Below are 1,153,433 nucleotides of genomic sequence, written 5' to 3'. Positions count from 1 at the left end.
CCCTGACAGGATCTGCCCCCTGGCTCTTCAGGCTGGCCCAGGGTAGCAGCCGTACCCCTGGTACTGCTTTCTTCAAAGTGGTGTCACACATTGCTGCGAACGAAGCCTCGCACACTCCCTATGACTCTTTCCTGGCTCCAGACATTAGATTACAAAAGCAGCCTCTCCCTTCTAATGCTGTGCAGGCTGATAAAACAGTTGCCGAGCCGGAATCCCTAAAGAAATTATTAATTACCTGGTTAATGTGCATCAGGCTGTGGGAGTGTGAGATTAATCACCAGCCACAGGATGAGCTGCTGAAGTGGAGTTTGGTTTTTTGTCTCCTGTCACTCGGTAATGGCTTTTCCTTCCTTCACCATCAGGTGAGCAGGTGCAGAGCCGCTGTGCTCTGAGCTCTGAGTCAGGAACAGCCGGTGGCCAGGCCGCGCCTTTCCCTCAGTCCTGCTGCACGAGCAGTTTCTAGCTAGCAGGCTTACCTACTCAGAGTGTCTCACTCTTGGAGATTCTCCCACGTGACAGGGCCTCCATCCACCATTTCAGCTTTGCAGATGAGTGCATATATCCACACACATGCTCCCTCCACACGCTTACGCAGCAGCCAGTTCTTAACATGTGACAAAGGACACTCACATGTGTTTCTGTGTGCTTTCAATGAATCCGTGTTTGGCACTTCATCTTGGTTCTTTATTTGGGAAGAGCATCTTTATCTTTAGACGACAATGAACTCAAAAACTCATGATCAGAGTATCTCTCAGCCGTCTTCAGAGCAGCTGTAATTAACACCAGGACCCACACGAAGATAACATACAGAGAATAAGGGGCTGTGGAGTGCCCCGCTCCAAATGGGACGTTTATGTCATATCCCTTATCCCAAGGCTCAGGGTTCATCATCGAAAAAAGAAGTAGAGAAATCTTAAGAGCCAGTGGATAACTGCAACAAGACAGTGGGTTCAAGACACGACGGGGTCATTGAATGCATGACTCACAATGGCTGTGACAGCATGCCTAAGATCCGCACAATATCAAGCCAGCCCAAAAGGTAGCATGGGTGGGGAAGGGGGCCAGGAAGTCCCACCCCTAGCTGAGGAGCTCCTAGAAACTGAAGACTTCTAGAAGAGGGATAGTCAGCTTTCTTGAGGGATGAGGCCTCTGAGGAGCTGCCAGTGCCCCAGTAGGTGGTCCCACTCTTATGCATATGTTGGTAGCACAAAGAAGACTCAGAGCATTTAGGAAAAACAAAAGGCACAGGATGTGGGGATGGAAAAGTGGGGGGTGTTTCAGGAAGTTACTAGAGGAGGGTAAGTGTGGCTGGATTTGTTTCAAACGCATTGTGTGTGTGTGTATATATATATACATACATACATATATATATACATATATATATATACACACTCACACACACACACACATATATATGTGTGTATATATATATATATATAATGGTGTGTTTAGTGTCTCACTCTTTTCATATCATAGTGGACCCCATAATGCAGTGGTTATAGCGTGCTCTTATCATTGTATCTTTCGGCTGCCAAGTGCCATCCTAGGCATTCCTATTTCAGGTGGGTCACTGATGCATGACACGCTCTTGTCATTGTGGTGAATGTGTGCCAAGAGCCTCCCATTTCTAGAGTGTTGCTAGCCTTGGAGTTTCTCTCTCTGTTGAGGAAGGCTGGCCAGTGTGTCAGTGGTGGCAGAAAATGGGGTGCATGCTCATGGAGTCCAGAGAGCTCCACTGTTTGCTTAAGGCTGAGCTTTGCTGACCATCTGTGTACTGATTACATATTCAAATACATTAGAGATATGGAACGAGCCCATAGCCCATGAGGGTCAACGCCAGAGTCAGGCCTCTCTGTTAACCCTGCACCACGGGCTAAGACTTTACCAGAAGAGCGCTCTACTTTGCAATGATGCTGAATGTGTAAAACTACCAGAAGTCCCGTTGACCTTACTTATTATATATTTAGCAAGAGTTGGAGAGTTTTCCCTTTTTTTGTGTGACTAAACAGAATGCAAAGCACATACAGTGGAAAGACTCCTCATTTTAAAACAAGGACTCCTCTGAAATATAAAGCACTGTCTTAAAATTCCTTAAATAAACAAATGCCTGTTGAAAGTCTCCTAATGTGTCAGCCACTGCTGCCCAGGTTGGAGCCACTGCAGGAAGGAGACAAATTGGGGACATATGCTCGCTGACCTGGAACACTAGTGTTAGCACTGTGTTTAAGTAAGAGGACAAAGACAGCTCTGTGGACCTCCGTCCGGCAGGGGGTGCTAAGAAGACATGAGGGTGTGGTGGCTGGGTAGTTAGGGAAGGATGACCTTTGAGTCCACATCTGGATAACAGGAAGGAGCCCACCATGTGAGGATCAGAGAGTGGGATGTTCTGGACAGACCAAGACACAAGAGCAAAGGTCTTGAGACAGGAATGAACCAGGCTGCCTCGAGGAGCAGCAAAAGTGGAGCCTGGAGAATGATGAAGGTGTTGGTTTTGGGGTTGGTGGATAGGTTGAAGCCTTGAGGCCTCAGGGAAGGAGTGTGTAGTGCATGCTGGGAGTGACGGGCAGCCATTCTCATCTGTCTGCAGACAGCGTGTGTGAGACGTTAGTCCTGCCTCTGCGTTCACTCCCTATAGTGGCTCTAACCTCTTTATTATGTTCAGTCAACCCACCTTTATAGAGAACAAAAGAAAAAAATGCCCCCTGTATTGGATTTGGGCAGGAATTCTGCAGCAACTCTTCTTTGACTCGAATCTGATGTCATGCTGTGGTGGTTGACATGCAAATGGATGTCTCCAGCAGTCCTCATGTCTGACCCTTCATTTTATTTGGGGTGAGGAATTTCCCTTGAGTATTTAAAAAGAGGGTAGCATTCTGTTAACTCTATTCCCCGGGTCCTGCTCAGTGTTAAGACCTCAGAAACGGCTTAGCATCCCAGTATGTCTGTCTGGCCATCAACTTGCAGGTGATGGCTGCATTTCACAGCCAGATAGAATGTGGATGATGTATTTGTGTTTCTAAAACATGAACTTGCCTGGCAATCAAGGGGCAGCTGGGAGTGGCTGGCATTGGTCCTCCTGCTATGCTTCTCCTAGCCTCTCATCTCTAGGATGCCTCTCCTCTGATGGCTTCCTGAGCTCACCAGGAGTAAAGAGATAAGGCTAGGGAGAAATAAGGGTCTTCAGTAGAAAGGAAGCTGTTTCAGCTGGCAGCAGGTCCCGAGTGCACTTTTTAATGATGCTTGTTTAATTTTCAGAATCTCAGCCTGTATTGCAGAATACCTGGATGACCCCTGTGCCCAATGTGATTTAGCAGGAGGTTTGATTAAGCCTTTCACCCTGGGCAGGTCCATCTTGTCTATGGGTAGAATCACTGGGGTTTATTTTAGGAATGGAAGTTGCAGCCTGCTAGCCACGAGCTGTCAATAGTTGTTATACGTGTTGTTAGAAAATTAATGTTAGATACAGCAAGAGTATATACATTAAATCTGTGTAATGATGGGGGCTGAAGTGTGGGCTACAATGTGTAGCCTGACTTTGGTTTTCATAAGAGTTACTGGCTACTGTGACTGAGGCTTATCTGCTTTGTTCTGGAGTGTTCAGGGAAGTCACCCATACCATAGCACTCATAGAAATCCTACAAGGTATGTCCAGTTCTTGTCTTTGCTTTGTAAGAGAGGAGACCAAATTGTCCAAAGGTTCAGTGATGTGCTTCAAGTGGAGGTCTGCATCCAGGCCCTCTACAGTGGACCCACTGTCTCTAGCCCTGGTTTTAGTTCAGGAGAATAACTTGTAGGTGGCATTTAGTTTAACCAAGACATCCACTGTCTTTAGCCTCAGTTCCCTATGGCACTTCTTTATCTTCTGGGTAGATTTTTTTCTCCCTCTGATATCACTGGGTATTTTGGAAATGACACTCAGCTTTTCCCTGGTTAGTCAGCCCACAGAGGCCAGATAGATTTTGTTACCTTCTGTTCCCCTGGGAGTCTTGTTCTCACTCTCCGCACAGCTGGGTATGTGGAGCTGAAAATCACTGCCTCAGATCTCCAGTCTAATATGGCCCATTCGTTCCCATGTAGTCTACCTGTACAGAGGAAGAGAGAGAGACAGAGAGAGACAGAGAGAGACAGAGAGAGACAAAGAGAAAGAGAGATGGATAGAGAGAGAGACAGAGACAGAGAGATGGATAGAGAGAGAGACAGGCAGACAGAGACAGAGAGACAGAATGAGGGGGGAGACAGACAAAGAGACAGAGACAGGGAGAGAAGGGAGATGGAGAGAGGGAGGGAGAGGCAGAGACAGAGAGAGACCGAGGGAGGGAGGAAGAGAAGGAAAGAAGAAGAGAAGGAGGGAGGGAGAGCTCTACAGAAAACAAAACAAAATAAGACAAAAACCCCTTTTCTGATTAAAAAAGAAGGTTATTTTAAATGCTTGAGAAGTCATTGAGAAAACAGCATAGGGGATTTACGTGCTGGGTAGTGTCTCTTGTAGACCTTTCTAGGGACATAACTTTGCTGTAGTGCGGAATGGAATAGCACTGCTAAAACATACTTTGACATGTGAGTACTAAGATACACCCAAGGAGCACACAGGACCCCAGGTGGATTTTGCAGAGTTAGGAGAAACATATGCACACAGAGAAACAAACAAACACACACAGCTTTGAACAGATGGTTCTGCGGGCTGTGGCTGTAACCCGGGGAACTGTGTTTCTGAAGGGCTTCAGGCTTCCTCAGCTGATGAGTCTCAGAGGAAGACAAGACTCCAGTGTGAACTACAGTGGAGGTGTGCGGAGTAGATAGATCCCCTGCCCTGAGGACGGGGAAGGGTTAACCAGTGCCTGCTCCTGCTCCTCTGTCCCAGACAGACGCAAGGGTCAAGGATTGTTTGCCATCATCTTTATGTCTCAGATGCTCCGGACCACGATACAGGATTGGTACAGAGGAATTGGGATGGTCCCAAAACTAGAAGTCTGAGCAACAAGGGCTGGAGATTTGTGGAGAGACTCACAAGCCAAGGGAGTTTCCGTTTCCAATCTTGGATCATGCTCCACCCGTGTCCCACATCGACGCGTGTGATCTATGCAGCCTTTAGCTTTTTCTGGACACCTCAAATTTAGTCAGGCCTTTTCAGTTCCCTTTATACCACAGGCTCAAGGAGCCCAGGGACAGTGACTCTGGGATTGCTTTTTGTCAGCTAGCCTTGGTTTCCTCTGTCTTAATATCTGTGAGCTTGTAAGTGAGAAATTTGGGTCACCACATGAATATTTTAAAATTACATTTGTTTGCTTATCTCCTGCACGTGTGTGTGTGTGTGTGTGTGCACAACTTGCAGGAAATTGTTCTTTCCTTCTACCCCGTGGGTTCTGGGGATTGAATTCAGGTCATGAGGCTCAGAAGTAAGCACTTACACCCACCTAGCCAGCTTGCCGGCCCCTGCATGAATAGTCCAGGCGCTCATTTCACTTGCTCCTGGGACACTCTTAGAGCACTTCTAACTTCTGCCATTTTTCTTCATAGTCATTATCTGAGCTTCATGGGAACTATATGCGATCACGTGTCACAGAGTATCTCTCAAGTGTACACTTTCCAATTTAAAGTCACACACTCACACAATGTATTACAATTATGCCCCAGCCCTCGGCGTAACTAGAGGCGATTGAGTCTGTGCTTTCAAGTTTTATTATACAATCTGCCCTTGGTCCACTACTTAAAGTGCTTACATTTGGGGACCGCGTGATAAGACATGATGCCTACTTGTCACATAAAGGCTTAATAATAGGTGCAGAGCTAAGGAAGAGGTTAAACACTAGGTCAAAGTGCTTTTCCACCAAGCACACCGAGCCATGTGCTCATACAGATGGAAACACCAGAACATCCATACCCAGAGGTCAGAGTTTAGAGGTCATTTGTCCAGTCCCTGTTCATGCTGGACACTATCGCTGGTCACAAATTGAACGCCAACATGAGTGGGCCAAGTCTTCTCCTGCCCTTCCAGAGAGTACCACAGCAAAAAGCCAGGCATGTTTATGCACACTTAGAACCTCACTGACAGGGAGGTTGAGGCATGTGGATCCTTGGGGCCCGTTGACCAGCCAGACTAGCCTACTCAGTGACCTCTGGGCCAATGAGAGACTATGTCTCAAAAAAAATGTAGATAGCATTCTGCATGGTGATATGAGGTTCATCTTTTGTTTCCACACACATGTCCACGTCCATGTACTCTGCACACATGATCATGCACACACACCAATATACACACAAGCGACTTAAAATGGCCACTAATTCTTCTAAGTTGTATCAAGAAGTTAATGTGGTGAATAGACCCGCCGTGCCTGGCTTGACAGACAGATTACTCTGCTTGTCTCTCCTTTCCCAGAGGCCAGAGACTGCGCCAAAGTTCCAGCTCTGCCGCGTTGCGTCTCACCAAGTGGTGGCTTTGCTTCTCTTGTGCAGAAGTCTGCTTGGTTCAAAGGCAAATCCATTGTGCGGGTGTGTAATACCTACTGTGTGCCAGGCCCTACTGGAGGCTGAGCTGCTCCAAGGTGACCGGCTGCAACTTTTCTTGGAGCCATCTCTTTCTCTTCATCTGCCAGGTGTCCTGATAGTGACTCCTCTGTCACTAGAGAGGTGATACCTCACATTTTAAAATGACTGGGTTCTTCAGAAATTGTGCACCCCATAAGAAGAAATGATTGCTAGTTTTCCTGGAGATGAGTGGATGCAATTGAACTCTTGGGTCACAGTTAGAGAGAACACCATCATCCTGTGTTTTGGATGAACAAAGCTGTCTAACACATTTGAGCCATTCACTGGTTCCCAGCTCTACTCGGCTGCCTTGCTAACTCTTCCTGTGGGTTAGACTGTCAATCATCACTGTGTGCTTAGTGGATAAGGCTATGTGAGGGGCTAACAGTCTCTATAAAACACATTTGTTCCTTTCTTTCAAATGCATGTGCTCCACCACTATAGAGACACCCCCCCCAAATTGCAACCCACAGACTTATTGGTGGCTCTGGTTAAAATGCAGATTCTTTGACTTTTTTTTTTAAATAAAAGATTTCATTACATAAGTGTGTTGCGTATGTGGAGGTCAGAGTATAGTATGCAGGACCCAAGTCTCTCCTACTATGTGAGTGCTGGGATCAAACTCAGATAGTCAGGCTTGGCTAAGTTTGCTGGCTTTTAATTCCTTAATTTTTTTAAAACCCAAATCTCTCAGGGTGCCCCCAGGACTCTGCATCTTAAACAGTTTACAAGATATCTTTCAGAGCCCTGATGCCTAAGAACTATTGACCAAAACAATCCTATCTATGGCAAAAAATGGTCAGTGGTCTGCATAATGGCTCCTAGCCCTCAAGGGCGGGTCAGTGATTTCTACTTGGTATTTCCTCTGTATGGCAAACACCACGAATCCTTCCCCTTTGCATCCCACCCCCCATTTCTTCCCGAGTTACTTCTTCAGACTTTGTTCCTCTTCACAACAGCTGATCAATGAACTTCAACATGAAAGACGAACTTAAACTCTTCTCGTCCCTTTTCATCCCCCATCCATAGCAAACTTCTTTCATCTTCTCAGACATTCCAAAATGTGTGTGTGTGTGTGTGTGTTGGGGGGGGGGCACTTCTCTGCAACAGATGCACGGCTTCCTAGGTCTCTAGGTAACATTTTAACCTGTGTAATGTTCGCTGCACAGCATCTTAAGTAATATTCCAGGAAACACGCTACTGCTTGTTAAAAAGGATAGGACCCCAGAGATGTCTTTAAATATGCCTGCAAAGTGAGAGGTGCCAAGAGAAAGATAATACGGCTGATTATAGTTATTTACCTTACATTTTCATTTGCTTTTAACTGGGTGTAATTTAGGGGCATGAAATCTCTTATTGGAAGTGTGCTTGCATTAAACAGCTCTAAGCAACCATGAATGTGCAGAAACTGAGAAATTGACAGACTGGGTCTCTAGAATCCCAAGGAAGCATTGGTGTAATAGACAACAAACAAATCGAATAAACATGTTTTGCTTCGGTGCTTTAAGGAATGCGGTCTTTGGAGTCATTTGTCTTTTTTAAACTATCATTTCTAACCTTTTCATTACCTATCTCTAGTCTGCAGCTCCCTCTAACAGTCTGTGCCATTTCCCAACCAGCTGTTGGTGTGCTGGCACTTGGAGCTTTGTTTCTGCTTCCCTGAGCTATCAGATCAACCCATAAAGGGAATTACCTGGGAGCTGTTGCTTCCCAGGTTTGTATTTAGTGGAGTTTTTTGTTTGTTTGTTTGTTTTTCCTGCTGCGTTCTTGGGTTCTAAGGACGAGTAGCGCATACTTTAAACATTGCCACGACCCCCCAGTGCTCCCACTCTGGCCATGCATCAGAGGATGATCCAATGACATGACCTCCTCTTTTTCCTAAATAACAATGGCCTGAAGCTTTGATCTGTTGAAGTTTTAGCTTGAGGTTTTATAGGTATGAGTAAGCGCTTTGCATAGATCGCCTTTGGGAGAGACTGTGTGTACATCCCTTATGTTTCATTGGTCTTGACATGGTGGGCAGAATTCCACCACTTGTATTCTATTCCTCATGGTAGACAGTGAGGGCTAAATGAAACCAGGGCTTGTGCTCGGACTCGGCATGAGACTGAGCTGAGGGGAAGCTTCTTATTTGAAGTGGGTTGGTGAATGAATCCCTTGTTAAAAGTAAGCAAGGAAGCCCAGGCCTGCTGCTTGCCAGAGGGAAGCTCTGACTTCTACCTGGACATGCTTTACAAATACTAATTTTTCTGTCTGATGGTGGAGGACCCTGTCAATTGTCTGAGTGGATATACCTACTATTTCAGTAATACCTCCATCACTGGAAAGAATCAACTCTAAACTGCCTTCCTGCTTGAGGAATACAGTTCGCTCACTGAGGAGTCCCTTCGGCTTTCCAGAACTTGCTATGTAGAACATGCTTATTCTTCTTAGGAGATACCGTCTTCCAATTTGCATCAAAGGGTTCATCCCCCAAAGACAGACATACTCTGTCTAAACTGCTGTGCCTTTCCATGCTTGTGAGAAAATGGCAAGCATCACTCATTACCCTGTGGCCATCTATCTTGGATCTCTGACATGGAGTGCTTCCTATAAAACAAACAAATAAAACCCAGAGACCAGGAGGTCTTAATTAACAGGTCTTACAAACTTTCTCTTATATGGATGGTAGTCATATCTTTAAAATGAGAAATATGCTAACCTCCCTCTCCCAAAAAACCAAAAACCAGAAAGACTGCAAATACTTTGCCTTGCTAGGGGGAAACCAAGGAAAGGGTGTTTGTTTGCCATCAGCAGCCTTGGTTTGGTGCTCTATCTTTAGAGGAGTTAGATCTGCTTTAACTTTCTAGGGAAAGATGCACTGTTTTTAAAAATACAACTAGTGAATATCTGTCTAGAGCTATTGATAGAACATATTTCCTGTATGGGACAAGTGTTTACATCAACCTAATTTATGTGATATATCCTAGTCATGGAAAGATATAAGCAGAGGGAGTTAAAAACTATACCAGGTTTTGAAAAGATACACACACACACACACACACACACACTTTTTTTTTTTAATTTATGAGGTCTTCAGCTGTTGTGGGATTGTAGAGGATAAAACAGACCAAAAATAAATAGCTGTATACTACTTCATTAAGCGGTTGTGCGGAGTGATTTTCCCATTGATTAGTCTCAGGGCTAATGCTGGTTCATTCCTCATTTCTTTGCTAATTAACATCCGCACTGTTCCTGACCACTTGACCGTGTTCTCTGGCGTACAGGAGCAGGCTTGGCAAGTAATTGCTCTCCTTCTCCTCCCTCCCCCAGCTGTTTCCCTAATCCCCTCACCTTCCTCTTTTCTTCCTCCTAAAGAAATAAAATGTTATAGTAGGACGACGAGGAGATGGGCCTGGAGTGATATCCTGCTAGTTCCTCTATAGACAGCAAACTTAATAAAGAGATTAGGTGCAGCCAAGAGAGATAAACACAGCCCCTCCACCCAAGCATCTGATGGAAGGGCTGGGTAAATACAGATGATTTGCCCAGGTTACCATGTGAACTGGCTGGCTTGCTTCGTTTTGCATTTGTCACGTTGATTCTAGGCTCTTGCAGAATATTTACAGGACAAATTGCCTGACTCAGGGAGTTATGACCAAAGACCTTTAAAAGGGAAATTGAGCATTGGCTTCAAGGCGTCTATTTTGGAAGGCTGTGTGCCTTTTGGTTCCTGAGTCTGTGAAATGAAATTTCCTGCCAGGTCGCGGTTTGCTCATCTTGCCTGTAGTTAGAGCTTTTGTGCAGGGTGATCCACAGTCGAGCATAATGTAGGTTATAATCAGAGCAGCACACTCAGTGTGGCAAACTGGGATCAGAGTTGGGAAAGATCCACAGTAGAAACATAATGAAAACCACTGGCTTCTGTCCCAGGTCGGAAGGTCAGCATCTCTATAACTAGAGACCAGCGTGTATTTTGGGAAATGCTTTTCCAACATCATTGAATAGCCCATTGTTTGAGACAAGTTCAGATCGCAACATCTCTTTTAATTGGATCAAATATCATGTTGCATTTACTATTTGAGATTCATTTTGATTGTTGCAATATGGCATGTCTCTGAGGCCGTCACATGGCAACTCTCCTCCAAACACATCTCCTCAAGGTCAGCATAGCCAGGGGCAGCACTTCCTTAGCATTATAGTGTAATTTTGGCATTATAGTGCCTTCTAACAGGCATTTTAGAATATGTTTCTTGCCTCTGTGTTTAAATCTTACCTCTATAAGACCATAAATGCCTTGTGGTGGCATTGTGTTCTTCTAGCTTACCCCTGAAGAATGGTGCAGGCATTGTGCCTGGGACATTGAATGCCCTCACTGAATGAATGAAGAAACCTTTAAAACATGGTACTGTGCTTTGCTCTGGTTCTGTCTTTAAGTGAATTTTATTGCTGTCTTCAAGATTCATCTGTATTCCCAGTTACTAGAAGAGGCCTCAACATTATATTAGGCACTCTCTAGAATCTTTGACAAATTATTATTACTGTTATCATCATCATCATTTGTGTGTGTGTGTGTGTGTGTGTGTGTGTGTGTACATATCTGTGCCACAGTGGATTGTGGAAGTCACAGTACAACTCAAGAGAATCTGTCTTCTCCTTCTACTAGTTGGGTCCTGAAGTAAGTACTCAAGTCATTTTGGTGGCATGTGCCTTTAGCTGAAGCACCCTCCCAAGAGCCCCAATGTCTTGATTTTGATTCTGATCTGATATAGAGTAAATGTAATTGTTGCTGGACATCGGAAGAGGGTTCAGATCTGGGGTGGGTTGCAAGTTCCCTAAGATCAGGACATGTGTCTGATTGCCCAGTACTCTATCTCCATTACGATGCAGTCCAGCACATGGTTTGCTAGTTTGGAATTTAAGGAACACAATGCATGAGGGAACATTTTAGACAGCATCACTGAGAACTCAATCTCGGGAGCTGGATGCATATGTGTGTTTTATAACAGACTTTGAGTAGTTTTCTGATGAGGTGTACATCCATGGAAATGATAAAAAGGGACCAGACCTTGAGCCAGCTTAACTGTGTAGCTCAGGAATTGGAATTTGGAGTTTATTCTTGTGGGCAGAGACGGAATGTAGTTAGTGACTGATCGTTGTCCTAAGAGATCACCCTAGGGGGTGGTGAATCGGGACATCAGAGATAAAAGCAGAGTAGTGTAGAGGAGCCGGTCTCTCGTTCTGTCTCGGCAGGGTGGGTGGTGGAGAGGCAACTAAATAATTCAGACGTGCCAGCTGCAGTTGAGGCAGTGGCCAAGTGTGGATGAAGGCTGGAAAAGGGCAGACTTCCTTGCTATGGATCAGTTGGAGACAGCTCTGCCCTTACTGGGTTCACTGTCTTCCCATGGTCTTCTGCCCCACTGGTGTAAACTGGTTCAGGAAGACTTCAGAGACTTGCCTTGTGCAACATCGAGTGACAGAAGTTTCTGGCACGTTTCCTTGGAGCTTTAAAACACCACAGCTAACCTCCACCAGAGATGTTTCCTGTTAACTGTGTTTTCTGCTCCTGGTAGAGATAATGTGTGAAGCCTCCAGGGAGCTCTCAGGGCAGAGGGGATGCTCTTCTCAGAAATCAAAGGTTTGGGGGTCTGACAATCAGGGAGTGCGACCCTTCACCTTTGAAACTTCAAACCAGGTGGAGCTCCAGTCGGGAGACTGCCTGACCATGGACGCACTGATGAAATTTACTCCAAAATGTCTTTTTGTAAGGGCAGAGTTTAAATTATACTTCAGGTATTTGAATGCTGCAAAAAACTGCTAAATATCTTATGGTTTGTATTATATTAAAACTCAAAATAACAGCTTGCAAAGAATCCACTGATTTAAAAGTGGGCTCAAAATTAAGGACAACTTTCTTTCCCCAAACATTTTTTCTTAAGCCCCCAAGAGAACAATGCTCTTTATAAACAAACAATAAGAGATTAAGATGAAAACTTTTATTGAGAATTTATCTCCTAATTGGCCTGTGCTTGACTGTCCCTACGATGTTTGTTCACTACTAAATGTAAAGGGTTCAAGATCAGCAAGTGTCTGGGGCCTTGACAGAAGCAGATGTCTCATCCACGGTCACCATAGAGCCACGCAGGGTTCCTGTACTCTGTATCTGTGCTCATAAGAGTGAATACGCATGTGTGCCTAGTCCCCCTACATGCAAATGTGCATAAGGAGAAGATTTTCTTTCTGAGATTCTGAAAAAAATATGATTTATTAACTGAGTGGCAAGGAGAGATCAGCCATAGGATTGATTGGAATAAGCCTCACCGTTTTGCTAAAAATCCATTTACTTGTTGAGCTATTAAGTGATGAAAGGATTAAGAGAATAAAAAAATCTAATAAAGATGATACCAGTGGAGCATTTTGTAAATTTGCATGTGAATTTATAACATTATAATCTGCCTGCAGACAGTCTTGTTTGGAGGAAGGGAAAAACTGTACCATTCACATAGGCATAAAAAATGCAACAGCAGAGTTTCTGGACAGGAAACCTTTTTTTTCCATATGGGCATCCATATGTTTTATCTTGAAATCCATATTTTTGGCCTTGATACCCATATGTTAGCTTTTTTCCCCCAAATAAGATTGTGTAATCATTCTTTGTTGTTTCTTTTTTTTTCCTAGAAAGTTACAATTCTGAGGTTCCAGAGTAGAAAGTAGGAGTTAGTTGACTGTTTTGTGCATAAGGACACAGGCTAGTAAAGGAATACCATCAGAAAGACATGCATGGTTTTGTGTTTTTGTTTTTATTGTGAACATGTACAAATATTAATTTTCAATATGGGTTCGGTGGTTCCTGTCAATCTTCATCTTGACAAAATCTAGCATTAACTCAAACGTGGACATGTTTGACTCATCTTGATTCTATTGACGTGAGAAGATCCAACCACTGTGGGTGACACCATTCCCTAGACAGGGGACCCTGGGCTGTACAGGAGTGGAGGAAGTGAGCTGAGCACCTCCACGCATGCATTTGTATTCTCTTCTCCTGACTGCAGATGAGACTCCCACTCCCTTGACTTCCTTGTCACAGTGAACTGTGACCTGGAACTATGAGCTCAAATAAACCCTCTCTCCCTTATGTTGCAGAAAAAAAACAAGACATTTTGTTCATGCTTATGTAGTCAAGTGAAGACTCCCACAAGTTGAGTTTTGGATCACAGTTTCTCTGTTCTGGGTTGACCTATCTGTGTGTCTGATTTGGCACTGAAGGACACTTTCAAGGTTGGTCCGTGAGTGAATACATTCTCCTTTACAATGGGATCTCCCAGAAAAAACCACTGTACATCCTGGGGTTTTGTTTTTATTTCAAGGCCAGTGAGAAGAAATATGAGGTCCTATAACTGATTGTATTATTATTGTCCAACTACACAGGAGACCTCCCCTGACGATCATATGGTTCTTAGGAAGAAAACTGACTTGTATGTAATTGCCTATACACCCCCAACTCTGGTTAGATTTTAGTGAAAGATTTGTAGAATTATTAGCTGATAGAAATTCATGCACAAGGTGAAGACCACCCAACTCAAGAAGTCCTCAAACTACCAAACTCTTCACTCCACTAGTTTTTAACACAACGATAAAATCCACTCTACACCGTTAGTATACTAGGCTATCCCCACACCAGATGTCAGTTTTGTCAAACGATAGAGAACATTTCTGTTTCCCCTCTACTGTCCATACACAACAGAAACAATTGATAGTTTTATGTATCCTTACCGGAATTCACCTAGAGCTTACTCTTGTTTTATTGGGAGTTGGTGGGAAGCAAGGCCAGTGGAGGAACATGTTGCCCTTATCCAGTCTGGAACATTGAAATCATTGAATACCTGCTTTGCGGAAATGTCTAAAACTAAAGTCAGCAGTAGAGCCCATTGGTTCCTGACATCACCTCTATTGCTTTCTGGTAATTTAGATATATAGCATAGGGTATTATTGTACCATAGGTCACACAGGTAGCCATGCCGGAGAAATTCGTCTTAGCAATATTTTGTTTGACTTTTATTTCTTTGGGAGGAGATTTTTACTGTCAGCCACTTTGTATCTGCTTTGTCCTTATGGCCTGGCAAGGTCATTCGCGGGTGTCCATGATCTGTCAACCTCGGGACCTTTGATTGGCAGACTGCTGAGTTGCTCTCTGCAGAGAAAGCTGCTGCAGTGTGTGTGCCTAACACGTGCAAAAGCCCTCTGCGCTAACCATTTCCCAGGCTTTTGGGCTTGAAACTGGTGCTTCAGCAGCCTTCCCAGAAGCGTCCGGTTGGAGCTGTGTCAGTGTCACCTCAGTTGGATGTCTGTCAGTGCGGAGAATCAGCGTTTTGACTCCCTTCCCTCCAAGCTACGGAGGTGTCAGCAATTCACTTATTGCATCCCTCGGAAAACCTGCTGGCTGCTCAGGGTGGCAGAGGAAAAGTTAAGCAGTCAGTTGCAAGGCTTCGGGACTCTGAAATTCTCTCCCTGGCCTCTTGGTGTTCTTCTGCGGGTGGCAGTGCCAGGAATAGCTTATTTTAGGATCCCTTGGGTGGCTTTTCATTCCCCGACGCCTCTATTCTCTGCAACATTACCTCACTGCATTAGTGCTGGCATCTCCCTCTGATGGAATCTAGTTTCCTTTCCATTCACAGTGGCCGGGGATCATATCTCCGATCCACTTAGAAATACAGTGAGCTCGACCCTCGAGAATGCGCCTGTCCTTTCGGCCACTCTATTGATCTCCAGGGCTCTATTTCTGGATCTCCATTCACACGCTCCCTCGTTTTCCACGCCTGTTGTTGTCCCTCCGAGGGGCAGGTGTTAAGTTGGGAGCTAAGAACTAGCTACAGAATATTTCCTTGGTTCTACCAAATTGAGTTTCTTATGTGGGCGTTCATGAGAGCCTAGATGAATCCCACACTCCTCAGAGTAAAATAGAGAAAAGTAAAAATAAAGTGAATTCATTTTGCTAGGCTTCCTGGAGGAAAACTACTGAAAAAAAAACAACAACTAGAGTTTACTACTGTCCTAAACACACTGAAACTTATTGTATCGCGTAAATATGAAGAACATGAATAAATAACGCCAAGGAATAAGCCAAAATGTCTGAACTGTAGTGGATTATCCTTACTGAAACTTCTCTTTCTGGAGAGCAGCAGAGCGCAGGTGGTTTCAAAGCAAGTAGCTGCTACAAGCGTGGAGATGACACATTCTTTACCAAGCGTTAGGAAACAGGAAGTAAAGGATGCCCAGAGTTGGATTAGAAATTTCTCTAGCTGTAATAATGAATTGCTACCACAAGAAAAATCCCCTAAATTAGAGGAGAGTGGCCGCCTATCTCAATCAGAAGCAGGGTGGAAAGCCCTTCTTGAAATGGAAGTAAAATAAGGGAAAATTGCATTGTTGCAGGCTAATTTGATGAAAAGACCCCAGTAAACCATGATTGCACAGTTAATAAACCTTGGAGCTTTTTTGGAAGACAAAATTAGTTGTTTAGTGATTTAAAAAAGCAATTACAAATTGGGTTGTCTTCTTTAGCCAATCAGACGGAGAAACCACGATAATAATGAAGACTCAAAGTGGACAGAAACACGTCACATCGACTCCTTTATCCTTTCTTAAAAGTATTAAACAGAATGCCGCAGACATTTTAAAATGTAAAGAACTTTCATCGCTATGATTCTAAAGTGACAATTTATTCTCTTGATACAATTGGTATGTGGCGAGAGAAAGATGAACTGAGGCGTGTCTTTTCAACAGAGTTCAATAGGGATGAACCCCCTGAGTTTATTTGGAGAGGGAAACCTGGCCAATCATAAGAAGGTGGAGGTGGGTATTCGTCATGAAGCAGAAAGCTGTACAGAGCTCGTGAATAGAGAGCTGTGTGGTAGTATGGGAAATGCAGGGTCGCATCTAAAACTGCAGTAGCAGCAATCTTCGCTTGTTCTTAAAATCGTAGCTCAATGAAATTCCAAATTAACAAGCCCACATGAGATATTATCTTTGTGTAAAACTAAAGCACCATTTGATGACCAAGAGTTATTGTTCCACTGGTTTTTCTTAACGCAAATCAGATATTTATTAGGACTAGGAAGTCTTAGGCTTAAGAGTGCCTGTGTGCTGACGGTATGAGTTTAAATAGGTTCCCTGAAATTAAGAAGCAGCAGAGGGCTGCTTCAGGGAAATTTACTTAACTGACATGTGGCCAACAATGCCCTGCACCATAACCTCTGACTCCACTGGTTCAAGTGGCCTGTGGTGGAGCCTTAACTTTGGAATGGTCCAGGAGTGAGTTTGAATTTTGATATTGCTAAGGCAGTGACATCATAAACTGCATGCAAGGTAGAGCCTATGTTTAGACCCTCAATCTTCAAATCTGAAAAAAAGGGGGAAATTTATGCCTTCGTAAAGAGTGGAAGAAACAGCCCAAACTGAAAGACACTTAAGAAAGTGCTCAACATCCTTTGCCATCAGGAAAATGCAAATCAAAAAACTCTGAGATACCATCTTGCTCCTTTCAGAATGGCTAGAATCAAAAACACCAATGACAGTTTGTTCTGGAGGGGATGTGGAGAAAAGGGAACACTCCTCCACTGATGGTGGGAGTGCAAACTCATACAGCCACTTTGGGAATCAACATGGAGATTCCTTATGAAAATGGGAATCAGTCTACCACAAGATCCAGCAATTCCACTCTTAGGCATATACCCAAAAGATGCACATTCAAACAACAAGAACATCTATTCAACTATGTTCATAGCAGCACTATTTGTAATAGCCAAAACCTGGAAGCAATCCAGATGCCCCTCAACTGAAGAATGGATAAAGAAAATGTGGTACATTTACACAATGGAGTACTACTCAGCAGAAAAAAAACAATGGAATCTTGAAATTTACAGGCAGATGGATGGAACTAGAAGAAGCCATCCTGAGTGAGGTAACCCTGTCACAAAAAGACAAACATGGTATGTACTCACTCATGTACAGATTATAGACATAGAGCAAAGGATTACCAGCCTACAATCCACACCACTAGAGAAGCTAGGAAACAAGGAGGAACCTAAGAGAGACACACATGTTCAGGAAAGGGACAAGATCTCCTGAGCTAACTGGGAGCATGGGAAGAGGGGAGAGTGAGTTAGGAGAAAGAGAAGGGGAGAAGAGGAGGGGAGAGGAGGACATGAGGGAGCAGGAAGATTGAGTCGGGGAGGGGTGTGTGTTACAGAATTCCCATCTGGGTCCCGTTGCCAATTTAGCCCCCAAGTAACACACAAGAAACTATATTAAGTATGAAGCTGTTGGCCGTTTGCTATATAGTTTCTAATCAGCTAGCTCTGACTTACTCATTAACCTGTAATCACCATTATATATTTTTATAAGGACTTATCTTTATGAGAATGCCAGATTTGTGTTTTCTCCTCCAGGGATCACATCTCAATGACTCCCTTCACTACATTTCCCAGAATCCTCCTAGACTCCTAATCCCACCTATCTTGCTTCCCTATTGGCCAACAGTGCTTTATTTATACCAATCAAACATATATACAGAAGGACTTCCCCCATCAGGGGGAGGGCAAGAATAGAGGAGAGAAAGAAAAGAGATACCACAGTAGAGTAAGCCGTTATAGATTTAAAGAGAAATTTGGCACTAGGAAAATGTCCAGAGATCTACAAGAATGACCCCAACTAACAATCTAAGCAATAGTGGAGAAGCTACCTTAAATGTCCTTCCCTGATCATGAGATTGATGACTACCTTATATGCCATCCTAGAGCCTTCATCCAGTAGCTGATGGAAGCAGAAGCAGACACCCACAGCTAAACACTGAGTCCAACTCCTGGTCAAGAGCAGGCTGGAGAAACCCACAGAAACATCTGACCTGAACCAGGGGTTGCCCATGGACCCCAGACTGATAGCTGGGGAACCAGCATAGGACTGTTTCAGAAACCCTGAATGTGGGTATCAGTTAGGAGACCTGGGAAATCTATGGGGCCTCTGGTAGTGGGTCAGTATTTATCCCTAGTATCAAATTGGACTTTGGGAGCTCATTACACACAGAGGGATACTCTCTTAGTCTAGACACACAGGAGAGGGTCTAGACCCTACTCCAAATGATGTGACAGACTTTGAAGATCCCCCATGGAAGGCCTCACCCTTGCTGGGGAGCAGAAAGGGGATGGGATAGGGGGTTGGTGTGGGGCAGTGGAGGAGGGGAGGGAGAGGGAACTGGGATTGACATGTAAAACAAGCTTGCTTCCAATTTAAATAAAAAAGAAGAGAAACAAGAAACCCTAACTAAAAACAAAATAAAATAAACCCAGTTTCTTGTCAAATGCATTAAAGAAAAAAAAAAAACAGCCCAAAGATGAAATAGACACACCTTGGCTTAGCTAATATAGAGTAGGGAGAAAGATTCATGTAATGTTTATCTTGCTGGGCATTCATGCAGAGGCTGCCCATCCTAGATTTAGTGAGAAATCAAAAATAATAATGAATTAAGAAATATCTTCAGAAAATGACGATGTTGACTTAATTGGTTCAATCGGGGTCAAGGGATTCATCAACAGATCGCAGATGGCTAGGGGATAGAGTTTCTAAGAAGGCTTCTGTGGAGGAACAGTGAACACGTGTGTTCTTACAGAAAGGGTAATGGCAAATAGGTAGAAAGAAGTGGCACTGGGGGCCCAGGTGAGAAGAGAAGAGTAGGGGACAGGGGAAAGTCAGGATGAATAGGGGCCGGTGGGGTGGGGGTTTCCTCAACCAAACCTTGGGAAACCAAGTTCAAAGAGGATAGGATGAGTCCACTCTGGTTAGTGGTGTCCTCTGTCCTTCCTGCCCCTCACTGCCCTTTACCTTTATACCACGTGTCCTTCACCCAGAAAACCCAATGACACATCTGAGAACCCACCTCACTGTATTTGTGTGCGCATTCCATATATATATACATATATGTATATATATATATGATATATGTCTCGTATGTTCACATACTGTGCAGATAGTAGTTACTATGTATTTTAATGAATGGTTAATTGAGCACATATTTAATGGGTACATAGACTTTTCTTCCCAGCATTAAGGGAACTCACCTCTTCCTTTTTCTGTTATGTGTCTAGTCTGTCCTCTGAAGCATGCACCATCTCATCCCTTCTTTCCTCTCGCTTGTCGTAGTTGACTGCATGTGTGTATGTATGCAGACGTGTGTGCTCATTCATATGTATACACATGCACACGCTTTTATTTGCTTGTAGAAGGCAGAGTCTGACATTTTGTGTCAGGTCCTTAGGCTCCGTCCACCTTGGTTTTTGAGACAGGTCCTATCTCGGGGATCTGGGGCTCACTGATTTGGCTAGGCTGGCTGACCAGTGAGCCGCAGGGGTCCTCTTGCCTCTGCTTCCCCGGTGCCAGGATCACAAAGCACATCCCACCACATCAGGCTCCTTAAGTGGATTTTGGGGATCAAACTCAGATTTTCATGTTTGCATGTTAAGCACTTTACCACCTCAGCTAGCTTGTTAGACTGTCGCTGAACTTTGAAATGGAGGGGTTGGTCATGGGGGAAAGGTGAACACAGCTTACCTAACTCTATCATATTTCCTGCAGTTTAAAAACAGTATCCTTGGCATGTGGTCATTCTTTCTTTACCGCTCAACTGTACAGCTACTGTTACCAATCAAGTCAATTAACTTATCACAGACCGACTTGCATGCTAGAACGGCTGATAACAAGCCCCAGTGCAGACAGAGAAGAACTCAAAACTGTAGCTGGCAGTATCCTCCAGACAGGTACAACTGGGAGAACAATGTCCCTTACTTCATGCTGATTCTTGACAGAAGGTTCCAAAAGGGTGTCCTAGGCTGAGGACAACTGAGAGAACAAGTCCAGATCTTGCGGAGCCCGAGAAGCAAACATATTAGTAGCGTCCGAGAAGTCTGTGTGACTGTTGCAAGGAATGAGCTCAGAGATGCCTGGGGAAGTTTCTAGAAGCCGTTCCACACTCAGGCCAGGGCAGGAGAATGGATTTTTAAATAGAGATAAAGTTACCAGTAGCTAGAACAAGGATTTCCTAAGTGCTTTGTCTTTCTGGTACAGTAGCTGGCACAAGGATCTGTTAAGTGTTTTGTGAATTAAGTGTACTTCTGTCTGGTATAGCGGTGCTCAAACATGAACATGACTTCATTGGCTATTGAACAGAGCATTTGCCCCTCTGTCTGTCTCCCTGGCAGACAGGTCTGTAGGGCAGCAGGCATCCTTACTGTGGAGTCATATGGCCTCAGCCTTGTATTTCTGTCTAAACCGCAATTGACAACCCTGGTTCCTCTCAGCAGACCTTTAGATGGCTTGCCGATGACTCTCTGGAATATTTTTTTCCTCAGAAGAAAGTAAAATTTCAGGGCGGTGTAGTCAACAAGGCTAGAACTTTGATCATGGAGATTTATAAAGACATTGTAACTTTTAAACACGTACTTTCCATCCAAAGGACTACGGAGGGGATTTAAAATATGGCTATTTAATTTTTAAAAATTACATAAATTAAGTGAACAGCCCATTAGCAGGATGCCATCGGGATCACATGGCCAATTCAGATCGAGTTATATTAGCTTGCCTGCCAGATTTGAATAAGAATTAAGAAATTACTATTCCGTAGTAGTGTCGGCCATTGATCCTCATTTGCACCGGCACTCTCCACAGCAACTCTCTGGAACTGGCTGTTCCTGCAGACCTGCCCCTGAATCTGCATGAGGCTACCTACCATGGCAGGGGGCCGGTGGGGTGGACTGACAACCAGCAGCTAATCAGCTGCCCTTGCCTTTGATGGAGCCTCAGGCTGCAGAGATCTCTTGTTCCATCAGGAAGATGAGATGAGTGGAAAAGAACAGGGATGGCCATGAACAGACCGGGAGCTCATTGTTTTGTCCGCCTGGCTGTGCTCAGCTTTCTGGTCCCCCTCACTTTGGTCACCCCGGACCCCCTGCGAATGGAAGCTAGCTTAAGCAGATGTGTCACAACAGTTAAGTTGAACAGAGCACCTTAAAAACAAGCCCCACTATTCAACGGTCAGCCACATGCAGAGGGCCTACTTTGTGGGTCCCTAGCAGTGGGATTGGACTTGAGCTGGCTTTTTGGAACCTACTTCCCACACTGGGTTGCCCCGCCCAGCCTTGAGGCAACGGGAGGAGCTTGGTCCTGCCTTGACTTGTGGGTTTGTTGACTCCTATGGGAGGCCTGCCCCTTTTTGGATGGAGTGTGCAGGTGGGAGGTTGGGGGAGGGAATGGGAAGAGAGGATGGAGGGGAAACTGTGGTTGGTATGTAAAATAGATGAAAAAAAAGTAATAAAAACAGGATACACAAAAGTAAGCCCCACTGAAGAGTCAGCACGCCTCTGGGCCTGCGATTGTCTTAGCAGGGTTTTCATAGCTGTGGGCTTTAAATCAGGGAAGAGGCTGGTTCCATCAGTGTAGGCTGCTGCTCTTAGCATCAATTTTTATTTGGACAGTGATTTCAAATGTGTGACTTTCCAAAAAAAAATCCTAAAAATATAAACGTGTATTTCTGCCTCTTGGACTCTGACAGCTGACAGATTGTGAAAATGATTAGATTTCTTATGAAACTTAGTTAAAGATAAATGTATGGGCTGTTTTAGAGGTGTTATAGTGCCTATGACTCTCGGAGCTATTACTTGATTTCTGTTTTATTTCTCTGTTGCAAGGCCAGTGCCTATTCCATCCATTCTTTTACCAGAAACAAGTTACTAATTTTCAGCTCCTGCTGAAAGCTAACCTCCCCTCCCTCTAGGCCGCCCTGATTTCTCTTAGGCTAGGCATGATGACTCCTCGGACAAATGGTCCAGGTTGAGAAATTTCATTCCTTTGCCATTCTATTTTGCTCACTTTACTAGGACTAAAATCTGTCCTCTGTTTGTCCTACCATGTTGCTGCATACATTCCAGGCAATAGGAATTATGTGGTTTCCTTTTATTAATAAATAAAACAAAACAAAACAACAACAACAAAACCTTTGACTACCTGAAGAGATGACTCAGAGGGTAAAGAGTATATATTCTACTCTTACAAAGGGCATAGAGTCAATTCCCAACACCCAAGTTGGGTGACTCATATCTGCCTATCAGTCTAGCTTCAGGGAGATCTAATGGTTCTGGCCTCTATGGGCACATACACAAAGATACATCTCACCCCCTTCACCCACACATGGACACATAATTAAAAATAAAACTAAGCATCTGGAGAGACCGCAGCACAGTGGTTAAGAACTTGATGTTCTTATAGAGGGTCCCCGTTTGGTTCCCAGCACCCACACTGGAGTCCACAAGCACCCATAGCTCCAGTTCTAAGGGATCCAAACCTTTCTTCTGACCTCTGTGGGCACCAAGAACCACATAGTGTACATGCATGCATGCAGGCAAAACACTCACATACATAAAATGAATCTGAAAATATAATAACAAACCGTCTTTTAAAAAATCCTTGGCTATTCTACAGCTGGGAGTTAACCTTGATTATCAGTTTGGTTGGATTAACTACCTCCCCGGAGATGAGTACAGTCTGACCCTGGGTGTGCCTGTGAGGACCATGGAGGAAGAGCTGCCTTGAATGTGGGTTGCAGCGTTTGCAAAGGCTAGAGGATATTGCATGCAATTAAATGGGGGAAAGAGAAACTCCATCGCATAAGCAAGTGGTCTACCTGTGCTCCCTGGCCACTAGGAAGCAAACTGCTCTGCCCTGCTGCTCTTGGAACACTTTGGATGGAAATCTCTGGCACCAAGAGACAAAACAGCCTTCTTCTCCTAAGTGGTTCATGTGGACAGTCTCAAGCCAGTGATGAGGTCCCTACCCTGGGGCTCTGAATGCTCTGTCCCTCCTCCAAAGGCACTTGCATCTATTTTAATGACATTCTGATTTGTCAGTGGAGGGCAGGCATCTTGGGGGCTGATAAGCCTTGTGTTTTGGGCTGGAAAGGTTGCTCAGTGGGAAAACCATTTGGTGCTCAAATGTAATGATCCGACTTTGAATCCCAAGAGTACACATAAAGCTCACTTGGTAGCATTCGTCTATGATCCCAGGGCTCCCGTAGCACTATGGGAGGTGGGGACAGGAGAACCCTGGGAAACTCAGGGCCAGTTAGCCTGGCATACTTGGCAATGGACAGTGAGAAACCCTGCTTCCAACAAGGTGACGACTAACACAGTTGAGGTTTTTTTCTGACTTCTACACTCATCCTATGGCATGAGTGTGCTTTCAGCCTCTCTCTCTCACACACACACACATACACACACACACACACACACACACACGAGGCACATACGAACATGAATGCACGTACACTTCCTTTTGTATGCAAGGCCTCACAGGCTCTCTGAGGAAGGGAGGAAACCAGAACATGCATAATATAGCATCCCAGTTATGTAAGTAACTATCACCTAGGCCACCTGGGTCACTGGAACAGCCCAAATCACAGTGACTGTTCTACAAAATGGTGATCCCGATTTTACCATTCATTCCACAAGCTTGTGATAGGTGAATGAGGACATGGTTTGGTGAGTACTTGTGGTAATTTCTACAGCACAATATAGAATTGCATTTGGAGGCCAAGGCCAAGCCTTTTTTTGTATGTGTGTAGGACTTTTTGTCCTAATCTGTGCATGGCAGACTGACTGCATGCAGAAGGCTCATCAGCACAGTTTTGAAATTCCGTACTTTGAAAACATGACAACAGATGTTAATGCATGGGGCTGTATAAGTCACTTACCAGATGGCTCACAACACATCTTTCCCATTAGATTTATGCAATAAATCTCCACTCCCCTTGAAACATTTGCTTGAGTGTGTCTATAACTTTCTGTCCCGCCTTCATACATTTGTGCAGTGCACATCTGGGTTCCTTCACGTCAGATGTAATTAGGCCTAAGCGTCCCTTCCCTTCTCCTGGATGGCAAAATTCACCCCTCATTTCAGGGAAGTGTAGGCAGCAGCAGGGGAAGTGACGCAAGGATGTCGACGAGGTCTGTGGGTGCACAGGGGAACACCTTGTCATCACTGGTTCGTCCCCGCTCTTTCTCTGGTAGGTCTACCTCGTGCCTCTCCCAACACCCACCTCTGACTCTACCCCTTGTGTGCACTTCTCTGTAATATCAGAAGCCCGTAGTGTAGGAGTGAACCCCACAAAGCTATCCGCCCATGAGGGCGGGGACATGTAAACTGACACAGGTAGATATAAAAGGAAGTGAAAGGAAAAGGAACCTCCCTTTACTCCTGGTTTGTGCGATTCTCTCTCTCTCTCTCTCTCTCTCTCTCTCTCTCTCTCTCTCTCTCTCTCTCTCTCTCTCTCTCTCTCTCTCTCTGGTAAATAAATATATTGTTTTCCATATAGCATCGAATATCATTGATACCGTAGGAAGCGGGTGGTCATTCATGAGGGCAGAAGATGCAATGCACGTCTGTTTGGTTTCTTGCTTGTTTGCTTTGCTCCCTAGGTTTATTTTATTATCATTCGTTTATATTTTCTGTATATGTGGAAGGGGGCACAGGTATCCGACGAGGCTACACAAGGATACCGGGGGTTACAAGAGGTTATGGGCTGCGAGATGTGGGTGCTGGGAACCAAGCCCAGTCATTGAGTCTGTTGCGCAGTGCCTGTTGGCTTCTTTGGCAGATGACTTCTGAGACATGGCGCTGCTTAATAGTCATAGTTCATTCCTTCAGACATAAATGTGGGCCTGTCAAGCTGCGATATTTTCAGGGTTAACCTGCTCTCTGTAGCCCTCATACAGATGGAGGAGCTTGATTTAGTGAATAGGTTACAGGATATGTTGAAAGATATTGTGAGTTTATTTAGGAACTGTTCACCCTAAGTAATCCTTAACCAATATCTTCTTTGGCAACATGTGTCCATACTCATTATTAGAAGTATTTAATGTACATAAAAGTAGAAGCATTTGAGCTTTGCTAGTTTAATGTATGCATTTTCCCTTTTTATGTTGTATTGCACAGATATTTCCCCATGGCTTACTACAGAGCAACTTTGTTTTAATTAATATTTATTTTTTTATCTGAAGGCTCACTTGTTATGAGGTAGGGAGAAAGCACTTTCAAAAGTAATAATTATCCCAGTATGCATTTAATAATAACAGATCAGCAAGGCTTTCTATCTTTAGAAAAGAACTTTTTTTCACTGAATATTTTTATGATACTTAAAAATATATCTTGAGAATTCTAATTTTCTTTTGTTTGTGGATTCATACCTCAAATTTCCACCATATTATTTTATTACTCTCAAAAGATTAATAAGTTGATTGAATGTCTCCTAAATTAATTAAGAAATAAGAGTAGAGTATATTGGCATTATGGTTATAAATAGTAAAGCTAAGAGCATTTCACTGGTTAATGTCAAGAATTACATTAAAAATGATAAGAAAGTGGGGCTGGAGAGATGGCTCAGCAGTGAAGAGTCTGTCCTTCTTGCAGAGGATTCACCTTCAGTTCCTAGCACCCATGGTGGGTGACTCACAACTGTCTGCATCTCCAACTCCAGGTGATCCAGTGCCCTCTTGTGCACTCCGAGGGAATGCAAGCGCACGCACACACACACACACACACACACACACACACACACAGAGTTAAAAATTAGTAATAAAATAATTCGTTAAAAAATCATCAGCAAGTGATGGTTTGGAAATATACTGGGATTAAATTACTAGAACTTTGCCTGAGCAATCATCAGGATATAGCCTGAATGCTCACATCATTTCCCTTCTCACTGCTAAGCCTCATATTCCTCACATGTAAAATATGAAAAATGCCAGATTACATTACCCCAATCATTTCTTTGGGCATTAATTTACCCACTTTATAAATATCCATGAATGTTTTCAAAGTTATTTAACACACATGGAAATAGTTCTTTCTTTTAAGTTATTTGGCTTTATTTAAAATAACTATAAATATATATATATATATTCTTATTGATACAGAGTAATTTTATTGATAGCTATTGATACAGGTCATATACTCAAAATTCCAAAATCCTTTTTAGGTTTGACTCGATTTTGTTGGTACTACCATAATGTTGTTATGTAAGAATACCTTACCTGAAGACATTTACTGGAAGCTGGAATAAAGCAAGAATAAAGTTGCTGCTGAGTTCCATTTTGGAAAGGGGACAACGTCAGCTGTGATGTAATTCATTCAAATATTTGACTGGTGTTGGAATCACCTAGGAGACACATTTCTAGGTGTAGCACTGAAGGAACTGAGGCGCCGGACAAACTAACAGGGAAAAGTACGGGAGAAATGGACACCCCCTGTTTCTCTCGTTGCAGTGAAGAGTACATGACTCCCTGCTTCCTGGCTCCTGATGCACTTTGGCCAGCTTCTCAAGCTCGTGTAGCTCTCTGTGCCTTCTCCAGTGTGATGGGCTGTACCCTCAAACTGTGAGCCAAAATAAGTATTTCTTCCGCTGCCATAGTAATGAGCGAAGTAACAGATTTGGGAGGGTGAGCATCTTATTCATAAAATCCCATAATGATGCCATCATTAACCCCCATGGATCCTGCCACCAAAGGAATAGAGATACAGGATGAGAAGAGAGACCTAACAACAAAACAGATGTCACTCTGCAGTGTTTGCACCAATGTGGCATGGTAGCATTTGGTGACTTTCCTAAACAGCCTTTTCTGTTTTGTTTTGTTTTTTTCCTGGTGGCCTTTTTCCCCCCTCCCTAGCAAATCAGCCAACCAGATTTTCACTTCATAAAACTGGGGCAGCCTGGCAGGGGATGGCCACTTCCCTCAGCCATCTTCTGGATAGTAATATCAGTAATCAGATACTGCCACAGCAACTGCAGAGGGACAGCTATTGCAGTGAAAAGGAACTCAAGAGTGTTTTGTTTGTTCTTTGAGGACGCAGTTGAGGGTTCTATAACCATTTACCAAAAAGTTGAGCCTGGGAGTGATCCCTGTAAACTCTTGAACTCTAAGTTATTTTGAGGGGAGACAGATAGCAATGCAGATTTGCTCAAGAATTATATAAATGGACTCAATTCCACTGGCTCTATATTCACCTATTTGCCTTTGAGCTAAGCTTTGCATACTGACCATAGTTCCTCTCACACGGGGTTAAGTGGCTCCCACCAGTATCCAAGAAGGTGAGGCATGAGTATTTCTATGAGTGTGAAGCAAGTTTGGGCTACAGAACAAGACCCTGTTTCACGCATGTACGCATGCACACACACACACACACACACACACACACACACACACATTCCTCCACACACCAAATCTGGTTCGCTCATCTCATCTGTGATTTTTTTCCTCCGTGCTCAGCTGACTTGTTCTCTGTGCACCTTGGTCATTGTACTTTAATGATCTCTATTCAAAAATGCATCTGAGGACTGTTTTACCCCAGGCAGTATGCCGTGTGATGGGAAAAATAAAGACAAATAAGATGAGCAAATCTTAAAATAGACATGGAAGTATAAAGATCTCCCGGCACATTATCAGTACTTTTATTATGATATAATTTAGTAATTTTTTCACTTTTACAACTCTCTTGAACAGGCAAGAGACCAATAGAACAGAATAAAAGCACAGACATATTTGAGCTGTGAAAATGTAATACTGCTTGGGCTGCATAATGACACCTCCAAATCAAGGACAGGCTGCATATGTGACCATGGTCTCATGGTAGCACAATGCAACTGAGAAGTTCCCATCACCCTCCTGCCAGTACATCCTGAGGCAGTATCTGAGGTCACACTGGTAAAAACAAACCACGGCTCTGCCAGCCGTAAGAAGAAAGTAGAACTCCAAAGCAGCACCTACACTTGTGATTGGTTTATGCAGTTTTTCTTTTCTCTTGAGACAAGGTCTCATGGAGTCCAGGCTGCCTTGAACGCCTCTCATTGTTGAGGGTGGCCTTGAACTTCCGATCCTCCTGTCTCCACTTCCTGGTTCCTGGTTCCTGGTGTGTGCAGTGCTGGGATGGAACCTAGGAATTCGTGCTAGTGCGCTGGGCAAGCACTCTTCCAGATGTGCTCCATCTATAGCCCCCGTATATGTGTTTACCGCATTATAATTTTGGTCATTTGAAACGTTTTTATTAACAGTTATCTTGCATGACTGTGTACTTGTGTATGTCTGTGAGCAGTCACATGACACAGGAAGCTTGTAGGAATCAGTTCTTGATTTCTACCATGTAGGTCCCAGGGATTAAACTTAGGTCATTAGTCTTGGTGGCAGGTACTTTTACCTCTGGACCATTTTTTATCATTTTAGATCATTCCCCTTCTACTTATGAGAATGAAAGTTTCTTGTAGAAGAGAAAGCCAGACTCCCACTGGACGTCCCTCACATACCCTGATCTTACCACGTGTCTTGATTGATTAACACAACACGTACATCTAGACTTGCATACACACATTCCATGATGTTCACATAATTACAGAGTCACCTAAGGATGCCATTATCAGAATATGGTTCCCTTGTTAGCAGACACTGCGCTGGACCAGGAAGCAGGTACCAGACATAGACCATGCAACCTAACATTTAGTAGGTGTGACTTGTTTCTTTTTGTTTAATAGGTTTCACTAAAATGTAAACCATGCAAACCAAACATCACAGTTATTAGGATTATACCATACATAGATATGAGGGAAATTGACACCAAGTCTGCTTTCTGATGACATCGCTGTGGGAGGAGGGAGGCAGGGACAGACTGGGCCTTCTGAGTAGCTGTCTCAGTGTAGTTTTAACTTAGATGAGGGAACATTGATAATTATTACTCTTTAAGTTGGACAGGTTGGTTTGATGTTCAGGTTGCGCATGTGATGCATTCATTTCACAAATAAAAAGAAAAAAATGGCTGAGTGATGGTTCTGGATAATACGGAGCAAACACGATTCACCCTGTGTCTGCTGTTCGAGCCAGTTAGAAAAACCTGGTAAGAATTCATGGAGTCATCAAGTGAGGATCCTGAAAGTGATGGGATCACAAACCAGAAGTAGAAATGGCCCTAGCTGGTGGTGGCCTTGACACTGTTCCCTCTGATGTTTGCATGGCCTGGTTACACTATGTTAGAATCCAGAAACGGACAGCGGTGAGCATGCAGAGAGACCTGAGACGGACTTGCAGATTCATTAGAGGTGTAGTGGATGAAAAAGGTCTCTCTTCTCTCCCTCTTGGCATCACTTGGACTTCTCTGCTACGCCACATTTGAACACTTCTACGCGTGGGTCAGCAATAGAAACAACTCACTTCTGTGGGCCCAGAAGGGCAGATTAACCCACCCTACCCTTTCTCTCTCTGTTGTTCTTGTACCATGTGGCAACTGAATGAACTTATATGCATGAGTAAGAAATAAAGCCCTGAACTTACAGGTGGAGGGCTAGAAAGGGGTGTCCAAAGAAGGAAAACATGATGGGTCTATGCACAGAGATGGGAACTTGGGAAAATGACCACATAAGGATGTCCACGAACTCCTAGGTTGCTTTCTACAGGGAGAATATGATCCAGATTTGGCATAACCAAAATTGAGAGAGAAACCAATAATGTATTCTCTCCTGTATTTATCCTGGCCGCTGGGTAGCACACACACAGGGAAAATCTGAACTGCCCTGCAAAGGCTTTGTAACCTCACCTGGCATTGTAACTATAGCCTTTGGGAGTTTAGTTGGAAATTATGGATTTTTTTCTTACAGATAGAAAAGTATCAAACTATTCTACTTTCTAAAGGAATTGAACATGATGTGTAGTCACATAACATAATGTATTACATTTCTCAGGTATTATGCAAAATTACTAAACATAGGAAAACTCAAGAAAATCTTACCCTATGTAAAAAAAACTACATATAGATATTGGAAATGATGGGCAAAGGGAAAAGACTTTCATATAAACTAATATAAAAATGTCCTAATAAGCAATCATAAATACTTTTTGAAATAGAGCTAAAAAGTTTTGGTAAAGAGAAATAAAAGAAGTAAACTCAAATGGAAATTTTAAGTTGAAGAATATAATAATCCACAATGGAAAATTTACTGGGTCAACTCAATTATACCATGAAAATGGAAGAATCTATAACTTTGAAAGTAGATCAACAGAAGATATCCCAAGAGGAAAATGACTAGCAGAAATGAAGTCTCAGAGACTTGCACAACAGTGGGAGAAATATCTAATATTTATGTCATGGGAGTTTCAGAAGGATACAAGAAAGAGATGGCACCCAATCATATTTGCAGAAACCTTGGCCAAAAGATTTTCACACAGACATAAAGAAAAATAACTTATAGATTCAAGAAATTCAGTGAAAACAAACCCAAACAAATCCATGTTGACACATACTGTTAGTCAATGTTGCAAAATGAAGATGAAGAGATTTTGGAAGTCCAAGTTCTATCATATACCTGTGTAGAAGAAGAATAATTTTTAAAAAATCTATGTTTTTCTCATCAGTAACTTTGGAGGGTGTAAAGGAAGTGATACAATTAAGTACCAACCCAGGAAAAAACTGCCAACCCAGAATTCTATACCCAGCAAAGCACCACTCTGAAAGGTAGGTGAACCAAAGATATTTTCAGTAGAGGACAATGGAGGGACTTTGTTATGAGGTAGCCAGCTTCAAGAGAATTTGTATAGGGGCTCTTTAAAATAGGATGGAAAAAATACAGAAAGAAACTAGAACAAGAATAAATTAAGAGGGGCTGGAGAGGTGACTCAGCAGCTAAGAACACTTGCTGCTCTTGAAGAGGACCTGGACATGGTGGCTTACTTACATTGCCTGTTACTGCAGTATTAGAGTATTCAGCTGGGCATCATTGGCTGATGGTGTTGTACAGTTCCTCTAAAACACTGATGACTTCTTTCACTGGTTTCATCTGTTACGGAGAGAGGAGGAGGAGGAAGAGGGGCAAAGTGGAGAAGGGGGAGAACAAGGATGAGGAGGAAGACAAGGACCAAGAGGAGGAGAGTCCCAGTGTCCGACCGTAATTGTAGGTTTGTTTGTCTCTGCTCATCTCGATTCAGACACACCGAACACTTCCAAATCTTGTTGGCAAACTGACCCCTGTATCTTTAATCAATTTAAGCCTTTTTCATTCGTTTTCATTGTTGGGAATCAAATTCAGGGTCCCATTTATACTTGGTGAAAGATCCCCCACTGATCTATACTCCTGTGCATTATGACACCCCCCACAAGGCCCTGCCCTGAAGTCTGGTTCATGCTCCTCCGGCCTTGTTTCATAAGCATTAGCAGGAGCACCTCTCTGTTATCCTTTTACTGTGTGTCTATGTTAGACATCTACTCAGAAGTACAGATTTTGTCCATGCTTTCTTTAACTCCTGCCTGTTATTCCTTACTTTTAATTATTCCATTTAGATAGAATGCAGTGCTTTGTATGGAACGTGTAAAATCATCCTTAGAGAAGATTCTCTTCGTCATGAAACCTATTTTAGAAATGTGAAAGTGTGGAAAAACACAAAATATGTCCCTGGATCATCAACAATTAATGCGTGTATAAAGATATGGGAAAGACAGGAAACCTCCCCAACACAAATAACACACAGTGCATTACTAAATAATTTGTGTGACAAGAGCTTTATTAAGAAAAAAGCAAACATGTTTTGAACTAAATAACAATGAATACATACTATACATATGCATATATATGTATACATACATATATATATGACACAGCTAAAGTCTCTTACGATAGGAAACTGTAAGGCTAAATGTAACATTTTTAATCAGCATTCTAAACCCCACCTCAAACTAGGAAAAGAAGATGAAGAAACACAAAGCAGGCATAACGAGTGGCATAAAAATTAAGAAATGTGTAGAAAGCAATGAGATTCGACGTAGAAGGGCTATAGAGAAGAATCAAAACAAACCTTTAGATTCTTGATAAGATTAGGAATCTTACCAGAATTGAGAAAGGGAAAATGAAGCACACAGATTAGCCCTATCATGAACAGCTAGAAGGCATCAGCTAAAAGGAAAGCAGTCTAATGTTGGGTAGAAAGTTCTTAGGAAACTGAAAGTCTAATCTGGAAAACCAGCCAGTCTTCATCTAGATTTAAAACTCTTAATCTCACACTGTGAAGAAAATGAAAAAATGGGTCATCCTGTCCAGGGCCAAAGCACACGTCTGAAGCAGCGCATGGAAGCTCACACGTCTGAAGCAGCGCATGGTAGCTCACACGTCTGAAGCAACACATGGTAGCTCACACGTCTGAAACAGCGCATGGAAACTCACACGTCTGAAGCAGCGCTTGGTAGCTCACACGTCTGAAGCAGCGCCTGGGTTTGGTTCACGTTCGTGATTGCTCAGAGGCTGAGGCAGTCTGAATGCACACACATCACTGATAAAAATGTGACGTGGTGCCACCAGTCTGTAAAGCAAGTTTTGACAGAGTTCTTATAAAACATACCTAGGAAGGTTTCTAGTAGTGAGTCCATCCACAGCTGCCCAAAACTGGAAGCAAGCGAAATGTCCTCCAACGCAGTTGCATAAATAAACTGGGGCAATTCATTCACAAAATCGTCCACTACTTGTGGATGAAGAGCAAGTGGGAGAGCTACTGACAGCCACAGCAACATGGACAGGGCTTTAGCCTGAGGGCCCATCTCAAAAGACATCATACTGTGTTGTTCCAGTGTCACAGGCAGACGGAATTGGAGTGTCAGGTGGGATGAAAAGCAGCCAGGCACAGCCAGGCCGTAGTAGAGGGGAGTTTGGTTATAAGCCATTACCAGAAGGAGCTGGTGAGCAAAAGGAGGTGACATTTTTCTGTGTCCTGATTCTCATGGTAATCATGTAAGTGGATTTCTTTTTATACCTGACAGAATCCTGCAGTCATGGAAGTTATAATACTACTTCACAGAAGTGAGGAGATGGACAATAAATCTGTGGTTAAAACTGTGTTAGTGTAGGCTTTCAGGATATTCCAATAGAGGGCTTAGATCCTTTACATTTATTTTACAAACTTAAGATCGGTTGCTTTTCAATTTGTTTGTAATGCAATAGATTCTATTGACTTAGCAGAGTCCCATAAAGGTATTTTAATTTAAGCAGCTAAACATGCAAACTCCTGCACTGCCCGTTCACTTAGAGAAGCTTTGTTTACTGCCCAGTGTGTGCTGGCTTCATCAGTTCTCAGAACAATCATTGCAAGTCTAGGAGGACGGGACTTTTTCCAAGCGCAGTTATTGGGTCTTCTCAATTAGTTGGTATGCACATGACTCTATGACATGATAACAGGTGATGTCCTTCCCTGTCTCAGTTTCACCATGTGTCAGGATAGGGACTCTAGCTGCAGTGGAGTGAGCATCCTGAAATCACATGGCATTCTCATAGCATGGGTATTGCCACAGATATCTTAAAGGACCTTGGAGAAAGGGAGAAAGAAGGAAGGAAAGAAAGAAAGAAGGAAAGAAAGAAAGAGAGAGAGAGAGAAAGAAAGAGAGAAAGAACAACTGTAATTTAGCAGTCTCGGTTTCTTATTGTAAACTAGGTCTGTCTATTACTCATTTCACAGTTTGAATTCTGATGGAGAAACTGACAAAAAACCTGTAATCAGTAAACTCATAAGTCTGTAACGTCAAAAAGAAAGGCAGAAAAATAAAGAGCAGGAATGATGCTTGGTGTGTTCATGTTTTTGTAACTGACGTCCTGTATCAAAACACCAAAGGAGGTTGGGTGGTGGGTGCTGGAGTATGACGGCTGTGGGGAAATCAGATCTACCTGAGGGCCTTTGGGAAGATGGACATGCCATGAACCGAGCTCTCCAGACTACACTGGGGCCCCGGGTGAACCATTATAACACATTTCAGTGCAGCTAAAGCAGACTTTCTGTAGAACTGAAGTGTGCGCCTATACAAGTTTCCTAAAACTACACATTTCACCCCATTAGGGACAGGCGTATTTAACAATAAACTGTATTGTCACTGGATAACACAGCACAAGGGGACTGACACACATTTCCTGTTCGGTGGGGGCCCTTAAAAGATGGTCACTTACAGCACTCTTCAGTAAAACCCAGGCATGCACTGTGCAGCTCCTGGAGGACTGTCTAGAGAGAGGGCTTGTTTCTTCACTGTGTGGTTCACACTATTTTTTTTTTGAAAGTGGCATTGGTGCTCTTCCTTGCTGTTAAATGGCATGGTTACAGAATTTGTGTGAGAGGGAACAGTTTCTGCATGAACAGAAGTACCTGGGCCCCTGTTCAGGGCAAGAGACCTCATAAGTAGATTCTAAATTAAGCCAAAGACTGCAGAATGCTGCACCTTCTTATGGGGCCTTTTCCTAATTGTCTTGGTTGGCATAAAATCCCAAGGCTTTGGAGTAGCAACCATAGATGAAAAGGTCTGTTGGGTCTGGGAATTAAGGATGCTGATATTGTCTGAGATGGAGACCCTGTATGTAGAAGACACAGAGACTAGTCAGTGTGACACATTCCAGTAATCCCTGTGCTTGGGAGGTAGAGGCAGGAGGATCAGGGGTTCAAAGCATCCCTGGCTACTTAGCAAATCTAAGGCCAGCCTAGCCTACATGAGACTCTGTTTCGAAATAAAATTTAAAAAAAAGAGCCGGGCGTTGGTGCCACACGCCTTTAATCCCAGCACTCTGGAGGCAGAAGATCTCTGTGAGTTCCAGACCAGCTCTGGTCTATAGAGCGAGTTCCAGAACAACCTCTAAAACATGACAGAGAAACCCTATCTTGAAAAAAAAAGAAAGAAAAAGAAAGAAAGAAAGAAAGACAAGATATGAAAAAACCCATAGCCCCAACTTTTATGTGAGGAACTTTTCATTGCCGTCTAGGAAACGGCTTTTTTTTCCTTTCTTTTAATAAGTGTTTAAAGCCACTTGGGGAATTAAATATGCTGCTGAATGACGTTTGACATGCATTGGAATTCTGTATGATTCCTACAGTGAATCCAGTTTCACAGAGTCACTCACACTAAAATATCCCAGTTCTGCCCCCTTTTAATTATAATGTAAAGTTTTCAAAGACAAAAACGGACAAAGGCCAGCAGTCCCCTGCATCTGTGACTCCAGGCAGGACGCCTCACCACTTCCACTGCGGCGGACTTTGTAAATGTGTTTCTGAAACCCTTAAGGTAAGATTTTTAAAAAAAATTGGACAATTGTCAAGGATGGTTGAGTTTTAAGACTTAACTACCTGAGCAATGTTCATTTAAAATAACATATGAGTCTCAATCAAAATGATCTAAGCTTAGCAAATGGCTCCTTTGTCCTTCCTTTTCAAGGAAGTTCTGAGGTGGTAGAAAATTGGTAAGAGGGAAATTTCGTTGGTTAGTGTTTTTTACTCCTTTGTGGGAAATTTTTTTTTCTTACTGCAATAGCTTTAAAAAAAATCCAAGCCTCGGGGAAAAGTGCTTGTAGTAAGTTTTTGTAGTCAAAGAGTCCGTTTCCCCCCCTCATGTATCAAAACACAGACCGACCAAGAAAAAGGACGTGGCGGAGGTGTCCCGCGCCTTTGTCCATTAGACATCTGTCAGGACAATGAAGATCCCCTCAGTCTGCTTCCTAGAGTGCCCGGTGGGCCTGGCAATGGGCATAGAATCTTGAAGTCACAAACGACATGTGGGTTAGCGCTTTTCCTAGCTGGGCCTTTGCAGTAATTTTGCTTTCCCAGTGTGGCTAATCTGGGAGAACCCTGCGTGTTCTCCAGCATGCTGGGCCCTTATGCCTTTTCTCTTTAAGAAGCTAGCCCCCTCATTATGTCTACTGTAGTCGCTGTAGTTACACACCTGAATGTTTAATGTGAAGTGTCATTTTGACAGAATCTAGACTCACCTGGGCTGTAGGCCTGTGGCATGCCACTGGGGGATTATGTCAATCGTTGTGTGAGAGTCCATCTTAATTCCGGGTTGGACCCCACCCTGGGCGGGTGATCCTAGCTCTATGAAATGGAGGAGTGAGCTTAGCCGTCACACCCTATGGTTTTTGCTTTCTGCTTGTGGGTTTGGCATGAGTGGCTGCTTCAAGCTCACAGTGCCTTGACTCTCCACCACAATGGACTACACATGCGAACTATGAGCCAGAACAAACGCTTTTAAATAGATTTTTTTTTTTGCTGGAATATTCTATCACAGTAACTAGAAAAGAAGCTAAGACACTTCCTCCCCAGCTAGAATTTTGAGATCATATGTACAGAATCCTTAAATGATAACTAAACCTGTAGGAGACATTTTGACATGCCTCCCACCCATGCTGGCCCATGTTGTTGGTGTGTGTGTGGGGGAGATTCCAGCGCTGACTTCCTCATAGGTGATTCTGACAACAGAACTAGGCTGTGCTTTCTTGATATTGACTTGTAGATTTAAGGACCAGCTGCTTCCTAGGAAATTGTCATCAAATGCTATAAAAACGGATCATAAATACATCAAGTGATTGTTGACGATTTGAGGAACTTGATTTGTCCTGTGATCTAGTCTGGGATAGAGATTAGTGCCACTTAAAATTATCACCCTTGGAGAAGTTGATACCCACCTCAAGTAGTTTATATGCGCACATATGTGTTTGTGATACCCAATTATAATTTCTCCCACATCTTCCAATTTTATAATCGTATAATGGTGTAACTCAGCTGGGATGAGGGATTTGGTGACATCTCTGTTACCATTTTGTTAAAGAGAAATTACTTAAGAATTAGAAAAGAATTAGAATGAGTTGTTATCCAGTGAGTGGAAGGAGATGGAGACATGGAGTAAAGACAAGGAAAGCCAAAGGTGTCTAAGTGGTAGAGACCATGTAAGAGAGAAATGTCTGCAGAGAGGTGACCCTGGGCTCATGCTCAAAGGGGCTGGTGATGATAAAAGGTGGAAACTTAAAGGGAACATCTGAGAAGAAAGGCTATGATTAAAGAAGATCTGTGAAATATTTTCATTTACATATTTACGTATTTATTTCTCACTAGCATTTAGGAGCAGAACCATCACAAAGCGGTAGGGTTGGAACAATGGATTTGAGTAGATGGACTCACCCTACCCCTGGTGCTTCATGTACTCACTAGTTTGATAACCAATTGCTCTCCCCGTGACACCGATGGTTGTTCTGAGCCACTGGTGACAGGTATAAGATTTTTCCTGTAGATACACAGAACAATCTTGAAAGTGAAGAAATTCCAAGAATGAAAATAAGATTTTAATCACTCAGGTTTTTATTTCATCTCACCGTGACCTTGAGGGGAGAAAAATGAAAAGCTTTGCACGCATGCTGTGTTTTACTCACAGTGTAAATTTGCCTTTTATTCTGTTTCTCCTATTCTCTGGTATATTGTGCTTGTTAGTTTTGTCAACTTGACACAAGCCAGAGTTATTCTGGAAGAAGAGATTCTTAACTGAGAAAATGTCCCCGTCAGATTGGCCTCTGGGCAAGTCTGTGGGGACGTTTTCTTGATGAATGATTGATGTGGGAGGGCCCAGCCCATTGTGGGTGGTGCCAATAATGGCTCTGTGGTCACAGGGTGCATAAGAAAGCAGACTCCAAGCCATGGGTAGCAAGCCAGTAAGCAGTGGTTGTCCATGAACTCTGCCTCAGTTCTGGTCCTGACTTCCCTTCATGGTGATAGACTGTGACTGGAACATGTAACCCGCATTCTTTTGGGCATGGTGTTCTATCACAATAACAGAAAGAAAACTAGGACATGTGTCAAGTTATAACACAGTTATAAATTATATTCCAAAGGCCACCACAGGGAGCCTTACAAACCCTTATGCCCAGGTCCTAGTCAAAATTCTGATATTTGGCTTATGAATTCCTGTTGGTTTTGTGAGTAAGAAAATCTAAGAACCACTGGTCTATATGACCTGTGCTTTAAAAAAATATTTTGTATTATTTTCTCATTAACTAAAATGCTCCTAAGGGAATGTTGGTAAGTAGGGAAAATACTTGATGTACAATTGTGAGGACCCCTGTTTGGGACCCCTGCACTCATATAAAATGATGGCACTTATAATCCTAGTGCTGAGAGGGATAGAGACAGGTAGCTTCCTAGGGTTGACTGGCCAGTAAATCCAGATGAATCAGTGGGTTTCCCGTTTGTGAGAGACCCATCTCTGAGAACAAGGTATTAGGTGACTGAGGAAGACATTGACAGACATTGACCTGTGGCCCCTCTGCCACATGTACACACATCTGCACACGTATGTGAACAGGCACACACACACACTGCACACAGGTAATTCTACATGCACATGTGATTTCAGTAGCTAGCTTTGTGTTCCCTAGAAGACTCATGATGTCTTCACTGTTACTCTCTGTCGACTGTAACACCCACTCAATACATCTCTTCCCTGGAGGCCCTTCACCTGTCTCAACGTCACCACTTGTCCCTGCAGGCAGGTCCACGTTCCCTAGAGTTTTATACAATGTACTCTTTTGAACCCAACATGATTATTATAGCATCTATCCACGTTGCTGCCTATCTCAGTAGTTCATCTTGCCCCATTCCTGAGTACTTCTCTGGTTGCATGATGCACTATCATGTGCTTATTCAGTGGTTACCTGTACTTTGTCTCACCTAGGCAGTTAAAAGAAAACGCAAAGCATTGTAGAACATTCATGTGCAAGTCTTTGTGTGCCTACAGGGTTTCTTTCTCTTCTTGGGAAAAGCCTAGGAGTGGGTCAAATGTTAGGTGTTTTGCTCAGTTACTCAGTTGCTCAGTTACTTGATCACAGTGGCAGAAAATTGGTACCAGGAAAGCAAGGTTATTGGTACTACCTACCAGACCTTAGGCTTCAGAAGTACATGGAACCATTTATAGGAAGACGTGGGCTATACAATGCCTAGGATACTGCAAGCAAAAACTTTCTGGGGGTTCTCTGCAGACTATAAAGCCAACTGGAGTCTGGTCAGTTGAATGGCACTCATGAAGTTTCAGAAGAAAATAAGGATTCCACTGGGAATTGAAACACAATCCCTTCTTGTTAAGTATGGACAAAGAAACTTGCCAACTTTCAGTGTCCTGAGCTTTTGTATGCGGGTGAATTTAAAAGTAACCAATAATCAATTGATTAATAATTAATTATAATTAGCTAAATATAATTATAGTAATTATTACTTAATCTATAATAATTAATATCCTGGAGGAAATTTCATGACACCATAGCATTCAGGCAATGACATAGTTACCTCCGAGAAACCCCATACTCTTTATTTCTGCTATTCCAAACTATCTTCTGAGACTCAGAACAAACTCACTACAGGGAGCTCCTGTAAAAATTTTTTAAAGGAAGTTAATATACTCAACATACAATAGCCTGCCCTTTCAGGTTCCTCTTGAAATCTGGGCAACAGCCTCACTTAACCTGCAACTCAAACCCCCAAAAGACAGAATCATATAGTAAATGCTAAGGCCTGCCACAGCTAGAGTAGAAGCCAGGATTCCTAGGACCATGCTACCTTACACAGTGGTTGCCTGGGTAGCTGACCTAGTAAAACACATTCTTGGCAAAGTGTAGGGGATTCTTTCTTACCAAGAAGACATCATTAAAATGAGTATACCTTTTTTTTTTCATTTTCTAAAATTTAAATTAGACACAAGCATGTTTTACATGTCAATCCCAGTTCCTGCTCCCTCCCCTCCTCCACTGCCCCCCATCAAACCCAACCCCTTTTTGCTCCCCAGAGGTGGGTGAGGCCTTCAATGGGGGATCTTCAAAGTATTCATATCATTTGGAGCAGGGCCTAGGCCCTCTGCCATGTGTCTAGGCTGAGAGAGTATCCCTCTGTGTGGAATGTGCTCCCAAAGTCCATTTGGATACTAGGGATAAATACTGATTTACTAACAGAGGTCACACAGATTGCCCAGGCCTCCTCACTGACACCCATGTTCAGGGGGCCTGGTTCTGTCCTATGCTGGCTTCCCAGCTATCAGTCTGGGGTCCATGAGCAACCCCTGGTTCAGCTCAGCTGTTTCTGTGGGTTTCTCCAGCCTGGTCCTGACCTCTTTGCTCATCACTCCTCTCTCTGCAACTGGATTCCAGGAATTCAGCTCAGTGTTTAGCTGTGGGTGTCTGTTTCTGCTTTCATCAGTCACTGGATGAAGGCTCTAGGATGGCATATAAGGTAGTCATCAATCGCATTATCAGGGAAGGGCTTTTAAGGGAGCCTCTCCACTATTGCTTAGATTGTTAGTTGGGGTCATCCTTGTAGATCTCTGGACATTTCCCTAGTGCCAGATTTCTCTTTATACCTATAATGGCTTCCTCTATTATGGTATCTCTTTTCTTGCTGTCCTGCGTTCTTCTACTGACCCAATCTTCCTGCTCCCTCATGTCCTCCTCTAATTGGTAGCATGAAGGGGGGAGAGAGAGGGAGTTAGGAGAAAGAGAAGGGGAGAAGAGTGTGCCTTTAAGACTGAAGTGTGTGTGTGTATGTGTGTGTGTGTGTGTGTGTGTATTCAAACTAATCCCTTGGGTGTCCTTAGGGCATATTTCCCTCTGTAACAGTGCAAAGTATTTGGTACCAGTCTGCCTAGAATCCAGCCTCATGTACTATTTATAGGGCCTCCATTCAATTCCCCGCAAAAGGAAGCAGAGAGGGGTGGGTGCGACTTCCTGGAGCACAACTGTACTTTGTTGTTTCTGTCCAGTGTGGACAAGTGCTATTCTACCATGCTTCTTGCCATGTAATCTCTTCTTCGGGGTTTCAAACCTTTTGTTGACCTTTGTACTAGATTGTAAATATCCTCATATTTGAGTTACGACCATTCTTTTCATGCCCTAGGTAAACATTGTGTTAGATTTTATGATGTGTGGGGTATTTTGCCATTGTGTTTTCATTTTTTTTGAACAGCATATTTTAAAGCATTCACTCTTGATTACTGTGAAGTCAAAATTTATAATATATGGATTATGGATTTGTTGTGATATTAAAAAAACTATTCTATTTCAGATCATGGAAGTTTTCTCCTATGTCTGATCATATGTTCTGTGTGGGAAATGTGGACTGCAGTTGTGTTAAATTTTTTTTATCCAATTTAACCATCTCTGTTCTTTCAGTTGTAATTGTTAGATCACTTATATTTAATATGGTGATTAGGAAGGTGGGTTAGTCTTTGGTACTCTGTTCCTATCCAGCTTATCTTGTGTTTGTTTTCTTCTCTTCCATGCTTTTTCTTTCCCATTTCTTTTTTCATTAATTGAATACTATTTTTGTGATTTTCTTTTGTTGTCATGTTGGTTTTTGATTTGTTGTAGTGGTTACTTTAATATTTATACAGTACGTCTTTACTTACTGCGATCTATATTCAAGTTTCATTATGCAACTCACAGCAGTATATTTCAGTGTTTCCTGTATTGAGTTTTGTATTATTGTTGTCACTCCTTTTGTTCTTACTTCTATTATTGCTCTTGGGTTACATGTTACTAGTGATGTAAATTATCTTTAAAGAGAGGTAAATGGGAAAAAATATATGTTAATACATTTAGTTACCATTTGTGTTGTTCTTCTGTCATTAGTGTAAATATGATCTCACTTTGTTTCTTTGCTTTTTTTCTTCTTTTTATGTGTATGTCTGTGTTGTACATGCATGTGTGTATGTGTTTATTTTCCTGTGTGTATGTTCATGTCTATGTATGTGTGTGTGCAAGTTTGTGTGTGTGTGTGTGTGTGTGTGTGTGTGTTTGCAGAGGCCAACATTTGATATTGGATTCTTCCTTATTATTTATTCATCTTACTTTTTGGAGTCAAGACTAGCTTGCTCCAGGGAATCATCTGCCTCAACCTCCCAAGGCCAGAATTACAGGAATCTGCCACATCCATCTGGTATTAATGTGGGTGCTGGGAATTCAAACTCAGGCCCTCATGCTGGCTCAGCAAGTGCTTTAACCACAGAGCTGCCTCCAAAGTCCCCAAATCCAGGCATCCCTCTGGTTCCATTTTCTTTATGCAACAGATAGGCTTATGATAAATAATTTTACCCTGTGTTTCGGTAACAGTGTTTTTTTTTTCTGCCTTTGTTTCTGAAAGGAATTTGAAATCTCAGTTGGCAGGTTACTTTTTTTTCTTTCATTTCTCTAAGTATGTTTCCTGGCTGTCTTCTGATGCTGCTGCTTTCGACAGGGAGCTACCATCCTTCTTACCTTTATGCCTTTTGTATCTGGTTGCTTTTAAGATTTCCTCTTTATCATTGATTTTGAACAATGCGATTATGATGTACTTTGGCATCATTTTCTTTGTGCTTCTTATGTTGAGGTTTCTGGAACTTCATTGATTTTATAAGCTTATAAATCTTTCTTGCTTAAACGTTGGAAGCATACAAAACACAGTTATTATATTAGCTGATTTTCCATTGTTGTATTAAAATACCTAAGTTTGGTAATTCATAAAGTAAAATGATTCATTTACCTCATAGTTTTGAAGACAGAAAGCCCAACAACTCCCAAACAACCACCAGCCATTCTGGCAGAGCCTTCCTGATTCCCTGATTTCATGGCAGCACCATTTGCGAGAAACAGAAATCAAAGAGAGATGAGAACAGGAAGACAGTGACTTGGTCTGACAAAATTTGTTCCTATGGGAGCTAGCTTTGGGTCTCCAGAGCTGCCCTCATCTCCCCTAACAGTGACTTTTAATGACCCCACTCTGAGTAGATCTCTCTACTTCTAAAGATTCCTCCCATCCTTATTTTAAAATGTTTTAATTTTACTTTTTTTAAAAAATGTATATATCTGTGTGCATATCTCTGCATATGTGGTCCAAGTACCTGTGGAGTCAAGAAGAATCCACACATAGTTGGGGTTACAGGCACCTGGTATGTGGGTGCTGGGCTCTGACCTTGGATTCTCTGTGGGATCAGTAAGAGCTTTTAACTGCTGAACTTTCTCCCCAGTCCTCTTTCGCTCTTCAGTAGTGCCTCATTGTGTAGCACTATTTCTGGGGAGACATGAACAGAATCTCTTTACCCCAGATAACTGACTACACACCAAAGTAAGGACACCGCCAAAGTCCAACATATTGTAGTTACTTACAGCAATATGGATGACGAGTTAATTACTTACAAGATTAAAGGTGAAGTGTTACTTAGAGGAACATAGGCAAGGAGTTATTTACAGAAAGATGGGTGGGGGGTTACTTACAGGAATATGGGTGTGCAGGTTACTTAAAAGAACAGAAATGGCTCAAAGACAGCTATTTTGGCAAAGGCCGCCTCAGTAGGGATGACAGCTCACAAAAGCCAGAAACCTGGAGTGCACTGCAGATCTGTGGGTGGCTGAGAAGGCCGCTCAGTGGGTTTGAGCCTCTCCCATGCAGCTTGGTCTCTGCTTCTTTCTGGCAGCTTAATTTGTCAGGAAGTATCTTTCTGAAATCATCAGTGCTCACATATGTTTAGGGGCAGAGGGACCCAGTGAATCTGCTCAGTTTCAGGGACTTCCTTAATCCTCTCAGTTGTCAACTTTTGAAGGTAAGGAGCTTCGCTGAAGAATGGAATGCATCCCCTTCCATTCGAACATATTATTCTTTTCCTCCTTGTAGACATCCTGTGTCTTGATGAACTTCCCTCAAAGATGAAACATTTTAACCTGTGAGGAAACTGTTACTCAACAAACCCGAGATTCCTAAACCCCGTCTAAACCACAGTTGTTACAACTGTTCTGATACCCTTGCCTTCTAATTCTAACATCTAAGTTGACTGGTTTTTCTTCACATTTGGGGCCTTTAGTCCTGATGGCATGGGACACCTAGTAACTTCTGACTGGCTGCAGGCCATTGGGGTCTGCTTTTCCACATAGAAGGTGTTTTCTATTTTCATGAGTATCTGTGCTTTACTCGGGGATGCATTTGAGTTACTCAGAAATAGTTTGATGCCTTAGAATCTTACTTTTAAGATCTGCTTGTACTGGAACAGTATTCAGTCAAGAGCTCAGAATTACCCAGGAGAGGATGGCAACCTCCTATGTGCTCACCCTGTCACGAGTAGGAGACTTCCCCTTTCTGAGTGATGGGAGCAGAAATCATTCCTAGCTTTGTGAGTTTCAGGCATTGGTGCCTCGAGTCCTTTTTTTCTCCTACAGTCTTGGCTAATTTCCTTACATGCATATGCTAATTAGTGCTCTGCTGAACACTTGAAGAGGACCATCTGCAATTCTGCAGGTTTCTCTCTGCATCATGGACTTCTCAAGTTCTGTGTCCTATGGAAGCTAGCTGCCCCAACCTCTGGAGGCCAGGAGCTTTGTCTCCTCATGGAAACTGTCTGCTGGGCTCTGCCTGCCCCCACCCCATCATACTGTCTGCATTCTCTTTCAAAGGGATAAGTTGAGATGGTCATAAGTCTAACCTCATTGTTTCTCACCTCTCAGAGATCCATGCCTCTCCTCATAGTGCAGAAACTTACAGGATTCTGCAAATTCTGGGCTTTGGTTATTGGCAGTTTGAGGCTAAAACTTTTGGCTAAATGCAGACATCACTGATCCTATTGCTTTCTCCCTTTGTATCTTTTTACTCTTATAGATGTGTGTGTGTGTGTGTGTGTGTGTGTGTGTGTGTGTGCGTGCATGTGCGTGTGTGGGGAAGCCTGAAGTCAGCCATGGATGTTGTACTTCAGTGTGTGTGTGTGTGTGTGTGTGTGTGTGTGTGTGTGTGTGTGTAAGCCTGAAATCAACCATGGATGTTGTACTTCAGGAGTCACCTACTTCATCTTGACATAGGACGGGGGGGGGTGTGCTCAAGGCCCCTGGATTTGTCTAAATTGTGTGCTCATGAGTCCTCGGAGTCCACCTGTCTCTGCCTCCTCAGTGCTGGGACTGTAAGCCTGCAACACCACACCCATCCAGCCTCTTATGCAGATGTCAAGGGTGAAATTCAGAAGCCTGGAGATGGAACTCAGGTCCTCATGCGTGCATGACAAACACTGTCCTGAGCCTAGGAGCCGCTCATGCTCAATCAGAAAGCAGCACCATTGTGTAGCCCCAAGAAGGTCATGCACTGTCCTTCTTCGAGATTTTGTTTGATTATCATGTGTAGTCCTTTATTTCACGTCCTTCTTCCTTTGTCTATACAAGCCTTTTCAAAGGAAGAGCTGTCTGTCTTTCCTTCTTGTTTTACAGATAGAGAAGACTGGGCAGAGAGAGCCCAAGTTCATCCAGGTTTGGTGGCACAAGCCTGTAATCCTAACACTCAGGAGGTGAGAGATGGGAGGGTCATGGGTTCAAGGGTAGCCTAGGAGATGGAATAAGACCCTATCTCTAAAACAGGCAGACAGACACCCCAAGGTAAGCAGCTGACAGAGCTGGCTTTGCAATTATTTTTAGTTTTATTTATACTGTGGATGAAACGTCAGTCAAAATCTGAAATGACATCTTTGAAGAAGAATGAACTCGTAAGTGGTATTTGTTCTGGACATTGTCCTTAAAGCCCAAATAAGGGACACTGTACTGGATAATGAGAGTATGTTCTATGAAATAAACCCTTAAGTTATTGGGAGAGACTGGATGTGTTTTTTGACTCTGGCTTGTGGAATATCAGTTCTTGGTCCCAGTGTGATGTTCCAGGTGCCTTCTGACTCAACCACGATTCCCACTGGTGGTAAGACACACACAGTTGCTGAATTAGGTTTCCTACCCTTTCCAGAATTTTCCATTGTGTGTATCTTAAAGCATACATTTAATGCTTGTTTTTAAATGCAATGACATATTGATGGAATCGCCACATTTCTTTTTCATGTCCAGAATTGAAACCCACACTCAATTGGAAGTAAAATTGGCCCTAGACAGCTAATACATTCTAGGTATAGATACGTAAATCAGCCAAGGATATTCTTTAAAGTAGCCCCCCGCCCCCACCAAGGCTAGTTAAGGGATCCCAGAACAGAAATGTCTTCAGAGAATTGTTTCCTAGCCGTTCAGAATACAGAGGGAAGCATCAAGCAGTGCCCACCACCGGCTCGCAGACTGTCATTTCTCGGTTTGATGTTCCAGGGTTTAATTGTCTTTCATGTGAACAATAGAAGACACTCTCTGGTGTGCTATGTTAGCGTGATAAAAGGGGGTCGTTCTTGCATAGCAATAGCTTTTTTATTATTAGCGTAAAAAATTAGCAAGCTGGAAGTCGTTAGAAGGAGTTTCACTGGCATTAATTGTGATTCAGCCTGAATTTGTTTGCAGACCAGTGCAGCAAGACAATAGCAGAGAGGGGGGGCGATATTAATAGCCTTCTAGTTATTGTATCATTTTAGCGGAGTCTTAATAAGGTGTCTGCTGTCAACCGGATTTTATTTAAAAAAAAAAAAGACATAGTAATTGATGTATCCCAGTAAGTATGGATGAGGGCTCAACTTGATTAATGTATGGGTTGGCTTTTTAAGGCATTTTAAAAAGGCCTCTTAACAGGGTCTTGGGAGACTGGCGCTAGCCCGCTGTAAACTCCCTCTTTGCTGCTCAAAAACAGCCTGACAGCTGCTGACGTCTCCGGCGGCTTTTCCTCCTTCCCCCTCTTCCCGATCAGAGCAAACTGAAGCAATATACTCTTCGTCAATAATTGCAGTGCTTAAAAATCTTATAAAGGGATTTGACTCTTCTCTCCAGAGAGGATTTTCCAAAGGTTAAATTAGTTTTACTACTGTGTGCATCAGAGTATCGCCCCTTTCGATAAGGAATGGATTTGGTTTTTTAAATAAACTGCTATTTTGGGGGTTCCTTGAACCTTGACCTGCTCTGACATAAAGTGTTTTGATGTTAGAAGTGGACTAGATCCAAAAGCAATTTCAGGTCAAGATAAGTTTTGTCACTCTCATGACGAAGTGTTCTTTTGGGGGAAGAGGGAGAGAGAGAGGGGGAGAGGGGGAGGGAGGGAGGGAGGAAGAGAGAGAGAGGTTGAAGAAATGGCCACACCTATATGAAGTCAAGAAAAGCCAGTCTTCTAAAGTCTTCTAGTCTCCTGCACATTCCTTTCTCTCCTTTGCTCACACATTTTATTTACCCTGTTTCTTGATGTCACGAAAAATAATTTTTGAAAGAAGCAATGCATGTGAGTTACAATCCCTGTAAAGATGAGGAAGGAAGGAAGAAAGGAAGGAAGGAAGGAAAGAAGGAAAAAGGAAGGCAGGAAGGAAGAAAAGAAGGAAAAAGGAAGGAAGGAAGAAAGGAAGGAAAGAAGGAAAAAGGAAGGAAGGAAGAAAGGAAGGAAGAAGAAAGGAAGAAAGGAAGGAAGAAGGAAGGAAGGAAAGAAAGAAAAAGGAAGGAAGGAAGGAAGAAGGAGGAAGGAAGAAAGAAGGAAGGAAGGAAGGAAGGCAAAAACAGAAGCACTTCAGTCTCTGGTATCCATAGATGTCAACACTGGACCTGGGTTATGGGTCACCTAGATAGTGAATTGAATCCAGCTGTCAAAGCGCCTCATTCAACATCGTGACTATGAATGGAGTTAAAGTCCCTTGGTTCCCGGTGTTTAAATGCTCTAGTGAACTGGTGCCAGCCAGTCAAGTGGATAAAAGGCAGGTGTGTCACAGGCACATCCAGACTGGCTGCACCTTGGTGGTATTGTCTTGACTGTGAGCTGTGGCAAGGTTTAGTTTTCAGTTGCTGCTAGCAGCTACATTATCTTTTGAATTTGCACAGTTTTCTTTAATCTTTTCCATGTGACTTCTCAAATCTGCAAAATGGGGAAGTAATGGCAAGCGTGGAAATTTTTCTAAGGATCCAGGGAGATGATTAACAGAACGCTCCCCCCCAGAGTGGCTCCAAACACTGACCCGAGTCTGCTCCAACAGTGTCGAGAGCCACTGTACACTGAGGGCTCCTGCCTGTTTCTGGGGTGCCATTGGTAGGTCTGCGGCTTTGTCCCTAAGCCTTGATTCCATTACAGTGAGTTTAATGGGGGCGGGGGTGCTCTGTCTTTTAGAGCATGCAGTCCAAACACCATAGTCATTTCCTAAGTGACATTGGAAAAGAAAGTTGTCTTTTATTCTCTTCTATTGAAGGAGGGCCTCACATTTCCCCCAATGAACACTGACCCTGACTCGTTAGACCCCCAAGCCTGAAGATGCTGTCCTCCATAGTATTTTCAGAGGACAGAAGTTTGTAGGTGATTGAGAGATGTGATCATCTCTTTTTGTATCCGTCAGACAAGACTTCACATTGCTATAAAAAGCTGTCTTTGGCACAGCAAAGATATTAGCATTTCTCCCAGGTGAAAGCCTTTCTGCGTCTCTGGCTCTAAGAAATGAAAGTGGAAAGGACCAATCCCTTCAGCCCAGACACTTTATTGGATTGTTGTAACCGAATATATCGGGCTCTCATTTGTGTTCAATCTAATGTATACAGATGGGTACCTCTAAGGTATTTGTTAGATGCTAGGAACTGTTCAGGGATGGATGAGATGATGCCCTGATACTCAAGAAGACAACAGTGAAACAGTAACATTTAATGATGGACTGGGAGATGACTCAGTGGGTAAAGTACTTGGCACATTGAGTATGAGGTCTGCAGTTCAGAACCTCAGACCTATATAAAAGCTGGGAAGTCCTTGTGACCACTTGTAATCCCAGCATGCAGGCGATGGAGATGGAAGCCAGGTGGAGACAGATGGCCAGACAGCATGGCATCTGGCCAGCTAGAGAGGTCAGAATAGTCAAGCCCAGGTTCAGTGAGAGACTCTGCCTCGGTAAAGTGTTAAGTGTCCAACAAAGACATCAGGTATCAACTTCAGACCTCTGTCTTCACATAAATACACACTCATGTATACCCTCATACATATTTGGATCCATACACGTGTGAACATATATGCACACACATTTGCTGTGGGATGCAACATGGTCCATAGTTCTGGAAGAAACTCACAGTATATGATGGGTGGGTTGATACGGGCAAGGAGCCCACTCTGAAAGAAAATAAATCAAGCTACATTTGGAGCATTTGTGGTTTCTCTTTACTACCAGTCAGGCAGTTGGTTTGTACATGCTGTTCAATAGGAGATGTCTGAGTAGTTTCTCCCTTGAATGTCTTCAGTTCTGTGGTATAGACCTTTAGAAATATGTTTATATCCCGGACTAAGACACTGGGCAATACCAAATTTGGGAGAAGGTTGCAGAGGGTAGTGGTTGCAATAGTCTAGGATACTTCAGATTGACACCATTTCTAGACAACCCATTCAAAGGGCCTATGAGGAGTAGGTAGATTGGGCCTGGTATATGCTATGGGTTCTAGTAGAGTCAGTAGGAGTCCATGGGAGTGACTCAAGAGTACGTCCAAGGAGCGTGCTGATGAAATCGTGTGTGAAGGTCTCTGGTGGGAACTGGGAGCTAACAGTAGATGGTGTGCAGATCTTGTGCTGAACGTTCTGAGTTCAAACTTGATTCTTGGACTTGGAGGTTCTAATTCCTTTTTTTAAAAAAATCAAGTTATTTGGCTAGGCTGTTCTTACTATTTTGCTCAACAAAATCCCATAAATCAAATTTCATTCAAAATCCAGTTAAGTTAAAGTTTCGGGACCTGCTGGCCTAGGCCAATTTTTTCCATTGTTAAGCAAGATACCAGCGAATTGTCTCTGGAGAGATCACAGACAGTCTCTTTATTGAAATGCCCACATGGGCAACTTGCCAAAACATGTCCATTCGATGACACGTTTAGCAAACAAGCAAGATCATTTTTGCAGTTGTGTTAGCTTTACTCTTCTCATGGTTTCACTTGCCTACCTGTGAACTGTGGCTTTTATTCCAGTTTCCTGTACCCTGTTCAGGTACTGTTGCTGTGGCCCTGGTCTTGATTGATGAGTGTGGTCTTTTTACTAACATCCCTGTAATAATGAAGGCCAAGAACCCGGTTTATGTCTGTGGTACTGAAGGAGAGGCAAACACTTGGCTTCAACCTCTTTAAAGGCAGTGAGAAGAGCTTAAGACTAAATATCAATATGTGGGTACATTTCTTTTTCAATTTCTTTCTTTTCTAATTATGTATGTGTGTGTATGTTTGTGTGTGGGTATAAACATGTGATTATACATGGCACTAGATTCCCTGGAGCTGGACTTACAGGCAGTTATGATGTCACCCTACATGGATGCTAGGAACCAAATACAGGCTCTCTGAAGAGCTGTGCCACCCATAACCGCTGAGGCATCTCTCCAACCTAAAGGAACATTTCTGAAATTATATGGGAAGCAAGCCCAGGAACCCTTTGGGAAAGGTTTCTCCCCACTTTGAGGTCTTCATTCGTAGAGTGAACTTCCTGGCAGCAATAGGATCTATCTACTTCTTCTTGGGTTAATCTTCCCTCTTTATTACATGTGTATTCTTTTTTTTCCCGTAAACTACTTGGTGATTTGTTGTGCTTACCCATTTTATAAATCTGACATCAGCAAGGCATAGCTATAGTGATTGCTTTGCTCACTCTGAGATCCCTGTGTGCCAACATTTGTTTGATGGGTCTTTATGGCCACCAGATCAGGGTGAAATAAAGGAACTCAGCAGCATGCATGGGAGAGGTGCCCGCTTACAGGCTCCCAAGCCATGATGATGTCTCAGGTTGGGTGCTGTGACATACCACGTTAGGCTGAGAACCATATAAACAACAGAAGTTTATCTCTCACACTTTGGGGAACTGGAAGAGTTGAGGTCGCAATGGGGCTTTGCTGAGGTCAGTCTTTTGCACTGTACTCGGCTGCCAACTCCTTGTCACTCACCCAGCAGAGAGAAGATGAGTTATTAATAGCTCTCTGGTACTTTAAACAAGAACAGGAATCACCAGCCAGGACTCTGCCCTCGAGGTGTGATAATCGCCCAGATACCTCTCTGCTCATGTGGGCACACTGAGGGTTAAGATTTCGACATACGCATTTTCAGGGGAACATAAACATTTAGTTCATCAGAGAGTTCACCAACACATTTCTCTCCATTCCACAATCAACCTTGATGCCAAAGGGAGGCTAAAAGACAACAGCAACAAAAAAACAAAGACATGGGCTTCAGGTCATGCTGAGACCGAGCAGGCAACTTCTAGGAATGAGTGGGCAGGTGGAGAAGTATTCCTATTCCTTCTTTACACAAAAAGGCATCATGCTAATCAGGCCCAAGTCTTTACCTTTGCTCGTTAGTCCCTCCATATATTCCAAGATATCAGAAATTATATCACAATATCTCTATGTATATAACATGTTCATGAAAATATGCTGGACTTTTACATTTGTATTACTTACTGCACTCATCTATTTACTAAATAATAATTTAGTATCATATAACTACTTAAAATATTATTTAAAGAACTGCATCTTTGCATGAGTCCTTGTGTGCAGGGTGCACATGTGTATGCGTTTTGTCATGCATGCTGCTGTGTGCCTGTGCATGTGTGTGTGAGTGAGGGCTGGAAGCTAATGTCAGGTGTCCTCTTCCATCATGCTCCACTTGATTCATCAAGACAGGGTCCCTTGCTGAACCTAGGACTAGCCCACTTGCTCCAGCAGCCCCCTGCCTCTGCCTCCTGTGTGCTGGGATTACAGGTGGCTCTCACACCTGTCTGGCTTTTGTGAGAATCCTGAGGTCTTAACCCCAGTCCTCACACTGGCAAAATCGATGGCTTTATTTACTGAACCATCTCCCAATCCCACATAAAAGAGAGTTTTATGTTTAAACTCAAACTTTTATAAGGACTGTGACTATAAAAAATCAATAAAATTATAGTCAATAAAATACACAATTAAAATTAAATATTTATTACCATTCATATTCTCTATATGTATTCTGTGTCTCTGTCTGTCTGCTCTGTCTCTGTCTCTGTCTCTGTCTCTGTCTCTGTCTCTGTCTGTCTGTCTGTCTGTCTGTCTGTCTCTCTCTCTCTCTCTCTCTCTCTCGTACTCAGGGAATACCTGATCTACCTAGCAAGGACTTGGCCATTGAACTGGGGTAGGGGATGGCTCGTCTGGTAACTTGCTCACTATGCAAGGATGAGCACTGAGGTCTATCCTCAGCATCCATGTAAGAGGCCCGGTGGTACAGCCATGTAACCCCAGTGCCTGGGAGACAAGGACAGGATCTCAGGTCAAGCAATCTAGCTGAATCCCTGAGTTATAGGTTGAGTGTATGTGTGTGTGTGTGTGTGTGTAATAAAAAAAGGTGGGAGTGAAATACACACACACACACACACTCACACATACACACTCTAACTTAATAAGTGGAGTGATACTGGCATCCTCTCCTGGAGATGGGGAGTAGCATTTACGGGACAGTGTATTTAAGATGACTGAAATAGGTAAATGGTGAAAACAAAGCAGTCATTTAAAAATGCTTTTATGAGATTTCATTTGAAGAAATAAAGCAATTATTTCAAATTAATTGATCGGTTCTTCAGCTACTTAAATTGTGTAAATATTTCTGTTTGAGTCTCAGTAGGAAAGTTTAGCTCATTGTAGACATGCTAGACAGTCTTACCTAGAAATTCTCAAAAACTCTCAATTGAGCGAACCTTGTCTTGTGTAAAGCAACAGAATAAAGTTTGTTTGACTTCTCAGAGTCTCCCTTTCTTTAGGATGGAAACTGGGGACTGTAATTTAACACAGGTGTAAGAAATCACCCACCGAAGCAAGAACCTTCCTGAAGCTCTTGCTGCTGCTGACACCCTCTTCAATGTGAGCTATGCAGAAGCATACGTTGTTTATAACCCAGATTGTGATCTGGAAACACTGGCATGGATGGCACAGGGTTGCTGCTGCTGTAGCAGCCATGTGGAAGGACCCAGGTGACCTCTTCATGGCAAGAGGTAGAAATGCCCACAGGGTCTGCTGCTGTTTCTCCATGTTTGAAGAACACGGGTCCTTTATTTTCTTTTTGATGTGTTTCCTAAATAATCAGGCAGGACCAAAGTAAGTGTGTAAAGCAGCTTGTTCCAGATGGCCAAGGCTGGAGTGGAGCAGGGAGATTCCTTGGACCTCTCAGGAGGGTCTGCCTATAATACCTGAAGTGGGAGGTCCTGCTCGCTGGCTCTCAGCTTTTAATAGGAACAAGTAGATTTTTAGTTGGGTGAAAGATAAATAAAAAGTCTGGTGTAAGCTTTTGAATACAAACCTTTAAATATGGAGAGATAATGATTGGCAGAGGCTTCGTATATAACGCATTTCTTGTCTCCTGCTGGGTTCATGTGACGAATTCCAGTTGATAAGCTCGGGTCTCTGGAGTCAGTTGTCTGGCTAGTTATTAAGATTAAGATAAGTCCTAAGAACCAAAGATACAGCACATTGTGCTACCTTTATGGGATTGGGCCACCTAGGATCTGGAGTGTAAACAATGCATTAGTTCACCCCGACTTGCTTTCAAACCTGTGCAGAACACTGTAGAGATTGGTGAAGTATGCCCAAAGATATTTTATAAAAATATTTTTAGATTACAAAAAGCCCTGAAGTATGTATAAGTGATTTTGTAGAGGAGAGATTTACTCTCTCATTTTGCTTTTTTGTATTGGTATTTAGAAATTTTTTAAAAAGGTAGTCCCAGGTAGCTCTTTTTGCAAAGGGATCTTACCTTTACAAAATATGCCAGGAGTAGGGGACAGTGCAGTTGTAAGAATTTGATATAAGAATTTTTAGTGTTATATATATATATATATGTGTGTGTGTGTATATATATGTCTAGTGCATATTCAAAGATAGACTCAAGGACTTGTTTTAGTCATTTTACAGGGAGCAAGGGGAGTGTTTGTGTTGTTCCCTGAAGCCGGATGGAGTGACTCTGAGGCACACAGAACACAGCCAAATATTTCCTGACATTCAGTCAGTGATTCACACTAAATATAGTAAATATGAGCTTTGCTGCAGATTGCTGGGCCACATTTCTAGCGCCGCAAAGTTTAACTGTCTGAAAGATCACGGGAGAAGTGATGGAGGGTGGCAATTTAGCAAGCGTGCCATAGCGACACGCTGCGCCGTGCTCAGCACCGGCTGGCTATTAATTTTTGTTAATGAATTTAAAAGTAGATGTATGGAAATGGTTATATGAAATGTATACACTGCTAAACAGTTAACTAGTCCTTGGGGCTTAAGTTTAATTATCTATGTGTAAATCATTTTGAGCAGGGTAACCTAATGAGTCAAAAAAAAATCCAAGAAACTGATGTGAGGCTTCGCCATGAGGCTACATGAAATGATCATGCAAGAAAACTAGCAGATCAGGACAAGGCATCTGTGTCACCGAGGCCTACATCCTCCTGGTCTTCCTGGCAGCTTACTGGGGCTGTGTCATCTGCTGAGTTTCATGTTACAGAACAGTTTTGGGGAGAGTAGATAGCAGGTGTGTGTGTGGGGGGTGTCTGTCTTTAGTTTGGCATTCCACAGTCTTCATAACTGCCTGCTGGAGAATATTTGGTCATGTCTATATTCCTGTGTGTGTGTGTGTGTGTGCTCATGCACATCCATATATGTATGTGTGTACACAAGTATGTGACAGCCTTGGGTATCCTTCCTCAGATGTCACCACCCTTTTGTTCAAGACAGGGTCTCTCATTGGCCTCGGACTTGCTGGCCAGTGAGTCCCTGGGATCTTCCTGTCTCCACTAGTCCATTACTGGGGTTACAGACACACACCATCATACTGGTCATTTCCCCATGGGTTCTAGGAGTGTAACTTGGGTCCTCATGCTTTTACAGCACACGTTTTACTGACTAAGCCATCTCCCCAAACCTAGATCCATTGTTTTGGTTGTCTCAATTAGCTAACTACCCAATACCTCATCGGTAGATCAATACCCCACCCACCACTTCTGAGGACAGTCACCCAAGGAAAGTGTCATCTTTCCCTAAATGTTAGCTATGCCAAACCCTCCACCATACAAAGCTTTTGCCTCTTGTTTACAATGATTCAGCCAGTGGTTGGCAACAGCATTTATTTATGAAGATTTAAAATCAGCAATTACAAAGAAGATTAGAATGGCTTGGGCCCTTGCCAACATGGAATGCCCACTCGTACCCTGCGGTACCCTTTAGAAGTCACCATCACTGCCCCTGTGCTGTAACCATGATATGGTGTAGATGATGGACTCCTGGGCCTTGTACACAATAAGCACACATTCTGCCGCAGATCTACCCCCATGCTTCTTGCTCCCCAGATGCCCACGGTCTACACACAGTCACTGACTTCTTCAGATCAGTAGTCCCGATGCCTTCACAAGAGACCACAGATGGAGCACAGGTTCACCCAGGGTTTCGGAGGACTTGGTAATATACCATCACAGATACAGACGTGCCCCACTTAGAGACAGACAGCATGTTTAAAAAGAGAGAAAACTACTGTGTCACCATGGGGGCCTGGGCTAAAGAGACTCAAGAAAATTATTCCCACCACATCTACTTTCATTGGTTGTAGGGGAAAAAGGACATGTCTGAATATTTAAGTGGAAAACAAGACAGAATGCCAAAGGGGAAAAAAACCTCATTGTCTCCTAGAGAAAGTCATCTTAGGAATTAAAATCTATCCCTCACCCATCCCCTGCAGTTAAATTATGATGCCTTTAGACTCACTTGAGGATGTACTGAGATCCTTTGTCCACTAAGGATAATGATGAATACCAGATAGGTTCTCCACTTCCATGCGCTTTATTAAGTAAAGCTGAGATTGGCACATACTGCCAGGAGGGAGTGGCTTTACAACACTAACATCAAACGCCACCTGGAGGCTTCAGCCAGAGGCTCTTTGTGCCCCTATACATTTCAAAGTTAGTAGTATAGCAGACTGTGGCAGGGACTTTGTGTGCCCAGGCTTGATGCATTGTGGTGGGTGTTGTCACCTCCCCTTGTTGGCCTGAGCATCCCTCCTAACTCATGGCTAGCACCCCCAGGAGCCTTACTGATTCTGAAATTTGTAAAAGCGCTCATCACCCACGGCTGACCACCATTGAACTGCTTGCTCTGGTAGCAATGGGAGGTTCCCCGAGTCCGGAGAAGTCTACAAAGTGCCCTGTTTCAACTTGATGTCACTACTTTTGCCATCAATGTTCTGGAAACTTACTCTCTGCCTTGGAGTCAGTTATAAAAATCTGCTGACACAGGCCTCGGTTTCCCTCTTCCTTTCTTTTTTCTGTGTGTGTGTGTGTGTATGCGCACATGCGCGTGTGTGTATGTGTGTGTGCGTGTGCGCACATGTGTGTGTGTGCGTGTGCGCACATGCGCGTGTGTGTATGTGTGTGTGTGCGTGTGTGTGTATGCGCACATGTGTGTGTGTATGTGTATGCGCACATGCGCGTGTGTGTATGTGTGTGTGCGTGTGCGCACATGTGTGTGTATGCGCACATGCGCGTGTGTGTATGTGTGTGTGTGCGTGTGCGCACATGTGTGTGTATGCGCACATGCGCGTGTGTGTATGTGTGTGTGCGTGTGCGCACATGTGTGTGTGTATGTGTGTGCGCACATGTGCGTGTGTGTGTATGCGTGTGCGCACATGCGCGTGTGTGTGTATGTGTGTGTGCACACGTGTGTGTGTATGTGTATGCGCACATGCGCGTGTGTGTATGTGTGTGTGTGCGTGTGCGCACATGTGTGTGTATGTGTGTGTGTGCGTGTGCGCACATGTGTGTGTATGTGTATGCGCACATGCGCGTGTGTGTGCGTGTGTGCACATGTGTGTGTATGTGTATGCGCACATGAGCGTGTGTGTATGTGTGTGTGTGCGTGTGCGCACATGTGTGTGTGTATGCGCACATGCGCGTGTGTGTATGTGTGTGTGCGTGTGCGCACGTGTGTGTGTATGTGTGTGCGCACATACGCGTGTGTGTATGTGTGTGTGCGTGTGCGCACATGTGTGTGTGTGCGTGTGCGCACATGTGTGTGTGTGTGCGCACATGCGCGCGCGCGTGTGTGTGTGTGTGTGTGTGTGTACACTGTTGCTGCGATCTGCCTATGTGTATGTATGCTTGCATGCCTGTGGAAGCGCAGGTGTGTGGGGGAGAGTTAGCAAGTATGCGAGCATCAAGTATGGATGCGAGCATCAAGTATGGAGGTCCGAGGTTGCTGTTGGGAATCTGTATCCACTGCTCCTTTACCTTATCCTGAGTGAAGGCCTTTCAATCAAACCCAGAGCTCACCCACAGAGAAAGTCTGCCTAGACAGGGTCTATGCAGATCCTCGTCTGTCCCTTCTGAGGCTGAAAGTCCAGATGGCTCGTAACCCATGCCTGACATTTACATGGATTCTGGTGATCTGAACTCCCCCAGAGATACAGGACAATAGGTCTCATTGACAGATAACAGCTTTGGGACTTGGCTGCCAAGCCTTGCCCTTACCTGTTTCTGTGAATACATTTACTGGCACACAGTCACGGTTATTCATTCATTTTAAGTGTTGTCTTTGGCAAATCTGATTCAAAGCTGAGACAAAGACCATGTGGCTCATAAAGCAAAAAATATGGACAGACCGTCTATGGGCAAAGTTTGCCAGCCCCTTCAGACAGAAACACCTGTTTATTGTTGCCTTGTTTATAGGTCAAAACCGGGAACAGCATATATCTATTACAGGGTATTGTTAACATCAGACAATACACCTCTGTCAGAAAATGCTTTTTAGTTTATTTATTCTGATAAATGTTTATATGCTATGGGTATGTGTGTGTGATGTATGGTGTGTGTGGTGTAGTGTGGTATATATGTGTCTGGTATATATCTGTTGTATGTGTGATGTATGTGTGTGGTGTATGTGTGGTGTGTGTATGGTGTTTGTGTGGTGTGCATGTGTAGTGTGTGTGGTGAGTGTGTGTGGTACTTTTGTGTGGTGTGTGTGTGTGCGCATGGTGTCTGATGTATGTGTGTGGTGATGCATGTGTGTATGTATGTGGTGTGTGTGTATGTGGTATGTCTGGTGTGTGTGATGTGATGTGTGTGGTGTGTGTGTGTGCTATGTGTGTGTGTATGTGTGGTGTCTGATATATGTGTGTGGTAATGCATGTGTGTATGTATGTGGTATGTGTGATATGTCTGGTGTGTGTGTGTGTATGTGTGTGTGGTGCATGTGTGTTACTGGTGTTTGACCTTAGAGTCCTGTGTATACTGTTGAACCACATCTGATACTTTTTAACAAGAATTTTAAAGACAGAGAAGTATTTCCACAGCATCTAGGGTAAGAGATCAATTATATAGGTGTGCAAAGAGAAATGACAACAAAAGAAACAAACTATACAGTATCATTCATAAATTTTAGGTTTATAAATACTTTAAATTCCATGTATATATACATATATACATATCTATTACACAATATACACAATATATATATATCCACAGTACTGGGAATAGAACCTTGGGCCTTGGACACACATGCTAGGTGGGGTCTCTATCGCTGGACTGTACCCCAACCCTATTTTGCTTTGCTTTGCAGAGCTGGGGTTGTATGCTCTGCCAGTGAACAATGCCCCCAGAATTCTACTGAGCCTTTGCAAAAGTGGATTTTATAAGCAGGAACAAAAAAAATGAAATGGTTACTATTAGATAAGTCCCAGAGACCTGTGCATATGGTTCCTGCCCTGCTGGGATGGGAAGAGAGCTCCTTTCCCTTCTGCTAGAGAGAGCAGCAGAGGTGACCCACTGTTCTGAGAGGGGGGGGCCATGCTCACAACGTGTAGCAACTGTGGCCTTCTCAGTCTAGAGGCTGACCACACCAGCTCCAGTGTTGAGAGGACAGATTTCAGGGAGGGTGGCAACAGAGATATGACGCCTGAACTGGATGTTTTGGCAGCATGACAGGGATGAATCAGAAAGTCCCAGAGCCCATATTTTCTGGGGAAGGAAAACCTGAGTCAGGTACTGGCGTGGAGGCTGACGCTCGCTTCCGTGCGGAATTAGGACAGTGGTAATAGTTTGCCGGTAGCAAAGGCACACGGCACGGCCCGGGTGGAAAGCAGCCAGCCACTCCTCCTTTCTCCACCTCTGGCCAATGCCAGCTTTACTCTAGAGTTCCATGCACCATGTCTGCTCCTCTCCACCTCCCACACGTCATCAGCCTTTGCCCTGCAAGAAGCAGAATGGACGACACTGCGTCAGCGCTAGCTTCACGTTGTTCAGTCTTTACTGATAGAACTAGGTTCGGCCCCCGCCACTTGTACCTCTGCTCTGCGAAGGGTTCTTGCATATCTGACAACTGATGCTAGGGATGTGCTCACACCTGCCCTGTGTTCATGGTCCCCATTCTGCATGCCATGTGCTATTCTTAGCGCTAAACACACTGAAGTGAACAAGTTAGAAAAACATTTCTATGACCTTTGAACTGTGGTATGCTGGTGGGAAGGACACACACAAACCACCTATATCTATGTACATCTGTATGCCCTGCATGTGACATCTCCAATGCTGATATCTGTTAGGGAGACAATAAAACATATTAATACTCTATTGGCTTGAAGAGAGGGTAAGGGAAGTGCTTTGTCTGATAAAAGTCATCTTGGGTCTTCAGTAAAGAAAACACTGTACCCGAGACTGGAATAATGAGGCAGAATCAGCCATGCAAAAATTGAGTTCAATTCAACTAGACAAATATTTGAGTTGCGCCAGGTTCTATTGTGGTTGCTCGCATAATATTAGTGAATCAATCAGTCGCTGCTTCCAGGAGTCATCGAGTTTGAGTGCATGCTGCATGTATGACTACTTTGTGTGCATGTGAGCACACACATGTAATACACAGGAGTGCAGTGGAGAGTAAGTCAGGCTGCGTGACGTTTTGAGTGGGGTGGAAGCACGTGGATATGGTGTTGAATGGGGTGGGATGAGGCTCCATGCTCGCTGTTTACAGCAGGGTCAAGAAGAGCTGCGAGCCTGTACTTTAAGAGAAACCTGGATGGAGCCTTGCTAGAGGCAGATGGTCTCAATGGAGGGGGATATGTTGTGTTTAGATGAGAGACTGGACAAAGCCAGAGTCCAGGGCATCCACCGGAGAGCTTTTACATCTGCATGGCATTTCTGAGCACAGTAGAGTTGGTAGCACCTTTCAGATTAAAGCAAGGTCTCAGATTTTAGTCACTCAACAATAGCAAACTCTGGGGAGGATTGGAACGTGGAGTTAAATTGTGTTGCTTCCTCTAAGGTGAGAGACTTGGTAGCATTGCAGGGTGAAAAGTTCCAGAAGGTGCCTGTCTCTTCAATTCTTCCTTGAGCTGACCCGAGAAAGGATAACTCAGGGAGAGTCTGGTTCTAATTCTCCAGCCCTGTGATGGATGAGGTCTATGAGGTCTAAGTGCATCCTCTATGGTTGGAAAGATGCTCATCCTACCCTGAAGGAAGGGAGAGTGGAAGCATCTGACTAGCCTTGTCCTCCCTCCCCACATTCTCTCACTTTTATTAAGGAAAGACTTGTATTCTGTCACCTGAGCGCTGTGTATTAAGATAACAAGCTCAGGGGAAGGTGCACCCAAACAGAGCAGGAGGTAAAATTAGGACAAACCTCCGATTCCCCGGGGCTGTAATTAAAGCTATCTAGATGAAGAGAGGCATTTCACTTCAGATTTATGTTTCAAGGGGAGAAAAAAAGGACGAGATTGGAGGGGAGCATAATACACCAGAAAGAAATCTTAATTCCAATGTATTCGACTCACCCGTCAGAAGAAATGGCATTAAGTCAGGTACCCAATTACGGTAATGTGGTTTGGAGCACCTCAAAAGGTGTTTCAATCTCAAACCAGGACCAACATTTGTAATCCTTTAAATGCACTTAAGAAATTGATGTTACAGCCCCACAATCTGTTAGGGGCCTCGCTTGCCCGGTTATTGCAAAGTACCCCGCCATTAATTGGATCATCAGAATGTGATCCGCGTCCTGGTCCCTGGATTATGGGAGACTGACTCTGTTCTGATGTGTTGAACCAGGAGTGCCTTTTGTGAGAGATTTTGACCCTTAATGTAGATAAGTGGTATTTTTCATCAATCTTAGCTTTCCTCAAAAAGGGGGAGGATGTCAATTCAATGTGGGGCATTTAACGTAATTCAACATCTTTTCATTTAATACCTTGGAAAAGTTAGTCTTTGTGACCTGCTTAACACTTCTGCTGATGGAATACTTTGTAAAGCACCATGGGAAGAGAAGGTTGTTAATAATAATAATAAAACCATATTTTTGAAACTTCCTGCTTCTCATGTAGGATTTCAAAAAGGAAAAGAAAACGCATCCACAAAAATTGAAAAACCCAACGTGCAACAGAACAAACTTAATTTTTAAATAGCTTCTTTGTTGGTACAGGGCTGAGAAGATGGAGAGGACTTTATTTTTTTAAAGATGTATTTTTTTTCTGCCTGGATGAGTGTTTTACTTGCATGCATGTAAATATATTGTGTACATGCCTGGTGCTTGTGGAGGCAAGAAGTGGGTGTGAGATCTCCTAGAACTAGAATTATGGATGATGTGAGCTGCCATGTAGGTGCTGGGAATTGAACCCAGGTCCTCTGGAGGAACAACCAGTGTTCTTAAGTACTGAGCTTTCTAGTCCTAAACTTTATTATTATTATTATCATTAAGTGTGTGTGTGTATGTGTGTGTGTGTGTGTGTGTGTGTGTGTGTGTGTGTGTGTAGATGGAAGTTTCTGTCTCACCTGGTTCCCTAGGTGTTTAGTCCCAAATAAACACACAGAAGCTTGTATTAATTATAAGCTCAGGCTTCTTATTGGATAGCTCTCTCTTAGTTATTAACCCATTTCTATTAATCTGTGTATTACCACCTGGTCTTGGCTTAACCGGTGATGACTGAGCCTCTTACTTTCTCAGCAGCTACATTGCATATCTCTGGTGATTCACTCTCTGTGGTCCTCTTTCCAGAATCCTCCTAGTGTGGTAGCCCCACCTATACTTCCTGCCTGGCTACATCCTGCCTACCCATTGGCTGAAACAACTTTATTTATCAACCAACAAGAGAAGGATATATTCACAGCATACAGAAGGACATCCTGCATCGTGTGTGTGTGTGTGTGTGTGTGTGTGTGTGTGTAGGGTATACAGTATACACACATCACAGAGCACATATGGAGGTCAGAGGACAGCATTTGGCGTTGGTTCTGTCTTCTTTATTGGGGGTCTGGAGATCAAGTTCACTTAAGCAGGCTTGCTCAGCAATTGATTTTACCCATGGATCTGTCTTGCTGACCTGATGCATAGGGTTTTTGTTTTTTACGAGCTTTCTATTTAGCCATTTAATTTTCTCTTCAGTAGCATTTGAGCTTTGGAGACCCCAAGTGTTCTGTTGGAGTGTCTGGTGACCATGAATTTAGAAAAAGTCGGAAAAAGTAATTGTTTAGTCTTCTTTAAGGTAAAAGAAAAGAATTAATACTGACTTTGAGTGTAGTCAGGCACTGTTTTTATTTTTCCCGGCATGCTCAGAATCAAACCTAGGGCCTTGTGTGTGCTCCACAAGTCGTCTACTCCCTAGGTACACCCCAGCTCTCACTTTTTCACAGTGTAGGGTTCCTAGGTAGGAGTTTCGACTCCTGTTTAATGGGGCTTTAGTAAATGCTGTGTACCCAAAGACCAATCCAGCTTCTGCGTGCTTCAACTCACAGCCAGTCTAGGGGGCTCGAAGCAGTCTTTAGGAACCTGTTGCTGCTGAGTAGACTTGCAGTCTAAAAGCAGACCTTTGCTTTGGAAGTTAACAGTTTGTAATAGTCCAGATTTATGTTATGTTAGCCTTGAAAAGATGAGAACTAAAAGCCATAATGAGAATGGAGTGCCATCCTGGAGATCAGAGGAGCTTTTGTCTTTCTTCTGGAAGTCCTCTGGTCTCTTCTAAAAATGAACATTTCCTCTTATTGTAAAGATTAATAATATATCTCCAATTTCCTGACCATGGGATAATGAACATGAATGCTTTTCTGCTTTTGTGTTTGTTGCCATTTGCCTTTAAGGTGGAATCTTACTCTGCAGCCCAGGCTGTCCTAGAGCTTCCTCTGTAGCCCAGGCTGTCCTAGAGCTTCCTCTGTAGCCCAGGCTGTCCTAGAGCTTCCTCTGTAGCCCAGGCTGTCCTAGCGCTTACTCTGTAGCCCAGGCTGTCCTAGAGCTTCCTCTGTAGCCCAGGCTGTCCTAGAGCTTACTCTACAGCCCATGACCTTGAACCTGTCTGTGGTGGTCCTTCTGTTTCATTATTCCAACTGCTAGAATTACATTGTATATTTTTGAAAATGTGTTGTTTTTTTCTATTTTAAACGAAACTAGATGCCCGCATTTTCTGTCTTTATGTTCTTTTCACTTGCCTCTGCAGTCTGGAGGGGAGTGAAAGCAGGGTCAGTGTGGTAAAATCAACCTGCTAGACGTTACCTGTTTTACTCTCTCGGTTTTTCACGGGGCCGGCTACTATCCCAAGGTGGCATTATTCTTAACTGTCCTCTAAAGTGGGCTGCGAAATGCTCTCAGAACTTGTCCCTTCATATTAAAGTTCTGTCCTAAATGAATGTGGCAGCTGCTTTCTCTCTGGTGCTACTGGCCCTCCACAGTTTCCTTCCTGATTGAATTCCTATGGACTCTCCCAGGACAAGGGGAGCACATAAGGCTACGCTCACCAGATGGCTGGCCTCTCAGGTTGCAAGTAAGATGTTTAGGGCCTAGGGGTGTTGCTCAGTGGGTAGAGTGCTTATCTAGCGTTCACAGAGCCCCAGGTTTAATATCCAGCATCCCCAGGATTACAGGCATAGGAGGGGTACATGCATGGAACCCCAGCACTTTAGAAGTACAGGCTGGAGGATCAGAAGGTTAAGGCATCTTCAGTTACATAATCAGTGTGTAGTTAGCTTGGAAGATAGTGAGGAAGAGGAGGAGGAAGGGAGGGAGGGAGGAAGGTAAAAAGATATTTACTTTAAAAACACCCTTGTGTTTTTGTGCCTTGAGATCTTCTCAACCTGAGGGGTCATAATACATACTCCTTTTACAGAGATTGCCTAAGACCATCAGAAAACACAAGATGTTTCCATTATAGTTCATAAACGTAGCAAAATTACAGCTACGGAGTAGTAACTTTATGCTGGTGCTCACCACAACATGAGGAACTGTATTAAAGGTCAAAGAATTAGGAAGGTTGAGAACCACTGTCCTAAAAGGAAAAACACCTTGGGAAGGTCTATGCTAAGAGCCCATCGCCCATGCCTGGTTTGTGTGCTCACCTCTCTCTCTCTCCTTCTGCTTCTTTTCTGCCCTGCCTCTTTTAAAACACCACCATATCCTGTAAGAAGCTATGAACTCAATCAGGGCTCTTAGTGGTAACTATGTAACAGTTACTACATCATTAAACACGTTTCCTATGCTAAGGCAATTAACTGGCCAGAGAGTGGTGATCTGAGGGATGAGCTCCCAAGTTGTCCCCTCTTTGCTTGTCATTTTTGAGTTTCTGATGCAGTTCCAGAGCTTCATTGTAGGTGTCATGTGGCCTGCCCCCTGTCCTTGCACCTAAGAAAAGGGAGTGTCAAAGGCGGGGCGGGGGAGAAGGATTGAGAATGTGTGGGTGCTAGTTGTTATCTAGTGGTGTTCATGTCCAAAAGATACTCTGATGGAGTGAAGACACAACTAACCTGTCCCCGATGCCATGGCACAACCACTTCTATTGTTGCCAAAATCAGAACTAAGTTTTAGTCAAGGGTGCTGAGATATGGGAGTGTGAGGGAACCAGTGGCAATGTAGCCTGTCCTTCCCTCTATGTACCTAGCTTCAAGTCACCTACCAGAAGGAGGTAAACCGGTTTCATGGGGTAGGAACAGGCTGGGACCAAGGGACAGCCTACAATGGTTTGCCACTGCACAGCACACCTTTACAGCTATGTAAATGAAGAGGTAATATGGAGATGCAGGCTGAATAAAGCTCTCCCCCCCTACACACATACCTGTTGTAGCAGCGAGATGAGGTCAGGGCTTTTAGCTGCTAGCTCCTCTGAGTTCCTATTCTCATCTGGGGAAGAAACTCCACAGCATGAAGCTCCCAAAGGATGCTGACACCGGGACTTGTCCCATGAGTGGTGTGTACCCGTAACAGTAGACAAAATTGATTTCAGTTCTTTTATACTGTAACTCTGCCAGAAGATGACTCCCTGGTGAACCTCTGGCTCCATGGTCCTGGGAACAGTGGCCAGGGTTTGTGGCTTACGAGTCCATCAGTCTTCTTTGGATGTTTTGTCTTTTCTTGCACAGTCTGTCAGCTCCTCCTGGTAACCTGGTGACCCCTTGCTTCCTTTTAATATAGAATGTGCTGGTCCCAAGCCAATGGCTGCCTGTCCTACACCCTAATCATAACTAGTTAACATCTGCGCGTGAATTCGAGTCAGAAACTATGGTTTTAGTCACCATGGAAATGGGGCATTTTTTATAAAAATAAACAAATCCCTCCCTTTTTCCAAGTGTACATTTACCTGTGACTGGACTGGTAACTTGTTCGTGTTATTTTATTCAGACCCTTTCATTTTCTAAGCTCTTTGAATTCTTCATCTGCCCAGTGCTAAAGCTGGGAAGTATTTGCTTTTCTCCTGTAGTGTGTGGTGTCCTGACGGGGTGGGTGTCTTTGTGTGGGTGTCCGCGTACACAGTATAGCAGCCTGCTTTCTCTGGAATTACCATTCTCACTTATTTCTCGTCCTTCCCCCCACTTTTGTCTCTGCCACCCAGACCATTTTCAGCCATCCACCACTTCTCTCATTTTGGATAATAGCCTCTCTTTTTGCCATCGTCTTGTCATGTCTGATTCGGCTGCCGGAGGATTTTAAATGAGCTAAAATGTTAGCACGCTGGGCTCACTCTGCTGCCCTGACTGATACTGATGATTGCTTCTAGAAAAAAAATATATATGTAAAGCCGTGGCTGATGGTTGTGGTAACACTTAGCCGTTCAGTGCCCCTCTTCTAGGACAGAGAGTGGAGCCAAGAGCCTCTGAGCTCCTGCTACTTCCCTGTTGAGCCCATTGTGCCGGTGCCACGCCCCCTGTGGGAGATTGCATTCTTGCAGTGACTGCAGAGATAATGCAGTACGAAAGTAAGGTAAAATCATGAAAGAAGTGCGGTTAGATTCAGTGACTCGCTGCTGCTGTACGTTAGCTCACTGGTGAGAGCCAACAACCCGCTTTTCTTTGATTCCCTTTCCTGGAGTTTGCTTGTTAGAGACTAACACAACGGATCCTTACCACAAGAGCCTTGCCTGTGGAAGCACAAGAGGGACACCGGAAAGCCAGGCGTGGTTGCTGACACCTGTCATCCTCTGAGCACACAGAGGCTGGGACAGGGGGCTTGATTACTCTGAGTTGGATGGTATCCTGGGGTTGCACAGTGAGTTTCAAAACAAGAAGGAACCCAGAGAGGCAGGAAAGATCTCTTTATTGTTTCTCAAGGTTTGTCCTTAGTCTGTCTCAGCAGACTTGGGGATAATCCGTGATATCCGGGGCAGCCCCAGTTAAAGGAGCAGCAGCGGAAATCTTTGATGCCTTGAGATAGCCCCTCTGCAGGCACACCTGCCCACTTCCTGTCTGTGTGGAGTCTAGCAGTTGCTCTCACTCTTTAATTAGCTTTGAAAATCAGACTAGTTGTCATAAATATGTTCTCACCTCAGTGGCTTCTCTTTCTTTGAATAAGTAACCTCGAGAGTTCCCAAAACGCTGAGTGGTAAAATATGAGAAGGTCTGTACTTACCAACAACAAAAACAATATCACTGCCTTTTGAGACACTGCAAGCATTGAATGAGGGCAGCGTGCTTCCAGAACAATAGGTCTCCACAAAGGGAAGACGTTTCCACAGGGGCTGGAGAGAGGCTCAGTAGTTAAGAGCACTTGCTGCTCTTGCAGAGGACCCAAGTTTGAGTCCCTTCACCACCTCTAACTCAGGTTCCAGGGGGATCAAATGCCCTCTTCTGGGCTTTGCCAGGATTGCATATGCATGGTTCATGGATGACCAGGAACACACACTTGCATATGAATTAAAAATACAACATAAAACAAAAGGAAGTTTTCATAAATAGAGCAGTTTGTTTGCAAGACATCGAAAGTCACTTTCTCTGAGTTCTCACATTAGCAACTGTTAACAAATACTGAGCCCCAATTCTGTTGGGCCCTGCTTAGCCCAATCACGAAGCTCCTGTCACTGGGGTCCTGTGATTCACTCCAGAGCCTGTACGTTGTCGCTCTGCCTCATCTGGCTACTCTCGGGCTGTTGTCAAGTTGAATAGAGTTTTGACATCTTTGTTTCTCTCATCTCAGAGGAATTCCCTGAAGCTGGTCCTATCCTTTTGATGCTCTCTGAGTTGACTCTGTGAGCCCCTCTGTGCATTCTTATGGGACACGCCTGCCTCTAAGTCCACAAAGCTAAGGAACAAACAGAAGCTCCCCACACCTTGATGGCTGTTCCCCCAACTCAGCTTGCTTCTCCCATTCTCTCACCACCAAGTTTCTCATATGAATGTCTCATGAGTCCAGTTTCTACCTGGTCCCCGTGGGCCACTCCTCAGCCCCCATGGTCCTGGGCCTGCGTTACTTCCCTCAGTTTCCCTCTCTGAGATCGCTGCTGATCTCCATCTCCAAACCGACTCATCTTTCCCCAGGTTCAGGGTCTTGATCTCAGAAGCACTTCACAGCACTCTCCTTCCTTTCAGAGTATCTATTTCTATTAATTTAAAGTCTAAAACAACTACACATTGCCATGGATGGCACGTGATGCGTCCCTGTATGTGTGTGTTACATGATGTACATGATGCTTCCCGTTATATGATGATCAAGCAAAGCATGTCTGCCGCCTCATTCGTGACTCCTTTTTGTTATTTTTATTGTTTACACAGAGGTTTTTAATGCAGCCCAAGGAGGCCCAGAACCGGCTATATAGCCAAGGCTGACCTTGGAATTCAGATCCTCCTACCTCCACCTCCAAAGGGTTGGGATTACAGGCATCTGGTACCACACCCAGAGCTCACTTCTCCTTTTTACAGTGCTCGTGGTCCCTCCTCCCAACCCTAAGCAGACCCACTACATCATCATGATCCCCTTACTGTGGATAGCATCCAGAATTCTCTGTAGCTCTCACCCATTGATCAGACTCCCCTGCCCACATTCTTCATCTTTCAGGTTCCAGGAAGTTCTTCACGCTTTGACTTCTTCCTAGTTCTTAGGCAACACTTCTTCCCTGGTTTCTCACATCCACTGTCAAAGCTCACCTAATACATGGCATCCACTTGCACATTCCAGTCTCCTCTTCTTAAAACGTCCAACAAGGCTTGACAAGGCTTATCACAGTTGCCTGATGCACACCCGGGGCTCGCAGGACCTAGGTTTTCAAAGTTATTCTAAGTGATCATCTCCTGGCTGTGACATTGATGAACCAGCCTTTGTTCCAGAAGTCTCAAAATCAAAGTTAGTTTTTCTAAGTTATCTTCTCCTGACTGTGATGTCAATGACCTAGTCTTCATTCTAGGACTCTCAAAGTATCCCCAATTCGACTTTAATAATGATTCTAAACCTTCCTCTTCCCTTTCTGAGACAGTTTGTAGATAGCCCAGGTTACCCTTTGAACTCCTGGTCCTTTTACCTCCATCTCCTGAATACTGAGATCCCTGGTTTATCCAGTGCTGGGGACTGAACTCAGGCCTTCAACTGTGCTGGACAAGCACTCCAGCAAGTGAGGTCTATCCCAGAATCTTATCTTTTTTTTTTTTTTTTTTTTTTTTTTTTTTTTGGTGAACTAGCTTGAAACAAGGTCTCTAGCTATCCTGGGACTCGCTATGTATTCCTGGCTATCTCAGACTTACAGAGCTCTGCCTGCCTCCAGAGTGCCAGGAATAAAAGTATACACCACCATGCCTGGCCTGTTCCTCATCTTTGACGTCCAGTTTGCCCTTATGCCACTACATAAGGAATAACTCCATGACATGATGGTTGGGCCCTTCCCAAGCCAGCATCCATAAACGTACTGTCCATACTGATTACTGTCAGTTGCTTGTTCTGCACAGCTATGCGTAGGCATCAGGGAGCTGGCAAGTTTTCCTCAGTTAAGCCTCTAAAGAACACCTTTTAGATGCACATTGAACCAAATAGCCTGAGGGCAGCTGCACTGAGAGAAATTTGGTAATTGGATCAACCACCTTGATGTAGAAGAATAATCTTGCTCTTCTCTAAATTTCGCCTAAAGCAGTGTTTACTGCCTCTTCCTTTAAAAGAATTAAAAACACAGAACAATGGATAGGGTACTAATTGGCTAATTTGGGGTGTCAAATTTTTCACAGAAGCAGTAAGTCCCCATCTTAAAGCATAGGCAAAGTCCCTAGAAGCAGTTAGGAGTCAGCGGGCCACTAAGCTTGCAGACCTACGGAGGGACACTTTGTAATTGCTGCAAGAAGGCAGAGGAGCCTGAGAGAGTGCAGCTGAGGTTAGGGACAGCCAGTACATCCTTGGAACTGTCTTCCGAGCACCACAGACCTTAGGATTGCCAAGTAAATTTTCTCACCTTATTCATCACTTACAAATTACCTATCTTACAAAATATTGTGTGGCTGGATAATTCCTTTATAAAAATCAAAGTATAACATTTCAGTGTTCTTTTGACGAATTACAGTTTCTCATGCAGAAGGTCAACCCACAGGTAATTTGTGAGTGCTTACAATGTGCAAGGCCTCTCAGGAGTTAAGTGAGGAAGGGGGCCTGGGCTAACCGGTTTTAGGTCTTCCTGGCACAGAGGCGAAGAAGCGTGAGGAAACCGGCCGCTCATCTGGTCAGGCATACCTTGGTAAGACAGTGAGTTTTGGGGAGGTTACCCAAAGGTGTATGGGTTACCCTGGCAGCTGCACCACCAACAGAAGTACTTTGCTAGCATGGTACTGTGTGACATTTCCTGGGGCAACATGGACAAATGTCTACTCACCTGTTGTGGGAATTCATTCCGCCAATAGTTTTGGGGTACTGGCCTTAAGCGCATGGCTTCTGTGGAGATATTGAGTCTGGGGAAATAACTACCTCACACCACAGTTGTCTGGTAATGCTGGCAACCCGTCCCCACATCTTGCTAGGGGTTCTGCAGTAAAGTGAAATCAGATGGATGGTGTCGTTGGACCATTTCAAAATGAGGCACCCTTCTCCTCTAGACTCTGAGTGTCAGGTGCCCCATTAGCTGCTCCTGAGTTAATACGGCCACTTGCCATATTAACCCACAAGCTTCCTTTCCCAAGCTTTCGGATGTGAAGTGATCATGGAGCCATTGTCATTTTCCCAAAGGGTTACATAACATGGCCTCAAAGCAGGATGGCATTTCAGTGGGTGACTTGTCTCTCAGTCTCCAGGATTGGGGGAACAATGCTGTTGTCCCTTCCCACAGGAGTATCGTGTCAAAACCAACAGTCCCAGGGAGCACTCCCTTCTCCTTGGCAGCTACAGTCTATGCTGAAGGAGGGCTCCCTGAGATGTCATTGCATTTTTTTTTGTTCATGTTCATTTTTCCTGCAATAGCTGCTTTTTTATTTTTTATTTTTTTAGTGAAGATGGTGATGGCTTTACAAAGAAGGAGTCGGGGCCAGGGAGAAAACCCCTTCTGTGCAGTGGTGTCAAATGTACGGTGCTGGCAAATTGCACAGTGCTGACTACAGAAGCTTGCTGTCTTACCTTGCCCTCTTGCATAAGAAGAACTCAAGAGCATGAGGACCCTGAGCAACCCTAAGCCACCCCACAGGGCCTGTGTGCAAACTGAAACAAGAAAGATTTCCCAGGCATAGGCAGGTGAAGCATGGAAGGGATCTGGGGGGAAGGACGATCCTCACCCCCTCACAAATGTGTGTGCTCACGTGCTAGTGTGTAGAAGCAAGAGACTAGTGCCCCCTTTCACCATTGTGGAACGGGGAGCTCATGCCTACACCTGTGTGTGGACGTGCCTTACAAACCAAAGAGGGGCTTAGCAGAGTCCTGGTTGTCCTCACTTTAATGCAGAGACAATTATTTTCAGCTGATCAAGACCTTATTATACCTGGGTTAGGGAGGGGTGGTAAAGCAAGTGAGTGATGTGCACAAAACCCTAGGTTCTGTACCCAGTAACACACACACACACACACACACACATTATATCAATTACATATAATTTTTAACAGGCTAAAAATGATATGATTTGTAATCTTACAGTCTGAGGTAAGCTCTATAAAATTTATCTACTTTGTCTATTATTAATATTTTGTTAGGACACTAAAGTCTCTCTCTCCTCCCTCCCATCTTCCCTCTCCCATTTTCTCCATCTCTCTTCCCCTACACCCTGTTGACTGAGAGAACCCGAAAACCCCATGTTTTCCTCAAAACTCATTTGGCAAAAGCGAGTTTAGATTAGATAATTAGATAATTTTAGTTCTTTGTGTGACGCTATTTTTAAATGTAATTTTTGCTCATAATGCAATTAGTTGTGGGTTTTTTTCTGCATGATTTGCAATAAGGTGCTCCAGTTTACAGAGCCACCAAAGCTGCTGCTAATGTCATCAGTTTTACCTCTTGAATAAGGCCACACCCAGCAAGCGCATCACCGCCCCGCCCCCAGCCCCTCCCCATTGTGAAATAGCTAACATGAGTGCCCTGTATCAAGCCACCCTGTTTTGACAGACTGATATCCAGTAGAGATAGAAGAGCACTCAAGTTTTCCTCTTGCGCTCCAACCTCCCTCTTCTTCCTCCCTTTTCCTGTCCCCCTCTAACTCCTCTCAGACCCTCTGTCTCAGGGTTTGGTTATAGATGGCAGGAGCAGGCTCATGGAGGCAAGGGCGTTGTGACATTTCAGCTTCCATTCCTAAGGGTTTCTCTCGCATATTCCATTAGCACTTTATTTATAGCTTCATAAAAGGGCCCTTTTATTTTCTTCAAACAATATCCTCATACCTCTGATGATAATGCTATCTGAGGATTGAACTGTTATTTTTAAAAAATCTATTTCCTAAGTTGTCTCCTTATTGGCTCACTCTCCTCCCCCATCCCTCCTGCTATGCTTAGAAGTATACCCACAGATCTTCCCAAGGAACGCGGCGAGTCTAGTGCTTGGAAAGACATCTGAGAGGGGCTTGGGGGTGGCATCCTACATCCTTGGCCTCCACCTCTGGAGCCTGTGATGGCCTGCGCTCAGACGCTTCTATCAGCAGGACCTTCCAGAAGGCATCACCTCGGCCTCTTCCTGAGCTTGCCCCAATGAACCTCTCTAAGTGACAGGGCTGCCTTTTCCCTAATACATTCCTCTTTGAACCCACTTGTTAGTCAAGTGTGGTGCGCACTAACTACAGAATGGACCCTGTGTCTTGGGCATAAATTACTCTTCCGTGCCGTCTCTGAGCGCCCCCCAGTTATGGATTACTTTGTTCTCGACTTGACAGGAACATAATTAGAACTGTTGATGAAATCTACCAAATTGTTCCTCCGTGGCCTCCGTGGTCAGGAAATTCGGCTGAGTCGTATTTGTCTCTGATTGTGAAGGCCTCAGCACTTCATATTAATTCTGTTATTAATGTACCTTCTAATCTGCCCGTGAATTGGTAACACATGAAGCGATCCCAGCCCTAATGACACCTTGCAATGAATACATTGTAGCTCTATATTCAAAGTTGCAGAAGGAAGATGTTGATAAAAGTCTCTCTTTTCCTCCCCCTTGTGAGTGTGTATGTGTGTGTATGTGTATGAATGTGTGTATGTATATGAGTGTGTGTGTGTATGAGTGTGTGTATGTGTATGAGTGTGTGTATGTATATGAGTGTGTGTGTATGAGTGTGTGTATGTGTATGAGTGTGTGTATGCATATGAGTGTGTGTGTGAGTGTGTGTATGTGTACGAGTGTGTGTATGTATATGAGTGTGTGTGTATGAGTGTGTATGTGTATGAGTGTGTGTTTGTGTGTGTGTTGAATGCGTGTCTTTGACATGCTGCCACCCTCTCTGGTAAGCATGGTTTCTTCTAGCCTATACTGATGCCTCAGCTTCTGCGTGAGGTGAGGGGTTCACTCCTTTGACACAACTGAAGTCTTCATATCCTGTTTCAGGGAAGAAGACAAAGAGGCGGAGTGCAACGGCACAGCTGCTGCAGAGAGGTGGGTCTAGGTGGCCGCCTTGCTTCAATTCCAGGCATTTTAAAAATGCCACTCACCCCTGTTTTACGCCTCACTGTTCGCATCTGTAAAACAGGAATAGTGGCAGTGACTCTTGTGATGGTTGAAACTACACTGAAAATTTCTCAGAGCTCATTTATCTTGACGGCTGCCCAGAGGCCTGTGGTGATGAGGCTGATATCCAGACTGACTGTACCCTTCTATCATTAGAAATATCGCTGCTTGTATTGGCTACTATTCTTGTCACAGGGACAAAATGCCTAACAGGGGTTACTTAGCACGAGCACAGCTTATTTTAGCTCATGGTTTCATGCTGGGGGCAGCATGGTTGTGTGGGTCCCTGGGGTTCCATCCAATGTTGGCCGCTGTCAGCTGCAAGTCTGTTGTGGGTTCCATGGACCAGACAGCAAAGGCAGCCACTCCATCCAAACTGAGACTGGATTAACTCCCTGGACTCACTTTATAGCCCGTGGTCCTATGCCTGTCTGCTAGAACCTATGCTCCAAAGATTCTGCAAACTCCAAAAACAGCAGTATGGACAAATGGCTCAAAAGTTTCTGGCTGGCCGGCTGCTGTTTAAATACACTAGCATGTAAAGACCTTTCCCATGCAAACCACCATAGCAGGCATCTACAGATATATTTCCCAGTGCTAAAAGCTCCTCTCTCTCTCTCTCTCTCTCTCTCTCTCTCTCTCTCTCTCTCTCTCTCTCTCTCTCTCTCTCTCTCTCTTTGTGTGTGTGTATTGCAGGGAGGGGCTGCTCCCCAAATCGTGGTCCCGGTTGCACAGAAAGAACAAACTTCACAGGGTCACAGAGCAGAGAGACTATTATCCTGAATTCCACAGCCATTCTAGAAATTGAGTCTTATTTTCTGAGACAGCTTAATCTTCTAAAACAAATACTGAAAGAGACACTGTTTAAGCATGTATCTGTGCACCTGTGTCTCATTTGTTTTCGTGTCTTTAACAAGTGGCCCAGTCCCATCTTGGTGGATATTTCCCAGGCTGACTCCCGATGCTGTGAGCTCATCTCTAACCATGGGGCACGGGGACACTCAGGGGTTCACTGAGATGCAGACCAATCAGCATTACAAACGCAGTAGAGCAAGCTAGGGAGGAGTGAAGGGGTCAGGGTGTAAGGCAAGCTTCTGGTGAGTGGGCTGCTGTAGACAGCGTGCAGTAACCCTCAACGTCAGCTTTTGCTCTCAGCTCTTTAACGGGAATGAAAAATTAAATAAAAACTGAAGTTCTTGTGGTCAGCCATGCTTTTTTTGTTTAATGCATTGTGCTGGAGTTTTGCGTTCATAGTAGAGATGTGTACATACTATATGTAATGTCAGAAATGGTTTTTTTTTTTTTTTGGTTTTTACGAGACAGGGTTTCTCTGTATTGTTTCGGAGGCTATCGGTCCAGCCTGGCCTCGAACTCACAGAGATCTGCCTGCCTCTGCCTCCCGAGTGCTGGGATTAAAGGCGTGCGCCACCACTGCCCGGCATAATGTCAGAAATGTTAAGAAAATGATCCACCTGTCCCCATGTGTGAGTGCATGCATGTGTAGCTGTGTATGCGCATGTGTGTATGACAGCATGCTTATGAATGTGTGTGTGTGTGTGTGTGTGAAGCTCTGGTCACATGATTTTGATTTTCCTTGTGTTCAGTAGTTAAGAACACTTGGTGCTCGTGCAGAGGACCTGGGCTCATCCCAGTACACATATGAAGATTCACAACCGTCTTTAGCTCCGTTTCCAGGGGTTAGTGACCTCTTCCAGTCTCCATGGGCACCACGTACTCACATCCACTTACACATGTTTAGGCAAGAAGCTCATAAAGAGAAACAAATAGGCCTATACCCCCCACACACAATCATTACATACTTCAAGTATTTTCAGAGGCAGAATTTACTTTCAGTTCTTAAGTTTATGATGCTTCTGTATGTGTGTGGGTGCATGTGTATGTACACCTGTATGCATGTATGTGTGCATGCATGTGTGTACATGTGTATGTGTGTGTATGGACATTCCCTATGATCATAAATGCCATCAAGTGTCACAATGATGCTTTTTTTCCTAGCACAAGTGCTGTGCCTTTGGCAGCAGCAGACCAAAGCTCCTTCCTGTAGGAATTGTCACTCATGCACTCTCTCCTTGCCGTGGGCAGCAAAGATGATGGTCAGCCACTGCTAGCTTTATGCAGGAAAGAGTCATTTATGATGTAAGCTGAGGCTCACAGACAAGGAGGTGTTGGAAAATGAGCTGTGGGCCATAATGATAAGTATTAGAAATTTACAGACAATCTGCAAGCTCTTAATCATTTCCCAGTGTGTGTCCTCAGTTTCCAGTGTTGGAATTCCACCTCCTCTCTTCAATTCCTGGTTCAATGCCCCATTCGCATGAGTCTGTTCTTCACTTTGGTTCTGTTGGGAATCAGCTCTGCCCTTCTGCAGTCACCTCTGGCTGTTGGCTCGTTCTGTGGCTGGCTACCAGATCTGGCAGGTCCTGCCTGACTGTGTCCAACAGGGCTCCTTACCTCTATATTTTCTGGCGCACCTGCTCAGTGCACACCCTTCAATGGTTTCATATCAAGCCTACTGTGGAGACAGAACACATGCACAGAACATCAGCTTAATCCAGACTAGAGGTCAGAGCCGGGAAGATGGCGTAGTCAGTAAAATACCCTCCACACAAGCGTGAGGACCTGAGTTCGGATCTTCAGCCCATAAAAGCCAGGTGTGTGGTGGTGTGTATCTGTAACCCCAGAAATGGGGAGGTGGAGACAGGCAGGTGCCAAAGCTTGCTGACTGCTCAGTCGGTTCAGTCAGTCAGTGAGCTCCAGTTTCAGCAAGGGGTGCCGTCTCAAAGAAGGATAGACGATGATAATGCAAACCTCCGACTGTCACCTCTGGTCTCTATGTGTACACACACGCACCCCACACAGGTGTAAGCACCAGCATCAACATGTGCACATAACACACACAGCTGCATAGCAAATGTCTTACTTGAAGTAAGCGCTGTTTGTTTTGAGGAAAGCAGTCATGGAGTATTAGACAATCTTGAGAAAATCCGCTTTGTAGCAGGGGGTGGACATTATTTCATGATTCCCGTTTTATAGGTGACAAAGTCCAGAGGTTCTGGTATTTGGGACCATGTAGTTGGTGAGGGGCCGAGTGGAGATTGTGCTAGCTTCCTCATGGTGATTGTGGATTCCAGGAGGCAGAAGGAAACATGAAGAGCCGTGGGGTTGCTCCATCAGAACTTCACACAGATTGTAAAGAAGTTCTAAAACCACAACAGGATAAATGGAACTTCTCTACAGTCTTTCTTTCTTAAACTGACATAACCAGAGGGGTATGTCACCGAGAAAGTTTAGTATAACTTGTTAAGGTACAGGTAGACCAATACAGGAGATTAAAACCAGCTATTGTCACTTTGCACACAGGAAGCCACTACTAATACTCATCATAAACAATCCTTCTAAGCCTTCCCAAATGTTGCAATCTGTAGATGTGAGTGGTATTTTCCTGCAGTTTTGAAGCGATCAATGCTTGAGTGTCAGTATCTCTTGAATAGTAAGGCACCCCTCCATCCACTTCCAATGTAGTTGGGAAAGAAAAGTTTTAGTTCCTGTCCTGATGATAGACATGGAAGGTGACTTTACTTGGTCAATTGATCATTGCAGAATGTCCTGGTTTCATCTGGTTGCTGTGAGAAACACCATGACCAAAATCAACACAGTCAAGCAAAGGGCTCATTTGGTTTCTAGTTCCGTGTCACAGTGCACCATGGGGGAAGTCAGGGCAGAAACTCAAGCGGAAATCATGTAAGAACACTGCTTGCTGGCTGGCTCTCAGGATTATGCTTCGTTAGTTTCCTCGCATGGTGTGCCTCAGGTCCAGAGTCAACTGGACCCTCCTACATGCACTAATAACCAAGACAGTCTCCCGTAGACATGCCCACAGGGCTGAGAGAAGAATCAGGGTATAGGAAGGTATGAAGTAACAATTTCAAATTCCTTTCTGAACCAAAATCCAAAACTGATAATATTGGCACCTGGTTTACAAAGCATAGGTTTAAAGTTATGAGAAAGACTTTCGGACTCGATGGTAAACGTCCTTGCCTTCTGATTAAAGTGCTTTATCTGCTCAATGGGATCCGTAATCTCTACTCCAGGGACTTATTAGCAGACTCTGAGATGAAATTGGGCAAGGTTTATAAAAGAAATTCACACGATAGCCAGCAGTGCTACATAATACAATGGCAGGCTTGTGGCTAACCTCTGCTTATCGCCCCCCTTGGCTTCTGAGGCAGGTTGTAAACCGTGCTGCTAGATATGGCGGCCAAGCCCAGATCTCACAGCTAGCACATGAAACACAAGGTCGCTCGGTGTACCAGCTCCCTCTATTCCACCCCGTTTCATCGTGCCATGTGTTTACCCAGCCAGATAAGAATATACATTAGATTCGTTCCATCAGCAGTTCTCATTGACACACTGATTGCCTGCCGTCTGTATGTCTCCCCCCCCCCCACCTCTCTGTTCTTTCCTTTTCTTTAAACAATTTGTTTGGATCATTGTGACCTGAGCCCTTTATCGTTAGAACTTCATTTGAGTAGTTCTTTTCAAACTCATGAACGGTATTTCAATGAAGTCTACGTGCCTTCCCTTTTTTTGTCTTGGGATATGAACCCTCTCAGGTAAAGCCTGCGGTTCCTCTGGTTTTGTTAGCAAGGAATGAACAATCCACCTGGACAGGAATTTATTTTCCTGCCTTGACTTTACAAAAGAGATGCTGATGGATTCTTGGACCCTGACAGCGGATTGACCTCATTAGTTGAGAATTTTTGGGGAACTGCAGGAGATGGAAAGCTCTAGAAGGATCTAGAAGGTCCCTCACTAGGATGCTGATGTGTAATCGTGTTACCAGAAGTTTCTCACTGTCCACCATGGTCCAGAGAGTGTAAGCAACCACAGCTGACTTACAGCCCCAAGATGCCCACCTAACTACCCCCATGATTCCTTCATGAACGTTGCCAAATATTAATTATCTTGCTCACTTCAGTTCTGTTAACTGGAAATAACTTCCCATGTGCCATCTCAGGTTTTCTGAATGTCTTCCCTCCTCTTAGCTGGAGAGAGATCTTTAACAATGTTCTGATTTCCTTACAATGGCACTTTGCAAACCACTGCTTCTTCTGGTGTGTTTACTGTGTATCCCACCGAGTTCCCCGTGATGACATGTCATACCTCACTGCTTCTTCCAGTGTGTTTGCTCGTGTCATCCTGCTGGCTGCTTAGAACAATCCAGCATGGACTCTGTTTTCCCACCTCTTAATGGGTTGTCATTAAAAGTTAAGTACGTACCATGTGTTGGGTTGAGGAGGCAGCTCAGATGGTGAAGCATTTGCCTAGCAAGCCTGCAGATCCGAGTTTGAACTGGGCATGGTAGCACATGCTTGGAATCTAAATGCAAGCTTGGTAAAGTAGCCTGGAGCTCACTGACCACATAACCTAATTTATGTGTTAAGTTCTGGACCCGTAAGAGAGTCAAAAGTATGTGGATGGCATCTGAGAAATGAAATGTAAGGTTCATAGCCTCGGTGTTTTACAACATGCATAACTGCATGCATGCACGCGTGCACACGCACACACACTACATGATTGCATTTTGGTATTTCCTGGGGTCTATGGACCCTCTCATGGACTGCAGTTTGTCTTAAGAAAGACCATTGGCAAACAGACAGTAAGGGTGTATTTTTCATTATTCTCCATTTGGAAGGTGAGTTAGTCGGGTAAACGGCAATCTCAATATGGTTCATAGTTCGGCCGGGTGGTGGTGGTGCATGCCCTTAATTCTGGCACTTGGGAGGCAGAGGCAGGCAGATCTCTGTGAGTTCGAGGCTGGGCTGGACCTACAGCCTCCAAAACAATACAGAGAAACCCTGTCTCGCAAAAAAAAACAAAAGAAAATATGGTCATCCCATCATTATCTCTCAGAAAAATCCATGCTTCTGGTCCACCATAATAGGAAGGAAGTTTGGTACATGGGTCTCCTCTGCCTTCTGCAGTTCCTCTGTGTAAACTACACCCATGCTGAAATATATGGATCGCAGTTAATCATCATAACAAATAGGCTTACCACTACATAAACTCTAGTAAAGGCTGTTTTCTTTTCAAAACATTTAAATTACTCAGCCATTTTATGCATTAAAACCCAATTATAACTTAGGATGTGGGAGAATTTGTAAAGTGATTCCCTGCACGATCAGTGCCGAAGACTACATTTCATCATTTGCTAGTTCCCACTCTCTCTAGTCTAGGCTTTCAAAAGCAAAATGAGGCAAAAAAGTCCTTAAGCCACGTGGATGCCCCTGACAAAGCCCTTGAAGAAAACCTTAGCCATTGGTCTTAGCGGGGCCTTAAGGGATGCGTGAGAAAGAATGTCATTTACTTTTCTCCACCTTTACATATGGTTATGTCAGAAGGGAAATCATAAGGAAAAACTCTGTGGTCAGAAACCTGCCCCCAACGCCTGCAGATTTCCAGCCATTCCTGTTTTATAGAGTACACAGGAAACAGACTGGATTTTTATTGTCATGGGAGGTAATTTGTCCGTGGTTAACAGTGTAACTATTACTTTAATGCTTAGGGTACTCTAAATTATGATATCATAGGCCAGTAGCAAGTAAAAATTGCAAGTCTCTCAAAAGTCTTTAAACTAAGGTCAAGAGAGCCTGTGTCTCAGCTCCCAATCCCTGACGCAGCAAAGATTTCCCATCACAAGAAGAGGTTGCACACAGAGGGTCACATCAGGTAAGCTTCAAACAGAAGAGAAGGAATTCAGCCCATGGTCAGCCTTGGAAGAAACTTAGGAATAAGGCTACAAAGTTTACATTTCTTCTGGTGAATGAGTTTCCTTTTGGGTTTTCCTGCTGGCACTGATTCAGAGCCACATAGCTTTGGCAGCTCCAGTAAGATGATGGCTTTCCAAAGGAAATGAAAGGAGAAGGGCCCCCCACAACAGCTTCACCCCAGAGCAAAGCGCACACTTCCCCGAACCATCAAGGGCACATGCAGTTGGTTCTTTCCTAAACATAAAAGGAGTGACACAAAAATATCCACTGTGTCCTGGAGAGGATGTTTCCTAGAATTTTGCATACATCCATCTCTGCCATTCTTTGTCCAGCCACTCAGACAAACCAAGTGGTTTTACCATCGTGAGTATAGCAAGTAGGAGAATGTTGGGGTGTCAGAGCCAAAAAGGGGGTCTTCCACTTCCTTCCTCCTTTATAGATTAGATTTTTGGCCTTGGAGACATTTATGACTTAGACAAATTCTTTCAGAAAACAAGCAAATTGGTAACCAGACGCCTTGGCATCCGTCTATGTTCCTTCTCATGGACTTTCTCTCTGTAATTCCTAGCCATTTGAAAGGGAATCGGAAAGCTAGAAGGCTCATGTACAAGTTAAACTCAGCTCCTTCTCTCCTTGAGTTAAGCTATCTTCAGTCTCAACAAAAAGCAGAGCCAGCAAATGACTCTGGGTGGGATTACTGCCCCAACCATGTCCCAAATCAGGACAGTGTCCTCTTTGTGGAGATGAAATCGAGATAAGTATCTGGGCTGTGTGCCTTCTTTGTAACCCTGGCAGTTGTATAAGGTTCCGAGTGGGTCTGAGATTTGCTGAGTAACCCTGCTTGTCAATGGCTCCTCTTGTTGGATATTTAAAGTTCAAGAGCTTTGCTTACTTTAGTTAAGTGCTGTGAAGTGTTTCAACAGCCAGTGGCCCATTTATATAAACAAACGGGGGAACTTGGGGATAATCCATGATACCCAGGGGCAGCTCCAGTCTGAGGAACAGCACAAATCTTTGATGACTCAGAGATAAACCTTCCGTGCACCTGCCCTCTCCCTGTTAAACAGCAGGTGTGTGCAGTGGGTTCAGCAGGTTCAGAGTCAGGCCTGGAAAGCATGGGTTTCCTACCTTGCATCTGCTTCTATCAATTCATCATCTGTGACTATTCTGCCAAGCATTTCTGTGACCACTTCCGTACCACTATTTATTTTTTATACCACTGTTGCAGATTTGCTAGATTTTCCAGTATCCTGGTTTCCCCTAAGTGTTAATTATCTCACATAGTTCCAGGTCTACGCAGACATTAGAGTGTGCTGGAATTTGTATTGTAAGGAAAACCGATTTACAAACAGTGCCTTTTTCAGGGTGTTTGTCCACAGCCAGTTATTTATACTTAGCTTGGCCACAGTTTTCCATTTGCAGACTGGGTAGGCACGGTATGCTTATATGCATAGTGTGGAACAAAACATTATATTGCGTTATCTTGAAAGAGCACCTCCAAATAAACTTCACCATCTTTACAGGTAATGTCGGATAGGCCTCCTTGAAGATGCCAAGAGCTTTGTACCAGTTTCCAAACAGCTGAAAGACAAGTGTGTGCATGACAAAGACCTAACCCTCTCTGGGTTGTCACATGGGGGATCATCATTGCATCCCAGACTCAGAAGCCCATGGCCTGGGTGGTGTCTCATTACACTGTGACAGTAAAATTGAGATTATACTCACCTACCACAAGATGCCATTTTGAGACTTGAACAGGGTGCTGTTTTAGGATTAATCCCAAAGAATCCTTGGCATTTGATTATTGCTATCTCTCTCAGAAATAACCATGGAATTTTGTTTGAAACTGTAAAACATGTAGAGAGTTTCCCATCAAACAGAAAATCCCACAAATGAGCAACTTCCAAAAAAGGTGGAGTTATGGACTGGATGAGGTGAGACAGGCATTTGCTAGAAAAAAAAAAAACGAGGCACACATCTGTGCTGAGAGGCAGGATAGGGGAGCAAGAAGGATGAGAGTTTCCAGAACTTCTTTGTCCAACTGCCCTGGTGTGGCGTTGCTCTAATACATCCTTATTTGCTTGGAAACTTACACGCTCACATGGGCACATGCACACCCACCCACTCCCTCCCCCTCACACACACACCGAGCAGAATCTGTGATATAAGCCAGGATCTGGAAACCTCACAGTGTGGCTTGAAGGAATTTTCAGAATGATCTGGATCAAGTATTTTCAGCTCACAAAGGCTGCAAAAGCAAAGCATAGAGAGCCGTGAGCACCCCAGCAGAGTGGAGACAGGGCAGGAGAGCCTTCCACAGACAACCGATCTTCAAGAATGTGGTGGGAGCTAACCATGAAATCTAAACATTAGCAGAGGTTTACTGCTTTCTTTGTCCCTTCAGAGGGGACATCTCTGACCTCTTGTCAACAGTCTTAAATATCCAGTAATTTATTGACCCTAGCTGGCTTTGGTGGCTAGTTGCAATGCAGTCCACTGCTTACAGGAGGCTTTTCCCAAATGCTGGATTAATCAGTGGAGACTCAGCAGCTGAACCACTGCTCTCAGCTGACAGAAGTTCACAGGAGAACTTGAGAACACTCCTGAATTCTTGAATGAGTGCCTAGAGTCAAAAGGCTTGCTAGCATGGGAATGTGAGCTGGAAAAAAAATAATGTATTGGAGCAAAGACACTGTTGTGATCATAGAAGACACTGCTGTGATGATAGAAGACATTGTTGTGATCATAGAAGACACTGTTGTGATCATAGAAGACACTGTTGTGGTCATAGAAGACACTGTTATGATCATAGAAGATAGTGTTGTGATCATAGAAGACACTGTTGTGATCATAGAAGATGCTGTTGTAATCATAGAAGACACTGCTGTGATGATAGAAGACATTGTTGTGATCATAGAAGACACTGTGTGATCATAGAAGACACTGTTGTGATCACAGAAGACAGTGTTGTGATCATAGAAGACACTGTTGTAATCATAGAAGACACTGTGTGATCACAGAAGACACTGTTGTGATCATAGAAGACACTGTTATGATCATAGAAGATAGTGTTGTGATCATAGAAGACACTGTTGTGATCATAGAAGACACTGTTGTGATCACAGAAGACACTGTTATGATCATAGAAGACACTGTTTTGATCATAGAAGACACTGTTATGATCATAGAAGATGGTATTGTGATCATAGAACACACTGTTGTGATCATAGAAGACACTGCTATGATCACAGAAGATAGTGTTGTGGTCATAGAAGACAGTGTTGTGATCATAAAAGACAATGTTGTGATCATAGAAGACACTGTTATGATCATAGAAGACAGTGTTGTGATCACAGAAGACACTGTTGTGATCACAGAAGACACTGTTGTGATCACAGAAGATAGTGTTGTGGTCATAGAAGACAGTGTTGTGATCATAAAAAACAATGTTGTGATCATAGAAGACACTGTTGTGATCATAGAAGACACTGTTGTGATCATAGAAGATAGTATTGTGGTCATAGAAGACACTGTTGTGATCATAGAAGACAGTGTTGTGATCACAGAAGACAGTGTTGTGATCACAGAAGACACTGTTGTGATCATAGAAAACAGTGTTGTGATCATAGAAGACACTGTTGTGATCATAGAAGACACTGTTGTGATCATAGAAGACACTGTTGTGATCATAGAAGACACTGCTATGATCACAGAAGATAGTGTTGTGGTCATAGAAGACAGTGTTGTGATCATAAAAGACAATGTTGTGATCATAGAAGACACTGTTTTGATCATAGAAGACACTTTTGTGATCATAGAAGACAGTGTTGTGATCACAGAAGACACTGTTGTGATCACAGAAGACACTGTTGTGATCACAGAAGATAGTGTTGTGGTCATAGAAGACAGTGTTGTGATCATAGAAAACAGTGTTGTGATCATAGAAGACACTGTTGTGATCATAGAAGACACTGTTGTGATCATAGAAGACACTGTTGTGATCATATGTTGTGATCATAGAAGACACTGTTGTGATGATAGAAGACATTGTTGTGATCACAGAAGACACTGTTGTGATCATAGAAGACACTGTTGTGATCACAGAAGACACTGTTGTGATAATAGAAAACAGTGTTGTGATCACAGAAGACAGTGTTGTGATCATAGAAAACAGTGTTGTGATCATAGCTACTCAGAAAGGAGGTACAGGGGCTGTGAGAGGACATCATCTTTCATTTCCTTGCAATTTACATCAACTTTCAGGAAGTCCATTTTCTCTTCTGCCCTTTGCTATTGCATATTTTGAAGATTCCCCCTGCCCTTGAGATGTTTTACTATTTTCAAAGGGAGATGAAGACTAAGTTTCAAACATTCATGAACAAACTCATTGATCACTGTGTTTTGTGGCTCATCTTGATTCTGGTTTGTGTTGGAAGGAAATAGTCACTGTCTATGCTACAAATGACAAAAGGATTGGCAAGGGATATCTTCCTTTTTATATCTTTATATAAATATCTTTTGATATCTTCAGATAAATGTACCTATATCTTTATGTAAATACTAAATATATTTATTCTTGACAAATTCATTCCATTTCATTCTTATTATATGTATTCACTCCCTGATTCTCTGTCCTGCTTTTTCCCATCCTCTGGACCCTTCTTCCTACGGAGTCTCCTGCCTAGTTTCAGCTCCTTTTTCTAATAACCCACTGAGCTTAGTTGCTTGCATGAGCATGGGGGAGGGTATTTTCTGGGTCATATGCACCTTACCAGTGGGCACACCACTGAAGAAAAATGTCTCCTCCTCCGCAACAACTGTTAACTGCCAACAGACCCTCAGGGAGGGGTAGGGCCTCAACCTGGAAGATGGTTCAAGCTCCTGATCTATTGTGGGCAACTGTGGCTATCATGAGTCTGTGAGCTGTTGTCCTGCCTTGTCAGAAAGACAGCATTTTATGGCACCCTTTCTAGCCTCAGACTTACTTTCTGCTTCCTCACCCAGGATGCTCCCCAAGTTGTGGGTGAGGAGGCCAGAAGGGTGACTTGGTTAGGGCTGGACACCCAGCCGTCACTTACGGTCAGCATGGCAAAGTGTTTTTAAGAACTGTGTTGTGGAATGAAGCTTCTCATTCAAATGTGTCAGCGTTTCTAACTTTTTGTAATGTATGTTCACCACACTGGAATTGAGGCATCCCTCCTGGTAGATCCTCTTCCATTTCTTGGAGTGGGTGAAGACATCTTTTCCTCTCTTCATGTTACCCATTCATTCGTCACAATCACTCTCCGTTTCTTGGCACTAATGCCACGTGCTGCTCCTAATGTTGTATTGTCCTCTCCACGACTGTAAACGTCTTCACTGCCGTGTGGAGCTGTGTACTGATTCTCCATCACTGTCAGTGTTTGAGGTGTGTGCTGGTTCTATCCAGTGCGTTTTCTGAAAAGGCCTGGTCCCCTCTGGTTACTCGGTTACTCATGTTGTCCAGGTTTAGACGGGACTGATTTGAACAGCAAGCTGAAAACAACACCACAGAAACACTTAACAAATCCAGGTCCAACCAATTCAACAACAACAAAATGACAGAAGAGTTACTGAAGCCCCACCAGGTGCCAGACTGATTGTTGCTGAAGGCCCACTAAGTGCCAGACTGTGATAGTTATTACGAGATAAGAGTCTGGGAAAGATGACCTAGCCTCTGCTCTGGGGGGACTTGCTTTAAGGCAAAGGACGATGCAGATTGGTGGGGACAAATCCTTCCAGTTGGCTGGAAGAGGAAGCTTCTGAATTCAAGAATGACAGGCACTCACACTAGTTTCTGATTCATTAATTTCCCTCTTTGGTGAGATACAGTGTTTGTGGGGAGAGAGACAGCTCAGCCGGTAAAGTGCTTGCTTTCCAAGCATGAGGACCTGGGTTTGGATCCACAGGACACACCTTCAGCTGAGTGTGATTGTACTTGTCCTGTGGTAAGATGGGGGTGCATAGACAGGAGAATCCTAGAAGCCACTGGGCAGCTAACCTATACACAAGCCAGAAGGTGAGACCTGACACCAGACGTTGTCCTTTGACCCCAAGAGGAACTCTTGACTCTAACACGTGCACACACATGTGAACATGCGTGTGCCTGTGCAGACCCACACATGCACGAACAGACTTAAACAAGGGGGAGACTTCATTAAAGAAAGAAATCAGAATACCCAAGTGCCACCTGGGAGAGGACCTGCAGCTGCTTCCTGTCGATCAGAAGATAGCCCCCAGGGAGCGAGGTCACCGAAGGGTGCTGGTGACCTGGTGGATGAAGGCCCAGAGTACCAAGTGCTTGCCTCACTCCTTGGTAGCTTTCTCTTCTTTGTGACAACACTGGGCGAGCCCTGATAGGCAGCCCCAGCGTCCTCAGGAAAAGGTGACTAGAGCAAAGGTAAAATGCCCACACTCAGCCCCGTGGCCAGCATTTCCGTGACGCATCCTCTTGCAGTACCAACCTGTTAATTGGCAATTAAGTGACAAAACATCATTTCATTTCCTTCCCGAAGGAGGGTCGCTTCCCTTCTTCCCAGACAGTTACTGCCAGGGATTTAAGAGAGACAAACAAATGCATATTAACATTTGCATGGTTCAACAGTGCCGCTGTTTCTTCTGAGGTACAAGCAAGCGCGCTAACTGGACATTGCCAGAGCCATGGCGCAGACCTGTTAACTGTATAGGTGTGGTTTGTTTCTTTTATTTTTTTTTAAATAAAAGTACAGAAGGACCAGGAAAGGGAGAGACAAGTTATTTAAATCCTGAATACAGTCAGACCTCATATGCATTGTTTAAAAAAAAAGCCCTAAAGAATTGCATACGGATTAGAGGGATGAATATTCTATTATGTCAGTCTGCTCTGCTGATCTTCTTATTGTGACTTTGTGCTTCAGAAACCTGCTCGGAATTTGGCTGTGCGGTGGTCGGCAGTAATTTTAAATGTGTATCAAGCACTTGATAGTGTATGATTTGCGTGCGGTTGCATTCTTATTCCTTAAATTTTCTACCAATTTATTACTTTTTTCATACTGTTTTAATATTTCAGGATGATGAATATATACAGCATCATTAAAGGTAAATAAAAAATGCATGAAATTAAAAAATGGAATATTAGATGTTTCTTTGCCATAATCCCTGGCCCAATAGGAATGAGATGCCTCTGTTTCACCCGGTAATCCCCAAACATGATTAGGAACCTGGGAGTGTTCACACGGCCCACATAATATTTGTATCATCTAAGCCTATTTATGTAAGGTTTGAGTAAAAGTTGTTATTAGAAGGACCTATAAACCCATTTTACTTTTTAGAAAGATGGGCTACTTCTTAATCATTTCCACCTTTATTATGTCGTTGGAGTTGACAACAGTGTGTTCTTAATTCACTTTCCAGAGTGCTGTCACTCTCCACCCTTCCCAGGCTCAGGAGACACGTTGGCCATTCTATTGGAATAAATTTTTAAGACCATGGATTGAAATGGATTGCATTTGGTTCATTTGTATCTTAAAGCCCCCTTTTTTAAAAAAAATATAATTGTTACAAGGGGGCAGTTTCCCAGCATCTCTGAATAACCTCTAGGCACACTGCAAAGTTCCAGGTGGCCAGATGTCTGACCAGCTTCCCCCCAAGTATTTCCTCTCGTAGGGAAGTATGGTCTCTGGACTCACAAAGCCCTTGTTTTGTTTGATTTTGTTTTCTCTCTAATTATAACAAGTTACACTTTCCTCAGGAAAAAAAATACATTCTCCTATAAAACTGCTTAAATTTATTAAATATTTTTGAGCCAGAAAAGGCAATATTTTGTAAGGATATCTGAATATAAAAAGACCAAGAAACTTTTTCTCTAAGTCACAAAACGATGGTCCTAAGTAATTATTTCAAGACACTTGAGTGACCTCTTTGGGAAGAAGCAGTGTTTATTTTTTAAGCAAATCTTCAATGTCTGTTCAGAGACTTCTTTATAGAAAGAGGTCTTTCCAAAACCATGTCAAAGCCATGGGTAACCTTATTCTTCTTGTGTTTCCTCAGATATAGAACTCTACTTAATAAAGTTTAGGTCCCTCGAATTCACAAATCTTGATCTATAAGTTGCAGGCTAGAAGTCTGGCATTTAGGTGTGTGCCATTGGCAGCCAAATTCTGAAAGTCTTACTGCAAGTAAGGTTCATTCTGGTTTATGACTTACTTATTTCTAAACCTAAACACGGAGACCATTACTTTGGCATTCATTACACAGGTCAGGTCCTGATTGGTGAAGATGAATACCCTCCCGGTTTTTTTTTTCAGTTAACAAATAAAAGTTATAAGTATTTATCATGTGCAGCATGTTATTTTGAAAATAGGGATGCATTGTAGAATGATTAAATAAAGCTAATTAGCAGAAGGGTTGCAACATACATTCTCCATTCTGCCCCAATATCTCTTATTAAATCTACAATTAGAAGCAAAGCTGCTGCTAAATGACCAGCCTGTAGAATGAACGACCTTGAATTTGCAGGATTTGAAAGTCATGCTTCTTTCATACATGGGAGTTGCATTTTAGACCTTCGATCCTCTCTCTCTCTCTCTCTCTCTCTCTCTCTCTCTCTCTCTCTCTCTCTCTCTCTCTCTCTGTGTGTGTGTGTGTGTGTGTGTGTGTGTGTGAACATGGTATGTGTTTCTGTGAATACATGTATGTATATATCAATAGAAAGTAAAACTCTGACTTTGTTCTTCAGGCAGTCTACATCATTTGACAGACATCTTCAGTTGGCCTAGAACCCCAGGACTCTATGTGCCTCTGCCTTCCCAGCACCCAGCACTGAGATGTTAAATGTGCTCTAACATGTCCAGCTTTTTTCTTATCTTGATCTCTGGGAATCCAACTCAGATCCTCAAACTTGTGTGGCAAGCACTTGGTGGACAGCCACTGTTTAGACAGATTACCTCTGATGAGCAAGATGAATCTTAGTCATGAAAGAGTCCCTCTCCTGTACACACACACACGTAACTGTGTTGGTCAAGCTCAAGTTTGCTTTTCGTTTGAGCAGAATTGTTGTAGCGTTCCTATTTGAGCCTCTGCTAGTGTGACATTCCATGTATGCCGTCAGTAATCGTGGACATTTGAAATGTTTTTCTTTGAAAACTGATTTCTCTATTTCTGTTCCAAAATAAACAAAACCAAAACAAACACACAGGGGAACCATACAGCATATGACCCACAGACTGCCCCACCCAGATGAACTTTGTCCCTAAGAAGGCATTTCAGAAGTGGAAGGGAAAGTTTTAAATAGTCTGCACACTTGCTACAAAAATTCAGCCGGGAGGGAGCATGTGCCTTCCTGTGGTCCTATGACAGCCTCTCTCCATTGTGATCGGTTCAGCGGAAATCTGAGCCTCCCTGCACCAGCTGTGCTGAACCCAGCTCCAAAGTCTCAGGTTGCTTTGGCAGAGAAAGCCCTGCTCTGTTGCTACCGCAGCATGTGGGGACGACCATGTGGGCCTGGGCAGCTTGAACTGGGTGGTTCTGTTCCCAAGGCAGATGGCAGAGACCCCAAGAGGAGAGGGGGAAATCCGAGCTGGTCTTATGGTCATTTTCTGGGTTACAAGTCTGGTGTCTTCAGTTTCTCAAGGTCCTACTGGAAAATACTGAATTCTGAAGCCCACGTGGAAGATGGCATGACTTGGGTTAAAGCTCAGCCTGGGCAGTCAGCTCCCAGCTGTGTGACCTCGGGACAATCACGTACTCCTCCATACCTCACTCCCCAGTTTGTGAAAGTAGAATAGTGACAAAAATGTGCTTTGAAGGATTAAACACGGAATCCTTTCAGGCTCTTACCAGCCTCACCCAGATCAGCCTAACATGCTACATCTCATCCTTGACGGTGATCATGTCTGAGATACATAGCAACCTGTCAGCATCACCCCGTAGCCAACATTATTGGATTTTTCAAATTCAAGTTGTGTGTGCTTGGTGATACTGAGAAGTTTAAAAATATCATTATGGGCTGGAGAGATGGCTCAATGGTTAAAAATATATGATTATGCTTGGTGCTCTGTAGACATTTAAATGAACCTTGAGCTTGGCAGGAGTGGGGGGGCATGTGGTAGGAAAATGTTTACTATTCATAATGGTGAGCCCCCCCCCAGGAAGTCCTCTGTCTTAAGTGACGCAGAAATTTCCAGAATAAGTAACAACCACGCTTTCAAGGTAAAAGATGGAAGCAAGTAGCAAAACATTACCCAGGAAAGTTGAAATCTGTGTATCAGGCAATATCAAAAGTCACAGGCAATATGCAGTTGTATATAAATAATGTGTAGAATTAACACTAATAAATTAATTTGAAAGGTAACTTTTGGATTTCTCTAAGTGACCGGTTATCAGTTGTTTGAGGAAGAATAAGTTGAATTTTTCAGTTATTGAATGATTTACACACACAGTGCTCCCAACAAACAAAGAAAACAATTTGTATATATAGGCATGACATACTTCAACTCCCTCTGCAGTCTGAACTTCAGTCTGCAGACAGAATCACTATCTACTCCCCAGAATAAATACTGAATAAGCATAGTTTGGCTGTTCTTGTCCATGGCTCAGCCAGGTTGTTAATTTGGTTGATTGCTAGACAGGGCTCAGTGGTCCAGAGGTGTGGGGGCATTGCTTCTCAGCAGGTGACAGCCGTGTTGTCATGGGTAAATCAGGTGCTCTGTGTGTGTGCGTGTGCGTGTGTGTCATACACACACAAAGCCTTTGGGCACATTAGCACGACTTTCAGCAATGATGCAAAATGAGAAGTAATTGGGTTGAGGAGCTCCTGGGATATTAGTGGTGCTTCAGGCAGGAAAGCAGGCATTGGAAAATAAATGACAAATTAGTATGCATAATCTCTTTATTGTGAATCAGATGCCACGGCAGAGGTTCATAACACATTAATAAACACTGGTGAATGCAAGGGAGACCGATTCTTGAAGCTCACAGGAGCCGTGGGAGGACTTTGCCAAGCACATACATGAGTGTGGAGTAAAGCTAGGGAGCGTTTGCTGTCCACGTGTGAGGAACTAACGGTCCACATATATGCTTATAGAGGATGGAGGCCTGCCTGCCTGTAGTCCTAGCTTGTGAGGGTAGAGCTAGGGCATGCTTGGGCTTAACTGCTCCTTTGAGAGTGACTGAGGGAGACACCTCACATTCATCTACGGCCTCCACATATGTGCTTGCGTATATGGCCACACATGTGTGCTGTGTTAATGTGAATATACATACACACATATACACACACACATGAAGGTAACGTGACTTTACCAAATAATTTCCCCGCATTGCATCTAAAGCTAAAGTGCCCAGCTGTGATGCCATCACAGTGCTGAAGCATAGGTAGACACTTAATCTCCAGCTGCCTGAGGGTCTCATGCCTCTGACAGGCTCAGGGGGCACGGGACTCACTAGTTCCCCCTTTTACAGCAGGCTACCTCAAGGTGGGTGCAGTCAAGCAACTGACCAAATGCCTGTTCAGTATTGGCAAGGTAAGACGTTAAACCTCAATTCTCAGGCTTCAAAACTTATGTCCTGCGATCTCATGGCCCCATCTATATCAGAATAAAAAATCGATATTGATTCTAATTATGTAACATAAATTTTACCTCTCCTCAGGTGGAACTCATATCCCTGGCCTGAAAAATTACAGATGTAGCTAAACCCTATACCGTTAATAGTTTACTGGTTCTGCAGATCTTTCTTTACAGTTCCTTGTGACGCAAGGCATTTGGAGGCCTCTTACGTATGAAGATTCTGAGAGACTCACAGCTGAGCCACTTTGCTTCCTGAGGTGTCACTCAGAAGGCCTGGCGTGGCTGCTGCTCAGATGTTCCTAGTCTTGGCTGGCTGTGTCATGTGTCCAGCAGGCAAAGCTGTCTGAGTCATGAGATTCTTGTCGTGGTGTCTCCAGTATGTCGGTTACTAACCACCGCTCACGGGATCCTTTAGTGACTGGGTTTCTACAACAAAGCCTTCCAGCTCCCCTCTGGTTACTCTGTTTGCTTTATAGCTCACCGCGGTGAGCAGCCGTGCTGAGTATTTTTTCTAAGTTTACATGATGTCCTGTAATTATCCTAGTGCTTATGATAAAGGTGACGGTTTTGCACATGGATTCCTTTCTACTTCCATTGTTATCAGTCCTTGCCTCGAAGCTGTTCCGTGTAGGTAATGGGCACTTTATGCTTGTTGGAATAGACTAGACAGGATTGGCCTAATTGCGCTTGTTTGTGTACACAAGCCTGCTGTAGCGGTGGTACGACTGAGTTCACCTGAGGGCTGGGAGAGAGAGGACAGTGTCCAGCCAAGGTCACAGAAGGGAACCGGTGGGAGAGCACCTTCCAGGAGCGGGCTGGGCTGTAGCTGGGTGGCGGAGCACTCATTCAATAGGTCAGAAACACTAGGTTCCACCCATAGCAAAGGAAGCAAGAGGTGTTCTTGAGACGGGAGCTGTGGGGTTGGATGACCATGTCTGAGCTAGAGTTATCACAGTTAACTTCTAAGAGGGAAAAATTACATTGCAGAAGACAAAGCAGTGTATGGCGAAGAAGCCACAAGGGGAAACCCTCACATCGCGGATACCAAACCTCAGTGGTAAAAGACACCTGCTTTCTTGACTGTGTGCATTATCCAGTCTACTGCCTGATCAGTGATCCCACAAACACTGACAGAGGGCCCCCCCTCCCCACAGTAAGACAAAAGAGGAGTTCTCCATTTGGTGACGATGTAGCCACCATCTTACTCCTTCTTTGACTCCAACTTTGAACACATCACTTCATAGCTAATGCACGCTCTCCCACACACACAGACGTCCCAGTGCCCTGTGACTTTCTGTTTTCTATCGGACTGTTAGAAAGCATGCAATAACATTGATGTAGTATTGTTTTTTTTTTAAATCCCATCCTTTCTGAGTTTAAAGAATCCAGTTGAAGGCACACAAGGTTAAAATACTGGATTTCAGTTCTTTGTGTAACACCTTTCTCAAGCGTATACTTGACTCCTTAGCAGGATTGTTTCAGGCGGGCGGGGGGGGGGGGGGTGGGGAGTGGCCCCTCTTGAGAGCAGTGTTGGGTAATTACTCTGTCTACTTTCCTAAGGACAGTCTGGTAATGTTTTTACTAAATCACCTGTGATCAGGTGATGGATAAACAGTGTAGTCTCCCTTTTAATGACCCCTTCTTTGACAGAGGCCTGCAGTGTGCCAGAGACAGCACCCCGGGCCCAGCTTTTGTTCTATATTCCCCGGGGCTACGACAAAAACTATTTACATTTTGCCTGAATAGCTTAAACACCATTTTAGAAGACTTTAGATTGCTTTTGAACATATTTGAATGCATCTTTAGCCATCGCTGGGCTTAAAATGGAAACCCTTTTTTCAGCTTATCTGTATTAAACACCTGTAAAAATCAATGGTACTGTATTTTTTCCTTATAATGCTCAGTTCCTTTAACTAATGCCAGAAATAATGCACGATTTATTCTAGCGTGTTCTTTTCCCTCTGTCTGGTGTTCTCTGCTAGTAAAGTGGTGTAGCGTGTAAGAACTCACTTCTGCTGACTTAATGGTAAAACTGCCCAGCTGATGTTGAAATTCAACCAATCAGAGGCTAATCCTCAAGAAGAAATTTGCTATCTCTTCTTCTGATTATCAGCTGTCCTCTTCATAATGAATATGCAGAAAGTTTATTTTTTCGATGCATTCACATATGTCACATATGTAAATGACCAATAGGGCAAGTCATAGTTAACTAAGGTTTTTTTTTTTAGCTTTGTTATTTTTCTCTAAAATCAGAAGCCATTACATTTATATTAAAAATTCTGGGTGATTTGCCTGAGCTTTGTGTCAAACTAAGATTCGTGTGCTGTCGCCCATTACAAATGTGGAAGATTGGCCATTTTACGAGTTAGAATAAAAAATATGATAATAATGTCTTTTTCATCATCATAAAGACATGATACTGACTAAATGAAATATTTATATTATCTCATTTTGTTTGATAGGTCCCACCTTCTCCCACACCAAACATTTCCTCAAGAGTAACCGTCGCCTCCGATTTAAAAGAGAAATCTTGGTAGATGCAAGGTTCTCCCCGTTGCCCCAGCCTTGGAGACCAGTGTCTCATTTCATTGTTGCTTTATTCTCCTCAATTTCTTATTTGTGTGCGTGCCCCTTCAGAGAAAGCCTGTGAAATTTTCATGTTTTATTCAGGGTTGTGCATAAAATGGTGATATTTAAGTTTCCTTGATTATATTTTATTTACCTTTCTTCAAACCTTGCTTTTTGGAAACTAGTGCTAATTTTTACATACCCATACATACATACATATACCCATACCCATACATACATACACATATACATATTTTCTTTCTCATAGACACACACACACACACACACACACACACACACACAAAACCTTCTGTATCTATGGGCATCACAATTAAAGCAACCAGAAATAGAAAATACTTGGAAAAAATGATGTCCATACGCAGATATTTCCTTCTTTTAATTAGCCCCTGGACAACACAGAAAAAGACAGGTGCTGTACCAAAGAGCTATGCTGTCACAAAGTCGGCTTTGTACTTAAAGAATATTTGTTTAGAGTGCATAGTAGGATATGCATGGCTACAGGCAAATATGACATTTTGCATAGGGAACCTGAGCATCCTTTGACTTTATTCCCTGGGGACACTAAGAGACACCTGTGAGCACGCAAAGGCATCCCGCACCATCTATCTGTCATGTCCATTTTGTTGGAGTCTTGAAGGAGAGATTATGAGCTTATGGGTGCAATCCCGTAAGAAGGATGAATGTGGTTGGCTTCTATTTTCCAGACAGCAATGGTTAGGAAGACAGATTTCACATGTAAATCATGTAGCACACTTATGTCATAGAGGCACACACACACCCGTGTGTGCATGCAAGCATACCTGCGCAAACACGTGTCTGCGAGTCTCCCTTCCCTCTACTGCCGACGAGCACATCCCACACCCCTTTGTTTTGATCGACTGCACTTAAGGTTTTGCAGCCCGCGTCTCTAAGACTGTCCCTTCCCCTCGTGCACTGGCGTCCCTTACTCTCAGCCACATGTTTTCTGGGATTTTACATTCTCTTGAGCCTTCAGCTAGAAGAGCATGGGCCAGAGGTGGACAGAAAAAAGGGGACCAGTATTTCTGCCCTGCAGAGAGGTGGCTTCTGCAAGTCTGGGAGAGGATGTTTGATGACATGGCTCTGCTGTGTCCCGTTTTCACTCTCCGCTCACCTACACGACTCTCAGTAGAGGCTCCAGGCCCATTGCAAGGCCATCGTGTCTTCATGTGAACTTCCTGTCTCTTTTCCTACCCCCTTCCATCTCTTCCTTCCTCCTAGCCTGTGCTCACCATACTGGAGTCAAATAAAACAGGCTTCGCCCAGTTTGTTCTGCCTTAAAGAGATGTTCACTTTTGTGGGAGGTGGTGGAGTCAAGCTGGGAATCCAGCTGATATTTTAACAGAATGTCTGTGGGGACTGTTGCTCCCCGCTGCTCCGTACTGCTGCCTCTGGCCCTTCTGGACAGACTGTCTGCAGGTTTTGATGCTATGCACCTGGTTAGATGGACAGATGGCATAGCTCTTTGGTTCGGCACTTGTCTTTTGCAGAATGTGTTCAGGTTTGCTTGAAACCAAAAGATACCATTTCCGAGGGGTTTTGGGTTTGAAAGAAGACTAGCTGCCCTGTGCTCCAAGCACCCAGCTTATCTTGAAAAGGGTTTTGGATTTGCCATTAAACTGTATCAGTGATGAGGTATTCCATTCATCACCTTCATACAAAATTTCAAATATAGAGACATCAACCATCTGGATACTTTGTAGACTGGAGGACTGGAGATAGTTATGACTGTGGTTTCTTCCTCCTCCTCTTTCTGTCTGTCCATCTGTCTGTGGTTTCCTCCTCCTCCTCCTCCTCCTCCTCCTCCTCCTCCTTCTTCTCTCTCTCTCTCTCTCACTGTCTGTGTTGATATCTTCATGTATTTTTCTTTTATTGTAGCAATGCAGCCAAATCCTTATTCAAGATTTAATACAATAAAAAAGCAAAACATAAATTATCATGTATAGCTAGAAGAAATGGGATTTAAGAGCCAGAGCTAGTTGCCCAGCTTTGGTTTAATTATGGCTTCTAAGTCTTGTTAACAGGCTAACATTAGTATGAAGATGTAGGTGAGAAAACGGTATCTGCTGTGTGGGGTTGCCATCTCTGGTAAGTAGTAAGGTAACTATAAATTTAGTCTAGTCCCTAGTGGGTATGTATGTGACTCCATAGCAACTAGTTCAATGCCTGGCAGCAAAAAGCATCCAAAACAGTACCGAGAAACCCTGTCTTGGAAAAAAAAATCCTCAACCATTCCTTCCCTCCATTTTTCTCCTCCTTCCCTTTCCAACTTCCTTCCTTGTCGCACCTGCTGTGCGGCCTGCATCCGAGAATGTAGTGAGGTGGTCAGGATAGATGACACAGAGATCGGTCGGTTGCTTTAAGAAAACTTTATGCTTCCCAAGTCAGCTTTAGGAGGAGATTCCAAGTCCGCTTAGGAGAGAGAAGTCTCTCAGGAGAAGTCTCTTTTGTGGCCTGGACTAACTGGTGGTGGCTAGCCTTATCTGTCAAAAGTGCGCCCTTCACTAATCTCCATAAGGAGAATGTGGATGGGGGCAGGGACTCAGGTCCCTCTTTTCGTAAAAGTTGATGAAGATCACGGCGAACCTCCTCCCAATCTGGGATATTTAAGCTCCCCCCCCCCCACGGTAATGAACCATGGACTGGCTTGTTCGATCGACTTTAGAAAGCCTTTTAAGGTTTTAGACTTTACTGTAGTCCCATGTCCTTCAAGTAACTTTTTAACTTGATACTGTAATTTAAGCTTCCCAGAACTATTCCCCATGGTTTCTTTTCTTTTTTCCCCAATCTGTCCCTGGCCAGAAAAAGAGACGAACCCGCTCACTTACCTCACTTTCACAATCTCGGTGGGATCCTCCAATTGTTGCACCTGCTGTGCGGCCTGCATCCGAGAATGTGGCGAGGTGGTCGGGATAGATGACATAGAGACCGGTCGGTTGCTTTAAGAAAACTTTATGCTTCCCAAGTCAGCTTTAGGAGGAGATTCCAAGTCCGCTTAGGAGAGAGAAGTCTCTCAGGAGAAGTCTCTCCAAGAAAAAAGAGCTTCCCTTTTAAAGGACTTCTGCCATCCATCTACATACAATTCTTTCCAGACTTCTCACCCTCCTGGCTGGTGGTTTAAAGCCCCAGAATGGGGGGGGGGGCGGGGAGGGGGACAGCAGGGGAACAGGAAGAGGCATCTAGCCGGAGGGGGTGTGAAAGTCATGGTATCTCAGTGAGGGAGCCCTTATCTGAGCCCTATCAAGAGCTTTATAGCACTGAATTGTTTTCAGTAAACATTATCTCACAGCTGCCTGCTCCCAGGCCGAAGGGGAAGTGGGTTTCTGCTCAAGGTCTGGTGTCCCCACACTTCCTCTCCCTTAGAGAAGAAAACTACTAAGACAAAATCCTGTGGTAGAATTTTCTGGTATGGAAGTTAAATTTTGGTACTGGCAAGATGGATTAGTTGGCGATATACCTGCTTTGCAAATGTGGGGACTTGAGTGTGAGCCACAGAAGTCATACAAAAATGTCAACATGGTAGCTTGCGCTGTAACTCAGGTGTTGAGAACTGGAGACAGAGGATTCCTAGGGCTCTCTAGTCAGCCTATCTATTCATGAGCTGTGGTCTCCAAGGAGACTGATGACTTGAGACTGCCCACTAGCCTCCACAGACACAGATACATGTATGTGCGCACGCGGGTGCAGACACACACACACACACACACACACTGAAAATAAACATGACTCAATGTTCTTTCTGATGCTTTGCAAACCAGTGCTGAGATTAGAACCTGGTCCAGGAGGAAATGAATTAGAAAGAATTGCTCGTAACCCTGATGTCATAAGTTTCCTGACTTAAAATCTGAGATCCATTGTCAAGGCCTCTCATGCTACAATCTGTGCTTTAGCTTTAACCCAGTGATCACGCCCAAGCACTGAGAACTCGAAATTCTCCTTGTAGTACAGATTCAAACACTCATGAAGCATATTTGGCAGTCTCCCTTACTTCTACTAAAGAGATGTTTCCAGAGAAAGGAGCTCCATTTCAAGACCTAATGTACCAAGAGAGCCATTTCGGGGAATGGGTGTTGGGTAAGCACACGCTTGACGTCTCAGTCAACTTAGAGTCCTGTGAACCTTTGGCTCTTAATTAGGCATCTACTGTCACTTAGTCCATGGCCAGCCATGAACTTAGTCCACTTCTATTGCTATCTAACATAGCCCTTGATTGTAATTGGGCCATAATGTACCCGGCACTTACAAACACTGACTGATGGTTGTACTTCATGAGGCAAACCTCTTTTCTAAGCATTTAGTTAGTGTGGGGGGGCATACATGGATATGTGGGTCACAGCGTGTAAGTGGAAGTCAGAGGACATCTTTGCAGACCCTGGTTATTTTCCTCTATACATGACCAGACACTCATCCTTTGCAAAAGAAAAAAAAAAAGCACATTCCATCTCTTTCATTAATATTTTCATTAATACACCTAGGAAACAGAAAAAACCATCAATGTTTATGAATTGAAGCAAAACTAATCCAATTTATATTCTAAGCTTGATAGTCTTCTAATGGTATAATGTTATACTTTTCGGCCTCTTTAAAATTCGTACTCTCACTGTGTGTGTGTGTGAGATGTGTGAATGTGGGTCAGAGAACAACTTCTTGTGGAGTCAGTTTTCTTCTTCCACCTTCGTGTGGGTTCCAGGAAGCGAGGTCTTGTTGTCAGGTGTGTGCAGATGCTCTTTGCCTGCTGAGTTGTATTATAAGCCCCTTTTCTGACTGCTGGAGACCACTCCAAGTAAAACCAAACCAAAACCAACCCTCAGAAAAGGAGAAGAGAACTCCTAAGCAAAGTATCTATTCTCATAAGGAAATGTGGGATGCCTGAAGGAACCTCCCATCTGTCTTTAGATTGGACAAGGAAAAGTAAGGGGAGACTGCTGGAAGCTTCCAACTTGTTCTCCAGGTCAGTCACTGCTATAGTCATACATGCAGGGAAATGAACCTCTTAAGGCTGCTATGAACTTGATTCTTAATAGTCTGTTACTGATTAGAGGAATTCCAGGAGGCATTACAGTTCAATGAACTTACAGAACTGACTCCTTCATCAAGAGTGTGAAAGTTGCCCTACTGTTATGACCAAGAGTCCCCCCCAGAGCCCTGGTCTTGCAGATAGGATTTCTGTCCAAAGTCACATGGTAGCTGGCATGCATTCCCTCAATACCACAGGGAGGTAAAGACTGTGGCTTCATCCAATGATGGGTTTCCTCTCTCCAGTTTACAAGACTACCACAGAAAGGTGACACCTGGATGCAATTCCCATGCCAACAGAGTGCGGCCCAAGCTTGCAAGCTTCCCAGAGAAGAGAGCTTTGTCTCAAGGAGCTTGGTGTTTCCTGCGATGGGGTTTTGTCCAGTGCTCCATTTCACTCCCTGAGCAATATCACACATCGGGCAGGACGAGAGTGTGATGGCTGGCCCTGCAGCCTGGACATTGCCCGTGACCTTGTGGCTGAGTGCTTACTTGAAGTAGTGGAATTACAATTCTTCTGCACCGTCATGCCCGGAATTGATAAGCACAAAGAAAAGTAAATAAAAAACACCTATTTCAAAACCTCCCCTGCAACCTTTTTGTTTTATGACAAAAGAGAGTTAATTAACATACCGGTGGTAAGCAGCCTTCCCAAACTCATGCTAATTATGTATTCTGTTGACCGTGACTCCAGTCATACCGTAATTGGCTTGCAGTAACATGACATTTCAAATCATCTCTTGAAATTACATCAAAAAGCCAGCCTGTTTTGTTTTGATAGGGGAACAATCAATTTGATAAGTGGTAACACAGCTCATTGTTTCACATTAATTAGACTAATTGCTGCATGTTAGCCTCTGAAACAGACAGAACTTGGAGAAGACAAAGGCTGCGGCCTTTCGCATGCAATGCGTGCAACCGTTCCACTTGCCTGCACATCCTAAAGGCAGACAGAGAGCAGAGCTGTTAGGAGGCAGCCTTGCAGGAGGCTGGCTTAACACTGGTGTGTGGTGTGTTCTGCTGAATACACAGGCTTTCAGTTAGAGCTCCCAGGTTCCCATGACCCACAGAGGAGAAGAAGGAAGGCCCCCGAAGAGAAGCAACAGCCTAGCCGTCTCTGGTTAAGGTCTCCCAGGAACCCCCTTTCCTTCCAATCCTATGCACTTTCAAGTCCCAACTGGAGATGTCCCACTCAGGGCTTTTTGTAGTATTCAGGACATAAATGCTTTAAAAAGAAAAAGTCTACCACAAAACAAACAGAGTCCAAACAAAACCAAATGCCTAAAAATAAAATTCCTTTTTTAAATTTCCAATCACAAAAGCGGAGTATTTTAATCCACAGAGACGGAGCTGCCTGTCATGACAGAGAGCGGCTCATTCCTGAGCTCTCCATTTGACAGTGTGTACCTCGGATTATTCTCGAGCCTGCCAATTTGGCCAAATTGGACAGCGTGATGTTCCTGACAACAGCACATGTCAATCTCCATTGGCAGCCAAAAGCATTTCACTTGTGACCTGCCCGCGCTTCTGAGGCTCACGGTGGTTGATGCTATCCTGTTACTGGGTGTCTGATGCAATGGAACAGAGGTCTTATCCAAGGAAGAAGCGTCCAGCACTTAAAAAAAACAGACAGACACTCTGGCTGTGAGGCTCTTATGTGGTCTAGTTATCCACTGGGCTCAGAACCTTCTTTGCTAACTGCTGGTCTGAGGGTGTGCGTCAATGCTGCAGCCCATGTCTTCAGCATTTTTCCTGTAAATTGGGAAATGACTCTCCATGTCTGGCTCCACAGTCACCTGTCACCAAGTTCAGTGAGTTTAGATGGTCTGTTCTCTTGAGGGCTCTCGGTTTGACTTTGAGTTCAGAGACAAGTTTCAAACAACCAGCCGACTGTGCCATCAGGAAGCATGGTTCCCGGGGAATGGAGTTCATACGTCAGTGCTTGCTGTGGGAAGGACTTTCTCCTCTCCAGTTTCCTCAGCTGCACTGAGAGGCTGCTGTTGCCCTGAACAGGAAGGAAAGCAACAGTAAACTAAGCAGTTTTCCCCTTAGACACACAGCGGCATTACACACCCCAGAATTGTGAGTACAGTGCAAATGCTTGTTGGGCTTTCATCGGCCTTGGAGAGGGAAATTGGGAGTCTGGCTTGGGAAACGAATGCGAGACATGTAGAGAATGATTGGCTGCTGCACATGAAGGCAGGGATGGGGGAAAGGGCGGTGTACAGACATCTACACCAAAGGACTGCGCGTCTGCTCCACTTTTTTTTTTTTATCACCCCTCAAAGGAACAGACTCTGCAAGAACTTGAAAGCGTAAATGCATGCAGCAGATTTAATTTGCTCATTTTGAGGACGTGTGTGTGTGTGTGCTGTAGCAACTAGCAATGAAATGATTATTCCTACAAGTTAATAAGTCTTCTGTAGCCCTTTTAAACTGTACAAGGGTGTGTGATTTAAGTGTGCTAATGTGCTGATTTTCCTAGAAAATCCCAGGGTTTATTGAGAAGGCAAATGATGAGGGGGTGTGGTGTGCCAGGACTGGAACCCCTTAAAGTGCAGACCCAGGGTGGGTTCCCTTGGCCTCAGCACAAGGTGGAAGCTGTGTTGTTTGGATTCTTCCCTGCATCTCTCTGTGGATGTTGCCTCTTGTACAGTCAGGACCCACTCCGGGCATAGAAAACCATTCTCAGTTAGGTGAGTGTCAGTCTCCAGCAAGTTTGGTCCTTAGGCTGCTCCATGCTCCACCTGAGATACTGAGGAGAGTGGAGGGACTAGGTTATTTAATTAAGTTTTCAAAGACCTGACAAAATAATTCTCGGCATTTGGATTCGGACCCATTGCTCAGTAATAAGCAGAAAGGACCAGTTGTTTGGTGTGGGGGGGGTGCGGGACTGGACTTGAATGCTATTTTCTTTTATCTTAAAAGTGTGACTGTGAAATTGGTAGTGGGGTAGGAGGAGGAAAGAAGGACTGACAGATTATTAATTGGTGTTGAATCTTTCTGGCCATTTGTTTCTTTAATTCAAACTGGCTTTCTCCTGCTTTCCACTTAACAGCAGATTCCCCCCAACAAGACACTATGGAATACAGTTAACAGACTTGGGCCTAGTAAGTAAATTCTGACAGAGAGTAATTTCTGCTGAGGAGAACAGGCAGGGACAGAGGAAACAGGGTGCAAATAAAAAGAGAAAGAAAGAAAGACATAACATAGGAAAGGTGTTTAAATGGTCATGGTTGGCAGGGCTATTAATCCCATGGTGATCACAGACACAGGCTTGTAAGGATGCAGGGACAATAGGGAACGGAGGGTAAGCTGGAGCCCAGGGTAGTCTGTTAACCCATCCCCCTGCAAAACATAGAAGGGGTGATGAGCAAACAGGTTAAAATTTTTCAATAAATATTTTGTAGTTTTATTAAATATTCAGACTCAATGGTTATTGCTACCAAGCTGATGTTTATTTGTGATCATGGTTGCTTTTACTTTTAAACGGGAAATGTAGATGTCACTGAAAGCCGGAGATTGCTTATCTAGCCTCAGTTGACAATGCAGTGGAGGTGAGATTGTGTTAGGGACTCGCAAGAACCTGGACACTAATGCTGGGCCTTTGTAGAAGACATCAGATGCCACTGTATGGCCTGGAGATTGAATAACTTTTTAAAAAATATATGCCATTCACTTGTATAATCTCTCATAAGAATAAGAGAATTTCTCTTTGTATCTGTGTTGAAAATACAATTCTAAGGGGACTGGCTTCCCCAATGTGCATCCCCACATCCCCACCTAAGGCTATGTACAAAGGACTGTGAGGGAGTAGCTAGGATGCTGACCTGTGGACCTTCATACTCCAGGGTTGCTCCTGATACTCGGGGCCATAGGGATCTAGATCTCACGAAGTGTTCCAGGTCTTAAACTGATGGCAAGCCTCAGGCGGGCGGTGGTGGCGCACGCCTTTAATCCCAGCACTCGGGAGGCAGAGGCAGGCGGATCTCAGTGAGTTCGAGGCCGGGCTGGACCGACAGCCTCCAAAACAATACAGAGAAACCCTGTCTTGTAAAAACAAAAACAAAAAAAGCCTCTCGCCTCAGCTTCTCTGATGATGGCTGATTAAGGCACTGATCTACAACTATAGCAGAATATCATTAGGAATCATGTTGTGGTTACATTCCTTTAGCAGGGCAGTAGTATTTGGTTTTCTATTAGGTCCCTGTCCTATCTGGTTTCAGATTCTTGACCATCCAAGCAGTGTTAGAGATGGGTTCATCTCATGAAATGGACCTTAAGTCCAATCAGATATTGGGTTGGTTACTCCACAGTCTTTTTGCCACTATTTCACTAGAAGTTCTGGCAGATGAGTCATCATTTTAGACATGTGTTTGTATCTGGATTGATGTTTACCTTTCTCATTTGGTAGAGTGGTGAGTACCTTCCAGTACCATGCACAATCGTCTATTGGGGTGAAGGCTGTGTGTAGAAGACGCTGCATTTTTATAATGAATTCAGCCTATGAATCATATAACTGCTCTTAAGTACAGCCAATTTTGTTCACATGGTACTATTGTTGTTGCTTTCAAACTAAATATGCTTTGTGCAACTTAAGCTAACTATGGTAGTGTCGGATAGAGTAACTGCTTATTCTCTCTCTCTCTCTCTCTCACACACACACACACACACCCACACATGTAATTCTCTCTCTCACACACACACACATGTACACATGCACGCACACACACACACACACACACACACACACACACCCTGTGGATACCACATCCTCTCCTGTGAAGCCCACTGTGCACTGTGTTCCAGCAACACCATCATTCTTCGTCTTTCCTTCTCACCAGTCATCAGTCCCTGGGAAGACAGATGTTGGTTTTCCTTCCTGCCTACAGTTCCCATTCCCCGCTTTCCCAAGATGAAAGCACATGGGAGGCTTTCCCACCATCTTGCTATATACCCACTTGTTGGGTAGCAAACTTTTTAAAGAGAAGTCTTGGTATTTTTCAAACCGCTGACACCCCACCATTCTGGCATATGGTCGCTATTCAGAGGACCCTAAACTGAGGACATGAACACACTGATGTCCAGGGCTGGGAAGAGAAGCAGCCACTCGTTTTGGCCTCTTCATTTTACAAGTTATTTCTGATTCCTTATGCGGAGTATGTTTGAGTAACAGGGTGACTCAGATGCCTGAGATGGGGAAACTAGATGGGAAAAATGGTCTTAGAGGAAGGAATTGACTCATAAATATAAGGAATGGGCAAGCTGGGCTGGAGCTGTGATTCTTAGTACAGAGTCTGATCATGTGTGAGCTCCCGAATCCTAAGTCAGAAATGAGAAACAAGCAATAACCTAATTTAAAAGTTAAGCAAAGGCTCTGTGGTTAAGAGGACCTAACTGTTGTTCAGAGGATCTATAAACACCAATATACAATGAGTAAATACAAATTAAAAAGAAAATAAATTATGAGTAGAAGTTCCCTGGTCAGTCACACTTCTGGGGATTTATCCACAGGTTTTTAAAAAAAAATCCCAAACTGGTATTAGCACTCCTGTGATCATCACATCTTTCTTGCTAATCCTTAAGATAGGAAAATAACCTAGATGCCTACCCAAGGAGGAGCAGAAAAAGAAAATGTGGTGTTCCCATCATGGAATATTAGTCACCCTTAAATGGCAGAAACGATACACTTACATGAAGACATCAGTGAACCTTGGTGACAGAGTGCTGAGTGAAAACAGAGTTACTTCCGCATGGTTCCAGTTTTCTGAGGAATGTGGAATCATACCATGCATGGGGACAGGAGCGGCAGATGGTGGTACCCAGCAATGGGAGAGGGAAAATAAGAAGGTGCCAATCAGACGTGCCTATAGTTAGTAACGCCATCTTGTCCTCTTAAGTTCACAGTCTTAGGTTGGAGAGTGTGGCTCGGTGGTAGAACCCTTGCTAGCATGTGCCAAGGTTTGAGCTTGATCTCCAGTCTCCGTGACAAAAATCCATTAAGGTACCAGATTTCATGTTGTGTTCTTCCCCTGTGAAATGAGAATTGGGAAATTAGAAAGAAACCTAGGAACTGATACAAAATTAACTTGTGCATCACAGACTAAGTGAGATGAAGCTCTCTTTCCTGGCCAATTTGTTATACTTAAAACTGTTAAATTCTTCTTTCAAGCTCCTAGAGCATGTTTCTTTAACAGAGGGCTTAACGAAAACTCGTGGATGTGTGAGCTTTTAACACAGGGGCTCCCGAGGAAACAGAGAACCCACATAGCATGAGGGGCTAGGATGGCATGCAAGGGCTGGTAGGTAGTGCTGAGTCCCTGAGTACAGGCTCTTACCCGCCAGGGAGACTCCTGGCTTCCACTAGGTTCTGAAAGGAGCCTTGGGCCCAAGAGCGATTAAAGACCCCTGCTTTGATGTCTCAAGTCAAACAGACCAGACGATGCTTCTCTCTTCTTAAAATGGAGCACTGTTTCTAATGACTTATTACTGAGAAGATGTTTTCATCGCTTTTAACAGAGACCAGCTTGTGAATCATCTCAAGTGTTGGCTGAAGTCCTTTTCTCAGTTTTGAGAGTTAGCTGTGTTTTCATCTTCCTTGTCTCTCCTGTGTTCTGGTGGCCTGGTCAAAACTCGAGTGTGTCGCTGTGTACCAGGAAGTGCAGCTGGAAGAGCCAGCGTGTGCCCTGGGTGGAGTGATGGTCTAGGATGATTTTACTTCAACCACTGGTGATGGGCTTGGAGCATGGGGACCAGATGTCAATGGTTTCCTGAATGGTTTCAGGGTGGTAAATGTTGCTGGAACTATCTGGATGTTTGCTTGTTTGTTGTTTTGTTTGTCTGTTCGTTTTAATTTGCATTTACCTGTAATGTTAGCTCATTTACGACTGAGCATCTGGTCGACCTTTCTTTTCAGCGGCTCTTTCCATCTTAAGTTCCTTTTCATTTGATATGCTGAAGCCTGCCTCCTCTCTCCCCTGATTTAAAATATTCCCACTTAAAAAGTGGGGAAGTTTGGATGGGGGTAGCCTCGTCTCAAGAAATCTGTGTTCAGATTTCACATCCAATGATTTAAAGAACTGCAGTTTCCTAGCATTCGGAAAAAGCATGCCTGTCCTGAAGACATACAGAAATTCCCCATATCTCAATCCCTCAGCAACAGAGGATGATGACTGTGCATCATGTTCTACTCTATGGTATATTCTATTATGTATTCTGTGTAATCCATAGATTGTTGGAAATATAAAGGAGGGTTGCATATAAAGGACTCTGGCATCCTCAGCCTTCCATATCCTCAGTAGATCTGACACCAATCTCCAGTGGACACCTGGGGACTTGGACATGGGTCTAGGGCTCTGCATATATTATAATACAAAATTACCTAAAAATGAAACATTTGTAGTAGTTGGGGATAAATCCATCCTGTTGAAGGAAGTTCCTGAACCAGTTCTGTTTTGGTGCTAGTCTGTGTGCTATGTTGAGTGTGTTGTGCCAGGTATTGGCTGAAGAAAAGTTTTGTTCTCTTGGTTGTGATTGGAAAAGGTTTTACTGACAGGAAACTCCCACTGTCCCTGGCTCCTTTCTGATATCCCATATTCCTCATTCTCTTTCCTAAGATACTTGCCAGGACTGAACTGAGACTTCATTCATGACTTCTGTAATCTTATGTTCAGTCTTATTGGGTATGGATTAGCCCTGGGGGAAAGGATCAAGATCTCAGAGGATGTGACTATGTGATTATTTTCTTTGTTCTAGATATTTTCATGTACGTGTGTGTGTGTGTGTGTGTGTTTAAGTGGATGCACATGTGTGTTTGTGTATATGTGTGAATATATATGTGGAGTACAGAGGACAAAATCTGGTGTCATCCCTCAGAAGCCATCTACCTTATGTTTATGATACAGGTCTCCCTGGGACCTGGGGCTGACTAGACTGGGTAGACTAGCCAGTCAGTGAGTCCTTGTGATTTGGCTGTTTATTTTGTTAGAGTTGTGGGTCACACATTTACACAGCACACTTGCCTTCTTTCTGTGGGTTCTTGGAATCAAACTAGAGTCTTCATGCTTGCGAGGCAAGCACTTTATTGAGTGAGTCATAACCCCAACCAACAAGATCCTTTCTTTTTATTTATTTATTTTTATTACACTTTTATTATATATTTAAATTAGGAACAAGCTTGCTGCCCATGTTAGTCCCAGCTCCCTCTCCCTCCCCCTCCACACCCACTCTCCCCCACAAGCCCCCCAACCCCCCCACCCAATCCCCACTCCATTCCCTAGGGAGGGTAAGGTCCTCCATGGGTGATCTCTAGAGTCTGTCATTTCGTTCCGGGGAGGCCCCAGGCCCTCCCCCAAGTTTCCAGATTGAGAAAGCATCCCTCATTGTGGGATGGGTCCCCAAATCCCATTTGTGTGCCAGGGGTAAATACTGAACTACTACCCAAAAACCGCATAGATTGCCTGAGTCTCCTCACTGACACCCACATTCAGGGTGTCTGGATCAGTCCCATGCTGTCCTCTCAGCCATCAGCCTGGAGTCCAAGATCTCCCCCCTTGTTCAGGTCAGCTGTTTCTCTGGGTTTCACCAGCCCAGACTAGACCCCTTTGCTCATCACTCCTACCTTTCTGTCACTGGGTTCCAGGAGTTCAGTTCAGTGTTTAGCTGTGGGTGTCTGCCTCTGCTTCCTTCTGTGACTGGATGTATGTAAGACAGTAGTCAAAATCATTATTAGGGAGGGACATTTAATGTAGTCTCTCCACTACTGCTTAGTTTGCCAGTTGGTGTCATCCTTGTAGATCTCTGGAGATCTCACTAGTGCCAGATCTCCCCTCAAACCTAGAATGGCTCCCTCTATTTTGGTATCTCCTTTCCTACTCACCTCTATTCTTCTCCCAACTCAGCCTTCCTGATCCCCCATGTCCTCCTCTTCCTTCCTCTTTTCTCCCTCTCTTTTTCCTGGCTCCATTTCCCCTGCCCCACCCTGTGCTTCCAATCTGCTCAGAAGATCTGCTTCATTCCACCCTCTGGGGTACCATGTATGTCTCTCTTAGAGTCCTTCCTGTTACCCTGCCTCTCTGGCAGTGGGATTGTAGACTGGCACTCCCCTGATTCATGTCTAAAACCCATATATGAGTGAGTACATACCATGTTTGTCTTTTTGTGACTGGGTTACCTCACTCAGGATGGTTTCTTTTAGTGCCATCTATTTGCCTGGGAATTTCAAGATTCCATTGTTTTTTTTTTCTGCTGAATATTCCATTGTGTAAATGTAACACATTTTCTCTATCCACTCTTCAGTTGAGGGGCATTGAGGTTGCTTCCAGGTTCTGGCTATTACAAATAGTGCTGCTATAAACATAGTGGAACAGGTGTCCTTGTATGAATGTGCATTTTTGGGGTATATGCCTAAGAGTGGAATTGCTGGGTCTTGTGATAAACTGATTCCCATTTTCCTGAGGAATCTCCATACTGATTTCCAGAGTGGCTGCACGAATTGGCACTCCCACCAGCAGTGGAGGAGTGTTCCCCTTTCCCCACATCCTCTCCAGCATAAACTGTCATTGGTGTTTTTGATTTTAGCCATTCTGACAGGAGTAAGATGGTATCTCAGAGTTGTTTTGATTTGCATTTCCCTGATTGCTAGGGATGTTGAGCACTTTCTTAAGTATCTCTTGGCCACTGTAGTCTCCTCTATTGAGAATTCTCTATTTAGGTCTATAGCCCACTTTTTAATGGGATCCTTTGGTGCTTTGGAGACTTGCTTCTTGTGCTCTTTGTAGATTTTGGAGATCAGCCCTCTGTCAGATGTGGGGTTAGTGAATACCTTTTCCCATTCTGTGGGCTGACTTTTTGTCTTGTTGACTGTGTCCTTTGCCTTGCTGAAGCTTCTCAGCTTGAGCAGGTCCCATTTATTAATTATCGATCTCAGTGTCTGTGATACTGGTGTTTTGCTCAGGAAGCAGTCTCCTGTACCAATTTGTTCAAGGGTACCTCCCACTTTCTCTTCTAACACGTTCAATATGACTGGATTTATGTTGAGGTCTTTAATCCATTTGGACTTAAGTTTTGTGAATGGTGATAGATATGGGTCTATGTGTAGTCTTCTGTATGCCAGCATCTAGTTATGCCAGCACCATTTGTTGAAGATGCTTTCTTTTTTCCATTGTATAATTTTTGCTTCTTTGTCAAAAACCAAGTGTTCATATGTGTGTGGGTTAATATCAGAGTTTTCTATTTGATTCCATTGGTCTACCTGTCTATTTTTGTGCCAATACCAAGCTGTTTTCAGGACTATAGCTTTATAATAGAGGTTGAAGTCAGGGATGGTGATGCCTATGGATGTTGTCTTGTTGGACAAGGTGGTTTTGGCTATCCTGGGTCTATCGTTATTCCATATAAAGTTGAGAATTGTTCTTTCAAGGTCTGTGAAGAATTGTGTTGGGATTTCAGTGGGGATAGCATTGAATCTGTAGATTGCTTTTGGCAAGACTACCATTTTTACTATGTTGATCATTCCTATCCAAGAGCATGGGAGATCTCTCCATTTTCTGGTGTCTTCCGTGATACAGATCTTTCACTTGTTTGGTTAGCATTACCCCAAGATATTTTATGCTGTTTGTGGCAACTGTAAAGGGTGATGTTTTTCTGATTTCTTGCTCAGCCCTTTTATAGTCTGTATATAGTAGGGCTACTGATTTTCTTTAGTTGATCTTGTATCCTGCCACTTTGCTGAAGGTATTTATCAGCTGTAGGAGTTCCCTGGTAGAGTTTTTTTGGGTCACTTATGTAAACTATCACATCATCTGCAAATAGTGAACGTTTGACCTCTTCCTTTCCAATTTGTATTCCCTTGCTCCCCTTTTGTTGTTTTAATGCTCTGGGTAGAACTTCAAGTACAATATTGAAGAGGTATGGAGAGAGTGGGCAGCCTTGTCTTGTTCCTGATTTTAGAGGAATTGCTTTGAGTTTCTCTCCATTTAGTTTGATGTTGGCTGTTAGTTCGCTGTATATAGCTTTTATTATGTTTAGGTATGTCCCTGTTATCCATGACCTTTATCACGAAGGGGTGCTTGATTTTGTCAAAGGGTTTTTCAGCATCTATTGAGATGATCATGTGATTTTTGTTTCTTAACTTGTTTATATGGTGGATTACATTGATGGATTGTTGTATGTTGAACCATCCCTGCATTCCTGGGACGAAACCTACTTGATCATGGTGGATGAGTTTTCTGATGTGTTCTTGGATCCAATTCGCCAGTATTTTATTGAGTATTTTTGCATCAGTGTTCAAGATCCATTCTTAATGATTTTAAATTCTCTGTGATTCACAGTCATAATGATGGTAACAGTGACCCCTATGTCCTTGGGCGTCACATCAGTTATGGAAGCTGGAAGCTCTGTTTCTGAATGGTAGAACACTTACCTGACACACATAAAGACTTGGGATCAGTCCCCAGAATTGCAAAACTAATCCAGAACAATAAGCAAGAGTGGAGACCTGTCTGGGCAGGTCTTCTTTGCCTCCCTAGCAAAACTGGATGCCATTATTGTGAGCTTGTGAACCCTTAGGTCATTTGTCTGTTTGAGGTATGGTTGTGTTTTTAAGGCTGGTACAGTATCTGACACACAAAAGACAATGAGTATTCTTGGAAGGAATGGATGTGTAGAGGAAGAGAGAGAAGGAGATCTGAGGTTCAAGCAATAATCATATTACCTCTCTTGGTCCAGTTGAGAATCGTGAATATGAAGTTTAACTTCTGATCTGAAGTGTGAGTTTGGAGCAAAGCAACCCTCCACTGCATGGTTTATCACACACAGTTATGGAGGGTGGGATGGGGACGAGGAAAGCATCATCCATGACACATCATGCTGATGTGAAGACTCACTCTGCCTCTGTAGCCACCCTCTCCAAACTCATAAAGTTGGTCTATTTCTCAATGGGGAAAAGTTCTTCACTAAGGAATCCATAAAACACAGGTCCAGCTTCTCAGGTCTTAAGACACCCAACACAAAGGGAATCTGAGAAGATGTGAAAGCCCAGGGAACCCAGGGGAGTCATGGCAAATCAATTGGATGTGGTATTTGAGATGGGGTCCTGGGACATGGAGGAGGCAATGGGTCCAAGTTAAAGGAATATGAATAATATCTGAAGTCTAGACAATGTGTCACAAGTTTATAGTTGCAACAAGTGTACCACATATAGGAGAGATGTGTACCACATCATAGAAGAGATGTGGCATGGGCCAATGGGAAAGCTATCATAATTTTAACTTTTCTGTAAGTCTACAGTGATTCAGAAATTCAGTTTGTTTTAGCCAACTGTGCATGGTAACAAATATCTGTCATCCAGCATTCAGGAGGCTGAGGTAGGAAGATCAACACTGGGAGATCAAAATCAAAATGGCCTATGTAGCACATTCAAGGCCATCCTAGGCTGTGTGGGATTACACCTAGACTGAGCAGTCACCACAGAAATTATTTTGAAAGGTAGTGCTGAGGTTTTGTGTATGGACAACTGGGAAATTAAAGCCATTATAAGAGGATCAGCTGAGAGTCTGGGTTTAAGAGTTAGAAATTGTGGAAGAGCTGGTCCTAGAGTCAGACCTCAAGCTTAGGAGAGAAGAGTTAGGGAAGGATTAGCTTGAGGTTGATCACGTTACATATATTGCTTTTTTCCTTTAGGGTAGAACTCAAATCTTCAAGAGGCAAGCTGTCTTGCCAAGTGGTGCAGGAACCAGGCTGTCTCTCTGGAAAGGAATTCAGCTTAACCCAAGGCCTTCCTTGTACTACTGCATTTGGTTCTTCTCTTCTAACCTTTGTCCTAGTTTGTTTTCTGTTGCTGTGATAACATACTGACCAAAAACAACTTCAGGAGGAAGGATTTATGTCCTCTTATACATCTCAGTAATAGCCCATCACAGGGAAAGTGTGGCAGGAACTGAGGGCAGGAACAAACCTGGAGGCAGAAACTAAGTCAGAGGCCACAGGGCCCACAGGGGCCTCAGGGACCACAGAGGCATGTTGCCTCTTTGCTTGCTCCCCTTGGCTTGCTCAACTTGCGTATGACAGGAACCTGAAGGGAGGAGCTAAAGCAGAGGCCACAGAGGCCACAGAGACAGGATGCTTCCTGGCTTGATCCCCATGGCTTGCTCAACCTGCTCTCTTATACAATCCGCTTGCCCAGAAGTAGCACCACTTACAGTGGGCTCTCCTACAGCAACGATCAATCAAAGAATTCCCCCACAGACATGTCTATAGGCCGATCCGATCCACACAGTTCCTCAACTGAGGTTCCCCCTTGCAGGCCACTCTAGTTTGTGTCTGAGTTGACAAAAATTAATCGGCGCTACATTGTAGTACTATTTTTTTTTAATGAATAGGGAGGGAGAAATGATTCTGCCTTGCTGTCTTGAGGCATCTTCTTGAACTGTACCCAGGTATCTATGGCTCCTGGTTGGGGAAAGAAGACAAGAGTTTCTTTCCCTGAGTAGGAAAAGCTGAGATTGCCCAGGTGTTCGGTCCCTTACATCAGAGCTCATACCCAGCAGGGAAGCTGTCTCCTGGCCATGTCTGTCTCCTTCACTCATGAACTTGAATTATCCTTTGGTGAAAGTTGGTGCTGAGCATGGCCGCTACTTCTCTGCTTCCTCCTGTGTGACGTCACTAACTTTCTCCTCGGGGAGATCACTGTCTCAAAAATGAGGTCAGTCCTAGGAAAATAGAGCTATGGCAATGTTGCTAAATGCCAGCTTCAAGAAACACATCCCTATGGGGACTCCCCATACACGGTAATGAGACTATTTTAACTTCCTATGTACCTTGTTTCCCCTTTAGGAGTACATTAGGTTATCGGGGCTGGTGGATTTGGAAGGAGGAGTACACTATGAAGTTGCTGTCATTAACTACAGAATGTAATTTCTACCTACAGAGGCTCAGAAGGTGTTTGGTCCCTGATTCTCTGAAGCCTCTTTTATTAAATGAAATATGCCAGGCACACAAGGACAAGTTCCACATGATCTCACTCATATGTGAGATCTATAAAAGGTGATGTCATAGACACGAAGAGTAGAGCCATGTTAACACACTGGGTATGTAGACGGAAGGAGGGCTGGGGAGAGGTAGCTGTGTGGGCCCCGAGTTATAGTTAGAGAGGAAAAAACTCTGATGTGCTGTGGCATAGTGGGGTGACTATAGATGTCCGCGATGTGCTACACACTTCCTGAAAGCTACAAGACCAAGCTGGAGGTAACTCAGCAGCTAGGACCATGCACTGCTCCCTCAGAAGACCGGGGTTTAGTTCCCAGTATGCGTGTCAGGCAACCCACAGCCACTCATAACCAGCTCCCTTCTGTCTTCCATGGGCACCCGTACTCATGTGATGGAGCCCATACACAGACTCATAATTGGAAATAAAACAAATCCTAAAAAATAGAAAGGAAGCCCGAAGAAAGGAGTTTAAATGCTTCTCCCGTAAGAGCTGGTAGATATTTGAGAAATAATTGCATCCCACCTGGTTTAAGTGATAGCAGTGAGTTACCCAAGGGTGCTTAACTTTAGGTGTGGATCCTACGAGTCCTATTGTTGCAGACTCTACTGTCCCCTAAACCCAAGGCCTGTGGGAGTTTATTTCTTCCACACTTACGTCAGCCTTTTCCCATCATGCTGTCATGTCTTCACTCCTGGGCCAAGTTTCAGCTTGCAATCATGAATGCTTAAAAGGCAGGAGGCCAAGTTGCCCTAAAGCGTCCACTGAACCTCAGTGCAAATTTATACTGAACTTTTAATGGTGAGAGCATTAAAAAAATTGGACTTTCTGAAAGGTGATCTCATTCTAGATTTTTTCTTCCTTTTCCACATTCTGAGTTAAACCACATTAATTTTTTAAAAAATGCCTTAGTTAAGCCAGAAGTCAGAAAGTGTAATTGTCATTGAATTTACTTTAATGATTACAAACAGGAAGGAGATGGTCATTCATTCAGAAAATGGTTTTGGGTCTGCCATTGGCCTCAGCCATTCTGCTCACCCTAGAGGCAGATATGACATAGCTTCTATCCTCAAGTCCCCTAAATGGGAGAAGAAAAACAAAGTCGAAACAGAGACCCATGAAGTACCCTGTCATCAGCACTAGACCACACAATAACTTACTTTAAAATCCAGTGGCTTAAAATAAGTCATGCTCCAAATCTTAGTGTCCAGGAGTGAGGACAGGTGGCTCAGTATGGTCAGGGTCAGCTGAGTAGTGGCTCTGGCTGAAATTTCTCCTAAGTTACTGACAACAGACACCTGTAGCTCCCACAGGACAAGAAGGCCTGCTCCCAAGATCCCTTCAGGGCTGTCAGAGGAAGACCTCACTTCCTTCCCACATAGACTGTCCACATGGCTACTGGTAACATGGTATCTCACCTCCCTCTGAACAGGAACAAGTGATGAGAGAGAGGGGGGGTGGAGACAGAGACAGAGAGAAGGGAGGTGTGTGCCAGTGTACGAACAGCAACATTTTTATGATCTTATCCCAGATGTGATGTAAGAATACCTCTGAAGTGTTCTTTTGTTGATAGAGACCAACCTTTGTACAGTATTGGAGGGAACTCTGCAACAAGGGAATGAGAAGGAGCTCATTGCAGGAAAGCCACCAGCACTCCAGACTACCATTTGTACCCTTGGGAAGTACAGACATTGGATTCCAGAAACTTCTCGGGTACTCACATTTATGAGTTCATTCAGCAGGCAGCTTCAGTAGACAAGGCACAGAGTCGTGTGAGATGCTATATTCTGTCACTCCAACAAAATCCTTGGAATGAGTGACCAATAGGAATTGTATACATTTTTTATTTGGCACCATGCCTTTTCTCCATAATCTCTGCAAGTTAAAATCCTCCCCAAGTACTACTAAAATTCATTTAAAATTATTTTCACTGGTCTGCTCTGATCCTTCCAACGGGAAGGATTTTTGTTCTTTATGTTTCTAAGAAAGTTTATAACCTGTATTTTATAGACTGATTTATGCCCATATTCTAATTAGGTCAAAATAATAAAAAATGGTGATGACTATTTAGCTGATGAAAGGTGGGCAAGTGAGCTGAGTGACTTGGTGATGACATCATGCTATCAACTGCTGGGAGGACCTGAAGGAACTAGGAATAAAACACCAGCAATGAGCATTCCCTAAAAATGGTGTGCAAGAAAGAATATAAGTATTAGCAGGATGTGGTAGCACTTATCTGTGACCTCAGCACTTGGGATACTGAAGGTCAGCCTGGGCTACACCCTGAGGTTCAGGCTAGCCTGGGCTACATAGGAAGAGCTAATCTTCAAAACAAAACAAAAACAACAGAAAAGAACACAATCAATCATGCTTATTTATCTCTCATGCCATGGACAACAAAAAAAAAAAAAAGAAAGAAAAAGAAAAAAAAAAGAAAAAAGAAAAAAAAGAAAGCTCCAGGCCTTGGTTTCTGGGCTCCTCAGGCTGCTCCAGACAAAACTAAGTTTTTCAGTTTTCAGCCTGTAGCCTCTGAGGTTGCATCTGGCCTAGGTCATTCTGGCCAAGGGAGGGAGATGAGCGATAAGAGTTAAATTAGGGTGGAGATCTTTCTGTGTGAGTCAGAAAAAGGAGTAAACAGGTTCTGAATCCCAGCTGCATGGTGTCTCCCAGCTTAGTAGCCAGTGGGACTCACAGGAGGAAGGTTTTGGCCTGCAGACTCAATCTCAAGGAAATGTGGGAGAAACCCTTTCCCAAGGAGGCCTCTTCACCTTCTCATGGAGACTGGGAAATAGGGGAAGGGAAGGAAGGGACCAGGTCCTAACAGCTCCACCCCCCCACCCTGCAGTGACATCACTTCCTTCTGCTAAGTCCCACCTCCTAGAGGTTCCAGCATCTTCCCTGTAGTTAAAGGCTGGTCACCAGGCCTCGGACGGATGGGTCTTAGGGGATGCATCTGTTGTTTAATGGTATTTCTGCCTAGATAATGCAGTTTAATATTATCCAGCAAGTCTAGGAAAACAGACTCAAACTGAGATTATTGATAAGATGCACTTATGCACGGGCATCAGAGAGACAGATGTGTTACTTATTTATGGTTTAGCCAGCTCCTCTTACAGTTAGCTAAATTTAGTGTTTAGATTCCACAGAGCTTGACCCACGCTTGTAGTGTACATATTTCTGTTGCTTTCTGAATGTGTCAAACAGAATATTTTTTAACGTTTTCTCTTTAAAACTTGCTGCATTTGTTTATGTGTACTTGGGAGATGTGTGTGAGTGTGTGCCCATGCGCCACAGTGTGCACATGGATGCCAGAAGACAACATGTGGCAGTCAGTTCTCTCCTGCCATGGAGGCCCTGGAGAGTGGACTCAGGTTGTGCGGCATGGCAACAAATAATGTTTACCTTCTAAGCCACCTACACAGTCCCTCATCATTTATTGTTAGCCCCTCGTTTGCTAATCCAGAGCTAAACACAGAGAAGGTCACTTCCCATTCATGGTATCAAATGACTTATCCTTATAAATCCTCACCTTTTTTCTCTCTGATATTAGCCTCTGAGGTCAGATTGCTTCTGCCAACTTCATTTATTTTAGCTCATTTCTACATATATGAGCCTCAGAGGGAAGCCGGTGGAGAACTCGGTCCTTGTGCGGCACCAATCTCTAAGTGAAATCCAAAATTACGTACTCAGGCAAGGGAGGATTTCTCAGAACTGCTGCTGGGCTACACACGGCCCTTTAAAAAAAAAACCCTGAACATTGCTCGGTGCCTGCAGGAATATTCAAAGACCTGGCCTACTTCTGTGGCCGCTGACCTTTGAGGAGGCAGTGGGTCTCACATGCTCTCTTCCACCCCATCCATTCCTAAACTCCCACCACCGTGATCTGGGAGGACATGTGCTCTGCCTGCTTCAAGCATGCAGGAAAACCTGCAAAATGTTATGATATGTTGCTATGCTCACAGTGTCAACTTAACTACAGCTGACAAACAGTTTTTAAATAGAACATGTTGGTTCATTATAGTATTTCCCATCTGTGTTTTCTCTCTCTCTCTCTCTCTCTCTCTCTCTCTCTCTCTCTCTCTCTCTCTCTCTCTCTCTCTCTCTCTCCTTCTCACACTTAACACTAAACATTTGAAGAATGCCACCACGAAGGCTTAGCTGCCACTTCTAGCCTCTTACATTAATGATTAGCTTTAAAAAATTATATGTCAGAAATGAGCAAAACAATAAACAGTCAAACAATAAAAGTGATTTTTTTTTTTGAAGAACACCCTTCTTCTGTTCAAGAAGGCGGTTCCCGGCAGTTGACGTGGTTGTATCTATTGTAATATTGTCTCTCATGCTTTCTCTGATACAGATGCTGAGGCTTCACACACACACACACACACACACACTCACTCACACACACACACACACACACACACACACACACACACACACAATGGACAGAATTCTTGTCAAGTTCTGTCCTGCACAAGTTCCAGGCCAGGGTCAACTACTGTCCCTAATGCTACGACGTCTGGAATTCTGATCACAGTAGCACTTCAGTTGTGGTTTGTCACTCTGCTGAAAGAGCTAGCTGCCATCCTGTCCCTCTACCCTGCCATGCTCTCAGTAGAGAAGCTGAGAGTGCTCACTGGTAACTTTTAATGCTCGAGCCACACGAAGGACCTTAATTGCATTTTAAATCATGTCTTAGGTTGGTGTGCACTTCTGATGGAAATACCAAGTGACAATACAAGCCCTGAAGGCTGTTCTTCTGATGGTTAATTTCGGTAGCCTTTGTGACACCACAGATTTTCAAATTCTGAAGAAATTTGATTTAAAAAAAATTAAAATGGTCTTGTTAATGCTTGATTTTTTCCCCATTCCTGGCTCTGTGGATCTCCCCAGCTGTTTTTGAGTTGTTTAGGCTTTTGCTGCAAATGTTTGGACATCAGCTCAGAACATCGTGTCAGAGGAACATTCTGTAAGTGTTATCTCCTTGTTCACAGGAATCCGAAGTAGACCTAGTAAAGAATTGTTTAGCGATGGAAACTGAAATAACAATAAAGAGAGGGATGGCCAAATTATGTAAAATCAGAGCACATGAATAATTCAGCACTCGCTTGAGTGTGATTTTTATTTTTAATGTTAAATAATACTAGCATTTCCATGAACTAATAACACAGAAATTCACCAACTGGTAAGCTTTTTGTTGGGGAGCTGGAGTGATGATGGAAAGGGGAAGGAGGAAGCTGGGGCCAAGAAGTCGTCTTTTTAAGTGACATGCATTCACTGAGCTACTGGCCCGATTACCTGTGTTCTAATTTTTCACTTTACGGAGCTGAGACAAACCCATCCATATGTGTCTGCCTTGCCTAATCACTGGCATTAACGGCACTGCCTTCTGAACTCTCTTTTGAATTACAAAATTTGAATCTACTACTCTGTGTATAATTATTTAAGAAGAGTGGATGTTTGCTCCTGCATCTAATGAAATAAATTATATCAATATTTTTCAGGGTCTCGTGTAGCCCAGGCTGGCCTTAAACTCAGTGTATACTCCAGGATGGACCTAAACTCCTGCTTCTGCCTCCCCAGTGCTAGGATTACAAGTGTGTACCACCCTGCCCTGGATTTGTGTGACTTAGGCAAAAACCGATGCCAATTTATCTTCACCTCTAACCCATAATATTTTCATGATAACTTGTGAGCCCAGGGTGCGGTTACTGTGGAAAAGAATGAAGGTCTTGGCAAGGAACTTACTTTAATCCCAAACCAGAGTTACTGCTAGATAAAAAGAGAAAGATTTTGACCAACATTAACTCTGGGATCATGGAAAGATTCATGATTATTTAAGAGATAAGGGAAAGTATATGGAAGCTGTGAAGTTATGACGGAAGCCTAAACACAGGAAAGAGACATAAGGCGTACGTGATGGGGGCGGGGCTCTCAGGGAGTGCAATGAACCGATGGAAACTTTATACCCATAGAGAGAGTGAACAAATACAGATTTTATTGTTTATTTTTGGTGCTAAGGCTGGAACCCCAAGTCTCTGCATGCTTAACCCACGCTCTACTCTGGGGTTATACACACCTCTGACTCTACTGGTACAGCATTTAATAATCTTGTTTAATAGAATAAGATTACAATTAGCCCAGGAAAACCTCTTTTAAGGAAGAGGTGAAGAAGCAAAGGCAAGAGGCAGTGTGTAGAACAAGCCCAGTACCCCCAAGTCACAATGGACTCACTCATGGGAGTTACGACAGACTACAAGTTAGGATGGTATTTAGAACCACAACTACCTTTTTTTCCTCAACCCTGATATGTTGAGACAAATGTGAGACACTTAACTGTTCAATGGTGGGGAATGTTTGAAACCGACTATAAACCAGAAAACCAACCAAGTGCCTAGTATGAGCATTGTGTTGGGAGGTCCCCTCCAAGGCAGTTTGATAACTCGCAATTGCTGTGTTGATGAGGCCCTAGTAAAGGATCCTGAGGTCCAGACTTCTGCTAGGAATGTGTGACCAGCAGAGACAGGAGCCATTCATTGTCTGAGTGTGCGAAACCGTGAGCCCAAGAGTGACTCGACTGCAGGAGGAGATGTGTTTCTAAGCGGTAATGAAAGTAGAAAGGCAGGGACAGGCACTATGATTCTCTGTGAGGTAAAGATAGTCCGAGCTTTTCATTTTGATTAAAAGGTCAGTGGTGACTGGATGATGTCTGAGGGAGCTTAATGTTGAGGAGGACATTTTGTTAATGCTGAGTTCATGGACATCATCACCATGAAGCTTATAAAACAGTGCCACAGGCATCCTCCAAGGACCCCAGCAGTTAGACTCCGCCTCCTGCCAAAGGCACTATTCTTATGCAGTGGGATTAAGAGGCATGGAGAGCTGATTGACATATGTGATCTCTCAATGCAAGAAAATATCAGTCTCTAGCAGAAGCACACCAGAGTCACTTGCAGATAATTCCCAAAGGGCCCTCACACCCAAGCCACACCCCACAAGATTCTATTGGGACCGGAAACCCTTATTAGGGAGGGAAGTCACGCTGAAGTGAACCCTTGTCTTCTTGTACTTGTCTGCCTAGCACTGTACATAATATTACTTATAACTAACAAGAGGCATCTAAGCAAGAGGTTTTTTGTAAATAAATGCTTTTATTTTTTTACTGGTGTGTGTGTGTGTGTGGTGTGTGTGTGTGTGCACATATGCCTGTGGGTGTCTGCAGAGGCCAGAAGAGGGCATGGGATCCCTTGAAGCTAGAGATACAAGTGGTTGTGAACTGCCAGATGTGGGTGCTGGGAACCGAACTCCAGTCCTCTACAAGAGCAGAAAGCCTTCTTAACCACCATGTCTTCTCTCCCGGCCCCCCAAGAGAATTTTCTTAAAGAGGAGAGAGAGGAAAAAACAGAAGGAAAAAATATTTCCTCCAAATTCATTCTAGATGGAATGCCAGTTAAGCTTCTTAAACGTTTCCTATTATTTCTTCGGCATGCTTCCTTTACTTATATGGAGGGAGAACATGATTACTAGAAACTGTTTTTGCAGGCATCCCAGAGTTGGATAACAGAAGCCACGTAGAGATTTCAAACATGCATCAGGCTTTCATTAAGCATGATCGTTAGCCCCATCCTGAACTATTGACAAAATGTTATAACATTCTTGAAAGCTGGGCTTGTATTCTTTTAAATAAAGAACTAGTTAATCAGAGGCTCGTTCTAATGAAAATGACCTAATTCTGCTGCTAAGTGCTAACTTCGAAAAAAAAAGGAGCTAAAAGATTGTTTGCAAAAATGCATATTGATTCACACAAATCAATGTTAGAGCATGATTGAGGTGCGAATTCCCCTGGAGTTTCTGAAATGCCCTCTATCTTCCTTGTGCAATAGGAGAAACTGTTTGCCTGCATTTTGATAACCAACATGGAAATTAGATATTAATATATACGGGGAGAGACAGAGACGGAGAGAAAATACTTAACAGCCCAAGAAGGCAGGAATTGTGCCATTACTCACAAGTGGCAGTGCCATGAGTAGCTTACTTTGTCATCCCGTAACAAGTGCAGATCTGTCCCTGGGCCCAGATACCGGGCGTGTTTAAAGGACAATTCCACCAGCCTTTATTACATGTAAGAGCACACTTGCTTTGTCTAAAAACCAAGGCCTTTGTAATCTGTTCGGTTTGCTCTTACACAAGTATCGCAAATAGCAGAAACATGTGAAACTACACCTTTCTTTTGTTTAAAGCTTAAAAAGATAGTAGATTGTAATTAATTTGCAAAGAGAGACTTAGCCTTTAAAAAGCTTATTAGGGCTGATTTTTTTAAAACCCTTCTTCCTCCAGCCAAGGTGCCAGCAAGGCCAGGTGACCTCCAGGAAGACTCCATGACCTTCAGAGTTTTCAGAGGCATGTCACCTTGCATTTGCCAACATTTGCCCATGGTGTGTATCTACACCGTGCAGGACACAAATGTGAACCTGTACAGTCTGTCTCCTACTCTGCACGTTAGCAGTTCCTAAGAGTCACCTAGAAATCAGCTAGAGTCAGGTGCTGCATTCCTCTGTGATGTTTGTCTTACTGGCTTGCATGCTTGGTTTCCCTAGGTTGCCACAGAAGGAGGCAGAAGAGAAGAGGGGCATATTTGTGCATGGAAAGGTGGTCTCTTTTGCACTGGGGCTCCAGGGGGGTATGTATGTTGACCAACTTGTTTCTACTTACTTGAATTAGCCCACTAAGGTTTAAGCTCTTTTGAGACAGGACAGTGTATTTGAGTTAGGAATAGGAGTGCAGAAGCCTTCAAATAAAAATGTTAACTGACTTGTTGATGGACTCCATTCAGCCTCTATTCATGTGGTAAGATCTCTTACTGGGCACTGAAAAATAAGAAGGCTATTTTGCAAATAAAGCATTTATTACTGGCTTTTTAAGAACAAACTGATGTTCTTGCCGAGGGAAAAAACTGAGTATGTTTGCCAAATTTCTCTGTTCTTACTCTCCAACAAGGACTGGGGCAGAGGGCAAGAGATTGTTATTCTCAATTTCCCCCATCCCGGGATGTCTCCTTAATGCTGAGAAAAGCAGTGCACCATAGAAGCTTAATAAATATTTTTCTGGGTGAAATAATGGATGCAGTATAGAAATGAAAATAGTAGCATGCAATTCTTGTCTATGAATCCTTTGCCCACAATGTGGGTAGATCTGGGGAAAGTTACTAAGATTAACTTGGGTTTAAAGTATAAATGCTTGATGTACAGTGTTAGATGGAATTGCAAATTGTGTTTGTTAAAATTTGATTACTGGTTAAATTTAGTACTGAGATAAAAGGTATAGGACCAAAATTAATAAACTGGTGATCTTAAAGCCTAAACACTTAGCCACAAGCAGGTAAAGTGAGGGTGCTTCATTTCTGAAAACATCCTAATTCATACTCTCCAGACCTCCCAGGAAGGACTTGAGGTATATGAAAAAGTTCCTGCCTCTGGGGAATTGCCTCCGTACTCCCCCTGTCACTGGAGGCTCTCTCTTTCCTCTGGATGCTCTTGTCTCTTCTGCAGAGTCCCATTGCCATTGTGTGGCTTGTTCTAATATGGAGAAAATGGAGATTCGCAGAGAACAATGGAGTTAATAGCACGGGCGTCCCAGGTCATCTCCCCTGTAACTCTCTCTGGGATAAAATGAAGACGATGATGACCACAGATGCACAGCTTGTGTGACCACTAAATCATGACGTATGACTAGCACCCATCTTAGCTTTTTAGCAAATTTAACCGTGGCTAACTCTTAGCCTGTCTCCAAAAATTTAGAATTCTGTGAGAAATCCTTCCCAGTTACCGCTGCCTGAACTTCACCAACGGAGGCGTTTTCAGGGCCCATCCCAACCATTTCTTTCAGGGAGTTTCCGCCTACTTCCTCTTAAAATGCTTACACACAGAAGCATTTTCCATTTTGGAGATGTCAGCCCTGTGATGAGGCTATATTGAAGAAATTGTATTTCTTAAGCTCGGAATCCACAATGTGAGTGATAGGTCCTAGTAATATTGGTATAAAATTAAAGCCTTCGACTTGTATTAAGGTTTAATCACTGGCTGGGGCATATGAGCCTCAGTCTCTTTATGTGGGCTCTCATGCTGCACTCTTTTCTGTCTGTAGATCTGAGCTCAGGAGCATGCCCATCTCTCTTCTTTCTCTCTTTTAACTCTTCCTAACAGATGCCCTAGGTAGCTTATGTAGAAGACAGGGCAGGAGCAGCTGCCTAGGTGCTGGGTTGGGGAGATGCAGTGGGAGTCAGTGACCTGCCATGAGCCGTCTCATTTGACCTTTCACACAGACAGAGTGGTGCACTGGCATCTTCAGGCTGAAGAAGCGAAATTAGGGAGAAAAGCTAGTTGTTCAAGGTCACTCCCCCAGTGCGGAATTTGAATCCTAGCCTTCTAATCCAGCCTTCTAATATCTTACCTGTATGAACTGCCTCCAATTTTGTAATCTCTAAGATAATTATAATTTGTTCAACATTTGAGACTGAATAGCCTGGAAGAAGTGCTAAATTTTAACATATATATTTCCATTAAAATATAAGTCTGTCAATAATACTCTCACAAGACAATATAAGCTTTTCATTTTTATTTTTTACTGTTATTGAGAATTACATGCATGAGCTACATATTTACATTATTTATACTTCTCGATCCCTGCTAAGTCCTCCCATTTCCCACAGTCCCTCATTATCTCCTTTTCTTTATTTACACACACACACATACACACACACAGAGATAGATAAATAGAGAGAGAGAGAGAGAGAGAGAGAGAGAGAGAGAGAGCACGCCTGCCTGTTGAGTCATGTGTGTATATGTGTAGTATATGTCTAGGGTTTACCTCACGGGATTAGATAACCTACCAGGGGCTCATTCCTGGAGAACACTGATTCTCTCTCTCTTAGCAGTCATTCTTTAACTGTAGCTCTTCACCTAGGGCTGGGGCTTGTGAGATTTCCCTCCACCAACGTTGACATGTCTACTGGTACACTTGTTGTTCGCTCTTCTTTGGACAACCTATTGACATTCCTTGGATCATCATTTGTTGGAGACACTATCTTACAGCAGGTGTCTCAGGCTTCTGGCTCCTATAATCTTTTACACTCTTCCTGCCCCTCTTCAGGGATGTTCTCCAGGCCTTAGGTGTAGGAATTCTGTTGTAGATGTATCAGTTAAGGCTGGACACTATTCTAGAGGTGAACTCTTCTAAAGGAGTGAACCCCTCCCCAGAAGCATCCTTTCTCAGAGCACCTATGACCTGTCTGTAGGAAGGTGTAAGATGCTAGCTCTTTTGTCTCAAATAGAGACAGCTTTCAGGGTTCATTTGTGGTTTGGAGCTCTCTCCAGGATCTACTGTGCTACATGTGAATGTCGTTCCCTGCCTGTGTCTACTTTTTTAATCACTCATTTCCTAGGAACACTGTGGCGTAGTCCCCTGCGCACAAATATCAAAAGCTGTTCCCGAGGAGCCAAGTTAGGACAGCCTTCAATAATCTCTGTTTGATGAAGTTTTAAAGTTCCACAGATCTGAGAACAGCTATCCCACATGACTCTCAAAGATCTCCTTGTGATTGCTCTTCTGATGATTAATTTGCAGAGACAAGTACCACAAAGGAAAAGGCAGCCAAGGTTGGAGTTTCTGGCTTCAGGCACTGCTAGGATGCCTGTTTTGGTCATAGGCATATGTCAGCATCAGCCTGGGAGAGCAAGTTGGATAGATATCTGTGTGCCACTCAGTAGCAATAGCACAAAAATTGAATGGTGTGGCTGCTTTTCAGGGAAATAGTCCTCTCAGTCATCAAAATAGTAGATGCAATGTTGCAGGTGAAGTAGGGAACGGAACATGAATGAGTCGCCATGTCTATGTATGGTGTTGTTGCTGGGCAACACACCCCATTTTAACGACTTTGCCACCATTAATGTCCTTGAATCTCACATCAGAACATTATTATTCATAAATGGGATCAAACTCCAGGATCAGACTGATTCCAGGAATATGTTTCTTTATATACCACTACATGATTTTTTTTTGGTTTTTCGAGACAGGGTTTCTCTGTATTGTTTTGGAGGCTGACCTGGAACTCGCTCTGTAGACCAGGCTGGCCTCGAACTCACAGAGATCCTCCTGCCTCTGCCTCCCAAGTGCTGGGATTAAAGGCGTGCACCACCAACGCCAGGCTTCCACTACATGATTCTTCCAGTTGTTTGCACTGTTGTCTAATGCATTGCAAAGAAATCCTCCTTGGCAAGATAAATACTGTGAAAACTAAATGATGCCCTGGATCCTGCCTATGATATCTTGCGTGTTTGTGGAGGACCTTCCTGAGATCCCACAGAGACCGTCTGCATGTTGAACCTCCTCATGATGAACTGCCAAGCTGCCACTGGGTAATGAGATAAGTTGCTAGGCAGAATTTTAGCTTTACCTTAGCCTACCATCGCTCATGGACTTAAATCCTGGATCCCCACTGCTGGAGGAGATGATCTGCAGTGCTGGATATTCTATTACTCCATAATACACAATGTGCTTTATTTATGTTAGGCATCCTTTACACAGAGCTGTCACAAAACACGTCACCACTGATTACAGCCTGCATAGGAAGCTCCCTGAGTGAATTATGTACCTTCCCATTGATCACACCTGTAGTACCTGGCCAGAAAGAAAGAAGGATAAATTCAAAGTAATGATAAATAAACTTCAAAAGGTGAGGAGATGACTGGCTGGGGAGACAAGCCTCCAGTAAAAACAGCCTGGCAGCACCCTTTTTATCTTCTGATTTCCTGGGTCATCATTTGTCTTCCTTCCCAACTGATGTGAACGTTGGTGATCCCCTGCTCCCCATCAGACTTGGTGACAGCTCCTGCCTTTCAGTCACCATCTCCTTCAGCTGCCGCAGGAGAGGTCTTCTGACTCTGTTCATTGCATCTTGTAGTCTTTGGAGGTCCTGGACTACTCCCTTACCTCCCAAATGCTGGGGAATTCCTTGCGACCAACACAGCAAGGCTTTTCTTTGCCAGTCTTTAGGATATTCGAATAGACCACAACTTTTAGAAACTGCCTTCCAATGCTTACTTACTCTATAATAAAGCATAGTGGGAACCATGCTAGACTACATGGCATGGATGTGAGTGAGGCTCCATCCAAACCTTTAAGAGTTCAAAGTCCAGGAAGGGAGTGCAGATACCAGAACAGGCAGTTATGTAAATGTGGTTAGTTGCCAGCACAGGGACTGCTGGAGACCCTTGGAGGTCCTTGGGTTGTACCTAACTCAGCCCTGGAGGTAAAGAGACCTAGGGTAAGTCGGGGCACATTCATATTGGGGCTACCGACAGTAGTCAGCACATGCTCAAAAGGAAAGAGTTGAAGGGTTGGAACCTACTTCTGGCAGCTGGTGTGTTTGTTCCTAGGAAGCATGACTAATGACTGGGACAGCCATGAGAGAGGGGTCTGAATGTGGGCTTGGGTCAGGACAAAGGTGACTTGCAAGGACACATTAAATATTTCACCCCTCATCCAATGAGAACAACAGCAAAGTGTTATAAAGAATTGCATAGAGGAGCAACAGCAGCTCCCCGCTGAAGAATTTTCAGACTGGCTCAGTCAGACAAAATCAAGGTGAGAACCAAAGTGGCAAGATGGAGTCTTCTGCCTTGGTGTGAGTGAGGAGCAACCAGCAGCCTCAGTGGTGAGGGAAGAAATGGGTGATAAACTCATAAAATATACTTACTAAAAATTTGCCCTTTCCAAGCCAGGGAGATGGCAGGGTGGATAAAGTGTGTGTCCCTCAAGCATGTGACCAGAGTCTGGAATCCCAGAACTCACATAAAAGGGCCTGGTGGCCATCCTGTTTTGCAGCTTTTAAGACAGACACGGGGCTTCCCTGGGGCAAGCTGGCTAGCCAGACTTAACCAAATGGGTGAACTCTGGGTTCGGCAAGAGAGCAACCAAGAGAGACACCTGACATCAGCCTCTGACCTCCACATGCGTGTCCACGTGGGCCTGTGTACCTGCACACGTGAGCCCACACAGAACTCATATGCAACATGCAGACACACTACACCCATGGACATCTGAAGGAAAACAAGTCATACTATTCGTTTAGAGACTTCATGGCATCAGTTTGAGCGGTTAAGAATAGAGTCACGTGTCTCAGAAATATGAGGAGTGTAGGAAGAGAAGGCCATAGGAAGGGGTTGATGACAATGACATTGAAGGTTTACTGGACAGGCAAAGCATGTTACCCATATAGACATAGTGTTCAACTGCACAGCAGGTTGTGGGGATAACCAAAGGGAGGGGTCCATGCACCCATGTGATGTGGGGAGACCTGCTCTTAGATACAGGGTACATGCCATCCAATCAATAGAAAACTGAAGACAGCATTATTTATATTTTCATTTTTTTAAACAAGTGACAAGTGCAACAGCAATGAGAAGCTAAGATAACAAGTACTTCGCTTTCTCCCTGCCTTCATTAATTGTCTCCATGTTCCCCCATAGGCCCAGTTCAGACAGTCAGAGAAAGTCCTTTCAACACTGTATTGCAGCCATGGTTGCTAACATATTCCACGCGTACTTTTGTGTGTGACTTCAGAGGCTTTGTTTGGAAACAATGGCTTTAGCCATGGCAGTGTCTTTAGGGGGACATTCTATTCTCTGTGTGCAGTGGGGAGAGAGACAGCTTTGAGGCCAAGGCACCGACATTCATTCGTAAAGTGAGATGGTGAGAGGACTGGAGTGCAGCATGATAGACGCCACAGGGGAACTTCGCATGGCTTTTGCCATTCACAACTTCCAGCCACACCATGTATGAAACCCTGTGTGGCTATGGCCCTGACTACTGACTCCCAATGTGAGGTAAATTATCACCTTCAGAGGTACTGCAATGCTCTCGCAAGTTACTCTACAGACAGTCTGCCTCTCAGAGGGACAAGCAATGAGAACCATGGAGCACCTATGAGGTTGCCTATGACAGAAAACTCCCACTAAGCTTTCCAAAATATGTGCAAGCCATCTATGCTGGTCCCTATGTCAAAAGGGTATTGTTTTGATTCAAATCTTGGTTCTCCCACCCTGAAGCAATGAAATTCTTACAGGATAAATGCATTCATCTTTAAATTGTGCTTTTGGCAGAGTTGAACTGGTTCCTGGATTTTCTAATGGAAGTTTTCAAACCAAAACCAAGTTATATCTGTGTGCAAAATTCAAAAATGACATTGTGAGTCTTTTATCTGGTTCATAAACCCATCCAATTGTTAAATTCCTATATCTTGATACAAAAACAGTGAACAGTGTCATTTTACTATGAGTATTACAGAAAAAATATAAGTATTTTAAGGGATTTTCTCTCTTCTTATTTGGGGTTCCTTTATTGAGTATTCTTGGTTGGTTTGGTTTTGGTTGTTTTTGGTTTGTTTGGTGTTTTCTGAGGCAGGCAGTCTCTCTGTGTAGCCTTTCCAGGACTGAAACTTCCTTTGTAGACCAGGCTAGTATTGAACTCATAGAAATTCACTTACCTCTGCCTTCCAAGTGCTGGGATTAAAGGTATGCACCCCCAGGCCCAGTCTATATTGAGTGTTTTACTCTAATTGTCAGTTGGACTCTTATATCTAAAATTTAGATGTCTAAGTGGTCATCTTTGGGCCAAGTTAAATCCCTTAGTAACCTTACTGAGTATTAAAAGGATGTGGCACATGTCTTTAATCCTAGCACATGGGAGGCAGAGGCAAGTGGACCTCTGAATTTGAGGCCAGCCTGAGTGAGTTCCAGGACAGCCAGGGCTACACAGAGAAACCCTGTCTCAAAAAACTAAACAAACAAACAAAAAAGACTGGCCACGATAACCCAGAGATATCAGGAAATACACATAATAGCCAACTAAAAGATAACTAATGAAAACAATAAAGTTCTAGTTTTTCTACCAAGGGTTACTTCTTAGTTCTTTTCTCAGAACATCAAATATCAGCTTATTTAAAAAAGATAACAAGAGAAGAAAGAAAGAAAGGAAGGAAGGAAGGAAGGAAGGAAGGAAGGAAGAGTGTCCTTGGTGTGCTGCTGCTGTCCCAACACATTTCTTAACTATTCTGTGGGTAATGTGACACCAGACCAGGTCACTCAGCTATTTGGAAATCCAGTTCCAAATTGAAAATACGTTGGTGAGTGAAAACCAACTCACTGTGCCTCCCTCCTTCATAAAATTTTCTCTGAGGCCACTGGCTGATAACATGGACCTTTCAAGCAAAGTATTTTGTTCTACAATGTTGAGAATTGCAAAAAAATAAGCTTTAACAGCTCAACAATTATGTCAGGGAGAGAAATCTGGTCCTTCAGCAATGGTGCCTTAATGTTAGGATATGGCTTATGTTGCCTTCTGCTCTAAACAATGGACACAGGTCAAGCTCCATCTATCCAGAAGATTTTTGCTTTTCCCCAGGCTGTAGTGCTTTTGAATCTTGTGGGAGTAGCTATGCATGGCTTCCACTCAAATTGCTGGATTCCTTAAGGATGGATGATAAGAAGTTCTTTGGGGAGCTCCACTCCCCAGCCCCGTACTTAAGATCTGGAAACTGCCTTTGCAGTCCTGCAGTTCTGGTTGTGCTGACTGGCTCCAAGTGGGCTGCACATGAATTGCAGTCCCTCTGACCCTTTCACCCAACCCATGGCTGCATGAGACTTGAAGAGCACTGCTGTGGGGCTGCCAATCTTCAGCTCTGCATAAGTCCCACTCTTCTGAATTTCTTCAACTTGCCTGGCTTCGACAAGCAGTGACATTTCTGAACTGCCACCATCACAGTGTATCATCGGTTGGTGACAGTGCAGTTGTTTCTGGATAAAGTGTTGGCTTCTGAGGCTGTGAGAAAGTTCCTGGTCATCTTGTCCTGTGAGCTAAGCCTGGAACTCGGACCTTCTGTCCAGGGCACTGCATAGGTAACCACACCTCTCAAGGCCCGGAATTTACGTTCTTAAACCAATCAGCTTTCAAAGCACGAGCTTAGACATCAACACTAACTTTCTCGCATTTAAGGAGAATGTCCCGGTGTATAAACGTATCTCTTGCTCCTCCTCACCCTCCCTCCACCATCGTGCATCGTAAGCCTGAGTAGGCTTCTCACCATGTCTTCTCACAAGACTTTCGGAATCAAAGGATTCAAGGCCAAGAAACAAAAGCAAAATCGTCTGATTCCTCAGTGGATTCGGATAGAAAAATGGTAACAAAGTCAGGTCCAACTCCAAGAGAAGACCCCGGAGGAGAACCAGGCTGGGCCTGCAAGGATTCACACAATGGCAAGACTGACAGTTTGTACTGACTCATGGTCACGCCCATCTATCCTACCAGATGGAGTTCAACATTTTCAACCTGGAGTCTTGATCACATTTAAGTTGGGGGAATGGTTTGTCCAGTAATAAAAAGTATAGAACCTTTCGAACAAACAAAACAAAACAAAGTATCTATTTAAACCATCTGACTCTTGATACTTCACCATTGTTGCACCTTTTATTCGTGTGTAGTCAGACTGATCTAACATTCACTGTGTAGCCAAGGTTGGCCCTGAACTGCTGATACTCCTCCTCCCAAGGACTAGAATTTCAGGCGTATGCTGCCTGCTGTCGTGCCTGGCGTATCTTGTGGTATTTCTTGAAAATATTTTCTGTATGTTTCTAGGCCCATTAACTGTGTTCCTTGTATAGCAGGAGGAAGCTTTTCAACACAAGACATGAGCATCGTGAAATAAAGACGTATATTATTTTCTTGTGGCAGGAATATTTTAAATGCCTATTCCAACATAGTTATCAGCATCTCCCAGTTACAAAATTTTGACAAATTCTGACTTTAGATATATATTTCACACACCATTAGAATACATTAGAATATATTATAAATCCCCTGAGGGCAGGGCTCTTCGCCTTGTTCTACATATTTTACTTATTAGGTAACTGTGTGCACATGCTATGACAAAGATAATAAGGCACTAAATTAGCGGTGCGCCTGATTTTAATTTTCCAATTGAATTTCTTTACATGTGGCTATAAGCATATGTATATTTATGCTAAAAATTATTGTGCATTTTTATTAGACTAGTAAAGTGAATAGAGAAAAACAAGTATTTTCTTATTTATTTAGACTTTAAAAATTATACTAATTGAATCGATGGCATTTAGGTTCATTTGACAAAAATGTGTATTCATAAAAAATGTTTGTAGCAAAGTAGAACTGACAAATCAAGGCTGATTCTTTACCTATCCCGGAACCTAGCACGGAATAAGTAGATGTACCCGATAACCCTGGGAATGAGGCCAGAATGAGGGGAATAAGAGAGAGAAGGAACTGAGGGGGAGAGAAAGGGAGGTTAGGAAAGGAAGGTTAGATGAATGGATTCAAGGCTGAGTGGGTGGATGGATCCATGAGTGAGTGGATAGGTCAGCAGATAAAGAGATGAATAAGTAATTGTAGCAGGGACACGACAGTAAATATATAAATATATTCTTGGCTTTTTAAGGATAGACAGATATTTTGAGTTATATAATATCCCAAACTAAGTATTTGCTGTTCACGATTTGGGTTTTAGAGATTAGCTAGTTCATACAATTCAGTGCTGGCCTCTTTCTGCCTAGCCTTTGTCATTATCTTAAATAACTCTGTTTACTCCTTTTGCGTTAGCTTTTTAAAAGTTTAAATATCTGAGAAATAGATGCATGTACAGAATGTGATCAATGAAAGAAAAATGCAGACCTTCCATAATCATTTAAAATCACATAAGAAACAAAAGTAAATACTGACCCCTTACCCAGGGTTAAAAAGCCGTGGCACATGCTTACAATGTTTACTAGTAAGAAGATGTAAATATTTGTAGAATGAAGCATGAGTCAATGCTAATGAAAGCAGATTGGTTAGAGTGATAACATTAACTTTCAGGCTGCTTCCTGTCCGTATGCAGGCAATTCTCCCATGGACTGATAAAAATGGAACCCTATCTGTACTCAGTTATGCTCTTGAGCCGAATCTTTCTATGTTGTATCAGTAGCTGGTGTTCACTTAGCTGTTAGCCCACCAGCAGAAGTCGGGGTTTCCCTGTCTGCTGATGACCTCGTTTCCCTCATTCTGCAGCCTTCCCTGCGCCAACACCTTCTCTGGCTTATGTCCTAAGCACCCTTTTTACCTGCCATGCCTTCCCTTTGCTCCCTTTGTCCATCCCTAACCCATTTCTCAGCCATGTTGGTACCTCTCCTCTCTGCTTCCTAAAAGCAGACTCATCCTCACTGGCTCCTGCTTACTGTTATCTCTCTGCCCTCCTTCTTAATGATCCCATGATGCTATCTACCCATCATCTCTCTAGGGGATAAATCTAAGATAAATCATTTACAACCCACCTCATATCTTCATATAGTTTGTGCTCTTTAAAATGTCTGTCATCCCTTCCACATGTCACAGGGAAACATTTTAGGTTCAAACCCTAACACATGCCAGTATTTTCTTTTAGAGCTAGAAATTGGGGCCTTTGGTGGGTTTTGTAATCCTATGTAAGTCGCTAACTTTCTGAGACTAGACTTCCTCTGTACTAAATTTATTGATACAGTGTGTTTCACAGATATGATAGAGGCAGTAAGGATGTCATTTGTTCTTTTGAACAAACTATTCCTACATATGCTGGTAGGTTATGTACTCCATACTCATGACTTGGTTGTGGTCACAAAGTATTTCTCAGAGAATTTGTACCTGGAAAGTGGGGTTATGATACCTTTCTAATGGGAAAGCCTGTCCAAAGAAGGAAACCACAGAGGACTGTCTTGAGTCATTCACACTGTCACCTAGTCACAGGCATATGTCCGCTCTCTACCCCAGCTATGGGCCGTGTATTACACAAGTTAAGTATCTGTGTAAGCAGGCTGTGCTGGTGGCAATCAAAGGCTTAAAGATTCCGTCTGTTTTTCCATCATGAGATATATTGGAAATCACAGACATCATGGAGCTATAGCTGACAAAAACCCACTATCTTGTTAGTCAAATAACTTTAAACTCCTTGTTGCCATATGACAAACACTGCAGATGATTAGATTGTGGGCCACCTATCTGGGTGGCATTTCAGACAGCAGGCAAGAAAAGTTCTCGCTTCTAGCAAGGGCATATATGAAAATGTTAGCAGGAGCTGAGTTCTGCATGTTGTCGTTATTATTTAACATTATCTGTATAGTTAAGAACACCCACCCACACCCCTGTGTTTGGTTTTAGAGAAGATGTCTTTGTAGTTTTGACCAGTCCTTGTTCCTTTGTGAATGTTCTCTTTTCTTTCTCTTTTTAGAAGGTATTGTGACTTCTAAAACATGTGGGACTAGGGAAGAAGGGGAAAACTTGTTAAGGGATATGGTTTTCTGAGTCAGCATTATAAGAAGAATCAAACACAGCCTCTCCAGTAAGGCTCTCTCCTTGATATGACCTTGGACTCGTGCCTTTCCTTTCTCTGAGTCTCGTAGGTGCCCTAGCATCCTAGGATGAGGGAATCACTGAGGACCATTGTTCTGAAGTTCAATGGTCCTGAATGATAGGAGCTTCACTGAGGGTTATGTAAAAGGGAAGAGAAGTTGGTTTAGATCAGAAAAGTGATTATGCAATAATCATAATCAAATACAGAACATCTACACTAACCTAATCATGACTAGAGAACACTGAATCTATAGCCAAAGGCATTTGGTCTGAGCCATGTCTGATCCGAGAGAACAGAGAAATTGAGGCCAGTGATAGACAGAAGAGACTCTGTCTTTATATATTATATAAATGCTACTGGTGAGCGGGGCCTCTGTGTCATTCCTCATAGACATTAAGACCTTCCTCTTGCTGTTCAATGACGTACTAGAGTCTCAATACGTTTTTACAAGTTGTCAAAGTATTAAGAGGTTGGAGCTCCAGACAGTGCTACTGTCCCTGAGAAGCTCGTGTGGCATTGGGGAGGCACCACAAGATGAACAAACAACTTTCTTCATATGATTGTTGGTTTCTAAGTCTTAGCAGTCCCAAGCTCTTGACTTGGAGAGTCAGAAAGAAAAAGAAAGAAGTGACCTTTGTAGGAATACTCAAGAAGGGGCAGGAGACCTGACTCAGTGGTGAAGAGCTCTTGCTGCTGAGGCAGAGGACCCTGGTTCAGTTTTGAGAAGAAGATTTAAGAGACAGGCAAGGGTTCCACCTCAATTCCCTTCTCACATAATGTCATGAACACATACAACTCCCTGTGTTATAAGCATGATCTCCTGAATCTCTGGCTTGTAGGGAGTCACTGGCTTTATCCGTATGGTAAGTTGAGGACATATCAAGAGAATGAAAAGCAGGTGGATATACAGGCAGACAGACAGACAGACATGGTATTAACCTAATCCTAGGCATTGTCTTTTTTTTTTTCTCCATGGGTACACCTATGCCTGATCCTTGGTGAGCACAGGTTTGCTGAACGAAGAGATCAAAAGCCAACAGGCATGCTTTGCAAGATGTGTGACGGGGTTGCCTCCGCTTTACTGTGGCTTTCTATTTTTACCTCTGCTGCCCAGGGGGATTTCCAGTTTGTACTCCTGTTGCTGGCAACATAAAAAGTTATATCAGTGGCAAGAAATGAAAGGTGAAAAAGTAGGGATCTCTGATACTCCACCCGCGGGTGACAATAGAGCTGTCTTCTCCCAGCCTGGTAGCCAGAGTTCAGCCACAGTTCAGGGGCCAGCACAGAAGCCACACTGTGAGGACAGCATGCTCAAAGCTTTGTGGGGAAGTGGTGCATCCCACTGCTTCGGGACGAGAGGGCTCCAAGGCATGACGCTGGGCCCGATCCTTTCTCTACCTTCTAGTTGTCTGGTTGTGACACCGTGGCTCGCGTTTCCCCACATGCTGGGCACTTTCGTCTGCTTTGGGCTCGTGTTCCCCACTCAGCTTGAGACTGCCTTTACCTCCCTGAGTACCTTCTGAGAGAGCAGGACCATGCAGCTTTCCAGAAAGCACCATGTAGCACCTTGCTGCTTATATGTCATAGCTTGGGGCAGGTGAGTGGGCCCTCAAATGCTTCAAATGTCTCAAATGTCTCAAATGCCTCCTCGGAAAGCCTGACATGATGGTGGGTCCTGCCTCATGAGGTTCCTGTGAGGACTTTTTTTTAAAGATTTGGTTTGCTTTGTGACGCAGGGTCTCACGTAGCTCAGGCTGACCTCAAATGCACTGTGACAAGCCGACTTTGAACTTGGGATCCTGCTGCCTCCACCTCCGGGTGCTGAGACTGAGGGTGCACTGTGCCCCATATAGTTCATGCAACGCTGGGGATCAAACCCAGGACCTGTTAAGTACCATCCAAGCTCCAGCTCCGGCCCCTGCTATAAAGAGTGATTGACTTAAGTCCTTGGTCCTTAGAACAATGAGACACGATATAAAGGCCAAAGAAATGCAGCTGTTGCCATCATCACTGCTCCTGTGGACTATGTCCTGGTCGCTCTCAACCTTACAGCCATTTTCTTTGTGATGTCTTCCTCCAGGTCTGTCACCTTTTCTTTTCCATGACGGACATCTCCCATCTGCTCCACCTCCCAGTGAGTCCCTGCCTTTCTTAGTGGCTCTGTGCTTAGTGTGGCGAGTTCTGTGGGCCACAGCAGCAGGAAACCTGGGAATTCTGGCTTCTAGAAGGTTCTTCCCAGTAAGGAGGCTCAGGAGGAGATTGGAGAGAGGAAGTGCAAACAAAGTAGATATATTTGAGACTGATCCCACTGCCCACCCGGCTTTGTACTGGCTCTATCCCTCAGACAGAGTTCACGCCCACCGTACAGGAAAGCTCTGCGTACCATGTTCCCTGTCATTTTCATGCCCCTCTCACTAGCGTTCCTTGATGACTTTGTTTAAGGTTTTTTCTTTCATTATCTCTCCCTGCTCTAACTTCCCTCTCTCTTACCCTCACCTGCATCCCACTGCTTGGTTAGAAATTTCAAATAAACCGGACTTGTTAAAACAGAATACATTTAAAATTATCATTACCATTGGAATAGAAAGCAAGTAACCTTTCACTTAGTAAAGGCACTTGTGTGTGTGTGTGTGTGTGTGTGTGTGAGAGAGAGAGAGAGAGAGAGAGAGAGAGAGAGAGAGAGAGAGAGAGAGAGAGAGAGAGAGAGAGTTTGAAATAAGGCCTCTTTCTGTAGCTCAGTCTGGCCTGGAACTCACTATGTAACTGAGTTTGTCCTCAATTCAACTCCTTCAGTCTCCTGAGTGCTACAGTGACACAGGTAAAAGCCACCACATCCGACTCAAGGTTCTGTTTTTCTTAGCGATTTATTGAAATCATGGTACTCCCAGTGAGAACTGAAAATATTAATTCCCTGTACACATTTTAAAATATTGCATGCTAGATCATTGGATGCATTTAGAAAAGAAACCAAAATGAGAAAAATGAGCTAAACTAATTTTCTCACAAGACCTATTTGCTAATATAAATGGCTCCCGGTACATCTGTGTCCTTTCTGCCTTTAGCTAGCCCACTTTTCAGTAGCCCCTTTCATCTCTAAGTGATGAGAACTGATCATGGAAAGCCATCCATGGGACACAGCCTGTCTGCATAAATGTTGTCCAAAATGACCATTCAGGTCCCTGGAGATAGTCATAGTCTGCATATGCCATTCTGCTTCTGCATTGTAGAGAACACTTAGGGGCTAGTGAGTTAGACTGTAAATCTAAGAACTATGGGAAAAGGTGTTACTACAGAGCATCAGTCCCTCCCTCCCTTCCCTTTATCACTTCCCGTCCCCCTTTCCTTTATTCTTCTCTCCCTCCCCCTTTCCTTCCTATAGCATCACCGCAGATCAAACTCAGGGCCTTGGGCATACTGGGTAAGCATTCTGCCCATAAACTCAATCTCTACTCAACTGGCAACTAGTTCTTTTTTTGTTTGTTTGTTTTTGGTTTTTACGAGACAGGGTTTCTCTGTATTGTTTTGGAGGCTATCAGTCCAGCCCGGCCTCGAACTCACAGAGATCCCCCTGCCTCTGCCTCCCGAGTGCTGGGATTAAAGGTGTGCGTCACCACCGCCCGGCCTGCAACTAGTTCTTAATAACTGCAGAGACCAGCAGTCTACACAGCCCACCTCCCCACAAAGATTCCTTTCCCAGAATATTTGTGGAGGGAAGGGGGACACCATTAATCACTTAGTAGTCTAACAACCATCTAGAGTGTTACTAGGAGAATTAACAGAACGCTGTGCCTGCAGCTTTGTGTTCGGTCGGGGGCTGCTATGGCTGTTCCTTTGTCAACAGAGGACCCTGTCACTGTGGTCCTGTAGAGTCAGCCAGCTGAGATGCTCCAGATAAACCTGGGGTGTAGTGGGTGCTTCAAGGCATGAACCTGTGCAATTCACTGAAAGGGCATCTCCAAGCAGTAAACTGTAATCCATAGCTGACTATGTAACAGCTGAAAGGGAGCATGGTGTATCATAGGGTTTAATCATGGTTTCCTGTACCTGACAAGTATTGAGATGGTTCACAGTGTGGTGATGATTAAGCCTGTACCAAAACACCAGCTTTGAGGGACTGCTCATATAGATCACCATTGCTACTTTGACACGATATTTTTTATTACATTGTTTTTTAAGTATTTTGTTGTTGTTTTACATAGTAAGTACTGGCAGAAGAAATGAAAACAAAATTCCCTCCCCTATTTGCTTACTTGTTGCTTTGCTTTAAGATACTATGTAGATAGTTCTGTAAAAATATAACTCCATGTCAGGAACTAAGAATGTTTCTAAGAGTTTTCTGTTATGTTGTTTCCTGGCTTCTGTCATTGACTTTTATAGTTTCCTCTGACTGTGAGGACCCAGTGAGTAAACAGGGTTTTAATCATACAAATCCAGAAACGAGCTTTGAAGACCTCAAGCTTGTACATGGAAAATGCTAACTGTTGAGGGAAAAGCAGCCAGGTTTAGGGAGTGGGATGTACTTCTCTTCACTTTCAGGAGTAAGGAATACTTGTATGTTAGTTCAGCGGGTGTGTGTTAGGGAGCAAGTGTAAGGGAAGCCAATCTCGGGACACATTCTTCCCAGACCTGTTCTTTCTCCTTTTAACCCTAATGTTCCTTCCCAGCAAGGGCTTGTGGTGGACTTGGGGAACAGAATTCGTGGTCTTGAGGCTACTCTTTGAGCTGTATCATGGAAGGAGACTCAATAGATCCCAGAAACCCATCAAAAGAATTGCTGTGTGTTTGGTAATTATGCCTTGCTCTCTGTCTCCTGACTTGTACACTCTTAAAAGTATAATATGTTAATTAATAATTTCTGACCACCTCGAAATCCCTAGCAGAATCCCTGTCCTACTGGTAGGGGCCAAAGACAGTTTGTTAAATTGAATTGAATCTGTATCTTAACAAAATACCAATTTCCCTGTTCAAACTTGTGAAGTGTACTCATATATGTCTTGTCTTCTGATCCTTCTATTGAATGAAGTACACCTTTACCTTCTGTAGAACCACCAAAATTGTCCTTATTTCCTCAGTCCTAGTGATAGGAGAACAAAAATTGCAGGCAGTGAAACTCAGTTAATGTCACACAAGAATCTCTACATGTATTGGTATGTGTGTCCATCCTATTTCAAAAAACTTGTTTTCATGTTTTGATTGGTTATTAATATGAGATAATCTAGGCATCCATCCATCATCCATCCAACCATCATTCCAGGTAGGACCCCACCTCCCTACAAGACATTGCTTTTCCTGCTTGGCAGGCAGCTATGGAAGAGTCCCCCAAGTCTCATGGTACTTACAATTTGAAGGAACACTTGTACATAGTCTATAAACTGGAAGTCCTGGAGTCTGTGAAAACCACCAGAGTGCCACATCATTTAAGTTACAGTGAATGGGGTGATAGCCCTGGAGAAGTCAAAGTTTATTTGGGAGCCGAAGGTAGGTTGATTAGAAAATAGACGTGGGGAAGAGTGACATCCTTTACCTAGAGAACTAGAAAATGCTCAAAGGTAAAGGTGGCTATCCTTGCTGAATAACTGAACATTGCCCCTGGAGAGAGGAGAGGAAAATGAATGAGGTATGCCCTTCAGATTCTTTCTAACCAATTATCGCAGTGATTAAGAGTTGTCCCATTAGTACAATAGCTACATTGGGAGACAAATATTAGTTTAGTTGATAGCTACCTCATCACGGGAGTGTAACTACTACTCAATATTTTCTGGTTGATCAACTGAGTGAGTGGCTACTCCATGCAGTGTAATGAGCTTGGTGCTTGGGGTTCTGCCTTGCAGTATCCTCTGTTTGGTGTTATGGGGTTAGAAATATCACACACAAAGTCAGTAGAAGGACAGCTGGCAGGGAAAGGAGTTGAGGAGGTTTGATATGGTGTAGTGCCATAGCGTGTACTCAAAAGCTTCCCCCATGGGAACTACTACAGAAGCTGGCCTTAGCACCCGTTTCCCCGTTACTCTCTGGTGGTGAAATTCAGAAGTTCACTGGTTCTAAGTAAAGAAGTGACCCTCATGACCTCGGTTTGAGCAGCAAGATATAGATTTTTTCCTCAGGACTCCAGCCTAGTACCCCAGTTGTGTTTCTTTCTGGAAACCTGGTGTGTATTATCTGATAGAGGTACAAGAATTTATAAGCTAGAATTTCCTGGACATTCCGGGACATGTGATTGTTATAGGTGCGACTTTTGGACTTGGTGGGATAGCACTTTCTAAAAGGGACTCTGGCTAAGAACATACGTGTTCAAAGGTCATTAGACCTTGTTTGAAATGACAGGTCTGCCGTGGGCTGGCAATGTCACTGCTAGAACATTATTTCACCTCTCTAAGTTTCGGTTACTTCATCTGAAAATAGTGATAAGGTTGTTTGACTGATTCAGTGGGGAAAATTAATATAATATAAAGGATTAGGACAATGCATGACAAAATAAATACTAAGTCATGATATAGGCATTGCAACAGTAACAGCTGAGCATAACACGTAGTGGATAAGTCAACTCTGCTATGGGTATTTCTCCCCTGAAGTCTTTGACTTTCCAGGCACCCATCATCGGCTGCTCTGTAAATGTGTTTCTGTTCACCGTCTAGCCGATTATCAGACGGGATTCCCAAACTCACTGATTAGGCAGCCTTGCAGGCGCCAACCTGTAAAAGAACTTGACTTGGTCACTATTGAGGAAATATTTGCAAAATAGTACAGCCAATAAGTGAGTATACTGTAGGCTTTGAATCACTTTCAAAGAAAGAAAAAAGCTTGCCCGGGGGTTAAAAATAAAAGCAATGCTGGACACACAATGTTAACTGCGTTTGGTTTAGTATTTGGAGAAAGAAATCCCTGCTCTGAACAGAGCAGAGATAAGCGCCTTGACTCGCAATAGATTAAGAGGCCTGCAACAGTGAGAACAAGCCAGGCTAAGGCGCACCCTGAGTGCCACCACATTTAGATGTAAGATTAACTGCTGCCGAATGGTGCGGCGGCTGTTTGTTTTATGAAACAATCGCTAATGACATTAAACAGACGGAGCCCCTTCCAACATGATTGTTCATTTGTGATAAACTGAGAGAAGCCCACAAGAGATTGAAAAAGAACACTCATAAGTGCTTCATTTTGAGGCCCTCACAGCATTCTATTAGAGGTGACAATTAGCGGGAATGGATGGAGTCTAGCACAGAGCCCATTTAGACCAAGAGACGAGGTATGTAGCAACAGACCATTATAAGTCTGCTTGTGTTACATTTCCAGCAAGGCTCAGGGGATCACGAGTTCCTAACCAGTTACCCAAGGCTTTCTCTTTCTTTCCTCTGTCTTCCTGTATTCATGTATTTTTAGAATGCTGCGCATCTGTGCGTGTCTCCTACCCTCCAAGTTCTGGCAGTCTACAGCGGGTAGTAAGCATTTGCTGTATTAAGGAGTGCTGCCTATTAGTTCAATTAGACCTTAGACGTGTACTTTTTAATGCATTTGAAGCCTGATTTGATTTGGGCCCAGTCATTTAAAATTAAGAGAGCAGAGGAGACGCCGCACCACACTGCAGAGATATCTGTGGCTCTGAAGTCTTAATTACAAATCCAGATAAGGATTACACAGGACTGTATCTCCCTAACCCGCAGGTATTTGCTAATAGCTGAGAGGGAGGAGGTTGCAATTCTATATTTACTAATTCATGCTTTTGCCGTTGCATTTTTATTGAGCTTTAATATTTTGGTTGGAGACAACCCCATGTGAACCAGCGCTGATCTCGTGTGGGTAAAATTTCAAACAAGTCTCCCTCACATTTTCCTTATTTCAGTCTAGCTAAAAATTGAAATAGTGTTTATTTTTTTTAAAATTGTCAAAGGCCATGCTGCAGTGTTAAGCTTTTGTTTTATACACAAAGAAATGTATTAATGAAAAGTGTTTTAAGTGCTGATTATTGAGATGGTTTGTTTTGAAACACAGGCCTTTTCATAGCCGTTCACACTTCATTGTGCTCCCTGAAAGACACTCTAAGTAGGGGTTGTCAGTCTCCCATCAGAAATAGAGTAGTGCCAGGGAGCGGAGCCATTTAGAGTGTCACTCAAGCAGGACTAATCTAGAGTAGATATCTTATAAATAACCAGGAACGGAGAGAAAACAAATCACCCCCCCCCTCCACCGCAACGAAGGGAGCAGAGAAGATGAGGGCAGAGAAGAAAGAAATCTTGATAATAAAGATTTACAGTTGGAATTAGTGAGGTGTTTTGAGCAGGGATCACCGTGCAAAGTTGCAGTGGAGGAGTTGGGGAGCACCCTGCTGGAGAGAGTCTCTGATGGGCACCCCACAAGTGACCCATAGCAAGAAATGGGTTCATGCTCACCCCTTTCCGCCTGTTCTCTGATACCTACTTCCTCTGGGACCCCTGAGGCAGGCTCTATGTTGGCAATGCCCACCCTTTGCCTGTGAAGGGATGGTGGGTTTTGTACGGGGCACACCCCGAGTGGGCTCTGCTCTCTGCTCCTGCAGAGTTTATCTCGTTCTGTGGTATCTAAGGGTGATGCTGGCTTCTTCAGCACTAGCCTGTGCCTCTGCTTGGGGCTCTCCCAACACTCCCTGCCTTGAGCTTTAAAGCAGCTTGGAGGAAACCTCCCTCAGGTTCCAGGAGTGTTTAGCTGCTCCCGTTCTGAGAGCTGTATGTGTGAAGACAGAGGAAGAGACTAAGCTTTTTGGCTTTGGGAAGTCAGTTCTTGTTGAGATTTCTGAGCTTCCAACTGGTGGCCACAGGAAGGCAGATGCCTAGGGATGCCTCCCAGGTTAAAACACAAGTCACCCTCTTATTCAAGGACCCAGTATGTCCTGGGACTTTGAACATGCGTACCGTTCAGCTGACATAGCATTCTGTTATCCTGGAGCACAGGAAAGAGTATAGTTTTATTGTGCTATCCCCTGTGCTTTGGTTGTGATAGCATTGCAGGGGAAGAGAAGGGGTTTTAGCGATTTCCCCACTGCACCCTTGTCAGCTAGAGCAGATGCCATGTACATTTTTCTTTTCAAATGAGAAAAATGAAAGTGTGCAAGCTTTCCTTACTTCTGGCAGTGGGAAGCTCCCTGTCTCTGGGGTACATCCTGGAGATACTTACAACCTGGAGATCCAGAGCACTTCAAGACCCTGGGAAAATTGTATTAGACTCACTGTTCCCTGCAATCAGCCAGGGTTGGACAACATTTCTAGATTGTCACTACTTAATACCAGGTTTAACTATAATTCTTAGAATCTACAGGTGCAAACAGCCCCTGGCCTGGAAAGGTAGAAATGCCTTGGACTGTTATAAATTACAAAACACATTCTTAGAGTGAAAATGCACTCCATTTCCTGTTGTCTATCACTGACCGGTTATACCTGAGAGGGAAATTCCGGTTCTAGGAACATCTATGAAGTGCTGCCATCAATCAAGTTCCTGATAGTTTAAGGGACTGATGATGGGGTAGGTTTTGAAAGCATGTGACGAGTTGAAGGCCCTTCTTCTCTGACCTGTGGGAACTGGGGAGGTAAATGTAAATCAAAGGGAATTTCATGTTCTCCAACAACGATGCATGTGCTGCCCAATGCGATGGAGATTGTGCATCTGCATGCATGATTAATGCTCAGGATACGACATTCTACATCAATTCCATATCAGAGTCTTGTGACATGTTACTGACAGCGACGCATCTGTAGTGTAAGTCATTAGGGAAACTGAGGTGGCTGCTCACCAGAGGAGGTTAGCTAGGCAGCGCAGTGGTGTCCTGTTTGGTAAAACAAAGAGCATTAAGAAACAAAGCACATGATGCAGGCCTTGGATGATTCACTGCCATTTATTCAACAAAGTGTTCTTTTTGCATAAGTAAACATAGCAACTGACTTGGGGATCTGAAATCTAGGGTTCTGGCCTGGGTCTGACAAAGATAAATGCTGACTTACATGCTCCAAAAATGGCCCTCTACCCATGCACAGACACACAGAGCTAAGTAGATTCTGTGGGGATTTTTTTTGAAGTACATATAATGTGGGGGTATAGTTTATCCAAGCATTTTATATGCATGTATGAATATTAAATAAATATTTTAAAGAAGAGAACGTGAGATCAAGAAGGAAAAAGTAGTGGTGGGAAATGCAGGAATTGGAGGAGAGGAAAGAATTTGTTCAAAATATATCAAGTGCATATATTAAATTATCAAACCATAATAAAAATGATTATGAAAAATCACAGTATCTTAGTGCAGTTGAAGAAGATGGATACGCTAGGGTCAAGAATGGCCTTGGGATCCACAGTGCGTCTCTGTGCAGCCTCCTCTGTGCTGCCGTTTGTGAGTGTCTGAAATGCACAGCACGCAGGCTTTCCCACCTTCCTCCCATACTGTTATAATCTGCCTCTCTTGAGGAGGTTCAGTTATGTGTTAGGGAATTTGATGTCGCTCTTGTCATCTTGGAATACCTGTTGGATGGACGGGTGGCTCCATTCCCATCTGTGTCATCGGTTCTCAATTATCCATTCTAGTGGAGTTGAAATAGGAGAGGAACATTTGAGATGAAATCTGCAAATCACTGACAAAGTCCCAGTGATCCACTCCTTTCAAACTCCCCCAGCAGATCTTCTGCCATCGTTGATACAATGTGACAAAAATGGTGACAGGTAGATGCTAAGCAATGATACTCCAAGTTAAGGCTGGGCCATGTGTGTAAGTGGTGGGGAGGTCACAGTGATCTCAGAATCTTCACGACAGTGGTTTAGGGCTAACTCATTCGTTGTTGGTGCTTGAAAGTTGGGGTTGGGGGAGTCATAGGAAAGACATTTCCAGGTAGACACTGTTAACTTTGCAAGGGGACCGAAGGAGCACCCACTGGAGTTAAGTCTCAGTCCTTTCTTTTCTTTTGTAAAAGATAGGACTGACAGGTGTGAGGTGTGCAAAGGACCCTAGGGAACTTGGGTCCCCTAGGGCTCTGAAACAGGGTCAGGACAGACTTCTTCTCACTCTTATGCTTTTAGGCGATTGGAAGGACTTTCTCCCGTCTCCTTTAAATGATCCAGCTGCAGCCCAGTAGCTTACTTTCGAAGGCTCTGATGGTTTAGAAAGGGAAAAAAAGACAGTTAAATCAGCATGGGTTTGACTAAAGGCCTGGGAGCAACACAGTAGGGTAACCAAATGCTTAGTGGAGGTGCTGTCACTGAGTGAGGCAGTCACAGCTGAGAGGGGGCCCAGAAGCCTGGATTTATGTCCCATGCAAAATTGTTAGTGACTGTCTAGCCCTGTTCCCAGTAAATGAAACTGAGTGTATGTGCACATAGCCTTCAGCTCTATCCAACCCCGTGATGCTCAAAACCTCCATTTCCCAAAGTCTGGTAGGAGGCTGTAACACATAAGTATCTGCTGCCTCTAAATAGTTGTTTTCATCTGGAAAGTCATGTAAGTGCTGGGTTTATTTTTTAATTTACAGTACTATATGCTTTGCTCAAGAACCATATGAATGTAAGAATAGACATACTTTTATGTATTTTTAAAACTCTTATAAAATATGCAGAAAAGCCAAATGCACCCATGGGATTAATTTTTTAGGAATGGAACATAGTCCATCGATTTATGCTATTATTATGCGTCAATTAAAAATAAAATAAAAGCAGGGCGTGCGGCTCACACTTTCTATCCTGGCATTTAGGAGGCTGAGGCAAGAGGATGGCTGTGAGTTTGAGGACAGTCTGGGGTACAAAATGAATCCAAGTCAGTCTGGACTAAAGAGACCCGATCTCAAAAGCAAGAAATGAAATATCATTAACAACATTTTAAAAGCAGATATAGTCTTGATACAAGCAGTGATACAATTAGCTAGGTGAAATTCTTAATTATATTTTCCTATCCATCTTTACTCTTTTGTAAGGGAGGTGTCAGTGATGTAATTAATATGTACTTTGAAAATGCCCTTTGGGGTGCATCACAGAAGATGGGGAAGAAAAGGATGTAAATGCTGGAGGATAAGGAAGAGAGCTATGAGACACTTTTTTTTTTTTTTGCTCATGGCATGACAGCTCTATTCATAAGATATGGTTTCCTAAATAAGATAGGGACAATTACCATTCACAACCAGGGCTGGGAGGGTTGCACAGGCCCCCCCCAAGTCAAGGAGCTCTTGGTGATGTAACGGCTGTTGAGGGAGGCAGATTCATTTATCTTCAGTAGTGTAGTCACTGGTAAATGGCCTATGCTCAGGTAAATATCTCCACCCTGATGTTTACACAAGCATGCTTCATAAAAACCAATGTTCTTTGATAATGCAAGAGTCTGATACAGACAAAAATCTCTGAACCTTCACATAAGGCATCCAAATGTGTGGTCAAATCTATATGTGTGTGTGTGTGTGTATGAGTACAAACATGCAGTTCTAAATTGTCAATACAAACTACTGGAGACAAGAGACAAGTTTATGAATTCACAGAAATTTCTCATTGGAGACATTACTCTGCATCTTAATCAGTAAGGTCAGTAGGTTGTACAGACAAGAAAGTCAAATGTAACATTTTGATTCGTAGAAATAAATCATCAAATTGGAATAAGCTTGAGATTTGCTTCCTACGCTGGCCTCTTTTGGATTCTGATAAATTAGAAACTTGAAAGAAAAAAAACAAAGTAGCAATGGGGGAAAAATAACAGAATTTTCTGTTTTCCCCAGCAACCCAATGGAGTCAGTGTTAGCAAAAACCCATCCCACATGGTAAGATACTGAGCCAGATCAAAGGAATGCAACAAACCCTGATGTGGCCAGTTTTAACTTTACTGCCCAGATGTTTTCATCTGAAGAAAATGGTAGGCTGGAGACATTGCTCCGTGCAGGGCAATTGTCTAAGGCCCGAGGTTCAATCCCAACACGGTGAAGAAGAAAGCCTGAGAAAACCAAATCTCCAGCAATGTGGTCCAGATGCAGAGGGCATTTTCCCCTTGCTTCAGGAAACAAACACATGTGAATGTACTGAATTGTCCCTGGGTTCCTTGGGGTGGCTCCAGAGGAAAAGGTTCTTGCAACCAAGCTCCAGGCCCTGAGTTCAGTCCCTAGACTCATATTGTGGAATGAGAGGACCGTCTCCCACAAACTGTCCTCTGACAGCTGCAAGCTCACCATGGCACTAGCGTTCCAGCTCCTCATGCATAAATAAAGAATAGATAGGTAGATGACAGATCTAGCAACGTAAAGGATAAGAATTAATTCCTGTTCTGTATTTTGTCAACTTCTGGAGCAGCACCCCCAACCCCAGTCTCCTGTAGCAGCTGAGCTGAACTTTCCTACCTGTTATCTCTTCCATCAGAAACCTATCTCCCTCTTCCTAGTGCCTGTGACATGACTGTGGAATTTTCCAGAAACTTGAAATGCATGTGACATTTCTTGGTGCAGAAAGGAAGCAGGGAAAGGAATCCTGCTTCTCCAACTGACTTCATGTCTGAAAACTGTCCATCTGATAAACGGGAGTAACAGCCACATTTTGAAGTGTCTCAATAGCCTAGGTCTGGAAGGCCATGTGAGGATGTGGGGATATCAGCTGTTAGCTCAGTTGGTAAAGTGCTTGCTGAGTGGGCAGGCAGACCTGGGTCCAAACCCCAGACCCCCATATAAAAGAAGAATAAAATAAAATAAACCCATAAGCCAGTGAGCTGGAATAAAAGCATCTATTGTCTTTGCTGTGGCCAAAACCCCTTTGAAGTCTAAACTATGGGGCCTAGATGATGGCCTTTATCACATCGAAGTGGTTGACCAGATGGCAAGGCCCATTCTATGTAATGACTCTCACTCTGGTGGTTTGTAGTTTATGAAACTTTCTAATGGGAAATGGAGTTGGCTGCCAGCAAGCTCTCAGACACCGCACAGATATAACTTCTTCCCAAAATAAAGAAAAATCCAGCCTGATACTCTTCCCCCTAGACATGAGGAGCAGCCTAAGAACACAAGATAGATTGTCTGTGTCCATACTGGCCTTTGTTTATAAACACAGAAGAAAGGTGCAGGGTGGGTTGTCTGGGGAAAGCTTTCTCCTTGACTTTCCACAGAAAGGCATGGTGATGAAAGCCTTTGGAGCCCATTCATGACTCCCAGGGCAGGAAACGATCAATAAAGAGGAAGAATGGATGGAAAGTGGGGACAGGCAGAGAAAAGGCAGACAGAGGACTGGGGGCAGCGGGAATGATGGGAACCTTTCACACAGCTGGGCCGAGGCAAAATCTTCCAGCAATTCAGTGGTGCCTTTTACTCCAACTCACAGATGTCTGAAGATGTTGGAACCATTCCATTACTTCTATAACCAAAGGGGTTTTTTTCCTAATTTATTTTTGTAATTAATTGTTTTCTTCATGTAAGTGAATGGGTGTGGATATGGTAGGCCTGTGGACCCACATGTGGACATACATGTATGTGTCTGTGTGTAGACCTGAAGCTGACTCCAGTGTCTTCCTCAATATTCTCCATTTTATTTTTGAAACAGGGTCTCTCACTGAACATAGAGATGGCTAACTCCAATTAATCTAGCTAGCTAGCTAGCTCACTCCAGGATCTCCAGTCTCCACTGGGATCACAGGTGACCTACACAACTTCTTCATGATTGCTGGGGACCAGACCTCTGGTCTTCAAGCTTGAATAGCAAACATCTCATCTGCTAAGCTGTATCTTTACTCCTTCCACCCCTTGCCCAATCAAACCTTGCTTTAAGGTAGAAGGATGCTGGTGACATTCCTGACTCTTCCACACAGTCCCTAAGACACTGTCCCTTGGTGTCTCTCACTAGGGCTCTGAACACTATTGGTTTTGATCTTTGATTTTTAGTAAAATACAACTTTACTAAACTAGCCCCAGCTGAACCCGCAGTTTCCCAAAGAACGATGCTTGCTACAGAGCCACACACGGCCCCATTTCTCCTCGACGTGTAAGGAGACTAAAAATAACCCACCCGCTCTTTGGTGTTGGGTGCCTTCTCAATCTGTCATGCTGAGATCCCCAACTCCAGGCTAAGAAATAAATCTGCCTTCAAATAGCAATGAGAGAGCTGGGTGGGCATTTTTTGAAGAGAGGTCCATGAAAGCCTACTGCAGTGCTAGACGGAATCACGGGCACTTGTGAACATGATAGAGTGTTTTCTGATCAGCTGGTTTTAGCTTTTAAACTTATATGGTGAGAAAACGGTTAAACAGATAGCCCTTTCCCTAGACATTTCTTGTGTATGCTTTTCTTCCTTGCTCAAAGGGTGTCACATGGTATTTTCATGTGACTCAGGTGAAACAATTGAATTTGTTATGGCTTTGTGTGTGTGGGGGGTGCTCTGTAGTAAAGGAAGATATGCCAGTGTGTTCTTCTGCAAGTAGTGGCTTGGTAGCTGGGCATTGGTGGCACACGCCTTCAATCCCAGCACTCAGGAGGCAGAGGCAGGTGGATCTCTGTGAGTTCGAGGCCAGCCTAGTCTACAGAGCAAGTTCCAGGACAGCCTCCAAAGCAACACAGGGAAACCCTGTCTTGAGCAAACAAAAAAAAAGGAAAAAAAAGTAGTGGCATGGTGTCTGTGGACTTCCAGATGTGTAACGTTTGGTAAACTGCCACTACAAAGCCCACTGTTAGGACATGGATTATAACAGAGGGTCGTGGACTCAGGGGTTTTTATTTCTTAGGCTAAGGCACTAGTAGTAGTGTATCTTGGAGTGAACTGTATTTAAGTGGGGTTGGGTAGAAGATGCGCTTCGAGGGCAGCTACCCATAATCAGCATCTCCGGCTGGCAGCTTAAACACATCATGTCTTAATGAATGGCAGCCCTTTGTAGGTGGCGCTTTGAGAAATAGGACTAGAATATAGGCAGAGAAAGAATGCAAGCAGCCTGCTAAGGAGAGGAGTCTGCAGCAAACAGTGAAGAGCTGGGCTAGCTGGAAGGGTAAAGGACACGCAGAGCAAGCAGTCTGCGCTCTCCCGGGCAATGGCTGCCAGACTAGAAGCTTCAGTGCCCTCTGTTGTTCATGGGAGAAATGCAGACGATGCCTGAGCGGGAGCCTGGTAGTGTCTGACTTGTAAACAGACCACCTCTGTGAACCAGGACTGTGCTGGGAGGAAGGGGAGGGGAGGGAAGGGAAGCAAGCCAGGGAGACAGGCAGGCAGGAGAGGGAGGGGCGGAGGGAGGGGAAAGGCTAGCCTGTTGGTCCTGAAGTGCTTCGCCGCCATCCATCTGAGTGCTGAAAGGATGGAGTGACTAAATATGCTTCTTCCTGATCGCATTTATTATCATGAGAACTATTCTTCAGAAGAAATATGGCTTCCCTTCACTTTGTTTTGTTTTTAGCTTATAAAACAAGTCCCACACTTTAGCTCAAACTGACCTGGAACTCACTGTGTAGCTCAGCCCGATCTTGAACTTGTGGCAATCCTCCTGTCTCAACCCCTGAACTACTGGGATTACAGGCGTGACACACCACACCCTGCACGAGACACACTTCAGTTTAGTTGTGGTGGACATGAGGTGAGCGATGGAAACTTCTTTCATTCATTCTCTTTATTTACTGTCATCTTTGTTTCAATAACTCCTGGCTGATACCTCAGGCTTTGATGAGGGTAACACTGCTAAGGATTTCTAGTTTTCCCCTTTCTCTAATTTATATTTCTCAGCTTAGATTTTACTCTGTTGTCTACACAGCAACTATAAGGATCAGAAACATATTTTAAAAGCTCAGATAACATTTAAAATAGTATTGCTTAGCTATGTGTTTTACTAAATTAAAGATTACTGAAGGAACGATAACTTCATTCAGGCGGATCATTTGGAATTACACTAAACAGCTGCTGGTGAGCAGCTGATGACATAGGAGACCATTCTGATCTCCTCCGCACAGAGACTTTAGCAGGGCGCTCCCAGCATGGAGCTCTGAAGAACACATTGTGCTCCAGAGACCCACGCGGCATGCGCCCCACGGTGTGTGTTGCCAAACACTGGACTCTAATCACTTTGTGTTCAGTCACAAAGCCAGGAAGTCCAAATCCAGCCAAACAAATGCAGCCCAGCTTAGCAGAAGCAGCTTTAACAGGTGCTTCAGCGTGGTCTCAGGGATCCTGAGAGACAGGACAAACAGTCGAGGATAGTGGCCATCCTGTCTGTCTGCCCAGTGCATAGGATGGCACCTGGCCCTGAGCAGCCGTGCACAGTAGAGGCCGGGGAATTGATGCCTCAGTGATGGTGAAGCAATGCAAACAAAACAAAACAAAAACGACTTAGGCACCTTCACTCTGCAGGCCCTCTGCAAACGGACTGCTGCTGGGGTATCTGTAGCCTGCCCTCAGCCCAGAAGCAGAATGAATGGGAATACAGACCATGTACTGGTAGGAACTGAAGAGGTAGATGAGTAATGTGACGTCAGCAGGTGCTGAGAATTGCCAGTGCATAGCAGCAAATGAAACTGGACCGGTGGCTGTCCTGCTCTGCCCCTGTCTGCAAGGACAGGCGGCACACCCAGCAGGCCACACGCATGCGCTCTGTGATGATTTCTAGTCTACAACGCCTCTTCACCCAGTCGCGGGTTTGTTTCTTCCTTGCCACGTTCCAGGTCGCTGGTCAAAATTAGGGTGCCCGAGGAAAAAGTTCACAAAATTCAGCTGAGTATGTGACATCTCCCCCAAACATTTCACTGTAGAACCACGGAGACAGGGTAGATGCCCCTTAAGTAGCGGGGAACTGGGGGATGGACAGAAAAATGCCGGAGTTTACCTGCATACCCCAGCACAGAAATACTCAAGGAGAGCCAGGGAGCTTGTGTGCCAAGGGAGGGCGAGAGGCAGCAGAAGTAACCAGAGGCACTAAGTGGCAAACATTCGTCCGCAGTTCTGTTTATAGTTAGAATCATGGTATGGCATCGGGGTTAATGTTTACTGACTGTCCTATATGTTTTCTTTATTCCTCTTTCTGGATATAGATAGATAGATCCCCATCAGATTAGAGGAACTCAGCATGTTCTTATAAACTATTGAGTGTAGGTGTTGGCAAGGGTATTTACAAGTGGGTTGAGAACTTATTGCTTATAATAGGTCCAGCTTGTATCTGCTGCTTTGGGAAGGTTCTCTCTCTCTCTCTCTCTCTCTCTCTCTCTCTCTCTCTCTCTCTCTCTCTCTCTCTCTCTTCTCTCTCTCTCTCTCTCTCTCTCTCTCTCTCTCTCTCTCTGTGTGTGTGTGTGTGTGTGTGTGTGTATGTGTGTGTGTGTCTTTCTCCTTCCCTCCCTCCCTTCCCCCATTCCCGGGATCCCAGCACTTATTCCATTCACTTGGTCTTCGTAATCTGTACTTGTTCATTAGGTCCCCCGTCCCAGCAGGCACACTAAGGTTTTCAGGAGCACGACTTCCTCTGTTGTGTCTGTTGCTCCAAATGCGTGCCACGGTGTTCACAGCATCCTCTTCTCATCCAGTCACAGGGAACTGAGGCAAAATAAGGTTGATAAAACGAGTGTTCTATGTAATACAGGTATCAGGGTAAAGTATGAGTGGAGATCGTTAGTCATGTTTTGGTCTCCTGAATGCAAGTGTAAAACTCTGAGTTCCACCAAGTGTCGTTTTAATACATGAGCGATATCCAATCTTCCGGTCAGACAGGGTCTCTCACAGACTGTAGAGATCACTGATACCATGGTGAGGCTTCTGGCCAGCCAGATGCAACCATCTTCCAGTTTCTGACCACCCAGTCTTTGAGTTACAGGAATATGTAGCCATGCCAGGCTCTTAAGTGGGTGCCGTAATCCATATGCGAGTCTTTCTACTGTGCATCAAGCGCTCTCATTTACTGAACCATCTCTCCAGGCCTCCAGGCAGGGAGGGTCCTGAGCGTCTATAGATGTTTTGGCAGAGTCACACTATCTGTTTGGAAGGAAGGACCATCACTGTACCCCTTCCATCCAGGTCCCCTGTATTCCTCTATCAGGGAACCCTGCAGCAACCAAATAGAAGGCCTGTGGCTGGAGGCAGAGGAGGGGATGGGGCCAGCTCCTTTCCTATGTGGGTATAGTGTTCTCAGGGGTTAGAAAGAGGCACAGAATTGAATGATCTTGTGAGGACCCAGCACCTGTGTCTTCCTTGATCACCCTCCAGCTTAGTTTTTTGTTTGTTTGTTATCATTGTTGTGTTTTGTTTGTTTGTTTGTTCTGAGACAGGGTTTCTTTGTGTAGCCCTAGCTATCCTGGAACTTGTCTTATAGCCCAGGCTGGCCTCGAACTCATGATCTTCTTCCTTCCACCTCCTTCAGCAAATCCTACCAGTGTATGTCATCACAATTAGCTCTCACTGAACCCTCAGCTGAAGGGTTGAATAGACAGACTATCTGGCCAGCCAGCCCCTCCCTGGGCTCCACCCTTTTCTGGGTCTCCAATGTTGCAGTTACAGATGGGTACCACAAAATGCAGTTTTTACGTGGGTGTTGGGGATCCAAACTCAGCCATTGTTTTAATAATTACCAAAATAAAAAATTCAAGCCCTGAGCGTCATGCATGCTGGGTAAGCGCTCTGCCACTGAGCCACAGCCCAGCCCAACACTAGAAGTCTTTTCCTCCCATGCTATTGTAACTGAGTGAATGAGGATGGAGGTGTCTGTGTGGGGTTGCTCAGAGAGAGGAAGTCTGGTGGAGTGAGGTGACTGCTCTTCAGTGTGGCTCTGCTTCTAGGAATGGGTAAAATTTCCCAGGTAAGGTAAATGTTCTCTCAGCGTCCTTTTCAGAATCTATAACCCTAGAAGACTAACATCATTTACCTTGAAAACAGGTAAAATAACTAAGTAAGATCATGCATGTTTGGTCTTTTCAGAAGCGTCAGTCAATCTTACATATGTACTTGAATTTAATAGAACTAGGAATTTCATAAAATTTATTAATTCTTTTTAGCCCATATTATCATTTCTTCAAGATAGTTCCCTTCTACTTAATCACCCTGAATTAATGATAATAATCTAAACCCTTTTGAATATGTTGTTGATAAAAGATAGGTGAAATGAGGTTGTTTAAGGACAATATTTAGAATTACACTTAGACAGGCTTAACACACAACAAGCAAAACAGAGTATCCGTGTGTTGGATGTGGATGGTAGTATGTTGTATGCATGTGTGGGATGTATACGGTGTATGTGTATGTGGCACATATGGGGGGGTAATGTGTGGTGTATGGGTGTGTGTGTGTGTGTGTGTGTGTGTGTGTGTGCTTCATTTGTTTAATGAGCAGGCAGTTTCTAGGATGAGGGGCCACTCTCTGTTGCATGCATTTGACAGCTGTTTGAGGTCTCTAAGGAGGGGATGAAGGATCAGTGAGTACTTGATTACTTCTCCAGAAGCTGGTGGCTTTTATGTTTATCCATGCAGAGCTGGTACTAGATTAGCCTTCATGCAGGCTGATCATCAGCCACAGATGATAGTACTGTAAATAATACAGTGTTGCGAATGATACCTTTAAAAATGCATCTATCTCACATTTCCCCACATGGTCAAATGTGCTTCCGTTCCTGTTCCATGGCAAGAAGTATGCACCTCGGAAACAGAAGTTTTCAGCAGTGATGCTCTCGGGGGACGGGTCTCTCCTGTTCAGGGTGTACAGTGCTGTGGATGTGAAACCAGCCCTGGGTGATTAGGCGCTTTTGCCTCTGACTCTAAATGCTTTGTTGTTTTGGTGCTTTTTACCTTTTAATAGGTGAGCTGAGGCACGCCTCCTTTACCCTGTTCAGGGACACACTCAGTGGTGTGACAGGACCAGCACAGCCTTGAGCCACCTAGAGCCTCACGTCATCACCTCATCACCCTCTGCTTGGTTCTCTTGGATAAGTCAGCATCTGGATTTCACTTCTTTCTTCATGTTTCTTTGTCCGTCACCACAGCATGTGCTTTACAGATGCTGTGAAGACGAAATAAGATGATGACAAAGTTCAAGAGTCTGTGGTGGTGTCTACCTTATTGACTGTGTTTGAGGTTACGCAGAGTGCTGGGCCCATTCCTCAGCACTACCCTGAGGACAGGGCTCAGCAAGTGGATTCCACTTCTCCTCAGTCTAAACTCTCAGCCAAGCCCTGCATTCACTAACCGTTCTACAGGGCGTCCTTCTTTCCAGGGACTAGAAGATAGAATGCATTTTCTTATGTCGGCCGTCGCCTCATAGAAGAGTGACAAACTAAAGATAACAGCATGTGATTTACCAACAGTAGCCATTGTTATGTGTGTAGGAGGTCTGTTGAGTGTGTGGTGTGTGTGTGTGTGTGCGTGTGTGTGTGTGTACCCACAAGGTAGCATGGTGCATATGGATGACATAGGTCAATATTTGAGCATCTTCCTTAACCATTCTCCACCTTATTTTTTATTTTTTGAGACAGGGCCTTTTACTAGACCTGAAGATCAAGACTTGGCTAGACTAGCCAGTGAGTCCCTGGGATCCTCCTGTCTCTACCTCTCTGGTGCTGAAGATATGCATGGGCACTGACACACAGTTTGGCTTTGTTTGTTTGTTTATTTGTTTTATGTGGATATCGGGGATCCAAACTCAGGTCCTCATGGCAACCCATAGAGCCATCTCCTCCTGAGATCTAAAAATGACAGTCACTCCTCTGGACGGTGTCCTTTATAGATGTATAAAATAGAAAAAGAGGGGTGACAGGACTTTCTCAAGAATAAACTTCTAGAAAGGAGAAATGAATGGCAAAGAATGTCACCTAAGCACCTTCTGGATTAGTTTTGTTCTCAATGTTGTGACAAAAATGCTATGTATGGCCCAAGTGACTTCTGGAAGAAAGAGCTGATTTAGGCTTATTGTCCCCAAGCAGTATAAGTCCATAGTGTCAGGAAAACATGGAAACAGAGGTCAATCCTAAACATAAGCATGAAGCAGAGAGAGACAGAGACAGAGAGAGAGAGAGAGAGAGAGAGAGAGAGAGAGAGAGAGAGAGAGAGAGAGAACTGAGAGTGCGGTGAGCCTAGAAACTTCAGTGTGGAACTTCTCCAAAAAGTCCACATCACCTCCTCAAACATCTCCACTTATTGGGGACCAAGTGTTCGAACACTCAAGGCTAAGGGAGACATTCTCTTTCAAACTACCACACTCACACAGTAACCTTGGCCTGTGTGCAAATAAATAACATGGGAAAACAGAGGCCACCTCAGCCTTCAACTGAAGATGCCAGAAATTCTAAGGCAGGCACCATCCTTGTGACAGAGAGGACCTGGTTAAACATTTTTAAGTGACTCTAAAAAGAAAAAAGAAAGAACAGAAAATCAAAATTTTGAAGAAAGGAAAATTCCATGGAGTGCTACTGTCTTTCAGAGATGCTCTTGAAAATGACAGTCCATGAAGAAAAAAATCAAGATCCCCCCCAATGAAGTCCTTGGATGTCACCACCAGCAGTTTCTTGAGGGACGTAAGACTGCTTCCCTAGCAAAGTAGGCCACAAGCTTGGTAAATAGAGCAGAGAGATGTTTCCTAACAAAGAACCAAAATTAAAACCTTAGTGAACTACAGGAAAAAAATATCTGTACCTGTTTTTCACCAGGAGAGCAAAACCAATGAGTAGCTAGGAAGATGGAGTCTGAGGCCATCACGGAGGCGGATGGCACTCCCGTGGCAGGCGGCCAGTCATACTGCTATCAGCACAGATGGAAGAAGGAAACACATTTGCAAACCAAAAGAAACTATTCCTAGGTAACACAGCATGTGTCGCCAGGGGTAAAGACAGAAAAGTAGGGAAATAGCCCCTGTGGTCCTATGTGTGCGCACGTTTCTTAAACTTTAGTGTTTATGGTTTGCGTATGTGGAAAGTCCTTGACCCAAATCTGTACACTGTGGGCACTGGTGAGCCTCTGTGTACAAGAGCATGCAGGGAGGTGTGCATGTGTGCACAGTCATGTACTGGACTCGGTTAAGAGATGCAATTGAAACATCATGGGAATGTCCTTAGGAGCCTTGCTTAGCTGGACCGTCCTAAGGAAAGGATACAGGCTTGCGTTTCCCTTGCTTGTAAATATTTGGTTTGGCACCTAGTTGGTGTTAACAACAATGTGTTAAATGCCTGCCAAATATAGTATAGATAAATTGACTTGACACCCCAAAGTTTAGCATTCTCTGTTTAATTGCTGTTTCTTCAGACAATGAAGCAGAAGAGATTGTATTTACTGTCTCTCATGATCTCTTCCTTTCTTCTCTGGATTCTCCCAGCCCTCTTCACTTAGAGAAAAAGAAGACTGTAGTGTGTGACAGGTAAACAGAGTCACATTGCATGTCGCTCATAATCAGGGTATCATAAGCGCTGTTCCCTAAGGGCAGTATAAAACAATGACCAAGAGCAAAAGCTGGGCGTCCTCTGAGCAGGGCGGGGATATTTCTGCTAGCTGCCTACTATGAAGATTCCAGAGCATCATGGAGGTGGGATCTTAAGGTTGTGAATTCCACTGAGTCAGATGACTGCAGATGTTGAGGACAGAGTTAACTTGTTGTTAACTGTTCTTGCTGTGTTGCCTGTGATGATCAGGACCCATGGCCATCAGGGGTGATGACAGTGGTGATGACGATGACACACCTGGGCAGCCAGTGGTGGCGGGAGTGAGTGCATGGTGGCTTGCATCAAAGGCCCCACAAAACAATTGAATTGTGTCGAGATCTATTATCTATTTGGTGTTTTGGAAGGGGGGTCTAAGACTCTCTGCAAATGCATTCCTGCTTGTGGGGAACTTTTAACCCGTGCTCTGTGTTAAATTATCTTGAAGACTAGTAGTATTTTTGTTTCTTTCACATAGGAAAAAAAAAGTGAGTTCCTTACCTAGATATTTATTCCAGCGCTCTCTCAGTGATACCGGCGGTCGCTACATAGCTGGTATGATTTTATTTCAGCCTCGCTGGCACAGGTCGCTACATAGCTGGTATGATTTTATTTCAGCCACGCTGGCACACTGCTCTCCTGATAAGAGCAAGTGCGCAGATTGTGGCTGTTCCCCCCTTGTTTGCCGTCTGATGAACACTGTCTCGTGGTGCTTTGAGGAAGGGCTACATTTTCACAGTATGCCACTGTCACCGAGTTGTGCCTTTTTAGATTTTACAGCACACCTTTTTTTCTGTGGTACAGCTAGCAGCCTCACGCTGTGGTTCTCTAATGACACACTGTCTTGACAGAAGGGGGAATTCACTGCATTAAGCAAATATACTGGAGGCGCCGTACCTTGTTGGAGGTGTGGGTTCAACCCTCAGCAGCTGAAGTGAGCTTGAAAGCCCCTTCGCTTCTCACTCACCGTTGGACACACTTTGTAGTCATCGGAGAACACGGGAAACCTCTCTGGGGGAAACACCCCACCTAAATTGGAAATCTGAGGGTCTCTTTAATTGTCTAAGACAGTCCAACAGCAGAGGGCGATGTGAATACAAGGTTTTAAGTGCTTTTTATATGTATAGTTTATTTGGGGTGTGTAAACAAATAAACGTGTTTTTATGTATATTAGAATATAGTTCTTTATTTTGCTTGGAAGCTCCTTGTGGCCTGGCAATTGAAATCATACTCCTTCTATACCTCACTCAATTTCTATGTTTTGGCAAAGAATGAAAATGTTACAAAACCGTTTCTGTTCAAGCAAATGGGATTTATTGAGTTTCTACAGTACGCCGAGAATCACATTAAATGTTAGAAGAAGCTAGTACAAGAGCAGGCAAAGCCACATGAATGAAAGAGTTATTGGTCAACTACTGTATACAAGGCACAGTGGAAACAATTGGCCCTTAAGGAGCATACAGTCAACTGGAGAAATCTAATCCTTTGCCGTCAGCAATTAAACATTATTTAATTTGCCACGAACACTTCTTTCCAAATCACTTTTAGAGACTTTGCCCAGAAAAGCAGTTTCCTTTTCTTGACTTCAAGCGGAAGTGGCCTTGTCGAACCAAGCAACCAGGCTGTAAAGCTATTGTCCACTTTGTGCAGAGTGTGAGGAACGGGCCAGCATTGCCCGTACAATGGCAGGGCCGTGTTTCTGCATGCTCAGGTCAGGCGGTGCTCCTTACACCTGGTGTTGATTGGGTGCAGAATGTAAAACTGAGGCCAGCCAAGAGGCTTTGAGCTGGATTGAGAACAGATCTGTGTTCGGGTGTAAAACTCCTGAACTCTGTTTGCAGCATTGGGAAATGCAAGGTGACTGTGTGAGAGCGCATATGGAATGGACTAGAACCAAGAGGAGAAATGGAGGGAAATCAGTGAAACCGCTGGTCAGGACACTCACTTGCTCAGAACGTTAAGATTATGGAGGTGGTGTGGGTCAGAACCAACAGGACGTAAGAGCTGACAGATGTGAACCGGCGAACAGAAGCGGGGTGCTCTTCTCAAGACCCAAGGAGTCACATTCATTAATCACTCACCTGATAGAAAGTATGAAGCTGAAGGCTGGTGCCCTGCCCTGTATCCATCCATCTCCTTAATAAGGAGACATGGAGCACCTATGATCTGCCAGGTCCTAAGCTCGTTTCTGAACATCCAGAGATAAGGCTTTCAGGTTCACGGGAGAAGTAAAAATACACATAAATAAATATGAAAATGCAAAACAATGGAGGGACAAGATGCCTCCTGGGAGGAGGTGACCTTTCTTGGTTTCCATGTGGAGGAGAGAATCCCAGAGGCCAGAGGGTACACACAGGGGTATGTCTTGGGGTCAGGAGTGTTGGGAGGGTACTCTGGAGGTGGTGTGTAAACCTGAGGGATATACGTATGAACTGTGAGCAGACATAGGGAAATCATTGCGATATAAACTACCCAGACCCTAAAGAACATCAGCTCTCTGGTAATGTCCTCTCTGCAGGGACTATGCTCTGCGTATCTGGTGCTGCTCCTTTTTTGTTGGGTGAGTGTGAAAGAAGGTTGTGTGTGATATTCAAATTCAGCAGAGGGTTAACATTCAGGTTCCTCTAAGGGAGCAGTAAATTCAGAAGGGGTGAAGAATGCCCACATTGCCCACATTCCCAATATCTAGATAGTCTATTATTATACACAACCCCATTTCCGTAAGCGTGGCATGCTAAGTTTAGAGCACCTTTAATAAGTGTCAGCCTTCACACAGGTATGCCACTGTCTGCCAACAATTTCCAGGCATGAGGAAAATGCTACACATAAAATTCAAACCCTTCGGGTCCCTAAAAAGTCTTTAGCTACTCTGTTTTATAGAAAGAGCTATCTATCCCCAGCATCTAAGGGTGAGTTACTGTTTTTTTCTCTTTTTTTCCCCTTTCTTTTCTTCTTCTTCTTCTTTTTAAATGTTGAGCACGTTCCTTTACAGGGCTTAGAAATCTTTCTGGTCCAATTGAACAAGAAAGGCCTCCTCTAGTGCCTTTTTTTTTCTCCAGGCTGATGAAGCCTTATAGAAATGTAAATTCGGTGTAAGAGAAGCTCTCTCAGGAAGCTTGTGTGGGGCTGGCTCTTCTCCCCTGCTCTCTTGTAAGAAAAGTCCCTGATTCTGCTGCTATGTGCATCTCGTGTGCAAGGGCATTTAATTAGTTACAAGTTACAACAAAGACGTTTGAAAGGAGAATATATGCCTGGCACACACGCCTTTATTTTCCATTTGGCGAACAGCTAGGTGTTTAGCTCCCTTATCAAGAACTGCATGGACTGCTGGGCTAAATTGGGAACATCTCCACACTGTTTGACAAATAGATTTTTTTGTAAACTGATTTAGCCTTTCCATTGTTTGCATTTCATTATATAGCAGACTTCATGTCACAAAATCGGTATTCATTCAAAACAGAGAATTTAGAGATAGGACTGTAGCCTGATAAAAAAATATTGCGCAGGTCAGGCCCATTAAGCACAGAATAATAGCAAGCCAGCGATCCAAGGGGCTGGTCTTCAGCAGCCTTGGCTGAGGCCAGGAGCCAGCTGGGGACTTGATATGAGGCCTTTGGATGTATTTACATGATGGCTGACAAAGGGTCGAGGGAGGGGTGCAGGGGCTAAGAAGATGTTCCCCATGACAAACCGGACCAGAGAAGGGGTTGATCTTTGTGTCTTACACCTCCTCCCTGACCTCACCCCCATAGTGGGGCTCACCAAGGATGGGTTTTCAACAGTTGAGCTGTGTCTTGTTTGGTTCTGAAACACTGGCTCAAAAGAGCTTGGGGATAGTCTGTGGTACATATGGAAGGGCTATAGCTGGGCAGCCTGCTTTGAAGAGAGAGTTGCACAGCAAGCCTTTAGACTTGGTCATGCCTGACATCATCCCAGATTTCTCCAGTTGCAACCTGAGAGTGTGTATCTCCAGTTGAAGATGAGGGTTGAGTTTGCAAACCACTACACACGGTTTATGGCAAAGGGTCAAATTACCTGTTCATGTGTGTGTGTGTGTGCGCGCGCGCACTCGCACGCATGAGTGCAGTGTGTAGCACGGGAATTGAACCTATAGCTTTGAGGTGTATCCCCGAGCTCCAGCCCTGGACAGCCCTTTCCACTGCCTGCCTCCTGTGGGAAGTCCAAAAGGCTGCAGAGGACAGTTATGTGAAATGTTTGTTTCAGGAAAAATTTTAAAAGGAAATGGTCAAAGCCATGGTCTCTATGGCATCTTGTTCTTGCTCAATGAGAATTCTCCCTCCACCTTGGAGGCCCCGCTTTCTGCACTTGCCTGTCAGTGTTTCGGTAACTAATAATGACCCGAGTGTTGTCTTTCTGACAGGAAGCTTATCTCTTAGGAGAGTCAGACAAACCTGAGGGAGATAGTGGTCACTCTTAGTTGAGGTCTCTGTTCTGGAAGCCTTTGCTGACCCCCTAAGATGAATAAATGTTAGTGATGAGTAAAAGTCACAGAGGAAGGCAGCAGGAAGAGAAACATTGCTGTGTGGCCAGGAATCTGCCCCATTGGACTTAAAAATTTAGCATTTGAAAATGAGCCCCCACTCTCACCGCTGGTCTGATAAGTGATTCATTGTGTTTCTGTCAGTACTTTTCCATTGCCGGGTCTATTGATTTCCCAGGTTCTGTCTGCTGTCTTCTGTTAGACAGATAAACTGCTCACATGGCAATGTCATTCAAACAAGCATGGGGTATGAGAAAAGGCTGGGCATAGGGTTCAGTGTTAGATCTTTGGCAGAGAATGGTGTCCCATGTTCCATCCCCATTCTAACAGAAGGAAGAGACGGAAGCAGGCAGGGAAGGAGCAGAGGAAAGGATAAAGGGAGGGAAGAAGAGAGGGACTGAGCCCAGGGTTTCACACACACTAGGCAATTGCTCGACCATAGAACTAGACCTCCATTTCCTGAATGTAACCTGGTCGCTGAGTTAGTTGTTAGCCTAGGATATCCCGGAACTCACTGTGTAGCCCAGGCAGGCTTTAAACCTGTGGTGACTGAGCCTCCCTCCTGCCTTATGGTTTCCATCACTAGGTACATGGGTTTGCACCACTCTGCCTGGCTTACAATATACCTTTAAGTGATGCTCACACCTCACCGGTCAGCATTGTGGGACTTGATGGCCTCGCCTTGGCATCTTATTGTGGTTAACTTATATTGGTTAAGTTTCCTAGATGGACATAAAAATTTTGGTCCCCAGGACAATGCCGCTCACAAACGGCTTTCAGTTTACCTGACTCCATTTCCTCACCTGCTTCCTTCTCCTTTCAGCATTGGCTGCAGTTTATAATCACCCTTAAAGCGCCATTGGGTAGTCACCATCACAGATACTCTTACTCGGTGGGTGGGGAATCCATACTTGGACAGCCTCTGGGCAATGCCACTAGGGAGCTGGGTCGGCAAATTTGGGGATTTCTGTTGAACTTTGGGACCGTTGCCCTGGATTCACAAGCTAAGAGGAGACACCTTAATAACAGAACCAACCAAGCCCCTGAAGTTCATTGAGCTAGTGACTTAGCATCTAATACAAGTCCCTGACATTTCCAGCTTAGCATAATTTTCATGGGCCATTTGTAAAGATTACCCTTCCGTTTACATTTGCATAGCCCACAGTAGTCTTGCATAACACGTTTATTTCCCAACATATGCTTTTGGAACATTTTTCCTTATGAAGTAAGCAGACAGAGGGAGGGGTGTTTTTTACAAAAAGATCTTAGTGTGTATGTGTGTGCCTGCATGTGTGCATGTGTGCAAATGCATATCCTTGAGTGTTTGTGTGTCCTTGACGGAGTGTGTCCTTGAATGTGTGTGTGTGTGTGTGTGTGTGTGAGAGAGAGAGAGAGAGAGAGAGAGAGAGAGAGAGAGAGAGAGAGAGAGGGAGAGAGAGAGAGAGAGAGAGAGAGAGAGAGAGAGAGAGGGAGAGAGAGAGACAGAGAGAGAGAGACAGAGAGAGAGAGAGAGAGAGAGAGAGAGAGAGAGAGAGAGAGAGAGAGAGAGAGAGAGAGAGAGAGAGAGAGAGAGAGAGAGAGAGAGAGAGAGAGAGAGAGAGAGAGAGAGAGAGAGAGAGAGAGAGAGAGAGAGAGAGACAGAGAGAGAGAGACAGAGAGAGAGAGACAGAGAGAGAGAGAGAGAGACAGAGAGAGAGAGAGACAGAGAGAGAGAGAGAGAGAGAGAGAGAGAGAGAGTGAGAGAGAGAGAGAGACAGAGAGAGAGAGACAGAGAGAGAGAGACAGAGAGAGAGAGAGAGAGAGCAGAGAGAGAGAGAGAGACAGAGAGACAGAGAGAGAGAGACAGAGAGAGAGAGAGAGAAGAGAGAGAGACAGAGAGAGACAGAGAGACAGAGAGAGAGAGAGACAGAGAGAGAGAGACAGAGAGAGAGAGAGAGAGAGACAGAGAGAGAGAGAGAGAGAGAGAGAGAGAGAGAGAGACAGAGAGAGAGAGAGAGAGAGAGAGAGAGAGAGAGAGAGAGAGAGAGAGAGAGAGAGAGAGAGAGAGAGAGAGAGAGAGAGACAGAGAGAGAGAGAGAGAGACAGAGAGAGAGAGAGAGAGAGAGAGAGAGAGACAGAGAGAGAGAGAGAGAGACAGAGAGAGAGAGAGAGAGAGAGAGAGAGAGAGAGAGAGAGAGAGAGAGAGAGAGAGAGAGAGAGAGAGAGAGAGAGAGAGAGAGAGAGAGAGAGAGAGAGAGAGAGAGAGAGAGAGAGAGAGAGAGAGAGAGAGAGAGAGAGAGAGAGAGAGAGAGAGAGGGAGAGAGAGAGAGAGAGAGAGAGAGAGAGAGAGAGAGAGGGAGAGAGAGAGACAGAGAGAGAAGAGAGAGAGAGAGAGACAGAGAGAGAAGAGAGAGAGAAAGAGAGAGAGAGAGACACACAGAGAGAAGAGAGAGAGAGAGACAGAGAGAAGAGAGAGAGAGAGAGAGAGAGAGAGAGAGAGAGAGAGAGAGAGAGAGAGAGAGAGAGAGAGAGAGAGAGAGAGAGAATATCCTTGATTGTATGGGTTCTCACAGAAGCTAGAAAATGGCATTCGATCTCCTTCAGTTGGAGTTACAGTTCTTTCTGAGCCACCTGAAGTAGGTGCTGGGAATCAAACTCTGGCCTTCCCTTGACTGCTCTTAATCTCTGAGACACCTCTCCTGTCCCACTTCCAAAGCTCTAATTGTTGTAACAGACAATAGAACTGAGAACTGGGAATTTGTAAGAGCCCACAGCCAGCCCTCTGTAGAGCTATTAGTAAAAACAGGTCCCCCCAAACCAACTGATGCCTTTTTTTTCATGTTGGTGATCATACTCTAGACCTTGCACACAGGTGAAACATTTCTCCCACTGAGCAACATCTCCAACTCTGTGTTAGTTTGTTAGTGTGTTTGGCTTTTGCTTTTAGCTCTGTGGCTTGAACCCAGGGACTCAAACATGCTAAGCAAAATCTGAGCTACACCCCCAACTCCCAAGCTATCTGCAGACAGAACATATCTGGGGAGCTTTGCAAACTTTTGACCCGGAGAGTAGCAATTAATTGTCTCTATATTGGGGTACTGGGGCTCACTGATATAAAGAACATTTTCTTTGACACCCTTAGCCACAGATGAGGTTGGAGTCACCTTTTAAAAAACAAAGAGACATAGAAGAGTCAAATCTCTTAGCTCACCGGGCCCTCAGCTTGAGAAAGGCAGAAACCAGGGACAAAATAAGAGCAAACTGCTGTCTCCAGCATTTTAACCACCTATTAACCCCTTACAGATTGAAGCTTTTATTCCTCTTCAAATTGTGAAAAAGACTAAACTGAGGGAACAAAATGGGCAAATTAAAGGAGGAAATAAATGTATAGCTTCCTGGAAGGTCAAGAATCAGATTGTAAAACAATTGTTAGTGTGTTTGTGTGTGTGTGCGTGCACACGCACACACACCATGGCATGAGTATGGAGATCAGGGGGAATCTTGTAGGAGTTAGTTCTCTCCTTCCATCATGTGGGTATTGGGATTTGAACTCAGATCTTCAGGCCAAGCTACAAGCGCCTTTACCTACTGAGCTGTCTCACCAGTCACACAACCGAATTTTGGTCTGAATGAGCTAGCTGTAGTAGCTAATAAGAGCTTCTATGTGTATGACTTCTCCTTGTGGAATTTATTCATAAAGTCTCAGTGTTGGAGCAGGTTGTATAGACAAGGAAGGGACAGTGCATGGAAATGAAACAAATTCTGAGCCTTTTGTTCTTGTGGCCGGCTCTAAATTTCATGCTGAGAACATAGGGATACCCTAGTACTCAGGAAATCCCAAGGTTCCCTCTTGACCTGTTAAAACAAATGCCTGGGCCCTGTCTCCAGACTGTCTAGGGAGTCGAATCAGGCCTGAGAGTTTGCAGTTTTTAACTAAATAGCTACATTTTTGAAAATGTGGTCAGTATGTGTACCTGGATGCTTTCAAGTTCCAGACCTTCTTACCCCGGCCTCCCCAGTGTTGGAAGGGTACTTTGGAGGTCCTTCCCAGGCTGAGCGTCGTGATTGTACGGTAGAGATCCTCTCTGACCACTAGTGCCCTAGTTGCACACCTTCCCAGGAGGCCTAGCAACAGGAATGCCTCTAGGTGGCCCAGAGGGGACATTGTGACTCAGTTCTGTCTCTACCATATTTTGCTTCTTGGAGAGGAAAGAGTTGCCATACACGGTTTCCACTAACACTTCTGACTTGGAAAGACAGCACGGTCTAAAAGGACTGCTCGGTACTGCGGTGGGACCCGAAGCTCGGTTGGTAGAGTATTTTCCTAGCTTCCTGCACAGAGGTCTGGGAACTTGGCATGTTCTTGGGAGATAGAGGCAAAAATCAGAATATCAAGGCCATCCTCGGCAACACAGACTTCCAGGGCAGCCTTGGCTACATGAGACCTTGCCTCAAAAAAAAAATCAAAGCAAACAAACACAAAATTATTACTCATTAAAGCAACTAAAAAGTATAACAACGCCGGGCAGTGGTGGTACATGCCTTTAATCCCAGCACTCGGGAGGCAGAGGCAGGTAGATCTCTGTGAGTTCGAGGCCTGGCTGGACCAACAGCCTCCAAAACAATACAGAGAAACCCTGTCTCATAAAACCAAAAAAAAATGTATAACAACTACCACCTGAATGAAAGTACTCATAGTGAGAGTTAATCCACACCTTAACCACATCCTTCCATTGTCTGAGGCTAGTCAACACTGGTTAGAGAGTTCTTGTTAGGGACTGGAAGCTAAGGAGTAATTCTGATAGGTTTGTAACCCAGTCTGGAAAGAAAGTAAATACTGAAAAAATGTTTTAACCCTATTGCTCAGATTTGGGAAGTTCAATCTTCAAAACAATTCCCTTTTTCATAAGTCAAAATACACACACACACACACACACACTTGACCAAATAAGCAAATTATCTGGCAGATTACTGTGTTAGGGAAACACAGATATTTAAAACCTCAATAGTTTACTGCATAGAAAACAGGGACCTTAGTACAAGGTACTCCAAACCAGTTAGACCACTTAGTGTAATATGTTATGAGATGGGGAGGGGGGGAAGGGGGGTGAAGACAGGGCAAAGTATAGGTTCTATATGGTGGCTCTTGAGGGACATGTGAGAATTTTCTATCTGTAGATAGGCTGTCTCAGTACATATTGTTGCTGGCAGACTCACAGGGGAAGGTTCTCTCTCTTTGTGATACTACAGGATTTATTTATAAAAGATAACTCTCTCCCAGAATATAGGCACACAAGTTAAGATTGTTAAACAGAATGTTTATGTCTATTCTCTACACATCTGAAAATATTGATGGGCATTGGATAATTGAAGTGTCCTAACTGCTCAATAGATGGAAGTAAGTCCAGTGGTAGGATAGATTTGGACAGCATTGGAAAGTTGTACCCAAAGAAGGAGCACATTAAAGTCTGCCTTGTCTTCATTTAATCGTCTGTACTAATAGAGCAAACAAAATGTGGCCATATTCCTTCCAGGATCTTTTTAGAAGTGTTATACCCAGGCACTAGAAAAGTATTATATCATAGCCCTTGCGTAGAAACACTCTTCACCTGCACTCTGAAAAGTCGAGCAACCAACCAGGGCAATTCTGAAGGAAGCCTGCTTGAACAATATCACATTCTGTAAATTCATCAGAGTTCTTTTTGTTACACAGAAGATCTTCGGGAAATTGTAGGGCACTGGGGTCATCTAAAATTCCCTTTAGATACATAGATAAATAAATCCAAGGGGGGCAATTCTAGTTTGGTTGTTGTTGCTGCTGCTGCTTTTGTTTTTTACTTTGTTTGCCTTTTGGCATTTTCTGCATTTTGGTTTTGTTTGTTTGTGGGTTTTTTGGTTTTTGTAGTACTGAGGGTTGAAACCGAAGCCTACTGCATGCTAGGCAAAGTCCTCTACCACCAAGCAATACCCCCAGTTCTGTTGTTTGTGTTTTCACGAAAACAGTTCTATCCCTCTTTAGACCTCTTGGTCCCTCGGAGGATACATTTGAGGTTTCTTGTCCTGCTCACTAGCTCCCAAAAAACCACTCTAAGGCTTAACATTAATTACAATTGTTTGACTTGATGGCTCAGGCTTCCCACTGGCTAGGTCTACATATAAATGAACCCATTTCTAATATTCTATGTTCTACCACAATGGCTCTTGGCTTGTTACCTCACGTCTTACTCTCCCGGTGACATGGCGTCTCCCTGATGCTGCCTTCTTTCTCTCTGTAACTGCTTGGATTTCCCACTTAGTTACATTCTGCCTGGCCATTGGTCCAAACAATTTTGTTCATCAACCAATAAAAGTAACACATATTCACAGCATACAGAAGGACACACCACATCAGACTGGGAGCATCAGGGCAACCATAAGAACTCTAGGATACCAAGTGAAATCCCCACTAGAGAAGAGAAATGCAGACCTGGAGGCTTCATTTATGTTCTGAGTTCTTGCTACTGTCTCAGGCATTTAGGAAGGAAATTGCCACAGAGCATTGAAAAGTTCGTGTGTGTCAAGAAGGAAGGACACTTGGCTCAGAGAATGGTGACAAATGACCACTCTGCCATGCTTCCCCAAGCAAAGCTTCCTGCTGGTGCACAGTTTGTTAAGGGAGCCCAGTGCTGGCTTTTCTATGTTCCTTGTGAGGCCTTTTAAGATGTTAAAGAAACAGCTTGAGCCCCGGAAGTACTAACAATGTAAAATTCAAAAATTAATACATAAATCAGGTTGTGACATTGCAATGCAGCAGCTGGATGTATTTGAATAGTCAGAGTTCCTGGACTTTGGTTTTGTCATCCGTATAATGAAGATGGTGGTGACGATGACGACAATAATAGAATAATGGAATTCCCACAGGTCATACGAGATTATTGTAAAGAGCAAAAAGAAGCACAAAGGTGACTACTCTACCTGATAGTTAGCATTTTAAATTGTCAACGGCCGAGCTGTTCCAGGGTTCAAGTCAAGCATCTAGGCTTGATGTCAGGCACCTGTACACACTGAGCCTTCTCAATGAGCCTCTCACCACTTTGTTTAGAGTTCTAATTTCTCAAAGGGTGAATTAAGTTTCTTTTCTCCCTAATGAAAATTGTCTTTGATTTATTTAGCTTTCTAATTCAAGTGGTAACTAAACTCTGGAAGAGGAAAAAAAAGCAGGTTCTGTAATTGTGTCAGCCTGTAATACATGCACCCTTCTATTGCACAGGCCTGGGGATTAGAAACGCTTGGGGTGCGTGAGACACAAATGGGAGGAGAGTCTGCCATCATCAGGGCACAGCTTGAACACACCACAGCACAAGTTTAGTTGCTTTACCTGCTGGAGGAATGGGATAGGAGGAATTCCTTGTCTTACTTTATTTCATATACCAAGTTCGCTTTTCTTTTTTTGAAGTTTTAATTATTTAACTTTGTGTGTGGGTACATGGACGCCATGGCATGCCTGTGGAGGTCAGAGGAAAACATGCGGGAGTTGGTTCCCACATTTTATCATGAGGGCCCTGGGGACCAAACTCAGGTGAGTGGCCATGCTTTATGGCAAGACCTTTACCAGTGGAGACACACTGCCAGCCCTTAGTCTGGTTTTCTAGGGGAAAAAAACAATGGCTCTTTCAAATGCAATGTGTTCTCATCAGGGCCCCCTCTAGGGATGAAGCCACCAAATTACACAACAGGATTTGGAGCTGGGAGTAAGCTCATTTGGTAAACGGCTTGCAATTGTAAGCATGAGGACCTAGATTTGATCTCTCAATCCCAAGTGGAAGAGCCAGGCACAGTGGCATATGCATGTAACCCTAGAACTGGGGAGATGGAGCCAGGTGCATCCCTGGGGTTCAGTGGCCAGCCAGCCTACTCTGCAAGATACTCGAAAACCTGAAGAACACCTGAGGTTGTCCTCTGACATCCACACAAGTAAGCACACATGTGCATGTGCACACACACATGCACACACACACATGTACACACATGCAATGCACACGTATACATACACACATGCACACACGCACATATGTACACACATGCACATGCACACATACACATACACACATACACACGTGTGCACACACACACAAACATACACACAAACATGAACACACACATGCACACACACACATATGCATGCACACACAAACATGCAGGCTTCCTTGAAGGGTTGCATGAAAGGCGTTAAGAGCTAGAGAGAAGCCTGAGGTGAGACCTTTGTCTTCTCTGCTGATTAGGTTTCCCCCTCCTACTCTCTCAGTAAGAGCAGCCTGCCTCCTTTCAGGACAGTGTTCGTGTCCACTGCGGCTCTCGCTTGCATAACACCTCAAAGAAATAGCTGTGTGGTCATTCTCCATGGGACATTTGTCCACATTTCACCAAGAAAACATCAGAGGAATGGAAATTAAGAAATACAATTTCTTAACGCAGAAGTTGTATATGGCACAGAAGAGCTGCTCTGAAGGCTCTGATATGATTTGGTCACAGAGCTTGTCTGAGCTTATGTGTTGGAAAGCATTCTCCTCCCGTTAGAGCACTTTTGAGTCACCCACTGGGGTCGTAAGGGTGGTTAGCAATGGAGTCATGTTACATATCTGCTGTTCATTACCCAAAAGTTAGTCAATATGGATATTTGGAAAACAGAAAAATAAAAAGGCAAAGAAAGCAACACCCCTACCCCAGTTCCTCCCTGACTATCCAGTAACCCATCCGAAGATGGCAGTCAAAGGGCTGCCATGGGTCCCTGGGATTTGATTTATATCTCTTCTTCTTCTTCTTCTTCTTCTTCTTCTTCTTCTTCTTCTTCTTCTTCTTCTTCTTCTTCTTCTTCTTCTTCTTCTTCTTCTCCTCCTCCTCCTCCTCCTCCTCCTCCTCCTCCTCCTCCTTCTTCTTCTTCTTCTTCTTCTTCTTCTCCCCCTCCCCTCTCCCTCCCCCTCCCCCTCCTCTTCCTCCTCCTTCCCCTCCCTCCCCCTCCTCCTCCTCCTCCTCCCCCTCCTCCTCCTCCCCCTCCTCCTCCTCCTCCTTCCCCCCTCCTCCTCCTCCTCCTTCTTCTTCCTCTTCTTCTCTTTGGTCTTTTTCTCCCAACCTCTTTTCTCTTCTCTATTTACCTTCATTAAAAAAATGACTTCAGTTTTTCAAATGTCCTTTTATTACACTAGGCATCGAGCCCCCCTTCCTGAATCACAATTAACAGAGGAGTAGCAGTCATTATGAGTTCATTTGTTCATCCATTCATGTATTCCTTTGTTCATCCAGGATGCATTCATTCTTCATGTTTCTGAAACATGAAACATGACAAGACTGTTCACTAGGTTCCATTACTGGCCTTGGAGATGCTCTCAACCCCAGCTTGGTTCCACAACTTGCACTTAGAGGGCTAAGAGTGAGAGAGTCAGCAGTCAGCATTTTGGAAAAACTAAACTGCAAAAAACGGGCACCCCAAATCCACTTAAGTTAGCTGGGAGAAAGAGAATTGATTCACAACAACCCACTGCTTCCCTCTTCTTTAAAAAAAATGTGACTTTAAGAGACTGGAGAAATGGCTTAGTAGCTTAGTGTGTACACAGCTCTGGCAGAGGACTGGGAAGTTCAGTTCCTGTAATACATCAGGCAGCTCCCAGATGGCTGATAACTTCAGCTGCAGGGCCTCTGATGCCCTCTGCTGGCCTCTGTGGGTACTGCACTTGTGCACACTCAGACACACACACACACACACACACACAAACTGAATAATAAAGATAAATCTTTAAAAGAAACAAAATATGTGATTTTAGAGATCCTACTATGCTATGTGGGCCAAGTATACCTGTGATATTTGCCTCTTGGGTTTGATTGTGTCCTCACTCTTTGGAGGGACTTTGTCCCAGATCTCAGTGTGCTGTGTATTGTCACCAATTGTGAGATTAATACTAGTAGTTTGCTGTTAACCAAGCCCAGGAAAAGGGAGAGATACGAAGTTTCTATTAGGGATTGCCCTGCCCTCTAGGTGTGCAACTTACGTTAAAGCTCTTAGCTATCTGGAGTCATGTACCTACAAGGTAAAAGACTTGAACTCCTAGCCCAGTCTGACCCTGTCAATAATTCCCCATTGTGCATGCACACTGCTCTGCTGTGGGTGGGTAGCCATTCAACATGGAAGAATAAAGATTTACAAAGAAACAGACTTCTTGATGTGTCTGATCAGCAGACCTAAGTGAATTATGCTTGCCTGGGACTATCAAACCTCCCTCCCTCTCTCTCTCTCTCTCTCTCTCATCTCCTTTTGGGAAACAATGTGCAGCTGAATCTTCTAACCCTCCCGCCGCAGTCTTCCTCATCAGACAAGAAGACCACGCTGAGGCGTAACTTACTCCTGCTCACTGGGTTCACAGAGCACACACTTGGTAGAATAACAGGCGGTTCACAGAGTCTTACCGCAAAAGTTCTATCATTTGACTAGGGAAGATGCTTGCTCTTCTTCTTCTTAAACATATCTTCTTGTTGCTGTGATTTAAAAAAAAAATACCTTCACAAGAGCAACTTAAGGGAGACAGAGTTTACCCTGGCCCAAACTTTAAGGGCAGAGTCCACCATGGCGGGGCAGTCAAGGCGATGGAAACTTGAAGCCGCCGGCTGTGTCGCGTCCACAACTGGGAAGAAGTGGGTGGTGAGCACACGCTGCTGTCCAGCCCCTGCTGCACGTGTCCATCCACGATCCAGCCAGGGAAGGGGGCCACCCAGAGTGCACGGTCCCTCTTGTCTCCATTAAGGCAGTCAAGATGATATCCCACAGTCTTGCCCCATGGCCTGTCCCCCATCACACTTGTATTTCATTTTCTTCTCTTTCTAAGACCCTGAGTGATTCAAAGATAGAGTCCAGCGGGCTTATGATACCACTCTCTGGTGCTGATTCTTCCAGTTAGATTTCAAAAATAACGGGAATATTGATAGACATCTCACGCTGTGGAGGATGACAGTAAGATTTATTATCTAAACTCCGGTGTTTTTAAGAATATAAAGGGGGGGGTGGGAGAATGCCATTCATAGATCTAGGAAAACTGGTCCAAATGAGAGCAACCTTAGCCCAATAGGTCACATGGCTTCTACCCCATAACTATGTGAATTAGTCTAATTTGTTGAATTGTCATAACAGTTCTGCAAGATTGTTTTCTTGATTCCCATTTAGGAAAGGAAGAAAGGAAGGAAGGAAGGAAGGGAAGGAAGCAAGAAAGGAAGGAAGGAAAGAAAGAAAGAAGCAAAGAAAGAAAGGAAGAAAGAAAGAAAGAAAGAAAGAAAGAAAGAAAGAAAGAAAGAAAGAAAGTTCTCTGGGTAAAGCAACTCAGTCCAAAGCCTCTGTCTAGGTCATTGGAATCTGAACCCTTGACCTACCTGTCTCAGAGCAAGCTAAGGCACCTTCCTCTAAGGTCTTTTATTTGAAAATCTCTGGGCTTCTGCAAGTATGACAGACACACTCCCAATTAATCAGGTTTGGTGGAGAGAAGCAGATTTTTATCAAGCATATTCATTTGTGAAACAGAGCCTTAGAAGTTAGTCAGGTTCTGACTTAAAAAAAAAAGTTTAATGAGCTCTTTCCGCCCGGTTCATGTGGCTATCTGATGGCATGATCGATCTCACTCTTTTCTCTTTTTTAAACTAGTCCTTTGAAAATCTGGACAAAAAGGGTTAATGGAAACTCTCAGAGTAGAAACCTTTCAAATTGTATTGATAATCATCAGGGGGAAATGTGCTTTCTTTAAATGTTTCGTGAACACACACACACACACACAGGCACAGGCACACACACACAGGCTCAAATGTACTTTATGTTTAATGGGGTGGCTAAGGTAGGTAATTTGATCATTTTGCTGGCATCAAACCGTGTATTGCTTATTCAGAAGTCTGTCATATTTGTTCCAGCCCCCTCCTCCACCTTTTCCTCACCCCTCCCTTCTTTCAGAATGAAACTACCCTTTATTTTGGACAACACTATCACACACATCATTGAGTCAACAATTTATAGCTTTTAAAAATAGGGATTTTTGTCCCCTCTTGGGTTTATTGTTTATCATAATCATCTTTCAAGTGAAAAGGCTAATTTACCCTTTCTATAGGAATATTTTAAGCTTGATTATCATAATATTACAGCCGCCTGAAAAGGTCTAAAAACGGGACATTGACCTTGAATGTTTTCTGTGTTTAGCTCATGGTGCTTAACATTCAGGAAAGAATGTAGCTGCAGCTCATTTGTTAATGTATAATTTCACAATGTTAACTATGTCTCCATCAATGCATGCCATGCAGCTTACAAAAGCTTGCAGGATGCCCTAACACGCATTTGATATCTTATCAGAGTGAGGGCCTTGGAAACACAATATAACCAAAGTCAGTTTTCCCACTGGACTGACTGTAGTTTATAATTTAATTTTTACTGACACTTCCCTGTGTATATTATTAGCCTGACAAAATGCAAGCAAAATAATCCTGAATTAATTAAACAGAAACCAAATTGCCTCTAGTAGTTTCTCTGACTCTTCCTGCCTTTTTTTTTTTTCTCTTCCTCTTTCACCAAAAGCACTAGGAGAAGAGTTTGGTGTTGTTTGTAAGTGAGACATTATTATTATTATTATTATTATTATTTTATTAGTGCTTCTGTGGGAGCAACCACTTTCAGCAGAAATGATTACTTCTTGCCAATGGAGACAATAATTTAAATATCAAAGCAACAGAAGATGTGGTATGATGAATTGGTGGAGGCCTAGCGGTAATAGAAGGTAGGATTCCTGACTTGGATGGAAGTCTGTGTTCTCTGTGGGAAAGGTGCAAAGTTAAGCAGTCTCCTGACACAATAGGGACTGGATTCTGCAAATACTGCAACAGGGTGAGGGGACTTGCACAAGGCTACGGGGTTTCTGGGGAATGTGAAGGGGGTCTGACACCTGGACTTCCATGGTTGGTACTTGATTTTTTTTCTGAAGGAGGATTGTCATTGTTTTCCTTTGGGACTTAAGGACAGTAGTTTCTGATAGTCTTGGCTAGGTTTTTGTGCTGGGATTCATTGCACCACGTGTGATATGTCTAAGATAGTAGGGGAAGTGGTTCTAAAAGCCAAGCCACCTTTCAAATGTTTGAGTACCTGAAGGAGAAATCTGGAATGGCAGATTACAAGGCAAACTGGAAATACCATTATATTAGGCCATTGGCTTTCAAATGTGTAATAGATGACAGTACAATGTCAAATAAAAACCTTCAAACATGCCAAAGGTGACTTTAAACAATCCAGTAGATTCAGCCTATTGGATTTTCAGGGAGGAAGTTGAAAACTAAAAACAGTAAAACACAAGAATGACACCAAGACAAACATTCCTCATCATCTTTGCCCAACCTAAGATGCAGTGTCAGGATGCTTTAGGACATTACTTTGATGGAAATGTAAAATTTCTGCCATATGCAATTCACAGGAAATTATCTTTTGTCTCCACTTAGGCATTGCTTGTTACTGTTTTATTCAAGTAGAAATGAAATCTACCATCTGCTTGGTGCCTCTGTATTGAATGTTTGGATATTTGTGACTACATTGTCTAATGAAGAAGAGATTTGGATCCTGCGTAGAACCTAGGCCTGATACAAATGACCCTGACAGTAACTAATTTATTTAGATTCCTTGTTCTACAGTCTTCAGGGTACTTTTGTTTGCTTCATTTTTTCCTGATTTGGGTGGACTCCTTGCGGTAAGGCTGTAAAGTACATACACAGATGAGCAGCCCGTATTTATCTGGGCTTGAGCCCCTCTGTACCCATCCTGGGATTTTTCTCTATGTTCTCTGAGATCCTCGGATGCTTCATTCTGTTTTGCAGGTGGCATGTTTATTACTAATGATTTTCTGTTCCTGCCTCTTCCAAGGTGAGGGAGCTCTGTGGCTGGAGAGGAGCTCCAGGATGCTTCCAGCTGTGTGTGTGTGTGTGTGTGTGTGTGTGTGTCTGTCTGTCTGTGTGTCTGTGTGTGTGTGGTATTCTATAAAATTTTTACAAGTTTAGTGCAATTGGGTATTATTTTAAATTGGCTGTGCTGCACTCAAGGTTGCACATGGTGTTTTAGGGTTACGGTCCAGGGATATCCAGTAGTACTCAAAGAGCAAACGTTGGTCATTCAGTGTGAAATCGAGTTTGGGTAAGGCATAAAACAATACTGTGCATGTCTGTACATGTTTCTCAGTGGACACAGAGAGCAGGCTGATGCATGCATGAGTCTAAGTATGTTTTTCAAAGTATATAGTAAAGAAGTCATGACATGAAAATAAATTCCCCAAATAGGAAAATTTGGAGAAATCAAAGATCACTTCTAGGCCATGTGGTGACTTTAAGACCCGACAGCAAACTTTGTCTTTAAAGGGCCATTTCAAAGGATACAGCCAGGTTTTGTCACAGCAGGGTAAGGCAAGGAGACTGAATGCCTTACAAGACACTGCACAAGTGTCCTGGAATGCATTCTTTGGGGTTGTTAAGATGTGTCAAGTATACAAGATAATTTTTAAATTTAAATAACTATTTTGGGATAAAATATGAAACTTTCATTGAAATGTGTGTATATGTGTGTGTATATTTAATAGGTATATAAATCTACTAACTTTTTTGAAAAATTTAGTTTAGTTTAAAAAAATCAGGTTAATGAGAGGGCAATATGCTTTTCTTTAAAAAGCAGTATACGTCTTTGCATTTCTCTGATTGCATTTGAGAAAAAAAATCACATTCCCTGCAAAATGCCTTTTTATTTATTTCTTTAATTGTAAACTGATTACATACCTCATTTTCGACTGAAGAGGCAAGGCTTCTTATTTTATTTTATTTTTCAAACTGGGTATCTACTGAGCGCTAGAATTTTCTTCTCCATCTCAGAGCTCTTTTAATTCACTGTTCACAACCACATTTACATCTTAATTGCAGAGTTCACATTTAACAATATAGACAGCATAATGCTACTGGTAATTAAGCTTTTACTACCTGTTTTTGTATAGTATTTTCAAGCATAACCTTTCTTCCTTTTTTTCTTTTTCTTTTTTTTCTGTGTGAGTTCTGGTTCTAGAAACTTGTGTACATATGAAGCACACTCAGAAGGAGTCGAAAACCTATCTTGAGTATAGCTAAATACATGGGGGGGGGGAGACGACAAAATCGTGCCTGTCATTTTTACATTCTGAATTTTAATGTGGCTGTTCTATTTTAGTGCTTTGTTTCTTCAGGACCTAGAAAATCTGAGAGGGTTGAGAGAGTTGAGTTCTGATGTGGTGAATTTAACACACACTGAATATCTGAACTGTTTTATTTTGATCTCAGAGATTATACTATTTCTATCCCGTAAGACTTCAGACACAGGAGAGCTGAATTCCATCAAAACCCTGGGTCTTTCAACTCCCCATAAGGTAGCAGATAACTCTCTGCCATAAATAGCTGGTATCTGTTTCAAATGTACATTTGGTAGCACAAAAAAATCCTATAGTTTAAAATAGAACCCAAATATACTCTTCATTGTCTGAGAATTAAAAACAGCCTATACACTATTGTAAGAGGAAACACTGTTCCCTCTTACATCATTTTTACACTTTTGAACAAGCCCCCATAATTTTTGCATATTATTATCAGTCTCACACCGCTTCCTGTAGGCCAGGCTGTGGGGTGAGACACAAAATATTTCTGATTTGATCATTTAAAACAAGCCAGGTGTGTTGCGAATAGACGCTCATAATCTGTGCTTCACCTCAGTGCTAAATGTTCTGGGTGAAATCATTTATGTATGAGTATGTCCCCTGGTTAGGAAGCCGGTATTGAAATGAGTACAAACTTCAGGATAGTTTCATTGCCTCGCTTCGTGCTCCTCCCCCAACAACTGTATGTTCATTTGGTCAAAATATACTGATATTTAATTAAGGTGTTGGCGTCCCCCACCCCCAGTCCCAGCCCCTAGTCTTCCTCCCCAAACCTAGAAAGGAAGAGACAATACACACTGCAGCATCTATCATTTATTTACCTTTGCTTTAAAAGGCTGTGCCAGCTGAGAGGGGCGGGGAGTGGGGAGAGAGAGAGAGAGAGAGAGAGAGAGAGAGAGAGAGAGAGAGAGAGAGAGAGAGAGAGAGAGAGAGAGAGAGAGAGAGAGAGAGAGAGAGAGAGAGAGAGTGAGAGAGAGAGAGTGAGTGAATATAGAAAATGTTTACCCCTCTCCAACTGCATGCATGCACTCTTCCCTCTTCTGTACAGCTAGGAAGCTACTACCTTCCACCCCAGAGGGCTCGACCAGTCAGTTCTTGGGCTGAAATCATGTCGAAGAATCTCTTATTTTATTTTTTAAATGCCCTTTATATTAGGACACAGCAAGGAAAGGTATTAGTAGAAGCTAATGAGAAAGTAGATCGCACACGCCAATAATAATAATAATAAACAAAATAAATAAAAAGCAGCTGCCCCGGCTGAGCACTCAATACACAGAATGAGGCAGGATAAACTTCGTTCAGCACCTTCCGCAGAATCCGTAGGCCAAATTTATCGAATTGGCATGAGTTCTTCTTTGCAAAAACAAAATAGGTCTGAGGTTAGAAAAACCAACAGCAAATCGCTCCGGTGTACAGTGAGTTAAGTTAGTTACGGTCGGTATTTTTTCCCCTTTCTTTCTTTTTCTTTACTTTTTTTTTAAGCTTCTCGGGCGTGTGGGAGGGTAGGAATTAAAAGAATAAATACAGGGAAAGCTGCTGCTCGCGTGGGGCTTTTGCAGCCCGGCTGCAGCTTTGCCCACCGTGCTCCGGGCGTGCGCCCTGCCTACCTGCGGGCTGCAGCTCCAGCGGCCTCGCGTCGCCTCCCTCCTGATTGGGCAGCGGCCCCCCAATCAGAAGCGCTCCTGGGCCGGTGGGACTGCATATGTAAAGCCCTACTTCATATTAATAAGCTCCAATCGGGGCTTTAAGTCCTTGATTAGGAGAGAGTGTGCGAGCCTCGGTCCCAACTGGCCGTGCCTATGGGCTTGTCACCGGGAGAACGCGCGTGTTAATTGCACCGGGCTGTGTCAAGGAAACTTTGATTTATAGGTGGGGTGCACAAATAATGGTTGCCGGGCGCACATGGATTCGGTAGAACTTTGCCTGCCCGAATCTTTTTCCCTGCACTACGAAGAAGAGTAGGTACCTTTTTTTTCTTTCTTTCTTTTTGCAACTCGGCGTTGGGGGGGGGGTGCGTGTGTGCGGGAGCGTGGACAGGGCGGCGTGTGTGCACGCGGACCCACTTAGTGGCCTGGGTGTTCGGCGTGCGTGGGTGCTTGTTGGTGTCTGTCTGGTGCCTTTTGTGTGGAGGGTGATCTCCTAATTCAGTAAGTGGAGAATTGTTCTCTGACTACGGTGTTACCTTTGAGGCAGCCCTGTGACTGTCACTAAAACAGCTGGGTGACAGTCACTTCTCGTTCAGGTGCTAAGAATAGGCTCTGGGCACCAATGCTCAGTGAACTGTTAAAATGCATCTTTTACCCGGACCCATTTTCCCTAGGAAAGATGTTTTAAAATACAATATTCATAATGATTTATTCTACTGAGTGCTTCTTATGTATTTGCAGTTTGACAGATATTTGAAACTCCCTGTCACCCTTTACTGCGCGGAGTTAGAGGCAAAATTGTACATTTATTAATTCTCCTGCGGAGAACGATTTAGCAACTAGCCCTGTGCCGCTCAGAGCTAGGGTAATGGTATTTATGTGGTTAGCATTAAGTCAGTACTTAACTGGCAAATCAGTCCGTTAAGTAACATGAGATTGTCACACATTATAAATATTTAAAGGGGAGAAAACTGAAGAGGAAACATTAGTGACTTAAAAAAATAGAAAAATCTTCCCTTAAATAGGCAGTGTGTATGTCCTGGGTTTGGATTATGTATCATATTGTGTCCGGAAATATATAAAAGGGGCACTTTACATCTTTAAATGCAATTCACTCATATTTATGAACACCTCCCTGGATAGTCTATATATTTAGATTATTAAAGGTCCAGGGGCAGTGAGTAGGGGTAGGGAAAGCAAATTGTGTAAATGAATAGGTCATAAACTTAACTTCAACTCACTGTTTAGCTAGAATATCCCTGGATCACGAAGCTGTCTGTCAGTGATCTCCTTTGCATTCTGTTCAGTCAGGTAGATTAGCTTCGAATCACAGTAAACTAACTGTTATAATTTTTAAAAGCGTGCTCTTGGCAAATCTTTCTCTTGAAAGGTTGTGAAGAAAATATGAAACTCTGGGCACCGGGGCTGTGTGTTGGTGGTAGATGTCCACTAACTGTTCTTCTTAGTGACTGCCCTTGGCTTAGCCTCATGATTGAGAGATGAGAAGTGACTCCCAGTCTCTGGTTGCCTGTGTGCGTCTGAGCGTGTGTGAGTGCACCCACATGCACATACATGCACACACACACACACACATGCACACACACACACACTCACACTCTCACAGGAAGGAACTATTTAGCCAAGACTAGGATCTGAAGCACTGAGAGGCTGTCTTTGCATCTGTGTGAAGCACTCAAGGGAAACGCCAACCTTACAATGCTCGAGAATGAAAATGAGATACAAACAAAGGTAAGGCTGCCCATGCAGGTACCGTGAGAAGGTCGGTGCACCTGGGCTGGAGAACGGGAATGTCTTCATGTCAGTGAGACTGCCTTAAGCTCACGCCGATTCTGAACTTTGTCTCCTAAATAAATAAACAGAGCAAACTTTATATCCCTCCAAAGGGTTCATGGAAAAAAGTAGTGTCCTTGAATCTAACTTCTTATACCTAACTTGAATAATTAGTTTAGATAGGCTTCTTAGAGCAGACATGTTTAAATGAAACCAGGGCACATGTCCTTTTGGCTTTGGCGCAAGATTCAAACTAGCTTTCTTTCTGTTTTTCTTCCTTCCTTCCTTCCTTCCTTCCTTCCTTCCTTCCTTCCTTCTCTCTCTCTCTCTCTCTCTCTCTCTCTCTCTCTCTCTCTTGCTTTCTCCTTCCTTTCTTCCTTTCTTTTTGGCTCAATTAAAAGTCATCTTTAAAAAATACAGATTTATTGTGTGGGTGCAGTTGTGATGTTTACGTGGTTCACTGGACAGACCGAAAGATCCAGGGCTGAGCAACGCATCTGTCTTTCTGTCTCAATTAATAAACCACAGAATTTATACATGCTATTAATATTCATAGTAATTGTGCTGGTTTCAACCCCATCACGTGTGTATACACAGAAATGAAACCTGAGTTATGCAGTTTCCAAGGGAAATATTGGACCATTTCTGCTTGGGAGGCTGTTAAAAAGATTCATGCAATTTATTGACCACCATTAAGAGATCTTAAAATGTTAACCTTTAACTATGTAAGTACATACATCTTTTTTTTTTTTATTTTAGGAAAGGCGCCAGCACTTTCAAGAACACAATGCTGTAAGGCTTGTTTCCCATTGAGTAGCAGTAATAGCTGATAGCATAAATAGACGGAAATAATGTATCTGCTGGTTTTGACATATGTGTCTGTGTAATCATTCTAAATGAGTGCGCTCGTCACACGAATCCCTTTCAACCTCTGATTAAAATGTAACATTGACTACAGGATTATAGAGCGGACTTAATTTTACTGACTGTTTTAACAGTTGTCACAGCTGTTGGGAGAAGGCAATTGAAACACTCCAAAACAGACAAGGAGGGGAAGTGGCAGTTTAGGAAATTTCAGCTTGATGGTTGAAATCTAGACACTGAACATTAACAGTTTCATGTTTGTAAGGATCCCTGCTCAGAGCTATGCAAATTTTATTGTGTATGGTTTCCTGTGTTTCAGGGTGTTGATTTTTATTTTCCCCTCGGACTCATGTCTTCTCAGGAAAAGCTAACCTGAATTGAAATAGACTTCTCCCAAAATGATACTATCGTAGGGAAATACAAGGAACAAAAATAAGAAAGAAACCTGTGTAGAATCATAGCAGCGACAAAAGCCTAAATCATAGTAGGTATGGGTACTATTTGTTTTTAAAGAAAAAAAAAAGAACGTACCCAGGTTCCTTTAGATACAACATAATTTGTGAACCATCAAGAGGCACTTTGAGTTTATTTTTCTGAGGTAGAACACCCAAACTGCTTAACTCAGAACTCATTACTTTCTGTATAAATATGTTGCAAACAGTTGCAACCTTAAGGTAGGTGATGTCAGGTCCTCAGACAATCTGGGTAATTTTCTGGAAAATACAGCCAACAGCAATTAGCATTCTTTGGCTGTAGATCCTTAACCTTGCCTGACACAAAACTGAACAGAACCTTCCTGTTTTTCTAAGAATCAAACGAGTATGGTGCATGTCCTAAACTATGTATGTATATGGTGTGAATATGTATATGTGTGTGTGCCCCCAAGTGATTTTTATTATGTAACTCATGATTTATTTTTTTCTTTTGAAGTAAGCAAAAGAGAATTTTGTAAAAAGTGTCCCTGAGTTAATGCAATACATGTTGAATGGGGGTGATGACAGACACCTATGTCCTACTAGCCCTTTGTGTTAGGGTATGAGGGTATTGCCCGGTGCACATTTGGTAGTGAGTTTAAACAGCTTCCCATCTTAGCAGAGGCAAGGGCAATGGTGGAGGCTTGTTCTCTCCTACAGTGATGGCCTCTTATCTTAATGTGCTTGTGGCTCTGCAGCTTTATTTACTGAACCTAGTGTGTTGCAGTGGTAATTAACCCATGTTATTAGCAAAACCCTTGTGGATAGCCATTAATTCTCTTGCATGGATGATCATTTTTTCTAGCATCTCCCCCCCCCAATAAGGTAGCGCTGTTTCTTTAAAAATATATACTCTGCATTGATAGTGTTTGATATATTTCCTTAATTTAATCTGACCTGTAATGCATGGTGGCTACTTCTTGAAAAATGGTATTGAAATTCTACTGTTAAAATGCTAGCAAGGGGAAAGGATTTTTTCCCTGAGGTTGAGAGAGAGTGAAAGAGGGAAATTTAAATCTTAGGAGGAAAATAACATAGGAAATCACTTTTCACTTCAAATAGTCCAGACCTTAGAATGTATGATCACTCGTGGCTTTGATTGAGGTTTTTGATCAGATTTTTATTTAGTTAATAACACTTTAGGCATTTTTTTTTGTAAAATATTGAGCCGGCAGAAAAAATACTTGTGTTTCCTTGTTGAGAAAAGATAAGGGCCTTCTCATTAGCTGGGTCATACTTTGGCAATTAATTTTCCATACCTGGTGCTATTCATCAAAGAGAGCAGCTAACTTCTCCAGGGTTCTGTTGGACAATACTTTAACGATACCTTCCTCCTGGTAGAGGTACAGACAAAGAAGGGGGGTATTCCTCGGGAAGATAGCACAGTGTCTGAACTGCAAGTCTGTATGACTTGTGAGAAATTCCTCGACATTGCTTCTAGTGACTAAACAGACCAGACCTTTGTGTTGCAGGGCCAGAGATGGTCAGCCACTTTGTATGATTCCGTAGACTAGGTTAAAATGCATACTGTCTGGCCAGTGCTTTACACAGAAGTGGCCCTGCCACAGCAGTGATTTTTATGAAACCAATTGATAGCGAATAAACTTTCTAGATTTGCCCGGCAAGCATTTAGAGAGAAGAGGGGAGCAAACACAGGATCACGGGAGAACTTCAAGGTCCTTGCAGTAGACACGCTGTGCTCTGAGCCAGCTCCCAAGCAAATTCACAGGAGAGAGAAACAATACCAGGTTGACGTGTTACAGTGCAAGCGAGCTCCGGCCGCGCCAGCTCTCTGGAGAAAATCTTTGATTATGTTGGGCCAGTTTGTTCAGTTTTTATCTCTTATATACCCACTGGTATTGTATTAAATTGTCATTGTCCTAAAACACATGAGATAGAAATGAATTGCGCTCTTCTCTGTTCCCTGACAGTGAAATATTTCACCTCTCTCCAGTCATATTCGTGTGCATTTGATAGTGTCATCCCTGTGACACCAGGCGTCTCTCCAGCTCGCCATTCTTGCTGCATTTTGCATGTTTTGTCATTGATTATTTTTTTCTCCTGTGGCCACATCTCATGGATATAGCTTATTGATGCCATGTCTGATAAATAAATGCACATGCGGTCCTTTAAAATCACAAGCAGCTGCTAGGATGCATGGGGGGATATGTTTGTATGTTTAACTGCATGTGAAATACACATACATGTGGGGAGAGGGATATATATAGACAGTTTAGATATGTTAATGTTATTCACAGGCTTTTGCCTAATAAAGTAAGTCTTAGGTGTATACATAAATGGTGACCGGCCAATTAAATTTGCCAGGCATGGTTTTAACCCTCAATTCATGTTTTAGGTATTTATCAGGCTCAATTGGAAAAAATTTGATTTGGCTATTATACACTGGACAGGTGAACAGGTAACCTAAAATGCACGGATTTTTTTGTCTGATTTTTAATTTAAAAATTTTATTCACTTATGCATTCAGCATCTAGTAACCATAAATAATTTGTAAAATAGGAAATCAACTGCTGATGGTAAATGCATAATTTAATGGGTTGAGACCGTATCCAGTAGAATATTTTGAAATAGCTCCTGGCTACATCTTTTCCTATACAAATGGCCTGACAAATACATGTTAGTAAACAGCAGGGTAGGTCTCAAACAAATGTAAAAATGTGAATTTTTATTATTGCACCCAGTAAATAAATCATTTGCTTATTTTTTTTCTAAGAGAAAAATGGATAAATCTAATAGGTGCTCTATGTCTATAAAATAAACCCTGGGTTTTCGTTAATTAAGTTTTACTCTCCAAGGTAAATTTAGAATTCTGTGATTTTTACTTTCATAAATCTCTGTGTGTGTTGATAGAAAACATTCATGCAATTGCTTTTTCTGATCGTCTAATTCTTGTTCAAATTTATACATGCCTTAGAAGTGCTGGGCTCATTTCCTACCTTTATTTATTTGCATAACGCTTTATCAAATTCTTGCTCTGGTGTTTATGGAAAATTCCTGCCAGCTTCTCCTGTACTCGGAGGCATCAGATCAGGGTCACCCATCACTTTCTGAGGTGCTGAGTGACAGCCCTCTGCCCTTTGAAGGGCCTACCTGACCGTCTCTTCTCATCTCAAATCCACATTAGACTTTCCCTTTCGGAGGTCTTAGGATGCCTCAGCTAATGAAACATTTTCCAGCCGGACTTGTTCCCGGCAGATCTCCCCTTCCTGTTGTTTCTTCCAACAGTGGCAGTTGTTTCTTTTTCTCTGATATTTTGAACAGTATTTTGCCAGTTTTCGTGAAATATTCAATTGAAAGGATCTAGATTTTTTTTTCCTGCATCACATATGGGTGTATTGCATACATGCACTTCTTTTTTTTGATTTCTGAAAGATATTTTTGAAGGGAGCTGGCATTATATATTTTAATTTCTTCAAACAGTATGCATCACAAATTGTGGCAAGGCCTTTATATTTTGAAGGTTACTTGTTAAGGCAAAGCAACAAAAGACAGGTACAGTTATTTAAAAATTGGATTCTTCACTGGTTCCTTGAAATCTATTTCACTATACTACCAAAGATCTACATGTGCATTTAACTATAGATTTTAACATACAATGCTAGCTGTTAAAGTACTGAACAAAACATTGGCTTTGACATTTAAAAATCTACCACATATTAAAGTGAATGGTCATCAGGACTTTATGTGAGATTAGATTGTACGCTACCACAAGAGCCTAAACATGAATTGATGTTTTAATTGTATGAAGCTATTATCATCACAAATGTGCTTTTTCCCGTGGTCTCCAGTGCAACCTAACCGCATGCAGAATTTTCATCACCGGGACTGGAGTGCATCTCACGTGTAATACACACTGGCAGCGCCTACCTAGCCAAAGAAAACAAATTAATATTGGGCACGCTGAGGGCTGCCAGGCACATCACAGACGTGTCAATTTGACTCCGCTTCATCATCCACCTTCTCCACAAACAGTTGGCTAGGATGGTACTAAATATAAGGGAAGCAAACAATAAATTCTCACATACATCAGAGATAGGATGGGTGAGGTGAAGGGGATGGGAGCCAGACTCCCTCCTGGCTTCTTATTTAAAACTAACATAGGGATTATAGACTACATGGATGGGAGTGTGTAGTTTATTCAAATCCCCCTAGCAGGCTGTGAGATGGGGAGCCGAGGCATGTGTCTCGGAGGTGATAAACCTTCATGACTTTTATTTGGGAAACAAACAAACAAACAAACAAAAAAATTCAAAATTGTGGAGAATCCTCAGGCGCCTAGGAAGGCTACTCCAAATAGCATCTCTTTTTGTGGAGCTTTTGCCTACATTTTCTTAAAAAGTAAAGCAAGAACCTCTTGTGCTCTCTGCTTGCATGGCTTAGTCAGTGTGCAGAGAAACATTTAAAACTAAATCAAGAATTTATGCACAGACATAAGCAGAGGCTTTGCTGAATTCTACCCCTGACCCCCGGGGTCAGAATAAGATCTTGGCCAACGATAATTCTCTTTTCATCTACTCCACAAACACTTTGCCCATTTGTTTCGTGGCTTTTGAGAATTGAAGAAAAGGCTTGCTCAATCAGCCTGCATTCCCTTTCCTTTTGATGCTCACAAGACTAGTTAAACTGCGTTTCCCAGGTATGCTTTCCAAGTTGTTCATACACAACAGTCATGAGAATTTCCTTAGCTTGGGAAACATGAAAAGGCTTATATACAAACTTAGTAAAAACAGTAGGCAATATGAAAAAACACCGGAAGTTCTCCTGTTTCTTCAGGAGAATCATTCAGTTGTGAGCTGTTCTCCAGACTGCCCTTTGCCCTCCATAATCCCACGTTCTTGTAGTACATTAACGCTCCCCCAAACCCAAAGATGACTATGCTAAATATCATTCATTTTTACCCCAAATGCAAGCGTATTCTAAAGAAGCTTTCTTGGCAGCCGCTCATTTGTCAAAACAGATATGAGAGTTGGAGAAGGATCATTGTACCTGCAGTCAGGGAAAAGGAATGAGCCATGCCTTTCCCCCAGGAGGAGGTGACTGTACGCAGTAGGTGCTGGACCCCGTGAAATGACAGAGCATCCTTCTGTCTGTAGACTTGACTGAGACCTGCCTCCTCAGCTGGGAAGCCACTGTCAGCTGAAGGGTGCTGAGGTGCATGCTTGGGGATTCTTCCCACTGGAGTCTAGACAGCATCGGGATTTGGCCTCAGGTGGAAACATGGGGTTGATCTCTCTGTTCCCTCTTAGCAGGTTGTCCAAGGAAAGTGAGGCACCCATGGGTGTTTTAGAGACACAAGCTCCTGCATAGAATTCTTTCCTGCATACAAGAATGTCTTGTGACCCCGTTGTTCCAGTACATTTCAGAATTCTCTCATGTTCTAGAAATGTCCCTGTTGTTTCTCATGCCCCCAAAGTACTACTTGAAAACCAACGCCTGCTCTCACTTTCTTTGGACCACAACCTGGTGGGAGGCCTTTCCAAGATGAAAGTGAAGAATTAACCTCCTGGATGACATGTCTCTTTTTTTCATAACGTTTATAGTGAACGCATTCAGTTGGTTAAGTCTGAGGAAATAAAAAAAAAATAATGTGAGGGTAAAAAGTTCCACTCCAATTGTATTTACGTATTTCCTTATATTGAATAAAACTTTAATGTCTAGAGCATTTATGAGGCTTTTGATGACTGGAAAACTTGTCCTGAGATGTGGTCACCATATGTGACAGCATTACTTTCTCTTCAGTTTCCAGGGTAAGTTCTTTGATGTCTATTGTCTTCTTTTGCTTGCCTTGTAGAACTTCTCTGCCTCCAGGTGGCAGGAGGGGGCGTGCCTGGTAGCTCTAGTGTTCTCTGAACACTTTCCCTCTCCATTTCCAAGACATACACCCATTAAAAAATTTCTGTTCCTTTCCATTTGCTTTGCTAAAGGACCACTCAGCTTGGTGAAAGAGTACCCTCCCTACACACGCAGCACCCTTTATTTCCTCTGTGAATTCCAACACCCCCCATTTGTGTCTTTTCCTTTTGTTTTGTTTCCCGAACATTCTACCCGAGTGCTTTTTATAGTGTTTTCCCGATGGTTGTCAGTTTGGGATACTGGCTGTTGACATTTTTGTTAAGTTAATGTCACAGCAGAAAAACCAATGGCAACGTGGAACCTGGCTGCAGAGCGGTGGGAGATACAACTTCTGTTTGATTGTGTGTAAATACAGTTCGTTAGCTGGGGGCTTATCAGATAGCCTGGCAGAGGGAGAGAAGAGCAGTGCAGGCTGTTTTCAGTAACCACGCTGGCTCGCACTCCAGATAAGATTGGGAGAGCTTTTTACAAAACGCTGATAGGTTTGAATAAGAAAAGAATAATCTCTTTCAGTGGCACCAGCTTATCGGAATGAAGTAAAATGCCAGCACTTTTACATTAGCAAAAGTAAATGTTTTAGACACTCTGGGCCCCCTTTCTTCCCATTCAAGTTAAATAAGGAGGGGTGCTTTTGAGTGTGAGCTAATGAATAGAAGGATTTATTACCTTGACTAAATTACAAGGGGATGTGTTGATAAAGGAACCTTCGGCATCCACAGCAGCGTCTCTGATAAGCAGGTACAAGGATGCTGGTGCCCATTCTCTGGAGAAATTAGCTTGCCTAACCAGCCCTGGCTCGATTAAACACCATTTCTATGCTCCAAGATGCAGTTATGCTCTGTGTCGATTGGGGATCCTTGCTGTCCTAGCTGATGAGTGACAGGCATTTGAAACTTTAGCTTATCAGACTTATAAAATGATGGTGTGAACAGTTAAGTTCAGGGACTCAGTGAGTGTGTTATCTGCTGTGTTGAACCAGATAGGTCCTATTTTAAAAAAATTAGTGGTGTGAGATTAATTATAAATTTGGGATGCTTTAATGAAAAGATAAATGTTTCTGTCTAAATAATAGTCCATCTTAAAGTACTCTTCCTTACTGTGGGGAGGGGATCCTGGTTTGGCTTTTAATACAAGCCATTAACTTTCCCAATTGTACCATTTTCTCTTCTTTGTAATTTGATGCCTACAAATAATTTGGCGTATTCAGATTTGATAAATGGTAGTGCAAGATCAGAGTGATTGATTTTGGATTACTATTGATTACTCTCAATGAGATCACTGTGACACACTCGAATCAATAGTCTTCGATTAAGTGAGGCACCACCGTTCCATACGAGCCCCCAGCAGTGGGGGACTGAGGGACAGAGTGTTCGCACGCTGATGAATTGACAAAGCGTTGAGGGTTTATACAGGCCTTTGTTCAGCACTAGTTTCTTAAAATGTATCTCATTGGAAAGTTCGGTTTTTTGCAACTCGGGGCCTTTCTGCAGAAGAAAGGTCGTCAGTTTAAGGATTATTAAATTTTAACTAAAAACAACTGGGCTCCATTTAGGTGTGAAATCATTTAAGCACTTACTGCCGGCAACCTTCATGCCTCTGAGCCGTCTCTCAAAGGTTCCGTTCTTTTATGAAGATGTCAATTGTAAACATAAAAATGCATGGCTGGAAACGGAATGGTTTTAAGATTCAAAGTGAAATAAAAATTTCTGCCCGAGGAAAACCCTGTAATCAAAATAAGGTGGTCTTAAGTCTGCTCACTAGCGGCCATTATCCGGAGCGGCGCTGGAAGGTGGCAGCAGGTACCTTGATCAAGTGTGGCTGTTCGATTTCTTCCCCTCCTTGTCTGAAGGGGATGCGTTCGCATCTCCAACCCTACACAGAGCCTGCTAAATGTTGTTTGATCTGCAAGAATCTTTCTGTCACAAGCAAACTTTCAAAGTTTTGGGGGCTGGGGAGGGGAGTCCACATTTCAGTTCCCTTTAGTGAATTCGCTCAAGGAGAAGATGTTTCGTAAGCCCTTGTGCGCTGAGCACAGGCTGGGTAGCCGTGTGGTCTTGTGTGGCTGTGAATGAAAGTTCTTGTGTAAGCTGGTTGCTGATGAGCTCTTGACTACTGGTCTGTACACCCAAGGCTCTGGTAGGTAGGTTGCAGTCCTTTTGTTTTTATCTTGTTTTCTTTTGTTTGTGATGCTGTGGGTCATACCTAGACCCTGTCACTGGGCTATCCCCCCTCCTCCAAGTGCAGCTCCAACTTTCAACACTGGTAAGTGCTATAATTTTTATAAGAAACTTTAAAGCCAGGTGGTGGTGGTGCATGCCTTTAATCCTAGCACTCGGGAGGCAGAGGCAGGCTGATCTGTGTGAGTTCAAGACCAGTCTGGTTGACAAGAGCTAGTTCCAGGACAGTTTCCAAAGCCATATAGAAAACCTGCCTCAAAACCCCCCCCAAAAAAAGAAAAGAAACTTTAAAAAACAAACCTTGAGAAATTAGCAAATCAAAGCAAAGTCAAACTTCAAATTGTGAAATTACCTGTGAAAACATAAGAGTATTTTTCATTTTATATAGTAATAATCTAATGGGGTTCTAATTATATTAGGTTGAACTATATGAAGTTGCTATTTTGTAGGTGAAAAAAAATGATCAAATATCAGCAATTTTGTGTGATCCAGCCCAATAATTGAATTTATTTATATGCTGTTCATATTCCATAATCAAATTGGAAATGACAACTAGTCCTTATTCTCTGATGGGCTGTAGCAGAATTTGGGAGATCCATGAATTCTGTCTTCTACTCTGAGAAGCCTATTGTAACATCATTTTAGCAAATGCATTTCTTCGGTGTTGTTAGAGAGTAGCCACCCACGGTACCTTGTACTGAGTATGGAAAGGGTTTGTTTGGTATCCGTCCTGTGGGAACAAGGCTGACTATCCTGAGAATTCACGCAAATGTTTCTGTGATGAAGCCCCCTCTCGCCCATTTCCTTCTCCCCTGCCCTCTCCTTGTACACAGAGCATCAGGCATGATGCTAAATGGTCATGGAGTGGATGATTTCAAAGGAAATTGAGGAGACTACCAGAGCCTCTGATGCTTCACCCTCCGTGTTCTGAGAACCCCACTATGCTGTACCTTCTTCCTGTTTCCACAGAGAAGATTGAAAAGTTTTCCATAAATGATTGGGCCCTCTGAGGAGTCAGTACATGGGGCTCCTCAAGCTGGTGCTGAGGCCCCACGGGCTTTGTTGGCCATAGCAGTGACCAAAGGGTTTGCAGAGATGTTCCGAAGTGATCCCAAGGCCACCAACCGACCCCCCTGGATGTTGGTCACCCGTCAGACTGCCCTGCACGGGCCAGTAGGAGCTCTCTGCACCCATCTATGGTCAGCAGCTGGCTCTGCAGGGGCATGAAGGGCTTTGAGGCCACCACTGGACCTGTGTAAGACAAGGGGCATCTTCACATGAGGTCACGTCAGGACTGGGTGAGTTTTTGTGCCTTTGAGTGAGTCCACAACCGTTTATAACTTGTTCCAAAGTACAGAGCAGACGTGGTGTCTTGGATCTTTTTTTTTTTTTTTTGAATGACTGACTGCCTTTGCCTGATTCCCTTGTCAGTCTTGGAGTGTTCTTTACTCTTGTTCTCCCCTGTCTGTGACATGGATTAAATTTATTGCTGCTACCAAAAAGAAATCATTTCACTTGCAGCTCAGGGGTCACAGCCATGGTGGGAAAAGAACATCCATAGCCTGCACATGTTTCTGCTCTGGCCACACTATGGGTACCAGCGCCAACCTGTGTGTGTGTGTGTGTGTGTGTGTGTGTGTGTGTCTGTGTGTGTACATATATTATATATGTATGTGTGTGTGTGTATGTCTACATATATCTGTTCTGAAATTCATTGTGGATATGAAATTCCATGAATGCCGTAAGACTATTTTAAACGATTTAAAGCCCAAATTCTACCGCTAAAGACACAGAGCAGCAAGTGATGGTGTAAGATGTCTGTCTCGTATGACTAGAGTGACTCCGACCCCCAACTATACACACACCACATTTATATCAGTTTTACCAAAGACATAAAAGCTCAAGGAACTAAACAGCCAAGAGAGTTCACTCTTTCTGTGGAAAAAGACCAAGTGGTTTAATTAAATTTTTGTGGGTAGAAACCTGGAGACGCCAGACCCCGATTCGCAGCAGACACTGGTTTTGTAGGATCCATCCCATGACTTTCTTTCCAGTCCTGGGTGGACGGTAGCTCTTGTCGCTCTTCTCTGTGATCAGGGGGGAGTGGATTCCTCCCAGGCAACACGGACCACAGACCATCAGCAGCCTGCCAGTCATGAGCAGGTGTGAACAACATAAAACAGGATTAACACTGAACTGCAGTGTGTACTAAAAACAGAACCCCTGCCTTGCTCTGAGAAGGGCAGGGAGAGATGGAAGACAAGAGCCCTGCGGGAGGACCTGTGTCCCTTGTTGCCCCAACAGTGCTCAATGGACTATGTAGATGGCTTTGTTTAGGGCAGAAAAGACAAGCAAGGACCATGTGTTCACTCTCGAATTCTCTCTCCTCACACCACACATTCAAAGCTTAGGGAGTAAAACCTTTCAGGGATTGTTTTCGGAGGTGGTAAAAAGTAAAGCAAGAGTCGTTAACTGAGTCAGGTTGGCAGCGCAGGTCAGTGTTATGGAGATATTGCTTCCAAATTAGAAGTTGATGGACAGTCGTTTGATGTGATCTTTCTCATCTCTAAAGAGTTCCACTGACAGATTATTCTGTTATTTTTATGTTTAATTGGATTACTTGATTCACAGTTTTTCCAAAGCGAAAAGCCTGAAAATAAATAAAAGGAATAATAGATTCCCCATTCTTATAATTGTTAAAAAAACATACAAACAAGCCACTGCTTAGGAATAAGAAAGCTGCTAATAAGAACAACTGTTAATATAGGGTTCTGTGTGGACTAGGAAGGAGCAGCACTGCAGGAAATTTATCTCATTTGGGTGACACAGTCAGTATTTTGTTTAGAATAGAGAAAAGTCACAAACATTACACTATACTAAATCTAGTTTATTTTGTATGTTAGAATAAAATTAATGTATCTGTTTCTTTGGTGGGGGGTTGAAATTAATTAGTATTTCGAAACATTGGCACTTGGTCACATCCAGTAAGGCATATAAAATAAGGAAATAGCAAGGTGTTAGTTGGAGAAATACTGTTGTGTGTACACATGCATATACTGTACACATGAACACACGTAAACCTTTAACATGAACAAAGACAAACTTTTCTGTGTGTGTATATGCAATACCATTACGTGGACTCCTGTGCCTAAGATATTTATAAGATCTTGATGTTCAAGAATATCGCATGCACTGATTTAAAACGCTTTTCAAATGTCAAAGGTCAAAATTCCAACAGTCAGTCCTTCTTGGATCCCCCAAAATGTTCACCAGCTTTCCTATTATTTGTGTCCATATTTTAAAATATAGTTATTGACTTGTTCCTTCACCTTTTTTTATTTTCTTCTTCTCTGTTTTTACTCATTTTTCAAAAAATTTTAAGCAAAGAACTTTCTTTCACTAATTTGACTGTAGAAGTTATATTGCCTGGCAGTTTGGAAATAGAAGTCTTAGTATACATGTAATTTGCAAGGAACTCCCAAGTTATTAGGAGCTATGTAAATTCTGAAGATTGCATTTTTTTTGTTTTGAGGCCGGGTTTTGCTACATATCCTTGAGTGACTGACTGTGAACTCCCTTTGTAGGGTGAGGCAGGTTTTGAACTCACATATTTCACTTGCCTGTGGTCCAAAGTGCTGAGATTAAGGGTGTACACCACCCCAACCCCTTAAAAATTAAATTTTAATTTCCAAGTTATCATATTGCCTAAGAAGGTAGCTTACCATCATTTGTCTTCTAGTGTTTCTTTCCTAAGAAATACCCCTTCTTTTCTGTTTATGATTTTAAATACTCTGATAGGAATGTGCTAATTGGAGACTCACAACTCATAATGATAGCTAATGAAATAGGGATTAGAAAATACCAATTTAAAATTAATTTTTGACATGTGTTCTTTATATCCAACTGTTTAGTATCAAATCCATAGCCTATAGTAACTTCTCATGTCACCTCAAAAAATAAAAAAGGTTGTTGTTACTCCTTTGCACTTTTTTAACTTGTTAAGAGTTGGGGTCCTGTTTTGAGAAACCCTGTGTGTGCACAGGTGCAGTCTTAGCTCCGGGATCCCTGATGTAAATGATGAAAATACAGGATGGTCATGGGTGCACATAACACATTTTAAAGTGAGACTTTTTGCACTCAGAACCGTATGGATGGGAGTCCGTTTATCTTGTGTTACTCTCAGCTAGGGTCTTCATCCAGCATTCCTGCACAGCTGCCCTTTAGATTTCCCCAAAGCCAGGGATTTCAATTTGCTTGAGGACTTGAAGATTGAATTCAAAGCCATCCTCTCTCTTTGCAATGTGCACTCCTCAGATGCATTTTATGTAATTTTTTTTTCCTGAAGATGCAGCTTGCTTTGCCTCGGGTCGTTAAAATTATTGTCTTCCACACCTATAGATGCTTCCAGTGAGATGATTAGTGAAGTTAGGTGGTAAGATTTACTCTGGCATCACAGAAGTTTATAGAAGGGTCAAACCGTGGTACCACGGTGCCATTGCCAGTCAGAATGTGCCAAAAACATCTCGGGAGAGTTTTTGTCAAGTGCTTATGCTCAATTAAAATTTATACTCTGTGCTACTGAGGCCTGTCTCCGGATAGCTCAGGGTCAGTGTGGCCAGCTTCCTTTGCAACTGCTATGTAACAGAATGTTTTATGTGGAACAGTGCTGTAGGAGGGTGGACTTTTAAAGGGAGATGAGGCTTTTTCAGAAAAGACACCAGACACATAGACAAAGAATTGTCACCACTGAGGCATAGACAATATTTTCCACACCACCACGAAGCCATGAAAACATGGCTTGGGTCTTCTTCATAGATGCAAAGCACAGCTTACCCTGGTGTAGTCCTGCATCCAAGAACCTCCTGTCCATTTCGTCTGCATTTGTTTTTTTTTTTTTACAAAGATATCAGTGAAAATGTGCATTTTCTCCACCATTTCCCCTACTCTAACCCATCACTCCCCCTGGGATCCTTTTCTCTTCCTAAAGCTGAGATGGAATGTTTCGGAAGGACGCCCGAAAGCCTTCCCCAGAGGTCTACAAGAGTGAAAAGAACAAAAGCAGAATAACCCGCTAGCAAAGCAGCAGCACAAAACATCAGGGCTTGCTGGGTTGGGCTGGGGTGGTGGAAGAGAGGATGGTAATTTATGATTCTTCTGGTACTGCTGCAAAGGATTTGCCCATGCCCCACTCCCACCCCACCGGCGAACTCCACAGCGCTCGGCGTTAGATGATGATAATGTACCTGGAAGGAAAAGGCAGCCCATGCCCAGGCAGGCTGCATCAGACAGGGCGCCTTGCCATCTGGCCCACCTGCTGCATGCTTGAGTCCATCTGGTGACTGCAAGAGCTCATTGTAGGCCTCTTCTGAGGAACACTGGGGCTGAAAAGCAGGCAGGGTGAATTATTTAAGTAGCTGGTATAAATAAATAGAGAGGAAGGGGAGAAGAATAGCAAGGGGAGGGAGGAAGAGAGCCTGCCCCCCTCCTTGTCTGTAGTTCTGGAATGTTCTAATGCTTGAAAACATCCATTTGCATGTAGATTTGGGTGTGGAGATCACTGTGAAGATTACACACCAATGAGATTTATCTGGGTTTAGATAAAACTCAGACCGCTTTGCACGGGAGATAGGGAATCTCAAAGAGTTCAGAGTCAGTAAAACTGATAACGGATGGTGTATTTCAGGCATCCATTCGAAGGGGTAAAGCTACTGCTTGTCCTTTTAGGAACAGATGGGTTTTGTTGGGGGGTGGGGGATGGGGGACATGTGTTTGACTTTTTAATTATAATTAATAGAGTTCAGATTTTTTTCTGCTAGATTAAAAAGTGAGAAAAAATTATGTTAATTTTATTTATGTATGTGGCCAAACAAAACCATTTTAGTTAGGTACAGTTCATTTTACTGATTGGGTATATGAATTAGTAGATTGTATTAATAGACTCTAAATGGGAAATAAAAGTCATCAGACAGAAATCTGTGCCTAACTCTGAGTTTTTGTGTTTAGATTAAACAGATAGGTTCACACGATAGTCCTAAGCACTGTGATTAATGCAAAAATGAAATAATGAAATCATAAGCTGGGGTCCAGTGAATTGCTTATATTCAAGCTGAATATTGACACAAGGAGAGCCTGAGCAAAATGGGCTTGAAAGACCTTCGTGGGCATCATTGTATACATAACAGTCATTTTCTGAGGCTGTAATCGTCACAGCATCTAGGGGAAGCTGGTTTGTACAAAATGGCTGTGAGTTATACGTGAAATGTAAGGGGTATGTCTGGGATCGTGGTGTCAGAGTCATTCAGAGGGTGGTATTGTTTTCTGGTGAGGGAGGAGACTTCATTCAAATTAATATCTTTTTTCCCTTCTCAGTTTTACATTAGTGAATGGGTAACATAGATAGAGAGTGTTCTGTGTTGTGCCCAGCCTGTTTCTTTTTTCTTTTTCTTTTTCTTTCTTCTTTTTTAGCTGACGAACCTATAATGAAGCTGTGAGAAGGTGTCTCCTGCTGGTGTCTCCCTTGCTCTCACAGCTAGAAAGGATGAGGTGGTGCTTGCTCTAGGATAGACCAGACCTATTCCATTCTCTATTCAGCTGCAAAGTAAACATAATTCAGCTTCTCCCTGCCAGTGAAGCCCCAAGTTATTTTTGAACATAAGCAATTTTTATATCTACAGCCAAATAGGTACAGAAATAATTTGCATAGCTTAATTATAAAAGCGACTGGTGACCTCCTTTATTTTAAAAGGGATTTTTTTTTATGGTGATTGATTGACAATCATCTCTTTCCAAAATCTGCTGGGAACTTCCTCTTCATGTCTGCCTTTGAGGCTCTAAATAAAATACTGTCTTCAGCCAAGTAGTTGAAAATACACAGCTAGTCCAGGCAACGAGTCACCTCTTCACCTAGTTCCACTTCGGCCTCACACCTGCCTGTCACAATGCTGCAGCTCTCTCCTTGCCCGTTCTCAGAACTCTGTCTCTGTGGAAAGAAATCCCTTTCCTCTCCGCATCCCATCTACCGAGAATTCATAATAGACGCATCTGAGTGTTCTGGTACCATAGTTTCCTGGGAAACTCCCTTGCTGAGCTGCTGAGTAAACGTCCCAGCGGGCAGAGGGAAGAACTGACAAGGGGCCACACCAGTGGTAGTCCTTGACTGCCAGGGAAGGGGTCCACTCAGTGCTCCCAAGACAGTTTTGGGGAGCACCACAAGTAGTTCAACCCCCCCCCCCCAACACACAGTGTTGGTTTTTCTAAACTATTGCTCCTGGGAGAACTCTTGGATTTCTGCATATTCCTTTAATTGACTTGTATTCACCAAGACTTGCTGGACTGATTTCAAAGTTTTACCTTTTTATTTAAGATGCTTCCTCCCGGACTCTGGCTCTGTTAATAGTGTGACAAAAGGACGTCGAGTCTCTCTGACCTGTGTGGGCCTTGGATAAGTCCCAGGGGATGATTTTTGTCATGTCGGGTATGCATGTCTCGGTGGTACCTGGAACATATAGTATTTTGTTATCTTAAGATCACCTCAAGGCATATTTCTTTAGGTAAGGGGAGTCTAGAATGTACCTATATTCGTGGAACGACAATGGGAACTTCACCGGTGAGCAACTGGCAGCATAGTTTGCCTCCCAGGACCAACCCTTCCAACATTTTACAGTTTGCCCCTTTGAGTCGAGTAAGAGTCAAGAATATAACCTGGGTGCGGACTTCGTTTTTTATCAGATTATGATGTTCATGGGGCATGCTATTTAGAGGCATGCGTGTAGTCTATTAGAGAAAGCCATGAACCCAAATATTTGCTAGGAATTTTAAAAGAAAAAATATTATCATTTCTCAAGAAGATACCCAGCAGGTTATTAATTAGTGTTGTGACTTACTTTTGCAGATTGCTGACTTTGTAATTATGGAGTAAATTGGTAAGTCTTTTTGATATCATGAAAACTAAAATAAAGAAAGAATATGAAGGCTAATAAAAGGCTCTGTGCAACACAGTGTAGATTTCAAAAGGACTCCGTCTTCTGCAGTGGCTCCTCATGGGATCTGCCATTGACAGTTCAGTCAGATCAGCCGCACTTATGGTGAGCTAGCCGCTTGAAGCACGGGTTCTCCTCACAGTTATAGTGTTATTAATTATATGGATAAGAAGCAAACAGCATCCGCGGTACTTAATAGCTCCCCATAAAGAACTTCATTACCCCGTTCACTGGGAAGAAGAGGGGTGTAATAATGAATCACGGGGATTTTTATGGCCGTATAAGTGGGGAGGTGAGGTGACCATGTGGGGTTTCCCAAAAGCAAGGACAATAACAGAATGGCATTGCTTAAGCAATGAAGACAATGTGTCATGGTCATCTTTGGCTTGGGGATGTCTTGATGGCCCAGGCTCAACGCCAGGTTCCTTTATTGTCTTAAAACACATTGGTAATGTTGACTTCTATGTGATGGGAGACGGCCCTGCTAAGAGACCACTAGGAAAGTAGTGAAGACACAAAGACAGCGTGTGTACACGATGGATGGTTGGAGCAGCCCAGAAGACTACTGTTATTGTTTGTTGCCATTTCCAGGGAAGCTCTTCAGGCTGCTTGGCCATTCATAGATGTCTGAATGCATATCGGGTATCAGTTTCAAAAATAATACACTTTCTCCAGGGACCAAGGTTGAATGGTGCACACTGTGGGCTCAGAAGCGAGAGAAATTGGTGCCTCTGCTTAAAGCCCGTTAAGCAAAAAGTGCTTGGCGAGGCTGTGCACGCCATAAATACCCCATGCCCTCTCCCCTCCACTTTGCTCTTAATAACGGGGTTGTTAGTAGCACTGGAGGGGAAGTACAAACTGAGATTTCACTTCTCAAAGCCAAATTAGCTTCTTACCTCAACCGACAAATTCCGCAGGCGAAATGAGTCATAATAAGGATTAGTCAGGGAGCTCGAATTGAACCTATTTCTTGTGCATGTGTGCGTCCTTATCAGTCTCCCACTACCTATAATTGCCAGCTTCTCTTTCCGAAATTAGCAGTGGGGAAAGCAAGGCAGAGGCAGAAGCCTAGCTGCTTGTCGCCTCCTGACCTGCCTAGGAAACGGGGGTGAGAGTAGGGTGATGAGAAAGCAAGAGTTCGTTATCACCCCTGAGAGAGCAACAGAAAGGAAAGGGATCTTCCTCTACGTGTGTGTGTGTGTGTGTGTGTGTGTGTGTGTGTGTGTGTGTGTTGCCTGCTTGTATGTGTACTGAGTCCATGCAGTGCCTGTAGGAGGCCAGAAGAGGGTTTCAGATCTCCTGGGACTGGAGTTCCAGATTTCCAGATGGTTGTGAGATGGTTGTGGGGGATGAGAAGCAAAGCCAAGTCTTCTAGAAGAACAGCCAGTGCTTTTAATGGCTGAACCATCTCTACAGGCCTCAGTCTTCTTCCACTAAGGAACCTAGAGGACAAAGACTAGGTTTTAGCAGATTGCCTGGCAATTACAGTGTTTCAAGAGACCCTCTCACCTTCCATTTCTCCTGCCTTTTGAGGGGCAGGTGAAAAGTTATCTGAACATGGTGCTGGGAATGCCTTCTGGGTTATGGTCAACACCATGACAGCTCAGCTGACATTTTTCCCATGCACAAATGATTACGTGTGTGCAAGCACGCCCGTGAGGCCATCCCCCACTCGTTTCAAGAACTTTTATGCAGGAAAGGTTTTACCAACTGAGTGAGCTGATTTTACCCTCCCGTAGAGATATTTTATTTATCTGATGAAATGCTTAGAACGTGATTAATTTGTCAGGGGAACATCTTGCTACTGTAAACTTGCTGAGTGTGAAAGAAAATTGCCATCACATGGATCTCTAAACTCTGAAGTAGCTAGAATCTTCTTTTAGTTTAAAATTACTCTGCTTTTCTTTAAGACCATGACTTTGCCAGACTTGGAGCCTGGGAGTTCGGTCAGGTTGTATGTGTAGGGGTGTGCAGAGGGGGGACCACCCCGTACTAGGAAATGTGGCTTAGTTGGTATGGTGCTAGTCTAGCATGCAAGAAGGCCCTGGTTCAGTCCTCACCACTACATCAACCAGACAAGGCATCACATGTGTGTCATCCCGGCATGGAGGAGGCGGAGGAAGGAGAATCTATCTTCAATGTTATCCTTTGCTGTAACAGCTAGTTAGTTGGAGGCCAACCTGGGCTACAAGAAGCTCATCTACAAAACCAAAACAATAAACCCAGGAATGCAGATAACAGAAGGGACAGGCAAGTTAGGAGATACTGGAGGGCAGATAACAGAAGGAACAGATGATGCATTGAGACACTAGACTCTCATTCTCTCTCCATAAGGATGATGCCTGATACTAAGTGGATTTACATGCTATACATAGGACACATACCTTTTCTGATGGATTGTGAGACATAGGGACCGCACAACACATATCAGTTGACAGATACACATAAGCAGTCCTTTCTCTGGCTTTTAAGCCAGAGGTAATTTGTAATGAACTTGTGATGTGCAAATGAACTTGTGAATAAAGATTCTCCCGCCTTTGTTGCAAGTTGGGTCTGTGTTTTCCAGACACCAAGCCCCCGCAGAAGTCTCCCCCACCTCCATTCACTCTCTGAATGTAACAAGTGACAGTGGCATTGGCTGAGGAAGATGACTTTTTATTCATGTGTTTTCCCTGAGTTCAGTGTCCATCTGTCCGTTAGAATGAGCCACTCATCATTCGTCCAGGTTTTCCCTCTTACAGCATCAAGAGTTATGAAAGGAGAATTCCATTTTTCCCTGGCTCCTTGTGACAGGCAGACTTAGGGTTTTGGTCATAGGGTTTAAACACATATCCATCACCTCCATCTGGCAGCTTATTATGGTCCCCCCTTTGAATATATGAATTCCATATACTGCATGTTGGAAGTCTAACAACGCCAAGTTTTTAGATAAATAATTATTCCTCTGGTGATATACGGCACACGGTTGCCATATTTTCTCATTTTTACTGCATTCTTGCCCTTATTCCCCATAACATAAATCTTTTGCTTTCATATTTAGTAAAACTACGAAGGCAACAACCCCCTGTACTCACTACAGCCAACCAATCACAAACCATCATTTCCCCATCACTAGAAAAATCTTGGGCAGAGTTTTCAATAGACCACAGAGGTTTCAATTTGACCACATATTCAACACAGAGATGCAGGTTAGATATCATGAAGACCTCTTCTCTGTGCCAGCTGTAACCTTGACATGCCCCCCACCACCCAGTTTCGTGAGTCTGTATGGTAGTGAGGGAATGAACAAGGCATTATCTGTGTTTGCTAATCTGTCAGTTCAATTTTGAAGGTGGAGGACCAGTATATATGTATGTGTGTGTAGATAGGATATTTTGGTTTTGTTCCTGGGCCTCAGTTTCCCAAGTCACAGAACCACTCCTAGAGAAGTTTCTAAGGGGGTGAAGCTGCCCCCTATCCTTGTTTCCCATTTATTTCTCTGTCCCCCTGAATTTGTTTCTTAGTCTCCACCCTAGATTCTCATATACAGCTTACACCTGCACCTGGGCCATCAATTCAAGGTGTTCAGTGCTTTTGCATCCAACCAAGACGTAGTGATGAACACGGAGTTTGCCTGTAGGTCCCTGTGTTTCACGAGACTGGAAAGCTTGGATATCTGCCTCATTGGCAACCACGGAACAAAGGTGGATGAATTCTTACACACAATGCACAGGTTAATTGTCACAGAGCAGATGGGCCATGGGCACAAGGAACCATGGCCTTTTGGGGGGTGACCCCATTGCCCCCCAAGGTAGGGAACTTTGATGTTTAGTACTGTGTATTGTGGGGCAGAACCATAGTGTTTCTTATGGTTCATTTGCAGGGAATGTGCCTCAGAAGAGAAATCAGCTTTTCGGATTGGTAACGGAGGGTCAGTCCTGTCGTGTTTTCTGTAAGGTTACCAGTGGCTGTGGCTGTTGAACATGGTTGGTTAGTTTAGAAATTGTTCCTAGCTACTTATCCTCTCCCAGATCTCTGTCACTTTTTATCCACATGGAACCTGATGCAGAAGAACTCAACTTCACAGTAATGCTCAGGGTGGCTATTTTGGCTTTTCCTAAAATATATCATGTTTTCTTTTGAAAAAAAAAGACTTCATTTTCTTTCCCTTTGAAGCTTAACACCATGTTTGTCACAGACAGTGCAGGGAGGGTGTGAATGTGAGAGTATTAAAATGTGCCACAGTGTTCTTCACAACACCTTCATCTCGTGCTCTGAGAAGGGAAGGGAATCCCATACAATCAGTGAGCTGATGCTGGCGAATAGTCAGTAAAACTCCACGTGCATTCCCCAAGTCACGAAAACTAGAAAGGCCCGGGTACTTACTGTGATGGTCCCAGATAAGTACAAATTTATATTCCAAAGCAAGACTCAGATGTAGCCAGGCATGGTGGTGCACACTTTTAATCTCAAGCAAGTGGAGACTGAAACAGGAGGATCTCTGAGTTCAAGACCAGTCTGGTCTGCGTATTTAGCCAGGGTTATACATATAGGAAGACTCTGTCTCAAAACAAAAACAAACACACTCACTTTAAGATCTGATCATTAAAAATATTAAAAATAATATTTTGTCCTATGCATTTATAAAAATAATTTCACTAAAATATTGGCATTATATATTTCTGTTGTGGCCTGTTGTAGTCCTGAGTAAAAAGTTTAAGCTCAGAAAAATCCAAGGTGATCCTCCCTCTCCTAGTCCTGCTTCCTCATATAGAAAATGGAAATGAAAGGGTCACACTGGGGTCATTGGTCACCAGTTCAGATTCTCATGTCTCTCTCTGCCTTGACGTGAAAAAGAAACCTATTTTCCAGACCTCTTCTTGGGACTTAAGGAATCATGTTGGTAGTTCTTGAGAGTGATGCCTTTTGTTATTGTTGCTTTGGTATTTTTATTTGTTGGAGATGGGGCTTTCACTTTGTAATCTGTATGCATCCTGTTATAGCCAAGGCGGGGACTGAACTCTTGGCAATTCTACTGCCTCCTCCCTAGGCTTCTGAATCCCAGGGATTACAGTTGTGAGCACCACACTCAACTGACAACCTTACCAACGTCCCTGAAAGGGGTCTTAGGAGGGCCGTGTGTGCTGTGTTTTAATCACCTCACTTCCCGTTGTTCACAGTCAATGTTTTAGTACTCACGAGAATCTCCTAGACAGATGCAAGTTAGAAATAGATGATCATGTGATCAGTTATAAACAGTAGTAGAAGATGATGTTTTCCATTGATGTAACACCTGACAGTCATGCCTTTATAATCTAAAAAATGTATATCAAATTACAGATTCATCCAGTAGCTCACATCTGCCCAGCATAGCAAAAACTTACTGGGGGTACATGTGAAGCAGAATGAAATTCAATTACAGTTATTAAACAACAAGTAAATTAGTTGAAACGTCTTTAGATAATTTCAGACTGGCAAAGATTCATAGGAACAGCAAGGAGAATTCCTATGTACTTCTGTCTATACAGTTTCTTTCGAAGAAATTGGTCTTGCATAACTGTGCTGCAATACTATGATGAAGCTGAGCTGAGCTGACAACACAGGTCTGTCATCTCAGCCACTCAAGAGGCTGAGGCAGGAATATCACAAGTTCGGGGCCAGGCTGGGCAACATGAGTTCAGGGACAGCCAAGGGGACTTACTGAGGCACTTCAAATTGACAAGACCAGAAACAACAGCATGTGCCGTCAACCCCAGCACTCATGGGCAGACACAGGCAATCTCTGTGAGGCAGTCTGGTCTACATGGAGTTCCAGGCCTGCGTGGGCTATCTCCAGGGGGGGGAAACTGGGAAAGGAAACAAGTGACTTAGGGTTGTAGTTCACAGACACAGCACTTGCCTTGGCATGCAGAGGTCCCAGGCTCCGTCAACCCCAACAAAACATCACTGTAGTAATATTGCGTGCCTTCTGCAACTTGACAGTTCAGACACCTTCATTGCTCTGTGGGCATCATCTAGTTCTGCGTTTAATTTTACGTACATCTAATTTTATGCAAGGCGCCTTTGACGACAGGCACTATCAGAATCCCCATAAGGAACAGCTCCATCACCTGGAGTTTGATTTTGTACTTTGCTTGATTCAAACAAAAGTCAATTAAAAAAACTTCCAAAGTAATTTTAACCTGACTGACTGTGGTATATTATTTGTGGGTTACTTGAAGTTCAGACACGGCCGCCCCCACCCTGGACAGTGTCCCCTCTGTGGGTGAGCAATGCTGGATCATACTGGAGGCCTCACACACATGCCAGACAAGAGCTCACCTGCTGAGCCACGGTGCCTGTCCCTTTTCTTTCAGTGGTTTTACCTCAGCTTGCTTCAAGTCATCTTCAAGTCTGCTAGAATGACTATGCACTTGGGACTTCCCACTTCATCTTTCTTTCTCGTCACATGATAGGTCTAACCTGTGGTTAGGGTGGATGAGGGACAGCAGAGAAGAAGGGTTTGGTGCAAACACAAATTTGTTTCTTTCTCTTCTCTCTTTGCTTTCTCCATACCCTCCGAGTATCTGGAAAGGGGCATCTAGTTCATGTAATACGACATTTCAAACATGGGACATTCTGGCCCTCATTTCTTTTCTAACCCCCCCTTGGCTCATTCCAAATGCCCTTTGAGTATTCTCTATGGCTCCTCTTCCCTCACTCTGAACCCACCAACAGGTCAGCCTCTCTTCCTAAAGTGCTTGCTTTAGTCTTTCTTCTTCGAGAGTCACTGAATTCAACGTTGTTATTTATTCAAGGATGGTTATTTATTCTTCCCACAATTCCCAGTGTGATACAGGTTCCATTCTACACCTTTTGCAGCTGAATCTTGTAGAATATGTGGCAGAGCAATGTAAGGCCATGAACCATGTTGGTAAACTCCAAACCAGACCTTCTAGTTAGAAATGTTGGCCATGCAGTACAGTTCCACCCAATATGCTAGACTGTTAGCAGGCTTCCTGGGACCTAAGGAGACAGGAACATGCTATTTCTTGTACTTAGTGTTTTAGTTCATTGATACTTGAGAATCTTGGCTGTGTCTCACATTGTATGAAGAACACTTTAGTTTAGGTTTGACTCTGTGGCTCTATGGGTTTATCAATGCATTTGTTTATTCCTTCAACAACTTGGGAATAGGAGAATATTAAAAAGAATTACAATATGAGTGGATAGTTGTTCTACTTAAGTCGGTGGGAATAGGAAATAATCTGTAGGTGAAAAATAAGAGGGGTTGGGGCATGTGAGTTTCATATGGTATGTGTGGGCACATGTAGATGTATGTGGAGGCCAGAGGTTGACATGGAGTATCTTTCTTGGTTACACGTTAAAGCAGAGTCTCTTACTTCAACCTAAAGCTAGACAGTTTGGCCAGCCTTGTTGGCATTTATGTGGACATTGGGGATCTGAACTCTTGTCATCATGCCTGCATGGCAAGAATGTTACCCACATGACCTCCAGTTTGTTTTTGTTTGAGACACAATCTCATCATGTAACCAAAACTTGTTGAAAGCTTACTATGTAGCAGAGCTGAGACTGGCCTTGAACTCCTGGTCTTCCTGCTGTCATCACCCAAGTGCTAGGATTACAGGTGTGCACTACTGTGCTGGTCATCAAAGCCAGTGCTTGTTTGCTTGAGAAAAGTTCTTGCTATATAGTATTGGCTGCCCTGGAATTCCCTATGCAGACCAGGTTGACCTTGAACTCAGAGATCCCTCTGCATCTGCCTCCTGGTCCACCACATCTGACTCCCAAACCAGCTTTTAAAGCCCATCTGCTTCTATTGACATTCACATATCATGTTTCAACTGAAGGGTTTTCTCATTCATTACGGAATGAAACAAGGAAGTCACATGACTTTTCTTTGTTGCCAAAATGTACACCAGATATTGGGGGTTATTTTATGTTGGTGATGATGAATATTTTACAGAGTTTCATAGCAGGTTACAGGGAAAAAACCTATCGTTTAAATTACTAGAGATTTATTCGTTGAGGGCCTATGTTTTTAAAAAGACCTAAGAAATAGAGATGTATCTCTTGGTCTGCATTCTGCTGTTGTTCCAGGCATCACTGGTAAACCTTCGTCCACTACATCCTGATGTGTTGATCTGTATTTAAGAGCGGGAACATATGTGGGCATGATGGGGGATATCTGTAATACCAGTACTCAAGAAGCTGAGGCAGGAAGATTATGAGTTTGATGCCAGCCTGGGCTACAGACTGAGACCTTGTCACAAAAGCAAAAAAGGACAGAAAGGCTTTTTCCAAGGCGTAGGAGCTAATGGAAACCTCTGGTCTTTCCAAGTTGTTACACTTAACCCATTGAACAATGGGTTTAAATAAACTTTATGAAGAGAAGTTTACATGCAACAAAACAAGTATTTGAGGTGTTGTATAACTCAGTGACAAGTGTGACTCGGTTCACACAGAGCTAGCCACCAGTCTCCAATTCTCTTCAGCAAGTCTATCCACAACTCTAAGATGCACAGCTCATTAATATGCAGCAGCTTCCTCATTCTCTAGACCCAGAGTTGGATAGCACAACTCCGATGTGGTTGCTTCTTCTGCCAGTGTGACTTTGAGATCGGCTATGCCGTTTAATCACAGTTCCTTTCTTGTATTGTTGGCTAGCAGTCTTCTGGGTATGCATACATGTGAGTATGCATGCAATCATATGCACATATACATATGTGTAAGCATATGTATAAGCATGTATGTATGTGTGCATCTGTGCACATAGGTATGTACATGTATCTGTGAGTGTGAGTAGGCATCTGTATACACATGTGAGAATATGCATGTGTGTGTCTATATGTAAATTGCATATGTATGAATATATGTAACATGATTTGTCCCTCAGTTATAGGACTGTCTTTTCTGGTGTAGACTCTTACAAATACTGTGACGACACACACTTGGTTATGCAGTGTTATGCTTCTTAGTGAATATTTGAGACACAGTTGTAATGTGTGTCTGGAGTTCTCTCTGTGTGTGTGTGTGTGTGTGTGTGTGTGTGTGTGTGTGTAAAGCAACTAAAACTTCTCTCTTTTATGTATACCTGTAGTAGAAATGCTAAAAACTATGTACTATCAAAATTACTATATTCCTTACTTTTAACAGTTGTATTCTGTAGAATCATTTGTACAATCATTAATACTTTAAATTTATGATAACTAGTGATATATTTTCAGTGATAAATCCACCCCCACTATACACACACACACACACACACACACACACACACACATATATATAGTAGGATTTTTGTATGCAATATTTTTTTCCGGTTTCAAGTTACCTTGTGTTTTTGAATCTAAAATGTTTATCTTCATAACAATTTGCATCTTAAAAATAAGTTTTTTTATTGTTCTGATCTAGATATCTCATTATATCCATCCATAAAATGAAAAATTCCCTCCTGAAAGCTTGTGTCGTTTACATAACAGACTAGGATTTTTAAAGCATTAGGACTTAAGGTAATACCAGATTGTGGTCAGCCTTTATTTAAAGCCTTCCCTACAGAAATGTATTTATGGGTGCTAATCATACCTAGGATCAATGTAAAGGTTTTTAAAATCTCGCGTTCTTGCAGGATAGTCACTGACACGCGGGTGATGTGCCACGTGACACAAGGTTACAAGAAAAACTGGTGTTTCTTCTGATGCTAATAGAATTAGGGAGTGAGCCCAGTGGCTGGAAGCATAATCAGAATCAGGGCCACTATGCAAAGGGCACTTTCCCCCCTGGTTTTGTGATGCACGCCCGCCCGTGGGTCTTTATGTAGTATTGCCTTTAGAGATAACAAATTTTCACAGACTTAGGAAGCAATAAAATGCATTTAACACTAAATCTTTACTGAGCATAGTTTAATCTTTCTCTGATGCAGAAAGCACTTTATAATTTTATAGCTCGGCAGGCTCATTATTGTGTGCTGGTTATTATCCTGGCAAAGGGTCGGAGCCTTGGCGAATCGCAGGCGCTTGCTAATAGAAGCCCGGCCAGAGAGGGGCGAGTGTGCATGCGTCCGTGCACATCCCTTTACTTTAAGACTCTCCCACTCCCCTTTCTCCCAGGTTTTGATTTCTGCCCTTCTGCTTTCCTCCTGGATACACTCATCACCCTCTTGGATTTCCCTAACAAAAGTACAATTTCAGGCTTTCCAGATGCGAAGACCATGACAAAGTGATTTTCATAGCCAGTTCTGAAAGTGACTAAACTTGACAACAATTGTGTCTTATGACAACCTCTGCTTTCATGTCCCCAGCCTACTTTTAAATCATCACTATTTTTTTCTCCCTCCTCAAATATGAGCAACTTCATATCGCAGCATTGGGGTGGGGAAAGCCAATCCCTTTCTCAGGAATACATTTTAATGGGGAAAAAATGCACTTCCTGTAAGCCATTGAGGCTTAACACCTTTACCCTGTAATATTCAATTTCTCACTCAGCGACAGCGGGAGGTTTATTTATTTATTTACTTGTTTGTGGTTCCCGTTCCTAAGGGTTGGGGAAGAATTAGTGTTATGGAAGGTAACCCAGATTAGAGGGGACTGTGGATCAGATTCGGTAACAGATGGCGCTGTGGAAATTAAAGGCTCTTTGCGAACGGCCGTGTGGCAGCAGCTTGCCTCTGTTCTCGGAGGCTCCCTTCCTCGCACTTGATAGACGGGTATAAATCACTGCAATCCTGTCTTGACAGCCAATTTCAAGAATTTGATCTGGTTAAAGACATGGCTTGCCTGCTTTGTGCGGAAACCTGCCTCCTTTTATTGTTACCCGGCACCTTTTCCCCCCTTAGAAACCAGCCTCACCCACCTCTTCCTAATGAAACTTTGCTTAATTACAGTTTCAGCTCTCTAGTGTTAATTACTTTTCCATTCAATTTTGTATTTCCCAACGTCTCCGAGGGATTTATTTTCTTTCTCCCACAGCCCGTTTGATTCATACATACGCTTTTCTGTTTTTCCAAAAAATGTTATTTGTTTTTAGAATTGTCAGAGGCATTCTTTGGGAGGATTTCCTTGAGAATCCTAATGACCAAATTCATTAATGAAGAATTAACTCTGAGTTTTTTTTTTAAGAAAACTGTTTTTCAATTCATGTAAACAGCAGGTTTCCTTGTGACTGTTTCACATATACTTTTTGGGTCGAGCATCCCTTTACCTCTTCTCTCCCCATCTCCTGACTGAAATACTCATTTCAAGGAGAAAAGTGTGACATAGTGAAGTTCCCAAATCAGAAAAGAGAAAATTGGCAGAAGCAACCCCTAAAAGTAGCAATAGTTTTTAAAAATAATAGTTATTAAAAAGTTAAGCAATACAGACTAAAAATAATAATTATTAAAAAGTTAAGCAATACAAGCTGCATCCACCATCAGGCAAAATTAATTCATTCAGTCATAGTTTGTGTGCAGAGCACATGACCAGGCAGAGTGCTTCTGCACTGACCTGTGCCAACCTAGGAAATCAGTTAAAATACGGTGTTGAGGCACAGGGTCTCTACATGGCTGGAAATAGCAAACAAATTGTGTGGTCAGGTCTACAAAGACCACTGGGGTCTGATGCACTCAGAACAACAGTCCTGGAGGTGCCTCTTGCAAATCCAGGCAGTTAGGCTCTCTACCTATCCCAGAGAAGGAAACATAAGAGAGGGGCCCAAACAATCTACAGAAATGAAGAGTCACGGAGGGAACCGAGGTTCCTACTGGCAGTCAAATCAAATGTAGCAACAACTCAGCGGCTCCCTGCTGCTAGCTGACAGCATGGTGTCACACACTGGGACAAACAACCACTTAAACACTGATTGCACAGACTTGCCCTTTCCACCAGCACCTCCCACCTTACAGGGGAATGGGCAGAGCAGACAGTCATTTCTAGGAACACACCAAGAATCTGGCCGTCCACTCCACCTCAGATGGTCGCTGCTCTTCCCTGAATGTGGCTGCTTCAGCTTCACTGAAATGGGGCAAGCTTTTGTAATGATCCTTTGCTAGCATACATGTACACACACACACACACACACACACACACACACACACACACACACACACACACACAGAGTTACAAACGGGGACACAAGGGCACCTATAGGTACACACAAGCATACATGGGAACACACAGGTGCACACACACACACACACACACACACACACACGAGTATGCAAAGCCACACACGGGGACACACGAGTACACACAGGCACACATGGCAAACACACATGTGCACACACATACATAGACACACATGTGCACACATGCACTCATGATCTGAACGTTAACTGAGTGTTCTTTTATGTCAGGTCTTACTCTCCAGGTCTACTCTGAGGCCCATCACTATGATTTTATTGCTCAGGTGCATTTTTTTTTGAAGAGCTAGAAGAAATTTCGGGAAGTGTGCATTTTATATGAGGAAACTGAGAGTCCAAGTGCCGTGGCCCGGGGTGACAAGGCCAGGTCGGCAGGTAGACCTGCTGTCTCTTACTGAGTCCAGCACTGACAAGTCTGAGGTCCAAATAGATCCACAGAACCCTGCCATAGAATATTCTCTTAAAAATAAAGTATTTTGAATGACAGATAAGATTTAGAAATTGTCCTTTGCATGCTAGTATTTGGACCTTTGGATGTGACAAACAGCACAGGAGTCCCTCTGATCTGAATCCTGCTCTCTGATGGCTTCTCCTGCCCTGCCTGATGCAGAAGAAATCCCTTTTTGCCAAGTCCGTGGGCTGCAGGGCAAACCTTCAGTCACCCCCATGGCCTGGATTAAATGGAGGTGTGGACTTGGGTACTTTGTTTTGCCTGCAAGGGGGGACCTGTGTGCTTAGCTTTATGGTCTCTTCGAAGCAGCCATCTCAAGGAGGTGCTTAGACATGGGCAGAGTCTGCAAATGAATCATTAGCTGACCCCCATCTCCACCACCACACTCCACTGGGCTTCAGCTGGACCACACCTGATCCCAACAGAGTGTCCCCTAACTTAGTCTGCAGTCACACATAGCCCCCAACACCAGCTGCTTTTTTACCCAGATGCTGACTTGCCGACTAAGCTATTGCCTTAAAAGTATAAATAGAATTTAAGCACCGTCCAGCATATGTGATAAGCCATCTCAAGTTGTGTTGCAAGTCTCCCTGAATACAGAACTTCTCTATGTGCTTAAAGCAACTTTTTAAAAAAGTGATTCCTACTCGGCATTCAGATCGTCTTACTAGCACAATTTTCCGCTTCTGAGTAGATTTGAGTCCCCCCTCTAAGTATCTAGCCTGTCTCCCTGGAGGCAGCTGCTCTATGGGTAATTGTAACTGCTTTTGCAAAAATATTTTATTAATGAGCAAAGGGTGACTTCCACTTACAGGCACTCCCGATACAATTCTTATTTCCTGTTTCATTGTAGCCAAAAGAATCAGAGGGGACATTCAGGCAGCCGAGCTTTCATTGACCTGGGTTTGATTTGTGAACTCCATCATTGGAGTGTGTGTGTGTGTGTGTGTGTGTGTGTGTGTGTGTGTGTGTAGCATCTATATTCGATTGTCATTTGTAAAGAGCAGCATACAGACTTCCTATGAGTTGAGTGTCTGTTTGTTTCTTCTCCAGCGAGATTCGTGAGAAGGTCTTCATTTAGCTGTCAGTCCCCTGTTGTGTCGACTTCTCGGCCGTGTGCTCCTTAGACAGAATTGTCTAAACATGAGCAAACTTTATTGATACATATTTCTGTTTGAAAGACTGGAGATTTGTAGAAGCAGGCAGCTCTTTCTTTCCTGAAGACTGGCTACAGAGGGGTTCTGCTCATGGCGCAGTAAATCTCTTAGGCCGAGCAAATGTTAGGTTCAGTACATCATAAGCTTCATTCGGATGATTTATCTTAGGTAGTTTTTGCACTCTGAGAACCTTCATTTTTAGTGATAGTCCCTACCCGATGTCCAGGGCTGTTTCGGGCTACCCTTGGCTGGTGACCCAGTTCACCCTGGGACACTTATACCCACATGGGTTGACAGCAGGGCACTCTATTTGAAAGCCCTTCTGATCCTTGATCTTTTGGTTCCCAGGAGACTAACTTGTGTAAAATAAGAATTATTCCTTGAGACAAAATGATTGTTTTCCAATGTGTACTGCATATTTAGTGTCTGATTTGCCACTTTGAAAATTTCTTAAAGATCCACAGTTATCATGTCTCTGGGCAGCTTAGAGGACAGAGTTAATTAAGCTGCATTAAGAACAAATATATACACTTGTTAAAACAGTTAATTTGCCTCAATAGTATTGACTACATGGCAGAAGTTTGTTAAACTAAATGGTATCCCCCCCACACACACATACACCATGTTCCAGTACTTGAATGTGATTCTGTAAAATAGTTAATAGCCATCATCAGTTAAATATCATGTTAGTTATGAAGTAATATCATAAGAATTGATTTGGATTTGGCAGTGGGAGAGAGTATTCCCTTCAAAGTCGAGGTGGCAGATTAGCTAGAGTTTCAAGCAGAATCATGGTTCATGTAAACAGCATATTTTATAGACTTAAATTTTACCTCATGTTACACGAGTGCCCATTATATTAAAGAAAATCTGGGACAGTTAATTATGCAAAACTTCATGGATACAATTACCTAGCATTATTATGCATTTAGCAGTGTTATTGATTTACCCACTCACTGTATCTAGACGTTATAAGGAAGAGTTGCTCACCGCCAGGTTGAAACAGGTCCAGGAAAACAGGCTAAAGATAAATCACATTGCTCAGCACATCGGAGTCAGATCAAATCCTTAAATGTGGAAGCCACCAGTGGGCATACAGTGTGACATGGGGTGACATCACAGCACCATTCCATTCCTTATCCATGATGCCCATCAACCGGGAAGCAGAGTAAATCACTAGCAGTACAGAAACAACGGGGGTTTTCTTCATCAAAAGAAGCCCGGAGCTCAGCACGAAACGGTGGGCAGTGCAGGCCTGCAATCCCAATGTTGAAAGAGTAGACGCGGTAGGATCAGGGGTTCAAGGCCAGCCTCAACTACATAGTAAATTCAAGGTCAGCATGGACAACATGAGACCTTGTCCTGAGAAATGAAATTAAGGGGCTGGAGAGATGGCTCAGCAGTTAAGAGCACTTTCAGTGACCCCATGTCTGATCACTACTGTCTGTTACTCCAGTTCCAGGGGATTCTCCAGCCCTCTTCTGGCCTCTGGGCGCCCCAGGCATGGATGGGGTACATGAAAATGCGTCCAGGCAAGGCATTCAATCGTGTAAAAAATTTAAAAATTGATTTGAAAATTAACAACTGAATAAGTAAATAGGCAGTCTGGGCCACAACATCATCAGTGGTGATGTTTTGCTCTAAGGTGTAGAAAGATGTTTGTACAGCAATCTCTACACAGTTCTAGCATGCCCAGCACTTGTGAGGTTGCATGTGTGGCTTTCTCACGTCACTTCCCTTTCCGGTCCTTCAAGGCAGAGAGAGAGAGAGAAAGGAGCATTCTCCCATCTTCCTTTGTTCTGGGTATTAAAGCTAGAAAGTCCTCACAGCCCTCTGGGTTGGGCTTCTAATGTTGGAAGATAACTGGAGACACATGGGTCCTTAGGGCTTAAACCCAAGAGGCCATGAACTAACTCAGTGTCAGGGGAAGGAGTGAGGCCGACTACCGGATGGAAGGGCTATGTTGCTCTCTTTGAAGTCAAAGTTCACCGAAGGAGCACCATCCAGACAGGAGCTGAAAGCCCAGCTTTCTGTGCTCAGAGTTTCTCTTCTCCTCGTTTTGGAATGTTGGGGAACCTCCAGCAGAGATGAGAGAGTTTCCCTGTCAGGTAAGGCCCCAATAATTTTTCCTGGGGTGCTGTGCCCTATCCCCAGGCTACACGGCTAGGCCACTTTCTTGGTATGGGCTAAATTAGTGTTCTGGATTAAACATACAAGTACCTCTCTTAAAGAAGCAGGATTAGCCGGGCGGTGGTGGTGCACGCCTTTAATCCCAGCACTCAGGAGGCAGAGGCAGGTGGATGTCTGTGAGTTCGAGGCCGGGCTGCTGATCCGACAGCCTCCAAAACAATACAGAGAAACCCTGTCTCGTTAAAAAAAAAAAAAGAAGCAGCAGCATTACCCAGTGATTGTGCTACACAAAAATCAAAAATCTATGCTAGTAAATTGGCTGCTCTTTACACAATTGGGCACTCACACTGGTGTGCACGCATATATGTTGACCCCTGTGTTTTTGTCCTTCTGAGCACCTGGGTCAGGATTCATGCTTCTTCGTTTACAATCAGCGATCTCCTTCTGTGAGGTTAACCAGGCAGACCTGGAGATCTTTTCTATTAACAGAAAAATTCCTTTTCTCATCCTTCCCCAACTAAGCCAGCGTACCTTAATGCAATGATGGTATGTTAGACACAGCGGTTGTCAAAGCACCGTATTACTGTGAAGCCATAATGACACCCTGTCTCTCTAAAGTAGTCATGTTTTCTCAAATCGCACGTTGCACCGTTGATTTCTGACATGACACTTCATTCGGCTGCTTCCCCCGTCTCCCGCATCTCCATTCTCTCGCCGCAGCAGCTGCTGCCCATTTCGTTACTAAGTGACTCACATTTTGCCACTTTACAGAGAGCAATTAGTGGAGGGGGTGCGCACTGTAAAGTATTTCTTGAAGTTGTAACTCAGGCTGCCAGGGGAGCCAAGCTGGGGTCACCGGCTCTGCAGCCTGTCCCTGGTGGGGTTGCGGCCTTAGACTAGAGGCTTCTTCTAAAAGCATTAATGAAAAATAACTATATCCGCTGAGAGCTTCATTCTTCTTTTAAACAAAAGTACTTCAATAATTCCTCTGGTGAGTTCAGAAGGTAGAAAACCAGCCAGTCCCCGTCTGTCTGTGACTAGGGAGCAATTCCATGACAGCCATGTCACCCTCCTTTCTGATCATGAAGTTGGTCATTCATTTGTAAACGTGCCCCATTTCTGGCTCCTGTGTTCCCATGCACACACATCGGAGGGATGCTTTTGAAACATTTTGGATTTTAATGATGGCAGGACATCGAAGAAGCAAAGTTGTGACATCATCAAGTAACCCGTGTTTGTTTGCCACTGGAATACATGTAAGGAAAGTTTCAGATTTCTCCTGGGTGTGACAATCAAGATGGGGTACAGAAACTGCCACTCACAGTGTCCCATAAGAAATATGAACTTCACTTTTCTCTTGAGACAGCATCTTGGATGCCTAGCCCAGAATGGCTTCCAGCTCTTGTGCTCCAGCCTTGACTTCAGGGATTGTGGGATTATGAACCCTTTTTCATTTGTTTTGTTTTCTTTTTCTACGATAGGAAGTGTGCTCAAGTTTTGTGCAGAATTCACTTGTTAAAATATAGCTGTTTTCTTGTCATCCCAACATTAGGAATTCCGAGGTCCTGAATAGATCACAGTCCCAGCCTAGCCTGGGCTAATTCATAAGACCCTGTTTTAAAACAAACAAGCAAACAAGCAAAGCAAGATAAGACATGGATGTGTTCAGAACTCCTATTTGGGCCTAGGGAGACAGATTATGGGTAAAGGTATTTGGAGTAGAAGCTTTAACAACCTGAATTTTCTCTCTAGAACCTGAGCCCTAGAACTAGCAAGCTACCCTCAGACCTCACACACATGCCTCAGGCCTTACAACACATACATGCATAAATGTAATACATTAAACACTCTAGGTTGGGGGCTGGACCGATGGCTCAGCAGTTAAGTGCACTGTTGCAGAGGCCCTGAGTTCAGTTCTCAGCACTTGCATGGGGACTGAAGACTGTAACTCCAGTTCCAGAGGACCTGGCACGTGCTTCTGACATTGCCAGCACTTAGCATGCACACGGAGCACATAATGCATGTATGTAAAACACTCAGACATAACAGTCTGACCTATATTTAAAGAAAAACTCATATTTTGAGGAATTTGCTAAAAGTAAGTTAATATCACTGAAATTTTTTTGTATATCAGCATTTAACAAACAAAAATGTTTTTCAAGCTTGTATCCTTTCTTTGAAATGTGTGTGGCCGTAACAGTGTGGGAACTCAAACGTGGTGGGCCTTCATTCAAGCCGACGTATTACCTGGATCTGGGGAGAGTTGCTAAAAACAATTAGCTTGATGAATATAGTGTAAATTGAATACTAACTTACAAATTGTCCTCTTGTTTCTCCTTTTTTTCTACTTTCTCCCTCTCTGTGCCCAAATGTACACCATAGTTAAACAAGTACATTCACAAAGCTTGGTTTTCCTCATCTTCAACATTGAACACCAAAATAATTCATATAATCATTTATATAATCAAATTAATATGCAAATAATTATGACTATAATATGCTTTGTATAATTATAAGCAAGATATGAAATATATAATAACAACTTGAAGATCCCCTAGGCAAGGCTGAGAAGTATTCATTTGTCGAGGAATGATAATCAGAATTACTTGAGAGCATGTCTCAAGCTGTATTGCAAGTTTATGTTTCTTTTTAACGTCCTTGCATTTCAGGAAGGCTGTTAAATTCCTCAAAGTTTGTTTTTTATATAAATTTCATTGTCATTAAAAAATAAGCGGTTCTGAGAGCCAGCCCCAGGACCTTATGCATGCTAGCTAGACTGGGCCTGTACCCCTGCGCTGTATCTCCAGGACCCTCAATGGTGTTCAGGTAGGTTCCCCTCTACTTCATTCACAGGGATTCTGAAAGCTATTTTACCTGCTTCCTTGTCCCCATCTTTTCACCCAAAATAATGAAATAAATGTAAACTGTATTGAAGCTTTAAAATAAATATTTCCTACACGTTTTGACACGTGTTATTTCTATTCATAGTTCTTAGCTAAATTTAGACCTTTCTTTTTATTAATCCAATGTGACCTAAAATTTCTGCATTAACAGCATAACGTGGAATTGGGCTTATTCACTTTGGCTACCGATAAAGCCATCATCTTGAAAACGGCTCTTTCTGACAAAAAGGTGTTCTTTTGAAATAAAGTCTTATTCAGTACATTCCTCTTCGAGTTAATGTGAATTTTAGTGCCTCTAATTTTAGATTGAAGTGAAGTCTAGAATAAAACCCACCAGCTGACAATTGAATTTATAGATAGTTGTGAATATTTCAGGCTTGAATAATAGAGCTGTTGAATTGCAGAGACCGAGAGCTGGGGAATTAAGACTGGCTGTGGTTTTGGGTTATAATGTAATGGCGTCCAGGAAGTATTCGCTGTAATGAGCTCAGCTGTGACTAGGAGGCAACTATGTTCCTTGGGGATTCTCTTTGGGCGTCGTCACTCAACAGGCTGGGTCAGCAGTCAGGGTGGGGCTTTCTGTTCCCTTTCCCTTTACAGCCCAACAGCTAAAGGAGTTAGCTGAGAGCCAAAGCAGAAGTTCTCTGTGTGTACCCCCGTCCCCTGCTGGTCTCTGTGTGTACCCCCTGTCCCCTGCTGGTCTCTGTGTGTACCCCCTGTCCCCTGCTGGTCTCTGTGTGTGCCCCCTATCCCCTGCTGGTCTCTGTGTGTGCCCGTATCCCCTGCTGGTCTCTGTGTGTACCCCTGTCCCCTGCTGGTCTCTGTGTATACCCCTGTCCCTTGCTGGTCTCTCTGTGTATACCCCCGTCCCCTGCTGGTCTGTGAGTATACCTTCTCTACTCTGTCTGACTTACTATTTTTATTTATATATTTAGCTGTTCTGGGGTAGAACTCATACAAGTAACCGACTGCTAAGATACATCCTCTATTTGTGTGTGTATTTTGTGTATTTGTATGTGAAAGATGGTGTCTGTGTGTCTGTGTGTGTGTGTGTGTGTGTACACGTGTGCACACTTGTGTGTTTACAGGTGCCTGCATGTGTGGGTCTGTGTGTTGAAGCCGGAAGGCAACCTTGCTTGTTCATTTCCACGTGCTGCCCACTCTTACTTGATTGGTTTTTCTCCTCCTTCTCTTCCTTGTCCTCCTCTTCTTTTATTTCTTTCTTTATTTAAAAAAAACCCTCGAGACAAGTCTCTCACTAGCCTGGACCACGGCAAGTAGACTAAGGTGATGTCTGTGGAGGCCCCAGCATCCACCTGACTCTGTCTCCTGAAGCCAGGGGGTACAAATGCACGCCACCAGTGACCAGCAATCATTTTTTAAAATGTGGATCCTGGGATTGAATTCAGGTTGCACTGTCTCTCCAGGCCTTGGATTTTGTGTTTTCAGACAGGCTCATCTAAGTTGCATACACTGGCCTTAAACTCATGTTTGTATTAAATTTGTGGTTCCCTTATCGCACTCAATCTCACCAGAGATAGTTACTGGCATGTACCCTCGGACCCGGTTAGTATGTTTTAAAGGTTTTTATAGTGAAAATAATTAATATATGTTTATGGCATGGCAGGTTATATGTACATGAATGCAGGGTCTGTAGGGATCAGAAGGAGGTCTGGAACCCATTGCAGCCAGAGATATAGGCAGTTGTGAGTCACCTGTTGTGAGTTCTGGCAACCAAATTAATAGCCTTCTGCAACCGCACCATGTGCCCTTAACTACTGAGAGGCCTCTCAAGCTTCTCAGTTATGCTGTAGAATGTAAAAAAGCATTATTGAAAGCTCTGTTGGCTTCTAGACATTTCTGCTCCAAAGTCTGGAGTGAGATGTGAGTTCAAACCTCACTTCTTCCAATTCCTGGCTACATAACCTTTATCGTACTTCAGGACATCTGATGCTTAATTTCTTAAAGATGAGATAAGCCCCTCCTAGGCCTGTACACACACACACACACACACACACACACACACACACACACACACACACACACACGCCCCCATCTCTCTCCGTCTCTCTCTCTCACACACACATACACACACTCACACACATATTCACACAAAGATGAATGTGTCAGACATTAAATGAGGTAGACTTCTGTTCAGCTCAATGCCAGGCGCACCTATAAGCCTTTGATGAATGACAATCTTATTCATTTTTCTATGAGGCAATTAATTAAGGGCACAGCTTACATTGGAAAAGAACCACACACAATCTACAGCGCAAGTCCAGTTTGTTTGCTTTCCTCTGTGACTAGCATGACCAGATTTCATTAAGAATAACCTGTCCCTGTTCCTTGGCAGCAGTGCCCCCCTGAACTCCCTCCTAGCTTCCAGACTACTGTAAAGTATGGTCTAAGATTTTGAAGGAGACAGCTGGCTAAGGTTCCCTCAGTTTTCATGAATGGGTCTGAACAACGTGTCTTCGGCATGCACACATTTGGTGACTTAGCAAATATCTGTCCCTTAAATGACATGTTAATTTCTGGCCCCGTTCCTTAAACTAGTAGACTACAAATTTTAGAAGTCAAAGAGATAAAAAGAAAGAAAAATCAAAGCAAAACAAACAAACAGCAACAATGACAAAAAAAACAAAAAACAAAAAAACAACCCAACCCGTACAGGACAATGTTGAGCAATCATGTAGTTTAAAGAGAACTGAGAAGGAGCACCTGGAGAAGAGATGGTGTGGTCTCTGATCAGGTACCCCAAAGCGGTGACCCACTGGGGGAGTGGGTAGGAGGATGGGAAAAAAGGAGGTGCCCTGCAGGGTGGGGGGGCAGTGTAAACTTTACTAGTCGTCGTTGTGAGAGTAGAGGAGAGATAGAGCATCTATGGTTTAGTAGCCGAGTAACTTCTAACCTGTAGCCCAAGATCATAATGTATGGGCAAGCAGTCCGGTAATTATAAGGGAATAAGTGAAGTGGCAATCTGAGAGTTTCAAATTAAAAGGAAGTCGTGGGGCTGCTGTAAGTCAAGCCAACCTGCTTCCTTTCAAACGTTGACTTGAGGAGTATGCTTAGCTCAGAGTGCAGGCAGGGGGACAAGGAGAAAGATCTATTAATTACAATGCTCATTAGCAGTGACGGGGACAAGCAGATGCAGGAGGGAGAGGATGCCGTCTCCAGGGATGGCAAGGGAGACAATATTTTCTTTCCCTAGTTCTTGGGGAAAGGAAAGCAAGGGGGCCTTTGGGTGGCTTTTTACCTCCTTTCAGCCCGTGACAATGTGGCCTGACCTCAGGGATCAGAGAAGTTCCCACAGTGAATATACTTGAGGAAGAGGCAAATCGTGTCCTAGGGCTTTGTTCTTCAAACTTCCCACTTGGAAGAGTTAGGCGACATTTCTGATAGGAAATTCCATAGCATCCTCCCTTTATTGAAAAGGAATTGAAACCACGGTGGGGAAGGGGGACATGAAGGAGAGCATGAAATTTGTTCGGTGATAAAATATCATTAGATTTATAGTGAAAGTGATAATTGCATCCATTCTGTTATACTGTGACTACTCCCCCGAATTCTAGAGAATGACCATCACACAGTGGGATCCCCATAAATCAACTTTCCACTGGGAAGCAATTATCTAAGTCCCTTTCTCAACTGTCACCTCTTCATAGTGGCTACTGGGGTTCTCAGAGGCTTGCCTAAGAGGGATTTTTAGACATGGAGAGGCAGCAAGCCAAGAGGACCAATTACATCTTTGCATCTAATTACCTTTATAGAAATCTACCCACTTAGGGGGCTGATGGAGAGAGGGGGTGATGTGTTTCTTCTCGGTTAGAGAAATAGTTTGTCAGGTTAGGCACTCCATCCCAGAGCCTTTAATAAGGTGTGAAGTTAAGGGGGAGTCAAGGAGAGGACCATCGTAAATCTCATTTTTCTAAAATGATAGATACTCTCCTATGCTACAGCGCAGGATGTCTCAGATTTCTCCACTCATAGGTACTGTAGAATTGAAGCATAATTTTTCAGAGTCATCTTTCAACAGTTCTCTTTCCCTCTGCCTGAGGCATGTGCATACATGTTCATACATGTGCGAGCATGTGCGTGCACACACACACACACACTTGCACTCGCACAGATTATTTGCTGATCCACTGTTGTCAGTCTTCCACTAAGTTTTCTGAAATCGGTGAGATGGTGCTTGCAAATCATCGTTATGGAGCCTGAGACTGTGTTGTGCTGGCTGCAAAAGAAAAGTTGGATTCTGTTTATGATAAAAAGAATACAGCATCAGGACGCGGAGTGGAACAGAGAGTGGAGATAAATGCAATTTGAGGAACGACAGGGACTTCACAAATCACCACCGCTCTGTTGATAAATTTAGAATCTGGAGAGCTGGGGGTAGCATTAACTGGTTCTTCAAGAGAAAGATAAAATAAAAGCAACTGGACCCCTTTAGAGCGTTTGTTTATGGCCTGTCTGGGAGCTTTGATGTAACCCTGTCATGCCCTTATGCTGATTACCTTCTTGTAGAACAAGAGGTATTGACTGGAGAGTGAATGATGGGTAGCTCCAGCCCTTAGGAAGCATTCTTAAAGAGCAGCGTCTTTAACATACCAACTCTGCTGCTCTCCCTTCCCCATTCTTCACCCTCCACTCTCTGACGTGTCTATGTGTCTATGTGGCTACAGCTTGGGGACTGTGTAACATTCTCTCTCTCTCTCTCTCTCTCTCTCTCTCTCTCTCTGTCTGTCTCTCTCTCTCTCTCTCTGTCTCTCTCTCTCTCTCTCTGTCCTTCATTCTCAGGCTTCTCTGCAGAATGTCAAACAAAGATCGACACATTGATTCCAGCTGTTCGTCCTTCATCAAGACGGAACCCTCCAGCCCAGCCTCCCTGACGGACAGCGTCAACCACCACAGCCCTGGTGGTTCTTCTGACGCCAGTGGGAGTTACAGTTCAACCATGAATGGCCATCAGAACGGACTGGACTCTCCACCCCTCTACCCCTCTGCTCCTATCCTGGGAGGTAGCGGGCCTGTCCGGAAACTGTACGACGACTGCTCCAGCACCATCGTTGAGGATCCCCAGACCAAGTGCGAATACATGCTCAACTCCATGCCCAAGAGACTGTGCTTAGTGTGTGGCGACATCGCCTCTGGCTACCACTATGGGGTTGCATCATGTGAAGCCTGCAAGGCGTTCTTCAAGAGGACGATTCAAGGTGAGTGCCTGTCCCATCCAACTCTATTTCTTTTTCTCTGATTCTCCTACTTCCTACCATGCACACTGACAGTACTATGTCAGGTAGAAAACATCAATACATGGATAATCTATGGAATAACTCCTCTCCAGGAATATACCGTACCCCTTCCTGTTTCTCTGTGGCAGTATTAATGAAGAAGTTTCATAGAACATGGCAGGTCTGCAAAACAGCTGAGTGGTGCACACTAGGTTCACAGTGCCATTCATCACCTTGCTTTTCTCATAGATTTAAGGAAGCAATGAGTATTTAGACCAATGTTTCTTACTATGTTTGTATATTAAAATTCCTTGGCAGTCCCACTAACACATGGATTACTGTGTCCTGTCTCAAGAATTTCTAGTTCATTAGATGTTTAGTGGTGCCTGAGAATTTACATCCCTCCAAAATCACAAAGGATGCTGATCCTGGTGGTCCAAGGGTCACAGTGACACTCTAGACATGTCTATCATGAACTCAATGCCATTTCATTGTAGATGAGTATATATTTCCCATGTTTATGAATGAATTTATATAAAAATTATGCCAAGGAAATTGCATTTAACTATAAAACATCTCTCTGAACAAGTGCCAGTGACATATACAAATCTCTAGTTTTACAAATCTCTGAATTTAGAAATAATATGATTAATTTCTATGCAAATTATAGAATGACTGAAATTTGTACCTATTCTTTTAAACTAGTCATTTACAAATATAGAACTCAGCATATATACATATATATATATTCTAAAAGAAATTAGTTTTCACTTTTTTGATCCGTTGTGACATACTTCTGAAGTCCATGAAGAAAGAAAGAATAATGATATATTAAGGGTCTAAAGCATATTAGTTATTCTGCTCATGGTGTATAGATTTGTGCTTGCAGGAGTTCACACACACACATGCAGGAAGTAGGTAAAGATCGACAAATAGATAAGTATAATATATAGATGATAGATAGATGATGGAAGGATAGATAGATAGATAGAGCAGGTAGGCAAGTAGGCAGGCACTCAGGCAGACAGGCAGACAGACAGGCAAATAATAATATGTTTATGTTGGGATTCAACTCTGGACTTTCTGTATATACTTTACCACTGAACCATACTCTAGAACCTAATACATGAATGTTCAACAGATAGTCATATACACAAAGTCTAACTTTTCATGTATCTATACTTCCCAACCTTTTCTGATTATTGGGATCTTCCTGGAAACAGTGTTCTTAAATATTTCTTCCAGAGCCCGAATCCCTAAGTTCTGCATTAATTTGTCTTGGATACAGCCAGGGCCAAGGGGGATTTTTGTCAACTTCCTTGGTGATCCCTAAAGTGAAGCCAAGGTGATGAGTCAGTGCACTATGCTGTGTTAATGTACCAGTGGTCCTCAGAGTGTGATGGCTGGGCAGGAACTGTCAGCATCACTAACAAATGTGTTAGCATTGCAAACCCTGGGCCTCCTCCTAGGCTAAGTCAATGAGAGCCTCTAATATGAGCCTGACAAATTGGACTCCACAATCCTCTAGGTGCTGAGGCTGGAGAACGCAACTCTGAATCACACTGATGCTGATCTACCAATAACATCCTACCAGGATTCTGAAGGCCCTTTCTAGAACATAAGTAAAATCAAGTTATTGAGAACCTCAAGGGCCATGATAAGCTGGTTTTTAAGGTATAGAAGAGATATTTCTTGCTGCACACTAATACATATTGTAATAGAAGGTGATTCTAGAGCCTCTTCTTCGTATGTGGAGTAGCCCCCCGGCCTTGCTTTTTGTTGTGCTTGACTTTGGGTTCTTGGGATGGAAGCCAAGCCTCAGGCGCACATGCTAAGCACAGGCTCGCCCTTTGAACTGCTCCGCGTCCCCTTTCATTGGTGTTCTTTCTTGCAGTGTCCTCGTCTGTGTCTGAGAACACAGGGCTCACTGACAGCACACAAATATGACACTGAGTGTAAGCTCGTTTCCAGACTCGTAGTTACCATGTCTGAAACTCTAGGTTCAATCCTAGCACTGAGACATTAGAAAACAAAACACAAAGACCACACACTGTTCAGGACATCATGGCTCTTACATAATAGAGTGGATATTTCTATAGGCTCCTGTGGTTTGAAGTGAAACACATCCAGGTGCATGTAGCATATTCATAAATTCATTAAATACTAGTAGATCCATCTTCCCATTTTCTGGACCAGAAGACCAGGCTTCATTTTTTTCTTTTGAAAATCCCCCAACTCTTGGGTCTTTTTTTAAACACCCATACCTAGTTGGTACAATGCTTAAGGACAGATGAAATGCAAGGTCTTGAAGACCTAGCATGGATTTAGCTTGGACAAGTCCCTGGCTTCAATTCTTTTAACTACCACCAGAAACAACAATGAAATATGTAAGCGTATTCACTGGGGCATTTGGATGAACAATATGTTCATCCAATTCACCTATAGTGCAAAATTCAAGGATTAAAGCACCTCAAATCTTTGATGTTTTAGCAGCCATTGGCTGATATTTCTATAATCCTAGGATTACAGAATGTGTAAAATTCAAATTGTTAGTAGTTTTTGTTAAATTTATATAGCCTTTGCCCTGGCATGAAGACAAACATTTTGGGATGAAGTAACAAGTGCAATCTAGTCTGATAGAAGCCGTGGTCTCTTACAGTAAATCCAGTACCATCTACCAACAAAGATTTTTCAGAGCCAGCATGATCCTGGCAGTGTGCTGGCTGGAGTTTCATTTCATCTTCTCAACGACTCTTGCAAATCCTATTCCTCAAGCTCATGGGTTGAGATGAATTCTTCCTCTACATGTCTCTTGCTTTGTGGGGGCACTAACTTCTTAGAGTAGTGGAAAGGATTTAAGTCTATTCTTCGGTATACTTTGTTGAGAAAAACTATATCAGAGGAAAAATACTAATAGTGGTTTTTTTGGTTTTTCTTCTTTTTTTTTTTTTTAGCAGATTATTACTTTGATGTGAGCAAAACAGTTATTGGCTGAGCAGCCTCTGGCATAGAGCCACCAGTGTTCTGGGTGTGATTATCTTTTAGGATGTCGGCTGTTACCCAAAGCTCAGCAGAGCAAGGCATGGGGTAATACTTGGCGTAGATGCCGGGTGCTGGGTTTTCCTCCACACTGGAGAGACTGGGTTTCAAGGGTTTTGAGTAGGAGACAGAGATGTCACTGTCCCGATTAGCACTCTGGTCTTGCCCACCTGGCTGGGCTCGGAGCTGGCAGCTGGGCCACACTCTGTAAGGCTACCCTGCTAGCCTTATCAGCAGGGTTCACACTGCGCTGTTCACTTAGCCCCGAAAAGGCAGTGAGGCAAATAAAGGGATTAAATTGTGAAAGTATAATGTAATAATTAGGGCGGTAATTGTAAGGAAGATTGGAACGGACCCACCTTTCTGTGGCCAAACAGTGGTGACTGAACTCCAAAGATGTTGAAAGTGGCCCATGAGTATTGCTGCCCCTGTGTTCCGGTGAGGAAGGGGCGGAGGCTGATTCTTGGGACTCCGGGCAGCATCGAAGCAAATTATCCTTGACAGGTAGTAGTGTTTGCCCCCCTCCCTGTGAACTCTCCAGGGATGAGCAGAGATTGCATAACTCCCCTTGAGAACCAGGCCTGCCTACTTCTGTCTCACAGCCCCGATGGCCAGGGTGTTATGTAAGTGTGGCTTCTGCCTCACCAGGGTCTGGTTCTGGTCTCTGACTTCCTGAGGGACATGTGTATCCAAAGGCTAATCTGTGGGCAGAAGTGCCTCTTAAGAATTTTTCTTCTTACTACAGTGACTTATTTGGTGGATTTATTTGATTACTGATGTGTAATAAATATGAGCTTAAAAGAATGGACAAGAAAACACATCCTATTTTATGGAATAAAATGGAGCCCAACTCTAAAAGTGAAAATAAAACCAATTAAAATCTTGAAAGTAAAAACATATTTTTTAAAAGTTGTAGAAATAAACAAAGCAAAACAAGACTGCACATGGTGCTATATACTACACTGCATTTGGGAAGATTGAGGCAGGAGGTTGTAAATCTGAAGACAGCCTGCCCTACATAATAAGAACACACCTTAAAGAAAAAAGACAAAAGCAACAAGAACAAGGACCAAATAATTCTTAAATTTGGAACTACACTTGTATCCAGGCAAGCTTTGACAAAAATCCTGAGAATTGTTCTTTCAAAGCTGACTATGGAATTTTGCTCTTGAAAAGGCAATTAACTATGGATTTCACTGAACGACAACTACAAAGGCCTATTCTATTGATTAATTTTTTTTCCAAGGGACTACTGGGTAAGATCAGAAGTGGGCAAGATGCAAGACTGTTTATGGGGGACTTTTTTCCTTGGTTTTGTGGGGAGCTAGAGAGACAACCCAGGGCCTTGTGCTATGACTGTATTCTCCACTTGGCCACACACCCAGCCATTAAGATACTCAAAAAGTATTTGCAAGAACTTTGACTTTGCTGTCAAATGTAAACCTAACAACTGATAGGATTGAAGTGGCCGCCATGTTTCCACTGCTATTCATTTGGGAGGTAGGATGCCATTACTCTTGGTTTTGTTGTTTTATAATTCTACTTTTGGTTGCAATTCATATATCAGTGGGGAAGGTTTTTGTTTTTGTTTTTCCTTTTCCTTGTCCCTAGCAATTTTCTGTGGATTCTTTTTCTTTTGAAAAATAAAACATACACAAAAGACATCAATGCATTTAACAGAAAACACTTGGTTGTTAAAGTTTTTATTCCAGTATTAGAATAAAGAAAACTGGTTTTATATACAAAGCACCCCCCCCATTTCAAAACAGGAAATTATATGTTTAAGGACTTGAGCCACACACCTTTAATATCTGCACTCGGGAGGCAGAGGCAGAGACAGGCGGATCTCTGTGAGTTCCAGACCAGTCTGGTCTACAATAGCTAGTTCCAGGACAGCCTCCAAAGTCATGGAGAAACCCTGTGTGGGAAAAACAAAACAAAAAACAAAAAACAAAAATGAATACGGGACTTGAATGAAATGGACGGTGCTCATTGGTCAAGTGGCAGGAAGTTTACTTAGCATATGTAAGGCACTAGCAATGTAGGCTCATTTTCTGTCAGTACACACACACACACACACACACACACACACTCACACACATACACAGACACTAAAAGCATGGGAAAAATTAAACAAAGAAAACAATCTCGGAACTTGCATTAAACATTGAGCTCCCCACTGAGAATGTGCTACCTGCTAGCAAGCCCAACCTCCCTCCACCCCCAACTTGGAAGCTGAAATGACAGCGTGGGGTTCAACGATCGCTTGTACTACATAGTGACATTCTGTCAGTAGACAAAGAGCTCAGAGTGTAGCTCAGGGACAGTGCACTTCTCTGGCATGCGTGGTACTGCCTTGTATCTTTCATGCCTCACAAATAAATAACTCTTTGGTGGAAAACAAAAGCAAACCACATACATACACAAAAAAGCGTCCGTGTGGGGCTTAAGGGCTGCAAAGAGAGAGAACACTATTGGGATGGATTTTAAGTTGAACACTGGGACTCAAGAAAGTACTTTCAACTTGCAGATTTTTAAACAGCTTTAAACATTCAGTGAAACAGTGAAACAAATACAGACCACACATCCTAAGACATGCTTACTATCCCAAGATCCTTAATCTCTGCTTGGTCCAATATTTGTCAAAATGTTCTGACCACACCATCAACAACCAAAGAAATGACATCCCATATGTGTAAATATGTTAAGGTCATATGTCAAGATTTGCTGCTGAATAAAAGTCTCCGATTTTCTGCTAGGACCAAATACACTTGCAGTGCCTTAGAGTGCACTTTTCATTTTGGAACTCCTGGAGGGTTTGTGTCCCAAAGCAGTAGTGGGAGATGCATCGAGCAGTGGCCTACAGCTCAACCGCTTTCTCTTCCCACCTCTGTCCCACCATCCTGCTCTGTTCACGTGTTGAAAGCTTTGCTCAATATTTCCAAGCCCAATATCCCCCTCCAAACATCTGCCCCAGGCCCCCCTCACAGATCCCATAACAGTACACACCAGCCATGGCACGTAGTCCCATCACACTTCCAGAAGACGGACTTGGCAGAGATTGCTCAGAATTTGGCTGAGCTTGTACCCTCTAGTCAGGCAAATTGAGACCCACAGGCACTCAGGATCTGAGCTATATAACAAAGTTGTTCCATGTTGTCTCCTTAGTATCTTCAAACTCTATATAAGAGGGTCATTCTTCAGTGGTTAAGGCCTCAGGTACAAAGTGTGTTGATAGAATCCCAACTTATACCCTAAATGTGAAGGTTAGACACTGGCCCGAGGGCTTGTGTTGAAGAGGAATGGCATCTAGGCTGGCACTGCATCTGGTGCTGGCAATGGTTTCTGCACCGTGAATTATTTTGTGCAACTCTTTGTGGAAACAGGCCTTACTTACAGCAGTAGAGAACACAAGAATTCACATACTTCGAGGACGCATCATACGCGATCCCAAAGGGATGTGTTAAAACATCTCCTACTTAAATAGTGCATGGGGAAAAAAGTAATTATAGAACTTTATAGTAAATGTCAACTTAAAAACTCAACTGTGTTCTACAATTAAAATCTAAAATAATACAGGAATGTCTGAGAGTTAACTTGATGAATCTCTGTGATTATCTGCTTGGAGGCAGAATTGAAGACAGAAGCAATCTTTTCAAAAAGAATTGCTGTCTGTAATTCACTCACTTTAACTGAGAACTTGAACTAGTTTTTGTGGTAAGTTTAATTGGCTCTTCCACTGTTTCTTGCATTTGATGCTAATTCTGGCTAATCTGTTTTGAAATGCATTAATTCTAAGTTACAGATGTGGTCTCATGCCTACATTATCCCTGGCTGTGTATTTTCATAGGAAGAGTATTGCTGCTGTTCACTGTGTGCGGGGAGATAATATGTGAATGAATGTCCTGATGACAGGGCCACTCACTTCTGAGTTTTGATTTAGAGAGGCAGCAGCTAGGGATGCATGTCTCCAGGATTGCTCAGACTCTCGGGGAAGCTGTTCTGTTGCTCAGATGGTTGAAGGTCTTTGGTCAACAGACTTACACGGGAATGGATGGGGCAGCAGACCCTAATTTGTTTAGGATATTAGCTAAATGAGAGTGTGTGGGCGGCACACCTTCTTTGCCTTGCACTGACTGCTTTGTTTTATTTCTTGAGCTGTTTAAAAATCAAAAAGTGTTGGTGACACACACCTTTAATCCCAGCACTTGGAAGGCAGAGGCAGACAGATCTCTATGAGTTCGAGGCCAGCCTGGTCTACAGAGCAAGTTCCAGTTCAATACAGAGAAACCCTGTCTCGAAAAACCAAAAAAAAAAAAAGTACTCCAAGCTTGGAGCTTAAGGGCAGGGCTCCTTTGGACTTCCTGGCCCTATAGTAGGCTAAATTCTGTCTAGACCCAAACACTTTGCTATCAACTATGTAGGCGTATTGAGCAATTGGGTGCACACTGCAGGATTCCTAGGCAGTGGATATGTGTGTCCTTTATTTAAGTGGGCGTTCAAACTTTAAGTAAGTTCACGTTGTTTCTTTTAAATTGCCACCCCAACTTTGTGGATATTTTTACTTTCTTAAGAATCAGAATTTTTGCCGGGTAGTGGTGGCACACACTTTAATCCCAACACTCTGGAGGCAGAGGCAGATGGATCTCTATGAGTTCGAGTCTAGCATAGTCTACTGAGTGGGTTCTAAGACAGGCTCCAAAACTACACAGAGAAACCCTGTCTTAAAAAAAAAACAACAAAAAAACAAAAACAAAAAGAAAAAGAAAAAGAAAGAAAAACAGAATCAGAATTTTCTAGTATCTTTCCTGTTTATGTTTTTATTTTCTTACTATTTTAGCCCAGTGTGGACTATTCACCTGTGAGTGTCATGATACAAGTGTCTGTGTACATTTGTGTATCTGTATATGTATGTGTGTGCATGTATATATGTCCATGTGTGCATTTATGTTCATATGTATGTGTCTACACATAAATATATGTGTGTGCATATAGATACATGCATGTGTATACATACATATGTATATGTATATATATTTGAGTATATATGTATGTGTGTTTATACACATATGTATATATACCCATGTATGTGTGTGCATATACACATGTATATACATATGACTACATATACACATATGTGTGATAGTGTAGCTACACTTATATGAGTATAGTTACATGTAAACATGTATGTACATTAGCTAGTGAAGCATAAGACAAAATCATTGCAAATTAAGATACAGTAATTAATTGTTGATTTAGAATGTTGGCTTTTTTAATTACATAAAGCCAAAGTGATTATTCTCACAGATTATATTGCCCATGCAGTCTTCCCACTGTGTAACCAAGGCTGGTCTCAGGCTCTCAGTTCTCCTGTCCAGCCTCCAGAGTGTCAGGATTACAATAGCACTCACTATCTCTTGCATGTGCTCAGTCTTTGATCTAGGACTGGAAAATATGAACTCAGTGACCCTCACTACATTTTTGCCTCTCTGCTTTTAGGAGAGAAACTTCCCACTTTGACAGCAAGAACATCTAGTATTCTTTCTGTTGCACTTTAAGAACACGATGCACACACTGTATTTTTGAAAGCCCCTTGAATGTGCATGCCATTCTGATGTCTGGATTTTAAAGCATCTGTCCCACTTGGGAGTCACTAGATAAGAACTCAGCTGTGTGTGAGAGACTCAGAGAAGAAATTCTAACAACCAACAGTGAAACATTTTCTGGTTTATTTCCTTCTATGGTGTTGAGTATTGAACCCAAGGGTCTTGGCCCTTCAAGGCAAATGTTGTAGGATGAGCTATACTCTCAGCTGTAACAAAACGTTTAATACCACATTTAAATGCCCAACTGAATTCACCGTCAAATCAAGCAACAGCATTAACTTTTTGAGTAATATATGTACAAAGCATCTGGTCTTATGTCCCACCATTGTGTCCCTTCAAAGTGTTTGAAAAGAAGTGAGTCATATCACAATGTTATATAACATGTATTATTATTATTTTATTTTTATTTTTAAAGTATCTTAGGGGAGGAGTGTACATATTTGAGTGGTAGAACATTCCATGCAATACACAAAGTCCCACCTTCCATCTCCAGCACTAAAATGAACCATTATACAAAGGGCAGGGGATATGACTCAGTTGCATTCATGAGCTCCTGGGTCCCATCCCCAGCATCACATAAAATTTGGGCATGGGGGAACATGCATGGACTCCCAGTACTCTGAAGGTGGAAACTTCCTCATCAGAATTTCCTCATCTATGCAGTGATTACCAGGCCAATGGGGATAGGTCAGACACTGTCTCCAAAACAAAAATACCGCATTATAATTGCAATGACACAATTGCAATAGCTATAACTGAAAAAAAGTACTAAAATTTTTAGTCATCTCTAAAAGCCTAATTCAGACTTTGTATTTTTAAATGAAACTCTAATATGGGTGAATGTTCTCTCTATATATTAGTGCCCTTGAAATAGGACCTATGCTATACGATCTAGGAAAAATAAAGATGTAATTTATAATAAATTATCTTTGCATGTGTATATTCTGGGAAAACCCAGGTCCTCAGTGAGAGCAGCAAGTGCTCTTAACCACGGAACTGTCCCTCCAGCTCCCAGGCCTCAGTGTGCAATCACAATCACAGCTCTCTCATTCATTCTTGTGAACCTTTGTTTCACTAAATCTCTGATCCAGTCCTGGGACTCCAGCCAGCAGGAGGCCTGCTTCCTCCCCTAGAAGTCATCTCAGTGCTCTCCTCTCCTCACACACCCCTGCTTCTGAGGCACTCTCTCATTGGAAGAAAGCCACCCCCACCCCACCCCCACCTCTGCCTTTTTCGTGCCAAAGATTTCCCTGGGACTTCAGAAGCTTTAGCCTGGTGTAGTCTACTGCCTGAACACCCCAGAGCACCAAGAGGTTTGAGTTGCTACTTCCAAGTCTCAGGGGCATTGAGGGTCAGTTCAATTCCTGGCTGTTTTGCAGAGTAGAATTCTTTCCCTGGTGTTGGGACTTCTCAGGAAGTGAGGTGTATCTGGTATTTTGTCTACAGTTCCCTGGCCCTTTTCCTCAGCACCTGACACTATAATCAGTGTTATCTGTTGACTGATGAAGAGACTGGAGGCTATTCTTTGATTACAAGATAAAGTCAAACAAAAGAACTCGTATCTTTGTTGACACGGTGATAGCTTTTATTCTCCCTTGACTAGAAGCCAAGTCTTTTAAGAGTGTGTTATCCTTAGTTTCTTTGAGACAAAAATTTCACACCTAGCCCTGTTTTGGTCTTGGAGAAATCCTCCTGTCTCAATTCTCAGCGTTCTGAGAGGTTTACAGGTACACTATTCCCAGAAGTTTTGTTGTTTTTTTCTGAGTCAAAGATTTGCTGTGTAGTCTTGAACTTGCAGTGATATCTTTGTCCCCATTTTACCATACCTGATTAGTCATGACAAGTTAGACCTCATTAGGAATAGCCCCCACACACATTAAATGCTGTAGGGTAAGGTGGTGTGAATAAACCTTTATGCTTTGTGGCTTTGGAAATGCTTGTTTTTTTATATAATTGGACAATTCCCTTCCTTCAACAAAGTCAAATTTAGTCATAGATAAATAGAGTTGGAGGAGATGAGACTGTCCACTTGAAGGACATGGGGACACAAAAAGAAGTCATGAGAATGGGGCTGTCCAGAGCGCCCGTTGGTCTGGGTGACTTTCTGATGATTAATGAAGAAGATGTGGGTTAACACGATTCTTCAGACTCAGAAGAAAGCAAACACACTCTTCCAAAAGTCAAAGTGCGTGGAAGCTGGCATGACTCAGTGGGAGAGAGTCCTTGTCTCCTAAAAATGGCGTCTTGATCTATCCTGAGAATAGTCAATCAACGGGTTAATCAATTAATCAACCGATAGGAAACAGACAAATTCTGAGCCACAGGGCAGGTTGTTTTCTCTTCATGATGAAGCTCAAAGTCATGCTACAGTTTTCTGATTCATTACTTAATAAACTTAGATAGCATCTTAGGGATTAAAGGTTATTAATCTCCCTCTTATGAGCTGAATTAATCCACTTTCAGTCATTATCATGGGAAACCACCAGTCCTGGTCACTAGTGATCACTTCCAGTGTTCTAGAAATTCACCTAAAATAAAATTCAGTGAAGGATTCTGGTGAAGGATTTTGGCACTTACGGCTGAAGTACATCCATGTGCATTTGTGTATTTGGTACTGGACATTGAAGCCAGGCCCTTGCACACTCATGTTCCTCCATGGAGTCCACCCACAATCTCTAAGATTATAATCAGTAGATATGATATTAAAACTTAACTTTATTATGGTAAAAAAAGAAACCAACAACATAAATTGGGAACCTTAGCCACTTGCGTTGACTGTGTTCATAGGGCTAAGCAGCAGATCTTTAGAGTTTCATCTTGTGACCCTCACACGTTGTGACCTTGACATAGCTCCTTTTGTCCTCCTGCCACAAGTCTATTTCTATGAGTGAACGTAACCCATACACAGAACACAGGCATAGCCAAAAGCCAGGAGGACTGTGCACTATTTTTATTCTAGTGCCAAGGAATGGAACACAAGGCCTTGTAATTGGTAGGCAAATGTTCCACCCCCAAGCTAAATCCCAATCTGTAGTGTTTGTCTTTTGTTATGGCTGGTATTTATTTAATATCCTTAAGGTACATCCATAACATGTGGTATGTTTCAGCACTTCCTTTAGAAAACTGGGCAATATCTCATTATGTACCTGTAGCTTTTTTTTTGTTGTTAAGAATTCATTCATCTCTTGATAGACACTTAAAATGTATCTACCTTATGGCTACTGAAATAAAGAGTGTGCCATTGGGTACCTAGCTACACAAGATGCCATTTTGCTGATCTGAAGGCTAGACCAGAGGATCCAAATGTTCAGAGCCTACCTGGACCTGCATAGCATCTTCAAACTCACCCTGGGCAAGTTACCACTTCCTGTGTCAAGATGGGGAATGTAGCTTAGCTATAGATTACCTGATATATATATAAGCCTCCGAGTTCAATCCCAGCCCCACCCCTCCCAGGATGCACTTGTCATCTGTGTGTAACTATTTTTTGTAGTTTTTGAGGAATAGCTTTTCTACCTTCCACAACACTTTGCCAGCTCCCACTCCCACTAACACACTGCTTGTCATTTCTTCTTATCCTATTTTATTGGCTTTCCTAATAGCTTTGAGGTGACTGTTTTAATATTTTTGAAGAATTTCACATATGCCCAAATTTAAAGGTTTTGTTTGTTTGTTTTATTGTTGTTAGTTTGCTTTTTTATCTTTTACCTCTTTGGATTTACTCACAGGTAAATAGACATAAGCAGACAGTCTGTATAGTTTTCTAAGTTCTATACATGTTTTATAGCAGCTATTGATGGAGTCTTCATTGCTTGAAATAGTAATAAGTTACAGGTGGTTATGAGTTGCCCAACATGGTTGCCAGGAACACAATCAGTTCCTCTGCAAGAGGAGAATGTGTCCATCCTGATACTGAATATACTAGTTTTTACCATGTCCCTATGTGGTTTTAATGCGTCTCATAGCCTTAATTCTTTAGCATCCCAGGACAGAAGGGTTTACCAACACTACCTACTTTCTAGATACAATAACCGAAGTGTTGTGGGAAGAGTTGGGTCCCAGGAGAATCAGAACCCACGGCGGTGACACTGTCTTGCACATGTTAAAGGACTTTAAAGCAATGGGTAATTTTAGGCTCTATTTTTCTAGAGAGATTGTGGTCCGTGAACAATTTTTTTCCCATTAAGTTGTTAAAATAAAATGAAAGTAGGGAATTAAGACTAGTACAAAAGTTATGATTAGATAATATTAAGGGTCTTTAGAAAGGAGACAGTCAGGCTTAAGGCTTAAAAATACCTACTGTTTTATCACTCATTTCCAGAAATCCCTTAAGTGTAAAACTGGAGGGCTCAGCGCTGCCATGTCACCACCTGGTTTTCTGTCTGTGACCCCTGAGGCCTCATTCGCTGCCCTTCATTTCCACACCTGGCTCGGCTGGTCCCAGACTGACCGTGGGAATGCGTGTCCTCATCTTCTGTGTGTCACAGGTTCCTTCTTCAGCTCTCCCCGGGAGAGGCTGGTTTTCCTCTCAGTTTGTTTGGTATTTCAGACAATATTCTGTAGCCCAGGCTGGCCTGGAACTTGGAGCAATCTCTTAGCCTCGGACTCTCCAGAGTCAGGATTGCAGGGAGGAGGGACCAGACCTGGCTCTCCAAGGCATTCTGTTTGTTGGTTGGAATTTATTTAATTGTTGGTATTTATTTATTGGTGTGTATTTGTGTGTGTGTGTGTGTGTGTGTGTGTGTGTGTGCATAAGCCACAGTGCATGTATAGCAGACAGTAGACAACTTTTAGGACTCATTTCTCTCCAACCTGTGAATTTCTAGGGATGGAACTCAGGTCATCAGGCTTGACAGCAAGCACCTTCCCCCTGAGAATTCTAGTTGGCTGTCTCCCAGGCTTTGATGTGAGAATGGCAGTCTGCTCATATAAACTTTGCAACCACAGCAGTGGGCAGCTCAGAGTTGGTGTCTTGTCTCTTTCTTGTTTTTTAATAATGAATATAATTCAGAAGGAGGAGAACTTTCAATTCTTATTACAAAAGAAAACCATTACATTCTGTAGCATCAAGTCCAGTCTTATGTTTGGTTTATCTAGACATAACCACATTTTAAGGTACTTCTGTGAAGATGTCCCTGAGGAATACTCCTGCAGCCCAGGCTGATCTTGAACTCAGTGTGTGGCCGAAAGATGACCTCTGAACCTCTGGCTTCACCTCCCACCAGGCCTGATTTTATACAGTGCTAGGATGGCACCCGGGCTAAGTAAGCATCTTGCTGACTGGGCTACACCCTGAGACTGTGACTAGATTCCGAGCATCCCTTCCCAGTAAATAAGAGTGTGTCCCATGTTGTGACCGGACGACTTCTCTACGTGTCCTCTCCACTCGGTTTCCATTTAAGGAAGGCCAGAGAGACGCAGGGACCTGAGAGCACACAGTATGTGCCCTTGTGCAGCAGGAGGGCTGCATCTCCTGCCTTTGTCATCTCTTCTGTCACTGAACTTGGAGGTGGCTGATGGATGAGACCCTCCTGGGTCCACGTCTCCAGCCCCGGGAGTACAGGAAGGTGCCTCCGTTCCTGGCTTCTAAAAGCGAATACTGAGAATGCAAATTTAGCACCCCATGCTTGCACGGTATGCTCCTCAGCCACTGGCCTATCTCCCTAGTCCATCTTTTCTTATAAGCTTAGGTGTTTTAGAAGATGGACATGTAGACTTGTTTACATCTTGCGGGGAAGAGAAAAGATGGTGTGGGATATGGAACATAGCAAATTGGAGTTATTGACAGCTCTGGTATGACATCTTCCTTGTAGTAGTGGTGACCCTTCTATAAGGACTTCTGTGAATTTTTTCCTTAGCCTTATAGAAATGTAAAAACTGAGGTGAGGGTTGGTGGGAGATCCCTGGGAGAGTACTTGCCTTGCAAATATAAGGCCCTGTGTTGTTTTATTATTTTCATTTTTGAGATAGGATAACATTGCATAGCCCAGGCTAGGCTCAAACTCGAGATTCCGCTGCCTCAGTCTCCCCAAAGTGCTGGAGTACTAGGTGTGTGCACCATACATATCTGCAACAAATACATTTTTATTAGACATTTATCATACCCCTAAAATATATTTTAGATCATGCCCTGGTGATCACGGAGTCCTTTCTTTCCCTTCGTGAACAATAGCATTATTCTGGGATCTTCAAAATGCTTTGTGTACAACATGACACCAGTTGCTTTGGTGACTTGCTTTGTTTGGTTTCTGTGGAATTAAACTGGCCACAGACCGTGGAGGCACTGAGACTAGATGAAGGATTTCTTCCTGAGGTGTTGAGAGATTCCACTCTCTGAAGAGCAACCTTATCCTACCCCACAGCTGCCCTGGTCCCATAAGGCTGACAACAGTAAAAGACAATGCCAAGATCCACCCTCACCCTCTCATTCCTGGGCTTCTGTGTCAGGCTTCCAAAGGTCCTTTCTGTCTAAGCACGGTGGCAACAACAGGAGCTACAGAAAGAAACTACGGGCAGGCACAATGCCTTCTTCTACTTTGAATGACAGTCAGCAATGGTTTTTGAGTTAAGCAGAATTGCCAAGTACTTAGAGTGCAGGCTTTGGAGCCACGCTTTCTGGGTTCAAAGCCTGCCTCTGGCATTTGTGATTCTGAGTGTGTCTCCTAGTCCCCTGGGCTTAAAGCTCACATCAGCACTGTATGGGTTCCTGTGTGCACATTCAAAGGTAGGCACCCCTAGTTTTTGTGGTTATTTGTTAAGAGAAGTCTTTTCCTTGAGAGAAGCCTTTCTGCCAGCCTGCTTCTAGATCCGCATCAGTCCCAAATAAACACACAGGAGGCTATATTAATTATGAAGCTGTTGGCCTTTGCTTGTTTCTTACTGGCTAGCTCTGACTTAAGTAATTGCCCCATAATTGTTAATCTAAGTATGTTTCTTACCGGAGAATAGTTCCGGGCTTCTACCCAATGGCGGTTATATCTCGAACTCTCTGTGTTTCTCCTACCCAGAGTCCTTCTGGACTCCTAGTCCCTCCTATCTAGATTCCCTATTGGCCAGACAGTGCTTTATTCTTTATTGACAAATGCACAGGACGTCCCCAACATCTCCTCTTTTCTGTTTAAACAAAGAGAAAGGTCTTAACTTTAGCATAGTCAAATTGTATATAACAGAACAGTTATCAAGTAAGAACATAGTTACAATATTTTAGCAAGATTTAAAGAAAATATCATCTATCTCATTCTTGTGAGTCCAAAGTCCTATATGTAGCTTATCTCTTATCATAACTAAGGAAAACTATAATTATAGCTATTTGTCTTCAACTCCATCAAAGACCACAGAAGGATAATATATAAACACTAGGATTGACAGAGACATCTTGCTACCTGGACAGTTACTGTCCTTTGTGTTGGCACCTGAATTTTCAGGGATACCTTTAGAAATCACTGGGGTAGATGCCAGGATATCTTGTAAAGGCAACAAATCAATGTACAGCCATCCCTCTGTGGACTGCCAAAGGACAGGGCTGAAACAACTGGAGAGTAGCATCTCTTTGAAGACAACTTATGAGCAATATGCTCAGCTTGAGACCTCATTAGTAAGCATGTAATCTTCTAAAACTTTACCCTTTGTGTCTGCTCCGAGATGGTGTACACACATTTGAAACATACAGTCATACATATAGACATGTATAGGCTGGGTCCCACATGAGGGAGAAGGCAGGGTTTCTTTTCTTTCCGAATATAAACTTTCCTTCTTTCATTCTTTTCTTGCCATTTTCTTATGATGACCAATTGGGTAGTAAACTCTAAAATTGGACGGGAAAAAACAGAATCCCTAAAATGTGACAGATAGCAGAGCTAATATGGGATAATACTTCTTGAAGTCTGATTACATAGGAGATTGAGGCAAAAGGTTCACATGGCCAAGGTCAACCCAGACAACATATTAAGATGCTGTCTTGAAACAACAATTAATAGTGAGTGCTCCCTATGGTCTGTTGACTTCTCAGCACAGCCCTAGAATGTCTGTGTCCTAAAGGAATGTACAGCTGGGATGGAGGGGCGTTTCCCAGACACGGAGTCAAGCTGGGCAATTAAAGGAATGCATAGCTGGGGTGAAGGGCAGTTCCCAGACACAGAGTGAATGTAGGAAAAAGCTTCCTGAAAAGTGAGCATCAGATAAGGTTGTCAGCACAGGACCATTAATTCAAAGTTGGGAGCCCGAGGAGAACAGCTGTGAAGATACAAATTCAGAGGATGGGGGTTAGAGAATGATGCTCCCCAGAGCCCCAAGACGCTACCCCACAAAGGTGTGAGACAAGGTGGTGGACATTGGGGTATCAGTAGAAACTGATTTGGGACTGGAACAGGGGTGAGGGTTTTGAAGACCTTCTATCACAGGGATAGGCAGGTCATGTTCCATGACAGTCACTGGACTGGACTTCTGTGAGGGGACAGGGAGTGTTCACAAAGAGGTATGGTTCATATGCCTAAGATTCACTTCATAGATGGCCTAACCAATGACTTGGTCCTCTGACCTTCCGTTCATGCACTCCGTGTTTCCTCCTTAATGGCTGTATCAGCTGTAGAGTTGTTAGCAAGACAACAATGTTCTTGGCATGTCTCCCAGGAGTGATATTCATTCATTCTCACACCTTGCATTAATTTGTAGAAAGTTTGGTTATTGTTTTTGTGTTTTGGTGTTGTTTGGCTTTTAATGATAGGCTCTCGCTGTACAGCCCTAGCTGTTCAGAACTCACTTGCTTAGATCCTCCAGCCTCTGCCTCCTGGACTATAGGGATGTATATCACTACGCCAACTTGAGAGTGTGTTTTACATCATTCTCAAACTCAGATTCAGGTCTTCAGGAGGAGACAGGCAATAAGCAATGTGATTTAAGTTTTTTTTTTCATATAATTCTTAACACAGACACAAAACAGTGTGGTTTTTTGTAACTGAGAAAACTGAGGGTTCTATGCTTACATTCACCTAGAAATAAACCAGGCAGCCGGAATGCAAAGCAAAGCCTACTGTTGTCTCCCCTGAATCTTTCCTCACTCATTGTCACTGCATTCTTTCCTAAACCACAGGCCAGCTAAAATGCTAATGGTGGATTTCCAATGGCCATACATGGTTTTTCTAGTTTCTCTGTAATCACAATGCTTTGCACCCAGTTACTATTAAAGAATTACAACAGAAAGGAATAATCATTCAGGGCAATTGAAGTAAGGTATATCTTATTTAAACTGAAAAAAAAAAGTCAAGGCCAAATAATTTGCTCTTGTTTTATGGCATGTTATTCCTGATAGTGATGTCTCATTCTATATGAAGGATAGAGAGCTGCCTTTTTTCTTTTTTTGTTTATTTTAGACAATCTCTTGTAGCCCAGGCTGGCCTTGAACTCAACTCCCCATGTGGCAGAGTATGGCCTTGAGGTTTTCTCTCTTCTTGTCTCTGCCTTCAGGGTGCCTGAGTTACTGTTGTGTGTTATCTTGCCTGACTAATACGGGCCTGAGGTTGGAGCCCAGGGCCTCATGCATGTCAGGCGAGCATTCTCCCATTAAACCTTACCCTTGGCCTTGTCTCTGACTCGGCCAACCACCTGCTGGTGGCATTTTGTAGTCTCCTTTCTGTAGGGCATATTTCATTCTGTGCAGGAATTAGGCCTGTGTTTCATGTTTAAAATTCAGCCCTGTGTGCTATCAGCTCATTACGACACTTATTCTACAGTTCAGATCCTGAGAACTCATGCAGTGGGGGAGGGGGGTGCGCGGCACAGGGTGTGACCACCTGTACCTGTGATCCTAGTGATGGGGGGGCAGAGGGGCCAGGGAAAGAAGAGGGAAGAGGGGACACACGTTACGAGAGTCCCCGAAGCTTGCCGCCCACAGCCTAGCTGAAAAGATGTGAGACTCAGGTCCAGTGAGAGACCCTGTCTCAAAGAAATGCAGTGGAGAGTGATAAAAATTATGATGCCATCCTTCTTTGTTCACCCCCATACATGCGAGTGCTCCCCCAAACTGCCACGTGCCATGATGCAATTATGACATTTGAAAAGTCACAGGCACGTAATAAAAAACCCATATTGTCTAATCTACAGATGGCAGTGGCATTGTTTCCTATTTAATGCAGGACAAACAGAAAGAGCAGCTAGGAACAAAAAGAAAATTAAAAGCAAAAAACAAACAAACAAAAAAAAACAAAGTCCCGTTGTGTTAAAACTGAAAGCAAAACTAAAACAAACAAACCCACAAACTTGGATACTACATCACAAAGGGTTTCTCTTCTCTTTCCTTTTCTGTTTTAGAGTGTTTAAAAACAAAACTGCTACAGATGATTGTCTCCCACTTTTGATGCCCTGTAATTGGGTACCAAAGCAAAGCCCATTGTTTGAAAATCACTTAATATTGCAGAACAATTGTCTAAATCTCACTTGTAGTGTCCTGGGAGTCACCTGCAGCCATTTGGTTTTGTTAATAAAATTAAGCAAGTGGGGGGGGGGACACGGACAGACAGTGGCTTTGGAACTGACCTCATCATGATGATGTCAGGATGACTGAAAAAAGAAGGCTAACTTAGCATGGCTGCCCTGTGGGAGTGGGGTGAACCAGAGGGAAGACTTGACGTGTATTTTTATTTTGAGATGCCATGCTAATTTCCATCATTCAGCCTTTCACTGCCAAAGTGTAAAAGTCCATTAAGTGACTGAAAGGAATCTACAAATTATCCGCTGGCACTCTAGGCTGGAGCTCTGCACACACCCTGTTATTCCATCCGCCAGAAGCTGCAAGGTTCTATTAAGCAGTAAGTGAGAAAATTATATTGCCCGCAAACTAATTGCACAAAAGACTCCGAAATAAGTAACCAGAGCCCACGACGTTCCGAAGAGCGGCCAAATGATATTATAAATTGCTCTCTCCGTCTGGTCAGCCTGGTTTTAGGACCCCCCCCCAGCTTCCATGTGGATCCCCCTTCTTCTACAACATAGCACACTTGTCCAACTAGTGAAAAAACCCGGAAAATTCCAGCCCTGGCATTAGGAGCTGCCCAGCTCAGTTCCCAGTGCCATCTAACCCATGTGCTCCAGAGAATCATGAGCTATAGTCTGTGAAAACTCTTTGTCTTCAGCGAGACTGCTGGGCTGGGGACAGAACTTTCTGCTGTCCTCTGGCTGTTTTTATCCAGGATAAATGGTTCAGGTACCCAAAACACATTGGAGACTGTGAAACATTTTATTATTATTATTTTTTGTCTAGTTTCGACTTTTAGTGCCTTGGAGGAAAACAAGTGTCCCATAGAGAGGCCGTGTGTGGTCCAGTGGGAAGAAAGTCTTTGAACTATGACCAAAGTGTCTGCTACATTGTTATCCTGGTGCTTGGGGTGGCACATTTCAAGTAGAAAACTCCTCCTTTCACTTGACTCCTAAGAGCAACAGGCAAGGTATTTGAAGGGTACAGTCTTCCCAGCCTGTAACATGGATCAAAGATAGAGGCAGCTGGGTGTCCACAGATAACAACCACGATGTGAGGAACTCCGTGGGAGGCCTCAAAAATTAGATTTCCCTCTAGCAATATCTTATTTAGAGAGTGATGCTAATTTGTTTCCACAAATATAAACCAGAGTTAGTTAGTGAGATCAAGGTTATCATCTTCATGTTTTAAGACTTCCTGGAGACAGAAATGTTCACAAGGATACTTAATCCATTTAAACAACTTCTACCCACCTAAATTTGATATATACTGAAGAATGATATATATTATGAATGATATATGCATTAAGACTGTTTCGTGAAAAAAAGAGGACTATTTTTAATAAAGGCTCATTGTAGCCCAGGCTGACCTTGAACCTCTGATTCTCTTGTTGCCTCCACCTCCAGGTTTCAAGTCTGGTTTTTGAGTGTTGGTGGAATTGCACCCAGAGTCTCCCTACTAAGATGCACCCCTGTCACCACTGTGGGGCCATTATTATAAAAATAGTTTTGTATTTCCTGTGACTTTGGGTAGATTCCATTACACCAGTGTCATTACTGACCTATTTTTTTCAAAGCATAGCTCAGACATTTTCCCCTATAAGAAGTTGTTATTGATTTTCCTAAGCATAATCTCTGTGAGCATAAGAGCACGTGTGTGTGTGTGTGTGTGTGTGTGTGTGTGTGTGTGTGTGTGTGCATACATGTGTACACATTCCCACAGAGGACAGAGGTCAACCTTGGGAATCACTCTTCAGACACTTGTCCACTTCTTTTGAGATAAGTTTACCCACTGACCTGTGGCTTGCCAATCAGGCCAGACGGGCTGGCCAGTGAGCTTCAGAGATCTGCCTGCCTCTACCCCTCCATCTCTGGGGTTACAAGCATAGGCTGCCACCACCAACCTTGCCTCCATCTCCTCCTGAGTCACCACAGCCCTTGGTTGGAGATGTTCACACTTCCTAAGAATTGGCTTCTGTCCTCCACTGTCTTCCTGTCTAGCAGTTGGCACGCATATGCAAAGGGCTGACACAATGCGACCTGTCTGCATTAGGTGACAGCATTTCACAAGTTAGGCATCCCCAGAAGTCATTTCCGTCTAGAATGGTCTGAGAAGTTTTCATAAATGATTGGAATGGAATTGGAGTTGAACACTGAGTCTTGGAAATAATTTTAAGAAGAAAAGAGGGGCAGAAATAGATCATTCTCAGAGGGGAGTCTTGAAGGACATGCAGCAAAAATGAATAAATCAAATTGGCTGCATCTGGAAGTTCATGTGAGGTAATAATTGTTATATTGCTGGAAAAGTAGATGAGACTTAGATTGTGAGAGGACCCTGTGTGGCAGTTAGATAGCTTAGATTTAATTCAGAAGGGCAGCAGTAGTGTGTGTGTGTGTATGTGTGTGTGTGTCTGCATATACGCACATATGTGTGGTGCTGGGTGTAAAACATAAGACCTTACATGTGTTAGAGAAGTGATTTTATTTTATATATTCTGTTACTTATTATGGAGTCCAAAAGGGCGCGGAACCTATGGCAATCCTCATGCCTCATCTTCCTTCCCAAGTGCTGGGATGCATAGGTGTGAACACCAGGTTTAGCTCTTCATTTGATGCTCAAGGCAGTCACGGGAAGAGAGCAAAGGAGGGTGGAGACCAGTGACCAGGAGGACAGTACAGGTTCAGGCGTGAGCCTGCACCTGCCTGACAGTGCCCCTGTTCAAAGTGTCCTGCCATGAAGAATGAGGACATCATCACCCAAGAGGGATGGAGTGACACACTTGTGTGTAGTGGTGTGTCGTGTGGCAGACATTTGTACTGTTGAAGACATGGGGTGAGCATGTATGCCTCGATGGGAATGTGAACCATGTATTACCCCAGACTAGTTTTAAAGTTGTGAAATGGCCAGAAATGATTTTTTTGAAGAATTTTTCCAGCCTTTGTAATTATTGCTCAGTTCTCTCTAAGAGAGAAAATGTTAGTTTCCTTTGAAATAAATATAGAGAAGAATCATAGAGACTATAAGGATCTGGTAGCTGAGCACTAAATTACCGGAGGGCAGCCAGTGTGGTAGCTACTCAAGAGGCTGAGGCAGAAAGAATGCCAGTTTCAGGCCAGCCAGTGGGAGCTTCGTGACACTGTTTCAAAATAAAATTCAACAGGGCTGGGGATAGCCCAGTGCTAGCCTGGTATACTTTTGCAAGGTCTCAAGTTCTTTTCATAGTACCACACAAAAACCAAACAGAAACAAACAAACAAACAAAATTGTAGCACCTTTCTTTTGATATAGAATAGATTTCTGGGGACATTTGAAAGAAACTGCTCAGATTCCAAATCTCTTTATTCTCAGCTTTGGCCAAGCTAGTGTTCACTTACCTTACCATTGGCTGTCTCCATCATCATCATCATCATCATCATCATCATCATCATCACTATTATTGTTTGTGTGTATGTGTGTATTGTGTATGTGTGTATGTATTGTGTATGTGTGTATGTATTGTGCATGTGTATATGCATGTGTGTATGTATGTATATGTGTGTGTACATGTGTGTATGTGTGTATGTACATGTATGTGTGTGTATTGTGTATGTGTGTATGTATTGTGCATTTGTATGTATGTGTGTATGTATGTATATGTGTGTACATGTGTGTATGTGCATGTATGTGTGTACATGTGTGTGTATGTGTGTATATGTGTGTACATGTGTTTATGTGTATATGTGTGCGTATGTGTGTATATGTATGTGTGTGCATGCAAATGTGTGCATGTGTGTGTATGTGTATATATGTGTGTGTGCATTTATGTGTGTGTACATGTATATGTGTGTGTGCGTGTATGTGTGTGTACGTGTATGTGTGTTGTCCTTCCACTGTGGTATGCAGTGATGAAACTCAGGTTTTCAGGTCTATACAGCTTTTCCTGCTGACCTATTTTTCCAGTCCTTTTCCTGAGTAAGGTTTTTCTTTAAAAACATGTTTATTAGTTAATATGAGGAGAGTGGATGCTGGCATTGTTGTGTGAAGACCAGCAGACAATGACGTGGAATTGGTTCTTCCCTTCTGCCTTCACACCGCTTCTGGGGATTGAACTCACATAGTTAGCGTGTGCAGATTGCAGTTTCCCAGATGAACTATCTCGCCAGCCTCTGAGTGATGTTTCTGAAGAAGGTGATGGTGAATACTCCTGTTAATGCAGTTGATATCACTTCTATTATCTAACCTCATTTTAAAGGTAGTTGCTTTGAATTAGAATGCTAATTTAGCCAGTCAATTTACCTCAGGTTATAATGCTCAAGCCTTTTTTTTTTGTAAGTCATGCATACTTAACCAATTTTCTGTAGTTCCAAGTGGCTAGGTATCACTTCCTGGTGAATTAGCAGTTGGCGAGTAGTGGAGTCGCCGAACAATCCTGCAAAGCACTAATGCGATATTTAATGAGGGGGCATCAGTCCACGGAAAGGTAGTCAATATAAATCAGTGTTTACAAAGTGTGATTAACTCTGAAATATTTCATCAATGCTGTGGTCCCAGGCAGCCTTCTATGCTAATTACTTGGATCTGCGCATGTTTCAGGGGACTCGATGGACCCTGAGTACAGCAAGCGTGGAACAGCAAAATTGCAATTATGCCCGGACCGTCTCCTATGACAATTTATGCATTCGGTGCGATGACCTCCCCCTTCCCAAGAGGGCAGTAAGCAGGATGCATTTTCATTAGGTTACTAATGCACTTAATCACCAGGGGAAAGGGTTAGGAAGTAGCCGGAGACCTTCAAGCACTCTGCGAAGGGGCTGACGGTGGATTCAGCCTTTATTTTTCAAGGCGGCTTCCCCACAAGGCTGTGGCTGCCCGGAACGCACCCCACACACACTTCATTGTCTCAGAGAAACGTTGCAAGTTTAGGTCCTCCAGTTACACGGCTTTCATTTCAGATTGTTACATGTCACTGAAAACGATACAATCTACTATTCAAAGCGTAGCTGCATCCTTCCTTGTCATCTTGTCATCGAAACTCCATGGCTTTTGCAATTATTTACACAAATAATGTAGCAAGCACTGTGAACATGGCAATAGCCATGGCAGCCATTATTCCCACCATCCTCACCCTCAGCATCACTGGGGAGCATCCTTGGAAGCTCCGCCTGGCCAGAATGGCAGAAGAGTTATGTTGCTGGCCTGCAGGCCAGGTGCTAACAGAAGTGCCCATATTAAACTTTAGAGCACTGACCCCTGAGAGGTTTATACAGCCAGAGTCACAAAGCCCGAGTCTTCATAGACATCGATCCAGATGTGACTTTTTGTTTGTTTGTTTGTTTGTTTAAATTTAGTTATTTTATGTGTAGCTGTGTGTCCCTGCTGTCTGTGTGTGCCAGCAGAGTCCAGAAGAGAGCACTGGATACTGTAGAACTGCTGTTAGAGACAGTTGTGAGCAGCCGCATGTAGGTGCTAGGAATCAAAGCTATATCCTTTGTAAGAGCATTAGTGTTCATAACTACTGATCCATCTCTCTAGACTCTGGTGTCTGTATTTATATGAGTACAGATTGCTTTGGAATCTCTTCTAAAAGACTGTACTGTGTGTGAGTCAACTTTGCTTAGTGATTGTTTGTTGACCCAATCACACATGTAATAAAAGTCTTCCAGAATGTTCTAACAAAAAAAATTTTGAAGTACAGTATGATGTTAAGAGGCTAATATCACCCCATCACCACCATCCCCGCAACACCCGCCACTGCCTTTTCTGGAAAGAGTCTCACTGTGTAGCCATTGCTGGCCTAGAACTTACTATGTAGACCAAGCTGCTTTGGACTTGTGGCAATCCTCCTGCCTCAGCCTCTCTGGAAGTGCCAATTTATGTCAAGCTGCTCTACAGCAGCTTATCCAGCTTCCTGGTACATGTCGCATTCATGATGACTCACATGAGCTTGGTGGTTGGGGGTGCCAAAGTTAACCTTTCCTTTGGGATGCCTCCATCTCTCCTGCCCTGCCAATCTGACTACTCTTTCCCTCACACTCTGTGCCATAGGTAACATAGAGTACAGCTGCCCGGCCACGAACGAATGTGAAATCACAAAGCGCAGACGCAAATCCTGCCAGGCCTGCCGTTTCATGAAGTGTCTCAAAGTGGGCATGCTGAAGGAAGGTAAGTGGCTCTGCGTAGAATTTGTGCCCTGGGTTTGGCAGCCTGGGGGTGGCAACCAGAAGAGGGATCAAGAGCAGGTCCAAGTCAACCAGAGAAGGTGGGTCAGTAGGTACCTCGAATCTGATGGCAGAAGACTTAAAGAGTTGCTAATACCTCATGGCTAACAGCTTGACACCCACCAGAAGGTAGGACCCTGTGATGTGAACTGAATTGTGCTAACGGGCCTGGCCCTTTGATCCTTGCAGTTTATAGAGGGAAAAAGATGGAGACAAACCAAGAGGCTTCTCACATTGCACCCCCCTCTTCTCATCGTCTGTAAACCAGTTTTGGACTTAGAGTCTTCCGTGTTATTTTCCAAACTTATCCTTAGCGCAAGCTTTCCCCACCAGGACACACCCAGGCTTTGGCACTGTGACTGCTGTGCTTGGCTGTAGCTGGAGTGGCACCCACAAAAGAAGGTGGAGTCAGGAAATGCGAACTCTGTGCTAATCACACTGAATGAGCTTCCGTACTTGATCACTCCTGCAGCAGGAGGCGAACCCGTTGGCTGTGCAGGACATTCGGCTCTCCCGCATGGGTCAGAGGTCCTGACGTATTTGTATATTTCAGCTTACTTAGACAAAGTAATAATTCAGCTTGGAGATGGAGTCAAATTTTCTCCTTTTCTCTGAGAAACCTACCTACCCCTAGTTTTTTTTTGTTTGTTTGTTTGGTTTTTTTGTTTGTTTTTACAAGACAGGGTTTCTCTGTATTGTTTTGGAGGCTGTCAGTCCAGCCTGGCCTCGAACTCACAGAGATCCGCCTGCCTCTGCCTCCCGAGTGCTGAGATTAAAGGCGTGCACCACCACCACCCAGCTACCCCTAGTTTTTTAATGAATCTCTTTGCGCGCTTGTTTTGTAGATATTTTACATACTGCACATGGTCTACCCTCTTTGTATGCAGAAAGCCCATTGGAGTTTTAAGTGGATATGATATTTTCATAAGGCACCAAGATGAACATGTGGTCATGGAAGGACACCTGAAACTAAAGTTAACTACATACAGGGATGCGTAGATTCTGCTACATCAGAATGTATGTATTGTCGCTACAGACCCCGATCTCTCACCATGTCCTTTTATTAAGTTCACATATTTGCAAATGAGAAGTAATGGTATCACTAGTGCATAGTCACTAGACTTGCAGAGTTTCACTATTTTGCACCTGTCCAATACCTTCTTGATATAAGATCTTGTAGGGAAATGAGTGCAACAGATCGAATTTAGGGACATGGGATTCCTGCCCTACTCATTTGGCCCTATTTGTCTACTGGAAAAAGTAAAGACCCCTTCAGTTTCTCTATCCTATCTCCAGCTTGGTGCTTTCCTTGGAAAACAGCTGTCGGTAAACTTATTGCAGTCAGGTGACCCTGATAGAACAGCAAACAGAAAAAATAAAGGAAGAAGATGTGCAGTGGTTTGATTATATGTACCATATATCATCTATGACTGTGAGGCAGAGAGCGAGACCCCATGAGGGGAACAGTGGTAGAGGCAGACCCATGAAGGGGGTCTCGTAAGCTCAGGGATGAGGAAGGAGTGTTCGTGAAGACCGCTGGCAGTGACACTGGAAATTAAAACGGGGACCGTGCCCTTGTCATTCCCAGGCCTTTGGTCCCCTTAGAAGATCTCACTGGTGACCTCTGGTTTCCACCCATCTGCTACATTTGCAGGTAGCTCTTCCCACACACCAGACACTGCCTGGGGTTCCCATGCTGCACAAGTTGTTTGGTTGTTGGCAAATATGTATATGAAATTATCCAAAGGCTAATTTTTGACAAAACTGAACACATTACTTACCAAGCAAACCCACTTAATTGAAGTACAAGCCAGAGTCCTTTAGGTCAGTGATTCTCAACCGTCCTAATGCTGTGGCCCTTTAACACAGTTCCTCATGCTGTGGTGATGCCTAACCATAATACTATTTTTGTTGCTACTTCATCACCAATTTTGCTACTGTTATGAATCATAATGTGGATTCCTGTGTTTTCTGATGGTCTCATTTGATCCCCAAAGGGATCGAGACCCTACGAACTGCTGTTTTAGGTTCTGGTGACGATGACAATGATGCTGATGATGAACTATTTTAAAGTTATAGACATTTGCTTAGCCAATGTCTTAAGCCCTCTGGCAGAGTAGCATACAGAAACTAACTCATAGGGTAGACCACCCCCACCCCATGCTGTAGAAAATCCCTTAAAAACATAATTCAGAATTATATGTGATGGACAGTTTGGTTTTGATCTTGGTCATTATATTTATATTACCATTTACCCCAATTGGGGAGATTTAAGCTAAACTTTTGCTCAAAAATAAGGTTAGTGAAAGATCTCAACCCCCTGAAAAATCGAATAATCATTACATTTAAAAGCAGTCCATTTGTTTAAATGCAATGGAAGTCATATATCAATGAAAGCCCTCTGTGAGTACACCTCAGATTCCCATTTTATTTTCAAACAGTGAAGTGTGTAGAGACACGCCTCCATTTCTAGGCAGATGGGAGGTTTTGATTAGTTTGATTTCAATACTGTAATTTACCCATCTGATTGCCATTTCGACTTTAAAGATGAACAGGGACACGTCTTTCTTCTTAGACCGCGTTTCTCATAGTCTCTAGGAGAGGGTCTGAAGGGAGGCGAGAGCGCAGGCAGATGTGTGAGCGCGTTTAATTAAACATTGTTGCTCAGAGTAGATCGGGCCGTGCTTATCTGTGATTCGCACCTCTTCAGCACTTGCTAGCGAGCCTTTAGAGGATGTGTTTTCAAAGGAATGCTGCTGTTGCTGCCATGCGCAAATAATAATTTATTTTCCATTTACTTCCTTATGAACACAAGAATGGCAAAACATAATTTCTCTGAGCCCCGTTACCTTCTCTCCAAAAGCAGAGATAGGATGGGTGTGAGTAAATATGGAATATTGTTTTATTTTCTTCCAGGCTTAAAGAATACAGTGAAATATAGCATTGCACCCTGCATATAAATGCACAATTATGTTTGGGCATCTCCGTGGCTCAAGGCTCACTCCCTAAGCCTGGGAAGGGTGATACCCTCTTAAACATATCTTTATGGATGTGCAGGGATTTGAGTCCCGTGCAGTATGTCAGAGATCATGGTGTAGTAAATCTATTCAAATGTAAACCTGTTCAATTCAATTACCAGTCCATAATAAAATTTGCTGCTACAACCCCCGTGTTGACCACAGTGGTCCATACAGGCGGACAGAACAGCGGGTCTGGAAACTGACAGGCAAAATCTAGTTAAACAAAAAACAACATTAGTTCTCGAGTTTGAGATGAAATCAGATTTCAACAGCCTCGAAGGAAACCTTCCTTGCTTTAACAGGTATCTTTTATTCGATTCGCCAAGCGTACCATAAAGTGCTGCCTGAGGGGGATGGAGGAGGTTTTCATTGAAGAGCAAGCTTAGGACTTGGAGAGACGGCTCAGCAATTGAAAAGCAAGCTTATAGAAGAAAACGAGGTCTTGCCTGTTCTAAAAAGTGATAATTCTTAGTCGTACTGTCTGGCATTTCTACTAACTGAGGTGTGTCCCTGTGAGAGGCTAGCTAAATGTAGGTCCGGGAGTGAAGGGGAATGGACGGCTTTGTGGGTAGAAGAATACACAGGGATAAATGCCTGTGACTTCCGTCTCCCCGTAAGCTGACCCCAGAAGCTTACCTAAGAGCACTAGGCTTGATGCTTGAGATTAGATTGTTAAAAAGATTTCTTAATCATGCGTCTTGGCGTGTATCTGCACATGAGGACAGAAGGCCCTAGAGGCCAGTGGAAGACATAAGCTTCCTGCAGCTGAGGTCACAGGTCACTGTCAGCTGTCCAGCCTGGGTGCTGGGAACCAAACGCTGGTCCTTTGGAAGAGCAGCAAGAGCTCTTCGCTGCTGACCCATCTCTCCAGACCACAGATTAGAATTTTTGAATCGAATAATTGTTACTAGTTGAGGAAGCTGGGAGATGATTCGGTCAGTAAGATGCTCACTGTGCAAGCATGAGGACCTGTGTTTATTCCCCCAGAACCCACAAAAATCTGGGCATACCAGAGGCCTATAACCCTAGAACTGGTGAAGTATAGACAAGGGAATCCATATGGCTGTCTCTCTCTCTCTCTCTCTCTCTCCTCTCTCTCTCTCTCTCTCTCTCTCTCTCTCTCTCATCTCCAACACAAGTGTTAGCTGGAATCCTTTTGTTTGTTTCGACTGGTACTTTTGATTTCAATGGGCATGCTCCTGTGTATGCACACGCATGTATGTCCTTTCTCGAGACAGAATCTCAGTATCCCTGACTGGCCAGGAACATATTTTGGAAAGTGGTCATCAAACTCAGATCTTCCTGCTTCCATATCCTGTGCCAGGATTAAAGCCTGGCAGCCGGGTAGCCCGTGCCTTTTCTTATTCTTGCATTGTGCATAACACATTTCCTAGCCATGCCAGGGCCCATGTAAAGTGTGAGCAAGTCAGGCAATACAGTGGGCCAGTTTCAATGTTTCATTCCAAGGGATTTTTTTCTCTTTTTGACACTAAAACTACTAGGGCTGGGTCTTATGGCACATTTCTGTAATCCCAGCACTTGGGAGACAGAAGCAGGAGCATCAATTCAGGGCTGGCATGGGCCACATTAGACCCACTTTCAAAAAACCAAAACAATGCCCCAGCCCTGAAAACCTGCTACTGATGTTTCGCGACTATGAGGTTCAACATCTGAGCTATGGATATTGAAGAAGATATTACAGGAGGTGCTGTATACAGATCAGCATATTCTGCCTCCTGGATTCCATCCTTAGCATTGCAATCAAGAAGGGACCACATATTCCCCACACACCATACCCTGTGGCCCACACAAAGGAGCAGCCCCGTGTCAGCTAATGCTGCCAAAGACAGTAAAGCCCAGACTTTGGGGTCAGGTGGGTCTAGACTCAAGGCTTTGAATTTGAATGGATTCCTGGACTTGCTTCCTGGAAGTGCGATGAGTTATGACATTTCTCCAACTTGCTGGATTTTGCCTGTAGAGTTTCTTATGACAAACAAGAGTTTTGGAGCTCAGTGGACACAGTCTGGGCTGCAATAAGCAGGAAATGCCCGGAGCCTGAATCTGGGCATCGTGTGTAGATGTATACGATGTGTACAGAAATGTATATCATATTGGTACTTAAATACCAAGACCTGGCCCGTGACCCTGCTTTACAGTTTTTAAAGTGAGTAGAGACTTCTATGTACATTATACGTGAAGAATGCTTCTCACACTTACTTGGCTTCAGCACGGGGGAGGCGGGGAGAGGGTGTAGGAGAGGTCCAAGAGGAAGAAGGAAGAGGTGGCTTTGTGGGAGAAAGCCACAGGAAGCAAACCCCATCTGCACCTGGGGGGATGGGGACTCCCTTACTCCCAGACTGTCCACTCTTTAAATGGTTTTTATGTTTCCTGGGAGGATAGAAGCTTGGCTGGGGAGATGCCTCCATTCGTTGTTTGCCCTGGAAACCTGATGACTGAGTTCAGCCCCCAGCACCCACATAAAAATCCAGATCTCTGAGATCTAGCCTAACTGATAAACTACATTGAGAACTGTTTCTAAATAAGGTGGGTGGTGTTCTCAGCAAAGTGAGTTTGTCCTCTGGCCTACACACGCACACACACACACACACATGTGCATGCACTTCTACACACATGCACATACATACACACAGACACTCACCCATACGTAGGACAAGGGTTGTGCTATTTTGGCATGTTTAACTGAACTGAAAGTTGCGTGGACACTGGGACAGTTGGTAGGTGTCTGAATTCTCAGGGCCAAAGCATTGGTCATTATGCTTTGCTATGTATTTCTTCATAGCTCTAACCAGGTCTTGTCAATTCAGTGATGGGCAGTCAGTATGTTTTTTTTTCCCTATGGGCATCTGAAATCTCATCACAGGCTGCTGCGTTTGTTTCCAGAAACTATTTGAAGTTTCAGTGTCATGTTTTTGAGGTAAAAACACCGGCAATGGTAGGAGCAGAGATGCTCAGTCAAGTATGTCCGAAACTGGAGAAAGCCATTCACTGGGACAAACACATGAGGGATCAGGCCATCACATGTCCTGTTTGTGTTTCAGTGAGATCTCCTACTGTGGAGGTCCGTGATGTTACTCAGCTGTCTTTCTTCACAACCCTGAGGGAATACAGAGGGTTTCTGGTGGGCATTTGTGAACCGACAGAGAACCAGGAAAACAAGGTGGGAATCAATATCTGGAAGGAGTGACTGTCCCACACGGGGTTCTCCACCTTCCTAACCTCTGTGACCCCAATTACAGTCCCTCATATTGTGGTGACCCCCCCAACCATAAAATTATTTTCGGTTGCTACTTCATAAGTCTATTTTTTGCTACTGTTATGAGTTGTGATGTAAATGTCTGTGTTTTCTGGTGGTCTTAGGTGACCTCTGTGAAAAAGTCACTTGACCCCCAGAGGGGTTGTGACCCACAGGTTGAGAACCACTGTTATAGGACAGTGGAACCCCAGATATCAGATTCTCATTAAGTAGCTAAGGAAATCAAGGTTCAGAGAATTGCAGTGACTTTTCCAAGGTCCAGTTATAGCTGAAGAGGGCACAGAATCAAATGTCAGGTGTGTTTGTGGTGGACCAAGGTCCATCCCTTGTCTAGGTTAAGCTTGCTACAGCTGTGATCGTCAAGGGATCTTTCCTGTTCCGCACATGGGTCAGCTGACTGCTTGTCAGCAGCACCCCAAACATTCGTTTATATGGAAGGGTTCTAATGACCATAAAATTAACCAGGTTATGGGTCAAACCAGGTAGCTGGACCCTCAAATATACATGTGAGGGATATTCCTAGCAAGGGACTTCTATTATTATAGTTCTCATCTGCGACGCTACTTGTACGTGGATGGAATAGCTCAAGAGATGGACAATGATGGGGACTAACCTAGGAGAGGGACTCATGACCTGGCCCCCTGCATTTCTTCCTGTTGTTCCTCCTCCTCCTCTTCCTCCTCCTCCTCCTCCTTTTCTCTCCCTCCCTCTCTTCCCCTCTTTTCCATCCTCTTCCTCCATTTCCTTTTATTCCTCCTCCTCCTCCTCCTTCTCTCTTACCTGTCTCTGTCTGATGTGGTAAGGGAGTTGGAACCCAGCGCTGCCACATTCACTTTGGGCAAGAACTCTACCCCTCAGCTGTGCCCCCCACCCCAGACCTAGAGTGTGACTTCTGGCTGCGGAGTTTGAATGGAGGAACTTGAGATCATCAATGGTGAGCTCAAGGATGCTGTGTCTTAACAGGGCCGTGCCATCTATGTCTGACATAAGTTTTCCAGCCTGGTGGATCTCCAATGAATCAAGAATTGTCAATGCACATGCAGCATAAAACCTTCAGCTTTTCCTTTGGGTTGTGGAGTTACAGGACTGAGTTAGTACTCAGGAGACCTTTGAGTAGGTGGAAAGGTAACAGTATGGAAGATGGGTGGCTGTTACTGTGTTGAGAAGGCTGTAATATCGGGATGTAAGCATCCTATTCCCAACCTGAGAGAGAGAGAAAGAGAGAGAGAGAGAGAGAGAGAGAGAGAGAGAGAGAGAGAGAGAGAGAGAGAGAGAGAGAGAGAGAGAGAGAGAGAGAAGCGTGTGCACAGATCTGTGGGACAGGGCAGAAGCTAGGGATCTATGCGCCTAGCCACTGGCCCTAGCTCTCCGTTAAGTTGTTGTGCACCCCAGAACATAAAGCAGAATTTTCTCTGGACAGTTTCTGCTGCAGCCCCGGCTCTCGCCTGACCCGTCTATGGCCAGGGAGCCCAAAGCATCTTCTAGGTTGGCCCTATCAGCAGGCGGTGCACAAAGCAGCCATTTCTCTAATTACCCCTGGCTACCACATTTCCCGTTGTGATCAAATGGCCATTGAGACGGTGTAGCAATTTCCAGGCAGATTCCCCTTTTTAAAAAATATAAAGTTAGCGGGGTCATTTAGTAACAAGTAGGTTTGTTTTTACCCCTTGAATGAGCCTGCTTAGTAATTTATCCTAACAAAATCTCTTTTGTAACAAAACAATTTTTTTTTAAAAAAAAGAAGTCTCCGGAGAAGACATTGCCAAGGTGATTTTTCCCCCTCAAGTCTAATATCATTATGCTGCCAAGTCTAAAACAGAAATTATTGCTAGGGAAGTTTGGGTTCCTACTGCCTTCAAAAAGCAGAACAAAGGAGAGGAGAAGGCTTTAATGGTATTCACGGAAAATATTTCTGCGCTGGGTGACAGTTAATAGAACTACATTGACCTCCCTGGTGTTTCTTACAGTCACAGTTGTAATCCCGTCCCAAGCAGTCCCCTCATTAATGCAGAACATTAAACACAACTCCCAAGTTATAATATAGGCAGTGGCAGAGAGCACCTTGTCTGTAAGCTTTGTCTTGACATTCAAGCCATTTGGGAATGTATCTAAGGTGCCACGGAAACTTATTCCATGTATAGACATTATGTTGTCAGATGGGCTCTTTTCTTTTTCTTTCTTCCTTTCGTTTTCTTTCTTCCTTTTTAAATTTTTTTTGTGGCTTTGCCACTGGAGTAGTCTGTCTCCAAATGAATACGCAAGATGCAGAAGGTCACACTAGCAGCCATGTCTTGAGGATTTGATGCCTTGGGCTTTATGCTGTGTTCTGTGACTTGATTCTTAGTTTTTGGCTAATCTTTATAATGATCATTCCCACCCCCTATACACATACCCAGTAGGGGCTTACCTTTGCACAGAGAAAGTGAAGCTTAGAGAAATGAGTCTTCCAAATTTCTTCACTTTCCAGGGAAGTTGATAGCAGGAACACTGGGTCTGTCACCCATCCTGTTTATTAATGGAGTTATTTCCTTTATGAATTATAAATATATTGAGTATATATTTAGCTCAGAATGAAGTTTTTTCTTATTATATTAGGGGGTGGTGGTCTTACATGGTATCCCAAGTCATTGTAGAACTCACTGGGTATCTCAGACTAGACTGGAATGTCTCTGACTCTGCCTTCCAAGTGTTGGATGACAAGCTTGTGCTTCAGGCCCAGCTACTTATAACTCTTTGGAGGCTGTGGATTATGAGAAGCTGATCTGATATATATATATATATATATATATATATATATATATATGTCCTTAAATAACCACCTTTTGTTGTTATTGTTGGATTTGAACTAACTTAGGTACTTTGAATTTTTGTTTTTTGTCTCTGTTTGTTGTTTGTTTGAGACAGGGTCTCAGGGTCTCACCGTGTGACCCTAGCTGTCCTGTAGTTCCCTGTGTAGACTAGGCTAGCCTCAAACTCACGGAGATCTACCCCACTCCCACCTCCTGAAGGCTGGGACTAAAGGCGAGTGCCACCACACACCAGCAATACTCAAGTTGTGATTTCCCCACACATCCTCTTCACAGACCTTTGTCTGTGTCTGACAGTCTGTGACATTGTCTCAATCCAAATCGGAGCAGAGAAGAAAATTTCACCTGCTAACAAAATTTCATTCCTTGGGACAGTTTCTAGAACTTGAACTTGAGAGACACATTTTGTCCAAATGAGTCTTTGAGGACAGGAATATATCTGAGTGTTTTTTGCCTTGATAGTTTGAAGATCTGGCCATGATACCCAGCTGGGATATTCAAATCTTGTCCATTTTTTAAAGGAGGAAAATTTAAATACTGGTATTGTAGAAATTTGCGTGTTACTGCATATACAATTCCACATGAGAAAATTACATAAGTACTCTCAGAGACAATTGTATATTTAGATATACTTCCTTTAAAAAAATCAATTAAACTTGATGTGGGATAGCATTTGTGCTAACTAAGTGTAACACTAAGAATTCCCCCCAAGAACATGATTCCTGTCCTACAGGACACAGAAGAAGGTGGAAATCATAGGGTGTGAGTTTCCTCTCTCCTTTCCCCTTTTATTAATTAGAATACTACTACAAGCTAATCATTTGATTGTTCTCCATTTGTCATTTCCACTGGTGAGCATGAAGTAGGAAGCCAACATTGAACTAATACGTTACAGTTTTATTCCTTTTGAATTATAAAATATCTCCAATGGATTCTGCCCCAAGGGGGTAGGGAAACCTGCTTCACCATTTGCTGGGAGAAAAGCCAGTAATAGAGTGAGTGGTGAGGTGGGGGGAGGGGAGGCACGGGGCAGTGTTCTGTTAGACTCTGCTGTAGTGTATTTTTCCTTACAAGTTTTCAGATAATGTTTTCATAATTCTCATCCAGGGAGGTAGGTGTGTGTGTGTTTGTGTGTGTGTGTGTGTGTAGGCTTGGATGAGCTTCTTGCAATTTAATATTAATTCATGAGTTCTGGTTTTGTATTCCTAAGACTCCTTTGGTGAAGGGCTTCATTTGTGGTTTTACTTCTGAGGGCTCCACACCTAATGTGCCCCCTTCTTAAAGCTGTATAGATCGTCAGCCCCTACACTCTGATTGTCACGAGTGTCCTCAGCCTTTCCCAGTCAAGTGACATTATCCTCTCTTTTTCTGTCTCTCTTACTCTATCTTCTGTCTCTGTGTTTCTCTCTTTCTTCCCTCTCTCCCTCTCTCCCTCTTTCCCTCTCTCCCTCTGTCTCTCCCTCTGTCTCTCCCTCCCTCCCTCTGTCTCTCCCTCCCTCCCTCCCTCTCTCTCTCTCTCTCTCTCTCTCTCTCTCTCTCTCTCTCTCTCTCTCTCTCTCTCTCTCTCTCTCTCTCTCAGTAGGTTGAGAGAGAAGCCACCAACCAGCTTCCCTAAGGCAAGCTGTCTGCAAAGGAGCAAGCCAGCTGGCTTGGCCAAGGTTGATCAATGATGAGAGGCAGGCTGGGTTCCAGGTCCACAAAAGCCACTCAGTGGAGAGTAGGTCAGCGGCTTCCCCAAAGCCAATTACCTGGCAGAAGTCTAGGTGCCTGGTGCTAGCCAAATTCCCTGAGCCTGATGGTGCTGGTGGGGAGTCCATCCTGGGCTTCCTGGCAAACCAGACCAAAGGCAATAGCAGATTGTGCCTTCTGAGAGCCAGGGTGGCTTTGTGGCTACCAGAACAGCGGCCGAGGACCTGCCACTGCTATTCAATGTTATCCAAGTAGACAGCACACCAGGGCTCAGTCCTTCCTGTCCCTCAGCTGGGAGGGACTTCAGATGTGGAGCTGATTCATAGACTCACTTTTTCCCCACTTGGCTGAATGACATGAACATGAATTATGCCATTAACAGAGAGGTATGCACACAAGGTTTGGGAAGCAAGAGCATCGTGGGGGCCTTTGATGGGGCTGGTAGGACTTCTGCTATTTTAAAGGCGCCTTCCTTTGTAGATGATCAGCTGAGATGAAATGGAAGGGAAGTCAAGACTGAAAAAAACAAAACAAAACAAAACAAAAAAACAGTGACCTTCCATGACAAGGCTCACCTGCTTATCCAGAGGCCACAAAATCTCATCGTCTTCCCTTGTGTCCCCAAGCATCCTGTTGTGTTCATTCTTCCTTTCACGTTTCCCCCAGGAACTGTTTAGTCATCATCCTCATATGCACAGACTATCCTTCTGAATTTTCTAGATTTCTTGATGGTGTGAGACGAAAGGCAGAGACATATAAGAACGAGGTTGTTTACTGTGCCTGGGCTAGCTTCGTGCACCTGCTTCTACTTTTAACCACGATTTTGTTCTGATTTCATAAATGCTTCTCAGGCCAGGCACTGGGTTATTATCAATTCCTGCACAACTGTGAACTGTTTGGAGGGAAACTGGATTCTTGACTTTAGAAGTACCTGTCACTGCGTCCTCCAACAAATGTACCCTACTCTTTATAATATCTAAAAGAGGGATGAAGTTTGTGCCCCCCTAAGACATCTTTTATCCCTGTCAATCCAATTTATATGCACTTTAGGTCCATGTCATGACTTTTATCCAGCCACTTTTATTTGGCCATCCACCCTTTCTGATAGCTTTCTCAAGCATTAGGTGGGTATTAAAAGTGAACATGACCCAGTCAGGAACAGCGATGTGCTTCTGTTTCTAGATTCCTGGGAAGCCGAGGCTGAAGGATGATTTTAGTCCAGAAGTCAGAGGCTATCCTTGGCGACATTCTTAGCTTCCACCATTAGACATGTCGGGAATGGAGGGAAAAAGAAACAAATGCATGCATACACAAAGAGAAAGGGTGAACGGGCAGGACGTTCCTGTCCCCATAAGTCACAGTCCTACTCATAATGTTTCAGTTCACAGAGGTCTTAATTCTGTTAATTCACCACCATCTCTTATCTGTTGCATATGATTTATTGCTTTGACTTCACATTTTCCAGAAAGGAAGTACGACAGATAGATAAAAAAACATAAGCTCTAGGGTCAAAGGTAATCTGAAATGAATCCTTCAGTGCTTGAAATACACTCACTATGACTGCAGAGACAACTTTTGATTTTACTCAATTCTCATTAAATTAGACAGTCCCATGGACTGTTGCCTATAGGGAGGGGATGGTGGCTGCAGCCCAGCCTGACTATCGAACAGGTAACTTTATCTTTGAACAAATTAATATTATCATTGTTGTTGTTGTTATTGTGGTGTTGGATCCAAATCCAGGGTATCCTCATACTAGGTTAAAAAGTCAACCACTACCCATATGCTCACAGTGACTTTACCTTTTTAGGCTTTATCCATGGAATGGAGTTTGAGAATTTGAAATATACTGAGGGGTGCTGATTTTTTAGGCTGAAGTGGGAGTAGTATGGGATGTTCTCAGTACAATACCTATCACATAGTAGCATTTAGAAAACTTGAGGTGATACTATGAAGTTTTACCTTTCTGCTCTGCACTGAATGTGTCTCAGAGCAAAATAGAAACAATGTGTGAAACGCATGAAGGGACCTTACACTCTTTCCATTTCTATTTTCATACCTCTTGATACTTAATTCAATAATGTTTGCATAATAGATGCTCATTAAAATGCAGCCCACCTTCCTTTTCACCTACTTTTGTATTTTTTCAAGTCAGAGTTTTGGAAGTTGGGCACAGAAACAGTTTTTCCATAAATAATATATTTTAACTGAAAATACTATCTAAATTGTAAACACCCCCCCACAGACACACAGAGTTCCTTTCATATATGTGAGGCCAGGACCAAGTGGAATTTGGTATTCACATGTCATTGGCTTTATTTGATTTGATTTTAGTAGTTTGATTCGGTAGTCATGTGTCATCGACTTTATTTTATTTGATTCACCAGATAGTATACTATAGTGACAAAGAATTCTGTGAGGGGATGATTCCAATGCCCTAGCAGCTGCTAAACATTCTAGAATCATTCTTTGGTAATATTCCCTGACTTTTGCAAGTATTATTATTCTCTACAGAACCAGATTATCCTTTAAAAATATTTTGTTTGTAAGTATGTGTGTGTCTGCATGTGAGTGCAGGTGCCCTCAGAGCCCAGAAGAGGGCGTCAGATTCCCTGGAGCTGGAGTTAAAGGCATTTGTGAGCTGCCAGATGTGTGTGCTGGAAACTAACATTGAGCGCTTTACAAGAACAGTATGTGTTCATAACCGCTGAGCCATCTCTCCAGCTCCCCCCTCCCCAATTGCTTCTTAAAGGTTGTGTGTAGGATGTTCCTACTATTTCTTAGAAATGCTGTGAATAAGCGGGTGGATGATTCAGATCTCTGTACAGCCCTGGCTGGCAGCCCACTGTTCAGTGGTAGAGACTCTGCTGGTGGCCAGCACCTGACGCTGAGACACGAAGGCACTGTCCTCTGTTGATCCCAAACCCTGCTTGCAGCCTTTCTTTCATTCTGCCCTATAAGCAGGTCCAGGTCTGTGTTGTGTGAAGTAGACATTTCTCAATGATCCAGAACTTTCTCTGGAACCCCCAAGAAGTCGTCAGTTAGTATCTAGACAGGATACTGCCTGAAAAAAAAAGGTTAAAAACTAAACTTCACTATTGGTGATAAAGTAAAATGCCAGGAATTCTGTCCCAGTGTCATGTGTCCAAACAGACGCTGGAAACTCTCCGGCTAGCTGGAGGATGGATCTTTAAAGGTCTGGTTTGTGCTCTAGTGGTGAAAACTTATCTCAAATTCCACTTTTAGTTTATTTTTTTGTTGGGGACTCACCTTTTTGAAAGTTCCCAAGATTATAGAGCTCGGATTTGTCCTGTTCTTACCATTCTCACTAACTTACATTTACTGACTTTGACCAGCAGCCGAAGTTAATGCATTGATTTTAACCCGAAACCCCGAAGGAGACAGGGTTGGAGTCAGCCGAACTCTTAAGCGGTCCAGGGAGACCAGAGTCATTTGCACATCGGAAAGCAGCTAATGGGCAGGGAATTAGGTAGACCATGTCCCTTCTGTCTTCCTTCCTGCGTGGCTGGAGAATGTCCTGATAAAAAGGGCAGGCAAACCCAAGACACGGTGCTTCATTTGTTTTCTCCCTTTTAACAGTAAAATTTAAGAACCATTTGTTTGTTTCTGAGAAGGACTTATAGCCCAGGCTTGCCTCAGACTCACAAGGACATTTTTGGTGTCTCCATTTCTCAAGTGCTATGATTATAGACACTCACTACTGTGCTTTGTTTATACGACCCCAAGGATTGAACCCAGGGCCTTATATGTGGTAAGTGAGCACCCTACCCACTGAGCTAGGTCCAAGGCTGGGTATTTTAAAAGAAACTCAAGGCTAAGAGAAATGGGAGCGTGGGGTCGGTGACGGCCAGCCATTCTTTTTCACATTGCAAAATTCCAGGAGTAGTGAAATGCTTTGTAAAAATCAAGGACCTAATACAAATACCAAACACACGTGGGATGTATCCTCTTATGGCTTTCAGTGTGGAATTATCAAGTTCTTGAGTTGCCAGTGACTTGTAAGTTTTCTCCTTTAAAAATGTTTCTGTTAGCATCTATTACCCCATGAAGTGGGTTGGTGGCATTGTCACGCATGTATGTAAGGCAGTTTGACCGTTACCCCATGAAATGGGTTGGTGGCATTGTCACGCATGTATGTAAGGCAGTTTGACCGTTACCCCATGAAATGGGTTGGTGGCATTGTCACGCATGTATGTAAGGCAGTTTGACCGTTACCCCATGAAATGGGTTGGTGGCATTGTCACGCATGTACATAAGGCAGTTTGACCGTTACCCCATGAAATGGGTTGGTGGCATTGTCACGCATGTACATAAGGCAGATTGACCATTACCCCATCACTCCACTCTTCTCCAATGCATGCAGCCACTGTTCCCATTCCTCTGCACAGATCGCATAAGTTTCTTCAAGGTTTGCATGTCCAGCTGGATTTCTGACATGTGTGTATTAGCTGCAGTCCCCACTGGGGCGATTTCACTGTCACCCAGATGTTTAGGGCCTTGCTTTGCGCCTACCGCAGACTAATTGCATCTGCTTGGGCTTAAGTGTCATCTCGCTGCTCTGTGTTTGTTCGTTTTTTCCCTCTGCTGTGAAAGAGTGCTATGTTCACAGCAGGCCTGGGTTGTCTTCCCATAGCTTTCTCCCCATGACTTGCTAGGGTCAGAGGTCCTCCGTAATGTACCGTGTGGCTGTGGCCTGAGCCCATTCGTGTGCCCGGGAGATCTGAAGGTAACAGGCAGGGTCAGCATAGCCTGCCAGATTCACAGAGACCCCTCTGTGAGTTGTGGGAAGACAGCAGAGAGTCTGTCATGGACCAAATGACCTTGAGTCTCTGCGATTGCTTTTTACCTGGACGGTGCTCTCTTTCTCCCGGGTGTAGCTCACGGTGTCTACAGCCAGGTTTGCACATGCTGATGTGTTCCTTCGGTTCTGTCTAGCAGGATAAAAATTGTAGGGACCGTTGGGGAAGAAGGGACTCTGACCTCTATCTAAAGATTTCACTTTATTTTCTCCCTGAAAACTTCTAGCCGTCTTAAGCTTTGGTAGCGTGGGCTCTAAGGTGCGGGTAGCTTGTGCTGTCAGTCATTCCGGGACCCCTGAAGTTCCTCATGGAAGCCATCTCTCTAGCTGGGGAGCTGAAGCATTTTATTGCTCATGCTGAAGGGAAGAGGGATTCCCTTTCATTCTTTCTTCTCTCCCCATCCTATCTCCCTCCTTCCTTCTTAGAATAGACTACAGACTATCGAATACATGTGGTCTCAGTTCAGTGTGACACCTGAGCCACTTTCTTCTAGTTTTGTTCCAGGTTAGGTCATGGTAGGGGGTGTTCATGTTGAAGCACGAGGTGGGAGGTTTACTGAAGTCTTAGAGAAACAAGAAAAAAGAAATGAATGGAAGAGGAAAGAAAGGAAATAAAAGGGGAAAAGAGGCGTGTGCTTTACAAATGGCTTGGCCATCAGCCTCACTTCAAACTTCATTCCTTCCATACCCTTTCTGAGCAGAAAGCCTCAAAGCTCCAGGGTACTGATGAGGTGAGACCTGGTGTTTCGGTCTTTCTGTCTTCTGACCTGGCACACCATCCCATTACTTTGGGAGGCGGGGGAAGAAGGTGTCAGCATTGCTCTTGTCCACCAGCTGGCCACAGTGATGAGTTACAGACCCCCACACTCGCACCCCATGGGTCTCACTGCCTAGGTGGATGTACTACTGAGCCCTTCCTGAGCCGGCTTGTCTCTAATTAAAGTACTTGGTGTGGATGATTTCTAAGTGCTGGAGCTTAATGAAGTTAGAAAAGGGATTTGGATGCAGTTGTGAAGACGTCAGGTTATCTGATTTTTTCTCTCGGGAGAACCGTCAAGTCCAGAGGCATTCTGAATGACTTAGGATGTATCCCATTTTGTTCTTTTCAAAAATGCTCTTTTAGTAGAGCATAGTTGAGAGAAAAGCCCACTGGCCACCTCCCCCCCCCCCCCAAGAATGCCATAACTCTCCTCCGCAGCAGCAAAGTGGTTGTTTGGGAATTTGCATGTCTTTGAATGTTCTTACCTAATTAAAGGGATGCCCTGGTCTTTAATTCTCCCAGGTAGATCTACCTTTGACCTTCTCATGTCTGGGAGTTGAAAGTAAAGACATTTCATCCCAGAGAGCTTGAAGCTGATGTATTTGGATGCCTGTCACCTTTGTTGGCGTCTGAAATCTGTGCCTTCCGTTTACCCGGCTCAACAGGACACATTGTGATGAGAGTTCAGTACCGAACTGTGGAGTGAATTTCTTGTCCATTGGTGTTCCATCAGCAATGAATGCATGCTGACCATGCAGATGCTGGCTAATGCCTTCTGCTAGAGATCAGAGGAGCAGTAATTCGTCATCAATAGCTGTAATTAGGTTTATCTACCCTTTCAACCAATACCATAATCTTTACCAGATTGTTATTGTTGGGGCTGTGGACAGGAATTCGGGAAAAGTATTTTTAAGGATTGATTTCGAAACAGTTGATCTCCTCTGGGGACTCCTCTTATCTGTCTGTCCCCTATTCGTTTTCCTCTCAAATATTCAAATGCATTCTCAGGATGAAATGTCTTGAAAGTGTGCCATGTATCTGAAAAATAATTAATATAATTGACAGAGATGTCGGTTTTCTGCTGAGGTGCATTTCTCCTAATCCCACCGTGCAATCTTTAATATCGATCCAATTGTTAGGAAGTCCTGTCACCCGTCACTAGCCACACCTGGGCTAAATATTTCCAGGGCCATGCAGCCTTAAGCTATAGAGTGTTTCCACATGCATATTAATAATTCTACAAATAGAGTTGTTTTCACTCCGATGCTCAGTGTACACACACACACACACACACATGCACACACACGCATACACACAGCCTGTGTGTAGGGAATGCATGCAGTGTGCACATGGTGCTGGCCCACATTTGACTGTTTATTCATTGCGTACATTGCATATAATATCACAAACAACACGTCCAAGTTTTGGAGTGTGGGAGATAGGAGTTCAGCACTTAAATGTCCAGGCTGCACCTGAGCTAGCTGGAGCCTGCCAGCCCCGGCAAGCCCACTGAGAGCATCTGTCTCGCCACCGCCTTGCTCACGCTGCCTCCTCTGCAGGCCCTCCGATTCTTCTGACTATAAGCATAAATCATCGCCTGTCAGCAGCTCTTGCTGCCGGGATTATGCGATGTGCCTGCCTTCATTTGGAGGAGCTGTGAGCCCGAGGTGCCTCCAAATGGTTTTCGTCCTTTTAAATGCTACCCCAGCATTTTCTTAGCTCTAATGAGGGGATTTGGGTGGTGACAGTGACTTCCAGAGACAATGCAAGTCTTCGAGGTTCTGGACTGAGCTTTGTGTGTTGGGTATAGCTCAGTTAGATTATCGCCCCCCCCTTTGCTTTTAATCCCAAATAAACCAATGGTTTAAGCATTTGGGCTAAAGAACGGGACATTTTGAAGGCCCAGCTGTTGACAGATTTATGTATTGGCTTTGAAACACTTTCCTCCACTTGATGAACTTAAGTCCATTGAATGAATCGCTGGCCCTCAATTACTGTCTCCTTTTCTCAGGCTCTGGCTTTCCCGGATCAGGCAGCTCCCCCACGTCCTCTCCTGGTTGGCCCCCTTTCCTTACTCTGCAGTGGAGAAAAACAAGCCAACAGCCGAAGGCTCACCAGTTATTTTAGTTTCACTAATTGTTGGCGAGTAAACAAATTATATTTTAAAAATATCCTTTTTGCTTTGAGTTTTAGTCCTGCCTGGTGTGGTGGTGTGTGATATTACACGTGCAAAAGCACTATTTTTCTTTAATTAATAGGTGGGCCATTCTGGAACACTTAGATCTTAACTCTAATGAAATATAACCGGGGCTGTGTCATGTGAAGTTGTGGGGATGAAAATTCCAGTAAACTCCCTGTTCCTGAATACTGACAGGGCCTGGAAGTGCTGTTACCAGACACAGATTTTTAAGTTGCCTGGATCAGACAATGTAAAAGGAGAGCTGGCTGTGAACATGGGCTGGATTCCACGACCTACCGTGGAACAGGGAGGCGCTGAAGCGGGACCACACACCTGTCTTCAATGATTGCTTTAGAAATGCTTGACCATAGTTTAATGGGGGGTTAGTGAAATCATATGGTATCACTATATGCCACATTTTACCCATGTTTTTTTTTAGCAACATAAGGTTCTTGGTTGTCAGAGAAGCTGAGGTGAAAATACGTATTAGATTTAAATTTCTAGCTCCATTTTCCCCACTTAGCGGATTTCCAGACCTTTTGCATGTGTGTATCTGCCTAAAGTGGCTAAAGAGTTGCCAGTTCATTGCTGGTTTCCTGTTCCTGCTTCCATGAGCTGGCCTTCTCTTCCTCTCCCGCCTTCGGAGCGCAGGTACTTCCTACTTTTTCTTTGGTATGTGTGGGTGGATTTTATAATCTAAGACTCTGGTATTCACGATGCATAGTCACAGCCCCTGTGCTGTATTTGGTATGTATACATAGTACCTATACCAGTATGTGTATACATGTATGATAATATACATTTGTATTGTGTAAAACCATTCATGTTCATAGGCACAGATCCCTTTTGAGAAAATGCCTAACAAAGACTTTGCTATTCATGCTGAACATATTCATACTTGGCCTGTATCAGATGGGGCAACAAAGAATAGAATTAAATCATGTTCTAGAGAACCTTTTTTTATAGCATAGTTTTTTGCCACTCAAAATGTTTCCCCACAATAATTGTATTTTCTTCTTTTTTTCCTTCATGTTTTAAAGTGAATCATGTTTTCTTTGGGTCTGAATCCTGGTCAGGGTTTTGAGGAGACAACTGTATGAACTTTTAATTTTTAAACTATGCTTTATGTATAGGTATACAATCCATATATTAAATAATACTATTATAGGATGACCTGAACAACAGCACTTTCATGCATCTTAGATATACACAAAAGTCTTTAATAAGTTGAAATGGCATAGAAGAACATTTTCCCAGTATTCACAAGACACAGACAAGGTGATGCTCGGATCTCTAATAAGGAACATCCCAACATGGTGACACAGTGACGGGTTCTTCATGCCACTGGTGAAATGGCCACATGGAGACACAGTTTGAGGACCGCAACTTCCGGTGGGTATTTTCTCAAGGACACTTGGCTTTGGTGTGTGAAGCACTTGGAATCGGAGCTCCACAGGCAGAAACCCCTTGGGCAATGAGTAGCAAGGTGGCCTCCCACTCTTTGGGTATCAACCTTCCTTTCCCTCTCTTTTCTGTGGTTAACTCGATGGACTCAGCTTCGTCAAACAGAGAATGTATTTCATCATCATTTTTTTCCTGACCACTGACAAATCTAAATTTATGTACATTAAAGAAAAGAAGAGAGAAAGAAAGAAAGCAGGAACATTTGAAGGGATAAATGCAACATAACACTGACAAAATCTGATGAAAAATCTCTGTCTTTTATCTGTGGAGAAATGAGGTTTATCATCAGGAGAGCATTCTCTTTTCACTCTGTGAAAGGTGCTTTTTGACAGACCCTTTGCAGTGGACGTCACACTCACAAAACATGCTGTCACAGGGCTATTTGAATATGGTGACAGGCTCATTATCACATTGAAGACTCCTGACAACACAGCAGAGGGGAAATGGACAGGGCTGCCAATCAGCTGTTGAAAAGATTGTGGTAGAAACAGGGTTTTTTGTTCCAAGAACAGTGGTACAAATTGACTGCATTAATTCTTTTTATTAGAGCAGCGCACGCTGTAGTTAAGGGCTGGAGCGGGTTTCCATTATCAACCCCTGTTTGCAGTAGGTTTATCAACTGGCCATAAAAAAAAAACATGCTGCCGGCTGAAATTTGGCAAAGGTCGTCGAGGCCTTTTACTATGACGCTGTGTGTGTGTGTGTGTGTGTGTGTGTGTGTGTTAGTTCCACTAACAGTTTAAGCAACTGTCCAAATCAAGGAAACAAAACTTGCAACACTTTGCTGTCCTTCATGGTCAGTGTTGCGAGGGAAGAGAATGTGGGCCCACAGTTTGTCATCCTGACTCAGGGCACCGATGCTCTACATACAGAGATCTGAGAGTGAAAAAACCCCTTACATTCTGAGCCACCTCTCTAAGAGTTGCTCTGGTCCATCATGTTGTGTTCCTGGGCACTTGTCACCTACTCACAACTTACTGGTTAAAAAGCAATAAGAGCTCGCTAGCCAAGTTATCTCCCTCGTGTTTTCAGTAAGGTCTCCTAGATTTGGCTCCTATTAGTAATCTCTGGCTTCTCATTTTTACATTAATGCAGAGTCCATTGGCTCTCAGGAGCACTGTGGATGAGTAGCCTTTAAATTCTTCCTCTTCCTCTTAATACTAAGGAAGAATTAACTAACTTAACTATGTACATTGAGAACTGGCGATATTGCTCAATGGTTAGTGGCATTTACTCTGTAAGTCTGACTAGCTGAGTTCGATCCTCAGATTCAGAGTAGGAGAGAATTGACTTCCTAAATGCTTATGTGCTGTTCATCTCTCTCTCTCTCTCTCTCTCTCTCTCTCTCTCTCTCTCTCTCTCTCACACACACACACACACACACTTTCACACATCTCACATACACCACACACACGCACACACACACTTTCACATGTGCAGAAAAATATCATACGCATGTGCACAATTACACATATATATTATTCAGGTTTTCCTTTTTGAGCACTTTTCGGATCAGACTGGATATTTCTACTAAGGCTCCACCTCCAAGATTGCTCCAAAAGTCCCCCCGACATTGCCCTTCACCTAAAGCAAGGCTATTTCCCATTCCCCATAGGTTGCATAAGCCCTTGCAGTAATCCTGGTTCTCTTCGCTGCCTGAGTCACTTCCCAGTGGTGAGATGCTGCAGGACCCACAGAGGACCATTAATTTTCCCTGCCATTTGGTGTATTGCAGCATTTACACACTTGATTAGACTCTGCTCCACTGGAAAAAAAAGTTAGCATTCCTATATATGAGCCAAATTCTCCCCTGGGATCGACTTAGATATTGAAGCTAATAAGTGCAGTAGAGAAATCCTACTTATCATCCTGAATTATTTCATTCTGATCTAACTCACTAGCTGGGTCTTAAATTCATTTCTTACAGTGATATCTTCTATCAGTATAGACCCAGCAAGCATAACTACATAGCCGGTAAACATTAGGTTGTCTTACAAGGTTTCCTTCCCACTTTTGTGTTGAGTAGAGCTGTCTGTGTCCTTGAAGGTCTACCATGAGGGAAGGTCTGCATCTGCTTCCCCTAGCATGGTAGTCTCCTGCCTCAGCATTCATCTAAGCGCCCAACAAAAGCCTCTAGATAGTCTACTGAGTTCCTCAGTTCTTCCAGGCAGTATTCTAGGTGCTGGGACGAACATTAGTGCAGAGTTTTAGGAGCTTCCTGTCTAGTTGTTGAGAGGTGAGAGAGTGTTAGTGTCATGGAAACATCGACCAGGGTACTTGACCTGCTCTGGTTGAAGTGTTTAGTGAAGCCCGGAGCATAAATGGGTTGGTGAAGTTGGGGAAAGACAACAAGTGTTCCAAGAGGAGATATCATCACATGTTCTATCCCAAAGGACTAGAGGTTTGCTCATGTGAGAAATGCACAAAGGGAGGCTACTTGTGAAGCAATGCAGCTCGGAATTGAACAATGAACGATTTTCAATTCCAGTGAAGGGTTTTGGATTTTGCATGAGGTGATTTTTTTGAAGACTCCTTTTGCCTTGATTTGGAGAAGATTAGACTGATATTTTAAGAAGGATGCTGTGGCTATTCCTTTGGGGAATGAATGAACAGGGTTGTTCTAATGTCTGGAAACTGTCGAGAACTGCTAAAAACTGTGCCACTTTCTGTCCTAGTTTACTTCTGTGATTTCTGTCTATAGTCAGTTTTTAATTGGGAAACTTAATGCAGGGGGTACAGCCTTAACCCCAGGAGCTGGCCATGCAGAGTCAACTCCAGGCAGGCTCTTCAGTGGGCATTTAAAAACTATGATCCTGTCAAATTCAACAGTGATTTATATTCATGAACATGGCACTTTCCATGAGCCCAGAATCACTGTAATTAACACAAGTGACAATGGACAGTATGATCCTTCCCAGCCCTAGAACCTACTAATTATATGAATCATATGTACACACTACTGAGAATGTATCTAAAGAAAGTGTACGGCTGCCTCTAGGATTCTATCTTCTTTTAGATTTAAGTGTGTGTGTGTGTGTGCGTGTGTGTGTGCGTGTGTGTGTGCGTGTGCGTGTGTGTGTGTGCGTGCATGCGTGTGTGTGTGTGCGCGTGCGTGCGTGGCTGTATCTGCAGGTTCCCACAGAGGCCAGAAGCCTAGGATTCGCTGGAACTAGAGTTACAGGCTATTGTGAGCCACCTGGCATGGGTCCTTGGAACTGAATTCAGGTTGTCTGCAAGAGTGGTTAAGAGCTCCTAACCTCTGAGCCATCTCTCCAGCCTGTCCTCTGAGTTTCTTCTGCAGTAAACACTCTATAACAATTATAAAAAAGCATCCCTCATAAAGGAATGTAGAATATGTCTCGTAAAGAACAGTAGTCACTGCTTTGTGAGGCAGTCAATGTTTAGCTGGTTCTATCACACCTCATGTTCTGTAAGTGTAAAAGAGAAAGCACAGGGATACTTTTGTTATCTTAATATTTGAAATTTCTATCATGAATCATGAGGAGTAGCCAGTCTCAGCCACCCCTAGAGAATATTTCATAATTATCAAATAGGAATTTACATGGCTTTGCTAATGGAACTTGTACAAGTGTGAATATTTGCCTTCTCTTCCTTCCTGGTAGAAGAGTCCTGCAAGAAGAACTCCCTGGCGTAACACGTTTGCTTTCTCAAAGAACTAGGTTGTCAAAACTATGGGATCCTGTCCAGGTTGTTGGGAAATGGGATTTCATTTAGCTACCCTAATAAAAGCTTAAGCGTGGGTGTGTTTCCCGTGTGTAGTCCACAACCCTGCACAGCGAGTGTTTCTGTTTTCCTCTTCTTTAAACTGGCATAGTACTGCAGAGACCAGCACTCCACTAGATGGAGCAGAGTGGCAGCAAGATACGTGGACAGAGCCGAGCGGGCATCTCGGAGTGAGGACCAAATAGACAGAGACCGATAGGAAAGGAGGAATTTGGGGCTGGAGAGTGTGAGGAGCCAGAGTAGTGGGATATGGAGAGAGAGAATGGGTTATGAGTGACCAGAAAAATTAGAAATTGAGATAAATGCACAAGGAATGAAGGGGTTTCCAATTGTACAGATAAAAACTTATGAACCTTTTTTATGTTTTTACCGTGTGTGTGTGTGTGTGTGTGTGTATGTGTGTGTGTGTGTGTGTGTGTGTTTATATAGGGGTGCCCATACCATGCATATTTGTGTGCTACAAGTCAATCTGGGATGACTTTTCTTAGGTGCTGTCCACCTTGACTTTTGAGGTAGAATCTGTTACTGCCGTGGAGTTCCCCATTGCCTAGGCTGGCTGGTCGCTGAGCTTCAGTGACTCCATCTCCTCAGTGCAGGATTTCAAGCACATGCCACCATGCCTAGCTCTCATTATTTGTTTTTAAAATGTGGCTTCTGGGCATTGAAATCAGGACCTCATATTTGCAATGCTGAACTGTCTCCCAGCGCCGATTGCTTACTGTCTGTGAAGTCATGCTTTGTATATTAGATCATGCTGTCTTGACTTTGTATCAGTTATAATGTGAAAGCCTTGAGCATCGACGAGGAGGTCAGCTCTTGGGGGCTGGAGAGATAGATGGCTCAGCCAATGAGGTTGATGTCCTGAGTTCAGTTTTCAGGGCCCACATGGTAGAAGGTGGGAGGTGACTCCTGCAAGTCGTCTCTGACCTCCATATATGTGCTGTGGCACACGTGCCCTCACGAATGAATGAAAGTATACATGCTGAAAATATTTCAAGAGTTTTGTTTTGAATGTTTCTTGCTCTTTAGTGCATTAGTGGCTCCAGCCCCCAGAACTGTTGGATGGTTTATACCCGAGTCTTCTGGGTTTTGACCGAACCACTGGACACAAAGACATGGAACATGAAAGAAAAATTGCTGTTCCATGTTATAAACATACGGAAGCATACTGCTCTGTTTAATTCCTTGGGTTGTCTGCCTTGGTCCTGACTGTCTAACAGAGCAGCTGACCCTCCCTTCTTTTGACCCCAGGATCCCTTTACTCACGGGAAGTCTCTATTTTGTGTGCAAGAGTGGGAAATTGGGTATTTTTTGCTAATCCGGCTTTTTAAGGCTACACTGTCTCCCACATCCTCTTCCACAGACTCTTCCTCACCCCTTCCTCTGTTACCTCATTTGTTACTTACAGTCAGTAATTATCCATATTCAAAGTATGATTCCACGTCTGCATGGAGTCCCGGTGTTTTGTGAATGTGGTTCACCCAGATCTCTTGGATCTTTTAAAAAGGTCAATATCTTTTCGTACTATTGATACTATCTGTCTTCAAGTCAACTTTCTCATCAACTTTACTAAGTGCTGTTTTGTTAGCTAGTATCGAATTGCTATTTTAGTTTGTGGTACCCAATTGTTTCCTTAGCTCATCCTAAACTTTGTATTTCGCTGGATTATGTTGTTTTCCACTGCTAGATTGTTCCCTACAGAGTCCCCTTGCTATCCTGTGTTAGGTATATCTTCTAATTCTTTGGGTCATCAGTAACCATAATAGAATAGGGCTTTTGTCCTCCAGTCATTGCAGTTCAAGTTGAATGGGACCTCCCCATGAATCCCTAGAGGTTTCTTTCTCTGCCTGTTGACACTGGTCCATTAATGCACGTCACCTGAGGATGATGAAGCAGCCCCTGTAGACTTGCTGGACCACATTGCGGCTCAGCTGCGGATTCTTCTGAACTCACTCTTAGCCTCTCCACAGGCTTCTGTCTTACTCAGAGGATCTGGTGCTGATTTTGTTGAGTAAGTTTTAAAAACACTATCCCCTTGTCTGTAGCCTTCCACTCTCCTGTTCAGAGAATAACCCCAACCAACAGGGTATGGTTTTGTATGGCATATAATCATACCCTTCTTGTGCCATCTAAAAAGAGCTAGCTAGTCATCAGGTAATACAAATATAAAAATACAGAATAGGAAAAGGAATAAAAACGCATTGGAGGGAGCAAGTTCTGTTTACATTGCTTTGGATCTCAGGATTTGATGTTAATCTACACTGAAATGTGGTAGGGAGCACGGCGCTCAGGGAGCACGGCAGGAATGCATCCTCTGTCAGAGCCCTGGTCTTCCCTTCTCTGGAGACTAGAGACAGGACCCTATCTGCCATGCCATGTGACTCCTTTCTGCTCCGTGTTTCTTAACTGGAGGGAAAGGATTCTTTAGTTCCGTGACCATGTTATGCTGGAAGTTTGGATGTGATTTCCCCGAACCCCGGAGACATAGTTGTCCCTCATGGGCTTGTTTGCGGTTGGCTTGCTTTTTCTCCTGCTCTGCCAAGGAGTAATTCTCCTCAGTGGAGGAAACGGAAGAAAGAGGAGGGGAATGGTGAGGACAGAATACTTTGCCGTCACATGGCCATCTGTTCTGTTACAGTATTCCATCAGTGGGACTCCCAGCAATCAATAGACATCAATGTTAGTTAACTTAAGCTGAATGGAAATGGATTTGGGCAGGAAGGCCAGTCGCTCAGCTGCCAATGGAAACGCTAGGAAAACAGGCCCAAGGAAGGAACCAAAGCACAACTGAGCTCATCATCCTAGACACATAGAGGTGGTCACTACAGCATCAGCTCTTACCGGTCACTGGGTGGCCCTGGAGTGAACTACCAACACTCTGTTCTATGAGTCACTGTCTCTCTTCAGAGACTAGGTAAGCATTGTAATTCACCTGCACATTCCCTCCCCTTCCTGTGGGGCCTCAGGTAAACAAGTGTCTTGAGCTGTCTTGAAATATAAGTGGGAACTCCTTAATAGGTAACTAGATATTTAGTGTAGCTATGGTTTCTAAGGAAATGGAAATCAAGAGGAGTATAGCAGTATGTGTGTGTTTTGACATATTTTATAAACAGTAGTTAATTTGGAATTTTTAAAAAAAATCTACAATTCTTTCTTTTTGTTGTTAACATCAAGTTTACAGAGTATAGAAGATGCCCGGATCTCTCTGGGAAGGGGAAATAGAAGAGATGTTGTGAGTGGAACTGCAGGCTGGTGGGGGTGGGAACATGAATGATAAGGTTGGAGTGGGGGCAGAAGGCAGAGTACTTAAAGAGACCCCTGGAAGGGGTGGGGCATTTGGGGGTCAGGTAAAGACCTGGCACAACGGAATCTCACAGGAACCTACAAGGGTGACCCCAGCCGAGACTCCTAGCAATGGTAGATACATAACCTGAACAGGCCATCTCCTGCAACCAGGCAAGGCTTCAAGTGGAGGGAGTAGGACACCAAGCCAGCCACATAACCTTCAGCCTACAGTGTGTCCTGCTTATGGAATGTGCTGGGGTGAGGGACTGACCATCCAATGACTGTTGTAGCCTAAAATGCATGCCTGGAGAGTAAGCCCATCCCTGACACTGCTTGGATTTTCTTTTCTCCATCAAAGCCTCAGTGTGGAGTCTGCTCAGCTAACGTTGGTACAAAAGTGATCAAAGGGCACTATGGACCTTTGGTGGCAAGAAATGATAGGTGTGTCTTAACTGGTTTTAGAGAGAGATTAAAAGAGAGATGGGGGCAGGCATAGTAAATTATACCTGTAATCCTAGTACTTGGGAGGCCGAAGCAGGAGAATTACTATGAGTTTGAAGTTATATGGTGAGCTCCAGGTCAGCTTGGGCTACATAGTAAGACACTGTCTCAGAGAGAGGGGGTGGGGGAAGAGGAAGGGAGGGAGGGAGGGAGGGAGGCAGAGACAGAGAGATGAGAACAACATGATTTGCAAAGCATTTGGAAGCATGAAGCCAAATCTTGGTAAGAATTTCATAGAGAGAAGCAGGCACTTGAGAGGCATACAGAGACGAGGGGGTGGAGTCCTGTGTTTGTTCGTGAAGAGCTTAACTCTTTTCCTTACATGGCCATGTGAACGCCCATGTGGCACCAAGGCAGGGGTGCTGAATATTCATTTCAAACCCTGTTATCTGTCCCAGGTAGGGAGTGCAGCTGATGTCTTGATCAGCTGTCATTAAATAGCTCATCTCACTTTTTGGAGTTAACACTTGGACCTTAGGAGCATGGCCATTGTCTACCATGTGGGTCCCTGGTTATATATATATCCATCTGTCATCTAGTGAGTCTATCATCTATCTATCAATCAATAATCCTATCTATCCATCTATCTATCTATCTATCTATCTATCTATCTATCTATCTATCTATCTATCTATCTATCTATATTCTATTGTCTTTGAGAGAACTGGACAGATTTCCTAGATGTCAGAGAGAGTATTCTTCTCCAAATGGCCTACTTAGACGGTGAAGTATTTTGAGTTTTTTCCTTCCCTGCACTGACAGGTGGGTGACTACAAGAGCAGAACCTCTAAATGCTGATGGAAATGAGCAAAACACATTTTCTTGTCATGGATCTAAGGTGTATTCCACATCTGGACTAGGCTGCTAACTCCCCCTCATCCTTGGGAACTGTGAAAGAACAGGGCTAGCATTTGGAAGTCATCCTTAGGGACATTGTGCCTCTTTGAGCTCCTTGCTAGGCCTTGGTGGGAATGGTATTGGCAAATGAGAGTGTTCCAGGCATTTTCCATCTATTGTCAGTCTGATAACGTGACCTCGTCTTAGAGAATTTGAATCACAGAGAGTGGACTGGAGAGATGGCGCAATCTATAAAGCACACGTCTTACAAGCACAAGAACTCAAAGGTATATCCCAGAACCTCTGTGAGGAGATGGACACAGTGGCATGTGCTGGGGGGGGTCCAGTGAGGAGAGATGGAAGGCGGAGACAGGCATGTTCTTGGGAACTCCCTGGCCAGCGGTCCTGGCTTACTTGGTAAATTCTCAGGCACACAAGGGACCCAGTCTCTAACAAAATGTAAGAGGCATCTAAGGGCAGACATTCAGACTTCCTCTGACTTCCACATGTGAGCAATACATTCACACCCTGGCCCCACACATGTACCTTCCCTGTGCGGATACTCCTTTCAAGTGATGCCTTTGGCCATGTGAGTGTACACCACTGAGATCAATGGACACCTGCTCTCTATGTGGCCCGCCCATTGCTCTGTATTTGTTTATATGCATTCACACACAAGCTCTGTCCATCCCCATATTAGCTTCAACTTGAATTCATTTCCAACAGGTTTAGTGTTCAGTTACTGTCAAGTGTTATCCAGAGGGCCAGGGCTCCTAGAGAGGAGTCCACAAGGTAGTGTGACCTGGGTAAGTGTTCACTGCACTGGATGTTCTTAGCTTTTTAGTATTTATGAGCACCTGGGCAGTGCGAAAGTGTCTCTTCTTTTCTCTTTCTTTTCTCAACCTCAAATTCCTTGCACTCTGCAGAGCAGAGTTTTGTCTCCTGAAACCTTTCCTGCCTCACAGAAAAGTGGGAGTTGGAACTCTTCTAGATTAGTGTGTTCTAGTCTCAACGTGTGCTGCTGTGGTTTTGGGGTTTGGTAATTAGCTGGATAGGAATGCTATCATCTTCATGGGTACCATTAATCCATGTAACACCACGAAAAGGTATTTTTCCCTTGTGTTATCTCGATTTTAAGAACTTAGAGTTAATGTATTTACTTGTACCAATTTCAGTCATACGTTTCACTGGGCACATCTTTAGAAGTAAATAGTTTAACCATGAGGGGGAAAGTAAGAATGTTTTTAAGCAATATCCTCTATCAGAAATACTTAGATCATTTCATGGCTATAATTGCCTTCTTTCTTTACTTCTGTTTCTTGAAATATTATGATTAAAATCTAAAACACAGAAACTCCTTTCAAAACAATACAGCAGTAACGTATGAGAATGCTCACACCAGTGTTGAATATTTTGGGAAAGATGTAATAAATCTGATTGACATATGTCTAAATTTCTTCTTCAGAAAATTCTGGGCTTATAAATTAAGCTTCTGAGACACACACACAAAAACTGGCTGAAAGGCATGGCCTGCTAGTGAAATAATTATGTGCGCTGCCTTGGGGAAAAGAGTGTGTGTGTGTGTGTGTGTGTGTGTGTGTGTGCATGCATGTGTGTGTGCATGTGCATGTGTGCATGCCTGTGTGCATATATGTGCGTGTGTGCGTGTGTGTGTGCATGCATGTGTGTGTGCATGTGCGTGTGTGCATGCCTGTGTGCATGTATGTGCGTGTGTGTGTGTGTGTGTGTGTGTATGCGTGTGTGTGCACGTATGTGTGCGCATGTAATACAATATGTCTGTAATTTTCTTTGTTTTTCTTTGAGGCTACTGAACACATAGGAGAGCCGCCTCTCACTCTTTCTCCTTGCTTCTGCCCCACCCCTTTCAGGGGATGAGGATTGAGACCAGGTGTCACACATGCCACACAGGTGCTCTGCCCCGAGCCATGCTGCCAGGCCACATTTCTCTTAATATCACAGTGAATACATTTTCTGTTATCTAATTGCATTGCTAAAATAATATGCTACACAAAATAGGGATGTCCTAAGGTATTTTATTAAGGGAGAAATAACTCACGTGAGAAGCCAAGAAGGCCGAGAGCCAAAGGTCTGCAAGCTGCTCTCCAGGATGCAACCGGAACAGTGACTGGAACACAAAAGAGAGTGAGTCTCCTCCCACAAGTTCTTTTATCCCCAGTACATTTCATGTGCTTGTGACCACGCCCAAATGGGCATGGCCAGTGCTATGTGTACTTAGATCTCTCCCTACATATATGTCTCTTATAATAGGGCTGGAAATCCAGTTAAGGAGGGTCTAGCAATGCCTAAAGAAAACTAAACAGTCCAAGAGAGGCTAGACAAGATTCCATATAAATATGGCTGGTGGCATCTGCCTATATTCAGATCCTGGGCTGAATAATGATGGCCTGAATGTTTGAAGAAACCATGCAGAACTCCATGTCTTTTGGAAGGTCAATTTGTTCTTAGAATTGGAGAGGTTGAGAGCAGTGACTTTCTCCATGGAGGTCACTATGGTCCACGGACTCTCATGGGTACCAGAGGAATGGGGCTTTCAGGGCCCAGTTCTATAAAAGGCAGAATTTGGAAAGAAAGATCAAGCAAGAGAATAGGCCCTGCTCATCTCAATTCCAGGCCAAACACCTGCTCTTAGTCCTGTAGACATTAACCACCTGATCAACACCCAGGTTTGCATGTGTTTGTAGCATCAGATGGCAAAGGTGGGGACATCAGAAGGTCTAGCTTATACCCTGGTGCAGATATTCCAATGTCAAGGAAGGACAGGCCATATCCATGGACAGTGACAGTAGCAAGACAGAGACAGGCTTGAGAAGCACGAATCTACCTAGTCCAGTGTCTGACTGGATTTGGGGATAGTGTTAGAAGGATCAATAATCATTTTGTCAGGAAAATTCATGGAGCCACATATTGTGAGAGACTCATCCCCACATGCTATCAGCCTGTACATCTGAATAGACAAATCGAGGCAAACCAGTCAGGGAAATTTTGCCTTCTGTGGTTGGTGACCTTCCCCAAATGCCCCAATGATCATAGGCATTTCTTAGGGAGGTTCATGTGGGCACGAGACAGTTGAGACTCTAAGGTCCTAAGTATAGACCCATGGTAGCCAAAGAGTCATTTCTTCTAATGAACCAAGCTTTATTGATGAGTGAGAGTTTTCATCTCCTATCCCTCCTCTTAGCAACAAAACCCAAGACTGCAGCCAACGGGCATCTTTATATTAGATATGTAGAATTGAAAATAAAATAATCATCATTTGTGACCTTTGATATCACACCTCTTTGTCAAAGTCTTGAGCACATCAGTGGGGTGTTTCTTTCTGTAGTGTCATGAGCTAGATAGACATAATTTCTCAGTGCAGCATAAAGAGAATAAATTCTTTAAATTGGATAATAAATTGGATTTTTGTCCATTTGGAGAGGGTAGGTCAAGGTTAGTGCTCTGAGTGTGTTAGTCTGGAATAAGCAAGCAGAATGTATACATAAATATCACTTATGTGCCACTTACATTAACTTTTGCTGAGGATACATACCCAGAACTGTGTCCAGCCTCTTATCCATATTCATTGGCTTGATATAAAAGCAAAATGGGAAGGGAGTGTCCATTGGAAAACGCTCTGCATCTTGACAGCTGGCATCCAAATGATATTGTTATAGATATTGCCTCAAGGGAAAGCAGATTTGTGTAGGTAGCCCAAACACCCTGAGCGGTCGGTCCCCATCTCTACGTCTCCCACAGGGCTGCCCTGCCTTGACACCCTTCCCTGACATAGGTTGGAAAGAAGCTGTAGTTGGTCAACAATGCATACAAGTCACAGAACAATGGAAGACGGAAAATGGCCACCTTTTAGGGGAATATTTTTTGTGAATATCCTCTTCCATTGGTGGTTGAGGTCAAATCAAATATATAGTGAGTATTTTCACATAGTTAAGTCTGTCTTCACTGATATAGGCAGATTCATATGAATGCATTTGAGGAGATGTGAGAATCAATCGGTGTGTATTATCCAGTGGTCCTAGCCCTCCAACAAACACACTTACTGTCCTGAGTGGTTCTCACTAGTTATTTTCATTGGTTATCTATACTTTTATTGGTGTGTCATTGAATGAATGAATAAAATTGTGAACCAATGAAGGATTATCTGAGGGTAACATAACTTTGAATTGGAAAATTCATCATGGGAGGAGAAAATGATTTAAAATGTGTTAGGTAGTAATGTAATGATGACTTGAAATTGGGCCTGACTATCAAGTTCTTTCTCTTCCTTCCTTCCTTCCTCCCTTCCTCCCTCCCTCCCTCCCTCCCTCCCTCCCTCCCTCCCTTCCTTCCTTCCTTCCTTCCCTCTTTCTTTCTAAATGCATCTTGTGTTTGAAAGGCTTGGCAAGTGCTAGGCCCTATGTGCTCCACCATGACATGTTATTTAGAAAGAAAGGAAGGGAGGAAGAGAGAGAGAAAGAGAGAGAGAGAGACAGAGACAGAGACAGAGAGACAAAGACAGAGACAGAGAGACAGAGAGACAGAGAGAGAGAATGTTTTGTTCAGAATGAGGCAACTGGCAAGCTACAGTGCAGAGATTTAAGCCCAGTATCTGACTTTTCAGCGCAGGCTATCAAAATGGACCTAACACTGTCTGTTTAGATAGAGTGGAGAGTCCCTAAATTATGGGAACAGAGAAGGATTGCTTTATTCCCAGTTTTGAGTGGTTGGGGCGGAGGTGGCACAGATGGAGAAGGCATGGGCTTTGCACCGTCTTGACTGGATGCTAGTAACTCACGATATTGGTAGTTCACACCCCGGACAATTTCAGTTGTGAGGCCTCTCCATGGATTTGGGCTGCTAGGCACTTACAGTTAAATTTGACCCTGTTGGTCACGTACACTGAATCTACTCTGCAAATCATGCTTGTCAACTGTTTCCAAGGCGTATAGTAGCTTTACAATTAAAATAATTCTGTGCTGTAAGAAGTAGAGTCAGATTTTACTATTAACCCAAGAATATGATTTTGTCAATAAACTTTGGAGGAAGGACTCATAATGCATTGTGTATTATTATCTGTATTGTTTTGTCTTCCATTACTGTCGTATACAGCTCAGAACACAAGAAAGAAAAAAAAAACAACTGGGTGGTGTTGGCGCACACCTTTAATCCCAGCACTCAGGAGGCAGAGGCAGGCGGATCTCTGTGAGTTCCAGGCCACCCTGTCCAACTGAGCAAGTTCCAAGACAGGCTCCAAAGCTACACAGAGAAACCCTGTCTCCGAAAAAAAAGTTACTATTTGCTAGAGTTTCATGCTCCTGTGTAAATTATTGTCTTGTGCACTTATGTAACAGCCAGAGACACTGGAAGAATTTTTAATTCCCATTTCTTCCTGTACCTCTCTGTCTTTCTGTCCCCTTCCCCCCCCCCCCCCAGTTTCATGAGAACTAGGCTTGCTAGAATCCCTGGCTGGCCTAGAACTCATTGTGTAGCCATTTCTGTCCATAACTGGAGTTCTCCTGCCTCAGCTTCCCTAGTACTGAGATTATAAACTCGTGCAGCCACTCCTAGATAATCCCCATTTCTCTGAAAAGGAGAAATGGGAACAATGGAGAGCTTGGCTTTCTTAAAGAATTCACTATTCACAGTAGAATGAAAAGTAGCCTCAAATATTTTTCCACGGTCTTTTACAGTTTTGTTTTGTTTTTGGCCTCCTTAGGTGAACTTCTGGAAACATCATTCGGCATTTTCTTTTGCATTGAGTGTTTTCACACACCTCCCTCCCACATAAACACACATATGTAATGTGCTCACATACTCATTTGCAAACATGTGTGCACCACTCCCCAAAATTCTGCCACACCAGAACAATACATGACATCAGGAAGTTTTTCACTTCAGATGAACTTGCCACTTTTTCTGACAAGGCCTACGGGGTTCTAATGGATGGGCTGGCCTGTAAATCATTTCCCAAGGAAACCAAAGTGAGACAGGTCAATGCCAGGCCTGTCACAGAATTTGATGATTAACTCCAGGGTCCTCGTCTTTGCCAGATGCCCTTACATATCTCCCTTTAAGAGTCTCTGAAGAATGAGATTTTCTGTCCCACCAGGTCCCATGGCCACTTCAGCCCCAAATAAGCACACAAAGACTTATATTAATTATTAAACTGTTGGCCAATGGCTAGGACTTCTTACTGGCTAGTTCTCTCTTGTTTAACCCATTTCTATTAATCTATGTATTGCCAGGAGGCTTGGCTTACCCGGCAACACCCTGGCCTGCTACTCCTTCGACACATGGCATCTCATGGCTTCTCTCTGCCTTCCTCCTACCTCTCATAGCCCCGCCTCTCTTCCTACCTGGCTACTCTGGCTATTGGCCAAATAGTGTTTTATTCATCAACCAATAAGAGAAACATATATATAGAAGGACGTCCCCCATCAAGTCTCCAGGGACCTACCAACCTCCCAAGTTCACCTGCTTTCCTATGATAATTCCTAGCATTAAATACATATGCCAAAGAAAACAAATCCTGTTAATTTTAAAAAGCAATGTACCACATATATGCATACGTATCAATAGATACTGATCGCTTATTAATTTATATGCAAAATTAGGTAAATATATCTGTAACTTTTTAGATTAGAAAAATAAGGTGTTGGGGGACTGGGGAGATGGCTGAGGAGTGAAGAGAACTTCTGTTTTTCCAGAGGACCTGAGTTCAGTTCCCAGTACTCACGAGAGGTGGCTCATAACCATCTGTCACTCCAGTTCCAGGGATCCACTACCTTCTGCTGGTTTCCAAAGGCACAAGCACAGATATGACGTATGTTTGTACACACACATAAATATAGAAAACTTAAAAAAAAACACATGGTGCCAAGGGAAGCGTGTAGGTTTGCAGATCCCTTCCTGTTGTCCAATATGCTAAGTCACTGACTCTTGGACAAATGTTGTATACTCCAGCTGGTCCATAAAAGCTGTGGGAAGAATCAGTGCAACCTACACCAAGACACAGACCTACCAGGGCAGATCCGTCACATATCTATCTGTCCCTTTGAGGGCAAGTTTAATTTTACTCTCAAATTCAATGTGATTTGGATATTGCTATGTGAATCTTGTTAAAATATGTAAATAGGGCATTTGCTAAACTGTCTTTATTTAGTGTTCTCTTAAGTGATCATAAAATTTTAATGACTATTATTACTGATACTCTAATAAGTACTTCAATGAATTTTCTGGTGGTTAAATATAATTTGTATCTGACTCTAGAATCTCAATATGGGAATTTTAATATTGAAGCATTACTGTAAAATATTCACGCCATCAGCCTTCCATATTGCAAAACCGTAGAATAAATGCATGTTGATTTGAACTTAAATCTTTCTGACACTCACTGGTTTGGGTGTCATGAAATCTTGTAATGCATTAGCCATTCCGCCGAGGGAAAGTAGCTTGCATTTTTAGAGCACTTACAAATTGATGTTAAAATTCTTCTTCCCCCAATCCAAGCAGGCCCTCACTCTCACAACCTAATTTTGGACACATCCATGGATTATTTCCACAGGCAGATAACTGTAGCCTTTCAGAAGCAATAAGTGCTCAGTGGGGTTAGGCCAGGAGATTGGCATTCCTCTTATCAGACTTCTATTGTTGGACATAAGGGCCATGGGTATAGATCATTCATTGCCGGATGTTGAAGTGCTTTGGGCCCCTTTGAACTCTACTGTGGGATATCTTGTCTTCCTCTCAAAAGTCCCTACCTTGGTGGTTTTGTTTGTTCTAAGGAGGACCAGCCTTTAGTAGGAAATGTTCCCTCTCTTATGTTAAAGGGTTAGCAAGAAGCAAAGCAGCCCTTGCTGGTGTGTTTGTGCTGGTATCTGAATAGGCACGGGGCAGGTTTTTAACAATGACACCACCTGGGTGTTATGTTACAAGTCATGAAAACTTTTTTATTAAGTGCTTTATAAATAGTGTTACCTATTTATAACCTTCAGCCACCCATCTTTTAGGGGCACTTTGATGTGGCCTTTGATTTTACAGAAACCATGCATGGCATGTGCTTTGCTTTGAGCTTGTAGTCAAGTGGGAGTGGGCAATAATTGGCTGGCTGATGTAATGTAGTGCCATGAAGCCTTTAGGTAAGGGAAACTAAGAGGCAATTGGCATCAGAGAACAGATACTAGAGACATGGAGCAGATGAAGATCGGCTGAGTTTTCATTATGAAAATGTCACCTGATGGCTGCACAGGCTTCACTTGAGATCTCCACCTACTCTGAGAGACTTCTATGCTGTTGAAAGAAGAAACGGGAGGAAGAAGACTGAGGTGAGGGATTTTCTATGGGAAGGACCGGCGTTACCTTTACCGGGGATCTTTGGGGACCATTTATTCTTATCCTGGAGGAAGAGGGAAGATCTTAAAGTTAATAATATTGCTTCCACTTCACTCTCTCCTCCTCTGGTGCTCCCAGGCAAAGGTGAAAGCCATCCCTGGGTCCCCTGTGCCCAATAGAGATGCTTTGTGAGAGGCAGGAAGGGCTTTAAAGATAAGAGATAAGGGAGGGAGGGGCGGGGAGAGATCAACTCTGATGTTTGTGGCAGTGTGCAAAATCACTGAAGACCTTGACAGAACCTGGAGCCAGACAGAACTCAAGGAAAGAAGGAATCTATTAGAAACACAGGCGGGCTGGCAAGCCAGTGACTAGAGTCAGTTACCACAGAGAATCCAGATCAACACAGTGTCCCAACTCATTTGCATTTATAAACCTGTAAAGAAGTGGATGATGGGCTGGGCTGGGGAGTGGATAAAGAAACCACCTCCTGAGTATTGAAACCCTGAATTAGGATTCTCAGAAGGTGTGTGTGTGTGTGTGTGTGTGTGTGTGTGTGTGTGTATGTGTGTGTGTCTGTGTGTGTGTGTCTGTGTGTGTGTGTGTGTGTGTGTGTGTGTGTGTGTGTATGTCTGTGTGTGTGCTTCTACAGTGGATGGGAAGCATGGACAGGAGACTTACCCAAGCAAGCCTGGAGGACATAGCCACAAACAAACAAGAAACCTTTCTCAAGCAACGGTGTAAGATGAGGAGCAATACCCAAGGTTGTTTTCTGACTGCCACACCTGTACCTTACCATGAGTGTGTCCACACTCACATGTATAAACACACACACACATACCTGCATACATATGCACATGAATACACACATAATGTGAGGAAGTAGAGGGGTGAAAGTGACCTTTCTCAAATCTTCCTTGGGATGTGTTTTGAGGGTGTTCTTGTGACCCGACAGAGTCAATCTAACATCTAGAAATACCCTGGTTCAGTGTACCACCCATCAGTGGTTCCTCGGCAGAACATATACCAAAGATTCCACCCCAGTTTCCTGGTGGGCACTCAGCAATAACAGAAGGTTCTGATCCACATGCACGGTGATGAGCCACCCCAGGGACACACAGGAACAGGATCCAGGGCCCAGAAGGCATCTCCTGGGACTGTAGCAGATCTGAAAGTGTAGAATTCTGGCTGCAGACCCAGAGCCAGGTAAAGGCTCTAGGGAGAATAAGCACACCCATAATTCCTCTAGTGTGTTCAGAGTGAAGCAGGGTCTTCAGAAGGCAAAGTCTGTAAGAGGTTTTCCAGACACTGTTCCTTTTTCCCTATGAGTAACAGCAGACACTGAGACCAAGAAAGCTGGAAAGATCTGTTACAGCTAGTGTTACAGCTAGTGTGGATCCGTGCTGATCGAATGGCTGTGTACTAACACAGTCATTTTCCATCCAGGCTGAGTACTCACAGATGCTATGGACTGGGTGGTACCTTGTGACCCACTGAATTTTAGGGCGACTCATCAAGTAGGAGGTATTTCAAAATATCCATAATAAACCCTGACATTGCTCGTAAACCTGCACACTTTCGTAGATGACACAGTGAGCTACGGTGCAGAAACTAGTGTGCCCCAAATGTACAGCTAGCTGTTTCTTTAGCAAGTGAATTCAGACAGCCTACCTAGCTTTCCTTCTTTGTAAACAAAGTCATTTCACAGATATTTCCCCGAAGGCTGGCGTTAACCTGCCTGAAGGTTTGTGGTCAACAAAAGTCTCTGGGGACAGATCTTTAGTCTCTTTGAAGTACAAAGTCATTGCCTGCTCTGAAATGTGACAGGCTTGTCACCCCAGACATGTTTGAATGGAGTGAAAGTCTGAAAGAATCAACTTTCCAGCCATTCTCGTAGTTGGAAAATATTAGATAGTTTCCGTAATCCGCCTCTTGACTCTTCAGTCTTCTTCTCCCCCACTAATCCGCCTTTTGTCATCAGGGGATTAGACAATTAAAGCCCAGGGAAGGGGCCTTCCTGTATCTGGGCCGTGGGTTCTATCATGAGTCCCTCAATTATTTCCTGGAGTCAGTAGTTTTTTCTTTTTCTTTTTTTAATCCCTCACAAGGATGTCAACTTGAGTAAGTTAAGACACCCTGCTCCCTGGGCTGTTTATGCTTCGGTGCCTTCTTAAAGGCCCCGGCTAAACAGAAAATGTGGTATAAATATGTTTGATGAGTCATTTAAGGGCTCAGCCAAGAGACATTACAATTCACTCTTGAGTCCATTTTTAGAACTAACTCTTCCAAGACTCCTCTCTGCAGGAACACTTCCCCAGCGAGAACTGACAAGGCTGCGTGCCTGACTTTATTGTGATACTGACACTTAAACAATAAAATAAAGCCATTTAAAACAAACAGTAACGCTTTAAGTGTCTGGGCTGTCAAGATATCAAATTATATAACTTGGAAAAAATCAGAATTCATTGTTAATGGTATGCACTTAACACAAAGGGTCGCCGAGGACTCTGCCGGTACATATTCAGTTTCCGTGTTGGAGCACACAGGCTGTATTCCTTTAGATAGGATTGACTACACTCTCTTAAATGGACCTGACTGTAGCACAATCACTGTATTCAAATGTCAACAGAAAAAAAAGGAAGAGAGAGAAAGAGGATGTCACAGAGGGTCACAAATTATGTTGGATTTTGACAGATTGTAGCCTTGCTGTACAAGAGCGCTAACATCTCATTTGTCACCGCTTGATCTGTAAGTGTGAGAATGGGAGAGGAAGGCCCTCCATCTCCGACACAATTTAATCGCTCCGAGGAGGACAGTGGCGGTGGAGCCAAGCCACCTGCCTGCACACCGCGCTGCTGGGGTGTTTTAGCTAAACCCTTATACTCAGCTGGGTGGCAACGTGCACCCTTTTTGGTCTGTGAAAGGTGTGTTTCTGTAAAGCCTGGGTGTGGGATTTGGGGACGAGGGGTGGTCTGTTCAGTCCAGCCTGAACAGCATGGCACTAGGGTGATACTCAGAGTGGGCAAATCGTGAAATCGTATAGCCGGTGTGGGGTTGGGGGTGGGGTAGGACCTGCTTGAGTTAAAAAGTCAAACATGCAACCCAAGCTTTAATAATGCTCAGAGTGACTCAGAACACTGAAACTGCCTCCCCATTCATATCTGGTCATCTTTCAGACACATTTGCTGTTGTCGATATTACTCAAAGAAAACCAGTAGTGGAGGAAGCTAGAGGATGCTGGCATCACCCAGTGTCCTGTCCTGGGAAGAGGTTTAGGAAGCCACAGGCAGCGCTCAATATCAGAGATGTACTCTGCGGATGGCTAAGGATGGGACAAACCATGAGATGAGGGTGTTGAGCATGATGGGGTGGAAGGGTGCACTTTCGACTCCATCAAACGATGAACTAACCAACATGCCAAATATTGCACCCCAGTATCTAGGAGCCTACGTGGTGGAGTCCTGCAGACAAACCTGTTAACGGTATCCATGCCCCCTTGGCGTCTCTTAGCTAGAATCTCAAATAATACATTTGATGAATGAAAACAGGCAGTTTCACAGCAACTGTGCCCCAAATAAACTGGGTTAGGAAGAACTGTTAACATTGCCTTTTGTTCCGGGGCTGATAGAGCATTTCTGTGATGTCAGAACCCTGCAGGCTGAGACAGGAGGATCTCAAGTTGTGTGCCAGTCTGGGCTACCTAATAGCAGTTTGTCTCAAAAATCCAAAGCAGGGGTTGTGTTGACCGCCCAGTCTGTAATGTGCTTGGCACACAGGAAGACCTGAGCTTGATCCCCAGAACCCATGTGAAAACTCCGATATAATGGTGTAAACATTTGGAACCCTAGCTCCCCACCTGAGAAATTAAGGTGGGTTACATTTGATTAATAATACCTGAGGTTAACCTCTGGCATCCACACACACATGCATGATCACTCCCACATAAGAACACACACACAGAAAGAGAAAGAACGTTGGGGGTGGGGAGAAATCAATTAATCAACCAACATCAATTAATCAACCAATGACACTGACTTAAACCAACCCAAATCAACCAACCAAACAAGTGCAACAAAACCCTCACGCATTCCATGTTCTGAAGCTTCTCAAATAATGGCTTTTGCACAGAGTTGGAAGAAGTAAGATAGGGTTTCCCATACTCAGTAGAAATGCTTGTGTGTCTCCTAAGATGCTGTCGTGACAGCAACATGTGACAAATTGTCTTATCAGAAAATTTCTGGTTCCAAATGAACACTCAAAAGATTTCTTAGGAAGGGTCTATTTCAGGAAAAAGTCCCCAATAGCAATTCAGAACTTTCCAAAAGACTTTCCCTAGTCTTCAAGGAATCTCTCCCAAAACCAAAGAAAATTTTCTTAGGAATTCCTTTGAGATTCCATGGAAACCAGAGACAGTTTGCAGTGCAGTTGGCAAAAGCTGAAAATATTGTTGCTGGTGGTGACTCTGATATCACAGACAGCGGGGGAGGACTCCCCGAGGTCCAGGTGACTTATCCTGCTTCTCCTGGCCTGAGGGTTTCCTTGGCTCTCACCTCCCATAATTCCCATTACGGCTCTTCTAAGTACTATTTGTGCAGGAAGCATAAATGTGTCTCCTCAGTAACATTAAGTTATCCCACCATACTGCTACAGTCTCCGAGGTAAACACTGCCAGGCTTGTAAGGTAAACAAGTCCCTCGGGACAGTTTGGAGGAGCTTGAAAAATTTTATAATGCGATTTTGAGGCACCTCACACGGTGTGGTTTTGACACTGACGGTACAGTGGGTAAGGAGGGAGAGAAGACGGTGACGTCACTTCCTGCCTCGGGAGCCTGAGCTGTGCTGGTGTGCTTGGGCCTAGCACAGAGAAGTGGTAAGGAACGGAAGAAGGAGGAGGGGCATAGCAGAAAGAGGGGTGCACTGTGAAGGGCACCTTGGATGCAAACAGACGTTTCTAATTGATGGAGGGTTACCACCAAGCTACTTTAGGTCGTTACTGTTGCCCAAGCTATGTGCTCATCCACTTAGCCCTGGTCACCAGAACTGGCCTAAGCCTGCTACCTGCTTTTCCCTTCCTTTCCCTCCATTCCCCTTCTCTCCTCTCCCCCCTTTCTTCCCTTTCCTTTCATCTCTCCTCCCCTCTTTATTTCCAAGAGTCTTGTCAGAAATTATCTATTGTTGTTGTTGTTATTATTATTATTATTGTTGTTGTTATTGTGTATGATGTTGGAGGTGAGGGACACTGGCATTCCTTGGCATGCATTTAGGGTTCAGAGGGAAACGTGAGAGTCAGTTTTCTCCTTCTGCCCTTCTGTGGGTTTCCAGGATTGAACTCAGGTCATCAGCCTTGAATAAAAAGTGCTATTATGCACCTAACTATCTCCCTGGCCCACTAATAATCCTTGAGAAATAAGGCATAAGGAAGCCACCATTGATTTTCTTCTACCTGTTCCTAACTCTGCCTGGGAGATTCATCTGAATTCATCTCTCTCTGTTCACCTCCTTCACCACTGCTGCCCTACAGTTCCTTTACCATCCTCACCCAAGCTGCGGCAGTGATCCCCACGAAGATGAAATCCCCACTTGTCTCTGCAATACATCCGAAAATGTCCAGCCTGGCCGGTAAGCATGAAAAAATCAGGCTCATGTAGAACCGTGATTTTCTCTGTCTTCTCTGTGGCTTTGGCCATCTTGGCCACTCAAAGCCCACTACTTTTCATCTTCTTATATATTTGCTTTCTGTGCTCTCAGTCAGAATACCCCCCCCCATTTCCCTCTTTGCATGGTAGATTGTGGCATGTCTATCTTGAGAGTCTTTGGGTCAGCTCAGTTGCTTCTCACTTTGTATATCTTGCATGCCTCTAACTTAGCACAAAGTGTATTTGAGTTGCTAAGTCCCCCTGTGGATTCTCCAACAGTGAGGATAGACCATAGGTTTTATCCATGTCTGACTTCCTCTCCTCCGTACCCTGAAACCCAGCACAGTGTTGACACCCAGCAACATTGATGATCAGGACATTTTCTGGGGGCTTCCTTGGATTTCCTGCATATGTGTACACAAGATTGCATGTGTTCGCTATGTTTGTCATAAACTTCTCATCTTCGTACACTTCTGCAGATTTCTTTTGTCCAGTGCCTCTGCTGAGTTGTGCCAGCATCCTCTGACATGTTTCTTCTGCCACCTCTAGAGAATCTGGCTGCTGACTTGGGTGGGTAGGAAACATAGGCTAGGCAGAGAAATGATGACTGGACCTCCCATGTCTTCCCAGAACTTGCTATTTAGCAAACACCATCCTAGATGTCCTTGGTCATCTTGATTATTTCCCTCAGAGGTGATGTGATACCTGCAACCACTTGAGGCTAAGCAGCTTGGGTGCTTCTTTACTCTGCGTCTGTTTCCTTTGCTAACTTCTTCGTGGAGTTCCTGCTCCAGTTAACACGCTGGAGATACTGTTTAGCATAAGATGAGTGCTCAATGTCAACTTTTAGGTACACACATACAGCATAAGTACATTTAATACCACTTTTCTTTCCACGTGTTCTTGTGGACAAGGAAATTGAGGTTTTGATGCTATTTGGACTGTCTTCCCCAACACAGCAGGGATGACGGAGATCATCAGTGCTTTAGTTCCTAGAAGCTATAGCACACTTCCTCTTTGCAAAAATCAGAGGCTTTTGAAAGATAGATGTCTGATCTCATACAGCCTCAGTTGGATGGGGGTGGCTGGGAGGAATGCTTCCTTACTCTTCAAAGGTTTTCTGTCTGTAAGGTCCATCAGTTTAACTTATTATAGAGATGAGGAAATTAGTCCTGGATACAGATGGCTGCTGGGAGATCACAAACCTGTTTTTTCAACTCAGTGTTCTCCTGCTAACAGTAGCAATTCTGGTTTGGGAAATGGGAGCATTGCTTAGGATAATTTTCAACCCTGAGACCAAAGAAAGCATGGAGTATCTTGTACAACGGTGCAGACTTCACTCTCATGTTCTTAAGCACCGTGGGTCTATTTTAATGATTTGTGAGTCTGTTGCTTAAGATGTGACCTCTAATTTGAAAGCAGACCCGCTGTCCTACACTGTGCTCCCTACCAAATACTGCATGGGAAACAAACAGTGGCTGGGTCCTTCTGCTGCGGTGAACTTCACATTTGTAGAGACTGATTACCCTTGAGGGGTGATGAATGCTCGTGGAAAGGTACGGTAAGCCATCATACATTAAATATGGGAAAGGACTTTTAAGTAAGACTGAAACGTGTAAGGCACAAGGTGACAGTCACCACCAGATAGAATCACAGGCCGAGATTCTGTGTGACAGAATGAACTTTGTCAGAGTTTGACAACAGATGCCATCCTATACAACATGTGCACCTGCTATACTAACACATCAGCAGCAAGGTAGCTTTTGTCATTTTTGCATCTACTTAATCATGTCAGAATATTTTAAGGGAGGAAGCAGAGAGTGTCTAGCATAGTTCCTGGTGAAGATTATTTGGTTAATCAGAAAGTATTCTATTTTCCTGGCTCTTACTTAAGTTGCCAAGGGCCCCGCTTCACATCCTCCGCAAAGCAGGCCTTGTTCTCACCCTAAATTCAGCTACTGCTTTTCTTACTTCTGGGAAAAATTCAGGCTGACCTAAACACATTATTTTTGGTATATTTTTTTACTACAAAGTAGTTTCCATTCTGTAAAGCACAACAGGGAAGATGGAACAAAATTCCAAGTCAGTAGCTAGGAAAGGACCTCATGTATCCAAGACTCCTGCACCGTGCATAAGTCACGTTTGCCACAAGACACACTTCCTCCCTTAGATTATTCCTAATATGCTAATCTGAGAGGTGTTTCATGGACTAGAGGAACGTGGTGAAGCTGTTTTTCTAACAAGACGCAATCTGATTGCTTCATTAGGTTTTAATAATATGCTTGGTGATTTCTGACTCTTTTAAATGAGCTCAGGTCCCTGAGAACCATCGGACTGGGGGACTGTATCAGTGCCTCTGGCCTGAGAGACAGGTTTAGCTGGCATCTGCAGGACATCAGCAGTCCAGCCCAAAATAGAACAGTGGTGTCTACATCAAGTGCGTGGACACTGGGATACCCCCACCTGCTCAAAATAGCCCAGTGACACTGTCCCCCTCATACTTCTTGTGGCTATCAGTAGAACATCCAAGGATGACAGGGTTATGATTTGGCAAATGTGTGATTCCTTAAGAAGGACTTAGGATGGCTAAAAATGTCTTCTCCCCCCTCAAAATCATGATCACTACAGAACAAAGACTGCAATGAATTTGTAATTTCAATGCCTATATGAAAACCCAAGCTGCTATGCATATATGAAATACCCATTGTTTCAGGAGAATATCTTCAGAAGCCATAGTCATGGAAAAAGCAATAAAGGGTAATATTTAAGTTGATAAAAGATGCAAACATGGCTTTATTGGGTTTCCAAATTCAAATTAAAAGAATAAATATCTCATCAGTGACACTAATTAAAGATTGGTCAAAGATTTGTCTGTGTCTCCTATGGCACATGCCAATCAGAGCCGATAAAGAGAGGTAACATTTACTGGACTTCAGCTATTCACAGAAATGATTATCATGAACTCCAATTTTCTGAGGAATGCTCATTGGATTCTAACCTGTAATTAAGGTGACATGAGAACTCTGTGACAACCATGCCAGACTGTTGCCACCACACAGTGAAAGTCTGGTTTGGAGTTACTTTCAGAGATTTCACTGTAGAAACTTCTGTCTTTTGTTTTTGCCTGGCTTTGTGTGCTGTTGTGAAACCATTGTTGTTTCTTTAAAAAAAAACATTTAAAAATAGAATAAAATTCTGTTTTATCTTACTGTATTTTACAATTACTCTTTGATTTCCTGCTTGTTTCCAAACAAGAGACAGGAGAATCAGAAAGGGTGATGATTCAAGTTAGGGGTTGGTAGACTGGGGAGGGCTCTCAGAGGAGTTAGAGGAGGGGGGACTGTAATAAGGATATGTTATACGAATAGAATCTATTCAGAAAGTTGAAAGAAAAATGAATGAAATGAGCAAGGTACTCCACATCTGTAACCATAATATGTGACAGACGGATGCAGCAGGTTCAGAAGTTCAGTGGTAAACTTGACACGTTCAAGGCCAACCTGGGCTACATGATATTCTGTCTCAAAGCAAAGTAACAAAATGATCCCACGTCCTATGGTACTAAGGTCATTACCATTTGATCCTTATAGCATACTTTTCCATTATAAGTATTCAGCCATCTCATCAGAGGTGAAATTCTGATGAGATGGTTGGTGTAAAAGCAGCAATCATCAATATAGACTAATAGTATGAAGTGAAGCCACAACCCTGGGTCCTCCAGGGCTCTAATGAGAGCAATTGGCAGATAACCTACGTCCCAGGATGGCAGAATTAGATTTGGCCGCATATGCATACAACACAGGCTGTGACATCTCCCCATCCAGTTTCATTCTTTAGGTTTTCAAGTTGTAAATTGTCACACAGTGGCCCATTGGGTCCACTTCCCTGAGCCTGGTGTGGTAGATTTCATGTACAAATTTTACCTGAAAACATACTTTGTGAATTAGATCATGTCCACGTGTACATAATAAATGTGAAGAATCCACACAGAGCTCACCCTGGTCAAGCGTAAGCTGCTGGCAGGCTTAGTGGGCAGCTTGTTTTGACATCCAACTCCAATTGTTTTTCTCAAGGCCAGGGTCATGAGAGTGTATGGGGATGTGTTCAACACTCAGGCCTGCACATGGTCAGATGAGGAGAAAGGGCTCCTTCAGCCTTGTAGGTAGTATACTTTCATTTACGTGGAAGTCCTGTGCAGTTCCTGTGCATTATGGATTCAGTCACTGATAAAGCAGAAGGCATTCTCTGTGAATAGCATCTGGCCAAGATTCTACAAAGGCATATAGAGACAATCAGGGAATTACTTGCCCAGCAAGCATGAGGACCTGAGTTTTACCCACAGAGCCCACATTTTAAAAGTAGGGGATGGCTGGAGAGATGGCTCAGCAGGTAAGAGCTCTTTCTGCTCCCCCAGAGGAGCCAGGGCTCAGTTCCCAGCACCCACGTGGCAGTTCACAGCCATCACAACCCTAGTGCCAAGGGATCTGATGCTCTCTTTGGCTTCTGTGGGCACCAGGTATGTACATGGTACACATACACACATGCATATAAAACACTCATGTACATAAAAACAAAAACAAAAACAAAAACTTGATATGGTGTTCTTTGCCTGTAATCCCAGGGCTGCAGAGGCAGAGATAGGAGGCTCCTTATGACTATCATTCAAGCAGCCTAGTCAATGTTGCAAGATCTAGACTCAGTGAGATATTTTATGTGAAAAAATAAAAGTGCATGAGACTGAGGAGTAACACCCAACACTGACCCCTGGCTTCCACATGATCATGTACATACGTGTACATGCACCCCCACAACCCCACACACCTGAGCACACACACCCACACCCACTCTCTCAAACACACAAAAAAGCTACAGATTGATCTTGCGTATATCATGAAAAGTTACCTTTTTCTGTTGGTGACATGAAAAGATGGAGGGCTTTCTGATATCTCCCTGCACCTCAACGGTTAAACCCCATACATGTGTGTAGATACATGTCTGTTTGAAGCCATTTTTGCTAGCAGATACATGAAACAATGAAGTTAAAATAACTCTCAGCTTGACCCCAGCAGGCAACTGTCACCCTGTCTGTTTTTGCTTGTACTCCTTACATACCCAACGCATTGTAATTCACATTTAAATTTCAAATGAGTTAAATACACCGTTGCTTTCAAATACATGACTGGTTTTTGTTCTTCTCATGTTATATTAATATTAATACCATGGAGTCTTCCATACCCTTGCATTCCTTGCTGGCTATCTGATAATTGTGTTGGGGGAGACTACTGGGGGTCATCTTAGTTTGGCTTTATCTCTGCAAGGGAAAGAGTGGCCAATCATAAAAGGGAGGAATGGCCATAAAACGGTGACAAAAAATTGAAAAGAAGATTGAATCTCTAGCCAATTTGAAACATATCCCAGAGAATCCATAGAGAAAAAGATAAAGTGTGTCCGAGAGTGTGTTAACTAAACAGGTTACACACAGCGAGAGCAAATGGAGTTAGCCCATTGTCCAAGTTTAATTTCCTATTAGTCCCTGGCGTTTACTACCACGTCTGAGTTGGGGCATCTGTAAATTCAGTTAAATACAGTGCATTGTCTAAACACATCACAGCTCCAATCAGTCACCCCAGGTGCTGATAAGAAACCCCTTGTATTATTGAATCTACAATGGGGAGGCCCTGCAGGCACCAAGATAAGGGACAGGTATTTCCTGGTTTTTTTTCTTTTTTTCTTTTCTTTTTTTTTTTTTTGAAAAGGAGGGTAGTGGTTGGCACTGCCCTCACATGCCTGACAGTTATTACTGCTTTCTGATTTGCTTTGTGAGAGCAATGTGATTTTGTTTTTGTTTTTTCCCAGTCTTCCTTTTGGAGGGTGTGTTATGTCTCTCTTCAGTTTTGACTTAAACTCCATGAATCTAAGAGAACAGGAGCAGGGGAGTTGGATATCATTAGCAAGCAAGACACAAGACACAAGACACAAACCCCAGATTTCTTGTTATTCTGGAGAGAACCAGGGCCTCTTGAGAAAGTTCTTTTTCTCTTTAATTTCAGCTCTTTTTAAATTTTTATTTTATTTTTGCTTTTCTTGCAGACTGAATTCATGACCATGAAACTCAGTGTTTTGTTTGCTTTTCTACTTGGCGGTTGCATTGAAATGTTTGCTAAAGGGTCCTGTGACGACTGCTCTTCCGCAGCCAATTATTTTAGCTACAACAGAAGGTTAGATGCACACGTATCCCCAAGTCTTTCTCACAGAGGATATTTCTGTCCTGTTGTGCTTCCTTATTGCCATGTTAAATCTTGCACGATGACATGACACCGATTATTCCATGACTAGGAGGGTACAGACACCCATATCTTTCCTGTATGACATCATTGCTATTTTATATCCTAATTTTATATGTTAGCTTATTTCCAAGAGATCTAGACCTTTCTGCAACTCTGGAACCACCACTCAGACACTGGCCGATGACATGGCGTCATCAGAAACTCACCTATTGTGCTCTCGGTTTTTAATACGGTGATTGATAGCTCCTGCAAGCGACTCCACATGTCTAGCGGCCACACTACCGTGCACATGAAGATGGCATCGCCTTCATTTGGCTTTATGAGTTTGTGCTTCCTCTTCCTCACGCAGACGTTTTACCACAGCTGGCGTTTGTTTAGTAAATCGTCTCACATGCTGGAGTTCTGTTTGCCTCTAACACTGAGTCCTGACCATCAGCAGTAACTTAAAAAAGAGGAGAACAGACAGAGAGGGAGCCTCCTTTATCAGGTTCAAATCTAAGCTGCTTTTCCTGGTTACTTTTCTTCTGTTACTGAGGACTGAACCCAGGGCTAAGCACATGAGAAGCACATGAGAAGCACATGAAACATGCCAAACTGCACTCCCAGCTCTCTTGGCTGCATTATGTTGGCCTGCTTTTTCTTTTGGTTTTCTACTTTTTTGCGTATATGTATGTTTAGGTATGTGCATATATATGTGCTTTGGTATATATGGGCACACACGTATGTGTTGCGTGTGTACAGATGAAAGGGCAACCCCAGGAATCAGCACTCAGCACTTTGCATTTTTTGAGTCAGGGTTTCCCATTGGCCTGCAACTTTGCCACACAGGCAAGGTGAGCTCTTTCCTTGGCTTTCAGGGACCCTGTCTCCAGCACCCACCTCGTAGTGCTGAGATGACAAATAGATATCCTGTACCGTTGCACATGAGTGTTAATGTAAATTCAGGGGACTCCATGTTGTTACTTATGCCCGTGTCATCTCCCTGGTGTTATTGGACAGGACTTTTTGTTTGTTTGTTGTTTTCATTCGTTTGTTTCTCTTTACTGAAACACAGAGGCAAGCTCCCCTAAAGTGCAGAATCTCCCACACACTGCCCACTCAATAATAATCGAAAAAAATGTCTTCAGTCCAGTACGGTCTGGTATTCCAGTAGATCCCAAACATGCTTCTGCCTCTCACACACACTGCTGTTGTCTTTTTAAGGTTGAAAAGGTCAAGAATAAATCTCAGATCCTAGAACAGCAAGGAGGTATTTTAGGTGCCATAAGCCAAGGATAACAGTGTTATGATGGTAGTTCCTGGTGAGCACTGGGTGTTAGCAACAGATTATTGGATCGAGGCAAGTGACCCAGACAAATCCTAATGTCACGAGACACACTTTTCAAAGAAGGTTACCGAAGTTAATGATAAGCTTGGCATCCAGTTATAAAAGGCCTCATAAGCAGACAGGGTCTTGAGGAAGCCCCGTGTCTCAGTTCCTAGCCCACCTTTCTTTGGGAGGATGCTGCTTGCTTAGGAAGTTCATGGAGTCATAGTTTTGAAATCAGAATGAGTTCTGTCCTATGGCAGAGAAATTCTTGAGAAACTTCAGCATGATCCCTGAAGACTTTCTGCACTTTGGACTGAGCAGCGTCTACCATGCGAACATTGAGCCTGGCTTCTGCCTTCCAGAGGGGCCTGGTGTTCACAAGGCCCCAGCTCTGGGTCAGGCTGCAAACAGGAAGGCCACCGTGGTACACGGGAAAAGTTTATTAGCACCTGTCACAGATGACCCTCTGCTCTGACATTCTCACCCTGGCTTTACTATTTGAAAAGTACAGAGAGATGTGTTTATAAAGCCATTGGGGAGCATCTCTTTCACAAATGCTGTTTGACTGCTTCCCAATAACTCCCCCTGGGGTCACTGCAAAGTCCCTGAGGCACTGAAAGCTGTACTGGGGACTTTGATTTTCTTGCTATCCCAGGTAGTCATTAGAAGTGTGTGTCACATCTTTCCCATATGTGAGAGCACGAAGAATGTAAGCAGATACCTGAAGGCTAGGCCTGTGCAGACAGGTTGCATGTTTTTATGTTGAGTATAGCTAGCAGCTGTGTAACGTTGGACCAGTCATTTAGGTACTATTGTTGGTTATTAATGTATTACCAAGGTTTTATGTTTATTGAAAAGCTTTCTGTGCACTTCAAGTATTAAAAGTTTGGAGACAATTTTTATAAAATGTTCAGTAGAAAGCTGTGTGGACAACTGGTAATACTTAATTAGTCACAGAGCAAACTGACTCCCTCTCCTCCTTCTCCCTCTCCTCCCTTCCCCTCCCCTCCCTTTCCCTCTTCTTCTCTCTCCCTTCACCTCTCCCTTCCTCTTTTCTTCCTTCCCTCACCCTCTTCCCTCCTTCCTTCCTCCTCCTTTCCTTCTTTTGATGTTGTGTCTCGGTCCCCTTATGAATCATTGGTAACAATATCTGATGCCTCTTGTGGTAATTAATGAAACAATCTTCCAGCCTGTAACCCAGGGAGCTCATAGGAGGACTGTCATATAGACTGGAGGGGTGAGCCAGTCAAGAGACTGTGACAGAGCGACAGCAATTCGCATTAAATGTATACGCTTCAGCTCGCTGTTTCTTGCCCTGAGTAACTTACTGTTTGTTTACCATAAAGTTGCCTTTTGTCTGTTATAACAAAGAAGCTCATAGTGATTGATACCTCCTTGGTGGTTGTTTTAAGTATTATGTCATCTTGTGTATCCACGGAGATTCCCTCCCTGGCTATTAGGGCCTTCTTGTTCGGACACTGGCCTGAGCTATTTCATATAGTACCCTCCCTAACAAACCAAGGAAGTTTCTGGAAATCTCTAGAGGGAGCCCCTGGGAGGCTCACAGTACTGCTGGCTGCCAACTCGACTTTCTTCACAGTGAGTCTTTTCCACCTAGCCGCCCATCGTGCATGCAGAGCTCTGACTTCCTTCCTGCCAGGGTCCCTTGAACAGCAAGGAGGTGGCTGGGAGCTGGAGCTGACAGCCTAAAATCCCACCCATAGCTGCATCTCTAACCTCCCCACACCGCATGCGCACAGACAGGCCTCTGTGAGGCCCTGACCAGCCTGCAGTGCCAAGTCCTACAAAAGAACTGGAAGGAACGCAGAGGCGGCCTTCCGTTCCTCACAGGCTGAGGTATGGTGTTTAAGGGAGAAAGGACAGGGCAGAAGCCACCTGAAGAACAGAATGCACCATGCCAGGGCGTTCCTCACTTTCTGTGAGTGGCTTTGAAGCCAGTCATCTTTTGGTGGCTTCTTTTCTTTCCATTCATTATCTATCCATCCACCAGCCATCCGTCCATCGATCCATCAGTACATCGATCTATTTGAGATAGGGTCTCTCTATGTAACTCTGGCTGTCTTGGAGCACTAGGTGGACCAGGTTGGCCTCGAACTCATAGAGGTCCACTTGCCTATATCTTCTGAGTGTTGGGATTAAAGGTGTGTGACACCACATCCGGCTTATTAGCTACTTTTGATGAATTGACTTGAGTAAGAAATTTGGTCAAAAGGAACACAATTCATGCTTGTGAACATCTTTCATAGCACTTGGGATACCAACAGTCACTCTGCAGACCCCAAAGACAAATTTATCCCTGCTCCCCTCTTTCCCCCCCGCCTCTCTCTCTTTACTTTTTGGATTCTGTCATCTTTTTGTTCCTTTGAAGCCTTTATTTTGAAGTAGTTTAATGTTCATAGCAAAACAGAATAGAGAGTGCAGTAACCCTGCCCTCATCATCAGCTTCCCCCACGACCGTGCAGTAGATACAAACACACGGTCTGCAGACATCCATGGGGTCCACGGTAGAGTTCCGTGAGGTGCGGAGCATTGCGGTGTATTCTGGGCTGTTTAAATAGCATAGAAGGACGTGTGTCTGTCTCTATAGTCTTTCTCAGAGTGGGTTCAGACAGCAAAACCTCATCCTCTGCCTTTTCATCCACCTGTAAGCACTGGCCCATAGTGGATTATAAAAAATAATATCAGGGCCAGATGGATGGCCCAGTGATTCAACCTGCTTGCCAGCCATGAATTTGATTCTCACACAACTTACTCTTGAAGGAGAGGCCAGTTCCCAAAAGTTGTTGTCTGACCACACACACACACAGAGTGACAGATACATGAAAGACACACATAACACACACACACACAAACATGACAGACACACACACAGGTGCAACAGACAGACACACACATATACACACACATAACACACACACACACACAAACATGACAGACACACACACAGGTGCAACAGACAGACACACACATATACACACACAAGACACACACACAGGTGCAACAGACAGACACACACATACACACACACACACACACAAACATGACAGACACACACACAGGTGCAACAGACAGACACACACATATACACACACACACACACAAACATGACAGATACACACAGGTGCAACAGACAGACAGACACACACACACACACACACACACACACACACACACAACACGACAGATACACACACTACAGACAGACACACAGGGGCCTGGGAGGGGCACCATTTTCCTCATGGGCTGTTTTCATCTCAGAGAACATGGCATCATATTCTCCCACCGTTTAGGTTTCCTTAGCAGGGCCTGTTCCCACCTCCTTCTTCTGAGGCCTTCTCCAGCCCTGCCAGTTTCCTCCAGCAGGAAGTGCTTGTATTATTGTGGAAGCCTCATGCAAGCAAAGCCTAAGTGAAGTCGTGCAGCGTCCCAGAGGGGCTCTCAGGGTTAGGTCTGAAAAGGGGGCCTTTTCCCTCCCTCTCTTCCTTTCCTTCCTTCCTTCCTTCCTTCCTTCTTTCTTTCCTTCCTTCCTTCCTTCCTTCCTTCCTTCTTTCCTTCCTTCCCTCCTTCCTTCTTTCTTTCCTTCCTTCCTTCCTTCCTTCCTTCCTTCCTTCCTTCCTTCCTTCTTTCTTTCCTTCCTTCCTTCCTTCCTTCCTTCTTTCTTTCTTTCTTTCTTTCTTTCCTTTCTCTCTCTCCCCCCAAGTCTCCTCCAGGAACTGCAGATAAGCAGCAGGCCTGAATCAGATCCCATTACCACCACACACTTTCCATGGTCATCTTTTAATATTTGAAAGGATCATTTGTTAACTGGAAATGGTCAATTTTTTTTCCTTTGGCTTTTGAAATATAATTTTCAATTTTTAATTTGATTCATTTAGATGAAATCATTAATCAGGGTTGAAACTGAGTTAATTTTCTGGAAAATAAATGAGGCTGTTAGAGTGAACATTATTAAGTGGCTCTTTGTAAGAAAGGGCTAATAGCTGGAAATATGGGAGACTTGGCAAATTGTGGAGCTTGGGCAAAGTCGAGAGGATTTTTTTCCTTATTAAGTGAAATAATTCATTTTAAAAATTAAATTGGAGGATTTTCAGTATTAAGCATTATAAACACCCCATTAATTATATCAGAAATGGTAAATAATAGTTTTTAAAAATTCTAAGCAAAGTATAGTTTCTAAGAACATATACAGCACATTCCCTCCTCTCTCTCTCTGAATATATACATATATATGCATATATATGTATACACACATACACATATATGTATATGCATATATTCATGTATATATGTACATATGCACATATTTTGAGTTTATAGATGTGTATGTGTATACACACACACACACACACGCACGCACGCACGCACAAACATTAAGTCACACTCCTAGTTCAGAGGTCTGTATAGATCTTAGGGCACACAATCTCTTGAGATTTTATTGTCTTTTGGAAGGTCTAATGAACCAGTTAGTGCTTGAATCTTCTTGGCTCCTTATGCTTCTTTCCAGCTTACTAAGGCCTTCACTTGTGACTTTGTTCTGATGGCCAAGCCTTCCACCTTGGCCCCCTGCCTCTTTCCTCTTCGCCTTCACGTTTCTGCCTGCGACTGTTCACTCAGCACTGTTCTCCAGATCTTGAGTCACTCAGTTCTCACACTGAGGGTCCTGTTTGTCACCTGATTGAAACCCTGGCTGCTCCTTCCTCTCACACTGTTGTCTCAGGTCCCCCTCACTGGCTCCTGTTCTGCAAAGGCTCTGGGTGTCTGGATTGGAGTGCTTGATGCCACACCCCTTACTCTACTCAAAGTTGGCCTTCAAGTCATTGCTTTTCACCTATTAAGGCAGGAAATTATGACAAAGCAATGTGGTTTTATAGAGCATCTTGGGTAGGCTTCAGGTCCCAGGCCATCTGAGCTGGAGTCATATCGAACCAAAAAAGAGGAAAGATATTTCACTCAATTTCTGTGAGGTTCAGCATGGCTATAAATATTTGAGCTGCTGAGCTACAAGCCTTTCCCATCAAAACAAAAAGCATATCGACTTGGGCAGACAAATCGCCATCTTAATTCTCTGTCTCCGTGAGATTGCAGGGCGCTAGAGAATCCATCCCCACTGTAGCTTCTATTTCTTGGACTAACAAGCTGAAGTTTCCATGTAAGCAACATTCCTTCTGTGCTGGTAGTTGAGAACTGCATGTAAAAACTCTCCGTCAATGCAGCTAAAGAGACCTGTTATTATTTTTGTAGATGGGTGTCTCACCTGCACATGTGTCCATGCACCGTACAGTGCCTTGCATGGCCAGAGAAGGGTGTTGGATTCCCTGGGATTGGTGTCACAAATGGTCACGAGGCTCCACATAGGTGCTGGGAACTGAACTCAGGTCCACTGCAAGAGAAATGAGTGCTCTTAGTCTCTCCAACCCTAACTAAAGAGATTCTTTATTGGCCCTTTTTGCTCTAACTAATTTTTATCCTCTCAACAGTTCCTCATTTACAAGGTACTCTGATGTCTATGGCCATTTTCTTGAGTTCCACACTCAAGAGCTAGCTAAGAGCCCAAGGAATGTGCTTACAGCCTGCTTTGCTCTCAGGAAGAATCACAGCATGGCTCTCTCTCTTCCCAGTTCCTTATTTCCAGTGTTATAAAACAATAATAAAGGAATGATTCCATAAACTATTTCCTTCCAGAAGTCCGTGTGTCCCTCTAACACATTCTTTGTCCTTGATCTTGGTGAAAACACATAGGATATGTTTGGGGCAGTGTCAGATCCACAATAAGCATCTACATGTATGTATGTATGTATGCATGTATGTATGTATGTATGTATTTATTTATTTATTTATTTATGTTGCTTCTGGCACTGATGGAGATTAAGACCATGTCTTTGTACATGCTAGACAAGTGGTCTCTTACCTCTAACATTGTTATTAAATTACTCACTAATATTACTACTAATTGCTGTTTTCAAACTTTAGACATGTTAGAAAGAGAAAATCCCCTGACTGTTTGGCAGTTGCTCCTGTTACTGCAAACATTATGGATACACAAACCGCGCTTTCCCACCCCACCCCCACACAAACTGAATTAGTCAACCTATCCCCCTCTGGTGTGCACAATCAGTTTAACACTAGGGATTGTATAACCTTGGTCCTCAGGATACCATGGCCAGATCAGTTTTAGTCCAAGTCATATTGTAGACAGATGCAAACATATGCCTCTGATTGCAAAAAAATTGAATTTAGTGATTCTTTGGACTGGGAAGCCCAAGCTGCAATTCACTTACTTCAGAATTGACTGCTTTGTGATGGTTCGGCCATCTGTCCCACACGTGACATGCTCAACTCTCACATACATGGAGTGCTAATATTGGCTAGCACTGCTGGCCCAGGTCAATGCAATTGTTTAACGTTCGCAAACAGAAATCTGTAAAGAGATAATTAGCGTGGTCTCCTACCCTCCACTTACAAATCTTCAAGAATTGTAAAATCAAAGTGAGGTTAGTAGAGGCAGCTCGTGGCTCAGTTTCAAGCTCCTTCTAGGCAGGATCTGATCCCCTTTAAGCATCTCAGATTCTGCAGACAGAGCACCACATCCCTGCTTGGATGCTGTGCAACGCCCTACACCCTGTTGTCCACACACACTGAAAGTGTATACACGAGCTCATTTGCAGGGAGTAGAGTTGGCAGTCTTATCAGAAGAAGAGAAGAGAGCCCTGAAGATGAAACCCTGTGAGGTGACAGAAGTCTTTATTACTTTGGGCAGTAATGGAATGCAGGGCACACAGGGCAATGTGCCGGCTACCTGGACCATTTAGGGAGAACTAGAGCAGTAATCGTGTTTTCTGTTGTTTCTCATCTACCTTTCTCTGTGAGCCAGCTGACCCCAGGGAGGAGGCTTGTATTGGATGGAAGCAATTGAAGAGGCCTGAGTTGTGCTCCCTGAGTGCCGTAGGAATTGACTTTGAGGCACCCCAAGCCCAATTCTAGTTTATGAAACATAAGAGGCAATCCTTGTCTTCTCTCGCACACTCCTAAAAAATACCCAACTTGATGCTGGTTTTTATTGCTGAAGTCCTGCCGTTTTTTTTTTTCTACTCAAGGTAGCCATGTGTGTTGATGGGATGTTTCTGTGTAATTGTTTCCATAATCCAGAACTAGAGAGAGTAAAATTGGCTCTTGATCTTGAGGGTTTGGGGAGAGTTTGTGCATACAATCAGCACTGATACAGAGCAGGAAGTTGAAGGCAACAGCCAGGAATGGCTCTCAGAATTTATTTGTCTCCAGAAATGGAGAGAAGGTGCTGAGAGCTTAAGAGACATGAGATGTCTGCTACATCTTTCTGAGAAATTGGCAGTAATTTTTCCCCCTTTGACATTTGTTACAGGAAACTTACAGTGTTTAAGATCTTTAAAAAAAGTCCAGAATATAATCTGATTTTCTAATCAGGTTCCTTCTTGTTGTCCATGTTGCTTAGCACATTCCACCATGTTGCCAAGTGACCAAACAAGCAAATCTCACTAGGACTGACTGTGTGAGGATAGAACCCAAGGTCCCACGTCACAGCTTAGTCTGTTTTGTCTCCAGTCCCTGCCATTTTCCTAGCTAACCCGAGTCACTCAGATGAGGGGACCTAGTGCTTTTCAACCTAGAGCATTTAACACTCCTTGAAGCCCTCCCAGGTAGTCAGAGCAACCTTGATAAGCACAAGGCATGTTCATTATCGTTAAAAGGTATTTCAGCATGTGCCATAGAATACTGATTTTAGCCACACCCCCTTTGAACATGGATGGAAAAACATTTGCCTGGGAAGAATCTCTTTCTGTATTTCATACTTGGGGAATAGACCACCCACTTGCACACAGGTCCTCCTAGGGCCTTCCCTAGAGGGTTCGACGAGATCATCTTCTAGACCTGTGTTCTACTCCCTGAATGAAGGGTTCAGCTGCTGCCTACGGTTATATGACAGAAGCTAGAAGGTGACAGGCCCCCAAATACTTGCCCTGCCAAGGTGCTACTGACACCTGAAGCCCCTCATAATCTCCTTGCCTGGCAGTTCCTGCCTTCATCTGTGCATATTTTCGAGAAGACGTTCTACAACACCCTAGAAAATTCAGGTATGCTGTGTGTTTGCTCTGGGCCCGGCATTCTGCCTCTTACACCTTCCAGCACTCACTCCAGGGAAGGGAGCAGTGGCCCAGTGGTTAAGTGAACTGCCCAAGGGAAGGACAAGGACATTAGAGACGAGAGGAGGATGTGTTCCGATTCTCACCAGCCCCTGTGACAGCATGAACGTATTGTAACCAGAGTGCTCAGGCTTTAGTAGCTGCTTCTAGAATACCTAGACTTCTGTCTACCCTTGAGGTGAAGGTAGAGGGCCTCCTTGGAAAGTTGGGGTGAAAGAAGATATTTAGGGAAGGTCTTTCTTCCAGGTTAGATGGCTATACATCTGGGCTGAGGAGACCAATGCACATTTTGCAAGCCTCAACATATCCCAACTTCAAATTTCATTTGAATAGCTACAAATGTTTTTAAAAATTCATTATTTTCTAGAAGTGAGGGAAATTGAAAAGTGAAAGTGTAAAGGATGGAAAAGTATATTTGTAATACAGATGTAAATTATTAGTGTAATACAGATGTAAATTATTAGTGTGAGCTGGTGGGGTAGTGTTACCATGTGCCTTAGATACAAGTTAATATAATGTATTATTACATAATATTCTACTAATTATATTAATATGATTATAATATAATATTATATATCACAAATACAAATTATATAACATATTATATATTAACATAATACATTATGTCATATATGATATATAATTACATACAGAACATATAACATGTATATTATACATAAGTATATTATGTACTGTTATATAATATTAATATATCATAATATTGATACTAACATAATATATAATAAAATAATATATTATAAAATATATGCATTATCACATATTTATATAGTACACATACATATGTGATACATGATAAATAATTGCTTGATTGAGAGAAGATAGAAAGGTAGATGACAGATGGTAGATCAGTAGATGACGATGATAGACAGACAGACAGACAGATGATAGAGAATCAACAGACAGACACATGGATAGATTGTTTTTTCACTTCACTTTACATACAAACAGCATATATGGAAATTGGTGGAGGGCAGAGCTAAGTGTAAGTCTATGAATGTAAAGTCAAGTCTCTCCTCTATCTGCTTCTTTGGACCACTTGGAAGAGACATTGCTGATGTGGGATCCAAGATACTATTAAATGTCCAAGAGTGCACATGGAATGAGTTCTCAAATTATCACTGGGGATATGTTCAGACTCATTTTATTTCCCTTTGAGTTCATGTCTGCCACTCTATCAAATACTTAAAACTGGAGAAACCATCTAAACTTCACGGGAGAGTGCAGAGTGGCAGGCTTGTAATTAGTAGGGTTTTCAGAGCAGTAATTGGAATTCAGGCAGTTAACTACAAGCAGTTCTTATCAGAATCTAATCTTCTAAACTGTGGTTGGCCAGTTGTTGAGGGTATTCCACATTGAAAAGATATGTTTGGGGTGTGTTTGGGGCTTGCGAAGTCAGGTTTTAATTGTCTTTTTAATGTCCTTAAAACAATGAGTGTGTATTTCCATTTAATTAAAAACAGTAAAGTTGAGTTTCAAATATATGGAATTCACCACCAGCTCGCATTGATTTTGTTCATTTCTTTTCTGTTCTTTTCACTTCTAACCCACCCCCAATACACAACTAACAATAGAGCACTATCCATTTTTGTTAAGAAGCAGAACAACAATGAAGAAGATAGGTAGCAGTCTCGCACGCCTTAATGGAGGTGGTGTGTGACTTTTACTCACTCGCATCGCTCAATACGTCCAATGCCAACTTATTTCAGGGCACGGCTTCCCCTCATTGATTTCTCCCTCTCAGTGACACTAGAAAGTGGGTGTTCACTGGTAAAGAGGGCAGCATGACATTCTGAACTTAGAAGGATTTGCTGCGACCCACACTGTCTATGGAGGATGGGACGTGCTTCTGCTTCCTCAGTGGTGAGATGAGAAACATCCTCCACCTGCCCCAGAGATGCCAGATGACCATGAGGTAAAATAGTTGAAGTGTGCTGTAAGGCAAAGTAGCCTGCAGTTTCCTTCACAGTAGCCCCTCTGGCAGTTTGTCTCAGGATGGTAGCACCATTGTGAAACTGTGGTGATCCCGGGGTCTTTAATACCAATCGAAAATATAGGTTGAGGGTGTTGAGAATGTTAAAAAACCATCAAGATCCATTGGAGGACAAGAAGGCGTTTTGGAATAATTGACTCCAGATAAACCTAACGTTTTGGATTATTTGGCAGAAGGAGAGAATTAAATACAGGAAAGTGTGAGCCCAGGAGAAGATGAGGGAGACAAAACTGTCAAAGGTTGACAGAAGCTCCAAGAACAATGTACTGCCATTGCCACAGAACGTGAGTTTCTGCTTGAATCTGCATTCTTTCACGGACCTTCATGACTGATGATTTTAAAGGCAATATGCCAGTGATGTTGCAGCATTCTTAGGTGCGTTCTTATGATGCTGCTTCGGGAGATGCATATGGTGCTTGGTTGTCAGGTCTGTCACAGCACTGACTCATTGGTCTGACTACATCATGTCAGGGGATACTCAACTGGCCTTTCTCATCTCCAATGGCATCTGCCTCCTCCCTGTGTCTGGGCTGTGTACCAGGCATTTTCCACTGTGAAATGGTGCTTGCCTGCTTCAGATACTAAAAAGGTTTGCAGCGTGTTAATTTGAATTGAAGTCATTATTCCACTCCATAAGTTTACTCGTGTGTTTACATATGGTGATGTGGACTTGTGGACTTCTGTTTTATTCACTGAGTTATAATCCATTGCTGTCGTTGATTTCAATGCCCAGTTTATCCCAGACTTGCTTAATTGAAGCCCCTTCTAGATGGTTTATTTATTTATTGATATGCCTATGTCATTCCTGCTTCATTTTCTTGTTTTTCTGGTACACATAAGGGGATTTGTTTACTTTACATGCTTCTAACTTCAGACCTTCCTATTCATACCTTTATTTTTTGTGGTTTGAGCTGACCCTAAGAAACTGAGGTCCAGAAGCTATTTGGGTTTTGCTATGGTAAGGTCATTTCCAATACTATAACTAGTTCTCTGATTGCATGCCAGAAGATATTCAGGAATTTGTTTTAGTTATAGCTGTTTGAATGCGCTCCTACAAATTCGTGGCTCTGGTCCACAGGCTAACAGGAGCAAAGAGCCCTATCCTCCCTCTGCATGTGCTCCCTCACAATGTGGTCCAATTCAGAAACTTCTTGAACCTTATTGTTTCACTGGCTGTTATGGATCCCTAGTGTCATAGACATAATTGAGTTAGTCATTGGGCACTGGCAATGAACTGAGTCTTTTTCTGCTCCTTCCATGAACATTTGGAAGGCCGGGACTGAGAATTCCAAAGTTCTCATAAATGATTGCTGTTTCTAGAGGCCAGACCCCATTCTGGGGCCATCAAGAGGCCCACCAAGTTCACCTCAGTGGAACTTAAAAGAGAGTCCACCCATCTTCCTTGCTTGCAAAATTGCAAGGAGTATTGAATCTGAAATCAGAGACGAAGATCATACATTGTCCTAAGATAACAGGGTTGGCGTGTTTGATATTCTGTTAAAATGGAACACCGCATTGTCACCAAGCAGTGGCTAGGTGTCAGTTAAGGGGTGTGGTGTGAATTCATGTGTGTGCATGTGCATCGGGCAGCCCCATCATCATGTCTGTTTCTTGATTGCTCTTACGGCATGTTCCCTTGCTGAACCCAGCCCCTATCAATTCTAGCTAGGATCACTAGTGAGTTTGGAAGGTCCTCTGCCTCTACTTCCTCCTGGATTGCAGGTGGTCACCACATTACCTTGGGTTCTGGAGTCCAAGCTGTAGACCTCCAGCTACTAGGGAAGTATCCCTTTACCAAGTTAGCTGACGCCCCATCCCAAGTTATCTTCTCTATGTTGATATAAAGAGGCTTGAAACTAGGAAAGCAAATGCAGCACCCTGACCTTATCTTCCCCGACCTCCCTGAGACTAAAAGCCAGGTAGTAGGCGGCAGCCCTAGACTGATGGTCCTGAGTTATGATCCAAGTCCAAGAAATGTGCTGCCGTTAACTAGTTACTCTCAGGTCATAATCAATTCTGTTCCACAATTGGAAATGGAATACACTGAGTCCTCAGGAAGACAAAAGCATTAAAACTGTAGGTATATATTGATGCAGATGACAGGCCTGAATTAATTCATAACAATACATTCATTAAAGGAAATAGTCCAGATTGAATTGTCTGTTGTTTAAGGGTAGCTCTCTGCTCTGATTTGGTGATACCAAAAGTGTGTAGAAGAACCAGGAGTCCAAGGGGATGGGAGCTGTAAGAACAAAATAATTTGCAAGCTTGCCAAAACGCAAAAACCAATTTCCGCTGCTTTAAAAAAAAAAAAGAAAGCTCTAATGATCAGTGGCTTTCAATCAAATTAAGCCATCAGTTTGAAAACGAAAGTGGAACCACAGGTATAATTTATATGTTTATTGCTGTTGGTTCACAATGGTGATTGAGGATTAGCTATGGAGAACATGTTAATGTCCCACAACTGAAAAGGCACAGAGGAATGACCATACCTGTGATATGTCGCCTATTTCTACTGTTACTGATAAACCCAAAACATGGGTTTGATCCAAGTCCCAACTCTTGTAACTTCAAAAGCTGTATAGTGTGAAATTAGGACACAGACTCAATATAACCTTATCAGTGAACTAGGAAACAGACACGCCCCATCAGCAGTATAGTGCATGCACAGACACTCATTTTCATGAATTATGCTCATATCAAACACTGTTCAGCCTACAGACTTTCTCTACTTACAGTGCTTATTGCCACATGTATATGTGGTGTGTGTGTGTGTGCATGTATTGTGTATGTGTGTGCATGCGTGTGTGTGTGAATGTGTATGTGGTGTGAGTGTGTGTGTGTGTGTGTGCGCGCGTGCGCGTGCGTGTGAATGTGTGTATTGGGCTGTATAGGGTTCCTGCTCCTAGGTGAATTCTTTACAAATTATTTTCCTTTTGTTTCTTTCCAAACAGTTTTATTTTAAAATGTGAATTAGTTTTTGAAACTCCAAAGCAAAAGGGGGAAGGGAAGCAAATCCTTGTCTTGTGAAAACAATTATTGTCCTTATTTTTTTATTTATTCATTTTTGGGTTAATTTAGTCTGGCTAAAATTACATACATATTCATGTTTCTTAATAAGAACAAAGCTTTACTCTTAGTTATTTTCCATAAATTTGTTCTCATAAGCACTTGATAGACACCCACTCTTACTCTTAGAAGGAAATTTCAGACCAGCCATGAACTCTGCTTTCAGGTCTGTAGTTTATTAACTCTTTCCCCCAAAGTATAAATGCTTCTCTACCAGATAGTGGTAAAATTACATCTGCTGTCTTCTTAAAATTCAGATGAGAGCAAGGATACGTATATGGGAAGATTTGCGGGAGTAAAGGAAGGGAGAAATAATTATAATCTCAAAAAGAAAAGAAAAAAATTAGAGTTGGCCACATATTGTAGTAAAAATATAGAATATTTATCTATTCCTAAATGCACCAGACAGTTTTTTATTGTTTAATGTTATTGTTTTAAGGATATGAATCCTTCAGTGAAGATGCCCATGGAGGCTAAGACCTCACATCTATCTCCCTGGAGTTAGAGTCATAGGCTTTAACTTAGAACTCACATTACATGGGTGCTGGGAACTAAACAGGGATCACCTGCAAGAGCAGTAAATGTTCGTAACTGCTAAACCATCTCTCTAACTCTTGACTGGAGTTTGAAAAATGTAATTCACATTTGGTTCTAAGCATTGATTAGAAACAGCATTATTGACTGTGAAATAGACCATACTTCTTTCAAAATATGATGGGACTCAGAATTCTCCAGAATACATGTCTATTTTAAAATTAAATACAATTATTTCTCTCTTCAATTTACTGTGGATGCATGTGAGATTTATAATGTTTAGTTTATGCTGAGGTACCGAGAATATGATATTGTTCATTAAACGCTCATTCATCACACAGGTGTGGTTGGAGAATAGATATGGAACTTTCAAGCATGATAAATTGTCATTTTAATGTGATGGGGGAACTAATTGAGGAGGGGTTGAAAGCCCCACTTACCTAGGCAATCATCTTGTATAAATAGAAGTTGACATAGATATATGATTGCTCTTAATAGATGCTCCCTAAATAGTAAGAACGACTTCTGTCCTTTTTCCATAGATGTGTGTTAAGCTTTATTTAAGATAAAACATCAACTATTGTTTTCATTTTTAAAGTTCAGTTAAATACCCATGACAAACATTACTTTAGCACTCTTAAGTTTCCAAATATCTTGTTTCGTTTTTTAATTTTATGTCATTTCAAAGTCTTAGAAAGCCTATAGTGACCAGGAAGTCCCAGAGGTGAGTTTAATAGCACCAGAAGAAAAAAAAAAGAAATCACTGTAAGGATTTAAATTCTTAGAAAGAGTATCACTATAGCCATTAACTGTCTGAACACTTTTATGTTTTATTCACGAGAAATAGAATATTGTTATTTGCTGAATGTCACTGTAAAGAAAATACCTTCTTAGGTCTAAAAGCTTCATTCATACATGTTGTATTGGATTTTCCCTGAGGCTTGGAGAACTTATGAGATGTGGGCTTGATTTTGTGAGAACTTTTAACTAGAGTGTGGGGTAACTTCTGATAGTATGCATGACTATTGACAAACATCAATTGCAACAATGTTAGCTATAAATATCACATCCTCGTTTTGAGAATGTCTCCTCAAATACTGAGGTTTTTTTTCTCCAATTTAGTAAGTAAATATACTTGTACTTATTAACTCACTGTGTATTTGACTTCTTGATTTCAAATACACTATTTGCAATATTGGATTCTAAACTGAAATCACTCCAATTCATTGTCTGTTAAATAAATAATATTTTATTCCAATTTAGTTAAAAAGAATTCAATTTAGAGAGAAGTCTACATTAGTGCAATTCTTTATTAAAAGTTTTAGGCTGCACTTTAGAGTGTGTTGCTAGCTTGCTAAATGGAATTTAACATAAATTTGAAAAGCTTATTCTATATTCATTTTATATTTCTTCCTGTCTCATCCTTGAGAAAAATAGAAAGTAGTGTTCTTTTTTTAGATGCTTTTACTCTCTATTCTTGGGGCTCCTATCACATGCAACCTTTTTTTTTCTTATTTTAGGGTCACAGACATTGGTAAATAAACAATCTCATCTTATTTGAATGAATGATTAAAAAGATTTCAAACATCTTTATCTTCATTATGATTTTCAAAGGGTTTTTTACATGATTACTTGGTACCAGGAGATCTGGGCTTTTAATATGATGCCGGCAATTGGTAATGCTAATATTTCCCCAGTACACGCTGATATCCTTCAGTTATACCCTCAAAAGAAGGTAAACCCCACAGTCAAATCAAATACGCAGGGAGTTACAACTCACTTTTTCCCCTCTTCAATACCACAAACAGTGCAAGTCTAGCTTCCTTTCTACTGACATGACTAATACCAATAACAAAAGCAGCTTAGGGGAGGAACTGGCAGGCTTCAGTCCATCATTGAGGGGGGTCAAAGCAAGGATTCAAACAGTGACTTGAAGCAGAAACCATCTAGGAAGGCTGCTTGCCAGCGCACTCACTCAAGTTCATGTTAACTTTCCTTAAGAACCAGGTTCACATGCTTAGAGATGGTCCCGCCCACAGCGGGCTTGGTCCACCTGCATCAGTAAGCCAAGGTGACACAAAGATCCTTTAAAGGCTTAAGCTGGGGGGAGGGCTCAAGGGGACAGTGCTGTCCTTTCTAGGATCCTGACTCTCTGTTCCCTGGACCCACATAAAAACTGGTCAGCTGGTCATGATGGAGTGGTGTGCATGTGTAACTTCATGCTGGATAAATGTGGTTCATCCATACATCGATTTCTAGAGCCCACAGGCAGAGGTGTGGTGGTCCAGCCAGTCAGGGAGCTCTACATTCACTGATAGGTCGAGGAAAACCACCTGATGTAGGCCTCTTCTCTCTCACGCTTGCACACACAGATGCACATGCAACAGCATGCATAGGTGCACACACATATACATATGCATATATCACACCCACACACACAAATGAGTTAAAGGAACAGTAAGACATTTTAAATTATTTCTTGTGAATTATTTAAAATCCGGAATAATAAAAACAGTCCCCCCACAACAGTATGTAGGTTTATGTAAAACCATTTTAGAAAGAGCTAACTTGATTGCTCATAAAGCAATATGATATTTACATTTAGCTAAATTAATTAGACAAATGGGGGAATCAATGAATGAGGGTGAGAACAGCTTTTATGCCAACTCCATCCCCCAGCTCTGCTCTCAACTTTAGGATAAGCTTAAAAGCATGAATAAACCAAGACATGGAGGCATTTAAAACTTTTGAAAAAATACAAGTGTTATACTTTTTCCAGTCTTAAGCCTGGTGGACCAGTGCTCTCTTGATCTGCCTTCTGGTTCCTTGGGTTCAATTTCATGGTCTTTCATTTCCAAGGCCAACAGGGATTCCATGGGCTGAGAGGCAGTCATGAAGGCCCAGTGGCTGGAGCAGAGGCCTCTTTTTGCCCAACAGTGACCTTTGTGATGGATTAGGACACTGATGCAGCTTCCGGAGTGGGGGTGCAGGTGTCCCTTGTAGTTCTCTTTGTAGCAGCAAAATTGAGTGCCTCAGAAAAAAGTGAATGTCTAAAATCTGTTCTTGAGCAGAATCAGGGGTTTCTGTTGTAGAAGCCCATGTTGCAGGACCAACAGAGGCTGTGAAGGAACTACTTCTTTCAGTAGAAATTCAAGGATGTCTCCTGTCTTTTGCTACACACACACACACACACACACACACACACACACATATGCACACCCACACTAATCCTGGCTGCACTGGTTCTGATGTTATCTGAGTACAGGAAATGTCCAAATATCCAGTGTGTCTTTTTTTTTTTTTTTTTTTTTTTTTTTTTGGTTTTTACGAGACAGGGTTTCTCTGTGTTGTTTTGGAGGCTATCGGTCCAGCCCGGCCTCAAACTCACAGAGATCCGCCTGCCTCTGCCTCCCGAGTGCTGGGATTAAAGGCGTGCGCCACCAACGCCCGGCTCTATCCGGTGTGTCTTATGCCTTATGGAAAGACTCATGTACAATTATGTGATGTGTTATTTTTGCATAAGGAAATGTTTCATAAGTGCCTTCATATACTTGAAAATAGTACAAACATGAGTTTTCCCCCTTCTTTCAATGCTTCACTTCTCTTAAAAGGAACACTTGAACTTTGAAAGTTCAGTGCCCTTCCTATGCTGCTGTCACTGACCATCACGTGTCCTGTGATTCAAGGTTATTCCAGCAACACCTTCTACTCCTTTGTACCTAATGATTCACAAGCCCACAGGAAACACTGTCAATTCCCAAGTTCCAGTTCTTGAAAAAAAAAAACCAAAAAACAAAACTATTTTATTGTGTGTATGTGAGTATTTGCCTGCATGCACGAACGTGCACCATGTGCGTGCCTGGTGCCTTCAGAGGACAGCAGAGGGCATCAGACCTGCTGTAGGCAGCTAGAGTTGCCAATGGTTATGAGCAGCCGTATGGGTTCTGTGAACTGAACATGGAGCCAACTCTCTACACCAGTCTCCATCTCACCAGCCCTAAAGGCAGCGCCTCCTTCCTCATGTGAGTGTTGGAAAAGTCCACAGTGCAGTCCTACTGTTCTGAGCCTGGAAGTCCTCTCCCTGCAATGCAAGAAGGGCCACCAACTGACTGTCATCGATCCCTTTGTAGAGCCCAGTGGCGATGGATGTCTGAGACACCAGGAACTGACCTGCAGTTCCAACCTATTTCTCTGGAAAGACACTTAACTCTTTGTGTCCCTTCAGACGAGCATGATGGGCTCTCAGGGTGTGTGTTCTTCCCTCGTCCCCAAGTATGGAGCTTCCCTTTCCCAGCATGTCACTGAGTAAACATGATGAATAGATTTAAGAAAGTACTTGTCACTATTCTCTATAAATGGCTGCAGGGACTTCCAAAGTGAATCTCTGTAAGAGAGCTTGTTTGGACCAAAACATGTCAGCGTTTTTAACTGACAGGTGCTAGGGTGGTGTCTGATCAAACTTATAACCTTGTTAGAAATGAGTTCTAATGAAAACCCTTTTCTGTTGACGTTGGACTGAAAGCCTACTAAATGAGATTTTAAAGTTAGAGTTTTGTGTTGTAGTCTATTAGGACAGCTTGAGCAATTGGGTCATTTAATTTGCACTTTTACATAATGAGGGAATAAGTGAAATTCAAGGATAATTTCTAAATCGCTACCAACATATAATGTGATTAGTTTAAACAACCAGTTGTCACACTTGGCTTCCATTAGGGAAGTTCCAGCCGTTGGCTTCTAACTCCACAGACATCAGAAGTTATAAACAGCAACCTGGCAGCCCAAAGGCTACGTCATCAGCTAGAAATGCATGAGCAATTCCGTGTTGATAGCTTTATGGAAAGAAGCAGAATGACTACTACTTTTTGATCTATCTATCTATCTATCATCTATATCACCTATCTATTATCTATCAATCATCTATCTATCTATCATCTAGAGAGAGAGAGGCTCTTTACAAGTGAACATTTCTTAGACATACTTGATCAGGCCATGAAATTATTAGAACAGAAAGAAAAATAAATAGTATTGTATTGATTGGAAACGTTTGCTCATCATAATCTATATGTGCATATCTCTGTGTATACAGTAGTTGCTTTTACTATGTGTATTTGTGCATCTCTGTGTATACAGTAGTTCCCCTAACCTGAAGAGTACACTGCAATCTAAAAATAGTGAATGGAAGATTCTGGAAATAAAGAACTGTTACGTTTTAAACTTTTGTCCCTTCGGATGAGCATGATGGACTCTCAGAGTGTCTGTTCCCTCTTCCCCAAGTGTGGAGCTTCCCTTTCCCATCACCACCAAGCTGCAGTCAGCTGACTAAGGCCTTAACTGGAGTGCCACAGTCACCGAGCACTTGTGCTCAGGTCCCTTATTTTTCTTAATAACGTGCCGAGCTCATAAGAGGGGCGATGCCTATAGCATGGGTGTGCTGCAGAGATCCTGGATATTTCCTCCTTCTGTGATTCAGGAAGTGGTAAAGCCTGCTGAAGTGACCAAGGCGTGTGGTAAGAAGGAACCTTGCTCTCACCTCAAACAAAAACTTAGAGGCACCTTATATGGGAGCTCAGTGAAAATGGAAAGGGCCACGTGTGTGTGTGTGTGTGTGTGTGTGTGTGTGTGTGTGCTGTGTGTAATCGCCATATAGAGTACAGTCCTTTCTGGGCTGTCAACTTTTAGCCATAATCTTGGAACATGCCCCCATGGTTATTGGGTGTGTGTACACATCTATACACACAACCTGGATTTCTGATCAACTGTCCATGATGAGATGCAACCTTTATCTTTGGGATGTATTTAATAGAAAATGCCATATTTCATACCTGCTTTTCATCCTGCAGATTAGGTGCTGTTGAGTTCAGTGACAGAGCTCTCTCCAGTCATCATGCGGCTTTTAGAGTACCCACTACGTGGTCGTCTTCTGTATACCTACGCCCAGTCAGTCCGTATGTCTTTTGCTTAGCTTAACCCAGATGTGCAGCAAACCTGGGGCTGTCTGTAATCTCCTAGTTTCAGCCTCCCCCTCCATGTGCAGTGGACATTGATCTTTTCCTAATGCAGCAATAAGCTGCAAGCATTTTTCAAACGGGTATTTTATTTGCTCTATTATCGGTGAGAACAAAGGGAAATGCATTTGGCCAAGGTCAGTGTGAGAGGCACTAAGGCCCGTGCCAGCAAGCCTTCTGCTGTCGGCTTCACTAACATTGTCCATTTGGCTCCAATCTTCCCTGATTGAGGATACAAAGTATGTTATGTACCCAGCTGCCCAGGCACTTGTCAGACTCCAAGTCTGTGGGTCACTTCCATCTTCTTAAGTACTTCATTCATAGACTCTCAGAGCTGGAAGAGGGCTTGCCACGTGGTCCTATTCATTCATCTGTTTCCAGGCAGGAAGGCAATAAAAGTGTCTTGGGAAGAGAATGTTTTTTTTCATTTGTCAAATTCCCTGAGTCCAGGGATGCCTGGTCTTTCCTGTTTCACTTTCAATATCTTCTAAATATAATTCTCATGTGGAGATCTGACTCAGGCCCCCTTAGCAGATCAACTCCTGTTTCCTTTTTACAGTGTTTGTGAAGAATGGTGAAATAGTAAACTGTGACATTCCGCCTTCCAACCAACTCCTTTTCCCCCTTCTTTTTGTGTTTACTTCATTTTGTGACCTCAAGTCTTCCTATCTTAAAGTATAATACACTAGCACCCTAAGGAAAACAGCAAGTGAGGACTACAGAATTGCAAAGAGATTCATATATTTTTGTGTGTACATTCTAACTGGACAAATACAAAATGAATCAACCAAGAAGATAAAAACAACTGATTAATAAATGATACGTAAATGTATTTTTTCGCCTTTTCAGTGTTTTTGAGTCTTCCTTCAGAATAAGTGTGTGATCAACATGACATTCACTAATGTTAATATACAGTCAAAACATGCAGAAAAATCATTTGACTGTATTTTTAATCCCTTAATCCAATTTCAAATAGTGTGTGGAATTCAGCTGAATATACATGACAGTAAAGTGTATTCAAGTCTGTTTTGGGACCCGGCTATGTTTCAGATACACAGAGGAGAACACTTGACCAATAGGACAGACTAAGAAAAATGGTTTGGAAAACAACAGGGATTTTCCGTGGGAAATTCTAGCTCTCCCTGCATACAATACTGACAGCTGGGGCTTTGGCTCACAACATCTGGCCTTGAGCTGCCTCATGACCAGACGAAAGTGTTTGCTCTGTTCTTTGTTCTTGCTAGAACCTAAAGCCTGCTCCCCATATCATGGGTCCTTTGAATGAAGTCCTGTGACAAATACCCAAAGAACATCTGTCAAGAAAGTCCCTGCTTGATACAATGGACTCCTCCTGGGGTCTCAGGTGTTTACACTCTGCACATACCACAAGTGTTTTCCACACCAGTCCAGAAGCTCCACTCAAAATCCAAGGTACTTCTAAATACCCGCTGAAGCACTTAAAGGCAGGTTCCCCTTTCCTACTTCCCCCCATTCCTCCATCCCTCTCTGCCTGTCTCCCCTGCTTCCTTTCCCCCTCCTCCCTTTCTCCTCCTCTCCTCTTCTCTTTCTCTGTCCCTCAGGTGTTGTGGGATGCACGGAGGCTTGGTTTGAACTTGACATCTTCCTGCCTTAACCTCCCAAATGCTGAGAACTTTGACCCGTGCCACCATGCCCAACCTAAATGCTCACCTTAAAGCATATGGACTTTGCAGATATGGGTGTTTTTGGCAAGACTGTAATGTGTAGTCTTCCTGCCAGCCGCCTGGGTCCCGAGCTGTCTCAGTCCCCAGATATTACATGAAACACTATATTAATTATGAAGCTGTTGGCCGTTTGGTATGGTTTCTTGTCAGCTAGCTCTGACTTTATTATTAACCCATAACTGCTAATCTGAGTATTTCCACGTGGTCTTCTCTTACTGGAGAAAAAGGTCCGGACCTCTTACTTCTACTCATTCTTCATCGTGACTAACTGTGCCTCTGTTTCCCAGAATCCTCCTCAACTTCTAGTCCCGCCTATCTTGTTTCCCTATTGGCCAACAGTGCTTTATTAATCAACCAGTAGGGCAACATATACACAGAAGGACTTCCCCCATCACAGGACATTTAGTTTTATTGTTTAGATTTATTTATATCTAAGTCTTTCACTTATCTCTAACATTTTATGACAATTAAGATTGAATCTGAAATCATGTCTTATTAAGACCTGGATACTCATTTAGCATGTAAAAGCATAATGCCTCCTTGTGTGCATTTCATCTGTGTCAAGCAAACTGAATTTTTAGCTATTTATTGAAAGCAGATAGATTCCACAAATATATAAGTGATCAAAAGATAATTAATGGGAATGAGCTGCATTGGAAACACGGCTTGTTTAGTGCGTGACATTTTTATTTATTGATATATATGTACATATGTGTGTGATTTTTAATTATTACTATGTCTCACAATTCTCCTACCCTGATCTTAAGTCCCTCAACAGCAAAATCAGTCAAATTTTGGGGAGGGAAACATATATAATTTGGTGTCTTGGAGTGTTTACTAGAAACTGCCCATCTTTGTAGACAAGGCTGCCTCTAGCAAAGGGTGCCCCCTGGTTCCTGTGTACTTTTCTTCTCAGTTCTGAATTACAGCACAGCCTATACCTTTTGTAATCCTTCCTGTCTCTCTTTCCTCTCTGCTAACTCCCCTCAGAAATATCCAACCTCTTCTTGGTAATGGAGAGGGATTGGCAGTGGCCTGTCTGTCTAGGGTCTCAGTGGACACTGTTATCTTTCTCCAGTAACATGCCTTAGAGCATCTCTTTGTCTCCATTTCAGAATTCTTTCATTATTTTCCTTTCTTTTCCACTGAAGAGCTAACAACGGGTTCTTGAAACCCCACTCCCATCCTCCTCTATGAGCAGGATAACTGTGGTTCACAACCCAGCACCTTGATTGTTATCTTTGTACCTAGTTTATCTTTCTGTGGTATCGAGTTTAACTTTGCCTTTAAGATTTGACTCAACATCATTTTCATGCTTTCGTTTGCTGGGTATTCCCACGAGGTTCTGGGAATTATTTACTATTATTGTCATGTTAAACTTCTTGCTGCCAATGTTACAAGAGAGTAGAAATATTCCATTGTGCCACAAGAAATCTGACACTCCTATGACATTTGGGAATGTGTGTGTTAACATTACATAGACATTTAATTACTATTTAACTGATTTTTCTTCTATATTTTATGTATTGGGTAGAATTTCCATTACACAGAACCAGAGATTATAGAACATTTCTTGATACATTTTGTGGTAGATTTTACTTTGTTATCTATCTATCTATCTATCTATCTATCTATCTATCTATCTATCTATCTATCTATCTATCTTCTATATATCATCTATCATCTACTATCTATCAGCTCTATCATCTATCTATCTACCTATCTATCATCTATCTATATGTCTCTAACAAGGACTCATATAGGCCAATATAGCCTTAACTTAGTGGATATAATTTTCATTACACAGGACCCGAAAATCTAAACCATATATCGATATACTTTGTGGTAGATTTTTACTTTGTTGTCTGTTTATCTGTCTATCCATCCATCAAACAGGGACCCATATAGGCCAAGCTAGCCTTGAACTTACCATAGAATGATTTTGAACTTCTGATACTTTTGTCTACACAGCTGGAAAGGCTAAGAGTCATCCTAGTCTGCGCCGTTTCTTCTTTCCACTGACCCGTATGACCCCACACGCAAAACAACCCTTCACCTCTGCAGTGCCTCTGCCCTGGTTTGTGTAGTGTGGGTGTTACGCGTGGGACTTCATGAACAGCACCCAGCCCCGGACCAGGTGCACTGCGCCCTGAATCTCCAGATTTGCTCTGTTTTACCTTGGCAGATTCCAATGGCCACCAGATAAATATTTTTAAGCATTAGGCTTCTCTAAGTTGCCTGAAGCTGGTTCTCCAGTTTCTGCTAATGTTACTTGAGTATCTTTGACAAATCGCATAAAGGTTGTCTTCTGAGAATTTCTGTGAGTTTATCTTCCAGCTTTATAAGTCTTAGCTGGGTTGTCCGTGTCATCTGGGTTCCTGTCCCCTTTATAGAACCCAGTGCCCTCCAGACTGTTGCTGTCCTGCTCTGTCACATATTTCAAAAAACAAAACAAAGCAAAACAAAAAAAAAACACTCGAAAAAACCCAAAAAACAAACAAAACAACAAGATGCAAAACTAAAAGCCAACACATCTGTGTACCCACGTCCATGTTCTGTTATTATTTGATTCCTACTGTATTCCACCAATTCAGTGAGAAAAAAGGGTCAGAGCTTAGCTCTGCCATGCATAAACTGGTTGATTCCCTGTGCCTTGTGCGTTCCAGTCATTGCTCCCCACCTCCTGCAGAGTGGGCTCACTGGACCTCTGCACTGTGAGGAGCACCGCTGCTGTGTGAAAACGTACTCCTTCTAACATCACCCTTCTTGTGGATTAGTGCAATCTCAGTTTTGGATGGACCCATCCTATTCCGTGTTTGTGCCCATTACCTCATAGCTTTATTGGCAGGAAATGGTCATTTCTAAAAGTACAAAGTGCTATCAGCCTTAACTGAGATAAAATATACTTTGACAGACTACATACACTACAGTAATATGAAATTTTAAGATAAAAAGGAAAGGCCAGCTTGTTCCACATGGTGAGTTTCAGACTAGCCTATGCTACATAATGAAAGCCTTTCATAGAAAGAAAGAGAGACTGGTGTGGCCATTAGTGAATTCACCTGCAATCTGAGTTGCTGCTGGGTGCGGCCAAGCTTCAGCCTCAGCGAGAGACCCAGCATCAAGGGGATAAGGTGGAGACTGAGAGAGACCTCTGGAATGCTCTACAGCCTCCGAGCACAAGTATGCCCCTCCCAACCATATATGTGCCCACAGCACAAATTACACATGCACACCAGAAAAAGAAACCCGCAGAAGTAAGAGGAAGATTTTCTTCTGTTCTTTAAAGACAGCCCCTATGTTTAGCAAGTGCGGGCCAAGCGAGTGTGCCCGCCCCTGACAGGCGAGGAAGAAACGGTGCCTTTTGAACAGGAGATTTCTCTAATTACACTGGGGAGGTGATAATGGTAGGTATTGCATGTTTAATGCAATGTTCTGGATGCCCCTTTCTCTTCTTGCCTTTTACTTCCCCCTTCACAGAAACCTCAGCCTGGGCAGAAATAAAAGGCTCAACGCTTGTCGGTGTTAGTTTATAGATAGCTGTTTAAAAATAATGAGATATCGGGTATTGTGAGGCTCAGGGCTGTCTTGCCAGACTCATTTATTTCCACTCAGCTTTTGTCAGAGTTGCAGACAGAAGTCATTCAATTAAAAACGTGTCACCTGTTGCAGGTGACCTAATTTGTACTTGTATGTGTCATGGGTTGGGCGTCCATGCTTCACACAAGAAACTTCCCCTTGGCTAAGGAAACATTTCCCCTGTGAGACATCTTGTGGATACTGACTTCAAATCCATGCCCTTTGCAGCTGGGCTTCAATCTAGGGTATAAGTTTGGTGCAAGAGCCCTAGATAGAGTCAGCCAAGAGCTGTGCGCTCCCCCTCGGGGATCTAGAGATCAAGGGGCTCCTTTGGGGGGGGGTTCCTATGTGCGTTAGCCCACATGTGCGTTTTGGATGCACACAGAAGGGTACGCAGTTTCCTAGCAAGCTTTCCATTTTAGTCTTCCAGATGGCTGTTGGGGAGGCCAGCAGGAAGGATTGCCCCCTGTTTATTGTTCATGTATCTAGAGGACAAGAAAGCTTTAATGTGAGCCCTGACTCTTTACCTCTTTAAGGGACTAAAGTCTCTCTGTCTCTCCCTCTCTGTTTACCTTTCAGTCCCTTTGAAATCTTTGTTTCTTACATCATCTCAAATCACAGTGTTTCGACTCACGGATGGAGCCATTTCCCACACTCCTGTCTTGTGGGTCTGATATTCTAGCCCAAGTGACAACAGTCATCTGCCACCACACAGTGGAATATGCGCCATCGATGGTGTCATTGGGAACTGTAAAATTTGGCTGCCATGTCCCTTGGCTTCTGTGCCTCTGGCAAAGCCAGACCTGTGGAATTGGCAATGCCCTTTCCATGAGGAATGAGGAACATGGGGAATTTATGAATAACTCACTTTGCCTCAGAAGAAAAGAATAGCTTCAATTTTTAAAAACCATCATCGCTGGATATGTTCACAGCTGTGGACTCAGACATTTAGCTGAGTCACCAGGACTGGGACTGAATGGAGGAAGTCGTGTTCCTTCTGCTGACACCGTGCTCCCTCTCAAGGTCTAGGCATTCTCCCTAGTGCTCACACCGGAACCTGATTCTTACACATCTCAGTTTTCCCATCTGTAAAATGGGACAAGAATTGCAAGTGCCTCGTGGGGTTACTTTGAGGGTATGTGTGCTAACACATATAAAACTCAGTTCACCTGGGTGAGTGTTTAGCGCTTAACAAGCTCTTGGGAAGTGGTAGAGGCTAGGGGCTGCCTTGCCTTCCGTTTCTTTCAGAACACAGGTATGGACTGACTCACTGAGTTAACTTGTAGGCAGTGCATGCTAAGAGGAGGCACCAGGAGGCAGGCTGTTAAAGCAGGGACAAAGGGACTCAATCTCAAGGCCATATGTAACAGCATTGCTGTCTACTTTGAGAGGATGATGACAGTTAAAAAAACCATCCAGAGTTGGTTTGTCACATTGTCCTACACGGTCTTCAAGCAGTTGATTGGTTGGCTTTCCCTGCAGTATCTGTGTGCACATACAAAAATTTCCACCCATCCTCCCCACACCATGACGCCTAGAAACATTCGGAGCTGCCTGGATTTTGTCCACAAGGAGAACCCAACAGAAGCTGCCATGGACGTTCCCAGAACTGGGCTAGACTCGGCCAGTCCTTCCAGCCTCTGGCTGTAGCTCCAGCAAGAGAGTTTCCTCTATGCTCTGTGTAGATGCTTCCCGCATCAGGCACCTGCAGAGGGATTCAGGGTATGTCACATGGCATCCTCATAGAGGAGAGGAGAGAGGTCCTCTAAGCAGCACATGAAGCATACAGCAACAGGGTACCAGAAAGTGCAGGAGAGGGTCAGGGTTCCAGATTGTATAGGGGAGGCTCAGGGATCTAGAGAGAACAGGGGAGAGTCAGAGTACCAGAGAGCATAGGGGAGGGTCAGAGTTCCAGAGAGTGCAGGAGAGGGTCAGGGTTACAGACTGTATAGAGGAGAGTCAGGGATCCAGATAGAACAGGGGAGAGTCAGGGTTCCAGACAGTATAGAGGAGGGCCAGGGTTCTAGAGAGTGCAGGAGAGGGTCAGGGTTCCACAGAATACAGGGGAGGGTCAGGGTTCCAGAGAGTATAGGGGAGGGTCAGGGTTCCAGAGAGTATAGGGGAGAGTCAGGGTTCCAGAGAGTATAGGGGAGAGTCAGGGTTCCAGACTGTATAGGGGAGGGTCAGGGTTCCAGACTGTATAGGGGAGAGTCAGGGTTCCACAGAATACAGGGGAGAGTCAGGGATCCAGAGTATAGGGGAGAGTCAGGGTTCCACAGAATACAGGGGAGAGTCGGGGATCCAGAGTATAGGGGAGGGCCAGGGTTCCACAGAATACAGGGGAGAGTCGGGGATCCAGAGTATAGGGGAGGGCCAGGGTTCCAGACTGTATAGGGGAGGGTCAGGGTTCCAGAGCATAGGGGAGAGTCAGGGTTCCACAGAACACAGGGGAGAGTCAGGGTTCCAGATTATAGGGGAGAGTCAGGGTTCCAGATTATAGGGGAGGGTCAGGGTTCCAGAGCATAGGGGAGAGTCAGGGTTCCACAGAATACAGGGGAGAGTCAGGGTTCCAGAGTATAGGGGAGAGTCAGGGTTCCAGAGAGTATAGGGGAGGGTCAGGGTTCCACAGACTACAGGGGAGAGTCGGGGACCCAGAGTATAGGGAGGGCCCATGACTTCAAAAGTTCGGCTTTCTCATGGCCCTCCCTGACTCCACTGTGGTCCACGTTAGTTAACATTTACCAAACACAACTGGTTGTTTAATATTCTTAAGTGATCATTTCAAAATTATTTGGATTTAATGTGATCATTTGTTTCTTTCTTCTTAAGTGTTCTGGGAACTTACCCTTAATGTCTTTTAGTAAACTTTTACTTTGGAACAGCACAATAAATGTCTTAACTTTAAATTAGAAAAGTAGGTGAGGGTATTCTTAATAATTCCCCAAAGGCAAAGAATATATATGAAATCCATCTGGCTTTATGTGACTAAAATAGTGAAAGTTATCTTACACTTTGACTATATAATATCATGAAAATTTGCATTTGGACGTAACATGCTGGCTTAGCATGAGCCCACCCAGGTGACCTTGGCTTGACCCCTTTGCTTTGTTTAGGGGTTATTCCCTCCACAGCATTTTTCCTTCTTGCTCTACCCTTACTCTTTCCATTTTGTAAATTTGGACGGTGTGTACAATTTGTGACTGCCTAGTGGCGTGCGGGCTTTGGAGAAGCCTTGTGAAATGTTCTGGTAGGTAGGAAATGCCAACTATTAAATTATTTTATTTATTTATCTATTTTTTAAAAAGATAATGCTGGTCTCTCCTTGAGCAGACAATCTAGTCACCTTAATTAATATCAAAATTCTGTCACACATGCTATTTCATGGGCACCTTATGTTTTTAGGGGCAAAAAACCCTCGTTTTATTTTTTCAAAAGTATTCTACAAGTAGAGTCTAAGGAGAAATTGTTTATTTAAAACTATAGAAGTGTAGAAAACAGGCATGATATTTTCAGTGGAAAGTTTTGAATCTGTCAGTGTTTGGTTCTAACTAACCTAGCTCTCCCAATTACTGATTATAAATATTATTTATTTTTTTTCTAAAATGGTTTGCAACTTTTAAACACAGCGGGTTAACTCGCAAGTATTAATTCTCTGCTTCGCAATGGACAGATTATAGCTGACCTTGAGGAAAATATATTTGTTTATTTAGTTACTGTCTGTTTGTTTTTGTTTTTGTTGAGACTGGGACTCACTTTGTTTCCCAGTCTGGGGTATGAAGTGAGATCATGTCTCAAAAGAAATGAAACCAAAAGTTAAATTCTGTTATTTTCACTCAGATGACTGAGCACACCAGTTGTCAATAGTCTAAGGCAAAGAGGCCTTTGTGCTTCTGCCTGGAAGTGTGTTTGTGTTATGATCCGGGTGGGAAGGGACCCTCTCTCCTTGGTCAGAGTTTTGTCCCGGTGTAAAGGAATAAGCTGATGGGTGGTGTAGTGCATTGTCAAGACGTTTGGAGCTATCGCTGGTTGGATCGTCCTTTAAGCCTCCCTGTGAGTGTAGGGAGCTACAGGAAGTCGTCAGGATGATAGTCACTGTCCCTCCAGGGGTGCCCAAAAGGCCAGCTTCCCCAGGTTTGGAAGCAAAGTTAAAAGGCAGCAGTAGATATATTTTACTTTGTTCGAAATGCCTGAAAAGTTTAACATTTGCCTGCTTTTGACTGGGAATGAATTTGCACCTGAATACATTATTATGATCTTTTAAAACATTTTATTGACTTCAGAAAAATTTGCTATTAATTGTTATCCAAACTTGGCAGGGGCGCTGCTCTGCATATCGAGTCTGCCAGGTTTAATATAGAGGATTATTAATCTCTTGCTTTATGGGTATTGACATCTAGTCTCCCTGCCCCCACCCTACACTGTCATATAAGTAAAACTCACAAGTCATAAAAGAATTCTTTGTCCAATTGATTTTCATTTTATAAAGACAGTAAAAGCCTGGGGGTACTTGGGACTGTCTTGACCATGTGAGAGCTGGGCGCCTGTGTGGGTGGATGAACCACATAGCAGCCTGCATGTCGCAGGTGTATGGGATGTAAACTACCTCCCTGCCAGGATGAGAAGGGATGGAAATCAGAGTCCTGTGGCTCACAGGCAGAAAGTCCATTTCCAAAACCGAAAGGAGCGTGCCTAGCGGTGGTGGTTAGCACACTGCTTAGAGAGTGTGTCTGTACAAATACAAGACATGCCCGAGCAGGAGACGTGTGTATGTGTGTGTGTGTGTGTGTGTGTGTGTGTGTGTGTTTACATGTGAGAATAATCAATAAGCATTTTGTTTCAGGACCACATTTTTCTTCATAGGTCTAACCAGTGTAGCTAAGAAGGACCACCATATGATGTACATACTACCCACCCACTTCCACATATGTAAAAGGGGTGTCTACACAATGGGACTATGCTCAATGTTTTATTTCAAGGTCCAGCTGGAGGCAATACAGACACACACCGCGCATCATAGCCCTGAAAGACAAGTTCTTGTGTGTGGTGTATGTGTGTCCATATTTTCCTATGTATGTGCATTCACCTATGAAAGGCACATGTACAGACCAGGAGTCAATGTCCAATGTTATTCCTCAGCCACCTTCTATCTTAGTAAGAGGGCAGGAGTCAGTGTCCAATGTCATTCCTCAGTCACATTCTATCTTAGTATTTGATCCAGGGTTTTTATTGAACCTGGAGCTCAATGATGTGGCTAGGATGGCTGGCCACTGAGCCCTGGACTCCTCCAGTCCCTGCCACTGAGCACTGGGTTACAGGTGTGTAATGTCACACTCAGGTCTGTCTCTGAGCACTGGAGTTACAGGTGTGTGTTGTCATACTCAGGTCTGTCTCTGAGCACTGGGTTACAAGTATGTGCTGTTACACTAAGGTCTGTCTCTGAGCACTGGGTTGCAGGTGTGTATTATCACACTCAGCTCTGTCTCTGAGCACTGGGGTTACAGGTATGTAATGTCACACTCAGGTCTGTCTCTGAGCACTGGGGTTACAGGTGTGTATTGTCACACTTATGTCTGTCTCTGATCACTGGGGTTACAGGTGTGTAATGTCACACTCAGGTCTGTCTCTGAGCACTGGGTTACAGGTGTGCACTGTCACACTTATGTCTGTCTCTGAGCACTGGGTTTCAGGTGTGTAATGTCACACTCAACTTTTTGCATGGGATCTAGGAGTCCAACTCAAGCTTTAGTAATAACCACATTAGTGGCTAAGCTGTCTGTGTAGTTCTTGAATTACTTCATTCTCAGAAACGGACAAGCTTTGGGCTGCTGAGATGGTACAGGTAGTAAAATCACTTGCTATCAAGCCAGACAACCTGAGATCCATGGCCAGGATCCACATGATGGAAGGAGAGAACCAACTCTTAAGTTGCCCTCTGATTTCCACATTTATACACAAGCACTTATGTCCTTATAAGGTAAATACATAAAAATACCATAGGTTTAAACAATTCCTCAGCTATGTGTACAACTACACGGGAAATATGAATTCTCTGATGATCACTGAAAGAATATTCGGGGACCCATACAGTAGATCCAAGCAACCCAAGCTTATTCTCCAGGCTATTTTGTTCTAACAGTTTTAGAGATGGCTAAAGTGTTCTCTCATTTTTACTTCTGTCTTCATGCCATAGTCTCCCTCCACCCCTGCCTTCTCTTACTACCTGTAATAATAACAGATTAAATGTCCTCCCCTGGTTCAAGTTAGTGGACAGACATCAAGGCTATCCCTAATGTTTCCTGCATCTCAGATGGATTGAAAAGAGACCACCTCACATAAACTGGAAAAATCTTGAATAAAGGTTTGAAGAGAAAATTATGAGAAAATAAAGCTTAATAAGCAGGGAAACTTCAGTAAATGTTGATACAATGACAAAGCCAGGATGGACCGATTAGAAGAAAGAAGATAGGATTCTGTGGATGTGAAGTGCTTTGAAAACCATCATTAAACATGCAGGGTGGGAGGAGAGATAGTTGAGTGTTAGATTTGGCATTCTTACCTTCTGGAAAACTCTTTCTATCCCATTTGAACAGCCCTGCCCACTCTTCATTTTCTCGTTAGTGTACCAACATGTAGATAACATTTTCTTTAGGGAATGTATTGGTATTTTAATACAGAACTGTCTTAGCCTGCGTCAATCCCACCTTCCCAAGTCTGCAGGTAGAGCTCTTTATCATATTCAGTCCCATGAGTGCAACAGAGGAGGGTTGTATATTTCTGCATCTTTCTGTTGACTGGATGCCACACATGGAGCCTTCAGGAGTGATGGAAGGTGAGGTACAGAATACCAATGTCTATCTTGAGAAACTTTTACACTACAACAAAAGAGAAACTTCTTTGAATTGATGTCTACGGAAGTGTGCCTTTGCCCTGATGTACAAATGGCGACTTTGATAGCTTGGTAGAAAATGCCTTTTAAGTTTCCTAGTCATTGATAGCCATATTTTCTAAACATTGACAATTCTGATTTAACTTCTTTTTTTTAACCCTCTCTGTAACACTGTCCATTCTCAGTTCTGCTATCTGTCTCCTTAGCACTCCTGGGAGATGCAGTTGATGTGTTTGACTGTTCTGAGGTAACCACCTGAACAGTAAGCCAGTGTCTGTCTCTGTCCACAGGGGTACGTCTTGACAGAGTACGTGGGGGTCGACAGAAGTACAAGCGCAGAATAGATGCTGAGAACAGCCCATACCTGAACCCTCAGCTGGTGCAGCCAGCCAAAAAGCCATGTAAGTACAACAGATGTGCCTGGCTTCCCAGACACAGAATCCTCCCAGTTGGCACCGTATATACTAACGTTGGCATGCCCATCTCTACTGACTCCAAGAAGTCAGTAGAGACCATGTACTCTATCTTCAGAGATTTTCTGTAAAGAGAACGTCAACCCAGCTCATGGACTTTTTCTTTTAAAGATATCTATGATGGTTCCCTGCTCTCCCTGTTTGTGCCTAGTCATCTTGTAGAAGCATAAGCACATTAATGCACAGCTTATATAGTGTGAATTTTACATTTACTGGTTGTCTTTATTTGCAGAGGTACATAAAATGGATCATACTGTGATCATTAGTTCATTGGAGCTGTTAGTTTCAGATTTCACAAGAAAGTGACTTTTGTAGTTTTCCCTAACTAAATGAGTTTGGCTGCTCAACCTCCCAATGAAAATACATTAGGGGCCTCATTAATTTGGAGCTATATAAGGTTAACACAGTAGCTGGCAATAGATTAAAATGAGAATGGGACCTACTAATAATGAGCATAGGTTGGTGGTTCCATCTCAGGTGCCCTTATGGGCATTATAAATTGCTTTTAAAGAGCCCATGATTTTATGATACCAGGTTGCAATTTAAAAGGATGGCTGGTGCATAGCTAAAATGCAAACCCTATTCTCTTTGTCATTAACTAAAAGGGGCTGGAGTGTAGATTGTGGCAATAACTGGATCCCATTTTCTGAGAAATCAGTTAATAGCTACAGTGCCGCCAAGCTAGCAATCTCGATGTTTATGCCTGGCATTCAGAAGAGAACCTAGAAGGTGGTCCGGCGGCAACAATGCACGCATGTAGCTGTCTTTGTCACAGAAGCCACAAGAACTCTCGCTTCTACAACAGTTCAAGAGAAGGCCAGGCTGTTGGATCTGCCTTCAACTCAACTTCCAGTTGCAATTCTCCAGGCGGGGTCAGTGCTGGGCACCATCCGTGCCAGCATCTGGGCCCCTGTTAAATAAATAAAGCAGACCCTGAACTGTAAATGAAAGGACGTTTTCAGCTGTATTAAAGGAAAAGCAGCCCATTTTACATAAAATTAAAGTGTAAGTGAACATATGGCATAGTTTCTTTTTGCCTTTCCAGAAAACATTATGTTGATTATACCTTCAATTGTCCAATCTGGCAAGCCCTCCTCAGCCCGCAAAGCGGTTTGGCATTCTGCAGATACGATCTAGGAGTGCATTAAGCAGATTTTGCACATTATAATTAAAAACTTTCTGATAATACAATAAAATGCAATAAACACTAATGCTTAATTTCATTAGTGTTTCTTGATTCAATAATATCTGGATTGCCCATTTCTCATTTCCTTTAAGCACACATTGACCTAAACCATTGATAATTTCCTCTACGGAAAGAAAAAAAAAAAAGAGCACTGGGCCATTTGTCAATCAACACGGCACAGGAACATCTATCGTTTTCTGTGTAAACGTGAAAAATTGGGAAGTGGCTTGTCAAGTACCTCTAAGAAGATTACAGCAATTGCAAGGTGCTTCATTCGTCTGAGATAAAGAGGACTCCTAATGAATCGTTACTCATTATCTAGAGGCCGTTGTGTTAATTTTCCTTAGTCCATCCAATTAGTGTGTTTTTGTAACAAACATTTATAAAACTTAATTTTCAGATCCTGTCAGATAGGCATCAGGGGACACTATGGGCTTTGTGGGAAGGTGGCTGGGGAGATTTCTGCACCCCTGGCTGTTTGTTTGTTTACTACAAAGGCCTAAGAATGAAAATTGGGTTGTATTGATTCTAATTAGGGAAACATTAAATAAGACTTACCCGGAAACAGTGCTGTTGGCTATTCTATTTGCTGAATGATGGGAATGGCCAGGCTTCTGCTGAATTGCTCTGACCTGCAAGTCAAGAAGCCGTGACTTGGATAAAACAGGGTGTATGTTTTCCCCTGTGTGAAAAAAATAAATCTAGAATCACAGCTTCCTTTGGATGCACACTTGTGTCCTTGACTGATGCGTATTCTTCTAGTCCTGAGATTCTAGCTTCTTCGGAGGAACAAAAAAATCAAGACCTCTCCCTGCAGAACCAGAAATACAAGGTGTTACTTTCATGGTGTGTAAAATGTAAAATAAAAAGCATCACTCTTTTTAAGTCATGTAAGCTTAAAAAAAAAAAGAAGAAGAAGAACCTAGAAACAGTGGTGTTTGGGAGTATTTCTACCCAAATATTAATAATAATGTCTAGGACTGGTGATGGTTTTAAATAAATATATTTCCTGTGTCTATATCAGTACACTTTAAAATACAATTTCGGGGTTGCCTGCACAAGACATGAACAAAACCAAAGTAGTCAACATTTTAGTATATACATATTTTTTTTCAAAAAGTGCTAGGTACCTCTTTTATAAATCTTTTCCTTACTTATCAGTCCAAAAGAATACCATGTATCACTTGGGCTTGAAGGAGTTAAAAACAGAGCAGAAGGCAAATGTGTAACGAACGCACTTGAAACTTCCCTCTGTGCAAAACTTGCCCCTAGACTCCCGATTTTCTAGAAAGATATTACCTAGGACTCTTAAATATGTGAATTGGTTTTTGCCCATTTGTATCTCCTCACATAGGAGAGAAAAATCACATCTAAAGCTACATGGAGAAATTGAAAACCAGGCCAACGAGAAAAATCACTCTGTTAGCCAAGCTTTACAGCCCGTCCATAAACCCTCACATGCCCCTGAGCAGTAAAACACATCCGAAGGGAAGCTTTCCATTTGTCTCTAGTGTTGACTTTATGAAGATTTCAAAAGCATAGATCACAAATTTCAGACAGATAAATCTGAAGCAGAGAATGAGCTGAGGACAACAGATGAAGGTAGAAGATTAAAGAATAAGGTGCTTGGAGGAGAAAATGCTGTACCGTATAAGCAGGGTCGTTTTTATGGGTGCAGATATTAGCTGTATTTGGAGGGTTGGCTTGGTACATAGGGAAAGGGGGTGGGGAAGGAGGGCAACTCCTATTTAATGCATCCCAAGGAGATAGAGTTATATAGTGAGTAATTCATCCTAGCAGAAGGGCTCTGACCTTTGGCTCTTCTTTAAAAGAATTAAAACAATTAATGACTTTTGGGCCTACTAAGAGTACGGACATTCATGGCTCTTTGCTTTCTGCATTAGGCCATATTTCACTGTTTTCCAGCAGGCTTTTATTTTGAAACTGTTGTGTGCTTTTTAATCTGCTTCACCAGATCCCACTTAAAAATCAGAGAGCAAACCTAACTTCTCTTAGCTGTTTGCTATAAAAATGCTCATGGCGGGACCAAGTCTTCCTTCTAGAAAGCCAGGCAAAGAAAGAGATGCTTTCTGTCATGAACAGGGACTTCTTTCTTGCTGTGAATTTTCCTACACACTGCTTAAGGCACACAGAGTGAGCCGTAATGGAGCATGTATGTTTTATTGGAGGCTGGTACAATTATTTTCCAAAACACAGACTACCTTAGGGTTTGTTAAAGTGGGTGATTATGTTAGTGATCATGTAGTTCTCCGGTTTGACCCCACAGATAACAAGATTGTCTCGCATTTGTTGGTGGCTGAACCAGAGAAGATCTATGCCATGCCTGACCCTACTGTTCCTGACAGTGACATCAAAGCCCTCACGACTCTCTGTGACTTGGCTGACCGAGAGCTGGTGGTTATCATTGGATGGGCAAAACATATTCCAGGTAAGTTCTCTGAAAACTCAAAAGAAACGCAAAGACTGCCTCCAGGTTTGTATGCACCATAGGAGAAAATGTACCTTTTTCTTGTGGGACTATTTCTTAACCATCACTCTGTTGTTTACACTGAATTCAGTATTTACAGTCTTGATACCGAGCATTATATAGTGATAACCATCCTACCTATGCACTGATTTGAAGTCTCTTCACCATTCATTTCACATTTGAGGGCACTAGCTGTCCCCATTAAATAAAGAACGCACAACCCATAAAACCATTTCATGGTTTTATTGATAATTCTTATCTTCTTCCTGATGAAGATAATTCTGTATTTTTCACTTTAAAATACTGCCGGGCACTGGTGGCAAACACCTTTAATCCCAGCACTCGGGAAGCAGAGGTAGGCGGATCTCTGTGAGTTCGAGGCCAGCCTGGTCTACAGAACAAGTTCCAGGACAGCCTCCAAAACAATACAGAGAAACCCTGTCTTGAAAAATCAAAAAATATTATTTTCAGCTGTAGGCTAATGTACCCCTTTGCTTCTAAGAATCATCCATCTTGTTCTTTATCATATATATTTACATTGGTTTTCTCTTTATGATCACAAATTTTACATCAGTTTGCAATTAGATATTTATGGTGAACCTAAATACAAAATGAAATGCTAGACTAAGATGGTAGATTTTCCCATTTGCTGATTTCAAGTTCGTGTTTTATTACATTTCTTTTTTTTTTTTGACCCATTCTATAATACAAGATGTATACCTGGCCACATATTTTGAAAATGTTAGTATTGTGTCTGAACTTGATTTCATTTCTTTGGACTTTCATTTTCAAAGAGTTCAAAAAAAAGTTTTCAAATGACAAGGAATGTTTTTCTGGCACACACAGCTACCTTATTTCTGTCTTCTTAAACTAGTTTGTCTTTATGCTTTGAATGCTACAGTAATTTCTTTAATCAAATTGATGGAAGTCCCTTTCCCAGCCCACACTGAAACCAATTTATTGGTCATGATACGCCAGCCATGTCGCTAACAGTCGTAACGAACTGCCAGGCAGTATAGCGGTGAAGCTAATTTGAAGTCATTAGGTGTGCAGCGTTCAGGCAACAATTTGTTACAGTGGTTAGGGACACAGCTGACATTTCTGAATAGCTTTGTTCAGGGCAGTTCTAGATGAGACCAAGCAAATTGTAAACTAATTTAAACATCACTCTGTATTATACCAGCTACTTTGTCTTACACTGTTTGCTAATAAAGCTCTCCAAATTAAGTCAGAACTAGTTAGTTAAATGGGTAACTCGAATGTATGCTTTGGAGAGCACCCACACAAGAATAACAACATCTGAAAGAATACGGTGTGGTCCGGTGGCTACACAATGTTGTATTTAGATTACAATCACACCTATATGGGTTGCCTAAAAGGATGTCTGGAGGAAGAAATTTGTAAAGTATCAGATGCATACGTGTGGTGAACCAGCCCTTGGGAGCCTGAGACTGGAGGGTTAGCCTTGGCTGTGGGAGGAAAACCTATCACAGGGAAGGAAAACCAGATTTGTCTGGATTGTAAATGCAAATTTAGTCAGAAAGAAGGTGGTTGGGTTACAGCAGAGAAACAACACTAACCATTTCTTAAAATGTGTCCTATGGACACATGTTTAGACGATCAACATAGATCATACATGTGCTATGCTGTTGTTGTATATACCTCTGTATGCATTTTTTCTATCTTAATGTTTTTAATTTAAGTAAACTTACATTACTTCCCCCCTTCACCCTTAGCCCTTCTCAATTTTCCTCCTTTGATCTCTTCCTGTGATTCCTGACTTTCAAGTACATACGCACATACACACACATGCACTTACATGTATATTAAATGTAATTATTCTAATCCATGATTTCTCATCGTGGCACTACAAATATTTGGCACTAGAAAATTCTGCTGTAGCTGGCTTTTCTGTTTATTATGGGATGCTTGATGACATCCTCAGCTTCTACCCATTAGATGCCAGTAGTGCCCTTAACAAACAGAAATGTCCTCCAACACTACCGTGTGATGCCTGGGGACAATTCACACCACGCTGCCTACCCCAGCCCTCCCCACTGAGACCCACAGCCCAATCTAGGATATTTGTTCTCTTCTATTCAAAGACAGAGAGATTTGTGGCAAAGAGAAATACAAGCACTCCTATAAGTTCACAGATGTTTCTAAAAACCTCAAAAACACATTCAAAGCCAGCATGACTCTTAATACCAATGCCAAGACCCAGGACTAGACAGGTTAAGATAGGACAAGTACCACAGTTTGGAGTAGCCTGGACTACATCATGTATTTCAGACCAGTCTGTTTTAAGAGTAAGACTGTGTTTCAAAAACAATAGCATGTTTATGGAAGCAAGCAAATGCTCCCCAGCAACCATGTAAAAAACAGACATGGTGGCACATGTCTGTTATCCGTGGAATGTGGAGACAAGGGGGTCTTGGGAAATTGGTCACTAGTCTGTCTAACTAAACCAATGGGCTTCAGTTTCAATGGGAGATCCTACCTTAAAAAAACGGTGGAAAACCAAGAAGGAAAACACTCGGCATTGCCCTCTGGCTTCCGTGGCCCTGCCATAAACACAAACAAACAAACAACAGCAGTGTGAATCCTGCCATCATGATGCCAGATAACCTATCATTCCCGTGAGCTCTGCTCCAGTCTCCCCGAGTTAAGAGATTTATTAAGGCAATATTTTGATACCATCCAGGATTGTCACAATAAAGACCAGCTATAAAAAAAAATAGCAACTCCCCCCAAGCCCCGTGGTTAGGAAAGGTCAGAGGTGACTTTGCAGCCCTGATTGTGCATCTAAGTGGAGATGAAGTCTTACAAAACAATGTGCTGGAGTCGAGGCCTGGGCGACTTCAGCGAAGACGGTAACTTTAAATAACTCTGAGTAGCGCTGCTTCCAGTGCTGGAAACAATGAGCATAAGATACGTGCTCGGCCATAAGACTCAGCTTCACACTGGTGGGGGCTGACATCGTCTCTCCAGAGTGAATGGAGAAGCGGTCACTGTGGAGTGATACCTCGGGGCTCTCATTTTCCTAATGCCCAGAAGGCACTTCAGATGGTACCAAAGGCAACCTTAGCTTTTGAGAAGGGGATTTGAAAAACAAAACAAAAAAGTCTTTCTAGGTAATTTTTTTATTTTCGTTTTTTACAATATGCATGCAGGAGGCCCCATGGCATCAAGGCTTGCCTGAGTTCAAGGGCATCTGCGAACCACACACATCCTCACGTGGAGCAGTGGATGGGGGGGGGTAGAGTCAAAGAGAGCCACATGCCTGTTGATAAAAGTAAAATTGCGTTCTCCATAGGGAGCCCGTCTTACTAAGTGAGTAGGGAGTCAGGTTACAGCTAGAAGTGAACTGACACTCCCCTTTGGTCTTAACTTCAGAATTTTCTGTGTAACATGTTAAAAAGTAAAGTGAACTTATACACATGTGCATGCCCAAATGCTCACGATGCACTCACACACACACACACACACACACATGCACCCACACGAAGACACCACACACACACACACACACACACAAACACACACACACAGATTCTGTTCTTCGCTTGTGTAATCACACACCCACCGGCATGCTCCGAGCTTTGCACCTAGGGTGGGGCCAGCTTCCTTCTGCGCCACTGCAAACACAGCACACTTTAGCGTGCTTTCTTCAGCCCCGTGAAAAGTGAAGGACTCTACCAAAGAAATATTGGAGAAAAATACATAGAGAGTGAGGGGGTTTTCTCAGGAAATAGAATTAGTGGACTTGCATTAATAAGCCACGTGAATGGGGATGTGTGCTGTAATGAAACATGGCCACACTTATCTATAGGGGGTAAAAAAAACCACCAGGGACTACAAGGGCCTCGGAAAATGCTTGACTTTAGCTGGAGGAGTGTAAGGGCACGAGAACAGATGATGGTACCCTAATAGCCCTTTTTAAGAATGACAGGCCCTGCCATTAGCATCCCTTTATACCCTTGGAAATTGCTCATGCCTCGCTTTTCTGCTTCCTATCTGCCTGGCTCTTTTTTATTTCTCTTTCAATTTCGTCCGCGCTCGGATAAGCGCATGCTAACACAATATGATTGAGCTGTAAAATGGAACGCTGTCGCCTCTAATCTCTTTTATGTAGATATGGAGGCTCTGCACACTCCACTTCATTCCCTCTCCATTGTTGGCCTTTTTTAGAACAGGCTGCCAAGTAACGGAGGCTCCATCAGACAGCGGAGCTTGGTTTCACAGGGTGTGATAAGACGATTATCAGCCCAACACGCAGATCTGGGATTGTTCTTTGTGGCCGATTAGGATATTATTATGTCCTGGAATTTCGTTAGGAAAATACAGCATGGGCTTGGCAGGTGGTACTTAAGAAGCCATAGCCCATATTAGCCGACCTATGTAAGTGCCTCTTATATTTACGGATCTTGTCGGCTCCCTACTTTAAAAGAACAGGAAAGCGTTTGAGCAGTGAGGTGCATGGATGTGGTATGGTGTAGTTTAGAAGAAAATATGGTAGACTTTCAGGTCACCCTGTCTCCATCTCCTTTTGAAAAACTAAATTAAGTCAACCCGTTTGGTTTTGCAGCAGAGAGGCTGAAAGCTGGACCTTGCTCATGTTGGGTGCTCTTTTCCATCTGACGGGTGCACCCCACTCAGCTTGAGTTTCCCTTGTTTGTAACACGACAAGCAGATTATCCTTCACCATAGGGCTTGGTCAGCTTTGGGAACATTTTAGTCACATTCTCCTGAAAATGATTTAATTTTTATTTTTGTGAATGAGTGTGTGTGCCTGCAGAGATTAATTTGCTTGGTGTGCATGCAAGCTCTCACAGAGGCCAGAAGGGGAAGATGGATCCCATGAACTTGGAGTTACAGTTGTTTGTGATCTGCCCAATATAGGAGCTGGATCCTGGGTCCTCTGCAAAAGCAACACATCCACTTGACTGCTAAACCATGTTTTCAGACCATTCTGTCACATTTTTAACACTCTGTCTGACATAATGATGACACCAGACAAAAAGGGAAAGAACCTCGTGACTTTGCTTCAGCCGAGGCAGGAGTGTTAAGTTCTATAAAGAAACCACATTTGGAATGTGAAATTATTATAAAACAATTCTATGTGTGTTTTTTCCTCTAAGAAGTAGAAAGCTACACTAGCCAGTATTTCCCATTTCCGATAATTCTTTTGATAAAAAATTCAATTTAGAGGATGTATCAAAAGCTGTTGACTGACATGACTTTCTAGAGTTTTCTTGGTTTTAATTTAAACTTTAATGTGATGACAGGAATCTCAAAAGACACGAGTCAAATTCTTTCTATGCTAAAGTGTGTGTGTGCGCGCGCACGCGCAGGCAGGCAGGCAGGCACACACACACACACACACACACACATATATCTTTTATAAAATAATCAAGAACTTTTGAGCATTGGCTCCAAGTGGCACGGTTTAAAGATACAGTTGTTGCAATGAATTTTCTGTATAGACCAATTTTTAAGATTATACTTTGATGTGGAGGTTTTATTTTTGTGTATTCCTTCTTGGGTATTGTTGGTTAAATTTCCCACCTCCTAGCCCACCTTTTTGAGACAGAGTCACTTAGCACAGGCTGGCTTGGGTCTTCCTCTGTGTCCTAGTCTGAACTCAGACTCATAGCAATACTCCTGTCTCAGCCTCCCCCATTTTGAATAGGTGCCCTCAGGTGAGATACACATAAAAGCATGAAGACAAGGGAAGATATAATGGTCTCGGGTCAAGTCTCATTTTTCTTTTAATACAAATAAGTCTCTGTATGGAAAATGTAGGATGTAATTTGATATTTAAGAAGTTGGCAATGTTTGACTGAAGATGACTCATGCCAGGTTTAAGTTGTATGGATTTTGATTCTGTATTAGTAAACCTTGATAAATCTTTCTTGATGCAATGATGTAAAGTGTGCATTAAACTTCAGCTAGCAGCTAGGACCCACATTGACTTTATCCCATAACTGACTTCCCATGTGGTTGTGTTTTACACTGTGAATGAGTTAAAGTAAATGTGTCTTTCCCGAATAGTTCATTATTTGTCTATGTAACAATTTAATTGGATAAAATTTAAGTGGAGACCCCAAGCCTTTACAGTGGATGAAGCTAAGGTACAAGGTTTTTCAATTATCCAATATTTAGAGACTGTTATGCAAAGCAACTGGTTGTATCCCTTCATACCTGTTGTTTAAATGCTTCTGAAAGTAAAATCAGAAAATATGAGCTGTAGCTGAAGATATTTTATGCTATTTAATGGCACTATTAATTATATTGTGAAAATCAAATGAGGAAAGAAACACATGGAATTTATAAATCTATATATAATTTATACATGTACCATAATGTGTCATCTAAATGTAAAATATCTGAGACTCATTTTTATATGCACAGTATTGCTTACATGAGGTAATTTCAGTGCCTTAAATCCAACGGATCCCAAAAATTAGTGTTCCCAGAAGTCATCCACCAAACTTCTGTTCTGATAAACAAGGGACACTTCCTGAGCTACGAGATCATTGTGTGGATATTCTCATTCATTCCCAGGTAAACAACATCCATTATTGTCTAAGTAATGTTGTCTCTGGTGGGCCAACTTAAATAACTTAACGTTCTGGAACTTTAAGAGAAAAACAGGACCCAGTGGGTTGATAATGGGTTTTGGACAAAAGTTCCTCTATTTTCTGTAGCTACCCTTGCTGAAAACAGAATGGGAACTAATGGAGGGGAAGTAGGGTATCGCTGGAAGAGATCAAGTTCAAGAGACAAGGAACAGGTCATCCTGGGGACCCCCAGAAGCCTGTCCTTCCCACTCAGTGCCTTGAGTATGTGTTGTTATTCAGCTGTCTCCTCTGAGTTATTATGCCTGTCCTGGAGAGCCAAGGATAGTTCCTAAGGCCCAGGAAGGTAGCCAGGTTGTAAGAGCCAGGAAGCTTAAAAAATAGCAACTCACAAGGTGAACAGCTGTTGGGGAGACTCTTCAATAGAGTTGCCTATAGCTTGCGCAGGGGACTCTAGTGAAGTTCCTCACTGGACAAAACAAATGACTTTTATTCACTCACACTCCTCTAAGTAACCTGTCACTCGTGTTTTTAGTTGGTTCACCAAGCTAGATATGGCTGGTGTGTGTGTGTGTGTGTGTGTGTGTGTGTGTGTGTGTGTGTGTAAAATCAGTGCCCTTGCTGGGGTAAATAGACATTTCTTCATGTCTCTCCATGAAGAGTCATACAACATAATAATAATAAGAAGCCCTAATAATAACTGGCAGAACCTACAGTGAGTTTGGGCAAGAAGTAATTGTATCAACCCTGAGATAGGTCAGAAGACGCAGAACTGAGGTTGAGAGCTGGGTGGAGTGTTACATGCAGTCTTCCCGCCAGCCGCCTGGGTCCAGCTGCTGTGTCAGCCCCTAAATAGCACACGAGACACTATATTAATCATGAAGATGCTGGCCATTTGCTCTGGTTTCTTATTGGCTATCTCTGACTTAATTATTAACCCATAACTGCTAATCTGAGTATTTCCATGTAGTCTTCTCTTACTGGAGAAAGGGTCCGGACCTCTTACTTCTACTGCATTCTTCATCGGGCCTAACTGTGCCTCTGTTTCCCAGAATCCTCCTCGACTCCTAGTCCCACCTATCTTGCTTCCCTATTGGCCAACAGTGCTTTATTCAGCAACCAATAAGATAAATATATACACAGAAGGAATTCCCCCATCACACGGGTTCAATTCAAATATGTCTCCCCTTAGTCATGTCGTATGGGATAACTGATGTACCCCTTGCTGTGGATGACAAGACATGAAAGGCAGGTTGAATCATATGAGGGTCAGAGTGTCCCTGGACCAGAGGGGTCTAGGATAGCTTTCTTCCTCCTCATAGTATGGGGAGGCATACCTCTCTGGTGACTAGGGGCAACCATGTCACTACCGGAGTACAAATAAAGCTAGACAATAGATTGGCCTCCCTGAAAGTAGCATGCATGGGACAGGACCACAGGCAGGAGGCCATGGCAGGTAAGACACCGAAGCTTAGCTGCTGCCCACAAAGGATTTACTCTCCCAAAACAGGAGTTTCACTGGGGGAAGGTAATAGGATGCTGCCCTCGTTATTAATCTCTGATTTGGTAGGGAAAAGTGTGTGTGTGTGTGTGTGTTTGTGTGTGTGTGTGATGTAGAGGGGCTTGCTTGCCATTTCTTATACTGATGAAATATAAAGGAGAGAGCATGTAAATTAGATGGATACTACAGAGCCCTTCTTGGCTTCCACAATCAATGAGGAGAGAGAGAGTGAAGTACAAGTGACTGGAGCTAGCTCTCAGACCTGATAATACACAAGTGGGAACCTAGCATCCAGCACACAGATGGAAACTATGATAAAGCCCCAGTACTAGAAACTAAGGTAATCAGGGGGGTTGGGGAGTCTACACCTGAGCTGAGTGACTTTGTTTCCACACAAAGAAACAAAGAGCCTTTCAGAGCCTGGATTGTGGGGCTGTGAGACTTGGTAGGAGAAAGCACCCAGTAGCTGGGAACAGTGAAATGTTGTGTAGCTATTTCCTGTGCATTGAGATATCACCTGAGTAAGTTCAGCACTGAGAAATATCACTGATGCTTTCCATGTCTATCCATAACTTTCACTCATTTTTAATCCAGGCCACAGATTACCTCACCATGGTCCTTTAAAACAAATTTCCTCCCGTGGGTCAGCATGATGGCTCAGTGTATAAGGGCACGTGTCCTCAAGCTATCAGGGTATGATCTTTGAAGGACATCACAGTGAAAGAGAAGAATGGACTTTTACTAATGTCCTTGTCTTCTGTCCCACCTCCCCCCCCACCAATTCAATCAATGTGAAAAAATGATAGCTGTGCCCCACCTTCCATCAGAAGACTCAGGAAACTAAGGAACTCAAGAAACTCTGGTGCCCTCCTAAGTTAAAAGACTCACGGGATCCCTACTTGGTATTATATAAGCAGTAGACAATGACCAGCATAGAAGAAACTCTTCAAGAGAGCTTCCTACAGACTGCACAGTGATCATTTTGGATGACACTTTCATGAGTTCTCAGCCGTGCTGTGGTGAGACTTGGGTAATGACCCCACCTTCTGAGTCACTCACACTACCATGGATAACCCTTCACCTACGATCCTATAGATAACCCCATAATCCAATAGCTATATTGCACTAGTTAACTTTCTCACTGCTGCAACATAAATCCCTCACAAAAGCCGTTTAAGGAGAGGAAGGTTGATTTTGGCTCACACATTGAGGGCGCGGTTCATAGTGGTGGGAAAGACATGGGAGCAGGATCGTAAGATGACTCATCACCTTGCATCTGTAGTTACAAAGCAGAGGGAGGGATGAATACACACCCTCAGCACACTTTGTCTTTATACAGAACGACGCATTACATTTAGGTGGGTTTTCCCATAACAGTTAACCCGGCCTAGAAACTTGAAATTCTCACAGGCGCACCTAGAGGTGTGTCCTCTTGGTGGTTTCAGACCATCTCAGGTTGACAGCCAAGGTTAACCTCCACAGACAGCATCAGAATAATTGCTTTGCTCTATTGGAGGTGGGCTATCTAAAGGGAATAGATTTTGCCCCATGCATCCCCAAGAAATGTCAGGTGATTGGCCTAAGGCTCCTCTCTGCCATTATCCTGAATCTCCTCTGTTCATGTGAGCTCTACCTAGCTTTACCCTTGCCAGTGACTGGAGATCTCCACCTGTTTTCGTCATCCGTATATAGTCATGCTATTGCATACTAACAGTCAAAAGGCAATTGTAATCTTATAGCACATTGCTACACCATGACTTAACAGTAAATCTCTAAATGCATTTTAAGTAGTCAAGTGTCAGCTGTTCACATAGCACTATGTGCACCACTGCAGGAGATTTAAAAGATATAAATAACAAAGTAGCTACTCCAAATCACACATGTATGTCTATATAATACATAAGTATATGAATGCTTTATACACACACACACACAATTCCCTTTTCGATTTACGCATTTATTAGTTTCAGATCCGAATTACTCAGTGGTATTCTTTCTGATGGGTTTGAGCTTAAAATATAAAATAGCTGCATTCCCGTATACATTCCGCTTATTTTTTAGTGACAGCCTCACCGTGTGGTTCAGAATCGTTTTGAGTCCATGTTGCTGCAGCTGGAATTGCAGAGAGGCGTGCCATAGCCATACCTGGTCTACAGAGTGCTGTGCTGCTCGGGAGGACTCTGCTCCGGGGGCACCCTGGGCATCCTCTTATGCTGTCAGCCGCATTTCTGCTGGCTCATTCTGTGCTCCACTTCGCAGATGAGCACATTTGAGAGTGGGGAGCTTGAGTTTAGACAGGGCTTACTCAGCGGCCCTGACAATATTTTGCCAGTGCTTACCATGTGTCTTTCCCCCACTCTTCATCTGTGTCAAACTTGTTTGCCGTTTGTCCCAGGGCACCTACTTGCATTTTATAACAAATGGAAGATGATGTGACATAGTCACCCTGAGTCTAAACTTTGTCTGTACATTTAGAAAATTGAAAGTTAAAGGAAGGTCAGTGATTAGAGAAGGAAATGCATGGCACATTTTAAATCAATAAAATTCAAGATGCTTGATTGATAGCATTCCCTAGACATCACAAATATTAATGAAGCAGGTCAGTCACCATTGGGCTACTCATGTGAATATTTGAGAAAATCCTGAGGTGCTTGGCTACAAAGACCCCACACCCTCCCTTTTTCAACCACATGGAGGTTCACATGAATTTGGTTGGCACTTGATGGTAAACACAAGAATGAGTTGCCGCTCTACCATGTGAAAATTGTGAACCTGATGGGTGTGGGCCATTCCTGTAACCCCTGAACTCTAGAACCTGAGACAGGAACAGGGCTCTGTGTTCAGGGCCACCCTAGGCTGCAGGGTAGGCCCCAGCCAAACAACCAACCCACTCACCCATCAACCAACAAACCAGTATGATGCTCTAGTACTCAGCAGTGAATCAGTACCCACCTCCCTCCTCCTTTCTCCCCCTGCTTGCACAGGAACTTTCAGTGAGGCCCGCGTAAGACAGTACACACACACACATACACACACACACACAGGAATACCTTACAGCACCTCACAAGAACTGCTTCTCAGAGCCTCACGGTGTGCTGTGGGGAGGGGGTGTTGAGAAAGATGAACTTCCCACTAAATGGAGTGATGAGGGCTAAGGTCTACTGTTAGAAGCAGCGTAGAGAGAGAAACAGAAGGCCTCACCACAGAGGAAAGTGATTTGACTTCCACACCAAGGAAAGTGATTTCCTGTTGAAGGCAGGGTTGACACCTCTAAAGATCTTAATTGTGAACTATCTGATTGAGGCTGCCATTTGAAGTGTTAAATCAGAACGGTTGAAGCAATTTACAGAGCGATGTCACTCGGTGGTCTGAAAATAGTTCTGCGCTATTCCAGAGGGTCTGTGATCCTGAGATTGGTTCTAATTTTTATACGGGTTCCTGGTTCATTGTCTTGAATGCTATGATGGAGAACTAGTCATTTGGTATATGATACACCATGATCTCTCAGGAGCCTGGAATTGTCTGGAGGCTTGTCCTGATGCCTGTGCAGTCTGTGGACCTGGCCTGGCTTCCATTAGGCTTTTCTAGGCTTCTTGGTATTCATGGGTCTGTGGCTTCTGACTTCTTTTAACCACTTGAAGAGTTAAACAGAGTAACCTGTTTGGACTCGGTAAGAAAATTGTTCTATAAAAGCTGGCAGAATTAGTGTAACCCACGTATGAGTAAGTGTCCGATTAAAGTCACTTTTGCTCTCAGAAAAAAAAACCCCATTGTGGTGCACAGAACCCAGGGCATCCAGCTTCTCACCCTGCTCCTTGGTGACCAGCCCTCCTTCTAACCCTACCCTCACTTCCTGTGGTGGCTGGATGCACTTCCCCGTGTTCCCTTTCATCCGCCTCAGCCAATCTCCAAATGAATGCTTGTCTATCCTGGCCTTGGCTTTGACACTCTGGATATATTGATTAATAGTTGCCCTAAGCTCCTTTTAGCAAATCAAATTTTCACTTTTAGCAAGGATTTCGCCTCTGATTTATTCAGCAAAGTGAAATGCACTAAATTGACTTTGACATTCAGGGAAAATGGCAGAAAAACAAAGGGCCAAGGAAGGAGATATAAATTGTGTGGCAGCTGGGGACTTCAGGCACCAGAGAAATGGTTTTCTAGAGAATTCCACATCATTTAAAAACACTTTTTAAATGCAGAAGTGATTTATTTAATTTTTTATCTGCTGGGTTTTCTTTTAGGAAGAGTGTGTGCATGGAATTTCTGATACATTATTTTTATTCTGTAGATAAGTGCCGGTGAGCAGTTCAGGTAACTAACTAGATTTTTTGTGTTCACCATCCTATTTTGTATAGCTGGAATATTTCTCTTCCAAAGGAATTTGACTTTCCAAGCTTTCATACACTAATTTTCATATATTTCAAAGTTGTAGTAACAGCAGGAAGAGGGAGAGGGAGTGGGAGAGAGGTAGAGGAAGGGAGGGAGAGGGAGAGAGGGAAAGGGAGAGGGAGAAAGAGAGAGAGGGGGGAGGAAGAAGGAGAGGGATTAAAGATAGACAGATGAATGGATGGATAGATAGATGATAGAGTGTGTTGTGTGGTCAGTATATGTATAGGAAGGTATATGTTTGTAGATGTGTATGTATTAGTATTTATGGCTGTTCTCAAGAGCATAGAAAGACAAAATGTTGGATCACAAACTCCAGTGTAGAAGACCCATGCAGCTCTGTTTTCCCACTTCCTCAGTAATAGCAAGGTAGGCAGTGTTCATGCACATAACCGAGTGGACCTGCTTCAGTTATTCCAAGGTTTGGGATACACCCTTAGGTTCAAGATAATGTGCGCTTTTGACATGTTGACTGCAATGGCACAAGTGTGGGCGGAGCCGACTGGAGAGCTGTCCTGTGTTTGGTGGGGGTAGAGGGTGGGGGTGGAGCCGTGGGCGGTGGTCAGGGTGCAGGGTTGGATGTTGAAGGTGCAAAGAGTCCCAGGGAAGATCTTTCAACACGGAGATGGGACAGATCAATGCATTGTCTCTGCCAGGGAATTGTCAGAACTATTGCTGACCTCTGGTCTTTATGGACCTTCTTTCTCATCTCATGTGAGTTATAGGGTGTGTGTGTGTGTGTGTCTGTGTGTGTCTGTGTATGTGTATGTGTATGTGTATGTGGGGGTAGACTAGTGGGTTCATATAAATGACGTTTTGTGAGAATTCAGTAGAATCATTACTCACAATCTCTTTGGTTGACAAAACTTCCTAAGTATTTTCTACTTCCCTCCATTTGCAGATAAATACCCTGATAACGTTAATATTTCTTTAAAATTTTCTTTTCCTCACAATAAAAATGCTATGATGCTGCTGTCTGGACAGAAGTCCAGAACTTTGTTTTTGAATGTGTTATGCTGGGTAGGTGTTTCCTCCACTAGAGGATTTTCGCTCTTGGATCACAACTCAGTATCATTAGAGCATGAACTAAAACTTCCATTGTGTGCTACTGAGCCTGGGGTCTCAGGGGAGAGCGCAGCAAGGAAACCGTTTGCTTTGTTCCCAAGAACTCGGTTTTTAAAAGTCCAGTGTGGTACTTTATTGTTGTAATCCCAGCAATGGAAGAGTGCAGACAGCTGGATCCCAGGGATTTGCTGGTGAGCTACACGAGCCTGCTTGATGAGTTCTAAGTCCATGAGTCTGTCTCAAAAAACAAACCAAAAGGTGAAAGTTGCCTGATGAACAATACCCAATATTGTCTTCTGACCTCCACATATCCACGTGCACATATACATGCATAAGCATGTACACACGCTGTGAATGCACGTGTGCTCACACACACACACACACACACACACACACAGAAAGCGAGAGCGAGCTGATTAGATAAACCCTAACTTCTGTTAGTTCTGAGAGCCACTGTCAGTTCAATTCAGTTAATCTCTCAATTTTACAAGTGTTCTCTGAGCACATCACTTTGCTTCTATGAACACGATACCCTCACCACAGGTTTCTATGTTACTATTACAGCACTTAGAAGGAGAGAAGAAAGGATTCCTCAGCTGGATGTAGGTGAATCACGTTGGTAATTGGATGCCCAGGTCAGCACCAGAGGCTGCCCAGCTTCAGGGAATCATGTGAGGACAATTAAATCCCCGCACTCTAGGGGCATCTCCAAAGACCAGCTACCTCTTCTCTGTGTGAGGAAGGCTTCCCACCTGCTTAACCTGCATTAGGAAAGGATTAATTACCTGGGGCGTGTGTCCTGCTGCCAGTCAGCAGGTTCCTGGTAGGACACATGGTGGACTGGGTTACTGAGGATGGGAGGAGGAAGGCAGGAGGAAAGAGAAGCATCTGATGCCTCAGAGAAACTGCCTCCTCCCATCTTGGTCATCTGTTTAGGGAAGAAAGGCGAAAGGCAGTCTGCTCTTAAGTAGTGATTGTTACTGTGGGGCCCAGGGACAGGACACCTTCCATACACCTTCGTACCCCTGAAAGAAGAACAGCCCCAAATCGGGTTGTCTTAATACTGTGGTTTCTTGGATTAACCTTTTATAGGAGTATATAGACCAATTGCTTCCAGATTTGTTTCTGCAAATTGCTCTTATTTGAATAAAGGGCTTTATGGTAGATTTTCCCCAGAGCTGTTTACATATGCTCATTTGTTCAGAAGCACGCCAAGGGCAAGCTTTGCAAAACTCTTTTAATACAGAGAATAATATTATAGTGAGTCCCTCACCCCTTAAAATTTATGATGGGTTGAGCTCTGGCAAGGGCCATGGAGCTGAGAGGAGTTTGGTACTTTGAGAGGAGGAGACTCTGTACTTCAGTGAGCAGCATGCTGTCCTTGAACTTAGAGACTCTACTTATTGGGATGTCAGTTTGTGTATGTTCAGTGTGGCATGTGTAGGGAGGGATTTGGGGATGGTTGCTGGGACAGTTCTCTAGGCTAATGTAAGCAAAGGCCACAGTCCAAATTTGATGTTCAGTCTTAAGTTTTTAGTGAGCATTAAGTCAAATGCCTTCACTTACATACCATTTTTTTGGATAAGCATTCAGAAGTTAAGTAACCTGTACAAGGTCACAAGCTAGTCACAGATAGAGCAGAGACTGAGTCTTGTATCCCTCAACTTACATGTTTGACAGGATTGGCATTTATCATGGTCAGTTGCAATTTTTTTCAGAAAAGAATACAAATCTTTATTCAGAGTATTAGAAGAAAACTACTGTCTGAACTTTATAGTATGACATATCACATTATATGATATGAAATGTCTACCCATGTTCATTTCTGCACAGGTATATATGTGTTGTGAGCAAGTTCACATGTGTGCACGTGTGATAGGCCAGGAGACAAGCTCAGATGTCATGTCTTAGGCACCATCTAACTTTTATTAGAGACAGAGTCTCTAACTGGCCTTGCCTGTGTCAGGTAGACCCTAGGCTGGCTGGACGAGCTGACCAGAGATCTTTCTGTGTCCTCCTCCCTAGCTCTGGGACTGCAGCCATGCACCACTCTGTCTGGGTGTTCTAATGTGTCTTCTGTGCAAGCACCCTACTGCCTGAGCTCTCCTGTCAGCATTCTAGATACCGTGTCTTCTGAAGGCAGGCTTACATCAATGCTAAGGTTCTGGGAATTATTTTTGGTATATTTAAAAAAAATCACAAATCACAAACAATCAACTCACCTATCCTTTTTTTTATAGGCCGACATCTTCTAAGGATTATTTGTTTCTCAGTAGACAGAATTTTGTGTTCAAGGCAGAGACATTGGAAGCACATCTCTGACTGGGGCTTCACATTGGGAAACACGGCCACCTACCCAGAGGGGATGCATGTGGTCAAGGGGCTTGATTCTGAGCTAAATGTGTCGAGCAGGAACCAAAAGATGAAGTTATCTCAAGTCATGGGGGGGTGCCTAGGAGACAAAGCATCCTCATCTCTACCATGTAGGCACCATGTTACCTAAGAATCAAGGTCTCTGGAAAATCATCAGTTTATAACATTCGGTTAAAATTAGCTTGAGGATAATCCCTGGCCTGTAATTTACTGGTCCTGCTGGCTGTCCCACCCATTATACTCAGTGAGCATCCTATTGCGACTGTTTCTGCCTTGAGACTTGAACTAGATTTGTAAAAGTGACTTTGTATAGTCATGCAGGACTGCTCTTTGTCCAGCTTGAATGCTATCATCCTAGTTTTGGGTGGCTTTGTTGGTCCTTAGAAGGACACTTGGGACCTTGTACATACTACGTGTACATTCTACCACTGATCCACAACCCTAACCTTTGAGTAAAGGTTTATTTAGGCTGGTCTGAGAATGCATGGTGTAGTTAGCTTTATATCAGTAAGATACTGTTCAGGATACCTGAATATGGTAATAAGCCTAAAAAATCTAGGCCTCCCAGCAACAGCAAAGTGTGTGTGTGTGTGTGTGTGTGTGTGTGTGTGTGTGTGTGAGAATTAATGCCTACAATAAAAGGAGGTATACAATGATGAGCTTATCATATGCTAGCCCTGACTAACTGGCTTTTCTAGGGAAACATTCTCTGAGGTTATTTTATGGTCACAATGCATGGTTTATATGCTATCCAAAGAGATTTTGAAATTGCCTTTCAAGAATATTATTCTGTAGTGCACTCAGGATTCTGTCTCATCCGTAACTGTCTTGAAGACCTATCTGGAAGGGAGTTGAATTCAGATGAGAACCTTGCCTAGCAACTCAGGGCTTCCTCCTTACAAGCCTCCTCCCTGTGCTTTCAGAGTGAGTAAGATTCTGTGGGTGAAGCCGATGCCAGTATCTGCCTAAAAGCCTTTAAGTGGCTACTCTGTCTCAGAAATGGAGACCCTGCACGCACAGGTTCTCTCTCTGCAGTGTGGAGGACGTTAGTATTTTCCTTAAGACTCATTTACTGCGATGGTCATGGTGGACCATCAAACCGGCTGCCGTTGTCTTTCTCAAGGTATCTGCAGTCCTGTGTCTTCTCTCCAGGTAACTTTTGCTCATCTGCAGTGGGGCTATTGAGGGGATGGGCTCCATGTAGCATCCACACTTGGCTTGTTACCCTCTTATCAGGCTCTTACCATCCCTTTGTTTATTTGAGGCGACAGGAAGGCTGGTGAAGGCTGCTTAGTCAGGGGTATCAGCCTTGTTGGCAGGGGAGTGATTGCCAGTTGAAAAACAAGGCATTATTGCTCATTTTTTCCCTCTTATTAGTTTGATTACATTTGCAAATCAAATCAATCCATCAGACATGATCAGGCCTCGTCCGCATTTTAAGGAATAGTAATCTCCGTCTAATAAGATGCAAATGTGTCACATCGGTAAGTAACCAATAAATCATGGTCTTGTCTTTGGCAATCATTAAATATCAGAACCAACAGTCAATTTTTAGTATTTTCAATTTGCGATATGCCGCTGGAATATAAAGATAGATGGACGTAATTACACAAACCAAACACTATTTCAGTTCATTCCAGACAGCAAATTTAGTGGAAGGTATAACTGGCCTGTCATCCTACTGCATTATTCCTGGCGGTTCATGCAAAGTTCACCGACAAGCTTCAAATGGACATTGCTTTTTTTTTTTTCAACTCCTAACAACATCCCCACAATGGCAGACAAAGTTTGATATAAGGGACAGGAACTGAACTTCCTGATGGCCCAAGTCAGATGCCAGCATGACAGAAAACATGCATCATCATCTGTCTGAAACTGTCGCCAGCGCCAGCCCCTTCTTCTGTATTCCCTCTTTAAGAAAATGAACTCACAATTGTAAAAATACAGGAAAACCCGACAGCCAAACACACGCGGGTGATTTATGCAAGCCTCGTCTGTTTTGATGAAATACCTTTCCTCAGGGGGGGTGGGGGATAAATAAACTCTGAATTTTTTCCAAGTTTCACATTGTAGAGCAAGCACCCTTGCATGGGCAAAGGATTCCTTTTCCCTGTGCTGTTCTCAGTGAGCGTGTATGAGAACGTATGCAGGTTTCCAGTCTCTGAAACGGACATGGAAGAAGTGTGTGTGTGTGTGTGTGCATGCACGCCCATGCGTGCTCACATGAGTGTGCCATGGATGCTAGAAGACTGACAGCAGATGTCTTCCACAACAGCTTCTGCACTGTTTGTTAATTTCCCTTTTTTACTTTGGAGCATGCATGACAGTGCACAAGTAATTGTATGGAAGCCTCATTGAGTAAGACATCAGATGTGTCTCTCTTTAGCTCTCCAGGCCATTGCCTTGAGGTGAGTCATTCACGGGACCAGAGTTTACTGTTTGGGATAGGCAGGCCAGTCAGTGAGCTCCCAGGATCCACCTTCTTCCACCCTATGTCTCTGGGGTCAAAAGCCATAGGTGTGGGGATTCAAATGTAGGCACTCGGGGTTGTACAGCAAAAACTTTTGTCCATTGAGTGTCTTCTCAACTCCCTCATATCTTATTTTTGAGACAGGGTCTCGAGGTGAGCCTCGTGGTTGCAGGCATATTGATCTAGAATGACTGACTGGGGAGCCTGTCTGCTGCCTCCCGTGCACTGCGATTACACACAGGCGTAGTTAGCATTCAATTTTTAATATGGGTGTGGAAATCAGGTCCTTGTTCTCACACAGCAAGCATTTACCCACTAGGCCACCTCCCTAGCCTTGAACATGTTCTAATTCAGAGGATATGAAATGCAGTTGGGTGGTGTAGCTGATGTGAATGTATTTTCCCCAACCAGGCTTTCAAGGGTAGCTCAGTTCACTGACCAACAGCAACACTTGCCTGGCTGTTTTTTTATTTTTTTACCAACAGGGTCCCTCCCCATAAGTTTTCCATCTCTGTCTCATGTTCTTTTTTCTACCACACTTTATCTCCTCATGTCAGGTAGGCTCCTCTCTTCTCTGCAGTGCCTTTGATTTCTCTAGTACAAGTTTTCAGTGGAATGTGAACAATTTAGTTATCTGAACTTGGAACACCTGCTGCTTATTTTGGTGGTTCTTTAGATTGTCACTGAATGATTCCAGTGTGTTTTGACAGATTTGTTGTGTTCTGTATGGTTAGAATTGAGTGTTCACCAACCAGTAATATTCTTTTCTCGTTTGCAAGTTTCCATACTTACCTGGGGCAGAACAAACTTTTAGAAGCGTATTTAATAAACATTCCCATGTAAAGTTGACGAGATCACACCTTTTCCATGCATTGTTTACTTATTCATTTTTAGTCTTTTCAGTTCTTTTCTGTAAGGAGCTACTAAGTAACAACACACACAGTGCAACCACAGCCCTACTGTTTGTTCTAAAGCTCAGTGCTATAAAACTGGACAAGTAAGGGCGCTTGTGCCAGTGTGGAGGCAGGAAGATCGGTTCAATCTAGTCCTTAGCTACTTGGCTAGCCTGTGCTGCATGAGATTCTGCCTCATAAAACCAACAACAAGAGAAAATAAATCTTGATGCCTATTGGTACTTCCAGATAAGGCAAGAGAAATAATGCCAGGTCCTATGGGCACTGGCAGCATAGCTGAGAACACTATGAGGTGTCCTGGTAGAAACCCAAACCTTGTAAGCTAGGGTAGGTTTCCTAAAGAAAGGGCTTTCTGAACTGCAAGATGTACACACACATTCATCAGAAGGCAGAGAGCAAGGAATTTAAGTGAATACTTGCTTTCACTTCAAATGAAGCCAGTGCTGTGAACAGGTTCCCAGTTGTCAGCAGAAATGATAGACTCCATTTAATGAGCGATAAGGACGCGTTTCCAGATTTTGAAGCAGGTATTGTATAAAGTGGGTTAGTGAGTTTCAAGTATAGACAATAAAAGCAAATAGTATTCTGAAGGAGGGGTCACCTGAGGGAGTGGTCTCCTGAGGGAGTGGTTTCCCAAGGGCATGGTCACCTGACAGAGGGGCCACCTGAAGGCATAGCCTCCCAAGGGCATGGTTGCCTGAGGGGGAGTACTTGAGCAAAGTCTTGGGTCAACATAAGGGAATCCACAGGGCTGTGTCTTTTGGATATAATCTCCCTGCATCATATTTGGAAAGGCAGGGTATGCTATCCTTTATAGAAACAGTTTCTGGGCTCAATGCCCTGCCTAATTTTTTTTTCTGTTTCCGTTTGAAATTAATATTTCCAGGATTCTTTTCCTTCTATGTTTGTGGTGAATTTTTAAAAATGCAGAATTGATCTTTCCTGGTGGTTATTTTACAAGCCAGTTTATGGCTCTCAAGGAACCCCCTATAAAGCAGCCATGGGCCCGGGACACCCATGAGTGGCAGCCAATGTAAGCCAATAGTTGCTATGCCTTGAAGCTCTGTTCCAGAACCTTCTGCTCCCTCTAACCAATTTACATACCACCATGGTATGTTTAATTTGCTATTTCATCAAATCAATAATGGGTCTAATTGAAAAAATTGGCAGTGCTGCGTGCAACCTAACTAGTGATCTCAATGTTTGCCGGCTTCGGAGAGTGTCTCCTAGCTCCGTGTCAGACACCTGTGTTATTGGTACGTTCCTGTTACTAATGCGCAGAAAAACAAACACTAATACAGGTGGAGCATCTGCACCCATTGATCACGATGCTATGAAGAATTAATCACCTGGCTTTCAGCTCCAAGAATAAAATTTACATCTCTAATGTATGAAATGTATTAACACGAATGCTGGTACCACCAGCTTTGGGCGATGTCAGCTGACGGGCACATACAGTCCCATTCAGATATGTGTTTCTCTTGTCTTTTGGGCTAGGTGCTATAAACCAAAGGCCAGGATTGAATTCAGCATTTGGTGATATCTCACAGACACATATTGGAGACTTATTTTGTTCGGAGAGGCTGAGAAAATGTTGGGTAACTCTTCAACTAAAGGGTCTAGGATTTGAACTCCTCGATTGCTCTCTTTAGAGACTGACATGTGCTTGTTCATTCTAAGCCAAGGTGAAATCAAACCAAATCCTCTTAGGCCCCCTTGCCATTAGTTTCTGTTACTCTCTTTATTAATCTTAGGAAATAGTCTATAACTAAGGACTGCCTCTGACACCATATTCGAGAAAAACCAACTTGTTTGAAATTCCAAACCAGTAGGATAGTGGATATTATATTTAAGGTCAGGTCAGTTTGATTCGAAACCTTGGTTTTTATCTATGACACTATCTCAAATTACTATTAGTCCTATTTTTCTTTTTAAGTTCCAGCCTGGTTTCATTTTATTTTATCACTTTGTTTTTAGACAGCATGATCTCAAAAGATCTGCTGGCACGCTTGGACTTCAGTGAGGCGTGCTATACTGGTGATTTGTTAATTCTTGCTAGCGCGTGGCCCACCCTTGGGAAACAAAGGTCCCTTATTAAAAACTTATTTAAAATTTCAAGGTTGTGACGGAAGACCGTTTAGACGAGTGTGGCTCCCAGTACAGTTTGCAGAGCCACCAAGCCAAGACGGCATTGCTGTGAGAGAAGGAGTTTTGGCATGGGGACAAGTTTAGCAAGAAGCAAGACTTGGCTCAAGTTTGTGGGTCATTGGGTTTGGAAAAGATGCCCCTTCAACCAAAATGAGATACACTGTGATCAGATAGAGTGGATCTCGACTGTGTAGCCCAAGCCAGCCTTATGCTTACCTTCCTGCGCTAATCTCCAGAGTGCTGAGATTACATGAGTGACATATCCCCTGCAAGACAAGATACTCTTGAAATCATCCTTACTGTCAAGTGGGGGTCTGTTTGGGAAGGAAAGATTTCTTTACATCACACCTCCCTAGTCATCTCTTCCTATGGGATTTTTTTTCACCAGTGGGAATAATTGCTAGCATCTAGAACCATCCCAGTTGTCACAATGCAGGAGTTGGTGTGAGGGACACAATGGACAGAGGTCACAGATGCTGAGAAAAACACTACTGTGCCCAGGAGAGGAGACCCTGTCCTAGTGTATTTCCAACAACAACAACAACAAAAACAAAAACAAAAACAAGCCTCTAATGTTGAGTACCTTGATAACTGTATTCTTATCCACAGGAGAGTTTATGTTTTTCTGTTCAAATAATGTGCAACTTCGTTTGGTGGTTTTAGGACCATCTCTGTGGCCTCATCTGATGAGATACTTTTTCATCAACCAAATAAACAATGTTTATTGGGCAAATGGGATGTCTACCAGTACAGTGTAGTGGGAGAAAAGTTGTGTATTTATTATTTTAAAATAGAAAGAATAATGAAGTATTAAAAAGTGACCACCACGTATATGAATGTAATTTTACCATAAGTTTCTTAGGAAACATTTATTCTGGGGCTAATTACACATTAATAAATAATAGTGAAATAGGAGCCTGAAAGCCCATTATATAAGCATTGTGCATGTTCATAAATATAGAAATGGGTGCTTAGTTACTAAAAAATCAATTTGCTATTATTTTGATGAAAATAATTTTTACAAAGCCAAGTGAAAATTTTAATTTTTGATATTAATCTAGAAATGCTTATAATTCATTCACGGAGGTGGGAATGTCACAAGATTCAGATTGAATTGTGGAAGATTATGTAAAGTCATTTTACACAGTGTATTGTTGTATTGCAGAAGTGCTCTGGGAGTTATCTGCAAACACACAGGAACTGGCATTGTAAAACACAGCTCTTTCATCAAGGGAGAATGTGTGAATAATTTATTCTGAGCCAAATGTGAGCAATCATAGCCAAGAAACATAGACTCGGGATGCCTTGAATAACATGACCCGATGTGGAAACAGTTACATAGAACTACATTAAATCCTAAATCGAATACATTGGCAGGATCATGAGGCAGGCTGGTTACAGCAAAGCAGAGGAATCTCTGCCACAGTGTCTAGATGCTCTCAGCTTTGGGGTTGATGGGAGCATGGGGTCTATTAGGCAATAGGTTTTAATGTACCAACTTCATAGTCGAAAGGACATTAAGTCAGACATCAAGGTGGGCAATGAATGATCACTTAAGAGAACTCAAGGCAATTTGGCTTTGTGTATAACATCTTATCTTTCTGTAGCATGGTTTAATCAGTCAACCAGTCTTGTAGAGAAATGTTAACATAGTAGATGGTTTTGCTTTTTCTTGGAACTTCAATTCACAAAAGACTATATGATGACACTTTCTGGGAATGTCTAATTCTTAAAGTGTTTCTTTAATCATGTCAGAGGAAAACAATAAACCTTAATAACCATATATTTACTTGGTAGTTCCCATTTAAATTTTAAAATAAAAATCATCATTGTCTTTAAATTCATTCTATGTCCACTAAAGGACAGTGAGCATAATGTTGAACAAGCCAGATAACTAGAACACTGTTAGAAAGAACAGAATTTTTGAAACAGGGCTTGGTGACTGAAGGAAAAGAATTCCTGCAGATCTGAGGGCAGCCTGGATAATAGTAAGTTGTAGAACAGCCTGAGCGAAACAGTAAGTCCCCTTTCCAAGTGACCAAACCAATCCCAGACAAAAATAAAATAATAATAAATCCCATTATTTTATTTCTGATTAGCCCTGTCAATACCATAAATTCTACAATTAGAATACTGCATGTCCCCCAGATATTCAAGGTTGGTCCCCAGGTTGTCATGTTGGTAGGTAGTAGAAGCATCCAAAGTTAGGAGCAGGTAAGGACCCGTTTGTCACTGTGCGGATCCAGCAAAGCGAGTGGTAGAACCCTGCCCTCTTCCACAGCCTCTGTGCTCCATGGTTGATGTGATGAGCAACTTTGTCCCCACTTTGAAGTTATGCTTTATCATATATCAAAAGCAACCCGGCAGCCTGGAACCTCCAAAGTGTGTGTGTGTGTGTGTGTGTGTGTGTGTGTGTGTGTGTGTGTGTGTGCAGTGCATATTTTCCCTTAAGTTGACTATCCCAGGTATTTTCTTAGAGCAATTCAATGCTCTGTAACAAACAGTTATAGAGCAGCTCTGTGGCCTTTGCTCGGAGGCCATTTGACCTTCGTGTCATTTCAACCAGTTTCCTTCTCCTGGGATGCAGCAAAATGGAGGGGAGAATTGTGCTAAATGAACTGTCTCATGGCCAGCAATTAAAAGTAGGGAATCTGCATGGAATAAAGTAAAAGAAAAAATGCCAGTCATACACCAGAAGTAAAGCACTGGAGGAACAGTAGCATTGTCTGGACTCCAGTATGTCCTCAGTGACCTATAGAAGACCCCAGAGCTACTCTGGCTGTCCCAGTAAATTATAGCACTGACGCCAGCTCATAGAGGAATCTATGTGTAGTAGATATAGTTTAGAAACACAGACATGTCTAATTGTTTTCTAAAGACTCCAACCAAGACCACTAAAATATTTTAGAATTTGATATAATAAAGTTCACCTAAATGAACTGCTTTCTTCTACTGCCTTAGGAGCTTCTACTATGCACGAGAGAATAACAGCTTTAATTCTCAAAGGCTGTATATGACACTTACTTGCAGGGGTCACCATTCACATGGGTAATATGCCAATTGTAGAGGATTACAGTTGCATGGATGCCCCTCTGCTCTGATGGGCCTCATTGGGAGGTTGGTAGACTCTGATTCTGTTGTATTCAAATGAGGCTACTCTTGTGCTGGCATGTTCATGGTGATTGTACGTGTTATGTCTTTCCTCTGATATTAGTTGGGGGATGGCTGCTCACTTTGACATCATGTTCAAATTCAAATGATTCAAAATTCCTGTTAATTTGATACTTAAAACGATATATGAAATCATGATAGTAGGAGAGACTGAAATATCACTAAGTGAAGCTCTAAGAGACAACATTCAAAGCTTGATGAAATTGTAATGAAGTATAAAAGACACTGCCAAGATATTTCTACCCTTGATATTCAAGGCCCTTGGTTCTTTACATTTTGAGTGATCAAAGTGACACAGAAGAATATTTTGGATGTTTATGAACACACGCACACACAAACACACACATACACACACACACACACACCCTATGTGTGTATTCTTTGACCTTGGAAAATGCTGGCAGGGACTGTGAAAACATGCAACTGAAGAATGAACAGTCATCTATTTTAAGATACACTTGGAAAGTCTATAGCTGAACTAGCAGGGCTACACAGTAGGTGACCATTGATGGACCTGGGAAGGGATGGTAGGTGAGCATCATAAGACTTGGGAAGGGCAGTATGTGGCCATTAAAGGACGTGGAAAGGGCAGTAGGTGAACCTCAAATGAGTTGGGGAAGTCAATGGATGGCCATTAAAGGACCTGGAAAGGGCAGTAGGTGACCCTCAGAAGGCTCGGGAAGGTCAGTGAGTGGCATCATAGGACATAGAGTAGATGATAGGTGGCCATCAGAGGACCTGGAAAGGATGGTGGGTGGCCATCCATTGGACAACCTGGGATAGGCAGTGGGTAGTCATTGGAGGGCCTGACGGAAGAAGTGAGTAGCCATTGGAGGGCCTGGGAGAGGAAGTGGGTAGCCATTGGAGGGACTGGGAAGATCCATGTGTGGCCATTGGAGGGCTTGGGGAGGGCAATGGGGAGCTATTGGAGGACCTGAGAAATTTAGAACATACTATTTTGTGTTTTTCCTTCCAGTGATTCATAGAAGGTCTTCTGTGCTGTGTTGTCAGTTTCTGGGCTCATTTCTTTCCTGCCCTTAACTCAGAGTGTTTCTCAGTGGGGTACTCTTGCCATTTGGATTGGGAAATTATTTGTTTTCCAGGACATTTAGCACCCTTTGCTTCTTCTACTAAAAGTCCCAATTCAAAATCTCCACCATTCTCTCCAAATGCCATCTCCTGGGGGGAGAAGACAGCAGGTGGCATCCTGAACTGAGAATCATTTGAGTGCAAATAAACACTAAATTAAAACCAGTGACATCAAACTGAGATTCTTTTTTACGTGTATGACACTGTTTCCCATGAGAAGTAGGAACCTAAAGCTGCTGTCGCAAGTCTGTGGGTATATTCAAGCCAAATTTAACTCTGCAATGTTGCAGGAAGATTGTTGTATGAAAAGTACTATTTTAAAGTGTAGCTCTAGTTATTGAAAAGTTTTGATCTACTAAATAAAAGAGTATAAAAACTTAAAAATTTGAAAATACCCCCCCAATTTAAGCAATAATGTGCAATACATGTGTGGTAAATGGTACAAGTTCCTACTCTCTTCCTCCTCTAGGATATATGGGGGAGCCATCTGCCTTGCCTGGTCATGGCTCATGGTTGCATGACTATACAATGGGGTCCCATTTCTCCTAATTGAAAGCTAAAGCAATGTTCGTGTTACCGTATAAGGAATAAGAACAAGGTATGTTCTTTACTTTTCCAAGGAACTTGGATCCTACCAAAGTGGTTAAGAATTGCTATGGCTGGGAAGTGATCAAGAAAGGAGAACACAGCATGGAGTTCATCAAGACATAAATTTCAAGAAAGGGTGTGCTGGGGCAAATCGGATGGGGAGAAGTGTGTCAGGAAAGGCTGCAGGGCAGTTAGCCTCTCCTCCTCCCTCTCACCCACTCTGACTTTCTTCTTCCCTTCTCGACCCCTGCCATTTCCCTTCCCCTCCAACTCCTGTTTCCTTCCCTCTTTCTCCCACCCCATCCACCGTTTCCTCCTCTTTCCCCATGTCTCCTTCCCCTCCTCTTCTCCAACTTCCCCTCCACTGTCCTTATCCTGTCCCACATTCACACATGCCACATCCACACACGTGGCATGTACAGTTCTTGAGACTTACTACAGTCTGCCTTTTCAGTCAGTTCATTACCAGAGAGCTGGCTCAGCTTAACGTCCCAAACTGTGGTCGAGATGAAAATCCCAAACCGTTAATGACCAGAGCTTTGGGGACTTACGATCCTAGTCCTCGATGGGCAAGAAGTGCCAGTGGTGTGGCGTTTAGGAGGAAGACAAGTAGGGTCTATACGGTAGTAGAGGCTTTGGGGGGAAATGAAGAATTTTGATCTAAAACTGACTACAGACATGACATATACCACACTCGCTGTCTATATTGACTTCAAGAAGGGAAAAGTCTTGGGCCATTTTCTTTAAAGTCTTTGCTTTTGTGTTCAGAGTCACGGCAGGTACATAGATGACCCAGTCACAGAAGTCACCAATAGACACAGAAGTAGATGAGAAAACCTCCTCGAGGTTCTGACATATTATTTCCCAAACCTATCCCTAGATTGGGGCTCATGCTGTGTAATCTATGGCAGCACACAGATGATAACACCACAGGCTAAGCAGTGATGGTGAATTCTCCATTCTTCTATGATCTGGTTGAATTTGCCTGTTAAACTCAAGATGTAATTAAAGCCGATAGAAGCGCTCCTCATACATTTTTGTTGCAAATTGATAGGATCTCCATTGTCTGTGATCTTAGTGAGATCGCCCTGTAGTTTTTAATTTATCAGGTTAAGAAGCACAATTAAAATATCTTGAAAAACATCATAACCAGACACCATCCTTGGGGTTGTCCCTGCCAAGTCGATAAAGGGATCAGTGTGTTTAATAATTGCATTCTTTGCTGTACATTTGTTCTGTTTGTGGCTGAAGTGTTAATAAATACCTTGCACCATTCCGGTGGGAAAGGCTTCCTACCTAATTAATAAACTCGGAAGAATCTGTAGCACAGTGAAGCACATCTCTCTTATTAGTGTTGCCTGCATCAAAAGAAAACCCTGTCTTGTCAGCACATCTGTAATTGCCACATTTATGAGTTACTAAGAAACCTCTAACAAAATGCTGGCTTTGGCTAGGAATTAAAAAGAAAACAAATCTTTATTTTTTTAATAAATAATTCTTTTGATTGTTAAGTTTATCCTGAAGATAAACAGGAATTGATTCTGCTAACGAAGCTGCTGTCCTGAAAACAGCCCTGTAAAGTTATATTTGGGCTATAATTGGCTTTGCGCTGTCTTTATTTCTAGCTGTTTTTCTCCTATATTTGAATTGCCCGAGTTCTTTCCAGGCCTCCATCCTAGACAGAGGAGATGAGCGTCTGGCATCTGCTCACCCCTTAACTATTAATTAATAAATGTCAAGTTCCCTACAAACATTTTTATTTACATGAAATTGAACACAGCAGCGAACTTAAGAACACATCATTGCAAATGTAAGCATAGCACAGATGAGCCTCGCTTGCGAGTTTATGCATTTGATAAATATTTGAGCACCTACTTTGTGGTGTGTGTTGTAACAGTGAATTCAATCAGGCCTCTTGTCTGTAGCCATATGTGGTCTTTCCTGGGAGGTTTAAATGGCCAATCTGGGGTGCTGCTTTTTGTTCTAATTTAAAAGGAGAAACATGGTTGACTGATGATCTCGTGGGTCTGTTTCTGCATAGCATGTAGAAGCCTGTCCCATTTCATTCCATGTGAACTACTGAAGCCACTGGCTCTTCTGGGAACCTTGAGAATATAAAAATGGCAATATTTGAATTCTGGGAGGGGGTATTTAATAAGCCACAAGGCTCAAAGGATCACCTCAGTCATAGGCCTGCAGTAAGTTAAGTGAAGATAAAAAAGTACAAAAATTCTGTATGTAATGTAGGGAAGAAGATACAGTGCATACTTCAGATTCCTTTGCTAAGTTTTTTTTTAAATCATGTTTCTAATTTCACTTCAGGTATTTAGATGATCAAATAAGGCATCCATATAGTCCTACTGGGTCTTAAGGCAGTCATGATAGAGTACTCTTTACAGAAGACTTTTTTAAGTCTCAGATTAGGATCACCAATCTTTCTTTGCATCAAAGGCAAGGTGAGAACTGAGAGTGCATGAGCATCTTTCTCTATAAATGGACTAATTTAACACAATGCTACTGCTGCGTTCATGCTAAGCTGTGCCTTCCTCATCATGTCATTTAGATTTTCCTGCATTTTAGGGCATGAAAATGTATGAGGTTCTGCTAAACAGCTGTGATACATGGCAAACAAAATGATCCAAAAAGAAGGAAATGAAATATGCCTGACCTATGGGAGTCAAAATTTTGGCTGGTAGTGATAGATTATACACAAATTCTGAGGAGGTGTGTGATTGATCTTGGAGGAATATGAAGAAAGTCAACACGTTTGGCATAGAGTAAGCCCAGCGATATAAAAAGAAAAAGAGGGATGTGGAGGGCAGCATTATCAGTTGTTAGTGTGTTCTCCAGTGTTCCTCTGCCCCGAGTCCCTCTGGGTATTCATAGAAACTCTCCCCGTTCGAATATTAGATGGGCAGGTGCTATTGGAGACCACACCCCTGGAGGCATATCTATGGGAGAATGCTCCAGTGAGTAGAAAACCTTGTCAAAAAGTATATTTTCATTGTCATCTGACATGGAAATTGGGGGAAATAATCTATGTTGGCTGTTCTACCTTATATCTATGTCATGAGACTGCAAAGACTTGACATTGAACCGTCTCTTTACAGTCCTGGTCTTCATGGTGGACAGGATTGGAAAATCAGCCTTCTAGTTTTGCAGTGTTTATTTTTTTTGCATTTTTTTTAGTTTAAGATGTGTTTATTTTATGTGTATGCATGTTTGCCTGCAGGTATGTATACATGTCATCAGTCCTGTTGGTACTGTGGTGACCAGAATACTATGTCAGATCCTCTGGAACTGGAGTCAAAGATGGTTGTGATATACCATGTGGATGCTGGGAATAGAAGCCTGGTCCTCTGGAGGGGCAACCAGTGCTTTTAACCACTGAGCCATCTCTTCACCGCTTCAGACGTGAACATACATAAGCACACAAATCAAATGGTTTAGGTTCAAAAGTAAATCATGGCTATGTGTGTTTAACTCTCTCCTTGGTGTCATCACACCTGCCTGGGACTGGTTTTGCTAAGCTTTGCCAGCTGTGGCTTTATCACCTGCTCAGTGAACGTGTTGAATGCGTCATTTCTCAGGGTTCCCTGGGTTTATTTTTGTTCTTGCCTTCATTGCTTTGGAGACTTAGCTTTCCAAAGCCACTTTATACCATGGCAATGAACTTGGTGCCTGGCTAGGAACTTAGCTGTAAGAACATGAAGGAGTAATTGAGGGTTAGGCCAGGGGATACAGCTGTCATGAACCTGTGTTTAAGGGGTTCTAACTGGTTCTTTGAGACTCCCAGTGGCCATTTGAGGTTTTTCCTCTCTTGACTCAAGGTTCTCAGGCTTCTGATCCTTGAGGAACTGTTTACCTGCCTGATTCTGTTCAAGCTGTACCTGGTAGTGACAAGCCTTTGCCTGGTCCTTTGCCTGGCCCTGCTTCCCAGCCCTTTGTGGGGGACGTCTGAATAGCCTTGAGGTGGGAAAGAGGTACTAGGAAGTACTCTTTAGGACTTAGCTGCTCTCAGACCTGCTGCTGCGTTGCCATGCCCCACACTCTGCCCATTCTTGCTTCTTTGCAATCAGTTGTCCTTTATTTGGGTAGAGACTTCCACGCTCTAGGCATCCACACACTCAAAGCAAAAAGATAGGCCATTTTCAGTTAAATAAAATGATTTGCCATGTGTTGTGGTGTCCACTTTCAATCCCAAAAACTCGGGAGGCAGAGGCAGGCAGATATCTGAGTTTAAAGGCAACTTGTCTGTATAACAAGCTGCAAGCCAGTCAGCCTACACAGTGAGATCATGTCTCAAAAGAAGAAAAATATTTTATGTATGTGTATGTGTCTCTGTGAATGTATGTACCCTTGAGTGTGCAAGTGCCAGTGGAGGCCACAAGAGGGGTGTTGAGTCTCCTGGAGCTGGAGTTACGGTGGTTTTGAGCTACCCTATGTGGGTGTTACTATCCAAACTCTAACTACACAGCAAACACTCTTAACCACTGAGCCATCTCTCCAGTCTTGGGAATTTTTAATAACACTGTGTTCTTTGCCAAAGACAAGGAACCCAAGGACACAAAAGACCTTAGGAGAGACATTGTTTTCAGTTATATCTACACAGTATGGCTGGAGAGATGGGCTGAATAGTAGAGGGGAAGCAAGAGGAAGGCAGCACTCATCTGCCCGAGTTTCTTCAGGAACTGTTATGGAACAATATTACACAAATGCATGGATGGCTGAAGAGACCTGTCAGGGAGGAAGGGAGAAGGCAGGCACTGTACACCCAAGTGGAGGATTGTGTACTAGCATGGCTTGTTTGAGGAATTGGACTTCGTATCAGGGACTCAGGGACACAAGAAGTATGATCATGCTACCAGATGGTTCAACTCCTATAATGAAACTCCTATAATGAATGCTTTAATCATGTGACCTTGAATGTGTTTGGAGTTTGCTCTCTTCATATGTAGAGTGGGAATGGAACTAGAATATCCAGCAAAGAGAGCCAAGATCTCGGAGGTCCCTCTAATTGGGACATTTATCCCATTCATGAAATTCCACAAGATTTTGAGACAAAATAATCCCTGGCAGGCCCCATTTCTGAATACAGTCTTATTGGAGATTGAGATTCCAGCATATCAATATGGGGACTATATAACTGTTTGGTCTGCAGCATTTAGATATAGGCATGCAATCTTGGCTCACTAGGATATCTGCCCAAAGGCCTGTACCAGTGGGTGGCTCCTCCCTTCCACAGCTCATCCATGAAGACCATTTTGTCCCCAGTGATGAGGACATTCCGGTATGCTGCATTACCAGCTTTAGTGTTTGTCTTTACCTTTATTCCCTGACCCCAGGGTAAGCCCTTGAAGGACCCCAATTCTGTCTTATATTTCCAATGCTTGTCCTGTAAAAGGCATGCAGTCGAACTGATTAGTGTGGTGCCTGGAACACAGTAAGCCCTCAGGAAAATTTTGTTTTTAAACATTCTCCTCTTCTTCCTCCTTGTCGGTAAACAAGGCGAGAAAGGAGGATTGATGGGGTCCTGTCTCTGGGCAACTCTGTGGACTCAGATGAGCAAGTAACAGAGCTAGGAAGATGACATTCTTACTACAGATCTTCTTGGGAAGAGACAAGCATCAGGGAAGGCAGGAGGGAGACCATTGGCTGAGCTACGTCCAGAAACATTAAGAGCTTGAAACAGGCAATGTCACTCAAAGAGTCAGAAGAGGGAAAATTGGTGGAAAGAATTAGATGTAGGAGAAAGGTCAAAGACAACCCCAAACTTCAGATCCTATTATTTGAAGGTATATTTTTAACTGATACGTTCTGAGTTATTACTGATGCTGGTATTTGGGGGATATATTTGGAATATGTTTACAGAGAGAAGGGTCCCATTTTAGACAACCAAGGATGTCTATGGGATGCTTAGGTTTGAATGAATGATGAAGGCTTGGGGATAAAATGTGTGTCTCCTTGGGGAAAAGGCGAGTTGGCAGTGCAGCTGCCACAGACCTGAGCAGGGAGTGTGCATAGAAAAGTCATTGTGTGTATGCACGAGAAGATGGCCACCAGGGAAGGGAGAGAGACCCAAAGAAAGATGGGGGTGGTCGCTGTCAATGGAGACTGTCGGGAAAGGAGACGATGCACCCGCCTAGACAGAGGGACTCTAGGAAAGCAAACAAAATGTGAAGGGAAGCCATGCTGTAGGCGGAGACAGTTAGATGGGAGAGAAGACTCAGGCTTCAGAAGAGGAAAGGCCAGGGCAGGGGAGAAGTTCACGTGTGCCACATTCTTGACCACTGAGATGTGCAGGGAGACGGAAAGGCAGGCAGAGGAAACTAAGTATTGGTGAGGAGCCAAAGCAGCAGCGGGATTTGATCCCAATGGAGGGGCCAAAGAATGGACCTGAGAGGGAGAGACTGGTACATGGTAAAGGGGCTGCGTAGAAAATGTGTGGAATGAAGCCCAGGAGGAGGATAGAGCAGGGAGGACAGAACTTGTTGAAAAGGACTGGCTGCCTTCAGAAGGAGGAACAGGCTGCTTCCTGAGGAACAGGTGAGAAGATATCTAGGTAAGTTCCTGTGTGAGTGAGAAGGAAGTAGCTCATGGACATCTATTTAAATGTGGGATCTGAGAAGAAATAAATGAAAAATACATTCATCTTAGAAAGGGACTCAGCGAGGGTGTCAGTGAGGAGGCCTCGGCAAGCTGTGGGGTCTCAGGTACTACATCAGTATTAATCCCTAGCATCCGAATGGATTTTGGGAGCCCATTCCACATGGAGGGATGCTCTCTCAGCCTGGACACATGGGGGAGGGCCTAGGCCCTACCCCGGACGATATGACAGACTTTGGAGATCCCCCATGAAGGGCCTTACCCTCCCTGGAGAGTCGAGTGGGGATTGGATGGGGAGGGTGGGGAGTTGGTGGGGGATGGGGAGGAGAGGAGGGAGAGGAAGCTGGGATTGCCATGTGAAGCAACCTTGTTTCTAATTTAAATAAACAAAAAGAAAAAAAGAAAGGAATTCAGGCAGAGGAAGTGTCCATCCATGGGAGGCAGTGTACTTGGGTGTTTAGTTTTGAAACGGGGTCATGAGCATCAAGGATGGCCTTGAACTCACATACAGCAAGGTAGCTTTGAACTTGTGGCCACACTGCCTTCACCTCCCAGTGGCCGGGGTTATAAGAATGAGCCACCAAGCCGGGTGGTGGTGGTGCACGCCTTTAATCCCAGCACTCAGGAGGCAGAAGCAGGCAAATCTCTGTGAGTTCGAGGCCAGGCTGGACCAACAGCCTCCAAAACAATACAGAGAAACCCTGTCTCGTAAAACCAAAAAAAAAAAAAAAAAAAAAAAAAAAGAATGAGCCACCAAGACCGCTTTTTGCATTGCTGGGAATCAAGCCTAGGCCTTTGTGCATGCTAGGCAAGCATTATACCCCACAGCTACATCTGCAGATATTGGGAAGTCTGTTTTAGATCATGGATTGAAGAACACCCATGAAGAATCCATGATAGACAAGGGCATTGAGCACTTGATGTCTAGCTCAAGGCTACATAGCTACTTAGTAGCTATAGTTACACTGAAATCAGTTCTCCTTACCCTTAATCCGTACTCTTGAGAACTCTGCCGAGTTGTACTTTCCAAAGTCTCAATTCCACGGAAGCTAATATTGCAGCGTCTTGATAAGCATCCCCTTCCCCTCATACACAGACCCGCCTATTCCCCTACCAGTCGTGAGCTTGGTACCCAGCTTTCCAGCAATCTGCTCTTTCTTCGCCTTGTCTACCCCACATGCCCAGCATTTCAAGGCTCAGTCTGATTCAAGTTGACCCTCACATGGGCTTTTCTCCAGGATGAGCCCTGTTGCAGACTGCCTATCTGCTCATATTCATGAAGTGTGCCAGCATGAGATGGTAGCATCCTGCGGACTGAGGGCATTAGCACTGCCAGGCTGAAGCTCTGCCGAGAGGCAAAGTTGAACTAGATACTCCCTGGAATGTAGCACTTAGGGTTGTCAAATGACCCTCCTAGATGGCCCTTTTCCATTTAACTTCACGTTTAAAAGGACCCGCGGAAATGCTTAATTCACCAAAAGGGATGTGATGGAAATCTGTTAAGCAAATGGAGCTTTATTGGATCTTAGGCTCTGTGAGTTCCTATGTGATATAATAGGTCCATAATTGAGAGCCATAAACGTTTTAGTTATGTATGAACAGGGTTTTATTTATCCAGCCTGTGTTTCCGTGTGGGTTTTTTTGCTGTTCTTGAATTACAGTTTTCAAAATATTAATATCTGCATAAGGAATACTTATGAGGTAGAATCAAATGTGTTGCCAACTGCTTACTTTGGATCGCCGTATTTGCATGTGGTGTAGAACATTACACCCCATAGACCATGCCTTTTCATTTATTTCCCCCAACTGAAATAGAAGTTAGAATATCTGAACCATGCCCGCCCTCTCAATAATGCCCTAAATACAATGCTCATGGGCATCCCTTCCCTCTCCCATTTGACTTCTGAGATACAAGGAATAAATAAGATATTCACTTGGGCTTGTCTCTCTTTCATGAAACTTGACCGAGTCATTGTGGAGCAGACTCACCAAAAGCTCGGGAGGCTGCCTCTGTGGGAGCAGTCCCCTCCCAAACGTCTCGTCCTCCCCTCTGTCATCCCCGGGCAACGTGCCTGCATTTGTGTGTGCAGATTTATAGTTTATCTTTATCTCTGGCTTCATCTGCAGGTAGCTATTATAGTCGCCTCGCCTGGATATTGTTTGGGCCTGATAGATCTGTCCGTAGTTCATCAAAGGGGAGCCGAGTGCCTAAAAGCCATCGGGTCCAGCCGAGGATGAAATATGAGCCATCAGCCTTGGTAATGGCTGTAAAATTTCATAATTACACGGCCTTTATTACGTTGCATAATGATCCTGAAGCAGTATGGAACAATTAATTAAGATTTTCAACCGTGGCTCTTTCAGAAATTAAAAGGTACTGGGCGCTGAGGAATGGGGATCCGTCTTGCCCTGGAAGCATTAGGGATGGATGCTAAAGGAGGGCTCTGCTGCATATGTCTTTTTCTTTAGGAGGAAGCATCCCTTGGTTACAGAACACACATTAGGACCCCTCGCCCACTTCCCAGCCTTTATCTCAACTTCAGAACCGATATTTTCAAGAGGGACGGGATTAAAAAGAGTACCCGGCATCTATAGAAAGCTCCCGACTTCCTTCTTCTCTCCTTTGAAAAATTCTATTCTGCCTGCTGCTGTTGCCATTTATCACATTTATGGTTGTTCCTCGGCACACATTAAATAAACGGAGGCTCTGAGATAGGGGGTCAGTTAACTGCCTACGACAGTGCCCTGACCGGGGAGCTTTTCTTATGCACTCTTTCATATCTTGAGGCATTAACATTCTTTCAAGATCTCTGAACGTTTGACAGTCATTTCCAGGGGAGGCTTTACCATTTTCCTTTATTATCTTGTGAATGTGGTGTGTCACTTCGAAGGTATACCTGTTATTATTTTTTTCATAATCTTATCTTCCCACTTTGTAAAGAGTAATTAAACTTGGGAAGAGCCCATAAGAGCTACTGGAACACAACTATATTCTAAAAGAAATATAATAAAGAAAAGAAATAGTAACTAGAGAAAAGTGTAGGCATAGCCATACCCATATGTATGCATACTAAGACATATGTGAGCAATGACCTTTGTTGTTTATATGTCTGTGTCTGCATAATTACACATATGTGAATAATGAGCCATTGTTGGTCTCCTTTTTGAAGTCAGGGGAATTGTGACTCGAGGTGGCTGTGTGCAATAAAATCCCAGTGAGAAGATCGTGACATCAAGCCCACCATTCCTAAGGTCTGCAGAGAAAGCCTCACACCAGGCTTTCATCAGACATAGTCATGTTTTAAGGACGCCTCTTCGGTGGTGACGCCAGTGCAATTGAGAGTAAGAAGCCAAGCGTCCCGACCTCATGATCTGCAGAGGACTCCCGCACATTTGTTCCCATCAAGTATTATTGTTTTTAAATTGACAATCATCACATAACGTTTTAGGAATCTAAATATTTCATGGGAGACTAAAACTTCCCCTGGGCCTCCCCAATAATAAACTTTCGACAGAAAAACTGGAAAGGCTGATGTATTTCAAGGAGGAACCTGCTGCTCCAAGTGAATTCTCTTGCTGAAGCATTTAGTCCCTAAATGCGAATTTCCTGATCTGCTGTCATTCTCCCTCGCACACTGAGTATCACTGCCTCCCAAACACTTGTCATTCTTTAATGGAAACAAAACAGTCATTGCAGCCACATCCAGTGTCATCTCTCAACCCCTTGCTGCGTTGGCAATAGTGGAGTGACAGAGAGGCCCTCGGTAGGGGTAATTAAAATGTAAATATTGATATTTTATTATTTGAAATTACTTTCCAGTGCGGCATTTAATATCTCTCCATCTGTGCGGCTCTGTTTAGCGGTCACTTTACTGCAGCTCTGGGAGGCTGAGCAGCGGCTTGATCCCCGTTATGTCAAAATGCTTGTTGCTGCTTAATTTTGATATCTAATTAAGTGGAAAAGTACAGTCCACACTGTAATCCATGGCATCTTAACCAGCTGCTTGGGTATATTTAGAATTAATCTCCACTATGGAATCATCCTAATGTATGCAATTAAGAGTCTGCCGATGGCTAATTAGGTGTATTAGAATCAGGCGCTGTTTTTTTTTCTCTTCCCTCCCTCTCTCCCTTGTTTCCCCCTTTCCTTTTGGACCACTGCCGACCTAAGAGTGCCTGCCTCCAGAGGTGTTCTTAACGCCACTCAAATCAAGATAGGAGGTGACACAAGTCCCTAATAGATTCCTCTGTGTGCTGCAACCCACAGTATTGTCCCTGTCCCTGTAGTTTTCTTGAGTCAACCTTGTGTGGGAGTGCCTAGGAATTCCTGGGGGTTATTGACAGGATCTCGGGGGCCTGAAAGGGACTGCAGAGGACAGATCTGAGCTGCATGGATAAAACCATTTTCCAGCAGACTGAAGCAGGGAGGCTGGGGGAAAGGACTTTGGGGGCTCATGTCCACTCTAGGAGGGGAGAGGTTGCAGTTGCTTCTGCTGGTGTCTGCATGCTGCAGCCCACTTTTGAATGGGAGAGCTTGACTGAGAATTAGTGCAAGGGGCTCAGGTTTGCATCCCACATGTCCAGGTGAAGTATGGCAAGCAGAGCTTCCTTGCTGAGGAAGGCTCTCTCCCTCCGATGCCAAGGACTTTAGGGAGCTGTGCTGTCTCCTGATTTTCATTTTGCTTCCTCTTCATTCAGCCAGTCATCCAAACTGAGGGCCACCAGAGAGGACTAAGGCAGGGCCAGAGAGGAATTGAAGGGGTTGCTCCTATTGTCAGTGAGAAGATAGCTGGTCGACTCCCGCTGGAACCTATGCCAAGCCGTAACAACTTAGCTGTGTCTCTGCCAGCAACGCCGGCCATGAACTTGGGAGTAAATATTCGTGAACAGATCTTCATTAGTCACAGAGGCGATCGTGCCACAGCCAGACTCCAAAGTGGACCCTCAGAAGCAGAAATACAGAAAGCCTTCTTTTCCCCCCAGATGTCTAGAGTACAAATTACAGCCAGATCTTTCAGGGTCTGTGCGGACAATCTTTCGTAGTATTTAAATGTGGAGCTTTGTGTCAGCGTGCCGTAATTTCATGCCTGTGACATGAGTCTCACAGACAGCTTGATTCCTCTTATGTATATGCATGGATACCTGCCACACCTTGTTCTTAGTGCCTGGTGCTGCGGGTCCTCTAGCTTATGGAAGCTGTTTTAGTTTAGGTTTTTTTTCTGCCTCTCCTCACTTTCCTTCTTGGTCAACAATGTCTGTTTTAGGAAAATGAAGGGAGCAATGGAAGGGGTTTCCTTCCCATTGATTCCCTGCTTTCCATGTAATAATCCAAGTGAGAGAGGGAATGATGCAGATACTAAGAGCTGAGCACCAGCTCCCAATGCTGAGGGCCCTTGCTGGATTTGCGTCTCCATTGCAAGGAGGCGATTAGCTACATTTGAAAGGACTTGAAGATCTTCTATCTAAAAATAATGTAGGAGTTATGTGTGAGTTTCTCTCAGAGATCCCAACTCTTGCTCATTTCAGTGAAGGTACACATACTAATTCTTTTTTTTTTATTTTTTAATTTATGAGTGGTAGCTGGATACCAATTTTCAAGTTTGGAGTTGCACTTGTGTGAGAGAAATGCCCCAAGCTTCCCTAATTCCTCTATCACTCTGTGGCATCTATGAAGATGTGTGGCCTTCAGCCACAGGAGAACTATGACAAAGGGACTTATTTAACAAGGCGCCATGGTGTTCAGTGAGCACCACAGATGCCATTAGTCAGCAGAATGACGACCTCTCACGGGCTTCTTAGTTAATGTTTACTCCAAAAGCAGACAGAGGCAGGAGGAATTGTGTTGTAAACTTCTCTTTTCCTTCTAGTTTTCTCTCTTGTAGCATCCAAGTAAATGAATATATAACCCTGTCTCCTTAATCCTGTACAGCTTATCCAGTGCTTCAAACATATGTTTAGATTCTTGGTATGAGAACATCATTTTGGGCACATAGAAGGAAAGGGACCAGAGCTAAGGTATAGATTTCCACTCAATGTTTGCTGGTTCTCAGTAAAACAGGTCTCTGTTGAAATCCTTACTGAACTTGACTTATGGGGAAAAGAGAAACATATTAAATTATGTATATATATTAATTTAATGCTTATTTTGGAATTAGAAACAGTGGGAAAAAACAAGGCTTGGAAAAATTAAAAAACCACCAATAATTTTCTGTTGTTTTTCTTAAAAATTAAACCCAAGTATTAGGATTGGCTCACCCTTTTAATGATTCCAAGGTGCTTGCGAGACATCAAAAACTCTCACAGAAGTGCGGCTAGTGACAGTGACATGTTATATTAATAATTTACTGGTTAGTTGACTAAAACTTTGGATGGCTGCAGAAGCAATATTTTCTGACACTACAGTTTACTTTTGCCAAATTCATCTGTTATCTTGTATTTCTTAAATCCAAAATCATTTCTAATTACCTAAAATAACTAGTAAGAAAGCATTCGATGTTTATAACAAATTAATGTGGACCTGCTGCTCACATGTTAAGGTCTGGGGTGTCCCTGTCTGATTTCTTCTAGTTCCTACCTGATTTCTTATAAATTTAGACTGTTCCTATTCTGTTTTCTAGAGATTCCTGTAGGGTGTGTATGAAGAAGTTGTTCTTCTAAGTTATTTCCTTCCTTCCCTCCTTCCCTCCCTCCTTTCTTTCTTTCTGTGTGTGTGTGTGCGCATGTGCAGTGGCCATAGGAGGATGCCAGTGTCCTGCTCTATAGCTTCATGCTTTATTCTTTCCAGATGAGTTCCCTATCTGAGCTCGCAACTTCCTCTTTTCCAGCTAGTTGACCTCCTACATCAGCACTCACCCACCACCCGTGCTGGGGTTGTAGGAACCAGCTTGCCCAGCTATTATATCCACGTTGACTATTCAAACTCATGTCATCATGCTTGCACAGCAACCATTCCTACCCGCCCACTGAACTACCTCCTTGGTCGAAGGAAGGATATACTCCCTGTTTTAATAACATGAAACCTGTATAAATGCCATTTAAATGACACTGGCGCCTAGTTCAGATGCGGTGGCCAGAACAGGGGAGAAGTGGCATCTTGGTTGCTTGCGATTGTCTGGTTCTCTGCTTTACAACGGGTAGGGCTGCTCACTTTACTCGTGCTCTTCTATGGTGGTTCCTGCACTGTGGCAAATCTTGTGAGTGGGTGAGCGCTTGCACAGAGCAACCCAGTGTTGTCACGCGGACCAGGAGGCACCTGCCAGACATGCACCTTCATGCTGCCTTCTCTGCGTTGTTTTCAAAAGGAAGAAGGGATCACCACTGAATCCTAGTGTCCTGTGCTTAATAATGACCATTCCTTCTTGTCCTCTTCTTCCACCTTTCTTCATCCTTCCTCTTCCTCTTCCTCTTCCTCCTCCTCCTCCTCTTCCTCCTCCTCTTTCTTGTTTAGTGTGGTAAATACCACCACCATGGCCATCAGGGAAAACAGTTGTCTTTAGGACATAAGACAGGAAGGGGAAAGAAGGCCAGATGGTGAAAGAAATTCAGTGCTATGCCAGAAAATTCGAGCTTTGCCCTGCTGGAATTCTGCAAGCTAAGGGAACATTTTAAAAGGTCATTATTATTTATATTTTATTATCTTTTTGTAGGCACACAAAATAATGCTTTCTTTATGACCTTTCCATACATCATTCTACTTTGCCCACACTTACCTCCCTGATGTTACCCCTTATGCCACCATCCCACGCCCAGTGAACCCACTGCTACCCCCATCCCCCCAAGAAAGCATTCCTCGTCAGAGAAAGGCATATTTATCTTTGTCTTTAAAAGATGCTTAAATAGCCATATATAGGATCATAGAGTTGGAATCCAAAGAGAGAGTGGAGGTCTCAACCTAAACTGTGGAGGGGGCCGGAGGATAGAGGTAATGTGGACAACCAGGCCCTAGCTTCCCTCTTCGGCATCCCTGTGTATTTTGACCCACCCTCACATGAATTATGGTCTTTTCTGCATTGTGCTCCAATCTACTTTCACCGAACTGTAAAGGGTTAGGAGACAAGGGAAGTGTGCCGTTCATTGTCTATACTCTAAAGTACTGAGCACACTACGGTGCCTGTGTGGATGCCCCACGGGTCGGGTTGATGGATATGAATTTCCTTATAGTAAAACCTCCAGAAACATAGTGATGCAGGGTTTTCCACAGCAAGATTTCAGGATCATCTCTGTTGCACATGAGGGCTAGAGGAGGTCTGGGATGGTCCTGCATCCCATCAGTGTCAAGGCGCTAGATGTGTCGCGGGACCCGAGGTCCTTCTGTCTCCAGTGCTCTCATCTTTGTCTTCCAGACTCACTGGACCCCAGTAGCTTTGTGATTCATGGGAATAATTTTTGCTGCTCTGTTGAGTCTTAAAAACTTTCCAAGCTAGAAGGAGGACCAGCTAAATACCATTGGGCATAATCAGTTAACCAGGCCTTGGAGTCACTGTTTGTAGACACGCCTCTTCTCTCCTCTTCCACACTCCTGTCCCAGCTGATACCAATGGTTTTTTTTTTTTTTGGTTGTTGTTGTTTTGTTTTGTTTTTTTACGAGACAGGGTTTCTCTGTATTGTTTTGGAGGCTGTCGGTCCAGCCCGGCCTCGAACTCACAGCGATCCGCCTGCCTCTGCCTCCCGAGTGCTGGGATTAAAGGCGTGAGCCACCACCGCCCGGCACCAATGTTGTTTTATGAGTCATGTTAACCCTGTGTACAGGTTGCTTCTTTCCTTTGCTCTTGAATATCTCACAAGTCTGTTACAGCCAAAAGATGCGCTTCTTAGACAGAACTCCCTTGTTTGGGGACAGGTGGGAAATAAAGATCGCAGGACAAGAAAAAGAAAGTAGCTAGCTTCTCCCTGTCTTAAAGGAAGTTTACTACATATTTGACTCATGATCTCTAAGAATTGTTTTGTTCTAAGTTTAGTTTCAGGGACCAGAGAAATAAAGTTACAACCAGGTAAAGACTTGTGAAAGTCTAAGGCCGTGGTCCTCGAACTTGCTGATGTGCGACCCTTTAATTCAGTTCCTCATGTTGTGGGGACCCCTCACCATAAAAATATTTCATTGCTACTTCATAACTGTGATTTCTCTAATGTTATGAATCATACTGTGACTATCTGATATGCAGGATATCTAATATGCAAACCTGAAAGGGATCAGGACCCACAGGTCGAGAACTGCTGGCTATGGGCTTGTCTAAGCTATGGCCTGGCCATCAGGGAAATGAAGGGTTCCAAAGAAAAGTTGTGTGATTCATAGAGAAACCCTTGGCCCTTTCCCTACAGCTTTACCTGCTCCACGGCAGGTCCTTTCTCAAAGCAGGCTGGCTGTTGTTGGTCTTCTATCCAGTATTGGCTGGGAGATGGTTGTGTCAGTGAAGCACTTGCTCACTACATAGCGTCACGTCCTGGGTTTGATCCCCAGAGCCCATGTGAAATGTCTGGTATAGTTGTGTGAATATGTAATCCCGTCATTAGGAAGGCAGAGAGGAGAGGGTTACCTGGGGCTCACTGGGGATCCAGGTTCATTGAAATGCTATGTCTAAAAAATAAGAGTGAGGAAGATAGTATAAACACCTCTGGCCTCCACATATATGTACCCCCACATACATATACATGTATACACATGTACTTCCACATGCGTGTACTCATGTGCACACACACACACACACATACACACACACACATACACACTCTCTCTCTGCCAAGACCCAGATCTGTGCATTTTGTGACTCATCGAACAAGTGATAATGTCTATCAATATGGGCGAAACCAACTGCCTTAATAGCACACAGAGTTGTGTCTGCACAGGGCCCTGTAGCTGAGCATCCAGTGGTAGCTTAGACAAACCTTAACCTTAGCGGCACCATCACTCTTCCCCAGTTCCTGTAAATGCCGGCTTTACTTGTGCAGGAGTGAGAGAACTGTGCTCCATTCCCCAAACCAACTTTGCCATCTCAGCCGTCACTGCAGCCCAGTAATGACTGCAGTATGACACGCTGTTTGTTTTAAAAAGTCAATTATTTTTATTTATTTTTTTTGTGGAGTAGAGAAAGTACAGTTCAAAACCCGTGAACAGGCAAATCAATGTCATGATTAACTGATACTAACAAATATCCCGAGGATTTGAGCGTTGGCTTTCTGTTCCAAGCTAAGCAGCTGACAGGGAAATGCCTAGCAGGGGTTAAAACCAAATGCCTGCACGGCAGCCTATTTCTGTCAACACTCCATTCAGGAAATAAACATTTATGCTTTCTGAAATGAAAGTGTATTTTTGAAGACTAGCCGTCAGATATTTTTTGCCCTTCACACTTTCAGATGCTTAGCCTTTTTGTACATTGACTGCAAAGTGCATCAGTTTGCCAGGCTGGAAAAAAAAATGTCCCCAACGAGTGCCTGTGGCAGCACTGTCAACTCCTGAAGTTTCCAGCAGAAACGGGCAAGAATGTTGGCAGAAAGCAGGCTTTCCTCAAGCTTGCTACCTCAGGGGCACCCGCCTCTTGAGAAGCTTTTCAGTCCTTCCAAGTGATGTCCTCCACTGTCACCTGGTGTGTCTGGAGCACACTGTAGCGCAGATAAACACACCATTTAGCTGCGGGTCAGGGTAGAGAGAGAACCCTTCCTCCGAGCAACATGCCCGAGACATAGTCAGAGATGAAGGGAGTTCAGACATGTCAGTGGTGTCTGTGCTAGGGGCTGCAGCTGGGGAAGAGAAAACTGTGCTGTGGTGTGTTCTAAAAGGCTGTAATAGGGCTGCATATTACAAACCATAGCCTGCCACATGCCAAAGATTAAGATCCGGGGCCGAACAGCACATGAGCTTCCAGGGACACAATGGCAAACCCCGCTTCATTTCGCTGGGGAGAAAGGTACCTTGCCAAAGATAGCTACATGTTATTAGATGACAAGGACTCTACTTTGTAGCCTGGTAGCTACAAACACCATTGAGTGCCTAGAGAGAGCACAAGCAAGTCATTCTCATTTGGACACAGTATCTGTGAGCCCATGACACAATCAGATTTAAACAAACAAACAAAAAATCTTAGAGTCAGCTTCATTATCACAGCATTTTCATTTAGGCTCATCATTTAGGTGCCTATGCTCTGCTCATATCTCTTGATAAAGAGATGTTTTCATCCATGTGTCTTCGTGGAAGGGCAGTATAGCCAGTCATCCTCAAGGGAGGGTGAAAAGAATTTTTTCTGAAAGCCAGGCATGGTGGTGCATGTCAGTTATCCTAGCACTTGGTGGGCAGAAGCTGGGGGATCATCTGAGGGGAGACCAGCCTGAGCTATCTGGGATCATCTGAGGGGAGACCAGCCTGAGCTATCTGGGATCATCTGAGGGGAGACCAGCCTGAGCTATCTGGGATCATCTGAGGGGAGACCAGCCTGAGCTATGTGGGATCATCTGAGGAGAGACCGGCCTGAGCTATCTGGGATCATCTGAGGGGAGACCAGCCTGAGCTATCTGGGATCATCAGAGGGAGGCCAGCCTGAGCTACATAGCAAGTTCAAGGTCAGCCTGGAGCATGCCTAATAAATAAGTAAATGAATAATAGATGGGATGTTTTATGGAATGGAAATAAAGCCTCTATTGCATACTGGGCCCCTTTAGGCCCGGGAGACTTTTTTTTCGGACGTCTGAGTGCCACCCTATGGTTTCAGTGTGGAAACTTTATTCCAGTTTCTGGATTGCAGAGGTGACTCTGTAAAGGGACGAACTGTGGGACACTGGTTTTCAAGCCGAAAGAGAGAGGCCCTGATTGCCTCAGCCTTTACAGTGTGGATTTAGGCTTTTTGCTTTTTTAAATTATTATTTGTTTGTTTGTTTCTGATGCTTTTGTGGAAATCACACTGCTTTAACAAAGTGAGAAAAAATATTTCAGGGCATCAAACAAGCAAAGTTGCCAAAGCTTTGTGTTAAAATAAAAAAGGCATCTTTTCTTTTCCTCCCTTTCTTTTTAATTTAGAGTAAAATAAAAGGGCAAGAGTTAGGTTTGCAAAATGGATGAACACAGACGCGTACCCAGAGCCATCAATGCAGAGGGAACAAATTGCGGAATCAACCTTTAAAAATGATATTTTATTGCTTTTGCTTAATTAAACCCCAAAGAAATGTGGCAGACATTGTTGTTGTTGAAAAAAAAATGTGAATTTGTAAATCACAGGGACAAAGGGGCCCCATGCAACTTTAAAGTTTCCGCACACGTAAATGTCGATAGAGCGCCTTCTCCATCATCAGCACTAAATTCACACTGATGCCTCTTTTCTTCTCCGTATTGATCCTTCCATGAGAACGTAGATTTGTATCTGTTAATTAATGCGTCCTGAAACAGCGTTTGTATTAATCAGGCAGATAAGAAAAATTGGATGGCTGCACCCCAGTGACAACTGTAAAAGTGCTGGCCCTGATAAAATCACGGATGGACCTCAATAAAAAAGTTCCTCCTTCCACTCAATAAACTAATCATCCTGCTTTTAATTATTCGGCAGAAAGATGTGTGGAGATTGGAGGATGTGTAAATCTATTTACTAACAGCAGGGTCTGGGAGGGAGGACGGTGCTGCCTCCGGACGCTGCTCCAGGCTACGCGATCTCTCCGTCTGCTGTGGCAGCAAACAGCTGTTTAGGATTGTGAAAAGGAAGAATTAAACCAGGAAAATTAAAAAACAAATAAACCGCAAACAAACAAACAAACAAAAAACAACAGATCCGATCCTTCTGGTTTCGACGGTTCCCGGTGATGACTTTTGTTGTTATTGTTGATTGAATTTGTAAAAGAAACCCATCTTAGTGTTTCTTTTTCAGTTGGTCAGCGTGGGATGGGTGGAGGGTAGAGAGAACAATGAGTTCTGTTTGTCTTTTGTAGAACTTAATTTTCTTTGATAATTATTTTCCCCAGTTGACTTCTTTAAAATGCTGTCAGGATGTATTTATTAATGTAATACCAAATAAAACTAAAGAAAACCATATGAAACCAGACCCAAGAAGCCCCATCAAATGTCACATACGTGCCTTCATAATAAAAAAAAATGCTACAGAGATCCCACCAAGAGAAGCAGAAGTAATCCTTTTGATGGTTTTCTTAAGCACTTATGGTACCAAGAGCAGTCCGCGCGTTTTGTCAGTGGGTCATGAAAACCTCTCTTCTTACTGTCATGTGGGACAGAAATGATTCCATGTGAATAAAAGTGGGACCAACTAATGGCAAGCAGGAGCCTACAGAGGTTGGAGTACATGGATAATTATGATTGGATCAGAATATCTAGAAGGGCATAAAAAGAGATTTCTTAAGTTGTGTTAGTTACAAAGATCTCCCTTCTATTGGATTACCGCTACGAGGGCCATAAATCATCCGAGGGTGTACTCAGTATCCATGGACTGGGGAAAACCGGCTTGGAATTGTGGGGCATATTGTTGGCAAGGAAATACCTACTTTTCAGGTCTCTTGGGAACAATCACCCAGCTATTGTCACGGACACAACAAGTATATTGTAATATATATATATATATATATATATATATATATATATATATATAATAGTGTTATATATAATGTGTAATACAATAATATTATATAAGATGCAAGTACATTATATAACATACATGCACATACATCAAGTAGATCGAATTGTCTTACTACCTCTTTCCGTGTTGAATGATATTTTTATTTCTCAGTCACAGAAAAGAGTCTCCATAGCCTCTATGGATGCTTTCTAAAATTTCAGTGAAGGATCGAGCCAGCTATTACTTCAGGTGAAAATAAGACACAGCACTTCCCAAATGCATGGTGTGAGTTAGCAGCTAGAGGACTTGCACTTTTTAAATCTCCCAAATGCAAAAACAAGTTCATGGTCCTGCATGAGCTAAGTGCTGAGCCAGGGCCTGAGCCGAGCCAATGTTTACATCTGGGCTCTGGCTTTCTGCCTGTTCTTCCCACCAGACACTTTGATTTCTATATTTAGAGGTTTTTTTTTTTTAACAAACAGACTTTAATAAGAAGAATGAATTGTAGATTTGTCTTTGGCAAGGACGCTGGTAAGCTAAGATTTCTCCTTTCTTTATATACTGGCTAGTGTTGAAAAGAGGAAGCCACACTATGTCATCTGGGAGGCATGGTTTTCATTCATTGCATGGATGTTGGAGACACACTTCCAAGATGTTGACTGTATTTCAGTTGTAATTGCTTTCTTCAACGATATGTGCGGCAGTGGGGGGAGGGGTATTTTTTGCCTTCATCCTCCTCATCTATATTAGTTTTTAAAATATAGGTAGTTGAAGGCAACTGAAAAACCTTACCTCCTTTAGTGTTAGGCATAGAGCAGAGAGGTGGTGTGGTGCTTTCTGTGCAAATAAAGTAAGGAAAACCATGACTCTGTTATGTTTCCCTGGCTGGGTTTGTGATTCTACCAGAGCACCAATCAATAGAAGCTGACTTGGGACTTGGACTTTGGGTTTACACAGTGATTTTGGTGTAGGGGAGTTAATAGCTTCTGGTAAGATCCCAGCCTGGTTTTGAGTCCTGAGATAGAGGTTGCCCACCCTAGGAAGCTCAGGTTGCGTTACGAAATTGTGGCTTTAGAGTAACTTGATCCACCCATCTTCCCATGCAGGCTTCTCCACACTGTCCCTGGCGGATCAGATGAGCCTTCTCCAGAGCGCATGGATGGAAATCTTGATCCTCGGGGTTGTGTACCGATCCCTCTCGTTCGAGGATGAGCTTGTCTATGCAGATGATTATATAATGGATGAAGACCAGTCCAAATTAGCAGGCCTTCTTGACCTAAATAATGCTATCCTGCAGCTGGTGAAGAAATACAAGAGCATGAAGCTGGAGAAGGAAGAATTCGTCACCCTCAAAGCGATAGCTCTTGCTAATTCAGGTTGGCATATCGATGTGGTCATTGTTGCATTGTTAATGCTGTCAATTTTCCCCCTTTCTGTCTCTTCTTGGGGATTTGCGAGGCCTAGTTTGTAAAGTCTCCGTGAGTCAGCAAAATTATAATCAGCACAGCTTTCTAGTGAAAAGTTAGAAAGAAGAATAAACTTAGAGGGAGCAGTTTTTATTTCACTTCTCCTCATAAGCTGTGACACTTTTACCACCCCTTGTTTTTACTAATTTGGAGCAGAGCGAAGCGGGAGGTCTTGAGGGACTCACACAAATGGGCACTCTTGGGACAAAATTAGCTTCATTGTTGTTTCTGAGTGAGTAGACTTGGTGAGTTATTGAGAAACACTCCCCACCTCTCCTCTGAAAAAGGCTAATTTTGCAGTTGAGAAAAATACATGCCATGTGGCCTCTTGGTTTTTTTTTTTTTTATGAAAGGTCACTCTGTGGCTTATAGTCTGGAATTCTCTAAACATGGAATTCTGTTGAAAGTGTCACCTGCAGTAAGGGTTAAGAATGATAGGAATCGGTATGCCTCACATTTGAACAGTGGTGTACTAAGAAAAGTGTAAACTCTGGTAAGTAAAAATCGTTGGCACTTTGTTGTTTTCCCTTTGTGCCTTTCCTGATACTAGATTGTCTCTTTTAACATTCGCATAAAGTTCAGGCTAGATCCCTCCTAATGATGGGCGGATCTTCAGATACCTGCCTGTCAATAACAGCTCTCAAGCCTTGTACCATTGACAGTCAAACCGTGCTCTTTCCAGCAGCTTTTGTTTTGACCCTATCTTTGAACTTTATCTTGGTTGCTGGCCAGTAGTTTTCCCTTTAATTACAAGAAGGAAGCTGTCAATAAAATCTGTTAAATGGGATGCAGTGAGTGGCTTGAATGGGCAGACGGCTATTTGTTCAAATTCTGCAGTATTCAAGGTATTGACAGTTTGTTTTCTGGGGCCATATGTGACGATCAATCCCAGGCTGGGCTCAGCCGCGCTGAAAAATGAAAAACCAGATTGCTTTTGCTTACTTGTGGATGACGACTTTGTGATCTGTTGCGGTGCGGGCAAGATGAGATCTTCTGCCCAAATTGCCCCCATGAGAGCCAGGGACGCGTGACTGTTTTTAGAAATAATTTTTAATTGATTTTGTAATTAACAGTTCATCTACAATATTGATGCATGAATCCTTGGACTGATATAAGGGAAATTGTTTTCAACAATGAAGTTGTACCTTCCTATTTGTCTTCACAATGGGCGTTGGCATTTCACAGTTCTAATTGTGAATATAACCCATTCTTTACAACACCATTTACCCTACTTCCCTTCCTTCTCCTATGAAACTTAAAATATGATTTCTTGTGGCAAATGACCTTGTTTTTACAAACTCATGAGACACCCTTGCCCTGCTCTTTAGGGGGTCCAAGTGGGATATGAGATAGAAATTTTCCAAGTATTTGTTAGTTTATTTAGCCTCCGCCTTATAGCATCTCTCCAAATTGAATGCAAGATTCCACAGTACCGGTTTTTGCAAAGGAATTTTACTCGATGATCACAAAAATAACTCCAACTGAAACCATTTAGGCAGTTCGTTGTTTGTTTTTTTTTTAAAACAGAGTAAGCACATTTTATATCTTTTTATTCTTCCAATTGATTTTTGTAAATTGTGGGTTAATTGTAAACCCCGAGCAATGCTAAAGCCTTGTCATCAAAAATCGCTGAAAGTTGGCAGTTGGAGATGTTCCAGGCATAATTTATGGCCAAGTGTTCTAATTTAGACTCCCTCAGTTCCTTAATAAATGTTTGATCATTGGTGTTGTTACAACATGGATGTTCCAACCCAGTTCTGCTGCCGGACCAGAAAAGAACCTGCGTATCTGTAGTCACACATGGCTACGAGCCCCCATTCAATGTATCCATTCGCTTCTTGTGTTTAAAACTGGAAGTTGTTAAGATGCTCCCTACCTCAGTAGTCCTAGTTTCTGAGTAGTATGGCTTCGCAGAGGGTTTCTGCTCCAGCTGATTCTAATGTCTGTTTAGCTTTTTGATACCAAGGAAAATTAATTGCATCTAATTCTGAATCCTAGCCTTTTAGTCTGGGGGGAACCGCTAAGAAGGTCATTTTCTTTGATACCTTAATATAAGGTTATTTTTGTTACATTTGATTTTGCCCATAATTTGGAGGACAGAAGCAAACTTATAGATTTAGTCTTGTTTGGATCCAACATGAGTTTCTTACACATTTATGGGAACATCTGTGTGAGCACATCTGTGTGAGCATATCCTGTGGGCACAACTATGTGAGTGCATCTGTGTGAGCATATCCCTGTGAGCACATCTGTGTGCACACATCCCTGTGAACATCTGTGTGAGTGCATCTGTGTAAGCACAACTATGTGAACACATCCTTGTGAGTGCATAGACACATAAATGTGCTAGAAAATGCCCCATTCTTCTTTTATTATTCAGGAATTTTAGATTAATATAAATGAATTCTTACCTAAAAAATTATTATTATTTAGTAGAGACCTGTGTGACCTTTTTCTGAATGGCTGTAGATGTTAACAGATATCTCAGTTATCTGTCTTGTCTTATTTTAAACATCTACTTTCATTCACTAATCATAAATATTGTGCTTCTGCTTGGCAAGCATACAGTTGGATTCCTGATAAGGGCTCTCATGCTTTTCAGTTAGGTCATTTCATTCAAGAATAAATATGAATAAAATTTAATGCATTTTTTACTGCTGAATAATACTTCTAGAATAAAAACCTACTGATAGAATAGTATAAATATTATTTTGATCATCAGCTTAAAGGGTAGAGTGATTTTAGGGACCTGGAAGCTGAGGACATAACTCAGGACAAATTGGTTTATATGCACAATTGTAGAATGTCTAGTGACAGAATGCTGTGACTTCTCCAGGCAGTTGGAACAAGGCGGGGCTGTATTTAATTAGCATAGTTGAACCTTCATGGAAATTTGTCTTATTGTCTCTCAATCATTTTATTATCATGCCCTCAGGGGATATTTTTGATAAGTTTTTCCTTTTAACTTGCTAATTAAATAGCAATACTAAATACTACAAATATTTGTGAATGTTTTGTCTAAGGGGAACTGTTTTCCACACTGTAAGCCTGTCTTTCCTCTATTTCAGAGAACAACGTTAAGGCATGTGAGTAGTTTCTTTAATTTTTTTTAAATGGATTCTTCTCATAGAGTACATAGTTCTCTCTCCCTCCTCTCCTTTACTACCTCCTACCTCCTCTCTACGCCCAGATACACTCCTCCTCCATTTCCTCTTCAGGAAAGAGCAGGCCTCCAAGAGACAACTGCAAAACAGGACAAAACAAGATACAGTAAGACAGTCTCTTAGTGAGGCTGGACAAGGCAACCCAACAGGAGGAAAAGAGTCCCAAGAGCAGGCAAAGAGTTAGAGACACACACCAGACTCACAACTGCATCATGTATGCAGAAGACCTTGTGCAGACCCAGGAAGGGCTCATGCTTCCCTTTTCAGCCTCTGTGAGTCCACATGAGCCCTGCTTAGGTGATTCAATAGGCTATGTTCTCCCGGTGTCCTCCATCCCCACAGACTTCTGCAGTCTTTCTTCTCTGGTTTACTCTGGTTTCCTACAACTCAGAGGAGAAAGACCCTGAACCATAAAGTAATCTAGGTGAATTAAACGTGTCCAGGGTCACTAAGTGGCATAAATATTGGAAACTAGTTATTAAAGGTGATGACTATTTTTTGTATGGGGACATTGACAGAGACTGTATTATTAAACTTCAAGATAGAAAGATGGAATCAACATGGAACTAAGCAATGAGAATAGATGTCACTAACATAATCATTTTCATTCTACAGGAGATACTGGGTTCTTGAACAATTTTAATTTTTTCCCTTCATTTCTATGATGTTCTAGAGATGGCTCTAGTTACTGGCCAAGAGGTTATATCCATCCATCCATCCATCCATCCATTTATTTATTTATTTTTTAAAACTTCTCTTGGGGAAATCTCAAGATGTGCCTATGGAGCAGACACATTTACCTGAGATAAACTGATAAAGACTTGTAGCCACTGGAAGACAGAAAGTTGGACATTTTGTTGCTGCTCTTAATCTATTGTTTAATCCCACAAATGACCATGCACTTGTGTTTCAGATATACCAGTACTGAAGACCTGGGAAATTCCAATTTCACCTTCAGAAACCTAAACTGATGACTTTCCATTACTTTAGAACTCATTCTTACTTTTTTATTTTCCTGTCTTCTGATAATTGTAACACAGTTGTTCCTTGGTATCTGTGAGGAAGTAATTCTGGATTTTTTTCCTTAAGCATAGCTACAAAACCTGAATAGGTACAAGTTCCTTAAGTAAAATGGCATCATGTTTTTATATAACCTATACCTGCTTGTTTTAGTAACCTGTCTCTAGATTATTTATAATATGTGGTGCCAGGTAAATTCAGGTAAATGGTTGAAGTATTGTATTATGTAGGGAATAATGACATAATCTGTATCTGCATTAAAAATATATTTGTGCTCTTTTCTCTAGGCATCAGAATCCTAAAATCAATTTCATCAAGTGTACTACAAGGAAATGGACAGAGGTCCGCTCCTCTGCTAGCCCTAGAGAAGAGTCCCTTTCCTTGACTTCTCTAGTATCGGTCATGTTCCATAACTTATAGCATCTGCAAAATCTGTCCATCCACTCATCCATCTATTTGCCATCTATCTTTTCATTTTTTTCTTATAGTCTTGAGAAAGTGAACTATTAGGTAGTTGAGACTAGCCTTGAACTCCTGATCCCTATCTCTGTGAATACAGACATGCCCACCATGCCAGGCTCTTCCTCCATCATAAAAGCTAGTGATGTAGACATTAACCTTCTTGACATTGCTTTCTTCTCTCTACTTTGATGTTACTGGCTTGAATATTTTAAGACAATCTCCCATAGGAAGGAAGGCTCTATCCTAATCACATACAAAGTACCTTTTGCCCTTTGAGGTAACATTTATGGGTTCTAGGACACAGCAATTGGACATTCTTGGAACCAATTTTTCAGTCCGACACAATGAATATATGAGCAAGGTCAAAAAATAAGACTGCAAAGTACCCAGGAACCCTTCCAGATGTCTTGTTCCAGCCTGAACCCTATCCCTGTCCTCCAGAGTAACCGCTTTTAGAAAATGAGGTGCTAAATATAAACTTATTGATTCAAATAGATGCACTGGATCCTATGGACGTAGCAGATGTAGATGCAAGGAAAAAGTTAACTCTGTCCTAAGAGTAACCCCATGCTGTCCTGGCTTTTATTGTTACCACTTCCTTCTGCTTGTTATTAGATTGCTTGTGCTTAGTGACTGCAGCTGAGTCTAGCTCATTTATCTGAAAAAATCTTATGGATGGGTTTTTGAATCTGAATGTACAGCCATAGTCTAAACGTTCCCCGTTTCTTTCCATGTTCTTTAGTGTATTGTAGAAACGGGAACATCTGTCCTGCAGAGTTCCCACAGCCTGGATGCTCCAGCTCCTAATTGTCTCTCTGTCCTTTGCAGTTTGGGTCTATCACGCTCAGGTTCTTGCCCTGTGGCACCACGAAATGCCCAGAGGCTGGTCTGTGATGTCACAGCTGAGGGTGCCAATGACCCAAATCCACACGTCATTGGAGATTTCAGAGTGTTAACTGCAGTCTCAACTCTTGTTTTTCATTCAGCAGTGATACATAGCCATATGTGTGTTCTGCTTTTCTCTCATTTCTCTTTAGTTACCAGGAATATAGTTTATAGACAAAAGATGCAGAAATACTTGATTCAATCTCCTTGTTTTCTAGTTTTCCAAATTAAAAAAAAGCTATCCTTTTAAAATGTCATTATAAATCCATGCATACTTAGTGTATATCAATCAGTTGCAAATATTGTCTTTACTGAAGTTAAGGGTTGTTCCAGTTTAGTCAGTGGTCAATTTCTAAAGTTTTCCTCAATGACTTAGTGTTTTTAGATGATACTCATGCCATTTGGTCTGACAAGGTGTGTTCTACACTCATTTTGAACCAGGGGCCAAGACCAGATGGCAACTTGGGGAAGTGTTAGGAACACCCACATGTAAATCTAGTTGTACATGTTTCAGGAGGATCTTGGGGGACAACATTGTCACTGACTTGTGTTGTCATGTTGCTTGATTTGACTTCGCTGCCCAGTCACTATGCTGTAACTAAGACTTACGATCTGTGCTTTTCATTCTTTTAAATTGGGGGAGAGGGCAGAGGAATAACCATCTTGTCAATCAAGAGCCCATTTGTCAGACAGTTAATCAGGGTTCCTGGACAACAACTGATTGCTGACCATGGGTCACTCTAGTAGACCTTAGCTAGTATGCCTGGAAATTTTGAAACATAAATCTCTTTTAAGATTAAGTAGTCTGTGTTGGCAATTTATAAGCACCCTAAAAGAATGACCAGTTCTGCTACACACAACGGATTGCTGGGCGTGCTGGCTCATGCTACCAGTCTAGACTTACCACTGAGCATGCATACATACTTCTGATACTCGGTTCTAGCTCAGAGTGAAGTCTGGGGACTGAGACATCACCATTGAGAATGAGCTACAAGCAGGAAATGGTTTGCTATAGGCAATCAATGAAAATATTTGGCGATGTCTGGAGGAGACATTGGGTGCTGCAACTACAGAAGCAGATGCATTTATCCCTGTTCTCAAAGGTCCCGTTCATGGGGCAAGCTGCTAAAAGTTGTGAGATGGAGCTGGAGAGGTGGCTCAGTGGTTAAGAGCACTGGCTGTCCACCAGAGGACCTGGGTTCAAAACTCAGCACCCATATAGCAGTTCACAGCTGTCAATAACTCGAATCTCAGGGAATATGATATCCTCTTCTGGCCTCCACAGGCACTGCACACAGGTGGTACACATGCAGGCCAAACACCCATATAAATGAATATAATTAATACATAATAAAAATATTCTGTGTGCCTAATTGTTAATTATTAAAGATTGGAATACCATATAAGTAACAGTGTGTGTCTTATTTGAACTTTGAAAGTTTAATTCTTTTTAATAGCATGCATACAATGCATATATATATATATATATATTATTCAGTAGTCATGAACCAAAATTTAATGGAAAGTTGTGGATCCCTTCCTTCCTTCCTTTCTTTGGTTTTTCAAGGCAGGGTTTTTCTTTCTAATCTTGGTTGTCCTGGAACTCGCTTGGTACACTAGGCTGACCTCGAACTCACAGAGATCTGGCTGCCTGTGCCTCCTAAGTGCTAAAATTGAAGGTGTGTATCACCACTGCCCAGATAAGCAGTGTTACTTCAATTTGGTAGTTGGGGACTTGGGTCCAGGTTTCCCAGTTCCTTTCAAGTTGATCCAGCGCTCCTCCTGGGCAGCCTCACCCCCTGTGTCAAGTTTATTGGTGAGCTGATGTTCCCTGTCTCTACATTTGCCTTGTTTCCATTCACTCTGATTCTGGTACCCGCTGCCTTGGGAAAGTACTTGAAAAGAAACCAGTACCCATGACCAAAGCCCAACAATGAGTGAATGACACTTCTACTGCGCCTGGCATCTGCGTGTCAGCCCAGCCCAGTGAAGAGAGCAGATGAAAGTTAGAGAACCATCACTTGAACTAGGGTCCCTAATGGAGATGAATATTTCCTTCAGCAGTCTGCCAGCTGAATCATGGTCTAATTAAATAGTTCAGATTTAGTGAGTTTGCATTTAAAGAACGAGCAGATCTGAGAATGAGTAAAGCTAAAATGAGTTAGAATCTTTTCTGTAAATGGGAAGTCAAATTATCATAGTAATTTGATTAAATCATTTTTAAATCTCTCCAGCTAAATCACGGCCTTTAAAGAATAGTTTGAAGTCTTAATTGCTGTTTGTGAGCCTATCGCTCTGCTATTTGTTCTCGCCTCATTTCCTATGACATCCGCTCGTATATCTCCCTGGCCCAGGCCAGAGTAGAGGCAAAGGCAAAGCTGAGGAGAGGGTTGGAGCTGGCTTCCCATGTTTAAAGGCATATCATGTAAAAAAGAGAAATGCATTCTAGCATAGTCTAGTAATCACTACCCTAACCAAAGGAAGGACTTGGAGACACACTGGGAATGAAATGTCTGTTTCATTCTGTATTTCTAATCAATGCCCATATTTCTATATTCATTCTGCATTTCTATCAGTGTTTATACTTCTATTAATTAGTCATGGCCCATGTAAAGCAGCAGTCTTCATGCAACCGGAGATGTCATTGCTAGGAACAAAGTAAAGAACGTTATTGATAATAATGGAAGAGTCAGGGACATGAGTTCACAGGGCAGTTCTATTTAATTCACTCCAAAAATGCACGCGATGTTCACTGTTAGACATTCCAGAAGCTTGACTTGATGCAAAGAAAACCAAGTTTATAGAACTAGGGAGTTAGTGAAATGCTTTCCATGCCAGCATGAGGACCAGTGTTCGAAGCCCATGAAGGCATGCCAAAAAGTCAGATAGGGCACAGGAGCTCATCGTCCCAGTGCTGGGGAATTCTGCAGCGATGAGAAGACTACAGGGGTTCACTGGCCAGCCAGGTTAGCTGACTCAGCAAATTTCAAGCCAGTAAGAGACCTTATCTCAGACAGCTCAATGGATAACTCCTAAAGACAGCCACCCAGTGCACACACATGAACACTTACGCACTCTGGCATGTAGAACACACACACATATACACACAAACAGAGCAAACTAAGTTTGAGCCTGAGAAAGCACAGGTGTGAGGGTACTTACAAGACTCTGGGTGGCTCCAATACAGCTGCATCTCTACCTAGTCCTACCCCACTATGGTTGATGGCTGCTTGGAGGCTGCTGGGTCATGGAGTCTCCTGACAATTAGCTTTCCACTTCCCATACAGTCTATATCATCTCCCAAGATCACTTTCAGGAGGGAAGAAGGAACAAGAATAGTAGAGCTTCCAGATGAGGGTCTTGTGACCTGACCTCATGCCCTTCTACAGGGGAATACCCATCAACTGATCCCTTAGTGTTAGCATAGACCTGAGCATCACTGTATTGTATTGCTCAGTAGTAGCCATGGTTACCATGCCAAGTTAATCAGAGCTCCAAGATGGCATCATTTTATACCTGGAAGTTAAAATACCATAGTAATTATTTACTTAGTATAGATAATGGCTAATTTACAAGTGACTTGGTAAAATGATTTTTATATTGCCCTGTATAAGAAAAATATTTTAAACAACTGGAAAGGTTTTAACAGTGTTTTGCTGGTGATATCCATTTGTCCTAATTCCTTCCCATGTTTGTTGTTAGTTGGTCTTATTGCAAGGTTTTTTTTAGTCTGTGATCATTGTTTGAGTTGTGTGAAACTTTGGTCTAGCTACATACATCTTCATACTCGACATTCACAGAGAAAAGGGATTATTAAACATGAAGAGTCCCTAAAGACTCCATTATGTGTAATTAACAGATAAACTGTCATCGGAATCAATAAAATGTGCTAAATGATTCAAACTTGTATATAATTAAGTGTCTGTTTTATTTTTTAATCCACATTCCACATTTCTCACAAGGATAATTGTGACAACCTTGTTAACCCTTTTTGTTCCTGGTGGAATTAGATTGTTAGTTTATGGGCAGAGTTCACTATTACAAATGTACAAAATATTTCACAACTCAAGGTTGGCAAATTCTATTACGCCAGTGAAATTGAGTAGGTAAGGAATCTTTAATGTCAGGAATAAATTTAAAATCTTGAAATAATTAAAACACTATTCAGATGTCACCATAGTGTGAGGTTTCTGTGTATCATGTGGAGTGGTTAACTATGTCCTTAGTCATTAACTTTTTTTCCTAACTGGAAATATGGACTTTTGTGGGAGGACTTGGGATTTATACTTTATCTCAGCTAACATTTAGACATTTTTCAATAATATTTTTACTTATTCATTGAGAATTTCTTGTGATATATTTTGATCATATTCATTCCTTTTGCCAACTCTTCCCAAATTCTCCCCTGCTCCCTTGCTCACCTATGGTGTTCTAAGCTCCTTGCTATAATTCTTTGTTAAAGGAACACATTAGAAAGGCATAGAGGCAGGCTGTCCAGATAATAGTCTATTAAAGTGTTCTGCTATCCAGTATGCAACATATGCTGTAAATATGTGTCTATGTCTACATATGTATAGATGTAAAATAATTCCTGTCTTTTTAAGCTCATCCTGAGGATTACTAAGTGAAATCTAGGGAAAACCATACAAATGTTAGAAATAAGACCCCTGAGGTAGCTTCGACCTTGGGGTGACCAAGATCACACAATTCTTTTTGTTGAGAATGTTTTCATCTGTGTTGCTTGTGATATTACTTTATGGTGTTTTGTGTGTGTGGTGTGTAATAAGTTGCATTATCTTTGATTTTACTATTCATGTGATCGCTGACACATTCTGCTTCATTGTCTAGATTCCATGCACATAGAAGACGTGGAAGCTGTTCAGAAACTTCAAGATGTCTTACATGAGGCCCTGCAGGATTATGAGGCTGGCCAGCACATGGAGGATCCTCGCCGCGCAGGCAAGATGCTGATGACACTGCCGCTGCTGAGGCAGACCTCCACCAAGGCTGTGCAGCATTTCTACAACATCAAACTGGAAGGCAAAGTCCCCATGCACAAACTTTTTTTGGAAATGCTGGAGGCCAAAGTCTGACTAAAAGCTCCCCCAGGCCCTCCCATCCTGCACGTTGAAAAGGGAAGATAAACCCAAGAGTGATGTTGAAGAACCTTAGAGTTTAGTGAACAACATTAAAAATCAACAGAGACTGCACTGATATTTTAGCAGCAACAGTAGGATGCAGCCTGCGGATTCCACCACATCTTCCTGATAGGTTTCCTTGCCTTTACCCCACTGTTCCTTCGGTCCCGTCCCTCCCACTCGCCCTGGTTCCCGATCTTACATTTTGCTTATTTCATTAATGGTCCCCCCTTTCTCCTCCCCTCCCTTCCTTTTTTTCTTTCCCACTCTTTCTCCTTCCTTTCCCTACCCTTCTTGTCTTTCCTCGACCCCTTCCTTCTTCCTTTTCTCGCCCCCTTCACTCTACACGTTCAATACCTCTAACTGCAAGGGACATTTCTTTCACTTCCTGCATCCCTCCCCTTTCTCGTCCTTCCCTGTCTTTTCCTTTCCTCCCCTCTGCTGCTGAACTCTTAAACGCGGTCTCTAACTGGAGAGAGAAGGAAGCCAGCCCTGCCAAAGGACAGAGATCCATACTATGGATGCCAGTGAACTTGTCATGAACCATGCCATCCCCAGTGAGTAAGGAATCAAAGAGACAGCCGTACCTAAAGTACAGTGCAACACAAACAGTCGACTTCCTGCAGTATTAGACTCCACGGAGCAGCCTCCAATCAGACAACCAGAGAGGCCGCACAGGCCGCTTCTCCTCGCTTCCTCATCTAGATCAGTTACAGCCATTTGATTCCTTAATTCTTTTGTCAAGTCTTCCAGGTATTGGTTAGTTTAGCTACTATGTAACTTTTTCAGGGAATCGTTTAAGCTTTATTCATTCATGCAATACTAGAGAGGGGTAAGGATACCGCGACTTTGCGCTGGCTTTGAGCATTCGAACACTGACGAAGGACAAGTGAACCCGGAAGGAAGATTTTTAAAACAAACAAAAAAAACATTTCGTTTCTTCTTACAAATGGAGATTTTTTTGTACCAGCTTTACCACTTTTCAGCCATGTATTAATATGGGGATTTAACTTATTCAAGCAATAGTTGAAGGGAAGGTGCATATTACCACGGATGCAATTTATGTTGTGTGCCAGTCTGGTCCCAAGCATCAGTTTCTTACATGAGCTCCAGTTTGCCTAAATGTTCACTGACACCAAGGGTTAGATTACACCTACCATGATGCCGCGTGTCACATCCATGAGCACTGTACATGGGATCCCTATCCGTAGAATTAGCACCAGTACTCCTCCCTGCCGGGAGGGACAGTCGCCATACGGTTTCTAGCTTCCCTCATGATTAGGAATGACATGCTGCCTGTACACAGTTACAAACTCTGTCTCAGAAGGAGCTGTGAGTCAATATCATTTCAGAGGCAATAAGGCTAACGCCAGAATTCAAACAACCCTATCATCAAAGACAGCAGATGCCTGACCAAAAATTCTAAAACCTAATCCGGAGGAGTCCATTCACTTAGGAATGATCGTTTCAATTGGCCTGCAATTTCGTTTCGTTTCCTTGTTTGTTTTTACCAAGAGCTAAGCCAATAGATGTGCTTTCCAACTGTATGGTCACAGCGTGAAAGTCAGTCAGCTTCAGAACTGTAACCAGGTGTAATCTAACAAAGACATCAGATACCCCCTCCCGGAGCCTACAGTCGCCGACTAACCAGGAAACAGTTACCCTCCATAGAGCGCTTTTACCAATGGACCAGTGTCAGTAGCTGCTCTCTGTATTCTGTGGACAGTCTTATTCTATGTACACAGATGTAATTAAAGTTGTACTCCTAACAAACAAAAGAATAGTTCAGCTTCAATGTTCCATGTTTGCTACGCTTTTCGGAACTTTACGTTGCATTCAGAAACTGTCGTCTTGTTCTCGTGGTATTTGGATTCTTGTGGTGTGTGCTTTTAGACACAGGGTAGAATTAGAGACAGTATTGGATGTATACCTTCCTCAGGAGACTACAGTAGTATATTCTACTCCTTACCAGTAATAACTGAGATTGAAACTCCAAACCAGTATTCGTTACGATCAGACACACATCGAAATCATAACAATATTTTCAAAGCAAGGGATAATTTCTCTAATGGTTTATTATAGAATACCAATGTATAGCTTAGACATAAAGCTTTGAATATTCAAGGATATAGATAAGTCTAATTTTTAAATGCTGTATATATGGCTTTCACCTGATCATCTCTCAGATGTTGTTATTAACTCGCTCTGTGTTGTTGCAAAAACTTCTTGGTGCGGACTTGCTTCCAAAACTATTGCTACTTTGTGTGCTTTAAGCAAAATAGCTTGGGCTGAGGATGTGTCAGCCCCGTGCTAGGAATACTGTGTATCTATCATTAGCTATATGGGAATATATCGTAGATTGTGGTTCTCAGTAGAGAAAGTGACTGTAGTGTGAATCTAGATAAATCATCATTAGCAATTCATTCAGATGGTCAATAACTTGAAATTGATAGCTGCGATAAGTTTTAAAGAATTTGGCAAATCCCTGAAAAAACAACATCAACAGAAAATACAACTCCTGGGGGGATAAAAAGGTGCTGATCCTGTAAGATTCTTTCATCATGTAAGTGTTTAAAAACATTATTTCCAGAAGGTTTATGCAGGGTTTAAGTTACTACTGTGCAACTGCGCTATATACACACACACACACACACACACACACACACACACACACACACACACACAAATGGAATACAGACAGTATATCCACCGTTTCGCTGTTATCACATTGAAGTATTTGGGCTGCAGAAGTCAGAGCCTGCAAGTGATCACGCGAGACAGAGACCCATTTAAAGAATGAGGAATAATGTGTTGTCCTCAGTTTAAAAGACTTGGGTTTTCAAAAACAACAAATATCTCATAACTAAGGGGAAAAACAGCTTAAAATGTAGATCTAAAAGAAATGCACGGGTTTTAGGGCAAATACCCATTTGTACCTTGCTCGAGCAGAGTTTATTGTTTCTTTCAAGTTTCAAGCAAGACCATTTAGTTAATACCAAGTGTCAGGAAATCACCAAGGTGTATGTTTTAGCTGTGCGATTTACAGTTTTAGTTTTCTTCTAGGTTTGTTCTTATTTGAAGCAATATGACTGTGTTGACTCCTTGTAGTGACACTCGTGTTTAATCAAATCAGATTGTTGTATTTATTCCACTATTTTGCATTTAAATGATGACATAAAAGATATAAAAAATTTAAAACTGCTATTTTTCTTATAGAAGAGAAAATGGATGTCGGTGATTGTATTTTAATTATTTAAGCATCCCTGTTTACCTGCCTGGGACAACATTTTATGGCAGTCTTATGTGCAAAGATCGTAAATGGACAAAAAACAAAATTTAAACTGCTTACAATGATCCAGGAGTTGCATTATAGCCAGTAGTAAAAAATAATAACAATAATAATTAATAATAATAATAATGAAACCATGTCTATAGCTGTAGATGGGCATCACACCTGTAAAGCAATCAATTGTATATTTTTGTGATGTGTACCATACCGTGTGCTCCAGCAAATGTCCATTTGTGTAAATGTATTTATTTTATATTGTATATATTGTTAAATGCAAAAAGGAGCTATGATTCTGTGACTCCAATCAGTTCAGATATGTAACTCAAATTATTATGCCTTTCAGGAGGATGGTAGAACAATATTAAACAGGCTTCCACTTTTCGCTGCTCTTTTGTATTGTGTTTCTTCTTTGCCTCACTAAAGAAACAAACGGATCAACAGTGCCCTTTGTTGCCGTCATTCAAAGAGTAGCTCCAAGGATCCGGTCCCTAAAAATAAAGTAGGACTTTAAGTAAGAGCTATATAAAGGCTTGTCAGAATGAATTCTAGGGTGCCAAGAGACATTTTGCATATTTAAGGGTATGCAAAGTGTCTCATGGCACATTAGAATTCATTCTGACAGGCCTTTATATAGCTCGTATTTAATCTTAAGCAGCCCCACATCATCCTGCATTACTCAAAATCATCGCCTCTATGTCAATGTCATAACAGAAAACTTTCCCCTATTTTAAGATCATATTAAAAACCTGTGAGAGATATCTATTATTTCCTTCTATCGACAATTAAATCAAGCTCTCTGGCTGGCACACGGAGCTCTGCCAATGCCTGCCTTTGGTCCACAGCATGGCCATTGACTGGCTCTCCTGAATGGGGGACGTCTTGGCAGAGTCCTGGGATCCATGCAAGGGGAGGAGGCTGTCTTGGGATTCAGGAGGGTTAAACAGTACTGTTGACAGCAAATGACCTTTGGCTGCCCTCGCTGCTTGGGGTCAACTTGCAGCTTCCTCTGGACCCTCCTGGAGCCGTCACCCCAGCAGTAATATGCTCTTTCCCACTGCCCCTGCCTAGCCTGCCCTGAGTTCACTCTGCCCAGCCTGAGAGGGTTTGGTCAGTTCGCTTGCCCACCTTTCAGAGGCAACCGGCTCTCCAGAGACACACAGTGGCGACACAAAGGCCACCAACTAGAAGTGGTGTTTTTAGGATCATAAGGTTACCTAGGTAGCAAGAAAAGCTCAGAGCCGCCTTTCATGATTTTAATATCTGTTGGTTGGCAAAGTCCCAACATAGCATGCCACGTTCATATTTTATACTCTTGAGGTGTTGGTTTATTTCTATCAAATTTTGTGAATTTGCAGCATTCAGACCTAAGAAGGGATACCCGTCTTTATTCTTCAGGAGAGTTCCTCTTTTTCAAAACATATGGGAGGCACACTTATATACTTAAAAAACCCAAACATTTAAATTCTCTTGCTTTTTCATAACTTGTAATTATGAGACAACTTTTCTGATACAGATATTTATCATGGTTACTTCAGGCATAAAAGAAAGCAACAGTGGAAATTTGATAATTTTAGATGTATTTGTCAGTTTAGAAATAAGGTAGATTTGTATATTGCTTGCTCTTAGGAATCATTTAATTTTTAACAGTTATTTGTTTCTCATGTTAATATATTAGAAGGAACATACATTACTTCTCAGATTATTTTAATGAACAGTATACCTCCTTCGGGGTCAAAAAGTTAAGCATTAACCAAATGTTGCATTTAAAATACTTTAAGGCGCAAAAAGATGAAAACTCATGTTGTTGTGTTTCATAAACCTTCATGAACACATACCAAATGAAGGAAATCTATAAATATAACATTCAACTTCAATGATGCATGGTAATCTAATCAGTGAATCATAACTCGTAAGAGTAAACGTGCCCTTCGTTGCATCATCCTAATTATTTTAAAGAAATCAACTGGCAACAGTTTTGTTACAACTGTCAGCAGTTGTTTAAAAGAAAAAAAAAACCAAACCAACAATGCTTGTCAAACTCGTGTCCATGTTTTAAACTTTCTCAGAAGTGCTGGAATCTTGAGACTCACAGGTCATATCCAGGGAGGACACAATATAACGATTCAGGCATTATACTGACTCCACCCCCTGGCAATGGGCAGGATATGCATGCACAGCACCATTCAGGCAGATACTTAGATAGCTAAAAGGGCCCTGTGTGCGTGGCTACTTCGTGCTTTACTTAGCTGGTAAGGACTCTGCAGCATATGCAAGCTTCCCCCTTTAAGCGAGCACCTCCCAGCTGTTGGCCTCTTCTCTGGCTTCTTCTTCCCCATTTATCTCCATTCCCCGTTGGCCAGCACCTTCCCCCACCTTTGTCCTCTTTCCCCAATAAAACTCCACGTGGGTTTTACTGAGTTTTGTGATCCGTGTTTCACCGTCGGCCGCTGCAGCAAAGCAACAACACACAGGTATGGTTTCACTGGCATCCGCATGGCCTGGGCTTTGGGACATTTGGAAATCTCCAGGTAGTTTCACCTGAAGCTAAGTATGCAACTCAGTGCTGTGTCTTTGTAATGTTTCTCAAGGCTTAAATGCCCTTAAAAATAAGACGCTTGCTCGCATTGGCCCTGCATGTTTGTTACTACGGAAGAAATACAAGGCAAAAGATCTCATCTTAATTCTGTTCCCACAAAGACAAGGGGGTTTATGTCGGATGGGGGCGGGGGAGTCATCCTCAACCCAGTTACACAGCTGCTTTTATTGTCCCTCCCCAAATCACAAGGGAACATTTTTTAAAAGATCGTCTATTTTTTATTTTGTGTGTCCCTGTGTCTATGTGTATACTCACGTGCCTGCAGAGGCCCAAAGAGGCCAAAAGAGAGCGCCAGATTCCATGGAGTTGAGTTAATACTTGCTAGTGTGTCGTCCCAAGTGAGTGCTGGGAGCTGAACCCCCAACCTCTCTCTGCAAGAACAGAAAATGCTCTAACCACTAAGATATCTCTCCAGGCCCAAGAGAACATGTTTTATTTAGAAACTTAGTGCACATCTAGCCGTCTGCCGGTATTAAGTGTGTGCGGACTGTTTCATGGACATTTAATTTAAATCTCTTTATTTGGCCCTTTTACTTGCTTCTAAATTCATTTACACGTTCTGAGGTGGGGGGAAATAACATTTTTCTATACGAGAGAGAGAGAGAGAGAGAGAGAGAGAGAGAGAGAGAGAGAGAGAGAGACAGAGAGAGAGACAGAGAGACAGAGAGACAGAGAGAGAGACAGAGAGAGAGAGACAGAGAGAGAGAATTTAAGTTAATTTCTCCTGGGAGGGGGGACTTTAGACCCGAACTCCTTTTTTTCTACCCGTGTTTTCCAAGTTGTTGGTTTACGTTTAGGATAGAAATGAGATGAACTGAGGGCAGCAGAAACACCTTATTCTTAGAATTATGTAGAAACTCGCAGTCATCTGTGTCTAGCGGGTGAAAACAAAGCGGGATCGATTTAAAGGTTGATTCTTGCACAGTGAAGAGTGCACATGTGCTGAATGCACATTTCCATAGGACACGGGCGTGTATAGGACAGGACATCCACTCCACTCCAGTCTCAGCCCATCTCCTTGCTTTTCCAGTCCCTTCGTTGCGTGGGAAACCAAAGGAAGGAGCCAGAGATTGATTGTGAATTGCATCTTATTATGAAACGAAGTGGAGAAGGAAGGGATTTCAAAATTATAATCCTCCTTTTCCAGGAGTATCTATCTGTCTTGTTCTCCAGGACGCTCAGGTTCTGGAATAATGTGCCCATCAGGAGCTCAATGTTGCGTGTCCACGCTAGTTGGTTCAGGGGCTTGTTATGATGACTGCAACGTGAGCTTGGATCACAGCAATGCAATCGCTGCCGGCTCACCCGCTGAGAGAAATATTTTATTATTGTCGAATATCCTCCACAGAGATTTGTTTTTCCCGTTACTGTTTAAATTAAATCCAGGGCAGTACTGCCTGATGATTCCTCTGGAGTGTATTTCAGATAAACAACTAGCCTCGAAATTTAGAAATCCTGGCTAGTTCAGATTTGTTTATTAGCAGAAAAATTACGTAGGTGACACTATCACCAGGGGTTGGGGGGTAGGGATGGAATGACTGTGCCTACACAAGGGATTTGCCTACTGAGTGTGTTGTGGCCAATGACTGAGAATTCCCCGTGTTATTATAAATGCCAGTCAGAAAAGAAATTAGATAGCATCAACTGTACATCCTTTAAAAATGATAATAATTCCTTGTCCCCAGTGCCATGGAGTTTCAGGAGTGATGAACTTCTTTCTCAGTAGAAAGTGTTTTTAAATTTAATATCAAATGTGTGTGTGTGTGGAGGGGAGGGATGGGAATGAAAAACCCTAAGCAGAAGAACAGCAGACAGAGCAAAGGTAGGAGAAAGATCTGGACTCATAATCTACCTTTTACAGCGTAGCGTCTGGGAATTGTGAAGTGTCTTAGAGTAGATGGAATCACTTGGAAAATGTTTCCAGAGGCTCTAGGTTCACCTTAGACTGAGGACTGTGCATCAGGGGAATTATGGATAACACTAATTTTGTAGCAAGCAGTCAGATTATAATCGGAGTTTATTATACTCCCCCAAATATAGAAACTGGAAATGGAAATAGGGAAAAAAAAGAAAACGGCTTTATTTAGTGTTTGTGGACGTGAGAGTGCCTGTGATTTTCATGTGTTGAACATCGGCAGACTGGCTTTAGCTAACTCTGGGAGGGGTTACTGCAAGGCCTAACAAGGGAATACTCAGGGCAAGCAGTGGCCGAAAAGGATGCCCATCCATACTCCAGTGAGATCTCAACAGTCAGTCAGCTTTTGGGGTTTTTCTGAGAAATAAAGTACTGCCTGCTATCTTAAAAAGATTAATCCAACAGCAAAAACTAAAATCTTAAGAGCAAATTTGGTCTTGAGTTGGGCTAATTCTCCTGAATTGAGATTTCCTATCGTGGCAAGCAAAACATCCTGAGGATGGCTGTAAGGAAACTGTCCTAAAGTTGGTGGGTTTGGAATAATCTCTGAGTTTATCTTTTGAATCTCTGAGGCTGCTATTTGGCCAGAGTTCTCTTCCACTGAGCAAAGTGAATAGTCTAGTACTGACGTATCAAGGGTATTCACACTTACAAATCAATAAACATATAGCTACGTATTTTAATATATCTGTACAAAAATATTCTCTTTAGTCACAGAAATAATTATGTAGTCATTGAAAATTTCTGGGCTAGGTAACAAGTAAACAGATAATGTGATAAAGTGGTTTTTACACAGGATATTCTTGGTACGTGACATGTTTTATGTAACAAGATCTGGGGTGCGAACATAAACTGTGAAAAGTTATCGACATAACATGAGAAATAGAAACTTTCAGCGTACGTTCAAATCCCAGCTCCGTCACTAACTAGCTGCACGGCATGACCAATCATTAATCTACTCTATTAACGAAATGAGGATACATACACTCTCAAAAAAATTGCTGTTCTCAAAATATTTAACGGTGGAAAGAAATGTTTTCTGCCTAATATAAAACTCAATGCACTGAAATTGCATTTCGTTCTTAAAAATTGCTTCCTAACAGAGGATAAGATTCCAAAGTAATGTAATGATAATAAGATAAAAAACCTTTCGTAATAGGGGCCGTGTGGGTATCGGCGATCCCAGTTGGCAGCAGGTGGATGTGAGAGGCTCCTCTTGGGCAGACTGCAATGAAGAGCGACAGAGGCAGGACTACCTTGGCATGTCAGCACAGCTGTGTCCAGAAGCCGACCATGGACATGGGTGGTTGCATTACGCTAAGTTCTGTGGGTGTATTAAAAAGTTCAAACATGCCCCAGTAAGTTTATGAAGTCCTATCAGTCTCCCTTTTACACATGAAGTAAGAGAGACTAGGAGAAGTTAAGTGTATTAGTGATTTCCTTGTCCCGTTGACAGAGTATACGACAGATTTAATGAAGAAAAATTTATTCTGTTCCACAGTTTCAAAGCTTTCTTTCTTGGGGGGCGTGGCCCCGTGTGTTTGTGCAGAGTGTCACGGCAGTGGGAGTACAGGAGAGGGGACAGTGGTCACTGTGTTGGGGGCCCAGAGAGCAGAAGGAGAGAGACACAAGAGGCCAGGGATAGATAGCATACCCACAAAGAACTGTTCACAGTGACCCAATTCCTGCATCCCTTCCCAACCATCCAGATTCCAAAAACATCCCAAAATAGTGGTACCATCTGGCAAACTAAACATTCAGATCATGAGCTTATGGATGTATTGCATATTCAAGCCATGATATTACATAATTTTCCCTAAGAGCCTGAAGGTAATGTGTGACTCAGCTAAGTTTGAATTCAGTCTGTTCCAATCTTGATCGTAATTGCTTTAACCAGTAGCCATGCATTAACAGATTTTAGGAGTTGAATAATGGATATCCCTGTGTTTTGTTATTTTGGAGACGTGGAACACAGCACTGAGTCATTTCTGTTCCTTTTGTTCGGGAATATGAGCTCATCAGTGTTTCATTTTTATTGCTTTGCTATTTGTCTCAATGTATATGATGAAGGGATGTATAAGTAAGATTATTAATATACAGAGATAGTCCTTTGTTGACCATTTCATTCTGATTTTTACTCTCCACCAGATCTATATGGCTTAACCGTACATTAGCTGGGAGTATGCCATCAGGAACCACTGAAAACAACGTCATACAGCACTTAATCCTCTTGATAATGAGTTTTCAATCTCCTAATCCATAAACAACATGATGATAAACATTTCTGGATGGTTTTCTTTATAGACCAATGAAATATTTCCAGAAATCAGTATAGGTTGCCAGACCAATGTCCATTTATATATTTATTGTCACTAAAGAAATTATCCTGGGATACAAGGTGGTTCTGAACTAAGATACCAGCGTATTTTGTTTCATGGATTGTGCTGTTGTGTGTCTGTGTGTCCCGTAGCACTAGCACCTGGCCAATCATTTCTTTCTCTGAGTTATCTGTTTTAGCTCTGCTATTTTCTCTGTTTGGCCCCCTATCATTTTATTGTTCATTTACAGTTCTTTGTCTATCCCAGCTATTGATCCCTGTCAACTTTACTTTTCACAAATGTCATCTCCTGTCTGTCATGTGTCTAGTAACCATGACCTTTGTCTTTGTTGATTAGGAATGATCAACTTGAGTAAAATCAAGTCCTTTGGTCTCACCTTTATGATTCCATAGCTAAAGACATTTTACCCCCAATTTTTTAGAATGATGTTTATAATTTGGATTTCATGTTTTGCTCTCCTTTAATTCACTTTTCATGTGTAAAACATTTTGATTAATTTCTCAATCTCATCATTCCATAGCACTGGGTAGGGTGATATCTGCCTCATACAAGGCACTGTATATAAAGATGTCTCCTTCTTACTCTTCAGTCTGCTATGTGAATGATGTCTTATTTTAATTCTCAGCTCTGTAGTTTCAGTATCTGGTGGCATATCCTCCATTCATGTCTTATTTTTCAAGTTTATACTTATTGGGGAAATTTTATTCTTCCCATGAATTTCAAAATTCTTTGCTGTGAGTTATTACAATTCTAAAAACAATATTGAATTTCTTGTGGAAACTTACCAGTCCATCTCTGAGTCTACCCTCTTCCTCATATAATCCACCTCTGTTTTATGACAGGCATTCTAGGACCGCTGAACCCTGCTATTAGCATTTTGACTCTAAACTAGCTTTTCTAAGTCATATGTTTATTAGATTATCCTTTTCCTTCTAAGTGACTCAAGGCATGCTTTCTCAAATGGTCTACAAATGGTTGCTGTAAGTGGCCATTTTCCAGCCTGTAAGATATTTCCCCAACCTTCTAACAAAGTTTTTCTCTACCTTTGTCACCAATCTGATCCCACAGTTTAGGTTTTACCGTGTCTACAACTTCATTTCTAGGTATTGATGTTTCTATCAGCTAGTTTTGATTTTTTAATAACTACAAAATTCCAGTAAAGTATAAAATAGGGGCTACATGTTTGGGGATGTTTGGAGTGACAGGCTTGACTCAGTCCCTGCCCTGTGTGCATGCAGTCAGCCTGGCTCCCAGAACCTTGACATGCAGACAGCATTTAAACAGACGTCACTTTCATCGCAGTAACTGGAGTCACCCACACATCCCACGTCAGACAGGAAGCCACTGCTCCACTCCCTCTTTATTCACCTTCCATTGTCCAAAAAGTCACAGAGCCGAACCCCACCTTCAAGAATACATATGTGATTCTGTGAGCTAAGCTGTAAAATTACATACGTCACATACACACAGAAGGGACAAGAAGAGTTTGAAATCAAGTAAACACACAATAAGGGCTTGCACATTTACATTCCATGCCACCTAACAGATGTTAAAGTGTGCTACCTCATGCAATCTGATTTGTGAGGTTCTTACTAAAATTTATATGATTACCCCATGAGTACCTTTAGTGCATTTCTCATTCATCAGTGCATTTAGTAGCATGGCATGTATGTACATATAGTTAAATGTGTATGTTTGCTATTACGTTTTCAAGTATTGTCACTGATGGCTATTAACATTTCTGAGAGTGTAGTCCATATGTACTTGAATTATAGCATTTGGTATAAGCTTTCTGTGGCTGAGTTTATAGCTGACTTTTGAGAAAGTTCTACTTATACCCAGAGCAGGCTTGGTAAGAGTGGTAGAAAAAAGGCTTAGAGATGGCTCAGTGGTGAAGAGCACTGGTTGCTCCTCCAGAGGACCTGGGTTTCATTCCCAGAACCTACTTGACAGTTTATAACTGTCTGTAATTTAAGTTTCAGGGGACCTAAAACCCATGGCAAAATAACAATGCACATAAAACAAAAATAAATAGTGGTAGAGGAAGTGTCCATCGTTAACATATTATTTATATCATTTACATATTTCATAGTTGCTTTTCCTTCTTGGTGTTTCTGAGAGAAATGTGAGAGAATCTTTAATTATAATTCTTACTTATAATGCTCTCTGTAAGTTGATATAGTATTGTTTGGAGTACATGTTTTTGATTACATGTGTTCATTATCCTTATAACATTTATCCATCATTTAAAAGTAAACTGTGTCTCCTTTAGAATGTCTTTTAAGTATTGAATGTATGTAAAATAGGCTTTTCTTAATAAATACTCATGGTGTCAACACTCATGGGAGCATCTAACCAGCTACACATCTGACCGTGGTCAGCCTCACAAACATTATGCCTTTGGCTCCAGCAGGAACAAAGGTAAATATCATTCACTTTTCCTTGTGGGTGTACATTGCTAAGCCGCACAGAAAGCCATCTGCCTTTCATACTTAAACAAATGAAAATTTACAGGGTATAGTGTTTCCTGTTCTACTTTGGTTAACATTACTTTTGATAAATTCATCATGTTCTGTTTAGCGGTAGTTTGCTTGTCTGCAGTTGAACATTTGAGTTTAGTTGTCATAATTACTACAAATAATACTTCTATAAACATATCTATTTTCTCTTGGCCTGGATGTACACACATCTGGTAATACATTCTGAAGGTAGCATAGTAATGTTGTACATCATGCACGTGTTTAATTTCAATAGATATGCCTGTAACTATTTTCCCAAGTGCTTACACCAAACTACTCCTCCATTAACACTGAAATAAGTGGTCACTACTATTCTTAATGTTACATTTTTATCTATGTAGTGATATTCCATTTTTTAACATTTTCAGTTTTTAAAATTTATTTCATTTTTTAAAGGTATTTCATTTCCCTGATTACCAGTAATGTTGAACATGCTTTGTCAGGCGTTATTAGCCATTTGGGTATCTTCTCTATATAAAGTTCCTGTCCAGATTAACCAATTCTCTCATTTCCCATGGTCTGAGTTTGGTTACTTATAGATACTTTTAGTATAATATGAGTATGTTTCAGTTACCGTCGGGTAAGATCTCCAAATCAGCAGGACTGAAGTTTTCCTATCCTAATGGCATCCTTTGATCATGGAGTTTTGAGTTTTAGCCTGGCTCTACTTACCCCCCTCCTTCTTCATAAATAGCACTCGAGGGTTCCACTGAAACACATCGCGTCTTTGAGATTGAGAAGATGCCTCCACACCTCACTTTCTACCAGCAGGTTATGTTGCTTGCCTCCTTTGTTTCATCAAATAACCGGGACTGGATTTCTGTGGATTTTGTGAATGCTATCCAGTGGACATTGTGTCTTGGACGTTTTTGTCTCTCTCTGTTCACATCCAGTTGTCTAGCTATTCTCCACAGCATCACAGTGCCATCGTCGTTTATGTGGATTGTCCCTTGGTGCCCTGTTCTGCTCCTTTGGTCATTTTGGCGATCTTGTATCAACCCTGCACATGCATTCTTATTTACTGTCTAAAGAATTTAGGGTAAGGGTGGATGGCGAACACAGAAGTTCTTCATTGGTTAGGACAAGGGGGGATGTCTGACACAGAAATTAAACTTAATTGGTTAGGACATACCTAAGTGTAACACAGAGTCACCCTGTTCATTTACACACACACACACACACACACACACACAATTTTACTCAGTAGTGGCATTGATTTTGCCAGTCCATTTGCAGATAATTCTCTTATGTGTTGTGTTCTTCTTTGCCTGCCATTTCTGTGACAGACACTCCAACAGAAACTTGGAAAGGAAAGGGCTTATTTCATCTTAAAGTTCCAGTTCACAATCCCATCATTGAGGAAAATCAGGGCATCGTGGTCCTGCGGCCACAGTACCACAGTGTCCAGCATCCGAGGGGAGTGCCATCAAGTCTCTCTTGTCTCCATCTTCATGCAGGCTTCTCTTGTCTCTGTGTGCCATCTACCTTGGCATAGGTGCTTTAAATATATTTGTGGTAGGGTAGTAGCAGGCTGGTACAAGGATCATCTAATATAATCTACCCTGCCACAGATGCTTCAATTAATCACATCTATAATAACCTAGCGTATAAAATAAGGCGACTTCTAGGACCCAGTGTGTGTGTGTGTGTGTGTGTGTGAGAGAGAGAGAGAGAGAGAGAGTGTGTGTGTGTATATTTGTGTGTGTGTGTCACTTCTCAGCTTCTTAAAATCATGTTTCAACTTTTCTTGATTTCTTAAGTTAGCGTGTAAACTAGTGGGTCTAAGGATGGTATTTTCACATGCCTGGCATATCCTCCTTCCCCAGGTTACCTCCACCCCCACCCTCCTCTGAATGGTTCACTTAGATTCAGTCTCCCTTAGCCTTGAACTTCATGAGTAACATTCTTTTTTTTTTTGTCTTTGCTTCTGTCTATATGCTATGGAACTTCCCCGGGAGCATCTTGACTCCCATAGTCTCTAGCGCCGGTTTCTTACCGTTTGCTGCGTGATTCTGTATCCTCAATGCCTCTATGTACACCTTACTTACATTGTGCTTACCGTGGGCCCCAGTCACAAGAAGCAAACTCGTGATACAGGGATTTTGTCAGGTTTTCACGTCCTCAGATATACCTGTATCACTCACAGTGACTGAGGAAGAATATGTGTAGGGAATACCGGGCCTGGTGGTGCCTGGTGGTGCCCAGCTGTGGAGAAACAGACAAGCTTACTATATTTGTGTGGTTCTGGGTGAGAGGAAGGATAGCCATGGAGAGAGTGAAACAAGAATACAATCCACTGTGACGAGGGGGAAGAACTTGCCGCTGTAGAGTGGGAAGTGTGAGCCCTACCCCATTTTCTCTAGGAAGAAGAAGGCATATTGGTATGAAAAGTTGTTGAACCGAGACTAACCGGCTGTTAGCCTCCCTGGAGAGAGAGTGAAAGGGAGGGGGAGTAAATTGGTACAGGAGAACTTAAACAAAGCTCTCCAGCAAATGTGTGCAAAATGATAACGATTAGAGGTCATTTGTGATCTCCCAAAGGCACCACGTTTGATGGCACAGAAGTCACTTGGGTGCCATGGTGTTTGCCTCTCTGACTGGTTCTCTGAATTCCCAGAGACATCAACACCCTCCGAGGTGCTTGCCCAGCCTGGCACTGCCAAAGCCTCATCAGATGTTGCCATAGAAAACGCAGACAGGAAGTATGAAATAAAATACAAACCATCCTCGTATTTCTTAAATGCCAGGTCTCTCTTTCTACCCAGCCATGGCAATGTTAATTGGTTAGTGTTTTTAAGACTAGTTAGTGCTTCTTGTTCAGAACCTGTCACTTCTGTCCATGGAGCATTTCCTGGCCCCAGTCAGAGCTTGGTACCTTATCATCTGTATTGCTTTCTGTAGGTGGAGAATTCCTTCATCTTTTTAGTATACACACTCCCTTTAGCTTAGGGCTCACATTCATTATTTCTTTTAAAATCAGAAATATTTTACTTTAAAGTATTTCTGCCAACCTCTAACCTTCTGTATGCCTCCTGCAAACATAGCCAGTGGAAAATGACCAAGATCAAATGACTTGCTTAATTTTTGCTTTAAGAAAATGGCATAGGAACTTCAAGGTAACTTGGTAAAATTAAACGATTTTTCACAGGAAAATCCATACTTCACTGCCCTTTATCAAAACTAGGTAAGTTAAAGGTTGAATCTCAGAAAAGGCGATGGTGTGTCTTAGAAAAATAAAATTAACAGGGAAAGGGACAGCGTTGGACCTGTCACTTTCTCTATTTTATAGGATAGAAGAGACTCATGGAAAAATGTTGCTAAGATATCAAGAGCTGATGATACAGTCAGTGGGACAACATTGGCTCAGCATGTGTGAGACCCAGGGTTTGTTTCCCAAGATTGAGGAACAGAAAGCAAGCAGGACAGGACAACAGGACAACAGGACAGACTGTTCTCTTCATCCATCTATGTCTAAAGTCTGTGTTTTATTCATCATTTTATCCATCACCCCAATTGGCTCTGAGGATGAGGGAAGGAGCTAATAAAACAAAATAGAGCAAAGGGAATCAAGAAGAACAATGGAAACCATTTTCCTCCTTCCTGTTAAGCCTTCATTTGGCCACGGCAGGTCTATCTCTGTGTGCGACATTATTCTTGGTTCACTTTGTTTTGAAACTAACAGCTGGTTTTTTTAGTATAACACCACTAGATTTTTTAAATTCTTTTTTATTTTAAAAATATTAAATCAGAATGAGATTTTAATGTTCTTATAACATGTGTTAATATGTATTCCCATGACTGGCAAGGACCAGACAAACAAGACAGTCGTCCCATCAGTTGATAACCCACCAGGGGTTAAATCAAAGGAAGAGGCAGAAACAAATTCTACTCCCTCTTACTTTGCTTCCCATAAGTAGGGGGCATCTTCCTGGGCCATCTTTATCTAACTCTGAATTTGCATCCCATGGTCCAGAGATAAACGAAGGTGGTCAGACTTGGCAGCCAGTGCCTTAGCCTGTAGAACCATTTCACAAGCTCCGTTCTTAATTTCTGTTATCTTCTGGGATAGCGCAACGCTGTGACTCCGGTCTCTTACAAAAGGCAGTTTCAACATAGTATCCACCATCTGTGGTGCTTTTGTAGGTCAAGTACTGTGTTTAACATCCCCACATTTTAGTTTATTTAGTGCTCAAGATCCAGGAGATAGGCTCTAGGATTTTCCCCACTGAGAAAAGAGGACAACTGTTGCATTGTGAAGGTGAAAAGACCCTCCCACTAACACTCAGTCACACACACACTCACATATACTTTCACACATGCACACACACATGTTCACAATCATACACTCATACTCATTCACATACACACATGCTCACAATCACACACACTCTCACACTCATACATTTTTACTCATGCACATACACATGCTCAAATCACACAGGTACACACACATTCATACTCATTCACATACACATACATACACATGCTCACAATCACACAGATACACACACTCATACATTTTACATATTCACATACACATGCTCACAATCACACACACTCACACTCATACATTTTTGCACATGCACATACATATGCTCACAGATACACAAACACTCACGCATTTTTACATATTCACATACACATGCTCACAATCACACATACACTCACACTCATACTCATTCACACACACATGCACATGCTCACAACCACTCAGATACACAGACACACACATTTGTACACATGCACATACACATGCTCTCAATCACACACACACATACTCACATTCTTGGCATATGAAGCAGGAGGCCTAATTGGCAAGGGCTTGACTCTCTTATTCTGCTAAGTGCTCTCTCTGACTTTGATGTTTTCCTCCAAACTTTGGGCCAGGTCATATTGGTAAAACCCTTCCTTTGATTTTGTGATCATGATTGGCTACAACATTTGGAGTACAACATTTCCTTGCTTCAGATATAGCCAACTAAGAAGCAACTATCTTGTGCTTACAGGATTCAGAGTCATGTGCTTTGCTAGGAAGAAAAGAAAACACAGCTACTTTTCAGGGAATAAGAGTTCATTTTTACATCCTATTTTCTTTAACCATATCACTCTTACTAGGATACTCTTCTGGCATTTTGTAGGCAATAAAAGCATACAAAGAATGCCTTTTGCAGAGTATTTCACAAGCCTGGACCACAGTTCATAGTCTGTGACACAAGGTATCTCTAATCTGATTCCAAAGTGGGTAATAGATACATGTGGCAGTCATGCTTGAACCAGGACCACTGTCCCAACATGTCTCCGATGACTCCCATTGTAGGAGCTTCCGGTGTCTTGTGAGGATAAGAGCAACACACCAAGAAGAAGACAGTGAGAACAGTCTTGTGAGTGAGACACAGAAATGCCAGCTATTGCAAGGCGGAAATTAAGCAGTGATTCAACGTTGACAGTGTAGGACCGTTTTCTGATTAAATATCCAAAGCAGAGCCACGAGGGAACATTCCAAAACGTCGCTGCTCTTTTCTATTTCCCTAATCTCTTTAAGGCTCTGTTCTGAGCGTCTTGTTCTTTGAAACTTCTCGGCTTGCCTTTGGGACTTTGGGGCTTTTCTTCCTATTGATTACTTAATCACAGATTGATTGGCATATATACCGCAGATCATTTGCTTTTAAGTGTGAAAAAGTACTTAGTTTATTTCTTTTCTCCATTTGATATGTTTGCATATATGTGACTGCACATGTGCGGGTTGTGAGTAGTGGGGTGTGTGTGTGTGTGTGTGTGTGTGTGTGTGTGTGTGTGTGTGTGTATTCATGTGAAGGCCCAAGGTCGGGGCAGGGAGTCATCCTTCATCCTTTACTGAGACAGAGTTTTTCAGTCAAACACAGTTCACTGACATGGCTAGTTGTGTTAGCTAGCCTGCTCTGGGGCTGAAATTACAGGCAGATCATTTGCCCACCTGACATTTATGCAGATATCTGGGAATCCGAGCTCAGGTTTTCATGTTTCCACAACAAGTGCTTTAACCACTGAACCGTCTCCCCAACCTAAACCTACTCATTTTTAACGTGCCTGCTCCACACTAAGTATCGTGCTAAGTAACATAGACGATCTCTCGGTCTTTCAAGGGCCTCCTCTGCTTGATATTCCCGGGCAATGGGGACCTAAAGAGGTGACAGGATCTGCCTGCCCGAGGTCTTATAGGGACTGAGTGGGAAGTGATGACAATGCCACCCACATTCTCCCTGACCTCCCCCATTGTATCAAGCTCTTTAGCTGGAGACACTGCTAAAACCGTGCTTGCCAGATGTCAAGAATACCCTTGAGTTCAAGAGTGGGAGGCCTAGCAGCTATGACTCCCTTCAAATGAATTAATTCAAGGAAACTTGCCTTGTCCATCTTTCCTCTTCCTACAAGCTCAGGACAGCACAGTGAACCATGGCAGCTCACAGCCAAGGGCAGATCCAGTTCAAGGGCTACAGCACCTGCCTCTGGTCTCAGTGGGCATGAAGCACACACACAGTGTACATCCATAGATGCAGCAAAACCCTCATAGACATAAGATAAAAAGAATAAATCCAAAACAAATGCAAAAGCAAAGGCCCATCTAGAATGAATGCTAGCTATACCTTGCTTACCTTATACAGTGTCTATGGGGTTATCTCTGGATCATATAAGGAAAACCAGTGAACAGAATGGGCGTCTGCTTTGAGCAATGTTGTGATACAGGATTCGGACTCTTGCTTGTGACCATGGTGGTGTTGTGACAGCAGTGCCACTCTGCGTCAATGCTGAGGCCCAGAAGAGAGGAGCAGTTCTTTTCAGGTCACTTCTAGTAGAATGCAAATCTATAACTAATACTCTGCCATCCCCCAACATCCACAGACTGTTTGTAACTCTGTAACTAATACTCACATTCTCCCCATGTCCACAGACCATTCATAAATTCACAACTAATACTCAGCACACCCACAGACTGTTTGCAACTCCATAACTAATACTCTGTGATCTCCCCATGTCCACAGATCGTTCATAACTTCACAACTAATACTAAGCACACCCACAGACTCTTTGTAACTCCATAACTAATGTCTGCCACCCCACCACCTCTGCATTCTCATTTTCACTGCCCGGATGCCCCACTGTTTTTAATTTAGTTCTTCATTTTGGTTTTGGCGATAAGTTCTGTACTTGCTCTTACTCAGCATGTAGGGACAAATGAAGGTGGGGTCTACTCCAGAAGTTTACTGCTTGTTCTTCATCTGGCTACTCAGACAGAACACAGGCACACATACACACACACACACAAACACACACAGGCACACATACATGCACACACCACACCACACACACACCACACACACACACATACCACACACACACCACACCACACCACATACCACACACACCACACACACATGCACACACACACACCACACCACACACACCATACACACACATCACACCACACAAACATACACACACAACACACACAACACACCACACCACACACACAGACCCTCCACACACACCACACCACACAAATGTAACTGTTACCTGTGTAAAACATAAAATGTAGACACAGCCAATGACCTTTGATACCTCCTATGTAATTTCACAAATGCACAAAAGGAGTCCCACAGTGAATTGATTATTTATAATTAACCAATCACTTACCAAATGGGGTAGCAGTGAATCTGAGATCAGCATTGCTCAAGAAGCAATTGGCTGGGAAAGATACACTACTTGTCCCTGGCATTGGGGACAATATAGTGAACACTGTGTTTGTTGTTCTGCATTCAGAATTAATCGATTACCAGTATGTTCCTCTCATCTGGGGTTGTCAGGTTCCAGATTGTTGACTAGAATCGAATAATTAAAAGGAAGAAAAATGTAGGAGGAGGGGGAACTAATCTTTCAGATTCTCTTGACTGGTCCACCTTTCTTTATGAGGCAGCCATCTTGGCACACTTATTGATCGTGAGACAAGAGGACTAATCCCCTTAAGGTCATTAAGTGTACTTAATTAAAGAGCAGTTAGCAAGGTCTCTTTGCTAAAGTAATGTGGCTGTTAAAAGTGATTTGTACTTTACCAATACAGTAGCTACTAATCTCAAGGTCAATTTATCATTTATATTTTCCCCAACAATTATATTCGGTGGGTCGAACAAACAAGGAGATAGATCACGAACCTGCTTGATGCAGCCTCTGTGATCATCATTTAGAAAGACTTTGTTTAGTTGCTCTGTCTTTAGCCATCTCAGCCCTCAGTGTGACCCACCCTCCATCACTTCCTTAACCACCTGAAGTTGCAAGCGCTTTTTCTATAGTGATTGAAGGGACTTTGTTTAATATGAAAAACATAGCTATGTCTTTGTGACTGGCCTTGCTTCAAATTCCTTTGAAATGAAGAATGAAAGAACCAGATAAATTTGCATTTTGGAATGGTGACACCTGTGACTAATTTATTGAAGAAGTCAAAACTGAGTTTTGTAGCTGGAAGGCTTGTAGCTGGAAGTCATTGACTGCTGGATTTCTGTCAATTGCTTCATGGTCTAATCATAGGAAAATGCAGGAGACTGGCTTCTTGCAGTTTTCTCTGCGTGGTCCTTTGCCCTTCCAGTAACATCAGATGTAACTCTCAGGCTGTATCTGCACCATGGCAAATGCTCAGTGACGAGGCAGACATCCAGGGGGATGCTTGGGTACCAATGAGTTCCTGAGGAAAACCGGGAGCCAGGGCAAAAGACTGCTGCCTTCCATGCCACAGTTGCTTCCTTTAGGCGGGGCCGACACAACCTGCCTGACAGAGTCCTGGGGAATGGAGCACAGCATTCTGGGGAGGAATTGCAAGCCTGAGTGTGAGCTAATTACCTTTTGGACTATCTAGCTTCCTTTTGCCTGTCTTCTAGGCTTCCTCCTATTTCTTACTTGGAAAATGGATTCTGTAAAGTCAACCATCTGACTTCAGACCATGTAAGAAAACATTCAGCCCCAAGGGGGAAAGAAAATCCAACCAAACAACAACGATTTATTGACAGAGGTTCTTTTCAATCTGTGTCTCAAATTACAGTTGCAAAGGTTAGACAATGACAAATGGGAAGACAAAAAAATCATGATTTTAAAGGTTAAGCAACAGGCAAAAAAAGATCTGAGCTCCATGCCTTCAAACAACATGGACAGAGAGGCTTGACCCTTTCCAACCACTGATCCTTTTGCAGTTAAGATAACTACTTCTCTTTGGCATCACCTTGAAGAGCTGGACCAGATGTGCAAAACCTAACAGTATGGAGGCTGGCGTGGTTGCCATAGACTCCAGCGAAGGCAAAACCCATTGTTCTTTCTGGCTGTGGAGTGTCTGTGTGTGTCTCTGAACTCACCTGGTGATCATAGACTCCAGCGAAGGCAAAGCCCATTGTTCTTTCTGGCTGTGCAGTGTCTGTGTGTGTCTCTGAACTCACCTGGTGATCATAGACTCCAGCGAAGACAAAGCCCATTGTTCTTTCTGGCTGTGGAGTGTCTGTGTGTGTCTCTGAACTCACCTGGTGATCATAGACTCCAGCGAAGGCAAAGCCCATTGTTCTTTCTGGCTGTGGAGTGTCTGTGTGTGTCTCTGAACTCACCTGGTGATCATAGACTCCAGCGAAGGCAAAGCCCATTGTTCTTTCTGGCTGTGCAGTGTCTGTGTGTGTCTCTGAACTCACCTGGTGATCATAGACTCCAGCGAAGGCAAAGCCCATTGTTCTTTCTGGCTGTGGAGTGTCTGTGTGTGTCTCTGAACTCACCTGGTGATCATAGACTCCAGCGAAGACAAAGCCCATTGTTCTTTCTGGCTGTGCAGTGTCTGTGTGTGTCTCTGAACTCACCTGGTGATCATAGACTCCAGCGAAGGCAAAGCCCATTGTTCTTTCTGGCTGTGGAGTGTCTGTGTGTGTCTCTGAACTCACCTGGTGATCATAGACTCCAGCGAAGGCAAAGCCCATTGTTCTTTCTGGCTGTGCAGTGTCTGTGTGTGTCTCTGAACTCATCTGGTGATCATAGACTCCAGCGAAGGCAAAGCCCATTGTTCTTTCTGGCTGTGGAGTGTCTGTGTGTGTCTCTGAACTCATCTGGTGATCATAGACTCCAGCGAAGGCAAAGCCCATTGTTCTTTCTGGCTGTGCAGTGTCTGTGTGTGTCTCTGAACTCATCTGGTGATCATAGACTCCAGCGAAGGCAAAGCCCATTGTTCTTTCTGGCTGTGCAGTGTCTGTGTGTGTCTCTGAACTCATCTGGTGATCATAGACTCCAGCAAGGCAAAGCCCATTGTTCTTTCTGGCTGTGGAGTGTCTGTGTGTGTCTCTGAACTCATCTGGTGATCATAGACTCCAGCGAAGGCAAAGCCCATTGTTCTTTCTGGCTGTGGAGTGTCTGTGTGTGTCTCTGAACTCATCTGGTGATCACAAAGTTCTAACTAACATGGAGAAATATTATGTTCTAGGTCTTTGGTGATTACTCTGGCGTATTCATCTCTCATATTATAGCTACAATAGACCTAACGTGTATTGAGATTCTGTTCTCCACCGGAGTAACCAACCAAGGAGCCTCGCTCCAAGTAGGCAGGTTTCAGTAGATGGATCTTCCATTTAAAGGTTGGGATTGGAGGTTGGGTTGGGTTAAAGCCTAGAAACCAGCGGATGATAGTTGATCCTTGGTCCTACCAAACATGTTATCTCTCATGTCATACAATTCCCTGGGAAATGAGTCTACTTTTCAGGCCTGAAGGTTGAGAGGATCACGTCAAGCAAGTTGACTCTGGGGAGGACGAGAGATTGAAGGGATTTGTTGGCCGCACTGATCCTGCAAAGAGGGAGAGGAGCAGCTGGATGAACACCCAGGAAGAGCAAGAGAGCCATTTCCCAGCCATCACCCCGGTGCTCAAGACTTAAGCACGATGGCTTCCTGTGCTACTGGACCTTCTTTCTGTCTAGGTAAGTGGTAGGAACACGCATTGGTAATATCCACATTGTGTGGATAGAAGGTTTCTTAGATTTTCTCTGCCACACTTCATTCCACAGGTAAAGTTCAAACTCCAGGCAGAAGCATTTGCGCCTCTGGTGCAGGTGTGTGCGTTGATCTGAGGATTTGTGCATCGGCAGCTGCAGCAACACGCTGCAATTAACCCAATCTTCAGGTTCCAGCCTGATTTGTTTTCCAGCGTTCCTCCTGCATCTACAAGTTTGCCAATGTCATAGCCATATCCAGGGCATCTCTTTAGTATTCCTCATGTGACTATTACAGTTGATTTAAAAATACGCTCATTTAGATATTTTCAAGCTGCTTACCAGTTAACGGTAGTTATAATGTCCCATTTATTTAATACAGTTGCTTCTGCTGTTTTGATAATCAGATAAGGGTCATTAAGCCTTTTTTGAGATTAAATAGCACAAAACCATTTTTTCCTGTTTATGTGCCCCATTAATATTGGAGCTTATGCTTACAGTGGCTTAATGTTTCCCTTTTTAAATATAATTTATGTTAATATGGAAAGGCTCTATTATCTAATTGTGAGGATTATTGCCATTACCTTCTAGAGTAATCTCTGTAAATATTGGCCTCCATATTTTCTTGAGCTGTCAGAATTTACCTTGACACTTCGAAGGGGGTTCAAAGCGCTATTCACTAGTGTTGCTTATTCCATACTTTTACAAATTTGGTGTTTTGTTTTTCCCAACATGACAGGTATCTGGTTGCTAGTGTTTATTTATCTTCTACATTTGCCATTATCTTGAGTCTTTGCAACAGCGGAGTCAGGGAAAGACTGCCACTTTAAGTTCACTTGAAATAAGACAGGGGTGGGGGACGGGAAGGAGTTTGAGAGAGCATGAGAGATAAAGAAATTCAAGGCTTGCACCCTTTAAGCATAGTTCCTTTTTTATTTACATTAAAAATTCTCAGAAACGGAAAACCGTAAATCAAGAAGCATATAGAGCTTGGGATTATGTAAGTCATAAGAGCCCAAAGTCTCTCCATGGATTTGACTTCTTCAAGTTCCTGGAAAGTCCCTGTTTCAAATATTGTCTTTTATATTGATGTAAATACACCAATGCATACTATATCATCCAATCATTAGCTGAAACAAAGCCCGCACACTTTTATACAGCCCCACTTTCAACAACACAGGGGAAGATCTTCCCATGACAAGATCGCCAAGGTGTTGTGGAACATTATTTTAACTAGGCAAAGATGTGTTACATTTGTTTATGCTTCAGAATATTACTTTAACTGTGTAAAGGTGTGTTAGTTACATTTGTTTATGCTGTACTTGTTTAATGATGTAATGATGTGTGTTTAACTATGGAAAGATGTGTTGCATCTGTTTCACCTTGCCTGCCTAAGGCACCTGATTGGTCTAATGAACAATTGAATGGCCAATAGCTAAGCACGAGAAAGGGTGGGTGGGGCTGCTGGGAAGAGAGAATAAATAGAAGGCAAACCAGAGGAAAAAAAACAAGAAAAGGAGGAAGGTGCAAGGGCTGGAAGTCAGGTCTTGATCACACCCTACCCTCCTCCAGCCAGCAGACACAAGGGAAAGTAAGATATACAGAAGAAAAGAAAAGCAATAAACCCCAAGGATAAAGGTAAAGAAAGAGAAAACGGGTTGATTTAAGTTAAAAGTGGTAGCTAGGAAAGAGATATGCTTAGGCTGGGCACTGAAAACTAATAATAAGTCTCTGTTAGGATTTGTGATCTAAAAGAGGAAAAAGCCTCGTACACCAAAGCTTTAGTTTGCCTGGTTTGTAACTTAGCACGAGTAGGGTTGCTCAATGCACAGTGTAACTCTGTACTACCCCAAATCTGGATGTGGCCTCCTGGGAGGTATTATGCTTGCACAATCAGCTTCCCGGGGTTGATATATTCCCCGGGAAACCGAGTTCCCACTGCTTCTTCCTGCTCGTGGTGATTGCTCAGCACAGTCATGGCTCAGACCTCTTCAGGTAATGTGGTGGTAACATCTTCCTCTCTGGGGACCCTGCCCATAGAAGCCAGCAGGAAGAAAGTAGAAAATTTGACAAGTGCTTGAAAATAGTTTTAAGGGTCTCTGTAAACTTAAGTGTGCTTCTCAACTATCTGGTCAACACCACCTAATCCTTGGTTCTGTGAGGAAGGTTAAAATAGATAGATATACATGAGGTATTTGTTTGTCGTTGTTATTGCTGTTTAGAGACAGGATCTTATGTAGAACAGGCTGGCCTCAAACTCACTATCCTGCTTCAGCCATGCTAAGACTACTGGCATCTGCCATCATTCCTGGGTTGTAGATATGCTTCTTAAATGCTAAGATGCCATATGAACTTTAAAGGATGCGAAAACCTGCTCCCAGTGGAAATGGGTGTGACTGTAAACCCTCAGTAGCATGTGTTGTGCGTTCTCTGTCCTAGGTGCTCTATGTTACACCTCACAAAACTGTCACCCAAGTGGTTGCTGGGAATCTCTCTCTCCTCCTGATGGGTAAACTGAGACATTAAAGCACTCTTTGAAGAGGTACATTGCTAATGGATGGATGAGATGGGATTTTTAACTTCAAAGACTCTGTTAATGAGCAATACATTATCCAGTCACAAGGACAGCAAACCAGTGACGAAGAAGATGATTCCTGACTTTAAAATGTATATCCTCTTCATGGGGAAGTTTGACTTTTTTCCAGTTACCTTTTTCTCCTTAATCATTGACCCAGCCCCTGAGCAAATTCTCCAGTATAAAGGGAGAGAAGGACTCTGTGCATAGAAATGTAAAATACATATCCTAATACAGTAGGTCAGCAATCTCATTCCCTCTTCATAGTCATTGTGTTGTTAAGGAGTGCTAAATTTAAATAGTAATGTAATATTTTCATTTGGCATGAAATATTAATGGTGATGCTAAACTCCATTTTCAAGGAAATTATTGGTCACATCTGTGTCTACAGTGTATTCTCTTACTGCCCTTATCTTGGCTGTCTTTGATTTAGACAAAAATGCATTAAGCTTGTATTTATCTCTCCTCAGGTATTCATGGCACTTGAAAGATTGTTTAGTTACACTTGCACTCCTCAGCCTGAGCATGCAGTCTGCCAAATGGAATTACAGTGCAGACTAATTCCCAGTGTCCTCCTGTGAAACTGTCCATCACACCAAGACTCTTCAGTGAATACTGGCCCCTCTTCTTCCTCTCCACAGAAGGTGTTTCAGTTACAAGTTTCCTCAGTCCTTTCAGAGTTAAATACCAGGACCCTCTTTATCTGTGTCCTCGCCAGGACCATGGCCTCCTGGTCCTCAGGTGGCCTCACACAGCGATGAGAACGAAGTATTTGGATTTCATGGGGTTTTTTTCTTTTGAACTCTGTAGCTACCTTCTTCTGAACTGAAGGTCCCTAGACTGTTTATATTAAATGAATCTCAGTACTCACAAAGTTGTTTGGGGAACATAGGAAAATTGTGGTTAGTGTCATTTGTCTTCTGGACTTTTGGGGATTTGGGGGAGGGGGAGTGTTGAGCGTTCTGGAGTTTAGAGGAGAGCATTATCTCTGTACTGCTGTCCGTGTACTGCCCTGCCTTCTGCTGTTCCCATCGCATCATAGTAAATGAGCTTCTTCAGGGTCTATCAAGTAACCACAGAGCCCTCATGCTCCTGGTCATCACACTTCTTGGGAGATTCTTTGACCTCCTTCAACTCCGGTCTTTTTGCCCTTTTCTGAAGACACACAATGCATTTTTTCTGGCTTGGCATTAATTTATGGGAAGAGAATAATACAAATTAGATGCTTTTGAAGTGGAAGGGTTAGAGTAGACAGGAGGGATCTTGGCATCTCCGTGTGTGTGTGTGTGTGTGTGTGTGTGTGTGTGTGTGTGTGTGTGTGTGTGCGTGTGTGCACTCACCAATGAGGTCATTGGCATTAACTCACCAAACTTTGTTTTTCTTTTCTTTGCCTGTTAACAGTGAATGAGCGAACTTAGATGTAGTTTATGCTGCAGGAGGAGGCACGGTCACAATTCTCCCTCACTGCCCGGCAGAGGTCCCACAATAGTCACGCTGTCTGACTGCGGAGCACCTGCAAACTCCTTCACATCTCCTCAGCCCTCAGTTTGGGGCTCCAGTCTACCTTCCATTTAAATCTTTGCTCAATTATTTACTTGTTTTGTTAGCGATTTGATGTTGAAACCCCAAACTCTCTGAATTATTAACATTTTAATCAGTAAGAATATATAATTTAGGGCTCAAACAGCTAACCCTGTAGTCCTTGTTTGTGTCTTATTTGTCTTTCATGTGTTTCCTGCTATGCCCAGATGACTCTTCACGGCCTCTTTATTCTAAGTGGTGGAGAGACAGACGTGAACAAGTAACTCCATCTACTTCTGTGGAGCCTGGAGGAAATGGTTCTGTGCATTCACAATGCAAGATGGTAAGTGGTGTGAGAGAGGCTGATGTAGGCATGGCCATGGCTGTCAGCAGCTACTGTACAATATAAAGGTAGAAGGGAGAGCTGCCATGTAGATTTTAGGTTGACAAGAAGGCTCTGTCACCCTGTTACCTCTCTGACTCTGAAGTTGGAGTGGAATGAGGATGACAGGTTCAAATTGCTCATAGATTATTGCATCTGACCAAGTGGAAATCTGAAGGTTCTCAGTTCATTCATTAGATAGTCTTGACTATAGACAAGATGAATACAGTTTCTCATAAAAAGGAGATATAAGAAATATAAAATAAGTATTTTTATCTTATTTCCGCATGTAATGCATGAGGCTTATTTTTTCAATGAAAGCTTCTAGAAAGATATTCTCTGCAAAGATTAACCTGCAAAACCAATCCTGATTATTGGTATTGAACATTGACTGTGAGTAAGAACAGATACATTTACAATCAACTAGAAGTTTTTATGCAAGAAAGTGCATGGACTCAGACAGAAATATTTAAGGGACAAATATTGGTATGATGTACTTCAGTGTAGCAAGGCAATGTTATTTTTAAATTAGTCCCCAGTATCATGGTTGACTTTGTTCCAGGAAGTTTGAAATAAGATTCCTTCCTTTGGAGTCCTGTTTCCCAACTCTGTTTGTTTTCTTATAACACTTTTGCCTCTAGGACTTTGTGTTCAACCAAGATTTCCTTTCTTTGGACCTGTGTCTGTAATACAATGAACATCCCTATCTCTAAGAACAGTGCCTGCCCTGTGTCTAGGTAAATGAATATGCAATTTGCAGGTTGCTGATTAAAATGAAAGTCTGAATGTATACACGAATGTCTGGTCACAGTTTTAAAAGGAAATCTCAAAGGCTGACAGAATATCTCCCCCTTGTCTATACAGCTGAACAGCTTGAGTTCATGTCTAAGCAGTGAGCCTCTTACTGTATCTCTTAAAGAAAGAATGAACCTGTGTGTGAACCACAGCCAGGAAGACTTTGGCTGAGAGGCAGTGCCTGAAGCAAATGCCCCATGAGAGCTCCCTCCTGCTCCTCCACTCCTCTGCTTCAGAATTCTTGGCAATTGATAGTCAAGCAACAGATACTCATGGGATTTCCCTTGGCAGTGAAGAAAAACCCAGTTTTAGATCATAATAGACCAGCTAGTGGTGAAGAACACAATGTTATCAGTCAGCTTTTACCTTGGCACCTTGGAAAGAGGCTGGTTGTGGAGAGCAGAGAGGCAGAGGATAGGGGAAGGGGCTATTCTCTATGGATTCCCTAAGTTATGCTGGTAGACCATGGAGAAGCTTCTTCTAAACACTGTGTATGGGAGCCACCGGTAAAATCCAGTGTTCTCTCCAGCAGTGGAGGGTGAGAACAAGGTAGTTGACTCTGATGTAGTTGGGTGGAAAGAGGTCATTTTCATGCTTATGTCTTAAAGTATGATGAGAGAGATGATTACAAAATCTTTAACTGCTTGAAGTAGATTGTGCAAGCACTCCCTGCTGTCCAAGACCTGTCAAAGCTGTGTATAAGAAAAAGCATTTGTCTTCTGATTCTGAGACCAGCCTATCCCGTGCTGTCCAAGTCAGTCATTGATTCATCATGTATTGCTGAACTACAGCCATAGTCACAACAGTTATAATGGGAAAAGGCAAAATGCACTCACTCTTCCTTTAAAAAATATTTAATTTTCCATTTATGAGTGTTTTGCCTGCATGCCTGTCTCTGTACCACTTGTGTGTCTAATGTTCTATGAGGCCAAAAGAGAGTGTTGAGTTCTTCAGAGCTGGAGTTCCAGATGGTTGTAAGCTACCACGTAAGGATTGATGGGGCAGTGTCCAGTCCATTTTGTCATTCCTGGGCCAATAGTCCTGAGTACTATTAAACAAACATAAAACAAAAATTGCCTCCCCCCCAAAAAAAACAGGCCGACAGACATTAGGCAGAGGGTGAGCCTAAATTGTAGATTTCTGCTGGGTCTGTCTCCTTGGAGCTCGAGGAACCTAATGGAAGATGGGGAGGAAGAATTCTGGGAGACAAAAGGGTGAGGACAGCAGAAGAACTGAATTGACTCAGTAGAGCTGGTAGGGGATCAAAGACACTGAAGTGTCACTCATGAAGCCTGTGTGGGTATGTGCTAGGTTGTCTGCAAACATGTTATGGTTGTGAACTTGGTGTTTTTTTTTTGTGGGACTCCTCACAGTGGGTTTAGTGGAGGCTCTCACTCTCTTGCCTGTTCTTGGGACCCTTTTCCTCCTATCAGGTTGTCTAATTCAGCCTTGATATGACAGTTTTTACCTAGTCTTGTAGAAAATTGTTACACCATGTTTGGTTGACGTTCCTGGGAGGCCTGCTTTTTGTCTGAAGGGAAATAGAGAAGGAATGGATCTGAGCAGGGACGGGGCTGGTGGTGGAAGGAGGGAGATGTATGACAGAAGGAAAAAGAAAAAAGAAAGACAATAAAGGGAAAGAAAGCAGGCCAGAGTGGACAAATGAGTAATCATTACACCTCTGTGTCCTCCACATCGGCTCCTGCTCCAGGTTCCTGCCCTTCGAGTTCCTTTGGGGATGAACTGTGATGTGGAAGCATTGGCCAAATAAGCCCCTTCCTCCCCAATTTATTTTGTTCACAGCATTTTATCACAGTGATATTCGCCCTTAGTGGGACAAGTACTAAATACACAGTACGTTTAGAGAACTGGCAGTTCTGGACTGTGTAAAGTACAGAGCACAGCACAAAGCAGGGGTGAAGATGGAGAGGAGACAGGAAAGCAGGGAAGAGCTTGAAGACTGGAAGGAAGGTGTGGACTTGGGTTTTACTCTCTATTTCATGTTTAAGGGAAATGGCGGTTTTCACTAGGGGAGGAATGTGTTCTGGGCAAATGAAAGAGTAGATGCAGAAATGGATTCAGAAAGTGATGATGAAGGCATGTGAGTCTTTTCACACAGAGTGTGGTCAAAGAATCCTGTCCCCGGGGTGTTGAAGTCAGAGTGATGGCTTCAGATACACAACTGTAGGCCACATGGAAGGGAAGGGTAAAGGACAGGGAGCAAGAAGGCAGCAAAGTGTGATCTGATAAGCTTCTAAAGATACTATTTTTAGTGGTGTCACTTAGTTAAAGAGATAGATGCTCACAAATAGTGACTGTAGATATTGGTGGCTATGGGATACTGGGGTGCAGTGTTGAGAACTACTGACTAAAACAGATACAGATGAGCCTCTGCCCCCAGAAGCCTGTGTAGTATTTTGATACTGGTTGGTAGACACTGAAGTCTACAAGGCACAGGTGACCTCGGAGTTCAGGATGTCGGCTTTGGGGGCATCTTTCAACCATAGGTGACATATAAGCAAAGATATAGTTCTGTGGAGTTTGGTTATTGCTAAATCCCCAGAGATCCAAAGGGAGCCAAACAAAACAACAATAACAAAAACAAGACAACCAAATTGGGAGAGCATACAAGGCAGACAAGTAGGCCTGGACTTCCACCCTTCTTTCCTCCCTTCCCCCATCCCTCCCACTCCTCCTCTCTGCTGTCTCTTTTTCTTTTAGACAAGGCCTCCTATATCACAGTTTGGCCTTTAACTCCCTACCCCTGCCTCCACACCCACGGAGATTTGATTACAAATATATGCCACAACATCTGACGATGTGGTGCCGAGTGAGGGTCCAGGCACAGGCAAGCACTGTGCCTACTGGGTCTCATCTCGACCTGGCAATGGCTATCTATTAATTGTTCACCGAAACACTTTGAGAAATTACATACATAACAGTAATCACATGTAAATTATTGCTTGAGTCAATTTGCTGTCTTCAACTGTCACCGTGACAGACAATCCCCACCAGCCTCAGTGAGGTGTCTTCACCCACCAGGGTGACAGACAGTCTCCAGTGGTGTCAGTATAGTGTCTTCACCATGGTGACACACAGTGCCCATTGGTCAGTGTGGTGCCTTCACTCATCACGGTAACAGTCTTCACCAGTGTCAATGTGGTCTCTTCTACCTCCATGGTGACAGACACTCCCCAATGGTAGCCGACTTAAGATGATTGTGTATTTGATTGGTTTAATGAAAGTTTGCAGTATATAACAGTGCTTTGTGATAGTTTTTTGAAACATACTTTATTATTTTACATCAAGGTTGTCTTTATTGGTATTTCCCAGTAACAGCCAGACACTGTGTATCCGATTCTAACATTAGGCCAAAGTCTGGTACAGACTCTGATGATCATTGAACACGCTTGGTTTAGACAAGGTTACTTTCCACAGTGCAAGGAGGAGAGGGGTGTGTTCGGGTCACCCACACAAATCCTCAGACTTCTTAGATGATCTCCGGTTTCTTTCGTGACAACCATTGTTCTTCGGGGGTGCGAGCCGAGCTTAGCCTGCAATGGGCATCGGTCCAGACTGTCACATACAGCACAACTGAACATGAGCTGTCCATCTGTGGGACAAGTGGTAGCTCCTGTGCTTCTGCCCCTCTGCACTTACCCCACAGAGCTCTGAGGGGAATCGCTGCATTTCCCGGCAGTGAACCATTAGTCACCAGCTAAGTCAGCCTCAGCCCATGTGTCTTTCGGGACCTACAAGCCACCGTTTGCCCTTCCAGAGAGGCAGTGAAAGCCCGGTGCAAAGGGGAAGCTAATTAATTTTACAAATAATAACAAATCCTAATAAGGTAAATGAGATCATGGGAACTGATTAAGAAGTATGCTGTGCTCTTTCTGTCTAACCACACAAATTGGTTCTTTTGTAAATTAAGACGTTAATGTATATACAAATCCGGTTGCTGCTAACACCATGAATTTATTATCTATCCTTCCTTGAGACAAATGATAGCTATTTAGATTCTATTAGAAGGACTAGTTGCATTTTGAGCTTGTTTATGGAGTGAAGGCTTGAATACCCAAATTCCTTCAATGCGCCCACTCTCTCCACCATTATTCATTAGTTACTTGCTGTGAGTGATTGAAAGGACAATTTTTACTTTCATCTTGAAAATTAGAGGACATATTATTCTATCCACAGACTTATAGTTAAGCACTGAAATATTGATTATTGTCTGGTTAGGGGATAGAGTTATAATTCAGGCTTCATTTACCATGAGACACTGAGAAGTCTAATTTACTTAACCCCACGTTAGCTTTCATGCAGGAAAAAAAAACCCTGCAAGTTCTTCTCTTTAAAGAAAATTAAATAGGTTCTTGACTGATAAGCAGAGAAACACATACACAAAGAGAGATACACTCTTTCACAAATCTGCCAGTAGATTTCTGTGTTCTAGAGGCAGAGGGACTAAACATGTAGAGTGAATATGACTCCATACCTCCCCCACTAAGCAGTTATGATGACTTTTCTCAGCCCTAGGAACCCAGAGGGATGACATACAGTAGTGACTAGGATGTGCCACTTAAGCTTTCCAGTTCTTACATAGTTTACTCTGCAGACAACATAAAATAGCTGTGATATAAAGATATTTATACCAGATCGTTTTTTTAAAAAATCAATATATTGCTTTTCTTATAGTCAGTGTACTACATGGACTTGGAATAACACAGACATAGCTTTACAACAGTAAGTAAATAACAGAGGCAGGTGAAAATAAAGGGAAATGCAGGTAGGTATTGAAATAATAATAACTCAAACCTAGGGAAACAGTCCGGGGAGACAACCTATTCACTACCACGCTTGCTGCAAAAGCTCGAGGACCTGGTTCAATGCCAGGAAATCCATATTAAAAGCTGGGTATGGTGGTATGCGCCAACTCCTGGTTCCGATATAAGTGGTATATGCCAACTTCCGGTTCTGAGGATATGAACTACTTGCTGCCTGGCTATCCATCATGGCTGAGTCATCAAGATCCAGGTTCAGTGAGAGAGCCTGTCTCAAATAATGTGGGAAGTGACTGAGGAGACAACCAACATTGGCCTCTGGTCTCAACCTGCGTAGGCTCCTGCTGGATTTCAAGAACACATGCTCACACGCCATTCAAATGAAATAAAGCCAGGGATAACATTGTGTCTAGTAGTGTATGTTACTGGGGTCCATGCAGTTTCAGGCACTAGAGATGGTCAGACAGGTGTCTGTAAGTTCTGCACAGTAAAGAGAAAACCAGGACCGTAAGGGTCCATGAACCAGGGACCAAAGCAGTATTTCAGTCATGTCTTCTGCTATAAGCGCCTACTGTGTGCTCATATCTCTTGGTCAATTCTTTTGGCCACTATGGAAGAATGAAGAGCAAAGCTGGAAGTTGAATCGCAGCATCCACATCTAACACGTGCAGATCTGAGAACCCAAGGTTGCTTGCTCTAAGTCTGACCCCCTGCTAGACCACTATAATGATCTCCTTGCCAAGGCTCATTGTCTCACAAGAGCCATGGGAGAAACCGGACCACTAAGCCACTTTAAGGTGGGATCATAGAGGCATTTCTAAAATTCTATGTAAACCCAGAGATGAGATGTTTCAGGTGATACATGGGAGAAGAGGCAGTCAGTTTGTGGGAACAATGGCATATACATGCTAATAAAGTAAATAATTTGCATTTTTAGATCGTAGCTTTCATAATCGCCTAACTATGTGAGCATCTGATCTACAGTACATGCCCTCCACCTTTTTTCTCTCTACATCTTGAGTCTAGCTGATACGGCATTCATTATGAGACTGAATAATTCAATGTTCACAAAATGTTTACACATAGGCAAGAAGTTAGCTTCCACTTTTCATATATCCTTCATCACCAGGCCAAGCATAAATGCATTATTTTGGAGCCATGTTTAAAGGCTGGTAATCAGAAAAATGGTATTTCTTTATGAGTTGTGTGAATGCTCTGTGGTATTACTGAAATATCTTGATTGCTCTTGTGAATGCATTTAATGAATTCCACTTAAAATGTGATGCTATTTACCTTATGAGAAGCAATGACTCTCTTTACCCAGACGTTGTACAAAACCAGGGGAATATTGTTTTTTTGTTGTTTTTTTGTTTTGTTTTTGCCTGCGGTGTGAGTTGAACCAGAAAACCCTGGTTCCAACTGTTAGTCACTCTGCTGCACCTATGTGAGCTGTGTGTTGTGCCCATGGGAGATCTGGGGTGGGGACCGTCTGTCCAGGCATCTCTGGTCTGGAATCAAAGCTTAATTGAATAACAGCAGGGAATGCATTTGGAATAGATGAGCTGGACAGTCAAGATGGTTACAAGGTCAGGAAACAGCCCAGTGGGAGGTGGGGCTTAAAGCATGGGCCTATGGATGATCAATTTTGAAGAGTTAGTGAGTTTCTGAGCAGAGGCTTGCTTTAATGTGGGGTGAGAAAGAAGGAAGTCATGGGAACAGCTATGATTCCAGAACTTTCCCAGTGAGTGTAGTTCATAGGCAAAGCTCTTGTTTTTAAACCTTTTAAACTGTATAGTTCAGTAAATTGTCATAAGACAATGCCATCTTGTCACCATCACATTTATCTGGGTATAAATGAGCATACTTTTCTGATCTTCAAAGTCCTCTTCAGACACCTTTGCCCATCCAGCCTCTGATGACCATGTTTGTTTCTGTCTCCATCAGTTTGATTTTCCCTAACACTCTAGTAGTGAAATAATACAGTCTTCATCTGCTGTTTCTGAATTTGTTCACTTAAAGTACTTTTCAAGGTTTGTCCATCAGTGGTCCCCACTTTCCCATTGCTAAGTGGTATCACATTCAACAAATGTGCCACGGTAAACACTGGATTGCTTCCAGTTCTTGCTTACCACGAGTAAAGCCACAATTAACATTTATGTGAGCATCTGTGTGATATGTTTTCATGTACATTAAAATTGTTAGTTCTAAGTGTATGTGTATGGATGTTCTGATGGCAAGCATATCTGTGCATCATGTGTGTGCCTGGTGCCTGCAGAGGCCGGAAGAAGGTGTCAGATGCCCTGGACCTGGAATTATAAACCGTGTAGGACCTGTGAGTTGAACTGGTTCTCTGGAAATCGGGAAGTCAAGTGAGCAAAGTAATTTTTAAAGAGGGAACAATGGAGGATAGGACTCCATGTGTCAGTTGCTGATAGTTTAAAGAGAGTGAGAGCTACAATTGGCTTGTAGATTAGGCCAATGGGAGGCCACCATGGTTTCAAGGTAGGTTTATCCAATATAGTCTGTACCTCATAAGAACAGGACGAAGCCAGGAGTGAACGCACAGAACCAATGAGTACAGACCACATGTTCACAGGGCTCGAGCAGGGATAGAGGGAAGCTCACAGTAAGGATGGGCTGAGTCAGAAATAAAAGATGAAAGCATAATAGAATTCAAATAGGTACAAAATCGAGGGGAAATAATGGGTGCATCGGTGCCAGGAGAAGAGAAACTTGGTTATCCTCTGAAAGCGCACAGTTGAGCTGGGTTGCACTGTGAGGGGAGGGTGGGCACGCTGTGCTGCCTGCCATGCTTTCCCCACGTGGGATCCAGTCATCTCTCAGAAGGGACTGGTGGTGCATTTACCCGGGGGATGTGGGAAGTTGATTGAGTGCCACTAGTTTCCAAGGGCTCTGTTGTGAAGTTAGTCAGAAGTTGATAGGTTCAGCGGTGGTCTCTGTGGTCCACACAAGCAGCTGCTTTTCCTTAGCAACAGCTAGAAGTTCAAATGTGAAAAACAGAAGCTGTGCTTGGGTGGGAACTGGTACCGAAGGGTAGAAGAAGGTAAGCCAGTGAAATTACGGTTCCAGCACTGTTGAGCAAGTTTTGGAGCTGGCCGGGTGTGTCAGAGATGCTGGCCTGGGGTGGTAAAGGAGGAAGTTGCATGGGTCGCAGACTCTTTTGAGCTCCTGATGAGGGCTTAATACAAGCAGAGAGCAAGGAAGGGGAAGAGTGCACCTTGTGAATGGTCAGCCTTGGTTTAACATTCATGGAGGCAGGCAGGTTGAGACCGAGGGCACAAAGTAAAATCAGAACTCCAGCACTTTACCATGTCACGAGTCCTGGGAAGATGACCCCTGGAGCCCTACGGTGTCTTCTAAGGACATCAGGAGCCCGATGACCCCCTGGCATCAGCAGTCTCTGGAGAACCAACTTAGCTCTGAAGATTAACCACTTACAGTGAGACGGCCAGGCAGATGGCTCATGAGATAAGTCTAGATAACTCACTTCTCAACTCTTGCAAAAGATTTCCATCCTTCTTGGTTGTGCTACCTGCTCTTGCCACCCAGTCTCCTACAGTGTGTCTGATCACCTATCTCTGTCTCCTCATGCCCTTGGTAGGGATTTTTCCCTGTTCACAACAACTTTGTTCTCCAGACAGTTTCACATGACATGATTATAATGTCCTTTCTGTAGATAAGGAAGTAGGTTGCTGAGCACTGAGGCTGAGACAGGCATTTGATAACCTCTTGGACAAGTGATCCCATAATGTTGTCAGAACGTAGCTTCTGGGATGCTTGGGTGTGTCATATTGGAGTGTGGGGGTCAGGTCATTGTTGTTGCTGTTGTAGGGTGGGGAGCACCCATGAAGTTCTGGCTTGCTTGGCCTGAGCTTTTCTCAACTGGCAGCTCACTACCCATTTAAGGTCTCCTCTCAGGGAGCAAGGCACATTGTATTCTTCTGGGTTTGATAGAGTGATCTTATAAAATCTGAGCGTAGGAACTCCTTCTCTCTTCTATCATCAGCAGGAACCCTCCCCCTCCCTCTTTTGATCACTACTCTCTTCCCTTTCTCTTTCCCAGGACTGCTTTTCTTTCCAGAATAACCTGGGTTAAAAAAATAACTAGAGTAAACATTTTGGAAAAGGTTGGTGAGGATCTCCTACCCTTTTTAATTTTCAGCACTGCTCATATAATTATTTTATACTAGTCAAGGGACTTCTCATTCCACGAAACTGCAGGTTTCTTAAAGCAAAATCATAGCTAGAATAAATCTTAACATCATCTTTGGAAAATTTGGAAACATTCTGTGAACCCAGTTAACTGATGATGTGGAATATAGCCCAAGTGAATATCTGCTATCTTAGTTCTCAGGAGAGACTATCTATTCCCTTTGTCTTGCTTTTAAAAGCTGTACATTGTACCTGCCAGGACTAATGTATTGTATTAGTTTAATCTATGTGAAGCACACCCTATATCACAGTTCTGTTAACAAGGTGTGAGAGAAGCAGGCATTAAGAACCAAGACACCAGGAAAGCAGTGTTGCACAGAACCAGAACAGAACTGGAAGTTCATCATTAGCAACTAAAGTCAAGTTGTCATGAGATTTTATATAAAATAGGAACATGAGTCTGAAAGGGTTTCTTTAGCAATAACAGAAGTAGTAACTCTAAGCGTTCTAGGAAGTAGGCTTTAAGATCTGCGAAGGTTAAAGGAAGTGAGTGTTATCCATACACTCCTTCAGGGTGGGGCCCAGGCGGATTTTGGTTTAATAATGTTTGACAATAGGAGAACTAAGCTAATTGATTTTATACTTGCTGTTCTTAAGGAAAGACAATGAGTTCATTCTATGACCTGTTCCCTCATCCCTCAAGTAATGTTAGTCAACTGATCAGAACCACACTCTACAGGGACCCTTTAGCATTAACATTTTAAGTCAGTACATGAATGAGTGGGTTTTAGCATAGCGTCTTCATACATGTGCATCATTGTGTTTCGGTCTCATTCATTCAAGTCCCCCACTGTCATCTTCCCTTTGCCTCCAGGCTCTTCTGGTTCCTACCCTTCCTCCTTTTCTGTCCCTCCTACCTCCTTAACATCTCTTAGAAGGGGAAATCCTGGGGCCAAGAGTTAAGTCAGAAAATTGGAGCTAATGAACCTGATTTTGAAGGAGTAAATTGTTGTTACAAGTTCAATGTGACCTTCAGCCCAGCCAAGACAGAAAATCCCCTGGGGGTGATGTGATAAACAGACAAGGGCGGACTGATCTTTGCCCACTGTACCTTTTGGTCCACAGATGCTCTCCTTACTTCTCCTTGGGTCAGAGAGGAGCAGAAGGGAGGGGTTAGTTAGGATATAGTGCTGCTGCTGTTTAGAACTCTAATAATAGGGGAAATCGTTTTTAAAGTTATTTGTAAAAATATGTTTATGCATTTTGTCTACTTTTTAATATTGCTTCTCTTTTTTTCTCCTGTTGAAAAAACAAGTGCTCCTTGCTGACCCTGGGCGAAACTTAACTGTCAGAAACATAAATTGCAGGTGTTTTGGTGACTCTCCTCTTTACTCTCCTAGTGTTTTTGGTAAACCACAATTGCTAGATTCATGTTGATAAAGTTATCAATGTTTTCCTTTGTGAATGATCCCCTTGTATGGGTGGTATTTTAAATAGCGTTCACTTGCTTAAAGTAATTAATGTGTTATCCCATACTGTCCTATCTGCTTTGCTATGTTTCCATACAACTCAATAATTGGTTTGGTGTATGGTTTAAAGTATTCTGTCTCTAATATTTTAAAATGACCCAGAGTCAGTTATTACACAGAAAGAATAAATAGAAGAGTAAACCCTTCTGATCACCCCGAGGTCTAACTCTAATGAAACCCTGTGTGCCTCATGGTGTCTCTGGCACTGCATTCTTCTTTATTTTTTCTCTGTTCACTCTCTCAGGAACACCATGTCTTCTTCGAGATTTATCAAATCTTTGTGTCCAAAGGCAATTGTCTCTATCTGTGAGTTTGTGTGTGTTTGTGCAGGTGCCCACAGAAGCCCAAGTCTCCAGTTCTCCTGGAGTCACAGGAGAAAGTGAGGTGCCCATCATATGCGCTGGGAGCTGAACTCAGGTCCTCTGCAAGAGAAGTATGTGCTCTTAACTGAGTCATCTCTCCAGCTTCTTACTGTGCTGTAATCCCAGGTCTCTGATTCCTACAAGGCTCTGGTCTCTCTCATGCTAATGTCCATGGTTCTCTAAGGTCATTGACTTTACAGTACAACTCAGCATCAGTTTCTCTAAGAACACCAAAGAAAATAACCCCCTTCCATAAATATTGCATTGTTATGCCAAAGTAGAAAGAGCAAAAAAATTGTTTAAAATGTATTTGAGTTATTTAAGAAAATTTAAATCAAGTATGTGTCATATGTGGTGTATGGGTATGCATACACATGTGGGTATCCATGGAAGCTAGAGGCTTAGCTTTTCCCTGAAGCTGGAGTTATAGGCTGCTGTGAACCCACCCAACATACCTGGAAGTTAACTTGGGTTCTCTAGGAGAACAGTGTACACTCTTAACTGCTGAACCATCTCTCCTGCCCACCAGAGCAAATGATCTTTACAAAATATTTGGTAAGAGTTAGATAGAAAATATTATTGGCACTCTTGAAGTAAAACCCCACATTCTTAACATTTTAAGAAAATAATTAGTGTTTGCATTTGGACTCTAGATGCCTTGGTCTTACAGAATTCTAACAATATGCGAAACATTTACATTATGTTATCAAAGTAGATAACAATGCCAGTTGTTAGTCATTTTATTTCAAGTGTTTCAGTAGATGCAATAGTACATGAAATAGGAACAATAGAAATTATAAAATAAAAAGTAGTTTTATTAATCTTACAAATAACATTTAGCAATTAAAACTTAAGTTAGCTGAAAACGTGTTGTAGTTCAGTAAGAGGGCCATATACACATATATGCCACATGTGTGTGTCTATAAGTATTTATTTAAACTATATAATGAAAACATGACCAGTGTTCTGAAAAGTATGTAAAAATATAAGAAGTATCTGGGGCATGTATTTATAACTGATAACTAAGGAACCTTCTAAAGAACTTAAAATAATTTTCAAACAAACTTAAAGATGCACCATGTACCAGGGCAAAGAAAAAGTTTATAGTGTTATTTTTTAGAATTCAGTGTCCATTTTATCTCAAGACTGCTTGAGGTTCCTTCATTCAAATTTGAATCAAGAATGTTAGTGATTCTAAAAGAGCAAATGCATAAGATGATGATGAGTTTCTCACAAGGCATGATGAGTTTTCTTCTGTTGCCTCTTATTAAACCATAACATCAATATATCCTATACTTAATGCATATGATTCAATGGGATACTATAATATGAACTCAGAAACATTACTCATTCCACATGAAGGTTTTAACATAGGTGGTATTGTTAAATTAACAATAGAAATGGAAACACTTTATGAAACAATGCTCTATTAATGAGCTTATTTTTAAACTAGTGTCCAAGTTGAAGTTGAAGATGATTCCATAAAGAAGAGTAGGACACATACATGAGTTTCAGACAGATATGAAGTAGTTCATACTGCTTTAACTCTTAGGTAATACAAAACAAAATGTCTCTAAATTCACAGCTTAAAGTTTAATAAAATATGTAACGACATTTTATGCCTATACAGATGATAAACATCACTAGCCATCAGGGGAATATAATTTAAAACCCCATTTCATATTGTTAAAGATGATTATTTGGATATATATATAAATGTATATGATATTGCCTCTCTCTATACATGTACATACAGATATATATCAGATGCTGGGGAGGTAAGTTTGTAAGAGTAAACATTGATGTATATATGAAGAATAGTATTCTGGCTTTCCAAAGTGAGTAAACAGAATATCCTACTTCTGCGAGTGCTAGCCAAGGTAGTCTAATCCAGAGATAGAAAGCAGCATGTCTGTAATGCTTCATTTTGATTGCCAACTTGACTGGACTAAGAGGCTTCCAGGAGATCCAGAAAGCCCACATGTGGGTGTATCTTTGAGGGCCTTGTACAATGGGATTAACTAGCAGGGGAAACCAACCCTGAATGTAGAGGCCCAAGGAGATCTAAATGGGAAAGGGGGAAGCTGGCATTTTCACCCCTTGCTCTCTGCTTCCTGACTGTGATCCTGTGAGAGACTCTCCTTCACCCTACTCTCCCTGGCTCAATGAATTGGAACCTCTGAAACTCTCACCCAAGTTAACACCTTCTACAGTTGTGTTTTCTCTGGTGTTTTACAGAAACAACCCATTTGACTCACATATTGACTGGCTACGGTTGGGAGAAGGATGACCAGGAATTACGTAATAGGAGTAGTGTCAATGTGGGGACATAGGAACTTTCTGGAGGTGGGGGACAGGTGGATAAAAAACAGATATATTCAGTGCCAGTTAACTGCCCACTTATAAATGATTAAAATAGATTTTATATGGCATATGCTGCAGGACAATAAATTAAATACATATACTTTTCATGGAAAAATATTAACATATGAAATGAACCATGGAAAATATTTTCTGAAGGAATGCCCACTGATCAGTATCCTTAATATGTAATGAACAGTAACTTATTTTCAAATTAAATGTTCAACAACAGAAGCAAAGAATATGCACTGATGAAATAATGATGGCAAGTGCCATCAGATGTTCAGATTTACCAGCAAAGAGATGAATATTTAAACACAGAAATTACATTTTATTCACCCCTTTTGAATTAGTGAATATTAAACATTTGTGATGTCTACTGTTGGTGTTCCTTATAATAAGGGAAAGTGACATTTGCTTACAGCTTTATTAAAAAGATTGGGTAACACATTTATGCCTTTAAAATCCCCATAGTCTTTAGTCAAGTTATACCATATTTAGAATCATTAGAAGATATTGAAGCAAAATTACTCTTTTAGGATTAAAGTAATCTTAAAAAGTAGTTTCAAGGGAAATAAATACCAGTATTACTAACCCGATTTTCTTAAAAATAGAGTCAAAAGATTAGGAGAAAATACAGCAGTGTGCCGTGGTAAACTTAGTGGTTGATTTACAAAAATTTTTCTTAGAATTTTCTTTTAACGATGGAGACATAGAGTAAAATAAAATTGTGCTATACCACATTATATTGGTTTCATAATCATGCTACTAAACATACACACACACACATACACACACAAACACACACACACTTTATTTACTTTTGTCATGTTAAGGGTCTCCTGTGCTTGCAATAGTAGTATGAAAACAAGGGAATGAATAGACAGGGATGTCTGTAGCTTAGGACCTGAGTGTCACAAACTCGCACACAAAGTCAAAATGTGCACAAAGAAATGAATCGTTGACCAGTAATGAATACTCTTTGTTAGCATCTGTGCTGAGAATATTAGCTGAGGGCATAGTCAGATAAGCATCATATTTAAAGTATTATCTGATTAATCTTAGGAAAAGTTTCAACAGGCCAAGTATGGTGACTCACAGCTTAATTCCAACACTGGGAAGCAGAGACAGGTAGATCTCTGTGAATGTCAACCTAACCTGGTCTGCATATCAAGTACTAGGCCAGCCAGGGCTACATATTAAGACACTATCTCAAAGAACAGCAATAACAAACTTTTTAGGCAATGATTAATTATCATTATTGCCTTTAAAATGAGACTGAAGCTTAGATAGTGAATAATTTATTGAAGTCTTAAGTTTATTATTTAGGAAGAAAAGTAAGATGCAAATGAAGGTTTGTCTAAAATTTCACGCAATAGACTAATAGATGCAATGCCAGAGAATACACTAGCAGGCATTTTCATGTATTCTAAATGTTTTCCTTAAAAACCATGGAGGTGATTGTGTATAGACATTGCTGATATAATGAATATGCTACTGACTAAATTAGTACTAAGCCTAAAGGAATTCTTGAAATCTTGGTTCAGCTCCATGTTTACAAATAACAATAGTGAAGGATTTTGTCTCAGGAAGAAATGAGGAGCATAGCTTGTGATTTACAGAAACAGCCCCTGTGGACTCAGTGCTGCTCATCTGTTTCCAGTTCTCTTGTGCTAGAATAACAGTACCAGAACACATTTAAAAAGATCACCAGAGGAAAAAGCCATGGGGCCATGAAAGTGAGCGCCAAGGCAGAGCTTTGAGCAAGTACTTGATGAGATTGAAGTTATTGGTAGTAAGGGAATCACTTTATGTAGGGCCAAATGAATCAACTGTAATTTTAGCTTAAAGTACCAGGGATTATAAAATTCTTCCTCCCTGAATAAAGACTATCTGATTTCTAGTGTGTAGTGAGAATGGAGCATGACCAGAGGCTCCTCAGCTCTTTGGGAGATCTTTGGGGTTGGAGGACCAGACAGTGGAAAAGAAAGAGCTATGGTAGTCTACAAATGGCCAATTTATAACTACAGAAAGAAACAAGACATCTCTGAGCCAAAGCTGGATGACTTTTGGGATGGGGAAGACGATGGTCTTCAGAGAGAAACTACCTGAGGAATAAGAGTAGGAGTTGCCGCACGCTCAACGACTCAAAGGGCCACTGTGCATTCTGGGATCATGCCCAGTCAAGTACCAACACGTTGGTTGTAGCTCATGATAAATTGATGATTGAGAAGGTGAATGGCTTAAAATTAGACAGCATCTCATGCTTAGGGGGCAAATCCATGCTGGGACCATACGCTCCATACCCTTGCTTTACCTTTAGAGAAATATACAATACAAAGGGCAAGAACAGAACTCGGTTACTGTGAGAGCTCCCAGAAATGAAAACTTAGGGTACACATGCATGAGGGACACTAGAGGGCAGCAGGAAAAGAAACCACTAAACCACAGAGGAGGAATAAAGATTTCAAAGGGGCTGAGTGAAAAATGGTGAATTTTTAAATACAACATTCCTTGGCATCATGGTGCACGGGAAGACTGAATTTGCTTGTTTTTGAGAGTAGGTGGACAGGGCATGCACATGGCAGTGTAGGCCTCACAGAGTCAAGAAGAGGGCACCACATACCCTGGATCTAGAGTAATGGGCATTGAAAGTCATCTGGCATGATGCTGGGAATCAAGTTCTAGTCTTCTGCAAGAATAGTCATGCTTAACCACTGAGGCCTGAACTTATTCTTGTCAGGATAAAATTTGAGAAAACACATTCAATTGATTTTTGCCTCTTAAATGAAGAAGAAAAATCTACACACAAAATCTACACATGCAGCTGTAACTGCTCTGTGTATCTTGTGACTTAATCAGATATGTTGGTATGGGGGGGTGAGGAGGAAGCCATTCTCCTCTGGTCATTGAGAGCAGGGTTTTGTCTCCAACAGTGATAATTAGCTCAACACCCCTCATTGGAGAATGCATTTATTGTTTCTATCTCCACAAATTTGACTCCTCAAGCTAGCCTGATGAGTTCTAACATTGGGGACAGTACTATATGCTGAAAAATCTGTTGCTACCCTTTACTATTCTAGTCCTTTATCTCATCTAAGTTGCCTCTGGGAGACCTTTGCTTTCTTAACCTAAAATTCACATACCAGGGTATTTTTTATCTGAAATCCTTGACAACACCAGTGTCTCATATTTTGATTTTTCTTATTTGGGGAATAACTAGATATCTAGGGCAGAGGCCCCAGTATTAGTGGAAATTCACTTGTATTTAATAGGCACATGTGCAGCTGGGTATTTAAACAAAACTCTTCTGAGCCTGTGTTTGGCATGTGGACCACCACGTACAGTCAGGGAGAGACATTTTCCACTTGCTGTGTCACATTGGTGACCCCCACAGCTTCAGCCTCTAGGACACTTGGGAGTTTGGTCTTCTGAATGAGGAATGCTCAGTCTGCCACAACTACCTCAGGAAAATCATACAGGAAAAGGATTTCAGAGAATTATCAGACAGTGGTGGAATGTGTGTCATGTGATCTCTCATAGTTGAAATAACTCTCTGGACATTTTATGATTGCTTTTCTTCCCCCCTAAGCACAATCGCTTTTGTCCCCAACATTATGTCTTTCATGCACCTTCACTCTAAACATAGCACATACTAAAACATTATTCTATGGAATAGTTGTGTCACTCAAGTGGGTTATTGTCTATAAGTATCTACACTACCTAGTTAGCTGTGTTTCCTGATCCTTGAAGTTTTCTTTCTTTCTCTCTCTTCCCCCCCTCCTCTATCTTTAACTTTCAGCTAATACCACAGAGCTCCCTGAAAACCCCCAGGGGCAGACAGCCAGGAGCATCTTTATTTGCTGAGCGGCTACACCAGCCTGAGGATCACAGCTCTTTGCAGAAACTTGACTCGTAATTATTGCTGATCGCCCGGCTGCCTTGCGCTCAGCCTCTCGGTCGGTGCTCTGCTTGCCTGCTGTCCTTCACAGAGTGTTCTCGTTGGCAGACCCACAGCCTCCTATTCATCCTGCTCACCAGCCATTAACTCGCTGGCCTCTACCTGTCCCTCACTGCTTCACAGCTGTTACCTCGCTGCCAGGCTCAGATCGGGAAAGCCACTCTTGAATTCACCTGCCAGCCCAACTCTGGGTCCTTGCCCAGGCGGGGAAGAAAGAATGGACAGCATTTAGATGGCCTGCCACATGCTATCGATCGTATCCCGTTCTCCCTGTGTCCAGGGCAGCCTGAAACATCAATGAGAACTTTCCACACCTCAGAGGATCACAAACCCGGATCATCCCGAGCTTGCATGGGTGAGGAAGGACAGCCAGATAGATTCAAACATTCACAGTGAGGTGACAGAATAAGATCCTTGAGGACCTAGATACTGAGCGAAACAAAAACCAAAGCTCCAGAACCGCTAACAATACACTTTATGATAGTTTGAAAATGCGCAGAAAAATCTGAAAATCTGATGATCCACACCAGGGTTGTGTGTGTGCAGAATGCTTGTCTCATGGGATAACTTCAAACGCAGTCTCTTCACTCAGGTAATTCTGTTGTTTATGAAATCCCCCAAGTCCAAGTTCATGTCCACATTGTCTACTTTCAGGAAACTTTCTGTGACTGAAGTTGTCCGAAGCCGTTGCTCCCGATGATGCTGGCCTATCACTTCTTACTTGTGTGTGAACTCTACCTTTCCTTCTCTAACTGTGTTCATGGAGTGAATTTCTCTGCCCAGTTCATGGGGTTGTTATGGAGGTTAAATAGGAAATCTAGGGAAGTTATGGCACTACAATAGAGTGATTGGAAATCTGGATCACAGAGACATGAGCAGTGGTATTTCTCCCATACCTTCCTGTGATCTTCTGGTTCTGGATGCATAGTTCTAGAAAATATATCAACTATATATTGGGAAAAAACACAATGAGGGACACCAGTGAAAATCCAGCCATGACCTTTAGTCTCTATATTAAACAGCTCAGCAACCTTAGTACATGGGTAATGCTAGTCCCATTTTTATGGATGAGGAACTCAAAGAGAAAGGAATTTGAATGGTTTAGCCTAACAAATGGTAGCATGGCAGCCCTGACTCCTTTTGACATTCTTTTTTTATTTCACTATGAAAAATTTATTTTTTATAAAGAATGTGTAACATCAGTAGTACTTTTAAACTGACTAATTTAGGAACCCACTCTTATTGGCATTAAGAACTTAATTTTCTTCTTTATATGAAACTTTAAAGTTATTTATTAAAAAAACTATAGCAGTGGGAAACTGACTCTAACAATTGAATGTAATTCAATTTAATGTTCAGTTTTATGTGTGAAGACACAAACTATGGGGTAACTATCAAAACATAATTTTTGTAGATAGTCATTACATGTCTTTAAACTGGCTAGCATTCTTAATCACGAATTCATCTTCCCTTTAATAAAGTACTGAGTGGTAGGAGTTACACATCTAAGTTTGTCTTATTAGTTTGTATTTCATATCTCTCTAAGATAGTGGTTCTCAACATGTGGGTCAAGACCCCTTTGGGCGGGGTGTCAAAGGACCTTTACACAGGGGTCCCATACCAAATATCCTACATATCAGATATTTATATTGCGATTCATAACTAGCAGAATTTTAGTTATGAAGTACCAACAAAAATAATTGTATGGTTGGGGGTCATCACAGCATGAAGAACTGTATTAAAGGGTATCAGCATTAGGCGGCTTGAAAACCTCTGTCCTAAGACAGAGGAGGCCTTCACCAGCTTCCTGAGAACTTGTTGGAGCTGGACCTGAGTTCCTGCAGACTGTCTGGTTTCCCCTTGTGTCTTTCAACACTGCTTACTCAGCCTCCGGGAAGCCAGTCTTTAGGGACACACCCCTGTCCCTGGCTGTTCTAGTCATCAGTCAGTGCTCTGATGTTTCTTATCCCTTTGCATCTTACTTCTTGGCCAGTTCTGAGGTTGACAAAATTCTCTACTCATGAAATAAACTATTACCAAGGTTCTAGTCACGGTCTTGGGATGGAACCACTTGAACAAATCCATGTTCATCATGTGTCTAGGCAGACCCCACCCAGTTCTGCTCCAACAGAAGCAAGCATTCTGTAGCTGGGTTCTTGGTGATCCTTAGAGTGGAGGTGTGGTTTCTGCCTGAGACTCTTGTGAACATTTCCATGGGGTTAGTATAAAGCAGTGCTCCCTCTGCCCTAATGGATGCAGGGTCTTGCCTCACAGTCAGTCAGTTCTGAGGTCAACCTTCCTGCCAATATGCGCAGCAGTTTTCTCTAACTTGATCAGTTAGGCCCTCACATCTTCAGTGGCTCCTAAGTAAGCTTCAGCCAAGCCCACACTTGTAATATCCTTCTCACAGCCCTTTTCTTGTTCGAGAACTCTCTCTCTGTCTCTCTCTCTCTCTCTCTCTCTCTCTCTCTCTCTCTCTCTCTCACACACACACACACACACACAAATACACACTCTCACTCTCTCCCTGTCTCCCTCCCCCTTTCCTCTTTCCCTCCCCTCCCAAGTTTTCCATCATATAAGCACTAACCATATCAAAGACTCATCCAGAAGTCAATGGCTACATTGTTCTTGTTATTTTTAAAACAATTGCCAACTAGTTGGGACCAACAGTGCTGTAGAGCTTCTACCCTATGAGGAATCAAATAGCTCGTGTTTTCTTAGCTGTGACCATGATAATAATAAAGATTAAAAGTAATCTAGAGCATGCGCATAGGCTATTCTGTTCCATGTGGTCGGCCAACTGAGAGAAATGCACTTTTATGGATGCAGATGAGATATCAGTGTGCACCCACCAACAACACCCAACTTACTTCCTAAATCCAGAGGATGAGATTGCCTCAGTTCCTCCAGTGTAGTGCCGCTGTGCGTGGGAATGTGTCTTTGTCGTTCGGAGACCAGGATGCTGGGCTGTCATTCCATCTGAATTTGACTAGGGAGGGGGCTGCTCCAACACCAGGTCTTTGACACTGTGAGTCACTCATACTGATTTATTTTATGTAGGTGTGCAGGAGTGCATGCTACAATATGGGTGTGGCAATCTGAGGACAACTCACTGGCATCAGTTATTCCCTCCATCATGTGAGGTCCAGGGGGTTGAACTTGGGTCCTCAGGCTCAACAGCAAGTGTGCCAGCCTGCTGCCCCCGATGAACTCTTTAAAAATTGATCTATAAATGGCAAGCCATGTCTGCCCACACATATCTGTTCTTATTGCTCTTCAACAGTCTGTGTGGCTGCTACACACAACCACAGGCATGGAAACACTCAACAAGCTGTTCATTGAGGTGTATACACTATTCACTGCACAGCTTACACCTCAATGTAAAGATTTTTAAATTTCAAAAGGACATGCTGAACACAAATCTTTCAAATTACTAAAAAGTCTGTAGGTAAAAATTTTCCCACAAGGACAACAACTTATTTACTGAGTGGAAGTATAGTTCCAACTTAAAAATCATGAACATGGAACTAAAGTGTCTTCTAACTCCTTTTATAAGGATGTGCACATGAGTGTGGGCTCATACACAAAGAGAGAGAGAGAGAAACAGACATACAGACACATAAATCAGGAGACCAAAAGAAAAAGAATTACTGTGCAGTTGTACCCAAATTGGAACACAGAATACTCTTGTGGGATTTCTTTCCCTTTTCACTTTCCTTTTTATCTTTGTTCTCTCTCGACATCTTACTTAAACCCTTTCTCAGTTGATTTTCTACCTTAAAGAGAATCCTTCCAATTTCTACTGTCTTAGATTAATTTCATGCGTGTTTACACTTTTTTATTTTATTTTATTTTCCAGTTTAAATTTAGATAAGAAACAAGGTTGCTTCACAAGTCAGTTCCAGGTCCCTCTCCCTTTCCCTCACCTCCTCCCGTGCCCTCCCCCCAACCCCCCCCGTTATCCCCTCATTCCCCCAGGGAGGGTGAGGCCCTCCATGGGGGTGTCCATAGTCTGTCATTTCATATAGGGCAGGGCCTAGACCCTTCCCCAAGAGATCAGGGTGAGAGTGCACCTCACATTGTTCTATGGGAGTCGAAAGTCCGTGTGTATACTTGGGATGGGTACTGATCTGCTGCCCAAGGCTCAATAGATTACCTAGGCGTGTTTACACTTAACGTAAATGCACGCATAGAGCCCACCCATCATCTCTGGGGTGTTTCTGGTCTTCATATCCACTCACCACAATGCCTGCGAAGTGAATGCATGGTGATGATTGGCACAGATGTTCAGTTTTGGACAGTTGAGTTACATCATTGCAGGAATGCACACTTTCCTGCTGAATTCTGCAGCTGGTTGCACATCTGCCTTGTTTTCGTGTTTCTTCTTGGGTCAGCTTGTGTTGACGTTTCTAGCAATTTACTCAACTTGCCTCAGAATTCAAATTCGTGTAGACATATTAATAATTTCTTGTGTGTACTCATACTGTATCTCTAGTTATGGTCCTGGTCTTATAATTAATATGTTATTACACATTATTTAAGTTTTAATGACAAGTCCGTGGTTTACCCCAAATCCAGAGAAATACCGTTTAATTTTAGCCATGAGCAAGAGCTGTCCCTGTGGCACCTGACACCTAAGCTCCTCCCAGTCTTATTATATATTGTGAACTTTATCTGGTTAATAGAGGAATTTCTTTAGAATTGTGTAATTGAACCATATGCTTTGCTGCTTTTGTCAACACAAAGGAATTATGAGCCATCATGACATTATGTGTTTACCTCAAGAAAATGAGCTGTGAATAAGTCTGCAAATGGTCACACATTTTTCCCATTCCTGCCATGTGTGCTTTCTGAGACGTGACTATGCCATCTCCACCTTGAGGATCCCCTCTTTTGAATGTGACCAGGGGCCATGTGCCTGTTCTGGGCAATAGATTAGTAGGTAAGGCATGGGCAGGGGCTGGGGAAGGACCTGTACATTATATTAATGGGAATTTTTGTTCCTCCGTCAGAATGAGCCAAGAGTAGCTGTCACTCTGACCGGCATCACACTCTCTGCTGGCTTGTCCAGTTACACTGGTCCAGACCAAATGATCCAGAAACAGGAAGTCAGTATCCATGGCTGCTCTTATTTGTCTGAACTTAGCCATTCCCTCAGCTTTCTCCTTTCTTTTTCTTGTATAATTCTCAGACACTTACAGGAAGGTAAAACCATTGACATATAGTTCACATGGGAGGCAGCACAGGTCTGGTTATACTAAACAGTAAAGTTGGTCACTACATTCTCTGCCTTTACACATGACAAGGAGAGTGCCTCCCTGTGGAGCAGAGCTGCTGCTACCCTACTGTGTGTGTGTGTGTGTGTGCGCGCGCGCATTTGTGTGCTCATATATGGTGTGTGTGCATGTCAGTGTGGTTGCCTGGGCTAGTGTAGTAGGTGTGGAAGCCAGAAACTAATGTAGGAATATCTCTGCTTTTCTCCTTTTTGTATTTATTGGTGTGTATACATGTGCATTCATGTACATGCCAATGAGTGGGGTGTGTGTGTCTAGGCCAGAGAACAACATCCAGGTGAGTCCATTCTTTCCTTCTTTTTATGATCTGTTCTCTCAGAATCAAGCCGAGGTCCTTAGCTTGGAGACAAGAGCCTTTACCACTGAGTTTGTTTGGAAACAAACAAGTTGATTGCATTATCTAGTACAGGTCGCAGTAACATGTTAATTTATTTCACTGTCTCCTATGTTGTTTTTAAGACTTATTTTCCAAAACTCACATAAGTCCTTATAAATTATCTGTCTTTACACTAGAACTTGTTCTTAGTTTAAAATATTTCCATCTAAATAAAGCAATCAGTAAGCAAAGAATGGGGTATTTTGACCAAAGGTGGAACAGTCTAATGCTAAATGTTCTCATGGGAGAGAAATGAAAGTCCATCAGGAAAAGGATAATTCGGGTTTGTCTCTCATTGCCTTTTAAGGAGAGCACCTTAGAAACACCCTGTTTCTAAAGACCTCTGTAACTATTAAAAGTTTATAGGGAACACAGTTACAAGTGAATCTTTACTTTCCAGACCATCTTACATTCTTTTAATAAGTTGTGACTCTTGGATTACAAAGACTGTTGAATCATTAGACTGTTTCTAATGTAGGATGGTGTAATCCAGAGGAAAGAAAAAACAGCTCTGAATGTACTGAGAATTACACAGAAATGGCTGCTGGCATGTGCACATAAGTACCCGTGCATCAATTGACAATTAGGAAACTAGAAATCAGTAGTCCGGTTGCTTGTCTAATTCGTTTAGAATCTGTATTTTACAAACCCGGTGTTTAGAAATACAAGATGTCTCTTGCTTAAAGAAGCCCAGCATATCTAGAACAGGTTTTCCTGAGATGACAGAGGTCAACAAATGACTAGAGAAACTACCTTCAGTTGGCCAACTTTTAAGGGCATCAGCTCATGTTTGGAGCCTCATGCTGAACCTTTCCTCACCAAGAGAGAACATTCAGAATTACACATAGGGTAGCTGTCCTATAGTGTCAGGCCCTTTTGATAAGGGTATTGCATGGAGTGAGGTTCATAAAATCAAGAAACAGAAGACAGAGAGCCTGGCAGGTGGCCATCGGGCCAGGTGCACTGCTACTTTAAAAATTAAGCATGCATGACCCAACCTTACTCCCTCCCACTGACTAAGAGACCAGCTGAGAGCTGGGACAGCTCAGTTCCAGAGGGGCCCGCAAGCCACCCACACTGAGATACAGGTAACCTTTTAAGCTTTGTGGAATACTTTACCTGAGTGCCGAGTATCCCTCATGGTCTTCCTATTACTGGGGCACATTTCCTAGAAGTAAGGAGGGGGTTACAGCAAGGGTTGCCAGGCAACATGGGCCAGAGGTCCTGTTGAGGAGCCATTTCTCACACTGAGAGGACCAGTTGAAATGCAATAAAGAAATGGTAACTCAGCTTATTTATCAATACAATTACTTACACGGTATTAGGAATCCATATTTAACCTCCAAATACAGAGTCATATGTGGAAACATTAACACAAATGCCTGATAAATATTAAGGCACCGGGCAAGCAGATGGTATTGAGTTTCTAATCAGCTTTACCATGAGCTTAAAGTGGCTGCACAGCCTGGGATGAGGGAAAAGGCACAGAGTGCTTAGCTAGCTCCATTTGGGCATGTGCAAGTTAGCTCTGGTCACAACATATGGTGTTCGTGAAAAGAGCTCTAGGATGCTTTGCCGCATTAATTAGAGCAGGTAGTGCCAATTCCCTGGGGTCAAGTAACAGCTCAAAGTAGCTATAATCTGCAATTCACTATCATATATAAATACCTAAACTGATTGTTCTGTACGTTGATGCACGTGATTTGTCCAATGATGTCAAGATCTTTGTCAGGAGAATTAGTTTTGACTCTAAGTTACGTAGTGCAGGATGGCCTTTGAGAAGTCCACTGTTGTTTTTGTAGGGGGCTCAAACCCTTTATGCTTAGGATGAACTCGGGTTTCTCTTGACTCCTTATGTGTTTGTTTGGCAGACGCCAACTTCCGCTCACATCTCTGCCCTCCCTAAGGATGTCCTTGCTCTGCCCTCCCTGTGGAAGAGTGTCTTCAGTGTCCCAGAGATGGAGAATCCCAGTGTTCAGGTGGCGAGCCTCTGATGTGCTCCTGGCACCAGAGCAGTCCTGGTTATTAATTTAGGAATGCCTCAGCAGGCAAAGAATACTTTTCTTGCAACCATGAGTTACTTCGCTCTCTTTCTGGGCTTCTTGCATCGAGTCGTTCAAACACTCATCTTTGCTTATTTGGTCTCAGTGTCATTGGCTGCCTCTCAGGGCCTTTTCCCAAGGCTGGAGAAAGTGGCACTTTCAAGAAGGTTTTCACGGTGCCAAGCCATGTCACGTGTGGATTCCCAGGCCCCAGCATTTTTTGTCACAGTGAGGCGGATGTTAAGAGCTTGCAGTTGTGACCCCGAGGCTATGTACCCAGGACTGCCCTTACCCTTACCGCTCTGCCTCTCCTTCCTACACCGCCCTCCTGGAAGGCCTTTGAGGCCACCTCCTGGCAGACCACACTGACCTCCATCTTCATTCCAAGATCAACTCCACGAGCTTTATATTCAGAAGTCACAAGAGCCACCCTCCTCTACAAGCTCCAAGGCTGGCAGCAGAATTTACCTTAGCTGTGTGGTTTGAAGGCTGAGCAAGAAGGCATAATGTAAGTAATACCATCAAGTTGTGGGTTTTCAGTTAGCCTAGGACCCTGTGAAACCTGATTTGAAGGTTATTGCAATAATAGCACAAAATTAAGCTAAAAATAGAGCTGTCTAACTAAAGGGTCCCTACAGTTGAAAACCAACCGCTATGGTAGTCTCTCCTCTTCTGGTTTTGCAATCTGAATATGCTTTTCCTGAGATGTTTTCCATCTGTGGTGAATGGAATTGACCATGGAAAAGAAAGTGTTGAAATAGTTGTGTTGGAGAGCAATATATCATGTATATAATATCATATATAATAGTTATTTATTATATGCAATGTAATTATATACTGAAGAACATTAACTATATTTGAGACATTTACTACTCATTCATTTATTTCTCATAGACTGGCTGATCTTTTTCGTCCTCTCCTTTGGAATCTATAGGAAGTTCAGAGTGTACTTGTAGGCTCAAATGCCAGGAATATAAACAATTGTTATGTTTGAATTTGAAGTCTTGCTCAAATTTATATATACAAAATGTCTCTATTATAAAATAATTGTTTTATTGTGCCGGTAGCTTTCTGGAGGCTTAGGACTGTTTTACTTACCTTAATTTTCTCAATAAATGTTTGTTTGACTAACAGAATATGGTCAATGATAGACTTGGATGTATGACACAGTACAGTGTTTGGTCTTCACTGTGTAGTGTTTCCATATTCAAATTTGGTAGGAAGTAGACAAGCCTGGGAAGTTCTCCAAAGCTTCCCTGATGTTGGATCTGCTAAGGATGCCCTGGACATGCGTTGGGAGTGAGCTCCCCTACCACCAGCTGTAGTCCAGTGATCATGAGCTGTTCCTACTGTAATCTTTTCTCACACTGGTGTTTGAGACAAGTCCCCTAAATAATACAAAGACCGGCCAGAAACTTAACAAGAAACATTTTTGGCAATCTTCATTTGATTTACTTTTAACATTTTTAACATGTTAGTATGTATGGATTTACAAATGTGTGCATATACGTGCAGTCCAAGTGCCTATAGATGCCCGCGAGGGTGATGAGCTCCCTGACATGGATGCTAGGAACTGAACCCAGGTCTTCTTCTGCAAGAGCAGCAAGGGCTTTGACCTCTTAGTCATCTCCCCAGCCCCCATTAATTTTTTAATAGTAAAGTTTTTCTTTAGTATTTTCATTCATGCAAAAACTGTTCTAGTTACTCTAACCTCATCTTTTGCCTCCTAGTGCAGTGACATTTGCTTTGTGGGGATGTGTTGGGTACCTATCCATCTCACAACTTAGGAAACAACCAGGAAAATCTTGCCATCTCGCAAACAAATGTGACTTAGAGGTGTTTACCTCCCATCTGTCAAGTGGAAGTCCATGAGTTTTACTTTTATTTAAAGTTTGGAATATAAATAGTCACAATCCATTTTCCTTGTTTCTTCTGATTCCCTGAAAAAGACTTGACTGTTTTAATGTTGGAAATTCCAGGAGATTCAAGCTATTTGTTATGCTATCAGCACCCATATTTTAAAGCATTTTTTTCAACCTTACAGAGACATCTCTGTACCCAATGTCTCTCCTTTTGGCATCACTTTCCATAGACAAGACACAGGGGCATTCATAGAGGTGGTGGAATGAGCTTTATGGTTTGGAGGGTCCACTGCTTGTATCAAGGTCATTTTCATTCTTGAAGCTAAAATACCTATGGGAACTGGGGGAATTTGGGGGTGTTTGCACTAGATAAGTAAAACAAACAAAACATGGATTATCCAATTATTGTGTATTCAGGAGCAGAATAAATCCAGTTCCTAAATATTTTACTACCTGCCTTCGTCTCACATTTATTATCTACCAAAGTTAGAGTGTTTATAAGCAAACAAAATAGCAAGGGAGATAATCAATAACATATTAAGAAAAGCATTTTCAGCAAGCTTGGGGAAATAGGTCTGCATTTGGTAAATACATTCCTGTGTAATGATTGAATTCTCACTTGTAGATTTTACACTCAAGACAAATGAACAAAGGAAAACTCTTAGACTAAGGCCCAGAGACTTAGGATACAGATGGATTTTTTTTCATGTCAGTAAATCACAAATATTCAACTACTGAAGTGTTAAATAGTCTGCAGTAGTATCTATATACATATGTGTGTATTTTTAAAAGCTTTTATCTAAAATGATTTGCCAAAATTAAAAAGATGCGTTACTTCCTGTCTTACCAAACACAGGCAAAAGATAGCAAATTAGTGTCAATAAAAAAGAGACCCTTGCTCTCTCCAACCTTATTCTACTTCCCAATGCAGGACAGCATAGGGGAGAGTGAAGTGAGGTTTTTAAACTATCCCTTGTAAAGATAATTTTGAAATATCTTTAGCAGCAATTCTTGGGTGGTCTGATTTCACTTTTACCTCTGGGATGCTCCTGACTGAACTGATCACTTTTGGGGTGGGTCTGTAGTATTGTACACAGAATACCGATGCCCCAATAGATAGATTCTTGTTCCTGCCAGAATGGCAAAGCGTGTTTAGTTAGCCTACACTTTGTCAAGCTGAGACAATAATGTTTCACGATCAGTGGTGCCCATGAAGATGCCTGGCCTGAGTGGATGCCAGTCGTGTTAGAAAGAGTCCCAGGCTCTGAAACACATCCTAGGTAATCAGGAAAGAAGGGACCTTTTAAAAGAAATTCCAGCCCAGAAATGTAGGCTCCACCCATCACCTCAGGACTGAGAATGCTGGGCCTGCAAGATTAAAATCGTCTTGGGCGAGGTAGCAAAACCCATTCCCTGAAGTAAAGTAGGTCTATCTTATGCCCCCAGAGACTTCCTAAAAGCTGTTCTGTGTCATCAAGATACTACTTGATTTTATTCTTGTAAAGAAAACTTCCCTCCAAGACCATCCCACCAGCTCCGTGTCTCAGCTGGACCACTGGCCTTGGAAGAGGCAAGCAGTCACCTTGTACACGCTGCTTTTGAGTCCTGGCTGGCACAAGATGAAGACAGAAGAGATGGTAGAGCAATTCTGACTCCAGGGCTAATAATTTAGACCCTTCCATGGGCTCCAAATCCACTTAACATTAAAAGAAGAAAGATTTGCCCTGATAACTCAAAATCCATGTGGGATGTAGGATGTCCTAGCACTTCCTATAAAAGGCATAGTGAGGGAACTGATGAGCCAGTATCCTAAATGTTAGTTTTCCAGTAGGACGCTGTGACTTTACTTTCTATCATGAATCTCTAATGGAGGGTGTTGAGGCTCTGGGGGAATATATTGTAAATAAGAATTCTATTTTTTACATGAATAGGATGACGTCTGTTGGAATACATCCTTTTAGGGGTGTAGCAAGACTCTGTCTGGTACTTAGTGAAAGCACACTTTGCGTGGGGGTCAGGGTCACATTACCATGGCAACACCCTGCATGTCGATTTGGTTGGATGCTGACCTTCTCTGTCTTTTCTGGTTGCTTCCTTGGGTGTGTGATAGAAAAGACAGTGGATGGGCAGATTGTGTTCAAAGTTACAATATCTGAGAAAGAGACCATGTTTTATTATCGCACAGTAAATGGTTTGCAGCCGCCAATAAAAGTAATGACACCAGGGAGAATTCTTATGAAGAAATGGATTCATCTCAGTGTGCAGGTGAGTAAAATAAAAAATATTTAACATTTGGTTAAACACAGGGATCTGTCATCCTGTCTCTTTTTTAAATGGAATCTACCCAGAGAAGCCAAAGCGGTGTCTAAATTCCTGGTATATGTAATCGACAGCAAAGGAACACACATTTCAATGACCTCACGCTGTATCTCCTGGTGGGTTAGTGTCTCCTCCCCCCCCCCTTATGCTGCTGTAAAAATCTTAGCCCCAGAGTTGTACGGTAATGATGCCATGAGCATTAATCGCATGTCCAGGGAATTTCTGTTTTATTTGGTCACTGTGTATTGTGTTTAGACGGTAACTCCTTTGGAGTCCTGATCCTCACTAATTATAGCAGCATTTAAATCCTTGCTTGGTTTCTACATCTGTCTTTCTCAGATAGTGTCTGATGATGTGAGTGGAACTTGACTGTTGTATTAAGTCAGTGACCTTAGAACTAGTGAACTTTATATTTGAGGCATTCTAAAGGTGTTACATTATCACTGAAGTTGTCAGCCACAGTTTGGAAGGAAGTTAGAGGCCGTCAGATGCTGAGGTATCTGTGAGATGTCTGGCATTTACAGTGTCTGGGATAGAGACAGAAGCTCTTTGTTTCTTCAGGGCTTCCGGTGCCTCCGTGCTGCCAAACACAATCTTGCTTTTCAAGCCAGAGTTAGAATGTGCTCCATTTCCCAGGAGGTGAGCCTATCTGAGCACTCACCCAGGGGTTAGCATAGCTCCTTGTCACATTAGAGGACTCTTGTAGCCTTGTTCATTTTATGAAAATTATCTTCGATTTCACACACTTATATACATAAAAGCAGGTATGTGTATATATACATATATAGTTATATATGCCTATATATAAAGAAAGCAAACATAAATTGTGTGTATATATATACATATATATCTGAATCAGGTAGTAAATACATTTCCTTGGGGGGGTCTTGAGAATTCTTTGTTTTATATTATTAGTTTTACATATCATTATCATCCTTGATAATTTGAGTACATAGTGTATACCCATTTGTTTTTATCAGCTCATAAGACTGTTAAAAATTCCATACTTTGCATAACAGTGCAGTAGTGCCCCAAAAGAAAAAAATATGTATATGTATGTATATACTTATGCATGTACATGTACACACATACACACACACACACACACACACAATCACAATTGGTTAATTGGTTTCATGGAGGCATTCACGAAGCTACCATACCCACTCAGGGTTTTTGGTTAGGACATTAGCTCAGTGCATGTAGTTGATAAGGATCAGGTTTCCCTTGTATTCTATGCCACAGGATGCAGAGGGTGGATCCCACCTAACACCAGGACCTGTAGTAACAGCTAGGCTCCATCCTGGCACTCCCCACTGCACAGCAGTTCAGTAGTTAACAGATAAGGGACTGTTTGTCTTGGGTCTAGAAGTTTCCCATTCTAATAACTGATTGGAACAATCAAATTGGGCTCTAATTTTTAAAATGAGGAAGTAGAAACTTCTAGAAAAGAAGGCACTTTGTAGACAATTCCAAAGCATCTGTGTGCTTCTGGCAGATTTTGGTGTCTGCAAACAATGAATACAATCTTTCTGGTTATCTTTGTTTTGCCTGGTCTGCGAAAATGGGCAAGACTTTGGTGGGTGTAGTGTATGCAAGCTTTAAGAAGCAAGTTCCAACTTCAAAAAGGCAGCGGTGTTCGCATCGCCACCCTGGGAGTGCTGCCTGCCTTGTAGGGCACCACTGAAGTCCGTGTCGTCATTTCTACTCACTTCACAGGGGAAATCATTGCCTAGGTTGGGTGAATTTTTTGTTTTTAAATATTCCCTTCTTTAAAGGTTAGCATACTGATGCTTTTTTAATCTATTACATTTTGTGCGTATGAATGTTTTGCCTGCATCTAGTTAAGTGTGCATTCATGTGTATAGTGCCAAGGGAGACCAGACGTGGGCATCAGACCTGCTGGAACTGGAGTCACAGGAGCTGTGAGCCACCACGTATGTGCTGGGGACAGAGCCCCAGCTCCTGGAAGAGCATCAAGTTGTTCTCTTAACTACTGGGCCATTACTCTACTCCCAATGTCGATAGCTTAACGAGGCAGCTTGCGTTTTAAACTGTTTGTCTACTGTGGAATAATTTATCTTTCCTGATTTATCAGAATTTTTGTGGGTTTTTTAATTTGTTTTTTACTTTCTGGCTTAAGAAATTATAATTGAGTTTTTGAGGCAGGCTCTTGATTGATTCTCTGCCTGGTGTGGACACTAAGCTGTTGTCCAGAGTGATTGCAAATAACAATCCTCCTGCTCCCATTTCCTAAGTGCTGAAATTACAGGCATGTGCCACTGTGCCTGGCTATTACGTTTTAAAAATAAAATCACTCTACTCTAATTAACTCACAAATGAAAACATCACACAGTTAGATTAATGAAGCTGATTAAGCACTTGCCCATTCCCAAACCCATATATCTCAGTGAACTTCCACGCAGTTGGAATGGTCATACTGAAGCCAAACAGTTTTTCTTGGGGCCTTACACTTTCACTGTCAATTATATTGTTACTCATTTATTGACAATAGAAACCTAGAAGGCAACTGACTTTAGATCCTCTTTCATTAGTCATGTGTCCTTTTGTTATTATACATAAGCTACACAAAACAATACATCTTATTGTGAGACTTTCATGCACACATGCAGTTGCCCTGATTATCTGTGTTCCCTCTTAACCATGGATCTTGTGTGTGTAATGTGTGTGCACATGTGTGCGTGGGTGTAGGTACCCATGAAAGCCAGAGAGGGAGATCAGATGTCTGGTGCTATCATTCTCCACCATAGTCCCTGAGGCAGGATTTCTGAGCCTGGAGTTTGGCTAAGGCTAACAAGCCTGAGTTATTAAATCTCACATCTCCACTCCTGACAACATGCTAGTCCAAATGCACAAAGCCAGGCCTAACTTTTTAAGTAAGTGCTGGGGATTTGAACTTGGACCCTCACACTAGCATAACAGTCTCTCTTATTTATCTAGGGAGCCATCTTCCAAAGTACCTAATACTCCTTCTGACTTCTAGTTCTTTGGTTTGCTTTTTTCTATATTCTACATATGACAAAAGGAATGTAATTTTTGGAATGATGCAATTATATTGTAATACCAAAAAAATTTAAAGATGTTAACAAAGTACCATCTACAAGAGATTGAAAAGAAAAAATAGTGTCACACACCCATCAACAAATTAGTATCTGTATATGTATATATATGTACATATATATATGTGTGTGTATGTATGTGTGTGTATATATGTTTTGTGTATTTAAATATATGAATGTCAAAATAAACCAAAGGGACTAAATGCTATTGCCAAAGTGGTTGTTCATGCAGAAATGAATACTCACCTTTCCTTCCCTGAACTTGGATGTCTTCATGGGTGAAGAACCCCCTATGGAGAGCAAAAACTGGGGGATACTAAGCCCCTCTCTTGGATGTGTTGCTTTTCAGTGAGTTAGTGGGAAAAGCTTAGAGTAAGAGCTGACTGGAATAGCTCTTTCCCTGCTCAGTATGGTAAGAAAACCAAACACTTTCTCAGATGGAGATTACTGGGACAGACTGAGCAAACCCCAGGACAGGCTGGCACTGTCTCCTCTGTGTGCCATGATCCTAGGATCCTCCAGCAAGCCAACCTAAAGCACAGGACAGCAAGCTTCACTGGGTTGAAGGAGTGCAACTGTGCTGGATTTCCCACCGCCCATGACTGGCCTTTTTTTGTGGCCTTGTCACTGTAGGCATTTGTACAGTCATGCCTAGCCTCCTAACCCTCCTCAGCTGGCCTCTGAGCTACAAACCATTTCAAATCTCACCGGATACATTCTTCAGTGAGCTTGCCACCCTGGGCCACGTGGTAGATCCTGGATGGGACAGGATGGTTCTGCTTTCTTGGAGCTTCAAGGACTGAAACTGTGTCAACTTATCTCTCAGAGCAGCAAATGTAGTAAGGCCTTCTAAGGATGGCTCACATCATAGGAGCAATTGTGTTTCCAGAAACACAGGCATGCCTCAAACAAGCTCCCACTGTACCTGCTAGGTCATGTGAGTTCACACAGCCTTTGGATACTGCGTGTTTCTGTGTCAGATTTTACCCACAGTCCCCTCCCCCCCTTTTCCCTTTGCATGGCTTTTTTCTCAGTGCTTTGTTCCCACAACCTGGGTTTGCTTAGTATCCACTTCTCATTGACAAAATTAGAACACTGGGCAAGGGAGATGGTGCTTGCCACCAAGCTGGATGATGTCAGTTCAATCCCCAGGGAGAGAACCTGATACTTATCCTCTGACCACATGCAACTTGCTTTCTGGCCATCAGATGCATCCCGTGGATCACATGCCCATATACCACATACTCAGTGAATAAATTTAAAAATGTAAACAGCAGAATTCTAACTTCCCTCAAACTTTTTTAAACGGCTTTAAATGATTAGATCTCTGGGCAACAAAGATACCAGGAAGTGCCAGGCACATGAACAGAAGATCTAATGTCCTATCCAAAATTGTTTTAGTGACACGTTTCTACATTTATTTGAAAGCCAGCATTTTGATATAAGAGCTGTCAGAAAATGGGAAGTCTAAATTAATATAATTTGGGGACTTCAGTCTTACGTGGTTACAGATTTAAATTTTGCTTTGCGACTTAACACATTAGTCTTTTCCGATTATGTAATAAGGTAATTTATTAAGCCATACTTTTTATACTGAAACTTGAAAAATCAACTCATATTTTTATTAAGCAAGCACAACAGGTATAATCATAGGAGATTTTTAAGGGCTTAATATTCATATTGTATTAGCATATGTTATAACTACTAAGAACAGGTCTTTACATTTTTTGGAACACATAGAGGAGTTTTATTGAGTGTTTTGTTGTGGACTGGCAGGCAAAAGTACTCGGAAGTATGTGTTTAGCTGTACATCACTTGAAAGTAAAATCCCTGAGTCTCCTGTGAAAATTGTCTTTGCCTGTAACTACTTCCCACACTTCAAGGAACCCATAGCTTCAAGGAAACCCTGGTGGAGTTCTCTAGAAACTGTGCTGAATTGCAGTAAAGCGTGAGATGCATTGGACAAAGTGTCAGAATACAGTGGAGCCTCAGGGACGATCTCAGCAATGGGTCCAGGTACATGCTCTATGGCATCTTGAAAGTCTCTGGGTACACTGACCAGCAGAGCCACAGAGGAGCCTAGCTGCAGCGGTGTGAGGGAGGGCAGTTGGATACGAGTGGAGAAAGTATTGATCAATAAACGTGGGCAATCGATAGGGTGACGAGAGGCAGCATAGATCCTGGTTGTCTGTGAAGCATGTTGTTTTGACTTATGTCCTCAGTTTGAAGCAGGAAAACTATGTCTGGAGACAGACATGCAGCTTAAGGAACAATTTGTTAGACTGGACAAATGAGTGTCCCGGCCTTGGAGTATCTGTACACACGCACAGTTAATATGGCCGTTTAAATGGCCCTGATAATGAGGGGTATGAGACAGCAGTGCCATGGAAGCTTCCTCAGGTTAGAACGCTGTCTAGGGGTGTTTATGGGAATTCTGCCTCGACCCTCACCCCCATTCCAAGGTCTCCTGACCACATTGCTCCTTCGCTAATTCTCATTGATCACACCTGTAGCTTCATGCGTCTAGTCACGTAAGCCTGTGTGTGCACTAAGCACCATTTCTTCAGGCAGAGACATTTGGCCATCACCTAAGTTAGCTGCATGTTTGTGGTTCTTCAGATTCAAGTGAAAACAAGGAGTTTATGAATTGCTTTTAGAAACAGCAGTCAAGAGTTAGAATAGCTACTGTTGTTAAGTCTAGTTCATTAAGCATCTTACACTCTCAAATTGCAAATGCTGACTGTAGCTGTAGTGCATTGACTAAGGCTGTTCCCATTGTGGGGGTGAGAAATAGGGGACCCCCAAGAGTTAATGCAGCCTGCCTATTTACAGTATTGAATGTATTTACCATAAATTAAAATCCATAAATTATCAAAGGGCTGTAAACATGGCTCAGTGGTTAAAATAACTTCTTGCTCTTGCCGAGGGCCAGAGGGTGATACTCAGTACTCACAATGGGCAGATAACCGCATGCCACTCTGTTAACTCAGGTGATCCCATGCCTTCTGTGACCTCAGAGGGACCCCCTGCCAATACTCAGACACTCAGATACATAAGTATAAAGTGTTTTAATAAACTAATTGCCATAAGACTAAATCATCATAAAAATTTAAAGGGTCTTTTTCAAAGTTCTTTGACCAACAAATGAAAAATCCCATGGGAACTGAAAAGACACAATTGTAACAGAAATATAGTTTTGATATGTTTGTAAATATTCTTACATGTTTGCAGTACATGTATATGTTATGTTTTATATATTCATACAATCATAGGTAGAGTCCCTATACTTTGCAGTAGTATATCTCATTGCTCTAAGTGGTTTGAATGTATAAGAGGATTATTTTAAGTAAAATACTATTTAATAGTTCTATGCACAAATCATGGCTGGTGAGATGGCTTAGTGTGTAAAGGTATTTGACACCAAGCCTACTAGCTCCAGTTAAATACCCCAAAACCCACATGGTAGAAGGAGAGAACTGACTCACATAAGTCGTCACCTAATGCCCACATTTGCTCTTCGAAATGCACACGCCCACACTCACGCTCTCTCTTTTGCGAAATAAAGCAAATAATACAAGACTTACTGAAGTATGTTCTACCTTAATGTTGATTACATCTAATCAGTCAGTGCGTGCTTCAGCTCTCTGATGGCATGAAAATAATAGTTTTAGTAGAATCTATACAGCACATTTTAAGTTTTGATTTTTTTCCTGGGATGTATAGTAATATATGATGCATAGCCTGTTGGGATGCTGGGCAGTTATGGTGAGCCTCAGTTTCCAGTTAGTCATACAATCCTAGGGTAGCCCACCCATACTCCTCAATGTCCTGTGGAGCTCAGCCATCATGACTGGAAGACTAGGGTGTGCTAAATGCATTTTCAACTGGCACTGTTTCCATCTTAACAACTGGATTCTGGATTGCTAACCCTGCTGTAACTGGAGTATCTACATGTCCAAAAGTAAGAGGCATGTAACATGATGCCTTCAGCCAGGCTGTAAGGGAGGGGAAAACATGCCACATACAAAACATGCAGTGTCCATGTCCCTTATGACAGGGGATGTGTCAAATGCCAGTGGCGTGAGTGCTGCAGGCAGACAGACTGTAAAGCATGGTGTCAAATGAGGAATGGTGGGCACATTAAACATCATCAGACACTGCAGCTTTTCAGTGAGAACCTATGGTATCCTGGGAAAGGGACAGGGATGAGGAGTAAGGGGAAGAAGGGAGAAATACATGGTATGCGTGGATTGCATCTTGCTAAGCATCACTTAACTATATAGAGGAAGAACAGGCATCCTGACAACAAGGATGAAGGCAGGACATGGTACCCCAGCTGAAACAATATTATGTGGTTTAAGACGTCAATGGCACATGTGCTGAGAACAATTTAGTTACAAAAATTAGAGCCTTTGTTGATGGAAAGGATGTAGAGCTAATCCTAATACTCTGGTGTGTCTACATGCATGAAGTCTAATTTGCCCAAATAGAAACACCAGAAAAGAAATCAAGATTTTGATATATAGCATGAGCTAGGTAGGCCCCAGTTGTCAGACGCAATTCCACCATTAGAAGTTGTTAGCATTAAGAAGAAACTAGTATTTACCATGCTCATATTCCATTAAGGCTTCACTGGTCTGAGATGGGGCCTGTGTATCATTTCTTCACATCTTGATGAACTCGGAAGTATGTAAGAAAATAAAGTAACCAGACTCAAGGCAAAAAGTTACCAACTTTAAATCAGGCCTGTTGGGAAAGGTGCTTAAAGAAATGTCATCAATTGATTCCTAAAGGCAAAAAGGAGTTTGGTTGGTGTGGAAGAGGGAAACTGAAAATTCTGTCTAGGAGAAAGAGGGGGAGTGTACACGGAGACTCAATATGGTGTAAGGTATCTGTGAGAGATGCTGAGTTATTTAGAAGGAAGTACATCATATTAAGCAAGATGGCTAAGAAAAAACTAGCTTGGAAACTTACAACAGTAAAGATATTTTTGGGAAGTCAGGTGGGGGTGTCTATAATGATACATAGCTCGTTTTTTATTAATGAATTCGAATCCTATTTAGTAATTTCATTATACTGCAGTGTTCATTATTAAGATTATAAAATATACCATGTACCCACGCAAAACTGTCTTATTTCTATGTGCACAAAAGGACAGCACATGGCATGCTGCCAGTGTTTACCTTGGTAAGTTTGAATGTCATCAGGGTAATATTTCACAGCAAAAGCCTAAGACCAATGAGATAATTTCTACAGGGACACTCCTAATCAAGACATAAAGAAAGCCATGAATAAATTAACATTTAAACTTAGAAACTGATATTTGAAGATGAACACGCCTATTTATTTCTGTAAGAAGATGGCTAGTATCTGATAGCCATAAAATATACAATATATATATAAAAAAGAAATATATACAAATATCATGCTCTCTGCTGATTCCATGTAGCACTAAAACTGAAGCTTGCAATAAAAAGAGTGTTTTTCCGTGTCTGCTTAGTTATTTTTTATTAAACAATGTCTAGTCTTGAAAATGCCACTGTGGTGATTCTGTCAAATTTATAATGGTCCACATTGGATGATGGTGCTGCTTGAACTCATTCACCTAATGGAATTGGTATTCATAGCATCTTCGCCTAAAAGCCAAGTGTAATAAGACTTGGGTGATTTTCTGCTTTTTTGTGGGTAGCTGTTTTTGTGCCCAAAGGGCTAAAGGATGTTGTTGGTTGAATATCACCAGCCAGAGCAGTGTGCTCACTGCCCAGGGCAGAACTGGGTCCATGGTATGCATCATTTCATAAAGGAATAGGGACTATGGCTGCTCTTAAACATGGACTTGAGTGGTTTTATTTCCCCATCTATTTTCTTTGCTATTTCTCTCTTAAATACAACATTCTAAATTATTCAAGGTTTCTATATGAGTCTTGACATATAGTAACAAGTTGTATTCAAGGCTAGTTTTTATATCTATGTAAAGAAACAATAATTTAAAAGGCAAGTTTTCCAAGAATGGAAAGGTTATGATAGGTTCACATGCTTTCTGGTGATCTATGTATATCTATATAATACGTATTTATGTTGGGCATAAAATTTTCATTCCAAAATCAAAAGATGAAATGATCATTAACTGTGTGTTTGAAAAGTAGAAAAGTAATTGGATATGTTTTGTTTTGATTTGAGAAGGGTAGGAGGGGACAGAAGACCTATGACTTGAATAGGACTTGAGAGCAATGTGCAGGGCCATAGGGTAAGGGCCAGTTGTTCATGCTAGTGTCAGTGTGGTGGAGGAGACCAGGGAGGTTTTGATTATACATGCATGCTAAGTAACTTACAGTTGATTTCTGGAAAAGAAACTCCTTGCTAAGTGTGTTCCATAGCATACTTTGGAGCTATTTTTCCCACAGTAACTTTTCAGAAAACAGTCGAATTCAATGATTGGATAGAAAAATGAGACATAGGAAGGGACAGTTGAAGGGATGAGTTATGAATTCTGTGACCTCACATCTGTGGACAAATACTAACTACTGCGAATAAAACACGTCCCAGGATCACACACAGTGCATCTCAAAATGTGTGGGCAGAAGACTTTTATAAAAAATAAAGTACTGAATGTCCTGAGAAAATCTGAAAACTTAGGGGTACTAAGGTTGGAGCATAGATCTCGGGTAGGTAATGCTTTTCTGTGATTTGTTGATTGATATTTTAATCATATGTATTTATGGGGTACATCGTGATAATTTGCTACATGTATGCAGTGGGGAAAGATTGAATTGAAGTAATTAGCATCTAGGCCTCTTAATAATTTAATTAACATAATTACATGTATTTATGAACTACAGTGTAATGGTTCAATTTCATGCATACAATATGTACAGTTCAGATTGGGATGCTAATGTTTACCTTTACTATGTATTTAGAGACTTGAGCCTTTCTCCTCGTTACTCACGCAAGGCTTGATAGGTTATGGTGAACTCTCGTCACCCCATTGTGCTATAGAGTACTAGAGTACTTCTATCTAACTACAGTTTGATTTCTTAGTCCTTCTTTCGGTCACCCCTCTGCCATGTCTATGACTAGTGAGTACTGTCTCATATTCAGAGCTCAGGGTTTTTTTTTGTGGTGTGGTTTTTCTCTTGCACAATATCTTCTGTTTCCTTTCATTTTGCTACAATGATACAATAGCATTTTTTCATGGATTAGAAGACTTTTAGTCAACACAAAATACCACATTTACAATCAGTCCAAATCTTGACAGGAGTTTAGTTTGATTGCATATAACAAATCCAGAAGCGAGATAGCTGGAAATCACAGTGATTCTATCATGTTCTTTTGTTTGTTTGTTGTTGTTTTCTGTTTGTGTGTGTGTGTGAGTGTGTGCGTGTGTGATCTCTATCATGTTCTCCAAAATGGTTTTACTGGTTTATATTCCCACCAAAACTTTAAAGTATCAATCCCATGGCCAGAGAGTCTGGGAAACAGAACCTTCATTCAATGGCTGATGGAAGCAGAGGCAGACTCCCATGGCTAAGCACTGAGCTGAATTCAAGGAATCCAGTGACAGAGAGGGAGGACTGATGAGCAAAGGGGTTAAGACTGGGCTGGTTTAACCCCCAGAAACAGCTAACCTGACAAGGGTTAGCTCTTGAATCCCAGACTGATGACCGGGAATCCAGCATGGGACTGATCAAGACCCCCTGAATGTGGGTGTCAGTGAGGAGGCCTAGGTAATCTATTGAGCCTTAGGTAGTAGATCAGAATTTATCCCGGGTACACAAATGGACTTTGGACTCCCATCCAACAATGTGAGATGCACTCTCAGCTTGGACTCTTGGGGGAGGGTCTAGGCCCTGCCCTGGATGAAATGACAGACTATGGGCACCCCCTATGGAGGGCCTCACCCTCCCTGGGGAAATGAGGTGATATTGGAGGGTTTGGTGGGAGGGCACAGGAGGAGTGGAGGGAAAGGGAGAGGGACATGAAATTGACATGTGAAGCAACCTTGTTTCTAATTTAAATTAAAATTAATAATAACAATATAACAAAAATTACAAAAAAGTTTAAATTATCATTTTATTTACATTCTTTTAAGTATTTGTTACTTGGTTTAAAATATACCATAAACTAATGTCAGTTAAAGTAACTGTATTATGCTAGTTAGAAAAACATTCCTGCTGGGCGGTGGTGGCACATGCCTTTAATCCCAGCACTCGGGAGGCAGAGGCAGGCAGATCTCTGTGAGTTCGAGGCTGGGCTGAACAGACAGCCTCCAAAACAATACAGAGAAACCCTGTCTCGTAAAACCAAAAAAAAAAAAAAAGAAAGAAAGAAAAAGAAAAAGAAAAACATTCCTTCTATTTGACTATATTTTGGGAGGCATTATCTATCCACTTTCTTTTCTTTGTCATACCTACTCTTCCAGTATCAAGTAACCACTATCTAATTAGAACATTTCAGAGATCGGCTGAAATCAGCAGGTGCAGGGTAGTTGGGGCCATAGGCCTTATTATCTCCATATCATGCAATCAATGTTGGTGCATTCTATGGTAGGTTGAAAGCATATGTATTTGTCTCTGCTAGTTTACTTCATATGGTATCCATTTCAATCTACACCACTGTAAACTACAGTATAATATTTGTTCAGTTGAGTAACATACAATCATCAATGTGCATATCTTGCCTGTTTATCTATAAACAGGCTGGGTTATTTCCAGTCTCGCCCATTGGGAGTATTAAATAAGTATTAAATAAAGACTATTAAATATGATTAAATCTGCTCAGTTTTCTGTGTGGAGCACTGTGCTATGTGAATATACATTGATTACTCCTGATTTGTCCAGAATTGTGTTATGTATTTTCCAGTCATTTGAATAATTTGAAACTACACTTTTACTGATTTAAATTGTGGATCCGTTTTACTCAGAGAACACAGTGTACAATTTGTTCTGTACAATTTGTTGAAGTTTCCCCTAGTGAGTCAGTTTGCCATTTATGTTGGTTAAATGTTCCATCTTCCCTTGAAACTCATATATATTTCCTATTGTTCTCTGTTATATGTTTTCACATACTTTGTTTTTGTTTAAGTAATTTTCTTAAACACCCTTCAGAATGATTTGCCAATGATAGATTCTCTCTCTCTCTCTCTCTCTCTCTCTCTCTCTCACACACACACACACACACACAAGTTCTTATGTTGAGGTCTCCTGATTCTTGTTAATTTTTCCATGTAGTTAATATCATTTGCTGAGGAGCAGGTGTTCAGGTGTTAAAATATCATAATTTGTACATTTGCCTCATTTTTACTTGATGCTGTATCAACTTTTGCTTCGTGCACATTAGGGTTATTACGTCTTTCAGCTCAAGTAATCTTTCTATCATTATGCAGCACCATTCTTTACTTCTAGATATTGGTTTGTTTTCAAGTATGTGTTACCTGATACAAATGTGGCTTCCCCTCCTTTGTTTTGAATGTTTGTGTAATACTTTTACCCAAGCTCTTAATACCAGCTTCCTGTGATTTCATGGGAATTGGTTTTTATTTACATAGTGTTTATTTTTCAGTCATGCATTTTGTTAATTTTAATTTAAGTGATCCTCAATAAAGCTTCTTGTCATGTAGTATTGCCTGGATGGGGACTTGTGGCCCTCCTGCCACCTGGCTAAAATTGCTGCTATTACATGTATATATTTCCATGCTTAGATAAATACAAATATTCTATTCTAATCCAATCTTCCCTTACCTTTTCCTATTTGGTTATTTAGGCTATTTAAAGCTAGGATTCTTGCCCTGCGGTGGTGGCGCGTGCCTTTAATCCCAGCACTCGGGAGGCAGAGGCAGGCGGATCTCTGTGAGTTCCAAAACAACACAGAGAAACCCTGTCTCATAAGACCAAAAAGAAAAAGAAAAAGAAAAAAAGGCTAAGCTTCTTATTTATACTTTAGCTTTGTGTTTGCAACCTTTTACTTTGTCAGGTATAATCTGTAGCTGTTGGTGTCTTATTAGCTATTTTTTTTCTTTTGCATTTTTTTCTGTTTGTTTTTCTGTCCCCAAAGCACCCTGTGATACTTGAACGGATTCTGCAGTCCCTCCCTGAATTTTAAAATGCACTTGAGTATATCTCTTACAGAATGTTTCAGTGGCTCTAGGTGTTGCATATACACAACTCACTTGTGTGTGATGTGGACACTTCCTCCTTGCTCTGAGGAACAAAAGCCTTCCTTCCACTTGGATATTTTCCTCATCCTGACCATAAATGCAATTGTCTTGAATAATTCCTGCGCAGGCTCTCAGTACCACCCTTACAATTTCATAATGCTTGCCTCTAATGATCACATCTAATGTCACAGGCTGAGAAGGAGCGTAAGCATTATGAGTTTTGCTCTTCATTTTTTTCTCTTTTGGAGGATTTGTTGTTGTTTTAATGCCATTCTTACAAGCTAAGTTGGATGAAACTTAATACCCTTATACCCACTCGTTTGATGATGTCTTGGTTTCCCTCTTCATTGTAAAAGGGCATTTGTTTTTGCTGGATATAAGTTTGTGATTGACAGTTAACTTCTCTCCTTACTCAACGTTCTGTGCCACTGCTTCAGACCCGCTTTTGGATTCGATGAGGAATCTGTTGCGCGGGGAGCTGTCCCACACTTCTCTTCTCCCGTTCCTCTGGTGTTTTCTTTAGGGTGGATTTGCATGTTTCCTCCCTTCCCTTCCTTTACTTTCTCTGAGTCTGGAGTGTAAGGTGTGTGTTATAAATGTATCAACTGGGATGGACATCCATGGTCAGTTTTCTTGGCTGGTTGTGTGGGAAAAGAACAAAACACAGAAACAGAAAGGGAAGTATTTCATACTGAATGATAAATAAAAATCATAATATAATGTAGGAAAAGGCTACAAAGGGGGATTTTAGAGAATTTATGATGCTGAACACTTGTGTTGGGAAATGCTGGTTTAAAATTTATTTCTCTGGGTTCCATTGTAAAGCAATAAAGAAAACAGAATTAATTAAGTCCCAAGAATTAGAAGAAAGGATATAGTAACAATAAGGCCAGAAACCAGTGAAACACAGCTTCCTTGAAACATTGATAAAACTGAAAACCTCTACTTACCTGATAAAGTAAGCGTTTTATACTTTGACTTGCATAAAATGAGTGAAAACCCAAATTTATATCAGTAGGACAATATAAATAATTCTTACTCTAAAATTTCTCTGATGGAGCTGTCAGGGTTTGGCTCTTTGTCATAAAAAGTATTTTACAGTGGTTATTTTATCTGTGCATGTTGGAAACTCGGGATTAGAGGTTTCTACACATGCTAAAGAAACATGTTGCTCCTGAAGACTTGAGATTTTACCTTCTTTCCATACTTGTTTGCTGTGTTATATTCTTTGTTTTTGACTGTAGGAAGACAGAACATGAAGAGAATAAAGTTGGGCCACAAAGAATTTTATTAATACTTGTCTATTATTTAAAATGCTTATTAGATAAATTGTTCATCGGGTTTAAAGAATATTGGTTGACAAAAGGATGTTTGGGAAATTTCTGAAAAAATGAATTAGATATAGGAAGCTGTAAGGATAAGTTATGCTGATCAAATAATCAGGAAGTTGATTCTGGCAAAGTTTGACATGGTCTTATTGACCTATAAAGTTTACTAAAGACCGTCACAACCTCAGTGCCTGCCTTAGCTGGCTGTGGAGTGCTTGGGGGAAGCTTGTCCTGAGCATTTTCACACTCTCTGTGAACCTTTCTGCTACCTATGCCACTGTGGATGTTGAGGGCCAGGTAGAAATTGAATCTGGACTTAAGAGCACATGGAATATTGATGATGTGACTGGAGTAAGGTGATCTTATTTGACTGTGACCATGACTAGTACCATGGTAGGTGGAGAGTCATTTTTTTCTCATGATTAATTCTCAGCTAGAAGCATGCCTGGCTGTGAAAGTAGCATTTACCTAGCATTGACATTACTTATTTTTCTGTTGCTATGATACATACCATGACCAAGAGAAAATTACAGCGGAAATAATTTATTTATCGAGGGATTGTCCATAATGCTGGGTGAGGCATGGATGCTTGGTGGTCACAATCCCATCCACCACAGAACACAGAAGGAGTGAATTAGTAGTAGAGTAAACCTGCTTCCAGGGATAAACATCCTCTGATTCCTGAAAGGTAGGTAGACTCTCTGTGGTGGTTCTATTTTAATACAAAGTCATCACAATTACATGGGAGTGATTAGCAGGCATGGTCTTATTGAAGTAGGTGTGGCCTTGTTAATGGTGTGTCATTGGGGGTGAGCTCTGAGGTTTCAAAAGCCCAAGCCTGGCAAATAGTCTCTATCTCTTCCTGCTCCCTGTGAATCAAAATGTAGAACTCTCAGCTACTTCTCCAGCAACATGTCTGCCTTCGTGCCTCCATGCTCCCTGCCACGATGACAATGGACTAAACCTCTGAACGTGGGATATATTAAGAGGAATTTAATGTGACATACTAGTTGGCATATGGAAGGCAGTGATACTTAGAGCAATACAGATTGTGACAGCCTGGCTCCAGAAGTTTCAGAGGAGCAAAGTGTTAGTAAATGGCCTAGATTCTTATGGCATTTTGGCAAAAGAACACGCCTGCATTCTGCCCTTGTCCAAAACCTCTGTCTCAGACTAAATTGAAGATTTTTGGATCAATAGAGTTGTCAGAAGGATTTAAAGACAGGCGTGTATTGACTGTGTTGCTTGGTTATTAGTATTAACTCTTATTCAGATTTAAAATGAAAAGGAGCAATCTGAGCAAGGAAAACTACAAAATGTACAGTTTGAGGAGAAAAAGAACACCAGGAAATGTAATCAAGTTGATAAACAGAATAAAGGAAAGCCTGATACTAAAGGGAACAATGGGAGTGGTGAACTCAGGACAAGACCCCTCCCAGTTAAGCATTCAAGTTGTGAAAAGGAATTAGAGAAAACCTTAAGCAGTGAAAGAAGCCATAGAAAACAGAAATACGATGAAAATATATTTGAATGAGGATGCAAAGTTTCAGCCCCAGCAAACAAAAGGACTTGGAAGCTTCAGGCACACAGTTTTGGTTTTAGAGACAAGGATACAAGAAAATGGCTCTGGAATCCCCTTCTGTGACTAAGGAAAGCCACTGGAGCCCAGTCTATGTCATGGGTGTTCCTTCATGGAGGCCCAAAGAGGCCATTATGTGAAACTGTAAAGGTGAAGCTTGGATTTTTCAGGAGATCACAAGATGTTGGAGATGTCAGAGTCCTGGGATATATATCAAGGAAAGCTACAGGCTGGGTGTGGAACCAGCCCAAGAAAAGTATGTTGCAGTCTTCAAAGGTGAAAAGATTTGGAGATCTAAAGAGTGCTTTGACATCAGACATAGAGATCGGGAATTTGGAGTTTGTCCTACCAGCTTTTTGTCTTGCTTTGGTCCTATATTTCATCCCTATGTTGGAAGTATATGATCTTCTTTTTGATTTTATAGGGTGTTAAAGTTAAGAGATTGCCTTGAGTTTCAAAAGGGACTTTGAACTTTGGACTTTTAAACACTGTTGAGAATGTTATAGACTACAAGAACTTTTGAAGTTGGACTGAATGAGTTTTTGCATTATGATATGACTACAAGACTATGGGAGCTAGGGGTGGAATATGGTGGTTTAAATGAAAATGACCCTTATAGGCTCATGTGTTGGAGTGCTTAGTTATCAGGTAGTGACATTACATGGTTTGGATTAGGGATTATATGTGACCTTGTTGCTGTTGTAGGCATGGCCTTCTTGGGGGGAAGTTTGTCACTTGGGGCAGACTTTGAAGTTTCAGAAGCCCTAGCTAGGCCCAGAGGCTTGTTCCCTTCCTGCTAGCTACAGATCCAGATATAGAACTCTAAGCTACCTCTCCAACACCATATCTGCCAACATGATGCCATGCTCCCCAACATTATGACAATGGACTGAACCTCTGAGACTGTATGCAAGCTCCAATTAAATGCTTTCCTTTGTAAGAGTTGCTGTGGTCATGGTATCTCTTCACAGCAATAGAACATTGACTAAGATACTGCCTGCTTATCACCATAGGCTGGGAACCATGTTTTCAAATACATGAGCCCATGGAGACATTTCTCATTCAAACACAGTACCATAAATGTGTCAATTTTCTACTAATTTACCTGAGCAAGCAGTCTTCAGGGGAATGATACATTTCTTACATTTTATATTAAATGTAGAGTTGAAGCTTAGGAAGATGACATTGTTTGCTCCCCCCTTCATTTTATTACAATTGCTTTCGGCAGGTATGTCTTTGTAAAGCAACTTCAGATGTTGAAAAGTCATCTTTTAGACATTAAATATTTGTTTTCAACATTGCAGTTGCCATGAACTTATTTTAAATCTGTGACTTTAAGAAGTAAATTCATTATTATGCTAAAGTGATTGCTGTCATTGCTTGTAGCCCTGATGACTACTGCTTTTGTTTTTTTAATATTTACTGCTATGTGTATTTTAATATTTACTTGTAGCGTGTGTAACTAGCCCATGTAATGATTAAATAATAAGTACTGTTTGAGCATGGTTAAGATAAAAAACAAGGATAAATTATTCAATTAATTAGAGCTAATCCAAATTAGCATCTTTAATTATGAGTTCTTGTCAATTTTTCCTGCAGTCTGTTAGATATACTGCCCTTAAATCACTAATACCATAACTGAACACTGACTATATGCTACTGATATTTTAATGTATAGTATTAAAAAATAGTAGTATTTTCTTGAGATTTTTAAATTTTTGGAGGATTTTATATAAGAACACTTTATCTACACAATTCTCACCCTTCCTTCTCCTTTTCAATTCCTCCCATGCTCCCTCTTTTATTCCTAAATGTAGGATTTCTTCTTTAATTATTATGGTTATTGGTATGTCTTTGTGTGTGTATGCATATTTGTATAGCCTATGGAGTCCAGTCAGTGTTTCTCATATGTACATGTGTCCAGGGCTGACTACTTGGCATTGGACAACCTGTGTGGGAGCACATCCCTGGAGGAGACCAATTCTCCCTTTCTAACCGGTCAGTTGTAATCTATAGCTCTTCATCTAGAAGCGGGGCCTTCCAGAATTTCCCTGTCTGCATCTTCATGTCAACTGGGTATTGTCATTTTTCTGGCACTGGATTGTTGAGAATTCCTATATGCATTTTTTTATCTGTCATGTCGATAGGATGCTATCCAGCCTCAGACATCCTGGCTCTCTGGCTTTCAGAATCATTCTATACCTTCTTCAACAGTTTTTCTTGAGGCTTGCTGTAGGAATTAGGTTGTATATATATTTACTGGGGTTAGGCATCCCATGGTCACTGATTTTTACATATTTTTACCAGCTGTGAATTTCTGTAAATCTATCTACATCTGTCACAAAAATAATATTCTTTGAAGGGAGATGAGAACTGAGTATAAGGATAAGTATTTATAATGCACTCAGATTATATTACTAGAAATGGTGATAGTAAGAACTCCTCTAGAGTCTGTGACCTTTATAGCCATGGGTTGTGGCTCATGACTGTACTAGGCATGAGTTCCCTCCCATTGAACTATCCATAGTTCCAGTTATACAGATATTTGTTACAAGATAAAACTGCCACTACTGTACCACAGGGGATATCTTGCTGACCCAATAATTGTCAAGTTTTGTAGGCTTTAACTCAATAGGACTATCTGTGCTTCAGACAACATTTTAAATACAATCTGAAATTAACTACAGGAATTTAGGATTATTATAAATAAATGTTTATTATTTACTTAGCCAAGCTTCAGACAGTGATAGCCAGAATTCTTTTTCTATACAGAAAGTCTTTGAATTATCTTCCTCTTAGACAAATCTTTGAATGGCTGTTTCTTTAAATAATTATATATGCTGTCGATTTCCATTATAAATATTAGATGTAGTTCTTAGGCTAGTCCTACCATGTGCTTTTCTGTAATGAGGAGAGAAAATGCTGCTGTAGTACCTTAATACTTTTGAAAACATGTCAGCTTGACTGGCATGCCTATGTGATTGTGCTAGAGATGAAACAGAGTAAATGAAGTGTCTATAAATCTTTCTGAGTGTGGATTTTGTTTGGGTTTAGGCTTTCATTGGTACATAACCCCCCTTTATGTGCTGATGCTAGTTTCCAAGACCCACAGTATTATCTAGAAGCAAAGGAGCAAGCACACAGTGTGTTTATTCCTGCAAATACAAGCATGCCTACTCTGGCGAGGTTTGCTTTGTAAATCAGGTACAGTAAAGGGCTAGCAAAGGTAGCATTAAAATAGAATGAATAGACAACAATTCTAATGCATTTGCCAGTATCCCTACTCTGGCCTTTCAGAGTTGTTACTTGGAAAATGATGGTGATTTGAATGCAAATACTTATGTGGTGATAGCTGTTTTGACAGCCATGATGGTCGCCAAGTGGCTAACAGGAATGGATCTGGGACATACTGTAAGTGTTGGACAAAAGGAAGGCAATAATCTTAGGCTGGGTAGAGGAAGAGGGCATGAGATTGTTGTCATGCTATTTGTGACAGCAGTCAAATTGACACTTGTGTCTCAATTATTCCTCTAATTTTCCTTAAAATACTCAGGCCATTGTTGTGTATCTGGGTAACTGAAACCACATAAGGTGGGATTTGTGAATCAGGGGACTGTTCTTGAATGTAAAGATTATGTTGGATCAGAATTTATCCATATCAACATTTCTGATATTGACCTAATACCTTGCATTTTATTGGGGGAGGGCACTGGGAGGGTTCCTATACACTGACTTCTATCTGCTGCCACCCACTTCGGTGATACATATACACATTACCTAATATCCTTAAGTAACAAAATGTCGTTGGTAGAGAAAAAAATGCTAGAGGCTATCATTCTCATGTAATATCATTTTTATACTTTTCATGGTTAACGCATTGGAAGCATGTATTTTGATATCATTCTTGTAAACGAAAAGGCTTATATTTCAGGTTATAAATTATAAAATAAAAAAATTGAGGCAAAAAACAAACAAATAAATAATAGAATGAGCCATGCTTTTGATAGGGTTACCAGTAAGACTAAATATTGGAGACGCCTTTCCAACCTCCTGGTAGGATAGAAGATTTGAAACCCCAAGTCTTGAAAGAACAGCCAGAGTAGTAACCAATGGTCTATTGGTGTGAGAGGGCAGTAGGTGGAAACAAAGGGATGAATTCTGGTGAGATCTCCACGTGGAAACAGGCAAGAGGTGCTGTTTCATGGTCATTCACACCATGAAGCTCTGACTGATGTCAGTTGGGAAGTGCCAGGAAGTACAGCTTCCGCCCCACACCATTGCTGCAAGGAGAGTTAGCTGGATCACCAAGGGCTGGGTGTGCTGTTGATGGTGAACCTCTGGAATGGATGATCCAGAAGCAGAGTACAGCTGAGCACACCAACTCTGGCTGAGGGGTTTCCGCCTTCTCTTCCCATACACACCATCTTGTCTCCAACAGCTGGAGAGAGACGAGCATCAGAGGCAGGAAGAGCTGGATACGTCCGTGGGCAGAGGAACCAGGGGTAAGTGTGGGCTGTAGAGTTGGAGCGACAGTGTGATACCTACAGACTTACGTAGAAAACCTTACTGTGGCTCCCACTTGAGGTCAGTGGGAGATGGCAGCAAGAAATGTATGCCCTGCCTCCGACTGATGCCATGCAGCCAGTTTCTGAGCTGTATAGGCACAACCAAGGACAAGCCCCAGTCCTCTCAGCAAACCATGCAGAAAGGTTAAAACTGCTTAACTCGGTGCAGTGGCTCTGGAATCTCAGGTTGGAACTGCTTAACTCAGTGCAGTGGCTCTGGAATCTCTGGTTGCTCACGCAGACTCCACTGGGATGACTGCACAGCACAAGTCAGGTTTTACAGGTGCGAACTAGAGCTGCACCTGCACCTGTCTGGTCATCAGGGTTTGCTTCCAGAAGCAAACAGAGGAGGCAAACAATTCAAGCCATTCCACCATGGAAGTAACGCCTACTGATGCAATGCTATCTCATACCTAGCACACTTAGACCTCACTTGTCTTTTGTTGTTATAAATCATGCATAAATCTGCCCTAATGATCTTGCTTTAATTTCTACACTGCTTGATTAGGCATTGTGATGGGTGTGTTTGAGTCTGCCTCCGTTTGCTGTGTACTCTACCATTGTTTCTAATCACAGCCCACATACTTTCCTCTCACTACCCATTTCAGTTGCCCCCCCCCCGTATCTCTTTAAACTGTAACCTGTCAGAGATTTAGTAATTGTTTTATTCTGCACATCCTAACAGCATTCCACCTTCATCTTTCCAGCTGCCCTTTCCACCTCTTGTTTTCTATTGGTCTAATACTAGTCTCAGTCTACTTCTCTTATACGTCAATCTTAGTAACTCAGTTCATCATACTTCCTTTGTCCCTTTATCTTTCAATAGTTACTTGAGTTAAAGGGGCTGCTGTGGTTAGCTATTAGAATGTTTCCATAGCAGTCATATCCGGTAGTCTTGGTTGCTTCTAATAAATTAATATACTACTCTTGGAGTAATGTAGGAGGACATACTTGTTGGTGTAAACTCATAGTTTGAGGGTTTATCATGCTAAAACTACTAAGACCTACCTCTACTTGAGTACTGAAAATTCTCCAAACTAAAATAGAGCTTGAAATTAATTAACAGAATAAACCCAACATGTGCAAGGTCTCATAGTGAAATATATGAATTTAAAATATCAAGGCAGTATTATTCTTTGAAAACTAACATTTCTACATGATTGGATTCCATTGAGTAGATGAAATCCCAGGGAAAGACTTTACAAAATAAAATTGTAGTTCTGGACTACGAGTGAACATGGATGCCAAATCTGCAATAAAATTTTAAAGACCAAACTTGAGAACACAGAATAAAGATTACCATGATGAAGTTGGCTTCATTCCAGTGATGTCAGGATAGGTCAGTATATTTAAATTGGCACGTGCAAATCAATACATCACAGAGATGGACTCAAGAACAGAAGTCACATGCTCATCTCCATTTATGCTTTTGACAAAATCCACTGTTGTTTTATTGTAAGTAGAAATAGAACACATCTCAACAGAATAAATGTTCCATATGGTAGACCTGTAGCCAATGGTATTCTAAATGAGAAAAACTGAAAACCTGTTCATTAAAATCAGAAACAAGACAAGGGTGTTCATTGTCCCTGCTCTTATTCAGATAGTACTTTATTTTAGCTAGGGATAGGAAAGGATATCAAACATATATACAGGAAAGGCAGAACAGAAAGTGTTGGCATCAATAGACAGTATGATTCTACACACCAGACCCCAGAGATTCTAATCTGAAAATCTTTAAGTCAGATAAGTATGCCCACCAAGCTGCCAAGACACAAAACTGATGTGTACAACCCATAGCTTTCTTATGGGTAAATAAGAATTTAGAAGACAATTCTATTCACTATTGCTCAAAATTATACACTTGTGGTAACCCTAAGCATGAAAATAAGAGATTTTGCCAGGTGTTGGTGGTGTACGCCTTTAATCCCAGCACTTGAGAGGCAGAGTTCTAGTCTAGCCTGGTCTACAGAGTTCCACTACTGGCTATAAAGCTACATAGAAACCCTGTTTCAAAAAACAAAAAGAGACCAATACAATAAAAGTTTTAAATATGGAAGAAACTTTAATAAGACACTGAAATATGGAAAAACCCACCCCTGTTTATGGATCAGAGGAGTTAAACTGTGAAACTGGATACACTACCAAAAGCCTCCCCGTATCCTGTGAAATTCCCATCAAAATCCATATCTTCACAGAAATATAAACAATCTTAAAATTCCCAAGGAAGCACAAAGCAACAACAGCAACAAACCCCAAAAGGCCCTCAGATAGCCAAATCAATCCTGCACTAAAGCAAAGCAAAACAAAATCCCTGATATTTAGATCCATTGGAAGAACACCAAGATGAATAGCATGATGCTACATGGAGCAGAATAGAGTAGGAAACTCAGATGAACACCCACACATTGATAGTCACATGTGTGTCAGATAAAAGGCAGCATTGATCAGACACATGCCTTTTATCCCAGGAGAAGGGAGGCAGAAGCAGGCAGATCTCTCTGAGTCCAAGGCCAGCCTGGTCTGCTGATTTACATACAGCGTTCCAAGATAGCCGCTGTTACATAGAGAGATCCTCATTTAAAATAGTAATAATAATAGACAGGATGGGGGAATTCCCAAAGAGTCGATAAAAAAACGTTAAAAAAATTAAAAATAATTGTAACAACTTGGAGGGAAAGTTGTGGAAGGTGGATATTCACCTGTAGAAGAACGAAGCCTGATCTTTCATCCTGCATGCAAGCCAATTCCAAGTGATGAAAGACCTTGACGCCAGACCAGAAGATCTGGAACTCCTAAAGAAAGCATACATAAACCACTTGGAGTTATAGGCATAGGCATAGGCACAGGCAAAAATTTTCTGAGTAAAGTCTCATTTGGAAAAGTGGCTGTTACAGAAATGGCTGTGGACATAAAGGAACCCTCTAATAGCTAGTCCTGCTGCTATGGAAATCAGTATGGTGGTTTCTCTAAGCAACTGAAAATGACTCTGCTATGTGACTCAGTTGTATTGTTGCTGGCTATTTATCTCAAGGACTCCAAGTTAACACATCACAGAAATATCTATATGTCAGTGTTTATTGCAGCACTGTGCACAATAGTCAAGTTATAGCGCCAAAGTAGGCATCCGTCAGCAGAGGAATACATAAACCAATTGTGACACAGATATATGTCTCTGAAATTTTATTATGCCACGAAAAAGTATGAAGTTACATCGTTTGCGAGAGGATGGATATAAGTGGATCAGATTAAGGGAATGAAGTCAGTCTCAGAAAGACAAATATTTGTGCACAGTGGTGAATCATAAAATTTTTAAAGATGAGTAAAATCATATATGTATATAAGACAAAAAGTAGAAGCAAAACTACCTAAAGAAACAAAGGGGATTGATCAGGAGGGGCATGAAGTAAGGGTGATTACTCTCAAAGTTACTATATACTTACGTAAAAATATCAGTAAGGGCCAATATACCGCAGATGATGACTACAGGACAGTTTGAGACGTTATTCAATAAAATACTAGTGTTGCTAAGGTTCAGAAGAAGTAAAGAAGTTTGGAACACCATCCATTGTGTGGTGCTGGGTGGGTATCAGCTGGGAAGCTGTCATCTTCTGGGCACTTGGGTTCATTCCTCAGGGACAAGAAAAAAAACCTGTTTCTCAGCATCTGTCCTATGTAACACTTATGTACCTGTGTTACAACACCACACAGTAGCCATACAATAGCTATATTTTTGTGTGTCAATTATAAAGAGTTTCCTAATTGCTGACAACTTTAGAAAGTAAATTCTTGTAAGAATTTCAGGGACTGAATCCATGGAGCACTTGCATGTCACATGTAAGAACTTGGGTTTTGTTCACAGCACCAAAGAAAGAGAGATTTTTTTTTGGTTTTTCGAGACAGGGTTTCTCTGTATTGTTTTGGAGGCTGTCATGGAACTCACTCTGTAGACTAGGCTGGCCTAGAACTCACAGAGATCCACCTGCCTCTGCCTCCCTAGCGCTGAGATTAAATGTGTGCCCCACCAATGCCCGGCAGAAAGAGAGAAATTTTAAAGGGAGAAGAAAATTTCAAGACAAATTACTAATGCTGTTTGTGATTAAGTGTCATGGCATGACCAGACGATATTAAATTCCTAATGTGTATTTTAATGTAAGATATTAAGTGTATTAAAGTACAGCTAGATTTATATGCATTTTTGCATGTTTAGATTTCATCAGGTGTTGGGAAACACTATTCCAAAATGGCTGTGACATTTTTTTCGTTTAGAAAAAAAAGAAACACATGAGATGACATGTTCAACATCTACTCCATCTTCTCCGGCACTTGGTGTGCTTGATTTCATCATTTACAGAGCCATCCTTCTGAAAGTGTGTAATGTGTGCCACTGTGGTCTTGATGGGCAGTGAGCAGTGGTTTTCTGTTTTAAAGGTCTTCCCATTCCTTCTGTCCACAGTAAGTTCAGTTAAGAGTTCCTGGTGGATGCCATGTGTATTTTATCTGAGGTGTTTAGTTGTGATGGGTCGGGAAGTCAAGCTGAAGCTGGCCTACACCATGATTACTCTGGTTTTCACTGGCAAGGATGTATGAAAAAGAGCTGCTTATCACGTGGTACATGTGTGACCGGCAATGGCAGGCAGGATGCATTGCTACAGAACTGTTTACCACGGCAGACTCACTCTTGTTTGAGAGCTGCTCTAGTCTTCTTTCCATTTCCTTGATACAAACAACCCAGGGAGGAAAGGACTTGCTTCATCTTACACTTCAAGGTAACAGCCCATCACTGAGGGAGGTCAGGGCAGAAATTCAGGGCAGAAAAAGGAAGCAGAAACTGAATCAGAGGCCAAGAAGGATACTTGCTCAGCCTATGTTTTTATGCAGTCCTAGATCACCTTGGTCGCACAGTGGAACATCACTCCTACATCAGTCATAAAGAAAATGCTGAATAGACTTGCCTACAAGCCCATCATATGGAGACACTTCTTCAGTGAGTTTTCTTCTTCCAAGACAATTTCAGCTTGTGTTGTGTTGACAGAAATGTTGCCAGCATAGTAGTCATTTTGGACACAACAGTAGCAGATTAATGCAAACTCCTGCATAGAAACGACGATGGGCCAAGATATTTTATGCATGAATCAGGGGATGAAATTAACCCCGTGGCCATTCCCGAGCGAATTAATCCAGTCTTTTTACATGATGTACTTCAGTTTGACAATTGTGAAAGGTGGTGGCCTTTTTTTTTGGAGGTTGGTGGATCTATGGCATTTGTCTTTGAGCTCCACACAAGAGACAAGAAAGATTGGGGGAAAGCACTTGTTGAACAAAAGGACATTTAAAAAATTCATAAAAAAATTGGAGCATAGTTCTTTTCAAATGCTTAGAAATATGAATATAAAAGTAAAGAAGATACACCCAGATTATGCCTTTACCTTGTAAATGTTTGTTTTACATACTTCTAAACACAGTTCACCCTTAGCACATACAGCGTTTATATACGCATGCTTTTACTTACACAGTGCCCCAGAGTTAATTTCCACGCAGTCTTGTGTTTGGAGGTGAGGGAGTAGTGGAGACTCATTGAGAGATAAGGAAGCAGCTGGAATGAGAGTTCAGAAAACAGAAACATTCTAGACCATCCTATCTGGAAGTTTATGGTTTGTCCTTAATTGATCAATTTATCTTACAAACTCTTGGAAAATGGTGCCATTTACATAGCATTACTGATCAAACTACCAGCCCATTTGTGTCTATTGGCTTCTCATTGAATCAAGGCTTACACATGTCATTTTATGTGGACCAGTATGCATCACAAACTTTAGACTAATCCAGAAAGGCCCGCCTTTTCAATCAGTATACTTCCATTGCTTGCAAAGATTAATAATGACTTATTAACAGAACATCCTGCAGGAATGAGAGCCCTGTGATGAAATCAGCTGCCTCCTATGACCAACTCAGGCCTGACTGAGGCACTGAATGAGTGAGAACATTGAACAACCACAGGCAGTATGGTACCCAACACAGTTTCCTTGATTGAAAATATGTACGGACAGAAGAGGAATGGATGAAAAGTTTTCTTCCGTGGAGGATTAAGAGTAGGAGCAGAAGCCTACAGGCACTCGCGGAGTCTGCTGAAGAGGTAACAGTGCCCGGGGAACCCGCGCTAAGGAGTCACTTAACTTCACTCACCTTGATGGTAGAGTGCACTGCCTAGGCAAACTCCATACATGTCAGAAACGATCTGCAAGGCATTGTTTAAAGTTGACCCTCTGGGTTTCTTCCCACATGCCTGGCTATTATTTATTAAGATGTACTAGGGGGCTGGTCTCTAGTGTATACTAAAAGAAGGGCAAGGGGAAGAAGCAGGACTAAGCAGAATGCAACAGAAGCCTTAGGTTAAGCCAGCAGATTTGACCTGCCAATCAAATCTATACTCACGTTTTTTTTTTTCAAGACTGATAATGGTCTACTAACGGAGCAGGCTGACAGACGTGAGAGCAATAGGATGAAATTCTAGGCCTTCTAGGACCAGGTGATGCCCACCTGACCCCCTTGCGCAGACACCATAGGGGTTCAGAAAGTTGAGTCTCTGTGGATTCTGGTGATAGTTGCATCTATATTTAAAGCCCGGTGTCATTGGGAGCTCTCTTGGTTTTGTCAGACTGTCTACTGGCCTGGATGAGCTGCAACTCCTTGCAATTGAATGTCAATAAAACCAAAGCAATTTTGGTTCATTCACAGCACAAGCTCAAGCATATTCACTCTCACCGATTACATTTGACAGATAGTTACCTTCCACTGAACTCCGTGGTTAGGAGCTTGGCCGTGCTCTTGACAGTGAGCTAGGAGTTGATGCCTAATGTTTATTTCATATCCTGTTTTTTCCCTCCCTAATACTGCATGTGTGAATCATATTTAAATATATTCTCAGCTGATGTTCTCGTCAGTCCACTCGCTACCTCAGGATGGACTGGTATAATGATTCGTTTTCACTATTTTAATAAATGTAATGTGTGCTCTCCAGTTTTAATTTCATTAAGTACACCGAATACAGAGTAGTTTTCAGGAAATTGAGCAAACAATTGTCACATTGTATAGCAGAGAAATGTTCAACTGTGTGGAGCGTAAAAGTGGTCACAGTCTAATAAACTTAAATTCTTTCTAATTTGATATACTACTGTGAATACTAGGCAATAAACCCTCACTTATTTTCTATAACATCATTCCTCTTTTTGTCAATCATTTAATTTTGTCAGTATTGTTTAAATATTTACATATAGAATTATCCATTCTAAGACCACTGTCAGTTAAGATGGCTATAATTTAAATTTAAATCCTAAAACATCTTGATTGAAGTATTGAGTGTATACCCCAGTACATTTGAAGACATTGTAAAACAGTATCATTTCTAAATATTAAACTGGGCCATAATTGAGACTCCTGGATTTCTGTTGAGAAAGGCATACAGTGATATTGTGAATCCATTCATTATGATATTATGTCTCAACTTTTCAGTTTCATTAAACTCATTTAGCGGCTGACTGGGAAACTTCAGGGATGCATAGATCTCATAATCTGAGCCTAATCGCCTTTTCTCTACAAATAATGCTGCAAATCCCCAGAATCCCTTTATTTGACTGGCTGAGCGGCAGCAGCATTTGCCTCTGCCTAGCCCTGGCTTCAACACTATGATTTTAAAGCAAACACATTTCGATCACAGATTTCAATCTATTCTGGAACCTACGATTTAAGACATCAAACAATTCCAGTGATGTAGTTAGACATTTCGCACAGGAGAAGAACTTAAGCTCAAGTATAGAAAAGATTTTTCAAAATTACTTCCTCTGCATTTCCTGGCATTCCTTGTCTTATTCTTTTAAAACTGACAGCTTTTAAATTTTTGTTTCTCTTTTACTGACAGCAAACTAAATGCACTGACAGGTGAGAAGCGAGAGGTAAATACAAGTCATGCAAGTCGTTATTATTTTGTCCGCTGATACCTCAGCATCAGACGGAGTGCTGCCTGGATCCTACAAAAGAAATTATTTGCAGTGGTTCTGGAAGCACAGGGAAACTGTGCCAGGAGAGACTCTGAGACAGAACAGAGGTCCATTTGACACATCATACTCACTGTACTAGGCGTGCTTGGAGTCTATAGCGAAGTAAATAGGCTGTGTGTGTTTACTTTCTGTGGCCTTTGCTGTAAATCCTTTCAACATGTAAATTTCTTTTAGAAATTAATGGCTATTATGTAAGTAGAGGAAAGAAAGAAAGGTTAAAAAGTTAATGAATATGAGATTAAGAATTTACTTTAATGAAATATGAGATGCAAGATTAAAAGTTAAAATTTGTTTTACTATAATGAGAAAAATCTTGTGTAGTAAGTTTATCCCTTGCAGAAATGCTTTGTAAGTAATTAAATGTAGAGAACTGTATTCTACTGATAGAAGTATGTTAGACCAACCAGGACCAACAAACATTTTAATCATAGAAGAGCTAATTTGTTCTTTTGAAAAGTGTTGAAGGCTGGGAGATGGCTCAGTTGGTAAAGTGCTTGTCACATAAATATGGGGACCTGAGTTTGGATGTGCAGGACACACATAAAAGCCAGGCATGGTGACATATAACTGTCCTCCCATTTCTGGGGAGTTGGAAGCAGGAGCATCTCTGGATCCTACTGCTTATCTCATCTCATGGGATCACTGTGCTCCAGGTTCACTGAGAGCCTGTCTTAACAAAGGAGGATGAGACACCCAACATCAATATTTAGCCTCCACATACACATGCACACAAGTACACATGCCCCTACACACATATGTAAACACATAACAAATACATAAGGAAAAGGAAACACACAATGAGCTGTTTCAATGCATTGCAAATAACAGCTGAATTGCAAAAGACAAGGAGATAAAAGTGCAAATACTTATTTACTGTTTCATCATTTTACAAACAGCTTTTATACCAATGTATAAAATGTAATATATATATACATATATACATATTAGTGGGGATTCTTGGGATTCATGTGTCTTATGTACACACACATTAATATGCGTGCATACACACACACACATACAAACATGGCTTCATCTAAGACCCTTTACCTCCTTTTTTAATACTAGAAATCCTAGACCTGTACTTTCTTGTATCTTAATTGCTTTTGTGCTATATTGATCACTGCTTTTGATGTACAGATGATATACATGCATACACATATGCTATATAATATATTGTATATAATTAATCAACTAAGATTAGCTCTGATTTGCCTTTTTAGTATGGTTTCCATAGACTTGAAACCATCTTATGAATGCCTGTGAGAAGGCAATGGGAACCCTGCCAAGTGACTAAAGGCAAGAATTCCTCACAGAACAAGCAATCTAAGTTTCCCTGGCAGAAGCTTCAGCAAGTATATGCACTTAGAGGATCGCCTCTAGCGTGTGCTCTGGTTTAGCCTCCTGTGATGTCCTTTGAAACCCACCCTACACCTGTTAACACAGTGTTTGGATTTGGGCATGATTGAGAGCAGGGGACTGTGCAGATATCTCAGGGTTTGTGGGAAGAGGCCCCTATACACAGCAAGTCATCCTGTTAAACTTAACTCATTTGGTATTCCCTTGTGTTTTGTATTTGCAAAGTCATGACTGGTGTGTGTGTGTGTGTGTGTGTGTGTGTGTGTGTGTGTGTGTGTGTGTACACATGTCTGTGTGCTCAAGTGTGGAGGCTGGAGGAGCAGCTTGGGGGTCCTTCCCTATCGGCCTCTGCCTTAGTCATTTGACAGGCAGTCTCTCACAGAAGATCCGAGTTACACTGGCAGGTGGCAAACCCCAGAATTTCTGCTCCTTCAGTCTCTACCTCTCACAGTGCTGGAATTACAACCTCACAGTGGCCATGTCCAGGTTTTTGCACAGCTGCTTGGATCTGAACGGTGTATCTCATGCTTGTGCAGAGAAACAAAAAACAAGGTTAGTTGGCTGTTTATAGCAACAGGAAGCATTGAGGAAATGGAAAACTGCTTAGGTAAAGACTTCCAAGCATGGCTTTAGAGCCGTGGTCCTCAACCTTCCTAATGCTGAGACCCTTTAATACAGTTACTCATGTTTTAGTGGCCCCCAACAACAATATTATTTTTGTTGCTATTGTTATGAATTGTATTATAAGTATCTGATATTCAGGATATCTGCTATGCGACCCCTGTGAAACAATTGTTCATTGTAAACTGGTCGCAACCGCAGGTTGGAAATGGCTGCTTTAGAGGGACAACCCAAGACGGTAAAACATTAGCACAAGTTCAGTTTACAGAAAAAGTATTATTGCCTTGCCATAGCCTTGTTTCTTTGTCCTCTCATTTTGAGACAGCTTTTGGATCCCTAGCTTTCTATGAAAAATGACTTTGTTACGTTAAAGACAAAGTAATAGTTATGACTGTATCCACCTGTGAAAGTTTGTCTTCACTTTATATAGTCAAGTAACTGGCTCGTAGCAGGATATAGTCTCTTTTTCCTCTCTAGCATTGTTCAGGAGAAAGTGAGTTAAATGTGTCACAGGCTAGAGTCTCAGGAGGTTTGGACAAAAGAGAAGGTTAGATGTTCATAAGAGTCTGATGTTACTCAGCTGGACATCTGAGTTCCCCTGAGTACCAGAGTCATGCCTTATACCTAATGTAAGCAAGGGGATGAAGGAAGGGGAGGAGGAGCGAGAGGAGGGGAAACCCACAGCTAGAAATACCTCTTCAAGTTAAACGTTAAAATAAGGTTCTTTATGTCTCTCTCTGGTGGACTAGGGCACTAAAGACCCATTGACATATGTTATAAGTGTAACTATAAAACACATTTTAAGGCCAGGCGTTGGTGGCGCATGCCTTTAATCCCAGCACTCAGGAGGCAGAGGCAGGTGGATCTCTGTGAGTTCGAGGCCAGCCTGGTCTACATAAAGAGTTCCAGGACAGCCTCCAAAACAATACAGAGAAACCCTGTCTTGAAAAACCAAAAAATAAAAAAAGATACATTTTAATGTTTAAGGATCTGTAAAGGGTATTGAATAGTTATTTGGGTTTTTTTGTTCATTTGTTTGCTGACTGAAGCCTCCATATTGTGAGTATCTACATCATTCATTTGAAAAGCACCCCGGACTGCCTGGAGACTACATGTTCTACTAAAATATCCTATAGCCAGAGTTTCCATGCCTACTAATTAGAAAATATTCTGCCTCTGAAGAAAATTGTCTAACTGTAGTAATAGTGGTCTTCAGTCATATCCCTTGTAAGGAACCATTTATGAACAAAGATCTTGGGATTGAGGAGATGAATCTGCCAGTAAAGTTCTTTGTCTTGCAAATGTGAGTTCTGAAAAGCCAGGTTTGGGCTAGTGATGATCTCTTATAACACTGGTGCTGGGGACTTGGAGACAAATGGACCCCCTGAGGCTCATTGGTCTTCTAGCTTGGTCAATCTGGGGAGGCCAGAGGACACCCTCGGTTTGCTTCTTAAGGAACAGTACTCAGAATGAACAACCATAGATTTCTCTGTGTGATCAACTTTTGGTCCATGTAATGCCTAAATCGTTTGTAAGTGTAATTGTCTAGGAGGAAGAGCCTCGTGGGAAGGGATGCACACTGTTGGTGATGTCTAGGCAGGTGTCTTTCATCTGGACTCGTATACTACTCCTTCTGCTTTCTGGCTGTCAGGACAGGGAGCTGTTCTGATATCCTCTTCACAGCATGACAGATTAAAGCCTCTGATCTCAGACAATGGGTATCTTTTCTTGAGTTGTTTTGGTGAGGTGTTTGTTATATCAATGATGAAACTGGCTAACACAAATAAATGGAAATTGATACCAAAGCAGTGGACGTGTCGCTGAGTCTCCAGGCAGTGGGACTCAGAAGCCTTTGGGAGATGTGACTGCCATGCACATGGAAGAGCTTAGGATGCTGTGAGTGGTGACACTGGCAAGAGCCCAGAAGACCAGGACTCAGCAGGGAAGCTAACTGGAAAGGCCAGGTTCAGGACGTGGGCTTGAGACCATTCATGTTACATTCTGGCAAAGAGGTTCCTTCAATTTTTGCCCATGCCCTAAAACTCTGGATGGCTGAGTTTACAGGTGATCGACTAATTACTCGGGAGTTTATAGGCAGTACACTGCTGCTGTGGCACAGTTATTGCTGGCTGCTTTTATCCAGGTTGACAATGAGAATTGTGAAGAGAACTGGTGATGGGGAAGTCCTGTGTATATGTCAATAAAGAACTGTTGGCCAATAGGGAAGCAAGATAGGTGGAACTAGGAGTCTAGGAGGATTCTGGGAAATGTAGTAAACTGAGCTATCACCATGTGATCCCCGGAAAAGAGAACACACATCTGGCATTCTCAAAAAGATAAGTCCTTATAAAAATATATATTGGGGGTGTGGTAGGTAGGGAGAAAAATATATATATATATATATATTGATGATTATGGGTCAATAATTAAGTCAGAGCTAGACAATGAGAAACAACAGCAAACGGCCAACAGCTTATAATTAATATAGTGTCCTGCGTGTTATTTGGGGGTTCACACAGCTCAGCAGGGCACAGGCGGTTGGCGGGGGGGGGGAAACTACACGTTACAAACTGGAGACAGTGTTCTGGGAGTAGCCAACCACTTCCTAATTATACTTTAGAACCACTTCACAGAGGGAATGCCTGCCTGATATAATAATCCTAGGCTGTAGCTAGGATACCACAGGCTCTGTGAAGGGCGTCTACTCCTGGTATTTTACAAATGGCGGTGTCGTCAACCTGCTTTCTGTAAGTGTTCATGCTTATGCCCGTAGGCTTGTGCTACTCTCGGCCTTAATCAGAGAAGCCTGTTTGGCAGCAGGACACAGTCAAATGAGAGGCTTGTGACCTATCAGAGTGCCTACCGTGAGGACTGCTAGGGGCTCAGTCCTACATGGAGCATCCACAGCACTTATTGTGAGGCCCCAGGGAACCCTGGGGAAGAGGAGGCAGACATAATGCAAGAGCACGGAATGGGGAGGATGAATATGGGGCACTGTCCTGTGGGCATGGCAGGGTCACTGCAGTGGTGGCACACAGCAGCGGTGTCCACTCGTGTGAGACCTGCCCATGAGATAAAGAGGTGAGAGTGGGCGTGAGAAGACTTATGACTAAGGAGATGATTGGCGGGAGGGGAGAGGGAATGAGAGAGAGTACAGTCATCAGAGTACACTGTATATAAATCGACAGTTATGTATTTCCTTGAAATCTGATTAAAACAATTAGAGTGTAACCAGTATGCTGTGCCTCTAGAGCAAGTATGGAAATAGTAAATGGAAGATGGTGCCAAGCCTCTGCTAGTCATTCCATATATAGTGTGGCAAGAAAAGAATAAATAAATAAAATTGGGATTTCGCTCTGCCATTGACCCCAACTACCAAGCCAAGGAATCACTGTCTCACCGAGACTCGGGACTAGATTTGAGGGCCATGAGAGGCTGGGCTTATCCTGAGGGCAGAATGGCCCAGCCTTCCTCAGGCTGAACTCTGGGGAGTGACTTCCGAGTCCTCCTCCCATCCAGAGGGCTGAGCAGCTCTCTGTTACTTATGTCTTTGTTCCTGAACTTGTCCACCACCCTATCACTTCTTTAGGGCATTTTAAAAGTGTTTCTTTGGAAATTACATCAGTTTTGTTCTTATTCCTACCCTCTTTGACCTGGCCTAACAGAGACAGCTTTGGCTCACCACTTTAGGTTATTACTACCAGGGTTAGGTTGAAAAATGGCAAGGATGGAAAGGTGATCATCAGGTTGTAACTAAGAGGCTATTTATTTGTTCAGGGACCCCTGTCTCTGCTCTGCTTCCAGTGGCCTAAACTCTATGCTTCTATTACCAAGATGACCTGCTTCACCATGGGATGCAAATCAATGGCACAAATGGCCCCAATCTTTCCTTCCTTAAATTATTAATCAGTCAATGACCAGAAATCCCCATTTTTCTATTTTCAAAAATCATTCAGGCAAAGTTCAAGATGTCTTTCTGAAGACATATCCACTCCTAAAATAGCTTTTGGCTGCATACAGATTTTGAGTCTTCAGGCCTTTCCTGTCTTGGGATCTCTGTTTTGCAGTAAATTCAATAATCCCTGGTTTTCTTGGCGATTTCCATTTCTCTTGTCCTTTGGCTTTCCAGACTCATCCTCAGAGTTCCCATGCACAGACTTCAGAACAGTGGGAAGAGTGATGAGGTGTGCAGGCTGGACACTATAAATTAATGATTTTCACATGGCATGCTTCCCTCAGAGCACTGCTAGGGTAAATTTCAGAGATGCAACTGTTGACTCAAAGAGTGTGCATACTGTGTTTGGGGTACATATTGACAGACTGTCTTCAGCTTTCAGAAAATGTTTGACTCCAGCAGAATTCTACCCAAAGAGTGCGCTACAGTGTTTGGTCCTCGGGTTCTTATTAATAGAAGGAATTATCTTCTATTGTCTTTCCTCTGTGCAGCCACAGAGGAAATTCCTTTTGTAATTCTTACAAATAATTAGAAAGATACTAAATTTGGTCATGATATACTGATGTGTATTTTTAAAACTGATATGTAAAAATAATTTAAGACTGTAAATTCTCAATTCACAAATTTTATGCAATATACTATTAACTCCCACACTGCAATTAGGAAGTTACCACATGTTTCTTTGTCTTATCTCTGTAGTCTTGTGCTTGTTGAAATAAATGGGATTAGTCCAGTATGCAACAATAGACTGTTATATATTGAATTGGTTTTATGTCAAATTTCATAAAATATTTTGTTACTACTTATTGTGTGCATATGTATGTGTATTTTGTATATTGGAGTGGTAGATGCTACAGAAAATGTGTGTAGAGGACAACTGATAGGAATAAGTTCTCTCCTTGCATCACAAGTAAGTGAAATCTAGTAAATGAAATCTAATTCTGGGTTTGAGGTTTGAAGGCAAGGGTCTTCACTTGCTTGACTATCTTGCTGGCTGACCCCCTTAACTGCTATTCTAAAAGTCAAGATCGTGTAGTAGACTCAACACTCACTGTCTGTCCATCTTCTTTATGGTTTACTTAAGTAATTTCTTAAAGTAACGTCAACTTTTTCTGTGAGACTGTTGTCATTTTCTGTGGTGGGGTGTAGGTGATAATCTACCTTTGAATGTTTACATAGTAGAGATTATATGTCAAATGTCTAGATGTGACTCATATCTTGTAGTACTGATATTCTTTTTATTTCCCTTCTCTTCTGAGGTTTTTATATACTCTTCTTTTCATGATGAAAAATATGCGACAAGCTTAACTACTTTTTTCTGATGATGCTGGTGTGTTTGTGTGTGTATGTGGTGTGTGTGTGTGTGTCTGTGTTGTGTATGTGTGAGAGAGAGTATGTGTGTGTGGTGTATATGAGTGTGTGTGAGTGTAGAGAGAGAGAGAGAGAGAGAGAGAGAGAGAGATTCTTATGTTTCTTTCTTCATCCTTAATATTCTAGAATGAAGAGACCACATCTTGGTATTAATTATATTTGTTTCATGAGAATATGGTAAATATACTTTAGCAGAATTTTTTGCCTTGCTCTCATCACTAAGTCCTGATTTATAGACTTGGTTTTTCTTTGCTGTTCTCATCCTGTGTGTCAGTATAGTCCCTTCCTGGTCTTGAGAAGCACAACAGAAAGGGACAATTTTAGAAGGACCTCAAGAGTGTTGCAATAATGCAGTCATTTCTTAAAAGTTATCACATATTTTCTTTTGTTCTGGTGAAAGGGTTTTCCAATTATAACACTTGATTAAAAATGCTGTGAGGATTGAGAAAAAATAAAACTCTACCTTATTTGGTTGTGCATGCACGAGTGTGTGTGTGTATGTGTGTGTGTGTGTGTGTGTGTGTGTGTGTGTGTGTTCCTTCATGTTGGGTGATTAATAAGTAGAGAACAGAAACCCTAAGTAAACAGAAAATAGAAAAACAGTATGTAAAAAAAACAAAATAGGAAAGTATGATAAAAAGTTAATAGGTGATAATTTAGGTCTGTGTGGGTATCACAAGGCTCCCTGGGAAGATAGTAGTTAAGCTGAGAATTACGTGACAACATAGTCAGTTAACCCCACATCTTTTAATCCCTATAGTTTGAGGAAAAAAAACTCATAAAATTAAATCAATGTAAAGTCTAACTCTGGGGTGTATTTGTGAAAGGTAATAAGCTACTGCATAAGCCTAATTATATTTCTGTGGGCAGGAAGTTAATACTAATTCATAAATATCCATTGTTGGAGGAATTAGACGACATGCTTAGCTTGAAGCATCCTGGGGAGACAATGGGTACTATGCTGGTCCTTTTCTGTTAGATACTGTAGCCATGGTAATTCAACCTGACCTTTGACTTGTTTCACCCTCTAATAACTCCCTTCATTTTTTATTCTTTTTAAAACAATTATGGAAACACTTGTAAGCTTATTATTTTTCCCCTCTAATGAACAAAATCAACAGATGAATGGTTTTTATACAGAGAACTTTTATCTGGCCCTCACACTTCTGAGGTCTGTTAGCCTTTGTGTGCATTGGCAATGTCCCAACACAGTTACACCAAGTCAGTCTCCAGATAGCTTCCAACAGTGCTGTTTACCAGGAAAAAGGTAGCTTGTGACAAAATAAAGACTTGGACTAAATAAATATGATACATATAATATATATATATGTGTGTGTTATATGCATGGTATATATGACCTGTATTATATAATTTATATATTTTTATATAAAAAATTTCAATAATACCAGTCAAATTTGGCAATCGAGTTATAATATGAAGTTTTCCATAATATAATAAACCCATTTATTTTGTCCTAATTGGTGGCATGATAGAGAGTTTATTTTTCTCACCTGAGAGTAAAAGATAGGAGACAGTGAATATTTCTGCATTTGACCCACACCTGTTTTTGCATTTAGGGCTCATGTGTCTTTAACTTAGGCTGGCTCTTTAAGGGGCTAGAGAGTTGGATCAGTGGTTAAGAGTATTTGTGACTCTTCTAAAGGGCACAGGTTCAGTTCCAAACATCCAAGTAGGGCGGCTCATGGGGGTGGATACCCTCTTCTGGTTCCCCCTCCCACACACACAATTTTAATGAATGACCATTTGATGAATTCTGTTTTCTTTATTGTATATTGTTTAAGGTGAATTAAATGTATTTTCCCCTCCATTACTTAGTGAGACAAGACTCTTGAGATATGAACTATCTCACCCACTTTAGGACATAGAAGATCTCCTTAGGCAGAGTTTTCCCATGCCAGTAGCCACTTCAAAAATAACCACAAGAGAGTCTTATTGTTAATTATAAATGCTCAGCTGGTTACTCAGTCTTATTGCAAAGTAGCTCTTAGAACTTATATTAACCCATTTTTTAATCTACATATTGCCATGTGACTCATAGCCTAAGTGTCCTACAACATGTCTTGTTTCCTATGTATCTCCTAGTGACCACTCTGACTCTGTGCTTCATTCTTCCAGCAATTCTTAGTTTGACTGTCCTGCCTATACTTCCTGCCTGGCTACCAGGTGATAAGATTTTTAATAACAATGAGAGCTTCACATTGTCACAGTGTGCAGGATTATTTCACAGCATTTCCTCATTTCATTTAAGAAAAAGAAGTAATCTGAACATAGTAAAACTATATATAACAATAACAGTGATCAAGCAAGAATTATAGTTACAATATCCAGTATATTTGTATCTGGCAAATTTAGAGAAAATACCCTACTGTGCATCTTTTCTTTGTGACTCTAAAGTTTTATACCGAATTACTTCGTGTCATAACTAAGGAAAAGTTTAACTATGACTATCCAGTCTTCAACTCTGTCAAAGACTCCAGAAGATTGAAAAGTTATGACATGTAACTGCCTGCATAGTCATTCTAGGTTCTTCTGTGACTTTGAGCATCTGTGTCTGGCCCACAAGCCTAGTATATCTGATAGACTATTTTGAGATGCAGGGAATTTTGAAGGACTGTCCTACTTTTTCTTGGCAAAATTTGACAGTTGCCTTCTTTTGCATCCTGTTGGTTCAGTTTAAATAATATATTGTCAGAAATTTAGGCAAAGGCAGTTTATTTGCCCAAATGACTAGCTTTTGCCATAAAATAAACAAACTCCATATGGAATTTCTTCGATACCCATCATGTTCTCTGAGCAATGTGTCTCATGGTCATGAAAAGTCTTAGATTATTAAATATATTAAATGCCATATTCTGTAGGTCTTTGAAGTGTTTGAAGACCATCTATCTAAATATATCAAAAACCCAACTTTTAGGGATGTGGGCATTATTTCCTGGACTATTTCCTGTTGTTTGGGGGCATTGGCATTTTGGGGGAAACTTGAGAAATTCAGAATAATTATTAAGTTTTGGAAGTCTCGGCTGACATACATTGTGCGCCTGGATCATCTCAGCCAGCAGCCTTGAAGTTGTTCTAGATATAGAACTCTAATATGCAACAGAGGCATTCTGAAAGGGTTGATAATCTGGGGTATCTGTTTCCATTGGTGACTCTTCTTGTTCTGAAAATATACAAATTTTTAGAGGTAACATAAATATCTGTATTATTACATGTATAGACTGTGTATTATATACAAATCAACCAAAGATGATTTTATTTTGTGTTCGAGCAGGTAAATTATACATCACATGTCTTGTAGTTCTTTTAGATTTATTATTTTTATGTTTGTAGTCAGGACTTTCAAGGAGTCTTTTGCATCAAACCTGATCGTTTTTAACTTTGAATGAATCCACAGATTTTTCTGTGGAAATAAAAGAACCTCTTTCCTAAAGTAACATTTCTTTTGATTTCCATTCTTAAACAAGGGTCACTTTGAAAGCACATTCTCCATTCTAGAATGTCTTTAAAGAATTCAACAATACAGTTTTACAGTTCATGACTCATGTATCTAAAATAGATTAAAGAGACTCATCAGCTTCCTTTGACTTGAAATGTCTTCATTTAGTTAATGAGACATAGCCTAAACAAATTTTTCTTTTAATACTTTTGGAACCAACAAATACCAACTTGAATCAGAAAGGGTAGATTGTAGCATATGATGAAGTACACATTATAGAAGCTTAATATTTATGCCTGAGGGATGATTCAGTCTGTAACATGATTGCTGTGCAAGCCTGAAGATCTAAGTTAGATTTCTAGAAACCATGTAAAAAGTATGTTCATATAATTAAAGCACTGAGGAGGTGAAGAAAGAGGATTCCTGGAGCTATGTTGCTACCTAGACTTGTTCAATCATTGAAACAAAGCTTCTGGGAAACTATCTCAAAAAAGGTAGGGAACACTGGAGGGAAGATATCAGACATCAATCTCTAGTTTACATATGCCCTCCACATGCATTCACACACATGCATTCACACACACACACACACAGACACACACACACACACACACACACACACACACACTATATCATTAATAAAACTCAAGCTGTAACTCAAGCTATGTGAGCAGGGGTTTAATTCGGTTCATTTGTTGCGACTCTGTTTCTCTGTACAAATGACCACATAGGAGCCTTAAGACAGCAGGTGAGGTCTAGCATAGTGTTTGGAGTTTAGATTGAACAAAGACATGGTTGTGTAGCTACATGTTGAGGGCTTGATTGGTCATCATTTGGACTTTGGGTCAACTGTGAAATCGGCCCTTGACAAAACTGCTTTCTTCCCTGAATTCAGAAGAATAGCATCTACCATTTTTTCACTACTCTGCTTCCAGCATAGGGGAGCTGAATTTAGTTACGTAAAAATAAAACTAGGTAGGATTTGAAGGACAAAGGGGGTGGTTTCAAAGTCAAACATTATAATGTTTACTAAGATACATGTCAAAACTTGAGGATTGCTGCCAGTCTGAGGCCAGCTTGGGCCATGTAATTCTAGGCTAGTCAGGAAAGCAGAGTGAGACCCCATGAAAACAAAACAAAGGGAAGCAAACAAAAATGTCCAAAGTAACTTTCACCTATTACTGAAAGTCCACGAGAGGAATGAGCTTTGGATAATGAAGGGTGTGTTCTGGCTTTGCGTAATGAAGGTATTTCCTCAATGAAGACTGGAAAGTCATCAAGACATCTAAGAAGATAAGTTGCACAGGAGACCAGAGGGTGGGCCAGCATCACTTGAAGGCTCACGGGAACTTTGTCCTCAACTTTCTTGCCCTTGGTTTGCCACCACTCTCATACCTGGATGTCCTGAGATACAGCTTCCTCCCTGGGGGGAAGCTGACTGTGTGCCCAACAGGCAGTGATTGCATACTAGGGAATGATGGGGCAGCAAGGAATAAGACAGGGGAGGGAAGCAGAGATGCCTTTCATGGAATTTATATTCTGCATAGAGAAGGGTGACGAATGATGAGGAAAGAAATCAAACAAGGCCTGAACCAGTGGATGAGGATAAGAATAGTCAACGAAGAAAAGGGAGTAAAGGGGCTGGGTTGATGGCTTCATGGCTGTAAGACTTTCCCTGGGAGTCACAAGGAACTGAGTCGAGATGCTCAGAGCTCAAGGAAGGCGAGGCATGGTAACATCAGGGTTCCCACTGGTAGGATTGAGGCAAAGATAAGAGAACCCCCAGGACGCTCCAGGACCCTGCTTGAAACAAGATGTAGGGACAGACACATCATGCTGTCCACTGGCTTCCACGTTTACACCTTAGCACAAATTCACATACACAAAAGTATTAAAAAATAAAATGAAAGACACAGAAAGAGAAGGAAAGGCCAGACAGGGAAGGAATAGGAATGAAGGAAAAGGGGGAGGCAGGGAGGGAAGGAAGGGAAGGAGAGGAGAGGAGAGAAACTTATAAGGGTTGTAGGGGTCCAGTCTAGAAATTTCAGGCTTTGATAGGGTAGTGTGCTAGCTAGGTTGTTGTTCTTTTCTTTTTTATTTTATTTTCTTGAGAGGGTCAGGCAAATATCAAGACAGACCCCTAATAACTTGGTTAATAACTAGACCTGGGCCAGCAACCACCCCAACGATGATAACCAAATAAATACAAAGCCTGGGGTTTGTCCACACTTGCCCAAGAATGGAAAAGCTATATAGCCTTGGCCCACCCCTGCTAGCCATAACCAATTAGAAATGTACTAATATGACTGACACTAATATGAACTTACCTTCAAGACAGGTTACAACTTTTAAGAAGAAATAAATCCTTTCTTCATGAAGTTGCTGTTGTTCAATGGAAAAGTAGCTAATACAGGTAGAGTTAAGAATGTCTTTGCTAAATGAATATGTGAAGAAATACCCAAAAAGTAGCTGGATGGCACAGGAATGCCCCAACTAGGAGGGAGCTTCAGGGCAGGCCAGCTGTCTTGTGAACACTTCTGTGATTATTTTTTGAATTTGTGTGTCTTTTGCTTGGAGTGTCAACTTACCTTTGTCTCTAGACACCCCTTATCAGTAAAGGGGGATGCAATTTCTTAGAGAAATAGCTGACTTTAAAACTAAGGCAGGAAAATAAAAGCAAACAGATCTGGAGAACTGTCTTATGATGCTATAACCTAGAATCGATTGGGGAATGTCAGTATGACACAAAATTCAGGGCCTCTGCTATCCAAGCATCAACCCACATAGACATGGGATTGTGTATTGAAGTCAGGGAGATGGCAAGTATGATGTAAGGTTTGATAACTTAGTGTGATCCTATTCCAAAATATAAAGTAGGAAGAGAACTGGAAACACAGCTAAGTGCTAAATTACTTGTCTACTCTGTATTTTACCCTGGGTTCAGTCTGCAGCACCACCAGTACTGCACTGAGAATGTGGTGGTTTGAATAAAATCAGTCCCTGCAGACTCCTGTATTTGAATACTTTATCAGGGAGTGGCACTATTTGAGAAGGGTTAGAACAATAATGAGGTGTGGTCTTGTTGGAGTAGGTGTGGTCTTGTTGGAGAAGGTGTGGTCTTGTTGGAGTAAGTGCGGTCTTGTTGGAGTAGGTGCAGTCTTGTTGGAGGAAATGTATGTTTCCCACCCTCACCTCACCTCCCCCACTGGCTTGTGGATCAGGATGTAACTCTTGGCTACTATTCCTGCATCATGCTTATCAGTATGCTCCCGACCTTCATGGTAACAGATCAACCCTCTGAAGCTGTAAGCAAGCCCTCAATTAAATGCTTTATTAAAACAAGAGTTGCTGTGGTCGTGGTCTCTTCACAGCAATAGAACAGTGACTAAGTCAGAGGGTAATGCATTGTACCTGACTAAGAACAGATTCAAAATTTTATGAAGATGGAAATGAACTTATATCCTGATGAGTTTGAGGATACTCCAAGTATCTACTCACTGAATGTTTGTTTATTGTAGCAGGGAAGCTGAGGAGAAAGTTTACGAGTGAAAAAGTGAGGACCAATTCCATTAGTACTGATCCAACAGAAATGAGAAATGGAGAAGCAGCCAATTTTCATAGTGTGGCCAATTTGAACCTCATGAATGGATCAAGGAATTTGTCCTGCTTGAAGAAAGCCCAAGACCACAGTAGTAGAACACAGCTATGATTATGGACTGGGTTCACATCCTCCAAGGGATATTTTAGGGAATTTATCAACCCCCTCCAAAACAAAACACAAGAAAACACACTTTGAAGATAATATTCTAGAGATGTGTCTACCATTTTTCTTATTTTAATGGTTATATTTTGCTTTTGTTGTAACAAATGCATGCTACATGATCCAGGGGACATGGACCATTGTGTCACATAATTAATTTCAAAATGATCAGGAAAAAATTCACATTTTGCCAATTTTCTTGCAATTTTCAGCATACTTTGCATTTTTATAGTGTAGCATGAGAGACAGACTGCTAATTAAGCTGAATCACCAAGGAAGAAACACTAGAGAGCAGAGAAGTGGAGAACGCCATAGAGGAAAGCGTCTGCTATGAGGACAGCAGGGAGACAGAAGTGTTTTCAGAGTGGGTTTCAAGAATGATGTCCCCATTTCTCCTCTTTGACCCTAAACACACTGTTCCAGTTTACCACCCTGCAATTACTGCCTTTCATGGATGTGTTTCTGCATGCCTGTTTCCACTGCAGGAAGAGAATGTCCGGAAGAATCCAGCAGTGGCTTGAATCCCCTTGGTACATCACAGTTATCAACTCACAGTGAGCTTAGTAAATATTCAGGCAGAACCACTTTCAAGTCAGCCATTGGTTTGTGACTGTCCAGAGCTTCACAAGGCAACTGGAACTGTACACACATGCAGAAGCGTTACCCTCTACGGGAAGACTTACCTGTGGTCAGAGTCTTCCCTTGGTAGCGTTACAGGGCATAGACTCAGTGGGTGGGTCCAGTGAGTTCAATGGGTGTTACTTCCACATGTTAACTAGACTTTAGTGACAGATTAAAGTTGACTGTTTCAGACTGGCTCTGGGACCACTAGGATATCTGAGAAGGTACCTTGAATGGGCTCTGTTACTGTTGCTTTCACTTCTCTGTGATTAATTTTTATTTTCTTTACCATGGCTGCAAAGATATAAAGAATGAAAGCACATGCCATTTATAGAACAATGCCTGTTTTATATAAACGGTATCATCAATGTTACCTGCTTTTATAATGCTGAAGTAGTTAACAAAGGATTTTCCATGGAATAGTATCTGATGTATATGTTCTTACAAATATTTATATGGAAACAATTTGATCACATCGCAGCATCGCAGAGACACTACAGAGTTCAGGAGCCAGTGAGATTCCTTTGTCCATTATCTGGAGGTGAGCTGATGGGGAAAGTTAGAGATAAAATCCAATAAAATGAGTTAGAAAAAACTCACTTAGGTTTAAAATGGCAAGCGGTTAGGTTGGGATTCCATGTGCTCTCAGAGTGGGAGATGTAACATGAGATATTTTAAAAATAACTTCATGGGGTTTTGGGGACAAATTGTCTTATGCTTAAGAAATACAGGAAGTATTGTGGAATCTTTTATGTAAGTCTGTGTTTTTTTTCACTTAGAAATAGATGTATCTATTTTAGGACAATTTCTATTTCAGAAAGCCTCAGACTGTTTTTTTTTTCTCCATCCAGTTGTTTTTAATTCTGGTTCATGCCACGGTAGCTTTCTTTCCGATTGAATTCCTTAACACTCAAAATGGCGTTCAGTGTATTTGTATAATCCATTATCTTCTGAAGGTGAATTTGAATTTAGGCTGTGTTGCCAAACACTTCGTGTTGAATCCATTTAAACGATGCTACTCTAGGGCTAGAGAGATGACTCGGTGGTTAAGAGCACTTGTTCCTCTCGCAGAGGACCTGAGTGAAGTTCCCAGCATCCAAGTGGTGGCTCGCAATCAACTGTAACTCCAGTTCCGGGGGATCTGCCTCTCTGTTCTAACCTCAAGGGGACAAGGCACACAAGTGACTCACAGGCATGCAGAAAGGCAGCGTTCACTTCCATACAATAAAATAAATCTTTTGCAAACATTCTTAAGATGGTTTGACTTTTGGAGGAGACCTGGTTGAGTTAAGGTAAGTGGCCTTCTTGAGAGGCTTTCGATTTTTTTCTAAATAAAAGCCCAAATACATGTGTAGCTGGAGTTTCCTGTCCTGTCCTGGTCCCACTGCCGTGTAGCCCCAAATAAATACACAGAGACTTATTAATTATAAACTGTATGGCTGATGGCTCAGGCTTCTTATTGACTAGCTCTCTCTTATTTATTAACCCATTTCTATTAAATTATGTGTTGCTACGAGGCTGTGGCTTACCCGTAATCTGGCATGTTACTCCTATGGCTGCATGGCATCTCCCTGGTGGCTTCTCTCTGCCTTCCTCTCCCCAGAATCTTTATCTAGTAGCCCCACCTATACATACTGCCTGGGTACTGGGCAGTCAGTGTTTTATTCAGCAACCAGTGAGAGAAACATATATACAGAAGGACACCCCCATCATACATGCAGTATGCTCACACATGAACCCTCTTAGGCACCTTTCCATAGGGTTTCTTTCAAAAGGCTGTGCGCCATTGACCACAATAAAACTAGGTGTTTCAGTTCAAAACTGTTGTCCTTTATAGTGATTCAAACATCATGTAACTAATAGGTTAAAAGTGTTCTGTTATCACACATAGCCTCTTGAAAGAGGAGTAGTGTGGATGGCATTTCTTGGCTATCTGTGTTCTATTCTACATGGATTTATTGTATTTTCCCTTTAGTAATTGCTCAGTAATATATGAATTTGTTTTTTAAAAATTTGTACATGTGTTCATGTGCATGTTGGTATGTCTATATGTTCAGTGTTATGGAACAGAATCTTTGTTTAACTATGTAAATATGTGTTGTATTTGTTTATGCTGCATTTGTTTAACTTTGTAAAGATGTGCTGCTGTTTCACCTTGCCTACCTAAGGCATATTATTGGTCTAATCATGAGCTGAACAGCCAATAGCTAGTCAGAGGAGAGGTAGGTGGGGCTGGTGGGCAGAGAGTAAAGGGGAGCCAGCCATCCAGCAAGCCAGACACACAGACAGACATCGAGGAAGCCTTACGCATGTGAGTGTTCCGTAGATGTATCCAATGACGATGGGCTCCACAACTCTACAGTATGATTGATTAGTTGTGGCTTTCTGTAAAGGCCTCTGTCTACAGCAAAGAGAAGTTTCCTTGATGCAGGGTGAGGATAACACTTATTCCCTTGAGGAGGGAGTGGGGGGAGTAAGGACAAGTAGATGATGTCATTAAAGATTATGCTGGTTTAATAAAGTTGTGGTTGTAGGTTCTCTTCCAAGATCCATGCCTTCACTAGTCCTAGGTAGCTGACTAGTTTTTAAGTACTAGGCATGGTGTGTCCTTCTTGTTGTTTGTCCAGTCAGAGAGTTGTGGTTACTGGCAGGGTATACGTGGCACTGTTACACCCTTATGATTATTCTACCATGCTGGCCATTGTTGTGGTTCATAATCATTGTAGGTGGATATTGCTAGCCATTTCCCTCCTTTGGAAGCTTGCATGGAACATTCTGGAACCATAGAAGTAGCCCCCAGGAAGGAGATATTCAGGTCAGATTTCGCTTCGCTCCTCTAGGTACCAGGTCCAAAGTGCATGGTGTCTTCCGTAATAAAGACTTACCTTCCACTTACAGGAAAAAGCCAAGGGTAACAGAAACAATAGCCTATAATGTTTTGGAGTCTCTTGGATAATCTAACCAACAATTGACTCAGAAGAAGGCTTCTCATAACTGCAGTGTTGTATTTTTTTGGTAGATAATCTGTGGCTGTTGAGCATTGTTAGCCTAGAGGTAAAAAAAACATCCTTTAAACTATACATTTGCATATAAACTTAAATGTATTATAGGGGTTTTAAGAGTTATACCACATAGTCAGTCAGGCTGGCCTTCACCTTGTGACAATCCGTCTGCCTTAGCATTACCAATGCTAGGATTTCAGGTGATTATCAGTATGCCCTTCCTTTTGTGTCATTTGAAATATATTCTTCACTAATCAGGCATCAGGACATGAGGAAAGTGCCTAGGATTTATTACTGTTTTCATGTATGCTCTCTTTCACTCAAATGGATGAGTCCAGTCTCTGGCGGGGGCACACCGTTGAGCAGCTGAGTGGTTAAAATGGAATAAGGAACTCCACTGGAATAACGGCTTGAGAGTGACTCTCACTTATTTTCATGTGCTGTGGACTCCTCAAGGGGGCTTGGTTTAAAGCCCTCTGCAAATGTTGCTGTATTTGCCAATTTACTCATTCGCTGAACATCAACTAGCATGTGCAGTCTGCTCTCATCAGCCTAGGCCAGACACTGAGAGCTACAGGAGGTTTGCTTTGTAGGTTTTCTCTTCACAAATCAGAAATCCCATCATATACATTCCCATTCCCTTCAATAACTGGCAATGGGAAGAACTGGGATGAGCTATTACAGAAAGGCCACCATTGTCTTCACAACGCTGCTGCAAGGGTGCCCTAGATCAGAATTGTAAAATAGTTTGGACAATCTTGTAACATAAAACACGGTTCAGAAAACCAAAGATTTAATCTTATTTATAGAAAGATGGTTGGCCGGGAGGGGTTGGTGTGGGGAGAGCAGCTTAGGGTCATCATGAATCATTTTTAAAGTGCCAGGCAAGTGAAGACATCTTCTGGAATTCACTCTGACTGACACTGAATTCTTCTACTAAGCAAATATGTGATGAGTAGATAAAAAAAGAAAGAAATGGAGGTCCTGAGCACCGAGGACAGATAGAATACAGAAAATCTAAAGCAGGCTTCCTATCTGGCTCAAAATAAAGGTACCCTTAAACTTGTAAAAGACAACATTTTTATTTGAATGATATGACAGAGCTGTCACAGGAGTGCTACCTGCTATAAAGAAAGCGCAAGAATTATCACCTTTATTAGAGCAGTGGCACTAGGCTCCAGCCATACATTTCTAACTTCTGTCCCTCTGCAGAGACAATTTTCTTTTCTTAAATAAACTGTCATGCTCCTGTTAATATATTGTTGACTCTCTCAAGTCCTGAGAATACTGCTGATATAAAACATGTATATGTTAGATTGGTAATAGTATCTTTAGTGTAACTGACGAGAACAAATGTGTTTCCCTCATGGCTGTGCTAATGTGATAAAGGAAAATTGGCTGTTCATCAGTTTTTGGGCTGGGTAAAGACAGTAGAGATGGAACCACGTTCTTTTTTATGCATTAATACCACCGGGAACTTTTCGCTAGTTATATTTCATGTGGCCTGCATGTTGTGCAAAGATGCTGTAAAACATGAGATAATGCTACAAATAACAAACTGGAAGAGCCTGTATCTTTCATAATGATAACAGTCAAACACCAAATAATAGTAGCAGGCAGAGAAAAATGGGATGCAAAGAAAATAAAAAAAAGATGTGTCCCTCCTATTCAGTAGAGAGAAATAGACACAGGCTCATGAGGAACTTTAGGTGAATTTCAGCTTTGTTTAAAATGGAGTTTCATAAAATCCTGGGTCAGTCTATTTCAGAAAGAACACATTAAAATTAAAGAAGTTGGCTAGAAGAATAGCAATGCTGTCTAACTACTTTTTTGTGAAGGAAATCCATATTACCAAGCAGTTATGTCATGGACCCTGGATTCTTGAGTTTGGTTTTTGAGTGGAGGACTCTGGAAAAAGATTCCTAAGGCAAGGATTCACATAACAATGTAAAAGGTTTTACAAACTTTTCTTCATTGTTGCAAATCCCTTTTAATAGATATATTGTTGAAAAATTTTGGGTTGGAAAACTGGTTGGGGAGGGGGAGTTTTTAGGGAAGGAATGAGGTGGGCTTGATCAAAACACATTATGTGGGTGTATGCAATTTTTAACACTAGTAAATAGAAAGATAATGCATATCTATACATTACAAACAGCTTTAGACCCATGCCAGGCTTACAGCAATTTGAGCCTGGTAAAGACATTGTCTTTGTGCTCTGATCTCACATGTACAATATTCATTGTACTCTTGACTGTTGAAGTCCTACACCAGATCAGTGCGTTAACATGTTCATCAATGAACCTACAGTGATCCTAATTCTAACTTCGTTATCTTTCATACTCCATACTAGAACAGCATTCCCACGGTCACACCTTAGTAAAGTGTCAACATCAGCCTTGAGTTGCATAACAGTAAGTGTCCATCTTCTTACTCTCCCTTTCAGCCCATCCCTTCTCTCAGGCCTGTCTCGAGTTGCATAACAGTAAGTGTCCATCTTCTTACTCTCCCTTTCAGCCCATCCCTTCTCTCAGGCCTGTCTCGAGTTGCATAACAGTAAGTGTCCATCTTCTTCCTCTCCCTTTCAGCCCATCCCTTCTCTCAGGCCTGTCTCTTTCCACATGAGTTGGGTTAATGGTTTGAATGCCTTTTACAGTCAGAAACTCTTCAACACGAAGACTATTTTTAAACGCTATCATTGGTGGCTAATCAACTGCCTATTCTGAATTAGTATGTAATTATCAAAAATTGTGTATATCACAACCTTTGAGGTATTGGCTACAAATGGTGACAGGTTGGTGATTCAGATATCATATCATACAGTACATCCATTTTTTATGCTGTAACCCAGAGGTCATCAAATTGTTACCATCTGCCTGATCACCTGGCTTTGTGATTGTTAAACTGGCACCCAGTAGGACTTACTTGTTTATGGACGATCAAAGTCTACTTTGTTAGTGCTGCATTAAAGTTGATGGCTTATAATGGACTATTTCACCACCACACCAAATTATTTAACTTACAGTATTCTCCAGATATGTATTGGAGAACTTGTTTCTACTGTGATGTAGGTAGCTATTAGATTGTTTGACCAATTTAGGATATGACTGACAAATTTTTATGTTATTTTATTATGGGAAAGTATATCTAAAAATTTATCAACTGGACTCCAGTACCTAAGGAAATGAGTGTTTGTGGCAAGGCACTTTGCAATAGAAACTTGGGTAATACTCACATGTACTTCTTGGGTATATTTGGGTTGGAATATCTTTCCCCTTATGTATTAATTTATTTTCAAGTGTGGCTGTGATGGTATTAGCATTTAAAACATATTGCAGGGTAAAAATTTAGTGTGCATAGTGTTGTTCCATGAGTACCCTGGAATATGTCATCACAGCATGAAAGTTTCCCTGTATAGACTCATATCTGCATCTATACCATGCAAAGATATGGTTTTGCTATTAAAATAAATTACTTCTGATATTTCCACATGAAGGAAGTTGAGAAGAGTAAAGTGACTTAAAGAAAGACAGAAAGGCTGCTGATATACTATTGGTACCAAGTAAAATTTCACGTGCTTGATGGTGCTGATAATTCTTACAGGTACATCAGACAGAAATCAGCTTCTGCCAGGATGGTTTGGATGAGAACAATGTAGCATTCGATACAAGGACTCTAAGTGGTTCAATTACAGACTCTGCCTCCAGCACCATACAAGTAGGATACAGCTCAAATGGTAAGACTTTTGTCTTTAAAATTCTATTTAGTTTTGGCCAATTGCAGGTCCTGGTTTGAAAAAGCAAAGATGTCTTAATAATAATATGTTTAGATACATTCATTTCCCATGGACGCTGTACCAGTGCCTGGTTGTTTAGGGAAATGGGGATTTAATCTTACATCCTTTGGTGCCATCTGTCTGGGATCAGAGACTCAGTACTGTGGCTCCTTCTAGAGGGGGCAGCTCTCCACACCCCTGTCCTGCTTACAGCTGCCAGGCTTACCCAGTCCACTTTGCCCTAACCTGGTCTCCTCTATGTAGTTTCCCTTTATTTCCTTATAAGTATGGTTGCCATCAGATTCAAGATCCATCTTATTCAGGTTTAAGCTCTGCCTCAAGATCATTCTACCCACAACAATCTTTCTCCTAAGAAGGCCACAGTTGCAGACTCCATATGAGCACATTTACCGAGGGGAACTTTAGAACCAACAAATCTGTTCTTATCTCTTTGAAAAACAAGATCTGGCTGTACAGCACAGTCAGGAAGTCACCCACCTACCACATGGTAAAGGAACCTGAGCATGGATACCCAACACCCACATTAAAAAAAATCTATACATGGTGTCCTGAGTCTTGAATCCCCAACCCAGTATAACAGGTAAGTATAGTTTACTGGCCAGCCACTCTGGCTGACTATATGGGCTCCAAGATCTTGAGAGACCCTGCCTCAAAAAATGAGTAGGAGAGTTATTGAGGAAGCATCAGATATCAATCACCCTTTGGCATTCATATACAAGCATACATAATGTAAATCTACTCCCCAGCTCCATATAAATATACAATAAAAGAACAATATGTATTCTTTTTTGACTCACTGAGTTTTAATGAGGGTGTCATTACATGAGAGCTATGGCATATTTTCCAAAAACCGAGGCATACTAGCAACATGTACTATATCAGATCTCTGCTATTTCTCTTCCCACATTTATCAGAACATGTAGATTACAAGATGGTTCACACTATAAACTGAGAACAGCAGAAATAAAAATAAAAATGGTCTTGAAATACCCAACATCATTGCCTTCAAAACACTTGAACTTTAAACTGGAAAATTATATAGTTCATGCTTATTATTAGAAAACCCAAACGACAGGGTATTCTGTAAACTAGGAAGTGTGCTACACATTTCCATCTCCTCCGAGACATAATTGAACTTTTCATATTCTCTTAGATTTTTTAAAATCCATACAGTGAGGTTTATGGTTACAAATATAATTTTTCCCCAAAAGGAAATTCTAACACATATACTTTCATAAAGTTCTCTCAAAATAGATCCTTCCCCTCTAAATGTTTAAGATCTACATTTTGTGTCAGTTCACCACACTTCTTCATTTATGGGGTCTAAGTCACATGCTGTGCAGCTGTAACACACTTCTTAAACAAGGTCCTGTAATAAATTTTTATATAATTTCTGTTTCCATATTATCAGGAAGATATTGGAAGGAAAATAATATGTAAGTACGTTTATCAATATCCGGATTTTCCTCTGGTATGTGTGTATGAATGCATATACATATATTATATACACAGGCATATATTTGAATAATTATCTGACTATATTGTTCCTTGATAATCTGTACTCTGGTGCTAATCTACCTAGAGGCAAACTGGATCTCACTACTTCCTGAGCAGGTAAAGCTACTAATACCTCAAGGCTACACCAATTTTAAGATGATGATATCTTATAGAACCATTATAAGGTTCAGTGAGGCAATACAATATTCAGTATTAGTATTACTCACTCTCAAGTATCCTGCACGTAGTAGATACATAGTACTAGTAATTAATTGTCAAATGAGCAAATGCAGTTCAAAGCACCATGTGTAGCATATACTGAATTATGTCGGTAAATGAAGCTATTGTTAAGATTGCTACAATTATTTCTTCAGATAAATCCATGGGAGTTGAAGGGCTGGGTTGAAATATATGGCTGCTTTATATGAAAGTTGCTCTAATGCATAACAATAGAAAGTTGTGAAAATTTGCAACCTTACTGAAAAGGTAGTGTTTCTCTAAACACCTGTGCATTTTCATGTGTGTGTGTGTGTATGTGTGTGCATGCGTGTGTGTTTCATACTCCTAAGGATGCTAAGTTAGAAGAACTCTTGGGTGTTGGTATAAAGTGAGTCAGCCTTTCCTGAGGTTGACTGGCTTTTCATACACTCCTTGATTGTTTTCATTTCATTTGTGGATTCCTTATTTATATTATGTGTCCATACTTCATGTGATTCCTACGTATTTGTAAAGTTCATTAATGTTCCCAAGAATATTATGCTGAATGCTTTCTCCATTTATTTTAGATAACCAGCTAACTTGTTTTAAGCATGGAACTATTCCTTGAATATTTTTATTCAGGTCCAAACATGCATACAAGATAGAATCTAAGTATTAGGGGTATAACTTGATGATGTATTTGTCTGAAGATTTATTTTTATAATTTAAAACATGTGGGTGGGGTGGTTATGTGTACTTGAGTGCATGTGCTCACAGAGGCCAAAAGAGGGCATCATATTCCTAGAAGTTGGGGTTAATGGGTGATTGTAGGCAGTAGACTATGGGAACTGAACTCGGGTCCTCTGGAAGAGCCCAAGAAGCACCCTAAACCAATGAATATCTCTCCAGGCTCAGTTAGTGAGTTTTAATAATTGTATATACCTGTGTAGCTCTCCTGTGAAAATGTATATAGAATATTTCCATTGTCACAAAGATCCTCCCTTGGCAAATAACACTATGGTTTTGTGCTCTGTTTGGATGCCTGCACAGAATAGTTCAGGAGAGACTCCGGCCACTATTGATGCCCATGTATGTTCCTAAAGAATTATGCAGATATGCAGTCAGTGCTCTTAATATCCTGTCACTCAAACTGTCTCTGTCAGATTTAGTCATATGTATGTAGTAGCATTGACAGCTTCAGAAAACACTTCTAAATAGCTTTCTCAAGAGAATATTACAATTAGTAACACCGAGTATTGTGACACACATGTATCCTCACCAACACCATTGCATGGATACTGCCAAATGGCCTGTGGTGTGTTTTCTGATGATTAGTGACGTGGAGAGCTTTCTGTGTACCTGTTTGCCATGTAAATATGCTTTTCTATGAAGTACATACTCAGGATGGATTTTGGAGGCCAATTTTTGATTGGATGCTTTGTCTTTTTCTTATTAATTTGTAGAAATTCTTTACTATTTTGTGTTTACCAGATACATGATTACCAGGCAATATTTGCCAAGTTAAGTATATAGTTTCATTATCTTCAATGGTAATCTTTGACAAACAACACTACCCCATTTTATCAAAATCTAATTGACAGATCATCACTTCATACTTGTTATGTTTGTGTTTTATTAATGTATCATGACATACTTCGATGTCATCAAGATGTATTCTCTTATATTTAATTCTAAAACTTTCATTATTCTACATCTTTAACTTGGGTCTGTGTTCTATCTAGGATAGGTGTATAGATGCAATGTAATAGAGTGTCCAAGCTTCATCTTGTCCTGCCTAAACAATTAAAGTAGAATTCTTTTTTTAACCATTTGATCATCTTTACCACTCTATAATAGCACCTTCATAATTAGCAAACATTCTGCATGTGTTAACATAGATTGGCTTCTGAATTCTGTCATCTGTTCCCATGACGCATGTACACCTGGGTCAAAATGTGTAGTCTCAGTTATTATGGCTTGAATTTTTGTGTCTCTTTGGGTAAGTTTCCCAGATTTCATTTTCTTTAATTATTGTATTGTCATTCATTTGAACATTAACAGTTGCTTTTCACTTTTTGCTTAAACTTCACTGGAATCAAAATCATTAAGTTCGGGGTTGGAGATATGGCTCACGCTTATGGGTGCTTACTTCTCTTCCCAAGGATGCAGATTTGATCTCAGCACCCAAAATAGGTGACTCACAACCACCTGTATCTACAACTCCAGGAGATCATACATCCTCCTCTGCCTTCTGCAAGCACCCACTCATGTGCGACTTATGCCTGCACACATGTGAATTATACCCCCACACACATGACTTATACACATGCCTTACCCCCCACACACACACAGCTTACACCCGCCATACACACATGACTTACATCATCCCACACACACATTACTTCCACAGACACGGCTTACATCCACCCACACATGATTTACACCCACACATGTGACTTACACCCATGTTTATTAGGATTTATTTTTAGTTGGCATTTTAAAGAAAAAAGCTTTAGGTCTACAGAAAACCTAAGTTGGAGACATAGAGTTCTTGTTTATTCTCTGCCTCCCTTAGTTATATGCCAGTTATCACCACCACTGTGCTATTTTTGCTTTTTAAAATTTTTGTATGCTTCTGTGAAGCTCTCTTTTCTCCACTGGAAATGTTAACACTCACTGATCTTTCAGATGGCTTCTGTGGGTGACCACATCCTCTGAACTCATGTAAGTATTAGCCCTGTGTTGTCCAGAGTCAGTTTTCACAGTACCCCACCCTCATCGCCTGCTTCTTAAATACACTCTGCCTTCTCTTCCAAGATACCCCGTGAGCACTTGGGGAGGAAGTGCTGATAGCACATGGCCTATCAATGAGCTCTCGTAATAGTGTGTTCTTAACCTTTGGATCAGTTGGGAGACTCTGCATTAACCATTACTTTCTGGAAGCTTCTCTAACCAAGATCGAAAGCATCCCCAATCTATGATAGAAACAAATACATTTACAAGTAACTTTGGCAACAAGATGGGTTAGCAAGACAGCATCAATAGTTTCTCTACCAAAAAGAACTATGGCTTCCTGAGCCATGGATCTCATAAGACCAGGCATGAATTCCCTCCTGTTGCAGGCTCAAATCTTATCAAGGGAGCAGCTGGTTACCCCTATGAAGTTAGGAGGGAAATGTGAGATGTGTTGGGTGGAGTAAAGGAGAGCTAAAGGGAGGGGCTGGACAGTGGAGATGACTATGATACATTGTATACATACATAAATACATACATACATATATACATAAAGAATATCACTTCAGTTTGTTTATACTCTCATATGTCAAGCTAAACAAATGAAAAAGTAAATTCAGTAGTTTGTGTTTTTAGAAAATTGGTTTCAGTAATTAGTATATTGAATAAGTTTGGTCTTCTACAAATCAAAAGTTTTAATAACACATTTTAATCTTGTGAACCTTATTTAGGTATTTAACCCTCACTAGCATTTCTAAAAGTCTTTCCTGGCAATAAGTATTTCTAAGAGTGCTTGTTAGCACTATAAATTTGTCTACTTTGCACTGTGGGGCTAAAATGACTTGACTCTGTTCTACTTCAGTGAACTAAATGCTGAATTGATGCTTCAAAAGCCATTTTAATCTGAAAATGATGTTTATTTTTAGACTCTGTGAAAAGGACTTTTCACCCATGAGTATAACACAAGAAAGGGAAAATAGTGTCTCACACAAACATCTATTTTTTATTACCCTTTACCCTCATATTATGGGTATTTAGGAGCTGGGAGAGGGAAGGATGCCTTTAATTTCTAGCCTTACTCCATCAGCCTACAGGTATGGCAGTGGCTACTGTATCTCTTCTCTAATTAGAGATGGCATGTAGCTGGCTCATTACTTCTGCCTAATGAGCCAGGCTCCCTGCCACCTCTCTAATCAGAAAAGAGATAGGTACAGAGTGTTCCTATGGACTTTCTATAAATCATCTTATTTCTCTTCCTTGTGCCATTTTTTTAATCAAAAAATTAACTCACTGTCCATGTTAGTTGTGTCCATATCCAAGATGGCTTTGTTCTGAGGGGGTAGCCGTGCAGATATCTCCTCCAGCTAAATTAGAGGTGCTGTCACCTGTCACACAGCACCAGACTGACTGTCTTTGTTTTCTGTTGACTGCCTTAGACACAGGCCTGTCCAGTGGGGCCTATAACATGCCCAGCGGGGCCTTTAGTGTGTCCAGTGTGGCCTATAGTGTGTCCAGTGTGGGTTATAGATTGTCCAGTAGGGTCTATAGCATATCCAGTGGGGGCCTATAACATGTCCAGTGGGGCCTATAGTATGACCAGTAGAACCTATAGTGTGTCCTGTGGAGTCTATAGTATGTCCATTGGGGCCCATAGCACGGCCAGTGGGGCCTATAGCATGGCCAGTGGAACATACAGCATGTCCATTGGGGCCTATAGCATGACCAGTGTGACCTATAGCACCTCCAGTGGGGTCTATAATATGTCCAGTGTAGCCTATAGACTGTTCAGTGGGGTCTATAGCATGTCCAGTGGAATCTATAGCATGTCAAGTGGGGGCCCATAGTGGGGCCTATAGTGTATCAAAAAGTGTGTTTTTGGTCCTCTGGTCCTGCCTGGTAATGACTTTTCATGTGAGTATTGACTGCCCTCAACATTCTGGAGTCATATCTGTATTTGTCATCAGTTGTTCCAGGGACACATTTAGAAAATTAATAGATAAAAGGAATGCTTTTCACTGGACTTGGCTCTGTGCATCTTTATGTGGTAAGTTGATTTGATCAGGCTGCCTTTTAAATATGAAAATAGACACCATAGACCAACCATACTGTGCAAGTTACTTCTCTCTTGCAGAGATTAAATTCCATGACCGAGGCAAGTTGTAGAAGAGGGTTTATTTATGCTTACAGTTCCAGAGAATTTGAGTCCGTTGTGGCAAAGAGAAGGAAGGCATGGTAGCAGGAGCAGGAAGGTGAGGGCTCCCATCTGAACTGCAAGCGTGAAACAGAGGGAAGAAACTCATGTTGGTGCTAGTCTTTAAAATCTCAAGTCCTGCCCCCAGTGACACTCTGCCTCTAAACAAGGTCATGCCCCCTAAGCCTCCCCACACAGTGCCATCAACTGGAGACCAAGTATTCAAAAGCTGTAAACTCTGGGGACATTGTCACTCAGACCACCACACTTGTCAATCAATGTCTGTTTCTTTTTAAGGGTATCTTCTTTCCATTATAGATTTTGCTCTATGTTTCAAGTAGGTCTATACCCTTAGAGAGTTAGAGTAGCAAACATGTACTTATGAGGAGTGATTGGTGTTGATGCATAACGTTTCACTAAATATTTGATTCAAAATTACAGAGTCATGAAAATAACTTTTCAGAGCTATTTCAGAAGTGATTTAGGAACAGGTTCTTAGTTTCCTATTGATATGGGGACTACCTCACTATGTATTTAAGTGGGCAACTCTTTATTCAGAAGATTGTTGGGCTCTAAGGCATCAGTGATCATTGGTTGAGTTTCTGTGAAAGTGAATGGCAGGGAAGAAAAGACTGATTGCCCAAAGCTAACCCCAGTTGTTTTCATGTCTGTATCCACTGCTTTGGCTGCTTCTGAACTCACCTGAATGTTCTGGACTCCAGATAGAGTGCAACTTTTCTTTTTCACAGTTTTGTGCTCGTTAACCTCAGCTAAGCTAGGAAATGCCCCTTCCTTAAGTTCCATGTTTATGCTAATTTTGAGAAAGAGTTGAGAGTTGCATAAAAAGAAAACAAAAGGAAAAGTTTATGAATTCCTGAGTGGAAGAAGACAGGTAAATGGTGTGGGAAAAGATAAGATACTTAGGAACATGAGAGAGCTCGGATGATAAACTGTTTGCTGTGCAAGCCATATGCCCCATTGATATTCGGAATCCAAACTAAAGAGGTCAGGCAGTACAGCATGCCTATACACTTTTAACTCCAGGGTTGGTAAGAGACACAGGCAGACTGGATTGCCCTAGCCTATTGGCAAGCTCTAAGTCAGAGAGAGACCTGAAACAAACAAAGGGCCCAAAATGGTCACAGGTTGAGGAATGACAGTAGGGCCATCCCTCAGCATCCAAAAGAATGCCCTTACAGAAATAAACAAGAAGGCATGTACTAGCATATTCAAAAAGAAAAAGCATATAGACATGTAGGAGATCCAAGTTAAATACAAAACTGATTGCACTTAGTTGCATGAGAGTTGTCTAACTGAACTTTCAGAACAGTTGGTCAGTTACATAATATAAGATATGTAGTATGTGACTCAGAGCCATGTTGTATAAGAACTACTGATTAAGACTCAGTGGAAAGTATGTAATTGTGTGTGAGCTAGTAGAATAAGACAAATATTTTATAATTTTGTAATTTGAGACCCACGGGCATGCGTAAATGTCAACAAACATGAAAGTACTGAAATATCTGACAATTTAACTGGGAATTTAAAATTGATTCAATGTTTATCATTTTATTGTTTGGAAAAGTATGAAAGACAAAAAAAAGACGAGATTATACTCTTGTGGGAAAGAGTGAGGAAGCCTGGCAAACTACCAAGAGTTAAGCTGTGGATTACTTAATAAAAAATATTATTTTGGGGTCATTGAGAATTTAATTAGACAATGGCTTGAATCTGTTTTCAAAAATGTTCACTGTAGAGTTCAAGAAGCAGAGTTGGAATAGCTCTAGCATTCAAAAGGAAGCTAAGCAAATAAGCACAACCCATCCTATAGTGGAGGAGTGAGTGCCACTGCAAGGGGAGAAACACATCCTGTGTATTGTCATGCAAGGCCTATGTGTTTTGTCCCTTGAGAGGCAGGCGTGTGTGGAATATCCTCTTGTCCACACATCACCAAAGCACAGATATTTAAGTATCTAGACAGTCATTTGCCAAAGCAGATCCAAAATGCTAACACTGCTCCTCTCTGAGTAGAATTTAAGTGACCAACACTCATATTGCTTAACTGTGCTGGTGACAATTGCTGTGAGTAAACTATACTATACATATTTAAAGTATTTTATAACTTTGGGTGAGAGTGAGGGATGTAGGCACTTCGTGGAGTGTGGTCTGTTAATGTAACCGGATTTTGGCTCTTAGAGACCTGATTTTCATAGTATAGAATGTGGAATTGGGACTTTTACATGTTAACAGTTTGTGTAGGGCATGTGGTATTTGAACAGTGTGTCTCCAGACATTTAAATCTTTGTATAAAAAAAAGCACGATTTCCCAAATAATTGGTCATGAGGTGTGAGTCTTAGAATCAGACAGATTGGGGTTGACCCCTGATCTGCCTCTCAAGAACATTGTGAAGGAAGAGGTCGAGCATTGTTCTGGAACTCGCTCTGTAGACCAGGCTGGTGTTGAACTCACTGAGATCCTCCTTCCTTTGCCTCCTGAGTGCTGGGATTAAAGGCGTGTGCCACCACTGCCCTGCTTAGTGTCTTTTCTGGTCATGGGAATCAAACTGTGAACCTCAGTTTATGAGGTAAGTGCTTTGTGAACTGAGTCTTCCTCACAGCTCCTGGACTTGTTCTCAGTGAGCTTCCCTCAGGTGCCTCTTTGAACTGCTAGGGGCCCAGTTATCAGGACAACGAAAGGACACAGGGACCTGACTTGCAAGGAAAAGGAAATACGGGAAACTCAGGTTTCCCAAAGCAGCAAGCCTTCGCGTGACCTTCCAAGGTGGCTCCCCGTCATGGCACTGCACCTAAACCTTTTATTTGAGGAACACAGAACTCTTCCACACGCTAGCATGCTGTACAGCCCTGAGGTCCCTTCCTGCAGTCTGTCTGCTTGCCCTCATTTTGCTGCCTGCATCTTTGCTTCTCTCCCTTCTCTTGCCCCTGCCTGCCTGCCCCTCTTGCCCTGAGGGATGGCTGAACCACTCTCATCCTTGACTAACGCATGTTTCTTCCTCCCTACCTAATAGCAGTGTCTCTGGCTCTGTCTACATCACAGTCCATTACTACAGTTTCCCCTCATAGCTGAGAAGCTCTTTCCTGTCTGGAAAGTCCTGACTGCCTCTGCTCTGCCATCATAGCTGTCTCTGAGCCAGCTGCTCTTCATCTATTTGTATCTCATTTAGAAACTCTTCTAAATACCCTGGAATAATGCGTATCGTGTATTGGTTTGTTTTTCATGAAGTTGATTTCTATGCTATGTGTGATATGGAGATTGAATTTTAAGTGATTTTATTGGTACATATTTGTCCCTTTGATTTTTGTTGAATATCCATGAATTTCTTCCTGATTGTAAAATCACCTTGATCTGCCACTCTAGTTTTATGACTGTGTACTTCCTGTTTGCTTCAGAGGTCAAATTAATCAACTTCTTGTCAAAAAGTGGTACGCACATTTGATTGTGTGTCGATGTGTCAGGGTGTGTTCTTGTTCCGCTCCTGCTTCCCAGTCTTCAAACAATAATTGTTAGGTATTTTTCCCTAAATGTACTTCAGGATCCCCCTTCATGACAACTATCTAATGAAAATTTCATTAGAATTTAATTAAAATTATATACGTATATGAAGGACTTATATTGCTTTTATCTTGAATATCTACATATCTGATCTATCTGATCATGGTACATGATTCTATTTTGATTTCCTTTTTAAAAAAGATTTATTTTTATTGTCCTCTATTCTCTCTTTCTCCCACTATCTCCCTCCCTCCCTCTCTTCCTCTCTCTCTCACTCTCTCTCTCTCTCTCTCTCTCTCTCTCTCTCTGTGTGTGTATGTATGTGTGTATGTATTTGTCTGTGTGCACATGTGTGTGTGTGTAGTGTCTGTGGAAGAAGGAGTTGGATATCCTGGATCTGCAGTTACAGGCCGTTGGGAGCCACCCAACATGAATGCTGGGACATATCTGGACTCCTGTGAAACCAGCCCATGCTCTTAACCTCTGAGCCATGCCCCCAAATCCCCCATTTAGGTCTTCGTTGGTGTGCTTTGGTAAGATTTTGCATAAAAGCTACCCATATGTTTTGCTTATTCACACATGCATTAAAGCCTTAATGTTCCAGTGCTTTTGTAAACAGTGTCTTTCCTGGCACCATTCTTGGTTTTTGTTTTGTTTTGTTTTGTTTTTGCTTATATAAAGATATGTTATGGGCAATGATTCTGTGGACTGGATCATGACACTTCTACCCATTGTTGGACCAATTTCATGTATGACTTGGTTTTCATATACTGAACCAACTTTTATTCATTAAATATGTCCACTTTTCTCGTGATGTATATTCAGCTTATCAGACAAATATAGCACATTACAATCTTGTGGGGACATTTTCAGTTCTACAGAGCCTGTAATTGCCTTGTGATATCTTTTCTGACTTGGGAAATAGGGCCACACTGGCTTCATGAAATGGATTTGAGAGTGTTTCTCTTAAATTATTTGAAATAAATTGCAATGTTCAGTAGAATTTTCCAAGGAAGGCTTGAGTCCCAGGGTTTTCTTTGTGAGAATTTTAATTTTAGTTTTGTTCCTTTTCTCCTGCTCATATTCTCTTTCCATCTTGATTTGGGTTAAATTCTTGATGTCTTTCTAGCAATTTGTCCCTTTTATCAGGAGTATTTGGTTCCAGTCATAGATTTATTTATAGGTTTTACAATTTCACATCTGTGAGGTCAGTAGAAATATCTAGTCTTTCATTTCTGACTTTCATAATTCGAGTCTTTTCCTTTGTTCAGCTTGTCAAACTTAGGATATGTCAAAGACCCCTTAACAAATATCAGAGATTTCAAGGCTCCCTGTGAGCACAGCCTTCTCTAGATTATTCATATGGTTCTGGGTTTTCTCACCATTAAAGGTGCCTGAGGCACTGCAAATAGCAGCCTCTGAAAAGGGCTCCTCCTACTAGGAGGACAAAGTGTCCATCCAGATCTCAAAGGAGGGGCTCTTTAGGCTCATTGAATTATGGCAGTTTTCTGAGAAAGCTTCAGAAGGTTCCAATCCTGTATGATCCTTCCGGTGGCTCCCTAGCTGGTGGTTTTAATTTAGATTGTAGACATTTTATTGTTCCTGCCTACAAGGCTGTAAGTTTCAGAGAAAAGAATGAATGTAGAAAAGGTCAAATTTTGACAGAACTTAATATTTTTACAAATATTCATCCATTTAAAAACAGAACCTCTAAATGTCACTCAAAATCTGGTTTATTTCCCAAATTCTGAAAGCACTGGCTTGGCAGCCGTTGGAAACACAGTCTAAGCACTGCTCTTGGGACATAGAGAATTTCCACTGTTACTTTACATTCAAGTTAGTGTTCTATTGCTGTGAAGAGACACCATGATCATGGAAACTCTTAGAAGAGAAAGCATGTCATTGGAGCTGGCTTATAGGTTCAGAGGTTTAGTCCATTACCATCATGCAGAGAAGCATGGCAGCCACAGGCAGACATGGTGCTGAAGAAGTAGCTGAGAGTTCTATATATGGATCTATAGGCAGCAATGGGAAGGAGGGAGGGAGGGAGGGAGGAAGAGAAAGAGTGAGTGAGAAAGAGACAGAGAGAGAGAGACACAGAGAGAGACATAGACAGACAGGGAGAGAGAGAGAAAGGAACACACACAGACACACAGACACAGATACTAGACTAGCTTGGGCTTTTGGAATCTCAAAGCCTACCCCACAGTGACACACTTTCTCCAACAAGACCACACCTCCCTATCCCTCTCAAGTATTGCCACTCCACGATGATAAAACATTCAAATGTATGAACCTATGGGAGTATTTGTATTCAAACGACCACACTCACAGCCACTGTCCTGGTAGACTGATAGATAGTATCTCATGTTTTATTAGCCATCATAAATGGACAAAGCATTTCCAAATGGCACAAATGGATCTTTAAAAAAATAAACCTTTATGTATTAAACTGGTATGCTAACTTTATATACTAGTTTTGGTAGCTTTAGTGTATGTTCCCTGCAATTTTTCAAGATCGGAAACTATCTAAGAAATAGAGACACTCTATTGTTTCCTTTGAGATCGGTTCTGGGCTCATTATTCAATGCAAACATCCTCGTTTGTGGGGGTGTGAGCATTTGCATCTGCGTGCTTGTGTAGGGGTGCAGGTGATTTATATGCAGAAGCCAAGAAGGACATCAGACCTTCTGTTCTACCACTCCCCCCTTAAGGCAGGGTCTCTCTCTGAGCCTTGAACTAGGTTCACAGTCAGCAAGCCCCTGTCTCTGCTCCTTCCAGTGCTGGGTTCTAGCTACTTACAGCCACACATAGCATTGTTAGGTGGGTAAGACCCTCCAGCACTGTGCCCAGTGAGCCGGCTCCTCAGCCCCGAGGCTGCCTTCTCCCTGGCCGGTGGGATTATTTGCTCCAACTTCTCACTCACAAGGCAGATCTTCATTCTGTCTTCATTTCCTCACTGAAAAGCTCTGAGGTCTTTCTTGTGTGAGTTAACTCTTGCCCTTGATCCATTTACATAATTTGGACCTATCTTTCCCATATGGATGTTTTTTAGAGAGAGCTCTTTACAGCATGTTTTCCCCTACAAATATCTGTTAAAAATTGGCAACCGACAGAGGGATTATTAAAGTATGTTCCTGAGCCTGTGTCCTTGAAATCCTGTGTGACCTCCCCTCTTGCAGTCGTAACTCCTCTGCTTGGGATGGCTAATGCACGTTCACATTGGGCCTTTGCAAAACTTTCTCTAATTCTTTCACAAAATGCCCTACCATGAATTCTGAGGCAGTGGAGATGACTGTCCTATCACAGACTCCGAAGTGTAAAACTCAAATGATTTTTAAAGGTTATAAAACCCAGCCCTTTTATTTTATAGATGATAAAATGGATTTCATTGTCCCTCTGCAGCAGAACTTGCCTTTAACTATTATGAAGATATAGGAAGTGGATTCTAATTTATCAGCCTTGCTGGGGAAAGCCTCCACTCCTAACACTCTCTCTGCCTGCCATCTTTTTCCTCTTGGATGACTGCAGTAGCTCCCCCTGGCCTCGCTGCTCCTGAACCTGTTCCCCTGAGTTCTAAATCTCCACACTTTTGAATGAACCTGTGAACCTGTCACTCATTTACTCCCGACCCTCCAGAGGCCTCTCATTTCATTCAGAATAAAACCCGAATCCTTACAACATGTCATAAAGCTTCTAACAATTCATAGCCCTATCTTGCCAGCTAGTTACTAGTCTACCCAACCTTCTGGATGCCTCTCCCTCCCTGACTCTGAGGCGTGGTCACTCTGCCTCTTCTCCCTTGGTTGCCCTCCTAGAACATGTCACTACTAGACCAATCAACCTCCCTAACCACTGGTGCTGTAATCTTAGTGAGGTCTCCTCTTCAACATGCCACCCAATAATACTTAATCCTATTCTCATTCCTGCTCTAAACTTTATATTATCAATAGCACTTACTATATGTATATGCTTATATACAATACATGTTTATTATTATCCGTGTGTCTATTTAACACAAGTTCCGTAAAAGCAAGGGTGTATTTTGACTGGTACAATCTTTGGTTGAATGATGCATTCTTGGCTTTAACAAGAATGACCTGTACACAAAAGATTCCAGCTAAATATTTGTAGATGAGTAAAAATAGATGAAAGTGAATGGAATCAACCTGATATTCAAAAACCACAGTGAAGACTCTGACAAGAGCCAAGTGTCTGTAATTGGGGCTGTATTTCAGTGGCAGCCGCCTTTCCAGAGTTATCAAAGGTTACTCTCTGTACCTTTTGCTGTGATAAAACAACATGATTACAACTAATGCATAAGCAACTGCTTATTTTGGCTTGTGCTGTCAAAGGGATAAGAGTCCCTCATGGCTGGGAGGCATGGCTTCCAGTGGAAGGAACAAGAAACTGAGAGATCATATCTCAGCTATAAACCGGAAGCAAAGAGTGAGCTCAGGACATGGAATCAGGCTGGAGCGCCTCAAAGCCCAGCCCCAAAGTCATACTTCCTCTAGCAAGCTCCACCCCCTAAAGGTCCCATTATGTCCTCAAATAGCACCACAGAATTGGGACCAAATATTCAAATAAATGATCCTATGGGGGACATTTTTCATTCAACCCACCACATTTGCTGTTTGTTCTGGTCTGGTTGGTTGACATGAAACATTTCCCTCTGAACTCATACGTAAACGTTGTACACAAAGATGTTGAGTCACATGGAGAACATGCTATGTAAGTCAGTGTCAGTTCTCTTTGCTAACTTGTATGATTTTTTTGTAAATTTAATGTGGCTGAATTAACAGTGTGGGGTGGCTTATACAATAGAAATTTGTTTTCTTTGAGTTCTGGACCCTGCAAGAACAATGCCAAGTTTCTACAGGACTCTGTTCAATTTGAAAACCAGGACCAAAGGCTTCCTTGTCCTTCCATTGTGTTTGCATTGGTCTCAGCACTGGTTACCTGTGTTTGCCTCACATGCTTTTGGTCCTGTGTGTCTGGACTGTTTCCTCACCTTGTAAATGACATCCTTGTCCCTCAGCATGGGCCTTCTTTCATGACCGCCTCACTCAACTCCATCTGCAAGGGCACTGTGTGCAAGTGAGGGGGCGTTCTCAAATGTGAGAGGTTACAACTTTGTGGGGACACAATTGTGCCCGGAACTATCCCTTTCCTGGTGGACAATCAGGCTTTGAATATGATGGCTGAACTGTAGCAACATCAGTCAGCAAACTGCCCAAAGAAACATTGGGGAAATTTTATGTGCCTCTAGAAAAGACTTCAGAAAATTCGATCATTATTTCATATATCTTGTGGTTTTCATTTCCACCCTACGGTCCATTGGCCCCAAGGACGCAGTCAATTCTTCCACGTTTTTCATTCGTCTGGTCTATAGTTTGTTCTTTGATTCACTTCCTTATGACCCTACCCACATGTACCAATCTCTCCCCGTCTTTGTGCAGGAGCCTTGACCTTATATTTCCCTTGTTTTGGTTGCACTCTGTTTGAAAACTCTCAGTGCTGGATATCCCCAAACATTCGACATGTCAAGATATTGGGATGTGTGAATACTTTTTTAATCACCCATCTTGCATAACTGTGCCAGTACACAGTGACCATGAAGATACACCATGAGGAGGCTGTAATTTCCAGCCATCCTTCTTGCCCATTCCCATGGAAACCAACGCACATCTTCATCCCTCTCCTTGTTAACTCCAGAGCCATCTCCCTTACTCCCTGCATCCCTTTCATTTCCTTCATTATTGAATGCCATGGAATGATTTACCAACTGACAGAAATACAGCTATGAATTGTGGATAGACCAGTGAATAAGAGCAAATAATACCTTATCTTGCTGGGGACATTTATTTAATGTGTTTTGTTCCATAGTACAGATAGAGAAGTAAGTAGGTACCTATAACATCAAAGTGTTGTAGGAACTTCGTGGCACTGTGGTGGCCTCAGGATATTTTCCAAGCAACATATTTCAAAGCTGAGACAAGAACTGGGTGAGGAAGGCGATATCAAGTATAAGCTTAGGACTGAGTATTAAAGGGTTGAAGAGTGTTCAAAATTTAATCTTTGGGACTGTAGTATGGAGTATGAAGGATGTCCAAAGAAGAACCATAGGTAGGTGCGGATAGGAAAAAGGACAGGTAGGAGATAAATCCAGCTTCATTTGTTTCAGGCAGGCAGTGTGACCTTTTTCCTTTCAAGGAAAGTTAATACAGTGAAATGTGACATCCTCAGCTCACTTCTCCTCCCAAACAAAATCACATAAGCACACATGACTCAGAGGCATCCCCCCACGCATCCCTCCCGTTTTACTTTTACCTCTAAATCTGGAATGTTCTTTCTTGTACCATTCTGTTATAGTTTACTTTTTTGTTGCTGTGATAAAGATCATGGCCAAAAGCAACTTAAAGGTGTTTATCTTGGTTTATCAGTTGAAAATACTGATCTTCATGAAAAAATACTCACACATAAAGTATCCTCAACCATTTTCAAATATGCATCATTTAAATATAAGCACTGAAGACAAACCATGTAGTTTGTTTATTTTTATTTCTAGTGGTGCTGGAGATTGAACCCCAGGCCTTGTGCATGCTGAGCAAGAGGTGATGTCCCTCTGAGCTCTGTCTTCAAATAAACAATGTATGTGCTCAAATGTAGATACATGTGCTCAAGCATAGACTCTTGTGAATTTTATGCTTCTCTCAGAACACCCCTGATCTTGTAATCTTCTCAAAATTGCTCTTGATTTCCTGGCTAGATACAAGGGTTCATTCTGGATGCTAATTCTGTTGTCCACGATTTAGTTATTCGTATGGTTGTTTTGTCTACATGTATGTTTATGATCCGTGTGCATTCCTGGTATGTAAAGAAGCCAGGAAAGGGCAACAAATCCCCTGGAACTAGAGTTATAGGTGGATGTGAGCTGCCATGTGGATGCTGGGAATTGTACCTGGGTCCTCTGGAAACATAGTCACAATACTTCTGGGCCATCCCTCCAACCTCTACTGTCCATCTTCTATTCACCTAACAACTTTGGTATGATCAGTTTTCTCCAAATGTCTTCCAAGGAACAACAGCAAAAAAAGAAAAAGAAAAGAAAAGAAAAGAAACTTTCTTGAAAATTATTGTCATGAAGACATTGTTGAAAAATGATTACTTTGGAAAACAAACTTTTGGAAAAATGGCATTTTCTAAATTAGGTAGTGGTTAAATTTTAATTTTTTGGTTTCTCATGACAGGGTTTCTCTGTGTAGCTTTGGAATCTGTCCTGGAACTCTCTTTGTAGACTTTTGTAGCCTTGAACTCAGAGATTGGCTTGGCTCTGCCTCCCAAGTGCTGGTGTTAAAGACACGTGCTAGCACTGCCCAGCTAGAATTTAATTTTTAACCAACACTCAGTTACTGAATTAATGCTATGTATTAGATCCCATTTCATTCTGGGGTCTTAATGATCCAAACACCAACTTGAAGGTTTTTTTCATCTTTATTAAATACAGAACAAAGATTCAGAGGTGGTAGTTGTATTCATTATATTTTGTGTTGTGACCACAGCAAAAGGCAGAGGAAGAATTTAATGGGTATCAGAGTTTCTTTGTTTCAGTCATTCATGGTGGGGAAGGCATGAAGAAAAGCTCAGCTCTTGGTGCTGGGGTGTGTGGAGGAGGCTGTCCACATCACTGTGGACCAGGAAGCAGAGAGCCAGCAAAGAATGGAGCCAGGTAAATTTGCAAAGGCCCATCCATCATCCCTAGTTCTTCCAGCTGGACTCTGTCTGGTAAAGGTCCACATGCCCCCAAATTAGCATCAGTGGCTGGGGACCAATTACTCAAAATGTGAATCATAGGGGATATTTCAGATTCAAACTGCAACTGTATATTGTTTTGCTTTCTTCGTTTCCTTTTTTATTTTATTTTTGTTTTTTTTTTCTATGATGAGACCTCACCAAGCATTCCCTCATTTAGAGAGTAGAACAAAAATCTATCTTCGGGTTTTCTACAGGCAAATTGGTTCCTGTCTTGTGCCCATGAGTTTCCTCTGGAGATGTCCTCTGAAGAATCCCAACTTAGAGTCTACTGGAGGTAGTATGCACGTGATGGCCATTCTTGCTCACTAGCTTGACTGCATCTGGAATTTGCTAAAACTCAAACATCTAGGCACACCTGTGAGGGACTTTTTTCTTTTTTTTTTTTGTTTTTTGGGTTTTTTTGTTTGTTTTTTACGAGGGGACTTTTTTTCTTAATTAAATAATTTGAAGTGGGAAGTTCCACTTGTAATTCATATCTTTGAGGTGAGAAGCTAGACCTTTAGTCCTGGTCTTTTGAGACGGGAAGAATCACCTTCAGTCTGGGCCACACCTTCTTCTGGAAGCCTACATGATTGGATATGGAAGATGAAAGCTTATTCTCTCTTTGACTGCTTGCTCTTCCTCTCAGTAGCAAGTTCATTCCTTCACTGGCATTAGAGCCTATTTCTTTGGGATTCTGGGATATACTGAAGACCAGTTGAGACATCCAGCCTTGTAGACTGAACAACTAAACATTTATGGGATTCTTTAACCTTCTATTGGTGGTAGCCATTGTTTAACTAGCCAGACCACACAGATTACACACACACACATAGGGGGGAGAGAGAGAGACAGAGACAGAGACAGAGATTATTCATTCTGTAAGGTCTGTTCATGTAGAGAACCCTGACAAATACATATTTTTTTATTTTTGGCAGCAGAACTTAGTAGTAAAAGAGTCACCCAGGTAGTGACAGACATGAAGGCAGGAAGAGGTCATGGAGAGCATCTGAGGCTTGTGTGGAAGGGTTGAAGATTCTAAAGATAGCCCTAGAGAGGCTATTGGTGAAAGTGTAGTCCAGTTGTAGCAAGAGACCCAAGCGTTCTGGAGATGCCTATCATTCATGAGCAATAGCAGGTAAGGAGTGGATCCAGTCTGAGCTTAGGAGCAAGCTGTGTGTGCTACGGAGGGCAGAGATGGAGAAGGAGCCCAAATGTTTTGGAGGAGCCCAGAGATCATGAGTGAATCCCATATTAGACATTAAGTTGTTTATACTGTTGGAGTTTGGTTTCTCTTTATTTAGAGTATGACTATGCCCAGGCTCTATCTTCTTGAACTAAGAAAGTTTTTTAGCTTAATTTTGATTTTTACGGGAGTCCACAGTTGAGAAATTTTAAACTTTGAAAGAAGATTTTGGTTTAAAGAGAATGGATATTTTAAACAGACTGAACTTTAGTGCATTTAAATTTGTAAAGACAGTGGGACTTTTATAGTTACTTATGTTCTTAATGTGAGGTCTTGAGAATTAATAAGAGGGAAAAGTTGTGGCTTATAGTGATATATTTGTGTGTCAGGTTGACAAGGGGTCAGCTGTTCTGGCTTGTTCTCTGTCACTGTGGCAGAAGCTAGTCCCTGGAAAGGAGGGACCCTCAACTGAGAAAATGATTCCATAAGATCTGACTTTAGGCAAGCCTGGAGGGCATTTGCTTAATTAGTGATCGATTGTCCACAATGAACAGCCTGGCCCATTGTGGGCGGAGCCATCCCTGAGCAGATATTTAGGAGAAATTGCTGTCAGCCTACCCAAGTAGCAACCGCCCAGTGCCCAGGCCAGCATGAACATGAGCAGGCACTTCTCCCTGAGCCAAGCCTGCCTCCATGGCCAGAGACACCAATAAGAAAAGGAAAATGCAGCAGAGTGGGACCTTGGGAGCGGGTATAAAGGCAGGTCTAACTTCCTGAATAAATGCGTCTGCAGCATACTCTGCTACTCACTGAGTCTTTGGTGCTGAGTCTTCTCACCCCCTCCCCCAAGGGGTGTCTGAGCAGGGTAACCCCGCAACACAGGTGGCCCTAGGGTCTATAAGAAAGCAGACTAAGAAAGCCAGAGCAGCATCCATCATGGCCTCTGAGTCAGCACCTACCTCCAGGTGTCCTTGTTTGTGTTCTTACCCTGACCTATTCAGGGATGAACAATGGTGTGGAAGGGTAAGCTGAACAATCCTTTTCTTTCCAAGTTTCATTGGTTGTAGTGTTTTATCTCAGCAATAGTAACCCTACCCAAGACAATGTGCTTGTATGGATGAGATCTTATTTACTTCTTAAGTATTTAGTTTTGTGGTTGGGGTGTGTGTGTCTGTGTGTGTGTATGTGTGTGCATGTGTGTTGGTTTGCATGCAGAGGTCAGTGGACAACTTCAGGTGTCCATTCTTGACTTCTACCTTGTTTGGAGATAGAGGCTCTCTTTTCTGTCATTGTTCAGCATAGCTCAGGCTGATTGGCCTACTGCTCCTAGGGATCCTTCTGTGTGTTCTATCTGAGTATGAGTGCTGGGATCGCAGATGTGCACTACCAACACCAAGTCTGATGTTCTCATGAGATCTGGCGATCTGAACTCATATCATCAGGTTATTGCTGCAAGAGTTCCTAGCTTCTAAGACGTTTCCCTGACCCCTATTTACTGTTTTCAGGAAGAAAAGTTTTTTTGTATCTCTCCAAGGGAGATGTAGATTAGTGTGTTAAATCTTTGTATGTCAGGACTAGCTCTCAGATACTTCAGAAACATCTTAAATTAATGATCCTGTAGCCTGTGGTAAACCCATGATCAACTTAGCCTTCCTTGTTTCTCAGTGTAAGGAATTGGGATGCCTGGACACAGATGCCATGCCATGGGACAGGAAGGAAACGGGACTGCCCCTTACCCACTGTCTTTCCCATCTCCTTTGCCTGTGCCTACTATGCTGAAGAGTAATGTCACAGCCATTCATTGGAATGAAGTTTTGCCTAGCCAGAGGAAAGATGTCATACCAGTTATTGACTTTGGAACGCATTCAATAGCTGATGTCAATTGGAAGTCATCAATGCAATTTCGAGTAGTTACTTCGTGTCCCTTAGTGGAAGAGAAAGCCAGCCACCTCCACCATCACCTCACTGGGGTCAGAAAGGAAGCCTGTTTTCTCTAGTCAGATGTGAGCTATTGGTGTTGGCTGTCTGGAAGAGGGTGATGGGAAGGGTGGGAAGAGAGTGACCTGGGAAGCTCCATAGCAGACACATCTTTCTTAATGGAAAAATTCAATAGCTATGCCTGCCCCTGGCATTCTTGTCTGACTGTTGGCAGCCGGTGTATGGTCTGAAGCCATTGAAACATTTCAGGAAGCCAGACTCTCATAGATGAGTCACAGGAAACCATTGACAAATGGCCTTGGCCTCAATCCCTTCACCCAAATGAGAAGCCTATAAAATGATACATGCTTTCTTATGCTTTCCCCTGGATGAACTGGAGATGTCATCTTAAATCTCATTATTTTCAATATATTGCTGTTCACTCACAGTGTAAGTCAGTTTAAAATCTAGATATACGACTCCTTTCTGCAACACACATAGGCACAGTGATATTAAATTAAAGTAAAATACCTTGATAAAGAGCAAGGGCTCACACATGCTGCCTCCTCTTCCTGTCCTCTGTTCGTTCCTTTTCTGGCTCTAGGAACTGAACACAGGACCTCACAGACAAGAGGCAAGAGCTTATCAAGTACATGCCTCCAGCCCTCTTTTTACTTTTCATATTGGAGACAAGATCTCAGAACGTTGCCCAGGCTATCCTTGAACCCTCTTTACAGCTCCAGCAGATCTTAAATTGGAATTCCTCATAACAGCATCCAGAAAAGCTGGCATGGCAGGCATGTGCTGCTAGGCTTGGCTATCCACTCTTGTTGTAGCCTTCCTCTTTTTGGTCATTGAGATGGTTCAGATGGCAAAAGTACATGCTATGCAAGCCTGAGGACTGGAGTTCAGTCTCTGGTGCCCTCAATGCAAGGAGTTTGATCCTGAAAGTTGTACACTGACTTCCACATTCCTGCAGGCTCCTCCCTCCCTCCCCCACCTCTCTCTCTCTCTCTCTCTCTCTCACACACACACACACACACCATAACTTTTTCAAGAGTTAAAAAAAAACATACCATTTTTGAAGGATATTTGTCTTAGTGTCTTTCTTGTTGCCATGACAGAATGATCTGACAAAGGTAACCTAAAGGGTGTGTCTGTGCTTATAGCTCAGGGTACCATCCATCACGTAGGAAAGTGAAAGCAGACAGAGCCACTGTCCACAGCGGAGAGGCAGACAGGGAGGGATACTTTGCTTACAAGAACCGAGATTGTTTTCTCTCCATTGTATGTAATCCAGGATATCTGCAAAGGGCATCATCCTGACTGCAGTCATGATGTGTCTTCCCACATCAGTTGATGTAATCTAGATAATCCCTCACAGACATTCTCGGAGGATACTGTTAATCCAGACAATCCTCCACAGGTTTTCCCAGAGCCTTGCCTCCCAGGTGATTCCAGATTCTGTGAAAATGACAATCAGCCTTCTCACCATTGAGGATACTGAGAATATTTATCCGAAATGAGTTTCGTTTTATACTCGATTAAAAAATTATTAAAGCTTGGAGGACTGGTTTGGCCAGTCCTCCAAACACCAGGAGGGTGATATCAGCTCTTAGGAGTTGTCACTGAGAGGTTGTGTTTTCTTACCATCTTCTCTGGACTATTGCAGAGAGATTCTGGGACTCTGTTCTGGTGATCTCCCGCACTGGCACATCCAGCCACATTGCCGCTGCCCAGGCAGCCACCAGCCACCCCGTGTCCACCCTTTGGTCCAGCAGTACTGCATTCCCAATGGTGCAGAAGATAGGTACCATCATCACGTGTCACGGCTGAATCCTGAAGCCCATCCTCTCTCCTTCATTAATGATAATGACATTGCGACTTTGTGGATTTCCCATGTGTTTGAAAATATTACACAGCTTAGTCAAGGAGTGATTATTTCCCGTAGACTTGGAAAATGTACAGTACCAGGTAATCAGAGACAGTGGTGTGGGTTTGCATGCTCTAGGGACTTCACGTCCTTGAGGAAGAGAAAGGTTGTCTCACAGTCCTGAAGACCCTAAATGTTCAGTAAAGGTGTTGGCAGGAGCGCTCTCCCTCCAGAGGAATACCGGTAGGCAAGAGTCTTGCTTGCCTCTTTCAGCTCCTGGTGATGTCTGTTAACTCATGAACCTGTAACTCCAGGTCCTGTCTGTTTCTGCAGAGCCCCCTTCCATGTTTCTCAAAGAATGTTAATTTCCCCCCTCTTTAAATGAAATGATCCCGTTTTAAGATCCTTAGCTTAATCTTCCAAGAAGATTATTTTCACAAGCACCTGTAGTTACCTCTTGAACATATTTCCTTGGATGTACAATTCATCTACTTCATGGCTAAAACTGGCATCCAATGTTTAATGTTTAGGAATTGATATTAAAATGGAATTTATGAAATATTTGAGCCTTCTGTAAAAATAACATATATTTATAAGGCAGGTGCTTATTCATATTTCTTTCTTTTTTTTTTTTTTTGGTTTTTTGAGACAGGGTTTCTCTGTGGCTTTGGAGGTTGTCCTGGAACTAGCTCTTGTAGACCAGGCTGGCCTCGAACTCACGGAGATCCACTTGCCTCTTCCTGCCAAGTGCTGGGATTAAAGGCGTGTGCTACCAACGCCCAGCTCATATGTATTTCTTGAAAGTCAGTTTTCTTTCTTCATATCTTTAGAACAAACATAATGGGTTCAATGTGATTTACAAAATCATTAATAATGGAAAGAATTATGTAATGTATTGCCTTTCCTATAGGTCTGAAGTTCCTAGATATTCCATTAAGTTGTCCATCACAATAATTAGAAGAAGCGAGTCTTTATACTCAAATCTGAAGCCTCAGTGTTTTGGTTTCTTAACCACCCATGGCAATACTAATGGACATATCCATTCCTAGGCACTTGGAGTCACCATTCACTTCTCTAGCCCACAGCCTGCAGCTTTAAGCACCCAGAGGAAGAAGGCAGACAGCTCTCCCTGGGAGCACTGGCAGCATTTTGTTAAAAGAAAAACCTGCCATGTATGGGGAATGAAAGACAATGAAAAAAATAGCTTCCAATCTAGGCATCATACTGTTTGGTATGGCAAAGTATATATATACAGTACACTTGTCATAGAAAAATTATATATCTTGAACATTTAAAGAGATATCCTAAAAGAACAATACAAAAATATCAACATTGATTTGTTATGTAATATAATAACAAAGGAAATACTCTTAAATGTTTTCCATCTTACTATGAAACCATGGGCAAAAATTAGAATCTAGTTTCTTCTTAAGTGTACTTGAATGGTTTCAGCAAATGCCTTACCGTGACAAATTCCACATACTTGGAGAGAGTCACTGTATACCGTCTCACTTTCCTTTCCAAGGGGTCTTCACAATTACATTTACAAACCATTGAAGTTGGGTCTACACAACCGCAAAGAGTCAGAGTGTGTGTATGTCCACAGGATCTTGAATGTGTTGACAGTGACTTACTTCTGAGTTGTATGTGATGCTCACATTCACAGATGCCAATGCCACAGACATGCTGAGGCCTGTGACAGGACCAGATGTCCTTATAGATGCTTCTGTTCTCCACAGAGCTTCACTGAAGGGCCTCAGGTGTGTTGCTTCATCCAGGAAATCTAAAAGGAAATGGGAAAGGTAAATACAAGTGAACAGAAAGTTAATATTGGTCCATCTGCAGAATGTACTTTAATGGATAAGAACTTAAAATATTAGTTTTTCTTGAAGTATTATCATAGAGAAATACATCTATTGATAAAGTTAAAAGTTGTGTGTTTAAAACGAATCTCAGAGAGACTGCATCTGAGGTGAAACTCTCAGGTCTTTTTGGCCCCTTTTGGTTTATCATCATTGTACATGAACTAAAGTAACATTTAAATTGTCCTGATAGACTGACACTGAGCAGACAAAGCTTTGATTTCTTGCTCTAAAAAAATATTTGCTTAAAAGAACCTGTAACACAAGGCATGGTGCACACCTGTAACCCCAGCACCAGAGGGAAGGGATGGGGTTAAAGCGCCTGTATTACAAGCTTGAGGACTTGTATTTCATCCATAGCAGTCATGTGAAAAACCAGGCATAGCCGTGTAGACTTGCTTTCCCAGCATTAGGGAGGCAGAGACTAGTGGACCTCTGGGGCTCACTGGCCAGTTAGCTTAGTGTACTGGATGACAAAGACACATATTCCAAGACAAAGAGAGTTGCTGTCTGAAAATGATGTGGACAGAATCCGAGAAACAGCATCCTAGGCAGTCTTCCGTCCTCCATGCATGTTACATGTGAACGTGAACAAGCACGAACATAGACAGAACGCGCATGGGCATGAAGAACTTTTTCATAAATTTATGATGTAAGTCTAGCAGAGAGAAATGTTCACTGGGCCTATGTGAGTCTACGAGGCACACTGGTTGATTAGCCAGAGTACACTAATCTACAAGACCATGTTTATGCAATATAATGTATGCAATACAAGTGCAGTTGTGGTATAGTTAACAATATTAAAATTTAATGCTATAGAAAGATCATAAGCAAATTGTCAGTTTTATTAATGATATTTACAAGATTGCATTCTTTAAACATTTTGTTAATTTGAGAGATTAAAAATTCTATTTGAGTATGACGTGAACATACTTGATGAAAACCAAGATATGGGTCACTTTTCATGTGTCTATAGAATGTTACTACCTTGTCATCATTGTTTATTTTTTATTTTTTATTTTGTGTGTCTATAGATGTGTGTGTTCATATATATATGTATATATATGTATATATATGTGTGTGTGCAATTTATTTTGCTATATTTGGGAACATCTTGCTTTTAAATAAATCATCTTTCAGGGTTTTGGCAGGGTGCCTCTCTGTCCTTTGAGAGACTTAATCTTATCTAAATTGCTCACAAATGCATCATTAGTGTGTGCAGCCTCAATGACCAGAGTGCACTCTAAAATGCACATGTTGTCTGGTGCTTTGGGGATGTGATGGAGATGAAAATAGAGGCTTGAGCATGCTAGACAAGTGTTTTCTCACTGAGTCATGCTCCGAGTCTTTGCTGTTTTGTTGTTGACATCCTTTGTTTTTTGTCATTGTTTATTTTGAGATGGGATATTTATAGAGGGCTCTGTCTGATTGTGAACTTGCTCTGCAGCCCAAGTAGGACTTGAACTCATGATCTTGCTTCAGCCTTTTGATTACTTAGTATTATAGACATGTACCACAAAATCAGGCAATAAAGATTCTTTGTTTGTTTGTTTGTTTGTTTGGTTTTTGTTTTTTCAAGACAGGGTTTCCTTTTGTAACCCTGACTGTCCTGGAACTAACTCTGTAGACCAGGCTGGCCTTGAACTCACAGAGTTCGACTTTCATCTACCTCCCTAGTGCTGGGACTAGAGGTGTGCAACATCACTGCCCATCAAAATGATTATTATTTATTAAGTTTAGTAAGTTTATTCAGTCCTCAACATAAATGTGCATATCACATACATACACACACACACACACACACACACACACACACACCCTTTACCAACTGGTTCAACATTTATAATTAAACGTTTATTCATACTGACATTTTTCTAACTACTGTCATCTTGTCAAGCCTGAAGACCACTTCCTCCACTTACTGAAATCAGTGATTTCTTTAAATTCTTTTGCTTGTTCTTCTTAGTCCACTAACAAAACACTTTGAAAAAACTGCTCTAGATGGACTTAGCAGGGTGCATTGAACTGAGTCTAGTTGATACCCACAAGCTTAGCTTTAACCTGGTATATTCTTTCTCATGATGTGGCATTGCTTTGCTTCCTCTGCCTGATGTAGGATGATGCATTCTTTCCCAGTCCCCTTCCCTCTTTGTCCTCTCTTCTTCTTATGCCCCTTCTTTTTTTATTCTTTCTAATTGCTCACACTGATGGATTTGGTATCTTATGATTCTTGGGTGATTTCATGCCCTTCTTACAAACAGGCATTAAGTGAATCAAGGTTCATGGATGGTTTTGGAACTCAAATTGGGATTGTAATACTTGGACTCAGGTGGTACCTGCTGGCTTCAGAGCTGGTAAGTTAATTAACTATCATTTAGTCTGAGAATATATTTCAGTGCTTCTTATTAAGATAGCATCTTTGGAAAACACGAAAAATTAGATGTGTGTAATTTTTCTTTTTGTCCAAATTGATAATTCACAAATTTAGTTTCAAATAAAAAAATGCTGCCTATGCAATTTTCTTGGGAGAGTTTGCCAAATGCAATTGAGGGGAAATATCAATAAACTATTAGATTGTTCTCAAATCATCCAACCATGAACTTTTCATGTTCTACTTTTTAAAAATATTTTGATTTAAGCCATTTCCATCCTGTGGGATACCATGCTCTTTTTTAAAGGCCTGGAGAAGGTCTCAGAAGAATGTCTTCAGTTCACACTGTGAGGCTACCACAAAGGGTAGTCCTCAATCAACATAGCGTTTGTGAATTATTGCAGTTTGGAAAATCAGTAAAAATGTAAGCCTTGAGAGCATGCCAGTTCTTGGCAATTTTCTTTTCTATGGGAAAGCGTGTTTAGCAGAAGTGAAAGGATAAACTGGAGAGTAAGCATAAATTCAGGGGTTTGGCTTGAAGAGACACTGTCCTTACTCTCTTCAGTCCTTGCTCATCAAGAGGCAAATCACAGTCCAAGAGTGAGAACAGTGTTTATAGTTTTGATATTTTTTTCAAATGGATTTTTCATCAATTTTATTTTATTTCATCAGGAAGTATTCTCTACTCTATTAGTCTTCTGTGATTACATCTGGTTGAGTATGGGTAGCAATTGCCCAACTTCAAGTAATTTCTTTTGTGTGTGACCATACTTTGTACAACCCATAGTCTTGTATCAGGGTGACTTCAAAGAAGTGAACCATCCAGTTTCTTGAGCTATGGGGATTTATGTAAAACATACTGATAGATTGATAAACTGACATACTATAAGATTTATTATTCAGGGTACAGTCCAACTTGCTGTCTGCCATTGGCTAAATGTAACTTTTAACCTTTCATAAAAATGAAAATTAAAAATGAAGATCCACTCAACTTAATACTAAAGACTGTGCTTGCCCTGAAATGAATTAAATCGGGACTTATTTTTTTCTCTGTTTTTCCATTATAATTTGTAATTGCTAGAATGTGGGCCTCAGGGAGGCTTCCTTAATAATATTTCTAAGGAACTCTGATATATTTCGCATTATATTGCCAATTTCAGTTTTTGACTTTAATGTATGATATATACCATAAAAATAATGGCATATTTCATCAATAGAGAACACTTTCAGAGGTCTTGTGATATGTCTTCCCAAGGAAGACCAAAGCAGCACATGATTAATGTGTTCAGCCTATTTAAAGATTGATCCGAGGCAAAACAAATTCAAAATACTAGATACTAGCCATTAGCTTTCAAGCTGAATTAAGTATTTCCAAGTAGAAGCCAGGATTGCAGGGCATTGAACTTACATTAATCATCAGATACCTGGCAAGGAGGATCTTGTCTTCCAATGATTACTTTTATTTTGTTAAGAGTCATTACTGCCAATGCACATATTTTGAGGGTGTTTACAAGTCTTTTATTTTGAGTTAACTGTATGTTCACATATAGTTTTTGACAAGTAACACAGAGATTTTGTATACCCATTTTCACCTGCACCCATACAAATACCATCCAAAGCTACTATGTTTAAATGTTTTTTTGGAATGTGTGACTTGTATACCATAAACCACATTCGTTAAATATCCAGAGTTGGAAGAGTTAGGACAGGTGTGTCATCACCAGCCTATCAGGATGCATCCCTCTGCTCTGACGTCAGGGTTCCACCTCCACCCTGAAGTCCCATTAGCTCCAAATGCTGCCAGTATTTATTCCTCCATCACACAGGCTTTAAAATCTCACACTACTGACTCCCTCTTTAGACCCTTTTCTCACTGCTCGTGGAAATAACTTTATCAAAACAGGGAGCTTGCATTTCACTTGGACAGGCCACCTGCTTAAGAAGATCCATCCCAGAGTGTTGGTTGAACTCATAAAGCACGATAGAACCTAGGAATTTTGTGGTTATATTTATATTTTTTTACATTGTATATTTATATATTTGCTGATATGGTTGCATAGCATAATCTACATTCTAGTTTTCTTACCTTCCCCTCTGTTGCCATTTTATTTATTAGTGTGCTTTGAAGATAGGTTCTCAGGTAGCCTCATGCTTGTTACAAACTGAGACAACCTTTGGGCTGTTGTTGCTCCTACCTTTACCTCCGAGGAACCGTAGCTATGAACCTTTGCCACAATGCCGGTCTTATCTAGGACTTACATGCTTTAAGGCTTCAAGTGTTGATTGAACCTACCTTTAAGAAAGGTGTCGCTGGGTGAGTCTCGCATCGAAATCATTTTCCCCTTCCTTTACTAGCTGCAGTCCAGGCCAAGAGTGACGCAATGGCCAGGATGTCAGCCAGCACTGGCCCTCTGGCTGCTTAGCTATTCCTTCATCATCCTGTGACATCATTACCTGCGAGGGGAGCCAAGCCCTTTAGAGCAATTTATTAGTGACCATGAATGATTCTCTTATTTTTTGGCTCTAATTTGTGACCCTTTTATAACATTAATCCTGGGTCTTATGAATTAACTACGATCAAACTATCAGTGTGCATTTTTGTTAGCATTACAAATAGCAGAGCCAGCATGAAACATTTTATTTAATAAGCTTTCCTACCATTCAATAAGCCAAAGGATGCCAACATCACACTTCATAATGCTCATTATGTTAAATGGATATTTCCTGTTATTTTATGGAATAAAATCCTTCAGCGCACTGAAATCCAAAAGCATGAGTCACCATGACTAACCTGCCTCTCACTGATGCCATCCATCTTGTGCCTAGCACTGCTTCCGCCTCTCTGTGCACAGCGAGATTTTACTCTATATGTATTCCATTTTACATATTTTAAGGTTTTGTAATACCCCAAGTTAATCTATTTTAGCTAGCATTTGAGCATTTCATGTTTTTAAATACATTCAATGAATGGCAACATGAGAAATTTATTTTTCTCTCTGATACATGGTGCTAACTTTATACAACCCTAGTAAGTTTCCTTTCTTCTTTATGTATACATAAAATACAGCTATAAGTAAAGAGATTATGAGCCTATAAACAAATACAGCTTTGTGGAAGACACACATATAATAAAAATAAAAGTAATAAGGTGTAATATTTGAAGGAGTAAACATGAAGAGTTTTCTAAAGTCGGGGATTTCACCACTTTTCTGAATACTGGGCAATCTAAGGAAATACACACAGAAACCAAATGTAATAGATCTTACGGCCACCAAAGATGAGTTGCTGATGCCACACGTGGCCAGAGACAATGAGACGAATTTCAAGACATGGGTTCAGAAGAGGAAGGTGATCTTACGTTCAGCAATAATTGCAGATGAACTTGCAAGTTCAGGCTGTAAACAACTGCAAACCCACGGCAGTGGCAGTAGATGGATTCAGTTTAAAATTCGGAAGAATCCAGAGTGGCTGAGGAAATCTGTGGCAAGATTCTCACTAATAGATGGGGCTTTTAGGTTTAAAATTTGTATCACATGTGGTCTCACATGGGCCATTTTTTGTGCAGGTATGTGCTGAGCATGTGCCCTCCTTCATCCAGGCACAGTCTCCTGCTTTTCCTGCTTCTGACCTAGCTTGCTTTTTATTGCTGTAATGAAGATCATGACAAAAAGCAACTTAGAGAGGAAAGGGGTTTTCTGGGTTACTCAAACCCGTGGCACAGTCCATCACGGAAGAAAGTTGGAGCTAGAATCCGAGGCAGGAACTGAAGCAAAACTCCATGGAAGAAGACTGCTTACAGCCTTGTTCTCCATGGCTTGTTCAGCTTGTTTATTTTACACAACCCACGACCACCTTTCCAGGTGGGCGGCACCACCTAAGGGAGCCGACCCACCCCCGTCAAACAGTAATCAAGTAAATGGTCCACAGATTTGCCTACAGACCCATCTTAGAGAGTCATTTTCTCAGTTGAGGCTCCCTCTTCCCAGAGGAGCCTTGCTTCTACCAAGTTGACAAAAACCAAACCAAGCAAAAAATAACCAGCATGCCTTTCCATTAGATAATTTGTCCCCCTAGACACTTTCTCTTGTAATTTTGTTTACTCTTTGTGTGTGCATCTGTGTGCATACACTCTTGCACACGTGTGCACACACGTATGATCTATAAGTCTAGGGTCCACATAGGAGAGAAAATGCAATACTTATCTGTCTGATACTGATTTAATTCACTTATATGATTATGTCCAGTTGTGTCTATTTCCCCACCAACAATTTAACTTCATTCTTTTATATGGCTGTAAATTTTTGTATAAATAAATACACACCGCGTTTCATTTACACCCCTCTGTTGCTAGACACCCAGGTTGACCCCATAACTCAGCTGTTGTATCTAGTGTTACAGGAAACATTGATGTGCAAGTGTCTCTGCAATAGGTTGACTTGAAGTCATTTGACTGAACACAAGGAGTGGTATAACTGGTCATTGACCTTAATATAAGACACAGACTCCAAATCTGACAGAAGAGTAAGAAAAAATATCAAGACATCAGCAAGGGGGCCACTTTCTAAATAGAATATAGGTCATTAAAAAATGGACAAAGTCAATTTCATGAAATTAAAAAGCTGCTGCACCCCAAGCAACAGGACTTTGTTCCAGGTATTCAAGGGTGGGATACTGCAAGACTCAATAAGTAGTTAACACAGCGCACCACACCAACAGACTAATGACATCTAATGCGATGTCATAGATCGTTTTCTGCTGTAAACAGAATACCTGGATACAGGTAATTCATACAAGAGGGTAGCTTGGATTCATGGTTCTGGAAGTCCAATAGCAAGGCACTGGTAGCTTTTGAATTTACATGAGGGCCTCATGAAATTCCACCTCCTGGCATCTTCAAGAAGTTGCCTGTTGAGAGAAGGGAGAGGACTTACGGGACCAGGCACTTTTCAGTGCTCCATTCTCTCATTTCTCTGAAAACTAATGAGTTGTTTTGATAAGGACCCAACTCTCCCTTGATGGTTCATATCCAAGCTCTGCTATAGCACTAACCAAATTTCAGCTTACGTTTGGCATGCAAATCCCCACCCAAGACATAGCAATGTTTGAACAAGTGAAATGAAAGCGTGTGGCAGAGCGCAACACGTTCTAAAAAAACTTCATAGTAAACTTGACACACAGTAATGAGAAGGTAGATGCCTTCCTGCTGAGACTGAAAACAAAAAACCCAGCATGTGAATGGCTCCACTTACTCATCTTTATACTGTGAAAGGAGTTCTAAAAGTGGGAGGATAATACAGAGGTTAGTGTGGTCCTTCTGTAAGGATGGCACAATTCTGTAAAGTATCCCACAGTTAAAAAACAGAAATATACACACACGGAACTGGAGAGCTGACCTGGCAGATAAGAGCATTTGCTTCTCTAACAGAGGACCTGAGCTCAATTTCCAGCTCCCACGTGGCAGCTCTCAAGCAGCTGTAACTCCGGGTCCAAGGTTTCCAATGCTCTTTTCTGGCCTCCATGGGCACTGCATGCAAATAGAATACATACATATATTTAGGCAAAACACTCAAACCTAAAATGGAAAAATCACTCTTCAAAACAAAAGATAAGAAAAGATGTCCAGCATTTGCAAGGAAGAAATGAAGCCATGCAGTTGACATGCTCATCCATGTAGACGATCTATAAAAATTAACAAAATAGCTCTGAGAATTACTGAGTCACTGCATGGATCGCAGACCACAGGGATGAGATGAAACTAGGTTTATCATATTACTGTATTCCAGCAACAATAAGGAGGAATTTGAATTAGAAACCAAACACTATATATTTACATGTAGTGAAAAGGAGTAGTTATGTATAAACCTGACAAAATAGGCTTGAGATCTGTGTGATGAAAACTACTCATTTCTGATGACTGACATCAAAGACTGAATAAGAGCTGTTTCTGTTTCGTAGATAGACTCAATATCATCAGGATGCCAGTTTACTTGTTGGTATTCTAAGTGAAATTTTGTTGAAACGATAGAGTGAAGTTGACATTCTGATAATATGAGTCTATGAAATAGAAACATTTCTTATAGACTCAATGAAATTTCACTTAGAATACCAACAAGTATCATAAATAAATTCTCAAGTTTCCTTGAACCCAGAAAAACCAACACAATGTTAAAGGACAAGAAAGTTTGGCTATACTAAATAAATAATCATTATTATAAACCTTTAACAAGACAATGCGCTACCAGCTACAAAATACAAAAACAGATCAGTGGAAAAAAATCTAGAGCAAAGAGGCAGACCCACAGCACTGTCTCCTTACCTTTGACATGTAAGTAAAGGTGATAGAGCACAAGAGAGGAAATATGGCCAACAAATGACATGAGAATAAATGGATATCCCACTCTAGAATTAACTACATACAACACAGTTTTATACCCTACAAACATTGAAAATGAGTCCTATTTCTTAATGTAAAATGTCAAGTTAATCTCAGCAGGTTACCCATAAGAAGTCTGTATGACCTTAAGTATGATAATGGCTCTTTATATAGATATAAAAACAAAGACATTATTGAAGACAGAAAATGCAATAAACGGAACCTCCAGTCAAAGCTTCTCATCTGCAAAGCGAATGAGGACAAGCTACAGACAGGGGGGGGGAAATGCTTGTGGAAGAGAAGTCTAATAAAAGAATTCCCCAGAATCTGCACAGAACACTTAAAATTCAAAGTTTTTGAAAGCCATAACCTGAGAGAAAAGTGGGCAAAAATCCTGAAATGATGAACCATCCAGGTCCTTGACTGTGATGGAGCCATCTTCTAATCTTGCCATTTGGGTACCCAGAGACAACTCAAGAAGAACCAGGTTTATATAGACTAGGCTCACCCTATGCCATTCATGTGCATGCCATTTAAAATGAGAACGCTCATTTTCTTAGGCATTAGGTTCAAACAATTCAAATTCTCTATATTTTTCTTGTAACTGAGCCTATGCTTGTAATTGTCTTTTATGTGTCATAAATATTTTGAAAAAATATGCATACTTTATCTGATTTTTAATATACTTTTGAGAATTCCTTATTTTTCTGAGAATATTCACCTTCCATTCCTTCCTAACTCCCCTAGATCCATTCCTCCCAGATTCACCCATACCGATTCACCCCTTTCCAACTTTATGTCCCGCCTCTTGCAACCCACCAAGTTCAATTTATGTTCAGCACATCCTCTGGGATCCACTGGAGCGTGGTCCCCCTGCCCTCACCCTTAAAGAAAATTTACTATCTTTCTCCAAGAAAAGATCACCTATTAAAACAATTTTTATATAATACAATTGATATACACTGTGAAAAAAACTACTCAAAAGATATAGAAGCCACTTTTTCCTGCCACGCATAGATAATCCCAGCAAATAATGTGAAGAACTACTTTTAGACTTGGTATTATTTGTACTGTGGGTAAATCGGTAATGTCTCTCTGTGTCTTCTTAAAGTTGGCTGTGTGCAGAAATGAAACCCCCCTTATCCAGGAAATAAGATTATTTTTTTCATCTTACCTGATTTTAAAATCTAAATTTTATTATGAATTCATATATGTGTTTGTGTTTGCATTATGTTTAAGTTGAGAAGTCTGCTTTTGGGCACTGAAACCGTTTCATTATTTTTGGTATAGTAAACACACCCCAAGACATCAGGCCTTTCCTATGAATTTGAAGCAATTCAACAGAGAAGTTTCTGTGTGCAGAAACAGGCTCATGTGTTGCTCTGATACGAAATTAAATAGCCATCCTAGAAGCAGATTTGTACTAATTAATTATCTTGATGAATTCCTATGACTATGGTATTTACAGTGTTAAAATGCCCAAGTTGACAACTGTTTTTGTTCATCAGGAAACATAATGTTACCCTGATAAACTGTGTTTCCAAGCTGTATGCCAAAGGAAGCCTAGTTGTTTCAATAACAAGTAGTGACCAGGATCAAAACCATCCCACAATTCTGTAGCAAAACTCCTCTTTAATTGAAAACATCAAGGAAGCCAGGATTGTGTTTTTGGAGATTGATATAGCATTTAATTCTGTCTTATCACAAGGCTTTGTGATCATGGTTTGCAGGTTGAAAATAAGGACAAAAAATTTCAAATGAGAAAATAAAAACATCTAGATCAAAAGCAAAAGGAAAACAATTTTGTTTCCATGGACATCAGAGGCCTTCTTTTGCTGGATCTGCTTGCACCTCCTCAAACCCAGCCTGCAGCGACTTTATGGAACACGAACTGCACATGTGATCAGTGTGACAAGGTCACATGCCTGCATCTTACTGTCCTCCACCAACTCTTATCAAGAAAGTACAATTTGAAACATCACCTTGGGGTGAGAATACTCTTTTAATAAGATTTTTTGAAGTAAAGCAAACCAAAATAGCAATAAAGAAAAACAAATTTTAATAGAAAATAAGCTTGAGATTTTTTTCATGTGGTAAAGTTTTGCCTTTCTTTAAATCTTTACAATGCAACAGGGGTTTACAAGTATAGACATGAGCATGGCTGGCATGAGCATGTTCGTATGGGTGCTGGACTTGGGCAAGGCAACTCTGGGAGTTCATTTTTTTTCATTCAGATACCTGGAATCAGAGGTTGAGTTTTTCTTAATTTTATCTAAGTAGAGCATATCTCTGCTAGACCTACAGACCCTAGAGACAGTTGCATCCCATTGGCCTCTGATGGCTCCTAGAAGTAGAGGTCTATACATTTTCTTTTGCTTTAGATAAACATTATAAAATAACCCAGAAATCATGTTCCCTCATATTTTACTTTCTGCTCTATTCTGTAGACTACGTCGTCTGAGTAAATCATGGGTCAGTACCTTGGAGGCTGCAGAATCCCTAAGGGTTAATGGCAATATTTCACATTGCATTGGGTTATGTATTCTGTTGCAGTCATCCAGACTTGAGGCCAAAGTCTCTGTTATGTTTTCTCCTTTCTCACCTCACCTTCTCCTTCTTCCTTTCATCCCTTCCTCCTGGTCCTGTCTTTCCCCTTCCTTCTCCTCTTCCTCCTTTCTCTTATTCTTCCTCTTAAATTTTCAATTATCACCTTAGCAGCCACCTCTCTGCTCCTATGATGTAGACAGGGTAGGCAGTATATAAAAAACATAGGTATCTAGCATCTCTTGGGAGAGGGCTGTAAGGGAGCCAAGGCGGCAATGTAGAAGGACAGGAATGTGACCTAGGTGTCACCAGAGGACGGGGAATAACATGGCCATCTCTAGAGAACAGCGGGAGAAGTTAAGAGGCCAGCTACTCTATCCTGCCCTGGATGAAATGACAGTCTATGGACACCCCCCATGGAGGGCCTTACCCTCCCTGGGGATCAGAGTGGAGATTGGGTGGGGGACAGGGGTGCCTGAGGGGGAAGGGGAGGGCGGGAGAGGAGGGGAGGGAGAGGGAGCTGGGATTGACATGTGAAGCAAGCTTGTTTCTAACCTAAATTAAAAAAAAATAGAAAAAAGTGAATGAGCATGTGATCTGGCACTGCAAATCGAAGGAAGCTTGTCTCTGGCATACCAAAGCATGGGATGAGATAAAGACCATCAAACACTCTTCAAAGTGTTGTCTATGAGATTCTTTACGAAGAGTGGGATCAATTCATTTCCTAATTCATCGTGAAATTTGAAACTATAGGGGGATACGTTACTATTTTAATATTTTAGCACAATTTTAAAGGTTGTAGTAAAATCCTAATCATACCCTTTTCTGATTTATAAAACAGTCTTAAAGGCAAAGCAGTCAGAGATTCTTGACTTATCAGTTTTGATTTTACATTTGCTGGCAGTGATGGGTACACGGATGAAAACAATACAGCGTTGTGTTTCTTTTGATATTTTATCATTCCAGAGTGATCGCTGTCTGCCACTTTATGATGACAAGCCTGTCCACAGTGGTGATGGCGTTCATGCATTCAGCTGTAAACCCTGTCAGTGCAACAACCATGCCAGGAGCTGCAACTATGATGATTCTGTGGACCCATTTCCTCTGAAGCACAGCAGGGGCAGAGGAGGAGTCTGTGTGTGACAGGGGCCAGCACCACACAACAGGAAATCCCAAATCTTGAATGACTGGCTCAGCCTGTCGAGCCACGAGTATGTCTCTAGATGCATGATATTTTAAATTATGATGCAGTTATTCTATTTGGGAATGAGTCTTCAGGTTGTTAGGTTTGAAAACAAAAGCTGTTTCGTCAAACCTCCATTCAGAAATAGTCCTTCACCGCATGTTTGCAGGAAGGTGTTCCTCTGAAGAGTTTCATACCAGCGACCAAACTACTAACTCTGAGAGCTTAGCCTACCTCAGTTTGAATACATCCTTACAGAATGTTACTGTGTCACTTACATTCCTGTCTTCCTTGTGTCTGGTTTCACACATGTGCATGTTACATTTACTCAGTCTTTACACAGAAACCAATAATCTTTTTAACACATTATCAATATATGGAAAAACAAGAAGGCTCATAGGAAAAGGAGCTCACTGGAGAGCCGGAAAACCTGAGTTGGATTTTCCAACCTACACAGTGGAAGGTGGGAATGACTTCTGCATGCTGTCCTCTGAACTCCAGAGGCACACAATGGTGCACAATGTCCCCCCCCACACACGCATTCTCTGTAGGTTCTATGATAGCAAGTAATTTCTAGCAGTTATTAAAATCACTGTTTTCTGAAATGCAGTATTGACCTGGAAGCAGAAGCAGGCAGCCTCAGTATTTGTGTAGTATAATGCCAATGTAATGAACCCTAAAGTGTTATCCTGGGTCATGAGTGAATGAATTGCATAGTCATTGACAGCATAAAATAGCATGAGAACCCGACCAGGCATGGGTGCTATGTATGTGAGTATTCCTGTGATGACAGTACAAGCAGCTTCCAGAGTAGACATACATATTGAGGAGTCATCAGCACATATGAATGTCAATATTCTAGGAACATTATAAATTTATTTAATTTTTAATTAATTAGAAGCTAAGATCCATCAGAATGAAAAAAATAGTTGATTATCTAGTTTTCTGATAATGGGGCCATTTTCAGCAACATATGAACAGTGTGCATAGCTTTTTAATGGGAAAACTGATAACGTGATGGCTTGCCTCAGCCTCTTCCCATGGTTTTGGGACTACCCACATGGACTCTGTAAATTACTCATAGCATAGATTCTTATTCATAAAATGGCAAGCAGAAAGGCTACTTAATAAACGGAAAGGCATAGTAACTACGTTGCACACTAGATATATCAGGCTCTTCTAGTACTTAATGAAAAAATATCTGGCATGCATAAATATAGTTAATTCCCTTTTTCTGATATTTGAAGTAAAAGGTAACTAGCAGGAACATTAAAATTTGTTAACTGTGCAACAATACATCATATTAAAAGCACTCTCCAATTTGTTGCAGTTTACTTCTGAAAAATCTTTATAATTTAGTGTGCATCTGTGTAATCACATGTATATGTGTGTTGACCATGTGTATATGTGTGCTAATCACATGCATATATGTGGAGGCCAGAGGTTACATCAACTATCCTCCTCTGCCACCCTCCGCCTTATCTCTCCCATAGTCACTGGGTAATTGATATGTGCTACCCCATGTGCCTGCTGGTTTCCTGAATGCTGGGTATGAGATTCAAGTCCTCCTGCATGCACAGCAATGACCTTACCAACTCCACTAGTTCCATGACTCTCGATAAGCATTTGTAATACAGCACAGATGCTTCCTTCCACTTATGTAGATGTCACTGCCATGTGTGTAGCAATTCCTCACATTTTGCTTTAGAAGTAAGTTCCTGGCCATAGGAATGCAATTTTAAGTTTAGAAATGGATTCTTTTTGAAATATATGCTCTCTTATGAAGCAAAACTTCTCAGAAGTGTGGTGTCGCATGCCAGATGGACGTTTAATGAAGTAAAACACCATTTGGAACAGGTTCACTGCTTCATATGCTCCAGATCACCAAACTGGCAGGTAGAGATGAAAGGTGCCTTCAAATGGACGTCCCAGAAATTATAGAATTTCCTCAAAGGAACACAGCCTTTAATCTTGAATTATGCAGCCGATTGTAATGAATTATGAGTCACAATGCATAACCTATCCCTACACAGGGAGAAACTGTGAGTCGTGCCAGGATGGCTCTTACTGACCCATTGGTGCTGATCCTTCTGCCCCCGATGTCTGCAAGCCCTGTGACTGTAACCACACGGGAACTAGAAATGGCGACCTCCTCTGTGACCTGGTGAGTTGCTTCATTCATGGGAGGTAATGGATGACTCTCATGCTAGAGATTAGTTTGAGACAGGCTCCCAGAGTCTTCAGTTCTGTATTTTCCAGGCTGTTCTGAGTTAGCAGTTAAGAGACAGCCAAGGTAGATAGGACCTTGAGTGGTGTCCATCCTGAATGTCAACTGAGTGCTGTGTAATGGTCCCTTTAAAGAAAAGAAGGACTTGCTTTAGTTTTAATTTTGACAATGTCAAAAGGAATTGAAGAATGGGAGTTCTATTCAAGCTTCAAAGAGGTGAAGCATTTTAAAAAGTCTAAATAAGGTACGTTAATCCCAAAGCCCATAGAAGACAGTGCTGCAAAAGCTAGTTGCGTGAAGACCCAAAAAGAAGTCATGGTGTTTCTCTGATTCTGTCTCATTTCTACAAACTTGTAGCTTCAAATACATTTTGTTTGTATTCTTAAAATATGCATATTATCTATGTCCCAAGTTTTGATGTGTGACTTACACTAGGCTGGGTGAAGTCCTACTTTTTGCCAATAGCTCTATGTTAAAGTGGCTTGTCATTATCCACACTTTTGAGTTGTCACTGTCATATCAACAAATGACTTAGGATAAAGGAAATATGTCATATGAAACCGACACAGTGATTTTGTAATGAATGCATATTATTTTGAATAATTGAGAACATAAAGGTTAAGTCAGTAAACCAGTTGCAGAACAGTTTATAAATTACATTGTAATTCACTGCATTGTAAATTCAAGACAAGATGTAAGATATAGTCATTGCTTTATGTTCAGAAAACCTTGAAACAGAGCTTTTCAAAAAATGATGTGAAAATAGCTTGTAATCTTAGAGTTTGACCAGTTTGAGTCCAGCCAGTTAGAGCCATGTAGCGACTTGGAAGCCAGGCTGTGCTATATAGCAGGACTGACTGGGCATGCTATCAGGAACCTTCAGATTAAGTTCAGAGTGAGCTGTGCCTGCACAGCCCCAGGAGGACTGCAAGGAAAACACAGTCCACAGAAAGAGATGGTGAATAAAAAACAGAAGCCCCCACAGACTTCTCTGTGGGAAGCAAAATGCGCACTCACTAGGGAAAGCAGCCTAATGTTCTTCAGAATAATGCCCAGAGTTTTACCATGTGACCTGAACCAGCATTATTTTCAATGACCAAAATACAGATTTGAACTAAATACATAACAACTAATAAGTGGATAAATGAAATAGATCATAACATGAAAGTAGAGGATGGAACAGGGACTAAGGAAACAAGAAGTTTTCAAATGGTTTTATGTATTTTAATGGATAAATAATTTAGTTAAAATGAGTAAAAAATATATGGCCTGCAAAATACTAATTTTTATCCTTTTTGTTTCCTTTGAAATTATTTCCTTTCCAATTCTGTTTCATTTATAATTTAATGGTCAGAAAGCAAGATAATTCAACTTAAACCTAATATGCAGCAAAATAGAGTGATGTACAGGGACACCAATGTAAATCATGTAAATGAAAAGAGTAGCAAGACTTTCCAGACTTAAAACCATCATATGTCTATCTCTAAACAGCATTCGTACTTTACATTTTTTATTACTTTTTCATTCTTTATGTACAAAAGTCATTGATGGATGCCAAGACTATGAGAATAGCATGAGGCAAGGCTGAGTCGCTTAATCCTGAAAGGTCTTATGCCAAAGTTCAGACCAAGAGAACACTCGAATCAGAACACTGTCACTTGGGAAGTGCATTGAATAATCAGTATTTTGTAGGCGTTCTAACACAGAGCCTGTGGATCCCAAGTGTAACTCTGTGGGTTGAGAACCTCTGTGCACCTTTACATTGTACACAAGCACATCACTGTGTTTTCTTTCTTCTTGTCTTCCTTTCTGGGATTTCTGAAGCAAGATGGTGTTAGTGTTTGCCACACACCCAGAAGAGACACATGACAGTGCCTCACAGGACTCTGGGAAAGAGGTCCTGTTTTCATATGACAGGCAGGTGAGGCTAAGCAATGCTAGACTTGAGTGAAAAGGACTGAGGAGAGAGATGGAATAGAAATGCATCAGTACAGACCAAACAGATGCAAGAAATAACCCCCAAATTTCTTAGTAAACTAGACAGATTTAACAACACCCAAAAGTAAGAAGAAAATACCTTTCTTTTAACAAGCATATCAAATCCTATTTCTTACACCAAATACTTGTAATGATTCAAATATGTATTTTAAAATAAACATATCTGTAGCAAATAGTATTAGTAACAAGTTGGAAAAAATAATGCTCTAAATGGGGATTTGAATAAATGTTATGGTATGTCCCTCTGTCCTCAGTGAGTACCTGAAATTCAGATTATAACCTTGCTTAATACCAAGCAGTTTGCATACTTCACAGGGAATTTTAAATTCTTAATTCATTTATATCATTCTTACTTCAGACAACTTAGCAATTATGAGTGAAATTTGTATTCTGACCTAGTCTTACTAAAGATATGAAAAGCAGGCTGTCTCCTCTGTAAGTTAGGGACATTTTTTTTCACGTTTACTAGAACACAACAAAAACAATTACTAAATTCGAATGATCAAGCTTTCCTAAGAGTATATTTTGAAGGATGTGTGCATGTGTGTGTATTTGGGGGATGCCAGATGTGTTCAGGTGTCTACAGAAGTCAGAAGAGAACAGTGGTTTCCCTAGAACTGGAGTAACAGGCGTATGAGCCAACTAATACAGGTGACGGGGACTGAACTGGGGACTTCTGCACGAGCAGAAAGTGCCCTTAACCACTGACTGAGCCACCTCCTCAGCCATTACAATTTCGTTTGGATAAAGCCTTGTAAACACGAAAAGTCCATTGCTTCATGTGAGAAATAAATGCTACTACAACATCTTATACTTTATAGGGTTAAACATGATTTTCTTAGTAACTCCTGCATTAATTTTCAGCAAACCCCAAGCCCAGGTTCTACTGTGACATCTACATGACATTTGCAATATAAGTGCTCTAAGCTGACATGGTGACATATTTTACATGTGCCAAAAGATCCGGGTAACAACTTTGAAATCTGGGTGAAATAAACTTAAACCACTAGGAGAAAAGAAATCCCAAGAGGATGTGATATGACATGGGAGCCATTGAGAGGCAGAAAGACCACAACAACTACACCATTTCCTCTTAAAGCCACGCAGTGCATGAGCACTGCCAGGGGAAGCAGCTCTTCGGGGCCCAGCAGATGACTGCCTTCTGCAGTGGCTTCCTGTAAACGGAACGGAATTTTACCTCTCTCACACACCTTGCAGTTTGCCATGGGAAGTCCAGACATTCAGAGGGAAGCACTTTCTCAGCAGTGCCTTTTTGGAGGAGGAGGAAGGGCACTGTAGAAACCCACCAGGCTGACAAGTGTCAGGCTCTGTAGAATGGAAAAGAAAGGCATGTCGGTTTCACACCAGAGTGGAAGCTTCTCTTGCCAGTGAGGATTTTCAGCAGCTGAACGAGATGATAGATGGTGGAATCACAAAACACTCGAACGTAAGCAAATGTTATGATGCATGCTCTTCACTGACATTTGCTGGTCCATGACATTCATACATAGTAGAGGCTGCTGCACACGTATATTTATTTTTGAAGTAGATTGAGCACCAGGGAGCCAATGGCACTAATGCCGGGAACTTAGGGAAAAGTCATTGTATTTATGCCGGGAATAAATGGTCACTCCCAAAACTGACCACTTAAGCAGAGCTGTGCCAAATCCTGGCAGGCAGAAAACACTGTGGATGGGTAGGAAGGCGTTTTCTGTTAGAAATATGAGCAGAATGATAGTTATTTTGTAAGTACTGTGTGTGTGTGTGTGTGTGTGTGTGTGCGCGTGCGTGCATGCATATGTATGCATGTGTTTACAGGACAATGTATGTGCGCATGTGTCTGCTGCTCACATAGGCTAGAGATCTACCCTTTTGTACCCTCCTATCTCTGCAAACTTGGGGTTGAGATTGTAAGTGTGCATCACTCCAGATGGAACCTTATGCTTGCAAAGAAGCTCTCGGTCCCCTGAGTCGTCTCTCCAGTCTCCAGAATTTTAAGAACAGTATTGCTAAAATCAGCGTCCTTCTAGTACTTAAATTTAGATTCTTACTCCAGTGTGGGGTCCAGCTTAGAAAACCTGTTTCCTTGAGGATAGGCAGTAATGGGATACACAACTAAGAGGTTCCCAAGCCAGCCTGAATCTGGGAATTAACTATCTCATGGCAGTAGCTAAGTAAGTATCCAGTACTTGAAGTAACAGATGCCAAATGGTATTTTCACATGACTCAGCCCTGGAGCTTTGAGAATGAAGACTCCTGGGCTCCACATTTTAATTGTTCAGCTCCAAGTAGTTTACTTGTATATAATTAAAGGACCAAACTTGAAAATGCAAGTGCATGTTGGATGTAGATATATGTATTTACCTTTTCCATGTTTAAAACGTCATGCATGTTTGGAAACTATTTTCATAACCATGGACATAGAATAGCCATTTAAACCCAAACAGTCAGGATGTATCTTTTCTAATGAGCATTGCCTCATGCCTTACCAACACCCAGCAGAAATCGTGAGTTCCAGTTGAGTGCTGCAGTCAATGTCCACGATCCCAACAAGTAGGGAGTGGGGGCACTGGGAACCAAGAATTCAATATCTTCATGGCTACAAAGTGAGTTTGAGGAAAGCCTCAGCTACATGAGACCCTATCATAAATCTGCCTAAAACACACTCATACTCACACACACACACGAGAGAGAGAGAGAGAATAGTCATTATCCCCATAGTGTTTAACAATATTTCCTGAGTATATTTATAGTGATACAATGAATAACTTTAAATAATAATTGACTTCACAACTACTATGGGGTAAGACTCTCCCAGTCACTCTGCTAGTCAAGTCATATGTGAAATGAATGAATAAATCACCCAGAACAATTAAATTTTAACTTTCTACATGAATCACTATGCTTGTTTTTAAATGAACTAAGCATCTTTAATCCTGTCATTTCCAAGGAAAACTCCATCCTTTCTTTGGAATTCCTCCAACTCCCTATCCTCCTTATTGACACCTCTTAATGTGGGACCTCCTTGACAAAGTGCCCAATTAGGCAGTTTTTAAGGCTCCCTGAAGCCTGCCTTCTCTGCTTCCCTTGCCACTCACTACAGGACTCTTCAGTTCACTTTACATTAGCCCCGCAAAACCGTCTCCTTTCCTTTTCCCATTCTCAAATAGGCATTATGAGTTCTGCGGTTCTCAGATTTTTTAAATCTTTTTTCTTTATTTTATTTTCTTTATTTTTTTTCATTTAAGTTAGAAACAAGCTTGTTTCACATGTCAATCCCAACTCCCTCTCCCCTGGTTTTTATGTGACTGTTATGCACGGATTAAATTTGTGGAGGGTGTCATTATTTTCCAAAGTTATTGCTGGGATTTGGGGAGAGCTGAAGACTGGTTCAGCTGTAATTCACGTTTGTCTCCCAAAGGCCGTGTGTCAAAAGCTTGGTCCTGTTGTGGCGATATTGTGATGTGACAGATGATTTCCTTCAGAAATATGGGCCTTACTGGGTTTTCTCCTTTTCAGTGTTATTTCCTGTCTAACTGTCTAAGTTGGTCTAGGTTTCTGCCTGGCTTCCTGTCTGGCTATCAGTCCTTTGTCTTTTGTCTTCTTGCACGATGCAAGCTCTGTCTGGCTTCTGGGACATCCATGTGTTCTGTGTGTTTACCACTATGACATTTGATTCCTGGCTTCCTGTGCAGCCAAAATATCTCTGTCTGACTTTCTGTCTGATCATGTGATCTTTGTCTCACTTCCTGTCTGACAATGTGCTCTCTGAGTTCCTGCAACATGTGAGCACCATCTAGCTTTCAGTCATCTGGCTGGTTTCCTGTCTGGACTAGTGATCTCTGCCTGACTTCCAGTCTGATCCTTTGATCTTTATCGCTTTTCCTGTCTGGTCATTTGTGTTCTGACTGGCTTCCTGTCTGACTGTGGAAATTCTACCTCTGGCGTGCACTGCTTCCCCTCTGATGCCATCTGCCACGAGGTTCATCTTGAGAGCAAATGTTGCTGCCATGCTCATGAACAAATGAAAACCCCTTAGGTAAGGAAAATTCTGGGCCACCATGGCTTTACCTGCCTGATATCCATGGCATGCAGTAATACACCACATCGAACCATCATATTGTTCTCATAAATGAATTTAGGATGCTGGGGAGAAATAAATAGTTCTCAATTTACTTTTCAAGGATTCTCTAACTCTAATTCATAGCCTTACAAAGCATTAGCAGAAAATACCATGTGAATGAACTTAGTTGTAAGAGTACTGCTACAACAATTATTGGCAAGACTCCTGCAACACACAAATGTAGCATTGCTGGCTGGCATGTGACTTGAGAATGTAAAGTTACTTCGCTATTTCAAAATAAGTTGAAGTAATATATCAATTCAATTATGCATTTTAATTATTATAATGTAATAATTACATAAGCACAAAGAGAGTCCCTTGTAATAATCCCAATAAATTGTAAAAAGCTTTTAAAAATATTAAAAATGCTTCCATAATAAAAACTCTATCATGGAAATAAACTTTTCTCAAGCTGAAAGCTGTCTGCATATGAACCCAAGTAAACAGCCTACTTCATAATAAACATTAAACATTTCAACCTAATATCAAAAATGAAGGAAGGATATTTGCTCTCACAACTTCTCGCTTCTCTTTAAAATTGAAAAAAAAAAACTTCGAATACTATATTGAATTGGTATGGAAAGAGTGGACAGCCTTGTCTTATTCTTGGTTTTAGTGGAACAGCTTTGAGTTTCTCTTCATTTTATTTGATGTTGTCTATCAGTTTGCTGTAAATTTCTTTTATTATGTTGGTATGTTCCTTGTATCCCTAATCTCTCCAAGACCTTTATCATGAAGGGGTGTTGGATTATGTCAAAGGTTTTTTCAGCAACTGGTGAGATGATCATGTATTTTCTTCCTTCCAGTTTGTTTACATGGTAGATGCATGGATGGATTTTTGTATGTTGAACCATCCCTGCATCTCTGGAATGAAACCTACTTGGTCATGGCAGATGATTTTTTGATGCGTTCTTAGTTTTGATTTGCTGGTATTTTATTTAGTATTTTGTATCAATGTTCATGAGGGAGACTGGCCTTTAGTTCTCTTTGTTGTTTCTGTGTGGTTTGGGTATCAGGGTAACTGTAGCCTCATTAAAGTTTGGCAGTGTTCCTTCTGATTCTATTGTAAACAATTTTAAGAGTATCAGTATTTTTTTTTTTGGTTTTGTGAGACAGGGTGTCTCTGTATTGTTTTGGAGTCTGTCGGTCCAGCCCGACCTTGAACTCACAGCGATCCGCCAGCCTCTGCCTCCTGAGGAGTTCTGGGATTAAAGGCGTGCACCACCACCCGGCAAGAGTATCGGTATTAACTCTTTGAAATTCTGGTAGAATATTCTGCTGAAGCTATCTGGTCCTGAGTGTTTTTTTTTTGAGAGAGAGACTTTTAAATGAGTGCTTCTATTTCCTTAGCTGTCATAGGTCTATTCAATATAGTACTCAAGTTCTAGTTAGAGAAATGAGACAACAAGTAGAGATCAAGGAGATATAAATTGGAAAGGAAGAAGTCAAACTTTCACTATTTGCAGATGATATGACAGTATACATAGATGACCCCAAGAATTCTATCAGGGAACTCCTATAGCTGATAAACACATTCATTAATGTGGCAGGATACAAGATTAACTAAACAAAACACACCAAACACACAAACATCACACACACATTATATACATAACTTCCCACACCCCCACATTCACCACACACTCACAGACATACACACACACCCACACATATATACACACACATCACACATGTATACACACACATACCATACACACACATACCACATATATGCACACATCACACACATACACACACATACCCCCTTACACACTCATACACACTACACATATATACACATATGCCACATACATACACACACATACCCATAAACACACACATGCTATACACATAACTTACCCCACACCACCCCACACCTACCACACATACCCATACATACACACCCATGCACATACACACACACACATACATACACACCCATGCACATACACACACACACACACACATACAAACACACATACACACACACACACGGAGCAAACACATTGGGATCATTCTGTATATAGTTTCTGGGTACTGATAAAAGTCCAACAGGGGACTAATATGGACTCCATGAATGTAGTGTCAGTGAGGAGGCCTCAGAAATCTCTGGGGCCTTGGGTAGTAGATTAGTGTTCACCATGGCGTACAAATGAACTTTGGGAGCCCATTCCACATGGAGGGATGCTCTCTGAACCTGGACACATGGGGAAGGGCCTAGGTCCTGCCCTGGATGAATGACAGACTCTGAAGATACCCCCAAGGAGGGCCTCACCCTCCCTGGGGAATGATGTGGGGATTGGGCTTGGGGGGGGGCTGGTGGAGGGACAATGGATGAGGCGTGGGAGAGGAAGGTGGGATTGACATTTGAAGTATGCATGTTTCTAATTTAAATAAAAACATTAAAAATGTCCTATGTTTTCAGTTGGGAGAACTTGTAAACTCAGGGCACAGCCCACACTCCTTCCTATATATTAACTGACAACAGCAACACATTGCATTCTAACAAAAGACTAAATTTCTACAAGAAAAGCCGCCATGTATGTCCTTTACACAGAGGAGAACATTTTGTAGAACATATTCATTGATTAGACAGTTTTCTTTTCTTCTTGCCAGCATTTATACTTTGCCTGTCCAGACAAAATTCCCCAGATTTTATTGAGTTACCAGGGAAGGCACCCTGATATTGAAACTTGAGTTTGCTTTTCTAATTCTTTGTTTGGCAACATCACCATTACCTCATTGGCTTTTAGTGAGTTCTGTGTAAGATGCCTTCTGTAGAACATTAAGTTTCCTCTACCACCAGCCAAATGAGCGCTTACAAAGACATTATTTTTCATCCTGACAATGACAGAAGCCATGGGAAATGCTCTAGTCACGTATAATCTCAATGATCATGCTTTCTAGTTTCTTTAAGAAAAAGCATACCACTTTTTGCATACACTTGAATTTATTGTATTAGAAACTCCATGTGGGAATTGGCGAAGAGGTGAGAAAGTTAAAAAGGTAAGGTTTTAAAAAACAAAAACAAGATTTTCCTTTTTTACTGCTATCACTAATACCCCTGACAAATTGATGGTGACAGTTGTCACCCTTCAGTGCATAGCCACTATTGCCACTTGGCCTGGGACAATTGACGAGGGCTCTCTTGTCTAAAGTTGGAGAGGCCTTGGGTGTGATCAGGAGGTCGTTTAGTAAGACTGCTGGCCATTGTGACTACTGTGGCTTCAGTACTCACAGAGGCAGTGTGTGGCTGATTCCAGTGTGCTGTCATCTCCTGACGGGTGGATCCCAAGCTGGTCCCCTTCCATGGTCTAACACCCTTCCTGTTGCTGTTACCAGACTTGCAGTCTAGCATTCTGGCAAACAGAGAATGGTGACTGTGAGCACAACTTTGGGTGTGAGGGATCCTTTCTGACTGACTTTCCAGAAACCACACGATCCTCCCAAAGTTTAGCTTCATCTGAAAAGGGAAGATAAGGGACTGAAGACAAGGCTCAGTAGCATGCAAACATGAGGAACTGAATTCGAATCCTCAGAACATATGTAAGAAGCTAGACATGGCCATGTTCACACCTTTAACGTCATCATTGTATGGTGTGGGAGGATGGGGGGAGTTGCTGGAGCATGATGGCTGTCACCTTAGCTCCATGTTCAGTGAGAACCCCTGTGCCAACTGGTAGATAGGTGCAGATCACAAAGACGCACACATGCACAGGCACACACACTGCCAAGATTAGGATATTCTAGAAATGACCACACCACCCCCCGCCTTGCTGCTGCAATGCCTCCATTGCAGTGTGCCGTGGGAAGAAGGCAGGAAGTAATCAACTGGTATAGAAATAAGGTGGCCTGGGTTTATTTATCAAACTGAGTACGGTGGAAGAAAGCAGACGAGGTAGGCACCCCGGGGATGACATTTTAAAGAGGAGTATTTTTATCTCATATGTGTAGGCAGACAGGTCTTGTTGCATGGGTTATACTTGGCATCAGACCTGAAGAAGATAGTTACGTGACAACCTGAGGCAATAGGTCCAGGTGACTTGCTATCTCAGCCTCCCGGATGTTGAAATTATATGCAGGAGCCACCACAACCAAAGACCTTTAAAGTTTGAGCACACATATTTAAATGTGTACTTTTCAAACAACACTCAAAACTCACTATCCATATTTCCTTGTGAAGTAACTGTATTTAGTTTTCAGCCCTTCTAAACTCCTCATGGGCAACTTTTATGTTAATTTGTTAATCTCTAAAGGAGCTAATATGTACATACCATGTACCCTTATTTCTTCTTACTGGACACCTGAGGGTACCCTGTGTGCTTCTTATTTAAGTCACTATGCAAATTCTGTTAGTGTCTAGAATTTCCATTTAAGAAAATGTTGTTCTGCCGGGATAGTTGAAGATTTAGGATACTAGTTTGGATGCCTTCAAAGTCTAATTTTTGAGCAGTTGAGAGATTGTGTGAGACTTTGATTCATGCCATTCCCATCCCTTGGAATTACAAGCAGAGATACCACTGCCAAGCTTCCTAGGAATCTCTCTTATTTGGGTTCAAACCCAAAGCTTATGTAAAATATCTGAATAAATGTTTCCCAATACAATTCCTTCCATGATATGCTAGGCGTTGCTAATAAATTACTTCTGATTTTTTTCATCTTCTCTTCCTTTAAGTTACAGTGCTTTTTTTCCTCCCTGCCTTGTTTTAGGAAGGAGAAGTGTTAGTTTATAACCCTTCATGGAACTTCTTCTTTCAACCAAACAAAAACTCAATTTATTTTCTCACCTGCAGAAACTAAAATGTAGACGAATTATATTAATTGCATGTGAGACCTCAGGAATTAGATAATGAAGAAGATGTCCCCTAGGCATAGAGACTAAATTCTGTAGTTCTACAATTTTCCCAGATGGCTTCCTTGTAAGTGTGCCTATACCAAGCTACAGAAAAGGAGGTAAAGGGTTTCGGGAATCCAAAGTAGTTCGTGTTTCAGAAAGACGAGAAGAACACAGAGGAGTCATGCCAGGGTTTCACAGAATATGTTCTGTAAGTCTTCCCATGAATGTTCATCATTTTGTGTGTGAAAACCTGGGGAAAACACCATAGCAGCTGTTAAGGATGAAGGAGCTAAGCAGTCACGGAAAGCCAGGAAATTGCCAGATATGTGACAAAGTAGAACAACACATTCCATGATGAAAATTTAATAATAATAATAATAATCGCAGAGATAAACAAATAAATGAACTAAACTGCTTCAGAAGCCAAGCAACAGGGACAGTTGTCAGGCAACTATATTACAACAAACACCCTAACTCTATTCTGGATGTTTTAAAAGCTTCATGGGGAAGGAGAAGATTAGAAAACAAGACTCTACACAAGAAAACACTGAAGTGTACACGGTGAAAACCATGATGGTTGGAACTGACAGTAGCCATCCATTGAAAGACGTGTTGAGAACTTAGCATCTTAGCAATAGTAATGAAGCATAGAGATAGAAGGCGACTGAGAAGAGCAAAAGCAGCCCAAGTGAGCTGTCAGGTAAATGTACAAGACTATGTGAAATTTGATCCCCTGAGCCAGAGGAGTGGGGTGGAACAGACAGAAGTATACAAAGAAATAATAGCTAGACATCTCTAACACTGTATGCAAAACCAGAAAGTCATAGAGCCAAGAAGGTCAGTAAAACACACAAGTTGGAAATACAAAGGAAACTACAAATAGGAATAGAATCATCACATTGCTCAGGACTGCTGTTTCCTCTAGTGATAAAAACAAAATGTTCAAGTATCCCAGGAAAAATACATATTACATGCAGAGAAATGACCGTAGGATGACAGCACATTTCTGCTAACCCAGGTCGAAAGAGAAGAAAACGGAGAGCCGCTAGAAACACAGAAGGCAATGCCCAGCTTAATCCAGTGTCCATAACAGCCTCTTTCTGAGCAGAAGATGAAGTTCAGTTAAACAGTGTAGAAACTTACAGTTCATTGCAGGCAGGACTGAACCACACAGAAATGTTTTGTGAAGGCACAGGAAACAGAACTCTATGTGTTCCATGGATCCATACAGAGAAAGAAGGCACTCCAAAAATGGTGACCACTGAGTGTGCACTTCCTGTATGTTAACTCTCTCTATGGGTGAATATGAAGTTTAAACAAAATCAACACCACCTTAAAGAGACTGCAATGCAGAAAAATGCATGGCAGTGGAAAAAGGGAAAAAGGGAAGGATTATAAGGGTCTCATGCTATGTGTGAAATAAATTTTTCATTGCAGGTAGGCTGTGTAAATATGTACAAGAAAATGCTACAATCATAAAATGAAACTTACGTTTAGTAAGCCATTGTGGACATCAAATGGATTCAATAAATTATCATGATAAAAATTAGGAAAAAAGAGAAGAGGAAGCCCAGGCTGATTAGGTCAAAGTCCCACATTCTCATACTCTGCTGATAAATGAAAAGTTGGAGCAACGTGTGGGAATGAGATCTTACAAACTGAGCATATGCAGCATACAGGAAGTATATATAGTTCAAGTAGACTGAGCACAGAGGTTAACTGTTAGCTGTGGGGAGATAAAGTTTGTCAACAAGAATTGGAGGAAAGCTGCAGTGCTTTATTAATATCAGGAAGCACAGATTTTACCGCAAGAGTTTTATAGAGGATACTAAAAGCAATTATACATTGCAAAGGGAATTGTTTTCATTTTAATGATATGCCCTACCAATTCTTGACGTTTGTGTGCCAAACAAAACAACTATATGTAGAAAGCAACCATCAATAGAACTGAATGGAAAAATAGAAAAAAAAACAATTTTATGCAAAAATATCAATACCCCTTGTCTTCAATAACCAAGGAAAACAAATGGACAGAAAATCAGTGAATATATAGATTACAGCAACACTATCAACAAAGTTGACCTTGTTGACATTGACTGAACACTCAGTCCAACAACAGCTGAGTGTCGTATCATGCCTTTTAAGTCTGTAGAAAACATGTACCAAAATAAACCCAGTTCTGGGCCATAAAACTCAACTCTGTAGGCTGTAAATTATTTGAATCATATAAAGTGCATTACTGATCAGATAAATTTGAAATGAGCAAGGTATTCAGAAACATCCCTAGATATTTAGAAACTGACCCAGAGATCACAGAACAGTCAAAGGGGAGATCAGGAGCCAAGGACAGAGGTTCAGACCCGCAGTCCCAGCCCTTCAAAGGCTGAAGTGGGAAGATCTTGAGTTTAAAACCAACATGACAATCTAGCAAGAATCTGCTTCAAAAAATTTAAAGGGGGGAAATATCAACCAAACTTCCAAGAATGTTGGAATGCTGACCTGGCAGAAGTTAGTGGGCTCTTCTCTTCATAGCCCCAAGTGCCTTTTGGAGAGAATTTCAAAGTAAGAGCATACATCTTATAGAACTGGGAAGAACATGGCCCAAGCCATACTCATGAAAAGTTGTTTCAAATTTGAGTCAGAGCTTGTGAGTGGGTATAATTTTTTCTTTTGTGAATATGTCTAGAAAGTGTTCAAGGCCAAATTAGGTTTCAGGAAAGATCAAAACGAATCTAGATAGTGTTTTAAGCCTTGAAGAGCAAAGAAATGCCCCTGGCCTGAAATACAAGGATACATTTTTGTTCTTGTTAATTGTACCGTTTTATCTTTTTTTTTCCTTCTTCTTGGTACTAGGAACCTCAGTATTAGTTGGCCACATGATTGTAGTGATTAAACTGCTTTTCTTTCAGCCGGTTTGACAGGGAAATAAGATGTGAATTAAGTTGAGGTCAGCAGTGTTATATATGATAACTTTTGCTGCATAAGGTACTCCCTGGGGCTGGAGAGATGGCTCAGTAGTTTCAAATGCTTACTGCTCTTTCAAAGGACCCAAATTCAGCTCCTAGCTCTTATATTAGATGACACACAATTTCCTGTAACTCTAAAACCAGAGAGATCCAGTGGTTCCTGCTTTTGTGGACATCTCCACTCAGACATATATAACAATTTACAGACACACAAATGTACACATAATTAAAAATACAGTAAGTCTAAAGAAAAGATATTCAAACTTTTGAATTCATTGTTTGCCTCGGAACTGTAGCTAACTGGCATGGGCAAACTTTATGGAGATCTTTCAATTGTCTATGCAGTTGTGTTACCTAGGAGGGACTTACATGTCTGCTGATGGTCAAACAGACTATTAACTGTCGTGCAAGGAATAAAGATAATGTGGTTATGTGACTACTCATCTCGTGTCTACTAATTCCCTCCCAGGAGCTTCTTTAGAAGGTAAGCTTAGAGCCTTAAGTCCAACCAGAGGTCATGAATTCCCAGGTTTACATACATGTTCAAGCCCCTGTATAGAACATATTTGCTATCCTATTGGCCAAAGATAATCAACAGGTAACGTAAGGGCAGATTTTCACCAAATATCATGGAAACTATCTGTTTGAAAGTGTTAGCTTAAGTAAGGATTTTTCTGTGTAGCTTGACTGCCTACCAATTTGCTGTGGCTCAGACAGACTCCTAATTTGTGACAATTCTAATTTAGTTTTTCAAATGCTGGGATTTCAGGTATGGGCCACCAGCATTTTTTACTTGTAAATATATTTTAAAAAGGGAAACAGGATCTTCTTTTAATATATGGATGGGCAGGGGTTAATTGGAGACAATAAGTGGATTTATGTTATTTCACTGTTGAAATGTATCTGCAAAATGAAATGCTTAGAATAAACGGTATTTTCAGCTAATTTTGAAGTAACTGAGTCAAGTAGATGATTTTTATATAATTATAAATCCTTATGCCATTTTCTTTTCAAACCACATTTTAGGGTATGGCCAATATGGTAGGATTTTAATTTGTGTGTATTACACAACAGTTTTTAATCTATGAACTGAAAGTAATTATCTTAAGAATTTGTGCCAGAGTGGCTCACATGGAGACCATTATTTTGGGGAACAAAATACTTTGATAAAGCTCAAGGCATTAATTTAGATTTGGGGGAATATTGTATAAAAAAGTAGTAATAGTCATGTGTGAAGATAAAAACAGACATGATTTGCGGACAGATTTGTGATAAGACATTTAAATGAAACACTTAACAAAATATACAAGAGATAAGTTTTGACACAAAAGGCATCGATTTTCTACCTTTGTCACTCTCCATTGTTCTTGGTCTTTGATGTATGGGGATGTAAATGATTATTTGACAGTCAGCTTGTGCCCAGGCTTCTGGGAGTACTTGCTGCCTGTTTGGAGAGGAGGATTCACACTTGTTAAACACCAGCAAAGAGTTAGGCCTGAGTTTCTGAGGGATGTCCTTGAGATGGCGGCAGTAGGAAACTGGGGGACTTTAGCATTTCATAGCTAGGTGCAATACATGCATACCAGTAAATGACAGTTATTTTTGCAGGAGAAGCCGTATCCTTCTATTAGCCAATTCCACAGTTTCTGTGAGGCTGGGTAAGCCGGGAAGTGTGAGGTACAGCAAAATACAAGGTGGCATTCTCCAAGTGCCTGCCCATATTTCTATGCTCAGCCTTGGATATTGGAGTCAGTCCCCTACAACTCTATCTAACAGTTTATTTTTTACAACTTAGATGTTTGTACATCAGTTGTTTTATCTTGAAATGGTGAATCTAATAAGGTCTCTCTTCTCACATGAGGGAAGATGAGGCAACGGCGAGACTTTTAAATCTTTAACCTGAAAACCCTTTCCCAGATATTTAAAACCACATGTATAAGCGACAATATTAGCTCTCCATGACACACACTTCCTGTGAAATGATACCACAAATAAGTGAGAAAACGTTGAAGTATTCCTCAAAGAGAAATGGGTAGAGATGCATATCAGGGTTAGCCTTCAAGGTTGTGCTGTTAATCTGCAAAGGACTTTAATAACATTCACACTTAATGGGACTGTCTCATCATAGTGAGATTTTTTTCTTAATTTAAAAACCTAAATGCTAAAAACAGATTTGGAACAACTAGATAGTAAATGAAAAGGGTGAAACCAGGAGCTGGAGTTGAGAAGATTAAGTTAGCTGCTAGCTCTTTTCTATTTTCAGGACTTGGATGTCTATATTCTGATTTCTTTATATAGACCTTAAATGCTTAATTTCCCATTTCCCTTTTCGTACTATACAACTGACTTCCATGGGTCTATTTTCATTCACTTCTAAATTTTCTCCCTGCCGAAGCTTCCCATGTTTTCTGTCATGAGGGGCACAACCTGATCGTCTTCTTGTCTGTTAACATTTCAAGACTTTTTCCCCCTTCCCTCCCTATCTTGTATCTAATGAGCAAATTATCTAAAAATAGATATGTTCATCATTCTACAAAATGTTGTATCTTCCATAGATTGGAGGCCAGTGTGATTGTAAGAGACAAGTGTCTGGCAGACAGTGCCTTCGGTGCCAGGATGAATTCTATGACCTGCAGGCGTTGGATCCTGATGGCTGCCACCCCTGTAACTGCAATCCCTCTGTGACTGTGGATGGAGACATTACCTGTCACCAACATTCAGGCCAGTGCTGTGCAAAGTGAATGTTATTGGTACGTGGGATGCACAAGTTTACAGTCACATTTCTATTCTCGTCTGGGGAGAAAAAAGCCTCTATTTGATTTCTTAACTGAAGGGTAAAGCAGGTTTTCTTGCTCAAGGCTGGGGAAAGAACAGTTTGGGTGGAATTAACTGTCTAAAAATGACTAAATTAATAATTGCATCAAACTCTTGTTTGAAGCTTAGTTTAATCAACCCTTTAGAAGTTTCTTTATACGGTAGATACATTAGTGACAGGGACTTAACTAATAAGTCATAGAAAAATATAATTTGCCTGCTGCATAGATGTTTCTTTTAAAAATTAACACTTTTTCAAAATGTTTTACACTTAATGAGTTCTAAGCAAATCATTTCCCTGCTAGTTTTAATAGACTAAAATAAATGGATTTTTTTCAAAACATTCTGTGCTAAAGGGTACTTTGTGATAAATCTTTCCATTTTTTCTATTATATTTCTTTGAACTGTCCCTATGAAATGCAAAGCAAGTCAACATAATTCCACACATCATGTTTATGGCTAGAGTTACTTATAAAGGGTCACATAATTTTAATTTTGTAATTCTGTACCAAGCTGATTATAATAAACAGCGAGCTTTAGTGTTATTTATCATTTTTTTATACAAGACATGCTTTTTTGTTTGTTACTCCCACAGGTATTTTTCAGAAATTAGATTTGATTATAGCAATTTATTACATCCAGCTTTTTTGAGGGAAACCACCGCCACATAAGGACAAAATTTATCAAGTGCCCAAAACGCACCATGTACATAATGCAGTTTGAAATTTTGATGTATGAGAATATTATGAGAGGGAAGTTTGCTGATGAAGTGCACACTGTATTCTATCTGAACATGCCCCGGTTCCTGCATGAAGTTTAAAAAAGACCTTGACATTTCTATTGTCACTCAAGAAACCAAGTACTGTGTGGTTTTACTGACACTGACCTGAACTTCAAAATAATAAATGTGGCTGGCAGTGATATCTGCACCACATATACATGTGCACACATACACACACACACACACACACACATGCATACATATGCGTGTATATGCATGTACTTACATGTAATTCTGAAGTATGTATATATTTATGTAATATAACCCAGTCTGTTTTGCTTGCTCACACACACACACACACACACACACAGTCCACAGCTCTGATATACAAACATTTTAATTAATCTAATTAAAAGATGATGGGCAGTTCTGATGACATCACACAAACAGCCTCTGGTTTAAGAAAAGGTTGTATAAAATGGTGCAACATCACTCCCACCTTTATTTATGATAACTAACAAACACCAACTTTTAGAATGGAAGTCTGGCTGAATTATGGAGAAGTGACATGTAGAATTCATCGTGTGCCTTTCTTTGTTCTTGGGCATGAGACATGTTTTAAATTCGAGATATAGAAACACAAGTTAAGCCCAGGCCTTTGTACACAATGGAGTGGGGCTTCTCTATTTTAGTAAGATCCCAGGTAGTTAGGTCCTACAGCTTGAAAGAGAAAGAAATTTTAATTACCTAAAATTTGTCATGACCTCTGCCATTTACTATTGGCAATTACTCATTTTATTGGTTGCTGCATGTAGTGTCCTGCAGGAAAACATAAATATGTATTTTGTGAAGATTAAATCCTCACTTTAACAATATTATAAATAATGATTTCTAGAGTAATCTCTGCAAGTGAAATACTTTTAATAAAAACACGAACTTGACGTGAATATATATTTTCCTAATAGGGTTAGCAACCATCCTTGTTGAAGATTACCTCGTTAATAGGAAAAAACAAACCCCCAGAAAACACAAGGGTGTGTTGTATGTGTTTCAGAAGGCAAACTGTTTGAGTTAACAAAACTGTTAAATCTTACTAATGATTCTATCACCAGTAAAATACATTACCACCAATAATTTTATTAAAGTAGGTCATTCATCTAGAATAAAAAGGGAGAAGAATGTGAATTAAATGCCAAGTGTGCTAACTCGCCCGCACTTGTTAGCTCCGAGTGTGATGCCCTGTAGGCCTCCGTGAGTATCGTTAGGAATAGATTACCTGTCAGGAATATGTATGGCGTATTCAAATAAGCACTGTGCATATTTTTAAAACTGATCTGATATGAATCCATGTAGACCGATTTTAATAGTTCAAAATGAGTCATAATTCTTGTTAACAATACAGTTATTTTTAAAATTTGCAGCAATCGTGGTCCTTTTTTATTTTCCTTATTGAAATTAAATGATATGCCTTAGGTGAGCTATTCATCATTGTTAGAGAACTTGCCTTCTATTGGAGTTTGAATGAATTTTTGTCCATATACAGGCATATTATGCATTTTCCTCCAGCTTAGGGCTGCCTTTCCCATATCAGTGCCTGAGTATGTATTTGACTCTTGTTTTAGGACTAATTCTTTATTACAATTATACAATTATGGTTTGAAATAGATGTCTCAATTGATTCAATGCCACGTGGCCAGGTATTTACATTCATGGGTATATGGAATCTGTCTAAAGGGAAGGAATTTGCATCTAAACATCACTGTTGATTTTCTTAAATTCCTTTTCTTGGCAACGTCCTTGTTGAGACTAACCTAAATTGTCAGAGGTTTAAGTTTAGGTGACAAAACATTTTTCTCCATTTGTAAAATGCATGTATGTGCCCCTCTAAAAAGAAACAACATAAGGCTCTGAGTTTATGTCATGTCTGAACCAGGTGTGTTTCGAATCACATGATTTGACAAGCAGTGCGCTTGCCTCATGAGCCAAGGCAAGCATAATTTATATTAATTGAAAATGATAAAATATAGAGTATACGAAGGATTAAAATAAAATATGCACTGAATAACTTGTATTTATGTCAGTTATTTAATTTTGTAATGGCTGAAAGTAAGTATATATGCACTTGTCACAAGACAGGTATGAGACCATTTTTTTTATCTTCTCCCTCAGCTTTTAAAGGTACAGTAACAAATAAAAATTCGGTGTATTTATTGGAGTACAAGGTGGAATTTTGGTATGTGGACAATTTGTGAAAGGATCGCTTGAGGCTAATTGATGTGTCTATTGCAGATATCCTTATTTGCAGTGAGAAATATTAAGATTGATTCCCTGGCTAGCTTTTAAGTATACACTGTAATACCATTAAAATACCATTGTGACTCCAGTAACTGTGATAGGGAACAGAATTCTATAACCCGTTTATTCTGTCTAGTTGTTGCTTAGTACTTTGCTTACCCTCCTAGAAAAATCTTTCTGGTTCTCTCCAGGTAGTTTTGAGTTTCAGAAAATTAACTCAGATGCCCTGTGCATTTTTATACTGCAAAACCCATCTTATTAAAATAGTTTTGGTGTTTGTGGAAGTAGGAAAGAGTCCCCATGCATGCAACAGAGGTACTGTGCTGCATTTTATGTTGCGTTGATTAGCGATGATTATCCTTGAAGCTCACTGCTTACAAGCCGCATGTGAGAGCCAGCAGTACTGCCATAGAGGTTTGCATGAATGGCTCTTCCATGTTTTGCATCTGTGTTAAATGTTAACCTTCAGCCTTCTTCCCTGTTGCTATCCCATGACCCTCACCCTCTCCCATGCGCTTTGTATGCAGGGCTTCGATGCAATCGCTGCAATTTTGGATTTAAATTTCTCCAGAGTTTTAATGATGATGGATGCAAGCCCTGCCAGTGTAACCTCCATGGCTCAGTGAACCAACTCTGCAATCCACTTTCTGGGCAGTGTGAATGCAAGAAGGAAGCCAAAGGACTTAAGTGTGACACTTGCAGAGAAGACATTTATGGGTTGGCCGGCAGTGCTTGTAAGGCCTGTGACTGTAGCGTGGCTGGCTCCCAAGCTTCAGGACCAATTGTGATCCTGATACAGGGCTGTGTTTCTATAAGTTCAACGTTGGAGGGAAACAGTGCAGTCAGTGTTTTGAGGGGTACTTCAGCCTTCAACAGAAAGATTCCTTCCTCTGTTTGCTTTGTGACTTCAAGAAGCCTAGGACAGTAAATGGCTCTCTGTTGTGTGACAAATCAACTGAACAGTGTCTTTGCAAATCAGGAGTAACAACTTGTCTGCGCTGCAATCAGTGTGCATCTAACAGGTTCAATTTGACGATGGGCAGTCTTCAAGGGTGCCAGGTGTGTGTGAGTGTGACCCTGCCAGTGGCCAGTGCCCATATCTGCCTCAACAACAAGGAAGAAGGTGTGAGCAGTGTCAGCAAGGTAGGAAACCAGCTTCTTTTCAGTGCAGTGACCACAGGTGACCCCTTTGTTTCTGGTCGCTGCTTCTAACGAATGGCCTCCAGCATCATTGCTGCATTGATGTCACCCAAACAGAGCTGTTTGACTTGCTTGAGTCTGTCTTGTCTGTGCATGTGCTGTTTGTGGGGGAGGGGGATGTAGTTCTGGATTGAGGCATGTTATAATTTCTTACCTTGACATGGATGTATAGAAATCTATCCTTCCAATTGTTTCCTGATGAAAGTAAAAGACCTTTGCCTTTTTAAAATTTTAACTGAAGTGATACTTTATAGTACATTGATCACTTTAAGTGTAAGTAGTTACAGTACAGCTGCAGCTGTATTGATTTAGGAGAAGGGCCGGTGTTGGTTCTTCTCCAGGGTCTTTGACAGTCTAGTCATGGGGCCTTGGCTAGGTTTACAGTGACAGGCATGTGTTCCCTGTTATTCTTGCCTTGAGTCCAGGGAGATAGCTGTTGGTTACCCCCAATATGTAAGTGCCATTATTTCGCCACTAGGGATATCTTGTTTGCCCAGCAAAGAGAGATCATGAATTCAACAGGGGGTAGTAGAGAACAGGAAATGGGACAGGAAGTGGGGGAATAATGATGTAAATATAGATTCTTGCTCCTGTGTGACTTTCTGAAAAAAAAAGTTGGTCTATTGGAGAGAAACAAGATTGATAAAGATGTGATCCATGTATATGAAAGTCAGAAAAACATACAATTATAAGAACAAGGCTAAGATCAGGGGTTCTCAGGAACTGGTAACTGGGGAAAGGGATTGACCCTAAAGTAACACCAGAGGAGGTTCAGGTAAGCTATATAGCCACCAGTTTGTTAAAATGTATTCAAATATGTAAGGATATCTAGAAAATGTTACTTTTTATTTAAATTAGAAACAAGGTTGCTTCACATGGCACAACAGGTCCTTCTCCCTTTCCCTCCCCTCCTCCCACGTCCTCCCACCAACCCCCTCCCAAGCCCCCTCAATTCCCCAGGGAGTGTGAGGCCCTCCATGGGGGGTGTCCATAGTCTGTCATTTCATCCAGGGCAGGGCCTAGGCCTCCCCCAAGAGTCCATGCTGAGAGAGCATCCCTCATTGTGGGATGAGCACCCAAAGTCCATTCGGATGCCAGGGATAAATACTGATCTACTACCCAAGGCCCCATAGATTGCCTAGGCCTCCTCACTGACACCCACATTCAGGGGATCTTGATCAGTCCCATGCTGGATTCCCAGCCATCCGTCTGGGCTTCAAGAGCTCCCCCTTATTCAGGTCACCTGTTTCTGTGGGTTAAACCAGCCCTGTCTTGACCCCTATGCTCATCAGTCCTCCCTCTCTGTCACTGGGTTCCTTGAGTTCAGCTTAGTGTTTAGCTAAGCCACCTCTTTTTTTACAGTTACAAGTTGGGGGAGTCTGATTTGCTTCATTATGGCAGGACATCTCCCTCTGAGCTAATTCAGCATACCCAGAGATGTCAGGACCCTGAAAATGAGCAATGTGTCCAGGAATCTACTTTAACACGGTGCAAGGAGTGAATGTCCCGGGAATAGGATTGCCTAGAGCCAGGCTGATGGGCTGAGCATGGCTACTGCTTCTGTGCCTTTTCCCCTTGAGCAACCTCTCAAATGTGCTATTGAGGTTTCACTATCCCAAAGGGATTTTGTGATCATTGTTTTACAAATACTTTGCTTTGAAATGTCGTCAGATTTTCTGAGTATGGTCTTTTGCATGGTGAATATGCACACTCTGCATCCTTCTTCCTGGATTCCAAAGGGGGATCTCACAGGTCCCATCTAACAGGTTCCGCCCTTCTTTCTTGATGATGAAGGAGGATCTAACAGGTCCCATGCTGTATAAATGACTAATTGTCTTCAATTACAATAGAATGTTTCATTCTGGATGAGTTATACATGCACTGAGTGTCACCTATTTTAAACAAGTTTTCTAATTTAGGATAAAATTCTGAAACAAAATCTCCTTTTGGTGACTGTCTGATGCCTCATCCAGGTGTTTTGACATTCTTAATAACCCTGACTGTGATTTTCTGAGTGTTCTGTGTGTTATGTCAAAACAGACACAGAGAAACATAAGCAAAAGGCACACAGACAAAACAGCAGGCTTCCTTTCTCTATGCACTGTGGACCAGCACTTCTCATCACGGTCCTCAGCAGGGGGCCTCCATGGTGTCCATCCTTCTCTCCTGCCTCCCATTCTGCTTCTGCCTTCATGCTTGCTCTGCAGTGCAATACTCCCAGTGTACCACTGCAGACACAGACAGACAAAAGTAACCTGATCTTCATTTGAGTGCATTCTGGGTGGACCTATAACTCTGTTGTGAACTGTGTCTACTCATTCTCTGTATGTTTCTGACACTTTCCAACTCAGACACCATTTTTAGGGTTCTCAGCCACTTCTGGTTTTGGTTTTGGTTTTGGTTTTGGTTTGTGTGTGTGTGTGTGTGTGAGAGAGAGAGAGAGAGAGAGAGAGAGAGAGAGAGAGAGAGAGAGAGAGAGAGAGAGAGAGAGAGAGAGAGAGGAGAGCAAGCACTAGCTGGCCCCACAGATATCCCTGTTTCCATATTCCTAGTACTGGAAAACTGTAGATGCTATTACACTCAACATCTTTTTAAACTTGTGTTCTTGTAAAAGGATCTCAACTCTTCATTCTTGTCTGGCTTCTCCCCAACTCCCAGTTTCTGTTTGTCATAATACTTCGGTTCATTCTTCTTTTTATTTTTATTGCCAACCCGTATAGAATACTTTCGTTATTGCCCAGAATGCTAATTACCAAGTATCAATTTCTTTCTTTTAGAATTAGATTGAAACAGAATTGTATATTCAACATGTGTAGGGTTGGTTGGTTTCTTCCAGTACAATTTCCCATTTAAAAGACTACCTATTTCCCCATCACTCACTTAGTGAACCAGAAATATCTTCTAAACATTAAGCATCAGTGTTTTAAAAGTTAACTTAATTCAAACCTCTATTAATATGTATCATAATACAGTTTTGAAACTGTGCTAACATTTACTTTATGTGCTGTTTATTATTTAAGTTTGGGGAGAAGTCATATTCAAGAGGTTGTGGATACACATCTCACTCAAAGTACTTTAGTTATATTACTTATTTTTCTGAAAGTTGCATGGATCAATAGAGTTGGAGTCAGTAAGAGAAAGAAGCATTCCTTTGTGATAATAGAACACATTTTCTTTTTCCAGCCATCAGTTGATTGTAAAGACAATAGGATACTGTCACTTGAGACAGCGTGCACAAAACTGGAGGTCAGGCGTCAATGAAATAAGCCAGGGTCACAGTGACACGTACTGTGTGAGCACCCTTATGTGGGATGTTGGCATGTTGGGATCATATAAACATAGGATAGAACATAGGTAACAGGTGTAGAACGGTCTGGAAGGTTGGTTTCTGGATATTAAGACATTTTGGTGTGCCACTGTAGAGTGGAGTGATTATGTAGTGTATCAAATATTTTTAAAGGACTGTGCAGAAAGATCGAATAATTTTTGTGTTTGTTTTTAATTTTTAAATATTTTTTATTCTTTGAGAATTTCAGGCAATATATTTTGGTAATATGACCCCCACCCCCTTTCCCCTTAATTCTTCCTATACCCACCCCACATCCCTACTTCCCTAACTTCATGGCTTTTTAAAAAATTTTAATAATCCTCCAACTTCAATTTGTGTTGTCTATATATATCTGCGTGTGAGGGTCATCCTATCTAGTGTGGCTGACCTACAGGAGCCATACCCTTAAAGAAAAGAGATGTTCCTTCTTTCAGAAGCAATCATCTGTCCATAGCTCCTCACTTAGGGGTGAGGGTTCCTGAACCTCTTCTCACTCCATGCTGGAACATAGATTGGCTTGCTCTTATGCAGATCTTATGCAGGCAACCACATCTTCTGTGAGTACATGAATGCAGCACTCCTGTCATAGCCAGAGGACACTACTTTGCTCTGGTCCTCCCTGATCTCTGACTCTTAGAATCTCATTTAAAAACATTAACATTAAAGAATATACAAATATGTTTCATATATATTAAGTATCATGTGAGTTGATTCCATAATACATGTTCTTGTGTATCAGTTTTTTAAAAAAATGTTGAATTAAGTTCAAAACATAACTTGAAGCCCAGTAGGTGTAGGTAGCATTAAAATGAAATTTCTCATATAGTTAAGAGCATCAACCTACATACTGGAAAAAAATGCTTCAAGAGCCCTTGTAATTTTTGCAGAAGACCCAGATTCAATTTCAAGTATCCACATGGTCATTTGCTACCATGGGTAACTCCAGTTTCAAGGGATCTGACACTCTGTTTTTGCCTCTTTTGGCACAAACATATGCATATGCAATGCATAGATATACAAGCGGACAAAATATCCACACACATATAATTAACAACTTAACTTTACAACAGAATGTAAACCTCATATAATGATAAGGTAGTGGGAAACAACAGAAGATAGTGAGAGGATGTGACTTGGAGACCCATTTATTGGGCCTACTGACTTCTTATTGGCCACTAAATAGGCAACTCTGTTTTTTGTTTTTCTTTTTTTGCCAGTCATTCCTTTCCAGGAAGTGGTAGGCAGAGCTATTTGTGAGTACACAAATGGTGCCCATGGCTACTTTCTTCTATTCACCACCTTTTGGTTATGACTGCTTGACATGTCCACAGAGAGCTAGCTGCAAGAGAGGCTTCCAAAGAGAATCTGTGTGCATAACTGCACTTGTATTAAACACATGAGCCCCTGTTATTATAAAAATGGGGAAGACATTGATACAGATAATTAGCAAATAAGAAACTTGGTTGCTGGCCCATCAGCTAATTCTTGAGGAAATCTCTCTAGCAAGAATTAAATTGCCAGTTTTCACTCAGTTCTAATTATTAGCAAAATTTGAAATAATTTCCCAAAGATGACAAAGGCCAGTGGGGCACTGAGGGAATACATGGACAGAATAATTTCTTAATTTTTTTCCAGATTGTTCATAGGGTTTCGATGTATAGGCTCATGTCTATCTCACTCACACCCTAGAACAAGGTCTCACTCATCATCAGCGCTCCTCTGGAGATTCCGGCCTTCGATTATAAAAGCTGAAACGGGGCTGTCATACTCCTGGGTGGATACTGTGGATATCTTAGACTAATCAATGACTAATTTGCACCAGTGAGTAGAGCTTTCGTTGAGTTTGCGCTGATGGGGAAAGTGGTAGGAAACTAAGTTACAAATGCATACATAATGCCCTCATGGAACCGTAGTGCTCCCATATTCCCTAGGACTGGGTTCCAGAGGCCATGGTGGTTACCAAGTAGAGCACATATCCCCCACCCTTCTGCAGTGTCACCAACTGCTTTGCTATTTAAACATCTCAGGATGGAAAACTGGATAGGCATGCTTGTAAAACCCACGGAGGGGTGAGCACAAGCTGCCCTGCAGGGAGGGAGAGCAGAATGAGTTTGTCATTTCCCCTTAGGTTTTTCTCTGTTTCCAGTTATCCCTGTTTAAGGTTTGCAAGTGCCTGAATCCCAAGAAGAGCCCACTCAGATGCTCTTGTTGTTATACAACTCCTCATTATTTCTCAGGTTCTCCAACTCAGGAAATTCTGGCCCAAGCAGACTCAGTGTGTGGAGCATTGGGCTATCTTCGCACCTGCATGAGTTGATTCATTTAACCCTTGTCCCAAACACACTGAAACTCTAAGAAGTGAAATAGTCACAGAGTAAGCCAAATATCTGTATGTATGTATGTATGTATGTATGTATGTATATGTATGTATATGTATATAATGCTTTTAGTATGATCATTATGTTTTCACTATAGTTATGATACCTGCCTCCCGCTCTCCTTTAAAGGGGATGGCAATGGCCCCACCCTTTTGGAAGGAGTTTTAGGTAAAGAGCAAATAAGAGTTAGTCTCCTGAAAGATAAGCAACCAATATCAGTTAAACTCCAAACCGGCAGGCCTTCAGGGAGAAGAGAAACCAGGGGCAGGTTTCGGTAAGAAAAAGATGGAGAGTGATTTTCCAGTACCTTTCCTTTTGAATTTAACTTCATGTTTATCAAGATCTTCATGGGTATAATTTTACAAACCAAATAAGGTGCAAAGGCTGTGATTTAGAACTGAAGCCCTCCCCAGAGCCCTCTGCTGAGCTCCAGCACACTCAGCTATGCTATGGCTTTCAGCTCTGTTTTAATATTTTAAAATTCACTTTTTGATATTGCCCATCTATTGTTCTACCTTTATATTCTATTTTTAATTATATTTGCGTGTGTGCACGTGCATGTACTTATGTCTGTAGGTCAGAGGACAACTATCAGGAGTTGGTCCTCTCCTGTACCTGGGTGAGGGTCCTAGTGATAGACTGAGGTCATCAGGCATGTTAGCATCTTACTTCTGAGTCTTGACTGTTTTTGAATTTAGAAATTATCTTTGATCAGCCCACGAGTACTTAGTTTCTCACACGGATCCTAAGCGTTTATTTTCCTTGGTCCTGTCTGTACTGAGGACTGACTGTTGTGAACCATTTTAGATAACTTTTGAACTAGCCATTTACATGTTATACTTCTTTGCTTGAAAAAAAATTATTTGCTTTTTTGTACCATCTTCCAGAAATTGCCTGGGCATTTTTATGAAACAGACTCTGACTCAAGATATTGGTCCACTTTTTCCATTCTGGAGAGAGACCACACACTTTGTTTCCCCCCGAAGATTGCAGTTTGCAGGTCCCTTCTGAGGCGGGCAGAATCCCCAGACCTCCCCCACAGCTGGGATCCACAGCTCACCTTTGCAGCTACCCTGTGATGGGTCCTGGTTTTCATAAGTCTCTGTCTTTAATAGTAGAACACTTGGTCCAGAAGTTTTTAAAAATTACAAAGGGGAGTGATTACATTATGTATTTCTGGAGTGGTCTTTATTGCTTGAAAATATACAATAAAGAGAGAGATGAAATTTTACTAGCACTACAAATGGTTTTCATAAAAATAATATACCATTTGCTTAGCTGTCCCATCATTTTTTAAAATTCCCTATCTTTCTAGGAGTTTCTATCATTTCTGTTTATCTGTATTTGGAAATTCTCATGTTGGTGTACTTTTTGTTTAATGATTTTGCTTGTTCATGGAACCATTCTTGTCTGTGGATGAGTGTTCGTTTGTTCTATGGAGATCTACCCAATAGATTCACTGCAATATCGATACTGGGTATTTGACCAAGTAACTGTACTCCAAGGCTGCCCAAGTTGAGACATACAATTATCCATCACAGGCAGCCTTTCTGTGGTCTTTCTGATTGATGCAGCTCCCCACACCTGCTCTGAGGAGTCCTTCCTCTCTCAGGTTTAACTACTGTAGCTAGCCCTCCTGATCTTCTCTGAAAATGTGAGAGCAACAGCCTCCTCTTTGGGGAAGGAATAAACCACACCCGTTTTCTGACTGGAGTGTTTTCTGTGGCTTTGAAGCCGATACTTTCCTGGTTTGTGTGAGCTCAATCGATACGCTTACTGTGGATTTTCTACTGACATCCCTAAATTTTTCCTCTCAGATGTCTGTTATTGACTGCTATTCCCTTTTTCAAAAAATAATTTCATTTGGGGGGGATTTGGGGGAAGGAAAGATTGCTCAGTCTACCATGTTTAACTGGCAGCGCTGCCCTGCATTTTCTGGGCTGTAATCTTGTCATGTCATATCATTATAACCAGACTTGTCTCCTCTTTCTCCCAGAGCTCCGACTCATCCATCACAATCAGTCCTGAGGGCTTCGCCTCGCAGTGGATCTAGATTTTGACCACTTCTTAACACGCACACTTACTCCTCTGTAGTCTCAGCTACTTTTTCCCGGGCTACCCAAGTGTAATCCCGAAGTCCCCATTCTCTGCTTTATCCTTCTTCAAGGACTTCCCATCCTAGAGACAGGAGCTTCCCAAAAGTCAGTCAGGTCTTGTCAACCTACCCTCCCCTGGCTTGCCCGCATAGCGACCCAGGACGTTTGTGACTGCACAGCCTCCACTGCCAGGGCTTCCCTGACTGTGTTAGTGTCTCTCCAGCCAACTAACCCCACTGAGACTCTGCACTGTCGCCCACCTCTCTCACTCAGGCGTATGGCACAGCACCTCTGTAAACGGTGATCCATAAATATTTATTGAATGAGTAATTATGTGTAAAAATATCTCAGTTGCCTTTGCTTATTTTTAGGCTTGGGAACAGCAAAGGCCTGTGGAAATGTCCTTATCCTCCAAGATGATCATTTTCCTATATGCGAGGAGGAATGATAGCTCCAGTAATGAGCATTTTCTGAAATAAAACAAGAGGTAGTGTTCACATATGCATACCCTGAAAATGGAGCAAATTGTAATTGGGGTGATTATAGGTTTTTCCATCTTCTGACTTCAGAATTTCTACTTTGTTTTATTGGTTTGGTTTTGGTTTTTTTATGTTTTGTGTGTGTGTGTGTGTGTGTGTGTGTGTGTGTGTGTGTGTTTTACAATGAAACTTCCTTGGAGAACATAGCCCCTTCTATGAAGTAGACATATTCACCAGCAGCTGTTTCTGGGCTCTCCTACTTTCTTCTGTACAGCTGTGAGCCCAAGACCCCAAATCATAGGGCAGGGGTGCACATGGATGTGTGCCTGCAACAGGACACAGAGCTCAGCCAGGAGACCACACTCTCACAAGCCTGAAGACCTTGCCTGTTTCTCTTCTGTGACTATAAATATCAATCGGCCTGTGTTAGAGGGCCCCGTGTACATTCCTGCCCCACTTTCTTAAAAAGCATCATCGAGGAAGGTTTGTGTAATGAAATCTCATGTATTATTAACCTAACCATAGTACAGACGTACAAGGAATGGGCTTAATTCAGCTGAAATTTATAGGCAATTTGTTAACACAGCAATGTGCACTGGAAGGCACGTTGGAGCCACGTTGGTTTTAATACGCCATTCAATAACTTGAGCAGAGGTTAAAAATGCTGCTTAACCTCCATTAAGTATTTTCAAAATGCTTTAATTTAAAATTATTTGTACTGTGTGTATAAAGATGAACGTACACATACCCACACTAATAAATACAGCACTAAATAGGTTTCCCTGGGTTTTTTTTCCTCCAGCTCTGGGTGACCTCGTACCATTCAGCAGCTGTGCTTAATCAGAGGCCAGGCCAAGAAAGGCAGAGGAGGATGTCAAGCCATCCTGGGCTAGTGACCCTCCCTTGTCCTTGAGAACCAGAGGCAGAGAGGGTTTATTGAGGGCGCTGCAGCTCTGAAATACAATAAAGCCTAATTTATAAAGGAAACGGCCTCTTGTGACATGTTGTGTCCTAATAGAACAATGCTTCATGCTTCCCTCAGTACTTACTTTTGCCTCTTATTTTGTAAGTCACATAGACTATTAGAGAGTGAAACAAAGAGTCCTGGTACATTAGGAAGCACATCCTCCTGGCTAAGTGATGGACTCATAAACCAGAAGCTTACAAAGACCTTGCTGATGGAACTGCAACTAGGTGGCAGACGTTCTAGTGAACATCAGTGCATCAGTAGGTGTTGAGATCCAGCCGTGCCCGGGTTTCAGTAAAAAAACAAAAACAACAACAAAGTCCTTTGAAGTCAACGCATTTTTCCCAGCCAGAAATTAGTCTCAGGACAGTCATCTCTTTCATGACAAATTGCCAGAAAATCATCTTACATTAGAGAATTTGGGCTAAACTCCTTGAAATATGTGGGAGGAGGGAAGAGGGAAGAGGGGAGTCATTACTTCAACTTCAATTTAGAAAGGAAGATCTGATCTCATTTCTGTGGAAACATCATAATAACAGTTTCAATAATGGTAGTGCAGAATAATTGCTGAGTGTTTACTGAGTGTCCAGCTCTGCCTTGGAGTGTTGCTGTGACGTCCCAAGTAATATGCATAATATTTCTATGATGGAGGGTTCATTCTCTGCCCTCCTGGCTAGGCAAAGAGAGTAGAATCTAACAATAGAGGAGGCATTTACAAGCCCTCAAGAACCTGACCTGAGAATTCATGCCCTCAAACTATGGAACATTAAAAAAATAAATTGTCTCAAATATTCATTAAATAATCACTTGAGGGTACTTTAAAATACATATACTTGCAAATATCTATAACCTTCCCTCATCTTCAAATTGCCCTCAACATGTGATTCTGGCTTTAAAATACATATAGCTGCAAATATCTGTAACCTTCCCTCATCTTCAACTTCCCTTCGACATGTGATTCTGGCTTATCCCTTCAGGCCCTGGGATTTCTCATTTGTCATGGAAAATCCAAGTAATAGGCATGAAAAAGAAAATAACACTGTACTGGGCTGCCTGGCTCAGTAGATGAGGAAGAACTGAACAGCAGGCTCTAGAAACAGGATTATCTATATAAGCTAAGTGGGAGGAATTTATAGATTGTCTCTGTGGCGCAGGGAAGGTACTCTGAAGTGTGCATTTGATAAATACTGGAACGCAGGAGAATAAACCAGAATATAAAAGTTTGATAATATATATGCATGTGAAATCATTATAATCTCCTAGATTTTAACAGAAATTTTGGTTTCTTTTTTTCAGTAATTTTGTGTTTGATGCTTAGAACAGATGCTATGGCTAGGCATGATGGTGCACACCGTGAATCCCAACACTGGGAAGGCAGAGACAGGCAGTCGTCTGTGAGTTCCAGACTAACCTGGTCTACGTAGTGAGAACCAAGCCAGCTAGGGCTACATAGTGAGCTGCTGCCTTTAAAAGGTGGAGGGGGGAGTGTGTGTAAAAATTGAGCAAGCTTCCACGAGCCTTCCCAGAGGTTCACACAGGTAAGGAAGCTGAGCTTGTATAAAAGAGAGTCCAGCAGAAAGCTTGGTGAGTCGTATTGTACCATGCCCCTATTCTAAAAGAGGGATTTCATTGAGGGCTGACATTTGAAATCTCTCCTTTGATCTGTCAGATGATTTGTGGAAAGCTACATTTTCTATTCGTTTTGCCAATTCTTTCACGTCCCCTTCTACATTCAGTGATAGGCTGGACCATTCTGACAAGTCACTCTTCTGACTCACAGACTTATATTACCATTTTCCCTCTCTTAGGGAAAGAAATCACTTCATGCTTTAAGGAACCACAGACACTGATCCAACCACCAACCCATCCTTCTTCCCTCTGCCTGTAGAGTTATCTACCCATTTCATTGCTGTGTCTATTATGTCTGTTGGCACATCCATTTAATATGGTACTATACACCAGGCCCTGGGCTGCTTTAAGACATAAAATCACAGATATACAAAGGAATCTGGTTTGTGTTAAGTACAAGGGACATGTCATGTACAAGAAACCGGTGGATTCTTGAAGGATAGGGCCATAGATCATTTAATAGACAAGATCTGAGCTTTGTTTTAAGAGTATATAACAGTTGGCAAGGCAGCAGAGGAGTGGACAGTTGCCAAAAGAGGAGCCAAACGTAGAACATTTTCAGCAAATCTAATTTAACAAGAGCACCAATCGCCTCAAATAACAGTGGGATGAGTGGTGGTGTGTTTGCACTCCCGTGAACATGGGGTCAAAGGTATGGAAAATGCCCTCAGCAGTATTTTTATTAGAAACACCAAAACAAAGGGAAGCGTTAGTATCCTGATTTGAAACTGCTGTTCCCACTGCATCCAGACACCCTGATAATCGAGTCCTTCCCGACACAGATTCCTTTGGTGAGCGGCATCCTGTCTGCGGTTTAAGGTGCAGAGTACAGTCTCCTAATGGCCTCTAATGAGTGCCAAGCCACGCTCTGCCCTCCTTTTCTGAACATGGCCCACAGGTTAAGTTTGTTTTCTTTCTCCCATTTCAAGACCTTAGCAAAACCTAGTTGTTCATGGTCCCCAGGAGGGATATTGCTAGGAAATGGGCTCTCGTTTATGCCCAGGATAGGTGCTGTGCTGTGCAAATAGCCACAACAGGAGATGATACCCACGGTCTTGCTAATAATGCAGTGCTCTGTGGGTCCTGTAAGGCCCTTCCAGGTACAGGAGGGTTATGATATGAGGTCTGCTCTCCTTGAGCTGGAAGACACCTTGCCTTCTCTCTGAGGTTTGCATTGCTCAGGACCGAGGATTGGCTGAAATAAGAGGGGAAATGAAATGCTTTACGAGGCCAGTTTTGTGCCTGCAAACTCTCAGCCCCACATAAAACAAAGAGAGCACGCTGGCCTGATGGCGGTGTTTAAGAAGGCAGTATAAAGACATTTGCGAGGGAAAACAATCTCAGAAATATCTGTTAAAATGATACGGATGTAAGGCTGTGGACCATGAAGCTGAGCTAATGGAGTGAGGTCAGAGATGCATTGAGTAGGAGAAGAAATTAAGGTCAGTTATCATTAAGCCACACTTGAGAGTGGAAGTTTAAGCAGGGGGGGGGGAGGGAAATGTTGTTTTCTATAGTTGGAAGCCATCAGAGGAGAGGTAATGGTCTAGAATTAGGCACATTCAGGTGAGGTGACAAGCAGTCGGTGAGCAGGAAGTTCCCTGCGTCATCCTAATTGAACTGCTTAAAAATAGGACAACTAAAATACTGGTGGGACTACGCTTTATAATGGAGCTCTGGAGAATTGGAGCCCTGGCTTCACAGCTCAGTCCACCATGGCTGCTCCCTGGAAGCCCCACCCTGCCGCATCCTCGGTGCTCTTGTGAGTTTTCGTGCTTTGTTCCATGGTTGTTGTTTCCTGCATTTCTAATATTTTTTCTACGCAGTTCCTTACGCTCTAATGTTTGAACTACCCAATCTTACATACCAAAAATGCACCCCCATTCATATACCCAGACTTAGCTTAAGTAATACTTCTTGCAAAAAAATGATCCTTAATTGTTCGAGAATTTTCTGTGACTCAAAGCTATTGCAATAAGTCCAAATTAATTTTAAGTATCTGTGCTAATGGGTAATCCATGCAAATTGGAGAGCTGTTAGTCCCTTCATGATACCATCCTCATGAACTTAGGGAGTCAGGTACCTTCCTTAGATACCAAAGACAAGATTTTGGGATCTGTGGCTTGGACCATGTGGTGAGCCAGATAGGTGAACAGGTATTAGCTGATGTGGCTACAATCTATTCCTGCAAGTAGATATAAGAACAAATAGAGAAATAATCATGTAGTCTGGCTGTAAATTAATCTGAAAGTGATGCTGTTCATGCCATGTGCCTGGCTGTTCTAGATCTTGCAATTTATTCCTTTCACTCTTGTTGAACACAATTTTCCCCATTTTTGAGGCTAAGAGCATAGTTAGGACATAGGACAAGGAAACCAGACTAATTTAGTAATCTAGGGTGATGGCTTCTTTTTAGCTAGATCCTCAAGTATTTGTGACAATTCCCAGTTATGCTCTACTTTCCTGATAGAACAGACAACACAGTAGGGGCTTTGTCTTCTTGCTTATTCTTTTCACTAAGACTAATATACCACAAAACTTAATGATCATAGCATTTCTACAAGTTTCATCTTCCACAGATTTACTCAACAGATGGTTTCTATGATCCCTCTTCCTGTTGCCACAGTTTAATTCCTGGTAGCATGTTTGGTGTGTTTGTGTGTGTATCTCAGTAGGTGTGTGCATGTGTGCATACACAAGTATTTACATCACACTACACCAAGAACCTTTATGTTTCACATGTCTGCACTCAAATGTCTAAGGCCCTTTTCACTTTGTCCTTGCTGTCGTCCAGAAGACTTTAAAGAACTCCAATGTGATTGTGAGTCCCAATTTTTCTTTACTTTTGACATAAGAAAAGGATGATACTTATGAAATAAAAGGAAAATCTTTAAGCTGAGTGTGTGTGTGTGTGTGTGTGTGTGTGTGTGTGTACATATTTTCTGAGTGTAGTACTTGTGGAACTCACTGACTCCTTGTGTCTGCTTTTCTATCCTCATCAGTGTTTAGTGAAAGTCTGCTATGGGTAGTAGAGGAAATGTCAACTCACTAAGATGATGAAGGTGACAGTCTGATGAAAATTAGATTAATTTATGTTTCTGGGCAGTCAACAAGATGCAGTGAAGCTGTCAGAGGCATGTCTGCATTGGCCTAGAGAAATTTCATCATGGCAATGAGGAGACCTGGCTTTAGAGAGAAGAACTAAGCAGAGGACGCGGTGGAAGCCATGGCCATGGACAGAGCTGATGTCTCTCGGAAAGGCCTTAAAGAGTCAAGAAGAAAAACAGCAACTCTGAGATGCTACTCTTGGGAGATGACTCCAGAGAGGTAGGCAGGCCTTGACTGCAGGGTGGAAAGCCGTGGTAGCAGTCTGATTTAGTTTGGATATTTTTCATGAAGGAAATAAGCATCAAACTACTTTGAAATACAGGAAAGAGACATTAAAAATCTCCGTTTGGAAAGATTGTTCAAACCTGTCAGTCAAGGAGATTGACAAGGAGGGTCTGGGCTCGTCATTGGGTAAAATGGGTTCTGGAGTTGGACAGGCTGTGTTTGAACCTGGCCTGTGTTATTCATTAGATCAGCATTTGAGGGGAGATTGTCAGTCTTCCTAAGCTTCCACTTTCTTATCTACAGGAAGGATAGAACAGCATCTAATATTCATCTAATGTGTGAATGTCCTTCTGTAACAACACCAGTCCATGGGCACGCTGTGAAAAAGCTCATGTCAGCCTTCATTGGCAGGTGGGAAGGGGGAAGAAGATTTAAAATCCTTGGGAGACACGGGTGGAAGGTCTTGGTGATGAACAAAGTGTAAGGCATGTGTGATGTAGACAGTTTAAAGGTTAAGAATTTTAGCAATGTTTGGTATGATCAATTATGTTTGACTTTTAAACAATCATCATTTAGTAGTTGTAAATAGTGCATTTTTTGCTATGAAATCATTGTTAAACTAAATTTTAGCTGGGAATCCTGTATTTTATCTGGACTTCTTACCCAATATCTCTCTGGTATGTAGGATACACCACTTCTTATTTGGTAACTATTTCTACCTGAGTAGAGGAGGGCCAGTTTTTAGTTGAAAGTTCCTCAAATAGACTTAAATTAGTTTTAATTTAAATTGATTAATTTTAAATGTGAGTGACTCTTTTGCCTCCATGTATGCATGTCCATCATGTAGGTACCTGATGCCCAGAGAGGCCAGATGAAGCACTTAGTTCTGCTAACCCTGGAGTTTAAGTCAGTCATGAATTGAATGGGAGTGCTTGGGACTGAACCCATGCCTTCTATAAGATCAGAGAGAATCACTAATCACTGAGAAACCTACCTAGCCCCCTACAGTGTTTTCATGTAGATGACTGAATGGTTGGTTTTTTTTGTTGTTGTTGTTGTAATTGATATACTTATTAAGAAGAGCTCTGACTACTGTTACAGTGAGACACGGGGTCCCTTCAGAGTCTTTGGGTTTTGAGTGCTATCTAAACACTATCCTTTCTAGAGAAGACTGAACCAAGAGTGAAAACAAAATTTCTTTATTTCTAGACTTTTACATTTCTCCTGGCCGCACCACTGGCCTGCAGTGCTTATACCACACAATTGGAGCAGTAAGCCATATCTGTTACACTGTTACCAGGAAGTGATCCCTCAACCACTAGGCAGAGCCTTTACCAATGCCAAGATGGTTACTCTGGATTTGATCCTGAGACTGGAAGGTAAATCTTTATACATATGGATAACAAAACATCGATTTCTACCTTTAGTTTTCCTTATCAACAAGTACTTTGGCAATTTTCAAATAATAACTTCTGTAAAAATGTTCTCTTGGTGAATATATTTTTGATTCATTGATATCCTGCCAACTAAACTTAGTGATTATCACTCTATCCTGTCTTTCTGAACTTCTTTGATACTATTCCAATATCATCAAAAAAGACCCTTCAATGATCAAGAGATGTCTACACTGTCTTATTTGTTTATACTGCATGAATGTCTGAGAGAGACAGAGACAGAGACGGAGACAGAGACAGACAGACAGACAGACAGAGAGAGAGAGAGAGAGTGCATGTTTCTGCAGGTAGAAGTCGGATGTCTACCTGGGTGTTGCACCAAGGAGATCGCATTTATAATAAAGATTCTCCAACTGGTTTAGAACTTGTCTGTTAAGCTAGGCTGTACTGGAGACCTACATGGAACTATAACTTTATGCTGCCATGCCTGTCTTTTGTGTGGGGTTTCTGAGTCTCAAATTGAATTCCTAATATTTGTATAGCAAGTACTTAATCAACTGAACTACCTCCTTGCCCCCAATTTTTTTAAAAGAAAGACATTATTCTCTTCAGTCTATCATAATCTCTACCCTTGAATGTTGTTATATTCAAGGCTGCTTTTGGTGGGGTAAAATCCTGCTCTCTTTTTCTTTCTCTATTGATACTCTTCACACCTCCTACCTCCGCTTGTTCCAGGACCCATACCTGCTTACAGAAGAGTGTTCTGTCATTTGTCACTCCACAGGATGTCTGGCTAGTACCAAGTTGGAGTCTCTGGGATAGAACATAGATGGAAATGTTAACATCAGCTTATGAGGTGTAGAAGGAGACATCAAGACCACATAGCCTACCGTATCAGAAGACAATGAGGTCATTTAAAACTTTGAATCAAGTGAAACTGGTAGTTGGTGGAATGGAGAAGACACAGGAGAGGGAGGGTCTAGAGGAGAATGGATTTTAAAGGAAGATGATTCATAGCAAGTTTTATACAAATTAAGTTGAATGTATCTGCATATCAGCTGACTCTTCTTATATTGACTCAGAGAAAGAACAACCTTGATAAAACCACACGTTATTCTTTAAGAAGAAAACTTTTTCCCTACATCCAAAGGGCTTTCATATTTATTCTTCTGAGTTTCATTCATGGAGTACTTGGAGTATTGCTGTAGTTTGGTTCTGAAGACTTATATTTTAAAGGCTTGACCCTACCTTGGTGCCTTGGTAACATGGTGGGACTTTAAACAGTTAGGACCCCGTGGCAGGTAGTCATCCCTTGAGAGAGATGGTGGCCCCTTCCTCTCTGTCTTTTTCATTTACTAGACATAGGGTGAGTGTTCTACTGCCTCACACCCCTCTGCCATAGTGTGTTAGGACGATGTGTCACTGTAGGCCCCATAGCCAGTGGGAAGTAACCTTTGAAGCCTTGAGCTAAGATAAAACTTGTGTCTCTGTAAGTTGTCTGGGGCATTTGTTATAGTGATGAAAAGCTAATGTAGGGATATACATTTCTTCTTTCATCTCTAATGTCCATCAGTAATTCAAAACTATGAAAATTCCCATTACTGCTGACTTTCTTCTGTGTCTAGTATTGGCCTACTCTTTCTATGTCTCAAATAGTCCTGATTCCAGAAATGCTGTGCTATGAGTAGATGCCATCATTCCAACCCTGTCATCCCAGAATGATCACTTAACCTGTGCTGGTATCACTGCCCAGCCCTATGTTGATGAACTGTGCCATCTTCATGGCCTTCTCCTATGCTGGGACAAAATCACCTGCTAGGGAGCTCTCTCCCTTCTGCAGGGCTGTCGGTCAGGCCTAGAGGTGGTCCTCCTGCAGCTGCCCTGGGCTGACTGGACTGAGGGTGAGCTTGTGCTGGCTGGACCCATAGTTTTCATCTTGCATGTGCTTCTCGTCACCCTGGTTTCAAACTACTTCATATGGTAGCCTCAGCTTGGGCTTCAGCTTCCTGGTCCCCTCCTGGAAGATTATCCAGCCCTCTGCTGTTCAGATGAAATGGCAACAGAAACAGATGTCTCCAGATTGTCACTCCCCCTCCAATCTGTCTTCTTTTTTATACATTCTTAATTTTTATCTAGTCATAGAAGAAAACAATATTTTAATGGCCTATTTTGAGTACGAGCCCTTCCTGAGTTTTGTTTTTTTCCCCTTGCATTCTCATCTTTATCTCCCATCCTCCCTTCTGAATCTTGCTTCTTCAAATTTTCACTCTAACTTAACAATTGCCTCTTCACTGGGTAAAACTGCACACAGATACCCGGTCATCTCCTCACTGCACACAGATAGATACACTGCCATCTCCTCACTGCACACAGATAGATACGCTGTCATCTCCTCACTGCACACAGATACACTGTCATCTCCTCACTGCACACAGATACACTGCCATCTCCTCACTGCACACAGATAGATACACTGTCATCTCCTCACTGCACACAGATAGATACGCTGTCATCTCCTCACTGCACACAGATGATACACTGTCATCTCCTCACTGCACACAGATACCCTGTCATCTCCTCACTGCACACAGATAGATACACTATCATCTCCTCACTGCACACAGATAGATACCCTGTCATCTCCTCACTGCACACAGATACACTGTCATCTCCTCACTGCACACAGATAGATACACTGTCATCTCCTCACTGCACACAGATAGATACACTGTCATCTCCTCACTGCACACAGATAGATATGCTGTCATCTCCTCACTGCACACAGATAGATACACTGCCATCTCCTCACTGCACACTGATAGATACCCTGTCATCTCCTCACTGCCCACAGATAGATACACTGTCATCTCCTCACTGCACACAGATAGATACACTGTCATCTCCTCACTGCACACAGATATGCTGTCATCTCCTCACTGCACACAGATAGATACACTGTCATCTCCTCACTGCACACAGATAGATACACTGTCATCTCCTCACTGCACACAGATACACTGTCATCTCCTCACTGCGCACAGATACCCTGTCATCTCATTGCACACAGATACACTGTCATCTCCTCACTGCACTCAGATACACTGTCATCTCCTCACTGCACACAGATAAACACCCTGTCATCTCCTCACTGCACACAGATAGATACCCTGTCATCTCCTCACTGCACACAGATACACTGTCATCTCCTCACTGCACACAGATAAATACCCTGTCATCTCCTCACTGCACACAGATAGATAACCTGTCATCTCCTCACTGCACACACATACACTGTCATCTCCTCACTGCACACAGATAGATTCACTGTCATCTCCTCACTGCACACACATACACTGTCATCTCCTCACTGCACACTGATACACTATCTCCTCACTGCACACAGATAGATACCCTGTCATCTTCTCATTGCTAGCTCCTTCCCATGGCTTTACCCTGCTCTATAAGGTCTGGACATTATTGTTTGATTTCTCAGTTTTCTGCTTGCTCATATTTAAGAATACTTTTCTTGCTTCTTCCTAGTCATATCTTTCCATCTGTTCCTCATCCCCCATACTTTGTGCATACAGTAGCCAAACCCACATAACACAGACACCATGGACTAACACACTTGGTTTTTTGCTAGTGTCAGAGTGGAACATATGGTCCTCTGTGTGTTACTCAAGTGCTCTACCACTAAGTGACATCCATAATTCCCTAAACAACTCTTGGAACTCTTATCTCTATCAAATTATGTAACAAAAAGAATAGGTAAACAAAGGTTAAGGGAAGATAGAGAATAGGGTTTCCCTGGAGGGGATGACAGAAGTGTCTGTGATGCTTCTTATGCATGAATTATATTAGAAGGATCTAGGAGACCTGTTGAAGGGTGACATGGATCACCTGCAGTTGTGTGGAGGCTGGTGTGCTGATACACAATTTAGACCTAGCAAATCTGAATGGGGACAGGCAATCTAGCCAAGATTAGCTTTATGGCTTGAGGTATCTTTCTGATATCTAAGCCTCTTAGAGTTTATGAGGTTGGGGTCTGATTAGGATAACAAAGAAGAGAAATGGAGTGATCGCTCTTAACATCTGTGAAAAGTATCACGTGGAATCCTGAAAAGTCCTGGATGGAGGAAACATGCAAGGTTCCTCTGGGCTGCACAGAGACTAAGAAAGTAGCTGGAATAGAGGCAGGCCTGAGACATCTGGAACTGTTACTGAGAAAGAATCTCTTGAAGGACAGAGATCACAGTAGGAAGCCAGGAAGTTTTTCCACAAATGGAGGGTCAACTCTGAACACAAGGGAGACCAAAGACAGCATCCTGGAAGTATGACTTTGAATGTAGGCAAGGCCAGAGACTGTAGCCTGCTCTGGGCTGTGCCAGGCCAATGAGTAAGTACCTGCACCTCTTGAGACTGACGGTATGTGAGTAAAGAGGTAAGTATCAGACAAGAGGGGGATAGCCAGATAACCCTTGTTTGTAGAGTCCTGTCATTATCATGCCTGAACTAAAAACTAACAAAACAAAAAAACCCTGGGAGAAACGTTTTGTTTATTTTTTTAATGTCTAATTTGAAGGTTGACCTGATACACAGGACTAGAAATTCTATTTCTATTGTTACACAATTAAAAAACAACTCCAGGGTGTTTCATTGTCTCTGGAAGATGAGAGGCGTCATAGATGGCTTTGATCAAAGACAAGAGAAACACTGACTTCTGTTTGCTGTTCTCACTCATCTTTTTTAGTGCATCTTTGGTTTAATTGTTATTATTAGTAAAATAATCTCTTCCCTTGGTGTCCAAGACCCTACTTCTCTGACTGGCTCTCTGCTTTGCTGTTTCCTCCTATGTAACATGCCTCTCCACTGACCCAGATCTGTGCTTGACATCAGCCACCACACTATCTATCATTTGCTCTTGTTGAGTGTGTGGTCACCTCTTTAGGTCTGTGCCCTGTACACTAGTTGTGTGATCTTAACACTAGCATGTGGCATGCCCTCATCCTCTGGACTGAACAGGTAAGTGGCCTTGTGTGTGTCTCTCCAAATAGATGGTGTCCTAATGGGATCTAGAGCCTTTCAGTCTGGACATGATAGGACATAATCCATATGCTAACACTGGAACAAGCTGTTGCAGCCTCTCTACAAAGAATAGAGAATGAAGCTCCCAGTCCTGGCTCACCATGTAACAAAGCCTGCTGGTCAAACACTAGGATGTGTGCTACAACCTCAAGAACCCATGTAGAAAGCCAGGTGTGTTCATTTGCACACAGGTGATGCTATGCAAGAGAGGGACCAGGAGAGTTACTGGAGCTTAATGGCACCAGTCTAGCTTCAAGTTTTAGGAGAGGCCCTGGTCTCAAGTGAATAGGCTAGAGACTGATTGAGTAGGATGTCAGATATTCCCACTCGGGCATCTGTCCACACATGCACACATACACACGTATGCCACACATATACTATGGGAATGCTTACATAAAGAATGGTTTTGTTTAATGGAAGAAATAATCAGGATAAATCTTCCCACGATAACATTTGTAGTTTTTGGAAGCAGTCACTTGGGAAGCTTGTGATGAGAGCTGACCCTCCCATTTCACTGATGAATCCTGCAATCTCTTTTCACTTTAACATGGCAGCCATTAGAAAAGAGACCTTCTCTCACACAAGGTCATAGAGGGAAAGTGCTTCAAACTGTGACATGAGAATTGCTCCAGTGTGTTTGCTCATCAGGGAGAGGGGAGCAAATGGACTTTCTCTCTTTTATGACTCCTGTTTCTTTTATGAATGATAGTCTTCGTGGATGACTCTGCTGACTTCTGCTTGCTGTCATTATACAGCACCAACATTATCTGTTTTTAAAATGAGTGAACTGACTAAACTATATGGGTTTTATGTGGTGTAAGAAAATTTTATCATGCAACTATGGTGGTGTATGCCTGTAATCCTATCACTTGGGGAGATAGAAGCAAGAAAATCAAGGATGATTAAAATCCTGGCCAACCTCTTCTACATAGTAAGGTCAAGGCCAGCGTGAACTACATGAAGCCCCATCTCAAAGAAACTAAAAGAAAACATTCTTGTATTTCTCAAAAAAGTTAATTTATAGTATATATGTATAGTGACATTCAGTATAGGAAATAATTGCGTCTTGATATTTAAAAGCAAAAAGAAAGTCATTTGGCGTCATTTGTGTACTATGTGTACCATGGTACATGTTTACTAGCATAAATGTATTAATTTCCAGCATCTACAGTGAACTGTTTTATTGTTAAGGGGGCAGTGTAGAAGCACAGTGTGTTTCCTGAAGTCCTGTGATTCCCTCATTGGGCACCTGTGGCATTGTAAGGGGCTCTTTTTCACCCCTCCCTTGTCCCTGCCTCTTTATGGAGAAGAGCAGTGCCTGCTGGGTTTTGTTGTTTTCCTTAGTTCCTTTTCAATGTTCTTGAAGAACAATTCCCAAGGAAGCCCTATCCTCTTTGAGGAGTGGATGGGGAGTGGATGTGGAGACGGTGGGGGGAGCAGGAGGAGGGGAAAGTCGGAACTGGGATTGATGTGTAAAAGGAGAAAACATTGTTTTAAATTTAAAAAGATTTAAAAATCAAAGAATTCACTATAAAAATAATCCCCAAAGGCCAAATATGTAAAATAATATAGACACTGACCTTAAACTCCAGCAATGGTCACAGAGCCCCACAGTCAACCATTGCTTCCTTTGACCAATCTGGACAAGCCTTTGTCTGTTTTCAAGCTCGTGTTTCACTCTTCAAAGTGTACTTATCAGTAAAACATGGTCACATCCTTCCAAAAGCTGATCCTGGTGAAAACATTGCTACATTTACCTCTGACACAGGCAGCACGCATAGCTTCACTGGCCCCTCATAAACAAGGATGCAAGAAAACTGTCCAGGGTTAAAAAAAAAATCAATAAAGCAAAAATGCTATCACATTTGTCTAACTCTACAACAATGAGAAGGGCAAAATAAAAGTGGGACACATCTGGTCCATCTGTGTCCTGGACACATGAACTTCCTGGTGTCGTCCGTAGGTAGTCCTGGGAGTAGTCCTTGTTTCCCCGAGTTAAGGCATCTCTGGTTCCTCCGGTACCTTCTCCCATTTTTATGTAACGTCCATATTCACAGCCCACCATGTTTCTTATTTAATGTTCAAAGCCATCTAGAGTCAATAGTTGAGTTTACCTTGTTTTAAGCCGCAAGGAGCTAGGTTTACCCAGTCTGTCACACACTAAAGTGTAATTGTGCTCAGGTGGCAGAGACCAGGGCTTGAGGCTGGTCAGGAATCTGAATGCTTACACTTCAAGAACAGATAGTCAGTTTTTCCTGCCTTGGAATTATTTAGGTTTTACTGCAGAAATTCTCCATGTGAACATGATGTCATAGATTTGGTCTGGTAATCTTTATGCATACCCATCTCCAGTGAGTCTCCACGGATCTTTGCTCTGACAACTACTTCAGTGACTTTAAATAAAAGTAGACACCGTCCTTGCAAAGAGATCTCCTCTTGCACAGTCAAGATGTAAAACCTGGTACGTGTTTTTCTTAGATTCAGGCTTCCCTGAGACTGTTAGACTGTCTTCTGAGATAACAGAGGGGGCAGACTCCAACCAGGTCCCCATCCTCCCATTCCAGCCTGGGCTGGACCACAAGGTGGGGGCAGTTTCAGGAAAGAGAGGAAGGATCACACACTGCTACTTTTGCCTGATTGTGTTTTTCGATGGAAATTACAAAACTATGCCTCATTCAGGAGTGAGAAAATAGACTCTTTAGTGAACAGCAACACTAAGACAAAGGGATCTGCTTAGAAGGAAATGTATATAGTCATTTTTGAAATATCTTATGGCCCCTGTCTATTCATTCTACCTTAATATAGATTGTGGAAGGTTCCTCAAGGAATGCCAACTTTTGTATGTTATTAATAGCACCGTGTCCTCTATGTGACAAACTGGGAATGCTACAGAGCTGACCATCAGGACATATAGGGTCCAGCTCTTCTTTCCCAGGTATATTAACTTGCTCCTAGATATAATAAATTACTGCAAATTCAGTGTCTTAAGACAATGAGGATTTATTGCCATATAATTCTAGAGGTCAGAGGTCCTAAATTACTTTCAGAGGACTAAAACCATGGTGTCAATGGGCCACCTGTGTTTCTTCTGGAAACTCCTGGATAAAATCCATTGTCTTGATCTGGATGCCTCCTATAGCCTACCTACATTATTTAGTGGGGGAGGAGAAATAGTGTTTGTTGTGGGGGGGAGCATTCATATTCCTGGGTGTGTGCATGGGGTTAAGTACAGAGACTGGCACAGGGATCTTTGCTCAGTGCCTTTCCACCGCGTATTTTGAGACGGAATCTCGCACTGAACCTGAAAATCATCAGTTAGGCTTGACTAGCTGGCCAGATAGCTCTAGTACTCCTTGTCTCTCTGACTCTCTGGCACTGGGTTTATTTTATGTGCTTCCATTGCCATAACCAGTTGTTACACAGGTACCAGGTCCAAGCATGGGTCCTTATGCTCATACAGCAAGCACAGTACCAATGGAGTCATTTCTCCAGTTCACCCACTCCCACCAACCCCTCCCCCCACCTATTATATATATATATATATACATATATATATGTATGTATATATGCAGGGCTTCTCACTGGAACTTTCTGTTTAGGCTAGGCGTCTAGCCAGTGAACCCCAGGTATCTGTTTCCATATTCCCAGTGCTGTGATTGTGCTGTTTCTTTTCCATTACTGTTTATAACGTGTCTTCTGGTGGTTGAACATAGGCTCTCTTGCTTGCTCACAAGGCAAGCTCTTGACTAAGCCATGTATGATTTCCTCATCCCTTGCCTTCTGTGACTCACAGTTCCTTCCTTCGCCTGCAGAGGCAGCAGAGCAGCGCTTTCTACCTTCTCTGAGCTTGACTTCTCGCCTCACATTTTTTTCCTTTCTTTCTCTCCTACACCACCCTGCCTTCCTTTAATAAAGACCTACGTGATCACATTGAATATAGTTGGATAACCCAGGATCAGAATACCATCTCAAGATCTCTAGCCATATTTGTGGGAGTCCATTTTACTGAGTAAGGAAACATATTTTCAGTTCTGCCAGTCAGGACTTAGACATTGTTGGGGGCCATGCTTTAATCTGTGCTAAAAGTCAGCCTTCAGGAACTTGGGGGGGCTCAAATGTGATCTGATTCCCTTTTCTAAGTGGAGCCCAACACTGCTCATTCTTTGTACATCATTTCGTAGCTACTTTCTACAGACCACAGGAGAGTTGAGCTGCAATGGGGAGCACGGTAGTCACAGAACCTGAAATCTTTATTGCCTTGTCTTCTGTAGGTAAAGACTACAGAACCTGTGATGAGATAGACTGTCACACTCTGTCCCACTAAGCGCCTTAGAATTGTAGCCAAATGGAGCCAGGGAGAACATTTTTTTAAATTTATTTTAATTTAATTTAAATTAGAAACAAGTTTGCTTCACATGTCAAACCCAGCTCTCTCCCCCCCTCCTCTCCCACCCTTCTACAACCCTCCCTCCCCCAACCCCTCCTCCAATCCCCACTCCACTCTCCAAGGAGAGTGAGGCCCTTCATGGGGAATCAACAAAGTACGTCATATGATCTGGGACAGGGCCTAGGCCCTCCCCCACGTGCCTAGGCAGAGAGAGCATCCCTCCACATGGAATGGGCTCCCAAAGTCCATCTGGATGACAGGGCTAAATGCTGATATATTGCCTGAGGCCTCCTCACTGACACCCATGATCAGGGGTTTGGATCTGTCCCATGCTAGCCTCTCAGCTATCAGTCTGAGGTCTATAAGCTCCTTCTTATTCAGGTCAGCTATTTCTGTGGGTTTTACCCGCCAAGTCATAATCCCTTTGCTCCTCACTCCTCCCTCTCTGCAACTCCTGGGTTCTAAGAGTTCAGTTCAGTGTTTAGCTGTGGGTGTCTGCCTCTGTTTCCATCAACCACTGGATGAAGGCTCTAGGATGGCATACAAGGAAGCCGTCAATCTCATTATCAGGGAAGGGCATTTATGGTGGCCTCTCCAGTATTGGTTAGATTGCCAGCTGGTGTCATCCTTGTAGGCCTCTGGACATCTCACTATCCTGCTCCCTCATGTCTTCCTCTTGGGGCCAGGAAGAACTTTAAGAGAAGTGAAGATTTTCTTACTCAGCCTGCCCCCCTTTGAGAACATCTGGTAAATGGCCCCTCACCCCGTGCTTCTAATTATGGGATTTAAAAGATCCAGTGTCTCTGGCAGGAGCACATCAGCCATGGTAACTGCAAGTCGGAGGTGTGGTCTTCACGTTGAAGAACAAGTTTCCTTCCTGTGGCTTCTTCCTGTCCTATTCTTCCTTCTGCTTCTATAGCCATGGAGAAGAGATGTAATCTCTCTTCTACTTGGAATCACTCCACATCTCAAGTACCTGAGTGGTAACATGGAGTGTCAGCAAAGGAGATACTGACTTCAGGTCCAAAAGGTGCTTAGCAAGCTTAGCTCTCCTGTAGGTGGCAGGAATGTTTCCTATCAGGTGTCATTGCAGGAGTGCAAGGGCGTTGGTAGCATGGCCTATTTCATGAGTTCCTGGTTTCAGGCCTGGAGATTTTCTGAATCTAGTTCTTGAACTGCTCACTTCTTTGAGGTCCGATGCCGGTGATGTCACTGGCTCTTTACTAACCCGTGTGAATACGACTTTGCACTCACACTGACTAGGTGGCCTCACTCCACATCCTCACACCGTACATCTAACTCCAGCCCCAGGAGACTACAGATGTTCTTGGAGTCTGTGACAAAGGAGAACCAAGAAGCTTGAATGCGAGGCAACTCGAAGGCCAGATCGACACCCCAGAGGTTAAAGTGTTAGCCTAGGGAAAGCCATACTGCTACAGAGGGCTCTCTAGTCCTCACTGCATCCTGCATTAGAAGTCAGTTGAGAGCTCTGCTGCTCAGAAATACAGCTGTGGTCAGCCTTGACAGGGAGGCTATTTCCTCCTCAGAAGTCACCCACTTATGCCAAACTAGTGAGGCAACAAAAAAAGCTGAAGTGTGTTTGCATTCAATATCCTCTGATCTGTTCCTGCTGCCCACCCTAATCCTACCTCTCTCCTGGTGTTTCATTCAGTAGAACTTCAACCACTCAGAAATGTGTATGCCTCTTACTGCGTGCGTGCGTGTGTGTGTGTGTGTGTGTGTGTGTGTGTGTGTGTGTGTGTGACCACACAGCAGTGTGTATTCATGCTACCTGTGTGTGACCACACAGCAGTGTGTGTATGCATCCTAACTGTGTGTGAGCACACAGCAGTGTGTATGCATCCTTACTGTGCTGGGGCTGATACTGGAGCGTCCTTATTCTAGCTCACTCATCAAGGAATTGTTGCTCGCACTTGTCTACAGGCCAGTCTGATGGGGCATTTTCTCAATTATGTATCTTCTTCCCAAATGATCCAAGCATGTCAAGCTGTTCAAAAAACAACAATGACATCGTGCCAGCATTCAGACCCAAGTTCTAATACCCCTGCACCCGTATCAAGAGCTAAAACTGACAGCACAAGGTTGTAATTGGTGTAACATTGTGAGCCGAGATGCGTGGATCCTCAGAGCCCCCTGGCCAGCCAGCCAGGAAGAATTGATGAGCTCTGGTTCAGTTAGAAGCCCTGTCTCAGAGGAATAAGGCAGGTGGTGCTATCCTGAATTGGTGTATTCCCCTGATTCCCACAGGGGCTTCCACAGCCCTACGTATTAACATTCGTGTCTCTCTCACTCTCTCTCTCCATCTCCCTCTCTCTCCCTTTCTTTCTCCTCAACCCTACACGCTATCTACACAACCTAAAGGCATTTTGTGCGATATATCAAATGTTACTGTACTCTGATAGTGACCTATTCTACAGGATGTGGGATTTTTCACCCGAGTCGTCCTGTCAGCATGAAAAGATGTAGACTTTGCACCATTTCAGTCTTTGCGTTTTCAGCTTGGGGGGTGGGTCAGCTGGTACTCTCCCCAGGCCCCGCCCGGGATAGTTGTTCCTCCTGTACTTCGTTCCTACTGCTGGCTTCCGGTGTTTTTCCCGGTAGCCTGTGCACTCCTTGAGGACGGGGGCAGCTCATAACACTCACCCTTACTTTTTCAGTACGGATTCCCAATCAGGAACCTAACTGCCTCTCAGTGGATGCTGTCTGTGTCAGTCCTTAGTTAAGTCTGTGAGCATGGAGCACGGAAGCACACTGCCTTTGTCGTAAGTTAGGTTTTTATCAATAATAGTAATGAGGATGACTTTAGTGCTGTTTGTATAACTAAAAGAAACCCCCAGGGAAGCACCATGTAGGAGATTTGTCATTTAAGAGACAGACGCCAATCATCCTCTTCGTGTACCTGGTAAATACTTATTTGCAGAGGCGGGAACAGCAGCATTGTGCTGGCAAGGGTGAGCAGAGCCTCCCTCCTGCTTTGTTTATCATAATGAACTGGTCAATAAACATCACAAATTGTTTATCTATATAAATCTTGACAGATTACTCTTTATGAAATCCATTTAGCAACTGAGGTTTTCCCATAAGGATGAAAAATGAAGATTTTAAACAGATTGCGGGACCAGCTCGGCCTGTGCCAGGAGAGTTTGTGCAATAAAGGTTTCTTTATATTAATATTACGAAAACCATTTATCTTGGCAAAATCAATATCACAATTCATCTTAGTTTGTTGCCTCTCTTCTAAGCCCAAGATGTCTTCTCCTTTATTGTGTCTAATTTTGTTTTAATAAATGAGAATTATATTTCATTTGGTTGGTACTCCAAGGAGGGGCATCTGAGAAAACTACTCTCGAACTTGTGGCTTATGTGCTAAATAGTCTTCAAACGTTTGAAATTGTATTTGAGTGGCTGAGAAATTTATAGGAATCGTTTCATTTAAGCCTTAATTACAGTATTATCCCCTGTGTCCTTTGGACTGGTAGCAAACTGTAATATTCTAGAAAATCTGCCCTGATGAGCTTCACTTAAGGAAAAGTCTCTCCAACTGAAACTAAGCAGTTATAATAAGTCGGATATGTTCGATACAACAGTGGCTGGGAGAAGAGACAATAAAACCAGAAATAGATGCATTTAATTACTCAAAACATTGCTTGCTTTCCTAAGAAGTGATTTATTTATTCCATTTGGATTCAGAACATACTATCCCGCGGATATTGACATAGCTGACTCTGAGCTATGTGGGTAGCAGTTGGCTGGAAGGAAACAGAGCTTCATCAAAGGACGGAATTATGTCACACACTGCAAACCATTACTCTAAATGCACTGTATGTAAAGTAAGTGTGACTGTCTCATGAGTGAATGGCAGTAAAAACTGAAGCACTCAAGAGATGCTTACTCATGAGCAGGACATGTATACATACATACATATATACATATATGTATATATATATATATATATATAGAGAGAGAGAGAGAGAGAAGACTGCCTGCTCAGGCTCACTAATAATATATTAAAAGCCTACTAACAATATACTATAAGTGATAGTACATAATGAAATTAAGAGCAAATCAGCCATTTCATTGCCTCTATAATTCCATTTTAATTCCAGTGAATAATTTTCCTCTTCTCTAATATTTTGCCTGAAAAAACTATCTGTTGCCGATGAAATTCTAGTGCAATGTATCTAGATGAAGACCATCAGGGTTGTTTGCAGGGGTAGAAAGTCCTTTTATCAGAACCATAAAGAGGACAGCTGTGATACTGTCGCTTTCAGGAGAAACCATACTTTATTTATTCCCAAAGGCAGATTCGTCCATCAAACAAATTTTCAGCTTATTTTGCAGCTTTAGCTTTTATCGGCCTTTTTAAGGGTGTTGAATGATTACCCGTGAGATCACACCATAAAATTTGCAGTAGGGTGAAGCCATAGTGTCCAGTGGTTTCTCTATAGAATAAACAGGGAAATCTGTTTAGTGGTCTCTTTTTACAACTCTAATCTTTATAGTGCTCAGCCTGCTTACCCTAATAAGATGCATGGGGAGAGCATGTGTGAGAATAATTTGCACTGAGGAGAAAGGTTTCCCTGTCTATCACCACTGAGGAGTTAGTACTGCTAACATGACATTTGACTTTAAGTCTGAGAACTTGTAGAGCTTGTATATTAGAGTGAAAATGCCCCATTACCAGGGTAACTGTATTTTCTCTGATCTTATCTGGATAAATGAGAGTTAATGCTAATTGTCACACAGACAAAACCTGGAATCTCTTGGGAGCTAAGGTGATTGTGTTGATGTGTTAGTTGAGATGGGAAAACCTGCCCACTGTGGGCGGCACCTTTCCCTGTCTGGACCTGGATGTACAATGGAGAAGGGGCCTGGTCTGCAGTAGGCATCTACTTCCTGGAAGTGACTGTGGTATGATCTCCTTCTCCCTGTTCTTCCACCTCTACTTCAGAGCCGCGATGGAGTGTCCCCTACAACTGGGGACCAGAGTCAACCATTTCTCTCTTAAGTAGCTTTTGTGAGGATATTTTATCACGGAAACAAACAAACAAACAAAAAACCATGTAACTAATACAGTCCACAAAACATAAATATAACTCATATTACACATCAACACTAATCAGAACCTATCTGATTATGTCAGCAAATTTTAATCTTTATGGAGTGAACTCTAGAATTTAAAGAGTTTTAGGGAGAGCAGTGACTTGTTCTTAGATTCTATATTGCAACTGGATATTTAGATTAAAAATAATACTGTGGTACCCAATGTAAACATTTAGCTGACAATAGAACTCCCGTTGTAAAAAAGCACAGTTTTCATTTTATTACATAGCTGGTATTGAGGCTGATTGCGAAGATGCACATGGCATGTAAAAGCTCTTCTGGGAGTTTCTGAGACAAAGATTCTTAGAGTCCAGGCTGGCAATGCACTCACTCTGCAACTGGGAACTCCCGGACCTCCTCCCTTTGACTCTCACAGTCTGAGATTGCAGGAGTGCACCACCATGCCTGGCTAGAGTGCAGTGTGTGTGTGTGTGTGTGTGTGTGTGTGTGTGTGTGTGTGTGTGTGTGTGTGTATGCGCGTGCTCACACACACGCTCCTGACTGCTTGTGTCTGTGTATAGAGGACAAAGTTCACTGTTGGACAGCTTCTGAGGTCACTCTCTATCTTACGGTCAGTGATCAGATCTGCGTTCACTGATCGGTCTAGACTACCTGGGCAACAAGCTCCAGGACCTTTGTATGTCCATCACTAAGTGCTAAGTCACAGGCACTTGACACCCAGTGGGTTCTCACATGGGTGCTGATGACTCAAGCCCAGGTTCCCATGCTTGCTCTGCAAGTGTTTTACCTACTAAGCCATCTCCCTGGGCCTCTTTTTATTTTTCTTTTATGTTTTTTTTGGTTTTACCAGACAGGGTTTCTCTGTTTTGGAGGCTGTTGGTCCAGCCTGGCCTCGAACTCACAGAGATCCACCTGCCTCTGCCTCCCGAGTGCTGGGATTAAAGGCTTGCGCCACCACCGCCCGGCCCTGGGCTTCTTTTTGAGACCCATTTATCCATAAACAAAAAGGAATCTTTGCATGGATTTAAGCAGGAGCAGCATTTTGATAAAGATCTGTTCTGTCTTGCTTCACCTTGCATTTGTGCAGATAGAGCATCCTTTCGGTACATCCGCAAATGCAAGCTGTATTCAACCGCAATGTTACTGATAGGTACAACATACACTATGAATTATTAATTTGAGCAATCTTCTCTTGATGTTTTATTTGTCTTTCTTTCAGATGCCAGCCTTATCATTGTTGTCTAGCAGGAGCCTTGAATGAAACTTGCGATGTGGTCACAGGTCGGTGTTTCGGCAAACAGTTTGTCATGGACTCAAAGTGTGGCACTTGTGTTCCTGGTGCAAGTCACCCACTTGGATGCCAACAGTCTACTACGCTGCAGCAAAAGTAAGTCTGTTCTCATCCAGTACTGGCATGTGACTTGCCAGGACCTGAGAAGGGGGTCTCAAAGCTTTCCTTCATTTAAAACTCTCCTTAAAAAGCCTTAGGTGCAGTCTGCAGAATTAAACTAAAGCAAATTTGCTAATCACATTAAATGAAATATGCGTGCTTTTCCTTGATTAAATACTTGAAATTTCTGGAATGATTATGCTGGTACTAAAACATTGACAGTGGGCTGTTGGAATGAAATCACTTGCAAAAGAAACATTTTCTAGTTTCCCCCAGGTGAGGAGATTTTTCCAGAATATGGACATTGACTGTTAAAATCATGATGTTACAGTAAAAAAAAAATTGTTAGTCACCTTAGCTCACAAACGTATTTTCATGTAATTTACTATAACAAATAGAAGATTTGTTATTTCTTACAAGTTTCATGTCCTATGCTTAAAATTTTATGAACACTGATCTAGGGTTGTTTATTAATATTACAATTTTATAGTTATTATTTTCACACTGTATTGAGTCCTGTAATTGATATTCTGTTCTTGCTACTTTATACTCCATATTAGTCATGAGTCTGCATCCCACATTTATAATTTTATTTATTTTACCCAAATATGGCATTTCACTGTCTTCTGACATTGTACTACTCTGCAGTGCCCCAAGTTGACCACTGAAGGTCACCCGGAGTCCTTCAATTTACAATTCTATTTACTCTAAGACCATGCACCTATGCTTTACCCCAAATTCCTAAAAGATGGCTCCTGGACATGTGATAAAGGACCCTCTGCAGCATACTGCACTGTCCATTTTCTCCTCGAGGGACTGTGGCTCTGTCATGAGTCAGAATGCTTGGAATGTCCCTACATCCCGATGTCATGGCTGGTCAGTTTGTCTGGAAAAAGAGCATACCTGGAAGCCCGCTCTCTACGTTTAAGGGAGGTGGGGAAGGAGGGAGAAGGAGAAAGAAAGGGGGAAGACCGGGAGGGAGAGAGCAGGGCATAGTGGGATCCACGACTTGCTTCATATATTAATAACAGCTATTGAGAACAACTGGAATCACAAGACTGTGAGGGGACAGACAGACATTAGCATGGCGTCTGTTACAGAAACTGCGAGCTGCTTCTGGCTTTTGTTTGTCTGCGTATAACAGGTGTCAAAATGTTTTCCTGGAAATCCCAGAGTAGCTCACAGTTTCCCTCCACACAGGCTGTAAGTACAGGATTATCCCCGTGATTGCATTTCCTATTTCCTGGAAACACGCTGATGCCAGTTTACCAATCTCACCTGTGACTAGTGGTGAGAGGGAAGAGGTCCCCGTGGGATGCTGGGATGTAACTTCCAAATTACAGAGGATTGCACATGAGGAAAGAAGTGATGCCTGCCCCGGCTTCTTGCTTCTCTGCTGGCCAAGTCACCTCTTTCCCATCACTTAATTTCAACCTTTCAAGTCCTGGTCACCTCCCTAGATCAGAGAGGCAGAAGGCAATTGGGAATTAAATAGTTGTCTTTGTATTGCTTCCTGGTGAATTATAGCTTGTCCTAAACGTCTATGTATGAATGTCAACCAGACGTGTGTGTGTGTGTGTGTGTGTGTGTGTGTGTGTGTGTGTGTGTGTGCGCGCATGTGTGTGTGTGTGTATGTATGTGTGCATGCAAATACATATATTCACTTTTTAGCCATTCATTGCTCAGTTGCATTTAAGTATATTAACTTGAAAACAAAATCAAGAGAAAGCTTTATTCATGACTGTATGAAAACAAGACTTTTAGGAATTCTGTTAACAGAAGAGACGTGAGACCAATATGTTGTTACCTGCAAGTGTTTGTCTGTGACCATATCCTGAGTTGCTATGCCTTTTAAAAGAAAATACAATACATTACATACATTTTGAATGCAATTAAGTCTTTTACCTTGAGACCCTGAGAGGTTCATCAGATGACTTAAGATATTTTATATCAAGTATCTGTAACTATTTTAATGGTTTCAGTTCTTTGCACTTTTTTAATATCTCCTGACAAAACGATTGTGGTTCTGAAAGTCAGTTGTATAACTGTGTGGACATCTCAGTTAGTGGCAAGTTTGGCTAGGTCACCTCTCTAAAAGTGAGTGGAGCTTGAACCTTGGAAGTTGTTTTCTCAGATTTCTTTTCCTTTTTTGCTTCTGTGTACTCTGGGGAAATAACAAAGCTCACACTCAAAAACTGGAAGATTCCTCTAGAAGACAGGAAAATTGGTGGTGGCAAAAGACAGGGTTTCCAGAGTCAATTTTTATATTTTGGTACAATTGAATGAATGTTCCTATATGCAGGATAAGCAATCTAAACATAAAAGCACCCTTCACAAGTATTGGCCTAGTTGCACACAGATTCATGGATTCACATTTGACAATGTTTAGATTGCTTTTGTGTGTTTGGTTTGGTTTTTGGAAACAAGGTTTCTCTATGTAACAGCTCTGGCTGTCCTAGAACTTGCTTTGTAGATCAGGTTGGGCTTGAACTCATAACATTGTTTAGATTTTTGACAGTCATATCCATTTATATCAGCAAACATTAGTCCCTGAAATTATGTCCTTTGCAGTAAAGTAAGACTTTGTACTTAGTAGAAGTATGCCATTTAAATATCAAGTTTCAACGGGACCTGTGTCAATTTTTAGATTCAATAGAAAAATAAATGTTATATATCCATGAGATTTTTTTAATTGTGGTGCAGAAATGTTTGAATACCCTGTGGTTTTCCCCTAACCATATTTATGTCAGGTTCTTTGACCTACACATGTGTCTTATGCTTGTAGATAAGAAGCTTTGTCTTAGAGAATTGGTGATGCATACCCTTTGTTTATTAGTGTCTTGGTAAACCACATGTCTTCTTGATAAAATGACACTGAATCAGAAGGACCTCTTTGCTGGGCATCTTACTTCAGTTTACTGGTGTGTTCATCGATTGCTTTTGTTAATATATGCTCTCTCCATTGAAATTTAGCTGCATTCTATCAACCTCCACCCAGAGGACCGGTTCAGAGTTCTTCCTCCATCAATCTCTCCTGGAGTCCATCTGTTTTTCCAAATGCCCACTGGCTGTCTTACACTCTGCTCACAACTGAAGATCAACTCCCATACCGTAAGTTCTCAGATTGGGTAATAGAAAGCTGTGGTGTTCTGAAAATGGGTGTAAGTTAAATTCTCTGTCCTTGAGGACAAATGTCATAGTTCTCTCTGTGAGCAAAAAGCATGCCATACAGAGAATTACAAATCTCACTAGGGATCATAAAACACAATGAAAATAAGATGTATAGTGTTTGGTGAGATGATTATTGAATTTCCTGGGAAGAAAGCAGTGTCTCCACCCATTATGATTGGTGTATTAAAACTAGAACACTACCGGACTTCATAGACATTGTACTGGTTCACTGTTTTGTACACAGGAAATTGTTAAAATACATGAAATATCTTTCCTTGTTGTCATGTGTCATTGGACTCATCACACTTAACATAGAAATATTATCTCAAATAAAAAAGCTATAAATGTACACAAAATCCCATGTCCATCCCTATGTGGTTTGTAGTATTAAAATGCTGGAAACGATTCAGAGATCCAACAGCCTTTCAGAGTGGTATCTACAAAACATAATTAATCCTAGTACCCTGTTAAACATTTTACAGGCTATGAAAAAATGTGTTTTGCAAATCAATGCAGGAAAACTATGAAATTCTGATGGGAGAAATTGTTGCATTTTAATCCAAAGGCTGAAAGTATGGCATCAAGTAGCCTACAGGTTCCTCTGGATGTAAATATTACAGAAATTCATCAAGAGTTTCAATTCTAGCCTTTTCTAGGTCCTTAAGGACAGGGTCTCTTGTTTCCCCAGTTGTCACTGAAGTCCTGAATTTATAAGCATATATGCCAGTGCCCAGATCATGTTTTTGAATTCTGAGGTCGTGCAGATTTTGATATCTGAACCATGATACTGATAGCGATTCATGTAACGTGGCTCCACATAAATGTTGCCCCATTCACACAGACAGATGCAGCACGGTGCCACATGCTTAAACTACGAGAGAGGATAGTAACACCAGCAAGCAGGAAAGCTGTTTGGGCTCAGTAACTTTTGTCAAGTCATTAAATGAGATTGCCGATGTCAAACTTTCAGCAAACTACTGTTGCTGTTGTTTTTAATGTACTCAGATGCCTTAAATATGGCATCCTTAAAGATGCACTGAAGCGTTTTTTGTTTGTTTGTTTGTTTGCTGGTTTGTAGACTTACAGCTCTGTCTGCCTCTACTTCCTGTTTAACCACAAACTGTTTTAGAAAACTACTTTAGGAGACCTTTAGCGTCATGGGAGCCCCTGAAGCTACCATTTCATTCTCTTTAGTGCTCCTTCTCTTTAAAACGTGTGGTGTCCTTATTATTGTGTACGCATGCGTGCCCTGGCACATATGCAGCGTCTGGAGCAACGGCGTTTGCAGAAGTGGCCCTCTCTTCCTAGGTACCTACCTCAGATTGTTAGTCTTGATCAACCAGCATTTTTGCCTGCATTGCTATCTCACGTGGCCTCCGATTCCCATGTCACGTAAATAGCCAGCTTTAAACGCATGCAAATTGAAGTTAAAGCCTTCTTTAACATGGATGGAAAAAAGCCAGGTATAACATACTGGCTGACCTCAAAGCTCCTGAATAGATGACATACACTTTTTTTATCAATTATATCTGCAGATTGCATTCCAAACATGATCTAGTCATGTATGCCTTGCATCTACTTGTTATTGTGTCCTCCACTTTCTCTTCACGCTAAACCTCCCTTCCCTGTTTCTAGTCTTCTGTGGAGTTAATGGAAATTCTGAACCTCACGATGCAGGGTAGGATGGGAAGCAAACATCTGTCCACATCTGCCATGTTGGCAAAGTATCCAAAAAACCTGCTACTAAAATGTCTATTTTCTTCCAAAAGTCAGTGGGATCCAGGTGTTCTGAAACTTAAACTTTAGCAACAGAGGAAGGAGGGAGTTATAAAAATATTGCAAATGGTTTTTGAGCTGACAGGACTACTGGTTGAATTATCTCTGAAGATGCAAACAGACAGGCTCCATTTTCCAAGCAGCCTTGAATTTAATTTGAACCCATCAGTGGTCCACTCAACGCATGTTCCTCCCAGTAGCATATTGTGATCTACTTGGTAAAATGGCACGTAGAAAGGAACACAGCACCAGGGCTTTTTGTGTAACTGTACTAACGTAAAATCCAAACAATGGTTTCTTGGCTAATAAATATGTCCTCGTTCACTAATCAGACACATCTACAATCCTACTAAATAAGGAATCATTTCCTAAAACATTACTTTTCATTAAAAGTGCCACATCTGGCATTTGTCGACAACCACTGTAATTAATGATGTGAATGTTATCTGCATGATGGCATTTGGAAGGTGGGAGCAATCGGTGAGCACCATCAGAACTTTGCAGAGTCTAATAATACTCTGAGTTTATTGCTCTGGCTTCAGTGCCTGGGTAGCATGAATAACACGGAAAGGAAACACTATTTCTATTCAGCTGAACGAACACAAATCTGTGGGTTAAATGAAGGCAGTTGGAATTATAGGTGGAGAATCACTGAACTTTTCAAAGAAAATTAATAGTGTTGTCTTGCAAGCAAGTTTGATCATTTAGTCGAGACCATTATAGGATTCCTCATTAGTATAGAAACTTCCGCTGGCTAGCCCGGAGTCCTAAGGGATGCTCTCAGACGGTGTTTTCTTACCATCATCCTACACCTCTATATTACCATCTTTAAAGCTTCTGAATGACTTCTCTTTGGTAATAACACACTGTATTAGTTGACATTAAAACCAACCACCAGCCACATTCATTATGTGGGATAATTTGAAAGTTTCTGCATAAAGGTAGTAACTAAGCTGTAGTATATTCAGTTGTTTCCTAAATAAAATGTAACTGATAGACATCTCACATGCTGTGAGAACAGGAGAGTATGTTGTTGAGTTATTTGTTTTTCATTTATTGTAGCTTTCATTTGTGAGAGAGATGGAGAGAGTATCTGTTTATGGTATGTGCATATATATACATACATATATATTATATGTATAGATGGGTGCACCCGTGTGCATGAGCATACAGAGCCCCATTATACACTCACTTGGTCTCTCAGCCAAACCCAACACTTCCCAGTGTACTCTGGGAAACCACTGCTCAGCCTTATGAAACTGGCATTACAGGCAAGCATCATATACTGGCATTTGCATGAATACAGGGGATGTGAATTCCAGTCCTCATGCTTTTTCAGCAGGAATTTAACCATTAAGCCATCTCCCCAGCCCCCAAGTTGGCACTTAAGACTCCTACCAACTCAGCCCTTTGCAGAGCCCACACCCCTGCAATCTGACTTTCTACGCCTCTTCTACATCAAATGTAAAGAGCACTATTATCTGAGAAAAGCAACACCCTTTATGTAGCATTTCGTATTTAGGACATGCTCAGTAAGTTCTGTATGCACATGCATATATTAATAGTGTTGTCTCCCAAACACGTTTGATATATGCTATATGTTATATATTGACTATGAAAACAAAGGAATACTAGCTGTAATAAAGAGATGAAATCTAAAGCTGAAAGTCATCATCCTTGCTGATGAAATACATATTCAACTCCAGGAACTGAGTAAGGTGTTGAGAAATATAGCCCAGTGATAGCAAGTTTGCCTAGTATGATGAAGGTCCTAGGTTTGAGCTATAGCAGAACAACAACAAAATAAACCTATCTGTGGGATTGGAGAGGTAGTTAAGTGCTTAATAGCATGCATTGTGTTTGTAGAGGACCTGAGTTTGGTTCCCAGGACCTCTGCTGATGGATCACAACCACGTATAACTCCTTCTCCAGTGTATCTGACTACTTTGGACTTCCACAGGCAACTAATTTCATGTGCACATACTTAGACACATACACATGCAAATGCACATAATTAAAAATACAAATAAATCTTAAGAAGATGAATTAACAGTTATCTTATCACTGATCCATGTGTACCAATGATCATTGCTATATTATTCTTGGTGACCATGATAGGCAATCTCATAGGTACGCATTGAAGGAAGAATGTTTAAGGAAAATTATTTTTTGCATGGTGAAATATTATTTATCCATCAGGAAGAATACAATTTTCCTTTACAAACTAGAGGAAGATGGAGGGGAAATCATGATAATGAGTGGACCAAGCCTGACTAGATGCTTCTCTCACATGGAGGATGCAGGTGTTTTGTAAAAGATTGGAGATAGGACAAGAGTGCATTTGAGAAGGAAAAATCGGGACAGGGGACAGAGTGAGGTGGTATAGACATAAGAGAGGAAAGGGATGAAAACGTTGTACTATGGATGAAAGTGCCAATAACAAATACTGATTAAAAAAATTCAGATGGGAGGACACGCCCATCCTCATCAGGGACTCAGAGCAGAAAACAGAGAAGTCAGTAGGCAGGTGTGGCCTCATGGCAAAGTCCTTCTTCCCAATTTGCTATTGATGTGAACCTTATAATCTCTTTCTCCTGCAAGATACTGTGGGCGTTGGGTGGGGTTTAAGTAAGTCTTCCCACAGGAAACTGCAGGCCGGTTACTTCTTACCCAGCAACACTGTTCTGTACACATTGCCTTGGACATACGGTCATATAATTTGAAAATACAATGATCTGGCAAGTACTTGACACAGGGGTCATCTCCCTGGGACCCTTGGGATAAATCTCCTCCTTGGGTGCCAACAGAAGCAGGTACTTGGGGAGTTTTGTCATTACAGAGTCCTCACATCCATTCAAGGGCTATGGTGGCACCTTACCAGGGGAGTAGCATCCCGGCTCTAGGGAACTCCCCTGGATGGGGTGTGTTTCTCTGTCTGCCTAATCCTTTATTTCTGCAGAGGATGCTGCACATCCTTGCTCAGCAGAGCACATGGGATGTTTGTGTGATGGTTGTTTCTGTGACAAAATTACAGTGATGTGTGCACAGAATAGTGAAACCACTTCCGCTCAGGCCCCCACTTCGACTGCTAAGCCCGCCACTCTCTCTCATCCCTCAACTGCCATGCTAAATGGCATTTAAGGGTGGATAATTTCTCCCTGGCATTTAGTAGAACTTTCCCCTGAGATTACTGGCTTGTTGAAGTACAGTGGACCAGTTTCATCCTTGGCATCCCCATGACACCAACTTCAGGTGAGGCTGCTTATTCTACAGCAGGCAGGTTCTTGTGAACACTCCACCATGTAGAGTGTAGCCTTCCTTGCCTGCCACTTTGGTTTTTCCCCGCCAGCCACCTGGGCTCTGCCACAGTTGCAGTCCCCAAATAACACACAGGACACTATATTAATTATTAGCTGTTGGCCATTTGCTTGGTTTCTTACTGGCTAACCCATAATTGTTAATCTAAGTATTTCTCTTAATGGAGAAAGGGTCCAAACCTCTTACTTCTATGGCAGCTACATGATATCTGCCTATGTCTCTACTTCCCAGAATCCTCCTCAACTCCTAGTCCCACCTATCTTGCTTCCCTATTGGTCAACAGTGCTTTATTGACATATGCACAGGACTTCCCCATCATTTCCTCTTTTCTGTCTAAATAAAAAGGCAGGTTTTAACTTTAACATAGTCAAATTATATATAACAGAACAGTTATCAAGTAAGAACATAGTTACAATATTTTGTCCATTAACATTTAGTAAGATTTAAAGGAAGTATTTTAGTATCTATCCTATCTGTGTGAGTCTAAAGTCTTATATCTTATCTTTTATCAAAACTAAGGAAAACTGTAATTATAACTATTTGTCTTCAACTCCATCAAAGACCACAGAAGGATAATATATAAACCCTAGAATTGACAGATACATCTTGCTGCCTGGACAGTCACCCAAAGTTCCTCTGTAATGTTGGGGCATCCATCTTCAGCCCATAGGCCACAGTGTGTCTGGAACACTTCTCAGCAAAGCAGGAAATTTCAAACTGTCCATCTGCACTGGCAGTCTGTCAGTTATTTTTCTGTGTCCTGCAGAAAGTCTGATAGACTCTTCCATGAATCAAGAACCCTGAAGGACTGTTTGAGTTCAGCAGTCACTTTCCTGTGGGTCCTGCATGTCCAGTTCATACAGCAAGAGTCAAACAGTCTAGGCAAGAGCATTTCTTGCCCAAATGGCTAACTTGCCATGTTGAAAGCAAACTCCATAACGAGTTTCTTGGATGCCTATCTTCCTCTCAGACATAACTGGTGCTGTCAGGAGCAGACATTTCTCATTGTTAAGAAAAGCCCAAAACCATTTTAAATGCCATTTTCTGAAGGTCTTTGAAAGGTTTGAAGACTATCTATCTCAAATATATTTCTGTATATCTAGAAAACCTAACCTAACTATAAGTTCTGACTATAATAGGTAACTATCTATATCTGTATTTTATTATGTATTATATTTTAGAAGATCAGTATAAGCACAATACTTAATCAAGAGGAGAAATATACATATCACAAAATTGACCTTGAATTTGTATCAATAAATGATAAACCATACCCATACCAAGTATTCATTTCCATACCATAATCCCCTTTTTACCATTAAAAAGAAATTGATTATGAGCATTAGCCAATTATAAGCAACCACATTCAAATGAAAACAAAGATTTATAAACAATATGGGAATTTGGATGTTGCTCATTCCAAACTGCTTCCTGCTGAAGGGGTCGCTGTTCATACCATGGGGATTATGACAAAACACAGAAGCCTATAGAAGTCCTTATTTTTGTGGTCTGTAAGGCTGCATCATCTTAGCTACCTTAATTGTTGGAACACATGCCCACTGCTTCCAGGGGTAATGGTTCATCAAACCACAGAAGCCTGGAAGGAATCCACAGCTTTCTATTTTATGTGGAAACATTAAAAAAAACTCTGTTCCCAAGTAACCTGTCCTTATATTTAAAATTAGAAGTCAAAGCATTTTTGAAATATATAAGTTGGATTAATTCAGCAGCATTTATAATCAAGGATATTTTAGCAGTTGTTCATTCCTTAGTCACTGAACAACTGAACAACACAATAGCTTACAGTATCCAGAATTTCTGTGTATTTTCCATCTTTACGTGGCTTATATTACTCATTTCTTTTACTTTTATTTGTTTATTTTCTGAGACAGGGTTTCTCTGGAAATCCACCTACCTCTCTGCCTCTGGAGCAAATCCTACCGGTGTGTGCCACCACAGCCCTGGCTTTTCTATTCATTTACCACTTTTTCTCTCCCAATCCTACGTATATTTTTAAACACACTGTAAACCTTTAGAGGTTTTTCTTCATCTGAATCTGAGTTTACTGTAAATCTTTATGTTTTTCTGGCCACGTGTCTTATCTGCTAAAAACCATGGCTGTTTAAACTGCAGTTTTTCCAAGATGGCAGGTGTAAGTTTGACTCCAGCTTACCGCCTCAGTTGATGCTGACATCCAGCAAAAGAAGCTGCCGGCTTGGAGATGTGGTCACTGCCACTTCCAGCTATACGTACACACCTTTCAATCGTTAGCAGAGCCTCTTAAATGAACCTTGCTGGTTTTTTGTTTTTTGTTTTTTGTTTGCTTATGCTGAGTCAGGAAGACTCCCTTAAGTGAGCCACATGAGTTTCTGCTTGTCTCTGGCAAAACAGAGCCCACCTGAGAAAAATGCTGCTACCAAGAAGCTGTGCTTCTCTCCATTCTTTTGTTTCTAAAATTCCTTTTAAGTTTTTGTCATTCTACATGGAAATTCAATTCCACTCCTGACAACCATATGTAGAGTGTTGTCTTCCTGCCAACCTGGTTCCAGAGCCACATCAATCCCAAATGAATACACAGGAGGCTATATTAATTATGAAGCTGTTGGCCGTTTGCTTGGTTTCTTACTGGCTAGCTCTGACTTAAGCATTTAACCCATAATTGTTAATCTAAGTATCTCTCTTACCGGAGAAAGGGTCTGGACCTCTGGCAGCTACCTGATGTCTGCCGGTGTCTCTTTCCCAGAATCTTCCTCAACTCCTAGTCCTACCTATCTTGCTTCCCTATTGGCCAACAGTGATTTATTGACATATACACAGGACTTCTCCATCACCATCACATTCTGGGCTTTTCTTTCCTGCATCCAGTCTCTTGGCCCCAACCAAAAGAGATCTCATGGTGGTCCACTGGTTCTCAGCACATCATCCTATCTATTCAGAAAGCCAAAAAGTCTGTGAATTAAAACGAGACTCCAGATATCTATTGCTCCTTGTGCATCTAGATATGCAGAAAGCTTTAGCATTGCTGTTACAGAAGCCACCATGGACCCCCACACAATCACACAAAGAAGCAGTCAGCAGCCTCTCTGACATTCCTTTGTTTCATAGGTCTGCAATGTGCCTGCTGTCTCCACAGAGAATGGGTGCCCCGGCACACAGCTAATCATGGCCACTACATATGTCTGTTTTTAACCTCTGTTTTCTACTTTCTTCTGCCTGACCTCGCTGTCCTTCATGCGTGAAGATGCTGCTCATCTCAGACTTCTCTTGTACAACATCCCTGTGGTTGACAAGTATCTCCAAGATTCAGCAAAATGAACATAGGGTTGCATGTCATTGTAATAGGTCAGGAAGGGTCCAATCAAAGTATTAGACAGGAAAAAGGGCAGATGCTTGGTGGTAGTTTATAGGGGGTTGGACTCATGTATCAGCATTTGGCAAACAAAGCAGTTGTACTGAAAGCAAATATGTGTTTCAGAGATTGCAAGGACTTCCTCTGGGTACTTCTATCAGGGGACCGTGTGAAGAACAAAACAAGGACAGAAATAGACTTCTAAGTGTTCTTTACTCCATTCGACACTTCACTCACAATGTGCTAGATAACAAAAGCAACCAGCATTTGCCGTGTTTCCCTTGTAAAAACATCAAACATACCCTTATTTAAAAGAGTTGATCAGTGTACTACATAGTTAAATAGTGTGAGCATAAGGCAATTGTGAATTCTGACTATCTTATTTGCCCTTTTTATTTCAGATATGCAGTACTTATTTGACACTAGTCTGTCGTCCCACACATCATATTCCTATTATATAAAGACCTCCAGTGTGCATAGTTCAATGAGGAACATAGCTGTCATTTATACTACAAAGCCAGAAGTCTCAGAACAACACTTAAACTTGACTCTGACTCTGTGATGCTTACCTGGACTGGACTCTCAAACCACTCTGGTCCTATAGGGAAGTATGTTTTATCATGCACACCTATGCACAGCACTGAGTCCTATGACTCCTATGAAGGTCAGGAGACCTCAGCTACCATTTGGAATCTGGTTCCATTCAGACAGTACCATTTTCCTGTAAAGGGATGTACTAGTGGGGGCTGTTTACACAGCTTGCCCGTTATAGTAACCACAGCCCAGGCACCTCCCCAATGGCTGAGACCACCTGTAATATGGAAAACCAGTTCCACAGAACTCCAAGTAGGTTGGTCTCCACCAGGAAAACTAAACGGTAAGAATTCAAGACCTAGACTTAACTCTCTTCTAGAAGACCAAAACAGAAATGAAGACTTATGTAGTATTACTGGGAACTCTGTTTGCTTATATGAATATAAGGTATATGCTTGCTAAATGATTTCTGAAGATATTAAATACTATTTATACTAGATAGTAGAAGAGGATATTTCATCTAATTGAAGAACAAATTCCCTTCAATTAAATTGCTCTTTAAAAGGCTAATATTATCTTTGCTCTTAATGACATCTGCCACAACACAGATGATGTTTATAATTGGTTGTGTGCTTATAATATGCATTATATTTGACTGAGTCACAAGTTAGGGCACCCATAAGCTGTGAATTTTCTCTTTTAAGCAAGAAAAAGATAGAAAATAATACAAAAAATTGTATATAGGCTAGTTGATTCCATTAAGTTAATTTTTGTGCTCTTAAAAATTGAACCTTGGGGTGCATAGGCCAAACACACATGCCTAGGTTTTTAATAATTTATGTTATGTATATATCATGATAAAACTTTGCATCAAACTTTTTGTTGCTTGGTTAAAGAGTACAAGTCAGCTGCACAATATTTATGCAAATATGTCTTGTGTCAAATATGTAATTGAATCTACAATATTCAAAATATGCAAACTGAAAGTAGAGTATGCAGGTACCCCAAAAGAACTGGACATTATTAGCATAAATTATGGGTACACAACCTCAAATATTTCATTTCACCTAGAGTAAATGATGGTTATTTTGTATTTATACTTCTTTTGATTTGTCCCCCGCCAAATAGCTCGGCCTTCATGCTAACTTATATTCAGTTTTGTTGTACACCTGTCTTACAGATCACTAAATTTCTATACCTAGATTACTGAAAAGAATCAACAGGTAATATGGTCAGGATACTGAAAAGCTGGCAGTCTTGTGTGACTAGTCCCTAAATAACCCCTTTATGTAGGTCACTTCAATTTGCTATCTCTTTTCTAGGTATAATTTTAAGATATAAATTATACATGAAGAGATGGCCATCTACTAAAGAAAGTCGCAAGTTCTAGAGCAGTGGTTGGCTCAATCCTCAGCTAGCTTCAAAGTCGGCCAACAAGAGAGAAAACACACTTCAGCCTCCTCGAGTCAACGTGTCCATCTCTGACTTGGAAATACACAGAGTATTCATTTGGGGTCTTAGCTGTGACTATGATTGGCAGTGTGTGCTCTGCTTGTGCCTCAGAAACACCAGGAGAATCAGGTAAAGATCAGTGTTTTGCAATCTTATTATAAACCCCTTAGTGAAAGTGCTGCCTGGAAATTAAGGTCAAAGAGACATTTGAGGTGGAAAGAGCAGATGATCTAGCTATTAATGCATTTGGGGGAAGAAGGCTTAACTGTAGCTCTAGTCTGTGTGTGGGGGGGGAGTCTTTCCCCAAATTGCAGTTGATTTCTAGTGTCATGTGGATAGACACCCTAATCTTGCTTTGTATTCATCATTGTTTATCAACAATAATGACAAAAGCTAATACATTGAAAGGTCTAACCCCAGGGTGCTTAGAAACAGAATTAAGTTGTGGGAGGAGAGCCAAAAGTTTAGTTTTCTTATGGTATCTTTATTAAAGTAACTGATTTATTATTAATTTTCCATTTCATTCTTCACACAAAATGTACTTCCAATTCCATGAGCATTGAAGAAAACAAGCATACTTTTGCTGTGTATTGAATCTACGTGTGTGTGTGTGTATGTGTGTACGTGTATGTGTACGTGTGTGTATGTGTGTGTGTGTATGTGTGTGTACGTGTATGTGTACGTGTGTGTGTTTGTGTGTGTTCGTGCGTGCACACATACCCAAAGCCTGCCCTAAATTTAGCAGGTTGGAACTGTGAAGGTTGAGGATAGCTTTGTATGGATGTCCAGGAGCCTCACTGAGTGAATAAAATGTATATTATGTTTGACCATCTCTCAAAGACAACTTGCCATCTTGGACAAACTAGAGGAAATAATGAGTCATGGAGTTTTGGAAGGGGTAAACCAAGATCAGAAATGGGATATAACAGATGAAACAGTATCCATGGACCATCATGATGTTAAGGATCACTGGGAAGCGAAGATATAATGAAGCCCTTTGACAACCCAACTTTGGTAACTCATTTAAATTCTATCTAAGGATGGTGGGGGTAAAGTGTGTGGTGCCTATGCCCTGAACATTTCAGGAAGGACTGACAAAAGGCTATGAGTTTCTTTGAGACCATCACTCCATTTTCTTTGTACTTCTAAGTTGAGTGATTTTTCCCCAGCCTCATTGGTTTGGCTCAGTGAAACATGGCTTCCATGAGGAACCTAGTAGTATGTCATCACACATCTCCTGCTTTGGGGACTGTGACAAGTACTGCTTCTGTATTATTCAAATTTATTATCAAATTGCTCACTACCTATTTTCATGAAAACGTGGGGTTTCATCAACGTTTCCATCGTGTGTGTGTATGTATGCGTGTGTGAGAGAGAGAGACAGAGAGAGACAGAGTGGAGGAAAGAGCACATGCCTGTGTGCATGCACAGTCTAGAGGAAGCCATCGGGTGTCTCTTCTATCACTTCAGACCTCGCACCCTTGTGACAAGGTCTCTCATTGTACCTGCAGCTAGGCTGGTTACTAACACTCCACAGTGAGCCTCCTGTCTCTGCCCAGGGATTATACATACATTTGAGGTCATACCCAGGTTTCTCAACTCAGCTCCTCGTGCCGTGTAGGATCTGAACTCAGTTCCTCATGCTATTTATCCACTGTTCTTACCCACTCAGCCATCCCTCCATCCTATCATTCTGAGTTTTATTTTGTAAATGAAAAATGCCTTACCTGATAATAATAAGTAGTAAACATCCCTGTGGATGACAGTTTTAAGTGAATATGTAACATATATCTGTAAATGTTTTAAGTTTTGAATATGAAAATATTTTACAAAGAATAGGGCTTTGAAGAAACTAGAAGAGTGAAAAATGAAATCTTCTATGAAGGACATCTATGTGCTTGATTTTTGTGTTTCACTTTGTTAGCATCTGTGTTCACGTTCCCCTTCAGTCTCTCCACTCTTGTCACACTCACTCGGTGTCTCCTGGGAGAAGCCAGCAGAACACTTTGCAAGAGGAGAAATTATAGGGTGCCACATCAGCGTGGTTTCTGAACAGTCCCCCCAACAAGATGTTCCTGTGATGTGTTCAAAGGTATTTTTATTTTCAGCTCGTTTCTTTATGAATTAAATTATGGCTTCATTTGATGTTTTCTGAATTTACAGGATTCTGTAGCATAATCTCTCTCCAAATGTGTGTTCATCAGATGGGCCATGCTCATTAGCATAACATCAGATTTCAAGGTTCTCTATATATGCTTATCACCCATTTTTCTAGGGGGCTGAACTAAAGTGGTTGTAATTTTATTGCATGAGACCTGCTGTTTCCACTTAGTCTTAACTATTTTCCAAGAACTTTCAACAACTATATACAATGTGAGATAATCTGAAAATATTATTTGAACACATAATAGTGCATTAAGCTAGTCCACAATCTGTCAGTATTTATATTGCTTTCATTTGGATGTCAAAATGACATTGACAAGACCATCTCATATGCACATTTTGGGTATGTCTTCATTTCCTTGGGAAAAGACATGGAGAACCAAATTTATTACAATATAGCAGAAAGCATGGCTGTAGGACTGAAAATGTGACGCTGTTGATAATATGCTTGCCTAGCATGTGTTAAGACCTGGGCTCGATTCTCAGTACTCCATAAAACTAGGCATGGTAGCATGTAATCCAGCCACTTGAAAGGCAAAGGCAGTAAGATCTGTTGTTCAAGGTCACCCTCAACTACCTAGTGAGTATGAGACTGCTCAGGTTACATGAGACCCGTCTCAAATTTATTGATATTATTCTTATGAATTTGCTCAAACCTTTGGATATGTTTACATCTTGTCTTCTAGTAATATCTATGCCAGTGATGAGAATATAAAGGGTTAACAGTTACAAATGCCTTACTTCATCAAAGTTCCAGCATTGGATATGAAAGACTCTAGAAAACAAGAGGGTCTTATTCTCTGCAGTGTAGAGATTATGTGTTTTACCTTTCTAGCCTGTTTTATAGGCATGGTAGTGTACACAGGGAGAAGTTACTGGTATCAACTACATGGGTCATCTTGTATTCTTGGCTGTTCACTTCTACTTCTGAGGGACATAGTTTTTGATGAACACTAGCATAAGATAATATCTCCACACTTCTTTTCCAATATGTACCCTCTGTCGTTGCTGCAATGATAAACGGCACACTTTTTGAGGGTATAGGTAACTGTTTATTGTTGAAATTACAAGAGAAAACGGGCAACCCAGATGAGCCAAGTGGTTTTCCACTACCGAACCAGAAGCTGAAAAGAGGGAGAGAGGCTCTGCTGCTTGGTCTTTTATTCCTTCCTCCATACACGCCTCTAGCCACGCCCAAAAGTGGGCCTGGCTAGTGGAGAAGTTCACCACCTGTCTCTAGTCATGCCCAAAGTGGGTGTGGTTAGCGGCATGGTCTCACTTTCATTACTACATCTGTATGTGTCTCTAGAGCACCACGTGGCTAATGACGGAGTCCTAAGTTTCCCCCTAACTCTGTGTTTCCCAGGTTTCCTACGCTGATCTTCTGATCCTGTCTCATGTCCATGACCAGAGTGGCCAAGGTTCTATCACACAGTCCACATGTCCTTTATCTTAAGATACTTTTCTTCTACATATTGTGAGTAAGCAAGCTCAATGCCTGAAGGCCTGTCCTCTGAGAACATTTGTCTTCACTGATGCCTCTGAGACCCACCATGGTAGGACAGTGTAGCAGCAGCCACCTAGACTATCCTTGGAGCTGTTTTCTAAGACAACCCTCCTGTGTAGTCAGCTTTGGTGTTCTTTCTTTATGCTTTAGAGAGAATTTCCAAGATCTGCATGGTATTCTTTGGACTGAGCTCAAATCTTAGGTTTCCACTTGTATCATAGGATACAATTTAGTTGAGTCCTTGACATATCTGAAAAAAAAATCCAGCCAATGGGAAGTAACTCTAACTATGTAATCATTTGATGTTCTGTTGGATGCTATAGTATGATGAAAGCCCAATAACCTCCTGGGAGTGTTAAGCAAACAGTCCATGGTATCCAGAATTCCTATCACTTTATGTGCCTCTACTCTGCATACTTTCTATCTTGTGGCTCTCTTTCCAGCAATACGTCACCATATTTCCCCATAATTATGTGCCCCAGAACCCTTGGATCTAGTAGATTTAATGTCTCAAACAGTCAGTCAACACCACAGCCTGAGCCTGGGGCTGAACTATTCCTGCTCTGGGACAAATCAAGTAGTATAATTTTATACTGACATGCTGGTCAGAAGAGTACCCAAATGAAGATTATTTACCTTCACATGGAAGTCTCTTCACTAGACACTGAGCTTCTTGCTGAAGGGTGCAAGATAAAACACATTCAAGGATGCAAGATACAGTTATTTTTCTTCTACTTTTGACTGGATAGATGTCCTAGATGTCACAGACAACTTGGCTTCCTAAAACACCAGCTGATGTTTCAAATCCCTTAATCTTTTATGAAGTTAATCTCCTACTCTCTGGGACACACATCTTACTAAGATCTCCATACACTTGTTTCGTGCTTATCTGATCCATTTAACATGATTTTATTGACACTGAGAAACAATACTTTCAAGAAGGATTGTATAGTTTATCTTAAAGTGGTGATGACCTCAAGATTATCTTTATTTAGCACATACATGACATTAGCAACAGTCATCAGATCGCACAGTCCTAAAAATTTAATACCTTCTCTAAAGTTACTTAGTGCACCACTATGTAAGTTTAAAAATTATGCTGCTATTGCAAAGTTGTAGGCTGCCATGAGTCCACCTACATGGATCCTCATTGTCAGCCAGCTGGGGTGGTCTAATTACAGAATCCCACTTTAATACTTTGGCATCTCCCTCCTGTGAAACTAATGCCTTTTGGGACTGCTGTAGTTCTGTTTTCTCAGAAGATACCAAACATGGTGGAAGACTTGAAAACAGGATATACAGGGGTAGGGAGGGTGTACTCAACTGCAGGCAGTATAAGGAAGTCTGTCACTGTTGAGAGCAAGAAGCTGAGGTGTGACACCACTGTTAAAGAGTCTCAGTGGTACCCCAGCTATCTCTACAGCCAGAATCCTACAAAGCTGGCACAAACAGGGTAGAGATCACAGGATTTGCAACCTTGGAACTATTTGTTTACAAACACTACCTTCAAAATCACCATAAACTGAGTGGGTTACAGGGCATGCATTGCTTCTCTCAGGTTCTGGGGTTCCAAAGACTAAAACTAAGCTGCTGGGAGAGCCATGTTCCTTCCCTGAAGCCAAGAGGAAGTCCTGTCCTGCTTCCCTCGTCTCCCTCTGGGTGCCTGGTGGCACCCTTTGCATCGTGCCAACATATCTCCCATTTCAACTACATCAGTTTGCTTCACTCCTACTCCCTCTGTCTGTGGGTGTTTTGCATTTCTCTTAAAAAGATACCAGCTGTCAGATTGAAAGCTAATCCTAAACACAAGGTGTATTAACTCATTTCCTCAACAAATACCACTTTTCAAAAGACAAAACCCTTAAGTTCTGGGGAGACATGCATTTTGAAGGGGACACCCGTTAAATCACTATGAACATATTTGCCTTTTTCTGAGGTGTCTTAGTGGACAGAATATATACCCACACAACACAGAAATTTATTTTGTGGCTAAACAAAGAGTCAATAATAAATTAATGATTCTTTATTGTCCTTTCCTGTTCATCTGCACATGTGACTTTTTCAACTATCTCACGATAAAACAGCATCTAGGTATAATAACATGCTTTTCAATGTAGACAGTTTACTGTACATATCTGCTGTAATATTGTTATTTAGGTAAATGTTTAAATAAGACTGGCGTTTGGTCTTTGAGCCTTACATCCCACATTTATCATTGGTGTTTTGGCACACAGTTGTATTTTGTCTATTCTTTAATTCTTGGGCTCATATACTTTTGAAGTCAATACCTAGGTTAACATCTCCAGTATACTTGTACTCATTTAGGGAAAATAACTAAGAACTATTTGAAATGTAGCTAAGCTCTGTGAGCATCTGAATCTGTATCTATTTGTGAAGTACCATTTTATATAGATGTCAAAACTAAGAACCATGTAAGTAACTGCATGGCCTCTTGATACTATCAGGTGTCATGGTAAAAACAAGCCATAGGGCTGCTGCTGATGTAATTCAGCTGGTTTTTACTGTAACCTTTCTTATAACTGCAAATATCTTACCTTGATGGTAAAACATATAATATAGCAAATGCATCAACCAGTGCCATACTCATTTTTTAACATTAGCAAGTCTTCTGTACTGTAGACATCTGCATGTCCTATAGTTTTGTAGTCTTGGTGGTATAGTACCATTAATTTATGTTGGCACTACCACCACATTTGCCTCATGACATTAAGTAGCTACAGCATGCCTAGGTAGTACAAACATTTAGCTTTTGTGATTATAAAGGGTCACAATTACATACGCAATCTGGTCCATGGTTGACTAAACCATGCATACATAGTCCATGAATACATGTCAGTAGCCCTAAGAAAAATCATTTCATATTCATAATTCTAGCTCTGTGACATTCCCCACCCCCAAATATAACTTACATCCAACATTAGTCAAGATTTTCATGGTTGCTTGTTGTTAGCTCTAGTCATATTTATAGTATGAATTCTCTCTGGCTGTTTAATTGTTTACATTGTTTCTCACAGTCGTTTTTCTTTCAAACCCTCTGCTTTCATTTGAAAATGTCAGATGATGACTATTTTTCACAAAATGTAACTGTCAGTCCAATTTACATGTTTATTTGGATAGGAAAAGAAGTGAGATTCGACTTAAGGGAATGTTCACTCAGCATCCACTCTTCCCCCTTGACTACTGTGGAGGTTTTAAGCAAATGATAGGATGATTTAGCACCATGCCATTCATTGTCCTATGCTCTGCCATCAAGTAGCATGTGGCATCACCACCCTGCGTTTCTGTTGGCTTCGTTTGGACTTTTTCACGGTAACTGTGTGGATGTAGCCATCTTTATCTCTACCATTGGTGACAATAACCATACATCCATGCTGCTTTATGAGGCCATAACTCCGTTTTCTCATTTATCCACTCAGGAACTGCATTATTACCTCATAAAACAGTGTGGTTGTACAATTATCAATTAAACCCTGTATTGTTGAGACTTTTTTGGTATTTTTTTTGAAATTGCTTTCCTTAAAGGAGTTGGCAATAATTCCCTCTGCCTGAATTCATGGAATTTGTAATTCCAAGATTAATGGCTGTGCATTGATTATTATCCGATTATTATTATTGTTTTGCCTTTGAAGCTGTTGCATTCTGCTAAGTCCCAAGACCTGTCTTATGTCATAAAGGGACTCTGACCTTATAGGATCTATACCTTTACTGTCTCCTTCTACAATTCAGTGGGCTGTGTAACCAGTGCTTCAAGAGCAGGAAAAACCCTAGGAGCAGGTAAGTACATCCCAACTGAATATAAATAAATATACCCATATTGAAAATAAATCCCTGCAGGGCTCCTGCATTTCAGACTTCACATGTATCTTTTCTGGCTCTGACGCTCCCTCAGTAACCCTGAATGCCATTTGTCTTGAGTTTCTTGAAAAAAAAAAGACAACATAGAGCCAAGGATTATGGACACATTGGGAGAGTCCCAAATTAGACATGGAATGAGAATGGTTATTGTGTTCAGTCTCTACCTCAAAATGTCCTGGAGGTTGTGAGATGCATCCCATGAGGCCACGCGATAATTCTTCCCTCGGTCTTAACTTTTCTTCTTGTGTTGGGACTGGCTACTCCTGTCCTGTGAGGATATTTAGCAGTTTCTTGGTTGCCCTGGTACTGTGTTTTCATCCGTTGGATAGGCAAGTGCTTATGTATTATTTTATTTATGATTAGTGAGAATGTCCTAAGTTTGTACAGTGTAGTAGGAAAACTGTTAAATCCTAAAATGTGGTTTGTATCATTTTTGCTTGCTTTACCGCAGGTCAACTAGATTTATGCAAAGCTGAATACACATTTCACTACCTTCTATACACTCCACTAGCAGCATTTAGATTTTCAGTTCCCATTGTTTCTGTCTGCGGTCCTGCAAGGCCTGGGCTCTCTTTATGGGTGTGTCTACAGGTACAGAGGTTAGCGGGTTCCAACATGAATTCTAGTTATTGTACAAACATATATTTAATCATCTTACTCTCTGTAGATCCAATTCTTTTATTCCTATCTCCAGTTCTGGGAAAACTAATTCAGTTCAAATTATGTCACACAATTACTTTTGCTTGTTACAATTTTCCATTGATGTGAAGGAAATCCAAATTCCATGGCAATGTAGTTTAGTATCTCAATGATAGAGTTCTTCAGGAATTTATGTTTAATCTATGTGTATTCCGGATGTGTGAGTATATCCAGGACTGTTGGATGCCCAATGTTACTGCATTCATAGCCACATCTCCCTTGTGTTTGTCCAATTCATGACTCATACCCTCCGCAATTGGAAAACACTTGGGTCCCAGACAAACCAGCATCTTTAGACTCATTTTTGAAGAAGGCAATTTCTCTTTTTTTATTTTACTTATGCTTATTTATGTATTTGGCGTGTGTGTGTGTGTGTGTGTGTGCGTGTGCGCACATGTGTAATCATACACATGCACAGGGCATGAGTGGAGGTCAGAGGACAAGTTGCAAGTCTCAGTCCTCTCTTTCCACCATGTGGGCCCTAGAGATTGGATTCAGGACCTTCGATTTTGGCACCAAGCACCTTAATGGCTGAGCCGTCTCCCCGCCCTAAAGAAGTGAGTTCTTAAGTGGACTGAAAATACCTACCGCTAGCTTCTACTCAACGTCCTTCTCTTGGAGGCTGCTGTTAGTAGAACTTGTCTCCCTCATGACAACATCGTCTATACCATCTCTAACAACTCTACATCTGCAGAAGTCGTGTCTTCTCCACGCCATAGCACGCCATCTGCATCCCCTGGAAGCACGGGACTGGCGCTAAGCTGTCACATTTCCTAAATATTGTCAGCCCATGTTCCTACAGACACAGACAGTGAAAGGAACTGGAGTGAGACACACCTGACCTTGGAGCCTAGATAGATCCTGGAGACTGGAGTACAAGGAACTGTCATCCTTGGTAACATCCCCAGTGATCCTGTCTTGAGGGTTGAAGCAGTAAGTTCCCTGCTATATAGAAGGCACACCACAGCCAGTGATCTCAGCAGCTCCTTTTCAGTCACTAGTGAGGAATCCTTGGGCCGTTGTCACAGGAGAGACTGGAAAAGGGTATCTGAAGCCTATGAATGGCCAGCGAATGGTTGAAGAAGTGTCTAGCATCCTTAGCATCCTTCTTCATTTACTTGGCCTTTTTGAGATCCTGGCTTTGCTGAGACTTACTACATAGATCAGGCTAGCCTCAAATGTGTGGCATTCTTCCTGTCTCTGCAGGAAGTGCAGGCATGTACTACTGTGTTTTGTTGTCAACTCTACTTAGTCATAAAGGAAGCACAAAATAAAGCTGCTTTGTGGCTCTTTCCTTTTTGCCCTGTCTCTCTACTTTTATTCCCCTGAGTGTTTTTGTTTGTTTGTTTGTTTGTTTGCTTTGAAACGAGGTCTCCCAATATAACCCTGACTGTTCTGGAACTCACTATACAGTCCAGGGTGGCCTTGAGCTTATGAATTTGCCTAATTTTGCTTTCCGATTATTGGGATTAAAAGTGTGTGCCACTGAGCCTGGGCCTCTCTACCTTTTTATCATAGAGAAATAGAACCTGGAAATATCTCATAATCTCTAAAAGCTACATAGATTTTAGATGTAGGTAATATATACCTCTTTATGCTTTGTTTTCCATTTTTTTCAGATAAGATCTCATTATTTAGTTTGGGTTGAACTCAATCTTATGATCCTCCTGCCTCAGCATCCCAAGTAAATATAAAAATGAATTAATATGCACTTTGTGAAATGATGAGCAATTATTTCTTCTTAGCTGTTGTTTCTATCTTATAAATATACTTAAATGGGGAAACAAAATGAACCAGAATACAAGAGTTCGAATTTGGGTTTTGCTCTTTGCACACTAGGTTTGCTATTTCTATACAACAGTAACCAACACCTGATATAATGACCAACGACAGAACGGGTGTTTTGTCTCTGTGTCAGTGGGTTGAGTCCATGCTTACATGCTGTCATGCTTACATGCTTACATGCTTACATGCTTACTTGCTTACTTGGCCCCATGTACGAGAATGGAACAGGATGGCAAGTGGGAATGTAAGACGGGAGATGCTATTCACATCATGGCAGGAAGCAGAATGTGCAGAGGGACTAAGGGAACCTTCAAGGATACAATTCCTGTGGTCTACTGCCCCTTACGGGGCCCCATCTCCTTATACTTCCAGAACCTTCCAACAGCTTTTATCAGGAGGAGACTTCAGCAAATGAGGGACTTCCCATGTTCTAAGTAGAGCACCGGCTGTGAGATCCTGAAGTGATTTTAGTTCAAAAGATGATGTGCGTGACACGTGTAAAGACATGTTCACCACAGCAAAACGTCCATAAAGTTTTCTTCTTATTGCAATTGCCATCTCATGAAACATGCTTGCCAGCCAATGTGAGCCCACGCTGTGTCCCTGCTGTGAGGGCTTACAGTGTTACCAGAGTCAAGAGCTGGGGTTTTGCATCTTCATTTTCTTTGCATTATATGGCAATTACCTAACAAACCAGAAAATTTTAAAGTCTAAAGTCTTTTTCCCTTCTCTGAGAAATAAACCATTCAGGGCCATGAGGCCCACTGAAAATGCAGTGGGGCTAGAGGGAGGCCTCTGAAATGCTGCCGTTTCAGAAGACCCAGGTTCAATTCCCAGCACCCACAACTACACCTCCAGAGGATCCAGTGTCCTCTTCTGGCCTCCACGGGCAATAGACACAGCAGTGGTGGGAGTACAGACACACATACAGATGGCAGGTAAAACACCCGTACATGTAAAACATAAAAAGTAAAAGTGAAAGCAAAATTAAATTAAAAATTTGCATCCAGATTACAAATTCCAAATTTGTCCTTTGAGTATAAAGTCACCAATGTATCCCAAGCGTACCACTAATAGATTATCTTATAAAATCTCTGGTTAGAAAACAACCATTGAACGCTCACTATCTAAAGTCTGTGGGAATTCAAAAGACAATGAACAGTGTTTAGGTTAAGCAGTTAATATCTAATAGACTGATTTGCGTGAGGGTATGTGCTAGACTCTTAGCTGAAAGAAGGCTATGGGAACACAGGAGAGGATGAGTGCCTGTAAACTGGGAGATCAGGAAATTCACAGGATGCTGTTGTAGATGAATTTGGTTGATTGAAAAAGACATTTGTATCTATTTACTGAGCATATGAAATGTACTAGTCCCCATATTAGAGGTTGGCACTGTTCTAGATATTCTATGATAAAATCTATGGTTTATGAAGACATCTCTGGCAGTACATTCAGAGGGGTATGCACAGATGCTCAGAGTTTTTATCAGTGTGGACCAATGGGCTTTGTTCAGTCAATGGAAGTGAAGATTGACAGATGAGATGGACAGAATCATGGGGGGACTAGCCACAGATTCAGACGAGGAAAAAGTTAAAGGTGACAGTAAATGTTTGAGTAGACCATGATGTTGCTGTTAAATAAAATGGGAAGGATGAACATATGGGAAAAAAACAAATGTGTGCGTTCATGTTTGATCGTTTGGTAGGAACATATCCATGGCAGCTATAAGCAGCTAGCAACAGTGCATACAAATCTGGTGGTTAAATCGTTGATGGTTTTATGATTATCTGTAGAGGTGGAGGACTACTGCGAGGATGGATCAGTGAGATTGGGAAGACGCAGGTGAAGGAGGGTGTCTGAGGGAGCACAGGCACCCTGGGAAACAGTGAGAGTAAGGGAACCGCCAGAGAGCAAGGGAGGTGGTGTCCCTGTGAGCTGAGGCTATGTGAGAAGCACTGAGCAGTGGCTGAGAACGCCGTGAAGAAATCTCAAAGGCCATTCGTTGAAGTTGTGGCAAACATTTCAGCTCACCCAGTTTCTACTCAAACCATAACATTGGCTTCTGTTCCTGTGGGAAATCTTTTCGTATTCTGCTAGAGAAATTATTTCAGTGGCATTTGGAAAACAAAGAAAAGAAAACATAGTCTTAGCCTTCAGTATATGCTGTCAAAGCAGGTGACTCCTCATCTGCCAATAAAAGTAATTTACACGCTGATAGTGAGAAAATGTGTTTTGCTATGTTTGTTCTTGTGTAAAATGCACAATTTGCAGGTATATTCAGAGTAATGAGAAGAAAAATTAGCTTTTATTTGCCTGTAAGCCCAGGCCAACAACTACTGACTCTGTATCCTTCATGCCTCTTATTTCTAGTAGGTGTTTCTTTCTCCATACAAGCCCTAAGATTAAACAGCTAATAAGACTCGTGGACCAGACACCAATGTCGAAGCCAGGGCTTTTGTGTAGTCAAGTCTATATTGGAATGTAAGTTGGCCAGTCACTTTCTGAACCTCCCTGCCCTGTTATTTCTGGAGAACAGTGAAGCAGCGTACTGTGGGGTTTGCAGGTTTGACTCCTCAGTCTAAGGAGGGATGGAAGCCTGCCATTCAATAGCATTGCAGTTGAAAGTCACGAATCTAAATAGGCACTCACAAGTGTGGGACCACACCAGTGAAACCTCCTCATTAAAATCTTAGTCACTACTTAAAAGAAAATACTTGTGAAGTTTCATCTGGAAATTTCATGGAAAAGCTTTGGAACCAGATGATTTATTTTAAATATTTTCTGGTTCATATGAGAGACTAGGGACACTTCACCCAGATAGCTGTGTTAGATTTGGGTTTGGTACCTGCACATCTCTGAATGGATGGGATCTCCATGGAACACTTAGGAACACTTGAGTTAGTGCTATGGAGTTGCTCCTGGTCGTCTGCAGAGGTTTCTAGAAGAGCTAGGCCTCCTTCAAATCTGTATTACACATCTACAAAACATTACCCTTTTCATTTAGGAAATTTGTGAATTTCTATCTTTTTCCAAGTCTACCAGGTTTAAATCTTCCTCCCGAAGATCCATTTCTGAAGGAATATCATGTCATTTCTTTTACCTGTCATTGGCTCCAGACTACAAACTGAGAAGCCCCCATCTATCAAGCAGGTAACTAGGGTACGTTAAGTTTTGCTCTGAATCTGAAGTGTAATGGAGATATCCTTTCTCCTGGGTAGAAAAACCCACCTTGTTTGCATGCAGGGACATAAGTCTTTTCATTGTGAATAGGACCCAGAGTGATTAAACAAGCACTCTTAATATGTTAATTTATAATTTTAATTACAACAGTCTTGTCTATATAGTCATTAGTGAATACTAATATAAATATTTTTCTACCTTTTTATTCACGGTGCGTAAGGCAATCATCTGGTTCCTTCTCTTAGGTTGCCAGTGTCTGTCTCATAATGCCATCTTTGTTCCAAGTTATGAATGCATTTTGTTCCTTCCTGTCTTGAATAATCCCTCATTAAGCTAGTCACTTTCTGCTCCATGCTAAAAAGGAAAAATTATCATGCAAATGCGGCAGGCCATATTAAAAAGCACATCACCCGACACTTTTGTCGCTGTCCTTCAATTAGTTTCCCTTCTTTGAATTTAATTCCATTTGTTGTTAAAACTACTGACTTGATGTATGGACTCGTGAATCCGAGGCTGCTGCCAAGAAAGTGCGGGGGGAATCAAAGGCTCTTGGAAGATCTGCAGAGCTGAAATGAATTCGCTTCACCTTTGACAAGAACACTTGAACAGCCCTGGAGTCCTCTGATGATTCAACTTGACTAATTATCCAATTATTTATTTCAAGAGTAAAGATATTCTACAGTGAGAGAAGTGCAAAGCAGCCCGAGAAATTGGGGAGTGACAGATGACTTGAGGCCCATCCCAGATAAACAGTGTCTGTGCAGAAACTTGACTTTCCCATGCGCCATCCGTGGCGGCTCCTCTCCCTCCCATGAAGGAGATCCTGGGCACATGGAGGACTTTGTTTGTTTGTTTTCTCTCTCAGTGGAGATTATTTTTACACTTGCAAACACCATGTCAAATTGCCAGGGCTCTTAAGCAATATTTAAGTTGTATTTCTCTTGATTAAAAGCTTTTGGTTCAAAGCAATACTTTTTAATTGCCTAATGATATAAGTCAGTTCTTAGGGAAAAAAAACCGGCACATTTAGGAGTTCATTTGCGATATAACTGAAAAATTCATTGCATGGCAGTAAAACAATTTACTGTTAATTACAAGGAGAAGAATTTGCTGTAGCATGCTCACAGATTGCCATGAATCATGCAGCACTCCTAGAGATTTATAACAGATGTGTAAGTGGGATGAATTAGCAGGGTTTAATAACAGAGGCACAAATCATGCAGACTTCAAGGAGCTTTAATTGATATACTAGAATGTGACGGGCATGAATCACTCAGCCATTCAACAGCATTGGAACATATGGTCAGCTCAATATGCTGCATCTTAAATCGGTCGCTGAGTCGTTGCTTGTCCCATATGGTGGGAGCAATATATTTTTCGTGATTAAAAAAATACATCCTTTTTTTTAAAAGAAATATGATTGCAAAGCATGTTTGTTATTGAGCAGGCATGGAAAAGCCAACGCAACCTGAGTTTTAATTTTGTTTTTCGTTGGCATTATTTTTAAACATGGCAGCTCCCCAAAATAAATAAGGGACACCACATGTAACACTAGATTGCTGGAGGCGTTCTGAGAAAGGGATCTATGCCGTTGGCATGTTTGACCCCCAGCCAGCCTGTGGCAAGCATGGTTGGAGAAGCTCAGATGGCCCTCAAAGCCCTGCAGAGCCGGTAAACAAGATGAAAGGTGTATCACTTTGGGAGAAGGTTAGGACTGCCCAACTTGGCATTCTAGCATGATGGGTTTGTTGGGAGACCTTTACTTAGAGGGGTAAAAAAAAAAGTAGTTTTGATAATAGTGTGTCCCCCGATAAAACAGCTGCGTGGACCGCTCTTTTGTTTCTTAATTAAATGTTCTCTTATTTGGGAACTTTAAAAAATAATCTTCATAGATAACGGAACTAATGGCACATCATCCATGCACGTGGAGGCAGGTATCCTGGCTGATGACTAACCGGGAGTGTAAAATCATACTTCTATTGTAGCTGGATCCTGGCAGCATTCAGAAAGGCTTCTGCAGCATTAGTAAATGTGTCAGACTTGAAAAGGGAATATTGCAGCCTTAGTCTGTGCTGCCAGGATTTAATGTCAACAATTAAAATTTATTTTGATCCTTACCTAGTGTTTATTACTGTTTGTATACACAGCAGACCTTACTAATACAGAGCTGCACTATTAGACAGGATTGCCATCTGTTCCGAGAGAAATGTTGGCATCTGTCTTCGATGCTAAAACTAAAATGATATTATTTCTAACAAAACAAAATTAACTGCTTTTTACTCACCAACTTCACTTTTAAGGGCTCAGATGAACCAAGGAAAGGCTGGCTTGTGAAATGTGCGATAACCTCGGGGACCAGGACTGCTTTTGGATATGTGACTTTTATCAGGCTTCCTGTTGGCCTTTTGGGCATATGGAAAGGGCATGCAGAAATCACCTCTAGAAAATGGAACCTTACCTTAGCCGTGTTCTCGCTCTGTGGCTTCCACAGATTGTTAAAACAACAACCAAAATATATAAAACTTGGCTACATTAGAGGCTTGAGTCCCTCCAAAAGATTTTGACAGACGCACCCTAAAAAATAAATAAAAAATAAAACTTCCAGGAAAGAAATTGAATAGGCAAAAATGTTATAGAGAACAAAGTCTCCATTGGTCCCACAGTGACCCCTTTAGGAAAATACACTCTCTTCTCTGCTAGGCTATTACATTTTTTCTCTCACACTGGCATATATAAAAGATTTATATGCAGCACCCCTCCTATTTTTTTAGAAGGCCTAAGTGTCTTATTAAGGAAAGGTCTCTTGCCGTTTGAAGTTAAAGAATTTGGAGGACCAAGGACAATGGTAACACCCATACTGATATGAAATCAGTGGGGCACTTTCTGAGACGGGCCACTCAGATTCTATATATCACAAAATAATAAATTGTGTCACACCCATGTTTAATGCGTGTACACAGTGCATTAACTGTAACTATAGTACATTTATTTGTGCTGGAGGAGACTTGAAAATGATTAAAAAATCAATACTGTGCTGTCAGACAGGCAAGTGTTACGATACGTTTAAGAAACTAATTGCACAGGCCCCATAAAAGCTTCAAGTTTGTGTAGCAAAGATGCCATAATTACAGTCGGAACGACTACCTCTTACATTAATGGTGGGCTTTAGTGAACGGTGGTAGTGGCCGTTACCTGCCTATTCAGTGTGTTAGTTCAGAGATAGATGGGTCCTCTTTTCTCTAGACCTGGGCAGTGGTAGTTATGGACCGTTGATCGACCACCACCTGAAATGCACTGATAGCCATGTTTGAGAGCAAGTTCATTTGAGTTCTCTTAAAGCCATGTTTTGTAACCTTCCTATGGCATGGCACACATAGAAAGATCATGTTGTATGCCACATTCTGGGTAAGAAAATGATAGCAGAGTGCTGAAGGGGAATGTGAAAGGGTTATAGTCTGAGCAGTGTTTTCAAAGTAGCATTTCCTGAGGTGGTTTTAGATCTTTGAAAAAAAGTCAAAATAATTTTCTTTTGACAAAGTGCCTACGGATGTCCTATGTTAGACTATACCCTATGCACACTGAACCAAGGAAGCTCTGGTCTTGTCTGGATGCCTGGCCTCACAGCAAGAAGTAGATCTGGTCATAGTGAATGACTTACCAAGCAGACGTCACACACAAGGTTTTGAAAACAATTGAAGATATTTGATGCAAAAGCCCCATGAGTCTGTCTGGCTTAAGACTCCACACTCCATAAATTTTGCAAGTGTAAATTTATTCATTACACTATGCCATTAATCAGATAATAGGGTAACAAATGCTGCATAAAGGAAGTAGAGTAGTTGAACAATTCAGAATAATTTTTATAAAATATAAAGTTATTAGGGAGCTGAGGCATTGGCTCAGTGGATATGAGTGTTTACTGTGTAAATGCAAGGACCTGAATTCAGACTTCAGAACCCACACAGAAACCAGACATGGCTGCATGTGGATTTCTGTAAGCCCAGTGCTGCTGGAGGGGTAGAGAGTCTAGCTGAAGAGTAACAGTGAGAGCCATGGTCAATGAAAGACTCTTATCTCAAGGCCTAGGGTAGATGATGAAAGGGCGGGAGACCCAATGTCTATGCATACACAAATACACACGAGCAAACCTATTAACCACACATGAAGGAAAGCACCGCATGCACACATGCACACACACACATACACATTTAAAAAGAACTTGGCTATGTATCTGAATGGAGGTGGCAGTTAGTATTAATGTATTGCACTGAAAATTCTTGCTCAATTTGTAGATAGGATAACTCAGGCAAGCAAGATAAAATTTAAATGATTTATATGAGATATTGTAGCATAAGAAATTCAGGTGAAAATATTTTCAAGAAGCCTAAAGTGATTTCTTTTGCTCAAAGTTATCTCTTAGTTTATTGTACTGTGATGACAAACTATTTAACAAACATATTTGTGTGTCTATAATCCCTTTGTTTTGACACTCAAATAACCCTCCTTAAGCTAAGCTCCTGTGTATGTGTGTGTGTGTGCATGTGCACACATGTGCACATGCAAATGTGTTTTGTGTCCAGTTTAATTGGTTTACAGATCCACTCAACCCTTCTCCTGGTTGTAGAAGATACAGGTAAAGAATGGTTCAGTAGCATACCCACCCTACAAGAAGCCATGTAGACTCCTCTGTTTGAAGCTATAACATACAAGCTGGAAGTCAAGGTTTTTAAAGCAATGGAGAAGCAACCAGCTCCAGTTCAACTGATGCTGTGGAGGACACTAGCCAAGATATTCTCCCTGCTTGGTGGAACAACTCTCTGTGAGCTGAGGTGCTGACATGTCACTCTTTGAACAGTTAGCCCTAATTTCAGTGGACCCTCCACAGAAGAGTATCCTTATTGCCTATGAACTGTTTGCCAGACTGAGAGTAGAAGTGAGCTCTCCCCCTTTAGAAAGAATTGAAAATGTAACTACAGTGCCAATGTGATTCTTTTTTACTGTTTTATTCTTTGTATTCCTGATGAAGAAGTACCGTGGGTCGTAGATCAGTGTGGAAAGGCAAGGCCCATGATTTCACCACTTTCTCACATTCAGCTGGTATAGAATTGTACAGGAGTCAAACACATGGGCTTTGGGAAAGAGTTAGTGTGTTGTGTAAAGGATGGCATGCTTCCAATGATGAAAGGTTCAAGTTTATCTGTGGTGACATCTTGTTTCTACAAATAAAGCCTGTCTGGGGATCAGAGGATGGAGCTTGCCACTAGCTAACCATAGAGGTCTGGAGGTCTGTGCAGACAGAAACCCCACACTGGGTGCCAAAATGTAAATGGAGCTCTTAACTGATCTAAGTAATAACCCAAAGTCAGATATAGAGGAAAACGCTGAGAGGTCAGAGAGGAGGAGGAACAAGCCACACACCTTATCGCCTTAGTGCCTTGGGCAGACAAGGGAGTGAGTTCTTGTTTTTCCCTGCTTATATCCTGTCTCTTCCCGGTTACCTCACTTCCTGCCTGTCTGCACAGACCTCCAGACCTCTATGGTTATCTAGTGGCAAGCCCCATTCTCTGACCCCCAGACAGGCTTTATTTGTACAAGCAAGACATCATCACATTTGTCCAAACTTCAAGTCTTTAGTTTAAATGGAGTGGATATACAAAAGAGATTCCTCATTTGAGAGAATTCTTCTGAGCATCAGTGTAAATTGGTTGAATGGAAACTTTTAAGCTAAAAATGTCACCTTCCTGTGCTATAAATATTGGAGACTCCAATATGCAGTGCAGGAACTGACACAGCCAAAGGGCTCAAATGCCAGTCTTTCCTTGTCTGTAAAGTAACAGGAAGATACAGGAAGAGGGTTTTGGTACCTAGAAGCCACATGAAAATGCAGCATGTTGTGGTGTGTGCTTGTAATCCCAGCACCAGGCAGACAGAGACAGTATTCTTGGGGCTGGCTGAGCAGCCAGTTCATCCTCATTCATCTATCCCTAGCTCCAAGCCTGTAAAACACTCTGCCTCAAAGGAGGGTGTCAGTGTTCAAGAAGTAACAGAATAACACCATATGAGATTCCCCTATGGTACACACACACACACACACACACACACACACACACACACACGCACACATGCATGCATGCACATACTAGCAGCACATGAATGTGCACACATGCACACATACAAAAAGTCAAATTATAAAGAAAACCGTGTTAATTGTTACTAAACCCATGAGGGGTCTTCTTGCCTGAGCCTGTAACAATGCATAGATGGCCACAAAAGATCATGCAAGGGAGTTTCAGCTCCAAACATAAACTGGATGCAAGAGGTTCAGACTGGTTTATCTTGTTATTTTGTTTGGTTATTATAACGACAACTGAGAACACTCCCCATTTAGCTAACTTTTGGTAGAGAGAGTACCAAGAGAAGCCATGCACATAAGATTCATACATGTATAAAAATATCACACAGATTCCTGCAGCAGATGATGAATACAGTTGTTAATTTTCTATTTAAGTCAATGAACTTTTTGCTCTGCTCCTTCTGAAAGTTAAAATAGTTGTTGCTGGCTGCTGCTCTTTGGAAAGTTGGCAAGCATCATGGGGCAACTATTACTATTTCTCTCTATGCTCTTAAAGTGAGCTTCCTATCACACTTTACAGTTTTCAGCACTTGGATCCATATCACATTATATGTCTTGAAACAGAAAATGATTTTTTTCTGCACAAGGCTCTGTTAATACACAAACTAAAAGTCCACATTCATAGTTTGGGTTCTTGGTCAAAGCCTTGGCTACAGTTGTGTTCATTCCTTTCTTCTCTTTCACATCTCAGCCTACATGCTTAAAGGAGGGATGAATGTTAGCCTGCCAACAACTGTTTAAAGCAAAGTGACGTCATTGAAGTTGGGCCATCCATCATTGATGCTCCGTTTCTTCAATTCCAGTGCTCAGGAGGCAAAGCCAGGAGGCTTGCTATGAGTTTCGGGCCAGCTTGGCCTCCATAGCAAGTTCCAGGCCAGGAAGATATATGTAGAAAACCTTCTTGCAAACAAAAAAAAGATGTCATACTTGAATATTGGCATTCATTTTCAATAACTTGTCTTTTAGTTAGATTTTCCTTTCATCAGGTTACATGGATAGTTTTTAATCACTGTTTCTTAGTAGAACATCTCAGTAGCTCCAAGGAGTTGCCACTCTCAAGGATCTGACTGTATCAGATCTCACTGTGCCTCAGCAGTGGTCAATGAGCAATTACTGAGACAAGTCTGCGACCATGGCTAGTGGCATGGTAACCTCAGGCCCAGCTGTGCTTCCAGCTATTGCAAGACCTAGAAGCCCTTGTCCTTATACTAGCGTTGTAAGTTGCTGTGCATAGGATGTTCTGTTTGGTCTTCAGAGTGGTGTTTGCTTTCATTTCCATCAGTTGTAACCCTAAGATAAAAATCATGAAAATAACTGTCTTCCCAAAGAATACAGAGAGATAGAGAGTAATTAAAAATGCAGAGATAGTCCTCACTGTATCCCAGGTAGGAAGTACACATATGATAACATATCCAAGACATGCCCTGCACTGGTGGCATGGGTATATAATGGGACAGCTACTCCTGAAGACATGTTCTTAGCATATGGCCTAGTGCTTCTGACCCCTCTCCCCGAGGACTTAACAAATGATAACAATACAGTCACCTCTGCATGCATGCATATTTGTATCAACTTCATTGATAATCAGTAAAAGGAAGCTGATCATGCCATACTTCGGCAGATGGATGAATAAATAAAAACACGCACAGACAGAGAATGGAATATTACACGGTGCCGAAGCTGGAAGCAGTAGGAGACATTTTAATGTTACTAACGAGAGGAAAGTATCTTGAAATCGGTGTACACTTTATGGTCCCATATTACTGTGGCAAGGGAAAAAGGCTATAGTGATTGTAAAGAGCTTAGCAGTTGCAAGGAGTTGAGGACACAGATGAATGGCTGGCAGAATTTTGGCAGAATTGAAAATGCCTTGTATGTTGCTAGCCTGGTGGTTCCCAGGACTTGACAGGCTGTGGTAAGAGGTCAGCATCAAGGTCAGTCTGGATTACATAGAAAGGCCTTGTGTCAAACACACACACACATACACACACACTTATGCATGCATATGTTGTATGAAACTATAATGATGGGTATGTGTTGCACGTTTCCCCAAACCTACAGCCTATACAGCAGTGCACCCATAGGGAACATTTGACTTTGTATGACGTGACAGCTCAGCACAGGCTCATCCATTCATTGTGAGAACCACTCATGACAAACAGACATGCGGAGATTATTTGTGCAGGGCATGGGGTGTGTGGATCAAGTCCATGCCTCCCTCTCAGTTTGACTGAGTAAAATCTCATCAGTAGGCAAACTGCCTTCTGACAAGGTTTGCAACCTGAGTCCAGTCCCCACGGCCTGCGTACTGGAAGGAGAGCAAAGATTCCCTCACTTCGCCCTCTGGCTTTCATGTGTGTGTCTTGATAATAAGCTCACGAGCCTATGTGCACACATACCACATGCCACACAACAAATAAACGTTGAAGTATTTCAAAATCATTTGTCTGTGAAAACAAACTATAGACTGGGCATGCGCAGAGAGGTAGAGTGTGAAGCCCTCTCGATTAAAACCCCAATATGGTAAGAATAAAAAGTTAATAGAATGAAGTAAACATGGTTTCACAACCTAAAGTCATTAATCCTACATTAGCAATTCATTTGGGGGCATGCTGGGGTCAAGTGACCTAAAGCCCGTTCCTAGCAAGCCATCCCTTCCTCTCCTTCCCCCTTGCCCATGTCCATTATTTCTGCCACCTGCTCAGTCCCAGTTCAGTGCAGGTCAGGACAAGAGGCCCCACCTCCGTTAGTAGTGCTGACTGTAGGCTGGGCACAGTTCAAAACTACAGTTCTATAGTTTCCAAATCAGGTAGCCTCCACTCTGTCAGAGACATCCAGAGAGGGAGACAGTGAAGGAGCTTTTGAAGTCAACAGTCAATAATCAAGGGCCCAGGGCACTCATAGTGGCTATGATATCTGTTATTTGGCCAAAAAAAAAGCAATAGAAATGATTTCCAACAAAAATCTTCCTCAGTGTGTACATGTTTTGTTTTAGGGATTTGTTAGCCATTTAAGTTCTGTTTAGTCCCCTTTGAGTTCGACTCTACATTCCATTTTCCATTCCTAGAATTATGTAGGCACCTATGACAGCAATTGATTTGACCGTTAAGTATGATGTATGCAAGGTGTATGTCCCCCTCTCTTATTCATTGTCCCTTTGTGTCCTATGCCATTCAGCTGCTGCTCAGCTAAGGTTTCCCATGGTGACATGAGTCAAGAGCACCATAGTCCATCTTGGTGGCTTCCTCCTGAAGAAGTCAATGCTCTGCCTCCTGTGAACTATCTAGAAAGGAGAGATCCCTCTCTCCCTACTCCATGGCTGCTAAGACAGAACCTGCTTTGTGGGAGACGGGTACTGCAGATTTCCCAGAACAGCTCACCCAGATTTTATAGGTAAGCGCAGTTGACACTTTCATTTAAGAAGTGCTACGCCCCAAGGTGTTGTCTATTATTTTGATATCTCTTAAGAATGAATTTTTATGGGGTCTATTTATAGAAAAATGAGCTCAGCCTTTTTATAATGGTAGCCTGATTGTGTCAACATATCCATCCCTTTAGGATTGTGTTGGGGGGCAGATAGGAGGCCTGCGAGGAAAGGAAAGAGGGGAGAACTCATTGGATCAAAGCATGTCCTCAGGCAGCCTCCATCCTTACATATTAGAGCCTGCTGCAGCCCGCTCGTAGAAGGGCTTCAGGAATGCCTCATGCCCACTGAGAACGCATGTGATCACCACAGCTTGTGAAAAGACTCAGAAGGAACGCTTACCCTGACTGGGGAGAGGGTGAGAGCATGCATCTGAGGGATGTTTTATCTCCACCTTTGTAGCTGAGTCAACAACAACTGCTAATGTCTCCTATTCTGTGGGAACCCACCTTCTCCTCTTGATGGGCACTGTGGTGAAGCCAAGGAGATTTGCTCCTGTCACAGGCACAGAGTTTAAAAGTGTTGACTAACTTGATGTCAACAACAGTGAAGGCACTATCTGGAAACATGAAAATCAGTGCAAATAATGCACATGCAAAGAGTAGGTTCTTATGCACTGTTTTATTGCTGTGAAGAGACACTGTGACCAAGACAACTCCTAGAAAACAAAATATTTCATTGGAGGATTTATGTCCAGACTTCACATTTCTGCTTAAGAAAACAAACAAACAAAATTGGGAGGGGTTTGAAGCGATGGCTCTGTGGGTAACACATTTACCATGTAAACATGAAGATCTGAGTTTAGATCCCTAGAACCCAAGTTAAAGCCAGAGATGGTGATATGTGACTCTAAGGCCAGTGCTCCTTTAGCATCAGGAAGCTGGGGATTGGAGAATGCCCAGAAGCCTCGGGGCAGCTATCCTGGCCTGTGTCACTATTAAAAACATGGAGACCCTTCCTCAAACAAGGTGGATGGGTGACAAGGATCCATACCAAAAATTGTCCTATGACCTCCACATGCTTATCATGGCAGGAGTGGTGGTCCTCACACACATGAGACTACACACACACACACACACTCACACACACTACACACTGTACACTAAGATAAGTACACAAAGTACAGGGTTTATATTATCACATAAACTCAGATATTTGTTTAACCTATGAGAAAATTTTGGTAAAATACCATCGTTTAAAATACCAGTATGCCAAGGCAATGGAATGGAATTTGAGCTAGAACATCCCATGTCACTGTTTTGATTTTACCTAAAAGAGTAAACAGTTGCCTTATGTGTGAGACTGGCTGCCCATGTATGCCTGTCGTAAATCATGATTACCTGTTAGCTGAGATATATTGAGATTAATGTGTGCTTAACTATTTTCTCCACACATCAAAATCATCATAATTAAAAATGGAATTCAAGTTCCCCGACTTGCTGAACTTCTGCTTATATTATATTTGTGATGGAGAAACAGCAAGAGGAAGTCAATGGAGGCTGTGATGGGGAAGTCTCAGCTGATGGACTCCTCCCAGATGGAAATAGAAGCTAGGTCTCTGGTCGAAGATTCGGCTTGGGACTCATTTTTTTTTCAGGAAGCAGTCTCCTGTCTCCATTCGGTTAGGGCTAACTGCTGTATAGCATGTCTGATCAGATCTGCAGGCCAGCCAACAGGCAGGTTTCTGACGGGATTGCCTACTGTTGCTGTGTTGAAAGATAGAGTGACCCATCCATTGCTAATAAACATAGTCATCCTCGCTGTCTCCCTCACTGGCCTCATTCTCTGATGTGCAAGAGCCAGGGGCAGATGCAGTGTCTGGGAGCATTTCCAAATTCCTCTTTTAAAAACTTGAGTCATAAACACAGACCTTGCCTAGCAAGATCCTTCTGTCTACCGCACAGCCTCCAGCTGCGCAGAATGTACTTGGGGTGTACGTCCCAGTCTGCAGGAGAAATGCTCCCAAGAGCACTGGTGACTTCCTGAGAAAAGGAAGGGTCATGGCTGCTTTTCACTGTGTAGTTTGACTTGACTAAAGGTCTCTCTCGCTCTCTCCCTCCCTCTCTCTTTCTCTATCTCTCTCCATCTCTCTCTCTCTCTCCATCTATATCTCTATATATGTGTGAGTGGGGGGGAGGTATGTGCGTATGCATGGGCATGCTGATACTCACAGAGATGAGAACGGAGCTGAAGTTTCAGGCAGTTGTGATAGCTGCCCCATCTGGTGCTGGGGATTGAACTCCAGTCCCCTGCAAGAGCAGCCAACATTTTTATCCGCTGAGCTGTCTCTGCAGCCCTCCTTTTAATTCTTAAAACAACCTTCATAATTGGCCTGATCCTTTGGCTTAACAGCCAGGTTTGGTGAAATGATTTTATTATTTTATTGAGATGGGTCATTTATCTACATTTATGCGTTTATCCAATTAGTGAGTTAGAACAGATTTTCAAAACTGCCTTTGTGTGTGGAGAGGACAGTATTCATGTGCGTGCAGGAAAGCTCGGGCATGGGTGAGTGTGTGCCTGTGTGTGCATGAGTGTGTGTGTGTGTGTGTGTGTGTGTGTGTGTGTGTGTATATGGTGTATAAATCAGAGGACAACCAGTGGTATCATTCCCCAGTCACCATCCAATTTTTTCTTTGAGATAGCATCTCTGAATGACCTTGAACTTACCAGATAGACCAGGAAGGCTGGCCTGGGAGCCCCACAGGACCTGTCTCAGCCTCAGCAGCATGAGGACCTATCACCCTGCCTAGATTTTTTTTTTAACTTGTGAATTCTGTGTTTTGAACAGAAGTCCTTATGCTTGCAAGGCAAGCCCTGTCCTGACCCAAGTTGTCTCCCCAGGCTCTGAAACCAAACATCCCAGCTTCCTTTAAACATTCCCCTCCCCTAAACGGAGTGCCAAGTGGAACCAGTCCCCCTGTGCCGCACAGTAGTGCTCCACAGGACTGTGCGGGTGCCTTGCCTACGGTACTGTGACTGCTGACGCCAAGTTACATTCAGGCATGAAGTGATTCTGAATCAAGGGCTGGGGGTTGGCCTCACTATAAAAGGGAATGCCTGAAGACTGTTTCTTCAAAGTTAGGACGTGAGAACTACAGAAAAAGCAGTAATTCAGAGAAGTAGGAGATATGGACATCACCCGGAGTCCTGAGCCAACACTGTTGCTCAGTTTGGATTTACTTTTTGGCTAATTTGTTCGTAATGAACTAAGTTCTGCCAGATTTGGGTTTGGTTTTGGTTTTTTGTTTGTTTGTTTTTTGTTTTTTGTTTTGCTTGTCTGTTTATTTATTGAACGTATTTCCAAGGACATTTGACATTTGAAGGTAGATTTTCCAGCCTGACAACTAGTTTCATGGAGCTACAAGGGACTGGACTGCTGGGCGGGGCAGGGAGCCCAGTTCACATTCATTTATACTCTATGTAGTTGTTGTGCTCGGTGCCCAATCTAATGAGCAAATCCCGGTGATCCCTAATATGACATAATCTGTTGCAGACTCTCAATGTCAAGCTGTATTTTTAACTATTCTTATCAAATCTGAAACACTCACCAAAATGTTTCCCCAACATGAAGAGAAATGAAGTTAAAACACAAAGGCACGTAGATGGTAATATAGCCATCATAAGTTTATCGGGGGAAACACCAGACATCTGCCCCGTCCCATTAATGATGAGTTTTGTAACCATTCTCATAAAACCTCCGGGCTCGAGGGTCATGTGTGCAAGTCTCGATACATACTCTAGCTGCTGCAGTAAAGAAAGTGTTCAGCGCTCTCAAATTTATACCTGACAGCCTGGAAACAAAGCACACAGATGTAGGTTCCAAACGCTGCTCAACACTTCAAAGTATTAATATCAGGATTATGAGTCCTACCTTCAATCAAAATAATGAGTCCGATTAAGCTTTGTTCTTTGAGACGTGCTTGCATTGTCTTGTTTTCTGATACACGGGTATTTGGATGCTCTAATCCTTAGGTTGAATATATTATAGTATCAGTCATTTGTTTATACTGCAGTATAAATTCATGACCATGAACTAGCTCCTCCTTGTCTTTATGAATAAAAGTGAGGACTTTGGGACCAGAGCAAAGGCACTTAGTGTATGTAAATCCATGCTGCATTATTTATTAGATAATGCCTTTGGACAAACTTATTCTTTTCTGTGGCTCTATTTCCCTTTCTTTACACTTGGTATAATTACACTGAGGTAATTACTTGCAGGTAGGAGGGGATGAAGAGAAGGGATAGTTCAGATAATGCGCCATGTTCTGTGCCTGCACACATGCTGCTCAGCTTGCTTTAAACACCAGCTACAAGCTGCCACACAGTCATTAATATTCAAATGCCTACTGTAAGTGTGAGTTTTGCTGTGAGAATTTTCTGTAATATTGACTGAAGATCAATGAGTGTTGTATTAATTCATTCTTATAGATACAAGATATGTTTGGCTAAGGGTTATATCGGGCATGAGTTACACTGGATTTTCTTTACTAAAATGTGATGCTTGATTTTGCTATTGATGGTAGCTAAATGAATCTAATACTAGGCAGACCACTGGGCAGCAGGTAAAATATTCCTCACCAGCTACACTGTGGTTTGTATCAGATGGTAATGCTTTGGGCCCTTCAGACTCCAATTCTGTGATTGTGGAGTATTTATGCAGTTCCCTCAAATTCAGATTTGGGCCATTAGCAAAGCATCAGGTTGGATAAAGCTCAGGCAGATATTTGCATATGTTTTTAATTTAAATTTCATTGTGTGTGTAACGTGTATGTTTGAGTATTCATATATGTGCGTCACGTATGCAGGAGCCTGTAGAGGTCAGAAGAGGGCATCAGAGCACATAGAGAAGGAGTTACAGGTGACTGTGTGAGCCACCATATAGGTCTGGGACCCGAACTCGGGTCTCTGCGAGAATAGTATGCACTCATAACCGCTCCAGTCCAAATTTCAGGAGTTTCTAATCAACTAGTGGGTTTTGGTTTTCTCATGTAACATGATGTTTATAACTTAATATTCATATAAATTTACTCTTCTCTAATAACGTGAAAAAATGTGATATGGAGAGCACACATCACCATAAAATGACTGTTTTGTTCTTGAGATGGACGGAAGGGGTGTGTAAAGAAGAGGGAAATGGAAAAGTGCTTTATTATAATTGGGCAGTCACACAGGCAAGCGGTGCTCCCTGCTTGCAAGCAGCCGGCTGTACTTTTGCTCTCCAAACCAGCCTCCTCCCACTTGTCCAGCTCAGATGAGATATCGTTGCATGCCGGGAGGAGGAAGTAAACCGTGCTCACTTTATTCCCCCAGGAATGCAGAGGGAACCTATTTGATTTACACAAAGAGTTTTTTCTTTCCGTGTAGAGGTAAAAATCTGAAATCTGCTCACACTGGCACTCCAAAGGTGACCCTCCTTCTCCTTGTCACTCTTTTCCCTGTTAGTAAAACAAGCCCATGATCATTTGAGGGAAGGTTTGACTGCCATAGCATCCGGATGCCAATCACTCCAGCCTTTTTAACTCCCTCCTCTGCTGACCCTGCCCAGGAAACAGCGACTGCCTTTGGGGAGATCTTTGTAGCAGCCACCGGGGAGATGAGTGCATACAAGCACCTGCTTGCAATTCCACTTTGTCTTCAGGAGAAATGTGATCGCTGATACCGAGTATCCTGCAGGCGACACTCTATCCTTTCCTCGTGATACTCAAGGACACTAAATGATTGTCACTCATGTTTGTCTCATGTACTTACCTTCCCCAAAATGCCTAAGCAAAGATTCTTCAGGATACAGAATACAAGCAATTAGCGAGTACAAAAAGAGAAGTATACCCCACTCTAAATCAGTAGTTTTAAAGTCATAAATTTTACATCTTTTACTGTATGGTTGTTATGCTTTATTATTATTATTTTTTGATCAGGGCATTTATTTTTTGTTAAAACAAAGCTGATTATAAGGCACAACTTGGGTAACCTTCTATAGATAGACTAATTAGGAGAAGCACATTAATTCTGACCTTCAACACCCCTGATGTCCTGGTATTTGTTTTCCTCATAGTAGAAGCAAGTGATTTGGCCAGAAAGTGCTTTAAGAAATAATAAAGGATAAAAATGACCTACCTTTTTACAAGATAGATTTCAGTTACAAATTTTGCTTAACCTCTGATATTTGATATTGGCTTTTGTTATTGGAAAACAAATGCATGGGCCTACTTTGTGGCCTAGCTGTTAAATACACGAGCATAGTGACAACGAAGAGAAAAGGTGAGAAAGAGCTTGAAGCAGGAGAGGCGAGGCCTGATGGCCTCCATGAGGAGACGCTGATGGAGACATCATCAGAGGAGACGAGGATGCCTGTTTGAGTTCACCTGTGTAGCCTGAGAAGGACGGGGTCCGTGTGCCCACCCCAGAATGTCAGAAGTCAGACTATGTCGTGTAAACTGGACATCCCAGGAGCAAAATTTGCCATGGTCCCCTTTGCTGGAAGACATTCTAACGGGCTTAGGAACGAATGGCATTCAGCATTGTGTCAATGGTGGGATCAGGGAGGGCCGTTTTCCCCCAGGCGCTGGACACAGTATAAAGGATGACTTATGAAGACCTGTGTTCAAGTCTTCACGTATCAAAGCCATTCATTTGGCGAATGTTTTTATCAAATTGCCCTCTGTTTGGGATTATTTTAAAAGTTGGGGATTTTATCTCTGTGGTAGGTAGAGTTCCTACCAAAAGCAAGACCCTGTGTTTGGTTCTCAGTTCAAAAGGAAGGAAGGAAGGGTTCATTTTACTTGCCAGTAAGGCAAACTGCCCCAGTCCTGTCACCAGGAAATAATATTTTCACAGAGCCAAGCTCTTGGTTGACTACAAATCGACTCAAAGTATCTGCCTGTTGTGTTTCTCTTGTCAATGAATGCATAAGTTGTTTCTTGACATACAAACTACACCCTTTTGAGCACATGTCCGGATGTACATGCTGGAACTGTCTGGTGACTTTTCAAATGGTAGTCCCAAACACTTTCTGCTCTTAGCACGTTGGCTTGCTCTAATAGCGTTCTGTATTTTTATAACCCAGGTTCATTTGCTTCCTGTTTTCATCCAGTTTCAATAAGTATATAGGACTTGCGACAGAAGAGAAGCTGCCATGCTTGCTGTGGTTACAGAAGCCTTCGTTTCGATTTTAGAAAGAAAACTATTTTGCGTATGTTTTCCAAACAATTAATTGAGGATAATTCAAGTGCCACACTCACTTTTATGTTAGACATCCCTAAAAGGGTAAGGTTATTTTTTTTATCCAGAAAAAATTCTGAATCATATGACCATTGAGATATGCTCCATGTCCAGGGTGAGTCCAGAGGTGTTTGGGGAGAGCATTTGCTAGCGGTTGTACTTGACATTTCAAATAATACTAACCAGACCACCTGCAAGGCATGCAATGAAAAGGGCCTACAGGTGTGACCCTGGAGCTTTGGTTAGTGGAGCCTGAAGGGAACCTCAGTGACTCCCATCCTCTTGGCCAAGGAGCAGTCTCAGCTGAGTTCTTTTTCAAATGGAAGGCAACTTTAAAGGAGAAGCATCCAGACTCAGGAGATGGAGTGGGAACACCTTCTCAGACACACAGACCTTCAAGTTTTCCTTTCAGTGTGTCCCCACACATTTATTTTCACATGGAAAGGGCACTTTGAGGAAGCCATGAGACTCCTGGGAAACCTGTGTTGTAATGATTTAATGACATGGCCCGACCCCAGGACTCCAACGAAGCCAGGAAGCCAAACAAAATAGGTGCGTTGTCTTCAGTTTCTGTTCCTTGCTTCCTCCTCCTTCTGAACTTGCTCCTTCCTCCACGCCTGCCGACACAATGATGCCATGGAGCCCCGAGGTGGGACTCCACGAAGGGTCCCCACCTTCTGCATAGTCCTACTGTGCCCATTCTTCTTATCCACCCATGCCTTAGAAACCTGACTTGTAGCTGCTGCCCAGAACTGACCTGCCTGGGCTCATCTGTGAAGTCTCCCGCTTCCATAGGCCATTCTCCACCTGATCGTCTTTCTTCAGGCATTATTTATAACTTTTCAATATGTCCCCAACTCTGTGCCATCTCTCACCTGCTGCCTTTCTGCCTCTCCTCTCCAGCCAAATACTTCTTGCTTTCTCATCGAGTTCTCTGGTCGTCTTTGGGTCTAGCGGCTTTGCCTAAGTGTATTCCATTCCCAGGACGCTCAGATCTAGGGACATGCTGATGCTTTCCTGTCAGCAATTCTTGATGCTTAAACCTCTTTGCACCTTCTTATCTCTAGATAACTGATGCTCATCACTGAACTACTAGCTTTAGTATTCCTCTACAGATTTTCCCAGCTACACTTAGCTTTCTCCCCATGCCAAGTCCAGGTTAGAGATATCTCTTTCATGCTTCCACAGAAATTAAGAACTTCTCTGTCTTAGCCCTTACTACACTCTATCGAAATGGGGTGCTTGCTGCTGTTTTCCACTGACTGAAATCATGACTGTCTTCTGATAATTTCAACTCTATTCCTTTCACAGTGTAAGGCACATACCAAATGTCCAGAAAAGAAAAAAAAAAAGAATGCTCATTCATTAAGAATTAACTGAGTGGTAGCAAAGAAATAATCTATAAAAAGGATTTCTTAGCTGTAAGAATCACTTAACAATAAGATTTATTATGCACTAGTGTGATAATATAATATGTTATATGTATTTTAAAGCCATCTTTTTGAATGCACTGATAGTGTAGAGTGATAATTCAATTGCTTGGTCTTTCTTGGCTTTACATGTGGAAATAGGTATATTAAAATTGGGTAGTACTGAGACAAAATCAAATTATTAACGAGATTTAATTAGTGGTAAAGTTGCTGCTGTGGCCATATTGTTAGATCAGTGGCTGCTGTCTGCACCGCCATTGTTAATCAGTCTGTTGCTTGAAGGCAGGTTGTCACATATCTCTTAGGCTAGAATCTCAGGCTTATTAAATTTGGATGTTAATGAATATTTGACACTTTTGCCCACACAAATCATCAAAGCTTATGGGTTTAAGATGGCAGTCGTAACACACATGTACAGAACAGTAAGGAGCACTTTTCATCTTGAAAGTGGTTTGTAAACAACAGCGATCAATGCTATGGATGTATTCACTGCAATGCTGACTGAATCCATGTCAAGGGCACCAAGGTATTGATGATCGCAGTCTGGTGAGGGTCAGAAGGTAGTGGTGGCAGCAGCAACAGTGCCGGTGGCTGCGTCAGATTCCCAAAGGGTAAAAAGTCTGTCTCTTGTCATGGCGTGAGCAGATTGCTTAAGTCCCCCTTCCTGTTTTGAATCTATTTTCCATGGGGACCATGGGTTATCAACAGGAGTCAATGCAGGTGAGGTGTTGACAAACCTCACCTGGGGGGATTGTGAGCACATGCTTATGGCTGGGGTTTTGTAAGTTAGGACTTGAAGGATGGGTCCTTCATTTTATAAGTACATTTCATATGCCTAATGCACATGAATCTTGATGGCACTATTTTTATGGCCTTTGTCTTCAAGATACCATTGACCATTCATTTCATTTTATCCAACCTACTAACTTCTAATGTTACTTAATTAATTTCCTTCTTTCCCTGGAGGCTTACATGAAGGTTTACATGTACTGGCTGAGTTTCAATATCTGGTTATATTTGTAATCATAATTCCAACTTCTTTCCTATTGTTCCCAATCACTTTTCTTAAAATGTAAGACTCTCTTGTGGTGTTTACTCTCCAACCTGCCAGCCACTTATTGACCTACAATGATGAGAAAATGTCTTCCTCTTTGTTTGGGAACCATTCACTAATGAGGAGATTGCTGGCAGTCTGGAAACGGTGATTGCTGAGGGACTAAGGAAGAATATAGAAAGGGAGAGGAGATGTTCAAAACGAGAAAGAAGGGATGCTTTTCTCATAGTGTATGAACCAGACTCATTTTGTTTATTCCTTAAGTGAAAAAATAAGTTAATATATAGGTTAAAAATAATCATAATGAGCCAGGAGATGATGGTGCATGCCTTTAATCCCAGCACTTGGGAAGCAGAGGCAGGAGGATTTCTGTGAGTTCAATGCCAGCCAGGTCTACAAAGTGAGTTCCAAGCCAGGCTCCAAAGCTACAGAGAGACACTGTCTTGAAAAACCAAAAAAAGGAGATAATAATGATACTACTATTTCTACTATGGAGGAGGAAGAAGAAGAAGAAGAAGAAGAAGAAGAAGAAGAAGAAGAAGAAGAAGAAGAAGAAGAAGAAGAAGAAGAAGAAGAAGAAAGCTGATGCTGATTAAAAACGAAATGAGCATTGTCAAGAAACTAAAAAGAAATTATTGAGCAAACCACAGATCTACCCAACAAAAAAATCTACTATATGACTCACTGTTCCTCTCAAGAGTGTTTGCCTAAGAAAATGGAAGAATTCCCCTCCACAAAAAAGGATTTGCATAAATATTCATGACACTTCCCTTCATGGTTGCCCCAAACTGGAAATCATCCAAATGCCTTGCATTAGGTTAGTATATAAAGGGGGTTCAGTAATACAGTAGACTACTAAGCAATGAAAAGGAGTAGACTGATGAGAGCATCATGGATAACTCTAAAATCCTGTGCAGAATAAAGAAAGCTAAATGGGACTCATTGCTAATTGCACTCATATAATCTTTAAAGGACAGAATTATTTGGGGACACAAAGGAGCAGTCTGAGGCTAAAGCAAATGTTCTATACTGGTGGAGACAATGGCATTTAAGGTGTTTTAGTCGGCTAGAAGGGGCTGAAATGTATCCTTTGAGTTGATACATTGCATTACACATAAATTGTACCCCAATAAAATTGGTAAGCAAAATTACCCACTTTAACCTTCCAAACTCCACCTGAACAAATTAGTATGTCATATGCTACAAACTTAATAGAACTGACTTTCCTGAAGCTATGTTGAGATGCTATACAGCTTATGCTTTTCATGATTATTTCTTTTGTATGTGTGTTTGTATGTGTCAGTGTCTGAGATTAATTTCATTTACAAGCCAGAGGTCAAAAGAAGGTATTGGTGTCTTCTATTATTTTCCACTTATTTCTTTGATGCAGAACCTCTCCCCAAACCAGGGACTTGGTTTTGTTTTGTTTGTTTGTTTGTTTGTTTGTTTGTTTGGCTTTGCTAGAAGCTGAAAAGGGTCTATGATCACAGCAGGGTTTGGGGGGAGGTTGTAAAATGCCTGGCTTGTTCCACAGGCACTGGGGTCCATTTGTCATTCTCACAACTAGAAAAGAAGAGCTCTTAGTCACTAGTCCTTCCTCCTGGCCATATCTTCTTGTGCAGTATCAGTAGATGAACCCATTTTTCTCTGTAGTTTTCCTTTTGATGTCATTCATAGCCAGGCCAAAATTTGTATAAGCAAAACTGACTATAGTTGTGTATCCCTAGGTATTTCTCCTAATAAGGAATTCTGTCTAAGCAGGACAAGCACAATTGGATGCATTGCTGACCAGTTCTTGCCTTGATGACAGCGACATTTCTGTGTGTTTTCCAAGGCACTTGTAATTGGTGTTAATGTGCTGCTATGTTATTCATTTTAACTGTGAGAAAAATAGCTTGCTGAAGACTAGTACCTTCATCATACTTACAAGTTCAGCCCCCCATGCCCAACTCTCTCTCTCTCTCTCTCTCTCTCTCTCTCTCTCTCTCTCTCTCACACACACACACACACACACACACACAATTAGAGAAATATAATTAAGGATTGCAAAATCAATTTGACACTCCTGTAAAATGTGTGACACAGAAGTGGTGGGCCGTAGCCTCCATCACTTTCTGTATTCTCCTTGTTTACTTCATAAATTCGTGCAAATTAGGACTCTAATTTCCAGAGCTGTTAATGCCTCATTAAAACCTGCAGTACATCTCCTATTTCAAGTTCCTTTTCTCTTGTTTCTAACATGCAACATTATCTCTGTTATGTGGCTATCTATATGGCAATGCATTTAGGGAGACAGATACAAACTACATTGAAAACTCTTAGAATTGTCTATCTCTGGAAACAACATGACAACGAGTTGTTTTGAAGTGAGTTATCTCCCCATTACTTCTTGTTCTATCTATTGGCATTCGTGACTTTGTTGCCTGGCTATTGGGTTGTGTGAATATGTTGCTTGCATACACCAGGCTGACAGACTCTGCTCAGGGAGGCCCTGTGAGTCCAGAATTCACAGCTGGATGCCTGTTTTAAAAATTATTTATTTATTTTTTGCTTATTTATTTTCATGTACACGTATATGTGTCTGTGTGTACGTGGGTGTAAATACCGAAAGAGGCCAAAAACTAGTGTTCAATCTCTTGGAGTTGGAGTTGGAGGCAGTTAAGGGATGCCTGATGTGGAAACCAGGAACCAAACTCTTACCCTCTGACAAAATAGTGTGCGTCCCTAGTCACTGGACATCTCTCCAATCTAAGGGTTGACTTCTTTTAACCATTAAACTGCTGCTGTTATTCTGCTGCACCAAAAACAAAAAGCAACCAGCAAACGCAATTTTTAAAATGATTTAAAAAAAATAGTGTGTGAGGGGCCAGGAAGTTGGCCAAACACCAGATGACCTGAGTTCAATTCCCAGAGCCCACATAAAAAGCTACATATAGGGGCATGCAAATGTGGTCCTGTCGCTCACATGGAGCAACTGCAGGGAGAGACAGGAAATTCAGACCAGCTGGCATGGGAGAAGCAATGGCAGGGATTCCACCTCAGCAAAGAGGGAAGTGAGAATAGAATCCCCACCTTCCCCCCACCCCGACCTCCCTGACGTCCACATGCTCACGGTGGCATGTGCAGGATCTTGCCAGAGCTCATTGGTCATATCATCTTCTATAGCACCATCATCTCTGATATGATTTTTATTTACTCCTTCTTTAGATAGATTGGCCACAAAGTACAATCAGCGATTGTCAACTTGCGGAGAAGCCACTGGCATAGGAATGGAAGGAGGGACTATGGGAGGAACCTGAATTACCCAGAAGGACAAGACCCTAGCGAGGCAGGAAGGGTGAAAAAGGGATGTCCACCCATACAGACTAGTCTAGAAAAGGCTTGTGGCTTACTTGGCTCGTTGTCACCAGTACAAGATGTGGTCCAACAGGCAGGTAGGTAAAAAACAGTACGATATCACCATCTTTCTATGCCCCAGTATCTGGAAGGGCTACTTTTAAAGCTTAGGTAATTTATAAATTTAGGTCCTTCTCAAAAATTCTTGTATAAAATCAATTGCCAATACATAAATAGAATGGAATAATAATAATAATAACCTCTTGGAGGTTGTTTTTCAACTTGTGTGCTTTTAAAGGCTGATATCCTTAATGCTTTGTGGAATTTTAAGATTTTTATTATTGTTAATACGTGTGTACGCATGCCTGCTTTCTGTGTGTACACCACATACATGCAGGTTCCCTTGAAGGCCATGCGGGGGCTTCAGATTTTATGACAGAGGAGTTAAAGACAACTGTGACCACCTGATATGGGTGCTAGGAGCTGAATCAGGGTCTGCTACAAGAGCAGCCAATGTCCATAACCACTAAGGCAATGTCTCGGGCCTCTAAGACGAGTTTTATTTCTTTTGTTTCTGTGTGTCATGCAGAAGATGTGTCCATTTTCTCAGTATAAAAATTACACGTGCAGTGCAGAGTCTGTCATTTGTTCCCTCCTTCGATCCTTCTTCAACTTCCAAGAAGGCTGAACTTCAGCTGTGGGTCATTTCTCACCTGAGTAAAGTGAAGATTTCCTACTTTGTGACCAACGTACTTGACACTCTGCTGATGTGTAAAACAATGCATTCTTAGCCTGTCTTCTAAGACTGAGTGTGCACCAGAAGTGCAGGGACGCTATCTCCACTTCCTGTCCTTTATGTCCAGCTCCTGAACTGAAGGGGATTTCATTTTTGACTCTTGTTTACTATATTACATACGGGAAATCCTGATGCAGCTTTTTGGTTCCTGGCATTTTGATGACCCAAACACAAGGCTGGCTGGCTGACTTCCTTCCTTCCTTCCTTCCTTCCTTCCTTCCTTCCTTTCTTTCTTTCTTTCTTTCTTTCTTTCTTTCTTTCTTTCTTTCTTTCTTTCTTTCTTTCTTTCTTTCTTTCTCTTTTCCAGTTCATCATCAGAATACCCAGGGTTCTTGAGTTAGAATAATCAACCTTGCTAAATCAGCTCACATCTTCTCAGATTTGGCCCTGGAAAATCTAATGTTAAGCAAATTTCCTGGTCCAGCTAAATTCCATGAGGGCATCTCTCACATTATGAATAGAAATTGATTTTAAGTTAGTTGACCAATAGTTTTATGGTTCATGTTTCTAGTTTTCTGGTGTCATTTCCAGAAATCTTGAGGTTAAATGAAGGATTGTGTTGTTTTAAATAAACCCAGCAGGACTTACATGAACTCTAATTACTTTCTTGTATAAGTTAATTTTGTAGAACCCTTTAAAAGATGAGAGACAGACATGAATTTTGCTCCCTTCTCTACATCTCAGTCATAAGCAGAGGAATGAATATACACACATATATACACACATATATACATACATATATAATGTGGATATAATGCACACAATATGTTATACACATGTATATGTGTATATAATATGTATATAATGCATACAATGTGTGTGCACATACAAATATGTGTGCATGTGTATATATGTTTATATATAAAATGTGTGTGCTGGACTGTGGTGGTGCATGCCTTTAATCCCAGGACTCAGGAGGTAGAGGCAGATGGAACTCTATGAGTTTGAGACCAGCCTGATGTACAGAACCAGTTCCAGTACACCCAGGGCTACACTGAGAAACCCTGTCTTGAAAAGCCAAAAATAAAAAAAGTGTGAACTATATGCATGTATAGTATGCATATGTGTGAATGCTGCAGCTTGCACAGAGACATCAGAAGATAACACTGGCGGCTGGATTGCCCTTCTGTGTAGTTTGAGATGGGCTCCAGCACCTTTTTGCTGCACTTTGGACATGTAAAAATCCTCCTCCTCCAATTTCTTTCTTTCATCTTGTCTTATGATCATTGGATTCCAGACATGTACTTCTGTGTGCAGCCACGCATTAGGTGCTGAGGACTCAAGATCAGGTCCTCACACTGGGATGGCAAAGGCTGAGCTCACTGAGCCATCTTTCCAGCCCAGATTATATAGGTTTCTGCTACAAAAAGGGAGTTTTTTTTAAGCAGAAGGCTCTCAGACGGCTCCGTTCTTGTCATGCACCTAGCATTTTTGAAATACTTCTCTGGATGCTGCAACTGAACAAAGGGCTACTAAGCTATTTCCCTCCCTCCTGCCCTCGGCAGCTATGCTTTATCCCAGTTAACATCAGAAAAGGAGCCAGTATTGCCCTGCTATTTAGCAAAACGGAGAAGAAGGTGAGTGCTGCCCTGTGCTTTATTAGCAGAACTGTCAAGAAGAAGATAAACAAGGCGATTATTATGCTCCACTTGGCAATCTCGGCCCTTGATAGGAGTACTGTGATCCATTTGGGAAGTTACGTTGTTCAAACCTAGACAGATGGGGCAGATGCATCAAAGGAGAGCAACAAAAAATGATGAAGGGTCTTGAAAATGGGGCCTGGAAGAAAAGGCTGGGAGGCCCAAGGCCACTCAATCTCCAGGACAGAACACAGAGTGATGCTCCATGCCTGTTTCCAACTCATAAAGAGATGCAAGGTGGAAGACAGTGGCTGCTTGTTCTCCTCATTCAGCGAAGATGCTGCAAGATGCAGGAGCTAGGAGTGTGTTGCAGGGGCGGTGAACGGGTTGAACACTAGATACAATTAGCTGAAATTTTAATACTCAAAAATGGTGCGATTGGAGGCATAATCATTGCCCTGGGACCTAAATCAAACCAGAGCTGGAATAGGGATCTCAAATACCCTAAGTCTGAACTTGGGGCTCCTTATGAAAGGAACACATGCTTTCATAAAGAGCTTGAGTGTTTCCTGATGCTCAGCATGGGTGTGTTTTAAGGTCTCTGGACACTCGTAGGAGGGCTAACTGATTTACCACCAGGTCTCACGTAGGATTTCAGGCACCGATGCTGTAGCTTTCCCTCCTTTTCTTTTCTCTTCTTTTTATGGCTCTGTTCTTTTTGTCCTGAGTGGGACAGAACTAGTAATGAGCATCTCAGGACAAGACAAGATGACAGTTTAGAAAACAGCCCATCAAATTGTAATCTGACAGCTTCCCTTTGTACCTAACCACTTTTTCAGTTGTGGTCTGGTTTTCATTGTGCCAATCTGTTGTTGTGTTGGTTGGGGTCCTTGCTTTGTCTGTTCTTTAGCTCCTCTGGCTTCAACATGACAGATATGTCCCAAGTGTGCCTTTTGCATATTAATTACCCGGGATAAGCACTGGGTGATTTATATCCTAGCAACCAATGGGTAATTTTTGTTTACATAAAGGAGCAAGAAATAGCATTGGATGCACATGTGTTCCATTGATACCCATTAGTTGTCCCCATCTGTATACAGTTGTGAGGGAAATGTAAGAGTTCTGATAGAAAATTCCTGGAGTTTCTACAGTGAGTGCAATGTGGTGAAACCTGATAAAACCCAGAAGTAGAGCAATTTCTGTTTCACTTTTTATCAGCTTTTATTATTCACTTAAATGGTAAATAAATCATTGCATCTTCTCTATTATTTCATGGTTACAATGAGAACCCTAGCGTGAAGATAGATACAAGAGTGCCTTGTCTTACCATGGTCTAAACAGTGTTTTCTAACTATCCATTCTCGTTGAGAAGGGGAAAAGCTCATGGTATTTCTGATGTTTCTTGATTTGAGAATTATTTCCCAGATTAAGCCTGTGCCCTGTGATTGTGGTACCTGCCTCTTTCCTCTCCTTCACTCTTCTTGTCTGTACGGTGAGCAGCTTGACCTACAGGAGCTCCTGTCGTGATCATGCATCCTGTCACCTTGCCAAAACACCAGTCAGCTTTGCCCCTCTAAAACCAAGATAACATCTTAATAATTCCTGACCTTGCAAGTGGATGGTCTTCTGCATTTCATCACAGTCATAGAAAGCTGAATAACACATATTGTACCTGAGATGTAAGCAGAAACTAGAAGTGCTGTCAGACAATGATTTAGACATCCTCCTTTGTGTGATTGTTATACTTTTAAACATAGAACAAATAGCTTATCATAATATAAGCGATCCTAAAAACACAAGGAACTCACCAGTAAAGAACTCATGCTGTTACAATACATTGCATGAAAAGAACTATTGTCCTAGCAAAAGAAGTTACCTGATGCCTAGATATCTATCACCAAGAGAGACCATTGGCTGGCTGCTGGGAACCTGTGGAGTCTGAGAACACTTGCTAGCCTCCCTCAGCCATGTATAACTAGGGGTCAGATTGGATGCAAGGGTTCCGAGGATGTGTGGTGCTTAAGGGAATAGAGAAGTTTTGGGGAAAACAGCAGGGCAGCCTCTCTTGGTTTCTGGTATGCTCAGCAGGGTACCAGTCTTCCCCAGGGAGCCCATGATCCCCAGCAGTGCTCTTATCAGAGAGCTGCAGTAGGGCACTTCTTAGGAGCCTGCAGCAGAGCTTAATGGACGCCTTTGCCTGATGGCAATAGAGGGTTCTCATTTTTGTGTTTGTTGGTTGGTTTGTTTTTCTTTTGTTTTCTTCTGAGATGATATTGCAGGTCCAAATCTTCATAATCATAATTAGGGCTGAGGAAATTGTATAATATACTCCCAACTTAGTTTTCCAGCACACTGAGGAAACGCATTGACATGCTAAATCCTAATGGCTGGTGGAAAAGGAAAAGTGTAATTTGAGCAAATGGGTTCTGTGCCCCCATTTTTTTAAAAGTTACTTACAAAGTTTAAACTGTCAGGAAGTAAATCTCCCACAGAAGCAATTTTATTCCCTCCGCATGGGAACCACATATGTCGTTGCTGATAGAACCTCTGTTGGGGATGCAGAGCCAACCCCAGGAGGAACTTGGAGCAGGCTCTGCCTTCAGCAGCATGGCTACCAGCTCAGTGTCCCAGCTCTGCAGTGACTCTATCCTTGCTGTCTGCCTGAGGATGCTTGTGTCACTACCTGTGGCTGTGGTCCAAGGTCTGTCTGTTCTTTCTTCTATCAGAATAGTTGCTCTTCTCTCTTAAGCACAAAAGTAACTAGTTGTATGCAGTTCCTTCAAGCCCCCAATGTCGGCAGTAGACTAATCTGACAGATGTCACTTTGGTGCTGTGGCAAGTGGCTGTCGCATGTATCTGGGATTTTCCTGGACTCATTAGGAGGTTTACTTTTCCGAACTCAAAATGGGAAATTAAGTTGAAGTTGTGTAGGAGAGAGAATTTTGGACTGGCAGAGAATATGACATCTGCACTCATGGCTCCAACCACGGGTGGAAGTTTCATCTTTGGACAAGTGTTTATTGACAACAGTTGTCAAAAGTGTTGGCAAGTATCAGGTGCCCGTGCTAAAACAAGGAGATGCTCTGATAGTGTGGCTGTGAAATGTTCCCCAGTGGCTCATGAGTTTGAACATGTGGTGTCTATCTGATGATGTTCTTTAGGGACATTGTTGTAGGAACCGGGTGAAAGAAATCGGTAGCTGGAGGAAGGAGGAAGACATGAGGGTAATCTCCTGCTCATCTTTTACCTGAGCTCTCTGCTTCCTGTTTTTGATCAGTTAGTGTTATGCCTAACACCATGACGGACTGCATTCCCTCAAAATGTGAAGCAAGTAAGTCCTTCCCTGCTTAAGTTGCTATTGTGATGTAAAAATAACTAATATAGATACCCACAATGCAAGGCACAGTCCACAGCCTTCCAAAGTCTAAGAAGTATGTCATCCTTTATGGGAATCTTCATGGAGCAGGTACTAAATAACAGACACTAAATGTCACACCTAAGAACCAAGCTATTCGTAGCCCCTATCTTTGTGGGAGACCTTACTCCAATGAGTCACAGGAGCAAAGTGGAAATTCAGTTACTTATTCACCCACTTAAATGGAAATTTTTATGTTCCTTAAAATTAACACAAAATGACTCATCTTCAAACATCATATTAGGAACTCTGATCATATTTTTGCCTCTGACCATATTGAATTAGGGCTAGAGCTAACTATACTGTCTTATTTTGAACACAGGGGAAAAGCCCTTGTTGGAAGGAGACTTGTGTTGAATTTTTCATAAAGTCAGTTAATTACCTTCTAATTAAGTATGTGTATTTTGTTTATTTTAAACCGAGGTTTTTTTTTTTTTGTGGGGAATCTGCTTCCCACCAAAAGAAAAATAATTCCCACAGATGCTTTGAAGAATAATAATTGAGAATGGAGGTGGCTGCACCACAACCAGCTGCTGAGGCTGTGAGGAGGGAGGGGCGGGGCGTGACTCTGCAGAGCTGTTGTAGGTGAGCCAGGAGGCAGGAAGACTGATGTCTATGCAGATTAGAACTTGGGGAAAGTAGTGAATGGTGGGACCATGTTATCAGGAGTGTGGCTGATGGGTTTTGAATTCACCGAACTGAATTTGTTTAGGGGCACATTTGAGGGAGGCAAAACAAGGAAAAACATCAAGACCTGTTCTAGCTCAGAATCTTTGTTTATTCTCCAGAAGGTAGAATGCTGACTGTTACTAATAGCCAGTGCCAGCAGCACCCAACCATAGATTCCTGGACACAGGAAAAAATAAACACAAAAAACAGGCTTTTTTCTCTTTTGCTAATGGAGGGAAGACTAGTTCAACCTGTTAAGTCAGCCGTGACTCAAGGGCCCATTGCAACCTCACCATGTTCAGCAGCTTCTGCCCAAGTTTCAGGACATGAGTTACTATCTCAAAGTTGTGACACAGGCAGATATAAATATATTCCGCAAGATTAGCATACAACAGTTCCTCTTCCAACAGCATATTGAGAAGGTCTTATTGTCTCTGACCACATTAGATAAAAGATCAGAGCTAGCTTTACTGTCCAGTCCTGCCTTACTTTTCCCTCCACCCAATTTCATGGAAAGGGCAATGGCAGGCAGAGGCCCAGTCCATTCTATGCAAGATCAGATAATGTGGGACATGGGATTTCCATAACTGTGCCTGACCCTCACTGATATTACTCAATAGCTGAACATTAATAGACCCAGTGAGCCTAAGAAGGCCAGAGAATGGTGGGCGTGGCTAAATGCTACCAGGTTATAAAGTGACGATTGTAACCACCTTGGTGAATAGCTGGAGGAGGGAATGTCGGAGCTGGAAGTTGGTTCAACAGATTCGGTGTAATGGGGGACATTTATACATCGCCATGACATCTTTGTTTTGACTTCCTGGTCTGGGACAGTATCACACATGGCCATGCCTTACTGAGGAAGACTTGTCTTCTATAATTCAGAAACAAGGAGAAAACAGACACATACATATGTGCATACATACATATATACATAATACATACATATATGCATAAATACATAGATATAGATTATAGATACATATGTATTGATAGATAGATACATGCATAGATACATAAATAGACAGACAGACAGATAGCTACATGTCTGGATGTTATATCGTTAGAATAGAGTAGAACTAAATTTTAAATGCCATCAAGTAATCTGTTAGAAGTCACGAAAAAGATCAATAAAAGCCAAGATGAGCCAAAGTGGAGGACTTCACATGATGGATATTTCAAGGAAACCATAAAAAACAGAAGACAGCATTATAGCAAGAACTGCCTGTGGTCTCCAGGAAGCACATAATAAAATTAACTATATCCATGAAAGCAGCACTACTCGCGCTACCCTTGGGGTGATGGCTGTTCTACTACTTTGATTTTCAAACTTTATGATATATGTCTGTGTGTGTGTGTGTGTGTGTGTGTGTGTATGAGTATGAGTGCGTGTGTGAGTTTTGTGTGTATGTGAATGGGCCATATGTATGTATGTATGTGTGTATGTATATATACACATACACACACATACCCCTTTGAATTTTCAGCATTTTATACCTTAAATAATATATTGTCAGATTTAATTGTTTTATGGCAGTGGTGAAAATGTTTGACAGAACTTAATGTTTATAGTTGTAATTATTATGCTACTAGTAGCTACCATAACAACATACCATGAGCTGGAATGGCTTAAGCAATAAAAATCTATCTCCTTGATCTATATATTAGATACTATACTAGACATATAGTTCTATATATCTAATGTCTACTAAAAAATAGACATCTGAGATCAAGATTCCTATGCCATTGGTTCTGTATGATCAACCTACCACATTCCATTCCCTGGACCCCACAAGCTTGTAACAATATCGTACTGTTGTTCATTGTCTGTCACAGTCTCAACAGTGCTTAAAACTCCAAAGTTCAAAGTGTCTTCTGAGATTCATGCAGTCTCTTAACTATGATCCCCTATAAAATAAAAATAAAAAAATCAGATCACATACTTTCAATATATAGGGACACAGGAGATACATTCCCATTCCAAAATGTAGGGAAGGGAAATAATTGACCAAAACAAGACTGAAAACCAGCTATGAAAACTCCAAACTCTGCATCTCCATGCCTGATGTCAAAATGTTCTTAAAATTTCCAACGTATTTCAGCTTTGTTGACTGCAACACACTTTTTCTCTTGGGCTGGCTCCACACCCTGTTAGCAGCTCTCCTCAGAACATAATTCCTTGACTCTGGCATCTCTAGCATCTTGTATTCTTCAAGGTAACCCGTGTTTCATGCCTCACATTCACAGCTTCATGCAATGACCTCTCTACGAGGCCTCCATTCAGAGACGCCCTTGACTTTAGTGGCTCTATTTATATGGAGGCAAATTTCATAACCTGTTTCTTCTATCCTTAACTCTAAAGCCAGAACCACATGACTGAGGCTTCCAAGTTCTGCCGCTTATTGAGGCTGGACATTTGCCCCTTGTTCAACTACATCTTCCTCAGCCTTCTGTCCTTCATCGCATAAGCTTGGCTGTCCTGAAACTCCCTCTGTAGACCAGGCTGGCCTCACACTCAGAGATCTGTAAGCCTCTGCCTTCCCAGTGCTGGCATTAAAGGTGTGTTCCGCCACACCCAGATTTTTAAGCTTTTCTTTACTTCCTTTTCACAAGTTGGAAATTAAGCTGGGTGGGATCTTGCCCTGAGGTCATCACTCTGTTTATTTCATTTCTTAATCCATTTATCTCTTTAAACGAGTAATTTAGCTCTACTCCACTTCCTGGTGCTCTTTTTTCCTCACAATCTACATTTTGCTCAGCTTGCTCCTTCTCATTACAAATCTTCATTAGAGTTACCACTAAAAACCACACAACAGAGTCTATACTAGGCTGTTTTGAGATTTCTTCTAACAATGGAATTAATCCAAAAATTTTCGCTCAAGCCTCAGGCAGACAAGGGCAAAACACAGCACTTTCTTCACCCAAATATCACAAGAGTGATCTCTAGGAAAATGCTTCTTTTGTGAGGCCTCTTAAGTGATTACTCCACAGTTCATCAAATCACACTCAGCACCACTGCCTTCCATGCTCCTACTAGTGTGGCCCGTTAAAACACACTTAAAACGTTCATCTGATTTTCTATTCCACAGTACCAAAGTCCATATTACTCCTAACAAAAACAAGGTCAGGCCTATCACAACAATAATCCAGTCCCTGGTACCAACTTCTGCCTTAGGGTTTTCTATTGCTGTGAAAAGACGGCATGACCACAGCAACTCTTCTAAGGAAAACATTTAATTGAGAGGGCTTGCTTATAGTTTCAGAGATTCAGTCCATTATCATGATGGGAAGCATGATGGCATGAAGGCAGATATGATGCAGGAGGAGTAGCTGACAGTCCTAAGTCTTATAAGCAACAGGAAGTTGACTGAGACACTGGGAAGTATCCTGAGTATAGGAATCCTCCGGCCTGTGCCCATAGTGATACACTTCCTTGAACAAGGTCATACCTACCCCAACAAAGCCACACCCCCTAGTAGTCCACTCTCTATGAGATTATAGGGGCCAATTACATTCAAACTGCCACAGGGGGATACAATTAAATTCATAATAATCATTCAGTATCATCAACAAAAAGTAAAAAATTAACTCAGTGAAGAAAATGGTACTCTAATCTAGAAGAATATCACACTCTTTATTCTTTAACTTATGAAGTAAAATTTATAGTATTACCACCAGCATTGCAAGGTATGGTAGCTAAAGCAATAGTGTGGTAAATCAAAAGCCCTAATGATTAGTATTTAATAAAAGATGTCACATGTTTTTATCTAAAATGCAACTCAGGAATGCAACATAAACAACTGAATAATTTTACTTTGGCATAAAACATTTAATCCATACTGATGGCCTAGTTATCTTTTATAAGTTTCTGTAAGAATGCTTGGGCTCAGACAATCATAGTGTGGAGACAATAATTCCATTTGTACGTAAACAGTAACAACCAGGATACATCAACTGAAGCAGCTGTTTCATTTTCCTGTGTTGCTTCATGAAAATATTAATATGCAAAAGAATTATTTGCTGCTAATCAAAGACATGCAATTGTCTTCACAGCTACTGCAATACAATAAGTGACCACATAAACCATATAGCACAATATATTCTACATGCAGTTTTCACAAATATAGTAAAAGCTAATCATTAGCACAAGCTTTGACAGCTACTCATTCAATACATAAGAAAATCAATTTTGGACTACAAATATGAAAACTTAGACAAAATTTCTAATTATTTTATTTTCCTCCTACTCATGATTGCTGATATTGATGTTTAACATACTAAGATCCATGTACGATTAATCTTCCTCAAAGGTCAACGAATGCAACATTGAGAGTATGCTAGTCACATGTTGTTGTTTTCAGATGTATGCAAGCCCAGCAGAGGAAGAAGCCCTAATTGACAGTGCTCATTTCCTCATTTGGTGCATTGTCCCAACTGTGCATAATATGGGAGCCACAGGAAAGAGTCATACGTCTTCCGTTAGTTCTCACATTGATGATGGTTTGTTGATTAGGGAGTAGGTGACAATTATTCAGCATCAATCTGAGGTAATTGATATTGAAAATCACAGTATAAGTGAAAAATAAATGGTGAATTAAATACAACAGCTTCTCATTAAACACATTTCTCAAGCATCAGACAGTTGCCTAGATATAGTAGCTTACTTATATTAGACAAAGGATTAAGTTGTTCACTTGTAATTTTATATTTAATGCTCATTTCTACAATGTGTAACGATTTCAAAGAAGATAAAATAAGCTGTGAAAAGTCATATAAGTGGTCCATTTTATTGTTTTTATTTACTTATTTATGTATACGTTTACTTTTGAGACTTTTGAGTCTCTCTGTGTAGCCCTGACTAGCCTAGAACTCACTATGTAGTCCAGGCTGGCCTTGAATTCATAGATATGCACGGCAGGAGTGCTAGCGTTAAAGGCCACCATATCCAGCACTTGTTTGTTTATTTTGTTTTCCTAAGATATATTTCACTTTTAGTTATTTATAAATGTGTGCGTGCACATGCATCTAAAAACACACATCTAAGCGTAGGTGCCCACCAAGTCCAGGAGAGGGTTTCCTATCCCATAGAGCTGTAGTTACTAGCAGCTATAAGCTACTCAGTGTGGTTGCTAGGAACCAACTCCAGTTCTCTGTGAGAGCAGTACACTTTCTTATCCACTAATGGCCTCTTTAGCGCATAGATACATATGTGCATTATATATACATATATATATATTATATACATATATTGCACACATGTATATATGAGAGAGGATGTTGTATAGCTCACACTAGACTCACACTCACTATGTAGCCCAGAGTAACCTCGAATTCCTCCTCCTCTCTCAATTCCCTGGATATCAAGATCACAGGCAAGCACCATCATGCCAAGGAAGGCAGTATGCTTTAGATTTTAAAGACAGAATTGAAACATACACAGGTAAGTATACCAGGCTCCACGCATGGGTGCTAAGCTTTGCTGTGTCACTCTTGCAGTGGGGTCCACCTCGCTCTTTGAGTCTGTGACAGCTGTCTTGAAGCCTGGATGGCGATCTACCAGTTGTTGAGTCCAATTGTTAACCAGAGAATTCCAGTGAAAATAATTTTTAACGAACTAATTTAAAGTTGTATTCTTGGGAGTTACTGGGCTTTGAGCATCTGCCTTAAGCTCACCCCAGCATAGGTTTTTTTTTCTTTACCTGCCAGCCGTTCTTGACAGCCTATTATACAGTTCCTACAGCTACCATGTGTAATTATGTAAAGTCAAGCAGCATTTTTGAATATTTTCAGCTGCTCTCGCAGGCAATGGAATCCATTTCATAGGCAAGGTGTTCTTTTTTTCAGCTGTAAACACTGACATTGAGTTGTGATCTCTGTGTTAAAGAGAGAGAGCAGCGTGGTGGAAATTTTTTATCTTGTTTATTCCTCACTTTCAAGACTAGCTTTTAAGTTGACAAAGATGGTTTTGTGTGGATCTAAATACACTGAGTCATCTCTAAGTATGGAGTGCCTCTAAGTCCTCTACCAAGCTGACTAGTATGGTTGGCTCTATGGGACTTTCCATTTTCTGCCTTTATCTATAAAGTGGCTTCCTTGATCAACTCTGATCCTGGATATATTGCTATTTCTATCCATGGTAATTAATTTAGTATTTTCTAAATTTGGAATTCTAACCCCATAGTTACTCTAATTTTAATTATTAGAATCTGTTATCAAAGATTTTATATGTAAATTTACTCTTGCATCAGACTATTATGTTTCTTTGTTTTTTGTTCTGCAATGGATAGATAAATATGGGAAGGAACTTTCAAAAGTTTATGTTCTGTTTTCTTTCCTTTGATTTGGAAATTAATGCTTGAGTTTATTTATATTTTAGTCACGGTACTCTATTTTGAGAGACATGAGTTGTTTATGCATAGTATTGAGCACAGCTTTTGTTTTGATCCCCTTTCTCAATGTTTCTGAGTCCAAACAACTCTCCATTAATGTTTCCTGGCAGGTTGGTAGCACAACACAGGACAAATATCCTAGGAGCAACATGAGAGATCCAATTGCCTGATTCATTATAACACAAATATTGTAATCAATCATAATCTTAAGTGTTCCATAAATTCACAATTCTGTGAAAGGGATAAGAAGAAGAGAATTAAGCTATCAATGTGTTCACTACAAAGGGAGAAGATATTTCCTGATTATCATCATTCAGAATTAGTCAGATATATACATGGTAATCATTCATATTTATGCAATAAAATGAAAATCAACATAAAAACCCATGAAGAATAGTCTTTTATTTTTCTTTTCTCTAAAAGATGAAACAAAATAGACTTAGGTACTAATTTAATCCCCTCTTCAGTTGATGACATAATGGGTTTGGGGAACATAAATATGGAAATAAATATAGCCTTATATTTCCCTGCCTAAAGTCAATGCTTTCTCCTCTGTTAGAGGGGAGAGCACAGCCATCCCCAAGCTCAGTGAGACAACTATGCCCTAGTTCCCTAGCTTCCTGATCCCAGGCATGTTTAACGCAGCCTCTCCATCTGGGGTTAGGTCGTGAACACATCTCTGATTACTTCCTCCTATGTTGTTTTGCATAAAATCACCTCTCCCTGCAGATAGACAGAATTCAGGGCTCTTCGTTAGTTATGATTTCAGAGGTAACTAAACTTCTTCTCTTGCCATAAACAGGACTTCATAGTTCGTTGTGCTTCCCTGATCCCTGGAACAGGGAACATATCAGTGAACATGTGGTCAGCGATTTTAATACATTTAGGAAATTTTATCATATTAGATAGAATTTGTTTTTTGGTTGTCATCCGTTTGAAATGACTGTCTGATTTCCTTGATATTTTACATGAGAAAAGCATTCTAGAAAGAGAGGTATTTTATAATCTTCAATGATCTTGGAATTGACCTCTATTCCTCCCCAACACTCATCACCTCACTGCATGTGTTCACACTCATCCCCTCACTGCATGTGTTCACACTTATCCCCCACTGCATTTGTTCACACTCATCCCTCACTGCATGTGTTCACACTCATCCCTCACTGCATGTGTTCACACTCATCCCTCACTGTGTTTGTTCACACTCATCCCTCACTGCACGTGTTCACACTCATCCCTCACTGCATTTGTTCACACTCATCCCTCACTGCATTTGTTCACACTCATCCCTCACTGTGTTTGTTACACTCCTCCCTCACTGCATTTGTTCACACTCGTCCCCTCACTATGTCTGTTCACACTCGTCCCCTCACTATGTCTGTTCACACTCATCCCCTCACTGCGTTTGTTCACACTCATCCCTCACTGCGTTTGTTCACACTCATCCCCTCACTATGTCTATTCACACTCATCCCTCACTGCATGTGTTCACACTCATCCCCTCACTGCATCTGTTCACACTCATCCCCTCACTGCATGTGTTCACACTCATCCCTCACTGCGTCTGTTCACACTCATCCCCTCACTATGTCTGTTCACACTCATCCCTCACTGCATGTGTTCACACTCATCCCCTCACTGTGTTTGTTCACACTCATCCCCTCACTGCATCTGTTCACACTCATCCCTTCACTGTGTCTGTACACACTCATCCCCTCACTGCATGTGTTCACACTCATCACTTCACTGCATGTGTTCACACTCATCCCTCACTGCATTTGTTCACCCTCATCCCCTCACTGCATGTGTTCACACTCGTCCCTCACTGCATGTGTTCACACTCATCCCCTCACTGCATTTGTTCACACTCATCCCTCACTGCATTTGTTCACACTCATCCCTCACTGCGTCTGTTCACACTCATCCCCTCACTATGTCTGTTCACACTCATCCCTCACTGCATGTGTTCACACTCATCCCCTCACTGTGTTTGTTCACACTCATCCCCTCACTGCATCTGTTCACACTCATCCCTTCACTGTGTCTGTTCACACTCATCCCCTCACTGCATTGTTCACACTCATCACTTCACTGCATGTGTTCACACTCATCCCTCACTGCATTTGTTCACCCTCATCCCCTCACTGCATGTGTTCACACTTGTCCCTCACTGCATGTGTTCACACTCATCCCTCACTGTGTTTGTTCACACTCATCCCTCACTGCATGTGTTCACACTCATCCCCTCACTGCATTGTTCACACACATCCCCTCACTGCGTTTGTTCACACTCATCCCCCTCACTGCATGTGTTCACACTCATCCCTCACTGCATTTGTTCACACTCATCCCCTCACTATGTCTGTTCACACTCATCCCCTCACTGCATGTGTTCACACTCATCCCCCTCACTGCATGTGTTCACACTCATCCCTCACTGCATTTGTTCACACTCATCCCCTCACTATGTCTGTTCACACTCATCCCCTCACTATGTCTGTTCACACTCATCCCTCACTGCATGTGTTCACACTTATCCCTTCACGGTGTCTGTTTACACTCATCCCCTCACTGCATGTGTTCACACTCATCCCCTCACTATGTCTGTTCACACTCGTCCCTCACTGCATTTGTTCACACTCGTCCCTCACTATGTCTGTTCACACTCATCCCCTCACTGCGTTTGTTCACCCTCATCCCCTCACTGCATGTGTTCACACTCCTCCCCTCACTGCATGTGTTCACACTCATCCCCTCACTGCATGTGTTCACACTCATCCCTCACTGTATGTGTTCACACTCGTCCCTCACTGCGTTTGTTCACACTCATCCCCTCACTGCATGTGTTCACACTCATCCCTCACTGCATGTGTTCACACTCATCCCTCACTGCATTTGTTCACACTCATCCCCTCACTGCATTGTTCACACACATCCCCTCACTGCGTTTGTTTTAACCGTGCCCTCAGCATGGATTCACACATTGACATTTTGCAAATTTGAGGGTGAAAATATGTTTTTACTATCTATCAAAAATAAATCCTTATCCCATTGGGAGATGAAACACATTAAGTACTTATCATTCTTTAACTTTGTAGTGTGGATTAGCCATTCTGCTCTTTCTGATCTGCAAGCATTTATGAGCAGGTTTTCATTTATATGAGATAAAAGGTGGCCCCAGATGCCATATATGTCTCCATTGGAGGAATTTCCAAGTGGAATACTTCTGTGAAAGATCTTGGATTAGCTGAGCTTTAGATACAGTGAGGTTTAGCAAGGCCACTGAGAGTTTACCTCTATTGCTTCACCCAACAGAAGAGAAATGATTATTAAAAGTGCCTATTCCCCTCTTAGTTCTAACCATAGAAGCAGTGTGGTTACTTTGATGGCCTAGGATCAGTGTGAGAGGTACAAGATGTGCCTACATGAAGGCCATTGAATGAAAGATGAGATTAGAAATGAGCTTTGCCTTTGGTGGTTCTCTACAGGAGCCAAGACCTTGATCTCCTAAAGCAACCCAATTTCACAAAATGCCACAGGGGAGTTACTGGATACTTAGTTCTATAAAGACTACAAATAAGTGTGTGATAGATGCAAAAATATGCTTGACATATTTGTGATCTTCAAAGAGTCTACAGCATAAAAGTAACAATTGGATGGACAATTGTAAGCAAACAAATGGCCTCAAGTATGTGAGGGAGTAGAAAGGAAGACTTATTTCTCTTCCTTGAAAAAGTAGTCTTCACAGGTCAAGGAGCCTGAAGGATAAGACAGATAATGCCTTTTCTCTTAAGCCCAGAGAGATAAAAGTGATGCCAAACGGAAAAGCCCATCTCACATGAAAGGGGCAAGAAGAAGCATATACACGGCTTATGGCCTGTGCTGTTGAACATCTGAATCTGCATCTCCAGACTGAATTCTACGGGCTGAACCCTTTCTCTGCCACCTTTACAGCTCTGTGATATCTTGTAGCTATCTTAGCTAAACCCTGGGTGAAATGGGATGGAGAAGGGGATGGGGATGGTGCCTGCTATGCCTTTCTGATGGGGCCATAAGGATTGAAGACACTAATACAGCAAGGCCTCCTAGGGACCCTTGACACATAGTGACATACACAACTCACCACTGTAACAAGGACCTTGGGAGAGAAGGTAGAAACGAAACGTTCTACGAGGAACAGGTAACATTTACAAGTAAAAATGGACTAGGCATCATGTACTCCGTAAAGGGATATTCCTGGATGAAAGTGTGAGGGTGAGGGGTGAAAACACAACTTTGGGAAACAACAAACATCACTTTCTAGAAAGCACTGTTTTCTGCTCCTTCTTTTGGCCACTTTGTGGTAAAATATGGATGACAATTTGGGAAAGTTTGTAACCTCAACGTTTTTAGTAGGAGAAGGCATTTCCATATAGTTTTATTTCAAACAGGACATACACGATATTTGCACTGAAAAGGTACGCAGGCAGTGTTGCCGTGGAGCTACAGTCCAGCTGGAGAAGTGCCTGTTGTGCAAGCATGAAGACTGAGTCTGTTACCAAGACCCATGTGAACCCAGAGAGGACAATGCGCCTGCAATCCCGGTGCTGGGGGATAAAGGTCACTGGACACCTGGGCCTCACAGGCCTGCCAGCCTACCCTAACCTGCAAACCTCGTGTCCCAGTGGTGGGACCTATCTGAAAAAATTTCTCAAGGAAGAGTTATGGCTTCCAGGGCCATGTGCAACACGTATGACCCACTCATGCATAGGAATATGAAATGCCCACCACCAGATTTTCTTGAAAGAAGCAAGTGATAAGAAAAATTATGATTTTAGAAGCTAAACCTCAAAATAGCACATTGAATTTCAAAAGAGCCTGGACTTAATGAAAGACATGCTTCAGCCTGCCCTTTGTACCTGTCTAGAAGGTAAATAAGGCTTATCTCAGTTGTGTGCCTATTTGAAGCAATTGATAAGGAAGATTGGAAGTGATCTATGATGATACTGAGCATTTATAGATATTCAATTAGCTTTTTAAAAGGAGAAAAATAAAACTAGCAAGGCATCAGTCTGCAGGTCCCCGTCTCCATGTAGTGATGTCTGTCTCATTCCTCTGCTGCTGGTCAGGTCATCTACTCTGGTCATTGGGCTGGTCACATTCTTGTCCCAGCATCACCCTCACTAGCACCATGTCATCTCCAGGATTCCCAGGGAGCACCAAGATGATCCCTCCCAAGCTGGATCTTCAGGGTTGACAACTACAAAAGGTTTAAAAATACCCTGGCTTCTGAATCAGCGTGTTCTTACGGTGCACAGGGCAGATTTGGTTGACAGTTATTTTTCAGTCATGCTTTTGCCATGCTGGGCCCTCCAAAGAAATGAGCAGCAGTCACCCTACAGATAGAAGCAAAAGTTAGTAAAAGACTGCCGGGTAGTGGGTGATTTTTCCTAAGCCAGCATCTAATTTGAATTCTTTGATGCTCACCCTTTACTCATTGGTGTACAGGCTCACCCAGCCCTTTCTTTTAAAATCCCCTTTTTCTTACTTTCGGGTGTGATGCGGTACATGACATGAGTAGCTCTGCCGAATCACCCTCTCGTATTTGATAAGCAGCGAGCAGCACAGATGGGTGTTAGCAAGGCCTCTGTACACATGCCAGCCATGGAGGTTGCCACACTGTCCTGAGAGCTTTCTACTGAAACAAATCAAATAAAGATTAGGAAAGAAACCGCCAACCTGGCCACAGCTAATGAAGGGGATCCAATAACAGACGTCTCAGTGGACTTGCCGATGGGATTCAGCCCTGCGTGACCTTTCCCATCACACTCTCTTTCAGGAGCGCATCCAGAATGAGTGCCAAAGGCTGCCTTCTAATCCGTCTCTTCACTCCCCTTAAAGGAAACATGTTCTTCTGATCAGTGCTACAATAAGAGGTCCTAGATCAAAGAGCCATCAAAAAAGGCTGAAACACAGGCAAGCTTCACATTGATTCTGACCCCAACCATTTACAAGAACACGTTATCACTTAGTTGTGCATACTTTTGACACGGTGCTGTCATCTCCATTGCTTCTTGGAGAATTCACAGTAACAGTTTGGGACTGTTAGGGAACCTAAATATTTGAAATACTTTGTGCATGTGCACGTGTGTGTATATATATGTTGTGTGCGTTTTATATGCAATCTGTGCATGTGAATGTGTGTGTCCATGTGGACAGAGGAGGTCTTCTGGTGGCTTGCTCTACCACTCACTAGCTATTCCCTTGAGAGAGGATTTCCCCCTGAGACTAGAGCTAAGCTGGCAGCCATCAAACCCCAGCTGTCTGCTCTGCCTACCTCTGCCCCTCAACACTGGGATCATCAGGCATGCACACAGCAATAGCCAGCAATCTACACTGAGCTCTGGAGATCTAAGTTCAGGTCATGCTTGCACAGAAAGTGTTCTCACCCACTGAGCCATGTCCCTAGGGCCCTGAAGTATTTCTTGAATGACCACATGGAAACCAGTGTTCAATGCTCTGAGGGTTACATCTGAAAATGTGCATTTGTTTCATCTCATTTGGGAATCCTGACATGGGAAAAGCCATGTGCTCTCCTGGGATCACAATTCCTAAAGTGGCATTGGATTATTGTGATAGAAACTGTAGCCCCCCACTTACAACTATCCCCACACATCGCACTGATGGAAAAATGCCCACAGCGAAGGCTTTACCTAGTAGTGAAATTGTTTAATGAAACTGAGCAAGGTAATCACGGATTAAATTCATTATAAATATTACATTGTGATCATTTCTTCAGACACAGAGAAGTCTATTTTGTGAGTTTGTTAACAATAACAACCTGAGTCTCACTTGGATATGCTAGCTCCCAGCCTCAGTCCCCTTTGCAGAATGTAGAGCTGGCATGGGGATGACAGATATCATTGACTGAATATACCTTCTCAGAAGAATATGCAAAAAGGCAAGCTTCAGCCTTTAAGAATGGAGGGGAGAATAGACTCCTAATCTCAGCAAGTCTCACAAAGGGAGCTACTAAAATTTAGCTATTTGTCATGTTTAGTTTGTGTGTGTTTGTGCACATGTAGACGGGAAGCCAGAAGTCTACCTTTCATGTTATTCTCCAGAATCTTGCTTTTGAGACAGAATCTTTCACTTGTCTGAAACTCACCAATTAGCCTGAGATGCATGGTAAGGAACCTGCGAGGGATATGCTGTTTCTGCCTCCCTGGCCCTGGGACTACAAGGACACCCCACTTTGCTCAGCTCTTTTGAAACCCAGGTCCTCATGCTTGTAAAGTCAGCACCCCAACTGCTGTCTCTCCAGCCTTGTTTCCAATCTTTAGATGGTGTTCCTATTTCAGATAGGAGAAAAGGCATCAAATTTCTCAATGTACAAAATTAACCTCCCATATTGATTGAGTGACGTTGGCAGTTATCCTTAGTGCTGGCAGACCTAGGCCACTCTTTGATAATACCCACAGAATGCCAGGTGGCTAATTGAATAAGTCCTTTTAGAAGAGACTAGCCAGTCCCCTCTCTGTCGTAATCTGAGGGAATGGAAGGCAACACATTCATAGTGACTCCTGTAAGTCAACAGCAGAGCATCTCTCCAAAGTTAGGTCTCCCCATCTCCCCACACACACACTTCATCTTGGAATTTGATTTCCTGGGACTTTCATTTAAGAAAAAAAAGTAACAGGATAAAGTCTGCTCTTAGAGTGAAATTCAAACAACCTGGAATCTGGAAATGCATGGTACAAAAACAACCACAGAATTAGTCAGTGAGTAATCAAGCCACTCCCATTGAAAGGCACCCCCAGCCAGGAGCATGTTCCCATTCACCCAGCTCTTTAGGATTTCCCTAATTTTGCTTATGTATATAGCCTCTTTTCTCTCACTTTAAAAAGAAGATGGGGAGTTGATCACAACAAAGGGGAACAAGATAGGGACAGGAGCAAGGAAGAAGTCTGTAGATAGTTAGGAACAGAGAGGGACCCCGTGGGACTTGCATGTTAAAAGATGTTTAATTTACCCCCCTCACTTACAAAAATCAGTGAATGCTTTTGTTTATTTGTTTAAATAAATGGCGATTCGTTGGTACCAAAGGAAAAAAAAGGAAAGTCTTGAAAACATTGCAATCCGAATTCTTACGTTTCTTTAGCCATTTCCAAACTATACCTCAAGAGTCCCTGGGGAATTCCATTCACTTTGAGGGCAGCGACCATGGTGAGTTAGGACTAGCAATGGAGCTCAGTGTTTGCCTGGCATGTGCAAGGTCTTGGGTTGAGTCCCTGTACTCCAAAAGAGAAGGAATCTTCTAAATACGGTAATTTAAAATCTGTGAGTTACATATGAGCTGACTGAGTCACAGAAAAGCTTGAGGGGTATTCGTCTTATTCATTCTACTCCAGGCAACAAGGAATAAACAACATGCTTAATAAGATACTAATATGAATATGAAAAATTATATCTTTTAAGCCTATGCTTTCTGTTAGGCTGACAGGAAGAAGTTTCTACTTCTCATCTGAACACTGGCAAATGAAGGAGACGTTTCTTTTGACCTTATAGTCCACAGAACCCTCCCTGCACAACCACCCTTAATTACACCAGGTTTTGGGTGTGTCCCTGCATGAGAAGGTCATAGCAGCCACCATAATTAGGGAAATGGCATCAGGGACATGCACAGGGCTCTCCAATAATCACACCACCTCCTCTGAACTCTTAGCATTTGGCAGATTTGTTGCTGAGTCTGTGTTTCTGATTTAAAGCTTGAGGTAAGGCTGCATCCTCTTACCTTCATCTAATATTTCTGCCATGACTCGCAGCCCTTACCGGGTTTTGGGGTTGAATGGCCCAATGGGGTTTTTGTTGTTAAGCTCTGGTGTACCCTGTTGTGTTTCTCTCTGGAGGTGTCCCCTGACTTCCTACTCTGTGATATTTCTGCCTTGACCCACTACATTTCTCTAGCCCATTCATTAGTTTCATTCACTTTTTAAAAATATATTCTTCTATTCCATATATGTAGTGTCTAATCAATGTTCCTCCTCGAGCCTGATGTATATTTCTGTTTGTTGCCTTTCAGTAGCCTAAATGCTGTCCCTGTGCTTGATTGAACTCTCATGTTGTCTAAATTTGCAGCATTTCTGCTCATTAGTCTGACTTTCATTTTGATGTATTTATGGTTTATATACACAAATCATGTATCTCTTCTCTATCAATTTAATTACCCTCCGCCCGAGTGACATTGTGTTTACACAATGGCTGCTAAAACAGCAAAAAAGGTTTCTATTTAATTACTAGCCAGGCCACCAGCAACTTGCCTAAAGCCTCCTCAGAATCCTTCTGATGGGCAAGGTATGTGGGTGAGGATAGCTACAGTGTTCAGCATCCTTCCTGACAAAATCTAGTCAAGCTTGCTGGAGAGTTATGGTGTCATTAAGGGCAGCAAAGATACTGGGGTCTGGACTGCTTCCCTCTAAGATAAAGTGTCCATCTCTGGTCTGTGCAGATCACACCCTACTGCAAGAGGAAAAAATCTCTTTCTTAGATGGTTAACTTATAATCAGCTTGACTCATTATATTGCATACTTTTCTGTTGCTGTAAAAAAGTGCCATGACCAGGGCACAAGAGATGGCTTAGTGGCTAAGAGGATATGCTACTCTTCCAGGGAACCTGAGTTCAGTTGCCAGCACCAATATCAGAGGATGCATGACTGTCTGTAACTCCAGTTCTAGGGGCCCTGACAGGCATGTGCACACACCCATACATAGTCACATGGACATACATAGAGTGCAACATAAAATACCGTGACCCAAGGTAATTTAGAGGAGAAGATTTTATTTTTAGCTTACGGTTCAAGAGATTAAAGTCAACCATGGTGCAGAGACATGGCAACAGGTAGGGAGGGAGTAGCAGTCTTAAGTGTGGGTCATGGGATTCCTCTCGATTTTTCATTTCACTGGTGCTTCTGACCCCCCTCCCATAGCAGCTGATGCAAAATCAATTGAGAGAACCATGGTAATTGCATTGGCTTGTACAGAGAAATAGTAGCTATGAAGACACTTGAACATATAAGCCATTCTTTACTCACAGGCTTAATGTTATGCGGATTCTCCATACACAGCAATTGCAGTAGCTCCCAGAAGGGTTCAGGTGGCTAACTGGCTTCGTGTCCATTAGCTGGCTAATGGGCATGGCCATCAAGTGACTCCACGGTTTAGTCCCTTCGGAGGCCAGATCCATAGAAAGGGAGCTATCTTTTCTGCTTCTCTGTATCATCCTCATGTCCCACAACAGTGCTTGAGCCCTGTACTCAATACTGTGTGACTGCTGATTGCCCAGGAGAAGAAATCCTTTCCTTAAAAGCCAGTGCTTTTGTAGGCATGCTTCTCTAGACCTGGATCCTCCCTGAACTTTGGCTCCCTCATCTACGTGCCAAGCACAGTAGGTGATGGTTTGAAACATCCCTCAAAGTCTCTGGCATTTGAATGTTTAGTCTCCAATTGGTGGTACATGTGGGGAAGGATTAGGTGGTGTGGCCTTGTTGGAGGAAGCAGGGCGCTATAAGTGGGTGTGTGGAGTTTGAAGATTCATGCCGTTTCTAGTCTGTCTCTGCTCCATGATTACAGTTTAAGATGCAAGCCATCGGCTTCCTTGGAGCTGGAGTTACAGTTGGTTGTGAGATGCCTGACATAGGTGCTGGGTACCAAACTCAAGTCCTCTGAAAGACTACCTTATTAGCTATGGTTTGCTAAAGAAAGGGAGTGATAGAATGAATATCTATTGGGGTTGGCTTTAGATTGGCTTACAGGCTGCTCTCTGACAATTCCATCAATGGCTGTCTCCCGTGAAAAGTTCAAGAACCAGGTTCTTGCTCCATCTACAAAGCCAGATGTCTCAACTGGTCTTCAGGATATGTCATAATCCTGAAGAATCAGGCTCCAACACCAGTCAATGTATGAACTTGACAGCCAGACTGAAGGCAAGCAGGCAAAAAGCCAAAGCGTCCTTCTTCCATGTCCTTTACATAGACTGCCAGCAGAAGATACGGCCCAGACTTAGGGTGGGTCTTGTGACCTCAAATGATCTGGATTTAAGGTGGGTCTTTCCCTCTAAAACTTCAGTGTGACAAGGCATTTTGACTTTAATTCCAGATTTAGTCAAATAAACAACCAAAAACAGCCATCCCAAGCATTAAGTGCTATTAACTGTTGAGCTGTCTCTCCGGCCTCTCACCCTTGGACTCTGGAGGCCGAATGCAGACACATTCGGCTATACATAGATCACGCTCATCTCTGTAGCTCACTGTCGAGCTTGCCTTTGAGGGCGAATCTCTGAGATCCAGTACTGAGCCTCTTCTCACTCTCTTTCTGCAGCGCCCATCTGTGACCTCTGCTCCATTTGCAGTTCAGGCTCATTGCTGTGCTTGCCTTGTCCGTATGACTAAGGAAGACACTCTCAACCTGAGCTTGTGGCTGGGAGATCATACCACCTATCTATCTGCCTTGTACCGTGCTAGACCCATTTCACCTTCCATTCCAACTCACATGTGCTATTCAAGACAAGTTCACTCTGTGATACAAATGCAGACGTCACAGAGTTCAACAGAACATCATGGTTTTGTTCTGATGAAAACCCTGGCCTTTTGTTGTAATAGCTGTACCCAAGGTCTTTTTTTGTGACAATTTTCCTTGAGATGAAAATGCTTTTACACACATCCCACTAGAAACTTCAGGATCTCCGTGGAATGGAATCGGTACAAACTTGTCATATTCAAATTAGGATTTCTGTTGAACAGCATTGTCACTGGTATCGAGGACAGTCACACATAAATGCAAAATTCTTATGAAATATAAAACAATGCTGACTGCAGAAACAAAGCTCTTATATAGGATTGTGTAGTCAGGATGGCTTCAGATCCCCCCACGGTCTAATTGATTGTTCATTGGGCTCACTCAGCCAAAAGTAGAGAGAAACTTTGTATAGACATCATTAGTTTTTCTCCATTTAGAGATTAATCATGAAGAGCTCTGGCTCTTTAATTCTGTAATTTGTATATTTAATGGGCTGCTGCAGAATCTATGACAGTAATTAGCATAGCCTGAAAACTCATTAATACGCAACAACATGATTAATGCAACATTAATGCAAACATGACTGAAGTTATTTGGGTTATGTAGTAAGAAGATTAAAGCTAAAATGTCCTGTTTGTTTTACCAGTGGTGAGTATTACAGGGAGAAAAAAAGAAAATAAAAACAGGTATCAAATTAGAAAGAGAGAAAAATGGATAAAAATATGAATCAAGGTGAGTTTCTTGTTCATTTAGTTGTAAAGTTAAGGACATAAATATCGTTTTTACTTGTGTGTTTATTCCCCTGTGCCTTTATCATTATTAAAGGTGAGTTTGCGTTCAACCTTTCAGCTAAATATAGTTAACCTTTCAGCAACTTTAAATAATATTTTTCTAATACTGAAAACATTTTAATTATAGTAATATTTGACTAATCCATAACACAATTGTTATGAAAATAATGCATATTATTGGTTGTGTCATATGTGTGAAGAATTTGTTCTTAATTATACAAAAGTTATATATTAGTCATCTCTCACTATATTCACCTTTGAAGTTAATATTTATATTTTATATCACATTACCACCAGTTTCACACATACTAATAAAATTATCCAGTATCAATTGAAAAAATGTAATATACTGCCATGCTTTGGAAGGTTGTTTGATCTTCTCCTGCATACTAAGGTATGCCAAAGTCCTTTCCCTCTTATTTAATATAATGTGCTTTATATGAAAACTATCTCCAACTCTAAAGGACACAGTTCTCATTCTTAGAGTCAAATCATTTCTAATTTCTGATTCTAAATTTCCATTTGCAGGTCTAACACACATGAAAAAGTAAAACATTATTTATCTGTGTTTCTATATTTTGTTTTTATATTCTAAATCTACATTGGGAGAATATTCATGATTTTTTCATTAAAAAATCTTAAGCGAACCAATGCTAGTACCAGTTCCCAGAAGCTTCAAGGAAGAGTATTAAATCTGACCTGGTGTCCTAGCTAGTGGAAGGGAACAAGGTATGTGCCCCACAGTACCTCACGGTCCTTTATTTCTGTGCATGGGTGAAGTGAGCGTCCTCTCCAGAATATGGTCAGATTGCTTACAGAGTAGATAGATGAAAGGCTAAACAGGGTCATACATTACCAACGGGTGGAGTGATAACAAGAGGGTTTCCCCAGGACTGGTGACACAGGCTAAATGGGGAGAACAAGTTCAAGTTCAAGTCTCCAACACCCAGCTAAAAGGCTAAAAGGCTGGCTATGTCCGAATACGTTCCTTCAGCCTTGGTGCTGAGGGGAGGAGATAGACTGGTTGGTGAGCTTGTCGGCTGCTAGCTTAGCTCTGAGTTCAGTGAGAGATCCTGTCTCAGGCCAGTAAGGTGGAACAGGTTACCAGAAGTCCTCACTGACCTCTGCAGCATGATGCACAGAGATGGGCACCTTCACACACATTCACACACACACACACACACACACACACACACACACACACACCACCACCACCACCACCACCACCACCACCACCACCACCACCACCACCCACCATCCACCAGCCCAAACACTCACAGACAACACCACTATTACTATCACCAAAACAATAATAATGATAATGATACTAAGAATAAAAATGTAAGATGGGTTTCCAAGTAGAGTTTGTAGATCATAAATTCGTTTTGGTCTGGACCATAGAAAAATGAGAAGCAAGATGATAGTTTGCCCTTCAAAAATAAAAACAGATGTCAGCTCCATGTTCTAAGCTTATGGAGAGTCTGGGAATCCCTTCCCCTCTCAGTATCATCATTAATGATGAGAACTGTCTAGAGGTGAAACCCTTTGGGGATTTCTTAAATAAAACAGGAAAGCATTATGGCAGTTTTATTTGAAGCTGTACGTCTCAATAAGAAAGGACTCTGTGCTCTTGTGGGCCGGACCTGTCAAGCTGCAGGAGCTGCGTGCTAGTCTTCCAAAATCCCAAGTAGCATTGGGCAGGTATTCAAGGATCGCCTGTTTAAAGGCTGTGTGTTGTGTACAGAGTGAATACAGACTAGAGACACTGAACATATATGCAACCAACAGAGATGCACGGTACATACAGCAACCACAAAGCAGTAAGGAACTTCATATATGAAATCCTGTGATCCCTCAGTTTGAGAAGATTTCTTCCTCATGCCACTTGAGGGAACTGGTATCACATTGCCAGAGGAGGTGATGAGGTACAGAAAAGTCAGATGCTTTGCTTCTAATCACACACAAGTTCAATGCAGGAGTTAGTATTTGAACGTTAACTAAGAAAGTTATGTGTGTGTATCATGTTGGTGGGGGTATGTACACCTGTGCCTGTGTGTGTAGATGTTCCCACCCCCATTTATAGTCTGTCTCTCCCCGAACTTGGGTCTTCTTGTTTGGACTAGAATGACTAGCCAGCAAGCTCCCAGGATGACTCAGTCTCTGATCATTCACCCCAGCCCTGGAGTTACAGCCATGTGCTGCCACACTTGGCCTTTATGTGAATGCTGGGATCCAACTCAAGTCCCCATTCGTGGGCAACAAGCACCTGACTGGTGAAGTCATCCATCACTCTAGATAAATCCATTTTTCTGAAATATTCCTTCTCCCTGGAGGGGACACTTGTAGAAGGACACCCAAGCTTTACCAAGCCCTGGTTACCCACTCTGCAGAGAATACCAAAGGCAAGGGTGGATTCTAAGCTGCAAGTAAACAACTTCCCCTAGCCTTACCCATGGTCCTAGTCATCTTGTGGGTAGTAGCCAGACTCTGCGTACCAGCAGGGGCACCTCTCCATCCTCTAGTTAGATGGAGGACGCATGATAAAATGATTTCAGTACCTATGAAGTCAGCTATGTGGCCATGTTGAACTGTAGGAAACACTTACTACCTTCAGATGTTTCCTCTCTTTGTTTGAACACTACTGTTCATCTCTCCTAGTACCTGAGCATCAGCTTCTTGTCTCACATTCCTCTACAATGAAAATCAGGGTCCTCCCACATTGCATTGCTAATTGGCCCGTCACCTTGCCTTCACTGTAGTGTTCCTGTCGGAAGTCATTCTGGGCTCATAGTGAGCTGACAGTACATTGGAGAGAGAGTGAGTGTGCATCTTAACTGCATTTCTGGGATCTTAGCTCCAAAGGAATCTGGAGTAGCTTTACACTGGTTCAACTGCTTGAGATCCAGTCACATGGCAGCAGAGGGGGCTTTGATGAAATGCTTCTAAGGGTGAGTTCTTCATGCTGTTTGGTGTCAACGTATGTTTTTCGCTTTTCTTTCTTTTTTTTTTTTTTTGGATTGCCATAGAAGCTACTGAAGACATTCTACAGACAAGGCCCCTCAGCAGTTGTACTGAAGCTGCAAGTTGGTGGAATTTGATTAATTTTTGACAGTGCTTGCTTTGTAAGATGAAATACAGGACATTTCTCTATGTTTAATATATTTAGTATGTTGGCAAATAATTCTTGAACTCTTGCTTATTTGGCATGAATCCATATAAATTTAAATCTGTGAAATGTGTATGTTTATTTCAGCATAAATTATGTATATACATGCACATGAACCTTCCCTGAGCTAGACAACAATAATAGATATGATAAACTTTATAGATGTGTGTCAGAAAGTTTTCAAATTTTTACAAACAGAATAAAAATCCCATCTTAAAGATGTTTTTGTAGCTAAAGTTTTTCTAGGTTTAAATATTTATTTTGCTATAGTCACTTGTTAAAACATTAATAATAAACAATGTAAGATAGTTACTTCATGGAACCAAACACATGCTGGATATTCTGTTGCTTACCCAGAAAACAAACAGGTAGATTGTAGCATGAAAAATAAAAGATCCAGAGACTGATATTGGGGTTAAAGCTTTAAGCTAAAGAACAGAAAAGCAAAGCAGTCAAGTCAGTGGGTCTTACCTATACCCAGTTGAAATGGCAGTCCTATTCCCACAAATCCTCAGAGGCAAAAGGCTCCCAGATCCTGTCTCTTCCTCCTTCCATCTGTTTCTCTTTCCAGTCATATCACTCCTGTCTCCACCTCCCTACTGCTGGGATTAAAGGCCTGTGACTCCAAGTGCTGGGATCCCCCTTGTTTGAGCTGTTACATTCAGGGCTAGATCAATTTCATGTAGTCGGCCTTGAACTGATAGAGATCTGCCTGCCTCTTAAGCCTTAGTCCTGGGATTGAAGGTGTGTACCACCAGAGCCTAGCTTCTACAGCTAACTCGTATGGCTGTTTTGCTATTTTGATCTCCAGCGGCTTTCATAAATCATAATGTATCACCATAGAATATTAGATAGATTATAGTTCACTATTCAATTAAATTGTGTCAAAATGAAATGGTGTTGTGATCTGGATGTTTAATAACCTCCACAGGCTCACGTGGTAAGAACACTTGGTCCTCAGCTGGTGGTGTGGTTTTGGAAGGTTGTAGACCCTTTAGGTTAGGTGGAGCATCGTGGAAGACAGTGCATCACTGGGTGGGTCTTAGTATCCCGCCACACTTCTTGTCCACTTTCTTCTTTGTGACTGAGGATGTACCGTGTGAAACCACCTCACCTTCCTGGCATCATGCCTTTCCCCACCAGGGTGGGCTGCAGCTCTTCAACCTCTAATTGAACCATCCTTCCCTAAGTAGTGTCCCGCTACTACAAACTATATCTGGAGAACGGAATGCACAGAGACGGACTCAGGACAAAGTATTAGCATACTAAAAATAGTATTCCCAAGATTAAACATTTATTTAGCAAATATTTTGAGGACTCCGCTTTGTGGCTGCCTCTGTTCAAGGAGTTAAGATGCAGAAGTCAATAAAACAAAGTTCCTCCAGCATCCGACACACTCTGAGGACATTTGAAAATAGTCAGAGGAAAACAAAAATATAGCTGAATCACACACTGTCTGAATAAGTAAATAAATAGTGTTAAGTGGCTATAGTCTGTAAGAAGCAAGGAGATCAAATTCTTCATAGAGAAAGATACTTTAAAATAGCAATAAATGGAGACCCCACTGTGGTGGTTTGAATAAGAATGGCCCTCATGGGCTCACGTATTTGAGTGCTTAGTCATTAGGGACTGGTGCTACTTAGGATTAAGAGGTGTGGCCTTACTGGAGGAAGTGTGTCACCAGTAGTAGGCTTTGAGATGTCAGTTGTCCAGGATAGACCCAGTTGCTCTTTCTCTCTTCCTGCTGCATTTGGATCCAGATGTCAATCCAGATCTCATCTTGCACACCACCATGCTCCCAGCCATGGATACGGTGGACTAAACCTCTGAAGCTGTATGCAAGCCCCAATTAAATATTTTCCTTCATAAGAGTAGCTGTGGTCATGGTGTCTCTTCACAGCAACAAAACATTGACAAAGACACCCGTGTATATCAAGATATGGTGAAGCTTTATCCCAGTGAGGAGCCATGCTGTGAGAGAAGCTCAAATTCGGGCATTCATTCTAGGAACGCAAATCAAAAGGCAGAACAAGACTCCATTACCTAGCCCACCGGATCTTTGTTGGGCACTCCTAGTAATGCCAACCCCAGGTTTCTGCGAATGTTCAAACTGCTGGGGCTGGTTGTAAAACTGTGAAAGGGGGGAAGGAAGGAAAGCACTTTGAGCCGTCTCTGGTCGTGGACTAAGAAATGAAACGGCTGTTACTTTTTAAGGGGTGGAGAACGGGATGGCGATTAAATGAATGATAAACACAGAGCCCCTGATAGAGAGGCTGTTGTAACGGAGAAGGCGGCAGCTAAGGGCTGGTTTCACCGTTAGTAGAGCAGTTGAAGAGGAGATGCATCTGAGAAGACACAGAGAAGGTGAGATGTCAAACTGTGTGGGTCTTTGGGAAAGAACAATTCCAAAGTCCCAGAGCCAGACAGAATGGAGGAAAGGGAGGGCAGCTCGTAACAGGAACTGAGAGACACAAGGGAGCCTGGAGAACAAGACAGGTGGCTGTGGCCAGCACTGAGAAGAGGCAGTGATGTGTAGACAGAAGTTTATGTCCTGTCCTGTCCTACAGCTATCAAGTCCCAAATAAACACACAGAGGCTTATATTGATTATAAACTGTTTGGCCTATCGCTCAGGCTTATTGCTAACAAACTCTTAGTACTTCAACTAGCCTATAGTTCTTATCTATGTTTAACCACGCGACTTGGTACCTTTTATCAGTATGGTATTCTCATTTTGCTTCTGCTGCATCTGGCTGGACACTCTGTTTCTGCCTTTCCTCTTCCCAGAATTCTCCTAGTCTGCTAATCCCACCTGTACTTCCCCCATGGCTACTGGTCAATCAGCATTTTATTAAACCAAATACAAGTGACAAATATTTACAGTGAACAAGAGCATTATCTCACATCAGTGATGAGACAGGGATTATCTTCTGGTGGGACTCTCTGAGCATAATTTTATAAAAAGAATACATACTGAATGTGTGCTGTATATATGGGGTTATGAATGTGTGTGTGCTGTGTGTGAGAATGTGTTTGTGGTTATTGTGCTAGTGTGAATGTGTGTGAATATAAATATGTGTGTGTGGTGTGCAAATGTGTGTGAAAGTATGAATGTGTGTTGCTGTGTGCTGTTGAGTATGAATGTGTGTGTGCTAAGTATGTGAGTGTGAATGTATGTAAGTGTTAATTGGAGTGTGCTGTGTGTGACTGTGAATGTGTGTATGAATGGGTGAGTATGAATGTGTCTAATTGTAAATGTGTATATGTCCTACAATGTGACAATCTCTCTCACAGCTGGTTTTCTTTTTTATATATTTCCATCATTTACATGCACAGCAATGGCTAATGTATTTTAAATTTTGCCATCACCAATCATATAAAAACTAGACAAAACTACATTAAATTCTCATGTTTTGAAATAATCTGTTTTCAATGTGAGTGTGGGGAAACAAATATTTATCTGGAAAAGCATGTGAATGTAAAGCCTCCTATTTCTGCAGTTTCTTTCTTTCTTTCTTTCTCTCTCTCTTTCTTTATTTCTTTCTTTCAGTTAAAAACAAGCTTGTTTCACATGTCAATCCCAGCTACCTCTCTCCATGCTCCTCCCCTGCCCTCCCCACCAGGCTCCCCAGTCCCCAACTCAGTCTCCACTCTGATCCCCAGGGAAGGTGAAGCCCTCTATGGTGGAACTCCAGAGCCTGTCATTTCATCCAAGGCAGGGCCTAGGCCCTCTCCAAGAGTCCAGGCTGAGAGAGCATCCCCCATCATGGAAGGGGCACTCAAAGTCTATTTGTACATCAGGGATAAATACTACCCAAGGCTCCATAGATTACCTAGGCCTCCTAACTGACACCCACATTCAGGGGGTCTGGGTCAGTCCCATGCTTTCCACACAGCCATTAATCTGGGGTCCAAGAACTCCCCCCTGTTCAGGTCAACTGTTTCTGGGGGTTAAACCAGCCCAGTCTTAACTCCATTGCTCATCATTTATCCGTTTATGTTACTGGATTCCAAGAGTTCAGTTCAGTGTTTAACTGTGGGTGTCTGCCTCTGCTTCTATCAGTCTCTGGATGAAGGTCTGTTCCCCAGACTCTCTGGCAGTGGGATTGTATGCTGGCACTCCCCTGATTCATGTCTAAAATTCATATATGAGTGAGTACATATATGTGACTGGTTTACCTCACTCAGGATGGTTTCTCCTAGTGCCATCCATTTGCCTGGAATTTCAAGATTCCACTGTGTTTTTCTGCTGAATAGTACTCCATTGTGTAAATGTACCACATTTTCTCTATCCACTCTTCATCTAGGTTGCTTCCAGGTTTTGGCTTTTACAAATAATGCTTCTATGAACATAGTTGAACAGATGTCCTTGTTGTATGAATGTGCATCTTTTGGGTATATGCCTAAAAGTGGAATTAGGCACTCCCACCAGCAGTGGAGTATTCCCCTTTCTCCACATCCTCTCCATCATAAACTGTCATTGGAGTTTTTGATTTTAGCCATTCTGACAGGAGTAAGATGGTATCTCAGAGTTGTTTTGATTTGCATTTCCCTGATGGCTAGGGATGTTGAGCACATTCTCAAGTATCTCTCAGTCATTTTAGACTCCTCTACTGATAATTCTTTATTTAGTTCTGTACCCCACTTTCTGATTGGATCTTTGGTGTTTTGGACACTTGATTCTTGAGTTCTTTGTAAATTTTGGAGATCAGCCCTCTGTCAGATATGGGGTTAGTGAATATTTTTTCCCAATCTGTGGGTTGCCTCTTTGTCTTGCTGACTGTGTCCTTTGCCTTACAGAAGCTTCTCAGTTTCAGGAGATCTGATTTATTAATTGTTGATCTTAGTGTCTGTGCTACTGGAGTTATGTTCAGGAAGTGGTCTCCTGTACCAATTCCTTCAAGGGTACCTCCCAATTTCTCTTCTAAGAGGTTCATTGTGGCTGGATTTATGTTGAGGTCTTTGATCTGCAGTTTCTGTAGCGTTTAAACTTGTAAAACTATTCAGTATTTGTTTTTGGTTAAATTTCCTAATGTATAACATATAGAAATGTGAGGAAATGAGCATTATCTTAGTTAGGCTTTCTGTTTCTGTGAAGAGACATTATGACCACCTCAACTATTAGGAACATTTAATTGGGGTGGCTCATGGTTTCAGAGGTTTAGTCCATTATTATCATCATGGTGGAACACGGCAGCATGCAGACAGGCATGGTACTGGAGAAGGAGTTAGGAGTTCTACATCTTGATCCACAGGCAACAGGAAATGAACTGTCTACCACACTGTGTGTAGCTTGAACAGGTAAGACGTCAAAGCCCTCCCCCACATCATACACTTTCTCCAACAAGGCCACACTTCCTAGTAGTGTCACTGTCTATGGTCAAGCATTCAAACATATGAGTTCTGTGGGGGCCATACCAATTAAAACTACCACAAGCATGGTATAGATTATTTCCAGATAACAACGACTCTTTACATCCAGCACTCAGATCAAATGGAACCCTGCTTGGCCTCTAGAAGCCCAGCCCCAGGTCCGGAAGTCTCAGAATCCTTGTGTCCTGACTTCTCAAGACATAGATATTGCTTTTCTCTGGCTTCAGAATTTGTATAAATGGGTCCTTACAGACAATTTTCCACTCTATGCTGACCATCCCTTGAACAGTATTACATATATGAGATTGGCACATGCACTTGAATGTGGCCGTAGCAGATAGAGCTGTCTTTTCTGTAGTGTTGGTATTTTATGTGGTCCAGCCGAGTGGGAGCAGGAAGGATTCCTATCATATTTGTGTATCTTCTGAAACTATGTATTTTGAGATGGTGTGTGTAATAAGGAATCTAATGGCTAAATCAGAAAGAATGAATGTATTCCTACAGGGTGACTGATGCCTGTAATCCTAGCAGTATTCACAAACCTGGGGCAGGGAGGTTGCAAGATCAAGTCCAGCCTGTGTTCTAGCACAAGATTCTATCTGAAAAATAAGTATGTTTTAAGCTCCATGAATGACCCCATGACCATTTCCAAATAGTTGTTCAGAGTTGCAACACTTATTTGGGGGTAGAGCTCTTTCTCTAGAAATTATTTACTTGTATATTATAGAATATGGACATGTTTATCGAGTTATCTCTAACCTTAAATTCTTTTAAATTTTAAAACTGTAACATTTTTGAATATGTAATTTTCACACTTCCTTTCCCCTCCAGTTCCTCTCATGTTCTCTCCCATTTAACTTCATGGTCTCTTCTTCCTCAATCATTGTTACACACTTACACATACATCCTGCTGAGTCCACTTGGTGTTGCTAGTATTTATATGTGTTTAAAGCTGATCCCTGGGATTTGACGCTCTTAGCAGTTCTTCGTCTAGGAGTGGGGCCTTGTGAGATTTTCCCATACATGACGCATATTAGAATCTCCACTGGTACTGAGATTGTACGTGTTTCTTATTAAGATTTCATGAGTGCAGCTCCCTGGCATGCTTGGAAGACAATATTTCATAGCAAACATCCTTGTCCTCTGGTACCTACGATCTTTCTGTTCCTTCTTCTGTGATGTTTCCAAAGGTGCAGGGTTGGGTTATAGATGATTAACTAGTGGTGGACTCCCTACAGGGGTAACCCATAGCCATCTAAATGAACTTAAGCCTGCCCCCTTATTAAGAGGAAATCCATGCTTGGCACTGCAAACCTAGCCAACACCTGTGGTTGGTGAGGTCATGGACCCTTGAGAATAACCTACTGTTGCCACATTCCTTAGGCAGAATAATTTCTGACTGCATTCTAAATGTCTACCCTTGTATCCACAGACAGTGTACTGTTAGCCCTCATCTGAGCTGGAATTTATACTCCATATGTTTGCTTATGAATTTGGCATTTGTGTAGTCTTATACATACTGTGTTTTATCTCATGTATTTTCTTTATTATATTGTATATACACACACATATATACATACATATATATACTCAAATATACCTATATATACATAATCACTGAACATATTTGCCAACATTTGTCCTACTAGCCTAGAACAGTGTCCACTGAATTTTGTTTCCTGAAATATTTTCCAAATGAATGCATAAATTTAGAGACAACACCAGCACTCTACTATTTCTCTTACCCCTAGATATAGATGGTGTAATTTAGCTCATATTTTCTTTGTCTTGCCTTTGAAAAATGCAGATCTCCCTTTATGAAGCAGGAAGGTGCTGTTCACTCTGCTGCCTGTCTGAGTCAGTAGGGCAGCTTCATACAATTGTCTACAATAAAGCTGTTGGGATACTTTTTTGGCTGTGGTCCACAAGTTTTCCTTCTCTTGGACCCAAGATGGAAACATGTGTGAATCAGAGGGGAGTGAGGCATGGGCAGGCTCTGCCCCGACAAGAGGCCTCATATCTGCTTTCATTCCTTTGGCCAATGAAAGTCACATGACTGAGCCTAAGTCAGTACTTGGGAATTTGTAAATATGTGGCTCTCTTTGGGGAAAAGAGGGTGTTAATTATTTTGAATAATTGTGCATTTAAACATTCTATCTCATTGTAAATTCAATAACATTTTCCTTATTTCATACATCCATCAAACTATTATTATGTTTATATTTACATATATTTATTTGTTGAGTTTAGTTCATTTAAATAATTGATTATACGAAGCAAACATGTGGCTCAAATGCTAGGACTTGCCTGTATGGATAGTTGTAGTAATCTAATTATTAAGATTATGCTTCAATAAAATTGTAAGTTTTCATTTTCCTCCTAGAGTCTAGAAGAAAGAATATCTATTTATATTGGTAACATTGAGGAAAAAAAGATGTAAAGATTGAGAGAGAGTAGCTGACACCATTAAATCAAGACACTCTTTCTTATACTGCATCTTCTGTTCATGGCAGATACTTTCCTCTGTATACAGCTTTATATATTTGTTGGCCTAAAAGGCACCTCTTTGTTTTAGAAGGCTTGCAAATTATTATGTTTTGATAAACACGTGCATTTGTACACTTTGGGAGGTGTGTAAAAATTAAAATATTTGCAAGTGCTTCTTAAAACATTTTAATATTCCCATAATCTTGGCTATTTTTCATTTCCCAGATGTCTCAAATTATAAACAATAGTATACTCAGGTTCAATAACTGTTTCCCTCTTCAACCACTCAAACCCTGACTCCCATCATCTCTGCAGTCACACTGGAGATGCCATCCTGCCCATCAGTAGAGAACAGCATACCCTTCGCGTCTCGAATTACAGCTGTTTTTATCCATTGCCCTTGAGTTATTTAGCTTGAAAGCCATCATTTTAGTCATAGCATTTGAGAGCAAAAGAGAAGATCAAAACCTAATGGTCAGGCTGAACCTCCCATCTGAATTCTCTTTACCTAAAATCTCAGTATATTTATGAAATACATCTATGCCCTATGGTAGAGAATGGAGCTGAGAAGATGGACCAGACATGACTTCCGAGACAGTTAACACTGAACCAAAGCTCAGCCAACTTGACACAGTCTAGAGTATGCAGAGACGCCTGAGAAGAGTGTCTCCATGGAGGGACTTGCCAGATCACATGGGTCTGTGAACATTAACCGGACAAGGTAGACAAGATGGCCTTGATTGCTAATTGATGGCAGAGGAGCCAGCTCACTGTGGGTGGCACCAATCCCTGAGCAGGTGGTCCTGGGCTGTAGAAGAAAGCTAGCCTCCCATGAGCCTGGGAGAGAGCCAAAAACCAGCTCCTCCATTGTTTCTGCTCTAAGCCCCTGCTCCTGCTTGAGTTGCTACTACTCAATATTGACTTCCTTCAATAATGTATTTACAACACGTAAGTTCAAAACATGCCCAACCCTCCCCTACAACACACTCACTTAAGTTGCTTTTGGCCGCAGCGTTTAGTGTTTGTCACAGCAACAGAGTGAAGTTTACCCACCCCCATAGGCCCTTCAGTTATTAGCCCAGCCTAAGGAGAGATTTTTTTCAAGTATTTCTAATCCTAGCCTATTGTGTATTACTGCTCAAATCAGAATCCATTCATTATTTATTATTTGCGTTTTAGCTTTTGTTTGATTTTCAGGTGTGTTGTTGATCTCTTTATTCTCACAGTCTGCTCTGTTAATTTTACATTTCCAGTGAGACTGGGAAGTCTCAGAGCAGGCACTGTGGTACTTAGACTTGACTGCCAGCTTCAGCACCTTAAGCTAGGCACCCCCTGCACAGGACATTCTCCACATATGTGCTGTATCGGTGGGATTCCAAGGCTGGAGACGGGGCTGATGGGTCCTAGCAGTGTGTGTGTGAGAGAAACATTGCAAACTGCCCCCATCCCCTGAGCTGGAAATTCCTGTGAGATAAGAGTAGTGAATGGTGTGTGTGGTCTGAAGGGTCTGTGAAGGCTGCAATCTTGAAAGCTACCACCATTTGCTGACTCAGTCATCTCCAAGAGGCCAGCTCATCCAGGTGTTTTGTCTTAGCATCTATTACTGAATTGATTCTTCCATTTTCATAGGTTTTTAAACAAAGCCTTTTGAGGTTTTCATTTATGTCAAGAAGTCATTTACTTTTAGGACCCTCTGATAATACCTGCAAACTGATATTATTAAGTATCCAATTTTGGGTTTGACATGTCATGTCTTTTCAGGTGACTGCATTTTTTTTGCACATATTTAAACCTTGTTTTATATTGATTAACATGAGGGAAACAAAATGTCCAAGTGCTACTTAGCCTTTAACACGAGATATATTTAAACCCATTGACTGGGCCTATCCCAGAAAATTGCTGTGTATAATCTCCTGACTGTATTCACTGCATCATAAATAATAATGAAAGTAAATGTACATTTATCAGAAAGAATCAACAAAACTACAGCCGTGACTAACCAATGCCACCTGCATCTCTAGGCATCAAGGCCAGCTTCCGGACAAGGATGCCTGAAGGTCTGATCATCCTCGCAGTTTACCCTGACAGCCAGAAAGAGTATTTTGCCCTTCAGCTGAAGAATGGCCATCCATATTTTCTTTCCAATCCCCAGGTAAATTACTAGCCATGGTGGTTAACATTTGTTAGGCTGCCAGGTGGGTACCAGGTACTGGGGTAAGTACGCAGATGTTTATGGAGAATCTTCATCTGAACCTGGAGAGGTGTGCAGCAGAGTTTTGTTTTTGATTTGGTTTGTTTTGTTATTTTCTACATCAGTGGTTCTCAATCTTTCCAATGCTGTGACCCTTTGTCACAGTTCTTCATGTCATGGTGACCCCCAACCATAATATGATGTCCCTGCTACTTGACAACTGTAACTTTGATACTGTTGTGAATAGTCATGTAAGTATCTGATGTGCAGGTGCCCCCTAGAAGGGTTGCAACCCACAGGCTGAGAACCACTGATATACATCCCCTACAGGTAAGGAAAATGAAAATTACAAAAAGGAAATGAGTCCCCACAGTCAAGATAACAGCGCTTTCCCCCAACCCAGTCTATTTGACGAAGCTATGTGCTGAAAATTAGTGAACTACCATGTGATAATTTAAAATGGATAGGTGGGTGTGGTGGCGTATGACTGGAACCCTGTACTTCGGAAGCTGGGGCTTGGAGGCTAGCCTCTGTGCATAGTGAATTCCAGGCCAACCTGGGGAACAGATGGGATCTTGCCACAAAATAAATCAATGAATCTGAACAGATTTACCTTTTCTTCAGAGAACAAATAATGATTTTGTTCTCTCTTATGTCTGCCTCTCTTTCTCCTTTTTGTCTTTCAATCTTAAATATTTCACCAGCAAATATTTAAGTAGCTTTTAAGTACTGTTTAACTTCATGTTTCATACACCAAGTGTTTTAAAGTTAAATACGGTTATAACCCTGAGTAGCAACCTAGGAAGTATGTAGTAAAATAATTAATTTAAACTCCTTTATGAGTATTTAGAAAACAATGTTTGAGATCACATGAGCATAAAATGGAATGTTTTTAGGCCTGAGTTGTCAGTCTTAGCAAACACAATACTGAATTAGTGTGTGTATGTGTGTGTGTGTGAGTGAGTGAGAGAGAGAGAGAGAGAGAGAGAGAGAGAGAGAGAGAGAGAGAGAGAGAGAGAGAGACTTTTCTTGGAAGAAGTGAGCAAATGTCTGTTTGCCCAGATAGGACACCACTGGTAGACTTAAGAAATGACGCAGCGAGTTGGGCTGGGTGAACCAATGAGTTTCTGGAGGTTACTTAAAGGCTTAAAGGAGTATGGATGACTTTCAGCCAGCTGTGTCTTTCTCTCTGAGCATGGGACACGATTTACAAATGCCACATCTGTGGGATGTCTCTGCCCAGGTTGCAGGCTGCTCCATGGAAGAGTCCTCTCCCTCAGGTTCTTTGTTTATAGCACTTTGAGAAAAATCACTGGAAGGATGTCTTCTTGTCAGTTAGGGAGTCCTGGCCACCATTTGACATATCTGGCCTGTGAGAGATAGAATACGATATTTTACTTTCCATTTGTTCAAGTCTTCCCTCTAACCCATGGCTAAAGTCATAAAAAGTGCATCTACATGGACAACTTGTGTGATATTGTCAAAACCTGTGGGGATTTTCCCCTCCATGTCCAAGCTGTGATGGGAGATGTCATTCTGTAAATCTGTCTTTCTTATTTGTTGATGAATAAAGCACTGTTCGCCAATAGGGAAGTAAGATAGGAGGGACTAGGATTCAAGAAGAATTGTGGGAAATGTAGTCAAGAGAGAGGGTCATCATGTGATCTCCTGGGAGGAGAGGATGCATCAGGAGGGTGTTCTTGGAAAGATAAGTCCTTATAGAATTATATATTAGTAGTCTCATGGGTTAATACTTAAGACAGAACCAGCCAATGAGAAGCCCTGCACATTGGCCGACCACATTGTAACTAATAGAGTCTCCGTGTGTTACTTGGGGACTGAGACAGCAGCGGGACCCAAGTGGCTGGTGGGAAGAATGCTCAACACGAAGCTGTAATTAGGACCCTGGACTGAGAGCCATGGGTGAAGGTTTCAGACTCTTAGAACCTGAACACCCAGTGACCTGGTATGAAGAAATGGGGCCTGGACACCCAGTCACCTTGAAGGGAGACCTGGGGCTCAGGCACCAGGTGGCTTTGTGGGGAGAACCTGAGCTCTGATACGTGGTAACCTCAGGGGGAGACCTGTGGTCAAACAACCAATGACTTAGAGGAGAGACCTGGGTTTTGGACACCAGGTAGCTTTGTGGAGGTGGAGAATCAGACCCTTTGGATCACATGTGTCTGAGGGTCCTGCCAGGCTCCTGAACAGGCAGGTGGGGAGCATCTCGCTTTGTAAAGCTGGGACCTGAGGATGTGGCAGAAAAGGTTTTTTTTTTCTCAGTGTCTTCAAAGTGGCGTGATAGATCCTTGGCTGGGGAATTAGGTGGCCTTTCTGACAAGGATCACCAAATGTGCCTCCCCTGCTGGAACTGTAGCATCTTATTGGATGTTGATAGATAGAAATTAAGGAAATTAAGTGGATAATACTGTCACCATCACCAACAATGTGTGTGTGTGTGTATATATATATATATAGAGAGAGAGAGAGAGAGAGAAGCTTAAGCTGCCACAGGAGGCAGGACAGATGGTAGCTATAGACAGAAGTCAGCACACTAAGTCTGATGCAATTACAGAACTGAAACATTATTTTTTTCCCTTTGAAAACTTTAAGGAGATTAATTAGAGAAGAGGTATCTTTGAGGCATAGATTAGAAGAACATAATGTTGGAGAAAGTTCCAGAACAAGAAAAGGAGTTACAAGATAAAAATAATACAGCACTTAAATGTGTCTGTGTTGATAGAAAACCTATTAGAAATTTATTTAAAAACCCCAGCGAATCCCAGTCAAGACTCTGTGGTTTTGCCCCGTGCCCGGCTTTGTGATATACATTCTCTCTACCGAGAGCTCCGTACACCCACTCACACACACACAGATGAGGTAGGAACCCTTATGTCCCCCTTTCCAGGTGTTCATTCTGAGCCACTAAGTGGCCAATTTTTAAACCATGCAATCTAGGTCTAAAGCCAGGGAGGCAGACAGTCCTGTAACTTGGAAAGAGACTGAGGCAGGAGAAAGACCAAGAGTTCAAAATCATCCCAGGCTACCTGCTCTCAAAAGGCAGCATGAAGAGTAGAACTGTCTCCAGGATGGTTTAGCATTCCTTCAGTGCTTCTTTTGATCAGCAAACAAGGATGCTGAGGACATATTCAGAAACATAGGATAAGATACAGCCAGTCTGGAAACTATGTGAAGATTGTGTCACAAAGGCATCTGAGCCATAAGAGAAGAGTGTCTAAGTTACTCCAAAGAGAACCAGGGTGAAGTATAAAATCACCTCTTTAACTGAACCCTGATTGTCGCATGAGAGTGCATAACTAGTCATGGGTTTTATCAGCACAGACAGTCTTTGAAATGGAAGAGTATCAAAGTAAGGACAAAGTGAACGCCATAGCAAAGCAAAATAAAAAATAAAAAGTCAACAAATAAAACCAGCTGTGTTGGGGACTAGAATAGATTTTTAAAGTTCCTGCTTAGTGTAGGAGGGTGTCAGGAATTCCATCATATTGATAGAGATTGATCATTAAACAAAAGTTGAGGGAACACACAGATACACACAGTGAACAAAGAAACCAAACCCTCAGTTGTAAAATTTCACAAAACGAATGAATGAATGAATAAATAAATGAATTAATCACCACAATAGCAAAAGTAAAACAGGGGAACAGTGAAAGTGAGCTTCAGAAGTCGGGAGAGCATTAATGAGGGGGTAAAAGCGGACCTCTGCCCCCACCCCATGCTCTGTTTCTCTCTGGGGGTATTTGCGAAGCCAGATGGGATAGTGCCTTGGCCATTCCAGCACTAACCTGGCAGAGCTCTCACATGGGGGAGGGCTGGGGGGCTCTCTTTAGGGATTGCAGCTTATTCTTGATAGATCCTTGGCTGGGGAATTAGGTGGCCTTTCTGACAAGGACCACTGGCTGTGCCTCCCCTGTTGGAACTGCACCATCTTATTGAATACTGATAGATAGAAATTAAGTGGATAATAGTGTCGCCATCACCAACAATCCCAATAGGGATTGCAGCTCATTCTTGAACTCACCAAGATTTTCTTCTTAAGTTAGACCAACTGTTTCGTACCAAGTGAGAGAAGCGGTGTTAAATGTAGTTTTCTTTTTGTTTTCCTGCACAACTTGGTTAAGAACTTACAGGGCTAAGAAGATGACCCCGGGAGTGAAGTACTTGCTGTGCAAATTAAGGACTTGATTTTGGACCCCTGCATACACATAAAAGGCCAGTGTGGTGGAGGCCACTGGGGAGATCGAGACAAGTGGATGCTTGAAGTTCATTGGCCAGCCACCCTCGCAAAGTCTGTGCACTCCAGGTTTCAGGGAGAGACCCTGTGTACTGACATCTTGTTGACACTTTGACAAATAAAGCTAGCCTGAAGATCAGAGGGCAGAGCTAGCCACTAGTTAACCGTGGCGATCTGGAGGTATGTACACACAGATAGGAAGAGATTTGGCTGGGCAGGGAGAGGAAGTGGTAAGGCAGGAGGAGACAGGAACTCAGTCGCTTTTGGACTGGGAAATTGAGGAGGTAAGGTATGACTGTGGTCTGCTCCTTTATCTCTCTGACCTTTACGCATTTAACCCTGTATCAGACTCTGCGATTTTATTATTAAGGCCTATTAGAACTCTTACTACAACCCTGTCTCAAAATACAAGGTAGATACAATAGAGGAAGATGATACCAAACTTTGACCTATAGTCTTTACAAGTGTGGCTGAATGTACATGTGTCCATACTCACACATGAATATAACAAACACACACACACACACACACACACACACACACACACACACACACACACACCAAAACCTTAGGAACTGGAGGTTCTGGAGTTAGGCTCTGGGAACACAGACTGGGAAAGGACAGTGTGCAGCATGCCACTCCCAAGAACTGTTGATGTCCCTCCCAAAGTGAGAGTCTTCAATAAATGTGTGCATGGACATACCCACATCCCTAAACGTAGGAGGCTAAGCATTTGGAGACTAAAGACCTGTTGTCCCTAGATCCGGATGTCGACACCCCGCCTCTTTTGCTGTAAGTCCTACTGTCTTTCAAAAGTGTGTGGGCCTGGAAGACTGCATGGCAGGGGACAGCAGGGCCAAGCAAAGACTCTCCCCACTCAGCCACAGCACTGTCGTGAGCCCGTTGACGCTGCCAGGAAGCTCTCTGGAGTCTCGTCCGATAGACAGACAGGAGCAAGTGACAGTGGCGGAGAACACTTCCCATCATTTCTGCTACTCTTGCCCTCCTCTCTCACCAGAGCTCACCCTGCCTGCCAGCAGCTTTCCCAGCTGCTCCACCCCTGCCCATATAGCTGGATCCTAAGCGTATACTGAGTTGGTAGAGACCAACTGAATACTGCACTTGCAAACGTGTCGAGCTGGGGGCAGGAAGGGGGCCTCTGTGGTGCCAAGTAAGCACATTTCTGTCTGGAATGCTCGCCCCCCTGTATGAGGCAAAGCTGCCTGCTTTCGGCATACTGACAACTCATTTACTTTCGAAGAAGTCAGGTATTGCGTGAGCAGGCTTGCCTGGGGTGTACTTCAGAAGATGTAATCAGTGGTGTTGGGCCAGGAGGCAATCTGGGAAGCAGGGAGCACCAGCTAGTGTGGGCTGTGCCCTCACCTCCCGCCAAGGGGTTCATACCTAATGCAGGCTAACTGGACGTGTCTGCTCCCGGCATAATGAAGGCCCTGCTTATTTTTAGACAGTCACTGAAACTGCCAAATAGAGAAAAATTTGGGCAGTCTCCTCTTATTTGTTCTCACTCTGGGATAGAAAACTGAATATAGATTTGCATGCAGGGTTAGAGATACCCCATATTTGAGGAAGTAGACACATTCGTTTTATGCACCTGACAGTGGCATTATAATTATGTGCGTTTCAAGTACTTGGTGTATCACTTTAAGTCATTTTCTCCTTTTCTCTGTAAATTAAGACAAGGTTGCCTAGTGAACTATGTATCATTCCGACCACACTGGTAATTATGTGCTTAATGTGTTTTTTTCTAATCGGAATGTCACCCAGTGAGACTGCTTTATCCCTAACCCAATTCTTAGGAAAATATAGGTGCATGATAAACACTCTTGACAGATTATCTGGTTAAGGGTTAGATAATTGTGACTAAAACTCTACCATAGTTAAATCAGACCATCCACTTTCTGAGGTGAAATTTCTGACTTTTAATGATTCTGTGACTTGTTAGTCCCTACCGGCTTTGTTTATTGGATGCTTTGACTTTTTCCAGAATAAACTGAGGTGGTGGCTTTTAAATGACTGTCCCTGAATCCATTCACAAGAATTTAATTTTGAATCCCAAAAGGGACATTTTCCAGGAACTTTGTTTTTGCTGATTCTTTGTTTTGGTTTTCAAAGCAAAGAATGCTTTCTCTGTGTAACAATTCTAGCTGTCCTGGAACTCACTTTGTAGGCCAGGCTGGCCTCAAACTCATAGAGATTCTCCTGCCTCTGCCTCCCAAGTGCTGGGATTAGAGGTGTGTGCCGCCATGCCTATCTGTTTTGCAGGAATTTTGAAGTCACTAGGTTCAAAATAACTTTATATTTTATTGCATGCTTCAAGTTTTAAAGTGTCTTAATAGTCCCGAGACATGAGTTGCTTACACAGCTGTAACTCCCACAGAGCGAGGCTATTCACCTAACCCTCAGTTTCTCCCCTGTGTGTCCAATATGTTCTGCTGGATAGGTATTTGGGAAGAAGAAAAAGGATTCTTAATGATAGTTATAATTGGACATGCGTGTGTCAGGAACTGAGCACCACAATCATTGTTAAGAGATAAAAACAAGGAATAGAGAGAGAGGGTTCTGCAGTTAAGAGCACACACTGATCTTACAGAGGACGTGAGTTCAAGCCCCAGCAGAGGCATTGAGAGACTAACAACCTTCATAACTCCAACTCCAGGGAGATCTGATGCCACAGGCAGCTGCAATCTCTCTCTCTCTCTCTCTCTCTCTCTCTCTCTCTCTCTCTCTCTCTCTCTCTCTCTCTCGCTCACACACACACACATCTACACGTAATTTAAAATCATGAAAATAAAGCTTAAAAGGTGACAAACATAAGAAATTAATTGCAACTTTAATTTCTATAGTTTCATTGAGTCTCTAAAATAGCTATAATTTTCCAGTCCTTCATTTGGCTACTCCAATTTTGTGTAGACTTGATGAGATGATATTTGATTGCCCAGTTTGACCCAGTTTGTCCCTTCAGTATTCTATACTTAGTGATGTTCACAGAAATGACAAGGAACATCCTGTCTTTGAAGACAAGGAACCTTTGAAAATAAAACTTGCAAATAATTCCGAACAGAGTCTTACTGCTATGCCTGATGTTTTCCACGTGTAACACCAGGCCTGGCTGTAGAACTATTACTATGCAGATATTGGCATCCTCGTTAAAGAATGCTGTGCAGAGTTCCTTCAAGACTTACTACAAGTTTGGTGCACTCTGCCTAGGACACTTCAGCAGATCTCCATCCAGTCAATAGGAGTTCTGATGCGAGAGCTATCCCTGCCACAGATTACTGCCAAACAAAATGTGCAGAGCCTCTCCTCAGACACCTGATCTTTAAAATGCAGAACCGTTTGTAACAATTTTAACGCTAACTAAGTACACTTTGATGAGACAGCGTTTAATAAAATGCTCATTAATTTCATCATTAGCACGGGTATGCTCAGAAGTAAGCCAGTTTCTTATGTCACACCCAATTAGCATCCCATGCTAGTAATCCCATTAGTATTGTTGAATTCACTAATGGAAAAACTAATGGGCATGCTACCGGGGCACATTAATTGGGCACGACACCAGTTCTGGTTTTAATTATTAAACTATGATAATGAAATGTGTGTTTGTAAAATATTAAAATGTTGAAATAGAGTTGAGGAAAATAAGGGGATATGTAGTGAAAAAGAAAAAAAGCAGAGAAAGAAAGACAGTCTAAGACTAGAGATAACTTTGCAAATGGTCATTTATCTCACTGACCAGATTGTCTATGTAAGTTGGGGTACTGTCCATGTGAGAACCGAGTCCTGTGCTTGTGGGAAATTAAAAGCTCATTTTGGCTGTTGCTGCTGCTGCTGCTGTTTTTAACATTGGTGGCATGAGATCCTAATCATTGTACATGATGCCAGGTACATTATGAGGCTTCACAAGAGCCAATTAGATGCATGAAATGGGCATGTCCTATTCTTAGGGAAATATAAGCAGAAATATTTCACATAAGAAACTAGAGCCTTGTGCTGTGCTGTGAAATCTATCATGTTAGAGAATTACCAGTTTTTCCCCTTATGAAAAATAGTACAGCAAGTTTATTAGAGTTTGCTGAAACATCCTAGGTAAATTTCTGGAAAATATATTTCTTCGTATTTTATATGAATGGATATGTGCCTGCATGTATCTGTATACTATGTGTGCAATACTGGGGGAGGCCAGAAGAGGGAGATGGATAGCCCCAAACTGGAGTTACACAGGTTATAAACTGCCACGTGGGTGCTGAGAATCAAACCCAGGTCCTCTGCAAGAGCAGCCAGTGATCCTGACCTCTGAGCCATCATCTCATCAGCCCCAATTCCAAATTATTTTTTTTAATGTGTGCTATTCAAACCAACCTTGCTTATAGTTTCTAAGAATTCTCACTAGCTTATCAACTTCACATTTGGGTCTTTCTCAGGAAAACCAACCTTGGTATTGAATTTATCTTTCTTAGGATTGGAGAGATCTGTATCTTAGTCACAGTAGTAAATGTTGGTAATGGAGATGGAGTCTCTTCTCTCTACTCTGATTTGTGTCCTGAAACTGCTCACGCGGCTCTAACGTGCTAGGCAGGCTGCTCACTCTTTCTCTCCGTTGCTTCTTTTCCCTTGCCTGCTTGCTGATCCTCCCTCTTGGTCTCTGCCATTCCCTGGGTCTTATCTACTCAAGATCCCATTTCTCACTGTGCTGTTACTATCCAGACAGAACTATAGATGCTAAATTTTAGAGTACAGAGCACTGAAAACCAAAGATAACTTCTCACATAAGTTCACTAAATGCTCTTAATGCAACTCATTTCCTACCCCTTCTTACAGTGCATATTATGAAATTATTAGTGAAGCTAATTTTCCTGATGTTTGTTTATCCTTAGAATGTATATTCACAACTTTTCCCAGGTTTAAATTCTTCTCTTCTTTACAATTCCTCGATGAATCTTAAGATATGAATGTAGGTGCCCAGAATAGAAGTGCCAATGTCAGAGAGTCACAGTCTGGAGAGGTCTTTCCACTTGGTCACTGTGGTTTTCAGATGACACCAAATGATGCTCTTAGCAATCACTAGATGCCAACCTGTATGTCCATTTCCATGTGAAAGACTGGCTGCTTTGGGTTGGGATCATAATGCTGATATCTGTGGACTGTTTTATAAAAAATATATGGTGTCACTGGCATCTAAATGTGAGTATTCATTCATTTATTTGTTCATTCATTCCCTTAAGGGGTCACTAGTGGAAGTTACCACAACTGATGATCATGGTAAACAGACAGTGGCATGATATCATTGAGGCCAGGCATCAGGATTTTGGCCATATCTCTCTTGATGGACAGTATGCAGGTAAGAATTTGTGTTGTGTGTGTGTGTGTGTGTGTGTGTGTGTGTGTGTGTGTGTGTGTGTGTACACATCTGCACATGTGAATTTCACACTGATTTCTTCATTCGGTTTCACATTAGTCCCTGTGAAATCTGTCTCTTAGCTGCTCTTTGCTCTTCTGCTTGTAAACTCCGGCCATAAGCTTCTCATGCAGGTAGGTCTCCAGTAATGCAAGATGGGAGTGAAGTCACCAGGGTTCACCCTGCGTCTCATGGATTCTCTACACCTTGCAAGGGCCTTTCATTACTTTACTGATATTCCCCTTTCCTCCAGAAGGCAAGCAAGGGAAGCAGGTATCTACACACAGAGATGAGAAAAACCAAGGCCCAGAAATGTAATTAACCCCTCCCATTCCTGCAGTGGGAAGGCAGGACTCTCACCACATAGCCAGTGGTTGCGTTTGGGTGTGGTTCTCTCCCCAGCCGGCTCTATCTTCCATTTTCATCTATTGATGCAGGTTTTCATGCAGTTGTGAGGGTAAAAGTGGTTTCAATGGGCTCTTCCTATGTTCTGCTTGTGTTCTAGGTGCTCAGATAACAAAAGCCAACAGCGCTTTGTAGAGGTTATGGTCTAGATGAAGGCGGGGACAGAAGACAATAAAGTATAAAGTGGTAGAGAGCCATGAGGACTTAGAATCGGGACGGGCGGGTGTTAGCTGAGTTGATATGACTTTAAACTCAATGGAAACCTGAGAGAAATGGGAAAACCCAGACTACTTTACCCTCAGAGGATGCTGGGTACACTCTGTGACAGTCCCTAGCCCGGTCCCTAGAACCTCACAGCTAATGACATGGAGCCTTTGCCACAAAAGACTTATGTGTTGGGAGGAGTGTTAAATTTGACCCACAGCAACTGGGAAAGACTCTCTAATAACATATGGGCAGAGAAATGCGGGTCCAGGAACGGAACCATGGAAATGTCTAGAAGGAAATATGTTTTAGGGTCAAGAAGCACTGGACATCAGGCCCGGACCATGGGATCATTGGGCAGTAGGCCCTGGGGATATGAAAAACAGTGTATTTTACATGTTAATAACTGACCAGGAGGCTGGAGTGGGAGAGGAAGGGAGGGAGCTGCTGAGATGTGGGCTAACGGCAGTCGGCTTATCTGGCACCTGATAGACAAGGAGGTTACAGCCAGAGCGAGAGGACTGGGTGACGAAGATGTGTGATGAGCTTCACTCTGAAGAGTCTCCTGAGAGAGCTGGCATTCTCCTCTCCTCTCCCACAGGCTCCTCGGCTGCTCTGAATGGAAGCACCATGACGGGAGGCTACACCGGACTATTTGTGGGCGGGCTGCCACGAGGCTCACACCATGCTCCAAAAGAGATGCGGTGAGTTTCACAGCAAGCGAAAGTGTATATTGTCCCAGTTTTGTCTCTGTGGCCCAGCAGCACAACTTTAAGGAAGAAAGGGTTTCTTCAGGTTGCAATTCCACATTGTAGTCCCTGCAGGGAAGCCATGGTGGGAACTCGAAGCGGGTGGTCACATTCAGTTAAGAGCAGAGAGCGAATCCACGCCTGCTCTCTGCTCTGCTCACCTTCTCCACTCCCACAGCCAAGGACTCAAGCCTAGGGAATGGCAGCACCCATGGTGGGATAGCTCTTCCCACATCAGACATGACTATCTTAAATCAAACTTGCCCCTACACGTGGGCCCAAATGCCAGTCTGCTCTAGATAGTCACTCACTGAGACTCTCATTGGGTGATTCTAGACTGTATCAAGTTGGCAATTAAAACTAACCATCATAATATACTCAAAACTAAGTACAATCTATTTACAGTATGTAAAACTATGAATAGGTATTGTTTCATTTTCTAAAGACATCTTAATTTTTATACATTTCCTTTTTGAAAACACCTTCAGTAGTTCTATTTACCTTGTCAATACCCAGTTGTTGCTATTCAAAAGAGTCATTAGGCATTTGCCAAAATGACATATACTAATTAAGTGAGGTTCATATAATTGCAGGATATGTGTAAATATTTTTTCTAAGACTTAATTCATTGGAAATGACACATGAATGGAAAACTTGCTCTTTCAGAGGACCTGGATATTCAGCACCCATATGGCAGCTCATCAACTGGCACCTTCTTCTAGCTGCTGTAGCCATGGCACACATATGATATGAAGACATAGCTAGATAGATAGATAGAAAGATAGATAGGTAGCCTCTGTAGCCATGGTACACATATGATACAAAGACACAGCTGGATAGATAGATAGAAAGATAGATAGATAGACAGACAGACAGAATGATAGATATAATTGACAGATAATAGGTATAGATGATAGTACATTCAATCATACATGTGAAATGAATGGAGAAGACTTTTTAAAAGACATTAATAAAATAAGCTCCTATCATAATTAAGGTTTCTGTTGCTGTGATAAAATACAGTGACCAAAACCAACTTGGAAGGAAGGGGTTTATTTATGTCCTCATGCAGCTGTAGACCATCATTGAGAGAAGTCGGGACAGGAACTCAAGGCAGGAATGGAAGCAGAGGCCATGGTGGAGCACTGCTCACTGACTTGTTCCTCATGGCTCTTTCAACTGATTTTTGTATGAGCCCCAGGGAAATTTGGCCAGGGGTGGCACTATCCAAAGTGTGCTGGGTCCTTTTACATCAACTCTTACTCAAGAGAACAGGTTTGTCTCTGGGCCAATGTTATCAAGGCATTTTTCTCAAATGAGATTCCTCCTCTTAGATGACTCTAGCGAGTATCAAGTTCACACACACACACACACACACACACACACACACACACACACACCCTACTATTTCAGTATAAAATACCAAAATCACACTCTAAAATGAAACTGGTAGAAGTTATCACAAGTGGCAGATGTCAGCACGCAGGTTACTGTGAAAATTGTTGCCAGGGAGATTCCATTGCTAAGATAACTAACTCAACATCTCCATTTCCCTTATTGTGTAGTTGAGCCATTAAACTGTCATTAAAACTGGGCCTCAGCAGATCTCTGAGGGACAGCTGTCGACTAGGGCCGCTGCTACAGAGGCTGGAGAAAACTGCGAGGTAGCAGTAGCACCTGTCCCTTCCTTCCCACCTGCCTCTGGGCACCACGCCCACCCTCAGGGTGTGGCCCTGGGACGGAACAGTGTGACATGGAGTAAACACCCTCATCAGCCTCCCATGCCTGTCTTTCAGTTGACTGATTATAAAATGCTTAGACTGTGTGTAGAACAGATCAACAGAGATGTTGTTCATTTTCCACTAAAGATGGCAGCCCTAGCTTGTCTCAGCCCAAAGTCCAGTCACAGCTTCGTCAGGCTGCTCAGTATCATGCAGGATATGCACAAGCGTGGGATTGAGGAACTGATCTGTTTCTTCTCAAAGTGATAGGCGCTCATCTCAAGCCCCTCCCCTCCTGCTAGACAGCTGGAGGGATGTCATCTTGACACTCATCCACTGATTCTTCTGTGGGATTTTAAAACAAAGTTGGTACATTTCCCAGAAGCTGCAGTATGCTGATGTGTGCACATGCTCGCTTGTCTTAAAGGGTTCCTGGGCCTTCCATCACACACCCTTCATGCTGTAAAGGACTTTGAGATTTCCCTGAAGTTTCAAACCAACCAACTAAATGGATTGCTTCTTTTCATTCACAGCAAAGAGGGACTGAATTTTCTTGTTGTATGTTAATGAATTTAATTCAATTTATTTTAAAATATCGAGACCAACTTTGAAAGATATAAGCTGTGTGTTAGTATTAGACACAATTGAGTTTTTTAAATTCACTTTTATTTTCATTTTTCCCTCTCAAGTAGTCTTTATTTTTATAGGCCTGTGAAATATCTCATAGGGTTAAGATAATTTGTTAAACTGACAATTAGCACTGTAAATGCTGTGAATTGAACAAAACAGAACAGATGTTAAGAATTAAGGAAATCCAATTTAGTTTCTTGATACATGAAAAATACCTCTTCATTATGTTTTGATATAGTTTCAAAATGTACTTTACATATTTCATTCAATGTCTGATAAAACACAATATGATGAATGCTACTGAGCATACCATGCCATCTGAGGATTCAATTATCCTCTTTTTATGTCTTTTATTGTTTCCCCAACTCTAACCAGAATTATTCTATAATGATAATTTTGTGTTTCATATTGGTTTGCATTTTAAACTTAGATTAACATAAGTGAATGAGTGCTACAGATTTTGAGATTTATGAAAGTGGCATGTACCATACTCTAAGGAATTTGTGTTTATCCACAGTATTCTAAATCTTTCACATTTTCAACGGAGGTGCTCCATTTTCAGGACTGTGTAATATGCCTCTCATCAATGATACATCGGTTATTTCCATGGTTTTGCTATAGTGAATAAGACTGCTGTGAGCAGTTCCCCTGAGAGCAGTGAGAATGTGTAACGGTATTGCATTTATTTTTGTCATTCAGTCAGATGCTATACTCAAAATGGAGTGTAGCCCTGGAGAGATGGCACAGCCATTATAAATACTTTCTCCCCTTCACTGACCCATCCCACATCTATGTGTGGTCATGTCTCACCTCTTTCAGAAACATTTCTCCTGGTGTTTTCTGGGCGTTTTAAACTCAGTGTCATCTGTAGCATGGCCCCTCCTCGCAAGCCTGCCTCTTCACCTGCCATTCTGGTGGTGATAGCGTGAACCCTCTCCCATGGGTCAGTCACACTAAAAGGGTGAGAGGTATCATAGTCATTGCTTTTGTGTCACTTTGACCAGATACCTGACAGGATCCAAAGGAAATGGCTTATTTTGGCTCATAGATTCAGATATTTCTCTCTGTAGTTCTTGGCATTTTTGAGAAAATCATGGACCTTGGCTACATGAAGGACGAGGGGTGTGGGGTGGACAGAGACAAGACAGGGATTGGCCAGGGATACAGGTGCCCTTCAGTAACACAATCCCAACAACACACACCCTAACACGAGTCAGTGTACCACCATCTCATAATAATCTATCCTGATGTTTCAATTTATTTTTATTTACGTGCATGGGTGCTTTGCCTGCATGTATGTCTGTGCACTACATGTGTGCAGGTAACTAGAGTCAAGAAGAGGTAAAAAACCATTCCCCAGGAACTGGAGTAACTTGTGTTTATGAGCCACCATGTGGGAGCACTGAATCCTCTACAAGAGCAGCAGGTGCTCTTAACCACCAAGCCATCCCTCCAGCCCCTATGTTCAGACTCTTAACCCAGTGTGTTGAACCATGGATGATGTCAGAGCAGTCATGATCAGTCCTGGGAATGCCTTAACCTACACACACAGGGCTGTCTGCTGGTCTCCCTGGTAATCCAGCACAGTCAAATTAAAGATAACATGTCCTTGACTTTCCACTCACAGGTCTAAGCAGTCTACTGAATGATCTACCATGGGTATACTATTAAGAACATAGAAAGTTAAAGTAAAAGAATGAATAGCAAGCAGCAGAAAGAAAGAAAGAAAGAAAGAAAGAAAGAAAGAAAGACAGACAGACAGACAGATGAGTAATCTCATCAAACCTGGTGCTGGAAACCCCTGGCAGAGATCTCCTGGCAAAGTCCCAGTAAGGTTTTCAGCTAGAGTTCCAATAAGGCTTGATCAGAGTAGGATGTCCTTGGGCAAGACTTCGAGGTAAAGGGCAGTGAACAGTACCAAAGTAAAGTCATCATAGCTGGTGACAGCAGAGATCAGAGAGACCTAGCAGGGAAGCTGGGGCAGATGGTACTCAGACCACAGGGCAGAGACGGAGTGGGGAAGTTGAGGCAGTCTACTAGAGTTCTCAGTTAGGCTTTCTCTGTGTGGATAAGCTTCCCACACTCAACGTCTGGCTTCTCTTTCTTGCTGTAAGTACCTTCTGTTATGGGATGAGTAGCCTCTACTTGGGACTAGTTTGCCTTCGCTGTCGAAGGACATGGCAAATTCACTGTTGGCCTACTTTGGCCTTTTTTTCCTCCTTGTCGAAGAGTAGGGCAACCCAGCCTGTCCTCAGACAAGAGTTCTGATGACACTTTGAGACAAATATTTACATCAGAAATGGGTGGGACAACCCATTAATTTGAAATGGGATGTGGTAACCCCTGCTTCCGAGTCAGCTTCTGGCTATATTTAAGTACCACATGGCAGTTTACCAGTAAGTGTGCTTCACCGGCACTTGGTGTGTCTAGTACTTGAGCACCAGGCCTCATGAGTTGCTTTAGGAACTAAAGCTTAGAGACTCCCTGATCACCACTGTAGTTGTGCTTGTTGTAATGGCTTTCAATGTTTTACTGATCTCAATTTCTGATGGATGCTTCCTACGTCCAAGAAGATGAACTTGGTATAAAATAAGTCAGTACAAACCATAGCTTTTTGATGTCAGGTAAAGGAAAGGTGAACTTTTTCCAAGTTACTCCAAATCATCCAAGGTCTACCTCTACACCCTGAGCAATGCTCTCTGTGCCTCCCATTCCTGTGTCTCCTCTGTCTCACCTGATTCACAACCTTTCTTTAAACCTACTGGCCCCCATCCATCTACCCCCTGCTTGTAGAACTATCATGCATCTTGCATTGCTCTGAATCTTGTGTGTAAGCAGGTTGTCCACACATGTGTGAACGTGTGCTTATATGTGTGGGTGTGAACACGTATGTGGGTGTACTTGTGTGAGTGCACATGTGTTTGTGTACAAGTGGAACCCCAAGACTGATGCCAAATTTCTTTCTACAGTTACTCTCCACAGTATTTACTGAGGCAGGATCTCTTCCTGACCCCAGAGTTTGTTAATCCAGCCAGTCCAAATACCCAGTTTGCTCTCAGGAGCCTCTACCCTTTCCTCCCCAGTGTTGGACTGTGTGCTATGCTGGAAATACAGGAGGCCAAAATCCATCTGGCCATGGATCCCAAGTATGGTTCCTACCCTTGCTTGGCAAGTGTTTCATCCATAGATCCATCATCCCAGCTCCCATAAATTTTCCTTGATTCTTGGGAAGTGAGTGGATCATCTAACCCTGATGATGTGGTATCCCATCACTGTCTTGGCTGCAGGAGTGCCCCAGAATGGCCCTTTGCCATCAGTGTTCCCTAAAATGGTTGTTGTGCTAATTGAATGAATGGTATAGCCTGCTTGCTGGGGATACATCATAAAGATGCCTTTGTAGAAGGCATATTCTTCTCCCATCAAGATTTAATTTATTTTATTTAACATGCTGACCTCAAACTTCCAACAACTATGGCAGCTGATTTCACACCTAGAACAAAATTTTAAAAATGGTAGGTAAAGTAATGATCATGTAACATTTTTAGGGAAAACATGAATGCTTTGCTCACACACTGAAAATTTGGGTAAAATATACTGACACTAGAAAATGGTGCATTAATCTAAAAGAATATACACAGAGGCAATTATGCTAGAGAATCAGAATAAAACTGGAACACTGAATCAAAATATCTCTTACAGATTTGAAATTGAGTTCACTAACCATTTAAAACAAGCTTCATCAAGCTTGACATTTCATTTTCTTATTGTCTTGTCAAATTTTTCCCCCAAATTAAGTTGATACATGCAGTTGTATTTTCTCATCTTCTAAGAACTCAAAAATGGAGTCATAGTTCATAGTGCTCCGTTCTCCAGTTCGCCAGTCATTTGTAGTAGGATTTAATCTGTAAAACTACGTTAGGCAAAAGGCTGGTGCCTCCATAACCATACTGTGTAGTATAATCATTACTGGGTATGAATTTGTTTGGCTCAACATTCTTCATGGCAATTGTAAGCTTGCAAACTATTTCATTCCCCATCACTTCAACTCTCGTTAGGATAAAGCAGAGTGGTTTACCAGGTGCTTTGGGGAAATGTCTTGTTCTTCCTTAGGAAACTGACATTCTGCTCTCATCTAAGATGCCACTGTAGCCTTTTGATGTGGCTCTTGGCTTTTCTGGATATGAAACACAGATGGAGCTGAAGGGCAGACTACTGAGCTTCCGGTTGAAATCCAGTCTTCTCTTTACACAAGTGGATCTCTGGCTGGGACTGACCTATTGTGATGGAAGCTGGAATACCTTCCTAATCAAAAATGAAGGGTCCACGGTGTCTGTGGCTGTGAATGAACTCATGGAGCACACCTCACAGGCTGGAGCCCAGACTCTGCAGGTGAATTCACCAGTCTATGTGGACGGGATCCCACAGGAGCTGCAGGAATCCTACAGACATTTGACTCTGGAGCAAGGTAAGCTTCCCCCAGAGACACCCACCGTCAGACATGACCCTGCCCCACCAGGCTTTGGTTGTGCTGTAGGTTCAAATATAGCAGCAGACTTGTATTAAAATAATATCTGCTAACCCTCCCTTCCTTTTCTTGGAGCCTTTTAAGCTAAAAAAAGTCACTGGACATCTCTTCAAATAGAATTTTTAAAAAGATGTGCTTTGAAGATTTGCTTGTCTATTTTTATTATGTGTTTGTATCTTGCCTCAATGTATAGATGCACATCACATGATGTAGTGTTCTTAGAAGCCAGAAGGGAGCATCAGATGTCCTTGAACTGTAGTTAGAGTAGGCTGAAAGACATCACATGGGTGTTGGAAATTGAACCCTGGGCCTCTGAAAGAGCAGTCAGTGCTCTTAACCACTCAGGCAGCCCCAGACAATTTTCTGTGTTGTTTCTAAGAATATTCCATCATACTTATATTCAACATATATATTCCTACATATCTTCAGCAAACTGTCACACACATAAATCAATTTTATATGTATTACATACGTATTTTCTTTGAAAATATGCATGGTTTAGAAGTTTTGACTATTGATCATTATCTGCATGTGAAAGTAAAAAAATAGAAGTTTATACAGGTATGAATGAACAACTAGAAAAATACCGCAATGTCATATTTTTAAACCTCTGACATCAGAGCTCATTATATCCATCATTTTTCAGTAGGATTTTTAAGCAGAAAAAACCACATGAAACAGTGAGTCTGCTTGAATTTCGGATATATTTGTGCAAAATTAGGCAGTTTTGATTATCAGTAACCACCAGAAAAAGAAAAGGAGTTAAACACTCACCCCAGCATTTAAGTGACAAATGTTAGTATTTAACTAGAAAAATGTATTTTAAAAGGCAGTTGATCATGTTGGCACTGTAGAGGCTGAGGCAGAAGGAAGACAATGTTGGTGCCCTCTTGGGTTATGTGGCAAGGCCCCTGATTCTTTTGGTGCCCTCCTGGGTTACCTGGTGAGGCCTCTGTTTCTTTTCAACTGTGTTTGTTGTTGTTCCAACTCTGTGACTTAGGGAAAGCCAGAAACTTCCAGAATGTGACCAAGCATGTTCTCATATAGAGAGTGTTCTCTGTACATTTTTAAATTCATGCACCATGAATGGTTAAAATTTCCACAAAACAGACTTCGCCTATTTGGTAAGTACATAAAGATTTAAATGACTTTGAATAGAAAATATATGGAGCGCCTTACAGAGACTTTGGGCAAGAAGTTAATGAATAACCAGGGTCTAAGACAGTAATGACATTTCAAGGCACTTAAGATGTAGCAGCTGCTAAAAATATTACATTCATATAGGACCTTTTCTAGATTTCCAGGCTTTGTGGTATTAGGAAGAATCTGGCATGTCTTCTTGAGTGAGAATATTCCATCCTGTTTACACTTAGGTGGGCAGTGTTGGATAAAACAAACCACTTATCCAGGCTTAGGCTTTAGAAGTTTACCTAACCCCACTACAATTGATGACCTTGGAGATGTGAATGAATAGAGTGGCGAGCAGATACTGAAATTTAAAGCATCCACATAGACCCAAAGGGAACAATTTTACCTTGATAGCTACAAGTCTATGACAGGGATGGATATTTCATTTATACATAGACTATGCTTTTTGGCGTGAGATTTTTATCCATGTCACCAAGTTTGCAACACTGATAAATTAGTGAAGTATGTTGGACTATAGTAAGAAATTGAAATTAGTTTTCTTCATCACCATCAGTAGCAGCAGCAGTATCTTTCCAGGTACACTGGAATGGAACAGAATGGTGTTGAAAATCCAGGTTCTAAGACACTCCCAACCTGTGCTCTGAGATTCTGACTTGGGGGTTGCGGTGGTTCTTTCCTGCCAGCCTGGTCCCACAACAGCCTCAACCTCAAATAAACACAAGGACACTATATTAATTATAAAACTGTTTACCGGTAGCTAGGGCTTCTTATTGGCTAGCTCCCTAATTTATGTATTTCCACGTGGTCTTGGCTTACCAGAAAATGCCTAGACCTGTTACTCCTTTGGCAGCCTACATGAAGACTCTCTGTGATGGACATTTTCTGCCTACCTCTCCCAGAATTCTCTTCGTCTCCTAGTCCTGCCTATCTTCCTGCCTTATCTGCCAACAGTGTTTTATTTATCAACCAATAAGAGAAACATATGTATAGACTTCCCCCATCACTGGGATACTTTGAGACACACTGGTCTGTCTTACCTGAATATATACTTACTTGAGAGAATATTCACCACATAGAGGCACAGCCTACAGGCAGTCACGTGTAGTTAAATGGAGTCACATTTGCTTAATGTATCCCCTTTGATCCTCTCAATAACCTGACTCTTTTTCCCTCCATCCTTTTCCATGCTTCCTAATTAGACTCTCTTTCTCTTAGGATCTACTCTGTGGTTATATTCATGATATTTTTGTCTCTCTAGACATTAATGTAATTGTCCTTCTAGATATTCAGAAGTTAGGATGATGGGGAAGAGTATGAAGGGGGAGGGAATTCTGTTGTTTTGTACAAAGGCAGAAACAGTCTCCACTGTCAAAAACAATTCCTTTCTCGACTTTTTATTGTCACAATCATCCAAGATTTGAAGTGGCTTGGGGAGTGTTTGGTGGCACAGAGTTGAAATAATGGTTGAGTCATCCTTTCTGGCATGGAGGGGTGGCATCTGTTCCAATTGAAGGAAACACAGCACGGTCCTGCAGGAGAGCTCAGCAGCACCACCTGCAGGCTGGGGCCCCAGAGTCTTTTGCTTCAGCTGCTGATGCCTGTAAACCCCCTACATGCCTCTTCAGACTCCCTTCATGAGCCAATTGAAAGGCAGTTACCATATCTGTGGCCTTTCTGGGCTTTCAAAATCCATGCATTGAAGCGATTTCCATGTCATTAGATTTTTAACTTTTGGAAATTTTAGTTAAACACAATGAACTTGGAGCTTAAATACATAACCAGCTTTATTGGGTATGTATATGTGGGCACATGTATGTCCAGGTACACATTGTGTCTGCATGTGAACATGTATGCCTTTGCATATGGTGGCCAGATGTCAACTTTTGGTTTTGTTCCTTGGGTACTAAACACCTATCTATCTATTTGTTTATTCACTTATTTTGAGGGCAGGACTCTTTGCTTCCCTTGGTCTCTCTGGTTGTTTAGATTGGCCAGAAAACCCCAGGGATCAGATTTCTCCACCTCTCCAACACTGGGGTTACTAGCACTAACAAAAATATCAAGCAGTAAAAAAACTGTAATATAATATTTGTATTCAACCTTTAAGGAATGTATAAGTATATGGAATTCATTTTGATCATTTTCACCACAACTCCTGTCCTCCAGCACCTATGAAAGTCACTCTCCATTTTTCAGTTCCTTGAAAACTTTTATTTTAATAACTCACTAAGAGCAATTTGTGCAGCCTGTGAAGGCCCATTTACTGGAGGGCGGTCTAACAACCAGGTGCTATACCCATAAAGGAAATGGATTTCCCATCTATTGGTCACCAGTTGTCACTAGCTGCTCAGCTAGGGGTGGAGGCATGGGAGCCCTACTCCTTGTTGTGGAATGTGCACCAGCTTGATCTTGTGCAGGCCTTCTGTGGGCAGACATATGTGTGAGCGTTCATGCACACATCAGTCCTGTGCTGTCCTGTCCAGAAGATGTTGTCTTGCTACCATCCTCGCTGACCTCTTCCTCTTAGTCTTCCCACCCTTCCTCCCATGATGTCCCCTGAACCTTGGGTAAAGGGGGTGACATAAAGGTTCCATTTATGGCTGAGCCTTCCATGGCCATTGTTTTCTCTGTACTTTGGTCAGTTGTGAGTGTCTGCGTTAATCACTGCGCAAAGAAGCTGCCCTGATGAGGTGTAAGAGCCGGACTAATCTATGGGCAGAGTCATAAATTGAGAGGACAGTGATACTAAGTATTACTTCAGCAAAATAATAGTAGTAGGTTCACACATGGGGCCTGCGAGCTTCCCAGCCATGGCTTCTGGCCCAGACTTATAGTACCAGGCATACCTTTCCTCCTCAGGAGCAGGCCTTGAATCTAATAACAAAGCAATTGTTTGTTCCCATAACAATCACACCACTGTTGTAACCATCCAGCCTGTCTTGCACGGCCTGTCATTATCCTAGCTTGCAACATTCATAGCTTGGTGATGTTGAGGGTGGTTTTTCTCCTCTAGAGATGTACATACCACCTTTCAGTACTATGAAAGCTAGGCAACAGGGAGGAAGCTTTCCTAGTCAGCAGCTGCTCGATTGCTCCACGGACTGTATCAGCGTCTGTGGTATCTTCGGCAATAGGATCTTCCTGTCAAGTTCTGTGGATGGGCAGCATTTTAATTTTCTTTCTGAAGATAGAGTTCAGTTCCTCATATTCTCAAAGCAAGTGCCTAACTGTTCCAACCACCTCCCCCCACGCACACACATAGGCTTTGTGACCATTTTAGTGGCATTGTGAACCAACAGCAATGCATACACATCACCACCCCACCCACAAAACCCTGTATGACAACCAGAAGCCCCAGAATACCGTGGGACTCTTAGAGTGGCATAGACACATCATGAAAGCTGCCTTTCATTTGCTCTCATTTATGGGGAGGGAAAATTGGGTGCAGAGAAGCACCTCGTATGTGTCATCAGAAACGATGTCTGTTAATAATGGAATATTTTGGTTCTCAATTTTCCAGCAGATACGTTTTATACTGAGCCCCACTGCATCTGCTTCAGTCCAACCAACTTCTTTCTACCATGTGTTGAAGATAGACTAGCAGTATTGATTAGTCAGGCCTGAAGGAATTGAAATAATATGCAAAGGTGTTAAAAAGGAAGTAGGCTGTAGCTTAACATGATAAGAAAAATAATAAGATATCAGCTAAGCACTGAAGAGAACAATTTGGCCATTTTTAATGTTTAGGAAGACTAATCATGTATCTGGACCTTACAAATTTGAAAGTGTGTGGTACAGAAAGAAGGTGCGTGTTTGTCATCCTAATTTGGTGCCTATTTCTGGTACTAGTCATGTGAAACTTCATGGAACCGGCCCCTGTCTGTCAATACACGTTCAAAGAAACTGCCGTTCCTTGGCTGACCAGATGTCTGTTTATGTTTGTTCTCTAAAATACACATAGTGAAATCTAGAAATGCCTTTGCTCATGTTCTCTAACAGTGGCAGTCCGTGTTTCAAACTCAGCCTGTAGAACACACAATTCCCTGACGTTCATGGGGATAATGTGGCTGACACTGATGGATGGACTTTGCTCGTGTAAATGTGAACGCAGTGCACACTCAAGGTATATATTCAAGATGACAAGCCCAGAGAAAAATGGCAAAACAATGTCGTCTTGCCTTTCTCTGGTGGCTTAGCTGGAACCACATGCCACATGTATGTGAAATAATGATCACATGGTTCATGTCAGAAGCAATGTTCTCTTTGCTGCTGTCCTACATGAATTCCTCATAGTCTGTCTTGTTCCTAAATAATACAACTACATGGATTTTCTTTGGCTCTTACCACTGATTTATACCAGCAATTTTCCACTGTTAACTGAACGCATGGAAATTGCTTTCTATCTTTTGTGAATGTTTAAATTTTACTATTTGGCTCAAGGAATTTAGAGAATGTAGTCCTATATAGGCAGAAGAAATCCTGTTTAAGTGCCAAGGTAGGACTCGCAATTACCTATGTATATGCAGGTTTTCAAGGTGATTTCTATAAACATGTCTCTGCAACCACTAAGTTGGATGAAAAGCAAGAGCCGCAAAGATTTCTCAAACAAGACTTGAAAGTTTAATCATTGTCCCTAACTAAAGCCTCCCCCAAGAGGTAGAACTGCAGAGTACAAAAACAGTTGGTCATTAATGACCCAGGCCCTTCCTGTGACACGAATCCCTTTCTATTTGCTAGGGTTCCGTGGTTGCATGAAGGAAGTTGCATTTACACGGGGTGCTGTCGTTAACTTGGCATCTGTGTCCAGCCGTGCTGTCAGAGTCCATCAGGAGGGATGCCTATCAAGTGACAGTACTGTTAACTGTGGGGGGAATGACTCCATCCTGGTTTATTGGGGAAGCCAGCGGAGTGTTTACGGGAGCGGGCTCCAGCCCTTTGCAGGTAACGTGGAATGTCTCTAAACTAAATGCTGCGGGTTTGCCATTTGCTGACAGCCTACTGTGAGTCCGTGGGAAGCTGGTTTCAAGCTTTCCACATCTTACTTATCTCCAGGAATACCTGTATCAGGCCACAGACTCACATGATGGAGTTTCAGTGTCCAGTGATTGGAGTCGGGGACTACAGCAGGCACAGGTAACATCTGCTGATGTTCAAACGTAACTGTGCGCACATATGCATGTGCGTGTGCACATGAACACTGTGTCTTGAAGCAGCAGTTTTAGTTTGAAAATGGCTGTGGAAAAAACCAGTGTACCGCTGCATTTGAGTTTGTAACTGCTAGCTATGTGCTTGACACCACCTTTTTCTTTCCTCTTTAGATGCAGGGAAAAGAAAGTAAGGCATTTATGGATTTCATAGGAGGTGCTACCATTCTATTTCAGAGTGAAAAGCCTCCATCAGTTTTTTGTACCCCAAAAGGAAGAAGACAGATGTGAGGGTGCCATTAGATGGGAGGCACTTTCTAGAGTCCCACAGACAGTGCTTTCAAAATTCCTACTTGGTTAGAACCAGGTGCATGGTGAGCAATGACATTACAGGATGACTCTTAAGGGCAAGAAGTTTCCCATTAGTTTAATGTTTTTAACTCAGAAGAGGCACAATGAGAAGTTAGAGCAGATCTCAGACACCTGAGCAACAGGTGCTTTGTACTTGAAACTGTGATGGCACCGTCTTTCTTAGGGGAGCATGACTGGGAGCTATGGATCATGAAGAGTTTGGTAGATAATAATAGTCCACTGAACCAGCCAAATGCGTGTCAGGAAGTCTAGCACATTAATGGTGGGTGTTGTCTCTAAAGACAGTTTCTCCAGCCAGTACTAATTGGTCAAAAACATGTTTTACACCATGACATTATTTTATGTTTCTCAATAATGGGTTACTGTCCCAGGCACCCTTAAGGGGACCTTCATTTTAAGGACGTGAAATACTGAGATATATCACTAGCAATAACTCTCAAGGCTTGCTGCCTATAGAATTTCCAGGAAGGGAGAATCTTCCAAGATGACTTAAATAATTACCTACTTATAGACAAGACAATGATGTGAACACAACCTTAAACCCCTCTCAACCTCAGAGTGGATAGGAAGTTCAGAATCAAACAGTCATTGTTTCTACTTCCATTTCATAATACACCATGTTCTGAGAAAATATGCTACAAAAGCCTGCTTTTAGGCAGTTTAGTGGGTGTCTAGAAAGCTTACTTCCCACCCTTGACCCACTGTGGAGCTCCGAATGCACAGCCATGATCTGACCACCACATCCTATCATGAATTCACATTTGCAATCTGACCGCAACACCAAGCAGCTCCCAAGGGCTAGAGAATAATTGCACTATTTAATTATTCTTGAGTTGGTTTTGCTTCGTCCCTTATGAGAAGACCATCTGGTAGACAGTACCATCTTTGCCCTGCACTGCATTGCAGAACTAATAAAATCAGCTTCTTTCCACTCAGCTCTTTCCTGGCAGCTTGGTTGTGTGTTCTTTTCCTGTAGATGCCTGTAGTGTCTTAAGTGCACAGAGAATGCTGGTCTCTGTGCTTCCTCCCATCCTTAATGTTCACCTCGCTTCCCCTAAAGCTATCCTGTTGTATTGGTTTGAGCAGTAAAGTCAGGGAGGAGACTTTGATGTGGGAGACCCGGCTGTCTTCCGTCGTCCGTTGACGGGGCTCAGAAGCCCAGGAGCAGTTAGAGCGGGCTCCCATCCATCATCCTGCCACATAGTTCTTTGGGCTCTTTCTTTGTGTCCCCAGTGCAGTCAGCTGTGATGAAGTTGTTACTGATCAGAGCTGTGTAAATATCTAATAAATACTTAAAGGTTGTGGATTTTTGAAATCAGGGCTCAGCTTGCCAGGTCTTTCATAGTTCCTATTAGTGTTCTCATTTTGTTCCGAGATACACTGAAGAGAATGCCTCTAAAACTGATTTTGAAAACTGTCCAGGCACCAACTCCCTTATCCCTACAAATGCAATTAAAAGTGGGCCCTATATGTCATACCTGCTGGAGCTATGCTTTTCGAAAACCGTTTAAAAGGCAATTGGATTTGGAAAGTGGGGACAGTCATTCAAGTACCATACACAACTTGTGTGAATTTTTTTAGACTACATAGAAGGCCACATAAAAGTGTCAGCTCACTGTGTATAATAACAGCCTAATTACCTTGTTCCAAAGTAGCATGTGTTATATTGCTTCCCCTTGTTCTCTGCCTACCAAGCACCTCCTTCCTGATGAGTGTCGCTTAAACACATCAGATACACTCAATGTTTTTGGAAAACCTGGTCTCAACTTAAAAGAATGTTATATCGATGGAGTTTTGATGGTTTTGAAATATAGCTCAAGCTGAATGGCTCAAGATGTGCAGTCATATTAAATCAATGCTGAAAAGTTACAACTCTAATAAATTGTATTTATGCTAATGGTCGAGTCTGATTTACGGCTGCCATTAAAACTGAAGAATAGGAACAGTCATCTCCATAGACCGGCGCTTGCTCTCCCTTCTCCTTTATTCTTTTCCCAGCTCCACAGAGTGTGCCAGCTCCCTCAAGAGCCCAGAGCATAAATGGATATAGCATTGAGGTGGCCTGGGATGAACCTGCTGTGGTTAAAGGTGTCCTGGAGAAGTACTTTCTGAAAGCCTACAGTGAGGACACATACCCCCACACACCATCATCCAGTGCTGAGCTCGATGACAATCAGCACCCTCACGGGTAAAGAAGACTCCTTTGTAGAGTCTATCTTACCGTTTCCCGTTTTGATTGGGAATGACAAAATGTCTTTCAGACTTTACTCCCCCAAATACATTGAATATATGTGTTATTGCTCAGTGACAAACAACAAAATGAAGCACACTATAATGGCACATCCCTTTAAGAACCATCCTTCAGAAACTAAGATAGAAAGAAGAATAATGGGTTCAAGGCCAGCCTAGGTTACATTGTAAGTATGAGGCTAGCGTAGGCTATATAGATGTACTCTCTCTCAAAATACACAAATAAAAAACAAGCAAGCAAGCAAGCAAACAAACAAGGAAATCTCCATGTAATGTGATGGAGTCCTGTATCTCTCCACCTAGGATAAAAAGAGTGATCCTACAAAACACACAGTTTCCAGTGAATACAGGTCCACGAAGTGGTTCATCTTCTTTCCTTCCTGTAAGGACCAGGTCATAGGAGTCAAACAGAACCCTTGGATATTTCATAAGCATCTTTTGACGACCATATACATATGTACATATACAAATGTAATTGACACATACACATGTAATATTCATATCCATACACAAATATGTATCTGACTATTTTGCATATTTTACCATGTAAAACTTTGCTCTTTGGGACTAGCCCAAGTTCACAGAACCATTATTTATTGTAAAATCGCTGATTAAACCTAATTATCTCAAAGTAGAGGGGGGTCGTAGCCCCAGCCATTTGACTGGCAAATCGGGGAATCAATTTTCCACAGAGCAGCTAGCCATGAAGAAGAGAACGCACACACACACCTCACTGACAAATCTCACACCAAAATCCGTGTGTGTATAGGAAGAACACTTTTCAACCTTAGGAAATTTATAGCTGATTTAGCCAGAAAACCAAATAGAAGCCTTTGTCCCCAAGAGGTCAGGGCATCAAATGTGGTAGGAAAGAGCTTCCTCTATTGAAAATATCTGTGATCAGTGTTGCTGTAGAAGTGAGCATCTCCTTGAGACTTTCCAGCATATTTACTGCGTGATCCCAAGCTTTTACTCCCTTCTGTAGAAGGTTTGTGTATAGACCAAATGTCTACGCATCACCAAATTACACTTTTAATCACATTCATTTGTTGTGGGTGTATTTGTATGAGCACACATGCCATAGTGCATATAATTGAGAAGGTCATTCTCTTGTTTCACAATGTGCATCCTGGGGACCACACTCAGGTCATCAGGCTTGGTGACAAGTGCCTTCATCTACTGAGATAGCGCATCATCTCACAGTCAAATTTTATATAAAAACATGTTCTCCACTGCCTTCTTTCCAACACTATGCCCTATCCCATGCTTACCATGTCTATGGTAAGATTCGCTAATTCACAGCGCTGGTTCTCAATCTGGCCTGTCTTCCTCTAGGGAGACATCTTTCAGAATCTTGGAAATGCTTCTCCATGCTCATTATCTGACTCACTCATACCCTAAATATAAATTTGTTATTTGAAAAAGGTATTTATTGTTGGCTTATCTAATATGAACAAATACTAATTTACCTTCAATAGAAAAGATGGCTTTAATTTTTAAATGTCTCATAGAAAAATGAAAATAGCATATCAACTAATAACTTTAAAAATTTTTGTCTAAACAAAATAAATATGGTAAAATTTGAGGGGTCTGAATTACATAAGACAAAATTTAGAATTCTTTATAAGTAGAGAGATAATTTAGAGAGAAAAATGTGATACATGCACTAGAAAAATCAACAAGGAATATATTTAGGTTACATCTCAAAACAAGTCTAGCTACTAAATATCCAAATAGTGCTTCTAACAAATAAATATAAATTAAAATAATTATTTTTGCACCTTTGGTGCTCAAATTTGCGAAGTTTTTTAAACATTGTAAAATACAGTGGTGGCTAAGATGAAATGAATTGAAAATTCTTGTGTTCTGCTTGCTGGAAGAAGTACAATTTGTACAAATTTGGAGGAAATTAGGTTACAGGCCAGTTACTAATCTCCTATATGCAATCTGTTGAAGAAGGGGTAAAAAAAATCTCAATTATTAATTCAACTTTATCCATTTCTCCTTGAAACACTGTTTCTATTGGCATTTTTCTTTCTGTTCTTATTACTTTTTACAATTTTATGTATTTAAAACAAAACAATGGAGATTATGTATATTTTAACCCTTGAACTCACACTAATTTTGGTGTTCTATTTGGACTGAGTTTTCTATTCATCTTGAACTTCTCTGTGTTTTAGTAACATAATTTTGTGCATTCACATTTATTTTTGTAGTTTTGTGGCTGCTTTTATTTCTGCTTTCAAGATACAAGGGCTGCTCTTTTCTCATAGCATGTGGTGGTGGTGGTGGTGTGTGTGTGTGTGAGTGTTTAAGACATGTTCCCAATGGTTGGAATGCTGTGCATGTACATAGATCACTATGTAGTCTGTTGGCACCAAACTCACTGTAATTCTCCTGCCTCCACTTCCCAAAATCTGAGATCATGGGTGTGATCTGGCTAACATCTGTTTACCATTGTATTTAAATGATTATTTTGCCATTTATGTTACTTTTTAATCTTGTTTGCATATATGTATGGTGTGTGTATACCTGTGTGTGCACACAGGCACGCATAGGCCACAGTATATATGTAGAGGTCAAAGGATAGTATTGGTCCTCGCACCTACCTTGTTTGAGACAGAGTCTCTCATTGTTTGTAGTTGAATAAACCAGGCTAGCCGGTTGCGGTGGATTCAATGAGAATGGCCTTCATAAGCTCTTATGTTGAAATATCGGGTTCCCAGTAGGTGGGACTATTTGGGAAGGATTAGGAGGTGTCTCCTTGTTGGAGGAGGTATGTCACTGAGGGAAAAATCTTGAGGTTTAAAAGACGCATTCCACGCCTGGTGCTTGTGAATACTCCAGCCCCAGCACTCTGCCTGCTGCCAGCCGCCATGCTTCCTGCCATTACGGTCATAGACCCAATACTCTGGAACAGTGATCCAGGGGATTCAAACTCAGGTTCATGCTGGCATGGCACGTGTTTCCATCCACAGGAGCCGTATCGCTAACCCTAAGGACTCTTTGACTTGTTCCCAAAAGATGTGTATTCTCACAGCCGTGATGGGCAGGCAAAGGACGGGTGCAGACGGGATCGTGAGAAAAAAAAAAAACGACGCAACTCCAAGTTTGTCAAAGAGCTTTGCAGATGCAGACACGGAGCAGTGGTGGAGGGGGGCATGCGCATTGAGCACCTTAGGTCACCTCGGGCAATTATCTAAGGCGAGGGCTCCGAAGTAAAGAAAACAAAGACTAGGACGTGAAGTGAGGGTGGCAAGGCTGGCACGAAGGCTGGACTGGGCGGCAGTGGGAGGGGCAGGCAGATTGGAGGGCTGGCAGTCACCTTTGGCAGCAAACATCGGCTCGCAAGCAAGCCTTGCTGTCAGCAGGGAACGCATTACTGAGGTGACTTTGGTTGAGATTTCAGTATCTTAATTAATTTTGTTCTTTAGAATCACATTTATTTGAATAAAATAATGCTGATCTGGGGGATGGGGTGTATATAGGCTCTTTAGATTTATGGCCCGATGTAGGGTTCTTTACCAATTAAGTTGAAAAGTATTTTCAGAAAATGAATTCGTTTCTTTTCATTAATTAATTTTCTGTTTTATAATGAGTTCTCTTACTCTCCAGATTTAGGCCTTTTGTAGGGGGAAAATTTGGCCTTATGTATATAATCATTACTTTTTGTGAGAGATAGCAAGTTTTTAATTTAACTCTTTCTTCTCGGGTTGTGCTCCCTTTATTTTAGTTGCTCAGAACTTGTGTTGAAGCTGGGTATGGTGGTATATCCCCTTAAGCCCAGCACTAGTGAGGCAGAGGCATGAAGATCTATGTGAGTTCAAGGCCAGCCTGGCCTACACATTAAGTTCCAGGACAGCTACAGCTGTTTCACAGACAAACCCTGCCTGGAAAAACAGCAACACCACCAACAAAGACCTGGTGTCCAGTCAACGTGTGTTCAGAGTCCATGTCTACCAATAATTTGTCAAGTGACCACACAGAAATTTAAAGTGACATTGCTGAACCAGTTTTTCAACATCTCAGTGGGATATGAAACCCTCATTTATATAATTATTGCTGCAAAGGAAAAAAGAGAATTCCTCATGTAAAATTTTGCTTAGAAATAGAAATATAAACAATGTTCAACTATGGTTGCAATTATATAGATCTCTGAATTACATTTTTTGAATTTAAGGTTATTTTCTCTTAATTGTTTTGTGCTTTTTTTGTTTTCTTTTATGTTTTTGAGGTTTTGATTCTGTTCATTTGACCTTCCCAACTGACATTTAATTCTTTTATTTCAGTCTTAAAGTTTCCATTTCTTCCCTTTCTTATTTTGCTAGTTTTTACTTCCACCTGTGATGGGGGAGGTCCTTCTGTGCATATGTTGTTTTATTGGTTGATAAATAAAGCACTGTTGGCCACTAGGAAAGCAAGGTAGGTGGGAGTAGGAGTCGAGGAAGATTCTAGGAAATGTAGCCGAGAGTAGGGAGTTGCCATGTGATCCCAGGAAGAGAAGGCACAAGTCTGGCGTTCTCGGTAAGATAAGAGCTTATAAATATATATTAGTAATTATGGGTTAATAATTAAGTCAGAGCTAGCCATTAAGAAACCGTAGCCAACAGCTTCATAATATAGCATCCTGTGTGTTCATTTGAGACAGACATGGCTCTGGGACCAGGCTGGAGGGAAGAATACATCTCTTAACATTCTCAATTGTCATCTGCATGTCTGGTTACCATTTAACTTGATTCACAGAGACCACGTTCACTAACTACACTCCAATGGTGCTTTTGAAACTGTGCAGGCATTCTGGGTTGAATGTGAAATGAACTGTTCCCCAGAGGCTCATATGTTTGAATACTTGGTGTCCAGCTGGTGGTACTGTTTGGAAACATTGTGGATCTCTGGGATACGTAGTCTATCTGATGGATGTCTCCACTACAGGCAGACCTTTGAGAGTTACAGCTTGTGGTCATTTGAAAGAAAATGACTCCCGTAGGCCCATAGGGTATGGCACTGTTAGGAGATGTGGCTTTGTAGGAGGAGATGTGTGACTAGGGGTGAAATTTAAGGTCTCAGAAGCTCAAGTCAGCCCACTTCAAGTTGCCTGTGGATCAAGATAGAGAACTCTCAGCCCCTTCTCCAGCACCGTGTCTGCCTGCACGCCGTTACGTTTCCTACCATGAGGGTAATAGACTAAGCCTCTGAAACTGTAAGTCAGCTCCAATGAAATGTTTTCCTTTGTAAGAGTTGATGAGGTCATGGTGTCTCTTCACAGCAACAGAAACCATAACTACAACACAGCCTAATCCACGTCTGTCCCCTTCTGTGCTGCATACCTGTGGAGCCTTGTGAATCATCCCTTGCCTTGGTGACAGAAGGCAGTCTGCTTCCATGCCTCTTTCACTGGGACAGACATGGTTCCTCCATTTACTGACTGCAAGCTCCAGAGCCTCTCCTTCTACAATTCAGTAACTCCAGATCCCTAGGAAACCACCCAAAGTAAGTGGTTTCTGTTTTACTGGTCAGAGAACTGGTGTCAATGAAGACTTCCACAGGTGGATGACAGTGTCTGTTGAGGGAACCTTCATTGCCATCACAAGAGTCTCACTGTCTCAGCTCCTCTCCTCCAGTGCTGAAGAGTTAGGGTCCTGGGAACCAGGGGCTTTTACATTCACTAGGAATTCAGGTTTCCTGGCCCTCTGTGATATGTAACTGAGTTCTCTTTGCCTCTTGTACTTCAGATATTTCTAGATATTACCTTCTGTTATTGGATGCGGCTTCCTAATGAGGAGTCTTTGAAACATCCTTCCACCTTTTACCCGATTGCAGAGCATCTGTTTTAATGGGTTTGGAATGAATGGAGCCTGTACACCAGAATTTTAGAATGAATAATTTCTCTTGTCCAGCTAGCACTGGGAAATACAGTTAGCAGGAGAAATTTGACACCAATTACCAGATTTCAATTCCATTAAGAAATCCTTGTGATAGCTCTTCCCTCCCAGCTTTAAAATTGAAAATTTAGGATGGAAAGAAATACACATAGATAGATCTGCCTTCCATATACTGTATAAGCATAGACGATGAAACATTAAACAAAGACGATGGTCAGAAAGAGAACTTCGTGAGATAATTAAATGCAGTGGTTGTGGGGGGGGAGGGGGTGTGGTGACCAGACTCACACGAAGGCAGAGGTCAAACGAAGAGGAAGGGATGGAACACAAATACCAACAGGGAAAACTGATCAAGCAGGGCAAACAGTATTCAAATATCCTCTGGGTGGGTTTGGCCACTAGAGGATTCAATAAGTATAATCCCACCAGCAGTGGAGAGTCCAAGGGTCAATAAACACACTCAGGAGCAAATGGGCCCCTTTAGGCCAATGGGGGCTAGACTCCATACCCTTCCAAGGTCAGAGTTCAGAGTTTGTTTCCTCCACCGAGGCCTCCAGGTCGGAAGCTCTGCAGCCATTGCTCCTTATTTCTGTAGACTTGCTACTAAGGGCTCCAATTAGCTCTCTGTAGCATTTGTGGGTTTTCCCTTTTGGCCCTGTTAACATGCAAAGCAGTAGCCAGAGTCCCGCCCTTTCCCCTCTGACCAAGGCTGCTCAGTAAGAGGTATAGAACCTGATCTGAAATCGCACCACAAGTGAGTGGATCCAAGGATTTGCACATACATGCCTATTGTTTTCCTTGAGTCGTTTGAGCACAAGAACTTAATTATCAGTATAATTAGCAGAGCACCTGGCATCACGTTAAAGCTATAATTGCTAAACAAAAATCGTTCCCAAAGTATTCCTGGTGTATTACAGCGCTCTAAAAATCTAAGGGTTGTATTCCTTCTCCTCAGTACTAAGTAATTATTATTATCCTGACAGAATAATTGTTTACTCTTATTTATTATTCAATATAGTTTACCAGATGGACCAACAATAATAATTTTCCAGATAGCACAACTAAACCTACATTTACATAGAAAAATATATAGTGCAATTGCTTTTCTCACTAAAACTACTTCAGCCTCTGACAGTTGAATTTGCCAAAAAAAAAAAAAAAAGAAAAAAAGATAATGGCTACCTGGAAATCTGGAAGTCTATCATCATTTCTTTTCTCCCTTGGACGGTTTCTGGTAATAATTAGTGGTTCAACTCTATCATGTAAAGTGATTCCCAAGTGACTTCTGAAATACAGCCTTTTTCATAGGATCCCGTGCTATGATGTAAAAGTTTGCACTTCGCTTAGTTTCCCAGTTTGTAGTTTTGCACAGCACCCATGGACTTCCCAGGATAAACTCTAGTGTAGATACATGACGGTCTACAGGGACTTTCTCACCTGTTAGGACTTCCCAGGATAAACTATAGTGCAGATACATGACCGTCTACAGGGACTTTCTCACCTGTTAGGCTGGAGTTTACCCATGCTCCTTCTTCCTCCCATGATCTAGCTACACTGGTAATGCCAGGGCACAGAGGGAAGGGTAGAGATGGTAGGCTCCAGGCTGCTGAGCACTCACAGTACAAGGAGGTGAGAATTCCCTGGGGATTACTCTAGCAGGCAGATCCCCACTCACACAGGCTAAAAATAGAATACATGACTCTGAAATTCTTTATTTTTAATTTAAAATAAGATTTAGGACTTTACCTCTTATTTTTATTCCTAATTTTCTTTTGAGGATTTCTATATATGAGTGCTATATTTATATAGTTTCTCATTCTTGTACCTCCCTCCAATGTCTTGGATATCCTCCATTCCTTTTCAACTTCATTATCTCTTATATATATATAATATTTATAAATTCAATCTGCTGAGCTTACTTAGTGTTGCTTAAATGTATTTGCGTTTAAGGACGATTGCTTGGGACTGGATAACCTGTCAGGGGCTTGTCCATAGAGAAGACGGATGGCTCCTCTCTTGACAACTACTAATGCCTAAAGCTGTTCTTCTAGGGGCAGGCCCTTGTGATAGTTTCCCCATCCATAGTGGCATGACAACTGGTGTTGTCATTGTTCAGATCTTGTGTACAGGTTTATTGTTGAGATTTCATGGGTTCATCTTCCCTGTTGTATGTAGAAGACACTGTCCCACAGCAGATGTCCTCTGCCTCTGGCTCCTATAGTATCTCCACACCCTTTCCTATGATGGTCCCTGATAGGTATGGTGGGTTGCATTGCAGCTATATCAGTTGGAACAGGGTGTAACTCTTAATGTCAAATCAACCCACTCTCCACCCTGAGGTGCTGAGTAGAACACAAGTTGCTGACTATTAATATGGGAAATGAAACCAAGAAATAAAGCTTAAGTTCATGCTGCTCATTTGTCTTAGAGCAAAATGAAACCAGGGCAGTGTTGGTCAGCTTAGTAACGTTGTGCTCACATGTGCTAAAAGCACAGATATTTGACTCTGTACCTTTAATTTGGGGCAGACACAAAGACATAGAGAAAGAACATAAAACAAAACAGTCAGCTAAGGATGCTGCCCATTCCTGAAACTGTATATCGCCCTTAACTGGAAAGAATGGGTGAACTATTTTTGAGGTTTTCCATCTACTGATAGTAAGACTTACATTTTTAATTTTTGGGGGGTGTGCCTTCAAAGAAATGAAGGCTTAAAGGGACCAGAAGGATCACAGAGTAAGAAAGAATTAGATGGTTACCCAGAACCAAACACCCTATACTTGATGGACAGTAGAAGGAGTTGAGGATGAACTTATAATTGTGTTACCTCTGTCTTTGGAATGAGTTGGCCTTAAATCCAGCTATCATTTGATCAAGGAGATTTTATTCTATATACCCATATAAGTGGGTGTCTTAGGGTTTCTATTGTTGTAAAGAGACACCATGACCATGGCAACTCTTATAAAGGCAAACATTTAGCTAAGTCTGGCTTACAGTTAAGAGATTTAGCTTATTATTATGGTGGAAAGCATAGCAGCACACAGGCTTGGAAAAGAGTCAAGAGTTCTACATCTGGATTGACAGCAAGAAGAGAGAGATGCTGGGCCTGACTTTAGCAATTGAAATCCCAAAGCCCACACCTAGTGACATGCTACCTCTAACAAGGTCATACCTACTCCAAGACCACACCTTCTAATCCCTGTCAGTTAGTGTCACTTCCTAATGATCAAGCTTCCAAATGATGTAGACCAATGGGGACCATTCATATTCAAGCCACCATAGTGGGTATATGTAAATGTGAACATATGTACATTCTATATTTAACTTACATGCAGTATAGATTATATTTACATGAGAAGTCTGTAATGAGATCATTCTATACAATGTGAATGTTTTGTCCGCCTTACTCAACTGCAAATGTTTATTTCATGGTTTCTAAATGACTGTGCTTTGTGCAAGCATTTTATTTCCTCATTTCATGATAAGCTCTTAAAAATCAAACATGTGTAATGCTTCTTTTCTATGAGTAAATTATGGAGTGTCTGCTACTAACTTTTAGTTAATGTGAAGTTACTATTGTACATTATACCAGGCTGCCTAGGGCTAAGTAGTGAAGTAGAGTTGTATCATACTTACTATTCTCAAAAACTTTCTTATGAAATGACATACAGAGTCGGTCTCTATTTAAACATATATTCAGAGTTAAATGCGTATTTTCTCTGTGGCATAAAATTAATGGTAGATGAGAAGGTTCTAAGTAGTGGTTTCAAAATTTTTATTCCTAATGAAATTCACAAATCGAACATTTGCAATTTCACATAATAGAGGCCTGCACTACAGGACCACTGATGACAAACATACATAGCAGAAACTATTCATTGATTTTGAAAAGCATAACCATTATGGCAACTAATGGTTTGCATAACTTTTATGACTGTACGTCTACCAGGGAGCCAGGATTCAGAATATATGAAGAACTAAACTAAATAATGAAAATACCAAAGAGATTTTTCCAATCAATACATGGGCAAGTGAATTTGACAGAGTTGTTAAGAGAAAAAATACCAAATGGCCCATAAAAATGTGGGGCAATGTTCTCTTAAGGAGAAACACAGGCTAAGACTGATTTAAGATTCCAGCTCGCTCATGCTAGAATGGCTATCATATCAAAAAAGGAAAGAGAAGAAGAGGAGGAAGAATAAACACAGAGAAGCTTGGAAGGAATGACCGCCTTCTCACACTGCTGGCGGGGATCTAACCTGGTGGAGCCACTGGGGCCTGACTGTAGGGCTTCCCCACAAACAACAACAATAATAGAAGACCAGAGTGACCCGGTGACCCATTTATACCAGCTGTACCTCCCGGGAATGTGCCACCAAGGATTCTAAATCAGCATACGGCAGGCAGATAATGTCTGCACACCCGTGGTGACCACGGTGCTATTCACTGTAGCCAAGATCCAGAACCAGCTTAGGCATCCTTCAGGGCCTGAGCTAATAAAGAAATGTGGTCCGTGTTCACAGTGGACTTTCCTTCAGCCATAAAGAAGACTGAAAGTCGGAAGGAATCTATTTGGGAGTGGAAGGGACTGACTGTAGGAGGGAAAAGGGAATGAGAGTGTGCTGAGGGGCTGGGTATGTGAAACACATATGGATTGGGGGGAGATACCTTGATGAGAGCCATTATTTTATAGACTAAAATACAACAAGTCAGCTATTACATTCTAGGCTAGACTACCAGAGAGAACTCAAATACAGCGACGTGCTAGGTAGGAGAAGGAACGCTTACACAGGAAAGCTGAGCAATGGTTTATCATTCTCAGTCAGTTACACTTGAAAGACAGAGAAATGAGCTCACCATCAGGGAGGCTCCTCTGTGGGGAATGGGTGTCCCCAGTTAGTGGAGCAGGGAGGCTCCTCTGGGGGATGGGTGTTCCCAGTTAGTGGAGCAGGGAGGCTCCTCTGGGGGATGGGTGTTCCCAGTTAGTGGAGCAGGGAGGCTCCTCTGTGGGGAATGGGTGTCCCCAGTTAGTGGAGCAGGGAGGCTCCTCTGGGGGATGGGTGGCCCCAGTCAGTGGAAGCAGAGGTGGCTGTCATACCCAGCAACACACTCACTTCTTCATCTTGCTGTGCCTTCTTTGGGATCTGGTCTTTGGCTTCATGTTCCAGAATGGCTGCTCGGGCTTCATCTCTCCTGTGTCATTCCACACAGCACAAACTTGGAACAGTTAGAGGAAGATATATATGGTTTTTATATTTTAAGGGATGGTCTGTCTTGGGTGACTACTGAGATCAAAATTCACTGGCATGGCTACATGGACTGCTGGGAAAGGATGACCTTAATCAGGTAGCCATTTGTCTAGTAGGAAGAAAGCTTTTTGTTTTGTTGAGGAAAAAGTGTATAACATATACTAAGAGGTCAACTAGTGGTCTCTGCCACCATCAGCAAACGGGAAGAAATGAAAAAAGAAATTCATGTTAATGTGATTGTTCACAGATGAATTTTGAGGAAGTCCATGCCAGTTTTATAGTACTGCATAAATTTATCTGTAGTTTATTACAAACTATTTCTTTAAATGTAAATCTTGAAAGAAATTGGTCTGAAGATTTGCAGAGGACAAAAATATGGCCCTATGACAGAAATTGTAAAAATAGAAGTGATGTAATGTTCATGCTTCGCTAATGTAGAAGAATTGCATTAGGGTGGGCAGTGTTGATGAGTTAAGAGCTTTGTCTGTTTCCCTGGAATGTGTAATGTGCCTGGTGACTTACTCCTGAAGAAGATACTGTGAGGCAGTCTGCTGTTTAGCTTTCTGCTTTTCTTTTAACAAGTAATTCATTTGAGCCTGCAAAGTAGGAATTTCCATTGTAAGTGTTTGGATTTCAATTTAGTGTAACACATAGCATGGTTGAAAATGAAGAAAACATTTAAATTCTTCTGTCCAGTGGTATGTCTGTATGCTCACAACATTCTCTCTCTCTCTCTCTCTCTCTCTCTCTCTCTCTCTCTCTCTCTCTCTCTCTGTCTGTCTGTCTCTCTCTCTCAATCATATTTGATAAAGAAAACCAAGTCCCCTTTTTTGGTATGTTTGGAATAAATCAGAAAGCTACCAACATTTGATACACACACACACACACACACACACACACACACACTTCCTTATGAGTCAGTTGTCTTCCTTAAGGAGTGTTATGAAATGGTTTGAAAGACAAATCACTCTTTGTAGACTGCATTTCTGCAGTAAGGTTGAATCTCTGAACATATTCTAAGGTGCGTTTTAAATGAAGCATTTTCTATGAGAAGTGCAATGTTTTTAATGATGCTTCATTTTCCACCCTATAGGATGGGCTTAGGTTATGGGGGAACAACACAGGTCAAAAACCGTGGTGTGACCTTGGCTTATGAGCACTTTATGTCTCTGTGCACACCACAGCCCTTCTGCGAAGCAGGTGACTCCTTCAGACTGTGACCCAGCTGGTGGGACAGTCGTCAGCAGTAATGAGTTCTCTTAAGTTCCCTCTGACCTCTAGTTGAGTCACGTCTGTTATTTCTTGGGCATTGTACTCAGCTCAGCACCCGCCCTTTCTGTGACATAAGGAGTTAACCAAGCCTGTAGCTTCAAACTTCCTTAGAGTTAAGATGATGGAGACTGTGGGTCTTGCCGAGAAGCAAGCATTGATTAGAACGTTGAGGTTAGCTCTAAGCCTGCTGAGGGAAGCATCATGGGTAGTGCTCTGAGGGCAATTCAAATCTCCGCTTAAACCATCTCTAAGTCTGGGATTAGGCCCTATATTTTATAAAGGAAATAGTTATTCTTTCCTACTTGGAAACATCGAAATCTGCATAGTCTTGGATCCAAGGTGTGTGATCTCCTATGCTCTCCAGCAGAAGTTGCAAACTAGGCCACAGAGTTCATTTGAAAGAGACTGCCTGCTAAAAAGATGGAGTTTAATACTTTCAAAGAACCGGCCTCGGTGGGGGGAAGTGCTGTGGCTATTCCATCAGTCAAGGAAAGTGAATTCTTCACATTGTAAATACTACGGGATCTTATTTTATGATTGATTAGCCTGCATTTACTATATGTGTAATAGTGATTTTTTCAGCAAAAGTCCCTGAGCCTTGGAAGAGGCGATGCAAATGTCCCATTTAAGGCTGAGCATTCAGCAACCTGGTGTTCTTGTCAGCTTATTGTGACTGAAAGCACTACTGAAAAGCACAGTAGCAGTCATCTCACCATCATGAATACTGGAACTAGAGGAAGTAGAAGTGTCCGAGGACATTTCCAGCTGTCTCTCTTAGACTAGCAGATTCTCATCCGCACTAAACACATGTCATTATATAGTTTCTTGGGGTCAGTGTGTCAAATGTCTGTGTTAGAACTTTGTTTCCAAGGGCACGTATAGTGTGCAAAAAAATGTGGCATGCTGGATTGACCCACCCCTTCAGTCCGTCTACTGGGGTGACTCCAGGATACACTTGAGAATTAGAATTTCTCAGCAGCATCTTGAGGCAAAAACTGTCCCCCTGTCTTCTCCTCATCTCAGCCTCTTCCATTGTGTCCCCAGTGATGAGCAGCTCAGCCTATGTGGTGTCCCTTACCAGATGGCCCTCTTAATAAGTGCCCTGTTCTGGCCCACCCTCACATCCTTGATCCAAATGTGAAATGCCAGCAAATAAATCAGAGTGTGGCGCTCGGGAGAGTGCTCAGGAGATGGAGGAAAGCCCCAGGGACAAGAAGTGAGGGACAGCTTTTCTGTAGCTGTGTCTGCTCCTTATTATGGCCAGGAAATAGAAGACATCAGAGATGGTGGGGGAGAGAGGGGGAGAGAGAGGAGAGAGGGAGAGAGAGAGAGGAGAGAGAGAGAGAGAGAGAGAGAGAGAGAGAGAGAGAGAGAGAGAGAGAGAGAGAGAGAGAGAGAGAGAGGAGAGGGTATAAACTCTCCACAATGTTTTTCTGGCTACCTCTCTCATAACACGCAAACACCCCATCTTAGTACCATGCAGGGAGCCCACTGGCTTCTGACTCGGGATAGACAATGCCATACACAGATTCCACCACCAGACTAAAAATGCAGCAGAAATGAGTGGGTAATGATGAGAGCAGAGCAGCCAGGTCTTTAATTGAATTAAAAGCCGGGTGACATCAATGCAGACACCTGTCCAATTACAGACAGGCCAAGGTGTTTACCGTTGCTGTAGAAGCCATTCGAAGATGACAGGAATCTTTCCGCCCACAGATTAGCATAATGAAGGAGAACAGATTACAGTGGATGCTAGCCAAACACCTAGCTTGGCAGCTGGGGGTGTGGGGGGGGGGGAGGGGTTGGGTTGAAGGATGGAAATAGAAGCCCGGGCCTCCATCCCTTCTCCAGAATGCTGCCATCTTGCCTTGGTTTCGATTTTTCTTTTTATGCTGGCAGGACGTTTGTGCTTGCAGACGTTTGGTCAGAAAGTGAATCGTCAAATCTCACTGTCAAAGCCACCTCCCCTGTGCCCCTGTTTCTCAGGGCATGGGCTCCTATTAGAGGCACTGTAGCCTGCACAGCTAGTGCCAGCCCCACAAGAACTTTGTCCTAGGGAGTCAGCCTACCTCCAATTGTTCACATTTCTCTTTGCCTACCGTGAAGTTTAAGGTGAGAGCAAAGGAAAGAGAGATGCTGGTTAAATTAATCTAATGTTGGAGATGCTCGGTCAGTCAAAAGATACAGTGCAGGGCCCTTGGTGATGAACCTGGAGGCAAGTCTCCCCTGGCTCAGTGAACTAGCAAGTGACCACTTTTGGTAAACTGTAATGTATGGTGTGTGTATGCCTGCCTGCATGTGTGTATGCGAGTGTGCATGCAAGTGTGTGTGTGCGTGTGTGTGTGTGTGTGTGTGTGTGTGTGTGTATTTGCATGGGTACAGAGTGTATATGTGCAGATCTTTCCTTAGGATCTCTAACTGTCCTGGAGTTAACAAAGTAGGCTCAACTGGCAAGCCAGTGAGCCCCCAGGATTCACTGTCTCCATCCCCCCCAGCTCTAGGATTACAAGGTCTGCCTCCACACCAGTTTTGTTTGGGGGTGATGTTTGGGGGTTTTGGTCACTGTCAGAGTTCTGGGTCTTGAACTCACACTATCATGCTTGTGTGCCCACCAGCCATAACATCAGCAAGGACTATAGCAACAGCAGCAAGAGGCTTGTAGAGAAGTAGATGGGCATGTCCTCTGCACCCGTTGACCTGGAGTCATTCGAGGGGACTTTGACACTGTAGCTTCCCTGTGCATAAGCTCTCCTGGGCGAGTCTCCACAGAGCTATCTGCAGAAGGGGTCTTAAATTCCTCCCTACCTGGATATGCTCCCTTCCCTTAAACCAACTCCCAGCCCTTCCCTGAGAGCTTGGGCTTTGAAGAGACTCTCTGTACTTGACTTCAAAGTCCCCTGGTGTGGTATGTCAGGACATCTCAATGCCAGGCATTAATGCACAATGCATTATCGCTTAGAGTGAGAGTCAGGGCCCTGCTGGGGCTAGCAATCCGGGTCCACACAGATGCTCCCAAGCTTCATGGGACACTCACACTTTTAAGCCATCGATAATGCTTGCTTTATGCTTATTGAATGCTGCTGCAGCAGCTTGCCTTCTTCCATTATCAAGAAAGACTGGCAGGCTTTCTGACATGCTTGGGGCCATTTTCTGGTTTCACAGAGTTTCGTGGCTGAAAGGAAGTTTGAGAGGTCACTTGCCCTCCTAGTGAGTGGGACACTCAAACTGAAAATAATTTCTCAGTGTTGTCTCCCACAAAGATATCCACCTCAAACCTACTTAGGGTTCACAGTGTTTGTTGTCGTAAAAAGCCAGCCCATTTCTCCGTGGACACATTTCTGTCTCTATCAATCTCTGTAACTCTGTCCTCTTCTACATCATATTTTGTTAAATGATGATACCAAAGCAACCTTTTTGTAATTGTCCTCGATAAATTTGTCTTTACTTAAAGGCCCCCTGCCCTGCCAGTGTCTAACTGTCAATGTAACAGCCTAGATGCATCTGAGAGAATAGTCTCAACTGAAGAATTGTCTAGATCAGATTGGCCTGTAGGCCTGTCTGTCGGGGGGCAGGGGAGGTTTGATTGTTAATTGACATTGGAATGCCATGCCTACTGTGGGCAATATAATTCCTAAGCAGGTGATAACGGACTAGGACTACATAAGAATGCTAGTATAAGTGTATGTCGGCCTGCAAAGCAGCTAGCAAAGAATATCCTTACTGTTCCTACTGTACTTCTTTGGCTGTGAAGTGAGTTTGTTGGAGGTCTATACAGAATAGCAAAACATGCCTACCTTCAAGTTCTTGCCTTGAGTCCGTTCCTTGACTTCTTTCAGTGGTAGACTATGACTGGCAAATGCTGAGTTTAAGAAACCCATTGCATCCCTAACTTGCTTTTGGTCAGAGTGTGCTATCGCCATATGAAACCAGGTCGGGTCCTGTCGTCTTAGACTCACAGGTCTGCGTCACACAGACGCCTCAGTGAATGCAGCATGTCTACAGTCTCCTGCTGCGTGGGTCTGTGTGTGCCTACCGACACTGCAGTCCCGCTAGCTTCAGTCTGTGCGTGGCTACCATCACTGCAGTCCAGCTAGCTTCAACACCTCTCATAGCAAACATGTTATAAAAATAAGTTGTTATGTTCTCAATCAGCTAGAGGCTGAAAGGGGACATGTTGAGAAGTAATTTTTGAAGGTAGATTATCAGGGTAGCACTATGTTTTTCTCTGGAGGCACTATGATTAAGTATTTACCTTGACACTCAGAGCAAGACTTGGGAAATCACTTAAGGATCAACAAGGCTGTGTTCAAGATGGGCTACTTAGACTGGAGAGGCATTTTGCCTTTGTAGATAGCACAACTTTTTATAGGCATCAACTTTAATTCATTCAGGTAAGTTCCCCACACGGGAGCAAAGGCAATCAACCATCTGTCCCAGACAGTAGGATGGTAACATGGATGGGCAGTCTTTCTTTGTGACTTCATGCTTAACGATAACCAGAGAAGAAGGCAGAAAGCACTGAATAGTCACCCTATGCCTCTTTCTGAAGTCCCTAGTCTATATTTGGGGGGAAATTATTTAGGCACTTTGACAGACACTTTGCATCTTGGAGATGCAATGTAATGGGCAAATCCCCCTTGGAGCTAGGAAAGAAATGCACTCCAACCTAGAAAAGGGTAGCACATTTTTTAAAAGTGTGATTTAGAAATCATGCAAACTTTCCACTAGGGATCCAGAGTTGGCAAAGTCCCCAAATTCAGCTCTCTTCTCCTCTCTTCTTTTGCTCCCTGTTCTCCACTCTGTAGCTTCCTTTCTTGGTGTTTGCTGTTGTTCTACCTACCTGAAACAGGAAACCTCTGTGCTTTGTTAAATGGCCTGAAGAGTGAGCTAGTTTCTCTCCACAGCACTTTATGGCCTCCAGACATTTCTGGGAAATATAACACAACTTGGTAAACCTCTCTGGCCAAGGATAAAGTTGGAGAGTATTTTGCTGAGAGGTTAAAAATGACTATCCTTCAGTTTTTTTCCCTTTAGTTAAATAGGCCCCCTCGAACCCTGGAGTAGAGTATGTATCTTCTAAATTCTCATGTCTGCCCACTTTATGGAAAATTTACTGCTGTGTGGTGAGGCCCTTAAGTAAAGAGGAGGCTCACTGGAGGACTCTCATGACACATGTATGTTCTGCTTAGCCATCTCAGTGGAGGACTCTCATGATACATGCATGTCCTGCTTAGCCTCAGTTGTCAACTTGACTCAGCTTAGAGTCACCTGAAAGGAAACCTTTGATGGAGGAGTTGCCTAAATCAGTTCGGCCTGTGAGCACATCTGATGGGGATTGTCTTAGTTGCTGTGGGAGGATCCGGCCCACGGTGGGGAGCACCATTCCCTGGGCAGGGTTGGAGTGGTGGCGGTGGTGGTGCTGGCTGTGTAACCACAAGCCTGCCTTACCCAGCATGCAGCTGTCTTTACTCCACGGTTTCTGCTTTGAGTTCCTGCCCTGACCTCAGTCAGTGATGGACTGTGACCTGTAAATTGAAATAAACCTTTCTCCCCACTGACAAGATTTTGGTCGCAGTACTTGTCACAGCAATAGAATGGAACTAGACCGACATCTATACAAAGAGGCCTGCTTACCGGAAACAAGCCAGGCCTAGCAAAGCATGGATGTGCCCTTTGTGTTCAGGTTTCGTGTAACCCTTCCTGACTGTGTGGACCTTTCTGGAAAAGCGGATAGAAAGGTGAAGTTCCACCATGACACTTCAGTTAGGAGCTGGGCAGACATAATACCTCAATGCGTCCTTGTGTTAAGGCCAGGCATCTACAGCTCCCCATCATGACTTACCGTAAGTCCTGAAAGATATTCCTCTGAAGGGTTTATATCATGCCTTTTCTGAGTCACTATCCCTGTTTCCACTAATGATATCCCTCTGTGAGAGCCTGCTTTAGTCAGATGCTGCATGATTTATGTAATGCACATGGAGCTTTGTACCCCAGCATACCTTGCTCATGCTGGCAATAAAACTTGCATTTTCCGGGGCCTGACTCACTTCCTTTTGGCTTGGTCTTATACTAATCTGTCCATGTAAGTTGTCCCCTGTGTACACTCACAGTAGAGTGGCACTTCCCAACAGGACAGATGAGTCAAAAACGTGGTAAAGCTGGAAGCACCAAGACATGTTTTATGGTGACGTTTTCATTTTGAGACTAGAGTTTGTGTGTTATGACAGAGGCACTAAGAAATGGGAAAGTATTAGCTAGTGAAATGGGGCGCGGGAAGAGCTCACAGCACGAGAATGAGGACCTGAGTTCAGATCCCTAGCACCCAGGAAAATACAGGCAGGTGTAGCAGCCCACCTGTGTGTGATCTCAGTGGCTGGGAGGTAGGAATGGTATCCTGAAAAACAACCTGGTTAACTACACCAGCCGAGTCAGCAAGCTATGGTTCAAGTAAGAGACCCTGTTTCTGTAGATGAGGCTAAAAATGACAGACTAACATGCCTCACATCAACTTCTGACTTCCACACACACACACACGCACAGGTGCTTATACCATGCACGTTTGTGTAAACATACATAGACTTCCGTGGACATGCCCTGTAAACACATGAAACCATAGGGATGGAAAGATGGTTTGGGGTAAGATCACGTACTGCTCTTGCCTAGCTCAGTTCCCAGAACCTGTATGTTGGGTGAGATGCACAACAGCCTACAACTCCATCCTCAAAGGATCAGACCCCTTCATCCGGCCTCCACAGGCACCTGAACACATGGGAACATATCCCCACGCAGAAACACGTGTAGAAACATAATTCAAAAGGAACGTAAGTCTTTTTTAATAGGAAAATAAAGATTCAGAGGTATAGTTGCATGGTGTGCTTGTATCCCATGTCCCATTCTGAGCACTTCAAAGAGAAAGAGATGGGCAAATGTGTCTGTGTTACCAGCGGACTGAAGCAGATTGAGTGGCGCATGCCCATGGGCTGCCACTTGAGGATGTCCGCCTGCAGGTGGGAGTGTGGGGCCAGCACACTGGTGCCATGAGAAAGTCTGCCGATTCCGAGGCTCTCTCTTGGATGAGTCCTGATAAACCAGCAAGGTCCAAAGAGAGACTGGTGCTTGAAAAGCCACTCCAGGAAAGCAGCAGGCCCTTGAATGTCCCTGAGAGCACTGGGAGTCAATCAAGGAAAGAGACAAGCTGTCCAAAGCTAAACCACTGTGGGCACTCCCATGGCACCAGGGCCGCAGAGGAAACCATAACCAATAAGTTCAGGGGATGACATGGTTCGGGATTTTAGACAAGCATTTGTCTTTGAATGATTGCAGTCTGCCGGAGGCAAAGGAGGCAGGGGCTGAACTGCGGTCATAACATGCGTCAGACTAAAACAATTCTACACTACCATTCTCTGTGCAAATGGCCGTGTGCCGGGGATGCTGCACAAGGGGCAGTTAAGATCTGAGATAAATATTGTCCTTGCCCAACACGCATACCACTCTTGTGTCCCGTTCTTCAAGACAGAGATTGTTACCTGCGTAGGAAGGAGAAGACTACGGCACACGGGTCCGAACTGCTTTCTCTTGCCCATGCAAGTGCATCAGGTCTTGTGCCCAGGCATCCTAACTTGAGCAGCTGTATGGCAGCAGCGTGATACACGGCGTGGATGAATGTGACATTGTGTTAGCATGGATGGGATGACAGGCAACTTCTTGAAAATAGAGAACTCAATACAGGTCATAGATACTGGGATACGCAAGAGGAGATGACAGTGCCAATGGCAAGACTGAGGGAAAGAGGGGAAGTAGGGGTTGTGCAACAAAGTAGTTTGAGAGTTAGGAAGACCCTAACCTTAGTGGTGTGTGTGTGTGCACGCGCATGCATGTGCGCACTCATTAGTTTGCTGCCTTTGGCCACAAACTGAGAAGAGGGTGGGTGCCAAGTGGTTGTGCATTTTCCAGTAGATGCACTGAGGTATCTGTGTAGCCACTGGAATGAAGAGCAGATTGGAGCACCAAAGGTCATGGGCAAGGATGAGGCGGAAGGGCAAACCACAGCTCACCGTCTCAGCTCACCCCTTCTTCCCCCTTTCCAGTCATCGATTCCCTGTCGGGAAGGACAAATGCAGTGCGCATCTATGGAAGTTTGTACTTGAGTCAGGCTAGGAGAGGACTCAGCAGTGGCCCGTGGTTGTGATGCCCTGCCGGTCAGGCAGAGACAGGAGGCTTTCTGAGGCTCATTGGCCAGGTAGTTCAACCCAGCTGGCAAGTTCCAGGGAAATGAGAAACTTTTTCTTAAAAACCAAGGTGAGGACAGCTAAGAAAGACATCTGACCTTAATCAATGAGGGATTATAAAAAGTGGTGCCACCTTCTTTGTAAGAATAGTAACAGTCTACCATTTGGATCGAAGATTGTTGAGTGAGAGAAAATGCACATGTTATGTGCCTGCAACTTCTTCAACTCATAGGACTCACCCAGTAAAGAGCTTCTCCTTGGTTATGGACATCAGTAGACAAAGGATCTTTTAATGTCTAAGGGCACTTTCAATTGTTGAACAAATCTCACATGTCTCCTGGTTAATTCAATACCTCCCCATGTGATGTGCCCATTTGAGACAGGTGTCTTAATTAAATAAACTAATAATTTCACAAGTACAAGTGCAAAAGCATAATTATCCAATTTGCTAATTGTTCCATTGTGTGAATTTGCATACTTCTTGCTTGCCACACAAACAGTTTGTCTCGGAGTATCCTACCATTGAAATAATGGAGCCCCTCTTGGGAGGAGCATTTTCTAAAGTGTGTTAAGAAACCCTGCACAAGGGCTCCTTAGTTAAATGTGGCTGAAAAGTGCCAAGTTCAAGAAAATGGACTCATTTTGTTTCTGTGGGAGGTGCAGTTCCTGTAATGACACATTACACAGGTACGGGGCTCTCTGCATCATGAGCATCGGATACTGTTTTAGTGTGGTCTCGGCCATGTGTCAGGTACCGGGCTCTCTGCATCATGAGCATCGAATACTGTTTTAGTGTGGTCTCGGCCATGTGTCAGGTACCGGGCTCTCTGCATCATGAGCATCAAATACTGTTTTAGTGTGGTCTCGGCCATGTGTCAGGTACCGGGCTCTCTGCATCATGAGCATCGGATACTGTTTTAGTGTGGTCATGGTGATGCGTGGGTGTCACGCTTTTGTTCAAGAGCTACCCTCTTCTGTACTCAGCCGTGGACTGTGGCTTTGCATCTCTCTGCTCTGTCACTGTATCTCACTGTGCCTTTTTCTTTTCCTCTGTGTCTCTCTCACTCTGCCGCCCCCCATACTCACAGGGAGTTCTTTGTAGACACTCCAGCAAACATAGAAACCTTTTGTGTCTCCCTTTTATCCTAGGCATGTTGGCAGGACTGTGTCCCCTCCACAGCCGTGCAGTAACTCTGGCTGCTTGTTCTTGGGCAGGCTGTACCGAGAGCTCACATGTACTGAGCATCTCCACTCCACAAGAAGGTAAAGTAATTTCAAAGGTCTTGACTTCCACATTTCAGTCATGAATAATAAAATAGGAGAAGAGCTAAATGCTGCGAGGCCATTTGCTGGAAAACCCCGACCTAATTTGATGACAAAGTGCATTGCCAGGCCATAATTGCTCCCATTTTTTGGGGGGGTGCGAAAATGAATCAAACTCCATAGCCTTTAATGACATGCATCTTTAATAGCTGTAATGCAGATTAATGGGCTTTTTAATTGCTGTTACATTGTTCATGCAAGAGCCTTGTCATTAATATGAAGCATCTGAAAGATTAATGAAAGCTTCCTCATTTTACTATGGCTCAGAAGTAAATCTAGAGACAGTCTGACTAAAAAGAATTGATTGTATGGCACAGTTTGAAATTGAGAACCAAACGCTTGATTTCCATGGTCTCTTTTAACTGCTAAACACCAGCATGGGCAACCATGATTTCAGGAGGACAGGGCCTCCAGATGCCAGTCGAGGCACAAACAATCACTGCTCCCTGCTGCCTGCTTGAGTCTCACCTCTGTGGTACCTGAGATGTGTAGACGGTTGGTCTAAATTAATGTTTCAGAAAACATACATTCGATGGCAGTGGGGAAGAGGAAACATTTCAGGACTCCAATCACATTACTTCAAGAAATACCAGCTCTCGGAGTGCCAAAAGAGTAGTTACTTTGTCTTTCTGTCTCCTGTGGGCTGCCTAGCAGGAAAGTTACTTAGATCTCAAAGCTCGGTCTTCACAGCAAAAGTTAGTCAGCAAAGGCATGCTCGCTTGGGTTCTCTCTCTCTCTCTCTCTCTCTCTCTCTCTCTCTCTCTCTCTCTCTCTCTCTCTATCTATCTATCTGTCTCTCTCTGTCTCTCTTTGTCTGTCTCTTTGTCTCTGTCTCTCTCTGTCTCTGTCTGTCTCTCTCTTTCTCTCTCCTGCCAGTATACATGCTTCCATAAAACCTTTTTTCCTTTTTGTCCTTTTCAACTTTTGCATCATTTGCATAGGAAATATGTTTAAAAAAAGAGAGGGAGAGAGAGTGTGTGAAGGCAGAAGCCAATATGGTGACATAGTGATGACATACAGGGTTTTGTAAAATCCTTCTCGAGAACTTTCATTCTCTGTTTTACACCTGGTATCTGTGCCATCCAAGAAACATCATTATCCTTTCTCAACACCATCCCAGTCAAAGCTATGAAATGGCATTGTTCCTCTCAGTGTGAGACTGTGTCTTCTGGGGTACACCATTATCATCTCATTTCCACCAGCCATCATCTGGGAGCTTCACATTGCTGTCTCTCTACCCTCTTGTCTAGACTTTACCTGATACCCCTCATACCTATATCACAACCATTTCACCAAGGGATTGCCCACTCAACTGGTTCAAAGCCCCTCATCGTTATGTGTACAATTCCCAAGTCTCTTTTCCAAGGAGCCATGTCTAATATACAGAATGATATTTCTGTTTCTGATTAGTTTTTGTTTTGTTTTTAATTTTCTGTGATTTCAATTCACTGACTAGTGTGTAAATACATTTTTCTTTAACAGCTATGGTGTAGTCTCAATATACAATTAATTCAACTGTCCGCGTCCTGACTGTTCCTGTAGTTGGAGAGTTTTTAAGACATCCTAGTTAGGAAACACTGTGTTGCCCATTTCAAATCCTGTGCTCCGCCAAGCCAGCTCACCCTACTTCATCTGCTTTAAAAGGCTCAGCCCCACGAGGACATGACGGGTTAACAATACTTTTGATGAAGTAACATAAACGTCAGTCAGCCGAACTAGAGTAAGGATGCCCCATCCATCACAGATGCAAATTCTCAGGAATTCAGGACAGTTATTTAGCACTGTTCCTAAAGCAATTACTGACAGGCTGCCTGTGAGTCAAGAACACTTCCATACACGGGACTAGAGTGTTAGCCCATGATTTATTGGTTTGGGTCTAAAAAGTTTTACTTAGAAAAGTAAACTAAAATTAGACTATTTTATTTGCCCACAGCACCCGAAGAGGTTCAGACACCACCAGTGGCCTTGTCCCTCCCCAACTCTTTGTCATTCTCCTGGAGTCCACCCAAACAAGCAAATGGGATTATTACCCAGCACTCCTCATACATGGATGTGAGGCTGGTCTACCAGGCAAAGAACAAAGCTAGCTACACAGTCACAGGTAATACACTGTCACTATCAGGTAATAGATTCGTATACGTGCTTTCGAGATGACCACTGTGTATGTTTATCTGAATCAGGTGAGTGATTTTTGCCTCCTTGTGACATCAAGGGAACCTTGTGACTGTACTAGGCCAGACCTTTCTGGGTTCCACAGACCACGTGTGTGAAGCTGAGTGTGCCTGTGGCCCTCATGTACACGGGCTCTGGGAGCTGAGTAAAGTGGTAGCATCCTTAAAGACCCCAGGGTCACATAGCCAACTATTTGAAATCTGCCTGCATGGGAAATAGTTGAAGATGTAGATAGATGATTCAATACAGTATAAATCTTAAAACACTTAAGAAGAAGCCTATAGGTCCAAATTATATGATACCTGAGCAAACGAAATTGTCAGAAGATTTCTCAGTGCAAGAGGCTCACAACGAGTGTGCCATATGGCATTTGCATTGTGTTAATGCCAGATAGTACTTATTCATATGAACTTTGTGTTTCTAGTGTTGCATGTTGTTCAGGAGAAGATAGTGTTGCTCAAACATTGATTGATTTGAAAACTGAGTGCTAGAGACACTAAGGTTTTGTGAAAGGCTATAATGACTTAGAGTTAATTATTCAAGGTTTCACTCATTCACATGAATGCCAGAGACTAAGGTGACAGAGGAAACCAGCATGCCCCACCCCTTCCTGCTGTCCCTGGTTTTCTGGGATACATTCAGACACCAGCACGAGGCATTGCTGGGCAGTTGTAGTCTCCTTTGTATTTTTGTCTCCTCCTTAGTCTGAGACTATAAAGTGGACAAGAATTATTTCTTTTGTGTTTCATTCAGAATTAGATGCACATCTGAGATGATATTTTTCCCCACAAGGTAGAAGTTGTCTCTCCTTTGCAGATAAGGAAGTTGAGATATGACAAGAAAAAGGTTGCACAACATGTGAGCGACAGACGTTGGTACTGACTAAGCATTCTAGCTAGTTGAAAGCCATGGACATCTGAGACATCTTCTCTGAGTCTTGACATGAGTCTATAGCATGAGCATGATGGGTAATCTCCACTGTCAGCTAGCCTGGATTTAGAATCTCTTAGGCAACACAGTGCTAGGTGTATCTGTGAATGCTTGAGGAAGAGACTTTACCAGAGAGGAAAACCAAACACAAATGTAGGTACGAGGTATGTTCCATAGGCGGACACACCAGACTCAATAAAAAACAAAAGAGGAGAGAGCCAGAAGAGTGCCTGCTTTCCGCTCTTTTTCCTGATGTCAGCAAGAGCTGCCAAACATTCCTTCTTCCAGCTGCCCCTGCAGTGATGACCTGTCCACCCCATGTTTTCATGCCACCCCTGCAGTGGTGACCTGTCCACCCCATGCTTCCATGTCTCCCCTGCAGTAGTGACCTGTCCACACCAGCAATGAGCCAAGATAAACCTTTCCCTCCTTAAGATGCTTTTGTCACAAATTTTGTCCCAGAATGAGAAAAGAAACTAATACAGTGGGAATAATCACATTTTAACATTTTAAAGGAAGTAGACACCATGGTACATACAAGATATTGTTTCTCCTTGGTAAAGCAAAGTTGTAACTATTAACCAGGTCTATGCCTTATAGTCCCTAGAAAGCTCAAGCAGAGACATTGAGATTCAAAGCCAGTCTCTTACATGGTAAGTTTGAGGCCTCCCTGGGATATATATCTGGAGACCCTGTCTCAAAAAACTTATAGGAAAAAATAAAAGGCACAATTACCATTTCCTTTAGGATACAGAGTTCATATTACAAATTAAATATTAGAATGATAATAAATCGAGTTGATCATGGTACTGGAGAGATGGCCCAGCTGCTAAAAGGACTTACTGTTCTTGCAGGGGACCTGGCTCAGTTCTCAGCACTTACATGCTGCTCAAATTCTAAGGTGCCTTCTTCCCCAGATATCAGACATACACATGGTACAAGTACATATACACACACAATTCAGATGCATAAAGTAATAGTAAATAAATCTTTTTTAAAAAAGATTGAACTGATGACATTATTTCAATTGGCATATATAGACAACAGAAAATGTTTCATAAATGATAATTATTAAAACATATTTTATATATGTAGCAATGCATAGGGCACTTTTTCAGAAGCAAAACATACTGCTGTTCATAAAGGGAGACAGGACATTCTGTTTCTAAGAGTCATTCCCATAAGACCCTTCTCATGAATCCTGAGATACCAAATACCTTTATAGACCCCCCAGTGCTTTTAAAAGAAATTCCAGGTTTTACCCCATTATCTTGGCCAATTATTCTTTCTCCCTCTAAATTTTAAGTGCAAGAGGATATGTGCGTGTCTCTTTTGTTCAGTGCTGCCTGTACAAAACCTAATGCAGACTTGGAAACAGCTCAGAAGTGTTGACTTGAGAGAGGAATGAGAGAGAAGTCGCCTGATACTTTTTTTTTTTTTTTTTGGTTTTTACAAGACAGAGTTTCTCTGTATTGTTTTAGAGGCTGTCGGGCCAGCCTGGCCTCGAACTCACAGAGATCTGCCTGCCTCTGCCTCCTGAGTGCTGGGATTAAAGGCATGCGCCACCTCTGCCCAGCTAAGTCTCCTGATTCTTGGCAGTAAACAAAGCAGATGACAAGGACTGTGGTTCAGTCCCCAGAATGCTTGCCTGATGAGCCGATGGTTCTGGGTTCGTCCCACTTCCACCGGGAGTTCTGGCATATGCCTGGAGTTCTTGCAAGCAGGGGATTTAAGCAAGAGGGTCAGAAGTTCAAGGTCATCCTTGGCTGAGCCTAAGGCTAGCCTAGACACCAAGTGATCCTGTTTCAAATGAATGAAGAAGAGGAAGAATTAGCACACAGGTCTAGGAAATAGAAGTGGGGAAGAGGTGCAGCCACACATTGCGTCTAGATCCGTGACCAACGCATAAACTGACTGCTTCACACAAGGAAGCCTCAGCTGATGCCCCAGGAACTGATGCAGGCTGGAACAGATTTGCAGACACGCCAGACTATCACTCGGCGGCCTTTTGCAAAGCCAGAAGAGCAGCTAAGCGGAGAGGGGAGAACTGAAGAACCCACACCAGTTTCCAACACCGCGTGCAAAACCCTGCTGCCTTCGGGAACCTTTGGAATGAGGCACCAGCAAGCAGAGCCGGCAGGCTGGCGGACTTGCAGTGGGAGACTTTGGAGACATTGTCACAGCGGACCAGCTCGCCTGTGCGCCGTGTACTCACTCATCTCACATGTTCACAGCCGCCTTCCCTGGTAACAAGCACTCACTGGTTTCCGTCTGAGTGTGAAGTTTTAAAGGATGCTGTCTGCAGTGTCACCAGTGGCGTTTACTCTCAGTAGCTTCCTCATGAGCGGCTGTCGCTCTCGTTGTTGCCACTGAATAGCTGAAGAGAGGAAGCGTTCTGAGGCCTTAGCGTTGTTCACCATGGAGAAGAGCCACGCCTTGAAGCTTTGAAGGTCAAATTGGCAAGATGAGTCTGAATCCTCTCAATTTTTAAACCTTTCTTTCTCATCCCGTCTTTGAGAATTCCGTGCCCATCTTGATCACGCTCATTCAGCTCCCCCTTCTCTTGCCTAACACCTCCCTTCTTCCTTATCCACAGAATCACTATCTGTCTCATGTGTAAACCTTCAAAAATATTTTTTGCTGCCCAAATATTCTTGGATGTGTGGACTTCTACTGGAATGCGGTCGACGAACGAAAGCCCACACTCTTGGAGAGAACCGTCTCTTCCTCTCCCAGAAGCTATCAGTTGCCAACAGCTATTTGGCTTGGGGTAGGGTAGTATACCCAACTCCCTTTCTATACTGTGATTATGCCTGTCTCGAGCTTGCATAGGCCTTGTGCATGCGGTTGAAATTGCTGTGAGTTCTTATGCGCGAAGTCCCTGCTGTGTCCAGATGTTTCCTTGTAATCATCCACCACCTCTAGCTATTACCTTCTTTCTCTCTCTTCTTCAGAAATGATTCCTGCGCCTTGGGAGGAGGGTGAAGTATATGTGTCCCGTTGGGGCTGAGCATTACACAGCCTTTTATTTTACTTGGGCCAGCTGTAGGTCACTGTAGGAATCACCGTCTGCAGATAGAGGTGTCTCAGGTACAGTATGATCGATGCACTTGTCTGGGGGTAGATTGATATAGATCATTGGAAGTTGTTTTAATGCTAAACCCATGTAGCAGTTCAACAGTGAAAGCTTCCCCTAGGGCCTGTGACCAGTCCAGCCATTGGTTCTTCACTGCTGAGAATGGGCTTCATCTTATGGAGAAGCACACTTTTGGCTGCATCCAAGAAACACACCTCATGGTCAACAATAGACACTGCCTTAGGGCAACAGGTTGGAAGAGTATTCCAAGAAAATGGAAGGAAGAAGCAAGTAGGTGTCACTATACCAACATCTGACAAAATTGTCTCCAACCTAAAACAAAAAACAAGCAAACAACAACAACAAAAGAAACCCTCAGAATAGATGAGGAAGGGCATGTTATACTCTTCTAATCTTATAGTTAGCAAGACTGAGGCACAGCTAGTCCAGAATGTCAGTAATTGCATGAACAAATTAAATGTGGGTCCAAATGGCACCAAAGCCCATGCCTGGCATGTGAGGTAGTCCAAAGAGGGTATTGTATCCCCTGGAACTAGAGTTACAGATGTTTGCAAACCATCATGTAGGTGCCGGGAATTGAACCCAGATCCTTTGAAAGAGCAACAAGCGCTCTTAACCGCTGAGCCATCTCTCTTGCACTCTGTTTCAGAATATTTTAATAACATGCTTCATCTAAGAGATTTATATGAATGCATGCAACCACACTAAATTTGTCTTTTTACATGCTATTGTGATAAATACTATATATATATATTCATATATATATGCATACTGCAATGCTTTGTATGGAAAGGGGAACAAATGAAATCAAAGGTCATTAAGTTTGTGACAGTTTCAGACCTCTATATAATACATTATGCTTACACTCACCCCTACTGCCTTACTGATTTCCTTCTTCCTCCTCTCCTACTTTTATGTCGTTCCTTTGGCTTTTTCTTTTACAAACTTGTTGGTCTACATTGTCATTTGATTTCCAGAGAATTTATCAGTAGTGAATATCATTTACAAAGTTTTGATATGATTTTTTTACTAACAAAATACTTGAAATTTATTTTCATTTGTAACTTCTGGTCCTACCAACTGCATTTCTGAGTGATTGGCAGACATTTGTGCTTTACCTCAAAATATCCAATTACTCGTGAAGAGCAAAACTTTACCAGGGAAAGGAAAATTTTTGAAATTTCGTCAAAAAACAGTGCCTTCATAATGTTTTCTTGACCAGAATCAATGACGCTTTAAACTCCTTTGCTCGCAACTGTACTGAATACTCCCTTCCAACATGATCTAATGCCCCTTTCTAACTACTCAAAGCGCCAGCGTCTGCCCCTCCCTCCTGCATCTGTCTGTGGCTTCTCTTAAACACTTCAGTTGAACAGACGCCCTCCCATGGTGCATAGGGAATGGCCTAGCTGACAAGGGAGACCGAGGCTGAAGCAGGGCATTCCATTCAGGAGCCGCTTAGCCTCTGGGTGCTCCGAACTTTTTCTTCCTCTTAAATATGAAACATTAAAAGTCAGATGCATTGCTGCTCCTTGGGTCAGTACAAGCCATATTAAAAAATGTGCACAGTTTGGATTTTTGTCTTGCATAGGCCATAGGCTTGTAGCACATTGGGTCAGTTCTGACACTGAAAAATGAACCCAGTTAGGGAACCTCCCGAAGGCTGTTGATGTGTGCTATAATAAATAGCACACACTTTAAGTCAAACTTTTTCATTCCATATTCAAAGGTAATGGATTTTTCGTAACCATAGTAACCTTGGTGTATTTCTGGATAAATACATGAGGTATATACATTCTAGTTTTATTTTTGAATATAAACTACCACATTATGTATTACTAATAATATGAAAAATAGGATGTAGGTTAGTGTAATGACAGCTTAAACTAGTATGCATTTTTCTTCTACAAAAAATAAATATTTATCAAAAGTAAGGGTTCAATTAATTTCCCCCCCAGTTTTGCAGTATTCTGGTGGTGCCATTTATCTTTCCTGCAAGATATCCATTAATCTCTTATTTCTGTCCCATGACAGATTTTTTTTAAAGAATTTTGAGTTTAAAGCAATTGTGCTTTTAAAACTTCTGATTAAAAGCATGATCAAAAGATTGAAGAACCTCTATTGATAATGCTAGCAGGGCTACAGTGAGCTGTGTGTGTGTGTGTGTGTGTGTGTGTGTATATATGTGTGGTACACCCATGACTAGGTTGAAATAGATGCCTCTGTGAGAGTATTCAGCATCCTGGGACTGCTTAAGTTAAGGCTGGATAGCATACTGCTGGATGAAGACCACCAAATGGTAGCCAACCAGGTCATTGTCACTGTAGAGGGGCACCCTACCCGAAACAGGCAATCTTTAAGACGTTTGCAGGGATGTTTCAGAGAAGCCCACATGGCCTGGAAGTACAGGAGCAGCATGGTGGTGGAGATTAGTTCAATCAGTTCAGCAACCTGGTCACAAAGTTGCCGAGAGTCATGCTACCCTGGAAGCAAAAAGAATGAAGCCTCAAAACAGTTCTTCTGACACCTGAGCGGTTTGGGGTTGAGATGGCTGCTGTTGTTGATGCTTTCACAACTGCCCATGGGGAAATGGCAACAAGGAATTTTCTTAAGAGGTAAAGACAGCCTGATGTCAATGATAACACATGTGCTTGCTCAAGCCCATGTCATAGTTACTACTACACCATGGCCAAGACTACTTTTGGAAGGGTTTGTTTGGGCTTACATTTCTCAAGGGTAAGAGTTTGTAATGATTGGGACAGCGTGGCAATGGTGGCTGGAGAGAGTGCTCTGATGGCTCACATCCTCAGTGTCAAGCACCAAGTAAAGAGAACTGGAAATGGCTATCAAAGCCCACGTCCAATAGAACACTCCTCCGGCAAGGCCACAGTCTCCTAAGCCACTCTACACAGCAACACCAGCTGGGGACCAAGTGTTTAAATAAATGATCCTGTAGGGCAGATTTTCACCCAAACCCCTACAGGCCCAGTATCCAGGACCTAGGATTCTCTGAGTGAGGTGGACACAGTGAACCATGGGTTAAAGTAATCTAGAAGTGAGTGGTGTGTGAGGGAAGCAGGGAAGGGCCTTGAAAATCTTGGAGAGGTGGAGGGAAGCTGAGAGAGGAGGGGAGAAAAAGGAATGTTGGGTAAAATTCTGATAACATTGGGTAGTTAAGTATTCATATCCTTAACCTACTAAACGTACCACAACTTTCCTTTGGTCTTATTTGTCAAGGTCAAACAGAACCATGAATAAAACTCACCAAACACTTCAGTCTTACAATAAGAAATTTATTGAAGATGTCGCTGTATTCTTTGTGACACAATAAAAAAACAAATTTAAAGGTTAGATACCTCTTGCCAAGTATTGGAAGGAACCTTACCAATACTCTACACATTTGAGCAACATTATATTGATTCGTGCTGCTGCTTTCCAATAGTTCCTTTGAGCAAAGTCAAACTCTGGTAGTTTCTTTAGGCTGGCCTTAAACTCACCATGTAGCTGAGGATGATCTATAACTGCCACCATTCCTGCTTCTGCCTCTCCTGGGTTGGTATTAGAGCAGTACTGGGAACAAACCAGGGCCTTATGCACTCCAAACAAACACTGTGACGTCTGAGTCGAACCCCAGCCCCGATTTAACAGTTTTGAACACAGCAGTGCAGTGTCACTCCTTGCACATATTATCACTAGGAGGAATCCTGCAAAAAGGCTTGAACCTTAAACCCCAAGCCTAAATGTTAAAAAGACAGAGCATGTGTCCATGGCAGATAAGACTATGCTGGCTTCCGTAAATCAGGGGGTACCTCTCTCATGCCATAGATTATGACATCACAGTATACAAAGTTGAAAGAAAATTCGAGGATACAAGGAGGGAAAAGACCTGTGAAAAGTATCTAGAGCCTTCGTGGGTCAACTTCTAAAGCAATTATCTCTGTGAACAAAGGCTCCGCAATGACGTCTCAGGATGTAACTAGATGCCTTGGCACCTTGGGTTAATGATTTCTTCACAGAGTCACACTTATTGAGTAACACAGGATCAAAAGAAATGAAGTAGCATGTATGGGATGCTTAACTATCCCTCATGCTTAGCTGTAAACACTGTACCTAAATGGCCACCCTTCCAAGCAAATGCTTCATTGTACGATGCACTGATGTGTGAGGATATGAAATGCATGTATTTGTATTTTAAGAGCTGCTCTCTTATTCACACATGATGTGATAACTTGAGATTTTTTTCTTCCAAATGATATGAAAGGATTCCTGTGCAGGGAGAGACTTTAGAGGCAACTTGGGGGTGACTTCTACTTACAAGAGCAGTCGAGTTCAATGCCGAACTGGTGATACAAGGTGACCTTTTGAGACCTTGACAAATAGAGCCTGCTGATTATTTTAATTTGTTATTTTAACTCTTGAAATATCTTACAGAAGAGTGTGTGTTAAGGATACAGCTTGATGAATATTCTTGACTGATTGTAATATGTGCAACGACTTCCCCAATCAATCAACAGCATTATCAGCATGTTAGAACCCCCAGTTTTGTATAGTAAGGTCTTATCTGTTAACAGCATAGGTTGGTGTGCTAAATGTAAGTAAATCAAGCATAATTCAATACCTTTCATTGACCAATTTTGAAAGTTAGGTGGAGAATAAATCAGACACAATTTTTGTTTGTTTGTTTTTTTTTTGTTTTTTGAGACAGGGTTTCTCTGTGTAGCTTTGGAACCTGTCCTGGAACTCACTGTGTAGACCAGAATGGCCTTGAACTTGCAGAAATCCACCTGCCCCTGCCTCCTCTACCTCCTGAGTACTGAGATTAAAGGCATACACCATCCACCACTGCCCAGCTCACATTCTTTTTTATTGAACCTACAGACCAAATCCTTCTGACCTCAAGCAGTGGCTAAGACAGTATCAGTTCTTGAAGTTAATGAAATTTTGTAGACTGAGACACACATCTTCCCCTTCCAGTCTGATATAGAAGCTAATCCCAGTCATCTTTCAGTTGTGTGCTCAGCAGACAGCACAGTGCATCACCAACCTCACTGTGGTGACACTACAGCAGCAGCCTACAGCCACAGAAGGTCCACACCCACTGCTCTGAGTATTCAGTGATGGGATATCATGAGTATAGGCCAACAGTGTTGAAGTCCGAAGTGTAATGTGGAACCACAGTAAAGGGGGATTTGAGCATACAGGAAGTAGTGTGTGTATCTCTCAGTGAATTGCAGATGTGTGTGCAAGTGTGTTTATGGATGAATGCATGCAACACAAGCGTTTACACATGAGGAGATACGCTCCTGCTTTAGCCTAGCCATGGAATTCTAGCGTTTGTCTTTTCTTTCTCTCCTTTCCTCCTTCCCTCCTTCTTCCTTCCTCCTTTCCTTCCTTCCTTCCTCCTCTCCTTCCTTCCCTCCTTCCCTCCTTCCTTCCTTCCTTCTTTCCTTCCTTCCTTCCTTCCTTCCTCCTTTCCTACCTTCCTTCTTCCATTGTTTTTCATGTAGTGGGGCACTTACTATATATGCAGCTCTGTGTGCCTGCAGTGGTCCCTACCAGTTATCTGGCCTAGATTGCGCTCTGCCTGTTTTTGAGGCAGAGTCTCTCTCTCTCTCTCTCTCTCTCTCTCTCTCTCTCTCTCTCTCTCTCTCTCTCTCTCTCTCTCTCTCTCTCTCTCTCTCTCTCTCTCTCTCTCTCTCTCTCTCTCTCTCTCTCTAGTTTGTAGCTCATTGTCTGTGCTAGGCTGCCTGGCCAGTGAGCTTTGGGATCCTTTTGTCTCCACGCTCACTGCTCTGTGGGCACAGGCACATAGCACCTACCTCTTTTAGGTGGGCTCTGGGGATCCAAGCTCAAGTCCCCAGGCATGTGTGTCAGTCGTTTTACTAATAATCCAGTCTCCCCAACCTCTTTCTTCTTTTCCTTGAGGAAGTCATTTCATGTTTTAAATTCTCTGCTTTTGGAGTCTAGACATTGTATTTTGTTGTTTGGCATTTTCCATTTCAACGTGCTTGATAGATAACACTGGTGTGAAAGGCACTGTAGACATCTGATGGGGCCTATGGGATAACATTGACCTCCTGGTTCTCCCTGGTCTTTCCTCTGATATAGAGTCATAACCCGCAGCCTCACTCACTTCCTTTCGACAGTGTCAGGGTTACACCGTGTACACCGTGTACACCGTGCTGCCTGCCACTGTCGAAATGTGAGCACACATCGCTTACCTGCGTTCCCACACCCTCCTTTGATTCACAAATGCTTCAGGTCATTGTACACACATCCGCCATTTGAATGTACCCTGTTTAAACCAATTTTAAGCAGGGCACATCTTTGTTTAAAACATGAATTTAAGGGTATTGTGTACAATCATTGTGTCATTACTCATTTCCATAATCAGAAGTGTCTATCATCTAGGACATAGTCGGCATCTCCCAAACTTTTATTGGGTTGACTTAAAATGAATCAATTTGAGAAAAAAAATCACTGGGAATCAGTAAATTAATATTTTGAAGTAAATAAACACTGATGCATAATTCAGGAGTAATTAATATGCTAAACTTGGTAAATGACTTTAATGAGGTAGGCTGTTCATGTAGCTTCCTAGAAATTTTCATTTAATCACCCAATAAGTAGCAAAAAATCATTTTAACTACTTGTAATAGTTTGCTCGGCTGCTGTGAAAAAGCGCCACAAACCATATGCATTCCAGAAGTTTATGTCACGGTTCTGGAGCTCAATGGGTAAGATCCGGGCATCAGCAGCACCTGTTGCCTTCTGTCGCCTGGGATGTCTGCAGGCAGACCGCCCCAGCCTCTCTCCTGCTTTCCAGTGACTTGCTGGCCCTCTTTGGAGCTTAATTGGTTTATCAGGATGTCACCACATTTGCTTCTTCTATTCCCATGAAGTGTCCTCTTTGGTAGTTTGTCATCTCTGAATTTCCACTTCCATAACAACACCGTCCTGGTTTGTTGGGATCTACCCTAGTACCCTAGTCACCTCCTATCAACACATTACAAAGGAAGGCCCTTATGACACCTTATGAGGCTCTTGGGGCTCAGACTTCAACACGTGTATGGAAGGAGGGCCCAGTTCACCACCAACTCTATTCTCTGTAGAGTGTCTGGCTGTGTGTTTGATACTATAGTAAACCATATTTATACTTAATGTCCCCATTCAGTGACAGCTAATGTTGACAGTGGGGGCGATGCAGGGTGGGGGTGGGGGCAGATCACTTTTATATGAAGTGATTTGTGAATTTGGCAGTTGTTATCAAGTGCCTTTAATAATCCCTAAGGGCTTCAGAGTAGATGAAAGAGTCAAAGGCATTGTCTTTGCATCACTTCTGTTTCACTAGGAGTTGCTTGGGAGACCCTGCTGCTATCAGAAGCCATGGGTATACTGGTGAAGTCTCCTGTTTCATTTCACTGGTGAAGTCTCTTGCTCTAGCCCACTGCTAAAGTCTCCTGCTCTAGTCCACTGGTGAAGTCTCCTGTTTCATTTCACTGGTGAAGTCTCCTGCTCTAGTCCACTGGTGAAGTCTCCTGTTTCAGTTCACTGGTGAAGTCTCCTGTTTCATTTCACTGGTGAAGTCTCCTGCTCTAGTCCACTGGTGAAGTCTCCTGCTCTAGTCCACTGGTGAAGTCTCCTGTTTCAGTTCACTGGTGAAGTCTCCTGCTCTGGTCCACTGCTGAAGTCTCCTGCTCTAGTCCACTGGTGAAGTCTCCTGCTCTGGTCCACTGGTGAAGTCTCCTGCTCTAGTCCACTGGTGAAGTCTCCTGTTTCAGTTCACTGGTGAAGTCTCCTGCTCTGGTCCACTGCTGAAGTCTCCTGCTCTAGTCCACTGGTGAAGTCTCCTGCTCTGGTCCACTGGTGAAGTCTCCTGCTCTGGTCCACTGGTGAAGTCTCCTGTTTCAGTTCACTGGTGAAGTCTCCTGCTCTAGTCCACTGCTGAAGTCTCCTGCTCTAGTCCACTGGTGAAGTCTCCTGTTTCATTTCACTGGTGAAGTCTCCTGCTCTAGTCCACTGCTGAAGTCTCCTGCTCTAGTCCACTGGTGAAGTCTCCTGCTCTAGTCCACTGGTGAAGTCTCCTGCTCTGGTCCACTGGTGAAGTCTCCTGCTCTAGTCCACTGGTGAAGTCTCCTGCTCTAGTCCACTGGTGAAGTCTCCTGCTCTAGTCCACTGGTGAAGTCTCCTGCTCTAGTCCACTGGTGAAGTCTCCTGCTCTAGTCCACTGCTGAAGTCTCCTGCTCTAGTCCACTGGTGAAGTCTCCTGCTCTGGTCCACTGGTGAAGTCTCCTGCTCTAGTCCACTGGTGAAGTCTCCTGCTCTAGTCCACTGGTGAAGTCTCCTGCTCTGGTCCACTGGTGAAGTCTCCTGCTCTAGTCCACTGGTGAAGTCTCCTGCTCTAGTCCACTGGTGAAGTCTCCTGCTCTAGTCCACTGGTGAAGTCTCCTGCTCTAGTCCACTGGTGAAGTCTCCTGCTCCAGTCCACTGTGCACATTTCTTTCCAGAGAACTCTTCCACCCACTGACTCTGTAAGACCACCCACAAGTTCATCATTGCCTGTGGGAGGTTCTCCTTCGTAACTCACCCTTCCTAACGTTCCCACCTGCTCCTCTAAAGCTCAGCGCTCCTTCCTGACTCCAAGTTCTCCAGCATCTCCAGTCTTTGAACTCCGAGGAATGACTGGCAGGGAATCTCAGTCTGTATCCTTCCTTGTCCACAGAGAGCGTGGTGTGCTTTGGCGTCACTGCCTCTCAGTTAGACATCCAGGACCTTGCCCTCACCTAGGACTGACTCTGTCTCACAGGTTCACCACACACAGCCCCACCCAATAGGAATCACCTGTTTTATCCTCTTTCACTAATTTACTAATATCAAGATATTTAGTTTTCTCATTTTATTATTTTTTAACTCTGCTTTTGAGAATTTCACACATGGATGCTGAATTTACATCATTTCTACATCTTTTACTTGGTCTTCCAACTCTTGCCACATCTCCCCACTCTGTATTGTTTCAGAGGCTGTCCTGGAACTCGCTCTGTAGATCAGGCTGGCCTCAAACTCACAGAAATCTGCCTGCCTCTGCCTCCCAAGTTCTTGGAATAAAGGCGTGTGCCACCAATGTCCAGCTCTCCCCACTCCTTTTTAACTTTATGGCCACTTCTTCGATTCTTATTGGTGGATGTGTGTACATGTATGTGTGTGTATATATGTATGTATGTATGTATATGTAAATACAAAAATACAACCTGGGTTTTTGTGTGTTTGTTTTGTTTTTTGTTTTTCTTGGCTGTCCTGGGCTGGCCTTGTACTTACAGAGATCTGCCTGCCTCTGTCTCCCTAGTGCTGGAATTATAGGTGTTTGTCACTACTGCCCAGCTTAAATACTACCTTGTGATTCCATTTGGTTTTTCTTATATGTATATGTGTGCTGATATGTATAAATATATGTGTGCTGGTATGTATATTCATATTATGCTGGTCTGTATATGTGCTAGTATGTATAAGTATGTGTGTGATGGTATGTATATGCATTTGTGTGCTGGTGTGTATATGCATGTGTAAGCTGGTATATACATAAGGGATCAGATAACCAGAGAGTTCATCTATGGAGAACACTAAATCTTGACCTCAGCAATCACAGCTCTTCATCTAGTGATGGATCTTGGTGACATTTTCTTCCTACCCCTGTTGGAGTTCCAGCTGATGTTGTTAGCATGCAGGTCTTGTTTAGGTGACCTTATTGTTGAGATTTTAAGAGTACATCTTCACTGTCATATGTAGAAGAAAAACTATCTCGTTGTAGACTCTCTGATTCTTGGGCTCTTATAATCTTTCTGCCCTTTTCCTACAATGTTTCCCTGGGCCTTGGGCTCAGGGCTCTTATGTGGTGATATCTTTCTTCCACAAACAAAGTCTGTCTGGGGGTCAGAGAATGGACCTTGCCACTAGCTAACCATAGAGGTCTGGATGTCTGTACAGACAGGCAGGAAGTGACGTAGCTGGGCAGTAACAGGATATAAGCAGGAACAAACAGGAAGTTGCTCTCCTCTCTGTGGAGACGCTTAGGAGGTAAGATGTGCTGTGGCTTGTTCCTTCTCTGATCTCTCAGCATTTCCCTCTATATCTGACTCTGGCCTTTTATCGTCTAGACTAATTAAGGACTCCTTTTACACTCTTATTTTTTCTTTGAACTCACCTCTCTCTGCCTTTCAGATTCTTTCTTTCCTTCCCTCCTATCCTTACTTCAAGTATAAAATGTTTTCAGGGTATCACCTCTCTTGTGCCACCAGGATTACAGCACCTTCAGATGAAAGGTATCAAATACAGATTAGCATAACTGTGTTCCTCATACCTGAGCCCAGGATCCTGAGCTTTGCTGAGTTAACGTTGACAAACCCTTCAGTGGTGGCTCTCTCATCTGCAGTAGCTTTCTCGTGCTTGCTCTTAATCTCTTCTCCTCTAATTTTTTCTCCTTTTCACTGTGATCTCTGCCTCTACCATCACATGACACTTCCCCTTCTTATAAACACAGCACTCATATTGGATTTATGGCCCTACCCTAATCTCCTATGGCCTCCGCTTAACTTGATTATGTTTTGTAACTTGATTAAGTTGACTGACTTAACCCCTTGATTTTGACTTAACATGATTAAGCTGAGGTCATACTAAACCTCAAAAACGCTATTTCCATATAAGAACACATGTACTGGAGTTTAGTAATTGAACATGTCCTTTTAGAAAACAGAGGTTTAACCCAGGACACCTGGATTGGGTCCAAACTTTACCCATCTTACTTGTGTTTTCAACATCCTTATTCTTCCTATTTAAATCAACATGGCGGCCATGTAATTCAGGATGCTCCTTGGATCCCAGGACATTCCTCTCCTTGTGTCTGTGACATTTTCGCCTTCCCCATTTCCCTGTTGATGGCCAAGCTGTACTGTGGTCTCTTTTTTCTCTTCCACAAACGTTGGTTTCCCTCACAGTCTTTCAACACTCCTCGAGCTTCAATCCCCATTCATACTGATCTTCAGCTAAGATATTTTTCTTCCAGCCATTAACAGGTCTTTAAATGCATATTGGACACTTGATTACTTAGCCAACTCCCTAAAAATGAAATTATTTTATTGGTCACACCCCAACATTTTGTTTTTCTTCCTGAGTTTCGTCTCAGGAAACAGCAACACTCTACTCTTTTGTCAGAAACAAAAATCTGAATTTAATATTGGATCACTTCTCCTTCAACCCCACATTCAATCTTAACATTCAAATTCCTTCTGTTGGTATATAGTACACATTTTTCTTGTCTACTTTCTTGCCCTTGTATCATTCTTCCACCCTTCTGTATTTCTACAATGTTATACCAGCATTTTCTGTTTGCTCTTATAAACACAAGTATTTCCCCATTCCTAGACTTTTCATTTTCCTGTTTTCTCTGACTGGAATCCAGGTTCCTTGGCTCCTCACAGGGCTGAATCATTGTCTTCAGATAGCCCTGAAATGTAAACACCTGTGTATGCATTTGCACACACTCAAGTCTGTAGTTGCAGGAACAGGAGAGACAGTGTTTCTTGTTCACTTAACAATTCTGATATGCATGTTGACCTTGGCAAATAAACTTTCATTCCTCCACAGTCACCAAAGGAAAAAGGCAGATACGGTATCTACCATATTTAATATATGACTGCTAAGGTTTCTTTAAAATTACCTCCATTGGTACAGTAGATATGGAAAGATCATTGTTGAAGTTTTTTTGGACCGAGTCTGGGACTGAATAGGTGATAACTGCCCAACACATTATAGTAGATAGAACTCAGTCTTATAGCCATAATTAGCTATAAGATTCTGTAATTAGCTTTAAGCATTGTCTCTGTATGAGCTCACACATCAAAGATTCAGAAGCTTGGATAGATTAAGATGGTTACTGAGTCAGGGCCCACAAAGCCAAGGAGTTGGAGAGCCGGGGCCTCCTGGGAAAGCCTCCCTGAATTAGGTTCTGAATTCATGTTTCTGTAGAGGTAGGGCTGAGGTCCCAATTCTCTCCTGGGTTCAGACAAGGCTATTCTCAACTCTAGAGGCTACTACCAGTCATTTTACAGAGTCCTTTTCCATCTTTGTGGTGGAGAACTTTCATTATGTTAAATCCCTCTCACATTCAAATTCTTCTACCACCACCTGAAGAATGCTACAGGAGTCCTTCATTTCCATTCTGCATGACTTCAGTTGTGCATGGTCAACTTACTACAGCTGTTCTGCTTTACTATTAGTTATTATTAATTGTGTACCGATCCTGATTATTTGTGTGTGTGTGTGTGTGTGTGTGTGTGTGTGTGTGTGTGTGTAGGGGAAAAACAAAGCTCATATATGGCATAGTGTTTTCTTTGTTTTAAAAATCCACAGGGAACAGCTCTTTGCTCTCTCGCAGTGTGTTCCTGTGAATACAAGGACACTAGAGATTCGTATCTTAAGGGTTTATAATTAGACTATACCTACCAGGATAATCTCAGTTTTTATACATCAGTTACCAGTTTGCAGGAACCCCATAAAGTCCATTTCATCATTTCCACCTATACTAAAAAGTAAGGAATTGCATGAAGATGAACGTTGACTGGATTTTTCCTCAGAAGCCTCCCTACCACAGGGTTTGGCAGTAGCCTGCCCAGCTTGGCAGTTCTATGCCACCAGGAAAGCCCTTTGTTTCCTGGTAGAAGGTTAAGGATGGAAACTACTTCATGGTTTAGTTTTGGAATTAAATGGATAGCAAATTTAATTGTGAAAATCGAGAATCCTGACAACCATGTGGCTCTGGTTAGAGAATGATAAACTTTACTATTGTGATAAAAGTTCTTAATTTAGAATTCCCTTCAAGCATGTATCTAAGCTGCCTGTTCAATTCAATCTGTCTGTTGAGCATCTTTAAGCACCAAGGTCAGAGGTTCAGTGCTGAGATGGTGTCATTGTCTCTCACGACTTGCCATGGAAATGCTTAGAAACAGATAGAAACACAAGTAGGATGCCATTCAGCATGAGGAACCTTCTGGAAAGTAAGAACAGAGAAAGATGCTACACATTGTGGAGTTGGCAGGCCAGAGCCAGGGCAGGATATACGGCATGCATGGTTATAAAGCTTATTACATGAAACTCAAACAGGGCCCCATTGTTACACACTTACACTTGGGCAGCAGTCAGAAGCAAGGAGGGGGTCTGATGGTCTCAGGTACTAGGATGAATTGAGATAAGTTTTAAACTTTGTTGTGAGCAAATGGAAAAGGATGTGAAGGATGTAAAAATAGCATGAAGAGATGTCTCAGTGGTTAAAAACAAACACCTACCCCCAGAAGTGCCAGATGAGTCCCTAGCACCCATGTCAGGCAGCTCATAAATGCCTATAACTCCAGCTCCAGGAGACCCAAATCCCTTTTCCGGTCACTTCAGGCACTTGTGCATATCCATTCACAAAGAGCTACCTATATACATAATTAAAGCAAATCTTCAAGAAAGCATGAGGTCACCAATGTTATAGGATATAAAAACATCAAAACATAAGATTATTCTCCCAAAGTGGACGCTGGACCACTGTCATCTCCATGCAGTGATCAGAGCAGCAGACTTGTTTGAACTTCAAATGCAAGAAGCTAATTGAAAAGAACAATGCAGATGGCGGTGGGATGGGAGAAAGAGAGGAGGGCATTATAGTCATTTGTTAACAGCTCCCATGTATTATGCGCCTGTGCGTCTACCAGTGTAAAATCAAATCTTCTTATTGTAAAATCCTTTTAAATAGTGTTTAAACATATTCTGATGACACAATCTGCTGAAGTATTTACCCTTGGTGGGGATTTCCATTAACCTTGTTGCAGATACTGTGTGTTTTGGGGGCTTTGATTACAGGAAAAAGCCTAGTGACATCACTATAAAACCACATCTGGTTAAGCTTAGTGCCTTTGTCATTCTATCCGATTTGGGAAATTCAGCAAACCATAGGAGAATGCTATGATTAACGGAGTCTGCGCTTCAGATTATCAGGGTGCCCTTTATTTAATGGTATGGGCAGGGTAGGGGGAGATGAAAGCCCCAAAGCTGTAAATGATACAGAGAAACGCTCAGAATTCACATAGTGGGGCTCTTAGGGGAAGTCAGTTGTACTGTAGAATTTCAAAGATTAGAGACCACTTACATTCAAGTGGTTTTGTTTTGTCTGTCAAAGTTTTCATTGTTCCTAGGGATCTTATCTAAATCCTTTGGTTACCTAAGATTCTCTCAATATTTTTGTAAACTCTCTTCAAAATAATATCTCTGTACCATAGAAACAAAAAGTTAATGCCCAGTGAAAACCAAGTTTCTCCTAGTAAGGGCTCTGAAGTAGCTCAAAGAAAGCTTGTTTGCTTTAGTCACCTGTGTGGGAGCTTGGTACTTCAGTGAGTTTTGTCATTTGCGATGTGTTTGATTTTTGTCCATGGCAGAGTTGGGCATTTCATAAGCAGCCCTGCTTGGTTATTCTTGCTTCCACAAAGCGTGTTTGCTTGCCTGTTTGTCTACTGTCTTGACCTTCTTAGACAGAAGGCACAGAGATCCGGTCCTATTACTTATGGCTTTCTGTAGTTGTGGTCACTCTCTTCTGTGATTTGTATACTTTGTCCATGGACTGGGAAAGACAGTCATCAGAAACTGTGACTCTGTGTCCTGAATACTGGGAATCTGCCCCAACTCACACAGACTGAAAAGTACTTTTGTCTGTCTGAGAACATGCACCCAATTTTAACATCAAGGAGAAAAAAAGGTGGGAGAAATTACTATGACTGAGGATGGCCCAACACCAAATATCAACTGTTACTGCTTGAAACCCTGGCTCACCTTAAACTTTCAAGTGTTAAAATTCTGCCCCATTAGTAGAGCTTGCCCTGGCCAACCCATCTCTGTATTTTCCAACTGTCTGGCTGATCAACACCTGTCTCAGGAAATCATCACATTCAGCAGCCTTCTATGGTCTTTATCTTGAGAACTTCCTTGAAATATTACCTGATACCATCAGTTTGATATTTTATGTTATTAGTTCATTTCCTGACACTTAAAATTCTCAAATCTTTCCAGTTCATAGCTTTTTCCTCTGAAAAGATTAAATCAGTTTGTGCTGAAGGAAGGCCAATAATTTCTATACATAGAAGAAAATCTTCAAATTGCAACGCAAAGTACTTTGCAGAAAATTGCAAACTCTCTTAATAGTTGTGTATCAAAGGTGTTTATGTGCAGACTGCCTGGGGGGTATGTGGAAGGGTGTAATTATTGGTGGACTACTTGCTGGACATGGACTGGGTAACTGGAAAAGAAGGAGCAGGGGGTTAATTTGCATGTATGGACTTTTGTAACTTTTAAATGGTGTGTGCTGCATGTTTGTTACTGTGTTAGAAGTTTAAGATTGATGCAATTTGAACATAAGATATTTTCACCCTAACATATTCATACCATCCCCAAACCCTTAGTGGATACTGGAAACTCAATAAATCTACACGCACTGTGTTTCCTCTATGTAAACACCTATGATTAAGTTTAACTTATGAATTAAGCGTATCACAAAAAATACCTAATAATAAACAGGATAATGATGTTAGGTAAACTATGATAAACATTATTTAAAGGTATGTATTGTTATTTCTGAACTCTTCCATTTCACATTTCAGACCATGGTTGACCATGAGTAACCAATACTGGGAAAACAGAACTTTGGGTAAAGGAAGAATTGCGACCTACAAAAGTGATATAAAAGACAATTTAAAACCCCAGAAACAGCTGACCAGACAAAGGTTAACTCTTGAATCCCAGGCATCAGCCTGGGAATCCAGCATGGGACTGATCAAGACCTCCTGAATCTGGGTGTCAGTGAGGAGGCCTAGGGAATCTATTGAGCCTTGGGCAGCAGATCAGTACCCATCCCAAGTATACACACGGACTTTGGACTCCCATAGAACAATGTGAGGTGCACTTTTACCCTGAACTCTTGGGGAAGGGTCTAGGCCCTGCCCTATATGAAATGACAGACTATGGACACCCCCATGGAGGGCCTCACCCTCCCTGGGGGAATGAGGGGATAACGGGGGTGGGTGGGATGGGGGAAGGGCACGGGAGGAGGGGAGGGAATGGGAGAGGGACCTGGAACTGACTTGTGAAGCAACCTCGTTTCTTATCTAAATCTAAACTGGAAAATAAAATAAAAAAAAACACGAGGAAAAATTTACTCCCATTTCTTCACCTACCAGAGGCAGTTGCTAGTTATAGTTTGGCTTATGCATTTAAAATCACCTGATTTGCTTTTGTTAATTCACAGCTGTATTCCTATAAATGGAGTTGGACTATTCTATAGACTATACAATAAATAAGTGTATGATCAAACTGGTATATTATTTTCTAAACCATGCTTTAATTGTCTGTACTGCATTCTAAATGATACAGCATAAAATATTTAGGATATTGAATTATCTCTAAAAGTTATGAATAACAGTGTGATCTGTGACCTCACACACTTTTATTTAACATTTTGCGTATATACATTTGAAGTTTCCTTAGATCCCCCTTGATGCTTTTGCGCATTATTTAAGTTGAGTTATTCTTTTCCTTTTTGTAAATTTTTTAGCGCACATTACAGTGCTTACTATCCACACAGAAACTGCATAGCATGATTTTTCTGTTTTTATCATTTGGATCTTATTATGTTTTATGTATGTTAAATCATAAAAGAAGGCACTTGGGGTTGAAAATGTTGTCTAATATATAAACATATTCTGCTGTTAGGGCCAGAGAGATGGCTTTAGTGGTTAAGGGAATTGGCTGCTCTCCCGGAGGACCTTGGTTTGACTCCCAGCACCCACACAGCAGCTCACAACCACGTGTGGCTCCAGTTTCAGGGGATCTGATGCCCTCCTGTGGCTTCCACGGACACTGCACGTGTGCATTGCACAGATGTACATGCATGGACACTACACACAAGCGGCACTCAGATATACATGCAGGCAAATGCACCCCCCTGCCAAAAGTAAAAATTAAGGCTAAAAAATAGAAAAAAAGCAACTATCCTCTGCCAAGATAATCTCCCTAAATATTCTCTCAGTTTCCAAAATAAATATGTATTGGTATTTCTATCGAAAAATCTATACTTTCAGAATATTTTCATGGATGGGAGGGCAAGGGAATGGGAATGGCAGGGCAAGGGAATATGGGGGGATTGATATGTAAAATAAGATTGTTTCTAAAATTTAAAAAATATATGCATATATTTTCACATGTAACAGATCCTATATATCTTGAAATTACCCAATGATACAAAAAGTTTAGAAAACTTTTATTCCCAGAACTAGGGAGATAGTTCATCCAGTAAAATGTTTGCTGCTGGAGTTGCCTGGTTTGGAGGCAGGTGTTTGTATCTCGCCCTGGGCAGGGATACACATTCGAATTCCCCAAGCTCACTGGCCTGACAGCCTTGCCTACTCAGTGATCCTTATGCAGATGAGAGACCCTGACGGAAAAAACCAAGGTGGATGGCACCTAAGGACACCACGGTTGACCTCTAGCCTAGTGTACATACACACATGCATGCCCCAACCCCCAACAAATCATTGCTCTTTTATACGTGCAGAAATAGAGATCCTGAGACTCTGGTTGACTTGTCTACATCCATCCAGTTAGTTAATGACACAGCTAGGAATAGACTTTTAGCACTCTGATAATATTCTGTCTTCAAAATCATCAGCCTTGACTAGATGTTTCCTGTAAAAGGATGATTGAAAGTGTCACCGGCGTGTTAATAACAGTCAGTAGTGTCAAAATATTAACACAGTACTGCTGCTTTCACAACATCAGTGTGTTCTCAGGGATGGCATGCCAGTTAACGCGTCTCTTCTTCAAATGTGAGCTTCAGTTTTCAGAATTTAAAAATATCAAGTAGCTATGAAGATAAATTCTGCATAGTTCAAACAGAAGATCAATATATGCCCATTCCCATTTGTTTTTGGAAAATAGGGTCCTGCTATTGAACTGGTATATGGTTCAAAGGTCAAATGTTTGCTTTAGTCTGAGTGTAGAACATGGGATGAGCCTTGGCTGATGACCCTGTCTAGACTAAGACATCCTGCTTAGGGACTGAGACTCCCACCCCTGGCTGCTATGCTGCCCACTCTTCAGACTTGGAATGAGGGAAAGGGCTTGCAGGAAGGAACACATCCCAGGAGTGCTGGAAGTTTGTCTTGAATGACCTGTAGTGAGCTCTGAAATGATGACATTGTTCTAATACTTCTCCCAGTTTTCCTCTCTTTATAATAGAATTCTATGCAAGCCTATGCCCCCAAAGCTACACTACTAAACACATACACATGTGAATAATGATTTTACTTTGGGAGATTAGAATCTTGCTTGCTGCCATTTCAGTTGCTCTATTATGAAAAAAAAACAAGACAAAACAGATTCTAAATTCTATTAAGTTGAATTTTTGGATGTCACAAAACCTATTAATATAGAGATAAATTTAAGAGCTTTACATTCTGCTGAATCTTGGTTGTAATGTTAAGGTTGGTTTTAATACATAAATTAAATAAAAGGTTCCATAATGCTTTGGACCTTCAATGTGACCCAGAACCCAAGAAACTTCTGAGTAGATCTTTCTCAAACATAACAGTTGTGAGAAACATGCTTTTTAAAAAAAAGTCTATAAAAGCTGAAATGTAGTTTTCATGTATTTATATCATTTTGTTGGCTTCTATATTCTGCTCATCATTCTGAATCCACTGTCTTCAATGGGTGGGATACAAATAAAATTTAGTTAATAAATACCAACATTAACCATTAATCAATATTTCTGATTAAGTAAATCAAAATATAAATGCCCTATAAAAGTTCATTTCACCTTCCGTGGTGATGGAGAACATCATAATTTAGAGGCAAAAAGGACATTTGCTCTAAAACAAACTAATGGGTACACGTTAATCTACTTTCTCTTTTTCTCTGGTTAGCATAGCCACATAAGTAAACAGATGAATTTTGAGTCTATAAATACTCTTACTATTGTATATATGTTTTACTGTGTAATATGATTTTTTTAAAAAGACCCCAGATAAAAGAAGACATTGAGAGGTTAAGATAGAAATATTAATGCTAATAGCTTGGATTTTATTTCTATATGTATTTTGATGCCAGCATCTTCTCTTTAATTTGTTATTAATCAGTGGAACTTTAGATGCTAAATTAGCTCTTCTTACAAGTATCCCAACCTCCTGAACAGCAGGTCCACAATAGTGTGTAATTTTGTGAAAATAGTCTTCTCTGGCAATTTGCAATCCTTTATTACATTTTTTCTGAAGCAAATAAAAAGGTTTAGAATCATAGCCTTTTGTGAACATGCATATATATGTGTATGCAGTAGACATAGATAGACTAATAGATATGGATAGATAGGTAGATTAGTAGATAGATGGTAGATAGATCACAATCCAGAATAGTGTGTAGTTCAAAAGATAGAATATCTCATACAAATCTCATCTTCTCTATTCAGTGAGTAAGATACACAGTTATCAGTCAACAGATATTTACAGGGTGAGTTAAATAAATGAATGGTAAGAGAGATCTTTCTGAATCTATACATGTTAAGTTAAACCCATGTGTTTCCTTTTTCTAAGAAATTGACCATATGTCCTGGACTTAGCTAACGAAACTTGCGCAGTGTCATCCTCAATAGTCTGTTCTTGAGTTGTGTTATTTCCAGTGCTTCTGAATGTTTGCTAACCAGGGTAGTATTTCGCTGAGAGAACCCCTTGATTTTTGCTAATTTTGGTGACACTTTAAAGTTGTCATCTCTCACACACGTGCACCTGTGTGAAGACCCTGTGGCTCCTCCATCTTAGGTACTCCAGACTGACAGGCAGAAATACAGTCGCATGCTCCGCCCCAGTCTTTGCTGAGTCCTTCTCTTTGTTGTATTTTTAAACTGCCTTTTCCAAATGCAATGATTCCATCTGAAGGAACATTAAAGTTTTGCCTTCCTGCTTTTGAAATGGATCTTCATTCTTTACAATAACAACACCACAAGAGGAAAAAAGGACAGGAAATTAGTTACATGGTTATTATTCAAACTCAAATGCAGTTCATGCCATCTTCTGGGTGAAGCTGTAATAATCTTGATTTGTGTCAAGAGTTACTCATCTCAGTGTTTAAATTTTAAGAGCTGTGAGTTAATCGGCAGTTAAAAGCACTTGCTGCTCATTCAAAGGACTGGGCACGGGGGTGTTCAATTCCAAGCACCCATATGTGGGTCACAACCTTCTGGTTTCCAGAAAAATTAGAAAAGAAAAACAGTTATGTAAACATTTTAATTATATATATATGATACTATTCCATATCAGGTATCACTGAATGGATTTATACCTAAACTTAATGTTTCTTAGTGCTGTATTTGTCAAATACATAGCCAAGCACATGTATTTTACATGATGCATTCATTCCTCAGCTTCACAGATTTGGTTTATGTGTGTGTCTTATTGCTCAGGTTGACTTCTTCAATCCCCTCTGTGCAATTACAGACTTTGGCAGCAAGGAATGAAGTTGGTTTGGGAATTAGATAAAATATGAAAATAGACTTAAATGTCCTATGCTTTTTATCACCAAAGTGATCATTTTCACATTCCTTCCCTAAATCTATGTCTTAAAGATGCTGATCATCTGTGAAACAGAAAGAGTCCCAAGACTCAAATTGGAGATACCAACCACCCACTGGTTATACCCTGCAGCACAGGTAGAGAGCTTAGAGATCGACAGTTAAAGAGATGGATGTTTTTATCTCAGATTTTCTCAGAACCCATTAATCTGAATGTACAAACACGTCTCATTAGCTGTAATGGCCATATTGCCTTGGCTCATTGCCTTCACCTACTCTAGATGACCTTTGATTTCTGTGCACTACCCCTCATGTGTGTCTGGGAGTCCATATGGGTTTTTTCAGATGCATTTAGGATGGTGTCTGACACCAGTGGGCTCAATGCCACAGCCACTCCCCAAGGTGTTCCCATTGTTCCACTCTGTACAGACACCCCAATCACAGGGCACTGGGGACATACTCTGCCATCACCTGAGTCTCTCCTATTGCTGTTCAAAGTGGGTATCAGCATCTTCTCATAAGGCTAAGAATTGATGATTTGTATTAAAATGCATCATTTTGTAGTGGGAATTCTTTGTTCTCTTTGCTAAATTATTTTTTGTGCATCCTTCATTAGGAAGCATCTTGAAGAGATGAGGAAGGAGAAAGCTGCAGATCATATGGGCAGTAAATGAGAGGAACTTACAGACCTCAGACTGACAGTGGCTCTGGTCCTCCATTGGAAGGAAGGATCCTAACTCAAGAGCAGTTGTGTTCCCATCTTGGTATGACCCTTGAGACTAGAATGGTCATGCCCCAACTGCTCTAAGATGATGCCGGGTATATGAGCATTGTTGAACATTCCTCTTGGTCTTCCCTGACGTTTTATGCATAATCTCTTTCATATTTCTCTTTAATACAACTTTGCTTGCATCTACCATCTGTTCCTTTGTCTGGATCCCAAATGATCTCATCATATGTTTAAAATTCTAAGAATTTATGTTGAAGAACTAATGAAGGATGTTCCTAATAGAACACTGAATCTAGATTAAGTGCCCCAGAGTAAAGGATGGCACTGTCAGAACAGGAAAGAGTAATTCATTCACATTGGGAGAATTTGGAAAGGCTTTCCACAGGAGGAGGCATTTGGTATGCCTCTGAAGGGTGGCAGAAGGCTTTGCCAAAAAAACAAATGTGTCTCTTGCCACCTAGAAGAGACTTCATGGCTTGTAAGGGCAAAGGCTCATTACTTTCTTGTGTCATGATATTGCCAACTATGAGGCTAGGTTGCTGTAAGTCTTAAATTAATGTGGCAGGGTTGGTAATGAATCTCTATTGAAAAGCATTCCCAGGTTAAATTTGAGTTTGGTAAAGCAGACAGAGTACATAACAGTGCCTGGCAAATAGTAGGTGGTAGCCCATGTTATCCCGCTATTAAGAAAAATGCATAGTATTTTCACCTCTCTCACCTGCATTGGGAACACTGGCTTACACATGTCTTCTTCCCCCTCACAGATAGCCAGTTACTGCCTTTTTCCTCATGTCTCATAATTAACATCAGTTGCTCAACAGTATATTTAGGATCTGGACAAGTAGCTCACTGGATTAGAATGCATGCTGTTCTGAAGAACACAAGTTCAGTTCCCAGCTCTCCTCTAACTCCAGGTACCCTTCTCCGGCCTCCACAGGAACTGAATTTATTTGGCACACCACTCACACAGACCTGCACAAAGATACCCACAAACTTGTGCATATATTTTATGAAAGAAAATCCTTTAAAAATCTCTTGAGTATGCATGACCTTGCAAAATATTAATGACTCAACTGTATTTTAAAATTAGTAAGTCCACCTCAATCTGAAAGGACCTTCAGCCTTGAACGATTCAGCCATATTATATTATATAATTAAATATGTTCAGAGGGGGATCCCGGGGTACTGTCTCTTTTTTCTCCTCTAGTCTGAGAGGTTAAAGCATCATTTAAAATAAAAAAGCTGCTCTCAACTTATCCATAATTGTCCTGGGGCATGAGTAAGAGGTTTGAGGGGGAAGCTATGAGTGGGCTACTCTAGGCTTATATTGTGCTGGGATTAAAGGTGTGTGCCACCAATGCCTGGCCTTAGGCTTATATTGTGAAAGAACCCAGACAAACAATCTTGGTTCAGAATACTGTGATTCATTACACAGAGTTTCAGGAAGCCAGATTGGAAGACAGCTGGCTAAGGTTGTTGTCATCCTGGAGAGTGTTTCATGGCAGACGTCTGTTGAAACCAGCCAAAGATGAAGAAAAGAGGAAAACAAGGCTGTGCTGTCCCTTCATTTCCTAAGTGACAATAATGAGAAGTCATCCTCCCATCCGAACTACTGGATGATGACACCTACTCAGCAGGGTGTGCCCAGCATGTGTCACTCACCATGATCACACACAAAAACAAAGGTCCTCATCCTAGTTTCTTCATGTCCTTACTTTCTCTCTTTGTTCTTAAAGGGTGTGGGGTGCCTGGGTGAGGACCAGAACAAAGGACCTTGCAAGAGACAGGTATAAAATGACAGCCCGGAAGAGTGTCAACTCTCTGTGGTGTTGAGGACAGTCAAGGGAGGTGCTCCATGGAGAAATGTTAAGCCAGATGGTATAAAAGGGATGCAGGTCTCTCTGAGGAGGAGGAAAACACTGTAAACAAACAAGATTCCTCCTGAAATGTGCTGTGGACAGTCATGTATCCTAGTCCTTGTTAGGATGGTGATTCCAGCCTCACCCTTTATCTGGAAAGCACAGCCTGGACTGTTTGATGGTTAATCATCCATGTGAGTTATAGGCAAGCAAGTTGAGAGCTCAGGCTTCTCTGAGGAGTGAAAATGCAAGGAAGACTTTTCAAGCTAAGTACATGCAACCTCTGACTTTTATTCTTTATAAGAAAAACCAATTTGTCTCTTTACTCGAAAGTCTGGGCAAACATTTGTGGGGTCAGAGGTAGTTTCACGATGCAGAGTAAAGCATGGCATTGTGTGTGCTGTGAGCTAGGTCTTTTCTTTACAGGTATCTATGGGGCACATGCAACCTATTCTGTTTACAGTGTATCGCATCCTCATTGAACCATCCTCAACTCACGGTCCAAGTGACAAAAGAAAATGTGGTCAGAGGCTGCATGGGGTGTTGTCCTGAGCACCCATGCAATTATTCATGGCAAGTGCACACAGAAAGAAGAAAAGAAAACCAGGGAAAATCTGGTATCTTATGCTATATAGAAAATACTGGGTTGTTACTAGGTACAGAGCAGATTATATGTCATCAAAGAGAAGCAGGAAGTGCATTTTAATTTTCTAATTTTCTGCCTATTGGTTCATTTTGTAAATTGCAATCAATGACTATCTGTGAGCAACAGCAGAAGATCAATTGTAAAAGAGCTTATAATTCATGGCCGATATTGTAAATTATAGTTGATGTGACAATGATGGGGAAGGTTTCTATGCAATGGGATCCTCAGCTTGTGACAGTCAGACCAGGGTCTATGATCCACTTGTAATACATATTAGAGTGATCTGCTTCCTCCTCATCTAAAATTCCTGGTGTTTGGGTCTGTGGGAATGAAGTCGCCATGCTAATGGAAAGCAAGATATCTTGACAAGGGGCTTGAGGGATGTTGATCTTCTAGTTCCAGGGTTCATGTATCCTCAATTTACTGGGCTCAGCTTTGGGCTTAAGAGCCTGTGGCTGTTAGATCCCCGAGCCACCCCAGTGCCCTGGAAGGGCTTCTTCACAGCCACAGACGTGTTACCAAACCACTTGCAGTTAAATCAGGGGACAGTTGTCATGCTGTTCTCGGCTCTAAAGGTCTAGCCTGGTGACTTCGTTCTTGACTGGTTCCCAGCAACCCACTTTCTCATGGAGCATTTGTTCACTGGCATCCCCTCCCCAGTGCCTTTGTGAATGTCACTATCTCCTCCCGAATCACTGCAGTTTCCCCAGTGTCTTTGTGAATGTCACTATCTCCTCCCGAATCACTGCAGTTTCCCCAGTGTCTTTGTGAATGTCACTATCTCCTCCCGAATCACTGCAGTTTCCCCAGTGTCTTTGTGAATGTCACTATCTCCTCCCGAATCACTGCAATTTCCCCAACTTTGTGAATGTCACTATCTCCTCCCGAATCACTGCAGTTTCCCCAACTTTGTGAATGTCACTATCTCCTCCCGAATCACTGCAGTTTCCCCAACTTTGTGAATGTCACTATCTCCTCCCGAATCACTGCAGTTTCCCCAACTTTGTGAATGTCACTATCTCTTCCCGAATCACTGCAATTTCCCCAACTTTGTGAATGTCACTATCTCCTCCCGAATCACTGCAGTTTCCCCAACTTTGTGAATGTCACTATCTCCTCCCGAATCACTGCAGTTTCCCCAGTGTCTTTGTGAATGTCACTATCTCCTCCCGAATCACTGCAGTTTCCCCAACTTTGTGAATGTCACTATCTCCTCCCGAATCACTGCAGTTTCCCCAATGGAGCCACATGTGCAACTTCTCCTAGCAATCCATCAGATTCCATCTTCTTCTTCTTCTTCTTTTCCTTTTGGTTTTTACGAGACAGGGTTTCTCTGTATTGTTTGGAGGCTGTCGGTCCAGCCCGGCCTCGAGCTCACAGAGATCCACCTGCCTCTGCCTCCCGAGTACTGGGATTAAAGGCGTGTGCCACCACTACCTGGCTCAGATTCCATCTTCTACCCTCACCCTCCCTCCAGCAATTCCTCTTTCCCTGCCCCTCTTCAGCTCCCTTCTCTTCCTCCTTCCTCCTCCTCTCCATCGTCTTCCTCCTCTTCTTTCATGCCTCATTATTCAAAGAGCCCTGGGGAATCTCCATTTTCTGATGAAAGCCCACTAGGAATAATCCGCTTCTAAGTGGACCAGACACGCATCAGAAAGATTGATGTCAAAAAGATGTTTGCATGCATTAGCTCTCTCTGTGTACCTGAGCTTGCAGTTGTCGGAATTAAGAACATCCCCAATTCCTGTCCACCAACACCAGACCAGTCAGATTCAGATTCCTGACTGAGAAATGTGACCTGGGAAGTTATTCTTTTCTAGTAATTAAATTAGCCGAAAATAAAATTGGAGGAAACCGATTTGGTGTAGGCTATGATATCTTAGCTATATGACCCTGCAGGCTTGGTGCCAGCTAAGCACGTAGCTTTCATGGATAGCAGTCTTGGGTGCAAGTGCACTTACACTCAGACCCCACTTTCTATGCATGCATGTGATTCTCTCTGCAACCCAACTTCATATCTGACTCCACTCTCAAATAACTTAATTAGAATTCAATGACCCTCCCCCTCCCTTTGCTTTGGGATCCCCTCTCCTGCTGTAAAGAGGCATTCATGTCCATGCATACCTCCTCAGAACTTGGAACTTGACAATCCAGGGTACCTCTTCCTCCATGGGAAAGTACGAACAGAGAGACACCCCCTTAGGCCCACTGTGGATGTGTGTTCGCCCCCATGGCTTCTGCATCGTTCTTGGGAACATGAAATGACTGTAGGTTCCATGAAGCTCTGTCCACAGACACCATGACCTTTGAGACACTGCCTTTCTGACAGTGTGTGTTTTTTCCTCCCCTCCATCTTATTTCCAAAGGCGAGGGAATGTGGAGCCTTGAAGTGGAATGCTTGAAGAACATTCCCTGTTACTCCAAAATGTTTTATCTAAATATTGGGACCCCTCTCTATATTCCCTTTGTCATTATACTGAACTTCCCTTGTTCCTTCTGTATCTGACCAGTAACTCTCTACTTTGTGAATGACAGCACTTTCTAGTTAGGATATGAAATTACAACTTAACTGAGAGGAATTTAGAATCAAATGAGTATGATAGATGGGATCAGAAGGAAGTAAGGAAGACAAAAACTCATGGATAAACATGACTGTCACACTAATATCAGTGCTCACAGCAGAAGGAAAATAAAGGAGCTCAGAGTAGGGAATCGTAACTCCAACTTTAGGCCCATTAGATTCCTCAAGATCATTGCCCAAATCGTAAAGAGGAGGGAGAAAATAGCTAATATAGAAAGAGATAAACAAGGGAATGAGACAGTTATTGTTGAGTAGTCTCAAAGGCCCATTTCAGACAGAGGGACCAAATAATAGTAGTCCACTCAACATGTCCAGTCTGAAATGCCTCTTGTCCATGTTCCTGCCCTAAGAAATGTTAAAGACTTGAGATTCATCAGAGTTTGAGAATTGGGATAGCAAGTTTTGCAGAGGACTCTAGAGTTACATGTTTACGTACATTCTTGTTACTATGATAAAATGTCTCACATGAAGCACCTAATGGGAAGGATTTGATTTGGCTTGCCTTACAGTTGGATAAGGGACACAATCCATCGTGTCAGGAAGGTATAGTGTCCTGAGTGAGAGACAGCTCATCACCTTGCAGCCACAGTCGGGAAGCAGAGAGTTCATGAGAATTAGGGCTAGCCCTAATGACACACTTTATCCCAAAAGATCATACCTCATAGAGCTTTCAGAACCTTCTACAAACAGATCTAACACCTGGGGATCAAGTATTCAAGCAATGTGTGGGACATTTTTCATTCCACTCGCAGTATTCCAACATTCCTCGGGCTTCCTTAAGTTCATGGATACATCACAATGAGAGGTGCATTCACTCCAGCCTCAAGTGTCTCCATGGTATTAAACAAAGCCTGTTCAAAAGCCCAAAGTTCACAGTCCCTTCTGCTACCCAAGGCAGTCTCTTGACTACGAGCCCCAAGTGCGGGAGCAACAATCCCTACAGCTGCTCATTCACCATCCAAGGCTGATGGTGGAATTGTCTAGACCCCAGCGACCTTGGCGAGTATCATCTCTCCAGCTCTTTTGTCTATAGTACATGTGACCTCTTTTAGACTGCCTTAGACTGCCTGCAGATTTCCCCAATGGACATCCCATGCCCCCGCCATCTCTAAAACTCTGAGATCTCCATTGCAGTTTGGGCTTCACTGTCCCAACTCCATGCAGTGGCCTCTCAGAGCCTCCTTCCAGGGAATTATTACTGTGCCTCATATTGCCCAATCTCAGATGCTTGCTGGAACCTTGGCACAAGCTCCCATGAATCCCTCCCTCATACATCTCTCATATCTGCAAAATCAGTACCACATGGTAGCTTATGTTGACAAAACTCTAAAGGCAGCTTGAGATACAGCCTATGCCCATGGGCCACAGTTTTAATGGCCTCTGTGTCCTGACACTGGGGGGAAATACTTCCTAGGCTGTTTTCAAGTAAGAAACTACTTCATTAGCATTCTGGGTTCAGGCTGACTCCTTCCAAATGAATTTGTGTTTCCACAAGTTGGAGCCTTTGGCCATTGGATCTTTCCTTGAAGAATCCCATCCACTGTCTCAGTATGAAGTGTGAGTTTCCTCCTTAATCATGGCAATCATTTTAACAACTACTCCTTCTTTCTCTGAACCATAATTACAGCTTTACCCTTTCTCATGTCCCGTCTTCTATAATGCAGTTCTCACATCTGCCTGTGCCAATCAGTGCTATCACAGTAGACCTGGGTGAGAGCCGTGAGCAGTAACCGGGACACAGCATGAACGCTATCCTCTCTGGAACATTTCTCCACTGGAAAAAAATCAGTCCATTGCTTTTTAACTCGACCTCAATCAAGCTCTCGGGGTATGGACAGAGTACAGTCAGATTCTGATTGAGCCTGTGTTCCCATGTGAAACTTAATAGGGCAAGACTCCACATTCCTCTTGGTATTGTTATTCTGAACTCCCATCGGCTCCACAGACAGCATCCTAGAGCCTTTCTACCTTGAAGTTCCAAATTTGCCATCTTTGCTCTCACAAACATGTCCCAAAGCTTAAGAAGAACCATGTGGTTAGGCCCCACTCCTTGGTACCATTTTCCATATTAGTAACTTGAATAGTTTCTATATCAAAATTACAAGCAAAATAAATTCAAGAAGCAACATAGTTCATGTACAGTTTAAGAAAGGGTTTAGTCCTTAATAGGATGAAGGCAGGACACCGTGATCACGAGGCAACTGGCTTCAACGTGTCCACAGTAAGAGAGCAGAAATAGAGAGTGAGTGGCCCAGGGATGATACATGGTCCTGATATTAGTTTTAGCTCTGCCCACTAATAGCACCTCCCTCAGATACGCCTAGGTTCCAAGGACTCCTTGAGAGAATCAAAAACCTGGGACTCCCAGACTACTGGCCTAAACTCCCTGACCCTTGTTCCCACAGAGGGCACAGTGAGCCAGTGAAAAGTGCGGGAGGCTGGGGACATTGTTCAAGTGTGAGTAAAATCCCAAGGCTTGCCTTTAGTCACCCAGTTCTTCTAGCAAAACTCTGTCCTCTGAAGGTTCATCACCTTCCAAAGCCACGCCATCAGCCAGGAGCCAAGTGTTCAAACACATGGCCTCTGGGAGCCATTTCATATTCAAGTCACAACAGTGAGAATGGCAAGTACTGGGAGAATATGACTTTATACCAGATAATCAACAGCCATAGGAGGGAAAGGCAGTTGTGGTGAATATTCTGGAAATGGACATAAGATAAACTCGAAAAAGTGGAGACTGTTGGTGAAGGAGTGGTTACATCCATGTGATGTGTTAAAGAGGTGGGCAGAAACCTGCACAGGGTAGACCTTACACTTAGAATCTTGGACACAGTTCCAACGATGATGAAGTAATGAGTGAAACTAAGCTGGATGGTGAATAAATGAAGTCAAGGTTAAGGGCATTGCACTTGAGGAAGTTAAGTGAAGCCAAATTCAGGGATGAGTCATTATTGAGGATGTTAAAGTTGCCAAAAGGGAGATTAAGACTGAAAAGAAAGCTGAGCCAATGCTGAAGTCATTGAGGAAAGGGGCTGTGTGACATCGGAGGTGGAATAGGGCATTGCTAACTAGGTTCTGCACATAAATTCTCCAAGTAATAAATTGATATTAATATACTACAGCCATTTTCTATCTACATCATATGTGTGTATCATGCACAATTGATATGTATGTAACTACCCCTAATATAAGTTACCTGTATACACTTGTTCTGAAACTCTTGATGGTTTACATGTCCATCTGTCTCTGTATCCTGTTTTGTTTGTTTGTGTGATTGATTAATTGATTGTTTGATTGATTGATTTGTTGTTGTCTTAAAGCATTAGTGCTTGGAGTTGTGTTTGATGTTCAGATATGCACTGCTTTGTCTTATTATTTTTAAAGGTAGATTTCACCTAGCTTATAATTATAGGCCTCCATTGGTTTGACAGTTGTGTTAGATAAATTCTTTGAGATTTTTAGACGTTACTATATTTCTAAAGAAGATAATGTCAGTCCATGTAAGGGATATTGAGGTCTCTCTCTCTGGTCTTGTCCATTCATTATTCAACAAATGAAAAGTATTTTCATTGGGCATCACTCTAATCATGCGATAATATGGGCAGCATGATAGCAAATATTTCTTTGTACTCAAAAGGCGTCCGTTCTCTTGAACGGGATAGAAAGTTGGAAGAGAAGGCAGCATAATTCGACTTGTTTGGGTAGTTATAAAAAAAAAGAAGTAAACCAGGAATGAGGGAAGCCGTGAATGATGGTGAGCTGTCTGACTAGCCAGGAGACTCCTCAAGTGAGGGGAAGCAAAGGTTATCCAACAACAGAGGAAATGGACTTCCAGTGGAGAGAACAACCCCTTCAAAGACCTCCAAGAGAGGGCTTGTGATGTGAGCGCAACCTAGCTATGTCAGGGGTAGGAAGGAACGGGATGTGAAGTAGGGAATCGGTAAGCCAATTACTGTCATGATGGCCAGTATTAGATTTCATTTTAAGAGGATGTGTGTGTGAAGGGGTATTTTTGTCATCGCTGCTGTTTCCAAACAATCCAAAGAGAATTCTTGGCTGATGATACAGCTCTCAGACTCCTAACCTGACAGCACCCCACCCACATAGACTCTTTCCTGTTCCTGTGATTGCTTCTTTCTGCCCCCTCAGCACACAACTCTTCCCATGCAGTCCCATCACATTTTCTATCAAGCAAGGCTGTAGATAACCAGTAATTCTTGGCTTTCATTCATCCATTACTATTTCCTGTCTCTCATTCAGATATTTGTATCCCTTCACCTACCCCTTCCTACCATCTATCTCTTGCCTCAATTCTCTATTTTCCTTAATAAGAAAACCCTGAAGGTTCTCTCTCTTTAACTCCTTTCTCTTATTCCTTCATGAGCTAAGGCTCTGGCTATACCCTCTCCTGTATTGTGCCCTCTCCAGAATCCCTACAATTTCCATATCCATTGGCTTCAGATCTCTGCTTAAAATGTCACTTCAGTGAGATGGCCATTGACTCATGTCTATCAAACCACCCTGGCCCTAACTGCTCTTACTATGCTTTCAAGTTTTTATAAGTTTCCATATTATTTAGCACCAGTAATGTTTGGGGTTTTGATTTTCTCTGTGTGTGTGTGTGTGTGTGTGAGAGAGAGAGAGAGAGAGAGAGAGAGAGAGAGAGAGAGAGAGAGAGAGAGAGAGAGAAAGATTTACTTGTTATTTTTGAGAAATGTCTCATCATGTAGCCCAGGCTAGCTTTAAACTTGCAGCAATCTTTTTGCCTCAACCTTCCAAGTACTGCGACACTATGGTATGAGCTACCATACTTGGAAATGTGAGCATTCTTAAGCCATGTTTGTTCTAATATACAATGCCTTGATCATCCACAAACTGAACAGTACTTACAAATGCAGAGTAGTTGAGGTGAATTGTAACTCTGACAGGAGGATTTGACATGGTTGGGTTCTTCTGTTTAAGTCCTGATTCAAGATTTGTGGGGTTGGATAACAATGGCCCCAGAGGCTCATTGATTTGAATGCCTGGTCACCAGAGAGTGGCACTATTTGTAGGATTGGGAGACATGGCCTTGTTGGAGGAAGTGTGTCACTTGGGGTAGGCTTTGAAGTTTGAGAAGCCCAAGCTAGGCCCAGTGGCTTGCTCTTACTGTTGCCTGCAGATCTGGACGTAGAACTTTCAGCAACTTCTCCAGCACCATGTCTGACTTCATGCCACCACATTTCCTCCCATGATGATAATGGACTAAACCTCTGAAACTATAAGAAAGCACCAATAACTGCTTCATTTTTATAAAAGTTGCAGTGGTCAAGGTTTCTCTTCATAGCAACAGAACACAAACTAAGACAAGGGTCATACTCACTGTACCAAGTGTGATTCCTCTCCAGTCCTAACAGCCATAGAAATGGATGCTTCCCAACCCAAAGAAGAAGACCACTTGTCACAGTAGAATCCAAACACAGGAAACAGCCCCTATATCATCACTACAGGAAACTATTCCTATCTGTGGCAATATCGTGGGAGTTTGGGAATTGGGTCATCAAAGTCCCATTCAAGGCATGGTTTATAGTATACAGGAAAATGGAGCATCTTACATTTTGGGGAATCCATGGCCCAGACATAACATAATAATTCACTGGGGCAACAGCTGAGGTAACAAAGTTCCAGGTGTAAAGGCCACATGTACGAGATTGTGTCATTCTTGAATGGGTGATTTCTTCTTCAAATGCAAACTAGACAGCCAAGTCCCTGTCTTAACGATCTGAATGTCATAGAAAAGGAAAGCCCGGTAATTGCTGAGTGAAGAACACAGCAGTATCTAGTCTCAACTGCAGGTGATCAAGATGTTCTGGTATGACTGAGACATAGTCAAGAGTCACTCATATCTGGGCATGTGGACCCTGACCTCTGGCCACCATGGGAGCTCCTTTATGCTCTGTGATATCCTTGCTTTTGCTCCTGAAATGACATATAATGAAACCCCTTCCCTGAGAATATAAAGAACTAGAACCTGGGGGGAGAGACAAGAAAGAGGGAATTCACCCAGTCCTTGAAAGGGACAACAGAGGAAGAATGCAGAGTGTGAAGGAGACAGTGTCCTCACGAGCATGGTCTGGCACAGTGGCCCGGCAGGCAGGAGCCCTATCTATACCATGTACTTTTCTCCTGGCTGTAACAAAGAACCTAAAAGCAACAAATTATTGGGGTAAGGGGGGCATGTAAAGTGACAGGCCATCCAGAGGTCCCTGGTAAAAAAGTAAAACAATAAAATGAAGACAGCAATTGAGAATGATATCTGGAGTCAACACCTGCCTCCACAAATTCACATGAGTGTGTACCCACACACCCACACACTCATATTCTCTCTCTCTCTCACACACACACACTCATATCTCTGACTCTCTCACACACCTACATACCCACATACTCAATTGCTCTCTCTGTCTCTCTCTCACACATACACTCATATGCTCTATCTGTGACTCTCTTCTCTCTCTTTCTCTCTCTCTCACACACACACACACACTCATATGATATCTCTCTCACACACACACACACACTCATATACTCTCTCTGACTCTCTCACACACCTACATACCCACATACTCATTTGCTCTCTCTGTCTCTCTCTCACACATACACTCATATGCTCTATCTGTGACTCTCTTCTCTCTCTTTCTCTCTCTCTCTCTCACACACACACACACAGACACACACATACAAATCAAAATCAGAGTAAGATATATCCCTATGGTTATGACTCCTAGTAACACACCAATCATGGTTTCACCCATGCTCAAGATGCTTTCTTGTACGTTGTGCTGGCTAGACTTCCTTTAATGGTGAATTATGATGTGGAAGTGTGAGACAAATAAACCCTTTCTGCCTCCAGTTGCTTTTGGTCATGGTGCCTCATCACTGCAAACATACGTCTTATACAATGTTTGTCCAAATAAGGGCTCTCCAACTCTTAACGCATGCACATTTGATGTGGTTGCTATTATCTTATCATCTATCAGAGCTGGACCATTCCAAGTTGGTCCCTGTGTATCCTTGCTGTGTTCCTCTGATAACACTGAATGAGGGTATCCCATGTCAGCCTGGTACCATTAGATACCTACCATATAGAAGCTATAAAGAAGTGATATTTGGTAAAAAAACAAAACAAAACACACCAACTGTCATCATGGTGACCTCCTTTTGTTCTAAGGTAACACTATAAAATTACTGGATTGCCTTTCTTCTGGTGACCTACATGTTTAACCAATTGATTGCATTTTGCATGAAAATCAGCACTCCTCTCCTAGTTTACTTTTGCTATCAGTGTAATGCAAAAGCTATTTGCCTGAATTAGGCTGCATGTCATTAATCTTTTAAACATGAAATTGTAATGATTCAAGGTTAATGAGATTTAAGAATATGTGTTACTTAAATCATGACATATTTCAAAGATGTTTCTCAAAATTACTATTTTTAATATTGTGAAAGTACAAATTGTATTTGAAGTTTGGTAAATTTGATCAAAATTTATTTAGACTACTGAGTGTTTTTATATGTGAAGAATTGGGGCATTTAAGAATGGAATTAGGGAACTGTAGATTAATGTATTCTCATTAGGGATATGGTATTCACTAGGAAAGTAAACAGGTGTGATGTACCAAGGAAATTCATGGGTACTATACAGTTGCCTTTCATACCTAGCTCAACTGTGTTGTCATCTGCTTCATTAATTCTATATTCATTGATTCAGTTCTACATATTAAAAACCTCTAGTATGTCAGTCATGGCATTAGATACTAAGGATACAGTATGGCTGCAGTGCTGTGTCATGCTGGGGGGTCTGCACAAAGTGGTCCGGGGGTCAGACAAGCAGATGATAGCTGCTGCCTGTCCAGGTAAGAGTTGGAAGCACCAGGAACGTCTTACAAGTAGAGCATACCTAGGCACTCAACATGATGATGTGAAGGTCAACTCATGGTTGGCTAGGTAGACAGGAAAAGGGAATTTCAAAGACTTTGTTATAGGCTATATATTTGCATTTCAAAAGCAACTCCTGTTGTCTTCAAAATAATTTAAATATCTCATTTATTTTTTAACAGAGTCTTTGAACTAAAACCAAACCCTGAAAGTGATTTACCTGATCATAGATATTCAAGAAAACAAATTCTTACAATAAAAAAGTCAGATCGAGACTGTGACTGACAAGGGTCCATTTCAATTCAGCCCTGTCTGTCATTTAAGAGAGAAATGTGTTTTATTTCTACTGCTTTTTGTAATTAGTGATTCTTATGCTAAGCTTTATTTTAACAATTCCTAGACATCAGAATGTAGGAGGGTAGTGAGTTCTCCTGAGAAATGTATTACGTAGAATAAATTCTTGTTTCTCTCCTTCCCCCAGACTTAGGGGTGTTCATGCCTACGAGATGGTACTTGGTGCATGCACATAGGTGGGGTGCACAAACCGCTCTCGAGTCATCCTGCAGACAGCACAGCGGCCACCAGAACAAGTGGATCCTCCAACTTTGGCTGTCCTGGATTCTAGAGCTATGCACGTCCAGTAAGTAGAGCTCTTGTGCCTTGCATTTGCTGGTTCACGTAAGAATCCCAAAGAGTTCATTCAGAAGGGCTTGTGACATCGGACTAATTGTATTGTGATTAAATGCATAGAAATGATTAGGCCAGTGGTTCTAGGAACCTCTGATTATCACTTGTCAACTTAATTTCCATTTTGTCTCTAGGCAATCATGCCAAGCTAAATGTGTGTGCAACTTCAGTACAGTTGTCAGTAAAAGAAAAATGACCACCTACTTATCCACTGTCAAGTTCTTTATAGTTATAGGGTATTTTGCAAGAATTTGCAATAACTGGAATAATATATACGTTTATATGTGTGCATAAATACCTTCTTTTTAAGATTTATTTTATGTGTGAGTATTTGCGTGTGTGTGTGTGTGTGTGTGTGTGTGTGTCTGTACGCACCATATATGCCTGATGCCCAAGGAGGCTTTAAGATCTTCAGATTACCCAAATCAGCATTGCCCAGGGTTGTGAACCTCCATGTGAGTGCCAGGAAGCAGATCCAGATCCTCTACGATAACACCCAGCCTCATTTTCCTGTAGTTCAAGCCCGAGAGGAGTATAACATAAATATGTTTAGATTTTCTCTGCTTTTAGTGGCTTTTGTTTATTTCTCATTATATGAGGTCTAAGGAGCTGAGTTAAAATTTAATAGATTCCTCTTAGCGTCAATTCATGCTTGTTCATTTTTATTTCTTACTCCCAGTTTTCTCATCTGTGAATGAAATGTTGACACTGAATAAATTATGGCATTCATTCAAGCTGAAAAGCATCACCACTCATGCTGCGGTTGTCCTTGTTCTCATCCTAAGCTCTTGTTTTGGCCCTCAGTTGCCTTAAGTCAGTGATGCTATTTATTCTCTAAGATTGCCTGCTTCTCTGAGTATTTCTCAGCCGAGCTGTCTTCTGTCTGTTCTGGAACATGACATTCTCATCCCCTGTGCACTGTAACCCTCATCTGGTGTTCATCATTCTTCATTGTGCCTAGCCAAGCCCCCATCTGATGGACAACCTCACAGTCCCATGAAGCCCTGGCCATTGCCCCGACCCTTGTATGTTTTGCTCTCTGTATTCCATGACTACATTCTTATTCTGTGTTGGGTTGCTGAGCTTTTCAGTATTGCTGTGTCATTCTTCACACGTCTCTCAGAAGTATTTAGATACTGCATCCTCCTAAGATTGAAAAAAATCATGCACATTTGTATATTGTTAACTAATTTAAACTACAAGTAACCAAGGGTTAGAAAAATGGCTCAATAGGAACACTTATTGCACAGTCATGAAAACCTGAGTTCAAATCCCCAGAACCTACATAAAAAACTTGGCCTCTATATGTGTGAGTCACTGCATACACACATGCACAGATAATACACACACACACACACACACACACACACACACAGACAGAGACAGATACACACACACCACAGAAAAATAAAATAAGTAATTAGAAGGCAAGGGTATGTCCCATTTCCTTAAGATTCTTAGAATAGGTGTTTTATAACTGTGTATGTTTTTAGAGACAATTACTTTTGTGCTTTCCATGTAGGTTTCCTTGCAGCAGGAGACATTAAAGTTTATATGACACCTAACCACTCCTAACCAGTCTCTGTTTAGACATGAATGAATGAAATGCTGTATCTTTTTTTTATTTAAATTAGCAGCAAGGTTGCTTCACATGTCAATCCCAGATCCCTCTCCCTCCCCTTCTTCCACAGCCTCCCACCAACTCCCACAGCCCCCCAATCCCCCCCCACTCTGTTCCCCAGGGAGGGTGAAGCCCTCCAAGGAGGATATCCAAAGTCTGTGAAATGCTGTAGCTTTTGTTGATTCCCAGGTGGAAGCAACCAAGGCAGCTAAATGGAGTTCTAGAGAACTATATATCATATTATTTGAATCCTACATGTAACTCCACAATGTGGAATGTTGTCTACAACAGCACCAAAAATGCCCAGGCTTCCATGCTCCAGCACCTTTCTCCTGGGTGTCTATACCTTGTCAAGCTGGGAGTAAGTCAACTTAGAATCTATCATATCTCTTCATCCCATATTCCAGTCTTTCCAAATCAAATATACAAAATACCAAAGAGCTTCATCCTTTAGGATTTATACTGAAAATTCCATCCACAGCCTAAAGGTGAAGTCTTTTTGCTGATCACCTGCATGTTTAGTTTGTGTGATTTGAAGGATAAAATGGCCATCTGAGTTAGTGGATTTTCCTAGATCTCTGTTGAAATGATCAGAATCAATTTTTTATTATTATTTGTAGGACAGTCTAATTGTCGAGAGCTTTCCCCCAAATACTTAGATTAATAAGGTGGTTGCCTGTGGTGCTTGTATTCATTTGAAAAACTCCTCACAGTATGAGTTCAGATATCGTATTTTTAAATGAAGATTCAAATGACCCCAAGATATTCATGATTGTTATTTGTGCTGTGATTTGTATTAAACTTCTGTCTCAGAAGAACAGTCACTTGATGAAACCAAGAATCAACAGTTTAGAGGTTTCCTTGGGAAGATGGTGGCACTCTTAATGCTAAATGGCACTTCTCTGTATGAAGGTCTTTTAAAAGACCTTGATATTGTTGTGGAATTTGTACTCCCATTTCCTTTTGCTTTTTGATGAAATATAATCTTTTTTTAAGTTTAATAGCACATCTGAAAATAACTGAATATAAACATGAGGTCGTCCCTATTTGTTTTAAACACCCTCTTCATTTTATAGCAATACCTATATGAGGGTATTTGCTTTGATAAATGCCATAGAAAATATTCCGCTCTTGATTATGAATAAATTTACATTTATGTAGACACTGTGTACGCATTCATTTTACTTAACATGCTCGTGAATGCTCAAAATATTATACCATGAGAAAATAAACCGCATCCAACTGCTGTTAAGTGTCTGACTTGGCAGCACAAACAAGGGCAGGCAGACAGTGTGAGCCCCTGTCCTGGATGGCCCCATGAGCCTCTCCGCTCGGCACAGCACTTAGATTTGGGAAACGACAGTTCAGGTCACTTATGGTCATGTTACTGAAAAGCTGAGAAGTGCATGAACCCGATTTTTCAAAAGCTGATAGTGAAGTCCATGCTGTTTCCAAAATAACAGTACACACGAAAACCATGAACAGTCTCAATTGCTTGGAAGCAACCAAGATTAAATAGAAATTGCCAAAACTTGGGGTTTTATCAGGAGGCAAGTGGCATAAAACTGTTCTGTTCCTAAGGCAAATTTTAGGATGTACTGTGCAGTATCCCATACTTTATAAATTTTGTTATAGCTTGAGAACTAAGTATAACTAACTTTGTGGTCTGTTCCCTTGAGTTTCAATTCAGATTTGACTACTGTGTAACCCAAGGCAAGTGTACTAAGGCTCATCAACTTTTGTTTTTCTCAGGACTAAAATTAGGGCATTGAACTAATGGTTTTTAACATCTTTTTGAGAGGTCTAAAATTCTGTAAAGCTAAAGAAGGTAAACCAAAATAATTACAATATGTGTCAGGTCTTGAGTAGTGTTGGTGTCAGAGACCATAATGACATGGACGTCCTTGTGCCCTAAAGGTTACTAAGGAGGCAAACTTTCTCATGTTCCTATATTTATCAGGGCAGAAAATATCCTAATGCATTTTCAGGAAGTATTCCACTGAAAGTTTTCTTTTGTTATTGTTGTTTTTTTTTAATGTAACTCAGTTAAGCAGTAAACTAAACGAACCGTGGCATTTTAGGTTCATCCTGGTTAATTGAGGGATTATTGTGTATTTCACAGTTTCAATATAATAACCAGCTCTCAAGGTCACTAGATAAGTAGTGGAGAGCAGGTGTTCAACAAAGTATACTGGCCTTTATGGATTGTCTTAGTGTGTTGGCTAAGTGCTGGGAAACAGAGCTCTCTGACAGCCAAGCCCTGAGTGGCCTTTGAAACAGGAAGATACACACCAGGCACAGGACAGTAAAGCCACTCTGTGTCACTCATTTAATTTCTGCAGTCAGACTGGGTTGTAAGCCTCTGAAACAGAGAAGTTGCTTCTTCCAAGTTGTCCATGCAGATCGCTGCCAGTGCCTGCTGGAGCCAAGGAGCTACAAAGACAGTTGGTGCAAGAATGAGGGATGACCACCAGATGCCGTCACGGACAGTCTGAGTCTGTAAATGCTACTGCACACTATCTTTTGGAAAGTCTGCACTGGGGGTGTGTGTGCTTCCAAAGCCCATGCTCTTTGCGTCATGTCTAGTATAATGTGGTGGCATTCATTTTGAAGGTTGATAGGTCCTAATGGTTCCCAGTAAATGCAGTGAGTTAGCAGTTATGGAAAGAGGCAGGGGTCAAGGCTAGTATTTGAAAATGTTCAACTATAGGCAGGGGGCAGCTCACAGCAGTCACTCAGTGGATGTCAACAGAAATTGTGAATTGGAATTCCGTGTGTATGTGTCGCGTTACGTGACCGTGCGTGTACCTGGGGAAGAGTGAGCATGTGCACATGTATGTGGAATGTCAAGGGTCTTCTCTCACTCTTGACTCTTTCTTGTGAAACTGAATCTGTCTCTGAGGATGAGCTCAGAGCTCACTGATTGTCTAGACTGTCTGTGCGGCAAGCTCCAGGGATCCTCTGGATTCCGCCCCAAAGCACTAGGGTTACATATGCACACCACCAAAGCCGTCTTTCTACCTGGGCTCTGGAGATCTGAACTCGGGTCCTCTTGCTCGCAAAGTGAGCACTTTACCAGATGAGCTCAACTCCTCAGGAAAAGATTGGTAGGGATAAAGCAATTATTAGGTTTGGTTTTCATTGTTGTTATTTGTTGTAACTGTTGTTTTTCTTCACACTTTAAAATACCTCTGCCATCTTCATACCCCTGGGCCCTGCTTCTCTGCAAACAAAACACTGGAAAAGATAATGCTAGCTTTAGAAGCTCCTAATGGTCATTATTTCAAAAATTGTCACCGTAATTAGATTACACGTACATTTTATCAAACCAAATAAAGCCTCTTTAGATCAGAAGTGACCCATCGATTGGAGATGGCAGCACAGCATTGTGAATTTTGTTTTCATGTGTCAGTAATTAACTAAAAGCTGTAGGAAACAGGTAAACAGGTCTGAGCTGCTTTCTCGTAGGCTTTCACCGTCCTCTCTGTGCTCTAAAGACATCTTCAATCAATCCAGTTATTTATTTATTTTTTCCTAAGTCAGAATTGCAATCAGCATTAGCCCAATCCGATTTGACTTTAAGAAGAGCCCTCTGAATGCCAAAACGGAGATAACGTTGCAGATATTTCTGCTGTTTCAACAACTCCTTACACCCTGTCTCACTAGCCAGAAAGATAATTTCAGGAATTTTCAAGGTTCTTTTGTTTTAAGGCTACCAGTTTGCAGATTTTAGGTGACACAGTCCACAATAAAGCCCCCCAAAGAGGATATTACATTTATTTTAGAAAACATCATAAAGTTCTCAAAACAAAGTCGATTTTAGTTTGCATTCTATTTAAATAAATGCAACAGTGTGTGTCACAAAGCACAGTATTTCTTTGGAGAGGTGTAACAAGGGAATGATGCAAACATGAATACCAATGAAAAAGAAATTTGCAACAATCAGGATTAAATCCTATTGTGTGATCAGTCTAAGGAGACTACACTGCCACATGCTTCGATCCAAGGGGGGGGGTATCTGAAAATACAAGTGAATGCATTCCCTCTCTTTGAGCAATGTGGTGTTCTTCTGACAATGTGTGCTTTGATGACTCAGACATCTCACACAGCCCTGCTTCCTGGATAATGTTCTGAGACTGGTAGTGTGTAGATTGCCCACACATGTTTTCCGTTTCTTTTTAAATGTTCCATAGCTGGTTCCTGGGTCGGTGGTGGCATGTCCTGAAGCCTTACATCAGGGATTGGCCACATGCTAGCTGTTTCTGTTCGGTTTGTAAAAGCTCCATCCTCTAGGGTTTTTCTTTTACATGTATGTGCACGTTCTACATCCAAAAATTAAGAGAAACCCACAGAGTCTACTCAGGCTCCTACTCAATGAGATTGTGTCCCTGGGTGACGATGGCACCCATCTGGAGCATCCTAAGCTCATGAGGAGTTATAGTGTTGACACAGGCTACCTCTCTCTCTCTCTCTCTCTCTCTCTCTCTCTCTGTCCCCTGCCCCCCCATATAGGTATACATAAATACATACATGCATGCATATGTATATCCTCCTTGTTATTTGTTTACATATTTATCCCCACCCCATTGTGTGTTTGCATGCATATATGTTGTATGTGTGTGCGTGTGGTAGGAGATGTGTGCACATGGTAGGGGTGTGTGCTTTCCACAGTGTTTTTTGAGACAGGGTCCTTGAACTTACATTTTTCTCATTTTTCTCATTTTTTTCCTCACATTGGCCAGTGAGTCCTGGTGAGCCATCTGCTTCTCTAACCCTGGCACCTGGGATACAGGAGAATTTGCCATGTTTGTCTGGGGACCCCAGCTCACCTTCTTATGTTAGTGACACAGCTGCTTTACTTTACTCACTAAGCCATGTTCCCAGGGCCACCTGGATGGTTTTGAAGTGGGTTCTCCCACTGGTCCAGAGTTCTCCGATCAGGCTGAGCTGACTGGTCAGCAGAACTCAGGCAGCCTCTCATCTCTTCCTCCACAGCACTGGGCTTACACGCTTGAGCTACCACAAGGAGCTGTGCTCTGTGGGATCCTGGAGATTGTGTGCGGATCCTTGTGGAAGTACATTTCCACCTGCGCTATCTCCCCAGCTGTACTACAGTGTTCTTGTATCAGGAAGCAAACATATCTCTAAGCGGTTGGCTATCCATTGTTACTTATTATCCTAATGAAAACTCTGTGACCAGTTGTAACAATGTAGGAAACTGCTCCACGCTCTGACATGAGGAGATTCTTGACCAGTCACCCACTTCCCGTGCTGAGGAAGCAGACTCCCCAGTGCCTTAAGCAACAGAGAGGGTAGCTGACCAAGCCCCACAGGCCAAGAGACATCAATGGAAACAATGGCGCTTATGGCTCAAGCTTCCATGAAATGCACTAAAAAGCTGTCCAGTTATTGTACTGTTATGTTTTCACATTTGCTTGACCTGGGTTGAAATTCATTTGTCAACAATTTTTTTAATGTTGTTGTCTCCATTGCAGTTGAGACTTGGAGGGCTAGTTCTAAGGAAACTTAAGTACTATCTTTGTTTTATAAAATTGCAATTGCTTGTATTTGCTAATGAGACAGCAGTAGCCCTGTGTAAGTGTCTCCATTTCCAGAATAAATGATTGTTCAGTAGTAACTTTGAAATCATTTACAGTTCATTATGAGAAAACTCAATGTCTCCAATGTCTGTGTTCTGTTTCTGGAGTTAAATGCCATCTTAGGGATCACTTTGAGTTCCTCACCCATGTTTTAAGGGATCCATATTTTTTGATTGACTTAGGAATGTTGCTGTGTTTGATTTCTCATGGTGTTGAAATATGAATGTACAGGTTACACTGTGGTGAATGCCATGATTGACTTATATTCTTCACCCCATAATCAAAAGCAAACAAACAAATAAATAAAGGCTATTTTCCTAGAGAATTCTTAAGTGCATTTTTTTCCTGAAGTGGTGTGTTCCCTCTGTCTCTCTGTCTCTCTCTCTCTGTCTCTGTGTGTGTTCTCTCTCTTTCTCACTGTGTGTGTATGTGTATGTGCACATGCACGTGAGTGTGTTTCCCTGTGTGTGTGTGTGTGTGCGCACACACACATGCACACGAGTGTTTCCCTGAGACCCTCCGCTTAGAGCTAATCTCACAGCAGAGCTGCCCACCCAGGCAATATGCACCCTGCATCTCTAGGCTGTAACTTAGGCTGTTGTTTTTTTATGTTCCCTAGTTAGTTTGTGTTTACTGGAGATGGATGCTCACATCCTAAAAAGTATTCTAATTACATGCCATACTTCAGCATGGAAGCAAGCCTATTTGTGAGGAATGAAGCGAATATTATTTTAGCAGAACCCTGGGCTTCTGCTCTGAATTGTCTCATTTCTCTGTTCTTCTAAATTTGAGGGTCAGGACTGAAGTGTTTTCCTCTGTCCCAGCTTAGGCATGCACCGGTGGTGGCTGTGCCACGAGTAAATCTGGCCAGGCCCTTTTGGAGGAGACAGTTCCAAAAGGTGTGCCAGCCCCCCAAGCCCATTCCTGCTCACTGGACTCCTTTAACATTTCCTGGACTGAGCCTGGGTATCCGAATGGTGAGTGAACTCTTTCAGCCTGAAGTTAAAAACATGATTAGCAAAAGTAAATTAATATTCTAAATGGCAGCTTATATGTGGTACTTAATTTTTAATGATCGTTTTAGCACATAAAGTACCTGGGATAGTATCTTCGTAGTTAGGGAGAGTAAGCTTTTTAGGTTGACATGCACGTTTGGTGGCTCACAAGTGCTCCCTCTTGATAGCTCTTAAGTACTGCATGCCATCGTTTAGTGTGTGCTAGGAAAGGGGACAGGGACAAATGGAGACTCTGGGTGAATGCAGCCTTGAGAGTGACATTGTCTATAGTGACTTTCCCTTGGCAGCAGCCATTAGTTCTTCCTTGGAGAGGAAAAGAGGTGGGAAGTTCATGTACACAGTGTGTTTCAGATGCTTTTTAGTTAATAAGTTTATTTTAAAAGAACTCACTTGGAACTCATATTCCTCAGGATGCTGTTTATAAATATTTCAACACAGAGATTTAAGCAATGCATGCATTAAACATGCGTACATTTATACTTAACTCGAGCTGCATTGCATTCCTTCATGATGCATGTGTCCTTGTGCTATTTAGAGAGTAAAGCTATCCTGTTAAACAACATGAAAACTAAGTCTCATTATAAAGACATTTTAATAGGCTTTTTAAGACACAAAACACTTACTTAGTTTTTCAGTTACTGGAAATATCTTTAAGATTTCTTAAACACAGAATTCTTGTTTAACCCTGGCAGAAGGAACAGCTTAGCAAACCATACCCTGCTTTGTGACAAATATCAAAATGCATTAATATTCCAGAAACTGTTTTAAACAACTATTGGTGAAAACTGAAATGGCCTCTGTAAGCATAACCAGAAAGAATAAAAGAAAAAAAACCATTAGAGTTTTACTAGATTGTCTCATGTTTACCATGAATTAATTATTCTAACTGCTTTTAAATTAAACTTTTAGTAAATGCAATAGCTATATATTTGAGGTAATGGAGGGAGTTCTGGTAATTAGTATGAGTGATTTTCTCTGTCATTGAAACTACTCTTCTGTATGGTTACAACTTTCTTAATAAAAGTAAACAACGTCTATAGGTCACTATATTAAGCAGCCAAAAATCGTGTCACACTACTGACTGCACAAAGAAATCTGTCTAGTCCATCGGTGTCAGAGAAATGCTACTGATTTGCTCTGATTGGATGGCTGCTAACCTGGTCTGCATAGAATTCTTCCTTCTTCCCAGGAGATAGTTGTCACTCAGACTTTTCCTGCCCTATGCTCCTTGCTTGTCTAGAGAAATCCTTTCCTGGTTTTTCAGGATCTTTGCTGATTATAGTCTGTGCATTTGCAAGGTCGTTTTTTACATATATGCAGTAAGCAATAAGTAAGGGATATTTTGCTAACACTTTTATGATCGTCTAATATGTTTAATTACAGTAGAATTTTCTATACTTTCATGATGGAGAAACCATTAAAGGGGCTATAAAGATTGCTCAGTAGGAAAGATCACATACTAATCATATAGAGGACCCAAACCCATTTCTCAGCCCCGGTGTTGGGCTGCTCACAACCAGCTTTAAAGCCAGCTCCAGGGGTTCTGACGCCCTCCTCTGGCCTCCAATGGAACATTTACTGAAAGGCACATTCACACACACACACAAACACAAAGAGACAGACAGACAGACAGACAGACACAGAGAAATGCACATAGAGAGATAAAAACAGACAATTAAAATAAGTCTTCTAAGAGCTGTTAAATGACTCTTTTGCCCTTTTCCCAGGCTTGCCATTGTTTCATTTATGTTGTTGGGTGTATGGAGAAGCATAATCCATTGCCCCAAACCATCCTGACCATCCTGCCTCTGTCTGGTTTCAAAGGTCCTGCATTTCCTTTACATACCTGAAGACTAAACTCTATCTTGCGGTCTGGTGATCAAATGACTTCTAAATTATATAATTATATATATAAATTATATAAAGTATCTTCATTGTCATAATCATCATCATCTTTATTATTTTGGTTTTTCCAAGACAGGGTTTCTCTGTGTAGTCTTGGCTATACTGGAACTTGCTTTGTAGACCAGACTGGCCTTGAACTTCACAGAGATCTGCCTGCCACTGCCTCCCGAGTGCTGAATGCTGGTATTAAAGGTGTGTGCTACCACAGCCTGGCCAGCCATATCTTCATGTTTGTGGCTTAATGTAGAGCCACACTACATGAGGAGTTTCTGAAGTAACATTACTGTCTTATTCTGGGAACTTCTTCACATGGAGGTTAACACTGCTTCCCTTTATCTCCCCGCCTTTTTCTGTAGAAACCCAACTCATCCTTACAGGTTAGCCACAGCGATCTGTGACATCATACTGCCCTTGAGTTTCAGCCTTCCCCCTGCCCTCGGCTACACGATCTTCTCAGTGCCTTCCTCACGGCGCTGACGCCATTTGACCCAGACTTGAGGTCATTTTTATTACCTGTATAACACTCCTACCTGTTGACAAAAAAAATGAATCCTTCATTCATTTCCTGTAGAAAGCCTAACAAAATACCATGCCTCTTGTTGCTGTTCAGAATTTAGTTTATGGAAAGAAGCACCTTCAAGTGATGTTGAGTGCTGCTTTGCCCGATTACTGAAATGCTGTTGGTAAAGTGGGTTTAAGAATTCGAATCCCAGGAGTTTTGACAAGTGATGATGAGGATGCCAGTAAATGGGAATCAGCTGCCCAGCTGACACTCCTCTTGGGACACTGTGTTGGTTACATCTGTCCTTATAGTAACATGATACCTCATGAAAGCAACCGTGGAAAGAAGGCTTTATTCCGGGTCATGGTTCAAGGGAAACAGTCCTGAGAGACAGCTAACAGCCATGGCAATGGGAGCTTGAGGTGACTGGAGATGAATGGCTTTGATCATCTCCATTTCTCTTTTTATCTGGCTTGGGACTCCAGCCCATGGAATGATGCCACCCACGATCAGGGTGATTCCTCCCACCTCAATTACCCCAATCTAGATAGTGTCTCACAGCCATGCCCAGAGGCTACACTGATCTACATAAGACCACACAGGCCCTGTGGCTTCTCCCATAGGTGATTCCAGAACCCATCATCTTAACAGTGGAAACAAACCATCCCAGGTCCTTGTTGCAACATTAATACGTCTCTATCCCATCTGAAACTTATCGTGTCCAAGTTGGCTTTTTAATCCTGTCTCCATCTCTCATCCTCTCATCTTTCTTTTTCTTTCATGTCACACTCCTCATAAATGACACCCATCCGCATGGACCAGCCCCAAACCTTGGCTTTTACCCATGATCACTCTCGACTTCATTGCACTCTCTGATTTCTCTTGCAGGAAAGTCAAAGAGATCTTGAAGCAACGAGTACTATGCAAGCCAAGAGCATGGTGCTTGATAGATGCAGCATACTCTGTCCTTTTCATTCGGTCCAGGGCTTGACCCATAAATAGTGTTACCCATATTCATGGCAGATCTTCACAGGTCCATTAACCCAGCCAGCCCCCCACACACACACAGACATGCACACAGACATGCACACAGACATGCACACAGGTCAACACAATCTACACAACTCATCAGTGAGGTTCTCTTTACACGAGATTAAAACTGTGCCAGGTTGACAGTTAAAACTAACCAAAAGACACATCAACATGACTTGTAATCATGTAAGCAAGAATCCAGGGCTGCACCTGTTTCTGAAGACATACACAGAATACTATCAAGACAATCAACATTATTGGAAGATCATATAACTGTACAAACACATCATTTTATCAGTGTGGCAGGGAAATTACCTAGGTATTGATCTTCCATACACACTGCTCCCATTACAATGGATGGAGGGTGCTGTAAAGCTGAAGTGTTCTATTGGCTGTACTAGTACACAGGTGAATACAATCTTTGGTTCATTGAAAGAAGGAAGGTTTGATTTCCTACCCACCCCTACTATCAGTAGTAAGATCGGCTACAATCTGTAACTACTTACTAAGCACTTGGTTTAGTTTCCTTTCTGCTGCTGTAATAAAAATGCTCTATCCAAAAGTAACTTTGGGGAAAAAGGAGCCTGTTCGGCTTATACCTCCCCTCCAGGGCCCATCACTGAGGAAGTTGGGAACTCTAGCAGGGTCTTGCAGCAGAAACTATGGAGGAAAGCTCACCCAGGCCAATGCTTACTAGATTTCTTATACATCCCAAGACTTACTACCTAGGGAATGACGTCACTCACAGTGGGCTGAGCTGTTATACATGATTTAACAGTCAAAACAAGTACTCCCAAGATATGGCCACGGGCCATTCCAATCAGGACAGTCCCTCAGTTGAGACCCTCTTCTCTGGTGACTCCAGACTATGTCAAATTGACAGTTAAAGCTAACTATGATAGTACTTTAATTCCCAAAATTAGCCCATGAAATTTACAATATCCCCATGTACAAATGTAGAAATTGGATTAATAAGAATTAAATAATTTAATTACTCAATGTCAAGACAGCTAATTAAGGAGGGATAGGGTTTGAAAACAAATCCACGAATGGCAAAATATTCGTGATTTTATTTCTTACTCTATCTCTCGTTTTTTTGCAGAATTGTCCTTAGCATAAGGTTCCAACTAGACATATGAAAATAAAAGGGAAATTTCTACTCATCCACTATTAATTTCTTAAGGGCAAAACTCAAATGCTCGCAAATCTGTTGTGGTTTTATCTGGTACTAAAGAAATAACTGTGTATTTTCTTAAAGTTTCATTATGAAATAACTATATTCCATAATCAAATATAATTCTGTTTTCTTTCTGTTAGTGCTCAGTTTTAACAGGCGCAGTGGATTCTAGAATTCAGTGAGCCGCTTAGGGAAACTGCTTGACAGTTTGAAACGAACCTTGGTTAACTTTTATGAAACACCTCCTATCAATTTGTCAGGTAGAATTTCCCAAGCACAGCCTTTTTTAGATTCCGTCGATGCCATTTTTAGGTGAGCATAACAGTAATAAGGCACTCTTACACAGTGTGGGAGCTTCCCTCTCTCTCTCTCTCTCTTCCTTTTTAATTGAAGGATCAAGTATTCACATAGGGAGATATCTGCCACACTCAATCAGCGCCTGGACCTTGGGGGCAGCATGCAGTTGATATTCTTATTGCCAAGCCTCACTGATGACAAAACAAACAAACAGGTTGAGAGCATCAGTATTTGCCGTGCGTGCTATTTTTATGGCACATGGACACATTGTTGTTTAATTCTTACAGTAAACATAATTCTTCAGTGTAAATAGAGGTACCTTGTGTTAAATTTACATTGTATTGTATTGAATTTCCTTGCTTACATATGACAACCTATTGTGCACCTTAGGAAATACAATTTGACATGGCATGATGAAGAGGCATGAAGATATATACCCTGGTGGGTAGGCTCTATAGACAATTATGATTCAGCTTGCCTGCTAAATTAAACACCTTAAAAATTCTATCATTATGGCAACAGATGACATACTCCGAAGTGCTTTTACATTAGCCAGCCAATGAAAATTGAGTATTCATTTTTCAAGTTTTCACTGAGGAACAGAGTGCATGGAAATGGATTAAATAACTTAGTTCACTTTATGTGGACATGTGTGCACACATGTGTGTGTGTGTGTTCGTGTGTATTCACACACACACAGATACACACACAGTAACTCAGATTTGAACTGTTATCTTGCTGATTATTGCCCACAAGAGTAAGCAAGAAAAATCACAGAGAATCTGAGCAAAGCGACGGCAGCATGCTTCCTATTCCTTTCTCCCTCAGTGCCCACACTCTCTTCACTCTCCCCCAGGCCGTCAAGGCTGTTGGACAGACAGGTGTACGGCATCTGCGAGGAAGGGTGCTGTGTGTCCTATGAGGCCAGCACGTGTTAGGGCCAACACACAGCCAAGCCACCTTCAGCTCAAAGATAGTCCCTGCATCATTAAACTTTCTCTCAGGTGTGGTGTTCTCTCTGTAAAGTGGGGCAAACCTCGCTGGAACACCCACACACTTGTCCTCTCTGCAACACTCCACTCCATCTTACCCGTGTGATAACAACAGAGGAAGGGAGTGGGAACGGAGTCTCAGACTTCCTGGCTGGCTACCGTCCTGCTGGGTTCTGGATGCCAGGGCTGTATTTCTCTACCAGACTCTGTCCAGTAGCGTTTCTTGTAATGCCAGATCATCTTCCAGGTTCCAGAACCTGACGTAATCTTTCCGCTTACAGACGGAAGTGTGTTTGTTGGCCCTGCGGCTACGGTTAAGGTGGTCTGCCAGGAGTCATGATCATTACAGGGAAAGAGTGGCTTTTACCATTCCTCTCACTCCTTCGGCCTCTGCCAATGAACTCTTAGCTAAAATCACCTCAGCTGCTCATTGAAGCTGCTTATTGCTGAAAGTTGAACTAATTCTGAAATCCCATTTCATCAACCTTTAGCCCCTTTAGGAGGTGGAACAATGGGAGCCAAGGGAACACATCTCAGCAGCTTTCTTTCATCAGAGGAACAGTAAACAATAAATAAAAGTTTGCAATGTCCACTTTGTTGAACTTTGCTTTGGTCTGGTCTGTGTCGTAAGTGATGAAGGAGCCATCCAGCGGTTCTGGAGACAGACTGTTAAGTTATTCTGTGGGGCTTGCATTTTGATAACTTGCTGATGTTCCAGGGAAAGTTTTCTGCTTGTTATTATGGAATCTCTGTTAGTTATAGTCAAATAACTGCCTATGAGGCTTCGCCTCTTGATGACATAGTTTCATGTGTGAGGCGTGGCCAAGAGGTCACTTTCTCAGACAAGTTTTCTTCTTTCACCCATGCCAGATTGGTTAATTCCTGCCTCCTTGTCTGTCACCTTTGAGTTTTCCTTCAACACACTTCATATACTCTTGGGAACGCATTATCTGTCTTCTTGTTTGTATTATCATATCTCTGAAGGCAGCAATCAAGACTACTGTGCTATTCTCTGTCCTGGGCATGGAGATCAGTGCTTGCCACACAATTCCATTCATGGTTACTGAGAAACAAGATAACAGCACAAAGCAACGTGAAATCTTACAGATTTCTTAAAATGTGCTTTGTGAGGCTTCATTCCGTATTCCATTTCTTCACTCTTTCTGGGTTTGATTGAAGGAAACCTTTGACATAACCACCACCAGTGGACAGGAAAGCTGGAATTACGAACACAGAGATATCTGAGATATTGACAATCTTCTTTTAACTTGAGTTTGATTTTATATCTTACAAAGTAGTTTATTTTTCTTAGGAAAAAAATCCTGAGTCCTCCTGAGATGCAATGTTTCCATATTCCCGTTTTAGTTCCAACTGGTTGCTCCATATTCAGGAGAAAAAAATAGCTTTAACATTTGTTATCAATAAATTTTTATGTCTCACTCTTCCTCATCTCCAATGTCTTCCATCTCCATTTGATTTTATACGTGATTTTGGATTATTTTTCATGTCCCTTTGTCAGTATAATTTATGAAAAATGTCTTTGGTTCTCAGATGTTTAAGGCTCCAACCTTCCTTCAAATGATTATTTTATGTTGCCCCTTGAATATACCAAAGAGATGACAATATTGGTGGACACAGATGTCATTAGTGAGTTCATGCTTCCTGGCTTCTATGCAACAGGAACTTCCTGCACCTGCCCAGAATCACCTTCTTGAGTTACAGGTTTTGCATACCCTGTCCTTGGTGGATATCCAACTGATTCTGATGCAGCCCTATGGGAGACTCCACTGTAAGGGAGACATGGCCACCCTGAAATCCTCACCTGGGGCCACTGCTCCTAGGACCTAGCTGTGTGATGTGCTGGTTGTCTACTTTTCTGCAGCGCTTACCATCTTTCCTTACATCTGGATTAGATCTGTCTCTGTGAGTTGGAGACACATGCAGATGATGCAGGTTTTGAACCATGACATCCCACTGCCCTGATTTTGAAGCCTGGTGCTTTGTTGGTAAGATTTGGACCTCAGAGCAGACTGTGCAGAGACATAAATGCCATGAACTTCCCCAAGACTGGCTTACACAGTCCCATTCCTTGTTCTGAGAAGGAACACTGGTTTGTGTATGTTACTTGGGACAGGCAGGATCAATCACTGGTGGTGGGCAGTATGATCAGAAAGCAATTTGGAGCCTCCCTCCCTGGCTGTAGCATATACATTGTCTTGTGACACAGGAGGACACTCATGTAGCCATTATTGTGAAGTATTCTGAGATAATGTTTAAAAAACAAGATAGGTGACCATGGAAATAGGGCGTGAACAAATTTGGAATGCAGTTAACTGGTTGATAAAGTATGTGTGAGGGGGATGTCAGGAAGGGTTTAAATGACTGAAAGAAAACTTAACTTACCCAGTGTGCAAAGTGCTCCAGTCATCTTTTACTATATTAATTTTTCTTGTATATGCTGTCAGGTACAGTTTTTCTCTAGAACATATGGTAAGTCTATGTGTGTGTGTGTCTGTGTGTGTCTGTGTGTACGTGTGTATATATGTATGTCTGTGTGTATTGTGCGAGTATGTGTATATGTATATGTGTGTGTCTGTGTGTGAGTATGTGTGTGTATGTGTGTATCTCTGTGTGTATGTGTGTGTGTGTGTGCATCTGTGTGTGAATGGTGCTGTAGGAACACTTGCCCACTAAAATTAGACTGCAGCCTCACCCACTCCATGGATACTAAAATTTCTGCATAGTTGACTTAACTGTCAAAATGCTCAATTTTATCACAGTTCATCTACCTCATGCCCATCTTTGTGGAAGCCCTCCCTCAGCATGTCATAGATTCATAGATACCAGGTTTTTTGGCATGATTTCTGGGGGTTGCCTTGACAGAGTCAGGTAGACAAAAAAAAAAAGCCTAGAGGAGCTGTCGTTGAAAGAGGATAGAGAACTCAAAAGACAAGTCGGAAAACTGGTGCTAGGGAGCTGGAAAATGATGCCAATGGCAAACATTTAGGAGGTCCCTAGTGGTCCCCAAGTTTCACTAAATTAGAGGACAGATTCCTGGTTGACCACAACCACAGCTTAACTCTTCCCAAACTGATGCACTCAAACCCTTTGTGAGACAACTGATGAGTGCTTAGAGTTGACTCCTAAATCTTCTTTAAGAAGGATTAAGATGTTGAAGTTCATGCCTAAGGAATTCCAATTAGTTATATCCATAATTTACTTTTTTATAAAATATCTTACTTCCCAGAGTGTCAGATAAATGAGATAATGTGCCCAGGATCCTAACACAAAAGAAATTCTTTGTTCTGTAGTTATTTAAGAAAGGGGGAATGTTGGTTTGAGTATTTTCCACTTCTGTTTAAAATCATCCAGGGCCCCAGCTTCTCTTCAAGAGTGTCTGCAATGCACACAGGGTTTTCTGGGGGGTTGAGGTGCTAAGTGAGTGTTTTCCATAGTTTCTAACCCACTATGGTTTTTGTTGTTGCAGCTGAAGTTATCACTATGACTCTGTCTCATTCTTCTTCCCATGGTTTTCTGTTTATTTACTGGTTCTTCTCTAGCCATGCTTTCCTTGACAGAGGAGTTCATGCGTGCTTTTATTTGTTAAGTGGCATTGTAGACCTCAGTGTTCCATAACAGTGGCTACTAGGAGAGGCAGACTACCATATTTATTCTGGAGTCACAAAGGGTACATGGTGAAAAAAATAAGGATTTGTCACTCGAAGCATAGAAACTGAGGAAACTCACAGAGTTCACCGGTAAAGAGTTACCTTCAAGAAGGAAAAACAGGCTGTCAGAAGAACTGAGTAAAAGTACTAACTTATCTAAAAAAAAATTCTTAGATTCTAAAGGGATGCATTGATCAAAAGATAATTTTAATGAAAGACAAAATGGGCTAGGTATAGACAACAGAGGCCATTTTATATAAGTAATTGTCCATTTGCTGAATTGTCGATGTGTTTTGATGCTGGGGATTGAATGCAGGGCATTGTTGTGCACGCACACACTCACATGCACACACATGCGCACACATGCACGCACACACACATGCACACGCACACACACACGCACTCACACGCGCGCACACACTCACACACCTACGCACACACGCACGCACACACGCACACATACATGCGCACACCCACACACATGCACAAGAGACTGTGCCAGCAGTGCGTCAGGTCAAAGGTCAAGGCCGGTGCTTATGAACTGAGTAGGAGGCAAACTGCTGTGAGCAGTTCTGGAGGAGTAAGTCCCTCCCAGGACAGAGATACCCTAAGGAAGCCCTGGTATTGTTGCTCCACCAGTAACACTGTTGTCAGTGAATGAAGGCTGGGTCTACTCTAGGGATTATTTACCAAATCTCTCCAGTCACATACCTCAGTTTCCGGCACTGGGGAAACAGCCTTCAGTGACTTCCTTGCTACCCTTGACTTTCCTTGGCTTCTTTGGAGTCTGCTCTTGGAGCTCTTCTTCTTTAACCGTGTTTTCCGCACTCCTTTTCGGGCGTGGAGGAAGCTCCTCCTCCAAGGGTTGTGAATCATTGCTCTGCTTTAGATGCTGACTGTTTTCCTTTGCTGCCTGTAGATGTATTTGCCGTGTCCATACTCGTTACGTGCCTCCCGCATTTGAGGCGTGGCGCTTAGCTATGGAAATACACGGATGAGGGAGAGTCGTGGTTTCCTGAGGGAGCCTACAGTCTGTTGGGGGAAAACAGGCCGCTAAACACGGTGTAGTGGCACCACAGTGGGGTGAATGGCTAAAAGCTGTGATGAGCTGTGTTGGAGGCTATGGAGGCGAGCATCTGACTATGGTCATGTGGTCATGGGACCCTTAAAGTGATTCCTGGAGAGCGGACTCAGGGAGAACTTTTGAAAATTAATCTCATTTTGATAGCAGCTCTGAGTTAACACCATCAGACTTTTGTTTACCATGGTGCAATGCTAAGTAAGTTTGGGGAGTTGATATTTCTAACGAACTTGGTTATGCTGACTCTCCTGTTCCTTTTCGTGAGAACATTTTGCCTGAATAAGTAGAGTCCTTACGTTTGGTGGCCACTCCCACTTCTATTAATTTTATGAGAAACTGCATGGCTTTCCTTATAAATAGACTCTCAGTTGACCATCAAAACTGGCCTCTTAGAAGCTTCTCTAACCCAATTGTGAACGTAACGCGACAGTAAGAACAGGGTCGAGGTAATGGAGAGAAGATACAGTTAAATCACTTAGATACAAACCCTAACTCAAGTGCTAACCTGCTGTGTGGCCTTGTGCAATTCACATCAGCTTCATCCCTTGCTTTCTTCCCTTGTAAAGGAGGGGTCATACAAAGCCCTCCTGCAGGTAGGCTGTGAGGAAAGTGTTAAGAAGCAAGGCTGTGTCCGCTTAGAATAGTGACAGATAGATCCCAAGGAACGAGCAATGCCATAGCAAATGATGTTCCCTTATAGCCAAAGAATACATAAAAATACAAGTATGAAGCCGGGTGTTGGTGGCGCATGCCTTTAATCCCAGCACTCGGGAGGCAGAGGCAGATGGATCTCTGTGAGTTAGAGGCTAGTCTGGTCTACAGAGCAAGTTCCAGGACAGGCTCCAAAGCAATACAGAGAAACCCTGTCTCGAAAAACCTAAAAAATAAAAATACAAGTATGAATGTGTCCACTTGCTCTTTTTTAGGCCTGGGATGTAAATGAAAATACTTGATGTAGCCTCAAGCAAGAAGGCTTTTCCTTCTAGAGCATCTGACTCTCTCACTCCGTTGCTAAGTAGTGAGCATGGTGGTGTTCAAAGCAAAGGCTCTGTGTGCTTTGAGAAGAGGTGGCGTTTAGAGCCGAGTGGGTGTTGATCAGAACAGAATTGGTGCTCAGAGCAGGGCAGCTGATTGGTGACACCAGGAAAGCACACCTGGAGCTGCTTGCCCTCCTGGTTACTCACTGCTGCCTTGTGGCCATACTACGAGGTGGCTATTACCTTTCCAAGTGTGGTCGCAACTTATGGCTCAAATCTAGATGATGCACGAATTCACAGTTCTCCAGACTCAGCTGCTAGGCCTATGGATGTGACCCTGGGTGCTTACACACCTTAGAGTGCAAGCATGCACAGCCAAGGGTTGGGGCCCATTGGTGAGTGTGTCAGTTTGCGCCCTGAGATTTGTAAACTGCTGGGCGATGTTAGGTATCAAGGGAGAAGTAAAAGTCTGTCAATCGTGAGAGGAGATTGTTCTACTTATTAAAATTCATTTAAAAGTTGATTTTAGTTCAATGTACATTTAAGGGCTATATGTACATCTGCGGAAGGAATACATACATGTATTCATGAATAAATAAGTTGCTTTAATGGACATACCTGCGATTGTGCCTCCTTTGATGATATATGAAAGGTGCATGTTCTTATTCTTAGTGATACCCTAATAACTACATTTATGATTAAAAAGTTAAAATTGAAAACTCTAATTCAAAGGTGTGCTTAGATTGCTGTCCAACAAGCAGATTAATCAGTTAAGGGATTGAACTTACATCATCTCTTAGAATAAACTATTTTGATTTTATGAATTTGATACAGGTTTTTAAAAATGGTATTTAAAATTTTATTACTATCTGGGTTTGATGCTCACGTTTCAGAGGTCTGTAATATATTTGCTGACAATTAAAAGCAAGAAAAAATTACTCTTGGCTTTCCAACATCATTCTCCAAGTTCAGTTAATAGTGTATGCCCACCACAGACCAGTGTAGTATTATTTAGTGTAAAAATAATAATTACACCTCTTTGTATTTTTCTTGATTAAATAAATTTAACTTCTTTTTCAGAGAAATACTCATTAGTTTATAAAAATTACTCATAGGTATTTTTGGCAATGTTTGCTAATTGCCTATAATTTTAATGCACTCTGTCTTCATTGAGGAGTATATCATATAAATATTACCACAAAAACTCCAGCTCTTCAATTTAATTTGTACTCCCTTACTTTTGATCGTATCCTCTCCAACCCTGTGTGAGACTGGTTGCTTTCCAAGAAGCTAAAGCAGTATATTGCCAAGACCGAGCTTGAGTCATTATTGCTATCAAGCATTTATTGTGCAGACCCCTCTGATGGATACTAACCCTTAAAAGCAGGAATGGCAGTAGGCCAGCAGGTCTCCATTTCTCCACTCTGGGACAGAGAGAGAGAGGGAGAAGAGGGAAAAGGGAGGGATAGAGAGGGAGAGAGGGAGGGAGAGAGGGAGGGTGGGAGGAAGAGAGAATATTGAAACAAATACTCCTTTAAAAGTTTGAAAACCCTTGCACTCTTCCCCAGTGTACACTGTGAATTGTGGTTCTGGCTGCCCCAACTCATCTCTAAGATATTCTAGAAACCTTAAGCAAGGGGACACCGTTATTGATCTCTATTATGTACAGATGGCAGGCAATGTTAACCACAGCCCCTGAGAAAGGACAGGAGAACTGGGTTGTAAACTCTACTCTGCCAGGTCCCCATCCATTCTAGTCTCCACACTGCTGCGGAGCACAGAACTCTGTCCTCCACTTGGCATCTCTCTCTCTGTCTCTCTCTGTATCTCTCTGTCTCTCCACCCCTTCCCTCCCCCATCCTTCCTGCTTTCCCTCCCTCCCTCTCTCTTTCTCTCTCCCTCCCTGCCCCCTCTTTTCTCCCTCCCTCCCTCTCTCTTGTACTCAGCTCATCCCTTAATGATTTCTACATTTTAGAAAAAGAAATATGCTGGATTTTTTTACGTCTTTTGCAAATTTAATAGCATTGTTACCCATACATGCAGAAAGATACTTCCCTACTGTTCAGCATGTCATAGACAAATATGCTTCACAGCCTTAAGTGTGCCATCATAAACGTGTCACGTGGGCAAATGACCCTTAAGATGAAAATAAAATGCTGCAAATTTGGTAAAATTGGGGTTTTAAAAGTAAATCATTTGTGCATCAATTCCACATCCTTAGTGTTTTGATAGAGTAAGGATTTGATAGCTCAATGGGTTTTGTCACCGCAGTCTGACCAAAGGGAGCTATTTGGGGTGGTTAAGGCAGAATTGCTCTATTCCTATCTAGTTCCCCTGCGGTTTGTTCTGTTATTTAAAGAATGTTTTTGACGTTCAATGGGTATTTAATATAAAACAAAAATACTTTAAGGGCTGAAGACATGACTCAGAGCTGAAGAGCAATTGCTGCTCTTGCAGGACCTGTGTTTGATTCCCAACACCCTCATCAGGCAGCTCACAACTGCCTTAGACCCCAGATCCAGCAAAACCAACATTGTCTTTTGGCCTCTGTGGGCTCCTCTACTCACATGCCCACACCAGAAACACACACCAATACATAATTAAAACGAATGAAATAAATACTTAAAGAAAAATAAGCACAGGCATGGTTTTGTGAAGACGCTGGAAAACACAGGGGAAGCCGCCCTATTCCTGCTTTTTCAGGCTCCTTCGTGAGCACAATTTTTCTATGAAGCCTCAGATTTCTCAACAGTGCTTCTCTTTAAAGGGTTAGCATGAAAAATTAAATGAATTACCTACCTAAGATTTTCTTGAGTATGCTAAGAGCTTTATTAAGAATGGAAATTTTGTTGAAATGTTTGTGTTTTCACACACATTTGTTCTCAAATTTATTTTCTATTTCAAAGAAAAAAATTTAGGTCAATGCTGAGCCAACCTCTAAACCACCAAGAGCCTTTTCCATAATATTCATTTTAAGATAAGATAAATTTGTTTGGTTAAAAAAAACTCCTAGTCAGAGAAAAATGGTACAGTTGTCAGTTTTAGTGTAGAGTAAAAGTCAGAATGTTTATCCAAACACTGAAGCAAACCTAAGAAAATGTTTATCTTAAATTAACCAAGTACTTAAAGTGACTATTATAATTATCTGGAATTACCATTAATTATTTAATCTCATGAGCATCATTTTTTAGAAATCATTTTAGCCCCTTTTTGTAGCTGCATCATTATGAAACATATTGATGAATGAGGTTTTTCCAATCTGGGTTTTTATGGCTTGTTATGCATAGCTGTTTGTGACTGAAGCAAGGTTTGAGCAGAAGGCACAGATCCAAAGAACCCCAGAGCCTCTCTCTGATAAAGACAAAACATCTGCAACCTCACACTTATTAAAAAATAGCACTCAGTCTTTTCACATTTATTTTCATAATTGGAAAAATGTATTTACCTTAACAAATAAAGCCTTTACAATTGAAAACATTTGCCTGCCACAAGATCTCATGTTTGATCATCTTTTTGCAAGGAGTGGAGAGCCTGTTTGTACTTGGTAGCTAAGGTCAGAGCTGGGGACATGGTTCAGTTGGCAAAGGCCTCTCTTTAACAGCATGAGAACTTGTGTGTGAACCCCTAGAACCCACGTTTAGAAGTCCAGATGTGATGGTGTGCACTGACGACTCCAACTCTCAGAAGACAAAGACAATAGGGTGACTAGGGAGCTCCAGCAAGCAAGCCTAGCCTACTGATGAGTCCCAGGCCAGCGAGAGACGTTGACTTAAAAACAGAATGGATAGCTCTCATGGAACAGTGCCTTTAGTTGCACCCTGACATCCCACATGTGCACAGCCACGCACCTACACATACGTGTACAAACCGTGCACACACAAAGAGTAAGGTGAAAATGGCCTACATAATCAATAAGCTTTGGAAGGTCAAATATGGTCCACTGACACTTAGTCTATCGAGTCCTAGCCAGAGACTAAAAGATGATTAAAAAAAAGATTGTGAGCCCCATTCTGTATCTTACCCATGGCTGCATCTTCCTTTGGACAGCTGGCCATTGCAGTCACTTGGTTATCAGGCCATTGCTGACTCTCATCCAGGTTATGATTCATTTTTTATTTAGGGGTCCTTCTTCTTCCTCTTTTGAACAGGCAGGCTAACATCACATCAGCTTCTTGTGTGATTATTTATTGGTGAGATGCACAGTGGTCCATTTATTTCTTGATGCCATCGTGAAGCTGCCCATACCAAATGTAGCCACACTCCATGGAATCAGAGGCCGTTGATTCTGAGCTAAATGTGAGTGGACTTGACCCAGAAATGTAGATTCTGTCTGATCTTGGTAACATGTTACATGTAGAAACATTCAGGAATGTTTTGTAGTCACAGAACCAAAGAATGAATGAATGAATGCATGAATGAATGAATGAATCTGTGTGCTCACCAAACCAGTGGTGGGAACATTAGATAGGCAGGCAACAGAAAAGCCAAGGACTTTGCTATGGATCCCTGATGCTGCCTGATGCTGCCTGAGGCTTTCGGATTGGGTCCTGTAGTCTGCTCAGTGAATGCCATCGATGGTCACAAGGGTGTGTATCAGATTCAAACATGGGTGGAAAATGACTATTCAGGGTAAGGAAAGCAGATAGCCTAAGATGAGTGTGGCGCTATATTCAGTATTCCAGCACTTCAGAAACACAAGAGGCCCTCGTCAGTCATCTGGGCTCCTCAACGTAGATGCAGCTTCTTCAGGGAACGTGAGCTCAGACGGCAGAGCGGCAGAGAAAGACAGAGGCGACAGAGACAGAAGGGGGAGGGGGGAAGAAAATGAAGGAGGGGGAGTGTAGAGGCCATGGGTGACTTTTTCTCAGACTCAAGAGTCCACCCCTCCAGTCAGAAATTGGGAACTCAGGGAAACAGGCCAACTGCATCTCTCTTCATTTATCCCAACCACATAGGAATTGTCATTAAGCAATTCTGAAAAATAGTCTGTGGTTATGCGCAGCCCTGCACATAGGCTCTCCGAGAACCAATCACCATCCTCTGGAAATCACAAACCATAGTCTTGGTTGGGAATTGGAACTCTAAGCTTTCACAGCAGGAGGGAGAAAACACAAGGTGTGCTTGGATCCCAGTGACAAAACGAGGTGTTCTGTCACCATGGTTTGCCCGCAGCAAAAAGATTCTTTCAAGAAATTTGCCCAAATCAAAGTACGCACTTATTTTATTTGCAAACTCACAGGTAGAAAACTGGGCTCTAGAAGTCCCTCCTGAAGGCGTGGTCAGCGTACTTGTCAAAGCTCAGAAATCCCATGAAACTCATTTGGTGGGGGAGGGCACCTCTTCACCCTAATGGGCACTTAGCCTACTCAGTCCTCTTTGCTGGAAACTTCTTTGTAAATCAAGGTAATTTGTGTGCGATTCTTACACCTTCAGTAATATCAGAAAGCTGTTTATCTGTACCTGAATACTTGCTTTTAGCCTAATTTTCATCTCTTGGATTTTTCCTAAAAATGCAACCTATGTGGATGCATTAGAGAAGCCATGGTTAGTGTGTGGCTCCCAGAGCTGTGGGAATGGCCGGAGCTGAGGTAGAATCCAGCAATGTGTGTCTCAGCACACCATATAGATGGTTCTTTTTATGCACAAACTCAGGCCAGGTTCACGGGACAAAGGTGGCTTCATTTCGGGCATTTCAGCCCCCTCCCCCATGTGTTCAGACATCACAACACTGTTAAATAGAAGATTCCAGAAAGAAAGGGAAAGACTATGTGTACATAGTTTCTATTCTATCATATTGATACAGTTTCTCAGTTTAATTATTAGTTCTGGTTAGTTTTTAACTTTCTAACTTGTAAATTAAATATAACGATAGGTATGGGGCAAGTCAGCATACAGCTGGGGGTTGGTATAGTCTGTGGTCCCGGTCACTCTGGGGTGCTGAGCTGCCTTTACAGCAGAGGAGAGGGTCCCCTGTTTGCCCTTTCTTCGCCTAAAACACATCACAAGCCCAAAATACTGTTTGTGCGAAGACTTCAGCTTTGTTTCTGTACTCTGTCCCAGACAGGTTATTTCTGCTTATCATTTCCATAATTCTCTGCTAAACTGGTAATGCAGGTGTGGCAGCTAAGGGTTGGGCTATTGGGGTTCCTCGAATACATCATCAAACTCTGCGTTTAGTAAGTCGGGTTCTGTTAGCACAACTCATGTTGTAAGCACACCACGGAAGCATTGCATGGCGTGGCTTACAAGAAACTTTAGTTTGTATTTCTAATAACTGCTTCTTTTGTCACAATTTCCAGGAGAAGTCATACTAATTTTATTCAGGAGGGTTTTCAATATTTGTTTCCTAACCAATAGCAAGTTGGCAAAGCCATAGCATGGACAGTTTGCACACTCCAGTGAAAAGAAAACGGTACCCTCCAGATTGTAATGTCTGTGTCTGTGTCTGTGTCGTGTCTACTTGTAAGACTTAATTGCATCCACAATATGTGTAGAAGGCACCAAGAGAGAGAAAAACTGGCTTTTTGAGGCTTTGAAGAGGGTTTTCCTAAATTTTCCATAGCGTGTCTGCAGGCAAATAAGCAAATGAACAGTGAATGGTGGACTCCGAGGCAGAGGCAGAGCTGATCCCCTCAAAGATTGGTCTGTCCCTTTTTTATGCAATCAGGGCTTTGATGTATTCTGCTGTGAAGCACTCGTAAGATTATGAGGTGAAGGAGTGATGATCGATTTGAAAAAAAGCAGCAACATTTAGGCCGGACCCATGACAGCCCAGCTATTTCCGCCAAGGCAGCTGGGTGAATAATGCAAGAGCCGTGTTCCCCCTCGTGTTTAATCTTGCATTGTTTTTGCAGAGAACATTTCTGCTTACCTTCTAAGTCCTGTCATCTTCGGTTGTCATCCCGTCCCTCAAACCATCAAAACGGTATTAAATGTTGCAAAGCTGGGCAGCGAAAGAACTTTCGAAAGTCAGAATCCATTTGCTAAGCAGCCTTTGTGGAAAATGTATTCTGTCCTCGGCAGAATTTTCCTTCACTTCTTCCCACTGAGAAGTTTACTGATTTCTCCCAGTGGAATCTGCTGGAATTTATCGGTTCATGGTTGGCAGTCTCAGATTAAGGTAAATGTCGATCCGTAATGACCCTCTACATGTTAGCATTTCAGTAAAGCTGGGCTTTTATGTCAAAGATATCGGAGAGGGAGCTATTACACATGACAGGGGTGATCAAGGGACTCCAGACCAAGGCAAGCATTATTAAATATTGACTAGTTCTGTGATTTATGTAGAGCTGGAGGAAAAAAGTGACTTTTTAACCATTATATATTCTTCAGCAACGAAAACCAGCCATTTATCTCCTGCCTGAACTGAAGGACAGAGCGGCTGCATATTTTAGTGGCGGGAAAACCCAGTCTTACAAATGAGATGAACTCCTCCGTGATAGCATTTCAGTTTGTTAATTGCCAAAAGCAAAACAGACAAATTGGAAGCAATTACAAGATTTGACTTAGAGAGTCCTGGGGTGTGCACTTGACTTGGAGTCAGAGGGGGGCAAGGCGGGAAACAGAGACAGCATCTTGGAATTAGCCCCAGCAACCTCCTGAGTTGGTTCTTGTCACCGGAAAACTCCTGTCCAATGTCAAGAACCAGGGTTTTGACATCCCATCCTGGTGGCTATCAGCGGCTAGCTGGCATACGGTGAGGATAGGGAGGTCTGTGTGGCTCTTCAAGAAAGGAGTTAAATGCTAATTCATCACCGTTATAAAAGAGACCGCCTGCTTCCCGGAGTTATACAAGGCTTCCTGAATTGTCGGTTGGCTAATTGGTTTTTTCCTGACATGATGAACAACTGTGGTGACTCCTGAAGAAGAGGTAGCAGTCAGGATTCCCAAGGCGGGCAAGAACGGGTACCTGCGCCCGGGCCATTGTTTCTAACGCAGACGGCCACCCAGGAACCTTGTTCCATGTGGCAACTCTGGTTCTGAACCAAAACCTTTACAAAGTCAGTGCCACACTTCAGAACAACTTAGGCAGCCTATATCTAAAGATTTTCTCTTCCTAAAAATTACCCTTTTGTCAGATGTTATTCTCACATGAGACAAAACTTAAAAGATAAAAATAAGAAGCAGTCAAAGATTCCAATCTGCTCATGAGTCTCAGAGGAAACTGGTGTGCCTAGTCTCGTCTATCATCCACCTGTCTGTCGTCTGTCTGTCTGTCTGTCTGTCTGTCTGTCTATCTGTATACCTATGTGTATTCTTCTAATAAATTACTTTATTCTTCTTCCCACACATACAATTTCTCACACAAATGACACCAAATTGCATGCTTAGACACCCCTTGTTTTTAACTTTTATTTTTTTTCTAAATCAGTCGTTTCAGAGATTTGGCAGTGAGAATACCACAGCTTACATACTCAGTGTGTTCATGTACCTTCATTATCTAGCTGGGCCCATGTTAGTAGACATTTGCCGATGTCTGTGGTTATTCAATAATACCACAATGGATTAATATCCCATTTTATAACTTTACAGGTATATTAATTAGTGAGATGAATTCCTTAAGATGTTTTGCCCAGTGGGAGAAACAGTTTTCCCCAGAGAAGAGCAAAATAAAAAAGTTATGAGAAAAATGTATTGCCTGAGAAAGGAAATGTGTTGTGTGTAAGATACTTTGGATTTTAGTCCTCGGAAGTGCAGGCTAGGAAAAGTGTGGGTGTGCCACACATCTGATTAGCATGTTGCCACACTGACATTTGCTGGCCTGGTCTACTCAAAACAGTGCCTCATAGCACCCGCACTCGCGATGTAGTTTGGACGAATTCTCATACGTAGAGCATTTGGAAAAAAACATGTTTCCTCTGTGAATTTGTTCTTTGTCAATCTTTGGTGCCTCTTTTTCCTGAGCGGTAGGGTCTTCTTAGATATTAGGAAAGTCGGCTCTAAACATTGCCAATTTTCCCACTGATGTTTTCCCTAGCACCTAAAACCTTTCCCACGAATGCCCACACTGGTTCACTCAGATGTGTGGCGTGCATAGCGTCGAGCAAACCCTAAGCATCCAGCTTTTCAAAAGTCACTAATTAAGTCGCTTTCTCCAGCAGGGTTGCAGAGAGTCCCCGGTGTCCACCTTGGCTCCGAGCTCACGTGGGTAGAGCTGCACCTATTTCTCTCTTTCCACTTTTACTGGTGGTTCACCGTTTGTTTTGTGGAATTTTCTTCCTTGTGCTCCTCCACACGTGTCTACGAAGCCCCAGTTCCCTGGAGAGCTTCTGGAGCTGTTTCGATGAGTGTGGTGCTGATAACGTGGCTGACTGGTACAGTTACACCCTCACCCTGTCGGACTTTTTTAATCAGTAATAGGATGGTACTCGCTGTTGGCCCTCTATGTGTAGGGGGAAACTTAAGACTCCGCCATTAGCCACATGGCATATTAGAGGTGCATACAGATGAAGTAATAAAAGGGCAGTTTATCGCACCGCTAACCACACCCACTTTGGGCGTGATTAAAGACAAATAAGGCCATAGGCAGTGAACTATGCGGCTAGCCAGGCCCACTTTTGGGCGTGGCTAGAGGCGTGTACGGAGGTGGGGATAAAAGAACTGCGCTAGCCCTCTTTTCCGCCATCTATGTCTCGTTTTCCCCACATAGACGTGTACATACTTACTCTCCCACACTCTGTAACTAAGTGTGGCTTTATATATTCCTAGATTGTAACACGTGCATTCAGATGTTGATGTCGCTAAGCAGCTTTCAAAGGCTGCCTTTCAGGAAATCATTTGCAGCCTCCACTCTCAGATCTGAATCTTCGAGAAGCCCATTCTGTCCCAACACAGAGTCATGTCTGTCCAATAATGAACGTCCATCTGCTACATACAGCTGCGGCTTTTGTTATAAAGATGTTGTGTCATTGTCCCTGAAGCACAAGAGTCTTATTAGGTGGGAAAGACCTGAGTACTGGGACTTTTAAGCTGGTGTTAGCAAGGTCTAAAAAACAGCATCAAAATTTGGACCCAGAAGCTGCCTGCAGACAGGTGAGGTAAGAGGGGTACACCGGCCAGTCTGTTCTTAAGCATGGAGGGCGAGGACCTAGGTGTTGGGATGGCAAATTGAAGAGAGCTAATTAGGGAAAGATGCGAGGGAAAGCTGGGTCTCCATGCTGGGTCTCCCTCGTTCTAACTATAAACTTGAGTGTGAAAGCTCAGTGAGAGGACAGAGAGGCACAAGTCACTGTGAGTCACAAAATTAAGTCGGGTGCTCCTTTGTCACCAGGAAGTGGACGGTTCCATTTCCTGCCCCTTGCAGTAAGATTTGGCACTTAGTTCTTGGAATGATGCCTGTTTTCCCTCATCCATTCAATTCAAGACACACGTGATGTGAGTTCATTTTCCTAGGGCGAGTAGGTGCCGTTTACCGGTCTGCGGTTCTTCCTCTCTATTCAGTGGCTCTCAGAGGGAGTCAGTGACCTCGATTAGGTGAGCTGTGAACATTCAGCAACCACTAGAAAAACCCTCAGTGTTTGGGAAGTTTTGCTGCTGCTGTTGTTGTTGTTGTTATTTACCTCGTATGTATTCATTAACAATTTTAATTTTAGGTAATAGGTTTATAATAGCTTCATACATATTTAATTTGTGCTATTTTTAAATAAAGAGAATGTGTGAATTCAATAAAATCTGCAGTAAATTAGAGCAAGTAACAGAAACCTGGCTCATATGAAATTGGCTTCAAAATTACAAATGGTATTTCATTTACCTAACCACACACATGAAAACAGTCTGTACCGAGAATTTTGGTGGAAGCTATCGGCATTCCAGAGTTCCCAAACATTTTCAACTGAAATATTATAAAAACTGTCCAGTTATCAAGATAGGAAGTAGAGAAAGAGAAAAGGATCTGGATTCCTTCGGGACATGTTTTCCCCAATGACAGTCTCTGCCACCACCAGGCTTTCTGGGAGCCCTCAGAGTAGTCCTATTTTTAGTAGACAATGCTGCACTTCTCTCCAGCCGTGACTGTGGAATCTTGTGCGAATTGTTTGGCTCTTCATTATCCTTCCTCTGAATGGACCGGGAAGTGGTTTTCAGCAGCTGACGACCTGGCAGGACTGTTCTGTGCTTGAGATATACTAATTGCTAAGTCCTCTGTACCCCCACAGTAGCTCGAGGTTTCCTCTTCAGTGCTCCCTCTCCTAGATCCCCTGCTTGGTATTGTAGCACAGAATAAAGACACAGATTTGAGAGAGAGGTTGTGGGTCATGGAGAAAATAAAAAGAGGATGGCTGGCAACGATCTTGAACATCTCAAAGGGAAATGCTTTTGTGTCAAGGCAGGTTGATAATCTCATACTGCTGTAACCATGACTTTGGAGACCTCTGGAAGTTCCACTTCTGGGCCAAAGACAGGTCCAACACATAGACTTCATATGATTCTCCCCCACCCCCTTCAGGGATACCTGTAACAGGAAGGAGTCTACAAAGAACTGAGGGAAGACACTGTAGGAAACATCAGGGAAGGGAGAAGGAAAAAAATGAATATGAAATTAGCATTGACCTCATGTTTCCTTACTCAGAAGAACTGAAAGCCATCATACAAAAACAAACAGGAAAATATTAATTTAAAGGTTTGTTTTTAAAAGGACAAGTTGGGATTTGAAAAGGATAGAGGCATTACCTCTAGGAATGGCTTATCCTCCCAATTTCCCCTTTTTATGAACTAGGGTTTTTAATTTTCTACAACAGATACCTCTTGTTTTGGCAGGAAATTAAACAGGAATCTGGGGAGGGCACATCATTCTAGTGGAAGATAATTTGGAATCATCACAATGTTTCAGACTTGAAGAGATGGAATGGGCAACACAGCCGTAAGGGGGGTGCCCCGAGGGGCACAAGGAGAGCCTGGTGTATCCTGGTGTTTCCGCAGGAAAACACTTTCCATGCCTCTTACGCTGCGAAGCGTTCTTTGTCTTTCACGATTTGCCTGCCGGTCATTTTTCAGTGGTCGTCAATGAAAACCAAAGCAGAATTTGGGCAAAATCAGGCATTTAGACAGGAGTTGTCAGAGGATGAGCCCTTATGTGCCAGGGGTTAGGATGGCAGGGAGGTTCTAAAGAGTGAGAGGGTCTGTCTGTTTGATGCATAGTGAGTAGCATGGCTTCACAGCATCCAGGCCCTCTAGAAGGTGATGGTTTCTTTCATATCGATGGGACTTGCCTCCTGCAAAGACAAAGGAGTGGTGCTTACAGGAGCTGCTCTCTCCTCTCCTGGGCTGCATGTCAGCTACAGGAGATGTGTGTGTGTGTGTGTGTGTGTGTGTGTGTGTGTGTGAGTGTATGTATGTGAGTGTGTGAGTGTATGAGTGTGTGTGTGAGTGAGAGTGTGTATGAGTGTGAATGTATGTGTGTGTGAGTATGTGTGTGTGTGTGTGTGTGTGTGTGTGTGTGTTCCATGCTCCTTCAAAACATCCCACCCCAGTGCACTTACTTTGCCTGGAGGTTGCCAGTTGCCAGGAAGAGCAGGTGACTATTCAAATGCTGCAGATCTCAACAAATAATTGAAAAACTTAGAAAATGCAATGCGTGGGTCAAGGTTACCCAGAAAAATCCAGGGACTTTTGCAGGCTGTCTCCTCCCCATGCCCACACTCCCCACCGCCACCAATAAACCATGTTTTATCAAAATTACAAAGAGAAAGGAGATAGGGAACATTTGTTTTCTTGGGAAGGTAAAAGAAAATAATGATCCCTGGGAATTCCTTTGAGTTGCAAGGAGACTGCAGGAAGGCTAGGGCTGTTAGGAAAGGGATTGCTTTGTTTTATTGTCCCTGGGGCCTGTTTTTCAGTGTGGAGGGAGCTGTGCATTTTCCGAATCTGGCTGGCAAGCCATGCAGTATATCTGACATGCTGCCCCCCGGGAGGGACACTCCAGTGGGGGGAATTGTTCCCGAGATGCAGGACAGCTTGTAACTCGGAATCCCGTTGGAGAACTTTGTAGCTGTGTGTCAGTCGGTGGGGAGATGAAAGAGGCCGCTTCTTTTCAACCAATTTGACTTCATTTTCCCATAATGAGTTGGAGGGAAGGGCAGCCAGACTGAACTCAAGTGAGACGCTGTGGAGTGAATTTTCCAGAGTGGAAGGAAGGGGAAGCTGAAGTAAAGGAATGCAATGTCAGCCCAGTGACTGCCGCTGCCACCACTACCAAATGTTCACCTGTCTCCTTGTAGGTCTGTTTCTGAGGGTCATTTGTCCAGGGTCTGTGCTTTGAGAATATAAGGTCAAAGAATATACCTTCCTATCCCAGGTTTTAAATACAATTCCAATGTATAGACATTAACACCCAGTAGAAGTGTAAGGCAGCCGTGATAGTCTCTTACACAAATCTCATCAAGGACTCACAATTGGCAGGTGACAGGAGACAATTTTGACCATGTATTTCCTTACAGACGTAAAGTAAATGAGTGTTGTGGTAGGGAATTTGTTGGCTTGTAGACAAGAAGACAACAACCTTGGACCTTTCTCCTTGACCACTTTGATGTTTTTAAAATTTAGACACATAGATAGTATTAAATTGGGAAAGAATGTCTCATGTAAAGACACAAGAGGAAGAAAAGAAAAAGTTATAGCTGTTAGAGCCCTGCATAAAATTTGGATGTATTTCTGGAAATAAGAAAAATATAAGTATGAACATGAAGGGTATTTAAAGGCATATTTGTCTAGCTTAAAAATAATTGCAGTATTATTTGCAAAAATAAGATCTAAGTCATTTTAAAAATTTGGTTAGAGAATGTACATTTACAGCATATATTGACATTTCTGATTATACATCATGTCTGAGCCAATAAAGCTATAGAAATGTATTATTGGGGCAGATCCTTCCATAAGAACAGAGTTAAGCATTAATTTATCAAACTTGTTTTAGAATTCATCTCCTCCCAACTCTCATGCAGCAGCGTATTGGATTTGTGTCTGATATCTAATTGGCTGTTTTCCTGACACAATGAGTGAGCACACCTGCATTGTTGTGTCTGTGGAGACAATAGAGTGATGGTGGGGAACTAGCCACCATGGCCTGCACCAAGACAGCCTCCAAAACAATACAGAGAAACCCTGTCTCGAAAAACCAAAAAAGAGTGGCGTTTTCCAACTTTTTGTGTGTCCTCAATGAGTTATTTTGCTGAATTATTAGTGACATAGGATCTCAGAGTCTCATGGAATGATGAAGAAAACTCAACTTTAAATAGTTTTCAAATGTTTGCACTTTTAATTTGTAAATCACATATTTTTCCAGCCATAAAATTTTGGAGAGGTATTGGATGAACTTTTATACCTACATCTGTTCATAGAACAAACTGGCATCTAGCTTGTCCCATGAAGCAGGAGAGATAATGATAGGACTGGAGGAGCAGCTCCTGCAGAGTGGGGCTCCAAATCCCACAGAAGAGATGAAAATTAGCCAAACATCCATACAAAAATATGATGTTGCAGACTCGAGGACTTTTAAGTCAAAATCAATTATGACTAAGGTATTGCACAATAAGGAACTTAATACATTTTGAGGATTAGGAAAGGCCTTCAAGCCGATGGTATTTAATTTAACTGAAACAGATGAATAAGGGCCAGCCACGAAGAGAATCCCAGAGGGAACATATTTGTTTTGTAAGATGGACAAAAGCATGGGTTTGTGGTTAAAACAAAGCAAAGCAAGAAAGATGGTAGATAGATGATAGATGATGATAGACAGATGATAGATAGATAGATAGATGATAGATTAAATATATGATAGATGATAGATGATGGATAGATGGATGATAGACAGACAGACAGACAGACAGATGTCAGTGTGCCTGAGGCACAGTAGATGAATAAGAGACAAGTGAGCTGCAGATGAGTAAAAGCACTTCCTGTGAAAGCAAGTGGTCTTGAGTTCAAATCCTCAGTACACCTGTGAAGGCCAAGCATGGTCATGAGTGTCTGTCACCCAGTATTGGGGACTTAGTGTGGAGACAGGAGAATGCCTTCCCTGGATCTGACTGATTCAAACAGTAAGCATCAGGTTCATTGTGAGACACTATGTCAAAAAACAAGGAGAAAGGCTATAAAATAAGTGTCTGATGCCCTTGCATTTCTTTACATATACCCATGTGCCTATCCTCCCTATGTACATGCACACTCATGCATACACACACATACACATGCCTGCTTATACACATGTGCACATACAAGCAAGTGTGCACACACATACATGCATGCATAGAGAATGAAATGAAGCTGGAGAGTGAGACAGAAGTTGCTTCCTCAAAGCCACATAAGAAATTTTAAAGCCTTTGGCTACAAGTTTCAATAACTGAAGAATTCTCAAAATCTTCAGTTGAGATGCAAATTTTCAAAAGTTAAACTTAGTATCAGTAGACTCACTAGTTTGGGTAGGTGGTTAGCCCTTTTTCTCCAATTATATATGTATTATATTTTCATTTTTATCTCTGTATATATACATAGATGGATATACATATATATGTGAATTTGAAATTTAATAAGAACATTTCTGGGATTTGACTTTATACCTAACATTCATCCATGGACATGTCTCATCACCTCATCCAGCACATGCACACACACATGCACACACACACACATACATTCGAACACGTGTACACATGCACTGTGCCCTAGCATGAACATGCCAAAATATATTAACTCCTTATGCTGTTTTAGATCCCTGAGTATTTCTGCACATTTCTTTTTTTTTACAGTTTTTTATTTAAATGAGAAACAAGCTTGTTTTACAAGTCAATCCCAGTTCCCTCTCTCTCCCCTCCTCCCCTGCCCCCACTGATCCCCTATCCCATCCCCTTTCTGCTCCCTAGCAAGGGTAAGGCCTTCCATGGGGAATCTTCAAAGTCTGTCATATCATTTGGAGCAGGGCTTACACCCTCCCCCATGTGTCTAGACTGAGAGGGTATCCCTCTATGTGGATTGGACTGCCAAAGTCCATTCGTGTACTAGGGATAAATACTGATTCACTACCAGAGGCCCCATAGATTAACCAGACCTCCAAACTAACATCCTCGTTCAGGGGGTCTGAAACAGTCCTGTTCTGGTTTGAATAACTCCTTTTTCAGGTCAGCTGTTTCTGTGGGTTTCTCTAGCCTGGTCTTGACTCCTTTGCTCATCATTCTTCCTTCTCTGCAACTGGATTCGAGTTCAACTCAGTGTTTAGCTGTGGGTGTCTGCTTCTGCTTCCATCAGCCACTGGATGAAGGCTCTAGGTTAGCATATAAGGTAGTCATCAATCTCATTATCAGAGAAGGGCATTTAAGGTAGCCTCTCCACTATTGCTTAGATTGTTAGTTGAGACATTTCCCTAGTGCCAGATTTCTCTTTAAACCTATAATGGCTCCCTCTATTATGGTGTTTCTTTTTCTTGTTCTCCTCTATTCTTCCCCTGACTTGATCTTCCTGCTCTCTCCTGTCCTCCTCTCCCCTCCTCATTTCCCCTTTCTTCATTGTAGTGGCATCTTGCTGGAGAACCTGTAACAGTAACCACACCCCTTTGGGTGTGGCTACAAGTGGACAGAAGAGGAAAGAGAATGAGGTTGGGTCGTGGTTGTGCGGGCTCTTTCTCTGGGGTCAGCGGATCTGATAGGAAGGGCAGAGAAGCGCTCTCGTGATTCTTCACATTTATTAGTGCAAGTTGTTCCCCAATTAACACCCATTCATCTTTTATCTTGGGTTTAGTGAAATCTTTCTTTGTTGTTGTTCTGGTATTTCGAGACAGGGTTTCTCTGTGGCTTTGGAGGCTGTCCTGGAACTCGCTCTTGTAGTCCAAGTTGGTCTCGAACTCACAGAGATCTGCCTGCCTCTGCCTCCCGAGTGCTGGGATTAAAGGCTTGTGCCACCACCAGCCAGCTTGGGTATAGTGAAATCTTTATACCCTCGCCTTCATTCCAGTTTTTAAAAAGTTGCTAAATAACAGATTTGGAATTCTTCTAATGATCATTTATTGATTTTCATTGGCAAAATGCTTTCAGGAAAGCCTCATCAGTCCAGGTGCCTTCCAGGCACTAACAGATATGCTCGTCTGCCTGTACCAGGGCTGATTAGATAGGAAAAATAGTAGGTTGTTTTAGTGTTTTGTTTGTTTGATTTGTTTTTGTGGGTGTTTTTTTTGAGGTCTTAAAATTTGACCTGATATCCAAGGCAGCTTAAGTATTGTGGGTGATGCTTAAAAGTCATTCCAACATTACAAATTTGATCTTACTTATTTTTATATGCTTATGAGATCTGAAAATGGCACTATGATTTCAGGTGATAAAATGTTTGCTTATAATTGTGTGAAGCGTGTTCTCCATCTAGAGCTAGAGCATATGTGTTGTTGGACTTGGCAAGGTACCTAACAGATTTAACTTCACAGCTCTGCTGCCTGTGGCTTCTGAGGTGCTTGTTTCTCCTGTATCTGTCTGATAGATCACCAGTGTGCTCAATTAATCTTGCTGGTTCTAACAGCTAAAATCTTCCTCGATACCTTTATATCTTTAAGTAAAGTTTTATCTCACCCTCCAGCTTATTGCTTGTTATTATTGAAGATCTCTGCTCTCATATGCGTATTCTCCTGACTGCATGTCAGATTAACTTGAACTAAATGCCACAGACATTTTAATGGATTCTCCCCCTAATAAATTTATTGTTGAGGACTTAAAATCTTTCGATGTTTCTCACCTGGTGAAAATGTATCACCATTCCATTCATTTTAGCAGTTTATATCATCCAGTAAAGTTTTGTTATTTTCTGCATAAAGATGTCATATTTCTTGCTGCAGTTTTGTCCACATATTTTACTTTTTGTAATTGTGTTCACTTGGTATTATTATTATTAGTATTATTACTATAGTGTTAACAGAACCTCTGGCATCACTGTGGTGTTTTAAAAGCATGCCATTCTTATTGCCCACCCCTTCCCATGTTTATAAATCTCCAGGTTAACAATTTTTCCAGCACTCTGAAGACAGAAAATATGCTTAAAAGAAATCCTCTCTGGATGACTCCATTATGTGACACCAGCTGGATATTACTCTGACAGAGAGTGAATACTCATTTGAATTAAAAAACCTCTAATTCAAGTTTTGCACTGCAAATATAACCCATGCAATTTGCATATGCCCCAACAGAAAAATATGCTCAATTATTTGTTTACAGAAATTAATTTGAGATTATTAAAATATGCATAAAGCCAGGATGAGAAGATTAAAATTCGTATCTATTTGTATAGAATAAGGCCACTAGAAATTCTCTTCCTTAATTATTTTAAAAGAAAAAAAGTCACATGGATACATAAAAATATTTGTAATGTTATGCCCCTGGCATTTTATATCATAAAAGTCAAGTTGGGACTATATAGGGTAGGGCAGGGGATGGGGGCGAACTGGATAGAGAATGTTCCTGAATATCCATGGATTCGATGCAGGGTGGTAAACAACAAAAAGATCAAAATTGTACCAGTGCATAAATATTGCTAAGGAAACAGGTCTACAAAATAGCAAGCATCAGTTACAAAGGTTGGTAGTGGCTTACATAGCAGCAAACAAATATGACACATACACAACAAAATGCACTACAATATTAGCAAGATAACAATGTGTGTTTTAAAGTGTAGATATTTTAGCTTCTCTTCCTGTTTTCTGATATGGTCTCTGTGTGTGTGTGTGTGTGTGTGTGTGTGTGTGCTTATGAAAGAATGCACACCTACATTTGCATGTACACATTGATATGCATACATTTATGTGTATTCCAGGGTGTATGTATATGCACTCATCCAAGAATGCACACATACATGTGCACATACACATTGACATGCATGCATTTTTGTGTGTTCGTGAGTGTGTGTGTATACATGCACTCGTGCAAGAATGCACACATACATGTACACATACCACTGAGATGCATGCATTTATGTGTGTTCATGTGTATGTACAGGTACACATGTGTGTGCATATGTATCTGGGAACCAAAAGAGAACCTCAGGTTCTCCAGTGATATGCACTTACTTTTTGTTGAGCAGGGTCTCTCACTGGCCCAGGAGTAACCAGCTCTGGGATTACAGATGTTGGCTTTTTTATTTTTCACATTTGCTTATTGTGTATATGTAATTGTGTGGGTGTATGAGTACCATGGTTCACATGTGGAGATTAAACTTGGGTCTTCAGGGTTGAAAGCATGTGTCCTTACCCTCTGACCATCTTGCTGGCCCCATGCCTGGTATTTTCTCAGGGGTTTGGAGATCAAATGCAGGTCTCCCTGCTTGCAAAAACTTAACCCACTGAGTGTCTACCAGCACTTGATATGCTACTAAAGTTTGCATTCCTTGGTGGTCAAAACAAGGACTATCTGAAGGGGAGGGGAGGGGAGGAGAGGAGAGGAGAGAGGAGGGAAGGGAAGAAAGCCAATTAGTAACATTTTTGTAGCAACTCTACTGTAAGAGTTTGCCTATGGGACCTTAAAACCCAAGAACTTAGGAGTCAAAGGCCAGCATGCATTAAGTCTGGGTGTTTGTTAAGTTTGCTTCCTTCTGAGGCCCAAGAACTTAAAATTACTCGTCGTTATCTTCTTGTTATAACGTAAATTGCTGAACAGTATTTCTTAATTCTAGGGAAAACACTTCACTCCTATTTTGAGTGAATATGTGTAGTCAGATCTCAGAGTGCATATGTAGATTGTGGCCCAGGGGAAAATTAAGAGATAAAAGTCAATTACAAAGTACTGGGGCTGTTTCATATACTAGGTATTAAGGAACATGAGGAGATGTGTTTTTTCCTTGATTAAATGCATAGTTGCTCAGTGCTTTCAATAGATAGAATTAAACAATTGTTCTGGATTTCTCTAAAAACCATATCCTTTTACATTCAAGACAAAATGACAACAATGGTATTTTATAAGTCAAATAGTTGCTCCAAACCATGCTAAAAGCTACCTCTCCTAAAAAATCCTATTTTCCCCTAAATTGGTGACCATCAATTTAGCTGTTGTCTACCAAGTTTTTAAGAAAACTGATGAACACTTACATTAAAAACAAAGAAAATTAGATGTGGCTGGTGCCATGCGCTGCCAACTCTTGCCCCTGTGTCTCAATTGCCTTATAAATGGAGTAAATAAGTACAACAAACATTTACTGACCGGCTCCCTAATACTTTGGGCCCGAGGTCCATCACTGAGATGACATGTTGAAGTTGGCTTAAGAAAGCAAAAAGTATGTCATATGTCAACCCCTGCCTTCCATCAAGTTTAGAGTGGCATGTCTTCCCTGGTGTGGTGGCCGGGTGTAGTGGCACGTGGAACTTTAATGTGACTGCTTTTGGCTGGCTCAGCATTCTTGAAAAAATAAATAGATTTTTTAGTTTGTGATTGAAAGGGTTAAATAGTACCAATTCATTACCGCTCACAAAAGGATTTATTTTGTTCTCATAAATCAGTTTTATTCCACATTTTTATTTTTCCCCTGGGTGAACAACTCCAATTGAAATCAATACAGGTGCGAGTGACACAATCAATCTGGATATTTGATTATGGATTAGAGAGTCCCCTGGTCTGCTTTTCAGTCATTTTCTTTCTGATCGTCTCCCTGAAGAACTGCATATTCATATTGGCATCTGTGAGCTATGGATGCCTTTAAAACGCAGATAATTGTCGTCATCACAATAATAATCATTTGTACACCAGCAATGTATGCTCCCCCGCCCAATGAGCAAAGATTAAAAGATGCAAACTTTAAATATCTTGCTATCTCATTAAACTGTCTAAATTTCTCAATTTTGTTTTCAAGTGAGGTCAAGTTTTAAAATAACGTTTAAACTAACAACAGCCTGGCCATTTGTGGAAATAAGCTGCATTCTCAGGGCACTGTGAAGCAAGTGGAAAACTGTGTCCTACAGCTGAGGTGCTGTCTATTTTTACACATTTATTTTAGAACTGTACCACACCAACGTTTCTCGGTTAACAATGAAACAACAGTTAAGGAGAGTGAAATGTCTCTGAATGGATCCAAGCTGGTTCTTTTCATTTCTATAATTACGCAGGCTGGAAAGATACCATCTGTGGGATTGAAAAGAGGAAAAACTGCCCAACTTTAAATTGCAGAACAAAATTGATGAGGTTGTTGCTCGAGAGGCCAACGTTTATAGAGCAGACTCTTTGCTTTACAAACCGATTCATATCTTACGACCTATACATATTGAGGGTTTATTTGGGGACTCTTGGTACCATATTATACTTGCCGTTGTGGCCATTTGTTCAGTTACTAAGCCAATTTCTTGTACAAGTTAATTAATAAACTTAGTAGCTCACTCTGAGAAATGCATACAGTGAGGCAGGATTTTGTGGGTATCTGCTTCTCTCCTTAAGTCTGAAGGCATAATCAAATCAGCATTTCCCACTTGCTCCAATGTTCTAGCCTAGAATAGCCTTTCTTTTCATCTGAAGATGTCTGCACTTTCCTTAGACAGCTGGGCTCCACCAAGAGTTGTGTTTTACAGAAGGTATGAATGCTATTAAAATGTATTTAATGTATAAAAAGAAAAAAACATCCCACTGCTAAATGATGCATGCTAACAGACAGTGAACTTGCTCTCAGCCCTTTTAGGTCATGGATAGTGTTTCAGTAGCGAAGCAACAATAAACATCGAGTCTATGAACTGGAAGCACTGTAACGGTGAATCTGTGAATCCGGCATCTTGGGGACCTATGGGGAAGCTAGAGTTGAGTTCACGCAGATTTTACAGGCAGCATTGCTCAGACAGGTTGCACAAGAGACAAGAGACCTCTCTGGTAGCAGGAAACTGTCACACAGTGTCCCTGAGGGAAAAAAATCACAGCTCTGCTTCTGGATCCTCAACAATTCTAGAGCTATCTAGAACCATCTGCAGCTATTGGGTCTTTCCACCATGTTTTACAATCTAGAGTGGGAACATCTGATTACCAAACTGATGACCACAGTCCCTTCATCTTCCTCTGTGAGCTGGTCAGTCACAAAAAGCCATCAGGAGAACTAAAATCCTTCTGGAACAAAGTGATATTCCTGGCCACTTTCTTCCTGCTGTAAAAGAACCCTGTTATAAGACCTTGCTCTTTCTCTTGATGGATGATGGTTAAAACAAAGCTTTTCATCATTCTGTCCTTTTGGCTTTTAGCATCTAACTAGTTTCAACTAGCGTTTTTACTCAAAACAATAAGGATCTTTGTTTGCTTGCTTGCTTTTGTTTTTTGCTTTGTTGGTTTTATCTTCAGTGTTCCTCTGTCTCTGAGATATTTTCTTTCATCTTTAAGGTGATTGTTGTGGAATAATATTTTTGTGCACTGTGAAGGTGTGTCACTCTGATTGATTCAATAAAAACTGAATTTCCAGGCACAGAGGACAGTGGAGACGAGAAGGTGGAGTCACCAGCAAGATGCAGAGGAAGCAGGATGGGGACAGAGTAAAGGTAGCAGAGCCACATAAAAGAACGTAGATTAAAAGATGTGGGTTAATTTATCAGAACTACTTAGGAACAAGCCTAAGCTATTGGCTGAGCTTTCATCGTTAATAATAAGTCTCCTTGTCATTATTGGGGAGCCTATAGAACCGACCAAAAAGTCCAACTGCAGGTGATTATCTGTCCACTCACACCCTAGGCTCCATGATTGCTCTTTGGGCAGCTCTGATGTTCTGAACTTGACCTCCTTTGGCTTAGAGTTGGTCTTGTGTCAACCTTAGCCTTGAGTGTTCTCTAAGCCCTGCTTGTGTTCTTAATATATATATATCTGCTGCTTGGGACAACAGAGTGAGGTAGAGATTAGAGAGAGTTGGACAGAACCCGAGGAATTCAGCTCATTCTGTAGTCCCACTAAGTGTCCTCTGAGGGTGTGTCCACGGTCGCCTCCCATGCATCTCTCTCCTGGACTCTTGAGTTCTCGGCTGGTATGAAGCTCCACAGGATCTACAGCTCTGATACCACAGGACAGGCAACTCTGTCTCCAGGCACTGACTGGTCTCCCACCTCTGAATGCCGAGCATGCCCCAGCATTTTCCTTTGTTCCTGTGCCTGCTCTGGAGAGGTGAGCAGTTGTGTTGTTCAGCACAGAGGTTTGTTTTAGCTGTCTTCTACATCTAAGAGTCAGAATAACTGCCCTCCCTCGGTCTTCTCACCCCTGGCTCCCTCCTCCTCCACCCCTCTCTTTCTTTTTGAGATAGGGTTTCATTCCATAGCCTAGATGCCCTTGAACTCACTTTATAGCCCAAGCTGGCCTCAAACTCGCAATGGTCCTCCTACCCCAGCCTGCTAGACCCTGAAATGACGGGCGTGTGTCACCATGCCTGGGTATGCCATCCTTTCTCATCTCCATGAACACCCCATCAGAACCTTTAGTTGCTTCACTAATGTTATGCTAGACCCTGAAATGACGGGCGTGTGTCACCATGCCTGGGTATGCCATCCTTTCTCATCTTCATGAACACCCATCAGAACCTTTAGTTGCTTCACTGATGTTATGCTTGTTCTCCGGTTTTCTTCCAATCTGGTTAGACATTTGGGAAGGGCAGGCGACTTTGGTGATACTGAATTTATCATCTCTCTCCCTAAGCAAAGACTTTTTAGAGTTCACAGCTGGCTTCCAAATCTCTCCAGCGAGATAATTTGCAATCACGTGTTTAGAAACTGTGCACACAGACTGGAAGGTTCATCTGTGATCCCCAGGTCCTGGTCTCACGCCCTTGTGAAAAGCCTTCCTCTTCTTAACTGTGGTCAAAATCTGTGACTTGCCTCTAACCAGTGGAATGGGACAAAGGAGGTGGGCTGTGACTTCTGTGTGCTCGCTGAACAAGGCTGGCAGCCATCTTGGTGAGAAATGATTTCCCTGGCATTGCAAGAGGCCACCCCTGGGGGAGACACAGCCGTCCTCAGGAGATCCAGCCATACTGGAGAGGTCCTCACAGGGAGACCTAGAAGAAAAATCTCACCAACAAGCAGCCAGTAACCGATAGCAACCCCAACCAACCATACCAAGGAACCAAGACCTTCAGATCAGGCAGCCTGCCAGGTCCACATACTGTCAACCTGTGCTGAAGGGGGAGCGGTCTTTCCTTTTCAGAACCTAGAAATGGGGTTTCTGGCCCAGCAACACCTTCACTATCCTTCTTTTGAAACCCTCAGCTGAAGAGGTGTTAAGGCCTGACAAGACTTATGACCACCCAAGCGGGGGGAGCTCTGAGCTGCTGCTGCTGCTGCTGGTAAGCAGCACCTGGTGTATGTGGGTGACGGCCGGTGCTCTGGGATCAGGACCAGCAGATGGATTGTCCAACTGATCACAGAGGCACAAGAGGTTCAGCACCTGTGTGTCCGGCGAGTGTGGAGAGTCTGTGCAGGAACTCCACCAGCAAGCAGTCTGGCGCTAAAATGTTTGTGCGCATGCTCACCGGAGTGGACCCTGGAGACCACTTTCTGTGACTGGAGCTCATTTCAGGGTCACAGCACCACTGTGCATGTCCGGAACATCGGCACACACTCTTGATCTTCACTCCCTTGTGACGTTGGCAACACGATGTCCACACGGGAAAACGGCAGAGGACAAGCTGCATGAAGACAAACTGCCTCCGAGGACCCTTAGTGACTTAAGACACTTAAAAGGGCCAGTGCCGCAGTCTGACTCACCAGTGGACAGGACAGGACCGGAAGAGCCTGAACATGCCGGAACCATGGCTACTCTCGCACCGGAGCAGCGGGGACCATGTATTTCTGAGGCACCTCCATCGCACTGATGAGATTTGGTGTATTTATTTCCCGTCATAGACATGTGTCACACTGCAGAGTGACTAATTTAAAAGAGCAATCAAAGAGGTAGACCTTTTACCTGATGGCAACTAATTAAAATCACATAGAATAATCACAGGAGTTGTAAGAAATATGATGGATTCGCAGAGGACTAAGTGGTTCCCAGGCAAGTTCTTTCTTCCGCCTTTGAAATGAAAGAGAGAGAGAGAGAGAGAGAGAGAGAGAGAGAGAGAGAGAGAGAGAGAGAGAGAGAGAGAGAGAGAGAGAGAGAGAGAGAGAGAGAGAGAAGAAGAGAGAAGAGGGAGAGAGGAAGAGAGAAGAGGGAGAGGGAGAGAGAGAGGGAGAGGGAGAGAGAGAGAGAGAGAGAGAGAGAGAGAGAGAGAAGAGAGAGAGAGAGAGAAGAGAGAGAGAGAGAGAGAGAGAGAGGGAGAGAGAGAGAGAGAGAGAGAGAGAGAGAGAGAGAGGGAGAGGGAGAGAGAGAGGGAGAGAGAGAGAGAGAGAGAGAGAGAGAGAGAGAGAGAGAGAGAGAGAGAGAGAGAGAGAGGAGTGTGGTATTGGCAGAGTACACAGGGATTGGGATAGATGGAGTACCACATCTCTAAAATTGAGACCTCAATATGGTAGAAATACAGCTATTTTTGTAGCGGGAAATAGGAAAATTAGTTAACACCTTTTCTACCTTAAGGTCTAATTGGATTCAGACAAGGGCCAGTTTGAAGCAGCACCAAGTGTGACATATGAAATCATCACAAGGTAACAAGACTCAGTTTGGTTTGCTCGCTGTCGTTTCTCATTATAATCTCTGTCTGGAGAATGGATTCATGTTGTGCCATTTTCTGTTCTTGTTACAGTTTTTGTCACATGAATAAGATATCAGGGTGTTAATGCCTGGCATGCAGGATTGGTGTGTGATGGTGCCGTGTGCGACTGTGCTGACCTTTGCAACATTATGTATTCTGATTGGTGGTTCATCTCACCTCTTTCCTACAAGTTAATAAGGCTGTAAAAAGGAAGAGAACAGAAACGGCCAGCCAGTCAAATTATAGAATATTGAAAAGGTCAGAGCATCGCAGCACAGAGGGAAAAATTATGGAATATATGGTGCATTAAAATTTTTGTGACAATGAACATTACAAGAATGAGAAAGGGTACCCGCTTACGTGATTTCAATCAAGAGAATCCCAGGGGATGCTATCCCAGGACAGTAATCATCTTTACACCCTGCATATGACATACAAAAATACCCACTTACGTTGGTTCTCACTTAACAAAATAATTTCACAGACAATATTCTGCTATTCGACAAATAAGAACACTGAGGTTTTCACCCTAGAAAATGGGCATTGACGCTGCTGGAATTCTAGCAGGACTTTGCACTGAAGCTAGGAACGGCAAGGAAACCTGTTGGCCACGGGACACACACTGATCATTTCCTCCTCAACTCCCTTTTCTTCACAACGAGGAAAGTGGAACTAGATGATGCAACATATCTGAAGGCTCCTCAAAATTTAGAATATCCTGAAATAGTAGCTAGGGGAGGTTTCTGGTTTTGTGTATGTTTTCCCTGTATATAAGTTTGTATAACATGCCTGTGCCTTTTCCTGGTGCCCAGGAAAGCTAGAAGATGGTATCACATTGGCAAGAGCAAGAGTCTCAGATAATTATTAGCTGCCAGGGGTTTTCTGTTTAATTATGTGATTGGAGGGCCTGAAAATGTCTACGTGGTGAGGATCACATCAAGTTGCCTGCACCCTCCTAGAGTAGCTCCCAGATGCCTGTAACTCCAGCTCTAAGAGAATGGAGGACTTCTGGGCCTTTGCACATACAGGCATATATACTCATAAAAACAACAGTAATAATAAGATCAGTTCCACAATCCGTACAAAACTTATACCATCCTTGTGATGTCATATGACTGTTTCTAGTCCCTACACCATCAGTGAGAGAGACACAGAAGAAGAAGAAAACACAAAGTCAGAAATCCTGAGGGTATTGCTGTCCTAGATGCTACAATGATCATGATAACTCACTTTAAAATTCTTTCACGCATACGTTAAAATTTATCATGCACCAGTTGTGGTGGATTTTGTAGCCTTCAAAGATGTCCTGTTTGTTAGCTTTGTACTCTCGTTATGTGGCTAATATACTCACAGAATAAACGCTTCACAGCCGCAGCTAGAGTCTAAAGCTTTCCCAGTTAGAAAGCCATGTGTGGTCCAGTTACTTTTAGAAGCAGATGGGATGAACCGGGATCATTACTTTAAGAGGAGCCTCACTATTGGCTGGAGATATGGCTCAGAATTAGGAGCACCTGCTGCTTCTGCAGAGGACCCAGGTTCTGTTCCCAACACCAGTTTGGTGTTTTAAAGTTATCTATAACTCCAATTCCTGGAGAATCCAATGCCTTCTTCTGGCCTCTATAGATATTAGTCACACATGAGGTACACAGATATAAACACAAGCAAAATACTCATACACATAAAATAAATACATTTCCCTTTCTTTTATTAATTTAAATTAGAAACAAGCTTGTTTTACATGTCAATCCCAGTTCTCTCTCCCTTCCCTCCTCCCCTACCCCCCACCAGCCCCCTATCCCATCCTCTTTCTGCTCCCCAGGGAGAGTGAGGTCTTCCATAGGGGTTCTTCAAAGTCTGTCATATCATTTGGAGCAGGGCCTAGGCCCTTCCCCGTGTTTCTAGGCTGAGAGTATCCCTCTATGTGAAATGGGCTCCCAAAGTCCGTTCATGCACCAGAGATAAATACTGATCCACTACCATAGGCCCCATAGATTTCCCAGGCCTCCCAACAGACATCCACATTCAGGGGTTTTCCCAGCTATCACTCTGAGGTCCATGAGCTCCCCCTTTTTTGGATCAGCTGCCTCTGTGGGTCTCTCCAGCCTGGTCTTGACTCCTTTGCTCATCATTCCTCCCTCTCTACAACCCAGTTTCTACAACTGAGTTTGGCTCAGTGTTTAGCTGTGGGTATCTGCTTCTGCTTCCATCAGCTACTGGATGAAGGCTCTAGGATGGCATATAAAGTAGCCATCAATCTCATTATAGGGGAAAAGCATTTAAGGTGGCCTCTCTACTATTGATTAGATTGTTAGTTGGGGTCATCCTTGTAGATCTCTAGACATTTCCCTAGTGCCAGATTTCTCTAAATCTATAATGGTTCCCTCTATTATGGTATCTCTTTTCTTGCTCTCCTCTATTCTTCCCCTGACTTAATTTTCCTGCTCTCTCATGTCCTCTTCTCCGGTCTCTGATCTCTTTCTCCTAAATCCCTCTCCTCTCCCCCATGCTCCCAATTAGCTCAGTAGATCTTGTCCCTTTCCCCTTCTCTGGGACCTTGTATGTTTCTCTTAGGGTCCTCCTTGTTTCCTACCTTCTTTGGTGGTGTGGATTGTAGGCTGATAATCCTTTCTTCTATGTCTAAAATCCATATATGAGTGAGTACATACCATAATTGTCTTTTTGTGACTGGGTTATCTCACTCAGGATGTTTTCTTCTAGTGCCATCCATTTGCCTGCAAATTTCAAGTTCCATTGTTGTTTTCTGCTGAATAGTACTCCACTGTGTAAATGTACCACATTTTCTCTATCTACTCTTCAGTTGAGGGGCATCTAGGTTGCTTCCAGGTTCTGGCTATTACAAATAATGCTGCTATGAACATAGTTGAACAAATGTCTTTGTTGTATGAATGTGCATCTTTTGGGTATATGCCTAAGAGTGGAATTGCTGGATCTTGTGGTAGACTGATTACCATTTTCATGAGGAACTGCCATACTGATTTCCAAAGTGGCTGTACGAGTTGGCACTCCCACCAGCAGTGTAGGAGTGTTCTCCTTTCTCCACATCCTCTCCGGCATAAACTGTTATTGGTGTTTTTGATTTTAGCCATTCTGACATGAGCAAGATAGTATCTCAGAGTTGTTTTGATTTGCATTTCCCTGATGGCTAAGGACATTGAGCACTTTCTTAAGTGTCTATCAGCCATTTCAGACTCCTCTATTGAGAATTCTCTATTTAGTTCTGTACCCCACATTTTAATTAGATTATTTGGTGTTTTGGTAACTAGCTTCTTGATTTCTTTGTATATTTTGGAAATCAGCCCTCTGACAGATGTGGGGTTGGTGAATAACTTTTCCCATTCTGTGGGCTGCCTTTTTGTCTTGTTGACTGTGTCCTTTGCCTTACAGAAGCTTGTCAGTTTCAGGAGGTCCCATTTATTAATTGTTGATCTCAGTGTCTGTGCTACTGGTGTTATGTTCAGGAAGCAGTCTCCTGTACCAATTCGTTTAAGGGTACCTCCCACGTTCTCTTCTAAGAGTTTCAATGTGCCTGGATTTATGTTGAGGTCTTTGATCCATTTTTAAAAATAGCATAACTACAAATAAATAATTCACCCAGTAGCTCTAGAATTTCAACATGTTGAAAAACCAAATCATTCAGTAATTTCTGACTTCTATGCTGGCATCCTCATTGAGTAGGTTTAGGTGCAATTCAGGTGTGTGTGTTTTTATGAGATGGCCCTAAGTGACTTCAGTGGAACCTTAGATTACCTCTAAAAACAGTCCATTGTGCAGAAGATTCTAGTTTACCCTCTTTGGGTTTGAAGCCCAGTTCCTCTTGTCAAGCTAGGCCAGCATGAATTGGCGAGGCACTGCTAGATATCACAAGACTGGAATTCAGGGTGTGGAGAGCTATGGCTCCTAATCCAGAAACCTAAAGGGACCTGCATCACCCACTCTGACTCCCACACAGTGTAGGCTGAGGCTGAGCATACAGAAAGGGACCCTAGTGACAGAAGTGCTTATCACCTCAGGCTTCCTTAGCCTCGTTTGTCAGACAGAACCAGTGCGGATGCCTTTCCAGTCCACATAAAATTGCATACGGGCAGAGGGGGATGCTTTAGCGCAGGTGAGTGCAGAGGGGCAATCCTGGACTGTGCATTTTAACAGTGTCCCCTTTATCTGGGGGCCCAAAGTCATCAGATTGAGAGAGAAGGGGAAGGGCTGGGTGACAGGATGGGCAAAGAGCTGTGACCTGCGGATCCACATTCGGTTTGGGATCTGAGTAGTTTTGAGCTTCATTGACAATGGAAATGCTGACTGTCACCCTAGGTCCTGTGAACTGAACCATGTGTTTGCGGAGGGACAGGAGAAGATCATACTCACTCGTCTGCGTGGCTCCTGAAGATACACGTGTTCGTTTTTTGAGCTGAGCAAAATGGTTATATAATTGCTTCCTTCTCATAATTATTGAGTAATTATATACTTCTTATAATTACTCAGTAATCATTGTTCTATAGCTAAAAACTAACATTACAACTAATTGTATAATTACCATGTATTAATGTCATTATATGGCAAACTTGGAATAAAGTGGTACTTAATATGTTTCTCTCTGCCATGCCATTTTCAGAGCAAAACGGAGGATATGGCCTGTTTTATTGCTCAAAAACGGCTTCCAATACAAATAAACAAACTAGAAGAAAGGAGGGTACCTCTGCCAGTGTTCTGAACACAGATGCTTACACTTGTATTTGTGCCTGGTTAGAAACAGGCAAAATCATGCTCTTGTGACATAGAGTTTTGTTGGTGTTTTACAATTTTCAACCTTCTATAAGACGCACAGATTACACAGCTTCCTTGCCAGATGAGCATCTGTCTTGGTCTCTGTAGGGCAAGGTGACCTTTTTGGGGATTTTACAGCTGTGTGACAACAGCAGCCATTGTCTCAGCCATAACTAAAAATGCTTCCCAAGAGCAGGGCATCCTGAGACCAGGAGAGATGCTGATGCGATCATGTGATCGCACTTAGACAATCATAGGAGTTCTACAAGGCAGGGACCATATTTTATTCACTCAGTTGTCATCTCATGGGCACCAAGGGCTCCTTACACACTTGTGGCACTCAGGGGTCTTCAGTCAGATCAAGTCACAAAGCTAGCTGTAAAGAACCTCTGAGTGCTAAAATGGCATCATTCAAAAGGACTTCATTGCCCTTTCTTTCCCCTGGACAATACTTTATAATTGTCCTTATTTTATATAGTTTTATATTAGATTTAAAACCTTCTTATTTAGACAAAAAGGGAAGTGTTATGGGAATTCATTCCACCAGTAGCTTTGGGGTACTGGCTTTGGACCTGGCTTCTTGTCTGTAGACATGGTCTCTTAAAAGAAGAGATAGAGGTTGTGTACTCTCTTGGGTTATGAAGACCTGGTCAAGCAACATGAAGCAGCGTGTGGTCAGTCCCCAACTCCCATGGTCCAAGATCTATGAGGCTGTTTTCCCCATAGCATACTTCAACAAATTGACATATATATATATATATATATATATATATATATATATATATATATATATATATGTGGTTCTTGTAACAGAACTTGAGTGGAATGAACTCTTAAAAGCTGCATCCAGAACTCTATGGGCATGGCATTGCATAGACATCATGATAGAGTTCCTACTTCCTCTTTGGATTTCATGTCACTCTGTAAACTTGGAATATTTCTTTATTGAAAATAAATAATGATTGTGCTTCCCAGTGTTCTAGTCCATGAACACTATTTATTCTCTCCAAAATAACTATCCCTTTGCCTGTATCAATTTCAAGACCAAAATGACAAACTATTGTGTGGCAATTGAAACTTCTTGTGGCCACAGAAGACACTTAACTGTGCAGATTTTGTCACGATAAAAAATTTGGCTACTTCCTTCAGCCTGAAATTATTATAAATTTATAAATATATCTTATGTATATGTCAAGTTTTATCTACCCTACCCATATTTCACAAAATGGCCATCCATAACCAACTGTGAGATTCCAGTTAGTTTTAGGATTTGGACTTTTACCTGATGGGACAACAACGTGATATAGTCAGATTTGTGTTAGTCACTTAAGTGAACAATGATGGATTTTGATGATTAACACATAATTAATAATCGCTGAGAGAACAAATGCCAGGCGCTTACATCTTAACCACTTGCCAATGCTCAATATTTGTCTTGCAGGTATAATTTGTGTGGATTACAGCAAAAAAAATCAGCAACCATCCTTATTGTTTTGTTCATTGTAATGAGAGAGCTGGGTAGATTTGTTCACTAATCAGTTAATCAAACTATATACATTGATGAGCCATACACACAATGCTTCTTAGCTTTGTACTGATACCTGCAGAGTAATCTATGTAGCTCAAGTAACTCAAATAGCAGGCGTTTTGAGCAGACATTTCAGGCTGGCTGCAGGAAAGTAAGATCTTAACTAATTTTCATGATGGCACTGTATGAGAATCACTGTGTGTCACGTGACCTCAAGCTCAAGGACAAAGAACTAGATACTCAGACACATTCTTGAAGAGAACATGTTACTCAAAGAGCACGAATACAGGTTCTAACCCAGGGAATGTCAACAGTCAGTGGGTATTGTTTTCTTTGTACTTTTCCTGCTAATCTGTGAGGATGTATTTTTATAATTATTTTAGGCATTCAAGTTTCTTTCCTGTACAATGTAAGAAAGCTTATAACACGTGACCCTCTTTTACATTTTAATCAACTAATATGCCGTTATTGCTAGGTCTTGCAAATAGGCTTGTTCCCCTGCTACATCTAGTTCCCTGGTGTTTTTTTTTTACGTACTTTTCTCAAAACTGGCGAAATAAATGTGTAATGGGAAATGTTTTGACAAAGGAAGACAGCCTGCTTGATATAATTAGTATTTAAATTGTTCTTTATCCTGTGTCTTTAAAGAGTAGCTAACATGCTCCTCTGTTTGACTAAAACTAAAAACAATGTCTCCCACATGCATGCTTTTAAAGAAAATGTCATAATTTTAAACTCTAACTCTGTTCTTATTTTAACTCTAATTCTTAGCTCTCCCCCACCACTCTTTTTACCATGAGTGTTATGCAGGATTTCGGAGAGAGCAGAGCCATTATTACCAGGGTGGACATTTCTCTCTGTCCTACACAGGCTGAGATTTAGAGATTTGATATGGGTTTACCAAGATTTTAAGGATGGTGGTGTGGCACACAGTGAGGGCACGTGGGAAGCGATTGCTTTATGCAACCAGGTGGTTTTTTTTTCCGTCTGCTAAGAAAGCTAGATACAGATGTTCTGGTCCAAAAGGGCATAAGTGGCAGCCTACCCACAGAAACTGTTTTATGATATTCTGCCCAACCCCAGTTTAAAGAGACATGAAATAGAAAGAGGCCAGGCTAGCTCTCAAGCATGGTGAGCCAAAGATGGGGCATGTCAGAGTGTGCTACCTACAGTTGGAACCATTTTACTTAGGGGCATCACTTCTGTCTACATATTAAAGAAAAGTCAAGGATTATGAAAAACTAAATCATCAAGGGCTTATTTCTACATCTGGACACTTTATGTGTGTGCACGGTACTTGTTGCATAACATCATATTGTCTTTGCCTGTTTGACGCCTGTGATCTGTAGATACTAACACACCCTTCATTTTATTCATAACATAGTGACGTGAGTGTATGCACTGAAGGGAACACATGCAATGCCTCATAGGTGCTGGTTGGATAATTCAGCTTGGCATTGCATCTTTATCAGCCCAAGAAAATACCCAAGTAGTCGAAGAGACTGATCATTGAACGTAATTTTCCTCTTCAATCAGCAGGTAACAACTACACCCTTCCCAGTGGCACAGAAACCATCTGCAACAGTGAGGGGAACCAGCTCTGGGTGCTGGTGGATGACTTGGTTCTTTGCTCGCACTACATGGTACAACTGAATGCTTCCAACAGCCGAAGCAGCATGCTCAGAGACCACATCTCTGTTGAAATGCCTCCAGTGGGTGAGTCTGTGAAAACTGTTGTAGACTTTCTGTTGTTAAACAGGAAGCCCAGAACTGAGTCACTATTGAATATTTAATTTTAAAACACAGAGGTTCAGCTGTAGTTCTGAATGTTTGGGCAGCTTTGGTTCTTGAAAACTCATTATTGATATTCTATTATTGCTTTGATGAGTGTGCTTTCTTCTGATAATGTGTATGTGGACATGTGTATGTGTGTACACATGTGTATATGTATAGTTCTATACATGTGCATCTCTGGATATCTTAAGAACATTATTAAATACATTTTTGTTTTGTTTTTTAATTCACTGGGATTTTTGTTTCTTCATTTCTTCAACTTTCCAGATTTTGTTAATCTTTTTCAATTTTGACAACATATTTAGAAGGAGATGGTATGGGGGCTGGCATCAGTATCCAGGGATTATTGAGAACTGTGAAAACATACAACCCTTTTGCTCTTTTGCAGAACATATTCACAATATCAAATTTAAAATATAGGCCCTCTATGTAAGGATCAGAAAGTGTCCATTACAGTAGGACTCTCATTCACATAAACACTTGGTGTTAGCAGTCACTATAGCCCTTTCCTCTATGAATTGCAATGCATTCTGGGTGTGTCCATCATCTTAACAGTCACTAAAGCCCTTCCCTGTGTGAAATGCAGTGCATTCTGGGTATGTTCATGCTAGCCCTTTCCTTTGTGAAATACAACACATTCTGGGTATGTTTATTTTAAATATTTCTATTTAAAATTGGTGCATTTTAAAATAACCACAATTATTCTAAAATGTGCAGTCAACCCGCCCCATGTCCTAACTATTTATGGTGTCTAAGTGATAAGGAGAAATCCCCCGTTCAAAAGGCAGTCACAGCTGGTAAACAGGAAGCATGTCTTGGAGTAATGAGACCATGGCTCTCAACTGAGCCTCAGAATGTGGGCATTCTGCATATACTCCAGGAGAAGGACTAGGGAGACCTAGCGTCTGTCCTGAAGCCATGCTTCCGGCACCCAAGCACCTTAATACCGAGGTGCTCTTCTCTGTGTGTGATAATGACTCAAATTAGTACATTCCCGTTGCTCATTCAGTACTCACGGGAGGGTGTGTTTGCCAATACAAGGACCAATGTGACAAAACAGGAGTAACTAAGTCATTGCTTTATGGGTGTGTGGCGGAGCGGGGGCTCCTCTGTGGCCCACAGCATCTGGGATCAGTGTGGCCACTGAGAGTAAGTACCCAGAAGTCCAGATTAGGGAGGTGACCCTTCACCCAAAAAGGAAGCCGCATCCGTGGAGACAGAGCAAGTGCCACTTTATTGCCACCATTAGGACTTATTTTCTCCCGTCATTAGATTGTTGTTGATTACAATTAGGAAACTTATCGCTTTGAAATGATCTTTTTTTATGACCTTGTGGCAGTTTAAAGGTGATACCTCATTGATTAAATAGGTTTTAGTTCATGCTTCCTTTTACTTAATGAGCTGAAAACGTATTATCATGATTTACACATAAAAATCATGCTGAAAAGCATGTGGCATCCAGTGGAATATGTGTGTTTAAGTAGAATTAAATTAGTGCTGAGAGTTATTAAAGAAATCTTGCATGCCTTCCAGTGAGCTGTGATTCATACTGGAATGGACAGTAAATGAGCCAGCACGCAGAAGGGAACCGACAGGCAGAGGTATCTCTGTGGGCTCCTTGCTTTTGTGTTGTGTTTGGCTGGTACAGCCACTGCCGTTTCTTTGCTTTCAACGGCCGACCCCTTGAATGGTGATGCTGAGTCTCCAGTCTTTCTACGCTGGATAATGTGAGGTTTGAAAAGGAGTAGTCTGAGCTGCGGCTTCTTTGTCAGATACACCCAAAACACCGCAATAGGAAGTTTGGTTGGTGGTGAGGGGGGATGCTTTGGTTTTTCCTTACCTGATATTTGCTATCAAATATTACCTGGGGGGCCAGGGAGAGCTCAGCATGTGAGAGTGCTTACCGCAGAAACAGGAGCACCTGCGCTTGCATAGTCGGTGCCCGTGCAAAATCTGGGCCTGACTGCATGCCTGCAACCCCAGTACCTGGGAGGTGAGTGAGACACGGGAAGCTACCTGGGTCTAAATGACACTCAGCCCAGCACAAAAACGGTGAGGTTAGGGCACAGCAAAGGTTCTGTCTCAAGGAAATAAGGGTTGCAGCAAGATACCCGATGTCCTCCTCTTGTTTCCACGCAAGCACGTGGGCACACGAACAGTTGCAACACACATACACACACGTGCATGCTCACACGCACACACGCACACATGCACGCACACATGTACACACATGCCAGTGCACTCACTTGCAATAGTAAACTCGCCTACTCAATCGGTTCATCAGCATGCTACCTCTTGCCAGCCTCGTGTAAGGCTCACTCCACAGCCCTGAGTATGTGTCGTGAGTACTGACATCACCTGTTTAATTTGACCAGCACGCTTTGCCAGTAAAATCCTACAGAGCAGGGGCTGTTTCCAGTTCTTTTTTTGTCTTCAGTGCCTAGATCAAACCTGGCACTTGGTAGGTGTGTGATGAATAATTGGTGAGTGCATGAATAAGTTTGGTCAGGATGGCTTAATGAAGGGCTGGGGGATGTCTCATAGGTAAAGGGCTTGCTACACAGCGTGAGGACCTGAATTCAGATCCCCAGCACACAGGATAGATAGCCTGTGAAGCGTTGGATGTCTGTAACCCCAGAACTGTGGGAAGTTGAGACAGGAGGATGCTGTGGGTGGCTTTCCACCAGCCAATCTAACCAGAGGAGCTAGCTGCAGTCCAGCCAGAGACCCTGTTTCAGGGAAGGAGGAGGAGCAATCAGGACACGTGGCACCCACTGGTGCTTATGTACATATGTACCTGCACACACATGTGCACATACTGCATGCATATACAGTTAGAGTTTAATAACCAGTAAGTCATTGGTTACCATTCCTCAGTTTCCCCCAGACCCAGTCTCTGCATGGGGACCTCTATGTGGTAGTCAGTGGCAAAGCTGGGACCGTCTCTGTGCACAGCTGGCCAGTGGTGAAAGGCTGTGACCACATAAATCTAGCTGTGACCAGAGAATTAGAGTAAGAAACAGTCCCACATTTCTTTAGCTTCCCTGTCCTAGCTGGTTGCTTTTTTCTTGGATGAACAAAGGATGACTACCCCTTAGCATATGCAGGAATTTGGAAAGGAAAGAGAAGGAAATGCAGTGTGGAGAATTTAAATGCCAGTATTGAGAAGTGACTCAGCACTTAAGAGTAAAACAACAACAACAAAAACCGGTTCTTTCAGAGAGGAGGAGCTTTCAGAGTTTGGTTCCCAGAATCTGTCAGACTATTCACATCTCCCTGTCACTCAAGTGCTGAGGGATCTGATGCCCCCTGCTGGAGTCTTCTGGCATCACACACACACACACACACACACACACACACACACACACACACACGCACAGCCTTCATCTCTTAGCTGATGGTTGTGAGACCTCTCATCACTAGTCTCCAACTCTCTTTTGCTGAAGGGAAAACTGAGCATGAGAAATAAAGTCGTGAGAGGGTCCAGCAGACCAGGCACTGAGAGCTGCCCAGCTTGGACACTATTTCATCTCCAGAACTGCTGGGCGTGACAGTGCCCATGTGGAAACCTAGCCCTGAGGAGCAGAGCAGCCAGACAGCCCAGCTGAATTAGAGGCCCCCAGTTCAGGGATCCAGGGGGCACAGGATGTCAACTTCTGGCTTCCGTGTGTGCGTGCACATATATGCAGACACATGCACAAAGACACACATGTATACACAAAGGAAATCTGAGGAACCCATGCTATTTGAAGTTATGAAGGAAAGACAGCTGTGGCTGTGGAGGTCCCCAAAACCTTGCATATAAAAAATGAGTTTTCAGTATTTGGGAACCTGGAGGAGTATCTCTTGTTTTCATCCTCAGGGTCCAGCCCCTCCTCCCTGTGCTCTCAGGATCCTGAAATCCTGCCATCACTGTATTTTGTATTATTTCTAAAACAGAGAAACACTTCTTGGTGTTAAGACACTCTGGGAAATGAAAGATCATTTTAATCCAAGCTCTGGAAAAGCCTTATGGAACAGGTACAAGAGTTCTAGGCGAAAAGAGTTAAAAAAACAAAAAGGAATCCAAACGTTAATCTATAAATATGAAACCTCCCCGTGACCTTTGCCCCACCAAGGTCTGAAGTTACTAATGGGGTTAGGATTTCAGCGCTTAATGGGGCTCGGTGCATCTGTGTTTTGTATGCATGGAATTCCAGCGTACGGTTTAATAAGTGGTTGACATTGGTGATGTCCCTTAATTTGCTTAAATCTAATTGGCTCTTTTATCAGTCAAACCTGTATGGATCTGCAATTGATCAGAAGGGGTCAGCCATGACTCTGCATGTAGTTAAATGGTGAAAGCGTCGGCTAAAGCCACAGTGGCCGGATAATCAGCAAAGGATGAACAAATTCTCTTAGAGGGGGAGGGAGAAGGAGCTCCCAAGTTTTGCAGGATCTTCAAGTTCAGAACAAAGGCGTTATGGAGTGTATAAATTTTAAATATACTGCATTTTGCCTCCAGACTTAAACCTTTTTTGTTTCCAGATGAACTGAAATCTTGTCTGAAACTGTCTTTGTTACATCAAAGACCTACTCAGAGAGCGGAAAGAGACAGCAGAAGCTTAAAAGGGCATAGTTTAAAATGATTACTGACACACTTCAGACTGACGAGCTACAGCCAGATTATATTTTTATCAGTGTTTCCTACCTTTGCAGGAAAAATCGTTTTCTCCTGTTTGTCTAAATGGTTTCAGTGTAATCAGGAAGGAGTTCAGAACCACCTGTACCTCTAAACCCCATCCAGTTTCTCCGGCAACAAATAAGTGGTGGTTTCAACGATTGATTAGAATTACTGCAGCTTAGACGCTCCATTAAAATATAAGGCTCCAGGAAGCCACTGTTTTCTGAAATGTGTTCTTTGAAAAGCAAGAGCAGAGAGACCAGGAAAGTGACTACAAAGGGGTTCACCCTCAGAGTCTTTCCATTGCCCCTCCCCCTCCTCACCACCTAGCACATCAGTGAGAGAATCCACATGGGTTAGAGTTCTGACCTTTTGCACGGTAAAACCTTAGAGGGTGGGTTCTCCCAAACATGGGTTTATACTCACCCCTTTGACTAGCTGGCTGTGTTGCCATGCACAGATACCCAATCATCCTCAGTTTACACAACTGTGCTTTGGGCTGGCTGAGGATTCCCACCATAGAGAATTGCCCAGGAGACGCAACAGCAGTGCGTTTATTTGCATAGCTCGTGACCACTCAGCACTTGCAACCCGCATATGGAGACCAGACATACAGAATGCTTCCGTTAAGGCTGCCCTGCTTTTATTTTGTTTTCCTCTTTCAAGATTTGTCTGTTTACTCTTATTTTACTTGCATGTGTGTATGTGCATCACGTGCATGTCCAGCGCCAGCAGAGATCAGCAGAGGGTGTTGGAGCCCACAGAACTAAAGTCACGGGCTCTTCTGAGCCACCATGCGGGCACTCAGAACAGAACCCGGGACCCTCTGCTAAAGCAGAGCGTGCTCTTAACTGCTGAGACGCCACTCCAGCCCAGGTGTTGCCTGTTCTTAAAAGAATGGTGTGTAGACACCCAAAACTTTGAAAACAGCTTAGTACAATTTTCCCTTGAAGGGTGTGGAGGTGGAAACGGGACAGTGTGCCAGGCACTCACAGGCCAGCTAGCCTGGAACATTAGCATGCAGCATACGGTCCAAGAGCAGAAGCCATTAAAAGACCACGCCTCAAAAGGATAAAAACGAAGAAGTGGCTCCCATACGCTGTCCTCTGACTGGCACACATGTGCCTACACATACACAGAAAAGAGATAAATTAATTGATTAAAATGTCCGTAACTCGATAGTTGGAGGAATGGTCTGTATTCCTTTAATGTGTAGTGATTTAAAAAAAATTAGTTATTTCTAAACTCTGAAAATTTTCATTCTTATTTCTTCTTAGTTCTGCCACAATTATCAAATATTTATGGGCTGTGAAGACAGTAACAATGGATGGTTTGTCAATGTTTGCAGCCCAGATAGCCGAGACAAAGTATTCGCCAACATGTTGTGGGTGCTATGGCTTGTATAATGGTCTTCAAAATTGTTTTTGCTGTCCATGTTTTTTACTTGGTGATCATTTTTCAGGGTTTAAAATTAGATTGAAGTTATCCCATTATTGGTCTTACTCTTGTCAATATTGCTCAGAAGAAACAAATATCATTAACTCTTGACGTCTTGAAGTCTCTGTAGGTTATGTTTAGTTCTTTGTTTTAACCCCCATTTTCAATTAGTTATTGTGACTAATAGACAATTCATTGAGAAGGGTAGTTAAAACAGGACCTTTGAAAATAAATCCAAAAACATCTTGAATATAATTCAACTCAGAGAATGTACCCCATAGTAATATTGCATATGAGTAAAGGTTACCTGTAAGGTTTCAAGTTGCTTTTTCAGGGAGTTCATTGTCATTCATTGATAAGCCTAGCATCCTTATTCTAAAAACTATACCCACAATGCATAGTTTATGATCCCTACTTTTAAAGTTAAAGCAGAACAAGGGGCAGGAGACATGGTTCATCTGCTGAGAAAGCTCGCCACTCTTTCAGAGAGCTGAAGTTGGGTGTGTAGAACCCTCATTAGGTGGCACTCAGCTACCTGTGACTCCGGCTCCAGGGAGTGCAACACCCTCTACTGTCCTCCACGACACGGCAACACCTGTGCTTACACACACACACACACACACACACACACACACACACACAAAGTAAAATCTTTAAAAGGGAAACAAAAATATAAAGATAATAAGTAGACTCTAGTTTCAAGATTCTTGTGTTCTCACAACCTCACACAGTTCTGACAGAATACTATGATTAAGTTCTAATTTTAAGCTGCATAAAACAATGAATTCTTATGGAAACAAATCTCTGTTATCCTCATAGTTTAGGTAATATCTAATTATGTTATAGTTATAAAGTTACACCAAGGAGGCCCATTGACATGAACGTTTTTGGCAAAATAAAACTGTCTCTCAGTGAGTGTAGCTCTATTGGTGACAGTCAACTTTTATATTTGAGCTCCAGAGAGAATTGAATCTCCCTCTCTGTGCATTGCAGAAGAAATAGGAAACACACATTAGTCTAGCAAATCAGTTAAGAAGGGTGAATGGAAAGAAAGTACTGTGTAAGAGAAGGAAATGAAGCACCCATGTGGGGAGGCTCTGTTCTCAGAGCACCCACCCTCAAGAGAGCAGGGCAAGTCAAGAAAGTCGTAGCTCAGGCCATGGGAAACACTGGCTCTGCTTTGAAAGGAAACGGAAATCACAGGTATTTCCCCTCAGTTGACCAGGACCTGAGACTGAGACTCAACTTAATTCATTCAAATGAGTCTATTTTCTCCTTCATGGAAAAATTGTGTTTGTTTATTAATTTATTTGTATTTTATTGAAAGCTGTATGTACAACTTAGGGAGTCAGTTCCCTCTATCCACTGTGTGGTATCTGGGAACAGATTCAGGCAGTCAGGCTTGGTGACAAGCGATTAAAGGAGAGATCGAGATTCTCTTCTCTATTTTAATTTAAGCCAAAACCCCATTCTAGGGCCTCAGGAGTGGATGTAGAACTCTAGACTCAACCTATTTCATTCACAATGCTGCAGCAGTGAGAGCCTGCTGCACTTCCTTGCCTGTGGATGTTTCTTCCTGATACGACAAGATGCTCCTTTTAAAAGGTGAAATGAAACTAATAGTTTTCAAAAAGGTAGGACTGCCCTTCCCCCGTTGAATGTGTTTGATGTTTTCTTTCTGATACACTTCCATCCACATTGATTCATTTACAAGATTTGAGTAGATACTTCCACATTCAAGGGGCCACAGTAGGTCTTAAAGTGTGCAAAGGGATGAAAATAAAAAGATAAATAAACTTTTACACTTGACAGACTGCAATGGAATAGAAATAAAAAATAAACTGAGAGTCAGAAACTGACATAAAGAATTGACTGGCATGGCGGCGTAGCACAGCATTCAGAAGCAAGAAAAGATGAGATTAACAGCCTTTTATAACATAGGAGCCACGATGAAGATACAGGATCGTTTAATAGTGTTCTTTAAAACAACACGAACACATACACAGATGGCTCATCCTTGCCTTCAGCGTATTAAAAACCACACAATTTATATTGCACCTGGTTCTTATGAATCTTTAGAATAGTTGTGCATAATGTTTTCCTACTGTGTATATCTTCCAAATGTGCTGCAATTTTTTCCCTCGGGGTGGGGGGAGCTAAACCTATGGAAGATAATAAAGTAATTGAACTCAGCAAATAAAATGTATTTAAATTCTTAATAAAGTGTGTGTTTCAAAACACCTAACACCCCATCTAGCTTCATTCATGTTTTCTCCTAAGTACTTTATTGGAGTTGAGCCGTGGTGTTCATGTCTATCTTTAGTATGTGACTCCAGTTCTTACCTCTGGTTTTCTAGAATGGGTAGTCTGCACTGTGGTGGCTGTGGGTGTGTGCTCGCTAGCATGCACGTTTATAAAATTACATATCCTGAGCCAAAGAAGGGGGTATATTTCCCCGTGACAGTTTGTGAAGTTTCCTTCACTTTTTATGCCAATAATCTTGACAATGAGTGTCCTGCTTGTGAAAACAGTTTAGAGAGACACAAACTTCTGAGCCATGGAGGAGAAGGACGGGAACTTTGAAGTGAACTTAAGGGAGCACTCAACAAGCCTCCAGCCAAGAGCTCACAGCCCTGCACATTTGCATAATGCTCTCCTGTGTTTTATACAGTGCACGTGTCCCCCCACACAATTAAGTGCTATCTTCAGAGCATCCTGGGGCAAGGCAGAGAGACTGAAAGAAATAATTAAATGAAAATCACATTTTCCCTACTTTACCAAGGGAGAAAGATGGGAGGTATTGCCTCTCTGAGTTCCATTGACATTAAAAACCATATTTTTTAAAAGGAGTAAGTACAATCCTCCTGTCTGCATCTCATCTCGGAATGAAGGTTTATCTTTAACTTTAAGATGGAAAGAAAAATCGTGTGGATGTGACGGCTTCACTGTTTAAATGCGACTTGAAATTTTATTTGAACTCATCGAGTGCCCTGAAGAAATGTTCCTTTTATTTCTTAGAAAATAATATCATTCTTTTCTTGACTTCTTTATTATACAGCAGCTCAGTGCCTGACTTATATAAAATCCTAAGAGCATCTAGCCACCTGTGCAGCCATTCTTAGGAAACTGAGGGAATCCTTAGTGAGGCTGAGACATGCCAGGGTTCCAATCCCTTGATTAACAACATAAACAATAACACATTCCCTTTTGTTATCTCTGTGAGTGGTTAAAGAGTACTCTCATCCAAAGTTTCTAGAGTCCTTTCTTAAGGGAAACCAGACGTTAGTGGACATATTCATTCCAACCACTGTGCTATTCTGATTGTTAACTAGTTGGTGCAAAGGAAACTTCCATGTGCAGATGGCAATTGTCCAACCAAAAAATTGAAAGCGTGGAGAGCCGGCACTCCTCAAAGACAGGTTGACTAATACAGGGAGTCACACCTGGTCCTCACACTTCAGTGGTTGCTTTGGGCTTTGCTCTGACTTCCATTCTTATTGTAATGGATGATGTCTTATCTGGCAGCATACAGATTTGTGGGAAAGACAGAAACAATGGCTGAGTGATGCCCAGTACAGAAGGGACTAAGAGCTAGCCTTCTCCCTGTCTCTCAGCATTTCCAGTGTCTCTAGGCAACAATTGCCCACTCAATCTGTTGCCCCATTTCAATTCCAGTTATCAGGGGTCAACTGTGTGTGTGGGGGGTCTGAATTATTAAATAGAGAGTTCCTGAGTTTTAAATGAAATGTTTTCTAAACAGCGTAATAAAGCCTCAAACTGCCTCACGCCGTCTTTGGTATAGTCTCCTCAGCTTCTGTTCATCGCTGGTATAGTCTCCTCAGCTTCTGTTCATCGCTGGCATCTCAGTTACCAGATCGACTGCTGGTTTGATTTTTCTGTATTCCATGTATACATTGAGCTGTGTGTCAGACAAAGCGTTGGCGGGCACAGTCCTGTATTCTGTGGTCTGGGGTATCTCAGAACATGTCACCCTCAGATGAAGGGCTGCAGTGTCATGTCCTCAGGGAATGATGGTGACTTTTTATTTTTCATTCTTGCACAAACTACCTTAACTTTTTCTGTGGTTACAGGGGTCTAGTTTCCCTCTCAGAAAGAACATTGGCTCCACTGCCCTGTGTCTCGTGAGTGTTGTGTGTGCTCCATCAGAGCTGTGAAGGAAGCAGTGTAGTCGGCAGAGGTGACATGCCGTGTCACATGCTGAAAGCTTGGATTCTGGGAATCCCTGGCCAGCTATTGCCTTGGGAAGGGTCTGAAATGTTGCCAGCATGGAGAGAGAAGAGTGTGTCAGAGCGAAGTGTAGAGGACTACTGAGCTGTAGCTATGCCACCTAAATACACTTTAATTGCGTAAAGCTCTCTTGAGTTAACTGGCTTCTGGTCACTTCTGGACCAGCCATAAATTCCTACCCAGCATGTCCCTGATCTAAAAGTCTTGAGAACTGCCTGATCACTTACCTGCTATTTCTCTGCTTCTGTAAACTATGCTGGATTGCTGCAGATGTCCACAGCTACCTTTCTGGATATGTCACAATTACAGTTTTTGACTTTAAAACCTCAAACAATCTGGAGGTCAAGGAAGCTTCCCACTCTTCTGCCTGGGACAGCCCACTGGTGATAAATAAACTCCATATGACTTACACAGGAATCTCAGGGGTTTTTCCTCTTCTGGTACCCCACAATAGAAGATGGGCAGAATTCTGACAGCAGCACTGGCCATATTGACTCCAGCACTGCCAAAGACCAACTCTTGGTTCCAATTGTCTCTCCTAGGAGCCAGTTAGCTCTTTTCATGATTTAAGCCTCTGAGTTGGGCTTTGTTATTTGGAAAGGAGATACTTGGAGGGGGGTGGCCTGAGTGGAAAATGGTGCCCTCAACCTTCCTGTAGACCATACCAAAACAGGAGGCTTGGCCTATGTACCAGCTTTTGTCTAAACTCCCAAGGAGGAAGTTTCCAGAAGCAAGCCTGATACAAAATAGGACAATCACTTCTAAGACTGTATGACTGTTAGCTTGCCATGGGGGTGCTCCCTTGCCCTGGAGGTTCCCTTAGAGCCCCTGAGCACTGTTAGTCTCCTGAGAACTTCTGTCTTCACTTACAGGTGGAAGGCCCACATTTCACCCACAACCTTCGTACTACTCAGCCATTAGGTTTGACCTCAGTGTTTTTCTGTGACTTGAGCTTCCCGTGGCTGACTTCTCAGGCCTGAGTCGCTCCCACAGTCTGCGCCACTCTGTTACCTGAGAACTTCCTCCAAGTCCACATTTGTTCTTTGCTTTTCCATGAGCACGTGTATGCGATGTGTACGGATGTTTACATGCCCGTTTGTACGTGGACAGACACATATGCACATGTAGGTGAGTATGCATGAATGGGTACACGCATGTGGAAGTCACAGGTTGACATCTGGTATCTCTCTCAGTGAGTCTTCATCTTAGTCATTGAGTCGTGGAGCTCACCCCTTGCTATCAGTCTGGCTGGCTGGTGGGCTTCCCTGCCCAGAAGATGTGTAGACAGGTAGAGATCTTAACTCTGGTCCTGCCTCATGCTGGTTGCTTGTGAGTCAAGTGCTTTAACCACTGAGACCCCCCCCATCAAATTCTTGAACGCCACACTCTGATGACTAACACCAAATTATCTGAGACTGAAGCTCTATGTTAATGATCGCCCCTCTCCTCTCCCCATCCCAGGTCATTCAGACATTCTAGCTTGACAGCCATGGAATTGGATAACCGTTAAAATGCCCACAAATCGAACATGTCACACGGTCTTTTTCACAACTTTATTCCACATTTGTAAGTAGGAACTCTGACAGGGAAATAGGTCAGCCAGTTTTCTGTGTCCAACATTCTTAGGGTCAGAGGCCTCCCCCACAGTGTTCCTGAATGGGATGGAGACAGATATCTATTGTAGGCAGCTGGTTTCACTGCCAAGTCCCCCCACCCCACCCCAGCAGTACCAGAAAGCAACAGCCTCGGTGTTTATGCACAGAGGAATACTAATGGCCTTCCCTACCCTGAAGACACTGTCAAGGAAATTTCCTCTGCTCCTAGATCCCTTCACAGAACATCTGTTACCAGGATGTCCATGTAACTAAACCTGAATCTCTTCCCCCTGGGTTCCCTTACTGAGCATCTCATGATTGGGTTACATCTTTAGCCTGGATCCCAGGGTTTTCTGGCTGTTAGACTATAAGAGTTAGGGTTTTTACTTCTAAAAGTTCATAAATACAACTCCACAGAGTATCCTCATGTAATTATAAATTGCCAAGAGGACCGTTAAGATGATGCAGTGTTTCATTTGACAGAAAGAGTTCTTTGATGCTGTGGTTATTTATACCAAGGGAGCCCTCACTGAGTTCAGGTGTTTCTCTTATCTTATACTTTTTTATTAGCACATATTAATTGTATAAAATATTGAGATTCACTGTGTTTTGCATGCATGCATACAATGTGCTTTGACCATATGAAAACTCAGTTTTCGCTATGAGGAAACTGTTCTTCAGACTTTGTTTCTGTACAAGCTGAGGGAACAAGATCGGCTTGTAACTAGGCCATCAAGATCATGAAGCTGGGAGGAGAAACAACTCCAAACACCTATGAGCCTGGAAATCTGACTCTTCCTCATAGCCTACCCTATCTTCTCTTGCAAAGGTAGCATGCATTTGTTGACCCTGCCCATCAATGGGAACGACAGAAGGGACTTGACTCTACAAGTGTGTCAAATCTAATTTCAAGCATATTGATTGGTTGAGCCATTGAAGGTTGAAAACCTGTTGAAGGAACCAGAGTGTATCCTTGAGTTAACTTGCCCACTGATGCTTCTCAGTGTGACAAATAAAAAGTGAGGGGTAATTCACTGAAATATGTCTCATGGGCCTCGCAAACTAGTATGGTAGAACAATACGCCACAATGCACAGTCTACACGGAAGGTAAGGGGACCATCAGCTTGGCCCGTCTACTTCCATGGTGGTTACAAGGTCGAACTTGCTACCAAGAAGTTACACAACTTCTTTAATGCCAGCCAAGAACCCCATGAACTCCTACCACATAGATGAATTAATAAGAATATAAAGCAGGTCTGGAAAGATGTCTAAGCCTTAAAAGTACTTGCCACATAGGCCTGATGACCCGAGATTCGTCCCTAGAATCCACATAAAGGCAAGAGAGAATCAGCTCCACAAAGTTGTCCTCTGACCTCCTCAGGCAACGGCATGGCACATGTGCACGTATGTATGCAAATCATTTGTAAACACAAAAATGATACCTTTGGAAATTTAAAAAATATTTAAAATTAAATTTTAAAAAACAAAGTCTAGTCTACACTCAGAAAAAAGAGAATGCTGTGTTGGCTCTCTGCTTCTCTGTTTAGGGAAGGCCTTACACCGTGAAGGCCTCTTTTCTGTATTCCCAGGTCATGGAAGATGTCAACTTGGCGTGTGCAGCTCTTCCTTTGACGCGTGTGTGAAAAATCTAGATTTCTCTCTTCTGTTTGCTGCTGCAGGAGATTTGTGCAGGTGTTGCACAGGAAAGGTCATCAAAGCGTGTTCAGATGCATTTACCCAGCGTTAGTGCGTCACCATGGAGTCGTTATTGTTAATTACTGACTGGCCGTCTCATTGGACCCATATTATATCCCAGATCTTTCTGTTAATTCTCTCTGTGTCTCAGAGGAAATGAGTGATTTCGGTTTTCTGATTGAGCGGAGTGTGCACTTCTGTAAAGACATACAGTTAATCTCATGAAACTAACTTTTCAAAAATTACACAAAAAAGGTCCTTGAAAGACAAGAAGAAAGTCTACCTGTGTCATGACAATGACGAATGAATAGATGGATGGGCGGATGGATAGATGGATGGATGGATGGATGGATGAATATATTACTAAATTACCTTTCTGTGAACAGTTTTAAGACCCTAAAATCTTGTTCATGGTGGAACATTGTAAAATATGATAGAATCCACTGCTATTAGCAGTGCAACTACATGGAGAAAGTATTCCCTTGAATGGCTACCCCAAAGTCCATCCATGTCTTCTGGTCAGAACACTTCTTCATGGGAATCTGAATTTGGGGCCTTGAGAAATGGATCCATTGGTTAATTTCCTTCATTCAAGCAAGAAGACCCAAGTTGGACCTGCAGTTTCCATAAAAATTGTCATCCACGTGTGCAGTGTATTCACACTGCAGTACACTGTGATTGCACTGCAGTGCACTGTGTTCACACTGCAGTACACTGTAATCACACACTGCAGTACACTGTGTTCACAGTGCAGTACACTGTGTTTACACTGTAGTACACGGTAATCGCACTGCAGTACAATGTGTTCACACTGCAGTGCACTGTAATCTCACTGCAGTACACTGTAATCTCACTGCAGTACACTGTATTCACACTGCAGTGCACTGTCTTCACACTGCAGTACACTGTGTTTATACTGCAGTACACTGTGTTCACACTGCAGTGCATGGTATTCACACTGCAGTGCACTGTAATCTTACTGCAGTACACTGTAATCTCACTGCAGTACACTGTGTTCACACTGCAGTGCACTGTATTCACACTGCAGTGCACTGTATTCACACTTCAGTGCACTGTATTCACACTTCAGTGCACTGTAATCGCACTGCAGTGCACTGTAATTGCACTGCAGTGAAGGCATAGGAGGGCCACTGGGGTTTGCTGGCCATCTGGTCGTCCAACAGAACTGGCAAGTTTAACAGTATATCAAAAACTAAGGTGAAGAGCAATGGAGAAAGACACATCATGTTGACCTCTGGCCTCTGTGATCCTGCACACCCACAGACACACACACACACACACACACACACATTCTGAGTACACAGTTGGCTCTTATCAACAACATAAGGATGTCTTTTAAATTGTACATTTGTTAAAGAAATGGACCAGAGTTCCTGCCTGCCCATGGGATTCAACAAACAGTGATTTCACTTTTTTGTGATCTGAATCATGAAGTCTTCCTTAGTGGACTGGTAAAGAGTAATGAGGGTTCATGAAGAAAGGATCAGCAGGGGTGTGTGTGTGTGTGTGTGTGTGTGTGTGTGTGTGTGTGTGTGTGATGGTGGGGGTGGGGTGGCTACTGTTTAAATGCTGTAAGCCATAGTTCACATGGAGTGAAAATGTATACTCATTCTCACTACTAAGCTGAAAATTAAACTAACTTGCAAACACCTCAATTGTTATTTTACTTGATGATTCTGCCAACTGCCTCTTAAATGTAGGTGGGCAATAAGAAGACGCAGCCAAAGGTACTGGCCTCTAAGCCCAATAACTCGAGTTGGACCCCCAAAACCCACAAGGAAGGTGTAAAGGAACCTCATCAAGTTGTCCCCTGACCACCACACGTGTGCTGTGGCATGTCCCCTATGATAACAATAATTATCACTATTTGAAATGCTTATAAAAAATGAAAAACTAAGTGGACGAGATGAGCAGACTGGTTGTGGCATGCTAAATTATGAGTGAGAAATAATTTGAAGATCAGAGTGGCTGTTTGGGAGGCGGGACTCTAGTAGGAAAGGCATTGGGTCTTTTAGTCTGTCTCAAATATCTGCTATGTGTTCTCTCTGCCTTGGAAATCCCCTCCCCACAGTTTCTGGATCTTGATGTTTAATTTAACACAAAGGTCTTTGAGACGCACAACAGGGGGTTGCTCCTGGTCGTTCTGGCATTGAGGAAATTGAAATGTACATGTTTTTTTTCTCATTTATCAAAGAAGGGTAAGAATCTAAAGTGACATTTTATATCAAATGAATTATGAACTGTGTACTCTGTACCTAAGGGAACAACAACCAAATTAGGCTTTTAGATAAAAAGGAGAGCATGACAGACACACACAAAAATAGGGTTTTAATAAAACATACAGTAGTTTCTGGTACTGTGTCTAACAGCGACATGCTATCTTGTAGTGGAGGCTGGAAGCGTATGCAGCCTACTCAGAAATCTGTAAAATTTAAGTGTGTTTAAGAGACATCCACAAAGGACTGAACCCAAGTTTCATATGGCATGGCTTATTAGTCAGGGAAATGGTCACAGAAATCCAAGGATTTCTTTTTTCCTCAATTCTTATTTTCTCAGAAAAAAAAGACAACCGTGAATTCTTACTTTCTTGGAGAAGACAAAAATGTAGGTTATGTGCAGGGAAAATGTCATATAGGATAAAAATGACTTCCAAGAATATGCCACCTGCCATTACCTCCTCTGTCTGTAGCACCTACACGCACTCTCACACACAAGCAAGATATTCTCATTGGCATCCAAGTTTCTAAAATCACAGGGTCCAATTCAAATCCTAATGTCTGGTCCTGTCCTCTGTATGACCCCGAGTGCTTTGTAGCATCATGTGGGGCCTGAGGTTTTCTGTGTGTAAATGGGAGGAGATGGCTGGCTTCACACAGGAAAACTAAGGCCCCACCTTTAGCTGACACTGGATTCCTGAGATTAAGGTATCTCTCGTACTTAATCCCCCAGGTGGAGGCAAACTAATATGGCTGGTAATCAGTTCACCATGTAACAGAATATCCCTGGGAATTGGGAACATGTTCTCCTGGGTCATGCTGCTATGCCCTATCTTATAACATTACAATAGAAAATTTAATTTATTAAGGTAAATAAGCTTGGGAAATAATAGTTATTATTTTATTCAGATGAGGTGGCACTCAGGAAGCAGAGGTAGGTGGATCTCTGAGTTCAAAACCAGCTTGGTCTACAGAGTGAGTTCTAGGACAGCCAGGGCTACACAGAGAAACCTTGTCTCAAACCATCCCCACAAAAAAAACTAACACAAACACTAAACTTGAAGCCTTATACACACAAAGACTCCTGAAGGACATCCCACTTTGGAATGGGTGTTACAAGGTTTCTCGTTCTATGCATATTGCTCCCATCTGTTGAAGGAGAAAGTTTTTCTGATGATTGCTGAGCAAGGTACTGCTTTATGAGTCTAGGAGTATAGCAGGATGTTATTAAATACCATTTTATTGCTACATTTTTTAAAATAACAGTGGTATTTGGTTTTACTCTAAGTCCCTGAGCTATCTAGTCTCAGGCTCTTGGTCAACCACACAGTCTCAGGTGTGGATTCTGGCTTCATGTAGAGGGACTTAAGTCAAATCACAAAGCTTGTGGGTCAACAATGTACTAGTATGTCTTGCGGGCAGGATACCATTGTCAGTCTGAGGGCTTGTGGGTGGATTGGAATTCCCATACAGAACTGAAGAAGGGACTTCAGCAAGAATGCATCGCTTTGAGAGTTCTAAATTCCTGAGAATCTGCACATAAAAGAGATAAAATCCCTTAGTGTTAATTCTACATGTGGTCTATACTAATGCTATATACAGTAAAAGTTATGTGGCTAAATTGCTAGAAGTAATTATTGTAATATCCCACATACACACTTTTTATTCACACTCACCTGTTTACACGGTTAACTGTGAAATGGCCTGAGTCAAGCTCGGAGTGTTGTGCCTTCCTAAAAATGTGCTCAGCCTGAGAAATTGTCATTTTTTTATTCTCAAGTATGATTCTAGCTCTAGGACCCTTTGTTGGGGGGAAGTCCTGTGCATTTGTCAATAAAGCACTGCTGGCCAATAGGAATCTAGATATGTGGGACTAGGAGTCCAGGAGGACTCTGGGAAGGAGAAACACAGGAGTCAAGATGTAACTCCATGGGGTAGGAAGCCCGGAAACTTGTCCGGTAAGAGATATACTTAGATTAACAATTATGGGGTAATTACTTAAGTCAGAGCTAGCCAGTAAGAAACAAGCAAGGCCAACAGTTTCATAATTAATATAGCCTCCTGTGTGTTTATTTGGGACTGATGCAGCTCTAGAACCAGGCTGGCGGGAAGGTTTCTCTCAAGGAAAAAGCCTCCCTTTACAACTCTTAATCGTAAATCAGTACCTAGAAGTCATTGTGTGTTTTCATTTCTTTCTTCTCACTGTTGCTTACATGTCCTAATGAAGAATGCGAGTGCTGGGACCTTCTGAGGTGAGACAGTCCTCCCTCATACATTCAGTTGCTATAACAAAATGCCACGGACTGGATGACTTACCAGTAACCTAAAGTTGTTGACAAAGACACCGGTGGGTTTGCTGTCTGGCGTGAGCTCATTTTCCTCAGACATGGCTGCCTGCTCACCCTAACCTTTCGTGACAGAAAGACCAGGAGTCTATGGAGTCTTCTCATACAGACACTGAATAGATTCCAGAGGCCTCTGGGGTCTAAGCGCCTGCTAGTCCCCGTTCCTGGTGATCTCTTAGGAACGGAGACTGCAATAAATAGGCACAGATTGGGGGTACAACCAAAAGCAAGAAGCATTCTGTATACCGTCTGAGTCTTTCCTGCCTAGACCTCCCTCTCCATTTGAGTAATCAAACATGAACTTGAATATTAGCTGCAAGGATTGTCATGGTTAAAATGATTTCTTTAAAGCAAGTTTTTCTGATCCTTCAATCATTAAATGGCTAAAATTTTTCTACAACAATGACTTAATTTTAAGTTCTGTGCAAGTCCCGGAGATTCAATGACAAGATAAAGTGTTATTCTAAAAGACAGAAGTGTCTTTGCTTCCCTGCCTAAGTTAGTTCCACTGGTCTGTTTTTGTGCTAGATACACTTAAAGAAGTGTAAATAAATGTAGTTAAATGCCCTCTATTGTTTTTAATTTTCTTTTTGTTGTTTAAAACAATTTTTAAATTTAAATGTATTCTAAATGTCCCCTTTCTAAAGAGTGGTACGGTCGTGAGTCAAGTACACCTGTTAAAGTGACCTGTGAACCTTTGAAAATTCATCAACATCAAGCTCTTCAGAGAATTGCTTTAGCCCATGTAAATAAACAGATGTAAACTAAAAGCAGGATGGAATTAGTCAAATATTACTTTTGTTGTATTCATTTATACTATTTTTCTAATGGATAATAGACTCGAAACAAAGGGTGTTTAAGTGGAAAAACAGAAACACTATATAAAAACTAATTGGATAAAAAGTGTGATACTCAAAATAATAGGGATACTAAGGTGTTTAGAAATACTGAGAGGATATCACATGTCAAAAGCAATGACGTAAGTCCAGTGCCTGAATCCAGCTAAGTTCTATGAGGGAAGAGAATGAAACTGGTTGGGTGATTTGAGATAGAAGGAAGCCCTTTCCTGTGGGTGCTCTGGCCACCGCCTCCAGGGTCTCTAATTAGTCCAACAATGTGACAGTTCTCTCTAGCTGAATAAATAGTGTATCTAATGAAATTCAAAATCCCTTACGTCATCCACAGTTTTGGGGCATTTCCAGTGAAGGGAGGAGGCTTCAGGGCATCTGATGGTTCCCAGCTGACAGATGCACTAAATTGTCTCTCAGAGTCCTTGGAAGCAAGACTTCTGTTTTCACATCACAAAGAGAGGGAGGGAGGGGGCTGCTTGATCCAATGAGTGCTTAAGGGAAGTGGATTGCTTTTTCCCTAAAAATGGTGCATAGCAACTAGCATTCGGTGTCGCCTTATTCTGGTGGCCTGGGCCACCTCTGCCCCTTCTTTCTGTATGATTCCCAGTATGTCCTGGGAACATCCTTATTCCTTTGCTGTTCTAATTAAACTATTCACAGTGAATCCTGGGCCCTGTCCACACATCACGAGACAGTACCAACTGGAGCCAGGTGAGGGAGGTGCCCCGTGTGCCCATGTTAGCTTTGGCAGATAATTTGTGCTGGTTTTTGAGGCTGTCCTCCCAAAGCTCTGAGTTGTTGGTGAACTCTACATTCCTAGTGGAGATATAAATCCAGCAAATTAGAAACAGAAGGCAAGTGTTGAACCAGCTTCAGGTTTTATTCGGGTATATGCTCTAAAATAATTCAGTCACTAAGACCATAAATAAATGTTTTTTCTTTATAAAAATTAAATTCTGATAAGCACATACTTCCTTTGCCAACAGAACTATCATTTGGTGTGTGTGTGCTGGTGTGTGCTCTATGAATGCATTGTCTATGCCCACCGAAATGTGTGCTTATATGCAGAGAGGCTGAAAGACAGTGTCTAGCATCCTCACACCCTCCTTAGTCCCTGTGACAGACTCTGTCACTGCACTTGAAGCCAGGCTGGTGACCAGCTGGCTCCAGTGGATCTTCCTGTCAGCCTGACCTCCTTTCCCCCCACCCCCACACACCCCTGCAAGGGCTGGGGTTACAGACTCAGGCACCCATGCCCACTTTGAACTTAGGTGCTTGGGAGTTGAACTCAGGTCTTCATGTGTGCACCAGGTGCTCTAACCCACTGAGCCATCTCTCCAGCCCCAGACAATGCTTTTGTCTTGAGTTCTTACCGCACTGGAGATAGACCTCGAGAAACTGTGGTCATTTCTCAGAGTGGGATAAAATTTGTATCTCATTCATCTAGTTCTCTGGGTTCCTCTGGGGCTTCTCTTTCTGGGCCTCTGAAAATCAAAGACACCTTGATGGATACAAGAAAGCCCTCTCAACAGCCAGAGATGGGAAGGAACTAAGAGAGCCAGCGGCAGAGAGATGAAGAGAGCCATTTTCTCCAAACTGCTGCTCCCTGAAAACAAAGCTCCTACAGATTTAAATGACACAGCTTAAATAACAGTACCCATTTCCTTCCATGGCTACTCATTGCACAATTTTTTCCAGCCTTCAGGATGGCGTCCATACTGGAAACTCTTTCCCTATCCCCTGTGAGCTCAAAGGTAAGGAATAAAAGAGATGATCAGCTTTATGCCTAGGAGAAATGTCCCGCTGGCTTGGCCCAGTGTCTTGAGATTCCATTCCATAGACTAAAAAACAAAACAAAACAAAACAAAACCCTTGGGTTTGCAGACAGCTGCTAGATAATCTGGGAATACACTCACCCTTAACCTTACCAAGTTTCCCTTTCCTAGTCCCACCTACTGTACACATAGAACTTTCAAAGAAATATCTTTGCAGGTTTATTGATTTGTGTGTGTGTGTGTGTGTGCACGCATGCACACACATCCGCGCATGTGGAGGACAGTTAGGAATCAGTTTTCTTTTCCTACCTTGTCAGTCCTGGTATTAAACTCATGTCATCCAGTTTGGTGGCAATCACCTCTATCCATAGAGTCATCTCACTGGCCACAGATAAAACTTTCATGAAGATTAAATGTGATAATACAGAGGAAGCATTAGTTCAGGGCTTGGCTAACAAAACTTAGTATTAGTGTGGGCTCCTCTATGTGTCTGTCTTTGCCAACAAAAGTCAAGATGGCAATATTTCTCAAAGGGCAGCCAGACACATCATTTACATTGTCCATCTATTTAATAACCATGACATAATAAATTCAAGCTCTACTAAACTCTGAGTTTTGTTCAGCTTTCACTGAGCCATAACATTATCTTACGAGATTTTGAAGTTACATTTCTAGAACAAACAGAATGGGAAACTGAATGCATTCTCCTGGAACTTCTGACTAAATCTGATATTAGTTCCATGTGACCTTTTTTGAACATTGGCAGTACCTAAGAACCGGCAAGCCCCACTGGTTGATGGTCTGAAGTGAGGTTCCTAGGGAACGGCAAGGAAGCAGGAGGCCTGAGATAAGGGAATAAGACGAGATGTTTAAAGATACAATTTACAACTGGAGAGAGGGCTCAGCGCTTAAAAGCACTGACTGCTCTTGCAGAGGACCCGAGCTTGGTTCCCACCACCCAGGAGGTGACTCAAAAATCATATGTATCTCCAACCCCAAGGGATCCAACACCCTCTCTTGGTCTCTGTGGGTAGTGTACTCATGTGGTACACATACATACATACAGACATACAGACAGACAGTCAAAAGCTTGGGCAAATAAAATAAAAGTATTTTTATATAAAAGAATCTGATTTGAAGAAAAAACTCAACCTTCATTGAACTTACATTGTCAATATTGTAATCGGTAGCATATTATATTTATTGAAGATATGTAGTGCTTATTCTATACTATGAAGCACTTACTGTAACAGGGTACTAAAATGGAATGAAATGCTAGAGAAGTTTGCTCAAGCTAGGAGCCCTGGTCTAAATTCTTACTCTGCAATAACCAGTTTTGTGCTCTGAGATTAAGTATTTAACTTCTATTAGCTTTGCCCTCTTGATCTATACTACAAAAAGATAAGTCTATGATTTTAGAGTATGATTCTGGGGATTTGAAATCATTATGTTGAAGAACAGGGCACATAGGATGTGTTCAAAATCTTAGCTCCGCTAGGGCTCGGTGTGGCTGTGGAATCTGCTCTAATCTGCTTGCTGCTGCTCAGTGCTGTTCTGTTTGCACACCCTTGGGCTCAAGGTTGACTGTCCATTTGTTAGCACATCTGCACAATGCCCATAATTAATATCTTTTTAAATGACATATGGTTCCGTGACTGGAAATCGAGTCTTGCCTTCTGTTTCAATTTGTTCATGACTCAATGACTTAGTTTATGTGTCTGAACTTTAATTTTGCATTCTGGAAACTGGAATTTAGACATCCTTGCTTCTCTGTAGCTATTTCAGGACGGGATGGGGATGTTTGTTGGCTGTATCTTTGAACAGGTGTCAGGTTATTCGGCAATGTATGGGGAGTACATATGGATAAAGGCCCACAGTTTCCCTTTGTGTTAACAGAAAATTTTACATAACTTTAAAAAATACCTTTCTCATCTCTACAATGAAGAGAAGTTGAGGGCAGAGTCAGATTCCCAGGGGAACCAGCATGGAACCATGACCCCTGCATGCGTTGGGCATGAGACATGTCTGAGCCTGGGCTGAACTGAGCTGGAGACCCTAGGTAACCTAGATGAGTCATCTCAAAGTCCCCCTGGTGGTGCCTATATAGTCCACGGTCTCTAGAATGTGGTGGTGAGGCATAGAGCAGCACAGGAAGTTTGGAGCCTCCAGACCCTCCAACGCTCTCAGACACCCACTCTTGAACTAACTCTGTGCTATTGTTCCCGAGTCCTGTCCTGTCTGTCACTCAGAAGTTTATGACTGACTGAATCCTCTCTGAACACGTTATGTTCTGCCTTCTCCTCCATCAGCAAGACCCTAATGCAGAGTCATATTTAATGTCACACTTGTAAACCCTTCAAGTAAAGTCGTGGCTGTCAATGACCTGTTGGGTATGTGGCCTTCTTCCGCCATCTTCCGCCAGATGGTGGATGACTTATCCGTGACTCTACATTAAAGAAAGCTGAGCACCCCCCACTTCAGAAGCTATCAGTTACCAATCATTCCTTCCCTAGGGATGGGACATCATGCCTATCTCCCCTCTATGCTGGGATTCTGTCTGACTTGAGATTCTGTGATGAGGATTGGGAGATGCAATAACCTCTGGGTATAACAGTAATTCATTGGGAGTCAGTTTAAAATTGTGCCTGTTTAGCAGACTAATCCACTAGAGCCTGTGGCCTATCGAAAGCCACAGATTCTCAGTCAGATGTGCTCCACCTTGAGGAGGAGGCCCTAAAGCCAGTGAGAAAGTGGTTGGTCACACTGCTCAGCCCTATCACATTCCTCTCAGGGTTTCACCAATGGGCAGGTCTTGCCAAGGGGGCCCTTAACAGACGGCCCAGAGTTCACAGCTGGGTGAGACTGGTCAGTGCTTCTCTCTTCTGAAAGCAGACATAGTGCCTTCCAGCATGTGAATGCTAGCCAGGGGTGTAGCTCCCAGGAGAGTACCACGTTCTGTGACTCAAGTGTGTGCTATCTTAATTTGATGCAGATTAACATAGGTTTCTTTCCCACCTTAATGCAGCATTTGAATACACTATTTTGAAACACACACAGAGAGACAGACAGACAGACAAATACAGACAGAGACAGAGAGAGTATGAGAAGCCTGGAATAAAAAACTGATATGTAAGGGAAACATGATGAATTCTTTATCTCCCTATACCTTCTCTTTTTGTTTGTTTGTTTGTTTCTGACAGACTTCATAGATGTACATGAGAAAGAGAAAACCCTCCATTTACTGCGTAGATCCAGCCCAGAGGGCTGTATAAATGTATAAGGAACAAGGCTTGAGGGCATGTGTGGCCTGTCTTATTTGATTGAGGGGGGCTGATTTGTTTTAAAGGCTAGATCCAAAAGTCTATTATTTTTAAAGTTTAATAAAATCATGTATTCAAAATTATACCATCTTGACTCATCCGGTGTGTGATTTATTTATAGCCTACTGTTTTCTCTCTTTTTTTTCCTTCCCAAAGAAGGCCGGATTTGAAATTTTATTAAAAACTCCCATCCTGTGGATTTATAGCTGGGGGTAGCTGTTTTACCCGATTGCCATGTAGAATTGGTATTTACTAGGAAGGGTACGTTGATTCAGGAGGCTGTCTGTGGCGTGTTTGCCCCGTGAGGGTCATATGAAACTCGAGAGAAGCTTTTTGAGCAACATGGCATCCTGGGGACAATATATCAAGCAGATAGATAAAAGCCCCCCCCCAGCTTGGAAACCAGGCTTGGAGTTATGACCTGTTCCCAGTTATTGCTTTCATGCAAAGGGGCCTCCGAGGAAATGGGCCCAGGGTAAAAGGGGCCAAGCAGAGAAAAAGAAGGGCTTTCGGGAGAGAAAGGCGAGCAGGACTCACGGAGGACGGGTATGTCTCTGCAAATGTGCTGCCGCTCTGTATAAGCGAAGTGTAAGAGAATTGATAAACATGTTGTTTCCTAGCTGGGCAGAAGAGACTAGCCGACACTTCGACATTCTAGAGGACTTTTCAGAACACTCCTTTCCAAATCTCGCCACAGTATTGTAATTTCATGCACTGAGGAGTTTTAATACGCATGTTTTGTTTTCGTGTTGATGACTTCGAATATTTCCTCATAGTTCAATTAATGGCATATCCCTCAATATAGAAGAATTAGATAAAATAAAACATAAGGGTTATGATTTTGTGTTACATCTGGTATATCTCTTAAATGTTAATTTCTGCCTATTTCTGTAGCATTCATTTTGTATATCTGCAGTTGTTGAAAATTGACTGGAGAATATGTATTGAGTGAAACAAAAACCATGATTTGAACTCTTTGTGGTCTCATCGAATTTCAGGCCCAAAGTCCTCAGCAATGGATGTGTTCCCACCAAAGACTTGAGGCTGTGCTTGAACTGAGTGTCCCAGTCATCTGGCTGTGTTTGAACTGAGTGTCCTAGTCATCTGGCTGTGTTTCCTAGCCATGCCATGATCTCACTAGGACAATGACCCCCTTCTGCTTCCTGCTTCTTAAGACATCCAATGCACCCACACTCTTTGGTATCACCGGAAGCCTTTGCTTTTGACTTGCTGGGTGAGAAAAAGAACTCCAGGGGAAGGCTAGTACTTACCATTTACCAGTCACCAGCTAACCCACTTCCCTGCATCTCTGTAGATGCGAGTTTCTGTCCCGCCCGGTACCATGGCTGTTCAGTCCCAAATAAACACAGAGACTTTTATTAGTTATAAACTGTTTGGACAATGGCTCTGCCTTCTTATTGGCTAGCTCTCTCTTAATTATTAACCCATTTATATTAATCTATGTATTTCCACATGGTCTTGGCTTGCTGGAGAAGGCCCAGACAGCCTACCTTCCCAGTTGGTACACGGCATCTCCTCGACTCTACCTACTACCTCCTTCTATCCCTGTTTGGATTTCCTGCCTGGCTGTTCACTCATGTAAAGGTACCAGCGTGTCTTTCTGTCTTCACACAAGAGATTTCCTCTGTCAATTACTCTCTCTTCTCTCACATTATTGTCTGCCTCTCACTAACCCCCACAGGCTTTTAGTGTACTCTTGCAATAATCAAACTTAGTTCCTTTTCCCGTTGCTAGGAGACAACATTCTGGCAAATGCAACTTCAGGGAGCAAGGGTGTGTTGTGGCTCATGGTTCAAGGCACAGTTCATCACCATGGGGAAGTTGAGGTAGTCAAAGCTTGAAAGTGCTGGCCATATCTCATCCACAGCCAAAACGCCAGAGAGCAGTGAATGTATGCTGGCTCTCCCTTTCGTGCAGTCTGAGATCCCTGTCCAGGGTGTGGCTCTGCCTACCATTAAGGGTATCCTCCCATATCATTAGCCTAATCAAAATAACTGCCAGCACACATACCCAGAGACCCATCTGCCAGAGGACTCTCACTCTGTCAAGTTGAAGATTTATCCATCGCATGTGCCCATCAGATGCCTGGCTTCACACCTGCCACAGACCTTGCCTGGTTGTCAGGAATCTCGCACTGCTGCTCTGCGCATGTGCTCCCTCAGTGTAGCTGTCAAAGGCCACTCTGTCTGCCCAGGCCCTACCCCATTCTCCTGTCAGCCTCCTCACAGCAGTGCGTCGTGAGCTCTTCGCCTTCATGTTGTCCTGGCAGTGCCACCAAACAACTCTGGTCACCAAATACAGAGTTTCACTGCTGGCCCGTAGTCGACAGCACTCTTGGCACAGGAGATCAGCCCTGCCTTCCTAGCTCAGAACCATCTCTTAGCTTTTCTTCTACTCCCTGAACCCATATTGTGGATGGATTCTCGGGCTCAGGTTGTAGCCTTCCTCTGGACTCTCCCCCTCCGCTCTCAGTGACTGTTAACTTCACAAGTCTCAGTCTAAAACGCCGTATCTCCATCGATCCATCATTTCTACCCAGATATCACAGATCTGTGTCACTCCCCAATGACCTGTGGCCCCCTCAATACCTCTCAGCTTAGGAATGACAACACCAGTCATTCAGTTGTCTGGACTGAATATAGTAGCATTGCCCTTGACTTCCTAACACACTCCTGACTAGGTGGCAAAATATCCCCCCACCTTCATCGTTACTGCTGAAATAAGTCATTGTCACCTTGTGCCTGGCTTATCTCTCCCCTGTCCCCATTCCCACACAGTGGTCCTTTCGAGTTTTTAGTCACACTGTTCTGTTCCCTTTACCAAACACTCTGTCCCATTTGGGAGGAGATGCTGAACCCTTCCTGAGACTTTGAATGTCACTCAGGAGGGAGTCCTTGGATACTGCATGCCCTCTGCTCCAGCCACACTAACCTTTCAGCTGCTCTGTGACTACAGTCAGAGCTTTCTGTGCTCTCTGACTCCCTTCTGTCCTCCGGCTACAGTGCTCTTCACAGACACCACCATGGATGCCTCTCACGTTCCACTAAGGTCTCCATCCAAACATCATGCAACTACTTGTCCTTCCTATCAGCTTCCTACCCAATGTAAAACACCATCAAATAAAGTTTCCCACCCCATTCATCTCTCAGGCTGCTGCCGCTGCATTTTGTTTGACATTGGTTTATTTATTGGGTGGCCGGAGGCCCATATACCTGGAGGCCAGGTGACAACTTATAAGAGTCAGTACTTTTCCCTCACCACGTGGTTCTGGGGATCAAGCTTGGCTCATGAAGCTCAGCACCTCACTGGCCTCCTGTTGTATAGGCTTCTGTTTAGGGTTCAATTCTCCAGGCATCTCATCATCCTGTGTCCCTTCCTACATCTTTCTATTACCTAGTCTCCCTACTTACCCACAAGCTCACCAAGGGAGGTGCCTGTTTCACTCCGTGCCACTTCCCCTCCACGGGAAGAACCCTGCTTAACGCAGAGCAGAGCCTCCATAAATGTGTATTGAACAAGTGGATGAATTATTGATGAACTCAAAGCCCTTACCGAAGATTGATGAAACATGTAATCTAACTCTTCCCTTCTCTTCATTGCCCATTCATTAGCTTCATGTTCACAGGCGGGGTCTCCCACACTGGAGAGCACATAAAATCCACATACTTTACAAGGAGAAATATATATATATATATATATACATATATATATTGTTAATGTTAAAAGTGGACCCTGATACTTCATTTGTTTTCATTATAGTAATAACATTATATTACTACAATGTTAGTAAACAACCTTAAATAGCATGAATTAATAAGTAATATTATAGTCGTAATTAAGCTATGCTAGGGGAAGTTAAATTCAAATGTAGTGGTAACAGTGATGACAATGGTGGTGATAATAATTCCTAGAGTCAAAAGCAAGGTACTCTGTTGATGTATACTGCGATTTTTGTGCCTATCAGGGGAAAATATCCCTGAATTAAAGTTAAGAAAACATATGCTTGGAGTCATTGGATGATCTCCCTGAAGCCTCAGAGCTCTGTTTAATCTGTTTTTGGGATTGTGAAAAGTTTTACAACAAATGATATGAGCAATTCATTCAAATACTTTTTTTTGTTTGTTTTGTTTTGTTTTGTTTTGAAGACAGGGTTTCTCTGTATTGCTTTGGAGCCTGTCCTGGAACTTGCTCTGTAGATCAGGCTAACTTCAAACTCACAGAGATATGCATGCCTCTGCCTCCTGAGTGCTGGAATTAAAGGCGTGCACCACCAACGACCAGCTGATTCATTCAAATTCTAATTGTTGGGAAAAGGGAAAATTAAATAATAGTCCTGTCAGGTTTTGCTTTTTTTGGTTTTGTTTTGAGAAAAGGCTTTATTTTTACTCGTTCCCGCTGTGCCCACAGAAACTTTCCAATGGGATCTCTCAGGTGGTGTTAGTTGGCTGTGTTTGAGTGAGGACAGAACAGTGTAAAAGCCATCAGACTGTGGGAGGCACACTGAGGAAGGGGCTTAGTGTTCATATTTTCTTGGGAAGACTCAAGACCGGAACGTGTCATCGCTACAGATAAATAAGCACAACGTTGGCAAGCTCCTTATCCCTCAGAAGGGAAGGAACCAAGTCCTCTGTACCCAGTTAATGTTAGTGGTACAGCGATGGGGACCACAGGTGACATGAAGACCCAACCGGCTTCGGTGCCCAGTCTGCTTAGGAAGGGCTTGAATGAAAGGCACTCAGTGTTTGCTCCGCCAAATTCCCTCCGTGCTTGCCGTTAGACGAATACAAGTGCATGTGGGGACGTACTTGTGCTCCTTGTCTTGAAGCTGGGGGCTGGCTTTTAAGACTGAAGCGCTGACGTCACTGTGGAGAGAAGACCTGGAAGGCGGTACAGCGCTTCGGGAATGAAAATGTTAAGTCAAATGGACCGTGCTTAACGCCGCTGCTGATCCTGAGGAACAGTTTTCCAGTGTGCAGAGCATTTCCCCTCCACCCAGCATATGTCCCCCATAGTTTTCTCTGCTCTAATTCATCTGTGTTTCCCGACAGCTCCAGATGGCCTGCTGTCTCCCAGGCTTTTATCTGCCACTCCAACCAGTCTTCAGGTTGTCCGGTCTACACCAGCTCGCAACAACGCTCCAGGCTCTCCCACCTACCCGCTCCAGATGAGACCAGGCCCCTCCACCCACGGCATTCTAGAGTGAGCATTCCACCTACTGCCTCTTCAGATGGGCTGCCTTAGACAATGTCCACGTGCTCTGAGTGTTCCCGTAAAAATGAGAACCAAAGAATAGACCAGTTCTTATGTGCAACAAAATTTGGGTATCTTTTTAAAAGTTCCAACAAAGGAAAACATGAGCAAACAAATTAGTGGATATACATTTGCTTTACAAAAAGAAAATCTAGTGTTTGTTTACATAGCATGGAAAGTAAGATTTTCTCACAATTCTTTAAGCCTTCCATGAATACAAGGAACACACCTGTCACTGGTAAACTGGGATGAACTGTGATGACCCTTTACCAACTGCTGTGTAATGTCCTCATAGCAGGCTCTGTCCTTGCAAACAGAATTTGTCTTCTGTAAACAAGGAGAACATATTCTCTCCCAATGGCTATTTACTCTGAAGTAGATATAATATGATGGCCTGAAATAGCATTACTTAAATCTGTGTTGGTATCTCTGAACACTTTTTGCAGTATGATTTCACTGATTTTTTTCTCTGTTTCTTTGTTTTATTTATTTGAATGTCTAAACCTTCCTAATGGGCATTTCTTTCCCACACAGATTATTCCCGGATACCTTCTGCATCGTTAAGCTATGAAGTGAGTGATCTCCAGCCGTTCACAGTGTATGAATTTCTGTTGGTTGCCACCAATGGCTTTGGCAGTACACGGAGTGCTTGGACTCCAGTCATGACTGCAGAGGACAGTAAGTAGGCCAACTACTCAAAGTCAAACATCAGCTACAAAAGGGATTCTTAACTGCCTTGTGTTTCTCAAAACAAGGAAATAAGCCCCTCCAAATGTCTTGTCATAGGGTGGCAATATCTCCTCCAGGGTAAGAAGGGAGAGTAGTAGTCTGGTCAGCCATGGTCAGTCTCTACAGAATGAAGAAAATTGTGGACCCCAGAGGATGGAGGGTTGGACCCAGAGACAGGAAGAAGGAAATGTCATAGTCAGTTATGGCATGGCTGTGGCCTGTCCTTCGGGATACAGGGTACTCTAAAAAGGACGTGTTGTGCTCTTCTGCTCCTTGGCCAAGTGTGACATGCTTTGGGGGGACTTCTGGAAGGCAGGTGGAGATGTGATGTTGGTTGCAGCATGAAAGTGCTTCACTTAGTGCTGGAAGCAGCCACCACCCTACTTTGATACATGGACCAAAGGAAGCCTCTGGGATAGTTGGGTGGAGCATGATGGTTATGGAAAATAAAGTTAGATTCATCCAATTAACTAACAAAGAAGTCTTTATTTTTTTCATTGAAAATAAAAATTATAATTAATTGCATTTAAGAAATAAGCACGTGGACATAACATTTGGTTTTAAATTAACTACATCTACCGAAGCAAAAATATTAAGACAGGTATAATTTTTTTGTCTGTTTGATTTTAGTAAAATTGTAAATGGGATCAAACTACTAGGGGAAGGAGACACTATTTTTGAACAGTGGGCTTTGGGGGTTCATCCTGTCAAGTCCTTTAATCACAGAATTCTAAGCAGTCATTGCTCAGTGCTCATTTGCCATTCTGGTTTTATAGCCAACAAGCACAGGAGTGACCTGCCAAACATCTAGCCATCAACACAAAAGTATAATATTTAAGACAATACAAATTTTGTATTAAGGAGATTATTTTATTTTGTAATCTCCACAATGACTTTAAGTACTTAGTGATAAGACATAAAATGTGACTGAATCAACACAATTTTATATCTTTAAAGTTCATTGTATTTTTTTAAATGCCATTCCAAACAATATCAATAGTTCCACCATTCCTTCCAAATCTTAATTACTCTGGGAATCAAGTTAGACAATTTACATGGGTGCATCAATTGTTTTTGTTCCAGGGTGCCACTCCAGATATCACCAGTACAGAGGAGAAATGCGCCCAAGTCGATGTGTAACCTTCAGGGAGAGCGTTGCACACATCCTAGGAAATGAGACCTCATAGTCACCAGTGGTATTCAGGGTTATGGACTGGAAAGCTCACATTCAAAATAGATTTTTTTCAGGAGGCATTTAAAAAATGAAGATGGATGTTTAATCTCCTTTAAAAAAATACCATGCTTGGTGTCACTCAATAAAGATTAAGTAAAAATGACTATTCAACCCTCTGCAGAGGTAATGACTCAATTGAGTGCCACATATGTAGAAGGCGGAAGAGGATGTCCTTTGTTTTTTGGGGGGTCTTCTCCTCGGCAGCAATCTGGTCACAATCCTTACTGAATGGTGGGTGGCCACATCTTGCTGTCCACAGGTAGGAAAGTAGTACAAATGCCAATCAAAGCAGCTGCCCATTGTCCATTAGTACAGTACTGTTTGTTGATCAGATTGGTCTCCCATCACCTCTTGTTATAAGACTAATCTTGTAGATTGCAGGTGGCTAGTATTTTTGTGCAGAGACCCTGCCATCTTGGTAACATGGAATGAGTGCTCCTTCCTCACTTCCCTTAAGAACAAGTAATATCTGATAATCTAACAGGTGTCAACTTTGCTGTGAGAGGAATGGAAAGCTTTGCATATACACTAAGTCACACGCATTAGCGGAGAGCTGCAAGGTAGCCATGTGCCCCTGCAAGACAAGTGCCCAGTGCACACTCACCCCTGGGACATGGTGACAGTATGCTATATATTTTAGATGTCAGTAGAGATGGCTACTATCTCTCAAAGGATGTGCAATTGAATTGACAAAGGCTGAATGATTGGCACTGGGCACAAGCAGTTTTTCTGTCAAGGTTATGGAGCGTGGCTTATAAAGCTACCCATGCTGACAGATTCATATCCAGAATCACCCTTCAACTTTGGCACCTCCTGTTTACTGGAGTAGCTATCAGTGGGGTTCCCATATCATCGTATAGAAGGAAACAGAGAAGTCATCTCATGCCTATATTTGAATTCCATGCTATCAGCAGGAGCCTCTTTCGTTCCGTCACAGACACGAAACTACCTGTTGTATAGGTAGGTTACCCATGGCAGAATTTCTCATGTGGTGTTTTGAGGCATTGATATTCATCAAAATCGTGGCAGGAAGAGAGACCTGTGAAAGAAGTCCTTTCCTCACTGAGATTATGTTAGACCTAGGAGCATGTCGTCCCAACAGTAACACCTAATGGCTCATAATTCTGGTATCATGTGTGTCCAATACTCTAATGTTACAGTGACCACACACGTCTTCTGTTTTCATGACTCTGTGCCATATGTGAATGTAGAAACTGTAGCTCTGGGGATCAGGTTTCTTGAACCTCTGGTGAGATAGGGTTAGCATCTTTTGCCTGTGAAAAATTTGAAACCGGAGAAATGTAGGCAGTAATGAACTTCACCCTCAAAAGTCAGTCCTAGGGTGTGGAGAGATGTCCTCCTGCACAGAAGCTGTGAGGCATTTAAATGAGGTTTTTTTCAAATAATTTGACGTTTACATCAGAGTGCCACCAATATGCAGTTCCATGCATTTTTTAAAATCTAGGGTACAGATACCACATAATAATGATGCACCCTCCTATGAATATTTCAAGTCCTATTAAACATGTGTTAATAAAAGATGTTTGTTGCACCCAGCTTGGGCAGTGTAGTGTTCAAGCACCTGTGGCCAGATCAAAGCAAACAACATACAAATTTTTTTAGTCTGTTAATAGTAGGCCAAGTAGCTGACATGTCTACAGCTTGCAAAACTATGTAGTGATTACATTAGACTCAGATGAGTATACTTAATATAGTAGGTAGAATAAAGACACCTAGTAGCTGAAAATATTTTCTAGTCTGTGTGTGTGTGTGTGTGTGTGTGTGTGTGTGTGTGTGTTGCATATACTATAGAAGGAAGAGGTTGGGTGTCATTCCTCAGGAAATGCCATCCCCCCTTTTGTTTAACAGTCTCTCATTAGCCTGGGACTTGCCAAGTAGGTTAGGAAGCCTCCACCTGTCTCTGCCTCCCTGGAACTGGAATTACAAACACATGGCACCAAACCCAGATTTTATTAAGTGGAATTAAGCATCAAACTCAGGTCATTGTGCTTGAGAAGAAAGCCATCTCCCCTACCCAAAATGTTGATATTTCTAAGCCATACGCAATGGTGTCCCTTAAGACTGTAGTAATTTTACAGCTCCCATACACTGACAGCTGTTTTGTGTATAGTATATGAATGTAAAAATTGTAGTTTGTGTCATGGTTCTGTGAACATCAGTCTAAATATGATAACAGATCAGCTTCTCTTCCTAAAACCCAGCCCCATGTAAAATATGAGTTCATGACTTCGCCATTGGCAGACAGTCTGCTTCTAATAGAGTTTTCCAGGTGAAGAGACTGAAATATTGAGTTATATTTAGACTGAAATGCTTAGGGTTTTTTTTTGGTCAGTTTGACAAAATTATATCCATAGACTCTAAGCAATGTGATCAACTAATGAAATTGTTTCCTAAAAACCATTGCTAACCTCTAAACAAAACCTCAAACAACTGATTTGATGATCAGACATTTTAAAGAATTTGGCCATTACCTGAAACTTGAGATTTAATATTTCCCATTTATGTAACTTTGAAGATTGATTTTGAATTGTGTGTGTGTGTGTGTGTGTGTGTGTGTGTGTGTGTGTGTAAATATTTACAGGTGAGTACAGGTGCCCACAAGGTACAGGATCTCTCCCAGAGTTAGTGCTTCAGGCAGCTGGGAACCACCCAACATGGGTGCTGGGAACTGAACTGAGGGTCTCTGAAAGAATGGTGTGTGCTGAGCCCTCTCCCTCACCCCAGCCATAACACACACTTAATATTGTTAAGAATAAATCTAGGTGGCATTACTAAATAACATTTTGGAATCTGAGCAGTTTATTCTGAGGGATCACATAGATATTTTTCATATTTGTTAGTTACCTTGCTAGATCATTATTCATGAGTTTGTCTTCAGTGTGATAAAAAAGATACATCGCCTTACATGCGCTATGTTATTTCGTGGCCATTAGCATATTTTGGTGACGGGTTGCATCAAACCTAGGATTTTTTTGTAATTTTATAATTGCATAAAGTGGCTGCTTCCGTTTCCTGCTGTTGCTCTGACAAAAATCATAACCAAAAGCAACTGAGGGGAGTAAGCTACTCCCCGGCTTAGTTTCCGGTTCACTTGTGGGTGCGTGCTTAGCTGGTTTGTATTTTGATTTGTCCAGCTTGCTCCTTTCCGTTATAGACATTCATAAGAGTGACTACTTATGACCACATAGCGGAGTCGTATTAGGCTGTCCTGAGACCTCGGCCAATGCTGTTAATCCAAAACTCTTCACTCATTTTCAACCATAACCTCAGAAAACCATGTTTTCCGAGGTCAATTAAATAAGTATCTGGAAGAGATGGTCTGGAAGAGCAGCCATGGAGGTGAGGAAAAGAGCACCGTGAGCAGGGCTGAGGGGTTGGCGACACCCATCTTAACCCAGGCGTAGGCTTTTCTGAATGTATGGCTGCATTCCTGACCCTTAGGCATTTACGCTGTGGGTCTATGCTGCTTCCCGCGTCCACAAAGCATGTTTTATTTGCAGCCACAGATGGTTCGAGGAGGCACCCACTGCTGTTCACCTCACCCTCCGCCCCAGCTCGAGATAGGCAGCCATTCCTCCTGACCTCCGCTCATGCTGGCCTCAGGCGAATGGGGAGCAGAAGGCCCTTGGTAGTGGATCTCTCACCTGAAGGCGGTGGAGCACTGCCCTTTCCATGCCAGCAGCCTCGGAGTTTCCCTTCCCTGCATCCTGCCAGGAGCTGAGAGTTGGCTCTGTGCAGGTCCTCAGTTCATGCTCTGCACATTTGTTTTGGGGCTACTCCCTCGTACCATCTTCATTATTGCAGCACGACTATTCCCTTTCCGTTATTGGTCTTCTTGCATTTGGCTCTTTTATTATTAGCTGTCAAAAATTCTTTGGGGAAGTTGTTGGGTATAAATAATAAATTGATAAAAGAATTCATGATTAAAAAGAAGACAGGTCGCCATTCTCTCAGCTAAGACATCAGTGAATTGCTTGGTTACATTAACTTCTGGCATGTGATGTATAGCTTTGTAAGGGCCCATCCATATACTAACAGCCCCCTCCCCCATAGTTTTTAGTTCACTGGTTATTAGGGGCTGTCCACTTAGGAGTTGGTATTACTGAAAAGAGTTTGTTCTTTTTATGAGAATGGTAAAATATTAACTTGAGGACAACATTTTGGACTTTAACAAGAGAACCTATCAACCATAGCAGACAAGTGTGAAAGACGTTTCAACCCAAACCTCCGAACATCACGTGTACCCTGCAGTTGGGACCCACTGACAGTGTTGAGCCCGTGCACACAAGCCTCTCTCCAACACGCACACCTGAGATAATTATGAAAAGTCCCAAGCCCCTTTCCTAACAGGGTCGTGACTCTCTGGCCAGCTGGCGCTGCACGTTACTGGTGAGGCGAGCAGTTGCCCACAGAGATCATGCCATTTGCCAAAATAAGACTGCCTTCTGGTTATTAATGCTAGGACTAATTCATCGGAAACAGGAATCTGATTTGACCAGAGAGGAGGCTCCTGTTCCTGGCTCCAGGGGGGTGTGCTCTACACAATTACACCCTTGGAGAGAGCTGTTGCCTTATATTTTCATCACTGGGCGGCTGAGCCGTGTGCCTGCCCAGACTTCCCCATCTCCCCTCGAGTGACAGCGGCATTGACAACATGTTATACTCCACATTGATTTTACAGTTAAGGAGCTGATTGTGATGTATAGGGGTTTTACGAATTCAGCTGAGAGGCCGACTTTTGCCTTTTATCATTCCATTAAAATTTTATAACCATCTTTTTCATGTCATTTCACCCATGAATTCTTACTTTAGAAAGTGATAGCTACTGCGGAGAACGTAACTTTCCTCATGTTCACGGCTTTTTATTGTATTAGCCAACTACCCCAATTATAGTTATTACCCGTGTTTTACATAATTGTGGTGACCCTTTCAACTGCGTAGCGGCAGGACAGTTGATTTGTATACAGAATTAGATGATCCTGTTTATCATTTTAAAGCAGCAAATGGAAAGAGCCGCCAGAAGTCAGACTTTAACACTTCCCTAGCCAAAGGAGCTAATTAAGCCTAGTTCTGTTCCTCAGCAGAGGAAGCGGGCAGCGTGGGGAGCGATTCTCGGGCTCCCAGAGAGAGAAGCTAATAAAATGTATTCTGACTTTGGTTGGGGGGGTCATGAATTTGAAATTGAATGCCTCCTCTCCCCAAGATAAGAGGTCATCTTTAAGGAAGGGCTGTGTTCTGTGGGAGTTTGAAGTGCAAGTTCGCCTCATTATCATGGATGTTTTACCTATCACACTATCAGCATCTTGTGGAGAAATAAAAGGCTTTATTCTCATCACAGAGAACAAACTACATCCTGGTTGGTGCTTCTCCCTGAAGAAGCTCGTGGTATGATACCTCACAGAGGAGGAGGGAATAATTATGCGAGACCCTGATGAAAACCTGCTGGAAACATCCTGGATTTTAAGTGTATATTATTCTTTACTGGGGAGAGGGGGTGAGGCAGGATGAGGCTAAGGACTTGAAACTCTGCCACTGATTTTACATGATTCCGTATCAGAGGATTATTTTTTCTAAGATTTCAAAACAGCATTTAGAACTTGCAAGGCTCTCACTTTTCTCTGGAAAATAACTAAACTTGCATGACACCGCTAGCTGAGGACGGAGCCATACCCCCATGTTAGTACGGTAACTGCTTCTGTACCTGTGTGCTGGAGAGGCAAGAAGAGATGTCACAGAGACATTCAGGGGACTTTAAAGTGAAAGCCAGCGTCAGGCCAGCCTGGGGAATGCCCACACCTGCATCACTATGACACTGGGATCTGTCTGTCCCCATAAAGGATGTATGACCAAATTGTCGAAAATGGCTTCATTCTAGGCCCCTTCAAAAAACGAATTATGATTCTACCACCAGTCCAGTTGGTGACTAAAACTTGGTCCATTCTGCTTGAAATGTCCCTTAACTAGCTATTACCACAGCCACTGACTTCACAAGTCTGTGGCTGCCTTTAACACTGAGACCTCAGTGGGACACTGAATCGCACATTCACACTCAAATCAATGCTGTTTTAAACAATTACTAAATCCAACTATATCTTTTTAAAAGATTTTCAATAAAATCTAATGTTCACAGAAAAAAATCTCATAAATGTCAAAATTGCTGTGGGCAGAAAAGAAGGCTATAGTATTTTTTTTTTGATCTGTTGTAGCAATTTATAGATCTCAGGCCATGGTTTATAAGAATGCTAAATGTTCTGGAATTACAGCTGTTACTGATCAGTGATTGAGCCAGATTTGTGTTATTGCGCCATGTTCTTGCTTGTACCTAGAGAGCAGTAAAGCCGCAATATAATAAAAAGCACCTGCATTTTAAATGAAATTTCAATTGAAAAACTTAACAGCCCTTCAAATTGCAGAATTTAACGCAGCCCAGTAAAGCTTAAATAACACTTTGCCTGGGCGGGCTGAGGGGATTCGCATTCAAGGTGACTTGATTGTGTCGCATGGTGAAATTATTTACAATTAAGGAATTTCTCTAGAGGACTGCAGAGTGCTTGCCGCCCCCCACCACCACCTCAGCAGGCATATGGTGGGCCTTTTTCAGTATTCATGGGGCCTCCCGAACCTTTATGATAATTGAATCAGTTAGAGTGCTGAGTGGAGCAGGCGTAAAACCTGTTAACCTAAAGGTCAGATCTGTGCATTGTTTATTTATCAGTAGGTGAAGGAGCTAGATCATCGTCAGCTCTGCCACAGGCCCAGTAAAAAAATCACCGATAATATTAACAGGGAGTAGATAAATCGCAAAACATGGATTAGCATGATAAACAGAGGCAGCGTCCTATGGAATGTATAATGAGGGACAGACGCTGTCAACGGGTCTGTTACGGTAGTGTTGTTGGTTGTAATCAGTACAGGGGACCTAAGGGGTGTGAAATGGGGCCAAAGCCCTCTAGAGCTTTGGTTAAACTATCAGCGTGTGTGTTTTTCTCCTAACGCCTTGATTTAAAATAGTTTTTAAAGTCGTTATGCTATTTTCCAGCATTAGCTTTTGCCAGAAGAAATGATGTCGATGGGTCTATGTTAGGGAGGAAGGGACGGTGTCAACTCAGTCGTACTCCACAAGTATTTCACATACCATGGTGAGCAGGGAGGCCACGTACATCTGTACCCTTTGCCTGCTTGTCTCTGGTCTCTACAGAGTGCTCATCCATTTGAGTTTCATTGCCGAGGATACACGGGGAGTTGGGAAGGTGCGAGACTTCCTGGCTGTGTTCTTCTTTACAGAGCCTGGACCAATCGATGCTCTGGCTGTTGTGAATGTGAACTCGACAATGCCTGTAAAGTGCAATGGGGTTATTACCCATTGCAACATCCACCAGCAGCCTCCAGAAATGTCACTAACTGCACTGTGGCTCATCTACACCCTCACACAGCCTATCAATTCCAGGTAGACACCTGCACCTCCAAAAGGGTGTTCCAGGTCACCAGAGTCTCAGACTGTGTGGACACTCCCGGGAACACCGGAAGGCATCCCAAGCACAGAGCTGTTCCCATACACTCCACCATGTGTCGTCGAATCTTGGCAATCCCCAGCTAGCCCCAGTGGCTTGATTGAGAACTTTACAATCCAGAGGCGAGTCAAAGGGAAAAGGAAGTTAGGAGCTTAGCGACTGTCCCAAGAAGTCATGCCATGAAGTTTATTGATGATGATCCTGTCCTCAGCCTTTGGACACAATGTGAATACAGGTTCTGGGGAGCATGCTTAATGGAGGCACAAGAAGCAGTGCGAGGGCAAAAATTGCAACGAGACCCTCCCAGCCCGCAGGAGTACAGCCTCCAGCAGGAGTACAGCTGCCCACAGGAGTACAGCCTCCAGCAGGAGTACAGCCGCCCGCAGGAGTACAGCCAGCCCTCAGGAGTACAGCCGGCCAGGGTGCATGTGCTGGGACCAGATGCCTTCAAGGCAAGGCAGGGGCTGGGTTTTCTGACTTCTCTGCAATCCTGCACATGCAGGGACTTGCCCTGGATGCACTCTGTGTCAAACAGAGCCATCTACTGACAAGACTAACACATTTATTGTCTTAGGCAGTTGCTGCCGAAACTGGGTTTTTGGCCTTTAGCCCAAACTATCCTGAATTCAATGTCAGATTTTCATTTCTCCCTGAATCCCCTTAATGATATTGTTGAGAGACTGCTATTTGCCTCGCACACATGAAATACTTTGATGCCACCGTGGGATGCTCAGCCTCAGGACCACGGCATTTTTAAACAGATCAGAAAACGAGAAGAGATGGGGAGGCTAATGGAAGGATTGTGGAGCATGTTAACAAACAAAAGGTCCGCACTGGAGTATTCTGGCGTTCTTTTGAAAAAAATCAAAGAATTGAAATGATGGGTGAAGAAATTAAGAAAATAGCGTATTGCTGGGGTATCCAGAAAGCTCAGCTGTTTGCCTCATGCTTTGGGGACTGAACTCTGGAGGATGGGATAACTACCATTGTTTTGGCTGGCATACAAACTTCATTCAAGGGAAATTAGTGTAACCAAACAGGAGGGAGTTTTGCAGCTTAGAAGCCTCTTCTGTGTAAATACACACATGCTTCCACGGATCCAGCCTTGTAACACTGCCAAAAGCCTCGGTACAGTAGCTTGCTCACCAGAGCACAGAGCAGGGCGTTTGCACAACAGCAAAGTTCATCTGTCGGAATTATTACTTGGACCCAGGCTGTGTTCGCTCGCCAATGAAAGGGCGGGCACTAGGAGAGGCTAGATAATTTAAATCTTTGAAGAAAATTCATCTAACCCTCTGACTAGAAGTGACTGCCAGGTTTTTTTTTTTAATTTGGTCTCTGAAAAATTAAACAGTCAGAATAATCTTAATTATCTCCTATCTGAGAATTGTTAAAGCAACACAGTTTTGGGTAAAAAAATAAGTAAAGCATATGGAATTCTGTTGGTTTAACACTAATGGGATTTAATTTTTACATACAGCATGTGCAATGTTTGTTGTATGAACTGCAAAAATCATAAGAACTTGTCTTCAGTTAAGTAAAAAGCAAAGCAAACAAGCAAACCTAGAATCAGTAGTCAGTGCGGAACTGACTTACCTCTGGAGGAGTAGGCAGTGCAGAACTGACTTACCTCTGGAAGAGTCTTGTGGGGCTTTGGTGAAGTGTTGGTGGATGGCCTGTCACATGGCATACACAGTCCCTTCAAAAAGGCAGCAGCTACACCACAGACACTCTTCTGATTCTTTCTGCCAAGCTTTTAAAACTAGGCATCACCGATTACAGTAGATCAGAAAAAAAATGCATGCGTGATTTCAGATGATAACAGTAAGCCAGCCAAGGACACCAGGATCCAATATCCGGAAGGAGTTAGTCAGCCTTCATTTCCCCCTCTGGAGGCTTGGCACTTGCATCCAGGAAAGAGAGGAGGGTATCCATGCTCTATCAGGTTGCTAGGGAAGTTTTGATCAGCTTGACCAAGGGAGCTGAATCCTGTGGTCATCATCCCCAGCCCATGAAAACCATGGAAACTCCAGGTCAAGTTTTGTTTTGCTTGGGTTTTTTTTCTCTTCTTTGAGGGGAGGGGGACTGTTTGTTTGTATGGTTTTTCAAGATAGAGTTTCTCCAGCTGACAAGGGCTAGCTCTTGAATCCCAGACTGATGGCTGGGAATCCAGCATGGGACTGATCAAGACCCCTTGAATGTGGGTGTCAGTGAGGAGGCCTAGGCAATCTATGGGGCCTTAGGTAGTAGATTAGTATTTATCCCTGGTATACAAATGGGCTTTGGGTGCCCATCCAACAATGAGAGATACACTCTCAGCCTGGACTCTTGGGGGAGGGTCTAGGCCCTGTCCTGGATGAAATGACAGACTATGGACACCCCCATGGAGGGCCTCACCCTCCCTGGGGAATTGAGGGGGCTTTGGAGGGAGTGGGTGGGAGGGCATGGGAGAAGGGGAGGGAAAGGGAAAGGGACCTGGGATTGACATGTGAAGCAACGTTGCTTCTAATTTAAATTTAAAAATAAAAATTTAAAAAATACTGATATATATATACATATATAAAGAGTTTCTCTGTTTAACATCTCTGGCTGTCCTGGAACTCAATTTGTAGACCAGACTGACCTCGAACTCTCAGAAATCCACCAGCCTCTGTTTCCTAAATTCTGGGACTAAAGGCATGTGCCACCACACACGGCCCCAAGTTTTTAGAAAGATCTTGACATATAGACATATGGCAGCTAAGTCATAACTTTGGCTGTCACATCTTCATCAATTCCAATTTTTTAACTAGGAAATGAAATTTACCAATGAAGAGAAGCACAGGGAATACTGAAGAAAATCTTGTGTTTCGTGGAGTTTATATATATATATTTGGTTTTTCGAGACAGAGTTTCTCTGTATTGTTTTGGAGGCTATCGGTCCAGCCCGGCCTCAAACTCACAGAGATCCACCTGCCTCTGCCTCCCGAGTGCTGGGATTAAAGGCGTGCACCACCATCACCCGGCCTCGTGGAATATATTTAAATGTTGTTCAAAGAACACCATTTTGAGTTCGTATTATTGGCTAACACTGTACTTGGAAATACCTTGAAATTTTACCGAAGTGCATTTTTCTAGTGAGATTGCTTCTGGCAAACAGATGCATGTCTGGAAACTGTGACTCCTCTCTGCAAGGACAGATCTGAAAAATCAAAATTGTAAATGGATAAAACACTTATGAGGAATCACAGGATAGTCATTAACGCACGGGTTAAGAACATCATTCAATATTCACCATGAATACTGTTCTAAGCAAATTGTCAATAACATTAACAATGACCACATGTTCTCACATTCGTGGAAGTACATTTATGAATGTCTCCTTTTGACACCGAAGAGAGAGTAGGGCCAAAATAAAGCCCCTCACCTCATGGACCTTAACAAGGTAGACAAATAAGAATAATAGATGCCCTCGGATGGCCAGGATTGGGGGAGGGGAGCAGAATCAGGTTAAAGATAAATAGGAAGCATGGGTCAGTGGGCTGGTCAGTGATGGAAGACACTGAGCTGCTGCCTTACCTATCTTAGTCCTCATTATGCTTCTAGCAAGAGATCAAGCTATGATTAGAGAGAGGAGCTGTGTCAGGTTGGTTCTTGTAGCTTCCAGGATAAGGCTCCATCTAGTGATGTGCCTTCTGCCAACAGCATCCAAAAGCTGCATGGGGCACCATAGGCCGAGAGGAATTTCCTATGTTCTGTAATTTCCTTTGCTCCCCCTCTGGTCCCTCTCCCCATTATAAAGCCACCAGCATGCAGTCATCATCGGGCTGACCCTCATGACCTTATCTCGTTCAGACCCCACCCAAGGTCCCGCTCTAAACACCACAGTCAGATAAACTTTTACCTCTTCACACCTCACGTTGGGGGTGTTTGGTTTGAAAATGAGTTTTTGGAGGGATAACTTGTATTCAAGCCATGCCAGCACCTCTGTTTATCTCTATTATATGTCACTTGCCTGCACTGTACAGTTTCACCAGCAGGGACAGCAAGAGAAGCCACACGAACAGAGGCAACTAAAAGACAAATACAGAGTAGCATATTAAAGTATAAAAAGAGTTGCCACCCATGCCAGCTCTAAGAGACTCCTGTATAAAGATGGCACAGTGAAGTCGTACCCAGGCTTCTGCATGAGCTCAGGGCAGCTTGAGGAACCCTGTCTCAAAGTATGCAAACCTGAGGATGTGATTGGGGGTAGAGTTCTTGCCTGGAATGTAAAAGGCTCTGAGTGTAACTCTTGAACAACTAAAAATAATCACTTAGGAGTTGGTAAAGGCATAAGTTTTAAGATAGGAAAGTGGAGGGCACAGTAGGTCTTAATCATATTCGTAACCTCTGACTATCAGAAACAAAAATCCCAAAGTAGTTATATCGTGTGAAAAATGAAATCCATGTCCTTCCACGCGGTACTTAATTTCCTGAGTAAACCATTGCCTCTTTTAAGGTTGGTAGACAGCTCTAGCAAGACTGAAAAGGGCGGTTCGATAAGGGTATAGAATAACTTCATATTTAAATATCAATCTAAAATCTTCTGAATACAATATTAGCAAATTGAATTAAGCAGAATATCAAAAGAATAATATAATGGGACAAATTTGATTCTATTCCAAGGATGTAAGGGGAGTTCCATACCCTGCTGTCTTTCCCCATGACTCTTATGACAACCAATTAAGGAGAAAGCCTTAATTAATTAAGAAGGCTGGAGAGATGGCTCAGCAGTTAAGAGAACCTACTAAGCTAGCAGGGGACTCCAGTTCCCAACACCCACACCAGGCATTCCATAAATGCTTATAACTCCAGTTTCATGGCATGCAACACCATGTGGTCTCCTTGGACACTTGAACTCAGGTAGTGCACATAAACTCACACAGGCACACACAAAATACAAACAATAGTTTTAAATGGCCTTATAAGGTTTGGAAGGCATTTCTTCATGAAATAAAGTGAAATCAGAATCTAAAAAAGGATTTTTAAATAGGATTCAGCCAACATGCAGATTGCCACAGTTAAGCCTTAGCACAAATGAGAAATAAAAAAATATATATAATGCAGAAATCACCAAACTGTGTATCTGTGCGGCAGCCATCAGAGTCCACTAAGCTCCAGTATAATGTAGGCAGATATGTCCCACCTGATACGATGGAATCTGTGAGATGTTATTCTGTTTTCTGGTGTTTAAATACATTCAGACAGGACAATCCTTTGATTGCAGGTTTAAAAGTTATGCACATATTTCTTATCCTGAGACTAGAATGCATATTTGTTAAACTATAACTATACAGCAGCATTGGGAATTCGATGGTGAATCTCAGAAAATACAAATAATGGCTACCTATCTGCACCTTTGTAAAAGCAACTTCGTCAGCCCACAAGGTTAAAGCAGGGAGCTCTGGGTACGATTTAATTGAGCTATAAACACACAAACTCTCAAGTCCTCATGCTGCCTAACTGATGCATGTGGATGTGTGACTCTCTGCCATGTGTTTGCTCTGTGTCCTTCGGCACACCCACGGTGGAGACAAATCACTACTGTGTGTATTAATCTGATGGTCCTAGAGATCACAGCTAAAAGCTAAGTCCAGAAAGCAGCCTCTGCTCAGTTCCTAGGGTTCATCTCCGTCCTCTTTACCATCTCGAGCATTGGACTAAATTGAATGTAGGCCTTCAGAAAATGACTGGGGCAGACGAGGCAAGCAAAACTCTAGACTTTGTGAACTTCAGTTGCTCTGTTCCTGTGTTGTCACACTGATGCTATTGGTCATTTCTTTCAGGTTATATGGAAAGTCCCACTTACCCAGAATGGAGACATACTGAGTTACGAGATCCATTTGCCAGACCCTCTCATCCCAATCACCAATGTAGCCTCCATGGTGTTGAGTCATCCAATCAAGTGTCTCATTCCTTTCACTAATTACTGTCACCTTTGTTGTGTGCTCCAGAGGGAATGAGTACTTAGGAGGGTGCATAGAGAGTCTACCTACCTCTGCCACCACCCGTCCAGTCCTGCCTCAGGAACTGGCCCCATTGTCTGCGATTCTACTAGGTGAATCTTATGTTGAGATTTCTTGGCAGCCACCATCCAAACCAAATGAACCACATCTGAGGCAGAGAAAATGATTTTGCTCTGGGGGTTTGCTCTTGCTCTATCATTTCAAGAAGCAGAAGAGCAGGATTTTATTAACATTTCAACATAGAGTTAGTTCCATACTCCATACCATACCTACTACCACAAACTCATAATAACCATACAATGTCCCTCTGTTCTTAACATGGTAGCACATTTTATACCTCGATTTAAATGGAACCAAGGGAGTTCATCAGGAAAGAGTGGGAATCATGTTGGGACAGACGGAAACTCTTAAAATGCTTGCCTCATAGCTAAGATTCCCCTTCATTATCCTGCTCTTTTCAAAAAATGCTTCTACTCATTAGGCAGCTCTGGTGCATGTTCTATGTAATGTGGTGGGACAACTGTGTCTGAATTATAAAATTAACCCAGCAGTTGTTTCCATATCACCACTGTCTATAGACTTGTGAAGAATGTTCTCAGAGAGAAGATGGAAGCAAAGAACTGTGATTCTAAGATGACTGTATAGCAGCCAGCACTGAATACTTGGCAGAGAAAACAGAGTGGATAATAGCATCATTATTTATAAAATTTTGATGGACTCTTAGGAAATCACTAACTTGATAAATTTTGTATAGTTTTACTTGGCGTGAAACTTGCAACAAATATTGAGCAAATCTGACACAGATCTAAACTATCACCATTCCCACCAGTGACCAAAAAAATGAGTGTAAATGATAATTTGCAATCAATAGTTAATCCAAAAAAAGTTTATCTGGAAAAATTTAACAATTGTACTAACATATTATTTATGCTTTCATGCATGTGTTACACACATCCTTCAAAACTACCTGAATCTCAGTAATAATGTTAGTTGAGACAATCATGATATTCCTGCTTGTCTTTTGTTTTAGATATGAGCTTCTGAGACGTAAAGTCTAGCAGCCACTTGCTTCAAATCCCCCAGAAGATTTAAATCTGTGGCACAATATTTATTCAGGAACTTGGTGGTTTTACAAAGATAAGGGTCTTAGCAGGTGAGATTACAAAAACTATAAAAACAAATGCTGGCATTTAGTTTGGGGCGTGTTGAGTAGTTCAAAGTAACCCAGCGTCTTCGTTGTGTGAACCTGTTATCAGTCACACAGTAGAATATGTTCAGTTATTATCTGTGGCATTAATCATCGAAGTGTAGCAGAGGCGTGTTTAGTGTTTGCCATCTCAACTGCATGCTTGAAATAAGCCTTTCAAGTCAAGCTTGGAGATGTGTGAGCCTCAAACTATTGCCTTTGTCACAGCTCTATCTAAACATGAAACTCAGTACAGGGATTTGGCAGTACTGAATACACACGGAACTGTAGAGATCAGTGGGTGCCTCCTGTACACGCCTGTGCTCAGGGAGATAACAGGTTGTAAGTCACTGAATTAGGGAGAGTTGAAAGAGTTGCGTCTGGAGTTTAAAGCAAAAACACCAGCCAGTAGTTGGTACCCACCAGAAACACATACCACATGATGAAGTTAGACCTAAACTCCCTTTCATCTCCTGCTAAGGAGCCAGCTTTGTGAGCCGAGGCAAACCTTCCCCATCTCTGGGGCTTCACCAGTAACATCTGTCATTCACAAGACCCAGTGACTTCTCAGTTTTCCCGATCCAGGCAATGTAAGGAAGTTTCAAACCAGATGAACTGTTGTGTGAGCCCCATTCTAAAGCTCTGCCATTCATCACTCGTCCCTCCAGCCTCTGTGTCCCAGACTCTCACTGGACTCACCAAGTACAGGGGGAGAGTTCCCATCTCTGACCCCATTCCTCACCAGGCTCCTTCCTACCATCAGAATTGTCACCCTTCAGGTCTTGCCTATAAGATTCTTCCTCCAGGAAGCTGCCCGTCCCTCTCTTGCTGGTCTGAATAGAAGTTGAAATAAACAGACCCATGGCAGCTAGTTCTAGAAGGATTGTGTAACAAGCAAAATTGTGTTGTGGGATCTCAGTAGACACGTGAGGCTAAATGTCCAGGGCATTTTTCCCCTCACTGGAACTTGAATTGGTGATGGGAATGGAGACTAAGCTCAAGGCGTAGAGTGCTTGCCCGACTTGTGGGAAACCACAGGTTCAGTCCAAGCAAGGAGGATAAACGGGGTGTAGGGGCAGGTAGCAATAAGTGGGACAGAAGTTCAAGGCCATCTTCAGTTAGCTAGTAATTACTTACATAACCTCATAAACAGCTTGGGATTAAAAGTCAGGATGTGTTTCATTTTTGTTTGTTTTTTCTTAACATGCAAGATATATGGCTTAGTCATCTTAATGTGAGACCTTCCTTTTATTATTATTATTATTAATTAGTTCACCCCTATAAACCCAAAGTGGGCCATCTTACCTGTCTGAGCAGAATCTAGGAATTAGCCCTCAGATGGGCTCAGGGTTTTCCTGATAAAGGGGTAAATGTACACATTCCACGCCCAGGTGCTGCCTACATCTACCCTGACAGCAGCCAGGGTGTCCCTTCCTGCTGGTGAGCCACAGCTCCCAGCACACCAGGAAAGGACCAAGCTCAGCCCACACTACTGTGCCTATATCATGACACCATAATGAACCTTTCCCCTGGACCTATCCAGCTTCCCTTGGAATCTGGGGGAATTGCCTTTGGGACCACCACCTTCCAGCCCCATATATACTAAAATTCATGGATGCTAAAGTCCTTAATGTGCAATTGTGAAGTATCAGTGTATAGCCCGTCACAGGCTGGCATATGCTTATACCATCCCTCCCCTGCTTACAATGCTTAGTAAGGTGTGAAGGCCAATGGCTGTTGCACTGCATTGTTTAGGGAACAAAACAAGAAGGAAAATGGTTCAGTACCAGATGCTGTTATTTTTCTAAATATTTCCCATTCATGGTTGGTTGAATCTGAGGAAGTGGAACCCCAGGGCACAGAAGGCTGACTTTGTTTATCCTATTGATTTATCCATTTGGCTGTTTCTTGTTGTTCTTAATTGAATCCATCTCCTTTCAGAAGACATACATAATTACCTTTTTTCCACAAACTTCTCTGTTCCCTCTTCTGTTTATATAAATAAACAGCACTGAAGTGTTTTTGCACATCTTTTTAAAAACATATTTTCATTGTGTATGTATGGGTGTTTTGCTTTCATGTATGTCTGTGCACCATGTGCCAGAAGAGGGCGTTAGACCTCCTGGAACTATAGTCACAGTCTGTTGTGAGCCACCATGTAGCTGCTGGAAATCAAACCCATATCATCTAGAAGAGCAGCCAGTGTTTTTAACGCCTGAGGCACCTCTCCAGCCACCCCACAACCCCCATCTTGTTTTATTTTTATTGTTATAGACACATTTAAAGCAGTGTTTAAATGATAATTCTTCTGATACAAAGTCTATAGCAAAGAATGACTGGGCCTTCCTTTACAAATATAGCTATGACATTAAGAGGGAGTTGGAGTCATTGCCTTGTTCAAGTGGTCTGTTTACCATAGTGTATATGTTAATATGGAGAGAAATAGTTTAGACAGCAATGACCTATTTTTCTATACAATTTCCATATCCCGAAATTCGGGCCTCCCTTATATTAATTCTGTCTTCTATATCTTGCTATAGAGCTCAGGCTATCAAGCCAGTTATCCAGATAATTTAGTTAAAACCATAATACCTTTTGGTTTTGTAATTATCTCGGATGGGGGTCATTTGTTAGAGTGTGTCCTTGTTCCCATAAGCATGTGAGGGGCCTAGACTCAGCCTTTCACAAGAGGTCTCTCAGATCTCAAACCAAGGAAGCTTTGGTTTGTGGCAGCGATGAGAAAGACAGTATGAGAAGCAGCTAACTAGACTGTACCTTCAAGAGCAAGGTTTATAGCCGCAACAATGTTGAAATATGAATTCTGTTGGGATGTCAATAAAGTTGACACAGATTTGATTTTGATGAAAATAACCCAAGTCATTCTTGGCCATATCGAAGAGTTGTATCAGTTAACCAGAGACATCGGGCATTTCAGGCTACAAGCCTGTACCCATTTCAACCTAAAATATCAAAGTGTCTTTCATTGGACAAATGCCTCCACCGGACTAAATACCACTTGATATCAGGAGCTAGACCAAATCATGCCTCCTCTTTGGTGAGGCCAAACTTTCTGATCCCATTGGTTTGCACCCAAAGAGAAAGGGAAGAAAAGAGCAAATGTTAGATGAACAAAGTCTAAATTTTTCTCAAAACATTTCCATGGGGTGGGAGGGTAATTCCCTGAGTAAAGTCCTTGCTATACAGGCATGGTGTCCTGATTTAGATCCCCCAGCATCCAAGCATAAATCAGGTGTTGCAACCTGTGCCTGCCTGTAGTCCCAGCACTAGAGAGACGGGGCAAGAGGAGGGTCCCCAGGGTCTGTCGACCAGGTAACCTAGGCAACAGGTGAGCTCCGAACTCAGTGAGCAACCCTAACTCAGAAATTAAGGTGCAGGGAAACTGAGGAAGAAAAACTATCAACACCCATCTCTGGCCTCCTGGCCCCAGCCCCCAGGGTTCCCATGCTTGTACAAACAACAGAAAACACTCCCCTAAGAGCTTGCATTCTCTGGCTCCAAGGGGACAGACAGCAAGCTCCTTGTTGCATCCCGAATGCTAGCATTTAGGAAATTAGGTTTGAATGGCTGAATAAATCAGTGACGGAAGTGGTCTTGATCACTACAGAAAGTACTATTTGTTTTCTGTGTATTTTCTCCAAAGAATACTTTGAGATTCCGTAGGGATCATTTTTCCCATTGGACGCAAATGTGTTTGTGTCCTTATCCTACAAAACTGCATGTGCCCCCAAATCTGTGAGAATGACTGATTTTAGCAACTGGGAAGCTTCTGTTTGTCTCCTACAAGTAACTGGTAGATGAGCAGATGAAACCAGGGTCAGCTAGAAGGAATCTAAAGGAAAATGACATCATCGTATGTGTCACCTAACCATTTACATTTGCTGTTGGAGCAGAGGTCTTCTGTCTGCTAGCAGCAGACAATGTCAGTTCTCTTTATGGAAGCTTTACTTTGTTATTAAGTGGAATGCCCCATTTGGCATCAGCCGTTAAGCTCACAATGAGTGCATGGGAATGCTGCTTCCTCACAGCTAACTCTCCCTTCTCTGTGTGTAGGGGTAAAATATAAGCCACGCAGCCACGTAGACAAGCTACAGGAATGCACCACTGCTAAGTAAAATTTGTTTCTGCTGGAGACAGAGAGACGGCTCCGGCCTTAAAAATGTGTAGCGCTCTCACAGAGGACCTGAGTTAGGTTCTCAGTATCCATGTTAGATACCTCACATCCTCCTGGAACTCCAGACCAAGGGGTCCAACACCTTCTCTTCAGGTATGGCACCAACCCTCACATGTGCGCACACCCACGCATACACACACGCACATGCATACACACACACACACACACACACACTATACACACAATAAAAAAATTCTCAGATTCACAAGGTTGGAAATATGGCCATAAAATCCAGGGATTTGATTTTTCATTGTGTTTTGCATTGAAAACTGCTTCAGTTTTTCCCTTGGTAGGAAAGAGTCTTTTATTAAAAGTTAGAGAACGTGGCACTGAAGAGATGACTCAGCAGTTAAGAGCACTGGATGCTTCTATAGAGAATCTAAGTTTGGTTCACAGTACCCAAGACAGGGTGCCTGGAAAGGCCTGGAACTCCAGCCCTTGGGGATCCAAAGCCCTCTTCTGGCCTCTGAGGGCTCCTGCAAACACACACATAATTCTTTCTGAAAGTTAGAGCAACGACAAGAGGCACACATGTGTCCCATGAATGCACACTGACCTCTCAGTGAGGTAAGCAGTGCATGTCAGAAAGACTGAGTCCTCAGAAGTGACCAAGAGGGTCCCTGAACACTGGTAGCAGTTCTGCAAACCTCTCAGTGTCCTGGGGGTTTGGTTGGGTTTTTAATCTCTAAAATGGAAAAGACATTTAACTATCTGAAGTAGATGAACTCTGAAGGGTGCATCTGCTGGAGAAGCTTTAGTAACGTCTTGAAAGCCCTCTTTCCAGTTGCATGTGTCCACAGTGTGTGCCTGCTGTGTCCCATCTGTTACACACACAGCGAGAGACATATATTGATATGTGTGTGTATGTGTATATATGTTCCATCTATTATGCATGTGTGTGGGATATATACTATATATGTGGACTATATTACATATATGGAAGATATGTTGCCTGATCTACCTAAATTGCACATTACATAAAATCATGATAAAATTCCTGCAGGTATCGTAGGAGGAAGGCCCTCCGAAATTTGTACACAAAGAAAAATGTTAGTGCTATTAGCTTGACCCCGCAAAGGGCTAAAACCACGGTGTCTTTGGGAGCCAACAAGGTTGTCCACTGGATAACAGCATCAGCACGTGAAGGAAAGCTCAAATACTGTAGAAGAGAGGGTTAGGCTTCCAGGCTTCAGCTAAAGGAGTAAGGCCGTTTTATGACTTGAAATACAATTATAAGTATTTTACCCGGGGACAGAGCTAATGAAGCCAAGGTCGCTGGTTCAATTCCCACGTGAGCCATTAGCTTTCCTTCTTTCTATTGTCTCAGACCCGCCACCCCCCTTAACCCTGACTCCCCACCCTTCACACTCATCATGGGGTCACAGAGGAGTCTGGATGCAGAGGTAAACCAGCCCCTCCCCTCAGCTAGAAAGGTGTCAAAGGTCAAGCCTCAGTCATGTGGCATCCTCCCAGCAGGGGCAAAGCAGATGATCTCTGGGTTGTGATTGCTATTGCTGTCACTTCTCATGGCTCTGCAGTACCCAGTGCCGCAGTCTGGGTCAGAGCGCCTTCCTTCAGACTGCAGCCATTTGAAGAGCAGCTCTCCTGGGGCGTCCAATGACTTGGACAGATATTTAACACTTCCAACCTTGTCTTCTCACTTTCAGAATCCACACTCTAACAGCACTGTATGGAGCTGCTGGGAGGAACGGGTGTGTTGACACAGGGGTGGGGTGGGGTGGGGATTGGGGTGGGGTGGAGTGGGGATGTGGTGGGGTGGGGGAGGGGTGGGGATAGGGGTGGGGGAGGAGCCAAAGCACCTGAACCACAGGAATTTCCTCTCGGTTGCCTTGGTCCTGCGGATTAGTTAGTTCTTGGGGAAGAGCACAGAGATGGGTGTCTTCCCAGGCTTGCTAAGGTCAGGTTCCACTGGCTGGATGGCCAGCAACACCACAAGCACAAAGGGTGCTCTGTGACGGTTCTCAGAGTGAAAGTCACCGAGCAAAGTGCCTCCCAGGCCACGCTCCCTCCAGAGGCTTCAGAAAGCCGTCCTCTTTGCTTCTCCTAACTTCTGGTGTTCCCTGCATACCTGTGCTTGTGGGAACATCACTCCTGCTGCTCCCCCTGTCTTTATGTGCAACACTTCCTTGCCTGTGTCTGCCCTCATCACAAGTTCTTTACTCTTACAAAGGTACTGGTCACTGAGTGAGAGTGCTCCCTATCAGCCATTGTGTCTGTTCAGAGTGCTCCCTAAGTCGGGTGACCTCACTCTAATTCTTAGGCAGACAAATACAGTAGACAGGATAATGTCTCTCTTGTCTCTTACAAAGGTACCAGCCATTGTATGAGAGTGCTCCCTATCAGCCATTGTATCTGTCAAGAATGCTCCCTAAGCCGGGTGCCCTCACTCTGACTCTTAGATGGACGAATACATTAGACTGGATAATGTCTCTCTTTGGAGGAGGGGGGGCAGGTATCACTCAATCCATGAAAGGAAGAAAGGGAGGGAGAGGACAGAAGACAGAGGGAAGAGGGTGGGAAAAAGGGATGAAGTTAAGAGGGAAGGAAGACCAGCCAGGCAAGCAATGAGTGCCAGAGAGGGCGATGGTCTTGTAAAGCAAAGAGAGACAAAAACTCCCATGGTAGCTCCTGTCTAGAAAAACAAACCAATGAATGACCCCCCCAAACCCACTGAATGCTTCATTGCCTGTGGCTACAGAAACAGGGTGATGTCCTCTTATGTGGCTGAGACAGAGTTCCAGGAAAATACCTTTGGGTCCTAAGTAGGGAATAAGGAAAGGCAAACAGAGTCCCATCTAGAAGTATGAAAATATTCTAAAAACCCTGACTTAATATTGGTCAAGTCATTTAACAAAGTTCCTGAAGTGGCACTCTTGCCTTTGTATGTGACATGTTGACACTGGGGTATGGCTTTTAAGGTATCAGAGACTGGGTACCCTGGAACACGCAATGTCCCCAAATTAGAAGAAGATGATCTGAAACTTGGGACAGCCACTTAGAACTCTATGTGCCTAAGCAAGTATGTCCATATAGATTATTGTAAAGTTGGGGCCAGATTTTGTCTACAAATAGCATTTTCCTGCTCAGGCAGTTTTGAACCAAAAAGACAAAGCCACTGGGTTCCTGCTTGAAAGACCCATGTTTCTCCTCTGGCAAAGCATTGGTCCATTTCCTCTGTGTTGACTCAATATGTGACCAGTACACCTTGCTGTCACCAAACTGTCAGAGACACAGTCTCGTATGCTCTGCTCACAGTTGAGGTTTAAGCATTTATCTGGCAGCCAATGGGATTCCAGGGACAGAGAAGAGGTATAGGAAAATGATGATGGAATCTGATATTTGAAAATGGATGAGTTTCCCTAAAGAAGAGCATAAAACCCCCTGGATGGTATTGAGACAGGAAGCTGGCAGGCTGCCAGCCTTGTAATTACATCGTGAATTGAGCCATAATCCTGGCTGCTTCTGAAAACAGTAAGAACTGGGAAAAACGATAACCCGAGTTTACTTAAAAGACTGACATTTGCTTACAGCTTCCAAATAAAATGTTTTCCTGACACTCTGGTTAAGGCTGGAGAGTTACGGAGATAATGGTATGTTTTGTGTCAGAAGAAAGGAAATAATGTGTTTCCTCGAAGGAAAAGGAATCCTGTATTTTGTGAGAGAAAAATAAAAGCATTTTGTCTTCCATAGAATGTAACTTATATGCTTTTTTATTTCTTTATTTAAACAAAATCTTCAGGTTTATAACGTGCACGTACGCTGTATGTACACAACAGCATGGGCTTTCACCAGGCCAAGAAGTGACAGTGACCACCATGGCAGGTTTTCCAGAGAGAGGAGCCACTGTCACGGCGAGTGTCCTTAACCCCACAGCCATAGACGTCACATGGGAGAAACCAGGTAAGAACACTTACATGTCTCTCTCCCCCCTCTGAGTTTTAGCACTTGGTGTTGCTTTTCTGGCTCAGTGATGAAACACCATGACCAAGGCAACTTAAAGAAGGAAGTGTTTATTTGGGTTTATGCTTCCAAAGGATTAGAGGCCATCTTGGCTAGGAGGCGTGGCAGTAGGCAGCATGACCGTGACATACTCCACCAGCAAGGCCACATCTCTTAAACTTCCCCAACAGCACCGCCAGCCTGGCACCAGGTATTCAAATGCCTGAGACTATGGGGGAACGTTTCTCATTCAAACCGCCACAGCACACTAAAAATAAACAAGTTGCCTAAGCTATTTATGTGCGGGTATGTTCACATAAGCAGATACGTTTATGGTCATGTGTGCATGTGTGTGTGGGGTCCAGAGGTCAACCAAAGGTGGTGTTCCTCTCACTGTTCTTGAACTCAGTGATTCCCTAGCAAGCCAGGGCAGGGGCGGGGCAGGGATGGGGTGGGGTGGGATGGGGAGGGGCAAGGGTGGGGTGGGGGTAGGTTGGGGTGGGGAAGCCTGACTCTGCATCTGCTTTCCCAGTACTCATTACAAGTAGACACTACCATGTCCAGGTTTTATGTGGGTCCTGGGTGTGGAACTCCAGGTTCTCAAGCTTTCGACACCATCATCCAAGGCCTGTGATGTTCTTCTTGAGACACAAATGCCTCCTTGCCTCTTCCTGGATCTATGTGCCCCTCCCATATTCGCTTCAGATGGGGAAATAATTCCACCAGTGTGGAGACTGGATAGTCTGATGGAGTGGTCTGCTTACCTGGGCACCATGCAGGACTGTGACCCTTCTGCAGCCCTCAGACCTAGTGCCTTTTGCTCACTCCTCATCAAAAGAACTACGTACAGTATGCGCAACAGTGTGAGTTCCCTGTATATCATGCCTTAGAGCCAGTGTTGGCTGGTGAAGGAATTCCATCTCCATGCAGTCACTGGGTTAACGGTCGTACCTTGACATGATGAAACACTTCTTCTGGGGGTTTGAAAGAGCACACAGATGTCTCTGTAACTCTGGGAACCATGGTGAATGAAATCTCAGAACTACTCAATGGTATGGTGTTTAGCATCTGATTTGCTCATGTGTGCTGCCTTTAAGAGCAACCAGAAAGAAGTCTGGAGTCTGCGGTGGAAATATTCACAGTAACCATTTTTGCATGCATGACTTAAGAACTGACAGATGACCAGATAAAAACTTGTCAGTATTTTTACTGAAATCTGAGAAATATCTAATTTGTGCACGTTTGATTAAAATAATTTGTTTTATAAGGATAAGTACACATTAGAACAATTATCCACTATTACACAAAAAGATGTACGTAACAATAGCAATCATTAGCACTGTTTGGGCAAGTCTGGAATTTGTGAAGGCCTAAGAAGACCTGAGTGGGTTTGCATACACTTCCTGTCATGTGATAGCCATCATGAGTTAGGACTGGTGTTTTATGTCATCAACTGCGAATCAGAGCAGTGTTTGTATCGGTCATCCATCATTGCTATAAAATACCCAAAATAATTCCCTGTACATGGACGGAAAGACTGTATCAACTCAGTTCCAGTGCTTGGGTCTGTGATCACTTATTTCTGGAGCTTTGAGGCCTGAAGTGAGGCAATGCATAAGGTGTACATGATGGAGGAAGCTACTGACGTCCTAGCAGCTTTGAAGCAAAAAAACAAGCCATGCCCCAAGATTCTTCTCAGTAGCATGCCCCAGTCAGTTAAGTAACTGCTACTGGGTACCATATCTCCAATGTTTCACTACCTCCCGATGCTACCAGAGGCTGAGAAACAAGCCCAGGGTATGTAGGCCTGAGGGACGTTATGTACAGGGGCATACATTGTGTGGTCTATGCTTCCACCAAATAATTCATAAGAAAAAAAAACCCGCCAGGGTTTTTGTAAGTTTGTTGTTTTTTTAATGATCTGATGTGTTTGGGTTAGAATAATTTGAATCATTTTAATGGGAGACTTTGAGTAAGTTGATCTTAAGATTACCTCCTGTAACATCTCCAGGAAAAATATGTTTCATCTAAAGTTGAATTGTGTGTGTGTGTGTGTGTGTGTGAGAGAGAGAGAGAGAGAGAGAGAGAGAGAGTGAGTGAGTGAGTATGTACTCATCCATTCTTCCTCCCTGCTCCACCTTGCCTACCAATTCATCCTAAGATCTTGCCCGTATCAGTAGTCACCACCACCCCCCACACTCACACCTTGTGATTCGTGAATACTGAAGGGAATATATGGCTGCTGTGCTCTTAGTCACGTATCCTCTGTGATATCATCGCACTCCTGAAGTCAGCTTATAGAAGCTGACAAACCTAATAGATCTGAAGCGGCCTGCTGAAGTTTCATTACCTTAGTAATCAGAACCTCTGACCTGCGGGATGTAGGTAATGCAATCTGCTGTGATTTCCATTCATACCTTGGAAATTTTTCAGATAACTCTTCGTGAGCACAAAGGTTAACTTCGAGGAGGGTCAGTTGTGAAAGCCTGCTGCCGGATCCTGTCCCTCCTTTGTACAACCTGCTATCTTAAGTCAATTAACTAGTCACTCCTCTGCAAAAGAGCTGCCTGTTTTCACAGCTTTCATCTTGGTGTTTTCTCTTGCTTGATAGAAGAAACCTCGGTGCATAACCTACAAAGTCGGATGGTGCAAAGCTGTTGCTCAGCACATCTAGGAACAAATTTTTACACCTTTCCTTGGTAAACATCTTTCAAAAAATCATGAAATAAATATATATGTTCTCTCTCTCTCTCCATTCATTCTGGACTAAGTGCTGGTCCTATCCATAGTCCCAGCACACCTATTGCACAAGGAGAGACAGGTAGGAAACTCCTCAGGAGCCCCCAGCATGGCTGATGTGGCAAACAGTGGTAAACAGAGACTAAGTCTTGAAGTAGAAGGTGGTAATCGGCACCTGGGGCTGTCCACTGAGCCCCACACATGCCCTCTGACCTCCACACATGCACCATGGTGCTTGTGTGCTCACACACATGAGGCTTCACATGCACACATCACACGCATCACACACACAGAGAAGATTATAGTGAAAGTCATGGTTTTCCCTCTGCTGTGATTGACACAAAGGCACACCATTTTCACAGCCAAGTTTTCTGGTAAGTTTTTACCAGTCACATGTTGACAAAGAGGGGCCAGTCAGTGGTTTGTTGTTGTTTTTGTTTGTTGGTTTTGTATTTGTGGGTTTTTTATTTTTATTGGGACATAGAGTAACCTGCTGTTTTTCAGGTAAGTCTTTGTGAAGAAGGGTCGGCTCAAAGCCATTTGAGAAGCTAGCTGACAATTTGCCTGCTTCTGTCATATATGTTTATAATCTGTGGTAAAGATATCTGTTTTTTCAGACTTTTGTAGGGGGTAGGGGGATAGACAACGTAAGCTTCCACACATAGATCACGTTTTCTGTCTCCATTGTCCTCCATGCTTAAAGCATTGAAAAAAATAGTATTTTATCACCTACCCATCAACAGATTTCACCTAAAGACAATTATCTCTACACTCATTTTAAACACCATTTTTATTATTTTAATTTCGTGTGAGATCATAGTGATCTCTTTTACAATTTTTCATGTTATTCTATTTTGCATATAATAAGTAATTGATGTGTTCTTTCCTGACTTTTCTTATTGTAGTTCTTGATGTTTGGCTTATAAATTGTTTTCATTGCTATATAGCAGTTACAGAACTGTTTTCTCAAAATCACTTCAATTTTCCCCAATCCTAAATTCTGAGTTTCAGTTCACCTTTCTGCCCTCTGGATGGCAATTACAGAGAGTTTCATTGTGAACATCACTTGCTTATTTTACTATTATTGTTATGATTATCATTTGTGTGTGAGGGTTTGTGTGTGTGTGTGTGTGTGTGTGTTTGCGTGTGTGTGTTTGCGTGTATGTGTGTGCGCACGAATGCCCGAGTTCTCAGATGGAGTCAAGGGGAAACAACTTGAGGGAGCTGAGTCTCTCATTCCACCATGGCTCCAGGGTTTGAATTCAGGGGGTCATGTTAATATCACTAATGCTTTCCCCTCTGAGGCATCTCATGGGATCATCATGAAAGTTTCCTACTATAACTATGTTCATTTTTGCCTATGTTAGGTAATAGTCCTCTCATGTTTGCACATTTCTTTATTATTATTTTTCCAGCATAGGAATACATTTGCCCTTTTTTGTATACACACAAATGATCCCTTAGATCTTGAATCGAATGTTTTCCCTCCAAAGCGCTGATCCTATTCTATTCTCCTGACACATCTCGCGCTTTAGCCGAGCCTTCTGGATCTTGTCTGACTGTCACCCCTCTGCTATGCTTTGGGTGGGGACTGTCCCCACCGGCTCATGTGTTTGAACACCCGGTTCCCAGTTGGCAGTGCTGTATGGAAGTTTGTGGGACTTTCTGGTCACAGTCCCTCTTTGGCAGAGTTGGTCACGGAGAGCTCTCTTTGAGGGTTACAGCCCAGTCTTCTCCCTACCCCGTTGCCTGCTTCCTGATGCACCGGCCAATGAGGAATACCCATTGCACACCCCTGCCTTCTCCACCACGAGGGACTTCATCCTCCAAACCCAACTCAGAATTAATCCTCTGAGGCTGTTCCCATCCTGTGTTCTATCTCAGCAACAAGGACAGTCATGAGAATATCCTACTATGGATAAGCTTTCACATTTAGTTTACTTTAGCCATAGTAGACTGTGACATATCTACATCTGGATATATTGCCAACCTTTGGGTAAGACAGTGTGGGCTTGAATGAGCCCACAGGCTCATATGTTCTACCTGGTCTCCAGCTGATGAAGCTGTGGGGGAAGGATTAGGAGGTGTGGTTTTGTTGGGAGAGGTGTGACACTAGGGATGGGCTTGAGGTTTCAAAAGCTCATGCTAGGCTCTGGTTTGGTCGGTCCCTCTCTGTCCTGTGGATGAAAATTTAAGTTCTCATCTACTGTTCCAGAATCGTGGTTGTTTGCCTGACACCATGTTCCCCGCCATGACAGTCATGGGCTCGAACCCTCTAGAAATGTGAACACCAAATTAAATGCTTTGTTTTATAAGTTACCTTTGGTCATGGCATTTCATCCTAGCAATAGAGGAGTAAGGCAGATTATATTCTGTGTATAAATATCTCTTCATTGTGGATAAGGCTTAGCTAATATGTTCATGATTTATTTGTTGCATCTACCACTCAAGGTAGATCATTTCCATTCTCTGTCCTCAGTATCTACAAAGTGTTATAATAATTATAAAGTTCTGGGATTGTGTTCTACCCATTCTTGTCTTTGTTACGGCTTGAATGTAAGACATTCCCACAGACTTTGGTTTTGCATTCTTTGTCGGAAGGTAGCAGAGCTATTTTAAGAGGTGGTAGAGACTTTAACAGGCAGGTCTCAGTGGAGGGATTTGGTGCTGGGGGTGTGTGAGGTTTCTGACTGCTCAGCACCCTCCGGCTCTCTGCTTGCTGCCCTTCATGGGGAGATAGCCTTCTTGTTCACACACACTCGCACTGGGGTTCAGCTGTATCTCAGGTCCATGGGAATGAGGTGAGATATCTCTGGTCCAAATTCTCTAACACCTTTAAGTCGGTCTCTCTGGTATTTTTATTATTTAATTTTTCTCATAAATTATGTGTGGATCATACTCTTTGTTCTTCCCTAACTCCTCGCAGATCCCCTCACAACCTCCCTACCCACCCAGCTTCATGCTCTTTCTCTCTAAAAGTAAAGAGTAAAATAAAAAAAACCAAATGTCTAAACAAACAACACATACACACAAACAAACAAAACAGTAAGACACAAAAGACCAAAACAGAACAAAAAGCACACAAAACAATTATGGAGTTGGTTTTGAGTTGGCCAACTACTCCTGGGTACGGGGCCTGCCCCAGACTGTGGTTGACGTATCCAGTGACAGAAACGGATTTTTTCCCTTTGCCAGTAGGTATCAATTGTGAAGAGCTTCTTGGTTAGTGGATAGAGTTTGTGTCCATTTTCCCTTCTCCTTGCTAGAATTCTGTCTGGTTTGAACCTGTGCGGGTCTCACGTCTGCTGTCAGCGCCTGTGAGGTAATATGTGTACCAGCTCCGTTGCAGCGGGAAGACACTGTTTCCTTGGAGTCATCACCAGCTCTGGCTCTTATAGTCCTTCTGCCTCCTCTTCCACACAGATGCCTGAGCCTAGAGGTTAGATAAAGGTGTCCCAGTTAAAGCCCGGTGCTTCAAGTCTCTCATTCTCTGGCCTTTGTCCAGCTGCGAGTGTCTATCAAGTGCCATCGACTGCAAGAAGAAGCTTGGCTGATGAGGATTGAGCAAGGCTCCATGTGTGAATATGGCAGAGTGCCATGTGAGGCGTTTTATTGCTGTGTTCCTCTAACAGAACAATAGAAGTAGGTTTTCCCCTAGGCCTACGACTTTTCTCCTGTCATGTTACTGGTCGTTTTAGAGGTGTCAGGTCTGGGTTTCATCTCATGGAGTGGGCCTTAAGTTGACCCAGAGGTGGCTGTTACTCTTTTAACATGTGTGCCACTTTGCACGAGGATGCCTGGCAGGCCGAGCACTGCAGTAGCTTGCATCTTGTCACCGCTCTGGATAGTAACTTTTCCTTCAGTCTTTGGTGTCGCGTATCTGTATATTCTGACAGTTTTCTTCATTCAGTGCAGGTTTGAATTCTGCCCTGACTCTTTGTGTTTTCTTCCCTTTCTTATCCAAGGCAGATCTGTAAACATTCCATATCAGGCCTATTAACAATTCCAGGCACCTGTTTTCATATGCCTCGAAGCTTCTTTTCATAAAGACATGTCCTTTTGGGTTATTTTTGAAGCACATTATTCAATTGTTTTTTAAAAACTCCATCTCCTTTTCATGAAAATAGTACATGGAGTCTTTAGACGATGTTTCTCCTGTCTTGCGTAATGAGGAATCCATATAACAAAATATCCTCTTTAAGGAAAGGAAAATTACATGCAAGCCAGGTTTATCAATAGACAGAAAAGGTGAGGTTTACTAGCTTTCTCTTTCTGGCTAATCCAGGAAGCAAGGTCAGCAGTCTCTAATTTGTTCTGTCCTTGGAACGAAGAACAGATCTTCTGTCTCTCAAATGGTTCACGGAGTAAGAAGAGGCCATTGTGGCTTGAGCAACGCAGACTATGTGTTACCACAGAGTATCTCATGTGGTAGTGGCCCCTGCGGTTAGTCTGTGGGAACTCTACACTATAGCAGCTGCAGACTTGGCGAAAGGCAGGGAGGTAGAAAGTTGGCCGTGCTATCCAGTCACACCATCCACTCTAGTCACAAGACCAGAGTAACACTCATGGAGGCTTCTGCAGCAGGACTAGCCTGCCACCTCTTCTCTCATTCCTGGGGCAGTGAGGAGCTTGTATTCTGTGTTCAGTGAATTGGCAAATGGAACTGGGCTAGGAACAGACAGGTAAAGGGGTTTTCTTCAGACCTTGACATAGTCTCTGCTCTCCTTGAATGTGCAATGCCAGCTCCATACATGTAGTCTGTGAATCTGTGTGTGCTCCCGAGGAACATCTATAACATAAGTAATCTACCGGCATACTCTACCTAATTGAGACATCCCCTCCAAAGGGAGACATTTCCTCTAGGAACGATGGGGAACACGCCGGCCTCAGGTAAATAGAAGGTCGCATGTTGTAGATGACTGGAAGGTTCTGGAGGGCCTCCCTCAACAACACAGAAAGCAGGAACAGTTGCTGGGGTTGGGGATGCTGGCCAGCCAAACCGGGAAAGGAAAGACACACTGATCTGGTGGAGGAGCTGCCTGCCGAGATATTAATGTAAAGGAGCCCTTTTAATAGTTCATGAAAGCACCGGGTGGTGGTGGCACAAGCCTTTAATCCCAGCACTCGGGAGGCAGAGGCAGGTGGATCTCTGTGAGGTCGAGGCCAGGCTGGACCGACAGCCTCCAAAACAGTACAGAGAAACCCTGTCTCGAAAAGACCAAAAAAAAAAAAATTCATGAAAGCTCCCCACCCTGTGTTACATTACATGGCACATACTTTTGCAAATAGTTATGTTGACATTTCAAAGGATATTTGAATAATTATAAATAGCACATATATACATATATGTGTGTGTGCATGTGTGTGTATACATATATATGGGAAATTTTAAAGTATATGTTCCTCAGTATGACTTCTCAATTGATTATAGAGTGAAGAGAAAAATAAAATTCTTTTAAAAATAAAATGAACTCCAATTCCACCAGCTTCAGCACAAAGAAGTTTCCAGAAACTTTTGTAAAGCTGAGTTTCCATCAGCTTGCTTCCATCTCTTTCCAGGAACATTTAACAAGAGCATTTATTCTGTGCTTCCCACCTGCCACGCTTACACTGTTCCGTGTTTCTTGTTAACAGCTTTACCAGATCTACAAGGTGATGAGGAGTGTTACATGCTGCTTTGGAATTCTGGGGCCTTGAACAAAGCTCTGAAAATCCTCTCATGCCCTTGGCGCCTCAGCTCCAAATGGATTTTCCTCTCAGCCTTCAACAGAGTCGGTGACATCAACAGCACAGTGCTACAGAGACGCCCATAGTGTTGATTGGTCCTTTTTGGAGCTGAGTTTGGTCATCTCTCATTTATAAAATCCCCAGTGCTGAAAGGAAGTGCGTGGGAACCAAAATGTTCGCATGCTTGTGGGAACCAAAATGCTGGCACGCTTGTGGTCACCAAGGGACAGACGAATATACCAGCGCCCTGGAAACAGCAGCGTGGACCCATAATAAGGGGCGGTTCTTCTCGGGGCAGTCCTGGTGGGGAGACAGTTCACATCAGTAAAAGGTGAAGTTTCCTAAGATCAGCCCTCAGGAGCATCGAGCCTTCCGCAGTGACACCCCAGCCCAAGAAAACACTAGGTGGAAGCTCAGCTCAGAGAAGAATTGCCTATGTCTCGGTTTCTGAGCCAGTTAGCGAGGGAGAGGAAGCCAGAGAATCAACTTGTGAGTCTGGAAATGAGTCTGGAATGGTCTTTCTAATCTTTCTGGCTTTATATGCACTCATTATAAACATTATAATATCGTTACCTCCCAAGCAAGCGTTTCAGGCCATTAGCAGAACTCTTTACGTGTGGAACCCATTTCCCTTTGTGATGCCAAAGGTCGGCACCTTTTGTTTATAAAATAGAATGACTCACAAGGACGATTTTTCAACTAGTTAAGATGAGTTTTTACGATAAAAATAGGCCTTTGCATAGTTATTTCTGACATGCTTGAATAATTGTGTAATTTAATGCTAAGCAAGATTTTTTTCCACCCCGATGTTAGATTTCATCATTACCTATGGTAATCAACACTCAAAATCATTTACATAATGACAATATTTCATTATTGCTTCACATTGCTTGAGTTACAAGCTAGTAACAGCAAATGATTTTTCACATCCCAGTAGCCTCGGTGTATTTGAATTTTATTTTGTATTTGGCTTAAGGAGCAGATTCCCCTCCCCCACCCCCAAGGAGATATAAAGTGAAAGGTTGAAAATAATAGATACATGGTTTAGAGGTTCAGATGGGTGAGTAATTTATCATTGGTATCCCACTGGTCACATAGCATTGAAGATTAGCACTACGCTGGTGGTATAAAGCATTTTGCCACCGAATCTTATGGTTTCTAACTGAGAGTGTAATAAGCCAATTTGTAGAGGACTTCAGACTGCTGTCTTCGTCATAGGAAACTAGATAAGCAAGGAGCCCTTTGCTGAGCCTCCGTACCAGTCTGCATTTAGTTTAACAAGTGCTGTTGTTGAGACAGCTGGGGTTTATTCTGTTTCTTCCTTTAATTCTAGAGCCTCAGGGCATGCTTCCTCCAGAGGTTGTCATCATCAACAGTACAGCTGTACATGTCATCTGGACATCTCCTTCAAACCCAAATGCCATTGTCACCGAGTCTTCTGTCTATGTAAATAATACACTCTACAAGACCGGAGTGGATGTGCCGCGGTCGTTTATCCTGAAAGGCCTGTCTCCCTTCGCTATGTAGGACATTCAGGTCAGAGTATTGTTTTGTTTCTTTTCTGGATGGTTAGGCTCATGGATATGTTAAATAAAACATGCCGGGCGACATCTCTGTGTGGAGGCTGTCTGTCCTGGTTACAGATTATTGTTTATTTGAAGGGAAAGGAATGAGAGAAGAGGGAAATTGACCAGAATGAAAGCTGCTTGCCGTGAGGAAGTTGCAGACTTGAACCCCTGGAAAATGAACGGTTCTTGGCAAGGATGGAGCTTGGTGCTGATGAGGGAGATGATGAAATGCCCACGGGTGAAATGAAGTCAATCAAACTATCACCAAACAACAGTCTTCCCAGTGTGTCCTCTCTCTCTGCCTTTTATTTGGTATCAACATCAGAATTAACTTGTAGATGTAGAGATTTTTTTCTCTGTTCTTTTTTCTGCATCTTACTCAGGGAAGTAGTATAGCTCACTGGGTGTCCATTGTCCCTTTGTAAAGGCATGGCATGGATGATGCGAAATATTCTGTTCTCCACTAGCATTCCTGATTTTGAATGCAACAAGAAAACACAAAATAAGGCAAATTAAAAAAACTGCCAGAGGCAGGCGGATCTCTGTGAGTTCGAGGCCGGGCTGGACCGATAGCTTCCGAAACAATACAGAGAAACCCTGTCTCGTAAAAACCAAAAAAAAAAAAAAAAAAAAAAAACCTGCCAAAGAATTTCACCCAAGCATGGAAGGAATGAATCTTTTCATCGTGCGGCAAACAATCCACAACCTCACCTATGTGACATGTCCTTGGGGGTCCATGCCTCCTTCCCTATGAGAATATTGATACACTAACACTGCAAATTTATCACAGAATTCAGAGAGCGCATAGTCTACCCAAAGGCAAGCCCTTGGACCTCTTCCGGGTCTACTGACTGAAATAGGAGACATACCAGAGTCCAGAAGTATATAAGATACAGTGTTGTCCTGGAGGAAATGAAGATCTTACATGAATGTCAGATACATGAGATAATAGGACCAAGGGAGCGAGCATGTGAAGAAAAGATTTTAGAGGCTCAGCGTTTATAGAAGAGGCTGCAACTTAGTAAAGTTTCAAATAATCTATGCAACTTCTCAAATTGGTGAGCATCTCATGAATAATTTCTAAAGGGCACTAAATGCAAGGATTTTATTTGACCCTGGGAACATTTTCCAGGAGTGCTGTGTCTGCCCATGTTACATGTCTGAGGGTGAAGCACATTTATTTGACTACAATACTCCAGCCATCCCTACTGTGACCCATGAGCTTGGTTTTGTAAGTAACCACAGAGCATAAAGAAAGGAAATAATAGGCACAGAAAGAAAGTTTCGCGAATTGTGTTTTCATTTCCAACAACCTATGTGAGATGCATTAGCGTGGCACGTGTGGGCTGGCGTTGGCACGTGTGGATCCTTAGGGAGGGTCCACAAGGGTCAGTAGTCCACATGTGAGTCACTTCATAGAACGATGCCTCAAATCCTTCCAGTTACAGCTGTGTGAACAAAGAACACGGGGTGATGATGGAGGCTTCGCTGTGAGGTCTTCCTTGGAGGGTAGGACAGAACTCTGAGAATGAAGCCTGATCATTTATTTACCTTCTAAAATCTGAAAATTCTGGAGCTGGCCAGGTGGCTCAGTGGTAGAGGGTGCTGAGGGTGCGTGCTGTGCTATCATGAGAACTACTGTTGGATCCTGGCACCAACATAATGACCTGTGTGTCTTGAAAATGTCTTTTAACTCCAAACCCAAGAGATCCTAATGTCCTCTTCTGGCATTTAAACACATATATGCAAACACACACACACACACATGCACTCATACATGCACACACACATGCACACACACACCCCAAATTAAGTAAGTAAATGCATGTGCTCATATGTACAAACTTAGATGCAGAGTTGAGTGTGAGAGTGCAGGCTGGTGTTGAGAACACCGAGGCTGTGTACTCATGTGCTGCTCAGCCTTGGCCTGTGGAGCAAGGCCTGTCATTACCAGATCTGATCACCCCTTTAGCAATACAGAAGCCCTCACTCACACTGATGGGCTGAGTCAGTCGTGGCCAGAAGAAAGTGTATTTTAATCAGATGGTATCACTGAAACAATGACAGAAGATCAAAACTGAACCCAAAATTTGAGTTTTTTCCTTACATCTACACTGTGCATTTTTTTTTGTAGTCCAATGCTATCACATTTGGCATAGTTATCCATGGCTGGAAATTTGAATGTTAAATTTTCGTGCCTTTTTTTTAATGAAGTCAAACATCATTTAAGTCAGCTATTTTGAACCAAACTTCTCTAGGTTAACCTCTTCCACAAAATAGTGATTGGTTTTTAAAACTAATCAAATACACAGATATCTTAATGGATAAATCCTTCTGAAACCCTTTCCAAAAGAATCATAAGTTCAATTTTAAAACTTGATTTTTAAGTTTTTTCAAGTATATATAGTAAACCCTAATATTTATATTTAATTCACATGTTATACAACATATGGTACTACAGATATCTGCAGGGTAGAGACTCCTAATGTTACATAAGGAAGAATGAGAACACAGGGTTATGCTTTCCCAAAGTCAACAGAAAGTCTTTTACAGAAGCACAAGTAGTTTAGTCCTTCAATTTAAGTGTAATATTTGGGAGAGGAAGAAGTAGGATGTAGTAAATCCCCAGATAAACATCAGGCATCTTGACCACATTTTGGGTCTCCCGATTTCTCTGCCTCCTACTTTAAAGACTTGCTAACGTGTAGGTCTGAGGATTCCTCAGATGTGCAAGATAAACAGTACTGGGTCTGAATGCAGAATGGTTTTTACTAGAGGTAAAAAAATGATGACAGTTGGGAATAGAGAAAGCCTGGCTTATAGGTACCAAAACTCAGTTAGGAGCAGTGAGTTCTGATGTTGTGAAGCAGAGTGAAGGGCTAATTGCACAATCGTCTACTTTATCAATAGCTAGAAGGGAGAAACTCAAGCTCCAAGCATGAAGAAGCAAGGAAACAGCATCATTCACTACACTGATTGTTCAATGCATGCTATAAACACATAACATGTAAACATGTGAAGTGCATGTCTCACCCTACAAACCTGAACAATTATTATACATCTATAAGACATTAAAAATTATTTGGTCAAGAGCCATTCAAACATATATTGTATATAGTTAAGACATAATGAGTTTTGTTGAGTTACTTGGGTTAATCCCATTGTGTATCAAAGTGTGATACCTTCCAACATGCAAAAAATTTATAGCATTAACTCTATCACGTTGTCTTTTAAGATAATCTTTCTTAAAGGTATTTCTTGTTTGTGCTTAGCCATAGTGGAGGATCTCAATAATGATTAAGTCTATAAAATAGTACCGCAAAAGGCAATATTAAAACTATTGATAACACAGCTGATGCAGTGCCATAAACATGAGCTCAGTCCCTGTTTAGAGTCAACAGTGCTGGGAACAAAATGTTGTCTCCAAAATATAGTGTGAATCTCGTCTATCTTGCTCCAGTTCTGATATAAAGACTTGGAAGGTTGATTTACTTAAAAACACAGCAGCAGAATTTAAGATCATCGGTACATAACATTCTTTTACCTCTGTTATGTTCAGGGGCTGGAGAGATGGCTCAGCAGTTAAGAGAACTTGTTGCTCTTGCAGAGAACCCAGGTGTCTCACAACCACACATAACTTCAGTTCCAAGGGATCTGGCACCCCCTTCTGGCCTCCATTGCTACCTGCAAACACATGAAACACATACTTATGTTGAGACATACAAATAAATTTTTAGAATAAATCACTTATAAAAAGAAACACAGTTGAGTTTACCCTATAAACACAGTTGAGTTTAACAGTGTGGTGGCTGTTCCTCCAGATTTCTCCTGTGTATCCACATGTTTTCCTCCCAGCCTCTGGATACACTCCTTTTGGCTTACTCATGTTTGATGAGCCCCATTTCCAATCTTAAGTTCTTCCACCCTCTCGGTTTTTATTCTAACTAGGTGGCAGAATTAAAGGGGTGAATGATGATTTTTTTTCTGCTGTGATTAAGGGGACAATACTATTGCAGCTGGAACAAATGGATATAAAATAGCTCAGCCCTATTGGGAGGCTTCCCTGAGCTTCATTTTTCTCCCATTAGACATTAGCATTTAGGCAATTTGTTGCAAAGTGTCAAGACTTCCAGGAGATATCATCATTACACCACATGGTTATAGATCTGCAGAGCACTGTGCAAGGGTAACCTATTAGGCTTGTGGATCAGCACCTGAGCGTCTCCCATCCTTTGACTGCTCTGAGTAGATTAATAAGCCCTTCTCTTTGTGAATGGTCAGAGCCACAGACTAAACATCACCATGCTAATCACTAAATCAATCGTCCTGAGCCCAATTCTGTATTCTGTTCTGAGCTCATCCCACTGAATTCAATTCACATCAAAAAGAAGAATATTTACTAAGCCCCAGGAGGCTGTATGGACTTGAAGAGATTCATATGAAGAGGGGGAAGGTGGATTCAGGCTGTTGCTGGTCTGTTTTGAAGATGATTGTATTTCTTCCTTTCCAAACTAATCTTTGCAGGTGGAAGTCGGTACAAAAGATGCCTGCGTGAAAAGCAATGGAACCCAAGTCAGCACTGTGGAAGATACTCCAAGTGACATTTCAATACCTATAATCCATGATATTACTTCAAGGTACCTAGCTTTTTATCAGTCAATCTAAACAACTGTGATCATAAGAAATGGAAGCAAACATCAAAGAAATCAGTTTAGCCACAGAAATCTCACTGAAAGGTTGCTGTAAGTGTTGGTGCATATCACATTTCTTGTATTTCTCAGGTAATCTATACTGCATACCAAAAACATTAAAACCTGTTTTCTTGATTCCAATTCTCTTGCCTGGCCATCTATTAGCAGATACTTGAATTCATTTGTAAAGAGAACCTCTTTATTTAAATGTGTCCTTTAATGAATTCTTTTGTGAAGCAAAATTCTAATTTTAATTAGAATGGCCACTTTATAACTGAATCTCTTTGAAAATATTTGATTTATCTATCTCAGATATCTCTAAAGCTAAAAATACATCTCAAATACATAGAACAAATAGTATTTGGATAGCTGCTAACAATTTTATCAGATTCTTAATAGAATCCCTTTCTTTACTCTTTCCTTACTGAGATATTACCAGAGGTTGAAAGTGAGTCCTCTATTAGTAATTCAGATTTGGAGCTGGAGATATGGCTCTGTGACTTCAAGGCCAGCTTGGTCTAGAGCAAGGGTTCTCTCAACAAATAAACTAAAAATTAGAGTAAGTGCTTGCTTTGGCAGCACATATATTAAAATTGTAATGATACAGAGACTATTAGCATAGCCTCTGCACAGGAATAACACTCAAAAATACTAACAATCAAGCATTAACAGGAATAAAACTGAATGTCATTTCCCAGTACAGAAGTAAGGTTGTGATTGCTGATCCCTCTATATTGAGTGAGACTAGAGAAGGAAATGTGAGCTGTTTCTTGTCAAACGTTGATCCTAACAATGTTGATCACCTTTTACCTAACCACATGTGCACAAACACACATAGAGTGACTCCATCCATCATGGTGTGTTTTCATTCTCACATTTCTAGGGTTTGGGGTTGTTTTGTTTTGCCATCAGTACAAAAACAGGTATCTTGATGTGGTGGTTTGAATAGGTATTAACCACTTCCATACAGTCTCATACACTTGTGTGTTTGAATGTGTGGCCTATAGGGAAGAGCACTGTTAGGAGGTGTGGTCTTGTTGGAGTACGGATGACCTTTTTGGAGGAAGTTTGTCATTGTGAGGGCAGTCTTTGAGGTCTCATATGCTCAAGCTATGCCGACTGTGGGATACAGTTCACTTCCTGTTGCCTGCAGAGCAAGATGTAGAGCTGTCAACTACCTCTCCAGCACCACATCTGTGTGCATGATGCCTTGCTTCATGTCATGATGAAAATGGATTAAATTTGAACAGTCCTAATTAAATGTTTTTTATGAGAGTTTCTGTGGTTATGGTATCTCTTCACAGCAATAGAAATGCTAACAAGGCAATTGACTTTAGCCAATAGTAATTATAACAATTAGCAAACACAAGTAACTGGATGTTAGCTACTCATGTTGAAAATGTTATCTTCTTGAGTGTGTTTTCAAACAGACTATACATTCCTGTCTAATTTGGTAGGTTCTAATTAACATGATTCTTTTATCCCTTTTTAATTTAAATTAGAAACAAACTTGTTTTACACGTCAATCCCAGTTCCCTCTCCCTCCCCTCCTCCCCAGCCCCCCACTGGCCCCCTATCCCATCCCCTTTCTGCTCCCCAAGGAGGGTGAGGCCTAACATTGAGGATCTTCAAAGTCTGTCTTATCATTTAGAGTAGGGCCTAGACCCTCCACCATGTGTCTAGGGTGGGCTCCCAAAGTCTATTTGTATACTAGGGATAAATAATGATCCACTACCAGAGGTCTCATAGGTTAACTAGACCTCCAAACTGACATCCACATTCAGAGGTCTGGTAAAGTCCTATGCTGGTTTCCCCACTATCAGTCTGGGGTCCATGAGCTCTCCCTTGTTCGGGTCAGCTGTTTCTGTGGGTTTCTCCAGCCTGGTCATGACCCCTTTGCTCATTATTCCTCCTTGCAACTGGATTCCAGAGTTCAGCTCAGTGTTTGCCTGTGGGTGTCTGCTTCTGCTTCCATCAGCTACTGAATGAAGGCTTTAGGATGGCATATAAGGTAGTCACCAATCTCATTATCAGGGAAGGGCTTTTAAGGTAGCCTCTCCACTATTGCTTAGATTGTTAGTTGAGGTCAGCCTTGTAGATCTTTGGACATTTCCCTAGTGCCAGATTTCTCTTTAAACTCAATCTTCCTTCTCTCTCATGTCCTCCTCTCCCCTCCTCTTCTCCCCTTCTCTTTTTCCTAACTCTCTTTCCCCTCCCCCCATGCTCCCAGTTAGTTCAGGAGATCTTGTTCCTTTCTCCTTCTCCAGATGACTATGTATGTCTCTCTTCGGGTCCTCCTTGTGTCCTAGATTCTCTGGTGGTGTGAATTGTAGACTGGTAATCCTTTGCTCTATGACTAAAATTCATATATGAGTGAGTACATACCATGTTTGTCTTTTTGTGACTGGGTTACCTCACTCAGGATGGTTTATTCTAGTTCCATCCATTTGCCTGTGAATTTCAGGATTCCATTGTTTTGTTTTGTTTTTCCCCCTGCTGGGTAGTACTTCATTGTGTAAATATACCACATTTTCTCCATCCATTCTTCTGATGAGCAGCATCTAGGTTGCTTTCAATTTCTGGCTATTTCAAATAATGCTGCTATGAACATGATTGAACAGATGTCCTTGTTGTATGAATGGGCAACTTTTGGGTATATGCCTAAGAGTGGAATTGCTGGATCTTGTGGTAGACTGATTCCCATTTTCCTGAGAAACTGTCACAGTGATTTCCAAAGTGGCCATACAATTTGGCACTCCCATCAACAGTGGAGGAGTGTTCCCCTTTCTCCAAATCCTCTCCAGCATAAACTATAATTCGTGTTTTTGATTTTAGACATTCTGACATGAGCAAGATGGTATATCAGAGTTATTTTGATTTGCATTTCCCTGATGGCTAAGGATGTTGAACACTTTCTTATGTGTCTTTAAGCCATTTTAGACTCCTCTATTGAGAATTCTCTATTTAGTTCTGTACCCCACTTTTTAATTGGATTGTTTGGTGTTTTGGTGACTAGCTTCTTGAGTTCATTGTATTTTGGAAATCAGCCCTCTGTCAGATGTGGGATTGATGAATATCTTTCCCATTCTGTGGGCTGCCTTTTTGTCTTATTGACTGTGTCCTTTGCCTTACAGAAGCTTCTCAGTTTCAGGATGTCCCATTTATTAATTGTTGATCTCAGTGTCTGTGCTACTGGTGTTATGTTCAGGAAGTGGTCTCCTGTACCAATTTGTTCAAGGGTACCTCCCACTTTCTCTTCTAAGAGGTTCAGTGTGGCTGGGTTTATATTGAGGTCTTTGATCCATTGATTAACGCGATTCTTTCAGTAGGATTTAGCAATGTGTGCCAGGGAGAGGCGCTTGCCATGAGAAGGAGGAATGTACATGTTATTTGGGCACTAGAGACTTTATTTTTTAATCAAACCTATTTGTGGTTATAATAAAATAAGAAGCAAAATAAATTACAAAGGGGGTATACAAATCTAAATTTAAAGTTCTGTTCTATAGTGAGGGTGGGAAACTAAATATTTACTATTTACAAATAGTGTGAAAGTCACGTCAATACTGACAACATGCAAGAAAAACAGAGGAAACACTCCACAGTCTAGCCAAGATTATAAGGGATGGAAAGAGTCTTGGGGGCAGAACACTTAAAGTCAGAAAATACCTATACCTATAGTTCAAGAGACTGCTTTTGTCCTGTTCTTGTCTTCTGGCATCTTTATAAATCAAACCTTGCTGAATGACTGGAGAATTGTGCTTCAGGTTATACATTTACATTCAACCAAAATGTAGTAGTCTCTAAGCTTTATGAAAAGTTGAAGGAATATATCTGGGTCTCCATCATAGTTTTTCTCTTATGAATATTACTACAGATCATGCCAGAGGGGGAAATGGCTGAAACTAAAGCTAGCCTAGTTCCAAAAGTGAGAAGTTAATTCAAGACTATTCAAGTGAGCAGCACACCACAAGAACAAGCAAAGTGAGAGAGGAGACACCAGTGCAAGCCAGATTGGAGCCCAGTTTTGGAAGCAGAACTTATCTGGAAGAACCAAATTATTTATAATGGTTCGTAAAGTTATATTGGTTGGAAGACTTAAAGGGCAATATGAAAGAAGCTTAATTTTCTGCCGATAATCTTTGAATAGAGAGACATGAGACACCACGAAGAAATGTATGGAGTGAAGGTCAAAGATGAACTTAGCTGAAAATCTACAAAAGATAGTGATTAGTACCCAAGGTCTCTTCCCACTGTATATGTATCCACTTATCTCTCTTCTCCCATGTGGTCCAGTCCGACTACAAAGAGATTAGTCATTTATTCACTAGTGAAACTGAGTAGTGTATATTAAGAATTATGGACTCCAGGCACAGAGTAGCAGAGATGCTGGATAAAGGTAAAAAATCAATGGTTAAGTGAGGCTGCAACCTGAGCAAACACCTTTGGCTACTTATCTAGCTATGTTCTCAAACTCAAGCAGTCAATCAGAAATGCCTCCTTATAAGAAACTGATCATTTTTATCTGGAAAACAATGAATCACACAAACTACTTCCATATGATAGAATATGAGATCTTCCAAAATAAATAAATGAATAATAGCTTGCACTTCAGGTGTACAATCTATGAAACCTATAATCTTCAAGCCAGCATTTTTATGTGGGTGTGTGTGCTGCTCTTCAAGGTGGACAAAAGGACCAAGATAAACAAAAGTATTTGATTGACTCAGAAACCGTGTACGTGCAGAAAACCTTTTAATCTAAAGGAGATCTTTTTATCAAGGATGCAAAACCAGGACACAAGAAAAATAAAAGGGGTAACTATATGAGAAGAAGGAACATTGTGGATGTTAGGAATATGGACACTGAGTTGAAACTTTGGGGGAGAGAGTTTGAGATTATGGCCTTGAAAATGCCATAAGACAGATATGCAATAGGAAAAAAAACTAGGAAAGCTTAGAAACTTAGACTGTCCTCGAGACATAACCATGAATAACAGCATCCCATTATAGAGAAGACGAAACACTCAAAGGAAGATGTTAAGAAAACAATCATGGAACCATAGTCACTGGTGTACAGAATCAGTCCACTAGGCTGCTGAGTCATGAGATGTTGCCAAAGGATTGACAAAGTTATCCATAACATCTGTACTCCCCATTACCATTATACATTTTGGGGGAATTGTTTATGTCTAATAACTCACATTTTTTTTCTTAGTCTATGGCTTGTCTTAAGGTATGAAAAGGTATGAACTTATTTTGTTGTTGTTTTGTTCTATTCTGAAACCAGGGTGTCACGAAGTCTTGTAGGCCTGACTATCCTCAAAGTTGCTATGTAACACAGTGTCTTAGTCAGTGTTCTATTGCTGTGAAGAGACAACATGGCCACAGCTATTTTTATAAAGGAAAACATTTAACTGGAGCTAGCTTAATGTTTCAGAGGTTTTGTCGGTTATCATCATGGTGGGGAGCATGGCAGCGTGTAATTAATTAGACATGATGCTAGAGAGGGAGCTGAGAGTTCTTCATCTATTCATCAGGCAGCAAGAAGAGATGTAGGGAGAGACACTGGGATTGGCTTGAGCATTTGAAATCCCAAAGTCCACCCCAACCCCCCCAATAACACACCTACTCCAACAAGGCATACCTCCTAATCCCTCTCATGTATGGCACTCCCTAATAACCAAGCATTCAAACATATGAGCCTATGGAGTCCATTCCTATTCAAATCACCACACCTAGGAAGACCTTGAACTCCTGATTCTCCTCTCTCAGCCTCCCAGGTGCTAGGACTGTAGATATTAGTCACCATGCCAGCCCAAGTGGCTTATTGTCTCAGTTCACTTAACTGTGTCTTTTACAGCGGAGTTGGTTTTGCCTTTGCTTTGTTGTTTGGCTTGCACATGTAGTGTTTAACACAAGAACTCTACCTTACCTAAGCTTAGGAGATGCTTCTCTGCTTCATAATGAGTTCAAGACCGTCTTAGGATATCTGAGATCTTGGTTGAAGGTGGGAAAGCAAAACAAACTCCTAAAATACATATTATATTCCTCCCATCTTTCTTCTCCTATAACATTTGTCTGTTGATGTTTTGAATTTATATCTGCACTAATTAAACTGATGTGTGGGACAAGTTAGTGAAATTTTTATGTTGTGTTATTTTTTAATAAGTATTTTGTAGTTCCAGCACAATTTATTAAGACTTTTTTATACTTCAAACTTTTGAATGCTTTGAAAGGTGAATATACACATATTTTATAGGACATTTTTGAATTTTCTATTGAATTTATCAATATGTCAGATCATCAGCATCATATAATGCCTAGTATTGCAAATGTATAGTGACCTCTGAAAACTTGCAGCCTGACTCTTCTGTCTGAGCTTTGTAAAGCTTGCTTCTGCTTTTATTTTACTCCACTTTTCCATGTAGCTTTTGGAAACAGTTTATTAATATCTATAAAAATCTCTGTGGTTTTAATTAGGACTGCATTGACTCTATGAGTCAATTGGAGGAGAATTTGTGTCTCAATAGTATCTAATCTTCCAAGTACTGGGCACAGTAAATTGCTTATGTGCTTGACACACATTTATCTCATCAACATTTGGCAGAGCTCAATACACAGTACTGAAGGCATTTCATTAGATTTGTACCTAATTGTTTCCTTTTAGGAATGCAATTATTAATGTTCCTTTAAGTAAGTTAAAATTTAATTGTTTCTTATTGGCGTGTAGAAAGACCATTGATTTTGATATAATAAAACTCTGCTCAGTAACCTTGCTAAATTCATTGTGAGCCCTGGGCGTTTTGCTGTAGTGTAGATTGCTGAATTCTACATGGGTCTGCAAAACGAACTTAAGGACACTTCCAGTCCTTTACCATTAGCAAGAATGTTTGCCACCTGTGAAGTTTAGCGAGGAAACCTTTAATCAGGCTGAAGAATTATCTTTTACTTCTCATTTTCCGAGAGACTCTTTTTTTATAAATATGTATAGTATTATGTCACATAGTTGCCTACATTTTACATTTTTTGGATGATTAATTATTCGTTGATTTAAAAGCCATGGGCCAGCCTGCTTTCTCTGGGGGAATCCCTGCGTGGTTGCCATGTGGTCTCCTCTTTACATGTGGCTGGGAGCTGGGAGCTGCAATCTGCAGATGTTCCCAGCTGTGCTCACAGAACTGGTTGCACTTTGCCTCTTCTTCTGGCAATGCCTTTACCTTGTTTGGCTGTCATGCTCATTCTTTCCCTTCAGAAAGGACTGAGAGCTACTTCTCTATTTTATAGAGAAATTATTAAAACATTATTTTATGTATTTCTTAAACACTGGTGGAATTCAACAATAAAACCCACTTTTGCCTAGAGTTTACCTTGGAGAAAAACCTTTAACATGGAATGCAATTTTCTAAATAATTTGGAGTTTCTCTGGCTGTTTCTTTCCAACTGATTTTTTTATCTTAACCTTGAATATGCAAAGAGTTGGTTGATTTCAAACAGTTTGTCAGTTTGATGAGCAGATTTGCTGTTTTTAGTGTGTGTGTTGACTTGTTTCCTTCCATGGTAGTCTTGGCATTTTGTTTTTTTGTTTTGTTTTGTTTTTTTGTTTTTTGTTTTTTGTGTTTTTTTTTTTTTTTTTGGTTTTTACGAGACAGGGTTTCTCTGTATTGTTTTGGAGGCTGTCGGTCCAGCCCAGCCTCGAACTCATAGAGATCCGTCTGCCTCTGCCTCCCAAGTGCTGGGATTAAAGGCGTGCGCCACCTCTGCAGTTTTAATTTAGAAGATATTTTAAAAGCAACACCTCTCAGTTTTATTGATGTTTTTCTGGTTTTAATTAGTTCTTTGAGAATTTCATACAACGTATTTTGATCTTATTCAACTGCCTCCCCAAACTCTTTCCAGATTCACCCTGCTTTCCTGTTCGCCCAGCTCAGCTTCCAAGCCGCGCCGTGCCAATGTGTAGTGTAGTGTAGTGTGGCAGTAGTGTAGCTCTCCACTAGAACATGGCTGGCCTACTGGAGGCAAGAAAACTGACCCTCCTTCTCCTCATAACTCCCCACTAGAAGTAGAAATTCATGCTGAGAGTTTTTCTGACTTGAGCTTGAGCAGGTCTCATACATGCTGGCACAACCACTGTGAGTTCGAACGTATAACCACCCTGCCATGTCTGGAGAACACAGATACGTTTAGGCAGTTACCCACTGCCATCATCTGACGCTTGAATCTTTTCAGCCCCTCTTCCACAACAGACCCTGAGCCTCAGAACGGGGCAGGGAGGCATGCTATAGATGTCATTCAGAGCATAGTATCTTCTCTGCAGTTTGACGGATTGTGGTCTCTGCGCTGACCACTGTCTCCTGCTGCATTATGTGGTGTCTTTGTAAGAGTGAGGGTGTGAAAAAAAAACGTCCTACTAAAAGCCATCTTACACAATTCCTATCAAAATCCCAACACAATTATCCATAGAGAAATTAAAAAGGATAATCTTAAGTTCCTTTTTGGAGAAACAAAAAGCAAGGATAGCCCAAACAATCCCGAATGATTACAGATGAAAAACACTTGCTGAAGATATCACCATCCTGGATTTCAAGTTATACTACAGAGCTATAGTATAGAAAAAAAGAAATGCATGGTATTTGGCTTAAAAACAGACACCTGATCAACGTAATAGGACTGACGATCCACTTGTCAGAATGTGAACCTGATTTTTGAGAAAGAGGCCAAATACACACACTGGAGAAAAGATGGTGTCTTCAACAAACAGCGCTGGCCAAACTGGAGAGAGCTACACGTAAGAAGGAAAGTAGAGCTTTATCTCTCACCCTGCACAAAACTCAACTCCAAAGGGACCAAGAACCGCATCCTGAGACCTGATGTCCTGATTTCATAGAGGAAGAAAGGAGAGAATACACAGAGCACTTTCCGAACAGGGCCCCAGGGCCAGGCATTTAGAGCAATGACTGACAAATGGGATCTCACGGAACCTACAGCCCACCTGTCCACCAAAGGCACCCTCGTCCAAGTGCAGAGGCAGCCTGCACAGTTGGAAAGAATCATTATTGATTTCTTAAGTGCTATTTTCTGTCTGATACTCCAGATAATTTTGCTCCTTACTGCTTTCCTCCTCCTTACCTTTTTTGTTTCCTCCGAGAGAGTAGCTTCCTTTGTTGATATGAGATGAAGCGGAGAGCCTGCTGCTCTAAGTTTCCCTCTGAGCCCTGACTTAGGTGGCACACATTGTATGAGATGCTGCATTCTCCTTTGCTCAGAATACTTTTTACTGACCGGTGAGCCTTCTTGACCTATAGATTGTTAACAAGGAGATGATCTAATTCACAGATACTTAGAATTTTTTCAGATACTCATAAAGATTTTTCAGATACTCTTACAGACTTTTTTCTAGTTTAATTCTCATATGTTCCAGGGTCATTGGTCTGTGATTTTCCATTCTCTTGCATTAGCTAAGGTTTGTTTCAGGGCGCAGAATGCGATCTACCTTAGTTACTGAATATACTTCGACGACTTGAACAGAGCGACTGTGCAGCTTTGGTCAGTGTGTTTATAAGTGTCAGGTGGAGGAGGCTGAGTCACGGCAATGTTTGGATATCTATAAACTTACTGAGCCGCTCAGTTGCTCTGTCAACTATTAGCCAAGGAGACTTGATGTCGCTACACGTAACTATGGGTATCACTATTGCTTCTTTATCCATGTGAAGGGAAATTCCTGGGAGGCCATGGTGCTTCCCTCTGAAAAGCTTTGTCCTTTGGGCGGGGCCAAGAAGGAAAACACAGGAACAAAACATAAGGGGAATTGGCCCCACACTCTTTGTCCTGACCCTATTTTTCCTCCTCTGCATACTCTGACCAAAAAGATGGAAAAAGGCTGCCAGTCTCCCAGATTTCACTTTCACAGTTCTCTGTTCCGTCCTGGGACTACCCCTGGGTTAAACATGGAAGGGGAGGGAAACAGGGAGCGTAGCCTCTGACACTCGTTTTTCATCGCATAATGCCTTTCATGATGTCCCTACCAAGGTTACATCCCAGAGTCCTCAGATAACACTGTGTGTGCAGGCTTCCTCAGGATGCTATGTGAGAAAGACAGCTGTAGCAGCCTTACTCCATGCTGGTCAGCACAGGATGCCCCCCACACCATATTTCTCATTTTTGCAATGCCTTTGGCTAATTTGGTTTGGTTTCTTTCCCCTTTCAGCCAAGGATCTAACCAAAATGATAAACACCATTCTCAACCAAATATTGGCATGTAAAATATTTCCTTTCTTCAAATGAGCCATCGTGGCAGTGTTTCCAAAGGCAAAACCGCAAGGAGTGGGCACGGGCTGCCAAGCCCTCAGTCTGAGCATACCAACACCAACGCCGTTAGGGTCCTCTGTGTATAGCATTGTCTGTGCAACTTCATTATGCTTCTGACAGTGAGTACTTGTTAATTGAGTTTCTGGGTTTTTTTAATGTCTTTTATGTTAGCAATATGTTAAAATCAAATGTGAAATCCCCCCAGAAAATTATCAGTAGATTGACTTGACTTCTAGAACATTGCAAATAACTTGGCTTCTTATAAGGCATACATTTTCAATGTTTTTTAATGTTTATTCTTTGATAAAATGCAATGTCAGCAAAATTTAAGGTTGCTACATTCTAATAACATGTAGCTATCACATGAGCCTGTTTGATTAGATGCCTGCAGTGTGTCAATTCATCCTTGTCTTTGACCTTAACTTATGCCTAGATTTTTGACTATGTCGTCTGCAGTGCAAGCTCTTGTCACATACCCCAAATTCTGTGCACATGCATGCAGAAAGATCATATGGACCACTGTAGTTTCAGGACACGCCCCTTTAGAAACAAGCTCTCTTTCCATCTTGTGCATTCCCTGCTTGTCATCTTATCATCAGCTGCTTCGGTGTCCCCAAAGAATGCTAACTACTGATCGATACCCTAGACATGTCTGGCCATGGCCTACACGTGCCCTGGGTAGTTCATTTATTTGCCTTGGTGGATTTGCTAGAGTGGAATTTAATCAATAGCTAATTCATTAATTCTGGTCCTTGAGACTGTGGAGAGAGTGCTGGGCAGGGAGAACAGGCTGGCCCCTGCTTTGATTGAAATATGACAAACACTCCAACCGACAGCTTCTCTGGGTGCTGGGATGCTCAGAAGTGTGCTTGGGATGTCTCTATCAAACAAAAAGCTGGGAAAGAAACATAAGGAAGAGGACTTATCCTGTCCCTGCCAGTATTCTGAAGCCCATGGTTTCCAGGCATGGAACTCTGGGGGAAGTCAAGAGAGAGCCCTGATCTACTCTTTTATTGACTTTAATTGAGGCCACATTGGTTTGAGGCTGAATTACTGATGCAGCGTCTGAGGTATAAAGTCCTTGGAATGCTTACAAAATAATTGTTTTCAAGTTTGCCTGGAGAGTCAGAATGGTGCCCAGAATATTTTTATAAAGCAACATTTCAGAAGTCATCATGATAGAAGCGTGATAGGTTGGATTCTTCCAAAGGACAGTTAAAACACAAGCATAGTGAGTACATAAATCCCAGTGGATTTTCAAATTACTTAACTCAGAGCTGAGTCTAGTGTCAGAGGTCAGGGTCTTCAGTTAACAGATTTCTCCTTTCTTTACCTTATGCTTGAGGAGAAACCGAGGAGCTCCTAAGTTTTAATTCTGTGTCATTAGATGTCAGTCTCTCCTTTATCAGAGATCACCTCTCTCTGATTTTTTTTCAGGGACTCAGACCTGATCTGAAGGTAGTAATTTATGATTTCATAATCATATATATATGACTTTATATAATCATATATATCATGATTTTATTTATTTCAATAAGGAAACTATCAGGCTGTAAGATCCAACCTTTTAAATTATCTTTCCATCACATATCCTCTAAATGAGAGGTTCTCAACCCTCTTAACACTGTGACCCTTAATACAGTTCCTCATGTTGTGGGGAACCCCCAACTATAATCCTTCTACTTCATAACTTGTTTAGCTACTGTTATGCATCATAAGGTAAATATTTTTGGAGATAGAGGTTTGCCAAAGAGGTCACAACCCACAAGTTGAGAACCACTGCTCTAAATTCCCTAACTTGCTAATATGAACAGTTGGAAATTACTTTCAATGTGGCCTGGGATTTATTTTGGAATCTTAAGAAATTAAGGGGAAGACTTTTCAGGCTTTTCACACGGTAGGTCTGCTGTAGGCTCAATACTGCGGCACAGAACTTGGTGTCTTGTGATCACAGAGGGCTTTTGAAACTTACTCCAGAAGCTCCGTCACCACCACGTGCCTACGCCCCCTTCTCCTTCCCAAATCCTCACTGGTTTCCCCACCTCTTGTAGCCTGCACAGCAGCAGCTCAGTCATTGAAGTATCCAGATGTGGACAGAAGTGGCCTTTGTACCTGCAGCCCTGCACTCAGCTTGGCCTGCAGATTCTCCCTAACCCTAACTCTCTGAAACCCTTTTCCTGGGCCCCTTTGCAACCATACTCATTAACTCTGGGTGCCATCAACAGAGATATGTACTTCCTACCCAGATACTGTCGACTTTCTCAACGTTTCAGTCATGCCGTCTCAATGGCCCGTGACCCAGTTTTGTCCCTGATCTATGCCCATACGTCCAATTGCCTATGGGTTTTCTCTTGTCATGTCTCTTGTCACTTCTGTCTCCTGAAACCAAAAGTTAATTCTTACCACTCTGGTCATCTTTTCCTGCAAACGCACCACCTTCCCGTGTATAAAAGTGCATATATTTGACCATTTTCATCTATTGAATTTTTTGTTGAGTTTCATGCATGCACATAATTTTTAAATCCATCTCACCATACTATTTCCTCTCCTTCAGTTGCCCCCTATCCCCTCTATCCCTTCCACTACCACTGTTTCCTCCAAACTTATGGCCACTCTCTTTTTGAAAACCTACTGATGAATCTGCATAGCATGGTCCATATGTTCACGGACATCTAATGGAGCACTGGTGATCTTTCAGGGCTGCATCCCTGAAGAAAGCTTCCTCCACCTCCCCCAGCATCCATCAGTGGCCAACAGCTTTTCAGTTAGGAACGGGACCCAATGAGCACATCCCTTGTCATCCCCACCCTGATTTTTAGGGGTCCTTGTGTATAGTCACAGCCACTATTAGTTAACATGTGCCATGGCCTTGTCATATCCAATAAATAGTATTTCAAATAAGGACATTCATTAACTACCTCTGGATCCTATAACCTTCCTACCCCCTCTCCTCAGGGCTGATCTCTGAACCTTGAGGGTTCAGAGGTTGTGATTAGATAGATGTCTCATTTAGACCTGAGTATTCTAGTCTACTTATCCTCTTTATGTTAACCACACATGGATCTCTGTATTAGTCAACATCTACTGTGAAAGGAAGCTTTTTGATGAGGATTGAGAGATGGGCTGAGCGATGAGCATAAGAACTTAGGAGTCAGTTTGCTAGTATGCCCCTTTTGCAGAATGATATTATTTGGTTCCTCCCCAATCCTCTGGCCTAGCCAGTCATCAGTTTTTAATCAGTTAATAGTTTTCTTGTGCAATGGACTTTAAATGTAATCAGAATCCCATAACACTGATGCTGCAATTGCACCCAATGGATAAATCTTGTCAAGCCAATCAGTACTGTAGCATGCAGAGTTCACAGCTGGGCAAGATTGTTGATGACTTTTCTCCCATGGTAACATTCATAGAACCTTCCAGCAGTATGAAAGTTGGCCAGGAAGAATGAAACTTCAGGACAGTGCCAGCTTGGTTTCTCCATTTCCTATGACTCAAGTATGTGGTGTCTTCAGCAATAAGATCTTACCACCAAGTTCTACAGGGTAACCAAGAGCAATGTCAACAGCCTATAATTGCAGAGGGAGTCTATGAGACCCCAGTGACCAACAATTTGAAAAGGGGCAACCTGTATTTGGCAGTTGGCTTTTGTTAGGCTTTGTGTCCGGGAGAAGACCCCCATTGTAGGGTAACTCTACTTAAACTCCAGCTTAAATTATGTTTTCACTTTGTTATGTGTGGTGGAGGCTGAGTGTGCACCGGCCACAGCACACATGAGGAGGTCAAATCACAACTTACCAGTTCTCTCTTCTAGCATGTGAGTTCCAGAAATCAAGTCCAGGTTGGTGGGAAACTCTTCACCTGCTAGGCCACAATGCTGACCCAATTTGGCTATTTTTTTTAATACCAAGTTCATTAACCACCAAGTTCAGTTGACTTGTTTCTGAGCCAGTTTTTCGTACGTGTCCTTCCCTGTGTCTGTTGCCATCATCCTCATCCCGTTTTCCCTGTTTCAGTTATGGAACCTGTTTGTAATCTGCCTAAATTCAGTTAGGTGTAGAGAGGAGACACTTTCTATGCACTTGCTTACAGCTTCAGATATGGTCATCTTACGACTTTCAAATTATTTCTAATTAATGAGGCTCATTTTGGTGATAAATATTCATGATCAACTATTACAAGATTCATTCCATAGCTAGCAAAATATTAAGTTCATGTTTACCTCAAATATTCTACTGTTCCACAGGCCCAGACCTTATTGCATGATGACTGCTTGCATTTCCCTCCTCTTTGATCTGCTACCCATTACTCTTTATCCAGTATGTTTCTTTCCGTGTCACTCACTAGCTGCCATCGCTGGCCAGCATGGACTTTTGGGTGTCAGATGAAGCTCTCCTGGACAAGTATGTTTCCCTTGAAAAGTCCCACAAGAGGGTCTTCACATAACCACATTCCCTATGTGTGATATCTCTGCTGCAGATGGTTGTGGTACCAAACAGTGAAACCTCCTGAGAAACCTCAAAGAATCCCACACATCCCACAAGCCTGGCACCCTGGGTTAAGTTCCTTCAATATAGCCTAGCCTTGCATCTTACCCGTCAATCACTTGGCTCATGGATCTTGCCTATCTCCATCATGATAAGGTTAACATGGCGCTGCCTGCTCTTCATCATCAGTGCAAAGTCACTGTGCTCCTTCTCTGGCCAGCAGCATGCTCTAACTGAGAGGCAAGGGTCATTTCCAGGATAATTGCTAAGCCAGGGTCCTCCATCAGACAGCCCCAGGACCTCCTAGCCACACTTCACTCTAGAGATAGCCAATCAGGAATAGATACTTCCATCCTTCAGACACAAACCACGAGAAGCAGTGACTGCCAATTTCTCTGCTCTCACTTTCTCTGCATGACGTACTTGGGGCCCATTTCCAGAACCTAGGGAGTGTGTGGGAGGGTGAGGAGTGGGAATACTAGGTAAAAAAAAATTCCCTTTCCTATCTTGGCTCAGAAATCTCCAGTGGTTATCCAACACACTCAAAACCAAATCCAAATTTATTTTCCTAGCCTATGAAATCCCACACAGTTGGCAAGCTCCATCCCAGCAGTCAGTGAGTCTTGTTTTCTAACATTCTGTCTCTTGCTCGGTGCACTCCAGGGCTACTGGATTCTTTTACTTCCTTTCCAACAAGTCAAGCACAAGGATAACTCAAACCTGGATCATGCATCGACTATCTCACTCTGTTTCATCCTTATTTTGTATTTCTGCATGGAAGAGCCAGGCCTCCTCAGACCATGACTTGAGGTATTAGTTATTCATATGCTGTTTACCGTTCATCTCCCTCCAGCAAAATGTAAGTTTAATGATCAAAGGGACATCACCTGTCTCTTTCAATGATAGAGATGGAATGATGCCTGCTTTCGCACTAGGTGTTTAGTAAGCATTCATTATCGTTTGGACTTTGAAAAACTCCCCAGCCTCTGTTTATTTGGATTGGTTAGGATGATGGACTGGTGGTGTCCTCAGAACTTTTCAGAACCTTGATGTTGCCTTTGAAGTAACTCTCAAACAGATAGACTCATCACGCTGCAGACACCTCCGGAGCGATAACTGAAATTCCTACATGAATTAAACGTACACTTCCACTGCTATCACACCACTGATGCCCGTTCGTGCCCTTTGACATTCCTGGTTTCCCTCTCTTCATCCCAGGTATCAACTCTAAAGGGGCTGCTTGTTTTTGGCAATAATAACACTGAACAGTTGCCCAGTTTCACTCTCAAACCACCTGGCATGGTGTTGGGAGGACTCCACAACTCTTTTTACATTAAAACATGTGTCTGGTGATTGGTAGCTATGACCTCACTGATTAGCATGAACCCATTGCTGGCCTGCTTGTCTACATGCTGAGTGGTTTCCACTGTCCCCTTCCTTTTCCTGTGTTGGTTCTTCCCAGAATTCCCTCTGCTATCTTAACCATCTATTCATGTTCACATCTGTGTCTCCCATGATATCTTCTTTGAGTGACCTTGGTTTTAAAAATGAAACCATCTGTCAGGCCATAGTGGTGCATACCTTTAATTCCAGCACTCTGGAGGCAGAAGCAGGTGAATCTCTGTGAGTTCAAGACCAGCTGGATCTACAGAGTACCAGGAGAGCCAGGGCTATACAGAGAAACCATGTCTTGAAAAATTAAAGTGAAAGCATTTGACTTTATTTCACATTAACATGGTGTGTCCGAATATGTTTTCTTTGCCTTTTTCTTCTTTTACTCGGTGCAGTTTTCAGTAAACGTCTCAATAGGATAGTTAAATCTTTGATATGTTGAATATTTAAAATCAATCAAGATACTCAAAAAAGTTCTCAAAATTCAAAAGTTAACATGTCATCAAAATGCATGTGGTTAGGCCGGGCGGTGGTGGTGCATGCCTTTAATTCCAGCCCTCAGGAGGCAGAGGCAGGCAGATCTCTGTGAGTTTGAGGCCGGGCCGGTCTGACAGCCCCCAAAACAATACAGAGAAACCCTGTCTCATAAAAACCAAAAAAATGCATATGTTTAGTTTTATATTTGAAGTATTCTCATCATTTTCTGATAACATAGTGTAGAATATTATTGAGGAGTATGAATGCTGCATGAATGAGTAACAAAACAATACATTTTTTTGAAAGACTTGTCTTAGAAGAATCAGAAATCCAAACCTGTTTAACCTGCAGCAGTTTAGTCTGTCTTGGAAGCATATAGTTTTTCTCCTTGTGACTCAAATAAGCTGTCTTGACAAATAGGGATAAAACATTAAAATACAGGAACAAAGCATCACTGTGAAACCTCACTCATACAGCATCCTGACTTATAGTGTTTCAGCCTCTACCTGTGTAAAGGGAAAATATTGTATCCCCACTGCCTTATAGCGTCCATGTTTATCAGAAGTGATGGCTTTTATAAGGACGGATGTATCATCATGCAGTATAGCAGATATAGAATTATAATTACCAAATGACAGAATTCAAAAGAAATGTCTGACTGGAATGTCTGACCCCCTGTGATTTGTGTTGTTGTATATGTGTGCCCATGGTGGCTTTTATCACAGACTATTAAAGATACTGTGAATGTCATTCCCTGGCCTGTCAGAACCTTGACTGTCACTTAAAGTAGTGTTTCAGGCTTAGGAGATAGCTCAGCTGGTGAAGTACTTATTGCATAAGCATGAGGGCATGAGTTATATTATCAATACAGACATAAAGAGCCAAGGAGGGTAGCCATGGGGCTTACTGGCCAGCCAGCCTAGCCTAGTCAGTGAGCCTCAGGTGCAGCGGCATACCGTATCTTGAAATGAAGGCAAGCAGCTCCTGAGGAAATGACACCTGAAGTTGACCTCTGGTCTCTACGTATGCATGTACACATGTGCATGTACACACACACACACCCACACACAGAGGGCATTGTGATTGCTCTTCTCCATTTCTGCAGGGAATATGGATGCGGCATCTGAAGATGGTAGAGTTAATTTCAAAGTTGGATCTCTGGGGAAACAGCAATGGCTGTATTAGCCTATGAATCCCTCGAATGGGCATGTTAGTGTCCTCTCTGCAGCCTCATTGCAGGATACTGTGTGTATGCTGTCTAGAAAATGAAATGATAATTTCATCATTCTATTAAAACATCAAGGTTTATCTTGACTGCTGCCTGTTCAGATAAATGTTTGTGCTTAATTGGATTTCTGAAAGTGATGTCACTGAGAATGCTGATCAGATCCAAAATTAAAAATAATTTTAAGTATTCGTACACAGTGACAGAAAAACAATGCTCCAATGTAAGTTGCTGTGAAACTTTGATGGGTGCCACTTAATGTTGGGCCAGTGAAGTCATTTAGTGGGTAAAGATAGATGCTACTAAGCCTCATGACCTAAGTTTGATGAACCAGGATCCCCACAAGCTCCACACATATGCTATGATACACATGCTCCCAACACAAACACAATCAAAGAAAAATAATGGCTTGAGACTTGGGCCCAGGTTCATGCCTTGCTTTGATTCATGTACTACTAGAACATTCTCTGTGTAATAAAGCACCCTACAGACTCAAGAATAGCAAAATGGGAATTAGTGTTCATGTCAGAATTCCACTCAGTTTTCAAAAACACTGATGATAAATAGACTAGTCATTTTTATGTTTCTGAGAGAAGGCATAGTGGGCCATGCTATCCTTCAAAAATATGTGAACTTTCTAGAGCATAGTTTCAAACTTTTAACCACGTTCTGCTTATTGAGAACTCATAGAGACATCGTATGCATAGACTCCAGGCAGATTCTATAGTGTTAATCTGATCATTAATCTTTTCCTGTTCTTTTATGTTTTGAGACAGCATAGACTGGCCTCAAACTCTTGGCTATCTCCCCCACCATGACTTCCTAGGTGCTGGGATTTCAGATGTGAGCTACCAGGACACTCTGCTTTCATTTCTTCTCTCTTGGGCAGTTTTACTTTTCTGATTTCATTTACCACAAATGTAATATTAACCTATCACTAAGAAGGCAGGAAATTTTGATCATCTGTAGTACACTCATCATATACCAGCCCCCAAAAGCATATCTGTGTCTGAAATGAATGGTTCCTCAACTTTTAAAAAGCCAAATGTTCTCTGCACTGGTATTAATCACGGAAATGTCTAAGTCCTGGACCTCTGGCCACAAACCATGTATGAGCTAAAGACTTACCGAAGAGACGAATCTACTTATCAGTGATTCAAATGTGAGGAAATGTCAGAGACTGGAAGAAGTTAGCGATACTGAAGATTTTCTCAATTTGGGAATTGATTTTGGCTGTTGGTTTAGGAACCAACCATAGAGATTTACACAGTCAGATCCAGACAGAGAGATGATGCCATTGTCTCAGAGCTCCCAGATTCTGTGCTGTGCTCTGAGATTCTCACAGGCTTTCCTGGAACAGCGCTGGCATTCTTGAAGACATCATATAGCAAAGAAGGGAGACATCGACAGCTGTGTCTAAGAAGCTAACACTGCCCACAGGTTTCACAGTCGTCTTCCAGGTACCAGCCGGATGACTTGTCCTCTCCCTTTGGTTTTGTAAAGGACATGATGTATAGAGAGGAGGTTACATCTGCCTTACTCCAGTTTTTGCGGTTTGCTAAGAATTCCTCCTTGTGTTTCTCTTCAGCAAACCCGATAGCCTGTGGGTTCTCTTGACTCCTCACAGGGATGATTTCTTCTTGCCCCTGAAACTTCAAGTGAGAGACCTCTAGACACCTGTCATGTATTGTTCTCCCCAAACGAAAACAGTTTGGATTGAGTCTTAAAACAAGCTGAATGGTAGTCATGGACATGATCGTACATGTATGTTAACATATGCACCAGCATTTATTAAATGTGTTAGTCCATGGACATGGGTGTACATGTATATTAGCATATGCACCAGCATATATTAAGTATGTTAGTTCATGGACATGAGCGTATATGTATATTAGCATATTCACCAATATACATTAAGTGTGTTAGACCATGGATATGACTGTACGTGTATATTAGCATATGCACTAGCATATATCAAGTGAGCAGAGAATAGTGTCTAAATAAGACCCTTCTGACCAATCTGGAAGATTGAGTGAATAAGGCTGATAGCAGTTGTGTTCATTGTTGTCTTTTCAATGGTATTGATTCTAGCCTGGAGTGGAGTGGTCCCACATATGTGTCATTATGAAGCAGATTTCTCCCTTCACACACACACACACACACACACACACACACAATACACACGTACATATGTATATCTATGTGTATTTACATGCATATGTATACTTTCACCTGCTGCAGATCTGCTCAAACAGATTGGGTGACACCAGAAAATCCGAATGGTACCATCCTCGGATATGACCTTTTTATGGAAAACATGGCATCCATGCCCTGACACCCGCAAGTTAACAGAGAAACACAGTGACGAGCTATGCAAGGCAGTCAAGAGTCAGCACCCTGAAAATGCCTGTGGGCAGGCTTGCTGCTCTCCAGAAACTCAGGTAGATCTTTTCCCATGTGCCGCTGGAAGCCCTCCCACACCACACTCTACTGTGATAAATGCTTTTCATCTTATTCTAAGAAGACCACACAGAGAAGAAAGTATTCCTGTCAGAATCCCCCTGACCTCATGACCACTTCAGCCTTCACATTTTCCATCCCCTTTTCAGAAAACATGGTTTTATTAGGATGGTGAGGGCCCCCCAATTTAGTATCAGCTTGAGGGACTCGAAGTTTTCATTGTACAAATCCATTCAGCTACAAAGGGCTGGGTTTTTTTCCCCACAACACTGATACATTGCCATGAATAGGACTGCTCTTGGTGTGTCAGAAATATTTTAGAATTATGGTCATTTGTAGATTAATGCTCATATCAGTTGCTGTTTAGGAATCAGATCAATAATACAGCCAGACAGAGGGTTTTGTTAAATGGCTTCTATTGACAAACAACATAGAAAACGACTTGTTTTGAAGGTAAGATCTCATCTAATGAAATAATGTCCTATTTATCACAGCGTTGCACACTTGATGACTAAGGCTACTCCTAAATCCATAAGATTCACTAGAAAGGAACTCCAGAATTAATAAAGTGAGTTTCTGAGGCAATATGGATCGAAATAAGAGTTATTATGGCTGCCACTTACTTAGTGGTACTTACTATGTAAGGCATACTTAGAGCCAGTCACTTGGCAACCTTACACTTTTTATATCTCTAAACTTATTATGCTTTAATTCAAGTGTGTGTGTGTGTGTGTGTGTGTGAGTGTGGGTGGTATACACATACATGAGTGTGCATAAGTATATAAAAAGCTCATGATGGGAACTCTTTTAGTATAAAGTACTTGCAGGTTAAAATGCAGAACTTTTAGAAAAACAAACATATATTGTCTAGTATTTTTTGTATAGGAGTTGATATTGAGTTCCTTTGATGAAAAGTTTAGAAATTGTTTAAAAAAGCAAGTGTTCTCACAGACCTCTTAGGCATGGTACATAACTTTGCATACTTTTTATGCAGAATATGGCTTTGGAAGGAAGAGACATCCAATTTAAGCTTGTAGTGAGACTGGTCTTAAATACTCATGGCTAGCAACTAAATCCAACAAAATAAATGTTACTGATTGCTTAGGAAAGGTGCCCAAGTGGCTGGGTCAGAGTCCATTTCTTTGCTCTCAGGTAACTCTGTAGATGAGAGGCTGAGTGGGTGGGACTATGGAAGACTTATGCCATGTTTCAGTCACTACTCTGAGCTTGCTCCCACATGGAGGCATCACCAAAACAGCAATGGGAAGATCTCAGTAAACAGTGTTGATTTTTCTCCCACAAGAAATGTCTAAGTGAAGTGACTCCTACCAAGTCCAAGTGCTACTTTCCAGCCACCACTCAGGGTTTGATTTTTTTTATAGAGCATAAAGACACAGATAATTATTTGATTATTCAAGCATATAATTTTTTTCTGCAGCTAGCTCCTGGCAAAAACACAGTAAAAAGGACTTTTCAAAATTAATTTCCATATAAATTTGTTTTTGTGTTGTAGTAGTCTATGGTATATGTCTGCTGTGATGTATGTTTGCATGGATGTGTATATATGTATATATACATATGTGTGTATGTATACAGAGAGAGGGAAAAAGGAGAAGGAGAGAAAGGGAAAAGAGATTGTCTTATTGGAAAACTGGGGTCCATAAATAAATGATCCTATGCATTATAAGGAAAATTCAATTTATTTAACAAAAAGGATGAGCAAGAAGCAGCTCGCCTTGGTGTGGTGTCTTCAAGTTAATCCATCGTTAGAATAAAGATATATATGTGAAGGAAATGGTTCATTTACTATTTTAAGTGCCTTTATACTGGAAGCATTGGCAGTCTAAAGGTAATTTACATTTTCATTTACATGATGTTATAACACACAGCAAAGCTAGGTTGAAGAAGGGAAGAAAAGCTGCACTGTATCAACTAACATTTATGGAATTTGTACGATTCTGGAGAATACATTTCTACAGCTGTAAGTAGTATGGCCACCTTTCAAGGCCCTTGGAGAAAATAATTATGCTCCATAGGGATGCGGTATTCTTGATTAAATGGATATTTCTATGTTTAAATGTAAAATTGCTTATTTTTAAAATGCTTTTTTAAAAACTGATTCCAAACTTTTAGGTTTGTTGCCATGGACTTCTCTGTGCCCCTCGACCTGGTTACAGCTGTTGTGAGGAGAAATGCATGGCATTCCTTCTGGATTCCACTGGAGTTTGTTGTGGGTGCTGAATCCGGGAGGTGCAGTTAGATCACCAGTGCTGCTCTGGGTGTTACCTTAGAGCCCTCCTAGGTGAGTGTCCTGCCCCTCCGTGTTCGGCAGCTTAGTGAAGCTGAAGATGCAAGCCTGTGACCGTGTCAGGGAGCTACCCTAAGGACCATCCCACCAAAACCCGAGGCACAAGGGCACAGCCAGCGCTGTGCCTGAAATGGTCTGCCTCTGGCTTTGTCGAAAGGCCACTAGAAGCGAAGGAGAGAGGTATCGGAGACTTCTAATGTCTACCGTACACAGAAACACACAGCAGCAGCAACTCCTTACCCCGTGTGACTCTGTTCGGTTCGCACGCTTCCATGCTTCCTCATCCAGTCTGTGAGTCATGAACTGCCCATGACGGTTCATCTTCAGTGTCAGCTTGATTTGACATCAGCTAGGAGACATACCTTCGGCTGCAGCTCCGAGGCTGTTTTCCAAGGAGCTTTAATGAGAAGAGAGAACCGCCGGCTGAGTGTGGGCAGCAGCATCCCTAGGCTGGAGTCCTAGACGGAAGAAAAGAGAAAGCAGAAGCAAGCCAACTGAACACCGAATGCTTCCCCTCTGCTCCACCAGTGCAGATGCAATGCGACCTCTCCCCTGTGCCAGGCCCTCCCCACCGCGAGGGAATGAGTCCTCCACTGTGAGCCGCCAGCGCCTTCCTGACTCAAGCTGTTTCATTACGTCCTTTGGGAGTTCCCACCTCGATGATACAGAAGCAAACCAGGAGGCAGAGGGGTGACCACCACAGGTAAAGGCCTCCTCTGAAAGTGAAAAGGGGTCTCCAAGGAGCGAATGATGCTAATTAAAAGATTCGGGCTGCCTTCCAACAAAGCAAAACACAAGCCTCTGGTCTGGTGGCTCGGGTGGCCTGGGTTTATATAGCTTTCCATTAGGCATAAGCTTGGAACTTATTTGTTTGTTTGTTTGTTTGTGCGTGCGTGCGTGCGTGCGTGTGTGTGTGTGCGCGCACGCGCGCGCGCTCGCATGTCCAGAAGAGGTTACCCTATTACTGCCCTGCCTATCACTGTCTAACCTTGTCTTACTCCACTGAGGCAGGATCTGGCTGGTGACTACAAAGCTGCAGGGTTCCAGACTGGCACAGCCACGCCCAGATTTGGAGTTCTTCATTCTTTCGTGGCAAGCCTTCTTACCCCCTGCGCTGAGCAATCCCCACCCCAGGGTGATGTTCTCCACCCACCTTTCCCCTGTCTCGTGTGGGCCAGCAACCAGCTTGTTTGGGTGACATCGTGGCATGGTCATTTGGTAGCCAGCAGGGTTTGTCCCTGGTATGAGTGGAAGGGGAAGAAGAGAGTATATTCTACATATGGCTGGCAGGGAAAGAAGGGACTTGACTTTGAGTGGCCACCTGGCTGTGGATTAGGGTCCCAAAAATCTGTCTGTCTCTTGTTCCCATTGTGGGTTCCTGTCTACTTCATTAACATGTGTTGACTTTTTTTTAAAGGACTATTCTAGTCCGATAAGCTTCTAATGTCACTAGAGAAGCCACTCTACATATTTTTCCCAGTCACCTGAGTTTAGCACGTTTTAAAGATTTGCTTGTTTATGCATATGTGCCTGTGTTAGACTGTGTTGCCATGGGTCCCAGTTCTGAGAACTGGAGTTGTTACAGGTGGTTGTGAGCCTCCTGAGATGGGTGCTGGGAGCCAAACCCAGACTCTGGAAAAGCAGCAAGTGCTCTTAACTACTGAGCTGTCCCTCCAGCCCCAGAACACTGATGTCTTTCTTAAAGACAAGAAAGCAAATTTGGAAGGGAGAAGAGAGTGATTTTTCAGATGTCCTAAGAGACCCGAGTGTTCTGAGGTGCACAGTGGAACATGAAGTTTGTGCTACCCATGTGATCAACTGAGGTTGGTGTCTAAGTGTTCATTGGATTCCACATAAATATAACACCTAACACCTGGGACTGGAGCGATGATTCAGAGGGTAAGAGCACTGCCTGCTCTTCCAGAGGTCCTGAGTTCAGTTCCCAGCAACCACATGGTGGCTCACAACCATCTGTAATGAGTTCTGGTGCCCTCTTCTGGCCTGGAGCCATACATGCAGGCAGGCAAAACACTGTATACATAATAAATAAATCTTTAAAACTATATATATATACATACATACATACACACATACACACACATATATATATGTGTATATATACATATACACACACACATATATATATATATATATATATATATATCTCACCCAAGTATATGATGTGAGGAATTCTCTGACCCAGTTTCTTTTGCAAAACATGGCATCAAACATGCAAGGCATCATGATTAAGTGTATGGGGATTACTCATAATGGCTAACCTTCATTTTGACCATCTTGTTATTGTCTCTTATTTACCAGCAAGAATGTGTTCATAATTGAATAGATCATAACAATGCTTCCTAGAAGGAAATATATTGCGGAAGTATAAAGATTTTGTAGAAGAGTGTTGACTTGTTTATTAAAAGCTGGTTCACATTTGTAGGCAACTGATCAAATAAAGCACTCTCAAGAGTTCTGTTCTCTCCAAATTCCCACATTTGGGTGTTCTCATCTTCAAGTCTTCTCTTTTCTTCCTGCAAATAACTGCTTTAAAACTCAGAGAAGTGAGATAGGCATTTCCTGGAGTCTGCTCTTAGTTTTCTTCATGCCAGTAGACCCTGGGAGGATCTTCTGAGTCCCACACACCATTAAATAGAATAAAAATAGCATATATGGATATTTAAAAAAAAGAATTTTTCAGTCACTTTGAAATTTTTGAGATTATCATTTGAAACAAGCCAAGCCAGAAAATAATTCTTCCCCTCAAAATTAAAGATAAGTTATTGAGGAATATTAAGCTACACAAGGTACATAGGGAAGGGATGTCATAATATTTTATTAGGGAGAAGTCACTTACATGAGAAGCCAAGAAACTAAGGTCAACACGCTCCACTACTCTCTGAGACCCAACCAGAACCCCAAGAGAGACAGTGTTTCCTTTCCCCCCAGTTCTTTATCTCCTGTCCCTACTCCCTAACTGTGACCATGGCCAAACAGGTGTGGTCAGCAGTACAGGTGCCTAAGATCTCTCCCTACAATTCCCCTTTTAGTCTAAAGATTCAAACTTAAAAAAACTAAATAGTGTCAATATAAAAAATGTCTCAAACATATATAAAGCATATATACATAGAAGATGATAAGAATATTTATGCATCAAGCATCATTGATGGGGAAGTCCTGTGTATATGTAAATAAAGCTCTGTTGGCCAATAGGGAAGCAAGCTATGTGGGACTAGGAGTCGAGGAGAATTCTGGGAAGGAGAAACACAGGGAGTCACGATGTAGCCGACATAGGGGTAAGAAGTCCGGACCCTTTCTCCGATAAGAGAAATACTTAGATTAACAATTATGGAGTAAATACTTAAATCAGAGATAGCCAGTAAGAAACTAAGCAAACTGCAACAGCTTCATAATTAATATAGCCTCCTGTGTGTTTATTTGGGACTGATGCAGCTCTGGAGCCAGACTGGCGGGAAAGCTTTACCCAACACATCATGAATAAAAATGAGACTTTATGCAGTATGATGAATTACAATAAACAAATTATAAATAACCAGAATATATAATAATCTACCTATATCCAATCCTAAGTATATCTATCCCATCTAAATCTAAACTAATTTGAAAGAGATGCCCAAGTCTGAACAACTCCTTCCAATCTCAACACTAAACAATTGAAAGGTAACTCTAACAGGTATAAATTATCCTGTAATAACAACAGAAGGGAAAGGAGGTATAGTATTCTCAGAATTACTTCCTGCTGAAGTGGGTAGATGATAACCTCATGGGATCCTGTAGGAAGAAAACGTTAATGTAGTGAAAGTCTGGAGTGGACTAGCTACATTTGCACCCAGTCTTTGGCGGGAGATGCTTGATTGAAGTTCTTATCTTGATTGAAGTTCTTGTCTGAGGCTCTGGCCAGAGTGTAATAAGAGGGTGTACCCAATCAGCTAATTAGTCTGGAGTTGTCTAGAGCAATGTAGTCCCAAACCAGTTTCAGGGTGGTACTTGTCAGTTCAGATGCATCAAGATGGATCAGGTGGAATCGATAAAGTGGGGCCCCATTTTCTTCCCAGAGTATTTGAAGACTGCTGTTAGGAAATTCTTTGTTCTCTGTGGAAAACTCAAATGTTAATGTCAACAAAGAAATTTCAACCTTTATATGTATGCATACCGGGAAAGGCAACAATAAGGAGGATAGTATCTATGAGGGAAATTAGACTTTCAGAGAAAGAACTGAGTATAGACATATGACAGTCCCTAGATTTTTGTTTTCTTCTGTCTTACATCAATTGGTTTCTTGATGTAATACAGAAACTCTGAATTTATTTTAACATGTTTGGATTTAGAGGAGAAGAACCATATCCAGCTCCAAAGCCAGTGTTGGTTTAAATGAATTGGGACCAAAAGAGTAAAGACAAGTAGATTTTATAAGTTAAGAGAATTAGACATTGATACCAAATATCAGATTCTTCTCTGTTTGATGGTTCTTTTGGCTAGCCATCCTCTCTTCTTTATGTATTTACACATTAAGTGTCTTCCTGCCTTTTGGAGATGGATTTTCCTGTTAGGACAAGAACAAAACACTTCCCTTTCCTTTGTGAGGTCTCTATATACCTCATGGAATATGACTTTTTGGATGAGCTGTCAGCTTTCCTCCTCTAGAGGTTTCTCCTGTTGCGATCGAATCTTGATCAATTTTGATGGAATCCAAAGCTTTTCTTCTCCTATGGAAACAAAGGCGAAACCCCTTCCGCAAAGTAACACATATCCTGGTTTCCAAACCTAGGTCATTACATCCTGGAAATACACCAGCTGATTGAATCTCCTTTCCCCCAGCTCTTTATCTCCCATCCCTACTATGTACCTGTGATTGTGCCCAAATGGGTGTGGTCAGTGGTACAGGTGCCTAAAATCTCTCCCTACAATAAATGTGTGCTCCCACTTAGCAATTTAACACAAAAGATCCATCTACTTGTGCCTCTTCCAGCCCAACAGTAAAGGACTTAGAACTAAAGACATAGTTCACTTTTATTCTTCTTCAAAATATAAAGTTTTTTCCCAACAAATTAAATAAATGGAAACCAATGGGACTTTTAATAATATAATAGAATCCTTCCAGTAACTAACTGCGTGTGTATATGCCTACATGTGATATGTTTGCATGTTTTATATGCATGCACACATGTGTATTTTAGAAATTAAAAGTAGCAGTCATTGTCTTCCTCAACCTTAAAATTTCTCGTGTATATACACCCATGCATGTGAGAGGCAGGTGGGTAAGGAGAGGACATACAAAAGCCTCGAAACATGCGCACATAAAGGCCAGAGGATGGCTTCCCAATATCAGTCCTTGTCTCTCACCACGTTGGGGCAGGGTCTCTCTCTTCTGCCACTACCCAGCATGCCCCAGGCTAAGTGGCCCATAGGCTTCTGGCCAACTCTCTCCTCTTCCCATCTATCCTTGGGAGTACTGAGATAGACAGGTGTGCTAGCAGGTAGTCAGGCTTGAGTGGAAAATACTTCTACTCACCAAGCAACTCCCTCACCCTCTGCCTTCTTTGAGACAGTTTCTCTCACTGAACCTGGAGCTAACTAGATTGGTTGGGCACCAAGACCCGGTGACCCTCTTGTCCCTGCCTTTCAGTACTACTATAACAGGCACAGACCACAGGATAGCTGGTTAGTTGGTTGGGTGATTGGTTGGTTAGTTGGTTGGTTGGTTGATTGCTTGGTTAGTTGGTTAGCTGGTTGATTGGTTGGTTTTTATGTGGATGTTGTGGATCCAAACTTGGATTCTCATACATATGTACTTAATCTCTTTCACCAGCCATTAAGAACTGATTTTTAAAAGCAAGGGTTTAAAATCTCTACACCATATAAATATGTGTGTATATGTATAGCCTGTCAAAATCATATGTGCATACATGCATGGGTATCACACATACATGCACATATATGATATGCACATAGCACACATACTGAGTCATAGAAAGCATTTCGGTATCTGCTGAACTGTTGAGCCCATACTGCACTCAGATCCTTTGGTGCAGTTGTTTTCCACAGTGTTACATTGCCCTATCTTGTCAAGATAAGAAAAAAAAAATAAAGAAGGCATCCCGAGGGAGAATCAGGGCTCTGCTTCAATTGCTAATCTGTATATATCTAAATGAAGGGATGATTTTTTGACCTGGGTCCTCAGCCCATGGTCTTTGTTAACTAGTTTAAGGCCATTTACATCAAGAAAGAAATGTAGTGACCTCAAACTGTCTTGTATCTTACTGTAATTAAAATCCAATCAGTAGTCTCCATGGTTAAGGCTGGGATGCGTACAGGCATTTTGATATTTATAGAGGAGTTGAAAAACTGGTTAATAATACTCTTTTTTCTTCGCAAGACTTTGCTCCATAGCCACAAAGGGCAGCAGAGAGGGGAATGCCCGTTCGCCCCACTTTTTTATAAATATGCTGATGACCCCGGAGAAGTGTTAATGTGGGTCATTCTTTGATAAGAATAACGACGAACTGTTGGGCTGCATGGCACCATTTAGAGAGAAAACATCTTCCAACCTGGCCCGAAAGATGCATTTTTTAGAGGTTAATGGGGGGGGGTGATTGGTCCTTGTATCTCGGGTCTAATAACACTTTTTTTGAGGGGAAAAGGAACTTTATTTCTCATTGATGTAATACACATATCTCTTTTTCTTAAAACTTTTCTACAGTCAGTGAATGAATTCAGGGAACTACAACTAAAATAATTATCACAAATGCTAATACCAATCCAGGAAAGGTTTCATAAAGAAGTTTGTCTTTCCCCAACATGGACATAAACAGAATTTTTTTCTCTAAGCCCGCAACTATGCTAGGTAATGCCTAACTGACCAGGCCCCAGAACCATGTGCCACTTTAAGTTGGTCTATAAGGGACACTTTTCTCTGGCTGAAAAGATGCAAGAAAAATGGTAATTACATTTCAGGCTAGACAGAAGATTCTTCTATCCTTAGGAAGTAAGGGTGGGTAGATAGATGACAAATAGATGATAGAAAGACAGATGGATGATAGACAGATGATAGATAGATAGATAGATAGATAGATAGATAGATAGATAGATAGATAGAACAGATAGATAGGAGATAGGAAAGAAATGGGTGGAACAGATGGATAAATAGACTAGAAAAATGATAGATGATAAATATAAAGATGTATAATGTTCCAGGAATGACACTGTTTACAAGCTCCTTCCACTTTCATTAGCGGCTGGTGCATCTTAGCAAAGACCCCTGCATTATTTGCCTCTGACATCGCCGGTTCTAGGTCTCATATTATAGGAACACCCCATAATGGTCTTTCTGTTGTTAGCTTCTTTCACTTAGCATGTTTTCAAGACTGACCCATGTTGTGCCTTGTGTCAGGATTTCACTTTTTTTTAAGTCTGCAAACACCACATTTTGTTATAGATTTAGTCACCGAAGGACATTTGGATTCTTTCACCTTTGGGATATGGTAAATAAACCACAGTGAATCAGTACCCTTGCTAACATTCATTTTCTGATTTTGTGTGTGTGTCTGTATGTGTGTCCCTTCAGTAATAGCTATTATAAGTAACTGTGGAGCAGTGGCTTTGATTATATTTCCCTAGTGATTCATAATATTGAGTATTTTTCCATGTGATTCATAGGCTATCAGTATGTTTGGAAAAAAGTCTATTCATGCAGGATATTATGTTGCTGAGGTGTGTGGGTTCTTCATGTATTTTTCAGATTCGTTCTTGCTGTGTTATGTCTCCAAGTGCTTACATTCTGAGCTTGGCCCTCAGTGTGGTGGTCTTGCTAAGTTTTCGGACCTCTCAGAGGTGGAACCTACTGGGAAGAGATCGGGTTATTCAGGGTCAAAGGCACTAATGCAATTCTTGTGGGACTTTATTCCATTCCTGAAGGCTGGAGCTGGCAAGGGCTGCTGTTTAGGGCACATGGCCTCTGCAGCGTTCCAGCCCGTCTGGCCATGAGCCTGGCATTCCCTTCACTCATACGCTCTTGTCAAGGTGTTTGTAGAACAGGTTTGTGCCAGTCTCTGGAACTCCAGAAATATGCACTAAATAGACATTTGCAAACTGTATTACACAGTTTCTGGCATTTTGCTGTATATCAAAATAAAAATAGCTAAAATAATCCCACATTATTTCATGATCTCCCACTATTTTTCCCAATGCCTTCCTTGTATCCCTGCTGTCTACTGTGATGCCAAAAAGTTTGAGATTTTGACAGATACAAATTCATCTATTTTTATTGCTGTAAGTTTCCTGTATTAGCCAAAACAAATTATTTAAAAATCATTGCCCAGCCCAATGTCATGAGGTTGTCCATATTGAGGTCTACTAAGAATGTTGAATTTTACTTTTACTCTGCAATCTTCAATACATGCTGAGCTCATTTTTGTGTCATACAATAAAATAAGAATTTGGCTTTCTTCTTTTTCATGTGAGTGTTGCTTTTTCTCAATACTAATTGTGCAAATAGGAAGGTTTCTCTCCCCCACTGGGTGGGCTTGACAGCTTTGTTACAGACTGCTTGACCCCGTGAGTGAGTTTGTTGCTATACTGTCTGTTTCATTTCAGCCATACGTCGTTCTTTATATCAGCACCACACTGTTTTGCTACAACAGCTTTGTGCTAGAGTCTGAAATCAGAAAGGAGACTTTTGACTTTATTCTCAGCCAAGATTATTTTAGCTATTTGTGATTCCTTGGCATCCTTGTGAATTTTACGATGGCTTTCCCATTTCTGAAAGAAGCCTCGGGATTTTGACAGAGATCATTTTGGCTCTGCAGATCACCTGGGCTAGCACAGACACCTTAACAGTCGCTTCCCACCCGTGACCTTGGACTGCTTTTACACTAGAAAGTTTCTTGAAGCTCTGAGTGTTCAGGTGTCCTTGGTTAAGCACATTCTTAAGAATTTTATACTTTTGATGCTGTGTTAAATGTTACTGTTTTTCAGACTGTTTGTTCTTATGGTGTAGAAACCTCATGGATTATTTGTGTTTGTTTTAACATATTGAAACATTGATGACGTCATTGAGTAGTCACGCTGTTTACTTTTCTTTAATAAATGGAACTTTAGTCCATTTAAGATCCTGTTGTCTGAGAACACACATGGTTTTGCCTCTCTCCTTTTGTTTTGGGTGTTTGTTTTTTCATTGTCTGTGTAATTGCTCTGACTACTGCCCAACCCTACATTGAGAAGTGGAAGCCGGGGGTCAGCGTCTGCCTCCTTCTGATCTTGGAAGGCCTTCCAGTCTTTTGGCTTAGAGTTGGCTGTTAGTTGGAGTGTCTTCATAGTCACCCCTACTAATGCTGAGGCAGTTTCCTTATAGTCATGCTTTATTGTGTATAATGAAATGCATAGTTTTCTACTTCAGCTGAGAACATGCTCCATACCTTCCCCTTATTTGGTTGTTGGGATAATGTTGTATTATATTGATCTATTTTGATTTGCTAACCTTTTTAAAAATTTTGTTGATGGGGCTGGAGAGATGGCTCAACAGTTCAGAGTGCAAATTACTCTTAGACCTGAGTTCTATTCCCAGCACCGTGTCAGTGTCAGGAGAATCCAACATCGTCTTCTGGTGTCCCCAGGCACCTGTGCTAACATGCAAACACCCCACACATACACATAATTTTAAATGTCTTCAATCTTTCTGAACTATGTTATCATTGTGTATGTGTACCACGGTGCTTCTGTGGAAGCCAGAGGACAGGTTGTAGGCGTAGGTTCTCTGCTTCCACTGAGGGTGCTGGGTGTTGAACTCAGGCTGTAGGGCTTGCACTGCAGCGAAATTTCATCCGCTGTGTCATGCTGGATTGTTGAATGATTTTCCATTCTCAGAATATATCCTATTTGTTTATGAAGTGTTGTTCTTTTAATATGACTTTAAATTTAGTTCTATGATATTTATCTTTTCTAGTTTATTATTTTTCAAAACCAGTATTCCTACGGGATTGTCATCTAAAGGTCTCTTTTATTCTAAATGTCTTTATCTGGTTTTAGTATCTGGTTTTAGTATTGTATAATTCACAGTTAAGTTATAGGAGTTATTCCCCATTCTTCAGTTTTTCTAGAAGAAGACTGGGTGTTAATTCTTTTAAGGGTAAGTAGCATTCAGGGAAGCCATCTGTCCAGAGTGTTTTTTGGGGGGGGGCAGGTGTTCTTGTTAAATCATATAATCTTGTTATGAATTACTGAGTCTCTTCATATTTTCTGTATTTTATGATTCAGTCTTGTTAAGTTTGTATTTCTAGCAATTTGTTGATATTGTCTAGTAGCATAGTCTTTTGAGCAATAGATTTGGACAGGAAAAACCTAGAGAATAGCTGCAATGAATCCCTGTCTTATTTTCATGCTCTTCATGTCTCCAAACATAGGCAGGTACTGTCCCACGGCTTTCCTATCAATTCATCTTGCTCTACACTGTAGGTCTCAGGAGAAGATGAACTAATTAACAGAGAACAAGGACATCCAAGACCATGAACTCCCTCAGTTCTCACTGAAGTTGGGCCTTTCCTTGCTAAAGCTTTGTGACTCATTCCTTATATTATACAACCTCAGGACCACGTCTTACAACCATCCAACTACTTGGCATCTTGGCATAGCCACTGTATTCATACACCTTGGGAATATAGGCAAGGAATAGGGTCCAGGGAGGGAGAAATGCCTAAGAAAGGCAATGCAGGAGACCGGAAGGAACTGCTGGAGATGCATGAGAGAAAGGAAAGATGGACAAGGGAGAAGGCAGTCGAGATTCAGGGAGCAAGAAGGAAACCAGCCAGACTCGATCATGGGAAGTAAAGAGGAGCAAAATACATGGTTTAAGCAGATCTGGACCCAGCCCGACAGGATTCAGCACACCCAGAGACTGCCAGCTTCCAAGTCCCAGCCTCCACCCACAAGACAGGGGAGGTGAGGCAAGACTAACTTTGGGAGGCCTGAGCAGAACCACCGGAGACCTGATGACTGTGCACAGTGGATCCGGATCCCACACCGACGGGATTCAGCCCACCCAGAGACTGCCAGCTTCCAAGTCCATTCCCCATCCACAGGACAACTGAGGTAAGTGTGGGTCTGTCTCCAGCCTGCTTTCTGGTGGCCTGAGCAGAACCACTGGAGACCTGACATGGATCTGGATCCCACACCAACGGGATTCAGCGCGCCCAGAGACTGGCAGCATCCAAGTCCATTCTCCACCCACAGGACAACTGAGGTAAGTGTGGGTCTGTCTCCAGCCTGCTTTCCAATGGCCTGAGCAGAACCACCAGAGACCTGAGGACTACACACAGCAGAGCCGGGTCCCAGCCCAACAGGATTCAGCCTGCCCAGAGGCTGCCAGCTTCCAAGTCCCAGCCTCCACCCACAAGACAGGGGAGATGAGGGTCCAGCATACCCAGAGTTTGCTAAGGTCCTGATACTAGGACGGCCTTCATCCATGCAAGAAGAAAGCCACCAGGGTATTGGACTTGCTCCCACCCACTGGAAAGGGATTACATACCCACCAGGGGAGGAAGAGACTCCTTCTGCACCCACAGGAAGTAATGATGGGAAGGAGACAATACAAAAATACACCCAACAACAGAAAAGCCAATATGACACCACCAGAAACTAGAGAATCTACACCCGCAAGACCTGAACAGTCCATTGTGGAAGAAGCAGATGAGAAAGACCTTAAAAGCAACTTCATGAAAATGATAGAGGCCCTCAAAGAAGATATGAGAAAGTCCCTTAAAGACATGGAAGAAAAACCAAACCAAATATACAAGAATTGAAAGAAATGGAGGGAAAAATCCAAAAATGCAGAAAATGCAAGAAATGGAAGAAAAGACAAACCAAAAACTTCAACAAATGCAAGAAAGAGAGGAAAAGACAAAGCAAAAATTACAAGAAACAATTCAAAAAGTACAAGGGGTTGAAAGCTGAAATAGAGATAATAAAAAGAAAACATAGTCTGAAGGAATGCTGGAAATAGACAAGCTGAGCAAATGGTCAGGTACTACAGATACAAGCAATAACCAACAGAATACAAGAGATGGAGGAGAGAATCTCAGGTATTGAAGATACACTAGGGAAAATAGACTCATAGAACTAAGAAAATCTTAAGTCCAACAAATCTCTAACACAAAATATCCAGGAAATATGGGACACCATGAAAAGACCAAACCTAAAAATAATAGGTGAAGAAATCCACCTCAAAGGGGCAGAAAACATAGTCAACAAAATCATAGAAGAAAAATTTCCCAACTTAAAGAAAGACATGCCAATGAAAGTACAAGAAGCCTACAGAACACAAAATAGAGTGGACCACAAAAGGAAATCCCCTCGCCACATAATAGTAAAAACCCCAAACATACAGAATCAAGAAAGAATAATAAGAGAAGCAAAGGAAAAAGGCCAAGTAACATACAAAGGCAAACCTATCAGAATCACACCTGACTTCTCCATGGAAACTATGAAAGCCAGAAGGTCCTGAATAGATGTTCTACCAACACTAAGAGACCACGGATGCCAGCCCAGACTGCTATACCCAGCAAAGTTTTCAATCGCTATAGATGGATAGAAACAAGATATTCCATGACAAAACCAGATTTAAACTATTTGTATCCATAAACCCAGCCCTACAGAAAGTTCTGGAAGGAAAAACCCCAACCCAAGGGAGTTAACTTCAACCAGAAAAACATAGGCAATAGATAATCCCACTTTACCAACAGCCAAAAGAAAAGAGGTGGAAATCCACATATAATTCCACCACCATCAACTATTCCAAAACAAACAAGAATGAGCAACCAATGGTCATTAATATCCCTCAATATTAATGGTCTTAACTCGCCCATAAAGAAACACAAGCTAACAGAATGGATACGAAGACAGAACCCATCCTTCTGCTGCATACAAGAAACACACCTCAGCCTCAAAGATAGACATTACCTCAGAGTTAAGGATTGGGAAAAGATTTTCCAATCAAATGGACCCAAGAAACAAGCGGGGATAGCAATCCTAATAGCTAACAAATTAGATTTCAAAATAAAATCAATCAAAAGAGATGAAGGAGAGCACTTCACACTCATCACAAGAGATATCCACCAAGATGAAGTTTCAATTTTGAACATCTATGCTCCAAATACAAAGGTGTCCACATTCATAAAAGAAACATTACTAAAACTCAAATCACATATAAAGCCCCACACACTTATAGTGGGAGACTTCAACACCCCACTCTCACCTCTAGACAGGACTACCAGACAGAAGCTTAACAAAGAAGCAAAAGGGCTAATAGAAGTTATGACACAATTTGGATTAACAGACATCTATAGAACATTCCATCAAAATAAAAAAGAATATACCTTCTTTTCAGCGCCACATGGAACCTTCTCAAAAATCGACCACATACTTGGCAACATATCAATCTCAACAGGTACAAAAAAATTGGAATAACTCCATGCACCTTATCAGACCACCATGCATTAAAATTATAAATTCAACAACAACACAAATTGCAGAAACCCTACAAAATCATGGAAGTTGAATAATTCACAATTGCACCATTCCTGGGTCAATGAAGAAATAAAAAAATAAATTAAAGATTTCCTAGAATTCAATGAGAATGAAGACACAACATACCTAAACCTATGGGACACTTTGAAAGCAGTGCTACAATGGAAGTTCATAGCACTAAGTGCCCACATGAAGAAACTGGAGAATAGTCACACTAGAGAATTAACAGCACAACTGAAAGTTCTAGAACACAAAGAAGCAAACTCCCCCAGGAGGAGTAGATGCCAGGAAATAACCAAATTGAGGGCTGAAATCAATGAAGTGGAAACTAGGAAAACAATACAAAGAATCAATGCAACGAAGAGTTGGTTCTTTGAGAAAATCAACAAGATAGGCAAACCTTTATCCAAACTTACCAAACGACAGAGTGTGAACATGCAAATTAACAAAATCAGGAACAAAAAGGGGGACATAACAAAGGACACTGAGGAAATCCAGAGAATCATCAGGTCATACTTTGAAAACCTGTTCTCCACACAATTTGAAAATCTAAAGGAAATGGACAATTTTCTGGATAGATATCACTTGCCAAAATTAATTCAAGAACAGATAAGCAATTTAAATAGACCTCTAAGGAAATAGAAGCAGTCATCAAAAATCACCCAACTAAAAAAAGGCCAGGGCCAGATGGCCTCAGTGCATAATTCTACCAGAAATTCAAAGAACAGCTTATACCAATTCTTTTCAAAGTATTCCACGCAATAGAATCAGAAGGGTCTTTGCCATACTCTTTCTATGAGGCTTCAATAACCTTGATACCCAAGCCACACAAAGACACAACTAAGAAAGAGAACTTCAGAACAATATCCCTCATGAACATTGATGCAAAAATACTCAATAAAATACTGGCAAATCAGATCCAAGAATACATCAGAAAACTCATCCACCATGATCAAGTAGGTTTCATCCCAGGCATGCAGGGTTGGTTCAGCATACGAAAATCCAACAATGTAATCCACCATATAAACATGCTGAGAAACAAAAATCATATTATCATCTCACTGGATGCTGAAAAAGCCTTTGACAATATCCAACACCCCTTCATGATAAAGGTCTTGGAGAGATCTGGGAAAACAGGAACTTACCTCAACATAATAAAAGCTATATACAGCAAACCAACAGCCAACATCAAACTAAATGGACAGAAATACAATGCAATTCCTCTAAGATCAGGAACAAGACAAGGTTGTCCACTTTCTCCATACCTCTTCAATACTGTACTTGAAGTTCTAGCTAGAGCAATACAACAGCAAAAGGAGATCAAGGAAATACAAATTGGAAAGGAAGAGGCCAAACTTTCACTATTTGCAGATAATATGATAGTTTACATAAGTGATCCAAAAAACTCCACCAAGGAACTCCTGCAGCTGGTAAATACTTTAAGCAAAGTGGCAGGATACAAGATCAACTCAAGAAAATCAGTAGCCCTAATATACAGACGATAAAAGGGCTGAGAAAGAAATCAGAGAAACATCATCCTTTACAATTACCACAAACAACATAAAATACCTTGGGGTAATACTAACAAAACAAGTGAAAGACCTGTATAGCAAGAACTTTGAGTCTTTAAAGAAGGAAATCAAAGAAGACACCAGAAGGTGGAAAGATCTTCCATGCTCTTGGATAGGTAGGATCAACATAGTAAAAATGTCAATCTTACCAGAAGCAACATACAGATTTAATGCAATCCCCATTAAAATCCCAGCACAATTCTTCACAGACCTTGAAAGAACAATAATAAACTTTTTATGGAAAAGCAAAAGACCCAGGATAGCCAAAACAAACTTATTCAACAAAGCAACATCTGGAGGCATCTCTGTCCCTGACGTCATGCTCTATTATAGAGCTATAGTCCTGAAAATAGCTTGGTATTGGCACAAAAATAGACAGGTAGACCAACGGAATCAAATTGAACACCCTGATATTAACCCATACATGTATAAACATCTGATTTTCGACAAAGAGCTAAAAATATACAATGGAAAAAAAAAGCTTCTTCAACAAATGGTGCTGGTATAATTGGATGCTGGCATGTAAAAGAATGTGGATAGATCCATGTCTATCACCATACACAAAACTTAAGTCCAAATGGATCAAAGACCTCAACATAAACCCAGCCACACTGAACCTGTTAGAAGAGAAAGTGGGAGGTACCCTTGAACAAATTGGTACAGGAGGCTGCTTCCTGAACGTAAATCCAATAGCACAGACACTGAGATAGAAAATGGGACCTCCTGAAACTGATAAGTTTCTGTAAGGCAAAGGACACAGTTGGCAAGACAAAAAGGCACCCCACAGATTTGGAAAAGATATTCACTAACCCCACATCTGACAGAGGGCTGATTTCCAAAATTTAATAAAGAACTCAAGAAGCAAGTCTCCAAAACACCAAAAGATATAATAAAAAAAATGGGTTACAGAACTAAATAGAAAATTCTCAAAAGAGGAGATTAAAATGGCTGAGAGACACTTGAGAAAGTGTTCAACATCCCTAGCCATCCAGGAAATGCAAATCAAAACAAGTCTGAGATACCATCTCACTCCTGTCAGAATGGCTAAAATCAAAAACTCCAACGACAGTTTATGCTGGAGAGGATGTGGAGAAAGGGGAACATTCCTTCACTGCTGGTGGGAGTGCTGACTTGTACAGCCACTTTGGAAATCAGTATGGAGATTCCTCAGGAAAATGGGAATCAGTCTACCACAAGACCCAGCAATTACACTCTTAGCCATATACCCAAAAGATGCACATTCATACAACAAGGATGTCTGTTCCACTACGTTCATAGCAGCATTATTTGTAATAGCTAGAACCTGGAAGCAACCTAGATGTCCCTCAACTGAAGAGTGGATAGAGAAAATGTGGTACATTTACACAATGGAGTACTATTCAGCAGAAAAAAACAATGGAATCTTAAAATTTGCAGGCAAATGGATGGCACTAGTAGAAGCCATACTGAATGAGGTAACCCATTTACAAAAAGAGAAACATGGTATGTACTCATTCATTTATGGATTTTAGACATGAATCAGGGGAGTGCCAGCATACAACCCCACTACCAAAGAGTCTAGGAAACAGAACCTTCATCCAGCGACTGATGAAAGCAGAGGCAGACACCCACAGACAAATACTGAACTAAACTCCTGGAATCCAGTGTCAGAAAGAGAGAAAAGATGGGCAAAGGAGTTAAGAGTGGGCTGGTTTAACCCACAGAAACAGTTGACCTGAACAAGGGGGAGCTCTTGGACTCCAGATTGATGGCTGTGTGGAAAGCATGGGACTGACCCCAGACCCCCTGAATGTGGGTGTCAGTGAGGAGGCCTAGGTAATCTATGGGGCCTTGGGTAGTTTTTATCCCTAGCGTACAAATAGACGTTGAGTGTCCATGCCACAATATGGGAGGCTCTCTCAGCCGGAACTCTTAGGGGAGGGTCTAGGCCCTGCCCTGGATGAAATGACAGTTACTGGAGATCCACCATGGAGTGCCTCACCCTCCTTGGGGATCGGACTGGAGATTGGGTGGGGGACTGAGGGACCTGGTGGGGAAGGTGGGGGAGGAGGGAAGGGAAAGGGAGCTGGGATTAACATGTGAAACAAGATTGTTTCTAATTTAAATTTAAAAAACAAAACAAAACAAAAAGAAATACATGGTTTTGATACCCCAGTACTGTCAGCCATTTCTGAGATACCCCCAAAATAAGCAGTTTTGTAAGTTCTCTCTTTAAGGCCCCTCCATACGAAAATAAAGCTAACAAAACAAAAGCAAAAACAAAACAACAACATAAAAACAGCAACAACAAACTTGATATCTATAATTTAAAAAATTTTTGGTCTTGAGACACCAAGCCAAGGACTAAGATATTCTTTTATTTAAATTTATTAAATACTAACTTTATTCTCAGAATCTTGCATGCTGACATTGTGCATGTATGAGCTCTAGGGAAATTTATTATCTCTCATAACCCTGCAAATTATGAATGTGCTTAGCTAAATATAATATTTTACTTCCACTCGCTTAATTATCTTCCCGTTTTAAAAGTTGTGTTTGGTTAAGTAAATATATCCTTAGGAAGGAATAATTTTCTCAGTGGGGAAAACACTTTAAGACACTGGCGTCGGCAAGGACATCTCCACAGCTACCTCCTCACTTAGGAATATGTGACAACAAATGACAGGTGAGATTTCAAGAATTGAACAAGTTTCTACACAACAAAGGAAATAGTTGAGTAAAATTATCCAGCAAACTGGGAGAATTCGTCCATCGCCAGCTATGGATTTGACAAGGGAGTGATATCTAGCTCCACTGAGTGGTTCTCAACCTTCCTAACACGTCAACCCTTTTTAACACAGTTCCTCATGTTGTAATGACTCCCCCCATCATAAAAATATTTCGTTGCTACTTCATAAGAGCAGTGTTGCTACTGTTATGAGTTGCAATGTAAATATCTGATATGCAGGGTATCTGATTGTGACCCCGTGGCGGTTGCAACCCGCAGGCTGAGACCTACCTATCTAGAACAGGCAACTCAAAAAAGTAAGAAACCAAAGAATATAATAAATGTGTTGATGGAATGAGTTGATGACTCGCAATGAAATACAACTCTCAGGTTTTTGATAAATATAAAAAGGGAAATTTCAACCTTACTATCCACCAGAGAAGTGCAAATTAAAATGACATTGAGAACCTCTCATTTCTGCCGGAAAACAAACAGCAACAACTGCTGACGATGACATGGACAAGGAGGATGGGCAGAGGGGAGGCATTCTGTGCGGATGGTGAGAATGTAAACAAAGATCTCGATGGAAGTCTACTTGGAGGGTCTTCCGAAAACCGGAGCTGGATCTTCCACATGACCTAGCCGTAGCACTTCCGGTGTTTACCCAGAGGACTTCACGACTTTACAGAAGCACGCCACAGCAGTCTTCACTGCAGCGCTAACCACGGGAGCTGAGTTACAGAACCAGCCTGAGTGTCAGCAGCAGAGGAGTGAGAACAGGAAATGTGGCACATACACGATGGAACTTTCTTTTATTCATTAAAAAAAATTGTCAAAGTCGTGTTAGAAGGAAACTGGGTGAAACTGAAGGTGATTTATGAAGTCCGTTCATTTCAGGAAAATAACACCATGTATTTATTTTCTCCTTTGTGGTTCTTGGATTTTATATAGATATTTAGCATCATACGTATATGTATATGGCAGGAAATAGATGCCAGTCTGTCCTGGCAGGCATGTGCAACCTGTGGTTTATGGACTACAGCACTAAAGAAGGCTATGAACGTGGCCCAGCACAAAATCATGTTGGTCAGACATGCTTGGTAGGGTAAGAAAAGGACTAACAGGAAGGGGACAGCTAGCATACAAGGATTAGTAATATATTGTTTATGACTTATTGAAGCTTGCCTGAGGACTCAGAAAAGCAGCTTCAAGCTGTAGAGATCAGGTAGAGATGATACACACCTTTAATCCCAGCAGCCAGAAACTAGGAGGTGGTGGTACACACCCTTAATCCTAGGACTCAGGATTAAGAGGTAGAGGGATCTCTGTGAGTCCAAGACTACCCAGATCTACAAAAGATTGAATCAGTCTAAAAGAGAATTATAGCTCACACTTTTAACCCCAGCGTTAGAGGGAATTGAAAGTCAGGAGCGAGTATTCAGGAGAGGCATCCATTCTCCAGCCACACTGGAGAGGCAACAGTTTGGGCCTTGGTGAGAAGCCCCTGGATCAGCCCTTTCAGCCTGAGCTAGAGGTGAGAGCTAGTGGCGGGCTGCTTTGCTTCCCTGATCTCCAGCTCGAACCCCAGTATCATCTCTCTGGGTCTTTCATTTGTTCATGTTACACATGGGTGTAAATAAATGCGCCCATTACCCCATCTTTAATGTAAAAGTTTGGGGGATGTGATGCAATTTTGCAACCTCAGTAGAGCAGTGTTCTCCCGAGGCTTTCTGTTGGCCACTTGCCATGTAGAAGTGTTTGCACTAAAACTTAGCTACGTTACAGCATATTTTAACTCACACAGTAACGGTTACCGTGCTACTCTGCCAGGAGAGAGGTGCTGTCCAGATGAGCAGCACACACCGTCGGCCTTGGTGATGCTGTGGCAGAATGCCATCTCCGGGAGCCAGGGGTGCTGTTCTGGGAGGCTCCATGATGGCTACGGACAGCAGTAATGTGGAGGAGAGATGGTGAGCCAGGATTTCAAGTGTTGTGGTGGAGGAGAAGAGGGCATGGTGTACAGTCACCCCCCCAGGTAAGGCCCCGCGTCTGTCTTATAGAAGGTGGAGAGCCGAGGTGCGGGGAGGAGGAGGAGTCTGACCTAGAAATAAAACAAATAACTAAAACCCACATTAGGGTGAATGAAACAATTAGGAACATGCTATGCAACAGTTAAAATCCCCTTTTGTTTTTAAGTGTATCTAGTCCACTTTGTAACGATACATCTAATTCCTTTTGGGGTGGGGTGGGGTGGGGTGGGGTGAGGTGACTGGAGAAGTTGTTAACAGCACTGGATGCTAGTTTACTTCCCAGCACCCATGTGGGGGGCATCACAGCCACAGGGGATCAGATGCCCTCTTCCGACCTGCATGGGTAATGCAGTCACAGGCAAATAGCCACATAATTACACATAATCACTTTGAAAAATACATCTTAAAAAAGACTTTTTTATGAATGTTACAAAAAAAACACACAAAATCAAAACAAACTCCAACATGAATGTATTGTTTATGGATGAAAGAATATTTCCTATTAATTACTAATAGTAGAAAAATAATCACAGGGACTTTGAGATGTTAATCTCTTACTTTTTATTCTCAAGTTCCTAGGAAACTAGGACTAATATTAATAGCAAGCATCACCATTGGATGAGACCTTACTGCCAAGTGGTAGTGTCTGTTGTTATGTACATTACTTCCAAAATTAATCTCTACAACTACCCTACAAATAGATGGTACTTTTGTATTTGTATTTTATAGCCTAGGAAAGGTGTCAGGCTATATCACTCAGTGGAAAAGCACTTACTAGTATCTGAGAGGCCCTGAGTTTGATTCTCAGTACCACAAAATGATGACAGTAATAAAATTAATGGGGAAATTGGAACATGAGCATTAGAGTCCTTCTGGAGATTATATAGGTGATTCAGGATAGAGTTTGGGTGGTCTGAACTTGGGAGATTATATAGGTGAATCAGGATAGTGTTTGGGTGGTCTGAACTTGGGAGATTATATAGGTGATTCGGGATAGAGTTTGGGTGGTCTGAACTTGGGAGATTATATAGTTGATTCAGGATAGAGTTTCGGTGGTCTGAACTTGGGGGGTAGGGGAGGGCAAGGAACAAAAAGGATATTTAAAATGAATATTTATTTGGAATAATAAAATAAATTTTGAAAGAAGTCCAGGAAACCCCTCTTGTATAATCTAATGTGGTGTGTGTGTGTGTGTGTGTGTGTGTGTGTGTGTCTGGTGTATACACACATACATACTTATGCAGAGGCCTGATGAGGACATATGTTGTCCTGCTCTGTCACTCTCTGTCTTGTGCCTTGAGGCAGGATCTGTCACTGAACTTGGAACTAGGCTGGCAGCCAACCCAAACAATCCACAGTGCTGAGGTTGCAGGTGTGTAGAGCCACACCCAAACGTTAACCTGGGTTCCAGGGATTCAAACCCAGGTCTTCATGTGCGGCAAGCTCTCCTACTCACTCAGCTGTCTCTCCAGTCTCCAATGTAATTTATGCAGATATGTATATCCCGCAATTCCTGGCATGCTTTGCCTTGATTTGTATGCCCCCTTGATGGCCCACCCAGCTGACCCTGGCACTTTATCTTACTTTTATTGCAGTTCAGTTTTTCCCTCTCACATGGTTGATCATAATTTCCTTTTAAAATCACTTGAAGTCTAGAAACATGGTTTTAAGTACTTCAGCTCATTATAATAATGCTACAGAAACAGATAGGGTTGTTATCAGATTTGGGAAAATCTGTGCCAAGGATCTCCTTGGGATCAAAGGATAGGTATTTCAGATCTTAACTCTGGAAGTGCTTTTCTGAGACTCGCCTTCGTGTCTGTTGGACTGACTGCACTAACTTTGTTGAGTGGGTAGCACCCACCTAAAACAGTGGTCCTCACCCTTCCTAACACAGTTCCTCATGTCGTGGCGACCCCAACCATAAAATTATCTCATTGCTACTTCATAACTGTAATTCTGCTACTGTTATGAATCATAATGTAAATATCTAATATTCAGGGTGTCTGATATGTGATCCCCGCCCCACAGATTGAGAAACACTGGTCTAAACTAAACCTCTCCACTTGAGTAGAGTTATCTTTGATGTCACTAGCCCACCTGCAAATCAGCAAGCCTTGCGTTATCATACTGTAGACACATCGATTCAAGTCCCAAAACAGAATTTCATTTTAGTATTACTGCTTGGGGAATGATGTGAAATTCATTTCAGTTCTCCATTTGATATCAGAATAATTTTAATTAAATACATATTTTCATGGTGTGTGTGTGTGTGTGTGTGTGTGTGTGTGTGTGTGTGTGTGTGATCACTCGTAGGAATGGCTGTGCACAAATACATGTATGTTGAAACCAGAAGACAATTGTGGATGTCATTTCTTAGAAGTGGTCCACCTTTATAAACAGAGTGTCTCACTGGTCTGGAACTTTCTATAAAGGCTAGATTGCTGGCTAGTGAGCCCGGTGATCTGCCTGTCCTTTCTTCTTCGTGCTGGGATTACAATACAATGCTTGGCTTTTTCACACGGCTTCTGGGGATTGAACTCAGGACTTGTGCTTAGGCAAACACCTTTCCAACAGAGACATCTCCTCTGCCACACTTTTGTCATCTTCCCCATGTTTAGTTCATAATTTTTTCCTTTAAATCTTTCCTTCACCACACCTTTTAATAGTCTTTGAATTTTTACCCTCTGTATCTTCCTAAATTTTAGCATCTGTGCCTACTCCAGCCTTAGGAGCTTTTTTATGGGAGGGACTGAAGCCCTGTAAAAGCAAAACTATTTTTGTAATACTAGTAAATTCACCTATGCATTGAAGTTTATTACGTTTGTTTGTTTACTCCTCTGTGTGTGGGGGAAGCATGGGGATGCTTGCCTGGCTGACTGTGGAGGTCAGAGGTCAGCTTGTGGGAGGCAGTTCTCCTCCTACACAATGGAGGTCCCAGGCATCAAGGTCAGGTGTCACACTTATATGCAAGCACTGTGAGCCACCGAGTCATCTAAGGAGGCCCAGTCCTTTCTAGGTGTCCAGTGGCGTTTCCCAGGCACTATATGGCACGCACTATTGCGACACAGAGAATCTGGTGGGATAATTCAGTTCCTGTCAATAGCACTGGGTCTTACACTGGCTTACAGACATGAGAGATGATGTCATTCTTTGCACTGACTTGGTTTTGGGTTTTGGAAAAGATTTTCTACATGCCTCAGAAATGTACCTTTACACATTATGAATTTATTGTTTTAAATGTATTTGATTCTAGGTCAGAACCCATGCACTGCTTTAACCCACATAAGCAAAGGCTGTTTCGTTTGGGCTTTTGTTTTGTTTTCTTCAACACAGTATCGCATCCTGTAACTTTGGATGACCTTGAACTCCTGATCCTTCCGCCTCAGCCGTCTAAGCACTGGGATTACAAGTGTGTGTCACTAATCAGGCACGTAGTTTTTTTTTTCTTATTAATTAGTCTACTGTCGCATCCTTTCATTCAACGAACAAGAATTATTGAGTCTATAGTCAAGAAATCATCCTTTGAGTGTAAAAACTGGTTAGGGTTTCATTTTCTCCCCCAAATCTGTATTGTTTCTGGCTCATCCAAGAGAAATATATGCTAGGCTGTGAAATACTCTCCTTATTGCTCTTTGGCATTTCAGTTTTTGCTACTGTGTCTTAATTGTGAAAGCTAGTGAATTTCATTATGACTGTCCCATCCATGCGCGTGCAACAGACCTTGGCCTTTCTCCTCTCCAAGCCCCACCTACTCTCTGCTCTCCAGTAGTCTAACGCAGGTATACTTTTTTTATTTTTTTTGGTTTTACGAGATAGGGTTTCTCTGTTTTGGAGGCTGTCGGTCCAGCCTGGCCTCGAACTCACAGAGATCCGCCTGCCTCTGCCTCCCAAGTGCTGGGATTAAAGGCCTGCGCCACCAACGCCCGGCTGCAGGTATACTTTTAAAGCCAAGTGATGGCCACACTAAGTAGATGAAGAAAAGCTAAGTGTGGGTTGTGCCTTTGTGGTAGAACCCTAAACACTGAGTAAGGTCTTGAGAGAAGCAGCTTGACCTAGTGGGGAAGAGATACCAATGATGCCAACTTGGTTATGGACGGCGCATCACCTACGCCGTGAAACAGAGGGAGACAGGTTTGAGCCAGCCCAGGATTTGGTTAGTGCTCCAGGAAGAGTGGACGTGACTGTCATAACTCTGATTTACAAAGACTACTTAAATGCGGGTGTCAGAAAAGCACGGAGAAGGAAAGAGATGACCAAAAACTGTTCCCGGGAGGGAAAGCCGGGTAAAGGTGACTGCCCTCGAGGATGAGCTCTCAACCTTCCTGGAGAATTCTTGCAAAGTTATAGATTCTTATTTTCAGTAAAAGAGCACTGAAAACACACATATGCATCCACATGCAACACACACACACACACACAGGCAAGCGTGCAAAGTGCCTATCTTTACATCCTTCAAGTCCACGCATAGACCAAGCTTCAGAATCACCCCCTTTCACTTGAGTGTGATGGTGATAACTAACCCGTCAAATGTTTCTTTTTCAAAAGAAATTACTTTGTTTTTAATTATATGTATGTGAGGGGTATATGCACACGCTTGCCAGTGCCTATGGAGACCATAAGAGGGTGCCAGGGCATCAGATCAGTGAAGTCACAGGGAGTTGTGACCCAGCTGACACGGGTGCTGAGGATTGAACTTGAGTCCTCTCTGTTAGAGCAGTACCCTAACTTCTCAGTGCTCTTGAGTCCCCTCGCCAGGCACTCACTGAACCCTTTCTTAACGGTGACGTTCCTCAAGCCCCATGGCACAAGACTGGCATGGTTCCGCAGTGCCGTCTGCACCCGTGTTAACTCTGGTAGCCGCGGTGGAGGAGGCGGAGGCTCAGGACTTGTAAAACAAAGGAGAAAACCTCTTTATTACTTTGACCTTCAGACACACTGAAAACAGCCGTGTTCTGAGCCCTCTCTCCTCTGCTGTCTCTCCTTTTGGTCTCCCCGGACGATTATGTCCACTCACAGATCTGTTCCCCTGCACCCTAGCCACTCTCCATATCCACCGGGCAAGGCTTGGATCTTACAACACAGTTCCAGAGCCCGGTCTCTCTCACCGCCTGGCATTGCGAGCCTGCCACGCCGCCGGCCTGGCTCGTAAAACATCTCTTTATGTACTTTATTACTTAAACTCTTTTATTTGCCTGCAGGAGCCCTTTAACAAAATCACATTGAATTGACTTTCTCACACCAAATCAAATCTCCCTGGTCCCAGTTCAGTTGTCTTTGTCAATATGTATTTTATAAATGGAGTGAATTAACAGATGCTGTAGGATCGGAAGTGCTGGGGTAGCGTTTATGTTTTTTAGTGCTCTCTCTGGGCGGATGAGTTGTGCGGGAGTGTTATACAGGTACCTTGGGATGAAAGTCATTCCCGTGGATATGTATTCTTAACCAGTTTCTCCGGATATATTTTAAATCTCTTTATTACACATTTTCCCCTTAGTGTTTTGCGTATATGGTTTTATCATGTGTGCTGTTCGTCCTGGCTTGGACTGGAAGCATCTCTTAAAAGTAAATGACAAAATTAAAACCTTCTCTACCATTCAGAGAGGGTGGAGATTTTTCTGTTAGCCGTGAACAAGAGCATTCCTTGCTTTTAGAATGTTTCCTTGTATATATTATAAATCAAGTCCATTTCCTTGTGTATATTCTAAATCAAGTCTTTGATAGGAAACACTGGGGAAATTTTTTCATAGCAGAATTCTGGGTTTATACACCCTAGACTCTGCCTTGAGAAAAATTAATAAGGACCTCCAGAAAAATGAGCAATTTTTTCCTAAGATGGAATTTCCAAGTGCTTAAAAAAAAAAGTTGGGAGGTTAACTACAGGAGTCCATGGTATAAGAGATGACTGAAAAAGATTGCTCCCCAAATGTCTCCACATAACCATGATGGTCTTTGGGAAAATACAGTATATACATGTTCTAAAATGTATGGCCGTGGTTTGGGGAACAGTCATAACTGTCTTTCTCTATTTCGTGATGGTGGCCATAGCACCATCTACTGGTCATCACTAGCAAGAATGTCTTTTTTTTTTTAAGTGCTTGGCCCCTAATTTTCTAAGCAATTTTTAATTGCAATTCATTTCTTCTCTCTTCTGTGCCTGAAACGCAGAACCCTTGTTCTAAAATATGACGGTCCTTGGTCAAGCCGAGAGTTTAATATGAGCTTTCTTACCCACGACTGCTTTTCACGACCTTGCTGTTTTGACCTCAGAAGTTTTTATGGGTTTCTGTTAGTCATCTTTTGAGACTTAAACTACTTACAAATCATCAGACAGATGTGTTTACAAATATTCCCTCATTACTCCTGGACATTAAATAAATGTTGGTACAAGACTTGATAATATGATAATATGATTTCAAACTTCTTCTAATTCATTTCTCCACTGTCTACAACAGAGTAGAAGCCATCCACGGACTGTCTACATGATGTCAAAGACTGTGCACACAGTGCGTCTGAAATACAAATATATACTCATGTGCACCCTGCTAATATCTCCATATTCATATAAGTCCTTTGGAACAATGGAGCAAGGCATCAAAAACACATGGCCTATTTCGTTTTTCTTTGGGCATATTTAAAATTGTGACCTCCGTGTGTCAAAGTTCAAAAGTCAAGTGCTGTGCGTGATAAATTAGGCAGGGGTCAAAGGTTGTTGCCATGCCTTGCAGAAGCTGGTCTTTCTCTGGGTTTGCAGCTCATTCATGCTGAAGCGATGCACCATGGGTATCACTACCAAGCCCCATGCTGCAACATCTGCTCTCTCTAAGTGAGTTAGTGCACGTCAGACATCTTTATGTCAGAATATCACAGTGATGGATGCAGACTTCAGAAGATGCTGCATAAAAATCTGGTGTGCCGTTCTGGCCATTAAGTGAAATTACTATTTAAATTAATGGCACTGTCATGGTTTATCTATGCAAAGAATGAACGCTGATTAGAGTATTAAGTAATTAGCAATTTATCACACTGGAACAAGGTTGATAATAATTAAAGAAGCAATGGTTTACCAAGGAAACTAGAAAGGGAGTCACTTCTTGTTATATGAGGGAAATCTTGCCTGAAAATTTTCAATTCAGAAAAGCCAAGATGAAGCCCTTTGTCAAAGAAAACATCCTTTTTTTCCTCTCTCCCCTCGTATAAAAACAGTTCATTATCAGAATTTTAGTTGACCTGTCAAAAGTCCCTCAGAGCGATCAGATGACTGATTAGGGTTTCGAATTAGGTCAATGTCTGCATTTTGATTTCATAGTTAAAGCACGGTGAAGCCATGCAGTAATTTGAGAGTGGAGGGGGGGAATGTATTCTCTTCCCTGGAAGGCCAGTCTTCAGGTTTTGATTGCTCTCTAAAATGGAAGCACGAAGAGTTTTAAGAAAATTACAATAAGAAAAAAAAGTGACAGTCAGGAACCCAAGGTTGTGTTTAAATATATCATCTGAAGGCAGCAGAAAAGGAATGTCCAAACAATACCAAATACAAGCCCATGGCATTCACTTTTACTTTTGTGTGTAAGAGAGTACACATTTATAAGTAGGCAGTGGCATTTTTGCATGAATACAACTGTCTTTATCCACATAATTAAGACTCAGTCTACAATAAGAACACTGCTGTGCATGTCTTATTTTAGAGAACATGCCCTAGGAATGAAAATAAAAATTACCAATATCATACATTACTTTCAACTACTTTAAGGACTTGTTATGTTTAGGTTAGCACAATATATCAGAATTCTGTGATGGCCAGTATCTATGATTAGTCATATATACAACTTTTAAATATTGAGGAATCTTTTCAAAGTATAAACAATGTGACAGTTCTTCAGAGCCCTGACTGAATAGTGTCTTCCTCCAAGAGACCGCAACACTGAGATTTTTTTTTAAGCTTTGGAAACTCTCTGGTCTGTCATTAGGAGTGCTGTGCCTAATATGGGTGTTTGCACAGGACCAGATTAAACAATTCACAACCTCAGACCACTTGAAATCTGAAGTTCTTTGCATTATGGGTCAGGACTAGTAATAAACAAACTCTAATTAAAATGAATCATTCATCAGGTTGCACTGCTTTACGACCAGATGCAAATTCTAATAAGACAGCATGGTGGCATGTCATCTAGAGACCTTGAGTTCTAGCATAATCCGACTCCAGGGTATTATTTATTTAACTAGTGCTTTTATGTGTAAGTTTATGCTAGGTTTCTTCTATGGCAGCAAATGATGGGCATTTGGTCAGTGGGAGAGAATCCTGTTGGCCCTTCAGGTATGTATGTCTCTTGGAATATGAGAATGGGTGATCCTCCCTTACACCGGTGTCCCATGCTGACAGACATGTCATCTAGGAGAGCCAGAGCTGCGTGAGGTTCAGAAAATAGTGTCTGGCTGCCAGGCTTGCTTTTCTGTGACAGCAAATATGCTTCCGGTGTGTGTGTGTGTGTGTGTGTGTGTGTGTGTGTGTGTGTGTGCGCGCGCGCGTGCATCGCATGTGTGTTGGGGGGCTTCTGGTGTACTTGTCTATAAGTTTGTACAGTGGGTTCTGATCATGTTCACCCACCTCCCCGACTCCTTCCAGATCTCCCCTACCAGCCCAGTTTTGTGTCCTTTCTTAATCTTTTTAAAACCACCAATGCCATCTTCCCAAATATATCCTTAAATGTCTGGCCTTCCACTGGAGAATTACCATATTCCCAGGGAGCACATCCTTAGAAAGCAGTGACCCTCGCTCCCCCAGCAGGTGAGGAGTGGGCCTTTAGGTCCTCAGGAGTGGAGAGACTTCCTGCCTAGCTCCCACTCAGTGAAGGGATGACTTTGGCTTGCACTGAGATTATGTATGACATCATAACCACTGTGGCTGATTGCGTGGCTGTATTTAGAAGACAGTGTTTCTTTGGAGTCATCACAGCCTCCTACACTATTTCTAACCATCATCCCACAGTGGTTGCTGAGCCTTGGGAGGAGGGCTTGTGGTACATGATCCATGGAGGACTGAGGACTCCATAACCTCTGTGTCTCTGCGTCTTGGCCATCTGTGGTCATTGTTGGTGTCACCCTCCTCCCCCCCCTTCTTATGTGAGTTATCAGAGGCATAGCTGCTGAAGACCTTTGACAAGTTGTTTTTGTTGTTATCATCTTCTTGGGTACCACAGCATTGGCCCTACACTCCACACCTCACTGAAAATAACTTGGTTCTTCTGATTTTTCTGCCTCCACCTCCCTAGTGCTGGCCTCACAGGGGTGTGCCACATCTGGTTTATGCAGTACTGACCAGAGACAGAGCATAGGCACGCACTCTACCAACTGAGCAATATCCCTGGCTTGGTTGTGAATACTCAATCTAATTGTAGGAGAAAGGAAGACCACAAGGCTACAGCTGTTTCAGACTTCATGAGAGACAAATACCACACCCCAGGCAAAGACAGACAGGGGCTTATACAGCCCTTAGCCAGGAATGCTCATCTGGTTGTCACTACATTTCCACTCTGCCTGGCTGTTATCCCAGAGTGCCTGGGTGACCTAGCCTCCCTTGTGAATTTCTAGAGCTTTCTCTCTAAGATCTTCTAATCTAGCTAACCTACTTGTGCAACATGATGTTATCATCACAAAAGGGGCAGGCAGTTTTGACAGAAACCCAATTTTTTTTAACGGAGTGCAGGCAGAGCCTGGCCCAGCTGAATAGTTTCCGAACAGTTCCTCTTGTGTGTTCTTTTCCTGATGAGTGCCTGGTACTCTTGGTAAGAGGGACCCTCATCGCACATCTAAATCACGTTGCTGGGGAAATGGCTCCTTCGCCAAAACTGCCTGAGTCCGACGTTTTTATACCAAGCTTTACAGCTGCCTCAGTTTTCTTCCCCTTTTTTATTTGATATTCATATATAACATTTTATTGTTGCAGGGATGCTGTGTTGTGGGCAGGATTGTGTGAATATGTCAGATACCATATGCCGCTCAGTTTCCAGTGGAGAGTCTAAAGCACACGTTAAAAAGAATGACCCGGTGCCAGTAAAATGCTGTGATACTGAACTTATTCCAGAGAGCCAGCGATGCTGTAATGGAGTTGGATATAATCCTTTGAAATATGTTTGTTCTGACGAGATTTCAGCTGGAATGGTGATGAAGGTAATTGATAGAAAGCCTCTTGGAGGTGCCGCTTCGACGACGGGAGGAGAAATACATTGTTCATAACTATTTTTCTAAAATAGGAATATAAAATCTCACGTGTGCATTATTCATTTTTGCCTTCTATCCATATTAATACCAAATGAGTTTGTCATGATTGATGCTAGTGCAATGAATTCTAAAGGAATTCCTAATGATTAGCTGTTCTCAGGGAAGCTTCACCCAGCGCTTCAGATGAGGGCATGACAGGAAGTGTGTGCTCCCAGACTGAGGGCCATCCTCCCTGGTCCCTGCACAGCACAGCCCTGGGTGCTGGAGCTGACAACCGTGATGACTCATCTCAACTGTCAACCTCATGGGACTTAGAATTACCTGGAATCACACCCCTGGGTGTGTCTATGAGGGTATTCTCTGAGGGAAATGACTGAGGTGGAGCACTACCCCAGGGGATACACAGTGCCGTGCTCTGGGATAGGCAGAGAAAGGGAGCTAAGTACCAGCATGTGTCTTTGAGATGTGTTCTCATTATCTTACTTCATGAAAATGAGCCTCTGCATGGACCTACTATGACCCACAGTTGGTCTGGTTGTCTTTGTGGCGCTGGAGGGCTAGGGAGGTGAAGCTCACAGTCTTGCACATGCCAGACAAGCACTCACTCTGTCAGCTGCATCCTGGTGTGTGTGTGTGTGGTGTGAGTGTGTGAGCATGTGTGTGTGAGTGTGCATGTGTGAGTGTGTGAGAGTGTGTGTTGTGTTTGAGTGTGTGTGTGAGTGTGCATGTGTGAGCATGTGTGTGAGAGTGTGTGTTATGTTTGAGTGTGTGTGTGAGTGTGCATGTGTGAGTGTGTGAGAGTGTGTGTTGTGTTTGAGTGTGTGTGTGTGAGTGTGCATGTGTGAGTGTGTGAGAGTGTGTGTTGTGTTTGAGTGTGTGTGTGTGTGTGGTGTGAGTGTGTGAGCATGTGTGTGAGAGTGTGTGTTGTGTTTGAGTGTGTGTGTGTGGTGTGAGTGTGTGAGCATGTGTGTGAGAGTGTGTGTTGTGTTTGAGTGTGTGTGTGAGTGTGCGTGTGTGAGTGTGTGTTGTGTTTGAGTGTGTGTGTGTGGTGTGAGTGTGTGAGCATGTGTGTGAGAGTGTGTGTTGTGTTTGAGTGTGTGTGTGAGTGTGCGTGTGTGAGTGTGTGAGAGTGTGTGTTGTGTTTGAGTGTGTGTGAGTGTGCATGTGTGAGTGTGTGAGAGTGTGTGTTGTGTGTGAGTGTGTGAGAGTGTGTGTTGTGTTTGAGTGTGTGTGTGTGAGTGTGCATGTGTGAGTGTGTGAGAGTGTGTGTTGTGTTTGAGTGTGTGTGTGTGGTGTGAGTGTGTGAGCATGTGTGTGAGAGTGTGTGTTGTGTTTGAGTGTGTGTGTGTGAGTGTGTGAGCATGTGTGTGAGAGTGTGTGTTGTGTTTGAGTGTGTGTGTGAGTGTGCGTGTGTGAGTGTGTGAGAGTGTGTTGTGTTTGAGTGTGTGTGTGTGGTGTGAGTGTGTGAGCATGTGTGTGAGAGTGTGTGTTGTGTTTGAGTGTGTGTGTGAGTGTGCGTGTGTGAGTGTGTGAGAGTGTGTGTTGTGTTTGAGTGTGTGTGTGTGGCGTGAGTGTGTGAGCATGTGTGTGTGAGTGTGCATGTGTGAGTGTGTGAGAGTGTGTGTTGTGTTTGAGTGTGTTTGTGAGTGTGCATGTGTGAGTGTGTGAGGGTGTGTGTTGTGTTTGAGTGTGTGTGTGAGTGTGCATGTGTGAGTGTGTGAGGGTGTGTGTTGTGTTTGAGTGTGTGTGAGTGTGTGAGCATGTGTGTGTGAGTGTGCATGTGTGAGTGTGTGAGAGTGTGTTGTGTTTGACTGTGTGTGTGAGTGTGCATGTGTGAGTGTGTGAGAGTGTGTGTTGTGTGTGAGCATGTGTGTGAGAGTGTGCATGTGTGAGTGTGTGAGAGTGTGTGTTGTGTTTGACTGTGTGTGTGTGGTGTGAGTGTGCATGTGTGAGTGTGTGTGTGAGTGTGCATGTTTGACTGTGTGTGTGTGTGTTGGGGGGTGTCCTTTTAGCCTAGAGCCCACCGCCTTCCCTTCTGGGGAGAGCAGTTCTTTTATTCACTTGATGGTTATTGCTACTCTTGCCTTAGTTCTCACCTCTTCTTAAATCTACTTCTTAATATTTTCCTTCTAGCACTCCCTTGTCCTCTGATTAATTCATCATTTTTCACTTCATTGAGGTATCGCCTTACATTTGTCTTTCAACTTTTCTATTAATTAAAAAATTAGAACTGTTTTGTCTTAAGGCTTATTGGTTGGGGAGGGGGCGGATAGCTGTGTTTATGATTCTTAGGGTGTTGGTTTGGTTGGGTTTTGTTGGTTTGCTATATTCTTGAAAGGTATTATTTGCTTATTTAGCACAGATTTGACTCTTCTTGGTTTGTCATTGCTCGCACCAAGCCCATTAATCTCTGATGCTTTAATGTTTGTCATTGCTTCTTCCATCAGAGGCTGTCTGAGGGATTGCTGTGCCTGGTCACAGTCTGTCTCCCAATGGGAAGCCTGCCAGGGTAGTCACCTGTCAGTCAAGAACCCTCACTACTGCTTCAGCCCCAAATGAGCACACGGAGACATATATTAATCATAAAACTGTTGGTCGATGACTAGGGCTCTGTCTTATTAACCCAATATTACTAATGTACATATTCCTACCTGGCCTTATCTTACCAGAGGACACCTGGCACATCCTATCCTCCCAGTTCCTCCATGGCTGTCTCTTTCAATCTCCCTCTGCCTACCTTTCCCGAAAGTACTCCTCGTCCCCTAGTCCCGCCTATCTTCCTGCCTGTATTGGACAAACAGTGTTTTATTCATCAGCCAATAAGAGAAACACATATACGCAGGGACATCTGCCACCAATTATCAGTAGTAGGGTTTGCCTAGCTGCCAGCTATGTAGAAACAGCAAGGCCCCCTAGGGGTGCTGCTAGTGTATGCCTTGCAGATTTACTTTTCCCTCTGACCATTTTAAATCTGGGTCCTGGCTTTGCCCTTCCAGGGTGCCCTCTCTGCTCCTCTCATTGGAGCTTCCTTCTGGATGCTTGGTTCCCCTTCTGCAGCCCTCCATCACCCTGCTCAAATTCAAAGTAATAATACTTGGTGCAAGCCCCAGATCGCCCATGAGCCCCTTCTGTTCCTGCAGCATCCATCCTACAAAAAAAAACCCACCCCCTCTACTGCAAAGCACTTGCTCTGAACACTCATTTCATTTGTCCCACCGGGTTGAAATGTGCTTAGAAATGATGCTTATCTGTGTTTGTTGGAATTTAGCACACTGCTCATAAAGAAAAATAATAATAAATAGCAGTAGGAAAGGCTTCAAGATAGACCACAGTTTGACCTGCCTTCCGGTCGTCTGGTCTCCGGCTGTCAGTTAAATATCACACCAGTGGAGCCTCATTCTTAAATGATTGGGTTTCCATCCCACAGAGTTCCCTGCTTTTATCTGCCACCTGCAATCAAGTCAAGATTTTGAAGAGCTTTAAAACATGCTTGCAGGAGCCTTCTTCCAAAATGAATAGATGTGATACATTATAAGGGCTTTTAAAACCTACACTCCCGGTTGCTCTGTGGTTGCTATAAATTGAACATGAGAAACAAAGTTTCTTATTTGTGACAGTCCAAAGGTAGAACCCAAAGTGCTCACCCATGGAACTATGTCCCCAGCCTGCTTCTCGTTTATTTGTTTTCAAACAGAGTCTCCCTAAATTGCCAAGGCTGGTCTTGAGCTTGCTGCATAGCACAAGCTGACCCTGAGCTTATGAGCCCCCTACAGACTTTACTGGATCATGAAAATTGTTAGACACACACTGACCAGTCAGTCCGTTTACTGTCCATTGCATGCATTTGGGGCTCACTTGGGAGTGGAGAAACTGTCAGGGGTTCTGTCACATTCCTTGCAGCCTTTGACCACCTGTACTCCCCTGCCGTGTGTGTGTGTGTGTGTGTGTGTGTGTGTGTGTGTGCCAGCCTCCCCTGCCGTATGCGTGTGTGTGTGCATGTGTGTGTGCCAGCCTCCCCTTCCGTGTGTGTGTGTGTGTGTGTGCTAGTCTCCTCTGCCATGTGTGTGTGTGTGAGAGAGAGAGAGAAAGAGAGAGAGAGGCTGTGTATGAGTAACAATTATGATTAGAGAAGCAATCATGAAGTTGAAAGAGAGTTGGAAGACTTGGGAGAATTTTGAGGAAAGGAAGAGAACTAGAAATGAGGTAAATAAAATACTTAAGTATAAAATTCTCAAAGAAATAAAATAAATGTGTTTTATATATTTGCACATATATATGTACATTTACTAAGAGCCTGAGCATAAATCCCAGTGGTAGAGCATTTTTTTAGCATGCACAAGTTTCTAGAATTGGTCTCCAGCTGTTTATATGACATATGTAATGAGCGTGTTTATTTATATAATACTTACTGGTAGGCAGCCATTATACTAGCACCAGCAGCTATGGGCAAGCAGGAATTACCATCTAGGACTTGAAGCCTAGATGAAGAACTCACTTGGATGTTTGGGGACAGGGTGTTGTGCCAAAGAGAATCCATGTCAGCACTGTGACATAAGTAACCTTCACGATCCCCAGATGCTTTTGAGGATGTGGAAGGGACACCTGGTCCAGACCAGAAAAGTCAGGAAAAACTTTGTGTCTGAACTGAGAATGAAAGGACAAGTTGGAATCTATGACTTTGAGGGAAGGATGGTGAGGCTGCGAAATTGCAAAGCCCAGGAGCTGGTGGGGGGCGGGGGCAGAGGGGGGTAGAGCCATCCTGTTGCAAAACAGGGTCTCAGTATGGTTGGTCATTGAGCTTCAGGTACAACTGTCATGTTGCCACAGCCTGGACTCTTGCAACATTCCTGTCACAGCCTTCCATGAGAGGTAAGAATAGCGAAGAGTGGCAAGGGTAAGGGAGCTCTGCCCTCTGCCCCGGACCCCTTGACGCCTGCAGAAGCTGACCTCGGGGCCATGAGAACAGAAGCTCCGTCTCTGCCCCTCCGCAAGTGCAGCCATCAGGAGAGCAGGCCCTACAGCCCATGGGCAAAAGAGTAGAGCCGGCCCTGGCCGAGTGAGTGCAGTCGGTAGAGCAGACGAACTGGCCCTGTTCCTTGCTGCCTGCTGCTTGGGTGAGCAGGACGGGCAATGCTGAAGAGCCCACCCGGGTGATGGCAATGCAGGAAAGCCGGCAGACTGACTGACCAACCCAGCTACCATCCAGGCCCAGAACCAGGACTATGAGGTTGCCCAGCCCGACACCCACCTCATCTGTGAACTGTTGGAGTGTGTGAAGGGGTCAGATATGCGGATCCAAAACCCCAAGATCTCCATGGCACAAGGCAACAATAAGATATCCAAGGGGTATCCCAGTGAAGGCCCAATGTCTGCAGTGTAGCAGAAGCCAGAGACCTCAAACCAGGCCAATAACTGACTGCAGTTCACAAGTATAGATGTACGGACTAAAGAGTATACCGTGTGGCTCGCTGGGTGACACACACTACAGCTTCCAAGCCCAGATTTTTTTGTTTTTTGGTGTTTTTGTTTTGCTTTACTTCTACATTTTGTTTTGTGGGAAAGGTTGCAAGGGCAGAGGTCAGGGAGAGAAGCAAGACGGGGATGCATGATGTGAAATCCACAAAGAATAAAGAGTTTGGGCGGGGGGGAGAGAACGTGGCTTCAGTCACTAAGGGAATGGAGCAAATGGACACACATAATCCACTGGAGGGAGCGAATGTGTCCCAGAGCAGCTCCTTCTGGTCCTCACTGTGACAAAGTCACTCAGAAACAAAGACATGATAAAAAAAAAGGGATCAAAGCTTACAAGTGCAAACTGCATTTAAATAACTGAACTTTCAGGGTTTTCTTCTTTGGTTTTTGTTTTCTAGGTTTTTTGTAAATGCATAAAATCAATACTTTGGGGGTTATTGGACTTATCATGGGGACAGCACTGAGTCACACAGGTCATTCATTATCTAATGAAAGTCTTGCCAATCAAACACTCAGCAGGTTGGGTTTCATTGTTCTGATAAGATTGTTGGTTGGTTGATTGGCATCTGGTTTTCGGTTCTGGGTGTAGTAGAACTGAATACTGCAAGGGGGCATTGTTTTTATTCATTAACATGGCACCACCAGAGGTTAAGTTTCAAGTCTGTGTCTCATGAAAATATAACATGTGATATTTTTAAAAAGTAATATTAACAAAGTAATAATAAGGTTTACAGTGGTGAAACTACAAAATAGCATTGGCAAACCTGCCTCATCTAGGAATAAAGTTGCACAGGAACTTTTGAGACACTCAAATTAGCTGTATGTTAGTTTCTTTACAATCATTTCCTTTGCATATACCGGCATCTACCATGCACTCTGGGTACAGACTCAGGTCCCTATGCTTGTTACACAGCAAGCACCTTACCCTCTGAGCCTCACTCCAGCCCCTCAATTGTTTCTTTGTAAACATTTCCCTCCTCAGAAATGATGAGTTCCTAGCTGTGAGACTCCTATCTACACATCTAGGGCTTTGTAAAATAAAGACACTGGATTTTTGTGTATTTGTAAAGGGACAGAGCATTAAGCATTTGTTTTGAATGTTTAGAGATCTTGGTTTTCAGGGCTTGGAGATGTGGTTCAGTTAAGAGTCTGTACTGCTCTTGCAGATGACCAGAATGCAGTTCCCAGTATCCATGTGGGAGGCTCACAAACTGCCTAGAACACCAGATCCAGGGGATCCGATGCCATCATCTGACGTCAGCATGTACCAGCCCACAGAGAGACAGAGACACAGACACGGAGACACACACAGAAATAAAAATTAAATTTAAAAATATGTGATGGTTTAACAAAAAAAGTAAACCCCCGAGTCTGCTTTTTGTCTTTGCAGATGTGGAGCTTGAGCCCAATATCATGTAAGAATACAGGGTTTCTGCATGGAACAGCCGCTGGTGAGGATTCAGCCAACCTGTTTGAGCCTGCACAAAAGAAGGCGTGGCTCACAGAGTCAGGCCCTGGATGGCCAGAGCGGGCAGCCCTGAAGATGCTATTTTCTTAAACTGGAAGAAGCCCAAGCAGTCAATTGGTATTGAGCTACTTCAGAGAAAGAATTGACTAACTTCTTTACAAACTCCTACAATAAGGAAATGAGTGTGGTATATATTGCCATGTACCTACTCAGTATCTACTTCCTGATAGATGGAAACCCCCTTGTGTCAGCTCGTCATCTCTCACCTTTCTAAGCCAAAATTAATAATAATGCTAATTATAATCATCCAAATGCCCCAAATCCTTACTTTTACCAGAGCTGCTCTCAAATAAGCAGAATATAGCTGAAGTCAAATTTGTTCTATTGTTGAACACAAGTCTTTTAAATCATGAACAGAGAGAAACGTGTAATTCTGTCCTGAATACATCTTCCCCCGGTAATAAACCTGAGAGCTACTCAAACATAGAAAGGCTCTGTATTTTAAAATGCTACAATGTCTCATGGCTTTAAATCTCTAGGACAGGGCTGGCTGGTGAGCGAGCTTGGCAGTTAGAAAACGTGCTCCGCCGTGCCTGAGCACCTGAGTTCAGCCCCTGGGACCTGCTCGGTAAAAGGAGAGAACTGACTCCACATAGTGGTCCTCTGACCTCCACACACATACGTGTACGTAGATAGATAGACAGACAGACAGATAGATGATTGATAGATAAATAGATAGATAGATGATTGATAAATAGATAATAGATAGATAGATGATAGATAGATGATTGATAGATAGATGATAGATAGATAGATAGATAGATGATAGATATATGATTGATAGATAGATAGATAGATAATAGATAGATAGATGATAGATGATTGATAGATAGATTGATAGATAGATGATAGATAGATAGATAGATAGATAGATAGATAGATAGATAGATAATAGATAGATGATTGATAGATAGATAGATAGATAGATAGATAGATAGATAGATAGATAGATAGATAGAAGATAGATAGATAGATAGATAGATAGATAGATAGATAGATAGATAGATGCGATCTATGGCATGCATGCTGTTTGAAAATAGTTAATATGGCATGACACACAGCCTGCATTTTTCTACCTTCCAGGCCGTATTATTCACTACATTCTTCTTTGAGATGGAAGGGAGAGATTCCAGGGAGCATCGCTGAGTTTCGCTGACACAGAGGGGATCCAGCCACTCCAGAAATATTCATACCAGCTGAAAGCCCGCACGGCCACTGGCTGTGCGTAGCAAGGTCAGAGGAGCCCACCTAACCATGGGAAGAAGGAAGGGTGCCAGCGCGAGGGTGTGACTTTTCCAAGGCCAGAAAACCGCGTCTCCCTCAAGGCAGCATTGAGGAGGCCGTGAGTCTCCTTCATCGGGTGTTGACTGATGGGAAGACTCCTGTCACAGAGACTTAACCATATATCAGTGTTTTAAACAGCAAACTCTTAAGCCAGTATCAGTGACTCTTTCACAGCCCTCTCTCTTAATTATTTCTGGGTAGTTGTGGTTTGCTGTGATATTTCCCCAGTCAGTCTCACAATGTAGTTGGCATCAATACAAAAAAAAAAAAAAAGCAAAAACCAGTTAGTGCTCAGTAAATGTTAATGTCAATGCTTAGGTCTTTAGATCCTAAGCACATGGAGTTCATCTGGCACTGGAAGAAACCTGGGGGTGGGAGGGGGCGTGGCCAAGGGATAATCCATTCTGATCTTGAAAGAGATCAAGAGCTAGCATTGAGAGGTAGTGGCACCTTGGAGAGGTGCTGAGTCGCACGGGATCCATGCGACACAGTAGCAAATGTCCTCCTTTCTCAGGCAAGAGTGTATTATCACATTCACAGGACCAGGGAGTCACCATGGTGCAGGTACCCTGGGGCCACCTCTCATGTTCTATTGCTTTTACACAAGCCTGAGCACCTTTCTATTCTCCAACAGCATGCCTCACTCCCTGGCTAGCCATTCAACCTTAAGCTTCTCAGATCCCAGAACATTGAAGCAAAACTAGAAAACCCTTCTCTTTGGATGTCTCTCAGTCGTAGGTACTCTGGTACAGTGGCAGAATGCGGAATGGGGCAGCAGTGTTCTACAAAGCCATAAAACATCTAGAATCACTCATCAGCTGACAACTTGCACCTAGATAGCATGCTATCAAAATTTGCCCACCCTTAAAAGCCAGAAATGGATGAGCCTGCTGTGCAAATAAGTGATGCCAACAGTTCAGCAGAAGTCTTAGCAAGGAATGATAAGGGCCCAGATTTGGATACCAGGATCTAGGATGAGAGGCTGGGACTGTAGCTCAGTTGGTAGAGCACTTGCCTAGTTATGCGCAAAGCCCTGAGTTCAATTCCCAGCACCGCATAAGCCAGGAGTGTGCTGCAAAGAGGCATTCTGAGGTGTAAGCAGGAGAATGAGGAGCTCAAGGTCATTTTCAGCTACGTAAGTTTGAGGTCAGCCCGAGCTGTGCAATGCTATCTTAAAAAAACAGAAAAGACAGTTACAACAGAATGCAGGTGACAGGACCTGCCACACTTGGTGCCAACCCTGTATAGAACATGCAGATATGTCCAACCTCCAGCCCTTGTTCCTATATACCCTTGGGGTTGCTATGATGACTGAGCCCCAACACTAAACTATAAACTGCTTAGAACGCTATGAGCTTTTCAGCTTTTTGTTTTTTCAGTTTGATTCTATGGTTGGTTCTTCAGCATAAACTTTGTAGATTAGAGTGTTGTGTCACAATGTCATAAGGCTGGACGCCCAGAAGAGAAGAAAGTCAAGTGTTGTATGTTTTTTAGGTGTGTGGCTTCAGCTGTTTTGCAGGTGGTGTTGTTGCTGTGGTGCAAGCAGAAACAAAAATGTTAAAATGATAGGTTTATCTTCAAGTTTATTCGAAACTATTTAAAGAGCAGGGTGATAGAAGCAGATATCACCTGTCATTTTAAATTTAAAAATATGTCTAGTTGGATGCTAGACCAGGAGGTGGGCTTGCTAGAAAGATCTATCTGAGAAATTAAAGCAGTGGGCTTAGATGTGATCATTGAGGGCACCAGAGAGAAACAAAAACAGAACACCATGGTGATGAGTGATGGAGACTGCTGCTGAGTAGAGAAAGAAAACCTCCTAGAGGAAACAAAGAGTTAAGGAGGAGAATTAATCAAATGTCATATCACAAAAGCTAACTTTGTGGGAAGCAGCCTGAAACACACCCCAGCAGACGGAATGGCCCTAACACTCTTCATCTGGTTAGATTCAGAATAGTGGGCTCCACACGCTGTCCCAGGAGCCACACAACGCACAGAGCCACAGCCACAACTGAGCCTGCCCCCATGCTGACAGATGACAGCTGATTGACCCAATCAAAGGTTCCAGTCCGACTGGCCCTTAGACAATTCTACATTTTGTTCATAACAGGGCCTGGGCAGACCACATGCCAGAACAATTGGTTAAAACATGGAATCAGGTTTATCCTGGGGGGGGGCATCTTCCCAACAGCAAGTTTTTATCCCAGAACCATATTGGGACACCGTTGCCTCAGAGTAACTGGTGGGTTTTGCTTCTCACTTGGTTCTTTTTTTCCGGGGCATCATGTAGACAGTACGCAGTCGTCTTGGGAAAGGGTACAAGTCTGCCCATTGTGCTGCTTAAAGTATGCCCTGTGCAAGCGAGTTCAGATGTCGCTTTTGCTCCATATTTACTGATGCTTAACTTTGCGAAATCAGGCTGTTAAAATGCAAAGACACTGATGGGCCATATGGAAGAGAGTTCTCCAGGCAGACAGTCTGCCAGGCGGGTTTACACTTGTTTAAACTGAGGGCCCGCACTCTGCCTCCAAAACTGTTGTTGGACCTGTTGTGATAAATAGTAGTTGGAGACTTATGTAATATATTCAAGGTCAGATTTCATTGTTTAAGTAGGATGAGAGGGAAAGAATGAAGGGAGGTGTGGGGCTTCTTCTCCCAGCCCTTGCTAATGATATGCCAGGCCAGACGGCAAGGCTCTAAAACAAAAGCGACATTTTCATTGATCAGGATTCCTAGTGGACGATGACAATAAATTGCTGTTTAATTTCCATGCTCGCAGGTAGTCGCTGCTACCGCCCGAGGAATCCCTGAGAGTGTCTCCCCGCCAAACATCACAGCCCAGGGCCCAGAGACACTGCACCTCGGCCGAAATATCCCTGAGAAAGCCAAAGGTGTCATTAAAGAGGACCAGCTCTGGCTGCATGGGAGAGGGCTCGTCTACACTGACACGGGTGACAGGAGGCAGCATACGGTCACAGGTGACAAAACGGGAAATGTGCTGGAGGAGGCTGTCATTGCGGTGGGGTTGGGGGAGCCTCCCAGGGGTGTGGGCTTGATATATGAGGTCACTTCGAAAGGACACGTTCTCTTGACATATGGTCAGGTCCTACTTAAACCATGCTAATCGAAGAGCCCACACTGGCAGCAATAAGCCACAGCAGCAGAGAACTTCAAAAATAATTTATATTTGGCTTTGATACGCAGTGTGTAGAGAGGGGGCTTGTGTCAGTATTAACTTTTTTTTTTCAAACAAACAGTACGGTGAATTCTCATTCCCCAGGGATAGACTCGCAGGTAATGGGGCTAGGATAGCCAGGCAGGGATTGAGGGGAAGAAGAAGACAATGTTGAGGCTGCCAGTGATCTCCAAAGTGAATAGCTAATACTCCCTGGTTGACAGTTGACTGCTTGGAACTTCTCGTCATTACTATGTCTGCTAATTGATAGAGGTTGCATTACTTTGGTTATGTATAACATTATTGCCATTACTTCAGTAGTGTGGTGCAGAAGCAGAGCATTGGGTCAGCCCTCACAGTGACCATAGCAACACTTAACATGTGTAGCTTGTATATTTCTTCTGAAGAGGAAATGTATGTCTGACTTTGGTAGTCTTCTTACCACGTTATTTAATCACAGACTTCACACCACCTAATGTTTTATTTTTCTTTTGCCTCCATCACTGATAAATGCAGGCTGCAGACAGGGACCTGACCAACCTGTTCAGTGTTGCATCGCTAATACTTAAACTCATCCTTAGCAGGTCAGTAGGAGCTGAGTGAATTGGTCGGGGGGGAGGTAAGCTAATAGATGCCAAACACTATCTAAACACTGGCATGTACTATCTCAATCCCCACCTCAAACCCAAGAGGGCAGAGGCGATTCTTAGTTCTGTCTCATTGAGAAAAAAAAAACCAACTTTGGGAGACAGAGTCATTCAGAGTCATTACAAACACACCTGGGCGTTGAGATTCTGAGAGCATGATTTCTCCACTTCTTTCTAAGACTTCCCAAAGAAATGACCCCCTCCTGCTGGGCTCTGTGTCTTCAAAGAAGTTTAGCCACACAGAAAGCAAAACTCGCAGGAAAGCACAGAAATGTCCAGAAAGGTATGCCTGGAAAAGAAACTCCATGGTATTTTTTTCCCATGACTTTTTGCCACCTAAGCAAGCGCTGATTGACAAGATGGCTGGTGTTTTTCCAAAAGTCCCATGAATCCTAGAAAGACACAGTACGTGCTTGTACATCTGCACGTCTTACCCCGTCTCTGGAGACCATGAACTAACATGGTGATAGCACGGATAGAGAATTCTTCATCAGCTCAAAGGGCCAAGCTGGTTTCTTACATCTTATTTCACTTGACGTGAGATAAATGGAAGCAACTGGTTAGTGTATTGTGTTATGTAACAGAACGTGACTCACCTTTCTTCATGGCTTTGCCATCTTAAAGGAGTGTTACGATCCAACTCTCTTGCTTCTCACTACATTCCTGTGAGTGAAGTTTGTAGTATACATGCTACGTGCTTCAAAGGCAAAGAAAACTTACCCATTTAGGGTATCCACAGAATTTACTGTCCCATCTGTAAAAGAGCCAGAATGACTCTGTGTGTGTGTGTGTGTGTGTGTGTGTGCACCTACATTACTACCCAATGGCAATGGTCTTGATGATTTTTTTACAAATGAGATTGTGAGGGCTGGGGAGATAGCTCAGAGGGCGCAGTGTGTTCTTGCTGTGCAAGTGTTCACATTAAAGGGAAGACAGTCAGTGCCTGAGGTGGCACATATCTATATTGTTAGAACTGCTGAGGGAGACAGTGGAGACAGGAGGATTCATGGAGCTCACTGTCAAGCCAGTGTAGCCAAATCAGTCAGCACCAGGTCCAGTGAAAACGCCCTGCCTCTAAAAATACAATGGAGAGCAATCAAGGAAGACACTTGATGCCCATCTCCGACTTACACACACACACACACACACACACACACACACACACACACACACCTCACAGACAAAAACAATTAATGAGTCAGTTCGTTAGCGTGGAGGCCTCCAAGGCACTCTTGGCAGCGGGGAAGGCTGACCAGTAAAATGATGGCACTTAGACCAGCGCAGGGTGCAAGGCTGGTGATACGGAGGACTTAGGGGGACAATGGTCTCATAATTGAGTGTGAATTAAAATCTAAGAGTCAGCTGAGGCCACCCAGAACTTTGTACCCCTTCGTACTGGTTTCACAAAAGACTGGGAGACAGAGCCGAAGCATTGTGGCCCAGGCCTCCCTGGCTTCTTTGGTAGCCTTGCTTTGAACTGTTGCCAGCTGTGCTGGTTTGCATCGGAGACCAGCTCTGAGCTGTCAGCAAACCGAATTCAATTATAATGCACAAACCCACAGGATGGATGGCCTCATTAATTATGAAATAATTGCAAAGTTCTTTCGTTAAATCCCTTTACTCCGCTGATTCTTCCTTTCATTGTCATTCTCAATCAATATTTTCATGTCAGAGAGGAATTTATGCACACACATTGGTGCCAGAAGTTTTTGCGTTAGAATCAATATTTTAAAGTTTTCCTATATGAGTTAAAGTTTCACAAAAATTGTAAAGTGGAAATGGTTCTTTTTTTATATTTCATTGATTACTTTTTGGGATTTTCCTTCATGGTGCTGTATCTATATCATTTATACCTCATTCTCTGCCCCTCCAATTTCTCCCACATCCCCAAACACTCCTATATTTCCCTTTAACTATTACTGTTACATATGTACATATATATGTATAACATATATGTACATATATAATATATATTAATACAACCTGCTGAATTCATTTACTGTTGCTCAGATCTGTGTGTGTTTGGGGCTGACCACTTGGGATTGGTTAAACCCTCCCCCTTGGGGGGGAGTGTCCTCGATTCTCTGTGTCTCAGCAGCTCTTCACCTAGGGTGGGGGCTTGTAGGATTTCCCCCATCCGCACTTGGAGGTCAGTGAGTAGTCAGCTGGTGTTGTCACTGTGCCAGCCTTGTTTAGGTGACCATACTGCTGAGGTTTTATGGGTGTAGATTCTCTGTCATATGTCGAAGACACTATCTCGAAGCAGACATTCTGGTCATCTGGCCCTTACAGTTTTCCTGTTCCCTTGCACAGTGTTCACTAGCACTGAGTGTAGAGCCTGTGCTGTGGGTGTGTCTACTGGAGCTGTGCGCCCACAGTCAGCGGTCCTCTGAAGTTGATCGCTTGTGGCTTGCTGTGGTAGTCTCCAATGTCATTTGGTCCATCCATCCCTCTTAAATGCAGTCAGAGAAGCTTTCATTGGGCAGTAGAGCCCTAAGGAGAGGGCTTCAAAGCTTGCTGACTACAGTTGATGAGGAACAGGAGTGATGCTAGACATGAACATCTCTAATCCCAGGATCTCCACTGTGTGGTATGCTTTCTCTGCCGGAGATCACCAGGTCCGTGGTCAGCTGACCAAAGCATTTATGATGTGATGAGTGCTTCACTGAGTTTATGGAATAAAGGACATTAACGCAATTTGCTTCCCGGACTACCTAAGATTTTTGTTGAAAGGTTGCCTGAGATGCTTAAAATTAATATTTAGAGCTGGGCGTTGGTGGTGCACACCTTTAATCCCAGCACTCAGGAGGCAGAGGCAGGCAGATCTCTGTGAGTTCGAGGCCAGCCTGGTCTACAGAGTGAGTTCCAGGACAGCCTCCAAAACAATACAGAGAAACCCTGTCTCGGAAAACCAAAAAAAAAATTAATATTTAGATTTTCTCCATTTCCAAACCCTGGTCCTCCCTAAGCAATACAGCCCTAATGAAACTATAGCAGTAGCCTTCCTGGAGCCTGAAGGAGCTCAGTCCTGGGGATGGCAGAAGGGACCACCAGCACCTTGCCGCAGCCATGTTGTCTCCATGCTTACTTTTAATTACCTCGAAGCCTCAGAAACATGATCCCATAAATGCTTTGTGGGAATAGTGGCAGAGGCCCTCATCACTCGAAACCCATAAATTGCTTATAATCCTCTAAAGATGTTTTTTAAAAAGCATTAAGTAATTGAAGACAGGAAGTCCTCGGTTAATTATTTAGAGGTGTTATCAATGCTTTAAGTAAACTGGAGCACTGTCTGCTATCTCCCCACACTGAGCCCCGTGGGACCCAGGAGACGGCAGCTCCCTCCAGCTCACATTCGCTAATGCAAACAGCACAGGGTGGCTTGTCAATAGAGAGCTTCCCAGATCGCTATGACTAAATCATCTACTGTCCTGTCCTACACAAAACATTTGGATGGCAGTCATGGTCTTTACAGCCAGCCTGTGTCTTAGGGATAGAGAGGAAGGCAAAAGGCTTGCCTCAGTGACTGACTCCACCGAGGAAGGTGAGTGAACAGACCGCATCGTCATTAGCACTAGAGGCCCATGTGTCTCTGAACTCTGGGTAAACTATTGCCGAATGAATTTCTTCTGGGCTGTTCATCACTGCCGTACAGTCAGGAGGCACATCCAGGTAAAAATAGTGAACAGGAGTCGATTTGCCGTCTCTCATCCGCTTCGAAGTTATCGAAAGCCCTTTGTGCGAGGTAACATAAACCCTAACAATTCTATTTACAGCAGAAAGTGGAATGTTAACATTATGCGACACCAGGGTTATACACATCAGCTCTGAAAAAAAAGAAAGTGCAGTTTGAGCATCAGTATGATAAAATGTGGGTTTGCCTTTAGGTAACTTTGCTGTGTGGTGACAGACTATCTTTACTGTCCTGGCGTTTATAGCACTTTACTGAGCTTGGACATGGCTCAGTGGATAAAGTGCTTGCCTCACAACCATAAGAACCTAGGTTTGAATCCCCAGAGCCCACATAACCCTGCACATGGTGCCACGGACCTGCAATCCCAGGACTTCTTCATCACTATGGGGTGTGGAGACAGCAGAATCCTGAAAAACTCAGTGACAGCTAGCCTGGTGATACACAGCAGCAGACAGCAAGAGACCTGCCTCATACAAGGTGAAGGGTGAGGGCTGGCACCTGAGGCTGCCCTTTGACCTCACATACATGCTGTCGTCACACATATGTGTGTGCGCGCGCACACACACACACACACACACACACGCAGGGTGACAGGGACAGGGGTCAAATAACTAACATTTTCCTTGTTTATGCCTCAACTAGAAGGTAATCTTTTTAAGGACAGAGAAGATGACTTCCTGTTACCTGTCTGTCCTATGTTCACAGTCATTCACATTTTTAAAATATTCCTTTTATCCTCAACCCACTTCCTCTTTCTGTTTCGTCCACACCTCAAGCCACGCCCAAAGGGGTGTGGCATTAACACAAATACACTGGCAAGGACGATGCCTCTACACATGTGTGTAGCTCAAGCTGGTTTCAAAATTGCTGCATAGCCAAGGAAGAGATTGCACTTGTGATCCTCCTGCCCACCTCCCCCATGCTGGGATGACAGATGTCCCCCCACCAAGCCAACCAAGTACTCAAGAGCTACGTCCACAGCCCCCAAAATGTGTCTTGAATGTGGCAATCCCTACGATGCATGGAAGCTTGTATCTGTTTTGACTGTAAGTAGAAGTCCCACTGTCAAGCTCATCTACATCTAAGGCCGGATAGGTTACAGAGTCTGCAAGTCCCATTACAATGTGAAAGTTCAGGCCTCCTCATTGAAAACTTACTTGAGAATTTGTAGACAGTAAGAGCAGAAGAGTAAGCAAAGGGCAGGCTCCTAGACTTGGATCTCTGAGCAAGCCTGCCCCGTACCTCAAAGCCACCATCACTAGATATCCGGGCATGCACACTGACAGGCAACCGACTTTAAAGAAACCTTAGACAGTGGCTATGACAACCCCCCCCATTCCTGTAGTCATGTGTCATGGATGCATTTACCCATGTACTGTGTAGACACTGGTCAGTGAACAGTTGGACATGTGGAAACAAACGTGAAGACTGACTTCATTCCGTTTTTCCAAAGCTGTAGAAAACTGACTTGGTACCTACTTTAAAGCCACGATAATAGTGAAACATCAACCATTCGTTCTCCCTGTTAAGTCTGCTAGTGTCTGTAGTATTAAAGCCAAAAGGCTCACAGTCAAGAACTGTCCAGATGTTGATTTCTAAGGAATACAACACTTCTCCCAGGTATTAAGAAGCCCACTGCCTGAGCAATCATCATGTTTTGTCTCGGTGGCTCTGGATAACACTTACTCTCTGTGTTGTCCATGTTTTTTGTGCCTGCACATATAAAAACCTAATATCCTGTTTCAATGTATACAGACAGACACCTGGAGCTATAGCTGAGTAACACAGTCATCAGCAGTGTGCTAGAAGGGGGTTGGGCAGTCCGTAGTACCAGAAAACATAAACCGACTCTACACACTGTAATCTTCCAACTATATGTGTGTGTGTGTGTGTGTGTGTATTTTACACAATGTTTTTGACAAAGTAAATGCCACTTCCTGTCTGCTTCAGTGTGGTGTGAACCTTCCAAATGATTCAAGATTTTATGTTTGTTTGTTTTTTATTTTCTTTTTTTGTTGTTGGTTTGGTTTTCGGCTTTAGTTTTGAGACAGTGTGGCTCTGGCTAGGCAGGAGCTGGTTACGTAGACCAGGCTGGCCTCAGACTCACAGAGATCCGCCTGCCTCTACCTCCTGGGTGCTGGGATCAAAGGTGTGAGCCACCATGCCGGACTAAGCTGTTGTTGTTGTTTTTAATGTGTTCACATCATTGTTATCTGGAGTCTACTATGCCAGAACTCCTCCTAACTCATCTGGTCACCATGGATGAACCTCTGGAATGGCACTGCACATAAGGCTATTTGGAAATCCCTTAGAAAATAACTCATGCCATTACAGCATCATTGGCTGGATGCTTTAGAGTAGAGGCTTCTCTCTGAAGACATAATGAACAAAGTGCCATTGCCTGGCGATGTATCTGGAGATTAAGAACCAGGAGCCAGCTGTTCCTTCTAGAGTGTATCACAAGTGTAACTGACATCGACACGGGTTTTCTTTGCCAAATCATATTTTTATGAACCATCAGTGTTTTTTTTTCTTTCAGTCCCTTTTTGACGCATATTACTCTTGAAAGTAATGTTAGCTGGAAGTGTGATTATAATGAGTTTGGTTATATGATGCCCCTTTCCTCTCAAAGAGAACATGATTCCCTGTAGGGAAATTCACGGGATTACTCGCTCCAGTCATCTTTGCTATTCTGAGCTGCTAAAGGCCCGCTTTGTCTGCCTGCGCCTGCCTTTCTCTGCTCTGCGATGCTATTTCTTACTCTTCTCATTCAATACTGGCTACTTGAGTGATGTTTTCTTTTCTCCCTCTTCCCTTCGACTTCAGGATTAAGTTACAGTCAGAATGGTCCCTTCGAGACGTCTCTTTATTTCCCTCTTCTCACCCTGATCAATTCACGAGCACTTTTCAATTGGTGTGCCCTTTTCACTGCCTGTTGCTAATATTTCACAGATACATCTCAGTGCGAGGGCTACCAGTGGGGGCCCCCTTAACATGACAGCAAATCCTACTGAAATGTGTAGATTTTATTGAGTTCCACTGAGTCATTGATAGGAAAGGTCACCGGGTACATGTAAATCACCCATGCCCAGTGGAAGCTTATGCTTCATTGCAGGCTATTTAAAGCAGCCCTCTTCATTGAACAAAAAATACAAAATCTAAAACTTATTAAGGATGACGTGTGTAGGTGGTATCTCCCTTTGATTCATCTGTGCCTAGACTTAGTGGTTAACCAATCACAACTGCAGCTTCAGGTCAGGACACTGAGGCACCTACAGATACCTCATCTCTGGTCATGGCTAATAGGCTAATAACTGTCAAAACCCAATGGTCTACCTGGAGTCTCCGGGCTTCTAACAGTCATGCTCTCCTGCCTGTGCACACGCCTTGTGATACCACTCCGAAAGAAAAGATGGAGTTATATGCCCCCACGTGAGTGTTTTGTATCACTGGAGCTTTCCTCGGGGATTTGAGCTGCCTAAGTCATCGGTCTCCTTGTAGGGCTAGGGTGTTTGGCTCAATTGCTTCAGTCGACCTTTTCCAATACAGCTGTCCAGGTACAACGTTAGCCTCATCCTTTCTGATGTCTGTGATCCTATACCGACCGCTCCCTCCACCTCCCTGTGGTTAGTGCATCAAATGAGTGGATGGATAGTAGTGGGCATTACAGGGCCCTGCCTGTACTGACACCCATGGGGACCACAGGAAGGAGGATGCTTTAGAAACACTAGTATTTTAGTGATGTCGCTTACAATTTTTATTGCATGTATTTATGTGTGTGCATGCCTGTGGGCATACCCATGGCTTACTGTGTATACGAGAAGCAAAGGACACCCCTTAGAAGCTAGCTCTCCCCCTTTGACTGTGGACCCTGGAAATCAAACTCTGGTCATTAGGCCCAGTGGTAAGCACCTTCCCCTGCTTCCGCTGGCACTGGTCATAGCGTTTCCCTTCATTATAATTGATATCCCTCTAAAGTTGATGTCTGGTGCAAAAGTCAGTCAAAAGAGAAGTAAAAGTGGCGAAACCACTGGAAAGAGCCGTGAGTTCTTTTACTTCTCCTCTGTTTGAACCCCGTACATTGAACATATTTCTTTCATTTTAAAAGCAGCTGAAATGCATACAACCTAGAGATATTGGCTAAATACTATTCCTTCCTAAAGGAGCTGTTGCGATGTTTTCTGCCATCTTCCTGACTTTGGTGTTTAATCATCAAGGGAAGAGACCATTCCTGGTGGACTTGAGTTCCTCCAGCTGTGGTCTTTCCATGACGTGGAAACTTAGTACATGGTAATGGAGCTTGGGCTAACTCCGGCTATGATCGATCCGACCAGCTCCTCACTCTATGCTTTGAGCTTCAGCTTTGCTGTCTATGAAGTAAGAATAACAACTCCTTCATGGGGGATATTCAGGGTAAAACTCGTCATACACTTAATAGGTTATCCATGTTGCTAAATCTCTCCTCCATAATCCTGGATCTTTCTTGCATAAAGGCAAATCGCATGGGAGGAGGGAGTAAGTTCTGCTACAGCGCCCATGTGTAATGGATGTGGTCTCTCTTACAACATGTCCCTGTGCATAGATAAGTAACATCGGTCATTTTAAAACCAGTAGTTTGCTGCAGTCTCTCAAGCAAACACACTGGAAAAGCCTACATTTACTGGCTCATGAAAGTGAGACTTTCATGCTGCCTTTAGGCATGACTCATCCCAGGCTACCAGATGACATTTTCAGGAGGCTGAAGGTCTCTATTTCTGAACTCAGCTCTCTTTCCAGCCTCCATCTATGGAGAAGGGAAGTCCCAGCAGCCAGCACAGACGCTGTCTCCCACAATCTGACTCTTTATTGACTCGCCTGATGGCACACACTCAATTCTGAGCTGCAAAAGTGGAAGAACAATGTGGAGCTCTGTGCCTGGCTAGTTCTTCTGTCTGCTTACTTCTTAGTTCACGTGGGGTCAACTCAAAGCAAGGCATAGCTCCTGATGATGCAAAAAACTGTTGTGTATAAGGAAAACCAGAGCTTTTCTGTAAGAAGAGTATAGAACGAGCCCTGTGAAGTTGTATGGGGTCCTGGCAGCATCGGTGGGCACAAGCCTATGTGTTTCTTCCATTTAGCTCACACAACCCTTTAAAGTTACTGGGGACAAACTGTCCAGGAATTAGATACCACCACCCTCTGTGGCTTCTCCCAGGGCTCTGACCTCCATCCCACCTTTTCTGGTCCATCAGTCTTTCATTCACCTTGGACATTTCTGTCTGCAAATGGTTCAGTGACTTTGCTTAAACCTTGAAGCTGGGCATGGCAGTGGATGCCTTTAATGTGAGGACTCAGGAGTCAGAGGCAGATGAATCTCTGTGAGTTCAAGACCACCCTGGTCTACAAAATGAGTACCAGGACAGCCAGGGCTATCCAGATAAGCCCTATCTCAAAAGATCAAAATAATAATAATAATAATAATAATAATAATAAACCTTGAAAACCTACAAATATCACAAGACTCTTAGTATATGTGCCAAATCTTAGTACTGTTATTTTGTTTTATTTTAATATGTAATTATTTATATAATAAATAGATAATAATGATGCTTACTATAATATTTCAGTCCTTGCCTGTAGTGTGCACTGATGACATCTGTCCTCTGTCATCCACTCCCACTACATCTCAAATTCAACTAATATTTTACAGTCAAGAAAACTGGTTTCATTCTCTACATTTACAAAAGGGAACATGGAGTGTTCCTATATCTGACTTACTTCAAATAACACAATGCGTTCTAGTTCCATCTATTTTGGTTTCAAATACCAGGGGTTTTATTCTTCTTCATGGGTGAGTAACATTCCATTGTTTTAGATAAACACATTTTCTTTATCCATTTGCTCACTGGTGGGCACATAAATTGATAAGTCTTGATCACTTTAAAGACTGCAATAAATGTCCCAGCACAGACTGAACTTCCACACACTGGATTTATCCCCCTTTTCCATGGTGGGGATAGTGGGATGGGGGTGTATATCTAATACTGGGATAATTGGATCGTATGGTTAATCCGTCTGTTTTCTCCATAGTGGGGGAAACTATGTATGTTCCTAACATCGGTGTTTGGAGTTCATTTTGTCTCTGTGTCTCACCAGTGTTTTCTATCTTCTCATTTTTTACAATGACTAGAGCATTGTCCTCTGACTGCTCTTATTTGTGTTTGATTTGTGTTTCCATGGTGGCTAATGATGCTGAGTCTCTTTCCAGTAGACCACTTGCTCATTTTTGGAATCGTTTCCACTTAGATCATTGGCCCCGTTTAATTGGACTGCATAGTTTTCATTGTTAATTTCTAGCTCCTCATACATTCTGAGTAGTGAGCCCTCGTGAGATGAAGGGTTAGCAGGTGTCTTCTCCCATCCCAAGCTGTCCCTCCGTGGTCTTGTTTATTTTCTGTACTGTGCTGAAGCTTTTCTGTCTAAGGAGGCATGAGGCCCTGTCTGCCTACGGTCCCTTTTGTCTCCGGTGCTTTGGGGTTATAGCCACAACGTCATCATCTACAGCAGCATGCTGAACCTTCTCCCTTGTGACTTCTTCTAGGAGCTTCTGAGTTCTGGGTCTCACTTTTCATGTCTTTAATCCATATCATAGATTTTGTGAACTGGACACAAGCTTAGACATACCCAGGAGGAGAGACCCACTATTGAGGAATTGCCTCCATCAGATTGGCTTGTCTCTGGAGTTGTCCTTGATTGCCGATTGATGGAAGTACTGGAAGGCTCAGATTTCTGTGGGCGGAACCTATTCTGGGCAGGTTGCACCTGGGCTGTGTAAGAAAGGGAGCTGAGTGCGCTCCAGAGAGCCAGCAAGAAAACAGCCTCCTCCATGGTCTCTGCTTCAGTGCCGGCAGCCTCCTCCATGGTCTCTGCTTCAGTGCCGGCAGCCTCCTCCATGGTCTCTGCTTCAGTGCCGGCAGCCTCCTCCATGGTCTCTGCTTCAGTGCCGGCAGCCTCCTCCATGGTCTCTGCTTCAGTGCCGGCAGCCTCCTCCATGGTCTCTGCTTCAGTGCCGGCAGCCTCCTCCATGGTCTCTGCTTCAGTGCCGGCAGCCTCCTCCATGGTCTCTGCTTCAGTGCCGGCAGCCTCCTCCATGGTCTCTGCTTCAGTGCCGGCAGCCTCCTCCATGGTCTCTGCTTCAGTGCCGGCAGCCTCCTCCATGGTCTCTGCTTCAGTGCCGGCATCCAGGCTCCTGCTTGAGCTCCTTCCCAGGCTTCTTTTGATGGCACACTCTAACCTGTAAGATGTAATAAAACCCTTTCTCCCCTCCGTAACTTTTGGTCACATCTCGGCAACAGAAAGCCAACTAAAACAGTCTGTTTAGAATTGATTCATCTCCAGGGTAAGATATTGGAGTCAAGTTTCAATATTCCAAATACCTCAGTTTTCCCAGAATCTTTTATTAATAGCAATTGTTTCATGGGGCTATTTTGCTGTATCAGAAAGAAATGAGTTTCTTTTCCATAGACATGGATTTTCTTTTTTTTTAAAGATTTAGTTGTTCATTATGTATACAGTGTTCTGCTTGCATGTAATCCTGCAGGCCAGAAGAGGGCACCAAATCTCATTACAGATGATTGTGAGCCACCATGTGGCTGCTGGGAATTGAACTCAGGACCCTTGGAAGAGCAGTCAGTGCTCTTAACCTCTGAGCCATCTCTCCAGCCCAGACTTTTCTAACCTAACTTCTGTGTTACAAATATCCTATTCATCTCATCAAATTTGCCATACCCCTCTGATGTGTTTTCTCTTCTAATATGCATCCTAAAATCGTCTTTAGCCCCCGCTGTTCATCTGAAACCAGAAGAGCCAGAAGACAAGAGGGCAAAGAAACTTGGGGCTATCATTTTTCTTTTTTTTTTTTTCTTTTGAGATTTTTCTGGAAAAGCACTCTTGAAAGATAAACCGCCTACCAACAACTCTTTACTTTTTTAAAAAGATTTAATTTATTTTTCAATTATGTGTATCTGTATGTGTTTGTACATGGAGGTGCCCAGTGAGGCCAGAGATATCAGGTCCCCCTTGGAAGCTGGAGTTACAGGCAGTTGTGTGCCGTTTACTGTGGGTGCTAGAACTCAAACTAGAAGAGCGGCGGTGCTCTGAACTTCCGATCCTTCCCTCCAGCCCTGCGTGTTCCATCTTTTTCCCTCCATACTTGCATCTAAAAGAACAACAACAAAAACCACAGAAAACTGAACTGCTCACAAATTACGTCACTGACATCATTACTACTTAACAAACCACAGAAGAGCAAGGCAGACGCTGTGGGCAGAGAGGCTTGTGGAACCGTGGGAGAGGACCTGTTTGGTGGGATCGTACTTGTGGCACCAACATCACATCTCAGAGCCCTTACCCTGGCCATGTTTGTCCTTGGAGCTATCCTCTAAAGTAATGTACAATAACGCTGCACTCATAAAATGGGCTCCCAGGAAGAGGGGAGGCCAGAAACCATTCAAAGATGCCGTCCCTGTTTGCAGAGAACGTGCCCCCTCTCGGAGAAAGAAAGTGGTGCCGCAAAAATGGTGTTCGGGGGTGGAAGGGACATGCTCACACTGCAAGGCTGAGCCTGCTTGCCACTGCGACCTCTGGCTTTCCTTCTTGGGTGTCCCCTTCCACCTTCTCTGGGTTCTTATGCTTTATTAGCTTAGCATTTTCCTGTAAGCTTTTATCAAAGCTATATGACTTGGGGATGCCTTAGATCTTTAGTCATATTCCTCATCTAAAAATCAGGCGTAAATATCAAAATTATGTAAATCCTGCCTAGCAAGCAAATGGGAGATTATAATCGAATAAGCACCTGCATCTTATCACTAAGTCCATGAGGAGGCACAAAAGGCCCTGAGGGTGGATGACAAGCAGCCACAGCTGTCTCGGGCCACTGCTTCCTCAGAGAACCCAGACCGTCACCCCAGCCCTGAAAGGATCCAAGGGCTGACTCCTCCATTCATCTCGCAAGCACCTACTGTGTGCCATCGCCATCGCGGTTGGCAGGGTACACTGATAGGCAATGCCTCTCTTGGCAACTGGGCCATAACAAGAATGGTAAGAAAAAGATGCCTAGTGCATCGGAGATACAGAACGCTGTACAAGGAGAGAACTGTTTGGGAGATAAAAGGGGCTGGTGTGTTATTTAGAGTAGTGAAAATCCCCATGAAGTGACCGGATAACGCGGGAACAAGTCTGGAGGAAGAATCATACCACCAAGTATAAATTGCGTAAAAATGCAGCCGGATGTTTGTGGGAAACACACATAATAACCACAGAGTGGATGCTGTAAATTAGCCCAATGATCTGATTGTTGGCAGAGCACTAGTCTTTTAAGCTATTTCTTTTTTAAAGAACACCTTGGTATTGTTTCATTTTTTTCTCAAGAATTGAAGAAAGACCTTGTAAGCCTCAATATTCTTCTTGTTGGGCGCTGCAGAGCCTTACCGTTACTGCTGCTGATATAAAACACTACCTGCCATCCCATTTCGTCTTCTCATATAAGCTACATGCTATAGTGATTCCCCATTTTACAGACCAGTAGACCAAGGCAAAGAGAAGCCAGGTAACTTGGCCAAGGTCATCAGCCACAGAGCAGTGACATATAACCACGGACAACTTCTGTCATAAATAGATCAAGTCATTCTTTGTTCCCTCTGAGGCCTTACCGGGGGGAATTACTGAGCCGTACTCTCCTACAAATGCAGAGGGAGTAAATAGGCGCTTTGCCCTCATTGAGATAGCCTCCATCTGTGTGAACACAAAAGCCATGCGCCCGGCAGGAGCGAACCGTGCTGCCCCGAGAATCCACCTGGTGGAAAAAGCACCTTTGGTTGTTTTGTTCTGTTTTTCAGAAAGTGCTAGCTGGTATTAATAAGAGGTGGATATGGCTTGAGGCTGGACAGTGATGTGTCTCACCTCCCTTCAAGGGTTTTGTACGAGGGGCTGTCAGAGGAGCTGGGGTGGTTTAGTCTAGGGAAGGGAAAACTTGGGGGGATTTGGTAACTGTCTACAAATATTTAAAGGACAAGCAGTGTACAAAGGAAATTAGATGGGTTCTAAGGGTCCCCAAGGGTGGAAGTGGCAGGAATGTCTCACCGCGATATAAGGAAGGGCTTTCAAACAAAACAATGAGGAACCCTGGTGCTCTTGAAGATGAAACAGGCTATTGGGAATGTGGAATGTTCTGGTGCAAAAAATGGGACAGTTTTAAATGGCATCTTGTGGGGAGGGGATCTGGGAGGGATGCATTCATTAACCCTGAATTTTGAAGTATCTCCCATGGCTAAGCAGTCAGGAACTTTTGATCAGTATAACTGGTCAGGAAGTTTATACCTTCAGAAAGCCAAGATGATTGCCTTGCCTGGCCTGTGTGAGGCTGTGGGTCCCTGCCTGGCCTGTGTGAGGCTGTGGGTCCCTGCCTGGCCTGTGTGAGGCTGTGGGTCCCTGCCTTGCAGAGCACACCCACAGCTCTGCGTGTAACTTCCAGTGATAATGGTTAATGAATAACCCTCTTAGGCTGTGTTTTCTTTTCTCTTGGCTCTTCCCAGGTCTCCAGCGGTACACCAACTGCAGCTTCACCCTTACAGCCTGCACACCTGAAGGGTGCACTCCCAGTGAGCCTTCTACAGGTCAGACCCTACAGGCTGCGCCTCAAGGAACCAGGACAGATCTGTGGTTCAGACAAAAGGTGTGTATGTGCTATTTCAATTAGCTCTATAAGCTCTTTTGTAGCAAACGAGGCACAAGGAATAAAATTGACAGGATAAAATAAAAATAATATCCCATGTCTTGTCCTCCCACAGGCTTGAGTAAACCATATACTACCAGTCACGGTAAATTACTTGTAGTTCTTTAAATCCTTGAGATTTGCTTTTTTGTGGGAGGGGGGAATGCATGCTTGGGCACGAAGCTCCTCAAAATCTTAAGTATTAAACCTTGTAACAGCGAATAAGCAACGACCACAGTGCTGATGAAACTGACAAGAACAGTCTCTGCCTTCAAAAAATTAAAACCAAGTAAGAAAGATAGTAATGTAATTACCAGGTGTGTATGCAAAAATATAATCTGAGGGAGAGATTAAAACCTATCACAGACATGAAGAAGGATTTCATGGTGCAGATAGGCTGTGGTAGAGCCCAAGGAACAAAGATTTTTAACAAATACATGTGACGTGTGCACACACACACACACACACACACATGCACGCACGCACACGTACAATAAGATATTCCACCAGGCTGTTTGAAGAAATGCACAGAGAGATCCTGCCTCTTTAGAAGACAAATTGGTATTGTCTGTTACATTCAAAGTCTTAATTCTTTAACACCATAGTTAAGTTTTTTTTATTTACGCCTGAAACTCATCCACACTCACAGAAAGGGACCTGTGTGTCAGGAAGCCTGTGCAAGCATCCGATTGCTTAATCCAAAATGTTGAGAGAAATTTGAATATTATTGAGACAGAGAGTTGCTAAATAAAATCACACTGTGGGATGAGGTGATCTGTTCATACAAGGATGCTGCAGAGCTGTGGAAGCCACTTTGTGTGTAAAAGTGATTAGAAATGACTACACTCATTTCTAGTGATAAATAACTATACACAGAGAAAAAATCTGGAGTTACCAACCCCGTGACTACAATGAGCCTCTGTGGGTTGGGGCCTGGGGTAGGTGATATCATTTACTTCATGGAGGAAAATATGCTCAGTAGCCTGTGGTAGGGACCTACTATTCGTTAATCTTTATTATCATCACCGGCCTGTTTTACATATGGAGAAACCAAAACGCACATATATAAGTGTGTAAAGAGAATCGTCGTCTCTGTTGCCATGATAGACTCCCAAACCACTTGTTCATTACTTTTCTACTGAAAGGATTATGGTACCTTGGAATATTAAACCTGAACTTCCTACCAGTAAATGGGGAATAAAATGGAAAATTCCACATATGGGGCATATGGCTCCTCTCTAGGAGTTCACTAATGATGTTCTCTATATAAAGAATGCTTCATGTCAGAGAGCTTGGTGTTCCTATGAAAGGGAGAAAGCAGCAGTGGATTTTTTGGAAAGGGAAACCATCAAATGATACCCGGATGATAATGTGTGATATCTAAAGGTGTTACCAACCAGTTTTGGCTAAAACTCAAGCCTAGGAAAGTAGGGGGTCTCTGGTGTCAGTTTATTCACCAAACCCGTCTTCCTAAGTTACTTTTTAGATGTATCTATTTTCCCACTTCCCCTTATACAGTTTTTAAAGGGTCTAGGTCTTATGCCTTGGAAACTGTAACTTTAAATGATACAGGGGAATGTGCTGTAAGAACTGTCCTCAATTTTTTTAACATTATGCGATATTCCCTCACCAGAAATAAGGTTTTCCTCTGGGAAGCAGCATAGCTATATATCCACTCTCTGGCTATGTGTGTGCATTCATGGGTAACCTGTGCAGAGAATCAATACAGTCCTGATGTTTAGCTTGGGGATACAGAAGGACCAGTCATCAATGACATTAAACACTGGTTCACTGTTACAACGTAGAGACAAACTTACCCTTTTAATTCCCTAACTCCAGCTGCAGAGATGGCTTAGTGATTAAGAGCAGGTTGTACTCTTCCAAAGGGCTGGGGTTCAGTTCCTAGCACACACATGAGACAGCTCACAATCGTTTGTAACTCCAGCTCCAGGGGATGTGATATCTCTGGCCTCCAAATCACCTGCACATGTGCATATGTACACACACACACGCATGCACACACACACTCAGAGAGAGAAAGAGGGGGCATTCATAATTAAAATAATAAAAAGTAAACTTTTAAATTACTAGCTCAAGATCAGTTGATTATGAAATGCCTCTTGTACAGTAGATCAGTTACAAAGTGAAGGTCTGAGATTTGAGAGTGATGAATGCATGTGGGAAAATTTAAAGAAGCCTGTGTTCCTTCCCTCTTCTCCTTTTTCACATCTAAGCATAAAGTGCTGATGCACAGCATGGCCTCGGGGAAAACTGGACACACTTCTCTACAGTGTCATCCTCATCAGAAACTGTGGTTCTTCGTCAAGTATTGGGAGGAGCCCAGGTCATGTTATTACCCTGTTTTCTCAGAACGCCTGCCGGCCCAGTGAGATCAATTCATTTTAGGGTGAAATCATGTAAAACCCTAGCCCACCTTTCCTGGAGCATCAATACTGGGAAAAAGAAAAGGCAAAGGAGATGCAGTCCGCCTTGGGCTCATCTGATTCCTTTCCCACACCCGGTCTACTGATGCTCCCCTTCCTGTACTCGATTCACATAGCTCTGGACCCTGATTGCTGGCTCTACCCTCTTATAAAGATGGGGAGCTGCCCAAGGCTAAGCCTTCACTGGGATGCACCATGGGCAGAAGGTCTGTGCATCCACTCTACTGAGCATCTGCAATGCTCAGTTCTCTCTCGCCCCACCCCTTGCCCTGCCTCGCCCATCTTCCTGTTCTCTTGGGTACCACCAATGCCCATCACCTCAGTCCCATACCCGCTGTTCCTAAGCTCCCATCTTTTTCATGCGTAATATGTCTTTCTTCATAAACCTTACTGGTTGTACATCTTAATTTTTCAGTCCGTTCTTCTTTCCCATCCCTTCTCCCCCTGCCTTTGGTCACCCCCTTCTAGTTTCTCCGGCTTCCCCTAACTAGATTCCTCTCTAATAACTAGCGCTCAGTTTTCTCGTCTTCCCCCTCCTGGCTCTTACCCCATGTCAAGTGGGTCTCAACTCTATCAACTATGTCTCGAAATTGTTAAAGTAGCAACAGCCCAAACCCACCCTGCAGATAAATATGGAGCATTTGCTATCTGCTAATTGCACATTGAAACTGCATTTTTTCCAGTTAAATCTGTCTGTATGTGGTTACAACCAGATCCTCGGAGCTGAACACATGACAAACTTGACTTTCTTTGCAAACATGAAACAACTTCAAAATCTGGGTCCCTTTACTTCATTAGAACCTCCATATGCATAAGCTGCCTTGAGGAGTGCATGCTGGAAACTAACCTATTGCCTTTTTAGTTCTTTGGCAAGTTTTTTTGTATGTGTAAATATGAGTGGCATTCATGCATGCATGTATGCACGTGCATATGTGTTGTGTGTGCATATACATATACACATGCATGTGAACACATGAATGTATGCATGTATGCAGAAGCCAGACGTTGGCATCAGGTGTCCAGTCACTCTCCACCTTACAGATCCAGTCTGTCTCTTACTTGAATCCAGAGCTTGCAGAGTTGGCTCCGCTAGTTAACAAGCTGTCTCTGAGAATCTCCTGTGGCTGCCTTGAAAATAAGTTTGCAGTGAGGATGCCCCATCGTCCTTTACGTGGGTGCTGGGGATTAAAACTCTGGTCCTCACACTCGTGTGGCCAGTATCCTGCCCTCTGTACATCTCCTCGGCCCTTCCTTGGTGATCTCTAATACATCCTTCAAGGACAGAGAATGAGCTACAAGGAAGTAGATTAAACCTTGGTGCTTCATCTCCTGAATCAACAAGTTTGTGTGCTGTTGAAGCTGCTGGCAGAGAAGCCTAGGCCTCAGTGTGTGCTCTGTCCAGGACTGAGGGAGAACAAGATGGACAGGTGTCTCCTCAGAAATCAGTTGCTCTTTTGAGTGGCCGTGCACTTGAGGCCCTTTGAAATCTATCTAGACTGTTTCCTTTCTTCAGTGTGCTGCTGAATACATTATATTTGAATGCCCTGAACATTTCTTTTTCTTCTAAAAATGTCAAAAAGTTACTTTTTCCAGAATAACTTGCATGGGAGACACACTCAACCGGAAGCTGTTGACTGCAGGAAGCCTAATGGGACAAGTGTTGTTAAAGCCCCTTAGAAGAGTTATGAGGTCTGCTCAAGGCACACCCACCTCCAGTAGACTCGCCATCCTACCGTCAGATCCTCCACCCACTCTGTAAGCACTGTAACAGGCTGGGGAGATGGCTCAGTGGTTAAGAGTGCTTGCTGCTCATTGCAAAGAGTTCAGTTCCCAGCACCTACACGTGGCTCACAGCCATCTGTATCTCCATTTCCAGGGGATCCAGTGCCTTCTCCTGTTCTCTTCGGGCACTGCACATATGATACGCAGGCACATATGCAAATAAACACTCACATGAAATAAAACGTAAATAAATCTTAAAAAAGTCATTTTTGAAAGAATGATTAAGGACAGACCCTGAGCTGTGGCTATCTCTGTATATATTTTATTCTTTATCCTGAAGATGCAACTCCATGAAACAATGAATCTTATTGTGGTCAACTCTCCCCTTTCTGCAACTGTCTAGACTGCCTAATGTAATATCTCAGGAGATATGTTGCCTGTGTTAGTTTGCTATTCGTAGATACATGTTGATGAATAAGATAGAAGATCCCTGCCTCAGTGGGAATCATTTTTGCTTTAAAGCAGGAAGAAAAAGATAATCGTGACGTCGTAAGGGTCGGGAGGGAAATAGAAAAGGGTGTGGGCTGGAGACTGACTCAGAATCCCCTTGGAAGAGGCTGGAATGAGACAGATAATGTCTAGCAAGCTGCGTGGACAGAGGAATCTATACAGAGAACTGAGCGGATGACATGCAAAACCTGCATGTCTAAAGCAGATGCGTCCAGTGGAAGTGCAAACCCTCGTGACCAGAAAGAGCTGAGCCTCAGCCACTCGGGAGGCAGAAAAGAGCATGGCCAGAGGATCGCAAATGAGGGTGGCTGTGGCGCTAGGGAAGCATGATAGAAAGAGGTCACCATAGGAAGGGAATGACGTGAAAAATGTAGGAGTCACGTATCTCTCATAATGTGTATGAAATAAGCACAGAGCTGAGTGAGTTCAAAGGCATAGGGAAAGCCAAGGGTCACAGACTGGAAGCACCAGCACATCCCTGCAATCCAGCGCTAGGGAGGGGGAGTTCAAGGCTGGAGCACACCCCTGCAATCCAGTGCTAGAGAGGGGGAGTTCAAGGCTGGAGCACACCCCTGCAATCCAGCGCTAGGGAGAAGAAGTTTAATGCTTCCCTCTAGCTACATAGTGAGTGCAGGGCACAGAGGCCAGCTCAAAAGCTGAGGTGTGGCTGGGCATGCAGCTTCACAGTAGTGCGCTTGCCCAGCATCGCCCACCCTGGGTTCAGTTCCCAGAACTGGGAAAGACAAGATGGTAGCACAGATGTGCAGGACAGGCTGTGGCTAGAGGGAGAGCAGTGAAGGCAGGCTCTTTGTAGGGTCTGCAGAGACAGTGACAGGTGCACAGGGTGGGGAGTGTACCTAGAGATGAGTCTCTGTGTGTATTTGGCCCGAGAAAATGAATCAGTGGACAAGCTCGGAGCTACATGGACTATAGATGAAACATCAAGAGATCCAATGCTGGCCCGTCGAGCTTCCAACACAGAAGTAGATACCTGAGTGACCAGTGTCACCCAGACAGTTGGAGTCATAAGTCTGAAGCCCAGGGGAGAATTGGTATCAAATATGCCCTGGGGAGCCCTCACCATAGGTGAGCCACAGAAATCACCAAGGGAGTTTAGGAGGAGGAGCAGGACAGAGAGAGAAGAGGATGTAGTGGGAGAGGAGAAGAAAGAATGCACAGGCAAGAGAGACCCTGGGACTCTAAGACGCCCCAGTGTTTTTAGAGACAGTTGAAGAATCCTGAGGAACCCGGAAGTGAGGCCGGAAGTATTGCAGACAAAAGGGACACGCGCAGCCCACAGTGCGAGAGGGAAGTAGGCAGTCTGTCTTACTGAACTGGGTAATTCCGGGGAACACCTGATTGTACTTCCTTCCATGCAACCCAAGAGAAGAACATCAGTTTCAAATGCCCAGATTTTCTCTCAGCCTTGATTCAGTTACAGCCAGAGCGGTGCCCAAGCCTCAGGAGCGTCCCACGGCCAGTGGCGTGGCATTCAAAAGTAAAAAAGCAAATCCACGCTTGGTGACTTATTTCATCTCCAGAGCAAAGGAAACGCGTGTTTGTTTCTTCACAAGGAGATTGTTTTAACCCACAGATAAGGGTTAGCCGGCGTGTGGAGGGAGCTGGGCCATTTCACAAGCACGTATTTGTATCCTCACAATAAAACCTCATTGTGTCATTTTTGCCAGGAGTTTGGGTGACACCTCGACACACTATCATCAATTCTACAACCGTGGAATTATATTGGAATCCTCCAGAAAAGCCCAACGGCCTCATTTCTCAGTATCAGCTGAGGCGTAATGGAAGCTTGCTTCTTCCCGTGGGTGGCAGTGATGAACAGAATTTCACTGATACAATCCTGGAGCCCAACAGCAGGTGACAGAGGGAAACTTTGCCAACTACACTGTAAGTTTTCTAAGCTGTTCAAGGCTGAGAAAGAATACCTCCCATTAAAAAGTTATCCAATTATTGCATTAATCTCCTTATTCATTAGCCATGCTGTAACGGATAAATGTGCTAAATAGTTGTTAGTTTTCTGCCTACATGAAATCCTCTTAACATATGAATAATTCATCCTCTATTTGACATGAAAGCATGAGAAATTTAAATATATAAAATATAATGTCCAACTTCAAAAATTTATCCAGTGGTATTTGAAGCCTGTATTCCGAAATGAGCAGCTAAAGAGACTGAGTATCTTATTCCCATCACCTACCATGTCCTATCTCCCCTCCACTTGCTATGCTCTGTCTCCAGGAGTCAAACCACACACTTGCAATTCATGCCCATTCATTTCTCAGCAGACACAAGATAAACCTTACGTCAACAGATGTTTCAGTGCAGAGAACAGAGAATAATTTAGTTTTATTGTGGAAAATAACAGATCAATTTAAATATCTCTGCCTCTAAATGAATCTCCCTGAAATTCAACCCATTTAGAAATAGAAAAAAACAAACTGAATTTTCACAGCCCAGTAGCACACCCCAAGATGTTCCTGAAATTCTCGGGGGGAAAAAACCATGAATGACTACAGGGTTCAACATGGAGTTGGGAGGCAGCAATAAGTATGCCAGACTCAACGACCAAGCTCGTGATAACATTTCTCACAGGAAAGGATTCAAAAATTGTCACAAGTTTAGGGCAAAACAGCAGGTTAGGAAGTCAGCAAACAATGTCATCATGTCTCAAAGATTGGCTGATTATAGCTTTCATTTCTTCAGGTATATTTACAAGTTAGAAGCAAAATCTGGAGGTGGCAGCAGTGTGAGTGAGGATTACATTGTCCAGAAGCCTATGTGGACCCCAGAGGACATCCATCTCCCATGTAATGTCACCACACTGGGCTCTGAGTCCATATTTGTAACAGGGCCAACACCAGGAGAAGAAAAAAATGGAACCTCCCCCCTCTCTCTGTCTCTCTCCTCTCTCTGTCTCTCTCTCTGTGTGTCTCTCTCTGTGTCTCTGTCTCTGTCTCTCTCTCTCTGTGTGTGTGTGTGTGTGTGTGTGTGTGTCATAGTTTAGTGGAAGCTAATGAGATAAGGATGAAAATGTGACTACATAGTAAACCATAGCTTCCTCATAGATAAATATGAATGGTGCAATCAAAACACACATCTACACATGTAAGTCTACGTGTGTGATTGAATACATATACATGTGTTGGTTACCCTTCTGTTGTGGTGGTGTAACGCCACAAACAGAAACAACTTATGAATAAAAAGTTTACTTGGGGTTATGGTTTCAAAGGGAGAGTCTATAATGTTAGGGGATACATGACAGCAGGCAGCTGGAGCAGGAAGTTGAGAGATCACCAGCTGAGAGTGAACCGGAAGGGGGATATAGCTGTAATTCCCCAAATCTCACCCCTAGTGGCATGTTTTCTCTAGCAAGGCTCCAACTCCTGAAGTTTCCATAAATTCTCCCAAACAGCAATACCACCTGGGGATCAAGTATTCAAATACTTGAGTATATGGGGATGTTTCTCATTCAAACTATCATAGTGTGTATTTCTACATGTATATACATTTGCATGCATGCACATCTACCTATATCAATAAGTAGACACATACATCTATCTGCCTATCAGAGCAGCACATTTTTGGAATTCAAAATTCTAAAATCCCTGTATTCTCACTCAAACATATATATATATATATATATATATACAAGACAAGTCAGAGTTTATAATCACTCTGGGCATTCCTTTCCACATGAATCCTGGGGTTAACTCACTGGCCTAGTGTGTTTCCTTCGCATGGCATCTGGGGACTTGGGAAGACACTGACGTGCTCTAACTATGAGCTTACCATGGTGAATGGTGACAACCACTGGATGTTGCCTCTCTATTCAGTGAGCCTCCATTAGACCATTAGTCAGTGCCAAATTGCTTTGATGATTTAATGTGTTATTACATTTCAATATAAGTATGATCCTTGGGTAGAATCCTGACCAAAAGACACTATGGAGATTAAGTGAAAGGCTGGACAGACCAGTGGGTACAGTCCTTTCCATCCTCACACAGGACCTGTTTAAATTCAGTGGGTCACAAAGCAAGGAGTAGACATGGATGTGGGGAAGGAACTTGTAGGGAAGGGAGGGGTCAAAAAAGTGAAAGGGTGAGAATGCCCAGAACTCATTATCTACGTTTATGAAATTGTCAAAGAAAAATTTAATTAATAATATATACATTAATAATGTAATACATGATTGGTTTGTAGAAGAGCTAATTATTAATAGACTATGGAATTTTATAACTAGAATTTAATAAAAAAAACTTTTCCACAATTAAAAAGAAAAGCTATGCTATACACTCTTAAAGACATGTAAAGGTCCACTGTTAAAAATGTGTAACGTCAACCCTGTCTCCAAAAAACAAAAAAAAACAAAAATATGTAATGTCCTTCTGATGTCAGAAGCTCTGATCAGGGAGACAGGCTTTTGTTTTGTTGAAGTAGAATGTTCAGTAGATGTCTATTAGATTGATTTGATACATGATGTCATTTGACTCAATGTTTGGGTTTTTTGTCGTTGTTGTTTTGTTTTGTTTTTTGTCTGGGTAGGCTGTTTGTTGCTAACAGTGGATGCTGAAGTCACCCACCATCATTGTGGTTTTAGATATAGTAGTGTCTATCTTGTGGATGTAAGTCTATAATCTTAATGTCTTCTTAGAGTTTTCTGTTGTTGAATACCATGTGATAATATTTACTTCTCCCATTTTGACCTTCAAGACGGTTTCACAGATATTAGAATAGCGATCCCTGTTGACTTCTGAGTTCTTTTTGTTTAGAATCCTGCTATCTAGCCTTTTACTTTAAGGTAGTGACCATCCTTGGTGGTGAGGTGTGTGTCCCTGAGGCGGCAAAAACATGGAATCTATTGCTAATCCAAACCTGTAGGTCTGAGTGTTTTCATTAGAGAATTAAGACCGTTAATATTGAGAGTTATTATTGAAAGGTTTGTATTCATTCTTGTCATTCTGTTGATTCTATGGTGATATCTTAGGTCCCTTCTGATCAATAGTCCTAATATTAGTCTTTACATGTAGAACTATTACAAAGGCTAAGTGGTGCCATTTATGTAACTGGCATTTATCATTCTATAGATATGAGTAATCTTTTAAATTCAACTTTAATAGCTTCAACACATTTATTTTAATAACTAATTTCTATTTATTTTCTGGACCCAGGAAATGGTTCATCAGGTAAAGGCACTGGCCTAATTGTGCAAGCCTCGTGGCTTAAGTCTTGTCCCCAGAGTCCACATAAAAAGCCTGACGCAGTGATGTACGCCTATCATCCCAACATTCCTATGAAAGAAAGGAGAGTGTGATAGAATCTCAGAGTCCAGTTATCTTGGAATACACAGCACAACAGAATCATGACAGACCTGCCTACACAAAGTGGAGAGGGAAAACTATAGTTCTAAAGGTGCCCTCTGACCTCCACGGGCTCACCATGGCACATGCATGCACACTCATATACCTGCACACACACTTACCTTTGAAATGTGTTTTCTCTAGCATCTCCTCAAATCTAATACCTTCATTTTCACAATGCTAACAGCACTTAGAACAATACAGTGTTGAGATTTTTCAAGATGCTTCTTGAGTTTCCTACCACTGTGTCATTTTCTTTTTTGAATTCAACACCAAGTTTTTTATGTTGGGTATATAATATTTTCAATAAAAAGTCTCATTATGGAATAAAAGATAACCCTTGCTTATAAAATGCAACAGTAGCCCTTTCTTATCTCAAGCTTGGTAGAAATTTCCATCCAGTGCAGACTAAAGGGAAATGAAGAAAGGCTAACTCTAACCACTTAACCAATTGTTAACAAATCTATAATTTCCAGACCTGTCGATATTTTAGATGCATAAAATCCATTACAGAAACATTGTCACACATAGAAGGGTTAAACTCTTAAACATGATTTTTCTGGTGTGTGGAAGGGTTCCAGACTCAGGAAGCATCAAGTGACTGTGCCCTGTGTGTCATGTGCAGTTGATTCTGTCACAAAGAACCTCGTGATTTGGGTAATGATGGTTTTTTCTGTCCTGCGTAGTCACAAACCATGGTTTAAGGATAAGGGAAGCAAACTTGTTTCTAGCAAAGCTGTTTACAGAACTTTCTAGCTATTCCCCCGTATTCAGAAATTCAGGATGATTGCACCATAGAAATGGCAAGTCAAAGAGTTCACATCTCACATCTGTAGTTTTCAACCATGAACAGACTTTAGAATCCCTGGTGACCTCATTCAAAAGCAAATCTACAGACTAAGAGGGGGCTCAGTTGCAAGCTTGCAGAAAGTCCTGGGTCCCATCTCTATGCATCTTTTGAGCTTGATATGGTGTCGCCTGTACTTCTATCTCTCTGGAGGAAGAGGCAGGAGGATCAAAAGTTCAAGGTCATCCTTGACTGTGTAGGAAGTTGGAAGTCTGCCTGGGCTATGTGAGACACTATCCAAAAAGAAAAACACAAATTCTCCACTTGAGGCTCATGAAAAAAATTCTCTTGAGGCACGGGCAAGAAATGTAGGATGGTTTGTTTGGTTGTTGTTTTAAAAAGGTCTCCACCTGATCTCTGTTAAGAGACGCTTTTCTTGAGAGGAGCCTTCCCGCCCGCCTGGTTCTAGATCGGCATCAGTCCCAAATAAACACACAGGAGGCTATATGAATTATGAAGCTGTTGGCCTTGCTTGTCTCTTACTGGCTAGCTCTGCTTTAAGTAATTACCCCATAATTGTTAATCTAAGTATGTCTCTTACCGGAGAATAGTTCCGGGCTCCTACCCCAATGGCGTTACATCTCGACTCTCTGTGTTTCTCCTTCCCAGAGTTCTCCTGGACTCCTAGTCCCTCCTATCTTGGTTCCCTATAGGCTCAACAGTGCTTTATTGACAAATGCACAGGACTTCCCCCAACAGATCTCAAATGCACCACCAAGTTTAACAGCTCTGACTGTCTCACACCAACCCAAAGTGGTCAGCAGCAGTATTCCTGAAGAGAGAAATCGGTGACTTTCTCTTGAATGTACAGAGCCAAACCACTGACCGAATTAGTTGATTTCTTTTCATATGCTTTTTGTGGGGATCAATATGGACAGAATAACCTCAGGCAGGTAACTTGCTGGGAGCAAATAGTCTATGTGGTTGCTTGGCAACAGAAGAATTACCTAGGTAATTAACTGTATTTCGGGTTTTCAAATTAGTTTTCCAATGCTATCAATAAACTACATGTTAGATGGTGTCAATAAATCTGCTGGTAAAAGGAGTGTGAATGCCCAGGGGAGAGGGGACTGTGGTAGTGAGAGCTGATCTCACAGATGCACATTTCTTAAATCCTACTACGTGCCAGATGCTCCGAGGCTCCAGGTAATTCTTAGGCAAACTCTAAGAGGTAATTCCCCATACTAGAAATTCGAATTGTGGAATAATGGTACCATGTGCTCAAGGTCACCAGGCATTGCCAGGATTCAAATGTGAGTCTGTTCAACTGCTGCCTTTGAGAAGAAACGCCTTCTGCCTTTGCTTTGACTCTTCAATCCGAAGCTTTGCGGTTTCCACTGAAAGACTTACAAACACGTGAGATATGTACTCTCCTTTGTGTAGTGGCACCCAAGGGTTCCAGGGGAGAGGACTAGTTGTTAGTTACAACCAAATGGTTCTGGGAGGGTGGTGTTTTGTTGGGCAAGTCATGAGCAGGAGAATTAACTGGGGCGTGATTAGCCCTCTAAGGGCAAGAGTCACTAAGCTAAAAGTGTGTGGGTGAACCAGAAAATTCTGTCTACGCAGCCCAGAGTCCAGAAAGAAGAGTCAGGTCTCAGCAAGCAAGGGAAGGAAGACCCAACTAGGTGGGAACAGGAGCAGTTGATAAATGTCTCAACTACCCATAAAGAGATCAGTCAAATACTGGTTTACAGCCCTGTTGAGTATTCTATGCCCTAGGTAAAGCTGGGTCCATTTATCTCTTATTTACATGACAAATGTCAGTAGAAATAATTCCAGAACACTCAGACCTCTAAAACATTAAGATGCCTGCCCTTTTTGTGGTTGATGATGGACAGCAACATATGCGACATGATGTTTGCTGACTTCCTGGAAAAAAGCAATGAGGAATAGACTTCTACAACTTACCATGCAGGAAACACAAACTTTCCATGCCCTACTGTGTAAAAGTATTCATACACTTGATTTTCTGTCAAGGAATACCACTCTGTCTGTGGATGCTTAACACATGCACACACACACACACACACACACACACACACACACACACACACACACACACACAGAGAGACTGAACTTAAAGAAAAATTTGCTGCACATACATGAATTTTCCAAAGACCACAGCTATTGTCTGATGGCTACATAGGTTTTCATCTTTCAGGAACGAAGATGACAGAGTCAGTGTAGAATGAACCCCACTGCTTAGTTTTCCTGTGGCTGTGGGTAGTCCTGCATAGGTACCCAAAACTCAGGCTCTGCCTTTATAAAAGGGAAGGGGCTAGAGAAAGAGATGGTTCTGCAGCAAACAGCCAGTACTGCTCTCTTAAAGGACCAGAGTCCAATTCAGTTCCCAGTCAGGCAGCTCCTAATTGCTACAACTTTAGCACTGATGCCCTCCTGTGGCTTCCATGGACATCTGTACCCACTGGCAGACATATAAACATACACATAACTTAAAATAAATTAGTGCTGAAAAGACAGTTCAATGGTTAAAGAGCCTGACTGCTCTTCCAGATTATCTGAGTTCGATTCCCAGCACCTGCACAGTGGCTGACAACTGTCTTTAACTCGAGTCCCGTGGAATCCAACGCCCTCTTGTGGCCTCCAAGGGCACTGCATGAACATAAAGTGCAGAGATACACATAGGCAAAACGCCCATACACAGAAAAGCAAAACGAAAAAGCTGAACAGGGTATAAGTACATTTTTTAAGGGCAAGGGAGTCACGATAGTAGCTTGTTTTTCATTGCTGAGGTGCGAATATTCAAAACCTTGTGGTTAAAAAGTCCCGAAAAGCTACCAGCCTGCTATTGTTCAAATTAGAGGCAAGAGGGGCCAGGCTAGTGTCCTCCTAAAGTGTCCTATTGACTCATATCAGCTCTGGATCTTGGATCATGACAGATCCAGCTAAAAGAAAGCAAAAATATATGTAACCTTAATAGGTGAAGAATTACAGACGACTGATAAGCAAAGGCTTCCTAGAACAAAGGCCGTTTACTCTGAGAAAGAACAGAGGCAGCCAGTCCTGCTGTTCAAGAACCTAAACATTCAAAATTATTTAAACTCGGCAGACAGTAATGAACCATTGTAATTTATCAAGATGATGACTGTATTTCGAACTATCCACCCCTTAATCATGTCCTAATTAACAATACCACCGCATTCGGCGAGCGCCTTTTTCTCACTGAGGATGGTGAGTTATTTAAGTTTAAGGCATAATATTGAAATCCTGGCACTTTCCCTTGCCCGTTTATCTTTTAGTCCATTAAAGAAAAGAGTTGGCAACCATGCTTCTTCTGGGAAATCATTTTAATTAATCCTGTGTGGGCACATAAATACTTTTTATTAATCACATGTTGATGAAGGGTTAGTTAGCCACAATATGGGCCATCTATAGACACGGGGACACCCCAGTGGGTGTTGAGTTGAAGTCTCAGCTGTGGGGAATAGGGTTGGATGCTACCTGTTTAAAAACAAATTTCACATCAACTTTTGTAAGTAAAAGTTCACCTTGCACTAATTTGGATGATTCGACATTGGCTGTGGTTTCGGTTTTCACTGTGGAGTACAGTAACCAGATAACCAGGATTGGGAAGCGTCAAAAGAAGAAGTGAAACCCAGTCCATGACTCATGTTTCATTTTCATATTAACAAGTAAACGTATCTTGCACTATCGAGGCTTAGTGTGAGCTAGGCATTTTGTTGAGATAAACACTCTTCTCAGTAACTATAACTTCCGTCTCATGTCCTATTTTCTACATTTTTGGGGTTTTTTGTGACAGTGCCTCACTACATAGTCAAGGCAAACCTCATACTCACAGCAATCCCTCTGCCTCAGCACCACAAAGGAATGGAACTAAAGATGTGGGTTGCCACACTAACCTATTTTCTGTATTTTCCTAGTGAGCAAAGTCAATGTGTGTTTTTTTAAACTGTGAGTGTCTCTAGGTTATTCATTGCTCAGCTATCACAAGCAATCTACAAGGGCTCTATTGTTCCATGATTTTTCTGTTTAACCATTTACTTTTTAAGTGTTTTAAACTTGGCACATGTCCACTGTACTGAGTGATGAGTTTAGCTATGGCATTTTCACACGTGTCAGTCAGGTCTTTTGCCATCATCCCTCTCCTCATTGCCCTCCCTGCACCCTACCGTGAATGCTGGCTACCTCCTTCTGTCCAAACATTCATTGTCGAGTTTTCTGTAGTGTGTATATGTGTGCATGTGTGTACATGTATATAATGCATATAGAATTCATTATTTTTCTCCTTAATTAATATATACAGAAATGATTTCATCATTTCTACAATCTAGTTCAAAATCTGAAAAACAATTCTACTATAGATACAGAAAATATGAATGGCCACAGTACGATTGTAGGGGAGTCCGGCCAAATGGTCCAGCAGGGGGTCATCTCACCTACACCTCCAAACCTCACAGAATGCAGAATTCATTTGCTCTTGGGTGAGGATGATTCTTGTATTCACGTAACCAGCAAGAATGCTCTTACTGGCCCCCACTCATGGGTGTGGCGGGATGCAGGACACTGGAATAGCACTAAGAAGATGTGACATCGTCCCTCCTCTGGGGACCCCCACCATCCATGGAGCGAGCAAAGACTGTGGAGTATTGCTGTGAGCCTCTGTCTCAGTCTTCACTCATCATCAAAGAAGGGAGGGAAGCTTCACTTTTCACCCCGTCAGCGCAGAGGGCAGCGGCCAGTGTGGCAGAGATGCTGTTCTAAGTGTGAGCTGTCTTTTGAAGCAAACGCTGCTATCAAACTGAATTAATGTGATAAATTATATATATAAAGACATATATGTGTATATATATATATATATATGTCTTAGAATTGTTACTGCTCCTGATGCTTAAAGAGGGGATTTAGAAAGGGCTCATATGATTGACTTGTCCCATTGTAAAGTACGCACCTGCTGTGAAATGCAGCCACAAAGAGAGGGGGAAAAAAGTTGAATAATTTAACTTTTTTATTTGTAAAGATAATCAGGGTTTTTCTGATTACATCTTAACTTCATAAATGTTAAATAACCTATCAGCATCTAGTTGTTGTAAATTATGAAAAGGAGCACTGCCAGGAATATTAACCAATACAGCCCTTGTTCTTCAGAGAACAAGAAAATGTGTTATGGCAGCTTGTCACTGTGCGACTGGTAACTCTGACACCAAATAACAAAACTGCCATTTGCACTTAGGGTAGATTGGTTCACACGCATTTCCGAGGCTCCTTGTGCTCTGACAGGAATTTATGAACTTGGGAACTAACCAAGTCGTGAGGCTCCCCAGCTGATTCTAACAAATATGCCTATTTCATTTCATTTAATCATCAGAATATACCAGAGGGCTCCATCGTCTCCGACTCATTGCAGATGGCACGGGGTTTCAGGGACACGCTGACTGTGTGTCACTGCCCTGCAAAGTGATGGCAGTGGTGGGACCGTCTTTTCTAGATGTTTGTCAGTGTTTGACATGTCCACAGTTTAGAGGTGCATTTTCTGTTCCAACACCTCATAGGGGCCCTCGTTGCCCATTAACTGCGAGGTGAAAAATACATTTCCCAGGTTCATGCTGTGGCTAGCCATGCTCAAACCTAGATCAATATTGTGTCCATATCTGAGACACAGTAGAAGTGCAATCTCGCGCCCTGGCCCCGCTGGGAGTCCTGTCGTTTCTGAGTGGAGAAGCTGAAGGATGCAGGTCCTGGAAGCAGTCTGCTGTAGGTGCGGACTGCAGACAAAGAAACTGATTTCAGACAGGGGGACCACTCGAAATTACCACCAAGGATGAATGGCAGATTGTCTTCACAGCACAACTTGGTCACGTACAAATGCACACTTAAAAAGCCATAAAGAGAGTGTGGTGTCCGGACAGTCACTTGCATAAATGTATCATTCCTATCCTTTTGGACTAGTGGCCTTATGTGAGAGAAAGTCTTAGAAGTGTTGAGGGCTCATGAGAGCATGGTTAGTATGTTTTATTATAGCTTTATTGCGTTTCTTTTTATCTACTCTGTCTTCCGTAGAGATGGGGATTTTTAACAATTTCTACCATGTGGGAATGTACTAGAATATACTGCATGTGTGTTTGCTTACATCACTCTTACAAGTGTGCAATGTATGGCCACTGGTGTCATCACTCTACAGCTCTCATAGAGGTGACTTGGTGTGTGGTAGTGACCGAGGAAATATGGGCAGAAAGGGATCTGATCCTATTCCTGTGTACATTTTATGTAATTCAATGGCATGGAGGCATATTTTTTTTGCATAAGTGTGTTTTCCAGGCTCTTCCACAAGATCTACCCAAAGAGTGAAAGAAACTGAACGAACATGTCATCCGGGGCCATCAGCTTCAAGCAATGGCCATGAGTTTAACAGTTTCTGACTCTCACATTTTATCTTCTAATCCATGCATATTTGGCATCATTATGTTTGCCTGGAGTCCCATAGATTATTGTGTTGGAGGGCATTTGTTACAACTCTAGATCATTAAAAAGAGATGTGTTGTTAGATTCCCAGTACTAGGAAAACCCAAGGGAGCCAACCCCAGTAACAGGTTCAGGATAATAAGGAGACAGACTCCAATATGGATTGGAGTGATGAGGTGTCCAAAACACTCCTGATAGAAATTTCTATAAACACATATTCCTGTTTAAAGGTCAAATTGCAAACTGAAAGGGTCCGTAGTTCATTCTTCCATCATCTCTACTACTTCAAGAAGTGCTCTCTGTAGGATGTTTTAAAGGGTGGGGAGCCCAGTGGCACAGTTCTTTAATATGTTACTCGGGTCCCCCTCACCAGTAAGTGAACTGAGAGTCTCAAATGATCTCCACAATCCACACCTTCCTCCCACCCTCAAACTGGATTTTAATTACAGCAGCTTACTGGGAACTCTAAAAATGTTCCTAGTTTCAACTGGCAGTTGAGAATTAGGCCTTGGAGAACATCTTCTAGCTATGTCCATGATGCGTACGCAGTACACCAACCAGGAGAAACATGAACCTATTTAAACATTCTGGGGATTTGACCTTAAGATAGCTTTTCACCCTCTCATGAAAAGGAGTAATACAGATTTTTCTATTGTGACACTGAGCAGAAGTTTCACAGGCCAGGCCAACTGTTTGTTCCATGCCTGGGATGTATTGTTCATGGTGAATTCATTTCAAGGCAAGATGGAGAGTCTAAAATTAAGTTATTGTCTGAGTTTCTCATGACCAGTTCTTTCTGGCACAAGGGTACTTCAGCATGAGTTTCTTCTGCAATCCTGTATGTGGTTCATTCTGAAGTAGCTTCTGCTTCTCGCCTTTTTTTTTTTTTTTTGAACAAGGAACAGTGAGACTCTACTAATTTCATTGGCTCAGACAGGAAAATCATGTGTTTCTATAGTTCTACCAATCACGAAAAGTTCTGTGTTTGTCCTTGTCTTTGAGTATTCTTTGACACCAGGTCACACATGTGTCCAGGATGTGTGTGCCTCAGATAGGAAAGTTGGTCTTTAGAATGTAAAATCTAATTTTCCTGTTCCATTAATGATTGTTTAGCGGGTTCAGAACTAGTCTACTTGGCTACACAGCTTTTTCCAGCCTGTAGTTTCGTTTTCTTGTTAGCACAGCCGGACCTTATCACACCAGACCAACATGTAATCCAGAACGAGAGGCTTTAACTTTACTGAGACTAATCTTTTTGTAGTTAAGGGGAGGGGGAGGCTCAGCGTTAAAGAGTTCTTGCTACTCATTCTGAGGACCCTGGCTCAGTTCCAGCTCACACCTGCCTGCAACCCCAGATTCGGGGGGGATTGCATGCCCTCTTCTGGCCCCAGTGGGAGCTGCACACACGATGCATATACTCACACTCAGGCAATCACATTAAATAGATATTTTTAAAAGAGGGAGGTTACCATTCTCTTGAAGTCCAGTTCATCCACTTAATCACATGACACATTATTGAGATACTTTGTGTTATGTGAACCACATCCACAAAAATAACCATTTCCAACCTTTTGAAATTAGTGTTCTATTACAAAGGGAGAACAGCTGCTCTCTGGGACAACACAGGCTGCTCAGTCTGGCTTGTCAGATTCTGCCCAATCAATCAGTTAAGCAGTGGTAGTGCACATCTTCAATCCGAGCACTCAGGCAGCAGAAGCAGTCAGATCTCTGTGAGTTCAAGACCAGCCAGGTCTACAGAACAAGTTTCAGGACAGCCAAGGCTATACAGAGAAGCCCTGTCTCAAAAAGAAAAGAAAAAATGAAAAAGAAAAAGAATTCTCTAAGAGAGACCACAGGACAGTCCTAATAGTGTAGAAAGTCTTCCCACTGCCTGTTTGTATCCACAGTATACACAGCCCTGAGCTCCTCAGGTGTCTGTCAGCTCTTCCTCTCGGTGGGGCTTCCACCGACACAAGCAAAGACATCCTTCTGTGGACCTCATCCTCATGTGACATCACGCCCTGTGATGTTCACTCTGTGGCATTGTCTATACATTTCTGTGTTTCAATAGTAATGACAGACTTATTGATATGTGGCATGTAAATAATCCCATAAATGTCCCCCACTCCCCAGTCAGTGAGATAATTTAGTCCAAGCCTCTATTAAAGGCCTTCACTCAAAGCTCATGTCCTTGCCTTTAAAAGGTGTATGTTTCTTCATGACCAAATAAAAGTTAACAGGCATTTAATTACAGGAATAGATTGTGAATAGATTACACTTTTCTTTAAAAAAAAACTAATTTCTTTGAGAAGTGCTGGTGAAAAATGACAGTTATTGGACCTAAATTTCATATGTATTTAAGGCCCATAAGTCTCCCTGACAGAGTGGACTGTCCTAGCTCAATAATTAATGCCCTGGGGATTCTCCAGGTAGATTGTGATTTGGATATTTTATGGGCTATTATGTCAAAGATCCATGTCAGACTAGATGCTTACACAATGCTCAGCAGAAGAATTATTGTCACAAGCACACTGGAGTTGGTTGGTTTTATATATATATATATATATATATATATATATATATATAGTACTTTATGTAAACCTAGGGGAAACATGATACCCTCCTTAATTGCCTCATGTTTTAAGTGACAGGTGCCTTCATTTTTATTTACCAGTAGAGTGTAGTTTTGAATATGACTATTATGAATGTTTAAACAGCTCTTGCCTTTGCAGTGCATGCTACAGTGTGTTTGTGAACCTTCAATGCTATTCCTTGCCTTTCAGTGATAACCTTGTGAGTGCCCATAATTCCTAAGGGGCAGGGTCGTTAGCCATCCTAATTTGAGCTGCTTCTTCACATTTTTCTCCCTCTTCACAGGGATCCTGGCTCCCTGAATTCCAGTGGAGTACAGCATCTTACTCAGTGGTGGAGGTGCAGTGCTTTTGGACTTCCCTGTTGGACATCGTCAATCTGCCCATATGAAAAACTTGGCTCCATTCGCCTAGTATGAAATAAGGATACAAGCCTGCCAAAATGGTAACTGTCTTTCAGACTCTTGACCCCGGCTTTTTTGGGAAAGTATCTCAGAATATTTTTTTCTTAAAAAGGAACGGTTTCTCAGTTGAAATACAAAGAATAATGTTTAATTTCTAATTTGAAGTAGACTATTTGCCCAGAAAATTCATCCTGGCATCCAATGAAGCACTGGACATCTTTGCACCTTATGTCATAAATATTTAAATGAATATTTAAATACATGAAAACCAGGCTTTGTAAAGCCTTGCTTTAGGAGGCCTTTGTAAAGAAAACACAGCCCACACAAAGAGGCCATTGATACTACAAAATAGGATGGATTCTAGAATAAATTTCATAGAAAATCTATTAAGCTTGATTTTATTTAAAAATTTTCAGGAGGGAGAGGTTATTTAAGAGTTGAATTGCAAGCCGAGCCTGGTGGCGCACAACTTTAATCCCAGCACTCACAAGGCAGAGGCAGGTAGATTTCTAAGTTCAGAGCTAGCCTGGTCTACAGAGCAAGTTCAGGACAGCCAGGGATGTACAGAGGGACAATTGAAAAAATAAAAGAGTGGAAAGCATGAAGGAAATAATTGAAGAAAGACAGGGTGGGATGGAGGGAAGGATGAGCAAGCGAAGAAGAGATAGGAAGGGGGCAAGAAGTAGGGGAGAGAGAGATGGAGGGAAACCGAACGGCAAACAGGTCAGAAGCTAAGAGCCTGCGTGCTTGGCGTCTATGGCAGGAAACACAGGGGAAACCCCACCCCAAAATCACGTCCACACGAGAGTCACGTGCACACGAGAGTCACGTGCACACGAGAGTCACGTCCACACGAGAGTCACGTGTACACGGTCACACAGGCGCAGCACACTTGCGCCAAGTCTCACCCACTGCTCGCTTACCTTGTTAGCCTCTCCAGCTCTCCCCGCTGCCCTTTGCTCGGTCCATGTGGCATGCACCTTGATTGACGGTTACCATAGGCATTGGAACCCTTTAATTCACACCCTTCAGTGACCAGCTACGAGTCTGTAGGAGAAGCATGAAAGGAGAAACCATGGCTGCGTTTCTGGTTACGTAAATGGCATTACCCAAAACGAGCAAGCCCAGCTTCTCAGCAAGCATTAATTTGAAGAGCAATATTTCCGATTAAAATACACGTGGATGTATAAAAATGGCTGACGCAAATTTGCCTGGTACACTAAGCACTTATTGTAGAGTCTAAGGTACCCATCCTCTAGAAACCGTTTTCTTTCGATTACTTGGTGCTGATTGCGTGGGAAAGGTGCATCCTATACTGTTCTGAACGAAGGCAAGTGGGTACCTGTTGGACAGCCGGACGTGGCTTCACTCTATTGGTTTTGTAAACAAAGCTGGTGATTACAGTGACTATCCCATGGCAGTTCTGGCAAAGGAAAACAGGAAATAGGATGCAGAGAAAGGCTGCTTCAATGAAAACTACTGTAAATTGAATTTGACAGCGTTTGATGGCATTTGATTATTCTAGTCACAGCCAAACAATGATATAAAGAGTAATATGAAACAGAATGTGCTACTGCCTGGCAGACTCCAGCGCAATAAACCTTCCCCCAGTGTGACACAATCACTTCACCATCATAATTGTCGCCTGCTTGATACCTCCGAGTACGGCGGAAGGGCACTGACTGACATAGATACATTTTGTTTTTTATTTAAAGTGAAATGAAAATGGCGCACTGGGGCTCCAGATACAATCGTTACATTCACCTACCTAGGCATGAATCACTTGGCAGTTATTCCAGCTGAAGTTTAAATGTGCTTAGACAACAACAATATCAAATTTTTCTTAGATAGCTGCAGAAAAAAAATCAGAAATTTGTAAGGACAGAAATAGCATGTAGACACACAGTTCTTCTTCATCCTGTGGCTACGCAGGGCCCGTTACACGGCTTCAGCTCAAGTTTGCAGTGCTTCTGAGGGAGTGATGTAATTCCTACTCCATCCCTAGCCTGCTTTCCTCTACCACCAAAGGAAATGCATTCATCTGAAAGCAAAGGCAAGACTCGGCCTATACAGATATTCTCGTTAAATTACAGGAAGCCAACCTGCTGATCTCATTCTGAAAATGCTTCTGCCAGTTCTCACTGGTCCCGCAAACTGCTTTCTTAGGAACTGACAAAACACTTGGTAAAAATACCTCCTCCCACTAGGAGCTTCCATGTAAATGGAGATGAAATTACATAGGCTTTGTAGTCTCAAGAATCTTCCCCTTAAATGAATAATAATATTTGAACTATCTACCTGCATTAGAAGTCAAAAGTGCATACAAAGACACTTTAGCACTATGAAAAAGGAAAACAAAATGATAAAACGTCCTTCTGGATATTCAGAAAAACTTTAAAGGATAAAAATCTAAGATGGTTTTGAAGGTAAAGAAGGAAACTGAAATGATTCTGTAGAACAGATAAGTTAGCTAACTGAGGAAAGGTACCCAGTAAATCAAAGACACGTGAAAAAGTGGATACAGAGATGGGCATTGAGTTAAACGTTAAGTAGCTAGATAAAAACATATGTGTATATACATACCAAGGGACACAGAGCTCTTTAAACTCTAACTTCTTACTAGTGATATTATTACTATATAAGACAAACTAAACAAAAAGTGTGATGTGTAACATAATGTGAGATACACAAATATTCATCAGAAAATCTAGAGATGCATTTACTTTCCATTGCTGTGAAAAACACCACAACCAAAAGTAATTAATAGACATTTGGGGCTTATGTTCGAGGGGGGGGGTGTGCATGATATCTGTGGAGGTATGACTGCAGGAGACCAGAGCAAGAAGCTAAGGGATCACATATTTAACCCCAGAAGGAAGCAGAGGGAGAACTAGAGAGGGAAGAGGGATATGAACTTTCAAAGTCCGCCCCAGTAACATACTTCCTTCTACAAGCCTATACCTTTTTAAGGTTCCAGAACCTTCCCAAACAGTGACACCAATTGGGGATACCAAGTGTTCAAATATCTGAACCTAGAGGGGATTATTTTTTTCATTCTAACCACTATAACAGAGTAGTTTTATTTTTAGAATATTCATGGAATATTTCACGATGTCAACGTTATTAAAATTGGTCCTTCCAGAATAAGAACCTGGTGACTATGAAATTTTAAAAGAAATGTGCTTTATGGGGAAGAATATTATTTAACCACAGCAGTATGCAAGGTTGCATAAGTCATTGTATCTTCCATATAACATAGCTAAGACATATATAATCACTATGAGTAGCTGTAAATACCAATCACTTTAATAAGCTAACAAGAATGTCTTATGTTTTCTTTTACATAAAAAAAATCATGGGGGCTGGAAAGATGGCTCAGGGGTTAAGAACACTGGTTGCTCATCCAGAGGACCCAGACCCAGGTTCAATTCTCAGCACCCACATTGCAGCTCGCAACTGTTATGGATTGTACTTCCTGCCAGCCTGGTCCCACAGCCGTGTCAGCCCCAAATGAACACATAGATGCTACATTAATTGTTAAACTGTTGGCTAATGACTAGAACTTCTTATTGGCTAGCTCTGTCTTAATTATTAACCCATTTCTATTAATATATGTATTTCTACATGATCTTCTCTTACTGGAGAACACCTCATTTGTGTTCTCTCTTCCCTGGACTCACATGATGACTCCATTCTGCCTATACCTCCCAGAATCTTCCTCATCTCCTGGATCCACCTATCTTACTGCCCTGTTGGCCACAGTGTTTTATTCATCATCCAATAAGAGAAACAAATGTACAGAATTAAATCTCCCATCACACAACTTCTGTAACTCCAGTTCCAAGGGACTTGCCACCCTCACACAGACATCCATGCAGGCAAAACACCAATGCATACAAGTAAATCTTTCTTCTAAAATTGTATTTGTCATACTTTTCTACTGGAGGTTTCCTGTTTATTAGTCTATAATCGTCATGTGCAAATCTTTTTGTGATCATGTTAGAAATAACACTTTGATTATTTCTTCCAGCTCTTTATTTTCTTCTTCTTCTTTTTTGACTCTTCTTATTTCTAAGAATGGAATGACTTTTGTTATCAGGAGTAAGACAAGAATTCCAGGCCTTTATTGAAAGTTTCTCAGCCTGGTGTAGTGGCACATGCCTTCAATTCCAGTACTTGGAAGGCAAAAGCAAATGGACCTCTATCACTTTGAGGCCAGCCTAGTCTACAGAGTAAATTCCAGGACAGCCAGAGCTACACAATGAAACCCTGCAAGAGAAGTGTTTCTCTACAGTATTTCATGAATTATTAATCTGACATACCACCTATTCAAAATTCATTATTTAGCCCACTTTTAGAAACACACACATATATATGTAAGCACACATATATGTGTATATGCATCCACAAACACATGTGCACTCATGCATACACACACCACACATATGCGTGTACACATGCACACACAGGCACGTGCGCTGTAGAAGATACGTCTTAACTAAGCTGGCAGGTGGAGGCATTTTAGGTGTAAACAGGATAAGAAAATGTCCCAACACTTAAGGCAAGAGCTGAAGCAACTGTCATGCTTGGCTAAACCACTCATGGAAGAAATTTAGATCACCTGAATGTTTGATTTTTTTAATGGAAGACTTTAACAGGCCAGGCTTACCAATTTAGGTGTTATTTTGTTTGGGTTTTATTGCTCTGTGTGTGTGTATATGTGTGTTAACAGTGAACCTAGAGAAACATAAAGAACAGTATGATCATGAAAAGAGCACCGGATCTGTGATCAAATGATTTGTCTTTTGCCACTTCCTGGTCGTGGTGGGGTGGTTTCTTGGGTGGGTCACCTGTAAAGTTATACAATATTGCACTCATGTATGTAGAGGGTAATTAGCCTCTGCAAGTTATATAAGAAACAATGAGATGGCATGTGTGAATGCTGTGTTACATGCAAAGCAGCTGAAACAGGAAGGTAGAAACGGAAGTCGTAGATACCTATTGGAGAACAAAGGTTCTTGGTGACAAAAGAAGTGCCTACTGTGTCTGTTTTTCTTTAAGAAAATGGATTTTTCTTTATACTTACATGTAGAGGGGAAGTGTCTAGATTATTAGACACCAGAATGACGACAATGGTGCTTATCTCAAGTGCCAGGTATGAAGAGTCTTTTAAATCCTCCTATTGTTCATCTGTTATTGTCTAATTTTTACACTCAACTTGTTCTATGGAATAGTAAAGGCAAAATTATAACTTCATGCATCCAGATGCAATCTGTCATCACTCCCTGGATGATTTTCCTCTTTTCCCTTTCTGTAGACACCACCACTTTCTACAGCAATCAAGGTGTAATCAGAAAGAAAAGAAAGCCCAGTTACCTTTAACAGGAGGAATTTAATGTAAATAGCCATGCAGGATAAATGTGTTAATTGGGTGACTAAAAAGATGAGAAGAAAACTCCAGGATAGCATAAGCGGCGGCTGTGCAAAAGCCGGTGGCACCCTGAGGGCTGGGGGAAGAAAGGAAGTGGACACAGGTATCAAAACAGAGAAACCCAGGGGTAGAACTCTGCGAACTGGGTCTCCGAGTTCCTAGGAGGGTGCTTCTGGCACTGGCCCTTCGGGGAGAAAACAGCGAATCTGTTTTCTCACAGTAGACAAACTTTATAGTGGGACCATCTCCTCTCAAGTGGAAGATCCCTCGCTGCCAAGATGCTCACAGTAACAGCTCCTAAAGGAAACAAGTAAGAAGTTCCCCGTGAATTCCTGCCCACCCTCTGATGCCCACTGTCGGCACTACCCAACACCAAGCTCCTTGGTAAAGCAGAAATGGAGATCTCAATGTGTAGGCTATGTAACAATTATATTTAAACTACTTAAAGAGGGCATTTTGTACACAAAATGAGCATAAGCGACTTTTAAAAGCACAATCTTCCCCGTTCAGATTTATCTTCAGTCTCCTCATAGTGTCAGGCAACGTTAAATCACCTATCTTTGAAACTGAATTGCCCAAACAAGCTCTAGGAAATGAACAGCAGTGAGGCTATCCAGAGAGAGCTGAACATGTAATGTGTGCATACGTGCTAGTCGGGAGGAACGGGGTCACTCCCGTGAACTGTTGACGTCTGCTAATTGGGGGAAAATGTGCTTCCTCAACCTCTTCTCTGGGTGTATTCACACAAAATGGGAGCCTGGCTTTGAACACCACACTTGGGACGCAACACAGTCTTCTCCAATATTGAGGAGTTACTAAGTAATCAGTAGTAAGAGATGCTTCACCAGGCAATGCATCTCCTTGTTTTGATGAATGAACTTGAAGTCTCCATCATATTGCGTATCTAAAATACTGTCGATCTTAAAATTCCCCTTTGGGCAGTGGTTTGTTTGTTTAAAATGAGCCTTACGAAAAACAATGGCTACATCTCAATTTGGCCATTCATGAGATGCTTAATAAAAATTAATTAAATTGTCATAGCAAGTCTGATGTAAGACAAAATGGAAACTAATTTCCCCATAGGACTTTGATATGTATATGTTTGCAGATACACTTTTAGAACGCTAACCAGAGTCCATGGCTGACCAGAGCCCTGGATTCTCATAGAGCCGATCCCTCTCCGTTAATCCTGGAGACACGCATGCAGCAGTCACCGGGGCCAACTTTGGCACACCTACATGCAGTGCAGAGTCTGGCCCGTGAGTGGCAGCAGGTCGTAACGAGACTGCGGGTCAGTGAGGTGGGCCTATGACTCCTCCCTAGCTTGTCACTGCTCGTCCTTGCACCGTGGTGACTGATGGGCCAGAGAAGCATCAGCTCCCCAGCCCCAGAGGTTTTCCACACCCTGCCTCTACGCTGTGCAAGATACTGTCATTGGCTTTGTCTTAATCACCCTTTGAGTTTTGATGGGGCCGCTTAATCTGATATGGCAGCATGTGTGTTCCCCCGCGTCTGAAGAGGGTGTTAATTAAAGACTTCTAACAGCCTGGAAAATATTGATTTATTCAACACTCTTCTCCACCAGAGACTGAGCTAGAAGAGGAGAGCCCTGCTTTTCCGCAACCTTCTTCCTCAGCCCAGCTCTCTACTCCAGCAAGGTGCAAGAATTGGCAAAGGGGTGAGGTCAAAAGGCAAGAAAAAAATATCATGAAACTGTGTAACTTTCAGCCACTCAGATGAAAAGCAAATGCTTGAAACCTTCACGGACTTGGACACTGGGGATATGGAGATGTAAAAAGCAGAGTTCCCCTCCTGTTAGGTATGCGTTGTGATTTCACAGCTGGAGGAGAAAAATATGCCCCCAACTCCGCATTAGATATTTAAGACCATCTTAACTACTGATGGTTCCATTGCCCTAGCTTCAGTGTTTAACGTTTTTGTCTATTCGGTGCAGAAAGAAAATGAGTAGATATGATAGCAACAAAATCTCAACCATAAGAGGACAGAGTAATCTTATTCTCTGGCAGTGAGAAGAATATTTTGAGACTCTCCAGGACTGTGATCAGTTTTAGGAAACATCCAAAAGAAATTCCCGATCCAGTGCTCAGCGTGTGGTTTTCATTCATCTGCATACAGCTGTTTCTTTTAGTCAGCCCTGCTCCTTTGGGAACAGTAGGTTCATCCATCTCTGTGTCCCTGCTCCTGAGTCAAAGATGGTGCGTATGTGTGGCTCTTGATGTGGGAAAACAAGTGTCTAAAAATACTAATGAGAATGTTTCTTGCTTTGAGGGTGTAATGAACAGAACATTGAGATGGAGAGAACACCAGTGGATATAAAAACACATGGAAATGCTGTCCAGCTGCCATGCCGGTAAGTGCAAGGGGAATCAATTCAGGTAGATCTTGGGAAAATTGTGGGTTCTCTGGCCAGTCTGTCCCACAGTAGAACAGCCCAGGTGTTTGGACATAGTGATCCCCAACATCCCACAGCAACAGGAGATCAGCCTCACTATATGAATGCTTTGCAGCCACCAAAGTCATCAGTTATCAGCCTATTAGTCAGAGAGAGTTGTATGGCTGGGGTCCCACACTGGAACTCCTGCAGTCCCTTCCCACACTGGAACTCCTGCAGTCCCCTCCCACGCTGGAACTCCTGCAGTCCCCCAACCACAGAAGGGTTAGAATTCCCCAAACACCAGCCTCCAACCACTGCATATCCTAATCTGTGGTTCTGGATTCAAAGGGAGAACCTGAAAAAGACTGCTGTGTACACACCCATGATTTACTTCTCACTTGGAGGAATAAAATAATGTTCCCTGCACTAGAAAAGACACATGAATTCTAACATGATGTTGATTATTCTTACTGAGCTGTTCCCCTTGATGCACAAATGGTCTTCCCAGCTCAGTTCACCCACGCTAGGTGTTTCCTCACAGACATGCCCAGTGTTTTGTCTCCTGGGTGATTCTAGAGCTTGTCACCTTGACAATAAATTAACCATCATGGTAACATGTTGCCTAATCTTTATATATTTTGTATTTACAAGTTTCCTATGATATATATATGCACTGTTTAGAAACACACCATACCACACACATTAACTCTCATACACACGCACATATCAACTACATTGAGAAAATGTAGTATATTACTGATGAGGAAAAAATATCAGAAAGAAGATACTCACCTTGATAACCAAGATGAGGAGGGATGAACTCTAACCACCAGTCTCTTCCTCTGTGTCTAAAGCTGTTGTTAAGTGTCCAGCTGTCACACGCTTGCTGCTTGCTTGGTTCTCTTGCAGATGTCCTGCTGACACTGGAGACGAGGCTCGTATCTTCATCTGGTCGGAAGGAGCTCTCAAGTTCACTGATGATGCAGACACGCTGCGGCCTTCTTCACTGTGTGAGTACCGAGTCAGAGCTTGGAACTCCAAGGGTGTGGTCCACAGCCTGTGGTCAACAGTACAGACCTTGGAGGCCCCACCTAAAGGCCTCTCAGCACCATGAGCTTAAGTCACTGGTGCTCAGTCAGTCCTGCAAAACTGGACAGAGCCTGAAACCTCCAATGGCGTTACCTTCCAGTACCACGAGATCTACCAAGAAAGCCCAGAGGAGGTAACACCGAGTATGCTTTCACAGTGAGGGTAAGAACTTAGAGTAAATAACCATCCCCTGGATTATCTGGTTAACAGGTTAAAATTCATCTCCTTATCTATTTGTCATTTTCCTCACTTACAGCATAAATATATGATTTATTTTTCATATTTGAAAGACAGCAATATGGTCCTAGGGATAAGATAATAAATTGAGTGTGAGGAGCATTTGGGGACCAGTTGGCAGACCAGAACTTATTTGTATTACTACAAGCAAATAAATGAAACTCTTTGCCTGATTAGCACTTTACAGATGCACTAAATGGGAATAATGCAGTATTTCCCTCAATATTGCATAGGAAGGATATCAAGATAAGAGCATGCAATTTTCATGTTTGCCAAAGAACTAATCTTACAAATGAATGTATGTTTATATGCACACAGAGATGAAGGCAATAATATTCCATGCACTAGAAAAGTCACATGTATTCTAACAAGGAATTGTTCATTCTTTTCTGAACTATTCCCCCTGATGGGGAAAATAATTTCATTAGTTCATCTTGTGTTTTCTGGGAGTTTTCTTTATGCCCAGAAATTCCTTGTGTTCTATGAGAGATTCAGAAATGTTATGGGTTTTGTCTCAGAAACATTTGTATATTATTATATAAATGAGAACTATAGATTAAAAATAAAATAAAATAAAGCATAGTTCACACTGCACTGGGATTTGCATCTGGAACCCCAACGCTTGTCAGTCAGGAGTCACAGTGCAAGAACAGGTGTCATACAAAAAGACACTACACAGGAAATGCCCTGGGAAGTCAACAGGAAGCTCCCAGGCTGGGAGTCCTGAAGAGTAAATGTTAGGGTTTTAGGAGGCAAATATTCATGGTTTTCAAAATATGCCAAGGTGTCATTAAATGTGGATGACCCTTACAAATAAGATGAATGGAGGCACAGAGGCAGGCGGATCTCTGTGAGTTCGAGACCAGCCTGGTCTACAGAGCGAGTTCCAGGACAGCCTCCAAAGCCACAGAGAAACCCTGTCTCGAAAAACCAAAAAAAAAAAAAAAAAAAAAAAAAAAAAAAGATGAACGGAGGAGCATTGAGTATTACTTCAAAAGCTAAAGCCATTTGGTCTGTGATTCAAGCTATGGAAGTCCAATTTATACAGATGTTAAGGAGTCCGTGTTTATCAAATGGATAAATAATACCAGGTCAGTGTATTATCATTTAATTCCAAAAGAATCTCTGTAAGTGAATGGTAGAGTTTAACACTTTAAGTCAACAATAAGCAGCATTTGATGTCAGTTCTACATGCAGAGCAATCCAGTTGTCCTACGTGTGCCACTCACAACAGAAGCCCTTTTGTAATAAGCAGCATTTGAGAGAAGGCGTGAAAGTCTCTGTCTTATCTCAGAATTGATACTTTGTTTTCCTGTTTAGACATTCTTTTCCTATCAACATTTTTCATTTCATTTCTAGATACTTCTTCATAAGTACTATGAATCATAGTGTTGCATAGAAATGATCTATTTTAGCTAATGATTATATCTGTAGGAAAATCTGCTATTTTTAAAACTATATCCGAAGAACTTGTATTCTAATCTTTCACCACCTGTAAAGTAGTTTTGGTTAAAATACTGAAATACTATGATAAGCATATTTTCATCAAAGGCACCAGTAACAATGACCAAACCTTTGTTCTTTCAAAACATAACTTATAAGAATATGTGACTAATTGTATATTCTCCCTTCCCAGTTATACTGGAACTCCCTTGGGAGAGTACCTTGAGAGTCATTGCTTAGCTGGTTTTATTATAAAATGCATGGTTTAAGGATCTGATTAATGCATCTCTAGCCTGGGAGCTTCCTGTTGACTTCCCAGGGCATTTCCTGTGCAGTGTTTTTTTGTATGACACCTGTTCTTGCACTGTGACTCGTGACTGACAAGCGTTGGGGTTCCAGATGCAAATCCCAGTGCAGCGTGAACTATATGTTTTCTTTAAGCCTATTAAGCCTATTCCTTTTATTTTCTGAACAACATGACTTCCCTATATTGCTGCAAATAAATCTTTAGGGTCAGCACATTCAATCAAACAGGATAAACAGTCATTGAGAACTATGTTTTTTTATCAGTACTCACTGCTGGGACCTACTGAGGTTGAGTCCATCAGTGGTTGGATAGGAAGATGGGTGATCAAGTGTGAGGTACAAGTTATTAGTTGGGACTAAGGTTTCTAAGCCCCTCACTACTGGGTGCCTTCCATCTGGGTGTACATAAAGGATTCCCTTTTAGACCTTGCTCCAAGAATCCTCTGGATCCACTTAGTCTAGCTAAATTTCCCCCAGCAAAGAGTTGACATTTACTATAAATGAAGCACTGAGTGTTAACACACAATTTCAGAAAAACAAATCAACCCAGACTTGTGAAAGACGTCCCTAATGTCACTAATTTAGTCCCTTGATTATTGGGGTCCCATATCTACTCAAGGGACCACCAAAAAATCACCCATGGTGTAAATACATCCCTGGCTTGCCCAGGTCTCCCCAGAGTTGTTTAGAGGCAGGTGGAGGTTGCTGGGAGAGCCACATGAAGCAGGTGTGGCGGAGCCATGCATCCTGCTGGAGGTGGCAGTGGATGGGAACAGGCAGCGGGTGACCCTCCGTGGGGGTGAAGAGTGGATGAGTTGGCAGGAGCAGCAGCAGCAGCAGAGGCAGCAGGAGAGGAGAAATGGGGACTGTGTGGCTTCTAATGCATCACTGGTTTCTCTCCCAACATCATGAAAAGCCATCTCTCTCTGAGTCTAAGTAGGTCTTTCTGAAATGAAAAGACCAAAATTCTTAGGGTGCCTCCAGATCTTTGTAGCCTTCCTTACTGAAAACAGGCTTCGCTTGCAAGTCCTTCAACTTACTTCCCCCATTAGTTCTGTGATGGATGGTGCCGTGTCAGGAAAGAGGCTGAATTTAGCCTCGCTTGGCATGCAAGAGTTCCATGGTGCTACTTGCAGGAACACTCCTGGCGAGGCTGGCGAGGCTGCCACCACCACTCAGGTCTGTTTGCTTTTGCTCACTGGCACCTGCCATCCCATTGGCATCTGCCATCGTACTGGCAGAAATAACTTGGGATTTAAAGGCAAAGGTGTTTGCCTGCTAGTCAGTGCTCTAAGTACGTCCCTGCTTGCCCTCCAGAACATACCTTTGCCCAGTGCCCTGAAAGATAGATTGGTATCTCACTCCATATGTAGAGTTAGGGATACGGGGCTGATGGACTGAGCAAATGATTTGGGTCACTAAGAGTTGGCTTCTCATCTGGGCGTAAAATCCAAAATTACAACACTAGTCTCCACGTTCTGATTGCCAAACTCCCTTTCCCAATGTCAAGGAGGGGGCATTTAAAACTTCCTCATGTGCTTGGCGCAGATCTCTTTACCACTAAATAGATTTGTAGCCAAAACACATTATGAGGTACTTCATAATTGCCCTATTATGGGAGGTTTGTGAGTAAATTGATGAACTCATTCTAATCCCATTTTCATTTTGGTTTATTATAATGTAAAATATTATTGCTTCTTACATATGATCTTAAATTAGTTGTGACTGTGACAGTGTGATGGTACATAGCCTTTCTTCTGCAGACCCATTCAAAGGCATGGCAGGAATGCTCTGTTAAGATGTTGCATTCTAGAAGGATCTCTTTCTAGTATGACAAACAATGGTATGAAAATAAAAACTTGGCAGCTCTACCAGGATTCCCTTGCATGTCTGCCCTGTAGACAGATTTTTCACACTTTGTAATGTAGCTAGGTCATTCTTTCTATTATGTGAAATGTCTCAGGGTTTCATTGCTGTAAGGAGACACCATGACCACAAGTTACAAAGAAAAACATTTGATTGGGGCTGGCTTACAGTTCAGAGGTTCAGTTCATTAGCATCATAGCGGGTGGCAAGTAGACAGACATAATGCTGGAGAAGAAGCTAAGAGTTCTACATCTTGATCAACATGCAACAGAAGGAGTCTGTATCCACACTGGGCATAGCTTGAGCATATGAGACCTCAAGTCCCGCCTCCACAGTGACACACTTCCTCCAACAAGGCCACACCTCCTAATAGTGCCACTCCCTATGGGCCAAGCATTCACACACATGAGTCTATGGGGGCCACGCCTGTTCAAGCCACCACATAAAAGATGCAGAGTGTGGATGGAATAGTATCACATAGAATACTGAACGCTTGTTGTAAGGATGTATTTTATTGGATGTTGTCTTTTCATTCACTGTCTTTGTATGATCTCCCTTCAACTACTTCTCTGAGAAAAGTTTATATTTGTTCCTTGTACTTTATTCTGACTGGCTCCACTAAGACTCCCTTGTCTACCCATCAATAAACCAAAGGTGAGTCCTATTGTTTGACCTTGAGTTGTTCTCCACTGACAAGAACCAACCATATAATCTAAATGTGCTGGTCTACGCTTGGAAGTCTACAATGAAGAGGAGACAACATGGTCACATGCCTCTTCCTTAGTTTTCTATTCTTTTGTGGAGTTCCTCAGAATAATGGGAAAAGGGGAGGAGAGGAAAGAAAGAGGGAGGAAAGGAACAAGGGAAGGAGAGGAAGGGAAGGGGAAGGAAGGAGATGAATTATGTAAGAATGAGCAGAGATGTTCTCACCCATCCTCCATTGCCACTGGAGGGCAGATGCCTTGTGGGATTTTTCCTGTGGGTTATGTACAGGACCCCATGAGAACTCCCATGCCCCATAGTCCTCTGAGAGAGGCAGATCTGATGGGTTGTTTTTGTTTTTGCATTCCTTTCTGTCTCTGCCCTAGCAGTCAACCTCACAGCTTCTCCTCCATCCCCCTACCCCTGTAGTCAACTTCCTGACCTGTCATACTGTTATTACTTTCTCAGCAGCCATGAGACCTATAGAACCCTTGTCCTACCAAATGATGAAATTGTGTCTCTTCCATGGCAATCTTCCCTACCAAGTGTCTGTTACCTACTCTATGAGGGGTGACCCAGTCATACCTCAACTTCAGAGGTCGTTGGACTGGAAGCCCTTGTCAGGTTCTGTGTTGGGTCATGATCATCAGATCCTAGAACTGCATGAAGAACCTCCTAGAATCTCTCTACATTCTTGTGGCTAGATCTGAAATACCCTGAGAGTCTCTTTTTTAGTAGGAAACCCCATGCCAAGAGCAGACTGTCTGTCACTCCTTTCTTGGGATTCTCAATTCCCTCAAGTGACTCTGAGATATTTATCTCTCAGAGTTGGGGAAAAAAATCACTGTATTTCCTCCCCAGGGAGAAATGAAACAATCAATGATCTCATTTATCAGCTAAATTCCCCTTTTTGATTGGCTTTTCCTGAGCCCAGACATGGTTTCAACTAAAATGAAATTATTTATTTTGTGTTTATGTCAGTGCATTTCCATAGTGTGTGCGTGTGTGCGTGCGTGTGTGTGTGTGTGCGTGTGTGTGTGTGTGTGTGTGTGTGTGTGCTCGCGCATGCACACGTGTGCGTGTAGACCATAGGTCAACTTGGAGGAATCAGTTCTCTTCTTCCACCGTGTGGACCAAGGTTCTAGTTCAGGTTGCCAAGCTTGGCGCCAAACGCCCTTACCTGAGTGCCCGTTTCACCAGCCCAAGCTTAGATATTCTTTTACGTGGCTTATCTTATACAAGAAGACGAGGCACCAAGTTCTCACAAGGTTCAGGCTGGCCTGGAGCATGTGCTCCTCCAGCTTCCGTCTGACAGTGCTGGCATTTATAGACACCAATACCACAGCCATCTCATACCCCTTGTTTTTCCAAGCCTCACACATGACTCCCCACATCAAGTGTGTTTCACATCCTGTTATACAACTAACTTCCTTTACCATCCCTCTGGCTGCTCAAACCAGGTCATCTTAAGGCTTACCACTTCCTTGCTGCCAATATCCAACTCCCCTTAAATCCTTTGGCGTCAGCCTCCAAACTGTGTGCTGACTCCTTCTAGAATCACATAGGATCTCCACCCTCATCGTTTCTTCCTCCTAGGATGGCCCTGCTCTGTGGCATCACTCAAAGTCTGAACTAAACTATCCCATGTCCCACAGGATTATTGCGTTAGAGCACTTCATATGCAAAACGCTGTGAACGGCAATACAGCAAACTGAAACTTTAGATGTCCTGTGATTAGCAAGGCTGAATTAAATTGGCAAACGTAGATAAAGTTGTGGTTCGTATAAAAACAGCTAAAACTAATTGGCCATAAGTGTAAAGCCATGTTTTATGTTTGTTCCCAATCCTACAACAATATTTTTGAGTTTACAACTTGTAGGTAATTCCCTAAGTACCAGACTTGGTTTGGTTACTTTTGTAAATTGCTAAGCAAGAGTCTGTTCTGTGCATCTCCCAGTGTGTATGTTTGGTGTCCCTGCATCAGTAGCATCCCGTGCCTGTCCTAAGAGCTCTGCTCCTCGGGTGACTGTTTACCTGCTGTGTCGTGACGTTCAAGGGCCCTATCCTTCCTTCAGTCCTATCCCATATTAACAGGACCTCATATTAATAGCCCTCTTATTAACAGTCCTCCCCCACCCACCCCCTACCCACCACACCACACAAACTGCGATTACCATTGCCAAATAGTGGGCTCTCGATACCTGGGAGACAGCTGGTGGGGGACACCCAGAGGCCTTTGAGCCAAGTATGGGGCTTCTTTCAATCTCTTGACTCAGTTAATAAAGAAACCACTCCAACACCCAAGGAAGCCTCCAAGAAGCCTTGTCCATAGCTTATGAAGAAGTAAGATGAATGCAGCCATGGGCCCACGCTATAAATTCAGAATATATGCCAGTTAGCAGAGACAGCAAGCTGTAAATGACAGTGAAGGGCGGAAGTTAATTGAACTACTCTGCTCTTGTCACCAGTGGAAAGCGGCCACTACCTGAGACAAGATGGCTGCCCCTGAAGGACCCCCATTACAACTCTGCAGTCACCTCCTTGGCTCTGCAAGGGCTGATGGGTGAGGGGATATCATACACAGATGACCAATTCTTTATGGTTCACAGCCGATCAAAGCGAAAGTCAGCAGCTGTTCAGGACAAGTGACCACTGTAACGGCTGTAATATAACCCGCTAAATAGAGAGGGAATTGCAGTGGAGCAAGAGGTTAGCCGTGATTATCGGCAGGTGAGTGCTTTATTGAAGTTGAAAGACCATTAACATTGATAGAGTAATTATTTCAACTTGAAAGTAATTACCTTGATGGGTGATAACTTCTCTAGTGTTCCCCGATTTGATTGGGCCAAACAATTGTGAGCTCCTGAAGCCTAGAAAAATATTACAACAATACTGTGATTTCTAAATTACTGGAACCACTGCTGAAGTATTCTAATCGTGCTGAACAGTGAAAAGATTTCGCCTTACACAAGCTGCTGACCTCTCATGGAGGGAGAGACATTTCCTTTTTAATCCAAATGCAATGACCCACACCCACCACCTGTGAGTGCTATGTGATAGGTTTGCAAATGAATCTTTTTATCTCCTTATCATTTCGTAAGGTGAAACATCTTGGGACCATCTTCCTTGGCTAGTACAAAGCCAAGGCTGCTAGCCTGCTTGATCCTTTCTGAGAGTTGAGAGAAGAGGAGAGGAAATATTTTCTGTCTGTGTCTTAGAGGATTTAAGTTTGCATAAATTAATTATCCTGATCATGATAGTGTGTTGATTAAAAATTCTAGAAGCCAGGCAACGTGAATCAGAGGCTTCCGATATCCTTACTGAGTTTACTTCTTTCTGTAGCTTTCTGTCTCGGCGATGTTGAAAGTTGCTGTGGATTTGCTCTAACTGGAGTACTTTGTATTTATGCATCCCAGACATCAACAAACAAAATGAAAGCTGAAAATCTGGGTGACGGCTTCTTTGAAATCTCATGAATATATGAAAATTACATGCTATTTGCAATTGAGGACTGAGGCACATCGGATCTAATTTGATGCTCGTGACCAAGAAATATTGTGGGGCTCATCCATTAATTAGCTGTGCATGGCATTTCTACTGAGAATCTGCACATAGTGACTATAGTGGATACGAAGGGAAACTCTGCTTCTCTAGACTGGCTGGTATACCTGGAGAAGAATAAAAGGCAGGAAACGTTAATAATAAGCAATTAGTTGTCCATGCCTAAGCATCGAGCATGATCATAAATGCCTAAAAAGAATGAAGGAAGACCCTCACTCACACACCTCATCCCAGCTTCCCCTGCAACACACACCCACACTTCATGACCACAAGCCACAGACAGAACAGGCAGGGGCTTCATGACTGCATCCCACTGTTCTCAGAGATGGATGGTAGCTCACCTTTCAACTCCTCAGTGATTCCTGAGGCCTGTCTGTCACGTTGGCAGGCTTTGGTCAGGGGATCTGCCAATGGATGACTATCTTTTGGCAGTGTTTGCTGGGAGTTTTTTCTAATTAGTACCTCAGGATCTCCCAGGGATGGAACAGGTTTCCACTTGTTGTCGAAGAGCCAATAAGGAATGTTTTAACCAAGCAGATAATGGGTTTCCTCTGTCTCCCTAAGTTGTACTGAGTTCTTTTCCCTAAACAGAATCATCCAGGGCCCTTTGAAAACAGAACCAAAGTGCACCGACTCCCACTGAGCTCAGAGGGTTCAGAGAGCTGCGGGAATCAGGTAAAAGACAGAAGGTCTGGAATGAAACCGTCCTACTTGGGGAAGTGATAGGATTTATAGATTAAATTGTAAATGCTACCACTAAAGCTACCAGAGCAAAGAGACCTGTCTGATGACGTAATACCACATCTACAGCAGCATGTCCTACACGGCCAGGCTAAAGAGTACATGAAGAAGCCCCACGGGCACTCTGAATTTAAAAGGAGCATAATAACTCATTTTTAAACATTTTATGTGATACTTGGGTTATTAAATATTCACATTACCAAATCAGAGAGTTTTAATCCATTCTAAGGGGAACATTGTCTAACCCTAAAAGATAATGGTCTAGTTGAGATAGTAAAATGACAGTATATTTTTAACAGATGTAAATGTTACCTTTTGACAAGACACAAGTAATGAATTTTATCATATAAGTTCCTTTTGGGTGATTATGACCCAGAGTTTTATTTTTGTTCAAGCAATTACTAAAGTCATGGCTGGATACCTATGCCCATTAGTGGATGGTTCCGTAGTTCTTTTTTTTTATGATATTATTGATCTCTTGCTGAGCTGAGATTCAGGTTTTACGCCAGATAGCTTGATTAATGGGTTGGTTTCTATAAGTGGACTGAATGGGGATGGAAAGCAGGGGCAGCCGGCTCTGCCAACCCCAAATCCGTCAAGACGCATAGCTCATTATGAAACAGTTATCAAGGATACATGAAAAATTAATTGGACTCGGTTTGATTCTGAAAAGAATCGGCTCTCTCCTCGGCAGCCCCCCCACCCCTTCCAGATGTTCTGTGCCAGCCCCTGGAGGAACAGCAAAGGGAGATGTATTAATACATTGTATTGATTAGATCAAGACCCCTGACAGTTATTTGTAGAGATACCATCTGGCCGCTGCTCGAATTCCTTCACCAAAAACAGGACGTGACATGTTATTAATCTCAACTCTCTAAGTATAGACAGTTGCCTTTTCTGTTAAAGCGCATTTTACCATTCCGTGGGAGATGGAGGCAGACCTGAAGGGTGCAGAAATTAAGGTTATTACACAAATTGAGCCATATGGTCCAAATATTTCAGCAAGAAAATTGCCAGGCAATAAAAATTGCTCCTGCCTTCCTAATGGTGTAAATTACAGTTTAACCATGGCTCTAATGATGTCCTTCTGCCGCGCTTAACTACTGTTACATGAAGGACATTGTTTTAAAAATATAAAAAACAAGTCAATGCCAGCAGCGTGTTTTACAATCTGTTAGTGTGTCATTAAGAACACTGTCAGAAATACATAAACGTAACGGCAGCCAAACCAGCATACAAAGGACTCAATCAGAAAGATGGAATATGCTGAAAACTCTTCCTGTAATGTCAAGTGCGCAGAACCATCCGGAAGTTTTTTTCGGAAGAGTCCTGTCTAGTTCGTTCTTCTACTTCTCTTGTCTCATCCATTAGCAAAGGATAGCTCCAAAGCTCATTGTGAGTGTGTGAGCATGTGAGCTGACTTAATGTCTTATCCTCATCCTTCCACCCAACCTCCACATAGATAGGAGGCATGGAGCAGAGCACGGTGACCCGTTCCCAGCCAAGGATGCCTGTCGACCTTGCCAAGTTAATCTGTCATTGGCCAGAAGGTAAGCAGGACTCCCCTCGCTGGCCTCCTTATCAGTAACTAGTATTCAAAGTGTAATCTTCCCTGCAACTCTGAAGAAAGCAGCCCTGTTAATGTGGACACAGTATTTAAAAGCAGTCTATTCTTACTCCCTTAATAATCATATTGAAGATCGTGATTATTAAGGCTTGAGTTCTTCTGATATTTTCAGATTTATTAGACCAAATGAAAATCCTTGAAACTCAAAACAATCCCACATAGATCGTGTCTGTATGCATTCCCTATGCCTCTTCAGTTTTCACCAATACTAGAAACATGGCCTGTTAGGTTAAACTTCCAGGAGAAAAACCTAGTACAAGGAGATGCTTCTAAAATGTGGGGAGCAGGGAGGGGGCGGGCACTTTCAATTTCTGTTTTCTTTAAACTCTTTTTTTTTTTGTTTTTGTTTTCCCTCTTCCGTTCCCCCAAACGGAAAGGTTTGGTGTTTAATTTACCATTAAAGTGAAGAACGAAAGGAAAGGAAAAGGGAAAAAAGGAGGGAAAAGAGAGGCCAGGAAACAAAGCATGCTATATTTGCATACAGTATTAATATTCATGAGGATCCTTAAGTAACTGCCTCCTCACCATGTGAAGGGCAGGGAGGGTGAGTGGGAGCATTTTGTGTCTGGAATGTTCTTTACCCGCCAGGCTTATGCCTGCCTGCTATACTTGTTTTAAATTTTTGTTTCTCAGCACACTTCTGTGTGGTGGGGGGGGGGGTTGTTTGTACGCATGCACACGTATGCCATAGTGTGCATGTGGAAGTCAGCGGTGTATTTGATTCTGTCCTTCAGCTATGTGAGCTCCACGGACGGAACTCCAGTCACAAGACCCCCCCCACAGCCAGCAAGCACTGTCACCCGCTAAGCCATCTTGCTGCCACGCCTCTATTTTTTTTCCAGTAAAATCTCTCCTCCAGTGAGGCCACGCCCAGCCCACATGGCCACAGTTCCCTGCCCTTTCATCCAAACACTGTGTCTTGCTTTCTTTGTATATAGGTATGTGCTTGCATGGCTGTGCACATGTGTGTGTACATGGAGTGTGTGTCTGCGGAGGCCATATGTTGATGTTGGATGTCTTTGTCAATTGCTCTCTACCTTTTTAAAAGCAATATGAGGTAGAGTCTCACTGTATATCCCTGCCTGACCTGGAACTCTAAGAGACCTGCCTGCCTCTTCCTCACAGCCTCCTCTTGCACAGTCTCTTGGCAGCTGGAGCCCACTGATGTCTGTGAGAGTCACCCCCTTTCCCCGCCCTGAGTGCTGCGGCTGCAGATGCTCACGGCTGAACCCCACCCCACCCCCAGCTTTTCAATGGGTGCTGGTTAGCCACTCCAGGCCCTCAGGCTTCTATGGCAGACCCTTTTCACAGACTGAGCCCACTGCCCAGCCCACACTTGTCTTTTTCTCCTCACCACTCGGGTTCATCTGTTGACATGTTTCTGTTTTCCATCCTGTTTACTGTTTGTCTCCCCAACCTGAGTGTGAACCTGCAATGGCGGGGGCTATTCCCCATGGACCCTTCTCTCCAGTGCCCAGAGCAATGTCACTTTTACAAAGACCTTTGTTAATGAATCATAAATTAATGAGTGGCTGAAATCCAGTCGACAAGAAGTGGCTTGCTTATTGCCACACCCAAGCTACTACTCTACTCTACAGTTAAAAAAAAAATTGCTCAGTAATGCTATATTTTTATCCTAGAAGGAGAGCTATATATGTCCGCAGCTAAATCATCTTTATAGTCCAATTTCCACCTGTAAGCCAAAAACTGTCAGTATAAAGCACAGGGGCGGTTTACAAAATGCCATTTCATCTTGTCCCCGCCGCCGCCACCGTGCAGTGTCACGTGTCCTTCCTGAGGAAACAGACACTCAGAAATGTTGAGTAAAATGTGGAAGGCCTCGGAGCCAGCTACAGGGTTGTGACTCGACGGCAGCCACATCTGATTTTAAGTGAGCGTCTTGCCCCTGCTTCACATCGCCTCTTGAGCTGTTGCCTGAAGGGACGACGTGCAATTTATGAAAAACTAAACATCAACGAAAACCACAGAAGAAGACACATTCCACATGGTTTGGTATGATTCATTGCCTGGAACAGACACAGTAAATGATGTATAAGATGTTGAATGCATTAAGGATCACTTAGACCAGGATGGTTCAGAAGCCTATGTGCCAAAATGTGTATAAAAGAGGTTCAGCAGGCAGGAGCTTGACCACGTCAGGTACAGCAGAGGGTCTACTTTCAGACATCTGGCGGCCACTTTCTATCCCAGGACGACAAGAGGGGCCATCTTTCCTATCCGTCCACACTTGTCATGTTGACAGCAAACTGATGACTTTTCGAAGATGTCCAAAGAACCCCCTCAGATGAAACTGCCCAGAGAAACGGTCAGCAGCAAGAGTCAAGGGCCTGTGGTTAGCAAGCAAGGCTTGGAGACTAGCTGTGACCCCTCCCCTTTTGCATAGTCAGCAGATGGCTCCTAGTGGTGCTGACCAGGGTTAGAGAAACAGGAAGGAGTAGTAAGTGGTCCAACTCAGTAAGTCACCATCAGTAGGAACTGCAAGACTTTTCTGTCTCTCGTCCTGTCTGGAGCTACTTGTCCACATTTGAATTTTTTTTTAAAGTAACAAAAAAGGCCCAATGGCGTAAGCCTATGATCCCAATCTTCTAGGGGCTAAGTCAGAGAATATGAGGTTCTAGGGCAGCCTGGGCTAATAATCATTACCCCATTCCAAAAGACAAAAGACAAGCAAATATCTTTTTCTCATTACTTCTTTATTCTATGACAACATTTCCTAAAAACTGTGTCCCTTTAACAAAATGTACTAATTCTCACTCATAGAAGAATGGTCTTATGGCAACTGGTTCCCAAATCTAATTGCCACTGGGGAAAGGGAAGACAAAACCAGCCAAGAAGGCAGGATACTCACTGGAAAACTACAGGAAGCATCTCAGAGACTCAACTTGAAATGCTAAACTCACTGAGAATACCCACAGCCCCGCCCCAGAGTCTACAATGTTCTAAGAGCACTTTGTCTAGTGCCATGATGGACTGCAGCCTGAACATCATGGGGTATGCCTATGACATTAACATTGCCTTATGACAATACCTGGGTCCAGCTTGCTAGAGTTCCCCGGAAAGTAATGAAGACCCAAACCCAGTTTGCCCTTGAAATTCTGGAAGCACCCCTGGAATAACGATGTGGGATGTTGGGGAAGTCCTGTGCATTTGTCAATAAAGAATAAAGCACTGTCTGGCCAATAGGGAATCTAGATAGGAGGGACTAGGAGTCCAGAAGGACTCTGGGTAGGAGAAACACTGAGAGTCAACATGTAACGCCATTGGGGTAGGAGCCCGGAACTATTCTCTGGTAAGAGACATACTTAGATTAACAATTATGGGGTAATTACTTAAAGCAGAGCTAGCCAGTAAGAGACAAGCAAGGCCAACAGCTTCATAATTAATATAGCCTCCTGTGTGTTTATTTGGGACTGATGCCGATCTAGAACCAGGCGGGCGGGAAGGCATTCTCTCAAGGAAAACTTCTCTTAACAAAATGGTGATCAGGAGTGGGATCATGAATTTCCACGTAAAATAACAAAATCTTTCAAGGAATTTTAGAAACACAAGAACAGAGAGAAGCACAGAATTTGGTAGCAGCATTTTTCTCAGGTGTGCTCTGTTTTGCTAGCAACAAGCTGAGATTCACGTGGCTCGCTTACCAGAGTCTTCCTGACTCGACATTAAAAGAAAAATAAAACAGCAAGGTTGTTTTAAGAGACCCTGCTAACGATTAAAAGGTGTGTACGTACAGCTGGAAGTGGCAGCTTTTGCTGGAGGTCAGCATGGACTGAGGCGGTAAAGCTGGAGTCACGCTTACGCCCGCCATCTTGACGAAAAACCGGCAGTTTAAAACAGCCGCGGTTTTACAAATAAGACACGTGGCCAGAAAAACATAAAGATTTACAGTAAAGTCAGACTTGGATAAAGAAAAACCTCTAAAGGTTTACAGTGTGTTTAAAAATATACGTAAGATTGAGAGAGAAAATAAAGAAGCCGGCTGTGGTGGCGCACGCACGCCGGTAGGAATTGCTCCAGAGGCAGAGGCAGGCAGGTTTCCAAAGAGAAACCCTGTCTCAGAGAAAAATAAATAAAAGTGAAAGAAATAAAGTAATAATAGATAAATAAATAAGCCACGTAAAGATGGAAAATACACAGAGAGTCTGGATACTGTATGCTATTGTGTTTTTCAGTTTTTTGATTGCTAAGGAAGGAACAAATGCTAAAGTACACTTGATTATAAATGCTGCTGAATTAATCCAACTTCTATCTTTTGAAAATGCCTTGACTTCAAAATTATGTATAAGGATATGTTACTCAGAAAAGGAGTTTTTGCTTATGTTTCTACAGAAAATGAAAAGCTGAGGATTCCTTCCAGGCTTCTGTGGTTCGACGAACCAAGACCCCCGGAAGCAGTGGACAAGGTGTTCCAACAATTGAGACAGTTAAGATGATACAGCTTTACAGACCCCGAAAATACGGACTTATACAGGTTTCTGAGTTTTGTCATGATCCCCATGGTATAAACAGCACCCCCTTCCAGCAGGAAGCAGTTTGGAATGAGCGACGTCCCAATTCCCATCTTGTTTATAAATCTTTGTTTTCATTTAAATGGGATTGTTTATAATTGGTTAATGATCACAACCAATCTCCTTTTAATGGTAAAAAGGGGAATTATGGTATGGGTATTGTTTTTCATTTATTGATACAAATTCAAGGTCAATTTTGTGATATGTATATTTCTCCTCTTGATTAAGTATTGTGCTTATACTGATCTTTTAAAATGTAATGCATAATTGAATACAGACTATAAATAGTTACTTATAATAGAATTTATAGTTAGGTAAGTTAGGTTTTCTAGATATACAGAAATATATTTGAGATAGATAAACAGTCTTCAAACCTCTCAAAGACCTTCAGAAAATGGCATTTAAAATGGTTTAGGGTTTTTTCTTGACAATGAGAAATATCTGCTCTTGGCAGCACCAATTATGTCTGAGAGGAGGATGGGCATCAAAGAAACTTGTTATGGAGTTTGCTTTCAACATGGCAAGATTAGCCATTTGGACAAGAAACTGCTCTTGCCTAGATTGTTTGACTGTTGTTGTATAATCTGGACATGCAGGACCCACAGGAAAGTGACTACTGAACTCAGTCTTACAGGGTTCCTGCTTCATGAAGAGTCTACGAGACTTTCTGCAAGACAAAGAAAAATGACTGACAGACTGCCAACGCAGATGGACAGTTTGAAATTTCCTGCTTTGCTGAGAAATCTTCTGGATACATTGTGGCCTATGGGCTGAAGATGGATGCCCCAATGTTACAGAGGAACTTCGGGTGACTGTCCAGACAGTAAGATGTCTCTGTCAATCCTAGTGTTTATATATTATCCTTCTGTGGTCTTTGATGGAGTTGAAGACAGATAGCTATAATTATAGTTTTCCTTAGTTATGATAAGAGATAAACTACATATAGGACTTTGGACTCACAGGAATGAGATAGATGATATTTTCTTTAAATCTTGCTAAAATATTGTAACTATGTTCTTACTTGATAACTGTTCTGTTATACACAATTTGACTATGCTAAAGTTAAGACCTTTCTTTTTGTTTAAACAGAAAAGAGGAGATGTTGGGGAAGTCCTGTGTATATGTTAATAAATTACTGCTGGCCAATAGGAATCTAGATAGGAGGGACTAGGAGTCCAGGAGGACTCTGGGAAGGAGAAACACAAGAGAGTCAACATGTAACGCCATTGGGGTAGGAGCCCGGAACTATTCTCCGGTAAGAGACATACTTAGATTAACAATTATAGGGTAATTACTTAAAGCAGAGCTAGCCAGTAAGAGACAAGCCGTTTTCCTCTGCCAAACCAGAAGCCGAACTCCAGGAAAAGAGAGCGAGACTTCCTGTGTGCTGTCTTTTATACCTTCCCCTGTAACGCCCCCTAGCCATGCCCAAAAGTGGGCCTGGCTAGTGACGTAGTTCGGCCTACGTACGTATACGTCTTTACGTCCAGCCGTATATGTCTTTAGTCCTGCCTAAAGTGGGTGTGGTTAGTGGTGTGGTAAACCGCCCTTTTATTACCTCATCTGTATGCGCCTCTAATAAGTCACATGTTTAATGGCGGCATCAGACTTCCTCCTACAGTGGGAAGAATGGTAAATCAGCCTGCGATGGTGTAGGCCTCTCTCCCAGGGCCTGCACTGCTGTCTGACCTGATCTTGTGGTACCTCTGCTCTACAAGAAGCCACAGCGATACCTGAGAGTATCTTTCTGGGTCTGAAGAAAGTGGTTCAGTCAGCAAGCGTGAGGACCCAAGTTACATCCCTCAGAACCCACATAGAAGTGTTAGGCAGGTCCTTGTGCATTCATAGTCTAAGCCCTGGGGAGGTAAGGCAGGGAGGGAGTCTTTGGCAACAGCTCAGACTAGAGGGAGTGCCCTAAGTCAGTGAGCCACCCTGTCTCAGAAACCAAAGTGGATGAGTTCTGAGAAGCACCACCCAAAGTGAGGAGCTTTCTAAAACACCGTGTGCATTAAGCTGTGGCTAATTTTCCTCCTTTGTGGCCTATCATGTTTCAGAAATGCTGTAATTAGCACTTCTGCCTTCAACATAGTAAGAGCCTCAGGAGACACACCTTGTCCTTTCAGCTCTGGGCGACCTGGTCATCTTGCTGTAAGCCTTGGCATTTGTCCTTAGCAGAGTGATAATTATTTATTAGTGGATTGGATGCTTATTATATTCAGAAATTAAAATTGTTAGGGGACATTGTGCGGAGGATCACATCTGTTAGAAATAAATCACTTAAAAAATGATATCAGCCTCACAGACAGTCAAGAGCCGAGTGAGGAGAGGGAGGCGCGCAGGGGGCAAGGTGGGTTGCTTTTAAGTCTTGTGAAGTGGAGTGTGGACAGTCAGCACCTTACAGGGTTCAGACATCGACTCTGCACTCCCCTCTTTGAGCCCCATGCATCCAATTAACAGTGCGTGCTGCTTCTCCATTCCCAGACAGGCAGATAACATGGGATGGCTAGACTGGCTCCCGCAATGCCTACCAAGGAGTGAAACTTGACAAATTAAAAAGAGGAAAGACAGACAGAGAGGGGGGAGAGAAAGAAAGGGAGAGAGACGGGGAGAAAGAGAAAAGGAGAAGGGAGGGGAGGGGAGAGAGGAGAGAAGAGGAGAGGAGAAGAGAAACAAGAAAGAGATCATTGGAGAATTACAGAAACAGAGTCCAGAGGACTTTTAGTTCAAATGATCCTAGAATTTCAGAAGAAGTAAGAAAATCTAAATAGAAAGATTTGGGGGTTTGGGGTGGGTGTTGGCACAAATTACCTCCTTAAGATCCATCTCCTCTTTGTGTTTCCTGAGGGCATCTTTTCTCCTCACAGCCTGGTCTCCCTTGGAGTCTCCATCCTCATCAGTTGCTCCCAGGGGTTGGCAGGGGGAGGCAGAGGGAGGCAGGGGGAGGCAGGGGGAGTGCTGTTTTCTGTTCCTTATCAGCAGCTCTCCTCACCTAGCAGAGAGAAGTCTGAGGAGGGGCTCGATCTTGCAAATCTGAAAGCACTTAGGATTCTATATCGCAAGCTGACTGAGATGTATGGAAGTGCATTAATCCGTACAGCCTCATTATGCGGCCTCAAGAAAAGACACTGTGTCTGTGCCACCAAGTCCTATGAAGATAAACTCCCCTTCTTTCTCTCCCTTCCTCCCTTCCTCCCTCCTCCTCCAACCCCTGATCTCTGAAATGCACATGAAAATAAAAGGAAGTTTAGGGCTCTTTTCCACCTGATAAAGCAACACTTTACCATTGGGTGGCCAGATCTACGTGAGTCTAGGAGTAAGAAAGCTGAACTTGTACCTTCAGAGACAGATCAGAGAGACAGAGGTGGGGTTCTGAACTATAATACTGAGAATTTGTGCACACCCACACTGTACTTTTTATTGAGCTCACTCCTATCCCTTCCCTAACCCTCTGAGGGCTGCTCCCCCACCCCTGCTCCCAGATCCATGTCCTTTCTTTTCAAAATGATAGTTTTAGGACTCTTATGGGACATTGTAAGCAAAGCCACAGTGTCTTTTAATTTCCTAACTCTGAAGTGATGTAGTAGTCTTCATCCAGGAAATGAAGGAAGGAGATGGCTAAGTGCTTTATTTCTCTGAGTGCCATGTCCAGCATTGGAAAGTCAGGCCTGACTCCAGTAGCCAGTCTTCCTGAAAAGGCGTGTATGTGTTTGTGCTTAAGACCTAAAGAGACCATATTTTTAGCCCCCACCCCCCACCCTCTAGAACGCCCAGACCTCTTCCTTTTTGCTAGAAGAAATGTCCTCCATGGGGTTTGTGTGTGTACCATACAAATCAGATACCAGAAGCATCCATGCACCAAATATCTTGACGGTAATGCTCTGGGAAATCTTCACCCCTTCCTGAACGAGAATGATGGCATACAAGCATAGTTCCCCGCAGTTTTCTTTTTACTGCTGTATTATTGCACCCTGTTGGGGGATACATCTGAGCATTTCATGTGTCCTACTTTTAAAATGCCCAGATGGTGGCTACGTGCTTTGCTTCGAATTGGGCAGCCCTCATCCTTCATGCTCTGTAGTCTGTCTGGTTATCAAAGAAAGATAGGAGACAAGGGAAATTCTTCCATTTTTCAGGTCCCCTTCACCTGTCCTCGTCACCCACGTAAATTATGTGTTCACACAATTGCTGCGATGGCAGTCACCATGATAATGGAGCATCCCTTCCACGGTGTGGGTAACTCCTCACACCACGGCTCCTGCATCCCTCTCGGTGAGAGCCCCTTGCAGTGTGAGCCACTGTATGAGATCTTGTAAGTAACGTGAGAGAGAGCGAGCAGCAGTGTAAATATTTTATACCCCAAGGAAAACACTTAGCTTTACTTTGGGCTTTTTCACTCTGATCTTTAAGCTCAGCAGAGAATTTAAATGGAATCATTCAGCCTGAGCCTGTGACACGACACTGTCACCTGGAAACACACTGGGCCACATCCATAGCTATTGTAGAATGAATACAGCCTGTGGTCCACAGGTTGAATACATCTGATCCTGGATCTAACACTGTTCCTGCATGTTGACCTGTAAATCCCAATGATGCTGCCTGCGGTGTTTGGGGACTTCACCTGCGTACTCCTGTTTCCATCTGTTTGTATATGAGTTTTCTGAATGGGAGTTCTCGATCCCAAGGAAGTAGGGTCTGAAATTTGTGCACGCCATGTTCCTTCCCTTCTCCCTTCAGTGCTCAGAGCTATACTGGGAAAGGAGCAGATGTCAAATAAAATGTCTGACTAAGGCTCCAGAAGCCCTCAGTTCTTAAACCGATGTCAGTACTTTTCTTTGGACAAAGCATAAAGCCAAGTCAAGCAGCTGCTCCTCTGAACCCTGGGAACCCCAGGATTTCTTAGCGGCTTCCAGGAGGAAGGCCATGCAGAAATCACTGCTCTTGAGTGACAGGTATGCCAGGGCATGTAGAATGGTCACCTACTTTCTCACAGAGTTCTTGTTAGGGGCAGAGACTCAGAAAAAAAAATAGATTATGTTCCTAAAGTGTTCCTGGGGTGAGGGACAAAGCCAAGACCTGAGTTCTAGTCATGGTCATCAAATAACTCTTGTTTTGATTAAGGTTTAAAATTTTCTCTTTCCTCAGATGCTAAAACAGGACTTTGGGGGACATTATTCTTTGTTATGAGACAGGAATCCATTTTTTATCTGTTTATAAAAGTAAAAAAAAGTAAAAACTATGGATTCTAGAACAATGAATTATGTACCCAAAATACCAAATTCATAGCATGCCTTCTATCTTCAGTGAGAATCTTTCCCTGTTTTGTTGAAATATCAAATAAAAATGTATAAATTGAAAATCATCTTGGATCTACCTATATGAAAGTAAAAACCACAGTGAGTTCTCAAAACAAATATAAGTTGTTTTTATTTTTAATTAAGTATGCTTAGCTTAAGTACATTTTCTCTTAAGGTATAATGACTAAAGTCTGATCATTCCTTTTTGTTTATTCATTTAAAACGCAAATAAAAGCAGATAATCAATAGATCATAATCTAAAACTAGAGGATTTACGAGTTAATAAGCTTGAGTCAATAGATACGCTATAACAAAGCTCTCAATGCTAAATCTGACATAATTTGCTTTACGCTAAGCTGGTTGACTTAATGCTTTAATTTAATTCGAGTATTAACTGAAAAATCCAAAGAAAGGGGGAAATTTAAATCCTATTATATTAAAATATTTTTCAAGCAATAACTCAATATCACCATGCCACAACTGCTGATGTGTACCACTAAAATCTACACAACCATTCAGGTCTAATGTTTGATGGACAGTTAACCCTTTGGAGCCTGGAACAAGTGCGCGGTGGGAATTCTTAATGCTTTCCCTTTGACAGCTGTTTTGCCGATCTCAACTGTCTTTATGTCTGCTTTCCCTAATTCATTGTCAAGCCATTGGTGATGCTGTTGTTGGTTTTGTGTACATTTATGTGTGCTAGGGTGCTTGTGTGTGTGTGTGTGTGTGTGTGTGTGTGTACATGTATATGTGTTAGGATGCTTGTGTCTGTGTGTCTGTGCATGTATGTAAAGGCCAGAGGACAACCCAAGCTGTCTTGTCTGAAGTGCCATCCACCTAATTCTTGAGAATGGGTCTTTCATTGGTCTACAGACCATCAGGCAGCTGGCTAGATGGTGAGCAGGCCCCAAGGATTTGCCTTTCTCCACCTCCCTAGTGCTAGGACTATAGCACAAGCATGTACAACCACACCCAGAACTGTATAAGGCTTGCAAGTCATGTACTTCACTGACCGAGCTCTCACTCCAGGCCCAGAGTGCTTATTTCTAAAACAGTCCTTCTACTTGTCTTTATTCTATTGTGCGACCTGACTCCTCGGAAGGGGAAAGACTACTCCTCAGTAGGCAAGCCTGGGTCACACAGCAGTAAGGAGGTCATTCTTGATTTGCCAAAAGGAAGATATGACATGCGATGGCTTTGCCTTACAAAGTCTGGTGTCATTACTGGAGACAGTAAGAGGTATGAAGTCACTCCCAAAATGCCTGCAAGGTCATGAGCACAGACTCCGAAGTCTGCATGCCTCCCATCAAGTCCCCAATCCGCGCCTCTGATAATTTGATGAGCATGAACAGTTTGCTTCAACTACCTTCTCATTCACTTTCTTCCTGAAAATGAAGATAATATAAGTCTCTCTCTGTCTCTGTCTCTCTCTCATATGTGTGTGTGTGTGTTGGTATGTGTTTAAGATATGTATGTATACACTATATGACTGGGAAATCTCTGTGTGTTTTAACCCTTTAAGACAAGATACTTTGTAGGGAAAGAGTTCTGAGGGTAAAGAACTTGAGCTGTGGGTTTGAGAGGAGCAGAACCGCTCACTGGTTACAGTGGTCAGAGGTATCTTTCCGAGCAGCCGTGCCTGTTAGCCTAACACCTAAGGACCCTCCCTCCACAAGTCATCACTTGTGAGTTTTCCTGTGTCGATTTGGTTTTGATTAGTGTCATGGCTGTCACACTTTGATCAAGAAGCAGCATGCTTTGGTTGCCTCTTAGCCAGCCTTGAGGTCCCATGAGTGTTGTGGCCAAAATAACAAGTCCACTCACTCTGCTAAATGAACCCATGTACTGGCTGTTTCCTCGGGTCTGGGGGTCTGGGGATCTGGGGGTGGGGTAGGGGGTGTCCCTTTTCTAGTGGAAAAGATAGTCAGGAAATCACTTTGTATTTTAGGATGAACTTTTCCCACCACGTTTCTCCAGGTCTGAAATCACGGGCATCCAACTCTCTCTTGTGCCATAGGTGGGTCTCCAGGTCTGAAATCACGGGCATCCAACTCTCTCTTGTGCCATAGGTGGGTCTCCAGGTCTGAAATCATGGGCATCCAACTCTTTCTTGTGCCATAGGTGGGTCTCCAGGTCTGAAATCACGGGCATCCAACTCTCTCTTGTGCCATAGGTGGGTCTCCAGGTCTGAAATCATGGGCATCCAACTCTTTCTTGTGCCATAGGTGGGTCTCCAGGTCTGAAATCACGGGCATCCAACTCTCTCTTGTGCCATAGGTGGGTCTCCAGGTCTGAAATCATGGGCATCCAACTCTCTCTTGTAGGTGGCAGTTGACATGTGCTCGTCATTGCCCGTGTCTACACAGACTCGATCAATGCCAACCATACACGCGTCACTCCGGCTGAGCTGTGCTCACTGCTGGTACTATCGCTAGAGCTGGATTTAATTACCACTTAATTGTCTTCAAAAAGGTGATGCTGGTATCAAATTAAAAGCTATCAAAAACACAAAATAGGCCAGAATCAGACATGCTGTGTGTGATTTAAAAAAAAATAACAAAACCATATCTATGTTCATAGAAGCTTAAGTTAAGAGTCTCAAAAAATATAAAGTTTAAAACTCTAAAGTTTTATATTTCCATTTAAATTGAAGTACTTTTTTCCTCTTAGGGATACATAAAGCAGTTGTTTTGTTTTTCATCAAGTTTTTTTATACATCGTTTAGAAAACATTAGATATATGCCATGATATTTTTTTCAAAATAGCTAGCATATTGCCAATAAGATAATGTATTTAAATAAAAGATAATTTATGCATTCAGCAGACATCTTTTGAGTACCCATATGGTGCTAAGAACAGTCTGTGTCCTCTAAGACACAAGACCTAGTCAGAAGCAAAGACGACAGGTGAACAGATCGTGACGCCGCAAAGTAAGAACAACAGAGCCAGCAGGGAACGGAAGGAAATGACTCTGTCTGGGCAGCCAAGCTCTTAGAATTGGAACTGGCCTTAAATTTGTGTTTCTGAGATAGTGAGCAGTTCCTAAGCATGGAAGGGCACTGTGAATACAGTACACCGTGAGCTTCATCTGGGAGTGCACTGAGCCAAAGGGCAGGGAGAGCATGGAGGTGCAGGGTGAGCAGTGAGAGCATGGAGAGCAGGGTGAGCAGGGAGAGCATGGAGAGCAGGGTGAACAGGGAGAGCATGGAGGTGCAGTCTGAGCACCTGCAGAGAGAGGCCGGCTGCAGGAGCAATTCAGAGGACATGGAGTTGGGACCTCCTGTGCTTCCTGACCAGGTCCAGCATCCCTCAGTCTTGCAAATGACAGCTTAGATTTTTTTATTCTTCTACTTGACCCTGACAATGAAGTAGACTCTAGAAGCAGTGAAGCGTGTCTAGGTACCATTTCGTTTAAAGTTCCCAGACGGTTACAGAAAACAGACTTCAAAATGGAAAGGCCACCGCCTGACTCAGGAACATTTACTTCTAGTGAGGTATTAGGACTCCCTCAAATAAGACTCTAATGACCAGGAGAGGACCATGGAATATTTTCTGCACTCAAGCTGTGGTATTTGTTGTTGGCCTGAGCAGACTCACAGTCACCTATGAGCCACAGGGGACCCAGGTGATCGCCATAACCCTCCAGAGATGGTGGTACTCCCTGGCTTTCCCACAGAGCCTGGAGTCAGACTCTGAAGCTTGGGTTCAGCCCACAGGGTTCACAGCATCTGACCCTGCCCATCACTTTGGCCCTGTCGCGTCAACAACACATCCCTATCAGCTAACCGCCAAGCTTGGTCCCATCTTGAATTGCATCAAGCAATTCAATTCCTTTTGGCATCTATGCGGGCCCTCAATGGGCTGGAACCCTCTGTATCCTATCCCAAGCACAGCTTCCGCAAGGACTTTCCTTACCTGCTAAATCAGTGACTTCACTGGCGTGTTCCTGTCACTCAAGGCCAGATACCCAGTGGTACTTCTCCATGGCTCCTCCTCTTCAGAATTTCCTACAGTCCCTGCATGCTGCCCCTCCCCCTCCCCCTTCCTTGTCTTCCTCCTTTTTCTCTCCCATTTCCCTCATCATAGTAGAGAACTGAGTGAGTTTGTCCCTTTTTCCTGTGGTTTCTCTGAGGCTCCGCCTCTGAAGCTAGCGGGGTGTCCCCTGTAAGTTCTTGAATGTCTGTTCAGTCACAGTTGCATACAAACTGGCTGGGGTAAGATTCTCCTGCATGTATGTTACCACAGTTCTTCTAGCTTCCCCTAGACTAGATTATCAGGGTGGAATTGCCGGGTCACAGACGATGCACATTTTTAATTTTGATAGATCAGAAGTGCTGCTTTTTAATATTTAGTGTGACTGATTTGCCACTTTAAAATTTAATTATCACAAATTTAATTTTTTTTCATCTTCCCCTTTGACAAATGTGCCGTTTCGGGCCGTTCTTTTTCTCCTCGGTGTTTTTATGGTAATGGGGCATTGTTGTACATATTGTGAGGACTCTAGTTTTTGCTTTATTGATCGATACAGCCAATTTTCCAGTAAGGAAAATATCTGTGAATTGAATGTTCGTCTTCTGCTGCCCCTTCTCACTGTGAAGTGAATGAGACACTTAGGGAGAGAAGTGTTCTTCCCCTGATCATCCTTCCGTCCATGTAGGCCATCCTTCCCCTAATGCTGCAACCCTGTAACACAGTTTCTCCTGTTGTCACGACCCCTGCCATTATAATAAAGTTATTATTGTTGCTGCTTTATAACTGTAATTTTGCTACTGTTATGAATCATAATGCAAATATCTGTTATGCAGGATATCTTATATGTGACCCCTATGAAAGGGTCATTCAACCCCAAAGGAGTCATGACCCACAGATTGAGAACTGGTGGTGTAGATGTTTGGCCAAGCGAAGGCGTTAAGGAATGCCTTAATGTTTTAAGTCGGAAACATATTAACAGTTACAATAAAGGGCCTTTGCTGGAACTAGAATAACACACATCACAGTCATGTCTTGCCCCTGGATTCTACAGCACTAGTTAGTATCGGCCCTAAGAATACTTTGGTATTTGCATGCCCTGCCAACTAACCTTGCTTCCCAACCATCAGTGGTAGCTCTAACCTTTTCTGGGTGTCTTGCAGTTGTTTGATCTTTGCAAGAAGCTGGGGCAAGGATGTGGCTAGCTTCACACAGCCATGTGCCCAGTACAGGAAAGCCCAGATGGGGTACCTGTGATTCAAAAGGATGGAACACCCAGTTTTAATTCAACTCACTTCCTATCTTCCCTAAACTCATTTTTATGTCTTTATTCATTTGTCTCTCTCTCTCTCTCTCTCTCTCTCTGTGTGTGTGTGTGTGTGTATGTGTGTGTGTGTCTGTCTGTCTGTCTGTCTGTGTGTGCGTCTGTGTCTCTGTGTATGTGCATGTATGCATGCTTGTCCATGCCGACCCATGTGGAGGCCAGACATCGATGCTGACTGTCCTATATTACTACTTCACCTCATTTTTCTGCACCAGGGCCTCTCACTGAATGCTGAACTCATCTTTCAGATGGACCAGACAGCTGAGGTTACAGTGGACACTGCACTCCTGGGTCTTTCCTTCCCGGGGACCTGACTTCGGTCCGTCAGGTCCTTCCTCATCATGCAGCAAGCACTTTCCCCACTGAGCTATCTCGCCGACGTGTTTTATTTTTCAAAAGAAAACTCCTGTTGTCTTTTCCTTTTCTTTTTTGTTTTTTGAGAATTCCATACAATGAGTTTTGACCATACTCACCCCTCCCCTGGCTCCTCCCAGATCCATCACCCCTTCCCTACCCACCCAACTGTGTGTCCTCCTCCCCCCCTCCCCCACTCATCAGATCCAATCTGTGCTGCCCATGTGTGGCTTTTCACTGGGGTGTGGTCAACCTACCAATGGCAATATTCTCTTTTTTGGTTTGTTTACAATTCTAAAAGTTTAGCTTATAAAGTATCTCTTTATGATTCTTTTTAACTTTATTTTTATTTATTCTACATGTCTTTTACAAAATATATCTTGGTCCCATTCATTCCCCCCATCCTTTCACATCTGCCCTCTGCCCCTGCAACCCCCCCCCCCAGTAAAACAAAATTTAAGAGAGAAAAAAAGAAAAAATTAAAAACCTCGTCATAGAAGCTGTAGTATGACACAGCGAGTCGCGCAGCAAACCCCTCTGACTGTGTTCACTCGCAAGTGTTCATTGCAAAGAGTCATGGGTCTGGTTCAAGGCCTCTGGTTTCTTCTGCACCATCAAATCTGGGTCCCCGCTTGTACTCTCCTTGGATGTCCTGTTGCCGCCCTGTGTTGTGGAGATCCTACGGTTTTGGGTCTGCAGGTCAGGTCCCTTCACGTGCTCCATCAGATCACAGATGGGCAGATGTTGTAGTGGGCCAGTTCATAGCCCTGGTTCCGGGCCTGGGCAGGCGCAGGGTTGGTCTCTCCACCAGGTCTCCCCTGTCCTCACCACCAGGGCGAGCTCTCCAGCATTGCCCTGGGTTAGCTCACCTCCGGCAGCAATGAGAGAGGGGTGCAACCCATGCTCCCCCTCTCACACTCTCAAGGTCGGCTCTCCCACGCCCACACCACGCCCACACCACGCCCACACCATGCCCACACCATCAGAGCCAACTCCACTGTGTTGCCCAGGCGAGGTACAAGGGCCACTCTTCCAAGCGCTCAATGGCAATATTCTTCAAGAAAACTGACTCCTCTTCTCCTAGTGGCCTTTGGTCCCCAGCTAGGGGTGGGGCTTCACCTCCACCTCCCTTCTCCATGCTTGGATTTGGTCTGGCCTGATCTTACCGGAGGCTTGTGTATGCTGTCATTAACTACTGTGAGTTCCTGTGTGCAGTAGCCCTGTCCTGTTTATATGTATTCACCACCTCTGGCTCCCATGGTCTTTACACCCCCTATCCCATAATGATCCCTGAGCGCTGGAAGGGGAGAGTACAGTACAGATATTCCATTTAGAGACAGTGATGCTAAGTCTCATTCTCTGTACCTTGGCCAGTCGTAGGTCTCTGTGCTAACTGCTCTACTACAAACAGAAGCCTCTCTAACGTGATAAAACATAAGCCATGGACACAACAATGAATCCAGAGTCCATTGAACACTACGTGCACTTAGCTAGGGGCCTGGGACCTGTGTAGTCACAGGCTCCTGTGCTGACAGTCCTGCCCGGTAGAGGGTCCATCATATGAAGCAGGACTTACATCCAATCAGAAGGTGTTTGGTTGTTCCCATGACATTCACGCCACCCCTGCATCCACGGACACTGGGTCTTTCCAGGCCACCCATTCTTACAACTTGCCAGTTTCACAGCTGGGTAAGATATTTTTTAAGCTTTAAATGTACTACTTGATGGTTTCATAAAATATATAATGCATTTTGACACTATTCACTCCTCTCCCTCTTACCCCTTTTTCCCGATTTTGTCCTCCTCCTGCTTTTATACCTTTATGTATATACCTCCCTGAGTTTGACTAGGGTTGCTTTCTTGGGCACAGACGTAGGGCGATTTACTAGGTCATAATACGTCCAGGTTCTCTGCGGGAGTGGCTGTTCCCAGAAGCCGTGGATTATTAAACAAAAATCCCAATGCCAACCAAACAGCACTGACATTACTCTTGTTTACCCACCGCAACGGAATGGTGAGACTGCACGCTTCCATGGCAGTGCATAAAGAGATCACACAGGGACTTTAATCCCAGCACTCAGGAGGCAGAGGCAGGTAGATCTCTGTGAGTTCGAGACCAGTCTGCTCTATAAGAACTAGTTCCAGGACAGGCTCCAAAGTCACAGAGAAGCCCTGTCTCAACACCCCCCCCCCTCAAAAAAGAGAGATATCACACAGTAACTTACTAGAAACTCCTTTTTTAAAGAAAAATAATAACTACAAAGTTTGAAGTATGGTTTAGCAAAGGTTTCCCTGCCTTTCCCCCAGGAAGTCACTCTCCAGTTGCCTGGTGGATGGTGAACTTCCCAGTTGAGCAGCAACTGAGTGTGTGAGTTACAGTCTCAGGTGTCCACGGCACTGCAGGGCAAAATAACGTCCAAGCCTGCACATCATGGCATTGCTTGTAGTGCAGAGCTCTTTACATGCAATCATTTCTTATACATTTTTGGCCTAAAGTCACTTCCAGGTAACGCTCAGAGCCCCCTCCAGTTCTGCCCCCCATCTTCCTCAGCTTAACCTCAATTGTCCTTCTGGTCTGGTCACTCACCAGACTCTAGTGAGGCCCTACTTCTTTCCTTCCTAAATACAGCACCACTTCCAACTTGTATCTTCCCCAAAGTTTCGCTGCCTCTCTTCCTAATTCAAAAGGACCACTCTGTTTCCCTCGTAGATGGCAGAGCCAGGTTCAGAATTGTGGGCATGTCTGCCGCGCGGGCCAATCCTATACAATTCTAAGTTATTCAGAATCTAGTGCATGTGCTTTTCATTCATGCTCCATCTTCAGAAAGCCTTTTGTGCACAAAAGGCTGGAAATATTTAAAGAATACAAGGCCAACAAAATGACTCAAAGGGCGAAGACACCTTCTGCAAGGCCTGGTGACATTACTTAGGTCCTCAGGACCCACACTGTGGAAGACGAGAAACCTACTCTCACAGGTTGCATCACCCTCATCCCCATCACAGAGAGAGAAAGAGAGGGACAGACAGACACACAGACACATTATCAGCATCACAAACTCACAGAGAAAGGCAGTCACCATCTCTGTCTCTCTGTCTCTCTGTCTCTCTCTCACACACACACACACACACAGAGTCAGACATGTAATCATCATCACTCACACACACAGACAGACAGACACAGAGACACACAGAGAGAATAAATTTTAAATGCAATTTTAACAACATTTAGACTTGAATGGATCTGCTCACTGGCAATGCCCATGTTTCCTACCCGTCTGGGCAGTTCAATCTCACTCCACAGAGGTGGCGCCTTGCACACGCATGAAACCACAGACCAGGAGACTAGAATGAGTCTTGTTTTCCCGCTCTTGTGTTGTGAACTGATCTTTGATTTACAACAGCTCTGCATGCGTGTAGACCAACAACCATGAATGTGTTCTCCTGGCAGCGTAGAGCAGAGAAGGTTGTGGGAAGTTAACGTGCGTGTGAAGTCAGTCAAAATTTCCTGATAAAGTTGCCACTTTTCAGTCTTGGAAGTCTCAGCCTGGTTTACTGTGGGATTAATTATCCAAGGTTGAGATGTTGCTAATGAGTAGTAAAGACATCATTTCTTAAGACTAAATTCCCTCATGCAAAGTAAATACTATATGCAAATGTGCTGCCAAACTTTGAGGAACTCAAATGTTACTTTTCTAAATGGAAAAGGAAAAGGGGGGAATGACCCCGCAGAACACACAAGTCAGATTATCTGGATTCATAAAACTGGAAAAATACTTTGTGAGCATCAGAACATAGAAAAGGGTCCCAGCTGACTGCAGCTGCTCCCTCTAAACCCATTTTAGGAAACAGTACATGAAACTCTGGGCAGAGAGCCTGGGCAGGAGACCCTGGGCAACTCTTTCTGTAGTGCTGGGCTGGAACTCGGGCCATGCTGACATGACACACACTTTGAACAGAGCCCTCTCCCCTACCCTTTCAAAGTCACTTATTCTGTGGGATTTTGCCTGTATGAGAACCGAGGGGTAAAGGAACCCCCTCAGCTGGCCCGTGTGTATAAGCCAGAACTGATCCATTGTAGGATAGGGAGCCAAGGAAGCAGAATAGCAAATAAAAGGCAGAAGAAATCCCCTTGACTTGGGATGCTGCGAATGGCGCCCGTGAAGATTAACCCTTTTCCAAATTGCAATAAGCACACATAATACTCCTGGATGGGCACAGCAGCCCCCAAGCCCGGGCACGTTGGCTTCATTACTGCGAAGTAGCCTAAAGAAGCTTCCCAGCGGCTGCGGTAGACGGGGCTTAGTGAAAACGCACCACAAAGAGCAGAGGGAAGGCTCTGGAAACTGCTGGATCATCAGATCAATAGACTCAAAGGTGACTAAGTTAGGTAGCTTTCTGCAGTTTAAACATTTGTGCAGGGACTATCCCCATGCAGCCTTTTATTGACAGCTACAGATCAATGGTAATTTTTGATCATTTTCAACCTACATAAACCTATTGACCCCTTGGCCACCTTTGGGGCACTTCAAGTCGTCAAAAATAATCAGAGGAGATGGTGTAAAACTGTCAGAGTGCTGAAGACTCCAAGCAGCTTCCACATGTCCACAGGAGCAGAGTTGAGAGGTTAAAATGTAGTTCCGACTGGCAGCAGCCTCAGCCAGCCAGGCATTCCAGACAGTCCTGTCCTCATGACTCATAAATGACACACTGATTTGTATCCCAGCTCCGACATGTCTGCATATACATTTTAAAAAGTGAAAGAGGCTGAGTCTCGTGGGAACTATTATGTGGAGACAGCAGATTAGGATTAGCTCCGAATTTGTTCCAAGGAGTTGTTCTCTCCATCTGCTTGTAACAAAAGCAGAAAAATTTCTACAAGAAAGACTATGGGAAGGTCACCGCCACAGACAAGGATGGGCTAAGAAAAGGGGGAGTGAATGTGGGTTGATAACCCAGATGTGAGTGATACAGAGTATGTAGCTCAAGAGAACCAACAGGGGAGGGGACACCACTCAGGCGGTGGAGTGCGTACCTTACACACAGGAAATCTTGGCTTCAACCCCGCACCATGGGGAGCATGGTGGTGCATGCTGCTAATTCCATCACTCAAGGCGGGGCCCAGAATTGAAAGTTCAAGGCCATTCCCTGTTGCATAGCAATTCCAAATCCAGTCTTGGATACATGAGACTCTGCCTCAAAAAACAAAGTTGCTTAACAGTTAAAATGATAGGAGAGGGTAATGAAAGTGGGAGAGAATACAATAATGAAAATAAAAAAGGAAGGAGAAGAAGTACCCAGCTGCAAACAGACAAAGGAGAAAAGTAGGGAGGAGGCAAACGTAAAATCTGGAAAAGAGGAGGGAATGTGAGAAAAGTGAAGAGGGTGGGGGGGTAAGGGGTGAGGGGGTGGCTGGGCTTCAGAAATAACAAAGTAACAAGAGAACTCTTCTTCAGTGAAATGTGACTGCATTTATGTAGTGTAAGCTAAATGGAAGCCCGACTAAGAAAAGCACTGTTAAAATCACCTTCTGCAAGACCACACCTTGACACATCTGTACCAGGCACGCAGGAGCTCCAGACGCACAGGCTGTGTTTCCACACTAGATGGTGGAGGTTTTGAGGCAGGGGCATTTTGAATACTTTCGCTTTCAAGGATCTGAGCCATAAATGTTTATTAAAAGGAATCTATAATGAAATCAGTTCTGTTATTTTTTTAATGGTTGCTGGGAGTATGTTGGAAGATAGAGCAGCCGGCTGTTAATCATTAAGTACTCGTGTTACGGAAAGTGTTTGATAGTATTGCCATCTAGGGGCTGAACGGAAGTCTCTGCTATGAAATAAACTGTAATGGAGCAGGTGCCACTATTGACAATATACATATGGTTTTGCTTTATGGCCCACATGCTTTTCCAGTTTCTGGTGACAAAAACTGTCGCTAAGTGTGCCCCAACAGCCTGCTTTCTCATCTATAATCTGTTAGAGGCGATTCCAGTTCACTTCGGGGCCTCTGCTTTCCTGGCATCTATTACCAAATCTTCTGAACAAAGAATTATTCTTTTTTGCATTATTAATCTTACCCATGTTTGCCCTATTTCCAGAGAAAAGAAATCATTTGTCAGAAAAGAGTGTTTGTAATCAGGACTGGGAGCATTGTCAGATTTAATATTCATGTGGTCATCCCGGTTTGATGCTATATTTATCTAAAAGACCAATCCGATGTTGTGGAGAAATAAGTTTTTAAATATTCATGATCTAACTTTTAATATTTTAAAAAAGAGAAATTAATATTTCTGTAAAATTTGTTTCAGAGTCCGGCCGCTTAGCAAATGTTTAAATATTAAAGGATTTCAGGAGGTTAGCATGTAATATCATAATGGAACGTACTGAAACAGGAAAACTGACTTCAGGAGTCTCACGTCCATAAAGGAAATTGTATTTTCTCCGCCCAGCTTTCTCACAGAATAAAGAGAGATTGCTCAGTCAAAACTTAAAACCAAGAATGGGAGAAAAGAATTAAAGAGTATGTCTACAGTCTTTTGGTTATCTATGTTTTTCAGTTTCATTCAAAATGACACTTGGAAGATTCCAAATTAAGGAGAAATCCTTCCTAATAACTGTGCCTATGTTCTCAGCCAGTTACCCTGAGAAATAACTTCCTCTCCCTGCCCTCACCCATCAAGAAAAATAGATGCTTGATGGACTATCAATGTCACATTTAAACATCTGATAAACCCAAGCTGATGACATATATCATTACATGTAAATATCATCACTCAGTCAAAACTTAGTCATGGTTGTTGATATTTAGTGGTTATGGATCTTAATAGAAAATATCCCCTCTCAAAATTGTGTGTGTAGGGAGAGGGTGGTGTGTGGGGGGGTTGTTTGTGTGTTGTGTGTGTGCATGCATGTGTGTGTATGTGTGGTGTGTATATGTGTATGTGCATATGTAAGCTGTGTGTGTGTGTGGTATGTGTATGGTGCGGTGTGTGTATGGTATGCATGTGGGTGTGTGGTGTGTAGTGTGTGTTATGTGTGCTGTGTGTGCTATGTGTGTGGTATAAGTGTGTGATGTGTGTGGTTTGTGATATGAGTGTGTGTGCACGTGTGTGTATGGTGCGTGTATTGTGTATGTTGTATGTGTGTTGTGTCTGTGTAGTGTGTGTGATGTGTGTATATAATGTGTGTGGTATGTGTGTGTGGTGAGTGTGTGGTATATGTGTGTGTGGTATGTGTGTGATGTGTGTGTGGTGTGTGTGTATAATGTGTGTGGCATGTGTGTGTGGTATGTGTGTGATGTGTGTGTGGTGTGTGGTATGCATGTGTCTATTGTGTGTATGTGGTATTGTGTGGTGTGTGTGGTATGTGTGGTATGTGGTATGCATGTGTGTGGTGTGTGTGTTGTATGTGTGTGGTATGTGATATGCCTGTGTGTGTGTATGGTGTGTGTAGTGTGTATGTTGCATGTGTGGTGTGTGTGTAGTGTATGTGGTGTGTGTGTGGTGTGTGTATGTGTGTGTGGTATGTGTGTGTGTTGTGTTGTGTGTGTGTGTGTGTGTGTATATGTGTGTGTGTATGTTCGTGCAGATGTTCCTACCCCTGTTGCAGGCATAATTCCTACCTTAAACAGGCATATCCATCCATCCAGCCCAGATTGGCAAGAGCACCCCAGGGTCTCTCAGAATGTTGAGATTCTTAGCTCCTGTTAAGTTATGCAAAATATGTTAAATGTCTCTCAGTGAGCAAGAAACAAACAAACAAACAAACAAACAAAAGTAATTCTGCTATCCCTTTTTTCCTTTAGATCAACAAAGAGGAAATTCTCGAGGCCTAGATAACAATCACTTTGGGGCATTTCATGGTTTTAGTTACGCTGCTTCAGACAAATAGGAATAATTTCACATTTAGATTAATAACAGGCTTCTCCAAGGGTGTTTGTACTTTGATAGTTCAATGGGCTCATTGCTGTTTTCTTGTGTTTGTTTTATCAAATTTGTAAGATAAAAATGCACAGCCACACAATGAGTTCGAGAGGCTGGGGGGGTCTCACGTACAAATAAGCAGCACTGAGGATTAGAGGCTTAGGACTGCTCCTGCTAAGTCTCACAAAGGCTTCCGACTAACCTACTGGCCACTTCCCACAGTTGCTAGGATGCAACTTGGGGCCACTGATCATCGTTAAGCTAAATGCAGTGCTCATTGTGGACATCACAATTTGTAGGTTTCAAGCTCTGAAAATCCCCAGGTCCCATCTGATACAACTTTTCCACATATCTGAAGTCATTAATTCAGTGGTTCTCATCCTTCCTAATGCCGTGACCCTTTAATACACTTCCTCATACTGTGGTGACCCCCAGCGATAAAATTATTTTGCTGCTACTTCCTAATTTTGCTACTGTTATGAGTTACAATGTAAAAATCTGATATGTGACCCACAGGTTGAGAACCACTGCATTAGTTGATGTAGTCAGTGAAACACAGGCAGAGCAGAAAGAGCATTCCTGTCTCCTCAACACCAGTTCAAGCCTTTGATGTGCACCTGTGCCATTGTTAACACCAGGCGTCCTGACGTGCCCGTGCAGTCCAGAGAGCAACCTTCTATTGGCTTCTAGAGAATACCTAACTTGCTGTCTTCCTTACAGGGAACAAGCCATCAAGCCCATCTTTTTGGCTAGAACCATCTACAACATACCGCCTGGGTGTGATCGCTGTGAACAGTGCAGGACAAGGGTCAAGCCCCTGGACTCTGGTTAAAACTTTAGACTCTTCCCCCAAGAGGACTGACCAACTTCACAGTGGACCAGAGAGAGAACGGCCAGGCTTTGCTGCTCCGGTGGAGCCAGTGAGAACCAATGGAGTGATCAAGGTAGAGTCCATCCTGTATGGGAAATCACACTGGTCATCTTCCAGATAAATAGATGTGCCCTGACATGCCATCAGGTCACTGGGAAGCTGGTTTAATTCTCCTTGATGGCTCCTCTAGGCACTTCACCCTAGATCAGTGAAGAAGAGCTGGGGGCAGGGGGCTGACATGGGCCCAGCGGTGTGCTGAGGTTGCCTCATTTAATCCACACGTCAACCCCACTAGGTGGGGCCCACTAAACTTCAGGAGGCTGCACGCTTAAGCAGATGCTTCAGGCAATATTGCCAAAGATGAGGCGGGACTTGAAGCCAAGGAAGCCCCCAAATCTCTGAACGCCGCATGACCCTGACCTCACTGCCTCCTCGATGCCTTATTTTAGGTTATTTCCTTAAGCCTTAGCTAACTCACACTGCCTAATTCGCTAACTCCTTTGCTCACACATGCCTTTAAGTGCCACGCGTGAAGCCCAGCCTCACCAACCTTGGGGTGTGAAGGAGGTGGAATCCCCATGGACAGGCCACACTTGGACACTTACCGATACGAGGAGGTATACCCACCCCGCCATGTTGATGTTCTTCCAGGGCTAGCAGCTTTTTCCCACCCATTCTCCCCTCTGTTTCCTCCTTTGGTCCCTCCGGGGGTCAGGATGGCAGAGCCCCCCGCCACAGCTGCCGGATCCACTGTTTGCCCCTACCGCTTTCCACAGAGGGTGGGGATGCCCACGCCAATCCCACACGAAACAATTAAGACTGAGCTTCAACTCCTCCTCGGCCCTAGAAGAAGGAGACAGGAAATGGCATCAGTAGCTCAGGGCTCCTGGAGCCAGCTCCAGCCTCCTAAGCCTTTCTCTGGGCTGCCCCTCAGCATAGCTGGAGGCCTTGCAGCCAATGAAGGTCACTCGGAGGCAAGCCACTCCCCACCGCAAGCCACGCCCCACCAGCAAGCCACGCCCCACCGCAAGCCACTCCCCACCAGCAAGCCACTCCCCACCAGCAGACTTCAGACAAACTGTCCTCCAGGGCAAGTGGCCTAAATGCCCAGTCTGAAGTCATGAATCTCAGCTCCCAGACCCTCCCAGGCAATGGAGCCCACCTAAACTCCTGTGTTTATTTCCCCTCCCAGCGACCGCCTCTCTCGAGAATGATTGACAAGAGGAATATTGACTCCCCTTCCCTTCATCTGCATTTCACCAAATATTTATTGAGCTTCTACTAAGTGCCGTGCACTTATTCAAGAGTGAACAGGACAGAAAAGGCTCCTGCTGTCAAGGCCCCTTCCATGGGTATGAATAAATGCAGGGGCAGGTTGAGTCAAAGAGGGACAGAGGCACAAACAGTAGGCTGGTAAATAAACAAGCAAGAGAATTTCAGAGAGCCATGGATGCTATAAAGAAAATTAAATAGTGTCATGTAATTATGCCTGCTCAGGCTATTTTAAAATGGATAATCATTTGAATTGAGTTGACATTTGAGCTGAGCCCTGAATGACAAGACAGAGGCAGTCATGTGAAGATATGGGGGCAAAATGTTCCAGACAAAATGAACAGCAAATGCAAGGCCCTAAGGCAGGAATGACCTTGGTGTGCTCAAGGATACGGAAGAAAGCCTGTGTGGATGGAGCGTTGGAAAGATGGCACCAAGAGAGACTGGAGGCAGGGTGGGCCCAACCTTGTTCGACAAGGGCTGTGACAAGAAGCAGGGAGGTTGCTCAGGGTTCAATGAAACATTCCTGAAGGCTTTAAGCAAAGGGATACCATGATCAAATTTCTCACTCCGGCTGCACACTCATGACCTGTGAGGGACTAGTAGAGTTCAGAGTCTATTGGAGAATTCAGCATAGAATTCAAATTAGATGGTAGAAACCGTGAAGCCAAGAAATATGGGGGTGTTGGAAATGTATGTGGAAGGTAGGGAAGAGATTTTTGCTAATGGGCCGGATGGAGGCGTGAAGGAAAGACAGCTAGTGACCCTTCAGATTGCCTTTTGGTCCTTGACCCTGAGGTGTTGGCTAGTTGGGAAGGGAAAGTTGGAAGAGGAACAGGTTTGAGGGGCAAGTAGCTAGTCAGAGTCCGAGTTCAGAACTCACTAGAAGATGTCCATGAGATCTGCATCTGCCAGATGCCAGATTAGTAGGCAACCATGTTTAAAACCATGGTGATGTACAGAATCACCGTAGCGAGAATGTAGCTAGGGACGAGGAGATCCTGGGGTCAAGCCCTAGGGTGCTAGAAATTTGGAAGTCATGAAGAGGAAAGTAGTCAGGAGATAGGGAAATGAGACAAAGACGGTGAGGAAGAATAGGTGAGTCATGCGTGCCAACGTGAGGAGAACGGTGTTGGATGTTGCTGAGGTGACAAGTGTCATGAGGATGGAAAAGTGGACCTGGACTGAGGTCACTGGGGCCTTGGTGGTGAGATCACGTGGGAGAGAGACACCTGAGAGGAGTGGCTTTTGGAAAAGATGTGATCAAGAAAGGGAAGATGGCGGCTCCCTGAAGTGGGAAGGACAGCAGAGAAATGGGCGAGTAGCCAGGTGATTGGGGTGTTGAGACCTTTATGTAAAAATCAATGGGATACTAGAGCACACTTAAACACTAATGGAAATAGCCAGAAGAGGGGGTTGTGATGGGGGAGACACTAGGAATAATTCCAAGAGTAGAGTCCTTAGAAAAGGAGGGACTGACAGCATGGGAGCCCTTTAATTGAGCATAGATACTTCAGTCATAGGGACAGAAGCCAGGTTGACCACAGATACTCTTTAGCTTACCCTGGGATACATCCAAAGAAACCCATTGCTAGCTGAAAATATTATCGAACTGAAAATGTATGCTGAACACATAACCGTCCCTAGTACTGGAGTTCGACCTAGCCTACTTTAATTATTCTTTTGAACACTTAAATTAGCCTACAGAGGACCGAAATCATCTCCCACAAAGACTATTTTATAATATGAAGTGTTAGCTGTATAATTTGTTGAATACCAAACTGAAAGTTGAGAAAATGGCTGCCCTAACGTCTTCTCACCAGAAGGTGGGTAAAACCTGGAAGCTGAGATCCTGTAAGTCAGAGGACAACTGGAGTATGAGCCTCGGGATCCACAAGAATGAAAACATGTCTAGGAAACGATATGTAGTATGAAAGCACACCTTTCTAACTTCATCTGTGTCTCAACTGAAGTATGTGGCATGTCAACAACCAGCCCTGAGGGCGTTGACGTGGAGGGAGGATAAGATGTATAATGATTACTTTGGACAATGAGAGGGCAAATGCAATGGGGGAGATAGAGTTACTATTTCATAATTACCTAATAGAGGACCATGGACAAGGGTTAAAGGAAGACCAGCTGATAGCACTTGTCAGTAATTACAAAAGATTGCTGTAGAGGTTAAAACTCTGGGTCTGATGAGTGCCATGGTCTTAACCCAGACCAAGGGCAAACACCAACAAAGAAACAATCAATTCTTCTATGACTTCAAAGAGAAAACAAAGCATTTCTGTCTCCCCTGTCATAAAATCTATGTAAAGGTGTGTCTGTGTATTGCATATACACATGTGACTATATATGTATACATTTGCATGACATGACGTGATCCTGCACACACATACATATACATGTAGATACACACTTTCAACCCGAGCACCCTGCAACAAGGACGACTAGCAATCTAATTCCATTTCACAGAAAGCACAGAGGAAGGCAGACTGTTCAGTTAAACCCCACGAACCCTAGTCAGGATGAGATCAGCAGCATGGAATGTCTATAAATAGGAGATTTGAATGTTCTCCCTGCCATTCAAACCTCATGAGCACTATATAAGCCATAGCTTTCCCCAGCCTGAGGTTTGGGTCAATGCTCAGGTTTTATGCAACCTTTTAAAAAGTTTTCTGTGGACTTCACACGGGCTATGGCAGATCCCATGTCTAAAGTCGGCGTTTGAATGCTGATGACTTAGGACCCGTGGGATCAGGCAGGCAGGTGTAAAAGCTTTAGACAGACTAAATAGCTGCACCAAGAACCCGGCACTACTGACATCTTCTCTTCCTCCTGCAGGGACACAGCATCTTCGGCGATGGGCTCCTGGAGTGCTCTGGCCTGGGCTGATGGCTTCTCTTCAGACGCTTGACCCCGTCACCCTCTACACTCTGACCCTGGAGGCCTGCACAGCAGCAGGTTGTGCCCACTCAGAACCCCAGCCCCTCTGGACAGGCGAAGCCCCTCCAGACACTCAGCTGGCTCCTACCATCCAGTCTGTGGAGCCCACGAGTGTGACGCTATACTGGTCTCAGCCAGCTAACCCAAATGGGAAGATAATGCATCATGAAGTGATTCACCGCAGAGACTTGGAGAGAGAGGATTGGGGCCATGGGACAACTCAGGCGGGTAAAGACATTGTTTTCACCTAATACAACATAGAAATGGACGCTTGGGTGTATAATGGCACGGGTCTACAGCCACGGAGGCAATATGCTTACAGAACCTGCACGTGGAATTCTGCAGGGCACACCTGTAGCTCTTGGATTGCACTAAGGGCATTGCAAGCACCCCCAGAAGGCCTTTCTCCACCTGAGACATCCTGTGTGTCTATGAATCCCCCCCATACTGCTGATTTCCTGGATCCCACCCCCAGGGTCTAACGGTCTAATCCCACCCCTACGGACTTCAAAGGAATGAAGTGACCCTACCTTTCAGTTTCAATGCCAGCACCTTCAACTACATGGACAGCCAGCTGCTTCCCTTTTCAACCTACAGTTAAGCAGACCTCGCCTGCTCCAGTGGCGGCTGCTGTACCAGCAAACCCGATCCCATCACCACCCCTGAAGCACCTCCGTCAGGAGTCAGTCCTCCAGTTCTTTGGGCCATCGGTGCCAGCCACATAAATGTGTCTTGGTCCCCGCCATCAATGCAAAATGGAAAGATTACTAAGTATTTGCTGAGATATGATGGCCAGGAGTAGACAGCTGGGCAGGGTCTGTCCTTTCTGGTTTCCAGCCTGCAGCCTTTTACTCAGTACAGAGCTCCTTCGTGACCTGCACAAATAGAGGATGCACTACCAGTCGGACTGCACGTACGTGGACGATGGAGGCCCCACCAGATAACACGGAGCCCCCCCCCCCCAGTACTGCAAGTCACGGGCTCTGAATCAATAGAGATTACATAGAAACCGCCAGGAAACCCACATGGCCAGATCAGAAACTATGAGATTAGGAGAGATGGAGCCATTGTGCATACAGGGCTGGAAACCGTGACTTTACCCTGCCCCTGGGTGTAGAATATGGCTATTTGGTGGCTGCCACCAATAGCTAGGGAAGTGTCCTGAGTCTGCTTGTCAAGGATCAAACCAATCCCTCAGGCCCCTCAGGCTTAAAGCCTGCAAAGCTGCGTGCCAGTGCCAGGGATGCTCTTGAGATCTTAGTGGACTCGGGCTCTCCAGTGAGAGCAAGCGGTGAGATCATCAACTGTACTCTCTTCATCCAAGAGGTGTTTGAAAGAGAAACCCGAACTGTGTGCATTAATGCAACGCAGAGTTCTTATGATACACGGCCACTTACAATGAACCACCCGAAACCATTTCACAGGTAAGACAACAAGCAAGTCATTGTCCTTTCTGTTGTGCTCTGGAAAGTGCCAGTGGGGCTCCCGGGGCAAGATGCATAGGCCAACCCCTGTGCATCAGCAGTGGACAGTAGACAGATCCCATCTTCATTTAACTACAGTGTACTTTCACAGTCTCTGGAAAACAACTGTTATGCCTGATGCTTTGATGCCAGTTTTCTGGAAATTTTGGAAGTTTGTCATCTAGAGTAGATCATAAAGAGATAGTGCCGATCTCCTCAACTGAGTTGCAGGCCCTGAACAGTCATTAAGTTGAGAGGAGGGTTGGAGAGATGGATCAGTCAGCAGAGTGCCTGCCACCCAAACAGGGGGACCTGGGCTAGATCCCTAGCACACACGGAAACAGATGGGCTTGTTCCTATAACCTCACATCTGGTGGGGCGCAAAAGTGGGTGCCATCAAACCCATCAGGTTACCAAGCCAGCTAGTTGAGTCAGTGAGCTTCAAATTCAAAGAGACCCTGTTTTCCAAAAAGAGCTTGGAAAGTGACTGGGCACCTTGTGCCACTATATAGCTTACAGAGAGAGAGAGAGAGACAGAGAGAGAGACAGAGAGAGAGAGACAGAGAGACAGAGAGAGAGAGAGACAGAGAGAGACAGAGAGAGACAGAGAGAGACAGAGAGAGAGACAGAGAGACAGAGAGAGACACAGAGAGAGACACAGAGAGAGACACAGAGAGAGAGAGTGTGCTAAAATATATCAGAAGAATACTGGACCAGTATTTGTCTAGAGACTAGCCCTCCTTCATTCAAATCTAACTCCTTCATTCAAATCTAACACCTCTTCCTGGGATAATGGTGTCTGCGAGTTCCGTGTCCACTGCAGAACTCCCTCAGTTTTGAACTTATGACTTCTCAGATGGTGACTCTCTGCTGACATGTGTCGTCCTAGATTAGCCCCTCTTCTGTGATACGCACAGAGGTGCCTACACCGACACTCTTCTAGGAGCTTCTGAACACCTGCATACTTCCCCTCATCCCATTCCAGGTTCCTGACATTCCCAGAGAGAGAGACTAATAAAAGACATTTTGTGTGAAAATTTAGTAAAATGAATAGAATCACTTTTTTAAAATAAAAAAAATATTGAAGTCTGCAAAAACGTTAATGTCCAGCCACTGCAGCTAAGACTCAGCTACGATTATGATGTCCCGGTGTGTAGATTAGACGCAGCTACGATTATCCCTCTGTATAGTGCTGTTAGAGTAAAGCATCCGTGGTCTTATGCATCTACTCAGGGCAATTATTTAGCATCATATTAAATATTAAACGGTAATTAAAAGCTCCTCAGGTATTCTCCATGGCTAATCTACATGCTATGTGAGTTGGCTTTTATCTCCGCTACTGAGGGTGTCTAAAAAGCCCGTGTTAGGGTGAAGCCGCGCATTTTGTCAGGGTTTCCTCTTTACTAAAACCATGTCCATCCTGCCCCCTCTGAGCACTGATATCTCAAATGGAGAAAATGGCTCCCTGGATGCCAAAGTGACACTCCTTCTAGGGGAAAATGAAAAGTCTGTTGTGACGGTCCTCACAGGGACGCGTAAGGGTGCGTGGAGAGGCAGAGCCCTCTAACCGCGGAGGCCTGGTGAAACAGGACAGAGCACCAAAGCTGTACCAGTTGCTTTCTTGTCCTTTGGGATTTTGTGGATCTCTAAACCGCATTTGATACTTACTAGAAACGATGAAAATCAGTGTGCTCATCCTTGAGTACCCCCAGCTGGTCAGCAGGAAGCAGTTTAGGAGTCTTCGAGAACCAGAAAGAAAGTGGCCCAGGACTTTGTTTTGTTGCTGTTTAGAGAACGTCTGTGTGGCCCACTAAGGACTAGAACTCACTACATCGGCCAGGATGAATGTAGATTCCTGACCCTCCTGCCTCCTCCTCCCAAGCTCTGGAGTTACAGGCTTGTGCCACCGGATCCAGCTTTCTTGTTGCTGTTGTTTTGTTTAGGCAGGTCTCTCACAGCGTGGGCGGCCTTGAGTTTCTGGTCCCCCCCCCCCGCAGGGGTTACAGGCATGCACTACTGTGTAGATGGAACAGTGCTAGGGGCTGAATCTAGGCCTTCATCCCTTCTCGGTGAACATTCTACCAATGGAGTTGCGTCCGTCACGTGACCTTGGACTTTAAAACCAGTCACAGATAACTGAGAAAAATCATTCCTATGTGGAAAGTCAAAACTGACCCCACAGCTCTGCTTATCAATCAGCCCCGCCGCACACACACTGGTGGATCTGCTCACTGCTCAAGGGGCACATGCTGGCACAGAGCCGTGTGAGAGAGGAGAGAGGGAGGGAGAATGAAAGGAGTCAGCTTTAGTTACGTTTCCCGTAGCTGTGATAACACCCTGACAAAAGCAACTTCAGAGGGGAGGGGCTTACCTGGGGTCACACATGAATCCGCCATACTTGCATGGGCAAGGGCTGAGGGCAGTTGGTCACAAGGTATCCAAAGTCAAGTAGCAGGGTAAAGTGCCTGAGGTCACTCACTTTCTCAAGTTTGGGGAGTCTAAGACCCAAGCCCAGGAAATGGTGTTGCCCTGCTCCTGTTGGGGGGAGGGGTCTTGCCACCTCCATAATCAACACGATCCCCGCCTAGGCATGCCCAGAGGCTAATTATCCCTCGCAGGTGTGCCCAGAGGCTCTGCACTTAGGTGTTTCCAGATCCTGTCAGGCTGACAGTTCATGCTAACATTCACAAAGTCACAAAGGAAATGAAAAGCATAATTAAGAAGGCAAAAATGCAAACCAGAAAGCTATCTAGAGCACAAAGTAGGGACAAGGGGAGAGGAAGCCCCAAAGAGCAAGAGATGACTGGATCCAAGAGGAGTAGACAGGGAAGAGAGGCAGCCGTGGGCTTGAGGGAAAGGTTGGGCCATGAAGTCCATGGGGCCTGGGGAGAGAACAGCGAGTGCTTGCTGGCAGACAGGGGTGTCAGCACTAACCAGGGGCCTTTATGTAGGAAAAGGTTCTGCCTTGGAAATTAGCCTTTCCAAGTGGTAGATACCAGCTATGAGGCAAAACATAATTGATTAGATCTTGGCTGGGTGGTGATAAGGTGTCTCTGTGATGGATAATCTAGTGTGTGAGGGGGGTTAACTTTGCCCCCCAGAGGTCTCTGTTCGGGCTGAGGAAGCCTGTTTTAAGATGTCAGGTATCAAGTGAGAAGATCCATTACCATGGAGACCATAACTCGGCAATGTCCCTTCATAGTCTGGAAGCATTCCCAGGGAGTAGCTTGGCTTTGGCTACACAGGTAGGAGGAGTCTGGGTCACATACAAAGCTGTATCCCTCCCTGCTGTGTCAAGTACCTTCGCATAGGACTAGGATTTTCTTGCTGGAGAGCAGACCTAGAGTTTCTTCCTTCCATGCATCCCAGTTTAGGCAAGAGCTGACCACTCCCAAAACAGATGGAGGTCTTTCTTTGAGTTTGCAAATCAGAAGATTGAAACAGTTCAAAACTTTCCATAAAAACAAAACTTTATCATTATTTAAAAGCTAGCTGTTCATAAATATAAACACCTTTTCCTTTTTTCTGAAAACATGTGGTCTTTTAAAAAGCTGTCCCAGAGAGAGATCTAAAAATCATTCATGATTCTACCTTGTTTCCTGCAGGTATGAAATTCCCGTCCAAGCCTGCAATGCCCTAGGATGTGCTTCCAGCAACTGGGGCGTCTACCTAGACGAGGTCCCCTCTGATGCAACCAGCCCCACATCTGGAGGCATCTACTCAGACGAGGTCCCCTCTGATGTGACCAGCCCCACATCTGGAAGTGCAGACAGCTTCGGAGGATTCCAGCCCAGAGTAGCTGTGTGGTGGGCATGACCACTTAAGCCCAGTGGAAAAATCATATACTTTGAATTATACAGAAGACAAATAGCAACCCAGCCTGGAAAGTCCAGTCCATTGTTAACCTACAATGGAAGCTTAAACTGGTTTGCGGATTCGGAGCTATTACCTTTCACAGAGTACGAATATCAGGTAAGAACTCTGTATGTCTTATAAAAGCCCAAGCTGCAATGGTGTGCACCCATCAGAGATCCCTTCCATACTGTTCCTTGCAATTCCAAAAGCCACTTAGTGAAATGTAGTTTTACAGAAGGTTGTTATATCCTTTCAATTTTTCTAAGCAGTCAATGAAGGAAGGAAGACCGTTCATTTACACTTTTCATTTCTTGGTTCCTGGTGCACATGCTTGCTTTTTCTGTGGGTTTCAGATGGGTCCTTTATTAGCAATGTGGTTTCTACGATTAGGCTTCCTTCCAGCTGTGTCCCTTGGTTATAGTGCTCCTCAAAGCATCCTTAGGAAAAGGACCCGTGTGTGGTAACAAAGTGAAGCACAGTGACAAACATCGCCAGTCACCATGCTCAAGAGAAAGATGAGACGTTGAATCAAAAGGGTGTAACTGATCTGCCTGTGGAAATAAAGACCAATCCATCTGTCAATCAGTGGTATTAAAAATACTCCGCATACATTTTAAAAGACTAGGAATTAAGAGTGGTATTTGGAAAACATGTTGGAATCTACTGGGCTGTATGTTTTTGCCATCGGACCTGCATGCACCCTTCCCACGCCAGCAACACCCTTTCCTGAGGAGGATGGACCCACCCTCTCACCGTCTCCCACATGAGTGATGCACACAGCTTTGCACTCAGCCACACACTCGAGATTCTGAAAGACAAAGGTTAGAAGTCTTGATAGAATTGTCCCTTAGCTTGAATTCAAAGTCTCTTTTCCACACTGTTTCCAAGTCCCATCCTTCACTGTCCCTTAGGTTTCATAGGCTCCCATAGTGTCTCTTCTACTTAAGCCAGACTTGGTTTCTCTAGGTGCAGCTCAGAAACACTTGCTAATGGATGACCCCTGAAGGTCAGGCAAATAGCAAGGAAAAAATCTTCAGATGAGAAAAAGATTGAACTCGAAAAACTTGTCAGGGGCACTGATGCTCAGTTGTTAGGGTGCCTGCCTAGAAGGCCAGAAGCCCCAGGTTCTGTCCCCGGCACTGCTGGAAGCTTGTAATCCCAGCACTCCAGGGCTTGGGGCAGGAGAATGCAATACAGAAATCACAATAAAATTACCAGAATGTGACAGGTACAAAGAAGTGTGATGATTTCATTAGAGGTGACATTTTATATATGAAAACACTGTCTCAGAACAACATTGTATTTTCACAAGTTGCCTGAGGAAGTTAGTATTGAAATTGTAAATCAACTATTGAATTGCAGAAATACACAAACATAAATCCAAATTTATTGTTTGTAATTACAAATCTAAAAACTCTCTTAGAAGCAAGAGTGCTCTCTTGGTTAGGCGCCAGCTACTGGGTTGCAAGGCCTAATCTAAATAGATGGAAGGCTATTTATAGTATCTATTGACTTTTCCACTTACGTCTGAATATGTATCCTCAGAAATATTGTTTTGTGATAAGATGACTACCTAGATAATGCTGGAGCAATTATAGAGCAAATAGGAGATATACTTTGTTACCTTCTGCTGTGGTAGTGAATGCCTTTAATCCCAGCAAGTAGAGGCAGGTGGATTTCTGTGACTTCTATACCAGCCTAGTATATACAAAGCAAGTTCCAGGACAGCCAGTACTACAAAGAGAAACCCTATTGTCCCCAAAACAAAACAAACTTTGTTATCTTCTTTTTTTTTAATTATGTGAGTGAGGAGTGTGTGTGTGTGTGTGTGTGTGTGTGTGTGTGTGTGCGCGCGTGCGTGCAAGTACCTGTGGAGGCCAGTAGAGGGCATTCGATCCACCTGAGCTGTAGTTATGGGCACCTGTGAGCTCTCCAATGCGTACACTAAGAACCATGCTGAGCAAGTACAGCCATCACTCTTAACTGCCACGTCCTCCCTGCAGCCCCTCAAAATACTCTGAACGCACAGCAAACTGGAAGGCTTTGTGAGAAGGATGGTGGTTTGTGTCGGTAAAGAACAATTACCTGTCCTTGCCACTCTCAGAATCAGAACCCTGTGCGGAAGTGCCGGCCCTGCATGGCCCTCCCTTTGTTCTCTTCTCATTAGCTTCACCGGAAAGTGTGCAGTCGTCAAGGATCCCTCGGCTTTTCCATCAGGGTCTCCAGTTGGCGGAACTGGCCTGGACTCTGGATCGCGGTAAACACTGAGATACTGAATGTAAACCACTGACTGCAGTTCCCCTGGCCTGTGCTGTGTCACTGGGGTAAAGCAGGACCACCCGTCTGTAGACAGCTCAGCTCCATTTCTAAGGCATTTACGTTTGAGGCACGTGTCACATCTCTAGTTGGGTTTCTCATCAAGAGTGAAGGATGGCCAAGGGACCCACATCAGAGCTGAGGTGAGTTGAAGACCTCACAGGGTACTGCTGATTTTGTAACTGTCCCTGGTAGCTGTGAGTCACAGTCCTCTCCTACACTCACTTCACCTGAGCTGTTCACATTGCAAGCCTGAGCTATCCCATCTAATTTAGTCCAGTTTGTTTTAGAGACAGGGTTTCACTGTAGCCCTGTGTGGCCTAGATCTCAAATGTAGACCATGCTGGCCTTGAAATCAGGGACAGCCATCTTCCTCTGCCTCTTCAAGCATTGGCATTAAAGTCAAACACCACAATGGGCATGTCATCCTACTGTTCTTAAGGAAAAGCCCTGCTCTTCACCTATGGAGGTAGAAATGAGGTCAGCGCTTACTGGGGAAGCATCTACAAGGTTTTCTACAAGGTTTCCTTGTGAGCCTTTCTCCTCATCCCTGTCATTGTTGCATTATTTCGCTGCGTTCCTCTCATTCTTTGGAGGTTAAGAGTTAACACTGTGTAAAATGAGAGTTTCTGAGTTGAGAAAAGTTGAGTCATCTCCATTTCAACACAGCTCCTGGGAGTCTGAGATTCTGAAGGATCAAACCCTGAAAGTTAGGTTGTAAAAAAAAAAAGAAAGAAAAGGAAAACTCGTAAGATGTAAAAATCTGAATGGAGGGTGTTAGGAAATGCTTGTTTGTATTTCACGGGCATGGGTGGGTGGCTTTGTGGAACAAGGCAGGCGGAGTCCTTTTAGAAACCCAACAGTCTGTGTGAGCATCAAATAAAGGGCTGTCTGCCGGAATCTGATTCTTAGCCCCATAAGCGTGTTTCCATGCCTCTGCGCTGAGTGAATCCTCTCAGGAGTAGACTGTTCTTTACACAGGCATCGCCCGCCTGGCTGTTAGGCAGAGCCCTGGGACACCTACACACTTCAGTTGGTATTTTCTCCTACAATGCCACTTTCTACTTTGAACCCTTCCCAACTGGACTGTGCTTAGCTAGACTCTTCATGCCTTGAACTTCTGTCAGAAAGCTCCTGATGAATGAACAAGCAAGTTAGGACCATGGTCTTCCCACAGACTTTAGGAAGAACAGGGCGAGCCTCCCTCCTGAGCTGTCCTAGGGATCTGCAGAGTTGAGGGTGGAACCCAGGGCTTTGCACATGCAAGCCAAGCAAGCCTGCCTTCTACCACCAAGCTCTGCCCCCAGCCCTGCACTTCAGCTTTTACCTCAGGGAGAGACGTCTGGCTAATGAGCAGCTCCAGGTAATTCTGCATTCATATTCATACTCTCGCTCAAGGCGATGACTCGCCATGGAGTTGTGGGGCCTGCCAGGGCTCCCTTTCACTGACTTGTGCTGACAGGGACTTAATTAGCTCTCCTGAAACTTCCCCACATTGACAGATTTTTTTTTTTGCAGTAAGCACCCCCTCCCCCCCACACACACTCAGAGACTCCGAGGGCTTGTGGTGCCTAGTGACTGGGTTGACTGAGAATCTACAGCTCAGCCTTGCAAGAGACTTTTCTGACTCCCTGATGTGAGGGTCTGTTCTTGGGGCTCAGGCTGAGGTGGTCAGGGCATGCTGGAAGCTGCTACTCTCTAACCAACCAATGTTGTTCCCCAAGAGGATGACCAGAAGGTTGTGAGGGAAACAGAGGGATCCTTGGAGCCCTCACCAAAGGCAGGTGGAATAGACCTCAGCAGGGCACTGTGGATGCCCGCAGAAGCTACCAAAGTACGCATGCCGAGCTAGAAGGGGAAGCAGAGACAGTGGCATCTAGCCTTCCAGGTGTTTGAGCAGTTTAGCTTCCTCCTGCCTTTCCTTGTTGTCTGAGTTCACACTTGTTGTAAGAGAGTGCCTCAGACCGTGCAGCTTATACTGTGAACATTTATCACTCACAGCTCTGGAGGTTTTGAAATCCAAGATCCATGTCTGGTGAGGGACCACTCTGCCTTACAAAAAATGCCATCTTCTCGCCATGTATCATAATGCAGGGTGAGAGGGAGAGGAAGAGGGAAGGAGGAAGGAGACAGAGAGGGAGAGTCTAGTGTCCTCTCATAGGGTACCAACACCATGTGTGAGGGCCCCATCCTGCAGGAACTCACCACTCTCTAAGACCTAGCTCCAAATTCCACCACCCTGAAGGGGAGACTCAGCATGCGGATTTCCAGGGGCTCATTTAGCAGAGCACCCCACTATAAGAATCAGTTCTTCCTTCCAGCTCCAAGTTCTAGAAAGAGTAAACTATAAAAGTTCAAAGAAATTAATATTAAGTTTTAGCTTTTACTTATTCATCCATTTATTTAGAGACAGGGCCTTGCTACATAGCCCTGGATAGACATGAATTCATGAAGATTTGCCTTTCTCTGTCTGCAGAGTGCTGGGATTAAAGGCATGTGCCACCACACTCCATGTTAATTTTTACCTTCTCTTGATAGGTCTATGTAATCTGTAGCTTGTGAAATGTTACAAAATAAACCCTGACCCAAAACACTTTCACTTAATAACAGTGTTTAGCTTTAAATCATGCCGATACAACAGCTGTGCTTTGTCCCACTTGGCTTGGGTCCTGGAACCCTGACAGATGTGTGTACAGAAGGCTGGGGTCGGAAAGGGTGCGCGAACTCCTCAGGCTGCAAACATCCTGGAGAAAGAGGTTGCAGTTACTAGTGTCTGTACACGCTGATCAATCAGGGTAACACTCACACTTGAACGGAGATAGGCTTTGCCTGAGCCTGGCCCCTGTGAGGAATGACTTGGCCAGCTCCCATGAGTCTGAGGCCTTGGAGTCCTTGGAGCCCTCCTTCCTACTTCCTTCCTAATAGCTACTCCTCACCAAAATGAGCACCTTACCTATGTACTCACGAGTAAATTTATTTTAAAATTACAAGAGCATCATAATGTATAGATTTAAATAAGTAATAAATCTATTTCACTTAGAGGCTAAGAGTCCTTAGTGTCTTAGAGGAAACCCCCATCATCAATGTGATATCAAGTCTATGTTAGAACCAATAACAGAGGAGCGCATTAAGCTAGACTGTACTCAAGGGAGTTGCTCTGCTTGTCTGGGGAAGAGACTAAAGGAATTCCTCAACACCAAAAGAAGGACTAGACATCAGGCCTTGGCAACTCAAGGCAGGACTAAAAGCTCTTGTTCTTTCTCTGCTCCATCCCTCAGTCCCTCAGTCCCTCAGTCCCTCTGTCCCTCCATCACTCTGTCCCTCCATCCCTCTGTCTCTCCATCCCTTGGTCCTTCTCTCCATCCCTCCCTCATCTTGTGTTGTCCCTATGTAGCTTCACCCAGAACAACACAAAGGCTTGCTTTGGGTTAAACCAGCATAAAAGTAAATGTGTTCAAGATCCAATAATAGGGATATAATACAGCCAACATACTGATGGCTTTTATTATCACCACCCTCCCTTAATAAGCAAGAGGACAGCCCTTCAGTCTTAAGCCTGCCACAACAAGACTCCAGACTTGGCCTGTTATACCACATGCCTTCCTAAGAACTGAGCATGCCTCACCCATGGTCCACTCTCTCCATCAAGGATACATGACATGTGAGGGGAAACGCTTTCAGTCTGAAGCAAGAACTGCACAGTACAGCCCCCACACCAAAGACACCCGGGAAGGATGTGGATCCATCTCTTCACCTCTCACAACTTCACAGTACAGCCCCCACACCAAAGACACCCGGGAAGGATGTGGATCCATTTCTTCACCTCTCACAACTTCTCTTCTCCATAAGAACAACAGAGTTAGAATCACAAAACTGGGGCTGGGGAGATGCGATGGCTCGCTGTACAGCATAAGCACAAATCCCTGGGTTCGAATCCCCAGGACTCACGTTAAAAGGAAACCCAGGAACAGCCACGGACACTTGTAACCAAAGGACCGAGGAAGCAGAGACAGAGGCAGAGACAGTTGCATCCTTGGGACTCACTGATCAGCCAGCCCAGCTCCCTGGGGGAGCCCCAGACCACAAAGGCTCAAACAGAAGGTAGCTGGTGGCTGAGAGAAAACAGCTGAGGCTCTTTCCTCTGTACCTGAACCCACACACACATGCACATACACACCACGAACCTTCAGTGGCATCTAATTTTACACGGCTTCCTTTCAGCCCCTTACACAATGCTATGAGAGTAAGCATTGTGTATTAGTAGGCTTCCTGGGCCTTGCGCCCATGCTCCACGCCCAGCCTGTCTATAAAACCAGAAGAAGGGAAATCTAGTCTGTATCGGCGAATCTTTAGTAGCAGACTGTACCAATCTCTAATCAAAGCTCAAGTGGCTCTGAGGTGTGTGTGTGTGGGGGGGGGGGGTTCCAGTCCATCCTTCCTCGTCCTCAACGTCTCTCTTCAGAGAAGCTATCAAGTGGCCCCTCACAGAGCCTGAGGACCCCCCATCACTGAGAGTCTTATCGCACTTCTCTGTGCCCACTCCTTGCCCCATCTTGCTTGCTTTCTGGCGCCATCGCCGCCGCCCCAGACCCCTCTCCTGAGCCTTTGCTGCACCACTTTTAGCCGCAACCTATCAAGCACGTTTTCTGTTTGGCTTTGGACTTGCGTTTAATTAGGTATTAATCTCACTAACGTATCTGTGACCAGCATGGAGGCTTCTGTTTGCTTAGTTTCTCCCACAAGAACTGAGCTCCCGCCGCCTTGTCTCCCACAGCTCAAGGCCTTAAATGATTTATCGACACCGTCTAACCCAGCCTGTCTATGCTTCTATCACAGCAGAGCCTGAATGCATAGATAGAACTTTGAAATGCTCCCCCAAAAATCCCCAGAGATAGGGAACTTGGGGCTACCACTGGGCCATAGGCCACATCGCATTTGGCCTTGGTCACTTCATCCCTTCATTCCTGAGGAAGGCCAAAGACTCCCTCAGGAATCCGTTCTTAAACCACTATCATTGTTAGTCTTTGAAACAGTTAGACACACGTCTGAACACAGTTACACACGCGTCTGAACCCCAGGAAGGACTCACCTGAACACGGGTAGAGATGGACTTGTGTTTCACTTGAGGTGAAACTGAACCTTCTATTGTTGGACGTTTGCTGGAAATCACACATTAAACACCCTAGAGTTTTCTTCAGTGGGGTGAAGATGGGTCACTGTCCCTGCCCTCACGGCTCCTCACAGTCATGCTTCTGAGGCATGACCATGAAAACAAAGGCTTCTTATATTGGTCATTTGCCTCCTTGCTGCGATGATATATCAAACCAAAACAACTTGAGGGAAGGGAGTTGACTGCCTCATAGTTCCAAGATAAAGTCCATCGTGGCAGGGAGGTCTTGTTATCTGGTAGAACTAATCCTGAGTGTCTGTGAGTGTGGACTGCACTCTGCTCCCCTGAGGAGTGTCCCCCCTGATGTCTGACTTCTGCCTGCGTCTTCATGGCCTCCAGCCCTTACTGGACACTAAGGGTTAGTTCTGCATAGAGGGTCTTCGCACAGGCTCTCCCTTTGTGATCTATTCCTACTGATCTTTATCTGCTGGCCTCTGCCTACTTGGATGTATAGCTTGACTATCACTCCTAGAGAAAGATCTTTCTGGACACACTGGCATCTCTCCTATACACTGCATGAATACCCTACCATATTTATATGTATTACCATGCACACACGTACCCTGTGCCATCGATTCCTTCCTAGGTGAATCATCACCTGCTTGTTTCTGTCCTTGTGGATAACCTCTTCTCACTTGGATGCTTGCTCCAGCCTCCCTTACTATGGTGTGCCAGGTTGGAGAGCAGTGCCTGACACATAGATGCAGCTTAGTCAGTATCTGTTACATCCATGGATAATTAACTATCTTACCTAGCATCCTGGTCACCATTAGCTGTCCACTTGACACAGCCTAGAACCACCTGAAAGAGAAGTCCCAGCACTCAGTTACTGCTGTTATCGGGTTAGTCCGTTGGCATGTCTGCGGGGGACTGCCCTGATTGATAGCTGATGTGGGAGGGCCCAACCCTCTGTGGGTAGCATCATCCCTTAGCAGCTATATGAGAAATTAGCTAAGCGTGATCCTGGAAAGCTTGCCCTACTCTTAGCAAACTGCATACACGTCTATGCACTTCAGTTTCCTTGTGAGAGTATTAACACCACCTGCACGGCATTGTTGAAATGATTAAATACCTTGATTAAATTATTAACTACAAGAGGTTTGACCAACCTCTTGACACTGCAACCTGTAGCTGGAAGTTTCTTTCCCTCCCACCAGTTCCCAAATAGGCTTAGTATTAATTAATTATGACTGTTTGGTCAGTGGCTCAGGCATATTACTAGCTAGCTCTCACAAAAATGAAGCCATTTCTACTAGTCTTTGTATCTCCATGTGGCCTTGGCTTGCTGATAATGCTCTGGCATCTTAAGCTTCCCTGACTCTGCCTTCTTTCTCTTTGTATCTCTGTTTGGATTTCCTGCCTCGCTCTATTCTGCCTAGCTACTGGACAGATGAGTTTCTTTATTAACCAATGGTAATAAAGCATACCCACAGCATACAGAGGGCATCCCACATCACTCCCCCTTTCTGACTAACTAAAGAGGAAGGGTTTAACTTTAGCACTGTACAATTATATATAACAAAACAGGTATCAAGCAAGAAGTACAGTCACATATTTAGCCTATTTGTATTTGGCAAATTTAAAGAAAATACTCTATCATCTATCCTACCTTTGTGAGTCTAAAGTTTTATATCTAATTTACCTTTTACCATGACTAAGGAAAGCTATACAGAGGGCGTCATACATCAGCAGCCTGATTCTCTCATGTACAGAATGCACGCTGGAGATCCACATAACCCAGCTATGACAACAACAACCTCACAATGCTTTCAGTAAGTCTACAGTTTTGTGTTGGGTCAGTTTCACTCATGGCGCACAGTGGGGCCGTGGGCCAAACACCTGGTAGCACAGGTAGCAAGCTCTGAAAGCCACATGATACCAAGCTCCTGTTCCCTCCAAAGCGGAACAAGCAGCGCAAAACTTAGCAAGCAGTAGACTCCAAACCTTCGACCTTATGAAGTGTGAACTGAGGTCAGTTCGGTGTTTCCTACTCTGTTTAAGTCGGTTCTCCCACCTCGTGGTTTAGAACAGAGTCCCAGCTGCATCTGTGGAGCAGTCCCCTGCTGCAGCAGCAGCCTCAGCTATGGAGACCGGTAGACGCCATTTCTGGCGTCTTTAGTAGCTTCATGTCCCTGAATTTCAAAAGTGCAGGTAGAAAGCAAGACAATGCCCCCAATCCTTCCCCACCCCAACCCCCTTCCTCTACTAGGTCCCGGAATTCAATTAAAATCACGTTCCTTCTTGCCTGATCCAAAGTGTCCTGATGAAAGGAAGCAGGGCGCAGGGACTCTGTGTGAGAGATTCTCACAGATCCAGCAAGGCACCTGGCAAACAGAGGCGCCAGGCAAAGCCCACGCGATGACGAAAGAGTTCGGAATGGTAGATGATGAAGCAGGCAGCTTCACAGAGCTCTCCAACAAGCAGCCCTGCCTGGCTGGAGTCTGTAGGTGAGTCACCAAATCAAATAGTCCCATAGCCAGGTCATTGCAGATCCGTTGCTTTCCCTCTTCAGCCATGAGCCTCTCTACCGAGTTCCAGCCAAGCCCATTCTGGTGTGGTACTATTCAAACACACTCAAAACCCATGGCAAGCTACCCCTTAAAAAGGCATTAGCCTGAATGCCAAGGGAACTCACTCCAAGACTGCAGAGGGACTGATAGGATTTCCTTGATTGTATCTTTTTATTTATGAGGCATAATTTATGAATGCCAGGGAGCAAACTACACTGACTGATGACTAAACAGGGCCAAAGCCATAAATTAGGAGTCATGTAGGAAGTGTGGATTGGGATCGAATCTATTGAATTAGCTGTTGGCCCGAGCCAATACAGGTATTGGAAAGACCCTTTTAATATCTATTTGTCTCCCTCATGGGAGAGTGATAACAATCACATTCCATGCCCCTGGGAAACAAATAATTTAATTGTTTGCCTGTTAACATGCAACCTATTTACTCTACTGATTAATGGCTGGCATGGCTGCTCATGTTGTAGTTTTCTTTGTGATTTCTGATGTGAATTTTTAATGCTGTATTTTCATTCTCTGGTTTGTAAAAACAGTGAGGTCTCCTTACTGCTACATGAAATAAACTTGTCCTCAGAATTACTAAAAATGCTGTTTAATCAAGCATTCTACAAGGAATGTTTTTAATCAGACATTCCACAAGGAAACATGAGAGGGAATGTCACCAAAGCTAAGTGCATTCCATGCAAGCATGAGGTCGTGAGTTCAAACCCCCTAGAATCTAGCAAAAACAAAGAAACAGAAGTAGTAGCACATACTTAGAATTGTAGGGCTGTTGAAACAGGACCCTGTCTCAGAAATAAGGCAGAGAGTAACTGGCAAAGACACCTGATGATGCTACCTTAGATATGTGCACGCGCACGCATGCACGCACCTACACACGCGCACACACACACACACACACACACACACGTGTTTGTTTCAAAGACAGTATATACTGCTGATGCCAAAACACACTCTAAACAGACTCTTGGAGTCTGACTTTTTTGTTGGGACCATCTGCTCCCCAGTAATGACATGGAGACTTCTTGTTAATGATGAAAGCCAGGCCAATAGCTTAGGCTTGTTTTTAGCTAGCTCTTGCAGCGTAAATTAACCCATCTCTATTAATCTGGGTGCTTCCCTGAGGCTCGCTCACCTCATCTCTGTACTGTCCATCCTGCTTCCCCGCTTCCCCCGTGTCTCTGCCCTTCTTTTCCCAGCATCCTCTGTGCCTGGAAGTCCTGTCTAGCTATTGGCTGTTCGGCTTTTTATTAAACCAATCAGAGAGGCTCTTCTTCACAGAGTACAAAAAGACAATTTCACAACAGACACTCTATGAAGAGAAGTTGAAGCATGATTGTGCCTAGATTTCTGCTCCCGATTCTATAGTGCTTTGCAGAGAATATAGGGCGCTAGAACCCGTGTTCTGGGGTCATCTCACCAGAAATGCTGGTGCAAGGGTCCAAAATAATGTGGAAGACCCCGGTCCCGGAGCCCCTTGTGGCACACTCGAGCTCAAAGACAATCCAAAGAGTACTTACTATTTCCACAGCAGTCCAGGTGTGGCAGCTTAGTGGCAGGTGTTCGCACTTCATGCAATTCAGAGTATTCAAGGAAGGATAATGTGACTAGTCTTTGAGGGAAATGAGCAAATTAAAGAACAGCATTATAGCCGGGCGGTGGTGGCACACGCCTTTAATCCCAGCACTCGGGAGGCAGAGGCGGGCGGATCTCTGTGAGTTCGAGGCCGGGCTGGACCAATAGCCTCCAAAACAATACAGAGAAACCCTGTCTCGAAAAACCAAAAAAAAAAAGTAAAATAAAATAAAATAAGAACAGCTTTATATTTTTAATGGACAACGAGCAAAAAGATGATACTCGTCAGTAGCTAGATTAAATACATATCCACTGAAAACAGCGATGTGAGTATATCTAGGTAGCAAAGCAAACTGACATTACTAATGTGCTGGTCGCTGCCAAGTGCAGAATCCATGGTTAAACATTCCCAGCTGTTTTATATTTATTAAAATTATTTGTAGTCTCTATATCTTGCACTGTAACACTTCCCAATGTTACAACAAAAACATTAAAAAAAAAAACCACACACAACCAATTTGATGCCTGCTGGCCTGCTCGCTCACCTGTTCACTCTCTAACAGTTCCCTCCTGGGAAGTTGTGGACTGTAATGTGTGGTGTTACGTGAACCGCATGCATGCATATAAAGTGTTATCAAATGTAAGCAGTGAGCATTTCAGAGGAAACATTAACCATTTTAATTTGTTTGCTGGGGAGGTGTGTTTAGGAGATGCCCTGGGTGTACAAACTTTTTGTCCCTCTTCATCATGGAATTTGTAATAGGTAACTCCATGTGTGTTCAGAAGATACTTGATGCTCTGGGTTATATATATGTAAATATAAATATATATCTGCTAGAACTAAAAAGGGCCAGGGATCTGGAGGACGCCATCGTGTAGTTGAATACCTACCTAGCGTGCACGAGGTCCTAAATTCATATCCCAAGACCAAAAGCAAAGATCACTCTAACACACTAGTCAACTTCTTCTGTCCATAAACACCCCACCTCCACCTTTCTCCATCTATGGTAACCTGCTTCTTGACACTGCAACCAATGCTTGAGGTGACTTAAGCAGGGAAGGTCTACTTCAGCTGTTTCAGAGGTCGCCAGCCATGGCCTCTGAGATCCATTGTTTCCGGGCCTGTAGAAAGCACAGCATCCTGGTGAGGAGGGCACAGTGGAACAAGAATTAAGAGAAGGAGTGACAAGAGGTCAGGACAGGATAGACCCTTCAATGACACCCCAGTGACTTCCTTCCAGTATCCCATTTCTCAGTGTGCCGGGTATTCCACACACCAATTCTCAAGTTCCTAAGTGAGTCCCACTGCCCATAGCTGTCACCTGTGAGGAGCTAAGCCTTCAACACATGACCTTCTGGTGGACACTTACAATCCAAGCCATAAAGCCACCCTGTCAGCTGTTACCAAATTCAGTCATAGACATAATCTGTGTTAATATTCTAATTAGGAACCCGTGATATACTTCAGCCCATGTCTTGCTTAACTGGGCATGGATAAAAATGATAAGGAATTTTTGATAACAGACTTTTTTTTTCATGGAAGGGGGAAGAGGGCAGACCGCAGAGAGTAAGAAACACTGCCGTCACAGAGTCTCTGTAGTTTTCTTCCGGTATTTGGTATAACCCTCGTAGCTACCTTTCCTACCCATAAGACCCATTATGCTTAGTGTCTGTCTGTTGTCTTCCTCCTCACTGTAACCATTTTCATTTTCACTGTAACTCATGTAAATAGGCTGAGCCGCTTTGCATAAGCATGCTGATTTATATGAATGCTATTTTGATCTCAAATTGATTGAATACTAAAAAGGAAGCCTGGGGGGAAAGAGCAGTGTGTTATGAAGGTCTCCTGTCAAAAACAAGAGAGAATACTTGATCCTAAGTACATTTCCCGGCTATGACAGGTATTTTATATTGTCTATATTTTAGAAGACAATATTCCCAAATACACTAAAACCTGTATACTGAGGCCCACTTGTTTTCAAATATAATGGACTGAGGACTGGAAAGACAACCTGAATTTGGCTCCCAGCACCCACACAGGGAAGCTCATAACTACCTCCAACTCGAGCTCTGGGGGAGCTGGAGCCCTCTTCTGGCCTCCTCAGGAAGCTGCAGTCATGTGCACAACTACACACTGACAAATAGACATACACAATAAAAATAGTTAAATTATTAGATTATTTTGAAAATAAAATACACCTAATCATAACAAGGGAAGGCGTGAAGGTCAGCCCTAACTCCAACAGCGACTTCGTAATCCCATGCTGCGTTGACACGGAAAACAATGAGTAATGCAGAAATATTAAACTACACAAAAGGGGATATCCTAAGATATTTATTGAACGAGAAATCACTTACTTGAACACCAAGAAATCTGAGAATCTGAGTCATGGATGCTCTCCAGGTCGAAGCCAAAACCCAAAAGGAGAGAGTACACCCCCCCTAGCTCTACTTACCACCATACGTCCTACGTACCCATGAACACACCCACACGGGAGTGGTCAGCGCTTACGGATACATAAAATCACTCCCTACAGATCAGTCACTTCTGGTCACACACCTGAAGGACTAAACCAGCAAACACAGAGGTACCATTCACAACCTGGTTTCCCGCTCACAATAGCCTGTATGTGGACTCTGCCTTCGCGCCCATCAATAGACAGACAGACACAGATAATGTGGTCCAAATACACAGAAATTTTATTGCGCTGTGAAGTGGAAAGGGAATGTGATGCCTGCAGGAAAACGGACACAGCTGAACGTCATTGTGTTCAGCAAAATGAGTCAAATAGCTCGTGTTGTCTTCATATGAGGAATCCAGTCTTTGTATGTGGACATGTGTGTACATGACGTGTGCACATGTGTGTATGTGTGTTTACATGTGTGTCCTTGTACAAACAGGAAAGTATAATAAGGACCATAGTAGGGGATAGAGGAGACCCTAAAGGAACAGAGGAGAAGGAGGGAGGGGGTGTGGAGCACATGTGAGAGGGAAGATAAGGGAGCTGTTAGCCTGCAGGAGTCAGAGGCCAGCAAGAAGACAGGAGGGCAGGGGAGGGCAGGGGAGGGCAGTGGGTGGGAGAGCACAGATAAAAGCAAAGTGATAACACACATGCATGCAACACCACAATGAATAACACACATGCATGCAAACACCGCAATGAAGCCCACTTGTGTTTTAACTTTAAAATCGAATATTAAATAACGGAGAAGTGAATATGCTCTCAGCCCTGGGCTGGACTGTCCCCTGTACTTCTGATGGGGGAAGTGTATATGTCAATAAAACACTGTTGGCCAATAGGGAACCAAGATAGGTGGGACTAGGAGTCCAGGAGGACTCTGGGAAGAAGAAACACAGGAAGTCAAGATGTAACCGCCATGGGGTAGGAAGCCCGGAAATTTCTCCGGTAAGAGAAATACTTAGATTAACAATTATGGGGTAAATACTTAAGTCAGAGCTAGCCAGTAAGAAACAAGCAAGGCCAACAGCTTCATAATTAATATAGCCTCCTGTGTGTTCATTTGGACTGATGCGGCTCTGGAACCAGGCTGGCAGGAAGATTTCTCTTTACATAATGGTGATCAGGAGTGGGATGATGAATTTCCACGTAGAATGACAAAAGCTTTAAAAGAATTTTAGAAACAAAAGAACGGAGAAAAGCATGGATTTTTGGTAGCAGCATTTTCTCAGGTGGGCTCTGTTTAGCGACAAGCAGAGACTCATGCGATTTGCTTAAGGGAGTCTTTCTGACTCAGCATGAAAAAAAAAAAACAAGGTTCTTTTAAGAGACTCTGCTAACAATTGAAAGATGTATACGTACAGATGGAAGTGAAATGGCAATGACCACATCTCCAAGCCGGCAAGCTTTTGCTGGATGTCAGCATAGACTGTGTGCTGGAGTCATGCTTATGCCCGCCATCTTGGACAAACTGCAGTTTAAACAGCCACGGTTTTAACAGATAAGACACATGGTCAGAAAAACATAAAGATTTACAGTAAAGTCAGACTTGGATGAAGAAAAATCTCTAAAGGTTTACAGTGTGTTTAAAAATATATGTAAGATTGAGAGAAAAAGAAACGTCATAGTGGTAAATACATTTTGATCATTGACACAAGATAGTTGTTTTAAGTTTAAATATCCTTTTTAGACTAAAAGGGGAATTGTAGGAGGAAGCCGTGTGCCGCCATTAACCACGTGACTTACTAGAGGCGCATACAGATGAGGTAATAAAAGAGCGGTTTACCACACCGCTAACCACACCCACTTTAGGCATGACTAAAGACGTATACATATGGACGTAAAGACGTATACGTACGTAGGCCTGGCTAGGGGGCGTTACGGGGGGAATGTATAAAAGACTGAACAACGGAAGTCTTGGTCTCTTTTTTCGGCTTTTGGCTTCCGGTTTGGCGGCGGAAAACTACTCGGCTCATCTGGGTTACTTGTTTGTCTCTTGTGAGTAATTTCTACAATAAATAGTTTTACTTTCAGTAAGTGTGCCATTTATCGTTGCAGCATCATACTTCCTTTGGTGACTGTCCCTTTAGAGCTTCTGTCTCCCAGCCTCCCTCCCTCCCCCCATGTGGCAACAGTCTCTACGGGGGCTCTCTGTAGTTATTTGCTGGATCTGTCTGCTATCAAACCTCTCTCCACAAGCCTCCTGCTCGTGACCCTGATTAATACCATCATGCCTGTAAACTGCCAAGAGCCCGTTCTTGGCAGGGAGTCTGATCTTGACATTTGCACTTTATTTTGCATCTTTCCTAGAATATTGTCTTTGCAAATCTTGTCACTCATCTGCCGTGAGAGTCCTCTCTATTCCATCCCCAGAAGGGTTGCGGTTACTCCAGCTCCCTGAGCCAGGTGCCCTCCCTCTGGAGGCTTGATATCTAATCTCCTCATCAATAACCTTGCCTGCTACCCCCTACTGTAAGTCTGACCCTGATCTTTTCAGAGGGCACAGGAACAGCCTGGGTGCTACTCTGGCTTGGACACTAGCTGGCAGAAGCCCGGCTGTCATCGAGACCGTCTCCTATTCCTCACTCCCCAGCCTGTCACAGGGAATCTGCTCTGTTGAGACAATTGAAGGGTCCTCACTTAATCTAGACTTTCAGACCCTTGGTATCTTATTGATGCACAACGGCAACCTGCAAACTCCAAAGCTTGCTCAGTTGGGAAAGAGTACAATATTAGTGCCCCTCACCCACAAACCATACAGAGCACACACACACATCCACAAAATGAAATCTTTTAAAGTGCTTTAAAATGAAAGAGTCTGTAAAAATGGTGAGTGATTGTATGCAAACCAGGGGAGACTTGGCACTCCTTTAAAGAGCTGGTTTTGCCGGGAATCTAGCTGGTTAGCTTTCTCTTTTGAAAAGGGAGCTGCTGGCAATCCTACCGGCAAGGGGCTGGAGATTTACATGTGACAGCAGCTCAGCCTCAGAGCTCTGCTCTCACAAAGGCACCTGCCCCAGAAAGAAACACAAACCCTGACAGGACTTGGCCTCCCCATTAAAAGTCTGCCAAGGTGTTTCTTCTCCAGAAGGTGTACTAATGTAAGAGCAAAACAAGACGAGACTCTCGCTTCTTCAGACTTCTCAGGCTCTTTCCTGGCGTAGCTCCTTTTTAAACATTCTGTGTGCCTCCCAGTACTGCACACCTGAAGAATGCACACACACGCTCCAAGGAGCTTTCCGCACTTGTCTTTAAAGGCTCAGGGTAACTTATTTTATTTTTTTAATAAACAGGGTAAAAGACGACCAATGAAGGAAAAAAGAGATCCCCAAAGTTACGGCTGCGCCTGAGAGCTTAGTAAGGAATACCTCTCGGAGACACAGTCCTCTTGAGGTGCCGTTCCCATCTATCATTCTGATTGATCACTGTGTGGTTGGCCATTATTGGTCCTAATTTAACCCTATATGCTCGCAAGGCTCGCACATCCATCCACCTGGTATATTGTACCTGACATTCTACAAATTACTTACTCATGCAAATGGTGACCCAGCGCAACCTTTTAGGATATTCGTGTTTAATTATACAAATGGTTCTTGATAAATAAGATTATACATCTCCCCATATGTTTATCCCCTCCTTGATGAGCAGAAATTTAATTTTCATGCAGATTTAATGGAGAGGGTGTTTAAGAATTGCTGAGTTTTATGGAGTCCAGGAATCTATCCAGTCTGAAGGAACTGACAAAAAAAAAGAAAAAGAAAAAGAAAAAGCACCTCGCTGTTCCACAGAGACAGAGGGGAGCGTGTCAGCCAGCTGCAATCTACCTGAGCTCCCTCCTTGTCCTATGATCCTTTGTAATTACAAACTTGCAAGATCAAAATTCATCCTATTGTGTTTAGCTAGTTTAGGAGGCTGATTTATCTATATTTTTACTTTTTATTGAGACACCGTAGCCATGGCTGGTCTGGAACTCATTCTGTAGAACCAGACTGGCCTTGAACTCACAGAGATCCACTCTGATTTCCAAGTGCTAGGATTAAAAGTGTGCATTACTAAGAACACGCCTGATGTTCTTTTCCAGTGTGAAGGTACCTTTGCTCTGATTAGTCTTGTTGACTCTTTTTAAAGGTATGGGCAGTGAATTCTGCAGGGAAAGCCCCAAGTAACTGGACTCAGTGTAGAGCTGGCCCCGCCCCACCAGAAGGTCTCAAAGCGCCCACACTCCACACAGTCTCCTCCACCCAAGCGGTGGCCAACACCTGAGAGACCCCACAGGAATGTCAGCCTCTGCCGGCTCACAGCTCAGAGACCTGACACTCAGCAGGGCTCTTCCTAAAGGCCATCGCCTCTGTGCTCTGGCCCTTGGTCCTTCTCTGTCATTCCTGTGCCTCTGCTCTCATTGCCCGTGACAAACAGAGGGCCCTTCTGAGAGACTGAGCCTTTAGGAAGAAGGAAATATCTAAACTGGAACAAGAACCAGGGTGCTCCTGAAGATCCCAGAGATGTAAGAAACCCAAGACTTTACACGCAGGCAAATTAATTTAATTTAGAAAAGTGGAGGCCAAGTGCTTGAAGAATGGTGGCGTGTATACTTGTGATGAGGTTGGTGGAGTAAATGCTGGTATGAAAAGGAAAAAATAATGAAGCAAAGAGTGTTCTGGGAACCCCAGTTTTCACACACAGAGAGAGAGAGAGAGAGAGAGAGAGAGAGAGGGAGGGAGGGAGGGAGGGAGGGAGGGAGGGAGAGAGAGAGAGAGAGAGAGAGAGAGAGAGAGACAGGGAGAGAGGGAGAGAGAGAGAGGGAGAGAGAGAGAGATCTAGCAAAAAGAAAATCCGGGCTCTGTTGGTGAAGGTATATTCAAGAAAGTTCTACCTGCTCAGAAGAGCATGGCGGGGGTCTTTTATAGCGGGTTGTAAGCCACGCAGGATGCGAAGGAAGAAATCATCGGTGCTGCAGAGTGGCACACACCAATAGGACAAAAGCAGCTTGGCAAGGCGATTGCCTTTGGGAAAGGGGGACCACCAAGGCACAGACTAGCTAGCAAGCACAAGCACATTGGGACACAGACAGGAAGTTTACTTGGTGTTTATTCTAACGGGGGGGGGAGCAGTGGCTATGTCTTTCCCCCACTGGCTTGGGGCTGACCTCACAGTCTTTTGAGAGTGGTTAGTTGTAAAGGAAATGAAGGGAAACTAGGGAGGAATACACTGCTTAAATCACTGAAGTTCACAGAATGGGGTAGGAAGTAGTAAATGAACGGTTTTCTGGGTGAGAGCATTAAGATATTTGCACAAGGTAAGGAGGATCAAAATACTTAGTTTCCTTGTCATAAACAGGAAAAGACTAATATTTATCTATTTATTTATTTTTAGGAATTGATTTTTTTATTTTTAAATTTACATTAGAATCAAGGTTGCTTCACATGTCAGTCCCAGATCCCTCTCCCTCTCTCTCCCCTCTTCCCTTGCTCTCCCACCAACCCCCTATTTCCCCTCCCCCAGTCACCACTCCTTTCCCCAGGGAGGGTGAGGCCCTCCATAGGGAGGTGTCCATAGTCTGTCATTTCATCCAGAGCGGAGCCTAGGCCCTCCCCCAAGAGTCCAGGCCGAGAGAGCATCTCTCATTGTGGGATGGGCACCCAAAGTCCATTTGTAAACTGATCTACTACCCAAGGGCCCATAGATTGCCTAGGCCTCCTCACTGACACCCACATTCAGGGGGTCTGGATCAGTCCCATGCTGGATTCCCAGCCATCAGACTGGGGTCCAAGATCTCCCCTTTGTTCAGGTCAGCTGTTTCTGGGGGTTAACCCAGCCCAGTCTTGACCCCTTTGCTCACCTGTCCTCCCTCTCTGTCACTGGATTCCTTGAGTTCAGCTCAGTGTTTAGCTGTGGGAGTCTGCCTCTGCTTCCATCAGTCATTGGTTGAAGGTTCTGTTTCCCAGAGTCTCTGGCAGTGAGATTGTAGGTTGGCACTCCCCTGATCCATGTCTAAAATCCATATATGAGTGAGTACATACCATGTTTCTCTTTTTGTGACTGGGTTACCTCACTCAGGATGGTTTCTTCTAGCACCATCCATCTGCCTGCAAATTTCAAGATTCCATTGTTTTTTTCTGCAGAGTAGTACTCCATTGTGTAAATGTACCACATTTTCTCTATCCACTCTTCAGTTGAGGGGCATCTAGGTTGCTTCCAGGTTCTGGCTATTACAAATAATGCTGCTATGAACATGGTGGAACAGATGTCCTTGTTGTATGAATATGCATCTTTTGGATATATGCCTAGGAGTGGAATTGCTGGGTCTTGTGGTAGAAAGGACTAATACAACCTTTTGTCTCAGGTGGCAGACTGAGAGTCACCTAGTCCCTACTCTCTTGCCCCTCGCCTCTGTGGCATAGCTCGGGTCTCTCCCTTGTGGCTCATGAGTAAGTGGAGATTAAAATGATTTGTTCACAATGGCTTATAGAGATATTGTGCAGATCTCAGTATTACATTATGAATTATTTAGACCAATTTAGGGAACGATTTGGGCAACTGTGGAGAAATCCTCTGAGGCCAGCATACCCGGTGTTGAGACACAATTTCCAAAGGAGACCCACATGGAGGCAAGGCTCCTAGTGAATGCTAAAGGGATATTAGCATATTTTCTACAGGGCTTCGTAGTCAATAAATATAGATGATGTAAATATAATCAGCCCTTGATTATCCATGCTTATAAAATGATAATATTAATAAACCCAAATAATTTCTATCTGGAGTGCATTGTGTGCAGTTTTTAAAAAATAGCAGGTAGCTCCTTAATTATGTTATTTGTGTCTATGTGGAAATTAATTTCTAGCTTCTAAGCATTACTTTTCTAAATGAGGTCAAAAGTTTTCTCCATATACATCAGAAGTTTGTAGTCCTACAAAGACAAGGGGCTTTTCAAAAGCAGCACTCTGTGAGGGAGGGAGGCTCTCAAAAATTAGATGTTTGCACCCACCCACCTCTGACATAGGTTCAAGGCATTTTAGATGCATAAGTTCTATGCAAGTTACTGCAGTAAAATGCAAACTTTAGTGGTAAAAATATAATTCAAAAGCAGGTTATGGTTTTATGTTTCGTTTTGTTACAAAGAAATCCTTCTGAAAGTCTTTGGATTCAACCCATATTTTGTATACTTGGCTCCATTTTTTAGTACATTCCTAATGTTAGGGAAGAGATATTCTACCTTGTCACCTCTCTTTTGTTGCATCTAACTTTTACTGGACTCTTATTGTAAACCCCCTCCATCAGGATTGGCCATTCTAAGAGTTAACACTGTGCAAAGCGCCTCATGGCTTCTCCCAGATTACCTAGTGTAGGATTCCCTTCAGAGCAGGAGGCATACCATCTCTGACCTGAGATACTCTCTCATCTGGTCCTCTCTCCTGCAGCTGTCTGAAGGCATGGCCACCCAGCAGACCCCTCATGACCTGAGACCCTTCACCACCTATGCCACTGGGGTTGAGGCCTGTGCCTGTTTCAACTGCTGCAGCAGAGGGTCAACAGCAAAGCTGAGGACTCACCCCACCCCACCCTCGGGGCTGTCTCCGCCTCAGGTGCAGACACCAGGCTCAAAAATGGCCTCCTTCCAGTGGACATCCCCTCAGCTCCCCGATGGTGCCACTCACAGGTTAAATGGAACAGATGAATAAACCAAAAGGAGACCAGGCCCAGAGGTGTGTGACCAGCCAGTAGTCCCCAAATTTACAAAATGGATGCATACAGAAAAAAACAAACAGAAACAACGGGACATTCATTTGAGCAGTTAAGCCCCTAGAGAAGTGTTTAAGCCATAAAACCAGCCTAGAGAACAAGGAAAGCCCCTGAAGCAAGAGAGATGCAGGGATGTGTCTGCAGTGACTAAAAGAAGACCCTCCCCTGGGGTTCTCTGGGACCTTGTGTTCTCTGACCTTAGCGGGAGCAAAAGAGTTAACGCCTGCCTTTCCTATAAGCATACATGTGCATCCATACAAATGTGCAACTCTTCACACATGTACACACACATGTGCACACTCTTCACACACACAAATGGAAGTCGTAAAAAAAGGTATTAGGAATAAAATATATAGTTATCACAACTAGAAACATAATCTGTGGGGTGTAATAAGAGAGGAAAATATGCAGTTCCTGGTTCAAAACTTACTCAGAATTCCAATAATTCAAGAACACAGCCTCAGGCTAAACCCAGGACTCCTCCATGCTAGGCCTGTGTGCCCACCGGGTCACATAAACAGGAAGCCAGTCCTACCAGTAATCCCATCACTTAGAGGCAACAACTGTCAACAGTTGACTTAGTCAATTCCATTCTTCTGTACTTTAGAGTTTTTATTGTATCAGAAATCATAGTATAATTAAATTTTCATATTTGATTTTTATTCCTTCTGTCACTTCAAATTTTTGTCACTTAAAAACCTCCAGCAATTTATATGTCTGTGGACTATGTTCTAGAATCCCACAGGACAGTCACATGAACTGAAGCTGTTGGACCTAGATCCCAAGCTGGCCCTGACCTTGACCTTGAGCAAGACCTAAGTGACACAGCAGATCCCACATGTGGTAAGTGGGATGAGCTGAAGGCATCACACCACGCCTGGCTGCCCAGCCCCAGCATCCCTGTTCCCAGGTCCCTTGAGCTTCCTCCTCTCTGACTGAGCAAGCCTTCCTTCCATTTGCTCCCCAGCCTTGCTCTGCCCCTGGGAATATTCTTATTAGTTGTTTTTTTAATCAGTTATAAACGTGGCTCCAAGCCTTCCTACTTCATCCTCCTCCTTTTGCTCAAGTCCTTCCTTGTCCCTCTTCCCTCTTCAGCAGAGTTCACCCTCTTCAAGGCTACAACCCCGAATGAAGGCTGATCAGCAAAGGGATACTTCCTACCCAAATCATTTCCAAACCTCTTCATTCTCTGACCCTCATCTGCTCCAGTCCTGGGCAAGGTGCCTCAAACTCCCCCAAAATACCATTGCTCAAACTGTGGACAACATTTAGGTTCTGTTGTCCATATGATAATCACAGCACACTGTGACAATGCTCAGCGTCTGCTGTCGAAATTTATAGTCTCCTTTAAGGTATGTCCTTGAAACAACTGTGTTGAATATTCCCATTCACTGTCAGTACTGGCCAGAAAGTCAAGGAGCATCCAGATGAGGGCTGGAAGTTAGGACCGGTTCTCTTTGACCATGAAGCTTAGATATTTTGCTTGTGTACTGAAAGAACAAAGTGAGCAGTTACCCACTCTCCCCAGCTTCCTACTCTGCTTCCTGTCATTCTTTTATGGGAAAGAAATAACTAAATAGTAGACCAACAAGGAGTGAGGTCCTCTTGATTCAATACTGAATCCATAGATATGAAAGCATGCAAAATGACTAAAATGTGGGTCTCTAAGCACTAATGTGCTACATATAACTCATTGTGTACACTGGAAGAAATTATGGACCAGAGTTACAATCTAGAATATAATTATAAATAGTGTGGGCAGTTGTAGAGGGATGAGAACACATTCATGCTCACCCAGGGACTTGGGGAACACATCCAGCCTCTACCTGGATTGCCCTTTGGTGGAGAGCAGAACAGTGTAGAAGATCAACAGCTAGTCCTGCGACGAGAAAAATGTGCTTTCCCACGCCTGCAGTGTCTGTGCTCCCACCATTGAGGATTCCAAGTAACAGCATGGCAGCACTCAACATACCGATGAGAGGGGGCAGTAGGTGTCTGATCATCACATAACCTGTCACTCTGCCACAATAGGGCAAAGAACCCTAGGTGCATGGATAGCAGTAAAACGTAATACATAAGGAAAATGATAAGAATTTTAGCACTTATTGCCCTGTAAATAGAATCAAGTTCAGAGTGTGTAATTCCTAGCAATGGCTAACTTGACTGACAAGCCCACATGGGGCACCAAAATGTTTTTCTGCTGGGACAGTGGTTAAGCCTGAATCTACTACTGTTTCAGCCAGTAACTGCTTACTTCTCAGGCAGCAGCACAGTGGGACTTCTGCCTCCTGCCACTGCCACCAAATATAATTTTTTAATTAAATAGCTATCATTCTATTTACCAATAAAGACTCGGGAGTCAGAGGCTGGGGTGAAAACCTGCTAGCTCAGAAAGGTTAAGGAGCAACTCGTTGACTTTCCCTCTTTACCAGCATCTCAGAAAGAGAGTAAGTCTTCCATGACTACAAACCGAAAGCATGTCCACACCCAAAGTCCCTCCCTCCTACTTCCTGTGTGTCTCTGTCTGCTTTCCAACTCCCGCTGACCCTCTATAATTACTTTCTGTCAACTAGTTGCTGTACCACCTCCTGCCAAGGTTGATTTTATTTAATTAACTCAAATGCAAACAGTGTGGTCATATATTCTGCAACACTGTGTCTTTAGGATCTAAACTATATGTTACAAAAGTTAACTATCCCTTACTTTGTTGTAATATGTCTCCTCAGTAATGTAGCCAATGTAGTAGTCACTCCTTTTCTTTCTTAACAGCCAGTGAGGATATTCATGGATTGTAATGCTTTATAAATATCTTGATTATTTTGGAGAAAACAAGGTCTTCTGAAGAAGAGCTCTTCGACCCTAAAAGGTGATATGTTTATGACTCCATCTTTTCCCTCAACAATGTGTTTACATTGAAGATGAGCTATGGTCAAAGTTTCCAGGTTTGTTTCAGTGAGCAACTTAAAAACCAGAGGAGAACGCACCTGTAAAATGCACACCAAGTTGCTTCTAGAACTGACATAATACTTAGGAGAGCCTAGCGTGATTATATACTAATGTACTCCGCTATTGATTGATTAGTCAGGGCAGTGAATTATTATGCTTGGATCGCTGCTTGCAAGGCCTTTTAACTCTCTCAGAAAACAAACTAACAGTTCAAGAAAAAGCTTTAAAAATAAATGGGTGCCAAAAGGACATAATTCACCATCTAAGCAGTTTGGTGCAAAAAAATTAACTTCATCTAGTCCTTGGGGTTTCATAGCAATAAATATTGATTTGATATGAAAAATAGCTATGTACTGTAGTTAATAGTGTTAAGGGCACTTTATCCGTTAAAAGAGGGGAAAATGCAGGAAAATCTGAGCCCCAGGTTATGTCGCTGAGCAAACCCATTGTGTGTTAATAGTTTTATTTATAAAACAGTGCTCTCCATTGATTTTTGGAGGCAGCACAAAGCTGCTGAGGCTGCATTTCGCACGTGTTCCGACTGGCTGTCTTCCTGTCTCCCATACCAGCTTATTATTTTTAATGGGTCTCCAGCAACACCCAGGGTCGTTTCTGTGTGGTTGGTTGGTTAGTTGGCTGATTTCATACACTGTTGCTGACACTCTCCTAAAAGTGCCCTGCGTATCCATCCAGAAGTTTCCACTCCTAACGCTGTGCTTTCCTCACTGCAGGCTTCAGTAGCAAGGCCCGTTTCTGGCGGACGGCAATGAATCCACGGTGTGCGTGGGCTGCAGTGGCACTTTCCTCCTGAATGGCCAGCTAAAAGAGTGCTTGGTCACCGATGGAGGACAGCAGGTGTACAGTGGCCTGGGCACCGCCCTCTACATACCAAGGACAGGGGACAAAAGTTAGTAACTGACATTCTGCTCTGTGTACGGTGCCATGGTCCCCAGCGTCAGGAGATGTTAAACCAGAAAGGTGGCCCCAGGAGGCTTGTCATCCAAGTTCCTTGGTTTATGTGGGCCCTGGCTGGAGGCATCTTACAGCTCGGAATACATATGCATCTCCTTCCAGTTAATTACTGGATATTTCCAGGAGCAGTGCCGTCTCCAGGTGAGCTGAGTGGCTGCGGGAAGGAAGAAGGCCTGTGCGGCAAGTTCAGTTCCCAAGACAAACAGTAATGAACTAAATCAGGAACACCCTGAAGACTTCAGGGGTTCCCTTGCTGTATCCCCACTTGCAAACAGTGCCGTCATTGGCCTGCTGGTTAGTTTTCACCACCAACTTGGCATACGCTGGAGTCATCTGGGAAGAGGAAACCTCTCTGCAGAAGTTGCCTCCTCCGTCAGATAGGCCTGTGGGTGTGTCTGTGAGGCATTATCTTGATGTGGGGGCAAGTGGCATGTGGATGGTGACGTCTCTAGGCATGGTGACACAGGCTATATCTGAAAGTTGCTCAGTAAGCCAGAGGGAACGAGCCAGCATGCAGCATTCTGCCACAGCTCTACTTCAGTCCCTGCTGTCACCTCCCCAATAGTGGAGTGTGACCTAGAAGTACAGGCCAAATAAACCCTTCCCTCCCCAGCTTTGGGTCACGGTGTTTATCAAAGTAACAAAACAGTTACCAGAGCGCCCAACGACCATCTTCAGCCCTAAATCCCTGAGTGAGGGGCTCCCCAAACCTCACAAGATCTGTCCCCACAAGAACCTCCCTTTTCCTCCGGGATGTACCCTTTCCCCCTCTACAACTGCAATTCCAGTTTCTTTGTCTCGGTTCTCAATCGAAACAAGAAAGGTTCCACAAAGGTATTGCAGATTTTCAAGTAATTCATATAGCAAATCAACCCAGGAGCATGTGGGTCCTCCACAGGCCTGTGTAAGCTGAAGGACGACTCCCATTTGCATTCACAGATAGCGAGTTTCACCCTGAGTGAGCCACATACACTGTCACAGCTCCTGGCCACCTGGGCAGTCTGCTACAGAGGGGAGATGGGCTGACAGTTGGCCGATCTGGGTTCTACCTGAACAAGCCTCAGACCATCTGTGTGACCTTGAAAGAGGCACAGGGTCCTGGCAATTGAAACAGGAATTTGGATCATGTGATTCCCAAGTTCCCTTCTGACTCCCCCGTCAAGGAAATGGTGTAGGACCCAATGCATATCAGGATCTGCTCATCTGTAGGCCTTGACTCCTCCGACACGGTGCGGCTCCGGTGGAAGCTCCGGTCTTTCCTTCATCCCATGGACATGCTGCCATTCTGCAGCAGCTTTCTTGCTGATTGACTTTTTAATTAGAAATCTGCACATTAGATGTTAGCTTCTCATTGCTATAACGAATGCCTGAGACAACCTTATAAAGAGAAGATACTTACTCTGGCTCATAAATGGTTCTCGTCTGTTATCTGCTGGCCCACAGCTTTGGGCTTGTGGTGTGGTAGCGCATGGCAGAGCCTCTTCAACATCCACCTCCCCCTCGCAACAGCATTGCCCTAGAAGCAATCACCACTGTGACGTAGTATGCCTTCGCAGAACCATTGGCAGCTAAAGTGTAATGTCCTAGGTCACTTCTGTTGCTGTGATAAAAACAACAAACAAACAAACCACCACAACAACAGGGAGTTAAGGGGGAGAGGACTTATGTAAGCTCATGGTTCCACGGGGAAGGGGGTTGCTCAGTAGCTTGCTCTACTCTTATTAGGTCCAGGACCCCAAACCAGGAAATGGAAACGGCCCCTCCCACTTCCTTCCCACACCAGTTAACAGCATCCCCACTAGTACTAATCATCACATGTACCTTTAGCACTGAGTTCATTCTCCAGTGTTATTCTCAGTGCTCTTTTGCGATGATGCCCCGTGAGCTGGTGTCAAACAACCAAAGATTTACCAGTTCTTTCTTTTGTCCAGCTTTCTTCTTCCGGGTCACCTGCACAACAGACATTGGACGTGCTAAGACTCCAGTGTTCCAGTATGATGCCACTACTGGACTCAGTAAACACCTCTCTTGTCTTGTGTTTAGTGTAGCAGCGTTTATTTTCTTCCAGAGACAGGCAGATGTCTGCATACAGTCTCAGCTAACACATTCCTGGTAGCCTTTTTGGAAGGAGCTGTAGTGTATCATTAAAATAAAAAAGAAAGAAAGAAAGAAAGAAAGAAAGAAAGGAAGAAAGAAAGAAAGAAAGAAAGAAGGAAGGAAGGAAGGAAGAAAGGAAGGAAGAAAACTTTACAGATCCTAATGAAACCTCTACTAGACAAGGAATTGGTATTATTTTCAAAAGCCAAGTCATTGAGTTGTCAGTGTGGCAAACAGAGACCTGATTAAACTTTTACTCTGAACAAATATTTTGCCTGAAGGATTTTGTGATTTCCTATGCAGAAATGGAGCAGAGAGAGAACCCAGGGAGGATGAGAAGAGGAGGAGGCAGTAGGTGGTCAGTCCACTTCCTAATGGGTCAAACGGCATACTGGAGTCAGAGCCTAAATTGACGAACTGGTGACATTCTGTCCCCATCCTTCACGAGGTATGATGACGTAAGGGCTAAGGTGGTGGCTCAGTGAGGAAGACACTTAGTGCACATCCGTAATGACCTGAGTTTGTATCCCAGGAGCCCACTTACAGCCAGGTAGGGTAGGGCAGTTTGTAATGTCAGTGCTTCCAAGTCAAAATGAGATGTGGGGACAGGAGAGTCCCTAGAAACTCACAGACCAGCTAGCAAACAACAGGAGACCCTATCTCAAATGAGGTAGAGGGCAAGGAGTGACATCCAAAGCTGTCCTCCGACCTCTGCATGTTCCCCTCCCTCCCTCCCTCTCTCCCTCCCTCCCTTCCTCCCTCCCTCCCTCCCTCCCTCCCTCACTCACTCACTCACTCACTCACTCACTCCCTCCTTCCCTCCCTCCCTCTCTCTGTATCCTGATTCCATTCTGTGAATATTTGGGTATACCATATATCTCAGACTTAGCCTGGTCTCTCCAATATAGCTAATCTCATTTTACTCAGAGCTTCGAGATAGAAAAGACTTGGTTTGATGTCTTCAACAAATCCAGTTTCCCAGTTGGATAGTGGAGGACACAGGGATTTTTTCAGGAGTTTTCTGCACATTTAGGAGGCTGCTCACTCATCCACAAATGCAATCTTGCTATCAACTCCTGGCCCCAGACATTTTCTTCAAGTGTGTTTCTCCAGCTTACATACATGTTCATAAGAATCAGCTGTGTGTCTGTTAACTATAACAACCTCAGGTGACTGAGGGAGAATAGGGGTCGTGTCTTTTCATTTTATCTCATGTGCATTGGTGTTTTCCCTGCGTGTATGTCTGTGCAAAGCTGTCAGTTCCCCTGGAACTGGAGTTCCAGACTGTTGTGAGCTGTTATGTTGGTGCTGGGAATTGAACCTGGGTCCTCCGGAAGAACAGCCAGTGCTTTTAATCATTGAGCCATCTCCCCAGCCCTGGGACTGTGTCTTTGCAGCATGTCCTGTCCAGTGATTGTGGCCCTGGGGCCCAGCACCCCTGCTGATGGAGCCATACTCTACATCAGCCACCAGGGAGAGGCTCATTTGACTCCAGCTATAGGGTCAGCCGGTTCTTTGTGGCCAGCTACTAACCAGGAGAATTCATCCTGAGTGTGCCTCTGGCACTTGATGAGCAAGGCAGGGACCCTTAAAGTCACAGTGCAGTCTGAAAAGAAAAGGGAAGGCCAGGCAGGATCCTGTTTTCAGCTTTTATCACAGGGCAGTAACTTCCAGTCAGCTCCTAAGCACAAACCGAACTTCCTGCTGCAGACGCTGTGCCCAGGGAGGCCCTCTTATCTGGAAGCAAGTGCTTGGCGGAGCAGAGGGGAGACACTGTGGACCATCCTGGTTCAGGGATGTGCTGCCCTGCTGATGTCTCTAGTCAGTTTTAATTTTTATGATATAATTTCTAAAGAGTTCCTGTTCCGTTGCCTGGAGGCAGCCTCCAAGCAGAGGAAGAGGCAGAAACTGTGTCTCCTACTGCTGTGAGCTTTCCCTCTGAGGTTCCCCTCAGGCACCCTGCCCTTCATCCCCGATGTACTCCTGAGCAAAGAGCACATATAGCCAATCGGATCAGTCTCTGGGGTCCCAGCCCTCACACACACAAGCATGCACAAACACATGCAAGCACACGCACACACACGCACATACACACACAAGCACACACACACACAAGCACACACACACAGGAACTTAACCCTTCTTGTGCACGGCCAGGGTTCAGTTCCCAACACCACATGCTAGCTGTCACTGTGTAGGGTTTCTAACCTGCTGGTGCTTTGTCTTCAACTTTTTGCTTCAGAAGTGAGAAGGAGAGGCGGGGCTGGGGGGGGCGGGACGACAACACATCAGTGACTTTTCAAACTGTGTTACTGATCACAAGAAGAGTTGGGTTCACAAAGTGCACCCTCAAACTCAGTCTGAGTCACCTTCCATGACTCCCCGAGTGTGAACATGTCGTCCCTGCCCTCTGGTCCTGCTCTGCTGAAAACAGGGAGCTGTCCCCGAGCATCAAGTTCAGTGCCACTGTCTTAATCTCTGCAGCTGGCACTGGCTTTCAGAAGGTGGGGCTTTGGCTCTCAGACCCCGCCCAGCCCGGCTGGCGGCTGCATCAGAGCCGCTAAGGTGTCCTTGGTGTAAGTATGGGCAGCTCATCCAAGACCCTTGGCTGCTCAGTTAGCCAGCCTGATGGCGCTGGGACCCCTCAGCCCTCTTTCCCTTGTGTCCCCTTCCTGTCCCCCGTGCAGAAGATGAGGTAATGCTAGCACTGCTTCCTTTTCAGCTCTGCTTTACTGCACCAGAAGACCCGAGGAAAACAACGTGAAGAAGTCTGCTAAGGCTCGCCACTTCAGAGGGTCCCGTCACCGCTTCAGAGGTCCCGTCACCGCTTCAGAGGTCCCATCACCGCTTCAGAGGTCCCGTCACCGCTTCAGAGGTCCCGTCACCACTTCAGAGGTCCCGTCACCGCTTCAGAGGGTTCATCACCGCTTCAGAGGTTCCGTCACCGCTTCAGAGGGTTCATCACCGCTTCAGAGGTTCCGTCACCGCTTCAGAGGGTTCATCACCGCTTCAGAGGTTCCGTCACCGCTTCAGAGGGTTCATCACCGCTTCAGAGGTTCCGTCACCGCTTCAGAGGGTTCATCACCGCTTCAGAGGGTTCATCACCGCTTCAGAGGGTTCATCACCGCTTCAGAGGTTCCGTCACCGCTTCAGAGGTTCCGTCACCGCTTCAGAGGGTTCATCACCGCTTCAGAGGTTCCGTCACCGCTTCAGAGGTCCCATCACCGCTTCAGAGGTTCCGTCACCGCTTCAGAGGTTCCGTCACCGCTTCAGAGGGTTCATCACCGCTTCAGAGGTCCCGTCACCGCTTCAGAGGGTTCATCACCGCTTCAGAGGGTCCCGTCACCGCTTCAGAGGGTTCATCACCACTTCAGAGGTCCCGTCACCGCTTCAGAGGTCCCGTCACCGCTTCAGAGGTTCCGTCACCGCTTCAGAGGTTCCGTCACCGCTTCAGAGGGTTCATCACCGCTTCAGAGGTTCCGTCACCGCTTCAGAGGTCCCATCACCGCTTCAGAGGTTCCGTCACCGCTTCAGAGGGTTCATCACCACTTCAGAGGTTCCGTCACCGCTTCAGAGGGTTCATCACCGCTTCAGAGGGTCCCGTCACCGCTTCAGAGGGTCCCGTCACCGCTTCAGAGGGTCCCGTCCACGGTCTCTAATCTGAGGCCGAACACTGTAGTGAGAAGCGTGTGGAGGAGCACGGATGCTTGCCTCACGCCCCATGACAACCACGCAGCAGACAAATAGGTCTGGACAGAGTACACCCTTGAAGCCATGCCTGCAGCCACCTGCTTCCTCCAAGCCGGCCTCCCTCTCCCCTCAACAGCCCATTGAGCCACCAACCCACCAATGGATTTGCCCGTCGGTGAGGCAAGAGCCTTGACGACCCAGTCACCTGTCATTGGCCCTTCTCTGCACACCGCTGTCGGAGGGAGCAAGCGTTCCACACAGATCTAAACCTCCCTGAATGTGCGCTGTGACTGACGGAGACGATAACTCCAATTTGAGGGCACAAATGGATGTGGAAAAGCTGTCTGAGTGACACTTGCCTCCGCAGGACGCTCCCAGTGTATCTGAGATGATCTGTAGAGCCTCGGGTGCAATGAGCCAGAGGAAAACTTAGAATTGGGCTGTTGACATTGACAGCCAAAAAGAGCTGACGCCTCAAAGTCCGCTTTACTGACCACCCAGTCATCTTTCTAAGATGGCGGTCTGCAGCGCTGTCACTACTGGCCTCACCCCTGTAACATGATGGTGACCTGCAGCGCTGTGACTGCTGGCCTCACCCCTATAAGGTGGTGGTGACCTGCAGCACTGTAACTGCTGGCCTCACCCCTGTAAGGTGTTGGTGACATGCAGCACTGTGACTGCTGGCCTCACCCCTATAAGGTGGTAGTGACCTGCAGCACTGTGACTGCTGGCCTCACCCCTGTAAGGTGATGGTGACCTGCAGCACTCTGAGATGCTGGCCTCACCCCTGTAAGGTGATGGTGACCTGCAGCGCTGTGACTGCTGGCCTCACCCCTATAAGGTGGTGGTGACCTGCAGCACTGTGACTGCTGGCCTCACCCCTGTAAGGTGATGGTGACCTGCAGTACTCTGAGATGCTGGCCTCACCCCTGTAAGGTGATGGTGACCTGCAGCGCTGTGACTGCTGGCCTCACCCCTGTAAGGTGATGGTGACCTGCAGCTGCAGCACTGTCACTGCTTGCCTCACCCCTGTAACATGATGGTGACCTGCAGCACTCTGAGATGCTGGCCATACTCCTGTAAGGGGATGGTGGCCTGCATCATTGTGATCTGTTGGTAGCACCCCTATAAGGTGATGGTGATCTACAGCACTGTCACTGCTGGCCTCACCCCTGTAACATGATGGTGACCTGCAGCGCTGTCACTGCTGGCCTCACCCCTATAAGGTGATGGTGACCTGCAGCACTCTGAGATGCTGGCCTCACCCCTGTAAGGTGATGGCGGTCTACAGCACTGTGACTGCTAGCCTCACCCCTGTAAGGCGATGGTGCCCTGCAGCACTGTGACTGCTGGCCTCACCCCTGTAAGGGGATGGTGACCTGCAGCACTGTGACTGCTGGCCTCACCCCTGTAAGGGGATGGTGACCTGCAGCACTGTGACTGCTGGCCTCACCCCTGTAAGGGGATGGTGACCTGCAGCACTGTAACTGCTGGCCTCACGCCTGTAACATGATGGTGACCTGCAGCTGCAGCACTGTGACTGCTTGCCTCACCCCTGTAAGGTGATGGTGACCTGCACCATTGTGGTCTGATGGCCACACCCCTGTACGGCGATGGCGGCCTGCAGTGCTACCCTTGCTGTACCCAATCCAACACTCTCGCTCACATGCAGTTAGAAACAAGCACACGAGACTCTGCCTCCCTGTCTAGCAACAGTGCCGGGAGCCACGAGGTTACAAGATTGCCTACTGAAAGAACCTTTCTTTCCCTGTGTTTCTCAGGCTTGGTGCTGACAACTCCGGGGGGAAAGAAGGGAGCGGGGACCGAAAGCGCAGAGTTCTACAGGGAGATGTGGTTCATTGTGGCCATGGCAGTGCTGGGCCTGATCTTGCTGGCCATTTTTCTGTCCTTGATTCTACAAAGAAAAATCCACAGGGAGCCGTGTATCAGAGAGAGGCCTCCCTTAGTGCCTCTTCAGAAACGGGTGACCCCGCTGAGCGGCTACCCACCAGGGGAAACCCATGTGGTAAGTACAGAAAGGAAACCTTTTCCTGGTGTGACTTGCTTCACATTCTTATGAATTCACTACCATTTTAGCACTTTTTGGTGAAGCATATACATATAAAATTATACCTGCAAACATGGATAAATTAATCTCATCCTTTCCAGTTTAGTTGAACCTTTCTTTTGCCTGCTCTTGCAAAGACTTCCTTTCAGCACTGCTAACAGCAGTAAGGATGGGCTTCGCTATCTTCTTCCAAAGGAAGGAAAGCCTTTTCCTTTTGCCCCAGTGTTGTATGTGGTAGCTTTTATTATAAATGTTCTTTAATCCATAGAGGCATGGTTATATGTGTAATTGTTTAGCGATTTTATCAAGAGTTTTATCAAATGCCTTTTCTGCAAAATCATGAACTCTTTCTGCTCTTCCTTCTATTGATACAGTATATCACATTTCTGGATTTGTACATGTCGAACCATCCTTGCATGCCTGGGACCAGTTCTAACTGATAATGGCATATGTTCTCTTTTGATGTGAAAAGGGAAATGCTGTTTCAGTAGGCAATCTTTAATAATGACTTCTAGAGGAGTTAAAAATCAGTGTCTTACGCATGATAGCCTTTGCTGGAATATTGGTTTAGGTCCTACTGGTATATAAGCATCAACTTGAATTTTGACCACTAATATGTAATTTGAGTGCTTGCTTCTGTGTCCATCAGGAGTATACATATGTAACTATTTTTGTGTGTAGTAGCACTGTATATATCGGTTTCCATTTGTCTGGCTTAGGTGTCAGGGTAATGTTAGCCTCATAAAGAGTTTGGAAGAGTCTGGTCATTTTGGATTTTTGGAATAGTTTTAAAAGTATGAGAAGTGCCGGGCGTTGGTGGTGCACACCTTTAATCCCAGCACTCGGGAGGCAGAGGCAGGTGGATCTCTGTGAGTTTGAGGCCGGCTGGACCGACAGCCTCCAAAACAATACAGAGAAACCCTGTCTCGTAAAAACCAAAAAATAAAAATAAAAAAGTATGAGAAGTATGCTTTTAGCAAAGCCATCAGATCTTGGAGATTTTAGAGGAAAGATTCTAGCTATATGTGTACGTGTTTGTGTGTGTGTGTGTGTGTGTGTGTGTGTGTGCATGTGAGTGCAGGTGCCAGCAGAGACCAAAAAGTTGTCAGATTTCCCTGGAGCTGGAGTTACAGGCAGAAGTGCTGGGAACAAAACTGGGGTCCTCTTCAAGAGCTGTGAACACTCCTTACAGATGAGTTATCTTTCCAGCCCTGAGTTGAGAAAGTCTTGTTGTTTCAACATCATTTGCTGATTATGGGTTTGTTTAGATTTCTGTTCACTTTGATTCTCTTTGGGACATATTGGATATGCTCAAACACATACTCATTTCTCTGGCTTTTCTAGCTTTTTATGAGTTTGAATTTCTGTGGGACCTCTTGGTAATTAGGAGCATGTTATTCGATTTACATGTATGTATCATGTATGTATTTGTTCCATTTTCATTGCCCCTGATATTCTTAAGATTGTAGTTTTAATCTGTCATAGTCTGAAGAGAACTGTGATTTGTTGAGTCTCGATTTGTGGTTTAACTGCTCCATCCTCAATATTCTGATGAGGGGGATCTGTGTGCTGGATAAAATGTTCAGGAACTGCTAGGAATGTTTGCTTTGATCTATGGCTCTATGCAGCTGTCTCTCTGATGGCTTTGTTTGTATGATGTGCCCAATGAGGAAACTTGGATGTTGAAATGCCCAGCCCCTACTGAATTATCTTTCACTTTAGAGTTAAGTTTGCTTTGTATCAGGAAGTCCCATGCTGAGCACTGTCTTAGTTAATTTTCTCATGTTGTGAAGAAGCACCATGACCAAGGAAACTTATTTTTTTTAAAAAGTATTTAATTGGGGGCTTGCTTAACAGCTTCATAGTCATCATGGCAGGGAGCATTGTAGCAGGCAGGCATGGCTCTGGAGCAGTAGGGAGAGCTTACATGTTGAGACAACAACCATGGTATGTGGGGAGTACAATTGGAATGGTTAGTCCTTTTGAAACCTTGAAACCCACCCCTAAATGACTACCTCCTCCACCAAGGCCACACCTCCTAATCCTTCCCAAACAGCTCTACCAACTGGGGACCATTTTCATTCCAACTGGACATTTACGTATCTTTACAGTTCTTATGTCATCTTCTTGAGCAGATCCTTAATTTTGGTTTTAAAAGATTTCCCTTAGCTTCCCAGGTTGACCTTGATTTTGTGATCGTCCTGTCTCAGCCTCCCAATTAGCAGGGATTACAGACTTGAACTATGAATCTCAGATCATTTTTGATTCCCATTTGTGTGACATATCTTTTCCCAAACGTTTTAGTATACTTGGTGTATTTTTATAGTGAAGCAATGAAGTGAGTTTCTTGTAGGCAGCATATAGTTGGGTCTTAGGAGTTTTGTGACTTGCTCTTTTGGGTTTTGTTTTGTTTTGCTTTGTTTTTTGTTTGTTTGTAACCAGGGATGCCAAAATGGCTTGTAAGTCAATCTCCCTTCCTCTGGCTCCCATGTACTTACATTATGGGTGTGTACCATTATATCTGGATTTCAATTAAGTCTTACTGCTGCCGATATATATTTCTTGATTGATTGGTGAATTTAATCCATTTACAGGCAAGTATGTTACTGATAAACTAACTTCTTCCTATCATTGTGATAACTATTTTTGCATTCCTTGTACTTGTTTGTCAGCATCTAGTTTTAAATCTTTGAGGTACTATTCCAATGAGTATCACACAGTCTTGTTTTCATGACAGCAGTTACCAGCTGTTATAATACTGCACAATGGGGACCTTGCTGGAATCCATGGCAGGGGAGGGACAAACACACCAGACAGACAGAGAATAAGTGGGAAGTTTTATTGGGGAAAGGGAAGGGAGGAAAAGGGAGAGGGAGAGAGGAGGGGGGGAGAAAAAGTCCTGTCTGCCCCTTCAGAGGAAAAGTGGGAAAGAGAACAGAAGTGGGTGGAATTTTCCTCTTAAAGGGTCCTTTGTACCTACGTGCAGACTATATAGTGATGTGGCAGTCATAGGACCCTAGGATGGCCAGGGTACTGCCTGAGTGCATCCTGCCAGGAGACAGGGGCAGGCCAGTATGATGTCTGAATCCTAACACCATCCCTTCATTTCTAGTTAGGACATCCCCTAGAATTCCCTAAGTTCCTTCTTATCTGGCAAAGACTTTACTTAGTATTATTTTAAAGCATGTTTTCTAGTCTGCGTTTTAAATATGTAATATCACTCTCTTCTTGCTGTAAGTTTTCAGTGAAAATTATGCTGCAGATGAGAGTAGTCCCTTAATGTTTTGAGAATTCTTGGTCACATACATAACATTTACTAACACATACCATGGTTAAGGTCTATTCTGGAAGAATAGCTTCATAAATCTGGATATCCATATCTCTGGGGATTTTTAAAAAATATATTATTGTGTTTATGTGTTTGTACAATGTATACTGATCATATCCATTCACCATTATCTCCCTCTAATCCCCACCCCCCAAATCTTCTTCCAGACTTCAGGCTTTTATTCTTTTCAATTTGCTACTAATACCAACACCCCAATACAACTAATGCTGCCCACATGTGCATGGGTATGAGGGCACATCCACTGGGGCATGGACCTGCCTGGACCTGCCAGTGAACACATCTCCAAAGAGGAGTGTTTCCCTCTCTCAGCAGCCACCAGCTGCCAATACCTCTTCTGAAAACAAGTGACACACGCTGTAACTTTGACTGGCAGCAGCTGTGTCCTACCCAGAAGTCAGTATTGCAGAGATCTCCTCCACACCCATCAGCTCTTGGGAAATTTTCAGCCATTATTTTATGAAGTAGTTTTTTTCAGTACCTTTCCCCCTTTCTCCACTTCCTGTAATTCTCAGAATGCAAATATTAGGTCACTATTGGCCTTGTAAGTTTCATCATTCTTGGTCTATTGTCATCTTAATGTCCTAGTATCAGTAACCTATCTCCAAGTTCTGAATTCTTTCTTTAGATTGTCCTATGCTGTTGTGGAAAGCTCCCCCTCATTATTTTTCATTTCATTCATGAAAGATTCCTGATTGGTTCTTTTAATGATTTTTATTTCTTAGTGAATTCTTCAGTTACCTTCTACATGTCCCATCATTTCTTTTTGATTCATCTGTATGTAAGTCTCACTTAATTCCTCTGGAATCATCTTTATTGCTTCAGGCATTTTGTAGGTTTCCTTCAAATTTAGTTGTGTTCTTGGGAATTCTTATTAATAACTGGGCCAGCAAGTGGTGGTGGCACACACCTTTAATCCTAGTACTTGGGAGGCAGAAGCAGGTGGATCTCTGTGAGTTCAAGGCTAGCCTCCAAAGATACTCAGAGAAACCCTGTTTCAAAAAACAAACAAAGAATTGATCACATAGATCATATATCCTCTCATGATTATGTGCTTAGACTTATACCTACTACAACATTTTTCTTCCATTTTTTTATAGGAAAGGGGTTCTGCTGTTGTTTATATGGGATATTGGATGACAGTTTGCAACATCAGGCTATAAGGGAGCTTAAAAACGTAGTTTCTAACTGTCTAGACTGTATTAGTTCATGGTGGCACTTATTTGGTTTGAGGTAGACATAGAAGAATATGTGTCTTTAGGCCCAACAGAGTCAGCTTTGACAACACCAGGATTGGTGAGCAGCTGCCGGTTCAGGTGGTGTGGGTACGGGGAGGACCCAATTTCTTGGGGCAAACACAGGTAAAGCCGAGGATTGTGTCACAGCCATGGTAATTCTTGAGCCACAGGATGTAGGCTGGGGCCTTTTGCAGGTACCACAGATGTTCGAAGATAGTTCTGGCATCTATGGGCCAAGTAATTATGCACTTCCCTAGGTCCTGTAGGCAATGACAATGGCAGAAGACAGGGAACAGGGACTCATGGCACCAGCAAATATGACCCCAAGTCCACAGGCTGTGATGCTCACACATCTGGTCAGTCATCTATTACATACAGTGTTTTCATTTAGGCGTGTCCTTGCCACACCCATTCTTAGGAGGACATTTGGAAAACTTTCACTTGGTTTCACAAATCAGTACAGGTGGTTCTAGGGCTTGTGGGATTTGTCTCTAATAGTCCTAGAGCTTCAGAGACCTGAAGGGGACAACCCTGCAGGGAGAGCTGTTCTGGGGATAACACTAACAGCTCAGGATTTGATGTATAGGCTCTTCCCCTGATCCTCAGGGCATCCTTTTGTACCCATAGCTATAGTAGTCTTAAAGTTCCTGGCTAGAGGGGAGACTGTCTATAGATCCTCTCACCAAGTGCAGGTGCTGGCAGGTTAGAGCCACCACTTACCATATTTCTGAAGCCGTAAGACCTAGCACCCACAGAGCTGCCTTGGGTTTTCCTGGAACTTTATCAGCTCTAGCTGTGTAGACATGGATGAGACCAGGGATTTTCAGCAGTGGGTACAGTCCAGCTGTGGTGGAGAAAGACCCTCCCTGACTCATGAGCTCATAGCCGGAGCAGAGACCAGTCTTTGTACTGCAGCATCTTGTGAGAGCCATCTTCTGCCCAGGTGGGTGGAAGTACAAGTCCAAGGCTATGGGAGGTGGCTATTATTTGGCTGCCAAGATGTCATCAAGAAGGAGCTGTTATGGTTGCTTGAGTTCTGGGGGTAGTTTAGAGTGAGCACCTTCCTTGGTTCATAGAAATCACCTCTCTTTTTAAATTTGTGTTGGGACTGAACCCAAGGCCCTGCACACGCTAGTGGGGTGTTCCGTCAATGAACCACAGCCCTAGCTGGGGAGTTGTTTTTATTAACAGTCATCACTCCAAAGCAGATCTTTCACTTGTAAGTGCTGTGGACATTTCCCTTGGGTTGCCTGTCTGATGTTAGGGCCCACATGCCTGGTACTTGATTACGTGATGCCAGCAGCATTTGGCTCCATCCTGGCCAGGACCCAGGGGACGACGTCACCCATTGCTTCTCTGTAGCCTCTAGGTCACCTTCTGCTGGTGGTCCTAGCTCTTCGGGGTTTCCATCACTTCTGGATTCCAGAATTCATCCTCTGTCCTCCAAACAGTTTCCCACCAGTGGCTCGAACTCTTCTCTGTGGTAGAGCTATGTGAAGGGCACTTCTTGGCCATCTTGGCTCCGAACCCCTGAAACAGCGTTAAACAAAGACTGACGCACCCATCTGCTTGTTTGTTTTTTCTTCTCAGTTTGACTCTGTGGCTGATATATCTGACGTGTCCAGCAATGTCACCCTAAAAAGTTACACCATGCACTTTGAGGTACCTCTGTGTGCTGCACGGATGCCGTCTCATCTTTTGCATGCTGTGTTTACTGTCCAGTGAGAAGCAGAAATATTCCACCGACGGGACCATTAAGACAGAAACTGGATGTCTCAGTCAGCCAGAATTTACCCTTAAGAGTACAGCTTAGATTATAATTATGGGGACTTTTGCCTTGCTGGTGACAATGACAGAGCTGATGATCTGTGGACTCTACAAGAAGGTAAACGTGGGGAGAAGAGGAAGGGAGGGATCACATCCTACACCAGTCCAGAGCTCTGGAAATGAAATATGTATTGCTCTTAGTGAGCAACCATGAGCGATACGCTTCACTTTTGACAAGGGGGAAGACACATTCAAGAGGCAAGCTCCATGTCAGTTAGAGTACCTTAATCCAGCCCCAAGCCCCGGCTGCACTGCTTGGCAGGTCTGGCACTGCCACCATACCAGCATCGGCACATTTCTCATGGAAACAAGGGCACAGTATTCCAGGTCCTCACAGCTCCAGAGCACAAGTCCTGTTGTAGGAGGCTCTAGAACGTCATTCCTTTCAGGCGCAATTGTGAATTCCAGTTCCTAACCATGCTGTTACCCGTTCATTTCCAACAGCAGCTTTCCATGCAGGGATTAGCCGATACCAGAATCCCTCGGTCTGGGACACCCTTGAGTCTCCAGAGCAGCCGAAGTGTGTCTGTACTGCGGATCCCGAGTCAAAGCCAACTCAGCCAGACCTTTACCCAGGGCTCTCTCCACCGCAGCATCAGCCAGCTCATGAACATTCCAGACAAGAAGGGCTTGACGGATGACTCACTCTGGGAAACTATTTTGGGCCACAGCAATGGACTGGTGAGTTGGTGGCCTCCTGAACACCACACACTGCTGTCCTTTCAGCACTCCGTGTAGTACCTGCCCCATTATGTTGTAAACAGCCGGCTTAACCATCTTGCTGTTTGGTTAACCAGATAGGAACTGCTTGTGGATGCCACATGTTAAAACACTCAGAAAATACACAAACGGAAACTGACCCGAATAAGGCATAACACGCAACACGTGGTTTACTTAAAAAACTCCAGAAAGCCATGATAAACACTGTTGTTCATTCATTGAGACAAGGTTACATGTAACTCAGGATGACCTTAGACAAGTTTCTCCTTTCTCAGCTTCCTAAATGCTTGAATTACAGCCACGTGCTCCCTTGTTCTCCCCGTTAAAAGCAAACGACCGTGCAGCACTTGGGGAGGAACCCAGGCTAGGCTCACACACTACCACATGAGATGTATCACCAGCCCTCAGTCACCACTTATGAGCTCTGTCTTCCATAAACTTGGTCCAACAGCATGACTGACTGGCTTTGAGGGACCACCTATCATACCAGCTTCGCCCTCCCTAGTGGCTGAGAGGATGAGCACTGTCAGATGTTTACCGACAATACTGCTTTGTCATCCTGGACGTCTACTGGGAGAGAAGAAACTGGGGCCAGAGAGCTTAGCTCTCCTTCATGTCCACGGCCTCCAATCAACTGCTTTCCAAGCTTTCTGTACTTTCCTTCACTGCAAAGATGGCGGCTTCCCATGAGTTCCTTCCTGACTAATGGCAAATGACAAAGGGATTAATTGCCTGGCTCCAGATCCCCTTCCCTGCCATGCCCCTAGTCCTTTGTGCAGATTCTGAAAGACTAAGTATATACTGAAGGTAAATGTTGCCTTCCTGGGGCTGGGGTCGAAGCTCATTTGACAGGGTGCCCAACATGCATGAAGCTCTGGGTCCAATCCCCTGAACAGTGGTGCACACCTGTAATTCCAGCACCAGGAGGATCACAAGTTCAAGGCCATCTTTAACTACATGACCAGTTTGAGGCCACTTGGGATACATGAGACCTTGCCTCACACACAAAACAAAAAACCTTCTCAGAAATCCTGTTTGATCTTGTTGTAACTCATTCAATTACATAATTTCATCCCAGATCTAGGTTTTAAATGGCAGGAATAACTAAATTGAATAATTGTTACATAATTTTTTTTCAAAACATAAATGTACTCAATGTAACAATGAAGATGTAGACAGAACATTTCACATAATCCTCATGCTATCTAGGAAGGGCTGTTACCATGGTTACAGAAGGAGTGTAGGGTCAGAGGTGCCTGGGACCTAGTCACGAACACACGTCATCTTTTTTGCGATTGTGATCTTAGGCTTTCCCTGTAACCACTACGGACAACGGCCATGTGTGTTTGCTTGGGGTTCAGTTCTAGAAAAGGGTAGAGTGCAGAGGGAGTCAGCGGAACCCTGTGATGGTGCCAACACCTGGCAAGTTACTGCCTCATTGTGAAATCACAACATTGGCCTTGTTGATAAATACGGTGTGCAGAGCAGGAAGCGACTGGGCACAGGGATTGTGTCCCCGCTTTTACTCTTTTTATTTAAACCTTTAAAATACAAAACGACATGTACACAGATTCAAATCTTCCCTCCTCCACAGATTCACGAGGCTCACAGGGGCTGAGATACTGTACAATGTGACATTCTAGCTGTGTGCTCAACTAGGTGGCAGTTCAGGTCTGCACACGATTCCTTCAAGGAAGGGAATTTAAAGAAGGTCTGTCTCAAACCCCATCCTAGTGTTGAGCATAGCCGGCTTCCCATTCCCTGAGCATGTTTTATGTGAGAGCATGTTTTATGTGAGTGACAGGCAGTAAGCACTGTAACTGGTGACTGGCCTGCTTTTCAGTGCATGGATGAAGAGGAGCTAATGAACGCCATCAAGGGCTTCAGCTCAGTGACCAAGGAACACACCACCTTCACCGACACCCACCTGTGAGGAATGGAAGAATGTGCCCTGCGTTTTCCAGTTACCTTAACATGTCATAGAAGCGCAAAAAATAAGAATAAAGAAACATTAAAGTTTTTTTCCTAATAGAGACCTAAGAAATATTTTTTTCCCTCTGGCTGTCTCAAATAAGGAATTCTAGACACGTGTACATGCTTGTGCTGCCTTGCTGATTTTGTGGACGACAAAGTATGCAGCTCTCTAGGTTCTGCCAGTGACGCTGACGGTCAAGATGGCTCACACTTGTTTTCAGTAATGAGAAGTTGCTAGTTTCAAACCAAGTCTGCTAGGAGGAGGACGAGATCCTAGGAGGATGACTCTCTCTAGGCAGCACCTGCACCTGTGCTCACAGCTCCACAGGCTGTTCCTGAGGACGAGGCTCATGCACGCAAGTGGGCCTGTTACAGCTGGAACCTTCGCTTGAACTAAAACCTGTGAGATCGTCAATCAATCTGCTGTTCCTGGAAAACAACGTAAGAAACCCTCCTTTCCTTCAGTCTTAAAAGTTCCAGGAAATTTTTCTGAGTTTATGTGACAGTATCTTGCGGACCTTTACGAGGGACTAACTCACTTATTTTGCTTAAAAGCCACGATTTACTCCCATGATCCAACATTCTAAGGCTGGACTTCTGGAGTGATGAACTGTCATCCAAACTGTGGCACGTAGCTCCTGTCAAAGCATAGAGCATGATTAAACAGCTCCACAACATGTCACAGGGACTCCACAGTGGCTATACACATCTTAGCGTGCATTTTCCTGTCTTGACAAGATCTATACCTTTTGAAATGGTAAGATAACTGGCCAGTCTTTAGGTTACAGGCAAAGGGGCCTGCCTCTCATGGCAGCGGGTAGGTGCTATAGTGTTGAATTGAACCAGGACCACAAGGTCCAACATCTAGGCAGCATTTTTCTGTTTAGGAACAAATCATTAGTGAGAAATAACTGTCTAAACGACACCTCCTGAGAACTAAGCCTAATGTCTAGGGAGTGTGACCCCTGGGGGTGTGAAGAAAACATAGCAATCATTTTACTCTTTGGTGATTCTTGCCTGCTGTGTGTGTAGAACCGTGACGGCAGCCAAAGTTAATCACTTCTTTTTTAACTGTAAGGGCCAATTGAGTGTCTGGTCCTCAGAGGTCACTGGGGCTTGACAGGAACCTCCGGCTCCTCCGGCCTTTCCTTTACCAGTTGTCCTACCTGTGTGAGAGCCGGTCACAAGCCTTGCTTGACCATGGCGCCATTGGGAAAGTGGAGGAAGTTCCCCTCTGTTGGCATGCCTCTCTGTAGACTGAACACTGGTTAGAGCTGACCGGATGGCTTCTCCATAGCCTCCCTGAACAAGACAACGGGTGATCCCCCACAGCTATGCCTCTGAGGTCCCTGGGATGTAGCTGACCTTGAGGGGAAAACAGGAAATGCCCTCTCTTTCAAATCCTCTGACCACATCAGTCTCCCAAGTATGGTTCCTGGATACTTAGATGTAGCAGAGTGATGTCACTGGCCTTCTAACTGCATACTACGTATATAAAGATGGAAGAAAACCAAACACTTACTCTTTGTTTAGATATGATTTTGCTCTTTAAGCCGGTCCTTGTAATTGCTACAGAGTAGATCAATAACGCCATTGACTTAAGCAGAAGTTTGATATCAATGTACTGAACTCTGACCTGTCACATACCTTATATAACTCGCCCAGACCCTGTAACTTGCTTTCTTATGACAGTGAATGAACAAACCTACCTGTGACGATCTTTGCAAGTTGGCTTGGCTGATGCCATGGCAGCTGTCAGGCTTCAAACAGTGCTGTGCAATAGCGCCTCAATAAAAGAAAACTGACTCCAAACCACATCTGTGTAACTTAATACCACCTGTGTACACAGGGCTCCACAGAGGGGCTTGGTGAGTTCCCAGGTAAACCTTACAGAAAACCAGCAACGGTGAGCAACAGATAAAACTGTGGTGCTGTTTGCCTTCTCATGAGCTGCTCTACTTTTATCAAGAGATAATGAGTCACGATGGCAGGGAGAAACAGCCAGAGGGCCAGTCTGATTCTGGAAATGCCTGGGTCTGACATCTCCAGAGCCTGCTTCTCCCGGGGCTCCAACAGCACACGAGCATTTAATACACACACAAGGCATTCATTTGCTCTTCTATAAAACCAACACAGTGGTTTACAATAAACAGACTTACTGTTGAGTCCACTGACAACTGGCTGGACCCCAAATACCTGTCCATATGAACCAGTAGAGACTGGTTCAGACGAGTCTCGTCACCTACTGGGTCATGCAGTGGGGAACAGGATGAATGGACACAGAAAACATTTTCTCTCCTTTTGGAGCCTTTAAACTTTCTAAAACCCTGGGTGGGCACTGGAGCACCCACGATCAGGCAGGATCGAGCTATGCTGCCTTTCCCAATGGTCTACCCTGAGACTCTTCCCAGTTAGACTGAGGGGCAACTGCTTAGCCTCTAGCCACAATCAGTTCCCGGATGTTTGCAAATGGAAGCAGACAACTTGAAAAACTCAATACCCCATTTTTCGGTTCTTCTAATGAGTAGGCTCTCTGAACAAAGGCGGGTGTGAACTCTCCCATCGTCTCGTTCAAGGGAAACATCCCAGAATAAACTGGGGCCAAAACTAGCCAAAAACAAAACAAAAGCAAAAAACCAGCAACAACATCAAAAATAAGGTTTTTTTCTGAGTGTCTTAAGAGTCTAGTCTAGTCCAGCGCTACAGGAAGCGGTCGGGTGGACGAGGAGGGAATACGGCACCCATTTGTTCTTCTGCACTGAGACAGGAGGAAAGTCGGGAAAGGTCAGGGTCCCCCTTTCTCTGCTACCTTTCTCCTAGAGGCCTCAACTGGAGTTTTAGGCACTCTCTGCCTCAAATCAGAGCAAGGTTGGCACCACTTTCTCTGCCCTGCGGGAAAACAAGACCAGGTACTAGAGTGGCTCCCAGGGGCACCCACTGGCAGTAGGAGCACGATACATCCTGGCACATGAGCTAGCTTGTTGGAGCCCACTCCCTACGGTGGGATGGATGCCACCATCAGTCTTGGTGCACGGGAGAGGGGCCGGCCCTGCTGCAACTTACTGAACTCTATCGACTCCTTATGGGAGCCCTAACCTGTGAGGAGGAAAGAGCTGGGGGTGGGTTAGAGGGAGGTGAGGGAGGGTGGGAGGAGGTGGGGAAGGGGATGGGAGGAGGTGGGGGAGGGGATGGGAGGAGGTGGGGGAGGGTGGGAGGAGGTGGGGGAGGGTGGGAGGAGGTGGGGGGGAGGGTGGCAAGAGGCAAAGGGGATGGAAGGAGGTGGGGTAGGAAGGGGAGGGAAGAAGAGCTGTAGTTGAAATGTTAAATGAAATAAAAAAATGAAAAATGGAAAACAAAAAAGGCCCAAAAAGTTCAACAAACTTCTTGTCCAGCCAGCCCATGCCCAGGTACCTGTATTCAGCTAAAAGTTTGATGACCCAAGTGACATTCTCCATGCATATCCAGTGAGGAATTAGCATTCTTCCACTACTATTCACCAGGAATATGATCAATGATTATCAATATTATTATTATTGTGGTCCAGCACTTGTGCTTCTTGGTACAGGAATGGCAGCAGAACCCCCACCACCCTACCTTCCCCGTCTCCAGGTGGAGGTGAGAACTAACTGGGGCTTCTGACCTTGCTGGTGCTGCTGTGCAGAGTCCCATTGCAGGAAGGGGACCCGCCGAGTCCTCCTGATTTTCAGCCAGGTGTAAGTGCTTAGATGTCATCTCAAATCTGGATGAGCACCCCAGGACATGTAATGGGGTACTGGTTCTTGACTAGGGGATCGCTGAGCACTTTCCCAGGGCTGGACAAAGAATTCAACATCTAGGAAAGGCAGGAGATCCAGCTGCCAAGAAAGCAAAAGGAACAGCTTTCACCCTTCAGGTTGAGGGGGACCCAAAGTCTGGGAGTCTGCTGAAGGGAAAGCAGGTTGTATTTTATAGGGCTGTTGGGTCCTCCCTTCCCCAACTGTCCTGCTTAGACAGCCTTCCTTACGCCTTCCCACCATCTCTCCCCCATAGTCTTCTGGGAGCAGGACACTATCTCAGAAGACTGTTGCCTTCCCGTCTTCCTAGGCTCCTCTAACTCTCCCTCAACATGAACTACACACATAAAGAACCTAAGTGTTTGGCAATCTGTGAGAGTACTCCATGCTACTCTAAGCACTCATGCTGGCATCTACTTGAAAACACTACAGCCAGTGAGAAAAGCAAGGGGCAGGGAGATAATGCAGCAAAGATAGTGTGAATAGATGTTTCAATATGAGCTAAGTTTAATATACTTATCAAAGAATATTCTAGCAATCCCGAGTGACACATAAAAAAATGATCGAGGCATACCGATTGAGAAACCGGTGTGCCGAGCATGTTCTGGTCCAATGCATGCTAAAAATCAACTGTGATTCCCTTCCCAAGATGAGTCCACTAACACTCAAATTCACCAAGGCTGGAATGGGGCTAGGAAACTACGTTTACCGCCAGGCAATCCTGATGAGGAAGTCAAGAAGGACAGAGGTTCTTAAACAGAAGACTCGGTTCAAAAGTTGGCTGAGCCACTGGCTAGGTTTTACCCTCTGTGATCTGCGACTTCACTATGAGGTGACAACAGTGCTTACCCACTCAAAACGGCTTGCACTGTTTTCCCATGGAATACAGGTATGTTCCATTACTGTCCTTTAGTCGACCTGGCAATGTGGGCACAGCGATCTAGACAAAGGGAGTCCAGCTCTGCTGTAGACGGATGACACGAGGCTAGACCTGCAAAATGCTGCAATCCATGCTTGGATCAAGTAAATACTTCATGTTTTGGAGACAGAGGCTCATGATGTAGTCCAGGCTGGCCTCCAGTTGCCAGGATGGAGTTAAGGTTCACATCACCTATGAGATTTTAGTCCCAAGCACCTTGCCCTGTCTCTAATGGTCTTCTTACATGATAAATATGACGTTTCTTTTTACACACACACACACACACACACACACACACACACACACACACACACACACACACGGGTACAGCTGAAACAGAGTAATGCTCCCTAAATAACTGAAGACACACTGCCTGACCGTTCTCATTCCATTTAATTGACAAATAAATACAAGGGAGTTTTTGTGAAATCACTGACAATATAGTTAATTTTAAAGAATTTTTCCAACTTCATTGTACTTCTGGGAGTGGAAATTATACATCATTCACTGGCAAATGCTCATGGGTTTAAATTTACATTTTCTCCATTGCAGAAATGTGTAAACCATCCAGATTAAATGAAGAAAATGTAAAGAAACTTTTCTTTTGCCCTCAGAGTTCAAAATAAAGTCAGAACAACAGTTTTACATACGGAAGCATTAGCTCCAAATCTAGAATCCCAGTCCACAGTTACCCTAAAGGAGGGCGGGCCAGCAATGGAAGGCTGCCCTTCTACACACAGCTATCCTCTCTGTTGTTAGTATCTTACCCAGACAAACATGGACAGTTGTTCCCACTGGACAGACTTCAGGTATCAAACACTGGTGTGCATGCTGCATTAGCTCCAACAAGAATCAGAAACTGACCACAATGAACTAAAACAACCCTAAAGATGTAGTGCACAGAGGAGCCCGGGGCCCACTGGTAGTGTTCTGAGTTACATGAGACTGTTTCACGACATAGCACCTCATCAGGTATCAGGTAAACACTTCGCAATCACAAGGGTGGGTGGGGAGCCACATTCCAGGGAGAGTCTGTGATCGATGCTGAGGTACCACTGCAAGGCAAGCCCTGGGCAGCGGGATGAGGATCACATGCCTCACATGCTCTAGGGGGCTGGGACAACAAACCAGGAGGGATGGTTCCCATGTGCCTGCAGGAGCAGGGTCACTTCCACTGTCAAGGAACACACCACTGCACCCCCTTAGAGTGTGCTCTGCTCCTGCCCCAGGAAACACTAATCAGGCGAGGTTGTATCCTATAAAGTCTTGATGTAAAAGCCAATGTACTCTTCACCCAGGGAATTTTGTTTTTCATGTAAATCTATCAAAATTATCGTGCACCGTGGTTGAGTTCACAAGCTGTACTCTTGGCCCGAGGAATCAGTCTTTTTGTGCCGGGGTGACGGAGTGGTCTTCGTTGGAGACGGGGAAGCCGTACCAGGAGAGTCGGTCCCTCCATCAGAGGTGCTCGGTGAGGATGCCAGGTGGGGAGCCTTCTTTCTGCCAAGGAATCCCCCTGCTTCAAATCCTTTCTTGCGCAACTCCACTTTATGCTCAGCCTCGTCCTCTGACGACCTTTTCTTGGACTCTGACAACCCGTCGGCTGTTTTCTGCACTTCTAAGCTGCCATCTGACTCCTTCACACACCTCAGCTCTGTCCCTGTCCCGGGGGACTTCCTTTCAGACGCACTGCACTCCCCCGCTGCCCCTTTCACGTCTGCCTGTGTTGGACCCATGTGACCATGTTCCGGAAGGGCTCTCTCTACATCTCTGCTGAGATTGAGAGTCTGGAAGTCCCTGTAGCTGTGGAAACTCTCAGTCCTCCTGGCTCTGGCTAACAAAGGACTCTCTCGGTAGGGCCGCGCGGCACCGTAAGTGGCTGCCTCATGGATGGTCTCATGGTGCTGGAGCTGAAGGCTGGAAGACAGACGTAAAATGACAAGTTGTGATTTTACTTCAGGTCTCAGGATCGCATCTCAGCAATGAAACTGCCAACTAAAGCACCGTAAAAACACAGAAGGCATATTCCTATCCACACCTCTATCAGAATGTATTTGTCAAGCAGCCCATATTACATATAATTATCAATGTAAGCAGTACTATACACATATATTCACAATCAAGCAGGTATTTTGAATACCAGGGAAATAAAACCAATAAGGAATCAATGTATTCAATATTTGGTCCTTGGATTCTCAGAATTTGAAAGTGTCATGTGGTTGGAAATGATAAAGTATTTGATTAAGTACACAATACCTTCTATGAAATTAGACAAGATAACCACTTTTGATTCGTACTGAACCTGAGCAATACGAAGAAAAACTCCACAAAATAGCCAGTTGATATGTGATCTTCCTAATTCAGGTGAGCATGGCTGTCACTTGACTCTGCCTAGGATGAGCTATAATCCAGAGACGGGGCACACCTGTGATGCAGATCCGAGGGGAGGCCCACCTTCTGCTGAAGCCTACATAAGGACAATGGCAGCAGGAAGGGCTTGTTGTGTGCCTGCTTGCCCTCTCTGTCAGCACATCCATTCCTTCACTGGCATTGGTGCCTCCGCCTCTGGGACTCCAACATACACAGAAGACCAGCTGAGACACACAGCCTTGCACTGAGCAGCCCCTAGATTCTTGGACTTTCCATTCAGATAGCCATTGTTGGGCTTCAGCCGGTAAGTCATCCCAATAAATTCCCTCACATGTAGAGAGAGATCATATATCTATATCTACACGGCACACGCACGCACACACAGAGATTTGTTTGGTGAGTCTAGAGAACCCTAATATAGTGAGTTCCTGCTCACACAGTAGCATTCCTATTGCAGCTGACAGTCATTTCCTACGGTGGTTGGAAGGATAAATGATCCCCAGTGTCAGGTGTTTGGACACTTGGTGCCCAGTTGGTGGTGCTGTTTGTGAGGGCTTAGGAGCTGTGGTCATGCTGGGGGAAGTGCGTCACTGGGGCCGGGCATTGGGGACTTAAAGCCTTGCACCATTTCCAGCTCATTTTCTCTGCCTCGTGCACAGGACGTGAGCCTTCAGCCTCCTGCTCCAGTCACCGTGGCTACTGCCTGCTACCACGCTTCCACAGACAGTTAAACAGCAGAGCGGGGTAAGGGTCAGGCTCAGTGGTTAAGAGCATAGTTGGCATGTACTAAGTCCAGGGGTCAATCACAGCACACGCCACATACACGAAAGATCACAATAATTTCTTTCCTTGCACTTTATACATGTATGAAACTGTCAAAGAGTCAATGAGAGTTTAAAATGTTTTCCTATGAAAAGAACGTGCTATGTAGACAAATAAAAATGTATTAATATTTGAACAACCTGACTTCAAACTGTACTTTGAAAATCACAGCTCTTACTACTGGGTGCTGTGCAGCACCACTGTCCCCAGAGACCACGTGGACTGGAATGCACTACTGTCTCCTCTGGCCCACCTGGAGCTGGACTCTCGGAGGCGGCTGTGCTGGAGCACGGACGTGGCAGGACTGATGTTGGGGGTAGCGCAGCGGGATGTGCTCAGGTCGCACTGGTCCAACAGCTTGAGCAGCTCTTCCTCAGTGGGGCCGCCAGCATCTTAGGAGAAAAGGGTCATTAAAATCCAAGGTCAAAGGTCAGCTTGTGGCAAACACCCTACTGTGTGGCTGGTTACCTACCCCTGTCCTCGCTCTTGTTGACCATATCCATGGCCGTGGTCAGATCCCACATCTGGATGCTGCCGTTTGTGTGGCCTGTGAACAAGTAGCGCCTGGGCCGCGAGCCCATCCTGCTGGAGCCCTCACACTCCCTCACGGTGAACGACGATATAGTAGTGCAGTCAACAGCCTGGATCTCACAGATCCTGAAAAGACGGTGGTTGTAGACTGAAGGAATCAACTCTACACATTGTATCACTGAAACGTTCCATTAAGTTCTTATTTCAGAGTCACGCAAATGAACATGTATCTAAAATAGTTTTAAAATGGTCAAAGAGAGTTGACAGAAAATCAAGTCTTGTTTTTCTGAATGAGAAAAACTTGTTCTCAACTGAAAGGGAGATGATTTAGTCACAGAAGCCATCTTGGGAATGAGGAAGTCTTCAGAAGGAAGATGTGAGAAAATAAAGAAAAAGAAAATGGGGACGGAGGGAGGAGGAGGAATGAAGACAAAATACAGCGATGTTGACTACTAGGAATTTTGCTTGCTCACTTGCCTAGCAGGCAAAAAACAAACAGCAAAACCAGGGACCACCACATTCAAAGTGAAACAGAATGAAAGAGGGGCTCATTTCCACAATGCCCACTGAGTCAGCCCCTGTTTGTGATGTTGCCATAAGGCGCACACTGCAGATGATGGAACCTTAATCAGTCAGGCAACCAATGAGGTCCCGTAAGCTGAATTTACATAGCTAATCAAGGGCAGCATCTGAACTTAGTACTTCTGTCTGCCATGAGAGCCACTGCGATCACCATGAAAATTAGATAAAAGTCATCTCTGAAGACAAAGGCAGAAAAAAGGAAGTGCCAAGAGTGCTCAGGACCAGAGTGGCCGCCTGTCTCACAAGCAGGGTCCAGGGAGACAGGCCACTCCAGGGAGAGTGACACAAATGTGAGCCGACACATGGCTGCTAATGGGGAGCTAGGGCGGTTACACAGGTCACATGGTCATCAGCCAAGGATGCCCTTACTTCTGTTCTAGACAGAGATGGTCAGGAAACCTGTAACTCCCATCTCAGAGACACAGTGTGCATATGACGTTTGTGCATGACGGGAAATGCTTCACCTCAAAGGTTTCTCTGCTCTGTTTTGTTCTTTATATGGTGCTCTTAGTCTGTTACATCCAGAGTCGGTGAGGATTCTAGGCGAGTTTTACCTTCCTAGTACTTAACTAGCACAGATCTCCCCATGAGTTTCTACTGCATTCTTCTAGCTCTAACAAACTGCCCCTGAATGCTAGGAGACAGGCAATTTCTGAAGATACAAGTCGTTCTGTGAAGTGCTACCTTTTTCCAGTTGACGACAGCCTGACAAACAGCTTGTTAGTGATGGGAACAACTTTCTGGATAAACACCTGTTGATCATCTCGTTCTCCAAAAGGCCCTGTGTCAGAAAACAGAAAGGTCAGATGGGAAGGAGAAATGGTTTCATTTATAAAAGCACACTAATACTAACACTCCTCTCCTCAAACAACCGTCAGCCCCTAAATCAATGCCATATACAAGCAAAACAGCAAAAGTATGTCAATCCACATTAAATTTTATAATATAAATACATAATACTTGTTTTTTTAAGTATTTCTGTGTGTGCGCAAGTGTATCTGTGTGTGAATGTGAGTGTTATCTATATTTGTGTGTCGGAGTGTGACTATATGTGTGTAGGAGTGTGTTGGTGTGTGTCTGTGTTTGTGTGGGACTGTGTCTGTGTGAGTGTGTCCGTGTGTGTCTGTATGTGTGTGAGTGTGTCTGTGTGTGTCTATGTGGGAGTGTGTAGGTACGTGTGTGTACATGTGTTTGAGTGTGTTGGTGTGTGTCTGTATGTATGTGGGAGTGTCTGTGTGTGTTGGAGTATGTCTCTGTGTGTGTGCATGTGTGGGAATGTGTTGATGCATGTGTATGTGTCTGTATATTAGTGTGACTGTGTGTCTATATGTGTATGTGAGTGTGTTGGGTATGTGTGTACGTGTGGGAGTGTGTTGGTATGCGTTGGAGTGTCTGTGTGTGTGTGTATGTGTGTTTGAGTGTGTCTGTGTGTGTCAGACTGTGCCAGTGTGTATCTGTATGTGTGTGGGAGTGTGTCGGTGTGTGTGTCAGTGTGTGTGTGTGTGGAAGTGTGTTAGGGTGTGTCTGTGAGTTAGTGTGTCACATGTGGGTACAAGCCTACAGAGGCCAGAGGAGGGCACTGGATCCTGAGGAGCTGCCGTGTGTGCATGCTGGGAACTGAATTCACGTCTTCTGGAAGAGCAGGGAGTCCTCTCAACTCTTAAGCCATCTCTTCAGTCCCACAATATGGCACAACTGTATTTTATGCATTAAAGACTTACAAGCTGAGGGGGATCACTCCTCAAGGATCTGCAGTATCAGTACCAGACAGTTCCTTTGAGAATGTGCTTAGATTCTGACACTTAGAAAAAGGCTTGGGAGTGTGGACTCCATACCTAGCTCCAAAAGGGGCAAGAGGAGGTATAAACTGAATCACTTCATATAATCCCTACTAATGCTTTGAAAGCCTACATGCAAAAATTTACCATCTTCTGAAGATTAACTTCAGTAAATAGAAGGTAATGGTGCTGGTGCTAAAGGCACTTGTCACCAAGCTTGATGACCTGAGTATGATTCCCAGCACCACGTAGCAGGGGAGAACTGACCCCAGCGCGCGTGCGCGCGAACACACACACACACACACACACACACACACACACACACGCACGCACGCACGCACGCACGCACAGACAAAATGCAACAAAATGTGTTAAAAGAATTTAAGTCATCAGAAGCCCCCATCAGTCACACTGCTCCTTCAATGTTTGCATTTTCTTAAGACACAAAGTAAACAGAAGCAACTTTGTGTGAGATTCAGAGAAAACCACCGGCAGCTGCCACTGAACAAGCTCTCCCCAGCACAGGGCGCACAGCAGCAACATCGTCCAGAGCTCCTGGATGACTAATTCTTCAGTTTGGAGTGTTTTCACTTTTGTAATTTTCACATCCATCATGAAACACCTTGAGGACAGGACATCAGTCTAAACAAATACCTAACAGGATGAAGGGAACCAAGTTTCACAGTGCAGAATTTTCCACTTTTCACACAGGGCTCAAAGAGTTTTAGGTGACTGGGATGTGGACACTCAGCCGATTTGGGGCTACGCTCAAAGGTTTTCAATATAAAAAAGAAAGACTGGCGGGAGATGGCTCAGAGGTTAAATAAGAAAGCGCTGGCTGCTCTTGTAGAGGACCTGGTTCAGTTCCCAGTGCCCACATGGTGGCCCCACAACCACACGTAACCCTAGCCCGGGGGACCAACTGCCCTTGTCTGTCATCCAACATGTTGTACATAAATATATGTGGGCAAACACTCATATATACATATAAGATAAAAACACATCCTTTTAAAAAACTGATGCAATTATTTCCCCTCCATTATACTGGGCAAGGCTGGGAATACGAGCCAAACTATAAAAGAATCTCCTACCTTGAGAAACTGGGGAATTTAATAATTCTTCTTTATTGCGCTCATTAACAGAAGCTTTTTCATAAAGGGATGTGGCACGCGACACACTCCACAGAACACGCTCTGTGCTGTTGCTGACATGCTGGGGAAGCATGCTGACACCCAGTTACATCCCCGCCTTCAGCTCACATGCATGGGCACACCACTCACAAAAGAGCAGTGGCACCGTCATCGCCGGCTTCCTAGATGCTACATAAGGAGAGCACCACCATCGCCCCATTTTACACACGACCAGTACACACACTGAGACTCAGGCTAACCACAGCCCTGCTGCTGAGAGCAGAGTACCACGAAATGTACATGCTGGCCAAAGAACTCCAATTCCATAACAACACTGACTCTTTGCCCAGCTTCAGTTTTACTCTCAATCACCGTTAAAAACAAAAGAAAAAAATGTAAAGTTTCAGTTATGCACAGCAATCAATCCCAGGTATAGTTACAAACAAAACTAGCTGGTTAGCATTTGGAGAGAACCACATTTAAAGGAGGAAATGCTAATAAGAGAAAACTGTTTATCTGAACTTTTTAAATGACAAAAATGTTTCAATGATGCAATGCTGTGAATTCACAGAACTAATAAGAAAACTACACGGTTGGGAGGACGGCTGCATCAGTGAGGCACACAGACCTGGGCTCAAGTCCTAGAGTCCACAGCAAAGAAGTCAGGCCGGTGCCGTGTGTGTGAAATCCACGATGGAGGCAGAGACAGGCAGATCCTTGGAGCTCATTGACCAGCTAGTCTAGACTGCCTGGTGAATGCCAGGCCAGTAAAGACCCTGTGTCAGCATCATTCTGAGGTTGTCCTACAGCCTGCACCCACACCCACAGACACACACAGACACACACACACACACACACACACAGTGCATTTATATTTTAGTTACATTAAAATGTAAAATTCCCATGATCCCCGAGTCCTGGATCTCCCTCTTTGAAGATGCCTACCTATGTCATTTCCAGAGGAATAGCTGCCATGGCTTTCCGTCTCCTCCAAGGATAGGATCTTGAACGACGCTAAAGGGGTGGAGCCGGGCTGAGTGGAGATCATCCCTCTGAACCGCGTCACTGTCCACGTGCGGACATGGTTGTTGTCGGCACACACTAGGAAAGAACTCAGAGTGTCACCACGTCACTCTGAAACACTTCACCCTCTTCATCAAGCAGACCACGGCACACTCTAAAAGGCACATGGCATTCATCTTAAAACTGAACTCAATTGTGTCCCGTTAACCAGAGCGAGACAACTGGGGTTGGGAAGATGACTCAGACACTTGCCACCAAGCTTGGTGGCCCGAGTTCCCTCTCGGGAGGGAACCCACATGGTCAAAGGTGAGAACTGACTCCTGCAAGGGGACCTCGGACCTGCACACGCGGGCTGTGGCATGTGCAAAACACATACTCGCATGCACACAAGACCAATAAATGAATCTAACAGTAATAGTAAAGCTTTGAAGAGAGAACCTAGGGATTCTCTTGCTGCAACATGAAGGCATTTAGTAAGTCCTGGGGTCCTCTAAGGCAGCAGGAGGCAGGTGTGGAGGGAGGTCTGGCACCACCCAGTCTGGGATACACAGTAAGTGCAGGCCAGCAAGACTGCGCTTAAACAAACAATGAAAGCAATGCAAAAGCTGGTAAGACATCAACGTAGACAAGATTTTAAATTAGAGAGAAAGGTTTTATGTCACTCAGACACTAACCAGCCTAAGCCAGGAATGGCTGAACACTGGTGACGAGCACTTTTCAAATATCTCATAGAAATCAGTTGTTTATTACTCATTAACAGACACATTTGTCTATACTAGAGCTAGGCATTGTTTCTATTAAAAAGTATCTATCAATATACATATTCCAATTAGGCTTCAAAATATTTTAATTAAACCTTTTGATGATTATTATCATCATCATCATTATTTGCATTTGTTTGGGAGGGGACAGCAATGAGACAGGGCCTTTCCATGTAGCCCTTGCTATTCTGGAACTTACCATGCAGAGTTACTGGCCTAGAACTTACAGACATCCAACTACTTCTGCCTTCCAAGTTCTGGGATTAAAGGTATGTGCCACAACATGTGGCTAAATTTTTTTAATGTGAATGTCTGTCATGTCATGTGTGTCTACCCTCAGAGACCAGGGTGTGTCAAGTCCCCTGGAGCTGCAGTTATGGGCAGTTATGAGCTACCAGATATGGGTGCTGGGAGCAAACTGGAGTCCTCTGGAAGAGCACAGCATTCCTCAGCACAGAGCCCTCTCCACAGCCCCAGGAGTATGTAATCTCTGACTAGGAGTACATATGGGCAGCTCTTCCTACCCTCTCTACACATCCTTGTTCTAAGTGGGCATGCTTGTTACAAAGACAGACCCCAAAACATGAGAGCATTCAGGCAGGAAGTGCACTTTCTAGCTTGGTTTAACAAGAAAACAAAACCCTAACTTGCCATTTGTAATGGTTTTAGAGAACATCTGTAGATGCTAGAAATGCAGAGCTTGTTCTTGCAGATTTTTGTTTTAAAGCAAACTTTACAAAGCACTCTGGGAACACAACGCTAACCATTCTCCGAGCCGGCTCCATAGGGGAGTTCTGGAGGCAGAGGTGTTTACCAGTCTCGTGGGAAATGCCCCTGACGTAAGCACGCTCACTGAGACTGAGAAGACAAACACTGGAGCAATCCTGGATGGTTCAAGTGTCCGTGACAGAACCTTGTTTCTACACCAGCCAGTGAACCTCATGTCAGACATTCATTAGTAAACTACAGGAGCAGGAGCACACGCTGCATTTATGCCAGTAGCCACCAGGGGGCAGAAAGGCTAAGAACACAGAACACATGCTTAAGCTGAGAGGTTTTTCTTGACAAACTTACTTATCCAGACCTACATGTAACATTCTATGCTGAAATATCAATTACTTTAGGCACTGCTTTGGTATCACACCCTACACTAACACAGCCACCAATGACAGTCATGAAAATCTCAAAGCACTGCTGTTTAACCTGCATGGCACAGCTAAGAGCTTAAAGTGCCCTGAGATCACACTGTACACAGCATTTCCAGCACCTACACTTGAGTGCTGAGAGGAGAGAGGTGAACACAGCTACTGAAGCTGGAGAGGAGACAGATGGCAGACACACAAGTAACAGGCACACGGTAAGCTGTGAAGAACACAGGAGACTCTAGCAGACAGGGTAAGTTTTACACGGACGGGGAGACCCTACGGAGGAAGTGTGAGAGTCTGAAGGACAGACAGGAAGTGTGTGAGAGTCTGAAGGACAGACAGGAAGTGTGTGAGAGTCTGAAGGACAGACAGGAAGTGTGTGAGAGTCTGAAGGACAGACAGGAAGTGTGTGAGAGTCTGAAGGACAGACAGGAAGTGTGTGAGAGTCTGAAGGACAGACAGGAAGTGTGTGAGAGTCTGAAGGACAGACAGAAGTGTGTGAGAGTCTGAAGGACAGACAGAAAGTGTGTGAGAGTCTGAAGGACAGACAGGAAGTGTGTGAGAGTCTGAAGGACAGACAGAAAGTGTGTGAGAGTCTGAAGGACAGACAGGAAGTGTGTGTGAGAGTGAGAAGGACAGACAGGAAGTGTGTGAGAGTGGGAAAGACAGTACAACCAAACTAGTATGGGGAAACCTAAACATGTCAACAAAATGAGTAAGAGCAAAAAAATTCAAGGCATTTTTACAAAACAGAAAAGCCAATAGCTTAAGAGTCTCAGGATCCAAAGAGACTAGGTTGGCACTAGGATGAAATTTAGAACGTAAAGAAATCTACAATACAAACTACACATTAATTTTAGATAGACTACGAAGGCCAGTAGGAGTCAGACCTAGATTGTGTTGCTACAGGGCCCGGGATGAGCTGGCCAGTACCTGCAGTAACCCAGGGGGAAAATGACTTGACTCACTAGGGTAAGGAATTGGGAGAAATCAGTTATGCAACACACGTGGCAGCGATTACCACTCACTGCTGGATTGCATGCATTCAGGGTAAAAGCAAAGGGGAGCCCAGGGGAACCCCTACATTTTGAGTGTAAGTACGTAGATGGTGATGCTGTACATTATGGTGGCTTCCTAGGAAACTCTACTTTGTCCAGGCTTGATTTGGGATGCCTGCTGCACACAACACGAGACACAGAGCAGGACGGAGTCGTTTTCAATTCTCTACACAGTGACAGAGGGGAAAAGTCAGAGCGCGACTGGCATGTATGGTACTGACAGCAGTCAGATCCCAGGGATCACACAAAGAACAGAGGTTAAAGCACTCCCAGATGAACAGGAAGCAGCAAGAGAAGTGGGGACAGGATTGGATGGTGTCAGGAGAGCGCTGCTTCACAGGAGCACACAGGTGCTAGAGGCGTCTGGGGGCCAATGGGGTCCCTGACAGAGGTTAAGCTATGCAGGCACTCACTCGGGGGAACAGTGAGGGACCCAAAATCTTAGAAATGTTCAGATACATGCAGCCAACAAATGGAAATGATCCCTCCACGGAGGGCAGGCTACAGAGAGGACAGGCTCCCCAAGAGCGAGACGGCAGACGACTCAGCTGAAATTTCACCAAACCTGGAAATCATGCAGGAATTCCTTGCATGAGTTTCTTCAATGGAATTTATTTTGCTAAAAGAAAGTGGCCCTCATGAAGCTTTAAGATTAGCATGTAATATTTTATTTACTTCATTACCTAAATATTTAAAGTTGTGATTATTGGGAACTATAAACCCACAAAATGTTACTTCAAATAATTTTATATACTGTTATGAATTTTTAACATTTTACAAGGTAATTAACTATCAAAATATGCATCTAAGGCTACAACTTCAGCTTAAAACTGAAGACAACCAAATAAAATTATATTGATGTTCAAACTTAGAAAATATTGGAACAGAAGTCTTCTCAGCAGTGATTGATACACATCTTGAGAGGAAATTTGCCATGAGAAGGAAGTACCAGAGAATAAGCAGAGATATGATGTTTCCTAAGTTTACGTGCAATACATCCAGGCCAAGGCAAAGCCACACCCCTCCAGTTATAAAGGCCCGGCACAAACCACTCCTCTTCCTGTCTACACAAAAGAAAACAGGCAGCACGAGGTGTCCCCGGAGTCCTACTGTACCTGACACCAGGTGCTTCTCGGACAGCATGATCTTCGTAACGGGGCTTCGGTGGACCGTGAAGGTCTGGAAGAGCTGCGGCCCTGACCCGACTGTCTCTGGGTGCTGGACAATCACTCTCACGGCTCCAGAGCTCGTACCGTACGCGATCTCAATCCAGTTTCCGCTGACACCTAGGAGCCACAGTGCAAAGGCCGAGTGTTATATGATGGCTAAAGAAAGCTGGATTGGAGGCCTCCGCGTGTGGCACAGGCAGAGTCGGAGCAGTGCATGCAGGTAGGTCCGTAGGGCCCTCTGCTCCTCGACAGAAACTGGATCAGCCTTCAGAACGCCCGAGACCCAGACTAACTCAGTACCGACGACTTAGAATGGTAATCGCCCTGCTGTGCCAGGCCCACCGTGGCCCAGCGCCCCACTGCAGCCTTCCTTCCGTAGGACTGGCAGCTGGGAGAGCTCCGGGCTTCGTACTGCTGCTGCAGCGCAGAGCCATCCCCGAGCAAGCAAGCGTCACCCACACGACAGCTGCACCACCACCAAGTGGACAGGCTCACCACCTGCAATGCTCAGCCACACTGCCAGCCATGACGCCTCCTCCAAGCCAACGCCTCACTGAGGTCTGCCTTTCTTTCCTTTCCTTCCTATTCTAGAAGTCTTGTTCTTACTTTGTGTATATGGCTGCTTCACCCGCATGCTTATCTGTGCACCAGCGACATGCCTGGTACCCCTGGAGCCACAAGAAGGTGTCAGCCCTCCTGGAACTGGGGTATAGACAGGTGATCTTAGTTCTAGGGACAAAACCTCAGTCCTCTGCAAGAGCAGCAAGTGCTGAGTCATCGTTCCTGCCCTGGTAGCTTTTCTTTCTTAAACAGGGGCCACATCCCACCACAAATCAAAAGACAGACAGGCACTGCTGGCCTGCAGTCTAACAAGCTTCACAGGTGGGAAACTGGGCGTTACTCCCATCCACCTAAAACCACCAGTCAGAGGGAGAGAGCGCAGAACAGAGGGGAGCACTCCAGCCGGTTCTCACACTTCCTAAGCTTGTCCACAGGAGGAAGGGCTTTGATTTCTAGAACTTTCCAAGTGTGACCTCTTACTGTGTGTTAGACTAGGGTGGGAATCCATACTTCATTCTGCTCATCCTGGAGCAGAGCTCAGCAAGCTTTCTCTAAAGGGACAAGCAGTAATTAGTGTTTTAAGTTCTGCTTTCCACATGTGTCACAACCTCTCAGCTCTCTTAGTGAAAGCAGCCAAGGACAGTGCACAGACCTACTGAAAAAAGAAAACAGGGAGGGAGGGAGGCAGGGAGGGGGCGAGCATGAGCAACAACCCATGGTTTTGTGGTCCCCGGTGAGAAAAGCACGACTTAAAGTGACTAAGCCGTCAGCCACTTGAGCACGCGCCATCACTCTAGTGCGGATGGCTGTCTTGTCTATCGAATTCAGTGAAGGATACCCTGCACAAGCATCACATCCGAGCACACGGTCTGTCCCCAGGCACACGTTAACATGTTAGGATTTCTCAGCACTCCTGCATTACAAGGCGTCTTCTAGAACAGTAAACTCATAAATAATCCCCGAGGCTGGCCGTGTACTGACTTGTTTTGGGGGTGAGGTAAACGCTCAGCGCAGTGATGGCATCATTCGAGGGGTCGTGATAGAGTTCAGTGACAAGGAGGTCGTTATCCTTCATCCGTAATGGGAACTTCTGCATGTCTGAAGACAAGAACACATGTGGTCAAACCACCGAGGGCGAGGTCGTGTCCTCACGTATAAAGCATGCTGGACGCTCACCTATGTAATATATTGATCCATTGTTGCATCCCAGGAGAAGGAAGGAGCCCGCAGTGTCGTAACTGGTTATAGGAACAACATCCTGCACCTGATGCAGTGACAGTATTACATGTTAGGAAGTATCCTCTTTTTTTAAAGTGATTTTTCATTTTAGATACCAACCCCAGCCCCCACTCCCTCTCCTTCTCACCCCCATCCACTCCTCAAAGCAGATAAGGCCTTCCTTGGAGAGTCAACAAAGTCTGATGCACCAAGTTGAGGCAGGACCAAGCCCCTCCGCCTGTATGAAGGCTGAGCAAGGTGTCCCACCAACGGGAATGGGCTCCAAAAGGCCAGTTCACGTCACTGGGAGAGGTCCTAGGGCCACTTTTCTAGTTTCTGCTCTAATTTCCTCAAAACACTTGGATCCTTCAGGTATTTAGGAAGGGTTAGATGATGAGCTGTCTGTAAGCCCCAGTGAACTGTCAGATAGCTGTGAAGACACATTCTAGCTGTGAAGACATGTTCTAGCTGTGAAGACATACAGCAACCCAAGCTCCCCAAGTCAGCTGCACCCCACGCTCTTGCTGCATGTGGTCACTGTGTCACAGCCCCGAAACGAGAAGGGCAAGGCAAACCTCACCCAATCTCCCTCAGATAAAATGAAGTGCCAAAGCCAGGTGGTGTGTAATCAGAGCTGGAGAGCAGCACAAGGGACATTCACAGTGCAGCCACCAGACAACCTGTCACAGTCTCTTCAAGTGGATAGTGTTCTGTTTTTACTGTGCTTACTGAGAAGTCTTGGGGGGAACGGACTTGCTTTCCAGGCGCTACAACTTAACAGCACCTCTTCAAAATCATCAGCCTGCTTTGCAAACAAGTAACTAAATCCAAGGACTGAAGTTACCACAAAAAGTAAGACCAGAAAACAAAAGAGTGGCAACTTCAGGAAACAGGACTAAATGTCTACCGCAGGCCAGAGAGTGTGGCTCAGTGTTGTGGTGTCCTGAGTTCAGAATGCCAAGACAGACGCCCAGCAGTTAACTCTGCACCGAGGAACCAGCCCTTCTTGTTTTCCAGCAAGGAGAAGATCTACGGTGTCCTCTTTATGCGTGCACTGTATGTACCTGCTACAGCCCATCTAAGGAAGCATGCACTCCGACAGAGGGAAAACCTCAATAATTCCAGTGTTGGGCAGGGAGGCAAGGTGTGTAGTATGACCACAGAGGAGGGAAAGGGGTAGCAGAGGTCAGGAGAGGAGCCAGAGAGCAGAAGGAGCCCACACCAAGGGAAGCGTCTTCCTAAACAGGAAGAGCAGGAGCCCGACATCCACTCTAGCTATGTGAACAGTTCCCCTAAGCTGTTGTCACGCAGGATCCTCTCTGCTCTGAGCGCATCTTTACAGTGTTAGTCACGAGCTGTACTGGGAAGTCTTGGAGACAGCGCCAGCATCTCAACCCAGGGTCAGGCCTCTCAGGGAACATGGAGCACCTCGCACGGCCTGTCACGACCCTACCCGAGCTTTTGAGCTGGACGTATGGCTGTCAGAGGAAAGGGGGCTTGTCTCCTCTCGCCCATGCCCTGGCCTCAGCACTGCCCCTCCCACACCTACACCAGGGTCTCCACAGGTCAGCCCCGGACCCTGTACCCTCTGGGGCCACCTTCTGCTCAGACTGGCAGTAGCCCGGAGCTTCCAAGGTTCATCTCAGGAAAATGCTGTCAGCTGGTCTGCAGGAAGACGCCCCCTCTTCCCCCCCAGGTCCAGCCTACTCTATAAGGCCACAGGAGTTCACTCTGGATCCCTGTGCACAAGGTCAGGGTCTCGTCCTCAAACCTCTACTGTTGAGTCATCACTGAAGCCACTGTAACCTTGAGTCTCCACCCCTCACAATGAACACACGAAACACTCTCCATCTTCTAAGAGGCTAAGTATATATACCACACAGTTGCTGTGCAGCGCACACATCCACAGAATTCTCGTGTTCTGATATGAGAATAAAACGTGTAATCAATCTTTGTTTCGATCTGTCTTTAAGTGTAAACTCTAAGAACTTGGGAATGATGCCTACACGGTGCTGTTTTCTGCCATGGTGCTGGGATGACAACTATTTGACAACATTAATGACCACTTTATTATCAACCCTTTGTAACGTCATGCTGTGTGGGCTGCAGAAGGGAGGGATTAAATTAACAGGGACTGAGGAATAAGGCCCCAGTCTTACCTCGACTAGACTGGTTTTTAGAACATTTCATCAGCATTTTATTAAGGCAGGGTTGAGATGCTGACAGAAAACTAGGAGGTTTACAATGTTTTCTAAGGTTACATGCAGATGTAAAGCTTAGTGATTAACAATTCAAATCCATCCTGACTGTACAATTAAAGCAAAGAACTCAGGGTTGCCCTGTGCACTTCCTCTGCTATTTGTGGCCAGAATGTTGCTCGAGGTCACCTCAGAACCTTGTCAACTAGTGCTGGCAGTCCAGGGGGCCAGCCTACAGTCAGAGCTGTCTATTAACATCTGCAGACAGGAGGCTGAGGCCACACAACAGATCATCTCTGAGATGCACTACGGGAAATCCAGCTGGGTGATAAAACTCATTTGCTATGGGGATGACAATTTTCCCAGGGCCTTTCCGAAATGTGCAACAAATCCTTATGTCAGATGTGGTTTTCAGCCATGCATGCACCAGGCACGAAGAATCGGGTGATACAGAGACAAAGCACCCAAGGCTAAGACCGGCAAGATGTGACCAGCTCGTCTGGATCTCAGAGTCTAGATCTCAGAGCCACGAAAACCTTTATGCATAGTTTTGACAACAGAGAGAGGCCAGAAGACAGCACAAGAGCGCTCCTTCCTTCCAGGTCACAGGACCGTGCTTCCGAGTGACCGACCACGTGGCTCTGCTGTAACACAGCTGACAAAGCGCAGCTCCGTACCTCAGTCTTCTGGTAGAGAGGAGCCCTGCCAGCTCCCCATCTCCAAGTTCCGCCTGTGTCAGGGCCTCTCCGTGCTCCTCGGCCTGTTCCATTCACACTGACACCCACTGCAATGCCTTTGCTCCACTCATCATCCTGTCTATGCAACCTGACGTCTGCATCTGCACTGAAATTCAAACCATTTTCCTAGACCATCACCCTTAAACTGAGGCTCATCCAGTGTCACCAGCTACCAGTTCCTCAGTCCTAAGATCTCAGGATGTTCCTCCAGAATCCCGTGTCAATCATGTCCCATCCCTCCCCAGTCTGTCACTTTTAAATCCACCCCTCCCCTCTGCAGAGTATCTCGTCATCTGGCTCTGCTTACTTGTATGCTATTTTCTATTCCTGACGCCCGCATGCCCACACACGTGCCCCTAGGGCTTGCTTTCATCAGTTTATATGCTGGGTTCATTCCAAGACCTGCAACATACCAAGACCCTGGTTGCACAAATACAACAGGACGTACCACTTGCAGGTCACATCCACTCCATCTTCTCTGGACCCCCTAGCACTTTCTAATATGAATGCTACCCAATCAGCTGGGATCCGTATTGTTTAGGGACAATAATAAAGAAGATGTCAATTCTGTTTTGGAACGCTCTCTGTCCAGCTGGCTGAACCTATGGGTATAAAATCCAGGGCTGTAGAAAGCTGGCCACATCTTCAAGTCAGTTCAACAAGAGATTAAACGGCCACCGTGGGAGAATGGCTCTGACCCCTCACAGCCAGCCCTTTCCTTTAAGTTATCAATCTGCCTACACTCCCTCGGTCCCCTAAGCCTCCCTCCCTTCCCAGAGCTTCCTTGTTACCTTGCTTTCCCCAACCCTGCCATCATTATCCTTTCTCAGCCCTTGGTCGCTGCAGTCACCTACCCGAAGCCCCCTGCTTGATATCACGTCAGCTCTGTTCCTCCTTTTCCCTTACCCCTGTCCCAGTTCTCTGTGCTCCTGGACCACTGGGCCGCGAGGAATGCGCGGTTCACAACTCCCATCACCTGGCAACCCTCTCTAGCTGGGCTCTGCATCGCACACCCTCCTCACTTCTGCAGACAAAGTCACACCTCCATCCTGCCCGTCTCCAGTGATCTCTCTGCAACCGCCCTCTCCACCTACAACAAGTTCAAGCTTCTCCTAGCCTAGGAGAAACAAAACAAAAAGCATGGCCCTTTAGGTGTTAGCTCAGAAAGAGACAAAACACAAACAAACAACCCTGAAAACCTTTGACCCTACATATTACTTCTGGAGCCTTAATTTCCCCCTTTGTTTCCAGAATCAACTGTCAGGCATTTTTCAGTCTTGCCTCATTCTCCTTAACCCTGGAGGTATTTAGCAATGACTCACTGTCTCTGAACAGCAGATCTATCTATGTTCAGGCTCAGCTGTGATTTCCCTCAATAAATAAAGCTTGCCTTGATTCCCACACACACAGCCCAGCTCTTAAAAGTCTCAGGGAAGTGGAGATTACTATACAAACAAAGCAAACTGCCTTTAAAACAGTAAACTTCCTATGGAGAAACAAGTGTCCCAGGGGACATAATCACTGTTGGTGGGAATTTTACAAGGGCACAGTCAGCATGAAACTGTGGTCACTTCTATAATGAGCATTAATTCAGACTAACCTGCCAATGCTGAGTGACAGCATTCCACACTCCCACTTTTCCCGTGTGACTCGTGGCCACCAACTGGTTCCCAATAAAGAAGAGGGCATCTACAGGAACACCAAGACTGAACACACCTTAAAAGGCAAAAGCAAACAGAGACATTAGTCAGGCACCATTTTTATACCAGTTGCAACCTAATTTGAAACCATCTCCACAGTTACTGATTTAAGCCTACGGATTGTGTTCTATGCTCAATAGGGATCAGAAGTAAGACAGAACCTCTAAGTTCTTAAGCCCTTCTGAACTCCTGAAGCAGAGGAGACTGCCCAGAGATCTCCCATAGCTGTGCTGTCTCACGGTGGGGTCCTCACTCCTACTTCAGCATCACAGCAACCTTGCAGGTAGGAACAGAAAGGACTTCGGGATTACACAAGACTTGGTAAGAGCTGCTGGAAATTCAAAGGCAGATCCTGGGGACACTGACTAAAGACAAACACTTGGCAGCCCAACTCTCCTGAAGGTGTCTAAAAATGCAGAAAGAACAACTGAAGACCAAACAGTCAGGGTGCAGTCAACACAAGCACGTAAGCCTTTAATTACAAGCTCATTTTAAGTCACTTTCCCAGCATTGACAATTCACTCAAACTGACTAAAAAGGAACCGTATAATGCAGAGGGTTTCTAAAAGAAGAAAAAGCACAAGGGACTGATTTTAGCGGGGCCTAAGACTAGTAGGAGAAAGTGCATTTAACTCTCGTGCAGCAGAAGGACGCAGGGACACCAACACTGGGAGCGACAAAGGAGAGAGGCAGAGGGCGAAGGAACAAGTCATGCGAGTCTACAGTGTCGTCAAGCTGGAGAACCAGAAAGGTTAATAATGAAACTGTAAGAAAAGGCAGTGTGGCCTAAGGGACATCACACTAAGGCAAGAGCCAGACTTCCAGGCAGCTCTCAGGTGACACGTGAGGCCTACGCACGGGCCTGTCTCCAGCAGTGTCTAGACAGGAAGCCTCATCATCGACATACTTCCTGTTCTTCCTGTACCAGCTATGAAAAGCTCAAGCCAAATGTCTGCCATCATTTTCACTGTAAAAATGGTGTGCTCAAAACATCTTACTTGAGAAACACCTTCTGGGAAATGTCTTTGAATCCACTAACTGGGGAAACTGAGACCCATCCATAAACCCTGCTTTATGTGGGCCATTACTGAAGCGTTTCAAAGAAGTGCCCTAGTGCCAATGTGAAGAATGTTTTCAACATTTAGCTACCAAAACAAAACTCAGGGAAAACAAAGTGTCCTTTAAAAAAACACAACCCAGACAAGATGCTGTTTCTCCTGGGCCTCATAGCAGCCCTGGGTCTCCTTTGTGCTCAGGACTACTCGATATGTAAGACCAGGGGCGTCTCACTGCACTTTGAAAGCTCTAAAGCAGACTGAGAAAGCCATGGGCCAGCCAGATGACTTAGGAGAGAAAAGCGCAGGCCTGATAGCCGGAATCACAGCCACAAAACCTCCAATGAAAAGAGAAAACAGACTCCCAAAAAATGTGCCTGACCCCAGATGCACCATGGCACATGCTCGCACTTGTGCACATTCATACTCACAAATTTTAAATGTCAGAGATCAAGCAGTAAGAAGGGTGACATAAATGGATAAAGCCAAAACTCAGAAGAAAATCTGAGAAAGTGCAGCTAGGAACTCACACACATAAGGGTCTGTATAAACACATATTCACATATCAGGCACATGACTACAACACCTGCCAACCAAGACAGAGCAAAGTAAGCTATAAGATACATAAATCACCACTACTGCCCTTTGACAAAAACAGTAAAGAGACAAACAGCACCAAAGCAGAAGGTAGTAACCCTACATTATACACAAGTATTAACATAGCAATACTGTGGTTTTGAGGCAGGACAACTTTAAAAAAAAAATGAAGCCAACTGTATTCAGTCCCGCAGCAGAAATTAAAGCAGGATGATTTTCCCCTAGAGAAGGGTAAGGTTTTGGGAAATCAAGGATGACACTGTGAATGGTCTCGGGAATTGGAAGTGTCACTCCCACTTAGACTCAAGGGTCTTGACCACTGTTTGCAGGGAAGGCAACAGCATGAGCTATGATGACCTCCATGCAGCCTCACACATACAATACTGCCTGCTGCAGCAGTCCTGCAGTCTCCCCCGAGTTGTAGGGCAGAGCTTTAGCCTCGGGAGAGACTACCATGAACCCATGAGCCCAACAATGTTCTCAGGATGACGGTGTCAAATTCCGAAGGACAGCACACAACAAACGCCTACCTTTACGGGACATGAACGGATGCTATGGGACCAGCTCCTACTGCAGCTCCCTATCAGGCTAGTCTCTGGAAACAAACTCAGCCTGCTTTCTTAAATACTGCAGAGGCCCTGCCCAGCGGTGGTGACCTGGACCCTTCTCATCAATCATCAACAAGAAAATGTACAACAGGCTTGCCCACAGGCCAATCTGGGGAGGGCACTTTTGCAAATGAGGTTCTCTCTTTCCAAATGACTCTAGCTTGTGTCAAGCTGCCATAAAACTAGCCAGCATGGAAGTGTGTATTTAATGTTAAAATTTGTTTTCTAACAGACTGAAGGGAAAAGGTCATACTATCAACCATGATAGGACAAATGGTATTCAATTATCCCACACTTTAAAACACTAACAGCAAAACTGGAAAAAAAAAAAAACAACAAGGTGACATTTAAAGCAATGAAGAAAAGGCAGCAAAGGACTCAAGACATGGGCAACCCTGTCTTCCTGCTTCCAGAATTCCCATCACCACACAGAGATGATCACTATGCAGTGGGACACACACATGCACACACGCAGGCATGCATGAACACACACAGAAACTGCACAGGGGCTTCGCTAAGGTCCCATCACTACAGAGATGGGCCTGGGAGGTGGGGGGACGATACAGAGGTGGACACTGAGTAAGGGTAAGAGTGGGGGGACACACAGAAGTTGCGCAGGGGCTTCACTAGTGACACCCAAGGGATAAATGGAGGGTGCTATGAGCATGTGGATGGTGGGAAGTCCCAAGAGCCACAAGTAGATAAGGTGCCGTCTCAGAGTGGTATGTATGCCTTGCTTGAAGACCTCAGACTCTCACTGGGAGGAAACGAGGAGGAGAGAGGGAGAAGGTGGAGCAAGAGAGATTTGGTATTTGGCATACTGTTCCCCACAAATAAACAAAGCAAACGTAATTCAAGGAAAGCGTCAGATGGTACTTGTTGACAGCTATAAAAAGCTAAAGTTCCGTGTTGTAGGATATTTGTGCAGTGTGTGAAGGTGCCTTACTGTCAATGGTGTAATAAAACCTGAACAGCCAATAGCTAGGCAGGCAGGAGGTATAGGTGGGATTTCCAGGGAAAAGAGGAGGAGGGGAAATCTAGAGGAGATAGCAGCAGACACTGAGAGGTAACACCACATGACAGAACAGACTAATATAAATGTGCTAAACTAACTTGTAAAGTTAGGAACAAGCCTAAGCTACAGAACAAGCTTTACAATTTGATATTACTTAGGGGTGATGGCTGACGGAAAACTACTACTACAGTTTCAGGTGAAGGTGAGTACTCTGAAGATCTCATCTGACAGGAGAGTGACCACTTCCTAACACAGGGAGTCAGATGTGTGACCAGTGAGGATGCAAGGCCTGATGTTGATGTTTACAGTGAATTGTATCAGTGTCTAGAGAAGCTGCCTAACTCAGGAAGCCAACATTTCCAATTGACCAGCACAGGTAATCCAGACCAAGGCCTGGAGTAAAGACCACATTCGAAGAACAAAGCAGGCTGGTGGGTTTCAATTCAGCAGTCAGAAAAGTTTCACAATTCTGGCACAAAATTCAAGGGAAAGAGTCACAATTATCTGAAAGAATTTTTTTAAAAAATTGTTTTTCCCCAAACTGTTTATCTGTTTCAAGCCACCCTGTCTTTGTATACATCAATAAAAACAATGTATCACAGCAAACTAAATACAGAAGTATATTTAAGAATTAAAAAAGGCATTGCACATGGCTATGGAGAGGGTCAAGTGCTTGCTGCATATGTATGAGGGCCCAAGTTCAAATCCCTAGCACACACCTGAAAATGCAGAGAGCAAAATGTCCTAGCTGCCTGTAACCTAGGGTCAGCGATAGGATGTGAGCAGACAGTGGATCACTGGGTTTGTTGGTCAGCCTCGGCAAAACCCAGCAAGCTCCAAGTTAGTGAAAGACTGCCTCAAAGGGGTAAACTGGAGAATGATAGGGTAGGAGACCCCATGTATTCCTGGAAATCCACAGACAGGCACATAGGCATGTATACCGGCACATACATGGGCACGCAGGCAGAAACGGCACACATACACACAAAACAAGTTTAAGAAGACATCACGGACAATATTACTTGTCTCAAAAATTTCCTTTTTGGAAAACATCTCTTTCCGCTAACATGTAATTTGAATCACCATGCAATGAGTTTAGTACTGCTATTTGTTTTCACATTAATAGTGTTTAAAACTGAGTTTAATTTCTAATAAGGTGAATGCCAATAGATAACAACCTGTATCATGACACTTTCTGGTCTCGACTAACCTAAGAGAGCTTTGGTTCTGAGAATCTGGCTACAGAAACAAGACAACCTGAGCTACTTACCCACCTTCGGAGGGGCAGAGTGGAGGGAAACAGCCACCACTCAATGGAACTGAGAGTGAGGAGCAACTCCCTGTGCTGCAGCCAGGCTCGAACGGAGCAATTTGAGCCCCAGGGCTCCCTCCTCAAGCAGCAGTGTCTCCCTCCGGCACACCATCCTCTCACTGAGTAGGCCTATGGCCACTGGGCCCCAGCAGGAAGTGTCACAGGCTCAGCTGGCTGTCACACCTACAGCCAGTCTCTCCTAAACTTCAAGCTTCCATGGACAACAGCCCAGCGCATTGTAAAATTCTCCCTACCGATTTCACTTCCGCTTCCTCCGTCCTGGACGCTCCACAGGATGATGCTGCTCTCTGAGGCCACGGCCACCATTTTGTCTTTGTCTCCATGAGGACCTCCAACCACTTTTGCATTTAAAGCCACTCTTTCAATGGTCCAGTCCAGATACGGGCTTGTAAACACTTGCTGCCATCCCGAAGACTCTTTGATTCTGTTAGCGAAAGAAGTAAAGTAAACTTAGGGGCAGATGAGAAAAAGGACTGAAATCAACATGGGGTGGGGCGGGGAGGGGGAGGCCACGCCTTCCACCTATCTACATTTACTGAATGCAGCTGATACATCATTACTGTTGTAGAATATTATTTTAAGTGGGCAAAGGTGTATTACATTTGTTTATGCTGTGGGACATTAACTGTATAAAGGTGTGTTACATTTGTTTATGCTGTGGGATATTAATTGTGTAAAGGTGTGTTACATTTGTTTATGCTGCAGAATGTTACTTTAACTGTGTAAAGGTGTGCTACTTTTGTTCATGCTGCATTTGTTTAAGGATGTAAGGATGTGTGTTAAATTATGCAATGATGTGTTGCATCTGTTTCACCATGCTTGGCTAAGGCACCTGACTGGTTTAACAAAAAGCTGAATAGCCAATAGCTACGCAGGACAAAGGATAGGCGGGGCTAGCAGGCAGAGAGAATAAACAGGAGGAGGGAGAAATTCAGACTCGAGAGGAGACAAGAGAGAAGGAGAAGAGAATGAGAAAGACACCCAGGGACAAGTAGCCAAGCAGCCATCAGACAGACAGCAAGAAAATAAGGGAAGGATGGTAAAAAGCCCCGAGGCATAGATAGAGAACAGGTCCATTTAAAAAAGCTAGTCAGAAATGAGCTGCAGCTAGGTGGAACACTTACAACTAATAGTTTCTGTGCCATGATTTGGGAGAAGGTTGGTAGCCCAAAATAAAAACCCTGGTACAATCTAAAGACAGTATTACTATTCCTGATCTTACATTTACATACACAGGACATGTGACCACAAAAAGGACTAGGATTTGTATTTCTCCAAAGAATTTAAGTTTTATAGAATGCTTTTAAAAGTTTTTTTAAGATAGTTGCATTTCTCACATTTTCCCACAAAGCTACTGCTGTCATTCTGTATGGACAACGCTGGCCAACAACAGTCAGAATTTTAGATGGAGTTTGTATTCCTTCCTGTCAGCAATCATATTAATGCTGTCACTAGTGTGACGTGGCATTATGAAGTGAAGTCTCTGTACCCTATGTGGCATTACATCCTAACTTAAGTTCCTTAGAAAAAAAGCACAGTGTAGCTGACAAGTCTTGTGAGGTGGTTTATAGAGTCTAGACCACTGATTCCAGCAAGAACATCTTTCAGCTTCTCCAGTGACCTATAGGTGATAGTCCCTTTGGGCTATCCTTCTCTCCCGCCCCTAACGCCCCTTTCCCCTGTCTCTCTCTGAGATAAGGTCTTCCTGTGTACCCGATGCTGGCCGGAAGTGGAACTCACTGTGTCTCCAACTCAACCCTCCTGACTCAGGATCTCAAGAGCTGAGATTATAGACGGGACTATCATGTCTGGTTCCACTTTAAAAGACTCCTCTGTCCTGCGTGGGTTTAGTTCTTCCAGACAGGTGTTCTACATGACGGCACAGCAGGCCTCCAAGGTCACAGCGTGATTCTGTCATCATGATGATGAGGTCAGCAAAAGTATCATCCTGGTCCTGCCTAGCAGGGGAAGGACAAAGCTGCCCTTTCACACTGTGGCACATGGTGAAATCTAACCCGTGGCCATTGCTAGAACACGCGATGCTTAATTGGCACAGGCATGGGCCACCACTTTCCTTCCAATATGTATGTGCAAGTAAAATAACTACAGCTCACAAAATGAAGCCTTAACTCAGAATTAATGTGTTCCTAACTAAGCTTCAAAGCAATAAAGGGTAAAAATGTAACAACTTCCCCACATTTTAAGGTCTGTAATTACCACTCTCGGCCACCAGATGGGAGTGATGTGTTAAGGAAAACAACATCACTCACCCAATGAACTCAAAAACTGACAGCTACTGAAGGAATGAAATGTAGACTTCTAGGCCCTCTCTGACTGGGCACAAAGCAGGGATTGTCCACAGCGCAGGACTGGTGCCACATGCTGCGTGCTGACGTGGACACAGGCTGGCTCCCAGCAGACCTCGGCAGACAGGCTGGTGGGTTAATGGTGCAGAGGGTGAGAGCGCGTGGCTTTGACAGTGGCCGCCACACCGTCTTCCATTTTAACTATCTTGTAAAACGACTATGAAATCTCCTTTGAAGTCTATGTGGTCATCAGTCTGCCGTGTGACTTGACGTTTGTAAGGAAAGCCGGCACTATCAGCCTCCATTACCACACTGCTCCGTCACCAGCTACAGCGTGACTGCCAGCCTAAGCAAGAGACCACAAAAGCAGATGCAAGCGATGATGTGAACAGCACCTCTGCCTTCTCCTGCCCTTCCTCCTGTGGGACTGTCTTCAACACTCTCTATAGCATGGTGACACGGGCACAGCTGCCCCACCACGTAACCGTCACAATCAAGCAAGTTCCTAGAATCCCTGTCAATAACCAAATGTGCACCCACCCAGTACTAAACAACCAGTTTAGAGTCAGATAATGGTAAATTATTATTTTTTTTTCTGGTTTTTCGAGACAGGGTTTCTCTGTATTGTTTGGAGGCTGTCGGTCCAGCCTGGCCTCGAACTCACAGAGATCTGCCTGCCTCTGCCTCTCGAGTGCTGGGATTAAAGGCGTGCGCCACCAACACCTGGCTAATGGTAAATTTAAAACTATAAAAACTCCCTTCACTAAATTAATCCCATGACATATGAACTATCTACAAAATAATCACCCCAAAGCTCATTTTTGTACTCTTTGGTGAATGAATTAAAAACCTGCAAAGTGCTCAGGACAAAGTCCCCTTACTCACCACCGAAACCAAAGCCACACCCAAGCAGGTGGCAAGCAGCTCCCTCCAGAGGCAAACCTGCCTGGCACACTTTCAGGATTCACAGTGGGACCATAAACAACTCCTGAAGAACCCTTCAGCTATCTTTTTTCTTAACCGAAGTGACAAAAATGTCTAACTTCTTTGACTTTAAAAGCAACCAAGTTAGATGGGATCACATGGCGGGAGCAAATTCTGGCCACCTCTCTGCCTCTGCCACCGGAGCAGCAGCATGGCCTGGGGCCCACAGCCCACGGGGCTTTGACGACAGAGTCCACCTTCCCCAGTTAGAAACAAACAAGCTCACTTTGGACTCTGCACTCCTCTTCACTGCTTAGTCTAATCCAACTGCCTTAAAACTCCGCACGTTGCAGACAGAGCTGTGTTATTCTACACACACCGTTCTGCGTGGCTACTCCCAACGGTGCACCAACCACACAGCACAGAGCTCCCCTCTGCTCTGTTGCACAGTACCTCACTGACTCATCATAAAAAAGGAATTGCAGAGCTCACAGTAGAACCCTGCCTACTGCTGCCAATGTAACAACTAAGTGAGCCAGAGAGCAACATATCTCATCCGCGTCAGTTTCTACCTCCTGGGAAACACAGCAGCCGATTAGGCTATCAGAATTAGGTACCAAAGTAGGTATCAAGTAAAAACAAACTAAATTTTTACCAAGTAAAGTGGGTGAAACATGCAGGAGAAAAACCGGTGGCTAGAAGAAGCATATTCAATGTAAATATAAAATATAATTATCTAAAATAAAACCAAATGGTGATTAAGAACGTGGTACCTGTAACACACAGCAAAATGTGCATAGGCAGCTACAATCCAGTTGTGGTGGCCAGCGACTATTAGCACCTTTCTTGGATCCACGGGAAATCCTGCCGGTTTTAGAGAGAAACATTTACATCTTAAATGAATTGGAAAGTTCTGGCTCCCAGGCCATTTCATGCGTCTGTCTGTCTGGGTGTCAGAGCAGAGCATGCTCACAGCTTACACTACCCAGCATGCCTTCATTAGACAGAGGCAAACAGACACCACACAGCCCCCAGGAGCCTAGAATGGGATCTCACTGGCTAGCTCTCAACACAAAGCTTGTCAACTGTTCTACAGACAAAAACAACAGAAAGAAAACAGAAACAGAGATCATATTACACTTCAAATAAGAATGTGTGTTAGATGAGACTTTCCAAGATATAAGCGATGAATCTGGACTTAAAATGGAAACAAAGGGCTGGGGTGTGGCTTGGTACCTTCGCACTCTGTACTGCAGCCATGGGTTCAACACACAGCACCGTGAGGGAGTGTCAGAGTATAAGAGTGTGTGTGGTCTGTGAGCAGCCAAAGAGTAATACTCAAACTCATGGCAGCCTGTCACGGAGAACTAAGAACAAGTGTTCTTTCTGGTGTTCTGACACCCCACTTACCCAGCCTAACAGTCTCGTCTCCATCTCCAGAGAGCACAGGCTGGGTCCCGCTTCCCCGGGCTTCGCCTTCTGTAGGATTTAGTCCATTCCTAGCATCCACAGAGGACCTAGCTGTGTTAGTTATTTTACGACTGGGAATGCCTGCAAAGCAGAAGACACAGATTTATCTGCTACCCTTCCAAAAATGAAAAATATCACATTGTAACAGAGGGACATCTAAACTTTCTTATATCTAAAATAGGTGTTCAAACATGTCAGTGTATGTCAAACAGTTTAACTATTACAGGAAAAAGGGAAATAAGAGAAACCCAACCAATTCCTGGTATTTTACTATTCACAGACAATGGGATTAAGGCCTGTCATATTATGCGCCACTTGACCCGGCTTCAGCGTACTGAGCAATCAATCCAGCCAGTCTAAGCGGCTCTTTAGATTTATGGGAGTCACACGTCATCCTAACCGTGCCTCAGAGTTCCATCGCCTCATACTTTCAGAGGGGATCTTTTCAAAAGTAAACCTCTCTAAGAAGCACGATACTGCCCAGGCAAAGGTCAACTCTTCCAAGTGACCGAGAGGACAGTGACCTAACCCTGCAGAGCTCCAGGGCTCAGGGCCTCGGGCTAAGGGGTCGGAGGTGCAGCTGTGGTGACCTACCTTCTTGGGCCCTTACAAGCCTGCTCTATACACTGTGTGGCTGCACTCTCCTTAAACGGCACAGGCTGGTGGGGCCCAGGTTTGTTGAAACTCAAATAGCCGAGAGGGCCTTTCTAAGCTTTACGTTTGTTCTTGCTCAGTGACAGGCCTGAGCACATCTGCGCAGCAGTACCTGGTGGGGGCAAGTAGCCGTGGAACAGGACACTGCCACAGGATGACCTCTCCAGCTCCTCACACAGCAGCAGCCTTCGCACTGTAACAGACAACACAAGCTTGTCAGGGGGCCGTGCAAACACAGACCTGCGCCTCCACGTCTACGCTCTCCAGGTAAGGGTGGCGAGAAGAGAAGGGAGACATGTTTAGGGGGACTCACAGCTGAGGTCACCCTTTTACTAGGAAACACTAAGCACTGAGCTCCTCTCAGGAGGACCTGAGAGAAGACACTGCCGTTGGGCAGGTGTGTCACACAGGGTCAGTCCTGGGAGATGAACACATACCCAGCGGAGTGATCCCGTAGAACTCAGCTTCGTGTCTGAGAGCACTGATGCTCACTCCCCTGCAAAGAAACAAATGAAGGCTGTGAGCTCTCCACACGGACAACCTGCCCACCCCGGGGACAGACTGAGGAAACCCAGCACCAGACTCCTCAAGCTCAAATCTTGTCTTTCTCATGTTCTTTTAGTAACGCCCTTAATCACCTCCCAGTCTAAAGGAACATCACATGGAGCACAACGTTCTGCTGGGGCTGGAGAGATCAGTGGTTAAGGGTGCTGCTGCTCTTCCAGAAGGCAGATTCAGTTCCCAGCAGCCAGGGGGCAGCTCACATCCACCTGAAACTCCAGTTCCAGGGGCTCCAACTCCCTCTCCTGACCCCCAAGGGCACACTGCAAGCCCAAGGAACACAGATGCATGTGTGAAGGAAACACACATCAAAAATAAATAAAACCTTAAAATAAAAGCATTTGCTACCTACCTTAAAGCCTTAACATATTTTGATGATTCGTGTAAGAGGGCTAATACAAACAAATTTTCAAGAGAAACCCGGTAAGAAAAAAGATGGGCTTACTGTACTTCTCACCACAATCCTTTCTATCCATACTTTAATCTTCCCCGCTGTGCCGCGAGCACCCTGCAAGTTTCTCCTCCTCCTCCTCTTCCTCCTCCTCCCTGTTCCCATTAACAGCCCTCACTTCCACACCCTGTAGTACATCCAAGAAGAAGCCCTAGCACACACAATTGTGAGTGAGCTATTTCATGTGTCACCGTTAGCAGGAAGGGGGACAAGTGTTGGAGGACAGCACTGCAGCCCAAAGATGAGGACACATGGGGTAGGCGTTCAGATCCCTCCACACCACAGAAATGCCAGGTGGGGTGTGGCAGCCCACATGTAACCCCAGAATGCAGAAGGCAGAGACAGAGGGCCCAAGAGCAAGCTGGCTAGCAAAACGAAACCAAGTGATGGCAAGATCGACCCTGCCTTCAAGTAAAAGGCAGAGAAACTGATCCAAGATGGCTGACACCAACCTTAGTTAGAACATAAGGACACACGGACAGGGATGGACAGACGGGGGCACACACACACACGCTGAATATTTCTCAACTCCCCTTTAAAACCAAAAGTCAATAGCCCAGCGGCATAGGCTAAAGACTAGGAAGGCTTAGGACACACTGTTAACACGGTATGCCTTGGTAAGCACAAACACACAACTAAAAAGCAGTCATGGGCAAGCACATTACTTTGTGAACAGCCCAAACACTGGCTGCCAGCAAGGCCTCAGAAATGATCAGACTCTTACCTTAAGTCAAGTTCTTTTGTCCGGAGAAAATTTAAAATGGGGGCGAATGCTGCCGGGTCCCTATCAATAAATATCTGCAAGTGAAGAATTGTTTATTATCAAGACAAAATGTATGTCCCTCCTTCAACAGAGACTGCCTGAGATTTCCTTGCTTTTGATGTTTCTAAGACTCCAATGGTATAGCTGTGGTCTGTCAGTGTGGTCACGTGAGTGTTTTCGTTTCTAGTTATTGATAATGCTTGGGGGAGCGACCCCCGGGAAACCTCAGGCCGCTCTGGCAGCACCCAGTGAGGCAGCCACCGTGACTGCCATACAGACAGAAGTCGGGGCTGCCACAGCTGTCACCTAGAGTGCAGGCCTTCCACAGGCTCAGCTGACAACCTCACCATCTCTGCTTCAAGAGCTTGGTGGATACAGGATGGAAGACCACGGCATCCACAGGACAAAGAAGCTGCCAATGGGAAAACCACGAACTGGGTATTTTATTAATTTTTAACTAAGATAGCTTCATGCAGACACATCTGCTTTGGTGTTTACTTTTGCGGATCTCATCCAATAAACGACTTCACAGTGCTTCTGTGGGTTGTCACTGTTGCTAACAGTAGCCGTCTGAACAGCTCTACACCCACCGCAATGCTGTAAGTGCAGAAGCCAACCTCTTGGCTTAGACTTTACAAGACTTTGTTTCCAAGCTATATTGCCTCACAGGTTCATAAAAAAAATGTAGGAGTTTACCCACCTACAAATTTCTAGTACTCTAATACCAAAATATTTTCTTTTTATATACTTATTGACTATTACAGTTTCAGTTACTGACTAAGGAACTATTCTGTCAATTGTCAATGTAAGCTACATCCTACAATTGCTCTAATCGCAAACATCTCAAACTGCTATATACAATAGTTACTGCTTAGGGGTCTCTTTTCACTTTAGAAATTTTTTCCAGAAGAAAAAATTTTTTAAATGCCACACTAACTTTGTTTCCTAAAATGTGAGCTTTCCTGTCACTCTGCACTAAAAATTACAAGCATTTGTTGATGGAATTTAGAAACACAACAACATTATACTCACAGCGCCAGTTTCATCTCGAAGTGTTGAAATTCTTCCACTCAGCAAGCTAGGAGTCATAAAACAAGCTCCAGTTAGTCACAATCGAACATAAACAACTTCCTTACTAACTGTCAAAGTCAACACAAGCAAGCTTGTGCCTCCAACTTTAAAAGAAAAACCTCAGTTTTAAGCAGGTGTGGGGTGTATGCCTGTAACTCCAACAACAAGAAGGCTGAGGCAGGAGAAAGAGGAGTTCAAGACCAGACTGGGATACATGGCAAAACTCTCCTCCATCGTACAAAGACAATAAGATTTCTAATTTAACAGTTAACATTTTTTTTGTTTTTTGTTTTGTTTTGTTTTGTTTTCTTGTTTTTTTACGAGACAGGGTTTCTCTGTATTGTTTTGGAGGCTGTCGGTCCAGCCCGGCCTCGAACTCACAGAGATCCGCCTGCCTCTGCCTCCCGAGTGCTGGGATTAAAGGCGAGCGCCACCACCGCCCGGCTAACAGTTAACATTTTTAATTCAAACTATTAAAAAACTTAACTAATAAAGAAAAATTCCATATTTTGGCAACTGATAAAATGTATAAAAACATGAAGAATTACATTAATTACCTGGAAAAAAAAGAATCTGGAATCCACATAAGAGTCTGCCTTGAGGTACTGAATCTGCAATTGAAATCACCTTGCGTTATAAATGAAAACACACTGAGACATGAGACAGTAACGCTCACAGGTGGATAAGATTACACTTGCATTGATCATATTTACCGTGTTTACTACTTTTAAATTTTACCACTTTGCAATCAGAGTTGAGACTCTCAAACAGCTCTCAGCAAAACCAAATGCAAATCCTAAAACCCCACTCCTTGAGTCCATCACAGCGAATCTCAGCCTCCCACTCAGCTCAGCCATGTGCAGATCTTTGGTGCCGCTGCTGTCTCTCGACTCTGCGTGTTCTGTCTCATCTTCATCCCAGCTCAGTCACCTTCCTCACATCCAGGACTGCCAAGTCCCAGCCATCTTGCTGACATGACTGCGTTACCAAATCCACAACGGCTCTTCAAGACACTCCGTCCCATAAGACCTCTATCTGAGCAACTAGTTACTGGTGTGAACTATGTACTCAATACTCTCCATACAGCATTCTTGGGATGTTTCCGTACATGAGTACAGTGGGTACTACCTGCTCTTCGTTCATCCCAGCCTGTCATTCAAAGTTTCCTTCACTTCCTTTCACATCTTCCAAGTGGCAGAGCAAACGTCAGTGGACTGCAGGCCAAGCTGAGGACCACCAAGGTCAATGCACACCTAAGCACTGAGACACACAGCCTTAAAACATTTCCTTTCTCGATAGACGATTGCTCCTGCCCCTTAAAACCTACAACTTCCAAGCTTACTTTGAATGCTCCTTAAAACTTCCAAGCTTACTTTCAGGAGTGTGTATAATAACAATAATAAATAATAATAATATCAATAATAATAATAATCATATGTTTGTAAAAAGCAGGTGGCAGTGTTTGGAGTGACCTGCAATCCTGCAGCCTGGCACTGGCACAGACCCAACAGCTACTTTGAAACAGAGGTGTGATAATTAGATGCACAATTAAGTGTTTCGTAGAAACTGAGACTCTGGTTCCTTTGTACAACCTGAGGGCTTTAAATGGTTACAACAGAGCATTTCCACATAAATTATTGACAAACACATTAAGCTGTCCATGTGGTCACTGGCCTGACCAGGCCTTATGTCACCTAATGACAGTGATAGCAGAAAAAAAGTACGAGCTCCCTTCCACAAACGTCTGATACAGCCCAATTATCTCAGACTTCGCCTGTTGTTGTCACAGCAAGCTTCTTAATCACAGGGGAAAAAATGATCTCTGCCTGCTCCATCCATTGTTCAGTCTGTAAGGAAGACACAGCCTCTCACTGAACTACTAGGGGAAAGAGGGAAATAACTGGTTTCTACAGATATACTTATTTTTACTATCTTATGTGTATGAGTGTTTTGCGTGTATGTACCCAGGTGCACCATGTGCGTGCCCAGCGCACACAGAGGGCAGTAGAGGTCATCAGATCCCTCTGGGACTGGAGTTACAGACTGTTGTGGCCACCAGGTGGGTGGTAGGAATCAAACCTGGGATCTCTGCAAGAGCAACAAGTGCTCCTAACCACTGAACCAACTCCCCAGCCCCAAATAATTCATTTCTGATAGATCCATCTCTACATCTGTTGCATTAAAAGATCTTACAGAGGCACAGAGGTGCTAACTCCCAACTAATCTCACAAGTTATAAATAATCTAAGTGTTGTCAAGCAATTCCTATGCTCATTAGTCAGACTAAGAAAGGAGCTAAAACCAGGTAAGGTGGCACATGCCTGTAATTCCACTACTCCAGAGGCTGAGGCAGGGGAATGGCATGAGCTCCATGCCAGCATGGGATACATAGCAAATTAGATGCCAGTAAGACTTTGTCTCAAATAAATACATAAAGACATAAACAAACAGGAAGGAGTTCAATAAACATGTCGTCAAGAACATATGGCCAATTTTTCCTGAGGATGAGTCTTAGCAAACTCTTTAACATAACATGGTTACCACTAGGCACCAAAAACGTAAGTCAATTAAAAGCAAACCAGTCAGCAATGAATGGAGGCATCCACAGAAAGACTGGAAGCATTAGACAACTTCAAGTAATGATGGTGGAAGAGCTGATTGTCTAGAATCAATGGAAACAACCCTTTGGGCGTGTCTGTGAAGGAGTTCCTAGACTAGAGTAAATGAAGTGTGAAGACACCCTAGTCCTAGTTTGTTTTCTGCTGTTATGATAAAACTTTGACCAAATCAGCCTATTTGTCTTCCAGGTCTCAGTCCATCACTGTAGGAGGCCAAGGCAGGAACTGAAGCAGACCATGGAGTAATGCTGCTTGCTGGCTCCCCTTTCCTTAGCTTACTCAGCTACCTTTCTGATACAGCCCCTGCCTGCCTGCTGCCTGCTGCCTGCCTCCCTGTTGCCTGCCTGCCTGCTGCCTGCCTGCCTGCCTGCCTGCCTGCCGCCTGCCTGCCTGCCTGCCTGCCTGCCTGCCTGCCTGCCTGCCTGCCTGCCTGCCTGCTGCCTGCCTGCCTGCTGCCTGCCTCCCTGTTGCCTGCCTGCCTGCCTGCCTGCCTGCCTGCCTGCCTGCCTGCCTGCCTGCTGCCTGCCTGCCTGCCTGCCTGCTGCCTGCCTGCTGCCTGCCTGCCTGCCTGCCTGCCTGCTGCCTGCCTGCCTGCCTGCCTGCCTGCCTGCTGCCTGCCTGCCTGCCTGCCTGCCTGCCTGCCTGCCTGCCTGCCTGCTGCCTGCCTGCCTGCCTGCTGCCTGCCTGCCTGCTGCCTGCCTGCTGCCTGCCTGCCTGCCTGCTGCCTGCCTCCCTGTTGCCTGCCTGCCTGCCTGCCTGCTGCCTGCCTGCTGCCTGCCTGCCTGCCTGCCTGCCTGCCTGCCTGCCTCCCTGTTGCCTGCCCGCCCGCCTGCCTGCCTGCCTCCCTGTTGCCTGCCTGCCTGCCTGCCTCCCTGTTGCCTGCCCGCCCGCCTGCCTGCCTGCCTCCCTGTTGCCTGCCTGCCTGCCTGCCTGCCTGCCTGCTGCCTGCCTGCCTCCCTGTTGCCTGCCCGCCCGCCCGCCCGCCCGCCCGCCCGCCTGCCTCCCTGTTGCCTGCCTGCCTGCCTGCCTGCCTGCCTGCCTGCCTCCCTGCTGCCTGCCTAAGGATGCTACTACCCACAGCATGCTGGGCCCTCCTCTATCAATTAGCAATGAAGAGAATGTTCCTCGTGGCTTGCTCAGCTTGCTTTTTTGTATGACCCAGAACCACCTATCCAAGAGAGGTACCACCCACAGTGGGCCAGGCCTTCCCACATCCATCTTTAATCAAGGCAATGTCCCAAAGATTTGCCTACAGGCTAACCGTAAGGAGACAATTTCCTAGATGACCCTCTCGCTTCTGTCATGTTGACAAAAAAAAATACAAAAGAAAACCCACCAGCACCATTCACTGGCTGGTGTTTAGGAACTACAGGCAGTAATCTAAGCTTCGGCACCATCGTGGCCTGCAGACTCCAACAGGAGCCCAGAGAGCTCTGACTTCTTTGAGTCGCTTCTGTCGGGTGCTCTGTCATGTCGAGAAAACAAACACGGATGGTTTATAACTTCTGACATTCCGTTCTCATCACCTTCAGGAAAGCATGTCAAAGTACACAGGCCTGCTGAAAATCATGATGCCCCAGTAGGCATGGTGGCACGCTTCTGTCGCCCCACATTCAGAGGTGGAGATGGTCACGGGCAGAAGGAGGGAAGCCCAGCTACGCAGTGCATCCGCATGGAGCCCACCCCAGAAGATGGTCTGCAACTTTGGGCAGAGACAGGAAACCTTGTCTATACGATTAACATAGTTCTCTGCTACATATACATGAGGGCCTTTCCTGTTTTGTATCTCATATCTGAAGTGTGCCAAGGATGGGTGGATGGATGGCAAACACGTCCAAAAGATGACTAAAGAAATCAGCAGATCCGGTTACCCTCCACTCTAGCAGCTTGTTACTAAATCCATCTGGAAATCTGAAAGTAGCCCAAGTCAAACTGTTGGCTATGAGTCATCACTACGATGCCATTACCCTCACCTTTCATGTTTAGTGCCTCAATTTCCTCCATCAGTCCATGGTCTGGCACTGTCGTCACTTTGCGCTTCTGGAAACTGAGCCAACTTGGAGGGCTTGTCCCTAAGTGGGTCCCTGCCAAGCGGCCCTCTCCTATCTAAACTGACACCTAAGTAAACGGATCTTGAGGGGCACTGGGATTCTTCACCAACGCTGGAAACAGTGAACACTAGCAGTTTTTAAAGAAACCCCAGCAAGTGCTAAGTCAGACAGAACCTGCCCATCCGAGTCAGTCCCTGAGCAGCGAGCTTCTGTGTCTGCCCTCTGCGTTCGACAGACACATCTCCTCTTACTCTGTGACTTGGGAGCTTCAAGCCATGCCACAGGCCATCGTCCCATAGGCCTTCCTGAGTTCACAGCCACCCACAAAAGGGCTTTTTGCTCTTCCAGGGACCTCTGTGACCGTCTTCACGGTGTCAAACTGCTTTGTACAAAGCAAACATGACTTCTGGCCCTCTTCTAGCCCTCCAGTGCTAACAGGGTGTGTGAGCACTTGATAAAGGCTTGGAAACGGGGTTCCAACACTTGGCATCAAATGCTGTCGCTGCTTGTGACATAGTCAACCCTAATAATCCCAAGGCTTAATCTTTACTTTTATATTTTATTCCCACCTAACGACTTTTATCTGCTAAAATGTTCAAATCAGTAATAAATGTACTGCCATGTTTTGTGTTCTCTGCTAATTAGCACTGTGAAAAATTCAGAATCAAGTTCCACAGGTAAAGTAAAATGTTCAAGACTCGAAGCTCGAGTGTGCTTGTAGTTCTTGGAGCTCTGTCGTTAAGACACCAACTTTCTTTTTTACTATTTTATTTTTGTTACTGACACAGACGGCATGGGGGTGGGGAGGGGCGTGTCATAGTGTGCATGTGGCGTCCGGAGAGCAACTCTGTGGAGTCAGATTTCTTTCTCCTTTCACCTTTACATGGGCTCCAAGGATGAAAGCCCGATTGCCAGGTGTGCTTCCTTAAGCGGCTTTATCGGGCTAGTCATCGTGCTGGCCGCATCCATCTCCAACACACAGTAAATAGCAACATCAGGGCTGAGGACAGGGCTCGGTGACTAAGAACACTTGCTGCTCTTGTTTGGTTCCCAGAATTCAGTTCGCACCCATGTCAGGTGGGCTCACAGCAAAAGCCACACCCCTGAAACTCCAGCTCTAAGGGATCCTCTGGCCTCCCCAGACACCTGCATCACACACACGATGAAGACAATTAGCAGTCTTCTCCAAACTAACAAGACAGCTTAGTTTTTGTCATAACGCTCTGCTCCTTTGAGTGTCTGTAAGGAGGTACGTCAGCCACCCATAGTGTCAAGATTTTAAGTGAGCACAATCTTGCTTCTTTGTAGTAACAAACGCTAGACCTCTTTATGGAGTATTTCACTTTTGCGTACCAAGCTACCTGCAATACTTTCGTGTGATTTTAGGTGGGCACGGAAACCACATTCCTTACACTAGGAGATAGATATTTGCATATGACCTGGTATGTTTACAATGCAGTCGTGGTGCAACTTCTCCAACTGTTAAAACCTTGCTTAGTAGGAAAAGCGTGACAGAACACGACAAATTCTAGCTTAGAGTTCTCCAGCACCAGATGGCCACCTTACTGTTTTCACTGCTGTTAACTTGTAGTTTTTAAATAAGCAAAAGGTTCTACGCTTAAAGTCTTAGACATTGAAAACTAGTCTTCCCGGGCAGCAAAATAGCCTATGTCCCAAGTATCTGACTCCCTACATCCTTATGGCTAAAACCCAAGCTCCCCTCAACAGTGCTGGTGCATCACCTCTTTTCTGAGAAGAAAATCTGTAAGTCGTGGCAAACCTACCACAACGGATTTGGTCGTTGTTGTTTGGTTTGTTTTTGATTTTGTTTTTTGGCCAATTAACTTACTAAAAGGCACAGAATGGGAGTAGAAGGCCCAAGAGAGAATACAGAGTACAGCTGGTTTCCTCCTCGCCAACACCTAAGGTGCTCACAAGCCGGTTTTAGACACACGCCTCTACAAGTGGAATAGATCCTTCCTGTCCGGGCACAACGAAAAACTCTGGAAATAAACAGCGATGTTGATCTACCCGGCCCCCTGAACTGACATTTCTACTACAGTCCCTACCAAAACCGGCTTTCAAAGGTGCAGTAGCTAAACCCACAGCTAAGTGAACCTAGAGAAAGGGAGGCCCGCTCCTAAGCAACAGCTCAAGCCCTAGACCGGGCTTTACTGAGACTACAACCTGCTGGAATGCCTACAGCATGCTCGCTTAGCAGGCGGGAGGCCCTGAGTCACTAGCTCAGACAGGCCCAGCATGCCAACAGAGTTCCTCCAGCCTGACACCCTAGGACCCCGGAGGCACAAAGACTGAGTTCTAACCATATGTGCACTTGACCTGGGACCAGACTCTGAGGAATGCGCGGGGCTGCTTGGGCCATACAAACGCGTCCCCGCCTGCAGCGGGTACCCTACCCCACCCGGCCATGCAGACACCGACCAGGTTGCAGCAGGTACCCTATTTGGCCGTGCAGATACCGCCCAGGCTGCAGCACGTACCCCCACCTGGCCATGCCGACGCCGACCCCGCTGCAGCAGGTACCCCACCGGGCCCTGCCGACGCCCCCTAGGCTGCAGCAGGTTGCCCACCGGGCCGTGAAGTCCCAGCCCCAGGCTGCAGCGGGCACCCCATCTAGTCGCGCAGACGCCGCCCCCGCTGCAGCAGGTAGCCCACCTGGGCTTGCAGATGCTGCGGCCGCGGGTGTCCCGCCCACTTGTCCCCGCGCGGCTGCAGGCTCACCTGGTCCCCCCTACGTTCAGCTGCACGATCTCCCCGCTGCCGGCCGCCGCCGCGGCGAAGCTGCCGCAGTGCCCGCCCGCCATGTCTGCGGCCGGAGACCGGGGCCGAGGCCAGGAGCCGCGGGTCGGCGGCCGGAGCACACACGGAGCACCGAGCCTTCCGCGGCGTCCCGGCTCGCTCCCGCCTCCCCCGCTGAGTGTCCCTCCCGGCCTCCGCCTCTCGCGGCTGCAGGCCGCCGGCCCGGCCCAGCCCGGCCTCTCCTCAGGGCCCGCTCGCCTCCATGGCGGCCGCCACAGCCGTCGGGAGGACGGGTCGCCGCGTGGGACAAAACGGCGCAGCGTTGGCGCTTCACGGCTACGGAGGAGAGTGGGCGGGGCCTGCGCGAGGGCGGAGTTTCAGGAGGCAGGCGGGTCCCCGGCTGAGGGTCTAGGGCTTTTTTTTTTAATCCATGTCCACCGTCACACTGATTGACTGGGGGGGGGGGGGAGGGACGGGACTTCGCAATTGTTCGGGTTGATGTCGAATGCACGTGTGCACATTCAATGAAGACTTAAGAATCCGAACCCCTTACAGCTCATTGCCTGCAAACTCCATAACTTCCATGCTGCCACCGCCCAGGGCAGGAGAGACCAAAACCACCCATGGGGTGTGCAATGACCGGCGACATGTTTCTAGAATGTAGATACACACGATTTTGTCTTGCTTACTGATTCGGATTTTTTTTGTTGTTGTTGTTGTTCTTAGCATCACGCACTGCAATTCCAAACCTGGGGATGGAACTGGTGACTTTGTGCTTGCTGGACGCCACTGACCTAAACGCCCAACCCCTAAACCATACTTTTCCAGTCTGCTATGGCAATGGACCCTAGCTAATGGTGATAAGACCGAAATCACAGCTAACCTGTGTTAAGTGCGGGCTTAGTATAAATGGGTGGTTCATAGGTGTGTGTGTGTTTCTGTTTTACAAGGAGTCCTAGGGACTGAACCAGATCTTTACACATGCAGAACATTCTACCACTTGGCCCTAGCTCCACTTCAAACACAGAAGACTGAGATTTAAAATCGCCTGCAAACTTGCTCAAAATTACACGGGTGGTAAAAGAGGGGAAAGGGAATGATCCCGATCAGATTTCATTGCATTCTTGTAAGAAGTCACAAAGAGTAAGACTTTTAAATGCTGTGATGCTGAAGAGGGACAGTGTTCTAGACAATGCTCTAGAATAAATATGGAAGGGCAGGATAAGCCGCTAGGCAGACCCAGGGCAGAAGGCTCATGGGAAACAAAGCTGCCTGTCTTAGTCAGGGTTACTGATGAAACACCATGACCAAAAGCAACTTGGGGAGAAAGAGTTTGGTTCATCAGAGGAAGTCAAGACAGGAACTGGAACACGGCAGGAACCTGGAGGCGGGAGCTGATGCAGAGGCCATGGAGGGTGCTGCTCACTGGCTTGCTTCCCTTGGCTTGCTCATCCTGCTTTCTCTTAGAACCCAGGGGTGGCAGCACCCAGAATGGGCTACACACCCCTCAATCACTAGTTAAGAAAATGCCCTGTTGGCCTACCTACAGCCTGATCTTACGGAGGCATTTTCTCAAGTGAGGCTCCCTCTGTGCAGATGACTCTAGCTAGTGTCCAGTTGGTAAGAAACTAGCTAGGACACTTCCTTTAATTGAAAGAGAAATATGGGAAGGAGTGCCCACATGGAGAGATCTGCTTTCATTATTCAGAACCAGAAGCAGTCAGAAAGGAAGAGACAGATAAGGGCATTAACATATCGTGGATTAACCTCCCACTGGCAACAGTAACCATCTTTCTCTTTCATTAGCTGAGAAAGGAATGTTTCCCCACGTGCATGTGCACACACTGCGGCCCACCCACCCCCTTTTCCCCCCCCACCCCTCTTTCCCCCCCACCCCCGCCCGAGCTAGTGTGGAAGTTTTGTGAAGTTCCTATTAGCAGTGGAAACTCACGGAAGGAAGTGGATCACTGGGCGTGGGGCTTGAGATTTTACAGTCCAGTCCCACTGCCCGACTTCTCCGGGCTTCCTGTGTGCCCAAGATGTGAAGTGCGAAGTTCTACTGTGCCTGTGGCCACCACGGTGCGCCTGCTGCCACGCCCTCCCCTCCGTGACACACTGCATCCCCTCGGACTGTGAGACAACATACTCTTCTTGAACAGGCCTGTGGTAGTGTGAATGTAACTGGCACCTGTAAACTCTTTGGGAAGGGAGTGGCACTATTAGGAGGTGTGACTTTGCTGGAGTAGTATGACCTAGTTGGAGGAAGTGTGTCACCGTGGAGGCTAGCTTTGAGGTCTCATGTATGTATGGTCAAGTCATACCCAGTATCTCAGACCTCTGGGTCTGAGAGGTTGCCTTCAGGTCAAGATGTAGGACTCTCAGCTCCTAATCCAGCACTATGTCTGCCTGCACACCACCATGCTTCCTGCCATGACGATAATGGATTAAACCTTTGAACCATAAGTCACCAATTAAATGTTTCCCTTTATAAGAGTTGCTGTGGTCATGGTGTCTCTTCACAGCAACTGAAACCTTGACTGAGAAAGAGTCCTCCTTAGACAAGCAGATCAAGGTGTTCCTGACAGCCATCTTTCAGGCAGGAAGTCGGGGAAAGATCTGTATTCTGCTTTGGGGAAGAGAAATGCTGTTTCCTATGGCCTGGAACTGCAGAAGAGAATCAGAATATGTAGATTAAAAACAAACATAGCATGCAAAACTCAGGCCAGCCTCCCAACCTTTCCCTCCTGCTAGCTCTGCCAGCACTAACTGGGCTTTTGCTTCCTAACTGGGCAAGATGGCACCCAAGGCAAGTCCTTCCCTCTGAAGAGCAAAGGTCACCTGGCTGTCCCAGAATCAGTAGACCTTCTCCTAGGGCCTGGCGCTGAAGGAAAGGGTCCTGGCTCTGTCCCAGAGGGTGCCAGCAAGGGAGATGCTCCACCTTCCACTTTGCCCCAAGTATCAGCTATTGATTTTCTCTGGTGCTGACACAACACCATGACCAAAAGCAACCTAGGATAGCAAAGCATTTATTTTGGCCTACAGGCTACTGAGTAGGTAGTCCAACAATGGCTGTCTTCTACCGGAGCGGTCCAGCGTCTGGCAGCAGCTTAGCCTGCAAGGCTGGATGGAGCATCAGACTCCTGACATTGGAGACCTAGAGGGCCCTCTTCTGATCGCCATGACACAAGCCCCAACACGGACACATATAATAAGAAACAAAATCTTTTTCAAGAAGGAAGTAACTATTTGGCTTTTCCTCAGGATGGGAGAGTCATTATCTTAGGGTTCTATATCTCTTATGTGTAAGTGATTTAAATTATATTTCCCAGGGTGATAATCTACATCTCTTGGGCATCTTTTCATTCTTTAATTTATTTAATAACTAAGTACCATTTCAGAGTAACCAGTGTAGATCTATAATAGCTAATAGAGCCCACTTTGGGCAATCTAGGGAAACTAGGTCAGAAATAAGTGAAAGTTTTACTTTTACAGACCAAAATAAAAAACAAAGCAAAACAAAACAAGCAAACAAACCAACACCAGGGTGTCATAAGGGAATTTTCTGATCAAAGAGAAATCTATTCTTCTGCCACTGATCACATGGGTCATATTTATGAGACAATGAACAGTGATTCAGAATTCTAAGAGGCAGAGCACTCAACAAAGCCTCTCTGTGCTCCATTTGATACACAAGAGCAACAAGCTCCCAGTGTCCACAGCGCTCTGCGCTCTGCTGCTGAGAGAGCTTTCCTCTAAAGGTCAGGGCAGAAGTGGGAGGCAGCCTTGCAGGCTTTGGGCCAAAGGAAGCGATGCAGGGTCAGGAGGTCATGTGGGGTCAGGAGGTCATGTGGGGTCAGGAGGTCATGCTGGGTCAGGAGGTCATGCTGGGTCAGGAGGTCATGTGGGGTCAGGAGGTCATGCGGGGTCAGGAGGCCATGCAGGGTCAATCTTTGGACACATCCCCCTCTGTCTTTCTCCCCACTGGAGGAACCGGCCTCCTTCCTATGCCACATGATTGGCAGGAGTGACTGCGATTGAATTGTAGGGGAACAGAAAGGTGGACTCCCTTCCTTCTGCAGAGGTAAGCAAGCTGCCGAATGCAGTGGGAGGGTAGAAAAAGCGTAAGAGTCACTATTCTTTCATTTACTAGCCTTCTTGTAACTTATCTAGATCATCTGTGAGACTGGAAGGGACAGAGCCAGCCACTCCCTCCTGTTAGGATGTCCTATGATTATTTTATTAAGGAAGAAATCACTTACGTGAGAAGCCAAGAAAGTCGAGAACCAAAGGTCCACACGCTGCTCTCCAGGCCTTTTAGCCCAAGAACGTTCGGCAAGACCTTCTGCAAGTGAGCACATGAAATAGCAAACAAGGGAAAGACATTCACTGATAAGTCAGAGAGGAGAGTGGAATGGCTTAATGAGCTAAGGTGCTTGCTACACAAGCCTTGTGACCTGAGTCTGAGTCCCAGAATCCAGGTAAAGGTGGAGAGAGAACCAGCTCCATCAATCCAAGAGTCCTCTGTCCACCACAGGTACATTGAGGTGCATGTGCCCCTCCACCAGTAATAACCAATAAAAGTTTAAAAGAGAGTGTCAGGCATTTCTTTGGTAAATATAATTTTCCATTTGCATACTGAGATGGATGTCTTTGATAATTTTACATGCATAATTAAATATTGGTTGATTATTGGATACTACAGGTGTTTTTTTAGAGCTTTTCTATGTTTTGGTTTTTGCAGTAGTCTATGCTGAGAAGGCTACCATGTGTAAATATACAGTACAAAACAGCAAAAGTATATTTAGAACCATTTCAGAAATCACGAGACAGTGCTGTAACCCCAAGCCAACATTCATTTAGTGACCTTCCATGACTCTCAAGAAAGCAGCTCAAACTACCATTTAAGATCAAACACTCTCACACAATCCAGTGCCAAGGTATGGTAGCCTCATACAGACCGAGGAACAGCAACAAAAATGCTGAAAGTCTGCGTTTTCTGTGACTCAAACCATCATTGTGATTCTGTGAGAGAAGAATCTGCAGGTAGCGGTAAAAATGCTGAAACTCACAACTCGTGAGAGTCAAATCCGAGCCCCGTGTTTCAGGCAGCATTCCTCGCCACCGTGTCATGTGATTGCATGTGCCCTGAAAAGTGTTCATTCTGTTTGTTCAGAACCTAGGCCATGGTGAAGTCCCACAGAGCAACACAGGCAGCAAGGCACCAGAAGGCACCAGAAACAACTAAGGATATATAATTCCAGATGCTGCCAACACATCTCTCTCTCTCTCTCTCTCTCTCTCTCTCTCTCTCTCTCTCTCTCTCTCTCTCTCTCTGTCTGTCTGTCTTTCTGTGTGTCTCTCTGTCTCTCTTTCTCTCTCTGTCTTTCTGTGTGTCTCTCTGTCTCTCTGTCTCTCTCTGTCTTTCTGTGTCTCTGTGTCTCTGTGTCTCTGTTTCTCTCTCTCTCTCTCTCTCTCTCTCTCACACACACACACACACACACACCCGACCTGTTATGCATTTGAGTTTTGAATAGCGTGTTGGTCACTGCACATTGAGAAACCTTTTAATGCCGCCAAAGTTTTCATGACCTCCACCTTCAGTTACACAACCCCGTATAGGGCTGTGACTCTCAGTTTCAGATGCCAAGCTCAGAGGCTCAAGGGTAGGAAAGGACATTATTGTCAAGAGAACAGAGGGGCATTCTGCCCAAGGAAGTCACACTTTGCTAGTGTGTACATTGCTACTGTTACATACGGTGAATTAGCATGGACAGAGTGCCATGGAAATATAGAAGCTGCTGTGATGTCTGGGGAATTCTGAGTGGATATTCATCTTGAAGGATGAATAAGGGGGATTTGCTTACCAAAGAGGCTGCTCAGGGCATAAAATCATGCCTGGGAGAGGCCATTGTATGGCTTGGGAACTAAGAAGGAAGGATGATGGACACTGTTGTCCGAGACAATGCTGGAAGAGAGAGCTAAGCATGGAAGAGCAGAGGAGGAGGAGTCATAACACATAAGACCTTATCTGCCAAAATGACACTCTGATTTAATATTCTAGATGTTGGCAATTATCAATGCTTCTTTAAATGTAGGGATGGCAAGACTGATATTCATGTGGTAGGAGTACCTGTGGGGTGTGTGTGTGTGTGTGTGTGTATGTGTGTGTATGTGTATATGTGTGTGTGTATATGTGTATGTATGTGTGTGTGTATGTTCAGATGCACACAATCGGAGGATACACTTTATACTGGAGTAGTTTGTTTACTATTATCATCTCTTCCATCTCTCCCAAGAACCACCCAGCGAATATACACTCATTTGCTAGAATTTCATAGATGTGAGTTTGGGGTGGTAGCTTCAACAGTAATTTAGGTACAGGACCCTGAACTTAGTTTGTATACTAAAGGGGTGGGTATGGGGATCTCTGCAAATCCCAAGGCCACCAGAGTGTCATTCTGCAAGGGGCAAAAAGGAAATTCAGTTCAACATGACTCAGTGGCTGGTGTTGCTTCAAATTTCAAGAGTCTGATTCCAAGTAGTTTATTTTAGGAACATTTAAGCACAGTAGAATTTGGTGAAAATTTTTTTCTGCTGATAATTAACAATAAATCTTAAGACACCATCACACAGAAATTCTTTGTAAACTACATGTAACATCTTGCATCAGTATTGGGCTCCAGCCCCCTTGGGGTCTCTGTGAGTTGCTTGTCAGCCAATAACCACAGGTGCATCCTGTTTTCTAGTCCTGGCTTACAGCCCCGGCCTTGCCCCACTGGCATCAATCTCTAATTATGAAAACATGAACTCTTACACCTGGGGTTTCTCCACTGTGCTGTAAGTCTGTGTATAAGGCTGCGCCCTTCTTGTAATAAACACACACACACACACACACACACACACACACACATTCTCTTAGCACAAACAGCTTGACATCTTCTCTTTCATTTAAATCTCCAGGCTGTTCACTATATATTAGACTTGCTCATGGTGCAGGCCTCACAACATCAAGACAGGTTGCACAGACTGACTGAGAGAAACAAGCTCATGATAAGGCCCGGGGAGAGATCTGGTGTTGTCTCAGTCACACAGATAGGGCAAAGATCACTAGGCTATTAACTACATCCACTCCCAGCCTTCTCGGTGGAAAACAGGTTATACACCTCTCTTTGAAGAGACAACCCTGTGTGTTTAACATTCCTGGCCCCCCCCTTAGTGCTTATCTATGAGCACAAGGACCACCATGTCTCCTGAAGACAGCTATCCCAATGTGAGAGTCAGTCCCTGCTCTCTAGAAGACATATGATTTGAACCACAAAAGGGGAGAAAAGGATTCAGACAAAAGAGAGTGGATGGCATACAGGGTGGGCTGGGTAGACTGGGGGACAGATAGATGACAATGACTAGTCAGTAACGCAGGGTATCTGAACTCCTGTTAGGCGCCTTCTGCTATGTGGAGGTGATAAAGCCTATTCCTGTGGAGTAGTCCTTCTATACTCTGTGTGAATATATGTCGTTACGATTGGTTTAATGAACAAGCTGACTGGCCAATAGCGGAACAGGATAAAGTTAGGTGGGAGAGCCAAACTGAGAATGCTGGGATGAGGAAGGGCGGAGCCAGAGGAGTTGCCAGCCAGCCACCAAGGAAGCAGGACTGTACAAAATGAGGTAACAAGCCAGGAGTCACGTGGCACCACTCAGACTAATAGAAATGGGCTAATTTGAGTTTTAAGAGCTAACTAAAAACAAGCCTGATCTATCAACCAAGCATTAATTATTTATATTAAGTCTCCAAGTCGGCCATTTGAGAGTGCCTGTGGGACATGAGAGCTCCTCCTACAGTGTATTGAGAGGACTTTGTTCTAGTTTCCTTGTTCTTATTTGTCTTTAATAAAACACCTACCCAACCGTGGTTATTCTACCCGATGCCTATCCCAGAAATGCTTACATGTCTTGGGCTAGCTCAAGGTGGAAATGCTCAGCAAGTCTTGGGCTAGCTCAAGGGGTGAGGTGGAGGAGTCAGGCACTGTCGCCTGTCTTAAAACACAAGGAAAGGAATCCAGAATGATGCATTTTGTATTATATTATTATTATATTATTGATGCATTTTATATTATTCTTTCCTGTGTTAAAAAGTATGTATTTCAGTTGTCTTCTTTTATTTACCTACTGTCACTCTAGGTCAGGACACCTTTGTGATCTACGGATCCATCTAGCAGTCAGTATTGGCTTCTCCCCTAGGGCCTATGACAAACCTAAGCTACAGTTTCCAGTATGGGTTCTGTCTCAAGGAACAGGCTTTAGATCCAATCACGAAGTGGTTGGTTAGTTCTAAAGCATTTAAGCCACTCTTGGAACAGCAGTGCAGAAATATTAAGCTACACAAAATAGGGATGTCTTATGATTATTTTATTAAGGAAGAAATCGCTTACATGAGAAGCCAAGAAAGTGGAGAACCAAAGGTCCGCACGCTGCTCTCCAGTCCGAAACCGGAACCCAAAGAGAGAGAGAGAGAGTCTCCTCCCCCTAGTTCTTTTATCCCCCGTATGTTCTACTGTACCTATACCTGTGAACACACCCAAACGGGCATGGTCAGCGTTACTGGTATGTAAAATCTCTCCCTGCAGACCAGTGTGCATGTCTTGTTGAAAAGGGCTCCTCACGACTTACTGCAGTTCCACAGACCAGAGCATCCCTCAAGCCTCGCCAGAGATGCTGCTCACAGTAGATGGCAATTCATACAGAGACTCCCAACTGGTCACTGTGCAGATACTAAGAGCCTGTGACGGAGTACTCAGCCCCAAATGGGACATATTACAGCATCCCTCCCATCATAGCTCAGGGGTCAGTCTTTGAGAAAGAGGGAGCAGAAATATTGTAAGACCCGGAGGTGGTGGCTAACATCAAAGAAACAGTGCTTTCCAAATACAACAGGGCATCTGAGAATATGAACTCTCTGCAAGTGTGACAGGACGAACAGGACCATTGGAAGCCCCAGCCAGACAAAATCCCAGAACAGGGGGATGAAGGGGGAGGGGAAGCTAGGCAAAAGCCCAATGGTTAGCTGAGGAGATATTAGATAACATGTTCTTAGGATCAGGATAGTAGTTTTCTTTATGATGTGAGTCCTAGTGGGTCAAGCACACACTAGGACGTGTCTCACTCCTGGGGCAACACAAAGGAGCCTGGATGGGAGTTGGGGGAAGAGGGAATCTCAAAGTTGTGTGGGATGGGAAAAGAAGATGGCAGAGCATCATAATTGTAAGAGGAGCTGGGGAAGAAGAGGTAAACAAATGCATCACATAAAATTCTCAGAATAAAAAAAGACTGTTAAAAATTAAACTAACAAAAGACAAACCCTGCACGCTGAGACCTCAATCTGTAACTACTCAGCTCTAAGCGCTTTTCTAGAGGCTTCTTCCTGATGTTCCCTGAGGCCTGACCTTTCTTTAAGGCATCGCTCATCTTCAATATGAAAATTTTTACCTAATCCCTTGTGAGAACTAATGGTGTTCACCACCCCTGTTTTCCCTGGTCCTCATACCTTTCTGTGTCTACTGACTTACTCTGACCTTCCTCTGATCTCCATGTCTACACAGAGAGTCTCCTGCCTCCCCTCCCATTCACCACTCTTCCCTCCACCCCGACAGTGGATGCAGTCTCAAGTAAATCCCACTACAGTTTGTTTTTCCTACGGGTCCCCACCACTATGACACTGCCACACGCATTTTCTTTGTTTGTGAAGTGCTTGAGGAGTAAACACCTCTGCTGTAAAACTTCTGCATTCCTGCGATGCCAGCCTTCTGGGGGAAACGCGCTTCCCTTAGCATCTGTCTCCTTGTTTGTTACTAGTTTTCATGCTCCTACGTTTATGCATGTACCAGGTGTTGCGTTGGACGAAGTCATGATAAAGATAAACCCTTGCGCCTGTGAATCTGCAACTTTGTGATGAGGGCAGATAGAAAAGCTAACCATAAGCAAACCAGGGGAAAATGCATTTCAGTAGTATAGTGTGATTTTAAAAACTGCAGGGAGTAAACGGAAGCCCTGAGTGAATGTCTGTTGTTGACACGAGTGTGTGTGTGTGTGTGTGTGTGTGTGTGTGTGTGTGTGTGTGTGTGTGTGGCTTCAATGTCCTCCCCAGATCTGAATGTGAGTGTCAACAGTGTGTGCAGAAAATCTCCACCACAGCTTTCTCACCCCAGATGTTACATCCTGAAGACTGCTCCTACCCAGATAAGCTGAACCTGCCTCTGTGTTCACCTGTATATAATAACTCTGCCTCCTTCTTCAGGAATATATAGTAACATTGCCTCCGTGTTCACCTGTATATAATAACTCTGCCTCCTTCTTCAGGAATATATAGTAACATTGCCTCCGTGTTTGCCTGTATATAATAACTCTGCCTCCTTCTTCAGGAATATATAGTAACATTGCCTCCATGTTCACCTGTATATAATAACTCTGCCTCCTTCTTCAGGAATATATAGTAACATTGCCTCCGTGTTCGCCTGTATATAATAACTCTGCCTCCTTCTTCAGGAATATATAGTAACCCCACCTCCCTGTCCCATTGTATACAATAAACTGGGTGGTGCAGCCTGCCCACCAGAGATCCCAGACCGATTGATTACATCTTCTCTATATCAGCGTTTCTTTGTTCCCTTGCTGCCCTTTGTCAGGGTTCTGAGACCCAAGCCATGCAAAGACATGATAAAAATCAGAACTATAAGGTATTTTCAGCAGGGCTGTATCTTCCTGACACAACTGTCCAGTCACACAAGTTCCTCACTAGACTGTGGAGAAGTATGAGTTGACTGAATGGGGGATCCACTTCTGCAGCTCCTGGAAGGTTGTGCTTGGGTGGAACTCTTTGGTGACACATCTCACGTCTGTTTTAGAGTCACACAAGCTCCTGTAAGTAGCCTATCATTCATGCTCCTGTGATGTGGAAGTCCTGTGTACATGTCAATAAAGCACTGTTGGCCAATATGGAAGAAAGATAGGTGGGACTAGGCGTCCAGGAGGACTCTGGGTAGGAGAAACACAGGGAGTCACGATGTAGCCCGCCAGAGAAGTGAGATGCCCGGAACTATTCTCCAGTAAGAGAAATACTTACGATTAACAATTATGGTATAAATATTTAAGTCAGAGCTAGCCAGTAAGAAACCAGCAAGGCCAACAGCTTCATAATTAATATAGCCTCCTGTGTGTTTATTTGGGACTGATGCAGCTCTGGAACCAGGCTGGCGGAAAGGCTTCTCTTTACATTCCTGTATGCAAGGAAACACCAAAATGTGATTGGTTCACCAAGGTGGACTTGAATAAATCATTTCCTTGGTCTCTCACGGGTCCCTGCCTTGGGTGAATAGAAGGTACTGACAAGGAATAGAATGACCAAGGACAGGGAATGGGGAGGTATTTTAAGAGACCAGCAAGACTGTATGCATGACCAGCCAGAAAGCATGACTGGAAATGATCCATGGGAACTTGCCCAGTATTGTGTATAAGAGCAAAACTGATGGGGGGAAAAAACCCCAAATACCACTGCCGAGCAGAGCAGAGGAGTGAACCATGACGTCGACACGGGAAGAACCAGGGTGGGGTGCTGAAGGAGTGAGCTCTGAAGAAGGAATGAGTTGTGAGGACGTGCAGCTCCATGAGCTCTCCCAATATAACTTACGCTAAACAGCTGAAACACAAATGGTCCCCTCAGAGGAAAACCAAAGTCCCTGAAAGAGAGCATGAGGGAAAGCTGGCAGTATTAGGACCAGGGCAGCGGATGGAGCTGTAAGACACTGTCAGAGTTTGACCATTCGCGCTGGTGGATCAGTCTTCGAGGGTCTATAACATTAAATTATCCAGGCACAGACAGGAGCATGGGCAGGGAAGAGGGCCGGGCCCAGAGTAATGGTATCATCCGCTGAGAGAAGACGTGCCAACTGTTTAACAAATGCACAACTCGCTTTTCACCGCAGAAAACTGCTTCTTTGGGAATCTGGCCAAACACAAGAATACATTTTTGGAAGCCTGGTAACTGAGCACAAAAAGAAATTGTGACTTAGTGAGCAGGAAACTATGAAACAGGCACATTTGAAACCATGACTAAGTGAATTTCTCAACTTGGCCACTAGATGGAAACATTCTTCCAAAAATTGTCCTCTATCTACCTTTAAATTTTTAAATTTGACTTTTAATTACCACGGAGTGGCAGTTTCTATGGTATTTTCGTACCTACCTGGTTCTGAGTGATCTTCCCACATGTTCCTCTCCTCCATCTCCTGCCCCTTCCCATCCCAGGGTTCCCCCTTCCCCCCTTTCACATTCATATCACACCTGTTTGTACCCCATCCCCCACCTCTTTCTAGATTACATACCAGGACCCACACACGAGAAAGATTATGTGGTTTTTGTGTTCCCGAGCCTGAGTTACCTTATGAATGTAGTTTCAAACCACAGTGGAATAAAGCCTGCAAGGAAAACCGCCCCCACAACACACAAATTCACACATGGTTGGAATTGAACAATGCACTTTTTAATGAACCAGTGAGGACACAGCCTGCTGGAACCTCTGGGACACAGTCAAGGTAGTCTGAAAGGAAAGTTTATATCTATAACTGTTGCTCTAGAATACTAGAGAGATCTCAAGTAAGTAAACAGAGCTGAAATAAACAACCCCAAAGCTTTAAAAAAAAAAAAAACCAAGAAGCCAAATCCAAACCCCGTAGAAAGCAAGAAGTGATAAAGACCAGAGCAGAAATAAATGAAATAGAAACAAAAAATAGAGCTTGTAGAACTAACCAAACAAAAGGTTGTATTTTTGAAAGGATTAAAAAGATTGCCTACTCTCTAGCCAAGAGAGAGGATAAATACACATATTTGAAACCTATATATCTGTACATAGATGGATAGATAGACAGACAGACAGTCTGGAGTCTGGTAGTTTGAGTAAGAATGACCCTCAGTAAGCTCACTGAATTGAATGCTTGGTCACCAGGAAGAGGCACCATTTGAAAGGATGAGGAGATGTGGCCTTGTTGGAGGAAGTGTGTCCCTGAGAGTGGGTTTTGAGGTTTCAAAAACCTGTTACAAGTCCAGTGGCTCCCTTTATGTTGCCTGGGGATCCAGTTGTAGAACCTTCAACTACTTCTCTAGTAACATGCTACATGCTACCATGCTTCCTGCCAGGATGACAGTGTACTAATCCTCTGAAACTGCAAGCCAGTCCCAATTAAATGCCTTCTTTTATAAGAGTTGCCATGGTCATGGTGTCTCTTCATAGCAGTGGAACACTGATTAAAACACAGACAGACAGACAGACAAACAAAGAGAGAACCCAAATTAATAAAATGAGAGATGAAGGAGAGTTGTTACACAGACTCCAGAAAAAGCCAGAATATCATTCAGTAACGCTTTGAAACATAACCTACATGTTGGAAAAAAAACTAGAAGAAATAAGTTTTCAAATGCACATGACTACCAAATTTAAAGCTATAAAACATGAACAATTAAAAGACCCCAAACAAACCATAGAACTGAACAGTAGTTAAAATTTTCTCAGCAAAGAATGGCCCAGCCACAGTTGGGTTCTATCAGACTTAAAGGGCAGATACAATACCAACATTTTGTAAACTGTTCCATGAACAAGAAAGACTGACCACAGACACACACACACAGACACACACACACAGACACAGACACACACACACACACACACACACAAAGTTCTACACCAGTTTCCTTAGCAAATATAGAAAATCCTCAAATAAACAAAAAATTCCCAACAAAATACTTGCAAACCAAATTCAGAGTCACACGAAGGTCATATGCTATGGTCAAGTTGGCTTCATCACAGGGAGGCAAATACATCATACAATACATAAATCAATAAATATACCAGATTTATAAACTTGAAGACAGAAACCACATGATCATCTCCATAGCTGCAAAAAACGCATTTGAGAAAGTTCAACATACCTTAATGAAAAAAGACCTGAAGAAAGTAGAATTGGATGAAACCAACCTCAACTTAATAAAGGCTAAATACAGCAGACCTATGGCTAACATTATACTAAATGGGGGAAATGGAGAGCATTTCCCATAGCAGCTGGAATGAGATAAAACATAACTCTCTCCACCCTTATTCCACTTAGAGTTCAAAGCCTTAGAGCAATAAGGCAAGAAAAATATAGTATATAAAAATTGGAAAGGAAGAAGTTCAACTACCCTAATGTGATGATATTGTTTTTTTCAAATACTCCACAGATGTCATCAGAAACACTTCCAGTGAAGTTGCAGACACAAAACCCACAGACAAAAATCAGTGGTTTTCCTATACACCAATGCCTCCTTCTTGATTTTGCTCTTTAGTGCGACTGCATTTCTCCAATGGGAAAAAATCCAGAATATATCTTGCCTGGAGAATAAGCATATAACATTATGTAGTTGCACTACAATAATATGAAGCATGTTTTTGAAAATCAAATTTCTATTGTCTAACAAGGATGTGACATGACTGAAAAGAGCTGATTTGTTTCCTGATGACGTTGTGAAGATACACAGGAAAAGAGTGGAACACTAAGACAGATGTGACAGATCCTAAAAGTGAGTGACCTACCCAACACAGCACAGAACCACTTCCCAATTCTAAATCTTTATCAGTCTGGGCCTTGAATTTTGTCTAGATTCTCCTTTCTGAGTAGTACCCACTGGGCCATTGGCTCATTGCCCTTAACCATCAGAACAAAACAGGCTGCCTCTGAGCATCTCTGCACTTCCTGAGAGTGCTGTCTCGCTGCCCGATGGCCTGTTATATTTACCTGCCTCTGAAACTTCCTATGAACTGTATGGAGCACAGTTAATAGGCCTGCAACCTGGCATCAGTTCCTGTCACAGGGAAGCAGAGATTAAGCTTGCCCAAATGCATGAAAATGGCGCTGCTTAACAGACTGCAACATTGTTGGACCCAACATTCATCAAAAAGAAATTGTCCATGTTCTTTCCACTGCTCTCTGTGTCACCCACACTGGCACAGATGTGGGCCTGACGGTGTGTCTAGCGGTAGAGCATGTACCTAGCATTTGCGAGGTCATGGGCTCATCCTGAAAAAGGAGTTGGAAGGACTGTAAGAACCAGAGGACATAATAGATGTTTACTGTGAGAGTGTCTTTGATATGAGACATTGAATGAAAATTTATGTGCTCTTACACACTGGAACCACACTGTGGCGCTCTTCACTCACTTATGAGTTTTCATTTCTAATTGTGAATTGTTAAGGGCAGGGCCATGTTATGCCAGAGGAGTCCACTGTATTTTCTTAAACAGCATCTCAATCATTTACAGTTGCAGAAACATGGACATAACTGGATTATCCCCTTGGCAATGTTAGCACTGGATTCAGAAAATGCTGCAGCCCTTGGCTCTGCTCCTGGCCCTCCAGACATGTCCTCTGGAGGATGCACATGTCTGAGCAAAGACACTTGGGAGCAAAAGTATCAAGTCAGGAAGCTACTTAAACAACATTCCCCACCATATCAGGCACATCAAAACAGCTAACTTGGTTTCTCAAGACACACTGTCCTATTCCAGACTTCAAAGGAAACAGAGTGTGACAAGGTGGACTCAGCACATGATATTTACCAAGGACTTAATATGCTAATGATGGAATCTATTAAGCACCAATTTCCCTGCAAATCTCTATCAGTGAGATGCTCACAGCAGTTCAATTCCATCATACTCCCTCCAGTCACGAGTTCCCTGCAACAAACAGTCTATGGTAGCATATTTTTTTCCCATGACGTTTTGGTCATGTATGTGTGCAGTACCCTTCCCTCTTCACTTGGTTAGCTCACGGCATGTCCGTGCTACCAACGAAAGCATCACTTTCTGTGCAACGCAGTCATTGAGATCTCCAGTAACTTAGCATGGATGAGCTCTAGGAGCAGGTTTTCTATGTATCTGGCTTTGCCCATCAGATTTGGTGAACTCTATTAGTCCTGGTTATTGAGGGTGACTGTGACCAGAATTTCTGATCTCATCAGTGTGCCATTGTCTGAGAGATATGCCCATGTTTAATGACATACAGAAAAGATTATCTTCAAATGAATGCTTTACATATATCATACATGAAAGGCCTCTAGTCAGTTTATTTAAACTTACTTTTATTGTGTGTCACTCAGGGTCATATGCAAAGCAAATAAATGTGACATAACTGCATAGGGTCAATTTTTATCTTATTTATTTATTTACCCCCCAGTCACAGAGACTGTGCAATTTTTCAGTTCTACCTTGTTAAGACTTGGAATGCTCAGCACCCGTCTGAACAGAGTGACTATTCCAGGGCAGGGAGGCTTTTCTGGTCTTGTCGGGAAACACCAATGGGAAGTTCTTGGTGCCACTTAGAACTTGAAGCCCTTCCTCCAATGGCCTGGAGTGGTCTACCGATTGACAGAGTCAGGATCCTCCTGCCTAGTGTCAGGAATAAGAGCTACTACATTCGAGGCACAGAGCACGGCACTAACTCACAGGCGTAGCTGTCTTGCAGTGGCTTGTGATACAATGTTTATTACGGGCACTAACTCACAGGCTTAGCTGTCTTGCAGTGGCTTGTGATACAATGTTTGTTAGGTGCTAATCTTAGGGGTGCCCACATTCAAACAGGCACCTTAAAATGATAGCATAAGGAAACCGAGAGGACAGTTTTTTCCAAGCTGCTCCAGACTGGACATTTCTTGCATCTAATTCGCTTACCAAGCACTCTCTTTTCTCTCTGACAAGTTCTGATACTAGGTGTGGTGGTTTGAATAAGAATGGCCTTCATTGGCTCCTGTAGTTGAATGCTGAGTCACCAGGTGGTGGAACTCTTTGAAGGATTAGGAGGTGTGACCTCGTTGGAGGAAGTGTGTCACTGGGGGGTGGGCTTTGAGGGTTTAAAAGCTCATGCCAGGCCCAGTGTCTCTTTCTCTGCCTGCGGATCAGGAGGTCGAACCCCAAGCTGCTTCTCCAGCGCCACGCCCACTTGCCATGTGATCCTGGACTAACCTCTGAAACTGCATCCAAGCCCCAATTAAATGCTTTTTTTATAAGCATTTCCTTGGTTGTGGTGTCTCTTTTTAGCATCAGAATAGTAAGATACTGGGGGACAGGCCCTGCGTGGTAAGATTTGAAGTTAGTGGTTAGAGTAAGGCAGGACAGAAGTGTGGTTAGCTAACAGGGCGGTTGGTCCATGGTTGGTACCGTGCTAAGTGTTCAGCAAATATTAACTGCCATAGTCCTCACAGCGCCACCTGGCGATGTGGCTTTGCAAGTACTGTCTGCTGTTATTTCCCCCTTGAAAAGCGAAGAAACTCATACAGTGGAAAAGAACTTCTTCAATATCGCCATGAGAGGACACCAAGAAGCACAGTTTCTGGCCCTTTCCTCCTTCTTGAATATGTTATAAACGCAAAACAAAGTACACTCACAAGTTTGTCACAAGCAGCATTTTTTTACTCCTGCCTGTCAGGTTCAAGTACAGCTTTTAGAGTCTCACACTTGCCTCCGAGTTAAACCCCACCCCCTAGGTCCACCCACAGATTAGTACTTAATTCCTTACTTAGCACAGTAACTTTCTGCACTATTGGTGTCTAAATAACTTTTGGGAAGATTCTAGAAAGCGTACCCCACCCAGCTTTGGCACCCTTAGCCTCCAGCCAGTAGGTGGCAGCACAGTTCCATAGTTGTGGTATTAGGATGTCTTTGGGCCCCCTTAGCAGGTAGAATTACCACTAGGATCCCTAGGTCTATGGGTACTGAGGAATTCCCGTGGGCTGGTTAATTGATGGAGGGTTTCTTACACATATTGCCTATGGCTCTAACTCTGACTAGGCAGAGAAGGGTTTATGTAATAGAAACAAGTGTATCTTGGTATAGATTTCACCAGTGAAGGGGGCAGAGGGGAATTATGAATCATGCAGACAGAAGGGAATAAATAGACGGCACCGCTAACACTTTCCTGCTGGACTTATGCAATATGCGAGTTCATGAATTTTTCACTAATATTGGAGTTCCAAAAAGGGTTTCGTGAAACTTTGACTTCTAAGTAGGCCACTGCGACAAAAGGGAAACAGGTATCAAAGGTCAAAATTCCTGTTAGTGGGACAGGTCAATGATTTACACTCATTTAAATCTGTGTCCCTTCAGAGAACTCCAAGAGCACAAGCAGGCCAGCTCCATAAAGCAGGGAGGGGACAGACTCACGGACAGATGGGTGCTGGTGGACTTGCTGATGTAATGTTGCGGTGTATTGGGGAAGCTATTATCTTAGTTTTCAGCATTTTTTTTCATGCATTTGAGTCAGCCTAAGGAGAGGGACAAGAGTAAGATATAATTAGAGGAGACATTATTGTGGACTGCCCGAATGGGAAGCTATCCCCATGTTAGCAATTAAGAACTAAACCTCTAGAGAGAAAAAGTCACCTGTCCAGAACATGTGCAATTATCTGCCGTGTTGTTTATTTATAGATATGTTCTCCCTTGGCATTTTCTTGATTGGTTTTGATAGCTTCCTATATGCCTTCATCATACTTGAAGTAGTTTTAATTTAGGAACATTAAATATGCTTAGTTTATAGTCTGTCTCTGGTTATTCTAGTAACTGAGTTTTACAATGTTTCTGTGGTTTGAATTTTCACAGGATCTAATCACAGTGATTGTAACTCAGGTCTTGGAGAATTTGTGAATGGCAAGTTGATATGTGGGTGCTTGTAAGGCCTAAGCTAGCTGACATGACCAGACAAAATCCACTATAGACAACACGTTTGGTTTGTAGGATTTAAGGCTGTATTCACAGTATCAGAGCCCTTTGAGCATCAGCTGTTGGCTCATGATCCCCCAAGGACATTACTGTTTTCTCTTTCCCTCTCAGCCCAGCACCAGAAAATCCCTGTCTCCCACTGTACATGGCTGTGTTCCTAGCATGCCAGGTTCACACAGGAGTCTTACTTAAATCCCTATCGAGTCAGGCCCACCAGTGCGGACAGCTGCTCAGCTGAACACTCTTTGTCACACTCTGGATGAAAAGAAGTATTCTCTCTGTCTCTCTGACAATTGTTTATTTTCTTTCCCACAACCTCTCTCAAAACTTCCCACCAAGCTTGTCTCATAAATACACTCCCTGCATATGCCCATTATTATGTTTCCCAGTATTTTCCCAATTGATGATGAAGCCCATAAGAACAGGACTCATCTGTGTATCCTCAACATTCACGTAGCACCTGGCTTATCATTCCTAGTGAATGAACACATTAATCAACGAACGAACTTTGTTTAAGAAGTTCACATCCTTAGTACATTTTCTTTGTTCATCACTTCCTTAAAAATCTGTTTTGTTTCTTTGAAACCGGGCTAGACTGGTCTTGCTCACTATGAAGAGGATGGTCCTGAACTCCTGAACTCTCCTGAATCTATCTCTCAGGGGCTGGGATTAAAGGTGCGCCTTCCTCGTTTCTAGGAGTTGATGTCACTTTTCAATACCTACAGTGTTAGTTTGCTACTGTTCCAATTGTTTTTTCTTCCATCTCTGTCTTAATTTTGTTAGGGGCTAAACATGCAGTAACAGTAGTACAGTTAACATTTACAGAGTGCCTATCTGTTTTCAAGCATTGACAATAGAAGTGCTTCACATGTATTAGTCTATTCCAGCTACCCAGGAAGCTATCATTAAAAAAAAGCAAGCCAGGCACACAGATTCACACTGAGAGAGTGGAAAACGATATTTAATGAAAATGGAATCCAAAAGAACATAGGAGTAGCTACCAATACTTGTATCCAGTAAAAATAGATGTTGCATGAAAAGTATAAAAAGAGACATAAAATATCATTGTATGATGATTAAGGTTGCCTTCACTGGAGAGATATAATAACTATAACTATATGTGCCCATCATTGTGACATTTAAGTGTTCAAGCTGTGTTGGTAGATTTCAATAGAGTCTAGCACACCACAATAGTAGAGAAATTCTGAATCCTATCATTAACAATGGACACAGAAGGTCTACAGAAAGTCTGTAAGAAAACCTTGTTTAAACTATACCTCCAATAAAAATAATGTGAAGTGCACACACAGGGTATTCCTCACCACAGGGAAAGCATATACTCCTCCCAAGTCGATCTGGAGGGCTCTCAAGAACCCACCAGTCAACAAGACTGAATTCATAGCAGGTGCATCCCACCAAAGTAGGATGGGACTAGGACTCAGAATCATGGGAACATGCTTCTAAATAGGCAACAAATCAAGAAGAAATTTGGTGAAGAAATCTCTTGGCCAAATGTGTCAAGAGATCCAACAATGGAGATACAATGTGCCAGTGCTCACGGGTTACAGTAAAAATATTTCTCAGAAGAAAATCACTGAAGTTGGACCCCAGACTGATAGCTGGGAAACCAGCATAGGACTGTTCTAGACTCCCTGAACGTGGATGTCCGTTTGGAGGTCTGGGCAATCTATGGCGTGTCTGGTAGTGGATCAGTATTTATCCCTAGTACAAGAATGGACTTTGGGAGACCACTCCACACAGAGGGTTACTCTCTCAGCCTAGACACATGGGGGAGGGAGGAGGCCCTGCTCCAAATGATATGACAAACTTTGAAGATCCTCAATGGAAGGCCTCACCCTCCCTGGGGAGCAGGAAGAGGGTGGAATAGGGAGTTAATGGGGGGCAGGGGAGAAGGGGAGAGAACTGGGATTGACATGTAAAAGAAGCTTGTTTCTAATTTAAATAAATAAAAAAAGAATGTCATTGAAGTAAAGAAGGGAAGAAAAATATCAAGTGAATAGGCTACTGGCAAAGTGACCACTCTGGTTAAAAACAGGCAAATGACTTAAGTGGATATATTTTGTAAAAGACTATATAAAATGCCCAACAGGCATGTGATAGGATATTAGCAGGCAGATCAGGCGTGGTGTAGTGACCATCACAACAGAAACGTACTGTGCGTTTTAAAAAGCTGGAAGAAAAGTCTGGCCAAGATCCTGCTGTAATGTGGTCAGAGAGGACAGTCATATTTAAACATTGCATGACTTATACAAGTATTGTAACATCACATGGCTCCAGATTAATGTCCAAGTTCCATGTTTTTATGTAACAGTTAAAGTCAGCTAGAAACAAAATAAATAATTCAGACACAAAGCTAAAAAAATGTTCAAATTACTAATTAAAGAGACACAACTCAAAGACACGGTGGGAACCTATCCTAGTCAGCGTGGCTGCTATGAGCGAGTCAAAAAATAACAAGTATGGGCAAGAACACAGAAAAGCGGGGAATTTGTAGAAGCAGAAACGAGTGCAGCCCTGTGGAGAACAGTGTTGGGTTCCCCAAACCTCTGACAGCACAGCCACTGCTGTCACAGTTACCCCATGACTGGGTACAGGCACAAGCCAGAGAAGTTCGGCATATCAAAGACCTGCCTCTTCTTCAGGTTTATCCTCCCCACGTCCTTGAGACAGGGAATCAACTATAGCACCCTGTAGAAAGGGAATGGATAAAACGAGAATAGTTATACACAAAGGGATGTCACTTA

At 42.8% G+C, this 1,153,433-nt stretch overlaps 3 protein-coding genes, 1 long non-coding RNA gene, 1 other non-coding gene and 1 pseudogene across 14 annotated transcripts in view; 5 read left to right on the top strand and 1 right to left on the bottom strand.

The window, feature by feature from the left end:
* Positions 1–395,357, top strand: part of Esrrg (estrogen related receptor gamma) — a 604,577-nt gene extending 209,220 nt beyond the window's left edge. For 4 of the 8 annotated variants that reach the window (XM_040737769.1, XM_040737767.1, XM_040737765.1 and 1 more), the window contains 6 exons: positions 221,284–221,699; positions 246,855–246,971; positions 329,260–329,370; positions 332,916–333,077; positions 380,659–380,928; positions 391,398–395,357. In XM_040737769.1, coding sequence (XP_040593703.1) covers positions 221,297–221,699; positions 246,855–246,971; positions 329,260–329,370; positions 332,916–333,077; positions 380,659–380,928; positions 391,398–391,642 — 1,308 coding nt within the window. In that variant the 5' untranslated portion in view covers positions 221,284–221,296 and the 3' untranslated portion in view covers positions 391,643–395,357. Of the gene's footprint in view, positions 1–122,101; positions 122,185–178,701; positions 178,900–213,209; positions 213,559–214,710; positions 214,837–221,283; positions 221,700–246,854; positions 246,972–329,259; positions 329,371–332,915; positions 333,078–380,658; positions 380,929–391,397 lie in introns of those variants that run through there. The other 4 variants (XM_040737770.1, XM_040737763.1, XM_040737766.1 and 1 more) reach the window with 4 other exon arrangements.
* Positions 130,643–131,409, top strand: LOC106022156 (annotated as a pseudogene).
* Positions 395,358–445,346: 49,989 nt separating the features above from the next.
* On the top strand, positions 445,347–1,089,980 carry Ush2a (usherin). The gene is given in 111 exon segments (XM_040738771.1): positions 445,347–445,624; positions 445,627–445,731; positions 445,734–445,957; positions 445,959–445,984; positions 449,438–449,603; positions 500,163–500,325; positions 507,438–507,465; positions 523,061–523,334; positions 523,336–523,362; positions 524,311–524,477; positions 524,928–525,021; positions 537,378–537,548; positions 539,600–539,758; positions 556,301–556,472; positions 556,475–556,495; positions 560,103–560,350; positions 560,353–560,641; positions 560,644–560,718; positions 576,195–576,288; positions 576,290–576,364; positions 592,156–592,285; positions 592,287–592,323; positions 595,300–595,437; positions 604,342–604,485; positions 604,488–604,817; positions 605,797–605,965; positions 605,967–606,055; positions 607,851–607,866; positions 607,868–608,018; positions 613,247–613,391; positions 628,447–628,503; positions 628,506–628,602; positions 628,604–628,662; positions 679,974–680,104; positions 689,642–689,685; positions 689,687–689,757; positions 691,025–691,127; positions 692,374–692,447; positions 693,321–693,451; positions 697,715–697,988; positions 703,935–704,143; positions 704,250–704,313; positions 704,316–704,330; positions 706,712–706,889; positions 710,017–710,027; positions 728,744–728,857; positions 730,851–731,021; positions 769,968–770,124; positions 771,982–772,153; positions 778,222–778,369; positions 783,285–783,336; positions 790,398–790,434; positions 795,279–795,371; positions 795,373–795,442; positions 823,467–823,646; positions 852,961–853,111; positions 853,697–853,709; positions 853,711–853,840; positions 862,431–862,520; positions 862,523–862,611; positions 862,613–862,793; positions 862,796–862,891; positions 862,894–863,045; positions 868,465–868,607; positions 868,609–868,797; positions 869,675–869,797; positions 877,783–877,943; positions 878,688–878,845; positions 884,227–884,320; positions 886,356–886,496; positions 887,782–887,984; positions 892,541–892,653; positions 912,831–912,894; positions 912,896–913,030; positions 915,183–915,351; positions 935,002–935,193; positions 941,532–941,537; positions 944,969–944,974; positions 945,145–945,426; positions 952,282–952,476; positions 953,503–953,644; positions 956,122–956,188; positions 956,483–956,681; positions 971,791–971,896; positions 978,332–978,520; positions 979,367–979,505; positions 983,567–983,585; positions 992,186–992,350; positions 1,000,024–1,000,105; positions 1,001,039–1,001,198; positions 1,035,813–1,035,840; positions 1,035,843–1,035,946; positions 1,035,948–1,036,005; positions 1,036,008–1,036,036; positions 1,040,083–1,040,149; positions 1,040,152–1,040,630; positions 1,040,632–1,040,676; positions 1,040,678–1,041,044; positions 1,041,047–1,041,141; positions 1,041,143–1,041,269; positions 1,041,272–1,041,608; positions 1,045,253–1,045,325; positions 1,045,372–1,045,420; positions 1,045,423–1,045,619; positions 1,063,676–1,063,795; positions 1,066,906–1,067,223; positions 1,070,975–1,071,140; positions 1,073,137–1,073,220; positions 1,078,774–1,079,018; positions 1,085,931–1,086,152; positions 1,088,035–1,089,980. Coding segments are annotated over 111 exon segments (14,637 nt in total). The 5' UTR covers positions 445,347–445,470; the 3' UTR covers positions 1,088,125–1,089,980.
* Positions 745,139–756,667, top strand: LOC121136932. Its single transcript, XR_005874122.1, has 3 exons — positions 745,139–745,187; positions 755,806–755,889; positions 756,368–756,667. It is a non-coding gene; the product is annotated as an uncharacterized LOC121136932 (long non-coding RNA).
* Positions 893,271–893,377, top strand: LOC121137312. The gene has a single exon (XR_005874571.1). It is a non-coding gene; the product is annotated as a U6 spliceosomal RNA (small nuclear RNA).
* A 3,251-nt stretch (positions 1,089,981–1,093,231) lies between the features above and the next one.
* On the bottom strand, positions 1,093,232–1,132,167 carry Kctd3 (potassium channel tetramerization domain containing 3). 3 transcript variants are annotated; one of them, XM_005082445.4, is made up of 18 exons: positions 1,131,859–1,132,164; positions 1,125,006–1,125,059; positions 1,124,410–1,124,455; positions 1,123,339–1,123,412; positions 1,122,040–1,122,098; positions 1,121,715–1,121,795; positions 1,120,889–1,121,029; positions 1,120,252–1,120,342; positions 1,116,482–1,116,672; positions 1,111,541–1,111,656; positions 1,106,964–1,107,051; positions 1,106,769–1,106,885; positions 1,105,173–1,105,343; positions 1,101,016–1,101,171; positions 1,097,847–1,097,943; positions 1,096,522–1,096,706; positions 1,096,303–1,096,441; positions 1,093,232–1,094,774 (listed from the first exon to the last, which is right to left on the bottom strand). In XM_005082445.4, exons 1-18 carry the CDS (start codon positions 1,131,939–1,131,941, stop codon positions 1,094,210–1,094,212), a joined length of 2,454 nt encoding a protein of 817 aa, XP_005082502.1. In that variant the 5' UTR covers positions 1,131,942–1,132,164; the 3' UTR covers positions 1,093,232–1,094,209. The 3 variants fall into 3 exon arrangements, with proteins under 3 accessions (XP_005082502.1, XP_040593619.1, XP_040593620.1); XM_040737685.1 differs by lacking the exon at positions 1,131,859–1,132,164 and adding an exon at positions 1,128,402–1,128,424; XM_040737686.1 differs by lacking the exons at positions 1,106,964–1,107,051; positions 1,116,482–1,116,672 and having other exon boundaries at positions 1,131,859–1,132,167.
* Positions 1,132,168–1,153,433: the final 21,266 nt, after the last annotated feature.

This window comes from Mesocricetus auratus, unplaced genomic scaffold, assembly GCF_017639785.1.
Source record: "Mesocricetus auratus isolate SY011 unplaced genomic scaffold, BCM_Maur_2.0 Super-Scaffold_100676, whole genome shotgun sequence".
In the NCBI taxonomy this organism is placed as follows: Eukaryota; Metazoa; Chordata; class Mammalia; order Rodentia; family Cricetidae; genus Mesocricetus; species Mesocricetus auratus.
Note: the sequence above shows the minus strand (reverse complement) of the source record. Positions and strands in the feature narration are given on the sequence as shown.

What these genes read in the sequence shown, in the direction of transcription:
- Kctd3 (XM_005082445.4), bottom strand. Translation starts at nt 1,131,941, where the DNA reads ATGGCGGGCGGGCACTGCGGCAGCTTCGCCGCGGCGGCGGCCGGCAGC. An exon ending in CTGAACGTAGGGGGGACCAG is followed by an intron (nt 1,125,060 to 1,131,858) that starts GTGAGCCTGCAG and finishes TTTCAATTGCAG; the next exon opens with ATTCAGTACCTCAAGGCAGA. An exon ending in CTCCGAGAGTCCAGCTCCAG is followed by an intron (nt 1,094,775 to 1,096,302) that starts GTGGGCCAGAGG and finishes TCTGTCTTCCAG; the next exon opens with CCTTCAGCTCCAGCACCATG.